The sequence below is a fragment of the Ambystoma mexicanum genome, chromosome 6p (assembly GCF_040938575.1).
Source record: "Ambystoma mexicanum isolate Mex_15411 chromosome 6p, UKY_AmexF1_1, whole genome shotgun sequence".
Lineage (NCBI taxonomy): Eukaryota > Metazoa > Chordata > Amphibia > Caudata > Ambystomatidae > Ambystoma > Ambystoma mexicanum.
In genome coordinates, this window is record NC_090935.1 from 13,040,130 (window position 1) to 14,193,562 (window position 1,153,433).

Here is a 1,153,433-nt window from a genome sequence, read left to right on the forward strand (position 1 = left end):
ACAAGTCTGTTTTCAGAGGGAAATCTCAGACATTCTGCCGACCGGCACTACGTACAGATATCGGCATCGGGTGTCCAAGCCACCGAGGAAAACAGGGAACCCCATGCATTTCCGAAAAGAGGTCACCTGTGGGAATCCGCAGAGGTATGATTTGCGCACATCGCCCCAGATTTTATTACCCAGACAGCCCCGCAAAGTCCGAAAAGTCAGGAAAAAAACTCTTTTTCCGCACATTTCACTCGACGCACCCATCGAAACACGCCCCCAACAACACATGGCCTACCGTCACGTGTTCCCACAGGTGTCCCGATGAAAACGGTACCTCACATGTGTGGGTGCACCTACCTGGCCGCCAAGGGGAAAGCCTGAAACACAAGTAACCCCAAGTCTGTTTTCAGAGCGAAATCTCAGACATTCTGCCGACCGGCACAACGTACAGATATGGGCCTCGGGTGTCCAAGCCACCAAGGAAAACAGGGAACCCCATGCATTTCCGAAAAGAGGACACCCGTGGGAATCCGCAGAGGTATGATTTGCGCACATCACCCAGAATCTTTTACCCAGACAGCCCTGCAAAGTCCGAAATGTCAGGAAAAAAACACTTTTTCCGCACATTTCGCTCGACGCACCCATTGAAACACGCCCCCAACAACACATGGCCTACCGTCACGCGTTCCCACAGGTGTCCTGATGAAAACGGTACCTCACATGTGTGCGTGCACCTACCTGGCCGCCAAGGGGAAAGCCTAAAACACAAGTAACCCCCAGTCTGTTTTCAGAGGGAAATCTCAGACATTCTGCCGACCGGCACAACATACAGATATGGGCCTCGGGTGTCCAATCCACCGAGGAAAACAGGGAACCCCATGCATTTCCGAAAAGAGGACACCCGTGGGAATCCGCAGAGGTATGATTTGGGCACATCGCCCCAGATTTTATTACCCAGACAGCCCCGCAAAGTCTGAAAAGTCGGGAAAAAAACGCTTTTTCCGCACATTTTGCTCGACGCACCCATCGAAACACGCCCCCAACAACACATGGCCTACCGTCACATGTTCCCACAGGTGTCCTGATGAAAACGGTACCTCACATGTGTGGGTGCACCTACCTGGCCGCCAAGGGGAAAGCCTAAAACACAAGTAACCCCAAGTCTGTTTTCAGAGCGAAATCTCAGACATTCTGCCGACCGGCACAACGTACAGATATGGGCCTCGGGTGTCCAAGCCACCGAGGAAAACAGGGAACCCCATGCATTTCCGAAAAGAGGACACCCGTGGGAATCCGCAGAGGTATGATTTGCGCACATCGCCCCAGAATTTTATTACCCAGACAGCCCCACAAAGTCTGAAATGTCGGGAAAAAAACACCTTATCCGCACATTTCGCTCAACGCACCCATCGAAACACGCCCCCAACAACACATGGCCTACCGTCACGCGTTCCCACAGGTGTCCCGATGAAAACGGTACCTCACATGTGTGGGTGCACCTACCTGGCCGCCAAGGGGAAAGCCTAAAACACAAGTAACCCCAAGTCTGTTTTCAGAGCGAAATCTCAGACATTCTGCCGACCGGCACAACGTACAGATATGGGCCTCGGGTGTCCAAGCCACAGAGGAAAACAGGGAACCCCATGCATTTCCAAAAAGAGGACACCCGTGGGAATCTGCAGAGGTATGATTTGGGCACATTGCCCCAGAATTTTTTACCCAGACAGCCCCGCAAAGTCCGAAATGTGGGGAAAAAAACACTTTTTCCGCACATTTCGCTCGACGCACCCATCGAAACACGCCCCCAACAACACATGGCCTACCGTCACGCTTTCCCACAGGTGTCCCGATGAAAACGGTACCTCACATGTGTGGGTGTACCTACCTGGCCGCCAAGGGGAAAGCCTAAAACACAAGTAACCCCAAGTCTGTTTTCAGAGCGAAATCTCAGACATTCTGCCGACCGGCACAACATACAGATAGGGGCCTCGGGTGTCCAAGCCACCAAGGAAAACAGGGAACCCCATGCATTTCCGAAAAGAGGACACCCGTGGGAATCCGCAGAGGTATGATTTGCGCACATCGCCCCAGAATCTTTTACCCAGACAGCCCTGCAAAGTCCGAAATGTGGGGAAAAAAAACACTTTTTCCGCAGATTTCGCTCGACGCACCCATCTAAACACGCCCCCAACAAAACATGGCCTACCGTCACGCGTTCCCACAGGTGTCCTGATGAAAACGGTACCCCACATGTGTGGGTGCACCTACCTGGCCGCCAAAGGGAAAGCCTAAAACACAAGTAACCCCCAGTCTGTTTTCAGAGGGAAATCTCAGACATTCTGTCGACCGGCACAAAGTACAGATATGGGCCTCGGGTGTCCAAGCCACCGAGGAAAACAGGGAACCCCATGCATTTCCGAAAAGAGGACACCTGTGGGAATCCGCAGAGGTATGATTTGGGCACATCGCCCCAGATTTTATTACCCAGACAGCCCCGCAAAGTCTGAAAAGTCGGGAAAAAAACGCTTTTTCCGCACATTTTGCTCGACGCACCCATCGAAACACGCCCCCAACAACACATGGCCTACCGTCACATGTTCCCACAGGTGTCCTGATGAAAACGGTACCTCACATGTGTGGGTGCACCTACCTGGCCACCAAGGGGAAAGCCTAAAACACAAGTAACCCCAAGTCTGTTTTCAGAGCGAAATCTCAGACATTCTGCCGACCGGCACAACGTACAGATATGGGCCTCGGGTGTCCAAGCCACCGAGGAAAACAGGGAACCCCATGCATTTCCAAAAAGAGGACACCCGTGGGAATCCGCAGAGGTATGATTTGCGCACATCGCCCCAGAATTTTTTACCCAGACAGCCCCGCAAAGTCCGAAATGTCGGGAAAAAAACACTTTTTCCGCACATTTCGCTTGACGCACCCATCGAAACACGCCCCCAACAACACATGGCCTACCGTCACGCGTTCCCACAGGTGTCCTGATGAAAACGGTACCTTACATGTGTGGGTGCACCTACCTGGCCGCCAAGGGGAAAGCCTAAAACACAAGTAACCCCCAGTCTGTTTTCAGAGGGAAATCTCAGACATTCTGCCGACCGGCACAACGTACAGATATGGGCCTCGGGTGTCCAAGCCACCGAGGAAAACAGGGAACCCCATGCATTTCCAAAAAGAGGACACCTGTGGGAATCTGCAGATGTATGATTTGGGCACATTGCCCCTGAATTTTTTACCCAGACAGCCCCGCAAAGTCCGAAATGTGGGGAAAAAAACACTTTTTCCGCACATTTCGCTCGACGCACCCATTGAAACACGCCCCCAACAACACATGGCCTACCGTCACGCGTTCCCACAGGTGTCCCGATGAAAGCGGTACCTCACATGTGTGGGTGTACCTACCTGGCCGCCAAGGGGAAAGCCTAAAACACAAGTAACCCCAAGTCTGTTTTCAGAGGGAAATCTCAGACATTCTGCCAACCGGCACTACGTACAGATATCGGCATCGGGTGTCCAAGCCACCGAGGAAAACAGGGAACCCCATGCATTTCCGAAAAGAGGTCACCTGTGGGAATCCGCAGAGGTATGATTTGCGCACATCGCCCCAGATTTTATTACCCAGACAGCCCCGCAAAGTCCGAAAAGTCAGGAAAAAAACTCTTTTTCCGCACATTTAGCTCGACGCACCCATCGAAATACGCCCCCAACAACACATGGCCTACCGTCACGCGTTCCCACAGGTGTCCCGATGAAAACGGTACCTCACATGTGTGGGTGCACCTACCTGGCCGCCAAGGGGAAAGCCTCAAACACAAGTAACCCCAAGTCTGTTTTCAGAGCGAAATCTCAGACATTCTGCCGACCGGCACAACGTACAGATATGGGCCTTGGGTGTCCAAGCCACCGAGGAAAACAGGGAACCCCATGCATTTCCGAAAAGAGGACACCCGTGGGAATCCGCAGAGGTATGATTTGCGCACATCACCCAGAATCTTTTACCCAGACAGCCCTGCAAAGTCCGAAATGTCAGGAAAAAAACACTTTTTCCGCACATTTCGCTCGACGCACCCATTGAAACACGCCCCCAACAACACATGGCCTACCGTCACGCGTTCCCACAGTTGTCCTGATGAAAACGGTACCTCACATGTGTGCGTGCACCTACCTGGCCGCCAAGGGGAAAGCCTAAAACACAAGAAACCCCCAGTCTGTTTTCAGAGGGAAATCTCAGACATTCTGCCGACCGGCACAACGTACAGATATGGGCCTCGGGTGTCCAAGCCACCGAGGAAAACAGGGAACCCCATGCATTTCCAAAAAGAGGACACCCGTGGGAATCTGCAGAGGTATGATTTGGGCACATTGCCCCAGAATTTTTTACCCAGACAGCCCCGCAAAATCCAAAATGTGGGGAAAAAAACACTTTTTCCGCACATTTCACTCGACGCACCCATCGAAACACACCCCCAACAACACATGGCCTACCGTCACGCATTCCCACAGGTGTCCCGATGAAAACCGTACCTCACATGTGTGGGTGTACCTACCTGGCCGCCAAGGGGAAAGCCTAAAACACAAGTAACCCCAAGTCTGTTTTCAGAGGGAAATCTCAGACATTCTGCCGACCGGCACAACGTACAGATATCGGCATCGGGTGTCCAAGCCACCGAGGAAAACAGGGAACCCCATGCATTTCCGAAAAGAGGACACCCGTGGGAATACGCAGAGGTATGATTTGCGCACATCGCCCCAGATTTTATTACCCAGACAGCCCCACAAAGTCTGAAATGTCGGGAAAAAAACACCTTTTCCGCACATTTCGCTCGACGCACCCATCGAAACACGCCCCCAACAACACATGGCCTACCGTCACGCGTTCCCACAGGTGTCCCGATGAAAACGGTACCTCACATGTGTGGGTGCACCTACCTGGCCGCCAAGGGGAAAGCCTAAAACACAAGTAACCCCAAGTCTGTTTTCAGAGCGAAATCTCAGACATTCTGCCGACCGGCACAACGTACAGATATGGGCCTCGGGTGTCCAAGCCACCGAGGAAAACAGGGAACCCCATGCATTTCCGAAAAGAGGACACCCGTGGGAATCCGCAGAGGTATGATTTGCGCACATCACCCAGAATCTTTTACCCAGACAGCCCTGCAAAGTCCGAAATGTCAGGAAAAAAACACTTTTTCCGCACATTTCGCTCGACGCACCCATTGAAACACGCACCCAACAACACATGGCCTACCGTCACGCGTTCCCACAGTTGTCCTGATGAAAACGGTACCTCACATGTGTGCGTGCACCTACCTGGCCGCCAAGGGGAAAGCCTAAAACACAAGAAACCCCCAGTCTGTTTTCAGAGGGAAATCTCAGACATTCTGCCGACCGGCACAACGTACAGATATGGGCCTCGGGTGTCCAAGCCACCGAGGAAAACAGGGAACCCCATGCATTTCCAAAAAGAGGACACCCGTGGGAATCTGCAGAGGTATGATTTGGGCACATTGCTCCAGAATTTTTTACCCAGACAGCCCCGCAAAATCCAAAATGTGGGGAAAAAAACACTTTTTCCGCACATTTCACTCGACGCACCCATCGAAACACACCCCCAACAACACATGGCCTACCGTCACGCATTCCCACAGGTGTCCCGATGAAAACCGTACCTCACATGTGTGGGTGTACCTACCTGGCCGCCAAGGGGAAAGCCTAAAACACAAGTAACCCCAAGTCTGTTTTCAGAGGGAAATCTCAGACATTCTGCCGACCGGCACAACGTACAGATATCGGCATCGGGTGTCCAAGCCACCGAGGAAAACAGGGAACCCCATGCATTTCCGAAAAGAGGACACCCGTGGGAATACGCAGAGGTATGATTTGCGCACATCGCCACAGATTTTATTACCCAGACAGCCCCACAAAGTCTGAAATGTCGGGAAAAAAACACCTTTTCCGCACATTTCGCTCGACGCACCCATCGAAACACGCCCCCAACAACACATGGCCTACCGTCACACGTTCCCACAGGTATCCTGATGAAAAAGGTACCTCACATGTGTGGGTGCACCTACCTGGCCGCCAAGGGGAAAGCCTAAAACACAAGTAACCCCAAGTCTGTTTTCAGAGCGAAATCTCAGACATTCTGCCGACCGGCACAACATACAGATAGGGGCCTCGGGTGTCCAAGCCACCGAGGAAAACAGGGAACCCCATGCATTTCCGAAAAGAGGACACCCGTGGGAATCCGCAGAGGTATGATTTGCGCACATCACCCAGAATCTTTTACCCAGACAGCCCTGCAAAGTCCGAAATGTCAGGAAAAAAACACTTTTTCCGCACTTTTCGCTCGACGCACCCATTGAAACACGCCCCCAACAACACATGGCCTACCGTCACGCGTTCCCACAGGTGTCCTGATGAAAACGGTACCTCACATGTGTGCGTGCACCTACCTGGCCACCAAGGGGAAAGCCTAAAACACAAGTAACCCCCAGTCTGTTTTCAGAGGGAAATCTCAGACATTCTGCCGACCGGCACAACGTACAGATATGGGCCTCGGGTGTCCAAGCCACCAAGGAAAACAGGTAACCCCATGCATTTCCGAAAAGAGGACACCCGTGGGAATCCGCAGAGGTATGATTTGCGCACATCGCCCCAGAATCTTTTACCCAGACAGCCCCGCAAAGTCCGAAATGTGGGGAAAAAAAACACTTTTTCTGCAGATTTTGCTCGACGCACCCATCTAAACACGCCCCCAACAACACATGGCCTACCGTCACGCGTTCCCACAGGTGTCCTGATGAAAACGGTACCTCACATGTGTGGGTGCACCTACTTGGCCACCAAGGGGAAAGCCTAAAACACAAGTAACCCCCAGTCTGTTTTCAGAGGGAAATCTCAGACATTCTGCCGACCGGCACAACGTACAGATATGGGCCTCGGGTGTCCAAGCCACTGAGGAAAACAGGGAACCCCATGCATTTCCGAAAAGAGGACACCCGTGGGAATCCGCAGAGGTATGATTTGTGCACATCGCCCCAGATTTTATTACCCAGACAGCCCCGCAAAGTCCGGAAAGTCGGGAAAAAAACTCTTTTTCCGCACATTTCGCTCGACGCACCCATCGAAACACGCCCCCAACAACACATGGCCTACCGTCACATGTTCCCACAGGTGTCCCGATGAAAACGGTACCTCACATGTGTGGGTGCACCTACCTGGCCGCCAAGGGGAAAGCCTAAAACACAAGTAACCCCAAGTCTGTTTTCAGAGCGAAATCTCAGACATTCTGCCGACCGGCACAACGTACAGATATGGGCCTCGGGTGTCCAAGCCACCGAGGAAAACAGGGAACCCCATGCATTTCCGAAAAGAGGACACCCGTGGGAATCTGCAGAGGTATGATTTGCGCACATCGACCCAGAATTTTTTACCCAGACAGCCCCGCAAAGTCCGAAATGTCAGGAAAAAAACACTTTTTCCGCAAATTTCGCTTGACGCACCCATCGAAACACGCCCCCAACAACACATGGCCTACCGTCACGCGTTCCCACAGGTCTCCTGATGAAAACGGTACCTCACATGTGTGGGTGCACCTACCTGGCCGCCAAGGGGAAAGCCTAAAACACAAGTAACCCCCAGTCTGTTTTCAGAGGGAAATCTCAGACATTCTGCCGACCGGCACAACGTACAGATATGGGCCTCGGGTGTCCAAGCCACCGAGGAAAACAGGGAACCCCATGCAATTCCAAAAAGAGGACACCCGTGGGAATCTGCAGAGGTATGATTTGGGCACATTGCCCCAGAATTTTTTACCCAGACAGCCCCGCAAAGTCCGAAATGTGGGGAAAAAAACACTTTTTCCGCACATTTCGCTCGACGCACCCTTCGAAACACACCCCAAACAACACATGGCCTACCGTCACGCGTTCCCACAGGTGTCCCGATGAAAACGGTACCTCACATGTGTGGGTGTACCTACCTGGCCGCCAAGGGGAAAGCCTAAAACACAAGTATCCACAAGTCTGTTTTCAGAGGGAAATCTCAGACATTCTGCCGACCGGCACAACGTACAGATATCGGCATCGTGTGTCCAAGCCACCGAGGAAAACAGGGAACCCCATGCATTTCCGAAAAGAGGTCACCTGTGTGAATCCGCAGAGGTATGATTTGCGCACATCGCCCCAGATTTTATTACCCAGTGTGATGCTGGAAATGCATCAGAGGGACAGGGCCTCTGAATCCTTGTCCTTTACTACTTTTATCGTGTGTTCTGTCATGTTTTCTGCCCAGGAGTCCATTTGGGACTCCTGGCAGTGCAGCTCTCTCTTTTGGTTTGGTGAACAGACCCATGGGATACCCTTATGGCACCCATGGGTGGGGGTACAACCCTGTGCCCCTAGTGTATGTTTTTGGGCACCTGTGGGTGGCCCACAGAGCAGGGTATGGGCTGGTGGCAGCTCCATGCTGAATTTGACAGGTGCTCTGGGTGTCCTCCATTTTGGGATACCCAGGCCCTGCCATTGGGATCAGTTGATTCCTGATAGAAAACAAGATGGCCCCTGTGGCCTCTTGCTTTCTATTGCCTCTTACCTTGTTTTCCCAAAGTCCTGGGAAGCCCTGACTCTGTCCCTTCCCCCTGACTGGCTGTTGGGTGGAAGTTCCATATATGGTGTTGTTGTGAAGGCCCAGCTAGACTGACTGGAGCCTTCCCAGTGACTGTATGTTGTGGGTACCGCCTGTGGGTGGGACCTGGGTGAATGGAGTGGGTGACCAATATACACTCCTTGTTGTGGTTGTCTGGTTTCTGGCATGTGAGACAAAGACTGAGACAGCCCTGCCCGAAACTGGCCTGAATGCAGTGTGTAGTGTTGAATGGCTGGGTACTTGTCCCAATCCACATTCCTTGTTGTGAGTGTCTGAAAGGGAGGAGTGTGGCCTGAATGCACTGTGTGCCTGATTGGCTGACTGACTGCATGAATGCCCTTCTGTGTGATTGGCTGCTGTGTGTGTGCCAGCAGTGTGGATGAGAGACAGAATAGTATATCTGGGGACCTCTCACCACTGGAAATTGTTCAGAAGCATTCAGAAGCTGAGTCTCCACTCAAGAGTAACTGGATTTGCTGATCTTCGACGCCCAGCTGGAAGAAGAAGACTTGCTGTTGCATTTGCTTCGACCGATCCGAAGGCTGCCGTGTTCGTCAAGGACTGACCCGAGAGAGGACCTGGCTAGGCGCCCTCTTCCCGTGCTCCGAGGGACCATCGAGCACCGCTGAATCTTCTCCGAAGCTCCCTGGACGCCAGACCATCGAAAGGCTGCCGACCGGAGAAGGGGACTGCCAAGGAGATCGAAGTGAAGCACCCGGACATCGACGCCGTCGAAGTCCATTGCCGTCGACCAGGGTTCGCAGGTCTGTGTAACCGCTGGAGGCCCGTCGAAGTTGTGTTGCCCAGCCGTGGGAACCACTTGACGCCGTGCCGCCGACGACCGGAGCCGTCCGCTCCTTGCCTAAGAACATTTGAATTGAAGGACTCCCTCGACCGCACCGTCGACCGCTTTATCCTGCCGGAGAAAGTCGAGGACGACCAACGCGCCGAGGAGAATCCGCCGGTGGGTTTCCCGCCACCTCACGACTCCAAAGACTCGAGTGACTCGACGCCCTTGCTGGGCCACCGTCATTCACAATCTTTGCGGTCCAGAACTAGTATCGCCGAGGTGCCCCGCACGCCTCTTCCTCGCAGGACGCCGACGTCTCGACGCCGACGAGCACCGCTCGGATCGAAGCCTGCCGCCTCATCGACACCGTTCTACCCTGTTTGTTGTCGGACGTTCGACGCCCCGTGTCTCCCGCTTAAAAGGGAAGGCATTCAAGAAGGGCCGTCGATTCCCCGACACCGAACACCGAGTTCCTCGACGCTTCTCGACGCCTCTCGACGATCCGTGACTCCTGCTTTAAAGGGGGTCATTCAAGAAGGATCTGTCGACGCCTCTTCGAAGAACTCGACTCCACCAGGTACATTGGGGGGGTAAAAACATTGTAGGAGAGAATAAGACTATTGAACAATATATGGACTGGGCTTGTGTTATATCTCTTTATTTTACAGGTTGCCCAGGTGGGGGGATCTCCACACAGAACTGTGTCCAGTGGTAGGGGCCAGTATTCTGCCTATTGTTTCACCCATCTGTTATCTCTCCTCTCTCTATTGCTGGTTTCCCTCTTATTGATCTGTGTGCCATTTTTAACAGTATTGTGAATGCACTTTAATGAGGTCTAATATTAGTGGTACCACTTTAGAATTGTAGATATTTACCATTGTTGATTTTCCTGAGCACAAAGTGCGTTATTGTGATAAGTGTACATAACCCTTGAATATTAATTATATAAAGACTGTGTTTTCAGTAATACAGTGTGTGGACATTCCTTTGTGGGGGCTTGGGGATACACTGTACTTAAGAACCAGCCTGCATCACCTCCTGAGAAGCTAGGCCTTGATTGCTCGTCCATCGTTACCATAATAGAGAATCTTGGCGGGGGTCCTCTGTGCCTCTCCTCTACCATATAGAGAGCGGAAGTACAGACCCCCCCACCGGTCTTGACAAGCTGGTGGCAGCGGTGGGATGCTTATGGTTTTAAGACTCAGTGTATAACCGTGCCACTTACAAAATATCCGCACCTTTATTAGATTAAGGTTTGGGTGAGTACCAAATAACTGCATTACAAGCAATGGAGGCCATTGCGAATGGTAAATTGACTAGGATGAGCTTAGAGGCTCTCCAGAGTGCTTGTGAAGCCAGGGAGTTAGACTTTGTGGATAAGTCTAGGGCTGAGCTGATAGCTGCCCTGGTGGACTACCAGACTGATGGTGAAACTCTTGATGAAGGGGGGGATGCAACCAGTGAGGACTCTGCCCCTGGGGTTGTCGCTGAATCTGTTTCTGGAAATGCCGCCATTCCTGCTGCCTCTGTTCCTAACCCCAGCAATTCCATGGAACTTGAGTTATTAAGGATGAAGTTAGCCTTTGAATACCGCAAGTTGGAAATAGAAGCTGAGCTTAAGAAAGAGGAGCTGGCACAGCAAGTGGAACTCAAGAATAGGGATCTTGCGCTCAAAGACAAGGACACTGAATGTCAGAGAATCCAGTTAGAGAAAGCTCGAGTGGAGACTTCAGCTAAACCAGTTGAGAGTGGCAGGTCCCCAGCCACCAAGTTTATGAAAGATTTGGTTGGTGTGTTTGTGGAGGGTTCAGATATCCTCCAATGGATTGAAGCGTTTGAAATGGCTTGTGCAATTCATGATGTGGATAAAAGAGATTGGGCTAAGTGTTTGTTAAGCAGAGTGCCTCAAACTGGATATGACTGTATTCTGAAGCTGAGTGTGGAAGAAAGGGGTCAGTATGAGTGTATGAAGTCTGCTTTGATTGCCAAGTTTGGCAAGACCCCTACCCAATACCTTAAAAGGTTCAGGGATTTTAAGAAAAGAGAGAATGTGTCTTGGGTTGACTGGGTGAGTGCTGCGCACATGAACATGATGGGGTGGATTGATGGATACAAGGTTAAGACTTTTGTTGAATTGTCCCACCTGTTGTTTTTTGAGCATTTTTCTGAAGCCTGTTCACCAGAGCTGCGTCAGTATGTTGCTGACCAGAACATTTTGGACCCCTTTAAGCTGGCTAGGTTGGCTGACAAGTGGGTCTCCCACCGGGTGTCCCCTAAGGACTCCAGGGGGAAGGACAAGGACAAAGAAAAGGGGGCCTCTCAGAAAGCTGAGGAGTCCCAAAAGCAATCACAGTCGGGTAAGCCAAAACCTTCCTCTCCTAAGACCCAAAAATCTAGTGGGGATAAATCATCTGTGGGTGGGAATAAGAGTAGTGGTCCACCTGCTGCAAAGCAGGCTCCCAGTGGTTCCAGTACCGTACCCCGCACTCCTGGCACTTGTTGGGACTGTGGGGCTCTGGATCACAAGAGGGGTGACTCCAAGTGTAAAGGTAAGGCACTTGGAGTACAGGCTGTCAGCCTGACCTACCCTTACCCCGTGTCTGAGGTGGAGGCCACTGTCCTCCCCTCCTCTACCGGGATCACATTTGGTGCTCCGGTAGAGATTTCCTTAGTGTCCCTTGGGGCCTGGGACCAGTACGCAGAAGTACTGGCGACTATCCCGCAGAACACCCGTAGGTTTTTGAGAAGTGTCCTCGTGAATGGCCAGCCTTCTACTGGTTTGAGAGACACTGGGGCAAGCATGACAGTGGTGGACAGGACCCTGCTCAAGCCAGAGGACTATGTAGGTGCTCCTCTGAGAACCACCAGGTTAGCTGGTGGGCCTCCCAAATTATCGCCTGTAGCCTTAGTCACACTCATGATTGGAGACAAGACAGCAAAGCTTCCTGTCCTGGTTCAGGACAATGTCCCTGCTAACATTCTGTTAGGAAATGATCTAGTAGAGTTGGGGTTGATCTCAGATGGTCTTCCCATGACTGCGGCTGCGGTCACTAGGTCACAGGTGACCCCGGGTCTGGCTGTGAGTCAGGTGCCCGAGCCAAAGGCGAGGCCTAAGGCAAGAAGAAGGAAGACCAAGAAGGCCACCTCTGTGGAGGGAACACCTTCTCTTCCTGCTGTTCCGACAGCACCCATTGGGATCCATGCTCTGGACGGGTTGGGTCCAGTGGAAAACCCAAACTCAACTCCTGAGGGAGAAGAGACAGAAGACTCTCCTGTGGGAGAGGTTCTCAACCCGTAGGATCATCCCGACCTTCAATGCTTGTTAGCTGAAGGGGGACCCTCCCGGGCAGACTTCTGTAAAGGACAGAGAGAGTGCCACTCTCTCGAGGGTCTGAGGAAACAGGCCCTGTCCCAGGCACAAGGTGAAGTGCCTAGGACATTCAAGATTTATTGGGAGGGTGAGCTCCTTGTTAGTGAGCCCACTAAGCCTGAACCTGGTGCCCTCAAGAGGTTGGTGGTACCCCAGGTTTACAGGCCCTTCCTGCTGCAGTTGGCGCATGAGGTGCCCTTGGCTGGTCATCTTGGTACCAAGAAGACTAAGCAGCGGCTCTCTGCCCACTTCTACTGGCCCCGGATGGGAGTAGAAGTGGAGTCCCACTGCAGGACCTGCCCAACTTGTCAGTTGTCTGGCAAGACTGGAGGCAGAGTCATTGCCCCACTGCAGCCATTGCCAGTGGTTGGCACACCGTTCGAGAGGGTGGGCATCGACATTGTCGGTCCCCTGGACCCTCCCACTTCAGGTGGACATCGGTTCATCCTGGTCTTGGTTGATCATGCCACCAGGTACCCCGAGGCTATACCCCTTCGGACTATTACTGCCAAGGTGGTTGCCAGGGCTCTCCTGGGCATTTTCACCCGTGTTGGATTCCCCAAGGAGGTTGTCTCTGACAGAGGATCCAACTTCATGTCTAGTTACATGAAAACCATGTGGAAAGAATGCGGGGTAACCTACAAGTTCTCCACCTCTTACCACCCCCAGACCAATGGTCTGGTTGAGAGATTTAACAAAACTCTCAAGGGCATGCTAGGTGCTTTGGAAGAGCCCCTAAGGAGGAAATGGGATCTCCTCCTGCCATGCCTGCTGTTTGCTTACAGAGAGGTACCTCAAGAGGGTGTTGGTTTCAGCCCCTTTGAGTTACTCTTTGGACATCCCGTGAGGGGGCCCCTCGCCTTGATCAGGGAAGGCTTGGAAGCCACCCCTCCAGGTCCCGCCAAGCAAGTGGGGGACTATGTGTTAGGCCTCAGGCGGAGGATGACACAAATGATGGGTCAGGCAACAGCAAATCTCAAGGCCAGCCAGGAATTGAATAAGTACTGGCATGACCTTAAAGCCTCGCAAGTGGATTGGGCTCCGGGACAGGAAATCCTTGTGATGGAGCCTACCAAGCCTAGAGCTTTGGCAGACAAGTGGACTGGACCCTTCAGGATCATCTCCAAGATGGGCGAAGTCAATTATCTGGTTGACATGGGTGCCTCTGGGGTAGCCCCTCAGGTATTCCATGTCAACAGGCTCAAGCCTTTCCACAGGCGAGCAGAGGTCTCATGTCTCTTGCTAGCTTCAGGGCAAGAAGAGGATGAGAGTGAGCCCCTTCCTGATTTGCTGCATAGCAACCCTCAGGATGGCTCAGTGGAGGGAGTACATCTCTCTCCAGATTTGACAACAGAGCAGCAGAGGGCCTGCAGGGCTTTGCTCCAGCAGTATGCCTCTCTGTTTTCACTGACACCGGGCCTTACACCGTGGTGTAAGCACGAAATTGACACTGGTGACAGTGTGCCTGTCAAAAGCAGGTGCTACCGTATGTCAGATACCGTCAAGAACCACATCCAGGTTGAGGTCGCCAAGATGTTGGATCTGGGTGTTATTGAACCCTCAACCAGTCCCTGGTCCAGTCCGGTGGTCCTTGTCCCTAAGGCAAGTTCCCAGGCGGGTACCAAGGATTGGAGGTTCTGTGTGGACTACCGAGGAGTCAATGCCGTCACCAAAACTGACGCGCACCCAATGCCCAGGGCTGATGAGCTCGTGGACACCATAGGTGCTGCCAAATTTGTGAGCACCTTTGACCTCACCTCAGGCTATTGGCAAATAGCTCTGACGGACCATGCCAAGGAGAAGACGGCATTCTCCACCCCTGAGGGACTCTACCAGTTTAGGGTCATGCCTTTTGGGTTGAAGAATGCCCCTGCCACCTTCCAGAGATTGGTCAACCATGCGCTCAGTGGGCTGGAAGCCTTTTGTGTGGCTTACTTAGACGACATTGCCGTCTACAGTTCCACCTGGGAAGAGCATTTGACACATCTGGATAAGGTGTTGCAGGCCTTAAAAAGGGCTAACCTCACTATCAAGGCCACCAAGTGCCAGATAGCTCAGGGGAAAGTTACCTATCTTGGTCATGAGGTAGGAGGGGGTCAAATCCAACCTCTCTCCAGTAAAGTACAGGATGTACAGAACTGGGAGACTCCCACTACTCAAACCCAGGTGAGAGCCTTTTTGGGCCTCACTGGGTACTATCGCAATTTCATGGCAGACTATGGAACCATAGCTGCACCCCTGACAGCTCTAACTTCACCCAAACAGCCTAGGAAGGTTAATTGGACCGAAGACTGTCAGAGGGCCTTTGATGGCTTGAAAGAAAGTCTGTGTAGGGCACCTGTGTTGTGTGCGCCTGACTACAGCCGACCCTTTATCGTCCAGACGGATGCCTGCGACACCGGAATTGGAGCTGTCTTGTCCCAGTTAGATGACAAAGGGAGAGAACATCCTATCATATTCATCAGTAGACAACTCAAGGGTAGAGAACTTAGGTGGGCTACTGTTGAAAAGGAATGTTTTAGTATAGTTTGGAGCCTTAGGCGTTTCAGGCCCTACCTTACGGGGTCCACCTTCAAGGTCCAAACAGATCATAAGCCCCTGAAGTGGCTTATGCAGATGAAGGGTGAGAATCCGAAATTGCTCAGGTGGTCCATTAGCCTGCAAGGGCTAGACTTCACCATAGAGCACAGACCAGGGAAGCATCACGATAATGCAGATGGCCTTTCCAGAAGGTATGTTGACCGTCTGGATGAGGGTGTCTATCCCGTGGGAGATTAGACACCCTCCACCTCAGTCTGGGGGGGGCGACTGTGATGCTGGAAATGCATCAGAGGGACAGGGCCTCTGAATCCTTGTCCTTTACTACTTTTTATCGTGTGTTCTGTCATGTTTTCTGCCCAGGAGTCCATTTGGGACTCCTGGCAGTGCAGCTCTCTCTTTTGGTTTGGTGAACAGACCCATGGGATACCCTTATGGCACCCATGGGTGGGGGTACAACCCTGTGCCCCTAGTGTATGTTTTTGGGCACCTGTGGGTGGCCCACAGAGCAGGGTATGGGCTGGTGGCAGCTCCATGCTGAATTTGACAGGTGCTCTGGGTGTGCTCCATTTTGGGATACCCAGGCCCTGCCATTGGGATCAGTTGATTCCTGATAGAAAACAAGATGGCCCCTGTGGCCTCTTGCTTTCTATTGCCTCTTACCTTGTTTTCCCAAAGTCCTGGGAAGCCCTGACTCTGTCCCTTCCCCCTGACTGGCTGTTGGGTGGAAGTTCCATATATGGTGTTGTTGTGAAGGCCCAGCTAGACTGACTGGAGCCTTCCCAGTGACTGTATGTTGTGGGTACCGCCTGTGGGTGGGACCTGGGTGAATGGAGTGGGTGACCAATATACACTCCTTGTTGTGGTTGTCTGGTTTCTGGCATGTGAGACAAAGACTGAGACAGCCCTGCCCGAAACTGGCCTGAATGCAGTGTGTAGTGTTGAATGGCTGGGTACTTGTCCCAATCCACATTCCTTGTTGTGAGTGTCTGAAAGGGAGGAGTGTGGCCTGAATGCACTGTGTGCCTGATTGGCTGACTGACTGCATGAATGCCCTTCTGTGTGATTGGCTGCTGTGTGTGTGCCAGCAGTGTGGATGAGAGACAGAATAGTATATCTGGGGACCTCTCACCACTGGAAATTGTTCAGAAGCATTCAGAAGCTGAGTCTCCACTCAAGAGTAACTGGATTTGCTGATCTTCGACGCCCAGCTGGAAGAAGAAGACTTGCTGTTGCATTTGCTTCGACCGATCCGAAGGCTGCCGTGTTCGTCGAGGACTGACCCGAGAGAGGACCTGGCTAGGCGCCCTCTTCCCGTGCTCCGAGGGACCATCGAGCACCGCTGAATCTTCGCCGAAGCTCCCTGGACGCCAGACCATCGAAAGGCTGCCGACCGGAGAAGGGGACTGCCGAGGAGATCGAAGTGAAGCACCCGGACATCGACGCCGTCGAAGTCCATTGCCGTCGACCAGGGTTCGCAGGTCTGTGTAACCGCTGGAGGCCCGTCGAAGTTGTGTTGCCCAGCCGTGGGAACCACTTGACGCCGTGCCGCCGACGACCGGAGCCGTCCGCTCCTTGCCTAAGAACATTTGAATTGAAGGACTCCCTCGACCGCACCGTCGACCGCTTTATCCTGCCGGAGAAAGTCGAGGACGACCAACGCGCCGAGGAGAATCCGCCGGTGGGTTTCCCGCCACCTCACGACTCCAAAGACTCGAGTGACTCGACGCCCTTGCTGGGCCACCGTCATTCACAATCTTTGCGGTCCAGAACTAGTATCGCCGAGGTGCCCCGCACGCCTCTTCCTCGCAGGACGCCGACGTCTCGACGCCGACGAGCACCGCTCGGATCGAAGACTGCCGCCTCATCGACACCGTTCTACCCTGTTTGTTGTCGGACGTTCGACGCCCCGTGTCTCCCGCTTAAAAGGGAAGGCATTCAAGAAGGGCCGTCGATTCCCCGACACCGAACACCGAGTTCCTCGACGCTTCTCGACGCCTCTCGACGATCCGTGACTCCTGCTTTAAAGGGGGTCATTCAAGAAGGATCTGTCGACGCCTCTTCGAAGAACTCGACTCCACCAGGTACATTGGGGGGGTAAAAACATTGTAGGAGAGAATAAGACTATTGAACAATATATGGACTGGGCTTGTGTTATATCTCTTTATTTTACAGGTTGCCCAGGTGGGGGGATCTCCACACAGAACTGTGTCCAGTGGTAGGGGCCAGTATTCTGCCTATTGTTTCACCCATCTGTTATCTCTCCTCTCTCTATTGCTGGTTTCCCTCTTATTGATCTGTGTGCCATTTTTAACAGTATTGTGAATGCACTTTAATGAGGTCTAATATTAGTGGTACCACTTTAGAATTGTAGATATTTACCATTGTTGATTTTCCTGAGCACAAAGTGCGTTATTGTGATAAGTGTACATAACCCTTGAATATTAATTATATAAAGACTGTGTTTTCAGTAATACAGTGTGTGGACATTCCTTTGTGGGGGCTTGGGGATACACTGTACTTAAGAACCAGCCTGCATCACCTCCTGAGAAGCTAGGCCTTGATTGCTCGTCCATCGTTACCATAATAGAGAATCTTGGCGGGGGTCCTCTGTGCCTCTCCTCTACCATATAGAGAGCGGAAGTACAGACCCCCCCACCGGTCTTGACACCCAGACAGCCCCGCAAAGTCCGAAAAGTCAGGAAAAAAACTCTTTTTCCGCACATTTCGCTCAACACTCCCATCGAAACACGCCCCCAACAACACATGGCTTACCGTCACGCGTTCCCACAGGTGTCCCGATGAAAACGGTACCTCACATGTGTGGGTGCACCTACCTGGCCGCCAAGGGGAAAGCCTAAAACACAAGTAACCCCAAGTCTGTTTTCAGAGCAAAATCTCAGACATTCTGCCGACCGGCACAACGTACAGATATGGGCCTCGGGTGTCCAAGCCACCGAGGAAAACAGGGAACCCCATGCATTTCCGAAAAGAGAACACCAGTTGGAATCCGCAGAGGTATGATTTGCGCACATCGCCCCAGAATTTTTTACCCAGACAGCACCGCAAAGACCAAAATATCGGGAAAAAAACACTTTTTCCGCACATTTCGCTCGACGCACCCATCAAAACACGCCCCCAACAACACATGGCCTACCGTCACGCGTTCCCACAGGTGTCCCGATGAAAACGGTACCTCACATGTGTGGGTGCACCTACCTGGCCGCCAAGGGGAAAGCCTAAAACACAAGTAACCCCAAGTCTGTTTTCAGAGCGAAATCTCAGACATTCTGCCGACCGGCACAACGTACAGATATGGGCCTCGGGTGTCCAAGCCACCGAGGAAAACAGGGAACCCCATGCATTTCCGAAAAGAGGACACCCGTGGGAATACGCAGAGGTATGACTGCGCACATCGCCCCAGATTTTAATTCCCAGACAGCCCCGCAAAGTCCGAAATGTCAGGAAAAAAATGCCTTTTCTGCACATTTCGCTCGACTCACCCATCAAAACACGCCCCCAACAACACATGGCCTACCGTCACGCATTCCCACAGGTGTCCTGATGAAAACAGTACCTCACATGTGTGGGTGCACCTACCTGGCCGCCAAGGGGAAAGCCTAAAACACAAGTAACCCCAAGTCTGTTTTCAGAGCGAAAGCTCAGACATTCTGCCGACCGGCACAACGTACAGATATGGGCCTCGGGTGTCCAAGCCACTGAGGAAAACAGGAAACCCCATGCATTTCCGAAAAGAGGGCACCTGTGGGAATCCGCAGAGGTATGATTTGCGCACATCGCCCCAGAATTTTTTACCCAGACAGCCCCGCAAAGTCCGAAATGTGGGGAAAAAAAACACTTTTTCCGCAGATTTCACTCGACGCACCCATCGAAACACACCCCCAACAACACATGGCCTACCGTCACGCGTTCCCACAGGTGTCCTGATAAAAACGGTACCTCACATGTGTGGGTGCACCTACCTGGCCGCCAAGGGGAAAGCCTAAAACACAATTAACCCCCAGTCTGTTTTCAGAGGGAAATCTCAGACATTCTGCCGACCGGCACAACGTACAGATATGGGCCTCGGGTGTCCAAGCCACCAAGGAAAACAGGGAACCCCATGCATTTCCGAAAAGAGGACACCCGTGGGAATCAGCAGAGGTATGATTTGGGCACATCACCTCAGAATTTTTTATCCAGACAGCCCCGCAAAGTCCGAAAAGTCGGGAAAAAAACGCTTTTTCCGCACATTTCGCTCGACGCACCCATCGAAACATGCCCCCAACAACACATGGCCTACTGTCACATGTTCCCACAGGTGTCCCGATGAAAACGGTACCTCACATGTGTGGGTGCACCTACCTGGCCGCCAAGGGGAAAGCCTAAAACACAAGTAACCCCCAGTCTGTTTTCAGAGGGAAATCTCTGTTAGGCAGAAACCTGTGCAGTTCCCTTGGGGAACACTGCAAAAGATTTAAGACTACAGGTATAGCAGTAAACCCACTTGGTAGCAGTCTGTACCACCCAGATTTACCTGGTAGCTGTGGCTGAGCAGTCAGACTTCCCTCAAGAAGAGTTAGGCAGTATGCAAAGTATACACAATATGTACTCAGGCACAATAGCACAAGCAAACACTGACCAGAGCTTGGTTTCAAAAGTATATAGTTATTTATTTTAAGAACACATAAATTGAAAACACTCTAGTAAAATATAATAAAACACTCTAAACACAGTTATATGGAAAGCAGTCCCAATCCTTCTTCCTATCTAGACAACTCTAGGTTAACACCACATAATTAAAACAGAGGTGAGCGCTTAACGTTAGATGACACTCTAGTAGGTTAAAGAAGGGAGGGAAAAAGAGCAGAATTGGGATAAACACACCACTCTAAGGTCAAGAACACTTGACATTCTGTTAGGGAGAATTCTCTGTTTAGGCTGAATTTCCCTACCTAGTGAGTCCCCCAGCAGCTTTGCTGGATTTCTGGGGTTTATTTTTTTTCTCCTGCCAAGAGTGAGACTCTTTTACCCTCACTCTTGGGCATGTTGAAGTGTGTTTTCTTGGTTAAACCTTGTGTTGAATGGGCTATGGGGTCTTTTACTCCATAGGGCCTCATGTATTTTTGTAATGTGGGTTACACAGCACCCTCTGTGCAGTGACCCAGGGGTGTCCTAGGGACTCCCCAACATAGACTCCATACCCTGGGACTGACTACTGTCTCCCAGGGCATGTAAAGTCACCAAAGACTTTGCTAGTCTTGAATCCTGAACAGAACCAGTACAAACCATCATATTGTGGACGTACTGGCTGGGGCAATTCGATTGCCCCAGGGTCTGTTAGTCGAGGGGGCACGTCTCCGTCCCCCCTGATCGAGTTTTGGCTGGTGGCAGTGGAAACTACTTTTTATATTCGACCGCGAATATTTTCCTATGGGATTTCCCATTGTTTTAGGCTAACACATTTAATTATTTATTTACGGCAGCCTTAAACATACCGCCGGTTTATATATTTATTATTATAACTCCGGTTGGGATTTTTTGCCAAAACTTGATTCTAAAATGGCGTTGGCGTTCGCCTCTGTAACTCTGACCCAAAGTGGAGCCCTTTGTCCCACTTTTGGTGGGCTTCTCCACAGAAGCCCTCCAAAGTGGTGCCACTCTGTCTGGGGTACTTAAGAGGGGTGGAGGGGGATTTAGGCACCCTGGACTGAGTTACCCTGGTAACTCAAGTCGCACTCCATCCTGATTGGCCCAAGTGGTGAGCCGGCCGGCTCACCACTTAGCATGTTTGAGTGACAGCTAGGCTGGGTGAATGGGGGTTTGCTGCATAAAAGCAGGGCTTTGGGGACTGGAACTTCAGAAGTCGCCACAGGACCAAGAATCCGACGAGGGAAGAGCTGAGCCGACCTGCTTCGACGACACCACCCGGTGGAGCCCTGCTGAACCGTCTCACCACTTTTCCCAACGACCGAGGAGAACTCTTAACGGAGTGGCTCCTTCCCTTGACTGGTGGGGACAACCAGTTTTCACCTTCTTTCCGCTTCTTCGAGGTATCTCGTGGCCGCCTTGCCCGTGCCAAGCACCCCGGCAACCGGAATACCACACTTTTACCCCAAACCGCGAAAGTCGGTACAACCCTTTAACCGGAGCACTCCGCGGCTGGTTTCTTCCCGGGCAGTGCAACGACCTTCTTCTTCTGCTCTTCAGCGAGAACTTCTTCTCCCCTGAGCGACGTCGAGCCTTGCTGCCACTGCCTGGAACAACTGCCACCGCTGGAGGATCCTTTCCGCTTAAGGTACCGTGTTCCGCCTGGCTTCCCTTGCCACCGACTGTACGGGGTAGATTTAGCCCCCGGCTTTCGAACCTGGGAGTGCCTGGGACATCCTGGCTAAACTTTCTAAGCCACTCTAAACACTTTCTAACTCTTTGCAAGACTTTGAATCTCTAATAACAGTGTGATCTTGGGCACATTTTCGCTCCGGCTACTCTAAGAGTGGGCCCTGCCTAGTGACTTTTGCTCAGCTGTGACTTTGTACTTCTTTGAGCCTATTGCAAGTGTTCTGGACCTTAGAGTGGTGTGTTTAACCTATTTCTGTTTCTTTTTATCCCTTTCTTGAATCTACTAGAGTGTCATCTAACGTTAAGCACTCACCTCTGTTTGAATTATGTGGTGTTAACCTAGAGTTGTCTAGATAGTAGGAAGGGTTGAAACTGCTTTCATTATAACTGTGTTTGAAGTGTTTTACTATATTTTGCTAGAGTGTTTTCAACTTATGTGTTTTTAAAATAAATAACTATATACTTTTGAAACCAAGCTCTGGTCAGTGTTTGCTTGTGCTATTGTGTGTGAGTACCTATTGTGTATACTTTACATACTGCCTAACTCTTCTTGAGGGAAGTCTGACTGCTCAGCCACAGCTACCAGGTAAATCTGGGTGGTACAGACTGCTACCAAGTGGGTTTACTGCTATACCTGTAGTCTTAAATCTTTTGCAGTGTTCCCCAAGGGAACTGCACAGGTTTCTGCCTAACACTGGTGTACAGCGGTGGGATTTGTATTGAGTATACATTTTAGTGTGCTTGACATACCTTAGTGCAACTAACCACAAAGCTTAGCACTATAAAAGTGAACATCTAACATGTCAGTTATAGAAAGCTATAGTCGAGAGTCCCTTGCAGCCAAAACTGCTGATTGTTTAAGAGTGCTCTGTAAACATAAGGACCTCCTGACTAAGGGCAAGAAAATGGAGCTGATTGAAAGATTGTTAGCTAACCAAAGTCTGGGTGAGGGTTCAGAGGAACCTACCACTCCAGCAACTGTAGATGACAGTATTGAAATGAACATGGAACAAAATGTTGATGATTCTGAGGAAGAGTCAGAAGAGGAGGGTGAGGCTGTTGTAACTGTCCCCCCTAGGCCTCTGCCTGCTCTACCTGCTGTACCTACTGGGCCTTTACCAGGCCCCACATTTAGTCCTCAGTACTTTGAACTGGAGAAAATGAAACTAGAATTGGAGTATAAGAAACTTAATGCTCAAACTGACAAAGAACTAAGGCTAAGGGAAATGGAGCTCAAGTATGAGCTAGAAATGAAGAAATTATCTGTTGAGAATGCTTCTCTCTCTGGCTCCTCTAGAAGTTCCAGTCCTAAAAGACCCCGGATGCCTAAAGAATTGGTTGGTATGTATGAGCCTAAGTTGGATGTGTTGGATTGGTTGTCTCTGTTTGAATATAATCATGGGCTCCAGAACATCACAGGAAATGACTTACTCACCTGGTTGTTCTCTAGGCTTCCCCCTGTTGCAACTGATGTGGTAATGGAGATGGGGGAGGAGGATAAGAAGGACTACGAATGTGTGAAACTAGCTTTGATAGCTAGGTTTGGGAAGACCCCTTCCCAGTATCTTAAGAGGTTTAGGAGCCTCAAAAAGCATGATGGTACCCCTTGGGCTACCTGGGTGAGTGAAGGGTTGAAAAACTTAGAGGGATGGATTAAGGGTTACAAGGTGAACACTTATGAAGGTATGAAGAATTTGTTTATGTTGGAGACTATTTATGATGCCTGCTCTCCTGAGCTCAGACAACACTTGGCTGATTCCAAGGAATTAGATTCCCGGAAACTGGCTAAGGCTGCTGACTTGTGGGTTGCCAACAGGGCCACTCACAAGGATTCTGGGGTAACTCAGAAAAAGGATGGGGAGAAACAGCCTAAAAAGGACTCCAAAGAGAATTCAAATACTACAAATTCCAAAGAGGGCCCCAAACAAAACTATAAGGGTAAGCCACAAGGGAAACCGAATCAGGCTAGTGTACCTTCTGGTCCCAGACCAGAAGGAGGTCAGAACAAGCCTCCATTCCAGCGAGCCTTTGGCTCATGCTTTGTTTGTAAGGCTACTGACCATGTGAAAGGAGATCCCAGATGTAAGGGTAAACCTTCAGGGGTCCAGCTTGCCCCCTTATGTCAGGAACTTGGATTGGATGGTCTGGAAACGCTGGAGACATTGATTGTCGCACGCGCGTTTCAGTCCTCACCCAAGAAGGCGGACGAGTTGGAGGGTCTGGAAACGCTGGAGGCATTGATCATCGCACGCGCGTTTCAGTCCTCACCCAAGATGGCGGACGAGTCCTTATATGCTGACTCCTCCCACTGACCGATGCGTTGTATCTGTTTTACCAAAGCTACGGTTCGTGAGGAAGTTTTGTCCGTGAAATTCTCATTGCCTCTTCCCGTCCTTTCCTTTTCAGCCTTCCTGGTCCGTCTCGTCGGATCGTCTACTTCCTTTCTACCTTTCGTATCCTCCCGTTGCCTGCTCCTTATCCGTTGCAATTCTTGCCACCTCCAGTCTTTCCTGTATAGAATTTTGGTTTCCTGTGTCCTAATAATTTACTTCCTCCTGTTTATCTCTAGTTCCTTTCTAAGGTTGTTTGCACACTCTACCTGGTTTTCTGTCTTCCCGTTTTGTACATTGCTAGACTACCTTTATTACGCCCTTTTCGGCAGCCGGTCCCGGCACCTCTATTTCATTTATTGAGCGGTTCCGCTCCGTAAGCACCTTACTGCTCCTTGTTCGGTACTTACTTACTGGCTCTGACTGTTTCTCTCTATTCCCTGGTCCCTGTCACTATCGGGTTTTTCTTCTACTCCTTTCCATTTTCATTAACCCTCCTTTTCCAGCTATTCATCAAACTCCTGCCACAATCAAACCTTCCCTTGAATTCTACCAACACCGGCTGCCTTCAGGTCATCAAGGAAGTTATCACAGCCAACTGAACCCATCTGGAATTACAGGGTTTTTTCCGCCTTTGTGCTTTTTCCCTGTTTAGGGCTGGCCCCCTGGGGGTCCCTGCGGTTAGGGTTTCTTCTCTGCCAAAGTGGCCTCCGGAGGGGCCAGACCCTACTTGCACGAAAAGAAGATCAGGACACCCAAGAGGGACACCCCTACGTCACGGAAGGAAGGAAAGAAGACCGAGACCATCCCAATAGAGTATACCTCTGAGGAGCCAGGTGAGGAGGAGGGGGAGGAAGTTCTTAAGCTTGACACCTTAGCCTTCGCTCCAGAAGAGGAAGTACATATGGCAAGTGGAAACTTTCTATTACTAGCTGATGAACCCACTGGAGTCTCAGCCAGTGTTTCTTTAGTCTCTCTGGGGTTGTGGGAACAACAGAATTTAGATGTATATAACTCTATCCCAGATAATACTAAAGAGTATTATAAGGACAGTGTCCAGGTGAATGGCCAGGAGACTCCTGCCATTAGGGACACTGGGGCCAGCATAACTGTGGTGGATGAATCATTTTTCAAGGCAGAGGATGTTGCTAAGGCACCCAAATGCCTCACCAAGTTAGCTGGTGGGCCTGTGCAGATGTGTCCCCAGTTACCAGTTCTCATCCAATGTAATGATATGGCTGTAAAAATACCTGTCAGTGTACAATGTGAAGTGCCAGGTAGGGTTCTGTTGGGTAATGACCTCAAAGCTCTTGGAGTTGTATCTCATACCCCCAGACCCCCTAGCAAAAGGTTACAGGAGCTCACAAAACCTGCAAGAGAGAAAACCCTGAAAGGGTTATCTCAGGAGATGATGACAGAAATCACTCCTCTCCCACTGGAGCAACTTACTGCAGTAACAACCAGATCAGGAGCAAAGGGGCAACCCAAGACTCCTAGGAAAAAGCCAGCAGCAAGCACTCCAGTGCTTCCAACAAGGACTTCCCCTAGGTTGTCCAAAGTTACACCTGTAACTCCACCTCCAGCTGAGGCTGAGAGGGAGGTACGACCCTGTGTGGTTGAGCTAGGCTCTGAAGAAGAGCTAGAGGGAGGCCCAAACCTTATTGGAGATTTGGACCCTGAGGACCATCCTGAGCTGCAGTCTTTACTGGCAGAAGGTGGGCCTAGCAGGGCGGCTTTCCGTAAGGGACAAAGAGAATGTCCAACTCTGGAAGGTCTCCGCCACCAGGCAGCTTCTCAAGCTGATGGGCAAGAGCCTGGGAAGTATAGGTTGCACTTGGAAGATGGCCTCTTCTACAGTGAACCAACTGAGTCTGAACCTGGAGACTACAAACGCCTTGTAGTCCCCCAAGAGAACAGACAACAGTTCTTACAACTAGCCCATGAGATACCTTTGGCTGGTCACTTGAGTTTCAAGAAGACCAAGGAAAGGCTCTCACTCTACTTTTATTGGCCAAAGATGGGGGCTGAAGTAGATAGATATTGTAAGAGCTGCCATACCTGCCAGACTTCTGGTAAGGTTGGTTCCAAGAATGTGGCACCCTTAGTGCCTCTCCCAGTTGTGGGAGTCCCATTTGAGAGGGTATGGATTGACATTGTTGGTCCCCTTGATCCTCCAACCTCCTCAGGCAACAGGTTTATACTTGTTGTAGTAGACCATGCTACTAGGTACCCTGAGGCAATTCCTATGAGGACTGTTACAGCTCCGGCTGTGGCTAAGGCCCTCCTTGGTATTTTTACCAGGGTTGGGTTTCCTAAGGAAGTAATCTCTGACAGGGGGTCAAACTTTATGTCCCACTACATGAAAGCCATGTGGAAAACCTGTGGAGTTACTTACAAGTTCTCATCAGCATACCACCCTCAGACAAACGGGTTGGTTGAAAGGTTTAACAGAACCATGAAGAGCATGATAGGTGCCTTAGAGGAACCCCTTAAGAAAAAGTGGGACCTTCTACTGCCATGCCTTCTCTTTGCTTATAGAGAAGTCCCTCAGGAGGGAGTAGGTTATTCTCCCTTTGAGCTTCTCTATGGCCATCCGGTCAGAGGTCCATTGGCCCTGATTAAGGAGGGGTTGGAAGGTGCTCCTCCCCTCAAGCCAGTCAGAGTGACTGACTATGTGATAGGTCTCCGGAGGAGAATGTCACACATGATGGCAGAAGCAAGTGACAACTTGAAAGCTGGTCAAGCTCTGGTCAAACATTGGCATGACCAGAAGGCTAACATGGTTGAGTTTACTCAAGACCAGCTAGTTCTAGTTATGCTCCCAACAAGGCAGAGGGCCTTGCAAGACAAGTGGATGGGACCCTTCAAGATTGTGGGAAAACTTGGAGAGGTCATCTATCTGGTGGATCTGGGCAGACCCAGGGAAGCTCCTAGAGTCTTCCACACCAACAGACTAAAAGCATACATCTCCAGACCTGACGTAGGAGCCTTGCTTCTAGCTTCAGCTGCAGAGGAAGAAGAGAGTGAATCTCTCCCTGATCTCCTCAGAGGTGTGCCTTTAGATGAAAAAGTAGAAGGAGTCAATCTCTCTTCAGACCTGACACCTGAGCAACAAGAGGAGTGCAAATCTATGTTAAATCAGTTTGCCTCCCTGTTCTCACTGTCACCAGGCTTGACCCCTTGGGGCCAGCATGATATACTCACTGGTGACTGTCTGCCAGTCAAAAGCAGAGGATACAGAATGTCAGAACACATCAGAACCCACATCAAAGGAGAGGTCAAGAAGATGCTTGATCTCGGGGTAATAGAGCCCTCTACTAGTCCATGGTCTAGCCCAGTGGTGTTAGTACCAAAGGCAGGATCCAAAGATTTGAGATTCTGTGTGGACTATAGAGCTCTAAATGCAGTCACCAAGACTGATGCCCACCCTTTGCCCAGGACAGATGAGTTGGTGGATAAACTTGGCGCAGCCAAGTACCTCAGCACATTTGACCTCACGTCAGGCTATTGGCAAATAGCCCTGACAGACCATGCCAAGGAGAAAACTGCATTTTCAACCCCAGTTGGCTTGTACCAGTTTAAGGTCATGCCTTTTGGATTAAAAAATGCACCTGCCACATTCCAAAGGATGGTGAACCAAGTTCTGGCTGGGATGGCAGATTTCTGCATGGCATACTTGGATGACATTGCAGTCTTCAGCCACTCCTGGGAGGAACATGTGAACCACCTAGGACATGTGTTGCAGGCTCTGGAACAGGCCCATTTGACAATCAAAGCCAGTAAGTGCCAGATTGGTCAAAGTAAAGTGGTCTACCTTGGACATGAGGTAGGAGGTGGAGAAATAAGGCCTTTGCTCAGCAAGATTGAAGCTGTGCAAAATTGGACAACACCAACTACTCAAACCCAGGTGAGAGCCTTCCTAGGCCTCACTGGGTATTACAGGAATTTCATTGAGAACTATGGGACCATAGCTTCTCCACTGAATGTAATCTCCTCTCCTAAATTCCCTAAAAAGGTAAAATGGAATGAGGAGTGCAATCAGGCCTTTGAAAAACTGAAGAGAGCTCTTTGCCAAGCTCCAGTATTGAGAGCTCCTGATTACCACCAAACTTTCATTGTACAAACTGATGCTTCCAATGTAGGTATAGGTGCAGTTCTAAGCCAACTGGATGAGAAGGGTAGGGAGCACCCCATTTGCTTCATCAGTAGAAAACTGAAGGATCCTGAGACAAGGTGGGCAACAATCGAAAGAGAATGCTTTGCTATTGTGTGGGCACTGAAGAAGTTTAGGCCATACTTGTATGGTTCTACTTTTGTTATTCAGACTGACCACCAACCCTTGAGATGGTTAATGCAAATGAAAGGGGAAAATCCAAAACTATTGAGATGGTCAATCTGCCTGCAAGGGTTTGATTTCACCATTGAGCACAGGTCAGGGTGTCACCATCAAAATGCTGATGGACTCTCTAGGATGTATATCATCGACTAGAGGTATGAGGTTCATCCAGGAGTGGATTAAATCCTCCTGTCCCTTAGTCTGGGGGGGGCGAGTGTTAGGGAGAATTCTCTGTTTAGGCTGAATTTCCCTACCTAGTGAGTCCCCCAGCAGCTTTGCTGGATTTCTGGGGTTTATTTTTTTTCTCCTGCCAAGAGTGAGACTCTTTTACCCTCACTCTTGGGCATGTTGAAGTGTGTTTTCTTGGTTAAACCTTGTGTTGAATGGGCTATGGTGTCTTTTACTCCATAGGGCCTCATGTATTTTTGTAATGTGGGTTACACAGCACCCTCTGTGCAGTGACCCAGGGGTGTCCTAGGGACTCCCCAACATAGACTCCCTACCCTGGGACTGACTACTGTCTCCCAGGGCATGTAAAGTCACCAAAGACTTTGCTAGTCTTGAATCCTGAACAGAACCAGTACAAACCATCATATTGTGGACGTACTGGCTGGGGCAATTTGATTGCCCCAGGGTCTGTTAGTCGAGGGGGCACGTCTCCGTCCCCCCTGATCGAGTTTTGGCTGGTGGCAGTGGAAACTACTTTTTATATTCGACCGCGAATATTTTCCTATGGGATTTCCCATTGTTTTAGGCTAACACATTTAATTATTTATTTACGGTAGCCTTAAACATACCGCTGGTTTATATATTTATTATTATAACTCCGGTTGGGATTTTTTGCCAAAACTTGATTCTAAAATGGCGTTGGCGTTCGCCTCTGTAACTCTGACCCAAAGTGGAGCCCTTTGTCCCACTTTTGGCGGGCTTCTCCACAGAAGCCCTCCAAAGTGGTGCCACTCTGTCTGGGGTACTTAAGAGGGGTGGAGGGGGATTTAGGCACCCTGGACTGAGTTACCCTGGTAACTCAAGTCGCACTCCGTCCTGATTGGCCCAAGTGGTGAGCCGGCCGGCTCACCACTTAGCATGTTTGAGTGACAGCTAGGCTGGGTGAATGGGGGTTTGCTGCATAAAAGCAGGGCTTTGGGGACTGGAACTTCAGAAGTCGCCACAGGACCAAGAATCTGACGAGGGAAGAGCTGAGCCGACCTGCTTCGACGACACCACCCGGTGGAGCCCTGCTGAACCGTCTCACCACTTTTCCCAACGACCGAGGAGAACTCTTAACGGAGTGGCTCCTTCCCTTGACTGGTGGGGACAACCAGTTTTCACCTTCTTTCCGCTTCTTCGAGGTATCTCGTGGCCGCCTTGCCCGTGCCAAGCACCCTGGCAACCGGAATACCACACTTTTACCCCAAACCGCGAAAGTCGGTACAACCCTTTAACCGGAGGACTCCGCGGCTGGTTTCTTCCCGGGCAGTGCAGCGACCTTCTTCTTCTGCTCTTCAGCGAGAACTTCTTCTCCCCTGACCGACGTCGAGCCTTGCTGCCACTGCCTGGAACAACTGCCACCGCTGGAGGATCCTTTCCGCTTAAGGTACCGTGTTCCGCCTGGCTTCCCTTGCCACCGACTGTACGGGGTAGATTTAGCCCCCGGCTTTCGAACCTGGGAGTGCCTGGGACATCCTGGCTAAACTTTCTAAGCCACTCTAAACTCTTTCTAACTCTTTGCAAGACTTTGAATCTCTAATAACAGTGTGATCTTGGGCACATTTTCGCTCCGGCTACTCTAAGAGTGGGCCCTGCCTAGTGACTTTTGCTCACCTGTGACTTTGTACTTCTTTGAGCCTATTGCAAGTGTTCTGGACCTTAGAGTGGTGTGTTTAACCTATTTCTGTTTCTTTTTATCCCTTTCTTGAATCTACTAGAGTGTCATCTAACGTTAAGCACTCACCTCTGTTTGAATTATGTGGTGTTAACCTAGAGTTGTCTAGATAGTAGGAAGGGTTGAAACTGCTTTCATTATAACTGTGTTTGAAGTGTTTTACTATATTTTGCTAGAGTGTTTTCAACTTATGTGTTTTTAAAATAAATAACTATATACTTTTGAAACCAAGCTCTGGTCAGTGTTTGCTTGTGCTATTGTGTGTGAGTACCTATTGTTTATACTTTACATACTGCCTAACTCTTCTTGAGGGAAGTCTGACTGCTCAGCCACAGCTACCAGGTAAATCTGGGTGGTACAGACTGCTACCAAGTGGGTTTACTGCTATACCTGTAGTCTTTAATCTTTTGCAGTGTTCCCCAAGGGAACTGCACAGGTTTCTGCCTAACACTGGTGTACAGCGGTGGGATTTGTATTGAGTATACATTTTAGTGTGCTTGACATACCTTAGTGCAACTAACCACAAAGCTTAGCACTATAAAAGTGAACCTCTAACATGTCAGTTATAGAAAGCTATAGTCAAGAGTCCCTTGCAGCCAAAACTGCTGATTGTTTAAGAGTGCTCTGTAAACATAAGGACCTCCTGACTAAGGGCAAGAAAATGGAGCTGATTGAAAGATTGTTAGCTAACCAAAGTCTGGGTGAGGGTTCAGAGGAACCTACCACTCCAGCAACTGTAGATGACAGTATTGAAATTAACATGGAACAAAATGTTGATGATTCTGAGGAAGAGTCAGAAGAGGAGGGTGAGGCTGTTGTAACTGTCCCCCCTAGGCTTCTGCCTGCTCTACCTGCTGTACCTACTGGGCCTTTACCAGGCCCCACATTTAGTCCTCAGTACTTTGAACTGGAGAAAATGAAACTAGAATTGGAGTATAAGAAACTTAATGCTCAAACTGACAAAGAACTAAGGCTAAGGGAAATGGAGCTCAAGTATGAGCTAGAAATGAAGAAATTATCTGTTGAGAATGCTTCTCTCTCTGGCTCCTCTAGAGGTTCCAGTCCTAAAAGACCCCGGATGCCTAAAGAATTGGTTGGTATGTATGAGCCTAAGTTGGATGTGTTGGATTGGTTGTCTCTGTTTGAATATAATCATGGGCTCCAGAACATCACAGGAAATGACTTACTCACCTGGTTGTTCTCTAGGCTTCCCCCTGTTGCAACTGATGTGGTAATGGAGATGGGGGAGGAGGATAAGAAGGACTACGAATGTGTGAAACTAGCTTTGATAGCTAGGTTTGGGAAGACCCCTTCCCAGTATCTTAAGAGGTTTAGGAGCCTCAAAAAGCATGATGGTACCCCTTGGGCTACCTGGGTGAGTGAAGGGTTGAAAAACTTAGAGGGATGGATTAAGGGTTACAAGGTGAACACTTATGAAGGTATGAAGAATTTGTTTATGTTGGAGACTATTTATGATGCCTGCTCTCCTGAGCTCAGACAACACTTGGCTGATTCCAAGGAATTAGATTCCCGGAAACTGGCTAAGGCTGCTGACTTGTGGGTTGCCAACAGGGCCATTCACAAGGATTCTGGGGTAACTCAGAAAAAGGATGGGGAGAAACAGCCTAAAAAGGACTCCAAAGAGAATTCAAATACTACAAATTCCAAAGAGGGCCCCAAACAAAACTATAAGGGTAAGCCACAAGGGAAACCGAATCAGGCTAGTGCACCTTCTGGTCCCAGACCAGAGGGAGGTCAGAACAAGCCTCCATTCCAGCGAGCCTTTGGCTCATGCTTTGTTTGTAAGGCTACTGACCATGTGAAAGGAGATCCCAGATGTAAGGCTATACCTTCAGGGGTCCAGCTTGCCTCCTTAGCCTTCGCTCCAGAAGAGGAAGTACATATGGCAAGTGGAAACTTTCTATTACTAGCTGATGAACCCACTGGAGTCTCAGCCAGTGTTTCTTTAGTCTCTCTGGGGTTGTGGGAACAACAGAATTTAGATGTATATAACTCTATCCCAGATAATACTAAAGAGTATTATAAGGACAGTGTCCAGGTGAATGGCCAGGAGACTCCTGCCATTAGGGACACTGGGGCCAGCATAACTGTGGTGGATGAATCATTTTTCAAGGCAGAGGATGTTGCTAAGGCACCCAAATGCCTCACCAAGTTAGCTGGTGGGCCTGTGCAGATGTGTCCCCAGTTACCAGTTCTCATCCAATGTAATGATATGGCTGTAAAAATACCTGTCAGTGTACAATGTGAAGTGCCAGGTAGGGTTCTGTTGGGTAATGACCTCAAAGCTCTTGGAGTTGTATCTCATACCCCCAGACCCCCTAGCAAAAGGTTACAGGAGCTCACAAAACCTGCAAGAGAGAAAACCCTGAGAGGGTTATCTCAGGAGATGATGACAGAAATCACTCCTCTCCCACTGGAGCAACTTACTGCAGTAACAACCAGATCAGGAGCAAAGGGGCAACCCAAGACTCCTAGGAAAAAGCCAGCAGCAAGCACTCCAGTGCTTCCAACAAGGACTTCCCCTAGGTTGTCCAAAGTTACACCTGTAACTCCACCTCCAGCTGAGGCTGAGAGGGAGGTACGACCCTGTGTGGTTGAGCTAGGCTCTGAAGAAGAGCTAGAGGGAGGCCCAAACCTTATTGGAGATTTGGACCCTGAGGACCATCCTGAGCTGCAGTCTTTACTGGCAGAAGGTGGGCCTAGCAGGGCGGCTTTCCGTAAGGGACAAAGAGAATGTCCAACTCTGGAAGGTCTCCGCCACCAGGCAGCTTCTCAAGCTGATGGGCAAGAGCCTGGGAAGTATAGGTTGCACTTGGAAGATGGCCTCTTCTACAGTGAACCAACTGAGTCTGAACCTGGAGACTACAAACGCCTTGTAGTCCCCCAAGAGAACAGACAACAGTTCTTACAACTAGCCCATGAGATACCTTTGGCTGGTCACTTGAGTTTCAAGAAGACCAAGGAAAGGCTCTCACTCTACTTTTATTGGCCAAAGATGGGGGCTGAAGTAGATAGATATTGTAAGAGCTGCCATACCTGCCAGACTTCTGGTAAGGTTGGTTCCAAGAATGTGGCACCCTTAGTGCCTCTCCCAGTTGTGGGAGTCCCATTTGAGAGGGTATGGATTGACATTGTTGGTCCCCTTGATCCTCCAACCTCCTCAGGCAACAGGTTTATACTTGTTGTAGTAGACCATGCTACTAGGTACCCTGAGGCAATTCCTATGAGGACTGTTACAGCTCCGGCTGTGGCTAAGGCCCTCCTTGGTATTTTCTCCAGGGTTGGGTTTCCTAAGGAAGTAATCTCTGACAGGGGGTCAAACTTTATGTCCCACTACATGAAAGCCATGTGGAAAACCTGTGGAGTTACTTACAAGTTCTCAACAGCATACCACCCTCAGACAAACGGGTTGGTTGAAAGGTTTAACAGAACCATGAAGAGCATGATAGGTGCCTTAGAGGAACCCCTTAAGAAAAAGTGGGACCTTCTACTGCCATGCCTTCTCTTTGCTTATAGAGAAGTCCCTCAGGAGGGAGTAGGTTATTCTCCCTTTGAGCTTCTCTATGGCCATCCGGTCAGAGGTCCATTGGCCCTGATTAAGGAGGGGTTGGAAGGTGCTCCTCCCCTCAAGCCAGTCAGAGTGACTGACTATGTGATAGGTCTCCGGAGGAGAATGTCACACATGATGGCAGAAGCAAGTGACAACTTGAAAGCTGGTCAAGCTCTGGTCAAACATTGGCATGACCAGAAGGCTAACATGGTTGAGTTTACTCAAGACCAGCTAGTTCTAGTTATGCTCCCAACAAGGCAGAGGGCCTTGCAAGACAAGTGGATGGGACCCTTCAAGATTGTGGGAAAACTTGGAGAGGTCAACTATCTGGTGGATCTGGGCAGACCCAGGGAAGCTCCTAGAGTCTTCCACACCAACAGACTAAAAGCATACATCTCCAGACCTGACGTAGGAGCCTTGCTTCTAGCTTCAGCTGCAGAGGAAGAAGAGAGTGAATCTCTCCCTGATCTCCTCAGAGGTGTGCCTTTAGATGAAAAAGTCGAAGGAGTCAATCTCTCTTCAGACCTGACACCTGAGCAACAAGAGGAGTGCAAATCTATGTTAAATCAGTTTGCCTCCCTGTTCTCACTGTCACCAGGCTTGACCCCTTGGGGCCAGCATGATATACTCACTGGTGACTGTCTGCCAGTCAAAAGCAGAGGATACAGAATGTCAGAACACATCAGAACCCACATCAAAGGAGAGGTCAAGAAGATGCTTGATCTCGGGGTAATAGAGCCCTCTACTAGTCCATGGTCTAGCCCAGTGGTGTTAGTACCAAAGGCAGGATCCAAAGATTTGAGATTCTGTGTGGACTATAGAGCTCTAAATGCAGTCACCAAGACTGATGCCCACCCTTTGCCCAGGACAGATGAGTTGGTGGATAAACTTGGCGCAGCCAAGTACCTCAGCACATTTGACCTCACGTCAGGCTATTGGCAAATAGCCCTGACAGACCATGCCAAGGAGAAAACTGCATTTTCAACCCCAGTTGGCTTGTACCAGTTTAAGGTCATGCCTTTTGGATTAAAAAATGCACCTGCCACATTCCAAAGGATGGTGAACCAAGTTCTGGCTGGGATGGAAGATTTCTACATGGCATACTTGGATGACATTGCAGTCTTCAGCCACTCCTGGGAGGAACATGTGAACCACCTAGGACATGTGTTGCAGGCTCTGGAACAGGCCCATTTGACAATCAAAGCCAGTAAGTGCCAGATTGGTCAAAGTAAAGTGGTCTACCTTGGACATGAGGTAGGAGGTGGAGAAATAAGGCCTTTGCTCAGCAAGATTGAAGCTGTGCAAAATTGGACAACACCAACTACTCAAACCCAGGTGAGAGCCTTCCTAGGCCTCACTGGGTATTACAGGAATTTCATTGAGAACTATGGGACCATAGCTTCTCCACTGAATGTAATCTCCTCTCCTAAATTCCCTAAAAAGGTAAAATGGAATGAGGAGTGCAATCAGGCCTTTGAAAAACTGAAGAGAGCTCTTTGCCAAGCTCCAGTATTGAGAGCTCCTGATTACCACCAAACTTTCATTGTACAAACTGATGCTTCCAATGTAGGTATAGGTGCAGTTCTAAGCCAACTGGATGAGAAGGGTAGGGAGCACCCCATTTGCTTCATCAGTAGAAAACTGAAGGATCCTGAGACAAGGTGGGCAACAATCGAAAGAGAATGCTTTGCTATTGTGTGGGCACTGAAGAAGTTTAGGCCATACTTGTATGGTTCTACTTTTGTTATTCAGACTTACCACCAACCCTTGAGATGGTTAATGCAAATGAAAGGGGAAAATCCAAAACTATTGAGATGGTCAATCTGCCTGCAAGGGTTTGATTTCACCATTGAGCACAGGTCAGGGTGTCACCATCAAAATGCTGATGGACTCTCTAGGATGTATATCATCGACTAGAGGTATGAGGTTCATCCAGGAGTGGATTAAATCCTCCTGTCCCTTAGTCTGGGGGGGGGCGAGTGTTAGGGAGAATTCTCTGTTTAGGCTGAATTTCCCTACCTAGTGAGTCCCCCAGCAGCTTTGCTGGATTTCTGGGGTTTATTTTTTTTCTCCTGCCAAGAGTGAGACTCTTTTACCCTCACTCTTGGGCATGTTGAAGTGTGTTTTCTTGGTTAAACCTTGTGTTGAATGGGCTATGGGGTCTTTTACTCCATAGGGCCTCATGTATTTTTGTAATGTGGGTTACACAGCACCCTCTGTGCAGTGACCCAGGGGTGTCCTAGGGACTCCCCAACATAGACTCCATACCCTGGGACTGACTACTGTCTCCCAGGGCATGTAAAGTCACCAAAGACTTTGCTAGTCTTGAATCCTGAACAGAACCAGTACAACCCATCATATTGTGGACGTACTGGCTGGGGCAATTCGATTGCCCCAGGGTCTGTTAGTCGAGGGGGCACGTCTCCGTCCCCCCTGATCGAGTTTTGGCTGGTGGCAGTGGAAACTACTTTTTATATTCGACCGCGAATATTTTCCTATGGGATTTCCCATTGTTTTAGGCTAACACATTTAATTATTTATTTACGGTAGCCTTAAACATACCGCCGGTTTATATATTTATTATTATAACTCCGGTTGGGATTTTTTGCCAAAACTTGATTCTAAAATGGCGTTGGCGTTCGCCTCTGTAACTCTGACCCAAAGTGGAGCCCTTTGTCCCACTTTTGGCGGGCTTCTCCACAGAAGCCCTCCAAAGTGGTGCCACTCTGTCTGGGGTACTTAAGAGGGGTGGAGGGGGATTTAGGCACCCTGGACTGAGTTACCCTGGTAACTCAAGTCGCACTCCGTCCTGATTGGCCCAAGTGGTGAGCCGGCCGGCTCACCACTTAGCATGTTTGAGTGACAGCTAGGCTGGGTGAATGGGGGTTTGCTGCATAAAAGCAGGGCTTTGGGGACTGGAACTTCAGAAGTCGCCACAGGACCAAGAATCCGACGAGGGAAGAGCTGAGCCGACCTGCTTCGACAACACCACCCGGTGGAGCCCTGCTGAACCGTCTCACCACTTTTCCCAACGACCGAGGAGAACTCTTAACGGAGTGGCTCCTTCCCTTGACTGGTGGGGACAACCAGTTTTCACCTTCTTTCCGCTTCTTCGAGGTATCTCGTGGCCGCCTTGCCCGTGCCAAGCACCCCGGCAACCGGAATACCACACTTTTACCCCAAACCGCGAAAGTCGGTACAACCCTTTAACCGGAGGACTCCGCGGCTGGTTTCTTCCCGGGCAGTGCAACGACCTTCTTCTTCTGCTCTTCAGCGAGAACTTCTTCTCCCCTGACCGACGTCGAGCCTTGCTGCCACTGCCTGGAACAACTGCCACCGCTGGAGGATCCTTTCCGCTTAAGGTACCGTGTTCCGCCTGGCTTCCCTTGCCACCGACTGTACGGGGTAGATTTAGCCCCCGGCTTTCGAACCTGGGAGTGCCTGGGACATCCTGGCTAAACTTTCTAAGCCACTCTAAACTCTTTCTAACTCTTTGCAAGACTTTGAATCTCTAATAACAGTGTGATCTTGGGCACATTTTCGCTCCGGCTACTCTAAGAGTGGGCCCTGCCTAGTGACTTTTGCTCACCTGTGACTTTGTACTTCTTTGAGCCTATTGCAAGTGTTCTGGACCTTAGAGTGGTGTGTTTAACCTATTTCTGTTTCTTTTTATCCCTTTCTTGAATCTACTAGAGTGTCATCTAACGTTAAGCACTCACCTCTGTTTGAATTATGTGGTGTTAACCTAGAGTTGTCTAGATAGTAGGAAGGGTTGAAACTGCTTTCATTATAACTGTGTTTGAAGTGTTTTACTATATTTTGCTAGAGTGTTTTCAACTTATGTGTTTTTAAAATAAATAACTATATACTTTTGAAACCAAGCTCTGGTCAGTGTTTGCTTGTGCTATTGTGTGTGAGTACCTATTGTGTATACTTTACATACTGCCTAACTCTTCTTGAGGGAAGTCTGACTGCTCAGCCACAGCTACCAGGTAAATCTGGGTGGTACAGACTGCTACCAAGTGGGTTTACTGCTATACCTGTAGTCTTAAATCTTTTGCAGTGTTCCCCAAGGGAACTGCACAGGTTTCTGCCTAACACATTCTGCCGACCGGCACAACGTACAGATATGGGCCTCGGGTGTCCAAGCCACCGAGGAAAACAGGGAACCCCATGCATTTCCGAAAAGAGGACACCCGTGGGAATCCACAGAGGTATGATTTGGGCACATCACCTCAGAATTTTTTAACCAGACAGCCCCGCAAAGTCCGAAAAGTCGGGAAAAAAACGCTTTTTCCACACATTTCGCTCGATGCACCCATCGAAACATGCCCCCAACAACACATGGCCTACCGTCACGCGTTCCCACAGGTGTCCCGATGAAAACGGTACCTCACATGTGTGGGTGCACCTACCTGGCCACCAAGGGGAAAGCCTAAAACACAAGTAACCCCAAGTCTGTTTTCAGAGGGAAATCTCAGACATTCTGCCGACCGGCACAACATACAGATATGGGCCTCGGGTGTCCAAGCCACCGAGGAAAACAGGGAACCCCATGCATTTCCAAAAAGAGGACACCTGTGGGAATCTGCAGAGGTATGATTTGCGCACATCGCCCCAGATTTTATTACCCAGACAGCCCCACAAAGTCCGAAAAGTCGGGAAAAAAACGCTTTTTCCGCACATTTCGCTCGACGCACCCATCGAAACATGCCCCCAACAACACATGGCCTACCGTCACATGTTCCCACAGGTGTCCCGATGAAAACGGTACCTCACATGTGTGGGTGCACCTACCTGGTCGCCAAGGGGAAAGCCTAAAACACAAGTAACCCCAAGTCTGTTTTCAGAGCGAAATCTCAGACATTCTGCCGACTGGCACAACGTACAGATATGGGCCTCGGGTGTCCAAGCCACCGAGGAAAACAGGGAAGCCCATGCATTTCCGAAAAGAGGACACCCGTGGGAATCCGCAGAGGTATGATTTGGGCACATTGCCCCAGACTTTTTTACCCAGACAGCCCCGCAAAGTCCGAAAAGTCGGGAAAAAAATGCTTTTTCCGCACATTTCGCTCGATGCCCCCATCGAAACACGCCCCCAACAACACATGGCCTACCGTCACATGTTCCCACAGGTGTCCCGATGAAAATGGTACCTCACATGTGTGGGTGCACCTACCTGGCCGCCAAGGGGAAAGCCTAAAACACAAGTAACCCCAAGTCTGTTTTCAGAGCGAAATCTCAGACATTCTGCCGACCGGCACAACGTACAGATATGGGCCTCGGGTGTCCAAGCCACCAAGGAAAACAGGGAACCCCATGCATTTCCAAAAAGAGGACACCCGTGGGAATCCACAGAGGTATGATTTGCGCACATCGCCCCAGAATTTTTTACCCAGACAGCACCCGTTCCGACAGAACGGATATTTTGAATAAAATACTCAAACTAAAGAAATCAAGGGCTCCAGGACTTGATGGTCTATCTAATGAGAATTTGAAATCTGCACCAGAAGAATGGGCAAACCTGCTGAGTCTAATTTTCTACAAATGTACTATCTCCCGCTCAATCCCGCCTACTTGGACCTCAGCAGTTATTATCCCTATATTCAAAAAAGGAAGGAAGGACGACCCTAGAAACTTTCGTCCGGTGGCCCTCCTAGATGTTATAGGGAAAGTTTATGGTTCCCTTCTGCTGGATCACTTTAATCAATGGGCAAAAAGAGCACCCTGTAATGACCCTCTCCAATCAGGGTTTAAAAAGGGAGTAGGAACTAGTATAAACATCTTTATCCTCAGCCTTTTAAAAGCAAAAGCTCGGGAAACAAATCGGAACCTATTCCTGGCATTTATAGACCTGACCCAGGCCTTTGACTTGGTCAACCGAAGAAAGCTCTGGGAAAAACTCATCAGTTGGGATTGTCCCCAGGAGATTCTGAATCCTATCAAAGCTCTGCACGCTTCTACATCAATGCAGGTACGATTGAACACCAGTGGCCTACTCTCGTCATCCATAACAACTGACAGAGGGGTCAAACAAGGCTGCCCACTAGCTCCAGCCCTCTTCCTGTCTTATTTTGGGGACTATAAAGATATTTCAACTAGCACACGAGCATTCCCCCCAGAATTGGGTAAAGAAAAGATCCCGAGACTTCTGTATGCAGACGATCTTATCCAATTGGACCAGACCCCAATTGGCTTACAACGGCAGTTGTCTGCACTGACTACATACACAGCCGCCAACGACCTAGAGGTAAATAAACAAAACGAAGATAATGGTGTTTGGAAAAAACCTAAAAAAGACAAAGAAGAATTCGTGGTACCTGGCCACAAACAAAATCGAACAAGTGACTGAATTTAAATATCTTGGAGTCCTTATTGACTCCAAGGCCAAAGATTAAGCGATGCAACACCATCTCTCTGAAAAAATGAAAACCCTCGCCTCACAAGCAAAAATATTGGACAACAAATATGGTTGCTTCTCATTGTTGCCCCTAATTAAATTCTATAGGGGCAAAGTTATCCCAGCTATTACCTACGGAGCGGAGGCTATGCCATCTTTACCCCACAGCTTATGGGCTAGATTGGAGAGTCTGTTCTGGCGTTCAGTCTTGAATCTACCACCTTCTACTCCGATCGCCTTGATAAGACGTGAACTCTCCCTCTCCTCTTTAGAGTCAATAGTGAAAAGAGCGTCAGTTATGTTATATCGAAAGATAAAAGATCCTTCTTCCTCAGCAATTTTACTGATGGTACAGGCGGAGATGAACTCAAGTAAATCCATGTTACTATCAAAATGGGAGCTAATGTGCCTACAGCAACTTGAAATCTGCGGAAGCTCCATGGAAGAACTTTTGGGTAACCCGACAAAAACTAAAACACGAATGGAAGAAACGGACTGGATAAATACACTGGATAAGGCATCTGAGTATAAACTAGCTAGACATCTACCTCCAACAATCAGAAAACTGAATGAAATTCAACCTTTCTTGATAAGGCATCCAAACAGGAAAACTCGGAGCACTCTACTACGTGCAAGGCTAAACTTGTTACCCACAAACGAGATTCTGTACACAAGGGGCCTTGCAACAACGAATACTTGCCGTTTTTGTAATAACACTGAACAAAGTGAAACATTACGGCACCTTTTATTACTGTGCTCAAGTACAGAGAAATTCAGATCACCATACATACTTCATCACCTAAAAAATGCCTATCTAAGGGAAGAAGACCTTTGGTGGGAGCGCTTAATAGGAGGCTTGAGAACATCTTGGTCTATCGCAGCTACTAAAATCTTGGACCAGATCTTTGCACATGTACCTCCGAGCTAGGGGGACTGGACATAGATAAATAGATAACGGCAGTGGGGAGTGTCTTCTACCTTACTTTCGTGTTGCTGTAGATTTATTCTCGTGTTGGGATAAATACACTGTGAAACTTTATGTTCATCTTCTTGTAAAAATCACTTCGGTGATTATATACTCGTATAATAAAAATAAAAAAATAATACAAAAATAAAATAAAAATAAACCAGGTGAGTGTGAACCTTCACAAAAAGCAAGGAGGCTTCTAAGGATAAACCAGGTGAGTGTGAACATTCACAGAAAGCCAGGAGGCTTCTAAAGATAAACCAGGTGAGTGTGAAACCTTCACAGAAAGCCAGGAGGCTTCTAAGGATGAACCAGGTGAGTGTGAACATTCACAGAAAGCCAGGAGCTTCTAAGGATAAACCAGGTGAGTGTGAACATTCACAGACAGCCAGGAGGCTTCTAAGGATAAACCAGGTGAGGGGGAAACCTTCACAGAAAGCCAGGAGGCTTCTAAGGATGAACCAGGTGAGTGTGAACCTTCACAGAAAGCCAGGAGCTTCTAAGGATAAACCAGGTGAGTGTGAACATTCACAGACAGCCAGGAGGCTTCTAAGGATAAACCAGGTGAGGGGGAAACCTTCACAGAAAGCCAGGAGGCTTCTAAGGATGAACCAGGTGAGGGGGAAACCTTCACAGAAAGCCAGGAGGCTTCTAAGGATAAACCAGGTGAGTGTGAACATTCACAGAAAGCCAGGAGGCTTCTAAGGATAAACCAGGTCAGTGTGAATATTCACAGACAGCCAGAAGGCTTCTAATGATAAACCAGGTGAGTGTGAACATTCACAGAAAGCCAGGAGCTTCTAAGGATAAACCAGGTGAGTGTGAACATTCACAGACAGCCAGGAGGCTTCTAAGGATAAACCAGGTCAGTGTGAATATTCACAGACAGCCAGAAGGCTTCTAATGATAAACCAGGTGAGTGTGAACATTCACAGAAATCCATGAGGCTTCTAAGGATAAACCAGGTGAGTGTGAATATTCACAGACAGCCAGGAGGCTTCTAAAGATAAACCAGGTGAGGGTGAAACCTTCACAGAAAGCCAGGAGGCTTCTAAGGATGAACCAGGTGAGTGTGAACATTCACAGAAAGCCAGGAGGCTTCTAAAGATAAACCAGGTGAGTGTGAACCTTCACAGAAAGCCAGGAGGCTTCTAAGGATGAACCAGGTGAGTGTGAACATTCACAGAAAGCCAGGAGCTTCTAAGGATAAACCAGGTGAGTGTGAACATTCACAGAAAGCCAGGAGCTTCTAAGGATAAACCAGGTGAGTGTGAACATTCACAGACAGCCAGGAGGCTTCTAAGGATAAACCAGGTGAGGGGGAAACCTTCACAGAAAGCCAGGAGGCTTCTAAGGATGAACCAGGTGAGGGGGAAACCTTCACAGAAAGCCAGGAGGCTTCTAAGGATAAACCAGGTGAGTGTGAACATTCACAGAAAGCCAGGAGGCTTCTAAGGATAAACCAGGTCAGTGTGAATATTCACAGACAGCCAGAAGGCTTCTAATGATAAACCAGGTGAGTGTGAACATTCACAGAAAGCCAGGAGCTTCTAAGGATAAACCAGGTGAGTGTGAACATTCACAGACAGCCAGGAGGCTTCTAAGGATAAACCAGGTCAGTGTGAATATTCACAGACAGCCAGAAGGCTTCTAATGATAAACCAGGTGAGTGTGAACATTCACAGAAATCCATGAGGCTTCTAAGGATAAACCAGGTGAGTGTGAATATTCACAGACAGCCAGGAGGCTTCTAAGGATAAACCAGGTGAGGGTGAAACCTTCACAGAAAGCCAGGAGGCTTCTAAGGATGAACCAGGTGAGTGTGAACATTCACAGAAAGCCAGGAGGCTTCTAAAGATAAACCAGGTGAGTGTGAACCTTCACAGAAAGCCAGGAGGCTTCTAAGGATGAACCAGGTGAGTGTGAACATTCACAGAAAGCCAGGAGCTTCTAAGGATAAACCAGGTGAGTGTGAACATTCACAGAAAGCCAGGAGCTTCTAAGGATAAACCAGGTGAGTGTGAACATTCACAGACAGCCAGGAGGCTTCTAAGGATAAACCAGGTGAGGGGGAAACCTTCACAGAAAGCCAGGAGGCTTCTAAGGATGAACCAGGTGAGGGGGAAACCTTCACAGAAAGCCAGGAGGCTTCTAATGATAAACCAGGTGAGTGTGAACCTTCACAGAAAGCCAGGAGGCTTCTAAGGATGAACCAGGTGAGGGGGAAACCTTCACAGAAAGCCAGGAGGCTTCTAAGGATAAACCAGGTGAGTGTGAACATTCACAGAAAGCCAGGAGCTTCTAAGGATAAACCAGGTGAGTGTGAACATTCACAGACAGCCAGGAGGCTTCTAAGGATAAACCAGGTCAGTGTGAATATTCACAGACAGCCAGAAGGCTTCTAAGGATAAACCAGGTGAGTGTGAACATTCACAGACAGCCAGGAGGCTTCTAAGGATAAACCAGGTCAGTGTGAACCTTCACAGAAAGCCTGGAGGCTTCTAAGGATGAACCAGGTGAGTGTGAACATTCACAGAAAGCCAGGAGGCTTCTAATGATAAACCAGGTGAGTGTGAACATTCACAGAAAGCCAGGAGCTTCTAAGGATAAACCAGGTGAGTGTGAACATTCACAGACAGCCAGGAGGCTTCTAAGGATAAACCAGGTGAGTGTGAATATTCACAGACAGCCAGGAGGCTTCTAAGGATAAACCAGGTGAGGGTGAAACCTTCACAGAAAGCCAGGAGGCTTCTAAGGATAAACCAGGTGAGGGGGAAACCTTCACAGAAAGCCAGGATGCTTCTAAGGATAAACCAGGTGAGGGTGAAACCTTCACAGAAAGCCAGGAGGCTTCTAAGGATAAACCAGGTGAGGGGGAAACCTTCACAGAAAGCCAGGATGCTTCTAAGGATAAACCAGGTGAGGGGGAAACCTTCACAGAAAGCCAGGAGGCTTCTAATGATAAACCAGGTGAGTGTGAACATTCACAGAAAGCCAGGAGCTTCTAAGGATAAACCAGGTGAGTGTGAACATTCACAGACAGCCAGGAGGCTTCTAAGGATAAACCAGGTGAGTGTGAATATTCACAGACAGCCAGGAGGCTTCTAAGGATAAACCAGGTGAGGGTGAAACCTTCACAGAAAGCCAGGAGGCTTCTAAGGATAAACCAGGTGAGGGGGAAACCTTCACAGAAAGCCAGGATGCTTCTAAGGATAAACCAGGTGAGGGGGAAACCTTCACAGAAAGCCAGGAGCTTCTAATGATAAACCAGGTGAGTGTGAACATTCACAGAAAGCCAGGAGCTTCTAAGGATAAACCAGGTGAGTGTGAACATTCACAGACAGCCAGGAGGCTTCTAAGGATAAACCAGGTGAGTGTGAATATTCACAGACAGCCAGGAGGCTTCTAAGGATAAACCAGGTGAGGGTGAAACCTTCACAGAAAGCCAGGAGGCTTCTAAGGATAAACTAGGTGACAGGGAAACCTTCACAGAAAGCCAGGAGGCTTCTAAGGATGAACCAGGTGAGGGGGAAACCTTCAGAGAAATCCATGAGGCTTCTAAGGATAAACCAGGTGAGTGTGAACATTCACAGAAAGCCAGGAGCTTCTAAGGATAAACTAGGTGAGTGTGAACATTCACAGAAAGCCAGGAGCTTCTAAGGATAAACCAGGTGAGTGTGAACCTTCACAGAAAGCCAGGAGGCTTCTAAGGATAAACCAGGTGAGTGTGAATATTCACAGAAAGCCAGAAGGCTTCTAATGATAAACCAGGTGAGTGTGAACATTCACAGAAAGCCAGGAGCTTCTAAGGATAAACCAGGTGAGTGTGAACCTTCACAGAAAGCCAGGAGGCTTCTAATGATAAACCAGGTGAGGGGGAAACCTTCACAGAAAGCCAGGAGGCTTCTAAGGATGAACCAGGTGAGTGTGAACATTCACAGAAAGCCAGGAGGCTTCTAAGGATGAACCAGGTGAGTGTAAACATTCACAGAAAGCCAGGAGGCTTCCAAGGATAAACCAGGTGAGTGTGAACATTCACAGAAAGCCAGGAGGCTTCTAATGATAAACCAGGTGAGTGTGAACCTTCACAGAAAGCCAGGAGGCTTCTAAGGATAAACCAGGTGAGTGTGAACATTCAAAGAAAGCCTGGAGGCTTCTAAGGATAAACCAGGTGAGTGTGAACATTCACAGAAAGCCAGGAGGCTTCTAAGGATAAACCAGGTGAGTGTGAATATTCACACAGGGGCAGGTGCAGATGAACCTGTGTGGGCCAAAGAAGCTATGGTTCCTGGTTGCGCGTGTGGTCTGGTAACTGCACCTAGATCAGGGAACCCGCAAGTGTGAATGCCAAAAACTTCCTATCCAGAAGAAGTGTTCTGTTGATTTAAAGTTGTTAAGAATTGAAACCAAGTATAAGTTGAAGTCTTGAGGAAGGGAACCTTGAGACTTGATGAACTTGAATTCTGACTTGTGGATGGAGTTTTCAAGCCCCTTTTCTTTGGAACTGCGTTGCTTTGAACTTGGGGAAGGGAACCCCAAGGATTTGTGGAACTGTTTTTGACCTTGAGAACAGTCATCCTGAGACTATTGTGAAACTCTCTTAAACCTTGGGAAGGGTAGCTGAAACGGAAGCCAGCAGCTGGAAGAAGCTCAGAACTTTATTCTGTTCACCATTTCTTTATTGATGACATGGCTACACATTGTTTAGCTTTAGTTGTAAGTGCAAGGATAGGTTTTGGAGATAGATCTCTAAGTTGAACTCACTGACTCAGACTTTCCTAGTTTCATTCAGGAAGGGAAATCCCGCCTTAGCATAGGGCAAGTTAGGCCTTTAACAATCCTGACATATGAGTTCATAAACCATAGTGTTTTGAACTTTGAATCTGTTGTCTATGTCTTGCTTCATGATGCCTTCACACACATTGCTTCCTCTGTTCCCACCGCTGCCATGTCACCACCACCCTTGCACTCATCTCTCACAGTCTGCTTCTTCCCATATTCATTTATATCATCTATTTCTTACTTTCTCTTTTCTTCCTCTGCATCCCATTACTGTCTGCCTTTCTCTTTCGATCAGTCTCTTTTCCTCGCTCCGTAGAGGTCCCTCTTTCTGTCTGTATCTGCTTCCTTCATTTCCTTCTGCCTTCATTTGTCGGGAGAGAGAAGGTTGGTCACTGCTGTTCCCCTCCCTCCAGGCCTTCTATGTTGGATCTCAGCGCCACCACTCACCACTTGAAATAGCCTCTGCACTGCAAATCTTGTTCATTTCTGGAAGGGAGACATCCCCCTTGGCTAAAGTAAATGCACAGACAAAACGTCATTCATTCTGATGCAGTGTGTCCTTGAATGTGGGAAAGATGATTGTAACGAAGCGCTTCATACCTTTTCAGCAAATAAAACCGCAAACAGTTCTCTGCGCTCCTGGGCAATGATATTTATTTTTTATTTTTATTTGATTGGCTGATTAAATCAACCTTTCAAAAAGAAACAAGTTTCTTACAGCAATGATATGGCAACTGTGGATTCAATGACCCTTCTCATGTTAACTCCCTGCTCCCAATGCAATCTTCCAGTCTGTGCACTTCTAAAGGGTAAAAGGGCCCTGCATGCACCGCTCCCAATGCAATCTTCCAGTCTGTGCACTTCTAAAGGGTAAAAGGGCCCTGCATGCACCGCTCCCAATGCAATCTTCCAGTCTGTGCACTTCTAAAGGGTAAAAGGGCCCTGCATGCACTGCTCCCAATGCAATCTTCCAGTGTGTGCACTGCTAAAGTGTAAAAGCACCATGCATGCACTGCTCCCAATGCAATCTTCCAGTCTGTGCACTACTGAGGGTAAAGGGGCACTGCATGCACTGCTCCCAATGCAACCTTCCAGTCGGTGCACTACTAAAGGGTAAAAGGGCCCTGCATGCACTTCTCCCAATGCAATCTTCCAGTGTGTGCACTGCTAAAGTGTAAAAGCACCATGCATGCACTGCTCCCAATGCAATCTTCCAGTCTGTGCACTACTGAGGGTAAAGGGGCCCTGCATGCAATGCTCCCAATGCAACCTTCCAGTCTGTGCACTACTAAAGGGTAAGAGGGCCCTGCATGCACTGCTCTCAATGCAATCTTCCAGTCTGTGCACGGCTAAAGTGTAAAAGCACCATGCATGCACTGCTCCCAATGCAATCTTCCAGTCTGTGCACTACTGAGGGTAAAGGGGCCCTGCATGCAATACTCCCAATGCAACCTTCCAGTCTGTGCACTACTAAAGGGTAAAAGGGCCCGGCATGCACTGCTACAAATGCAATCTTCCAGTCTATGCACTACTAAAGGGTAAAAGGGCCCTGCGTGAACTGCTCCCAATGCAATCTTCCAGTCTGTGCACTACTAACGGGTAAAAGGTCCCTGCATGCAGCGCTCCCAATGCAAACTTCCAGTCTGTGCACTACTAAAGGGTAAAAGGGCCCTGCATGCACTGCTCCCAATGCAATATTCCAGTCTGTGCACTACTAAAGGTTAAAAGGGCCCTGCATGCAGTGCTCCCAATGCCATCTTCCAGTCTGTGCACTACTGAGGGTAAAAGAGCCCTGCATGCACTGCTCCTAATGCAATCTTCCAGTCTGTACACTATTAAAGGGTAAGAGGGCCCTGCATGCACTGCTCTCAATGCAATATTCCAGTCTGTGCACTGCTAAAGTGTAAAAGCACCATGCATGCACTGCTCCCAATGCAATCTTCCAGTCTGTGCACTACTAAAGGGTAAAAGGGCCCTGCATGCACTGCTCCCAATGCAATCTTCCAGTCTGCGCACTACTAAAGGATAAATGGGCCCTACATGCACTGCTCCCCATCCAATCTTCCAGTCTGTGCACTACTAAAGGGAAAGAGGGGCCTTCATGCACTGCTCCCACTGCAATCTTCCAGTCTGTGCACTACTAAAGGGTAAAAGGGCCCGGCATGCACTGCTCTCCATGCAATCTTCCAGTCTGTGCACTACTAAAGGGTAAGAGGGCCCAGCATGCACTGCTCCCAATGCAATCTTCCAGTCTCTTCACTACTAAAGGGTAAAAGGGCCCTTCATGCAGCGCTCCTGATGCAATATTCCAGTTTGTGCACTACTAAAGGGTAAAAGGGCCCTGCATGCACTGCTCCCCATCCAATCTTCCAGTCTGTGCACTACTAAAGGGTAAAAGGGCCCGGCATGCACTGCTACAAATGCAATCTTCCAGTCTATGCACTACTAAAGGGTAAAAGGGCCCTGCGTGAACTGCTCCCAATGCAATCTTCCAGTCTGTGCACTACTAACGGGTAAAAGGTCCCTGCATGCAGCGCTCCCAATGCAAACTTCCAGTCTGTGCACTACTAAAGGGTAAAAGGGCCCTGCATGCACTGCTCCCAATGCAATATTCCAGTCTGTGCACTACTAAAGGTTAAAAGGGCCCTGCATGCAGTGCTCCCAATGCCATCTTCCAGTCTGTGCACTACTGAGGGTAAAAGAGCCCTGCATGCACTGCTCCCAATGCAATCTTCCAGTCTGTACACTATTAAAGGGTAAGAGGGCCCTGCATGCACTGCTCTCAATGCAATATTCCAGTCTGTGCACTGCTAAAGTGTAAAAGCACCATGCATGCACTGCTCCCAATGCAATCTTCCAGTCTGTGCACTACTAAAGGGTAAAAGGGCCCTGCATGCACTGCTCCCAATGCAATCTTCCAGTCTGTGCACTACTAAAGGATAAATGGGCCCTACATGCACTGCTCCCCATCCAATCTTCCAGTCTGTGCACTACTAAAGGGTAAGAGGGGCCTTCATGCACTGCTCCCACTGCAATCTTCCAGTCTGTGCACTACTAAAGGGTAAAAGGGCCCGGCATGCACTGCTCTCCATGCAATCTTCCAGTCTGTGCACTACTAAAGGGTAAGAGGGCCCAGCATGCACTGCTCCCAATGCAATCTTCCAGTCTCTGCACTACTAAAGGGTAAAAGGGCCCTGCATGCAGCGCTCCCGATGCAATATTCCAGTTTGTGCACTACTAAAGGGTAAAAGGGCCCTGCATGCACTGCTCCCAATGCCATCTTCCAGTCTGTGCACTACTAACGGGTAAAAGGGCCCTGCATGCAGCGCTCCCAATGCAATCTTCCAGTCTGTGCACTATTAAAGGGTAAGAGGACCCTGCATGCACTGCTCTCAATGCAATATTCCAGTCTGTGCACTGCTAAAGTGTAAAAGCACCATGCATGCACTGCTCCCAATGCAATCTTCCAGTCTGTGCACTACTAAAGGGTAAAAGGGCCCTGCATGCATTGCTCCCAATGCAATCTTCCAGTCTGTGCACTACTAAAGGGTAAGAGGGGCCTGCATGCACTGCTCCCACTGCAATCTTCCAGTCTGTGCACTACTAAAGGGTAAAAGGGCCCGGCATGCACTGCTCCCCATACAATCTTCCAGTATGTGCACTACTAAAGGGTAAAAGGGTCCTTCATGCAGCGCTACCAATGCAATCTTCCAGTCTGTGCACTACTAAAGGGTAAAAGGGCCCTGCATGCAGCGCTCCCAATGCAATCTTCCAGTCTGTGCACTGCTAAAGGGTAAATGGACCCTGTATGCACTGCTCCCAATGCAATATTCCAGTCTGTGCAGTACTAAAGGGTAAATGGGCCCTGCATGCATGGCTCCCCATGCAATCTTCCAGTCTGTGCACTACTAAAGGGTAAAAGGGCCCTGCATGCATGTCTCCCCATGCAATCTTCCAGTCTGTGCACTACTAAAGGGTAAAAGGGCCCTACATGCATAGCTCCCAATGCAATCTTCCAGTCTGTGCACTGCTAAAGGGTAAAAGGGCCCTGCATGCACTTCTCCCAATGCAATCTTCCAGTCTGTGCACTGCTAAAGGGTAAAAGGGCCCTGCATGCACTGCTCCCAATGCAATCTTCCAGTCTGTGCACTGCTAAAGGGTAAAAGGGCCCTGCATGCACTGCTCCCAATGCAATCTTCCAGTCTGTGCACTACTAGAGGGTAAAAGGGCCCTGCATTCACTGCTCCCAATGCAATTTTCCAGTCTGTGCACTACTAAAGGGTAAAAGGGCCCTGCATGCAATGCACTGCTCCCAATGCATTCTTCCAGTCTGTGCACTACCAATGGGTAAAAGGGTCCTACATGCACTGCTTCCAATATAATCTTCCAGTCTGTGCACTACTAAAGGGTAAAGGGCCCTGCATGCACTGCTCCCAATGCAATCTTCCAGTCTGTGCACTACTAAAGGGTAACAGGGTCGCTGCATGCATGGCTCCCAAAGCAATCTTCCAGTCTATGCACTACTAAAGGGTAAAAGGGCCCTGCATGCACTGCTCCCAATGCAATCTTCCAGTCTGTGCACTACTAATGGGTAAAAGGGCCCTGCATGCACTGCTCCCAATGCAATCTTCCAGTCTGTGCACTACTAATGGGTAAAAGGGCCCTGCATGCACTGCTCCCAATGCAATATTCCAGTCTGTGCACTACTAAAGGGTAAAAGGGCCCCATGCACTGCTCCCAATGCAATCTTCCAGTCTGTGCACTACTAAAGGGTAAAAGGGTCGCTGCATGTTCGGCTCCCAATGTAATCTTTCAGTCTGTGCACTACTAAAGAGTAAAGGGGCCCTGCATGCACTGTTCCCCATGCAATCTTCGAGTCTGTGCACTACTAAAGGGTAAAAGGGCCCTGCATGCACTGCTCCCAATGCAATCTTCCAGTCTGTGCACTACTAAAGGGTAAAAGGGCCCTGCTGCATTGCATGGAAGCTGCCCAGAGGAGGGCAGGGGCTGATCCCAGTCTTCAGCCTTCACATTCTTTTCAGCATTGAGAAGGGGAATAAAAGGTCCCACCTCTTGCTCCTCCCCTTTTCTTTCACCTGCAAATAGGAGGCTACTGAGGCGATAGGGGCGGGATAAGGTGGGTCCATCCATTCCCCTTGTCTCTCATCCTTAGACACTCGGCAGCATCACGTTTGTTGCTGGAAATTGAAAATGAAATGTGGCTGGGAGCGAGCCCTGTTTAGATTCTTACACCAACACTGTTTGTTTATTTATTTATTTATTGCATTTGTTATACGCCCAAACCCTGAGGTATCATGGTGTAGGTTACAGACAACTTGATTATAAGGTTACATTATGAAAAAGCATTAAATTTCAACATATTAGATATCAATACCATTTAACACATATTTGATAGCAAGACCATTTAGATATAGCAGGATATAATTACAAAATAATGATACATACTAATTTATTGGAATGCATGTGAATCAGCGGTGACAGTGGCAGCGGGGTGGGAGCAGGAATCAGGCGTGTGGTGAGTTTCATATCTGAGGTTGGAGAGGTACGATATGGAGGGCTAAAGAGAGTTAGAATTTGTTAAAGAGCCAGTTTTTTAGTAACTTCTTGAATCCCTGGTGGGATGACTCTTTTCTCAGATGAGGCGGGAGGGAATTCCTGAGTTTGGGTGCCATGACTGGAAAGCTGCTTGCCTGCCCCTGCCCTTGAGCTTTTAAACCGAGGGATGAAGAATTGTGAGTTGTTGTTAGATCTCAGGGTTTTCATGGTCTTATTTAAGGTGACAACATAGTTGTTGTATGTCTGGCCTTCTTAGCAAAACATTTTGGGAGATGCACAATGTTTTGTAAATGATTCTAGTTTTGATAGGTAACCAATGGACTTCCCTCCTGGTAATAGAGATATGGTCAGATTTATTTAATCCTAGAGCTGCTCCCAGAGCTTTATTTTGCATCAATTGAAGTTTGGCCAGATTGGCGTTCGAGGAGCCTAGCAACAAAATATTGCAATAGTCTAATTTTGACAAAAGGAGGGCACGGGCAAGCATAGTACAGTTTTGCAGCGTGAGAAATTGTCGACTTAGAGCAACCAGTTTGGATGTATATGCAGTGGCCGATGAGAGAGCATTGACATTTTTGATAATAGATAGAGTTGCATCTAGGTGGGGGGGGCGTGGCTAACTGCCATGTAGAGCGGACGTGCCTTCTGTGTGCTCCACATTGATGTGCCATAATAAGCTGTTTCTCATGCACTTTTACTTACTTCTGAACGCTGCAAGCTGCATCTTTAGACGCCTGATCCAACCTGCATTCGTTTGATCCGTCGTATAGACGGTTGGGGGCAACCACCGCCATTGTACGCCATGGGAGCGGCACCGGAGCCGAGAACGAAAATGGCGGCTCCCGTGTCCTGAGGCTCGAGGGACCGGAGCTCGCCTGCACTGCCGAGGACATCGCCCGCGGGGGCTCGCAGCGGGTCCGGAGCTGCCAGCCTGTGTCAAGATCGAGGGAGAGGCGCGGAGCAGCTGTGCTCGCCGTCGGAGCGGACCAGCCCCTGTGCGCCCATCCAGCAGCATCCTGCCCGTGGAGGGCGGCGGAGCACCGCGGAGTTCGGCGGAGCCCTGAGGGGTCCTGCGGCCGGCCGGTGCCGCAAAGGTGAGCGGGGTGGGGGGGTATCCAGCCCGCACTTGTGCCCCGGAAGCGGAGCGGGAGAGGACCCGCGGCCGCATAGTGCCCAGACCCCCGGCTACGGGGCTGGCCTCCCCCGAGGTGCTGAGACCTCGGCTCCCCCCCTCCGCCAGCGCTAACTTATGCTGGAGTGAGGCGCGAAAGGAAGGATCCCTGCCGCGGCTTGCGGTGCTGCATCTGGGCGGGCCCGGGGGCCTTCTCCATCTGTGCAACCCCCCATCGCCTGCAAACACCTTGAGCCCTGCGGCCTGCACTGAGGACAGCCCGGCCTGGTGCACTGTGCGCACACGAGACTTGAGGTGCCCACAGGAGGCCATAACTAACCAGCTGCCGGACTTCGACTCCATAAGCATCCGCACCCACAGGAAGGGGTGCGGGCACCTCGGAGGTGCAGGGTCTCACCCTTGCACCCAGAAATCACCGCCCATAGGCCCCCACTACTCACCCATTTCAGAAGAGGTTTGCCAAAGAATTGTGAGACTGCGAGAGGTGGGAGCGAGACCACCTTCGTGTAGCCTGCATTACAGGGGACTGCGCATCGCCCTTTTCTTGATATCTGAGGTGAGCGCGGCCTCCTGCCTCATTGTGCTGTGGCTTCTCCCCCCTCTGCAGCGACCCCTGGGCCCCCCTGAGACGCTCGGTGCAGCCTTACTCCTTTGCCTCGGCCCCGGACGGCGCTGCCTCGTGGGCCCTGAGGCCACAGTCGGTGGCACCCCTCCGCAACAGGGATCAGCGGCCTACCACCTTCCCCCCCGGCGCCCTTGGTGTGAGTAGACTGCGTGCTCACAGGATGGGTGGGAAAAATGGCAGGCTTAAGCAGCGACAGACCACCATGGACACATATGCAGCCAGCGAACCTCCGAACCTTGTGTGCCTAAATAAAGAGACCACTGATGTCCAATTAGACCCTACGGCAACGGCTGCACCCGAACCCAGTAATACCCAGCTTCTCGAAGCCATTAGACTACTCCAAACAACGATGGAACACAAAATGTATGCCGTTGCCATAGACCTGGGACTCCTGCGCCAGGATATCCGCTCTCTTGCCGGCAGGACTGAGGTGCTTGAAACACAAGTCATGGAAAACACTGAATCTAAAACACACCTCCTACGAGATGTCGACGAGCTTCAACAAAGGGTCAAGAACTTGGAAGATAGGGCTGAGGAGGCAGAAGGGAGAGCCCGTTGAAACAATATTCGTCTCCTCGGACTGCCGGAGGGCTCTGAGGGCTCCAACCCCACCAACTATGTAGAGAACCTCCTGCTGCAGGAGGTGGGAGCGGGTAAGCTCTCCCAAGGCTTCTCCATTGAAAGGGCCCACAGATCCCTCGCCAAGAGGCCTCCACCGGGCGCCCCACCCAGGCCGGTGATAGCGAAAGTTCTTAACTACAGGGACCGAGAGGTCATCCTGGCCTTTTCCCGAGCAGGTGGTCAAATCAAACGGAACTCCACCAACATCGCTATCTACCCTGATTATACCTTTCAGGTTCAAATAAGCAGAGCCCAGTTTATACACACGAAGGCCAGATTGAAGGCGGCTGGGTTGCGCTACATGCTCCTGTACCCTTCGAGACTTAAAGTGTTGCACAACAATAAGGCGCTCCTCTTCGACACTCCAGCACAGGCCAGATGGATGGACTGCAAATACCTGATATCGAGGAAGGAAAGCGGAAACTGAGATGACGCTTCCCCTGCCACCCTAATAAGACTCATGCGGGCTCTGCCCATCCGCCAGAGGCCGAAATGAGCTTCCACACAGCTGATTAGATCCTTACATGGAGACACCGGAGTCAAAGTTCACTCCACCCCCTAGAAAGTTTCTTCCTTTTTTTGGGTATAGATACCCACCCGTAGGGCCCCTGAAGACCTATGAACGGTCCTTTGGAGCAGAAACGGGATTGTCATAACGAGGGTGACCTGGCTGGGCTAGTTCTATGTTTGGGTTGTTTGCAGTTAAAGGGGGGGGTGGGAAACAGGTAGTTATGGTTATGGTTAGGAATTATAAATGGAAAATCCGAGACCACGGGAGCCCTCGATACGCATTGCTGCACTAACAAGACCTCGAGTCCTACTGCCCTCAAACATTCGTCCACGCGACACCCATGGCTGACACAGTTAAGATCGTTACTTGGAACGTTAGAGGCCTAAACAGCTTTGTCAAACAACGACGCGTCCAATCCTATTTGAAGAGGCACAAGGTTGGAATCGCCTTGCTTCAAGAGACTCACCTAACTGCCAAAAAGCTAGATGCCCTGGCCAAAACTGGCGTGGCACCCTAGTGGGTTCCGCTTACTCCTCCTACGCCAGAGGGGTCCTGATCTTGATTGCCCCTACGGTCCCCTTCAGGCTTATTAACACTAAATCGGACAATGAAGGGAGGATGATTGTGGTTTGCGGCTCTATCGAGGGCAGAGAGTTATGCCTAGTTAGTACTTACGCACCCAACCACAACGCGACTGTCTTCTTTCACTCCCTCTACACAGGGCTCACCTCATATATGGACAGAATTATGTTATGGGGAGGAGACCACAATTGCACCCTTGACCCTCTCTTGGACAGATCTGATGATAAACATGATCGCCCCTCCCCCCCGGCCAAAATTCTCTCCAAACTAGTACAACAATTACAACTCAGTGATATTTCGAGGGACCAGCACCTGGAGCAACGTGAGTTTTCCTTCTACTCCCCACCACATGCTGTACATACCAGGCTGGACTACATTTTTCTTAGCCAAGCACAACAGTCCACATTTGTTGACGCGCACTACTTGCCGAGGGTACTGTCCGACCACTCTCCCCTGTTGGTCACCTGGGAGGTGTTCCCACTAAAGCCCCCCATTCCCACGTGGAGATTGAGAGCCGAAGCCCTACTTGGTACAGCGTTCAGAGAACGCATAAGAGATAGTACCGAAGAATATTAGCAGAACAAGCTACATAGTGTTAAATACTTGAGTACCACCTGGGAGGCATATAAGGTAGTCATGAGGGGCGAGATGATTGCAGCAGTTGGGGGTGCCCAGAGATCCATCACAACCCTGTTAGAACGAGCCGAGAAAGACCTGGGTGCCCCAGAGCACAAGGCTGACCCATCCCCTGATCATTTACGTAGAATCACCGAACTTAGACAGACCTGCCTGACGCACTGGGAAACCCTAGGTAAACTGAGTTACGCCAAACACACGGAAAGAATCCATGCCCTAGGGGACAAACCCGGGAAACTTCTAGCTTGGCTCTACAAAAGGGAAACCCCCAGGCCACCCATTTGCCACATACTCACACCAGACGGCACTGCCGTGCATACCCAACTAGAAATTAACTCGGTCTTCTCTAACTTCTATCGCAACTTGTACTCCAAGACCCCCCCCTTCCGACACAGGGATCGAGGACGCCCTTGACGTCATCAACTTGCCCAAATTAGACTCGCATATGGCTGAGACCCTTGACGAGCCCGTCACTCCCGATGAAGTCAGGGTGGTAATTACATCGCTGCCAGCTGGGAAGACCCCGGGCCTAGACGGCCTCCCCAGGGAGTTCTATAAGACCTATGAGGAAACACTTTCCCCTATATTGGCCCAGGTCTATAATGAGGCCTTTGAGCGTGGCGTCCTCCCGGACTCCCTGAGCGAGGCTGTGATAATACCCCTTCTCAAACCAGGGAAGGACGGGCTGATTGTGGCTCATACAGGCCCCTCTCCATGCTTAATGTGGACTGTAAGATCCTCACGGCATTGCTCACTAACAGACTACGCAGAGTGATCCCACTGTTGATTCCCCAAGACCAGACCGGATATGTCCCCGGACGATCCATAACTGAGAACCTGCGTAGGTTACATCACGAGGAAAGGCCACAGAAACTTGCAGTGGCGTCACTTGATGCCACCAAAGGTTTTGATTCCGTGAGGTGGGAATGGCTATATGTCACCATGACAAAGATGGGAATAGGACCGATATTTCTGAAATGGACTCAGCTGGTCTATGCCAACCCCACTGCAAGGGTACGCACCAACAGAACCTATTCCGCTAAATGGTCCCTACACAGGGGCACCCGTCAGGGCTGCCCTCTGTCCCCCGTGCTATACATAAATGCTGCGGAGCCTGTAGCAGCCTACCTGAGACAGGAATACGGGGACGGGGGCATTAAAATAAATGGAACGACTCACCTTGTCTCTATGTACGTGGGTGACACTCTCTTGTACTAAACAGACCCTGAACACCTCCTGCCCTACATCCTTGAAACTCTGGATTGCTTTCACAAGCACACCGACATCCAGATCAATAAGAGCAAATCTTGCCTCTACCCCCTAGCTGCACTACATAATGAAGAATATGGCTCCCCCGCCCCCGGACCTTGAATGGCAGGCGACATCCTTCAAATATTTAGGGATAACTATACACCGAAACCCCGGTACGGAACATATCCTTAACACTGTTAAAGCCAAAGACTCTCTCTTAAAATCCATGGAATTTTGGGGGCGGCTCCCGCTTTCAATGGCCGGAAGGGCGGGCCTCCTTAAGGTGGTCGCCCTACCCCGCCTATTGCATAACTTCACTAAAATTCCCTTAACATTCCCCCCTCGTTTTTTAGAGACCTTAATAAACTCTGTAGGGGTTTCCTTTGGCAGGGAGGCAGGCACAGGGTGGCATTGGAGACTCTCCAGAGACCATACGAGAGGGGCAGGCTGAAGATCCCCAATTTCGAACTCTACTTCCTTGCTCGCCAACTAAGACACGTTGTGCGGTGGATGGCTGATGAATGCACAACAGACACTCGCCTCCTCCAGCCGGCCCTTCCCAGCTGCTACTTAGAGATTTACTATGGACCGGAATGAGTGCCCTCGAACATTGCCCTTACCTAGTTAAGTTGGGAATCCGACTGTGGAAAAGGGCCTGCAAGCTAGTAGGGTCCGGTGATCCGTACTCCCCACAGATCCCCATTGCAGCACTTATGACCAGTCATTCCTGGGGGCAACTTGAAACTTGCACACAATGGGAGCCCTTCGGGGTGGCAACGCTGGGGGACTTGATCCATGAACAAGAGGTTCTGGCCTTCCCGGACCTCTGTAATGCCACGTGCCTCCCAGCCGGGCAATTTCTGTTGCACAGAGTTGTCATACGGGCCTTGATTAGCAGATCGCCCGTCGCAGCCGACCAGATTGAGGAAAACAAATGTATCGAAATGATACTGAATGCTGCGGAAGGGGGCCACGAAACCTCACGAATCTACGAGGCCCTATTGTTGGGCTCCACCAAGGATGACCTCAAATGCCGGAACAAATGGGAGACTGAACTAGGCCTTGCCTTCGAAGACAAAGCCTGGGGTGACATAACCCACTACCATAAAAAAATCTCCCAAAACGCCCGCTTACAGCTTATTCAATTGTATATTATGAACAGAGCGTACCTCACCCCGGAAGAAATATCTAGATTTACCGGTGCGGGCACCCAATTATGTCCCAAATGTAGTGAGCCTAAGGTTGGAATGACCCACATGTTCTGGGGATGCCCAGAGATTAGAGACTTCTGGTCACAAGTGAGGGACAGAGTGGCCAGTGATGACATTGGCATTGAAGTGGACGAACCCTCGGCGTGCATCCTGGGCAGATGTAAACGCAACAGGAAGAATAAATCCCTATATACATAACGGCCAAAAGGCGCATAGCCATGGGATGGAAAAGCCCCAGAGGCCCGCTTATGCCCCTATGGTGGGGAGATCTTTTGAAGTGGATCACAGCTGAAATCGCAGCATGGGAGACGGTGATCCAAGGGCAGAGACTTGATTCTAGCGAGGAGCTACACCGTTGGGTGGCCTTAACAGTACCCCTGCTCCATCCTGAGTCGCAGGAAGACGAGCCAAATGGGGAAGGCGACCTAGGCCCTGGCACGGACTCATGAGAAACAATGATTTTAACCGTGGTCTAGGAGGGGGGGGGAGGGATGGGTGGAGGGGAGTTGGGGACTGTTCTTCTGATAGGCTTGATCTGTTGTCATGGATGCCTGTCTTGTTATCTTATGTTATGAAACCAATTAAAAATATATATAAAAAAAAAAAAAAGAGTTGCATCTAGGTGGACGCCTAAGGTTTTGACCTGGTTGAGGACTGGGATGAGAGTCCCGTCGATGATAATACATGAAATGTCAGTGTCGAGGGCATTGATTTTAGCCGGGAACCCACAAGGAAGATGTCAATCTTTTCATCGTTGAGGCAAAGGCTGTTGATTGCCATCCAATTTTGAATTATGGCATAGATCTTATTAATGGTGATTGTATCCTGTTCATAGTTACCAGTGATGGGGATGAGGATCTGGGTGTCATCTGTGAAATTGGTGTAGATGACACCCATGTCATCAAGTGCTGAGAATAACAGTTTAGTGTAGGCGTTTTACAGAGTGGGCGATAGACATGATCCTTGCGGTACTCCTAGCGGTACTGGAATAGGGTCTGCTGCTTCCTTTCCAATGGTGACTCGAGATGTGCGATCTGCAAGGAAAGATTTGACCCAAAGGGTGGCTTCTTGCGAGAATTGGAAGTGGTACAGAGTTTGATCCACCAAATCAAAGGCGGCGGACAAGTCTAATAGGAGGAGGATGCAGAATTTGCTGGCGTCTCTTATGGAGTCCATCTGGATTTTGACGTCCAATAGTGCCGTTTCAGTAGTGTGGTTATGCCGGAAGCTGGATTGTCTGGCTCCTAGGAGGGGATTTTGTTCCAAATGGGTTTGTATTTGTGAATAGGCTATTTTATCAATGATTTTCAACAGGAAGGGAACAATGGTTATAGGGCAGTAATTTGTGGGGACCAATGGGTCGAACAATGGTTTTCTGAGGAGTGGGGTCACCCACGCTTCTTTGATACTAGCAGGGACTATGTTTGTGCTGAAGGAGGCATTTACACATTTGGTAATAATGGGTGAGAGAGTGGGGGTACACAGTTTGGCTAAGTGTGCAGGGAAGCAATCTCCTTTGCAGTTAGATGGTTTTTAGCTTTGGATGGTATCTAGCACTTAGTCTTGGCTTTCTGGTATGAATTTGAATTGTGTGCTTGGGTTATCCACAATTCTATCCTTGATTGGTGGGGGCAAGATTTTTATTGGCCAAAAGCTTTGTTATAGAAGAGATATTTCCTTGGAGAGTGTCTATTTTAGATGTCAGAGCGAACTGGATGGTGGTATACCACGCTTTACTCGAGTTGATTGGAGTATTGGACGGGATTAGGTTTTCCAATTCTCTAAGTATAGTAAAGAGTTCTGTAGAGTTCGAAGAGGCATTGCTTATGCGGGTGTTCAAGGCGTTAGCTTTATGCAATATGATGGCTGCTTTGTATATTTTGTTGCCATCCAGAAATGCTTTGGCTCTGTCAATGGATAGAGATTTGTGTGTGGATATATTCTAGGGATCTTTTGTTTCTGCTAAGTAGCAGAAGGCCTTTCATTCACCCAGAACTGTGGCACTTTGAAAAGGTAGGTTCCCCGCTGTGTATATAATTTCCTGGAGAAAGATGTGGGGATCATGGACGCCATTTATGTAACTTTGACCCCAGCCCAGGGGTCACTATGGCCATGCCAGGGGATGCAAAGAGGGAGCCACTGGCGACCCCTAAAGGACGTCCAAGATCCCCACATCTCACCAGTGGTACCACTTGTCCAGGCCATGGAAACAATTCTCTCTTCCTGCTCTTTGCCCAGGAAAGGATGTATGAGGTGGGGAACCTACCTTTACAAGGTGCCACAGCTCTGGGTGAATGAAAGGCCTTGTAGCTAAACCCACCAGTATGATTCAACTTATGTCTGTGCGCTTGAAATTGTTGAGGGATTTTGGGTACTTCATGTCATTTCGATTGTAAATGTTAAGGAAATATCAATATTGGAAAAAATCAGTACAAATCAACATATGTCACAAAAGGCAAATAAGGACATTGAGGCGTTCTTCCTAATGTAATTATTCCAAGTCTTTGAATAAACACGGGTTGGCCTGCATGACAGCAGCGGCAAACTCCTGCTCGGCATCAGCTCCTTTCTTCTCCACCATCCCAAGGAGAGTGGAAATTTTTGTGTGTCTGGTGCTCTCTTTGAAAATCGCTTCCACCTCGAACTCGCTGAGGATCTTTCGTTGCTGTAAAATATACGTTAGTGGTTCAACCAGTGTTATTCTTCGTATAAGTGCCAGCCTGTGCCTTTTTATGAATGTTTCTGGTGGAGAGAAAGAAAAACAATAGTTATTGAAAGCTTTTAAATGATCTCTAACATTTTCTGTAAAGATTATTTTACAGCATGACTACAACAATAGCAGATTACAGAAAGGTTAACCATTTCAGAAGGGTAGGATTGGCCTGGGTCGAATTTCAGAAAAACATCTCACTCCAGGTTTAGACCATGTTATGTTATGTTAAGTAAACTTATAAAGCGCGCTGTCACTAGAGGTATCTTGCCGCTAGGACGGAGAGAGGGAGGAAACCAGTAAGGCCAAAATCATGAGTTAGAAGAGCAGGGTCTTAACAGATTTTCTAAAGGCTAGGTGGTTAGGTATAGCCCTAATCTTGGTCTGTACTGGTCCTTAATTTTGTACCAGAACTGGAATACAAGGGGTTAAATCTGTGCAGTGAGATAATATGTCAAAAGACAAATGTTACTTGGCATTTTTATAGCAAAGATATGCAATGGTCAAATCAGGCCCTGCTCGGCTACTAGTGTCAGTCATGGTAAACATTGGCCAGCTGACCAAAGATCAAAAATCAAATAACATTTGGCACTTGTGCCCCATGCCATCAGATGACTCTCAATTGATGCTCCCATAACCAAACCACCTCTTTCTCTCCCAATAATACGGCCAATAAAAAGGACACCCACCCTTCTACCCTCGCCCACTGCCAAGCCCTGGGGGACCAGCCCTAAAGAAAAATATGACCTCTACTCCCAACTACTTCCACATGCTCACTGACTCAGCCAAGACCACGATGAACACATTTGAAGCTGATGAGGAGTACAGCTGGAAAGTTCTACTCAGCCCCCCCATACTGCTCCTTCAGGCCCCTTAAAGAATTAATTCCGTTTCCCATGTGCTCATTGTTTATGCTTGGCAAATCCCCTTTCACGTCCACCTACAGACACTAGGCAGGGCTGGCTCAAACTGCACCACAGACCTCGATAGAGGTTCTTTATGTGAGTATTCCAATCTATCCATGGCACTGCCCTTCTCTCCTCCACCCGGCAAGGCTGGCCCAAACTGCACCAGAGACCCCGATAGAGGTTCCTTATGCTATTATTCAAATCTATCCATAGCGCTGCCCATCTCTGCCCAACCAGGCTGCACTGGCTCAAACTGCACCAGAGACCCCGATAGAGGTTCCTTGTGCAAGAATTCAAATCTATCCATGGCACTGCACTTCTCTCCTGCACCAGGCAGGGCTGGCTCAAACTGCACGAGAGACCCCGATAGAGGTCCTTTATGCTAGTATTCAAATTTATCCATAGGGCTGCCCTTCTCTCCTCCACCAGGTAGGACTAGCTCAAACTGCACCACAGACCCCGATAGAGGTTCCTTATGCTAGTATTCAAATCTATCCATAGCGCTGCCCTTCTCTGCCCAACCAGGCTGGACTGGCTCAAACTGCACCAGAGACCCCGATAGAGGTTCCTTATGCGAGAATTCAAATCTATCCATGGCACTGCCCTTCTCTCCTCCACCAGGCAGGGCTGGCTCAAACTGCACGAGAGACCCCGATAGAGGTTCCTTATGCTAGTATTCAAATCTATCCATGGTGCTGCCCTTCTCTCCTCCACCCGGCAGGACTGCCTCAAACTGAACCAGAGACCCCGATACAGGTTCCTTATGCGAGCATTCAAATCTATCCATGGCACTGTGTTAGGGAGAATTCTCATTTCATGGCTAATTTCCCTTACCTAGTGAGTCCCTCAGCAGCTTTGCTGGATCTCTGGAGTTGTTACTTTTCCACTTGGTAAGAGTGTGAGCTTTCTTTTCACCACTCTTACTTGCTTGTATTTTGCTATGTGTTTTTTACCTGTTTTTGTGATTGTGAGCTCTGGAGGACACCACTTCAGTAGCCCCCTTCTTTGTGTGTGTCACACAGCACCTTCAGTGCAGTGACACAGGGTTGTCATTTAGACTTCCCACTGACCCCATTTCTGAGGTGACTACTGTCCCCCAGAAAAGGGTAAAGTTACCATTAACTTTACTTAGTCAAATTAACCACAGATCCAGTACACCCCATCTTACATGGAGTGCTGGAAGGGTTAACTCTTAACTCTTTTTATCTGTACCTCCTAGAGCATTGTTTCGCTCTTTTAACATTTAGACGTGGATGGTGGCAGTGGTATCCACCCTAAATTTCTACCGCGGTTATCTTATATAACCGTGGTAATATTGTAGGCTATTGTGTTAGCCTCAAACTTAAACCCGCTTGACCAAATCCTTTTTCTTTTGGCTCCGGTGCGGTTTATTTGCCATTTCTTTTTGTTAAAGTCCTTCTTGTGTTTTACTTTGCGCGGCAAACTAGGTTTGCCTTCTTTGTTCACTGTCTTTTGGCAGGCTTCTACCTAGAAGCTCTCCTCAAGGTGCCTAGGTGTCTAGGTGGGCTGAATGTGAGGGAGGGGTGTAGTCACCCCCTGCACAGGGTATCCTAGGAAACCCAAGTCGCACTTTGTCATGATTGGCCAGGGTAGTTGTCCGGGCTGGACAACCCCCCTGCTGGGTGATTGACAGCCAGGCTGTGTGAATGGGGGTTTTTCGCATAAAAGGCAGGTCTCTTGGGCTAGAAGTCAAGAGAGTCGCCACTGGAACTACAAGGAACTGAAGAGATGCGGAGAGAACGACGGCTGCTGCAACAACCCCGTCCCGGTGAAGCCCTGCTGCAGTCCTGAGCTATCTGCCCTTCAACGAGGAGATCCAGTCCGGAGTCTTCTTCCCTTGAGCCTGGTGGGGATAACCAGCTCGTCTTCCACAGCCAGAGGATCCTTTTCCTTGGTCGAAATCGCTGCACACAGCTGTAGTGGTCCGAATAGCCATTTGAAGAGCCTCTCCTGTTTTTAAGGAGCGCACCTTTTATTCGTTGTCACTGCTTCTGGCTTCATCCCTGTGTGGTGCAGACCCCCTTCCGATGTCCTCCTTCACATCGAAGCTCCAGGAATCGTGGGTCTACGGGAAACCAACAGGAACAACTGCCAGGGCACCAGCTGCACCATTCGAACAAGGTACTGTGTTCTGCTTGAGGAACTGGGTGAACCCCTTTTCTTCATTTCCAAGGATTTCCCTTGTCTTCCCTCCTTCTTATAACTTTTGCTTCCAAACATTGACAATATCGAAGTACTCTTGGCTGCGTTGAATCGTGAAATATCTGACTGTGTGATCTTCGGCAACAGGCCCCGGTGTCACTTGACCCTGGCTCCGGCCCTTTGACTTTTGAACTCTTGTCTATGAGTGTTTCTCGATTCTGTCTGCCTAACCAAAATATTGCCTGTGATTTTTGCCTCCAACTCCCTCTGAGTATCTCAGGTGCTAAGTGTGTTTTTGCCCCAGTAGCATTTCATGTCACGGATACGCGTTTTGTTAGTAGACGGAACTGTCAAAAAGTGATCGCAATCGTATTCGCAGTAACGTGTTTTGTGCATAACACCGGTTCATTCAAACACAGGGTACTTACCTTGAGACATACTGTACAAAGTGAATTGGTTAGTTGTAGTATACTTGACGTGTGGTTTGTGATTAAGTTTAATAGAAGTGTTGTGTTTATAACGAATGGTTTAAAAATAAATGTACTTATATTTTTCTACCTGAAACCTTGAGTCAGTGTTTGCTTGAGTCACAGTAATTGTGGTCCCTTTGTGTAATCTCTGCTACTGCTCATATACTCTTGAGATAAGCCTGGCTGCTCCGCTACTGCTACCACTTTAACATAGTAGTACAGGCTTGTACCAAAGGTAAAACTTGTATTGTCACCTGTAGTCTTAATTGTGTGCAGTGGTCCCTAAGGGCGCTGCACAGGATTCTGCCTAACACACTGCCCTTTCCTCCTCCACCTGGCAGGGCTGGCTCAAACTGCACTAGAGACCGGATACAGGTTCCTTATGCGAGCATTAAAATCTATCCATGGCGCTGCCCTTTCCTCCTCCACCAGGCAGGGCTGGCTCAAACTGCACCAGAGACACGATACAGGTTCCTTATGCTAGTATTCAAATCTATCCATGGCGCTGCCCTTCTCTCCTCCACCAGGCAGGGCTGGCTCAAACTGCACCAGAGACACGATACAGGTTCCTTATGCTAGTATTCAAATCTATCCATGGCGCTGCCCTTCTCTCCTCCACTAGGCAGGGCTGGCTCAAACTGCACCAGAGACACGATAGAGGTTCCTTATGCTAGTATTCAAATCTATCTATGGCGCTGCCCTTCTCTCCTCCACCAGGCAGGGCTGGCTCAAACTGCACCAGAGACACGATACAGGTTCCTTATGCGAGTATTCAAATCTATCCATGGCGCTGCCCTTCTCTCCTCCACCAGGCAGGGCTGGCCCAAACTGCACCAGAGACCGGATACAGGTTCCTTATGCGAGCATTAAAATCTATCCATGGCACTGTCCTTCTCTCCTCCACCAGGCAGGGCTGGCCCAAACTGCACAAGCTATCCTGATACAGGTTCCTTATGCTAGTTTTCAAATCTATCCATGGTGCTGCCCTTCTCTCCTCCACCAGGCAGGGCTGGCTCAAACTGCACCAGAGACACGATACAGGTTCCTTATGCTAGTATTCAAATCTATCCATGGCGCTGCCCTTCTCTCCTCCACCAGGCAGGGCTGGCCCAAACTGCACAAGCTATCCCGATACAGGTTCCTTATGCTAGTTTTCAATCTATCCATGGTGCTGCCCTTCTCTCCTTTTAATACTCAAAAGGTGTTTGGTTGGTCCTCTGTTGAATTGGGTAAATGCCTGGTTATCAATACTTCAGAGAGTTTTCTCATCGAGCATCCAAGCTCACATGTGTATTAAAAAAACAACTGCGTCTGATCATTCATTGTTTAGTTAATCAAAACAAAACGGATTATACACTCTGCAATGTGCTCTTCAAAGTGACTGAGGGGTAGTAATGATCGCCTTGTGAACCAATTTCATGAGTTGTGGGAAGTGTAGGAATTCCTTGACCTGGAAGAGATTCTGAATGTGGATTACACTGCCAACATGCCCGATTATCGGGACATTGTTAACATCAATGTGATAATATGAAATAAGTGCACAAGTCGTCCATTTCAGAGTGTATAAACCGTTTTGTTTTGTCCCATGACTGTATGTAAATGTTTTCATAATATCATTCGGAATAAAACTTTTCGAGTTTTTTCTAGTGTACACACATATAGGTGCTTAGTAGGTAACCAGTTTCCTACCATTTATTTTTGGTGTCGAACAGGTAAGGCCTACACAGTTGTGGCAGACTCAGAAATGTGGAAGAGAAAAAAATGATATCCGGGGGAAAAAGCCCCCAGTAGTGTGGATCCACTGAAGCGTGGAATGACTCCCAAAATTATGGTGATCGTCAGACATGCACCACTGGGATTACAGGTAACCAGCAAGGTACAGGGAAGCAGAAGAGTGAGCAATAAGAGGAAGGTCTGGGAACTCCTGGAGTAACCGGAAGCACAGAAAGAAGGGACTAAAGGGAGTGAAGAGGTCAGGAGGAAGGCAAGCAAGGATGTAAGAAAATAGGAACACAAGCGCCATAGCAATCAGGGAGCTGACACCTGCAGTTGCCAGGCCTGTGCGCGGTGGTGATGGGCGGTAACAGATATAGGCTTGGTGTGACCCCCTGATCCCAGGTAAGTCCAAGGTTCATGCCAGAGAGCTGGTCAATCCCTGCATTCACTCAATTACCCTTCACAGGTGCAGACTCTCAGTGAGAGACCCACCTAGTAGGAGGAGGAAACAGAGTGCAAAAGCAAGCAGCCCCAGTTGCCGTGAACAATTTGTGGCTAGTGGTTGCAGTCATTTGGCGTGTGCTGCAAGGACTATGGAGCAGTTGAGGCTGTTGGAGGTGAGAGGGAGAGAAGGAGCCAGGAGGAGGTAGTGACCGGATGGAGGAGGAGGTAACATTAGGAGGAAGTACTGGTACTACAACGAGGTGATGAGACTAGATAAGGCGGCAACATTAGCAGGAGGCTGTGAGAACTGGAGGTGGTAACAAAGAGGAGGTAGTGAGAGTCCAAAGGAGGGGGTAACATCTGGCAAGGCGCTGAACCCTAGCAGGGAATCATAACAGTTAGAGGAGGGTGGGACCAAAACAGCAATAGAGCGGAAGATTTAATCAGCAAGCTAGGCAGGTCCTAGCAGGACCAGGTGATGGATGGAGGATCAAGACAGCGATAGGATGGTTATCGTTGGACCAGAGAGACAAAGGGAAAATAACTCTGGTGGGGAAACACTAAAGGGGGACACAGGGCCTATAGACTAGAGACTGGTAGTGGATACACCTGACTTACTTCAACTCCAAATTGTACCTGCAGTTGTTGTAAGCGGCAAAAGAAGGAGCATCAAAAAGCACAGTCCAGTCTGTACCAAGGGACAGCCCTGGGCATGGGACCCAAGATAACCACATCTAATTACTTTATGAGGTCACTCCCAATTGCCCCCTGAGACTCCAGGACTTGGTCACCCAGCATGAGCTGCATTTCGCTCTGTAATCAATGCGACTTTTCAGTTTGGTCATTTTGACTTTGTGTTAAAATAAAGACTTCCAAGCCTGGTCCCCAGTCCCCAACTTCATTTGCTCCAATTAGAGGCCGATATCTTTATTGGACGCGGTTGGTATCATCTAGGGTCGCCTCATACTGCTTCACCTTTCTGATTGGGCCAAGGAGATGTCAGTGGTGAGCCACCTCCAGGCCGGCTTCCAGCTTAAGTACAGCAGACCAGTCCTTCAGGCGGTTTCTTTTACAACAGAAATACATCCTATTAAGCAAGATGAAGCTCTACAATAAATAAACGGTGGAAACTTCTTGCTGAACTGGAAATACCAAATGGACTCCTGTGAGCTATCATCAGCCTGTGTTCAAATAAGACAGGGCTGTGTATTGGTTCCTACCCTCTTTTCTATCTACATAATCAAGTGTATAATTAGACTTGAGAAATTGCAGACAGGTGCACCATGATTGGGACAGGGCAATAGTCCTCTCTTACTCTTTGACAATGACGCGATTCTGGTTTCTAAGACCCCTTTGGGCCTAGCGAAAAAAGTGGCATCATTCCATGAGGGGTGAAAAGAAAGTCACACGAGCAATATCAATAAAACAAAAGAGATGCTATTACACCCTCTATTAAAAAAAAACAATACAAATTACACAACCATCGAGGGCCACCGACTCAGGCAAGTTTGTCAGATTTGACTACCTAGGCACGAGGTTTAAGTAGTGGTAGTTGGTGTGGTCAAGCAGAAAAATCAATAGATAGGACAAGTAGCACCATCTTAGAATTGGCTCACATTCATAGGAATGTCACTTTATCGCCAGCACTGCAGATTTGCAACGTGCAGGCCCGGTCTTCAGCAGTTTACGGTGCCAACTTTTTGGGATATGTTAAACCTGCAAGACTAGTATAATATATTCCTAAAACGAGATCACTCTTCTCCCGGGCATTGCATCAAATATGGCCGTACATTTAGAACTAGCTCAAACTAACATCTCAGATATGACATGGGAATGAGCACCTTTTCAAGGATTTCTCTTCAGAGATCAGCATACCATGCAGTCCCGTCTGGCTCCTTTGAGACATGGCTCCCTCGCCACGCTATCTCTAGCCTTCTCAGACCACGGGTTCTCGGCACTCCGTTCTCTGACAGCAGATCTCGGGGTGCTCCGGTTTTCCCAGTTGCCTGCTAGCTTGTTCTCTGACTCTCCAACTCGCGCTTTCTGTTTCTTGCCACTAATTCTTTTATACACCTGTGGAGTATTAACAGGATTCAGGTGCATACAATCTTATCCCAGTGCCTGACTTTGCCTGACCTTGTTAGTGGGACGTTCATGAAAATAATAGAGTGCCTCTGAATGCAGTTTCTTTGTTCAAATGGCACTGTGATGTTTTGGACATGAAGAGTACAGGGGAAAATGGGCATCTGGTGAACAGTAAGCCACATAGGATGGGAGAATGTCGAGTAGGGGGGTGTTCAAAAAGGGAGGGTATCATGTCGCACCTTTGGGTAAGCCCTCCCCAATCCCAGAGGGCCCTCTACCCAGCTGATCCTCCCTCGCTAGTCCACCCCCAGGGTAGGGATCCAAAAGTGATGGCCCTCCGCTGGCCACCTGTTTAGAGAATCCCCCGGGATTGGGAAGGGAAAAACCCTCAGGTTTATCATAATATGTAATGGCTGGAATAACTTTTTTCAAATAAAATTTGGTGACTGGAATTAAGGAGAAAATGCCATACTTATTCTTTACTTGGATTGCTTGTGCCGACAAGGCTTTCAGTTTTGACTTTTAAAAAAAAAAATATTACACTTTTATTCTTAGATCCCAAAAAATAGAATCCAAGATAAATTAAGCTTTCAACTTTTTCTAAGGTACTTTGAGATAAATACTATTGATATTTAGGATATGGATTAGTTATTCCATATTTACATATAAATATGTTTGTTTTTGACACATTTATTCGTAAACATTTCTCATTCGTATTTATTTCCAATGCATTTAGTTGATGTTGTGGTCCTATTGGAGTGTAGTACATGACCATCATACTGTCAGCATACAATAAATAATGTACCCGCACTTCACCCACTACCAGGGGATCTTCATGCACACTAATAAAACTGCTGTCTATGTCCGGGATAAATAAGTTAAAAAGCAGTGGAGATAAGAACCATCCCTGCTTTAATCCCTGCTTGCTCTCAATTGGCACACAAAGCAGACCCTGCCTGTTTAATCTCACGGAGACAGTTGTGTTGGTATAAAGAGCAATTATCATTTCTAATAAAGGCCCCGGGCCTTTTCAAGCCTGCATTTTGGCAATACCATCAAAGGCCATACATAAATCTATAAATGCAACATACAATGGAATCCACTTCTCCACTGCTTCTTGTTTAAACAAACCCAGTATAAAAACACTTGCAGTGGTTCCAATTCCCTTACAGACGCTGGTTTGGAACACGTCCAGTCTTCCTGTTCTCTTTATCCAAAATTCTAAGTGCCGCAAACATATTTGTTTGTATTGTTGAGAAGGGGGCAGCCCCACCCTACCCCCCCTAGGCACTTTAGAGCGAGGCGAGATATATTCGAAGCACTATGAAGGGCCAAAGACGGGGGGGAGGTAAGAGAACCACCTCCCAGTTTAACAGGATCCTACTGCAATGTAATCAAATATAGTCTATCCACATAGTACAGCATAAGGCATGCAAAGCAGTGCTATTTTGCGTAGATATCAGTAACCATAGGAAAGGCCTGTGTGGTAAATTCAGAATTGCATGCACTAGACCCAAATTGCAAGACGAGGGAAATCCCCAGCCATGCCCGAGCTCCCCATGAGGACAGCCCACACCCCAACCACCACAACGCCTATTCATTTTTCTAACAGTGTTGCAAAGATGTTAGAGAGGAATGTGCCCTACAAGGCCGCGATCACAGAGTAGCGCCTGGTGGCCATGTTATCTCACACTGGCCAAAGCATGACCCGGCCCATCCCCAGGTGACCACGAGTTATAGCCCAAATAACAGACTACACCTTAAGATCCCTGAATTCCATGGCACCAGGTGGCCTTTGACCACCAACCCCAAAGTAACAAGTCCTGAGATGTTCAAAGAGGATGGACAGGAAACATTGTGAAGCGACAATCGTATGATTTGTATTGCGAGGTGCTGGGAGGGATAAATTATAGTTCAAAATGAGGGTGGAGAAGTTGGAATTGGATGGCGCAGAAGGAGTGAGGGAAATGTGTCTGTGAAGGTTAGAGGGCCCCAGAACCTCCTTTGTGCATGTCTTAAGGCCTGCCAAGTGCACAGTATGAGTGATAAAATAGTTGTATGGTAGGACTATAATTAATTTGTTTTCTGACCTTCAACGTGAGAAGAAGACGACGGATTGGGCTGGAACCAATGGCCTGGCATCCCTTATGGGGCAGGCAGATCCAGCATAGGTGCACACCAATCAGCTGTGCAGGATTTTACCCTATATAGTGTGTCATGTATGACTATGTTGTGCTTTATAAGATTCTGCTTGTACTACTTTTTGGCAGAACGTTCTTATCAGCAGAGTTCTTTGCATGTTTGTGTAAGATAAAACTGGTTATCCTTACAAGATCGACTTGGGCCTTTCTTCCCTAAAGGGATGTATTCTCTCTGGTGTGAGCGTTCAGGGACTTGCCTTCAATTGATGACCCTGACGTGATCCCAGCACCCCCCCCCCTTTTTACGGAGGCTTCCAGATCACCACCTATAGCGACCGGTCTCGAAAAAACACATCTTTCGAGTGGTTTAGCAGGAGCCATTTCACGAGAAGTGCTCTCTGCTCTTTGTAGTGTGGCGCAGCTCCGAGGAGAGCGCAGGCCAGTGTTGACAGAGGTGTTCGGGTGAGCACGCACATGTGAGTAGACTCTTGTAAGCGATAGCAAGTAGGGGACAGATGTATGGGGAAGTGTGAGGTGTGAGCACGTGGAGAGCGAGGTAGTTGACGTGACATGGGTGAGGTTTGTGTTATTTTTCGTTAGTATTTGCACTGTAAAGATACTATTTCCGTAAGGCATTATAAGTTAAGGCAAAGGTAAGGAGGGAAGGTGATACCACAGGACAGTATATTATTTAAACGAGGAATATAGAAATAAAACTAGTGGCCTCATAATAGGCCTGGAATAGGTAGTGGTTGTTATTTTATTACATTAAATGTATGTGTTTTTGAATAAAGTACATGCCCTAGAAGGAGCAGTAATTGTGTGCGTCGCGGTGTGGTATTGCATGGTTTTGTGGAGTGCGCAGCGAAATAGTGAATCTTTGCTGGGTTAATACGAGTTAGATATCACTAGCATGGGGGGTGGATCACCAATAGAGCATAGGTATAAGGCCCTGCCACTGTATCATGGAGAAATATCATAAGCAGCGAGTCGCAGAGACAGGAGGAGGGGGGATGCCCTGCCCATGGCCAGGGCGGGGCTCGCATAACAAGAGCATCGTAGAACACATGTCCACAATTTTTGTAGCAAAATATAATGGGAAGCAGCTACAGAAGAGAAAAGAAATTCTAGATCTGTGGCGTATGTTTGAAGACACAGAAGAACAAGGGAGCGGAGTAGAAGCGCAGAGACTTAGGGCAATCTAAGACCTGGGCGCACATCAGTGGGAAGTTTAACTGGCCAGGTATCCATGCTGATATAAAGAACTTCATTCAGACATGTGAAATATGTCAGAAGACCAGTATGCATATTCCCTTACCTGCCCCTCTGAACCCTTTACCAATAATAGAATTCGCTTTCTCCCGGATCGGGATGGATATCATTAGACCATTGAAAACCTCTAGACTGGGTAACAAATATGTCCTCGTAATCACTGATTACGCTACTCGATGCCCAGAGGCATTCCCCGTGCGGAACAACACAGCCCAGCAGATTTTAAAACATCTATTGCCATATTTTTCCAGGGTTGATTTTCCCAAGGAAATTCTAATGGATCAGGGATCCAATTTTATGAGCAAACCCATGGGTGAAGTCAAGGAGTTGCTCCATATCGCCACCTTAAGAACCTCAGTTTCCTAACCCTAAACAGACATATTGGTAGAAAGATTTAACAAAACACTTAAAATGATCCTAAGAAAGTTGGTAGACAAGCACGGGAAGGACTGGAATCGCATGATCCCCTGGGCCCCATGAACAGTAAGAAAGACCCCTCAGGCGTCCACTGGATTCTCTCCTTTCAAACTACTTTATGGTAGAAAACTAAGAGATGTCCCAGACATGCTCTGAGAGACCTGGGAAGAAAGAAAAGAGGCATGTGTACCCCTTTCACACACAGCTACCCCATTGTGAGAGCATATGAATCTTGTTTGAAATCTAGTCTATACTCACATGGAAAAAGCCCAAGCACAACAAAATTCCACCTACGACCAAAGGGTAAACTTAAGATCTTTTTCAATAGGATAAAAGGTATTAGTCCTCCTCCGTACCTCTGAAAATAAACGTATCTCAAAGTGGCATGGGCCATATGAAGTATTAGAGTGAACAGGGACATGTACCTATAAAATAGCCCAACCTGACAGGAAACAAAAGACCCATCTCTACCACGTAAACCTCTTACAAGAGTGAAAATAAAGTCCTTCTGCACCTACTGCCCCGATACTGTCTTGTTTGGTACCAGGGGAAACAGATAATTTAGAATTATTTCCCCAAGCGCTATCTCGTCAACAAGAGGACTTAAAATATTTAGTCAGGACTTTCCCAATTTATTCTGCAAGAAACCAGTGAGAGTAAAAGGCACTTATCATTATATCAGAACTTCAAAGGGAAAGGTGGTCCATTTGAAACCATATAGACTCCCGGAAGCCTATAGACAGATAGTGGTTGAGGAAGTGAACAAAATGCTAAGGGCAAATATTATCAAACCCTATTCAAGCCCATGGTCCTTGTTAGGTAAGATTTCCACAGAGCTGGTAAATCTTCCTTTCCTGGTTCAACCCCAGAACTTTTTGCTTTTCTAGTGGGATATTTATCATTAATACCTCAGTGAGTGGGAACCCTTTTCCACACTCACCTTTCTTTAACTTTTTATGGGTGTCATTTCTAAGACTCTCCATAGTGTCTTTTTAAAGTTATCATGTCTAACAACTTATTGGCAATAAGTGCCTGCTGTTACTGGGTTGCCTTAGGGGCTCTCCATTTAACTTTCTTGTGCTAACCTTGAGTGACTTAAAGTTCCCAAGGGTAGAAAGGATCTTTGGATCCCTTTTACATTTTATTCTGTGAAACCAGCACACCCCACCTTATGTGGAGTGCTGGGTAGATACTGTTGCAATTGAAATGAAATTATGTCTCCTATCGCAGTATTTGAATGTGTATTGGCCTACGCCAAGATGTCTAAAATATCATGTAAATAGACTCCGCGGCAAGGTCTTGACCTTAACGAAAAATTGTGTAAGTCGCCATCTTGGATTTAGCCGCCATTTTAGGTTCTCTTGTAAAGTAGAAGTCACCCTGAACATCAAAATGGAGGCCGAATGACATTCTGAGTGAGATTCTGGCCGTTGTGACCTCCGCACACATGAATAAGTAATATGCCTGCAGGCCACTTGTCAGGGTCGCGAACTAAGACCTTATCCTATCCCTGACCTATGTGTAAATGAACAACTGTATCAGCGGAACTGATCAAAATGCATACATTATGGGATTGACCTGGCAAGGAACCCTAGGCCTGGTCCCAAGAATGGTTAACCCGCGAGGGGGTTGGCCAGGGCTGGATAAAGAATATAAAAGCCCAAGTATTCCAATGTACGGTCTCTCTACTAATGCATCGAACCTTCGTTGAAGTTCGTTACGTTACTCTGAGAGCCGAATAGCTATCCATTTGTCAATTGACTTTTGGTAACTGTTGTAGCTTTTAAATAAAGCACTTGTATGTTCTTTGTAACCTGTGATGGTGTGTTTCTCTTGGGCTTCCCAGCCTCATATCAATTTTTATGTTTTCACAGTTGGCGCCCGAATAGGGACCCTCAGGATTGATGCCGGATCATTGAAGGTTGATACAGACTATCGAACCGGGATCGGACGGTGTGATTCTGCGGGCCCGACCGAACGAGACGCGATACCTCAGCAGCGCTGCACGATCCGATCCTTGGACGATAGTCGTGTGGTCTGACACAGCATCTTGACGAGGGTCCATTTTTGAGGCGGGCAGATTTGTCGAAACCACCAAACACAAGGTAAAATTTGTTAGGTAAGTTCTTTGATAAACCGTACGGTCCTCCTTAGGTTTGGTCAGGTGCAGTCGTGACCCGGCTCTTAATTTAACCCTGACAATTTGAATTTGGCGTATTGTATCTGCAGATACAATTATTGACCAGGTAACACCAATTTTTGGTGAAATGCCTGGGAAATTGTCTAGCTGCTTTAGGGCTCTGTTCCGCAGCGATCGACAATCTTTGGAATTTAGCCGCCCGGCACCACAGGAGGGGTCGCCGGCATGTACTATGTACTGTAAGTATGGCATTGGTAGTATAGTATTTAATGATATTTGGCACAGACAGACCAGACATGCCTCCGAATTTCAGTGGCCAATCAACGGCAGTTTTGAGATCCCCCGTATTGAATACCTAGAATCAGTCTTGCTAAAAAAGCAGGCTAGACCTGCAGCCTTTGATGTTTTACAGAATTGGAAAAAAAAAGCCTTACAGCAGCTTAAAAGTAGGGACAAACATGCACGCCGTCATAAAACAAACGCCGAAAAAGCGTTGTTATATGATAAAGAAAAACATTCAGAATCAGTTAAAAATATGGATAGGGCTTTTTTACTTGGAATCCAGAAAATGTACCCCTCTAAAGATTTCCATGTTTCCGAAGAATTTGTTGAGAAATTGTTAAACGAACGCAGGCCTGGTGCCTCTGCGCCACCTCCGTATGTTCCTATTTTGGGCGCTCTGCCCATTCCTGCTGTTGTTCCTGCTGTTATTCCTGTTCCCCCTGTACAACCTATTGTTTCTAGTCCTCTAGTTGTTGTTCCTCCACCTATCGCACCGCCCCTTCCTTCTGCACCGATAGTTGCACCTTTATTAAATTTACCTGCACCTCCGCTCCCGAGTGGTCCCGTATTGACTGAAGTTGATCCAGGTGCAGGATCAAAGATCGTCACTCGTAATACTGTTTCTGCAGGTAAGAAACAGGAATTGTTTGCATGGGCTAAGCACTGTATGGAGAAAGGTGATCAAGTTAATGTTTTTTCCACATTATCTAATTTGAATAGTTTTCCCGATAAAAATGTTTTTATCGAAGGTTTGGGGACTCATTTATGTGTGATGTGGGGTAGATTACAAAATTCGGATCTTCCACAAGGAGTGAGAGATCTGAATGCTTTGGCACTTTCGAGGGACACAGAGCAGAAAGTATATGGGCATGTTGAAAAATTGTTTGAGTATAGGAAAGACTTTAAAAAGTCACGAGATGAGGATGACGAAGACGATAGAATATATGTACAGAAACGGTTCCTTCCGTGTCGTAGATCGGCACCTGAGGAAATACGAATTTGTACCAAAGATGCGATTCGATGGATCTCGGATTCATCGATTCCACCAGATGAAGTATATGACACGTATAGTCAGTATACAGTAGAAATGCAAAGAAAGGTAATTCAGGTAATGGTACAGTACCTGCAAGAAGAATGTGTAAGAAAGAAGGTTAGTTGCCCCATAGAATTATTGGGGATTTGTAAAAGGGCTTTTTCGCCCGACACTTCTTCAGCTGCCTTAGCGCTCGACCTGGCTCTGTTGCTTAGTAAGCGGCCGGAGGTACCTATATCTCAGTTGCCTATGAGAGAGGTTCCTCTGACCTTTGTCCCAAAAGTTCAGATTCCCGCCAACGCTGGGACTGGTGCCCCCGCTGTGGATATCCCTGCACATTACGTATCACAATTCGTTCACGTCCCGTTTTCACGACAGGAAGTGAACACTATTAGACAAACAGTTCCCGATATCAGGAAAAACCCGACAAGGGTTTACAAAGAAATTGAGTCCGTCTTGCAGTCCTCTGTGTTCACCTTAAGTGATATTGACTTGCTATTTCCTGTACTCCTACCCGTAGATGTATGGAAACAGGTTCGGACAATAGACGATGTGCCAGGGTGGGAGATACATGGGCTAATATGATTAGGATTGATGGGGAAAGACCAGCAGGTGAGAAACCACCACAGGTAATACTTACTTTGCCTGATAGAATTGTCGCAAAATTAAAAACTATAATTCCAGAGAAAATAATTATTTGGGACAAGCTTACAGCGTGTGTTCAAGGAAAAACTGAAGGCGCCACCGAATTCTTTAACAGATTCAAGCAGGTATTTTCTGACTTCAGTGGACAGGATTTGGGTACAGAGTCTGGGAAAAGGTTGTTTGTGGACAAATTTGTACGCGGATTGTTGCCCGACATCCAGTCACAGATTATGTCCTCTGAGAGTGCTTGGCAGGCAAAATCTCAATCTGAGGTTTTATACACGGCTCAGTATTATGAGAACCGTGTTAATAATGAGAAGGACAAAATTGAAAGGAGATTTGAAAACCAAAGTATTATTACAACAAATTGTTAGAAACCCCAGAGGAGGCACGACACAGACCAGAGGTCAGTATGTCCCAAAAGGAAATGCTCCTTTGGGTCCTGTGAATATTAATCAATGTGCTTATTGCCGCCAGGAAGGTCATTGGCGAGCACAGTGCCCCGTCCTTCGACAAAGGTCAAACAGTGCGTTTGGGAGTATGGGTAGACGACCTAGCGGCCGCCCTGGAGCAGGGGGCCCTGATAGAGGTCAGTTTTTACAAGATCCTCAGCAACCTTTTTCACTGGAAAATCAGACCTCGAGTGTGGACACGAGGAACATATTTGATCACCCTTCTGCTGCCTACCTTTCTGAAGAGCTTCCTTCTGACGAGGCTCTATTTCATTAGGATTGCCCGAAGCAGGGTTTGGAACCTTCACCTATTCCCGTTAATCAGAAAGGCCCCTACGTTGAATTATTAGTAGGGAATAGGAAACACCAGTTTTTGATAGACACTGGAGCACAGAAGTGCTCCATTGATCATTCCCGGGTTCCAAACATTCCACTGTCAGGGCAAACAAATGTTTCCGTAGGGTTTTCTGGTATACCAATTGTCTGTCCGGTTTCTTCACCGGTGTCTGTTTCTTTGGGTCCCTTTACGGACCATTGCCCTTTTCTTCTCACTTCGAACTGTGGAGAGAATTTGCTGGGGTTGAATTTGTTAAAGAAATTGAACGCAGTAATTCATTGTTCTTCTGATGGAGTACGGCTGACGGTTTCACCACAGCAACTTCCTAATTCTCAGTTCCTGTTTCGACCTTTACCTCCTGAGTTTAGCATTGTCCCGGAATGTTTATGGGCGGTTGATGACAATGATGTCGGGGTATTACAGATTGAGCCCATTAAAATAGTTTTGAAACATGAAGTGAAACTACCACGCATTCCGCAGTATAAAATATCAGTTGAGGGCGAGCGTGCTTTGAAATGCATTGTCTCCGATTTTGTACATCGTGGGGTGATTGAGGAGATTACAGGTAGTCTGTGTAACAGTCCGATCTTGCCTGTATATAAGAAAGGCGACAATGCAATTCCATGCCGGTTCATAATTGATCTTCGTGCTATTAACGGAGTTGTCGCCCCACAATTTCCAATTGTGCCTGATGTGACGACGATATTGATGATGATCCCTGCTACGGCTACGCACTTCAGCGTTGTGGATTTAAAAAACGCTTTCTTTAGCATTCCTATACATAAGGAAAGTAGATATCTGTTTGCGTTCACCTTGGGGGGACGCTCATTTACATTTACCAGGGCACCTCAAGGGTATACTGAAAGTCCAAGCATTTATAGTAGAGCTTTGAAAGAGCAGCTCGACACCCTTGAATTGCCACCTACTTGTACGCTGCTCCAATATGTCGATGATTTGCTTTTGGCTGCAGACTCTGAAAGTGCTTGTAAAGAAGGCACTGTACTGTTGCTTGTTCATTTAGCTAAAAATGGTCATAAAGCTTCGCTCAAAAAATTTCAATATTGTTGTCAGGAGGTCGCCTATTTAGGCTACCTCCTGTCAAAGGAGGGGAGAAGATTGACACCTGAAAGAATAAAACACATTTCTGGCATGTCTGTTCCAAATACACAGAAGGAAGTCAGAGCCTTAATAGGTATGGCTTCTTACTGTAGGTTGTGGATCCCGAACTTTTCGCTAGTGATAAAACCGATGTTGGCTTTGACGAAGAAGGGCATTTCTCTGCCACTGCCATGGAAATCGGAACATCAACGATCATTTGAGCTTCTCAAAACCGCGTTATGCTCTGCACCGGTTCTGGGTACTCCAAATTATGACAAGGCCTTTGTGTTGTTTGTGCATGAATTGATGGATGTGCTTTCACTGTGTTAACACAGGAACACGGAGGGAAGAATAGGCCGTGCGGCTACTACTCCTCCGCCCTTGATCCTGTTGCATGCGCTTTGCCAAGATGTTTGCGAGCTGTCGCTGCTGCTGCCGCGTCTGTAAAACAGAGTGAGGGAATGGTCCTAGCCCATGATTTGATTTTGATGGTACCTCACTCTGTAGATATCCTATTGAATAAAACCCAAACGCAACACCTCACCTCTGCGCGGTTAACAAGGTATGAATTAATTCTGTTTGCCCCTCACATTCAAATTAAGAGGTGTTGTGTTCTTAATCCGGCTGAACTCTTACCTTTCCCGCAAAACACTGTTTGCGGTGACGAAGAATTACATGATTGCTTGTATACGGTGTCCAGTCAACTCGTCGAAAAAAAACTGGTCGACTGCAATTTGGTCGACGCAATTTGGTCGAAAACCATTTCGTCGAAAAATTTTTTTTATTTATATATTTATTTTTTGGGTTTTCGTTTAGTTAAAAAAGGGGTTTGTAGAGAAAAAAAGGGGGTTGGGGGGGGTTGGGTGGGGGACCCCCCCCAAAAAAAAAAAAAAAAGGGTTAAAATAGAAAAAATAAAATTTCGACGAAATGGTTTTCGACCAATTTGATTCGACCATTTGTCTGGTCGACCAATTTTTTTCGACGAATTGACTGGCAACCCTTGTATACCACTGAACAAGAAACGAAGGGCAGGATAGATCTCATAGATACTCCTTTGGACAATGCAGAAGGGGAGCTGTTTTGTGATGGCTCCTGCTTCAAACTTTCAGATGGTACATCTACAGCTTCTTATGCAGTTACTACATTGAGTAAAGTTGTTGAAACTAAGAGAATTTCGCATAACTCCGCGCAGGCCGCACAGATTATAGCATTGACCCGAGCTTGTGAACTCTCCCAAGGGCGTATAGTAAATATATATACTGATAGCCAGTACGCCTTTGGGGTGGCTCACAACTTTGGGAGGCTTTGGTCGGAAAGAGGGTTCCTGACCTCACATGGGACCAAGATCCATCATGGCCCCTTGATAGTGCAATTACTCTCGGCACTCTCACTCCCTAAACAGTTAGCGATCATGAAATGTGCAGCACATCGTAAGGTCATAGATGATGTGGGGAAAGGGAACGCTTTTGCGGACCTGATAGTCAGACAAACGGCCACAGACCTTAGCACGGACATGTATGCCTTGAGGGAAACGAGAGATGCTTATATAATGGATGAAGGTATTGGGTCTGTGCGAGATATTCAAACTGATGCCACAGTAGAAGAATCTAAAAGGTGGGCTGAAGGAATGGGGAAACTGGATGATGAAGGGTGTTGGGTGGATACATCCGAAGGAAAATGGCTGCTCCCTGATTCATACGTACTGGCAATGGTTACTATGGCACATGGTCCTACACATGTGTGTACTCAGCAGATCACGACAATGTTACAACAAGTTTGGGTGAATAACAAGATTCTGGAGACTGCCAGACAGCATGTCCGAAATTGTATGATCTGCTTACAGCACAATGTGGGTAAGGGGACAGTAACTCCAAGGGGAAGCTTCGGGCCCCCTTCTGTTCCCTTCAAGGTCATTCACTTTGATTTTATCGAGATGGAACGGTGTAACAATTTGAAATATGTTGTAATTATTTGTGCCTTCAGTAAATGGGTCGAGGCTTTCCCCGTTAAAGATGCTACCGCCATGACCACTGCAAAGATTATGGTAAAATAATTTTTTCCTCGATTTGGGCTCCCGAGGGTAATTTGGTCAGATAATGGTCCTCATTTTGTTGCAGCAGTAATTTTGCAGATATGCACAGCCTTACGTATTGAGAAACAATTTTACTCAGCTAGACATCCTCAAAGTGCTGGGTTGGTGGAAAGACACAATGGTATCTTAAAGAATAAGCTTGCAAAAACATGTGCCGATACCAAACTGAAATGGCCAGATGCCTTACCTATTGTATTATTGGCTATGCGTACCACACCTCAAACTAAGACTGGGCTTTCTCCATTTGAGGTAGTGATGGGGAGACCTGCTAACATTTGGGGTCTCCCAAAACCTAAAGCCCTGAGAGAGGTGGAAAATGTATTGCTTGTAGACTACTGTAACCAGTTAACTAAAAATCTGTATTTAATTTATCGCCAGGTGCACTCAGCTTCACCTGTACGGTTCACGGGCCCAGGACACGATATACAGCCTGGAAGTTGGGTCCTAGTGAAGGCCTACGAAAGGTCTTCCTGTCTCGCGCCTCGCTGGCGGGGACCCTACCAGGTGCTGTTGGTCACCCGGACGGCAGTGCGGGTGGCTGGAAAGAAGCACTGGATCCACGCGACGCATGTCAAGAAACTTCCTCACCCGACGCCACACGTTACAGAAGAAGCAGAACCCCTCTCTGATGCTACAGTCTCTGATCCTGGAGTAGCAAACAGCGCTGTGAGTGCGTCGGAGAATTTCTCTGAGCCCGAGGAGCTTGGGGAACAGTCCATTTCGTCTCCGCACTCTCTTGAAAAATCACTTCCGGAAAATACTGTTTCAAGCTCTGCGACTTCCGTCGCCTCCGATACGTCGCTTCACACTTTATTTTCGGCCCAAACAATCTTGGGTACCACCAGGTACAACCTTCGACGAAGAAAATAGAACTACGGCACAGGTTTTTCGTGCATCTGGAAAAGGGAAGTGATTGGAAGTTTTCTTTTGTATAAGAAAGTTCTGTTGAACAAAAGGGATTCTGCTGGCTAGGGTTGGGAAGGACTAAGAAATCGCGCGACCGTACCATCACCAGCAACGAACATTGGGGTCGTCGATTGAGGAACTACAATGCCTGCCACCTCCACTGCTGCTCCCCGCACTGGACTTGTGAATAAGGGGGTGACCAACTTGGACAATGAACAATGTGCCTGGGCCCCGAAAACGTACTGCTGTGTTTTGATAATGATTGTTATTTTTGCAACTACTGCTGTAGGACTTTGGTACTTTGAAGAAATCTATCATCTAAAACCTTTACTACCGACCAAGATTGTACCAACTACTTTGACTCCCTCTGTACACCTTCACACTCTGTCCCCTAGAGACTCCCAACATAGACAAAAGTATCATAATAACACTCTAATGATAGTAATGAATGCAACTCATGCCATTTTTAATAAGAGTAATTGTTGGATTTGTACTCATTTACCGCAACATGGGAACAAGGGACTGGGATGGTATATACATCCTTTACCTTTAACGACTGCTTGCTATGCCTCTCTTAGAGCACTATTCTTTGGCCGTTGGAATGATAGCATCTCAGGGAACTTTGATGGAACTAATCTGAATGATTTTGAGAAACGTGAATTAACTCCCCTGGGATGCTCGCTTTTTGCAAATAAGAGTAAACCCAATGTCGCTTCTATTAGGCCGTCTGATAAACTATCTCTTCCTTTTCAAACTCTAATTTCCTAAAATGGCTCCGATAGGCAATAAGGACGCCGTACCTCCTTCTTATTCTATAAATCATAGCCCTAACTCAGTCCCCTTTTGTGTACAAAGAAATGGCACTCGGCCAATGGGTGATTTTGAAGGTTGTAAGAACATTGTAAATTTGACTGGAGAAAACAGGCCTCTATATGTAGGGGGGCCTGTTTATTTTGTTTGTGGTAGTTTAGCATTTCCCTGGTTGCCCAAGGATTGGCAGGGAACCTGTTATTTAGGAATACTGTTACCCGGGGTATTTATAGCTAGTACATTGAAGGTTTCTAAGGCTCGCCCACGGCGGGACAAGAGCGGAGATACCCCTGGGCAAGTATTGGGAGATATAGCGAAATCAGGTGTGCCCTTTTGGGGACAAATAACAAACTCTGAGAACATTAGCGGATTAGCAAGGGTACTGGAGAGAAGGATCAACCGGACCACGGACATACTCTACAATATGACCTTAGAACAAAAAGCAATAAGATTGGTAGCACTCCAACATCGGATGGCATTAGATGTCATTCTGGCAGAACGAGGTGGAGTATGCAAATTAGTGGGGTCCGCTTGCTGTGTTTTCGTACCAGATTCCTCGCCGACAATTTTTAAAGCAATACAGAACTTTCATACTCTTAGTTCTGAAGTACATATCCCTGTAGGAGATTGGAATCTTAGCACCTGGTTCTGGGATTCTTTACGATCTTGGGGTTGGAAGGTCCTTTCTGTTATTCTGGTTATTCTGGGGATCCTGCTATTCCTTTGTTGCTGTTTTCAATGTCTTCCGAGTATATGTGGAATGCTAGGGGGATGTTGTGCCCAAGCAGTGAGCACAATAGGGCATAGAATATATGCCCCAGATACAGCATCTAAAGAATTTGTGTTACAAGAGGTTCTGATGAACGACCTAATGGCTATAGATATTACAGACAATGATTTGGGATGTATGGATAACAACACATGGAGTTATTTGCAAAAGTATTAGAAATGATATTAGCACTTGGCATAGGCCAAAAGGAGGGTCTGTTGGAATTGAAATGATATTATGCCTCCTATCGCAGTATTTGAATGTGTATTGGCCTACGCCAAGTTGTCTAAAATATCATGTAAATAGACTCCGCGGCAAGGTCTTGACCTTAACGAAAAATTGTGTAAGTCGCCATCTTGGATTTAGCCGCCATTTTAGGTTCTCTTGTAAAGTAGAAGTCACCCTGAACATCAAAATGGAGGCCGAATGACATTCTGAGTGAGATTCTGGCCGTTGTGACCTCCGCACACATGAATAAGTAATATGCCTGCAGGCCACTTGTCGGGGTCGCGAAATAAGACCTTGTCCTATCCCTGACCTATGTGTAAATGAACAACTGTATCAGCGGAACTCATCAAAATGCATGCATTATGGGATTGACCTGGCAAGCAACCCTAGGCCTGGTCCTAAGAATGGTTAACCCGCGAGGGGGTTGGCCAAGGGCTGGATAAAGAATATAAAAGCCCAAGTAATCCAATGTACGGTCTCTCTACTAATGCATCGAACCTTCGTTGAAGTTCGTTACGTTACTCTGAGAGCCGAATAGCTATCCGTTTCTCAATTGACTTTTGGTAACTGTTGTAGCTTTTAAATAAAGCACTTGTATGTTCTTTGTAACCTGTGTTGGTGTGTTTCTCTTGGGCTTCCCAGCCTCATCTCAATTTTTATGTTTTCACAATACAATGTATCCCCTTTCACATTTAAACTGTAACAATTCTGTTACAGTGACAAGCTTACCTTAAATGGCTGGTGGCAGTGATATCTTTTACTAATTTGGTGCACCTTTACCGCGGGCTGTAATCACAGCTGCAGTAAAGGCACCTAAGGGTGCTCATTTTACCAAAATGGCCCCTGTCTTCTTTTTCTACCATTTTAGTATTTCTTGTCATTTCTTGTTCCTTCCCCTGACATCCAGGGTGGGAAATTCCTTTGTTTGAGTTTGGTGTTTGGCGGAGTCCAATGGACACCGCGCCCAGGCTCCAGTCAGTCTGTAAGCACAGGAAGTGGGGGAGGAGTCCAAAACTTTCCCATCCTTTGTCTTACGCCTTGCTTCAACTGGGACAAATCCCAGTGGGGGGATGGCTGTCCTGATTGGACAGCCAGACGCCAGACGCCCCTTTCTTGTAAAATGCGGGGAGACAATGCAAAGGGTGTGCTGAAATTCCAAATAAATACTGGAAACCTGGAAGCTGAAGTCATGTCAACCACTGGAACAGAAAACTGAAGAGGATGACAAAGCAAAAGCGGCAGAGATGATTTCCAGAGACCGGAGAGGCTGCTGTGTAACCGGCGCCTGCTGCAGCCCTTCCTTCCGATCAACCTGGGGTCTCGAAAACGATGTCCCAAACCCAGAGCCTGGTGAGACCCACTAGACTCAAGAAGACCTGCATTTTGAGCCATCCCACGGGTTGCTGCGACCTTGCGTTCTTGCAATACCCCAATACCCTGGGACCTCCAGCCACTGTGCGGTGCATGGTCTTCAGAATTCTGAATCTCGCTGAAACTTCGTGGGCATCCTGATGTATCTCCAGAGACACGAATCGAGTCCAAAAAGTCCCCTCACAAGAGTGCTGGACCTTTGTAACGATGAGAATTCAATTGTGATATTCTGTCTTCTTCTGTGCTCCTTGAAAAGGTGCCAAAACCTACAGAACTGCATTCAGCTGCAAGAGAAATCTTGCCTAGAGCCTTCTTCATCAATCCCTTCTGAGGTCTTGTGTTCAGTCTCCAGGACAAGGAATCCACTGACCAGGTATTTGGCTGCAGTCCCTGACGTTCTCCTGCTGCAATCTCTTCTTCATTGCTGAAGTACTGTGTTGGCTTGGGTATATACTTTCCTTAAGTATTTTGGGATTTCTGTGTAGTCCTGGGGTGTTTTCTGTGATTGGGAGGTCCCTCATCCAGTGCACCCTGTCCCACTGCTAGAATCCTGCTAGGGTGTCTTCTGTGTCTTCTGTGACGCCCCTGGACCCTCTTCTAACTCTAAAAGTAAAGTACTCACCTGTTTGCCCAGTTTTCCTAAGGATCTCTGACTTTGGCTACTAAAGAATTTATTCTAACACTGCCTGTTGGTCACTAGTCCTAGTGACCCCCCTTCTGCCACTGAGAACACTCATGCTCCAAGAATAAGGGAAAGACTTTGAAGGGATTGGGACTTCTGCCTAGAAAAGAAATTAAGTGTTTTACTTACTTGTAAAGAGTTGGTTGGTAACTGTAATTCTAAGAGTGAACAGTTACAAAAGTTCTTACTGATCTTGAATGTGTGATGCACTATTCTTAAAAAGTATGGCTAACATATTTTTTTCCTTAGCCACTGTTTTGCCAGTCTAATAGAAAGTAGATGTGCAGGTATTTTACTCTCCTGTGATTAGGTTGTGCCTCTTTACAAAAGTAATGTGTTTGTTTCACCAGATTATTCCTGTAGGGTAATTGTATGAGTGTCCTCCAACTGTTGGTACCACCAGGTTAGTCCTGTTAGAATAAGTGTATGAGTGACCCCCAACTGGGTCTTGCTTCCCCTGACTCGCTGCTAGCCTGTCCTTAATAAGTCTACATTAGGTTGTTGCCTACCTAGAATAACTATTCAGTAAAGTGTGACATTGGGTTTTACTTTCCACTTCATTGTGAAGTTAAAGTGTGTGGGTTTTACTTACCTTGTGCTAGCTATGTGCCATCCAAAACAAGTTACCAGAGTTATTACTTACCTCAATCTGGGGTTCCCTGATTTCAAAAGCATCTGTAATTGTATATTATTTCCTTAGGTTTTATTCACCTGGTATAACTGTGTTATGACAAAAGTAGTTATACGTTTTTACTGAACCCAGGATAAGTGTTTCACTATTCGCCAAAATTATATTGTCCCATTGACTGTTTATGTGATTTGTTCCAAGAGTCACTGTACAACTGGAAGGGCCTAATGCCCTTGTATTACTGAATGTAATCTGAAAGTAACCTTTGGTCTTTTACTCCCAAAGTATAGGCTTGACCTATACTAAATGTGTATAACAAGGTTTTGACTTCCGTAGAACTACTGTTAGGTGTTCCAAATAAGGCTTATTCTTGGGTCTGTGTGCTTTCAAGTATAATGTTGTGTTTTTATACTTTGATGTCTTATAATGTTTTAGTACTTACTAACCCCAAGATTTATCTGGGCCTACCTGTATTTAAATAAATCCTTTATTTTTACAATAAATAGTGTTTCAGTGTTTCTTTGGATCATTTGTATCACAATTTCACTTGTACTGTGTCTACTGCGCTCTCTCCCTCCTAAGATACGCTTGGCTGCTCAGTCTACGCTACCCTGAACTCAGGTGGTACAGCCTGATACTAAGAGTGGAGTCTTGTACTGCCTCAGTTGAATGGTTTTACTAAGCCCTTAGTTGGACTTCAGAAAAACTGTCCTATCAGTCCTCCCCTATTGTATTGGTCACAAAGCCTGATCATTCCTGGAGGTTTTGCATAGATTTCCAACAGGTCAACCCCATCTCTGACTTTGATGCTTATCCCATGCCGCGCATTGACGGAATGATTGATAAACTCACCTTCCTATCACCCCTGGACTTAACCAAGGGGTACAGGCAGGTCCCAGTACATGGACCTGATAAGAAAAAGATAGCTCTCTAAATGCCCCTGGGACTATTCCAGTTCAAAGTCCTCCCTTTTGGTGTACACAGGGCCTCTGTCACTTTCCAACGGCTTATGGACAGGATATTACAGCCCTACTTTGATTTCTGTGGGGCTTATATTGACGACATAGTCATTATAGTAAGACTTGGGAAGACCATCTTCTCCATCTCTTTACTATTATGAGAGCCCTCAGACAATCCGGCTTAACTGCCAATCCATACAAATGTAAACTGGCGAAATCAGCCATGAAATACCTTGGCTGCTTTGTAGGGAATGGCAGTGTCCAGCCCAAAAAGAAAAAGTGAAAGCTGTCCTAGATACCCCCACGCCTAAGACCTAGAGAGACCTCAGAGCATTCTTAGGGTTAATCGGTTATTACCGTAGGTGTATCCCTAATTTCTCAGAGTGAACAGCTAGGGTGACAGACAAATTAAAGAACGCCGGACCCCAGAAGATTCATTGGACTGACGAGGACGATGTGTGTTACAACAGCTTAAAGCAGACCCTGTGCCGTAACCCGATCCTAAAGGCAGTAGATTTTTTCGAAGAGTGTGTGTTACAAAGTGACGCCTCTCTTGAAAGGTTAGGAGCAGTTTTGTCACAAGTTTGTGATGAATTAGAACACCCTGGGGGTCATTCCGAGGTTGGAGGTAAGGGAAAAACAATGCCGGTAAAGGATTACCGGCATCGCTTACCGCTACGGGCTATTCTGACCTGTCAGACCGCTATTTACGGCACCGTAAAGTACGGTGCCGTAATTATCGGTCTTGGGTCGCGCGCGCGCACCACCATGCCGAACTTAGCGGCATGGCGTAAACCGCAGCTGATCACAAGTAAGGAGCACACGTAAATAACGGCCTCCTTAAGGCTGTAAAGTACCTTACCGGCATGGAGTACAGGCATCTCAGAGAAGGAGTAAAGAACCCTGAGCAGTGGTTCCCAGAGCCACAGGTGCACACAATCAGCACAGGTGGAGGCAATGGAGTCTGCCACAGCAGAAAAGGATCACACCCACACACCACACCCCCTTCCACACCAAGATGACACCAATAGTGGTAGCAGTACATGAAGCAGGTGGCCCTGCCAGCAAGGGCCCAACCACAAGAACTACACCAACAACACCAGGCCCCCCCTCTGAGAAGACACAGGGGGAGAAGGAGGGGGAGACAGGCCCAGAATGCAGCACCAGTGCAGCCTCCGTCACCACCCCAGCAGCCCCCATTCCCACGCAGCAGGTCCGGTCCCTCAAGGAAATCCCTGAGCAGATACACACCCCCTACCAGCTTGACTGTGACACCATCACCACCATAGTTGGCCCGAGAAATTACGAGATAAGCGAGCAGCATACAAATGCATACCGCTATCCCGGCACAACTGAAGGTGGTGCCTGTGCCCCACACCCATGCCACAGGCACCTACCAGCACACAGTGGGGCCCATGCATGGCATGTCACAACCGTCCATTACACGGACGCAGAACCAAGTGCAGGATCACCTCCTCAAGCACACAAGGGGCCACAAATCCCTAACATGGACTACCCAGGAGATATACGACACAAATGTTGGCCCCTATGCATTGGCAGGCATGCCAAATGACATGGGTGGCCCTGACAGCACCCACGTGGATTAGGTGGACCTGCATGGCATGCAGGTGGTGTATCGCAACCGCAAGCAATACCACTCCACCAACGTGTAGACGGAATGCAACGCAAGCAAGAACATCACACATGGGAGGGCCCGACATCCAGGAACAACTCATGAACCAATGGGCCAGCTGAACTCCACGCTACCGTGCCGCATGGGGCGACATGCAGGATGACATTCCTGGCTGCTTGGTGAGTCGTCTGACTGTCATGCCAGTGCATCGGTGCCATGAGGTGGGTGCCTGCATAAACAAACTGGGTCGAAATGATGAAGCCAGTGCACGATGTTCACCCCACCAAACACCGTGCCACAGAACCAGTGTAACGGCACATGAGTACAGATTCCCACATCGATGGAGTAAGGCACACACCAAACACAACATAACCAACATCTGACAAGGCCAAATCCCACAACACATGCACCACTCATTGGTGGCCCCCACACACCGTAAGGGCATATAGAAAGACACACAGCATATGCAGAATGTGGCTGCCTCCAGCATGTCACCACACCGGAGAGTCATCCCTGGGAGTGGATTGAACTGAGGGCAGCAGGGATACCACACCACATCACCGGTTCGGCACACCCATAGGAGTGGTGGAATTCACCATAGTACGGATCAGAGCAGTATGATGAATATGAGCCACTGTCTACAGCCAACACACCCAACTACGGATTCACACAGTACACAGCACTTCATGGATCTAACATCAAGACTGCTGCATGCATCAACGAAGCACGTACCACGAGATGTGCGTGCCATTGTTCATAGTCTCAAAGACGCGCCCCCCTACAGCATTCCATTGCACAGGACACATATTGGGGCCATGAATGGCCTGAATGCATCCATGGACATGTGCGTATGGGCATCAATGACCTGCTGCCATGTCAGACAAGTTCAGTTCTCTACCATGACAGTCCAAACACTTACCTTCATTGGCTAGACATGCAGGTGTTGGTAGCTGTCCTTGACGCCAAGGTACAGGACCCCTGTCAGAAACCCACAGAACAGGCCCAGGGAGCACTAAAATACTGCCCATACCCATACCCGTGCATGCGTGCAGATGAAGCAGTCACCTGGCTTGCATAAGGCACATATGAGTTGCCGAAGCTGGACTGGTGGGGGACCCATCTACTGCAATGTGTAGGTGTCCAAGACCCCCATGTCATGTGTAAAGCTGAACAAAATGTGCATCCCTTGGAACGTGGCCCTGTCCCCTGACATGGGACTGCTAGCAGCACATGAAGATGGAGTGAAGGAGGAGGAGGAAGGGGCAAGACAGCATCATGGAGGCGGTGCACGGGAGGGACATGTCGTGTGGCAAACATTGATTGGACATCAAAATCAGAACACAAGTCAGCAGAGGGTGGCATTACATGGGCACACAGGGCACTGGGTGTGTGTATACTTGTAGACCATGCACTGTCAGACGTCATAATACACATGCTCAATGATGAATGTCCACACAGGTTAAATTTTGTGACTCCAATGGTGTATTGAAAATTTAAATGGATGGGTGTGAACATTCCCTCCACCCCCCCACCCACCTCCCCTCAACTCCACAACAAACCCTCACCCCCCACCCACCTCCCCCCCAACTCCACAACAAACCCTCCCCCCCAACTCCACAACAAGCCCTCACCCCACACCCACCTCCCCCCAACTCCACAACAGTAGTCCCATGTTGTCCATTAAGGCCACATGTGGCAGCAATGCCGACTAATCCATGCTCCCGGGGCCCGGGGGAGGCGCATAGAACACAGAGTGCGTCGCGGTGAGCTTGCCTGGGTGGATCGACTGGATGAGGGGGTGTCCTCCTGCTGAGGCTGCTGATTGGTATGCGCAGCCTCAAGGGCATCTGCGATGCGACCTAGGACGTCGCATAACCTGTAGGTGCTCTCTGTGACCGCCTGACGCATTTCCCTGAGTTCATCTAGCCACTCCACCCTGGCCTGGCGGTTGTCCTCCATCAACCCAGTGATGTGGGCAGTCAGCTGTGTTGCCCGAAGTGCATCCATTGATGGTGGTTCATCCCTGCAGGGGATTGGGCCTACATGCCCTGGCATGGCCTCAAATGGGGAACTGGGGCCGGGATCAGTGCTCCCTGTGCATCGGCACGTGCACTATGGCCAGGTGTTTCAGGCTCCCCTGAGTCACTGCACGACGCCTGGGGGACATTGCTGGGCTCCGGGGTGTGGACTGTGGGGTAGAAGTCCTCCTCGGATGCCCCACAGATGGACAAGGGGCTGTCCACATTCTCCTGGGGGGCCGTAGCTGCCACCTCCCCGGCAATGCTAGACTCCTCCGACCTTGGGGTGGCCATTGGGGCAGGCGCCGATGCAGGGAGGGATTGGGGTGGTGCATCCTCCATGGACCTTTGGGGAGCCGGGGTGGGTATTTTTATCTGGGCTGGTATGCGGCGGACCCTGCCTCTGCCTGTGGAGGTGGTTGGACGGGTCGTCTCGGGCTCCCCGCTCTCATGCTCAGTGCCTGTGGGGGTAGAAGAGAGGGACGAATGAGTGATTGTTTGAGACGCTAATTACATTGATGGCTGCATTCACATTTCAGTCATTTGGGGTTTGTGGCCTTTTGGGCGTTGCAACAGCACTAGTACATATGCATGTTTATGATATGTACACACGTGTCGGAGTAACTCATCCTGCCCTGGTAATGTGCAGTCTGGCTCGCACACTGCCGAAACTGCTGCACAGTGTGCATAATGGGATGTGCCAGTTAGTGCACTATGGTTGATGTGCGTTATGTACTTGCACTTGCCCCTTGATTGGGTGGCAGTTGGCTCTGCATTATTTGGATGGGGGGGGCAGCATGACAAGGTGCGTTTGACGACCCTTGGGGAGTATACATCATGTAAATGCCATTGGCAGTGTTGTCTTTGTACACTCACCTCCATTGGCAGACGATGTTGCCCCGCACTCCATATCGCCGACACCCTCTATCGATTCGGTCCCGATCAATGATGCGCATGTCTCCTCCCATGGCTCCAGTCTCATTGGGGAACTTGGGCCCCCTCCGGTCTGCAGTGCCTGACTCTGGTTGGTGGAGAAGAGGCTCCGCACCAGCACCCGCAAGTCATCCCACTGCTTGCGGCAGTCCTTGTGGGTGCGGGGGTGGTGCCTACTGCGCTCACCATTTGGGCGGTTTGTGCCCAGATGTTTTTTTTCTGGATTTTTGCCTCTCGGCGCATGTTGGTGCTGAACACAACGTCAGCGTGCTCCGCCGTGTTGTCCACCATGGCCTGCAGCTCTTCCGGGCTGAATCTCTTCTTGTGGAGATGGTCCGCAGACTTCTTTGGGGCTTTTGGCATTGGTCCTGGGTGTGTAGTCCTTTCCCAAACTTCAGATTGCTCCCAAGGGTGCTGCCTGATGAGGATGGCAATGGATTGTGTTTTTAAAGATGGCCGCCGCGCTCCTTCCCGTTCCTGTGCGATGACGAAGTTTCCGGTTCAGTTATTTTGCGGTGACCGTAATTTACGGCATCCGCAAATTACGGTCACCGTGATTTACAGACGTTGCTGCTTCCATGGCGGAGTTGTTAAGTACTTCTCGCAGCATGCCGGTAGGGGGTTTTACGAGTCATTTAGCGGCATGCCGCTAGGTACTTTTCCGGCATGGCGAAAAGCTTGTGCCCGCGAGGTCGTAATGGGCCGCAATTAGCGGTCTGTCACTAGGTCGGTCTCGTACTTTCCGCCATGCCGGAAAGTACCTGTACTTACCTCCAAGCTCGGAATGAGGGCCCCTATCTTAGTCGAAAACTCTTCCCACGTGAAAAAACGAGAATTACAGGCCCTTGCCATCAAATGGGCCATCACCCATGTAAGATTCTATCTCCTAGGAAGGAAGGTCACTCTCATCACAGATCATTCTCAATTAGTGAGGAAAAGCCAATGAAAGGACTATACCCCTGGAGTCATGCGATGGTTTCTAGCCTTGCAACCCTACTGTTTCACTGTGGAGCATCGAAAATCTAAAGACTAGGGGAACGTCAATTTCCTTTCTCGGTTTACCTGTGAAACAGATGCAGCTACATCTCATAGGATGTAGCCGCATCTATGCTCCAAACTGCCGGTCCTCTATGATGCCACTGTGTGGCCAGCCCCTTGGCTCCCCACAGTGTCGCTTTGCGCCCCCTGCTTCCCACCTGATCCCCTAAGATATTGCAGTCTACCCATGCCCCTCTAGTGTCCCATGCAGACGCTGTTTGCACCAGCCCCCTCTGGTCCACCTCAATGTCGCATAATACCCGCAGCCCCTCTGGTCCTGTGATGTCTCTCTGTACCTCTGGGCTGTTCATTCTTGCTGTTTGCCTCTACCCCAGGCCCCACGATGTCGCTGTGTACCTAGCCCCTCCGGTCCTCATGTACCGTTCCCAGGCATGCACTCCTGTCTGTGACTTAGCACTTGCACGGTCTAGGTTCTCCTGACTGAGTACAGTAGCTAGTCTTCACATTCGTGCTGCTCATGGCCTGTGGGAGCTTCTTTGCGTTCCCTTCGTTCGCTCCCTTCTCATCTAGCGCTTTTGAAGCACACTGTGCTTAGGCGCTTTGTGGATGAACCATCAGATATCATATCACTATGCTTACTCTATACTCTACACCATCACACAATTAGAGTGCAGATATAACCCTCAATAAATTCGGCCTAGCTGCTCACATACGAACACTACCCCATGAACACCTCATCACTCTAATAAAACGCAGCTATATCCCATGACAAACCGGCCTATCTGCACACATAAGCGTCCTACAGGCCTAACGCAGCCAGAACCCAGTCTGGGTGTCCACCCACCAGACAGCACACATTCAACTGATATCATCACCACCACACCTAACGCTAGGATGCAGCTACCATCAGGCAATTACATCAGCTGCACACATATCTGGTGCACACACGCACCCTACAACACTTTCTCTCTCTACTGACCTGGACTGTGGTCCCCAAGGGCATTCAACCTACCAGTGCTTTAAGGTCATATCAATGCTATTTAGAGCGCTATTTAAATTCCAAATACAATAATGTAACAGGAGAAGGGCATGTGAGAAACCAGAAGGTGTCTCACCCACTAGTCCCCGGGGATATGTCATCCCGGTGGCCAGGACACGGCCATCGCTTTTGGATCCTGTTCCTGGGGTGGACCAGTGCGGGAGGATCACCTGGGTGAGGGGTCTTCGGGGAGTGGGACACCAGGTGGTGAGACGCTGTATCCCCTTCCTTGTAACAACTTTACCCCATCCTACCAGTTAAGATATTAGGAACTCTAATCCCCCACCCATTTTACAACACAAAGGGCCTCATTACAACTCAGGCGGTAAGGGGTTTACGGCGCCGTAAACAGCGCCGATCCTTACCGCCTGAGTACGAGGTCCCTTAGCGCCATGGCGGATTTAACACCTGCTTTTAGCAGGTGTTAAAATCCATGGCGCTAAGGGACCATGTTGTTAATTATGCCACCGTAATTTACGGTGGAGTAATTAACGCCTTCCTCACTCCCATTATGCCCTATGGGGCAAAAATGGGAATGGGGAAGGGTAAATGGGGATTGGGGACTTACCGCCCCGCCGACCTCGGAATGGGGCGGTAAGTCCGCCTACCACCATGGCGTAAACATAGTTTACGCCATGGTGGTAAAGTCACGGCCCAGGCGGTAACTTACCGCCTGGGTCGTAATGAGGCCCAAACACTTTCACACAGACAGCTCGCTATGAGACAACACAGACTAACACCCAAGCAGTATACCTGACATGTCCCAATACAATAGTCAGGCGAGGTCAGGTAATTACTGACCATCACACACACCCGACTTCCATTACACTTCCCACACACGGATAAAACAGCAGTTTCAAGATGGCAGATGAGCAAGCGAGGAAAGATGTCAGAACCGAAGGGAATCACAAGTAGGGAAACTCCCTCAACCTTTTCGACAAGGAACCATTAATTTCATGAGCCCTCGAGAATAGAAAGCGTAAAACAAGGAAACCAGGCTGCGGAATCCTGCATTGTGTGTCAGAGATACCCGGGGCCCTCCCGAGTCAATAATCAAGGCAGGGAGAATCACCAGCTGCTGTGGTACCATCCTTGGCCCCAAGAACAAAGCCACTTCTGCATAATCAACATGGCCTGTAAATTGGGGAGATCAAAACAAGACCAGTCTGTGCTGAAACCAAGGTTGCAAGCAGCAACATTGTATGGTGAGCACTGGAACTTGGCATGCTAGCAGTGCTATTGTTGTTTTAAACTGAACGTTTGTGTCACCATTATTTTAACATGCTTTTTGCCTGCTTACTGATGCGTACCCATTCCTAACATATTTGTTGACAGCTTTTACTTTTCTTGAGTGGGCGTTTCCAGCATCGATGTGCCATCCTGATGACCCGTGCAGCGGGCACGCCGTCAGCGTGCCGAAGGGGCGCTTAAGTCAAGCCCGTCTGTGTTCGTCCATGCGCAGAATGAGCGCAATGTGCAGACTACTCTACTGGCTCATGGCACTACCAAGGTAGGCAGTGGGATTGTCTGTAATACTCTGCTATCACTGGCACCTTTTGACACTCTATGGCTTAATGGCTTTTGTCAGCCCACTGATTCCCCTAACATTAAACACTCTACAGCATTGCAATGCTGCCTACTTAACACTTGCTCATTAGTTGCCCATTCTTTGGACTGTTATGATCTTTTATCTACTAATATTATTGAGTTTCTCTTTCTCACTGAAACCTGGCTTTGTGGCACGTCGGGTCCTTTCATTGTTCAGGTACTTCCTGCTAACTATGCCTTAATTCATTTGGTTCATGTAGCCACTCACCCTGGTGGTGGAGTGGCCTTGATTCATGAAACTAAATACAAAGTATCCAGCACGGTCATAGAGCACTCCCTTAAAATGGAATGCATAATGACTCTTATTTCAGCCTCCCCTAATGACACCTTCTGTATCCTACTGGTATACCGCCCTCCAGGAACAGATAGTGCTTTTTGCACCTTCTTCCCTGCACTGACGGCTGAACTTCAAATCACCTATCCCAATCTGCTGGTCGTTGGCGACTTTAATTTGCCCTCTAATTCTGCCACTATTGTGCAGGTTGCTAACTTTCTGGCTGCCATGTCTGATCTTGGGCTCCCTCAGAGAGTAACTGAAGCCACCCACTCTCTGGGTAACATCTTAGACTTCATCTTTGGTCCTGAGACCATAATTGACACGGCCTCTCCCACTCCAGTAGCTTGGTCTGACCATTTCACTGTTCCCTCGCCTATCTCTATGAAGGTATCTCCCCTGCTCTGCTCTAGTCACACCATCTGCAAATGCAGCTGGTGTGGGGTAGCTAACCATGAAGTGATTGCTTCTGTGCAAGCCCATTGTGGCCTCGCTGACATATGCTCTTTGGCCACTCTAGAAGCTTCCTTCCTAGCAACGGCCAACTTGCTAGCTCCTGTAAGAACATGTAAACAAAAAATGCGCCCCCCCTTAACATTGGTGCACTAAAGAACTAAAATCTAGTGCAGACAGGCTGAAAGGAAATGGCGCTCTTCGCATTCTGAGGAAGCTAAAATTGCCTTTCACAACGTTCTCACCTCCTACTATAAAGAAATTGTTAATGCCAAGAAAGTCTACTTCAGTCATACGGTCGAGAAGGCTCTGAATAAACCCATGCCCTTTTCGATCTGGTACATTCGCTATCTACTCCAGACACAGGTCGTCCCTCAGTGCCTCGTTCACAGGACCTATGTGACTCGCCCTCCTCCTTCTTTGTGGGTAAGATATCCACTATTAGAGACACCATTAAAGCTGAAGCTGATGCTTCCCCTTCTGGTAAGATACTTATTGAACCTCCTACTAGCTTAAGGGCCTGGTCCTACTTTCCCCATTTCTCTGATGCTGACATCCTTCTTGGTATTCAACACCTTAAATCGGCCTCTCCAGCGGATGCCATACCCCTGGCTCAACTAAAGAAACGATCTGCCGACATGATCACCTACATTTCTTCTGCAGTTAATCATTCCTTTGCTACAAGCGTTGTTCCGCCTTCTCTTAAACATGCTTTAGTCATTCCCATATTGAAAAAGGCCTCTTTGGATCCTACAGTTCTATCTAACTACCGGCCAATCTCCCTCCTGCCCTGCATGAGGAAAGTTATGGAAGCACTGGCCACTCCTCTATTGCCTAAATTCCTTGAGTCCTCTCAGTTATTTGACCCTTTTCAATCTGGTTTTCATCCAGGGCTGGGCATGGAATCCATTCTTAATTCCGTTCTTGACGAACTGTTACATCTGGTGGACCTGGGCGGTGTTGGAGCCGTCCTGCTTCTGGATTTATCAGTGGTTTTCGACACAGTGGATCATCTCACCCTGATCTTTCGTCTGTCCGCCGCCGGCTTGGCCGGTCATGTCCTTGACTGGTTCATAGCATTTCTTGCCGACCGCTCCCAGTCGGTCTCTCTTCCTCCTTTCCGTTCTTCTCCAGTTTCCCTGGTTTGTGGGGTTGCTCAGGGATCGGAACTCTCCCCTATTCTTTTTAATGTCTACATTAGACTTCTTCTTCTTCTTCAATCTCATGGCTTCCGTTACTATTCCTATGTTGACAACACTCAGATCATTGTCCAGCTTGACCTGACTCAGCCTGAGACTGCTGCCCGTCTGCGGAAATGCATAGAGGATCTGGGCAGCTGCATGTCATCCAACTGGCTGTAGCTCAATGCCGGCAAGACTGAGGTACTGGTTGTCGGTACATCCTCCCCCCGGGGGTTCTGGATCTCTGACTTCTGGCCACTCTCCCTAACCTCTCTCCCTACGCCATGATCATCGGTCATAAATCTAGGGGTTAGACTTTCTGCCTCCCTTGCCATGGAAGAACAGATGATGGCAGTATGCAAGGCTGGCCATTTCAAACTTCGGATCTTACAGAAGGTACTCCCTTTTATTCCGACGACCTGCCAAGCCTCTGTGGTAGCTGCCTTGGTATTGAGTAGCTTGGACTACTGTAACTCACTTTATCTGGGCCAACCTCTTTATTTAACTAAACGTCTGCAGCTCCTTCAAAATGCAGCTGCCAGATCAGACTTGTCCTCACTGAGAAACTCAGCATCTCTGGAGGCGTACCATCCACCAAAAGTAAGGACATGTGCAGACTTGACCTCACTGAGAAACTCAGCATCTCTGGAGGCCTGCAATCCACCAGAAGTAAGGATGTGTGCAGACTTGACCTCACTGATAAACTCAGCATCTCTGGAGGCCTGCAATCCACCAGAAGTAAGGACGTGTGCAGACTTGACCTCACTGAGAAACTCAGCATCTCTGGAGGTCTACGATTCACCTGAAGTAAGGACGTGTGCAGACTTGACCTCACTGAGAAACCAGCATCTCTGGAGGTCTACGATCCACCTGAAGTAAGGACATGTGCAGACTTGACCTCACTGAGAAACTCAGCATCTATGGAGGCGTACCATCCACCTGAAGTAAGGGCATGTGCAGACCTGACCTCACTGAGGAACTCAGCATCTCCAGAGGCCTGCGATCCACCAGAAGTAAGGACATGTGCAGACTTGACCTCACTGAGAAACTCAGCATCTCTGGAGGCCTACGATCCACCTGAAGTAAGGACATGTGCAGACTTGACCTCACTGAGAAACTCAGCATCTATGGAGGCGTACCATCCACCTGAAGTAAGGGCATGTGCAGACCTGACCTCACTGAGGAACTCAGCATCTCCAGAGGCCTACGATCCACCTGAAGAAAGGACATGTGCAGACTTGCCTAAGTGAGAAACTCAGCATCTCCGGAGGCCTACCATCCACCTGAAGTAAGGACATGTGCAGACTGGACCTTACTGAGAAACTCAGCATCTCTGGAGGCCTGCAATCCACCAGAAGTAAGGACGTGTGCAGACTTGACCTCACTAAGAAACTCAGCATCTCTGGAGGCCTGCAATCCACCAGAAGTAAGGACGTGTGCAGACTTGACCTCACTGAGAAACTCAGCATTTCTGGAGGTCTACGATCCACCTGAAGTAAGGACGTGTGCAGACTTGAAATCACTGAGAAACTCAGCATCTCTGGAGGTCTACGATCCACCTGAAGTAAGGACATGTGCAGACTTGACCTCACTGAGAAACTCAGCATCTCCTGAAGCCTGCGATCCACCAGAAGTAAGGACATGTGCAGACTTGACCTCACTGAGAAACTCAGCATCTCTGGAGGCCTACGGTCCACCTGAAGTAAGGACATGTGCAGACTTGGCCTCACTGAGAAACTCAGCATCTCTGGAGGCCTACCATCCACCTGAAGTAAGGACATGTGCAGACTTGTCCTCACTGAGAAACTCAGCATCTCTGGAGGCGTACCATCCACCAAAAGTAAGGACATGTGCAGACTTGACCTCACTGAGAAACTCAGCATCTCTGGAGGCCTGCAATCCACCAGAAGTAAGGACGTGTGCAGACTTGACCTCACTGAGAAACTCAGCATCTCTGGAGGCCTGCAATCCACCAGAAGTAAGGATGTGTGCAGACTTGACCTCACTGAGAAACTCAGCATCTCTGGAGGTCTACGATTCACCTGAAGTAAGGACGTGTGCAGACTTGACCTCACTGAGAAACCAGCATCTCTGGAGGTCTACGATCCACCTGAAGTAAGGAAATGTGCAGACTTGACCTCACTGAGAAACTCAGCATCTCCAGAGGCCTACAATCCACCTGAAGTAAGGACATGTGCAGACTTGGCCTCACTGAGAAACTCAGCATCTCTGGAGGCCTACCATCCACCTGAAGTGAGGACATGTGCAGACTCGACCTCACTGAGAAACTCAGCATCTATGGAGGCGTACCATCCACCTGAAGTAAGGACATGTGCAGACCTGACCTCACTGAGGAACTCAGCATCTCCAGAGGCCTGCGATCCACCAGAAGTAAGGACATGTGCAGACCTGACCTCACTGAGAAACTCAGCATCTCCTGAGGTCTACGATCCACCTGAAGTAAGGACATGTGCAGACTTGGCCTCACTGAGAAATTCAGCATCTCTGGAGGCCTACCATCCATCTGAAGTGAGGGCATGTGCAGACTTGACCTCACTGAGAAACTCAGCATATATGGAGGCGTACCATCCACCTGAAGTAAGAGCATGTGCAGACCTGACCTCACTGAGGAACTCAGCATCTCCAGAGGCCTGCGATACACCAGAAGTAAGGACATGTGCAGACTTGACCTCACTGAGAAACTCAGCATTTCTGGAGGCCTACGATCCACCTTGAAGTAAGGACATGTGCAGACTTGACCTCATTGAGAAACTCAGCATCTCCTGAAGCCTGCGATCCACCAGAAGTAAGGACATCTGCAGACTTGACCTCACTGAGAAACTCAGCATCTCTGGAGGACTGCGATCCACCTGAAGTAAGGACATGTGCAGACTTGACCTCACTGAGAAACTCAGCATCTCCAGAGGCCTACGATCCACCTGAAGTAAGGACATGTGCAGACTTGGCCTAAGTGAGAAACTCAGCATCTCCGGAGGCCTACCATCCACCTGAAGTAAGGACATGTGCAGACTGGACCTTAGTGAGAAACTCAGCATCTCTGTAGGCCTGCAATCCACCAGAAGTAAGGACGTGTGCAGACTTGACCTCACTGAGAAACTCAGCATCTCCAGAGGCCTGCAATCCACCAGAAGTAAGGACGTGTGCAGACTTGACCTCACTGAGAAACTCAGCATTTCTGGAGGTCTACAATCCACCTGAAGTAAGGACGTGTGCAGACTTGACCTCACTGAGAAACTCAGCATCTCTGGAGGTCTACGATCCACCTGAAGTAAGGACATGTGCAGACTTGATCTCACTGAGAAACTCAGCATCTCTGGAGGTCTACGATCCACCTGAAGTAAGGACATGTGCAGACTTGATCTCACTGAGAAACTCAGCATCTCTGGAGGCCTACGGTCCACCTGAAGTAAGGACATGTGCAGACTTGACCTCACTGAGAAACTCAGCATCTCTGGAGGCCTACGATCCACCTGAAGTAAGGACATGTGTAAACTTGACCTCACTGAGAAACTCAGCATCTCTGGAGGCCTACGATCCACCAGAAGTAAGGACATGTGCAGACTTGACCTCACTGAGGAACTCAGCATTTCTGGAGGCCTACGATCCACCTTGAAGTAAGGACATGTGCAGACTTGACCTCATTGAGAAACTCAGCATCTCCTGAAGCCTGCGATCCACCAGAAGTAAGGACATGTGCAGACTTGACCTCACTGAGAAACTCAGCATCTCTGGAGGCCTGCAATCCACCAGAAGTAAGGGCGTGTGCAGACTTGACCTCACTGAGAAACTCAGCATTTCTGGAGGTCTACGATCCACCTGAAGTAAGGACGTGTGCAGACTTGACCTCACTGAGAAACTCAGCATCTCTGGAGGTCTACGATCCACCTGAAGTAAGGACATGTGCAGACTTGATCTCACTGAGAAACTCAGCATCTCTGGAGGTCTACGATCCACCTGAAGTAAGGACATGTGCAGACTTGACCTCACTGAGAAACTCAGCATCTCTGGAGGACTGCGATCCACCTGAAGTAAGGACATGTGCAGACTTGACCTCACTGAGAAACTCAGCATCTCCAGAGGCCTACGATCCACCTGAAGTAAGGACATGTGCAGACTTGCCTAAGTGAGAAACTCAGCATCTCTGGAGGCCTGCAATCCACCAGAAGTAAGGACGTGTGCAGACTTGACCTCACTGAGAAACTCAGCATCTCTGGAGGCCTGCAATCCACCAGAAGTAAGGACGTGTGCAGACTTGACCTCACTGAGAAACTCAGCATTTCTGGAGGTCTACGATCCACCTGAAGTAAGGACGTGTGCAGACTTGACCTCACTGAGAAACTCAGCATCTCTGGAGGTCTACGATCCACCTGAAGTAAGGACATGTGCAGACTTGACCTCACTGAGAAACTCAGCATCTCCGGAGGCCTACCATCCACCTGAAGTAAGGACATGTGCAGACTGGACCTTACTGAGAAACTCAGCATCTCTGGAGGCCTGCAATCCACCAGAAGTAAGGACGTGTGCAGACTTGACCTCACTGAGAAACTCAGCATCTCTGGAGGCCTGCAATCCACCAGAAGTAAGGACGTGTGCAGACTTGACCTCACTGAGAAACTCAGCATTTCTGGAGGTCTACGATCCACCTGAAGTAAGGACGTGTGCAGACTTGACCTCACTAAGAAACTCAGCATCTCTGGAGGTCTACGATCCACCTGAAGTAAGGACATGTGCAGACTTGACCTCACTGAGAAACTCAGCATCTCCTGAAGCCTGCGATCCACCAGAAGTAAGGACATGTGCAGACTTGACCTCACTGAGAAACTCAGCATCTCTGGAGGCCTACGGTCCACCTGAAGTAAGGACATGTGCAGACTTGGCCTCACTGAGAAACTCAGCATCCCTCTAGGCCTACCATCCACCTGAAGTAAGGACATGTGCAGACTGGACCTTAGTGAGAAACTCAGCATCTCTGTAGGCCTGCAATCCACCAGAAGTAAGGACGTGTGCAGACTTGACCTCACTGAGAAACTCAGCATCTCTGGAGGCCTGCAATCCACCAGAAGTAAGGACGTGTGCAGACTTGACCTCACTGAGAAACTCAGCATTTCTGGAGGTCTACGATCCACCTGAAGTAAGGACGTGTGCAGACTTGACCTCACTGAGAAACTCAGCATGTCTGGAGGTCTACGATCCACCTGAAGTAAGGACATGTGCAGACTTGACCTCACTGAGAAACTCAGCATCTCCTGAAGCCTGCGATCCACCAGAAGTAAGGACATGTACAGACTTGACCTCACTGAGAAACTCAGCATCTCTGGAGGCCTACGGTCCACCTGAAGTAAGGACATGTGCAGACTTGGCCTCACTGAGAAACTCAGCATCTCTGGAGGCCTACCATCCACCTGAAGTAAGGACATGTGCAGACTTGTCCTCACTGAGAAACTCAGCATCTCTGGAGGCGTACCATCCACCAAAAGTAAGGACATGTGCAGACTTGACCTCACTGAGAAACTCAGCATCTCTGGAGGCCTGCAATCCACCAGAAGTAAGGACGTGTGCAGACTTGACATCACTGAGAAACTCAGCATCTCTGGAGGCCTGCAATCCACCAGAAGTAAGGACGTGTGCAGACTTGACCTCACTGAGAAACTCAGCATCTCTGGAGGTCTACGATTCACCTGAAGTAAGGACGTGTGCAGACTTGACCTCACTGAGAAACCAGCATCTCTGGAGGTCTACGATCCACCTGAAGTAAGGACATGTGCAGACTTGACCTCACTGAGAAACTCAGCATCTCCAGAGGCCTACGATCCACCTGAAGTAAGGACATGTGCAGACTTGGCCTCACTGAGAAACTCAGCATCTCTGGAGGCCTACCATCCACCTGAAGTGAGGACATGTGCAGACTTGACCTCACTGAGAAACTCAGCATCTATGGAGGCGTACCATCCACCTGAAGTAAGGGCATGTGCAGACCTGACCTCACTGAGGAACTCAGCATCTCCAGAGGCCTGCGATCCACCAGAAGTAAGGACATGTGCAGACTTGACCTCACTGAGAAACTCAGCATCTCTGGAGGCCTACGATCCACCTGAAGTAAGGACATGTGTAGACTTGACCTCACTGAGAAACTCAGCATCTCTGGAGGCCTACGATCCACCAGAAGTAAGGACATGTGCAGACTTGACCTCACTGAGGAACTCAGCATATCTGGAGGCCTACGATCCACCTTGAAGTAAGTACATGTGCAGACTTGACCTCATTGAGAAACTCAGCATCTCCTGAAGCCTGCGATCCACCAGAAGTAAGGACATGTGCAGACTTGACCTCACTGAGAAACTCAGCATTTCTGGAGGTCTACGATCCACCTGAAGTAAGGACGTGTGCAGACTTGACCTCACTGAGAAACTCAGCATCTCTGGAGGTCTACGATCCACCTGAAGTAAGGACATGTGCAGACTTGACCTCACTGAGAAACTCAGCATCTCCGGAGGCCTACCATCCACCTGAAGTAAGGACATGTGCAGACTGGACCTTACTGAGAAACTCAGCATCTCTGGAGGCCTGCAATCCACCAGAAGTAAGGACGTGTGCAGACTTGACCTCACTGAGAAACTCAGCATCTCTGGAGGCCTGCAATCCACCAGAAGTAAGGACGTGTGCAGACTTGACCTCACTGAGAAACTCAGCATTTCTGGAGGTCTACGATCCACCTGAAGTAAGGACGTGTGCAGACTTGACCTCACTAAGAAACTCAGCATCTCTGGAGGTCTACGATCCACCTGAAGTAAGGACATGTGCAGACTTGACCTCACTGAGAAACTCAGCATCTCCTGAAGCCTGCGATCCACCAGAAGTAAGGACATGTGCAGAAATGACCTCACTGAGAAACTCAGCATCTCTGGAGGCCTACGGTCCACCTGAAGTAAGGACATGTGCAGACTTGGCCTCACTGAGAAACTCAGCATCCCTCTAGGCCTACCATCCACCTGAAGTAAGGACATGTGCAGACTGGACCTTAGTGAGAAACTCAGCATCTCTGTAGGCCTGCAATCCACCAGAAGTAAGGACGTGTGCAGACTTGACCTCACTGAGAAACTCAGCATCTCTGGAGGCCTGCAATCCACCAGAAGTAAGGACGTGTGCAGACTTGACCTCACTGAGAAACTCAGCATTTCTGGAGGTCTACGATCCACCTGAAGTAAGGACGTGTGCAGACTTGACCTCACTGAGAAACTCAGCATGTCTGGAGGTCTACGATCCACCTGAAGTAAGGACATGTGCAGACTTGACCTCACTGAGAAACTCAGCATCTCCTGAAGCCTGCGATCCACCAGAAGTAAGGACATGTACAGACTTGACTTCACTGAGAAACTCAGCATCTCTGGAGGCCTACGGTCCACCTGAAGTAAGGACATGTGCAGACTTGGCCTCACTGAGAAACTCAGCATCTCTGGAGGCCTACCATCCACCTGAAGTAAGGACATGTGCAGACTTGTCCTCACTGAGAAACTCAGCATCTCTGGAGGCGTACCATCCACCAAAAGTAAGGACATGTGCAGACTTGACCTCACTGAGAAACTCAGCATCTCTGGAGGCCTGCAATCCACCAGAAGTAAGGACGTGTGCAGACTTGACATCACTGAGAAACTCAGCATCTCTGGAGGCCTGCAATCCACCAGAAGTAAGGACGTGTGCAGACTTGACCTCACTGAGAAACTCAGCATCTCTGGAGGTCTACGATTCACCTGAAGTAAGGACGTGTGCAGACTTGACCTCACTGAGAAACCAGCATCTCTGGAGGTCTACGATCCACCTGAAGTAAGGACATGTGCAGACTTGACCTCACTGAGAAACTCAGCATCTCCAGAGGCCTACGATCCACCTGAAGTAAGGACATGTGCAGACTTGGCCTCACTGAGAAACTCAGCATCTCTGGAGGCCTACCATCCACCTGAAGTGAGGACATGTGCAGACTTGACCTCACTGAGAAACTCAGCATCTATGGAGGCGTACCATCCACCTGAAGTAAGGGCATGTGCAGACCTGACCTCACTGAGGAACTCAGCATCTCCAGAGGCCTGCGATCCACCAGAAGTAAGGACATGTGCAGACTTGACCTCACTGAGAAACTCAGCATCTCTGGAGGCCTACGATCCACCTGAAGTAAGGACATGTGTAGACTTGACCTCACTGAGAAACTCAGCATCTCTGGAGGCCTACGATCCACCAGAAGTAAGGACATGTGCAGACTTGACCTCACTGAGGAACTCAGCATATCTGGAGGCCTACGATCCACCTTGAAGTAAGTACATGTGCAGACTTGACCTCATTGAGAAACTCAGCATCTCCTGAAGCCTGCGATCCACCAGAAGTAAGGACATGTGCAGACTTGACCTCACTGAGAAACTCAGCATCTCTGGAGGACTGCGATCCACCTGAAGTAAGGACATGTGCAGACTTGACCTCACTGAGAAACTCAGCATCTCCAGAGGCCTACGATCCACCTGAAGTAAGGACATGTGCAGACTTGGCCTAAGTGAGAAACTCAGCATCTCTGGAGGCCTGCAATCCACCAGAAGTAAGGACGTGTGCAGACTTGACCTCACTGAGAAACTCAGCATCTCTGGAGGCCTGCAATCCACCAGAAGTAAGGACGTGTGCAGACTTGACCTCACTGAGAAACTCAGCATTTCTGGAGGTCTACAATCCACCTGAAGTAAGGACGTGTGCAGACTTGACCTCACTGAGAAACTCAGCATCTCTGGAGGTCTACGATCCACCTGAAGTAAGGACATGTGCAGACTTGATCTCACTGAGAAACTCAGCATCTCTGGAGGTCTACGATCCACCTGAAGTAAGGACATGTGCAGACTTGATCTCACTGAGAAACTCAGCATCTCTGGAGGCCTACGGTCCACCTGAAGTAAGGACATGTGCAGACTTGACCTCACTGAGAAACTCAGCATCTCTGGAGGCCTACGATCCACCTGAAGTAAGGACATGTGTAAACTTGACCTCACTGAGAAACTCAGCATCTCTGGAGGCCTACGATCCACCAGAAGTAAGGACATGTGCAGACTTGACCTCACTGAGGAACTCAGCATTTCTGGAGGCCTACGATCCACCTTGAAGTAAGGACATGTGCAGACTTGACCTCATTGAGAAACTCAGCATCTCCTGAAGCCTGCGATCCACCAGAAGTAAGGACATGTGCAGACTTGACCTCACTGAGAAACTCAGCATCTCTGGAGGCCTGCAATCCACCAGAAGTAAGGACGTGTGCAGACTTGACCTCACTGAGAAACTCAGCATTTCTGGAGGTCTACGATCCACCTGAAGTAAGGACGTGTGCAGACTTGACCTCACTGAGAAACTCAGCATCTATGGAGGTCTACGATCCACCTGAAGTAAGGACATGTGCAGACTTGATCTCACTGAGAAACTCAGCATCTCTGGAGGTCTACGATCCACCTGAAGTAAGGACATGTGCAGACTTGATCTCACTGAGAAACTCAGCATCTCTGGAGGCCTACGGTCCACCTGAAGTAAGGACATGTGCAGACCTGACCTCACTGAGAAACTCAGCATCTCTGGAGGCCTACGATCCACCTGAAGTAAGGACATGTGTAAACTTGACCTCACTGAGAAACTCAGCATCTCTGGAGGCCTACGATCCACCAGAAGTAAGGACATGTGCAGACTTGACCTCACTGAGGAACTCAGCATTTCTGGAGGCCTACGATCCACCTTGAAGTAAGGACATGTGCAGACTTGACCTCATTGAGAAACTCAGCATCTCCTGAAGCAACTCAGCATCTCTGGAGGCCTGCAATCCACCAGAAGTAACGACGTGTGCAGACTTGACCTCACTGAGAAACTCAGCATTTCTGGAGGTCTACGATCCACCTGAAGTAAGGACGTGTGCAGACTTGACCTCACTGAGAAACTCAGCATCTCTGGAGGTCTACGATCCACCTGAAGTAAGGACATGTGCAGACTTGACCTCACTGAGAAACTCAGCATCTCCTGAAGCCTGCGATCCACCAGAAGTAAGGACATGTGCAGACTTGACCTCACTGAGAAACTCAGCATCTCTGGAGGCCTACGGTCCACCTGAAGTAAGGACATGTGCAGACTTGGCCTCACTGAGAAAATCAGCATCCCTCTAGGCCTACCATCCACCTGAAGTAAGGACATGTGCAGACTTGTCCTCACTGAGAAACTCAGCATCTCTGGAGGCGTACCATCCACCAAAAGTAAGGACATGTGCAGACTTGACCTCACTGAGAAACTCAGCATCTCTGGAGGCCAGCAATCCACCAGAAGTAAGGACGTGTGCAAACTTGACCTCACTGAGAAACTCAGCATCTCTGGAGGCCTGCAATCCACCAGAAGTAAGGATGTGTGCAGACTTGACCTCACTGAGAAACTCAGCATCTCTGGAGGTCTACGATTCACCTGAAGTAAGGACGTGTGCAGACTTGACCTCACTGAGAAACCAGCATCTCTGGAGGTCTACGATCCACCTGAAGTAAGGAAATGTGCAGACTTGACCTCACTGAGAAACTCAGCATCTCCAGAGGCCTACGATCCACCTGAAGTAAGGACATGTGCAGACTTGGCCTCACTGAGAAACTCAGCATCTCTGGAGGCCTACCATCCACCTGAAGTGAGGACATGTGCAGACTTGACCTCACTGAGAAACTCAGCATCTATGGAGGCGTACCATCTACCTGAAGTAAGGACATGTGCAGACCTGACCTCACTGAGGAACTCAGCATCTCCAGAGGCCTGCGATCCACCAGAAGTAAGGACATGTGCAGACCTGACCTCACTGAGAAACTCAGCATCTCCTGAGGTCTACGATCCACCTGAAGTAAGGACATGTGCAGACTTGGCCTCACTGAGAAACTCAGCATCTCTGGAGGCCTACCATCCACCTGAAAAGAGGGCATGTCCAGACTTGACCTCACTGAGAAACTCAGCATCTATGGAGGCGTACCATCCACCTGAAGTAAGGGCATGTGCAGACCTGACCTCACTGAGGAACTCAGCATCTCCAGAGGCCTGCGATCCACCAGAAGTAAGGACATGTGCAGACTTGACCTCACTGAGAAACTCAGCATCTCTGGAGGCCTACGATCCACCTGAAGTAAGGACATGTGTAGACTTGACCTCACTGAGAAACTCAGCATCTCTGGAGGCCTGCAATCCACCAGAAGTAAGGACGTGTGCAGACTTGACCTCACTGAGAAACTCAGCATCTCTGGAGGTCTACGATCCACCTGAAGTAAGGACATGTGCAGACTTGATCTCACTGAGAAACTCAGCATCTCTGGAGGTCTACGATCCACCTGAAGTAAGGACATGTGCAGACTTGATCTCACTGAGAAACTCAGCATCTCTGGAGGCCTACGGTCCACCTGAAGTAAGGACATGTGCAGACCTGACCTCACTGAGAAACTCAGCATCTCTGGAGGCCTACGATCCACCTGAAGTAAGGACATGTGTAAACTTGACCTCACTGAGAAACTCAGCATCTCTGGAGGCCTACGATCCACCAGAAGTAAGGACATGTGCAGACTTGACCTCACTGAGGAACTCAGCATTTCTGGAGGCCTACGATCCACCTTGAAGTAAGGACATGTGCAGACTTGACCTCATTGAGAAACTCAGCATCTCCTGAAGCCTGCGATCCACCAGAAGTAAGGACATGTGCAGACTTGACCTCACTGAGAAACTCAGCATTTCTGGAGGACTGCGATCCACCTGAAGTAAGGACATGTGCAGACTTGACCTCACTGAGAAACTCAGCATCTCCAGAGGCCTACTATCCACCTGAAGTAAGGACATGTGCAGACTTGCCTAAGTGAGAAACTCAGCATCTCTGGAGGCCTGCAATCCACCAGAAGTAAGGACGTGTGCAGACTTGACCTCACTGAGAAACTCAGCATCTCTGGAGGCCTGCAATCCACCAGAAGTAAGGACGTGTGCAGACTTGACCTCACTGAGAAACTCAGCATTTCTGGAGGTCTACGATCCACCTGAAGTAAGGACGTGTGCAGACTTGACCTCACTGAGAAACTCAGCATCTCTGGAGGTCTACGATCCACCTGAAGTAAGGACATGTGCAGACTTGACCTCACTGAGAAACTCAGCATCTCCGGAGGCCTACCATCCACCTGAAGTAAGGACATGTGCAGACTGGACCTTACTGAGAAACTCAGCATCTCTGGAGGCCTGCAATCCACCAGAAGTAAGGACGTGTGCAGACTTGACCTCACTGAGAAACTCAGCATCTCTGGAGGCCTGCAATCCACCAGAAGTAAGGACGTGTGCAGACTTGACCTCACTGAGAAACTCAGCATTTCTGGAGGTCTACGATCCACCTGAAGTAAGGACGTGTGCAGACTTGACCTCACTGAGAAACTCAGCATCTCTGGAGGTCTACGATCCACCTGAAGTAAGGACATGTGCAGACTTGACCTCACTGAGAAACTCAGCATCTCCTGAAGCCTGCGATCCACCAGAAGTAAGGACATGTGCAGACTTGACCTCACTGAGAAACTCAGCATCTCTGGAGGCCTACGGTCCACCTGAAGTAAGGACATGTGCAGACTTGGCCTCACTGAGAAAATCAGCATCCCTCTAGGCCTACCATCCACCTGAAGTAAGGACATGTGCAGACTTGTCCTCACTGAGAAACTCAGCATCTCTGGAGGCGTACCATCCACCAAAAGTAAGGACATGTGCAGACTTGACCTCACTGAGAAACTCAGCATCTCTGGAGGCCAGCAATCCACCAGAAGTAAGGACGTGTGCAAACTTGACCTCACTGAGAAACTCAGCATCTCTGGAGGCCTGCAATCCACCAGAAGTAAGGATGTGTGCAGACTTGACCTCACTGAGAAACTCAGCATCTCTGGAGGTCTACGATTCACCTGAAGTAAGGACGTGTGCAGACTTGACCTCACTGAGAAACCAGCATCTCTGGAGGTCTACGATCCACCTGAAGTAAGGACATGTGCAGACTTGACCTCACTGAGAAACTCAGCATCTCTGGAGGCCTACCATCCACCTGAAGTGAGGACATGTGCAGACTTGACCTCACTGAGAAACTCAGCATCTATGGAGGCGTACCATCTACCTGAAGTAAGGACATGTGCAGACCTGACCTCACTGAGGAACTCAGCATCTCCAGAGGCCTGCGATCCACCAGAAGTAAGGACATGTGCAGACCTGACCTCACTGAGAAACTCAGCATCTCCTGAGGTCTACGATCCACCTGAAGTAAGGACATGTGCAGACTTGGCCTCACTGAGAAACTCAGCATCTCTGGAGGCCTACCATCCACCTGAAGTGAGGGCATGTGCAGACTTGACCTCACTGAGAAACTCAGCATCTATGGAGGCGTACCATCCACCTGAAGTAAGGGCATGTGCAGACCTGACCTCACTGAGGAACTCAGCATCTCCAGAGGCCTGCGATCCACCAGAAGTAAGGACATGTGCAGACTTGACCTCACTGAGAAACTCAGCATCTCTGGAGGCCTACGATCCACCTGAAGTAAGGACATGTGTAGACTTGACCTCACTGAGAAACTCAGCATCTCTGGAGGCCTGCAATCCACCAGAAGTAAGGACGTGTGCAGACTTGACCTCACTGAGAAACTCAGCATTTCTGGAGGTCTACGATCCACCTGAAGTAAGGACGTGTGCAGACTTGACCTCACTGAGAAACTCAGCATCTCTGGAGGTCTACGATCCACCTGAAGTAAGGACATGTGCAGACTTGACCTCACTGAGAAACTCAGCATCTCCGGAGGCCTACCATCCACCTGAAGTAAGGACATGTGCAGACTGGACCTTACTGAGAAACTCAGCATCTCTGGAGGTCTACGATCCACCTGAAGTAAGGACGTGTGCAGACTTGACCTCACTGAGAAACTCAGCATCTCTGGAGGTCTACGATCCACCTGAAGTAAGGACATGTGCAGACTTGACCTCACTGAGAAACTCAGCATCTCCGGAGGCCTACCATCCACCTGAAGTAAGGACATGTGCAGACTTGGCCTCACTGAGAAACTCAGCATCTCTGGAGGCCTACCATCCACCTGAAGTGAGGGCATGTGCAGACTTGACCTCACTGAGAAACTCAGCATCTATGGAGGCGTACCATCCACCTGAAGTAAGGGCATGTGCAGACCTGACCTCACTGAGGAACTCAGCATCTCCAGAGGCCTGCGATCCACCAGAAGTAAGGACATGTGCAGACTTGACCTCACTGAGAAACTCAGCATCTCTGGAGGCCTACGATCCACCTGAAGTAAGGACATGTGTAGACTTGACCTCACTGAGAAACTCAGCATCTCTGGAGGCCTGCAATCCACCAGAAGTAAGGACGTGTGCAGACTTGACCTCACTGAGAAACTCAGCATTTCTGGAGGTCTACGATCCACCAGAAGTAAGGACGTGTGCAGACTTGACCTCACTGAGAAACTCAGCATCTCTGGAGGCCTGCAATCCACCAGAAGTAAGGACGTGTGCAGACTTGACCTCACTGAGAAACTCAGCATTTCTGGAGGTCTACGATCCACCTGAAGTAAGGACGTGTGCAGACTTGACCTCACTGAGAAACTCAGCATCTCTGGAGGTCTACGATCCACCTGAAGTAAGGACATGTGCAGACTTGACCTCACTGAGAAACTCAGCATCTCCTGAAGCCTGCGATCCACCAGAAGTAAGGACATGTGCAGACTTGACCTCACTGAGAAACTCAGCATCTCTGGAGGCCTACGGTCCACCTGAAGTAAGGACATGTGCAGACTTGGCCTCACTGAGAAACTCAGCATCCCTCTAGGCCTACCATCCACCTGAAGTAAGGACATGTGCAGACTTGTCCTCACTGAGAAACTCAGCATCTCTGGAGGCGTACCATCCACCAAAAGTAAGGACATGTGCAGACTTGACCTCACTGAGAAACTCAGCATCTCTGGAGGCCAGCAATCCACCAGAAGTAAGGACGTGTGCAGACTTGACCTCACTGAGAAACTCAGCATCTCTGGAGGCCTGCAATCCACCAGAAGTAAGGATGTGTGCAGACTTGACCTCACTGAGAAACTCAGCATCTCTGGAGGTCTACGATTCACCTGAAGTAAGGACGTGTGCAGACTTGACCTCACTGAGAAACCAGCATCTCTGGAGGTCTACGATCCACCTGAAGTAAGGAAATGTGCAGACTTGACCTCACTGAGAAACTCAGCATCTCCAGAGGCCTACGATCCACCTGAAGTAAGGACATGTGCAGACTTGGCCTCACTGAGAAACTCAGCATCTCTGGAGGCCTACCATCCACCTGAAGTGAGGACATGTGCAGACTTGACCTCACTGAGAAACTCAGCATCTATGGAGGCGTACCATCCACCTGAAGTAAGGACATGTGCAGACCTGACCTCACTGAGGAACTCAGCATCTCCAGAGGCCTGCGATCCACCAGAAGTAAGGACATGTGCAGACCTGACCTCACTGAGAAACTCAGCATCTCCTGAGGTCTACGATCCACCTGAAGTAAGGACATGTGCAGACTTGACCTCACTGAGAAACTCAGCATCTCTGGAGGCCAGCAATCCACCAGAAGTAAGGACGTGTGCAGACTTGACCTCACTGAGAAACTCAGCATCTCTGGAGGCCTGCAATCCACCAGAAGTAAGGATGTGTGCAGACTTGACCTCACTGAGAAACTCAGCATCTCTGGAGGCCTACCATCCACCTGAAGTGAGGGCATGTGCAGACTTGACCTCACTGAGAAACTCAGCATCTATGGAGGCGTACCATCCACCTGAAGTAAGGGCATGTGCAGACCTGACCTCACTGAGGAACTCAGCATCTCCAGAGGCCTGCGATCCACCAGAAGTAAGGACATGTGCAGACTTGACCTCACTGAGAAACTCAGCATCTCTGGAGGCCTACGATCCACCTGAAGTAAGGACATGTGTAGACTTGACCTCACTGAGAAACTCAGCATCTCTGGAGGCCTACGATCCACCAGAAGTAAGGACATGTGCAGACTTGACCTCACTGAGAAACTCAGCATTTCTGGAGGCCTACGATCCACCTTGAAGTAAGGACATGTGCAGACTTGACCTCATTGAGAAACTCAGCATCTCCTGAAGCCTGCGATCCACCAGAAGTAAGGACATGTGCAGACTTGACCTCACTGAGAAACTCAGCATCTCTGGAGGACTGCGATCCACCTGAAGTAAGGACATGTGCAGACTTGACCTCACTGAGAAACTCAGCATCTCCAGAGGCCTACGATCCACCTGAAGTAAGGACATGTGCAGACTTGGGCTAAGTGAGAAACTCAGCATCTCCGGAGGCCTACCATCCACAAGAAGTAAGGACATGTGCAGACTGGACCTTAGTGAGAAACTCAGCATCTCTGTAGGCCTGCAATCCACCAGAAGTAAGGACGTGTGCAGACTTGACCTCACTGTTAAACTCAGCATCTCTGGAGGCCTGCAATCCACCAGAAGTAAGGATGTGTGCAGACTTGACCTCACTGAGAAACTCAGCATTTCTGGAGGTCTACGATCCACCTGAAGTAAGGACGTGTGCAGACTTGACCTCACTGAGAAACTCAGCATCTCTGGAGGTCTACGATCCACCTGAAGTAAGGACATGTGCAGACTTGACCTCACTGAGAAACTCAGCATCTCCTGAAGCCTGTGATCCACCAGAAGTAAGGACATGTGCAGACTTGACCTCACTGAGAAACTCAGCATCTCTGGAGGCCTACGGTCCACCTGAAGTAAGGACATGTGCAGACTTGGCCTCACTGAGAAACTCAGCATCTCTGGAGGCCTACCATCCACCTGAAGTAAGGACATGTGCAGACTTGTCCTCACTGTGAAACTCAGCATCTCTGGAGGCGTACCATCCACCAAAAGTAAGGACATGTGCAGACTTGACCTCACTGAGAAACTCAGCATCTCTGGAGGCCTGCAATCCACCAGAAGTAAGGACGTGTGCAGACTTGACCTCACTGAGAAACTCAGCATCTCTGGAGGTCTACGATTCACCTGAAGTAAGGACGTGTGCAGACTTGACCTCACTGAGAAACCAGCATCTCTGGAGGTCTACGATCCACCTGAAGTAAGGACATGTGCAGACTTGGCCTCACTGAGAAACTCAGCATCTCTGGAGGCCTACCATCCACCTGAAGTGAGGACATGTGCAGACTTGACCTCACTGAGAAACTCAGCATCTATGGAGGCATACCATCCACCTGAAGTAAGGGCATGTGCAGACCTGACCTCACTGAGGAACTCAGCATCTCCAGAGGCCTGCGATCCACCAGAAGTAAGGACATGTGCAGACTTGACCTCACTGAGAAACTCAGCATCTCTGGAGGCCTACGATCCACCTGAAGTAAGGACATGTGTAGACTTGACCTCACTGAGAAACTCAGCATCTCTGGAGGCCTACGATCCACCAGAAGTAAGGACATGTGCAGACTTGACCTCACTGAGGAACTCAGCATTTCTGGAGGCCTACGATCCACCTTGAAGTAAGGACATGTGCAGACTTGACCTCATTGAGAAACTCAGCATCTCCTGAAGCCTGCGATCCACCAGAAGTAAGGACATGTGCAGACTTGACCTCACTGAGAAACTCAGCATCTCTGGAGGACTGTGATCCACCTGAAGTAAGGACATGTGCAGACTTGACCTCACTGAGAAACTCAGCATTTCCAGAGGCCTACGATCCACCTGAAGTAAGGACATGTGCAGACTTGGCCTAAGTGAGAAACTCAGCATCTCCGGAGGCCTACCATCCACCTGAAGTAAGGACATGTGCAGACTGGACCTTACTGAGAAACTCAGCATCTCTGGAGGCCTGCAATCCACCAGAAGTAAGGACGTGTGCAGACTTGACCTCACTGAGAAACTCAGCATCTCTGGAGGCCTGCAATCCACCAGAAGTAAGGACGTGTGCAGACTTGACCTCACTGAGAAACTCAGCATTTCTGGAGGTCTACGATCCACCTGAAGTAAGGACGTGTGCAGACTTGACCTCACTGAGAAACTCAGCATCTCTGGAGGTCTACGATCCACCTGAAGTAAGGACATGTGCAGACTTGATCTCACTGAGAAACTCAGCATCTCTGGAGGCCTACGGTCCACCTGAAGTAAGGACATGTGCAGACTTGGCCTCACTGAGAAACTCAGCATCTCTGGAGGCCTGCAATCCACCAGAAGTAAGGACGTGTGCAGACTTGACCTCACTGAGAAACTCAGCATCTCTGGAGGTCTACGATTCACCTGAAGTAAGGACGTGTGCAGACTTGACCTCACTGAGAAACCCAGCATCTCTGGAGGCCTGCCATCCACCTGAAGTAAGGACATGTGCAGACTTGCCCTCAATGAGAAACTCAGCATCTCTGGAGGCCTGCCATCCACCTGAAGTAAGGACATGTGCAAACTTGCCCTCACTGAGAAACTCAGCATCTCTGGAGGCCTACGATCCACCCGAAGTAAGGACATGTGCAGACTTGACCTCACTGAGAAACTCAGCATCTCTGGAGGCCTACGATCCACCCGAAGTAAGGACATGTGCAGACCTGACCTCACTGAGAAACCCAGCATCTCTGGAGGCCTGCCATCCACCTGAAGTAAGGACATGTGCAGACTTGCCCTCAATGAGAAACTCAGCATCTCTGGAGGCTTACGATCCACCTGAAGTAAGGACATGTGCAGACTTGGCCTCACTGAGAAACTCAGCATCTCTGGAGGCCTACCATCCACCTGAAGTGAGGACATGTGCAGACTTGACCTCACTGAGAAACTCAGCATCTATGGAGGCGTACCATCCACCTGAAGTAAGGACATGTGCAGACCTGACCTCACTGAGGAACTCAGCATCTCCAGAGGCCTGCGATCCACCAGAAGTAAGGACATGTGCAGACCTGACCTCACTGAGAAACTCAGCATCTCCTGAGGTCTACGATCCACCTGAAGTAAGGACATGTGCAGACTTGGCCTCACTGAGAAACTCAGCATCTCTGGAGGCCTACCATCCACCTGAAGTGAGGGCATGTGCAGACTTGACCTCACTGAGAAACTCAGCATCTATGGAGGCGTACCATCCACCTGAAGTAAGGGCATGTGCAGACCTGACCTCACTGAGGAACTCAGCATCTCCAGAGGCCTGCGATCCACCAGAAGTAAGGACATGTGCAGACTTGACCTCACTGAGAAACTCAGCATCTCCAGAGGCCTACGATCCACCTGAAGTAAGGACATGTGCAGACTTGCCTAAGTGAGAAACTCAGCATCTCTGGAGGCCTGCAATCCACCAGAAGTAAGGACGTGTGCAGACTTGACCTCACTGAGAAACTCAGCATCTCTGGAGGCCTGCAATCCACCAGAAGTAAGGACGTGTGCAGACTTGACCTCACTGAGAAACTCAGCATCTCTGGAGGCCTGCCATCCACCTGAAGTAAGGACATGTGCAGACTTGCCCTCACTGAGAAACTCAGCATCTCTGGAGGCCTGCCATCCACCTGAAGTAAGGACGTGTTCAGACTTGACCTCACTGAGAAACTCAGCATCTCTGGAGGTCTACGATCCACCTGAAGTAAGGACATGTGCAGACTTGACCTCACTGAGAAACTCAGCATCTCCAGAGGCCTACAATCCACCTGAAGTAAGGACATGTGCAGACTTGGCCTCACTGAGAAACTCAGCATCTCTGGAGGCCTACCATCCACCTGAAGTGAGGACATGTGCAGACTTGACCTCACTGAGAAACTCAGCATCTATGGAGGCGTACCATCCACCTGAAGTAAGGACATGTGCAGACCTGACCTCACTGAGGAACTCAGCATCTCCAGAGGCCTGCGATCCACCAGAAGTAAGGACATGTGCAGACCTGACCTCACTGAGAAACTCAGCATCTCCTGAGGTCTACGATCCACCTGAAGTAAGGACATGTGCAGACTTGACCTCACTGAGAAACTCAGCATCTCTGGAGGCCAGCAATCCACCAGAAGTAAGGACGTGTGCAGACTTGACCTCACTGAGAAACTCAGCATCTCTGGAGGCCTGCAATCCACCAGAAGTAAGGATGTGTGCAGACTTGACCTCACTGAGAAACTCAGCATCTCTGGAGGCCTACCATCCACCTGAAGTGAGGGCATGTGCAGACTTGACCTCACTGAGAAACTCAGCATCTATGGAGGCGTACCATCCACCTGAAGTAAGGGCATGTGCAGACCTGACCTCACTGAGGAACTCAGCATCTCCAGAGGCCTGCGATCCACCAGAAGTAAGGACATGTGCAGACTTGACCTCACTGAGAAACTCAGCATCTCTGGAGGCCTACGATCCACCTGAAGTAAGGACATGTGTAGACTTGACCTCACTGAGAAACTCAGCATCTCTGGAGGCCTACGATCCACCAGAAGTAAGGACATGTGCAGACTTGACCTCACTGAGAAACTCAGCATTTCTGGAGGCCTACGATCCACCTTGAAGTAAGGACATGTGCAGACTTGACCTCATTGAGGAACTCAGCATCTCCTGAAGCCTGCGATCCACCAGAAGTAAGGACATGTGCAGACTTGACCTCACTGAGAAACTCAGCATCTCTGGAGGACTGCGATCCACCTGAAGTAAGGACATGTGCAGACTTGACCTCACTGAGAAACTCAGCATCTCCAGAGGCCTACGATCCACCTGAAGTAAGGACATGTGCAGACTTGGGCTAAGTGAGAAACTCAGCATCTCCGGAGGCCTACCATCCACAAGAAGTAAGGACATGTGCAGACTGGACCTTAGTGAGAAACTCAGCATCTCTGTAGGCCTGCAATCCACCAGAAGTAAGGACGTGTGCAGACTTGACCTCACTGTTAAACTCAGCATCTCTGGAGGCCTGCAATCCACCAGAAGTAAGGATGTGTGCAGACTTGACCTCACTGAGAAACTCAGCATTTCTGGAGGTCTACGATCCACCTGAAGTAAGGACGTGTGCAGACTTGACCTCACTGAGAAACTCAGCATCTCTGGAGGTCTACGATCCACCTGAAGTAAGGACATGTGCAGACTTGACCTCACTGAGAAACTCAGCATCTCCTGAAGCCTGTGATCCACCAGAAGTAAGGACATGTGCAGACTTGACCTCACTGAGAAACTCAGCATCTCTGGAGGCCTACGGTCCACCTGAAGTAAGGACATGTGCAGACTTGGCCTCACTGAGAAACTCAGCATCTCTGGAGGCCTACCATCCACCTGAAGTAAGGACATGTGCAGACTTGTCCTCACTGTGAAACTCAGCATCTCTGGAGGCGTACCATCCACCAAAAGTAAGGACATGTGCAGACTTGACCTCACTGAGAAACTCAGCATCTCTGGAGGCCTGCAATCCACCAGAAGTAAGGACGTGTGCAGACTTGACCTCACTGAGAAACTCAGCATCTCTGGAGGTCTACGATTCACCTGAAGTAAGGACGTGTGCAGACTTGACCTCACTGAGAAACCAGCATCTCTGGAGGTCTACGATCCACCTGAAGTAAGGACATGTGCAGACTTGACCTCACTGAGAAACTCAGCATCTCCAGAGGCCTACGATCCACCTGAAGTAAGGACATGTGCAGACTTGGCCTCACTGAGAAACTCAGCATCTCTGGAGGCCTACCATCCACCTGAAGTGAGGACATGTGCAGACTTGACCTCACTGAGAAACTCAGCATCTATGGAGGCATACCATCCACCTGAAGTAAGGGCATGTGCAGACCTGACCTCACTGAGGAACTCAGCATCTCCAGAGGCCTGCGATCCACCAGAAGTAAGGACATGTGCAGACTTGACCTCACTGAGAAACTCAGCATCTCTGGAGGCCTACGATCCACCTGAAGTAAGGACATGTGTAGACTTGACCTCACTGAGAAACTCAGCATCTCTGGAGGCCTACGATCCACCAGAAGTAAGGACATGTGCAGACTTGACCTCACTGAGGAACTCAGCATTTCTGGAGGCCTACGATCCACCTTGAAGTAAGGACATGTGCAGACTTGACCTCATTGAGAAACTCAGCATCTCCTGAAGCCTGCGATCCACCAGAAGTAAGGACATGTGCAGACTTGACCTCACTGAGAAACTCAGCATCTCTGGAGGACTGTGATCCACCTGAAGTAAGGACATGTGCAGACTTGACCTCACTGAGAAACTCAGCATTTCCAGAGGCCTACGATCCACCTGAAGTAAGGACATGTGCAGACTTGGCCTAAGTGAGAAACTCAGCATCTCCGGAGGCCTACCATCCACCTGAAGTAAGGACATGTGCAGACTGGACCTTACTGAGAAACTCAGCATCTCTGGAGGCCTGCAATCCACCAGAAGTAAGGACGTGTGCAGACTTGACCTCACTGAGAAACTCAGCATCTCTGGAGGCCTGCAATCCACCAGAAGTAAGGACGTGTGCAGACTTGACCTCACTGAGAAACTCAGCATTTCTGGAGGTCTACGATCCACCTGAAGTAAGGACGTGTGCAGACTTGACCTCACTGAGAAACTCAGCATCTCTGGAGGTCTACGATCCACCTGAAGTAAGGACATGTGCAGACTTGATCTCACTGAGAAACTCAGCATCTCTGGAGGCCTACGGTCCACCTGAAGTAAGGACATGTGCAGACTTGGCCTCACTGAGAAACTCAGCATCTCTGGAGGCCTGCAATCCACCAGAAGTAAGGACGTGTGCAGACTTGACCTCACTGAGAAACTCAGCATCTCTGGAGGTCTACGATTCACCTGAAGTAAGGACGTGTGCAGACTTGACCTCACTGAGAAACCCAGCATCTCTGGAGGCCTGCCATCCACCTGAAGTAAGGACATGTGCAGACTTGCCCTCAATGAGAAACTCAGCATCTCTGGAGGCCTGCCATCCACCTGAAGTAAGGACATGTGCAAACTTGCCCTCACTGAGAAACTCAGCATCTCTGGAGGCCTACGATCCACCCGAAGTAAGGACATGTGCAGACTTGACCTCACTGAGAAACTCAGCATCTCTGGAGGCCTACGATCCACCCGAAGTAAGGACATGTGCAGACCTGACCTCACTGAGAAACCCAGCATCTCTGGAGGCCTGCCATCCACCTGAAGTAAGGACATGTGCAGACTTGCCCTCAATGAGAAACTCAGCATCTCTGGAGGCTTACGATCCACCTGAAGTAAGGACATGTGCAGACTTGGCCTCACTGAGAAACTCAGCATCTCTGGAGGCCTACCATCCACCTGAAGTGAGGACATGTGCAGACTTGACCTCACTGAGAAACTCAGCATCTATGGAGGCGTACCATCCACCTGAAGTAAGGACATGTGCAGACCTGACCTCACTGAGGAACTCAGCATCTCCAGAGGCCTGCGATCCACCAGAAGTAAGGACATGTGCAGACCTGACCTCACTGAGAAACTCAGCATCTCCTGAGGTCTACGATCCACCTGAAGTAAGGACATGTGCAGACTTGGCCTCACTGAGAAACTCAGCATCTCTGGAGGCCTACCATCCACCTGAAGTGAGGGCATGTGCAGACTTGACCTCACTGAGAAACTCAGCATCTATGGAGGCGTACCATCCACCTGAAGTAAGGGCATGTGCAGACCTGACCTCACTGAGGAACTCAGCATCTCCAGAGGCCTGCGATCCACCAGAAGTAAGGACATGTGCAGACTTGACCTCACTGAGAAACTCAGCATCTCCAGAGGCCTACGATCCACCTGAAGTAAGGACATGTGCAGACTTGCCTAAGTGAGAAACTCAGCATCTCTGGAGGCCTGCAATCCACCAGAAGTAAGGACGTGTGCAGACTTGACCTCACTGAGAAACTCAGCATCTCTGGAGGCCTGCAATCCACCAGAAGTAAGGACGTGTGCAGACTTGACCTCACTGAGAAACTCAGCATCTCTGGAGGCCTGCCATCCACCTTAAGTAAGGACATGTGCAGACTTGCCCTCACTGAGAAACTCAGCATCTCTGGAGGCCTGCCATCCACCTGAAGTAAGGACGTGTTCAGACTTGACCTCACTGAGAAACTCAGCATCTCTGGAGGTCTACGATCCACCTGAAGTAAGGACATGTGCAGACTTGACCTCACTGAGAAACTCAGCATCTCCAGAGGCCTACGATCCACCTGAAGTAAGGACATGTGCAGACTTGGCCTCACTGAGAAACTCAGCATCTCTGGAGGCCTACCATCCACCTGAAGTGAGGACATGTGCAGACTTGACCTCACTGAGAAACTCAGCATCTATGGAGGCGTACCATCCACCTGAAGTAAGGACATGTGCAGACCTGACCTCACTGAGGAACTCAGCATCTCCAGAGGCCTGCGATCCACCAGAAGTAAGGACATGTGCAGACTTGACCTCACTGAGAAACTCAGCATCTCCTGAGGCCTGCGATCCACCAGAAGTAAGGACATGTGCAGACTTGACCTCACTGAGAAACTCAGCATCTCTGGAGGCCTACGATATACCCGAAGTAAGGACATGTGCAGACTTGACCTCACTGAGCAACTCAGCATCTCTGGAGGTCTACGATCTGCCAGAAGTAAGGACATGTTCAGACTTGACCTCACTGAGAAACTCAGCATCTCTGGAGGCCTGCCATCCACCTGAAGTAAGGACATGTGTAGACTTGACCTCACTGAGAAACTCAGCATCTCTGGAGGCCTGCCATCCACCTGAAGTAAGGACATGTGTAGACTTGACCTCACTGAGAAACTCAGCATCTCTGGAGGTGTACCATCCACCTGAAGTAAGGACATGTGCAGACTTGACCTCACTGAGAAACTCAGCATCTCTGGAGGCCTGCCATCCACCTGAAGTAAGGACATGTGCAGACTTGACCTCACTGAGAAACTCAGCATCTCTGGAGGCCTGCCATCCTCCTGAAGTAAGGACATGTGCAGACTTGCCCTCACTGAGAAACTCAGCATCTCTGGAGGCCTGCCATCCACCTGAAGTAAGGACATGTGCAGACTTGACCTCACAGAGAAACCCAGCATCTCTGGAGGCCTACAATCCACCAGAAGTATGGACATGTGAAGACTTGACCTCACTGAGAAACTCAGCATCTCTGGAGGCCTGCCATCCACGAAAGTAAGGACATGTGCAGACTTGCCTTCACTGAGAAACTCAGCATCTCTGGAGGCCTACGATCCACCCGAAGTAAGGACATGTGCAGACTTGACCTCACTGAGAAACTCAGCATCTCTGGCGGCCTACGATCCACCCGAAGTAAGGACATGTGCAGACTTGACTTCACTGAGAAACTCAGCATCTCTGGAGGTCTACGATCCACCAGAAGTAAGGACATGTTCAGACTTGACCTCACTGAGAAACTCAGCATCTCTGGAGGCCTGCCATCCACCTGAAGAAAGGACATGTGTAGACTTGACCTCACTGAGAAACTCAGCATCTCTGGAGGCGTACCATCCACCTGAAGTAAGGACATGTGCAGACTTGACCTCACTGAGAAACTCAGCATCTCTGGAGGCCTGCCATCCACCTGAAGTAAGGACATGTGCAGACTTGACCTCACTGAGAAACTCAGCATCTCTGGAGGCCTGCCAACCACCTGAAGTAAGGACATGTGCAGACTTGCCCTCACTGAGAAACTCAGCATCTCTGGAGGCCTGCGATCCACCTGAAGTAAGGACGTGTTCAGACTTGACCTCACTGAGAAACTCAGCATCTCTGGAGGTCTACGATCCACCTGAAGTAAGGACATGTGCAGACTGGACCTCACTGAGAAACTCAGCATCTCTGGAGGCCTACGATCCACCAGAAGTAAGGACATGTGCAGACCTGACCTCACTGAGAAACTCATCATCTCTGGAGGCCTACGATCCACCAGAAGTAAGGACATGTGCAGACTCGACCTCACTGAGAAACTCAGCATCTCTGGAGGCCTGCCATCCACCTGAAGTAAGGACATGTGCAGACTCGACCTCACAGAGAAACCCAGCATCTCTGGAGGCCTACAATCCACCAGAAGTATGGACATGTGAAGACTTGACCTCACTGAGAAACCCAGCATCTCTGGAGGCCTGCCATCCACCTGAAGTAAGGACATGTGCAGACTTGCCCTCAATGAGAAACTCAGCATCTCTGGAGGCCTGCCATCCGCCTGAAGTAAGGACATGTGCAAACTTGCCCTCACTGAGAAACTCAGCATCTCTGGAGGCCTACGATCCACCCGAAGTAAGGACATGTGCAGACTTGACCTCACTGAGAAACTCAGCATCTCTGGAGGCCTACGATCCACCCGAAGTAAGGACATGTGCAGACCTGACCTCACTGAGAAACCCAGCATCTCTGGAGGCCTGCCATCCACCTGAAGTAAGGACATGTGCAGACTTGCCCTCAATGAGAAACTCAGCATCTCTGGAGGCTTACGATCCACCTGAAGTAAGGACATGTGCAGACTTGGCCTCACTGAGAAACTCAGCATCTCTGGAGGCCTACCATCCACCTGAAGTGAGGACATGTGCAGACTTGACCTCACTGAGAAACTCAGCATCTATGCAGGCGTACCATCCACCTGAAGTAAGGACATGTGCAGACCTGACCTCACTGAGGAACTCAGCATCTCCAGAGGCCTGCGATCCACCAGAAGTAAGGACATGTGCAGACCTGACCTCACTGAGAAACTCAGCATCTCCTGAGGTCTACGATCCACCTGAAGTAAGGACATGTGCAGACTTGGCCTCACTGAGAAACTCAGCATCTCTGGAGGCCTACCATCCACCTGAAGTGAGGGCATGTGCAGACTTGACCTCACTGAGAAACTCAGCATCTATGGAGGCGTACCATCCACCTGAAGTAAGGGCATGTGCAGACCTGACCTCACTGAGGAACTCAGCATCTCCAGAGGCCTGCGATCCACCAGAAGTAAGGACATGTGCAGACTTGACCTCACTGAGAAACTCAGCATCTCCAGAGGCCTACGATCCACCTGAAGTAAGGACATGTGCAGACTTGCCTAAGTGAGAAACTGAGCATCTCTGGAGGCCTGCAATCCACCAGAAGTAAGGACGTGTGCAGACTTGACCTCACTGAGAAACTCAGCATCTCTGGAGGCCTGCAATCCACCAGAAGTAAGGACGTGTGCAGACTTGACCTCACTGAGAAACTCAGCAATTCTGGAGGTCTACGATCCACCTGAAGTAAGGACGTGTGCAGACTTGACCTCACTGAGAAACTCAGCATCTCTGGAGGTCTACGATCCACCTGAAGTAAGGACATGTGCAGACTTGACCTCACTGAGAAACTCAGCATCTCCGGAGGCCTACCATCCACCTGAAGTAAGGACATGTGCAGACTGGACCTTACTGAGAAACTCAGCATCTCTGGAGGCCTGCAATCCACCAGAAGTAAGGACGTGTGCAGACTTGACCTCACTGAGAAACTCAGCATCTCTGGAGGCCTGCAATCCACCAGAGGTAAGGACGTGTGCAGACTTGACCTCACTGAGAAACTCAGCATTTCTGGAGGTCTACGATCCACCTGAAGTAAGGACGTGTGCAGACTTGACCTCACTGAGAAACTCAGCATCTCTGGAGGTCTACGATCCACCTGAAGTAAGGACATGTGCAGACTTGACCTCACTGAGAAACTCAGCATCTCCTGAAGCCTGCGATCCACCAGAAGTAAGGACATGTGCAGACTTGACCTAACTGAGAAACTCAGCATCTCTGGAGGCCTACGGTCCACCTGAAGTAAGGACATGTGCAGACTTGGCCTCACTGAGAAACTCAGCATCCCTCTAGGCCTACCATCCACCTGAAGTAAGGACATGTGCAGACTGGACCTTAGTGAGAAACTCAGCATCTCTGTAGGCCTGCAATCCACCAGAAGTAAGGACGTGTGCAGACTTGACCTCACTGAGAAACTCAGCATCTCTGGAGGCCTGCAATCCACCAGAAGTAAGGACATGTGCAGACTTGACCTCACTGAGAAACTCAGCATTTCCAGAGGCCTACGATCCACCTGAAGTAAGGACATGTGCAGACTTGGCCTAAGTGAGAAACTCAGCATCTCCGGAGGCCTACCATCCACCTGAAGTAAGGACATGTGCAGACTGGACCTTACTGAGAAACTCAGCATCTCTGGAGGCCTGCAATCCACCAGAAGTAAGGACGTGTGCAGACTTGACCTCACTGAGAAACTCAGCATCTCTGGAGGCCTGCAATCCACCAGAAGTAAGGACGTGTGCAGACTTGACCTCACTGAGAAACTCAGCATTTCTGGAGGTCTACGATCCACCTGAAGTAAGGACGTGTGCAGACTTGACCTCACTGAGAAACTCAGCATCTCTGGAGGTCTACGATCCACCTGAAGTAAGGACATGTGCAGACTTGATCTCACTGAGAAACTCAGCATCTCTGGAGGCCTACGGTCCACCTGAAGTAAGGACATGTGCAGACTTGGCCTCACTGAGAAACTCAGCATCTCTGGAGGCCTGCAATCCACCAGAAGTAAGGACGTGTGCAGACTTGACCTCACTGAGAAACTCAGCATCTCTGGAGGTCTACGATTCACCTGAAGTAAGGACGTGTGCAGACTTGACCTCACTGAGAAACCCAGCATCTCTGGAGGCCTGCCATCCACCTGAAGTAAGGACATGTGCAGACTTGCCCTCAATGAGAAACTCAGCATCTCTGGAGGCCTGCCATCCACCTGAAGTAAGGACATGTGCAAACTTGCCCTCACTGAGAAACTCAGCATCTCTGGAGGCCTACGATCCACCCGAAGTAAGGACATGTGCAGACTTGACCTCACTGAGAAACTCAGCATCTCTGGAGGCCTACGATCCACCCGAAGTAAGGACATGTGCAGACCTGACCTCACTGAGAAACCCAGCATCTCTGGAGGCCTGCCATCCACCTGAAGTAAGGACATGTGCAGACTTGCCCTCAATGAGAAACTCAGCATCTCTGGAGGCTTACGATCCACCTGAAGTAAGGACATGTGCAGACTTGGCCTCACTGAGAAACTCAGCATCTCTGGAGGCCTACCATCCACCTGAAGTGAGGACATGTGCAGACTTGACCTCACTGAGAAACTCAGCATCTATGGAGGCGTACCATCCACCTGAAGTAAGGACATGTGCAGACCTGACCTCACTGAGGAACTCAGCATCTCCAGAGGCCTGCGATCCACCAGAAGTAAGGACATGTGCAGACCTGACCTCACTGAGAAACTCAGCATCTCCTGAGGTCTACGATCCACCTGAAGTAAGGACATGTGCAGACTTGGCCTCACTGAGAAACTCAGCATCTCTGGAGGCCTACCATCCACCTGAAGTGAGGGCATGTGCAGACTTGACCTCACTGAGAAACTCAGCATCTATGGAGGCGTACCATCCACCTGAAGTAAGGGCATGTGCAGACCTGACCTCACTGAGGAACTCAGCATCTCCAGAGGCCTGCGATCCACCAGAAGTAAGGACATGTGCAGACTTGACCTCACTGAGAAACTCAGCATCTCCAGAGGCCTACGATCCACCTGAAGTAAGGACATGTGCAGACTTGCCTAAGTGAGAAACTCAGCATCTCTGGAGGCCTGCAATCCACCAGAAGTAAGGACGTGTGCAGACTTGACCTCACTGAGAAACTCAGCATCTCTGGAGGCCTGCAATCCACCAGAAGTAAGGACGTGTGCAGACTTGACCTCACTGAGAAACTCAGCATCTCTGGAGGCCTGCCATCCACCTTAAGTAAGGACATGTGCAGACTTGCCCTCACTGAGAAACTCAGCATCTCTGGAGGCCTGCCATCCACCTGAAGTAAGGACGTGTTCAGACTTGACCTCACTGAGAAACTCAGCATCTCTGGAGGTCTACGATCCACCTGAAGTAAGGACATGTGCAGACTTGACCTCACTGAGAAACTCAGCATCTCCAGAGGCCTACGATCCACCTGAAGTAAGGACATGTGCAGACTTGGCCTCACTGAGAAACTCAGCATCTCTGGAGGCCTACCATCCACCTGAAGTGAGGACATGTGCAGACTTGACCTCACTGAGAAACTCAGCATCTATGGAGGCGTACCATCCACCTGAAGTAAGGACATGTGCAGACCTGACCTCACTGAGGAACTCAGCATCTCCAGAGGCCTGCGATCCACCAGAAGTAAGGACATGTGCAGACTTGACCTCACTGAGAAACTCAGCATCTCCTGAGGCCTGCGATCCACCAGAAGTAAGGACATGTGCAGACTTGACCTCACTGAGAAACTCAGCATCTCTGGAGGCCTACGATATACCCGAAGTAAGGACATGTGCAGACTTGACCTCACTGAGCAACTCAGCATCTCTGGAGGTCTACGATCTGCCAGAAGTAAGGACATGTTCAGACTTGACCTCACTGAGAAACTCAGCATCTCTGGAGGCCTGCCATCCACCTGAAGTAAGGACATGTGTAGACTTGACCTCACTGAGAAACTCAGCATCTCTGGAGGCCTGCCATCCACCTGAAGTAAGGACATGTGTAGACTTGACCTCACTGAGAAACTCAGCATCTCTGGAGGTGTACCATCCACCTGAAGTAAGGACATGTGCAGACTTGACCTCACTGAGAAACTCAGCATCTCTGGAGGCCTGCCATCCACCTGAAGTAAGGACATGTGCAGACTTGACCTCACTGAGAAACTCAGCATCTCTGGAGGCCTGCCATCCTCCTGAAGTAAGGACATGTGCAGACTTGCCCTCACTGAGAAACTCAGCATCTCTGGAGGCCTGCCATCCACCTGAAGTAAGGACATGTGCAGACTTGACCTCACAGAGAAACCCAGCATCTCTGGAGGCCTACAATCCACCAGAAGTATGGACATGTGAAGACTTGACCTCACTGAGAAACTCAGCATCTCTGGAGGCCTGCCATCCACGAAAGTAAGGACATGTGCAGACTTGCCTTCACTGAGAAACTCAGCATCTCTGGAGGCCTACGATCCACCCGAAGTAAGGACATGTGCAGACTTGACCTCACTGAGAAACTCAGCATCTCTGGAGGCCTACGATCCACCCGAAGTAAGGACATGTGCAGACTTGACTTCACTGAGAAACTCAGCATCTCTGGAGGTCTACGATCCACCAGAAGTAAGGACATGTTCAGACTTGACCTCACTGAGAAACTCAGCATCTCTGGAGGCCTGCCATCCACCTGAAGAAAGGACATGTGTAGACTTGACCTCACTGAGAAACTCAGCATCTCTGGAGGCGTACCATCCACCTGAAGTAAGGACATGTGCAGACTTGACCTCACTGAGAAACTCAGCATCTCTGGAGGCCTGCCATCCACCTGAAGTAAGGACATGTGCAGACTTGACCTCACTGAGAAACTCAGCATCTCTGGAGGCCTGCCAACCACCTGAAGTAAGGACATGTGCAGACTTGCCCTCACTGAGAAACTCAGCATCTCTGGAGGCCTGCGATCCACCTGAAGTAAGGACGTGTTCAGACTTGACCTCACTGAGAAACTCAGCATCTCTGGAGGTCTACGATCCACCTGAAGTAAGGACATGTGCAGACTGGACCTCACTGAGAAACTCAGCATCTCTGGAGGCCTACGATCCACCAGAAGTAAGGACATGTGCAGACCTGACCTCACTGAGAAACTCATCATCTCTGGAGGCCTACGATCCACCAGAAGTAAGGACATGTGCAGACTCGACCTCACTGAGAAACTCAGCATCTCTGGAGGCCTGCCATCCACCTGAAGTAAGGACATGTGCAGACTCGACCTCACAGAGAAACCCAGCATCTCTGGAGGCCTACAATCCACCAGAAGTATGGACATGTGAAGACTTGACCTCACTGAGAAACCCAGCATCTCTGGAGGCCTGCCATCCACCTGAAGTAAGGACATGTGCAGACTTGCCCTCAATGAGAAACTCAGCATCTCTGGAGGCCTGCCATCCGCCTGAAGTAAGGACATGTGCAAACTTGCCCTCACTGAGAAACTCAGCATCTCTGGAGGCCTACGATCCACCCGAAGTAAGGACATGTGCAGACTTGACCTCACTGAGAAACTCAGCATCTCTGGAGGCCTACGATCCACCCGAAGTAAGGACATGTGCAGACCTGACCTCACTGAGAAACCCAGCATCTCTGGAGGCCTGCCATCCACCTGAAGTAAGGACATGTGCAGACTTGCCCTCAATGAGAAACTCAGCATCTCTGGAGGCTTACGATCCACCTGAAGTAAGGACATGTGCAGACTTGGCCTCACTGAGAAACTCAGCATCTCTGGAGGCCTACCATCCACCTGAAGTGAGGACATGTGCAGACTTGACCTCACTGAGAAACTCAGCATCTATGCAGGCGTACCATCCACCTGAAGTAAGGACATGTGCAGACCTGACCTCACTGAGGAACTCAGCATCTCCAGAGGCCTGCGATCCACCAGAAGTAAGGACATGTGCAGACCTGACCTCACTGAGAAACTCAGCATCTCCTGAGGTCTACGATCCACCTGAAGTAAGGACATGTGCAGACTTGGCCTCACTGAGAAACTCAGCATCTCTGGAGGCCTACCATCCACCTGAAGTGAGGGCATGTGCAGACTTGACCTCACTGAGAAACTCAGCATCTATGGAGGCGTACCATCCACCTGAAGTAAGGGCATGTGCAGACCTGACCTCACTGAGGAACTCAGCATCTCCAGAGGCCTGCGATCCACCAGAAGTAAGGACATGTGCAGACTTGACCTCACTGAGAAACTCAGCATCTCCAGAGGCCTACGATCCACCTGAAGTAAGGACATGTGCAGACTTGCCTAAGTGAGAAACTGAGCATCTCTGGAGGCCTGCAATCCACCAGAAGTAAGGACGTGTGCAGACTTGACCTCACTGAGAAACTCAGCATCTCTGGAGGCCTGCAATCCACCAGAAGTAAGGACGTGTGCAGACTTGACCTCACTGAGAAACTCAGCAATTCTGGAGGTCTACGATCCACCTGAAGTAAGGACGTGTGCAGACTTGACCTCACTGAGAAACTCAGCATCTCTGGAGGTCTACGATCCACCTGAAGTAAGGACATGTGCAGACTTGACCTCACTGAGAAACTCAGCATCTCCGGAGGCCTACCATCCACCTGAAGTAAGGACATGTGCAGACTGGACCTTACTGAGAAACTCAGCATCTCTGGAGGCCTGCAATCCACCAGAAGTAAGGACGTGTGCAGACTTGACCTCACTGAGAAACTCAGCATCTCTGGAGGCCTGCAATCCACCAGAGGTAAGGACGTGTGCAGACTTGACCTCACTGAGAAACTCAGCATTTCTGGAGGTCTACGATCCACCTGAAGTAAGGACGTGTGCAGACTTGACCTCACTGAGAAACTCAGCATCTCTGGAGGTCTACGATCCACCTGAAGTAAGGACATGTGCAGACTTGACCTCACTGAGAAACTCAGCATCTCCTGAAGCCTGCGATCCACCAGAAGTAAGGACATGTGCAGACTTGACCTAACTGAGAAACTCAGCATCTCTGGAGGCCTACGGTCCACCTGAAGTAAGGACATGTGCAGACTTGGCCTCACTGAGAAACTCAGCATCCCTCTAGGCCTACCATCCACCTGAAGTAAGGACATGTGCAGACTGGACCTTAGTGAGAAACTCAGCATCTCTGTAGGCCTGCAATCCACCAGAAGTAAGGACGTGTGCAGACTTGACCTCACTGAGAAACTCAGCATCTCTGGAGGCCTGCAATCCACCAGAAGTAAGGACGTGTGCAGACTTGACCTCACTGAGAAACTCAGCATTTCTGGAGGTCTACGATCCACCTGAAGTAAGGACGTGTGCAGACTTGACCTCACTGAGAAACTCAGCATGTCTGGAGGTCTACGATCCACCTGAAGTAAGGACATGTGCAGACTTGACCTCACTGAGAAACTCAGCATCTCCTGAAGCCTGCGATCCACCAGAAGTAAGGACATGTACAGACTTGACCTCACTGAGAAACTCAGCATCTCTGGAGGCCTACGGTCCACCTGAAGTAAGGACATGTGCAGACTTGGCCTCACTGAGAAACTCAGCATCTCTGGAGGCCTACCATCCACCTGAAGTAAGGACATGTGCAGACTTGTCCTCACTGAGAAACTCAGCATCTCTGGAGGCGTACCATCCACCAAAAGTAAGGACATGTGCAGACTTGACCTCACTGAGAAACTCAGCATCTCTGGAGGCCTGCAATCCACCAGAAGTAAGGACGTGTGCAGACTTGACATCACTGAGAAACTCAGCATCTCTGGAGGCCTGCAATCCACCAGAAGTAAGGACGTGTGCAGACTTGACCTCACTGAGAAACTCAGCATCTCTGGAGGCCTGCAATCCACCAGAAGTAAGGACGTGTGCAGACTTGACCTCACTGAGAAACTCAGCATTTCTGGAGGTCTACGATCCACCTGAAGTAAGGACGTGTGCAGACTTGACCTCACTGAGAAACTCAGCATGTCTGGAGGTCTACGATCCACCTGAAGTAAGGACATGTGCAGACTTGACCTCACTGAGAAACTCAGCATCTCCTGAAGCCTGCGATCCACCAGAAGTAAGGACATGTGCAGACTTGACCTCACTGAGAAACTCAGCATCTCTGGAGGCCTACGGTCCACCTGAAGTAAGGACATGTGCAGACTTGGCCTCACTGAGAAACTCAGCATCTCTGGAGGCCTACCATCCACCTGAAGTAAGGACATGTGCAGACTTGTCCTCACTGAGAAACTCAGCATCTCTGGAGGCGTACCATCCACCAAAAGTAAGGACATGTGCAGACTTGACCTCACTGAGAAACTCAGCATCTCTGGAGGCCTGCAATCCACCAGAAGTAAGGACGTGTGCAGACTTGACATCACTGAGAAACTCAGCATCTCTGGAGGCCTGCAATCCACCAGAAGTAAGGACGTGTGCAGACTTGACCTCACTGAGAAACTCAGCATCTCCAGAGGCCTACGATCCACCTGAAGTAAGGACATGTGCAGACTTGGCCTCACTGAGAAACTCAGCATCTCTGGAGGCCTACCATCCACCTGAAGTGAGGACATGTGCAGACTTGACCTCACTGAGAAACTCAGCATCTATGGAGGCGTACCATCCACCTGAAGTAAGGGCATGTGCAGACCTGACCTCACTGAGGAATTCAGCATCTCTAGAGGCCTGCGATCCACCAGAAGTAAGGACATGTGCAGACTTGACCTCACTGAGAAACTCAGCATCTCTGGAGGCCTACGATCCACCTGAAGTAAGGACATGTGTAGACTTGACCTCACTGAGAAACTCAGCATCTCTGGAGGCCTACGATCCACCAGAAGTAAGGACATGTGCAGACTTGACCTCACTGAGGAACTCAGTATATCTGGAGGCCTACGATCCACCTTGAATTAAGGACATGTGCAGACTTGACCTCATTGAGAAACTCAGCATCTCCTGAAGCCTGCGATCCACCAGAAGTAAGGACATGTGCAGACTTGACCTCACTGAGAAACTCAGCATCTCTGGAGGACTGCGATCCACCTGAAGTAAGGACATGTGCAGACTTGACCTCACTGAGAAACTCAGCATCTCCAGAGGCCTACGATCCACCTGAAGTAAGGACATGTGCAGACTTGGCCTAAGTGAGAAACTCAGCATCTCTGGAGGCCTGCAATCCACCAGAAGTAAGGACGTGTGCAGACTTGACCTCACTGAGAAACTCAGCATCTCTGGAGGCCTGCAATCCACCAGAAGTAAGGACGTGTGCAGACTTGACCTCACTGAGAAACTCAGCATTTCTGGAGGTCTACAATCCACCTGAAGTAAGGACGTGTGCAGACTTGACCTCACTGAGAAACTCAGCATCTCTGGAGGTCTACGATCCACCTGAAGTAAGGACATGTGCAGACTTGATCTCACTGAGAAACTCAGCATCTCTGGAGGTCTACGATCCACCTGAAGTAAGGACATGTGCAGACTTGATCTCACTGAGAAACTCAGCATCTCTGGAGGCCTACGGTCCACCTGAAGTAAGGACATGTGCAGACTTGACCTCACTGAGAAACTCAGCATCTCTGGAGGCCTACGATCCACCTGAAGTAAGGACATGTGTAAACTTGACCTCACTGAGAAACTCAGCATCTCTGGAGGCCTACGATCCACCAGAAGTAAGGACATGTGCAGACTTGACCTCACTGAGGAACTCAGCATTTCTGGAGGCCTACGATCCACCTTGAAGTGAGGACATGTGCAGACTTGACCTCATTGAGAAACTCAGCATCTCCTGAAGCCTGCGATCCACCAGAAGTAAGGACATGTGCAGACTTGACCTCACTGAGAAACTCAGCATCTCTGGAGGCCTGCAATCCACCAGAAGTAAGGACGTGTGCAGACTTGACCTCACTGAGAAACTCAGCATTTCTGGAGGTCTACGATCCACCTGAAGTAAGGACGTGTGCAGACTTGACCTCACTGAGAAACTCAGCATCTCTGGAGGTCTACGATCCACCTGAAGTAAGGACATGTGCAGACTTGATCTCACTGAGAAACTCAGCATCTCTGGAGGTCTACGATCCACCTGAAGTAAGGACATGTGCAGACTTGATCTCACTGAGAAACTCAGCATCTCTGGAGGCCTACGGTCCACCTGAAGTAAGGACATGTGCAGACCTGACCTCACTGAGAAACTCAGCATCTCTGGAGGCCTACGATCCACCTGAAGTAAGGACATGTGTAAACTTGACCTCACTGAGAAACTCAGCATCTCTGGAGGCCTACGATCCACCAGAAGTAAGGACATGTGCAGACTTGACCTCACTGAGGAACTCAGCATTTCTGGAGGCCTACGATCCACCTTGAAGTAAGGACATGTGCAGACTTGACCTCATTGAGAAACTCAGCATCTCTTGAAGCCTGCGATCCACCAGAAGTAAGGACATGTGCAGACTTGACCTCACTGAGAAACTCAGCATCTCTGGAGGACTGCGATCCACCTGGAGTAAGGACATGTGCAGACTTGACCTCACTGAGAAACTCAGCATCTCCAGAGGCCTACGATCCACCTGAAGTAAGGACATGTGCAGACTTGCCTAAGTGAGAAACTCAGCATCTCTGGAGGCCTGCAATCCACCAGAAGTAAGGACGTGTGCAGACTTGACCTCACTGAGAAACTCAGCATCTCTGGAGGCCTGCAATCCACCAGAAGTAAGGACGTGTGCAGACTTGACCTCACTGAGAAACTCAGCATTTCTGGAGGTCTACGATCCACCTGAAGTAAGGACGTGTGCAGACTTGACCTCACTGAGAAACTCAGCATCTCTGGAGGTCTACGATCCACCTGAAGTAAGGACATGTGCAGACTTGACCTCACTGAGAAACTCAGCATCTCCTGAAGCCTGCGATCCACCAGAAGTAAGGACATGTGCAGACTTGACCTCACTGAGAAACTCAGCATCTCTGGAGGCCTACGGTCCACCTGAAGTAAGGACATGTGCAGACTTGGCCTCACTGAGAAACTCAGCATCCCTCTAGGCCTACCATCCACCTGAAGTAAGGACATGTGCAGACTTGTCCTCACTGAGAAACTCAGCATCTCTGGAGGCGTACCATCCACCAAAAGTAAGGACATGTGCAGACTTGACCTCACTGAGAAACTCAGCATCTCTGGAGGCCAGCAATCCACCAGAAGTAAGGACGTGTGCAGACTTGACCTCACTGAGAAACTCAGCATCTCTGGAGGCCTGCAATCCACCAGAAGTAAGGATGTGTGCAGACTTGACCTCACTGAGAAACTCAGCATCTCTGGAGGTCTACGATTCACCTGAAGTAAGGACGTGTGCAGACTTGACCTCACTGAGAAACCAGCATCTCTGGAGGTCTACGATCCACCTGAAGTAAGGAAATGTGCAGACTTGACCTCACTGAGAAACTCAGCATCTCCAGAGGCCTACGATCCACCTGAAGTAAGGACATGTGCAGACTTGGCCTCACTGAGAAACTCAGCATCTCTGGAGGCGTACCATCCACCTGAAGTAAGGACATGTGCAGACCTGACCTCACTGAGGAACTCAGCATCTCCAGAGGCCTGCGATCCACCAGAAGTAAGGACATGTGCAGACCTGACCTCACTGAGAAACTCAGCATCTCCTGAGGTCTACGATCCACCTGAAGTAAGGACATGTGCAGACTTGGCCTCACTGAGAAACTCAGCATCTCTGGAGGCCTACCATCCACCTGAAGTGAGGGCATGTGCAGACTTGACCTCACTGAGAAACTCAGCATCTATGGAGGCGTACCATCCACCTGAAGTAAGGGCATGTGCAGACCTGACCTCACTGAGGAACTCAGCATCTCCAGAGGCCTGCGATCCACCAGAAGTAAGGACATGTGCAGACTTGACCTCACTGAGAAACTCAGCATCTCTGGAGGCCTACGATCCACCTGAAGTAAGGACATGTGTAGACTTGACCTCACTGAGAAACTCAGCATCTCTGGAGGCCTACGATCCACCAGAAGTAAGGACATGTGCAGACTTGACCTCACTGAGAAACTCAGCATTTCTGGAGGCCTACGATCCACCTTGAAGTAAGGACATGTGCAGACTTGACCTCATTGAGAAACTCAGCATCTCCTGAAGCCTGCGATCCACCAGAAGTAAGGACATGTGCAGACTTGACCTCACTGAGAAACTCAGCATCTCTGGAGGACTGCGATCCACCTGAAGTAAGGACATGTGCAGACTTGACCTCACTGAGAAACTCAGCATCTCCAGAGGCCTACGATCCACCTGAAGTAAGGACATGTGCAGACTTGGGCTAAGTGAGAAACTCAGCATCTCCGGAGGCCTACCATCCACCTGAAGTAAGGACATGTGCAGACTGGACCTTAGTGAGAAACTCAGCATCTCTGTAGGCCTGCAATCCACCAGAAGTAAGGACGTGTGCAGACTTGACCTCACTGAGAAACTCAGCATCTCTGGAGGCCTGCCATCCACCTGAAGAAAGGACATGTGTAGACTTGACCTCACTGTGAAACTCAGCATCTCTGGAGGCGTACCATCCACCTGAAGTAAGGACATGTGCAGACTTGACCTCACTGAGAAACTCAGCATCTCTGAAGGCCTGCCATCCACCTGAAGAAAGGACATGTGTAGACTTGACCTCACTGAGAAACTCAGCATCTCTGGAGGCGTACCATCCACCTGAAGTAAGGACATGTGCAGACTTGACCTCACTGAGAAACTCAGCATCTCTGGAGGCCTGCCATCCACCTGAAGTAAGGACATGTGCAGACTTGACCTCACTGAGAAACTCAGCATCTCTGGAGGCCTGCCAATCACCTGAAGTAAGGACATGTGCAGACTTGCCCTCACTGAGAAACTCAGCATCTCTGGAGGCCTGCAATCCACCTGAAGTAAGGACGTGTTCAGACTTGACCTCACTGAGAAACTCAGCATCTCTGGAGGTCTACGATCCACCTGAAGTAAGGACGTGTGCAGACTGGACCTCACTGAGAAACTCAGCATCTCTGGAGGCCTACGATCCACCAGAAGTAAGGACATGTGCAGACCTGACCTCACTGAGAAACTCATCATCTCTGGAGGCCTACGATCCACCAGAAGTAAGGACATGTGCAGACTCGACCTCACTGAGAAACTCAGCATCTCTGGAGGCCTGCCATCCACCTGAAGTAAGGACATGTGCAGACTCGACCTCACAGAGAAACCCAGCATCTCTGGAGGCCTACAATCCACCAGAAGTATGGACATGTGAAGACTTGACGTCACTGAGAAACCCAGCATCTCTGGAGGCCTGCCATCCACCTGAAGTAAGGACATGTGCAGACTTTCCCTCAATGAGAAACTCAGCATCTCTGGAGGCCTGCCATCCACCTGAAGTAAGGACATGTGCAAACTTGCCCTCACTGAGAAACTCAGCATCTCTGGAGGCCTACGATCCACCCGAAGTAAGGACATGTGCAGACTTGACCTCACTGAGAAACTCAGCATCTCTGGAGGCCTACGATCCACCCGAAGTAAGGACATGTGCAGACCTGACCTCACTGAGAAACCCAGCATCTCTGGAGGCCTGCCATCCACCTGAAGTAAGGACATGTGCAGACTTGCCCTCAATGAGAAACTCAGCATCTCTGGAGGCTTACGATCCACCTGAAGTAAGGACATGTGCAGACTTGGCCTCACTGAGAAACTCAGCATCTCTGGAGGCCTACCATCCACCTGAAGTGAGGACATGTGCAGACTTGACCTCACTGAGAAACTCAGCATCTATGGAGGCGTACCATCCACCTGAAGTAAGGACATGTGCAGACCTGACCTCACTGAGGAACTCAGCATCTCCAGAGGCCTGCGATCCACCAGAAGTAAGGACATGTGTAGACCTGACCTCACTGAGAAACTCAGCATCTCCTGAGGTCTACGATCCACCTGAAGTAAGGACATGTGCAGACTTGGCCTCACTGAGAAACTCAGCATCTCTGGAGGCCTACCATCCACCTGAAGTGAGGGCATGTGCAGACTTGACCTCACTGAGAAACTCAGCATCCCTCTAGGCCTACCATTCACCTGAAGTAAGGACATGTGCAGACTGGACCTTAGTGAGAAACTCAGCATCTCTGTAGGCCTGCAATCCACCAGAAGTAAGGACGTGTGCAGACTTGACCTCACTGAGAAACTCAGCATCTCTGGAGGCCTGCAATCCACCAGAAGTAAGGACGTGTGCAGACTTGACCTCACTGAGAAACTCAGCATTTCTGGAGGTCTACGATCCACCTGAAGTAAGGACGTGTGCAGACTTGACCTCACTGAGAAACTCAGCATGTCTGGAGGTCTACGATCCACCTGAAGTAAGGACATGTGCAGACTTGACCTCACTGAGAAACTCAGCATCTCCTGAAGCCTGCGATCCACCAGAAGTAAGGACATGTACAGACTTGACCTCACTGAGAAACTCAGCATCTCTGGAGGCCTACGGTCCACCTGAAGTAAGGACATGTGCAGACTTGGCCTCACTGAGAAACTCAGCATCTCTGGAGGCCTACCATCCACCTGAAGTAAGGACATGTGCAGACTTGTCCTCACTGAGAAACTCAGCATCTCTGGAGGCGTACCATCCACCAAAAGTAAGGACATGTGCAGACTTGACCTCACTGAGAAACTCAGCATCTCTGGAGGCCTGCAATCCACCAGAAGTAAGGACGTGTGCAGACTTGACATCACTGAGAAACTCAGCATCTCTGGAGGCCTGAAATCCACCAGAAGTAAGGACGTGTGCAGACTTGACCTCACTGAGAAACTCAGCATCTCTGGAGGTCTATGATTCACCTGAAGTAAGGACGTGTGCAGACTTGACCTCACTGAGAAACCAGCATCTCTGGAGGTCTACGATCCACCTGAAGTAAGGACATGTGCAGACTTGACCTCACTGAGAAACTCAGCATCTCCAGAGGCCTACGATCCACCTGAAGTAAGGACATGTGCAGACTTGGCCTCACTGAGAAACTCAGCATCTCTGGAGGCCTACCATCCACCTGAAGTGAGGACATGTGCAGACTTGACCTCACTGAGAAACTCAGCATCTATGGAGGCGTACCATCCACCTGAAGTAAGGGCATGTGCAGACCTGACCTCACTGAGGAACTCAGCATCTCCAGAGGCCTGCGATCCACCAGAAGTAAGGATATGTGCAGACTTGACCTCACTGAGAAACTCAGCATCTCTGGAGGCCTACGATCCACCTGAAGTAAGGACATGTGTAGACTTGACCTCACTGAGAAACTCAGCATCTCTGGAGGCCTACGATCCACCAGAAGTAAGGACATGTGCAGACTTGACCTCACTGAGGAACTCAGCATATCTGGAGGCCTACGATCCACCTTGAAGTAAGGACATGTGCAGACTTGACCTCATTGAGAAACTCAGCATCTCCTGAAGCCTGCGATCCACCAGAAGTAAGGACATGTGCAGACTTGACCTCACTGAGAAACTCAGCATCTCTGGAGGACTGCGATCCACCTGAAGTAAGGACATGTGCAGACTTGACCTCACTGAGAAACTCAGCATCTCCAGAGGCCTACGATCCACCTGAAGTAAGGACATGTGCAGACTTGGCCTAAGTGAGAAACTCAGCATCTCTGGAGGCCTGCAATCCACCAGAAGTAAGGACGTGTGCAGACTTGACCTCACTGAGAAACTCAGCATCTCTGGAGGCCTGCAATCCACCAGAAGTAAGGACGTGTGCAGACTTGACCTCACTGAGAAACTCAGCATTTCTGGAGGTCTACAATCCACCTGAAGTAAGGACGTGTGCAGACTTGACCTCACTGAGAAACTCAGCATCTCTGGAGGTCTACGATCCACCTGAAGTAAGGACATGTGCAGACTTGATCTCACTGAGAAACTCAGCATCTCTGGAGGTCTACGATCCACCTGAAGTAAGGACATGTGCAGACTTGATCTCACTGAGAAACTCAGCATCTCTGGAGGCCTACGGTCCACCTGAAGTAAGGACATGTGCAGACTTGACCTCACTGAGAAACTCAGCATCTCTGGAGGCCTACGATCCACCTGAAGTAAGGACATGTGTAAACTTGACCTCACTGAGAAACTCAGCATCTCTGGAGGCCTACGATCCACCAGAAGTAAGGACATGTGCAGACTTGACCTCACTGAGGAACTCAGCATTTCTGGAGGCCTACGATCCACCTTGAAGTAAGGACATGTGCAGACTTGACCTCATTGAGAAACTCAGCATCTCCTGAAGCCTGCGATCCACCAGAAGTAAGGACATGTGCAGACTTGACCTCACTGAGAAACTCAGCATCTCAGGAGGCCTGCAATCCACCAGAAGTAAGGACGTGTGCAGACTTGACCTCACTGAGAAACTCAGCATTTCTGGAGGTCTACGATCCACCTGAAGTAAGGATGTGTGCAGACTTGACCTCACTGAGAAACTCAGCATCTCTGGAGGTCTACGATCCACCTGAAGTAAGGACATGTGCAGACTTGATCTCACTGAGAAACTCAGCATCTCTGGAGGTCTACGATCCACCTGAAGTAAGGACATGTGCAGACTTGATCTCACTGAGAAACTCAGCATCTCTGGAGGCCTACGGTCCACCTGAAGTAAGGACATGTGCAGACCTGACCTCACTGAGAAACTCAGCATCTCTGGAGGCCTACGATCCACCTGAAGTAAGGACATGTGTAAACTTGACCTCACTGAGAAACTCAGCATCTCTGGAGGCCTACGATCCACCAGAAGTAAGGACATGTGCAGACTTGACCTCACTGAGGAACTCAGCATTTCTGGAGGCCTACGATCCACCTTGAAGTAAGGACATGTGCAGACTTGACCTCATTGAGAAACTCAGCATCTCCTGAAGCCTGCGATCCACCAGAAGTAAGGACATGTGCAGACTTGACCTCACTGAGAAACTCAGCATCTCTGGAGGACTGCGATCCACCTGAAGTAAGGACATGTGCAGACTTGACCTCACTGAGAAACTCAGCATCTCCAGAGGCCTACGATCCACCTGAAGTAAGGACATGTGCAGACTTGCCTAAGTGAGAAACTCAGCATCTCTGGAGGCCTGCAATCCACCAGAAGTAAGGACGTGTGCAGACTTGACCTCACTGAGAAACTCAGCATCTCTGGAGGCCTGCAATCCACCAGAAGTAAGGACGTGTGCAGACTTGACCTCACTGAGAAACTCAGCATTTCTGGAGGTCTACGATCCACCTGAAGTAAGGACGTGTGCAGACTTGACCTCACTGAGAAACTCAGCATCTCTGGAGGCCTACCATCCACCTGAAGTAAGGACATGTGCAGACTGGACCTTACTGAGAAACTCAGCATCTCTGGAGGCCTGCAATCCACCAGAAGTAAGGACGTGTGCAGACTTGACCTCACTGAGAAACTCAGCATCTCTGGAGGCCTGCAATCCACCAGAAGAAAGGACGTGTGCAGACTTGACCTCACTGAGAAACTCAGCATTTCTGGAGGTCTACGATCCACCTGAAGTAAGGACGTGTGCAGACTTGACCTCACTGAGAAACTCAGCATCTCTGGAGGTCTACGATCCACCTGAAGTAAGGACATGTGTAGACTTGACCTCACTGAGAAACTCAGCATCTCCTGAAGCCTGCGATCCACCAGAAGTAAGGACATGTGCAGACTTGACCTCACTGAGAAACTCAGCATCTCTGGAGGCCTACGGTCCACCTGAAGTAAGGACATGTGCAGACTTGGCCTCACTGAGAAACTCAGCATCCCTCTAGGCCTACCATCCACCTGAAGTAAGGACATGTGCAGACTTGTCCTCACTGAGAAACTCAGCATCTCTGGAGGCGTACCATCCACCAAAAGTAAGGACATGTGCAGACTTGACCTCACTGAGAAACTCAGCATCTCTGGAGGCCAGCAATCCACCAGAAGTAAGGACGTGTGCAGACTTGACCTCACTGAGAAACTCAGCATCTCTGGAGGCCTGCAATCCACCAGAAGTAAGGATGTGTGCAGACTTGACCTCACTGAGAAACTCAGCATCTCTGGAGGTCTACGATTCACCTGAAGTAAGGACGTGTGCAGACTTGACCTCACTGAGAAACCTGCATCTCTGGAGGTCTACGATCCACCTGAAGTAAGGAAATGTGCAGACTTGACCTCACTGAGAAACTCAGCATCTCCAGAGGCCTACGATCCACCTGAAGTAAGGACATGTGCAGACTTGGCCTCACTGAGAAACTCAGCATCTCTGGAGGCGTACCATCCACCTGAAGTAAGGACATGTGCAGACCTGACCTCACTGAGGAACTCAGCATCTCCAGAGGCCTGCGATCCACCAGAAGTAAGGACATGTGCAGACCTGACCTCACTGAGAAACTCAGCATCTCCTGAGGTCTACGATCCACCTGAAGTAAGGACATGTGCAGACTTGGCCTCACTGAGAAACTCAGCATCTCTGGAGGCCTACCATCCACCTGAAGTGAGGGCATGTGCAGACTTGACCTCACTGAGAAACTCAGCATCTATGGAGGCGTACCATCCACCTGAAGTAAGGGCATGTGCAGACCTGACCTCACTGAGGAACTCAGCATCTCCAGAGGCCTGCGATCCACCAGAAGTAAGGACATGTGCAGACTTGACCTCACTGAGAAACTCAGCATCTCTGGAGGCCTACGATCCACCTGAAGTAAGGACATGTGTAGACTTGACCTCACTGAGAAACTCAGCATCTCTGGAGGCCTTCGATCCACCAGAAGTAAGGACATGTGCAGACTTGACCTCACTGAGAAACTCAGCATTTCTGGAGGCCTACGATCCACCTTGAAGTAAGGACATGTGCAGACTTGACCTCATTGAGAAACTCAGCATCTCCTGAAGCCTGCGATCCACCAGAAGTAAGGACATGTGCAGACTTGACCTCACTGAGAAACTCAGCATCTCTGGAGGACTGCGATCCACCTGAAGTAAGGACATGTGCAGACTTGACCTCACTGAGAAACTCAGCATCTCCAGAGGCCTACGATCCACCTGAAGTAAGGACATGTGCAGACTTGGGCTAAGTGAGAAACTCAGCATCTCCGGAGGCCTACCATCCACCTGAAGTAAGGACATGTGCAGACTGGACCTTAGTGAGAAACTCAGCATCTCTGTAGGCCTGCAATCCACCAGAAGTAAGGACGTGTGCAGACTTGACCTCACTGAGAAACTCAGCATCTCTGGAGGCCTGCAATCCACCAGAAGTAAGGATGTGTGCAGACTTGACCTCACTGAGAAACTCAGCATTTCTGGAGGTCTACGATCCACCTGAAGTAAGGACGTGTGCAGACTTGACCTCACTGAGAAACTCAGCATCTCTGGAGGTCTACGATCCACCTGAAGTAAGGACATGTGCAGACTTGACCTCACTGAGAAACTCAGCATCTCCTGAAGCCTGCGATCCACCAGAAGTAAGCACATGTGCAGACTTGACCTCACTGAGAAACTCAGCATCTCTGGAGGCCTACGGTCCACCTGAAGTAAGGACATGTGCAGACTTGGCCTCACTGAGAAACTCAGCATCCCTCTAGGCCTACCATCCACCTGAAGTAAGGACATGTGCAGACTTGTCCTCACTGAGAAACTCAGCATCTCTGGAGGCGTACCATCCACCAAAAGTAAGGACATGTGCAGACTTGACCTCACTGAGAAACTCAGCATCTCTGGAGGCCAGCAATCCACCAGAAGTAAGGACGTGTGCAGACTTGACCTCACTGAGAAACTCAGCATCTCTGGAGGCCTGCAATCCACCAGAAGTAAGGATGTGTGCAGACTTGACCTCACTGAGAAACTCAGCATCTCTGGAGGTCTACGATTCACCTGAAGTAAGGACGTGTGCAGACTTGACCTCACTGAGAAACCAGCATCTCTGGAGGTCTACGATCCACCTGAAGTAAGGAAATGTGCAGACTTGACCTCACTGAGAAACTCAGCATCTCTGGAGGCCTACGGTCCACCTGAAGTAAGGACATGTGCAGACTTGACCTCACTGAGAAACTCAGCATCTCTGGAGGCCTACGATCCACCTGAAGTAAGGACATGTGTAAACTTGACCTCACTGAGAAACTCAGCATCTCTGGAGGCCTACGATCCACCAGAAGTAAGGACATGTGCAGACTTGACCTCACTGAGGAACTCAGCATTTCTGGAGGCCTACGATCCACCTTGAAGTAAGGACATGTGCAGACTTGACCTCATTGAGAAACTCAGCATCTCCTGAAGCCTGCGATCCACCAGAAGTAAGGACATGTGCAGACTTGACCTCACTGAGAAACTCAGCATCTCTGGAGGCCTGCAATCCACCAGAAGTAAGGACGTGTGCAGACTTGACCTCACTGAGAAACTCAGCATTTCTGGAGGTCTACGATCCACCTGAAGTAAGGACGTGTGCAAACTTGACCTCACTGAGAAACTCAGCATCTCTGGAGGTCTACGATCCACCTGAAGTAAGGACATGTGCAGACTTGATCTCACTGAGAAACTCAGCATCTCTGGAGGTCTACGATCCACCTGAAGTAAGGACATGTGCAGACTTGATCTCACTGAGAAACTCAGCATCTCTGGAGGCCTACGGTCCACCTGAAGTAAGGACATGTGCAGACCTGACCTCACTGAGAAACTCAGCATCTCTGGAGGCCTACGATCCACCTGAAGTAAGGACATGTGTAAACTTGACCTCACTGAGAAACTCAGCATCTCTGGAGGCCTACGATCCACCAGAAGTAAGGACATGTGCAGACTTGACCTCACTGAGGAACTCAGCATTTCTGGAGGCCTACGATCCACCTTGAAGTAAGGACATGTGCAGACTTGACCTCATTGAGAAACTCAGCATCTCCTGAAGCCTGCGATCCACCAGAAGTAAGGACATGTGCAGACTTGACCTCACTGAGAAACTCAGCATCTCTGGAGGACTGCGATCCACCTGAAGTAAGGACATGTGCAGACTTGACCTCACTGAGAAACTCAGCATCTCCAGAGGCCTACGATCCACCTGAAGTAAGGACATGTGCAGACTTGCCTAAGTGAGAAACTCAGCATCTCTGGAGGCCTGCAATCCACCAGAAGTAAGGACGTGTGCAGACTTGACCTCACTGAGAAACTCAGCATCTCTGGAGGCCTGCAATCCACCAGAAGTAAGGACGTGTGCAGACTTGACCTCACTGAGAAACTCAGCATTTCTGGAGGTCTACGATCCACCTGAAGTAAGGACGTGTGCAGACTTGACCTCACTGAGAAACTCAGCATCTCTGGAGGCCTACCATCCACCTGAAGTAAGGACATGTGCAGACTGGACCTTACTGAGAAACTCAGCATCTCTGGAGGCCTGCAATCCACCAGAAGTAAGGACGTGTGCAGACTTGACCTCAGTGAGAAACTCAGCATCTCTGGAGGCCTGCAATCCACCAGAAGTAAGGACGTGTGCAGACTTGACCTCACTGAGAAACTTAGCATTTCTGGAGGTCTACGATCCACCTGAAGTAAGGACGTGTGCAGACTTGACCTCACTGAGAAACTCAGCATCTCTGGAGGTCTACGATCCACCTGAAGTAAGGACATGTGCAGACTTGACCTCACTGAGAAACTCAGCATCTCCTGAAGCCTGCGATCCACCAGAAGTAAGGACATGTGCAGACTTGACCTCACTGAGAAACTCAGCATCTCTGGAGGCCTACGGTCCACCTGAAGTAAGGACATGTGCAGACTTGGCCTCACTGAGAAACTCAGCATCCCTCTAGGCCTACCATCCACCTGAAGTAAGGACATGTGCAGACTTGTCCTCACTGAGAAACTCAGCATCTCTGGAGGCGTACCATCCACCAAAAGTAAGGACATGTGCAGACTTGACCTCACTGAGAAACTCAGCATCTCTGGAGGCCAGCAATCCACCAGAAGTAAGGACGTGTGCAGACTTGACCTCACTGAGAAACTCAGCATCTCTGGAGGCCTGCAATCCACCAGAAGTAAGGATGTGTGCAGACTTGACCTCACTGAGAAACTCAGCATCTCTGGAGGTCTACGATTCACCTGAAGTAAGGACGTGTGCAGACTTGACCTCACTGAGAAACCAGCATCTCTGGAGGTCTACGATCCACCTGAAGTAAGGAAATGTGCAGACTTGACCTCACTGAGAAACTCAGCATCTCCAGAGGCCTACGATCCACCTGAAGTAAGGACATGTGCAGACTTGGCCTCACTGAGAAACTCAGCATCTCTGGAGGCGTACCATCCACCTGAAGTAAGGACATGTGCAGACCTGACCTCACTGAGGAACTCAGCATCTCCAGAGGCCTGCGATCCACCAGAAGTAAGGACATGTGCAGACCTGACCTCACTGAGAAACTCAGCATCTCCTGAGGTCTACGATCCACCTGAAGTAAGGACATGTGCAGACTTGGCCTCACTGAGAAACTCAGCATCTCTGGAGGCCTACCATCCACCTGAAGTGAGGGCATGTGCAGACTTGACCTCACTGAGAAACTCAGCATCTATGGAGGCGTACCATCCACCTGAAGTAAGGGCATGTGCAGACCTGACCTCACTGAGGAACTCAGCATCTCCAGAGGCCTGCGATCCACCAGAAGTAAGGACATGTGCAGACTTGACCTCACTGAGAAACTCAGCATCTCTGGAGGCCTACGATCCACCTGAAGTAAGGACATGTGTAGACTTGACCTCACTGAGAAACTCAGCATCTCTGGAGGCCTACGATCCACCAGAAGTAAGGACATGTGCAGACTTGACCTCACTGAGAAACTCAGCATTTCTGGAGGCCTACGATCCACCTTGAAGTAAGGACATGTGCAGACTTGACCTCATTGAGAAACTCAGCATCTCCTGAAGCCTGCGATCCACCAGAAGTAAGGACATGTGCAGACTTGACCTCACTGAGAAACTCAGCATCTCTGGAGGACTGCGATCCACCTGAAGTAAGGACATGTGCAGACTTGACCTCACTGAGAAACTCAGCATCTCCAGAGGCCTACGATCCACCTGAAGTAAGGACATGTGCAGACTTGGGCTAAGTGAGAAACTCAGCATCTCCGGAGGCCTACCATCCACCTGAAGTAAGGACATGTGCAGACTGGACCTTAGTGAGAAACTCAGCATCTCTGTAGGCCTGCAATCCACCAGAAGTAAGGACGTGTGCAGACTTGACCTCACTGAGAAACTCAGCATCTCTGGGGGCCTGCAATCCACCAGAAGTAAGGATGTGTGCAGACTTGACCTCACTGAGAAACTCAGCATTTCTGGAGGTCTACGATCCACCTGAAGTAAGGACGTGTGCAGACTTGACCTCACTGAGAAACTCAGCATCTCTGGAGGTCTACGATCCACCTGAAGTAAGGACATGTGCAGACTTGACCTCACTGAGAAACTCAGCATCTCCTGAAGCCTGCGATCCACCAGAAGTAAGGACATGTGCAGACTTGACCTCACTGAGAAACTCAGCATCTCTGGAGGCCTACGGTCCACCTGAAGTAAGGACATGTGCAGACTTGGCCTCACTGAGAAACTCAGCATCCCTCTAGGCCTATCATCCACGTGAAGTAAGGACATGTGCAGACTTGTCCTCACTGAGAAACTCAGCATCTCTGGAGGCGTACCATCCACCAAAAGTAAGGACATGTGCAGACTTGACCTCACTGAGAAACTCAGCATCTCTGGAGGCCAGCAATCCACCAGAAGTAAGGACATGTGCAGACTTGACCTCACTGAGAAACTCAGCATCTCTGGAGGACTGCGATCCACCTGAAGTAAGGACATGTGCAGACTTGACCTCACTGAGAAACTCAGCATCTCCAGAGGCCTACGATCCACCTGAAGTAAGGACATGTGCAGACTTGGGCTAAGTGAGAAACTCAGCATCTCCGGAGGCCTACCATCCACCTGAAGTAAGGACATGTGCAGACTGGACCTTAGTGAGAAACTCAGCATCTCTGTAGGCCTGCAATCCACCAGAAGTAAGGACGTGTGCAGACTTGACCTCACTGAGAAACTCAGCATTTCTGGAGGTCTACGATCCACCTGAAGTAAGGACGTGTGCAGACTTGACTTCACTGAGAAACTCAGCATCTCTGGAGGTCTACGATCCACCTGAAGTAAGGACATGTGCAGACTTGACCTCACTGAGAAACTCAGCATCTCCTGAAGCCTGCGATCCACCAGAAGTAAGGACATGTGCAGACTTGACCTCACTGAGAAACTCAGCATCTCTGGAGGCCTACGGTCCACCTGAAGTAAGGACATGTGCAGACTTGGCCTCACTGAGAAACTCAGCATCTCTGGAGGCCTACCATCCACCTGAAGTAAGGACATGTGCAGACTTGTCCTCACTGAGAAACTCAGCATCTCTGGAGGCGTACCATCCACCAAAAGTAAGGACATGTGCAGACTTGACCTCACTGAGAAACTCAGCATCTCTGGAGGCCTGCAATCCACCAGAAGTAAGGACGTGTGCAGACTTGACCTCACCGAGAAACTCAGCATCTCTGGAGGTCTACGATTCACCTGAAGTAAGGACGTGTGCAGACTTGACCTCACTGAGAAACCAGCATCTCTGGAGGTCTACGATCCACCTGAAGTAAGGACATGTGCAGACTTGACCTCACTGAGAAACTCAGCATCTCCAGAGGCCTACGATCCACCTGAAGTAAGGACATGTGCAGACTTGGCCTCACTGAGAAACTCAGCATCTCTGGAGGCCTACCATCCACCTGAAGTGAGGACATGTGCAGACTTGACCTCACTGAGAAACTCAGCATCTATGGAGGCATACCATCCACCTGAAGTAAGGGCATGTGCAGACCTGACCTCACTGAGGAACTCAGCATCTCCAGAGGCCTGCGATCCACCAGAAGTAAGGACATGTGCAGACTTGACCTCACTGAGAAACCCAGCATCTCTGGAGGACTGCGATCCACCTGAAGTAAGGACATGTGCAGACTTGACCTCACTGAGAAACTCAGCATTTCCAGAGGCCTACGATCCACCTGAAGTAAGGACATGTGCAGACTTGGCCTAAGTGAGAAACTCAGCATCTCCGGAGGCCTACCATCCACCTGAAGTAAGGACATGTGCAGACTGGACCTTACTGAGAAACTCAGCATCTCTGGAGGCCTGCAATCCACCAGAAGTAAGGACGTGTGCAGACTTGACCTCACTGAGAAACTCAGCATCTCTGGAGGCCTGCAATCCACCAGAAGTAAGGACGTGTGCAGACTTGACCTCACTGAGAAACTCAGCATTTCTGGAGGTCTACGATCCACCTGAAGTAAGGACGTGTGCAGACTTGACCTCACTGAGAAACTCAGCATCTCTGGAGGTCTACGATCCACCTGAAGTAAGGACATGTGCAGACTTGATCTCACTGAGAAACTCAGCATCTCTGGAGGCCTACGGTCCACCTGAAGTAAGGACATGTGCAGACTTGGCCTCACTGAGAAACTCAGCATCTCTGGAGGCCTGCAATCCACCAGAAGTAAGGACGTGTGCAGACTTGACCTCACTGAGAAACTCAGCATCTCTGGAGGTCTACGATTCACCTGAAGTAAGGACGTGTGCAGACTTGACCTCACTGAGAAACCAGCATCTCTGGAGGTCTACCGTCCACCTGAAGTAAGGACAGGTGCAGACTTGACCTCACTGAGAAACTCAGCATCTCCAGAGGCCTACGATCCACCTGAAGTAAGGACATGTGCAGACTTGGCCTCACTGAGAAACTCAGCATCTCTGGAGGCCTACCATCCACCTGAAGTGAGGACATGTGCAGACTTGACCTCACTGAGAAACTCAGCATCTATGGAGGCGTACCATCCACCTGAGGTAAGGACATGTGCAGACCTGACCTCACTGAGAAACTGAGCATCTCCAGAGGCCTGCGATCCACCAGAAGTAAGGACATGTGCAGACTTGACCTCACTGAGAAACTCAGCATCTCCTGAGGCCTGCGATCCACCAGAAGTAAGGACATGTGCAGACCCGACCTCACTGAGAAACTCAGCATCTCTGGAGGCCTACGATCCACCAGAAGTAAGGACATGTTCAGACTTGACCTCACTGAGAAACTCAGCATCTCTGGAGGCCTACCATCCACCTGAAGTGAGGACATGTGCAGACTTGACCTCACTGAGAAACTCAGCATCTATGGAGGCGTACCATCCACCTGAGGTAAGGACATGTGCAGACCTGACCTCACTGAGAAACTTAGCATCTCCAGAGGCCTGCGATCCACCAGAAGTAAGGACATGTGCAGACTTGACCTCACTGAGAAACTCAGCATCTCCTGAGGCCTGCGATCCACCAGAAGTAAGGACATGTGCAGACTCGACCTCACTGAGAAACTCAGCATCTCTGGAGGCCTACGATCCACCAGAAGTAAGGACATGTGCAGACTTGACCTCACTGAGAAACTCAGCATCTATGAAGGCGTACCATCCACCTGAAGTAAGGACAGGTGCAGACTTGACCTCACTGAGAAACTCAGCATCTCCAGAGGCCTGCGATCCACCAGAAGTAAGGACATGTGCAGACTTGACCTCACTGAGAAACTCAGCATCTCCTGAGGCCTGCGATCCACCAGAAGTAAGGACATGTGCAGACTTGACCTCACTGAGAAACTCAGCATCTCTGGAGGCCTACGATATACCCGAAGTAAGGACATGTGCAGACTTCACCTCACTGAGAAACTCAGCATCTCTGGAGGTCTACGATCCGCCAGAAGTAAGGACATGTTCAGACTTGACCTCACTGAGAAACTCAGCATCTCTGGAGGCCTGCCATCCACCTGAAGTAAGGACATGTGTAGACTTGACCTCACTGAGAAACTCAGCATCTCTGGAGGCGTACCATCCACCTGAAGTAAGGACATGTGCAGACTTGACCTCACTGAGAAACTCAGCATCTCTGGAGGCCTGCCATCCACCTGAAGTAAGGACATGTGCAGACTTGACCTCACTGAGAAACTCAGCATCTCTGGAGGCCTGCCTTCCTCCTGAAGAAAGGACATGTGCAGACTTGCCCTCACTGAGAAACTCAGCATCTCTGGAGGCGTACCATCCACCTGAAGTAAGGACATGTGCAGACTTGACCTCACTGAGAAACTCAGCATCTCTGGAGGCCTGCCATCCACCTGAAGTAAGGACATGTGCAGACTTGACCTCACTGAGAAACTCAGCATCTCTGGAGGCCTGCCATCCTCCTGAAGAAAGGACATGTGCAGACTTGCCCTCACTGAGAAACTCAGCATCTCTGGAGGTCTACGATCCACCTGAAGTAAGGACATGTGCAGACTTGATCTCACTGAGAAACTCAGCATCTCTGGAGGCCTACGGTCCACCTGAAGTAAGGACATGTGCAGACTTGGCCTCACTGAGAAACTCAGCATCTCTGGAGGCCTGCAATCCACCAGAAGTAAGGACGTGTGCAGACTTGACCTCACTGAGAAACTCAGCATCTCTGGAGGTCTACGATCCACCTGAAGTAAGGACAGGTGCAGACTTGACCTCACTGAGAAACTCAGCATCTCCAGAGGCCTACGATCCACCTGAAGTAAGGACATGTGCAGACTTGGCCTCACTGAGAAACTCAGCATCTCTGGAGGCCTACGATCCACCTGAAGTAAGGACATGTGCAGACTTGACCTCACTGAGAAACTCAGCATCTCTGGAGGCCTGCCATCCACCTGAAGTAAGGACATGTGTAGACTTGACCTCACTGAGAAACTCAGCATCTCTGGAGGCGTACCATCCACCTGAAGTAAGGACATGTGCAGACTTGACCTCACTGAGAAACTCAGCATCTCTGGAGGCCTGCCATCCACCTGAAGTAAGGACATGTGCAGACTTGACCTCACTGAGAAACTCAACATCTCTGGAGGCCTGCCATCCTCCTGAAGAAAGGACATGTGCAGACTTGCCCTCACTGAGAAACTCAGCATCTCTGGAGGCCTGCCATCCACCTGAAGTAAGGACATGTGCAGACTTGACCTCACAGAGAAACCCAGCATCTCTGGAGGCCTACAATCCACCAGAAGTATGGACATGTGAAGACTTGACCTCACTGAGAAACACAGCATCTCTGGAGGCCTGCCATCCACCTGAAGTAAGGACATGTGCAAACTTGCCCTCACTGAGAAACTCAGCATCTCTGGAGGCCTACGATCCACCCGAAGTAAGGACATGTGCAGACTTGACCTCACTGAGAAACTCAGCATCTCTGGAGGCCTACGATCCACCCGAAGTAAGGACATGTGCAGACTTGACCTCACTGAGAAACTCAGCATCTCTGGAGGTCTACGATCCACCAAAAGTAAGGACATGTTCAGACTTGACCTCACTGAGGAACTCAGCATCTCTGGAGGCCTGCCATCCACCTGAAGAAAGGACATGTGTAGACTTGACCTCACTAAGATACTCAGCATCTCTGGAGGCGTACCATCCTCCTGAAGTAAGGACATGTGCAGACTTGACCTCACTGAGAAACTCAGCATCTCTGGAGGCCTGCCATCCACCTGAAGTAAGGACATGTGCAGACTTGACCTCACTGAGAAACTCAGCATCTCTGGAGGCCTGCCATCCACCTGAAGTAAGGACATGTGCAGACTTGCCCTCACTGAGAAACTCAGCATCTCTGGAGGCCTGCCATCCACCTGAAGTAAGGACGTGTTCAGACTTGACCTCACTGAGAAACTCAGCATCTCTGGAGGCCTACCATCCACCTGAAGTGAGGACATGTGCAGACTTGACCTCACTGAGAAACTCAGCATCTATGGAGGCGTACCATCCACCTGAGGTAAGGACATGTGCAGACCTGACCTCACTGAGAAACTGAGCATCTCCAGAGGCCTGCGATCCACCAGAAGTAAGGACATGTGCAGACTTGACCTCACTGAGAAACTCAGCATCTCCTGAGGCCTGCGATCCACCAGAAGTAAGGACATGTGCAGACCCGACCTCACTGAGAAACTCAGCATCTCTGGAGGCCTGCGATCCACCAGAAGTAAGGACATGTGCAGACTTGACCTCACTGAGAAACTCAGCATCTCCTGAGGCCTGCGATCCACCAGAAGTAAGGACATGTGCAGACCCGACCTCACTGAGAAACTCAGCATCTCTGGAGGCCTACGATCCACCAGAAGTAAGGACATGTTCAGACTTGACCTCACTGAGAAACTCAGCATCTCTGGAGGCCTACCATCCACCTGAAGTGAGGACATGTGCAGACTTGACCTCACTGAGAAACTCAGCATCTATGGAGGCGTACCATCCACCTGAGGTAAGGACATGTGCAGACCTGACCTCACTGAGAAACTTAGCATCTCCAGAGGCCTGCGATCCACCAGAAGTAAGGACATGTGCAGACTTGACCTCACTGAGAAACTCAGCATCTCCTGAGGCCTGCGATCCACCAGAAGTAAGGACATGTGCAGACTCGACCTCACTGAGAAACTCAGCATCTCTGGAGGCCTACGATCCACCAGAAGTAAGGACATGTGCAGACTTGACCTCACTGAGAAACTCAGCATCTATTAAGGCGTACCATCCACCTGAAGTAAGGACAGGTGCAGACTTGACCTCACTGAGAAACTCAGCATCTCCAGAGGCCTGCGATCCACCAGAAGTAAGGACATGTGCAGACTTGACCTCACTGAGAAACTCAGCATCTCCTGAGGCCTGCGATCCACCAGAAGTAAGGACATGTGCAGACTTGACCTCACTGAGAAACTCAGCATCTCTGGAGGCCTACGATATACCCGAAGTAAGGACATGTGCAGACTTCACCTCACTGAGAAACTCAGCATCTCTGGAGGTCTACGATCCGCCAGAAGTAAGGACATGTTCAGACTTGACCTCACTGAGAAACTCAGCATCTCTGGAGGCCTGCCATCCACCTGAAGTAAGGACATGTGTAGACTTGACCTCACTGAGAAACTCAGCATCTCTGGAGGCGTACCATCCACCTGAAGTAAGGACATGTGCAGACTTGACCTCACTGAGAAACTCAGCATCTCTGGAGGCCTGCCATCCACCTGAAGTAAGGACATGTGCAGACTTGACCTCACTGAGAAACTCAGCATCTCTGGAGGCGTACCATCCACCTGAAGTAAGGACATGTGCAGACTTGACCTCACTGAGAAACTCAGCATCTCTGGAGGCCTGCCATCCACCTGAAGTAAGGACATGTGCAGACTTGACCTCACTGAGAAACTCAGCATCTCTGGAGGCCTGCCATCCTCCTGAAGAAAGGACATGTGCAGACTTGCCCTCACTGAGAAACTCAGCATCTCTGGAGGCCTGCCATCCACCTGAAGTAAGGACATGTGCAGACTTGACCTCACTGAGAAACTCAGCATCTCTGGAGGCCTGCCATCCTCCTGAAGAAAGGACATGTGCAGACTTGCCCTCACTGAGAAACTCAGCATCTCTGGAGGCGTACCATCCACCTGAAGTAAGGACATGTGCAGACTTGACCTCACTGAGAAACTCAGCATCTCTGGAGGCCTGCCATCCACCTGAAGTAAGGACATGTGCAGACTTGACCTCACTGAGAAACTCAGCATCTCTGGAGGCCTGCCATCCTCCTGAAGAAAGGACATGTGCAGACTTGCCCTCACTGAGAAACTCAGCATCTCTGGAGGTCTACGATCCACCTGAAGTAAGGACATGTGCAGACTTGATCTCACTGAGAAACTCAGCATCTCTGGAGGCCTACGGTCCACCTGAAGTAAGGACATGTGCAGACTTGGCCTCACTGAGAAACTCAGCATCTCTGGAGGCCTGCAATCCACCAGAAGTAAGGACGTGTGCAGACTTGACCTCACTGAGAAACTCAGCATCTCTGGAGGTCTACGATCCACCTGAAGTAAGGACAGGTGCAGACTTGACCTCACTGAGAAACTCAGCATCTCCAGAGGCCTACGATCCACCTGAAGTAAGGACATGTGCAGACTTGGCCTCACTGAGAAACTCAGCATCTCTGGAGGCCTACGATCCACCTGAAGTAAGGACATGTGCAGACTTGACCTCACTGAGAAACTCAGCATCTCTGGAGGCCTGCCATCCACCTGAAGTAAGGACATGTGTAGACTTGACCTCACTGAGAAACTCAGCATCTCTGGAGGCGTACCATCCACCTGAAGTAAGGACATGTGCAGACTTGACCTCACTGAGAAACTCAGCATCTCTGGAGGCCTGCCATCCACCTGAAGTAAGGACATGTGCAGACTTGACCTCACTGAGAAACTCAACATCTCTGGAGGCCTGCCATCCTCCTGAAGAAAGGACATGTGCAGACTTGCCCTCACTGAGAAACTCAGCATCTCTGGAGGCCTGCCATCCACCTGAAGTAAGGACATGTGCAGACTTGACCTCACAGAGAAACCCAGCATCTCTGGAGGCCTACAATCCACCAGAAGTATGGACATGTGAAGACTTGACCTCACTGAGAAACACAGCATCTCTGGAGGCCTGCCATCCACCTGAAGTAAGGACATGTGCAAACTTGCCCTCACTGAGAAACTCAGCATCTCTGGAGGCCTACGATCCACCCGAAGTAAGGACATGTGCAGACTTGACCTCACTGAGAAACTCAGCATCTCTGGAGGCCTACGATCCACCCGAAGTAAGGACATGTGCAGACTTGACCTCACTGAGAAACTCAGCATCTCTGGAGGTCTACGATCCACCAAAAGTAAGGACATGTTCAGACTTGACCTCACTGAGGAACTCAGCATCTCTGGAGGCCTGCCATCCACCTGAAGAAAGGACATGTGTAGACTTGACCTCACTAAGATACTCAGCATCTCTGGAGGCGTACCATCCTCCTGAAGTAAGGACATGTGCAGACTTGACCTCACTGAGAAACTCAGCATCTCTGGAGGCCTGCCATCCACCTGAAGTAAGGACATGTGCAGACTTGACCTCACTGAGAAACTCAGCATCTCTGGAGGCCTGCCATCCACCTGAAGTAAGGACATGTGCAGACTTGCCCTCACTGAGAAACTCAGCATCTCTGGAGGCCTGCCATCCACCTGAAGTAAGGACGTGTTCAGACTTGACCTCACTGAGAAACTCAGCATCTCTGGAGGCCTACCATCCACCTGAAGTGAGGACATGTGCAGACTTGACCTCACTGAGAAACTCAGCATCTATGGAGGCGTACCATCCACCTGAGGTAAGGACATGTGCAGACCTGACCTCACTGAGAAACTGAGCATCTCCAGAGGCCTGCGATCCACCAGAAGTAAGGACATGTGCAGACTTGACCTCACTGAGAAACTCAGCATCTCCTGAGGCCTGCGATCCACCAGAAGTAAGGACATGTGCAGACCCGACCTCACTGAGAAACTCAGCATCTCTGGAGGCCTACGATCCACCAGAAGTAAGGACATGTTCAGACTTGACCTCACTGAGAAACTCAGCATCTCTGGAGGCCTACCATCCACCTGAAGTGAGGACATGTGCAGACTTGACCTCACTGAGAAACTCAGCATCTATGGAGGCGTACCATCCACCTGAGGTAAGGACATGTGCAGACCTGACCTCACTGAGAAACTTAGCATCTCCAGAGGCCTGCGATCCACCAGAAGTAAGGACATGTGCAGACTTGACCTCACTGAGAAACTCAGCATCTCCTGAGGCCTGCGATCCACCAGAAGTAAGGACATGTGCAGACTCGACCTCACTGAGAAACTCAGCATCTCTGGAGGCCTACGATCCACCAGAAGTAAGGACATGTGCAGACTTGACCTCACTGAGAAACTCAGCATCTATGGAGGCGTACCATCCACCTGAAGTAAGGACAGGTGCAGACTTGACCTCACTGAGAAACTCAGCATCTCCAGAGGCCTGCGATCCACCAGAAGTAAGGACATGTGCAGACTTGACCTCACTGAGAAACTCAGCATCTCTGGAGGTCTACGATCCGCCAGAAGTAAGGACATGTTCAGACTTGACCTCACTGAGAAACTCAGCATCTCTGGAGGCCTGCCATCCACCTGAAGTAAGGACATGTGTAGACTTGACCTCACTGAGAAACTCAGCATCTCTGGAGGCGTACCATCCACCTGAAGTAAGGACATGTGCAGACTTGACCTCACTGAGAAACTCAGCATCTCTGGAGGCCTGCCATCCACCTGAAGTAAGGACATGTGCAGACTTGACCTCACTGAGAAACTCAGCATCTCTGGAGGCCTGCCATCCTCCTGAAGAAAGGACATGTGCAGACTTGCCCTCACTGAGAAACTCAGCATCTCTGGAGGCGTACCATCCACCTGAAGTAAGGACATGTGCAGACTTGACCTCACTGAGAAACTCAGCATCTCTGGAGGCCTGCCATCCACCTGAAGTAAGGACATGTGCAGACTTGACCTCACTGAGAAACTCAGCATCTCTGGAGGCCTGCCATCCTCCTGAAGAAAGGACATGTGCAGACTTGCCCTCACTGAGAAACTCAGCATCTCTGGAGGTCTACGATCCACCTGAAGTAAGGACATGTGCAGACTTGATCTCACTGAGAAACTCAGCATCTCTGGAGGCCTACGGTCCACCTGAAGTAAGGACATGTGCAGACTTGGCCTCACTGAGAAACTCAGCATCTCTGGAGGCCTGCAATCCACCAGAAGTAAGGACGTGTGCAGACTTGACCTCACTGAGAAACTCAGCATCTCTGGAGGTCTACGATCCACCTGAAGTAAGGACAGGTGCAGACTTGACCTCACTGAGAAACTCAGCATCTCCAGAGGCCTACGATCCACCTGAAGTAAGGACATGTGCAGACTTGGCCTCACTGAGAAACTCAGCATCTCTGGAGGCCTACGATCCACCTGAAGTAAGGACATGTGCAGACTTGACCTCACTGAGAAACTCAGCATCTCTGGAGGCCTGCCATCCACCTGAAGTAAGGACATGTGTAGACTTGACCTCACTGAGAAACTCAGCATCTCTGGAGGCGTACCATCCACCTGAAGTAAGGACATGTGCAGACTTGACCTCACTGAGAAACTCAGCATCTCTGGAGGCCTGCCATCCACCTGAAGTAAGGACATGTGCAGACTTGACCTCACTGAGAAACTCAACATCTCTGGAGGCCTGCCATCCTCCTGAAGAAAGGACATGTGCAGACTTGCCCTCACTGAGAAACTCAGCATCTCTGGAGGCCTGCCATCCACCTGAAGTAAGGACATGTGCAGACTTGACCTCACAGAGAAACCCAGCATCTCTGGAGGCCTACAATCCACCAGAAGTATGGACATGTGAAGACTTGACCTCACTGAGAAACTCAGCATCTCTGGAGGCCTGCCATCCACCTGAAGTAAGGACATGTGCAAACTTGCCCTCACTGAGAAACTCAGCATCTCTGGAGGCCTACCATCCACCCGAAGTAAGGACATGTGCAGACTTGACCTCACTGAGAAACTCAGCATCTCTGGAGGCCTACGATCCACCCGAAGTAAGGACATGTGCAGACTTGACCTCACTGAGAAACTCAGCATCTCTGGAGGTCTACGATCCACCAAAAGTAAGGACATGTTCAGACTTGACCTCACTGAGAAACTCAGCATCTCTGGAGGCCTGCCATCCACCTGAAGAAAGGACATGTGTAGACTTGACCTCACTAAGATACTCAGCATCTCTGGAGGCGTACCATCCACCTGAAGTAAGGACATGTGCAGACTTGACCTCACTGAGAAACTCAGCATCTCTGGAGGCCTGCCATCCACCTGAAGTAAGGACATGTGCAGACTTGACCTCACTGAGAAATTCAGCATCTCTGGAGGCCTGCCATCCACCTGAAGTAAGGACATGTGCAGACTTGCCCTCACTGAGAAACTCAGCATCTCTGGAGGCCTGCCATCCACCTGAAGTAAGGACGTGTTCAGACTTGACCTCACTGAGAAACTCAGCATCTCTGGAGGTCTACGATCCACCTGAAGTAAGGACATGTGCAGACTTGACCTCACTGAGAAACTCAGCATCTCCAGAGGCCTACGATCCACCTGAAGTAAGGACATGTGCAGACTTGGCCTCACTGAGAAACTCAGCATCTCTGGAGGCCTACCATCCACCTGAAGTAAGGACATGTGTAGACTTGACCTCACTGAGAAACTCAGCATCTCTGGAGGCGTACCATCCACCTGAAGTAAGGACATGTGCAGACTTGACCTCACTGAGAAACTCAGCATCTCTGGAGGCCTGCCATCCACCTGAAGTAAGGACATGTGCAGACTTGACCTCACTGAGAAACTCAACATCTCTGGAGGCCTGCCATCCTCCTGAAGAAAGGACATGTGCAGACTTGCCCTCACTGAGAAACTCAGCATCTCTGGAGGCCTGCCATCCACCTGAAGTAAGGACATGTGCAGACTTGACCTCACAGAGAAACCCAGCATCTCTGGAGGCCTACAATCCACCAGAAGTATGGACATGTGAAGACTTGACCTCACTGAGAAACTCAGCATCTCTGGAGGCCTGCCATCCACCTGAAGTAAGGACATGTGCAAACTTGCCCTCACTGAGAAACTCAGCATCTCTGGAGGCCTACCATCCACCCGAAGTAAGGACATGTGCAGACTTGACCTCACTGAGAAACTCAGCATCTCTGGAGGCCTACGATCCACCCGAAGTAAGGACATGTGCAGACTTGACCTCACTGAGAAACTCAGCATCTCTGGAGGTCTACGATCCACCAAAAGTAAGGACATGTTCAGACTTGACCTCACTGAGAAACTCAGCATCTCTGGAGGCCTGCCATCCACCTGAAGAAAGGACATGTGTAGACTTGACCTCACTAAGATACTCAGCATCTCTGGAGGCGTACCATCCACCTGAAGTAAGGACATGTGCAGACTTGACCTCACTGAGAAACTCAGCATCTCTGGAGGCCTGCCATCCACCTGAAGTAAGGACATGTGCAGACTTGACCTCACTGAGAAATTCAGCATCTCTGGAGGCCTGCCATCCACCTGAAGTAAGGACATGTGCAGACTTGCCCTCACTGAGAAACTCAGCATCTCTGGAGGCCTGCCATCCACCTGAAGTAAGGACGTGTTCAGACTTGACCTCACTGAGAAACTCAGCATCTCTGGAGGTCTACGATCCACCTGAAGTAAGGACATGTGCAGACTTGACCTCACTGAGAAACTCAGCATCTCCAGAGGCCTACGATCCACCTGAAGTAAGGACATGTGCAGACTTGGCCTCACTGAGAAACTCAGCATCTCTGGAGGCCTACCATCCACCTGAAGTGAAGACATGTGCAGACTTGACCTCACTGAGAAACTCAGCATCTATGGAGGCGTACCATCCACCTGAAGTAAGGATATGTGCAGACCTGACCTCACTGAGGAACTCAGCATCTCCAGAGGCCTGCGATCCACCAGAAGTAAGGACATGTGCAGACTTGACCTCACTGAGAAACTCAGCATCTCCTGAGGCCTGCGATCCACCAGAAGTAAGGACATGTGCAGACTTGACCTCACTGAGAAACTCAGCATCTCTGGAGGCCTACGATATACCCGAAGTAAGGACATGTGCAGACTTGACCTCACTGAGCAACTCAGCATCTCTGGAGGTCTACGATCTGCCAGAAGTAAGGACATGTTCAGACTTGACCTCACTGAGAAACTCAGCATCTCTGGAGGCCTGCCATCCACCTGAAGTAAGGACATGTGTAGACTTGACCTCACTGAGAAACTCAGCATCTCTGGAGGCCTGCCATCCACCTGAAGTAAGGACATGTGTAGACTTGACCTCACTGAGAAACTCAGCATCTCTGGAGGTGTACCATCCACCTGAAGTAAGGACATGTGCAGACTTGACCTCACTGAGAAACTCAGCATCTCTGGAGGCCTGCCATCCACCTGAAGTAAGGACATGTGCAGACTTGACCTCACTGAGAAACTCAGCATCTCTGGAGGCCTGCCATCCTCCTGAAGTAAGGACATGTGCAGACTTGCCCTCACTGAGAAACTCAGCATCTCTGGAGGCCTGCCATCCACCTGAAGTAAGGACATGTGCAGACTTGACCTCACAGAGAAACCCAGCATCTCTGGAGGCCTACAATCCACCAGAAGTATGGACATGTGAAGACTTGACCTCACTGAGAAACTCAGCATCTCTGGAGGCCTGCCATCCACCTGAAGTAAGGACATGTGCAGACTTGCCTTCACTGAGAAACTCAGCATCTCTGGAGGCCTACGATCCACCCGAAGTAAGGACATGTGCAGACTTGACCTCACTGAGAAACTCAGCATCTCTGGAGGCCTACGATCCACCCGAAGTAAGGACATGTGCAGACTTGACTTCACTGAGAAACTCAGCATCTCTGGAGGTCTACGATCCACCAGAAGTAAGGACATGTTCAGACTTGACCTCACTGAGAAACTCAGCATCTCTGGAGGCCTGCCATCCACCTGAAGAAAGGACATGTGTAGACTTGACCTCACTGAGAAACTCAGCATCTCTGGAGGCGTACCATCCACCTGAAGTAAGGACATGTGCAGACTTGACCTCACTGAGAAACTCAGCATCTCTGGAGGCCTGCCATCCACCTGAAGTAAGGACATGTGCAGACTTGACCTCACTGAGAAACTCAGCATCTCTGGAGGCCTGCCAACCACCTGAAGTAAGGACATGTGCAGACTTGCCCTCACTGAGAAACTCAGCATCTCTGGAGGCCTGCGATCCACCTGAAGTAAGGACGTGTTCAGACTTGACCTCACTGAGAAACTCAGCATATCTGGAGGTCTACGATCCACCTGAAGTAAGGACGTGTGCAGACTGGACCTCACTGAGAAACTCAGCATCTCTGGAGGCCTACGATCCACCAGAAGTAAGGACATGTGCAGACCTGACCTCACTGAGAAACTCATCATCTCTGGAGGCCTACGATCCACCAGAAGTAAGGACATGTGCAGACTCGACCTCACTGAGAAACTCAGCATCTCTGGAGGCCTGCCATCCACCTGAAGTAAGGACATGTTCAGACTCGACCTCACAGAGAAACCCAGCATCTCTGGAGGCCTACAATCCACCAGAAGTATGGACATGTGAAGACTTGACCTCACTGAGAAAAACAGCATCTCTGGAGGCCTGCCATCCACCTGAAGTAAGGACATGTGCAGACTTGCCCTCAATGAGAAACTCAGCATCTCTGGAGGCCTGCCATCCACCTGAAGTAAGGACATGTGCAAACTTGCCCTCACTGAGAAACTCAGCATCTCTGGAGGCCTACGATCCACCCGAAGTAAGGACATGTGCAGACTTGACCTCACTGAGAAACTCAGCAATTCTGGAGGCCTACGATCCACCCGAAGTAAGGACATGTGCAGACCTGACCTCACTGAGAAACCCAGCATCTCTGGAGGCCTGCCATCCACCTGAAGTAAGGACATGTGCAGACTTGCCCTCAATGAGAAACTCAGCATCTCTGGAGGCTTACGATCCACCTGAAGTAAGGACATGTGCAGACTTGGCCTCACTGAGAAACTCAGCATCTCTGGAGGCCTACCATCCACCTGAAGTGAGGACATGTGCAGACTTGACCTCACTGAGAAACTCAGCATCTATGGAGGCGTACCATCCACCTGAAGTAAGGACATGTGCAGACCTGACCTCACTGAGGAACTCAGCATCTCCAGAGGCCTGCGATCCACCAGAAGTAAGGACATGTGCAGACCTGACCTCACTGAGAAACTCAGCATCTCCTGAGGTCTACGATCCACCTGAAGTAAGGACATGTGCAGACTTGGCCTCACTGAGAAACTCAGCATCTCTGGAGGCCTACCATCCACCTGAAGTGAGGGCATGTGCAGACTTGACCTCACTGAGAAACTCAGCATCTATGGAGGCGTACCATCCACCTGAAGTAAGGGCATGTGCAGACCTGACCTCACTGAGGAACTCAGCATCTCCAGAGGCCTGCGATCCACCAGAAGTAAGGACATGTGCAGACTTGACCTCACTGAGAAACTCAGCATCTCCAGAGGCCTACGATCCACCTGAAGTAAGGACATTTGCAGACTTGCCTAAGTGAGAAACTCAGCATCTCTGGAGGCCTGCAATCCACCAGAAGTAAGGACGTGTGCAGACTTGACCTCACTGAGAAACTCAGCATCTCTGGAGGCCTGCAATCCACCAGAAGTAAGGACGTGTGCAGACTTGACCTCACTGAGAAACTCAGCATCTCTGGAGGCCTGCCATCCACCTGAAGTAAGGACATGTGCAGACTTGCCCTCACTGAGAAACTCAGCATCTCTGGAGGCCTGCCATCCACCTGAAGTAAGGACGTGTTCAGACTTGACCTCACTGAGAAACTCAGCATCTCTGGAGGTCTACGATCCACCTGAAGTAAGGACATGTGCAGACTTGACCTCACTGAGAAACTCAGCATCTCCAGAGGCCTACGATCCACCTGAAGTAAGGACATGTGCAGACTTGGCCTCACTGAGAAACTCAGCATCTCTGGAGGCCTACCATCCACCTGAAGTGAGGACATTTGCAGACTTGACCTCACTGAGAAACTCAGCATCTCCTGAGGCCTGCGATCCACCAGAAGTAAGGACATGTGCAGACTTGACCTCACTGAGAAACTCAGCATCTCTGGAGGCCTACGATATACCCGAAGTAAGGACATGTGCAGACTTGACCTCACTGAGCAACTCAGCATCTCTGGAGGTCTACGATCTGCCAGAAGTAAGGACATGTTCAGACTTGACCTCACTGAGAAACTCAGCATCTCTGGAGGTCTACGATCTGCCAGAAGTAAGGACATGTTCAGACTTGACCTCACTGAGAAACTCAGCATCTCTGGAGGCCTGCCATCCACCTGAAGTAAGGACATGTGTAGACTTGACCTCACTGAGAAACTCAGCATCTCTGGAGGCCTGCCATCCACCTGAAGTAAGGACATGTGTAGACTTGACCTCACTGAGAAACTCAGCATCTCTGGAGGTGTACCATCCACCTGAAGTAAGGACATGTGCAGACTTGACCTCACTGAGAAACTCAGCATCTCTGGAGGCCTGCCATCCACCTGAAGTAAGGACATGTGCAGACTTGACCTCACTGAGAAACTCAGCATCTCTGGAGGCCTGCCATCCTCCAGAAGTAAGGACATGTGCAGACTTGCCCTCACTGAGAAACTCAGCATCTCTGGAGGCCTGCCATCCACCTGAAGTAAGGACATGTGCAGACTTGACCTCACAGAGAAACCCAGCATCTCTGGAGGCCTACAATCCACCAGAACTATGGACATGTGAAGACTTGACCTCACTGAGAAACTCAGCATCTCTGGAGGCCTGCCATCCACCTGAAGTAAGGACATGTGCAGACTTGCCTTCACTGAGAAACTCAGCATCTCTGGAGGCCTACGATCCACCCGAAGTAAGGACATGTGCAGACTTGACCTCACTGAGAAACTCAGCATCTCTGGAGGCCTACGATCCACCCGAAGTAAGGACATGTGCAGACTTGACTTCACTGAGAAACTCAGCATCTCTGGAGGTCTACGATCCACCAGAAGTAAGGACATGTTCAGACTTGACCTCACTGAGAAACTCAGCATCTCTGGAGGCCTGCCATCCACCTGAAGAAAGGACATGTGTAGACTTGACCTCACTGAGAAACTCAGCATCTCTGGAGGCGTACCATCCACCTGAAGTAAGGACATGTGCAGACTTGACCTCACTGAGAAACTCAGCATCTCTGGAGGCCTGCCATCCACCTGAAGTAAGGACATGTGCAGACTTGACCTCACTGAGAAACTCAGCATCTCTGGAGGCCTGCCAACCACCTGAAGTAAGGACGTGTGCAGACTTGCCCTCACTGAGAAACTCAGCATCTATGGAGGCCTGCGATCCACCTGAAGTAAGGACGTGTTCAGACTTGACCTCACTGAGAAACTCAGCATCTCTGGAGGTCTACGATCCACCTGAAGTAAGGACGTGTGCAGACTGGACCTCACTGAGAAACTCAGCATCTCTGGAGGCCTACGATCCACCAGAAGTAAGGACATGTGCAGACCTGACCTCACTGAGAAACTCATCATCTCTGGAGGCCTACGATCCACCAAAAGTAAGGACATGTGCAGACTCGACCTCACTGAGAAACTCAGCATCTCTGGAGGCCTGCCATCCACCTGAACTAAGGACATGTGCAGACTCGACCTCACAGAGAAACCCAGCATCTCTGGAGGCCTACAATCCACCAGAAGTATGGACATGTGAAGACTTGACCTCACTGAGAAACCCAGCATCTCTGGAGGCCTGCCATCCACCTGAAGTAAGGACATGTGCAGACTTGCCCTCAATGAGAAACTCAGCATCTCTGGAGGCCTGCCATCCACCTGAAGTAAGGACATGTGCAAACTTGCCCTCACTGAGAAACTCAGCATCTCTGGAGGCCTACGATCCACCCGAAGTAAGGACATGTGCAGACTTGACCTCACTGAGAAACTCAGCATCTCTGGAGGCCTACGATCCACCCGAAGTAAGGACATGTGCAGACCTGACCTCACTGAGAAACCCAGCATCTCTGGAGGCCTGCCATCCACCTGAAGTAAGGACATGTGCAGACTTGCCCTCAATGAGAAACTCAGCATCTCTGGAGGCTTACGATCCACCTGAAGTAAGGACATGTGCAGACTTGGCCTCACTGAGAAACTCAGCATCTCTGGAGGCCTACCATCCACCTGAAGTGAGGACATGTGCAGACTTGACCTCACTGAGAAACTCAGCATCTATGGAGGCGTACCATCCACCTGAAGTAAGGACATGTGCAGACCTGACCTCACTGAGGAACTCAGCATCTCCAGAGGCCTGCGATCCACCAGAAGTAAGGACATGTGCAGACCTGACCTCACTGAGAAACTCAGCATCTCTGGAGGCCTACCATCCACCTGAAGTGAGGGCATGTGCAGACTTGACCTCACTGAGAAACTCAGCATCTATGGAGGCGTACCATCCACCTGAAGTAAGGGCATGTGCAGACCTGACCTCACTGAGGAACTCAGCATCTCCAGAGGCCTGCGATCCACCAGAAGTAAGGACATGTGCAGACTTGACCTCACTGAGAAACTCAGCATCTCCAGAGGCCTACGATCCACCTGAAGTAAGGACATGTGCAGACTGGACCTTACTGAGAAACTCAGCATCTCTGGAGGCCTGCAATCCACCAGAAGTAAGGACGTGTGCAGACTTGACCTCACTGAGAAACTCAGCATCTCTGGAGGCCTGCAATCCACCAGAAGTAAGGACGTGTGCAGACTTGACCTCACTGAGAAACTCAGCATTTCTGGAGGTCTACGATCCACCTGAAGTAAGGACGTGTGCAGACTTGACCTCACTGAGAAACTCAGCATCTTTGGAGGTCTACGATCCACCTGAAGTAAGGACATGTGCAGACTTGACCTCACTGAGAAACTCAGCATCTCCGGAGGCCTACCATCCACCTGAAGTAAGGACATGTGCAGACTGGACCTTACTGAGAAACTCAGCATCTCTGGAGGCCTGCAATCCACCAGAAGTAAGGACGTGTGCAGACTTGACCTCACTGAGAAACTCAGCATCTCTGGAGGCCTGCAATCCACCAGAAGTAAGGACGTGTGCAGACTTGACCTCACTGAGAAACTCAGCATTTCTGGAGGTCTACGATCCACCTGAAGTAAGGACGTGTGCAGACTTGACCTCACTGAGAAACTCAGCATCTCTGGAGGTCTACGATCCACCTGAAGTAAGGACATGTGCAGACTTGACCTCACTGAGAAACTCAGCATCTCCTGAAGCCTGCGATCCACCAGAAGTAAGGACATGTGCAGACTTGACCTCACTGAGAAACTCAGCATCTCTGGAGGCCTACGGTCCACCTGAAGTAAGGACATGTGCAGACTTGGCCTCACTGAGAAACTCAGCATCCCTCTAGGCCTACCATCCACCTGAAGTAAGGACATGTGCAGACTGGACCTTAGTGAGAAACTCAGCATGTCTGTAGGCCTGCAATCCACCAGAAGTAAGGACGTGTGCAGACTTGACCTCACTGAGAAACTCAGCATCTCTGGAGGCCTGCAATCCACCAGAAGTAAGGACGTGTGCAGACTTGACCTCACTGAGAAACTCAGCATTTCTGGAGGTCTACGATCCACCTGAAGTAAGGACGTGTGCAGACTTGACCTCACTGAGAAACTCAGCATGTCTGGAGGTCTACGATCCACCTGAAGTAAGGACATGTGCAGACTTGACCTCACTGAGAAACTCAGCATCTCCTGAAGCCTGCGATCCACCAGAAGTAAGGACATGTACAGACTTGACCTCACTGAGAAACTCAGCATCTCTGGAGGCCTACGGTCCACCTGAAGTAAGGACATGTGCAGACTTGGCCTCACTGAGAAACTCAGCATCTCTGGAGGCCTACGATCCACCAGAAGTAAGGACATGTGCAGACTTGACCTCACTGAGGAACTCAGCATTTCTGGAGGCCTACGATCCACCTTGAAGTAAGGACATGTGCAGACTTGACCTCATTGAGAAACTCAGCATCTCCTGAAGCCTGCGATCCACCAGAAGTAAGGACATGTGCAGACTTGACCTCACTGAGAAACTCAGCATCTCTGGAGGCCTGCAATCCACCAGAAGTAAGGACGTGTGCAGACTTGACCTCACTGAGAAACTCAGCATTTCTGGAGGTCTACGATCCACCTGAAGTAAGGACGTGTGCAGACTTGACCTCACTGAGAAACTCAGCATCTCTGGAGGTCTACGATCCACCTGAAGTAAGGACATGTGCAGACTTGATCTCACTGAGAAACTCAGCATCTCTGGAGGTCTACGATCCACCTGAAGTAAGGACATGTGCAGACTTGATCTCACTGAGAAACTCAGCATCTCTGGAGGCCTACGGTCCACCTGAAGTAAGGACATGTGCAGACCTGACCTCACTGAGAAACTCAGCATCTCTGGAGGCCTACGATCCACCTGAAGTAAGGACATGTGTAAACTTGACCTCACTGAGAAACTCAGCATCTCTGGAGGCCTACGATCCACCAGACGTAAGGACATGTGCAGACTTGACCTCACTGAGGAACTCAGCATTTCTGGAGGCCTACGATCCACCTTGAAGTAAGGACATGTGCAGACTTGACCTCATTGAGAAACTCAGCATCTCCTGAAGCCTGCGATCCACCAGAAGTAAGGACATGTGCAGACTTGACCTCACTGAGAAACTCAGCATCTCTGGAGGACTGCGATCCACCTGAAGTAAGGACATGTGCAGACTTGACCTCACTGAGAAACTCAGCATCTCCAGAGGCCTACGATCCACCTGAAGTAAGGACATGTGCAGACTTGCCTAAGTGAGAAACTCAGCATCTCTGGAGGCCTGCAATCCACCAGAAGTAAGGACGTGTGCAGACTTGACCTCACTGAGAAACTCAGCATCTCTGGAGGCCTGCAATCCACCAGAAGTAAGGACGTGTGCAGACTTGACCTCACTGAGAAACTCAGCATTTCTGGAGGTCTACGATCCACCTGAAGTAAGGACGTGTGCAGACTTGACCTCACTGAGAAACTCAGCATCTCTGGAGGCCTACCATCCACCTGAAGTAAGGACATGTGCAGACTGGACCTTACTGAGAAACTCAGCATCTCTGGAGGCCTGCAATCCACCAGAAGTAAGGACGTGTGCAGACTTGACCTCACTGAGAAACTCAGCATCTCTGGAGGCCTGCAATCCACCAGAAGTAAGGACGTGTGCAGACTTGACCTCACTGAGAAACTCAGCATTTCTGGAGGTCTACGATCCACCTGAAGTAAGGACGTGTGCAGACTTGACCTCACTGAGAAACTCAGCATCTCTGGAGGTCTACGATCCACCTGAAGTAAGGACATGTGCAGACTTGACCTCACTGAGAAACTCAGCATCTCCTGAAGCCTGCGATCCACCAGAAGTAAGGACATGTGCAGACTTGACCTCACTGAGAAACTCAGCATCTCTGGAGGCCTACGGTCCACCTGAAGTAAGGACATGTGCAGACTTGGCCTCACTGAGAAACTCAGCATCCCTCTAGGCCTACCATCCACCTGAAGTAAGGACATGTGCAGACTTGTCCTCACTGAGAAACTCAGCATCTCTGGAGGCGTACCATCCACCAAAAGTAAGGACATGTGCAGACTTGACCTCACTGAGAAACTCAGCATCTCTGGAGGCCAGCAATCCACCAGAAGTAAGGACGTGTGCAGACTTGACCTCACTGAGAAACTCAGCATCTCTGGAGGCCTGCAATCCACCAGAAGTAAGGATGTGTGCAGACTTGACCTCACTGAGAAACTCAGCATCTCTGGAGGTCTACGATTCACCTGAAGTAAGGACGTGTGCAGACTTGACCTCACTGAGAAACCAGCATCTCTGGAGGTCTACGATCCACCTGAAGTAAGGAAATGTGCAGACTTGACCTCACTGAGAAACTCAGCATCTCCAGAGGCCTACGATCCACCTGAAGTAAGGACATGTGCAGACTTGGCCTCACTGAGAAACTCAGCATCTCTGGAGGCGTACCATCCACCTGAAGTAAGGACATGTGCAGACCTGACCTCACTGAGGAACTCAGCATCTCCAGAGGCCTGCGATCCACCAGAAGTAAGGACATGTGCAGACCTGACCTCACTGAGAAACTCAGCATCTCCTGAGGTCTACGATCCACCTGAAGTAAGGACATGTGCAGACTTGGCCTCACTGAGAAACTCAGCATCTCTGGAGGCCTACCATCCACCTGAAGTGAGGGCATGTGCAGACTTGACCTCACTGAGAAACTCAGCATCTATGGAGGCGTACCATCCACCTGAAGTAAGGGCATGTGCAGACCTGACCTCACTGAGGAACTCAGCATCTCCAGAGGCCTGCGATCCACCAGAAGTAAGGACATGTGCAGACTTGACCTCACTGAGAAACTCAGCATCTCTGGAGGCCTACGATCCACCTGAAGTAAGGACATGTGTAGACTTGACCTCACTGAGAAACTCAGCATCTCTGGAGGCCTACGATCCACCAGAAGTAAGGACATGTGCAGACTTGACCTCACTGAGAAACTCAGCATTTCTGGAGGCCTACGATCCACCTTGAAGTAAGGACATGTGCAGACTTGACCTCATTGAGAAACTCAGCATCTCCTGAAGCCTGCGATCCACCAGAAGTAAGGACATGTGCAGACTTGACCTCACTGAGAAACTCAGCATCTCTGGAGGACTGCGATCCACCTGAAGTAAGGACATGTGCAGACTTGACCTCACTGAGAAACTCAGCATCTCCAGAGGCCTACGATCCACCTGAAGTAAGGACATGTGCAGACTTGGGCTAAGTGAGAAACTCAGCATCTCCGGAGGCCTACCATCCACCTGAAGTAAGGACATGTGCAGACTGGACCTTAGTGAGAAACTCAGCATCTCTGTAGGCCTGCAATCCACCAGAAGTAAGGACGTGTGCAGACTTGACCTCACTGAGAAACTCAGCATCTCTGGAGGCCTGCCATCCACCTGAAGAAAGGACATGTGTAGACTTGACCTCACTGAGAAACTCAGCATCTCTGGAGGCGTACCATCCACCTGAAGTAAGGACATGTGCAGACTTGACCTCACTGAGAAACTCAGCATCTCTGGAGGCCTGCCATCCACCTGAAGAAAGGACATGTGTAGACTTGACCTCACTGAGAAACTCAGCATCTCTGGAGGCGTACCATCCACCTGAAGTAAGGACATGTGCAGACTTGACCTCACTGAGAAACTCAGCATCTCTGGAGGCCTGCCATCCACCTGAAGTAAGGACATGTGCAGACTTGACCTCACTGAGAAACTCAGCATCTCTGGAGGCCTGCCAATCACCTGAAGTAAGGACATGTGCAGACTTGCCCTCACTGAGAAACTCAGCATCTCTGGAGGCCTGCGATCCACCTGAAGTAAGGACGTGTTCAGACTTGACCTCACTGAGAAACTCAGCATCTCTGGAGGTCTACGATCCACCTGAAGTAAGGACGTCTGCAGACTGGACCTCACTGAGAAACTCAGCATCTCTGGAGGCCTACGATCCACCAGAAGTAAGGACATGTGCAGACCTGACCTCACTGAGAAACTCATCATCTCTGGAGGCCTACGATCCACCAGAAGTAAGGACATGTGCAGACTCGACCTCACTGAGAAACTCAGCATCTCTGGAGGCCTGCCATCCACCTGAAGTAAGGACATGTGCAGACTCGACCTCACAGAGAAACCCAGCATCTCTGGAGGCCTACAATCCACCAGAAGTATGGACATGTGAAGACTTGACCTCACTGAGAAACCCAGCATCTCTGGAGGCCTGCCATCCACCTGAAGTAAGGACATGTGCAGACTTGCCCTCAATGAGAAACTCAGCATCTCTGGAGGCCTGCCATCCACCTGAAGTAAGGACATGTGCAAACTTGCCCTCACTGAGAAACTCAGCATCTCTGGAGGCCTACGATCCACCCGAAGTAAGGACATGTGCAGACTTGACCTCACTGAGAAACTCAGCATCTCTGGAGGCCTACGATCCACCCGAAGTAAGGACATGTGCAGACCTGACCTCACTGAGAAACCCAGCATCTCTGGAGGCCTGCCATCCACCTGAAGTAAGGACATGTGCAGACTTGCCCTCAATGAGAAACTCAGCATCTCTGGAGGCTTACGATCCACCTGAAGTAAGGACATGTGCAGACTTGGCCTCACTGAGAAACTCAGCATCTCTGGAGGCCTACCATCCACCTGAAGTGAGGACATGTGCAGACTTGACCTCACTGAGAAACTCAGCATCTATGGAGGCGTACCATCCACCTGAAGTAAGGACATGTGCAGACCTGACCTCACTGAGGAACTCAGCATCTCCAGAGGCCTGCGATCCACCAGAAGTAAGGACATGTGCAGACCTGACCTCACTGAGAAACTCAGCATCTCCTGAGGTCTACGATCCACCTGAAGTAAGGACATGTGCAGACTTGGCCTCACTGAGAAACTCAGCATCTCTGGAGGCCTACCATCCACCTGAAGTGAGGGCATGTGCAGACTTGACCTCACTGAGAAACTCAGCATCCCTCTAGGCCTACCATCCACCTGAAGTAAGGACATGTGCAGACTGGACCTTAGTGAGAAACTCAGCATCTCTGTAGGCCTGCAATCCACCAGAAGTAAGGACGTGTGCAGACTTGACCTCACTGAGAAACTCAGCATCTCTGGAGGCCTGCAATCCACCAGAAGTAAGGACGTGTACAGACTTGACCTCACTGAGAAACTCAGCATTTCTGGAGGTCTACGATCCACCTGAAGTAAGGACGTGTGCAGACTTGACCTCACTGAGAAACTCAGCATGTCTGGAGGTCTACGATCCACCTGAAGTAAGGACATGTGCAGACTTGACCTCACTGAGAAACTCAGCATCTCCTGAAGCCTGCGATCCACCAGAAGTAAAGACATGTACAGACTTGACCTCACTGAGAAACTCAGCATCTCTGGAGGCCTACGGTCCACCTGAAGTAAGGACATGTGCAGACTTGGCCTCACTGAGAAACTCAGCATCTCTGGAGGCCTACCATCCACCTGAAGTAAGGACATGTGCAGACTTGTCCTCACTGAGAAACTCAGCATCTCTGGAGGCGTACCATCCACCAAAAGTAAGGACATGTGCAGACTTGACCTCACTGAGAAACTCAGCATCTCTGGAGGCCTGCAATCCACCAGAAGTAAGGACGTGTGCAGACTTGACATCATTGAGAAACTCAGCATCTCTGGAGGCCTGCAATCCACCAGAAGTAAGGACGTGTGCAGACTTGACCTCACTGAGAAACTCAGCATCTCTGGAGGTCTACGATTCACCTGAAGTAAGGACGTGTGCAGACTTGACCTCACTGAGAAACCAGCATCTCTGGAGGTCTACGATCCACCTGAAGTAAGGACATGTGCAGACTTGACCTCACTGAGAAACTCAGCATCTCCAGAGGCCTACGATCCACCTGAAGTAAGGACATGTGCAGACTTGGCCTCACTGAGAAACTCAGCATCTCTGGAGGCCTACCATCCACCTGAAGTGAGGACATGTGCAGACTTGACCTCACTGAGAAACTCAGCATCTATGGAGGCGTACCATCCACCTGAAGTAAGGGCATGTGCAGACCTGACCTCACTGAGGAATTCAGCATCTCCAGAGGCCTGCGATCCACCAGAAGTAAGGACATGTGCAGACTTGACCTCACTGAGAAACTCAGCATCTCTGGAGGCCTACGATCCACCTGAAGTAAGGACATGTGTAGACTTGACCTCACTGAGAAACTCAGCATCTCTGGAGGCCTACGATCCACCAGAAGTAAGGACATGTGCAGACTTGACCTCACTGAGGAACTCAGCATATCTGGAGGCCTACGATCCACCTTGAAGTAAGGACATGTGCAGACTTGACCTCATTGAGAAACTCAGCATCTCCTGAAGCCTGCGATCCACCAGAAGTAAGGACATGTGCAGACTTGACCTCACTGAGAAACTCAGCATCTCTGGAGGACTGCGATCCACCTGAAGTAAGGACATGTGCAGACTTGACCTCACTGAGAAACTCAGCATCTCCAGAGGCCTACGATCCACCTGAAGTAAGGACATGTGCAGACTTGGCCTAAGTGAGAAACTCAGCATCTCTGGAGGCCTGCAATCCACCAGAAGTAAGGACGTGTGCAGACTTGACCTCACTGAGAAACTCAGCATCTCTGGAGGCCTGCAATCCACCAGAAGTAAGGACGTGTGCAGACTTGACCTCACTGAGAAACTCAGCATTTCTGGAGGTCTACAATCCACCTGAAGTAAGGACGTGTGCAGACTTGACCTCACTGAGAAACTCAGCATCTCTGGAGGTCTACGATCCACCTGAAGTAAGGACATGTGCAGACTTGATCTCACTGAGAAACTCAGCATCTCTGGAGGTCTACGATCCACCTGAAGTAAGGACATGTGCAGACTTGATCTCACTGAGAAACTCAGCATCTCTGGAGGCCTACGGTCCACCTGAAGTAAGGACATGTGCAGACTTGACCTCACTGAGAAACTCAGCATCTCTGGAGGCCTACGATCCACCTGAAGTAAGGACATGTGTAAACTTGACCTCACTGAGAAACTCAGCATCTCTGGAGGCCTACGATCCACCAGAAGTAAGGACATGTGCAGACTTGACCTCACTGAGGAACTCAGCATTTCTGGAGGCCTACGATCCACCTTGAAGTAAGGACATGTGCAGACTTGACCTCATTGAGAAACTCAGCATCTCCTGAAGCCTGCGATCCACCAGAAGTAAGGACATGTGCAGACTTGACCTCACTGAGAAACTCAGCATCTCTGGAGGCCTGCAATCCACCAGAAGTAAGGACGTGTGCAGACTTGACCTCACTGAGAAACTCAGCATTTCTGGAGGTCTACGATCCACCTGAAGTAAGGACGTGTGCAGACTTGACCTCACTGAGAAACTCAGCATCTCTGGAGGTCTACGATCCACCTGAAGTAAGGACATGTGCAGACTTGATCTCACTGAGAAACTCAGCATCTCTGGAGGTCTACGATCCACCTGAAGTAAGGACATGTGCAGACTTGATCTCACTGAGAAACTCAGCATCTCTGGAGGCCTACGGTCCACCTGAAGTAAGGACATGTGCAGACCTGACCTCACTGAGAAACTCAGCATCTCTGGAGGCCTACGATCCACCTGAAGTAAGGACATGTGTAAACTTGACCTCACTGAGAAACTCAGCATCTCTGGAGGCCTACGATCCACCAGAAGTAAGGACATGTGCAGACTTGACCTCACTGAGGAACTCAGCATTTCTGGAGGCCTACGATCCACCTTGAAGTAAGGACATGTGCAGACTTGACCTCATTGAGAAACTCAGCATCTCCTGAAGCCTGCGATCCACCAGAAGTAAGGACATGTGCAGACTTGACCTCACTGAGAAACTCAGCATCTCTGGAGGACTGCGATCCACCTGAAGTAAGGACATGTGCAGACTTGACCTCACTGAGAAACTCAGCATCTCCAGAGGCCTACGATCCACCTGAAGTAAGGACATGTGCAGACTTGCCTAAGTGAGAAACTCAGCATCTCTGGAGGCCTGCAATCCACCAGAAGTAAGGACGTGTGCAGACTTGACCTCACTGAGAAACTCAGCATCTCTGGAGGCCTGCAATCCACCAGAAGTAAGGACGTGTGCAGACTTGACCTCACTGAGAAACTCAGCATTTCTGGAGGTCTACGATCCACCTGAAGTAAGGACGTGTGCAGACTTGACCTCACTGAGAAACTCAGCATCTCTGGAGGCCTACCATCCACCTGAAGTAAGGACATGTGCAGACTGGACCTTACTGAGAAACTCAGCATCTCTGGAGGCCTGCAATCCACCAGAAGTAAGGACGTGTGCAGACTTGACCTCACTGAGAAACTCAGCATCTCTGGAGGCCTGCAATCCACCAGAAGTAAGGACGTGTGCAGACTTGACCTCACTGAGAAACTCAGCATTTCTGGAGGTCTACGATCCACCTGAAGTAAGGACGTGTGCAGACTTGACCTCACTGAGAAACTCAGCATCTCTGGAGGTCTACGATCCACCTGAAGTAAGGACATGTGCAGACTTGACCTCACTGAGAAACTCAGCATCTCCTGAAGCCTGCAATCCACCAGAAGTAAGGACATGTGCAGACTTGACCTCACTGAGAAACTCAGCATCTCTGGAGGCCTACGGTCCACCTGAAGTAAGGACATGTGCAGACTTGGCCTCACTGAGAAACTCAGCATCCCTCTAGGCCTACCATCCACCTGAAGTAAGGACATGTGCAGACTTGTCCTCACTGAGAAACTCAGCATCTCTGGAGGCGTACCATCCACCAAAAGTAAGGACATGTGCAGACTTGACCTCACTGAGAAACTCAGCATCTCTGGAGGCCAGCAATCCACCAGAAGTAAGGACGTGTGCAGACTTGACCTCACTGAGAAACTCAGCATCTCTGGAGGCCTGCAATCCACCAGAAGTAAGGATGTGTGCAGACTTGACCTCACTGAGAAACTCAGCATCTCTGGAGGTCTACGATTCACCTGAAGTAAGGACGTGTGCAGACTTGACCTCACTGAGAAACCAGCATCTCTGGAGGTCTACGATCCACCTGAAGTAAGGAAATGTGCAGACTTGACCTCACTGAGAAACTCAGCATCTCCAGAGGCCTACGATCCACCTGAAGTAAGGACATGTGCAGACTTGGCCTCACTGAGAAACTCAGCATCTCTGGAGGCGTACCATCCACCTGAAGTAAGGACATGTGCAGACCTGACCTCACTGAGGAACTCAGCATCTCCAGAGGCCTGCGATCCACCAGAAGTAAGGACATGTGCAGACCTGACCTCACTGAGAAACTCAGCATCTCCTGAGGTCTACGATCCACCTGAAGTAAGGACATGTGCAGACTTGGCCTCACTGAGAAACTCAGCATCTCTGGAGGCCTACCATCCACCTGAAGTGAGGGCATGTGCAGACTTGACCTCACTGAGAAACTCAGCATCTATGGAGGCATACCATCCACCTGAAGTAAGGGCATGTGCAGACCTGACCTCACTGAGGAACTCAGCATCTCCAGAGGCCTGCAATCCACCAGAAGTAAGGACATGTGCAGACTTGACCTCACTGAGAAACTCAGCATCTCTGGAGGCCTACGATCCACCTGAAGTAAGGACATGTGTAGACTTGACCTCACTGAGAAACTCAGCATCTCTGGAGGCCTACGATCCACCAGAAGTAAGGACATGTGCAGACTTGACCTCACTGAGAAACTCAGCATTTCTGGAGGCCTACGATCCACCTTGAAGTAAGGACATGTGCAGACTTGACCTCATTGAGAAACTCAGCATCTCCTGAAGCCTGCGATCCACCAGAAGTAAGGACATGTGCAGACTTGACCTCACTGAGAAACTCAGCATCTCTGGAGGACTGCGATCCACCTGAAGTAAGGACATGTGCAGACTTGACCTCACTGAGAAACTCAGCATCTCCAGAGGCCTACGATCCACCTGAAGTAAGGACATGTGCAGACTTGGGCTAAGTGAGAAACTCAGCATCTCCGGAGGCCTACCATCCACCTGAAGTAAGGACATGTGCAGACTGGACCTTAGTGAGAAACTCAGCATCTCTGTAGGCCTGCAATCCACCAGAAGTAAGGACGTGTGCAGACTTGACCTCACTGAGAAACTCAGCATCTCTGGAGGCCTGCAATCCACCAGAAGTAAGGATGTGTGCAGACTTGACCTCACTGAGAAACTCAGCATTTCTGGAGGTCTACGATCCACCTGAAGTAAGGACGTGTGCAGACTTGACCTCACTGAGAAACTCAGCATCTCTGGAGGTCTACGATCCACCTGAAGTAAGGACATGTGCAGACTTGACCTCACTGAGAAACTCAGCATCTCCTGAAGCCTGCGATCCACCAGAAGTAAGGACATGTGCAGACTTGACCTCACTGAGAAACTCAGCATCTCTGGAGGCCTACGGTCCACCTGAAGTAAGGACATGTGCAGACTTGGCCTCACTGAGAAACTCAGCATCCCTCTAGGCCTACCATCCACCTGAAGTAAGGACATGTGCAGACTTGTCCTCACTGAGAAACTCAGCATCTCTGGAGGCGTACCATCCACCAAAAGTAAGGACATGTGCAGACTTGACCTCACTGAGAAACTCAGCATCTCTGGAGGCCAGCAATCCACCAGAAGTAAGGACGTGTGCAGACTTGACCTCACTGAGAAACTCAGCATCTCTGGAGGCCTGCAATCCACCAGAAGTAAGGATGTGTGCAGACTTGACCTCACTGAGAAACTCAGCATCTCTGGAGGTCTACGATTCACCTGAAGTAAGGACGTGTGCAGACTTGACCTCACTGAGAAACCAGCATCTCTGGAGGTCTACGATCCACCTGAAGTAAGGAAATGTGCAGACTTGACCTCACTGAGAAACTCAGCATCTCTGGAGGCCTACGGTCCACCTGAAGTAAGGACATGTGCAGACTTGACCTCACTGAGAAACTCAGCATCTCTGGAGGCCTACTATCCACCTGAAGTAAGGACATGTGTAAACTTGACCTCACTGAGAAACTCAGCATCTCTGGAGGCCTACGATCCACCAGAAGTAAGGACATGTGCAGACTTGACCTCACTGAGGAACTCAGCATTTCTGGAGGCCTACGATCCACCTTGAAGTAAGGACATGTGCAGACTTGACCTCATTGAGAAACTCAGCATCTCCTGAAGCCTGCGATCCACCAGAAGTAAGGACATGTGCAGACTTGACCTCACTGAGAAACTCAGCATCTCTGGAGGCCTGCAATCCACCAGAAGTAAGGACGTGTGCAGACTTGACCTCACTGAGAAACTCAGCATTTCTGGAGGTGTACGATCCACCTGAAGTAAGGACGTGTGCAGACTTGACCTCACTGAGAAACTCAGCATCTCTGGAGGTCTACGATCCACCTGAAGTAAGGACATGTGCAGACTTGATCTCACTGAGAAACTCAGCATCTCTGGAGGTCTACGATCCACCTGAAGTAAGGACATGTGCAGACTTGATCTCACTGAGAAACTCAGCATCTCTGGAGGCCTACGGTCCACCTGAAGTAAGGACATGTGCAGACCTGACCTCACTGAGAAACTCAGCATCTTTGGAGGCCTACGATCCACCTGAAGTAAGGACATGTGTAAACTTGACCTCACTGAGAAACTCAGCATCTCTGGAGGCCTACGATCCACCAGAAGTAAGGACATGTGCAGACTTGACCTCACTGAGGAACTCAGCATTTCTGGAGGCCTACGATCCACCTTGAAGTAAGGACATGTGCAGACATGACCTCATTGAGAAACTCAGCATCTCCTGAAGCCTGCGATCCACCAGAAGTAAGGACATGTGCAGACTTGACCTCACTGAGAAACTCAGCATCTCTGGAGGACTGCGATCCACCTGAAGTAAGGACATGTGCAGACTTGACCTCACTGAGAAACTCAGCATCTCCAGAGGCCTACGATCCACCTGAAGTAAGGACATGTGCAGACTTGCCTAAGTGAGAAACTCAGCATCTCTGGAGGCCTGCAATCCACCAGAAGTAAGGACGTGTGCAGACTTGACCTCACTGAGAAACTCAGCATCTCTGGAGGCCTGCAATCCACCAGAAGTAAGGACGTGTGCAGACTTGACCTCACTGAGAAACTCAGCATTTCTGGAGGTCTACGATCCACCTGAAGTAAGGACGTGTGCAGACGTGACCTCACTGAGAAACTCAGCATCTCTGGAGGCCTACCATCCACCTGAAGTAAGGACATGTGCAGACTGGACCTTACTGAGAAACTCAGCATCTCTGGAGGCCTGCAATCCACCAGAAGTAAGGACGTGTGCAGACTTGACCTCAGTGAGAAACTCAGCATCTCTGGAGGCCTGCAATCCACCAGAAGTAAGGACGTGTGCAGACTTGACCTCACTGAGAAACTTAGCATTTCTGGAGGTCTACGATCCACCTGAAGTAAGGACGTGTGCAGACTTGACCTCACTGAGAAACTCAGCATCTCTGGAGGTCTACGATCCACCTGAAGTAAGGACATGTGCAGACTTGACCTCACTGAGAAACTCAGCATCTCCTGAAGCCTGCGATCCACCAGAAGTAAGGACATGTGCAGACTTGACCTCACTGAGAAACTCAGCATCTCTGGAGGCCTACGGTCCACCTGAAGTAAGGACATGTGCAGACTTGGCCTCACTGAGAAACTCAGCATCCCTCTAGGCCTACCATCCACCTGAAGTAAGGACATGTGCAGACTTGTCCTCACTGAGAAACTCAGCATCTCTGGAGGCGTACCATCCACCAAAAGTAAGGACATGTGCAGACTTGACCTCACTGAGAAACTCAGCATCTCTGGAGGCCTGCAATCCACCAGAAGTAAGGATGTGTGCAGACTTGACCTCACTGAGAAACTCAGCATCTCTGGAGGTCTACGATTCACCTGAAGTAAGGACGTGTGCAGACTTGACCTCACTGAGAAACCAGCATCTCTGGAGGTCTACGATCCACCTGAAGTAAGGAAATGTGCAGACTTGACCTCACTGAGAAACTCAGCATCTCCAGAGGCCTACGATCCACCTGAAGTAAGGACATGTGCAGACTTGGCCTCACTGAGAAACTCAGCATCTCTGGAGGCGTACCATCCACCTGAAGTAAGGACATGTGCAGACCTGACCTCACTGAGGAACTCAGCATCTCCAGAGGCCTGCGATCCACCAGAAGTAAGGACATGTGCAGACCTGACCTCACTGAGAAACTCAGCATCTCCTGAGGTCTACGATCCACCTGAAGTAAGGACATGTGCAGACTTGGCCTAAGTGAGAAACTCAGCATCTCCGGAGGCCTACCATCCACCTGAAGTAAGGACATGTGCAGACTGGACCTTACTGAGAAACTCAGCATCTCTGGAGGCCTGCAATCCACCAGAAGTAAGGACGTGTGCAGACTTGACCTCACTGAGAAACTCAGCATCTCTGGAGGCCTGCAATCCACCAGAAGTAAGGACGTGTGCAGACTTGACCTCACTGATAAACTCAGCATCTCTGGAGGCCTGCAATCCACCAGAAGTAAGGACGTGTGCAGACTTGACCTCACTGAGAAACTCAGCATTGATGGAGGTCTACGATCCACCTGAAGTAAGGACGTGTGCAGACTTGACCTCACTGAGAAACTCAGCATCTCTGGAGGTCTACGATCCACCTGAAGTAAGGACATGTGCAGACTTGATCTCACTGAGAAACTCAGCATCTCTGGAGGCCTAGGGTCCACCTGAAGTAAGGACATGTGCAGACTTGGCCTCACTGAGAAACTCAGCATCTCTGGAGGCCTGCAATCCACCAGAAGTAAGGACGTGTGCAGACTTGACCTCACTGAGAAACTCAGCATCTCTGGAGGTCTACGATTCACCTGAAGTAAGGACGTGTGCAGACTTGACCTCACTGAGAAACCAGCATCTCTGGAGGTCTACGGTCCACCTGAAGTAAGGACAGGTGCAGACTTGACCTCACTGAGAAACTCAGCATCTCCAGAGGCCTACGATCCACCTGAAGTAAGGACATGTGCAGACTTGGCCTCACTGAGAAACTCAGCATCTCTGGAGGCCTACCATCCACCTGAAGTGAGGACATGTGCAGACTTGACCTCACTGAGAAACTCAGCATCTATGGAGGCGTACCATCCACCTGAGGTAAGGACATGTGCAGACCTGACCTCACTGAGAAACTGAGCATCTCCAGAGGCCTGCGATCCACCAGAAGTAAGGACATGTGCAGACTTGACCTCACTGAGAAACTCAGCATCTCCTGAGGCCTGCGATCCACCAGAAGTAAGGACATGTGCAGACCCGACCTCACTGAGAAACTCAGCATCTCTGGAGGCCTACGATCCACCAGAAGTAAGGACATGTTCAGACTTGACCTCACTGAGAAACTCAGCATCTCTGGAGGCCTACCATCCACCTGAAGTGAGGACATGTGCAGACTTGACCTCACTGAGAAACTCAGCATCTATGGAGGCGTACCATCCACCTGAGGTAAGGACATGTGCAGACCTGACCTCACTGAGAAACTCAGCATCTCCAGAGGCCTGCGATCCACCAGAAGTAAGGACATGTGCAGACTTGACCTCACTGAGAAACTCAGCATCTCTGGAGGCCTGCGATCCACCAGAAGTAAGGACATGTGCAGACTCGACCTCACTGAGAAACTCAGCATCTCTGGAGGCCTACGATCCACCAGAAGTAAGGACATGTGCAGACTTGACCTCACTGAGAAACTCAGCATCTATGGAGGCGTACCATCCACCTGAAGTAAGGACAGGTGCAGACTTGACCTCACTGAGAAACTCAGCATCTCCAGAGGCCTGCGATCCACCAGAAGTAAGGACATGTGCAGACTTGACCTCACTGAGAAACTCAGCATCTCCTGAGGCCTGCGATCCACCAGAAGTAAGGACATGTGCAGACTTGACCTCACTGAGAAACTCAGCATCTCTGGAGGCCTACGATATACCCGAAGTAAGGACATGTGCAGACTTCACCTCACTGAGAAACTCAGCATCTCTGGAGGTCTACGATCCGCCAGAAGTAAGGACATGTTCAGACTTGACCTCACTGAGAAACTCAGCATCTCTGGAGGCCTGCCATCCACCTGAAGTAAAGACATGTGTAGACTTGACCTCACTGAGAAACTCAGCATCTCTGGAGGCGTACCATCCACCTGAAGTAAGGACATGTGCAGACTTGACCTCACTGAGAAACTCAGCATCTCTGGAGGCCTGCCATCCACCTGAAGTAAGGACATGTGCAGACTTGACCTCACTGAGAAACTCAGCATCTCTGGAGGCCTGCCATCCTCCTGAAGAAAGGACATGTGCAGACTTGCCCTCACTGAGAAACTCAGCATCTCTGGAGGCGTACCATCCACCTGAAGTAAGGACATGTGCAGACTTGACCTCACTGAGAAACTCAGCATCTCTGGAGGCCTGCCATCCACCTGAAGTAAGGACATGTGCAGACTTGACCTCACTGAGAAACTCAGCATCTCTGGAGGCCTGCCATCCTCCTGAAGAAAGGACATGTGCAGACTTGCCCTCACTGAGAAACTCAGCATCTCTGGAGGTCTACGATCCACCTGAAGTAAGGACATGTGCAGACTTGATCTCACTGAGAAACTCAGCATCTCTGGAGGCCTACGGTCCACCTGAAGTAAGGACATGTGCAGACTTGGCCTCACTGAGAAACTCAGCATCTCTGGAGGCCTGCAATCCACCAGAAGTAAGGACGTGTGCAGACTTGACCTCACTGAGAAACTCAGCATCTCTGGAGGTCTACGATCCACCTGAAGTAAGGACAGGTGCAGACTTGACCTCACTGAGAAACTCAGCATCTCCAGAGGCCTACGATCCACCTGAAGTAAGGACATGTGCAGACTTGGCCTCACTGAGAAACTCAGCATCTCTGGAGGCCTACGATCCACCTGAAGTAAGTACATGTGCAGACTTGACCTCACTGAGAAACTCAGCATCTCTGGAGGCCTGCCATCCACCTGAAGTAAGGACATGTGTAGACTTGACCTCACTGAGAAACTCAGCATCTCTGGAGGCGTACCATCCACCTGAAGTAAGGTCATGTGCAGACTTGACCTCACTGAGAAACTCAGCATCTCTGGAGGCCTGCCATCCACCTGAAGTAAGGACGTGTGCAGACTTGACCTCACTGAGAAACTCAACATCTCTGGAGGCCTGCCATCCTCCTGAAGAAAGGACATGTGCAGACTTGCCCTCACTGAGAAACTCAGCATCTCTGGAGGCCTGCCATCCACCTGAAGTAAGGACATGTGAAGACTTGACCTCACAGAGAAACCCAGCATCTCTGGAGGCCTACAATCCACCAGAAGTATGGACATGTGAAGACTTGACCTCACTGAGAAACTCAGCATCTCTGGAGGCCTGCCATCCACCTGAAGTAAGGACATGTGCAAACTTGCCCTCACTGAGAAACTCAGCATCTCTGGAGGCCTACGATCCACCCGAAGTAAGGACATGTGCAGACTTGACCTCACTGAGAAACTCAGCATCTCTGGAGGCCTACGATCCACCCGAAGTAAGGACATGTGCAGACTTGACCTCACTGAGAAACTCAGCATCTCTGGAGGTCTACGATCCACCAAAAGTAAGGACATGTTCAGACTTGACCTCACTGAGAAACTCAGCATCTCTGGAGGCCTGCCATCCACCTGAAGAAAGGACATGTGTAGACTTGACCTCACTAAGATACTCAGCATCTCTGGAGGCGTACCATCCACCTGAAGTAAGGACATGTGCAGACTTGACCTCACTGAGAAACTCAGCATCTCTGGAGGCCTGCCATTCACCTGAAGTAAGGACATGTGCAGACTTGACCTCACTGAGAAACTCAGCATCTCTGGAGGCCTGCCATCCACCTGAAGTAAGGACATGTGCAGACTTGCCCTCACTGAGAAACTCAGCATCTCTGGAGGCCTGCCATCCACCTGAAGTAAGGACGTGTTCAGACTTGACCTCACTGAGAAACTCAGCATCTCTGGAGGTCTACGATCCACCTGAAGTAAGGACATGTGCAGACTTGACCTCACTGAGAAACTCAGCATCTCCAGAGGCCTACGATCCACCTGAAGTAAGGACATGTGCAGACTTGGCCTCACTGAGAAACTCATCATCTCTGGAGGCCTACCATCCACCTGAAGTGAGGACATGTGCAGACTTGACCTCACTGAGAAACTCAGCATCTATGGAGGCGTACCATCCACCTGAAGTAAGGATATGTGCAGACCTGACCTCACTGAGGAACTCAGCATCTCCAGAGGCCTGCGATCCACCAGAAGTAAGGACATGTGCAGACTTGACCTCACTGAGAAACTCAGCATCTCCTGAGGCCTGCGATCCACCAGAAGTAAGGACATGTGCAGACTTGACCTCACTGAGAAACTCAGCATCTCTGGAGGCCTACGATATACCCGAAGTAAGGACATGTGCAGACTTGACCTCACTGAGCAACTCAGCATCTCTGGAGGTCTACGATCTGCCAGAAGTAAGGACATGTTCAGACTTGACCTCAATGAGAAACTCAGCATCTCTGGAGGCCTGCCATCCACCTGAAGTAAGGACATGTGTAGACTTGACCTCACTGAGAAACTCAGCATCTCTGGAGGCCTGCCATCCACCTGAAGTAAGGACATGTGTAGACTTGACCTCACTGAGAAACTCAGCATCTCTGGAGGTGTACCATCCACCTGAAGTAAGGACATGTGCAGACTTGACCTCACTGAGAAACTCAGCATCTCTGGAGGCCTGCCATCCACCTGAAGTAAGGACATGTGCAGACTTGACCTCACTGAGAAACTCAGCATCTCTGGAGGCCTGCCATCCTCCTGAAGTAAGGACATGTGCAGACTTGCCCTCACTGAGAAACTCAGCATCTCTGGAGGCCTGCCATCCACCTGAAGTAAGGACATGTGCAGACTTGACCTCACAGAGAAACCCAGCATCTCTGGAGGCCTACAATCCACCAGAAGTATGGACATGTGAAGACTTGACCTCACTGAGAAACTCAGCATCTCTGGAGGCCTGCCATCCACCTGAAGTAAGGACATGTGCAGACTTGCCTTCACTGAGAAACTCAGCATCTCTGGAGGCCTACGATCCACCCGAAGTAAGGACATGTGCAGACTTGACCTCACTGAGAAACTCAGCATCTCTGGAGGCCTACGATCCACCCGAAGTAAGGACATGTGCAGACTTGACTTCACTGAGAAACTCAGCATCTCTGGAGGTCTACGATCCACCAGAAGTAAGGACATGTTCAGACTTGACCTCACTGAGAAACTCAGCATCTCTGGAGGCCTGCCATCCACCTGAAGAAAGGACATGTGTAGACTTGACCTCACTGAGAAACTCAGCATCTCTGGAGGCGTACCATCCACCTGAAGTAAGGACATGTGCAGACTTGACCTCACTGAGAAACTCAGCATCTCTGGAGGCCTGCCATCCACCTGAAGTAAGGACATGTGCAGACTTGACCTCACTGAGAAACTCAGCATCTCTGGAGGCCTGCCAACCACCTGAAGTAAGGACATGTGCAGACTTGCCCTCACTGAGAAACTCAGCATCTCTGGAGGCCTGCGATCCACCTGAAGTAAGGACGTGTTCAGACTTGACCTCACTGAGAAACTCAGCATCTCTGGAGGTCTACGATCCACCTGAAGTAAGGACGTGTGCAGACTGGACCTCACTGAGAAACTCAGCATCTCTGGAGGCCTACGATCCACCAGAAGTAAGGACATGTGCAGACCTGACCTCACTGAGAAACTCATCATCTCTGGAGGCCTACGATCCACCAGAAGTAAGGACATGTGCAGACTCGACCTCACTGAGAAACTCAGCATCTCTGGAGGCCTGCCATCCACCTGAAGTAAGGACATGTGCAGACTCGACCTCACAGAGAAACCCAGCATCTCTGGAGGCCTACAATCCACCAGAAGTATGGACATGTGAAGACTTGACCTCACTGAGAAACCCAGCATCTCTGGAGGCCTGCCATCCACCTGAAGTAAGGACATGTGCAGACTTGCCCTCAATGAGAAACTCAGCATCTCTGGAGGCCTGCCATCCACCTGAAGTAAGGACATGTGCAAACTTGCCCTCACTGAGAAACTCAGCATCTCTGGAGGCCTACGATCCACCCGAAGTAAGGACATGTGCAGACTTGACCTCACTGAGAAACTCAGCAATTCTGGAGGCCTACGATCCACCCGAAGTAAGGACATGTGCAGACCTGACCTCACTGAGAAACCCAGCATCTCTGGAGGCCTGCCATCCACCTGAAGTAAGGACATGTGCAGACTTGCCCTCAATGAGAAACTCAGCATCTCTGGAGGCTTACGATCCACCTGAAGTAAGGACATGTGCAGACTTGGCCTCACTGAGAAACTCAGCATCTCTGGAGGCCTACCATCCACCTGAAGTGAGGACATGTGCAGACTTGACCTCACTGAGAAACTCAGCATCTATGGAGGCGTACCATCCACCTGAAGTAAGGACATGTGCAGACCTGACCTCACTGAGGAACTCAGCATCTCCAGAGGCCTACGATCCACCAGAAGTAAGGACATGTGCAGACCTGACCTCACTGAGAAACTCAGCATCTCCTGAGGTCTACGATCCACCTGAAGTAAGGACATGTGCAGACTTGGCCTCACTGAGAAACTCAGCATCTCTGGAGGCCTACCATCCACCTGAAGTGAGGGCATGTGCAGACTTGACCTCACTGAGAAACTCAGCATCTATGGAGGCGTACCATCCACCTGAAGTAAGGGCATGTGCAGACCTGACCTCACTGAGGAACTCAGCATCTCCAGAGGCCTGCGATCCACCAGAAGTAAGGACATGTGCAGACTTGACCTCACTGAGAAACTCAGCATCTCCAGAGGCCTACGATCCACCTGAAGTAAGGACATGTGCAGACTTGCCTAAGTGAGAAACTCAGCATCTCTGGAGGCCTGCAATCCACCAGAAGTAAGGACGTGTGCAGACTTGACCTCACTGAGAAACTCAGCATCTCTGGAGGCCTGCAATCCACCAGAAGTAAGGACTTGTGCAGACTTGACCTCACTGAGAAAATCAGCATCTCTGGAGGCCTGCCATCCACCTGAAGTAAGGACATGTGCAGACTTGCCCTCACTGAGAAACTCAGCATCTCTGGAGGCCTGCCATCCACCTGAAGTAAGGACGTGTTCAGACTTGACCTCACTGAGAAACTCAGCATCTCTGGAGGTCTACGATCCACCTGAAGTAAGGACATGTGCAGACTTGACCTCACTGAGAAACTCAGCATCTCCAGAGGCCTACGATCCACCTGAAGTAAGGACATGTGCAGACTTGGCCTCACTGAGAAACTCAGCATCTCTGGAGGCCTACCATCCACCTGAAGTGAGGACATGTGCAGACTTGACCTCACTGAGAAACTCAGCATCTATGGAGGCGTACCATCCACCTGAAGTAAGGACATGTGCAGACCTGACCTCACTGAGGAACTCAGCATCTCCAGAGGCCTGCGATCCACCAGAAGTAAGGACATGTGCAGACTTGACCTCACTGAGAAACTCAGCATCTCCTGAGGCCTGCGATCCACCAGAAGTAAGGACATGTGCAGACTTGACCTCACTGAGAAACTCAGCATCTCTGGAGGCCTACGATATACCCGAAGTAAGGACATGTGCAGACTTGACCTCACTGAGCAACTCAGCATCTCTGGAGGTCTACGATCTGCCAGAAGTAAGGACATGTTCAGACTTGACCTCACTGAGAAACTCAGCATCTCTGGAGGCCTGCCATCCACCTGAAGTAAGGACATGTGTAGACTTGACCTCACTGAGAAACTCAGCATCTCTGGAGGCCTGCCATCCACCTGAAGTAAGGACATGTGTAGACTTGACCTCACTGAGAAACTCAGCATCTCTGGAGGTGTACCATCCACCTGAAGTAAGGACATGTGCAGACTTGACCTCACTGAGAAACTCAGCATCTCTGGAGGCCTGCCATCCACCTGAAGTAAGGACATGTGCAGACTTGACCTCACTGAGAAACTCAGCATCTCTGGAGGCCTGCCATCCTCCTGAAGTAAGGACATGTGCAGACTTGCCCTCACTGAGAAACTCAGCATCTCTGGAGGCCTGCCATCCACCTGAAGTAAGGACATGTGCAGACTTGACCTCACAGAGAAACCCAGCATCTCTGGAGGCCTACAATCCACCAGAAGTATGGACATGTGAAGACTTGACCTCACTGAGAAACTCAGCATCTCTGGAGGCCTGCCATCCACCTGAAGTAAGGACATGTGCAGACTTGCCTTCACTGAGAAACTCAGCATCTCTGGAGGCCTACGATCCACCCGAAGTAAGGACATGTGCAGACTTGACCTCACTGAGAAACTCAGCATCTCTGGAGGCCTACGATCCACCCGAAGTAAGGACATGTGCAGACTTGACTTCACTGAGAAACTCAGCATCTCTGGAGGTCTACGATCCACCAGAAGTAAGGACATGTTCAGACTTGACCTCACTGAGAAACTCAGCATCTCTGGAGGCCTACCATCCACCTGAAGAAAGGACATGTGTAGACTTGACCTCACTGAGAAACTCAGCATCTCTGGAGGCGTACCATCCACCTGAAGTAAGGACATGTGCAGACTTGACCTCACTGAGAAACTCAGCATCTCTGGAGGCCTGCCATCCACCTGAAGTAAGGACATGTGCAGACTTGACCTCACTGAGAAACTCAGCATCTCTGGAGGCCTGCCAACCACCTGAAGTAAGGACATGTGCAGACTTGCCCTCACTGAGAAACTCAGCATCTCTGGAGGCCTGCGATCCACCTGAAGTAAGGACGTGTTCAGACTTGACCTCACTGAGAAACTCAGCATCTCTGGAGGTCTACGATCCACCTGAAGTAAGGACGTGTGCAGACTGGACCTCACTGAGAAACTCAGCATCTCTGGAGGCCTACGATCCACCAGAAGTAAGGACATGTGCAGACCTGACCTCACTGAGAAACTCATCATCTCTGGAGGCCTACTATCCACCAGAAGTAAGGACATGTGCAGACTCGACCTCACTGAGAAACTCAGCATCTCTGGAGGCCTGCCATCCACCTGAACTAAGGACATGTGCAGACTCGACCTCACAGAGAAACCCAGCATCTCTGGAGGCCTACAATCCACCAGAAGTATGGACATGTGAAGACTTGACCTCACTGAGAAACCCAGCATCTCTGGAGGCCTGCCATCCACCTGAAGTAAGGACATGTGCAGACTTGCCCTCAATGAGAAACTCAGCATCTCTGGAGGCCTGCCATCCACCTGAAGTAAGGACATGTGCAAACTTGCCCTCACTGAGAAACTCAGCATCTCTGGAGGCCTACGATCCACCCGAAGTAAGGACATGTGCAGACTTGACCTCACTGAGAAACTCAGCATCTCTGGAGGCCTACGATCCACCCGAAGTAAGGACATGTGCAGACCTGACCTCACTGAGAAACCCAGCATCTCTGGAGGCCTGTCATCCACCTGAAGTAAGGACATGTGCAGACTTGCCCTCAATGAGAAACTCAGCATCTCTGGAGGCTTACGATCCACCTGAAGTAAGGACATGTGCAGACTTGGCCTCACTGAGAAACTCAGCATCTCTGGAGGCCTACCATCCACCTGAAGTGAGGACATGTGCAGACTTGACCTCACTGAGAAACTCAGCATCTATGGAGGCGTACCATCCACCTGAAGTAAGGACATGTGCAGACCTGACCTCACTGAGGAACTCAGCATCTCCAGAGGCCTGCGATCCACCAGAAGTAAGGACATGTGCAGACCTAACCTCACTGAGAAACTCAGCATCTCCTGAGGTCTACGATCCACCTGAAGTAAGGACATGTGCAGACATGGCCTCACTGAGAAACTCAGCATCTCTGGAGGCCTACCATCCACCTGAAGTGAGGGCATGTGCAGACTTGACCTCACTGAGAAACTCAGCATCTATGGAGGCGTACCATCCACCTGAAGTAAGGGCATGTGCAGACCTGACCTCACTGAGGAACTCAGCATCTCCAGAGGCCTGCGATCCACCAGAAGTAAGGACATGTGCAGACTTGACCTCACTGAGAAACTCAGCATCTCCAGAGGCCTACGATCCACCTGAAGTAAGGACATGTGCAGACTTGCCTAAGTGAGAAACTCAGCATCTCTGGAGGCCTGCAATCCACCAGAAGTAAGGACGTGTGCAGACTTGACCTCACTGAGAAACTCAGCATCTCTGGAGGCCTGCAATCCACCAGAAGTAAGGACGTGTGCAGACTTGACCTCACTGAGAAACTCAGCATTTCTGGAGGTCTACGATCCACCTGAAGTAAGGACGTGTGCAGACTTGACCTCACTGAGAAACTCAGCATCTTTGGAGGTCTACGATCCACCTGAAGTAAGGACATGTGCAGACTTGACCTCACTGAGAAACTCAGCATCTCCGGAGGCCTACCATCCACCTGAAGTAAGGACATGTGCAGACTGGACCTTACTGAGAAACTCAGCATCTCTGGAGGCCTGCAATCCACCAGAAGTAAGGACGTGTGCAGACTTGACCTCACTGAGAAACTCAGCATCTCTGGAGGCCTGCAATCCACCAGAAGTAAGGACGTGTGCAGACTTGACCTCACTGAGAAACTCAGCATTTCTGGAGGTCTACGATCCACCTGAAGTAAGGACGTGTGCAGACTTGACCTCACTGAGAAACTCAGCATCTCTGGAGGTCTACGATCCACCTGAAGTAAGGACATGTGCAGACTTGACCTCACTGAGAAACTCAGCATCTCCTGAAGCCTGCGATCCACCAGAAGTAAGGACATGTGCAGACTTGACCTCACTGAGAAACTCAGCATCTCTGGAGGCCTACGGTCCACCTGAAGTAAGGACATGTGCAGACTTGGCCTCACTGAGAAACTCAGCATCCCTCTAGGCCTACCATCCACCTGAAGTAAGGACATGTGCAGACTGGACCTTAGTGAGAAACTCAGCATCTCTGTAGGCCTGCAATCCACCAGAAGTAAGGACGTGTGCAGGCTTGACCTCACTGAGAAACTCAGCATCTCTGGAGGCCTGCAATCCACCAGAAGTAAGGACGTGTGCAGACTTGACCTCACTGAGAAACTCAGCATTTCTGGAGGTCTACGATCCACCTGAAGTAAGGACGTGTGCAGACTTGACCTCACTGAGAAACTCAGCATGTCTGGAGGTCTACGATCCACCTGAAGTAAGGACATGTGCAGACTTGACCTCACTGAGAAACTCAGCATCTCCTGAAGCCTGCGATCCACCAGAAGTAAGGACATGTACAGACTTGACCTCACTGAGAAACTCAGCATCTCTGGAGGCCTACGGTCCACCTGAAGTAAGGACATGTGCAGACTTGGCCTCACTGAGAAACTCAGCATCTCTGGAGGCCTACCATCCACCTGAAGTAAGGACATGTGCAGACTTGTCCTCACTGAGAAACTCAGCATCTCTGGAGGCGTACCATCCACCAAAAGTAAGGACATGTGCAGACTTGACCTCACTGAGAAACTCAGCATCTCTGGAGGCCTGCAATCCACCAGAAGTAAGGACGTGTGCAGACTTGACATCACTGAGAAACTCAGCATCTCTGGAGGCCTGCAATCCACCAGAAGTAAGGACGTGTGCAGACTTGACCTCACTGAGAAACTCAGCATCTCTGGAGGTCTACGATTCACCTGAAGTAAGGACGTGTGCAGACTTGACCTCACTGAGAAACCAGCATCTCTGGAGGTCTACGATCCACCTGAAGTAAGGACATGTGCAGACTTGACCTCACTGAGAAACTCAGCATCTCCAGAGGCCTACGATCCACCTGAAGTAAGGACATGTGCAGACTTGGCCTCACTGAGAAACTCAGCATCTCTGGAGGCCTACCATCCACCTGAAGTGAGGACATGTGCAGACTTGACCTCACTGAGAAACTCAGCATCTATGGAGGCGTACCATCCACCTGAAGTAAGGGCATGTGCAGACCTGACCTCACTGAGAAACTCAGCATCTCTGGAGGCCTACGATCCACCAGAAGTAAGGACATGTGCAGACTTGACCTCACTGAGGAACTCAGCATATCTGGAGGCCTACGATCCACCTTGAAGTAAGGACATGTGCAGACTTGACCTCACTGAGAAACTCAGCATCTCCTGAAGCCTGCGATCCACCAGAAGTAAGGACATGTGCAGACTTGACCTCACTGAGAAACTCAGCATCTCTGGAGGACTGCGATCCACCTGAAGTAAGGACATGTGCAGACTTGACCTCACTGAGAAACTCAGCATCTCCAGAGGCCTACGATCCACCTGAAGTAAGGACATGTGCAGACTTGGCCTAAGTGAGAAACTCAGCATCTCTGGAGGCCTGCAATCCACCAGAAGTAAGGACGTGTGCAGACTTGACCTCACTGAGAAACTCAGCATTTCTGGAGGTCTACAATCCACCTGAAGTAAGGACGTGTGCAGACTTGACCTCACTGAGAAACTCAGCATCTCTGGAGGTCTACGATCCACCTGAAGTAAGGACATGTGCAGACTTGATCTCACTGAGAAACTCAGCATCTCTGGAGGTCTACGATCCACCTGAAGTAAGGACATGTGCAGACTTGATCTCACTGAGAAACTCAGCATCTCTGGAGGCCTACGGTCCACCTGAAGTAAGGACATGTGCAGACTTGACCTCACTGAGAAACTCAGCATCTCTGGAGGCCTACGATCCACCTGAAGTAAGGACATGTGTAAACTTGACCTCACTGAGAAACTCAGCATCTCTGGAGGCCTACGATCCACCAGAAGTAAGGACATGTGCAGACTTGACCTCACTGAGGAACTCAGCATTTCTGGAGGCCTACGATCCACCTTGAAGTAAGGACATGTGCAGACTTGACCTCATTGAGAAACTCAGCATCTCCTGAAGCCTGCGATCCACCAGAAGTAAGGACATGTGCAGACTTGACCTCACTGAGAAACTCAGCATCTCTGGAGGCCTGCAATCCACCAGAAGTAAGGACGTGTGCAGACTTGACCTCACTGAGAAACTCAGCATTTCTGGAGGTCTACGATCCACCTGAAGTAAGGACGTGTGCAGACTTGACCTCACTGAGAAACTCAGCATCTCTGGAGGTCTACGATCCACCTGAAGTAAGGACATGTGCAGACTTGATCTCACTGAGAAACTCAGCATCTCTGGAGGTCTACGATCCACCTGAAGTAAGGACATGTGCAGACTTGATCTCACTGAGAAACTCAGCATCTCTGGAGGCCTACGATCCACCTGAAGTAAGGACATGTGTAAACTTGACCTCACTGAGAAACTCAGCATCTCTGGAGGCCTACGATCCACCAGAAGTAAGGACATGTGCAGACTTGACCTCACTGAGGAACTCAGCATTTCTGGAGGCCTACGATCCACCTTGAAGTAAGGACATGTGCAGACTTGACCTCATTGAGAAACTCAGCATCTCCTGAATCCTGCGATCCACCAGAAGTAAGGACATGTGCAGACTTGACCTCACTGAGAAACTCAGCATCTCTGGAGGACTGCGATCCACCTGAAGTAAGGACATGTGCAGACTTGACCTCACTGAGAAACTCAGCATCTCCAGAGGCCTACGATCCACCTGAAGTAAGGACATGTGCAGACTTGCCTAAGTGAGAAACTCAGCATCTCTGGAGGCCTGCAATCCACCAGAAGTAAGGACGTGTGCAGACTTGACCTCACTGAGAAACTCAGCATCTCTGGAGGCCTGCAATCCACCAGAAGTAAGGACGTGTGCAGACTTGACCTCACTGAGAAACTCAGCATTTCTGGAGGTCTACGATCCACCTGAAGTAAGGACGTGTGCAGACTTGACCTCACTGAGAAACTCAGCATCTCTGGAGGCCTACCATCCACCTGAAGTAAGGACATGTGCAGACTGGACCTTACTGAGAAACTCAGCATCTCTGGAGGCCTGCAATCCACCAGAAGTAAGGACGTGTGCAGACTTGACCTCACTGAGAAACTCAGCATCTCTGGAGGCCTGCAATCCACCAGAAGTAAGGACGTGTGCAGACTTGACCTCACTGAGAAACTCAGCATTTCTGGAGGTCTACGATCCACCTGAAGTAAGGACGTGTGCAGACTTGACCTCACTGAGAAACTCAGCATCTCTGGAGGTCTACGATCCACCTGAAGTAAGGACATGTGCAGACTTGACCTCACTGAGAAACTCAGCATCTCCTGAAGCCTGCGATCCACCAGAAGTAAGGACATGTGCAGACTTGACCTCACTGAGAAACTCAGCATCTCTGGAGGCCTACGGTCCACCTGAAGTAAGGACATGTGCAGACTTGGCCTCACTGAGAAACTCAGCATCCCTCTAGGCCTACCATCCACCTGAAGTAAGGACATGTGCAGACTTGTCCTCACTGAGAAACTCAGCATCTCTGGAGGCGTACCATCCACCAAAAGTAAGGACATGTGCAGACTTGACCTCACTGAGAAACTCAGCATCTCTGGAGGCCAGCAATCCACCAGAAGTAAGGACGTGTGCAGACTTGACCTCACTGAGAAACTCAGCATCTCTGGAGGCCTGCAATCCACCAGAAGTAAGGATGTGTGCAGACTTGACCTCACTGAGAAACTCAGCATCTCTGGAGGTCTACGATTCACCTGAAGTAAGGACGTGTGCAGACTTGACCTCACTGAGAAACCAGCATCTCTGGAGGTCTACGATCCACCTGAAGTAAGGAAATGTGCAGACTTGACCTCACTGAGAAACTCAGCATCTCCAGAGGCCTACGATCCACCTGAAGTAAGGACATGTGCAGACTTGGCCTCCCTGAGAAACTCAGCATCTCTGGAGGCGTACCATCCACCTGAAGTAAGGACATGTGCAGACCTGACCTCACTGAGGAACTCAGCATCTCCAGAGGCCTGCGATCCACCAGAAGTAAGGACATGTGCAGACCTGACCTCACTGAGAAACTCAGCATCTCCTGAGGTCTACGATCCACCTGAAGTAAGGACATGTGCAGACTTGGCCTCACTGAGAAACTCAGCATCTCTGGAGGCCTACCATCCACCTGAAGTGAGGGCATGTGCAGACTTGACCTCACTGAGAAACTCAGCATCTATGGAGGCGTACCATCCACCTGAAGTAAGGGCATGTGCAGACCTGACCTCACTGAGGAACTCAGCATCTCCAGAGACCTGCGATCCACCAGAAGTAAGGACATGTGCAGACTTGACCTCACTGAGAAACTCAGCATCTCTGGAGGCCTACGATCCACCTGAAGTAAGGACATGTGTAGACTTGACCTCACTGAGAAACTCAGCATCTCTGGAGGCCTACGATCCACCAGAAGTAAGGACATGTGCAGACTTGACCTCACTGAGAAACTCAGCATTTCTGGAGGCCTACGATCCACCTTGAAGTAAGGACATGTGCAGACTTGACCTCATTGAGAAACTCAGCATCTCCTGAAGCCTGCGATCCACCAGAAGTAAGGACATGTGCAGACTTGACCTCACTGAGAAACTCAGCATCTCTGGAGGACTGCGATCCACCTGAAGTAAGGACATGTGCAGACTTGACCTCACTGAGAAACTCAGCATCTCCAGAGGCCTACGATCCACCTGAAGTAAGGACATGTGCAGACTTGGGCTAAGTGAGAAACTCAGCATCTCCGGAGGCCTACCATCCACCTGAAGTAAGGACATGTGCAGACTGGACCTTAGTGAGAAACTCAGCATCTCTGTAGGCCTGCAATCCACCAGAAGTAAGGACGTGTGCAGACTTGACCTCACTGAGAAACTCAGCATCTCTGGAGGCCTGCCATCCACCTGAAGAAAGGACATGTGTAGACTTGACCTCACTGAGAAACTCAGCATCTCTGGAGGCGTACCATCCACCTGAAGTAAGGACATGTGCAGACTTGACCTCACTGAGAAACTCAGCATCTCTGGAGGCCTGCCATCCACCTGAAGAAAGGACATGTGTAGACTTGACCTCACTGAGAAACTCAGCATCTCTGGAGGCGTACCATCCACCTGAAGTAAGGACATGTGCAGACTTGACCTCACTGAGAAACTCAGCATCTCTGGAGGCCTGCCATCCACCTGAAGTAAGGACATGTGCAGACTTGACCTCACTGAGAAACTCAGCATCTCTGGAGGCCTGCCAACCACCTGAAGTAAGGACATGTGCAGACTTGCCCTCACTGAGAAACTCAGCATCTCTGGAGGCCTGTGATCCACCTGAAGTAAGGACGTGTTCAGACTTGACCTCACTGAGAAACTCAGCATCTCTGGAGGTCTACGATCCACCTGAAGTAAGGACGTGTGCAGACTGGACCTCACTGAGAAACTCAGCATCTCTGGAGGCCTACGATCCACCAGAAGTAAGGACATGTGCAGACCTGACCTCACTGAGAAACTCATCATCTCTGGAGGCCTACGATCCACCAGAAGTAAGGACATGTGCAGACTCGACCTCACTGAGAAACTCAGCATCTCTGGAGGCCTGCCATCCACCTGAAGTAAGGACATGTGCAGACTCGACCTCACAGAGAAACCCAGCATCTCTGGAGGCCTACAATCCACCAGAAGTATGGACATGTGAAGACTTGACCTCACTGAGAAACCCAGCATCTCTGGAGGCCTGCCATCCACCTGAAGTAAGGACATGTGCAGACTTGCCCTCAATGAGAAACTCAGCATCTCTGGAGGCCTGCCATCCACCTGAAGTAAGGACATGTGCAAACTTGCCCTCACTGAGAAACTCAGCATCTCTGGAGGCCTACGATCCACCCGAAGTAAGGACATGTGCAGACTTGACCTCACTGAGAAACTCAGCATCTCTGGAGGCCTACGATCCACCCGAAGTAAGGACATGTGCAGACCTGACCTCACTGAGAAACCCAGCATCTCTGGAGGCCTGCCATCCACCTGAAGTAAGGACATGTGCAGACTTGCCCTCAATGAGAAACTCAGCATCTCTGGAGGCTTACGATCCACCTGAAGTAAGGACATGTGCAGACTTGGCCTCACTGAGAAACTCAGCATCTCTGGAGGCCTACCATCCACCTGAAGTGAGGACATGTGCAGACTTGACCTCACTGAGAAACTCAGCATCTATGGAGGCGTACCATCCACCTGAAGTAAGGACATGTGCAGACCTGACCTCACTGAGGAACTCAGCATCTCCAGAGGCCTGCGATCCACCAGAAGTAAGGACATGTGCAGACCTGACCTCACTGAGAAACTCAGCATCTCCTGAGGTCTACGATCCACCTGAAGTAAGGACATGTGCAGACTTGGGCTCACTGAGAAACTCAGCATCTCTGGAGGCCTACCATCCACATGAAGTGAGGGCATGTGCAGACTTGACCTCACTGAGAAACTCAGCATCCCTCTAGGCCTACCATCCACCTGAAGTAAGGACATGTGCAGACTGGACCTTAGTGAGAAACTCAGCATCTCTGTAGGCCTGCAATCCACCAGAAGTAAGGACGTGTGCAGACTTGACCTCACTGAGAAACTCAGCATCTCTGGAGGCCTGCAATCCACCAGAAGTAAGGACGTGTGCAGACTTGACCTCACTGAGAAACTCAGCATTTCTGGAGGTCTACGATCCACCTGAAGTAAGGACGTGTGCAGACTTGACCTCACTGAGAAACTCAGCATGTCTGGAGGTCTACGATCCACCTGAAGTAAGGACATGTGCAGACTTGACCTCACTGAGAAACTCAGCATCTCCTGAAGCCTGCGATCCACCAGAAGTAAGGACATGTACAGACTTGACCTCACTGAGAAACTCAGCATCTCTGGAGGCCTACGGTCCACCTGAAGTAAGGACATGTGCAGACTTGGCCTCACTGAGAAACTCAGCATCTCTGGAGGCCTACCATCCACCTGAAGTAAGGACATGTGCAGACTTGTCCTCACTGAGAAACTCAGCATCTCTGGAGGCGTACCATCCACCAAAAGTAAGGACATGTGCAGACTTGACCTCACTGAGAAACTCAGCATCTCTGGAGGCCTGCAATCCACCAGAAGTAAGGACGTGTGCAGACTTGACATCACTGAGAAACTCAGCATCTCTGGAGGCCTGCAATCCACCAGAAGTAAGGACGTGTGCAGACTTGACCTCACTGAGAAACTCAGCATCTCTGGAGGTCTACGATTCACCTGAAGTAAGGACGTGTGCAGACTTGACCTCACTGAGAAACCAGCATCTCTGGAGGTCTACGATCCACCTGAAGTAAGGACATGTGCAGACTTGACCTCACTGAGAAACTCAGCATCTCCAGAGGCCTACGATCCACCTGAAGTAAGGACATGTGCAGACTTGGCCTCACTGAGAAACTCAGCATCTCTGGAGGCCTACCATCCACCTGAAGTGAGGACATGTGCAGACTTGACCTCACTGAGAAACTCAGCATCTATGGAGGCGTACCATCCACCTGAAGTAAGGGCATGTGCAGACCTGACCTCACTGAGGAACTCAGCATCTCCAGAGGCCTGCGATCCACCAGAAGAAAGGACATGTGCAGACTTGACCTCACTGAGAAACTCAGCATCTCTGGAGGCCTACGATCCACCTGAAGTAAGGACATGTATAGACTTGACCTCACTGAGAAACTCAGCATCTCTGGAGGCCTACGATCCACCAGAAGTAAGGACATGTGCAGACTTGACCTCACTGAGGAACTCAGCATATCTGGAGGCCTACGATCCACCTTGAAGTGAGGACATGTGCAGACTTGACCTCATTGAGAAACTCAGCATCTCCTGAAGCCTGCGATCCACCAGAAGTAAGGACATGTGCAGACTTGACCTCACTGAGAAACTCAGCATCTCTGGAGGACTGCGATCCACCTGAAGTAAGGACATGTGCAGACTTGACCTCACTGAGAAACTCAGCATCTCCAGAGGCCTACGATCCACCTGAAGTAAGGACATGTGCAGACTTGGCCTAAGTGAGAAACTCAGCATCTCTGGAGGCCTGCAATCCACCAGAAGTAAGGACGTGTGCAGACTTGACCTCATTGAGAAACTCAGCATCTCTGGAGGCCTGCAATCCACCAGAAGTAAGGACGTGTGCAGACTTGACCTCACTGAGAAACTCAGCATTTCTGGAGGTCTACAATCCACCTGAAGTAAGGACGTGTGCAGACTTGACCTCACTGAGAAACTCAGCATCTCTGGAGGTCTACGATCCACCTGAAGTAAGGACATGTGCAGACTTGATCTCACTGAGAAACTCAGCATCTCTGGAGGTCTACGATCCACCTGAAGTAAGGACATGTGCAGACTTGATCTCACTGAGAAACTCAGCATCTCTGGAGGCCTACGGTCCACCTGAAGTAAGGACATGTGCAGACTTGACCTCACTGAGAAACTCAGCATCTCTGGAGGCCTACGATCCACCTGAAGTAAGGACATGTGCAAACTTGACCTCACTGAGAAACTCAGCATCTCTGGAGGCCTACGATCCACCAGAAGTAAGGACATGTGCAGACTTGACCTCACTGAGGAACTCAGCATTTCTGGAGGCCTACGATCCACCTTGAAGTAAGGACATGTGCAGACTTGACCTCATTGAGAAACTCAGCATCTCCTGAAGCCTGCGATCCACCAGAAGTAAGGACATGTGCAGACTTGACCTCACTGAGAAACTCAGCATCTCTGGAGGCCTGCAATCCACCAGAAGTAAGGACGTGTGCAGACTTGACCTCACTGAGAAACTCAGCATTTCTGGAGGTCTACGATCCACCTGAAGTAAGGACGTGTGCAGACTTGACCTCACTGAGAAACTCAGCATCTCTGGAGGTCTACGATCCACCTGAAGTAAGGACATGTGCAGACTTGATCTCACTGAGAAACTCAGCATCTCTGGAGGTCTACGATCCACCTGAAGTAAGGACATGTGCAGACTTGATCTCACTGAGAAACTCAGCATCTCTGGAGGCCTACGGTCCACCTGAAGTAAGGACATGTGCAGACCTGACCTCACTGAGAAACTCAGCATCTCTGGGGCCTACGATCCACCTGAAGTAAGGACATGTGTAAACTTGACCTCACTGAGAAACTCAGCATCTCTGGAGGCCTACGATCCACCAGAAGTAAGGACATGTGCAGACTTGACCTCACTGAGGAACTCAGCATTTCTGGAGGCCTACGATCCACCTTGAAGTAAGGACATGTGCAGACTTGACCTCATTGAGAAACTCAGCATCTCCTGAAGCCTGCGATCCACCAGAAGTAAGGACATGTGCAGACTTGACCTCACTGAGAAACTCAGCATCTCTGGAGGACTGCGATCCACCTGAAGTAAGGACATGTGCAGACTTGACCTCACTGAGAAACTCAGCATCTCCAGAGGCCTACGATCCACCTGAAGTAAGGACATGTGCAGACTTGCCTAAGTGAGAAACTCAGCATCTCTGGAGGCCTGCAATCCACCAGAAGTAAGGACGTGTGCAGACTTGACCTCACTGAGAAACTCAGCATCTCTGGAGGCCTGCAATCCACCAGAAGTAAGGACGTGTGCAGACTTGACCTCACTGAGAAACTCAGCATTTCTGGAGGTCTACGATCCACCTGAAGTAAGGACGTGTGCAGACTTGACCTCAATGAGAAACTCAGCATCTCTGGAGGCCTACCATCCACCTGAAGTAAGGACATGTGCAGACTGGACCTTACTTAGAAACTCAGCATCTCTGGAGGCCTGCAATCCACCAGAAGTAAGGATGTGTGCAGACTTGACCTCACTGAGAAACTCAGCATCTCTGGAGGCCTGCAATCCACCAGAAGTAAGGACGTGTGCAGACTTGACCTCACTGAGAAACTCAGCATTTCTGGAGGTCTACGATCCACCTGAAGTAAGGACGTGTGCAGACTTGACCTCACTGAGAAACTCAGCATCTCTGGAGGTCTACGATCCACCTGAAGTAAGGACATGTGCAGACTTGACCTCACTGAGAAACTCAGCATCTCCTGAAGCCTGCGATCCACCAGAAGTAAGGACATGTGCAGACTTGACCTCACTGAGAAACTCAGCATCTCTGGAGGCCTACGGTCCACCTGAAGTAAGGACATGTGCAGACTTGGCCTCACTGAGAAACTCAGCATCCCTCTAGGCCTACCATCCACCTGAAGTAAGGACATGTGCAGACCTGACCTCACTGAGGAACTCAGCATCTCCAGAGGCCTGCGATCCACCAGAAGTAAGGACATGTGCAGACCTAACCTCACTGAGAAACTCAGCATCTCCTGAGGTCTACGATCCACCTGAAGTAAGGACATGTGCAGACTTGGCCTCACTGAGAAACTCAGCATCTCTGGAGGCCTACCATCCACCTGAAGTGAGGGCATGTGCAGACTTGACCTCACTGAGAAACTCAGCATCTATGGAGGCGTACCATCCACCTGAAGTAAGGGCATGTGCAGACCTGACCTCACTGAGGAACTCAGCATCTCCAGAGGCCTGCGATCCACCAGAAGTAAGGACATGTGCAGACTTGACCTCACTGAGAAACTCAGCATCTCCAGAGGCCTACGATCCACCTGAAGTAAGGACATGTGCAGACTTGCCTAAGTGAGAAACTCAGCATCTCTGGAGGCCTGCAATCCACCAGAAGTAAGGACGTGTGCAGACTTGACCTCACTGAGAAACTCAGCATCTCTGGAGGCCTGCAATCCACCAGAAGTAAGGACGTGTGCAGACTTGACCTCACTGAGAAACTCAGCATTTCTGGAGGTCTACGATCCACCTGAAGTAAGGACGTGTGCAGACTTGACCTCACTGAGAAACTCAGCATCTTTGGAGGTCTACGATCCACCTGAAGTAAGGACATGTGCAGACTTGACCTCACTGAGAAACTCAGCATCTCCGGAGGCCTACCATCCACCTGAAGTAAGGACATGTGCAGACTGGACCTTACTGAGAAACTCAGCATCTCTGGAGGCCTGCAATCCACCAGAAGTAAGGACGTGTGCAGACTTGACCTCACTGAGAAACTCAGCATTTCTGGAGGTCTACGATCCACCTGAAGTAAGGACGTGTGCAGACTTGACCTCACTGAGAAACTCAGCATCTCTGGAGGTCTACGATCCACCTGAAGTAAGGACATGTGCAGACTTGACCTCACTGAGAAACTCAGCATCTCCTGAAGCCTGCGATCCACCAGAAGTAAGGACATGTGCAGACTTGACCTCACTGAGAAACTCAGCATCTCTGGAGGCCTACGGTCCACCTGAAGTAAGGACATGTGCAGACTTGGCCTCACTGAGAAACTCAGCATCCCTCTAGGCCTACCATCCACCTGAAGTAAGGACATGTGCAGACTGGACCTTAGTGAGAAACTCAGCATCTCTGTAGGCCTGCAATCCACCAGAAGTAAGGACGTGTGCAGGCTTGACCTCACTGAGAAACTCAGCATCTCTGGAGGCCTGCAATCCACCAGAAGTAAGGACGTGTGCAGACTTGACCTCACTGAGAAACTCAGCATTTCTGGAGGTCTACGATCCACCTGAAGTAAGGACGTGTGCAGACTTGACCTCACTGAGAAACTCAGCATGTCTGGAGGTCTACGATCCACCTGAAGTAAGGACATGTGCAGACTTGACCTCACTGAGAAACTCAGCATCTCCTGAAGCCTGCGATCCACCAGAAGTAAGGACATGTACAGACTTGACCTCACTGAGAAACTCAGCATCTCTGGAGGCCTACGGTCCACCTGAAGTAAGGACATGTGCAGACTTGGCCTCACTGAGAAACTCAGCATCTCTGGAGGCCTACCATCCACCTGAAGTAAGGACATGTGCAGACTTGTCCTCACTGAGAAACTCAGCATCTCTGGAGGCGTACCATCCACCAAAAGTAAGGACATGTGCAGACTTGACCTCACTGAGAAACTCAGCATCTCTGGAGGCCTGCAATCCACCAGAAGTAAGGACGTGTGCAGACTTGACATCACTGAGAAACTCAGCATCTCTGGAGGCCTGCAATCCACCAGAAGTAAGGACGTGTGCAGACTTGACCTCACTGAGAAACTCAGCATCTCTGGAGGTCTACGATTCACCTGAAGTAAGGACGTGTGCAGACTTGACCTCACTGAGAAACCAGCATCTCTGGAGGTCTACGATCCACCTGAAGTAAGGACATGTGCAGACTTGACCTCACTGAGAAACTCAGCATCTCCAGAGGCCTACGATCCACCTGAAGTAAGGACATGTGCAGACTTGGCCTCACTGAGAAACTCAGCATCTCTGGAGGCCTACCATCCACCTGAAGTGAGGACATGTGCAGACTTGACCTCACTGAGAAACTCAGCATCTATGGAGGCGTACCATCCACCTGAAGTAAGGGCATGTGCAGACCTGACCTCACTGAGAAACTCAGCATCTCTGGAGGCCTACGATCCACCAGAAGTAAGGACATGTGCAGACTTGACCTCACTGAGGAACTCAGCATATCTGGAGGCCTACGATCCACCTTGAAGTAAGGACATGTGCAGACTTGACCTCATTGAGAAACTCAGCATCTCCTGAAGCCTGCGATCCACCAGAAGTAAGGACATGTGCAGACTTGACCTCACTGAGAAACTCAGCATCTCTGGAGGACTGCGATCCACCTGAAGTAAGGACATGTGCAGACTTGACCTCACTGAGAAACTCAGCATCTCCAGAGGCCTACGATCCACCTGAAGTAAGGACATGTGCAGACTTGGCCTAAGTGAGAAACTCAGCATCTCTGGAGGCCTGCAATCCACCAGAAGTAAGGACGTGTGCAGACTTGACCTCACTGAGAAACTCAGCATTTCTGGAGGTCTACAATCCACCTGAAGTAAGGACGTGTGCAGACTTGACCTCACTGAGAAACTCAGCATCTCTGGAGGTCTACGATCCACCTGAAGTAAGGACATGTGCAGACTTGATCTCACTGAGAAACTCAGCATCTCTGGAGGTCTACGATCCACCTGAAGTAAGGACATGTGCAGACTTGATCTCACTGAGAAACTCAGCATCTCTGGAGGCCTACGGTCCACCTGAAGTAAGGACATGTGCAGACTTGACCTCACTGAGAAACTCAGCATCTCTGGAGGCCTACGATCCACCTGAAGTAAGGACATGTGTAAACTTGACCTCACTGAGAAACTCAGCATCTCTGGAGGCCTACGATCCACCAGAAGTAAGGACATGTGCAGACTTGACCTCACTGAGGAACTCAGCATTTCTGGAGGCCTACGATCCACCTTGAAGTAAGGACATGTGCAGACTTGACCTCATTGAGAAACTCAGCATCTCCTGAAGCCTGCGATCCACCAGAAGTAAGGACATGTGCAGACTTGATCTCACTGAGAAACTCAGCATCTCTGGAGGTCTACGATCCACCTGAAGTAAGGACATGTGCAGACTTGATCTCACTGAGAAACTCAGCATCTCTGGAGGCCTACGGTCAACCTGAAGTAAGGACATGTGCAGACCTGACCTCACTGAGAAACTCAGCATCTCTGGAGGCCTACGATCCACCTGAAGTAAGGACATGTGTAAACTTGACCTCACTGAGAAACTCAGCATCTCTGGAGGCCTACGATCCACCAGAAGTAAGGACATGTGCAGACTTGACCTCACTGAGGAACTCAGCATTTCTGGAGGCCTACGATCCACCTTGAAGTAAGGACATGTGCAGACTTGACCTCATTGAGAAACTCAGCATCTCCTGAAGCCTGCGATCCACCAGAAGTAAGGACGTGTGCAGACTTGACCTCACTGAGAAACTCAGCATCTCTGGAGGCCTGCAATCCACCAGAAGTAAGGACGTGTGCAGACTTGACCTCACTGAGAAACTCAGCATTTCTGGAGGTCTACGATCCACCTGAAGTAAGGACGTGTGCAGACTTGACCTCACTGAGAAACTCAGCATCTCTGGAGGCCTACCATCCACCTGAAGTAAGGACATGTGCAGACTGGACCTTACTGAGAAACTCAGCATCTCTGGAGGCCTGCAATCCACCAGAAGTAAGGACGTGTGCAGACTTGACCTCACTGAGAAACTCAGCATCTCTGGAGGCCTGCAATCCACCAGAAGTAAGGACGTGTGCAGACTTGACCTCACTGAGAAACTCAGCATCTCTGGAGGACTGCGATCCACCTGAAGTAAGGACATGTGCAGACTTGACCTCACTGAGAAACTCAGCATCTCCAGAGGCCTACGATCCACCTGAAGTAAGGACATGTGCAGACTTGCCTAAGTGAGAAACTCAGCATCTCTGGAGGCCTGCAATCCACCAGAAGTAAGGACGTGTGCAGACTTGACCTCACTGAGAAACTCAGCATCTCTGGAGGCCTGCAATCCACCAGAAGTAAGGACGTGTGCAGACTTGACCTCACTGAGAAACTCAGCATTTCTGGAGGTCTACGATCCACCTGAAGTAAGGACGTGTGCAGACTTGACCTCACTGAGAAACTCAGCATCTCTGGAGGCCTACCATCCACCTGAAGTAAGGACATGTGCAGACTGGACCTTACTGAGAAACTCAGCATCTCTGGAGGCCTGCAATCCACCAGAAGTAAGGACGTGTGCAGACTTGACCTCACTGAGAAACTCAGCATCTCTGGAGGCCTGCAATCCACCAGAAGTAAGGACGTGTGCAGACTTGACCTCACTGAGAAACTCAGCATTTCTGGAGGTCTACGATCCACCTGAAGTAAGGACGTGTGCAGACTTGACCTCACTGAGAAACTCAGCATCTCTGGAGGTCTACGATCCACCTGAAGTAAGGACATGTGCAGACTTGACCTCACTGAGAAACTCAGCATCTCCTGAAGCCTGCGATCCACCAGAAGTAAGGACATGTGCAGACTTGACCTCACTGAGAAACTCAGCATCTCTGGAGGCCTACGGTCCACCTGAAGTAAGGACATGTGCAGACTTGGCCTCACTGAGAAACTCAGCATCCCTCTAGGCCTACCATCCACCTGAAGTAAGGACATGTGCAGACTTGTCCTCACTGAGAAACTCAGCATCTCTGGAGGCGTACCATCCACCAAAAGTAAGGACATGTGCAGACTTGACCTCACTGAGAAACTCAGCATCTCTGGAGGCCAGCAATCCACCAGAAGTAAGGACGTGTGCAGACTTGACCTCACTGAGAAACTCAGCATCTCTGGAGGCCTGCAATCCACCAGAAGTAAGGATGTGTGCAGACTTGACCTCACTGAGAAACTCAGCATCTCTGGAGGTCTACGATTCACCTGAAGTAAGGACGTGTGCAGACTTGACCTCACTGAGAAACCAGCATCTCTGGAGGTCTACGATCCACCTGAAGTAAGGAAATGTGCAGACTTGACCTCACTGAGAAACTCAGCATCTCCAGAGGCCTACGATCCACCTGAAGTAAGGACATGTGCAGACTTGGCCTCACTGAGAAACTCAGCATCTCTGGAGGCGTACCATCCACCTGAAGTAAGGACATGTGCAGACCTGACCTCACTGAGGAACTCAGCATCTCCAGAGGCCTGCGATCCACCAGAAGTAAGGACATGTGCAGACCTGACCTCACTGAGAAACTCAGCATCTCCTGAGGTCTACGATCCACCTGAAGTAAGGACATGTGCAGACTTGGCCTCACTGAGAAACTCAGCATCTCTGGAGGCCTACCATCCACCTGAAGTGAGGGCATGTGCAGACTTGACCTCACTGAGAAACTCAGCATCTATGGAGGCGTACCATCCACCTGAAGTAAGGGCATGTGCAGACCTGACCTCACTGAGGAACTCAGCATCTCCAGAGGCCTGCGATCCACCAGAAGTAAGGACATGTGCAGACTTGACCTCACTGAGAAACTCAGCATCTCTGGAGGCCTACGATCCACCTGAAGTAAGGACATGTGTAGACTTGACCTCACTGAGAAACTCAGCATCTCTGGAGGCCTACGATCCACCAGAAGTAAGGACATGTGCAGACTTGACCTCACTGAGAAACTCAGCATTTCTGGAGGCCTACGATCCACCTTGAAGTAAGGACATGTGCAGACTTGACCTCATTGAGAAACTCAGCATCTCCTGAAGCCTGCGATCCACCAGAAGTAAGGACATGTGCAGACTTGACCTCACTGAGAAACTCAGCATCTCTGGAGGACTGCGATCCACCTGAAGTAAGGACATGTGCAGACTTGACCTCACTGAGAAACTCAGCATCTCCAGAGGCCTACGATCCACCTGAAGTAAGGACATGTGCAGACTTGGGCTAAGTGAGAAACTCAGCATCTCCGGAGGCCTACCATCCACCTGAAGTAAGGACATGTGCAGACTGGACCTTAGTGAGAAACTCAGCATCTCTGTAGGCCTGCAATCCACCAGAAGTAAGGACGTGTGCAGACTTGACCTCACTGAGAAACTCAGCATCTCTGGAGGCCTGCCATCCACCTGAAGAAAGGACATGTGTAGACTTGACCTCACTGAGAAACTCAGCATCTCTGGAGGCGTACCATCCACCTGAAGTAAGGACATGTGCAGACTTGACCTCACTGAGAAACTCAGCATCTCTGGAGGCCTGCCATCCACCTGAAGAAAGGACATGTGCAGACTTGACCTCACTGAGAAACTCAGCATCTCTGGAGGCCTGCCATCCACCTGAAGTAAGGACATGTGCAGACTTGACCTCACTGAGAAACTCAGCATCTCTGGAGGCCTGCCAACCACCTGAAGTAAGGACATGTGCAGACTTGCCCTCACTGAGAAACTCAGCATCTCTGGAGGCCTGTGATCCACCTGAAGTAAGGACATGTTCAGACTTGACCTCACTGAGAAACTCAGCATCTCTGGAGGTCTACGATCCACCTGAAGTAAGGACGTGTGCAGACTGGACCTCACTGAGAAACTCAGCATCTCTGGAGGCCTACGATCCACCAGAAGTAAGGACATGTGCAGACCTGACCTCACTGAGAAACTCATCATCTCTGGAGGCCTACGATCCACCAGAAGTAAGGACATGTGCAGACTCGACCTCACTGAGAAACTCAGCATCTCTGGAGGCCTGCCATCCACCTGAAGTAAGGACATGTGCAGACTCGACCTCACAGAGAAACCCAGCATCTCTGGAGGCCTACAATCCACCAGAAGTATGGACATGTGAAGACTTGACCTCACTGAGAAACCCAGCATCTCTGGAGGCCTGCCATCCACCTGAAGTAAGGACATGTGCAGACTTGCCCTCAATGAGAAACTCAGCATCTCTGGAGGCCTGCCATCCACCTGAAGTAAGGACATGTGCAAACTTGCCCTCACTGAGAAACTCAGCATCTCTGGAGGCCTACGATCCACCCGAAGTAAGGACATGTGCAGACTTGACCTCACTGAGAAACTCAGCATCTCTGGAGGCCTACGATCCACCCGAAGTAAGGACATGTGCAGACCTGACCTCACTGAGAAACCCAGCATCTCTGGAGGCCTGCCATCCACCTGAAGTAAGGACATGTGCAGACTTGCCCTCAATGAGAAACTCAGCATCTCTGGAGGCTTACGATCCATCTGAAGTAAGGACATGTGCAGACTTGGCCTCACTGAGAAACTCAGCATCTCTGGAGGCCTACCATCCACCTGAAGTGAGGACATGTGCAGACTTGACCTCACTGAGAAACTCAGCATCTATGGAGGCGTACCATCCACCTGAAGTAAGGACATGTGCAGACCTGACCTCACTGAGGAACTCAGCATCTCCAGAGGCCTGCGATCCACCAGAAGTAAGGACATGTGCAGACCTGACCTCACTGAGAAACTCAGCATCTCCTGAGGTCTACGATCCACCTGAAGTAAGGACATGTGCAGACTTGGGCTCACTGAGAAACTCAGCATCTCTGGAGGCCTACCATCCACATGAAGTGAGGGCATGTGCAGACTTGACCTCACTGAGAAACTCAGCATCCCTCTAGGCCTACCATCCACCTGAAGTAAGGACATGTGCAGACTGGACCTTAGTGAGAAACTCAGCATCTCTGTAGGCCTGCAATCCACCAGAAGTAAGGACGTGTGCAGACTTGACCTCACTGAGAAACTCAGCATCTCTGGAGGCCTGCAATCCACCAGAAGTAAGGATGTGTGCAGACTTGACCTCACTGAGAAACTCAGCATTTCTGGAGGTCTACGATCCACCTGAAGTAAGGACGTGTGCAGACTTGACCTCACTGAGAAACTCAGCATGTCTGGAGGTCTACGATCCACCTGAAGTAAGGACATGTGCAGACTTGACCTCACTGAGAAACTCAGCATCTCCTGAAGCCTGCGATCCACCAGAAGTAAGGACATGTACAGACTTGACCTCACTGAGAAACTCAGCATCTCTGGAGGCCTACGGTCCACCTGAAGTAAGGACATGTGCAGACTTGGCCTCACTGAGAAACTCAGCATCTCTGGAGGCCTACCATCCACCTGAAGTAAGGACATGTGCAGACTTGTCCTCACTGAGAAACTCAGCATCTCTGGAGGCGTACCATCCACCAAAAGTAAGGACATGTGCAGACTTGACCTCACTGAGAAACTCAGCATCTCTGGAGGCCTGCAATCCACCAGAAGTAAGGACGTGTGCAGACTTGACATCACTGAGAAACTCAGCATCTCTGGAGGCCTGCAATCCACCAGAAGTAAGGACGTGTGCAGACTTGACCTCACTGAGAAACTCAGCATCTCTGGAGGTCTACGATTCACCTGAAGTAAGGACGTGTGCAGACTTGACCTCACTGAGAAACCAGCATCTCTGGAGGTCTACGATCCACCTGAAGTAAGGACATGTGCAGACTTGACCTCACTGAGAAACTCAGCATCTCCAGAGGCCTACGATCCACCTGAAGTAAGGACATGTGCAGACTTGGCCTCACTGAGAAACTCAGCATCTCTGGAGGCCTACCATCCACCTGAAGTGAGGACATGTGCAGACTTGACCTCACTGAGAAACTCAGCATCTATGGAGGCGTACCATCCACCTGAAGTAAGGGCATGTGCAGACCTGACCTCACTGAGGAACTCAGCATCTCCAGAGGCCTGCGATCCACCAGAAGTAAGGACATGTGCAGACTTGACCTCACTGAGAAACTCAGCATCTCTGGAGGCCTACGATCCACCTGAAGTAAGGACATGTATAGACTTGACCTCACTGAGAAACTCAGCATCTCTGGAGGCCTACGATCCACCAGAAGTAAGGACATGTGCAGACTTGACCTCACTGAGGAACTCAGCATATCTGGAGGCCTACGATCCACCTTGAAATGAGGACATGTGCAGACTTGACCTCATTGAGAAACTCAGCATCTCCTGAAGCCTGCGATCCACCAGAAGTAAGGACATGTGCAGACTTGACCTCACTGAGAAACTCAGCATCTCTGGAGGACTGCGATCCACCTGAAGTAAGGACATGTGCAGACTTGACCTCACTGAGAAACTCAGCATCTCCAGAGGCCTACGATCCACCTGAAGTAAGGACATGTGCAGACTTGGCCTAAGTGAGAAACTCAGCATCTCTGGAGGCCTGCAATCCACCAGAAGTAAGGACGTGTGCAGACTTGACCTCATTGAGAAACTCAGCATCTCTGGAGGCCTGCAATCCACCAGAAGTAAGGACGTGTGCAGACTTGACCTCACTGAGAAACTCAGCATTTCTGGAGGTCTACAATCCACCTGAAGTAAGGACGTGTGCAGACTTGACCTCACTGAGAAACTCAGCATCTCTGGAGGTCTACGATCCACCTGAAGTAAGGACATGTGCAGACTTGATCTCACTGAGAAACTCAGCATCTCTGGAGGTCTACGATCCACCTGAAGTAAGGACATGTGCAGACTTGATCTCACTGAGAAACTCAGCATCTCTGGAGGCCTACGGTCCACCTGAAGTAAGGACATGTGCAGACTTGACCTCACTGAGAAACTCAGCATCTCTGGAGGCCTACGATCCACCTGAAGTAAGGACATGTGTAAACTTGACCTCACTGAGAAACTCAGCATCTCTGGAGGCCTACGATCCACCAGAAGTAAGGACATGTGCAGACTTGACCTCACTGAGGAACTCAGCATTTCTGGAGGCCTACGATCCACCTTGAAGTAAGGACATGTGCAGACTTGACCTCATTGAGAAACTCAGCATCTCCTGAAGCCTGCGATCCACCAGAAGTAAGGACATGTGCAGACTTGACCTCACTGAGAAACTCAGCATCTCTGGAGGCCTGCAATCCACCAGAAGTAAGGACGTGTGCAGACTTGACCTCACTGAGAAACTCAGCATTTCTGGAGGTCTACGATCCACCTGAAGTAAGGACGTGTGCAGACTTGACCTCACTGAGAAACTCAGCATCTCTGGAGGTCTACGATCCACCTGAAGTAAGGACATGTGCAGACTTGATCTCACTGAGAAACTCAGCATCTCTGGAGGTCTACGATCCACCTGAAGTAAGGACATGTGCAGACTTGATCTCACTGAGAAACTCAGCATCTCTGGAGGCCTACGGTCCACCTGAAGTAAGGACATGTGCAGACCTGACCTCACTGAGAAACTCAGCATCTCTGGGGCCTACGATCCACCTGAAGTAAGGACATGTGTAAACTTGACCTCACTGAGAAACTCAGCATCTCTGGAGGCCTACGATCCACCAGAAGTAAGGACATGTGCAGACTTGACCTCACTGAGGAACTCAGCATTTCTGGAGGCCTACGATCCACCTTGAAGTAAGGACATGTGCAGACTTGACCTCATTGAGAAACTCAGCATCTCCTGAAGCCTGCGATCCACCAGAAGTAAGGACATGTGCAGACTTGACCTCACTGAGAAACTCAGCATCTCTGGAGGACTGCGATCCACCTGAAGTAAGGACATGTGCAGACTTGACCTCACTGAGAAACTCAGCATCTCCAGAGGCCTACGATCCACCTGAAGTAAGGACATGTGCAGACTTGCCTAAGTGAGAAACTCAGCATCTCTGGAGGCCTGCAATCCACCAGAAGTAAGGACGTGTGCAGACTTGACCTCACTGAGAAACTCAGCATCTCTGGAGGCCTGCAATCCACCAGAAGTAAGGACGTGTGCAGACTTGACCTCACTGAGAAACTCAGCATTTCTGGAGGTCTACGATCCACCTGAAGTAAGGACGTGTGCAGACTTGACCTCACTGAGAAACTCAGCATCTCTGGAGGCCTACCATCCACCTGAAGTAAGGACATGTGCAGACTGGACCTTACTTAGAAACTCAGCATCTCTGGAGGCCTGCAATCCACCAGAAGTAAGGACGTGTGCAGACTTGACCTCACTGAGAAACTCAGCATCTCTGGAGGCCTGCAATCCACCAGAAGTAAGGACGTGTGCAGACTTGACCTCACTGAGAAACTCAGCATTTCTGGAGGTCTACGATCCACCTGAAGTAAGGACGTGTGCAGACTTGACCTCACTGAGAAACTCAGCATCTCTGGAGGTCTACGATCCACCTGAAGTAAGGACATGTGCAGACTTGACCTCACTGAGAAACTCAGCATCTCCTGAAGCCTGCGATCCACCAGAAGTAAGGACATGTGCAGACTTGACCTCACTGAGAAACTCAGCATCTCTGGAGGCCTACGGTCCACCTGAAGTAAGGACATGTGCAGACTTGGCCTCACTGAGAAACTCAGCATCCCTCTAGGCCTACCATCCACCTGAAGTAAGGACATGTGCAGACTTGACCTCACTGAGGAACTCAGCATCTCCAGAGGCCTGCGATCCACCAGAAGTAAGGACATGTGCAGACCTGACCTCACTGAGAAACTCAGCATCTCCCGAGGTCTACGATCCACCTGAAGTAAGGACATGTGCAGACTTGGCCTCACTGAGAAACTCAGCATCTCTGGAGGCCTACCATCCACCTGAAGTGAGGGCATGTGCAGACTTGACCTCACTGAGAAACTCAGCATCTATGGAGGCGTACCATCCACCTGAAGTAAGGGCATGTGCAGACCTGACCTCACTGAGGAACTCAGCATCTCCAGAGGCCTGCGATCCACCAGAAGTAAGGACATGTGCAGACTTGACCTCACTGAGAAACTCAGCATATCTGGAGGCCTACGATCCACCTGAAGTAAGGACATGTGTAGACTTGACCTCACTGAGAAACTCAGCATTTCTGGAGGCCTACGATCCACCTTGAAGTAAGGACATGTGCAGACTTGACCTCATTGAGAAACTCAGCATCTCCTGAAGCCTGCGATCCACCAGAAGTAAGGACATGTGCAGACTTGACCTCACTGAGAAACTCAGCATCTCTGGAGGACTGCGATCCACCTGAAGTAAGGACATGTGCAGACTTGACCTCACTGAGAAACTCAGCATCTCCAGAGGCCTACGATCCACCTGAAGTAAGGACATGTGCAGACTTGGGCTAAGTGAGAAACTCAGCATCTCCGGAGGCCTACCATCCACCTGAAGTAAGGACATGTGCAGACTGGACCTTAGTGAGAAACTCAGCATCTCTGTAGGCCTGCAATCCACCAGAAGTAAGGACGTGTGCAGACTTGACCTCACTGAGAAACTCAGCATCTCTGGAGGCCTGCAATCCACCAGAAGTAAGGATGTGTGCAGACTTGACCTCACTGAGAAACTCAGCATTTCTGGAGGTCTACGATCCACCTGAAGTAAGGACGTGTGCAGACTTGACCTCACTGAGAAACTCAGCATCTCCTGAAGCCTGCGATCCACCAGAAGTAAGGACATGTGCAGACTTGACCTCACTGAGAAACTCAGCATCTCTGGAGGCCTACGGTCCACCTGAAGTAAGGACATGTGCAGACTTGGCCTCACTGAGAAACTCAGCATCCCTCTAGGCCTACCATCCACCTGAAGTAAGGACATGTGCAGACTTGTCCTCACTGAGAAACTCAGCATCTCTGGAGGCGTACCATCCACCAAAAGTAAGGACATGTGCAGACTTGACCTCACTGAGAAACTCAGCATCTCTGGAGGCCAGCAATCCACCAGAAGTAAGGACGTGTGCAGACTTGACCTCACTGAGAAACTCAGCATCTCTGGAGGCCTGCAATCCACCAGAAGTAAGGATGTGTGCAGACTTGACCTCACTGAGAAACTCAGCATCTCTGGAGGTCTACGATTCACCTGAAGTAAGGACGTGTGCAGACTTGACCTCACTGAGAAACCAGCATCTCTGGAGGTCTACGATCCACCTGAAGTAAGGAAATGTGCAGACTTGACCTCACTGAGAAACTCAGCATCTCTGGAGGCCTACGGTCCACCTGAAGTAAGGACATGTGCAGACTTGACCTCACTGAGAAACTCAGCATCTCTGGAGGCCTACGATCCACCTGAAGTAAGGACATGTGTAAACTTGACCTCACTGAGAAACTCAGCATCTCTGGAGGCCTACGATCCACCAGAAGTAAGGACATGTGCAGACTTGACCTCCCTGAGGAACTCAGCATTTCTGGAGGCCTACGATCCACCTTGAAGTAAGGACATGTGCAGACTTGACCTCATTGAGAAACTCAGCATCTCCTGAAGCCTGCGATCCACCAGAAGTAAGGACATGTGCAGACTTGACCTCACTGAGAAACTCAGCATCTCTGGTGGCCTGCAATCCACCAGAAGTAAGGACGTGTGCAGACTTGACCTCACTGAGAAACTCAGCATCTCTGGAGGCCTACGATCCACCTGAAGTAAGGACGTGTGCAGACTTGACCTCACTGAGAAACTCAGCATCTCTGGAGGTCTACGATCCACCTGAAGTAAGGACATGTGCAGACTTGATCTCACTGAGAAACTCAGCATCTCTGGAGGTCTACGATCCACCTGAAGTAAGGACATGTGCAGACTTGATCTCACTGAGAAACTCAGCATCTCTGGAGGCCTACGGTCCACCTGAAGTAAGGACATGTGCAGACCTGACCTCACTGAGAAACTCAGCATCTCTGGAGGCCTACGATCCACCTGAAGTAAGGACATGTGTAAACTTGACCTCACTGAGAAACTCAGCATCTCTGGAGGCCTACGATCCACCAGAAGTAAGGACATGTGCAGACTTGACCTCACTGAGGAACTCAGCATTTCTGGAGGCCTACGATCCACCTTGAAGTAAGGACATGTGCAGACTTGACCTCATTGAGAAACTCAGCATCTCCTGAAGCCTGCGATCCACCAGAAGTAAGGACATGTGCAGACTTGACCTCACTGAGAAACTCAGCATCTCTGGAGGACTGCGATCCACCTGAAGTAAGGACATGTGCAGACTTGGGCTAAGTGAGAAACTCAGCATCTCCGGAGGCCTACCATCCACCTGAAGTAAGGACATGTGCAGACTTGGGCTAAGTGAGAAACTCAGCATCTCCGGAGGCCTACGATCCACCTGAAGTAAGGACATGTGCAGACTTGGGCTAAGTGAGAAACTCAGCATCTCCGGAGGCCTACCATCCACCTGAAGTAAGGACATGTGCAGACTGGACCTTAGTGAGAAACTCAGCATCTCTGTAGGCCTGCAATCCACCAGAAGTAAGGACGTGTGCAGACTTGACCTCACTGAGAAACTCAGCATCTCTGGAGGCCTGCAATCCACCAGAAGTAAGGATGTGTGCAGACTTGACCTCACTGAGAAACTCAGCATTTCTGGAGGTCTACGATCCACCTGAAGTAAGGACGTGTGCAGACTTGACCTCACTGAGAAACTCAGCATCTCTGGAGGTCTACGATCCACCTGAAGTAAGGACATGTGCAGACTTGACCTCACTGAGAAACTCAGCATCTCCTGAAGCCTGCGATCCACCAGAAGTAAGGACATGTGCAGACTTGACCTCACTGAGAAACTCAGCATCTCTGGAGGCCTACGGTCCACCTGAAGTAAGGACATGTGCAGACTTGGCCTCACTGAGAAACTCAGCATCTCTGGAGGCCTACCATCCACCTGAAGTAAGGACATGTGCAGACTTGTCCTCACTGAGAAACTCAGCATCTCTGGAGGCGTACCATGCACCAAAAGTAAGGACATGTGCAGACTTGACCTCACTGAGAAACTCAGCATCTCTGGAGGCCTGCAATCCACCAGAAGTAAGGACGTGTGCAGACTTGACCTCACTGAGAAACTCAGCATCTCTGGAGGTCTACGATTCACCTGAAGTAAGGACGTGTGCAGACTTGACCTCACTGAGAAACCAGCATCTCTGGAGGTCTACGATCCACCTGAAGTAAGGACATGTGCAGACTTGACCTCACTGAGAAACTCAGCATCTCCAGAGGCCTACGATCCACCTGAAGTAAGGACATATGCAGACTTGGCCTCACTGAGAAACTCAGCATCTCTGGAGGCCTACCATCCACCTGAAGTGAGGACATGTGCAGACTTGACCTCACTGAGAAACTCAGCATCTATGGAGGCATACCATCCACCTGAAGTAAGGGCATGTGCAGACCTGACCTCACTGAGGAACTCAGCATCTCCAGAGGCCTGCGATCCACCAGAAGTAAGGACATGTGCAGACTTGACCTCACTGAGAAACTCAGCATCTCTGGAGGCCTACAATCCACCTGAAGTAAGGACATGTGTAGACTTGACCTCACTGAGAAACTCAGCATCTCTGGAGGCCTACGATCCACCAGAAGTAAGGACATGTGCAGACTTGACCTCACTGAGGAACTCAGCATTTCTGGAGGCCTACGATCCACCTTGAAGTAAGGACATGTGCAGACTTGACCTCATTGAGAAACTCAGCATCTCCTGAAGCCTGCGATCCACCAGAAGTAAGGACATGTGCAGACTTGACCTCACTGAGAAACTCAGCATCTCTGGAGGACTGCGATCCACCTGAAGTAAGGACATGTGCAGACTTGACCTCACTGAGAAACTCAGCATTTCCAGAGGCCTACGATCCACCTGAAGTAAGGACATGTGCAGACTTGGCCTAAGTGAGAAACTCAGCATCTCCGGAGGCCTACCATCCACCTGAAGTAAGGATATGTGCAGACTGGACCTTACTGAGAAACTCAGCATCTCTGGTGGCCTGCAATCCACCAGAAGTAAGGACGTGTGCAGACTTGACCTCACTGAGAAACTCAGCATCTCTGGAGGCCTGCAATCCACCAGAAGTAAGGACGTGTGCAGACTTGACCTCACTGAGAAACTCAGCATTTCTGGAGGTCTACGATCCACCTGAAGTAAGGACGTGTGCAGACTTGACCTCACTGAGAAACTCAGCATCTCTGGAGGTCTACGATCCACCTGAAGTAAGGACATGTGCAGACTTGATCTCACTGAGAAACTCAGCATCTCTGGAGGCCTACGGTCCACCTGAAGTAAGGACATGTGCAGACTTGGCCTCACTGAGAAACTCAGCATCTCTGGAGGCCTGCAATCCACCAGAAGTAAGGACGTGTGCAGACTTGACCTCACTGAGAAACTCAGCATCTCTGGAGGTCTACGATTCACCTGAAGTAAGGACGTGTGCAGACTTGACCTCACTGAGAAACCAGCATCTCTGGAGGTCTACGATCCACCTGAAGTAAGGACAGGTGCAGACTTGACCTCACTGAGAAACTCAGCATCTCCAGAGGCCTACGATCCACCTGAAGTAAGGTCATGTGCAGACTTGGCCTCACTGAGAAACTCAGCATCTCTGGAGGCCTACCATCCACCTGAAGTGAGGACTTGTGCAGACTTGACCTCACTGAGAAACTCAGCATCTATGGAGGCGTACCATCCACCTGAGGTAAGGACATGTGCAGACCTGACCTCACTGAGAAACTCAGCATCTCCAGAGGCCTGCGATCCACCAGAAGTAAGGACATGTGCAGACTTGACCTCACTGAGAAACTCAGCATCTCTGGAGGCCTACGATCCACCAGAAGTAAGGACATGTTCAGACTTGACCTCACTGAGAAACTCAGCATCTCTGGAGGCCTACCATCCACCTGAAGTGAGGACATGTGCAGACTTGACCTCACTGAGAAACTCAGCATCTATGGAGGCGTACCATCCACCTGAGGTAAGGACATGTGCAGACCTGACCTCACTGAGAAACTCAGCATCTCCAGAGGCCTGCGATCCACCAGAAGTAAGGACATGTGCAGACTTGACCTCACTGAGAAACTCAGCATCTCCTGAGGCCTGCGATCCACCAGAAGTAAGGACATGTGCAGACTCGACCTCACTGAGAAACTCAGCATCTCTGGAGGCCTACGATCCACCAGAAGTAAGGACATGTGCAGACTTGACCTCACTGAGAAACTCAGCATCTATGGAGGTGTACCATCCACCTGAAGTAAGGACAGGTGCAGACTTGACCTCACTGAGAAACTCAGCATCTCCAGAGGCCTGCGATCCACCAGAAGTAAGGACATGTGCAGACTTGACCTCACTGAGAAACTCAGCATCTCCTGAGGCCTGCGATCCACCAGAAGTAAGGACATGTGCAGACTTGACCTCACTGAGAAACTCAGCATCTCTGGAGGCCTACGATATACCCGAAGTAAGGACATGTGCAGACTTGACCTCACTGAGAAACTCAGCATCTCTGGAGGTCTACGATCCGCCAGAAGTAAGGACATGTTCAGACTTGACCTCACTGAGAAACTCAGCATCTCTGGAGGCCTGCCATCCACCTGAAGTAAGGACATGTGTAGACTTGACCTCACTGAGAAACTCAGCATCTCTGGAGGCGTACCATCCACCTGAAGTAAGGACATGTGCAGACTTGACCTCACTGAGAAACTCAGCATCTCTGGAGGCCTGCCATCCACCTGAAGTAAGGACATGTGCAGACTTGACCTCACTGAGAAACTCAGCATCTCTGGAGGCCTGCCATCCTCCTGAAGAAAGGACATGTGCAGACTTGCCCTCACTGAGAAACTCAGCATCTCTGGAGGCGTACCATCCACCTGAAGTAAGGACATGTGCAGACTTGACCTCACTGAGAAACTCAGCATCTCTGGAGGCCTGCCATCCACCTGAAGTAAGGACATGTGCAGACTTGACCTCACTGAGAAACTCAGCATCTCTGGAGGCCTGCCATCCTCCTGAAGAAAGGACATGTGCAGACTTGCCCTCACTGAGAAACTCAGCATCTCTGGAGGTCTACGATCCACCTGAAGTAAGGACATGTGCAGACTTGATCTCACTGAGAAACTCAGCATCTCTGGAGGCCTACGGTCCACCTGAAGTAAGGACATGTGCAGACTTGGCCTCACTGAGAAACTCAGCATCTCTGGAGGCCTGCAATCCACCAGAAGTAAGGACGTGTGCAGACTTGACCTCACTGAGAAACTCAGCATCTCTGGAGGTCTACGATCCACCTGAAGTAAGGACAGGTGCAGACTTGACCTCACTGAGAAACTCAGCATCTCCAGAGGCCTACGATCCACCTGAAGTAAGGACATGTGCAGACTTGGCCTCACTGAGAAACTCAGCATCTCTGGAGGCCTACCATCCACCTGAAGTGAGGACATGTGCAGACTTGACCTCACTGAGAAACTCAGCATCTATGGAGGCGTACCATCCACCTGAGGTAAGGACATGTGCAGACCTGACCTCACTGAGGAACTCAGCATCTCCAGAGGCCTGCGATCCACCAGAAGTAAGGACATGTGCAGACTTGACCTCACTGAGAAACTCAGCATCTCCTGAGGCCTGCGATCCACCAGAAGTAAGGACATGTGCAGACTTAACCTCACTGAGAAACTCAGCATCTCTGGAGGCCTACGATATACCCGAAGTAAGGACATGTGCAGACTTGACCTCACTGAGAAACTCAGCATCTCTGGAGGTCTACGATCCGCCAGAAGTAAGGACATGTTCAGACTTGACCTCACTGAGAAACTCAGCATCTCTGGAGGCCTGCCATCCACCTGAAGTAAGGACATGTGTACACTTGACCTCACTGAGAAACTCAGCATCTCTGGAGGCGTACCATCCACCTGAAGTAAGGACATGTGCAGACTTGACCTCACTGAGAAACTCAGCATCTCTGGAGGCCTGCCATCCACCTGAAGTAAGGACATGTGCAGACTTGACCTCACTGAGAAACTCAACATCTCTGGAGGCCTGCCATCCTCCTGAAGAAAGGACATGTGCAGACTTGCCCTCACTGAGAAACTCAGCATCTCTGGAGGCCTGCCATCCACCTGAGGTAAGGACATGTGCAGACCTGACCTCACTGAGGAACTCAGCATCTCCAGAGGCCTGCAATCCACCAGAAGTAAGGACATGTGCAGACTTGACCTCACTGAGAAACTCAGCATCTCCTGAGGCCTGCGATCCACCAGAAGTAAGGACATGTGCAGACTTAACCTCACTGAGAAACTCAGCATCTCTGGAGGCCTACGATATACCCGAAGTAAGGACATGTGCAGACTTGACCTCACTGAGAAACTCAGCATCTCTGGAGGTCTACGATCCGCCAGAAGTAAGGACATGTTCAGACTTGACCTCACTGAGAAACTCAGCATCTCTGGAGGCCTGCCATCCACCTGAAGTAAGGACATGTGTACACTTGACCTCACTGAGAAACTCAGCATCTCTGGAGGCGTACCATCCACCTGAAGTAAGGACATGTGCAGACTTGACCTCACTGAGAAACTCAGCATCTCTGGAGGCCTGCCATCCACCTGAAGTAAGGACATGTGCAGACTTGACCTCACTGAGAAACTCAACATCTCTGGAGGCCTGCCATCCTCCTGAAGAAAGGACATGTGCAGACTTGCCCTCACTGAGAAACTCAGCATCTCTGGAGGCCTGCCATCCACCTGAGGTAAGGACATGTGCAGACCTGACCTCACTGAGGAACTCAGCATCTCCAGAGGCCTGCGATCCACCAGAAGTAAGGACATGTGCAGACTTGACCTCACTGAGAAACCCAGCATCTCCTGAGGCCTGCGATCCACCAGAAGAAAGGACATGTGCAGACTTGCCCTCACTGAGAAACTCAGCATCTCTGGAGGCCTGCCATCCACCTGAGGTAAGGACATGTGCAGACCTGACCTCACTGAGGAACTCAGCATCTCCAGAGGCCTGCGATCCACCAGAAGTAAGGACATGTGCAGACTTGACCTCACTGAGAAACTCAGCATCTCCTGAGGCCTGCGATCCACCAGAAGTAAGGACATGTGCAGACTTAACCTCACTGAGAAACTCAGCATCTCTGGAGGCCTACGATATACCCGAAGTAAGGACATGTGCAGACTTGACCTCACTGAGAAACTCAGCATCTCTGGAGGTCTACGATCCGCCAGAAGTAAGGACATGTTCAGACTTGACCTCACTGAGAAACTCAGCATCTCTGGAGGCCTGCCATCCACCTGAAGTAAGGACATGTGTAGACTTGACCTCACTGAGAAACTCAGCATCTCTGGAGGCGTACCATCCACCTGAAGTAAGGACATGTGCAGACTTGACCTCACTGAGAAACTCAGCATCTCTGGAGGCCTGCCATCCACCTGAAGTAAGGACATGTGCAGACTTGACCTCACTGAGAAACTCAACATCTCTGGAGGCCTGCCATCCTCCTGAAGAAAGGACATGTGCAGACTTGCCCTCACTGAGAAACTCAGCATCTCTGGAGGCCTGCCATCCACCTGAAGTAAGGACATGTGCAGACTTGACCTCACAGAGAAACCCAGCATCTCTGGAGGCCTACAATCCACCAGAAGTATGGACATGTGAAGACTTGACCTCACTGAGAAACTCAGCATCTCTGGAGGCCTGCCATCCACCTGAAGTAAGGACATGTGCAAACTTGCCCTCACTGAGAAACTCAGCATCTCTGGAGGCCTACGATCCACCCGAAGTAAGGACATGTGCAGACTTGACCTCACTGAGAAACTCAGCATCTCTGGAGGCCTACGATCCACCCGAAGTAAGGACATGTGCAGACTTGACCTCACTGAGAAACTCAGCATCTCTGGAGGTCTACGATCCACCAAAAGTAAGGACATGTTCAGACTTGACCTCACTGAGAAACTCAGCATCTCTGGAGGCCTGCCATCCACCTGAAGAAAGGACATGTGTAGACTTGACCTCACTAAGATACTCAGCATCTCTGGAGGCGTACCATCCACCTGAAGTAAGGACATGTGCAGACTTGACCTCACTGAGAAACTCAGCATCTATGGAGGCGTACCATCCACCTGAGGTAAGGACATGTGCAGACCTGACCTCACTGAGAAACTCAGCATCTCCAGAGGCCTACGATCCACCTGAAGTAAGGACATGTGCAGACTTGGCCTCACTGAGAAACTCAGCATCTCTGGAGGCCTACCATCCACCTGAAGTGAGGACATGTGCAGACTTGACCTCACTGAGAAACTCAGCATCTATGGAGGCGTACCATCCACCTGAGGTAAGGACATGTGCAGACCTGACCTCACTGAGGAACTCAGCATCTCCAGAGGCCTGCGATCCACCAGAAGTAAGGACATGTGCAGACTTGACCTCACTGAGAAACTCAGCATCTCCTGAGGCCTGCGATCCACCAGAAGTAAGGACATGTGCAGACTTAACCTCACTGAGAAACTCAGCATCTCTGGAGGCCTACGATATACCCGAAGTAAGGACATGTGCAGACTTGACCTCACTGAGAAACTCAGCATCTCTGGAGGTCTACGATCCGCCAGAAGTAAGGACATGTTCAGACTTGACCTCACTGAGAAACTCAGCATCTCTGGAGGCCTGCCATCCACCTGAAGTAAGGACATGTGTACACTTGACCTCACTGAGAAACTCAGCATCTCTGGAGGCGTACCATCCACCTGAAGTAAGGACATGTGCAGACTTGACCTCACTGAGAAACTCAGCATCTCTGGAGGCCTGCCATCCACCTGAAGTAAGGACATGTGCAGACTTGACCTCACTGAGAAACTCAACATCTCTGGAGGCCTGCCATCCTCCTGAAGAAAGGACATGTGCAGACTTGCCCTCACTGAGAAACTCAGCATCTCTGGAGGCCTGCCATCCACCTGAGGTAAGGACATGTGCAGACCTGACCTCACTGAGGAACTCAGCATCTCCAGAGGCCTGCGATCCACCAGAAGTAAGGACATGTGCAGACTTGACCTCACTGAGAAACCCAGCATCTCCTGAGGCCTGCGATCCACCAGAAGAAAGGACATGTGCAGACTTGCCCTCACTGAGAAACTCAGCATCTCTGGAGGCCTGCCATCCACCTGAGGTAAGGACATGTGCAGACCTGACCTCACTGAGGAACTCAGCATCTCCAGAGGCCTGCAATCCACCAGAAGTAAGGACATGTGCAGACTTGACCTCACTGAGAAACTCAGCATCTCCTGAGGCCTGCGATCCACCAGAAGTAAGGACATGTGCAGACTTAACCTCACTGAGAAACTCAGCATCTCTGGAGGCCTACGATATACCCGAAGTAAGGACATGTGCAGACTTGACCTCACTGAGAAACTCAGCATCTCTGGAGGTCTACGATCCGCCAGAAGTAAGGACATGTTCAGACTTGACCTCACTGAGAAACTCAGCATCTCTGGAGGCCTGCCATCCACCTGAAGTAAGGACATGTGTAGACTTGACCTCACTGAGAAACTCAGCATCTCTGGAGGCGTACCATCCACCTGAAGTAAGGACATGTGCAGACTTGACCTCACTGAGAAACTCAGCATCTCTGGAGGCCTGCCATCCACCTGAAGTAAGGACATGTGCAGACTTGACCTCACTGAGAAACTCAACATCTCTGGAGGCCTGCCATCCTCCTGAAGAAAGGACATGTGCAGACTTGCCCTCACTGAGAAACTCAGCATCTCTGGAGGCCTGCCATCCACCTGAAGTAAGGACATGTGCAGACTTGACCTCAAAGAGAAACCCAGCATCTCTGGAGGCCTACAATCCACCAGAAGTATGGACATGTGAAGACTTGACCTCACTGAGAAACTCAGCATCTCTGGAGGCCTGCCATCCACCTGAAGTAAGGACATGTGCAAACTTGCCCTCACTGAGAAACTCAGCATCTCTGGAGGCCTACGATCCACCCGAAGTAAGGACATGTGCAGACTTGACCTCACTGAGAAACTCAGCATCTCTGGAGGCCTACGATCCACCCGAAGTAAGGACATGTGCAGACTTGACCTCACTGAGAAACTCAGCATCTCTGGAGGTCTACGATCCACCAAAAGTAAGGACATGTTCAGACTTGACCTCACTGAGAAACTCAGCATCTCTGGAGGCCTGCCATCCACCTGAAGAAAGGACATGTGTAGACTTGACCTCACTAAGATACTCAGCATCTCTGGAGGCGTACCATCCACCTGAAGTATGGACATGTGCAGACTTGACCTCACTGAAAAACTCAGCATCTCTGGAGGCCTGCCATCCACCTGAAGTAAGGACATGTGCAGACTTGACCTCACTGAGAAACTCAGCATCTCTGGAGGCCTGCCATCCACCTGAAGTAAGGACATGTGCAGACTTGCCCTCACTGAGAAACTCAGCATCTCTGGAGGCCTGCCATCCACCTGAAGTAAGGACGTGTTCAGACTTGACCTCACTGAGAAACTCAGCATCTCTGGAGGTCTACGATCCACCTGAAGTAAGGACATGTGCAGACTTGACCTCACTGAGAAACTCAGCATCTCCAGAGGCCTACGATCCACCTGAAGTAAGGACATGTGCAGACTTGGCCACACTGAGAAACTCAGCATCTCTGGAGGCCTACCATCCACCTGAAGTGAGGACATGTGCAGACTTGACCTCACTGAGAAACTCAGCATCTATGGAGGCGTACCATCCACCTGAAGTAAGGACATGTGCAGACCTGACCTCACTGAGGAACTCAGCATCTCCAGAGGCCTGCGATCCACCAGAAGTAAGGACATGTGCAGACTTGACCTCACTGAGAAACTCAGCATCTCCTGAGGCCTGCGATCCACCAGAAGTAAGGACATGTGCAGACTTGACCTCACTGAGAAACTCAGCATCTCTGGAGGCCTACGATATACCCGAAGTAAGGACATGTGCAGACTTGACCTCACTGAGCAACTCAGCATCTCTGGAGGTCTACGATCTGCCAGAAGTAAGGACATGTTCAGACTTGACCTCACTGAGAAACTCAGCATCTCTGGAGGCCTGCCATCCACCTGAAGTAAGGACATGTGTAGACTTGACCTCACTGAGAAACTCAGCATCTCTGGAGGCCTGCCATCCACCTGAAGTAAGGACATGTGTAGACTTGACCTCACTGAGAAACTCAGCATCTCTGGAGGTGTACCATCCACCTGAAGTAAGGACATGTGCAGGCTTGACCTCACTGAGAAACTCAGCATCTCTGGAGGCCTGCCATCCACCTGAAGTAAGGACATGTGCAGACTTGACCTCACTGAGAAACTCAGCATCTCTGGAGGCCTGCCATCCTCCTGAAGTAAGGACATGTGCAGACTTGCCCTCACTGAGAAACTCAGCATCTCTGGAGGCCTGCCATCCACCTGAAGTAAGGACATGTGCAGACTTGACCTCACAGAGAAACCCAGCATCTCTGGAGGCCTACAATCCACCAGAAGTATGGACATGTGAAGACTTGACCTCACTGAGAAACTCAGCATCTCTGGAGGCCTGCCATCCACCTGAAGTAAGACATGTGCAGACTTGCCTTCACTGAGAAACTCAGCATCTCTGGAGGCCTACGATCCACCCGAAGTAAGGACATGTGCAGACTTGACCTCACTGAGAAACTCAGCATCTCTGGAGGCCTACGATCCACCCGAAGTAAGGACATGTGCAGACTTGACTTCACTGAGAAACTCAGCATCTCTGGAGGTCTACGATCAACCAGAAGTAAGGACATGTTCAGACTTGACCTCACTGAGAAACTCAGCATCTCTGGAGGCCTGCCATCCACCTGAAGAAAGGACATGTGTAGACTTGACCTCACTGAGAAACTCAGCATCTCTGGAGGCGTACAATCCACCTGAAGTAAGGACATGTGCAGACTTGACCTCACTGAGAAACTCAGCATCTCTGGAGGCCTGCCATCCACCTGAAGTAAGGACATGTGCAGACTTGACCTCACTGAGAAACTCAGCATCTCTGGAGGCCTGCCAACCACCTGAAGTAAGGACATGTGCAGACTTGCCCTCACTGAGAAACTCAGCATCTCTGGAGGCCTGCGATCCACCTGAAGTAAGGACGTGTTCAGACTTGACCTCACTGAGAAACTCAGCATCTCTGGAGGTCTACGATCCACCTGAAGTAAGGACGTGTGCAGACTGGACCTCACTGAGAAACTCAGCATCTCTGGAGGCCTACGATCCACCAGAAGTAAGGACATGTGCAGACCTGACCTCACTGAGAAACTCATCATCTCTGGAGGCCTGCGATCCACCAGAAGTAAGGACATGTGCAGACTCGACCTCACTGAGAAACTCAGCATCTCTGGAGGCCTGCCATCCACCTGAAGTAAGGACATGTGCAGACTCGACCTCACAGAGAAACCCAGCATCTCTGGAGGCCTACAATCCACCAGAAGTATGGACATGTGAAGACTTGACCTCACTGAGAAACCCAGCATCTCTGGAGGCCTGCCATCCACCTGAAGTAAGGACATGTGCAGACTTGCCCTCAATGAGAAACTCAGCATCTCTGGAGGCCTGCCATCCACCTGAAGTAAGGACATGTGCAAACTTGCCCTCACTGAGAAACTCAGCATCTCTGGAGGCCTACGATCCACCCGAAGTAAGGACATGTGCAGACTTGACCTCACTGAGAAACTCAGCATCTCTGGAGGCCTACGATCCACCCGAAGTAAGGACATGTGCAGACCTGACCTCACTGAGAAACCCAGCATCTCTGGAGGCCTGCCATCCACCTGAAGTAAGGACATGTGCAGACTTGCCCTCAATGAGAAACTCAGCATCTCTGGAGGCTTACGATCCACCTGAAGTAAGGACATGTGCAGACGTGGCCTCACTGAGAAACTCAGCATCTCTGGAGGCCTACCATCCACCTGAAGTGAGGACATGTGCAGACTTGACCTCACTGAGAAACTCAGCATCTATGGAGGCGTACCATCCACCTGAAGTAAGGACATGTGCAGACCTGACCTCACTGAGGAACTCAGCATCTCCAGAGGCCTGCGATCCACCAGAAGTAAGGACATGTGCAGACCTGACCTCACTGAGAAACTCAGCATCTCCTGAGGTCTACGATCCACCTGAAGTAAGGACATGTGCAGACTTGGCCTCACTGAGAAACTCAGCATCTCTGGAGGCCTACCATCCACCTGAATTGAGGGCATGTGCAGACTTGACCTCACTGAGAAACTCAGCATCTATGGAGGCGTACCATCCACCAGAAGTAAGGGCATGTGCAGACCTGACCTCACTGAGGAACTCAGCATCTCCAGAGGCCTGCGATCCACCAGAAGTAAGGACATGTGCAGACTTGACCTCACTGAGAAACTCAGCATCTCTGGAGGCCTACGATCCACCTGAAGTAAGGACATGTGTAGACTTGACCTCACTGAGAAACTCAGCATCTCTGGAGGCCTACGATCCACCAGAAGTAAGGACATGTGCAGACTTGACCTCACTGAGAAACTCAGCATTTCTGGAGGCCTACGATCCACCTTGAAGTAAGGACATGTGCAGACTTGACCTCATTGAGAAACTCAGCATCTCCTGAAGCCTGCGATCCACCAGAAGTAAGGACATGTGCAGACTTGACCTCACTGAGAAACTCAGCATCTCTGGAGGACTGCGATCCACCTGAAGTAAGGACATGTGCAGACTTGGGCTAAGTGAGAAACTCAGCATCTCCGGAGGCCTACCATCCACCTGAAGTAAGGACATGTGCAGACTTGGGCTAAGTGAGAAACTCAGCATCTCCGGAGGCCTACGATCCACCTGAAGTAAGGACATGTGCAGACTTGGGCTAAGTGAGAAACTCAGCATCTCCGGAGGCCTACCATCCACCTGAAGTAAGGACATGTGCAGACTGGACCTTAGTGAGAAACTCAGCATCTCTGTAGGCCTGCAATCCACCAGAAGTAAGGACGTGTGCAGACTTGACCTCACTGAGAAACTCAGCATCTCTGGAGGCCTGCAATCCACCAGAAGTAAGGATGTGTGCAGACTTGACCTCACTGAGAAACTCAGCATTTCTGGAGGTCTACGATCCACCTGAAGTAAGGACGTGTGCAGACTTGACCTCACTGAGAAACTCAGCATCTCTGGAGGTCTACGATCCACCTGAAGTAAGGACATGTGCAGACTTGACCTCACTGAGAAACTCAGCATCTCCTGAAGCCTGCGATCCACCAGAAGTAAGGACATGTGCAGACTTGACCTCACTGAGAAACTCAGCATCTCTGGAGGCCTACGGTCCACCTGAAGTAAGGACATGTGCAGACTTGGCCTCACTGAGAAACTCAGCATCTCTGGAGGCCTACCATCCACCTGAAATAAGGACATGTGCAGACTTGTCCTCACTGAGAAACTCAGCATCTCTGGAGGCGTACCATCCACCAAAAGTAAGGACATGTGCAGACTTGACCTCACTGAGAAACTCAGCATCTCTGGAGGCCTGCAATCCACCAGAAGTAAGGACGTGTGCAGACTTGACCTCACTGAGAAACTCAGCATCTCTGGAGGTCTACGATCCACCTGAAGTAAGGACATGTGCAGACTTGACCTCACTGAGAAACTCAGCATCTCCTGAAGCCTGCGATCCACCAGAAGTAAGGACATGTGCAGACTTGACCTCACTGAGAAACTCAGCATCTCTGGAGGCCTACGGTCCACCTGAAGTAAGGACATGTGCAGACTTGGCCTCACTGAGAAACTCAGCATCTCTGGAGGCCTACCATCCACCTGAAGTAAGGACATGTGCAGACTTGTCCTCACTGAGAAACTCAGCATCTCTGGAGGCGTACCATCCACCAAAAGTAAGGACATGTGCAGACTTGACCTCACTGAGAAACTCAGCATCTCTGGAGGTCTACGATCCACCTGAAGTAAGGACATGTGCAGACTTGACCTCACTGAGAAACTCAGCATCTCCAGAGGCCTACGATCCACCTGAAGTAAGGACATGTGCAGACTTGGCCTCACTGAGAAACTCAGCATCTCTGGAGGCCTACCATCCACCAGAAGTAAGGACGTGTGCAGACTTGACCTCACTGAGAAACTCAGCATCTCTGGAGGCCTGCAATCCACCAGAAGTAAGGATGTGTGCAGACTTGACCTCACTGAGAAACTCAGCATTTCTGGAGGTCTACGATCCACCTGAAGTAAGGACGTGTGCAGACTTGACCTCACTGAGAAACTCAGCATCTCTGGAGGTCTACGATCCACCTGAAGTAAGGACATGTGCAGACTTGACCTCACTGAGAAACTCAGCATCTCCTGAAGCCTGCGATCCACCAGAAGTAAGGACATGTGCAGACTTGACCTCACTGAGAAACTCAGCATCTCTGGAGGCCTACGGTCCACCTGAAGTAAGGACATGTGCAGACTTGGCCTCACTGAGAAACTCAGCATCTCTGGAGGCCTACCATCCACCTGAAGTAAGGACATGTGCAGACTTGTCCTCACTGAGAAACTCAGCATCTCTGGAGGCGTACCATCCACCAAAAGTAAGGACATGTGCAGACTTGACCTCACTGAGAAACTCAGCATCTCTGGAGGCCTGCAATCCACCAGAAGTAAGGACGTGTGCAGACTTGACCTCACTGAGAAACTCAGCATCTCTGGAGGTCTACGATTCACCTGAAGTAAGGACGTGTGCAGACTTGACCTCACTGAGAAACCAGCATCTCTGGAGGTCTACGATCCACCTGAAGTAAGGACATGTGCAGACTTGACCTCACTGAGAAACTCAGCATCTCCAGAGGCCTACGATCCACCTGAAGTAAGGACATGTGCAGACTTGGCCTCACTGAGAAACTCAGCATCTCTGGAGGCCTACCATCCACCTGAAGTGAGGACATGTGCAGACTTGACCTCACTGAGAAACTCAGCATCTATGGAGGCATACCATCCACCTGAAGTAAGGGCATGTGCAGACCTGACCTCACTGAGGAACTCAGCATCTCCAGAGGCCTGCGATCCACCAGAAGTAAGGACATGTGCAGACTTGACCTCACTGAGAAACTCAGCATCTCTGGAGGCCTACAATCCACCTGAAGTAAGGACATGTGTAGACTTGACCTCACTGAGAAACTCAGCATCTCTGGAGGCCTACGATCCACCAGAAGTAAGGACATGTGCAGACTTGACCTCACTGAGGAACTCAGCATTTCTGGAGGCCTACGATCCACCTTGAAGTAAGGACATGTGCAGACTTGACCTCATTGAGAAACTCAGCATCTCCTGAAGCCTGCGATCCACCAGAAGTAAGGACATGTGCAGACTTGACCTCACTGAGAAACTCAGCATCTCTGGAGGACTGCGATCCACCTGAAGTAAGGACATGTGCAGACTTGACCTCACTGAGAAACTCAGCATTTCCAGAGGCCTACGATCCACCTGAAGTAAGGACATGTGCAGACTTGGCCTAAGTGAGAAACTCAGCATCTCCGGAGGCCTACCATCCACCTGAAGTAAGGATATGTGCAGACTGGACCTTACTGAGAAACTCAGCATCTCTGGTGGCCTGCAATCCACCAGAAGTAAGGACGTGTGCAGACTTGACCTCACTGAGAAACTCAGCATCTCTGGAGGCCTGCAATCCACCAGAAGTAAGGACGTGTGCAGACTTGACCTCACTGAGAAACTCAGCATTTCTGGAGGTCTACGATCCACCTGAAGTAAGGACGTGTGCAGACTTGACCTCACTGAGAACTCAGCATCTCTGGAGGTCTACGATCCACCTGAAGTAAGGACATGTGCAGACTTGATCTCACTGAGAAACTCAGCATCTCTGGAGGCCTACGGTCCACCTGAAGTAAGGACATGTGCAGACTTGGCCTCACTGAGAAACTCAGCATCTCTGGAGGCCTGCAATCCACCAGAAGTAAGCACGTGTGCAGACTTGACCTCACTGAGAAACTCAGCATCTCTGGAGGTCTACGATTCACCTGAAGTAAGGACGTGTGCAGACTTGACCTCACTGAGAAACCAGCATCTCTGGAGGTCTACGATCCACCTGAAGTAAGGACAGGTGCAGACTTGACCTCACTGAGAAACTCAGCATCTCCAGAGGCCTACGATCCACCTGAAGTAAGGACATGTGCAGACTTGGCCTCACTGAGAAACTCAGCATCTCTGGAGGCCTACCATCCACCTGAAGTGAGGACATGTGCAGACTTGACCTCACTGAGAAACACAGCATCTATGGAGGCGTACCATCCACCTGAGGTAAGGACATGTGCAGACCTGACCTCACTGAGAAACTCAGCATCTCCAGAGGCCTGCGATCCACCAGAAGTAAGGACATGTGCAGACTTGACCTCACTGAGAAACTCAGCATCTCTGGAGGCCTACGATCCACCAGAAGTAAGGACATGTTCAGACTTGACCTCACTGAGAAACTCAGCATCTCTGGAGGCCTACCATCCACCTGAAGTGAGGACATGTGCAGACTTGACCTCACTGAGAAACTCAGCATCTATGGAGGCGTACCATCCACCTGAGGTAAGGACATGTGCAGACCTGACCTCACTGAGAAACTCAGCATCTCCAGAGGCCTGCGATCCACCAGAAGTAAGGACATGTGCAGACTTGACCTCACTGAGAAACTCAGCATCTCCTGAGGCCTGCGTTCCACCAGAAGTAAGGACATGTGCAGACTCGACCTCACTGAGAAACTCAGCATCTCTGGAGGCCTACGATCCACCAGAAGTAAGGACATGTGCAGACTTGACCTCACTGAGAAACTCAGCATCTATGGAGGTGTACCATCCACCTGAAGTAAGGACAGGTGCAGACTTGACCTCACTGAGAAACTCAGCATCTCCAGAGGCCTGCGATCCACCAGAAGTAAGGACATGTGCAGACTTGACCTCACTGAGAAACTCAGCATCTCCTGAGGCCTGCGATCCACCAGAAGTAAGGACATGTGCAGACTTGACCTCACTGAGAAACTCAGCATCTCTGGAGGCCTACGATATACCCGAAGTAAGGACATGTGCAGACTTGACCTCACTGAGAAACTCAGCATCTCTGGAGGTCTACGATCCGCCAGAAGTAAGGACATGTTCAGACTTGACCTCACTGAGAAACTCAGCATCTCTGGAGGCCTGCCATCCACCTGAAGTAAGGACATGTGTAGACTTGACCTCACTGAGAAACTCAGCATCTCTGGAGGCGTACCATCCACCTGAAGTAAGGACATGTGCAGACTTGACCTCACTGAGAAACTCAGCATCTCTGGAGGCCTGCCATCCACCTGAAGTAAGGACATGTGCAGACTTGACCTCACTGAGAAACTCAGCATCTCTGGAGGCCTGCCATCCTCCTGAAGAAAGGACATGTGCAGACTTGCCCTCACTGAGAAACTCAGCATCTCTGGAGGCGTACCATCCACCTGAAGTAAGGACATGTGCAGACTTGACCTCACTGAGAAACTCAGCATCTCTGGAGGCCTGCCATCCACCTGAAGTAAGGACATGTGCAGACTTGACCTCACTGAGAAACTCAGCATCTCTGGAGGCCTGCCATCCTCCTGAAAGGACATGTGCAGACTTGCCCTCACTGAGAAACTCAGCATCTCTGGAGGTCTACGATCCACCTGAAGTAAGGACATGTGCAGACTTGATCTCACTGAGAAACTCAGCATCTCTGGAGGCCTACGGTCCACCTGAAGTAAGGACATGTGCAGACTTGGCCTCACTGAGAAACTCAGCATCTCTGGAGGCCTGCAATCCACCAGAAGTAAGGACGTGTGCAGACTTGACCTCACTGAGAAACTCAGCATCTCTGGAGGTCTACGATCCACCTGAAGTAAGGACAGGTGCAGACTTGACCTCACTGAGAAACTCAGCATCTCCAGAGGCCTACGATCCACCTGAAGTAAGGACATGTGCAGACTTGGCCTCACTGAGAAACTCAGCATCTCTGGAGGCCTACCATCCACCTGAAGTGAGGACATGTGCAGACTTGACCTCACTGAGAAACTCAGCATCTATGGAGGCGTACCATCCACCTGAGGTAAGGACATGTGCAGACCTGACCTCACTGAGGAACTCAGCATCTCCAGAGGCCTGCGATCCACCAGAAGTAAGGACATGTGCAGACTTGACCTCACTGAGAAACTCAGCATCTCCTGAGGCCTGCGATCCACCAGAAGTAAGGACATGTGCAGACTTAACCTCACTGAGAAACTCAGCATCTCTGGAGGCCTACGATATACCCGAAGTAAGGACATGTGCAGACTTGACCTCACTGAGAAACTCAGCATCTCTGGAGGTCTACGATCCGCCAGAAGTAAGGACATGTTCAGACTTGACCTCACTGAGAAACTCAGCATCTCTGGAGGCCTGCCATCCACCTGAAGTAAGGACATGTGTAGACTTGACCTCACTGAGAAACTCAGCATCTCTGGAGGCGTACCATCCACCTGAAGTAAGGACATGTGCAGACTTGTCCTCACTGAGAAACTCAGCATCTCTGGAGGCCTGCCATCCACCTGAAGTAAGGACATGTGCAGACTTGCCCTCACTGAGAAACTCAGCATCTCTGGAGGCCTGCCATCCACCTGAAGTAAGGACATGTGCAGACTTGACCTCACAGAGAAACCCAGCATCTCTGGAGGCCTACAATCCACCAGAAGTATGGACATGTGAAGACTTGACCTCACTGAGAAACTCAGCATCTCTGGAGGCCTGCCATCCACCTGAAGTAAGGACATGTGCAAACTTGCCCTCACTGAGAAACTCAGCATCTCTGGAGGCCTACGATCCACCCGAAGTAAGGACATGTGCAGACTTGACCTCACTGAGAAACTCAGCATCTCTGGAGGCCTACGATCCACCCGAAGTAAGGACATGTGCAGACTTGACCTCACTGAGAAACTCAGCATCTTTGGAGGTCTACGATCCACCAAAAGTAAGGACATGTTCAGACTTGACCTCACTGAGAAACTCAGCATCTCTGGAGGCCTGCCATCCACCTGAAGAAAGGACATGTGTAGACTTGACCTCACTAAGATACTCAGCATCTCTGGAGGCGTACCATCCACCTGAAGTAAGGACATGTGCAGACTTGACCTCACTGAGAAACTCAGCATCTCTGGAGGCCTGCCATCCACCTGAAGTAAGGACATGTGCAGACTTGACCTCACTGAGAAACTCAGCATCTCTGGAGGCCTGCCATCCACCTGAAGTAAGGACATGTGCAGACTTGCCCTCACTGAGAAACTCAGCATCTCTGGAGGCCTGCCATCCACCTGAAGTAAGGACGTGTTCAGACTTGACCTCACTGAGAAACTCAGCATCTCTGGAGGTCTACGATCCACCTGAAGTAAGGACATGTGCAGACTTGACCTCACTGAGAAACTCAGCATCTCCAGAGGCCTACGATCCACCTGAAGTAAGGACATGTGCAGACTTGGCCTCACTGAGAAACTCAGCATCTCTGGAGGCCTACCATCCACCTGAAGTGAGGACATGTGCAGACTTGACCTCACTGAGAAACTCAGCATCTATGGAGGCGTACCATCCACCTGAAGTAAGGACATGTGCAGACCTGACCTCACTGAGGAACTCAGCATCTCCAGAGGCCTGCGATCCACCAGAAGTAAGGACATGTGCAGACGTGACCTCACTGAGAAACTCAGCATCTCCTGAGGCCTGCGATCCACCAGAAGTAAGGACATGTGCAGACTTGACCTCACTGAGAAACTCAGCATCTCTGGAGGCCTACGATATACCCGAAGTAAGGACATGTGCAGACTTGACCTCACTGAGCAACTCAGCATCTCTGGAGGTCTACGATCTGCCAGAAGTAAGGACATGTTCAGACTTGACCTCACTGAGAAACTCAGCATCTCTGGAGGCCTGCCATCCACCTGAAGTAAGGACATGTGTAGACTTGACCTCACTGAGAAACTCAGCATCTCTGGAGGCCTGCCATCCACCTGAAGTAAGGACATGTGTAGACTTGACCTCACTGAGAAACTCAGCATCTCTGGAGGCGTACCATCCACCTGAAGTAAGGACATGTGCAGACTTGACCTCACTGAGAAACTCAGCATCTCTGGAGGCCTGCCATCCACCTGAAGTAAGGACATGTGCAGACTTGACCTCACTGAGAAAGTCAGCATCTCTGGAGGCCTGCCATCCTCCTGAAGTAAGGACATGTGCAGACTTGCCCTCACTGAGAAACTCAGCATCTCTGGAGGCCTGCCATCCACCTGAAGTAAGGACATGTGCAGACTTGACCTCACAGAGAAACCCAGCATCTCTGGAGGCCTACAATCCACCAGAAGTATGGACATGTGAAGACTTGACCTCACTGAGAAACTCAGCATCTCTGGAGGCCTGCCATCCACCTGAAGTAAGGACATGTGCAGACTTGCCTTCACTGAGAAACTCAGCATCTCTGGAGGTCTACGATCCACCAGAAGTAAGGACATGTTCAGACTTGACCTCACTGAGAAACTCAGCATCTCTGGAGGCCTGCCATCCACCTGAAGAAAGGACATGTGTAGACTTGACCTCACTGAGAAACTCAGCATCTCTGGAGGCGTACCATCCACCTGAAGTAAGGACATGTGCAGACTTGACCTCACTGAGAAACTCAGCATCTCTGGAGGCCTGCCATCCACCTGAAGTAAGGACATGTGCAGACTTGACCTCACTGAGAAACTCAGCATCTCTGGAGGCCTGCCATCCACCTGAAGTAAGGACATGTGCAGACTTGCCCTCACTGAGAAACTCAGCATCTCTGGAGGCCTGCGATCCACCTGAAGTAAGGACGTGTTCAGACTTGACCTCACTGAGAAACTCAGCATCTCTGGAGGTCTACGATCCACCTGAAGTAAGGACGTGTGCAGACTGGACCTCACTGAGAAACTCAGCATCTCTGGAGGCCTACGATCCACCAGAAGTAAGGACATGTGCAGACTCGACCTCACTGAGAAACTCAGCATCTCTGGAGGCCTGCCATCCACCTGAAGTAAGGACATGTGCAGACTCGACCTCACAGAGAAACCCAGCATCTCTGGAGGCCTACAATCCACCAGAAGTATGGACATGTGAAGACTTGACCTCACTGAGAAACCCAGCATCTCTGGAGGCCTGCCATCCACCTGAAGTAAGGACATGTGCAAACTTGCCCTCACTGAGAAACTCAGCATCTCTGGAGGCGTACCATCCACCTGAAGTAAGGACATGTGCAGACTTGACCTCACTGAGAAACTCAGCATCTCAGGAGGCCTGCCAACCACCTGAAGTAAGGACATGTGCAGACTTGCCCTCAATGAGAAACTCAGCATCTCTGGAGGCCTGCCATCCACCTGAAGTAAGGACATGTTCAGACTTGACTTCACTGAGAAACTCAGCATCTCTGGAGGTCTACGATCCACCTGAAGTAAGGACGTGTGCAGACTGGACCTCACTGAGAAACTCAGCATCTCTGGAGGCCTACGATCCACCAGAAGTAAGAACATGTGCAGACTCGACCTCACTGAGAAACTCAGCATCTCTGGAGGCCTGCGATCCACCAGAAGTAAGGATGTGTGCAGACTCTACCTCACTGAGAAACTCAGCATCTCTGGAGGTCTACGATCCACCTGAAGTAAGGACGTGTGCAGACTGGACCTCACTGAGAAACTCAGCATCTCTGGAGGCCTACGATCCACCAGAAGTAAGAACATGTGCAGACTCGACCTCACTGAGAAACTCAGCATCTCTGGAGGCCTGCGATCCACCAGAAGTAAGGATGTGTGCAGACTCTACCTCACTGAGAAACTCAGCATCTCTGGAGGCCTACGAACCACCAGAAGTAAGGACTTGTGCAGACTTGACCTCACTGCGAAACTCAGCATCTCTGGAGGCCTACGATCCACCTGAAGTTAGGACATGTGCAGACTTGATCTCACTGAGAAACTCAGCATCTCCTGAGGCCTGCGATCCACCAGAAGTAAGGACATGTGCAGACTTGACCTCATTGAGAAACTCAGCATCTCTGGAGGCCTACGATCCACCTGAAGTAAGGACATGTGCAGGCTTGCCCTCACTGAGAAACTCAGCATCTCTGGAGACCTGCCATCCACCTGAAGTAAGGACATGTTCAGACCTGACCTCACTGAGAAACTCAGCATCTCTGGAGGTCTACGATCCACCTGAAGTAAGGACGTGTGCAGACTTGACCTCACTGAGAAACTCAGCATCTCTGGAAGCCTACGATCCACCAGAAGTAAGGACATGTTCAGACTTGACCTCACTGAGAAACTCAGCATCTCTGGAGGCCTGCCATCCACCTGAAGTAAGGAGATGTGCAGACTTGCCCTCAATGAGAAACTCAGCATCTCTGGAGGCCTGCGATCCACCAGAAGTTAGGATGTGTGCAGACTCTACCTCACTGAGAAACTCAGCATCTCTGGAGGCCTACGAACCACCAGAAGTAAGGACTTGTGCAGACTTGACCTCACTGAGAAACTCAGCATCTCTGGAGGCCTACGATCCACCTGAAGTTAGGACATGTGCAGACTTGACCTCACTGAGAAACTCAGCATCTCCTGAGGCCTGCGATCCACCAGAAGTAAGGACATGTGCAGACTTGACCTCATTGAGAAACTTAGCATCTCTGGAGGCCTACGATCCACCTGAAGTAAGGACATGTGCAGACTTGCCCTCACTGAGAAACTCAGCATCTCTGGAGACCTGCCATCCACCTGAAGTAAGGACATGTTCAGACTTGACCTCACTGAGAAACTCAGCATCTCTGGAGGCCTACGAACCACCAGAAGTAAGGACTTGTGCAGACTTGACCTCACTGAGAAACTCAGCATCTCTGGAGGCCTACGATCCACCTGAAGTTAGGACATGTGCAGACTTGACCTCACTGAGAAACTCAGCATCTCCTGAGGCCTGCGATCCACCAGAAGTAAGGACATGTGAAGACTTGACCTCATTGAGAAACTCAGCATCTCTGGAGGCCTACGATCCACCTGAAGTAAGGACATGCGCAGACTTGACCTCACTGAGAAACTCAGCATCTCTGGAGGCCTACGATCCACCAGAAGTAAGGACATGTGCAGACCTGACCTCACTGAGAAACTCATCATCTCTGGAGGCCTACGATCCACCAGAAGTAAGGACATGTGCAGACTCGACCTCACTGAGAAACTCAGCATCTCTGGAGGCCTACGATCCACCAGAAGTAAGGACATGTTCAGACTTGACCTCACTGAGAAACTCAGCATCTCTGGAGGCCTGCCATCCACCTGCCAGTGCATTAAGGCAAGAACCAGAAGATAGTTTTCACTGTCTATGTCCACATGACTCTGGAACCTCCTCCCCATCAACATCAGACTCACCCCCTCGCTTCTACATTTCAGGAATGGGCTTAAGACCCCACACTTCGAGGAATGGTTCCTCCTTAACACCTATGTCCACGCACTCTCCACTCCCAACTAACGTGAGACTGGGCCATCGGATCTCCCTTGTTTCCTCCACTGGTTGCGTGCAGGCTCCTTGCTGCCAATTGCTCACCCTGCCCCTCGTCCGTTACTAACTCCCCTGATGTTAGTTCTCCCCTCTCTTGCCTGAATTCCTTGCGATCTGCTTCCCAGTATGACATGTAAAGCACTCTGTTGCCTCCTGCCTCCAATGAGTACTGTTCAGAAGTCCACTGCCTTTTCTCATCCTTCCATTGATAAGCTTGTGTCTGTGTCGATATAATAGCATCAAGACTTTGGGCCTAATTCACAGAATCATTTTATAATGGCACATTCCCATAGGACAAAGGTCTGTGAATCAGGCCCTTTGTGTGGCCTAAAAAATCTTCACTCTGGGCACATTCTGTACGCCGGCTGATAGAAGGTGACATGAATTAGCATCATCCCCACTCGCATTCTGAGTTTTGCAGGATATTTGATTTCTCCGGATGTTTAGAGCACTTCACACCTTTCATGACCAACCAGTAAGAGACTTTCTGACCCAACACACACCTGCGGCAGAATAACAGACTTGCTAGTGGTGCATCTTTACTGCACCAGGATCAGAATTCCAGGGGACATCAGGAAGACATGTTGAGCAGTTACCAGATAAAACTCAAATGTATTGGGGTTTGATAACACACTATGTAACAAAAAGTTTTATTAAAATCTAATTATACTCACTGGGCTCCATTAGACCAGGATTCCTGTCCAAAGAAATGTCACCTGAAAGGAGAAATGAAAAACCTGAGTCCAAAATGTTGCTTGAATGTGCTAAAATGTTCATGTACACATGACCACTTGTGCCCATGCTACACCCCGTGCAACTACACATTTACCCCAGGTAGAAATGATGCTGAATTTTCCACTGTTTAGAAATAAGCTCAACCTGTGGAGGATAATGTACTGACACACCCTTCGGAGCCAAATTGCAGCCGTCCCCATAACACCAAATCTGCCGGGGAAGTAAGGCAGCAAATGTGGTAACTCCCCATCCCCGTGGAGTCCACGGGAATGGGTTCATGGAAGCACAGGCACCATTGTTAACAGTGCCAGTGCTTCCGTGACAACTCTGCAGGCGGGTGCCATCGCACCCAGCTGGTCAGACGTGCCCGGTGTAACGGCCCATGACTGCAGAGACAGAGTTTGGTGGTCCGGAATGGGTACAGGTACAGGTATGGGTCCGGAATGGGTACAGGTACAGGTACGTTACTATCGGCACCCTTATTTACGGGCCGCCACACTGAGGCTGGGAAAGAAGGTGGAGAGACAGCTGAAGCAGTCTAGAAGGAGAAGGCAGTAGTCAAAACATGGAAGGAAAGAGGAAACCGAGGCAGGTTTAGAGTGGCCAGGAAAGTGAAGAGAGAGTGACGAGTGGCCATCAGAGATCTGCCGGACGACATCCAAAGGTAGGAACAGCACAGACCAGTACTGAGTGCCGTGGGAACAGCACAGACCAGTACTGAGTGCCTTGGGAACAGGACAGACCAGTATTGAGTGTACTGGGAACAGCACAGACCAGTAGTGAGTGACCTGTCCAAAGGACAGTCCAGTAGCGAGTGCCCTGGGAACAGCACAGACCAGTATTGAGTTGAGTGCCCTGGTAACAATAGAGATCAGTACTGAGAGCCCTGGGAACAGCACAGACCAGTACTGAGTGCCCTGGGAACAGCACATACCAGTACAAAGTGCCCTGGGAACAGCACAGACCTGTACTGCGTGCCCGGGGGAAAGTGCTTAAGGGGAGTCATGGCAATAGCTTATTTACACAGCTCATGCAAAAATAACAATAAAGTGAAACCTTTGAAAGTTTGAAACAATGTGGACATGGAGACTGCTACAGGTAATTGCAGTCCCCATTGCTAGCACAGGTAACTTCAGGATCCCACCTTGTGTGGACGTCAGGGCTTCTGCACATGGATCAGAGGCTGGGATTCACCATCAAGGGCAGGTGCTGGCACTGATCACTCTCCATAAAAGGATTCAAACATGACAGAAAAAGCAAACCTTCCAACATTTAAAATGATGTTCTGAGGTCAAAGATCCTAATTCACTGCGCCCTGAGAGAAAACAGGTGTTTCAGGGATAAAGTGAGACAAAAGTATCCAGATCTGTGTGCAAGCCTCCTTTCACTTTGGGTTTGTGGGTTCCAATGGTAGGTGTGGCAATCATGTGATAGTCTATGGGCTCTAGCCTGGTGGACCTGACAGACAGGCCTGGCAGGAGCACCTGTGTACAATCTGGTGTGGCGCCCATCTGCCTAAAAGTATGTCCGGCAAGAGCCAACATAACACAGATGTTGCCACTTGTGGTCCTGGCTTCTGCCTGCCTGGGAAGAGCAAGGGCTGCAGATCTGGCTGGATAAATGGTGTCCTGCAAGAATCAACGTGACACAGATGTTGCCACTTCTCGTGGCTTCTGCCTGCCCAGGAAGAGTGAGGGTTGCAGCTCTGGCTGGATAAAGTGTGTCCTGCAAGAGTCAACGTGACACAGATGTTGCCACTTGTGGTCCTAGCTTCTGCCTGTCTGGGAAGAGTGAGGGCAGCAGATCTGGCTGGATAAAGTGTGTCCTGCAAGAGTCAACGTGACACAGATGTTGCCACGTGTAGTCCTGGCTTCTGACTGCCTGGGAAGAGTGAGGGCTGCAGATCTGGCTGGATAAATGATGTCCTGGAGAGTCAATGTGATACAGATGTTGCAACTGTGGTCGTGGCTTCTGCCTGCCTGGGAACAGCGAGGGCTGCAGATCTGGCTGGATAAATGGTGTCCTGCAAGAGTCAACGTGACACAGATGTTGCCACTTGTGGTCCTGGCTTCACTTGTGGTCCTGGCTTCTGCCTGCCTGGGAAGAGCAAGGGCTGCAGATCTGGCTGGGTGAAGTGTGCCCTGCAAGAGTCAATGTGGCACAGATGTTGCCACTTGTGGTCCTGGCTTCTGCCTGCCTGGGAAGAGCAAGGGCAGCAGATCTGGCTGAATAAGGCATGTCCTGCAAGAGTCAACATGTCACAGATGTTGCTAATTGTGGTCCTGGCTTCTGCCTGCCTGGGAAGAGCAGGGCTGCAGATTTGGCTGGATAAAGTGTGTCCTGCACGAGTCAACGTGACACAGATGTTGCCACTTGTGGTCCTGGCTTCTGCCTGCCTGGGAAGAGCGAGGGCTACAGGTCTGGCTGGATAAAGTGTGTCCTGCAAGAGTCAACATGACACAGATGTTGCCACTTGTGGTCCTGGCTTCTGCCTGCCTGGGAAGAGTTTGGGCTGCAGATCTGGCTGGATAAAGTGTGTCCTGCAAGAGTCAACATGACACAGATGTTGCCACTTGTGGTCCTGGCTTCTGCCTGTCTCGGAAGAGCGAGGGCTGCAGATCTGGCTGGATAAAGTGTGTCCTGCAAGAGTCAACGTGACACAGATGTTGCCACTGGTGGTCGTGGCACTGCCTGTCTGGGAAGAGCGAGGGATGCAGACCTGGCTGGATAAAGTGTGTCCTGCAAGAGTCAACGTGACACAGATGTTGCCACTTGTGGTCGTGGCACTGCCTGTCTGGGAAGAGCGAGGGATGCAAATCTGGCTGGATAAAGAGTGTCCTGCAAGAGTCAAGATGTCACAGATGTTGCTAATTGTGGTCCTGGCTTCTGCCTGCCTGGGAAGAGCAGGGCTGCAGATTTGGCTGGATAAAGTGTGTCCTGCACGAGTCAATGTGACACAGATGTTGCCACTTGTGGTCCTGGCTTCTGCCTGCCTGGGAAGAGCAAGGGCTACAGGTCTGGCTGGATAAAGTGTGTCCTGCAAGAGTCAACATGACACAGATGTTGCCACTTGTGGTCCTGGCTTCTGCCTGCCTGGGAAGAGTGAGGGCTGCAGATCTGGCTGGATAACGTGTGTCCTGCAAGAGTCAACGTGATGCAGATGTTGCCACTTGTGGTCCTGGCTTCTGCCTACTAGGGAAGAGCGAGGGCTGCAGATCTGGCTGGATAAAGTGTGTCCTGCAAGAGTCAATGTGGCACAGATGTTGCCACTTTTTGTCCTAGCTTCTGTCTGCCTGGGAAGTGTGAGCACCCCAGGTCTGACTGGATGAAGTGTGCCCTGCAAGAGTCAACGTGACACAGATGTTGCCACTTTTTGGTCCTGGCTTCTGCCTGTCTGGGAAGAGTGAGGGCTGCAGATCTGGCTGGATAAATGGTGTCCTGTAAGAGTCAACGTGACACAGATGTTGCCACTTGTGGTCCTGTCTTCTGCCTGCCTGAGAAGATTGAGGGCTGCAGATCTTGCTGGATAAATGGTGTCCTGCAAGTGCCAACGTGACACAGATGTTGCCACTTTTTGGTCCTGGCTTCTGCCTGTTTGAGAAGAGTGAGGGATGCAGATCTGGCAGGATGAAGTGTTTCCTGCAAGGTTCAACGTGATACAGATGTTGCCACTTGTGGTCCTGGCCTCTGCCTGCCTATGAAGAGCAAGGGCCGCAGATCTGACCGGATAAAGTGTGTCCTGCAAGAGCCAATGTGACACAGATGTTGCCACTTGCGGTCCTGGTTTCTGCCTGTCTGGTAAGAGCGAGGGCTGCAGATCTGGCTGGATAAATGGTGTACTGAAAGAGTCAACGCGACACAGATGTTGCCACTTGTGGTCCTGGCTTCTGCCTGCCTGGGAAGAGTGAGGACTGCAGATCTGGCTGGATAAATGGTGGCCTGCAAGAGTCAACATGACACAGATGTTGCCACTTGTCCTGGCTTCTGCCTGCCTGGGAAGAGTCAAGGCTGCAGATCTGGCTGGATAAATTGTGTCCTGCAAGAGTCAACGTGACACAGATGTTGCCACTTGTGGTCCTGGCTTCTGCCTGCTGGGAAGAGTGAGGGCGGGAGATCTGGCTGGATAAATGGTGCCCTGCAAGAGTCAACGTGACACAGATATTGCCACTTGTGTTCCTGGCTTCTGCCTGTCTGGGAAGAGTGATGGCTGCAGATCTGGCTGGATAAAGTGTTTCCTGCAAGAGTCAACATGACAGAGATGTTTCCCCTTGTGGTCTTGGCTTCTAACTGCCTGGGAAGAGCAAGGGCTGCAGATCTGGCTGGGTAAAGTGTGTCCTGCAAGAGTCAACATGGCACAGATGTTGCCACTTGTGGTCCGGGCTTTTGCCTGCCTGGGAAGAGGAAGGGCTGCAGATCTGGCTGGATAAGGTGTGTCCTGTAAGAGTCAATGTGACACAGATGTTGCCACTTGCGGTCCTGGTTTCTGCCTGTCTGGGAAGAGCAAGGGCTGCATATCTGGCTGGATAAATGGTGTCCTGCAAAAGTCAACGTGACACAGATGTTGCCACTTGTGGTCCAGGCTTTTGCCTTTCTGGTAAGAGCGAGGGCTGCAGATCTGGCTGGATAAAGGGTGTACTGCAAAAGTCAATGCGTCACATATGTTGCCAATTGTGGTCCTGGATTCTGCCTGCCTGGGAAGAGTGAGGACTGCAGATCTGGCTGGATAAATGGTGGCCTGCAAGAGTCAACATGACACACATGTTGCCACTTGTCCTGGCTTCTGCCTGCCTGGGAAGAGTCATGGCTGCAGATCTGGCTGGATAAATTGTGTCCTGCAAGAGTCAACGTGACACAGATGTTGCCACTTGTGGTCCTGGCTTCTGCCTGCCTGGGAAGAGTGAGGGCGGGAGATCTGGCTGGATATATGGTGTCCTGCAAGAGTCAACGTGACACAGATATTGCCACTTGTGGTCTTTGCTTCTGCCTGTCTGGGAAGAGTGATGGCTGCAGATCTGGCTGGATAAAGTGTTTCCTGCAAGAGTCAACGTGACAGAGATGTTTCCCCTTGTGGTCTTGGCTTCTAAATGCCTGGGAAGAGCAAGGGCTGCAGATCTGGCTGGGTAAAGTGTGTCCAGCAAGAGTCAACGTGGCACAAATGTTTCCACTTGTGGTCCTGGCTTCTGCCTGCCTGGGAAGAGTAAGGGCTGCAGATCTGGCTGGATAAGGTGTGTCCTGCAAGAGTCAACGTGATACAGATGTTGCCACTTGTGGTCCTGGCTTCTGCCTGCCTGGGAAGAGCAAGGGCTGCAGATCTGGCTGTGTGAAGTGTGTCCTGCAAGAGTCAATGTGGCACAGATGTTGCCATTTGTGGTCCTGGCTTCTGCCTGCCTGGGAAGAGCAAGGGCAGCAGATCTGGCTGTATAAGGCATGTCCTACAAGAGTCAACATGTCACAGATGTTGCTAATTGTGGTCCTGCCTTCTGCCTGCCTGGGAAGAGCAGGGCTGCAGATTTGACTGGATAAAGTGTGTCCTGAATGAGTCAATGTGACACATATGTTGCCACTTGTGGTCCTGGCTTCTGCCTGCCTGGGAAGAGCGAGGGCTACAGGTCTGGCTGGATAAAGTGTGTCCTGCAAGAGTCAACATGACACAGATGTTGCCACTTGTGGTCCTGGCTTCTGCCTGCCTGGGAAGAGTGAGGGCTGCAGATCTGGCTGGATAAGGTGTGTCCTGCAAGAGTCAACGTGATGCAGATGTTGCCACTTGTGGTCCTGGCTTCTGCCTACTGGGGAAGAGCGAGGGCTGCAGATCTGGCTGGATAAAGTGTGTCCTGCAAGAGTCAATGTGGCACAGATGTTGCCACTTGTGGTCCTGGCTTCTGCCTGCCTGGGAAGAGTGAGGGCTGCAGATCTGGCTGGATAACGTGTGTCCTGCAAGAGTCAACGTGATGCAGATGTTGCCACTTGTGGTCCTGGCTTCTGCCTACTAGGGAAGAGCGAGGGCTGCAGATCTGGCTGGATAAAGTGTGTCCTGCAAGAGTCAATGTGGCACAGATGTTGCCACTTTTTGTCCTAGCTTCTGTCTGCCTGGGAAGTGTGAGCACCCCAGGTCTGACTGGATGAAGTGTGCCCTGCAAGAGTCAACGTGACACAGATGTTGCCACTTTTTGGTCCTGGCTTCTGCCTGTCTGGGAAGAGTGAGGGCTGCAGATCTGGCTGGATAAATGGTGTCCTGTAAGAGTCAACGTGACACAGATGTTGCCACTTGTGGTCCTGTCTTCTGCCTGCCTGAGAAGATTGAGGGCTGCAGATCTTGCTGGATAAATGGTGTCCTGCAAGTGCCAACGTGACACAGATGTTGCCACTTTTTGGTCCTGGCTTCTGCCTGTTTGAGAAGAGTGAGGGATGCAGATCTGGCAGGATGAAGTGTTTCCTGCAAGGTTCAACGTGATACAATGTTGCCACTTGTGGTCCTGGCCTCTGCCTGCCTATGAAGAGCAAGGGCCGCAGATCTGACCGGATAAAGTGTGTCCTGCAAGAGCCAATGTGACACAGATGTTGCCACTTGCGGTCCTGGTTTCTGCCTGTCTGGTAAGAGCGAGGGCTGCAGATCTGGCTGGATAAATGGTGTACTGAAAGAGTCAACGCGACACAGATGTTGCCACTTGTGGTCCTGGCTTCTGCCTGCCTGGGAAGAGTGAGGACTGCAGATCTGGCTGGATAAATGGTGGCCTGCAAGAGTCAACATGACACAGATGTTGCCACTTGTCCTGGCTTCTGCCTGCCTGGGAAGAGTCAAGGCTGCAGATCTGGCTGGATAAATTGTGTCCTGCAAGAGTCAACGTGACACAGATGTTGCCACTTGTGGTCCTGGCTTCTGCCTGCTGGGAAGAGTGAGGGCGGGAGATCTGGCTGGATAAATGGTGCCCTGCAAGAGTCAACGTGACACAGATATTGCCACTTGTGTTCCTGGCTTCTGCCTGTCTGGGAAGAGTGATGGCTGCAGATCTGGCTGGATAAAGTGTTTCCTGCAAGAGTCAACATGACAGAGATGTTTCCCCTTGTGGTCTTGGCTTCTAACTGCCTGGGAAGAGCAAGGGCTGCAGATCTGGCTGGGTAAAGTGTGTCCTGCAAGAGTCAACATGGCACAGATGTTGCCACTTGTGGTCCGGGCTTTTGCCTGCCTGGGAAGAGGAAGGGCTGCAGATCTGGCTGGATAAGGTGTGTCCTGTAAGAGTCAATGTGACACAGATGTTGCCACTTGCGGTCCTGGTTTCTGCCTGTCTGGGAAGAGCAAGGGCTGCATATCTGGCTGGATAAATGGTGTCCTGCAAAAGTCAACGTGACACAGATGTTGCCACTTGTGGTCCAGGCTTTTGCCTGTCTGGTAAGAGCGAGGGCTGCAGATCTGGCTGGATAAAGGGTGTACTGCAAAAGTCAATGCGTCACATATGTTGCCAATTGTGGTCCTGGATTCTGCCTGCCTGGGAAGAGTGAGGACTGCAGATCTGGCTGGATAAATGGTGGCCTGCAAGAGTCAACATGACACACATGTTGCCACTTGTCCTGGCTTCTGCCTGCCTGGGAAGAGTCATGGCTGCAGATCTGGCTGGATAAATTGTGTCCTGCAAGAGTCAACGTGACACAGATGTTGCCACTTGTGGTCCTGGCTTCTGCCTGCCTGGGAAGAGTGAGGGCGGGAGATCTGGCTGGATATATGGTGTCCTGCAAGAGTCAACGTGACACAGATATTGCCACTTGTGGTCTTTGCTTCTGCCTGTCTGGGAAGAGTGATGGCTGCAGATCTGGCTGGATAAAGTGTTTCCTGCAAGAGTCAACGTGACAGAGATGTTTCCCCTTGTGGTCTTGGCTTCTAAATGCCTGGGAAGAGCAAGGGCTGCAGATCTGGCTGGGTAAAGTGTGTCCAGCAAGAGTCAACGTGGCACAAATGTTTCCACTTGTGGTCCTGGCTTCTGCCTGCCTGGGAAGAGTAAGGGCTGCAGATCTGGCTGGATAAGGTGTGTCCTGCAAGAGTCAACGTGATACAGATGTTGCCACTTGTGGTCCTGGCTTCTGCCTGCCTGGGAAGAGCAAGGGCTGCAGATCTGGCTGTGTGAAGTGTGTCCTGCAAGAGTCAATGTGGCACAGATGTTGCCATTTGTGGTCCTGGCTTCTGCCTGCCTGGGAAGAGCAAGGGCAGCAGATCTGGCTGTATAAGGCATGTCCTACAAGAGTCAACATGTCACAGATGTTGCTAATTGTGGTCCTGCCTTCTGCCTGCCTGGGAAGAGCAGGGCTGCAGATTTGACTGGATAAAGTGTGTCCTGAATGAGTCAATGTGACACATATGTTGCCACTTGTGGTCCTGGCTTCTGCCTGCCTGGGAAGAGCGAGGGCTACAGGTCTGGCTGGATAAAGTGTGTCCTGCAAGAGTCAACATGACACAGATGTTGCCACTTGTGGTCCTGGCTTCTGCCTGCCTGGGAAGAGTGAGGGCTGCAGATCTGGCTGGATAAGGTGTGTCCTGCAAGAGTCAACGTGATGCAGATGTTGCCACTTGTGGTCCTGGCTTCTGCCTACTGGGGAAGAGCGAGGGCTGCAGATCTGGCTGGATAAAGTGTGTCCTGCAAGAGTCAATGTGGCACAGATGTTGCCACTTTTGGTCCTAGCTTCTGTCTGCCTGGGAAGTGTGAGCGCCCCAGGTCTGGCTGGATGAAGTGTGCCCTGCAAGAGTCAACGTGACACAGATGTTGCCACTTTTTGGTCCTGGCTTCTGCCTGTCTGGTAAGAGTGAGGGCTGCAGATCTGGCTGGATAAATGGTGTCCTGCAAGAGTCAACGTGACACAGATGTTGCCACTTGTGGTCCTGTCTTCTGCCTGCCTGAGAAGATTGAGGGCTGCAGATCTTGCTGGATAAATGGTGTCCTGCAAGTGCCAACGTGACACAGATGTTGCCACTTTTTGGTCCTTGTTTTTGCCTGTTTGAGAAGAGTGAGGGATGCAGATCTGGCAGGATGAAGTGTGTCCTGCAATGTTCAACGTGATACAGATGTTGCCACTTGTGGTCCTGGCCTCTGCCTGCCTATGAAGAGCAAGGGCCGCAGATCTGACCGGATAAAGTGTGTCCTGCAAGAGCCAATGTGACACAGATGTTGCCACTTGCGGTCCTGGTTTCTGCCTGTCTGGGAAGAGCAAGGGCTGCATATCTGGCAGGATAAATGGTGTCCTGCAAAAGTCAACATGACACAGATGTTGCCACTTGTGGTCCTGCTTCTGCCTGCCTGGGAAGAGTGAGGACTGCAGATCTGGCTGGATAAATGGTGGCCTGCAAGAGTCAACATGACACAGATGCTGCCACTTGTCCTGGCTTCTGCCTGCCTGGGAAGAATCAAGGCTGCAGATCTGGCTGGATAAATTGTGTCCTGCAAGAGTCAACGTGACACAGATGTGGCCACTTGTGGTCCTGGCTTCTGCCTGCCTGGGAAGAGTGAGGGCGGGAGATCTGGCTGGATAAATGGTGCCCTGCAAGAGTCAACGTGACACAGATATGGCCACTTGTGGTCCTGGCTTCTGCCTGTCTGGGAAGAGTGATGGCTGCAGATCTCGCTGGATAAAGTGTTTCCTGCAAGAGTCAACATGACAGAGATGTTGCCACTTGTGGTCCTGCTTCTGCCTGCCTGGGAAGAGTGAGGACTGCAGATCTGGCTGGATAAATGGTGGCCTGCAAGAGTCAACATGACACAGATGCTGCCACTTGTCCTGGCTTCTGCCTGCCTGGGAAGAATCAAGGCTGCAGATCTGGCTGGATAAATTGTGTCCTGCAAGAGTCAACGTGACACAGATGTGGCCACTTGTGGTCCTGGCTTCTGCCTGCCTGGGAAGAGTGAGGGCGGGAGATCTGGCTGGATAAATGGTGCCCTGCAAGAGTCAACGTGACACAGATATGGCCACTTGTGGTCCTGGCTTCTGCCTGTCTGGTAAGAGCGAGGGCTGCAGATCTGGCTGGATAAATGGTGTACTGAAAGAGTCAACGCGACACAGATGTTGCCACTTGTGGTCCTGCTTCTGCCTGCCTGGGAAGAGTGAGGACTGCAGATCTGGCTGGATAAATGGTGGCCTGCAAGAGTCAACATGACACAGATGCTGCCACTTGTCCTGGCTTCTGCCTGCCTGGGAAGAATCAAGGCTGCAGATCTGGCTGGATAAATTGTGTCCTGCAAGAGTCAACGTGACACAGATGTGGCCACTTGTGGTCCTGGCTTCTGCCTGCCTGGGTAGAGTGAGGGCGGGAGATCTGGCTGGATAAATGGTGCCCTGCAAGAGTCAACGTGACACAGATATGGCCACTTGTGGTCCTGGCTTCTGCCTGTCTGGGAAGAGTGATGGCTGCAGATCTCGCTGGATAAAGTGTTTCCTGCAAGAGTCAACATGACAGAGATGTTTCCCCTTGTGGTCTTGGCTTCTAACTGCCAGGGAAGAGCAAGGGCTGCAGATCTGGCTGGGTAAAGTGTGTCCTGCAAGAGTCAACGTGGCACAGATGTTGCCACTTGTGGTCCTGGCTTCTGCCTGCCTGGGAAGAGTAAGGGCTTCAGATCTGGCTGGATTGGGTGTGTCCTGCAAGAGTCAATGTGACACAGATGTTGCCACTTGCGGTTCTGGTTTCTGCCTGTCTGGGAAGAGCAAGGACTGCATATCTGGCTGAATAAATGGTGTCCTGCAAAAGTCAACGTGACACAGATGTTGCCACTTGTGGTCCAGGCTTCTGCCTGTCTGGTAAGAGCGAGGGCTGCAGATCTGGCTGGATAAATGGTGTACTGAAAGAGTCAATGCGACACAGATGTTGCCACTTGTGGTCCTGGCTTCTGCCTGCCTGGGAAGAGTGAGGACTGCAGATCTGGCTGGATAAATGGTGGCCTGCAAGAGTCAACATGACACAGATGTTGCCACTTCTCCTGGCTTCTGCCTGCCTGGGAAGAGTCAAGGCTGCAGATCTGGCTGGATAAATTGTGTCCTGCAAGAGTCAACGTGACACAGATGTTGCCACTTGTGTTCCTGGCTTCTGCCTGCCTGGGAAGAGTAAGGGCGGGAGATCTGGCTGGATAAATGGTGCCCTGCAAGAGTCAACATGACACAGATATTGCCACTTGTGGTCCTGGCTTCTGCCTGTCTGGGAAGAGTGATGGCTGCAGATCTGGCTGGATAAAGTGTTTCCTGCAAGAGTCAACATGACAGAGATGTTTCCCCTTGTGGTCTTGGCTTATAACTGCCTGGGAAGAGCAAGGGCTGCAGATCTGGCTGGGTAAAGTGTTTCCTGCAAGAGTCAATGTGGCACAGATGTTGCCACTTGTGGTCCTGGCTTCTGCCTGCCTGGGAAGAGTAAGAGCTGCAGATCTGGCTGGATTGGGTGTGTCCTGCAAGAGTCAATGTGACACAGATGTTGCCACTTGCGGTCCTGGTTTCTGCCTGTCTGGGAAGAGCAAGGGCTGCATATCTGGCTGGATAAATGGTGTCCTGCAAAAGTCAACGTGACACAGATGTTGCCACTTGTGGTCCAGGCTTCTGCCTGTCTGGTAAGAGCGAGGGCTGCAGATCTGGCAGGATAAATGGTGTACTGCAAGAGTCAATGCGACACAGATGTTGCCACTTGTGAACCTGGCTTCTGCCTGCCTGGGAAGAGTGAGGACTGCAGATCTGGCTGGATAAATGGTGGCCTGCAAGAGTCAACATGACACAGATGTTGCCACTTGTCCTGGCTTCTGCCTGCCTGGGAAGAGTCATGGCTGCAGATCTGGCTGGATAAATGGTGTCCTGCAAGAGTCAACGTGACACAGATATTGCCACTTGTGGTCCTGGCTTCTGCCTGTCTGGGAAGAGTGATGGCTGCAGATCTGGCTGGATAAAGTGTTTCCTGCAAGAGTCAACGTGACAGAGATGTTTCCCCTTGTGGTCTTGGCTTCTAACTGCCTGGGAGGAGCAAGGACTGCAGATCTGGCTGGGTAAAGTGTGTCCAGCAAGAGTCAACGTGGCACAGATGTTGCCACTTGTGGTCCTGGCTTCTGCCTGCCTGGGAATAGTAAGGGCTGCAGATCTGGCTGGATAAGGTGTGTCCTGCAAGAGTCAACGTGATACAGATGTTGCCACTTGTGGTCCTGGCTTCTGCCTGCCTGGGAAGAGCAAGGGCTTCAGATCTGGCTGTGTAAAGTGTGTCCTGCAAGAGTCAATGTGGCACAGATGTTTCCACTTGAGGTCCTGGCTTCTGCCTGCCTGGGAAGAGCAAGGGCAGCAGATCTGGCTGTATAAGGCATGTCCTGCAAGAGTCAACATGTCACAGATGTTGCTAATTGTGGTCCTGCCTTCTGCCTGCCTGGGAAGAGCAGGGCTGCAGATTTGGCTGGATAAAGTGTGTCCTGAACGAGTCAATGTGACACAGATGTTGCCACTTGTGGTCCTGGCTTCTGCCTGCCTGGGAAGAGCGAGGGCTACAGGTCTGGCTGGATAAAGTGTGTCCTGCAAGAGTCAACATGACACAGATGTTGCCACTTGTGGTCCTGGCTTCTGCCTGTCTGGGAAGAGTGAAGGCTGCAAATCTGGCTAGATAAGGTGTGTCCTGCAAGAGTCAACGTGATACAGATGTTGCCACTTTTGATCCTAGCTTCTGTCTTCCTGGGAAGTGTGAGCGCCCCAGGTCTGGCTGGATAAAGTCTGTCCTGCAAGAGTCAACGTGACACAGATGTTGCCACTTTTTGGTCCCGGCTTCTGCCTGTTTGAGAAGAGCAAGGGCCGCAGATCTGACTGGATAAAGTTTGTCCTGCAAGAGTCAACGTGATACAGATGTTGCCACTTGTGGTCCTGGCTTCTGCCTGGCTAGGAAGCGTGAGCGCCCCAGGTCTGGCTGGATAAAGTCTGTCCTGCAAGAGTCAACGTGACACAGATGTTGCCACTTTTTGGTCCCGGCTTCTGTCTGTCTGGGAAGAGTGAGGGCTGCAGATCTGGCTGGATAAAGTGTGTCCTGCAAGAGTCAATGTCACACAGATGCTGCCACTTGTGGTCCTGGCTTCTGCCTGGCTAGGAAGCGTGAGCGCCCCAGGTCTGGCTGGATAAATGGTGTCCTGCAAGAGTCAACGTGACACAGATGTTGCCATTTGTGGTCCTGGCTTCTGCCTGCCTGAGAAGATTGAGGGCTGCAGATCTTGCTGGATAAATGGTGTCCTGCAAGTGCCAATGTGACACAGATGTTGCCACTTTTTGGTCCTGGCTTCTGCCTGTTTGAGAAGAGTGAGGGATGCAGATCTGGCTGGATGAAGTGTGTGCTGCAAGGTTCAACGTGATACAGATGTTGCCACTTGTGGTCCTGGCCTCTGCCTGCCTGGGAAGAGCAAGGGCCGCAGATCTGACTGGATAACGTCTGTCCTGCAAGAGTCAATGTGACACAGATGTTGCCACTTATGGTCCTGGCTTCTGCCTGTCTGGGAAGAGCAAGGGCTGCAGATCTGGCTGGATAAATGGTGTCCTGCAAAAGTCAACGTGACACAGATGTTGCCACTTGTGGTCCAGGATTCTGCTTGTCTGGTAAGAGCAAGGGCTGCAGATCTGGCTGGATAAATGGTGTCCTGCAAGAGTCAACGCGACACAGATGTTGCCACTTGTGGTCCTGGCTTCTGCCTGCGTGGGAAGAGTGAGGACTGCAGATCTGGCTGGATAAATTGTGTCCTGCAAGAGTCAACGTAACACAGATGTTGCCACCTGTGGTCCTGGATTCTGCCTGCCTGGCAAGAGTCAGGAATGCAGATCTGTCTGGATAAAGTGTGCCCTGCAAGAGTCAACGTGACACAGATGTTGCCACTTGTGGTCCTGGCTTCTGCCTGCCTGGGAAGAGTGAGGGCGGGAGATCTGGCTGGATAAATGGTGTCCTGCAAGAGTCAACGTGACACAGATATTGCCACTTGTGGTCCTGGCTTCTGCCTGTCTGGGAAGAGTGAGGGCTGCAGATCTGGCTGGATAAAGTGTGTCCTGCAAGAGTCAACGTGACACAGATGTTGCCACCTGTGGTCCTGGATTCTGCCTGCCTGGGAAGAGTCAGGGTTGCAGATCTGGCTGGATAAAGTGTGTCCTGCAAGAGTCAACGTGACATAGATGTTGCCACCTGTTGTCCTGGATTCTGCCTGCCTGGAAAGAGTCAGGGTTGCAGATAAGGCTGGATAAGGCATGTCCTGCAAGAGTCAACATGTCACAGATGTTGCTAATTGTGGTCCTGCCTTCTGCCTGCCTTGGAAGAGCAGGGCTGCAGATTTGGCTGGATAAAGTGTGTCCTGCAAGAGTCAACGTGACACAGATGTTGCCACTTGTGGTCCTGGCTTCTGCCTGCCTGGGAAGAGCAAGGGCTACAGGTCTGGCTGGATAAAGTGTGTCCTGCAAGAGTCAACATGACACAGATGTTGCCACTTGTGGTCCTGGCTTCTGCCTGCCTGTGAAGAGTGAAGGCTGCAGATCTGGCTAGATAAGGTGTGTCCTGCAAGAGTCAACGTGATACAGATGTTGCCACTTTTGATCCTAGCTTCTGTCTTCCTGGGAAGTGTGAGCGCCCCAGGTCTGGCTGGATAAAGTGTGTCCTGCAAGAGTCAACGTGACACAGATGTTGCCACTTTTTGGTCCCGGCTTCTGCCTGTTTGAGAAGAGCAAGGGCCGCAGATCTGACTGGATAAAGTTTGTCCTGCAAGAGTCAACGTGATACAGATGTTGCCACTTGTGGTCCTGGCTTCTGTCTGTCTGGGAAGAGTGAGGGCTGCAGATCTGGCTGGATAAAGTGTGTCCTGCAAGAGTCAATGTCACACAGATGCTGCCACTTGTGGTCCTGGCTTCTGCCTGCCTGGGAAGAGCAAGGGCTTCAGATCTGGCTGTGTGAAGTGTGTCCTGCAAGAGTCAATGTGGCACAGATGTTTCCACTTGAGGTCCTGGCTTCTGCCTGCCTGGGAAGAGCAAGGGCAGCAGATCTGGCTGTATAAGGCATGTCCTGCAAGAGTCAACATGTCACAGATGTTGCTAATTGTGGTCCTGCCTTCTGCCTGCCTGGGAAGAGCAGGGCTGCAGATTTGGCTGGATAAAGTGTGTCCTGAACGAGTCAATGTGACACAGATGTTGCCACTTGTGGTCCTGGCTTCTGCCTGCCTGGGAAGAGCGAGGGCTACAGGTCTGGCTGGATAAAGTGTGTCCTGCAAGAGTCAACATGACACAGATGTTGCCACTTGTGGTCCTGGCTTCTGCCTGTCTGGGAAGAGTGAAGGCTGCAAATCTGGCTAGATAAGGTGTGTCCTGCAAGAGTCAACGTGACACAGATGTTGCCATTTGTGGTCCTGGCTTCTGCCTGCCTGAGAAGATTGAGGGCTGCAGATCTTGCTGGATAAATGGTGTCCTGCAAGTGCCAATGTGACACAGATGTTGCCACTTTTTGGTCCTGGCTTCTGCCTGTTTGAGAAGAGTGAGGGATGCAGATCTGGCTGTATGAAGTGTGTGCTGCAAGGTTCAACGTGATACAGATGTTGCCACTTGTGGTCCTGGCCTCTGCCTGCCTGGGAAGAGCAAGGGCCGCAGATCTGACCGGATAACGTCTGTCCTGCAAGAGTCAATGTGACACAGATGTTGCCACTTGTGGTCCTGGCTTCTGCCTGTCTGGGAATAGCAAAAACTGCAGATCTGGCTGGATAAATGGTGTCCTGCAAAAGTCAACGTGACACAGATGTTGCCACTTGTGGTCCAGGCTTCTGCCTGTCTGGTAAGAGCGAGGGCTGCAGATCTGGCTGGATAAATGGTGTACTGAAAGAGTTAATGCGACACAGATGTTGCCACTTGCGGTCCTGGCTTCTGCCTGCCTGGGAAGAGTGAGGACTGCAGATCTGGCTGGATAAATGGTGGCCTGCAAGAGTCAACATGACACAGATGCTGCCACTTGTCCTGTCTTCTGCCTGCCTGGGAAGAGTCAAGGCTGCAGATCTGGCTGGATAAATTGTGTCCTGTAAGAGTCAACGTGACACAGATGTTGCCACTTTTTGGTCCTGGCTTCTGCCTGCCTGGGAAGAGTAAGGGCGGGAGATCTGGCTGGATAAATAGTGCCCTGCAAGAGTCAACGTGATACAGATATTGCCACTTGTGGTCCGGGCTTCTGCCTGTCTGGGAAGAGTGATGGCTGCAGATCTGGCTGGATAAAGTGTTTCCTGCAAGAGTCAACATGACAGAGATGTTTCCCCTTGTGGTCTTGGCTTCTAACTGCCTGGGAAGAGCAAGGGCTGGAGATCTGGCTGGGTAAAGTGTGTCCTGCAAGAGTCAATGTGGCACAGATGTTGCCACTTGTGGTCCTGGCTTCTGCCTGCCTGGGAAGAGTAAGGGCTGCAGATCTGGCTGGATTGGGTGTGTCCTGCAAGAGTCAATGTGACACAGATGTTGCCACTTGCGGTCATGGTTTCTGCCTGTCTGGGAAGAGCAAGGGCTCCATATCTGGCTGGATAAATGGTGTCCTGCAAAAGTCAACGTGACACAGATGTTGCCACTTGTGGTCCAGGCTTCTGCCTGTCTGGTAAGAGCGAGGGCTGCAGATCTGGCAGGATAAATGGTGTACTGCAAGAGTCAATGCGACACAGATGTTGCCACTTATGATCCTGGCTTCTGCCTGCCTGGGAAGAGTGAGGACTGCAGATCTGGCTGGATAAATGGTGGCCTGCAAGAGTCAACATGATACAGATGTTGCCACTTGTCCTGGCTTCTGCCTGCCTGGGAAGAATCATGGCTGCAGATCTGGCTGGATAAATTGTGTCCTGCAAGAGTCAACGTGACACAGATGTTGCCACTTGTGGTCCTGGCTTCTGCCTGCCTGGGAAGAGTGAGGGTGGGAGATCTGGCTGGATAAATGGTGTCCTGCAAGAGTCAACGTGACACAGATATTGCCACTTGTGGTCCTGGCGTCTGCCTGTCTGGGAAGAGTGATGGCTGCAGATCTGGCTGGATAAAGTGTTTCCTGCAAGAGTCAACGTGACAGAGATGTTTCCCCTTGTGGTCTTGGCTTCTAACTGCCTGGGAGGAGCAAGGGCTGCAGATCTGGCTGGGTAAAGTGTGTCCAGCAAGAGTCAACGTGGCACAGATGTTTCCACTTGAGGTCCTGGCTTCTGCCTGCCTGGGAAGAGCAAGGGCTGCAGATCTGGCTGTATAAGGCATGTCCTGCAAGAGTCAACATGTCACAGATGTTGCTAATTGTGGTCCTGCCTTCTGCCTGCCTGGGAAGAGAAGGGCTGCAGATTTGGCTGGATAAAGTGTGTCCTGAACGAGTCAATGTGACACAGATGTTGCCACTTGTGGTCCTGGCTTCTGCCTGCCTGGGAAGAGCGAGGGCTACAGGTCTGGCTAGATAAGGTGTGTCCTGCAAGAGTCAACGTGATACAGATGTTGCCACTTTTGATCCTAGCTTCTGTCTTCCTGGGAAGTGTGAGCGCCCCAGGTCTGGCTGGATAAAGTGTGTCCTGCAAGAGTCAACGTGACACAGATGTTGCCACTTTTTGGTCCCGGCTTCTGCCTGTTTGAGAAGAGCAAGGGCCGCAGATCTGACTGGATAAAGTTTGTCCTGCAAGAGTCAACGTGATACAGATGTTGCCACTTGTGGTCCTGGCTTCTGTCTGTCTGGGAAGAGTGAGGGCTGCAGATCTGGCTGGATAAAGTGTGTCCTGCAAGAGTCAATGTCACACAGATGCTGCCACTTGTGGTCCTGGCTTCTGCCTGGCTAGGAAGCGTGAGCGCCCCAGGTCTGGCTGGATAAATGGTGTCCTGCAAGAGTCAACGTGACACAGATGTTGCCATTTGTTGTCCTGGCTTCTGCCTGCCTGAGAAGATTGAGGGCTGCAGATCTTGCTGGATAAATGGTGTCCTGCAAGTGCCAATGTGACACAGATGTTGCCACTTTTTGGTCCTGGCTTCTGCCTGTTTGAGAAGAGTGAGGGATGCAGATCTGGCTGTATGAAGTGTGTGCTGCAAGGTTCAACGTGATACAGATGTTGCCACTTGTGGTCCTGGCCTCTGCCTGCCTGGGAAGAGCAAGGGCCGAAGATCTGACTGGATAACGTCTGTCCTGCAAGACTCAATGTGACACAGATGTTGCCACTTATGGTCCAGGCTTCTGCCTGTCTGGGAAGAGCAAGGGCTGCAGATCTGGCTGGATAAATGGTGTCCTGCAAAAGTCAACGTGACACAGATGTTGCCACTTGTGGTCCTGGCTTCTGCCTGCCTGGGAAGAGTGAGGACTGCAGATCTGGCTGGATAAATTGTGTCCTGCAAGAGTCAACGTGACACAGATGTTGCCACCTGTGGTCCTGGCTTCTGCCTGCCTGGGAAGAGTGAGGGCGGGAGATCTGGCTGGATAAATGGTGTCCTGCAAGAGTCAACGTAACACAGATGTTGCCACTTGTGGTCCTGGCTTCTGCCTGCCTGGGAAGAGTGAGGGCGGGAGATCTTGCTGGATAAATGGTGTCCTGCAAGAGTCAACGTGACACAGATATTGCCACTTGTGGTCCTGGCTTCTGCCTGTCTGGGAAGAGTGATGGCTGCAGATCTGGCTGGATAAAGTGTGTCCTGCAAGAGTCAACGTGACACAGATGTTGCCACCTGTGGTCCTGGATTCTGCCTGCCTGGGAAGAGTCAGGGTTGCAGATCTGGCTGGATAAAGTGTGTCCTGCAAGAGTCAACGTGACATAGATGTTGCCACCTGTTGTCCTGGATTCTGCCTGCCTGGGAAGAGTCAGGGTTGCAGATCTGGCTGGATAAAGTGTGTCCTGCAAGAGTCAACGTGACACAGATGTTGCCACCTGTTGTCCTGGATTCTGCCTGCCTGGGAAGAGTCAGGATTGCAGATAAGGCTGGATAAAGTGTGTCCTGCAAGAGTCAACGTGACACAGATGTTGCCACCTGTGGTCCTGGATTCTGCCTGCCTGGGAAGAGTGAGAGCTGCAGATCTGGCTGGATAAAGTGTGTCCTGCAAGAGTCAACGTGACACAGATGTTGACACCTGTGGTCCTGGATTCTGCCTGCCTGGGAAGAGCAAGGGCTGCAGATCTGGCTGTGTGAAGTGTGTCCTGCAAGAGTCAATGTGGCACAGATGTTTCCACTTGAGGTCCTGGCTTCTGCCTGCCTGGGAAGAGTAAGGGCAGCAGATCTGGCAGTATAAGGCATGTCCTGCAAGAGTCAACATGTCACAGATGTTGCTAATTGTGGTCCTGCCTTCTGCCTGCCTGGGAAGAGCAGGGCTGCAGATTTGGCTGGATAAAGTGTGTCCTGAACGAGTCAATGTGACACAGATGTTGCCACTTGTGGTCCTGGCTTCTGCCTGCCTGGGAAGAGCGAGGGCTACAGGTCTGGCTGGATAAAGTGTGTCCTGCAAGAGTCAACATGACACAGATGTTGCCACTTGTGGTCCTGGCTTCTGCCTGTCTGGGAAGAGTGAGGGCTGCAGATCTGGCTAGATAAGGTGTGTCCTGCAAGAGTCAACGTGATACAGATGTTGCCACTTTCGATCCTAGCTTCTGTCTTCCTGGGAAGTGTGAGCGCCCCAGGTCTGGCTGGATAAAGTGTGTCCTGCAAGAGTCAACGTGACACAGATGTTGCCACTTTTTGGTCCCGGCTTCTGCCTGTTTGAGAAGAGCAAGGGCCGCAGATCTGACTGGATAAAGTGTGTCCTGCAAGAGTCAATGTGATACAGATGCTGCCACTTGTGGTCCTGGCTTCTGTCTGTCTGGGAAGAGTGAGGGCTGCAGATCTGGCTGGATAAAGTGTGTCCTGCAAGAGTCAATGTCACACAGATGCTGCCACTTGTGGTCCTGGCTTGTGCCTGGCTAGGAAGCGTGAGCGCCCCAGGTCTGGCTGGATAAATGGTGTCCTGCAAGAGTCAACGTGACACAGATGTTGCCATTTGTGGTCCTGGCTTCTGCCTGCCTGAGAAGATTGAGGGCTTCAGATCTTGCTGGATAAATGGTGTCCTGCAAGTGCCAATGTGACACAGATGTTGCCACTTTTTGGTCCTGGCTTCTGCCTGTTTGAGAAGAGTGAGGGATGCAGATCTGGCTGTATGAAGTGTGTGCTGCAAGGTTCAACGTGATACAAATGTTGCCACTCGTGGTCCTGGCCTCTGCCTGCCTTGGAAGAGCAAGGGCCGCAGATCTGACCGGATAACGTCTGTCCTGCAAGAGTCAATGTGACACAGATGTTGCCACTTGTGGTCCTGGCTTCTGCATGTCTGGGAAGAGCAAGGGCTGCAGATCTGGCTGGATAAATGGTGTCCTGCAAAAGTCAACGTGACACAGATGTTGCCACTTGTGGTCCAGGCTTTTGCCTGTCTGGTAAGAGCGAGGGCTGCAGATCTGGCTGGATAAATGGTGTACTGAAAGAGTCAATGCGACACAGATGTTGCCACTTGTGGTCCTGGCTTCTGCCTGCCTGGGAAGAGTGAGGACTGCAGATCTGGCTGGATAAATGGTGGCCTGCAAGAGTCAACATGACACAGATGTTGCCACTTGTCCTGGCTTCTGCCTGCCTGGGAAGAGTCAATGCTGCAGATCTGGCTGGATAAATTGTGTCCTGCAAGAGTCAACGTGACACAGATGTTGCCACTTGTGGTCCTGGCTTCTGCCTGCCTGGGAAGAGTAAGGGCGGGAGATCTGGCTGGATAAATGGTGCCCTGCAAGAGTCAACGTGACACAGATATTGCCACTTGTGGTCCTGGCTTCTGCCTGTCTGGGAAGAGTGATGGCTGCAGATCTGGCTGGATAAAGTGTTTCTTGCAAGAGTCAACATGACAGAGATGTTTCCCCTTGTGGTCTTGGCTTCTAACTGCCTGGGAAGAGCAAGGGCTGCAGATCTGGCTGGGTAAAGTGTGTCCTGCAAGAGTCAACGTGGCACAGATGTTGCCACTTGTGGTCCTGGCTTCTGCCTGCCTGGGAAGAGTAAGGGCTGCAGATCTGGCTGGATTGGGTGTGTCCTGCAAGAGTCAATGTGACACAGATGTTGCCACTTGCGGTCCAGGCTTCTGCCTGTCTGGTAAGAGTGAGGGCTGCAGATCTGGCAGGATAAATGGTGTACTGCAAGAGTCAATGCGACACAGATGTTGCCACTTGTGATCCTGGCTTCTGCCTGCCTGGGAAGAGTGAGGACTGCAGATCTGGCTGGATAAATGGTGGCCTGCAAGAGTCAACATGACACAGATGTTGCCACTTGTCCTGGCTTCTGCCTGCCTGGGAAGTGTGAGCGCCCCAGGTCTGGCTGGATAAAGTGTGTCCTGCAAGAGTCAACGTGACACAGATGTTGCCACTTTTTGGTCCCGGCTTCTGCCTGTTTGAGAAGAGCAAGGGCCGCAGATCTGACTGGATAAAGTGTGTCCTGCAAGAGTCAACGTGATACAGATGTTGCCACTTGTGGTCCTGGCTTCTGTCTGTCTGGGAAGAGTGAGGGCTGCAGATCTGGCTGGATAAAGTGTGTCCTGCAAGAGTCAATGTCACACAGATGCTGCCACTTGTGGTCCTGGCTTGTGCCTGGCTAGGAAGCGTGAGCGCCCCAGGTCTGGCTGGATAAATGGTGTCCTGCAAGAGTCAACGTGACACAGATGTTGCCATTTGTGGTCCTGGCTTCTGCCTGCCTGAGAAGATTGAGGGCTTCAGATCTTGCTGGATAAATGGTGTCCTGCAAGTGCCAATGTGACACAGATGTTGCCACTTTTTGGTCCTGGCTTCTGCCTGTTTGAGAAGAGTGAGGGATGCAGATCTGGCTGTATGAAGTGTGTGCTGCAAGGTTCAACGTGATACAAATGTTGCCACTCGTGGTCCTGGCCTCTGCCTGCCTTGGAAGAGCAAGGGCCGCAGATCTGACCGGATAACGTCTGTCCTGCAAGAGTCAATGTGACACAGATGTTGCCACTTGTGGTCCTGGCTTCTGCCTGTCTGGGAAGAGCAAGGGCTGCAGATCTGGCTGGATAAATGGTGTCCTGCAAAAGTCAACGTGACACAGATGTTGCCACTTGTGGTCCAGGCTTTTGCCTGTCTGGTAAGAGCGAGGGCTGCAGATCTGGCTGGATAAAGTGTGTCCTGCAAGAGTCAATGTGATACAGATGCTGCCACTTGTGGTCCTGGCTTCTGTCTGTCTGGGAAGAGTGAGGGCTGCAGATCTGGCTGGATAAAGTGTGTCCTGCAAGAGTCAATGTCACACAGATGTTGCCACTTTTTGGTCCCGGCTTCTGCCTGTTTGAGAAGAGCAAGGGCCGCAGATCTGACTGGATAAAGTGTGTCCTGCAAGAGTCAATGTGATACAGATGCTGCCACTTGTGGTCCTGGCTTCTGTCTGTCTGGGAAGAGTGAGGGCTGCAGATCTGGCTGGATAAAGTGTGTCCTGCAAGAGTCAATGTCACACAGATGCTGCCACTTGTGGTCCTGGCTTGTGCCTGGCTAGGAAGCGTGAGCGCCCCAGGTCTGGCTGGATAAATGGTGTCCTGCAAGAGTCAACGTGACACAGATGTTGCCATTTGTGGTCCTGGCTTCTGCCTGCCTGAGAAGATTGAGGGCTTCAGATCTTGCTGGATAAATGGTGTCCTGCAAGTGCCAATGTGACACAGATGTTGCCACTTTTTGGTCCTGGCTTCTGCCTGTTTGAGAAGAGTGAGGGATGCAGATCTGGCTGTATGAAGTGTGTGCTGCAAGGTTCAACGTGATACAAATGTTGCCACTCGTGGTCCTGGCCTCTGCCTGCCTTGGAAGAGCAAGGGCCGCAGATCTGACCGGATAACGTCTGTCCTGCAAGAGTCAATGTGACACAGATGTTGCCACTTGTGGTCCTGGCTTCTGCATGTCTGGGAAGAGCAAGGGCTGCAGATCTGGCTGGATAAATGGTGTCCTGCAAAAGTCAACGTGACACAGATGTTGCCACTTGTGGTCCAGGCTTTTGCCTGTCTGGTAAGAGCGAGGGCTGCAGATCTGGCTGGATAAATGGTGTACTGAAAGAGTCAATGCGACACAGATGTTGCCACTTGTGGTCCTGGCTTCTGCCTGCCTGGGAAGAGTGAGGACTGCAGATCTGGCTGGATAAATGGTGGCCTGCAAGAGTCAACATGACACAGATGTTGCCACTTGTCCTGGCTTCTGCCTGCCTGGGAAGAGTCAAGGCTGCAGATCTGGCTGGATAAATTGTGTCCTGCAAGAGTCAACGTGACACAGATGTTGCCACTTGTGGTCCTGGCTTCTGCCTGCCTGGGAAGAGTAAGGGCGGGAGATCTGGCTGGATAAATGGTGCCCTGCAAGAGTCAACGTGACACAGATATTGCCACTTGTGGTCCTGGCTTCTGCCTGTCTGGGAAGAGTGATGGCTGCAGATCTGGCTGGATAAAGTGTTTCTTGCAAGAGTCAACATGACAGAGATGTTTCCCCTTGTGGTCTTGGCTTCTAACTGCCTGGGAAGAGCAAGGGCTGCAGATCTGGCTGGGTAAAGTGTGTCCTGCAAGAGTCAACGTGGCACAGATGTTGCCACTTGTGGTCCTGGCTTCTGCCTGCCTGGGAAGAGTAAGGGCTGCAGATCTGGCTGGATTGGGTGTGTCCTGCAAGAGTCAATGTGACACAGATGTTGCCACTTGCGGTCCAGGCTTCTGCCTGTCTGGTAAGAGTGAGGGCTGCAGATCTGGCAGGATAAATGGTGTACTGCAAGAGTCAATGCGACACAGATGTTGCCACTTGTGATCCTGGCTTCTGCCTGCCTGGGAAGAGTGAGGACTGCAGATCTGGCTGGATAAATGGTGGCCTGCAAGAGTCAACATGACACAGATGTTGCCACTTGTCCTGGCTTCTGCCTGCCTGGGAAGTGTGAGCGCCCCAGGTCTGGCTGGATAAAGTGTGTCCTGCAAGAGTCAACGTGACACAGATGTTGCCACTTTTTGGTCCCGGCTTCTGCCTGTTTGAGAAGAGCAAGGGCCGCAGATCTGACTGGATAAAGTGTGTCCTGCAAGAGTCAACGTGATACAGATGTTGCCACTTGTGGTCCTGGCTTCTGTCTGTCTGGGAAGAGTGAGGGCTGCAGATCTGGCTGGATAAAGTGTGTCCTGCAAGAGTCAATGTCACACAGATGCTGCCACTTGTGGTCCTGGCTTGTGCCTGGCTAGGAAGCGTGAGCGCCCCAGGTCTGGCTGGATAAATGGTGTCCTGCAAGAGTCAACGTGACACAGATGTTGCCATTTGTGGTCCTGGCTTCTGCCTGCCTGAGAAGATTGAGGGCTTCAGATCTTGCTGGATAAATGGTGTCCTGCAAGTGCCAATGTGACACAGATGTTGCCACTTTTTGGTCCTGGCTTCTGCCTGTTTGAGAAGAGTGAGGGATGCAGATCTGGCTGTATGAAGTGTGTGCTGCAAGGTTCAACGTGATACAAATGTTGCCACTCGTGGTCCTGGCCTCTGCCTGCCTTGGAAGAGCAAGGGCCGCAGATCTGACCGGATAACGTCTGTCCTGCAAGAGTCAATGTGACACAGATGTTGCCACTTGTGGTCCTGGCTTCTGCCTGTCTGGGAAGAGCAAGGGCTGCAGATCTGGCTGGATAAATGGTGTCCTGCAAAAGTCAACGTGACACAGATGTTGCCACTTGTGGTCCAGGCTTTTGCCTGTCTGGTAAGAGCGAGGGCTGCAGATCTGGCTGGATAAATGGTGTACTGAAAGAGTCAATGCGACACAGATGTTGCCACTTGTGGTCCTGGCTTCTGCCTGCCTGGGAAGAGTGAGGACTGCAGATCTGGCTGGATAAATGGTGGCCTGCAAGAGTCAACATGACACAGATGTTGCCACTTGTCCTGGCTTCTGCCTGCCTGGGAAGAGTCAAGGCTGCAGATCTGGCTGGATAAATTGTGTCCTGCAAGAGTCAACGTGACACAGATGTTGCCACTTGTGGTCCTGGCTTCTGCCTGCCTGGGAAGAGTAAGGGCGGGAGATCTGGCTGGATAAATGGTGCCCTGCAAGAGTCAACGTGACACAGATATTGCCACTTGTGGTCCTGGCTTCTGCCTGTCTGGGAAGAGTGATGGCTGCAGATCTGGCTGGATAAAGTGTTTCTTGCAAGAGTCAACATGACAGAGATGTTTCCCCTTGTGGTCTTGGCTTCTAACTGCCTGGGAAGAGCAAGGGCTGCAGATCTGGCTGGGTAAAGTGTGTCCTGCAAGAGTCAACGTGGCACAGATGTTGCCATTTGTGGTCCTGGCTTCTGCCTGCCTGGGAAGAGTAAGAGCTGCAGATCTGGCTGGATTGGGTGTGTCCTGCAAGAGTCAATGTGACACAGATGTTGCCACTTGCGGTCCAGGCTTCTGCCTGTCTGGTAAGAGTGAGGGCTGCAGATCTGGCAGGATAAATGGTGTACTGCAAGAGTCAATGCGACACAGATGTTGCCACTTGTGATCCTGGCTTCTGCCTGCCTGGGAAGAGTGAGGACTGCAGATCTGGCTGGATAAATGGTGGCCTGCAAGAGTCAACATGACACAGATGTTGCCACTTCTCCTGGCTTCTGCCTGCCTGGGAAGAGTCATGGCTGCAGATCTGGCTGGATAAATTGTGTCCTGCAAGAGTCAACGTGACACAGATGTTGCCACTTGTGGTCCTGGCTTCTGCCTGCCTGGGAAGAGCGAGGGCGGGAGATCTGGCTGGATAAATGGTGTCCTGCAAGAGTCAACGTGACACAGATATTGCCACTTGTGGTCCTGGCTTCTGCCTGTCTGGGAAGAGTGATGGCTGCAGATCTGGCTGGATAAAGTGTTTCCTGCAAGAGTCAACGTGACAGAGATGTTTCCCCTTGTGGTCTTGGCTTCTAACTGCCTGGGAGGAGCAAGGGCTGCAGATCTGGCTGGGTAAAGTGTGTCCAGCAAGAGTCAACGTGGCACAGATGTTGCCACTTGTGGTCCTGGCTTCTGCCTGCCTGGGAAGAGTAAGGGCTGCAGATCTGGCTGGATAAGGTGTGTCCTGCAAGAGTCAACGTGATACAGATGTTGCCACTTGTGGTCCTGGCTTCTGCCTGCCTGGGAAGAGCAAGGGCTTCAGATCTGGCTGTGTGAAGTGTGTCCTGCAAGAGTCAATGTGGCACAGATGTTTCCACTTGAGGTCCTGGCCTCTGCCTGCCTGGGAAGAGCAAGGGCAGCAGATCTGGCTGTATAAGGCATGTCCTGCAAGAGTCAACATGTCACAGATGTTGCTCATTGTGGTCCTGCCTTCTGCCTGCCTGGGAAGAGCAGGGCTGCAGATTTGGCTGGATAAAGTGTGTCCTGAACGAGTCAATGTGACACAGATGTTGCCACTTGTGGTCCTGGCTTCTGCCTGCCTGGGAAGAGCGAGGGCTACAGGTCTGGCTGGATAAAGTGTGTCCTGCAAGAGTCAACATGACACAGATGTTGCCACTTGTGGTCCTGGCTTCTGCCTGTCTGGGAAGAGTGAAGGCTGCAAATCTGGCTAGATAAGGTGTGTCCTGCAAGAGTCAACGTGATACAGATGTTGCCACTTTTGATCCTAGCTTCTGTCTTCCTGGGAAGTGTGAGCACCCCAGGTCTGGCTGGATAAAGTGTGTCCTGCAAGAGTCAACGTGACACAGATGTTGCCACTTTTTGGTCCCGGCTTCTGACTGTTTGAGAAGAGCAAGGGCCGCAGATCTGACTGGATAAAGTTTGTCCTGCAAGAGTCAACGTGATACAGATGTTGCCACTTGTGGTCCTGGCTTCTGTCTGTCTGGGAAGAGTGAGGGCTGCAGATCTGGCTGGATAAAGTGTGTCCTGCAAGAGTCAATGTCACACAGATGCTGCCACTTGTGGTCCTGGCTTCTGCCTGGCTAGGAAGCGTGAGCGCCCCAGGTCTGGCTGGATAAATGGTGTCCTACAAGAGTCAACGTGACACGGATGTTGCCACTTGTGGTCCTGGCTTCTGTCTGTCTGGGAAGAGTGAGGGCTGCAGATCTGGCTGGATAAAGTGTGTCCTGCAAGAGTCAACGTGATACAGATGTTGCCACTTGTGGTCCTGGCTTCTGTCTGTCTGGGAAGAGTGAGGGCTGCAGATCTGGCTGGATAAAGTGTGTCCTGCAAGAGTCAATGTCACACAGATGCTGCCACTTGTGGTCCTGGCTTCTGCCTGGCTGGGAAGCGTGAGCGCCCCAGGTCTGGCTGGGTAAATGGTGTCCTGCAAGAGTCAACGTGACACAGATGTTACCATTTGTGGTCCTGGCTTCTGCCTGCCTGAGAAGATTGAGGGCTGCAGATCTTGCTGGATAAATGGTGTCCTGCAAGTGCCAATGTGAAACAGATGTTGCCACTTTTTGGTCGTGGCTTCTGCCTGTTTGAGAAGAGTGAGGGATGCAGATCTGGCTGGATGAAGTGTGTGCTGCAAGGTTCAACGTGATACAGATGTTGCCACTTGTGGTCCTGGCCTCTGCCTGCCTGGGAAGAGCAAGGGCCGCAGATCTGACTGGATAACGTCTGTCCTGCAAGAGTCAATGTGACACAGATGTTGCCACTTATGGTCCTGGCTTCTGCCTGTCTGGGAAGAGCAAGGGCTGAAGATCTGGCTGGATAAATGGTGTCCTGCAAAAGTCAACGTGATACAGATGTTGCCACTTGTGGTCCTGGCTTCTGCCTGCCTGGGAAGAGTGAGGACTGCAGATCTGGCTGGATAAATTGTGTCCTGCAAGAGTCAACGTGACACAGATGTTGCCACCTGTGGTCCTGGCTTCTGCCTGCCTGGGAAGAGTGAGGGCGGGAGATCTGGCTGGATAAATGGTGTCCTGCAAGAGTCAACGTGACACAGATATTGCCACTTGTGGTCCTGGCTTCTGCCTGTCTGGGAAGAGTGAGGGCTGCAGATCTGGCTGGATAAAGTGTGTCCTGCAAGAGTCAACGTGACATAGATGTTGCCACCTGTGGTCCTGGATTCTGCCTGCCTGGGAAGAGTCAGGGTTGCAGATCTGGCTGGATAAAGTGTGTCCTGCAAGAGTCAACATGACACAGATGTTGCCACCTGTGGTCCTGGATTCTGCCTGCCTGGGAAGAGTCAGGGTTGCAGATCTGGCTGGATAAAGTGTGTCCTGCAAGAGTCAACGTGACACAGATGTTGCCACCTGTGGTCCTGGATTCTGCCTGCCTGGGAAGAGTCAGGGTTGCAGATCTGGCTGGATAAAGTGTGTCCTGCAAGAGTCAACGTGACACAGATGTTGCAACCTGTGGTCCTGGATTCTGCCTGCCTGGGAAGAGTGAGAGCTGCAGATCTGGCTGGATAAAGTGTGTCCTGCAAGAGTCAACGTGACACAGATGTTGCCACCTGTGGTCCTAGATTCTGCCTGCCTGGGAAGAGTCGGGGTTGCAGATCTGGCTGGATAAAGTGTGTCCTGCAAGAGTCAACGTGACACAGATGTTGCCACCTGTGGTCCTGGATTCTGCCTGCCTGGGAAGAGCAAGGGCTCCAGATCTGGCTGTGTGAAGTGTGTCCTGCAAGAGTCAATGTGGCACAGATGTTTCCACTTGAGGTCCTGGCTTCTGCCTGCCTGGGAAGCACAAGGGCAGCAGATCTGGCAGTATAAGGCATTTCCTGCAAGAGTCAACATGTCACAGATGTTGCTAATTGTGGTCCTGCCTTCTGCCTGCCTGGGAAGAGCAGGGCTGCAGATTTGGCTGGATAAAGTGTGTCCTGAACGAGTCAATGTGACACAGATGTTGCCACTTGTGGTCCTGGCTTCTGCCTGCCTGGGAATAGCGAGGGCTACAGGTCTGGCTGGATAAAGTGTGTCCTGCAAGAGTCAACATGACACAGATGTTGCCACTTGTGGTCCTGGCTTCTGCCTGCCTGGGAAGAGTGAAGGCTGCAGATCTGGCTAGATAAGGTGTGTCCTGCAAGAGTCAACGTGATACAGATGTTGCCACTTTTGATCCTAGCTTCTGTCTTCCTGGGAAGTGTGAGCGCCCCAGGTCTGGCTGGATAAAGTGTATCCTGCAAGAGTCAACGTGACACAGATGTTGCCACTTTTTGGTCCCGGCTTCTGCCTGTTTGAGAAGAGCAAGGGCCGCAGATCTGACTGGATAAAGTTTGTCCTGCAAGAGTCAACGTGATACAGATGTTGCCACTTGTGGTCCTGGCTTCTGTCTGTCTGGGAAGAGTGAGGGCTGCAGATCTGGCTGTATAAGGCATGTCCTGCAAGAGTCAACATGTCACAGATGTTGCTAATTGTGGTCCTGCCTTCTGCCTGCCTGGCAAGAGCAGGGCTGCAGATTTGGCTGGATAAAGTGTGTCCTGAACGAGTCAATGTGACACAGATGTTGCCACTTGTGGTCCTGGCTTCTGCCTGCCTGGGAAGAGCGAGGGCTACAGGTCTGGCTGGATAAAGTGTGTCCTGCAAGAGTCAACATGACACAGATGTTGCCACTTGTGGTCCTGGCTTCTGCCTGTCTGGGAAGAGTGAAGGCTGCAGATCTGGCTAGATAAGGTGTGTCCTGCAAGAGTCAACGTGATACAGATGTTGCCACTTTTGATCCTAGCTTCTGTCTTCCTGGGAAGTGTGAGCGCCCCAGGTATGGCTGGATAAAGTGTGTCCTGCAAGAGTCAACGTGACACAGATGTTGCCACTTTTTGGTCCCGGCTTCTGCCTGTTTGAGAAGAGCAAGGGCCGCAGATCTGACTGGATAAAGTTTGTCCTGCAAGAGTCAACGTGATACAGATGTTGCCACTTGTGGTCCTGGCTTCTGTCTGTCTGGGAAGCGTGAGCGCCCCAGGTCTGGCTGGATAAATGGTGTCCTGCAAGAGTCAACGTGACACAGATGTTGCCATTTGTGGTCCTGGCTTCTGCCTGCCTGAGAAGATTGAGGGCTGCAGATCTTGCTGGATAAATGGTGTCCTGCAAGTGCCAATGTGACACAGATGTTGACACTTTTTGGTCCTGGCTTCTGCCTGTTTGAGAAGAGTGAGGGATGCAGATCTGGATGTATGAAGTGTGTGCTGCAAGGCTCAACGTGATACAGATGTTGCCACTTGTGGTCCTGGCCTCTGCCTGCCTGGGAAGAGCAAGGGCCGCAGATCTGACCGGATAACGTCTGTCCTGCAAGAGTCAATGTGACACAGATGTTGCCACTTGTGGTCCTGGCTTCTGCCTGTCTGGGAAGAGCAAGGGCTGCAGATCTGGCTGGATAAATGGTGTCCTGCAAAAGTCAACGTGACACAGATGTTGCTACTTGTGGTCCAGGCTTCTGCCTGTCTGGTAAGAGCGAGGGCTGCAGATCTGGCTGGATAAATGGTGTACTGAAAGAGTCAATGCGACACAGATGTTGCCACTTGTGGTCCTGGCTTCTGCCTGCCTGGGAAGAGTGAGGACTGCAGATCTGGCTGGATAAATGGTGGCCTGCAAGAGTCAACATGACACAGATGTTGCCACTTGTCCTGGCTTCTGCCTGCCTGGGAAGAGTCAAGGCTGCAGATCTGGCTGGATAAATTGTTTCCTGCAAGAGTCAACATGACAGAGATGTTTCCCCTTGTGGTCTTGGCTTCTAACTGCCTGGGAAGAGCAAGGGCTGCAGATCTGGCTGGGTAAAGTGTGTCCTGCAAGAGTCAACGTGGCACAGATGTTGCCACTTGTGGTCCTGGCTTCTGCCTGCCTGGGAAGAGTAAGGGCTGCAGATCTGGCTGGATTGGGTGTGTCCTGCAAGAGTCAATGTGACACAGATGTTGCCACTTGCGGTCCTGGTTTCTGCCTGTCTGGGAAGAGCAAGGGCTCCATATCTGGCTGGATAAATGGTGTCCTGCAAAAGTCAACGTGACACAGATGTTGCCACTTGTGGTCCAGGCTTCTGCCTGTCTGGTAAGAGCGAGGGCTGCAGATCTGGCAGGATAAATGGTGTACTGCAAGAGTCAATGCGACACAGATGTTGCCACTTGTGATCCTGGCTTCTGCCTGCCTGGGAAGAGTGAGGACTGCAGATCTGGCTGGATAAATGGTGGCCTGCAAGAGTCAACATGATACAGATGTTGCCACTTGTCCTGGCTTCTGCCTGCCTGGGAAGAGTGAGGGCGGGAGATCTGGCTGGATAAATGGTGTCCTGCAAGAGTCAACGTGACACAGATATTGCCACTTGTGGTCCTGGCTTCTGCCTGTCTGGGAAGAGTGAGGGCTGCAGATCTGACTGGATAAAGTGTGTCCTGCAAGAGTCAACGTGACATAGATGTTGCCACCTGTGGTCCTGGATTCTGCCTGCCTGGTAAGAGTCAGGGTTGCAGATCTGGCTGGATAAAGTGTGTCCTGCAAGAGTCAACATGACACAGATGTTGCCACCTGTGGTCCTGGATTCTGCCTGCCTGGGAAGAGTCAGGGTTGCAGATCTGGCTGGATAAAGTGTGTCCTGCAAGAGTCAACGTGACACAGATGTTGCCACCTGTGGTCCTGGATTCTGCCTGCCTGGGAAGAGTCAGGGTTGCAGATCTGGCTGGATAAAGTGTGTCCTGCAAGAGTCAACGTGACACAGATGTTGCAACCTGTGGTCCTGGATTCTGCCTGCCTGGGAAGAGTGAGAGCTGCAGATCTGGCTGGATAAAGTGTGTCCTGCAAGAGTCAACGTGACACAGATGTTGCCACCTGTGGTCCTAGATTCTGCCTGCCTGGGAAGAGTCGGGGTTGCAGATCTGGCTGGATAAAGTGTGTCCTGCAAGAGTCAACGTGACACAGATGTTGCCACCTGTGGTCCTGGATTCTGCCTGCCTGGGAAGAGCAAGGGCTCCAGATCTGGCTGTGTGAAGTGTGTCCTGCAAGAGTCAATGTGGCACAGATGTTTCCACTTGAGGTCCTGGCTTCTGCCTGCCTGGGAAGCACAAGGGCAGCAGATCTGGCAGTATAAGGCATGTCCTGCAAGAGTCAACATGTCACAGATGTTGCTAATTGTGGTCCTGCCTTCTGCCTGCCTGGGAAGAGCAGGGCTGCAGATTTGGCTGGATAAAGTGTGTCCTGAACGAGTCAATGTGACACAGATGTTGCCACTTGTGGTCCTGGCTTCTGCCTGCCTGGGAATAGCGAGGGCTACAGGTCTGGCTGGATAAAGTGTGTCCTGCAAGAGTCAACATGACACAGATGTTGCCACTTGTGGTCCTGGCTTCTGCCTGCCTGGGAAGAGTGAAGGCTGCAGATCTGGCTAGATAAGGTGTGTCCTGCAAGAGTCAACGTGATACAGATGTTGCCACTTTTGATCCTAGCTTCTGTCTTCCTGGGAAGTGTGAGCGCCCCAGGTCTGGCTGGATAAAGTGTATCCTGCAAGAGTCAACGTGACACAGATGTTGCCACTTTTTGGTCCCGGCTTCTGCCTGTTTGAGAAGAGCAAGGGCCGCAGATCTGACTGGATAAAGTTTGTCCTGCAAGAGTCAACGTGATACAGATGTTGCCACTTGTGGTCCTGGCTTCTGTCTGTCTGGGAAGAGTGAGGGCTGCAGATCTGGCTGTATAAGGCATGTCCTGCAAGAGTCAACATGTCACAGATGTTGCTAATTGTGGTCCTGCCTTCTGCCTGCCTGGCAAGAGCAGGGCTGCAGATTTGGCTGGATAAAGTGTGTCCTGAACGAGTCAATGTGACACAGATGTTGCCACTTGTGGTCCTGGCTTCTGCCTGCCTGGGAAGAGCGAGGGCTACAGGTCTGGCTGGATAAAGTGTGTCCTGCAAGAGTCAACATGACACAGATGTTGCCACTTGTGGTCCTGGCTTCTGCCTGTCTGGGAAGAGTGAAGGCTGCAGATCTGGCTAGATAAGGTGTGTCCTGCAAGAGTCAACGTGATACAGATGTTGCCACTTTTGATCCTAGCTTCTGTCTTCCTGGGAAGTGTGAGCGCCCCAGGTATGGCTGGATAAAGTGTGTCCTGCAAGAGTCAACGTGACACAGATGTTGCCACTTTTTGGTCCCGGCTTCTGCCTGTTTGAGAAGAGCAAGGGCCGCAGATCTGACTGGATAAAGTTTGTCCTGCAAGAGTCAACGTGATACAGATGTTGCCACTTGTGGTCCTGGCTTCTGTCTGTCTGGGAAGAGTGAGGGCTGCAGATCTGGCTGGATAAAGTGTGTCCTGCAAGAGTCAATGTCACACAGATGCTGCCACTTGTGGTCCTGGCTTCTGTCTGTCTGGGAAGCGTGAGCGCCCCAGGTCTGGCTGGATAAATGGTGTCCTGCAAGAGTCAACGTGACACAGATGTTGCCATTTGTGGTCCTGGCTTCTGCCTGCCTGAGAAGATTGAGGGCTGCAGATCTTGCTGGATAAATGGTGTCCTGCAAGTGCCAATGTGACACAGATGTTGACACTTTTTGGTCCTGGCTTCTGCCTGTTTGAGAAGAGTGAGGGATGCAGATCTGGATGTATGAAGTGTGTGCTGCAAGGCTCAACGTGATACAGATGTTGCCACTTGTGGTCCTGGCCTCTGCCTGCCTGGGAAGAGCAAGGGCCGCAGATCTGACCGGATAACGTCTGTCCTGCAAGAGTCAATGTGACACAGATGTTGCCACTTGTGGTCCTGGCTTCTGCCTGTCTGGGAAGAGCAAGGGCTGCAGATCTGGCTGGATAAATGGTGTCCTGCAAAAGTCAACGTGACACAGATGTTGCCACTTGTGGTCCAGGCTTCTGCCTATCTGGTAAGAGCGAGGGCTGCAGATCTGGCTGGATAAATGGTGTACTGAAAGAGTCAATGCGACACAGATGTTGCCACTTGTGGTCCTGGCTTCTGCCTGCCTGGGAAGAGTGAGGACTGCAGATCTGGCTGGATAAATGGTGGCCTGCAAGAGTCAACATGACACAGATGTTGCCACTTGTCCTGGCTTCTGCCTGCCTGGGAAGAGTCAAGGCTGCAGATCTGGCTGGATAAATTGTTTCCTGCAAGAGTCAACATGACAGAGATGTTTCCCCTTGTGGTCTTGGCTTCTAACTGCCTGGGAAGAGCAAGGGCTGCAGATCTGGCTGGGTAAAGTGTGTCCTGCAAGAGTCAACGTGGCACAGATGTTGCCACTTGTGGTCCTGGCTTCTGCCTGCCTGGGAAGAGTAAGGGCTGCAGATCTGGCTGGATTGGGTGTGTCCTGCAAGAGTCAATGTGACACAGATGTTGCCACTTGCGGTCCTGGTTTCTGCCTGTCTGGGAAGAGCAAGGGCTCCATATCTGGCTGGATAAATGGTGTCCTGCAAAAGTCAACGTGACACAGATGTTGCCACTTGTGGTCCAGGCTTCTGCCTGTCTGGTAAGAGCGAGGGCTGCAGATCTGGCAGGATAAATGGTGTACTGCAAGAGTCAATGCGACACAGATGTTGCCACTTGTGATCCTGGCTTCTGCCTGCCTGGGAAGAGTGAGGACTGCAGATCTGGCTGGATAAATGGTGGCCTGCAAGAGTCAACATGATACAGATGTTGCCACTTGTCCTGGCTTCTGCCTGCCTGGGAAGAGTCATGGCTGCAGATCTGGCTGGATAAATTATGTCCTGCAAGAGTCAACGTGACACAGATGTTGCCATTTGTGGTCCTGGCTTCTGCCTGCCTGGGAAGAGTGAGGGCGGGAGATCTGGCTGGATAAATGGTGTCCTGCAAGAGTCAATGTGACACAGATATTGCCACTTGTGGTCCTGGCTTCTGCCTGTCTGGGAAGAGTGATGGCTGCAGATCTGGCTGGATAAAGTGTTTCCTGCAAGAGTCAACGTGACAGAGATGTTTCCCCTTGTGGTCTTGGCTTCTGACTGCCTGGGAGGAGCAAGGGCTGCAGATCTGGCTGGGTAAAGTGTGTCCAGCAAGAGTCAACGTGGCACAGATGTTGCCACTTGTGGTCCTGGCTTCTGCCTGCCTGGGAAGAGTAAGGGCTGCAGATCTGGCTGGATAAGGTGTGTCCTGCAAGAGTCAACGTGATACAGATGTTGCCACTTGTGGTCCTGGCTTCTGCCTGCCTGGGAAGAGCAAGGGCTTCAGATCTGGCTGTGTGAAGTGTGTCCTGCAAGAGTCAATGTGGCACAGATGTTTCCACTTGAGGTCCTGGCTTCTGCCTGCCTGGGAAGAGTAAGGGCTGCAGATCTGGCTGGATTGGGTGTGTCCTGCAAGAGTCAATGTGACACAGATGTTGCCACTTGCGGTCCTGGTTTCTGCCTGTCTGGGAAGAGCAAGGGCTCCATATCTGGCTGGATAAATGGTGTCCTGCAAAAGTCAACGTGACACAGATGTTGCCACTTGTGGTCCAGGCTTCTGCCTGTCTGGTAAGAGCGAGGGCTGCAGATCTGGCAGGATAAATGGTGTACTGCAAGAGTCAATGCGACACAGATGTTGCCACTTGTGATCCTGGCTTCTGCCTGCCTGGGAAGAGTGAGGACTGCAGATCTGGCTGGATAAATGGTGGCCTGAAAGAGTCAACATGATACAGATGTTGCCACTTGTCCTGGCTTCTGCCTGCCTGGGAAGAGTCATGGCTGCAGATCTGGCTGGATAAATTATGTCCTGCAAGAGTCAACGTGACACAGATATTGCCACTTGTGGTCCTGGCTTCTGCCTGTCTGGGAAGAGTGATGGCTGCAGATCTGGCTGGATAAAGTGTTTCCTGCAAGAGTCAACGTGACAGAGATGTTTCCCCTTGTGGTCTTGGCTTCTGACTGCCTGGGAGGAGCAAGGGCTGCAGATCTGGCTGGGTAAAGTGTGTCCAGCAAGAGTCAACGTGGCACAGATGTTGCCACTTGTGGTCCTGGCTTCTGCCTGCCTGGGAAGAGTAAGGGCTGCAGATCTGGCTGGATAAGGTGTGTCCTGCAAGAGTCAACGTGATACAGATGTTGCCACTTGTGGTCCTGGCTTCTGCCTGCCTGGGAAGAGCAAGGGCTTCAGATCTGGCTGTGTGAAGTGTGTCCTGCAAGAGTCAATGTGGCACAGATGTTTCCACTTGAGGTCCTGGCTTCTGCCTGCCTGGGAAGAGCAAGGGCAGCAGATCTGGCTGTATAAGGCATGTCCTGCAAGAGTCAACATGTCACAGATGTTGCTAATTGTGGTCCTGCCTTCTGCCTGCCTGGGAAGAGCAGGGCTGCAGATTTGGCTGGATAAAGTGTGTCCTGAACGAGTCAATGTGACACAGATGTTGCCACTTGTGGTCCTGGCTTCTGCCTGCCTGGGAAGAGCGAGGGCTACAGGTCTGACTGGATAAAGTGTGTCCTGCAAGAGTCAACATGACACAGATGTTGCCACTTGTGGTCCTGGCTTCTGCCTGTCTGGGAAGAGTGAAGGCTGCAAATCTGGCTAGATAAGGTGTGTCCTGCAAGAGTCAACGTGACACAGATGTTGCCATTTGTGGTCCTGGCTTCTGCCTGCCTGAGAAGATTGAGGGCTGCAGATCTTGCTGGATAAATGGTGTCCTGCAAGTGCCAATGTGACACAGATGTTGCCACTTTTTGGTCCTGGCTTCTGCCTGTTTGAGAAGAGTGAGGGATGCAGATCTGGCTGTATGAAGTGTGTGCTGCAAGGTTCAACGTGATACAGATGTTGCCACTTGTGGTCCTGGCCTCTGCCTGTCTGGGAAGAGCAAGGGCCGCAGATCTGACCGGATAACGTCTGTCCTGCAAGAGTCAATGTGACACAGATGTTGCCACTTGTGGTCCTGGCTTCTGCCTGTCTGGGAATAGCAAAAACTGCAGATCTGGCTGGATAAATGGTGTCCTGCAAAAGTCAACGTGACACAGATGTTGCCACTTGTGGTCCAGGCTTCTGCCTGTCTGGTAAGAGCGAGGGCTGCAGATCTGGCTGGATAAATGGTGTACTGAAAGAGTCAATGCGACACAGATGTTGCCACTTGTGGTCCTGGCTTCTGCCTGCCTGGGAAGAGTGAGGACTGCAGATGTGGCTGGATAAATGGTGGCCTGCAAGAGTCAACATGACACAGATGCTGCCACTTGTCCTGTCTTCTGCCTGCCTGGGAAGAGTCAAGGCTGCAGATCTGGCTGGATAAATTGTGTCCTGCAAGAGTCAACGTGACACAGATGTTGCCACTTGTGGTCCTGGCTTCTGCCTGCCTGGGAAGAGTAAGGGCGGGAGATCTGGCTGGATAAATGGTGCCCTGCAAGAGTCAACGTGATACAGATATTGCCACTTGTGGTCCTGGCTTCTGCCTGTCTGGGAAGAGTGATGGCTGCAGATCTGGCTGGATAAAGTGTTTCCTGCAAGAGTCAACATGACAGAGATGTTTCCCCTTGTGGTCTTGGCTTCTAACTGCCTGGGAAGAGCAAGGGCTGCAGATCTGGCTGGGTAAAGTGTGTCCTGCAAGAGTCAATGTGGCACAGATGTTGCCACTTGTGGTCCTGGCTTCTGCCTGCCTGGGAAGAGTAAGGGCTGCAGATCTGGCTGGATTGGGTGTGTCCTGCAAGAGTCAATGTGACACAGATGTTGCCACTTGCAGTCATGGTTTCTGCCTGTCTGGGAAGAGCAAGGGCTCCATATCTGGCTGGATAAATGGTGTCCTGCAAAAGTCAACGTGACACAGATGTTGCCACTTGTGGTCCAGGCTTCTGCCTGTCTGGTAAGAGCGAGGGCTGCAGATCTGGCAGGATAAATGGTGTACTGCAAGAGTCAATGTGACACAGATGTTGCCACTTGTGATCCTGGCTTCTGCATGCCTGGGAAGAGTGAGGACTGCAGATCTGGCTGGATAAATGGTGGCCTGCAAGAGTCAACATGATACAGATGTTGCCACTTGTCCTGGCTTCTGCCTGCCTGGGAAGAATCATGGCTGCAGATCTGGCTGGATAAATTGTGTCCTGCAAGAGTCAACGTGACACAGATGTTGCCACTTGTGGTCCTGGCTTCTGCCTGCCTGGGAAGAGTGAGGGTGGGAGATCTGGCTGGATAAATGGTGTCCTGCAAGAGTCAACGTGACACAGATATTGCCACTTGTGGTCCTGGCTTCTGCCTGTCTGGGAAGAGTGATGGCTGCAGATCTGGCTGGATAAAGTGTTTCCTGCAAGAGTCAACGTGACAGAGATGTTTCCCCTTGTGGTCTTGGCTTCTAACTGCCTGGGAGGAGCAAGGGCTGCAGATCTGGCTGGGTAAAGTGTGTCCAGCAAGAGTCAACGTGGCACAGATGTTTCCACTTGAGGTCCTGGCTTCTGCCTGCCTGGGAAGAGCAAGGGCTGCAGATCTGGCTGTATAAGGCATGTCCTGCAAGAGTCAACATGTCACAGATGTTGCTAATTGTGGTCCTGCCTTCTGCCTGCCTGGGAAGAGCAGGGCTGCAGATTTGGCTGGATAAAGTGTGTCCTGAACGAGTCAATGTGACACAGATGTTGCCACTTGTGGTCCTGGCTTCTGCCTGCCTGGGAAGAGCGAGGGCTACAGGTCTGGCTGGATAAAGTGTGTCCTGCAAGAGTCAACATGACACAGATGTTGCCACTTGTGGTCCTGGCTTCTGCCTGTCTGGGAAGAGTGAAGGCTGCAAATCTGGCTAGATAAGGTGTGTCCTGCAAGAGTCAACGTGATACAGATGTTGCCACTTTTGATCCTAGCTTCTGTCTTCCTGGGAAGTGTGAGCGCCCCAGGTCTGGCTGGATAAAATGTGTCCTGCAAGAGTCAACGTGACACAGATGTTGCCACTTTTTGGTCCCGGCTTCTGCCTGTTTGAGAAGAGCAAGGGCCGCAGATCTGACTGGATAAAGTTTGTCCTACAAGAGTCAACGTGATACAGATGTTGCCACTTGTGGTCCTGGCTTCTGTCTGTCTGGGAAGAGTGAGGGCTGCAGATCTGGCTGGATAAAGTGTGTCCTGCAAGAGTCAATGTCACACAGATGCTGCCACTTGTGGTCCTGGCTTCTGCCTGGCTAGGAAGCGTGAGCGCCCCAGGTCTGGCTGGATAAATGGTGTCCTGCAAGAGTCAACGTGACACAGATGTTGCCATTTGTTGTCCTGGCTTCTGCCTGCCTGAGAAGATTGAGGGCTGCAGATCTTGCTGGATAAATGGTGTCCTGCACGTGCCAATGTGACACAGATGTTGCCACTTTTTGGTCCTTGCTTCTGCCTGTTTGAGAAGAGTGAGGGATGCAGATCTGGCTGTATGAAGTGTGTGCTGCAAGGTTCAACGTGATACAGATGTTGCCACTTGTGGTCCTGGCCTCTGCCTGCCTGGGAAGAGCAAGGGCCGAAGATCTGACTGGATAACGTCTGTCTTGCAAGACTCAATGTGACACAGATGTTGCCACTTATGGTCCTGGCTTCTGCCTGTCTGGGAAGAGCAAGGGCTGCAGATCTGGCTGGTTAAATGGTGTCCTGCAAAAGTCAACGTGACACAGATGTTGCCACTTGTGGTCCAGGATTCTGCTTGTCTGGTAAGAGCAAGGGCTGCAGATCTGGCTGGATAAATGGTGTCCTGCAAGAGTCAACGCGACAGAGATGTTGCCACTTGTGGTCCTGGCTTCTGCCTGCCTGGGAAGAGTGAGGACTGCAGATCTGGCTGGATAAATTGTGTCCTGCAAGAGTCAACGTGACACAGATGTTGCCACCTGTGGTCCTGGCTTCTGCCTGCCTGGGAAGAGTGAGGGCGGGAGATCTGGCTGGATAAATGGTGTCCTGCAAGAGTCAACGTAACACAGATGTTGCCACCTGTGGTCCTGGATTCTGCCTGCCTGGGAAGAGTCAGGAATGCAGATCTGTCTGGATAAAGTGTGCCCTGCAAGAGTCAACGTGACACAGATGTTGCCACTTGTGGTCCTGGCTTCTGCCTGCCTGGGAAGAGTGAGGGCGGGAGATCTGGCTGGATAAATGGTGTCCTGCAAGAGTCAACGTGACACAGATATTGCCACTTGTGGTCCTGGCTTCTGCCTGTCTGGGAAGAGTGATGGCTGCAGATCTGGCTGGATAAAGTGTGTCCTGCAAGAGTCAACGTGACACAGATGTTGCCACCTGTGGTCCTGGATTCTGCCTGCCTGGGAAGAGTCAGGGTTGCAGATCTGGCTGGATAAAGTGTGTCCTGCAAGAGTCAACGTGACACAGATGTTGCCACCTGTGGTCCTGGATTCTGCCTGCCTGGGAAGAGTTAGGGCTGCAGATCTGGCTGTGTGAAGTGTGTCCTGCAAGAGTCAATGTGGCACAGATGTTTCCACTTGAGGTCCTGGCTTCTGCCTGCCTGGGAAGAGTAAGGGCAGCAGATCTGGCTGTATAAGGCATGTCCTGCAAGAGTCAACATGTCACAGATGTTGCTAATTGTGGTCCTGCCTTCTGCCTGCCTGGGAAGAGCAGGGCTGCAGATTTGGCTAGATAAAGTGTGTTCTGAACGAGTCAATGTGACACAGATGTTGCCACTTGTGGTCCTGGCTTCTGCCTGCCTGGGAAGAGCGAGGGCTAGAGGTCTGGCTGGATAAAGTGTGTCCTGCAAGAGTCAACATGACACAGATGTTGCCACTTGTGGTCCTGGCTTCTGCCTGTCTGGGAAGAGTGAGGGCTGCAGATCTGTCTAGATAAGGTGTGTCCTGCAAGAGTCAACGTGATACAGATGTTGCCACTTTTGATCCTAGCTTCTGTCTTCCTGGGAAGTGTGAGCGCCCCAGATCTGGCTGGATAAAGTGTGTCCTGCAAGAGTCAACGTGACACAGATGTTGCCACTTTTTGGTCCCGGCTTCTGCCTGTTTGAGAAGAGCAAGGGCCGCAGATCTGACTGGATAAAGTGTGTCCTGCAAGAGTCAACGTGATACAGATGTTGCCACTTGTGGTCCTGGCTTCTGTCTGTCTGGGAAGAGTGAGGGCTGCAGATCTGGCTGGATAAAGTGTGTCCTGCAAGAGTCAACGTGACACAGATGTTGCCATTTGTGGTCCTGGCTTCTGCCTGCCTGAGAAGATTGAGGGCTTCAGATCTTGCTGGATAAATGGTGCCCTGCAAGTGCCAATGTGACACAGATGTTGCCACTTTTTGGTCCTGGCTTCTGCCTGTTTGAGAAGAGTAAGGGATGCAGATCTGGCTGTATGAAGTGTGTGCTGCAAGGTTCAACGTGATACAGATGTTGCCACTCGTGGTCCTGGCCTCTGCCTGCCTTGGAAGAGCAAGGGCCGCAGATCTGACCGGATAACGTCTGTCCTGCAAGAGTCAATGTGACACAGATGTTGCCACTTGTGGTCCTGGCTTCTGCCTGTCTGGGAAGAGCAAGGGCTGCAGATCTGGCTGGATAAATGGTGTCCTGCAAAAGTCAACGTGACACAGATGTTGCCACTTGTGGTCCAGGCTTTTGCCTGTCTGGTAAGAGCGAGGGCTGCAGATCTGGCTGGATAAATGGTGTACTGAAAGAGTCAATGCGACACAGATGTTGCCACTTGTGGTCCTGGCTTCTGCCTGCCTGGGAAGAGTGAGGACTGCAGATCTGGCTGGATAAATGGTGGCCTGCAAGAGTCAACATGACACAGATGTTGCCACTTGTCCTGGCTTCTGCCTGCCTGGGAAGAGTCAAGGCTGCAGATCTGGCTGGATAAATTGTGTCCTGCAAGAGTCAACGTGACACAGATGTTGCCACTTGTGGTCCTGGCTTCTGCCTGCCTGGGAAGAGTAAGGGCGGGAGATCTGGCTGGATAAATGGTGCCCTGCAAGAGTCAACGTGACACAGATATTGCCACTTGTGGTCCTGGCTTCTGCCTGTCTGGGAAGAGTGATGGCTGCAGATGTGGCTGGATAAAGTGTTTCCTGCAAGAGTCAACATGACAGAGATGTTTCCCCTTGTGGTCTTGGCTTCTAACTGCCTGGGAAGAGCAAGGGATGCAGATCTGGCTGGGTAAAGTGTGTCCTGCAAGAGTCAACGTGGCACAGATGTTGCCACTTGTGGTCCTGGCTTCTGCCTGCCTGGGAAGAGTAAGGGCTGCAGATATGGCTGGATTGGGTGTGTCCTGCAAGAGTCAATGTGACACAGATGTTGCCACTTGCGGTCCAGGCTTCTGCCTGTCTGGTAAGAGTGAGGGCTGCAGATCTGGCAGGATAAATGGTGTACTGCAAGAGTCAATGCGACACAGATGTTGCCACTTGTCCTGGCTTCTGCCTGCCTGGGAAGAGTCATGGCTGCAGATCTGGCTGGATAAATGGTGGCCTGCAAGAGTCAACATGACACAGATGTTGCCACTTGTCCTGGCTTCTGCCTGCCTGGGAAGAGTCATGGCTGCAGATCTGGCTGGATAAATTGTGTCCTGCAAGAGTCAACGTGACACAGATGTTGCCACTTGTGGTCCTGGCTTCTGCCTGCCTGGGAAGAGTGAGGGCGGGAGATCTGGATGGATAAATGGTGTCCTGCAAGAGTCAACGTGACACAGATATTGCCACTTGTGGTCCTGGCTTCTGCCTGTCTGGGAAGAGTGATGGCTGCAGATCTGGCTGGATAAAGTGTTTCCTGCAAGAGTCAACGTGACAGAGATGTTTCCCCTTGTGGTCTTGGCTTCTAACTGCCTGGGAGGAGCAAGGGCTGCAGATCTGGCTGGGTAAAGTGTGTCCAGCAAGAGTCAACGTGGCACAGATGTTGCCACTTGTGGTCCTGGCTTCTGCCTGCCTGGGAAGAGTAAGGGCTGCAGATCTGGCTGGATAAGGTGTGTCCTGCAAGAGTCAACGTGATACAGATGTTGCCACTTGTGGTCCTGGCTTCTGCCTGCCTGGGAAGAGCAAGGGCTTCAGATCTGGCTGTGTGAAGTGTGTCCTGCAAGAGTCAATGTGGCACAGATGTTTCCACTTGAGGTCCTGGCTTCTGCCTGCCTGGGAAGAGCAAGGGCAGCAGATCTGGCTGTATAAGGCATGTCCTGCAAGAGTCAACATGTCACAGATGTTGCTCATTGTGGTCCTGCCTTCTGCCTGCCTGGGAAGAGCAGGGCTGCAGATTTGGCTGGATAAAGTGTGTCCTGAACGAGTCAATGTGACACAGATGTTGCCACTTGTGGTCCTGGCTTCTGCCTGCCTGGGAAGAGCGAGGGCTACAGGTCTGGCTGGATAAAGTGTGTCCTGCAAGAGTCAACATGACACAGATGTTGCCACTTGTGGTCCTGGCTTCTGCCTGTCTGGGAAGAGTGAAGGCTGCAAATCTGGCTAGATAAGGTGTGTCCTGCAAGAGTCAACGTGATACAGATGTTGCCACTTTTGATCCTAGCTTCTGTCTTCCTGGGAAGTGTGAGCACCCCAGGTCTGGCTGGATAAAGTGTGTCCTGCAAGAGTCAACGTGACACAGATGTTGCCACTTTTTGGTCCCGGCTTCTGACTGTTTGAGAAGAGCAAGGGCCGCAGATCTGACTGGATAAAGTTTGTCCTGCAAGAGTCAACGTGATACAGATGTTGCCACTTGTGGTCCTGGCTTCTGTCTGTCTGGGAAGAGTGAGGGCTGCAGATCTGGCTGGATAAAGTGTGTCCTGCAAGAGTCAATGTCACACAGATGCTGCCACTTGTGTTCCTGGCTTCTGCCTGGCTAGGAAGCGTGAGCGCCCCAGGTCTGGCTGGATAAATGGTGTCCTGCAAGAGTCAACGTGACACGGATGTTGCCACTTGTGGTCCTGGCTTCTGTCTGTCTGGGAAGAGTGAGGGCTGCAGATCTGGCTGGATAAAGTGTCTCCTGCAAGAGTCAACGTGATACAGATGTTGCCACTTGTGGTCCTGGCTTCTGTCTGTCTGGGAAGAGTGAGGGCTGCAGATCTGGCTGGATAAAGTGTGTCCTGCAAGAGTCAATGTCACACAGATGCTGCCACTTGTGGTCCTGGCTTCTGCCTGGCTGGGAAGCGTGAGCGCCCCAGGTCTGGCTGGATAAATGGTGTCCTGCAAGAGTCAACGTGACACAGATGTTGCCATTTGTGGTCCTGGCTTCTGCCTGCCTGAGAAGATTGAGGGCTGCAGATCTTGCTGGATAAATGGTGTCCTGCAAGTGCCAATGTGAAACAGATGTTGCCACTTTTTGGTCGTGGCTTCTGCCTGTTTGAGAAGAGTGAGGGATGCAGATCTGGCTGGATGAAGTGTGTGCTGCAAGGTTCAACGTGATACAGATGTTGCCACTTGTGGTCCTGGCCTCTGCCTGCCTGGGAAGAGCAAGGGCCGGAGATCTGACTGGATAACGTCTGTCCTGCAAGAGTCAATGTGACACAGATGTTGCCACTTATGGTCCAGGCTTCTGCCTGTCTGGTAAGAGTGAGGGCTGCAGATCTGGCAGGATAAATGGTGTACTGCAAGAGTCAATGCGACACAGATGTTGCCACTTGTGATCCTGGCTTCTGCCTGCCTGGGAAGAGTGAGGACTGCAGATCTGGCTGGATAAATGGTGGCCTGCAAGAGTCAACATGACACAGATGTTGCCACTTGTCCTGGCTTCTGCCTGCCTGGGAAGAGTCATGGCTGCAGATCTGGCTGGATAAATTGTGTCCTGCAAGAGTCAACGTGACACAGATGTTGCCACTTGTGGTCCTGGCTTCTGCCTGCCTGGGAAGAGTGAGGGCGGGAGATCTGGATGGATAAATGGTGTCCTGCAAGAGTCAACGTGACACAGATATTGCCACTTGTGGTCCTGGCTTCTGCCTGTCTGGGAAGAGTGATGGCTGCAGATCTGGCTGGATAAAGTGTTTCCTGCAAGAGTCAACGTGACAGAGATGTTTCCCCTTGTGGTCTTGGCTTCTAACTGCCTGGGAGGAGCAAGGGCTGCAGATCTGGCTGGGTAAAGTGTGTCCAGCAAGAGTCAACGTGGCACAGATGTTGCCACTTGTGGTCCTGGCTTCTGCCTGCCTGGGAAGAGTAAGGGCTGCAGATCTGGCTGGATAAGGTGTGTCCTGCAAGAGTCAACGTGATACAGATGTTGCCACTTGTGGTCCTGGCTTCTGCCTGCCTGGGAAGAGCAAGGGCTTCAGATCTGGCTGTGTGAAGTGTGTCCTGCAAGAGTCAATGTGGCACAGATGTTTCCACTTGAGGTCCTGGCTTCTGCCTGCCTGGGAAGAGCAAGGGCAGCAGATCTGGCTGTATAAGGCATGTCCTGCAAGAGTCAACATGTCACAGATGTTGCTCATTGTGGTCCTGCCTTCTGCCTGCCTGGGAAGAGCAGGGCTGCAGATTTGGCTGGATAAAGTGTGTCCTGAACGAGTCAATGTGACACAGATGTTGCCACTTGTGGTCCTGGCTTCTGCCTGCCTGGGAAGAGCGAGGGCTACAGGTCTGGCTGGATAAAGTGTGTCCTGCAAGAGTCAACATGACACAGATGTTGCCACTTGTGGTCCTGGCTTCTGCCTGTCTGGGAAGAGTGAAGGCTGCAAATCTGGCTAGATAAGGTGTGTCCTGCAAGAGTCAACGTGATACAGATGTTGCCACTTTTGATCCTAGCTTCTGTCTTCCTGGGAAGTGTGAGCACCCCAGGTCTGGCTGGATAAAGTGTGTCCTGCAAGAGTCAACGTGACACAGATGTTGCCACTTTTTGGTCCCGGCTTCTGACTGTTTGAGAAGAGCAAGGGCCGCAGATCTGACTGGATAAAGTTTGTCCTGCAAGAGTCAACGTGATACAGATGTTGCCACTTGTGGTCCTGGCTTCTGTCTGTCTGGGAAGAGTGAGGGCTGCAGATCTGGCTGGATAAAGTGTGTCCTGCAAGAGTCAATGTCACACAGATGCTGCCACTTGTGGTCCTGGCTTCTGCCTGGCTAGGAAGCGTGAGCGCCCCAGGTCTGGCTGGATAAATGGTGTCCTGCAAGAGTCAACGTGACACGGATGTTGCCACTTGTGGTCCTGGCTTCTGTCTGTCTGGGAAGAGTGAGGGCTGCAGATCTGGCTGGATAAAGTGTCTCCTGCAAGAGTCAACGTGATACAGATGTTGCCACTTGTGGTCCTGGCTTCTGTCTGTCTGGGAAGAGTGAGGGCTGCAGATCTGGCTGGATAAAGTGTGTCCTGCAAGAGTCAATGTCACACAGATGCTGCCACTTGTGGTCCTGGCTTCTGCCTGGCTGGGAAGCGTGAGCGCCCCAGGTCTGGCTGGATAAATGGTGTCCTGCAAGAGTCAACGTGACACAGATGTTGCCATTTGTGGTCCTGGCTTCTGCCTGCCTGAGAAGATTGAGGGCTGCAGATCTTGCTGGATAAATGGTGTCCTGCAAGTGCCAATGTGAAACAGATGTTGCCACTTTTTGGTCGTGGCTTCTGCCTGTTTGAGAAGAGTGAGGGATGCAGATCTGGCTGGATGAAGTGTGTGCTGCAAGGTTCAACGTGATACAGATGTTGCCACTTGTGGTCCTGGCCTCTGCCTGCCTGGGAAGAGCAAGGGCCGGAGATCTGACTGGATAACGTCTGTCCTGCAAGAGTCAATGTGACACAGATGTTGCCACTTATGGTCCTGGCTTCTGCCTGTCTGGGAAGAGCAAGGGCTGAAGATCTGGCTGGATAAATGGTGTCCTGCAAAAGTCAACGTGATACAGATGTTGCCACTTGTGGTCCTGGCTTCTGCCTGCCTGGGAAGAGTGAGGACTGCAGATCTGGCTGGATAAATTGTGTCCTGCAAGAGTCAACGTGACACAGATGTTGCCACCTGTGGTCCTGGCTTCTGCCTGCCTGGGAAGAGTGAGGGCGGGAGATCTGGCTGGATAAATGGTGTCCTGCAAGAGTCAACGTAACACAGATGTTGCCACCTGTGGTCCTGGATTCTGCCTGCCTGGGAAGAGTCAGGGTTGTAGATCTGTCTGGATAAAGTGTGCCCTGCAAGAGTCAACGTGACACAGATGTTGCCACTTGTGGTCCTGGCTTCTGCCTGCCTGGGAAGAGTGAGGGCGGGAGATCTGGCTGGATAAATGGTGTCCTGCAAGAGTCAACGTGACACAGATATTGCCACTTGTGGTCCTGGCTTCTGCCTGTCTGGGAAGAGTGAGGGCTGCAGATCTGGCTGGATAAAGTGTGTCCTGCAAGAGTCAACGTGACACAGATGTTGCCACCTGTGGTCCTGGATTCTGCCTGCCTGGGAAGAGTCAGGGTTGCAGATCTGGCTGGATAAAGTGTGTCCTGCAAGAGTCAACGTGACATAGATGTTGCCACCTGTTGTCCTGGATTCTGCCTGCCTGGAAAGAGTCAGGGTTGCAAATAAGGCTGGATAAGGCATGTCCTGCAAGAGTCAACATGTCACAGATGTTGCTAATTGTGGTCCTGCCTTCTGCCTGCCTGGGAAGAGCAGGGCTGCAGATTTGGCTGGATAAAGTGTGTCCTGCAAGAGTCAACGTGACACAGATGTTGCCACTTGTGGTCCTGGCTTCTGCCTGCCTGGGAAGAGCAAGGGCTACAGGTCTGGCTGGATAAAGTGTGTCCTGCAAGAGTCAACATGACACAGATGTTGCCACTTGTGGTCCTGGCTTCTGCCTGCCTGGGAAGAGTCAGGGTTGCAGATCTGGCTGGATAAAGTGTGTCCTGCAAGAGTCAACGTGACATAGATGTTGCCACCTGTTGTCCTGGATTCTGCCTGCCTGGGAAGAGTCAGGGTTGCAGATCTGGCTGGATAAAGTGTGTCCTGCAAGAGTCAACGTGACACAGATGTTGCCACCTGTGGTCCTGGATTCTGCCTGCCTGGGAAGAGTCAGGGTTGCAGATCTGGCTGGATAAAGTGTGTCCTGCAAGAGTCAACGTGACATAGATGTTGCCACCTGTGGTCCTGGATTCTGCCTGCCTGGGAAGAGTGAGAGCTGCAGATCTGGCTGGATAAAGTGTGTCCTGCAAGAGTCAACGTGACACAGATGTTGCCACCTGTGGTCCTGGATTCTGCCTGCCTGGGAAGAGTCAGGGTTGCAGATCTGGCTGGATAAAGTGTGTCCTGCAAGAGTCAACGTGACACAGATGTTGCAACCTGTGGTCCTGGATTCTGCCTGCCTGGGAAGAGTGAGAGCTGCAGATCTGGCTGGATAAAGTGTGTCCTGCAAGAGTCAACGTGACACAGATGTTGCCACCTGTGGTCCTAGATTCTGCCTGCCTGGGAAGAGTCGGGGTTGCAGATCTGGCTGGATAAAGTGTGTCCTGCAAGAGTCAACGTGACACAGATGTTGCCACCTGTGGTCCTGGATTCTGCCTGCCTGGGAAGAGCAAGGGCTCCAGATCTGGCTGTGTGAAGTGTGTCCTGCAAGAGTCAATGTGGCACAGATGTTTCCACTTGAGGTCCTGGCTTCTGCCTGCCTGGGAAGCACAAGGGCAGCAGATCTGGCAGTATAAGGCATGTCCTGCAAGAGTCAACATGTCACAGATGTTGCTAATTGTGGTCCTGCCTTCTGCCTGCCTGGGAAGAGCAGGGCTGCAGATTTGGCTGGATAAAGTGTGTCCTGAACGAGTCAATGTGACACAGATGTTGCCACTTGTGGTCCTGGCTTCTGCCTGCCTGGGAATAGCGAGGGCTACAGGTCTGGCTGGATAAAGTGTGTCCTGCAAGAGTCAACATGACACAGATGTTGCCACTTGTGGTCCTGGCTTCTGCCTGCCTGGGAAGAGTGAAGGCTGCAGATCTGGCTAGATAAGGTGTGTCCTGCAAGAGTCAACGTGATACAGATGTTGCCACTTTTGATCCTAGCTTCTGTCTTCCTGGGAAGTGTGAGCGCCCCAGGTCTGGCTGGATAAAGTGTATCCTGCAAGAGTCAACGTGACACAGATGTTGCCACTTTTTGTTCCCGGCTTCTGCCTGTTTGAGAAGAGCAAGGGCCGCAGATCTGACTGGATAAAGTTTGTCCTGCAAGAGTCAACGTGATACAGATGTTGCCACTTGTGGTCCTGGCTTCTGTCTGTCTGGGAAGAGTGAGGGCTGCAGATCTGGATGTATAAGGCATGTCCTGCAAGAGTCAACATGTCACAGATGTTGCTAATTGTGGTCCTGCCTTCTGCCTGCCTGGGAAGAGCAGGGCTGCAGATTTGGCTGGATAAAGTGTGTCCTGAACGAGTCAATGTGACACAGATGTTGCCACTTGTGGTCCTGGCTTCTGCCTGCCTGGGAAGAGCGAGGGCTACAGGTCTGGCTGGATAAAGTGTGTCCTGCAAGAGTCAACATGACACAGATGTTGCCACTTGTGGTCCTGGCTTCTGCCTGTCTGGGAAGAGTGAAGGCTGCAAATCTGGCTAGATAAGGTGTGTCCTGCAAGAGTCAACGTGATACAGATATTGCCACTTTTGATCCTAGCTTCTGTCTTCCTGGGAAGTGTGAGCGCCCCAGGTCTGGCTGGATAAAGTGTGTCCTGCAAGAGTCAACGTGACACAGATGTTGCCACTTTTTGGTCCCAGCTTCTGCCTGTTTGAGAAGAGCAAGGGCTGCAGATCTGACTGGATAAAGTTTGTACTGCAAGAGTCAACGTGATACAGATGTTGCCATTTGTGGTCCTGGCTTCTGTCTGTCTGGGAAGAGTGAGGGCTGCAGATCTGGCTGGATAAAGTGTGTCCTGCAAGAGTCAATGTCACACAGATGCTGCCACTTGTGGTCCTGGCTTCTGCCTGGCTAGGAAGCGTGAGCGCCCCAGGTCTGGCTGGATAAATGGTGTCCTGCAAGAGTCAACGTGACACAGATGTTGCCATTTGTGGTCCTGGCTTCTGCCTGCCTGAGAAGATTGAGGGCTGCAGATCTTGCTGGATAAATGGTGTCCTGCAAGTGCCAATGTGACACAGATGTTGCCACTTTTTGGTCCTGGCTTCTGCCTGTTTGAGAAGAGTGAGGGATGCAGATCTGGCTGGATGAAGTGTGTGCTGCAAGGTTCAACGTGATACAGATGTTGCCACTTGTGGTCCTGGCCTCTGCCTGCCTGGGAAGAGCAAGGGCCGCAGATCTGACTGGATAACGTCTGTCCTGCAAGAGTCAATGTGACACAGATGTTGCCACTTATGGTCCTGGCTTCTGCCTGTCTGGGAAGAGCAAGGGCTGCAGATCTGGCTGGATAAATGGTGTCCTGCAAAAGTCAACGTGACACAGATGTTGCCACTTGTGGTCCAGGATTCTGCTTGTCTGGTAAGAGCAAGGGCTGCAGATCTGGCTGGATAAATGGTGTCCTGCAAGAGTCAACGCGACACAGATGTTGCCACTTGTGGTCCTGGCTTCTGCCTGCCTGGGAAGAGTGAGGACTGCAGATATGGCTGGATAAATTGTGTCCTGCAAGAGTCAACATGACACAGATGTTGCCACCTGTGGTCCTGGCTTCTGCCTGCCTGGGAAGAGTGAGGGCGGGAGATGTGGCTGGATAAATGGTGTCCTGCAAGAGTCAACGTAACACAGATCTTGCCACCTGTGGTCCTGGATTCTGCCTGCCTGGGAAGAGTCAGGGTTGCAGATCTGTCTGGATAAAGTGTGCCCTGCAAGAGTCAACGTAACACAGATGTTGCCACTTGTGGTCCTGGCTTCTGCCTGCCTGGGAAGAGTGAGGGCGGGAGATCTGGCTGGATAAAGGGTGTCCTGCAAGAGACAACGTGACACAGATATTGCCACTTGTGGTCCTGGCTTCTGCCTGTCTGGGAAGAGTGAGGGCTGCAGATCTGGCTGGATAAAGTGTGTCCTGCAAGAGTCAACGTGACACAGATGTTGCCACCTGTGGTCCTGGATTCTGCCTGCCTGGGAAGAGTCAGGGTTGCAGATCTGGCTGGATAAAGTGTGTCCTGCAAGAGTCAACGTGACATAGATGTTGCCACCTGTTGTCCTGGATTCTGCCTGCCTGGGAAGAGTCAGGGTTGCAGATCTGGCTGGATAAAGTGTGTCCTGCAAGAGTCAACGTGAGACAGATGTTTCCGCCTGTGGTCCTGGATTCTGCCTGCCTGGGAAGAGTCAGGGTTGCAGATCTGGCTGGATAAAGTGTGTCCTGTAAGAGTCAACGTGACACAGATGTTGCCACCGGTGGTCCTGGATTCTGCCTGCCTGGGAAGAGTGAGAGCTGCAGATCTGGCTGGATAAAGTGTGTCCTGCAAGAGTCAACGTGACACAGATGTTGCCACCTGTGGTCCTGGATTCTGCCTGCCTGGGAAGAGCAAGGGCAGCAGATCTGGCTGTATAAGGCATGTCCTGCAAGAGTCAACATGTCACAGATGTTGCTAATTGTGGTCCTGCCTTCTGCCTGCCTGGGAAGAGCAGGGCTGCAGATTTGGCTGGATAAAGTGTGTCCTGAACGAGTCAATGTGAAACAGATGTTGCCACTTGTGGTCCTGGCTTCTGCCTGTCTGGGAAGAGCGAGGGCTACAGGTCTGGCTGGATAAAGTGTGTCCTGCAAGAGTCAACATGACACAGATGTTGCCACTTGTGGTCCTGGCTTCTGCCTGCCTGTGAAGAGTGAAGGCTGCAGATCTGGCTAGATAAGGTGTGTCCTGCAAGAGTCAACGTGATACAGATGTTGCCACTTTTGATCCTAACTTCTGTCTTCCTGGGAAGTGTGAGCGCCCCAGGTCTGGCTGGATAAAGTGTGTCCTGCAAGAGTCAACGTGACACAGATGTTGCCACTTTTTGGTCCCGGCTTCTGCCTGTTTGAGAAGAGCAAGGGCCGCAGATCTGACTGGATAAAGTTTGTCCTGCAAGAGTCAACGTGATACAGATGTTGCCACTTGTGGTCCTGGCTTCTGTCTGTCTGGGAAGAGTGAGGGCTGCAGATCTGGCTGGATAAAGTGTGTCCTGCAAGAGTCAATGTCACACAGATGCTGCCACTTGTGGTCCTGGCTTCTGCCTGGCTAGGAAGCGTGAGCGCCCCAGGTCTGGCTGGATAAATGGTGTCCTGCAAGAGTCAACGTGACACAGATGTTGCCATTTGTGGTCCTGGCTTCTGCCTGCCTGAGAAGATTGAGGGCGGCAGATCTTGCTGGATAAATGGTGTCCTGCAAGTGCCAATGTGACACAGATGTTGCCACTTTTTGGTCCTGGCTTCTGCCTGTTTGAGAAGAGTGAGGGATGCAGATCTGGCTGTATGAAGTGTGTGCTGCAAGGTTCAACGTGATAAAGATGTTGCCACTTGTGGTCCTGGCCTCTGCCTGCCTGGGAAGAGCAAGGGCCGCAGATCTGACCGGATAACGTCTGTCATGCAAGAGTCAATGTGACACAGATGTTGCCACTTGTGGTCCTGGCTTCTGCCTGTCTGGGAAGAGCAAGGGCTGCAGATCTGGCTGGATAAATGGTGTCCTGCAAAAGTCAACGTGACACAGATGTTGCCACTTGTGGTCCAGGATTCTGCTTGTCTGGTAAGAGCAAGGGCTGCAGATCTGGCTGGATAAATGGTGTCCTGCAAGAGTCAACGCGACACAGATGTTGCCACTTGTGGTCCAGGATTCTGCTTGTCTGGTAAGAGCAAGGGCTGCAGATCTGGCTGGATAAATGGTGTCCTGCAAGAGTCAACGCGACACAGATGTTGCCACTTGTGGTCCTGGCTTCTGCCTGCCTGGGAAGAGGGAGGACTGCAGATCTGGCTGGATAAATTGTGTCCTGCAAGAGTCAACGTGACACAGATGTTGCCACTTGTGGTCCTGGCTTCTGCCTGCCTGGGAAGAGTGAGGGTGGGAGATCTGGCTGGATAAATGCTGTCCTGCAAGAGTCAACGTAACACAGATGTTGCCACCTGTGGTCCTGGATTCTGCCTGCCTGGGAAGAGTCAGGGTTGCAGATCTGTCTGGATAAAGTGTGGCCTGCAAGAGTCAACGTGACACAGATGTTGCCACTTGTGGTCCTGGCTTCTGTCTGTCTGGGAAGAGTGAGGGCTGCAGATCTGGCTGGATAAAGTGTGTCCTGCAAGAGTCAACGTGACACAGATGTTGCCACCTGTGGTCCTGGATTCTGCCTGCCTGGGAACAGTCAGGGTTGCAGATCTGGCTGGATAAAGTGTGCCCTGCAAGAGTCAACGTGACACAGATGTTGCCACCTGTTGTCCTGGATTCTGCCTGCCTGGGAAGAGTCAGGATTGCAGATAAGGCTGGATAAAGTGTGTCCTGCAAAAGTCAACGTGACACAGATGTTGCCACCTGTGGTCCTGGATTCTGCCTTCCTGGGAAGAGTCAGGGTTGCAGATCTGGCTGGATAAAGTGTGTCCTGCAAGAGTCAACGTGACACAGATGTTGCCACCTGTGGTCCTGGATTCTGCCTGTCTGGGAATAGTGAGGGCTGCAGATCTGGCTGGATAAGGTGTGTCCTGCAAGAGTCAACGTGACACAGATGTTCACACCTGTGGTCCTGGATTCTGCATGCCTGGGAAGAGTCAGGGTTGCAGATCTGGCTGGATAAAGTGTGTCCTGCAAGAGTCAACGTGACACAGATGTTGCCACCTGTGGTCCTGGCTTCTGCCTGTCTGGGAATAGTGAGGGCTGCAGATCTGGCTGGATAAAGTGTGTCCTGCAAGAGTCAACGTGGCACAGATGTTGCCACTTGTGGTCCTGGCTTCTGCCTGCCTGGGAAGAGTCAGGGTTGCAGATCTGGCTGGATAAAGTGTGTCCTGCAAGAGTCAACGTGATACAGATGTTGCCACTTGTGGTCCTGGCTTCTGCCTGCCTGGGAAGAGCAAGGGCTTCAGATCTGGCTGTGTGAAGTGTGTCCTGCAAGAGTCAATGAGGCACAGATGTTTCCACTTGAGGTCCTGGCTTCTGCCTGCCTGGGAAGAGCAAGGGCAGCAGATCTGGCTGTATAAGGCATGTCCTGCAAGAGTCAACATGTCACTGATGTTGCTAATTGTGGTCCTGCCTTCTGCCTGCCTGGGAAGAGCAGGGCTGCAGATTTGGCTGGATAAAGTGTGTCCTGAACGAGTCAATGTGACACAGATGTTGCCACTTGTGGTCCTGGCTTCTGCCTGCCTGGGAAGAGCGAGGGCTACAGGTCTGGCTGGATAAAGTGTGTCCTGCAAGAGTCAACATGACACAGATGTTGCCATGTGTGGTCCTGGCTTCTGCCTGTCTGGGAAGAGTGAAGGCTGCAAATCTGGCTAGATAAGGTGTGTCCTGCAAGAGTCAACGTGATACAGATGTTGCCACTTTTTGGTCCCGGCTTCTGCCTGTTTGAGAAGAGCAAGGGCCGCAGATCTGACTGGATAAAGTTTGTCCTGCAAGAGTCAACGTGATACAGATGTTGCCACTTGTGGTCCTGGCTTCTGTCTGTCTGGGAAGCGTGAGGGCTGCAGATCTGGCTGGATAAAGTGTGTCCTGCAAGAGTCAATGTCACACAGATGCTGCCACTTGTGGTCCTGGCTTCTGCCTGGCTAGGAAGCGTGAGCGCCCCAGGTCTGACTGGATAAATGGTGTCCTGCAAGAGTCAACGTGACACAGATGTTGCCATTTGTGGTCCTGGCTTCTGCCTGCCTGAGAAGATTGAGGGCTGCAGATCTTGCTGGATAAATGGTGTCCTGCAAGTGCCAATGTGACACAGATGTTGCCACTTGTGGTCCTGGCTTCTGCCTGGCTAGGAAGCGTGAGCGCCCTAGGTCTGACTGGATAAATGGTGTCCTGCAAGAGTCAACGTGACACAGATGTTGCCATTTGTGGTCCTGGCTTCTGCCTGCCTGGGAAGAGTGAAGGCTGCAAATCTGGCTAGATAAGGTGTGTCCTGCAAGAGTCAACGTGATACAGATGTTGCCACTTTTTGGTCCCGGCTTCTGCCTGTTTGAGAAGAGCAAGGGCCGCAGATCTGACTGGATAAATGGTGTCCTGCAAAAGTCAACGTGACACAGATGTTGCCACTTGTGGTCCAGGATTCTGCTTGTCTGGTAAGAGCAAGGGCTGCAGATCTGGCTGGATAAATCGTGTCCTGCAAGAGTCAACGCGACACAGATGTTGCCACTTGTGGTCCTGGCTTCTGCCTGCCTGGGAAGAGTGAGGACTGCAGATCTGGCTGGATAAATTGTGTCCTGCAAGAGTCAACGTGACACAGATGTTGCCACCTGTGGTCCTGGCTTCTGCCTGCCTGGGAAGAGTGAGGGCGGGAGATCTGGCTGGATAAATGGTGTCCTGCAAGAGTCAACATAACACAGATGTTGCCACCTGTGGTCCTGGATTCTGCCTGCCTGGGAAGAGTCAGGAATGCAGATCTGTCTGGATAAAGTGTGCCCTGCAAGAGTCAACGTGACACAGATGTTGCCACTTGTGGTCCTGGCTTCTGCCTGCCTGGGAAGAGTGAGGGCGGGAGATCTGGCTGGATAAATGGTGTCCTGCAAGAGTCAACGTGACACAGATGTTGCCACCTGTGGTCCTGGCTTCTGCCTGCCTGGGAAGAGTGAGGGCGGGAGATCTGGCTGGATAAATGGTGTCCTGCAAGAGTCAACATGACACAGATGTTGCCATGTGGGGTCCTGGCTTCTGCCTGGCTAGGAAGCGTGAGCGCCCCAGGTCTGACTGGATAAATGGTGTCCTGCAAGAGTCAACGTGACACAGATGTTGCCATTTGTGGTCCTGGCTTCTGCCTGTTTGAGAAGAGCAAGGGCCGCAGATCTGACTGGATAAAGTTTGTCCTGCAAGAGTCAACGTGATACAGATGTTGCCACTTGTGGTCCTGGCTTCTGTCTGTCTGGGAAGCGTGAGGGCTGCAGATCTGGCTGGATAAAGTGTGTCCTGCAAGAGTCAATGTCACACAGATTCTGCCACTTGTGGTCCTGGCTTCTGCCTGGCTAGGAAGCGTGAGCGCCCAAGGTCTGACTGGATAAATGGTGTCCTGCAAGAGTCAACGTGACACAGATGTTGCCATTTGTGGTCCTGGCTTCTGCCTGCCTGGGAAGATTGAGGGCTGCAGATCTTGCTGGATAAATGGTGTCCTGCAAGTGCCAATGTGACACAGATGTTGCCACTTTTTGGTCCTGGCTTCTGCCTGTTTGAGAAGAGTTAGGGATGCAGATCTGGCGGGATGAAGTGTTTGCTGCAAGGTTCAACGTGATACAGATGTTGCCACTTGTGGTCCTGGCCTCTGCCTGCCTGGGAAGAGCAAGGGCCGCAGATCTGACTGGATAACGTCTGTCCTGCAAGAGTCAATGTGACACAGATGTTGCCACTTATGGTCCTGGCTTCTGCCTGTCTGGGAAGAGCAAGGGCTGCAGATCTGGCTGGATAAATGGTGTCCTGCAAAAGTCAACGTGACACAGATGTTGCCACTTGTGGTCCAGGATTCTGCTTGTCTGGTAAGAGCAAGGGCTGCAGATCTGGCTGGATAAATCGTGTCCTGCAAGAGTCAACGCGACACAGATGTTGCCACTTGTGGTCCTGGCTTCTGCCTGCCTGGGAAGAGTGAGGACTGCAGATCTGGCTGGATAAATTGTGTCCTGCAAGAGTCAACGTGACACAGATGTTGCCACCTGTGGTCCTGGCTTCTGCCTGCCTGGGAAGAGTGAGGGCGGGAGATCTGGCTGGATAAATGGTGTCCTGCAAGAGTCAACATAACACAGATGTTGCCACCTGTGGTCCTGGATTCTGCCTGCCTGGGAAGAGTCAGGAATGCAGATCTGTCTGGATAAAGTGTGCCCTGCAAGAGTCAACGTGACACAGATGTTGCCACTTGTGGTCCTGGCTTCTGCCTGCCTGGGAAGAGTGAGGGTGGGAGATCTGGCTGGATAAATGGTGTCCAGCAAGAGTCAACGTGACATAGATGTTGCCACCTGTTGTCCTGGATTCTGCCTGCCTGGGAAGAGTGAGGGCTGCAGATCTGGCTGGATAAAGTGTGTCCTGCAAGAGTCAACGTGACACAGATGCTGCCACTTGTGGTCCTGGCTTCTGCCTGGCTAGGAAGCGTGAGCGCCCCAGGTCTGGCTGGATAAATGGTGTCCTGCAAGAGTCAACGTGACACGGATGTTGCCACTTGTGGTCCTGGCTTCTGTCTGTCTGGGAAGAGTGAGGGCTGCAGATCTGGCTGGATAAAGTGTGTCCTGCAAGAGTCAACGTGATACAGATGTTGCCACTTGTGGTCCTGGCTTCTGTCTGTCTGGGAAGAGTGAGGGCTGCAGATCTGGCTGGATAAAGTGTGTCCTGCAAGAGTCAATGTCACACAGATGCTGCCACTTGTGGTCCTGGCTTCTGCCTGGCTGGGAAGCGTGAGCGCCCCAGGTCTGGCTGGATAAATGGTGTCCTGCAAGAGTCAACGTGACACAGATGTTGCCATTTGTGGTCCTGGCTTCTGCCTGCCTGAGAAGATTGAGGGCTGCAGATCTTGCTGGATAAATGGTGTCCTGCAAGTGCCAATGTGACACAGATGTTGCCACTTTTGGTCGTGGCTTCTGCCTGTTTGAGAAGAGTGAGGGATGCAGATCTGGCTGGATGAAGTGTGTGCTGCAAGGTTCAACGTGATACAGATGTTGCCACTTGTGGTCCTGGCCTCTGCCTGCCTGGGAAGAGCAAGGGCCGCAGATCTGACTGGATAACGTCTGTCCTGCAAGAGTCAATGTGACACAGATGTTGCCACTTATGGTCCTGGCTTCTGCCTGTCTGGGAAGAGCAAGGGCTGAAGATCTGGCTGGATAAATTGTGTCCTGCAAAAGTCAACGTGATACAGATGTTGCCACTTGTGGTCCTGGCTTCTGCCTGCCTGGGAAGAGTGAGGACTGCAGATCTGGCTGGATAAATTGTGTCCTGCAACAGTCAACGTGACACAGATGTTGCCACCTGTGGTCCTGGCTTCTGCCTGCCTGGGAAGAGTGAGGGCGGGAGATCTGGCTGGATAAAGTGTGCCCTGCAAGAGTCAACGTGACACAGATGTTGCCACTTGTGGTCCTGGCTTCTGCCTGTCTGGGAAGAGTGATGGCTGCAGATCTGGCTGGATAAAGTGTTTCCTGCAAGAGTCAACATGACAGAGATGTTTCCCCTTGTGGTCTTGGCTTCTAACTGCCTGGGAAGAGCAAGGGCTGCAGATCTGGCTGGGTAAAGTGTGTCCTGCAAGAGTCAACGTGGCACAGATGTTGCCACTTGTGGTCCTGGCTTCTGCCTGCCTGGGAAGAGTAAGGGCTGCAGATCTGGCTGGATTGGGTGTGTCCTGCAAGAGTCAATGTGACACAGATGTTGCCACTTGCGGTCCAGGCTTCTGCCTGTCTGGTAAGAGTGAGGGCTGCAGATCTGGCAGGATAAATGGTGTACTGCAAGAGTCAATGCGACACAGATGTTGCCACTTGTGATCCTGGCTTCTGCCTGCCTGGGAAGAGTGAGGACTGCAGATCTGGCTGGATAAATGGTGGCCTGCAAGAGTCAACATGACACAGATGTTGCCACTTGTCCTGGCTTCTGCCTGCCTGGGAAGAGTCATGGCTGCAGATCTGGCTGGATAAATTGTGTCCTGCAAGAGTCAACGTGACACAGATGTTGCCACTTGTGGTCCTGGCTTCTGCCTGCCTGGGAAGAGTGAGGGCGGGAGATCTGGCTGGATAAATGGTGTCCTGCAAGAGTCAACGTGACACAGATATTGCCACTTGTGGTCCTGGCTTCTGCCTGTCTGGGAAGAGTGATGGCTGCAGATCTGGCTGGATAAAGTGTTTCCTGCAAGAGTCAACGTGACAGAGATGTTTCCCCTTGTGGTCTTGGCTTCTAACTGCCTGGGAGGAGCAAGGGCTGCAGATCTGGCTGGGTAAAGTGTGTCCAGCAAGAGTCAACGTGGCACAGATGTTTCCACTTGAGGTCCTGGCTTCTGCCTGCCTGGGAAGAGCAATGGCTGCATATCTGGCTGTATAAGGCATGTCCTGCAAGAGTCAACATGTCACAGATGTTGCTAATTGTGGTCCTGCCTTCTGCCTGCCTGGGAAGAGCAGGGCTGCAGATTTGGCTGGATAAAGTGTGTCCTGAACGAGTCAACATGACACAGATGTTGCCACTTGTGGTCCTGGCTTCTGCCTGTCTGGGAAGAGTGAAGGCTGCAAATCTGGCTAGATAAGGTGTGTCCTGCAAGAGTCAACGTGATACAGATGTTGCCACTTTTGATCCTAGCTTCTGTCTTCCTGGGAAGTGTGAGTGCCCCAGGTCTGGCTGGATAAAGTGTGTCCTGCAAGAGTCAACGTGACACAGATGTTGCCACTTTTTGGTCCCGGCTTCTGCCTGTTTGAGAAGAGCAAGGGCCTCAGATCTGACTGGATAAAGTTTGTCCTGCAAGAGTCAATGTGATACAGATGTTGCCACTTGTGGTCCTGGCTTCTGTCTGTCTGGGAAGAGTGAGGGCTGCAGATCTGGCTGGATAAAGTGTGTCCTGCAAGAGTCAATGGCCCTCATTACGACCCTGGCGGAAATCGAAAAACAATGGCGGAAATGCAATACCGCCATCGAATAGCGCTCGGTGCGACTATGACCCGTCACCGTAAAGTACGATGCCATTAGCGACACCGTAGTGAACGCCAACGCTAACTGCACCAAGTACGCGCGCGCGCGCCATGCCAAACCGTAAATACCACCATGGCGCAAGGGTACGCGAATTCCGACCCTAGCGGACATGTACCTAACGCCATCAAGCACGGCGGAAAGTACCATACCGCCATGGCGAGAAGTACGGCATCGCGAATCAACCGTAAACGGCCCCACTGAGTGCCTGTACACCGCTCCCTGCCCACATAGTACAACTCCCCGTAGGTGCAATGAAGTCACAATGCAACCAGTGAAATGTACAAGTCACCCATGCATGCCAACGAACAAAAGAATCACAAGAGGGGCCAATGGGAGCTGCAGGGCACAGATGGCACGAATACAGAAGCCATTCCAATGGACATGACCACAGTCCCCCACCAAGAAACGCACGCAAACACAGGCACCTGTGACCAGCAATATTTCGAAAATCACATCATTCCACCAGTCCACCTGGCTGACCGGCATCTGTTACACAAAACCTAATCCCCCGCCCCTGAGCATGACATCATTCAAACAGTCATATTGGCAGCCCTCATCCCTGACCTCACTGGGCTTCGTAGGCAAACGCGCCCAGCACAGTACCACGCAACTATACTCCGAAGCTGGAACCCAATGCAGATCTCCTCACAATACATCGCTCCCCAAATAGGAATATGCCACATCACTTGCAAAGAAGAACGCTACACGGCCCATATCAGAATAGAAATTTAATGCACAACAAAATCACCAAGCCCATACAGCCATTAGGCCATGAACTCCAAAACACATTTCACCATTGTGGGCTGCATCCGCAAGAAATGACCAGCTACTTCTTGTGTGACGCCCTGTTCCATCATGGTACACAGAGCCACATTCACGTACGAAAAGGCAACATGGAAGCGCACAGAACCGCAGGGCCGTCCCAATGGGGAGGCACTAGTCCAGCTGAAAGGCCGAAATGTTGCTCCGAGCCACTAGTACTGCGTAAGGGCATGTGGCCCATTGGCGATCGTCCCATAAGATCGTAATGCTGCTCCACTAATTAACACGAAGCAGCAGGTGTCGGGAGTAAAAGCCATCTGCAGGAGTGGCATACAGATGGCAGTGGCAAAAGGGGAGGAGATACCTGTCAACCAAAAGAAAAGAAAAAGAACAGAATGGCCATCAGAACTACATTCGAACAACTCACTTAAATGATCACACTAAATCCACAGCCATATGCATGCTAGCCCACTCCAAAGGATCATCACCACCCCAAAACCACTTGCGACTCATAACCATCTATATCGAGGTGTAAACACCATCACAAACGAGTGTACCTGTGCATGCGTCTGTTAAGACAGAATCCATTAGATGGGATTAGTAATGTGCATAGACACAAGTGTTTGAAGGCGCGTCGAGACAGGGAGGGTTCAACCAGGCCAGATAGACGATGGTCCCACTATGGCAGCCCTGCATCACATAGCGCAGGGGAGGCAGGCAGATTCCAAGAAGCCCTGTACATGGCAAACTCTGTATCAAATCATCTGTCCATGCATCCATTCATCATTCCCTCATCCCGGGATAAAAACGCCTGAATATTTACTCACATAACATTAGAAATATCCATTGAGTCTGTGCGTTATGCAGCCTGCAAAATCCACAGTGCCCCAGCCCGTAATTCCAGTGTTGTGAAGTAACATGTATTTGGGAACGTCCGGCCTCATCGCCCACGTCGCTATTGCGCATCCCAAACTATTCATATCAATCATTGCATCCTCGCCATGGCCCCTGTCTCAAGGACATTGAACAATAGAACGTTATATTTGCAGTGAGACCTGTGGGCATCTCCTCGCCGCTAGCTGATAACCGAAAGCGCCGCCCTTCGAATTCCTCATTTGCAACATCACGTCGAAAAGGCATCTGTGGCCGCTTGAAATCACAAATTAATCCATCTAGTGCGGCTGTGTGTGAAAATGGCAACTGCCTTCACTCACAAATGGGACGCCCCGCCCGTCGTTGCAACTCGGTACAGTGATGCATGAGGGCCCACCGTTACTCGAGTACTACTTTCCACTGACCCTTCACAAGTCTGTTCGCGACTGCAAAGATTGTATGTGAAACAATGGGACCATAGCCGAATGAACATATCAACCAATGTTACACGGCCATCGGGTACAAATACATGATTGCAATAGCAAGATGCCATTCCTCGAATTGCAGCGTTGTGTGCGGGACGTGCTCGGCCAAAGGGGAGAGCAGCTTGCACAGGTGGAATGAATCACCACAGGTGGAGGCCATACAGCCTGAAAACACATAAATTGCACACCCAGTCTCCTCCCACAACCACACCCACTCCGAAATGCTACCGGCAGGACTCGCGATGTTGGCCCTGGGGGACCTGATAGCACTGCAAGTACTCCAACTCCAAGAAGAAGACGAACACCAACTTCAACCGGCCGCACGGAGGAGACGCAGGAGGAGGAGGAGGGCAAGGCAGGGCCAGCAAGGGCCGCCAGCACAGCCACTACCACCACGCAGGCAGCCCGCAATCCCACGCCTCCGAGCACATCCGTTCAACCTCACTGATGAGCAGATCCACACCCTCTACCGTTTGGACCGGGACACCATAGCCGCCATCGTGGACATGACACAGGCTGACCTTGTCAGCATGATAGATAGCCCAACCGCCATCCCACCCCTACTGAAGGTGGTGTCTGTACTCCACTTCCTGGCCACAGGCACCTACCAGCACACAGTCGGACAGTTGCATGGCATTTCTCAGCCACTGTTCTCACGGACACTATTGCAAGTGCTCGATGCCCTCCTGCAGCACGCAGACGACTACATCTCTCTACCACGCTCGGAGCAGGAAATTACGAACACAAAAGTGGGATTCCATGCACTTGCCGGCATACCGGGTTGCCTTGGTGCCATCGACTGCACCCATGTGGAATTGGTCGTATCACATGCCATGGAGGCCCAGTACCGCAACCGAAAACAATTTCATTCTCTGATTGTACAAATGGTGTGTGACTCCAACAGGATCATTACACATTGTTGTGCCTGATTCCCTGGATCAACCCATGATTCTATGGTCTTGAGGAACTCTACAATACCACGCTACATGGAGCGACACGCAGGGAACAGATCCTGGCTACTCGGTGAGTCTCATTTCAAGCATGATGATGTGGGGTATGTGATGCGGCAATGACCTGGCAGGAAGGGGGGGGTGTGTGTGCGTACGTAGCAATGGCATTCCACATTATACGTTTATCGTCCACATACAGGTGATGCTGGATATCCACTGAAGAGATGGCTCCTCACACCAGTCCGGAACCCACGGGACCAGCATGAGGAGGACTACAACCATGCCCACTCACGTACCCGTGTAGTCATAGAACAGGCATTCGGCCTACTGAAGACTCGTTTCCGCTGCCTCAGCAGGTCTGGCGGGGCACTCCTGTACCGCCATGAGAAGGTTGCAAAGATGGTGATGGCATGTGTCATGCTCCACAACATGTGCGTACGTAGAAATGTGCCCATGCCCCCTGACGCAGAACTGCAAGCACCTGAGGATGGTCATGATGAGGGTGGGGATGTGGCAGCACCTCAAGGAGTCTGCGAGGCACAGGAGGGCCGTGACATTCGTCAGCATCTCATTGATGCATGCTTCTAGCACTCACGCCTGGTGGCTGATACATGGACACGGTACTCGTGGCACTGTGTGTGTCTGGTACATGCACAATATGGACTGTACGCCTATGATGGCCTAGTACACAAAGATCATTGTCCACACATCTCATTGGTTGATCGTGCATTGTTTATGGCATATGTGATATCATGTTAAACACCCTATCGACCCGCCACCCAAGTGAGCCCAACACACCCCCTCCACCCTCCTACCTCCCCCCCGAACACCAGTGTCCAAAGATGCTCATTGTCAGTGGGCAGTCGCTATTGCAAGCCCCCTCTGCGGGTATCAGGGGCACCCCTGCCTGTGGAGCGCAGGTTCCTCCCAGATCTACGTTGGGGGCTGCCCTGGACGGAACTTGCAACGGATGATGTCTCTGCCTGCTCACGTCCATGCATGTCCCTAAGGGTTTGTGAGAGCTCAGTGAGCACACGGCGCACTGCGGCAAGTTCGGCACATACGTCTTTGGACGTCGCATGCAGTTCCCCCCTCAGGCTCTCGGTGCTTCTCTCCATTTGGACTCCCAGGCTCTCGGTGCTTCTCTCCATTTGGACTCTCAGGCTCTCGGTGCTACTCTCCATTTGGACTCTCAGGCACTCGGTGCTACTCTCCATTTGTGCCCTTAGTGTCTCTGTACTTCTCTCCATTTCTGCCCTAAGTGTCTCAGTTGATGTTTCTATGTCTGCCTTAGTGCCCCCACATTCATCGGCATGGTCCTTGAGGAGCGTGGCCAGTTGCTGCTGTTGCACGATTAACTGGTCGAGGGACTGTTGCCTCTGCTGGGCCATGGCCATTTGCGGTGGTGTCACAGAGTGGCTGTTCGCCTCATGTTGCCCTGCCACAGGGCTTGTGGGGGATGGCCAGTCGTCGTCTTGTGGGTGCCCCTGCGTGGTATCCTCATGTTGTACGGGATGGGACAGACAGGGGGATTGGGACAGGTCATGGATGGATCTGACTTCGACATCCCCGTCTTCTGTGTCGGAGCATGCTGCCATCAATGGGGTGTCACCTATGGTGCTGCTGCCACCAGAGGCAGTGCCTTCTGTGGCATCCATTGGGGGGACCTGTGGTGCTGCTGTTGTGGGCATGCTGGCTGCTGGGGTGCCTGTTGATGTTCCCTCCTCTGTGCTGCCACCTGATTTGTGCTGCTGCCGTGTCTTGATGCGTGCAGCTGAGGTGGAGGGTCTTTGGCCGTTGGTCTTGGCCCTCTTTGCAGGTGTGCTGGTAGGGGTGTCCTGAAGCTCGTCGTTTGGATCGGACCCTGTGGTGGAGTAAAGGAGGGCGAGGGTTATTAATGGGTCTGTGGGAATTGGAATGGCATTGTATCACATGCATTGGGGTGGTACCTGAGGGTGATTTGGGTCGGGGCCTTGGAGGTGCTTTCATTTGTGTGTGGAGTGAGGGTGCAGTTGTTTGGCAGCCTGCAGTTAGGGTGTGCCTGCTGCACGTGTAGTGGGTGTTTTTGGGGTTTTTAATTATTTATGTATTTATTGTGTGTTTTAAAGTGCGCTATCAGGCCAATGTGTGTGGACGTCCTCCTGGCCATGTGTTTCTGTTGCACTATGTGGACACATGGTGCTTCACATGATTGGACATTGTGGATTTGGCATTGTTTTATTTGGGCCACCTACCTGATTCTCCGGATGTCTGCACTCCTTTCTCCATCCCTCCGACTCCCTCTATGCTCTCCATTCCAATGGTGGAGGCACAGATTTCTTCCCAGGGGGTCAACTTGATGGGTGATTCCGATCCTCCCCCGGTGGCTGTGGCAATGTTGCGGTTGGCAGAAAGTATGCTACGGACGCGTATCCGCAGGTCGTCCCATCGCTTTCTGCATTGCTGTGGGTTGCGGGGTGCGGTCCCCACCGCACTTACCCACTGTGCCACCAGAGCCCATATGGCCTTCTTGTTCGCAAGTGCCGTCCTGGTCATTTGCGTGGAGAAGACGGCGGCGGCATTCTCCTGGAGGGTCTCTGTTAGCACGGTGAGTTCCTCACGGGAGAAGTGGACCTGCCGCTTGCGGTCGCACGCTTTCTTCGCTGCTTTTCCCATTTTTCTTGGTTTCGCTAGGGTGGATGACGGGTTGGGGTGTGTCTCAGGGTAGTGTTTTTAGTGGTTGTGTGGATTTTGTGGTTTTATAGGTGTACGGCGGGATGTTTCCCGTTCCGGGCCCATGTTTTTACTTCCGTTTCCGTATATTTCCGGTCACCGTACTTTCCGGTTGGCGCTCACTGCGGTGTCCGCTAAGATGGGTGGCGGTATTGCACCTAGGGCGCCGTACGGCGGCGGTGTGGGCCGTTTTGGGGTCATTTCCGCCATCGCAGACTTTGCACTTCCGCCATGCCGTGGTGCTCGTGCCCGATGGGTCGGAATGGGCCGCACTTTGCTCCATCGTGCAATGGCGGAAACGCTATTTACGCTGTGGCGGTCCGGTCAGTCACTTTCCGCCAGGGTCGTAATGAGGGTCAATGTCACACAGATGCTGCCACTTGTGGTCCTGGCTTCTGCCTGGCTAGGAAGCGTGAGCGCCCCAGGTCTGGCTGGATAAATGGTGTCCTGCAAGAGTCAACGTGACACAGATGTTGCCATTTGTGGTCCTGGCTTCTGCCTGCCTGAGAAGATTGAGGGCTGCAGATCTTGCTGGATAAATGGTGTCCTGCAAGTGCCAATGTGACACAGATGTTGCCACTTTTTGGTCCTGGCTTCTGCCTGTTTGAGAAGAGTGAGGGATGCAGATCTGGCTGTATGAAGTGTGTGCTGCAAGGTTCAACGTGATACAGATGTTGCCACTTGTGGTCCTGGCCTCTGCCTGCCTGGGAAGAGCAAGGGCCGCAGATCTGACTGGATAACGTCTGTCCTGCAAGACTCAATGTGACACAGATGTTGCCACTTATGGTCCTGGCTTCTGCCTGTCTGGGAAGAGCAAGTGCTGCAGATCTGGCTGGATAAATGGTGTCCTGCAAAAGTCAACGTGACACAGATGTTGCCACTTGTGGTCCAGGATTCTGCTTGTCTGGTAAGAGCAAGGGCTGCAGATCTGGCTGGATAAATGGTGTCCTGCAAGAGTCAACGCGACACAGATGTTGCCACTTGTGGTCCTGGCTTCTGCCTGCCTGGGAAGAGTGAGGACTGCAGATCTGGCTGCATAAATTGTGTCCTGCAAGAGTCAACGTGACACAGATGTTGCCACCTGTGGTCCAGGCTTCTGCCTGCCTGGGAAGAGTGAGGGCGGGAGATCTGGCTGGATAAATGGTGTCCTGCAAGAGTCAACGTAACACAGATGTTGCCACCTGTGGTCCTGGATTCTGCCTGCCTGGGAAGAGTCAGGAATGCAGATCTGTCTGGATAAAGTGTGCCCTGCAAGAGTCAACGTGACACAGATGTTGCCACTTGTGGTCCTGGCTTCTGCCTGCCTGGGAAGAGTGAGGGCGGGAGATCTGGCTGGATAAATGGTGTCCTGCAAGAGTCAACGTGACACAGATATTGCCACTTGTGGTTCTGGCTTCTGCCTGTCTGGGAAGAGTGAGGGCTGCAGATCTGGCTGGATAAAGTGTGTCCTGCAAGAGTCAACGTGACACAGATGTTGCCACCTGTGGTCCTGGATTCTGCCTGCCTGGGAAGAGTCAGGGTTGCAGATCTGGCTGGATAAAGTGTGTCCTGCAAGAGTCAACGTGACATAGATGTTGCCACCTGTGGTCCTGGATTCTGCCTGCCTGGGAAGAGTTAGGGTTGCAGATCTGGTTGGATAAAGTGTGTCCTGCAAGAGTCAACGTGACACAGATGTTGCCACCTGTGGTCCTGGATTCTGCCTGCCTGGGAAGAGTGAGAGCTGCAGATCTGGCTGGATAAAGTGTGTCCTGCAAGAGTCAACGTGACACAGATGTTGCCACCTGTGGTCCTAGATTCTGCCTGCCTGGGAAGAGTCGGGGTTGCAGATCTGGCTGGATAAAGTGTGTCCTGCAAGAGTCAACGTGACACAGATGTTGACACCTGTGGTCCTGGATTCTGCCTGCCTGGGAAGAGCAAGGGCTGCAGATCTGGCTGTGTGAAGTGTGTCCTGCAAGAGTCAATGTGGCACAGATGTTTCCAATTGAGGTCCTGGCTTCTGCCTGCCTGGGAAGAGTAAGGGCAGCAGATCTGGCAGTATAAGGCATGTCCTGCAAGAGTCAACATGTCACAGATGTTGCTAATTGTGGTCCTGCCTTCTGCCTGCCTGGGAAGAGCAGGGCTGCAGATTTGGCTGGATAAAGTGTGTCCTGAACGAGTCAATGTGACACAGATGTTGCCACTTGTGGTCCTGGCTTCTGCCTGCCTGGGAAGAGCGAGGGCTACAGGTCTGGCTGGATAAAGTGTGTCCTGCAAGAGTCAACATGACACAGATGTTGCCACTTGTGGTCCTGGCTTCTGCCTGTCTGGGAAGAGTGAGGGCTGCAGATCTGGCTAGATAAGGTGTGTCCTGCAAGAGTCAACGTGATACAGATGTTGCCACTTTTGATCCTAGCTTCTGTCTTCCTGGGAAGTGTGAGCGCCCCAGGTCTGGCTGGATAAAGTGTGTCCTGCAAGAGTCAACGTGACACAGATGTTGCCACTTTTTGGTCCCGGCTTCTGCCTGTTTGAGAAGAGCAAGGGCCGCAGATCTGACTGGATAAAGTTTGTCCTGCAAGAGTCAACGTGATACAGATGTTGTCACTTGTGGTCCTGGCTTCTGTCTGTCTGGGAAGAGTGAGGGCTACAGGTCTGGCTGGATAAAGTGTGTCCTGCAAGAGTCAACATGACACAGATGTTGCCACCTGTTGTCCTGGATTCTGCCTGCCTGGGAAGAGTGAGGGCTGCAGATCTGGCTGGATAAGGTGTGTCCTGCAAGAGTCAACGTGACACAGATGTTGACACCTGTGGTCCTGGATTCTGCCTGCCTGGGAAGAGTCAGGGTTGCAGATCTGGCTGGATAAAGTGTGTCCTGCAAGAGTCAACGTGATACAGATGTTGCCACTTGTGGTCCTGGCTTCTGCCTGCCTGGGAAGAGCAAGGGCTTCAGATCTGGCTGTGTGAAGTGTGTCCTGCAAGAGTCAATGTGGCACAGATGTTTCCACTTGAGGTCCTGGCTCTGCCTGCCTGGGAAGAGCAAGGGCAGCAGATCTGGCTGTATAAGGCATGTCCTGCAAGAGTCAACATGTCACTGATGTTGCTAATTGTGGTCCTGCCTTCTGCCTGCCTGGGAAGAGCAGGGCTGCAGATTTGGCTGGATAAAGTGTGTCCTGAACGAGTCAATGTGACACAGATGTTGCCACTTTTGATCCTAGCTTCTGTCTTCCTGGGAAGTGTGAGCGCCCCAGGTCTGGCTGGATAAAGTGTGTCCTGCAAGAGTCAACGTGACACAGATGTTGCCACTTTTTGGTCCCGGCTTCTGCCTGTTTGAGAAGAGCAAGGGCCGCAGATCTGACTGGATAAAGTTTGTCCTGCAAGAGTCAACGTGATACAGATGTTGTCACTTGTGGTCCTGGCTTCTGTCTGTCTGGGAAGAGTGAGGGCTACAGGTCTGGCTGGATAAAGTGTGTCCTGCAAGAGTCAACATGACACAGATGTTGCCACCTGTTGTCCTGGATTCTGCCTGCCTGGGAAGAGTGAGGGCTGCAGATCTGGCTGGATAAGGTGTGTCCTGCAAGAGTCAACGTGACACAGATGTTGACACCTGTGGTCCTGGATTCTGCCTGCCTGGGAAGAGTCAGGGTTGCAGATCTGGCTGGATAAAGTGTGTCCTGCAAGAGTCAACGTGATACAGATGTTTCCACTTGTGGTCCTGGCTTCTGCCTGCCTGGGAAGAGCAAGGGCTTCAGATCTGGCTGTGTGAAGTGTGTCCTGCAAGAGTCAATGTGGCACAGATGTTTCCACTTGAGGTCCTGGCTCTGCCTGCCTGGGAAGAGCAAGGGCAGCAGATCTGGCTGTATAAGGCATGTCCTGCAAGAGTCAACATGTCACTGATGTTGCTAATTGTGGTCCTGCCTTCTGCCTGCCTGGGAAGAGCAGGGCTGCAGATTTGGCTGGATAAAGTGTGTCCTGAACGAGTCAATGTGACACAGATGTTGCCACTTGTGGTCCTGGCTTCTGCCTGCCTGGGAAGAGCGAGGGCTACAGGTCTGGCTGGATAAAGTGTGTCCTGCAAGAGTCAACATGACACAGATGTTGCCACTTGTGGTCCTGGCTTCTGCCTGCCTGTGAAGAGTGAAGGCTGCAGATCTGGCTAGATAAGGTGTGTCCTGCAAGAGTCAACGTGATACAGATGTTGCCACTTTTGATCCTAGCTTCTGTCTTCCTGGGAAGTGTGAGCGCCCCAGGTCTGGCTGGATAAAGTGTGTCCTGCAAGAGTCAACGTGACACAGATGTTGCCACTTTTTGGTCCCGGCTTCTGCCTGTTTGAGAAGAGCAAGGGCCGCAGATCTGACAGGATAAAGTTTGTCCTGCAAGAGTCAACGTGATACAGATGTTGCCACTTGTGGTCCTGGCTTCTGTCTGTCTGGGAAGAGTGAGGGCTGCAGATCTGGCTGGATAAAGTGTGTCCTGCAAGAGTCAATGTCACACAGATGCTGCCACTTGTGGTCCTGGCTTCTGCCTGGCTAGGAAGCGTGAGCGCCCCAGGTCTGGCTGGATAAATGGTGTGCTGCAAGAGTCAACGTGACACAGATGTTGCCATTTGTGGTCCTGGCTTCTGCCTGCCTGAGAAGATTGAGGGCGGCAGATCTTGCTGGATAAATGGTGTCCTGCAAGTGCCAATGTGACACAGATGTTGCCAATTTTTGGTCCTGGCTTCTGCCTGTTTGAGAAGAGTGAGGGATGCAGATCTGGCTGTATGAAGTGTGTGCTGCAAGGTTCAACGTGATACAGATGTTGCCACTTGTGGTCCTGGCCTCTGCCTGCCTGGGAAGAGCAAGGGCCGCAGATCTGACCGGATAACGTCTGTCATGCAAGAGTCAATGTGACACAGATGTTGCCACTTTTGGTCCTGGCTTCTGCCTGTCTGGGAAGAGCAAGGGCTGCAGATCTGGCTGGATAAATGGTGTCCTGCAAAAGTCAACGTGACACAGATGTTGCCACTTGTGGTCCAGGATTCTGCTTGTCTGGTAAGAGCAAGGGCTGCAGATCTGGCTGGATAAATGGTGTCCTGCAAGAGTCAACGCGACACAGATGTTGCCACTTGTGGTCCAGGATTCTGCTTGTCTGGTAAGAGCAAGGGCTGCAGATCTGGCTGGATAAATGGTGTCCTGCAAGAGTCAACGCGACACAGATGTTGCCACTTGTGGTCCTGGCTTCTGCCTGCCTGGGAAGAGTGAGGACTGCAGATCTGGCTGGATAAATTGTGTCCTGCAAAAGTCAACGTGACACAGATGTTGCCACTTGTGGTCCAGGATTCTGCTTGTCTGGTAAGAGCAAGGGCTGCAGATCTGGCTGGATAAATGGTGTCCTGCAAGAGTCAACGCGACACAGATGTTGCCACTTGTGGTCCAGGATTCTGCTTGTCTGGTAAGAGCAAGGGCTGCAGATCTGGCTGGATAAATGGTGTCCTGCAAGAGTCAACGCGACACAGATGTTGCCACTTGTGGTCCTGGCTTCTGCCTGCCTGGGAAGAGTGAGGGTGGGAGATCTGGCTGGATAAATGCTGTCCTGCAAGAGTCAACGTAACACAGATGTTGCCACCTGTGGTCCTGGATTCTGCCTGCCTGGGAAGAGTCAGGGTTGCAGATCTGTCTGGATAAAGTGTGCCCTGCAAGAGTCAACGTGACACAGATGTTGCCACTTGTGGTCCTGGCTTCTGCCTGCCTGGGAAGAGTGAGGGGGGGGGATATGGCTGGATAAATGGTGTCCTGCAAGAGTCAACGTGACACAGATATTGCCACTTGTGGTCCTGGCTTCTGCCTGTCTGGGAAGAGTGAGGGCTGCAGATCTGGCTGGATAAAGTGTGTCCTGCAAGAGTCAACGTGACACAGATGTTGCCACCTGTGGTCCTGGATTCTGCCTGCCTGGGAACAGTCAGGGTTGCAGATCTGGCTGGATAAAGTGTGTCCTGCAAGAGTCAACGTGACACAGATGTTGCCACCTGTTGTCCTGGATTCTGCCTGCCTGGGAAGAGTGAGGGCTGCAGATCTGGCTGGATAAGGTGTGTCCTGCAAGAGTCAACGTGACACAGATGTTGACACCTGTGGTCCTGGATTCTGCCTGCCTGGGAAGAGTCAGGGTTGCAGATCTGGCTGGATAAAGTGTGTCCTGCAAGAGTCAACGTGATACAGATGTTGCCACTTGTGGTCCTGGCTTCTGCCTGCCTGGGAAGAGCAAGGGCTTCAGATCTGGCTGTGTGAAGTGTGTCCTGCAAGAGTCAATGTGGCACAGATGTTTCCACTTGAGGTCCTGGCTCTGCCTGCCTGGGAAGAGCAAGGGCAGCAGATCTGGCTGTATAAGGCATGTCCTGCAAGAGTCAACATGTCACTGATGTTGCTAATTGTGGTCCTGCCTTCTGCCTGCCTGGGAAGAGCAGGGCTGCAGATTTGGCTGGATAAAGTGTGTCCTGAACGAGTCAATGTGACACAGATGTTGCCACTTGTGGTCCTGGCTTCTGCCTGCCTGGGAAGAGCGAGGGCTACAGGTCTGGCTGGATAAAGTGTGTCCTGCAAGAGTCAACATGACACAGATGTTGCCATGTGTGGTCCTGGCTTCTGCCTGTCTGGGAAGAGTGAAGGCTGCAAATCTGGCTAGATAAGGTGTGTCCTGCAAGAGTCAACGTGATACAGATGTTGCCACTTTTGATCCTAGCTTCTGTCTTCCTGGGAAGTGTGAGCGCCCCAGGTCTGGCTGGATAAAGTGTGTCCTGCAAGAGTCAACGTGACACAGATGTTGCCACTTTTTGGTCCCGGCTTCTGCCTGTTTGAGAAGAGCAAGGGCCGCAGATCTGACTGGATAAAGTTTGTCCTGCAAGAGTCAACGTGATACAGATGTTGCCACTTGTGGTCCTGGCTTCTGTCTGTCTGGGAAGCGTGAGGGCTGCAGATCTGGCTGGAAGAACAGTGGTCTGGAGGGTTGCCCAGAGCATTGCCAGTGGTTAAGATTCATACTAAACCTTCCAGCCATCACCTCTTTGTTTTTGCTTTAACATTTTCACCAAACCACTGGTTGAAAAGTTGGACAGACTGGGCGTCACCTACACAAATTATGCAGATGACACCCAGATCCTCATACCCCTTTTCGGGCAACTACGAAGCAGACCTGGCTTTGGTGAATAAGATATTCATCCTCATTCAGGCATGGATGGCCACCCATAGCCTCTGCCTGAACGACGACAAAACTGAAATCCTTCTCCTCGGATCTGACCATAACCTAAAAAAACTCACCCCGAACTACGCATCCTTCAATATCGACAACAATATCATTAAGGTTATGCCTGGGGTAAAATCTCTAGGATTCTATTTGGACTCCTCTCTCACCCATAAGAAGTAAGTTAACTCCCTCTCCACCACAACAACCTACACCTGCAAACTAATCCGAGCTGCTAGACCCTTCCTGTCCAGCGCCAGTTGCCTTACCTTGGCCAATGCTCATATCATGTCTAGACTAGACTATTGCAACGCTCTATACTCAGGAGCCAACAAGTCTGTCACTGACAAACTCCAAAGATTGCTAAATAACGCCCTAAGAGCAGCACTGAACATCCCACGCAGAGAGCATATCTCTAAATACCGGACAGAGGCCCACTGGCTAAAAATAAAGGACAGATTCCTCCTTAAAACTATATCTCTCACTTCCAAATGCCTAAATAATCGAGCACATCCCTACCTATCTGAAAAAATCACCAGGAGATCCTCAACCCAACCTACAAGATCTGCTAACACATTTATGCTTGAAATCCCTAGATATAAACTGACTATGGCGGGAGGAACCAGCTTCCCAGTCAAAGCTGCGCAATCATGGAACACACTCCCACTTGAGGTCAGGCGCCCCCTACCCTATGCCAGATTTAGAAGTAACGCTCTCAAATGGCTTCATACCAACGACCTGTAGTCTCTACGGCATCTAATATACGCAATGTTAAGCCTGATCCTGCTATGCGTATGTTAAGATATGCCATCTATTCTTGACCTCTGGCAACTGTCTGTACTGTATTATATAATGTAATGTACTTTGTATTTACATGCATGTATTAGCCTGTGGCAGGCATTGTAATTAAGCTTTGAGACTTCTTGTACTGTTGCGCCCAGCTGCCCAAGGGCTTGGTGCGCATTGTCAAATAAATAAACAAACAAACAAACACCAGCGTTCCAGAATCTCTTGAATAAAAGCAACAGGGTCTTCATTCTCACTCATTTTCTGTTTCATAATCTCGCCCATATTGATGTGTCTGGATATTGTACTCTAAGGGCTTGCCATATATCTGCTCAGCAATTATGAAATGCTCATCTCCAAATGTTATCAGCTCCCTCTCCCAGAATAGCTGGTAATAGGTCTTTTATGTCACCGATTGCTAATGTCATTTCCGCTGTCATCCTTTCTTACTCATAAATCCATTTACCCATGCTGGGATCAAACTAGGCAGCTTACATTTCTAATTCTCTTTGTCCACCTGCAGCCATGGAATATATTGTGGCCGTCCTCCCCCTTTCTCTAATAATGGGAACTGTGTATATCGTACTTCGCAATCGAATCCTATGCTTTTCGTCTTCAAGGCGGGGCTGGTTTCACCCATTCCCCTTCGCCCTGACAGTGACCTTAACCTACTTACGTACAGCTTGGCAAATGCCTTGGTCAAGAAAGATTTGGTGTAAATACAGGCGCCTCAAGTGAAGCGTTTTTTCACAAGTCAACATAAAATGCACCATTGTTTCATAAAAAAGTCCACCCATAGGACACCTAGCTGGGGCATCAAACCTCCATGGTAAAGTAAAAAGTGAGACAGGTAAAATGCCAAGTCTGAACCAGCGAAACAAGGATCTCTCTAGTGGCGGGGAGACTATGGGCCTCATTACGGGGAGTGCGGCAGAGGGTTAACGGCGCCGGTAGAGCTGCCGGTGCCGTTAACCCTCTACCGCCTCATTACGAGGTCTGCTCACGGGTCCCGCTAAGGCTGTCTGGTAAAACCATGCGTCCTTAGCGCGACCCGCTAGCAGACCAGGATGCTAATAACGGGCCCGTTGTTAGCATCCTCCCCATTCCCATTGAGCCCTATGGGGGCTCAAATGGGAATGGGGATGTACCTGGTCCGTGTTCCACGTATAGGGAATTACCGGGCCCTCCAAGGTCGGAATGGCCCGGTATTTCCCCATTCCAGGAACCCGGTACCCGGTATGGGGGTAGCCTTGCCGCTAAAAGCGGCATGGCTACCTCCATACTCGTAATGAGGCCCTATATCTAAATAGGCCCGTCTGGATTCGAATGTAAGTGCTTTGGCCGCGGCTGAAACTACCGCGGCTGAAATGTTTGCATGAGAAAGCTGCGAACTACCAAAAGTTTGCACCTTTCTCATGCGAACACACATACATACCCACACACACACAACACACCCAAAGCCCCCACCCAGACCCTCAGCACACCCCCACCCACACCCCCAACATAAACAAACCCCACTTACCGTCATCTTCACGCTCGGTTCCTGCAGCACCAGTTCCCTTTCACTTCCGTGATCTGGAACCGGCGCCACAGGGTCCTTTTCTTTTCTTTTTTTTTTTAACGGAAGGCTTTATGGTATAGTGAGCGGTGCGATACGGGAGACACCCCCGCAGCCCTTTTTTTTTTTTTTAAACTGAAGTTTGCGGGTTGTCCCCCGCAACCCCCGCTCACTATGCCATGAAGTATAGTGAGTTGGAGCTTTTTCTTTTACAATGCTGCCACCAATCGTTCGAACCTTTGCTGTTTGAAACTTTGGTTGTAGCGTTTTTAGAACTTTCGGTCATTCCGACAATCGTCCTATCCCCAGGATTCCAGATAATCTGGACCCAACCTTAGAGAAGCAACATCCACACTCACATTTTCTGGGTCATACACCTTCCGCTGCTTGCTTTCCGGAATAGAGACATTCCGTGGGTTTCCGTGGGTTTCCGTGGGTTTCCGCAGAGATCAGGCCTGTTTAGACTCACTTCACATGCGCAAACCATGACATGAATTAGCCCTCCACGATGTTCCACCAGATCCTCTCAGCTCCATACTCCAAGCCAATATAACACAGGTTTAATAGATGATTGGGTCGCAACTGGCAGATGATTGAGTTCCAAATGGAGCACGGCAGCGGGTGCGCTAACAGGGAGCAATAGTAGTTTTTAAAGAAATATGTTCTCACAAATCCTCAACTTACTGGGATTGGTATAGCACCACAATTCTGCAGTGAACAAGGCAGTTGGCAGCGCTTGCTTATTTAGCAAATCGAGATCTGGTGACATAGCACCGCACCCGTGTTTACAAAAGAATGAAAGGATACCACCGCTGTACTTTTCCAAGGTAAGCAGTGATCTAGAGAGTTGCGCACCCCACCCACCATTGTCTTGGAACCGCACACCCAAATAACCATAAGTGACTTGTTCGATAGTAGTGTCGCTACCAGTTATAGGTATAGCTCTCTTTTTAGAAAAGGGGGGCTTCAACACCATTGCTTTAAATTTCTCTGAATTTAAAATTAAACCAGGGGATTTGCACTTAGTCGGAAAAATAGTAAAACCAGTTGGAGAGGTGGCAAGTAACACAGTGTCATCTACATAAAAGAGAGCAGGGTGAGGGAGCGCTGTTGCACACGTAGCTGAATGCAGCTCTGAGCGTGAGCCCAGCGGCATGCCAGGGACCGGGGCTTGAAGCTTGCTAAAAACTGCCCGGTTTTTGACATAATTGAGTAGGACGGTGCATGAAGGTGCTGGCCAGGCGCGCATGAAAAATCGTAAAGATCAAGTCAGCAAATCCAGAGTTATACAGAATAGTTGGCGCGGCCCTGTGCGGCCTCCTGAGGGAGAACCCATTGCCTCACAGGCCTCGCCTGTCAGAAGTTCTCTGCCGCGCCTGAGTAGACTTCGAACTATCCAGAGCTGATCCCTTTACTCGACATCAAGATCCTGTTGCTTGCCATGGATGTCCTGACCGTAAGGCAACAGACTGAGCAGAGGGGGAAACAGATCCTCCTGCTCACGGAGCAACAGAAATGGCTGCCGGGCACAGGAACTACATGAGACGCATGGAGATGATCTCGAATGTGGCACGCCGAGCCGACTGAACCTGAGCCATCCGACCTCACCCGTGGATCCCGCTGAAACAGACCAACGAGAGCCGAGTATCTTATGCCACCAACCGAAGTTGGAAGCACGGAGTGGCTGTGAGCCAGAATGGCGTTGAGACAGCGGTAAGCCGGGCTGTGGGGGAGGACCGAGCTGGACACACGTGCAAAGTTGCAAACAGACCAGTAACCATGAGGCCCCCCGGGCAGTAAGACACTCATATCCCACTGGCTCCATATAATAGGTGAATGCCCCAACCTAATACTGTTCTAGCGGGGACACTGGCATCGGAAGGTGTACAGAAGGCCTAGCAAACATGAGCCCTGTAAGTGGAGGTCTTGGGTGCATCTTCAAGAAGTATCGGATGAGATACTCCATCATAATTTACTGCTGCATAACCCGCGTGGGTAATAGCGACCGGCACAACCTCACCCCTCCAAATCCCAGCAGCAGCACGCCCATATGAACGGGCACTGCATCATCCATCAGTGAGCATGGCAACGGCCTCATGGAAAGAGACATACTACGCAGAGCAATAGAGGCCGACTAGGAGTACCATTATACCGGCGTATGGCATGAAGACTGATACACAGTGCCTCGCAGCTGTAACATGCATGTCTGCAAACTAGCCACGCTCTGGGCCCCAGCCACAAAGAAAATCAGCAATTAGAATCTCCCAATGGGCTGCAGTGAATGCAGTGGCTTGCATCTTCAGAGGGGAGCAATCAAGTACCAGCACACAGGGACGCGGGAGCAACAAGAAGGTTACCCAGCACACAAATCTCTGCCACTCATCAAGGAGAAAAGCTTGTTCCCCAGTACAGGTGGACACCTCACGCAGACTCCAGGGAAACTATCCGGAGCTACAAATTGAATGGACATGCACCGCGAAAGGTGCTCTATAACTCATCACGACTGCATCACAAGCGGATGCGCATTCATTATGTTTTTTAGGGGCAAGACACAGGTTCCACAGCTCCAAGAACAGCCTGTCATTTAAAGGTGAACAGACCTGACTGGGAACCAATGAGGACACATACTAGGCACCCCCAAAATAAGAGGAGCGGGGATGACAGAGAGACAATGTTGCCCATGAGAACACTGGCGTTCCTGAACCCACACACACCACATCTGGTCATGTTCCCTGCTAGTCATAATAAGGTCATAGCTGCTAAAGCAACCCATGAGAACCCTGCGATGCAGCAAAACAGTGCCAAAGGTGAGGAAACCTTCTCGAAGCGTAGCTACTGCATCCAAGAAAGGTGGAAGGATAGATAGGTTCACAAAACTGACCACTAAAGAGGACCCTATGAGCAGTAGCGGCTCAGGCCACACCGTCCCACCCTTGTCACTGACAGCATCAGCCCCCATGGATCTACAAGGGGTCTTCACTTCTATGCAACAAGGCTTTGCTGCAGTCAACGACAAGCTCGACGGCATTAACATTAATGTCACATCAATTTAGAATCAGCTGGAGAAGGCCACACGCCGTATTACTGAAGCAGAGACAAGGATCAGTACTGCCGAAGAAACACTTGAAGCTTTACAAAACAAAGAGACCAATACGGCCAAAGATTTGGGCACAGTCACACTCAAACTGAAGTGCGAAGACCTGGAGGCGAGGTCATGCCACAACATACGCATAGTAGGAGTCACGGAAGATTCACTTAAAGGCCCAATGGAATTAGCTGTTGAAGAACTGCTAAAGGAACTGCTGTAGGATCCTGAATGGTCAGCGATGTTTGTCATTGAACGTGCACACAGATCACTGGCCGCATGTCCGAAACCAGGCGCCTACCCGAGGCCGATAATAGCAAAACATATGAACTACAGGGACAGAGCCCTGGTGTTGCGGGCCACTGGAGACAATCAGGAATTGAAAATGGGATCCAGCGTGATCCGCATATTCCTTGATTACACCCTGGAAGTCCAACAAGAAAGGCGTACATTCACGGGGGTAAAGAAGATGCTTCGAGAAGGCATGATACCCTACACAATGTTGTGCCTGGACAGATTGCGCCTGCAATACAAGAATAAGACCTATTTTTTCACATTCTCAGAAGAGGCAGTTACCTTCGTTGAAACAAACATTCCCTTACCTGATAAGCAGACGCCCGGAGACGAAGATGGAATCGTGTGACACTCCCCAACGAGAGAACCGAACAGGCGCCGGTAGCTGGACTCTCATATTGATTTGGACTTGCAAACACAAGGTGTACCTCTGACACTGCTCTTGTAAAGCATACACTATTGTGTCGATTTGCCAGCACCCTGCTGACCGGCGTATTTCATCATGTGAGATCAGAAAATGTAAGAGATAGGATACTAACGTTAGCACCGAGGCCCCAGCCGCCACTGAAGCGGTCCCCGACATGCGAGTGCATGAGTTAGTTAATTGGGTGAGGGTGCGGGAATGGGGTGTTAGGCAGAATTATATGCAGAACCCTTTGGGAACACCACACACAATTAAGACTACAAGTGACAGTACAAATTCACCTTTGGTACAAGCCTGTACTACACAGTAAAGTGGTAGCGATGGCTGAGCAGCCAGACTTATCTCAAGAGCAAGTGAACAGTATCAATAGTTACACAAAGGACAGCAATTATTATGATTCAAACAAACACTGACTCAAGGTTTCTGAGTAAAAGAATATACATTTATTTACACATCAGTTATAAAACATTTCACTAAAGTAAAGCAGTTGAAAAATCACGTTACTAATACACCAACCCTCGCCCAATACATTCTGGACAAGTTAAACTCAGAATGAAGTGTGAGTAAAATGGCACTCCAGCAATGAAAAAAGGGAGGGAAAAACAAAGTTAGACTAAAATTAAGCAGCACCAATAGGTAAGTAAGGAGGGCAATCTAGAAAGAGGAACTGCAGTGATGGAATCAAATCAAAAAGGCTTAGGGCCAAAGTCAATGGAACAAAAGTCTTTTGCTCAAGATCACACAGTTCAGAGTAGTTTGCTGTTAAGTCTTTGCCAAGAGTTCCGGACGAAGTTGGTCGGCAGAAAAGTTTGTTAAAAGAGAAGAGAAGGACAAGCCCTTGGATTGGCGAAAGGTTTCACACACCTTCACTGCGGCTGAACGAAACGAACAACAGGATTTGCACAGTATCTTTAAATGGAGAAGAAGCTGTAGCTGAGGCGGACGTTCCTGGCAGGTCCTGCAGGCTCACGGTTCCTGAAGCGACTGTCGGACTGACATGAAGTAGGAAGACTGGAGGGTCCTGCACTACCCAGGAAAGAAACCAGCAGCAGAGCCAAGCAACTAATAAAACCCAAGCAGGGTCCGACCTTCCTGGCTATCTGGCCTTCTGTAGCTTTGTACAGCGAATTCAACCAGAGGAGGGGGGTCCTGTCTTGCAATTTGGGTGTCTGGTTGGTCCACAAGCTCAGGGGAAGAAGATTCCTGGCTGATCTTCTCTGTCGTTGGAGTCTGAAGATTCGGACCTGCAGCAGGGCTTCACCGGGGGGTTCAGTCATTGTAGGGGTCCTCTTCTGTCAGCTCCTCTTTGGTTCTTTCGTTCCAGTTGCGACTCTGTCTTTCCAGTCCCAGAGACCTGCTTTTTATGCAGTTTTCCCCCATTCACACAGCCTGGCTGTCAATCACACAGCAGGGTGGCTGTCCTGGCGGGACAGTCATACTTGCCAACCCTACCGATTTAGGCGGTAGGATACCGCTTTTTAAGCAGTCTTACCGCCTACCGATTTTTTGACACCAAATACGGATTTTTTTTGTAAACAAAAAAAAAAGAAGTTTTTTTTACATTTTTTTTTTGCCCACGCCAGCTTGGGGGAGTCTTTCAAGGGCTCCCCCGAGCTGGCGTACCGGGAGAATGCGCAGCATGCAGGCTTTTAATGTCAAAGGCACCCACGGCGGTGGGATAAAGCGGCCATCCGCCGCGGGTGCCTTTGGCAAAAGGCGCCATTAGCCCCCCACCACGCCAGCTCGGGGGAGTCTTTCAAGGACTTACCCGAGCTGGCGTAGTGGGAGAAGGCGTGGCATGCAGGCTGTTAATGTCAAAGGCACCCACGGCGGTGGACTAAAAGCGCCCCTCTGCCACGGGTGCTTTGGCAAAAGGCGCCATTAGCCCCCCACCACGCCAACTCGGGGGAGTCTTTCAAGGACTTCCCCGAGCTGGCGTAGCGGGAGAAGGCACGGCATGCAGGCTGTTAATGTCAAAGGCACCCACAGCGGTGGGCTAAAAGCGCCCCTCCGCCGCGGGTGCCTTTGGCAAAAAGCGCCATTAGCCCCCCACCATGCCAACTCGGGGGAGTCTTTCAAGGACTTCCCCGAGGTGGCGTAGCGGGAGAAGGCGCAGCATGCAGGCTTTTAATGTCAAAGGCACCCATGGCGGTGGGCTAAAAGCGCCCCTCCACCACGGGTGCCTTTGGCCAAAGGTGCCATTAGCCCCCCACCACGCCAGCTCGGGGGAGGCTTTCAAGGACTTCCCCGAGCTGGCGTAGCAGGAGAAGGCGCAGCATGCAGGCCTTTGATGGAAAAGGCGCCCACGGCGGTGGGCTAAGGGCGCCCCTCCACCGCGAGTGCCTTTCACAAAAGGCACCATTAGCCCTCCACCACATCAACTCCGGCGAGTCTTTCAAGGGCTCCCCCGAGCTGGCGTGATGGCAGAAGGCGTGGCAGGCGCCTCATTGTCATTGAATGTACCCGCGGCGGCGGCCTCATTCAATGACAATGGGCTGCTGACGCGCCCTATTCCTATCATTACCTCCTCGCCTGACTATTTTTGAAACTTTAAGATTCCTACAGATTTTTGGTCACAGAATGTTGGCATGTATGGGCAGTCACCTAGCCAATCAAACAGGAGTGCGACTTGGGTTACCAAGGGAACCCATGGCAGGGGTCCTAAAATCCCTCCCTCACATCCTGCCTACCCAGACTTTCAGGCACCTTAAGGAGGGCTTCTGTGTAGAAGCCCGCGAAAGGACGGCGAACAAAGGGACCAAACCTGTTTTGGCGCGCAGATAAAAACACGAGAAAGACATTTTCAAAAATAAATGGCGACTAAACCCAGCCGGAACCGTATAAAAATGTATATGGTCTAGCGAGTTTAAGTTTGAGGCTACCAAGATAACCTAAAACAATACCAAGGTTATTTAAGATAACCACAGTAGAAAAATGAGGGTAGTTATCACTGCCACCAGCCAAGTCTTGATGAAAAGGGAGCAAAACAGTGCTCCAAGAGAAACAGACAAAAAGGGATATGTACTAACCCTTTCCAGTACTCCATGTAAGATGGTTTGTACTGGGTTTGTGGATTAAAAGAGACTAATAAAGTTAATGGCAATTTAACATCTTCTGGGAGACAGTAGTCAGTCCCAGAAAATAGACTCTGAATTGGGAAGTCTAAAAGACAACCCTGTGTCACTGCACTGAAGGTGCTGTGTAACACACAGTAAAAAGATGATGCCTGTGGAGTAGGTGAGGCTCCACAGTCTATGAACACAAGAAATGTTATACACACAGAGCAAAACACATGTATGAGTGGGGAAAAAAAGGCTCACACTCGTACCAGGTGAAAAAAGAAATCCTAGAAATCCAGCAAAGCTGCTGAGGGACTCAGTAGGTAAGGGAAATTAGCCATTCAGGAGAATTCTCCCTAACATGGGGGAGGGAGTGAAAAGATTTGTGTAGTTGAAGTTCGGGGAACTGTGAGGGTGGGGGTGAGGGGAGAGAGAAATGGTTGGGGGGTTAAAGTTAAAATAATGCACAGTCAGATAGCAATATATTACCAAAATGGAAGCATTGGATTTTGGAGTATGGAAGCATGGAGAGAAAGAAGAAGACTAAATGGCTGATAAGAACCCAGCAGAGATAAAACTGTTGAGCTGGAATGTTAGGGGTCTTGGGATGCCTGTGAAAGTGCAAAAGGTGATGGCGTATGTTAATAGAATAGGAGCATGGATAGTGTACCTTCAAGAAACTCATTTACTGGGGCACCAAGCAAGTAAGTTTGCACCAGGGTGGCGGGACCAGCAATTTTACGCGTCCTATTCGACTAGAGCCCGGGGAGTCCTGATACTGGTACATAGAACACTATCATTTATTCATCTTGTGACGGAAAGTGACCCGAATGGCAGATATGTGGTGGTACATGGCAAATTAGGCAACTCTGAAGTCCTACTGATTATTTGTATTTTTTTATTATTTATATCTCGCACCGAACCCTGAGGTTACTGGCCGCTGGAGAAGACTTGTAAGTTACATACATGGACTCAGAGGAGAAATACATACAAGGACACAATGTAGATATAAGGACCAAGGGTTACAGAGGGTCCAGAAACCAAGAGGATGTATGGCAAAACATAGGCAGTGGTGCAAAGCAGGCGAGCATGAGGAATAAGTACTGGATGGGCGCAAAGTGCAGACGAGGTCATTATTGGAGAGGATTATGTTATATAAGAGAGGATTAACATATATGGCCCCAATATTGATGACCCAGAGTATTATACCGAGGTCTTTCCGAAATGTACTAAATACCCAACAGCCCAAATCATTTGTGGAGGAGACTTCAACACTATATTAGACGTGGACCTAGACGGGAAAACTTGCACCCCTAGATCCCTGACTGGTGCAGCTTGCGTAATACGCACTCATAGTGCAGACTTGGGCCTGAAGGACGCTTGGCGATCACTACATGGGTCAATCACTACATGGGTCACAGAGGGCATATACCTTTTACTCCACGGTACATGATATGCACTCGAGAATCGATTTGTGGTTGTTATCGCTGAGGGTCTTGGGCTGGTCCAACAGAGGTTATAATACTGCCTAGAACACTATCTGACCACTCACTGGTACTGCTGTCGATGGTTATCCCTGAAGCCATCCCACAAAGATCACAATGGCGCTTCAAGGCAGCTGCCCTGGCTGACCCAGTGTACAAAACCAGCTTGGCGCAGCATGTCACTGAATTCTTTGAAAATAATTACGGATCTGTCGCCAGTCAGGCAGTTCTATGGCAAGCATTTAAGGCCTATATTAGAGGTATCACCACGTCAGCAGAACTGGGAGTACTCTGGGATATATGGAGTGAACTGGGGAGAAGGGAAGAAGCAATAGCCAAGCTTCAACAGCAGTATGCGACTGCCCCAATGGGGCAGATGGTGACTGCCATCAAAACACAGTTAGATGAATTCCGTGCAGCAGCAGACCGAGAACTGCGTTATTTCGATAGACCAGCGGGCGCACTAAGGTACGGCGAACAAGAGAGACCGGGTAAACTGCTGGTGCAGGTGGTGCGTGGGGGAAAGTGGCAACACGAATATCCCATGTATAACCAGGAGGGATGGAGTTGTTGTTACAGGTCAGGAGGAGATTAGTTGAGTCTTCTACGACTTTTACGCTAAACTGTACTCCCCCAAATGCACATCCACAGAAGATGAAATAGACAGTTTCCTGGATAAGATACCCACCACTCTTTTGTCCGGTGAAACAAGAGATGCCCTAGATAACCCCCTGGCATTGAACGAGATAAAGGAGGCCACAAAGGCTGGCTCCAATGGGCTAGGTGGAGAATTTTATAAGGAGTTTGTAGAGATATTGGCACCTCACCTCCATTCAGTAAGGACTGAGGCGATGGAAACGGGCAAACTACCGGCCCTAACGTGCAAAGTGGTCAAAACCCTGCTACTCAAACCGGGGAAACCGCCTGAGGACTGTGGCTCCTATTGCCTACTATCCCTTACAAATACTGATGCAAAGGTATTTGCGAAGATACTGGCCACCCGTCTGAACCTCCTAATGCCACACATGGTCCATGAAGACCAAGCAGGATTTGTACAGGGCAGATCTACAGCCTCTGACATTCATCGGTGCTATAATATACTGGCAATGATCCCCAGGGACACCAAAGGGGTCACAATGGCTTTGGATATACAAAAAGCCTTTAAACACCACATACTGGCCTTCTTTGTTCAGAGTCCTAAACGATTATGGATTTGGCCCGATTGTTATAAAGTGGGTCTGTATACCCTACACACAGCCCTATGCAAGAGTGTGTGTTAATGGGAAACTATCGTCGATATTGGAGCAGGCTGGGTACACAAGACAAGGATGCCCGCTGTCCCCACTATTGTTCGCCCTGGTGATTGAGCCGCTGGCTGACTTACTGAGGGCAAGATACAGCAGAGCAGGGATACCATTGGCCGTTAGAATAGAGCTTATAACTCTCTACGCCGACGATATAATGCTGTATGTGAGGAACCCAGAGAGACACCTGCTAAAGGTACTGAAAGTTGTGCGAGAATTCGGGGAATACTACGGTCTAAGGTTAAATGCTGCTAAGTCTGAGATATTTCCACTGACAGATGCGACTAAAAAACCAGTTGAATTACACAGACTCAAATGGGCACCCCAAAAGGTGAAGTACTTGGGAGTTGATATAGCACGCACAACACAACTTGCACGCACTCTAAACTATGGAGAACTTACAGACACATTCTGTGCTAAACTAAATCGCTGGAATCACCTGCCGATCTCACTTATGGGCTGCCTCGCATTGATTAAAATGATAATACTTCCCATGTTATTCTATCTGTTCAGTACGGTGCCAGTGTGGCCATCAAGGTGCTTCTTCACCAAGATTCAAGGAGCATCCTCAGCGTTTATATGGAAAGGACAGGGGGAGCTGGAAATGGCTCACTAGACCATATGAGCTTGGCGGACTGGCTGACCCCGACTTTGAACAGTATTTTCTATCAGTGCAGGCCTATTATGCAATGTATTGGACTGAGGGGGGGCCTGATGCATTGCATGGGACACTTGAAACACAGGGGGAGGGCCTGACAAGTCTTGTACACAAACTCCCTGAAGGGGGATCGAGGAACGACGATTACATTAACCCAACGCCGGTTACATGTAGAGCATGGACTAGGCTAGCGGGTAACCCCAGAAACACTGTTTTATATAATCCTGGCATGTCCGTATGGGATGCACCGTACCTACCCCTGACACAAGATGTGAAACTGGCCACACACTGGAAAGACAAGGGCATACATTGTTTCAGGGATTTATTTGTTGATAAGCAATTCATTAGCTGGGATGATATTAATGCAATTGTAGATGACAATCCGATGCAGAAGTTACAATACCTCAGATTGCGCTCAGCAATAGCCAACACATGGGAAGGTTTCCTGGAAGAGCCCCTATTGCACCCAAGTCTGGGATATATACTTTCCCCTAGGGCGGTAAAGAAATCAGCCTCTTTACTTTACAAAATCACGCTATCAACCAGGGAAGTCCCTGTCTCAGATGTTAAAGGAGAGTGGGTGCATGATCTGGGAATCACCTTTACAGACACACACTGGTCACAATTATGTGCGTTAACAAAAAGCATATCTTGTAACTCTAGGTACCATCTGATACATTTTAAGATATTGAACAGGGTCCATATTCCACATTTTGTTCTCATGCATACTGCGCTGACGTGTGCAGAGCACTAGGTGAGATGTCAGACCAGCCTATAAATTGGCACCCGGAATCATGTGTGCTGGGCATTGTATGCAGAACAATGCCAGTTTGGCACACATTTTGGAATCTGGGCCTATTATTAGCAAAGCGGGCGATACTAATGTGTTTGAAAAGCAAGGAACCTCCTGTTTTGGGTGAATGGGAGAAAGACATGACCTGGGCGAATGACAACGAAGAGGTATACTCTAGTCTACTACCAATAACATGTCGCCTGAAAAACATTTGGGGTGGGTTCAGGCAACACCTTGTGGATAAAAGTGTAAGAGAGGAGGAACAAGAGGATTTGTGAGCTGTAAACATGATATACTCCTATTATGTACAACATTGAATAACTGTAACGACAAATAATGCAATCGCAATTAATGTAATGTGGTAATCTGTGCAAGTTAAAGAAAAGTTAAAAAAGAAAAAAAGAGAGCAGAGTATTTGTCGGAATCCAATCTTGGGGGGTCCTGGCACCCATCCATTATCTCTGTGAACATTTCTGTCCGGAACTCCATGAACAGAACCTATTTTCAGCTTCTGAATCACGTGTGAAGAGACCACAATTTTACCCATTCTGGAGACTTCCTCACTCCATATGCATTTCTGCATCTTTGAATTGTCCAATACTTGTCATTCACCATGTTCTCATTTGCACCTAATCAAAGAAGAATGTGTTCTACGCACATGAGCTCTGCTTCTGATCTTTGAAGGCACACACAGCTGTCCTCCCTGCGACTTCCTTGACTCCAAGCCAAACAGCCTCCCCTGTGCCTTGCACAAATATGTATTCCCATGCCTTGTCAGTCTTGCAGCTTTCTGCCTTTCTCCTTCGAAATTTTGTGCTTACAATTTATATGAGCCAACGTCCATCTCCTAATAATGGCAGCTTTGCCTGCGTCCTATTTTCCACCTCATCAAAGCATATATGTCTTCTTACCTACTTGTGTTTCAGCGCATACACACCAGATAAACTTCTTGCCACTTTAACTTCTTTAGTTCCGTTCTTCACCTTCGCATGTGCATTTACTTTGAGTATTTTCACATTAGGATTTGGGCATTTTTATTTGTAATAGTTTCTTAAAAAACAAAGGTTTTGTAAAACTTTTGTTATCCGTCATAAAAGGCTGTCCTCAAAGTGAAGCAATCATGACTTTATTAGGTTTCCCTTGAGGGCAGGTTTTCTTACAAGACCCCCACTGATGCCTAGTTGCTGTCTTTACTAGGAGGTGGTTGTATTTGATACATCTGGGACCTAGGGTCCTCGCGTCAATTTCTTTTTATTCTTCTTTTCTCTCTTTTTTTGGATGTTGAATAATCTAGAGGATTTTTCTCTTTATCTCTGTGTGTTGGGTACACAGTAATGATCCTTGGTCAATTCTTATCTTCATTAGGGTTGACCATTTACTTGAGTTACATCTACATTTCTTAAGTTATTTATACATTGGGCCTCATTACACGTTAGGCGGTAGGGACATACCGTTACCGGTAAGGGATTACCGGTATCGGTAAATCCCCTCCCCAATCACGACCCGGACGAACCGCTATTAGCGGCACCGCTAAGTACGGTGGCACTATTAGCGGCAAGTCCGTGAACGCGCGCCCCCTCAGACCGGAAATAGCGGCATATCGCTAATATCACGGCATCACGAGCCATGCGTACATGGCAATACCGGCATGTAGTAGACCCAAAAACCCCTTACCGGCAAGGCGCTAATACCGGCATCGCGAACCACGCGTTAAAAGAGCACAGCAAAGTTCCCACCTGCCACAGGTGGACAAAATCAGCACAGGTGGAGGCAATGGAGACTGGCAGCACAAAATAGCACACCACACCCCTCCCCACACCCATTCCCACACCAAGATGGATGCAATACTAGCAGCATTACATGGGCTAGAGGACATGATTGCAGTGCAGCAGCTACAACAACAGGCAGCACAGAGGAGACGCAGGAGGAGGAGGAGGAGGGCAAGACAGGCGCAGCAAGCACCACCAGTGCACCTAGTGATAGCACAGAGGCAGCCACCAATTCCCAGGATCAGAGCCAGTCCAGTCAACCTAACCCCTGAGCAGATACACACCCTGTACCGTCTGGACTGGGATACCATCACCACCATTGTAGACATGATATACAACGACATTGTGAGTCTCATTGACTTCCGTACTGCCATCCCCCCTCTACTGAAGGTGGTAACTGTGCTCCACTTCTTGGCCACAGGCACTTACCAGCATACGGTAGGTCAGATGCATGGCATATCACAACCAGTATTCTCACGCACACTGAACCAGGTGCTCGATGCCCTCCTGAAGCACACAAGTCAGCACATATACATGCCACGGACTGCCCAGGAGATCTCCAACACCAAAGTTGGCTTCCATTCACTGGCAGGCATCCCCAGTTGCATCGGGGCCATCGACTGTACCCATGTTGAACTGGTGGTCCCACATGCCAATGAGGCAGTGTACCGTAACAGAAAGCAATACCACTCCATCAACGTCCAAATGGTATGTGACTCCAACAAGATCATCACACATTGCTGTGCCCGATATCCCGGTTCAACCCATGATGCAATGGTCCTGCGGAACTTGACAATACCACGATACATGGAGCGACATGCTGGACAACGTTCGTGGCTACTTGGTGAGTAGCAGGCCAACCACATGTCAGTGTGATGTGGATTGTGAGTGGGGGGGGGAGATGCATACTCCAACTGGGCGTGATTGGGGGGAGGAGATGCACACTCCAACTGGGCGTGATTGGGTGGGGGGAGAGATGCATACTCCAACTGGGTGTGAATGAGGGGGGGGGAGATGCATACTCCAACTGGGCGTGATTGGGGGGGAGATGCATACTCCAACTGGGCGTGATTGGGGGGGGGAGATGCATACTCCAACTGGGCGTGATTGGGTGGGGGGGGAGATGCATACTCCAACTGGGTGTGAATGGGGGGGGAGATGCATACTCCAACTGGGCGTGATTGGGGGGGGGATGCATACTCCAACTGGGCGTGATTGGGGGGGGAGATGCATACTCCAACTGGGCGTGATTGGGGGGGCGGGGGGATGCATACTCCAACTGGGCGTGATTGGGGGGGGAGATGCATACTCCAACTGGGCGTGAACTGGTGTCATGAGAAGAATGGACATACATATATGCATCACTGTACAGTGAGGCAGCCCACAATGGACCAGACACAAAACCACATGCTGGAAGTGAGTGCCACGACAAACATATCAATCCATTACGCCAAACAGGCCATTCCAAACAACAGGCACACCGCACAACACACCATTCCCCCCATTACACAAATCAGCAACATGCATATCAAAATCACATCTGAAATGTACGCTGAACAACATCAGAAATGGTCCACGCAAATGAGTGCATACAAATGGATCCCCTGTAGCCATTGTAGTGAGCCACACCCGTACCCCACCACTGAATTGCCATTAAACAGCATGGGGACATCAACTAAGGAATGGCAGTGTACTAGCAGTGTGGCACTAACGTTGCCAGGGCCATGAAACACAAATCACTTAAACTCAGGCGGGACATGGCAATCCCTGCCGTATGCATGCATGGTGCATGTCCACTTGCAAGGACCACCTCACCTTCCCACATTGCAGTTACCCTGATTGCCATGCGTGCTTGGATCTGTGGATGTTGTTGAAAATGCAATGTTTGTTTGTGTGATATGTGCACGCTCCACATTATGTAGACACTTACACATACCCATTGTTGCACCCATGCAGGTGATGCAGGTTATCCCCTGAAGAGGTGGCTCCTTACCCCTGTGCGGAACCCACAGAACAGGCACGAAGAGGACTACAATCATGCACACACCCGTACCCGCGTGGTGATCAAGCAGACATTCGGCCTATTGAAGGAACGCTTCCGGTGCCTCAGCAGGTCGGGCGGGGCACTCCTGTACGGGCATGAGAAGGTGGCCAAGATCACCATGGCATGTGTCATGCTTCACAATATGTGTATCAGACGGAATGTGCCAATGCCCCCTGACATTGAACTGCGACCACTGTCTGAGGATGATGACGGGGATGAGGATGGAGGAGAGGGGGCTGCAGGTCATGCAGGTGGCGATGCCCATGAGGGACGTGCTGTGCGGCAGCACCTGATAGACCATTGTTTCTGATGCACATGGATTAGGAGGGTTCAATTGGAGTTCAGCTCAGTGCACGGGGTGTATGGAGGACATAAACACAGTGCACCCTTCAACAATAAAGCACACATACACAATAATCAATGTCCAGTCATGTGATTATCCATGCCATTACGTGTGTATTGAGCATTATGTCATTCAAACGTGCATGTACCCTCCACCCCAACAACCCTCACCCCCCTCCCCCCTCAACTCCACCAAACACCCTCACCCCCCTCCCCCCACAACTCCACCAAACATCCTCACCCCCCTCCCCCCACAACTCCACCAAACACCCTCACCCCCCTCCCCCCACAACTCCACCAAACACCCTCACCCCCCTCCCCCCACAACTCCACCAAACATGGTGTGCACATCAGTGCTGCATTAGTCTCCAAGTGTCAACAGGGATAGGCTGGCCCTACTTCCCTCCTCCACTACCACCATTGGGGGGTTGTGAGTCTGACCGCCGCAAGGACCGGCTGGACCTGCGCAGGATGGTTGTCTGGTCGGAGCTAGTAGACGAGGGGGTGGCTGGTTGATCTGCTCCCTGTGAGTGACGCATGCTCTCCATCGCCTCAGCAATGCGCGTTAGGACCTGCCTCACAGCGGCCATCTCGTCACATAGGCGCGTCGTGTTGCTGTCCATGGCAGCTTTCATGCCCCTTGACAACCCACAGATCTCCTCCCTGGTCGAGGCAGCCTCGCTCACTTGCCGGGCAACCAGGGCATTGAGCTCCTCCTGGCGCTGCCGTATCAGGCTCATGCTGTCGTCTGCGGCCCTGCCCCTGTTACTCCTCGGCGCAGCTTGCTGCATGTGGCCGACATCAGGTGAGCTCGCCACGGGACTGAATGACCCATCCATTGTATCTCCGGCATGCACCTCATGGATGCTGCCATTGGATGTGTTGCATGGGCTGTGGAGTGGGGACAGCTGGGTGATGGGTGTACGCTGCCCTTCCGGTGTCGGACATGGGTCGTCCACATCACTCATAGGTGCCGTGGCTGCTGCTTCACCGATGGAGCTATTGGCTGCGGACGGCGTGCCTTCTGGCACTGGCTCCGGAGTGGTGGGTGGTGGGGTGCTGCCACAGTGTCGGATGGCATTTCGGCCCTTGGTGTGGTCATTGCGTGTGTGGCTTTTGAACGCTGGGCCACTCCAGATATCCCAGTGCCCCTCGATGTACTGGGCCTGGTGCCTGCATCCTTTCCCTTGGCCTGCTTTTTTGGTGGTGGGGCCTGCGTTGCTGAGTCCAGCTCCTCACTGTCAGAATGTGACCCTGTGGGGGAGCAAGACAGGGATAGCATCAGTGATGGGTCAACGTGCATCATGCATATGTTGTTGTTGCTGCAGTTCTTTGGATTTGGACATCTAGTTTGGGCCTGCAGGTTGTTGGCCAGATGGGTGGGTCATCCGGACATGTGTCAGGGTGACACGTGTGTGAGGTGCTGCATGCATGTGGTTGTGTGGGGATGTGCACGGCATATATGCAGGGTTGTGTACATGTGTGTGTGATGACCCCATCCATCAGCTAATTCCCATTTCACATTTGGGGGAGGGACTCATGCTTAGCATTGCAGTGTTTTTCGTGGTCACTCACCTCCGTCTGACGTTGTTGCCACACCACACTCCATTCGGCTCACTCCCTCGATGGATTCTATGCCAATGGTGCTGGCACATGTCTCCTCCCACTCCTGCATCTTCATCGGGGATCCTCCTCCGCCTCCTGTGCCCATGGCCAGATTCCTGTTGGCCGATAAAATGCTGCGTACCCGGAGGCGCAGATCATCCCACCGCTTGCGCACGTCCTTTACGGTGCGGGGGGTGGAGCCCACCGCACTGACTTTCTGCGCCACCTCAGCCCAGATTTCCTTTTTCCTCAGGAGTGCAGGGCGCCGCATGTCGCTAGCGAACACTACGTCTGCATTTGCAGCCAGGGTGTCTGCCAGCATTTTCAATTCCTCGTTTGAGAAGCGTTCTTTGCGCTGGCGCGCATCGGCTTTCTTTAGGGCCTTGGGCATTGTTTGTTCTTGTGGGATGTGGTTTTGCCAGTCGTGGTGTTGCTGCAGGTCCTGAGTGCAGGGGATGGCAATGGATTGTGTTTTTAAAGATGGCCGCCGGGCTATTTCCCGTTCCGGTGCGATGCCGCTATTTCCGGTTCCGGTGTTTTACGGTGACCGCTAATAGCAGTGACCGCTAACAGCGGTGACTGCTAATAGAGGTGACCGCTAATAGCATGCAGCATGAGGGCGGAGGTGCTATCAGCACTTTGGTCGGAGCCGGAAAGGTGCTTTTGCGCCATGGCGGTAGGGTCATTTACCGGCATGGCGCTATGCGCGTGTCCGCTTACTCGTAATGGAACGCTATTAGCGGTCTCCTACGATGGCGGACACGCTAATAGCGCCATGACGGTAAATCGCATTTTTTACCGCCTACCGTGTAATGAGGCCCATTGTCTCATTATGTCATCATATCTCTCCGCTAGTGTGTCCTTGTGTTGGCTCTTCATGACGTCACTTGGCATGGCTTTTAATTACAGGACCTCCTCATGTAATGGTTCCTGCAGGCCTATATCTCATATCGATTCGATGATACATTCGATACGGTTGTCTCAGTGGAAAACGCCTTTCAAACATTTGCTGCAGTATTCCCATTACAGCAGGTGTCAGACACGGCATGGATTTGGCCTTTTCCCAATATGGCAGAGGAGAGAGGGTGGGACCTACTGATGTCGTACAGGGCTCCTCCTCTACAGAAACGTAACAGAAGAACCGGTCGCCCTGCTGAACCGTAACAGGAGAACCGATCCCCCAGCATAACCGTAACAGGAGAACTGGTCCCTCTGCTGAACCATAACATCAGACAGATGCAGAAAAAACGATCTCACCTGTTGAACTGTAGCACACTGCCTAGTTCGGAACAGCACGACTGTTACTAGCATGATTTAAAACAAACTGCAAATATATATGAGCTTCTCTGCCTGAACAACCCACCTGCTGAATTTTAACACAGAGGGAAACCAAACAAAGGCCTGTTACTTTATGTGGACATTCCTGGATCTCGCGATACCCACTTCCTATGGAATAAGACCACAGGATTCTGTTATCTAGCAACCAAGAATAATTCACAGATGTGTCATTATAAAAGATTCTCTAGAGCCCACAGGGCTTTTGAAGTATAGAGAAAGCTAACCTGAAGGTTGCCAGTTAGAACAACTATTAGCCTTTCACCTACAATCTACTTCTGAGGAGATGGTGTTCTCTGTGAGGACTCTAACATTACTCCTGCATAGGTTTTATGTGGCTCTGCACAGAACCAACCTGTTACTGTACATATTTTCTGAAGTATTTACCTACAACATAGAAAGAAGGTATTTTCATGTGACAAATGAAAAAAATAAATCTGTGTGTGTACACTCTTTTTTAACAAAAAGCTACAATCTGCACTTATTAGTTACCGGTTGTCTTCACCTTATTCTTGCACATACAACCGGCTGGCCACACTACCTGTTGTTGTTTGATCTCATGTTCAGCACTTCCCACTCCTCCCCTGCCCCTTGCACTCTCCCCTGCACAAGCGTGTTCTCAATGTCACTGGGCCTAGTACCTCCCTTGTAACCCACCCTTGCCTCGTTGCACCCTGAAACACTTGTGTATGGGCGCGATATAAATAGAATATCATAGCATAACATATCACTGTGTCCTGACTCCTCACCCAACCTCCTGAGGCTTGTGTCCTGCTGGTCTAGCAAAGCCACACTAGACAAGTGGGGTCAGATGGCTGAAGTGTGCTTAGTTTGACAAATGCCATCCACAGTGTCTGAACAGATCCTGCATAGATTTCTTGCAAGAGATGGCGAGAAAGATCAACTTTTTGCTCAGGCCATGGTTTGGAGGTTCAGCCATAGCCTAAAGGTGATGGGGCGGTGTAGATGCATATTGAGTTTCATGTAGGAAACGGAAGGATCAGGGGGTGCTGGAGCTCCATATGGGGTGTCAGATGAGGCCACATAGCCCAGGAGGATGAGCAGAGAGAGCAAAGGTCTGCCATTGTGCGTGCATCCTTCCAAATTGCTTCCAATCATGGTTCTGTCTCAAGGTTTGAAAGAAAGCAACATGATCAGCATGAAGTGAGGATGACAATCAGTTGCAAGGACTCTGGACCTGAAATAAGTTCACATTTGTTGGTTCTATCAAAGGTTTCTTTAAACGCTGTGCCACCTTAGCCTGTGTTAGGGACTAAAAGAGAATGACTGACCCATGTAGCCACCTGGGGGCAAGGGAAGAAATAAAGGAATCATTCCTAGCCTTGTAAAGCTGGCAAAGGACCTGCCTAAGCATCAATGCCACAAAGCGCCTTGAGCCGTTGTGACCTTATGCTTGGTCTTCTAGCAGGAGTGGGCACATACAGTATAGCTGGGGCAAGCACAGGGATCCACTTCTTTGCTAAATGGAGTCTCCTGATAATGGCTCTGGGGAAATGCCTTTGTTATTTTCATGGTGCAGTCAAATATCAGGAAGAGAGAGGGATAAAATCTTTATTCGGAAATATAAATTCCCATCAAAGAGCACACTTGGCAATACAGTGCAACAATACAAATCATTAAAATACAGTATAAATCCTGTAATCCACAAAAATAAAATGTGCAATAGGGACTTTAATCAGAGCATAAAAACTGCTTACGCAGGATAAGATCCCGTTCAATATATAAATATACAATATTAGCTGTCAATGGGTCCGGCCAAGACAGTAAAAACCTTAATGCTGGTTGAGCGTGTCTAAGCCCGCACGCTTTAGTATCGGAATTAGGAGATATTTCCTTAATTTTACTAAAGTAAGGCAAAAAAATTGCAAATCCAGCAAATCATTCCTATCACTTTCACAACAAGGGCAGCTCCTCCTCTCAGTACAATTCACTAATGAAGAAAATGCCCTCTCCCCATGAACAGAAGATCCGCTCAAGAAGCTATAATGACAGCCCTTTTCCTTGGGGTGACAAAGGATGTGAAGTGGGCAGCCCCCCTCACCCGCCTGGCGCTTTAAAGTAAGGTGAGATGCATTTGAGGCACTGTGATGAGCCAGGGGTAGGGGTTACAGTGAAAGGGTTGCCTTCCGTTGCCAGCAGGACCGTATGCTAATATAATAAGCTATCGTTTATTCATATGGTTTGGCATAGATATTAACAATTATAGGTAGAAGAGAAGGCTTGCGCGGTAGAGGCAGCATTGCATGCACTAGGCCCTGATCCACAAAGCAACTAAAAGCTCCCAGGAGGTCAGGTTTGCACCACCACCCGCCTCACTGTTGGTTCATTGTTCTTGAAAGTGTTGTCAAGATGCGTCTTTCACTCAAAAGGAATGTTCCCGACAAGTTTGTGATCAGAAGCCAGTGCCAGGTGTGCATGTTTTCTCACTTTGGACATAAGTTATAGCCCATATAACTGACTGAACCCTAATATCCCCGAATTCCAAGACACCATGTGCCCTTTCACCATCAACACTAAAGTATCAAGTCCTGAAATCTTCAAAAAGGATGGACAGGGTGTGTCGTTGAAGCAACAATCAAGTGTTTTGTATTGCAAGGTGCTGGGAGGGATATATTATAGTTCAAAACGAGGGGGGAGACCTTGGGGCCGGATGGCCCAGAGGGAGTGAGTGAAATGTTTGTGTGAAGGTTAGAGTGCATTGGAACCTCCTGTGTTTCCATCTTAAGGCCTGCCAAGTGCACGGTATGAGTGATAAACAAGCTGTACAGTAGGAGTATAATTAAAATGTTGTCTGACGTTCGACGAAAGAAGGAGATCCACGCAGCGCCCACGTGATGGAAGACGGACAAACTGGGTGGGGTCCAATAAATTGCCATCCCATATGGATAAAGGCAGCACCTGTTTAGGGTCCATCCAATCAGCGTGCGGGTTGTCACTGTATGTATTGCATCACTTATGAGAATGTCTTGCTTTAAATGTTTCTGCTTGTACCTCTCTTTGGCAGAACATTCTTGGCAGCAGAGTCCTTTGTTGTTGCTCTCATCTACGCATGAGCTTAAACTTGTTATCCTTACAGGATTGACTTGGGCCTTTTTTCACTAGTGAGTTGTATTATCTCTGGTGTGAGCGTTCAGGTGCTTGCTATCAATTGGTGACCCCAATGTGATCCCAGCACCCCCGTACCTGCGGAGGCTTCCAGACTGCTTCTCCAGAAGGAGCTGCACCCACATATAGTGACAGCCTTCATAAAAACATGTGTTCCAAATAATTTATCAGGAGCCATTTTAAGAAAAGTCTTCTCTGCTCTTTGAAGCGGGGAACAGCTCTGAGGAGAGTGCAGGCCGGTGTTGGAACCCTGTGATGGAGGAATTCAGGTGAGCATGCACATGTGAGTAGACTCTTGTAAGAGATAACAAGTAGAGGACAGACGCATGGGGAAGTGTCAGAGGTGTGAGCACATGAAGAATGAGGTCATTGATGTGACGTGGATGAGGGAAGGATAGAATTTGTATTAGTGATTGAGTGGTTCAGTAAAGTAGTATATGGTAAGGCATTATAAGGTAAGGCAAAGATAAGGCAGGGATGCTCTCCTCGGAAGGGGAGGGAAGGTGGTACCACGATGCAGAATGATATTTAAAGGAGGTCTAAGGAAATACAAAGTAGTGGTCTCATATAAGTTGTATGCCTGGAACAAGTAGTGGTTGTTAGGGTAGTGTGGTGGTTTAGTTTATGGTAGTTGGGTTTTGTGGTTGAAAAATCAGGCCCTAGAAGAGGCAGTAATTGTGTGAGTCATGGTGTGGTGTGGTGTGGTGGTGCCCAATCTTTGGGAGCGGCGTGTGTGTCTATGGAAAGGTGAGAGAAAAGGGTGGGGGTTGATTCTCTTGTTTTTTGTCACAAGCAAGCGGCAGCATGTGCAGCGCTTTTGGAGGAGTTTGCAGGGTTAGTAGGAGATAGACGTCACTGACATGGGGGAGGATCACCAATAGAGCATATGTATAAGGCCCTGCCACTGTATTGTGACAGTGTGGAGAATATGTTTAATTTTTTTATTCACAAGATTATAATCGCCGAAAGCGATTTTTACAAGGTTTCTAAATAGAAAAAAGTAAAACGTAAAAATGAAGAGTCCAGAAGAAATACATCATATGGTGGAGAAATATCATAAGCAGTGGATCGCCGAGACAGGAGGAGGGGGGATGCCCTGCCCATGGCCAGGGTGGGGCTCACACAACAAGAGTATTTTGGTAAACATGTCAACAGTTTTAGTTGCAAAATATAAGGGGAAGCAGCTACAGAAGAGAAAAGAGATTTTCGAACTTGGCCGTATGTTCGAAGATACAGAGGATCAAGGGAATGGAGCAGAGGCACACAGACTGAGAAATGAGAAGTGCGTAAAGGGAGAAGAAGAAGGTGGGGCGCCAGTGGGGGGTAAGGGATTAAATCCCTTAACACCATATCGTGCATAAGGATACACCAATCCAAGTTATGTACTTGCTGTGATAGGGACACCTTCAGCTGCAGTAGGTGCCCCCACAGTGTCAATAGTACCACAGGATACCGCTCCCTCATCCCGTATACTCATCCACCCAAAGTACCAGCATCAACAGAGTAAAGGTCTAGGGAGTTCCGGACAGGTTGACAGGTTTAATAAAGGATCTGAAAAGGCTACAGACATCCCCAGGAACAGAAAGGTATATAAGTGCAGTGAGAGAAGGATCAGGAGAGTGGAAGTCGGGAAATATTGGTTAAGATGGATTGGTTAAGATGGATATTGAAGGTATAAGATATGTCGGTATCAAAAAGGAATGGAACTGGATCACTTTATCAGTGGAGAATACTGTGTTGGGAGCAAATGTGGAGGAAGGGGATGCTGATAGAGCAAAGATGCAGATGCCTCTAATACATAAGGGGAAAGGGAGGACACAGATCATGACCTGGCCCCAAATGGATAAGAATAATGTAATTAGGGCCCTCCCACAACTTACAGCAGGGGTGAGTAAGTGAATATATGAGTTTGAAAAACAAACAGCAGCGATGCCTCTGGCAATAGGGGATTTTAAGAGCCTGGTGGTTTCCCTAATTGGGGATGAGGCTGGAGACGAATGGAGTAAGGCTGGTTACCCAGCAGTAACCTTGGTGGACGATGCACACGATGGGGCATAATTTAATACAGTTAGATCATTGGTATGAGTCGCATTGCACAGGGCCTTTCCGGATACTCCCGATTTACAGTCCTTGATGCAGTACACCATGGGGGATGATGAGGATCCAGCTGGATTTATTCTTAACATACAAGGGAAGTGGAGAGCTGAGAAAGGAGGGCCGTGGGATAAATGGATACCATTCTTTTATTTTATTGTAAAGAGGGGGTTGCCGAAGGTAGTGCAGAAGGCACTGGATAAGATTGTGGGTATTGAGACGAAGGGTTGGCCGGAAATACAGAGCATAATAGTGCACCATTGTAAAAGGATTAAGGGGCGGGAGAGGTAAAGAATGCAAAGGCGTCGGGGGGATGAAGTGAAATTGGTAGAGAAGAAATTGGCAAAAGTGGCAGTTCAGGTGCCCATTCCACCGCCAATGCCGGTGGAGGGAATAGAGAGCACACAGCAAGTTGTGAGTGACACTATTGTCGCACTCTCGGCAGAAGGAGGACAAGGACAGTGGGCGGGGGCAACAGTGGCAGCAAGGAGGGCCACAGTGAGGAAGATGGCATTTTTGAGGAGCAAGAGGAGGAGGGCTTATAACCAGGGGAAGTAGGTTTGGGCAGTCACAATGTTGGAATTGTTTAAGGTGGGGACATTCAGAAGGTAGTGCCAGTGCAGGTCCGCGGTGGGGGTAATTATGGGCAGCAGTAGCAGGGCCGATGGCCCCAAGGATCTCAAGGATTAGGGTTCCAGCAACAGGGTCAAGGGTACCAGAAACAGGATTATGCTTAGGAGCAATACCAAACTTATAATCAGCAACCCCAAGCGCAAGATACACAAGCGTGGCACCCACCGCAGCAACAGCAGGGCAGTGTTACGCTGGTAATCAGGGTGCCAGGTGGGGCAGCCGTTCCCTTTGGGGGATCATCAATATTATGAGGTAGCCCCTTCTTGTTCCCTGGAAAGAGCATGTTTCCCGGTTAGGACAGCCCACAGAGAGCACTTGTGTGTCCTGTCCTGTCAATGACTATCCACCCTGAAGAGGAACCGTTGGTGGGGACGAAGATAGGCAACAAGCAAATCATATTTATGGTGGATTCTGGTGCAACTAAATCATGTATCATTGAAGGAAACTTTCCACTATCAGGAAAATATCTTGGTGTGCAGGGATTCTCTGGGGCTATTTCCAAGGTTCCATACACTGAGGAGCTTGATGTAAAGGTGGGAGAGAAGATAGTACAGGCACCCCTACTATATTCTGAGTTCCCCAGTCAATCTACTGGGTAGGGACTTGCTCAGTAATTTAAACATTGCCATATCCTTTACAGATCATGGAGTAGTGTGTTCCACACCTGGGATGTGTGGTGTGATGACGATGCTGATTATCCACATAATGACAAGGGAGGGGGTAGTATGTGGGATTCCTGTAGACACAGACATGTTTATCTATGGTATCATGGTACTTGTGAAAGCGGTGCCCCAGACTTTCAAGCAATGCTGGCGAGTCCCTACTGATTTAATTTTTCACTCAGCTGTGTCGCCCGAGGTGGTGGCGGAACCATACTATCACTGGACCTGCAGGGTGTTAGTGTCGGACAAAAGGATTGTCCTATTAGGAATGGATAGGACGGGTGTGAGTAATGCACAGTGCTCTGTGTAGACCCAACAGTGCAGCTGAATGAGGTGACAGATGATGACGTATTTGAGAATAACGACAAAGAGGGGGAAATAATACTGGAGATTTGCATCCCTTGTGACATAATGATACAGTACCGAATAGTGCAGTGTCCCTTAATGGCAGCAGTAACTCCATCCCATTTTTCGATGAAGATTTATGGTACGTGCCCACGCAGTTGTGGACTACAAATTTACATGATGTAAGGTTGTTGAAAGATATAACACCTGTGCGTATAACCCTGAAGTTGGGGTGGCACTGCCCAGGGTAAGACAATATCCACTGTCAAGAGAGGCAGAGGAAGGCATTGGAAAAAAGATAAAGGCCCTACTCGATCAGGGCTTTGTTGTGCCATCTGCGTCCCCATGTAATAAGGCAATATATCCAGTTAAAATATCAACGAGGGCAATTCGAGAATGATCCAGGACTTGCACCCCCTAAATGATGTGGTACAGAAAGAGTTTCCAGTTGTTCCAAATCCTGTTACAATTTTATGTAGCATCCCCATAGAAGCTATGTATTTCATTGTAGTTGATTTGAAAAAAGCATTCTTTTCGATTCCACTCTATCATGAGTCAAGGTACCTCACAGCATTCACACAGGGCCAGATGTGGTTCAAACATTCTAGGTATACTGCATGCTGATCTTGGGAACATTCAGGTGCCCAGTACAATTATCCAATATGTGGACAATCTGCTAGTGTGTAGTGACAGTGAACAGCATTGACGAAGGGACTCCATTGCACTCCTACGGTTACCAGACATTTGGTCGAATGCATTTGATCGAATTACAATATGGTCGAATCAATTTGGTTGAAAAAATGATCCCCCCAACCCCTGTTTTTGGTGTTAAAACACCTTTTTTTACCTTTTTTTACCTATACTAGAGCAAAAAATATATATATACTTTAAAGAAAAAATTCGACCTTTTTTTTTTCGACCAAATTGATTCGACCAATTTGTCATTCGATCAAATATATTCGACCATTTGACTGGACAGCCACTCCTACAATTGTTAGCATGTAAGGGGTACATGGTGGAAAGGCTAAATTACAATATTGTCAGCAGGAAGTAATCTTTTTGGGGCAGTTAATATCGGTGAGTGGGAAGAGGACATTACCCAACAGGGCAGCAACGGTACGCGCCACCCCCAGATCCGCCTCAGTTAACGAGATGCAGACGTTTCTGGGCCTATTTCACTACTCCTCGATTACGCGGCATACACAAATTCACTTTTGCAAGCCCTGACAGAGGCAAAGAAAACAAAGGACCACAAGTTACTGTGGACAACAGAAATGATCAGACAGTTGGAAGATTCAAAAGAAATAATTAGTTTGGCACCCGTACTGGCTACCCCGGACTACACACAGGAATTTTATTTGTTTTTGCATTCTGATGGTCAGCTTATGACAGCAGTGTTGATGCAAAAAGTACTATTGGCCACAAGCCATTTGCCTATTATAGTGTCACTCTGGGTACAGTGATGAAAGGGCAGTTCGCGTGTGAATAAGAATTAGCAGCTGCTGCCTTTGCCATAGAGAAAATTCTACGATCGCAATGGGGTGTTCGGTCGCATTGTACATAGAAAATGTTTTGTTTACCACCCTAGAATGGTCAAAATCCACCATGTCTGCGCAAAGGTCATCAGCATATGTAATTATCATCTCTAATCCCCATATTCATGTGGTTCGGTGTAAAATGGTGAATCCTGCCACCTTTTTAACAGATATGCCCACGACAAAGGACTTGACGGTGAACGACTGTGCCAGTAATGAGGGGGTGGAGAATGACACTCCCAAAGAAGGGATTGTGCATTGACAGAGGGTGAGGTACATTTTGTTGACGTGTCATCCACAATTGATCAGGAAGATGGACAGAGACGTACAGGGGCAGCAGTGGTACGACTTGAGGGAGTAGAGTACAAGACGGTGGTCATGAAAAGGTTGCCTACACACTATTCAGGACAAGTGACAGAACTGGTGGCACTTATCGAAGCACTGTGAGTGTTGCAAGGGCGTCATGTTATGATCTATTCTGACTCTGCGTACATCACCACAGCGGTACACACTGGTCTCTCCCATTGGAAGAGGAGGGGGTTTCAGAGGGCAGATGAGTGCCCAGTGCAGCATGCAGCACTATTAGAGATGCTGTTAGAAGCGTTATCATAGCCATCTGTTGTGGTGGTCCTCAAGTGCGCTTCCCCTACTCACAGAACAGACACAATTTCAAGGGGGAACATAGCCGCTGATGTGGCAGCCAAAATGGCAGCCTACCAGCCAAGTGAAACATCCACTGAGTATGTTGTGACTACCCCACCGACAGACGAGCATCCAGTGCCTTATGCCGCACTGCCCATCTCCCAGATTATTGAGCTAGATGTAAGGGTGTCTATGTGGGAAAAGGAGTTGTGGTCACGGAGAGGGTGTAAGCAGTCTCCAACTGATCTGTTGTTGAGGCAGGAGATATCTGGGAAGACAGTATTGCCCCGGGAATTGCTAGCAGTAGCATTTGAACAACTGCACTACCCATCCCATAGTTCAAAGCAACACATAGCCACAGACATACAAGAGGATTGGTTTACACCAAATATCCAGGAGAGCATCATTGATATGGTTGTCCGTTGCACCACATGTCAAAGTTTTAGCACAGGGATAATACTGCGAATGTTACTGAGCACGTTGCCCTGCCCTACAGGACCGTTCCGTGATGGATCTAGGTACCTCATTGTAGTGGTCTTCCCTTTCTCAAGGTGGGTGGAAGCAGGGCCATGTGCGCATCTGGATGCCAAATGTTCTGCAAGGTTTCTAGTGGCGTGAGGTTTTCCCGCGCTGGGGTGTGTGCGAGGTGTCGAGGTCAGATAATGGCACACATTTCTTTAATGCATTATTCCAACATGTTACAGCACTGCTCGGTATCAAGCATCGGATGTGTTTGATTTATCACCCACAGGCCAATGGCGTTGTGGAATGAATAAATGGCCTCCTTAAGAGCAAATTGTCTACATTGTGCACCATATTAAAGAAAAACTTGGTGTACTGTCAGCACCTGGCCCTTTTCAATTTACGCATGCAGCCAAGCAAAGATCATCATCTGTCACCTCACGAGGTGGTTACTGGTCGGTGCATGCACACCTCATGTCCCCTGTGAGAAGGGTTTATGATGCACATAGAACCGCAGCAGTGTTAGGAAAGGAATTCGGGGGAATATTTGACGACACTAACTCAGGCAATTAAATGTGTCTCCCGATAGATTGAAGTTCCCAGGATCACAACTACAGAGACGCCCAATGATGCACACACAACAGGGACAGATCCTGAGCACATAACGACTAGACCACAGCTGCCGGGGGATTACGTCTACGTTCGCAACTTTGTGTGCCATTGGAACAATCCTTGGTTTCAAGGACCATTCAAGTTGTTGTTTTGTTCCACCTTGCTGTAAAGGTTAAGGAATTGCGCTACTGGGTCCACCTTTGTGACGTTCATAGGACACCTCCAGAAAGCACAGTGATGCATGTGTTGTCTTGAGAACAGGGGTAACAGTACCTGCACCCCGGGCACATTACCGGCCTGTCCGGAAGAGACACATGTGTGGTGGCACCTCCGAGTGGCAGGTCGAAACTCAGCTGCTAGCTCTGCACTTTTCTTTTCCTGGGAGTGCTTTTTCTCTCTTTTCCTTCTTTTTCTTTCTCTCTCTTTCTTTCTATTTTTTCCTCTCTTTAACCCTCTTGTTCTTCCATCTTTTTTTACGGTATATGTCATGTACGTCTCTCCCTTTTCCGTTGTTTTGTGTGTCTGTGCTTCTATTTCAGGCAAGAAGAATATGAACAAAACTAATGTAAATAGTTTGTTAAGTATGGACCTGAGGCGTAGAGACACTAATGAAGGACTGTGGAGATATATATAGATATTATTGTAGGTCATCCATTGATGGAGGATTGCGTATGATATTGCTAATACTATTTGGAGTGTATTTGGGGAGGATATTATAGGGGGATTTTCTATAAAGGGAGGGTATAGGGGAAGTAGGATTGTATATTATCCAAATGGAACAATACATATAAATGTTAATTACATGAGTGGAGTTACATATACTAATTTGATCACATAATAATAATGGAAATGTATTAAATGACTCCGATATGCAGGTTATGCCTGTGAAGGAAGCAGAGAACAGGTTGGTTACAGTAAGTAGGGAATTGTCTGCCACTATGGATAGGTTTAATGGTATTTCTGATGGTACTACTGAAGGGGCCATTCTTGAGAATGTGTATATTAGAATGAAAAGAGAAGCACTACGAATGTATGACACATATCAAAGGTTGGGCTTTGATGTGATCGTGGATATTCATCACCCCAAATTCTCTAATTCCTAGTACTCTGATATGAGTGGCATGGGGAGAAATGCTGTATATGGGAGCTGTTATGTGTGTTCACTTATTCTGCATGTGCCGAGGCCTCCCAATGTGTTAGTGTTATGTTATGCTATGTTAATTTATTTTATAGAGCGCACGCTTGCGGAAGCATCCTGGCGCTATCAGAGAACTGCAAGGAGAACCAGCAAATGATAAAAAGTTAAGGAGACTTAGAACAAATACGTTTTCAGCAGTCAACGGAAGGACAGATGATTTGCCGTAGATCTCAGTGGAGCAGGCAGAGAGTTCTACAGCTTGGCAGCGGTTACCGGAAAGGAGCGTCCTCCAACCCGCTCAAACTGGTAACTATGAAAAATAAGGAGGCAAGAGTCTTTCGAACATAAATCAAGGGAAGGCACATAAGGACAGAACTTTTCCTGGAGGTATTCTGCACCTGACCCATAGAAGGCCTGGTGTACTAGCACCAATGATTTTAACTGCACCTGCTGATAAAATGGCAGCCAATGAAGTAATCTGAGAATGGGAGAGATTTGAACACCGTAGGGAGAGCCCGTACAGATCAGTGCTGCATAGTTCTGAAGTAATTGTAAGCGATGCAGCAAGTACAGAGGTTGAGCCAGCAGTAGCAAGTTGCAATAGTCTAGTCATGAGCCCGTAACTAAAGGCCTAAGTCAAAACGGAAGAAGCGGTAACACCCTCCAGAGAACGCAAAGTTGTCCGCAGCCCGTTCGGAACAGCTAATATTACTACGAGCGCAACAGTGACCCTGTGATAAACATAAACAGGGGACTATTGGATTAGCCGCAGTTCCATGTCTAAACATAGACAGAGGATTGCTCCATCGTACCGTTGATAGACATAAAAAATGGACTAGTCAGATGTGCACACATGTATACACAAGGCTGCAAAATAGCCACATGATATTTCCCAAAATGGTCATGGAACGGGAGGGTGGAGGGGGGCTTGTTTTATTTAGTTGAGGGAACAACTGCAGTGACAATCAGCATTAGTGAGTAAGAGGCATCAAGTACATATAGTACTGGATATTCACCATCACCAAATGCCACTAAGGCTGCCATACCAGGCATCCCACATCCACCAAGATATCGTTGCCTATCTTAAAGGCATATATCTATGGGATGTCACAATAGTTGAGACTTGCAAAGTTCATGTATAAGCACCTCGGTCAGGGACTGGATGTTCAAAAGGACAGAGACACCTGGACCTCCACCAACAGACAGTGTATGTCAATATTCAAGTGTGTATCAATTTGTTCCATTCAATGGAAACATTTAGACCCTGCTTAACAGAGTCGAGGGTATAAATCCATTTCTGTTCTGCCCGGTGGAGTATCGTTGACATATTCCCTCCTCTCATTGGTGGTTTAAACATTTGTAACACAAACCACCTGATGTCTTTGTCAGTGTGACCTTTAAGATGAAAGTGATCCACAAGGGGTTTGTCAGCAACATTGTTGCGAATACACGAGCGATGCTCGGATATACGTTGGCGTATCTGGCAACTTGTTTTACCCACATAGATTTTAACGCAGGGGCACATAATTATATACACCACATTTTTCGTCAGACAATTGGTGTGCCCCGTCATTTTCCATTTTGTTTCACCCCATTCAAATGTTTTTTTTGTCTCTGTAAAGTAACATGCCACACAGTTGCTGCACTTATAGTGACCAATGATAGGTTCCAGACCCCATTGGTTCCTCACAGTTTGTTCTGGTATGTTTACTTCGCTGTATATGTGGACCAACTTTTGTCTCAGGTTTGCATTTCGTTTGAAGGCAAATCATGTTTTTTTTGCCAGGGTGCTTGCCTGTTTTCCCAGATGCCAATTTTTGTCGATGCTTTTTTTCAATAAATTGCTAATCAGTGAAAAAGTAGACACACATACTAGCCTATCGTTGTCTGGTTTGATTTTAGGTGTAAGACAAATTTCTCGGTGCGTATTAGGTGCCCTTTTACATTGTTGTTTCACCAGCTTCTTAGGATACCCTCTATCGAGTAATCTTTCTTTGAGGGTATTCGCATGGTGTTTGAAATCCGTGTTTGAACTACAATTTATCAGAATCCACAAAAATTGCCCATATGGCAGATTTTGTTTCAGGCCAGTAGGGTGGAAGCTTGAGAAATGTAAAAGACTGTTCTTATCAGTCTTTTTGCGGAACAGGGTCGTTTCTAACCTTGAGTCATTCTTTTTAATCAAAATGTCCAGAAAGCTGACCTGTTGCTGGTCTCTCTCCATAGTAAATTTAATATTGGAGTCACAGGTGTTGAGCCATTCAAAATAATTTGTCAGTGATTCATCAGACCCTCTCCAAATGAGAAATACATCATCGATAAATCGTTTCCAGACTATTAACTTGCCATTTAGCTCTTGTTTATTCAGGCCATTGTCAGGGCCTGATATGAACATTTGCTCAAAGTTTCCCATGTATAGGTTGGCCACATCCGGGCTGAAAGTGGCCCCCATACTCACACCCCTGAGTTGCTTATACAGTTGTCTCTTGTATAGAAAAAAGTTTTAACTCATTGCCAGTCTTGCGCCCTGTTTGGAGGCAGCCATGGAGCAAGTACAGAGGTTGAGCCAGCAGTAGCAAGTTGCAATAGTCTAGTCATGAGGCCGTAACTAAAGGCCTAAGTCAAAACGGAAGAAGCGGTAACAACCTACAGAGAACGCAAAGTTGTCCGCAACCCGTTCGGAACAGCTAATATTACTCCCGGGAGGATAGCTCAGCGGCAGCGTGCGCGTCTTGGAAGCAAAACGACACGAAGCAACAACAGGTTCGATCCCCGGGTCCGCGCTTAAACCTCTGGGTGTTTAAGCACGTTATAAATACGTAACTAAGACAAAAAAAAAAAAAAAAAAAACACAATTACGCAACTAAGAAAAAAAAAAACAACAATTCCTGTAACAGCGCCTCGATGCCTGCGGGATGTGTGAGCGCTTTCTAGATATAAATAAATAAATAAATAAATAAACTACGAGCGCAACAGTGACCCTGTGATAAACATAAACAGGGGACTATTGGATTAGCTGCAGTTCCATGTCTAAACATAGACAGAGGACTGCTCCATCGTACCTTTGCTAGACATAAAAAATTGACTAGTCAGATGTGCACACATGTATACACAAGGCTGCAAAATAGCCACATGATATTTCCCAAAACGGTCATGGAACGGGAGGGGGGGGGGGGGTTGTTTTATTTAGTTGAGGGAACAACTGCAGTGACAATCACCATAATTTGTTCAATTTTGAATTTGTTCATTCAAAATAATTTGTCAGTGATTCATCAGACCCTCTCCAAATGAGAAATACATCATCGATAAATCGTTTCCAGACTATTAACTTGCCATTTAGCTCTTGTTTATTCAGGCCATTGTCAGGGCCTGATATGAACATTTGCTCAAAGTTTCCCATGTATAGGTTGGCCACATCCGGGCTGAAAGTGGCCCCCATACTCACACCCCTGAGTTGCTTATACAGTTGTCTCTTGTATAGAAAAAAGTTTTAACTCATTGCCAGTCTTGCGCCCTGTTTACTCACTAATGGTGATTGTCACTGCAGTTGTTCCCTCAACAACAAAAAAAACAACACCTCCCCCCCTCCCGGTCCATGACCGTTTTGTGAAATATCAGGTGGCTATTTTGTAGCCTTGTGTATACACGTGTGCATATCTGAGTAGTCCATTGTTTATGTCTTGCAACGGTACAATGGAGCAGTCCTCTGGTCTATGTTTAGACACAGAACTGCGGCTAACCAAATAGTGCCCTGTTTATGTTTATCACGGGGTCGCTGTCATGCTCGTAGTAATATTAGCTGTTCCGAACACGCTGCGGACACTTTACTCGGAAGCGAATTCGAATCGCTGCAGTGAATTTATGACCTATTGAGAGGTAAGCGTCCCCCTGATAACAGACAAGTCCATGCGGGATGATTATAAGTTGATGATGCATGGAACAGGGGTAAAAGTGGATGTGTGCAATACACATTTGCTGGTTACTTTGGGGCCATGACAGACACAGATGGGGTGAGGTGCCAATTGTAGTGCATTTTGGATTGTGGTTTATGCTCAGGTGTTTGCTTGAATGAGTGTTTGTTTTTATTATTTGTAGTGCGCACCAGACCCAAGGGTATCGGGGCGCAAAGCATAAGAATATGTTCAGGTTGGTTACATATAGGAAAAAGTAGTTCTTACCAGGAGTCAGATAATACGTATACATTTACATGTAAGACTATTTACATAGCTCACTATTTACATAGTTAATAAGAGTCAAAAATACAGAATGAACAAATGCCGCTGGGTGCATCACATCAGGTACAAACTACAATAAAAGGTGTCCAAACTAGCAACTGCGCAATGAGAGGCCACTGCGGCAATGGGCAGGGGGCTAGGGCTGAAGTAGAACAGGTAGAAAGCGTAAGGTGCAACATATTTGTCACACGCATCTATGGGCGCAGCAGTTACTTGTTGTTCTCTTTCAATCAGTTGGTCATGTTCTGTCTGAAATTGGTAAAGGTTTGGTCTTCTCTCAAAGGAGGTCGTAAGGGGTTCCACAGTTGCCTTGACTAGGAAACTGGATCCCCCAATGGTGGAAAGTTTAAAACGTGGTACAAGGAGACAGTTTGAGTTAGCTGATCTTGTAGGTCTATTGGATGTTTTTCTGGTAATTCTTTCCGTTAAGTAATGAGGTGCTTTATTATTTAGACATTTATGAATGAAGGTGGCCATTTTTAGGGGAATTTGATCAAATGTAGATAACCATTGTGTTGTCTCCTGGTAGAGGAGATGTGTTCCTTCCTTGTTATATTTAGTGCAGCTCTCAGAGCGTTGTTCTGGAGTACCTGTATTTTTTTGATGATGTGTTTGCTCGCACCGATGTACAGGGCATTACAATAGTCCAGTTTGGAGAGTATGATAGCTCTGGAGAGAGTTAGACAGCTGTTAGTGGAAAGAAATTTTTTGCCTGCTCTGATTAATTTGCACGTGTATGCAGAAGAGGATGCCAGGGAATTTACCTGTTTGGTAAATGTTGAAGTGGCATCTACGTAGAAGCCTAAGGTTTTCTCCTCATTGGCCACTTTGATAGCATTACCGTCAATAGTAAAATATGCGTAGTCCGGACTTAATTTGGTCAAAATGGCAGTAGTGCTAAGGATGATAAGCTCTGTTTTATCATCGTTCAGGCAGAGTCCATGGGTGGCCATCCATGCCTGAAAGATGCTATAAATTCTATTCACCAAGGCCAGGTCCCTTGCATAATCTCCGGTGAGAGGTAGGCGAATTTGAGTATCGTCTGCATAATTCGTGTAGGCGATACCCAAATGGTCCAGATCGTCAAAGAGGGGCTTAGTGAATACATTATAGAGGGTCGGCGAGACACAGGATCCCTGGGGTACACCACAAGTGCTGAGGATGGGGTCCGCTGCTGCCGAGGGTGAGAAGACTCTCATAGTCCTATGGCTCAGGAATGACTCTATCCATACTATGGCTTCCTCGGAAAAATGGGCTGCTGAGTCCAAGTGGCTGCATAGGACCCTGTGGTCTACCAGGTCGAATGCAGCTGAAAGGTCTAGGAGGTGGAGTGGTGCTAGTTGTCCATTATCTCTAAATTCATCTATTTTGGCCTTAATGTCGATTAGTGGTGTTTCCGTGCCATGTTGAGGATGGAAACTGTATTAGCGAGATCCTAGTAAAAGGTTAGATTCCAGGAAGTTCTGAGACTGGATGTATGCCACTTTACCTAAGAGGTTAAAAAGGAATGGCACAGTAGTTATAGGCCTGTTATTTGTAGGTATAGTCGGGTCAAGGGTTTGCTTCTTAAGGAGGGGAAGTACCCCTGATTCTTTCAGGTTACTGGGGACAGTACCGGATGTAAATGATGCATTCATAAGTTTATAGATAAAGGGTGCAAGCTCTCTGGCAGCGTCCTTGATAAGTTGTGCTGGGCATTGGTCGCCCTTACAATTGGACAGTTTGAGTGCAGTATGACCTTCTCCACCTCGATGACAGAAACTTTAGTAAAGCTGAAACGCGTTTCTTGTTTGCAATGTGGCAATGGCTCTTTATTAGGCATAATTAAAGGTGCTAGTGAAGCTTTCCTTTGAGCAATCTTGGTTTGTAGATTCGAGACTTTGTTGGTTAGTGCGTGCTGAATATCAGTGCACCAGATTTTTTCTTTAGTGCAGTTTTCTTGAGTTAGGATAGGTGTTTCTAATTCTTTTAGAATTGTGAAAAGTTCTTTCGTGCTAGATTTGGCCTGTGAGATTCTGTCATTATACGTCTCCTATTTAGCCAGGAGGATGACTTTCTTGTATTGAGTTGAGATATTAATAAGGTTTGTTTTATTTTCTGCTGAGGGTAGGAGTCTCCAAGCAGTTTCACATTTTCTTTTGTCTAGTCTTACATTTTTTAGGTGTGGGGTGAACCATGTGTTGAGATGTTTTTTAGGTTTACTCTTCCTTAATTTGAGAGGGGGGATATCATCAAGGGCAGTGGTCATGATTTTATTATATTCCTCAACTAGGTCAGGGTCCATATTGTCGGGTAGGGAGTTAAGATTAGGTAAAATGCGAGGAAGTATTTTGTCTACCGTAATATTTTTGTTTCTTCCTTGTTAGAGTAGATGGACAAGAGGTGTAGACTGAGCTATAGTTGATTTAGTTGCCAATGTGAATGTCAAAAGATAATGGTCAGTCTAAATTTGAGGGGATATAGTAGTGATAGATACGTTGCAGTTGTATTCTGCAATCCAATCAAGGATTCGACCTTTGTCATGTGTGGGTAGGTTAACTTTCTGGGTGAAGCCAAGTTCTTTCAGAATATTATCTATACCAATGGATTGAAGATCCTTAGTATCGTTAAATCTCAAATTAAAACACCTAACACTAGAGTTTGAGAAGTATTTTTTAGGTTGTCTGACAAAGAGGTGGAAATATCTTCAGAGAAGGTTCCAATCGGCCTGGTGGTCTGTAGATGAGATGAATATTCAAAGTTTGGGAGTTGGCATTGGGTACTTTGACTGATAGGCATTCGCAGGATTTCAGAGTAGGTGAGGAGGCTAATCTCATGGAGAGGTTAGTTTTAGCAATTACTACTATGTCGCCTCCTTGTGAGACATGTCTATCTGCTCTCAGGATAGTATAGTCGTCAGGGACTGCAAGAGAGAGGGCAGGGCCTGCAGCATCATGCAGCTAAGGTTCCGTAATGGGCAAGAAGTCGAGGTTATCTGCTAGGATGATGTCGGATATCTCGGTTGCATGTGCGACTAAGGATCTTGCATTTATTAGAGCCCCTTTAAGGTTGGGTATAGGGGTTTCTAGCGCATATGGTAAATTAGCTCTAGGGGTGTTTTCATTAGTATGCATGGCAGAGTTAAGTTTAGGTCTTTTAAAATTAGTCAGGCCTGTATTTAACTGTGTAGATACTTTGTGGGGTGGACTTATTCTTATGTGGTTTAGTCTAGCTACTTGTTTGGCTGGTATTTCATACAATTTGGATACACGTGCACACAATCTAGCATTTCTGTCAGCAATATAACATGGGATCTGTAGGATAGAAGGTCCTTGAGGTGGCCTGTGGTTATGTGATAATTTAGATGGCATGATGAAAGACGTAGGTATACTATTTAAAGTCGTCATGGATGAGGATATAGGCGTCAAAGTGCTGGAAGGTGTTGATGTAAGGGTAGGGTGGGCAATGTGCAGCTTTGTGTGTTATGCTGCAGTGTTTGTGAGTCCAATAATTATATACTTACTGTTTGACTTTTTGTGGTTGTATGCAGTTTTTTCATGATATGGGTAGTTGGAGCACACATTTTTTTTCTATGCCTGTGATAAAAGAAAAAATCACATGTTAGTGTAGGTAATTTATAATGAGTGTTGCATTACATAGTAGACATTTCTGTATTTTGTCGACCCTCATAGTTAGTACTTTAGAAGTACTATAGTTCAAACCAGTGTACTGTGCAATTTGCTCAGTTCCTGTGTTTGTTGATTAAATCATTGGGTCTGTGGGAAAAAAATCACTGCTGGATTAAAAAACAAACTTTCTACGTTGTGGTACAATATATTTGTTTCATTGATTTCAATAGGAGGAATTGAATAGGTGTATGGTTTTTCATTTGGAAGTGGTGGTAGTACTGTTGCAGTTGGTGTATTCTATTTGTTTATTTCTTTTTCCATTTTAGTGGTATTCATCTATCTGTTGGCTTGTTGCCGATTTTTGGGTCAGTTAGTTACCTGTTGGCGTATTCTAACTGTTTATTTCTTTTTTAATTTTAGTGGTATTCATTTATCCGTTTCTTTGTTGCAGATTCTTGGGGGAGTTAGATACTGGTTGGCGTATTTTAATTAGTATAGCTTTGAAGTTCAAGTTTTGTTTATATTCATACACAGATTAGTTATTACATTTTAGTTTTAAGAATATTAAGTAAGCGTTTACAAGATTTGCTGGTAATCTCTGGTTTAGAGTAATGGTACTATCATTACATTCGAACCATCCACAATTCTTTTTTATATATTCAGTGTAGTGACCTGCATTCGTTGTGGCTCCTTCATGGTAGATTATACCTATTGTTGTGAAGGTTTTCTGACCAAGTGATATTTGACCATGTGTGAATCCAGTCAGCTTGCAGTTGTTGGCAATGATGCAGGGCTGCCCAAGTCGAGGCAGAGTAAATGATGTTACCATTCGGCAGGCTAGGAGAGGGGCAGCCCCGGCCCCCACGCCTGCTCCTCTCCCCCACAAGCGCAGAGACACGCAGTCTCTGTCACACAATGCCAAAGAAGGGTGAGGTGCGAACAAGCGCCTTGCCCTTCCTCCAAACAACAAGGTGCTAAGCACCTGCGGAAAACCAACAGGCACGCAGGACCAGGTTCAAAGACCTGCCCCCTCCTCAGGGGCCAGACATGTCGGCTAATCGGCCGGGGCCTGGCGCACAGCCCCCACTACTATACACATCAAAGACCGAGGGCTTTGCTGGGTCTTATAAATAAGAGCAGAATGCTCTAAAACAACACAATCTGTTTGTGGACCCTGAACGGGGACCCAAACTAACAGGAGGTTCGCTGTTTGCTCAGCATCTTCCACACTTTGCTTCTTTAGCAGTCTTTAAAAGTTCACTGCTTACGCAGCTTCTTTTCTCCCCTACTTTTAACATTGTACTGTTCAGAAAACGTCTAGCTACAGGTGAGCGCAGAGAAACCGCGCTGAAACAGAAGACACCCCGGGGAGAACGCGTGTAGAAGCAGGATCCAAGGCCGGCACGAACAAGGGCGGAGGAAAAACAAACAAAGCGCACAGACGCAGACATCCGTGTCTATTCCAGCTTTACAGACCTAAAAGACATGGGTCCCAAGCGAAAATCACAGGGACCTTCAGCACCGTCCCAGAAACAGAAATCACTGCACTTGCTTGCAGCCATGGAGGCAGCGGAGCACTACGGCTGGCCCTGTGTCCGAGAAAATATGTACACCTTACTGAAAGAAGGGGTCCCCACACCAACCAGTCATGAGGACGAGACAACACCGGCAAAGAAAAGGAAGTCTGCAGAAGGTATGGGGAAAGGTAAAAAAAACTATCTAAATTGTATGAGGGAGATGCAACAATTATTGCTAGAAATTAGGGGCAAACAAACACCTCTCACAGCCGAGTCCAGGCATACAGACCCGACCTTACCACTAGTACCAGACATCACAGTTACCATCCCCCCACCAGCAACAGCTACAGCACCACCAGTGCCAGCAACACCAATAACACAGGTGCCAACAACACCAACATCAGCCGTTACAGTTTTAACTACGCCAACAACGACAGCTCCTGACACAACGGGTGCTTTAAAAGCATGGTCAGTCCCCAATACAAATACCTCAGGACAGTCAGGAGCAAGCAACAACAACCCACCAGACACGGTAATGATTAGTAGTTCCCAATTAGATCAAAAACTTAAATCTTTTCAAACAGAAATATTGAACAGATACAAAAGGTGTTTAGCATGGAACATTGACCTAACAATCAAAGAAGCCATATGAGCGAAAGAGTACATTGAGATCTTTTCGCTGATAGAAGCCCAACGCAAAGGGAAGGATGCTTTTAGGGATCTCAAAAAATAGAAGAGAAAGTCATAGCCAGTAACGCCCAGGTAGAAGAGAATTGGGCAAACTGGCTACAGGCTTTCGCCATCTTGGCAACTATTTATGAAGAAAAATTCCCCCACGATGGCAGAAAATTATGGGCATACGTGGACAAAATCAGAGAAGTTAAAATCGCTCAAAAAGGGAAAACCTGGCTAGCATTCGACATCAGATTCAGGACAAGCATGTCAGAGAGGCCAGCGATAGAATGGGGCGAGGTCCAGAACGACTTATACATGTTAATCGCAGAGCCTCCTTCAGAAGAAGAGACTGCGCAGATAACCCCCAAAAATAACAAAAACTCACAGGGCCCTAGACCCTCTGACAATGAAAACCACAAAAAAGGGGAGCAACCCTTTCGGAAGAACCAGCCATGGGGGGGCTAAACCTAATACCCACAGGCAGAACAAAAACCATTCTCAGAAAGCCAACACCCCGTGTAAAAACTTTGGCACATGGGGAAATGAATGCTGGTACAAAAACACGTGCACAAACTGCAACGGTGACCACGCAGCGAGTAACTGCACCAGACTACGAGCCAAAAATACAAAAGAATAACATCAGATGCACCTCGCCAACCCCTTGTCTAACCCCGGGCTGCTCACCCATCAATCCAGACAATTTTAGAGAGGATCTCATAAATTATCCAGACAGAGAAACCAGCAAAACAATCCGGCAGGGTTTCACCCAGGGTTTTGTCATCCCGTTCAAGGGCATCGGGTCCCTGAATGTTCCAAACAACCTGAAGTCAGCCAGGGATAACCCACAAATGGCCGAACGCAAAATTAAGAAGGAATTACTACTAGGATTGCAGTACCTTGGGACCTCATGCCTCTCAAAGAGTACATAATATCGCCTCTAGGTCTGGTCCCCAAAAAAGAACCTGGGAAAATGAGGCTAATTCATCACCTATCTTATCCCAAAGGCCAATCACTAAACAGCGGCATTCCGCACACGGAATCCACGGTATCATGCACACACTTTCAAGAAGCGGTAAGACTCATGCAGGAATGCGGCACGAACACCCTGATGGCCAAACTGGACATTGAATCCGCTTTCAGATTACTAGCGGTTCATCCAGACTCCCAGCGATGGCTAGGTTTCGCTTTCAATAACAAATTCTATGTAGACAGGTGCCTCCCCATGGGATGCGCAGTATCTTGCACCCTATTTGAGCAATTCAGTTCCTTTTTTCAATAGGCCTTTCAAAGACAGAGACCAGGGTATAGGATAGTACACTACCTCGATGATTTCATGGTAATAGGGCCAGCAAACTCTGAAGAATGTAGCAGAGACCTGGCAACGTTAGAAGAAATGGCCGCGCAATGGGGCATCCCTCTGGCAGCCAATAAAACGACTAAACCAGCCACCAACATAACCTTTCTAGGCATTGAAATAGACTCCGCAAAGGGCCTATGCAAAACTCCAGAAACAAACATAGCAGAACTCCTGGAAAAAATACAAAGCTTGACAACAAAAGACAAAGGCACAGTGAAAGAAATCCAGTCACTAGCTGGAAGCCTCAACTTCGCAGCCCAAATTATCCCTCAGGGGAGGGTATTCTCCAGAAGTCTGGAACTAAAAATCAAATCTTACACCAAACCCCACCTACACATCCGACTAGGCGCAGAGGTGAAACAAGATCTGGAAATTTGGGGACATTTCCTTAAAGATTTTAACAGGACAACACTTTGTGTACGCCATTGAACACATCGACAAAAAGGGTCCTTTTCACCGATGCAGCCAGGAGCAGGGAGTTCGGAGCCATACTAGACACAGAATGGGTGGCAGGACACTGGCCCATAACATGGCAAGCGGCAGGGTGGACAAGAAACATCACCCTCCTAGAAATATTTCCCATCTGGCTTACTTTAAACATCTGGGGCAGGCAGCTAGCAAACACCAAACTCTTGGTCTGGTGCGACAACATGGCCGTGATAGGCTCCATAAACAGAAGATCCACTAAATGCCCTATAGTGCTGAAAGTCCTACGAGCCATTACAGCGGTCACGCTACAAGAAAACATTGTGGTCAAAGCAAAGCACATTGCAGGAGCAGACAATAATATTGCAGATGCGTTGTCTCGCTTTCAGTGGTCAAGATTCCGGCAGCTAGCGCTGCACGCCCGGGAACAGATGACACCAATACCAGCAGAATGCTGGAAAATAATAGGAACCAAAAAATAAGGGCATCAACGCCGGCGCCAAAGAGCAATGGCCAGTTTGCCCAACAAAAAACAGGCACCTCAAAAACGGGTGCCAACAAAATAACGGCATCAACGTCGGCGCCAAAGAGGAATGGCCGGGGTGCTCAACAAAAAACAGGCACCTCAAAAACGGGTGCCAACAAAAAACCGACATCAACTCCAACGCCAGAGAGCCCATGCCGGGATGTCCAACGTGATACAGGCACCTTTAAGACGGGTGCCAACAACCCCCTGCCCATAGAAAATACAAACCCTGACTCAGGTTTCTTAATAGAGATGGCAGAGAAAGCCCTGGCAAGCACTACAGCAGCACAGTGTTTGCAAACAGTATTTAGAGCCACAGGTTTAAACCATGTCGAGTTAATAACGATTAAAGACATAGAAACACTCTTAAAATGGGCGCACGTGCATGGTTTTAAAAGAGACTGGGCAAAAAGACACCTAATAGCAATCTCATATTTCTCAAAATTCACTCACACCGCCCTCATTTCCTACGCCATGAAAGGATGGGCTAGAGTAGAAGGGCCCCAGGTAGACACCCGTCGCCCCCTTAATTTCAGCAAACTGATAGAATTAGCAGACCAGTTAGAAACCATATGCTGGCACCCATATGAGATCATATTATTCAAAACAGCATTCTTTCTGGCCTATTTCGGGGGCCTTCCGGGTGGGAGAGCTCATCGCCTCCAGCACCAAGGCCACAAACGGTTTAGGCGTTATGGAAGTCAGGGTCAGACTTGACAGCGTCAACATAGAAATCCAACAGACAAAAACTAGGACCAAAAGAACCATTAATATTTGTTGTATCGACGATGCAACAAACTGCCCAGTATGTATCACCAACCTTTACTACACACAAAGGCCCAAGATTGGGGGGAGGTTTTTAATACATCGAGATGCCTCGGCACTAAGCCGTTACCAATTCAAAGGGGTGCTGATGAAAGCGATTGGCAATGCGGGATGGGACCCAAAGAACTTTGGAACCCACTCTTTCAGAATAGGTGCCGCCACCTCGGCTTGGCAGGGAGGCCTGGCACCACCACAGCTAAAAAACATAGGGGGATGGAAGTCAGATTGCTACAAAAGATACATCAGACCACAGCTAATATAGCCATCCCTGTTTTTCTCCCCCCCAACCCCCTGCAGAACCATCAGGTGACGGGAAGACCTCACTCAACTCAGTATGGATTGTCAGCCACTCATTCGTCTTCAGGACAGGCCGATGGGCAGAAGAAACCAAAGAAGGTCTGGCTTTTAGAAACACCATCGCCTCATGGTGGGGTTACAGGGGCCTACGGTGGACTGACCTCCACGAAACATTAGCAGAGCTGGTCGCATACAGAGACCCATCCGTTTTTCTCATAATACACTTAGGGGGCAATGACCTGGTGAACTCCGGAAGGAGGAATCTTTTTGAGGAAATCTGCTCCTCCTTGACGGTCATTTCCCACAACTGGAGGGAAACGGAAATATATTTTTCAGCTACCCTTCCCAGAAAGAAATGGCTGGGGGCCCACTGTTACAAAGCCGTAGACATTGCTAGAAGAAAACTCAACAGGGGATTAGAGAAATTCTGTACAGCAAGAGGGCTGGGTTTCATAAAACACCCGGCCATTACTCTGGGCGACCCGGATCTTTTTCACAAAGACGGCACCCACCTATCAATCCAAGGCATGGAACATTTCTTTCGGTCAACTCTCGCATCTAGAGGCTGTTATTAGGAGATACTTTCGGGGGCACACGGCCAGCCGGTAACCTGCCAGTGTGAGGGGGTAACCTCAGGACCCGGTGCCCAAAACTATGATATTATTATGATATGTGATTGTTTGTTTATCTGCATAACCATATCTGTACAATAAAATCCTACAGCCTTTTATTGCCAACACTTGACAAAATGTTGTGAGACAAATCATTTCGGGTGAGGGTCGGGGTTCGGCCTACAATGATGCATGCATATGGGTTCATCAGTTTTTTTTTATACCATCTGCATTATAACTTAAAAGCATTACTATTACGTATTTAGTATGTGTCTGCATTTGTAAGGTGGAACGATTATCGGAATTGCAGGTAGTACATAATCTGCCATGGTTTGCACTTTGTACAAGTTGCTGAAATGGAATGGATTCACAGTTAGCTATGGATACATACATGAAGCGTGCATTAGGAACTTCTTCTTGTACTACATGCCTGCAAAGAGTGCATGTATGTTTCCACATGTATGAAATATAGGTATGTTTTTGTTTTCTAGTACTTGTAGCAAGTACATTAGAAATTCTTGTGGATCTTCTTCTGAGTTTATAGTGAATTTGACCATTCCAGCACAGCAGTCCAATTCCTGCCTTATTCCATGAACACTGCAAGTGTTGTCAGGATTGTTGGTTGCATTTCTATGAAGGACTAATATTTGCAAACACAATTGGTCTGTACCGTGTAAGTAAATGTTGTCAATAATTGGAATAGAATATTTATTGCTACATTTGCGTAGCAATTTACACCAGTTGTATTTGAAAATTTGAATGGACCTGACAGTTCTGTGTCCAAGTCATTTGTTGGGAGTGTGCATTGCTTCTTTGAATAGGTACGTGAGTTACTTTGAGCAATATATTCTTCTTTGGTTGTGGTCTTTGATGAAGTATTACCTTCTTTTACTTTCTTTGGAGGAATTGCTTTGAGATCCTGAATAGATTGAGTCTGAAGTAGTTTTCTTTTACAACGTTTTGCTTTTTGAGGAACAGGATAGGTTTTCAGATGGGGTGTAGAGTGAACGCAGTCTATTGTATTCTGGAATGCAAGCAATATCAGCATTTACTTTACTTTCATCAAAGATGATTAGAAATAGTCTGTAAAGTGTACGGAAGCGTGATAGTGCTACATAGCTCATGCCTTCTTTAAAGACTGTGCTACCAATATCTATCAATGCTTTATCGAGGGTAAGACCTTGTGATTTGTGAATGGTGACTGCGTATGCTAGAGTTAGAGTAAATTGTTCTCTGCATACATACATGTCTTTGAAAAGAAGGAAGAGGGAAGTTGAGCGTCCTATCCTTTTAACTTTTGTACAGTTTGTCAAAGAGAATATTGACAAATTGAATATTGTTGTAACGTGGGTATGTTTGAAAGCCAACAACTGTACCAAGCGCTCCATTAACTAGTCCTTGGTCCACGTCAAGGTTATGTTTAAGCATTACTCTACAGTTTAAAGATAATTTTAATATTTTCTCCAAACCAGCTGTGTTAGAGATAGAGTTTTCCAAGGTGTTTAGCCTTGTTGTGGCTTGTTGACACATGGGTATTGTCATACCATGTACGTCAAGTTTGTCTGTGGAGGAAATTTGAACTATTGGTTGCATTTCTTTTTTTAACATTGTTTCATTACATTTGGAACAGCTTGCAATAGTTGGCATCAAGGACATACAATTGACATTTTTGTGTGGTAATTGTTCCATGACATCAGTAGCACATGAGTTATGGCCATAGCGTGCATGGATGTGCTTGGTTTTTAATATAGTTTGTGCTTCTTGAGATAGTACACCAATTCTAATACCTTTTTAAATGTTTGCGTATGTCAGGTCTGAAGACTGCCGCATATTGTCATGATGCATACCCCCGGGAATCCAGACCACGTCCATCAGCCCCGGGAGCAGGCATCATGTTGCCTTGAGAAAACCCAGCAACCCCTGCTAGGGGCGGTCTGGGTACAGGGTATTGACTACCGCGCATTAAACCAAATTACGGGAAAAAAAACGATACCCTTTGCCTCTGATACCCGAGTTACTGGACCAAGTAAAGAATGCCTGCATCTATACCAAGTTAGATCTCCATGGGGCATATCATCTGGTACGTGTAAAGAAAGGCGATGAATGGAAGACTGCCTTTCGCACTAAGTATGGATTGTTCGAATATCAGGTGATACCTTTCGGGTTGTGCAATGCACCGGCAGCCTTCCAGTATTTTATGAACGATGTCCTTCGCGAACTCATTGACGTCTGTGTTGTTGTATACATAGATGACATCCTGGTGTACTCCTCTTCAGAATCAGACCATGTGAAGCACGTTAGAGCAGTCCTTCAGAAACTACACCAGCATAAGTTATATGCGAAATTGGAAAAATGTGTTTTTCACTCCAGAATTCCTTGGATTTATCTTAACCCCAAAAGCAGTTCGAATGGACTCTTGAAAGGTGGATGCAATCCTCAAATGAAAAGAGAAAAGGACGTAACAGACTGACTACCCCTCTCTCATAGGTCTTGCGACACAACAGGTAAAAGTGCTGGGGTGCTGATATGTAAATCCACAGCAGTAGCCTTGTGGAAGAGACAATTATTGAACAGAAACCGTTGAGAATATATAAATCACTTTAATAATTAATAATAAAATTACATTATTTGTAAAAAACTATGCAAAAATAGGCTTTTCCATATCTCACTCATACCATTCATACCAATTCACTCATTCTGTGACATCCGGGTTCAGCAATTGACAGTTTCTTTGAACATATTAGTTGTTGGTAATATGTATGACATTTGAAAAAACACAATTGGATTTTCTGTAGGTCGACATATGTTTCGGCCCCTTTCAGTAGTACCATCGTTGTCTACGGTGGTCTAAATAGTCAATGTTGGGCAATCCTCAAATGACCATCGCCCAGTTCAGTTAAAGGAGTACAGAGCATGCTTGGATTTGCTAATTTTTACCGCAGATTTATTCCCGAATTCTCACATGTTGTACACCCCATCACTGCACTCTTCCGAAAGAAGAAATGCTTCGTATGAACCGAAGAGGCTGAAAAGGCCTTCCAAGATCTGAAATTAAAATTCACCTCTGCACCTGTTTTAAAACATCCACGCCCCGACCTTCCATATATAGTGGAGACTGATGCATCCAGTTTAGCCATGGGAGCTGTTCTTTCTCAGAAGGATCCTGAAACCGGCCGACTTCACCCAGTGGCATTCTGGCCAAGGAAATTTTCGGCACCTGAACTAAACTACGCAGTTATCGATAAGGAGTTATTGGCCATCAAATCCGCCTTCAAGGTTTGGCGACATTATCTTCTCGGTGCCAGGCATACCATCACAGTAATCACTGATCACAGGAATTTTCAATATTTAAAGACAGCCAAGGCCCAATCCTCACGCCAACTTAGATGGGCATTATTTTTTGAGGAATTCGATTTTGTGATCACTTATCGACCAGGTAGTAAAAATGGCAAAGCAGATGCCTTATCCCGTATAGGAATGGGAGAAGCATATTCGAACCCCGAACCGGTACCTATCATTTCAGAAAAAAGAATTCTTGGTGCAACCACTTTACACACCCTAGAAGACATTCATTTAAAAGTCTGACAACTTTTCGATCCAGCAGCCCTGCAAGACTGGTTAAAGAAAGGACAAGATTATTCAGTCAGCAAGGACCTACCTTACTTTCAAGGTCGTCTATTTCTACCACACAAGGAATTACAAGAACTAGTCATTTCTAATTATCACGATGCTCTCATTGAAGGACACCCAGGGATTGCTAAGACAGAAGCTAAAATCAGAAGACAATTTTGGTGGCCCACCTGGCGAAAAGATGTGAAAACCTTTGTGCTATCTTGTGGTATCTGTGCCCAAAACAAAAGCCTGAAAAAGAAGCCAGCTGGTCTTTTACAACCTTTGGATATCTCGCCTACACCTTGGCACACCTTGTCACTAGACTTCATTACTGACCTGCCCCCATGCAGCAGATTTAACACCATTCTAGTTATAGTTGATCTTTTTTCCAAAATGGCCCACTTAAAGGGGTTACCATCCGCTTCAACCTTGGCAAAGGAATTTCTCGAAAACTTTGTTCGAATACATGTATTTCCGTCCGTATTGGTCTCTGACCGAGGTAGCCAGTTTATTTCGCAGTTTTGGAGAAAATGCTGTCAATTGGCGCAAATTGATGTTAGGCTATCAACCAGTCACCATCCCCAAACCGATGGTCAGACTGCGAGGACCAACCAGACTCATGAGCAATACCTGCGCTGTATGTTACAACAGACCGAAGGCAATTGGAAGGATATTCTATGGATTTCCGAATACGCATACAACAACTCGGTACATTCAGGAACCGGAAAAAAACCCTTTTATACCATATATGGGCACCATCCTCGGACCTCAGAACTTGACTCACTACAACACTTAGAAATGCCTGCAGTGAACCATCTGCACACTACCATTACACAAGCCTTTAAAGAAGCAACTGAACATTTGAAACTAGCAAAAGAAAAATGCAAGAAAAATGCTGATCAACACAGAAGTGATGCTCCATAATACCAGATTGGGGATCAAGTTTGGCTGGCCACAAAACATATACCCCTAAAGGGAACATGGACCTTTAACCCTAGATATTTGGGACCTTACACTATTAAGGCCATTATCAACCCGGTGGCCATCAAACTGGAATTGCCTACTAGTATGCAAATTCACCCCGTCTTCCATGTTTCACTTCTGAAGCCAGTACAACCCGGAACAAGACTAACCAAACCACCTGACCCTATCCTTATAGACGGGGAACCCGAATTTGAAGTTAAGAGTATCCTGGACTCCAAAATGGTTAAGTCAAGACTTTTTTATTTAATTGACTGGAAGGGTTACGGACCACAAGAAAGGTCATGGGAACCTTGTGACCACGTTCATGCACCTCGACTGGTGAGAAGATTCCATCAGAATTTCCCAGACTAACCAAGACCAAGGGGAAGAACGACTTTAAGAGGGGTCTGGAGGGGGAGTGCTGTCATGATGCATACCCCCGGGCATCCAGACCACGTCCATCAGCCCCGGGAGCAGGCATCATGTTGCCTTGAGAAATCCCAGCAACCCCTGCTAGGGGCTGTCTGGGTACAGTCCTGGCTCATATGGGACATAAGTCCTGGCGCCACAGGCGCAAGGCTCATAGGTGTACACTTACCTGATGCAGACCATGCTGCAAGAGATCCAAGCCCATGTGAGGTCTGGAAGGGACTACTTTACCTTAGGGACTATTTTGTTACTCGGATGTGGTCAGGGAGGAATACCTACCTGGGGCTACTTTGGGAGGCTATTTAAACCACGCCCGAAGAACAGCACACGCTTCGCGTTATTCTGCATCCTGCAGCGTAACGCTCATCGTGCCTGCAGCCAGCATCCAGCCTTCTGCCACGCCCACCTCAAACCTGGAGCACCTAGAAAGAAGGAAAGAAGCAAAGGTTAGAACAAGAGTATTACCTGATTTCTTACCTGATCCCGGATTCATTGCATCTTCAAAACCTGGAAAAAACTTTGTTTTAAATGCGTCGCATCTCCAGCAGCAGTGCCGCGCCATACTCACCGTTCCACGCAGCATCTCTTCGATCCGGCACTGTCTCCATCATTACATTGCCGAATCCCGGCACCTAAGGAGGACAAGAAACGACAAGGTGAGCTGAGAGAACAGACAGAGACAATCTCTTTAGCCGCCATATGCTTACCTGATTTTACCGCCGGAGGTATTATTCATCAGCACGCCACATCTTCTTATGCCGCACCTGTAAGAAAAGGAGAAAGCAGCAAGTTAAACCCTTGGCATTATTTACCGGACAGTGTTGGGTAACACAGACTTTTACCGGAACGCTTTCAGCTGTCAATCTTCTTATTGGGTCAAAGCTGCATGATAAAAAGAGGAATTGGACAGGAGTGAATTCCAGACATTTTGAACTCTTACGAACTATATACTTACGGCTCTTCGCCAGGACCTTTTGGAGTCAGGATTTGCCTCCAACTCTTCCAATATCTTCAGGCCAGTGAAGTAACTGGTCATTAACGCGCCCCTGCATCCTTCGCAGGATGGAGAGCTCATCATTCAAAACTATAAGGTGAGATTCATGAAAGGGAATATCAGAGGTGTTTAGTGGGAACGCAGTGAGGTGCTATCACTCTTATCCACGGGGGGCTAATTCCCTTTCTCCACTCTTAGGAGACTCCTTCTACGGATCAAGCAGACAAAACTAGGTGGGCCAGTCCAGTCCGTCATCTCTACACTACGCATCACGTTGGTAGAGACAGCAGCGTTCCAGTTCCGCTCGACACCCCTCTGGGAGCCAGGTGAGCGTAACACATATTTTCAGTTAATTCTCTGTATTGGAAATGTTGCCAACGGTTGACATTTCCTATGCTGCCAAGAGTTTTACGGTACAGTTTGTGCCCTAAGGTTTTAAAAATAGGTTCAGCTTTCACTGGTGTGAATTGAAGAAGACATCCAAAAACAATAATGTGTTTTCCTAAAAAGAGCTCTTCATAGTCTGTTTTGAGGACCTCTTGTAGTCTGAAGTGAATTAAAGCCAACATTAGATTGGAGACCATGCTCACCTCATCTATTAGAAGCATTTTCATGTGTTTGAAAACTCTGCGTAGTTCCATTGCAGCTTCTGTACACAGTTTGTAGTCGTCTAATTTGTTTTGGTGTCCTACTGGAAGGAGTAGCAATCGGTGTAAAGTCACACCGCCTATGTTGTATGCAGCTAAACCTGTTGGGGCAGTTAGAACAGCTGACAGTTTGTTGTTTGTCAATTGTTGGAGTAACTTGCTGATGATTTTGATTAAGAATGTTTTGCCGGAACCAGAGTTACCACTCACGTATATCAATATAGGTTTGTAATCTTGGTATGTCCAATTTTTATTTTCATGTTGCACACCATGTTCAATTTGTTTTGTTACTTCTTGGAAAATGGTACGCTGCTCAGTGTTTAGTTGTGATTTCAGTACAGCAAAGTCTTCTGTAGATTGCACATACTGACACATGGTGTTTTCTACTTCTGGCATGGCTAATTCTTCCTCATTAGCTATTAGTGGCTTTCCAAGTAGTTCTTGGCTTCCTGTTACAGAAGGTTGACTACTGTCTGGAGTGTCCACATCTAGTTGGGCCTGGAGTTCGTTATCGTGTTGCTGTTCATTGTGCAACATTGTTTGGTACTGTGTAAAGTTTATGTCGGTTATAGTGCTTTCATTTGCTTTGAAAGCGTCTTCATAGAGTCATACATATCCAGTATGTCTTCTTCTTTTCTCCAAAATTTGTAGCAGGGGCATGTAATATAGTTCTTTATGTTGAGGAGTTTTTAATGACAATTTGATATGATTAATTAAGCTGCGTTTGGTAAGTTTCACTAAGCTGTCTTCACAATTTGCTACTCTGTATCTACCTTTCTTTTTATCTGGTTTATTATTATTTGTGTATGTGAAGTTTTGGGCTACGTGGTATAGACACATGGTTTCCAAAGTGGTACTCCTGTTTAGGTAGTATGTGTCCAGTAAATTGTTTTTCAAAATGTCTTGGCTGTTGGGATAATTTGTGGCTATTGTTTATATGTCCTCATATGATTTGAGAACTCTTTTTCTAGATTTAGCAGGACCAAGACTTACCCATACTATATTTTCAGATTTTCTATGCAAGGCAATACTGGTTAAATGGTCTGCAGCTTCATAGCAGCCACATTCTCTATGAGAGAGCATTTTTATGCCTAAGCTGTACAATTTCGGTGAAAGTGTTTTGTCAGATGATATGTCATCCCAGAGGTCCTGAATCTCTGTTTTATCTGCTTTGGTTAAGTAGGCTGTGACATATTGTGCAACTGCAGTGGAATTGTCTGCAATGTACTGCACATCTATGTTTGCAGTCCATAGGAGGGCAATGATTGCATTTTAATCATTGATGTATTTTGATTCGTCTGTTCTTTTTATGTAATATGTCTTCTCAGGGGATTTACCTTTGACACTATGTCTAACTGAAGACATGAAGTTGTTTACTTGACCGGTTGTTGAACTGGTCTAGGGAAACCAAATCGGCATTTGGTGTAGTATTTCCCTTTGTTTTTATATTTGCAACAACAATATTTCCCACATTTGTGTCTTTGAAATTGTAAAATGTGTGTATGAAGGTCACTATGTGTTGTTTGTGAAGGGATTTCACAAGTGACATATTTGTGGATGAACTACAAAACAGTGGCATCACTGTCCTGACCAAATTTAGAAGCATCTTTAATCCACAAAAGCATGTGGATGTGTGGTGCTCCTCTGGCTTGGTATTCTTTACTCCAAAAGAAGTGTTGCACTTCTCCTAGTGGACAAACAGTTGTATTACAAATGAAGTGTAGCATAGCAATGAAGCGATGATGGAAATATCTTGATACATTTACAGGATCTAGAGAGCAGAGTTCTCCTGGTGTTTTTATATCTATGTTTGTTTTGTTTTTGTTTGCTATGCGTAGGAAATCGTGTAAATCTTCCCATGCATATTCTGCACAACACAACATAATGTCACAAACCAAGTGGGTGAGCCAAGGTTTCTTATCATACAGCGTACATCTCTGTGACGTCGGAACCAGTATTCTTTTGTACCACGCATGTTTGCTATAATATTTGTAATGCTTGACTGTAAAATCTCATCTTTTTCTTGCATTTTTGTAGTAATTCTGTAGCTGACATAGTTTGAAAATGGGTACCTGATTTCAATGTGTGTGCAACTCCGTAGCATACAGTTGTTAGTTCACTTTCAAAGAGAAGGTGGAATAGGTATTCCATGTTTTGTCGGAATCTGGGGTCTTCAGAATACATTCGTAAAGAGCGGTATTCTGATGTTGTTATTTGTGTGGGTCTATCATCATACCTTCCTGCTTTTCCAGTAGGAAACAATAGAGGAAAGGCATGTGCTTCTCTACTTTTTTCCCATATGCTGATTGGAGATCCTTTGGCGTGTCGCATTTGGTATGTTTCCAATGCATCAACTATGGTATCTTTAGAGTGTAATGGGTGAATTGTATAATGGTCTAAAATATTGGATTCTGTAACAGGATCTAGAAGTTGAAATTGACAAGTTTCTGAGGACTCTTGAATTATTTCAGTGGTTTCCCTCAGTATTTCTTCAATATTAATTTCTCTGTAGTATTCATTGTTGTCTTTTAGACATTGCAGGGCTTGTCTAACTGTATGTAAGTCCACGAGTTGTTGGCAATTTTTTTTGTCTTTTGTAGGTACACCATTTGCTAAGATAATTAAAGATTGATCTTTTGGACATTGCACTCCCAGAGTGTGTACATTTTCTTTGAGATCTAATGGCAAATAAATTACTTTGCCACGAATGCCTTTCACTAATTCAGAGGGAGGGCTGTTCTGGTTGGAGGCATATTATTGCTTGAAATTGGTGCACTGTTTGAATTATGATGGTCTCATAGAAGTTGAGTTGTTGCAGGGGTTTTGGTAATGGGAATAATTCCAAGTTATTTGTGATAGCATGTGAAGGTGTTTGGTTGTTGTCAAGTTTTGCAGTGCAGTAATTGCAAAGTATTAAGGGGGTCAGTAATTTCGTATTTGTTTTCTGCTATAAGATAGAGAGCTAACTGCAACCATTTGGAATCTTCATTGTCTTCTATTTTGTATGTTATGTCTTCAGTTTTTGGGCTATTTTTATAAAAAAGTCCTGCGGCAACACACACACACATGGTTTGGTACTTCAGCAGATGTACTTTTAAACTTTAGAATTTCTTTTTGGTATGTGTTTAATAGAAGGTTGCCATCTGTACAGTTGTTGGTAGTCTGTTGTAAATCTATTGCATTTTGTAAGTGGCTTTTTCAATTCCAAAATATTTTCTCTGGATATGCTCTATTTCTTCGAGTAGTTGTTTATCTGTACCGTGTAGAAGATTGTTATTTAAGTTAGCTAGTGCTAAAGCAGGACTTTTGGCATAGTACAGTATATGGACCAGATTTCTTATAGTTGAATGATGTGTTGATATCATTTTGATATGATGGAAGGTGCTTTTGCTAATAGGTCCAGAAATGCAAGCTAATGAATGTCCTTGTAGTCCTGTGTATTTGCGCACTGGACAGGGATCCATATTTTGTAGTAGTTTAATTTTGAATTTGTCTTTGCCTTTCACATACTGATTGAGGAATTGGCGGTAAGATTTGAAAGATTTTTTGTCAATGTTACACATTGATGTGCACGGCCATTTGTAGACTGGACGTATTGGTTGAGTGGAATGGACAGGTGATACTGAGTTTTCTGGGGGTATTTTTGTGAAGAGCGTGTCTTGTTCCATAATGGTATTATTATGTTTTTCATACCCTCGTCCACTAGTATGTAGGGCAATTGGGTTTATATGCTTTTGTTTGTATGCTTCTTCATTGAAATATGTTTCTGTGCACGTGGTGTGACTCCATTCACCTCCACAGATATTTGTGAAGTTATCTTTGTTGATATTTAGTTTATTGAGAAGTCTTTTTGTAGTTTAGTACTTAGTTTTGTTAGTGTTTTCATTCTGTTTAAAACTAAAATAAATAATTTCCTTTTGAGAAGGATTGCACTGTCGATGAGAGGTTCTAGGATTAATTTTCTAGGGTAAGTTTATAGGGTTGTGCATGATTTCTCTCCTGTTTTTACAAGGTTCTGAAGGACTCTGTGGCGGAACATTTTATTGTAAAATAATTTTTTTGGTATGCTTACTTGCTGCTACATCAAGATTTATAGGTGCAGTTTTACCACTAGTGGTAGCTGTAGTCTTATTAATTACTTCTGTTTTGTTTTACATTTTGAAAGAAGAGGCAACGTTTCTATACTGGAAGCTTGTTTTGTTTAGCTTAATGACTGTATTAGCTGTTTTGTTTGCACTTTTTGTACAAATTCTGCTAGAGGTGAATGCTTATTTTGGAGAGTTTTAATTTGCTTTCATTTACTTTTGCATTGCTTTATACGGAGTTGCTTTTTGGTAGGAATTCTTTGGGGTCTGTTGGAGAAAAATAGAAAGTGTGGGTTGGGATCTTGTGTAGTGTATGTGTGCTTTGTGCATGAGTGTCTGAGTATATTGGTAAGGATGTATGTAGAGGTGTGTGATTGTGCAATGGGCTGCTACGTCAGGTTGGGAAGGCTATTCTCGTATTTGTGTGCTACTATACTGGTGTTCAGATTGCAATATAAATTATGGACCTGGTAAGGGGAAGCACTAATACTGAATCTAATGTTGCAGGTTAAATACAATTGTTTGTTCTAGAATACTAGAATTCTACAGTGTTTGAGTAAAAGTTAGAACAATATGGCAGTATTGCACTTACTTTTTTGGATGGAAAGAGTAGGTTTCTTCTGAGTTCTTGTTTGTACTTCAAATGCTGCTGCTTTTCAGGAGAGTGGTCTTCACTGCAATTGTGAAAGAAATAAGTTAGTAAATATTTGTGTTAATAGCACTGTTGTTAATCTAGACATGGATTTGTTTTTGCAGTAGTAGTGCTTTCTGATAACTGTGCATAGCATGTACATGCACTTTCCTTTGCCTATGTGCATTCTGTATATTTTACTTAGAATCTGTTAGTTGAATGTGCTTTAGGAATGATTACAATAGTAAGCGCACAGAGCACACCTGGTTTATTAAGGCAGTGTTATTGGATGTTAGGAGATAGAAGAAATAATTGTATGCTTTGTTTGCTATTTTTACACGGTAAATGGTGGAACTGTACAGAAAAGTATGCAATGTATGCATTTGTGAATGTGTGGGAAATAAATCAGAAGGATTTGATGGGGTCAGCAGCTTATTACTCAGTAGGTAATTACCAAAGTACTGGGTGATCCTGTGGTGCTTGGAGATGGGAGAGTCTGAAATAAAGTATTTTTTTTAAGGAATGATATGGTACTTGAGTTGTAGACTGAAGGGAAGGGGGAGATGTTTTATGTATTGCTTTACAACACTGTACATAGTTGTAGATGATGTGATAGACATGACTGCACCTGTGCATAGTTAAATGCTGTTGTGAAATCTACAACAGAATGTGAAACCAGCTGGAATTCGAGAGCTGTCTAGATTGGAAGAACAGTTGTAGAGGCAGTGGTGTTGTTTCAGCTGGGAGCCTTTCAAATGATATTGGCTATCTATGTGCATGAATAAAGATGCATGTACTCATCATGGCTGCGTGTAATTTTATAACACACTAGAAAACCTTTTTCCATAACTATACTGTCATTTCTCCCATCTTTTAACATGAAATTACACTTTGTTAGATAGCTCTGTGTGTTGTGTCTGATTACTGATATAGTCATTTGTAAAGGAAGTTGAAATGATAGAATGTATGTGAAATATGCAGAATGTATAGAAAGGAAATGGTATGTCCATTTTATGCACTATAATGCATTAAATGCTATCATGGTTGAAATGTGGTTAAATACATGTCAGTGGTTACAGAAATGATAGAATGAATGAAGAAAATAACAGTTTGCACATTGCAGTTAATAATATGGGTACATAAAACTTTGAGAGCAGGCAACTTTGCAAGTGACACTTGATTATAGCAGATGGGAGAAATGACAGTAAGCTTGTTTTACAGGTTACACAGGGTAAGTGGCAGTTACTCTGTTTATATGCATTTATACAAAAGATGTACATGTACCATGTATGCCAATCCTCACGATTTTTCTGTGAAAAATATATTTTTTTTTTCACATTCAACTGCCGAAAATACATCTTTGCCCAATGCATTCTTATGACACAAATGTTGTCTCCCGATTTTGTGGAGGAAATGTCCCTCCCAGGTGGGTCAGAATGTTGACATGTATGATGTACTGTGCAAAAAATATTCATACCTGTACTTTGTGTTCATGCATGTAGATGTGCATGAATCTGGAAGTAGAAACGTTGGAGAGTTTACTATTAGTTGCTGTAGGTGCTTTGCAGTTACAGTGCAATTGTACTCGGAGTGATCAACAATACATCTAAAGTGCTGAATTGTGATGATGGAGTTAGATGTATTGGTCTTGCATGTGATTTGTGGATGGTTGTGTGACTGCTTAACAGTATCCAATGAGGGAATGGTGCAGAGAGTGAAGTGGAAAGGTAGAAGGGCTGCCCCAGTGTTACTAACACACTCCGCGGACTGCGCAGCTCTTAATAGACAGGAAATGCCACATCCGGGGCTTCTGAGCATGAAATGGGAGTGTATTTTGAGGATTAGCCAATCAGGTGTTGAGGTTCTGCTTCATATTGAGAGAGTATGTGTGTAGAGAAGATGGGGGAGGTGGAGAAAGTCAGGGTGGTGGTGCTTGGAGATATGTTTGTGAATGGTTTGGAGCAGTATGCAAAATGTAGGAATGTGGTAAAAAAAATGTATGTAAAAGGAGTGGAGGTGGTGTGGATCACTGTGCCTGGTTTCAATTTGCAGGCAATAGTAGAAGTTTGCCAAGATATGGCTAGGGTGAACAGTCCACATGTGGTTGTCCTGCACTGTGGTGCTTTGCATTTGGGCTATGTCAATGCCCCTACTTTGGTAAAAGAGATAGAAAACTTGGTTCAGACAGTAATTAAACTACTTCCAAATGCCAAGGTATTTTTTTCTGGTTTGGTACCTAGGGCAATATGGGACGATAGTTATGTTGTTTTTTGTCCTCAGCAAAATATTGCTAGGTGTTTAATTAACCGAGGCATGTTAGCTTTTATTCTTAGAGCTGGCATGTTCTTTTATGATATGATATGATATTTTATTTGTATCGCGCTCGTACACAAGTGTTTCAGAGTGTGACTAGGGAAGGGAGGGGAAATGGGGAGAACACAACACAATGATCTTACTAGGCCCAGTGACATTGAGAACGCACAAGTGCATGGGAGACCAAGTGCATGGGAGTGCATTTTGCAACAATGATAACATTGACTTACAAAATAAAAGGTGTTTTTGAAGCCAACCTCAAAAGGAAAATGGGGCACACTATTTCAATTTTAATTCCCCGCGCTTAGATTTTACGAAATGTCCGTGGTGACTGTGGTTGTTCGTGGACTTCTAAGAATGCACAGGGCCCTGCACATTTCATTGACACTTCTCTTTTTGAACTGTGAAAGGGGGCTCTGAAAATAGCCCTTTATTTATTTATTTTTTTATATATTTTTTGGTTTTTTAAACACGACACACAAGGAAAGGAAGGGAAAGGAGGGTAAGGAAGGGACACCAATCACGGGGGTAAGAAAAGGCAGGTGGAGAGAGGAAGATGTAGGGTGGGCCTTATTCAGGTAGGTAGCAGTTTTCTCATGCTCCTTGACCACAGTCTCGAAAGCACTTCGAAGGTTCTCCCCCCTGCAGAGTACTGCGTCACAATACATGCACAATACTGTGACCCTCAAAAGGTAAGGATCAACAGCATCATGTATGGCCTGTGAGGCAGCTGGAGGGATGCACTGCCCCACAGGAGTGTCTATTGTGGTGGCAGGAGCGGAAGTGGAGGATGCTGCAGGGGAACTCAACCTACGACGTTTATCGCAAGTTTATCGACGTTTAACCCTTACGAATAGTCCCACCGTGGAACAATTTTAGTTGTCGCTTCATTGAGGTAGAACCATAGCTGTACAAACCTGGTTTCCCACGACTCAGCACCATCTTGCACTGTTTGCAAGTGACCTTGTGTGCACATGCTTTTGTTACTCCATCAACGGTGGTAAATAACTTCCACACCCAAGATTCACGGTGAGAATTTGTAGTAGGGACTTCCACTACCTCATCCTTTTCATCCTGTTCATCACTCTCCTCTGAATCCTGACGCCTGTTCCCCTCTGCAGGCCCTCAGGGAGGTGTTGGTGGAGGAGGGGATTTGAGTGCTGCTGGGACAACAGTTGCACCAGCAGCAGCCATGGATGCCATAAGGACAGCTGTTTAAAGAGCAAGAGCAATCCAATGGACCAAGGAGCAGTCTCTGTCCTGGAAGCCCAAAAACAGAATAAGGAGCTGCTCTGGGGTGTGGTCTTTTATAGGGGTGCTGGGGCACGCTTCCCAGACACCTGTGCTATTCTCAAACATTTTGGACACCAAGAAAGGGCTCAAATTCTATAAAGAATGTAGATCGCCAGGGACATAGTGTGGGCCATGTGCACTTTTTGTGTTTCCGGGGACCCGGGCAGTGTTCGTTACACTTAGCACGGGTGCGGTCACATGATGACATCGAGGACATGTTGGCGAATGGGACAGCTGTCCGTAGGCCACCAAGTGCGACACACGTGCGGCGGACAGTTGCAGACAGGCACGATGTTCGTAGGGGCAAGGGTGTGGTACGCATATGCGCAGGTGTATTACGGACAGTGTTCAGGTCCACAAACAAAACAAATGCGCGTCACAACTTTGCGGGCAGGTGGACGGGGTATGTGTTCTGCGGATTTATTAATTCTGGTTACAGACAATGCGAACAAGGGGAATGTTCTTAGGACACTTTATTTTGCATAGCTGCAAACATGCAGACGTCTTTAGTGTTCTGCGGACACCCCCATTTTGACTACGGGCAATTCGAACAGGTATAGTGTCCTTAGGACACCCCAATTTTGGTTGCTTACAGACAGGCGGACATCTCGTGTGTCCTAAGGACACTTCCATCTTCTTTGAGGATAGTGCGAACAGGTATAGTGTCCTTAGGACACCGCGGAATTCAGTAAAAAAACGTTGTTAAAGCGACGTTATGGTTAAGTTGCGCTACTAAAAACCTGTGAAATTCAGTGAAAAATGTTTTGTTAAAGGGACGTTATGTTTAAGTTGCGCTACTAAAACCCATGAAATTAAGTGAAAAAACTGTTAAAGGGACATTATGGTTAAACGTAAAACCGAAAAATGTGATAGTTATGGTAAGCTAAGCAAACATAACTCACGCAACCACTGTGCACTGCTAAGACTAATACCCAGGACATCAAACATGACTCACAAATGTCATTGATGACATCACTGATGTCATCACATGTGCATTTACTTTTCATGAAAAGTATGTACAAGGAATTATTATTATGATGTTGACAAAAAGTGTCAAGGATCATTGGAATAAATATCATGAGGTACATAGTTTGTTATGCAATGCATTGATATAAATAGCATTCTATTATGAAGTTCTTTCCAGTATACTAAGCTGCTCATGTGGAAACAAGTGAATCATTTATGATGGAGGTGCAATATTAATAATCTTGCCATGTTGAATATTAAAATGATAAATGCTTTCTTAATAGAGTTTGGGTACTGTGAAACATTTAATAAGTAGCTAATAAAACCCACTTACTACATAATACAACACATACAAATAAGCATATACAGGGAAAGTGAAGTAAGCAGAAAAGCTGCAGTACTACCAGACAATGTTCATAACCTAACTGATTATTTTCTTCATGCACAGAAATTATTGCTCTGCTTCTGTCATGCCACATGGCACTTGGCGCCTGTGGAACCGCTGGCGGCGCGGACATTATTCCGCCGTGCACGCTGGTAGCCTGTCATGCCCACCTGCAGCTCTGCCCATGCGTATGCGCGCTTACGCGGCCCGGAGTTTAAATACAGCTCCTTCCGGGTTGTGTACGCGTTGCAACGCTTCCGGTTTCCTCCGTTAGTGCTGTCTGCCTTTTTGCCTGCTCTTCCCTCGCTCGCTCTTGCTGCAGTATTACCCGATCTCTATCGGGTCCTTGTCCTTTCCCCCTTGTCTTGCCTGCTGCCCCTTTTTGTTCTCCTACTATTTTCCTTCCTCTCTCCTCGCTACCCTCCTTCTCCCGTCCTTTCTCTGCTTCCGTCCTTCTTCCTTATTTTTTTCCCCTTCCTGTTTTTCTCCTTCTGCCTGCCTCCTTGTGTACCAGACCTAGGCCTGTTTTCTTGGATTGCTGATTCTTCTGATTCAGATACCTTCCTCTGTGATCTCCCGTGTACCAGATCCCGGCCTGTATAAGGACTGCCTTTTCTATTGTGCTTCACCTATGGACTTGTTCCCCTTGTGAGATTCCGTACTACTTACTGTCTACCTCCCTCCGGAGCCTTATACTTTCTACCATGGAGTTCAGCTTCAGCCGACTGCATTCTTCCAGCATACCAGCTCATTCCTTAGGAGAGTCACGCAGGTCGCTTAGGGTTTTTTTTGTGCCTTTTGGCTTTTTCCCCTTCCCGGCGTTCCCGGGAGGAGGCACCGGAAACCCTTTTTGGGTGACACGGTGGCTTGCTTCCGTGGGCGCCCCTACCTACATAAAAAAAAAGGAGCGACCAAGAAGTAAAGGAAAGAAGGGTACAGGAAGAAGAGACGAAGGTGAGGAGTTAGGGGAGGGAGGTGAATCGGATTCTACGTTCTCTGGCGAGGATATCACCGATCTTGGTGACAGTTTGCAACGCCCAATTGAAGTTGAAATGGCTACGCCACAGCAAGTACAGGAACTTGTAGTAGCAGTCCAGAGCTTAAATGTGGAAATGCAGAATCTCAAGACTGCCAACACCACCCTACAGCAACAGATAATGGAGAGAGAACGACCTTCCACCGATCTACCACCGCTCCCCCTTGTGTCGGGCAAGTTTGATGGCACTCCAAAAAAGGTAAAAGAGTTTTTGGATGCGTGCCATTTACACTTCTCATTCCGCCCTCAGACCTTTTCCTCGGACCATGCCAAGGTGGGGTTTATGATAACACACATGTCAGGTAATGCCCTGGCATGGGCCACTCCGTTGGTGAACCTGCCGGATCCAGTCTTACAGGATTATGATGCTTTCAAGGGTTTGATGCAACAAACCTTTCTACGTACCGAAAGCACCTACTTGGCTGCTGGACATCCGTCAAGGGAATTCGGATCTGCTAACCTACATTACAACATTCAAACAGGTGGCAGCTGATGCTGGGTGGCAGGAGCAGGCTCAATATGCAATATTTCGGCGGGGTCTGAGAGAAGACTTAAAGGATGAGCTAGCCAGGATAGAAAGACCTGTATCCTTTGCGGAACTCCTTACGGCTACCCTCAGGATAGATTTCCGCCTGACCGAACGACGTATGGAAAGAAGAAAGACCAAGACAAATGCTCCCCCTCTCCTGGAAACACACCCGTCTCCTTCAGTATCCTTCTCACGCTCCTCCAAAAAGGAGCCCATGCAAATTGGGACAGCGCGTGCTCCGCTCACCCCTGAGGAATGCAAATGGCGCAGGGACGGCTGCCTGTGCATGTATTGCGGAGCTTCTACTCATATGTTACGAGACTGTCCGGAGGTTTCACCCAGGAGGCCGGGAAACGCTCGCCCTTGGTAAGTGTTGGGACTCACTACCGAGGGGCTGGTCCAAGTCCCTACGCTTCTCTATCTGTATCATCTCCCGAAATCCCTGAAGACTCTCGTCTTATGGTGCTCACAGTTACCCTCAAACTAGAATCTACAGAGGTGACCACATTAGCTCTACTGGATTGTGGTGCTGCCGGCAACTTCATTGACACTCACTGAGCCAAACAAAAAGCTCTTAAAAGAATTGCCAAACAGGAAGACCAGAAGGTTGAAGGAGTGGATGGTGAGCCCTTGAGCTCAGGCATGATCACCCACACCACCGAGGAACTCACCTTGTCGATACAACAGCACACCGAAAGAATTATGTTTGACATCATCAGAGCCGCGCACTTCCCCATCATTCTGGGAATCTGCTGGCTACGCAAGCACAACCCCAGCATTGACTGGTCTAAAAATCTATTGAATTTTCAATCTTCATTCTGTAGAGCTGAGTGTTTACCCAAGCCAAGATTCGAAACTGTCAAGACATCTAATAGTTGTGAGACCAAGTCTGTCCATTGCTTGCCCCATTACCTAAGGGAGTTCACAGAGGTTGTGACAGAAAAGATACCTATTGAACTACCTCCACACCGGCCTGAGGACTGTTGCATAGAACTAACTCCGGGAGCTTTAGTACCTATCGGCAGAATGTTTCCTCTGTCACTGGAGGAAAGGCAATTTCTCAGAGGTTATCTGGACGGTAACATGGCTAATGGGCTGACCCGACCTTCAAAGTCTCCTGCTGGAGCTTCCTTGTTTTTCGTTTCCAAAAAAGATTCGAAGAACCTAAGACCTTGCATTGATTATCGAGGCTTAAATAAAGTCACTGTTAAGGATCGTTATCCGATGCCTTTGATAACTGTGATCTTACAAGCCGTCCACGGTGCAACAACTTTTACCAAGCTTGATTTAAGGAACGCCTACCACCTTCTCCGAGTGCAGAAAGGAGATGAATGGAAGACTGCCTTCCGGACTCCGTTCGGGCTCTTTGAGTATCAGGTCATGCCATTTGGGTTGGTGAATGCCCCTTCTATTTTTCAATGGTTTATGGACAGACTGTTCTCCGATTTGTTGTGCCAAACAACTCTAGTGTATCTTGACGATATTCTAGTATTTTCCAACAATGCCAAAGAACACGAGAAACATGTCAAGGAAGTTTTCCGTAGGCTTAAGAACAATCACTTATCAGTCAAACTTGCTAAATGTGTGTTCTCCGCTTCATCCATACCTTATCTGGGTTATATCTTGTCCAGTCAGGGTATCTCAATGGACCCCCACAAGGTGTCGTCTATCCTAGAATGGCCTTCACCCTCTTCAGTGAAAGAAATTTAAAGATTCCTGGGTCTGGCAAACTTCTATCGTAGGTTCATTCCCAATTTCTCCCAGAAGATCCTGCCCATCACTACTCTCCTCAAGAAATCTTCTGAGCCGTTCAGATGGATGGCTGAGGCCGAGGATAGCTTTGGGGATCTTAAGAACGCCTTTTGTGCTACACCCATACTACTACAGCCTGACCAGGAGCTGCCCTTCATCCTGGAGACCGACGCCTCTGCTGCTGCCATAGGAGCTGTCCTTCTCCAAGAGGTTCGGGGAGTAGAGCATCCTGTCGCCTACTTCTCGAAGACACTTAACGCCAGTCAAAGAAACTACTCTGTCATTGAACGAGAATTACTAGCAATGAAATCGGCTTGTGTGGAATGGCGGCATCTCCTTCAGGGAGGCAGGTATCCATTTACAATCCGGACAGATCACAAGTACCTGCAAGTCCTGAGGCAATTTGAGTGCTACAACAACCGACAGGCCCGATGGGCTCACTTCTTCGCCCAATTCGATTTTCACATCACTTATATCCGAGGAAAGCTGAATGTGTTGGCTGACTCCCTTTCAAGGCGTTGTGATTATCTACCCGATTCCGAGTCTCCTCGTGAACACATGTTTCCCCGACCCAGAAGTATTGGAATGGTTTTGACGTTCCTCAGTCAGGTAAAAAATGAATCGGAAGGGCGCTTTGAAGTAGAGAGACATCCCAAAGGCTTGGCGTACGACATTAGAGATGGTCTATATCTGGTCAAGGGTAGACTCTACCTACCCACGCCTGCCTTTCGCAAGATGGCCTTGAACTGGTGTCACGACACAAAACTTGCTGGTCATCGGGGCGGTACAGGCACTCTGGAATTCCTTCATAATCACTTCTACTGGCCTAGAATGAGGGAGGACGTGGATCGTTATGTTCAATCCTGTATCATCTGCCTCCGAAGTAAATCCCCTCGTCAACGACCTACTGGATTACTCGAACCATGTGCTGTGCCTGACGGCCCCTGGAGCTCAACCTCTACTGATTTCATTGTGGATCTCCCCATCTCACAGGGGTGCACATGTATAATGGTGGTGGTTGATTCGTTTACTAAAATGGCTCACTTTTCCCCTTTGCCCGGAGTTCCCACTGCAGCCAACATGGCCGAAGTATTTCTCCAAGACATCTTTAGACTGCACGGTATGCCCTCTAAGATCATCTCTGACAGGGGAAGTCAGTACACCTCTCATTTTTGGAAGGCTCTCTGTGAGCAGCTGGGGATTGAAAGAACTCTCACGTCGGGGTTTCACCCCCAGTCTAATGGACAAACTGAACGGCTAAATGGAACTCTAGAACAATACTTAAGGTGTTTTACTAATTCCCAACAAGACAACTGGCACTCGTTATTGGCTCTGGCTGAATTCTCCTACAACAATTCCGTGCACTCAGCTCTAGGGGTTAGTCCATTTTTCTGTAATTATGGCTACCATCCCCGGTCTATTCATCCTGTCTCCTGTCTTTCTACTAATGTACCATCTGTAGATTCCTCACTCACCCGCCTTAGAGAGATACACAAGAAGGCTAAGGAAAGCCTTCAGGCAGCGCAGGAACGCTATAGGTCCCAAGCCAACAGACATCGTCAACAGGTACCAGGTTGGGAGGTTGGTTCCAGAGTAATGCTTTCTACGAGATACTTACCTCGTTAGGCCCATCCATCCAAGCTATCCCCGAAGTTTTTAGGGCCTTATAAGATTGTACAAAGGATCAACCCTGTGGCTTTCCGTCTTAAACTCCCTGCCAGCCTGAACATAGTTCATCCTGTCTTCCATGCTTCTCAGCTTAAGCCCTTTCATGTTGATACCTGGAGGCGTCAAGCTGAGAGAGTTTCTGTTCCTCAGGATTCCACTCCGGAAGAATACGAGGTAGCTCAAATATGCAACTCCAGGTATCGTAGAGGCAAACTAGAATACCTTGTACGATGGAAGGGCTTCTCCTCCTCTGAGAATTCCTGGGAACCCATCTCCCATATTTGTGCCCCTACACTGTTGCGCAAGTTTCATTTTTACCATCCAGGCAAACCAGGGGGAGGGTCCGTTGGGAGGGGGCATACTGTCGTGCCACGCGGCACTTGGCGCCTGTGTAACCGCTGGCGGCGCGGACATTATTCCGCCGTGCACGCTGGTAGCCTGCCACGCCCACCTGCAGCTCTGCCCGTGCGTATGCGCGCTTACGCGGCCCGGAGTTTAAATACAGCTCCTTCCGGGTTGCGTACGCGTTGCAACGCTTCCGGTTTCCTCCGTTAGTGCTCTCTGCCTTTTTGCCTGCTCTTCCCTCGCTCGCTCTTGCTGCAGTATTACCCGATCTCTATCGGGTCCTTGTCCTTTCCCCCTTGTCTTGCCTGCTGCCCTTTTTTGTTCTCCTACTATTTTCCTTCCTCTCTCCTCGCCACCCTCCTTCTCCCGTCCTTTCTCTGCTTCCGTCCTTCTTCCTTATTTTTTTCCCCTTCCTGTTTTTCTCCTTCTGCCTGCCTCCTTGTGTACCAGACCTAGGCCTGTTTTCTTGGATTGCTGATTCTTCTGATTCGGATACCTTCCTCTGTGATCTCCCGTGTACCAGATCCCGGCCTGTATAAGGACTGCCTTTTCTATTGTGCTTCACCTATGGACTTGTTCCCCTTGTGAGATTCCGTACTACTTACTGTCTACCTCCCTCCGGAGCCTTATACTTTCTACCACGGAGTTCAGCTTCAGCCGACTGCATTCTTCCAGCATACCAGCTCATTCCTTAGGAGAGTCACGCAGGTCGCTTAGGGTTTTTTTTGTGCCTTTTGGCTTTTTCCCCTTCCCGGCGTTCCCGGGAGGAGGCACCGGAAACCCTTTTTGGGTGACACGGTGGCTTGCTTCCGTGGGCGCCCCTACCTACATTAAAAAAAAGGAGCGACCAAGAAGTAAAGGAAAGAAGGGTACAGGAAGAAGAGACGAAGGTGAGGAGTTAGGGGAGGGAGGTGAATTGGATTCTACGTTCTCTGGCGAGGATATCACTGATCCTGGTGACAGCTTCAAAGCTGCTACTTCCCCTATGTATATGTATCACATGATGTGACTGGACCCTAAGGAAAGTAGTGCAAGTACAATGTATACAAATATGAGCATATCCAGGGAAAGTACAGTAATAAAAAAACAACAGGACTATAAGAAAGTGTTGACAATCTTACTGATTATCTTCATGCACAGAAAGGATTGCTGTTTTTCAAGCCTGTGTCTTCCCCTATGTATATGTTTCATATGATGTGAGTGAACCCTAAGGGAATTACTGTAAGACATATTTGAAGGATAAGTCTACACATATAGGACCTTTTGAATTTTTTGTTCCTGCATGTTACTAAAGAAAACCATGTGGCCTAGATAGGTCAGTAAAGGACAAAAGAGGGAGCCAGACATGTGATGTCATGAATGACATTTGTGATGCCATCTTTGATGTCCTGGGTGTTAGTCTTAGCAGTTCACAGTGGTGGCGCGAGTTATGGTTGCTTAGCTTACCATAACTGTCCAATTGTATAGTTAACACACTTATTGAGCAGGCCAAAGGCAAGGATAGGCTACATCTATACATGCTCTTTGCCAGTAGAGCGTAAGAGGTTATGGTTGAAACTTAAGTCTTTTGGTATGCCCCCTAATCTCCTGTATGCTTGCAGGATGATCTACAATGAAAGTATGGCCAGAATCCGGCTGGATAACACGGGTTCCATGTCTGATCCGGTTTCTATTGCTAAAGGTTTAAGGCAAGGTTGCGCTCTAGCACCTTCTCTTTATAAACTGTTAAAGGCGGATTTTGGTGGAATCCTTACAGAAAAAATGAACAACTTCTCCAGAATCGGCTCTCATAAAATTGGGTGGATCTGCTATGCAGACGACATTATTATCTTTGATAATACTTATAGTGGAATCTGCAATAGTGCTAGTGCCATCTGTGGATATGCTAAGAATAATGGCCTAAAAATCAATTTTTCTAAAACTGAATTTATGGCGTTGGGTAGAAACTGCTGTAAAAAGTGTGGTTTTTGGTGCCCGTTAGGCCTGATAGAGAAAGTAAACTGCTACAAGTAAAAATGAATATGATGGTTCAACAGAGTAAAGGATCTAAAGTTATGGCCACCTTAACAGCAGTTATGACCTTCTCCAAAAAAAAGGCGGGCTTCAGCCTGCTGGGAATAACTATCATATACAAGCAGAAGCTGGTGGCCATGTTCTTGTACGCCCTGGAGACATCCTATTCTGATTGGTCTGAGTGGGCGGATGTGACGGAAGTTATAATTTGGCATAGATTGCTTGGCCTCACTAACTATATCCCGGTTCAGGCGGTACGGCTTGAAATGGGGTTTATCTCTCTGTCCACTCAAATCGATCATAATAGAGCTAAGCTCTTTGTGAAAATTAAATTTGCCCGACCGGGATCTCTGCTGCATATCCTACAGGAAGGTTTGGAGGGAGGCAAAATGGATGCCCTGAATACATTTAAGGAGAAAAATCAGCAAGTCTTTGACAAAATCTGCTGGACCCCCAAATAGGAATATGGCGAAAGGGCGGCCCTTAAATCATTTAAGGATGTAATAGAGAAGTGTGATTGGGCTGCCAGTTATGATAAGGTTTATTCCATGAGCTCTTCATGTACATTTGCTAATATGCCTTTTACATATAAAGAGCCACAATGCTATATGACACTCATGCCCTCTCAGGCTAACCGTAGAATATTCTTAGATATTAGACTTAATCGCCTAAATGTACTGGCGGTTCGGGGATCTTGGATCAATTTATCTGCTGAGAGAAGTACTTGTAGAATATGTGCTGATGATTCCAAGGCTGAAACAGCTAGACACGTACTTACATCCTGTCACATTATGTGTGCGACTTATGATAAATATTTTGCTGAATTTGAATATGTTCAGATGTATATTGAAAGTGAGATTTTTTGGCTGAGGTGCCTTTCTGGGCAGAGTAATAAGTTGGTCATTGCTATCACCCAGATTTGGAAGGTAGCTAAAGAACACCTACGTACATTTGAAGAGGAGGTTGAAGTACTGAAGGACCTTGATATTGGACCCTAATTGGGTTCCTGACTGACATCTAAGGATTATGTGATGTAATATTTCATGTCGGTCTGATTTATTATCTGTTCGGAATTATAATTTTGATATGCTCTTCTCTAAGCGCTCCTGTTATACTATATTAAGTTTGTGTTTTCTCTTCTGTTGATGCTTTTAGGAAGTGTTGTAACCTAATATTATTGGTGTTTTAGGAAGTTCTGTTGTTATTTAATCTTGTATTATATGTTTTGATATAAATTTGTGAAAAGTTCTATGAACTATAACACAATAAAAAAAAGGAAAAACAAAACTGTCGAATTTAAGGGGTTTTTTGGTTTTACGTGTAACCATAACGTCCTTTTTACAAAGTTTTTTCACTGAATTTCATAGGTTTTTAGTAGCGCAACTTAACCATAACGTCCCTTTAACAATGTTTTTTTCACTGATATGATATATAATCAACAGAGTCAGATTGAAAGCATATGCATTTTAACCATTAAATGCCATAACCATATGTCTTGCTGTAAATAAAAAAGAAAACACAGCAAGACCAACATTTCTAGGAACCTAAAGGTCCATAGCCGTTTCTAGGCTCTAAAGAAAACCTAAAGTCCATAGACTTGGATAGGCACTGCTGGAAATGTGCGATTTCCAACTGGAAATGTGTGATTACTAACACTACCAGTCCACGTTGCTTCCCTGCAACGCTAATTGCTGCAAATTCTGTAAAAAAGTTCATTCTAACACGCACATGCACACTATCCATCAGTGCACTCTTAACCATAACAGCTTCTGCATAAGAAAGTCCATGTTGCTATACTGCAACTTGAATGCTGCAAATCCTCAAAAGAAGTTAAACACCAACTGTCACTTCCTAACATTTGAAATCACAAACAGCATATCCACGCTTACCCATCCATATCGATACAAACAACCAGGCCAATCCAAAATGCCCATTGCTTTTATCAACATTTTTTTGCATTAGGTACACCAAAAATAACACACGCTGTACATTGGAAGATACCTTATCCCATTGGAAGATACCTTATCCCATTGGAAGATACCTTATCCCATTGGAAGATACCTTATCACATTGGAAGATACCTTATCCCATTGGAAGATACCTTATCCCATTGGAAGATACCTTATCACATTGGAAGATACCTTATCCCATTGGAAGATACCTTATCCCATTGGAAGATACCTTATCCCATTGGAAGATACCTTATCCCATTGGAAGAGATACCTTATCCCATTGGAAGATACCTTATCCCATTGGAAGATACCTTATCACATTGGAAGATACCTTATCCCATTGGAAGATACCTTATCCCATTGGAAGATACCTTATCCCATTGGAAGATACCTTATCCCATTGGAAGATACCTTATCCCATTGGAAGATACCTTATCCCATTGGAAGATACCTTATCCCATTGGAAGAGATACCTTATCCCATTGGAAGATACCTTATCCCATTGGAAGATACCTTATCACATTGGAAGATACCTTATCCCATTGGAAGATACCTTATCCCATTGGAAGATACCTTTACCCCACACGAGAAATGAATCCATACAATTTCTTACATTCCCATAATCACTAAAAACATAGGGCTGCCAAAGCCTAATCCAAAACCCAAATGCCGGCCGTATACATATCGTTGTACACCCTGGGGTGCTTTCCTCTCCCACCAGGCGCCAGATGTCTCGCTGAGCAGCTTCACCCTTACCGAAAATCGCCGCAAACACATTGGAAGCAGTCAGCATGCAAACTACACCTTCACCATTCGCCACTACAGGGCTCCTCCAACGGCACCTCGACATTACAGCTTCCCGTTGGCCGCTACCATTCGCCTCACTAGCTGGGGCGGAGCGGCAACCCTTCGCATCACAATGCGTGCAGACCTCCATTTCCATTTGGAAGGCGTTTTCACCATTGGTCGCTTCCGAATGCCTCACACTCTGAGGCGGAGCGGCTTCACCAATGCACGCAGTTTTTTCATTACGACTTCTTCCTGATACCAATAACATAACATGACACATCACGTTGTGTCCAAAAAGCTAGGTCCTTTACTCGAAGAATGACGCTTCCCTTCTCACTCGTTTCATATAAAGCTTCCGAACTTCCGTGGTTACGACTTGCTTAGGAATTATGGGCTCGCTGGCTGGAACCTTAGCAACGCCACGTTCCCTTTCTGCGCCGACTCTCCCGTACTCCTGTGCAACGTCACTAGTCACAAATGCACAGCAGAGGACAGCAGAGCTCCATTGGCCAACGGTCATCCACGATCCCGGGATACCACGTTACAAAGCACTCATCACAAAAGTAATCACTGCATCACAAAAGTCCATTATAAAAAAAAATAATGTTCCCCAATACTGCATGTTTTTCACACCCATGCTGGGGGGAGCTCCCCCTCTTCACATTTGGAGGTGTCCCATTATTTGACACATGGTTGCACACCTAGTTTAGGGGGCAGCACTTCTGGTCAATTAATGGGGAAAGGGTGTGGGTTGTCCTTTCCCTTTCCGGCCCAACGCTGTTCAACTTCTTCCTCAGGCCCCTGGGACACAGGCCATCTCCCAGTCAATAAGAAGGTGTTCCACACTCTATCGGGCATCACAATTGCACACTTGACCCTATTGGCAGCTCCCATCCTCACGTACTGAAGCACAGCTTCTCCTTTAAGTAATGGAGAACTGGCTCACATTTCAGCTCCTTGCCCAGCATTCCTTTCCAGCCTGCCTGGGATCCCCTCTGCCTCCTGCAGATCCCCCTTGCCCTGCGCCCTGAGTGATGGGACTTACTGGTATTGGGGGCGGTGATGTCCTTCTCTTTGCAGCTTGTCCTTTGCCTTCCTGCATCCCCCGCATTAGGTTTCTTTAACTTCCTTTCCACCTTGATAGCGCTGGTTCACCTTCAGAGACCGACTTGCCGCCAATGAAATCATCTCAGATGTCAGTGTAGAAAAACTAGACACCCCTCGAGCGGAAGACAATGCAGGATAATTGGTTGGCCGAAGACCAACCGCCTCATTTAAAGCGTTAAGAATATATGCTCATTAATAATTATGTAGTTATTGGCACAACTAGAGTGCGGCCATTTTAAGATGACCAGAATTGCCATTTTGTTTTCTCTCTGTTCTCTTTAACGTTGCCTCTTTGCCTCATGTAAAACTGCTTTGCTGTAGATTTTATTTCGCTTCAATGGTCCAAGGCTAAAAGACATGTTGAAACATTACACTGGAGAGCTAGACAGAAATGCCCGGTTTCTTCCCTCACATGTCCTTGAAGGCAGGGAACAAGGCATTTTAATCAGTATACAGATGCCAGCGAGTCTCCCTAAAAGAATAGCAATGTACGAAACTAATATTAAAAGGTTTGAATTATGTTCTTCTTTAGGGCCCCCCTTCTTGAGCACTGTGAGCCCCAGAGAGCAAGCTGACCTCTAGAGCATGAATCGTAACCAGGAGATAGTGAGGCCTGGAATGTGCCAGTCCCCTACGCACAGCTTGTCTATGAAAACAAAAGTGCTGTGTTCTCACAAATAAAGAATAGTGTCTGTCAATTCGAGATTGCAAACTGTTACTAAATATGGTGGTCTAAAGTGTCATAATCGTCACCATGGTCAATCATCGCCTCCAATTCAAAGGGGATGATTTAGGGGCGGCATCAAATGTGTCATTACTGATTGTAAGATGCTCATTTTGTATATATGTAACTGATGTACAATTCTTCTCTCTCTTGCGTCCCCCGAGGTCTGTTAGACACACGTCGTGGGGCGTGGGACCATTTGGCCAATTGGGGCTATTTGTTTTGCAATAAACCCTAGATTTTGGGAACACAACCTCGTGTCTGGTGTATCAGTTTGTGTGTGGTGATTGTGCCTTGTTTCCACATTCGAGGGTCCCTCACGGGCCCCTTCAGGGTGAACCCAGTGGTATGTGCTCTGTTTGCCAAGTCTGGTTTTGTGTGAGTGGTAGTGATGTGTGCTTCCATTGTATGTTTGCTCTACTGTGTGATAATCTATTTGGCTTCGAGGTTTTCGAGGTCGGGTTGTGCTTTAGGGTGGCAGTATAAAGGCCCGCTGGAGTTCCAGGGTTGCAGTCTGGATGTCCGCAGGCAGCGGGGGCAGGTGGAAGGTCATATTGTAGTTTTCAGGGGGTGTCGTATTGTGGTTCACAGTGCCTTGGATCTGGGCAGGTTTGGTCCTGGGGTGAAAGCCCAGTGTTTGTTTGTGGCAGGAACAGAATGAGGGAGTACTGCTGATTTTTGTGAGGGGTTTTCAGAAGAAGGTAGTTTGGTTTCTTGTCGTCATCATGGTAGGGTACTGCGGTGGAAGTGATGATCTGTTGTGGTTTGTCACGTGTCAGTGTGGTTTGGTAAAGGAGGGAGGTGTGTTGTGTATTGCCTGTCTGTGGTGTCTTGTACTGGTGATGTCATATGGAGTGTTGATGGGTGAATGATGGAATGTTCTGTGTGAGGGTTCTCGGTAGTGGCAGTTACATCTGGTTTGCCTGGGTGATGGGAGCCGGTGTTGTCTTAGCCTTGTCTTATGATTCTTTTCTTTGTGTCCTAGTGTAGCAGTAGCTAAGTCATCATCTGTGTAGTTGGTATAAATGACACCCAGGTCATTGAGGCAGTCTAATAGGGGCTTTGTGGATATACTGTACAATGTTGGGGCCAGGCAGGATCCTTGGGGTACTCCACATGTAACTGGGGTGGGAGGGCTTTGGGATTGATGGAGAAGACTTTCATGGTTCTGTCGCTGAGGAAGCAATTGATCCATAGGGTGGCATTGGAGGAGAAATTAGATGCTGATGTTAGGTGATCACAAAGGATGTTGTGGTCCACGAGATTGAATGCAGTGGAGAGGTCTAGGAGAAGAAGCACAGTTTCCCATTGTCCCTCAGGTTATCCATTTGGATTTTTAAATCCAAGAGAGCTGTTTCCATCCCGTGACAGAACAGAAGCCAGACTGACCTAGCCCCAGGATGTTATTGGTTTCCAGGTAATTCTGAATTTGCAGATAAGCTACCCGATCCAGAATTTTCAGATGAAACGGTACCGTTGTTATCTGGCGGAAGTTAGTGGGGGTTTTGGGCTCCAGAGTGGGCTTTTTTAGTAGGGGTAGCACCCAAACTTTCTTTAGGTCAGATGGGAAGCAGTGGCTTTTGAATGAGGCATTGATGAGATTGGTGATGAAGGGGCAATTTGTGGTGTGTAGTCTTTGATGACTGTGGGAGGGCAGGTGTCGCCTTGGTATCTTGAGGGTTTTAGGCTTTTGATGATCTTCAGGACTGCTGTGAGTTTGGGATATTGCAGTTTCCTTTGGTAGAAAAGGAGGAGCGAGACCACAATATATACCATGATGAAACACCCATAAAAGTTGGAAAGAAATAATAATAAAGAAGACACAATTGGTACAAATAATGCGGGAAACACCCGCAAATACAGATGATTTACCTAGTAAGTATAACAATGGAATTAAATTCTAAATTGTAATAACACTGGCCTAATAATATAGAAGTGTTAATTACACAATAATCTTGTTCCCACAGGCAATCCAATACTCCTAAAATCATATATTGAAATAACGAATTGAATAACATCGACTATTTTAAAAATAAATCCCTCCTGAGGAACCACCTAACAAGATGGGGAAACACGTGTAGAGAAAAAGAATCTAAGGAAGAGGGAAGAAACCAAAGAAGGAATCTGAAGTTGAAATGTTCATGTGATGAATGAATCTGATATGACCTACAATTATAATTTGGTTCTAAATAATTGAAAAACTTGAAAACACTGGATAGCCGCAGTGTTGCAAGTTCCAGGTGCAGCAAACGAAATTTTGAGTGAAATTCTAAACAAATTTAAGGATACTCGTCATAGCATATAGCTCACTTAGTTGGTACAGTAAATGATAGATATAATTGCGAACGATGGCATGTGCTACACTTCGATTGAATTGTGAATGATAGCACGTGCCACACCTGAAAGGAATTGTGAATGATATCTAGAGAGTGTGCCCACCCTAATAGTGTCACTGTGTTAATGTTGAATCTAGAGAGTGTGCCCTAATAGCGTCACTGTGTTAAAGCTAATCTTAGCAATTGTGACCTAATTGCATCACTGTGTTAAAGTTGAATCTAATAAGTGTGCCCTAATAGAGTCGCTGTGTTAATGTTGAATCTAGAGAGTGAGCCCTAATAGCGTCACTGTGTTAAAGTTGAACTTAGAAAGCATGCCTGAATAGCGTTGCTGTGTTAAACTTGAACTTAGAAAGCATACCCTAATTAGCGTCACTGTGTCAATGTTAAATCTAGAAGATATTCCCAACATCAATGTGTGTGCCCTAATAGCGTCAATCAAAAAGTTGAATCTAGAAAGTGTGCCCTAATAGCTTCGATGTGTTAAAGCTGAACTTAGAAAGCACGCCCTTTTAGCATTATTAATCGCACAGCAGATTGTGATTTCTTGTGATTGTTAGCATATACCACGCCTGGTTGGAATTGTGAATGTTAGCGCTTCCCACTCTTGGCTGAACAGTTAATGATGGCATATCTCACTCTTAGTTTAATTGTGAATTATGCCATGTGCCGCACTTAGACACAATTGTGCTGAATAGCATGTGCCCTAATAGCGTCAATGTGTTAAAACTGAATCTAGAAAGTGTGCCCTAATAGCGTCACTGTGCTAATATGGAAGCTAAACGGTATTCGCAACATCATTGTGTGTGCCCAATGACATAAGTGTGTTAAAGTTGAATCAAGAAAGTGTCACTGTGTGAAAGCTGAATATAAAAGTGTGCCGTAAATGCGTCGCTGTGTTAATGTTGAATCTAGAGAGTGTGCCCTAATAGCATCACTGTGTTAGAGCTGAACTTGGAAGGTGTGCCCTAATAGCGTCCTTGTGTTAATGTTGAATCTAGAGAGTGTGCCCGCCCTAATAGCGTCACTGTGTTAGAGCTGAACTTGGAAGGTGTGCCCTAATAGCGTCCTTGTGTTAAGGTTGAATCTAGAGAGTGTGCCCTAATAGCGTCACTGTGTTAGAATTAAACTTAGAAAGTGTGCCCTAGTGGCATCAATGTGTTAAAGTCGAACTTAGAAAGTGTGCCCCAATAGCGTCACCATGTTAAAGTTGAATCTAATAAGTGTGCCTTAATAATCGTCACTGTGTTAATGTTGAATCTAGAGTGTACCCTAATTGCGTAACTTTGTTAAAGTTAATCTTAAAAATTCTGCCCTAATTGCGTCACTGTGTTAAAGTTGAACTTAGAAAGTGTGCCCTAATAGCGTCACTGTGTTAAAATTGAACTTAGAAAGTGTGCCCTAATAGCGTCACTGTGTTAAAATTGAACTTAGAAAGCATAACGAATAGCGTTGCTGTTTTAAGGTTGAACTTAGAAAGTGCGCCCTAGTAGAGTTGCTGTGTTAAAGTTGAACTTAGAAAGTGCGCCCTGGTAGAGTCGCTGTGTTAAAGCTGAACTTAGAAAGCATGCCCGAATAGCGTCGCTGTGTTAAAGTTGAACTTAGAAAGCGTACCCTAATTAGCGTCACTGTGTCAATGTTAAATCTAAAAGATATTCCCAACATCAATGTCTGTGTCCTAATAGCGTCATTATCTTAAAGTTGAATCTAGAAAGTGTACCTAATAGCGTCACTGTGTTAAAGTTGAACTTAGAATTAGAAAGGGTGCCCTATTAGCATCACTGTGTTAAAGCTGAACTTAGAAAGCGCACCCTTGTAGCATCTCTGTGTTAATGTTGAACCTAGATGGTATTCCCAACATCACTGAGTGTGCGCCATTAGTGTCACTGGATTAAAGTTCAACCTAGAAGCATCCTCTAATAGAGTAACTGTATTAGAATTGAATTAAGATAGTATCACCAACAACATTGAATGTACCCTAATAGCGTCACTGTGTTAAAAGTTACATTTAGTAGGTAGATTGTGCCTGATTGCATACACTTCACTGATTACAACAATATCACACTACTACGCTTACTCTCTGCTATACACCACCATTCAACTAGAACACAGCAGTACTATGACACATTTGGTAAAGCTGTTCTCATACTAACATGACTCATCAAACCACCCATCATCCTAATAAAACACAGATAGCCAGCACACACCGGCTAGATTAGGCGTCTCCTCAGGCCTAACGCAGCCATAACTCAGTGTGGTTGTCAACCCTCCAGACTGAACACATTCAACTGATCTCCTCAGCAAAACACCTACCGCTAAGAAGCAGCTATCATGCAACAACCACACCGGCTGCAGACATACCTGGTGCGCCCACGCACTTTACGACTCTCTCTCTCTCAACTGACTTGAACTTCGGTTCCCGAGGGCATTCAACCTACCAGCGCCTTGAGATCATACCAATGGTACATAGGGCGCTATACAAATGCAAAATAACATAACATAACATAACATAACATAGTTACTACGGGCTCAAACATATAAACACCACAATATATACCATAGCCACAGATGGATAAGGACAATTTGAGATGCAAACTTTAGAGTATAATTTCCGATGCTGGTAAATGGATACGCAAACTAAAAAAAATGACAGGAAGAGACACATTAGCTACAGGAGACATTAAATGTCTTCTAGCCTCTGTTCTTGGGGGAAGTCCTGATGACGCTGGTAAAGAGCAAAATATTCTAATGGTACTACGGTAAACACTGCTCATGATGGAGCACCGTTCAATAACTGTAGGGTGGCAGTCTGGAAAACTCTTAGATTGCTGTATCCGGACACGTCAGATATGGGAGCTATAATGATGTCAAGGGTTGGCAGAGCTACTACAGATGCAACTTAGGAAGTTAGTGGGTATGGAAGTAAAGCCATGGTCAGAAATTCAGCTAACCATTGCGTATTATTGCATATTTTTGCAAGAGAAGAATCGGCAGAAAGATGATGTTTGGGAAGGTAAAGAAGTGAAATTAGTGTAGAAGAAATGTGTCAAGATACACCATAAAAGGGCCGATATTGACTACTTGGGAAGGGTCAGGTTTGCAGCAATAATTAATTCATAACACAAGGTAGGGAAGGCTTCCGAGGTAGAGGCTTCCAGAATAATCAGGGACATTTCCAGAGTAACCAAGGTGGGTTTCAAGGCACGCAGAATGATAGTCGAAGCATGCAGGAGGGGTCAAATTAGAAGATCACCTGTATGTCGGACATGTAGTATGTCTGGGAACCTTGCACACATGTATAGAAGTCAAGGATTCATGCAGAAATGGGCAATTCTCAAGAGGGGAGACAGCAAACCAAGTTCAGCAGCTTAGGAAAATTACAAAACAGATTTACTGCAGAGGGCAAGTGCAGTGAGCCCATATACAGACTCAACTATATGCAAACATGGAATAAATAGTGACACACAGGAGTGAAGGTGTCAGTATGAAAGGAAGAAACACTATCGCAAGAACAGAGGTATGCATGCACCCACAATGGGACAGCCTCATAGGGCGACTTGGTGTGTTCAGAATTGTTAGTGGCACTAAGCCTCAAGGAGTGGCGAAAGTTTATATGGCAAAGGGAGAACAATCTTTGTTCTAGTGGTAGACATTAGGACTGTATGTCCATACAGCAAAGTGTTGAATGATTATTAGAACAATTGAGGATTTTGTTGAAAAACTATGAGCACAGTCTTCTTGCCTAGTGATGAATTAGTAGTCTTTGGAGGAGAGTGTGTTATGACACATTTTTGTTACATTTGCAAGAGGCACCTGCCAACATTTTGAGGAAAGGAGAGGATGATAAAAGCCTAAACATAATGATTTTGTTTAGTGAATTAAGGATAGTGTGTTCCACGTTTTGGCGTGCACCATTTGAATATGGATGCATTTTTATTTTAGTGATTTGTGTGGGGCAAGAAATCCTATGAGACGTTTCTGGTAGAACCAGAGGTTTTTATTGTTGTAATGAAAGCGCAGTATTGCAGATGGCTGTGTGACCTAGTGGAAAAGTGGTGAGAGTATTTGATGAATTTAGCCTCAGACCACGGATATTCACGAACAAAGATGGGGGGGGCAGATGAACCCCATACAATTAGAAGCAGCCATAGTATAAGGGAACATGGCAAAAGATCAAGGAATGAATAATAAAAATGGAGCACAGAGGACAGTGATGGTTCTCAAGAGAAAGGTCCAGATTGATTAAAATGAATTAGGAGATGGTAAAAATTAATAATTTACTTTTAACACTATAGGAATAACAAGCTCAGTTTAAAAAATTGAAGTCGTTTGGATGAAATCAATTTAAAAAAAATGAATAAACAGAAAAATGAATGAAGAAATGATTGGATGAATGGACAGCAAAGTAACAGGGAGCATAAAATAAACAGCAGCAATGAAAGTCAAAGGCCAAAATTGAAAAAAGTATGCATTTCAATGAAAAAGAACAATAGGATTAATAAAGGACCAAAAGGGGTATGAGTGACCAAAATTGAGTTAACCGTACAAGGAACATTTTGTACAAAGCCAATTCAATAGAACATACAAGGGTGAGTAAAAAATAACATTATTTGAATGTACTTGATGGTGTTGGTTTATATTTTCTAGGTAAAGATCATGAACCCTTTTTTGAACATAGGAGGAATGTCCATGTGACCTTAATAGGGGAAGAGACAGTATATCATGACACAGGTAAGTGCTAATGAATAGGAAGAAAAGAAAAAAGAGGTAAGTACTGGTTCACACCACAGGGTCTGAACACACTGGTGATTATTATTAGGAGTAAGAGGACCCAGGTGAGTAACAGAAAAAGAGGCAGAGACACAGTGTTTCAGTTATGAAGCCATCTTTCCCAGAGATAGGTCTAAATAGGTGAGAATAGAGTATCATATAGATGCAAGCATGGCCACCTCAGACAACGCAGGACCTAGAAGACGTCAAATAAAAGGTGGGTAACCTTTTTATTTTTTGATGGTTGGCAGGATGCAAACGTATAAGAAATGTTTAGAATAGGCAAACAATGTAGTTTCATGATATAATGTGAAGGCACATAGTAAAAAACGGTTCCATATTATAGAAAAACAGGGGTGCCTAGATTAGTGTAGTGGGGTAAGGAGGAGATAATGCATAGCGAGATGTTTATTGTGTCTCAGACAGGATAAAAATACAGCATAGAAGGAAAATGGCCATGGTCCAATGCGACCGAAAGGAAGATGGCGAAGGAAAGGTGAAGCACATGCAGAAAAGCAGGAGCACATGCAGCAAAGCAGAAAGCACATGCAGCGAAGCAGGTGAAGCACATCCAGCAAAGCAGGTGAAGCACATGCAGCAAAGCAGAAGGCACATGCAGCGAAGCAGGTGAAGCACATGCAGCAAAGCAGGTGAAGCACATGCAGTGAAGCAGGAGCACATGCAGCAAAGCAGAAAGAACATGCAGCGAAGCAGGTGAAGCACATCCAGCAAAGCAGGTGAAGCAGGTGAAGCATATGCAGCGAAGCAGGTGAAGTACATGCAGCAAAGCAGTAAAGCAGGCGAAGCACATGCAGCAAAGCAGAATGAAACACATGCAGCAATGCTGAAAGCACATGCAGCGAAGCATGGAAAGCACATGCAGCAAAGCAGTAAAGCAGGCGAAGCACATGCAGCAAAGCAGAATGAAACACATGCAGCAATGCTGAAAGCACATGCAGCAAAGCAGGTGAAGCACATGCAGCAAAGCAGGTGAAGCACAGGCAGCAAAGCAGGTGAAGCACATGCAGCAAAGCAGAATGAAACACATGCAGCAAAGCAGGTGAAGCACATGCAGCAAAGCAGAATGAAGTAGATGCAGCAAAGCAGGTAAAGCACATGCATTGAAGCAGGTGAAGCATATGCAGCGAAGCAGGTGAAGTACATGCAGCAATGCTGAAAGCACATGCAGCGAAGCATGGAAAGCACATGCAGCAAAGCAGTAAAGCAGGCGAAGCACATGCAGCAAAGCAGAATGAAACACATGCAGCAATGCTGAAAGCACATGCAGCAAAGCAGGTGAAGCACATGCAGCAAAGCAGGTGAAGCACAGGCAGCAAAGCAGGTGAAGTACATGCAGCAATGCGGAAAGCACATGCAGCGAAGCATGGAAAGCACATGCAGCAAAGCAGTAAAGCAGGCGAAGCACATGCAGCAAAGCAGAATGAAACACATGCAGCAATGCTGAAAGCACATGCAGCAAAGCAGGTGAAGCACAGGCAGCAAAGCAGGTGAAGCACATGCAGCAAAGCAGAATGAAACACATGCAGCAAAGCAGGTGAAGCACATGCAGCAAAGCAGAATGAAGTAGATGCAGCAAAGCAGGTGAGGCACAGGCAGCAAAGCAGGTAAAGAACATGCAGCAAAGCAGGTGAAGAACATGCAGCAAAGCAGGTGAAGCACATGCAGCAAAGCAGAATGAATCATTTACAGCGGAGCAGACGAAGACTGTTCAGCTGAGCTGGAAAAAAACAAAGAACAGGTTCAAATATTGTACAGGCCCAAAGAAAATGGTTGTGATTATTATGTGCTTGAACGAGTCAGAGGCAGCCTATGAGTTATATGGCCTGAACATAGTGAGAAATGGCCTTGAGAAAACATTTTTTGATTAGCAGCAAGGAAGAAGTTTAGGTTAGGAAGAAACTTGACCAGACAGATGATTTTTGTCTCAATTTCGATTTTCTACAGAGAACAGGGATCCCTGCCAGCGATGTCCTCTTCTGCTACAGATGCGCCTAGGAGATGGAGAAGACGACGACATGTCTTTTTAAATGTTGTGTTTTCAAATGTGTTTTTTATTATTTTTAGCTCCTCTACATCTGAGAATGTCGATGTAGAGGGAAAATGAAAAAGTCCCCTGAAGGGACAAATAATTTTTGTAAAAAGAAGCCCATAAGACATAAGGGCAGAAATAAGGCAGGCACATGTATTTATTGCCTAGAAAATAGACGCAGCTGAATATGTTTATTGAAAACAGACCAGGTCCCAGCAATCAGACAGCATACAGTAAGAGAAAAGTAAAGTGTATGAAAAAGGGAGAGGATTAGTAGCTTTGGTATATACAGATCCAAAATACATGTTGAAGTTTTTTCTAGGAGACAGGGATGTTAAAAAGTGGGATAATGGAGTTTGTTTAGAAGGCAGAAGGGGGTGAAAGACACATAAGAGTAGAAAAGTTGGTTCGAGAAGAAATGTATTGATGATCAAGACATACTTATTTTTCAAAGGAAACTCATTCCGTTTTTTATTACAGGTGGATGAAAGAGGAGGCGTATACATAGGGAGATTGATAGTACTTGACCGTATGAGCAAAAAAGACTGGTTTAGTAACCCAACCAAAAAATGCCCAGTTAGAATTTACCTGTGTTGGAAAGAACTTTTTCTGCAAAGGCTCCCCCATCTTTGTTTCCTCCAGAAAAAACGAACAATTGCTGTTGCGATTGGCTGTTCCTTGGTGACATAAATCAAATGTAGTACAAAGGACTTCTAGCCCAGGCATTGAAAGGGCCTGGGAGACTTCCTGCAAAGCAGCTCAAGGGACAAAAAATGATCAGATCAGGAAAAAGATCTGCAGACACGGAAGATGAATCGGGTGGAAGACATGGCGGTGGAAACTTTACTAAAAAAGAGAAAACATAAGAATGTGTATGGGGTGGACAATGAAGAAACAAGGCCCCGAATGTCATTATGGGGTGGGAGTGATACAGAAATGTGCAGTAAAATCACACGTGATCAAACTTATGAATATGGGCTGGTGGGTTTCCTCAAATGAGATACCAACTTTTGATTCTCATAGTGGGGGTAAAGGACCTAATGTATAATTAGTTTAAATATAAACTGGGAAGAGAAGAGTAATGCAAGGCATTCTTTAGGGACACATACATGTTTAGACTAGGAGAGTATAATCTGTTAGTACTCCCGTTGTAGAAATGTTGTAGGAAAACCTCTCAAATTGAAATAAATTGTTTTACAGAAAAGGGTGATTAGGAAGAGATGTATAGGTACACTGAAAATTGAAGAGGGTGGACATGGGTGTAGTGGTACGCATTGAGTAAGTGACTAAATACAATCCAGAGAGGACCCCCCTCTCCCTCAAACTGAATGTATAAAAGATAGGCCCCCACCCCCCTCAAACCGAATACAGATAACTTGGCGGGTTGATCGAATGACCCTAATACTGCGAAAATCAGAAATGTAGTGCTTTCAGAAAAGCGCTTTAAAGTCAATCTAGTATGTGGGGTCAGGATGTCATGCACAGTAGAGAATATGTCAAGTAGTACATGTTTATGATAAATTATCAAATAATCTAGATTCGAAACTGAGCAGGTACCAAGTTTTGAGTCAAAAATAGGTTGGTCAGGCATTTTGTAATTTGGTCTGCCATTTTACGTGTGACAAAGTCAGGCAAACTCTCAGACAACTCTAAGATGGACGCTAGATACAAATTGGTGGACTTTTGCAAGTCATGCCAGAAATAATGGTATAATTACCTCATGGCAGTTCAGTGAGAGTTCATGTTACGCTCACCTGGCTCCCACAGGGGTGTCGGACGGAACTGGACTCCCACGGTCTCCACCAGTGTGATGCGTAGTGCAGAGATGACTGACTGGACTGGCCCATCTAGCTTCGCCTGCTTGACCCATGGAATTATTCTCCTAAAGACGGGGAAAGGGAATTAGCCACCCGTGGATTCGAGTATTAGCACCTCACTGCATTCCCACTTATCACCTCCGATATTCCCTTTCACAAAGCTCACCTTATAGTTTTGAATGATGAGCTCTCCATCCTGCGAGGAATGCAGAGGCACGTTGATGGCCAGTTACTTCACTGGCTTGAAGATATTGGAAGAGTTCTAAAGAGTTCACAATGTCTGAGTAATCACTCTGTCCAATTCCTTTGTTTTCTGTTGCAGCTTAGATCCAAAAGAAGGTCGTCTTGTGGCAGTTGAAAGCGATCAGGTAAGAGTCTGTGCTATCCAACACTGTCCGGTAAAAGTTGCCAAGGTTAAACTTGCTGCTTTCTCTTTTCATGCAGGTGCAGCGAAAGAGGATTTGGCGTGCTGGTGATTAATACCTCCGGCGGTAAAATCAGGTAAATATATGATGGAAAGAGATTGTCCTTGTTTGTTCCCTTGGCTCACCTTGTCGTTTTTTCCTTGTTCCCCCTTAGGTGCTGGAATGCGGTAGCCAGGTGATGAAGACTGCACCGGACCATGGTGGTGCTGCGAGGAACGGTAAGTATGGAGCTGCGCTGCTGCTGGCGAAGCGACGCGTTTAAAATGAAGTCTTTTTCTGGTTCAAAGATGAGTTGAATCCGAAATCAGGTGAGAAATCCAGTAATGCTCTTGTTCTAACCTTTCTTCTTCTTTCTCCTCCTTTCTAGGCGCTCTGTACTAGAAGCGGGCGTGGCAGAATGCTGGATGCTGACTGCAGGCACGGTGAGCGTCATGCTGCAGGATGCAGAATAACGCGAAGCATGTGCTGCTCTTCGGGTGTGGTTTAAATAGCCTCCAAAGTAGTTCTAGGTAAGTATTCCTCCACAACCCCGTATTCCTCCACAACCACACCCAAGTAACAAAATAGTTCCCTAGGTAAAGTAGTCCCTTCCAAGCCTCACAAAGGCTTTGATTCCTTGCAGCATGGTCTGCATCAGGTAAGTTTAAACATATGAGCCTGGCGCCTATGGCGCCAGGACTGATGTCCCATATGAGCCTGGCGCCACAGGCGCCAGGACTGTACCCAGATGGCCCCTAACAGGGGTTGCTGGGCTTGCTCCAGATGACATGATGCCTGCTTCCTGGGTTGATGGACTTGGTCTGGATGCCCGGGGGCAGGCATCATGACAGTTCAGTACCCAAGGACATGGTGTCTGGACTTCTCGTCTGTAATCTTGACAGTGACGGGCCGGGGGAAGATAACAAGAGAATAGACATCTGGTTAAAGTAGCAGCAATTGCTAAGTTCACAGAGCAGGCACATAGCTGATGCCCATACGTGGGCATCTGTGACAGAGAGATATGATGCTGTTTGCTAAACAAATCTCAGGATTGATGTCAGTAATGTTCTCTCCAGATACTTGAAAGGATTCACTGTAAAGGCCTAGTGTATCACACACAATTTTTTATTATTTATATGCCTAGGTATGACATAGGTACTTGGCGAGTGACATTTCAGTCAACCAATCCTAGAAGGGGAAGGGGCTTGTCTTAGAGTGCCAAAACCTATGAGAGTGCACTGCCTCATAAATAGGGAGCTGAGCCAAGTGAATAGCATATATAAGGGGGGGAAAATGTATAGCTTTTTGGAGATCTGCTGGAGCCTTGATGTATCCTGACCGCCGTGTCTTGCCCTGCTGTACTTTGAAGAATAAAGATGACTTTGAAAATCCAGCTGGGTCTTTTGCCTGCTTCCATACTTGGTCCTCAGAATGCCATCACAGAGCCAGATAGCATGATCCGGCACATTCCTGAGTGACCATGAATTTTAGCCCATATAACTGACTGAACCCTAATATCCCCGAATTCCATGACACCAGGAGCCCTTTCATCATGAACACTAAAGTATCAAGTCCTGAAATCTTCAAAGGGGATGGACAGGGTGTGTCGTTGAAGCAACAATCAAGTGTTTTGTATTGCAAGGTGCTGGGAGGGATAGATTATAGTTCAAAACGAGAGCGGAGACCTTGGGGCCGGATGACACAGGGGGAGGGAGTGAAATGTGTGTGTGAAGGTTAGAGTTCCCTGGAACCTGCCGTGTGGCCATCTTGAGGCCTGCCAAGTGCACAGTATGAGTGATAAACAAGGTGCATATTAGGAGTATATTAATTTGTTGTCTGACCTTCGTCAAGAGAAGAATATGAGCCTGGAAGGACGGACGCACTGGGCTGGGACCAACAAACTGCCATCCCATATGGATAAAGGCAGCACCTGTATAGGATCCATCCAAACAGCTGTGTGGGTTGTCACTGTATGTATTGAGTCACTTATGATGATTTTTTGCTTTAAATGTTTCTGCTTGTACCTCTCTTTGGCACAACGTTCTTGGCAGCAGTTCTTTGCTGTTGCTCTCATCTGCGCATGAGATTAAACTTTTTATCCTTACAAGATCGACTTGGGCCTTTCTTCCCTAGAGGTTTGTATTATCTCTGATGTGAGCGTTCAGGGGCTTGCATTCATAAACCATTGGACATAACCTGGCCTGTCGGTTTAACGAGGAAGGTTACAATTGTAGAATTGCACACTTTGCTTCCGCAATTCGCTCTCACTCCTGATTCTCTCTCAATGAGAAGAAAAGACTCTATTAACTCCCCCTGGCGGCCTAAGGCTAAGCTCTTGAAAGGATAGTTTTGTGTATTTTAACCAAGGGGAAGCAGCACAAGATTTCGAGGTCATTGGTCCTTCACCAAGGCTTGGTCAAGTGGGGTCTCTCCCATAGGTGTAACCAATAAATTAAAGGTTGTATTGCTATGAGATCCTCCATATAAGTCAATTTGAGTTGTTTATGTAACAAATACCCTGTGAAGGCCTGCAGCAAACCCCTATTGTTCCTGAGAAACTCATATTTGGCTATTTGGGTATTTTCTTTTTTGATAATGACCCCATGCAGCCACACCATAAGTCAAAATATCAGGAAAATACATATGGTTTATGATGTGACAACCACTGGACTGGAGGAAGCTCTCTTATTCCAACCCTGCTGAGCATATAATCAATTGTGTAAATCAACAACAGCAGGAGCACAGGAATTGAAAACCTCTGCACGCTCACCTTAAACCATGACTCTCTAAGGAGGCGAGGAAACACTGCACATCTTCTAGAGTCCTATAGCCTAGCACCGCTCACCATTCCTGGTGCAAAGGTAAGTCACGTGACAAAACTGGCATGGCCTATGAGCACCAGAAGGAGTCAGTGTGTACAGTGTAACAGTGAGTATCAACAGTGAGTATCATGACGACTGCAATTCTGGTCTTGCAGCGACCACCATATTAGGCATCGAGGTACTCCCTCCGAGACTTGCAGAAGGTCTGATTGGTGCCCCTGAAACTGAGAAGCCACTTAAGCGACCTCATGCAAAGCCGTCCATGTGGCAACACAAAGAGCAGGAGCCCATAAGACCCAGCAAGTTCAGTAAAAAGGAGTCCAGACCTCTCTCTTGTGACTGGAGGACATGAACATTCCAAGAGAAGTTCACCACTTGTTTCTCGGGAGGGGAGGCCTGCCCAGGCGAATGTCCAAAACTGCCTTGATAAATTGAAGGGATTGGGACGATATGACGGGTGACATCTTGAAGAAGACCAAGCTGTACAACAGGTTGCACGTCTGGAATAGATGTGTCGACACCTTGTCTAGGAATTGAGCTCGGACCAGCCAGTTGTCCAGGTAGGCAAAGATATGAATGCCTTCTCTTCTGAGGTGAGGCGCTAGCACTGCCCAGTAGGTTGGTGAAGACACTGTGTGCTGAATACAGACAGAATGGTATGACCTTGAACTAGTAGTGTCAATATCCCACAACTTATCTCAGCTACTTCCTGTGCTTCCACATGGAAGGACACATCCTGAAGATCCAGTGAGACTAGCCAGTGCTGTAGGTCGAGGGCCTGAAGGTTCTGAGCTAGAGTAACCATCTTGAACTTGCCCTTGGGCAGGTACAGGTTCAAGAGCTGCAGACCCAGTATGGGATGTAAGCCCCCATCCTTCTTTGCCACCAGATCATAGACTAAGTGCCAGCCTATGCCATTCACAGAACAGGGCATCAATTCTATAGTGCCTTCCACCAGAAGATACCAAACCATCCCCAACAGAAGTGGGCCCGGATGCAAGCATTGGCTAGACATCGGGTGGGGAGAATGGTCTGGGGAGGTAATATCCCTGGTGAACGACCTGTAAGGCCCAGGCATCGGATACGGTGAGTCACAATTCATTGCCAAAAAGGGAAATTCTCCCCCGTACAGGGGACATATGGTGGAAGTTGTTTTCACAGGGGCTTCACACCTGGGGCTGTTGACAGACAGGCCTGTAGAGGCTGACAAGTCATCACTTAGAGCACCTCATCCCCTGCACATGGCCCAGCGGCGCACCATTTGCTGTTTGCCCAAGGAAGCTTAACCCCTGCCCCATTGGGCACAGTAGGGGAAGGATCAAAATCCCCTACCTCAACTTGTGGGGGCAGTGTGTGGTTTTTGTTGAACCACAAGACCCAGGTACATGTCGCCCTAGAGGACTAGAACGTTTGGAGGGACTCACAAGTCTTAGCCCCAAATAGGTTGCTGCACTCAAACGGCATGCCCCGGAGTTTAGCCTGAACATCCGGGGTGCAACCGTGGATCCTCACCCGAGAGTACCTCTTCAATACCATCCTTATATCTATGGTATTCACCACACAGTCTGCTGTGTCCAGGCCTAACTGTAGAATTTGGCAGGATGCTGCCAGGCCATCATCAACCAATGCTTCGAAGCCCTCTCTAATATCCCCCGCAGGCAGGTGTTCTGCAGTGCCTGAAACTGCAGCCAATTTGGACAGGGCACAGAAGGCATTCAAGGCCACTAAGTGCAGACTGCTACAGCCAAAAAACGTCCTCCCCCAGGCAACCAGCCTCTTACTCTTTCTCAGGATGTAAGGATAGGATGTCATCAGGCTCACCCAGGTAGCCTGAAAAAACTGGATCTGAAGGCTGTTAGGGAGAATTCTCTGTTTAGGCTGAATTTCCTAACCTAGTGAGTCCCCCAGCAGCTTTGCTGGATTTCTGGAGTTTGTTTTTTTCCATCCTGCCTAGAGTGAGACTCTTTTCCTCCCACTCTTGGACATGAATGTGTGTAATTCCTTTGAATGTCAATGTGTTCGATGGGCTATGGGGTCTTTTACTCCATAGGGTCTCATAAGTTTTTCTATGTGTGTCACTCCGCACCCTACGTGTCGTGACACGGGGGCACCCTAGCTGGTCCCCCCACCATAGACTCCATACTCGGGGACTGACTACTGTCTCCCCGGGCATGTAAAGTCACCATTGGCTTTACTAGACCTAAATTGCTAACAGAACTAGTACCAACCATCTTATTGTGGACGTACTGGTAGGAGTAATTCGATTACTCCTGGATCTGTTACTCGAGGGGGCACTGTCCCGTCCCCCCTCGTCGAGTTTTGGCTGGTGGCAGTGGAAACTACTTGTTATGTTCGACCCCGAGCATAACCCTATGGGATTCGTCCCATTGTTGGAGATTGATACTTTTTCTCGTTAATCTCCGACGTACCACCGATCTACTTATCTTAAATAAGTTTATCGAGTGGTATTTTCTGCCAGAACTCGGTTTGTAAAATGGCGTCTGTGTTCGTCTCTGTGACTCCTAAACCAAAGGTTGAGCCCTTTGTTCCACTTTTGGCGGGCCTCTGGACAGAGACCCTCCAAAGTGGTGCCATTCTGTCTGGGTTACCTCAGGAGTGTGGGAGGGGGTTTAGACACCCTGGACCGAGTTGCCTTGCCAACTCAGGTCGCACTCTGGAGTGATTGGCCCAGGTGGTGAGCCTTCCCGCTCACCACTTAGCATGTGTTGATTGACAGCTAGGCTGAATGAATGGGGGGCGTCTGCATAAAAGCAGGGCTTTTGGGACTGGATCTTCAGAAGTCGCCACAGGACCTAAAGAATCCGACGAGGGTAACGCTGAGCCGACCTGCACGACGACACCTCCGGTGGAGCCCTGCGGAATCGTCTCACAATCTCCCGACGACAGAGGAGATCTCCCTGCCGGAGAGTCTCTTCCCCTGGCTGGTGGGAACAACCAGTCTTCTTCTTCTTTGTGCTTTTTATTCGCCCAGGGCGCAGTGGTCGAATTGCCCGTGCAGAGCACCCGGCAACCGGATAGCCACTACCCCTGTACCGCGACCGAAAGGTGGTGCCTTGTGACGGAGCACTCCGCGGCTGGTTTCTTCCCTGGTGGTGCACCGGACATCTTTCCTTCGACGACGAGATCATCTCTACTCTTGGCCAAGACCCATCGTGCATCCACCACCAGGAACAACTGCCCCCGCCGGAGCTGCCCTCCACAACAAGGTACCGTAACCGCCTGGCTTCCCTTTTTCGATCGGTTCGTGAGAGGTATCTGATTCCTCCCCGTTCCGTTGGGTTGCCTCCAAGCTTTATTCACTCTTTGTTCTGAACTGGTTCAACCTGTCGCTAACATTTTGCTAACAAAGACTTCAGCGCATCTTCCGTAGAGACTTTCCAGGACATCGTGCCTTGCCTCTCACTGAGTGGGCCTGGCCGCTGAACTTTATGATCTAATGTGATTATTGCCTTCCTGCCTTGCATTTTTTCCGCTTCAGTACGAACCGTGTTGACTTCATTACCTGCCTATCTCTTTTCTCCCTTTCTCACGAAATATTCGAGTGTCATCTAGGTTGAGGTATACACCTCTGTCTGAAAATAAGTGGTGCCGTTAGAACCTAGAGTTGTCGATATTGTGTTTCAGGAGATCGAGCTTTATTCCATTCCGCAGAGTATTGCATTTTGATTTGTTTGCCGTGATTTGCCTTAGTATTTTTCGTAGACGTTCTGTTATAAATAAATAACTTAATACCTTTATACTAAGCCTTGTTGCGTGCTTACTTGTTTTGTTGTGACGAATTGCCCTATCTTGTATACTCCCTATACTGACCAACTTTTCTTCAGAGAAGTCTGACTGCTCAGCCACAGCTACCAATTGAATCTGTGTGGTACAGACTGCTACCAAGTGGGTTCATCACAACACCTGTAGTCCTAAATCTTTTGCAGTGGTCCCAGAGGGAACTGCACAGGTTTCCGCCTAACACTGGTGTACAGCGGTGGGATTAGTATCGAGTATACAGTTTAGAGTGCTTTTCGACGCTGTAGGACAACTAACCACAAAACTTTACGAAAGCAACTTTCAAAAAACATGTCTACGATGGAAACTTACAGCCAAGAGTCTTTGTCGGATAAAAATGCTGAGAGTCTGCAAGCTCTCTGTAGACAAGAGAATCTTCCTGTAAAAGGCAAGAAGTTAGAATTGATAGAGAGATTGCTGGCGAACCAAAGTCTGGGTACTGGTTCAGAGGAACCAAACTCTCCAGCAACTGTAGATAATAGTGATGGTGTTGATCTGAATCGTAATTCTGATGATAGCGATGAAGAGGCTGACGAGGACGGCGAGGCTAACGAAAATGTCTCCCCCACGCCTCTATCTGCCTTACCAACTGTGCCTACGGGGCCCATACCAGGTCCCACAAGTAACCCTGCTTATTTTGAACTTGAAAAAATGAAGCTCGAATTAGAATATAAACGGTTCTTGGCTCAATCTGAACGAAACCAAGAGCTCGAGTTCAGACGAATGAATGCCCAGGCTGAGCAGAAACAAGCTGAGTTTAGACTCAGAGAAATAGAGCTTAATCATGAGTTAGAAATGAAAAAGTTGTCTATGGAAAATGCTTCTCTCTCCTCTGGTTCCTCTAGGAGCTCCAGTCCCAAAAGACCCCGGATGCCGAAGGAATTAGTGGGTATGTACGAACCGAGATTGGATGTGTTGGATTGGTTGAAACTGTTTGAATACAATCATGGGCTCCAGGACATCACCGGGAACGCGCTGCTTCCCTGGTTGTTCTCTAGGCTTCCTCCTGTTGCGACTGATGTGGTAATGGAGTTGGGGGAGGTGGATAAGACGGATTACGAAAGTGTGAAACTAGCTTTGATAGCTAGATTCGGGAAGACCCCTTCCCAGTATCTTAAGAGGTTTAGAACCCTCAAAAAGCATGATGGTACCCCTTGGGCTACCTGGGTGAGTGAAGGGTTGAAAAACTTAGAGGGATGGATTAAGGGTAACAAAGTTAACACTTACGAGGGTATGCAAAATCTTTTTATGTTGGAGTCGATTTATGATGCCTGTTCTCCTGAGCTCAGACAGCACTTGGCTGATTCGAAGGAATTAGATTCCAGGGCTCTAGCTAAGGCTGCTGACTTATGGGTTGCCAACAGGGCTACTCACAAGGATTCTGGGGCAACTCAGAAAAAGGACGAGGGAAAACAGCCTAAAAAAGACTCAAAGGAGGATTCAAATAACTCACATTCCAAAGAGGGCCCCAAACCAAACCAGAAGGGTAAGCCACCGGGAAAACCACAGCAGAATAGTGTGACTTCTGGTGCCAAACCGGAAGGAGGTCAGAACAAGCCACCATTCCAGAAAGCATTCGGAAAATTCTTTGTTTGCGGCTCGACTGACCATGTGAAAGGAGATCCCAGATGTAAGGGTAAACCTTCAGGGGTCCAACTTGTCTCCTTAGCCTTCGCTCCAGAGGAGGAAGTCCAAATGGCAAGTGGAAACTTTCTACTGCTAGCTGACGAACCCATTGGAGTCTCAGCCAGCGTTTCTTTAGTATCACTGGGGTTGTGGGAACAACAGAATTTAGATGTCTATAATTCTATCCCCGATAATACTAAAGAGTATTATAAGGACAGTGTCCAGGTGAATGGTCAGGAGACGCCTGCCATTAGGGACACTGGGGCCAGCATAACTGTGGTGGATACATCGTTTTTTCAGGCTGAGGATGTTGCTAAGGCACCCAAACGCCTCACCAAGTTAGCTGGAGGGCCTGTGCAGATGCTTCCCCAATTACCAGTTCTCATCCAGTGTAACGACATGACTGTAAAGATACCTGTCAGCATACAGAGTGAGGTACCAGGACGCGTACTGTTGGGTAACGATTTGAAGACTCTCGGTGTTGTATCGCATACTCCCAGACCTCCTAGTAAAAGGTTACAGGAGCTAACCAGACCTGCAAGAGAGAGGACCATGCGCGGTACTCTCGAGGAGATGATGAAGAAAGAGATCACTCCTGCTCCATTGGAAATAGCGGCCGCTGTCTCTAAGAATACAGAAGCCAAAGGGAAACCTAAGACTTCTAAACCGAAACCAGCAGCCCGCATTCCAATGCAGCCGACCCGGACTTCCCCGCGGTTGTCCAACGTCACACCCATAACTCCACCTCCAGCTGAGGCTGAGAGGGAGGTACAACCCTGTATGGTGGAATTAGACTCTGAGGAAGAGCTAATGGAAGGCCAAGAACTCATTGGAGATCTGGATCCTGTTGACCATCCTGAGCTGCAGTCGTTACTGGCAGAAGGTGGACCCAGCAGGGCAGACTTCAGTAAGGGACAGAGAGAATGTCCAACTCTGGAAGGTCTTCGCCATCAGGCAGAAGCTCAGGCTGAAGGGCAAGAGCCTGGGAAACATAGGTTGCACTGGGAAGATGGCCTCTTCTATAGTGAACCGACCGAGTCTGCACCTGGAGACTACAAACGCCTTGTAGTACCCCAAGCAAACAGACCATAGTTCTTGCAGTTAGCCCACGAGATTCCTTTGGTGGGTCACTTGAGTTTCAAGAAGACTAAGGAAAGGCTCTCACTCTACTTCTATTGGCCAAAGATGGGGGCCGAAGTAGAAAAACACTGCAGAAGCTGCCATACCTGCCAGATCTCTGGTAAGGTTGGGTCCAAGAATGTGGCACCGTTAGTGCCTCTCCCCGTTGTGGGAGTCCCATTTGAGAGAGTAGGGATTGACATTGTTGGTCCCCTTAATCCTCCAACCTCCTCAGGCAACAGGTTTATACTTGATGTAGTAGACCATGCTACTAGGTATCTTGAGGCAATTCCTATGAGGACTGTTACAGCTCCGGCTGTGGCTAAGGCCCTCCTTGGTATTTTTACTAGGGTCGGATTTCCTAAGGAAGTAATCTCTGACAGGGGGTCAAACTTTATGTCCCACTACATGAAAGCCATGTGGAAAACCTGCGGAGTAACTTACAAGTTCTCAACGGCTTACCACCCACAAACCAATGGGTTGGTAGAACGGTTCAACCGAACCATGAAGAGCATGATAGGTGCTCTAGAAGAACCCCTTAAGCGTAAGTGGGACCTTCTATTGCCATGCCTTCTTTTTGCTTATAGAGAAGTCCCTCAGGAGGGAGTAGGTTACTCTCCCTTCGAACTGCTCTATGGTCATCCCGTCAGAGGTCCGTTGGCCCTAATTAAGGAGGGGTTGGAGAGTGCTCCTTCCCCCAAGCCAGTCAGAGTGACTGACTACGTGATAGGTCTCCGGAGGAGAATGTCACACCTGATGACAGAAGCAAGCGATAACTTGAAAGCTGGACAAGCATTGGTCAAGCACTGGCACGATCAAAAGGCTAACATGGTTGAGTTCGCTCAAGACCAGCTTGTTCTCGTTATGATCCCCACAAGGCAGAGGGCCTTGCAAGATAAATGGATGGGACCCTACCGAGTAGTGGGTAAGCTCGGTGAGGTTAACTATCTGGTGGACTTGGGCAACCCCAAGGAGGCTCCGACAGTCTTCCACACCAACCGACTCAAAGCGTATGTCTCACGACCTGATGTAGGAGCGTTGCTTCTAGCATCATCCGAGGAAGAAGAAGAGAGTGAAGCTCTTCCGGATCTCCTCAGAGGCTTACCTTTGGATGAGAAAATTGAAGGAGTAAATCTCTCCTCCAATCTGACACCCGAGCAACAAGAAGAGTGCAAATCTATGTTGAATCAGTTTGCCTCTCTGTTCTCGCTCTCACCAGGCTTGACCCCTTGGGGCCAGCACGAGATACTCACTGGTGACTGTCTGCCTGTCAAAAGCAGAGGGTACCGCATGTCAGAAAACGTAAGAACCCACATCAAAGGTGAGGTCAACAAGATGCTTGATCTCGGGGTAATAGAGCCCTCTACTAGTCCATGGTCTAGCCCAGTGGTGTTAGTACCAAAGGCCGGATCTAAAGAACTTAGATTCTGTGTGGACTATAGAGCTCTTAACGCAGTCACCACGACTGATGCCCACCCTTTGCCAAGGACAGATGAGTTGGTGGATAAACTTGGCGCCGCCAAGTTCCTCAGCACATTTGACTTGACGTCAGGCTATTGGCAAATAGCCCTGACCGACCATGCCAAGGAGAAAACTGCATTTTCTACCCCCGTTGGGTTATACCAGTTTACGGTAATGCCTTTCGGACTAAAAAATGCACCTGCTACGTTTCAACGGATGGTAAACCAGGTTCTGAATGGGATGGAGGACTTCTGCATGGCATACTTGGATGACATCGCAGTGTTCAGCAATTCCTGGGAAGAACATGTAACCCACCTGAGAGATGTTTTGCAGGCTCTTGGACGAGCCAATCTGACCATAAAGGCGAGTAAATGCCAAATTGGACAGAGTAAGGTAGTCTACCTTGGACATGAGGTAGGCGGTGGAGAAATAAGGCCTTTGCTCAGTAAGATTGAAGCTGTGCAAAATTGGACAACACCGACTACTCAGACTCAGGTGAGAGCCTTCCTAGGCCTCACCGGGTATTACAGGAATTTCATAGAGAACTATGGGACCATAGCTTCTCCACTGAATGTCATCTCCTCGCCCAAATTCCCTAAAAAGGTTAAATGGAACGAGGAGTGCAATCAGGCTTTTGAAAACCTGAAAAAGGCTCTTTGCCAAGCCCCAGTACTCAGAGCTCCTGATTACCGCCAACACTTGATTGTGCAGACAGACGCTTCCAATGTAGGGATAGGTGCCGTACTCAGTCAACTGGATGGGAAAGGTAGGGAGCACCCCATTTGCTACATCAGCCGCAAGCTGAAGGATCCTGAAACAAGGTGGGCAACGAGCGAAAGAGAGTGCTTTGCTATCGTGTGGGCTCTGAAGAAGTTTAGGCCGTACTTGTATGGTTCTACTTTCGTCATTCAGACTGACCACCAACCCTTGAGATGGTTAATGCAAATGAAAGGGGAAAACCCAAGACTATTGAGATGGTCGATCTGCCTGCAAGGGTTTGATTTCACCATTGAGCACAGGTCAGGGTGTCACCACCAAAATGATGATGGTCTCTCTAGGATGTATGTCATCGACTAGAGGTATGAGATTCATCCAGGAGTGGATTAAATCCTCCTGTCCCTTAGTCTGGGGGGGGCGAGTGTTAGGGAGAATTCTCTGTTTAGGCTGAATTTCCTAACCTAGTGAGTCCCCCAGCAGCTTTGCTGGATTTCTGGAGTTTGTTTTTCTCCATCCTGCCAAGAGTGCGATACTTTTCTCTCACCTTTGGACATGTATGTGTGTAATTCCTTTGAATGTCAATGTGTTCGATGGGCAATGGGGTCTTTTACTCCATAGGGTCTCATATGTTTTTCTATGTGTGTCACACTGCACCCTACGTGTCGTGACACGGGGGCGCCCTAGCAGGTCCCCCCACCATAGACTCCATACTCGGGGACTGACTACTGTCTCCCCGGGCATGTAAAGTCACCATTGGCTTTACTAGACCTAAATTGCTAACAGAACTAGTACCAACCATCTTATTGTGGACGTACTGGTAGGAGTAATTCGATTACTCCTGGATCTGTTACTCGAGGGGGCACTGTCCCGTCCCCCCTCGTCGAGTTTTGGCTGGTGGCAGTGGAAACTACTTGTTATGTTCGACCCCGAGCATAACCCTATGGGATTCGTCCCATTGTTGGAGATTGATACTTTTTCTCGTTAATCTCCGACGTACCACCGATCTACTTATCTTAAATAAGTTTATCGAGTGGTATTTTCTGCCAGAACTCGGTTTGTAAAATGGCGTCTGTGTTCGTCTCTGTGACTCCTAAACCAAAGGTTGAGCCCTTTGTTCCACTTTTGGCGGGCCTCTGGACAGAGACCCTCCAAAGTGGTGCCATTCTGTCTGGGTTACCTCAGGGGTGTGGGAGGGGGTTTAGACACCCTGGACCGAATTGCCTTGTGTTAGGGAGAATTCTCTGTTTAGGCTGAATTTCCCTCCCTAGTGAGTCCCCCAGCAGCTTTGCTGGATTTCTGGGGTTTAATTTTTTCTCCTGCCAAGAGTGAGACTCTTTTACCCTCACTCTTGGACATGTTGAACTGTGTTATCTTGGACAAACCTTGTGTTGAATGGGCTATGGGGTCTTTTACTCCATAGGGCCTCATGTATTTTTGTGATGTGGGTTACACAGCACCCTCTGTGCCGTGACCCAGGGGTGTCCTAGGGACTCCCCAACATAGACTCCATACCCTGGGACTGACTACTGTCTCCCAGGGCATGTAAAGTCACCAAAGACTTTGCTAGTCTTGAATCCTGAACAGAACCAGTACAAACCATCATATTGTGGACGTACTGGCTGGGGCAATTCGATTGCCCCAGGGTCTGTTAGTCGAGGGGGCACGTCTCCGTCCCCCCTGATCGAGTTTTGGCTGGTGGCAGTGGAAACTACGTTTTATATTCGACCGCGAATATTTTCCTATGGGAGTTCCCATTGTTTTAGGCTAACACATTTAATTATTTATTTACGGTAGCCTTAAACATACCGCCGGTTTATATATTTATTTTTATAACTCCGGTTGGGACTTTTTGCCAAAACTTGATTCTAAAATGGCGTTGGTGTTCGCCTCTGTAACTCTGACCCAAAGTGGAGCCCTTTGTTCCACTTTTGGCGGGCTTCTCCACAGAAGCCCTCCAAAGTGGTGCCACTCTGTCTGGGATACTTAGGAGGGGTGGAGGGGGATTTAGGCACCCTGGACTGAGTTACCTTGGTAACTCAAGTCGCACTCCGTCCTGATTGGCCCAAGTGGTGAGCCGCCCGGCTCACCACTTAGCATGTTTGAGTGACAGCTAGGCTGGGTGAATGGGGGGTTTGCTGCATAAAAGCAGGGCTTTGGGGACTGGGACTTCGGAAGTCGCCACAGGACCAAGAATCCGACGAGGGAAGAGCTGAGCCGACCTGCTTCGACGACACCACCCGGTGGAGCCCTGCTGAACCGTCTCACCACTTTTTCCCGACGACCGAGGAGAACTCTTAACGGAGTGGCTCCTTCCCTTGACTGGTGGGGACAACCAGTTTTCGCCTTCTTTCCGTTCTTTTGAGGTATCTCGTGGCCGCCTTGCCTGTGCCAAGCACCCCGGCATCCGGAATACCACACTTTACCCCCATACCGCGAAAGTCGGTACCAACCCTTTAACCGGAGGACTCCGCGGCTGGTTTCTTCCCGGGCAGTGCTACGACCTTTCTCTTCTGCTCTTCAGCGAGATATTCTTCTCCCCTGACCGACGTCGAGCCTTGCTGTCACTGCCTGGAACAACTGCCCCCGCTGGAGGATCCTTCCCGCTTAAGGTACTGTGTTCCGCCTGGCTTCCCTTGCTACCGACTGTACGGGGTAGATTTAGTCCCCGGCTTTCGAACCTGGGAGTGCCTGGGACACTTTGGCTAAACTTTCTAAGCCACTCTAAACTCGTTGTGACCCTTTGCAAGACTTTGAATCTCTAACTAACAGTGTGATCTTGGGCACATTTTTGCTCCGGCTACTCTAAGAGTGGGCCCTGCCTAGTGACTTTTGCTCACCTGTGACTTTGTGCTTCTTTGAGCCTATTGCAAGTGTTCTGGACCTTAGAGTGGTGTGTTTAACCCATTTCTGCTTTTTCTCTCCCTTTCTTGGAAACTACTAGAGTGTCATCTAACGTTAAGCACTCACCTCTGTTTTAATTAAGTGGTGTTAACCTAGAGTTGTCTAGATAGGAGAAAGGATTGAATTTACTTTCATTATAACTGTGTTGAAGTGTTTTTACCATATTTTGCTAGAGTGTTTTTAATTTACGTTTTTTTAAATAAATAACTACATACTTTTGAAACCAAGCTCTGGTCAGTGTTTGCTTGTGCTATTGTATTTTGGTACATATTGTGTATACTTTGCATACTGCCTAACTCTTCTTGAGAGAAGTCTGACTGCTCAGCCACAGCTACCAGGTAAATCTGGGTGGTACAGACTGCTACCAAAGGGGTTTACTGCTCTACCTGTAGTCTTAAATCTTTTGCAGTGTTCCCCAAGGGAACTGCACAGGTTTCTGCCTAACACTGGTGTACAGCGGTGGGATTTGTATTGAGTATACATTTTATTGTGCTTTAGATACCTTAGTGCAACTAACCACAAAGCTTAGCACTGAAAAAGTAAAACCTCTAACATGTCAGTTATAGAAAGCTATAGTCAAGAGTCCCTTGCAGCCAAAACTGCTGATTGTTTAAGAGTGCTCTGTAAACATAAGGATCTCCTGACTAAGGGCAAGAAAATGGAGCTGATTGAAAGATTGTTAGCTAACCAAAGTCTGGGTGATGGTTCAGAGGAACCTACCACTCCAGCAACTGTAGATGACAGTGTTGAAGTTAACATGGAGCAAAATGTTGATGATTCTGAGGAAGAGTCAGAAGAGGAGGGTGAGGCTGTTGTAACTGTCCCCCCTAGGCCTCTGCCTGCTCTACCTGCTGTACCTACTGGACCTTTACCAGGTCCCACATTTAGTCCTCAGTACTTTGAACTGGAGAAAATGAAGCTAGAATTGGAGTATAAGAAACTTAATGCTCAAACTGACAAAGAACTAAGGCTAAGGGAAATGGAGCTCAAGTATGACTTAGAAATGAAGAAATTATCTGTTGAGAATGTTTCTCTCTCTGGCTCCTCTAGAAGTTCCAGTCCTAAAAGACCCCGGATGCCTAAAGAATTGGTTGGTATGTATGAGCCTAAGTTGGATGTGTTGGATTGGTTGTCTCTGTTTGAATATAATCATGGGCTCCAGAACATCACAGGAAATGACTTACTCACCTGGTTGTTCTCTAGGCTTCCCCCTGTTGCAACTGATGTGGTAATGGAGATGGGGGAGGAGGATAGGAAGGACTATGAATGTGTGAAACTAGCTTTGATAGCTAGGTTTGGGAAGACCCCTTCCCAGTATCTTAAGAGGTTTAGGAGCCTCAAAAAGCATGATGGTACCCCTTGGGCTACCTGGGTGAGTGAATGTTTGAAAAACTTAGAGGGATGGATTAAGGGTTACAAGGTGAACACTTATGAAGGTATGAAGAATTTGTTTATGTTGGAGACTATTTATGATGCCTGCTCTCCTGAGCTCAGACAACACTTGGCTGATTCCAGGGAATTAGATTCCCGGAAACTAGCTAAGGCTGCTGACTTGTGGGTTGCCAACAGGGCCACTCACAAGGATTCTGGGGTAACTCAGAAGAAGGATGGGGAGAAACAGCCTAAAAAAGACTCCAAAGAGAATTCTAATAATTCCTATCCCAAAGAGGGCCCCAAACCACAAAATAACCAGGGTAAGCCACATGGGAAACCTAGTCAGGCTACTGTACCTTCTGGCCACAAGCCAGAAGGAGGTCAGAACAAGCCACCCTTCCAGAGAGCATTTGGACAATGCTATGTCTGTCAGGGTACTGACCATATCAAAGGAGATCCCAAGTGCAAGGGTAAACCTGCAGGGATCAGCACAGTCTCCTTAGCCTTCACTCCTGAGGATGAAGTACAGATGGCTAGTGCCCACTTTGAACTCTTTGCTGAAGAACCCTTGGGTCTTCAAGCAACTGTAAACTTAGAGCCTATGGGTCTGGTTAGTCCCCAGAATAGGGTTGTGTATAACTCCCTACCTGTTAACTCTAAGGTGTATTATGTGGACAGTGTTCTTGTCAATGGCCAGGATACTCCTGCCAGGAGAGACACTGGGGCCAGCAGAACAGTAGTGGATGAAAGCTTCTTTCAACCTGAGGATGTGGCCAAAGCACCCAAAGGTCCCACTAAGATGTCTGGAGGCCCTGTCCAAATGGTTCCTATTCTACCAGCCCTCATTCAGTGTAACAACATGACAGTGAGGATCCCTGTCAGTGTTCAGACTGAGGTACCTGGGAAGGTCCTGTTGGGGAATGACCTAAGAACTCTAGGAGTAGTGTCACATACCCCCAGGCCTCCCAGTATGGAGAAGCAGAACTTAACTAAATTGGCTAGAAAGGCTACCTTGAAGGACCCTTCTAAGCCTGTGGGACCCTCTACTGAGAACCCCACTACAAGCCCTGGTGTTAGTAAGTTGACCTCTAACCCAGGCACATTTCCGGATAGTATGCTAGGAACATGGGAGCCCCAACCAAGCTCCATCATTGTTCCCCTAGTCTCAGAGTCTCTGACTCCCCCTGCTTCTGAGGAAGAGGTGGATAGACCAACTAGGCCCCTATCTGGACCTGAGAGAACTGGTAATTCTCAGTGCTGGTGGAAAACCAGAAAAGAAAAGTCTAAGGCCAAAAACCTTCAGACTGTTGGACCTTCTACTGAAGACCCCAACTCAAATCCTAATATTAGGGGGGAAACTCCTAAAATAGGTAAGGGTAGATCTAAGAGGAAGGGGAAGCAGGTACATTGCCTAACCCCAACCCCTCCAACCAAGAGGCCTAAGACCCAACCTGCTCCCACAAGAGAGGTGGTGAGGAACCTTGGAGGCCCCTCTAGATCTAAGGGAATCCTTTATAAGGACCCCTTCAAAAAGCCTAACATAGGTTCAGGAGTTGTACCAACTTCTGAGGGACTGGTCAACCAGATCCCCTATAACAAAAAGACTGATGTTCCTCAAAGGGTTTGTAGGTCCTTTAGCTTGCAAAAGAAAACCTTTGAGTTCTCCCTTAAGCAAAGGTCAAGGTGTCACCATCAAAATGCTGATGGACTCTCTAGGATGTATATCATCGACTAGAGGTATGAGGTTCATCCAGGAGTGGATTAAATCCTCCTGTCCCTTAGTCTGGGGGGGGCGAGTGTTAGGGAGAATTCTCTGTTTAGGCTGAATTTCCCTCCCTAGTGAGTCCCCCAGCAGCTTTGCTGGATTTCTGGGGTTTAATTTTTTCTCCTGCCAAGAGTGAGACTCTTTTACCCTCACTCTTGGACATGTTGAACTGTGTTATCTTGGACAAACCTTGTGTTGAATGGGCTATGGGGTCTTTTACTCCATAGGGCCTCATGTATTTTTGTGATGTGGGTTACACAGCACCCTCTGTGCCGTGACCCAGGGGTGTCCTAGGGACTCCCCAACATAGACTCCATACCCTGGGACTGACTACTGTCTCCCAGGGCATGTAAAGTCACCAAAGACTTTGCTAGTCTTGAATCCTGAACAGAACCAGTACAAACCATCATATTGTGGACGTACTGGCTGGGGCAATTCGATTGCCCCAGGGTCTGTTAGTCGAGGGGGCACGTCTCCGTCCTCCCTGATCGAGTTTTGGCTGGTGGCAGTGGAAACTACGTTTTATATTCGACCGCGAATATTTTCCTATGGGAGTTCCCATTGTTTTAGGCTAACACATTTAATTATTTATTTACGGTAGCCTTAAACATACCGCCGGTTTATATATTTATTTTTATAACTCCGGTTGGGACTTTTTGCCAAAACTTGATTCTAAAATGGCGTTGGTGTTCGCCTCTGTAACTCTGACCCAAAGTGGAGCCCTTTGTTCCACTTTTGGCGGGCTTCTCCACAGAAGCCCTCCAAAGTGGTGCCACTCTGTCTGGGATACTTAGGAGGGGTGGAGGGGGATTTAGGCACCCTGGACTGAGTTACCTTGGTAACTCAAGTCGCACTCCGTCCTGATTGGCCCAAGTGGTGAGCCGCCCGGCTCACCACTTAGCATGTTTGAGTGACAGCTAGGCTGGGTGAATGGGGGGTTTGCTGCATAAAAGCAGGGCTTTGGGGACTGGGACTTCGGAAGTCGCCACAGGACCAAGAATCCGACGAGGGAAGAGCTGAGCCGACCTGCTTCGACGACACCACCCGGTGGAGCCCTGCTGAACCGTCTCACCACTTTTTCCCGACGACCGAGGAGAACTCTTAACGGAGTGGCTCCTTCCCTTGACTGGTGGGGACAACCAGTTTTCGCCTTCTTTCCGTTCTTTTGAGGTATCTCGTGGCCGCCTTGCCTGTGCCAAGCACCCCGGCATCCGGAATACCACACTTTACCCCCATACCGCGAAAGTCGGTACCAACCCTTTAACCGGAGGACTCCGCGGCTGGTTTCTTCCCGGGCAGTGCTACGACCTTTCTCTTCTGCTCTTCAGCGAGATATTCTTCTCCCCTGACCGACGTCGAGCCTTGCTGTCACTGCCTGGAACAACTGCCCCCGCTGGAGGATCCTTCCCGCTTAAGGTACTGTGTTCCGCCTGGCTTCCCTTGCTACCGACTGTACGGGGTAGATTTAGTCCCCGGCTTTCGAACCTGGGAGTGCCTGGGACACTTTGGCTAAACTTTCTAAGCCACTCTAAACTCGTTGTGACCCTTTGCAAGACTTTGAATCTCTAACTAACAGTGTGATCTTGGGCACATTTTTGCTCCGGCTACTCTAAGAGTGGGCCCTGCCTAGTGACTTTTGCTCACCTGTGACTTTGTGCTTCTTTGAGCCTATTGCAAGTGTTCTGGACCTTAGAGTGGTGTGTTTAACCCATTTCTGCTTTTTCTCTCCCTTTCTTGGAAACTACTAGAGTGTCATCTAACGTTAAGCACTCACCTCTGTTTTAATTAAGTGGTGTTAACCTAGAGTTGTCTAGATAGGAGAAAGGATTGAATTTACTTTCATTATAACTGTGTTGAAGTGTTTTTACCATATTTTGCTAGAGTGTTTTTAATTTACGTTTTTTTAAATAAATAACTACATACTTTTGAAACCAAGCTCTGGTCAGTGTTTGCTTGTGCTATTGTATTTTGGTACATATTGTGTATACTTTGCATACTGCCTAACTCTTCTTGAGAGAAGTCTGACTGCTCAGCCACAGCTACCAGGTAAATCTGGGTGGTACAGACTGCTACCAAAGGGGTTTACTGCTCTACCTGTAGTCTTAAATCTTTTGCAGTGTTCCCCAAGGGAACTGCACAGGTTTCTGCCTAACACCTTGCCAACTCAAGTCGCACTCTGGAGTGATTGGCCCAGGTGGTGAGCCTTCCCGCTCACCACTTAGCATGTGTTGATTGACAGCTCTGACTGTCTGTCTGCTATCCAAGAATGGTGTGCCGCCAATGACCTCTGCCTTAATGCCAGTAAGACTGAGATTCTACTCATCGGTACTCCCACTCCCTCCTTCCCTGTAGCTCTCTGGCCTGCCTCCCTTGGCACCCTCCCTGCTCCTACCTGCAAGGCAAAAAACCTTGGGGTCATCTTCGGCTCCACACTCTCCTTCTCTCCTCATATTTCTGACGTCGCCAAGAGGTCACACTACCAGCTGCACCTCCTCAGAGGTATTCTTCCCTTCCTCTCCTTCCCCCAGAAGCTCACTGTCTCCCGAGCCCTGGTTCTCTCGAAGCTGGACTACTGTAACAGCCTCTATCTTAATCTGCCTGCCTCCACTCTCCGCCCTCTGCAACTCATCCAGAACAGAACTGCGAGACTTGTCCTTGGCCTCAAGCCCAGGGACCGTATCTCTCCAGGACTGAAATCTCTACACTGGCTCCCAGTGGCTGCGAGGATAAAGTTCAAAACCCTCTGCATTGTCCACAAGGCCTTCTGGGGCCTGGGTCCTAAATACCTTCAACTCTCTCTTCCCAAATATCTTCCTTCCCGAGCCCTTCGCTCATCCGCCTCCAACTCCCTCAGGGTTAGCCGCTTCTCGAAGCAACGAGCTGGGGGTAGATCTCTCTCCGCGGCAGGGGCCTCCCTCTGGAACAGCCTTCCTGCCTCCCTGAAACTTGAGGAGAACCATCTCCGGTTCCGGAAGCACCTCAAAACCTTCCTCTTTGCTTCTGCTTTCCCTCTCCCTCTCCCCTGCTGAACAGCTAATAAATTTTCACTGAAGCTGCACTGATCCTGCAATTGGACCACTCTAAACGGCCTCGGTCCTGGGCCCTGCCACTCTCCACTTGCACTGATGCCCTGGAACCCCTTTGCACTGCGGGTCTGTCTCTGTATCCCTACAGCCCCCCCCTCCCCCAGCACTTGTTCTGCACTTACCTCACACTTGCCACCAGCTGGCCCTATTTATTTATTTATTACGTACGCCACTTACCTTGTACTGCACTTCCCCCCTCCCCTTCCCCTGGCACTTTTCCCCTCCCCTACCCCTGCACTTGCGCGATCTGAATGACACCTGGCCTAGTAGGATCGTTGTCTGTCTCCCCTTGTCCCCCCCTCCCTGCCTCGTCGCGCCTTGAAACACTTGTGTATAGGCGCGTTACAAATACCATATCATATCATATCATATCATAGCTAGGCTGAATGAATGGGGGGCGTCTGCATAAAAGCAGGGCTTTTGGGACTGGATCTTCAGAAGTCGCCACAGGACCTAAAGAATCCGACGAGGGTAACGCTGAGCCGACCTGCACGACGACACCTCCGGTGGAGCCCTGCGGAATCGTCTCACAATCTCCCGACGACAGAGGAGATCTCCCTGCCGGAGAGTCTCTTCCCCTGGCTGGTGGGAACAACCAGTCTTCTTCTTCTTTGTGCTTTTTATTCGCCCAGGGCGCAGTGGTCGAATTGCCCGTGCAGAGCACCCGGCAACCGGATAGCCACTACCCCTGTACCGCGACCGAAAGGTGGTGCCTTGTGACGGAGCACTCCGCGGCTGGTTTCTTCCCTGGTGGTGCACCGGACATCTTTCCTTCGATGACGAGATCATCTCTACTCTTGGCCAAGACCCATCGTGCATCCACCACCAGGAACAACTGCCCCCGCCGGAGCTGCCCTCCACAACAAGGTACCGTAACCGCCTGGCTTCCCTTTTTCGATCGGTTCGTGAGAGGTATCTGATTCCTCCCCGTTCCGTTGGGTTGCCTCCAAGCTTTATTCACTCTTTGTTCTGAACTGGTTCAACCTGTCGCTAACATTTTGCTAACAAAGACTTCAGTGCATCTTCCGTAGAGACTTTCCAGGACATCGTGCCTTGCCTCTCACCGAGTGGGCCTGGCCGCTGAACTTTATGATCTAATGTGATTATTGCCTTCCTGCCTTGCATTTTTTCCGCTTCAGTACGAACCGTGTTGACTTCATTACCTGCCTATCTCTTTTCTCCCTTTCTCACGAAATATTCGAGTGTCATCTAGGTTGAGGTATACACCTCTGTCTGAAAATAAGTGGTGTCGTTAGAACCTAGAGTTGTCGATATTGTGTTTCAGGAGATCGAGCTTTATTCCATTCCGCAGAGTAATTGCATTTTGATTTGTTTGCCGTGATTTGCCTTAGTATTTTTCGTAGACGTTCTGTTATAAATAAATAACTTAATACCTTTATACTAAGCCTTGTTGCGTGCTTACTTGTTTTTTTGTGACGAATTGCCCTATCTTGTATACTCCCTATACTGACCAACTTTTCTTGAGAGAAGTCTGACTGCTCAGCCACAGCTACCAATTGAATCTGTGTGGTACAGACTTCTACCAAGTGGGTTCATCGCAACACCTGTAGTCCTAAATCTTTTGCAGTGGTCCCAGAGGGAACTGCACAGGTTTCCGCCTAACAAAGGCGCTTGCCTATTCCTTTTTGCTAAGTCCCGGTCCAGAGTCAGGACTGAAGCAGACTTGGCACATAACTGCAGGAATGGGCCTCTAATCCTGTTTTAAGTGGCAGTGGTGTCTCACTTTGAGGAGTTTCATCAAGAATATCCGTCAACTCAAACTGAACTTTGGCTCTGGAAGGAGCCGATAACCCTAAGGTCTCTACTACATTAGCCATCAAGTGTTGGAATGAAGAATAAGTTTTAGCTGAAGTTGGTGCAGGAAGCATGCCCCGCTCTCTAAACATTTTCAGCCCACTTGCCTTTTCTAAATCAGTGGCAAGGTCTATCCACACCCCCCTTCTCACTATAGAACTCGTCAGGGAAACCCCTCACCTCCCTTGGGCACAAACTTTCAAGCCCAAAGGACTCTTCCTTGTCAAAGATTTCCTCCATCTTTGACATGAATGCACCCCTAGGGATTGGGGCATACTGCTTGCCCTTATGCCACTGCCAGTGCTGTGGCCTTGAAAAAGATGTCTGGCATCTGGAGCCTAAAGGTCTGCCATACCCCCTTGTTGATGGGTGGGTTGCGAAAGATACCTGAGGTGCCTTCTCCTCAAAGGAGTCTCCGTAGCAGTGATTTCCCTTCTTCGAGGAGGAAGAAGAATGATGCCTGGAGGAACCACCGGTTGAACCGGACCTTTTTCTATGGTTCATCTTCTGTTGCAGCAGGGAATGTGCTTCGGTTCAGAGCTCTGCGCTCCGCAACTTTGCACAAGTTGTTCTGTTGTCTTTTTCCTTGGTGAAAAAGGGAACAGTTTTGCAGTCTGCTCCAAAAGCACCTTAGGGTGCATCGACTGATCCAACCCGCAGACCTGCGTGTTATGTCTTTCCCTCAAACAGTACAAACAGATCATGCAGGGTCAGCATTTGGTATCCGCAGTCGAAGCAGGGTTTAAATTCCAAGGTCATCGCCGGCTTATGCAAGGCTCAAAAAGTTAAAACTTCTAATGAAGCAGTGTTCCTGAAGTAAGCAGAGTGAGTGGAAAAAGGAACTAAGGTCGAGCGTTCCTAAGCATCAAGCGTATCAGACACGTGGCTTTGGTGTGGCTCCTGATGGCGGAGAAGTTTCTGAAGAGTGGCTGCACTGGGAGATGAATATCATAGATGAGGAATCTGTGGCAGGATGGAATCCATTATAATCACAGCTTTGATAGGAGAATTGGGATGTACAATTGTTTTTAAAGAACACTCTCAAATCAACCCTTAGTCCTTTGGAGGGTCTCACATATACAAAAATCACTTTATAGAACGCTTTCCTAGGTACCCTTCAGAGAATGCATGTTCAATGTTGCACATGCCATTTGACGAATATGGAGACTCCCTTCTTCCCTAGGGGGAGCCATCCCCTTTGAGGCTAGGGTGATGTGTCCGCTCAGCAAAACCCTACCTATTGTTTGGAAAAGTGGGACCTCGCTTTTAGAGGACACAGACTCCCATTCCCATTGGAAAATCTGTATACACAAGGTATTGTTAGGCAGAATCATATGCAGTACCCTTTGGGAACACCACACACAAGACTACAAGTGTAAGTACAAATTCACCTTTGGTACAAGCCTGTACTACACAGTAAAGTGGTAGCGATGGCTGAGCAGCCAGACTTATCTCAAGAGTAAAGTGAGCAGTACAAGAGGTTACACAAAGGACAACAATTACTATGATTCAAACAAACACTGACTCAAGGTTTCCGAGTAAAAGAATATACATTTAGAATATATATTTATTTACACCATCATTTGTCAAATAGTTCACTAAGTAAAGCAGCAGAAAATCACACTCTTAATATATTACACACCACCCAATGAATTCTGGACAAGTTAAGCTCAAAATGAAGTGTGAGCAAAATGGCACTCCAGCAATTTAAAAAGGGAGGGAAAGACAAGGTTATTCAAAATCAAGCAGCACCAACACGTAAGTAGGCTTACTACAACTAGGATTCAAATCAATAGGTCTGGGCTAATGTTAATGGTACAGAGTCTTTGCAGAGGATCACACAGTTCAGCTTAGTTTGCGGTTAAGTCTTTGCCAAGAGTTCAAAACGCAGTTGGTCGGACGAAAAGTTATTTAAAAGAGTAGAGAAGGACAAGCCCACGGTTTAGCAAAAGATTACAAACACTTTCACCGCGGTCGAACGGAACGAACGACCGGATTTGAACAGTACCTTGGTAGAAGAAGGAGGCTGTAGCTGAGGCAGATCCTGCAGCTCAAGGTTCCTGAAGCGACTGTCGGACTGACAAGAAAGAGGAAGACTGGAGGGTCCTGCACTGCCCAGGGAAGAAACCAGCAGCAGAGCAAAGCAACAAATAAAAGGTGCACCCCTTAAAACCCAAACAGGGTCCGGTCCTCCTGGCTATCCGGTTCACTGCAGCGATGCAGAGCAAACTCGACCAGGGGAGGGAGGCCTTGCTTGGTGTTTGGCGAACTGGTTGGTCCCACCATCGCAAGGGAAGAAGATTCCTTGAAGATCTTCTGTGTCGTCAAAGTTTAGGAGAATTGGAGCCACAGCAGGGCTTCACCAGGAGGTTCAGTAGTTGCAGGCATCCTCTTCCTTCAGCTTCTCTTTGGTTCTCTCGATCCAAGTCACAGAGACCTGCTTTTTATGCAGTTTTCCCCCATTCACACAGCCTGGCTGTCAATCACACAGCAGGGTGGCTGTCCTGGCAGGACAGTCACCTAGCCAATCAAACAAGAGTGTGACTTGGGTCTCCAAGGATGCCCTGTCCAGGGGGCCTAAAACCCCTCCCTCACATCCTGTCCACCTAGACTCTCAGGTGCCCAAGGAGGGCTTCTGTGCAGAAGCCCACCAAAGGACGGCAAACAAAGGAACCAAACGTGGCTTGGCGCGCAGAGTAAAGCACGAGAAAGAACTTTACAAAAAGAAATGGCGAATAAGCTCAGCCGGAACCAAATACAATTAAAAGGGGTCCAGCTGATTAAAGTTTGAGGCTACTAACATTGCCTAAAACAGTACCAAGGCTATTTTCATAGTCTGCGGTAGGGAAAAAATTGTAGATACCACTGCCACCAGCCAATTAAAGAAAGGGGAACAAAATAATGTTCCATGAGAAACCGACAAAAAGGGATAACTATTAACCCTTTCCAGTACTCTATGGAAGATAGGTTGTACTGGGTCTGTGAATTTAAAAAAAACTAATAAAGTCAATGGCAACTTTACATGTTCTGGGAGACAGTAGTAATGGAGTTGAAAGTGGGAAGTCAACCCTGTGTCACTGCACTAAAGGTGCTGTGTGACACACAGTAAAATGATGATGCCTATGGAGTAGGTGAGACTCCACAGTCTATGAACACAAAAATGTAAAACACACAGCAACACATATTTAATAGTGGGAAAAAAGGCTCACACTCTTACCAGGTGAAACAAATTAATCCTAGAAATCCAGCAAAGCTGCTGAGGGACTCAGTAGGTAAGGGAAATTAGCCATTCTGGAGAATTCTCCCTAACAGGTATTAGCTGCCTACATGGGAGTAAGCAATACTGGCATTACCTCTATGTGTTTGGATGAAGGTAATGCTTCATGCTTCACAACCCGTGATGAACAATACGCCCATTTTCAATATCAGAGCATGAATATTCAACAACCCTTGAATGGAGGAGAAACCCAATGCTGAGGCAATGCCCAGACGTGAGAGCATCGGCAAGAAGTAGAGCCATGCAGACCAGTGGAGTCTGCTGCAGTGCGGGAGGCGGTGGGAGCCAGAGGGAGATGCTGTATGCCTGACAGGGAAGTGCACAAGGCCTGAGTGGCAGAGGCTGCGAAAAGTGAACTGGACCTTGAGGCGTGACCATCAGCTCCTTCCTTCCTTGTGCCTTCATTACCCCTGTTCTGTTTTCCAGCCTCAGTCCTCACAACGCCTCGCAGTCAGCCTGCGGGCGTACGATTAGCGTCGCTTCTGCCGGTAGGTTTACATGAATCAGTCCGTGAAGATCTAGGGGGTGGCAAGTATAGAATCCTTTTCATACACATCGGTAACAAAGCTAGCTCTCACAGGTCTATTCTGGGTAACGCTTCCAAGGGATACCGGCGACAAACAAGTCTCTACACATTCAGGAACCCTGTCATCACTGAGTACGGTATGTGTGCAGTAACTGTAAAGGACAGTCACAAACTGACATCTATCCTTTCTCTCTGTCTAAAGATTACCTACCTGTCTCTTATCCTTCCAGTAAGGGCACAACTCACCTTAGTAGTCTGTGCCCCGACAAGGCTGCATTTCCATTCCTCCTGCCAAGAGACTTAACAGTACATATACTGGGTAGGTTCATGTCTACCTTGATTCCTGTAAAGGTTATGTGATCTGAACAACGCTATAACCCCTATCCATTCTTATAGTTGGTATCCATCTAGACTGTGGGAACCTTCCACGTCAGAGTATTCATACGCTTACCAGATCCGGGATCCATCTGGATACCCTGTTCTCTAGCAGCTCAACTAATGGTTTTCTTCCCCACTAGGGTTTCCCTGGAGACCACTCCCTGCTCTCGTGTGCATGTGAAGGCTGGGAGTGGTGACTAGGGGAATTCTCTGGCCATCTAGCGGTGTCCTCTGATCCAGGTTCGTGTCTGTCTCCATTCTTGACTGTTGGTTAATGGTATATTGCTTGTTATCCAGTCCTGTCAGGTGCAGACAGTAATCAAACTTACAGAAATGGGTCAGCAGGTACAACAGTTGTTCTCTGCAGTTCAATCCCTTACTGCGGAGGTGCAACACCTTAAGTAGGAGAAAGCTGCTCCAAGGCAGCAGGACTGTTCTCCTCACTGTTCAAAGGTCCCTCCTTGTCCTTTACCCAGGGGTCGCTTTGAGGGTAACCCCCATAAGGTTAAGGCGTTCATAGACTCTTGTACTGTTCAGTTTGCCTTCAAAGGAGCATATTTTCACACTGACAGGGACCGAGTGGATTATCTGATTTCCCAAATGTCTGGTCCAGCTCTTGCAAGGGCTTCTCCCCTAGTGACCACCAATAACTCCATCCTGGACTCACAGCAGTCTTCTTGCAATAGTTTAAGAACGATGTTTGTAATACAGGAGCTCACAGTGGCTTCACAGGAGCACCTTCTGGACCTGACACAAGAAAGCCAAGATATCCTTACGTATATCACCCGTTTCAAGCAAATGACCAGCGAGACTACTTGGCGAGACGATGCATTAGTAACGATTTTCAGGAGAGGATTTTCTGAGGACCTCAAGGATGAGGTTTCTCAGGTACCCCGTCCCTCCAACCTAACAGAGCTCATTGCTCTGGTTATGCAGTTGGATTATAGGATGAAAGAAAGACAGGTTGAGAAACGGAAAGGAAGACCACCAAGACACATGTCCAACCCTGATGCACGACCGGCCACAGGTCGGGCTACAGCTACAGATGAGCCAATGCAGTTAGGATCCGCCCGTGGGCCTTTATCTCGGAGAGACGCACCAGACTGAGAACGCTAGGCCTGTGCATGTATTGTGGCGCAAATACACACACAGTAAGAGAAAGTCCCATTGCAGTGCCACGAATGTCGGGAAACGCCAGCTCCCGACCGTAGGAGGAACCACGGTTTGGGAATCCACTAAGCTAGATGGTTCCTCAACTATTTCCCATTCCTCTTTGGGTGCACACCCGTCAGACACAACCATGTTGGTTCTATTGGTATCTTGACACACAGGTTCAAAACATTCCTGCTCTCATTGATAGTGGTGCAGGAGGGAACTTTGTGGATGATCAATGGGCATACTCACATGGGATTCCTCATTGTGTGAAGTCTGTTTCGATACCTGTCGAAAGTGTCAGTGGTAGTCCACTGGTTTCAGGTCCTATACGTGACCAGACCGGTCCACTGGGAATGAGAATCGGTACACACCATGAGACTGTTATGTTGGATATAATCAAGGCTGCGCATTATCCTGTTATCCTCGGTCTGCCTTGGATGAGGATACATAACCCTTTTATCAACTGGTCTGCTGGGTCCTTTTTCTTGGGATCAGAGCACTGCCTAAGACATTGCATAGGAAATGGTAAACAGACACCTATTTCCAGGACTAGTACCTGGTTACGTCTCTCAATTCTGTTACGGAACTACCGGCTTCCTATTAACTGTTCCAGGAGGTGTTTTCCAATGCCGAGTACACAGAATTGCAGTCTCATAGGCGAGACGATTGCACCATCGATCTTATTCCTGATCTGTCGCTGCCATTCGGATAGATGTACATCCTGTCAGCAAGGGAGAAGGAAGTACTTATGGACTATTTACAGATTAACTTGATGAATGGCCTGATAACTTCTTCGTTCCCAAGAGAAACACCTCAGAGCTCCATCCTTGCATTGACTTCCGCGGGTTGAATAAGATTAGCATCCCTGATCGGTATCCCATGCCCCTGATCCCCGATAGTTTGGTAGCTGTCAAAGGAGCTCAAATATACACCAAATTGGAATTTCGTGGGGCCTACCACTTGATCAGGATAAGACAAGGTGATGAGTGGAAAACGGCATTCCGTACACCTTTTTGTCACTACCAGTACCAAGTCATGCCGTTTGGTCTATCTAACGCACCTGCTGTCTTTCAGCATTTCATGGACAACTTGTTTGCCGACATCTTACTACACTATGTCATAGTCTACCTTGACGACATTCTGGTCTTTTCTCCCTCATCTAAGGAGCATATACAACATTTCACAGAGATCCTCTGACAATTACATCAGAACCATCTATTCTGCAAGTTGGAGAAGTGCGTATTTGACCAGCCTAGAGTGGTCTATCTAGGTTATGTTTTATCCACCGAGGGTATTGCCATGGATCCGGAGAAGATCACGGCTGTCCTGAAATGGCCTATCCCTTCATCCATGAAAGACATTCAACGCTTCATAGGCTTTGAAAACTTCTATCGTCGGTTTATTCCACACTTCTCCACACTTACTCAACCCATGACATCCTTACAGAAGAAGGGAGTCCCTTTTCGCTGGTCATCAGCCACACAACTCGCATTCAAAAAGTTTAAAGAGTTGTTCACCAGCGCCCTGATCCTGTCATGCCCCGCTTTCCTGCACACGGACGACTAGGGCCGTCCGCTTCCAGGTGGAAATTGCCTTGGCGACTAAATCCAAGCCGCGGGACACGCCGCACTACATTTCCCAGCATCTCCACTTCTTACGATCACGTGACACGCCGGCAACGCGTCTCACGTCCTGGGAATGCTAATCGTATTTAACTAAGCCGGTCCATGCAATAGGTGCTCCTAAAACTAAGCAGTTAGTTTAAGCGCCCGATTCATGTTATCCTGTTTCCTGAACCTCCTAGACCCGGCTCATGCTTTAAGGATTATCCAATACGTCTCAACCCTTACTATTTCTGGCGACAAAACCCCCTCCTGTTTTCCCTTTGGTACTCGAACTCCTGGCTTTGTATAACGGACTGCTCTCTCCTACTCCTGTTTGTTGTGACGTTTTCGGATTTGTTTCCCAACACTGAATTTCCAGATAAAGCTCCATTTGTCCCATCTGATCTTCACGGACTTCCTACTTCCCCTTCCTTTTCCTCGCATCAACGTGACTATATGGACGCTCTCCTGATTCTACTGGTCACTATTTTGGATCACTCACCTTCACTGCAAGGACGCTTTGCTGAATACTTTCAGGGATTGCTTTTGGACATTAGCTGCACCCTCTTGCCGTTCGGGTTAGGTGGACATCTACACTAACTCTTACCAACTGGAAACCTTTCTCCTGCATCGCCTGGTCGTCGTAGAGCGCCTTGGACCCACAAAAAGGTTGTGGGATTTCTCTCTAGCTCAGCAGGTAAGAGAGGGTCATTGTGGGTGGCTGGTTGCTGCATTTCGGGTAAACTTAGTTGCTCTCTTGAACCATTGTTTTTTGTTTGTTCCCTTAGCTCTGTTGTCGCTGCTCCTGCCTTTTCGCCCAAGCCCCTGGCCTGTTAGTTATTATTAAATTCCTACAGGCTACGCTCTTGCGGGGGGGGAGTCTTGTTTAGCATCACACGCAAGGTGTCCCGGAAGAATCTGGTTCGCTGCACGTTCAAGATACCCCAGAACGGAAGGGCCCCCTGAAAGTGAATACCGACTGTATCCTTTACACGACTGTATCCTTTACAAAATTTGTCTAATCTGTGACAGATCCTCATCACTCCATATCAGAACCAAAGGTTCATCATTGAAACAGACGCATCTCAGTACGCCCTAAGAGCTATTCTTCTGCAATTAGATGCCCAGAATCAGGAACGTCCAGTTGCATACCTCTCAAAGACACTCTCCACGGCAGAGCTAAAGTACACTGTCTTAGAGAAAGAGCTCTTGGCCATAAAAAGGGCTTTTAAAGAATGATGCCACCTGTTACTTCTGGTACCAGTGAGAACCTACTACCACAGCCTCAGAGCCCTACAATATGCTCAGACACGGAACAGCAGGCAAGCCCCTGGGCTCATTTTTCTTTCTCCATATAGAATTGAATTCTCTTTCATCGCAGGAAGAACAAATCAGGCCATTGATACCCAATTCCGATCCAAGTTCATATACCTGAAGTCTATTGTTATCCTTGCGGTCACAGATATTTTGTCCAGGATCAAGAGACAGTCAGCCCAATTGGAATAACGACAGGCATCCCTTATCAAATGTTACCGTTTGACAAAGGGGAATGGGTGTTTTTTCCATGACCAAAGAATGTACATTTCTAACCAGACTCTGCAAAATGAAGTATTCCAACTATGCCATGATTCTCGCACCGCAGGGCATAGGGGTCTAGCCACCACACGGCAACTGGCACATAGACATTTCTGGTGGCCCTCCATAGACAAAGACATCCAGGAGTACATCTCATCATGTGCTGTCATGTGCTGTCTGTCTTCAGTCTAAGATCCCTCGCACCTGTCCGATCGGCAAGTTGGTCGAAATGCCAATTCCCTCTAAGCCTTGGAAAATCATTTCCACTGATTTTATCGTGGACCTACCACATTCTGGAGTGTGTTCTGTAATTATGGTTACAGTGGATTCATTTTGCAAACTTGCACGTTTCCTTCAATTACCAAGAATCCCCACGGCAGCCCAGATGATGAAGGTTTTCATTGAACTGATCTTTTCCATCCACGGTCTCCCCAAGGTCATAATTTCTGACCGTGGCCCTCAATACACCTTGCGGTACTGGAAACAACTGTGTTCTCTTCTTGGCATCTCTCGTGCCCTTAGTTCAGGATATCATTCACAAAGAAATGGTCAGGCCGAGAGATTAAACCAGACACTAGAAGGCTACCTTTGTTATTACATATCAGCAGCACAGAACAACTGGAAGGACTTGCTGCCCATAGCCGAATACGCTTACAATAACTCCTACCACACTTCAATCAAATCCAGTCCTTTCTACTGCTCATACGGATATCATCCTTCTTCTTATCCTAAATTGGCACCCCCAGTGACCCAGTTCACTGATGTCAATGCTCTCGTGGACAATATCCAACAAGGTCATAAGATGGGTCAGGTCGCTTTGAAGAAAGCACAAGAGAGAAGAAAACACTTTGGCGATCCGCACAGGACGTCAGCCCCAAGGATCAAGGTAGGCAGGGTATCAAGTGTGGTTGGCCTCTCGGCTCCTTCCACGTCATTTGGTACCATCCAAGCTGTCACCAAGGTATTTCGGCCCCCTTCCGGGTCCTACAACAGATTGGTCCATCACACTTTTGTCTTCGTCTCCCGGTCTCTTGGTTTCATATGCACCCAGTATTTCAAGTCTCTTCCATCCCAAGGTGACGACCAGACCCCTCCGATTCTCACATCAAATTGGCTGGAATATTAAGTCAAGGGGATATGTGACTTGTGTAACCCCAGAGGGTAGCTCCAGTACCTAGTAGACTGGAAGGGCTACTCATCTGCTGAGCGTTCCTGGGAGCCGGCTACGGCAATTCACGCACCACGTCTGGTTGCTCTTTCCACCGCCACCATCCAGGTAAGCCAAGGGTGTGTCCCCCTAGAAGGGGGCATACTGTGATGAACGCTCATGAACTACACATCACCCAGGATTTGATAGCGCCAGATCGATCAGCCTGCCGGCTTGGTGCATTCCTGTCCAGAAATGATTGCAACATGGCGGCAGTTGATGTGAGTACCGCTCTAGCGGTGCAGCCTGTTCCTGTTACTCAGACCACACCCTTTGGAATACTGCAGGGGCATTGCACAACCCGAATAGCATAACTCTATATTCAAAGTGCCCAAAAGGAGAAAGGCTGTTTTCCATTTGTGGCCTGAACAAATACGCACCAGATGATATGCCCATGTAAGTCCAATTTGGTGAAAATCTTGGCCTTGTGTTGAGATTCTAGGATGTCTGTGAACAAGGTCAGGGGATATCGGTTCTTTAGGGTAATATCATTAAGAAGGCAATACTCTATGCATGGCCGAAGGGTACCTTCCTTCTTAGGAACAAAAAACAACAGAGAACACAATGTAGATTTAGAAGGCGTGATGTAGCCGTGTTCCAGACAATCATGTAAGTATTTCTTCAATTCTGCTTTCTCCACTGCTGTAAGAGAAAATATACCACTATTGGGCGAGGCGGAATCAGGAACCAGATTGATTTCGCAATCAAAGATCCTTTTGGGTGGTAAGTAAGTGTGTGCTAGTTCCAGAAAAAGCCCCTGAAACTGACCATATTCAGTGGGCAGGGCTAGGCACAATATCCATTGGACAGTGACTTCATCATACATAGGTATCCCAGGAACTGATATAGGAGACTGGCAAAGCATGGAACACCGATGGGTGGTACAAAAGTTAGAAGAAAATATCAAAACCCGAGCATTCCAAATGATGATAGCATTGTGGGCCATAAGTCAGGGAAATCCCAACCCTATGGGATATGCTGGTAAAGCAATAATATCAAAAGACAACTTTTTGTCGTGTTTACTGATGGAAACACGCATAGACATGGTAAGACGTTCTATGGGTCCTGAGGACAAAGGTGTTCCATCAGTAACTTGAATGTCAGCGCAGTGAGTCTTGGTTCTTGTGGGTATGTTGTTTTGTTGCACAATTGAGGCATCAATAGAGTTCCCAGATGATCCACAATCCAACACAGCTGGGACTACTATGGTTTTCACCTGACCAGAGCCCCAGGACAAAATGGCTTCCAGAAGGAATAACTGAGCAGGAGCCATCAATTTTGACCAATCCTTGGGAGTTTGTATCTGTGACAAGATGGGGCTAACCGTCTGTTTCCTTTCAGAATGCACGCCCACTAGTTTTCCTTCGGCCAAATTGGACGTACCAGACAAGTTTCCAAGAAATGTCCGGAGGCCCCACAATACAGGCACAGTGTAGTATAATATTTCAAATGAAGACAGGAGCCTCTGATCTGGTGACGATGTGTTTATTAACTCAACCAGATTTAAGCAATGCGCACACAACGTGAGTGCATTAATGATAAAGGCCAACAGGCCTAAAGTAACAGAGAGAAAGCTTCTGTTTGCCCAAGTCCAAACCGTGTAAGGCGCGGGCCCCCGTAGGTGGAGGACTCTGTAGGACGCGCCTTCTCGCGTCCTCCGCTCGTCGCATAATGCGCACAGAGCGCGCAGGGGCAGAGCTTGGTGCCACCGCGAGATCTCGCGAGGGCGCGGGCTCTCGCGATGACTCTACACATCTCCCCTTTTCAAACGCAAGTCAAACTCATTGTAAAACATAGTCATTATATCTCACCGGTCTTCTGTGTTCCCTTCTGGGACGATCAACGTTCCGGGTGAAATTCTCTTGTTGCCCCTGATCAGGATCTTCACCCAATGGTTCCAGTTCAACTTCTGTTTCACCCCTTTCTCTGTCGTCTCCTTCTGGTTCTCCTTCTTCGCCTGCTCCAAAATCCCTTTCGGTTTCCACTGGTGGTCTCTCTGGGGTCTTCGCTCTTCCTCGATTCTTTTGGTATAATGCTACCCTTTCTAAATTCCACGCTCGCCCGTCTTCCGTGCGGATGTGGTTTGCCCCTTTGTGAGTCACTCTGATGGGTCTGCTAAACCGAGACCCTGTGGCTTGATCCTTCTTCGGTAACTGGATTTTAACCAAGTCTCCTTCACCGATGTCTGCCGTCTGCTTGGTCCTTCTTCTTCGATCTCTCCATGATTTCATGCGTGCCTTATCGCTTTCGATTCTCCAGACTACTTCTGCCATGTCCACCGCTTCATCCTCTCGTATTTTCGACAACCATGGTGGGATCAACGTGGATGCTGCACTCCTCCCTCTCAACATTTTGAACGGGGATATTTGGGTGATCCCATTGGGTGTGAGTCTGTGGGCTGCTATGGCCTCCTTGGTAACTTTGAGCGGGTCCATGCCCGAAGCTGTCGCCAATTGGATGGCGCCCTTTATGAACCTGTTGGTCCTTTCGACAAGCCCATTTGCTTGTGGGTGATACAGGGCCGCTTTCTTTTGTTTTATGTGGTTTCTTTTTAAGAACTCCTCCATGTCTTTCGAGACTAGTTGCACCCCATTGTCGGTGACTACTTCCTTTGGAAGACCTTCCCTCTGAAAAATTTCTGTAAGTACTTCTATAACCGTTGCCGTGGTTATGTTCGGGACGAACGCGGCCTCCACCCACTTGGATAGGTAGTCAACCAGTACTACCCCGTACCGGTGCTCAGGTGCCATTGCTTCCAATGGTCCTATGAAGTCAATGCCGACCTTTGACCACACCGCTTCTGGAATTTCTGTGGGTATAAGGGGTGCTTGGCGAACCTTGAGTCTCTTGTCGCTGTTGAGGCATTCATGGCAACGTTCTATCATGGATCGAATTTCCTGGTCCATGGATGGCCACCAGTAGGCCTCTCTCACTCTGCGACGGGTCATGGTGTTCCCCAGGTGGCCTGCGTGGGCTCTACCTAGGATGATTCTTCTCATTCCCGTGGGAGGAATAATCTGGTCTGACTTCATGATTATTCCCTCCGTTTCCGATAGTTCATTCGACACTTTCCAGTAGGGTCTCATGCCCTCGGGTAACGCCTTTTCACTTGGCCAACCTTCCTTTGTCCATTTGCGGATCATGGCCATGGTGGGGTCTTTGCCATCTTCCTCTTCCCAGTGTCTCTCACTGAGTTCCAGGTACTCTGGCTCTCTCACGTCCATAATCGATGCCACTATGCATTCTCCTTGGAGGAAAGTGGTGGCTTTATCCTTACTCTCTGGCAGTCTCGACAAGCAGTCGGCTTGTGAATTTTTCCAGCCTGAAATATGCTGGATCTCGAACGTGTACTCTTGCAGTTTGGCTGCAATGCGTGCCAATCTGGGCGTGGATACTTTTGTGCCTCCCGGGCTAAGCATATGGATCAGGGGCTTATGATCCGTCACCAACTTGAATTTGGTGCCCCATACATATGTCCTGAAATGCTCCACCGCCCATGCGCAGGCCAACATTTCTTTTTCGATGGTGGAATAGTTCTGTTCCGCCACTGATAATGCTTTCGATGCAAAGGCCACCACATGTTCGGTGTCGCCTTTCTTTTCGGTTAGCACTGCTCCCAGTCCATAGGCACTGGCGTCGGTGGTGACAACTGTTTCCCACGCAGGATTAAACGGTTGGAGGCATGGTGCTTCTATGATGTGCTGCTTTATCTTCACCATTGCTGTCTTTTGGGGTTCTTGCCACACAAATTCCGAGCCCTTTTTGAGAACTTCTCTAAGGGGTGGCGTGGTTTCGGAAAATTTTGGTATGAACTTCGCATAGTACTCAGCCAGCCCCAGAAATGATCTTACTTCCTCTTTGCAGACTGGTTCCGGTGCTTTAATGATTGCTTGCATGAGATTCTGTTTGGGACTGATCCCTTTTTCTGAAATCTTATAACCTAAGTATTCCACTTCCTTGACCCTGAGCAGACATTTCTCATAGCGCAACCGCACCCCTGCCTCTTGTAGTTTGTTTAAGACAATTCTCAACGTGGCATCGTGCGTCTGTTCATCCTCATACACGAGGATGTCGTCCTGGAAGTACACTACATTTTTGACTTTCTTCAGCAAGACGTCCATCATGCGTTGGAACGCCGACGCTGCCAATGACAACCCGAATGGCATTTTGGTAAATTGGTATGTGCCAAATGGAGTGATGAATGCCGTGAGGGGTTTCGATTCGTCATGTAGCTGTATTTGATGATATGCATTCCTCATGTCCAGTTTCGAAAATATCTTGGCCTCTTTCATTAGCAGAATGAGTTCATTTATGCTTGGAAGGGGGTAGTTATCTGTGACGACTTCCAGGTTTAAGCTGCGTAAGTCTATGCACACCCTGAGTTCTTGTGATTGGGGTTTCTTTATGAGCACGACAGGGCTCAGCCATTCAGATGCTTCGATTTCTTCTATGACGCCCTCCATTTTCATCTTTTCCAGCTGACTTCTAAGGGTATCCCTGGCCGTGGCTGGTACCGGCCTCACTCGGTGCTTTACAGGGACAGCATTCCTTTTGAGTATTATCTTGTGGAGAAATCCCTTGATGTGCCCCGGCTCCTCTGAGAACAGAGTTGGGTAGTCGCTTTTGACCACGGGTCCTCTTGTCGCCCTGACTGACAGGACTTGTTCTTCAGTGCTGGGATCCAGTCTGATTTTCAGCTTGTCCTGGTCGTCCCACCCTAGCACTGCTGGGCCTTCATGACTGAAATAGACCCTGGTCGTGGTTTCCCTTCCTTTAAATTCGAGTTTGGCGTTGATGTATCCTAATAGGTCGACTGATTCCCCTCCAAACACCGTGGGTTTGTGCTTCGTTGTGAGCACTTGTACCTTTTCCTTTCCCACCATGTCCTTATACGTGCGAAGGGGAAGGATTGTTAGATCGGACCCTGAATCGGCCATGACCCTAGTTTCTATTCTATCAATTTTGATCACGCAGTGAGGCTTCTCTCTCCTCGCTCTTGTGCTGTTGACCATGATGACAGTGGGTCTCCCTTCATCATCAGAGGATGACTCTTTCTCCAGATTACGATCTGCATTGAGGCTGGAGACTTTCTTGTTCCTCCACCGACACACGATGGAGAAATGGCCAATGCGTTTGCAAATGGAGCACTCCTTGTCTCTGGCTGGGCACTCCCTGTCAAACGCCAGGTATTTCGTGCTGGTGCACCTGTGACACTTGAGGGGTTCTTTTCTGTTCCTTCTCCCTTCTTTCGTGTCAGCAGCCAGCCTCTCTCTTCTTGTATGGTAACCCACTGCTTGTATTTCTGCCGAACTCTGGGCCCCAGTAAGCTCCTTACGTCTTCCTGCCGTTTCTTCGACTGCCCTGGCAATCTCAATCGCTTTCTCCAACTGCAGTTCCTTTTCGACTATAAACTTATCTTGGACCTTCCGGCTGTTAGTGTGGACGACCAACATGTCACAAATGAGACTCTCCGCGTTGTTGCCAAAGTTACACAGCGCTGCTAATTCCCTCAGCTTGGTGACGTAATCGTCGACTGGTTCAGATATTTCTTGCTTTCGTGTGTAGAACCGTATTCGGTGGAGCACAGTGTTCTCTTTACTGGCGAACCTTTTTATGATTCTCCTGACCGCCTCCTTGAAAACATCGTCATTTTCGCCAGTCACTGGTATCGGGGTGAGACTCTCGAATATTCTCTGTCCTTCCACCCCCAGGGCATTCAATAGCATAGCCCTGCGCCTCGCCGCTGAAAACCCTGCCCCTCCTAGGGCCTCCACATATGTCATGAATAGGGGCTGCCATTGTGGCCATGGAATGGCAGGCCTACCTGGAGTCTGGAGAAATGGCGGCGGTGGCGTTGCTCCTTGCATGTTCTTCCGTGGGGTCTAGTGGTGGTCCTCGTCGCCAATTTATGTAGTATAATATTTCAAATGAAGACAGGAGCCTCTGATCTGGTGACGATGTGTTTATTAACTCAACCAGATTTAAGCAATGCGCACACAACGTGAGTGCATTAATGATAAAGGCCAACAGGCCTAAAGTAACAGAGAGAAAGCTTCTGTTTGCCCAAGTCCAAACCGTGTAAGGCGCGGGCCCCCGTAGGTGGAGGACTCTGTAGGACGCGCCTTCTCGCGTCCTCCGCTCGTCGCATAATGCGCGCGGAGCGCGCGGGGGCGGAGCTTGGTGCCACCGCGAGATCTCGCGAGGGCGCGGGCTCTCGCGATGACTCTACACACAGGTAGTTGATTCTTTGTCGATGCCACTCAGTTTTAGTTAACAGTCCCCTCAATGAACCGATCTGCATGTGTTCGGTTGAATTCTATGCTGGAAAGACAACATGACAAGAAATAGCAGGAGGTGCAGCCAAACGAAAAGGGGACCACTCTGATCTCCTCCGTTCAGACCTACGTTCAGTCAGGCAGTGATCAATTCAGATGACCTGGTCCAGTGGGCCCTGTAGAGTCGTCTCTTCTGGAAAATAGAACAAGAGACAGACTGACTACCCCTCTCTAGAAGTCCCATTTACACAGCAGGCAGGAGGATAACAAGCTACTTTATCATTTAGTAGATAAACCACCTATTGCCCCTTAGCATTTCTCTATGTCACAACATTTTTACTTCAAAACAATTTTCTTTATTTTCATTTTTTTCTCTTCTGGGACATGAACAACTCATCCTTGTATTTTTCCTGCAGTTCTTTTCAGACCAAGGTAAGTTGAGTTATTTCTGGCCATAGGGAATCGTTGTCCAACTGCTTGAAACAACCAATATACGCAATCAGTTCTAGAGCCCCATCTTAACTGATTTTGAGCTGCAGCCGCCTGGTTAGGTGTTTTGAATACGTCCAAGTATGCCTTTTTGAAGCCAGCATAGTCGTTTAATGGACTATTTGAGGAGACAAAGGGAACTACCCCTGCCAATTCAGTACTGGTTAAATGACTGACTATATACCAAATCTTGGCTTTGTCGGTCAAAAAGTGAGTGGGTCGGAGCATAAATTGAATGGTGTAATGGTTAGAAAACTCAGTCAGTTTTCTGTGGTCCCCGTTGAACTTCATAGTACTGGACTGCCCGACTAACTATTCCGTAAGGGCTGCAGAAATTGCCCCAGTGAGGGCATCCTTTAACTGGGAATTTTTAGCTTGCAGGGTAGACAGCTCCGCACGAATAGCCTGTAGCTCATTACACAGTTCTTGTAGTTCTTCCATGTCACACTCGAAAGGATCAATCAGGCATCGCAATCTGTCAAGCCGTGCCCCCGGGAATCCCTAGTACCTGCAGTCCTAGGTGTTTTGTGGACCAGTATCCCCTGGATCTGGCACCCCATCTTGTCACAACGCTGTGTGGGAAGGAAAATCACCCCCCGGTCCCTAGTTTGCGAATAAAACACAGCCAGAATCAGGGATTCCTCTTCCAACACCACAGAGTAGAGGGGACATCCCCCAGGTTAATGTGTTGTTGGAACAGTACAAACACTGGCGTGGATGCCCATGAGGACTGGTGAAAACAGGGCAGTAGTCAGCAAAAGGTAAGAAGGGAAAAAGGAAGACCAAGAGTAAACGGAAGGTCTCAGAAGAGAAAAGACGGAAACAAAAGGCAGAATCCAAGTCAAGGCACAGCAAACAGAACAAGGATCTGCTGGGAAGGAAATGAACCTCTCCCACCGACCTAGGCACCTTAGAGTGAGGCGAATCCAATAACTACACATTGGAGGTACCAGGATTGAAGGGGGCATGCTAAGAAACCCTGCACGAACACAATATCACATGATATACAAATGTGTAGACTTAGTGAGCACATACAAGGAAGTGCCATTTTTGGGATTTGGGATGTTTTACTGTGACAGAAAAGCTTGCGGCTGAAAAGACTATAGCGGTTTAGACCGAAAATACATTTTTTCCATCAAGGTAAAACAACCTAAAATAAATACATGACCCCCTCCCCATATACTTTGTTTGCGGTGGAACACTTCGCTGTGTGCTGCATCGCCTGTTCCCTTTCACTTCCGTGATCGGGAACCGGCGCCACAGGTTCCTTTCCATTATTATTTGTCCTTTTTCTTTTACATAGTGCGTGTCCCCTATGCGGGGGACACCTCCCGCAAACCCCTGAATATGAAAATGACAAACATGGAGAGCAGGGGACACCCCTGCAATCTCTGCTCCTCATGTTTGGTATTTTCCCAATCGTACAAATGGATATAGTCTTTCTGCCCATTTCCCCATTTTTTTAGTTATTGCAGAAGCATTGGGCCCTGCATGCATGGCTGCACGGTAAACTCAGACCCAACGAAGAAACCTGAACAAGCCCAAGCGCTGATGATAGAGAGACCCATGCTGCTAGCTCCCATAGAAATGTTCCTTTGTTCCATAACTGTTTCTAATACGTGTTATCCCAAGAAGCGTTGTGCCCTACAAGGCCGCAAGACAGTGCCAGGAGCCTCACAATGCACATTTATTGCAGGCAGGCCAAAAGCAGACCTCCTACCCCAACCCTGCCCACCATGAGTTATGACACCCACAACTGCCCCAGTCCAAGACCCCTGAATTCTGGGATAGTAGGTGACTTCAGACCACCAACCGTAAACCCAGTGGTCATAAAAGATCTAAAAGAACACAAACATTCCACCTTATATAATAATTACAGACTTTGTAATACGAGGTACAGGGTGGAATAAATTATAGTCCAAAGCGAGGGTGGAAGCCTTGGGTGGGGAGAGTGTGATATGGAGTGAATGAAGAATGTGTGGGTCAGCATGATCTCAAACCTCCCCTGTGCCAGACCCCGAGTTTCCCAGGTGCACGCCATAATGAAAGAGTAGCATTGTTTTACATAATAACTTATTGCAAACTCAACCTTGGTTCCCTGGAGATGATGAGGCCAGCTGACTCCACGTGATGGTAAATGGGCGTACGGGCTGGGAATAATAGCAGCCTGGTATCCCCTATGGAACAGGCCACCCATGTATATGGTCTAACCAACCAGCCACGCAGGTTTTTACTGTATATGTGACATCTGTAGTGATGATGTGTTTCCTTATAACATTCTGCTTGTACTATATTTTGGCAGAACGTTCATGAGCAGTTCTTTGCTGGCCTACCTTTTTTTGTGTGATTAAAACTTGTTATCCTTGCAAAAATCTCTTGACCTTTTTTCCTTAGCAGGTTGGATGTTTTCTGGTGTGAACATTTGTGGGCGTGCCTTAAGATCCAACAGCGTCTGCTTGCCACAGAGCAAGGAAGAAATTGCAACGTGCAGTGGATGGCCTCAAGCTGCAAAAAATAGTCCTGCATCAAGCTCACACTCTATGGCCTAGTTTGGAAACCATGGCAACAACTTAAACCACGCATGTGCAGAAAGTGGGTGCCAGTCTCCCACGCATGTGCACAGTCTATAGAAAGGTGGCCCCCATGAAAGGGGAAAGATGCCAGGTCTGCTTCATGATGGGCCCGGGAGGAGCCGGTCTCGGAAGCGCCTGCGGGGCCTCCATGGTAGGTAAGGATGACGCTGCACTGCAGAGTGAGCAGCATCGTGACAACCCCAAAGGAGCCACCAGAGCCTTATAAGCAGAAGGAAAAGCAGATATCACGGGAGCAAACAGACACCCAACTGTTGATCAAAGTGGAGAGAGATCGACCAAGTTGGTGGAAAGGGATCAGGGAAAAATCCCTTCACCTAAAGAAGTTTGGTAATTTAGTTTTTCCAGGAACATGAGACTTTTTGTTTGAACTTTGGAGAACTTTGAGGAACTTTTGATAGACTGACAAGAACTTTTTGCTTTGAGTATTTTTTAATTTTTATTTATGTATTACATTTGTTATACGCCCAGACCCTGAGGTATCACGGCGTAGTTACAGACAGTGGGTGAATACAGTACAAGCTTGCAATAAAACCAGACAGGAATACAAAAGCAGAAATAGAATTACATTCAGCGTATATACAACAGATAATTGGGTTTGCACTCGACTGTGGACTTAACTACGTTTAGTATTGATTGAATCGCCATGTTTTCGGTAGCTTTTTAAATTGTGGGTGGGAGTTTTCATTTTTGATGTTGGTAGGTAGGGAGTTCCAATGTTTGGGAGTGAGGACTTTGAAGCTGCTGCCCCCCGCTTTTCCTCTTTTATAACGGGGCACTTCTAGGTTGGAATTGTTATTGGATCTAAGTGGTCTAGTTTGGGATTTCTTCATGACTGTGTTGATGAGATATTTGGGAGCTTTGTTTGCAATGCATTTGTGCGTGATGCTTAAGGTTTTGAATATTATCCTTGCTTGGATGGGGAGCCAGTGGTTGTCTCTCCTGATATTAGAAATGTGCTCAGATTTTTTTATGCCTAGAGCCGCTCGGAGGGCTTTATTTTGAGTTGGAGTTTATTTATGTTCGTTTTGGACTTGCCTAAGAGGAGGATGTTACAATAGTCCATTTTGGCGAGTATGAGTGCTCTCGCTAATGTGATGCAATTTTCCAGTGAGAGGAATTTGCGACTCTGAGAGATGAGTTTGGAAGTATAGGATGTGGAGGAGGCTAGAGAATTGACATGTTTAGAGTGGCGTCTAGATATACTCTGAGCGTCTTGACTTGTTTGAGTACTGGGATAGTAGTATCATCAATGGTGAATGACTTGTAGGCAGGCTGAACTTTTACTTACTTCTAACCATTGGATACAGACCCAGGAGGAGCTCCTGCAAAAACCAGAGACGCCTTTGGGAAGAACCAAGAGCGCAGGGTAATCCAACTATTATCTTATACGTTTTTCTAAGTAGTAGGGGCAATTTAGTTGATAGGTTTGGGCAGAGGACTATTTTTATTTTTGACCAAAGACCAGCACTATTTTTATTTTTGACAACAGACGAGCACCTTTGTTTGGTTTTATAGGAAGGGAACTCTCCTTTGGTAGTAGGGTCAGGGAGGTGTTTTCTTTTCATTTAAATGAAAACTACATTCAAACACGTACTCGGGCCAGAGTACTTCTGGCTTACCACAGGTGAGCAGAGAAAAGACTCCGCAGCTCTCCCGTTTTTCACTTTGGCACTTGGAAAGATTTATACAAAAAGAGAAAGAAGAATCTTGAGTCCTATGAGAAGACTATGAATTCCACAAGCAAAAGAAAACATCTTGTTACAAACATTTTCAAACAGTCCTTTGAGGATGTTAAAAAAACAGGCAAAGTATATAGCAAACGACTGCAAAATAAATAAAGGCCATGAGGTGCGGACATTATCAAAACATTTTCTTGTCTTCAGTGATTCTTGCACAATGAGCAAAAAAAGAGAAACTGCCAAATGCTTTCCGTGGGTAGCTCATTTTGGGATTTGCATGGACCCGAAGAAGCTAAAAGCAAATGCATCGTGTACAATTGTGTAACTTTTAATGAGTCTTCTTACCTAGTTTCAAAGGGTTTTTCTTAATCTTAAGAATTAGCCAGTGGAAGGAATAAGAAAGGACTTCAAACCTACCTGGTCTGACCTTGCCCTGCCACACTGAGGTGGTCTCCCATTCACACTTTAAGCCGATGGTCACCCCTTTTGCAGGGATGTCCTCCATGTAGATCTCTGTGTAGGGCAGCTTGTGATGATCTGGACTCAAGAAGTCAAACTCGAGCTCCTGCAATCAGACATTTTAAAATATGGTAAATGAGTCATCCTACATCACAGCAATCAGAACATTGTGCTGCACTGATCATGTATCTGGCCTGTACTGCTCTTTGCTATGACCTGTTGTTCAACATTAACATGGGGTGAGTCTCCATAAGTGTGCCCTATTTGAATTTCTGCATCACTGTGTAGTAGCCGCCCTGCAACATGGAGTGAGACTCCATGAATGTGCCCTATTTGACTTTCCGCATCTCTATGTAGTAGCCACCCTGCAACATGTGGTGAGTCTCCATGAATGTGCCCTATTTGACTTTCCGCATCTCTGTGTAGAAGCCACCCTGCAACGTGTGGTGAGTCTCCATGAATGTGCCCTATTTGACTTTCCGCATCTCTGTGTAGTAGCCACCCTGCAACGTCTGGTGAGTCTCCATGAATGTGCCCTATTTGACTTTCCGCATCTCTGTGTAGAAGCCACCCTGCAACGTGTGGTGAGTCTCCATGAATGTGCCCTATTTGACTTTCCGCATCTCTGTGTAGAAGCCACCCTGCAACGTGTAGTGAGTCTCCATGAATGTGCCCTATTTGACTTTCCGCATCTCTGTGTAGAAGCCACCCTGCAACGTGTGGTGAGTCTCCATGAATGTGCCCTATTTGACTTTCCGCATCTCTGTGTAGAAGCCACCCTGCAACGTGTGGTGAGTCTCCATGAATGTGCCCTATTTGACTTTCCGCATCTCTGTGTAGAAGCCACCCTGCAACGTCTGGTGAGTCTCCATAAATGTGCCCTATTTGACTTTCCGCATCTATGTGTAGTAGCCACCCTGCAACGTGTGGTGAGTCTCCATGAATGCGCCCTATTTGACTTTACGCATCTCTGTGTAGTAGCCACCCTGCAACGTGTGGTGAGTCTCCATGAATGCGCCCTATATGACTTTCGCATCTCTGTGTAGAAGCCACCCTGCAACGTGTGGTGAGTCTCCATGAATGTGCCCTATTTGACTTTCCGCATCTCTGTGTAGAAGCCACCCTGCAACGTGTGGTGAGTCTCCATGAATGTGCCCTATTTGACTTTCCGCATCTCTGTGTAGAAGCCACCCTGCAACGTGTGGTGAGTCTCCATGAATGTGCCCTATTTGACTTTCCGCATCTCTGTGTAGAAGCCACCCTGCAACATGTGGTGAGTCTCCATGAATGTGCCCTATTTGACTTTCCGCATCTCTATGTAGTAGCCGCTCTGCAACATGGGGTGAGTCTCCATGAATGTGCCCTATTTGACTTTCCGCATCTCTATGTAGTAGCCGCTCTGCAACATGGGGTGAGTCTCCATGAAGGTGCCCTATTTGACTTTCCGCATCTCTATGTAGTAGCCACCCTGCAACATGGGGTGAGTCTCCATGAATGTGCCCTATATGACTTTCCGCATCTCTGTGTAGTAGCCGCTCTGCAACATGGGGTGAGTCTCCATAAATGTGCCCTATTTGACTTTCCACATCTCTGTGTAGTAGCCGCCCTGCAACATGGGGTGAGTCTCCATGAATGTGCCCTATTTGACTTTCCGCATCTCTGTGTAGTAGCCGCCCTGCAACATGGGGTGAGTCTCCATGAATGTGCCCTATTTGACTTTCCGCATCTCTGTGTAGTAGCCGCCCTGCAACATGTGGTGAGTCTCCATGAATGTGCCCTATTTGACTTTCCGCATCTCTGTGTAGTAGCCGCCCTACAACATGTGGTGAGTCTCCATGAATGTGCCCTATATGACTTTCCGCATCTCTATGTAGTAGCCGCTCTGCAACATGGGGTGAGTCTCCATGAATGTGCCCTATTTGAGTCTCCGCATCACTGTGTAGTAGCCGCCCTGCAACATGGGGTGAGTCTCCATGAATGTCCCCTATTTCACTCTCCGCATCACTGTGTAGTAGCCACCCTGCAACATGGGGTGAGTCTCCATGAATGTGCCCTATTTGACTCTCCGCATCACTGTGTAGTAGCCGCCCTGCAACGTGTGGTGAGTCTCCATGAATGTGCCCTATTTGACTTTCTGCTTCACTGTGTAGTAGCCGCCCAGCAACATGGGGTGAGTCTCCACGAATGTGCCCTATATGACTTTCCGCATCTCTATGTAGTAGCCGCTCTGCAACATGGGGTGAGTCTCCATGTATGTGCCCTATATGACTTTCCGCATCTCTATGTAGTAGCCGCTCTGCAACATGGGGTGAGTCTCCATGAATGTGCCCTATATGACTTTCCGCATCTCTGTGTAGTAGCCGCCCTGCAACATGGGGTGAGTTTCCATGAATGTGCCCTATTTGACTTTCGGCCTCACTGTGTAGTAGCCACCCTGCAACATGTGGTGAGTCACCATGAATGTGCCCTATTATGCCTGTCCGCTTCGCTGTGTAGTAGCCGCCCTGCAACATGGGGTGAGTGTCCATGAATGTGCTCTATTATGCCTGTCCGCTTCTCTGTGTAGTATCCGCCCTGCAACATGGAGTGAGTCTCCATGAATGTGCTCTATTATGCCTGTCCGCTTCGCTGTGTAGAAGCCGCCCTGCAACATGGGGTGAGTCTCCATGAATGTGCCCTATTTGACTTTCCGCATCACTGTGTAGAAGCCGCCCTGCAACATGGGGTGAGTCACCATGAATGTGCCCTATTATGCCTGTCCGCTTCGCTGTGTAGTAGCCACCCTGCAACATGGGGTGAGTCTCCATGAATGTGCCCTATTTGACTTTCTGCTTCACTGTGTAGTAGCCACCCTGCAACATGTGGTGAGTCTCCATGAATGTGCCCTATTTGACTTTCCGCATCTCTATGTACTAGCCACCCTGCAACATGGGGTGAGTCTCCATGAATGTGCCCTATTTGACTTTCTGCTTCACTGTGTAGTAGCCACCCTGCAACATGTGGTGAGTCTCCATGAATGTGCCCTATTTGACTTTCCGCATCTCTATGTAGTAGCCGCTCTGCAACATGGGGTGAGTCTCCATGAAGGTGCCCCATATGACTTTCCGCATCTCTATGTAGTAGCCGCTCTGCAACATGGGGTGAGTCTCCATGAATGTGCCCTATTTGACTTTCTGCTTCACTGTGTAGTAGCCGCCCTGCAACATGGGGTGAGTCTCCATGAATGTGCCCTATATGACATTCCGCATCTCTATGTAGTAGCCGCTCTGCAACATGGGGTGAGTCTCCATGAATGTGCCCTATTTGACTTTCCGCATCTCTGTGTAGTAGCTGCCCTGCAACATGGGGTGAGTCTCCATGAATGTGCCCTATTTGACTTTCCGCATCTCTGTATAGTAGCCGCCCTGCAACATGTGGTGACTCTCCATGAATGTGCCCTATTTGACTTTCCGCATCTCTGTGTAGTAGCCGCCCTGCAACATGTGGTGAGTCTCCATGAATGTGCCCTATATGACTTTCCGCGTCTCTATGTAGAAGCCGCTCTGCAACATGGGGTGAGTCTCCATGAATGTGCCCTATTTGACTCTCCGCATCACTGTGTAGTAGCCGCCCTGCAACATGGGGTGAATCTCCATGAATGTCCCCTATTTGACTCTCCGCATCACTGTGTAGTAGCCGCCCTGCAACATGGGGTGAGTCTCCATGAATGTGCCCTATTTGACTCTCCGCATCACTGTGTAGTAGCCGCCCTGAAACGTGTGGTGAGTCTCCATGAATGTGCCCTATTTGACTTTCTGCTTCACTGTGTAGTAGCCGCCCAGCAACATGGGGTGAGTCTCCACGAATGTGCCCTATATGACTTTCCGCATCTCTATGTAGTAGCCGCTCTGCAACATGGGGTGAGTCTCCATGTATGTGCCCTATATGACTTTCCGCATCTCTATGTAGTAGCCGCTCTGCAACATGGGGTGAGTCTCCATGAATGTGCCCTATTTGACTTTCCGCATCTCTGTGTAGTAGCCGCCCTGCAACATGGGGTGAGTTTCCATGAATGTGCCCTATTTGACTTTCGGCCTCACTGTGTAGTAGCCACCCTGCAACATGTGGTGAGTCACCATGAATGTGCCCTATTATGCCTGTCCGCTTCGCTGTGTAGTAGCCGCCCTGCAACATGGGGTGAGTGTCCATGAATGTGCTCTATTATGCCTGTCCGCTTCTCTGTGTAGTATCCGCCCTGCAACATGGAGTGAGTCTCCATGAATGTGCTCTATTATGCCTGTCCGCTTCGCTGTGTAGAAGCCGCCCTGCAACATGGGGTGAGTCTCCATGAATGTGCCCTATTTGACTTTCCGCATCACTGTGTAGAAGCCGCCCTGCAACATGGGGTGAGTCACCATGAATGTGCCCTATTATGCCTGTCCGCTTCGCTGTGTAGTAGCCACCCTGCAACATGGGGTGAGTCTCCATGAATGTGCCCTATTTGACTTTCTGCTTCACTGTGTAGTAGCCACCCTGCAACATGTGGTGAGTCTCCATGAATGTGCCCTATTTGACTTTCCGCATCTCTATGTACTAGCCACCCTGCAACATGGGGTGAGTCTCCATGAATGTGCCCTATTTGACTTTCTGCTTCACTGTATAGTAGCCACCCTGCAACATGTGGTGAGTCTCCATGAATGTGCCCTATTTGACTTTCCGCATCTCTATGTAGTAGCCACCCTGCAACATGGGGTGAGTCTCCATGAAGGTGCCCCATATGACTTTCCGCATCTCTATGTAGTAGCCGCTCTGCAACATGGGGTGAGTCTCCATGAATGTGCCCTATTTGACTTTCTGCTTCACAGTGTAGTAGCCGCCCTGCAACATGGGGTGAGTCTCCATGAATGTGCCCTATATGACTTTCCGCATCTCTATGTAGTAGCCGCTCTGCAACATGGGGTGAGTCTCCATGAATGTGCCCTATTTGACTTTCCGCATCTCTGTGTAGTAGCTGCCCTGCAACATGGGGTGAGTCTCCATGAATGTGCCCTATTTGACTTTCCGCATCTCTGTATAGTAGCCACCCTGCAACATGTGGTGAGTCTCCATGAATGTGCCCTATTTGACTTTCCGCATCTCTGTGTAGTAGCCGCCCTGCAACATGTGGTGACTCTCCATGAATGTGCCCTATTTGACTTTCCGCATCTCTGTGTAGTAGCCGCCCTGCAACATGTGGTGAGTCTCCATGAATGTGCCCTATATGACTTTCCGCATCTCTATGTAGAAGCCGCTCTGCAACATGGGGTGAGTCTCCATGAATGTGCCCTATTTGACTCTCCGCATCACTGTGTAGTAGCCGCCCTGCAACATGGGGTGAGTCTCCATGAATGTGCCCTATTTGACTCTCCGCATCACTGTGTAGTAGGCGCCCTGCAACACGGGGTGAGTTTCCATGAATGTGCCCTATTTGACTCTCTGCATCACTGTGTAGTAGCTGCCCTGCAACGTGTGGTGAGTCTCCATGAATGTGCCCTATTTGACTTTCCGCTTCACTGTGTAGTAGCCACCCAGCAACATGGGGTGAGTCTCCATGAATGTGCCCTATATGACTTTCCGCATCTCTATGTAGTAGCCGCTCTGCAACATGGGGTGAGTCTCCATGAATGTGCCCTATTTGACTTTCTGCATCTCTGTGTAGTAGCCGCCCTGCAACATAGGGTGAGTCTCCATGAATGTGCCCTATTTGACTTTCCGCATCTCTGTGTAGAAGCCACCCTGCAACGTGTGGTGAGTCTCCATGAATATGCCCTATTTGACTTTCCGCATCTCTGTGTAGAAGCCACCCTGCAACATGTGGTCAGTCTCCATGAATGTGCCCTATTTGACTTTCCGCATCTCTATGTAGTAGCCGCTCTGCAACATGGGGTGAGTCTCCATGAAGGTGCCCTATTTGACTTTCCGCATCTCTATGTAGTAGCCACCCTGCAACATGGGGTGAGTCTCCATGAATGTGCCCTATTTGACTTTCCACATCTCTGTGTAGTAGCCGCCCTGCAACATGGGGTGAGTCTCCATGAATGTGCCCTATTTGACTTTCCACATTTCTGTGTAGTAGCCGCCCTGCAACATGGGGTGAGTCTCCATGAATGTGCCCTATTTGACTTTCCGCATCTCTGTGTAGTAGCCGCCCTGCAACATGTGGTGAGTCTCCATGAATGTGCCCTATTTGACTTTCCGCATCTCTGTGTAGTAGCCGCCCTACAACATGTGGTGAGTCTCCATGAATGTGCCCTATATGACTTTCCGCATCTCTATGTAGTAGCCGCTCTGCAACATGGGGTGAGTCTCCATGAATGTGCCCTATTTGAGTCTCCGCATCACTGTGTAGTAGCCGCCCTGCAACATGGGGTGAGTCTCCATGAATGTCCCCTATTTGACTCTCCGCATCACTGTGTAGTAGCCGCCCTGCAACATGGGGTGAGTCTCCATGAATGTGCCCTATTTGACTCTCCGCATCACTGTGTAGTAGCCGCCCTGCAAGGTGTGGTGAGTCTCCATGAATGTGCCTTATTTGACTTTCTGCTTCACTGTGTAGTAGCCGCCCAGCAACATGGGGTGAGTCTCCATGAATGTGCCCTATATGACTTTCCGCATCCCTATGTAGTAGCCGCTCTGCAACATGGGGTGAGTCTCCATGAATGTGCCCTATATGACTTTCTGCATCTCTATGTAGTAGCCGCTGTGTAACATGGGGTGAGTCTCCATGAATGTGCCCTATTTGACTTTCGGCCTCACTGTGTAGTAGCCACCCTGCAACATGTGGTGAGTCACCATGAATGTGCCCTATTATACCTGTCCGCTTCGCTGTGTAGTAGCCGCCCTGCAACATAGGGTGAGTGTCCATGAATGTGCTCTATTATGCCTGTCCGCTTCTCTGTGTAGTATCCGCCCTGCAACATGGAGTGAGTCTCCATGAATGTGCTCTATTATGCCTGTCCGCTTCGCTGTGTAGAAGCCACCCTGCAACATGGGGTGAGTCTCCATGAATGTGCCCTATTTGACTTTCTGCTTCACTGTGTAGTAGCCACCCTGCAACATGTGGTGAGTCTCCATGAATGTGCCCTATTTGACTTTCCGCATCTCTATGTACTAGCCACCCTCCATGAATGTGCCCTATTTGACTTTCCGCATCACTGTGTAGAAGCCGCCCTGCAACATGGGGTGAGTCACCATGAATGTGCCCTATTATGCCTGTCCGCATCACTGTGTAGAAGCCACCCTGCAACATGGGGTGAGTCTCCATGAATGTGCCCTATTTGACTTTCTGCTTCACTGTGTAGTAGCCACCCTGCAACATGTGGTGAGTCTCCATGAATGTGCCCTATTTGACTTTCCGCATCTCTATGTACTAGCCACCCTGCAACATGGGGTGAGTCTCCATGAATGTGCCCTATTTGACTTTCTGCTTCACTGTATAGTAGCCACCCTGCAACATGTGGTGAGTCTCCATGAATGTGCCCTATTTGACTTTCCGCATCTCTATGTAGTAGCCACCCTGCAACATGGGGTGAGTCTCCATGAAGGTGCCCCATATGACTTTCCGCATCTCTATGTAGTAGCCGCTCTGCAACATGGGGTGAGTCTCCATGAATGTGCCCTATTTGACTTTCTGCTTCACTGTGTAGTAGCCGCCCTGCAACATGGGGTGAGTCTCCATGAATGTGCCCTATATGACTTTCCGCATCTCTATGTAGTAGCCGCTCTGCAACATGGGGTGAGTCTCCATGAATGTGCCCTATTTGACTTTCCGCATCTCTGTGTAGTAGCTGCCCTGCAACATGGGGTGAGTCTCCATGAATGTGCCCTATTTGACTTTCCGCATCTCTGTATAGTAGCCACCCTGCAACATGTGGTGAGTCTCCATGAATGTGCCCTATTTGACTTTCCGCATCTCTGTGTAGTAGCCGCCCTGCAACATGTGGTGACTCTCCATGAATGTGCCCTATTTGACTTTCCGCATCTCTGTGTAGTAGCCGCCCTGCAACATGTGGTGAGTCTCCATGAATGTGCCCTATATGACTTTCCGCATCTCTATGTAGAAGCCGCTCTGCAACATGGGGTGAGTCTCCATGAATGTGCCCTATTTGACTCTCCGCATCACTGTGTAGTAGCCGCCCTGCAACATGGGGTGAGTCTCCATGAATGTGCCCTATTTGACTCTCCGCATCACTGTGTAGTAGGCGCCCTGCAACACGGGGTGAGTTTCCATGAATGTGCCCTATATGACTTTCCGCATCTCTATGTAGTAGCCGCTCTGCAACATGGGGTGAGTCTCCATGAATGTGCCCTATTTGACTTTCTGCATCTCTGTGTAGTAGCCGCCCTGCAACATAGGGTGAGTCTCCATGAATGTGCCCTATTTGACTTTCCGCATCTCTGTGTAGAAGCCACCCTGCAACGTGTGGTGAGTCTCCATGAATATGCCCTATTTGACTTTCCGCATCTCTGTGTAGAAGCCACCCTGCAACATGTGGTCAGTCTCCATGAATGTGCCCTATTTGACTTTCCGCATCTCTATGTAGTAGCCGCTCTGCAACATGGGGTGAGTCTCCATGAAGGTGCCCTATTTGACTTTCCGCATCTCTATGTAGTAGCCACCCTGCAACATGGGGTGAGTCTCCATGAATGTGCCCTATTTGACTTTCCACATCTCTGTGTAGTAGCCGCCCTGCAACATGGGGTGAGTCTCCATGAATGTGCCCTATTTGACTTTCCACATTTCTGTGTAGTAGCCGCCCTGCAACATGGGGTGAGTCTCCATGAATGTGCCCTATTTGACTTTCCGCATCTCTGTGTAGTAGCCGCCCTGCAACATGTGGTGAGTCTCCATGAATGTGCCCTATTTGACTTTCCGCATCTCTGTGCAGTAGCCGCCCTACAACATGTGGTGAGTCTCCATGAATGTGCCCTATATGACTTTCCGCATCTCTATGTAGTAGCCGCTCTGCAACATGGGGTGAGTCTCCATGAATGTGCCCTATTTGAGTCTCCGCATCACTGTGTAGTAGCCGCCCTGCAACATGGGGTGAGTCTCCATGAATGTCCCCTATTTGACTCTCCGCATCACTGTGTAGTAGCCGCCCTGCAACATGGGGTGAGTCTCCATGAATGTGCCCTATTTGACTCTCCGCATCACTGTGTAGTAGCCGCCCTGCAAGGTGTGGTGAGTCTCCATGAATGTGCCTTATTTGACTTTCTGCTTCACTGTGTAGTAGCCGCCCAGCAACATGGGGTGAGTCTCCATGAATGTGCCCTATATGACTTTCCGCATCCCTATGTAGTAGCCGCTCTGCAACATGGGGTGAGTCTCCATGAATGTGCCCTATATGACTTTCTGCATCTCTATGTAGTAGCCGCTGTGTAACATGGGGTGAGTCTCCATGAATGTGCCCTATTTGACTTTCGGCCTCACTGTGTAGTAGCCACCCTGCAACATGTGGTGAGTCACCATGAATGTGCCCTATTATACCTGTCCGCTTCGCTGTGTAGTAGCCGCCCTGCAACATAGGGTGAGTGTCCATGAATGTGCTCTATTATGCCTGTCCGCTTCTCTGTGTAGTATCCGCCCTGCAACATGGAGTGAGTCTCCATGAATGTGCTCTATTATGCCTGTCCGCTTCGCTGTGTAGAAGCCACCCTGCAACATGGGGTGAGTCTCCATGAATGTGCCCTATTTGACTTTCTGCTTCACTGTGTAGTAGCCACCCTGCAACATGTGGTGAGTCTCCATGAATGTGCCCTATTTGACTTTCCGCATCTCTATGTACTAGCCACCCTCCATGAATGTGCCCTATTTGACTTTCCGCATCACTGTGTAGAAGCCGCCCTGCAACATGGGGTGAGTCACCATGAATGTGCCCTATTATGCCTGTCCGCATCACTGTGTAGAAGCCACCCTGCAACATGGGGTGAGTCTCCATGAATGTGCCCTATTTGACTTTCTGCTTCACTGTGTAGTAGCCACCCTGCAACATGTGGTGAGTCTCCATGAATGTGCCCTATTTGACTTTCCGCATCTCTATGTACTAGCCACCCTGCAACATGGGGTGAGTCTCCATGAATGTGCCCTATTTGACTTTCTGCTTCACTGTATAGTAGCCACCCTGCAACATGTGGTGAGTCTCCATGAATGTGCCCTATTTGACTTTCCGCATCTCTATGTAGTAGCCACCCTGCAACATGGGGTGAGTCTCCATGAAGGTGCCCCATATGACTTTCCGCATCTCTATGTAGTAGCCGCTCTGCAACATGGGGTGAGTCTCCATGAATGTGCCCTATTTGACTTTCTGCTTCACTGTGTAGTAGCCGCCCTGCAACATGGGGTGAGTCTCCATGAATGTGCCCTATATGACTTTCCGCATCTCTATGTAGTAGCCGCTCTGCAACATGGGGTGAGTCTCCATGAATGTGCCCTATTTGACTTTCCGCATCTCTGTGTAGTAGCTGCCCTGCAACATGGGGTGAGTCTCCATGAATGTGCCCTATTTGACTTTCCGCATCTCTGTATAGTAGCCACCCTGCAACATGTGGTGAGTCTCCATGAATGTGCCCTATTTGACTTTCCGCATCTCTGTGTAGTAGCCGCCCTGCAACATGTGGTGACTCTCCATGAATGTGCCCTATTTGACTTTCCGCATCTCTGTGTAGTAGCCGCCCTGCAACATGTGGTGAGTCTCCATGAATGTGCCCTATATGACTTTCCGCATCTCTATGTAGAAGCCGCTCTGCAACATGGGGTGAGTCTCCATGAATGTGCCCTATTTGACTCTCCGCATCACTGTGTAGTAGCCGCCCTGCAACATGGGGTGAGTCTCCATGAATGTGCCCTATTTGACTCTCCGCATCACTGTGTAGTAGGCGCCCTGCAACACGGGGTGAGTTTCCATGAATGTGCCCTATTTGACTCTCTGCATCACTGTGTAGTAGCTGCCCTGCAACGTGTGGTGAGTCTCCATGAATGTGCCCTATTTGACTTTCCGCTTCACTGTGTAGTAGCCACCCAGCAACATGGGGTGAGTCTCCATGAATGTGCCCTATATGACTTTCCGCATCTCTATGTAGTAGCCGCTCTGCAACATGGGGTGAGTCTCCATGAATGTGCCCTATTTGACTTTCTGCATCTCTGTGTAGTAGCCGCCCTGCAACATAGGGTGAGTCTCCATGAATGTGCCCTATTTGACTTTCCGCATCTCTGTGTAGAAGCCACCCTGCAACGTGTGGTGAGTCTCCATGAATATGCCCTATTTGACTTTCCGCATCTCTGTGTAGAAGCCACCCTGCAACATGTGGTCAGTCTCCATGAATGTGCCCTATTTGACTTTCCGCATCTCTATGTAGTAGCCGCTCTGCAACATGGGGTGAGTCTCCATGAAGGTGCCCTATTTGACTTTCCGCATCTCTATGTAGTAGCCACCCTGCAACATGGGGTGAGTCTCCATGAATGTGCCCTATTTGACTTTCCACATCTCTGTGTAGTAGCCGCCCTGCAACATGGGGTGAGTCTCCATGAATGTGCCCTATTTGACTTTCCACATTTCTGTGTAGTAGCCGCCCTGCAACATGGGGTGAGACTCCATGAATGTGCCCTATTTGACTTTCCGCATCTCTGTGTAGTAGCCGCCCTGCAACATGTGGTGAGTCTTCATGAATGTGCCCTATTTGACTGTCCGCATCTCTGTGTAGTAGCCGCCCTACAACATGTGGTGAGTCTCCATGAATGTGCCCTATATGACTTTCCGCATCTCTATGTAGTAGCCGCTCTGCAACATGGGGTGAGTCTCCATGAATGTGCCCTATTTGAGTCTCCGCATCACTGTGTAGTAGCCGCCCTGCAACATGGGGTGAGTCTCCATGAATGTCCCCTATTTGACTCTCCGCATCACTGTGTAGTAGCCGCCCTGCAACATGGGGTGAGTCTCCATGAATGTGCCCTATTTGACTCTCCGCATCACTGTGTAGTAGCCGCCCTGCAACGTGTGGTGAGTCTCCATGAATGTGCCCTATTTGACTTTCTGCTTCACTGTGTAGTAGCCGCCCAGCAACATGGGGTGAGTCTCCATGAATGTGCCCTATATGACTTTCCGCATCCCTATGTAGTAGCCGCTCTGCAACATGGGGTGAGTCTCCATGAATGTGCCCTATATGACTTTCTGCATCTCTATGTAGTAGCCGCTGTGTAACATGGGGTGAGTCTCCATGAATGTGCCCTATTTGACTTTCCGCATCTCTGTGTAGTAGCCGCCCTGCAACATGGGGTGAGTTTCCATGAATGTGCCCTATTTGACTTTCGGCCTCACTGTGTAGTAGCCACCCTGCAACATGTGGTGAGTCACCATGAATGTGCCCTATTATACCTGTCCGCTTCGCTGTGTAGTAGCCGCCCTGCAACATAGGGTGAGTGTCCATGAATGTGCTCTATTATGCCTGTCCGCTTCTCTGTGTAGTATCCGCCCTGCAACATGGAGTGAGTCTCCATGAATGTGCTCTATTATGCCTGTCCGCTTCGCTGTGTAGAAGCCGCCCTGCAACATGGGGTGAGTCTCCATGAATGTGCCCTATTTGACTTTCCGCATCACTGTGTAGAAGCCGCCCTGCAACATGGGGTGAGTCACCATGAATGTGCCCTATTATGCCTGTCCGCTTCGCTGTGTAGTAGCCACCCTGCAACATGGGGTGAGTCTCCATGAATGTGCCCTATTTGACTTTCTGCTTCACTGTGTAGTAGCCACCCTGCAACATGTGGTGAGTCTCCATGAATGTGCCCTATTTGACTTTCCGCATCTCTATGTACTAGCCACCCTGCAACATGGGGTGAGTCTCCATGAATGTGCCCTATTTGACTTTCTGCTTCACTGTGCAGTAGCCACCCTGCAACATGTGTTGAGTCTCCATGAATGTGCCCTATTTGACTTTCCGCATCTCTATGTAGTAGCCACCCTGCAACATGGGGTGAGTCTCCATGAAGGTGCCCCATATGACTTTCCGCATCTCTATGTAGTAGCCACTCTGCAACATGGGGTGAGTCTCCATGAATGTGCCCTATTTGACTTTCTGCTTCACTGTGTAGTAGCCGCCCTGCAACATGGGGTGAGTCTCCATGAATGTGCCCTATATGACTTTCCGCATCTCTATGTAGTAGCCGCTCTGCAACATGGGGTGAGTCTCCATGAATGTGCCCTATTTGACTTTCCGCATCTCTGTGTAGTAGCCACCCTGCAACATGTGGTGAGTCTCCATGAATGTGCCCTATTTGACTTTCCGCATCTCTGTGTAGTAGCCGCCCTGCAACATGTGGTGAGTCTCCATGAATGTGCCCTATTTGACTTTCCGCATCTCTGTGTAGTAGCCGCCCTGCAACATGTGGTGAGTCTCAATGAATGTGCCCTATATGACTTTCCGCATCTCTATGTAGAAGCCGCTCTGCAACATGGGGTGAGTCTCCATGAATGTGCCCTATTTGACTCTCCGCATCACTGTGTAGTAGGCGCCCTGCAACACGGGGTGAGTCTCTATGAATGTGCCCTATTTGACTCTCTGCATCACTGTGTAGTAGCTGCCCTGCAACGTGTGGTGAGTCTCCATGAATGTGCCCTATTTGACTTTCCGCTTCACTGTGTAGTAGCCACCCAGCAACATGGGGTGAGTCTCCATGAATGTGCCCTATATGACTTTCCGCATCTCTATGTAGTAGCCGCTCTGCAACATGGGGTGAGTCTCCATGAATGTGCCCTATTTGACTTTCCGCATCTCTGTGTAGTAGCCGCCCTGCAACATAGGGGAGTCTCCATGAATGTGCCCTATTTGACTTTCTGCTTCACTGTGTAGTAGCCACCCTGCAACATGTGGTGAGTCACCATGAATGTGCCCTATTATGCCTGTCCTCTTCGCTGTGTAGTAGCCGCCCTGCAACATGGGGTGAGTCTCCATGAATGTGCTCTATTATGCCTGTCCGCTTCGCTGTGTAGAAGCCGCCCTGCAACATGGGGTGAGTCTCCATGAATATGCCCTATTTGACTTTCCGCATCACTGTGTAGAAGCCGCCCTGCAACATGGGGTGAGTCACTATGAATGTGCTCTAGTATGCCTGTCCGCTTCGCTGTGTAGTAGCCGCCCTGCAACATGAGGTTAGGATCCATGTTGCTCTCTGAATCCTTATGCACTTTTGCTCAAGCTGTAATCTATGATGCACATTCCACCTATTTTAATTACTTCTTGAGCTTCCCTTTATGTAACCAGAAACACTACAACCACTTTCTTATGCCTAAGCGCCTAGATACCTCAGGGTTTTGTGCGCCATACAAATAACGAATACAAATACAAAATTAAAGAGAGAGATCTTCCAGTGGTTCAGGTCTGCAGTGTATCCTGAACAGTCCTGTTTCCATGTAATGAGAGCACATGAAGGATAAAACCACATGTTTTGGTCCTAATGTGGTCTTAATGTGTGGTCCTAACAAGAGCCAAGAGCTGTGAGCAAAAACAGTGCTACATGACCTCACATAAGAGGACACAAAAAACGTTTGGCACAAACAAAGTGCAGCACAAAGAGCAGTGCAGGTCAGCTACATGATCAGTGCGGTACCTCAACAGGGCGTAGCAAAGGGCAGTACAGGGCGCTACGTGATCAGTGCAGTAGAGGCCAGTTACATGATCAGTGCAGTACAACAACAGGGCATAGAAAAGAATAGTACAGTCCAGCTACATGATCAGTGTAGCACAACAGGGTATAGCAAATGCCAGCTACATGAAACAACAGGGCATAGCAAAGATCAGTACAGGTCAGCTACATGATCAGTGCAGCAAAAAAACAGGGCCTAGCAAAGGGCAGTGCAGGCCGGCTACATGATCCGTGCAGCACAACACAACAACAGGGCCTAGCAAAGAGCAATGCAGGCCAGCTACATGATCAGTGCAGCACAACAACAGGGCATAGCAAAGAGCAGTACAAGCCAGCTACATGATCAGTGTAGCACAACAGGGTATAGCAAAGAGCAGTACAGGCCAGCTACATGAAACAACAGGGCATAGCAAAGATCAGTACAGGTCGGCTAAATGATCAGTGCAGCAAAACAACAGGGCTTAGCAAAGAGCAGTGCGGGCCAGCTACATGATCAGTGCAGCAAAACAACACAGCCTAGCAAAGGGCAGTGCAGGCCGGCTACATGATCCGTGCAGCACAACACAACAACAGGGCCTAGCAAAGAGCAATGCAGGCCAGCTACATGATCAGTGCAGCAACACAACAGGACCTACCAAAGGCCAGTGCAGGCCAGCTGCATGATCAGTGCAGCACAACAACAGGGCCTAGCAAAGAACAGTGCAGGCCAGCTACATGATCAGTGCAGCACAACAACAGGGCATATCAAGGAGCAGTACAGGCCAGCTATTTGATCAGTGTAGCACAACAACAGGGCCTAGCAAAGAGCAGTGCAAGCCAGCTACATGATCAGTGCAGCACAACAACAGGGCATAACAAAGAGCAGTGCAGGCCAGTGCAGGCAAGCTACATGATCAGTAGAGCACAACAACAGGGCATAGCAAAGAGCAAAAAACATGATCAGTGTAGAACTACAACGGGACATAGCAAAGAGCAGTACAGGCCAGCTACATGATCATTGTAGCACTACAACAGGGCCTAGCAAAAAGCAGTACAGGCCAGCTACTTGATCAGTGGAGCAAAACAACAGGACATAGCAAAGAGCAGTACAGGCCAGCTACATGATCAGTGTAGCACAACAGGGTATAGCAAAGAGCAGTACAGGCCAGCTACATGAAACAACAGGGCATAGCAAAGATCAGTACAGGTCGGCTAAATGATCAGTGCAGCAAAACAACAGGGCTTAGCAAAGAGCAGTGCGGGCCAGCTACATGATCAGTGCAGGAAAACAACACAGCCTAGCAAAGGGCAGTGCAGGCCGGCTACATGATCCGTGCAGCACAACACAACAACAGGGCCTAGCAAAGAGCAATGCAGGCCAGCTACATGATCAGTGCAGCAACACAACAGGACCTACCAAAGGCCAGTGCAGGCCAGCTGCATGATCAGTGCAGCACAACAACAGGGCCTAGCAAAGAACAGTGCAGGCCAGCTACATGATCAGTGCAGCACAACAACAGGGCATATCAAGGAGCAGTACAGGCCAGCTATTTGATCAGTGTAGCACAACAACAGGGCCTAGCAAAGAGCAGTGCAAGCCAGCTACATGATCAGTGCAGCACAACAACAGGGCATAACAAAGAGCAGTGCAGGCCAGTGCAGGCAAGCTACATGATCAGTAGAGCACAACAACAGGGCATAGCAAAGAGCAAAAAACATGATCAGTGTAGAACTACAACGGGACATAGCAAAGAGCAGTACAGGCCAGCTACATGATCATTGTAGCACTACAACAGGGCCTAGCAAAAAGCAGTACAGGCCAGCTACTTGATCAGTGGAGCAAAACAACAGGACATAGCAAAGAGCAGTACAGGCCAGCTACATGATCAGTGTAGCACTACAACAGGGCCTAGCAAAGAGCAGTGCAGGCCAGCTACTTGATCAGTGCAGTACAACAACAGGGCATAGCAAAGAGCAGTGCAGGCCAGCTACATGATCAGTGCAGCAAAACAACAGGGCCTAGCATAGAGCAGTGCAGGCCAGCTACATGATCGGTGCAGCACAACAACAGGGCCTAGCAAAGAGCAGTGCAGGCCAGGTACATGATCAGTGCAGCACAACAACATTGCCTAGCAAAGGGCAGTACAGGCCAGCTACATGATCAGTGCAGCACAACAAAAGGGCATAGCAAAGGGCAGTGCAGGCCAGCTACATGTAGAGGGCAGTTAGATTATCAGTGCAGTATAACAACAGGGCGTAGCAAAGGGCAGTGCAGGCCAGCTACATGTTTAGTGCAGTACAACAACAGGGCGTAGCAAAGAGCAGTACAGGCCAGCTACATGATCAGTGTAGCACAACAACAGGGCATAGCAAAGAGAAGTACAAGCCAGCTACATGATCAGTGCAGCACAACAACAGGGCATAGCAAAGAGCAGCACAGGCCAGCTACATGATCAGTGCAGTACAAAAACAGGGCATAGCAAAGAGCAGTACAGGCCAGCTACATGAAACAACAGGGCATAGCAAAGATCAGTACAGGTCAGCTAAATTATCAGTGCAGCAAAACAACAGGGTTTAGCAAAGAGCGGTGCATGCCAGCTACATGATCAGTGCAGCAAAACAATAGGGCCTAGCAAAGGGCAGTGCAGGCCAGCTACATGATCTGTGCAGCACAACACAACAACAGGGCCTAGCAAAGAGCAATGCAGGCCAGCTACATGAGCAGTGCAGCAACACAACAGGGCCTACCAAAGGGCAGTGCAGGCCAGCTGCATGATCAGTGCAGCACAACAACAGGGCCTAGCAAAGAACAGTGCAGGCCAGCTACATGATCAGTGCAGCACAACAACAGGGCATATCAAGGAGCAGTACAGGCCAGCTATTTGATCAGTGTAGCACAACAACAGAGCCTAGCAAAGAGCAGTGCAGGCCAGCTACATGATCAGTGCAGCACAACAACAGGGCATAGCAAAGAGCAGTGCAGGTCAGCTACATGATCAGTGCAGTACAACCGGACATAGCCAATGACAGTTCAGGCCAGCTACATGATCAGTGCAGTACAACCGGACATAGCCAATGACAGTTCAGGCCAGCTACATGATCAGTGTAGCACAAGAACAGGGCATAGCAAAGAGCAGTGCAGGCCAGCTACATGATCAGTGCAGCAAAACAACAGGGCCTAGCATAGAGCAATGCAGGCCAGCTACATGATCAGTGCAACACAACAACAGGGCCTAGCAAAGAGCAGTGCAGGCCAGGTACATGATCAGTGCAGCACAACAACATTGCCTAGCAAAGGGCAGTACAGACCAGCTACATGATCAGTGCAGCACAACAAAAGGGCATAGCAAAGGGCAGTGCAGGCCAGCTACATGTAGAGGGCAGTTACATGATCAGTGCAGTACAACAGGGCGTAGCAAAGGGCAGTGCAGGCCAGCTACATGTTTAGTGCAGTACAACAACAGGGCGTAGCAAAGAGCAGTACAGGCCAGCTACATGATCAGTGCAGTACAAAAACAGGGCATAGCAAAGAGCAGTACAGGCCAGCTACATGAAACAACAGGGCATAGCAAAGATCAGTACAGGTCAGCTAAATTATCAGTGCAGCAAAACAACAGCATTTAGAAAGAGCGGTGCATGCCAGCTACATGATCAGTGCAGCAAAATAACAGGGCCTAGCAAAGGGCATTGCAGGCCAGCTACATGATCTGTGCAGCACAACACAACAACAGGGCCTAGCAAAGAGCAATGCAGGCCAGCTACATGATCAGTGCAGCAAAACAACAGGGCCTACCAAAGGGCAGTGCAGGCCAGCTGCATGATCAGTGCAGCACAACAACAGGGCCTAGCAAAGAACAGTGCAGGCCAGCTACATGATCAGTGCAGCACAACAACAGGGCATATCAAGGAGCAGTACAGGCAGCTATTTGATCAGTGTAGCACAACAACAGGGCCTAGCAAAGAGCAGTGCAGGCCAGCTACATGATCAGTGCAGCACAACAACAGGGCATAGCAAAGAGCAGTGCAGGCCAGCTACATGATCAGTGTAGCACTACAACGGGACATAGCAAAGAGCAGTACAGGCCAGCTACTTGATCAGTGCAGCAAAACAAGAGGACATAGCAAAGAGCAGTACAGGCCAGCTACATGATCAGTGCAGTACAACCGGACATAGCCAATGACAGTTCAGGCCAGCTACATGATCAGTGTAGCACAAGAAAAGGGCATAGCAAAGAGCAGTGCAGGCCAGCTACATGATCAGTGCAGCAAAACAACAGGGCCTAGCATAGAGGAGTGCAGGCCAGCTACATGATCGGTGCAGCACAGCAACAGTGCATGGCAAAGAGCAGAACACACCAGATAGGTGATTAGTGCAGTACAGCAGTGCAGCAAAGAAAGGTGGAGATCAGAGATGCTATTAATCAGGAGGACGGGGCAGTGATAATGCTGCAATGAGGGAAGAGGAATAAGACAGTGGGAATGAGCAGGGGGCAAAGGCAAGTGTCCAGCCCACCCCGGAGAGAACGGACATGGTGCACCTGGTCACGACTCTAATATCAGTAACTCAGCCGATATTGGTATGGGCACAAGCCCTTATGTTGGATGAACAGGGTGGGCTAATGGTGCACTGGGTCCTGGATGGATGCAGAACCATTTGGATTGGGAGGAGCGGATCAGCAATTACAATGGTAAAAGAAAAGCAAGTGTATCCAGAGGCTAAACACAGGCATCGTCCCGGGAGGATAGCTCAGCAGCAACGTGCTCGCCTTGGAAGCAAGACGACGCAGAGCAACACAGGTTCAAATCCCAGGTCCGTACTTAGAATTCTCTGGGTATTATTTATGTATTATAGATAGCCTTTCATATCATATCATATTCTGTGACAGTATTTCCACTCTGGCTGAACTGGCGTGTTACAGGTTCTCCACCAGTAACATCAGCATTGAACAGGTGCTGTTGCATCATTTCTTTTACCACGAGATAAATGTAGTGCTACAATTACGTATAACTGCTGAATTTGAGTGTTCATTTGCACAGCATTTCTGATGGAAAGGTTATGAAGAGATTAAAGGTCATCTGCCTTGTTTGGATGAGGGTCAAAGGATGAATCTGCTGTGGGAAATCAGACTTGCCTTTCAGAATTTTCCCAGCCTGGTAATTAGCCCTGTCATAATCCACATAAGTATAGGGGGATGATCCCTTTTTGTCCTCAAATTAAATTCTACAGGTGGGAATGCCTCTTTAACCCGTAAGTCCCGCCCTACCAAAGTCCCACCCCGGCAGTGACATCATGGGGGTGACACAGAAGTTCCACCCCACCGGAAGTAACCTCAAAGGAGTTCCACAGCAGTCCTGCCCTGCCAGAAGTCCCACCCCAGAAGTGGCATTACTTGTGCCATCCGGCAGACCCCTCCAGGTTGTGGGTAAGTGACATCAGCGGTTTGACCCAGGAGTAATCTGACTGAAGCCATGTTTAGGTCCCCCCCTTGTACCGGTTAATGGGGTGACAATCATAATGCGGAAATGATGTGCATGTTGTTTTGACCCCAGCAGGTATGCCCCCAAATCCTAGAATCGTGTTCTAGGGTTTATAATGCAACAGGGCGCTGTGAAGATGATGCAGGCTCGTTGCCACCCCTAGGTGGGTTGGGTAAAGGGTATATATACAGAAGGAGAGCCGGAGAGAAGTATACAGCGTGCTTGCAGACTTGGGTATCCTGATGGATGTGATGCTTCCTTGTAATAAGGAATGTAAAATACAGCCTAATATGTATATCTGGTTTCTAGCAAAATATCAATACAAAAAAAATAATTAAAAAACACCCAACTGTAATGTGGCAAAGGCTTGCTAGGCTCTGAGTCGGGTGTGTAAACCCCATACTCTTGAAACACTTGTGTATAAGCACGGTATAAATGCCATATCATATCATATCATATCATACATGTGTTATTATTATTAATTGTTGTAATGCCCAGCATACCCCTAGGCCTCAGGGCGCCAGAGGGTGAAGAAAGAGAAATACAATGTCATATCATGGAGCGGGAGGGACCAACTGAACACAGGCTAATCGTTAGTGTTAAAAAGCATAGTCTTCAGAGTGTTCCTGAAGCAAAGACAGTCAGCACAGTCACTCAGTTAGTTTATTCCACAAGCGTGGAGATAGCACATTAAAATTAGCCCCACCAAACCTTTCCAGTCTATAGCGAGGTTCTGACAATCTATTAAGACAGCTAGAGCGTAGGAATCGAGAAGCTGGAATATGAGAAATCCTTTGTGTCAAACATTGTGGTGCTTTAACGGCCAGACATGTGTGAGTCAGTGTAAGTAACTTATAAGTGATGCGATCCTGGACCGGAAGCCAATGCAGAGATTTCCAAGCATCGGTGACATGGTCCCTCTTGGAAATGCCACATACTGCTTGAAAAGCATTATTCTGGGCAGTCTGAAGGGTAGCGATGTTGGCATTAGTGGTATTGGCTAGTAGACTGTTGCAATAATCCAGTCTAGAATTCACGCGAGCTGTGACCAGAGAAGCAGCATTAGAATCAGTGAGATAAGGTTTTATTTGGTGGATGAGCTTTGTGGTGTAGAAGCAGGAGGCTTTGACCTGGCCTACGTGTTTCTTCATATTAAGATTCACATCCAGGTATACACCCAAAGTCTTAACCCAAGGGTTAACTCTGATAGCACAGTCCGCAGTTTTGAATTGGACATATCTCGAATCAAGTTTGGCTAATCGTTGACTGGATCCTACTAGCATAATCTCAGAGTTCATCCATTTTTCTATCATATCATATCATATGTTGATGCAACTATTTGTTGATCATTGTCATAATCACCTGGCAGCTTAAAAAATACCTGAGTATCATCAGCGTAATTGGTGTAATTTACCCCTGTCCAGAAGATCAAAAAGTGGGCGAGTGTACAGATCAAAGAGCATGGGTGAAAGGCACGCTCCCTGTGGGACACTGCAGGTCAGATATTCGGGAGGAGATTGAAGTTGCCCACGAAGACCTGAGCAGACCTAGGTCGTAGAAAAGAAGGTAGCCATAAAGTGGCCGAACTAGAGCAATTAACAATAGTGGACAACCTCTTAAGCAAGAAGGGATGATCTACCAGGTCGAATGCTGCGGAAAGATTGAGCAGCATTAACAGTGCGGCCTGGCGAGTGTCAGCAATATGGGCAGTTTCGAAAACTGGATTGGTGGGCAACTAAAATATTCAAGCTCTCTATATGATTCTGTAGCTGGAGGTATGCCACGAGGTCCAATATTTTCATAAGAAAGGGACTCTGGTGATTGGACGATAGTTCTCTGCAGATTTAGGGTCAAGTGTTTCTTTTTTAAGGATTGAAAGCAAGCGTCCCCAAAAGGCAGTACCCTCCCCACAATGAGAGGCAATAAGGACACACCCCAGGAGGGAATGAGACCAAGACCAAGTGCGGGTGATGTAAAAGGGGCTTTTATATAATTAATGTAGGGCATGCAAAGGACTCTGCAAGCTCCGAGAGCGCTCTGTCTGACAATAGCAAAGACAGTCATATTTATTACAAAACCACATCATAAATCCTGTAAGCTATAGGGGGCACATCGTCTTGAGGATTGGGTGGCGTTGACTAAGCTATAGGTGGTACAACGATGAGCCGCTCCAGTATTGGTGGACATCTGCGTGGTGCCAACGTTGGGTGGACGGGTCAGCTGGGCTCATCGGGGTGGACCTGCCTCACTGTTAGATGTGGTGAGGAATTACTTTGTGATATGTTAGTACAGGGTTGGATACCTATCTCCAAGGTCCGTTAACTTGGGGTGAACCGGAGTACTACTGGATCAGTGAAGGTACACCTCTGGCCCCTCAGGGCGGTGGGGTTTAGGACCGGGTTGCAAATAATTCATTTGGCTGACTATGGTGGCCTCGGACATGGGGGAGGTGAATACTTGAAGCGGGTCCAACAGAATGCTGGGAGGTGAGGCTGTGCTGCCCACGCACCTGCGAGCCCTGGCGGGCCTTGGCGGGAGGAGGGGGAGATGGCATTGTGGCTATAAGCAATTCTCTATGCATGGGCTGCACAATATATCATACGAGGGAACAGTTAGTATAGTTAGCAGCATTAGGGTGATTACATAGTTCTATCATTTATGAGGGTGATTCGTAAGGCAAACAGATCAATAACAACGTGAGGTAGCGTCAGGTTGGGTCGTGTACTTAGTAGCATGAAAGCAATATGTCCATATACAATTGTGCAGTTACATTCTCGGTTATAACAACTTAAACGTGTTTCACTGTATTACACACAAGTATTCTTTAGTAATGCTTTTTTACCTTCCTTTGTACATTAGCAGCAATCATTAGTTAGCATAAGGTGGGCTCTATCAAGCCCTTTCGTTAAGTCGTCAAGGCACATGATATCTTGCAAAGGGCTGAGGTCATTCTTGCTTTATTAACGTTATAAGCTTCGTCCCCTCCCAACACCCGTGTTATAATTTACAAACAACCTTGTGAATCGTTGGGCTTTGGTATGCGGTTAACACTTCATCAGGGGGATGTGGGCAGGGGTTCATACAGGAAGGTTATTGACACTACATATTTTAAATGATAGAGGTTAGATGGCGGGTCGAGGCCTGTTCAATTAGGATGGTTCTTGTTATTTTCCAGACTTAACCCACGAGTCAGTGATGTTCTGCGGAAGGTAAATGATACAGTGTTTGTTCTGATACTTGTTCGTGTCTGGTTGCTCATGAGAATGGGCCTTTAGCGGATCTGCCATGGGGTGGAGGCGCAGGGGGAGTGCATGGCTCCCTGCACGCAGAGAGCGGGAGCCAAGCTGCAGCTTTCGCACGCATGCTGTTTCATTGGGGTTTTGGTCGTTGCATCCAAAATGGAGTCTTGTTGCTTTCAAAATGGTGTCTATGGTATGTTACTGTACAAGTCGATTGGAGTCTGACAAACACTTAACGATTTTTATGAGCTCACTCTCGGTAATTTCTTTGAAATTAAATTCCAAAGAGGAGGTGTAGGAACAATCAATAGGTCTAATATTATTGTCCTGTGATAAATCCCTGATGGACAGATAAGTTTCTATTTTAGTCCGATGTCTATTAAGCTTGGTACTAACACCAGTTTGAAGAGTCATTTTAAATAATAGCCAGACAGGAGCTGCCTTTCCCTTCAAATTCAAGCTCTTTTCGAGAGGAGTTGGCATTGTGATTGCGATTTTCATAGAGGTTGCGTTTAGCCGTCACTATGGACTCTTTGTAATTAGCAGTTGAGGGGTTATAGGCATTGAGGATGGCAGAAGATGGTGTTTTCTGCCATGTTCTCACTAGTTGGCGTTTAAGCTTTCTGAGATTCGCAATATCAGAGGAGAACCAGGAGTACCCCATGTGTCTGTTTTGACTGTCGTGGGGCTAATAGATTGACAACTCCTGATGTAAATATTAGATATTGAGCAACCAAGGTATCAATACATTCACAGGAAGAAATGTTGTCCAAGAATGGGCAGGCAAAATTACTAAATAGTTCTGGTGTAATGTTGCTAGTTTTCCTAGTAGTTAGCTTGACCCGAGGGTTATTATTCATTTTTGCAGGTTTTGAAGGTAGAAGGAGGTCAAATGTGATCAAGTAGTGATCAGACCATGGTCATATGGAAGTATGCAAAGAGTCTATCGAGAGACGATGAGTCATCAGCCAGTCCAAGATGTGTCCATCTTTGTGTGTGGCTTTTTTCAGATGTTGAGTGAGTCCGAGGACCTGACAAGTATCTAGAAGAGAGTTAGGCTTGGGATCATCACTGCGGTATGCACATACGTTCAAGTCGCCCAAAATAATCACATGCAAAGACATTTTTAGGAAGTCAACAATAGCCATCATAAGTTGCTCTTCAAATAGTGGAGTAGACCTAGGAGGCTGATAAAGTACAAAAATACAGATGGTAGTGCTATGGTCTATGGCAATCTTAATGAGGGTTTGCTCACAGTTGCTAATACACGAGGTAGTGCATATATGAGTAGTCAGTGTATCCCTAACAATCATAGCTGTGCCACTGGCTCTGCCGTCTGAACGGTCAGTTCTGAAGATGAGATATCCAGAGGCGAGGATAGTGACGCAGCATGGTTCATGGCATCAGAAAGCCATGTCTCTATGAGACACAGAATATCTATATGCTGTATCTGTATCATATCACCCATAAGTGTTCTTTCATAAATCCTGGGCTCTATTGTCCTCTGGCCATAGCTGGGAATAGCTTTTCCATAGATCTTGCTCGCAGGAAGCGTGGTTAGAAGGCAGGTCCCTGCAGCAGCAGTGTGAACCACTTTCAGCTCATATTTATACCAGTGCAGACAATGTCAGGGGATCAGCTGTGAAATATGGCTCTCGGGTTGGTAGGGATCAGCTGTTCCTAAAATGTGCATAGGAACACATGCTAGCATCCACGTTGTTCTGTCAACTCTGTGTAATTCCTTATGATGAATTCTAGACAGGTGCTGTGTCACTGCAGACATACATATTCTTTTAACGCTGTTTGAATGCCTTGTTATAAAATGTAAGAGGCGTTGTGTAAGCCTTTTTTTGTGTTTGCCCTAGATGGCCCCCGGTGTGATGGGAATGGGAAATCTCAAGAATAATGGATTTATGGCTTTTGGAAACTACCAACTGTGTTTTTATCATCACTTCTCCAGTAACATCTCTCCTATAAAACAGTCCTTGTTTCAGAAAAAAGAAAGGACTTCCCTGCTCTCTTTCTTCTTGTTCCGATGTTACTTGCAAAAAGGCCTTTGCTTGTAAGGGGTTGTTTGTTTGTGCAAGAGCTAACTCAGGAAGGAACCAGGTCATTTTTCACTGATGTTTGGGGTTTTGGGTGGCTGAGACCTTTCATCAGCTTCCCCAAAACCTAGATTCCCTCTTTCCATGACCCCTTTATCAGTTGCCTCTTAGAGGATAGGTAGCACTGCTTTCTCAAGTATCCCTTGGGCTTTTTTATCCCCAGGTCGGATGTTGAAGGTTATTTCCTCATGAATCTGTAAAATATTCTTAATATAAAGTCTGGGTCAGCAACTCCTGCTAAAACATCGAGTCCACATTTCCAAGCCAGTTTCGATTTGGGAGCAGGTCTAATATAACACCCAGCTGGGAGGTAGGACTAGAGCTGTGGGTATTAACCCTTTCTACCCTGGAGAGATAGTTGCTTCTCTTCTACTACAGAGGTCAAATCCAAATGGGCCCTTTGTGGCCACTGTTGGAGCTGACACTCTCTTGCTCAACTTTTCATACTTCAGGGTCCCCCAACCTATTTCAGTTGAGCGGCATCCCACTTCTAACACCATGTATGAGAAAGGCATGGTGGTCAGAGATAGACACAGACTTAAGGATACAAGTTTTGAAAACCGTTATTGATATAAATGGGAATTGAAGAATGCCTAACTTGCCCTATTTCTAAATGGGAGTAGGTTTAACCATTAATGTAAAAAAGAAAGAATAGTCCAAAAGTCTGTCTGTGACAAACCTAAGCTTGCCCTCACTCTCTGACTTAACAATATGTAGGGTATTGGGTAAAGTATATAAATATCTCCCAAAAAATAACTGGGTGGTTATGGAGTTTCTTCTCAACTCCCTTCTCCAAGCTTAAGTCACTCAGGATCTCCAAATGTTCAGTTTGTTCCAAATGGTTAACAAAAAAAGCAGTTCAATAGTTTTCTTATCCAGAACGGTTCATGTACTTCTCTGAGGCTCCCCTCGCCTGATTCAATGCTCTCTAGTATAACACAGTTCTGCAATCTTACAGTGCCTGCACATCCCGTTCTCTTAAGCGTAGGTGGATCTTTCAGGCTTCCCTCACCGAAGTGTAGTCACTCTTTACTTGTTTCTTTCAACTCTTTAGTATTTAACATTACAACAAAATGGCCCGGTCTTCTTTTTTTGCCATTTCTTTGTGGAAAGGTCCTTCTTGAGATTTACTCTGTGTGCCAAACCAGGTTTGGTCCCTTTGTTCATTTAGTCTTTGGGGGGAGTGAAGCCCGCCTCTGGTGCCAGGGTGTCTGGCAGGGGCAGGAAGTGAGGGAGGTGCCTGCAACTCCCTGTGCTTAGTCTCCTACGAGACAGAAATGCACTCCTAGGTGATTGACTGGCTAGCTGTCTGCCAAGGACAGCCACCCTGCTGGGTGACTGACAGCTAGGCTGGAATGAATGGGAGAAACCTGAATAAAAGCCGAGGCTTTTTGGCTTGGAAGGCAGAGTCAACCACTGGATGAAGAAATCCATAGAAGAACTTGGAAGAGACTCCTGCTGCAACTACTGGACCATATGTTTGCCCGGTGAAGCCCTGCTGCTGTGCTGAAGCTCCAAATTTGTCTCGACTAGAGAAGCCCTGCAAGGACAACTTCTCCCCTTGAAAAGCAGGTTGTATTTACACTGCAGTTGCTGCTGGAACCGAAGAGCCAGGGAGAGGAACACCAGATTGTGTGCGTTGGTTTAAAGTGGCCAAGAGCTCCAGGAAGATCATCCAAACTCCCAGAAAGCAGGGCTGAGCCCCCTCACAGAGTGCTGCACCCCAGATGCAAGGAAAGCCCATCTCAACAACCAAGAGTCTGCGGTGGTGCTATTTGCTGAGACACGAGGAGCTGAAACCACGAAGTGCCACTGAATAGAAGATGGTCCTTTTCTCTCGCCGACCATCCCATTGCAGTGCAGGAGTCCTCCAGACGTCCTCCCTTTTGTCCCTACGACTGCAGCCCAGAAACACAGGATCTGCAGAGCTGCATAGGAACAGAAGCCAGTTACAAGTTTTTCTTCTAACCAAAGGTACTGTAAAGTCTAAGAGAACTTACCTCTTGCTGTGTAACCTCACTTGTTCTCAGTTGAAACTTCTCTTGGTTGCTTCTGTAGAGTTGCTGACAGCCTCTTTACCTCACAAGTCTAATCAGCTTGTGGCCCTACTTTGATTTCTTCTTTTCTACAAAGACTTCTAAAGCATTGTGCAAGACTTTTACTTACCCGCAAGAAGTGCTTCAGCTCACCTAGACTTTTGCCCAATTGACATTGGCCTGGCCTGGCTCCCTGAATGACTCTTCTTACCTCTGACTGTGTGTTTTGTCTTCCTTCCAGGAAGGGGTTAACTTACTTTGCATTGGGGGTTACCAAAAGTACTTACCTGCTTCAGAATATTTGTGAGATCTCTTGTTTTGTTCTAATAACCTTTTTCTTTGACATATTCCTGGCATTGCCCTAAATGCAGCAGTGATATATTAATGTCCACAGTGTCCTAGCTATTGAAGTCACCTGAGGGTGCAGGATGTGTCTGTGTGCCATCCCAAATTGTAACTTGCTGATTTAGAGTTATTAAGAGTGTGTATTTTGGAGTGTATTTGCGTTTTACTATTATATTGCCCCCTTCTGAAGAAGGCTTACTCAAAATTACTGTTAAATAAATTAATAATTGTTTAATCAAGAAACCTTGTGTGTAAGTGTTTATTTGAATACTTGTCACTATGAATCTCTGTGTAACTCCCCTGCAGCTCACATTGACCCCTCTTGAGATAAGCCTGGCTGCTCAACACACTGCCAACCTGTGTAGTAGAGACTTATACCACAGGTTGGGTTCCTATTGCCAGGAGGTCAGGGTTATTGTAGTGCTCCCAAAGGGTACTGCATACAATATTGCCTAATTGTTAGGCTCACCTGATATCCACGGGGACGCCACCCAGCCCTGGTTGGATGATTTGCACTCTCGAACCCTCTCCCGGTCCCTTGGTAAGGCCTCTGGTTAAAGATGGGTCTGCAATATAGGAGAGCTGGATTCAATACCAGATTGTCTTTATGTTTTCCCACCTCCCTTGGCCTCAACTCCTTCCTCCCCCTTGGGCCTTCTCCTCACCTTAATATTGTAAAAGGTGGATTCTCCATCCTACTCCTCATTGCAGGGGCGCGTAGATGTGGGGGGCGAGCAGCGACCAAGTTACTTCACTAGTGCAAGCCCCCCTGTGGGAATCCAGGCCTGCTGCGACTCCGTAGGTTTGCTGCTTTACCGTCTTTATATGCAGTTCTTATGTTCCTCTTAGTTCGAATAATAATGTCTTGCTTCTTTCCTTTTAGGTATGGAAAGGTATTTTGGTGTTGTCATGCAGTTTAAAGATGAGCATGGGCCGGTACGCGAAAGCACGGTGTATGCGATGCTGTCCGGTGAGTAAAGCGCGATGCGCGGCGCTGTTTCGCCTTTTATATTGCTAACCTGTGTCTTTTCTATCCTTGCAGGTTGCGATGTTCCTCGCCGAGCGCCGTAATGTTCCAGCAATGATACTGACCAGGAGATGACTACCCAGGTAAGAATTGTGCGGCTTTCTTCATTCGGGAGGAAACGTGAGTAAACGCTTACTAATGCTGTCTTTCTTTCTCCTCTTTCCAGGTTATGGTATTCCAGGATGCATGCGGTGCCGGATGGCGGAGTTCGTACCTTCAGGTGAGTGGAACTGAAGTCAGCAATGGATTGAAGACAGGATACTGTTCCAGGTAAGTTTCAAAGTGTTCTTTCTCTGTCTGCAGGTCCTTGGTTTCAGGTAAGCTGTATTCAAAGAACTGGACACAGTGAGCGTTACGCTGCCCACAGCAAAATGACGCAAAGCATGTTCTGCTGTTTGGGTGTGGTTTAAATAGTCTCAGGTAAAGTAGTCCAGGTAAAGTAGTCCCAAGCCTGCCACACCCAAAAGACTAGACCGCATAGCTCAGATCGTTGTAACTGAGCTATGTGTGTGCCTCCATGTTAGCTGAACACCCCCAAGTTAAATAGTCCCAAGTAAATAGTCCCATTCTATTGTTGGTCTTCATGATGGATATGAGCCTGGCGCCAAAGGCACCGGGACTGACTCCAAGCGAGACTTGGATGAGGTTTTAAGGCCTTTGACCTGGCCCTAACTGGAAGGCTGACTTGCCAGTGAGGGCCAGGGGCAAGGATCATGACACTAACATCCACCAACCCCTCTGCATGACTTTGTACCATCCCTATTTCCCATTTTTTGTTGTGATACACCGCACCCCTTATTTGCATCAGGGGCCTGATGTGGAACCATGGTATATAATGTCCTGCTGCGTGCTTGCAGAATATTCTTTTGTGGGGCCCTTCTGTGTTATATTCTAATATGGTTTATAGTGAACATTTCAAATTACATGTTTTTGAATGCAAAAATGTCGAAAAAATGAAGTCGAAAAAATTTTTGTGAATGTTTTTTAAAAATTGTTTATGGGCGAGGGGTTCCCCCCCAAACCCCTTTTTTTTTTCTTTAACACTTTATTTTTGCTACGAAAACCCCCCAAAAACATATTAAATAAAAAAATAATACATTCGAAATTCTTTTTTTCAACTTCATTTTTTCGACATTTTTGCATTTCGGAAAAATGCATTTGACATATTGACTGGACACCTTCTAATATCGTATGTTTGGTAGCTTCTCCCATGGCTAGGCTTTCTAGTTGCATGAAGTGATCTTCATACACCTCCCCCCCTCATCCACTGCTGCGTGCTTGCAGAATATTCCTCTTGTGGGGCCCTTCTGTGTTATATTCTAATATCGTATGTTTGGTAGCTTCTCCTATGGCTAGGCTTTCTAGTTGCATGAAGTGATCTTCATACACCTCCCCCCCTCATCCACTGCTGCGTGCTTGCAGAATATTCTCTTGTGGGGCCCTTCTGTGTTATATTCTAATATCGTATGTTTGGTAGCTTCTCCTATGGCTAGGCTTTCTAGTTGCATGAAGTGATCTTCATACACCTCCCCCCCTCATCCACTGCTGCGTGCTTGCAGAATATTCTCTTGTGGGGCCCTTCTGTGTTATATTCTAATATCGTATGTTTGGTAGCTTCTCCTATGGCTAGGCTTTCTAGTTGCATGAAGTGATCTTCATACACCTCCCCCCCTCATCCACTGCTGCGTGCTTGCAGAATATTCTCTTGTGGGGCCCTTCTGTGTTATATTCTAATATCGTATGTTTGGTAGCTTCTCCCATGGCTAGGCTTTCTAGTTGCATGAAGTGATCTTCATACACCTCCCCCCCTCATCCACTGCTGCGTGCTTGCAGAATATTCCTCTTGTGGGGCCCTTCTGTGTTATATTCTAATATCGTATGTTTGGTAGCTTCTCCTATGGCTAGGCTTTCTAGTTGCATGAAGTGATCTTCATACACCTCCCCCCCTCATCCACTGCTGCGTGCTTGCAGAATATTCTCTTGTGGGGCCCTTCTGTGTTATATTCTAATATCGTATGTTTGGTAGCTTCTCCCATGGCTAGGCTTTCTAGTTGCATGAAGTAATCTTCATACACCTCCCCCCCTCATCCACTGCTGCGCTCTTGCAGAATATTCTCTTGTGGGGCCCTTCTGTGTTATATTCTAATATCGTATGTTTGGTAGCTTCTCCTATGGCTAGGCTTTCTAGTTGCATGAAGTGATCTTCATACACCTCCCCCCCTCATCCACTGCTGCGTGCTTGCAGAATATTCCTCTTGTGGGGCCCTTCTGTGTTATATTCTAATATCGTATGTTTGGTAGCTTCTCCTATGGCTAGGCTTTCTAGTTGCATGAAGTGATCTTCATACACCTCCCCCCCTCATCCACTGCTGCGTGCTTGCAGAATATTCTCTTGTGGGGCCCTTCTGTGTTATATTCTAATATCGTATGTTTGGTAGCTTCTCCCATGGCTAGGCTTTCTAGTTGCATGAAGTGATCTTCATACACCTCCCCCCCTCATCCACTGCTGCGTGCTTGCAGAATATTCTCTTGTGGGGCCCTTCTGTGTTATATTCTAATATCGTATGTTTGGTAGCTTCTCCTATGGCTAGGCTTTCTAGTTGCATGAAGTGATCTTCATACACCTCCCCCCCTCATCCACTGCTGCGTGCTTGCAGAATATTCTCTTGTGGGGCCCTTCTGTGTTATATTCTAATATCGTATGTTTGGTAGCTTCTCCTATGGCTAGGCTTTCTAGTTGCATGAAGTGATCTTCATACACCTCCCCCCCTCATCCACTGCTGCGTGCTTGCAGAATATTCTCTTGTGGGGCCCTTCTGTGTTATATTCTAATATCGTATGTTTGGTAGCTTCTCCCATGGCTAGGCTTTCTAGTTGCATGAAGTGATCTTCATACACCTCCCCCCCTCATCCACTGCTGCGTGCTTGCAGAATATTCCTCTTGTGGGGCCCTTCTGTGTTATATTCTAATATCGTATGTTTGGTAGCTTCTCCTATGGCTAGGCTTTCTAGTTGCATGAAGTGATCTTCATACACCTCCCCCCCTCATCCACTGCTGCGTGCTTGCAGAATATTCTCTTGTGGGGCCCTTCTGTGTTATATTCTAATATCGTATGTTTGGTAGCTTCTCCTATGGCTAGGCTTTCTAGTTGCATGAAGTGATCTTCATACACCTCCCCCCCTCATCCACTGCTGCGTGCTTGCAGAATATTCCTCTTGTGGGGCCCTTCTGTGTTATATTCTAATATCGTATGTTTGGTAGCTTCTCCTATGGCTAGGCTTTCTAGTTGCATGAAGTGATCTTCATACACCTCCCCCCCTCATCCACTGCTGCGTGCTTGCAGAATATTCTCTTGTGGGGCCCTTCTGTGTTATATTCTAATATCGTATGTTTGGTAGCTTCTCCTATGGCTAGGCTTTCTAGTTGCATGAAGTGATCTTCATACACCTCCCCCCCTCATCCACTGCTGCGTGCTTGCAGAATATTCTCTTGTGGGGCCCTTCTGTGTTATATTCTAATATCGTATGTTTGGTAGCTTCTCCTATGGCTAGGCTTTCTAGTTGCATGAAGTGATCTTCATACACCTCCCCCCGTCATCCACTGCTGCGTGCTTGCAGAATATTCTCTTGTGGGGCCATTCTGTGTTTTATTCTAATATCGTATGTTTGGTAGCTTCTCCTATGGCTAGGCTTTCTAGTTGCATGAAGTGATCTTCATACACCTCCCCCCCTCATCCACTGCTGCGTGCTTGCAGAATATTCCTCTTGTGGGGCCCTTCTGTGTTATATTCTAATATCGTATGTTTGGTAGCTTCTCCTATGGCTAGGCTTTCTAGTTGCATGAAGTCATCTTCATACACCTCCCCCCCTCATCCACTGCTGCGTGCTTGCAGAATATTCTCTTGTGGGGCCCTTCTGTGTTATATTCTAATATCGTATGTTTGGTAGCTTCTCCTATGGCTAGGCTTTCTAGTTGCATGAAGTCATCTTCATACACCTCCCCCCCTCATCCACTGCTGCGTGCTTGCAGAATATTCCTCTTGTGGGGCCCTTCTGTGTTATATTCTAATATCGTATGTTTGGTAGCTTCTCCCATGGCTAGGCTTTCTAGTTGCATGAAGTGATCTTCATACACCTCCTCCCCTCATCCACTGCTGCGCTCTTGCAGAATATTCTCTTGTGGGGCCCTTCTGTGTTATATTCTAATATCGTATGTTTGGTAGCTTCTCCTATGGCTAGGCTTTCTAGTTGCATGAAGTGATCTTCATACACCTCCCCCCCTCATCCACTGCTGCGTGCTTGCAGAATAGTCTCTTGTGTGACCCTTCTGTGTTATATTCTAATATCGTATGTTTGGTAGCTTCTCCTACGGCTAGGCTTTCTAGTTGCATGAAGTGATCTTCATACACCTCCCCCCCTCATCCACTGCTGCGTGCTTGCAGAATATTCTCTTGTGGGGCCCTTCTGTGTTATATTCTAATATCGTATGTTTGGTAGCTTCTCCTATGGCTAGGCTTTCTAGTTGCATGAAGTGATCTTCATACACCTCCCCCCCTCATCCACTGCTGCGTGCTTGCAGAATATTCTCTTGTGGGGCCCTTCTGTGTTATATTCTAATATCGTATGTTTGGTAGCTTCTCCCATGGCTAGGCTTTCTAGTTGCATGAAGTGATCTTCATACACCTCCCCCCCTCATCCACTGCTGCGTGCTTGCAGAATATTCCTCTTGTGGGGCCCTTCTGTGTTATATTCTAATATCGTATGTTTGGTAGCTTCTCCTATGGCTAGGCTTTCTAGTTGCATGAAGTGATCTTCATACACCTCCCCCCCTCATCCACTGCTGCGTGCTTGCAGAATATTCCTCTTGTGGGGCCCTTCTGTGTTATATTCTAATATCGTATGTTTGGTAGCTTCTCCTATGGCTAGGCTTTCTAGTTGCATGAAGTGATCTTCATACACCTCCCCCCCTCATCCACTGCTGCGTGCTTGCAGAATATTCTCTTGTGGGGCCCTTCTGTGTTATATTCTAATATCGTATGTTTGGTAGCTTCTCCTATGGCTAGGCTTTCTAGTTGCATGAAGTAATCTTCATACACCTCCCCCCCTCATCCACTGCTGCGCTCTTGCAGAATATTCTCTTGTGGGGCCCTTCTGTGTTTTATTCTAATATCGTATGTTTGGTAGCTTCTCCTATGGCTAGGCTTTCTAGTTGCATGAAGTGATCTTCATACACCTCCCCCCCTCATCCACTGCTGCGTGCTTGCAGAATATTCTCTTGTGGGGCCCTTCTGTGTTATATTCTAATATCGTATGTTTGGTAGCTTCTCCTATGGCTAGGCTTTCTAGTTGCATGAAGTGATCTTCATACACCTCCCCCCCTCATCCACTGCTGCGTGCTTGCAGAATATTCTCTTGTGGGGCCCTTCTGTGTTATATTCTAATATCGTATGTTTGGTAGCTTCTCCTATGGCTAGGCTTTCTAGTTGCATGAAGTAATCTTCATACACCTCCCCCCCTCATCCACTGCTGCGCTCTTGCAGAATATTCTCTTGTGGGGCCCTTCTGTGTTATATTCTAATATCGTATGTTTGGTAGCTTCTCCTATGGCTAGGCTTTCTAGTTGCATGAAGTGATCTTCATACACCTCCCCCCCTCATCCACTGCTGCGTGCTTGCAGAATATTCTCTTGTGGGGCCCTTCTGTGTTATATTCTAATATCGTATGTTTGGTAGCTTCTCCCATGGCTAGGCTTTCTAGTTGCATGAAGTGATCTTCATACACCTCCTCCCCTCATCCACTGCTGCGTGCTTGCAGAATATTCTCTTGTGGGGCCCTTCTGTGTTATATTCTAATATCGTATGTTTGGTAGCTTCTCCTATGGCTAGGCTTTCTAGTTGCATGAAGTGATCTTCATACACCTCCCCCCCTCATCCACTGCTGCGTGCTTGCAGAATATTCTCTTGTGGGGCCCTTCTGTGTTTTATTCTAATATCGTATGTTTGGTAGCTTCTCCTATGGCTAGGCTTTCTAGTTGCATGAAGTGATCTTCATACACCTCCCCCCCTCATCCACTGCTGCGTGCTTGCAGAATATTCTCTTGTGGGGCCCTTCTGTGTTATATTCTAATATCGTATGTTTGGTAGCTTCTCCTATGGCTAGGCTTTCTAGTTGCATGAAGTGATCTTCATACACCTCCCCCCCTCATCCACTGCTGCGTGCTTGCAGAATATTCTCTTGTGGGGCCCTTCTGTGTTATATTCTAATATCGTATGTTTGGTAGCTTCTCCTATGGCTAGGCTTTCTAGTTGCATGAAGTCATCTTCATACACCTCCCCCCCTCATCCACTGCTGCGTGCTTGCAGAATATTCCTCTTGTGGGGCCCTTCTGTGTTATATTCTAATATTGTATGTTTGGTAGCTTCTCCTATGGCTAGGCTTTCTAGTTGCATGAAGTGATCTTCATACACCTCCCCCACTCATCCACTGCTGCGTGCTTGCAGAATATTCCTCTTGTGGGGCCCTTCTGTGTTATATTCTAATATCGTATGTTTGGTAGCTTCTCCTATGGCTAGGCTTTCTAGTTGCATGAAGTGATCTTCATACACCTCCCCCCCTCATCCACTGCTGCGCTCTTGCAGAATATTCCTCTTGTGGGGCCCTTCTGTGTTATATTCTAATATCGTATGTTTGGTAGCTTCTCCTATGGCTAGGCTTTCTAGTTGCATGAAGTGATCTTCATACACCTCCCCCCCTCATCCCCTGCTGCGTGCTTGCAGAATATTCTCTTGTGGGGCCCTTCTGTGTTATATTCTAATATCGTATGTTTGGTAGCTTCTCCCATGGCTAGGCTTTCTAGTTGCATGAAGTGATCTTCATACACCTCCCCCCCTCATCCACTGCTGCGTGCTTGCAGAATATTCTCTTGTGGGGCCCTTCTGTGTTATATTCTAATATCGTATGTTTGGTAGCTTCTCCTATGGCTAGGCTTTCTAGTTGCATGAAGTGATCTTCATACACCTCCCCCCCTCATCCACTGCTGCGTGCTTGCAGAATATTCTCTTGTGGGGCCCTTCTGTGTTATATTCTAATATCGTATGTTTGGTAGCTTCTCCTATGGCTAGGCTTTCTAGTTGCATGAAGTGATCTTCATACACCTCCCCCCCTCATCCACTGCTGCGTGCTTGCAGAATATTCCTCTTGTGGGGCCCTTCTGTGTTATATTCTAATATCGTATGTTTGGTAGCTTCTCCCATGGCTAGGCTTTCTAGTTGCATGAAGTGATCTTCATACACCTCCCCCCCTCATCCACTGCTGCGTGCTTGCAGAATATTCCTCTTGTGGGGCCCTTCTGTGTTATATTCTAATATCGTATGTTTGGTAGCTTCTCCTATGGCTAGGCTTTCTAGTTGCATGAAGTGATCTTCATACACCTCCCCCCCTCATCCACTGCTGCGTGCTTGCAGAATATTCTCTTGTGGGGCCCTTCTGTGTTATATTCTAATATCGTATGTTTGGTAGCTTCTCCTATGGCTAGGCTTTCTAGTTGCATGAAGTGATCTTCATACACCTCCCCCCCTCATCCACTGCTGCGTGCTTGCAGAATATTCCTCTTGTGGGGCCCTTCTGTGTTATATTCTAATATCGTATGTTTGGTAGCTTCTCCTATGGCTAGGCTTTCTAGTTGCATGAAGTGATCTTCATACACCTCCCCCCCTCATCCACTGCTGCGTGCTTGCAGAATATTCCTCTTGTGGGGCCCTTCTGTGTTATATTCTAATATCGTATGTTTGGTAGCTTCTCCTATGGCTAGGCTTTCTAGTTGCATGAAGTGATCTTCATACACCTCCCCCCTCATCCACTGCTGCGTGCTTGCAGAATATTCTCTTGTGGGGCCCTTCTGTGTTATATTCTAATATCGTATGTTTGGTAGCTTCTCCCATGGCTAGGCTTTCTAGTTGCATGAAGTGATCTTCATACACCTCCCCCCCTCATCCACTGCTGCGTGGTTGCAGAATATTCCTCTTGTGGGGCCCTTCTGTGTTATATTCTAATATCGTATGTTTGGTAGCTTCTCCTATGGCTAGGCTTTCTAGTTGCATGAAGTGATCTTCATACACCTCCCCCCCTCATCCACTGCTGCGTGCTTGCAGAATATTCCTCTTGTGGGGCCCTTCTGTGTTATATTCTAATATCGTATGTTTGGTAGCTTCTCCTATGGCTAGGCTTTCTAGTTGCATGAAGTGATCTTCATACACCTCCCCCCCTCATCCACTGCTGCGTGCTTGCAGAATATTCTCTTGTGTGACCCTTCTGTGTCATATTCTAATATCGTATGTTTGGTAGCTTCTCCTATGGCTAGGCTTTCTAGTTGCATGAAGTGATCTTCATACACCTCCCCCCCTCATCCACTGCTGCGTGCTTGCAGAATATTCCTCTTGTGGGGCCCTTCTGTGTTATATTCTAATATCGTATGTTTGGTAGCTTCTCCTATGGCTAGGCTTTCTAGTTGCATGAAGTGATCTTCATACACCTCCCCCCCTCATCCACTGCTGCGTGCTTGCAGAATATTCTCTTGTGGGGCCCTTCTGTGTTATATTCTAATATCGTATGTTTGGTAGCTTCTCCTATGGCTAGGCTTTCTAGTTGCATGAAGTGATCTTCATACACCTCCCCCCCTCATCCACTGCTGCGTGCTTGCAGAATATTCCTCTTGTGGGGCCCTTCTGTGTTATATTCTAATATTGTATGTTTGGTAGCTTCTCCTATGGCTAGGCTTTCTAGTTGCATGAAGTGATCTTCATACACCTCCCCCCCTCATCCACTGCTGCGTGCTTGCAGAATAGTCTCTTGTGTGACCCTTCTGTGTTATATTCTAATATCGTATGTTTGGTAGCTTCTCCTATGGCTAGGCTTTCTAGTTGCATGAAGTGATCTTCATACACCTCCCCCCCTCATCCACTGCTGCGTGCTTGCAGAATATTCCTCTTGTGGGGCCCTTCTGTGTTATATTCTAATATCGTATGTTTGGTAGCTTCTCCTATGGCTAGGCTTTCTAGTTGCATGAAGTGATCTTCATACACCTCCTCCCCTCATCCACTGCTGCGCTCTTGCAGAATATTCTCTTGTGGGGCCCTTCTGTGTTATATTCTAATATCGTATGTTTGGTAGCTTCTCCTATGGCTAGGCTTTCTAGTTGCATGAAGTGATCTTCATACACCTCCCCCCCTCATCCACTGCTGCGTGCTTGCAGAATATTCTCTTGTGGGGCCCTTCTGTGTTATATTCTAATATCGTATGTTTGGTAGCTTCTCCCATGGCTAGGCTTTCTAGTTGCATGAAGTGATCTTCATACACCTCCCCCCCTCATCCACTGCTGCGTGCTTGCAGAATATTCTCTTGTGGGGCCCTTCTGTGTTATATTCTAATATCGTATGTTTGGTAGCTTCTCCTATGGCTAGGCTTTCTAGTTGCATGAAGTGATCTTCATACACCTCCCCCCCTCATCCACTGCTGCGTGCTTGCAGAATATTCCTCTTGTGGGGCCCTTCTGTGTTATATTCTAATATCGTATGTTTGGTAGCTTCTCCCATGGCTAGGCTTTCTAGTTGCATGAAGTGATCTTCATACACCTCCCCCCCTCATCCACTGCTGCGTGCTTGCAGAATATTCTCTTGTGGGGCCCTTCTGTGTTATATTCTAATATCGTATGTTTGGTAGCTTCTCCTATGGCTAGGCTTTCTAGTTGCATGAAGTGATCTTCATACACCTCCCCCCCTCATCCACTGCTGCGTGCTTGCAGAATATTCCTCTTGTGGGGCCCTTCTGTGTTATATTCTAATATCGTATGTTTGGTAGCTTCTCCTATGGCTAGGCTTTCTAGTTGCATGAAGTGATCTTCATACACCTCCCCCCCTCATCCACTGCTGCGTGCTTGCAGAATATTCTCTTGTGGGGCCCTTCTGTGTTATATTCTAATATCGTATGTTTGGTAGCTTCTCCTATGGCTAGGCTTTCTAGTTGCATGAAGTGATCTTCATACACCTCCCCCCCTCATCCACTGCTGCGTGCTTGCAGAATATTCCTCTTGTGGGGCCCTTCTGTGTTATATTCTAATATCGTATGTTTGGTAGCTTCTCCTATGGCTAGGCTTTCTAGTTGCATGAAGTGATCTTCATACACCTCCCCCCCTCATCCACTGCTGCGTGCTTGCAGAATATTCTCTTGTGGGGCCCTTCTGTGTTATATTCTAATATCGTATGTTTGGTAGCTTCTCCTATGGCTAGGCTTTCTAGTTGCATGAAGTGATCTTCATACACCTCCCCCCGTCATCCACTGCTGCGTGCTTGCAGAATATTCTCTTGTGGGGCCATTCTGTGTTTTATTCTAATATCGTATGTTTGGTAGCTTCTCCTATGGCTAGGCTTTCTAGTTGCATGAAGTGATCTTCATACACCTCCCCCCTCATCCACTGCTGCGTGCTTGCAGAATATTCCTCTTGTGGGGCCCTTCTGTGTTATATTCTAATATCGTATGTTTGGTAGCTTCTCCTATGGCTAGGCTTTCTAGTTGCATGAAGTGATCTTCATACACCTCCCCCCCTCATCCACTGCTGCGCTCTTGCAGAATATTCTCTTGTGGGGCCCTTCTGTGTTATATTCTAATATCGTATGTTTGGTAGCTTCTCCTATGGCTAGGCTTTCTAGTTGCATGAAGTGATCTTCATACACCTCCCCCACTCATCCACTGCTGCGTGCTTGCAGAATATTCTCTTGTGGGGCCATTCTGTGTTTTATTCTAATATCGTATGTTTGGTAGCTTCTCCTATGGCTAGGCTTTCTAGTTGCATGAAGTGATCTTCATACACCTCCCCCCCTCATCCCCTGCTGCGTGCTTGCAGAATATTCTCTTGTGGGGCCCTTCTGTGTTATATTCTAATATCGTATGTTTGGTAGCTTCTCCCATGGCTAGGCTTTCTAGTTGCATGAAGTGATCTTCATACACCTCCCCCCCTCATCCACTGCTGCGTGCTTGCAGAATATTCTCTTGTGGGGCCCTTCTGTGTTATATTCTAATATCGTATGTTTGGTAGCTTCTCCTATGGCTAGGCTTTCTAGTTGCATGAAGTGATCTTCATACACCTCCCCCCCTCATCCACTGCTGCGTGCTTGCAGAATATTCTCTTGTGGGGCCCTTCTGTGTTATATTCTAATATCGTATGTTTGGTAGCTTCTCCTATGGCTAGGCTTTCTAGTTGCATGAAGTGATTTTCATACACCTCCCCCCCTCATCCACTGCTGCGTGCTTGCAGAATATTCTCTTGTGGGGCCCTTCTGTGTTATATTCTAATATCGTATGTTTGGTAGCTTCTCCCATGGCTAGGCTTTCTAGTTGCATGAAGTGATCTTCATACACCTCCCCCCCCTCATCCACTGCTGCGCTCTTGCAGAATATTCTCTTGTGGGGCCCTTCTGTGTTATATTCTAATATCGTATGTTTGGTAGCTTCTCCCATGGCTAGGCTTTCTAGTTGCATGAAGTGATCTTCATACACCTCCCCCCCTCATCCACTGCTGCGTGCTTGCAGAATATTCTCTTGTGGGGCCCTTCTGTGTTATATTCTAATATCGTATGTTTGGTAGCTTCTCCTATGGCTAGGCTTTCTAGTTGCATGAAGTGATCTTCATACACCTCCCCCCCTCATCCACTGCTGCGTGCTTGCAGAATATTCCTCTTGTGGGGCCCTTCTGTGTTATATTCTAATATCGTATGTTTGGTAGCTTCTCCTATGGCTAGGCTTTCTAGTTGCATGAAGTGATCTTCATACACTTCCCCCCCTCATCCACTGCTGCGTGCTTGCAGAATATTCTCTTGTGGGGCCCTTCTGTGTTATATTCTAATATCGTATGTTTGGTAGCTTCTCCCATGGCTAGGCTTTCTAGTTGCATGAAGTGATCTTCATACACCTCCCCCCCTCATCCACTGCTGCGTGCTTGCAGAATATTCTCTTGTGGGGCCCTTCTGTGTTATATTCTAATATCGTATGTTTGGTAGCTTCTCCCATGGCTAGGCTTTCTAGTTGCATGAAGTGATCTTCATACACCTCCCCCCCCTCATCCACTGCTGCGTGCTTGCAGAATATTCTCTTGTGGGGCCCTTCTGTGCTATATTCTAATATCGTATGTTTGGTAGCTTCTCCTATGGCTAGGCTTTCTAGTTGCATGAAGTGATCTTCATACACCTCCTCCCCTCATCCACTGCTGCGTGCTTGCAGAATATTCTCTTGTGGGGCCCTTCTGTGTTATATTCTAATATCGTATGTTTGGTAGCTTCTCCTATGGCTAGGCTTTCTAGTTGCATGAAGTGATCTTCATACACCTCCTCCCCTCATCCACTGCTGCGTGCTTGCAGAATATTCTCTTGTGGGGCCCTTCTGTGTTATATTCTAATATCGTATGTTTGGTAGCTTCTCCTATGGCTAGGCTTTCTAGTTGCATGAAGTGATCTTCATACACCTCCCCCCCTCATCCACTGCTGCGTGCTTGCAGAATATTCCTCTTGTGGGGCCCTTCTGTGTTATATTCTAATATCGTATGTTTGGTAGCTTCTCCTATGGCTAGGCTTTCTAGTTGCATGAAGTGATCTTCATACACCTCCCCCCTCATCCACTGCTGCGTGCTTGCAGAATATTCCTCTTGTGGGGCCCTTCTGTGTTATATTCTAATATCGTATGTTTGGTAGCTTCTCCCATGGCTAGGCTTTCTAGTTGCATGAAGTGATCTTCATACACCTCCCCCCCTCATCCACTGCCGCGTGCTTGCAGAATAGTCTCTTGTGTGACCCTTCTGTGTTATATTCTAATATCGTATGTTTGGTAGCTTCTCCTATGGCTAGGCTTTCTAGTTGCATGAAGTGATCTTCATACACCTCCCCCCCTCATCCACTGCCGCGTGCTTGCAGAATAGTCTCTTGTGTGACCCTTCTGTGTTATATTCTAATATCGTATGTTTGGTAGCTTCCCCCATGGCTAGGCTTTCTAGTTGCATGAAGTGATCTTCAAACACCTCCTCCCCTCATCCACTGCTGCGTGCTTGCAGAATATTCTCCTGTGGGACTCTTCTGTGTATATTCTAATATCATATGTTTGGTAGCTTCTCCTATGGCTAGGCTTTCTAGTTGCATGAAGTGATCTTCATACACCTCCTCCCCTCATCCATCCATTTTACTGCTTCCTGCCCCTGAAATAGCCCCTTTGTTTTGCATAAAGACAAATGCATCAGACATCGGCCTTCCTCTATTGTTTTGGTGTCGCTGCGAGGTGTGGGATGAGTGAGCACACGTAGCAGTTGCCATTAGTGCTGCCCCGCCCCACCCTCTTCATCTCCATGTACCAGAAGTTTTCAAACGCAAGGTTCCCTCTCTCCCCAATGACATTTATACTTCTTTTAGCGCGTGTCTCCCATTCACCATCAGAAAGTGTACTCATACTACCTCTCTGCATTAAAAACCAGATGGAAAGAATAAGAAGACAGAAGGCAAAAACACACAATAATCCACCCCCTATTGCATTTGCATGCATTTTCATTTTTCTCCCGTTTCCCCTGATAGTGTCTTTGTCACTGGTGGTTAGATCTTCCTCACCTGAGTCTTTGCCGATGGAGAAGGTTGGTGACTTGTCTGGCGGTGGGGAAGATCCTTTTTTCAGGGACGAACGTCTGTCCGTGTAGAGGTATGGTCTACCTTTCGAGGAAGCCACTATGCCTGCTGCTAGTGAGAGCTAAGGCTGGAAGCCACTGCCTGAAACAACCAGGCAAAAGGGAAAAAGCCCATAGGCATAAAAAAACCTTCGGTCCGGATGGATGTTGCTGGTGAATTGTTGTAATACTGGAGGGTCCACGAAATGCAGGAGTAAGATGAAAAGCGAAGCAGAGTGGAACAGGAATCCAACAAATCCTCCTTGCAAAGTAATGGACAAAATGAACAGAGTGAAGCTCCAAGAGGAAAGCAAACACTTCTTAGGGCGGCAAGTATGGAATAGGCAAGAGCAGGAAGTCAGTGAGGCAAGGTAAAGAAAGTAGAGCGAGCAGAGAAAGCAGCAACAAGCAGGCAAGTACACGAGAATGAAACAGCGTCTTACCACAAAGCGTGGTAGCGGTTACAATGCATGGAGCAGGGAGCGTGGAGCAAATGTAAAGGGAACTGGGCGCAGCCATTTTAGAAATTACTAGACTGGCAATCACTTTCCGAAGAAAGTGACGGAATGCTACTGGTGCCGCAGGCTCCATCGATGCCACGTCTCCAAGAGGGGCGACAGTTGACACTCTTGTCCATCTTCTCTGTCAGTGGTGGCTTTCTATACCATTTAATCGCAGTGAAAAATGTTCATGTTAACCCATGCATACTTCAATTAGGTGATGCTTTGTCGTCCCGTTCTACTGATGTTATCTTTGCGAACGGCAGACATATGGATCCATGCCCTCCTTTCTTTGAACTTCACTGCTGTTGGGGACACATAGACCACTTCAAAGGGCCACATAATCTTGGCTACTTCCACTTTCAAACCACGTGGCAGATGAGAACTCGGTCATCCGAATAGAGAGGCTGTGCTTGCAGAAAGTCTCTCTGATGGGCACTGGGGTGCTTTTCAATGTTAGTCAATCGACATGTAGGTCGCTGAACCTAGCGGGAGATGTAGCAAAGAACATTTGTCATTTCTGTCATATATGCTTTCATTTCATGTCATCTTCGAGGATCTTTGAGCTAGGGTTAGCATCCGAAATTGAATGTGTGGAAGGGGCAGGTGTCTGCAATCACCAACCCGTTACAATTTCATGCAGAGTCAAGTGGTGATCTGCACCGGGTAAGTTGCCAAGGGCAGAAAGGGTACTCTGATCTGTTAAAACCATTTATGAAGACTGTTACAGTCTTACGCCATAATCAAGTCCGACATCCACACACCTTTGACGCAGATACCCACCGAGTTAAAGTAGAGTTAAAAAAAGTTAAGAAATAATTAGCACTATCACAAGACCCACTGCGTTGGCAGCACCTGAAAACAGCTAAATGCCATTATAAAAACTGGTTAAGGAGTCAGAAAGCAATCCAATTTTAACGTGATAGTGAAGTGATGCAATCAGCCATGTCTAACAAAAACTCCTCTGAAATGTGGCAACTGTTGAACGATCGAAGGAGCCACCTTCAGGGGGATGCGCAAATCAATGGTGTTAATGAATTAGACTGGGTCACTCATTTTTCATCTTTGTATTCTGATCCAGCCTTTGCAAAAACAGTCTATACATCGACATCTTGTTTTTCATGGCACCTACAGATGTCTGAAGAGACCATTCACAATATCATTATGCAGGCAAGCTCCTCCAAGGCGAAGGGTCCAGATGGTCTACAAACTTCAAGTTCAAAACTCACCCAGATGGATGGGCTAATATTCTATACAAAATATTTTATGACATCCTGAGGACTCGTTCCATTCCACCATCTTGGAAAAGCTCAATAATTATTCCCATTTTTGAAAAGAGTGATCGGAGCGTGCCCGCTAATTATCGACCCATCACCTTATTGGATGTGCCAGACAACGTTTTTTGCAAATAGATCCTCTATGAATTTAACGATTGGACTTTACGATCCGGGCTTTGTGATCCACATCAGACAGGATATGTTGAGGGCATTCGCACAGCAGCCATAAATCTCTTTGCTCTAAATTCCATCAAAATGCAATGCCATATGCCTAAACGGCAGTTATTTTTCTCGCTTTTGTTGATCTTAACGCTGCCTATGCCTTGGTGAGTTGGTTGATCCTTTTGTCAAAGCTTCGTAAGTATCACTGTCCTGCCACATTATATGATGTCATCCACTCACTTCATTCACAAACATCTATTCGAGTCCGTCTCTTTCTGGATGGTGTATTAACAGATCAAATTAACAAAAAACCAGTCTGCAGCGTCTTTTGGATGCTTTCCACGAGTACACCCAAAGGAATGAGTTAAAAATCAATATAGGAAAAACACAAATTGTTGCCTATTCACCCAGACGCGTTGGACCATTATCCTATGTCTGGACCTTCGATCAGTCTCCCATAAAAATGGTGCCTCAAAATATCTATCTTGGCATATTATTCGAGGGTTCCACATTAGCAACAGGCCATTTAGCTCAATTGCAAATGAGGCTCACTTCATTTATGTCACAAGCTAGAATTCTCATGTATAAATACGGGAAGTTCTCTATCCTGCCAGCATGGCATTTCTGGAACATGAAAGTAATACCAGCTCTTCTGTATGGCCTAGAAGCATTAAACATCAATTTGCTTTTTCAATTCTCATATTACACCTACCTAACTGCATACCCGCTGCCTGGATAAGGTATGAATTAGGATTGTTTTCCTTTCAGGCTGTGTATAATTGGCGTGTATGTTCATTTTTCAGGAAATGTTTGGTTTCGACTGGTTTAAATGTTTTGTTAAAAACTCTGACGAATTATATGTTTACAACTAACCATTTATTCATTAAATCATGGCTCTCAAATGTCTATCATGTGCTAAATTCATCAGACATTTCTTTGGAATTACTAGTATATAATCCGGATAAAGCCAAATTGAAATTGTTTAAGTCAGACTGGTTAACCACAAGGTAATTGTGTCTCTCATATTGTGACAGTGGGGAATGTCGCTTCCCACATAAAAAATTACGTATTTTGCCCACCTATTTGATACGATGTCCTTCACTTAAAATTCGTAATGACATATTAAGACTACGGTTTAATTTATGGATTACCAGGGACATACAAGCCAAATGAAAACTCTTAGCCGTAGCCGGTAATTTTTGCCGTTTTTGTCTAGTGGTGGACATTCGTGAAACTCTAGTACACCTCATTACCGAATGTAGTGCACTACGATCTGCATGAGAAATGCACTTTTCGAGACATTGTAAATATGTGTGTTCAAAAGATTTGTACTCTTGTTGGTCAATAATCTTGGGTGCATGTCATTTGCCATTACAAATTGCAACTGTAAACTTTTTGTCAAGTCTAAATCTGGATCCTTTGAAAAACTAATACCATTGATGCCCAATCTAGGGCTAATTATGCATCATGCCTTTTCTAGGCACTACAGATCTTAGCGCTTACATTTTTGATATGATGAAATGACAGATGAGCAAACAGCATAAATGTATTCGGTTTTGCTTTAGTATGTATTGTCATATGATGAAGATTTTCTTTGTGATCTTTCCTAGTCATGTTAAATGTAAATAATTACGATTTTGTATATAAGAATTTTAGGTATTTTGTATTTGAAAGGTTGATTTGTTTCAACCAATGCAAATAAAAAAATAAAAAATAAAAAAGGGCGAGGGGGAGGCAAAATAGCCAGTTTTGGAACAGAGAAGAGGCTAACTTTGGCTTGTGTTCTTTTAGTAAGCCATTGAGCCATTCAACAATCCCATTCCCCTGCGGCCGGTACACTGTGCAATGTTTGTGTTTAAATCCCATGCGATGCGTAATCTTCTTAAAAAGGTCATTGGCGTAATGCTGACCATTGTCTGACCTTATTTCTTTGCATATACCTCATCCTGAGAACACCTCCCTCACCAAGAAATTGGCCGCAGATTTTGCTTCATTCTTTGCAAAGGGTCCGGCCTCAAGCCAACATGAGAAGGGACAGACGAAAGTTATATTATAGCTGTAAGAGGCACATCTTTCATGCATGTCAGCATAGTCAATATAAAAATGCAGGAAAGTGCCCTTACGGCCGAGGTATTGATCCCCGTATTGTCTTCAAAGTATGACCAGACAAAATCTGTTGACAAGTGTAAAAAAGGCATGGCATCAAACAGTAAGACAGACAGAAGTGACCACAGTTCAAGGGTGTTTACTGAACTTCAATTGGGTTTGAAAAACGCTTATCTAATCCTAAATCTAAAGATGGGGCCTATACTAATAAACCTATTGGCAATCCTTACTTCTAAATGCAAATAGTGTGGGAAACAATGTTATGCAAATGAAGAGTGTTCAAGAAATGATATTTCAGGATACTTGAGCTGTTGGCTCCCCTTCTCCAAATTTTCAGCACGGGACAAGTCGGCACACTCGAGTTTAGCACAAGGATGCAGTTCAAAACCTCAGTCTTTGCCATTCAAAGTCTCGTATTTCAGAGGGTATGATGTGACAAAGTTCCTTTCTCCTCAGGATACTCATATGCACAACTACTCCGGTAATTCCCTTTTCACCCCGGGTCACCCTCACAGGGCTCAGATCCACTTTAACACAAAACGTTCAATTGGTCTCCCTCTGCTGGGCTCAGACCAAATATATCTCATTTTCAAAACTTTCTTTACTGTATCAAAATCAAACACTTTCGACTGTGCGCATGATTTTGCTTGACCCCTCGCAGGACAACTTCGATTCACAACTCTTGTTCTCTTCTTAATACAACCCTGTAACTTTAACTTCTCCCACTTCTCAGTTGGATACCTTACAGAGACCTTTGATTGAGCACCCATGTGGTGCTTGACCACTCTGTCAAAGGTATCGTATCTTGCTTTTCAAAGTTCAAACACTCATCAGCTGTTCAACTTTAACTAAGTCTTTTATCACACACTTGTTAATAATGTTTATTCAGCACCAGTCATACAATGTTGCTGCTTGCAACCTTTGCTTCAACACAGACCGGTCTTGTATTGGTCTCCCTAACTCACCGGCTGTGTTCATTTCAATGACGCTGCTTTGTTCTTGAAGCCATGGACAGTGCCATAGCAGCTGCTGCTTCTCTCTGCCTTGATTAGTGACACGGGAGGGCCCCAGGTATCTCCAAAACAAAATACAGGATTCTGCAGCCTGGTTTCCTGGTCTTATGCTTTCCAATCTCGAGGGCTCTTGAAGGTAATGCTTTTTTGTCAGAAAGGTCAAGGGAACCTCCCACTATGCGATCCCCTCCTGGTTTGCGGCCTTTCTTCTCTAGTTCATCTGCCATCTCGAAACTGCTGTTTCCTCATTTGCTTTGCCTCACTCAGAGTGTGCTTTTGTGCTTCCTCGTGTGCTTTGCCTCGTTCAGAGTGTGCTTTCGTGCTCCGCCTTTTTCCATGTGGGGCAGCTTAATGGAAGACTGGTGTGTCAGTCAGTAATTGCCTGACATCACCTGACCATTTTATTAGGACATGTCAGGTATACTGCTCGGGTGTTAGTCTGTTTTCTCCCAGAGCGGGCTGTCTGCGTGAATGTGTTCATGTATGAAAAGGGGGGGGGGGGAGTTCCTACATTTCCTACTGTTAGGCAGAATCCTGTGCAGTTCCCTTAGGGAGAACTACAGAAGATTAAGACTACAGGTATATGCAAGAAAATCCCCTTTGGTATCAGTCTGTACCACAAAGATTTAGTTGGTAGATGTGGCTAAGCAGTCAGACTTATCTCAAGAGGGAGATGAGCAGTATTCAGGGTTTACACATTAGGACTACAGTACTATGGAACAAGGAAACACTAACCAAAGCTTGGTATCAAAAAGAATATATATATTTATTTTACACACTCTGATGTTCACACACATATCACTATTATTAAAGCAGGTTAAATCAGTCAAGAAAAGTATACACAACTGCCTATTTAAATTGTAGACAAGTTTGAGCAAGAGTGAAAACTGAGCAAAATGGCACAGTGAAAACCAAGCAGAAACGGCACTCTAACAATTTCTCAAAAGGGAGAGAAAGGACAAGTTATACAGGTTTAGACTCTTTAACGCACCAGCAACACTTCCCGAGTAGATTGTGAACAAGCTAGGCAAGGCAGTACTTTAGCATATGCAATACTGAGGTGAAAACCAAGCAAAATGGCACTTCACAAGTTTAGAAAGAGGGAAGGAAAAAGAGTTAGGTGCACCAACACATTTCTAGGTGAGAATCAATATAGAGAAGGCAGTTGTAACAGATGTAGCCACAGTCAATAGGCCTGTGCCTGTGTCAATGGTACAAGGCAATGTGCCCAGGATTTTGTTTTTCTAGTAGCTGCAGTCAAGTCTTTGTTTAACGATTCGAAAAGGTGGTAGCAGAGGGTGAAAGGCAATGTTAGACGAGAGGGGCGGCCAACCCAGTAGGTAAGTAAAGGATTTAAAACACCTTTAGCGAAACCCAACGAAACGGGAGACGTGGTGGAACAATGTACCTTTAAAGTAGAAGAAGCTCCTGCGGTTGCAGTAGTTCCTGTCAGTTCCTGCAGTTCGGGAGATCCAGCAGAGGAGGAGAGGCTCTCATCGTGGAGGAAGGTTCGAGTTACTGCACTGCCCAGGGATGAAACCAGCACGGTGCTGCTAAACGAATAAAGGTTACGCTCCTTTAAATCGTGGTCCAGATGGACGGGTGCATGGCTAATCGGTCTCCTGGAGCTTGGCACTAGCAATTCGACCTAGGCAGGTCCGGGAAGGCGATTGGCGAACTGGTTGGCACCACCAGCTCAAGGGAAGAAGACTATTTCCGAGGAAGATCTTCTCAAGTCATTGGAGAAAAGTGGTGAGGATCTGCAGCAGGGCTTCACCGGTGGTTCAGTCGTTGCAGATGTCCTCAGCTTCTCTCCTCTTTGGTTTCTTAGTTCCAGTGGCGACGTCTTGTCCTCCAGTCCTCAAGACCCTGCTTTTATGCAGCAAGACCCCCATTCATACAGCCTAGCTGTCACTCACACAGTGGGGTGGCTCCCCTTCTTTGGAGAACACCCCAGCCTATCAGGGCAGAGTGCGACTTGGGTTGCATAGGCAACCCTGTCCAGGGTGCCTATTCCCCCTCCCACATATCCTGTCTACCCCAGACTCAGTGGTGCCGAGAGGAGGGCTTCTGTGCAGAAGCCCGCCAAAAGGACGAACAAAGGATCCCCGACCTGGGTTAGGATTATAGAGAAAGACACGAGAAAGAAATATTTTCAAAGTTCTGGCAATAAAAACCTACCGGAGTATATTTAATATCAAAATAAACCGGCAGTATGTTAGAGGCTGTCAGTAAAAGTGGTAGCCTCGAACAATGGGAAAATCCCATAGGGAAATATTTGCGGTCGAATATTTATGGTAGTAACCACTGCCACCAGTCAGAAACATTTGGGAGAGGGACTGTACGGTACCCCCTCGAAAATGAATGTTAGGGAAAAACTATTAACCCTTCCCAGTACTTCCATGGGTTGTACTGGTTTAGTTCATAAGGATTGACTAGTAAAGTCAATGGGGACTTTACATGCCCTGGGAGACAGTAGTTAGTCCCAGGGTATGGAGTCTATGTTTGGGGGTCGCTACGACACCCCTGTGATTCCTATGAGGGTGAGAAAACCCTATAGACCAGAAGCACACAAGATAGCATAAAACACACACTAGCAATCTGTCTAAGAGTGGGAAAAAACGTTCGCACTCTTAGCAGGAGAAAAAAATAAACCCTTCAAATCCAACAAAGCTTCTGCGGGACTCTATAGGTAAGGGAAATTAGCCTTAGATGAGAATTCTCCCTAACACCTATCTGGTAGGATGGGTTAAAGGTGTTACAGGAAGGGGATATCGCATCTCACCATCAACTGTCCCACTCCCACACCCCAAAGACCCCTTACCCAGGTGATCCTCCTGCACTGGTCCACCCACAGGAACTGGATCCAAAAGCAATGGCTGTGCCATGGCCACCTTGATGACGGATCCCTGGGGACTAGTGGGTGAGACACCTTCTGGTTTCTCACACAAGTCACGCAGTTTCCCTTAAACTCTGCCACACTCATGAAAATTTGGCACATACCATCCCTCATTCATTTCTGCTGCTACACTTTCTTTTTCATGCACAGGTGCACAGGTGGGGAAGTGCAACTGCTCTATTGCCGTACTTTTCTGGGCATTACTGACTTCCTGGTGCCATTCTGTCTCCAGATCAGGTCGGAGGGGGACACTGAGCCCCCAAGCTTTATCCATAAATCTTTTTCCTCTTTGGGTGCCTCTCCCTACAGCTTGATAATTTGGACAATGGGTATTGTGTTGACATTTTCCTCCTTCTTCTTCCCCACCCACCTTCCTTTCTGCCAATATGAGTGGGGCACTTTTTTTTGTCCCTGGGTACCTCCTTGTACTTCGTTCAGGCAGATGGACTGCTTCTTTCAACACTCTGTCAGTCATTTAATTCCCTAATGATATTCTATCTTATTTACCTGTGTGGGCATTTTATTATTGCAAATCTGCTGGTGCATTTAGGGTAACTCGGCATATTGCACAGGAGACCCCTCAATTCTATTGAACCCTCTTCTTTCCCAACGCGCTAGTCCTGAATGTATTATTGAGGTAACGTAGGCAGAATCTGAAAACATTTTGCCGGCATGACCATCCATCATGTTTAATGCACTGATCATTGCCACCAATTCTGCTGCTTGCACCAAGTAATATGAGGGCAATTGCAATTTGGATGCTATTATGTTTTCCCCATTTATATAGCACACCACTGCTGCTCCTGTATGCCTCCTTCCTGGCTCCAGGTCTATATTTTCGACGATCCATCAATATAGACCATATCTGCCCCTGCTATTTCTTCTTCTGTTACCTGTATGTTCCCTTCCATCCGGTCTGCACAGTTCTGTATGTAGTCACTTTCCTCTATGGGCTCTGCTATTGGGGTACTTGCATCCGAAGCCAGGGTCCTTGGAGATCTGTATCTATGTGACCATCTGAATACTAATATTGGGGGACTCGCATCTGGAGTCAGGGTCCTTGGGGATCTCTGTCTCTCTGCCACCATCTGAATACTAATATTGGGGGACTCGCATCCGGAGTCAGGGTCCTTAGGGATCTCTGTCTCTCTGCCACCATCTGAATACTAATATTGGGGGACTCGCATCCGGAGTCAGGGTCCTTAGGGATCCCTGTCTCTCTGCCACCATCTGAATAATAATATTGGGGGACTTCCATCCGGAGTCAGAGTGCTTAGGGATCTGTGTCTATGCCACCACCTGAATACTAATATTGGGGGACTCGCATCCGGAGTCAGGGTCCTTAGGGATCTCTGTCTCTCTGCCACCATCTGAATAATAATATTGGGGGACTTGCATCTGGAGTCAGGGTCCTTAGGGATCTCTGTCTCTCTGCCACCATCTGAATACTAATATTGGGGGACTCGCATCCGGAGTCAGGGTCCTTGGGGATCTGTGTCTATGTGACCATCTGAATACTAATATTGGGGGACTCGCATCTGGAGTCAGGGTCCTTAGGGATCTCTGTCTCTCTGCCACCATCTGAATACTAATATTGGGGGACTTGCATCCGGAGTCAGGGTCCTTGGAGATCTGTGTCTATGTGACCATCTGAATACTAATATTGGGAGTCTTGCATCCGGAGTCAGGGTCCTTGGGGATCTGTGTCTATGTGACCATCTGAATACTAATATTGGGGGACTTGCATCGGAGTCAGGGTCCTTAGGGATCTGTGTCTATGCTACCATCTGAATACTAATATTGGGGGACTTGCATCTGGAGTCAGGGTCCTTAGGGATCTCTGTCTCTCTGCCACCATCTGAATACTAATATTGGGGGACTTGCATCTGGAGTCAGGATCCTTGGGGATCTCTGTCTATGTGACCATCTGAATACTAATATTGGGGTACTCGCATCTGGAGTCAGGGTCCTTAGGGATCTGTGTCTATGTGACCATCTGAATACTAATATTCGGGGACTCACATCTGGAGTCAGGGTCCTTAGGGATCTCTGTCTCTCTGCCACCATCTGAATACTAATATTGGGAGTCTTGCATCCGGAGTCAGGGTCCTTGGGGATCTGTGTCTATATGACCATCTGAATACTAATATTGGGGGAGTCGCATCCGGAGTCAGGGTCCTTGGAGATCTGTGTCTATGTGATCATCTGAATACTAATATTGGGGGAGTCGCATCCAGAATCAGGGTCCTTAGGGATCTGTGTCTATGTGACCATCTGAATACTAATATTGGGGGACTTGCATCCCGAGTCAGGGTCCTTGGAGATCTGTGTCTATGTGACCATCTGAATACTAATATTGGGGGACTCGCATCTGGAGTCAGGGTCCTTAGGGATCTCTGTCTCTCTGCCACCATCTGAATACTAATATTGGGGGACTTGCATCCGGAGTCAGGGTCCTTAGGGATCTGTGTCTATGCCACCATCTGAATACTAATATTGGGGGACTCGCATCTGGAGTCAGGGTCCTTAGGGATCTCTGTCTCTCTGCCACCATCTGAATACTGATATTGGGCGACTTGCATCTGGAGTTAGGATCCTTGGGGATCTCTGTCTATGTGACCATCTGAATACTAATATTGGTTTACTCGCATCTGGAGTCAGGGTCCTTAGGGATCTGTGTCTATGTGACCATCTGAATACTAATATTCGGGGACTCGCATCTGGAGTCAGGGTCCTTAGGGATCTCTGTCTCTCTGCCACCATCTGAATACTAATATTGGGAGTCTTGCATCCGGAGTCAGGGTCCTTGGGGATCTGTGTCTATGTGACCATCTGAATACTAATATTGGGGGAGTCGCATCCGGAGTCAGGGTCCTTGGAGATCTGTGTCTATGTGACCATCTGAATACTAATATTGGGGGAGTCGCATCCGGAATCAGGGTCCTTAGGGATCTGTGTCTATGTGACCATCTGAATACTAATATTGGGGGACTTGCATCCGGAGTCAGGGTCCTTGGAGATCTGTGTCTAAGTGACCATCTGAATACTAATATTGGGGGACTCGCATCCGGAGTCAGGGTCCTTGGAGATCTTTGTCTATGTGACCATCTGAATACTAATATTGGGGGAGTCGCATCCGGAATCAGGGTCCTTAGGGATCTGTGTCTATGTGACCATCTGAATACTAATATTGGGGGACTTTCATCCGGAGTCAGGGTCCTTGGAGATCTGTGTCTATGTGACCATCTGAATACTAATATTGGGAGTCTTGAAACCGGAGTCAGGGTCCTTGGGGATCTGTGTCTATGTGACCATCTGAATACTAATATTCGGGGACTCGAATCCGGAGTCAGGGTCCTTGGAGATCTGTGTCTATGTGACCATCTGAATACTAATATTGGGAGTCTTGAAACCGGAGTCAGGGTCCTTGGGGATCTGTGTCTATGTGACCATCTGAATACTAATATTGGGGGACTTGCATCCGGCGTCAGGGTCCTTAGGGATCTGTGTCTATGCCACCATCTGAATACTAATATTGGGGGACTCGCATCTGGAGTCAGGGTCCTTAGGGATCTCTGTCTCTCTGCCACCATCTGAATACTGATATTGGGGGACTTGCATCTGGAGTTAGGATCCTTGGGGATCTCTGTCTATGTGACCATCTGAATACTAATATTGGGGTACTCGCATCTGGAGTCAGGGTCCTTAGGGATCTGTGTCTATGTGATCATCTGAATACTAATATTCGGGGACTCGCATCTGGAGTCAGGGTCCTTAGGGATCTCTGTCTCTCTGCCACCATCTGAATACTAATATTGGGAGTCTTGCATCCGGAGTCAGGGTCCTTGGGGATCTGTGTCTATGTGACCATCTGAATACTAATATTGGGGGAGTCGCATCCGGAGTCAGGGTCCTTGGAGATCTGTGTCTATGTGACCATCTGAATACTAATATTGGGGGAGTTGCATCCGGAATCAGGGTCCTTAGGGATCTGTGTCTATGTGACCATCTGAATACTAATATTGGGGGACTTGCATCCGGAGTCAGGGTCCTTGGAGATCTGTGTCTATGTGACCATCTGAATACTAATTTTGGGGGACTCGCATCCGGAGTCAGGGTCCTTGGAGATCTTTGTCTATGTGACCATCTGAATACTAATATTGGGGGAGTCGCATCCGGAATCAGGGTCCTTAGGGATCTGTGTCTATGTGACCATCTGAATACTAATATTGGGGGACTTTCATCCGGAGTCAGGGTCCTTGGAGATCTGTGTCTATGTGACCATCTGAATACTAATATTGGGGGAGTCACATCCGGAGTCAGGGTCCTTGGAGATCTGTGTCTATGTGACCACCTGAATACTAATATTGGGGGAGTCACATCTGGAGTCAGGGTCCTTAGGGATCTCTGTCTCTCTGCCACCATCTGAATACTAATATTGGGGGACTCGCATCTGGAGTCAGGGTCCTTAGGGATCTGTGTCTATGTGACCATCTGAATACTAATATTGGGGGAGTCACATCTGGAGTCAGGGTCCTTAGGGATCTCTGTCTCTCTGCCACCATCTGAATACTAATATTGGGGGACTCGCATCCGAGTCAGGGTCCTTGGGGATCTGTGTCTATGTGACCATCTGAATACTAATATTGGGGGACTCGCATCTGGAGTCAGGGTCCTTGGGGATCTGTGTCTATGTGACCATCTGAGTAGTAATATTGTGGGACTCACATCCGGAGTCAGGGTCCTGGGAGATCTGTATCTATGTGACCATCTGAATACTAATATTGGGGGAGTTGCATCCGGAATCAGGGTCCTTAGGGATCTGTGTCTATGTGACCATCTGAATACTAATATTGGGGGACTTGCATCCAGAGTCAGGGTCCTTGGAGATCTGTGTCTATGTGACCATCTGAATACTAATATTGGGGGACTCGCATCCGGAGTCAGGGTCCTTGGAGATCTGTGTCTATGTGACCATCTGAATACTAATATTGGGGTCGTTGCATCCGGAATCAGGGTCCTTAGGGATCTGTGTCTATGTGACCATCTGAATACTAATATTGGGGGACTCGCATCTGGAGTCAGAGTCCTTGGAGATCTGTGTCTATGTGACCATCTGAATACTAATATTGGGGGAGTCGCATCTGGAATCAGGGTCCTTAGGGATCTCTGTCTATGTGACCATCTGAATACTAATATTGGGGGACTCGCATCCGGAGTCAGGATCCTTGGGGATCTGTGTCTCTCTGACACCATCTGAATACTAATATTGGGGGACTTGCATCTGGAGTCAGGCTCCTTGGGGATCTGTGTCTATGTGACCATCTGAATACTAATATTGGGGGAGTCGCATCCGGAGTCAGGATCCTTGGGGATCTGTGTCTCTCTGACAGCATCTGAATACTAATATTGGGGGACTCGCATCCGGAGTCAGGGTCCTTGGAGATCTGTGTCTATGTGACCATCTGAATTCTAATATTGAGGACTCGCATCCGGAGTCAGGGTCCTTGGAGATCTGTGTCTATGTGACCATCTGAATACTAATATTGGGGGACTTGCATTTGGAGTCAGGATCCTTGGGGATCTGTGTCTATGTGACCATCTGAATACTAATATTGGGGGACTTGCATTAAGAGTCAGGGTCCTTGGGGATCTGTGTCTATGTGACCATCTGAATACTAATATTGAGGGACTCGCATCTGGAGTCAGGGTCCTTGGGGATCTGTGTCTATGTGACCATCTGAATACTAATATTGGGGGAGTCGCATCCGGAGTCAGGGTCCTTGGGGATCTGTGTCTATGTGACCATCTGAATACTAATATTGGGGGACTCGCATCCGGAGTCAGGGTCCTTGGGGATCTGTGTCTATGTGACCATCTGAATACTAATATTGGGGGACTCGCATCTGGAGTCAGGGTCCTTGGGGATCTGTGTCTATGTGACCATCTGAATAGTAATATTGTGGGACTCGCATCCGGAGTCAGGGTCCTTGGAGATCTGTATCTATGTGACCATCTGAATACTAATATTGGGGGAGTTGCATCCGGAATCAGGGTCCTTAGGGATCTGTGACTATGTGACCATCTGAATACTAATATTGGGGGACTTGCATCCGGAGTCAGGGTCCTTGGAGATCTGTGTCTATGTGACCATCTGAATACTAATATTGGGGGACTCGCATCCGGAGTCAGGGTCCTTGGAGATCTGTGTCTATGTGACCATCTGAATACTAATATTGGGGGAGTCGCATCCGGAATCAGGGTCCTTAGGGATCTGTGTCTATGTGACCATCTGAATACTAATATTGGGGGACTCGCATCTGGAGTCAGGGTCCTTGGAGATCTGTGTCTATGTGACCATCTGAATACTAATATTGGGGGAGTCGCATCTGGAATCAGGGTCCTTAGGGATCTCTGTCTATGTGACCATCTGAATACTAATATTCTAATATTGGGGGACTCGCATCTGGAGTCAGGGTCCTTGGGGATCTGTGTCTATGTGACCATCTGAATACTAATATTGGGGGACTCGCATCCGGAGTCAGGATCCTTGGGGATCTGTGTCTCTCTGACACCATCTGAATACTAATATTGGGGGACTTGCATCTGGAGTCAGGCTCCTTGGGGATCTGTGTCTATGTGACCATCTGAATACTAATATTGGGGGACTCGCATCCGGAGTCAGGATCCTTGGGGATCTGTGTCTCTCTGACAGCATCTGAATACTAATATTGGGGGACTCGCATCCGGAGTCAGGGTCCTTGGAGATCTGTGTCTATGTGACCATCTGAATTCTAATATTGAGGATTCGCATCCGGAGTCAGGGTCCTTGGGGATCTGTGTCTATGTGACCCTCTGAATACTAATATTGGGAGTCTTGCATCCAGAGTCAGGGTCCTTGGAGATCTGTGTCTATGTGACCATCTGAATACTAATATTGGGGACTTGCATTTGGAGTCAGGATCCTTGGGGATCTCTGTCTATGTGACCATCTGAATACTAATATTGGGGGACTTGCATCCAGAGTCAGGGTCCTTAGGGATCTGTGTCTATGTGACCATCTGAATACTAATATTGGGGGACTTGCATTTGGAGTCAGGATCCTTGGGGATCTCTGTCTATGTGACCATCTGAATACTAATATTGGGGGACTTGCATCCAGAGTCAGGGACCTTAGGGATCTGTGTCTATGTGACCATCTGAATACTAATATTGGGGACTTGCATTAAGAGTCAGGGTACTTGGGGATCTGTGCCTCTCTTTCTGCCACCACCTGAATACTAATATTGGGGGACTCACATCCAGAGTCAGGGTCCTTGGGGATCTGTGTCTCTCTGCCACCATCTGAATACTAACATTGGGGGACTTGCATCTGGAGTCAGGGTCCTTGGGAATCTGTGTCTCTCTGCCACCATCTGAATACTAATATTGGGGGACTTGCATCTGGAGTCAGGATCCTTAGGAATCTATGTCTCTCTTTCTGCCACCACCTGAATACTAATATTGGGGGACTCACATCCAGAGTCAGGGTCCTTGGGGATCTGTGTCTCTCTGCCACCATCTGAATGCTAACATTGGGGGACTCACATCTGGAGTCAGGGCTCTTGGGGATCTGTGTCTCTCTGCCACAATCTGAATACTAATATTGGGAGTCTTGCATCTGGAGTCAGGGTCCTTGGGGATCTGTGTCTATGTGACCATCTGAATACTAATATTGAGGAACTCGCATCTGGAGTCAGGGTCCTTAGGGATCTGTGTCTATGTGACCATCTGAATACTAATATTGGGGTACTCGCATCCGGAGTCAGGGTCCTTGGGGATCTGTGTCTCTCTGACACCATCTGAATACTAATATTGGGGGACTTGCATCCAGAGTCAGGGTCCTTAGGGATCTGTGTCTATGTGGCCATCTGAATACTAATATTGGGGGACTTGCATCCGGAGTCAGGGTCCTTGGGGATCTGTGTCTATGTGACCATCTGAATACTAATATTGGGGAACTCGCATCCGGAGTCAGGGTCCTTGGGGATCTGTGTCTATGTGACCATCTGAATACTAATATTGGGGGACCCACATCTGGAGTCAGGGTCCTTGGGGATCTGTGTCTCTTTGCCACCATCTGAATACTAATATTGGGGACATGAATCCGGAGTCAGGATCCTTGGGGATCTGTGTCTATGTGACCATCTGAATACTAATATTGGGGGACTTGCATCCAGAGTCAGGGTCCTTGGGGATCTGTGTCTATGTGACCATCTGAATACTAATAATGCGGGACTCGCATCCGGAGTCTGGGCCCTTGGGGATCTGTGTCTATGTGACCATCTGAATACTAATATTGGGGGACTCGCATCTGGAGTCAGGGTCCTTAGGGATCTCTGTCTCTCTGCCACCATCTGAATACTAATATTTGGGGACTCGCATCCGGAGTCAGGATCCTTGGGGATCTGTGTCTATGTGACCATCTGAATACTAATATTGGGGGACTTGCATCTGGAGTCAGGGTCCATGGGGATCTCTGTCTCTCTGCCACCATCTGAATACTAATATTTGGGGACTCGCATCCGGAGTCAGGATCCTTGGGGATCTCTGTCTATGTGACCATCTGAATACTAATATTGGGGGACTTGCATCTGGAGTCAGGGTCCATCGGGATCTGTGTCTATGTGACCATCTGAATACTAATATTGGGGGACACACATCTGGAGACAGGATCCTTGAGGATCTGTGTCTCTCTGCCACCATCTGAATACTAATATTGGGGGACTCGCATCCGGAGTCAGGGTCCTTGGAGATCTGTGTCTATGTGACCATCTGAATACTAATATTGAGGGACTTGCATCTGGAGTCAGGATCCTTGGGGATCTCTGTCTATGTGACCATCTGAATACTAATATTGGGGGACTTGCATCCAGAGTCAGGGTCCTTAGGGATCTGTGTCTATGTGACCATATGAATACTAATATGGGGGGACTTGCATCCAGAGTCAGGGTACTTGGGGATCTATGTCTCTCTGCCACCATCTGAATACTAATATTGGGGGACTTGGGTCCGGAGTCAGGGTCCTTGGGGATCTGTGTCTCTCTTTCTGCCACCACCTGAATACTAATATTGGGGGACTCACATCCAGAGTCAGGGTCCTTGGGGATCTGTGTCTCTCTGCCACCATCTGAATACTAACATTGGGGGACTCGCATCTGGAGTCAGGGTCCTTGGGGATCTGTGTCTCTCTGCCACCATCTGAATACTAATATTGGGGGACTTGCATCTGGAGTCAGGATCCTTAGGGATCTATGTCTCTCTTTCTGCCACCACCTGAATACTAATATTGGGGGACTCACATCCAGAGTCAGGGTCCTTGGGGATCTGTGACTCTCTGCCACCATCTGAATACTAACATTGGGGGACTTGCATCTGGAGTCAGGGTCCTTGGGGATCTGTATCTCTCTGCCACCATCTGAATACTAATATTGGGGGACTTGCATCTGGAGTCAGGATCCTTAGGGATCTGTGTCTCTCTTTCTGCCACCACCTGAATACTAATATTGGGGGACTCACATCCAGAGTCAGGGTCCTTGGGGATCTGTGTGTCTCTGCCACCATCTGAATGCTAACATTGGGGGACTCGCATCTGGAGTCAGGGCTCTTGGGGATCTGTGTCTCTCTGCCACAATCTGAATACTAATATTGGGAGTCTTGCATCTGGAGTCAGGGTCCTTGGGGATCTGTGTCTATGTGACCATCTGAATACTAATATTGAGGGACTGGCATCTGGAATCAGGGTCCTTAGGGATCTGTGTCTATGTGACCATCTGAATACTAATATAGGGGGAGTCGCATCCGGAGTCAGGGTCCTTGGGGATCTGTGTCTATGTGATCATCTGAATACTAATATTGGGGGACTCGCATCCGGAGTCAGGGTCCTTGGGGATCTGTGTCTCTCTGACACCATCTGAATACTAATATTGGGGGACTTGCATCCAGAGTCAGGGTCCTTAGGGATCTGTGTCTATGTGACCATCTGAATACTAATATTGGGGGACGTGCATCCGGAGTCAGGGTCCTTGGGGATATGTGTCTATGTGACCATCTGAATACTAATATTGGGGAACTCGCATCCGGAGTCAGGGTCCTTGGGGATCTGTGTCTATGTGACCATCTGAATACTAATATTGGGGGACTCGCATCCGGAGTCAGGGTCCTTGGGGATCTGTGTCTATGTGACCATCTGAATAGTAATATTGTGGGACTCGCATCCGGAGTCAGGGTCCTTGGAGATCTGTATCTATGTGACCATCTGAATACTAATATTGGGGGAGTTGCATCTGGAATCAGGGTCCTTAGGGATCTGTGTCTATGTGACCATCTGAATACTAATATTGGGGGACTTGCATCCGGAGTCAGGGTCCTTGGAGATCTGTGTCTATGTTACCATCTGAATACTAATATTGGGGGACTCGCATCCGGAGTCATGATCCTTGGAGATCTGTGTCTATGTGACCATCTGAATACTAATATTGGGGGAGTCGCATCCGGAATCAGGGTCCTTAGGGATCTGTGTCTATGTGACCATCTGAATACTAATATTGGGGGACTCGCATCTGGAATCAGGGTCCTTGGAGATCTGTGTCTATGTGACCATCTGAATACTAATATTGGGGGAGTCGCATCTGGAGTCAGGGTCCTTGGGGATCTCTGTCTATGTGACCATCTGAATACTAATATTGGGGGACTCGCATCTGGAGTCAGGGTCCTTGGGGATCTGTGTCTATGTGACCATCTGAATACTAATATTGGGGGACTCGCATCCGGAGTCAGGATCCTTGGGGATCTGTGTCTCTCTGACACCATCTGAATACTAATATTGGGGGACTCGCATCCGGAGTCAGGGTCCTTGGAGATCTGTGTCTATGTGACCATCTGAATACTAATATTGGGGGACTTGCATTTGGAGTCAGGATCCTTGGGAATCTCTGTCTATGTGACATCTGAATACTAATATTGGGGGCCTTGCATCCAGAGTCAGAGACCTTAGGGATCTGTGTCTATGTGACCATCTGAATACTAATATTGGGGGACTTGCATTAAGAGTCAGGGTACTTGGGGATCTGTGTCTCTCTTTCTGCCACCACCTGAATACTAATATTGGGGGAATCACATCCAGAGTCAGGGTCCTTGGGGATCTGTGTCTCTCTGCCACCATCTGAATACTAACATTGGGGGACTTGCATCTGGAGTCAGGGTCCTTGGGGATCTGTGTCTCTCTGCCACCATCTGAATACTAATATTGGGGGACTCGCATCTGGAGTCAGGGCTCTTGGGGATCTGTGTCTCTCTGCCACAATCTGAATACTAATATTGGGAGTCTTGCATCTGGAGTCAGGGTCCTTGGGGATCTGTGTCTATGTGACCATCTGAATACTAATATTGAGGGACTCGCATCTGGAGTCAGGGTCCTTAGGGATCTGTGTCTATGTGACCATCTGAATACTAATATTGGGGGAGTCGCATCCGGAGTCAGGGTCCTTAGGGATCTGTGTCTATGTGACCATCTGAATACTAATATTGGGGGACTTGCATCCGGAGTCAGGATCCTTGGGGATCTGTGTCTCTCTGACACCATCTGAATACTAATATTGGGGGACTCGCATCTGGAGTCAGGCTCCTTGGGGATCTGTGTCTATGTGACCATCTGAATACTAATATTGGGGGACTCGCATCCGGAGTCAGGATCCTTGGGGATCTGTGTCTCTCTGACACCATCTGAATACTAATATTGGGGGACTCGCATCCGGAGTCAGGGTCCTTGGAGATCTGTGTCTATGTGACCATCTGAATTCTAATATTGAGGACTCGCATCCGGAGTCAGGGTCCTTGGAGATCTGTGTCTATGTGACCATCTGAATACTAATATTGGGGAACTTGCATTTGGAGTCAGGATCCTTGGGGATCTCTGTCTATGTGACCATCTGAATACTAATATTGGGGGACTTGCATCCAGAGTCAGGGACCTTAGGGATCTGTGTCTATGTGACCATCTGAATACTAATATTGGGGGACTTGCATTAAGAGTCAGGGTACTTGGGGATCTGTGTCTCTCTTTCTGCCACCACCTGAATACTAATATTGGGGGACTCACATCCAGAGTCAGGGTCCTTGGGGATCTGTGTCTCTCTGCCACCATCTGAATACTAACATTGGGGGACTTGCATCTGGAGTCAGTGTCCTTGGGGATCTGTGTCTCTCTGCCACCATCTGAATGCTAACATTGGGGGACTCGCATCTGGAGTCAGGGTCCTTGGGGATCTGTGTCTATGTGACCATCTGAATACTAATATTGAGGGACTCGCATCTGGAGTCAGGGTCCTTAGGGATCTGTGTCTATGTGACCATCTGAATACTAATATTGGGGGAGTTGCATCCGGAGTCAGGGTCCTTGGGGATCTGTGTCTATGTGACCATCTGAATACTAATATTGGGGGACTCGCATCCGGAGTCAGGGTCCTTGGGGATCTGTGTCTCTCTGACACCATCTGAATACTAATATTGGGGGACTTGCATCCAGAGTCAGGGTCCTTAGGGATCTGTGTCTATGTGGCCATCTGAATACTAATATTGGGGGACTTGCATCCGGAGTCAGGGTCCTTGGGGATCTGTGTCTATGTGACCATCTGAATACTAATATTGGGGAACTCGCATCCGGAGTCAGGGTCCTTGGGGATCTGTGTTTATGTGACCATCTGAATACTAATATTGGGGGACTCGCATCTGGAGTCAGGGTCCTTGGGGATCTGTGTCTATGTGACCATCTGAATAGTAATATTGTGGGACTCACATCCGGAGTCAGGGTCCTTGGAGATCTGTATCTATGTGACCATCTGAATACTAATATTGGGGGAGTTGCATCCGGAATCAGGGTCCTTAGGGATCTGTGTCTATGTGACCATCAGAATACTAATATTGGGGGACTTGCATCTGGTGTCAGGGTCCTTGGAGATCTGTGTCTATGTGACCATCTGAATACTAATATTGGGGGAGTCGCATCCGGAATCAGGGTCTTTAGGGATCTCTGTCTATGTGACCATCTGAATACTAATATTGGGGGACTCGCATCTGGAGTCAGGGTCCTTGGGGATCTGTGTCTATGTGACCATCTGAATACTAATATTGGGGGACTCGCATCCGGAGTCAGGATCCTTGGGGATCTGTGTCTCTCTGACACCATCTGAATACTAATATTGGGGGACTCGCATCTGGAGTCAGGCTCCTTGGGGATCTGTGTCTATGTGACCATCTGAATACTAATATTGGGGGACTCGCATCCGGAGTCAGGATCCTTGGGGATCTGTGTCTCTCTGACACCATCTGAATACTAATATTGGGGGACTCGCATCCGGAGTCAGGGTCCTTGGAGATCTGTGTCTATGTGACCATCTGAATTCTAATATTGAGGACTCGCACCCAGAGTCAGGGTCCTTGGAGATCTGTGTCTATGTGACCATCTGAATACTAATATTGGGGGACTTGCATTTGGAGTCAGGATCCTTGGGGATCTCTGTCTATGTGACCATCTGAATACTAATATTGGGGGACTTGCATCCAGAGTCAGGGACCTTAGGGATCTGTGTCTATGTGACCATCTGAATACTAATATTGGGGGACTTGCATTAAGAGTCAGGGTACTTGGGGATCTGTGTCTCTCTTTCTGCCACCACCTGAATACTAATATTGGGGGACTCACATCCAGAGTCAGGGTCCTTGGGGATCTGTGTCTCTCTGCCACCATCTGAATACTAACATTGGGGGACTTGCATCTGGAGTCAGTGTCCTTGGGGATCTGTGTCTCTCTGCCACCATCTGAATGCTAACATTGGGGGACTCGCATCTGGAGTCAGGGCTCTTGGGGATCTGTGTCTCTCTGCCACAATCTGAATACTACTATTGGGAGTCTTGCATCTGGAGTCAGGGTCCTTGGGGATCTGTGTCTATGTGACCATCTGAATACTAATATTGAGGGACTTGCATCTGGAGTCAGGATCCTTGGGGATCTCTGTCTATGTGACCATCTGAATACTAATATTGGGGGACTTGCATCCAGAGTCAGGGTCCTTAGGGATCTGTGTCTATGTGACCATATGAATACTAATATGGGGGGACTTGCATCCAGAGTCAGGGTACTTGGGGATCTATGTCTCTCTGCCACCATCTGAATACTAATATTGGGGGACTTGGGTCCGGAGTCAGGGTCCTTGGGGATCTGTGTCTCTCTTTCTGCCACCACCTGAATACTAATATTGGGGGACTCACATCCAGAGTCAGGGTCCTTGGGGATCTGTGACTCTCTGCCACCATCTGAATGCTAACATTGGGTGACTTGCATCTGGAGTCAGGGTCCTTGGGGATCTGTATCTCTCTGCCACCATCTGAATACTAATATTGGGGGACTTGCATCTGGAGTCAGGGTCCTTGGGGATCTGTGTCTCTCTGCCACCATCTGAATACTAATATTGGGGGACTCACATCCAGAGTCAGGGTCCTTGGGGATCTGTGTCTCTCTGCCACCATCTGAATACTAATATTGGGGGACTCACATCCAGAGTCAGGGTCCTTGGGGATCTGTGTCTCTCTGCCACCATCTGAATACTAACATTGGGGGACTTGCATCTGGAGTCAGGGTCCTTGGGGATCTGTGTCTCTCTGCCACCATCTGAATACTAATATTGGGGGACTTGCATCTGGAGTCAGGATCCTTAGGGATCTATGTCTCTCTTTCTGCCACCACCTGAATACTAATATTGGGGGACTCACATCCAGAGTCAGGGTCCTTGGGGATCTGTGTGTCTCTGCCACCATCTGAATGCTAACATTGGGGGACTCGCATCTGGAGTCAGGGCTCTTGGGGATCTGTGTCTCTCTGCCACAATCTGAATACTAATATTGGGAGTCTTGCATCTGGAGTCAGGGTCCTTGGGGATCTGTGTCTATGTGACCATCTGAATACTAATATTGAGGGACTCGCATCTGGAATCAGGGTCCTTAGGGATCTGTGTCTATGTGACCATCTGAATACTAATATAGGGGGAGTCGCATCCGGAGTCAGGGTCCTTGGGGATCTGTGTCTATGTGATCATCTGAATACTAATATTGGGGGACTCGCATCCGGAGTCAGGGTCCTTGGGGATCTGTGTCTCTCTGACACCATCTGAATACTAATATTGGGGGACTTGCATCCAGAGTCAGGGTCCTTAGGGATCTGTGTCTATGTGACCATCTGAATACTAATATTGGGGGACTTGCATCCGGCGTCAGGGTCCTTGGGGATATGTGTCTATGTGACCATCTGAATACTAATATTGGGGAACTCGCATCCGGAGTCAGGGTCCTTGGGGATCTGTGTCTATGTGACCATCTGAATACTAATATTGGGGGACTCGCATCCGGAGTCAGGGTCCTTGGGGATCTGTGTCTATGTGACCATCTGAATAGTAATATTGTGGGACTCGCATCCGGAGTCAGGGTCCTTGGAGATCTGTATCTATGTGACCATCTGAATACTAATATTGGGGGAGTTGCATCTGGAATCAGGGTCCTTAGGGATCTGTGTCTATGTGACCATCTGAATACTAATATTGGGGGACTTGCATCCGGAGTCAGGGTCCTTGGAGATCTGTGTCTATGTTACCATCTGAATACTAATATTGGGGGACTCGCATCCGGAGTCATGATCCTTGGAGATCTGTGTCTATGTGACCATCTGAATACTAATATTGGGGGAGTCGCATCCGGAATCAGGGTCCTTAGGGATCTGTGTCTATGTGACCATCTGAATACTAATATTGGGGGACTCGCATCTGGAATCAGGGTCCTTGGAGATCTGTGTCTATGTGACCATCTGAATACTAATATTGGGGGAGTCGCATCTGGAGTCAGGGTCCTTGGGGATCTCTGTCTATGTGACCATCTGAATACTAATATTGGGGGACTCGCATCTGGAGTCAGGGTCCTTGGGGATCTGTGTCTATGTGACCATCTGAATACTAATATTGGGGGACTCGCATCCGGAGTCAGGATCCTTGGGGATCTGTGTCTCTCTGACACCATCTGAATACTAATATTGGGGGACTCGCATCCGGAGTCAGGGTCCTTGGAGATCTGTGTCTATGTGACCATCTGAATACTAATATTGGGGGACTTGCATTTGGAGTCAGGATCCTTGGGAATCTCTGTCTATGTGACATCTGAATACTAATATTGGGGGCCTTGCATCCAGAGTCAGAGACCTTAGGGATCTGTGTCTATGTGACCATCTGAATACTAATATTGGGGGACTTGCATTAAGAGTCAGGGTACTTGGGGATCTGTGTCTCTCTTTCTGCCACCACCTGAATACTAATATTGGGGGACTCACATCCAGAGTCAGGGTCCTTGGGGATCTGTGTCTCTCTGCCACCATCTGAATACTAACATTGGGGGACTTGCATCTGGAGTCAGGGTCCTTGGGGATCTGTGTCTCTCTGCCACCATCTGAATACTAATATTGGGGGACTCGCATCTGGAGTCAGGGCTCTTGGGGATCTGTGTCTCTCTGCCACAATCTGAATACTAATATTGGGAGTCTTGCATCTGGAGTCAGGGTCCTTGGGGATCTGTGTCTATGTGACCATCTGAATACTAATATTGAGGGACTCGCATCTGGAGTCAGGGTCCTTAGGGATCTGTGTCTATGTGACCATCTGAATACTAATATTGGGGGAGTCGCATCCGGAGTCAGGGTCCTTGGGGATCTGTGTCTATGTGACCATCTGAATACTAATATTGGGGGACTTGCATCCGGAGTCAGGATCCTTGGGGATCTGTGTCTCTCTGACACCATCTGAATACTAATATTGGGGGACTCGCATCTGGAGTCAGGCTCCTTGGGGATCTGTGTCTATGTGACCATCTGAATACTAATATTGGGGGACTCGCATCCAGAGTCAGGATCCTTGGGGATCTGTGTCTCTCTGACACCATCTGAATACTAATATTGGGGGACTCGCATCCGGAGTCAGGGTCCTTGGAGATCTGTGTCTATGTGACCATCTGAATTCTAATATTGAGGACTCGCATCCGGAGTCAGGGTCCTTGGAGATCTGTGTCTCTCTGCCACCATCTGAATACTAACATTGGGGGACTTGCATCTGGAGTCAGTGTCCTTGGGGATCTGTGTCTCTCTGCCACCATCTGAATGCTAACATTGGGGGACTCGCATCTGGAGTCAGGGTCCTTGGGGATCTGTGTCTATGTGACCATCTGAATACTAATATTGAGGGACTCGCATCTGGAGTCAGGGTCCTTAGGGATCTGTGTCTATGTGACCATCTGAATACTAATATTGGGGGAGTTGCATCCGGAGTCAGGGTCCTTGGGGATCTGTGTCTATGTGACCATCTGAATACTAATATTGGGGGACTCGCATCCGGAGTCAGGGTCTTTGGGGATCTGTGTCTCTCTGACACCATCTGAATACTAATATTGGGGGACTTGCATCCAGAGTCAGGGTCCTTAGGGATCTGTGTCTATGTGGCCATCTGAATACTAATATTGGGGGACTTGCATCCGGAGTCAGGGTCCTTGGGGATCTGTGTCTATGTGACCATCTGAATACTAATATTGGGGAACTCGCATCCGGAGTCAGGGTCCTTGGGGATCTGTGTTTATGTGACCATCTGAATACTAATATTGGGGGACTCGCATCTGGAGTCAGGGTCCTTGGGGATCTGTGTCTATGTGACCATCTGAATAGTAATATTGTGGGACTCACATCCGGAGTCAGGGTCCTTGGAGATCTGTATCTATGTGACCATCTGAATACTAATATTGGGGGAGTTGCATCCGGAATCAGGGTCCTTAGGGATCTGTGTCTATGTGACCATCAGAATACTAATATTGGGGGACTTGCATCTGGAGTCAGGGTCCTTGGAGATCTGTGTCTATGTGACCATCTGAATACTAATATTGGGGGAGTCGCATCCGGAATCAGGGTCCTTAGGGATCTCTGTCTATGTGACCATCTGAATACTAATATTGGGGGACTCGCATCTGGAGTCAGGGTCCTTGGGGATCTGTGTCTATGTGACCATCTGAATACTAATATTGGGGGACTCGCATCCGGAGTCAGGATCCTTGGGGATCTGTGTCTCTCTGACACCATCTGAATACTAATATTGGGGGACTCGCATCTGGAGTCAGGCTCCTTGGGGATCTGTGTCTATGTGACCATCTGAATACTAATATTGGGGGACTCGCATCCGGAGTCAGGATCCTTGGGGATCTGTGTCTCTCTGACACCATCTGAATACTAATATTGGGGGACTCGCATCTGGAGTCAGGCTCCTTGGGGATCTGTGTCTATGTGACCATCTGAATACTAATATTGGGGGACTCGCATCCGGAGTCAGGGTCCTTGGAGATCTGTGTCTATGTGACCATTTGAATTCTAATATTGAGGACTCGCACCCGGAGTCAGGGTCCTTGGAGATCTGTGTCTATGTGACCATCTGAATACTAATATTGGGGGACTTGCATTTGGAGTCAGGATCCTTGGGGATCTCTGTCTATGTGACCATCTGAATACTAATATTGGGGGACTTGCATCCAGAGTCAGGGACCTTAGGGATCTGTGTCTATGTGACCATCTGAATACTAATATTGGGGGACTTGCATTAAGAGTCAGGGTACTTGGGGATCTGTGTCTCTCTTTCTGCCACCACCTGAATACTAATATTGGGGGACTCACATCCAGAGTCAGGGTCCTTGGGGATCTGTGTCTCTCTGCCACCATCTGAATACTAACATTGGGGGACTTGCATCTGGAGTCAGTGTCCTTGGGGATCTGTGTCTCTCTGCCACCATCTGAATGCTAACATTGGGGGACTCGCATCTGGAGTCAGGGCTCTTGGGGATCTGTGTCTCTCTGCCACAATCTGAATACTACTATTGGGAGTCTTGCATCTGGAGTCAGGGTCCTTGGGGATCTGTGTCTATGTTACCATCTGAATACTAATATTGAGGGACTCGCATCTGGAGTCAGGGTCCTTAGGGATCTGTGTCTATGTGACCATCTGAATACTAATATTGGGGGAGTTGCATCCGGAGTCAGGGTCCTTGGGGATCTGTGTCTATGTGACCATCTGAATACTTATATTGGGGGACTCGCATCCGGAGTCAGGGTCCTTGGGGATCTGTGTCTCTCTGACACCATCTGAATACTAATATTGGGGGACTTGCATCCAGAGTCAGGGTCCTTAGGGATCTGTGTCTATGTGGCCATCTGAATACTAATATTGGGGGACTTGCATCCGGAGTCAGGGTCCTTGGGGATCTGTGTCTATGTGACCATCTGAATACTAATATTGGGGAACTCGCATCTGGAGTCAGGGTCCTTGGGGATCTGTGTCTATGTGACCATCTGAATAGTAATATTGTGGGACTCACATCCGGAGTCAGGGTCCTTGGAGATCTGTATCTATGTGACCATCTGAATACTAATATTGGGGGAGTTGCATCCAGAATCAGGGTCCTTAGGGATCTGTGTCTATGTGACCATCAGAATACTAATATTGGGGGACTTGCATCTGGAGTCAGGGTCCTTGGAGATCTGTGTCTATGTGACCATCTGAATACTAATATTGGGGGAGTCGCATCCGGAATCAGGGTCCTTGGGGATCTGTGTCTATGTGACCATCTGAATACTAATATTGGGGGACTCGCATCCGGAGTCAGGATCCTTGGGGATCTGTGTCTCTCTGACACCATCTGAATACTAATATTGGGGGACTCGCATCTGGAGTAGGCTCCTTGGGGATCTGTGTCTATGTGACCATCTGAATACTAATATTGGGGGACTCGCATCCGGAGTCAGGATCCTTGGGGATCTGTGTCTCTCTGACACCATCTGAATACTAATATTGGGGGACTCGCATCCGGAGTCAGGGTCCTTGGAGATCTGTGTCTATGTGGCCATCTGAATACTCATATTGGGGGACTTGCATCCGGAGTCAGGGTCCTTGGAGATCTGTGTCTATGTGACCGTCTGAATACTAATATGGGGGGACTTGCATCCAGAGTCAGGGTCCTTGGGGATCTGTGTCTCTCTGACACCATCTGAATACTAATATTGGGGGACTTGCATCTGGAGTCAGGCTCCTTAGGGATCTGTGTCTATGTGACCATCTGAATACTAATATTGGGGGACTCGCATCCGGAGTCAGGATCCTTGGGGATCTGTGTCTCTCTGACACCATCTGAATACTAATATTGGGGGACTCGCATCCGGAGTCAGGGTCCTTGGAGATCTGTGTCTATGTGACCATCTGAATACTAATATTGGGGGACTCGCATCCGGAGTCAGGATCCTTGGGGATCTGTGTCTCTCTGACACCATCTGAATACTAATATTGGGGGACTCGCATCCGGAGTCAGGGTCCTTGGAGATCTGTGTCTATGTGGCCATCTGAATACTCATATTGGGGGACTTGCATCCGGAGTCAGGGTCCTTGGAGATCTGTGTCTATGTGACCATCTGAATACTTATATTGGGGGACTTGCATTTGGAGTCAGGATCCTTGGGGATCTCTGTCTATGTGACCATCTGAATACTAATATTGGGGGACTTGCATCCAGAGTCAGGGACCTTAGGGATCTGTGTCTATGTGACCATCTGAATACTAATATTGGGGGACTCGCATCCGGAGTCAGGATCCTTGGGGATCTGTGTCTCTCTGACACCATCTGAATACTAATATTGGGGGACTCGCATCTGGAGTCAGGCTCCTTGGGGATCTGTGTCTATGTGACCATCTGAATACTAATATTGGGGGACTCGCATCCGGAGTCAGGATCCTTGGGGATCTGTGTCTCTCTGACACCATCTGAATACTAATATTGGGGGACTTGCATCCGGAGTCAGGGTCCTTGGAGATCTGTGTCTATGTGACCATCTGAATTCTAATATTGAGGACTCGCATCCGGAGTCAGGGTCCTTGGAGATCTGTGTCTATGTGACCATCTGAATACTAATATTGGGGGACTTGCATTTGGAGTCAGGATCCTTGGGGATCTCTGTCTATGTGACCATCTGAATACTAATATTGGGGGACTTGCATCCAGAGTCAGGGACCTTAGGGATCTGTGTCTATGTGACCATCTGAATACTAATATTGGGGGACTTGCATTAAGAGTCAGGGTACTTGGGGATCTGTGTCTCTCTTTCTGCCACCACCTGAATACTAATATTGGGGGACTCACATCCAGAGTCAGGGTCCTTGGGGATCTGTGTCTCTCTGCCACCATCTGAATACTAACATTGGGGGACTTGCATCTGGAGTCAGTGTCCTTGCGGATCTGTGTCTCTCTGCCACCATCTGAATGCTAACATTGGGGGACTCGCATCTGGAGTCAGGGCTCTTGGGGATCTGTGTCTCTCTGTCACAATCTGAATACTAATATTGGGAGTCTTGCATCTGGAGTCAGGGTCCTTGGGGATCTGTGTCTATGTGACCATCTGAATACTAATATTGAGGGACTCGCATCTGGAGTCAGGGTCCTTAGGGATCTGTGTCTATGTGACCATCTGAATACTAATATTGGGGGAGTTGCATCCGGAGTCAGGGTCCTTGGGGATCTGTGTCTATGTGACCATCTGAATACTAATATTGGGGGACTCGCATCCGGAGTCAGGGTCCTTGGGGATCTGTGTCTCTCTGACACCATCTGAATACTAATATTGGGGGACTTGCATCCAGAGTCAGGGTCCTTAGGGATCTGTGTCTATGTGGCCATCTGAATACTAATATTGGGGGACTTGCATCCGGAGTCAGGGTCCTTGGGGATCTGTGTCTATGTGACCATCTGAATACTAATATTGGGGAACTCGCATCCGGAGTCAGGGTCCTTGGGGATCTGTGTTTATGTGACCATCTGAATACTAATATTGGGGGACTCGCATCCGGAGTCAGGGTCCTTGGGGATCTGTGTCTATGTGACCATCTGAATAGTAATATTGTGGGACTCACATCCGGAGTCAGGGTCCTTGGAGATCTGTATCTATGTGACCATCTGAATACTAATATTGGGGGAGTTGCATCCGGAATCAGGGTCCTTAGGGATCTGTGTCTATGTGACCATATGAATACTAATATTGGGGGACTTGCATCCGGAGTCAGGGTCCTTGGAGATCTGTGTCTATGTGACCATCTGAATACTAATATTGGGGGAGTCGCATCCGGAATCAGGGTCCTTAGGGATCTGTGTCTATGTGACCATCTGAATACTAATATTGTGGGACTCGCATCCGGGGTCAGGGTCCTTGGAGATCTGTGTCTATGTGACCATCTGAATACTAATATTGGGGGAGTCGCATCCGGAATCAGGGTCCTTAGGGATCTCTGTCTATGTGACCATCTGAATACTAATATTGGGGGACTCGCATCTGGAGTCAGGGTCCTTGGGGATCTGTGTCTATGTGACCATCTGAATACTAATATTGGGGGACTCGCATCCGGAGTCAGGATCCTTGGGGATCTGTGTCTCTCTGACACCATCTGAATACTAATATTGGGGGACTCGCATCTGGATTAGGCTCCTTGGGGATCTGTGTCCATGTGACCATCTGAATACTAATATTGGGGGACTCGCATCCGGAGTCAGGGTCCTTGGAGATCTGTGTCTATGAGACCATCTGAATACTAATATTGGGGGACTTGCATTTGGAGTCAGGATCCTTGGGAATCTCTGTATATGTGACATCTGAATACTAATATTGGGGGACTTGCATCCAGAGTCAGGGACCTTAGGGATCTGTGTCTATGTGACCATCTGAATACTAATATTGGGGGACTTGCATTAAGAGTCAGGGTACTTGGGGATCTGTGTCTCTCTTTCTGCCACCACCTGAATACTAATATTGGGGGACTCACATCCAGAGTCAGGGTCCTTGGGGATCTGTGTCTCTCTGCCACCATCTGAATACTAACATTGGGGGACTTGCATCTGGAGTCAGGATCCTTGGGGATCTGTGTCTCTCTGCCACCATCTGAATACTAATATTGGGGGACTTGCATCTGGAGTCAGGATCCTTATGGATCTATGTCTCTCTTTCTGCCACCACCTGAATACTAATATTGGGGGACTCACAGCCAGAGTCAGGGTCCTTGTGGATCTGTGTCTCTCTGCCACCATCTGAATGCTAACATTGGGGGACTCGCATCTGGAGTCAGGGCTCTTGGGGATCTGTGTCTCTCTGCCACAATCTGAATACTAATATTGGGGGACTCGCATCTGGAGTCAGGGCTCTTGGGGATCTGTGTCTCTCTGCCACCACCTGAATACTAATATTGGGGGACTCACAGCCAGAGTCAGGGTCCTTGTGGATCTGTGTCTCTCTGCCACCATCTGAATGCTAACATTGGGGGACTCGCATCTGGAGTCAGGGTCCTTGGGGATCTGTGTCTATGTGACCATCTGAATACTAATATTGAGGGACTCGCATCTGGAGTCAGGGTCCTTAGGGATCTGTGTCTATGTGACCATCTGAATACTAATATTGGGGGAGTCGCATCCGGAGTCAGGGTCCTTGGGGATCTGTGTCTATGTGACCATCTGAATACTAATATTGGGGGACTTGCATTTGGAGTCAGGATCCTTGGGGATCTCTGTCTATGTGACCATCTGAATACTAATATTGGGGGACTTGCATCCAGAGTCAGGGACCTTAGGGATCTGTGTCTATGTGACCATCTGAATACTAATATTGGGGGACTTGCATTAAGAGTCAGGGTACTTGGGGATCTGTGTCTCTCTTTCTGCCACCACCTGAATACTAATATTGGGGGACTCACATCCAGAGTCAGGGTCCTTGGGGATCTGTGTCTCTCTGCCACCATCTGAATGCTAACATTGGGGGACTCGCATCTGGAGTCAGGGCTCTTGGGGATCTGTGTCTCTCTGTCACAATCTGAATACTAATATTGGGAGTCTTGCATCTGGAGTCAGGGTCCTTGGGGATCTGTGTCTATGTGACCATCTGAATACTAATATTGAGGGACTCGCATCTGGAGTCAGGGTCCTTAGGGATCTGTGTCTATGTGACCATCTGAATACTAATATTGGGGGAGTTGCATCCGGAGTCAGGGTCCTTGGGGATCTGTGTCTATGTGACCATCTGAATACTAATATTGGGGGACTCGCATCCGGAGTCAGGGTCCTTGGGGATCTGTGTCTCTCTGACACCATCTGAATACTAATATTGGGGGACTTGCATCCAGAGTCAGGGTCCTTAGGGATCTGTGTCTATGTGGCCATCTGAATACTAATATTGGGGGACTCGCATCTGGAGTCAGGGTCCTTGGGGATCTGTGTCTATGTGACCATCTGAATACTAATATTGGGGGACTCGCATCCGGAGTCAGGATCCTTGGGGATCTGTGTCTCTCTGACACCATCTGAATACTAATATTGGGGGACTCGCATCTGGATTAGGCTCCTTGGGGATCTGTGTCTATGTGACCATCTGAATACTAATATTGGGGGACTTGCATCCGGAGTCAGGGTCCTTGGAGATCTGTGTCTATGAGACCATCTGAATACTAATATTGGGGGACTTGCATTTGGAGTCAGGATCCTTGGGAATCTCTGTCTATGTGACATCTGAATACTAATATTGGGGGACTTGCATCCAGAGTCAGGGACCTTAGGGATCTGTGTCTATGTGACCATCTGAATACTAATATTGGGGGACTTGCATTAAGAGTCAGGGTACTTGGGGATCTGTGTCTCTCTTTCTGCCACCACCTGAATACTAATATTGGGGGACTCACATCCAGAGTCAGGGTCCTTGGGGATCTGTGTCTCTCTGCCACCATCTGAATACTAACATTGGGGGACTTGCATCTGGAGTCAGGATCCTTGGGGATCTGTGTCTCTCTGCCACCATCTGAATACTAATATTGGGGGACTTGCATCTGGAGTCAGGATCCTTATGGATCTATGTCTCTCTTTCTGCCACCACCTGAATACTAATATTGGGGGACTCACAGCCAGAGTCAGGGTCCTTGTGGATCTGTGTCTCTCTGCCACCATCTGAATGCTAACATTGGGGGACTCGCATCTGGAGTCAGGGCTCTTGGGGATCTGTGTCTCTCTGCCACAATCTGAATACTAATATTGGGAGTCTTGCATCTGGAGTCAGGGTCCTTGGGGATCTGTGTCTATGTGACCATCTGAATACTAATATTGAGGGACTCGCATCTGGAGTCAGGGTCCTTAGGGATCTGTGTCTATGTGACCATCTGAATACTAATATTGGGGGAGTCGCATCCGGAGTCAGGGTCCTTGGGGATCTGTGTCTATGTGACCATCTGAATACTAATATTGGGGGACTCGCATCCGGAGTCAGGATCCTTGGGGATCTGTGTCTCTCTGACACCATCTGAATACTAATATTGGGGGACTCGCATCTGGAGTCAGGCTCCTTGGGGATCTGTGTCTATGTGACCATCTGAATACTAATATTGGGGGACTCGCATCCAGAGTCAGGATCCTTGGGGATCTGTGTCTCTCTGACACCATCTGAATACTAATATTGGGGGACTCGCATCCGGAGTCAGGGTCCTTGGAGATCTGTGTCTATGTGACCATCTGAATTCTAATATTGGGGGACCCACATCTGGAGTCAGGGTCCTTGGAGATCTGTGTCTATGTGACCATCTGAATACTAATATTGGGGGACTTGCATTTGGAGTCAGGATCCTTGGGGATCTCTGTCTATAGGACCATCTGAATACTAATATTGGGGGACTTGCATCCAGAGTCAGGGACCTTAGGGATCTGTGTCTATGTGACCATCTGAATACTAATATTGGGGGACTTGCATTTGGAGTCAGGATCCTTGGGGATCTCTGTCTATATGACCATCTGAATACTAATATTGGGGGACTTGCATCCAGAGTCAGGGACCTTAGGGATCTGTGTCTATGTGACCATCTGAATACTAATATTGGGGGACTTGCATTAAGAGTCAGGGTACTTGGGGATCTGTGTCTCTCTTTCTGCCACCACCTGAATACTAATATTGGGGGACTCACATCCAGAGTCAGGGTCCTTGGGGATCTGTGTCTCTCTGCCACCATCTGAATACTAACATTGGGGGACTTGCATCTGGAGTCAGTGTCCTTGGGGATCTGTGTCTCTCTGCCACCATCTGAATGCTAACATTGGGGGACTCACATCCAGAGTCAGGGTCCTTGGGGATCTGTGTCTCTCTGCCACCATCTGAATACTAACATTGGGGGACTTGCATCTGGAGTCAGGGTCCTTGGGGATCTGTGTCTATGTGACCATCTGAATACTAATATTGAGGGACTCGCATATGGAGTCAGGGTAATTAGGGATCTGTGTCTATGTGACCATCTGAATACTAATATTGGGGGAGTTGCATCCGGAGTCAGGGTCCTTGGGGATCTGTGTCTATGTGACCATCTGAATACTAATATTGGGGGACTCGCATCCGGAGTCAGGGTCCTTGGGGATCTGTGTCTCTCTGACACCATCTGAATACTAATATTGGGGGACTTGCATCCAGAGTCAGGGTCCTTAGGGATCTGTGTCTATGTGGCCATCTGAATACTAATATTGGGGGACTTGCATCCGGAGTCAGGGTCCTTGGGGATCTGTGTCTATGTGACCATCTGAATACTAATATTGGGGAACTCGCATCCGGAGTCAGGGTCCTTGGGGATCTGTGTCTATGTGACCATCTGAATAGTAATATTGTGGGACTCACATCCGGAGTCAGGGTCCTTGGAGATCTGTATCTATGTGACCATCTGAATACTAATATTGGGGGAGTTGCATCCGGAATCAGGGTCCTTAGGGATCTGTGTCTATGTGACCATCTGAATACTAATATTGGGGGACTTGCATCTGGAGTCAGGGTCCTTGGAGATCTGTGTCTATGTGACCATCTGAATACTAATATTGGGGGAGTCGCATCTGGAATCAGGGTCCTTAGGGATCTCTGTCTATGTGACAATCTGAATACTAATATTGGGGGACTCGCATCTGGAGTCAGGGTCCTTGGGGATCTGTGTCTATGTGACCATCTGAATACTAATATTGGGGGACTCGCATCCGGAGTCAGGATCCTTGGGGATCTGTGTCTCTCTGACACCATCTGAATACTAATATTGGGGGACTCGCATCTGGAGTAGGCTCCTTGGGGATCTGAGTCTATGTGACCATCTGAATACTAATATTGGGGGACTCGCATCCGGAGTCAGGATCCTTGGGGATCTGTGTCTATGTGACCATCTGAATACTAATATTGGGGGACTTGCATTTGGAGTCAGGATCCTTGGGGATCTCTGTCTATGTGACCATCTGAATACTAATATTGGGGGACTTGCATCCAGAGTCAGGGACCTTAGGGATCTGTGTCTATGTGACCATCTGAATACTAATATTGGGGGACTCGCATCCGGAGTCAGGATCCTTGGGGATCTGTGTCTCTCTGACACCATCTGAATACTAATATTGGGGGACCCGCATCTGGAGTCAGGCTCCTTGGGGATCTGTGTCTATGTGACCATCTGAATACTAATATTGGGGGACTCGCATCCGGAGTCAGGATCCTTGGGGGATCTGTGTCTCTCTGACACCATCTGAATACTAATATTGGGGGACTCGCATCCGGAGTCAGGGTCCTTGGAGATCTGTGTCTATGTGACCATCTGAATACTAATATTGGGGGACTTGCATTTGGAGTCAGGATCCTTGGGGATCTCTGTCTATGTGACCATCTGAATACTAATATTGGGGGACTTGCATCCAGAGTCAGGGACCTTAGGGATCTGTGTCTATGTGACCATCTGAATACTAATATTGGGGGACTTGCATTAAGAGTCAGGGTACTTGGGGATCTGTGTCTCTCTTTCTGCCACCACCTGAATACTAATATTGGGGGACTCACATCCAGAGTCAGGGTCCTTGGGGATCTGTGTCTCTCTGCCACCATCTGAATACTAACATTGGGGGACTTGCATCTGGAGTCAGTGTCCTTGGGGATCTGTGTCTCTCTGCCACCATCTGAATGCTAACATTGGGGGACTCGCATCTGGAGTCAGGGCTCTTGGGGATCTGTGTCTCTCTGCCACAATCTGAATACTAATATTGGGAGTCTTGCATCTGGAATCAGGGTCCTTGGGGATCTGTGTCTATGTGACCATCTGAATACTAATATTGAGGGACTCGCATCTGGAGTCAGGGTCCTTAGGGATCTGGGTCTATGTGACCATCTGAATACTAATATTGGGGGAGTTGCATCCGGAGTCAGGGTCCTTGGAGATCTGTGTCTATGTGACCATCTGAATACTAATATTGGGGGACTCGCATCCGGAATCAGGGTCCTTAGGGATCTCTGTCTATGTGACCATCTGAATACTAATATTGGGGGACTCGCATCTGGAGTCAGGGTCCTTGGGGATCTGTGTCTATGTGACCATCTGAATACTAATATGGGGGGACTCGCATCCGGAGTCAGGATCCTTGGGGATCTGTGTCTCTCTGACACCATCTGAATACTAATATTGGGGGACTCGCATCTGGAGTAGGCTCCTTGGGGATCTGTGTCTATGTGACCATCTGAATACTAATATTGGGGGACTCGCATCTGGAGTCAGGGTCCTTGGGGATCTGTGTCTATGTGACCATCTGAATACTAATATTGGGGGACTCGCATCTGGAGTCAGGCTCCTTGGGGATCTGTGTCTATGTGACCATCTGAATACTAATATTGGGGGACTCGCATCCGGAGTCAGGATTCTTGGGGATCTGTGTCTCTCTGACACCATCTGAATACTAATATTGGGGGACTTGCATCCGGAGTCAGGGTCCTTGGAGATCTGTGTCTATGTGACCATCTGAATACTAATATTGGGGGACTTGCATTTGGAGTCAGGATCCTTGGGGATCTCTGTCTATGTGACCATCTGAATACTAATATTGGGGGACTTGCAAACAGAGTCAGGGACCTTAGGGATCTGTGTCTATGTGACCATCTGAATACTAATATTGGGGGACTTGCATTAAGAGTCAGGGTACTTGGGGATCTGTGTCTCTCTTTCTGCCACCTGAATACTAATATTGGGGGACTCACATCCAGAGTCAGGGTCCTTGGGGATCTGTGTCTCTCTGCCACCATCTGAATACTAACATTGGGGGACTCGCATCTGGAGTCAGGGTCCTTGGGGATCTGTGTCTCTCTGCCACCATCTGAATACTAATATTGGGGGACTTGCATCTGGAGTCAGGATCCTTAGGGATCTATGTCTCTCTTTCTGCCACCACCTGAATACTAATATTGGGGGACTCACATCCAGAGTCAGGGTCCTTGTGGATCTGTGTCTCTCTGCCACCATCTGAATGCTAACATTGGGGGACTCGCATCTGGAGTCAGGGCTCTTGGGGATCTGTGTCTCTCTGCCACAATCTGAATACTAATATTGGGAGTCTTGCATCTGGAGTCAGGGTCCTTAGGGATCTGTGTCTATGTGACCATCTGAATACTAATATTGGGGGACTTGCATCTGGAGTCAGGGTCCTTGGGGATCTGTGTCTCTCTGCCACCATCTGAATACTAATATTGGGGGACTTGCATCTGGAGTCAGGATCCTTAGGGATCTATGTCTCTCTTTCTGCCACCACCTGAATACTAATATTGGGGGACTCACATCCAGAGTCAGGGTCCTTGTGGATCTGTGTCTCTCTGCCACCATCTGAATGCTAACATTGGGGGACTCGCATCTGGAGTCAGGGCTCTTGGGGATCTGTGTCTCTCTGCCACAATCTGAATACTAATATTGGGAGTCTTGCATCTGGAGTCAGGGTCCTTAGGGATCTGTGTCTATGTGACCATCTGAATACTAATATTGGGGGAGTCGCATCCGGAGTAAGGGTCCTTGGGGATCTGTGTCTATGTGACCATCTGAATACTTATATTGGGGGACTCGCATCCGGAGTCAGGATCCTTGGGGATCTGTGTCTCTCTGACACCATCTGAATACTAATATTGGGGGACTCGCATCTGGAGTCAGGCTCCTTGGGGATCTGTGTCTATGTGACCATCTGAATACTAATATTGGGGGACTAGCATCCGGAGTCAGGATCCTTGGGGATCTGTGTCTCTCTGACACCATCTGAATACTAATATTGGGGGACTCGCATCCGGAGACAGGGTCCTTGGAGATCTGTGTCTATGTGACCATCTGAATTCTAATATTGAGGACTCGCATCCGGAGTCAGGGTCCTTGGAGATCTGTGTCTATGTGACCATCTGAATACTAATATTGGGGGACTTGCATTTGGAGTCAGGATCCTTGGGGATCTCTGTCTATGTGACCATCTGAATACTAATATTGGGGGACTTGCATCCAGAGTCAGGGACCTTAGGGATCTGTGTCTATGTGACCATCTGAATACTAATATTGGGGGACTTGCATTAAGAGTCAGGGTACTTGGGGATCTGTGTCTCTCTTTCTGCCACCACCTGAATACTAATATTGGGGGACTCACATCCAGAGTCAGGGTCCTTGGAGATCTGTGTCTCTCTGCCACCATCTGAATACTAACATTGGGGGACTTGCATCTGGAGTCAGGGTCCTTGGGGATCTGTGTCTCTCTGCCACCATCTGAATACTAATATTGGGGGACTCGCATCCGGAGTCAGGGTCCTTGGGGATCTGTGTCTCTCTGACACCTTCTGAATACTAATATTGGTGGACTTGCATCCAGAGTCAGGGTCCTTAGGGATCTGTGTCTATGTGGCCATCTGAATACTAATATTGGGGGACTTGCATCCGGAGTCAGGGTCCTTGGGGATCTGTGTCTATGCGACCATCTCAATACTAATATTGGGGAACTCGCATCCGGAGTCAGGGTCCTTGGGGATCTGTGTTTATGTGACCATCTGAATACTAATATTGGGGGACTCGCATCCGGAGTCAGGGTCCTTGGGGATCTGTGTCTATGTGACCATCTGAATAGTAATATTGTGGGACTCACATCCGGAGTCAGGGTCCTTGGAGATCTATATCTATGTGACCATCTGAATACTAATATTGGGGGACTCGCATCTGGAGTCAGGGTCCTTGGGGATCTGTGTCTATGTGACCATCTGAATACTAATATTGGGGGACTCGCATCCGGAGTCAGGATCCTTGGGGATCTGTGTCTCTCTGACACCATCTGAATACTAATATTGGGGGACTTGCATCCAGAGTCAGGGTCCTTGGAGATCTGTGTCTCTCTTTCTGCCACCATCTGAATACTAATATTGGGGGACTAGCATTTGGATTCAGGATCCTTGGGAATCTCTGTCTATGTGACATCTCAATACTAATATTGGGGGACTTGCATCCAGAGTCAGGGACCTTAGGGATCTGTGTCTATGTGACCATCTGAATACTAATATTGGGGGACTTGCATTAAGAGTCAGGGTACTTGGGGATCTGTGTCTCTCTTTCTGCCACCACCTGAATACTAATATTGGGGGACTCACATCCAAAGTCAGGGTCCTTGGGGATCTGTGTCTCTCTGCCACCATCTGAATACTAATATTGGGGGACTTGCATCTGGAGTCAGGATCCTTAGGGATCTATGTCTCTATTTCTGCCACCACCTGAATACTAATATTGGGGGACTCACATCCAGAGTCAGGGTCCTTGGGGATCTGTGTCTCTCTGCCACCATCTGAATGCTAACATTGGGGGACTCGCATCTGGAGTCAGGGCTCTTGGGGATCTGTGTCTCCCTGCCACAATCTGAATACTAATATTGGGAGTCTTGCATCTGGAGTCAGGGTCCTTGGGGATCTGTGTCTATGTGACCATCTGAATACTAATATTGGGGGAGTCGCATCCGGAGTCAGGGTCCTTGGGGATCTTTGTCTATGTGACCATCTGAATACTAATATTGGGGGACTCGCATCCGGAGTCAGGATCCTTGGGGATCTGTGTCTCTCTGACACCATCTGAATACTAATATTGGGGGACTCGCATCTGGAGTCAGGCTCCTTGGGGATCTGTGTCTATGTGACCATCTGAATACTAATATTGGGGGACTCGCATCCGGAGTCAGGATCCTTGGGGGATCTGTTTCTCTCTGACACCATCTGAATACTAATATTGGGGGACTCGCATCCGGAGTCAGGGTCCTTGGAGATCTGTGTCTATGTGACCATCTGAATACTAATATTGGGGGACTCGCATCCGGAGTCAGGGTCCTTGGGGATCTGTGTCTATGTGACCATCTGAATACTAATATTGGGGGACCCACATCTGGAGTCAGGGTCCTTGGGGATCTGTGTCTATGTGACCATCTGAATTCTAATATTGAGGACTCGCATCCGGAGTCAGGGTCCTTGGAGATCTGTGTCTATGTGACCATCTGAATACTAATATTGGGGGACTTGCATTTGGAGTCAGGATCCTTGGGGATCTCTGTCTATGTGACCATCTGAATACTAAAATTGGGGGACTTGCATCCAGAGTCAGGGACCTTAGGGATCTGTGTCTATGTGACCATCTGAATACTAATATTGGGGGACTTGCATTAAGAGTCAGGGTACTTGGGGATCTGTGTCTCTCTTTCTGCCACCACCTGAATACTAATATTGGGGGACTCACATCCAGAGTCAGGGTCCTTGGGGATCTGTGTCTCTCTGCCACCATCTGAATACTAACATTGGGGGACTTGCATCTAGAGTCAGTGTCCTTGGGGATCTGTGTCTCTCTGCCACCATCTGAATGCTAACATTGGGGGACTTGCATCTGGAGTCAGGGCTCTTGGGGATCTGTGTCTCTCTGCCACAATCTGAATACTAATATTGGGAGTCTTGCATCTGGAGTCAGGGTCCTTTGGGATCTGTGTCTATGTGACCATCTGAATACTAATATTGAGGGACTCGCATCTGGAGTCAGGGTCCTTAGGGATCTGTGTCTATGTGACCATCTGAATACTAATATTGAGGGACTCGCATCTGGAGTCAGGGTCCTTAGGGATCTGTGTCTATGTGACCATCTGAATACTAATATTGGGGGAGTCGCATCCGGAGTCAGGGTCCTTGGGGATCTGTGTCTATGTGACCATCTGAATACTAATATTGGGGGACTTGCATCCGGAGTCAGGATCCTTGGGGATCTGTGTCTCTCTGACACCATCTGAATACTAATATTGGGGGACTCGCATCTGGAGTCAGGCTCCTTGGGGATCTGTGTCTATGTGACCATCTGAATACTAATATTGGGGGACTCGCATCCGGAGTCAGGATCCTTGGGGATCTGTGTCTCTCTGACACCATCTGAATACTAATATTGGGGGACTCGCATCCGGAGTCAGGGTCCTTGGAGATCTGTGTCTATGTGACCATCTGAATTCTAATATTGAGGACTCGCATCCGGAGTCAGGGTCCTTGGAGATCTGTGTCTATGTGACCATCTGAATACTAATATTGGGGGACTTGCATTTGGAGTCAGGATCCTTGGGGATCTCTGTCTATGTGACCATCTGAATACTAATATTGGGGGACTTGCAAACAGAGTCAGGGTCCTTAGGGATCTGTGTCTATGTGACCATCTGAATACTAATATGGGGGGACTTGCATCCAGAGTCAGGGTACTTGGGGATCTCTGTCTCTCTGCCACCATCTGAATACTAATATTGGGGGACTTGGGTCCGGAGTCAGGGTCCTTGGGGATCTGTGTCTCTCTTTCTGCCACCACCTGAATACTAATATTGGGAGTCTTGCATCTGGAGTCAGGATCCTTGGGGATCTCTGTCTATGTGACCATCTGAATACTAATATTGGGGGACTTGCATCCAGAGTCAGGGACCTTAGGGATCTGTGTCTATGTGACCATCTGAATACTAATATTGGGGGACTTGCATTAAGAGTCAGGGTACTTGGGGATCTGTGTCTCTCTTTCTGCCACCACCTGAATACTAATATTGGGGGACTCACATCCAGAGTCAGGGTCCTTGGGGATCTGTGTCTCTCTGCCACCATCTGAATACTAACATTGGGGGACTTGCATCTGGAGTCAGTGTCCTTGGGGATCTGTGTCTCTCTGCCACCATCTGAATGCTAACATTGGGGGACTCACATCCAGAGTCAGGGTCCTTGGGGATCTGTGTCTCTCTGCCACCATCTGAATACTAACATTGGGGGACTTGCATCTGGAGTCAGGGTCCTTGGGGATCTGTGTCTATGTGACCATCTGAATACTAATATTGAGGGACTCGCATCTGGAGTCAGGGTCCTTAGGGATCTGTGTCTATGTGACCATCTGAATACTAATATTGGGGGAGTTGCATCCGGAGTCAGGGTCCTTGGGGATCTGTGTCTATGTGACCATCTGAATACTAATATTGGGGGACTCGCATCCGGAGTCAGGGTCCTTGGGGATCTGTGTTTATGTGACCATCTGAATACTAATATTGGGGGACTCGCATCTGGAGTCAGGATCCTTGGGGATCTGTGTCTATGTGACCATCTGAATAGTAATATTGTGGGACTCACATCCGGAGTCAGGGTCCTTGGAGATCTGTATCTATGTGACCATCTGAATACTAATATTGGGGGAGTTGCATCCGGAATCAGGGTCCTTAGGGATCTGTGTCTATGTGACCATCAGAATACTAATATTGGGGGACTTGCATCTGGAGTCAGGGTCCTTGGAGATCTGTGTCTATGTGACCATCTGAATACTAATATTGGGGGAGTCGCATCCGGAATCAGGGTCTTTAGGGATCTCTGTCTATGTGACCATCTGAATACTATTATTGGGGGACTCGCATCTGGAGTCAGGGTCCTTGGGATTCTGTGTCTATGTGACCATCTGAATACTAATATTGGGGGACTTGCATCCGGAGTCAGGATCCTTGGGGATCTGTGTCTCTCTGACACCATCTGAATACTAATATTGGGGGACTCGCATCTGGAGTCAGGATCCTTGGGGATCTCTGTCTATGTGACCATCTGAATACTAATATTGGGGGACTTGCATTTGGAGTCAGGATCCTTGGGGATCTCTGTCTATGTGACCATCTGAATACTAATATTGGGGGACTTGCATCCAGAGTCAGGGACCTTAGGGATCTGTGTCTATGTGACCATCTGAATACTAATATTGGGGGACTTGCATTAAGAGTCAGGGTACTTGGGGATCTGTGTCTCTCTTTCTGCCACCACCTGAATACTAATATTGGGGGACTCACATCCAGAGTCAGGGTCCTTGGGGATCTGTGTCTCTCTGCCACCATCTGAATACTAACATTGGGGGACTTGCATCTGGAGTCAGTGTCCTTGGGGATCTGTGTCTCTCTGCCACCATCTGAATGCTAACATTGGGGGACTCACATCCAGAGTCAGGGTCCTTGGGGATCTGTGTCTCTCTGCCACCATCTGAATACTAACATTGGGGGACTTGCATCTGGAGTCAGGGTCCTTGGGGATCTGTGTCTATGTGACCATCTGAATACTAATATTGAGGGACTCGCATCTGGAGTCAGGGTCCTTAGGGATCTGTGTCTATGTGACCATCTGAATACTAATATTGGGGGAGTTGCATCCGGAGTCAGGGTCCTTGGGGATCTGTGTCTATGTGACCATCTGAATACTAATATTGGGGGACTCGCATCCGGAGTCAGGGTCCTTGGGGATCTGTGTCTCTCTGACACCATCTGAATACTAATATTGGGGGACTTGCATCCAGAGTCAGGGTCCTTAGGGATCTGTGTCTATGTGGCCATCTGAATACTAATATTGGGGGACTCGCATCCGGAGTCAGGGTCCTTGGGGATCTGTGTCTCTCTGACACCATCTGAATATTAATATTGGGGGACTCGCATCTGGAGTCAGGCTCCTTGGGGATCTGTGTCTATGTGACCATCTGAATACTAATATTGGGGGACTCGCATCCGGAGTCAGGATCCTTTGGGATCTGTGTCTCTCTGACACCATCTGAATACTAATATTGGGGGACTCGCATCCGGAGTCAGGGTCCTTGGAGATCTGTGTCTATGTGACCATCTGAATTCTAATATTGAGGACTCGCATCCGGAGTCAGGGTCCTTGGAGATCTGTGTCTATGTGACCATCTGAATACTAATATTGGGGGACTTGCATTTGGAGTCAGGATCCTTGGGGGATCTCTGTCTATGTGACCATCTGAATACTAATATTGGGGGACTTGCATCCAGAGTCAGGGACCTTAGGGATCTGTGTCTATGTGACCATCTGAATACTAATATTGGGGGACTTGCATTAAGAGTCAGGGTACTTGGGGATCTGTGTCTCTCTTTCTGCCACCACCTGAATACTAATATTGGGGGACTCACATCCAGAGTCAGGGTCCTTGGGGATCTGTGTCTCTCTGCCACCATCTGAATACTAACATTGGGGGACTTGCATCTGGAGTCAGGGTCCTTGGGGATCTGTGTCTCTCTGCCACCATCTGAATACTAATATTGGGGGACTCGCATCCGGAGTCAGGGTCCTTGGGGATCTGTGTCTCTCTGACACCTTCTGAATACTAATATTGGTGGACTTGCATCCAGAGTCAGGGTCCTTAGGGATCTGTGTCTATGTGGCCATCTGAATACTAATATTGGGGGACTTGCATCCGGAGTCAGGGTCCTTGGGGATCTGTGTCTATGCGACCATCTCAATACTAATATTGGGGAACTCGCATCCAGAGTCAGGGTCCTTGGGGATCTGTGTTTATGTGACCATCTGAATACTAATATTGGGGGACTCGCATCCGGAGTCAGGGTCCTTGGGGATCTGTGTCTATGTGACCATCTGAATAGTAATATTGTGGGACTCACATCCGGAGTCAGGGTCCTTGGAGATCTATATCTATGTGACCATCTGAATACTAATATTGGGGGACTCGCATCTGGAGTCAGGGTCCTTGGGGATCTGTGTCTATGTGACCATCTGAATACTAATATTGGGGGACTCGCATCCGGAGTCAGGATCCTTGGGGATCTGTGTCTCTTTGACACCATCTGAATACTAATATTGGGGGACTCGCATCCGGAGTCAGGGTCCTTGGAGATCTGTGTCTATGTGACCATCTGAATACTAATATTGAGGGACTTGCATCCGGAGTCAGGGTCCTTGGAGATCTGTGTCTATGAGACCATCTGAATACTAATATTGGGGGACTAGCATTTGGATTCAGGATCCTTGGGAATCTCTGTCTATGTGACATCTCAATACTAATATTGGGGGACTTGCATCCAGAGTCAGGGACCTTAGGGATCTGTGTCTATGTGACCATCTGAATACTAATATTGGGGGACTTGCATTAAGAGTCAGGGTACTTGGGGATCTGTGTCTCTCTTTCTGCCACCACCTGAATACTAATATTGGGGGACTCACATCCAAAGTCAGGGTCCTTGGGGATCTGTGTCTCTCTGCCACCATCTGAATACTAACATTGGGGGACTTGCATCTGGAGTCAGGGTCCTTGGGGATCTGTGTCTCTCTGCCACCATCTGAATACTAATATTGGGGGACTTGCATCTGGAGTCAGGATCCTTAGGGATCTATGTCTCTATTTCTGCCACCACCTGAATACTAATATTGGGGGACTCACATCCAGAGTCAGGGTCCTTGGGGATCTGTGTCTCTCTGCCACCATCTGAATGCTAACATTGGGGGACTCGCATCTGGAGTCAGGGCTCTTGGGGATCTGTGTCTCCCTGCCACAATCTGAATACTAATATTGGGAGTCTTGCATCTGGAGTCAGGGTCCTTGGGGATCTGTGTCTATGTGACCATCTGAATACTAATATTGGGGGAGTCGCATCCGGAGTCAGGGTCCTTGGGGATCTTTGTCTATGTGACCATCTGAATACTAATATTGGGGGACTCGCATCCGGAGTCAGGATCCTTGGGGATCTGTGTCTCTCTGACACCATCTGAATACTAATATTGGGGGACTCGCATCTGGAGTCAGGCTCCTTGGGGATCTGTGTCTATGTGACCATCTGAATACTAATATTGGGGGACTCGCATCCGGAGTCAGGATCCTTGGGGATCTGTGTCTCTCTGACACCATCTGAATACTAATATTGGGGGACTCGCATCCGGAGTCAGGGTCCTTGGAGATCTGTGTCTATGTGACCATCTGAATTCTAATATTGAGGACTCGCATCCAGAGTCAGGGTCCTTGGAGATCTGTGTCTATGTGACCATCTGAATACTAATATTGGGGGACTTGCATTTGGAGTCAGGATCCTTGGGGATCTCTGTCTATGTGACCATCTGAATACTAAAATTGGGGGACTTGCATCCAGAGTCAGGGACCTTAGGGATCTGTGTCTATGTGACCATCTGAATACTAATATTGGGGGACTTGCATTAAGAGTCAGGGTACTTGGGGATCTGTGTCTCTCTTTCTGCCACCACCTGAATACTAATATTGGGGGACTCACATCCAGAGTCAGGGTCCTTGGGGATCTGTGTCTCTCTGCCACCATCTGAATACTAACATTGGGGGACTTGCATCTGGAGTCAGTGTCCTTGGGGATCTGTGTCTCTCTGCCACCATCTGAATGCTAACATTGGGGGACTCGCATCTGGAGTCAGGGCTCTTGGGGATCTGTGTCTCTCTGCCACAATCTGAATACTAATATTGGGAGTCTTGCATCTGGAGTCAGGGTCCTTGGGGATCTGTGTCTATGTGACCATCTGAATACTAATATTGAGGGACTCGCATCTGGAGTCAGGGTCCTTAGGGATCTGTGTCTATGTGACCATCTGAATACTAATATTGAGGGACTCGCATCTGGAGTCAGGGTCCTTAGTTATCTGTGTCTATGTGACCATCTGAATACTAATATTGGGGGAGTTGCATCCGGAGTCAGGGTCCTTGGGGATCTGTGTCTATGTGACCATCTGAATACTAATATTGGGGGACTTGCATCCGGAGTCAGGATCCTTGGGGATCTGTGTCTCTCTGACACCATCTGAATACTAATATTGGGGGACTCACATCTGGAGTCAGGCTCCTTGGGGATCTGTGTCTATGTGACCATCTGAATACTAATATTGGGGGACTCGCATCCGGAGTCAGGATCCTTGGGGATCTGTGTCTCTCTGACACCATCTGAATACTAATATTGGGGGAGTCGCATCCGGAGTCAGGGTCCTTGGGGATCTTTGTCTATGTGACCATCTGAATACTAATATTGGGGGACTCGCATCCGGAGTCAGGATCCTTGGGGATCTGTGTCTCTCTGACACCATCTGAATACTAATATTGGGGGACTCGCATCTGGAGTCAGGCTCCTTGGGGATCTGTGTCTATGTGACCATCTGAATACTAATATTGGGGGACTCGCATCCGGAGTCAGGATCCTTGGGGATCTGTGTCTCTCTGACACCATCTGAATACTAATATTGGGGGACTCGCATCCGGAGTCAGGATCCTTGGGGATCTGTGTCTCTCTGCCACAATCTGAATACTAATATTGGGAGTCTTGCATCTGGAGTCAGGGTCCTTGGAGATCTGTGTCTATGTGACCATCTGAATACTAATATTGGGGGACTTGCATTTGGAGTCAGGATCCTTGGGGATCTCTGTCTATGTGACCATCTGAATACTAATATTGGGGGACTTGCATCCAGAGTCAGGGACCTTAGGGATCTGTGTCTATGTGACCATCTGAATACTAATATTGGGGGACTTGCATTAAGAGTCAGGGTACTTGGGGATCTGTGTCTCTCTTTCTGCCACCACCTGAATACTAATATTGGGGGACTCACATCCAGAGTCAGGGTCCTTGGGGATCTGTGTCTCTCTGCCACCATCTGAATACTAACATTGGGGGACTTGCATCTGGAGTCAGTGTCCTTGGGGATCTGTGTCTCTCTGCCACCATCTGAATGCTAACATTGGGGGACTCGCATCTGGAGTCAGGGCTCTTGGGGATCTGTGTCTCTCTGCCACAATCTGAATACTAATATTGGGAGTCTTGCATCTGGAGTCAGGGTCCTTGGGGATCTGTGTCTATGTGACCATCTGAATACTAATATTGAGGGACTCGCATCTGGAGTCAGGGTCCTTAGGGATCTGTGTCTATGTGACCATCTGAATACTAATATTGGGGGATTTGCATCCGGAGTCAGGGTCCTTGGGGATCTGTGTCTATGTGACCATCTGAATACTAATATTGGGGGACTCGCATCCGGAGTCAGGGTCCTTGGGGATCTGTGTCTCTCTGACACCATCTGAATACTAATATTGGGGGACTTGCATCCAGAGTCAGGGTCCTTAGGGATCTGTGTCTATGTGGCCACCTGAATACTAATATTGGGGGACTTGCATCCGGAGTCAGGGTCCTTGGGGATCTGTGTCTATGTGACCATCTGAATACTAATATTGGGGAACTCGCATCCGGAGTCAGGGTCCTTGGGGATCTGTGTTTATGTGACCATCTGAATACTAATATTGGGGGACTCGCATCTGGAGTCAGGATCCTTGGGGATCTGTGTCTATGTGACCATCTGAATAGTAATATTGTGGGACTCACATCCGGAGTCAGGGTCCTTGGAGATCTGTATCTATGTGACCATCTGAATACTAATATTGGGGGAGTTGCATCCGGAATCAGGGTCCTTAGGGATCTGTGTCTATGTGACCATCAGAATACTAATATTGGGGGACTTGCATCTGGAGTCAGGGTCCTTGGAGATCTGTGTCTATGTGACCATCTGAATACTAATATTGGGGGAGTCGCATCCGGAATCAGGGTCCTTAGGGATCTCTGTCTATGTGACCATCTGAATACTAATATTGGGGGACTCGCATCTGGAGTCAGGGTCCTTGGGGATCTGTGTCTATGTGACCATCTGAATACTAATATTGGGGGACTTGCATCCGGAGTCAGGATCCTTGGGGATCTGTGTCTCTCTGACACCATCTGAATACTAATATTGGGGGACTCGCATCTGGAGTAGGCTCCTTGGGGATCTGTGTCTATGTGACCATCTGAATACTAATATTGGGGGACTCGCATCCGGAGTCAGGATCCTTGGGGATCTGTGTCTCTCTGACACCATCTGAATACTAATATTGGGGGACTCGCATCCGGAGTCAGGGTCCTTGGAGATCTGTGTCTATGTGACCATCTGAATACTAATATTGGGGGTCATGAATCCGGAGTCAGGGTCCTTGGGGATCTGTGTCTATGTGACCATCTGAATACTAATATTGGGGGACTTGCATCCAGAGTCAGGGTCCTTGGGGATCTGTGTCTATGTGACCATCTGAATACTAATAATGGGGGACTCGCATCCGGAGTCAGGGTCCTTGGGGATCTGTGTCTATGTGACCATCTGAATACTAATATTGGGGGACTCGCATCTGGAGTCAGGGTCCTTAGGGATCTCTGTCTCTCTGCCACCATCTGAATACGAATATTGGGAGTCTTGCATCCGGAGTCAGGGTCCTTGGGGATCTGTGTCTATGTGACCATCTGAATACTAATATTGGGGGACTCGCATCCGGAGTCAGGGTACATGGGGATCTCTGTCTCTCTGCCACCATCTGAATACTAATATTTGGGGACTCGCATCCGGAGTCAGGATCCTTGGGGATCTCTGTCTCTCTGCCACCATCTGAATACTAATATTTGGGGACTCGCATCCGGAGTCAGGATCCTTCGAGATCTGTGTCTATGTGACCATCTGAATACTAATATTGGGGGACTCACATCTGGAGTCAGGATCCTTGAGGATCTATGTCTCTCTGCCACCATCTGAATACTAATATTGGGGGACTCGCATCCGGAGTCAGGGTCCTTGGAGATCTGTGTCTATGTGACCATCTGAATACTAATATTGAGGGACTTGCATCTGGAGTCAGGATCCTTGGGGATCTCTGTCTATGTGACCATCTGAATACTAATATTGGGGGATGTGCATCCAGAGTCAGGGACCTTAGGGATCTGTGTCTATGTGACCATCTGAATACTAATATTGGGGGACTTGCATTAAGAGTCAGGGTACTTGGGGATCTCTGTCTCTCTGCCACCATCTGAATACTAATATTGGGGGATTTGGATCCGGAGTCAGGGTCCTTGGGGATCTGTGTCTCTCTTTCTGCCACCACCTGAATACTAATATTGGGGGACTCACATCTGGATTCAGGGTCCTTGGGGATCTGTGTCTCTCTGCCACCATCTGAATACTAATATTGGGGGACTTGCATCTGGAGTCAGGATCCTTAGGGATCTATGTCTCTCTTTCTGCCACCACCTGAATACTAATATTGGGGGACTCACATCTGGATTCAGGGTCCTTGGGGATCTGTGTCTCTCTGCCACCATCTGAATACTAATATTGGGGGACTTGCATCTGGAGTCAGGATCCTTAGGGATCTATGTCTCTCTTTCTGCCACCACCTGAATACTAATATTGGGGGACTCACATCCAGAGTCAGGGTCCTTGGGGATCTGTGTCTCTCTGCCACCATCTGAATGCTAACATCGGGGGACTCGCATCTGGAGTCAGGGCTCTTGGGGAACTGTGTCTCTCTGCCACAATCTGAATACTAATATTGGGAGTCTTGCATCTGGAGCCAGGGTCCTTGGGGATCTGTGTCTATGTGACCATCTAAATACTAATATTGAGGGACTCGCATCTGGAGTCAGGGTCCTTAGGGATCTGTGTCTATGTGGCCATCTGAATACTAATATTGGGGGAGTCGCATCCGGAGTCAGGGTCCTTGGGGATCTGTGTCTATGTGACCATCTGAATACTAATATTGGGGGACTCGCATCCAGAGTCAGGGTCCTTGGGGCTCTGTGTCTCTCTGACACCATCTGAATACTAATATTGGGGGACTTGCATCCAGAGTCAGGGTCCTTAGGGATCTGTGTCTATGTGGCCATCTGAATACTAATATTGGGGGACTTGCATCCGGAGTCAGGGTCCTTGGGGATCTGTGTCTATGTGACCATCTGAATACTAATATTGGGGAACTCGCATCCGGAGTCAGGGTCCTTGGGGATCTCTGTCTATGTGACCATCTGAATACTAATATTGGGGGACCCACATCTGGAGTCAGGGTCCTTGGGGATCTGTGTCGCTCTGCCACCATCTGAATACTAATATTGGGGGACATGAATCCGGAGTCAGGGTCCTTGGGGAACTGTGTCTATGTGACCATCTGAATACTAATATTGGGGGACTTGGGTCCGGAGTCAGGGTCCTTGGGGATCTGTGTCTCTCTTTCTGCCACCACCTGAATACTAATATTGGGGGACTCACATCCAGAGTCAGGGTCCTTGGGGATCTGTGTCTCTCTGCCACCATCTGAATACTAACATTGGGGGACTTGCTTCTGGAGTCAGGGTCCTTGGGGATCTGTGTCTCTCTGCCACCATCTGAATACTAATAATGGGGGACTCACATCCGGAGTCAGGGTCCTTGGGGATCTGTGTCTATGTGACCATCTGAATACTAATATTGGGGGACTCACATCTGGAGTCAGGGTCCTTAGGGATCTCTGTCTCTCTGCCACCATCTGAATACTAATATTGGTAGTCTTGCATCCGGAGTCAGGGTCCTTGGGGATCCGTGTCTATGTGACCATCTGAATACTAATATTGGGGGACTCGCATCCGGAGTCAGGATCCTTAGGGATCTATGTCTCTCTTTCTGCCACCATCTGAATGCTAACATTGGGGGACTCGCATCTGGAGTCAGGGCTCTTGGGGATCTGTGTCTCTCTGCCACAATCTGAATACTAATATTGGGAGTCTTGCATCTGGAGTCAGGGTCCTTGGGGATCTGTGTCTATGTGACCATCTGAATACTAATATTGAGGGACTCGCATCTGGAGTCAGGGTCCTTAGGGATCTGTGTCTATGTGACAATCTGAATACTAATATTGGGGGAGTCGCATCCGGAGTCAGGGTCCTTGGGGATCTGTGTCTATGTGACCATCTGAATACTAATATTGGGGGACTCGCATCCGGAGTCAGGGTCCTTGGGGATCTGTGTCTCTCTGACACCATCTGAATACTAATATTGGGGGACTTGCATCCAGAGTCAGGGTCCTTAGGGATCTGTGTCTATGTGGCCATCTGAATACTAATATTGGGGGACTTGCATCCGGAGTCAGGGTCCTTGGGGATCTGTGTCTATGTGACCATCTGAATACTAATATTTGGGAACTCGCATCTGGAGTCAGGGTCCTTGGGGATCTGTGTCTATGTGACCATCTGAATACTAATATTGGGGGACCCACATCTGGAGTCAGGGTCCTTGGGGATCTGTGTCTCTCTGGCACCATCTGAATACTAATATTGGGGGACATGAATCCGGAGTCAGGGTCCTTGGGGATCTGTGTCTATGTGACCATCTGAATACTAATATTGGGGGACTTGCATCCAGAGTCAGGGTCCTTGGGGATCTGTGTCTATGTGACCATCTGAATACTAATAATGGGGGACTCGCATCCGGAGTCAGGGTCCTTGGGGATCTGTGTCTATGTGACAATCTGAATACTAATATTGGGGGACTTGCATTAAGAGTCAGGGTACTTGGGGATCTCTGTCTCTCTGCCACCATCTGAATACTAATATTGGGGGACTTGGATCCGGAGTCAGGGTCCTTGGGGATCTGTGTCTCTCTTTCTGCCACCACCTGAATACTAATATTGGGGGACTCACATCCAGAGTCAGGGTCCTTGGGGATCTGTGTCTCTCTGCCACCATCTGAATACTAACATTGGGGGACTTGCATCTGGAGTCAGGGTCCTTGGGGATCTGTGTCTCTCTGCCACCATCTGAATACTAATATTGGGGGACTTGCATCTGGAGTCAGGATCCTTAGGGATCTATGTCTCTCTTTCTGCCACCACCTGAATACTAATTTTGGGGGACTCACATCCAGAGTCATGGTCCTTGGGGATCTGTGTCTCTCTGCCACCATCTGAATGCTAACATCGGGGGACTCGCATCTGGAGTCAGGGCTCTTGGGGATCTGTGTCTCTCTGCCACAATCTGAATACTAATATTGGGAGTCTTGCATCTGGAGTCAGGATCCTTAGGGATCTATGTCTCTCTTTCTGCCACCACCTGAATACTAATATTGGGGGACTCACATCCAGAGTCAGGGTCCTTGGGGATCTGTTCTCTCTGCCACCATCTGAATGCTAACATTGGGGGACTTGCATCTGGAGTCAGGGTCCTTGGGGATCTGTGTCTCTCTGCCACCATCTGAATACTAATATTGGGGGACTTGCATCTGGAGTCAGGATACTTAGGGATCTATGTCTCTCTTTCTGCCACCGCCTGAATACTAATATTGGGGGACTCACATCCAGAGTCAGGGCTCTTGGGGATCTGTGTCTCTCTGCCACAATCTGAATAGTAATATTGGGAGTCTTGCATCTGGAGTCAGGGTCCTTGGGGATCTGTGTCTATGTGACCATCTGAATACTAATATTGAGGGACTCGCATCTGGAGTCAGGGTCCTTAGGGATCTGTGTCTATGTGACCATCTGAATACTAATATTGGGGGACTTGCATCCAGAGTCAGGGTCCTTAGGAATCTGTGTCTATGTGGCCATCTGAATACTAATATTGGGGGACTTGCATCCGGAGTCAGGGTCCTTTGGGATCTGTGTCTATGTGACCATCTGAATACTAATATTGGGGAACTCGCATCCGGAGTCAGGGTCCTTGGGGATCTGTGTCTATGTGACCATCTGAATACTAATATTGGGGGACCCACATCTGGAGTCAGGGTCCTTGGGGATCTGTGTCTCTCTGCCACCATCCGAATACTAATATTGGGGGACTTGAATCCGGAGTCAGGGTCCTTGGGGATCTGTGTCTATGTGACCATCTGAATACTAATATTGGGGGACTTGCATCCAGAGTCAGGGTCCTTGGGGATATGTGTCTATGTGACCATCTGAATACTAAGAATGGGGGACTCGCATCCGGAGTCAGGGTCCTTGGGGATCTGTGTCTATGTGACCATCTGAATACTAATATTGGGGGACTCGCATCTGGAGTCAGGGTCCTTAGGGATCTCTGTCTCTCTGCCACCATCTGAATACTAATATTGGTAGTCTTGCATCCGGAGTCAGGGTCCTTGGGGATCTGTGTCTATGTGACTATCTGAATACTAATATTGGGGGACTCGCATCCGGAGTCAGGGTCCTTGGGGATCTCTGTCTTTCTGCCACCATCTGAATACTAATATTTGGGGACTCGCATCCGGAGTCAGGATCCTTGGGGATCTCTGTCTATGTGACCATCTGAATACTAATATTGGGGGACTTGTATCTGGAGTTAGGGTCCTTCGAGATCTGTGTCTATGTGACCATCTGAATACTAATATTGGGGGACTCACATCTGGAGACAGGATCCTTGAGGATCTGTGTCTCTCTGCCAGCATCTGAAAACTAATGTTGGGGGACTCGCATCCGGAGTCAGGGTCCTTGGAGATCTGTGTCTATGTGACCATCTGAATACTAATATTGAGGGACTTGCATCTGGAGTCAGGATCCTTGGGGATCTCTGTCTATGTGACCATCTGAATACTAATATTGGGGGACTTGCATCCAGAGTCAGGGACCTTAGGGATCTGTGTCTATGTGACATTCTGAATACTAATATTGGGGGACTTGCATTAAGAGTCAGGGTACTTGGGGATCTCTGTCTCTCTGCCACCATCTGAATACTAATATTGGGGGACTTGGATCCGGAGTCAGGGTCCTTGGGGATCTGTGTCTCTCTTTCTGCCACCACCTGAATACTAATATTGGGGGACTCACATCCAGAGTCAGGGTCCTTGGGGATCTGTGTCTCTCTGCCACCATCTGAATACTAACATTGGGGGACGTGCATCTGGATTCAGGGTCCTTGGGGATCTGTGTCTCTCTGCCACCATCTGAATACTAATATTGGGGGACTTGCATCTGGAGTCAGGATCCTTAGGGATCTATGTCTCTCTTTCTGCCACCACCTGAATACTAATATTGGGGGACTCACATCCAGAGTCAGGGTCCTTGGGGATCTGTGTCTCTCTGCCACCATCTGAATGCTAACATCGGGGGACTCGCATCTGGAGTCAGGGCTCTTGGGGATCTGTGTCTCTCTGCCACAATCTGAATACTAATATTGGGAGTCTTGCATCTGGAGTCAGGGTCCTTGGGGATCTGTGTCTATGTGACCATCTAAATACTAATATTGAGGGACTCACACCTGGAGTCAGGGTCCTTAGGGATCTGTGTCTATGTGGCCATCTGAATACTAATATTGGGGGAGTCGCATCCGGAGTCAGGGTCCTTGGGGATCTGTGTCTATGTGACCATCTGAATACTAATATTGGGGGACTCGCATCCAGAGTCAGGGTCCTTGGGGATCTGTGTCTCTCTGACACCATCTGAATACTAATATTGGGGGACTTGCATCCAGAGTCAGGGTCCTTAGGGATCTGTGTCTATGTGGCCATCTGAATACTAATATTGGGGGACTTGCATCCGGAGTCAGGGTCCTTGGGGATCTGTGTCTATGTGACCATCTGAATACTAATATTGGGGAACTCGCATCCGGAGTCAGGGTCCTTGGGGATCTGTGTCTATGTGACCATCTGAATACTAATATTGGGGGACCCACATCTGGAGTCAGGGTCCTTGGGGATCTGTGTCTCTCTGCCACCATCTGAATACTAATATTGGGGGACATGAATCCGGAGTCAGGGTCCTTGGGGATTTGTGTCTATGTGACCATCTGAATACTAATATTGGGGGACTTGGGTCCGGAGTCAGGGTCCTTGGGGATCTGTGTCTCTCTTTCTGCCACCACCTGAATACTAATATTGGGGGACTCACATCCAGAGTCAGGGTCCTTGGGGATCTGTGTCTCTCTGCCACCATCTGAATACTAACATTGGGGGACTTGCATCTGGAGTCAGGGTCCTTGGGGATCTGTGTCTCTCTGCCACCATCTGAATACTAATATTGGGGGACTTGCATCTGGAGTCAGGATCCTTAGGGATCTATGTCTCTCTTTCTGCCACCACCTGAATACTAATATTGGGGGACTCACATCCAGAGTCAAGGTCCTTGGGGATCTGTGTCTCTCTGCCACCATCTGAATACTAACATTGGGGGACTTGCATCTGGAGTCAGGGTCCTTGGGGATCTGTGTCTCTCTGCCACCATCTGAATACTAATATTGGGGGACTTGCATCTGGAGTCAGGATCCTTAGGGATCTATGTCTCTCTTTCTGCCACCATCTGAATGCTAACATTGGGGGACTCGCATCTGGAGTCAGGGCTCTTGGGGATCTGTGTCTCTCTGCCACAATCTGAATACTAATATTGGGAGTCTTGCATCTGGAGTCAGGGTCCTTGGGGATCTGTGTCTATGTGACCATCTGAATACTAATATTGGGGGACCTGCATCTGGAGTCAGGATCCTTAGGGATCTATGTCTCTCTTTCTGCCACCACCTGAATACTAATATTGGGGGATTCACATCCAGAGTCAGGGTCCTTGGGGATCTGTGTCTCTCTGCCACCATCTGAATACTAACATTGGGGGACTTGCATCTGGAGTCAGGGTCCTTGGGGATCTGTGTCTCTCTGCCACCATCTGAATACTAATATTGGGGGACTTGCATCTGGAGTCAGGATCCTTAGGGATCTATGTCTCTCTTTCTGCCACCATCTGAATGCTAACATTGGGGGACTCGCATCTGGAGTCAGGGCTCTTGGGGATCTGTGTCTCTCTGCCACAATCTGAATACTAATATTGGGAGTCTTGCATCTGGAGTCAGGGTCCTTGGGGATCTGTGTCTATGTGGCCATCTGAATACTAATATTGGGGGACTTGCATCCGGAGTCAGGGTCCTTGGGGATCTGTGTCTATGTGACCATCTGAATACTAATATTGGGTAACTCGCATCCGGAGTCAGGGTCCTTGGGGATCTGTGTCTATGTGACCATCTGAATACTAATATTGGGGGACCCACATCTGGAGTCAGGGTCCTTGGGGATCTGTGTCTCTCTGCCACCATCTGAATACTAATATTGGGGGACATGAATCCGGAGTCAGGGTCCTTGGGGATCTGTGTCTATGTGACCATCTGAATACTAATATTGGGGGACTTGGGTCCGGAGTCAGGGTCCTTGGGGATCTGTGTCTCTCTTTCTGCCACCACCTGAATACTAATATTGGGGGACTCACATCCAGAGTCAGGGTCCTCGGGGATCTGTGTCTCTCTGCCACCATCTGAATACTAACATTGGGGGACTTGCATCTGGAGTCAGGGTCCTTGGGGATCTGTGTCTCTCTGCCACCATCTGAATACTAATATTGGGGGACTTGCATCTGGAGTCAGGATCCTTAGGGATCTATGTCTCTCTTTCTGCCACCACCTGAATACTAATATTGGGGGACTCACATCCAGAGTCAGGGTCCTTGGGGATCTGTGTCTCTCTGCCACCATCTGAATACTAACATTGGGGGACTTGCATCTGGAGTCAGGGTCCTTGGGGATCTGTGTCTCTCTGCCACCATCTGAATACTAATATTGGGGGACTTGCATCTGGAGTCAGGATCCTTAGGGATCTATGTCTCTCTTTCTGCCACCATCTGAATGCTAACATTGGGGGACTCGCATCTGGAGTCAGGGCTCTTGGGGATCTGTGTCTCTCTGCCACAATCTGAATACTAATATTGGGAGTCTTGCATCTGGAGTCAGGGTCCTTGGGGATCTGTGTCTATGTGACCATCTGAATACTAATATTGAGGGACTCGCATCTGGAGTCAGGGTCCTTAGGGATCTATATCTATGTGACCATCTGAATACTAATATTGGGGGAGTCGCATCCGGAGTCAGGGTCCTTGGGGATCTGTGTCTATGTGACCATCTGAATACTAATATTGGGGGACTTGCATCCGGAGTCAGGGTCCTTGGGGATCTGTGTCTCTCTGACACCATCTGAATACTAATATTGGGGGACTTGCATCCAGAGTCAGGGTCCTTAGGGATCTGTGTCTATGTGGCCATCTGAATACTAATATTGGGGGACTTGCATCCAGAGTCAGGGTCCTTGGGGATCTGTGTCTATGTGACCATCTGAATACTAATATTGGGGAACTCGCATCTGGAGTCAGGGTCCTTGGGGATCTGTGTCTATGTGACCATCTGAATACTAATATTGGGGGACCCACATCTGGAGTCAGGGTCCTTGGGGATCTGTGTCTCTCTGCCACCATCTGAATACTAATATTGGGGGAGTCGCATCCGGAGTCAGGGTCCTTGGGGATCTGTGTCTCTCTGCCACCATCTGAATACTAACATTGGGGGACTTGCATCTGGAGTCAGGGTCCTTGGGGATCTGTGTCTCTCTGCCACCATCTGAATACTAATATTGGGGGACTTGCATCTGGAGTCAGGATCCTTAGGGATCTATGTCTCTCTTTCTGCCACCATCTGAATGCTAACATTGGGGGACTCGCATCTGGAGTCAGGGCTCTTGGGGATCTGTGTCTCTCTGCCACAATCTGAATACTAATATTGGGAGTCTTGCATCTGGAGTCAGGGTCCTTGGGGATCTGTGTCTATGTGGCCATATGAATACTAATATTGGGGGACTTGCATCCGGAGTCAGGGTCCTTGGGGATCTGTGTCTATGTGACCATCTGAATACTAATATTGGGTAACTCGCATCCGGAGTCAGGGTCCTTGGGGATCTGTGTCTATGTGACCATCTGAATACTAATATTGGGGGACCCACATCTGGAGTCAGGGTCCTTGGGGATCTGTGTCTCTCTGCCACCATCTGAATACTAATATTGGGGGACATGAATCCGGAGTCAGGGTCCTTGGGGATCTGTGTCTATGTGACCATCTGAATACTAATATTGGGGGACTTGGGTCCGGAGTCAGGGTCCTTGGGGATCTGTGTCTCTCTTTCTGCCACCACCTGAATACTAATATTGGGGGACTCACATCCAGAGTCAGGGTCCTTGGGGATCTGTGTCTCTCTGCCACCATCTGAATACTAACATTGGGGGACTTGCATCTGGAGTCAGGGTCCTTGGGGATCTGTGTCTCTCTGCCACCATCTGAATACTAATATTGGGGGACTTGCATCTGGAGTCAGGATCCTTAGGGATCTATGTCTCTCTTTCTGCCACCACCTGAATACTAATATTGGGGGACTCACATCCAGAGTCAGGGTCCTTGGGGATCTGTGTCTCTCTGCCACCATCTGAATACTAACATTGGGGGACTTGCATCTGGAGTCAGGGTCCTTGGGGATCTGTGTCTCTCTGCCACCATCTGAATACTAATATTGGGGGACTTGCATCTGGAGTCAGGATCCTTAGGGATCTATGTCTCTCTTTCTGCCACCATCTGAATGCTAACATTGGGGGACTCGCATCTGGAGTCAGGGCTCTTGGGGATCTGTGTCTCTCTGCCACAATCTGAATACTAATATTGGGAGTCTTGCATCTGGAGTCAGGGTCCTTGGGGATCTGTGTCTATGTGACCATCTGAATACTAATATTGAGGGACTCGCATCTGGAGTCAGGGTCCTTAGGGATCTATATCTATGTGACCATCTGAATACTAATATTGGGGGAGTCGCATCCGGAGTCAGGGTCCTTGGGGATCTGTGTCTATGTGACCATCTGAATACTAATATTGGGGGACTTGCATCCGGAGTCAGGGTCCTTGGGGATCTGTGTCTCTCTGACACCATCTGAATACTAATATTGGGGGACTTGCATCCAGAGTCAGGGTCCTTAGGGATCTGTGTCTATGTGGCCATCTGAATACTAATATTGGGGGACTTGCATCCAGAGTCAGGGTCCTTGGGGATCTGTGTCTATGTGACCATCTGAATACTAATATTGGGGAACTCGCATCTGGAGTCAGGGTCCTTGGGGATCTGTGTCTATGTGACCATCTGAATACTAATATTGGGGGACCCACATCTGGAGTCAGGGTCCTTGGGGATCTGTGTCTCTCTGCCACCATCTGAATACTAATATTGGGGGACATGAATCCGGAGTCAGGGTCCTTGGGGATCTGTGTCTATGTGACCATCTGAATACTAATATTGGGGGACTTGCATCTAGAGTCAGGGTCCTTGGGGATCTGTGTCTATGTGACCATCTGAATACTAATAATGGGGGACTCGCATCCGGAGTCAGGGTCCTTGGGGATCTGTGTCTATGTGACCATCTGAATACTAATATTGGGGGACTCGCATCTGGAGTCAGGGTCCTTAGGGATTTCTGTCTCTCTGCCACCATCTGAATACTAATATTGGGAGTCTTGCATCCGGAGTCAGGGTCCTTGGGGATCTGTGTCTATGTGACCATCTGAATACTAATATTGGGGGACTCGCATCCGGAGTCAGGGTCCATGGGGATCTCTGTCTCTCTGCCACCATCTGATTACTAATATTTGGGGACTCGCATCCGGAGTCAGGATCCTTGGGGATCTCTGTCTATGTGACCATCTGAATACAAATATTGGGGGACTTGCATCTGGAGTCAGGGTCCATCGGGATCTGTGTCTATGTGACCATCTGAATACTAATATTGGGGGACACACATCTGGAGTCAGGATCCTTGAGGATCTGTGTCTCTCTGCCACCATCTGAATACTAATATTGGGGGACTCGCATCCGGAGTCAGGGTCCTTGGAGATCTGTGTCTATGTGACCATCTGAGTACTAATATTGAGGGACTTGCATCTGGAGTCAGGATCCTTGGGGATCTCTGTCTATGTGACCATCTGAATACTAATATTGGGGGACTTGCATCCAGAGTCAGGGTCCTTAGGGATCTGTGTCTATGTGACCATCTGAATACTAATATGGGGGGACTTGCATCCAGAGTCAGGGTACTTGGGGATCTCTGTCTCTCTGCCACCATCTGAATACTAATATTGGGGGACTTGGGTCCGGAGTCAGGGTCCTTGGGGATCTGTGTCTCTCTTTCTGCCACCACCTGAATACTAATATTGGGGGACTCACATCCAGAGTCAGGGTCCTTGGGGATCTGTGTCTCTCTGCCACCATCTGAATACTAACATTGGGGGACTTGCATCTGGAGTCAGGGTCCTTGGGGATCTGTGTCTCTCTGCCACCATCTGAATACTAATATTGGGGGACTTGCATCTGGAGTCAGGATCCTTAGGGATCTATGTCTCTCTTTCTGCCACCACCTGAATACTAATATTGGGGGACTCACATCCAGAGTCAGGGTCCTTGGGGATCTGTGTCTCTCTGCCACCATCTGAATACTAACATTGGGGGACTTGCATCTGGAGTCAGGGTCCTTGGGGATCTGTGTCTCTCTGCCACCATCTGAATACTAATATTGGGGGACTTGCATCTGGAGTCAGGATCCTTAGGGATCTATGTCTCTCTTTCTGCCACCATCTGAATACTAATATGGGGGGACTTGCATCCAGAGTCAGGGTACTTGGGGATCTCTGTCTCTCTGCCACCATCTGAATACTAATATTGGGAGTCTTGCATCTGGAGTCAGGGTCCTTGGGGATCTGTGTCTATGTGACCATCTAAATACTAATATTGAAGGACTCACACCTGGAGTCAGGGTCCTTAGGGATCTGTGTCTATGTGGCCATCTGAATACTAATATTGGGGGAGTCGCATCCGGAGTCAGGGTCCTTGGGGATCTGTGTCTATGTGACCATCTGAATACTAATATTGGGGGACTCGCATCCAGAGTCAGGGTCCTTGGGGATCTTTGTCTCTCTGACACCATCTGAATACTAATATTGGGGGACTTGCATCCAGAGTCAGGGTCATTAGGGATCTGTGTCTATGTGGCCATCTGAATACTAATATTGGGGGACTTGCATCCGGAGTCAGGGTCCTTGGGGATCTGTGTCTATGTGACCATCTGAATACTAATATTGGGGAACTCGCATCCGGAGTCCGGGTCCTTGGGGATCTGTGTCTATGTGACCATCTGAATACTAATATTGGGGGACCCACATCTGGAGTCAGGGTCCTTGGGGATCTGTGTCTCTCTGCCACCATCTGAATACTAATATTGGGGGACATGAATCCGGAGTCAGGGTCCTTGGGGATTTGTGTCTATGTGACCATCTGAATACTAATATTGGGGGACTTGGGTCCGGAGTCAGGGTCCTTGGGGATCTGTGTCTCTCTTTCTGCCACCACCTGAATACTAATATTGGGGGACTCACATCCAGAGTCAGGGTCCTTGGGGATCTGTGTCTCTCTGCCACCATCTGAATACTAACATTGGGGGACTTGCATCTGGAGTCAGGGTCCTTGGGGATCTGTGTCTCTCTGCCACCATCTGAATACTAATATTGGGGGACTTGCATCTGGAGTCAGGATCCTTAGGGATCTATGTCTCTCTTTATGCCACCACCTGAATACTAATATTGGGGGACTCACATCCAGAGTCAGGGTCCTTGGGGATCTGTGTCTCTCTGCCACCATCTGAATACTAACATTGGGGGACTTGCATCTGGAGTCAGGGTCCTTGGGGATCTGTGTCTCTCTGCCACCATCTGAATACTAATATTGGGGGACTTGCATCTGGAGTCAGGATCCTTAGGGATCTATGTCTCTCTTTCTGCCACCATCTGAATGCTAACATTGGGGGACTCGCATCTGGAGTCAGGGCTCTTGGGGATCTGTGTCTCTCTGCCACAATCTGAATACTAATATTGGGAGTCTTGCATCTGGAGTCAGGGTCCTTGGGGATCTGTGTCTATGTGACCATCTGAATACTAATATTGGGGGACTTGCATCTGGAGTCAGGATCCTTGGGGATCTATGTCTCTCTTTCTGCCACCACCTGAATAATAATATTGGGGGACTCACATCCAGAGTCAGGGTCCTTGGGGATCTGTGTCTCTCTGCCACCATCTGAATACTAACATTGGGGGACTTGCATCTGGAGTCAGGGTCCTTGGGGATCTGTGTCTCTCTGCCACCATCTGAATACTAATATTGGGGGACTTGCATCTGGAGTCAGGATCCTTAGGGATCTATGTCTCTCTTTCTGCCACCATCTGAATGCTAACATTGGGGGACTCGCATCTGGAGTCAGGGCTCTTGGGGATCTGTGTCTCTCTGCCACAATCTGAATACTAATATTGGGAGTCTTGCATCTGGAGTCAGGGTCCTTGGGGATCTGTGTCTATGTGGCCATCTGAATACTAATATTGGGGGACTTGCATCCGGAGTCAGGGTCCTTGGGGATCTGTGTCTATGTGACCATCTGAATACTAATATTGGGTAACTCGCATCTGGAGTCAGGGTCCTTGGGGATCTGTGTCTATGTGACCATCTGAATACTAATATTGGGGGACCCACATCTGGAGTCAGGGTCCTTGGGGATCTGTGTCTCTCTGCCACCATCTGAATACTAATATTGGGGGACATGAATCCGGAGTCAGGGTCCTTGGGGATCTGTGTCTATGTGACCATCTGAATACTAATATTGGGGGACTTGGGTCCGGAGTCAGGGTCCTTGGGGATCTGTGTCTCTCTTTCTGCCACCACCTGAATACTAATATTGGGGGACTCACATCCAGAGTCAGGATCCTTGAGGATCTGTGTCTCTCCGCCACCATCTGAATACTAACATTGGGGGACTTGCATCTGGAGTCAGGGTCATTGGGGATCTGTGTCTCTCTGCCACCATCTGAATACTAATATTGGGGGACTTGCATCTGGAGTCAGGATCCTTAGGGATCTATGTCTCTTTCTGCCACCACCTGAATACTAATATTGGGGGACTCACATCCAGAGTCAGGGTCCTTGGGGATCTGTGTCTCTCTGCCACCATCTGAATACTAACATTGGGGGACTTGCATCTGGAGTCAGGGTCCTTGGGGATCTGTGTCTCTCTGCCACCATCTGAATACTAATATTGGGGGACTTGCATCTGGAGTCAGGATCCTTAGGGATCTATGTCTCTCTTTCTGCCACCATCTGAATGCTAACATTGGGGGACTCGCATCTGGAGTCAGGGCTCTTGGGGATCTGTGTCTCTCTGCCACAATCTGAATACTAATATTGGGAGTCTTGCATCTGGAGTCAGGGTCCTTGGGGATCTGTGTCTATGTGACCATCTGAATACTAATATTGAGGGACTCGCATCTGGAGTCAGGGTCCTTAGGGATCTATATCTATGTGACCATCTGAATACTAATATTGGGGGAGTCGCATCCGGAGTCAGGGTCCTTGGGGATCTGTGTCTATGTGACCATCTGAATACTAATATTGGGGGACTTGCATCAGGAGTCAGGGTCCTTGGGGATCTGTGTCTCTCTGACACCATCTGAATACTAATATTGGGGGACTTGCATCCAGAGTCAGGGTCCTTAGGGATCTGTGTCTATGTGGCCATCTGAATACTAATATTGGGGGACTTGCATCCGGAGTCAGGGTCCTTGGGGATCTGTGTCTATGTGACCATCTGAATACTAATATTGGGGAACTCGCATCTGGAGTCAGGGTCCTTGGGGATCTGTGTCTATGTGACCATCTGAATACTAATATTGAGGGACTCGCATCTGGAGTCAGGGTCCTTAGGGATCTATATCTATGTGACCATCTGAATACTAATATTGGGGGAGTCGCATCCGGAGTCAGGGTCCTTGGGGATCTGTGTCTATGTGACCATCTGAATACTAATATTGGGGGACTTGCATCCGGAGTCAGGGTCCTTGGGGATCTGTGTCTCTCTGACACCATCTGAATACTAATATTGGGGGACTTGCATCCAGAGTCAGGGTCCTTAGGGATCTGTGTCTATGTGGCCGTCTGAATACTAATATTGGGGAACTCGCATCTGGAGTCAGGGTCCTTGGGGATCTGTGTCTATGTGACCATCTGAATACTAATATTGGGGGACCCACATCTGGAGTCAGGGTCCTTGGGGATCTGTGTCTCTCTGCCACCATCTGAATACTAATATTGGGGGACATGAATCCGGAGTCAGGGTCCTTGGGGATCTGTGTCTATGTGACCATCTGAATACTAATATTGGGGGACTTGCATCCAGAGTCAGGGTCCTTGGGGATCTGTGTCTATGTGACCATCTGAATACTAATAATGGGGGACTCGCATCCGGAGTCAGGGTCCTTGGGGATCTGTGTCTATGTGACCATCTGAATACTAATATTGGGGGACTCGCATCCGGAGTCAGGGTCCATGGGGATCTCTGTCTCTCTGCCACCATCTGATTACTAATATTTGGGGACTCGCATCCGGAGTCAGGATCCTTGGGGATCTCTGTCTATGTGACCATCTGAATACTAATATTGGGGGACTTGCATCTGGAGTCAGGGTCCATCGGGATCTGTGTCTATGTGACCATCTGAATACTAATATTGGGGGACACACATCTGGAGTCAGGATCCTTGAGGATCTGTGTCTCTCTGCCACCATCTGAATACTAATATTGGGGGACTCGCATCCGGAGTCAGGGTCCTTGGAGATCTGTGTCTATGTGACCATCTGAATACTAATATTGGGGGACTCACATCTGGAGTCAGGGTCCTTGGGGATCTGTGTCTCTCTGACACCATCTGAATACTAATATTGGGGGACACGCATCCGGAGTCAGGGTCCTTGGAGATCTGTGTCTATGTGGCCATCTGAATACTCATATTGGGGGACTTGCATCCGGAGTCAGGGTCCTTGGAGATCTGTGTCTATGTGACCATCTGAATACTAATATTGGGGGTCATGAATCCGGAGTCAGGGTCCTTGGAGATCTGTGTCTATGTGACCATCTGAATACTAATATTGGGGGACTCACATCTGGAGTCAGGGTCCTTGGGGATCTGTGTCTCTCTGACACCATCTGAATACTAACATTGAGGACTCGCATCCGGAGTCAGGGTCCTTGGAGATCTGTGTCTATGTGGCCATCTGAATACTCATATTGAGGGACTTGCATCTGGAGTCAGGATCCTTGGGGATCTCTGTCTATGTGACCATCTGAATACTAATATTGGGGGACTTGCATCCAGAGTCAGGGTCCTTAGGGATCTGTGTCTATGTGACCATCTGAATACTAATATGGGGGGACTTGCATCCAGAGTCAGGGTACTTGGGGATCTCTGTCTCTCTGACACCATCTGAATACTAATATTGGGGGACTTGGGTCCGGAGTCAGGGTCCTTGGGGATCTGTGTCTCTCTTTCTGCCACCACCTGAATACTAATATTGGGGGACTCACATCCAGAGTCAGGGTCCTTGGGGATCTGTGTCTCTCTGCCACCATCTGAATACTAACATTGGGGGACTTGCATCTGGAGTCAGGGTCCTTGGGGATCTGTGTCTCTCTGCCACCATCTGAATACTAATATTGGGGGACTTGCATCTGGAGTCAGGATCCTTAGGGATCTATGTCTCTCTTTCTGCCACCACCTGAATACTAATATTGGGGGACTCACATCCAGAGTCAGGGTCCTTGGGGATCTGTGTCTCTCTGCCACCATCTGAATACTAACATTGGGGGACTTGCATCTGGAGTCAGGGTCCTTGGGGATCTGTGTCTCTCTGCCACCATCTGAATACTAATATTGGGGGACTTGCATCTGGAGTCAGGATCCTTAGGGATCTATGTCTCTCTTTCTGCCACCATCTGAATGCTAACATTGGGGGACTCGCATCTGGAGTCAGGGCTCTTGGGGATCTGTGTCTCTCTGCCACAATCTGAATACTAATATTGGGAGTCTTGCATCTGGAGTCAGGGTCCTTGGGGATCTGTGTCTATGTGACCATCTGAATACTAATATTGAGGGACTCGCATCTGGAGTCAGGGTCCTTAGGGATCTATATCTATGTGACCATCTGAATACTAATATTGGGGGAGTCGCATCCGGAGTCAGGGTCCTTGGGGATCTGTGTCTATCTGACACCATCTGAATACTAATATTGGGGGACTTGCATCCAGAGTCAGGGTCCTTAGGGATCTGTGTCTATGTGGCCATCTGAATACTAATATTGGGGGACTTGCATCCGGAGTCAGGGTCCTTGGGGATCTGTGTCTATGTGACCATCTGAATACTAATATTGGGGAACTCGCATCTGGAGTCAGGGTCCTTGGGGATCTGTGTCTATGTGACCATCTGAATACTAATATTGGGGGACCCACATCTGGAGTCAGGGTCCTTGGGGATCTGTGTCTCTCTGCCACCATTTGAATACTAATATTGGGGGACATGAATCCGGAGTCAGGGTCCTTGGGGATCTGTGTCTATGTGACCATCTGAATACTAATATTGGGGGACTTGCATCCAGAGTCAGGGTCCTTGGGGATCTGTGTCTATGTGACCATCTGAATACTAATAATGGGGGACTCGCATCCGGAGTCAGGGTCCTTGGGGATCTGTGTCTTGTGACCATCTGAATACTAATATTGGGGGACTCGCATCTGGAGCCAGGTCCTTAGGGATTTTTGTCTCTCTGCCACCATCTGAATACTAATATTGGGAGTCTTGCATCCGGAGTCAGGGTCCTTGGGGATCTGTGTCTATGTGACCATCTGAATACTAATATTGGGGGACTCGCATCCGGAGTCAGGGTCCATGGGGATCTCTGTCTCTCTGCCACCATCTGATTACTAATATTTGGGGACTTGCATCTGGAGTCAGGATCCTTGGGGATCTCTGTCTATGTGACCATCTGAATACTAATATTGGGGGACTTGCATCTGGAGTCAGGGTCCATCGGGATCTGTGTCTATGTGACCATCTGAATACTAATATTGGGGGACACACATCTGGAGTCAGGATCCTTGAGGATCTGTGTCTCTCTGCCACCATCTGAATACTAATATTGGGGGACTCGCATCCGGAGTCAGGGTCCTTGGAGATCTGTGTCTATGTGACCATCTGAATACTAATATTGAGGGACTTGCATCTGGAGTCAGGATCCTTGGGGATCTCTGTCTATGTGACCATCTGAATACTAATATTGGGGGACTTGCATCCAGAGTCAGTGTCCTTAGGGATCTGTGTCTATGTGACCATCTGAATACTAATATGGGGGGACTTGCATCCAGAGTCAGGGTACTTGGGGATCTCTGTCTCTCTGCCACCATCTGAATACTAATATTGGGGGACTTGGGTCCGGAGTCAGGGTCCTTGGGGATCTGTGTCTCTCTTTCTGCCACCACCTGAATACTAATATTGGGGGACTCACATCCAGAGTCAGGGTCCTTGGGGATCTGTGTCTCTCTGCCACCATCTGAATACTAACATTGGGGGACTCGCATCTGGAGTCAGGGTCCTTGGGGATCTGTGTCTCTCTGCCACCATCTGAATACTAATATTGGGGGACTTGCATCTGGAGTCAGGATCCTTAGGGATCTATGTCTCTCTTTCTGCCACCACCTGAATACTAATATTGGGGGACTCACATCCAGAGTCAGGGTCCTTGGGGATCTGTGTCTCTCTGCCACCATCTGAATACTAACATTGGGGGACTTGCATCTGGAGTCAGGGTCCTTGGTGATCTGTGTCTCTCTGCCACCATCTGAATACTAATATTGGGGGACTTGCATCTGGAGTCAGGATCCTTAGGGATCTATGTCTCTCTTTCTGCCACCACCTGAATACTAATATTGGGGGACTCACATCCAGAGTCAGGGTCCTTGGGGATCTGTGTCTCTCTGCCACCATCTGAATGCTAACATTGGGGGACTCGCATCTGGAGTCAGGGTCCTTAGGGATCTGTGTCTATTTGACCATCTGAATACTAATATTGAGGGACTCGCATCTGGAGTCAGGGTCCTTAGGGATCTGTGTCTATGTGACCATCTGAATACTAATATTGGGGGAGTCGCATCCGGAGTCAGGGTCCTTGGGGATCTGTGTCTATGTGACCATCTGAATACTAATATTGGGGGACTCGCATCCGGAGTCAGGGTCCTTGGGGATCTGTGTCTCTCTGACACCATCTGAATACTAATATTGGGGGACTTGCATCCAGAGTCAGGGTCCATAGGGATCTGTGTCTATGTGACCATCTGAATACTAATATTGGGGAACTCGCATCTGGAGTCAGGGTCCTTGGGGATCTGTGTCTATGTGACCATCTGAATACTAATATTGGGGGACCCACATCTGGAGTCAGGGTCCTTGGGGATCTGTGTCTCTCTGCCACCATCTGAATACTAATATTGGGGGACATGAATCCGGAGTCAGGGTCCTTGGGGATCTGTGTCTATGTGACCATCTGAATACTAATATTGGGGGACTTGCATCCAGAGTCAGGGTCCTTGGGGATCTGTGTCTATGTGACCATCTGAATACTAATAATGGGGGACTCGCATCCGGGGTCAGGGTCCTTGGGGATCTGTGTCTATGTGACCATCTGAATACTAATATTGGGGGACTCGCATCTGGAGTCAGGGTCCTTAGGGATTTCTGTCTCTCTGCCACCATCTGAATACTAATATTGGGAGTCTTGCATCCGGAGTCAGGGTCCTTGGGGATCTGTGTCTATGTGACCATCTGAATACTAATATTGGGGGACTCGCATCCGGAGTCAGGGTCCACGGGGATCTCTGTCTCTCTGCCACCATCTGAATACTAATATTTGGGGACTCGCATCCGGAGTCAGGATCCTTGGGGATCTCTGTCTATGTGACCATCTGAATACTAATATGGGGGGACTTGGATCCAGAGTCAGGGTACTTGAGGATCTCTGTCTCTCTGCCACCATCTGAATACTAATATTGGGGGACTTGGGTCCGGAGTCAGGGTCCTTGGGGATCTGTGTCTCTCTTTCTGCCACCACCTGAATACTAATATTGGGGGACTCACATCCAGAGTCAGGGTCCTTGGGGATCTGTGTCTCTCTGCCACCATCTGAATACTAACATTAGGGGACTCGCATCTGGAGTCAGGGTCCTTGGGGATCTGTGTCTCTCTGCCACCATCTGAATACTAATATTGGGGGACTTGCATCTGGAGTCAGGATCCTTAGGGATCTATGTCTCTCTTTCTGCCACCACCTGAATACTAATATTGGGGGACTCACATCCAGAGTCAGGGTCCTTGGGGATCTGTGTCTCTCTGCCACCATCTGAATGCTAACATTGGGGGACTCGCATCTGGAGTCAGGGCTCTTGGGGATCTGTGTCTCTCTGCCACAATCTGAATACTAATATTGGGAGTCTTGCATCTGGAGTCAGGGTCCTTGGGGATCTGTGTCTATGTGACCATCTGAATACTAATATTGGGGGAGTCGCATCCGGAGTTAGGGTCCTTGGGGATCTGTGTCTATGTGACCATCTGAATACTAATATTGGTGGACTCGCATCCGGAGTCAGGGTCCTTGGGGATCTGTGTCTCTCTGACACCATCTGAATACTAATATTGGGGGACTCGCATCTGGAGTCAGGGTCCTTAGGGATCTGTGTCTATTTGACCATCTGAATACTAATATTGAGGGACTCGCATCTGGAGTCAGGGTCCTTAGGGATCTGTGTCTATGTGACCATCTGAATACTAATATTGGGGGAGTTGCATCCGGAGTCAGGGTCCTTGGGGATCTGTGTCTATGTGACCATCTGAATACTAATATTGGGGGACTCGCATCCGGAGTCAGGGTCCTTGGGGATCTGTGTCTCTCTGACACCATCTGAATACTAATATTGGGGGACTTGCATCCAGAGTCAGGGTCCATAGGGATCTGTGTCTATGTGAACATCTGAATACTAATATTGGGGAACTCGCATCTGGAGTCAGGGTCCTTGAGGATCTGTGTCTATGTGACCATCTGAATACTAATATTGGGGGACCCACATCTGGAGTCAGGGTCCTTGGGGATCTGTGTCTCTCTGCCACCATCTGAATACTAATATTGGGGGACATGAACCCGGAGTCAGGGTCCTTGGGGATCTGTGTCTATGTGACCATCTGAATACTAATATTGGGGGACTTGCATCCAGAGTCAGGGTCCTTGGGGATCTGTGTCTATGTGACCATCTGAATACTAATAATGGGGGACTCGCATCCGGAGTCAGGGTCCTTGGGGATCTGTGTCTATATGACCATCTGAATACTAATATTGGGGGACTCGCATCTGGAGTCAGGGTCCTTAGGGATTTCTGTCTCTCTTCCACCATCTGAATACTAATATTGGGAGTCTTGCATCCGGAGTCAGGGTCCTTGGGGATCTGTGTCTATGTGACCATCTGAATACTAATATTGGGGGACTCGCATCCGGAGTCAGGGTCCATGGGGATCTCTGTCTCTCTGCCACCATCTGAATACTAATATTTGGGGACTCGCATCCGGAGTCAGGATCCTTGGGGATCTCTGTCTATGTGACCATCTGAATACTAATATTGGGGGACTTGCATCTAGAGTCAGGGTCCATCGAGATCTGTGTCTATGTGACCATCTGAATACTAATATTGGGGGACACACATCTGGAGTCAGGATCCTTGAGGATCTGTGTCTCTCTGCCACCATCTGAATACTAATATTGGGGGATTCGCATCCGGAGTCAGGGTCCTTGGAGATCTGTGTCTATGTGACCATCTGAATACTAATATTGGGGGACTCGCATCCGGAGTCAGGGTCCTTGGAGATCTGTGTCTATGTGACCATCTGAATACTAATATTGAGGGACTTGCATCTGGAGTCAGGGTCCTTAGGGATCTGTGTCTATGTGACCATCTGAATACTAATATGGGGGGACTTGCATCCAGAGTCAGGGTACTTGGGGATCTCTGTCTCTCTGCCACCATCTGAATACTAATATTGGGGGACTTGGGTCCGGAGTCAGGGTCCTTGGGGATCTGTGTCTCTCTTTCTGCCACCACCTGAATACTAATATTGGGGGACTCACATCCAGAGTCAGGGTCCTTGGGGATCTGTGTCTCTCTGCCACCATCTGAATACTAACATTGGGGGACTTGCATCTGGAGTCAGGGTCCTTGGGGATCTGTGTCTCTCTGCCACCATCTGAAGACTAATATTGGGGGACTTGCATCTGGAGTCAGGATCCTTAGGGATCTATGTCTCTCTTTCTGCCACCACCTGAATACTAATATTGGGGGACTCACATCCAGAGTCAGGGTCCTTGGGGATCTGTGTCTCTCTGCCACCATCTGAATACTAACATTGGGGGACTTGCATCTGGAGTCAGGGTCCTTGGGGATCTGTGTCTCTCTGCCACCATCTGAATACTAATATTGGGGGACTTGCATCTGGAGTCAGGATCCTTAGGGATCTATGTCTCTCTTTCTGCCACCACCTGAATACTAATATTGGGGGACTCACATCCAGAGTCAGGGTCCTTGGGGATCTGTGTCTCTCTGCCACCATCTGAATGCTAACATTGGGGGACTCGCATCTGGAGTCAGGGCTCTTGGGGATCTGTGTCTCTCTGCCACAATCTGAATACTAATATTGGGAGTCTTGCATCTGGAGTCAGGGTCCTTGGGGATCTGTGTCTATGTGACCATCTGAATACTAATATTGGGGGAGTCGCATCCGGAGTTAGGGTCCTTGGGGATCTGTGTCTATGTGACCATCTGAATACTAATATTGGTGGACTCGCATCCGGAGTCAGGGTCCTTGGGGATCTGTGTCTCTCTGACACCATCTGAATACTAATATTGGGGGACTCGCATCTGGAGTCAGGGTCCTTAGGGATCTGTGTCTATTTGACCATCTGAATACTAATATTGAGGGACTCGCATCTGGAGTCAGGGTCCTTAGGGATCTGTGTCTATGTGACCATCTGAATACTAATATTGGGGGAGTCGCATCCGGAGTCAGGGTCCTTGGGGATCTGTGTCTATGTGACCATCTGAATACTAATATTGGGGGACTCGCATCCGGAATCAGGGTCCTTGGGGATCTGTGTCTCTCTGACACCATCTGAATACTAATATTGGGGGACTTGTATCCAGAGTCAGGGTCCATAGGGATCTGTGTCTATGTGGCCATCTGAATACTAATATTGGGGGACTCACATCTGGAGTCAGGCTCCTTGGGGATCTGTGTCTATGTGACCATCTGAATACTAATATTGGGGGACTCACATCCGGAGTCAGGATCCTTGGGGATCTGTGTCTCTCTGACACCATCTGAATACTAATATTGGGGGACTCGCATCCGGAGTCAGGGTCCTTGGAGATCTGTGTCTATGTGACCATCTGAATACTAATATTGGGGGACTTGCATTTGGAGTCAGGATCCTTGGGGATCTCTGTCTATGTGACCATCTGAATACTAATATTGGGGGACTTGTATCCAGAGTCAGGGACCTTAGGGATCTGTGTCTATGTGACCATCTGAATACTAATATTGGGGGACTTGCATTAAGAGTCAGGGTACTTGGGGATCTGTGTCTCTCTTTCTGCCACCACCTGAATACTAATATTGGGGGACTCACATCCAGAGTCAGGGTCCTTGGGGATCTGTGTCTCTCTGCCACCATCTGAATACTAACATTGGGGGACTTGCGTCTGGAGTCAGGGTCCTTGGGGATCTGTGTCTCTCTGCCACCATCTGAATACTAATATTGGGGGACTTGCATCTGGAGTCAGGATCCTTAGGGATCTATGTCTCTCTTTCTGCCACCACCTGAATACTAATATTGGGGGATTCAAATCCAGAGTCAGGGTCCTTGGGGATCTGTGTCTCTCTGCCACCATCTGAATGCTAACATTGGGGGACTCGCATCTGGAGTCAGGGCTCTTGGGGATCTGTGTCTCTCTGCCACAATCTGAATACTAATATTGGGAGTCTTGCATCTGGAGTCAGGGTCCTTGGGGATCTGTGTATATTTGACCATCTGAATACTAATATTGAGGGACTTGCATCTGGAGTCAGGGTCCTTAGGGATCTGTGTCTCTGTGACCATCTGAATACTAATATTGGGGGACTCGCATCCAGAGTCAGGGTCCTTGGGGATCTGTGTCTCTCTGACACCATCTGAATACTAATATTGGGGGATTCACATCCAGAGTCAGGGTCCTTGGGGATCTGTGTCTCTCTGCCACCATCTGAATGCTAACATTGTGGGACTCGCATCTGGAGTCAGGGCTCTTGGGGATCTGTGTCTCTCTGCCACAATCTGAATACTAATATTGGGAGTCTTGCATCTGGAGTCAGGGTCCTTGGGGATCTGTGTCTATTTGACCATCTGAATACTAATATTGAGGGACTTGCATCTGGAGTCAGGGTCCTTAGGGATCTGTGTCTCTGTGACCATCTGAATACTAATATTGGGGGACTCGCATCCAGAGTCAGGGTCCTTAGGGATCTGTGTCTGTGTGGCCATCTGAATACTAATATTGGGGGACTTGCATCCGGAGTCAGGGTCCTTGGGGATCTGTGTCTATGTGACCATCTGAATACTAATATTGGGGAACTCGCATCCGGAGTCAGGGTCCTTGGGGATCTGTGTCTATGTGACCATCTGAATACTAATATTGGGGGACCCACATCTGGAGTCAGGGTACTTGGGGATCTCTGTCTCTCTGCCACCATCTGAATACTAATATTGGGGGACTTGGGTCCGGAGTCAGGGTCCTTGGGGATCTGTGTCTCTCTGCCACCATCTGAATACTAATATTGGGGGACATGAATCCGGAGTCAGGGTCCTTGGGGATCTGTGTCTATGTGACCATCTGAATACTAATATTGGGGGACTTGCATCCAGAGTCAGGGTCCTTGGGGATCTGTGTCTATGTGACCATCTGAATACTAATAATGGGGGACTCGCATCCGGAGTCAGGGTCCTTGGGGATCTGTGTCTATGTGACCATCTGAATACTAATATTGGGGGACTCGCATCTGGAGTCAGGGTCCTTAGGGTCTCTGTCTCTCTGCCACTATCTGAATACTAATATTGGGAGTCTTGCATCCGGATTCAGGGTCCTTGGGGATCTGTGTCTATGTGACCATCTGAAAACTAATATTGGGGGACTCGCATCCGGAGTCAGGGTCCATGGGGATCTCTGTCTCTCTGCCACCATCTGAATACTAATATTGGGGGACTCGCATCCGGAGTCAGGGTCCTTGGGGATCTGTGTCTATGTGACCATCTGAATACTAATATTGGGGGACCCACATCTGGAGTCAGGGTCCTTGGGGATCTGTGTCTCTCTGCCACCATCTGAATACTAATATTGGGGGACATGAATCCGGAGTCAGGGTCCTTGGGGATCTGTGTCTATGTGACCATCTGAATACTAATATTGGGGGACTCACATCCGGAGTCAGGGTCCTTGGGGATCTGTGTCTATGTGACCATCTGAATACTAATATTGGGGGACTCGCATCTGGAGTCAGGGTCCTTAGGGTCTCTGTCTCTCTGCCACCATCTGAATACTAATATTGGGAGTCTTGCATCCGGAGTCAGGGTCCTTGGGGATCTGTGTCTATGTGACCATCTGAAAACTAATATTGGGGGACTCGCATCCGGAGTCAGGGTCCATGGGGATCTCTGTCTCTCTGCCACCATCTGAATACTAATATTGGGGTTCTTGCATCTGGAGTCAGGGTCCATCGGGATCTGTGTCTATGTGACCATCTGAATACTAATATTGGGGGACACACATCTGGAGTCAGGATCCTTGAGGATCTGTGTCTCTCTGCCACCATCTGAATACTAATATTGGGAGTCTTGCATCTGGAGTCAGGGTCCTTGGGGATCTGTGTCTATGTGACCATCTGAATACTAATATGGAGGGACTTGCATCCAGAGTCAGGGTACTTGGGGATCTCTGTCTCTCTGCCACCATCTGAATACTAATATTGGGGGACTTGGGTCCGGAGTCAGGGTCCTTGGGGATCTGTGTCTCTCTTTCTGCCACCACCTGAATACTAACATTGGGGGACTCGCATCTGGAGTCAGGGTCCTTGGGGTTCTGTGTCTCTCTGCCACCATCTGAATACTTATATTGGGGGACTTGCATCTGGAGTCAGGATCCTTAGGGATCTATGTCCCTCTTTCTGCCACCACCTGAATACTAATATTGGGGGACTCACATCCAGAGTCAGGGTCCTTGGGGATCTGTTCTCTCTGCCACCATCTGAATGCTAACATTGTCGGACTCGCATCTGGAGTCAGGGCTCTTGGGGATCTGTGTCTCTCTGCCACAATCTGAATAATAATATTGAGGGACTCGCCTCTGGAGTCAGGGTCCTTAGGGATCTGTGTCTATGTGACCATCTGAATACTAATATTGGGGGACTCTCATCCGGAGTCAGGGTCCTTGGGGATCTGTGTCTCTCTGACACCATCTGAATACTAATATTGGGGGACCCACATCTGGAGTCATGTTCCTTGGGGATCTGTGTCTATGTGACCATCTGAATACTAATATTGGGGAACTCGCATCCGGAGTCAGGGTCCTTGGGGATCTGTGTCTATGTGACCATCTGAATACTAATATTGGGGGACCCACATCTGGAGTCAGGGTCCTTGGGGATCTGTGTCTCTCTGCCACCATCTGAATACTAATATTGGGGGACTTTAATCCGGAGTCAGGGTCCTTGGGGATCTGTGTCTATGTGACCATCTGAATACTAATATTGGGGGACTTGCATCCGGAGTCAGGGTCCTTGGGGATCTGTGTCTATGTGACCATCTGAATACTAATAATGAGGGACTCGCATCCGGAGTCAGGGTCCTTGGGGATCTGTGTCTATGTGACCATCTGAATACTAATATTGGGGAACTCGCATCTGGAGTCAGGGTCCTTAGGGATCTCTGTCTCTCTGCCACCATCTGAATACTAATATTGGGAGTCTTGCATCCGGAGTCAGGGTCCTTGGGGATCTGTGTCTATGTGACCATCTGAATACTAATATTGGGGGACTCGCATCCGGAGTCAAGGTCCTTGGGGATCTCTGTCTCTCTGCCACCATCTGAATACTAATATTTGGGGACTCGCATCCGGAGTCAGGGTCCTTGGGGATCTGTGTCTATGTGACCATCTGAATACTAATAATGGGGGACTCGCATCCGGAGTCAGGGTCCTTGGGAATCTGTGTCTATGTGACCATCTGAATACTAATATTGGGGGATTCGCATCCGGAGTCAGGGTCCTTGGAGATCTGTGTCTATGTGACCATCTGAATACTAATATTGAGGGACTTGCATCTGGAGTCAGGATCCTTGGGGATCTCTGTCTATGTGACCATCTGAATACTAATATTGGGGGACTTGCATCCAGAGTCAGGGTCCTTGGGAATCTCTCTCTCTCTCTGCCACCATCTGAATACTAATATTGGGGGACTTGGGACCGGAGTCAGGGTCCTTGGGGATCTGTGTCTCTCTTTCTGCCACCACCTGAATACTAATATTGGGGGACTCACATCCAGAGTCAGGGTCCTTGGGGATCTGTGTCTCTCTGCCACCACCTGAATACTAATATTGGGGGACTCACATCCAGAGTCAGGGTCCTTGGGGATCTGTGTCTCTCTGCCACCATCTGAATGCTAACATTGGGGGACTCGCATCTGGAGTCAGGGTCCTTGGGGATCTGTTTCTCTCTGCCACAATCTGAATACTAATATTGGGAGTCTTGCATCTGGAGTCATTGTCCTTGGGGATCTGTGTCTATGTGACCATCTGAATACTAATATTGGGGGACTCGCATCCGATTCAGGGTCCTTGGGGATCTGTGTCTATGTGACCATCTGAATACTAATATTGGGGGACTCGCATCCGATTCAGGGTCCTTGGGGATCTGTGTCTATGTGACCATCTGAATACTAATATTGGGGGACTCGCATCTGGAGTCAGGGTCCTTGGGGATCTCTGTCTATGTGACCATCTGAATAGTAATATTGGGGGACTCACATCCGGAGTCAGGGTCCTTGGAGATCTGTATCTATGTGACCATCTGAATACTAATATTGGGGGAGTTGCATCCAGAATCAGGGTCTTTAGGGATCTGTGTCTATATGACCATCTGAATACTAATATTGGGGGACTTGCATCCGGAGTCAGGGTCCTTGGAGATCTGTGTCTATGTGACCATCTGAATACTAATATTGGGGGACTCGCATCCGGAGTCAGGGTCCTTGGAGATCTGTGTCTATGTGACCATCTGAATACTAATATTGAGGGACTTGCATCTGGAGTCAGGATCCTTGGGGATCTCTGTCTATGTGACCATCTGAATACTAATATTGGGGGACTTGCATCCAGAGTCAGGGTCCTTAGGGATCTGTGTCTATGTGACCATCTGAATACTAATATGGTTGGACTTGCATCCAGAGTCAGGGTACTTGGGGATCTCTGTCTCTCTGCCACCATCTGAATACTAATATTGGGGGACTTGGGTCCGGAGTCAGGGTCCTTGGGGATCTGTGTCTCTCTTTCTGCCACCACCTGAATACTAATATTGGGGGACTCACATCCAGAGTCAGGGTCCTTGGGGATCTGTGTCTCTCTGCCACCATCTGAATACTAATATTGGGGGACTTGCATCTGGAGTCAAGGTCCTTGGGGATCTGTGTCTCTCTGCCACCATCTGAATACTAATATTGGGGGACTTGCATCTGGAGTCAGGATCCTTAGGGATCTATGTCTCTCTTTCTGCCACCACTTGAATACTAATATTGGGGGACGCACATCCAGAGTCAGGGTCCTTGGGGATCTGTGTCTCTCTGCCACCATCTGAATACTAACATTGGGGGACTTGCATCTGGAGTCAGGGTCCTTGGGGATCTGTGTCTCTCTGCTACCATCTGAATACTAATATTGGGGGACTTGCATCTGGAGTCAGGATCCTTAGGGATCTATGTCTCTCTTTCTGCCACCACCTGAATACTAATATTGGGGGACTCACATCCAGAGTCAGGGTCCTTGGGATTCTGTTCTCTCTGCCACCATCTGAATGCTAACATTGGGGGACTTGCATCTGGAGTCAGGGTCCTTGGGGATCTGTGTCTCTCTGCCACCATCTGAATACTAATATTGGGGGACTTGCATCTAGAGTCAGGATCCTTAGGGATCTATGTCTCTCTTTCTGCCACCACCTGAATACTAATATTGGGGGACTCACATCCAGAGTCAGGGCTCTTGGGGATCTGTGTCTCTCTGCCACAATCTGAATACTAATATTGGGAGTCTTGCATCTGGAGTCAGGGTCCTTGGGGATCTGTGTCTATGTGACCATCTGAATACTAATATTGAGGGACTCGCATCTGGAGTCAGGGTCCTTAGGGATCTGTGTCTATGTGACCATCTGAATACTAATATTTGGGGACTCGCATCCGGAGTCAGGGTCCTTGGGGATCTGTGTCTCTCTGACACCATCTGAATACTAATATTGGGGGACTTGCATCCAGAGTCAGGGTCCTTAGGGATCTGTGTCTATGTGGCCATCTGAATACTAATATTGGGTGCTTGCATCCGAAGTCAGGGTCCTTGGGGATCTGTGTCTATGTGACCATCTGAATACTAATATTGGGGAACTCGCATCCGGAGTCAGGGTCCTTGGGGATCTGTGTCTATGTGACCATCTGAATACTAATATTGGGGGAACCACATCTGGAGTCAGGGTCCTTGGGGATCTGTGTCTCTCTGCCACCATCTGAATACTAATATTGGGGGACTTGAATCCGGAGTCAGGGTTCTTGGGGATCTGTGTCTATGTGACCATCTGAATACTAATATTGGGCGACTTGCATCCAGAGTCAGGGTCCTTGGGGATCTGTGTCTATGTGACCCTCTGAATACTAATAATGGGGGACTTGCATCCGGAGTCAGGGTCCTTGGGGATCTGTGTCTATGTGACCATCTGAATACTAATATTGGGGGACTCGCATCTGGAGTCAGGGTCCTTAGGGATCTCTGTCTCTCTGCCACCATCTGAATACTAATATTGGGAGTCTTGCATCTGGAGTCAGGGTCCTTGGGGATCTGTGTCTATGTGACCATCTGAATACTAATATTGGGGGACTCGCATCCGGAGTCAGGGTCCTTGGGGATCTCTGTCTCTCTGCCACCATCTGAATACTAATATTTCGGGACTCGCATCCGGAGTCAGGATCCTTGGGGATCTCTGTCTATGTGACCATCTGAATACTAATATTGGGGGACTTGTATCTGGAGTTAGGGTCCTTCGAGATCTGTGTCTATGTGACCATCTGACTACTAATATTGGGGGACTCACATCTGGAGTCAGGATCCTTGAGGATCTGTGTCTCTCTGCCACCATCTGAATACTAATATTGGGGGACTCGCATCCGGAGTCAGGGTCCTTGGAGATCTGTGTCTATGTGACCATCTGAATACTAATATTGAGGGACTTGCATCTGGAGTCAGGATCCTTGGGGATCTCTGTCTATGTGACCATCTGAATACTAATATTGGGGGACTTGCATCCAGAGATGGGGTCCTTAGGGATCTGTGTCTATGTGAACATCTGAATACTAATATTGGGGGACTTGCATCCAGAGTCAGGGTACTTGGGAATCTCTGTCTCTCTGCCACCATCTGAATACTAATATTGGGGGACTTGGGTCCGGAGTCAGGGTCCTTGGGGATCTGTGTCTCTCTTTCTGCCACCACCTGAATACTAATATTGGGGGACTCACATCCAGAGTCAGGGTCCTTGGGGATCTGTGTCTCTCTGCCACCATCTGAATACTAACATTGGGGGACTTGCATCTGGAGTCAGGGTCCTTGGGGATCTGTGTCTCTCTGCCACCATCTGAATACTAATATTGGGGGACTTGCATCAGGAGTCAGGATCCCTAGGGATCTATGTCTCTCTTTCTGCCACCATCTGAATGCTAACATTGGGGGACTCGCATCTGGAGTCAGGGCTCTTGAGGATCTGTGTCTCTCTGCCACAATCTGAATACTAATATTGGGAGTCTTGCATCTGGAGTCAGGGTCCTTGGGGATCTGTGTCTATGTGACCATCTGAATACTAATATTGAGGGACTCGCATCTGGAGTCAGGGTCCTTAGGGATCTGTGTCTATGTGACCATCTGAATACTAATATTGGGGGAGTCGCATCCGGAGTCAGGGTCTTTGGGGATCTGTGTCTATGTGACCATCTGAATACTAATATTGGGGGACTCGCATCCGGAGTCAGGGACCTTGGGGATCTCTGTCTCTCTGACACCATCTGAATACTAATATTGGGGGACTTGCATCCAGAGTCAGGGTCCTTAGGGATCTGTGTCTATGTGGCCATCTGAATACTAATATTGGGGGACTTGCATCCGGAGTCAGGGTCCTTGGGGATCTGTGTCTATGTGACCATCTGAATACTAATATTGGGGAACTCGCATCTGGAGTCAGGGTCCTTGGGGATCTGTGTCTATGTGACCATCTGAATACTAATATTGGAGGACTCACATCTGGAGTCAGGGTCCTTGGCGATCTGTGTCTCTCTGCCACCATCTAAATACTAATATTGGGGGACATGAATCCGGAGTCAGGGTCCTTGGGGATCTGTGTCTATGTGACCATCTGAATACTAATATTGGGGGACTTGCATCCGGAGTCAGGGTCCTTGGAGATCTGTGTCTATGTGACCATCTGAATACTAATATTGGGGGACTCGCATCTGGAGTCAGGGTCCTTAGGGATCTCTGTCTCTCTGCCACCATCTGAATACTAATATTGGGAGTCTTGCATCAGGAGTCAGGGTCCTTGGGGATCTGTGTCTATGTGACCATCTGAATACTAATATTGGGGGACTCGCATCCGGAGTCAGGGTCCATGGGGATCTCTGTCTCTCCGCCACCATCTGAATACTAATATTTGGGGACTCGCATCCGGAGTCAGGATCCTTGGGGATCTCTGTCTATGTGACCATCTGAATACTAATATTGGGGGACACACATCTGGAGTCAGGGTCCTTGGGGATCTGTGTCTATGTGACCATCTGAATACTAATATTGGGGGACTCGCATCCGGAGTCAGGGTCCTTGGAGATCTGTGTCTATGTGACCATCTGAATACTAATATTTGGGGATTCGCATCCGGAGTCAGGGTCCTTGGGGATCTGTGTCTATGTGACCCTCTGAATACTAATATTGGGAGTCTTGCATCCAGAGTCAGGGTCCTTGGAGATCTGTGTCTATGTGACCATCTGAATACTAATATTGGGGGACTTGCATCCAGAGTCAGGGACCTTAGGGATCTGTGTCTATGTGACCATCTGAATACTAATATTGGGGGACTTGCATTTAGAGTCAGGGTACTTGGGGATCTGTGTCTCTCTTTCTGCCACCACCTGAATACTAATATTGGGGGACTCACATCCAGAGTCAGGGTCCTTGGGGATCTGTGTCTCTCTGCCACCATCTGAATACTAACATTGGGGGACTTGCATCTGGAGTCAGGGTCCTTGGGGATCTGTGTCTCTCTGCCACCATCTGAATACTAATATTGGGGGACTTGCATCTGGAGTCAGGATCCTTAGGGATCTATGTCTCTCTTTCTGCCACCACCTGAATACTAATATTGGGGGACTCACATCCAGAGTCAGGGTCCTTGGGGATCTGTGTCTCTCTGCCACCATCTGAATGCTAACATTGGGGGACTCGCATCTGTAGTCAGGGCTCTTGGGGATCTGTGTCTCTCTGCCACAATCTGAATACTAATATTGGGAGTCTTGCATCTGGAGTCAGGGTCCTTGGGGATCTGTGTCTATGTGACCATCTGAATACTAATATTGAGGGACTCGCATCTGGAGTCAGGGTCCTTAGGGATCTGTGTCTATGTGACCATCTGAATACTAATATTGGGGGAGTCGCATCCGGAGTCAGGGTCCTTGGGGATCTGTGTCTATGTGACCATCTGAATACTAATATTGGGGGACTCGCATCCGGAGTCAGGGTCCTTGGGGATCTGTGTCTCTCTGACACCATCTGAATACTAATATTGGGGGACTTGCATCCAGAGTCAGGGTCCTTAGGGATCTGTGTCTATGTGGCCATCTGAATACTAATATTGGGGGACTTGCATCCGGAGTCAGGGTCCTTGGGGATCTGTGTCTATGTGACCATCTGAATACTAATGTTGGGGAACTCGCATCCGGAGTCAGGGTCCTTGGGGATCTGTGTCTATGTGACCATCTGAATACTAATATTGGGGGACCCACATCTGGAGTCAGGGTCCTTGGGGATCTGTGTCTCTCTGCCACCATCTGAATACTAATATTGGGGGACATGAATCCGGAGTCAGGGTCCTTGGGGATCTGTGTCTATGTGACCATCTGAATACTAATAATGGGGGACTCGCATCCGGAGTCAGGGTCCTTGGGGATCTGTGTCTATGTGACCATCTGAATACTAATAATGGGGGACTCGCATCCGGAGTCAGGGTCCTTGGGGATCTGTGTCTATGTGACCATCTGAATACTAATATTGGGGGACTTGCATCTGGAGTCAGGGTCCATCGGGCTCTGTGTCTATGTGACCATCTGAATACTAATATTGGGGGACACACATCTGGAGTCAGGATCCTTGGAGATCTGTGTCTCTCTGCCACCATATGAATACTAATATTGGGGGACTCGCATCCGGAGTCAGGGTCCTTGGAGATCTGTGTCTATGTGACCATCTGAATACTAATATTGAGGACTTGCATCCGGAGTCAGGGTCCTTGGAGATCTGTGTCTATGTGACCATCTGAATACTAATATTGAGGGACTTGCATCTGGAGTCAAGATCCTTGGGGATCTCTGTCTATGTGACCATCTGAATACTAATATTGGGGGACTTGCATCAGATTCAGGGTCCTTAGGGATCTGTGTCTATGTGACCATCTGAATACTAATATGGGGGGACTTGCATCCAGAGTCAGGGTACTTGGGGATCTCTGTCTCTCTGCCACCATCTGAATACTAATATTGGGGGACTTGGATCCGGAGTCAGGGTCCTTGGGGATCTGTGTCTCTCTTTCTGCCACCACCTGAATACTAATATTGGGGGACTCACATCCAGAGTCAGGGTCCTTGGGGATCTGTGTCTCTCTGCCACCATCTGAATACTAACATTGGGGGACTCGCATCTGGAGTCAGGGTCCTTGGGGATCTGTGTCTCTCTGCCACCATCTGAATACTAATATTGGGGGACTTGCATCTGGAGTCAGGATCCTTAGGGATCTATGTCCCTCTTTCTGCCACCACCTGAATAATAATATTGGGGGACTCACATCCAGAGTCAGGGTCCTTGGGGATCTGTGTCTCTCTGCCACCATCTGATTACTAACATTGGGGGACTTGCATCTGGAGTCAGGGTCCTTGGGGATCTGTGTCTCTCTGCCACCATCTGAATACTAATATTGGGGGACTTGCATCTGGAGTCAGGATCCTTAGGGATCTATGTCTCTCTTTCTGCCACCACCTGAATACTAATATTGGGGGACTCACATCCAGAGTCAGGGTCCTTGGAGATCTGTTCTCTCTGCCACCATCTGAATGCTAACATTGGGGGACTCGCATCTGGAGTCAGGGCTCTTGGGGATCTGTGTCTCTCTGCCACAATCTGAATACTAATATTGGGAGTCTTGCATCTGGAGTCAGGGTCCTTGGGGATCTGTGTCTATGTGACCATCTGAATACTAATATTGGGGGACTTGCATCCGGAGTCAGGGTCCTTAGGGATCTGTGTCTATGTGACCATCTGAATACTAATATTGGGGGAGTCGCATCCGGAGTCAGGGTCCTTGGGGATCTGTGTCTCTCTGACACCATCTGAGTACTAATATTGGGGGACTTGCATCCAGAGTCAGGGTCCTTAGGGATCTCTGTCTATGTGACCATCTGAATACTAATATTGTGGGACTCGCATCTGGAGTCAGGGTCCTTGGGGATCTGTGTCTATGTGACCATCTGAATACTAATATTGGGGGACTCGCATCTGGAGTCAGGATCCTTGGGGATCTGTGTCTCTCTGACACCATCTGAATACTAATATTGGGGGACTCGCATCTGGAGTCAGGCTCCTTGGTGATCTGTGTCTATGTGACCATCTGAATACTAATATTGGGGGACTCACATCCGGAGTCAGGATCCTTGGGGATCTGTGTCTCTCTGACACCATCTGAATACTAATATTGGGGGACTCGAATCCGGAGTCATGGTCCTTGGGGATCTGTGTCTATGTGACCATCTGAATACTAATATTGGGGGACTTGCATCTGGAGTCAGGGTCCTTGGAGATCTGTGTCTATGTGACCATCTGAATACTAATATTGGGGGAGTCGCATCCGGAGTCAGGGTCCTTGGGGATCTGTGTCTCTCTGACACCATCTGAGTACTAATATTGGGGGACTTGCATCCAGAGTCAGGGTCCTTAGGGATCTCTGTCTATGTGACCATCTGAATACTAATATTGTGGGACTCGCATCTGGAGTCAGGGTCCTTGGGGATCTGTGTCTATGTGACCATCTGAATACTAATATTGGGGGACTCGCATCTGGAGTCAGGATCCTTGGGGATCTGTGTCTCTCTGACACCATCTGAATGCTAATATTGGGGGACTCGCATCTGGAATCAGGCTCCTTGGTGATCTGTGTCTATGTGACCATCTGAATACTAATATTGGGGGACTCACATCCGGAGTCAGGATCCTTGGGGATCTGTGTCTCTCTGACACCATCTGAATACTAATATTGGGGGACTCGAATCCGGAGTCAGGGTCCTTGGAGATCTGTGTCTATGTGACCATCTGAATACTAATATTGAGGGACTTGCATCTGGAGTCAGGGTCCTTGGAGATCTGTATCTATGTGACCATCTGAATACTAATATTGGGGGACTTGCATTTGGAGTCAGGATCCTTGGGGATCTCTGTCTATGTGACCATCTGAATACTAATATTGGGGGACTTGCATCCAAAGTCAGGGACCTTAGGGATCTGTGTCTATGTGACCATCTGAATACTAATATTGGGGGACTTGCATTAAGAGTCAGGGTACTTGGGGATCTGTGTCTCTCTTTCTGCCACCACCTGAAAACTAATATTGGGGGACTCACATCCAGAGTCAGGGTCCTTGGGGATCTGTGTCTCTCTGCCACCATCTGAATACTAACATTGGGGGACTTGCATCTGGAGTCAGGGTCCTTGGGGATCTGTGTCTCTCTGCCACCATCTGAATACTAATATTGGGGGACTTGCATCTGGAGTCAGGATCCTTAGGGATCTATGTCTCTCTTTCTGCCACCACCTGAATACTAATATTGGGGGACTCACATCCAGAGTCAGGGTCCTTGGGGATCTGTGTCTCTCTGCCACCATCTGAATGCTAACATTGGGGGACTCGCATCTGTAGTCAGGGCTCTTGGGGATCTGTGTCTCTCTGCCACAATCTGAATACTAATATTGGGAGTCTTGCATCTGGAGTCAGGGTCCTTGGGGATCTGTGTCTATGTGACCATCTGAATACTAATATTGAGGGACTCGCATCTGGAGTCAGGGTCCTTAGGGATCTGTGTCTATGTGACCATCTGAATACTAATATTGGGGGAGTCGCATCCGGAGTCAGGGTCCTTGGGGATCTGTGTCTATGTGACCATCTGAATACTAATATTGGGGGACTCGCATCCGGAGTCAGGGTCCTTGGGGATCTGTGTCTCTCTGACACCATCTGAATACTAATATTGGGGGACTTGCATCCAGAGTCAGGGTCCTTAGGGATCTGTGTCTATGTGGCCATCTGAATACTAATATTGGGGGACTTGCATCCGGAGTCAGGGTCCTTGGGGATCTGTGTCTATGTGACCATCTGAATACTAATATTGGGGAACTCGCATCCGGAGTCAGGGTCCTTGGGGATCTGTGTCTATGTGACCATCTGAATACTAATATTGGGGGACCCACATCTGGAGTCAGGGTCCTTGGGGATCTGTGTCTCTCTGCCACCATCTGAATACTAATATTGGGGGACATGAATCCAGAGTCAGGGTCCTTGGGGATCTGTGTCTATGTGACCATCTGAATACTAATAATGGGGGACTCGCATCCGGAGTCAGGGTCCTTGGGGATCTGTGTCTATGTGACCATCTGAATACTAATAATGGGGGACTCGCATCCGGAGTCAGGGTCCTTGGGGATCTGTGTCTATGTGACCATCTGAATACTAATATTGGCAGACTCGCATCTGGAGTCAGGGTCCTTAGGGTCTCTGTCTCTCTGCCACCATCTGAATACTAATATTGGGAGTCTTGCATCCGGAGTCAGGGTCCTTGGGGATCTGTGTCTATGAGACCATCTGAATACTAATATTGGGGGACTCGCATCCGGAGTCAGGGTCCATAGGGATCTCTGTCTCTCTGCCACCATCTGAATACTAATATTGGGGGACTTGCATCTGGAGTCAGGGTCCATCGGGATCTGTGTCTATGTGACCATCTGAATACTAATATTGGGGGACACACATCTGGAGTCAGGATCCTTGAGGATCTGTGTCTCTCTGCCACCATATGAATACTAATATTGGGGGACTCGCATCCGGAGTCAGGGTCCTTGGAGATCTGTGTCTATGTGACCATCTGAATACTAACATTGAGGACTCGCATCCGGAGTCAGGGTCCTTGGAGATCTGTGTCTATGTGACCATCTGAATACTAATATTGAGGGACTTGCATCTGGAGTCAAGATCCTTGGGGATCTCTGTCTATGTGACCATCTGAATACTAATATTGGTGGACTTGCATCAGAGTCAGGGTCCTTAGGGATCTGTGTCTATGTGACCATCTGAATACTAATATGGGGGGACTTGCATCCAGAGTCAGGGTACTTGGGGATATCTGTCTCTCTGCCACCATCTGAATACTAATATTGGGGGACTTGGGTCCAGAGTCAGGGTCCTTGGGGATCTGTGTCTCTCTTTCTGCCACCACCTGAATACTAATATTGGGGGACTCACATCCAGAGTCAGGGTCCTTGGGGATCTGTGTCTCTCTGCCACCATCTGAATACTAACATTGGGGGACTCGCATCTGGAGTCAGGGTCCTTGGGGATCTGTGTCTCTCTGCCACCATCTGAATACTAATATTGGGGGACTTGCATCTGGAGTCAGGATCCTTAGGGATCTATGTCCCTCTTTCTGCCACCACCTGAATAATAATATTGGGGGACTCACATCCAGAGTCAGGGTCCTTGGGGATCTGTGTCTCTCTGCCACCATCTGATTACTAACATTGGGGGACTTGCATCTGGAGTCAGGGTCCTTGGGGATCTGTGTCTCTCTGCCACCATCTGAATACTAATATTGGGGGACTTGCATCTGGAGTCAGGATCCTTAGGGATCTATGTCTCTCTTTCTGCCACCACCTGAATACTAATATTGGGGGACTCACATCCAGAGTCAGGGTCCTTGGGGATCTGTGTCTATGTGACCATCTGAATACTAATATTGGCAGACTCGCATCTGGAGTCAGGGTCCTTAGGGTCTCTGTCTCTCTGCCACCATCTGAATACTAATATTGGGAGTCTTGCATCCGGAGTCAGGGTCCTTGGGGATCTGTGTCTATGAGACATCTGAATACTAATATTGGGGGACTCGCATCCGGAGTCAGGGTCCATAGGGATCTCTGTCTCTCTGCCACCATCTGAATACTAATATTGGGGGACTCGCATCCGGAGTCAGGATCCTTGAGGATCTGTGTCTCTCTGCCACCATATGAATACTAATATTGGGGGACTCGCATCTGGAGTCAGGGTCCTTGGGGATCTGTGTCTATGTGACCATCTGAATACTAATATTGGGGGACTCGCATCTGGAGTCAGGGTCCTTGGAGATCTGTGTCTATGTGACCATCTGAATACTAATATTGAGGGACTTGCATCTGGAGTCAAGATCCTTGGGGATCTCTGTCTATGTGACCATCTGAATACTAATATTGGGGGACACACATCTGGAGTCAGGATCCTTGAGGATCTGTGTCTCTCTGCCACCATATGAATACTAATATTTGGGGACTCGCATCCGGAGTCAAGATCCTTGGGGATCTCTGTCTATGTGACCATCTGAATACTAATATTGGGGGACTTGCATCAGAGTCAGGGTCCTTAGGGATCTGTGTCTATGTGACCATCTGAATACTAATATGGGGGGACTTGCATCCAGAGTCAGGGTACTTGGGGATCTCTGTCTCTCTGCCACCATCTGAATACTAATATTGGGGGACTTGGGTCCGGAGTCAGGGTCCTTGGGGATCTGTGTCTCTCTTTCTGCCACCACCTGAATACTAATATTGGGGGACTCACATCCAGAGTCAGGGTCCTTGGGGATCTGTGTCTCTCTGCCACCATCTGAATACTAACATTGGGGGACTCGCATCTGGAGTCAGGGTCCTTGGGGATCTGTGTCTCTCTGCCACCATCTGAATACTAATATTGGGGGACTTGCATCTGGAGTCAGGATCCTTAGGGATCTATGTCCCTCTTTCTGCCACCACCTGAATAATAATATTGGGGGACTCACATCCAGAGTCAGGGTCCTTGGGGATCTGTGTCTCTCTGCCACCATCTGATTACTAACATTGGGGGACTTGCATCTGGAGTCAGGGTCCTTGGGGATCTGTGTCTCTCTGCCACCATCTGAATACTAATATTGGGGGACTTGCATCTGGAGTCAGGATCCTTAGGGATCTATGTCTCTCTTTCTGCCACCACCTGAATACTAATATTGGGGGACTAACATCCAGAGTCAGGGTCCTTGGGGATCTGTTCTCTCTGCCACCATCTGAATGCTAACATTGGGGGACTCGCATCTGGAGTCAGGGCTCTTGGGGATCTGTGTCTCTCTGCCACAATCTGAATACTAATATTGGGAGTCTTGCATCTGGAGTCAGGGTCCTTGGGGATCTGTGTCTATGTGACCATCTGAATACTAATATTGGGGGACTTGCATCCGGAGTCAGGGTCCTTAGGGATCTGTGTCTATGTGACCATCTGAATACTAATATTGGGGGAGTCGCATCCGGAGTCAGGGTCCTTGGGGATCTGTGTCTCTCTGACACCATCTGAGTACTAATATTGGGGGACTTGCATCCAGAGTCAGGGTCCTTAGGGATCTCTGTCTATGTGACCATCTGAATACTAATATTGTGGGACTCGCATCTGGAGTCAGGGTCCTTGGGGATCTGTGTCTATGTGACCATCTGAATACTAATATTGGGGGACTCGCATCTGGAGTCAGGGTCCTTGGAGATCTGTGTCTATGTGACCATCTGAATACTAATATTGGGGGAGTCGCATCCGGAGTCAGGGTCCTTGGGGATCTGTGTCTCTCTGACACCATCTGAGTACTAATATTGGGGGACTTGCATCCAGAGTCAGGGTCCTTAGGGATCTCTGTCTATGTGACCATCTGAATACTAATATTGTGGGACTCGCATCTGGAGTCAGGGTCCTTGGGGATCTGTGTCTATGTGACCATCTGAATACTAATATTGGGGGACTCGCATCTGGAGTCAGGATCCTTGGGGATCTGTGTCTCTCTGACACCATCTGAATGCTAATATTGGGGGACTCGCATCTGGAGTCAGGCTCCTTGGTGATCTGTGTCTATGTGACCATCTGAATACTAATATTGGGGGACTCACATCCGGAGTCAGGATCCTTGGGGATCTGTGTCTCTCTGACACCATCTGAATACTAATATTGGGGGACTCGAATCCGGAGTCAGGGTCCTTGGAGATCTGTGTCTATGTGACCATCTAAATACTAATATTGGGGGACTCGCATCCGGAGTCAGGGTCCTTGGAGATCTGTGTCTATGTGACCATCTGAATACTAATATTGGGGGACTTGCATTTGGAGTCAGGATCCTTGGGGATCTCTGTCTATGTGACCATCTGAATACTAATATTGGGGGACTTGCATCCAGAGTCAGGGACCTTAGGGATCTGTGTCTATGTGACCATCTGAATACTAATATTGGGGGACTTGCATTAAGAGTCAGGGTACTTGGGGATCTGTGTCTCTCTTTCTGCCACCACCTGAATACTAATATTGGGGGACTCACATCCAGAGTCAGGGTCCTTGGGGATCTGTGTCTCTCTGCCACCATCTGAATACTAACATTGGGGGACTTGCATCTGGAGTCAGGGTCCTTGGGGATCTGTGTCTCTCTGCCACCATCTGAATACTAATATTGGGGGACTTGCATCTGGAGTCAGGATCCTTAGGGATCTATGTCTCTCTTTCTGCCACCACCTGAATACTAATATTGGGGGACTCACATCCAGAGTCAGGGTCCTTGGGGATCTGTGTCTCTCTGCCACCATCTGAATGCTAACATTGGGGGACTCGCATCTGCAGTCAGGGCTCTTGGGGATCTGTGTCTCTCTGCCACAATCTGAATACTAATATTGGGAGTCTTGCATCTGGAGTCAGGGTCCTTGGGGATCTGTGTCTATGTGACCATCTGAATACTAATATTGAGGGACTCGCATCTGGAGTCAGGGTCCTTAGGGATCTGTGTCTATGTGACCATCTGAATACTAATATTGGGGGAGTCGCATCCGGAGTCAGGGTCCTTGGGGATCTGTGTCTATGTGACCATCTGAATACTAATATTGGGGGACTCGCATCCGGAGTCAGGGTCCTTGGGGATCTGTGTCTCTCTGACACCATCTGAATACTAATATTGGGGGACTTGCATCCAGAGTCAGGGTCCTTAGGGATCTGTGTCTATGTGGCCATCTGAATACTAATATTGGGGGACTTGCATCCGGAGTCAGGGTCCTTGGGGATCTGTGTCTATGTGACCATCTGAATACTAATATTGGGGAACTCGCATCCGGAGTCAGGGTCCTTGGGGATCTGTGTCTATGTGGCCATCTGAATACTAATATTGGGTGACCCACATCTGGAGTCAGGGTCCTTGGGGATCTGTGTCTCTCTCCCACCATCTGAATACTAATATTGGGGGACATGAATCCAGAGTCAGGGTCCTTGGGGATCTGTGTCTATGTGACCATCTGAATACTAATAATGGGGGACTCGCATCCGGAGTCAGGGTCCTTGGGGATCTGTGTCTATGTGACCATCTGAATACTAATAATGGGGGACTCGCATCCGGAGTCAGGGTCCTTGGGGATCTGTGTCTATGTGACCATCTGAATACTAATATTGGCAGACTCGCATCTGGAGTCAGGGTCCTTAGGGTCTCTGTCTCTCTGCCACCATCTGAATACTAATATTGGGAGTCTTGCATCCGGAGTCAGGGTCCTTGGGGATCTGTGTCTATGAGACCATCTGAATACTAATATTGGGGGACTCGCATCCGGAGTCAGGGTCCATAGGGATCTCTGTCTCTCTGCCACCATCTGAATACTAATATTGGGGGACTTGCATCTGGAGTCAGGGTCCATCGGGATCTGTGTCTATGTGACCATCTGAATACTAATATTGGGGGACACACATCTGGAGTCAGGATCCTTGAGGATCTGTGTCTCTCTGCCACCATATGAATACTAATATTGGGGGACTCGCATCCGGAGTCAGGGTCCTTGGAGATCTGTGTCTATGTGACCATCTGAATACTAACATTGAGGACTCGCATCCGGAGTCAGGGTCCTTGGAGATCTGTGTCTATGTGACCATCTGAATACTAATATTGAGGGACTTGCATCTGGAGTCAAGATCCTTGGGGATCTCTGTCTATGTGACCATCTGAATACTAATATTGGGGGACTTGCATCAGAGTCAGGGTCCTTAGGGATCTGTGTCTATGTGACCATCTGAATACTAATATGGGGGGACTTGCATCCAGAGTCAGGGTACTTGGGGATCTCTGTCTCTCTGCCACCATCTGAATACTAATATTGGGGGACTTGGGTCCAGAGTCAGGGTCCTTGGGGATCTGTGTCTCTCTTTCTGCCACCACCTGAATACTAATATTGGGGGACTCACATCCAGAGTCAGGGTCCTTGGGGATCTGTGTCTCTCTGCCACCATCTGAATACTAACATTGGGGGACTTGCATCTGGAGTCAGGGTCCTTGGGGATCTGTGTCTCTCTGCCACCATCTGAATACTAATATTGGGGGACTTGCATCTGGAGTCAGGATCCTTAGGGATCTATGTCTCTCTTTCTGCCACCACCTGAATACTAATATTGGGGGACTCACATCCAGAGTCAGGGTCCTTGGGGATCTGTTCTCTCTGCCACCATCTGAATGCTAACATTGGGGGACTCGCATCTGGAGTCAGGGCTCTTGGGGATCTGTGTCTCTCTGCCACAATCTGAATACTAATATTGGGAGGCTTGCATCTGGAGTCAGGATCCTTAGGGATCTGTGTCTATGTGACCATCTGAATACTAATATTGGGGGACTTGCATCCGGAGTCAGGGTCCTTAGGGATCTGTGTCTATGTGACCATCTGAATACTAATATTGGGGGAGTCGCATCCGGAGTCAGGGTCCTTGGGGATCTGTGTCTCTCTGACACCATCTGAGTACTAATATTGGGGGACTTGCATCCAGAGTCAGGGTCCTTAGGGATCTGTGTCTATGTGGCCATCTGAATACTAATATTGGGGGACTTGCATCCGGAGTCAGGGTCCTTGGGGATCTGTGTCTATGTGACCATCTGAATACTAATATTGGGGAACTCGCATCCGGAGTCAGGGTCCTTGGGGATCTGTGTCTATGTGACCATCTGAATACTAATATTGGGAGACCCACATCTGGAGTCAGGGTCCTTGGAGATCTGTGTCTCTCTGCCACCATCTGAATACTAATATTGGCGGACTTGAATCCGGAGTCAGGGTCCTTGGGGATCTGTGTCTCTCTGCCACCATCTGAATACTAATATTGGGAGTCTTGCATCTGGAGTCTTTGTCCTTGGGGATCTGTGTCTATGTGACCATCTGAATACTAATATTGGGGGACTCGCATCTGGAGTCAGGGTCCTTAGGGATCTGTGTCTATGTGACCATCTGAATACTAATATTGGGGGACTCGCATCCGAGTCAGGGTCCTTGGGGATCTGTGTCTATGTGACCATCTGAATACTAATATTGGGGGACTCGCATCTGGAGTCAGGGTCCTTGGGGATCTGTGTCTATGTGACCATCTGAATACTAATATTGGGGAACTCGCATCCGGAGTCAGGGTCCTTGGGGATCTGTGTCTATGTGACCATCTGAATACTAATATTGGGGGATTCGCATCTGGAGTCAGGGTCCTTGGGGATCTGTGTCTATGTGACCATCTGAATACTAATATTGGGGGCCTCGCATCCGGAGTCAGGGTCCTTGGGGATCTCTGTCTCTCTGCCACCATCTGAATACTAATATTGGGGGACTTGCATCTGGAGTCAGGGTCTTTGGGGATCTGTGTCTCTCTTTCTGCCACCACCTGAATACTAATATTGGGGGACTCACATCCAGAGTCAGGGTACTTGGGGATCTGTGTCTCTCTGCCACCATCTGATTACTAACATTGGGGGACTCACATTTGGAGTCAGGGTCCTTGAGGATCTGTGTCTCTCTGCCACCATCTGAATACTAATATTGGGGGACTTGCATCTGGAGTCAGGGTCCTTGGGGATCTGTGTCTATGTGACCATCTGAATACTAATATTGGGGGACTTGCATCCGGAGTCAGGGTCCTTGGGGATCTGTGTCTATGTGACCATCTGAATACTAATAATGGGGGACTCGCATCCGGAGTCAGGGTCCTTGGGAATATGTGTCTATGTGACCATCTGAATACTAATATTGGGGGATTCGCATCTGGAGTCAGGGTACTTGGGGATCTGTGTCTCTCTGCCACCATCTGATTACTAACATTGGGGGACTCACATTTGGAGTCAGGGTCCTTGAGGATCTGTGTCTCTCTGCCACCATCTGAATACTAATATTGGGGGACTTGCATCTGGAGTCAGGATCCTTAGGGATCTATGTCTCTCTTTCTGCCACCACCTGAATACTAATATTGGGGAACTCACATCCAGAGTCAGGGTCCTTGGGGATCTGTGTCTCTCTGCCACCATCTGAATGCTAACATTGGGGGACTCGCATCTGGAGTCAGGGTCCTTGGGGATCTGTTTCTCTCTGCCACAATCTGAATACTAATATTGGGAGTCTTGCATCTGGAGTCTTTGTCCTTGGGGATCTGTGTCTATGTGACCATCTGAATACTAATATCTGTGTCTATGTGACCATCTGAATACTAATAATGGGGGACTCGCATCCGGAGTCAGGGTCCTTGGGAATATGTGTCTATGTGACCATCTGAATACTAATATTGGGGGATTCGCATCTGGAGTCAGGGTCCTTGGGGATCTGTGTCTATGTGACCATCTGAATACTAATATTGGGGGCCTCGCATCCGGAGTCAGGGTCCTTGGGGATCTCTGTCTCTCTGCCACCATCTGAATACTAATATTGGGGGACTTGCATCTGGAGTCAGGGTCTTTGGGGATCTGTGTCTCTCTTTCTGCCACCACCTGAATACTAATATTGGGGGACTCACATCCAGAGTCAGGGTACTTGGGGATCTGTGTCTCTCTGCCACCATCTGATTACTAACATTGGGGGACTCACATTTGGAGTCAGGGTCCTTGAGGATCTGTGTCTCTCTGCCACCATCTGAATACTAATATTGGGGGACTTGCATCTGGAGTCAGGATCCTTAGGGATCTATGTCTCTCTTTCTGCCACCACCTGAATACTAATATTGGGGAACTCACATCCAGAGTCAGGGTCCTTGGGGATCTGTGTCTCTCTGCCACCATCTGAATGCTAACATTGGGGGACTCGCATCTGGAGTCAGGGTCCTTGGGGATCTGTTTCTCTCTGCCACAATCTGAATACTAATATTGGGAGTCTTGCATCTGGAGTCTTTGTCCTTGGGGATCTGTGTCTATGTGACCATCTGAATACTAATATTGGGGGACTCGCATCTGGAGTCAGGGTCCTTAGGGATCTGTGTCTATGTGACCATCTGAATACTAATATTGGGGGACTCGCATCCGAGTCAGGGTCCTTGGGGATCTGTGTCTATGTGACCATCTGAATACTAATATTGGGGGACTCGCATCTGGAGTCAGGGTCCTTGGGGATCTGTGTCTATGTGACCATCTGAATAGTAATATTGTGGGATTCACATCCGGAGTCAGGGTCCTTGGAGATCTGTATCTATGTGACCATCTGAATACTAATATTGGGGGAGTTGCATCCGGAGTCAGGGTCCATGGAGATCTCTGTCTATGTGACCATCTGAATACTAATATTGGGGGACTCGCATCCGGAGTCAGGGTCCTTGGAGATCTGTGTCTATGTGACCATCTGAATACTAATATTGGGGGAGTCGCATCCGGAATCAGGGTCCTTAGGGATCTGTGTCTATGTGACCATCTGAATACTAATATTGGGGGACTTGCATCTGGAGTCAGGGTCCTTAGAGATCTGTGTCTATGTGACCATCTGAATACTAATATTGGGGGAGTCGCATCTGGAATCAGGGTCCTTAGGGATCTCTGTCTATGTGACCATCTGAATACTAATATTGGGGGACTCGCATCTGGAGTCAGGGTCCTTGGGGATCTGTGTCTATGTGACCATCTGAATACTAATATTGGGGGACTCGCATCTGGAGTCAGGCTCCTTGGGGATCTGTGTCTATGTGACCATCTGAATACTAATATTGGGGGACTCGCATCCGGAGTCAGGATTCTTGGGGATCTGTGTCTCTCTGACACCATCTGAATACTAATATTGGGGGACTTGCATCCGGAGTCAGGGTCCTTGGAGATCTGTGTCTATGTGACCATCTGAATACTAATATTGGGGGACTTGAATTTGGAGTCAGGATCCTTGGGGATCTCTGTCTATGTGACCATCTGAATACTAATATTGGGGGACTTGCATCCAGAGTCAGGGACCTTAGGGATCTGTGTCTATGTGACCATCTGAATACTAATATTGGGGGACTTGCATTAAGAGTCAGGGTACTTGGGGATCTCTGTCTCTCTGCCACCATCTGAATACTAATATTGGGGGACTTGGATCCGGAGTCAGGGTCCCTGGGGATCTGTGTCTCTCTTTCTGCCACCACCTGAATACTAATATTGGGGGACTCACATCCAGAGTCAGGGTCCTTGGGGATCTGTGTCTCTCTGCCACCATCTGAATACTAACATTGGGGGACTTGCATCTGGAGTCAGGGTCCTTGGGGATCTGTGTCTCTCTGCAACCATCTGAATACTAATATTGGGGGACTTGCATCTGGAGTCAGGATCCTTAGGGATCTATGTCTCTCTTTCTGCCACGACCTGAATACTAATATTGGGGGACTCACATCCAGAGTCAGGGTCCTTGGGGATCTGTGTCTCTCTGCCACCATCTGAATGCTAACATTGGGGGACTCGCATCTGGAGTCAGGGCTCTTTGGGATCTGTGTCTCTCTGCCACAATCTGAATACTAATATTGGGAGTCTTGCATCTGGAGTCAGGGTCCTTGGGGATCTGTGTCTATGTGACCATCTAAATACTAATATTGAGGGACTCGCATCTGGAGTCAGGGTCCTTAGGGATCTGTGTCTATGTGACCATCTGAATACTAATATTGGGGGAGTCGCATCCGGAGTCAGGGTCCTTGGGGATCTGTGTCTATGTGACCATCTGAATACTAATATTGGGGGACTCGCATCCGGAGTCAGGATTCTTGGAGATCTGTGTCTCTCTGACACCATCTGAATACTAATATTGGGGGACTTGCATCCGGAGTCAGGGTCCTTGGAGATCTGTGTCTATGTGACCATCTGAATACTAATATTGGGGGACTCGCATCCGGAGTCAGGGTCCTTGGAGATCTGTGTCTATGTGACCATCTGAATACTAATATTGGGGGACTTGCATTTGGAGTCAGGATCCTTGGGGATCTGTGTCTATGTGACCATTTGAATACTAATATTGGGGGACTTTCATTAAGAGTCAGGGTACTTGGGGATCTCTGTCTCTCTGCCACCATCTGAATACTAATATTGGGGGACTTGGATCCGGAGTCAGGGTCCCTGGGGATCTGTGTCTCTCTTTCTGCCACCACCTGAATACTAATATTGGGGGACTCACATCCAGAGTCAGGGTCCTTGGGGATCTGTGTCTCTCTGCCACCATCTGAATACTAACATTGGGGGACTTGCATCTGGAGTCAGGGTCCTTGGGGATCTGTGTCTCTCTGCCACCATCTGAATACTAATATTGGGGGACTTGCATCTGGAGTCAGGATCCTTAGGGATCTATGTCTCTCTTTCTGCCACGACCTGAATACTAATATTGGGGGACTCACATCCAGAGTCAGGGTCCTTGGGGTTCTGTGTCTCTCTGCCACCATCTAAATGCTAACATTGGGGGACTCGCATCTGGAGTCAGGGCTCTTTGGGATCTGTGTCTCTCTGCCACAATCTGAATACTAATATTGGGAGTCTTGCATCTGGAGTCAGGGTCCTTGGGGATCTGTGTCTATGTGACCATCTAAATACTAATATTGAGGGACTCGCATCTGGAGTCAGGGTCCTTAGGGATCTGTGTCTATGTGACCATCTGAATACTAATATTGGGGGAGTCGCATCCGGAGTCAGGGTCCTTGGGGATCTGTGTCTATGTGACCATCTGAATACTAAAATTGGGGGACTCGCATCCGGAGTCAGGGTCCTTGGGATCTGTGTCTCTCTGACACCATCTGAATACTAATATTGGGGGACTTGCATCCAGAGTCAGGGTCCTTAGGGATCTGTGTCTATGTGGCCATCTGAATACTCATATTGGGGGACTTGCATCCGGAGTCAGGGTCCTTGGGGATCTGTGTCTATGTGACCATCTGAATACTAATATTGGGGAACTCGCATCCGGAGTCAGGGTCCTTGGGGATCTGTGTCTAAGTGACCATCTGAATACTAATATTGGGGGACCCACATCTGGAGTCAGGGTCCTTGGGGATCTGTGTCTCTCTGCCACCATCTGAATACTAATATTGGGGGACATGAATCCGGAGTCAGGGTCCTTGGAGATCTGGTCTATGTGACCATCTGAATACTAATATTGGGGGACTTGCATCCGGAGTCAGGGTCCTTGGGGATCTGTGTCTATGTGACCATCTGAATACTAATAATGGGGGACTCGCATCCGGAGTCAGGGTCCTTGGGGATCTGTGTCTATGTGACTATCTGAATACTAATATTGGGGGACTCGCATCTGGAGTCAGGGTCCTTAGGGATCTCAGTCTCTCTGCCACCATCTGAATACTAATATTGGGAGTCTTGCATCCGGAGTCAGGGTCCTTGGGGATCTGTGTCTATGTGATCATCTGAATACTAATATTGGGGGACTCGCATCCGGAGTCAGGGTCCTTGGGGATCTGTGTCTCTCTGCCACCATCTGAATACTAATATTTGGGGACTCGCATCTGGAGTCAGGATCCTTGGGGAGCTCTGTCTATGTGACCATCTGAATACTAATATTGGGGGACTTGCATCTGGAGTCAGGGTCCTTCGGGATCTGTGTCTATGTGACCATCTGAATACTAATATTGGGGGACACACATCTGGAGTCAGGATCCTTGAGGATCTGTGTCTCTCTGACACCATCTGAATACTAATATTGGGGCACTCGCATCCGGAGTCAGGGTCCTTGGAGATCTGTGTCTATGTGACCATCTGAATACTAATATTGAGGGACTCGCATCTGGAGTCAGGGTCCTTAGGGATCTTTGTCTATGTGACCATCTGAATACTAATATTGGGGGACTCGCATCCGGAGTCAGGGTCCTTGGGGATCTGTGTCTCTCTGACACCATCTGAATACTAATATTGGGGGACTTGCATCCAGAGTCAGGGTCCTTAGGGATCTGTGTCTATGTGGCCATCTGAATACTAATATTGGGGGACTTGCATCCGGAGTCAGGGTCCTTGGGGATCTGTGTCTATGTGACCATCTGAATACTAATATTGGGGAACTCGCATCCGGAGTCAGGGTCCTTGGGGATCTGTGTCTATGTGACCATCTGAATACTAATATTGGGGGACCCACATTTGGAGTCAGGGTCCTTGGGGATCTGTGTCTCTCTTCCACCATCTGAATACTAATATTGGGGGACATGAATCCGGAGTCAGGGTCCTTGGGGATCTGTGTCTATGTGACCATCTGAATACTAATATTGGGGGACTTGCATCCGGAGTCAGGGTCCTTGGGGATCTGTGTCTATGTGACCATCTGAATACTAATATTGGGGGACTCGCATCTGGAGTCAGGGTCCTTAGGTATCTCTGTCTCTCTGCCACCATCTGAATACTAATATTGGGAGTCTTGCATCCGGAGTCAGGGTCCTTGGGGATCTGTGTCTATGTGACCATCTGAATACTAATATTGGGGGACTCGCATCCGGAGTCAGGGTCCTTGGGGATCTCTGTCTCTCTGCCACCATCTGAATACTAATATTTGGGGACTCGCATCCGGAGTCAGGATCCTTGGGGATCTCTGTCTATGTGACCATCTGAATACTAATATTGGGGGACTTGCATCTGGAGTCAGGGTCCTTCGGGATCTGTGTCTATGTGACCATCTGAATACTAATATTGGGGGACACACATCTGGAGTCAGGATCCTTGAGGATCTGTGTCTCTCTGACACCATCTGAATACTAATATTGGGGGGCTCGCATCCGTAGTCAGGGTCCTTGGAGATCTGTGTCTATGTGACCATCTGAATACTAATATTGAGGGACTCGCATCTGGAGTCAGGGTCCTTAGGGATCTGTGTCTATGTAACCATCTGAATACTAATATTGGGGGAGTCGCATCCGGAGTCAGGGTCCTTGGGGATCTGTGTCTATGTGACCATCTGAATACTAATATTGGGGGACTCGCATCCGGAGTCAGGGTCCTTGGGGATCTGTGTCTCTCTGACACCATCTGAATACTAATATTGGGGGACTTGCATCCAGAGTCAGGGTCCTTAGGGATCTGTGTCTATGTGGCCATCTGAATACTAATATTGGGGGACTTGCATCCGGAGTCAGGGTCCTTGGGGATCTGTGTCTATGTGACCATCTGAATACTAATATTGGGGAACTCGCATCCGGAGTCAGGGTCCTTGGGGATCTGTGTCTATGTGACAGTCTGAATACTAATATTGGGGGACCCACATCTGGAGTCAGGGTCCTTGGGGATCTGTGACTCTCTTCCACCATCTGAATACTAATATTGGGGGACGTGAATCCGGAGTCAGGGTCCTTGGGGATCTGTTTCTATGTGACCATCTGAATACTAATATTGGGGGACTTGCATCCGGAGTCAGGGTCCTTGGGGATCTGTGTCTATGTGACCATCTGAATACTAATATTGGGGGACTCGCATCTGGAGTCAGGGTCCTTAGGGATCTCTGTCTCTCTGCCACCATCTGAATACTAATATTGGGAGTCTTGCATCCGGAGTCAGGGTCCTTGGGGATCTGTGTCTATGTGACCATCTGAATACTAATATTGGGGGACTCGTATCCGGAGTCAAGGTCCTTGGGGATCTCTGTCTCTCTGCCACCATCTGAATACTAATATTTGGGGACTCGCATCCGGAGTCAGGGTCCTTGGGGATCTGTGTCTATGTGACCATCTGAATACTAATAATGGGGGACTCGCATCCGGAGTCAGGGTCCTTGGGAATCTGTGTCTATGTGACCATCTGAATACTAATATTGGGGGATTCGCATCTGGAGTCAGGGTCCTTGGGGATCTGTGTCTATGTGACCATCTGAATACTAATATTGGGGCACTCGCATCCGGAGTCAGGGTCCTTGGGGATCTCTGTCTCTCTGCCACCATCTGAATACTAATATTGGGGGACTTGCATCTGGAGTCAGGGTCTTTGGGGATCTGTGTCTCTCTTTCTGCCACCACCTGAATACTAATATTGGGGGACTCACATCCAGAGTCAGGGTACTTGGGGATCTGTGTCTCTCTGCCACCATCTGATTACTAACATTGGGGGACTCACATTTGGAGTCAGGGTCCTTGAGGATCTGTGTCTCTCTGCCACCATCTGAATACTAATATTGGGGGACTTGCATCTGGAGTCAGGATCCTTAGGGATCTATGTCTCTCTTTCTGCCACCACCTGAATACTAATATTGGGGAACTCACATCCAGAGTCAGGGTCCTTGGGGATCTGTGTCTCTCTGCCACCATCTGAATGCTAACATTGGGGGACTCGCATCTGGAGTCAGGGTCCTTGGGGATCTGTTTCTCTCTGCCACAATCTGAATACTAATATTGGGAGTCTTGCATCTGGAGTCTTTGTCCTTGGGGATCTGTGTCTATGTGACCATCTGAATACTAATATTGGGGGACTCGCATCTGGAGTCAGGGTCCTTAGGGATCTGTGTCTATGTGACCATCTGAATACTAATATTGGGGGACTCGCATCCGAGTCAGGGTCCTTGGGGATCTGTGTCTATGTGACCATCTGAATACTAATATTGGGGGACTCGCATCTGGAGTCAGGGTCCTTGGGGATCTGTGTCTATGTGACTATCTGAATAGTAATATTGTGGGATTCACATCCGGAGTCAGGGTCCTTGGAGATCTGTATCTATGTGACCATCTGAATACTAATATTGGGGGAGTTGCATCCGGAGTCAGGGTCCATGGAGATCTGTGTCTATGTGACCATCTGAATACTAATATTGGGGGACTCGCATCCGGAGTCAGGGTCCTTGGAGATCTGTGTCTATGTGACCATCTGAATACTAATATTGGGGGAGTCGCATCCGGAATCAGGGTCCTTAGGGATCTGTGTCTATGTGACCATCTGAATACTAATATTGGGGGACTTGCATCTGGAGTCAGGGTCCTTGGAGATCTGTGTCTATGTGACCATCTGAATACTAATATTGGGGGAGTCGCATATGGAATCAGGGTCCTTAGGGATCTCTGTCTATGTGACCATCTGAATACTAATATTGGGGGACTCGCATCTGGAGTCAGGGTCCTTGGGGATCTGTGTCTATGTGACCATCTGAATACTAATATTGGGGGACTCGCATCTGGAGTCAGGCTCCTTGGGGATCTGTGTCTATGTGACCATCTGAATACTAATATTGGGGGACTCGCATCCGGAGTCAGGATTCTTGGGGATCTGTGTCTCTCTGACACCATCTGAATACTAATATTGGGGGAGTTGCATCCAGAGTCAGGGTCCTTGGAGATCTGTGTCTATGTGACCATCTGAATACTAATATTGGGGGACTTGAATTTGGAGTCAGGATCCCTGGGGATCTCTGTCTATGTGACCATCTGAATACTAATATTGGGGGACTTGCATCCAGAGTCAGGGACCTTAGGGATCTGTGTCTATGTGACCATCTGAATACTAATATTGGGGGACTTGCATTAAGAGTCAGGGTACTTGGGGATCTCTGTCTCTCTGCCACCATCTGAATACTAATATTGGGGGACTTGGATCCGGAGTCAGGGTCCCTGGGGATCTGTGTCTCTCTTTCTGCCACCACCTGAATACTAATATTGGGGGACTCACATCCAGAGTCAGGGTCCTTGGGGATCTGTGTCTCTCTGCCACCATCTGAATACTAACATTGGGGGACTTGTATCTGGAGTCAGGGTCCTTGGGGATCTGTGTCTCTCTGCCACCATCTGAATACTAATATTGGGAGTCTTGCATCTGGAGTCAGGGTCCTTGGGGATCTGTGTCTATGTGACCATCTAAATACTAATATTGAGGGACTCGCATCTGGAGTCAGGGTCCTTAGGGATCTGTGTCTATGTGACCATCTGAATACTAATATTGGGGGAGTCGCATCCGGAGTCAGGGTCCTTGGGGATCTGTGTCTATGTGACCATCTGAATACTAATATTGGGGGACTCGCATCCGGAGTCAGGATTCTTGGGGATCTGTGTCTCTCTGACACCATCTGAATACTAATATTGGGGGACTTGCATCCGGAGTCAGGGTCCTTGGAGATCTGTGTCTATGTGACCATCTGAATACTAATATTGGGGGACTCGCATCTGGAGTCAGGGTCCTTGGGGATCTGTGTCTATGTGACCATCTGAATACTAATATTGGGGGACTTGCATCCGGAGTCAGGGTCCTTGGGGATCTGTGTCTATGTGACCATCTGAATACTAATATTGGGGGACTTGCATCCGGAGTCAGGGTCCTTGGAGATCTGTGTCTATGTGACCATCTGAATACTAATATTGGGGGACTTGCATCCAGAGTCAGGGACCTTAGGGATCTGTGTCTATGTGACCATTTGAATACTAATATTGGGGGACTTGCATTAAGAGTCAGGGTACTTGGGGATCTCTGTCTCTCTGCCACCATCTGAATACTAATATTGGGGGACTTGGATCCGGAGTCAGGGTCCCTGGGGATCTGTGTCTCTCTTTCTGCCACCACCTGAATACTAATATTGGGGGACTCACATCCAGAGTCAGGGTCCTTGGGGATCTGTGTCTCTCTGCCACCATCTGAATACTAACATTGGGGGACTTGCATCTGGAGTCAGGGTCCTTGGGGATCTGTGTCTCTCTGCCACCATCTGAATACTAATATTGGGGGACTTGCATCTGGAGTCAGGATCCTTAGGGATCTATGTCTCTCTTTCTGCCACGACCTGAATACTAATATTGGGGGACTCACATCCAGAGTCAGGGACCTTGGGGATCTGTGTCTCTCTGCCACCATCTGAATGCTAACATTGGGGGACTCGCATCTGGAGTCAGGGCTCTTTGGGATCTGTGTCTCTCTGCCACAATCTGAATACTAATATTGGGAGTCTTGCATCTGGAGTCAGGGTCCTTGGGGATCTGTGTCTATGTGACCATCTAAATACTAATATTGAGGGACTCGCATCTGGAGTCAGGGTCCTTAGGGATCTGTGTCTATGTGACCATCTGAATACTAACATTGGGGGAGTCGCATCCGGAGTCAGGGTCCTTGGGGATCTGTGTCTATGTGACCATCTGAATACTAAAATTGGGGGACTCGCATCCGGAGTCAGGGTCCTTGGGATCTGTGTCTCTCTGACACCATCTGAATACTAATATTGGGGGACTTGCATCCAGAGTCAGGGTCCTTAGGGATCTGTGTCTATGTGGCCATCTGAATACTCATATTGGGGGACTTGCATCCGGAGTCAGGGTCCTTGGGGATCTGTGTCTATGTGACCATCTGAATACTAATATTGGGGAACTCGCATCCGGAGTCAGGGTCCTTGGGGATCTGTGTCTAAGTGACCATCTGAATACTAATATTGGGGGACCCACATCTGGAGTCAGGGTCCTTGGGGATCTGTGTCTCTCTGCCACCATCTGAATACTAATATTGGGGGACATGAATCCGGAGTCAGGGTCCTTGGAGATCTGTGTCTATGTGACCATCTGAATACTAATATTGGGGGACTTGCATCCGGAGTCAGGGTCCTTGGGGATCTGTGTCTATGTGACCATCTGAATACTAATAATGGGGGACTCGCATCCGGAGTCAGGGTCCTTGGGGATCTGTGTCTATGTGACTATCTGAATACTAATATTGGGGGACTCGCATCTGGAGTCAGGGTCCTTAGGGATCTCAGTCTCTCTGCCACCATCTGAATACTAATATTGGGAGTCTTGCATCCGGAGTCAGGGTCCTTGGGGATCTGTGTCTATGTGATCATCTGAATACTAATATTGGGGGATTCGCATCCGGAGTCAGGGTCCTTGGGGATCTGTGTCTCTCTGCCACCATCTGAATACTAATATTTGGGGACTCGCATCTGGAGTCAGGATCCTTGGGGATCTCTGTCTATGTGACCATCTGAATACTAATATTGGGGGACTTGCATCCGGAGTCAGGGTCCTTGGGGATCTGTGTCTATGTGACCATCTGAATACTAATATTGGGGGACTTGCATCCGGAGTCAGGGTCCTTGGGGATCTGTGTCTATGTGACCATCTGAATACTAATAATGGGGGACTCGCATCCGGAGTCAGGGTCCTTGGGGATCTGTGTCTATGTGACTATCTGAATACTAATATTGGGGGACTCGCATCTGGAGTCAGGGTCCTTAGGGATCTCAGTCTCTCTGCCACCATCTGAATACTAATATTGGGAGTCTTGCATCCGGAGTCAGGGTCCTTGGGGATCTGTGTCTATGTGATCATCTGAATACTAATATTGGGGGACTCGCATCCGGAGTCAGGGTCCTTGGGGATCTGTGTCTCTCTGCCACCATCTGAATACTAATATTTGGGGACTCGCATCTGGAGTCAGGATCCTTGGGGATCTCTGTCTATGTGACCATCTGAATACTAATATTGGGGGACTTGCATCTGGAGTCAGGGTCCTTCGGGATCTGTGTCTATGTGACCATCTGAATACTAATATTGGGGGACACACATCTGGAGTCAGGATCCTTGAGGATCTGTGTCTCTCTGACACCATCTGAATACTAATATTGGGGCACTCGCATCCGGAGTCAGGGTCCTTGGGGATCTGTGTCTATGTGACCATCTGAATACTAATATTGGGGGACTCGCATCTGGAGTCAGGGTCCTTAGGGATCTCTGTCTCTCTGCCACCATCTGAATACTAATATTGGGAGTCTTGCATCCGGAGTCAGGGTCCTTGGGGATCTGTGTCTATGTGACCATCTGAATACTAATATTGGGGGACTCGCATCCGGAGTCAAGGTCCTTGGGGATCTCTGTCTCTCTGCCACCATCTGAATACTAATATTTGGGGACTCGCATCCGGAGTCAGGGTCCTTGGGAATCTGTGTCTATGTGACCATCTGAATACTAATAATGGGGGACTCGCATCCGGAGTCAGGGTCCTTGGGAATCTGTGTCTATGTGACCATCTGAATACTAATATTGGGGGATTCGCATCTGGAGTCAGGGTCCTTGGGGATCTGTGTCTATGTGACCATCTGAATACTAATATTGGGGGACTCGCATCCGGAGTCAGGGTCCTTGGGGATCTCTGTCTCTCTGCCACCATCTGAATACTAATATTGGGGGACTTGCATCTGGAGTCAGGGTCTTTGGGGATCTGTGTCTCTCTTTCTGCCACCACCTGAATACTAATATTGGGGGACTCACATCCAGAGTCAGGGTACTTGGGGATCTGTGTCTCTCTGCCACCATCTGATTACTAACATTGGGGGACTCACATTTGGAGTCAGGGTCCTTGAGGATCTGTGTCTCTCTGCCACCATCTGAATACTAATATTGGGGGACTTGCATCTGGAGTCAGGATCCTTAGGGATCTATGTCTCTCTTTCTGCCACCACCTGAATACTAATATTGGGGAACTCACATCCAGAGTCAGGGTCCTTGGGGATCTGTGTCTCTCTGCCACCATCTGAATGCTAACATTGGGGGACTCGCATCTGGAGTCAGGGTCCTTGGGGATCTGTTTCTCTCTGCCACAATCTGAATACTAATATTGGGAGTCTTGCATCTGGAGTCTTTGTCCTTGGGGATCTGTGTCTATGTGACCATCTGAATACTAATATTGGGGGACTCGCATCTGGAGTCAGGGTCCTTAGGGATCTGTGTCTATGTGACCATCTGAATACTAATATTGGGGGACTCGCATCCGAGTCAGGGTCCTTGGGGATCTGTGTCTATGTGACCATCTGAATACTAATATTGGGGGACTCGCATCTGGAGTCAGGGTCCTTGGGGATCTGTGTCTATGTGACCATCTGAATAGTAATATTGTGGGATTCACATCCGGAGTCAGGGTCCTTGGAGATCTGTATCTATGTGACCATCTGAATACTAATATTGGGGGAGTTGCATCCGGAGTCAGGGTCCATGGAGATCTGTGTCTATGTGACCATCTGAATACTAATATTGGGGGACTCGCATCCGGAGTCAGGGTCCTTGGAGATCTGTGTCTATGTGACCATCTGAATACTAATATTGGGGGACTTGCATCTGGAGTCAGGGTCCTTGGAGATCTGTGTCTATGTGACCATCTGAATACTAATATTGGGGGAGTCGCATCTGGAATCAGGGTCCTTAGGGATCTCTGTCTATGTGACCATCTGAATACTAATATTGGGGGACTTGCATCTGGAGTCAGGGTCCTTGGAGATCTGTGTCTATGTGACCATCTGAATACTAATATTGGGGGAGTCGCATCTGGAATCAGGGTCCTTAGGGATCTCTGTCTATGTGACCATCTGAATACTAATATTGGGGGACTTGCATCTGGAGTCAGGGTCCTTGGAGATCTGTGTCTATGTGACCATCTGAATACTAATATTGGGGGACTCGCATCCGGAGTCAGGGTCCTTGGAGATCTGTGTCTATGTGACCATCTGAATACTAATATTGGGGGAGTTGCATCCGGAGTCAGGGTCCATGGAGATCTGTGTCTATGTGACCATCTGAATACTAATATTGGGGGAGTCGCATCCGGAATCAGGGTCCTTAGGTATCTGTGTCTATGTGACCATCTGAATACTAATATTGGGGGACTTGCATCTGGAGTCAGGGTCCTTGGAGATCTGTGTCTATGTGACCATCTGAATACTAATATTGGGGGAGTCGCATCTGGAATCAGGGTCCTTAGGGATCTCTGTCTATGTGACCATCTGAATACTAATATTGGGGGACTCGCATCTGGAGTCAGGGTCCTTGGGGATCTGTGTCTATGTGACCATCTGAATACTAATATTGGGGGACTCGCATCTGGAGTCAGGCTCCTTGGGGATCTGTGTCTATGTGACCATCTGAATACTAATATTGGGGGACTCGCATCCGGAGTCAGGATTCTTGGGGATCTGTGTCTCTCTGACACCATCTGAATACTAATATTGGGGGACTTGCATCCGGAGTCAGGGTCCTTGGAGATCTGTGTCTATGTGACCATCTGAATACTAATATTGGGGGACTTGCATCCAGAGTCAGGGACCTTAGGGATCTGTGTCTATGTGACCATTTGAATACTAATATTGGGGGACTTGCATTAAGAGTCAGGGTACTTGGGGATCTCTGTCTCTCTGCCACCATCTGAATACTAATATTGGGGGACTTGGATCCGGAGTCAGGGTCCCTGGGGATCTGTGTCTCTCTTTCTGCCACCACCTGAATACTAATATTGGGGGACTCACATCCAGAGTCAGGGTCCTTGGGGATCTGTGTCTCTCTGCCACCATCTGAATACTAACATTGGGGGACTTGCATCTGGAGTCAGGGTCCTTGGGGATCTGTGTCTCTCTGCCACCATCTGAATACTAATATTGGGGGACTTGCATCTGGAGTCAGGATCCTTAGGGATCTATGTCTCTCTTTCTGCCACGACCTGAATACTAATATTGGGGGACTCACATCCAGAGTCAGGGTCCTTGGGGATCTGTGTCTCTCTGCCACCATCTGAATGCTAACATTGGGGGACTCGCATCTGGAGTCAGGGCTCTTTGGGATCTGTGTCTCTCTGCCACAATCTGAATACTAATATTGGGAGTCTTGCATCTGGAGTCAGGGTCCTTGGGGATCTGTGTCTATGTGACCATCTAAATACTAATATTGAGGGACTCGCATCTGGAGTCAGGGTCCTTAGGGATCTGTGTCTATGTGACCATCTGAATACTAATATTGGGGGAGTCGCATCCGGAGTCAGGGTCCTTGGGGATCTGTGTCTATGTGACCATCTGAATACTAAAATTGGGGGACTCGCATCCGGAGTCAGGGTCCTTGGGATCTGTGTCTCTCTGACACCATCTGAATACTAATATTGGGGGACTTGCATCCAGAGTCAGGGTCCTTAGGGATCTGTGTCTATGTGGCCATCTGAATACTCATATTGGGGGACTTGCATCTGGAGTCAGGGTCCTTGGGGATCTGTGTCTATGTGACCATCTGAATACTAATATTGGGGAACTCGCATCCGGAGTCAGGGTCCTTGGGGATCTGTGTCTAAGTGACCATCTGAATACTAATATTGGGGGACCCACATCTGGAGTCAGGGTCCTTGGGGATCTGTGTCTCTCTGCCACCATCTGAATACTAATATTGGGGGACATGAATCCGGAGTCAGGGTCCTTGGAGATCTGTGTCTATGTGACCATCTGAATACTAATATTGGGGGACTTGCATCCGGAGTCAGGGTCCTTGGGGATCTGTGTCTATGTGACCATCTGAATACTAATAATGGGGGACTCGCATCCGGAGTCAGGGTCCTTGGGGATCTGTGTCTATGTGACTATCTGAATACTAATATTGGGGGACTCGCATCTGGAGTCAGGGTCCTTAGGGATCTCAGTCTCTCTGCCACCATCTGAATACTAATATTGGGAGTCTTGCATCCGGAGTCAGGGTCCTTGGGGATCTGTGTCTATGTGATCATCTGAATACTAATATTGGGGGACTCGCATCCGGAGTCAGGGTCCTTGGGGATCTGTGTCTCTCTGCCACCATCTGAATACTAATATTTGGGGACTCGCATCTGGAGTCAGGATCCTTGGGGATCTCTGTCTATGTGACCATCTGAATACTAATATTGGGGGACTTGCATCCGGAGTCAGGGTCCTTGGGGATCTGTGTCTATGTGACCATCTGAATACTAATATTGGGGGACTTGCATCCGGAGTCAGGGTCCTTGGGGATCTGTGTCTATGTGACCATCTGAATACTAATAATGGGGGACTCGCATCCGGAGTCAGGGTCCTTGGGGATCTGTGTCTATGTGACTATCTGAATACTAATATTGGGGGACTCGCATCTGGAGTCAGGGTCCTTAGGGATCTCAGTCTCTCTGCCACCATCTGAATACTAATATTGGGAGTCTTGCATCCGGAGTCAGGGTCCTTGGGGATCTGTGTCTATGTGATCATCTGAATACTAATATTGGGGGACTCGCATCCGGAGTCAGGGTCCTTGGGGATCTGTGTCTCTCTGCCACCATCTGAATACTAATATTTGGGGACTCGCATCTGGAGTCAGGATCCTTGGGGATCTCTGTCTATGTGACCATCTGAATACTAATATTGGGGGACTTGCATCTGGAGTCAGGGTCCTTCGGGATCTGTGTCTATGTGACCATCTGAATACTAATATTGGGGGACACACATCTGGAGTCAGGATCCTTGAGGATCTGTGTCTCTCTGACACCATCTGAATACTAATATTGGGGCACTCGCATCCGGAGTCAGGGTCCTTGGGGATCTGTGTCTATGTGACCATCTGAATACTAATATTGGGGGACTCGCATCTGGAGTCAGGGTCCTTAGGGATCTCTGTCTCTCTGCCACCATCTGAATACTAATATTGGGAGTCTTGCATCCGGAGTCAGGGTCCTTGGGGATCTGTGTCTATGTGACCATCTGAATACTAATATTGGGGGACTCGCATCCGGAGTCAAGGTCCTTGGGGATCTCTGTCTCTCTGCCACCATCTGAATACTAATATTTGGGGACTCGCATCCGGAGTCAGGGTCCTTGGGGATCTGTGTCTATGTGACCATCTGAATACTAATAATGGGGGACTCGCATCCGGAGTCAGGGTCCTTGGGAATCTGTGTCTATGTGACCATCTGAATACTAATATTGGGGGATTCGCATCTGGAGTCAGGGTCCTTGGGGATCTGTGTCTATGTGACCATCTGAATACTAATATTGGGGGACTCGCATCCGGAGTCAGGGTCCTTGGGGATCTCTGTCTCTCTGCCACCATCTGAATACTAATATTGGGGGACTTGCATCTGGAGTCAGGGTCTTTGGGGATCTGTGTCTCTCTTTCTGCCACCACCTGAATACTAATATTGGGGGACTCAAATCCAGAGTCAGGGTACTTGGGGATCTGTGTCTCTCTGCCACCATCTGATTACTAACATTGGGGGACTCACATTTGGAGTCAGGGTCCTTGAGGATCTGTGTCTCTCTGCCACCATCTGAATACTAATATTGGGGGACTTGCATCTGGAGTCAGGATCCTTAGGGATCTATGTCTCTCTTTCTGCCACCACCTGAATACTAATATTGGGGAACTCACATCCAGAGTCAGGGTCCTTGGGGATCTGTGTCTCTCTGCCACCATCTGAATGCTAACATTGGGGGACTCGCATCTGGAGTCAGGGTCCTTGGGGATCTGTTTCTCTCTGCCACAATCTGAATACTAATATTGGGAGTCTTGCATCTGGAGTCTTTGTCCTTGGGGATCTGTGTCTATGTGACCATCTGAATACTAATATTGGGGGACTCGCATCTGGAGTCAGGGTCCTTAGGGATCTGTGTCTATGTGACCATCTGAATACTAATATTGGGGGACTCGCATCCGAGTCAGGGTCCTTGGGGATCTGTGTCTATGTGACCATCTGAATACTAATATTGGGGGACTCGCATCTGGAGTCAGGGTCCTTGGGGATCTGTGTCTATGTGACCATCTGAATAGTAATATTGTGGGATTCACATCCGGAGTCAGGGTCCTTGGAGATCTGTATCTATGTGACCATCTGAATACTAATATTGGGGGAGTTGCATCCGGAGTCAGGGTCCATGGAGATCTGTGTCTATGTGACCATCTGAATACTAATATTGGGGGACTCGCATCCGGAGTCAGGGTCCTTGGAGATCTGTGTCTATGTGACCATCTGAATACTAATATTGGGGGAGTCGCATCCGGAATCAGGGTCCTTAGGGATCTGTGTCTATGTGACCATCTGAATACTAATATTGGGGGACTTGCATCTGGAGTCAGGGTCCTTGGAGATCTGTGTCTATGTGACCATCTGAATACTAATATTGGGGGAGTCGCATCTGGAATCAGGGTCCTTAGGGATCTCTGTCTATGTGACCATCTGAATACTAATATTGGGGGACTCGCATCTGGAGTCAGGGTCCTTGGGGATCTGTGTCTATGTGACCATCTGAATACTAATATTGGGGGACTCGCATCTGGAGTCAGGCTCCTTGGGGATCTGTGTCTATGTGACCATCTGAATACTAATATTGGGGGACTCGCATCCGGAGTCAGGATTCTTGGGGATCTGTGTCTCTCTGACACCATCTGAATACTAATATTGGGGGACTTGCATCCGGAGTCAGGGTCCTTGGAGATCTGTGTCTATGTGACCATCTGAATACTAACATTGAGGACTCGCATCCGGAGTCAGGGTCCTTGGAGATCTGTGTCTATGTGACCATCTGAATACTAATATTGGGGGACTTGAATTTGGAGTCAGGATCCTTGGGGATCTCTGTCTATGTGACCATCTGAATACTAATATTGGGGGACTTGCATCCAGAGTCAGGGACCTTAGGGATCTGTGTCTATGTGACCATCTGAATACTAATATTGGGGGACTTGCATTAAGAGTCAGGGTACTTGGGGATCTCTGTCTCTCTGCCACCATCTGAATACTAATATTGGGGGACTTGGATCCGGAGTCAGGGTCCCTGGGGATCTGTGTCTCTCTTTCTGCCACCACCTGAATACTAATATTGGGGGACTCACATCCAGAGTCAGGGTCCTTGGGGATCTGTGTCTCTCTGCCACCATCTGAATACTAACATTGGGGGACTTGCATCTGGAGTCAGGGTCCTTGGGGATCTGTGTCTCTCTGCCACCATCTGAATACTAATATTGGGGGACTTGCATCTGGAGTCAGGATCCTTAGGGATCTATGTCTCTCTTTCTGCCACGACCTGAATACTAATATTGGGGGACTCACATCCAGAGTCAGGGTCCTTGGGGATCTGTGTCTCTCTGCCACCATCTGAATGCTAACATTGGGGGACTCGCATCTGGAGTCAGGGCTCTTTGGGATCTGTGTCTCTCTGCCACAATCTGAATACTAATATTGGGAGTCTTGCATCTGGAGTCAGGGTCCTTGGGGATCTGTGTCTATGTGACCATCTAAATACTAATATTGAGGGACTCGCATCTGGAGTCAGGGTCCTTAGGGATCTGTGTCTATGTGACCATCTGAATACTAATATTGGGGGAGTCGCATCCGGAGTCAGGGTCCTTGGGGATCTGTGTCTATGTGACCATCTGAATACTAAAATTGGGGGACTCGCATCCGGAGTCAGGGTCCTTGGGATCTGTGTCTCTCTGACACCATCTGAATACTAATATTGGGGGACTTGCATCCAGAGTCAGGGTCCTTAGGGATCTGTGTCTATGTGGCCATCTGAATACTCATATTGGGGAACTCGCATCCGGAGTCAGGGTCCTTGGGGATCTGTGTCTAAGTGACCATCTGAATACTAATATTGGGGGACCCACATCTGGAGTCAGGGTCCTTGGGGATCTGTGTCTCTCTGCCACCATCTGAATACTAATATTGGGGGACTTGCATCCGGAGTCAGGGTCCTTGGGGATCTGTGTCTATGTGACCATCTGAATACTAATAATGGGGGACTCGCATCCGGAGTCAGGGTCCTTGGGGATCTGTGTCTATGTGACTATCTGAATACTAATATTGGGGGACTCGCATCTGGAGTCAGGGTCCTTAGGGATCTCAGTCTCTCTGCCACCATCTGAATACTAATATTGGGGGACTTGCATCCAGAGTCAGGGTCCTTAGGGATCTGTGTCTATGTGACCATCTGAATACTAATATTGGGGAACTCGCATCCGGAGTCAGGGTCCTTGGGGATCTGTGTCTAAGTGACCATCTGAATACTAATATTGGGGGACCCACATCTGGAGTCAGGGTCCTTGGGGATCTGTGTCTCTCTGCCACCATCTGAATACTAATATTGGGGGACTTGCATCCGGAGTCAGGGTCCTTGGGGATCTGTGTCTATGTGACCATCTGAATACTAATAATGGGGGACTCGCATCCGGAGTCAGGGTCCTTGGGGATCTGTGTCTATGTGACTATCTGAATACTAATATTGGGGGACTCGCATCTGGAGTCAGGGTCCTTAGGGATCTCAGTCTCTCTGCCACCATCTGAATACTAATATTGGGAGTCTTGCATCCGGAGTCAGGGTCCTTGGGGATCTGTGTCTATGTGATCATCTGAATACTAATATTGGGGGACTCGCATCCGGAGTCAGGGTCCTTGGGGATCTGTGTCTCTCTGCCACCATCTGAATACTAATATTTGGGGACTCGCATCTGGAGTCAGGATCCTTGGGGAGCTCTGTCTATGTGACCATCTGAATACTAATATTGGGGGACTTGCATCTGGAGTCAGGGTCCTTCGGGATCTGTGTCTATGTGACCATCTGAATACTAATATTGGGGGACACACATCTGGAGTCAGGATCCTTGAGGATCTGTGTCTCTCTGACACCATCTGAATACTAATATTGGGGCACTCGCATCCGGAGTCAGGGTCCTTGGAGATCTGTGTCTATGTGACCATCTGAATACTAATATTGAGGGACTCGCATCTGGAGTCAGGGTCCTTAGGGATCTTTGTCTATGTGACCATCTGAATACTAATATTGGGGGACTCGCATCCGGAGTCAGGGTCCTTAGGGATCTGTGTCTATGTGGCCATCTGAATACTAATATTGGGGGACTTGCATCCGGAGTCAGGGTCCTTGGGGATCTGTGTCTATGTGACCATCTGAATACTAATATTGGGGGACCCACATTTGGAGTCAGGGTCCTTGGGGATCTGTGTCTCTCTTCCACCATCTGAATACTAATATTGGGGGACATGAATCCGGAGTCAGGGTCCTTGGGGATCTGTGTCTATGTGACCATCTGAATACTAATATTGGGGGACTTGCATCCGGAGTCAGGGTCCTTGGGGATCTGTGTCTATGTGACCATCTGAATACTAATATTGGGGGACTCGCATCTGGAGTCAGGGTCCTTAGGTATCTCTGTCTCTCTGCCACCATCTGAATACTAATATTGGGAGTCTTGCATCCGGAGTCAGGGTCCTTGGGGATCTGTGTCTATGTGACCATCTGAATACTAATATTGGGGGACTCGCATCCGGAGTCAGGGTCCTTGGGGATCTCTGTCTCTCTGCCACCATCTGAATACTAATATTTGGGGAATCGCATCCGGAGTCAGGATCCTTGGGGATCTCTGTCTATGTGACCATCTGAATACTAATATTGGGGGACTTGCATCTGGAGTCAGGGTCCTTCGGGATCTGTGTCTATGTGACCATCTGAATACTAATATTGGGGGACACACATCTGGAGTCAGGATCCTTGAGGATCTGTGTCTCTCTGACACCATCTGAATACTAATATTGGGGGGCTCGCATCCGTAGTCAGGGTCCTTGGAGATCTGTGTCTATGTGACCATCTGAATACTAATATTGAGGGACTCGCATCTGGAGTCAGGGTCCTTAGGGATCTGTGTCTATGTAACCATCTGAATACTAATATTGGGGGAGTCGCATCCGGAGTCAGGGTCCTTGGGGATCTGTGTCTATGTGACCATCTGAATACTAATATTGGGGGACTCGCATCCGGAGTCAGGGTCCTTGGGGATCTGTGTCTCTCTGACACCATCTGAATACTAATATTGGGGGACTTGCATCCAGAGTCAGGGTCCTTAGGGATCTGTGTCTATGTGGCCATCTGAATACTAATATTGGGGGACTTGCATCCGGAGTCAGGGTCCTTGGGGATCTGTGTCTATGTGACCATCTGAATACTAATATTGAGGAACTCGCATCCGGAGTCAGGGTCCTTGGGGATCTGTGTCTATGTGACAATCTGAATACTAATATTGGGGGACCCACATCTGGAGTCAGGGTCCTTGGGGATCTGTGACTCTCTTCCACCATCTGAATAGTAATATTGGGGGACGTGAATCCGGAGTCAGGGTCCTTGGGGATCTGTTTCTATGTGACCATCTGAATACTAATATTGGGGGACTTGCATCCGGAGTCAGGGTCCTTGGGGATCTGTGTCTATGTGACCATCTGAATACTAATATTGGGGGACTCGCATCTGGAGTCAGGGTCCTTAGGGATCTCTGTCTCTCTGCCACCATCTGAATACTAATATTGGGAGTCTTGCATCCGGAGTCAGGGTCCTTGGGGATCTGTGTCTATGTGACCATCTGAATACTAATATTGGGGGACTCGCATCCGGAGTCAAGGTCCTTGGGGATCTCTGTCTCTCTGCCACCATCTGAATACTAATATTTGGGGACTCGCATCCGGAGTCAGGGTCCTTGGGGATCTGTGTCTATGTGACCATCTGAATACTAATAATGGGGGACTCGCATCCGGAGTCAGGGTCCTTGGGAATCTGTGTCTATGTGACCATCTGAATACTAATATTGGGGGATTCGCATCTGGAGTCAGGGTCCTTGGGGATCTGTGTCTATGTGACCATCTGAATACTAATATTGGGGGACTCGCATCCGGAGTCAGGGTCCTTGGGGATCTCTGTCTCTCTGCCACCATCTGAATACTAATATTGGGGGACTTGCATCTGGAGTCAGGGTCTTTGGGGATCTGTGTCTCTCTTTCTGCCACCACCTGAATACTAATATTGGGGGACTCACATCCAGAGTCAGGGTACTTGGGGATCTGTGTCTCTCTGCCACCATCTGATTACTAACATTGGGGGACTCACATTTGGAGTCAGGGTCCTTGAGGATCTGTGTCTCTCTGCCACCATCTGAATACTAATATTGGGGGACTTGCATCTGGAGTCAGGATCCTTAGGGATCTATGTCTCTCTTTCTGCCACCACCTGAATACTAATATTGGGGAACTCACATCCAGAGTCAGGGTCCTTGGGGATCTGTGTCTCTCTGCCACCATCTGAATGCTAACATTGGGGGACTCGCATCTGGAGTCAGGGTCCTTGGGGATCTGTTTCTCTCTGCCACAATCTGAATACTAATATTGGGAGTCTTGCATCTGGAGTCTTTGTCCTTGGGGATCTGTGTCTATGTGACCATCTGAATACTAATATTGGGGGACTCGCATCTGGAGTCAGGGTCCTTAGGGATCTGTGTCTATGTGACCATCTGAATACTAATATTGGGGGACTCGCATCCGAGTCAGGGTCCTTGGGGATCTGTGTCTATGTGACCATCTGAATACTAATATTGGGGGACTCGCATCTGGAGTCAGGGTCCTTGGGGATCTGTGTCTATGTGACCATCTGAATAGTAATATTGTGGGATTCACATCCGGAGTCAGGGTCCTTGGAGATCTGTATCTATGTGACCATCTGAATACTAATATTGGGGGAGTTGCATCCGGAGTCAGGGTCCATGGAGATCTGTGTCTATGTGACCATCTGAATACTAATATTGGGGGACTCGCATCCGGAGTCAGGGTCCTTGGAGATCTGTGTCTATGTGACCATCTGAATACTAATATTGGGGGAGTCGCATCCGGAATCAGGGTCCTTAGGGATCTGTGTCTATGTGACCATCTGAATACTAATATTGGGGGACTTGCATCTGGAGTCAGGGTCCTTGGAGATCTGTGTCTATGTGACCATCTGAATACTAATATTGGGGGAGTCGCATCTGGAATCAGGGTCCTTAGGGATCTCTGTCTATGTGACCATCTGAATACTAATATTGGGGGACTCGCATCTGGAGTCAGGGTCCTTGGGGATCTGTGTCTATGTGACCATCTGAATACTAATATTGGGGGACTCGCATCTGGAGTCAGGCTCCTTGGGGATCTGTGTCTATGTGACCATCTGAATACTAATATTGGGGGACTCGCATCCGGAGTCAGGATTCTTGGGGATCTGTGTCTCTCTGACACCATCTGAATACTAATATTGGGGGACTTGCATCCGGAGTCAGGGTCCTTGGATATCTGTGTCTATGTGACCATCTGAATACTAATATTGAGGGACTTGCATCTGGAGTCAGGGTCCTTGGGGATCTCTGTCTATGTGACCATCTGAATACTAATATTGGGGGACTTGCATCCAGAGTCAGGGACCTTAGGGATCTGTGTCTATGTGACCATCTGAATACTAATATTGGGGGACTTGCATTAAGAGTCAGGGTACTTGGGGATCTCTGTCTCTCTGCCACCATCTGAATACTAATATTGGGGGACTTGGATCCGGAGTCAGGGTCCCTGGGGATCTGTGTCTCTCTTTCTGCCACCACCTGAATACTAATATTGGGGGACTCACATCCAGAGTCAGGGTCCTTGGGGATCTGTGTCTCTCTGCCACCATCTGAATACTAACATTGGGGGACTTGCATCTGGAGTCAGGGTCCTTGGGGATCTGTGTCTCTCTGCCACCATCTGAATACTAATATTGGGGGACTTGCATCTGGAGTCAGGATCCTTAGGGATCTATGTCTCTCTTTCTGCCACGACCTGAATACTAATATTGGGGGACTCACATCCAGAGTCAGGGTCCTTGGGGATCTGTGTCTCTCTGCCACCATCTGAATGCTAACATTGGGGGACTCGCATCTGGAGTCAGGGCTCTTTGGGATCTGTGTCTCTCTGCCACAATCTGAATACTAATATTGGGAGTCTTGCATCTGGAGTCAGGGTCCTTGGGGATCTGTGTCTATGTGACCATCTAAATACTAATATTGAGGGACTCGCATCTGGAGTCAGGGTCCTTAGGGATCTGTGTCTATGTGACCATCTGAATACTAATATTGGGGGAGTCGCATCCGGAGTCAGGGTCCTTGGGGATCTGTGTCTATGTGACCATCTGAATACTAATATTGGGGGACTCGCATCCGGAGTCAGCATTCTTGGGGATCTGTGTCTCTCTGACACCATCTGAATACTAATATTGGGGGACTTGCATCCGGAGTCAGGGTCCTTGGAGATCTGTGTCTATGTGACCATCTGAATACTAATATTGGGGGACTTGCATTTGGAGTCAGGATCCTTGGGGATCTCTGTCTATGTGACCATCTGAATACTAATATTGGGGGACTTGCATCCAGAGTCAGGGACCTTAGGGATCTGTGTCTATGTGACCATTTGAATACTAATATTGGGGGACTTGCATTAAGAGTCAGGGTACTTGGGGATCTCTGTCTCTCTGCCACCATCTGAATACTAATATTGGGGGACTTGGATCCGGAGTCAGGGTCCCTGGGGATCTGTGTCTCTCTTTCTGCCACCACCTGAATACTAATATTGGGGGACTCACATCCAGAGTCAGGGTCCTTGGGGATCTGTGTCTCTCTGCCACCATCTGAATACTAACATTGGGGGACTTGCATCTGGAGTCAGGGTCCTTGGGGATCTGTGTCTCTCTGCCACCATCTGAATACTAATATTGGGGGACTTGCATCTGGAGTCAGGATCCTTAGGGATCTATGTCTCTCTTTCTGCCACGACCTGAATACTAATATTGGGGGACTCACATCCAGAGTCAGGGTCCTTGGGGATCTGTGTCTCTCTGCCACCATCTGAATGCTAACATTGGGGGACTCGCATCTGGAGTCAGGGCTCTTTGGGATCTGTGTCTCTCTGCCACAATCTGAATACTAATATTGGGAGTCTTGCATCTGGAGTCAGGGTCCTTGGGGACCTGTGTCTATGTGACCATCTAAATACTAATATTGAGGGACTCGCATCTGGAGTCAGGGTCCTTAGGGATCTGTGTCTATGTGACCATCTGAATACTAATATTGGGGGAGTCGCATCCGGAGTCAGGGTCCTTGGGGATCTGTGTCTATGTGACCATCTGAATACTAAAATTGGGGGACTCGCATCCGGAGACAGGGTCCTTGGGATCTGTGTCTCTCTGACACCATCTGAATACTAATATTGGGGGACTTGCATCCAGAGTCAGGGTCCTTAGGGATCTGTGTCTATGTGGCCATCTGAATACTCATATTGGGGGACTTGCATCCGGAGTCAGGGTCCTTGGGGATCTGTGTCTATGTGACCATCTGAATACTAATATTGGGGAACTCGCATCCGGAGTCAGGGTCCTTGGGGATCTGTGTCTAAGTGACCATCTGAATACTAATATTGGGGGACCCACATCTGGAGTCAGGGTCCTTGGGGATCTGTGTCTCTCTGCCACCATCTGAATACTAATATTGGGGGACATGAATCCGGAGTCAGGGTCCTTGGAGATCTGTGTCTATGTGACCATCTGAATACTAATATTGGGGGACTTGCATCCGGAGTCAGGGTCCTTGGGGATCTGTGTCTATGTGACCATCTGAATACTAATAATGGGGGACTCGCATCCGGAGTCAGGGTCCTTGGGGATCTGTGTCTATGTGACTATCTGAATACTAATATTGGGGGACTCGCATCTGGAGTCAGGGTCCTTAGGGATCTCAGTCTCTCTGCCACCATCTGAATACTAATATTGGGAGTCTTGCATCCGGAGTCAGGGTCCTTGGGGATCTGTGTCTATGTGATCATCTGAATACTAATATTGGGGGACTCGCATCCGGAGTCAGGGTCCTTGGGGATCTGTGTCTCTCTGCCACCATCTGAATACTAATATTTGGGGACTCGCATCTGGAGTCAGGATCCTTGGGGATCTCTGTCTATGTGACCATCTGAATACTAATATTGGGGGACTTGCATCCGGAGTCAGGGTCCTTGGGGATCTGTGTCTATGTGACCATCTGAATACTAATATTGGGGGACTTGCATCCGGAGTCAGGGTCCTTGGGGATCTGTGTCTATGTGACCATCTGAATACTAATAATGGGGGACTCGCATCCGGAGTCAGGGTCCTTGGGGATCTGTGTCTATGTGACTATCTGAATACTAATATTGGGGGACTCGCATCTGGAGTCAGGGTCCTTAGGGATCTCAGTCTCTCTGCCACCATCTGAATACTAATATTGGGAGTCTTGCATCCGGAGTCAGGGTCCTTGGGGATCTGTGTCTATGTGATCATCTGAATACTAATATTGGGGGACTCGCATCCGGAGTCAGGGTCCTTGGGGATCTGTGTCTCTCTGCCACCATCTGAATACTAATATTTGGGGACTCGCATCTGGAGTCAGGATCCTTGGGGATCTCTGTCTATGTGACCATCTGAATACTAATATTGGGGGACTTGCATCTGGAGTCAGGGTCCTTCGGGATCTGTGTCTATGTGACCATCTGAATACTAATATTGGGGGACACACATCTGGAGTCAGGATCCTTGAGGATCTGTGTCTCTCTGACACCATCTGAATACTAATATTGGGGCACTCGCATCCGGAGTCAGGGTCCTTGGGGATCTGTGTCTATGTGACCATCTGAATACTAATATTGGGGGACTCGCATCTGGAGTCAGGGTCCTTAGGGATCTCTGTCTCTCTGCCACCATCTGAATACTAATATTGGGAGTCTTGCATCCGGAGTCAGGGTCCTTGGGGATCTGTGTCTATGTGACCATCTGAATACTAATATTGGGGGACTCGCATCCGGAGTCAAGGTCCTTGGGGATCTCTGTCTCTCTGCCACCATCTGAATACTAATATTTGGGGACTCGCATCCGGAGTCAGGGTCCTTGGGGATCTGTGTCTATGTGACCATCTGAATACTAATAATGGGGGACTCGCATCCGGAGTCAGGGTCCTTGGGAATCTGTGTCTATGTGACCATCTGAATACTAATATTGGGGGATTCGCATCTGGAGTCAGGGTCCTTGGGGATCTGTGTCTATGTGACCATCTGAATACTAATATTGGGGGACTCGCATCCGGAGTCAGGGTCCTTGGGGATCTCTGTCTCTCTGCCACCATCTGAATACTAATATTGGGGGACTTGCATCTGGAGTCAGGGTCTTTGGGGATCTGTGTCTCTCTTTCTGCCACCACCTGAATACTAATATTGGGGGACTCACATCCAGAGTCAGGGTACTTGGGGATCTGTGTCTCTCTGCCACCATCTGATTACTAACATTGGGGGACTCACATTTGGAGTCAGGGTCCTTGGGGATCTGTGTCTCTCTGCCACCATCTGATTGCTAACATTGGGGGACTCGCATCTGGAGTCAGGGTCCTTGGGGATCTGTTTCTCTCTGCCACAATCTGAATACTAATATTGGGAGTCTTGCATCTGGAGTCTTTGTCCTTGGGGATCTGTGTCTATGTGACCATCTGAATACTAATATTGGGGGACTCGCATCTGGAGTCAGGGTCCTTAGGGATCTGTGTCTATGTGACCATCTGAATACTAATATTGGGGGACTCGCATCAGAGTCAGGGTCCTTGGGGATCTGTGTCTATGTGACCATCTGAATACTAATATTGGGGGACTCGCATCTGGAGTCAGGGTCCTTGGGGATCTGTGTCTATGTGACCATCTGAATAGTAATATTGTGGGATTCACATCCGGAGTCAGGGTCCTTGGAGATCTGTATCTATGTGACCATCTGAATACTAATATTGGGGGAGTTGCATCCGGAGTCAGGGTCCATGGAGATCTGTGTCTATGTGACCATCTGAATACTAATATTGGGGGACTCGCATCCGGAGTCAGGGTCCTTGGAGATCTGTGTCTATGTGACCATCTGAATACTAATATTGGGGGAGTCGCATCCGGAATCAGGGTCCTTAGGGATCTGTGTCTATGTGACCATCTGAATACTAATATTGGGGGACTTGCATCTGGAGTCAGGGTCCTTGGAGATCTGTGTCTATGTGACCATCTGAATACTAATATTGGGGGAGTCGCATCTGGAATCAGGGTCCTTAGGGATCTCTGTCTATGTGACCATCTGAATACTAATATTGGGGGACTCGCATCTGGAGTCAGGGTCCTTGGGGATCTGTGTCTATGTGACCATCTGAATACTAATATTGGGGGACTCGCATCTGGAGTCAGGCTCCTTGGGGATCTGTGTCTATGTGACCATCTGAATACTAATATTGGGGGACTCGCATCCGGAGTCAGGATTCTTGGGGATCTGTGTCTCTCTGACACCATCTGAATACTAATATTGGGGGACTTGCATCCGGAGTCAGGGTCCTTTGAGATCTGTGTCTATGTGACCATCTGAATACTAATATTGGGGGACCCGCATCCAGAGTCAGGGTCCTTGGAGATCTGTGTCTATGTGACCATCTGAATACTAATATTGGGGGACTTGAATTTGGAGTCAGGATCCTTGGGGATCTCTGTCTATGTGACCATCTGAATACTAATATTGGGGGACTTGCATCCAGAGTCAGGGACCTTAGGGATCTGTGTCTATGTGACCATCTGAATACTAATATTGGGAGTCTTGCATCTGGAGTCAGGGTCCTTAGGGATCTCTGTCTATGTGACCATCTGAATACTAATATTGGGAGTCTTGCATCTGGAGTCAGGGTCCTTGGGATCTGTGTCTATGTGACCATCTAAATACTAATATTGAGGGACTCGCATCTGGAGTCAGGGTCCTTAGGGATCTGTGTCTATGTGACCATCTGAATACTAATATTGGGGGAGTCGCATCCGGAGTCAGGGTCCTTGGGGATCTGTGTCTATGTGACCATCTGAAAACTAATATTGGGGGACTCGCATCCGGAGTCAGGATTCTTGGGGATCTGTGTCTCTCTGACACCATCTGAATACTAATATTGGGGGACTTGCATCCAGAGTCAGGGTCCTTGGATATCTGTGTCTATGTGACCATCTGAATACTAATATTGGGGGACTCGCATCTGGAGTCAGGGTCCTTGGAGATCTGTGTCTATGTGACCATCTGAATACTAATATTGGGGGACTTGCATTTGGAGTCAGGATCCTTGGGGATCTCTGTCTATGTGACCATCTGAATACTAATATTGGGGGACTTGCATCCAGAGTCAGGGACCTTAGGGATCTGTGTCTATGTGACCATTTGAATACTAATATTGGGGGACTTGCATTAAGAGTCAGGGTACTTGGGGATCTCTGTCTCTCTGCCACCATCTGAATACTAATATTGGGGGACTTGGATCCGGAGTCAGGGTCCCTGGGGATCTGTGTCTCTCTTTCTGCCACCACCTGAATACTAATATTGGGGGACTCACATCCAGAGTCAGGGTCCTTGGGGATCTGTGTCTCTCTGCCACCATCTGAATACTAACATTGGGGGACTTGCATCTGGAGTCAGGGTCCTTGGGGATCTGTGTCTCTCTGCCACCATCTGAATACTAATATTGGGGGACTTGCATCTGGAGTCAGGATCCTTAGGGATCTATGTCTCTCTTTCTGCCACGACCTGAATACTAATATTGGGGGACTCACATCCAGAGTCAGGGTCCTTGGGGATCTGTGTCTCTCTGCCACCATCTGAATGCTAACATTGGGGGACTCGCATCTGGAGTCAGGGCTCTTTGGGATCTGTGTCTCTCTGCCACAATCTGAATACTAATATTGGGAGTCTTGCATCTGGAGTCAGGGTCCTTGGGGATCTGTGTCTATGTGACCATCTAAATACTAATATTGAGGGACTCGCATCTGGAGTCAGGGTCCTTAGGGATCTGTGTCTATGTGACCATCTGAATACTAATATTGGGGGAGTCGCATCCGGAGTCAGGGTCCTTGGGGATCTGTGTCTATGTGACCATCTGAATACTAAAATTGGGGGACTCGCATCCGGAGTCAGGGTCCTTGGGATCTGTGTCTCTCTGACACCATCTGAATACTAATATTGGGGGACTTGCATCCAGAGTCAGGGTCCTTAGGGATCTGTGTCTATGTGGCCATCTGAATACTCATATTGGGGGACTTGCATCCGGAGTCAGGGTCCTTGGGGATCTGTGTCTATGTGACCATCTGAATACTAATATTGGGGAACTCGCATCCGGAGTCAGGGTCCTTGGGGATCTGTGTCTAAGTGACCATCTGAATACTAATATTGGGGGACCCACATCTGGAGTCAGGGTCCTTGGGGATCTGTGTCTCTCTGCCACCATCTGAATACTAATATTGGGGGACATGAATCCGGAGTCAGGGTCCTTGGAGATCTGTGTCTATGTGACCATCTGAATACTAATATTGGGGGACTTGCATCCGGAGTCAGGGTCCTTGGGGATCTGTGTCTATGTGACCATCTGAATACTAATAATGGGGGACTCGCATCCGGAGTCAGGGTCCTTGGGGATCTGTGTCTATGTGACTATCTGAATACTAATATTGGGGGACTCGCATCTGGAGTCAGGGTCCTTAGGGATCTCAGTCTCTCTGCCACCATCTGAATACTAATATTGGGAGTCTTGCATCCGGAGTCAGGGTCCTTGGGGATCTGTGTCTATGTGATCATCTGAATACTAATATTGGGGGACTCGCATCCGGAGTCAGGGTCCTTGGGGATCTGTGTCTCTCTGCCACCATCTGAATACTAATATTTGGGGACTCGCATCTGGAGTCAGGATCCTTGGGGATCTCTGTCTATGTGACCATCTGAATACTAATATTGGGGGACTTGCATCTGGAGTCAGGGTCCTTCGGGATCTGTGTCTATGTGACCATCTGAATACTAATATTGGGGGACACACATCTGGAGTCAGGATCCTTGAGGATCTGTGTCTCTCTGACACCATCTGAATACTAATATTGGGGCACTCGCATCCGGAGTCAGGGTCCTTGGAGATCTGTGTCTATGTGACCATCTGAATACTAATATTGAGGGACTCGCATCTGGAGTCAGGGTCCTTAGGGATCTTTGTCTATGTGACCATCTGAATACTAATATTGGGGGAGTTGCATCCGGAGTCAGGGTCCTTGGGGATCTGTGTCTATGTGACCATCTGAATACTAATATTGGGGGACTCGCATCCGGAGTCAGGGTCCTTGGGGATCTGTGTCTCTCTGACACCATCTGAATACTAATATTGGGGGACTTGCATCCAGAGTCAGGGTCCTTAGGGATCTGTGTCTATGTGGCCATCTGAATACTAATATTGGGGGACTTGCATCCGGAGTCAGGGTCCTTGGGGATCTGTGTCTATGTGACCATCTGAATACTAATATTGGGGAACTCGCATCCGGAGTCAGGGTCCTTGGGGATCTGTGTCTATGTGACCATCTGAATACTAATATTGGGGGACCCACATTTGGAGTCAGGGTCCTTGGGGATCTGTGTCTCTCTTCCACCATCTGAATACTAATATTGGGGGACATGAATCCGGAGTCAGGGTCCTTGGGGATCTGTGTCTATGTGACCATCTGAATACTAATATTGGGGGACTTGCATCCGGAGTCAGGGTCCTTGGGGATCTGTGTCTATGTGACCATCTGAATACTAATATTGGGGGACTCGCATCTGGAGTCAGGGTCCTTAGGTATCTCTGTCTCTCTGCCACCATCTGAATACTAATATTGGGAGTCTTGCATCCAGAGTCAGGGTCCTTGGGGATCTGTGTCTATGTGACCATCTGAATACTAATATTGGGGGACTCGCATCCGGAGTCAGGGTCCTTGGGGATCTCTGTCTCTCTGCCACCATCTGAATACTAATATTTGGGGACTCGCATCCGGAGTCAGGATCCTTGGGGATCTCTGTCTATGTGACCATCTGAATACTAATATTGGGGGACTTGCATCTGGAGTCAGGGTCCTTCGGGATCTGTGTCTATGTGACCATCTGAATACTAATATTGGGGGACACACATCTGGAGTCAGGATCCTTGAGGATCTGTGTCTCTCTGACACCATCTGAATACTAATATTGGGGGGCTCGCATCCGTAGTCAGGGTCCTTGGAGATCTGTGTCTATGTGACCATCTGAATACTAATATTGAGGGACTCGCATCTGGAGTCAGGGTCCTTAGGGATCTGTGTCTATGTAACCATCTGAATACTAATATTGGGGGAGTCGCATCCGGAGTCAGGGTCCTTGGGGATCTGTGTCTATGTGACCATCTGAATACTAATATTGGGGGACTCGCATCCGGAGTCAGGGTCCTTGGGGATCTGTGTCTCTCTGACACCATCTGAATACTAATATTGGGGGACTTGCATCCAGAGTCAGGGTCCTTAGGGATCTGTGTCTATGTGGCCATCTGAATACTAATATTGGGGGACTTGCATCCGGAGTCAGGGTCCTTGGGGATCTGTGTCTATGTGACCATCTGAATACTAATATTGGGGAACTCGCATCCGGAGTCAGGGTCCTTGGGGATCTGTGTCTCTCTTCCACCATCTGAATACTAATATTGGGGGACATGAATCCGGAGTCAGGGTCCTTGGGGATCTGTGTCTATGTGACCATCTGAATACTAATATTGGGGGACTTGCATCCGGAGTCAGGGTCCTTGGGGATCTGTGTCTATGTGACCATCTGAATACTAATATTGGGGGACTCGCATCTGGAGTCAGGGTCCTTAGGTATCTCTGTCTTTCTGCCACCATCTGAATACTAATATTGGGAGTCTTGCATCCAGAGTCAGGGTCCTTGGGGATCTGTGTCTATGTGACCATCTGAATACTAATATTGGGGGACTCGCATCCGGAGTCAGGGTCCTTGGGGATCTCTGTCTCTCTGCCACCATCTGAATACTAATATTTGGGGACTCGCATCCGGAGTCAGGATCCTTGGGGATCTCTGTCTATGTGACCATCTGAATACTAATATTGGGGGACTTGCATCTGGAGTCAGGGTCCTTCGGGATCTGTGTCTATGTGACCATCTGAATACTAATATTGGGGGACACACATCTGGAGTCAGGATCCTTGAGGATCTGTGTCTCTCTGACACCATCTGAATACTAATATTGGGGGGCTCGCATCCGTAGTCAGGGTCCTTGGAGATCTGTGTCTATGTGACCATCTGAATACTAATATTGAGGGACTCGCATCTGGAGTCAGGGTCCTTAGGGATCTGTGTCTATGTAACCATCTGAATACTAATATTGGGGGAGTCGCATCCGGAGTCAGGGTCCTTGGGGATCTGTGTCTATGTGACCATCTGAATACTAATATTGGGGGACTCGCATCCGGAGTCAGGGTCCTTGGGGATCTGTGTCTCTCTGACACCATCTGAATACTAATATTGGGGGACTTGCATCCAGAGTCAGGGTCCTTAGGGATCTGTGTCTATGTGGCCATCTGAATACTAATATTGGGGGACTTGCATCCGGAGTCAGGGTCCTTGGGGATCTGTGTCTATGTGACCATCTGAATACTAATATTGGGGAACTCGCATCCGGAGTCAGGGTCCTTGGGGATCTGTGTCTATGTGACAATCTGAATACTAATATTGGGGGACCCACATCTGGAGTCAGGGTCCTTGGGGATCTGTGACTCTCTTCCACCATCTGAATACTAATATTGGGGGACGTGAATCCGGAGTCAGGGTCCTTGGGGATCTGTGTCTATGTGACCATCTGAATACTAATATTGGGGGACTTACATCCGGAGTCAGGGTCCTTGGGGATCTGTGTCTATGTGACCATCTGAATACTAATATTGGGGGACTCGCATCCGGAGTCAAGGTCCTTGGGGATCTCTGTCTCTCTGCCACCATCTGAATACTAATATTTGGGGACTCGCATCCGGAGTCAGGATCCTTGGGGATCTCTGTCTATGTGACCATCCGAATACTAATATTGGGGGACTTGCATCTTGAGTCAGGGTCCTTTGGGATCTGTGTCTATGTGAGCATCTGAATACTAATATTGGGGGACACACATCTGGAGTCAGGATCCATGAGGATCTGTGTCCCTCTGACACCATCTGAATACTAATATTGGGGGACTTGCATCTGGAGTCAGGCTCCTTGGGGATCTGTGTCTATGTGAAAATCTGAATACCAATATTGGGGGACTCGCATCCGGAGTCAGGATCCTTGGGGATCTGTGTCTCTCTGACACCATCTGAATACTAATATTGGGGGACTCGCATCCGGAGTCAGGGTCCTTGGAGATCTGTGTCTATGTGACCATCTGAATACTAATATTGGGGGACTTGCATTTGGAGTCAGGATCCTTGGGGATCTCTGTCTATGTGACCATCTGAATACTAATATTGGGGGACTTGCATCCAGAGTCAGAGACCTTAGGGATCTGTGTCTATGTGACCATCTGAATACTAATATTGGGGGACTTGCATTAAGAGTCAGGGTACTTAGGGATCTCTGTCTCTCTGCCACCATCTGAATACTAATATTGGGAGTCTTGCATCCGGAGTCAGGGTCCTTGGGGATCTGTGTCTATGTGACCATCTGAATACTAATATTGGGGGACTCGCATCCGGATTCAGGGTCCTTGGGGATCTCTGTCTCTCTGCCACCATCTGAATACTAATATTTGGGGACTCGCATCCGGAGTCAGGATCCTTGGGGATCTCTGTCTATGTGACCATCTGAATACTAATATTGGGGGACTTGCTACTGGAGTCAGGGTCCTTCGGGATCTGTGTCTATGTGACCATCTGAATACTAATATTGGGGGACACACATCTGGAGTCAGGATGCTTGAGGATCTGTGTCTCTCTGACACCATCTGAATACTAATATTGGGGGACTCGCATCCGGAGTCAGGGTCCTTGGAGATCTGTGTCTATGTGACCATCTGAATACTAATATTGACGGACTCGCATCTGGAGTCAGGGTCCTTGGAGATCTGTGTCTATGTGACCATCTGAATACTAATATTGAGGGACTTGCATCTGGAGTCAGGATCCTTGGGGATCTCTGTCTATGTGACCATCTGAATACTAATATTGGGGGACTTGCATCCAGAGTCAGGGTCCTTAGGGATCTGTGTCTATGTGACCATCTGAATACTAATATGGGGGGACTTGCATCCAGAGTCAGGGTACTTGGGGATCTCTGTCTCTCTGCCACCATCTGAATTCTAATATTGGGGGCCTTGGTTCCGGAGTCAGGGTCCTTGGGGATCTGTGTCTCTCTTTCTGCCACCACCTGAATACTAATATTGGGGGACTCACATCCAGAGTCAGGGTCCTTGGGGATCTGTGTCTCTCTGCCACCATCTGAATACTAACATTGGGGGACTCGCATCTGGAGTCAGGGTCCTTGGGGATCTGTGTCTCTCTGAAACCATCTGAATACTAATATTGGGGGACTTGCATCTGGAGTCAGGATCCTTAGGGATCTATGTCTCTCTTTCTGCCACCACCTGAATACTAATATTGGGGGACTCACATCCAGAGTCAGGGTCCTTTGGGATCTGTGTCTCTCTGCCACCATCTGAATACTAACATTGGGGGACTTGCATCTGGAGTCAGGGTCCTTGGGGATCTGTGTCTCTCTGCCACCATCTGAATACTAATATTGGGGGACTTGCATCTGGAGTCAGAGACCTTAGGGATCTGTGTCTATGTGACCATCTGAATACTAATATTGGGGGACACACATCTGGAGTCAGGATCCTTGAGGATCTGTGTCTCTCTGACACCATCTGAATACTAATATTGGGGCACTCGCATCCGGAGTCAGGGTCCTTGGGGATCTGTGTCTATGTGACCATCTGAATACTAATATTGGGGGACTCGCATCTGGAGTCAGGGTCCTTAGGGATCTCTGTCTCTCTGCCACCATCTGAATACTAATATTGGGAGTCTTGCATCCGGAGTCAGGGTCCTTGGGGATCTGTGTCTATGTGACCATCTGAATACTAATATTGGGGGACTCGCATCCGGAGTCAAGGTCCTTGGGGATCTCTGTCTCTCTGCCACCATCTGAATACTAATATTTGGGGACTCGCATCCGGAGTCAGGGTCCTTGGGGATCTGTGTCTATGTGACCATCTGAATACTAATAATGGGGGACTCGCATCCGGAGTCAGGGTCCTTGGGAATCTGTGTCTATGTGACCATCTGAATACTAATATTGGGGGATTCGCATCTGGAGTCAGGGTCCTTGGGGATCTGTGTCTATGTGACCATCTGAATACTAATATTGGGGGACTCGCATCCGGAGTCAGGGTCCTTGGGGATCTCTGTCTCTCTGCCACCATCTGAATACTAATATTGGGGGACTTGCATCTGGAGTCAGGGTCTTTGGGGATCTGTGTCTCTCTTTCTGCCACCACCTGAATACTAATATTGGGGGACTCACATCCAGAGTCAGGGTACTTGGGGATCTGTGTCTCTCTGCCACCATCTGATTACTAACATTGGGGGACTCACATTTGGAGTCAGGGTCCTTGGGGATCTGTGTCTCTCTGCCACCATCTGAATGCTAACATTGGGGGACTCGCATCTGGAGTCAGGGTCCTTGGGGATCTGTTTCTCTCTGCCACAATCTGAATACTAATATTGGGAGTCTTGCATCTGGAGTCTTTGTCCTTGGGGATCTGTGTCTATGTGACCATCTGAATACTAATATTGGGGGACTCGCATCTGGAGTCAGGGTCCTTAGGGATCTGTGTCTATGTGACCATCTGAATACTAATATTGGGGGACTCGCATCAGAGTCAGGGTCCTTGGGGATCTGTGTCTATGTGACCATCTGAATACTAATATTGGGGGACTCGCATCTGGAGTCAGGGTCCTTGGGGATCTGTGTCTATGTGACCATCTGAATAGTAATATTGTGTGATTCACATCCGGAGTCAGGGTCCTTGGAGATCTGTATCTATGTGACCATCTGAATACTAATATTGGGGGAGTTGCATCCGGAGTCAGGGTCCATGGAGATCTGTGTCTATGTGACCATCTGAATACTAATATTGGGGGACTCGCATCCGGAGTCAGGGTCCTTGGAGATCTGTGTCTATGTGACCATCTGAATACTAATATTGGGGGAGTCGCATCCGGAATCAGGGTCCTTAGGGATCTGTGTCTATGTGACCATCTGAATACTAATATTGGGGGACTTGCATCTGGAGTCAGGGTCCTTGGAGATCTGTGTCTATGTGACCATCTGAATACTAATATTGGGGGAGTCGCATCTGGAATCAGGGTCCTTAGGGATCTCTGTCTATGTGACCATCTGAATACTAATATTGGGGGACTCGCATCTGGAGTCAGGGTCCTTGGGGATCTGTGTCTATGTGACCATCTGAATACTAATATTGGGGGACTCGCATCTGGAGTCAGGCTCCTTGGGGATCTGTGTCTATGTGACCATCTGAATACTAATATTGGGGGACTCGCATCCGGAGTCAGGATTCTTGGGGATCTGTGTCTCTCTGACACCATCTGAATACTAATATTGGGGGACTTGCATCCGGAGTCAGGGTCCTTGGAGATCTGTGTCTATGTGACCATCTGAATACTAATATTGGGGGACCCGCATCCAGAGTCAGGGTCCTTGGAGATCTGTGTCTATGTGACCATCTGAATACTAATATTGGGGGACTTGAATTTGGAGTCAGGATCCTTGGGGATCTCTGTCTATGTGACCATCTGAATACTAATATTGGGGGACTTGCATCCAGAGTCAGGGACCTTAGGGATCTGTGTCTATGTGACCATCTGAATACTAATATTGGGAGTCTTGCATCTGGAGTCAGGGTCCTTAGGGATCTCTGTCTATGTGACCATCTGAATACTAATATTGGGAGTCTTGCATCTGGAGTCAGGGTCCTTGGGATCTGTGTCTATGTGACCATCTAAATACTAATATTGAGGGACTCGCATCTGGAGTCAGGGTCCTTAGGGATCTGTGTCTATGTGACCATCTGAATACTAATATTGGGGGAGTCGCATCCGGAGTCAGGGTCCTTGGGGATCTGTGTCTATGTGACCATCTGAATACTAATATTGGGGGACTCGCATCCGGAGTCAGGATTCTTGGGGATCTGTGTCTCTCTGACACCATCTGAATACTAATATTGGGGGACTTGCATCCAGAGTCAGGGTCCTTGGATATCTGTGTCTATGTGACCATCTGAATACTAATATTGGGGGACTCGCATCTGGAGTCAGGGTCCTTGGAGATCTGTGTCTATGTGACCATCTGAATACTAATATTGGGGGACTTGCATTTGGAGTCAGGATCCTTGGGGATCTCTGTCTATGTGACCATCTGAATACTAATATTGGGGGACTTGCATCCAGAGTCAGGGACCTTAGGGATCTGTGTCTATGTGACCATTTGAATACTAATATTGGGGGACTTGCATTAAGAGTCAGGGTACTTGGGGATCTCTGTCTCTCTGCCACCATCTGAATACTAATATTGGGGGACTTGGATCCGGAGTCAGGGTCCCTGGGGATCTGTGTCTCTCTTTCTGCCACCACCTGAATACTAATATTGGGGGACTCACATCCAGAGTCAGGGTCCTTGGGGATCTGTGTCTCTCTGCCACCATCTGAATACTAACATTGGGGGACTTGCATCTGGAGTCAGGGTCCTTGGGGATCTGTGTCTCTCTGCCACCATCTGAATACTAATATTGGGGGACTTGCATCTGGAGTCAGGATCCTTAGGGATCTATGTCTCTCTTTCTGCCACGACCTGAATACTAATATTGGGGGACTCACATCCAGAGTCAGGGTCCTTGGGGATCTGTGTCTCTCTGCCACCATCTGAATGCTAACATTGGGGGACTCGCATCTGGAGTCAGGGCTCTTTGGGATCTGTGTCTCTCTGCCACAATCTGAATACTAATATTGGGAGTCTTGCATCTGGAGTCAGGGTCCTTGGGGATCTGTGTCTATGTGACCATCTAAATACTAATATTGAGGGACTCGCATCTGGAGTCAGGGTCCTTAGGGATCTGTGTCTATGTGACCATCTGAATACTAATATTGGGGGAGTCGCATCCGGAGTCAGGGTCCTTGGGGATCTGTGTCTATGTGACCATCTGAATACTAAAATTGGGGGACTCGCATCCGGAGTCAGGGTCCTTGGGATCTGTGTCTCTCTGACACCATCTGAATACTAATATTGGGGGACTTGCATCCAGAGTCAGGGTCCTTAGGGATCTGTGTCTATGTGGCCATCTGAATACTCATATTGGGGGACTTGCATCCGGAGTCAGGGTCCTTGGGGATCTGTGTCTATGTGACCATCTGAATACTAATATTGGGGAACTCGCATCCGGAGTCAGGGTCCTTGGGGATCTGTGTCTAAGTGACCATCTGAATACTAATATTGGGGGACCCACATCTGGAGTCAGGGTCCTTGGGGATCTGTGTCGCTCTGCCACCATCTGAATACTAATATTGGGGGACATGAATCCGGAGTCAGGGTCCTTGGAGATCTGTGTCTATGTGACCATCTGAATACTAATATTGGGGGACTTGCATCCGGAGTCAGGGTCCTTGGGGATCTGTGTCTATGTGACCATCTGAATACTAATAATGGGGGACTCGCATCCGGAGTCAGGGTCCTTGGGGATCTGTGTCTATGTGACTATCTGAATACTAATATTGGGGGACTCGCATCTGGAGTCAGGGTCCTTAGGGATCTCAGTCTCTCTGCCACCATCTGAATACTAATATTGGGAGTCTTGCATCCGGAGTCAGGGTCCTTGGGGATCTGTGTCTATGTGATCATCTGAATACTAATATTGGGGGACTCGCATCCGGAGTCAGGGTCCTTGGGGATCTGTGTCTCTCTGCCACCATCTGAATACTAATATTTGGGGACTCGCATCTGGAGTCAGGATCCTTGGGGATCTCTGTCTATGTGACCATCTGAATACTAATATTGGGGGACTTGCATCTGGAGTCAGGGTCCTTCGGGATCTGTGTCTATGTGACCATCTGAATACTAATATTGGGGGACACACATCTGGAGTCAGGATCCTTGAGGATCTGTGTCTCTCTGACACCATCTGAATACTAATATTGGGGCACTCGCATCCGGAGTCAGGGTCCTTGGAGATCTGTGTCTATGTGACCATCTGAATACTAATATTGAGGGACTCGCATCTGGAGTCAGGGTCCTTAGGGATCTTTGTCTATGTGACCATCTGAATACTAATATTGGGGGAGTTGCATCCGGAGTCAGGGTCCTTGGGGATCTGTGTCTATGTGACCATCTGAATACTAATATTGGGGGACTCGCATCCGGAGTCAGGGTCCTTGGGGATCTGTGTCTCTCTGACACCATCTGAATACTAATATTGGGGGACTTGCATCCAGAGTCAGGGTCCTTAGGGATCTGTGTCTATGTGGCCATCTGAATACTAATATTGGGGGACTTGCATCCGGAGTCAGGGTCCTTGGGGATCTGTGTCTATGTGACCATCTGAATACTAATATTGGGGAACTCGCATCCGGAGTCAGGGTCCTTGGGGATCTGTGTCTATGTGACCATCTGAATACTAATATTGGGGGACCCACATTTGGAGTCAGGGTCCTTGGGGATCTGTGTCTCTCTTCCACCATCTGAATACTAATATTGGGGGACATGAATCCGGAGTCAGGGTCCTTGGGGATCTGTGTCTATGTGACCATCTGAATACTAATATTGGGGGACTTGCATCCGGAGTCAGGGTCCTTGGGGATCTGTGTCTATGTGACCATCTGAATACTAATATTGGGGGACTCGCATCTGGAGTCAGGGTCCTTAGGTATCTCTGTCTCTCTGCCACCATCTGAATACTAATATTGGGAGTCTTGCATCCAGAGTCAGGGTCCTTGGGGATCTGTGTCTATGTGACCATCTGAATACTAATATTGGGGGACTCGCATCCGGAGTCAGGGTCCTTGGGGATCTCTGTCTCTCTGCCACCATCTGAATACTAATATTTGGGGACTCGCATCCGGAGTCAGGATCCTTGGGGATCTCTGTCTATGTGACCATCTGAATACTAATATTGGGGGACTTGCATCTGGAGTCAGGGTCCTTCGGGATCTGTGTCTATGTGACCATCTGAATACTAATATTGGGGGACACACATCTGGAGTCAGGATCCTTGAGGATCTGTGTCTCTCTGACACCATCTGAATACTAATATTGGGGGGCTCGCATCCGTAGTCAGGGTCCTTGGAGATCTGTGTCTATGTGACCATCTGAATGCTAATATTGAGGGACTCGCATCTGGAGTCAGGGTCCTTAGGGATCTGTGTCTATGTAACCATCTGAATACTAATATTGGGGGAGTCGCATCCGGAGTCAGGGTCCTTGGGGATCTGTGTCTATGTGACCATCTGAATACTAATATTGGGGGACTCGCATCCGGAGTCAGGGTCCTTGGGGATCTGTGTCTCTCTGACACCATCTGAATACTAATATTGGGGGACTTGCATCCAGAGTCAGGGTCCTTAGGGATCTGTGTCTATGTGGCCATCTGAATACTAATATTGGGGGACTTGCATCCGGAGTCAGGGTCCTTGGGGATCTGTGTCTATGTGACCATCTGAATACTAATATTGGGGAACTCGCATCCGGAGTCAGGGTCCTTGGGGATCTGTGTCTATGTGACAATCTGAATACTAATATTGGGGGACCCACATCTGGAGTCAGGGTCCTTGGGGATCTGTGACTCTCTTCCACCATCTGAATACTAATATTGGGGGACGTGAATCCGGAGTCAGGGTCCTTGGGGATCTGTGTCTATGTGACCATCTGAATACTAATATTGGGGGACTTACATCCGGAGTCAGGGTCCTTGGGGATCTGTGTCTATGTGACCATCTGAATACTAATATTGGGGGACTCGCATCCGGAGTCAAGGTCCTTGGGGATCTCTGTCTCTCTGCCACCATCTGAATACTAATATTTGGGGACTCGCATCCGGAGTCAGGATCCTTGGGGATCTCTGTCTATGTGACCATCCGAATACTAATATTGGGGGACTTGCATCTTGAGTCAGGGTCCTTTGGGATCTGTGTCTATGTGAGCATCTGAATACTAATATTGGGGGACACACATCTGGAGTCAGGATCCATGAGGATCTGTGTCCCTCTGACACCATCTGAATACTAATATTGGGGGACTTGCATCTGGAGTCAGGCTCCTTGGGGATCTGTGTCTATGTGACCATCTGAATACCAATATTGGGGGACTCGCATCCGGAGTCAGGATCCTTGGGGATCTGTGTCTCTCTGACACCATCTGAATACTAATATTGGGGGACTCGCATCCGGAGTCAGGGTCCTTGGAGATCTGTGTCTATGTGACCATCTGAATACTAATATTGGGGGACTTGCATTTGGAGTCAGGATCCTTGGGGATCTCTGTCTATGTGACCATCTGAATACTAATATTGGGGGACTTGCATCCAGAGTCAGAGACCTTAGGGATCTGTGTCTATGTGACCATCTGAATACTAATATTGGGGGACTTGCATTAAGAGTCAGGGTACTTAGGGATCTCTGTCTCTCTGCCACCATCTGAATACTAATATTGGGAGTCTTGCATCCGGAGTCAGGGTCCTTGGGGATCTGTGTCTATGTGACCATCTGAATACTAATATTGGGGGACTCGCATCCGGATTCAGGGTCCTTGGGGATCTCTGTCTCTCTGCCACCATCTGAATACTAATATTTGGGGACTCGCATCCGGAGTCAGGATCCTTGGGGATCTCTGTCTATGTGACCATCTGAATACTAATATTGGGGGACTTGCTACTGGAGTCAGGGTCCTTCGGGATCTGTGTCTATGTGACCATCTGAATACTAATATTGGGGGACACACATCTGGAGTCAGGATGCTTGAGGATCTGTGTCTCTCTGACACCATCTGAATACTAATATTGGGGGACTCGCATCCGGAGTCAGGGTCCTTGGAGATCTGTGTCTATGTGACCATCTGAATACTAATATTGACGGACTCGCATCTGGAGTCAGGGTCCTTGGAGATCTGTGTCTATGTGACCATCTGAATACTAATATTGAGGGACTTGCATCTGGAGTCAGGATCCTTGGGGATCTCTGTCTATGTGACCATCTGAATACTAATATTGGGGGACTTGCATCCAGAGTCAGGGTCCTTAGGGATCTGTGTCTATGTGACCATCTGAATACTAATATGGGGGGACTTGCATCCAGAGTCAGGGTACTTGGGGATCTCTGTCTCTCTGCCACCATCTGAATACTAATATTGGGGGCCTTGGTTCCGGAGTCAGGGTCCTTGGGGATCTGTGTCTCTCTTTCTGCCACCACCTGAATACTAATATTGGGGGACTCACATCCAGAGTCAGGGTCCTTGGGGATCTGTGTCTCTCTGCCACCATCTGAATACTAACATTGGGGGACTCGCATCTGGAGTCAGGGTCCTTGGGGATCTGTGTCTCTCTGAAACCATCTGAATACTAATATTGGGGGACTTGCATCTGGAGTCAGGATCCTTAGGGATCTATGTCTCTCTTTCTGCCACCACCTGAATACTAATATTGGGGGACTCACATCCAGAGTCAGGGTCCTTTGGGATCTGTGTCTCTCTGCCACCATCTGAATACTAACATTGGGGGACTTGCATCTGGAGTCAGGGTCCTTGGGGATCTGTGTCTCTCTGCCACCATCTGAATACTAATATTGGGGGACTTGCATCTGGAGTCAGAGACCTTAGGGATCTGTGTCTATGTGACCATCTGAATACTAATATTGGGGGACTTGCATTAAGAGTCAGGGTACTTAGGGATCTCTGTCTCTCTGCCACCATCTGAATACTAATATTGGGAGTCTTGCATCCGGAGTCAGGGTCCTTGGGGATCTGTGTCTATGTGACCATCTGAATACTAATATTGGGGGACTCGCATCCGGATTCAGGGTCCTTGGGGATCTCTGTCTCTCTGCCACCATCTGAATACTAATATTTGGGGACTCGCATCCGGAGTCAGGATCCTTGGGGATCTCTGTCTATGTGACCATCTGAATACTAATATTGGGGGACTTGCTACTGGAGTCAGGGTCCTTCGGGATCTGTGTCTATGTGACCATCTGAATACTAATATTGGGGGACACACATCTGGAGTCAGGATGCTTGAGGATCTGTGTCTCTCTGACACCATCTGAATACTAATATTGGGGGACTCGCATCCGGAGTCAGGGTCCTTGGAGATCTGTGTCTATGTGACCATCTGAATACTAATATTGACGGACTCGCATCTGGAGTCAGGGTCCTTGGAGATCTGTGTCTATGTGACCATCTGAATACTAATATTGAGGGACTTGCATCTGGAGTCAGGATCCTTGGGGATCTCTGTCTATGTGACCATCTGAATACTAATATTGGGGCACTTGCATCCAGAGTCAGGGTCCTTAGGGATCTGTGTCTATGTGACCATCTGAATACTAATATGGGGGGACTTGCATCCAGAGTCAGGGTACTTGGGGATCTCTGTCTCTCTGCCACCATCTGAATACTAATATTGGGGGCCTTGGTTCCGGAGTCAGGGTCCTTGGGGATCTGTGTCTCTCTTTCTGCCACCACCTGAATACTAATATTGGGGGACTCACATCCAGAGTCAGGGTCCTTGGGGATCTGTGTCTCTCTGCCACCATCTGAATACTAACATTGGGGGACTCGCATCTGGAGTCAGGGTCCTTGGGGATCTGTGTCTCTCTGAAACCATCTGAATACTAATATTGGGGGACTTGCATCTGGAGTCAGGATCCTTAGGGATCTATGTCTCTCTTTCTGCCACCACCTGAATACTAATATTGGGGGACTCACATCCAGAGTCAGGGTCCTTTGGGATCTGTGTCTCTCTGCCACCATCTGAATACTAACATTGGGGGACTTGCATCTGGAGTCAGGGTCCTTGGGGATCTGTGTCTCTCTGCCACCATCTGAATACTAATATTGGGGGACTTGCATCTGGAGTCAGGATCCTTAGGGATCTATGTCTCTCTTTCTGCCACCACCTGAATACTAATATTGGGGGACTCACATCCAGAGTCAGGGTCCTTGGGGATCTGTTCTCTCTGCCACCATCTGAATGCTAACATTGGGGGACTTGTATCGGGAGTCAGGGTCCTTGGGGATCTGTGTCTCTCTGCCACCATCTGAATACTAATATTGGGGGACTTGCATCTGGAGTCAGGATCCTTAGGGATCTATGTCTCTTTTTCTGCCACCACCTGAATACTAATATTGGGGGACTCACATCCAGAGTCAGGGCTCTTGGGGATCAGTGTCACTCTGCCACAATCTGAATACTAATATTGGGAGTCTTGCATCTGGAGTCAGGGTCCTTGGGGATCTGTTTCTATGTGACCATCTGAATACTAATATTGAGGGACTCGCATCTGGAGTCAGGGTCCTTAGGGATCTGTGTCTATGTGACCATCTGAATACTAATATTGGGGGACTCGCATCCGGAGTCAGGGTCCTTGGGGATCTGTGTCTCTCTGACACCATCTGAATACTAATATTGGGGGACATGCATCCAGAGTTAGGGTCCTTAGGGATCTGTGTCTATGTGGCCATCTGAATACTAATATTGGGGAACTCGCATCCGGAGTCAGGGTCCTTGGGGATCTGTGTCTATGTGACCATCTGAATACGAATATTGGGGGACCCACATCTGGAGTCAGGGTCCTTGGGGATCTGTGTCTCTCTGCCACCATCTGAATACTAATATTGGGGGACTTGCATCCGGAGTCAGGGTCCTTGGGGATCTGTGTCTATGTGACCATCTGAATACTAATATTGGGGGACTTGCATCCGGAGTCTGGGTCCTTGGGGATCTGTGTCTATGTGACCATCTGAATACTAATAATGGGGGACTCGCATCCGGAGTCAGGGTCCTTGGGGATCTGTGTCTATGTGACCATCTGAATACTAATATTGGGGGACTCGCATCTGGAGTCAGGGTCCTTAGGGATCTCTGTCTCTCTACCACCATCTGAATACTAATATTGGGAGTCTTGCATCCGGAGTCAGGGTCCTTGGGGATCTGTGTCTATGTGACCATCTGAATACTAATATGTTGGGACTAGCATCCGGAGTCAGGGTCCTTGGGGATCTCTGGCTCTCTGCCACCATCTGAATACTAATATTTGGGGACTCACATCCGGAGTCAGGATCCTTGGGGATCTCTGTCTATGTGACCATCTGAATACTAATATTGGGGGACTCGCATCCGGAGTCAGGGTCCTTGGAGATCTGTGTCTATGTGACCATCTGAATACTAATATTGGGGGACTCGCATCCGGAGTCAGGGTCCTTGGAGATCTGTGTCTATGTGACCATCTGAATACTAATATTGGGGGAGTCGCATCCGGAATCAGGGTCCTTAGGGATCTGTGTCTATGTGACCATCTGAATACTAATATTGGGGGACTCGCATCTGGAGTCAGGGTCCTTGGAGATCTGTGTCTATGTGACCATCTGAATACTAATATTGGGGGACTCGCATCTGGAGTCAGGGTCCTTGGAGATCTGTGTCTATGTGACCATCTGAATACTAATATTGGGGGACTTGCATTTGGAGTCAGGATCCTTGGGGATCTCTGTCTATGAGACCATCTGAATACTAATATTGGGGGACTTGCATCCAGAGTCAGCGACCTTAGGGATCTGTGTCTATGTGACCATCTGAATACTAATATTGGGGGACTTGCATTTGGAGTCAGTGTCCTTAGGGATCTCTGTCTCTCTGCCACCATCTGAATACAAATATTGGGAGTCTTGCATCCGGAGTGAGGGTCCTTGGGGATCTGTGTCTATGTGACCATCTGAATACTAATATTGGGGGACTCGCATCTGGAGTCAGGGTCCTTAGGGATCTCTGTCTCTGCCACCATCTGAATACTAATATTGGGAGTCTTGCATCCGGAGTCAGGGTCCTTGGGGATCTGTGTCTATGTGACCATCTGAATACTAATATTGGGGGACTCGCATCCCGAGTCAGGGTCCTTGGGGATCTCTGTCTCTCTGCCACCATCTGAATACTAATATTTGGGGACTCGTATCCGGAGTCAGGATCCTTGGGGATCTCTGTCTATGTGACCATCTGAATACTAATATTGGGGGACTTGCATCTTGAGTCAGGGTCCTTCGGGATCTGTGTCTATGTGAGCATCTGAATACTAATATTGGGGGACTTGCATCCTGAGTCAGCGACCTTAGGGATCTGTGTCTATGTGACCATCTGAATACTAATATTGGGGGACTTGCATTAAGTGTCAGGGTACTTAGGGATCTCTGTCTCTCTGCCACCATCTGAATACTAATATTGGGAGTCTTGCATCCGGAGTCAGGGTCCTTGGGGATCTGTGTCTATGTGACCATCTGAATACTAATATTGGGGGACTCGCATCCGGAGTCAGGGTCCTTGGGGATCTCTGTCTCTCTGCCACCATCTGAATACTAATATTTGGGGACTCGCATCCGGAGTCAGGATCCTTGGGGATCTCTGTCTATGTGACCATCTGAATACTAATATTGGGGGACTTGCATCTGGAGTCAGGGTCCTTCGGGATCTGTGTCTATGTGACCATCTGAATACTAATATTGGGGGACACACATCTGGAGTCAGGATGCTTGAGGATCTGTGTCTCTCTGACACCATCTGAATACTAATATTGGGGGACTCGCATCCGGAGTCAGGGTCCTTGGAGATCTGTGTCTATGTGACCATCTGAATACTAATATTGAGGGACTCGCATCTGGAGTCAGGGTCCTTGGAGATCTGTGTCTATGTGACCATCTGAATACTAATATTGAGGGACTTGCATCTGGAGTCAGGATCCTTGGGGATCTCTGTCTATGTGACCATCTGAATACTAATATTGGGGGACTTGCATCCAGAGTCAGGGTCCTTAGGGATCTGTGTCTATGTGACCATCTGAATACTAATATGGGGGGACTTGCATCCAGAGTCAGGGTACTTGGGGATCTCTGTCTCTCTGCCACCATCTGAATACTAATATTGGGGGACTTGGGTCCGGAGTCAGGGTCCTTGGGGATCTGTGTCTCTCTTTCTGCCACCACCTGAATACTAATATTGGGGGACTCACATCCAGAGTCAGGGTCCTTGGGGATCTGTGTCTCTCTGCCACCATCTGAATACTAACATTGGGGGACTCGCATCTGGAGTCAGGGTCCTTGGGGATCTGTGTCTCTCTGCCACCATCTGAATACTAATATTGGGGGACTTGCGTCTGGGGTCAGGATCCTTAGGGATCTATGTCTCTCTTTCTGCCACCACCTGAATACTAATATTGGGGGACTCACATCCAGAGTCAGGGTCCTTTGGGATCTGTGTCTCTCTGCCACCATCTGAATACTAACATTGGGGGACTTGCATCTGGAGTCAGGGTCCTTGGGGATCTGTGTCTCTCTGCCACCATCTGAATACTAATATTGGGGGACTTGCATCTGGAGTCAGAGACCTTAGGGATCTGTGTCTATGTGACCATCTGAATACTAATATTGGGGGACTTGCATTAAGAGTCAGGGTACTTAGGGATCTCTGTCTCTCTGCCACCATCTGAATACTAATATTGGGAGTCTTGCATCCGGAGTCAGGGTCCTTGGGGATCTGTGTCTATGTGACCATCTGAATACTAATATTGGGGGACTCGCATCCGGATTCAGGGTCCTTGGGGATCTCTGTCTCTCTGCCACCATCTGAATACTAATATTTGGGGACTCGCATCCGGAGTCAGGATCCTTGGGGATCTCTGTCTATGTGACCATCTGAATACTAATATTGGGGGACTTGCTACTGGAGTCAGGGACCTTCGGGATCTGTGTCTATGTGACCATCTGAATACTAATATTGGGGGACACACATCTGGAGTCAGGATGCTTGAGGATCTGTGTCTCTCTGACACCATCTGAATACTAATATTGGGGGACTCGCATCCGGAGTCAGGGTCCTTGGAGATCTGTGTCTATGTGACCATCTGAATACTAATATTGACGGACTCGCATCTGGAGTCAGGGTCCTTGGAGATCTGTGTCTATGTGACCATCTGAATACTAATATTGAGGGACTTGCATCTGGAGTCAGGATCCTTGGGGATCTCTGTCTATGTGACCATCTGAATACTAATATTGGGGGACTTGCATCCAGAGTCAGGGTCCTTAGGGATCTGTGTCTATGTGACCATCTGAATACTAATATGGGGGGACTTGCATCCAGAGTCAGGGTACTTGGGGATCTCTGTCTCTCTGCCACCATCTGAATACTAATATTGGGGGCCTTGGTTCCGGAGTCAGGGTCCTTGGGGATCTGTGTCTCTCTTTCTGCCACCACCTGAATACTAATATTGGGGGACTCACATCCAGAGTCAGGGTCCTTGGGGATCTGTGTCTCTCTGCCACCATCTGAATACTAACATTGGGGGACTCGCATCTGGAGTCAGGGTCCTTGGGGATCTGTGTCTCTCTGAAACCATCTGAATACTAATATTGGGGGACTTGCATCTGGAGTCAGGATCCTTAGGGATCTATGTCTCTCTTTCTGCCACCACCTGAATACTAATATTGGGGGACTCACATCCAGAGTCAGGGTCCTTTGGGATCTGTGTCTCTCTGCCACCATCTGAATACTAACATTGGGGGACTTGCATCTGGAGTCAGGGTCCTTGGGGATCTGTGTCTCTCTGCCACCATCTGAATACTAATATTGGGGGACTTGCATCTGGAGTCAGGATCCTTAGGGATCTATGTCTCTCTTTCTGCCACCACCTGAATACTAATATTGGGGGACTCACATCCAGAGTCAGGGTCCTTGGGGATCTGTTCTCTCTGCCACCATCTGAATGCTAACATTGGGGGACTTGTATCGGGAGTCAGGGTCCTTGGGGATCTGTGTCTCTCTGCCACCATCTGAATACTAATATTGGGGGACTTGCATCTGGAGTCAGGATCTTTAGGGATCTATGTCTCTTTTTCTGCCACCACCTGAATACTAATATTGGGGGACTCACATCCAGAGTCAGGGCTCTTGGGGATCTGTGTCTCTCTGCCACAATCTGAATACTAATATTGGGAGTCTTGCATCTGGAGTCAGGGTCCTTGGGGATCTGTTTCTATGTGACCATCTGAATACTAATATTGAGGGACTCGCATCTGGAGTCAGGGTCCTTAGGGATCTGTGTCTATGTGACCATCTGAATACTAATATTGGGGGACTCACATCCGGAGTAGGGGCCTTGGGGATCTGTGTCTCTCTGACACCATCTGAATACTAATATTGGGGGACATGCATCCAGAGTTAGGGTCCTTAGGGATCTGTGTCTATGTGGCCATCTGAATACTAATATTGGGGAACTCGCATCCGGAGTCAGGGTCCTTGGGGATCTGTGTCTATGTGACCATCTGAATACGAATATTGGGGGACCCACATCTGGAGTCAGGGTCCTTGGGGATCTGTGTCTCTCTGCCACCATCTGAATACTAATATTGGGGGACTTGCATCCGGAGTCAGGGTCCTTGGGGATCTGTGTCTATGTGACCATCTGAATACTAATATTGGGGGACTTGCATCCGGAGTCTGGGTCCTTGGGGATCTGTGTCTATGTGACCATCTGAATACTAATAATGGGGGACTCGCATCCGGAGTCAGGGTCCTTGGGGATCTGTGTCTATGTGACCATCTGAATACTAATATTGGGGGACTCGCATCTGGAGTCAGGGTCCTTAGGGATCTCTGTCTCTCTACCACCATCTGAATACTAATATTGGGAGTCTTGCATCCGGAGTCAGGGTCCTTGGGGATCTGTGTCTATGTGACCATCTGAATACTAATATGTTGGGACTAGCATCCGGAGTCAGGGTCCTTGGGGATCTCTGGCTCTCTGCCACCATCTGAATACTAATATTTGGGGACTCGCATCCGGAGTCAGGATCCTTGGGGATCTCTGTCTATGTGACCATCTGAATACTAATATTGGGGGACTTGCATCCGGAGTCAGGGTCCGTGGAGATCTGTGTCTATGTGACCATCTGAATACTAATATTGGGGGACTCGCATCCGGAGTCAGGGTCCTTGGAGATCTGTGTCTATGTGACCATCTGAATACTAATATTGGGGGAGTCGCATCCGGAATCAGGGTCCTTAGGGATCTGTGTCTATGTGACCATCTGAATACTAATATTGGGGGACTCGCATCTGGAGTCAGGGTCCTTGGAGATCTGTGTCTATGTGACCATCTGAATACTAATATTGGGGGACTCGCATCTGGAGTCAGGGTCCTTGGAGATCTGTGTCTATGTGACCATCTGAATACTAATATTGGGGGACTTGCATTTGGAGTCAGGATCCTTGGGGATCTCTGTCTATGAGACCATCTGAATACTAATATTGGGGGACTTGCATCCAGAGTCAGCGACCTTAGGGATCTGTGTCTATGTGACCATCTGAATACTAATATTGGGGGACTTGCATTTGGAGTCAGTGTCCTTAGGGATCTCTGTCTCTCTGCCACCATCTGAATACAAATATTGGGAGTCTTGCATCCGGAGTGAGGGTCCTTGGGGATCTGTGTCTATGTGACCATCTGAATACTAATATTGGGGGACTCGCATCTGGAGTCAGGGTCCTTAGGGATCTCTGTCTCTGCCACCATCTGAATACTAATATTGGGAGTCTTGCATCCGGAGTCAGGGTCCTTGGGGATCTGTGTCTATGTGACCATCTGAATACTAATATTGGGGGACTCGCATCCCGAGTCAGGGTCCTTGGGGATCTCTGTCTCTCTGCCACCATCTGAATACTAATATTTGGGGACTCGTATCCGGAGTCAGGATCCTTGGGGATCTCTGTCTATGTGACCATCTGAATACTAATATTGGGGGACTTGCATCTTGAGTCAGGGTCCTTCGGGATCTGTGTCTATGTGAGCATCTGAATACTAATATTGGGGGACTTGCATCCTGAGTCAGCGACCTTAGGGGTCTGTGTCTATGTGACCATCTGAATACTAATATTGGGGGACTTGCATTAAGTGTCAGGGTACTTAGGGATCTCTGTCTCTCTGCCACCATCTGAATACTAATATTGGGAGTCTTGCATCCGGAGTCAGGGTCCTTGGGGATCTGTGTCTATGTGACCATCTGAATACTAATATTGGGGGACTCGCATCCGGAGTCAGGGTCCTTGGGGATCTCTGTCTCTCTGCCACCATCTGAATACTAATATTTGGGGACTCGCATCCGGAGTCAGGATCCTTGGGGATCTCTGTCTATGTGACCATCTGAATACTAATATTGGGGGACTTGCATCTGGAGTCAGGGTCCTTCGGGATCTGTGTCTATGTGACCATCTGAATACTAATATTGGGGGACACACATCTGGAGTCAGGATGCTTGAGGATCTGTGTCTCTCTGACACCATCTGAATACTAATATTGGGGGACTCGCATCCGGAGTCAGGGTCCTTGGAGATCTGTGTCTATGTGACCATCTGAATACTAATATTGAGGGACTCGCATCTGGAGTCAGGGTCCTTGGAGATCTGTGTCTATGTGACCATCTGAATACTAATATTGAGGGACTTGCATCTGGAGTCAGGATCCTTGGGGATCTCTGTCTATGTGACCATCTGAATACTAATATTGGGGGACTTGCATCCAGAGTCAGGGTCCTTAGGGATCTGTGTCTATGTGACCATCTGAATACTAATATGGGGGGACTTGCATCCAGAGTCAGGGTACTTGGGGATCTCTGTCTCTCTGCCACCATCTGAATACTAATATTGGGGGACTTGGGTCCGGAGTCAGGGTCCTTGGGGATCTGTGTCTCTCTTTCTGCCACCACCTGAATACTAATATTGGGGGACTCACATCCAGAGTCAGGGTCCTTGGGGATCTGTGTCTCTCTGCCACCATCTGAATACTAACATTGGGGGACTCGCATCTGGAGTCAGGGTCCTTGGGGATCTGTGTCTCTCTGCCACCATCTGAATACTAATATTGGGGGACTTGCGTCTGGGGTCAGGATCCTTAGGGATCTATGTCTCTCTTTCTGCCACCACCTGAATACTAATATTGGGGGACTCACATCCAGAGTCAGGGTCCTTGGGGATCTGTGTCTCTCTGCCACCATCTGAATACTAACATTGGGGGACTTGCATCTGGAGTCAGGGTCCTTGGGGATCTGTGTCTCTCTGCCACCATCTGAATACTAATATTGGCGGACTTGCATCTGGAGTCAGGATCCTTAGGGATCTATGTCTCTCTTTCTGCCACCACCTGAATACTAATATTGGGGGACTCACATCCAGAGTCAGGGTCCTTGGGGATCTGTTCTCTCTACCACCATCTGAATGCTAACATTGGGGGACTTGCATCTGGAGTCAGGGTCCTTGGGGATCTGTGTCTCTCCGCAACCATCTGAATACTAATATTGGGGGACTTGCATCTGGAGTCAGGATCCTTAGGGATCTATGTCTCTCTTTCTGCCACCACCTGAATACTAATATTGGGGGACTCACATCCAGAGTCAGGGCTCTTGGGGATCTGTGTCTCTCTGCCACAATCTGAATACTAATATTGGGAGTCTTGCATCTGGAGTCAGGGTCCTTGGGGATCTGTGTCTATGTGACCATCTGAATACTAATATTGAGGGACTCGCATCTGGAGTCAGGGTCCTTGGGGATCTGTGTCTATGTGACCATCTGAATACTAATATTGGGGGACTCGCATCTGGAGTCAGGGTCCTTGGGGATCTGTGTCTCTCTGACACCATCTGAATACTAATATTGGGGGACTTGCAACCAGAGTCAGGGTCCTTAGGGATCTGTGTCTATGTGGCCATCTGAATACTAATATTGGGGGACTTGCATCCGGAGTCAGGGTCCTTGGGGATCTGTGTCTATGTGACCATCTGAATACTAATATTGGGGAACTCGCATCCGGAGTCAGGGTCCTTGGGGATCTGTGTCTATGTGACCATCTGAATACTAATATTGGGGGACCCACATCTGGAGTCAGGGTCCTTGGGGATCTGTGTCTCTCTGCCACCATCTGAATACTAATATTGGGGGACTTGAATCCGGAGTCAGGGTCCTTGGGGATCTGTGTCTATGTGACCATCTGAATACTAATATTGGGGGACTTGCATCCGGAGTCTGGGTCCTTGGGGATCTGTGTCTATGTGACCATCTGAATACTAATAATGGGGGACTCGCATCCGGAGTCAGGGTCCTTGGGGATCTGTGTCTATGTGACCATCTGAATACTAATATTGGGGGACTTGCATCTGGAGTCAGGGTCCTTAGGGATCTCTGTCTCTCTGCCACCATCTGAATACTAATATTGGGAGTCTTGCATCCGGAGTCAGGGTCCTTGGGTATCTGTGTCTATGTGACCATCTGAATACTAATATTGGGGGACTCGCATCCGGAGTCAGGGTCCTTGGGGATCTCTGTCTCTCTGCCACCATCTGAATACTAATATTTGGGGACTCACATCCGGAGTCAGGATCCTTGGGGATCTCTGTCTATGTGACCATCTGAATACTAATATTGGGGGACTTGTATCTGGAGTTAGGGTCCTTCGAGATCTGTGTCTATGTGACCATCTGAATACTAATATTGGGGGACTCACATCTGGAGTCAGGATCCTTGAGGATCTATGTCTCTCTGCCACCATCTGAATACTAATATTGGGGGACTCGCATCCGGAGTCAGGGTCCTTGGAGATCTGTGTCTATGTGACCATCTGAATACTAATATTGAGGGACTTGCATCTGGAGTCAGGATCCTTGGGGATCTCTGTCTATGTGACCATCTGAATACTAATATTGGGGGACTTGCATCCAGAGTCAGGGTCCTTAGGGATCTGTGTCTATGTGACCATCTGAATACTAATATTGGGGGACTCGCATCTGGAGTCAGAGTCCTTAGGGATCTCTGTCTCTCTGCCACCATCTGAATACTAATATTGGGGGACTTGCATCCAGAGTCAGGGTCCTTAGGGATCTGTGTCTATGTGACCATCTGAATAGTAATATTAGGGGACTTGCATCCGGAGTCAGGGTCCTTGGAGATCTGTGTCTATGTGACCATCTGAATACTAATATTGGGGGACTCGCATCCGGAGTCAGGGTCCTTGGAGATCTGTGTCTATGTGACCATCTGAATACTAATATTGGGGGAGTCGCATCCGGAATCAGGGTCCTTAGGGATCTGTGTCTATGTGACCATCTGAATACTAATATTGGGGGACTCGCATCTGGAGTCAGGGTCCTTGGAGATCTGTGTCTATGTGACCATCTGAATACTAATATTGGGGGAGTCGCATCTGGAATCAGGGTCCTTAGGGATCTCTGTCTATGTGACCATCTGAATACTAATATTGGGGGACTCGCATCTGGAGTCAGGGTCCTTGGGAATCTGTGTCTATGTGACCATCTGAATACTAATATTGGGGGACTCGCATCCGGAGTCAGGATCCTTGGGGATCTGTGTCTCTCTGACACCATCTGAATACTAATATTGGGGGACTCGCATCTGGAGTCAGGCTCCTTGGGGATCTGTGTCTATGTGACCATCTGAATACTAATATTGGGGGACTCGCATCCGGAGTCAGGATCCTTGGGGATCTGTGTCTCTCTGACACCATCTGAATACTAATATTGGGGGACTCGCATCCGGAGTCAGGGTCCTTGGAGATCTGTGTCTATGTGACCATCTGAATACTAATATTGGGGGAGTTGCATCCGGAGTCAGGGTCCATGGAGATCTGTGTCTATGTGACCATCTGAATACTAATATTGGGGGACTTGCATTTGGAGTCAGGATCCTTGGGGATCTCTGTCTATGTGACCATCTGAATACTAATATTGGGGGACTTGCATCCAGAGTCAGGGACCTTAGGGATCTGTGTCTATGTGACCATCTGAATACTAATATTGGGGGACTTGCATTAAGAGTCAGGGTACTTGGGGATCTCTGTCTCTCTGCCACCACCTGAATACTAATATTGGGGGACTTGGATCCGGAGTCAGGGTCCTTGGGGATCTGTGTCTCTCTTTCTGCCACCACCTGAATACTAATATTGGGGGACTCACATCCAGAGTCAGGGTCCTTGGGGATCTGTGTCTCTCTGCCACCATCTGAATACTAACATTGTGGGACTTGCATCTGGAGTCAGGGTCCTTGGGGATCTGTGTCTCTCTGCCACCATCTGAATACTAATATTGGGGGACTTGCATCTGGAGTCAGGATCCTTAGGGATCTATGTCACTCTTTCTGCCACCACCTGAATACTAATATTGGGGGACTCACATCCAGAGTCAGGGTCCTTGGGGATCTGTGTCTCTCTGCCACCATCTGAATGCTAACATTGGGGGACTCGCATCTGGAGTCAGGGTCCTTGGGGATCTGTGTCTCTCTGCTACCATCTGAATACTAATATTGGGGGACTCGCATCTGGAGTCAGGGTCCTTGGGGATCTGTGTCTCTCTGCCACCATCTGAATACTAATATTGGGGGACTCGCATCTGGAGTCAGGGTCCTTGGGGATCTGTGTCTCTCTACCACCATCTGAATACTAATATTGGGGGACTTGCATCTGGAGTCAGGGTCCTTAGGGATCTGTGTCTCTCTGCCACCATCTGAATACTAATATTGGGTGACTCGCATCTGGAGTCAGGATCCTTGGGGATCTGTGTCTCTCTGCCACCATCTGAATACTAAAATTGGGGGACTCGCATCTGGAGTCAGGGTCCTTACGGATCTATGTCTCTCTTTCTGCCACCATCTGAATACTAATATTGGGGGACTCGCATCTGGAGTCAGGGTCCTTGGGGATCTGTGTCTCTCTGCCACAATCTGAATACCAACATTGGGGGACTCGCATCTGGTGTCAGGGTCCTTAGGCATCTATGTCTCTCTTTCTGCCACCATCTGAATACTAATATTGGGGAACTTGCATTCTGAGTCAGGGTCCTTGGGGATCTCTGTCTCTCTGCCACCATCTGAAAACTAATATTGGGGGACTCGCATCTGGAGTCAGGGTTCTTAGGGATCTATGTCTGTCTCTCTGCCACCATCTGAATACTAATATTGGGGGACTCGCATCTGGAGTCAGGGTCCTTGGGGATCTGTGTCTCTCTGCCACCATCTGAATACTAATATAATAGAGTCTTGCATCCGGAGTCACAGCCCACTTCCTCATAATGCACTCACCATGGGGATAATCTCTGAGCCAGCGTCAGTCTCCACAGAATAACAGTAGCCATAGTACAAAGGCTTTGTCTGGGGAGGCTTCTTAATCTTCACTATGTCACTGGTTGTTTTATCCAATTCCTGAAATAAAAAACAATGTTTTATGCCTGGCACGTATCAAATGTAATGTATGTATACATTTTATTAACATGACAGTTAGATATACTACACACAAATTACATGAAACCGTAGAGCTGCTTTGCCAGCCTCATGCACCTGACTCAAGGACATGTGAGTGGCACGCTCAGTGCATTTGAGGTCCACCAGGAAAGCTAGAAGATGCTGTGGCCCCAATGGGCTGGTGACGGCTCTATTTGGGGGTCAGTTACATGAAGATTAAGGAAGCACAGATGTCTTGGAGAGTAGATGCAGTGCTTGGAGGGTGACTGCAAAGAAGGTCCATTGATTTAAAGGGTGACTTACCCGCCACATGAGGAAAGGTTATGAACACTGGTACTGAACACTGTTCTAAGGACCTCATTCAAAACATAATTCAGTCATTACAACTCCTCCCCTTGACCCAAAACACAGATACAGGGAAACACTCTGCAAGTCCTGCAATAGCAATCCAGCCTGTGAATTATGCACTCTGCATGTCCTGCAATGCCAGGCCAGCCTGTGAATTCTGTACTCTGCAAGTCCTGTAATAGCTAGCCAGCCTGTAAAACAGACACTCTATAAGTCCTGTAAAAGCAAGCCAGCCTGTGAATTCCACACTCTGCAAGTCCTGCAATAGCAAGCCAGCCTGTGGATTCTGCACTCTGCAAGTCCTGTAAAAGCAAGCCAGCCTGTAAATTCTGCACTCGTAAGTCATGTAACAGCAAATCCAGCCAATGGATTCTGCATGCTGCAAGTCCTGCAACAGCAAGACAGCCTGTGAATTCTGCACTCTGCATGTCATGTGATAGCAAAGCCAGCCTGTCAATTATGCACTCTGCAAGTTATGTAATAGCAAGCCAGCCTGCGACTTCTGCATGTCCTGTAACAGCAAGACAGCTTGTGAATTCTGCATTCTGCAAGTCCTCTAATAGTAAAGCCAGCCTGTGAGTTCTTCATTCTGCAAGTCCAGAAACAGCAAACCCAACCTGCGACTTCTGTATTCTGCATGTCCTGTAACAGCAAGACACCCTGTGAATTCCGCACTCTGCAAGTCCTGCAATAGCAGGCCAGCCTGTGAATTGTGCGCTCTGCAAGTCATGAAACATCAAAACCAGCCTGTGAATTCTGCACTCTGCAAGTCCGGTAACAGCAAGCCAGCCTGTGTATTCTGCATTCTGCAAGTCCTGCAACAGCAAGACAGCCTGTGAATTCTGCACTTTGCAAGTCATGTGATAGCAAAGCCAGCCTGTGAATACTGCACTCTGCAAGTTATGTAACAGCAAGCCAGCCTGCGGCTTCTGCATGTCCTGTAATAGCAATACAGCTTGTGAATTCTGCATTCTGCAAGTCCTGAAACATCAAACCCAACCCGCGACTTCAGCATTCTGCATGTCCTGTAACAGCAACATCAGCCTGTGAATTCCACACTCTGCAAGTCCTGCAATGGCAGGCCAGCCTGTGAAATTATGCGCTCTGCAAGTCCTGAAACATCAAAACCAGCCTGTGAATTCTGCACTCTGCAAGTCCTGTAATATTAAAACCAGCCTATGAATTCTGCACTCTGCAAGTCCAGAAACAGCAAAGCCAGCCTGTGAATTCTGCACTCTGCAAGTCCTGTAATAGTAAGACCAGCCTATGAATTCTGCACTCTGCAAGTCCAGAAACAGCAAAGCAAGCCTGTGAATTCTGCCCTCTGCAGGTCCTGTAACAGCAAAGCCAGCCTGTGAATTCCGCACTATGCAAGTCATGTAACAGCAACATCAGCCTGTGAATTCCGCACTCTGCAAGTCCTGTAACAGCAAAGCCAGCCTGTGAATTCTGCACCCGGCAAGTCCTGTAACGGCAGTTCTGCACCCTGCAAGTCTTGTAACAGCAAGCCAGCATGTGTATTTTGCACTCTGCAAGTCCTGTAATACTAAAACCAGCCTGTGAATTCTGCACTCTGCAAGTCCTGTAATATTAAAACCAGCCTATGAATTCTGCACTCTGCAAGTCCAGAAACAGCAAAGCCAGCCTGTGAATTCTGCACTCTGCAAGTCCTGTAATAGTAAGACCAGCCTATCCTATGAATTCTGCACTCTGCATGTCCAGAAACAGCAAAGCAAGCCTGTGAATTCTGCCCTCTGCAGGTCCTGTAACAGCAAAGCCAGCCTGTGAATTCCGCACTATGCAAGTCATGTAACAGCAACATCAGCCTGTGAATTCCGCACTCTGCAAGTCCTGTAACAGCAAAGCCAGCCTGTGAATTCTGCACCCGGCAAGTCCTGTAACGGCAGTTCTGCACCCTGCAAGTCCTGTAACAGCAAGCCAGAATGTGTATTTTGCACTCTGCAAGTCCTGTAATACTAAAACCAGCCTATGAATTCTGCACTCTGCAAGTCCTGAAACAGCAAAGCCAGCCTCTGAATTATGCACTCTGCAAGTCCTGTAACAGCAAGCCAGCCTGTGTATTCTACACTCTGCAAGTAATGTAATAGCAAAGCCAACCTCTGAATTTGGCACTCTACAAGTCCTATAACAGCAAGCCAGTCTTTGAATTCTGCACTCTGTAAGTCATGTAACAGTAACATCAGCCTATGAATTCTGCACTCTGCAAGTCCTGCAACAGCAAGCCAGTCTTTGACTTCTGCACACTCCAAGTCCTAAAACAGCAAAGCCAGCCTGTGAATTCTGCACTCTGCAGGTCCTGTAACAGCAAAGCCAGCCTGCGCATTCTGCCTTTGCACGTACTGTGACAGCAAGCCAGCCTGTGACTCTGCACTCTGCAAGTACTGTAACAGCAAGACAGCTTGTGAATTCTGCACTCTGCAATTCCTGTAAAAGCAAGCCAGTCTGTGAATTGTGCAATCTGCAAGTCATGTGACAGCAAAGCCAGCCTGTGAATACTGCATTCTGCAAGCCCTGTAACAGCAAAGTCAGTCTGTGAATTATGCACTCTGCGAGTCCTGCAACAACAAGCCAGTCTTTGAATTCTGCACTCTGCAAGTCCTGTCATAACAAGCCAGCCTGTGAATTCTGCAACCTGCAAGTCCCGTAACAACAAAGTCAACGTGGGAACTCTGCACTCTGCAAGACATGTAATAGTAAAGCCAGTCTGTGTATTCTGCACTCTGCAGGTCCTGTAACAGCAAAGCCAGCCTGTGCATTCTGCCTTCGCAGGTACTGTGACAGCAAGCCAGCCTGTGACTCTGCACTCTGCAAGTACTGTATCAGCAAGACAGCTTGTGATTTCTGCACTCTGCAATTCCTGTAAAAGCAAGCCAGTCTGTGAATTCTGCAATCTACAAGTCATGTGATAGCAAAGCCAGCCTGTGAATTCTGCACTCTGCAAGTCCTGCAACAACGAGCCAGTATTTGAATTCTTCACTCTGCAAGTCCTTTAATAGTAAAGCCAGCCTGGGAATTATGTACCCTGCAAGTCCTGTCATAACAACCCATCCTGTGAATTCTGCAACCTGCAAGTCCTGCAATAGAGCCGGCCTGTGAATTCCACACTCTGCAGGTCCTGTAACAGCAAGCCAGCCTGTGTATTCTGCACTCTGAAAGTCCTGTCATAGTAAAACCAGCCTGTGAATTCTGCGCTTTGCAAGTCCTGTATCAGCAAAGCCAGCTGTGAATTCCGCACTATACAAGTTATGCAACAGCAACATCAGCCTGTGAATTCTGCACGCTGCAAGTCCTGCAACAGCAAGACAGCCTGTGAATTATGCACTCTGAAGGTCCTGTAACAGCAAAGCCAGCCTGTGAATTCTGCACTCTGAAGGTCCTGTAACAGCAAAGCCTACCTGTGAATTCTGCACTATGCAAGTTATGTAACAGCAACATCATCCTGTGAATTCCGCACTCTGAAAGTCCCACAATAGCAGGCCAGCCTGTGAATTATGCACTCTGCAAGTCCTGAAACAGCAAAGCCAGTCTGTGAATTATGCACTCTGCAAGTCCTGTAAAAGCAAGCCAGCCTGTGCATTCTGCACTCTACAAGTCCTGTAATAGTAAAGACAGCCTGTGAATTCTACACTCTGCAAGTCCTGAAACAGCAAAGCTAGCCCGTGAATTCTGCACCCTGCAAGTCCTGTAATGGCAAAGTCAGCCTGTGAATTGTGCACTCAGGAAGTCCTGCAACAGCAAGCCAGCCTGTGACTCTGCACTCTGTAATTCCTGTAACAGCAAGCCAGCCTGTGCATTCTGCAATCTTCAAGTCATGTGATAGCGAAGCCAGCCTGTGAATACGTCACTCTGCAAGTAATGTAATAGCAAAGCCAGCCTGTGAATTCGGCACTCTGCAAGTCCTGTAACAGCAACCCAAACTGTGAAATCATTCTGCACTCTGCAAGTCCTGTAATAGCAGAGACAGCTTGTGAATCCTGCACTCTGAAAGTCCTATAACAGCAAGCCAGTCTTTGAATTCTGCACTCTGCAAGTCATCTAACAGCAACGTCAGCCTATGAATTCTGCAGTCTGCAAGTCTGCAAGTCTGCAACAGCAAGCCAGTCTTTGAATTCTGCACTCTACAAGTCCTGTAATAGTAAAGCCATCCTGTGAATTCTGCACTCTCCAAGCCCTGAAACAGCAAAGCCACCCTGTGAATTCTGCACTCTGCAGGTCCTGTAACAGCAAAGCCAGCCTGTGCATTCTGCCTTCACATGTACTGTGACAGCAAGCCAGCCTGTGACACTGCACTCTGCAAGTACTGTTACAGCAAGACAGTCTTTGAATTCTGCACTCTGCAAGTCCTTCTGCAGCGAGTTCCCAGTCTGCCCCAGAAACTGTTGGTGTGAGGAGCTGCAGCGACTGTTTGATTTTCTGCAGGTCTAATCCAAATTTGGCCGCTGTACCTTTAACTCTAAGGACAACCTTCATAAACTCCTGCCGGGCGCAGAGCAAGCGGAGTTCGCCAGTGAGTTCCCAGTCTGCCCCAGTCCGCACCGGCAAAATGACACGTGGTGCTCTGGTTCTCACTGCTGCCTCGGCACAGCCTGTGTCACTGTTATATGGCTCCAAAACGCACCACAAAGTGCTGCAGCATCGTCGGAAACTGAATAATGGTGTGGAGCCAGAGGTAAGCAACAACTCTATCTTTGAAATATATGTTGCCCCTTCTGTCAACTGTATTCCTGCAATACCTACATTAAAATCTCTAGCAACGGAGGTATTAAATAAGGCCGATCCCCCTGCCTTACAGGATCTCCAGGGCACACATGCTCTAGACGCACAAGTGAATTATGACTCCCGACTCCTGGAAACTGCGAAAGCAACTACGATTGCTCTGCCACGCGGACTCGCGGATACGAGAAAAATGCCTTTGGTTTCAGTCTCACCCTCGCCATCAGTGTACATCGACGCTAGTGAGTCCCCCTTCGATGTCACTGATTCTGAACTGTTGAGCGAGCCTAGCGTCGAAGAAGTCGCTGCGATGCATTCCGAGCCTTTGGACACTGTCGGCATTCCTCACGCTTCTTGCCGTTCCAAGGATGTCCTCGTGGACGACTACCAGCGCCTCCCAGATGCAAGTGGGTGTGTGGTCGGCACCGCAGGCCAAATGACGGAGTCTGATGTTTTCATATCCCCTCAATCCTTGTGTTCTAAAAAGTGGCCTGCAACAACACAAAAAAACATGGAAAGTAACGAAAACCTCCTCTTGACCCCATCCACTTCGAAAATTAATGTTGAACTGATCGTCGACCCAAGACCCTCAAAAAGGCTGCATGCCGAGGATTGAGGCACAAGGATTCACCCGCAAAAAAGCTTGCGAGGTTTGATACAAGAAATAAAACTTCAAAAAAGGAGGGAACCATTATTGTAAGCCCCGCAGCCCCGGCGGCCACAAACCAGAAAAACAAGGAGCTGGCTGTGCCTGAGCTAGTCGCGGGAGAAGCGCGCCTAACTGAAAAACTAAAAGCAGACTTCCAAATGGTGCGAGAACGACTCGAAGAGAGCTGCATTCATAAATATGTGAAAGCTTGCAATATGACCAACCATGACAATAGACCAGGTCTGAACTCTTCGCTTTCAAAGACAAGTACGACCCAAAGGACAATACCCGCTGGAGGTAAAATTGCCAATGATGACAAAAGGAACACAAACCCATGTTCACAAACAATTGAGACTCCAGCAGCGAGGAGGCAATCCTCCAGCGTTTTACATGCACATGAAAGTGACCCAGATACTGGATCTAAAAACAAGGCCCATCTATCCACAGCTGCCGGCATCCAAATCCATAACAACGTCCTAGCTGCAACATCAATTGCCATGTTACCATTCATGAAGTTGTATGAACAATGAACAAGATGGAAACGCTGTCGCAAAATATCACTCAGAGATTAGACTATAAAGCTGATGCCTCATGATGCTGGCAATCACGTTTAAGTGATATTGCCAGACAAGAATCCAATGATAAAGCTGACCTAATGGAGGCTGTTATGCAATGTACAAAATGGATGCCCAGGCAGATCAGCCGGAAAGAAGCCAAACAGGAAGCAAATGTTGAACTCACACAAGATAAATGTCATCAGTAAAGAGCCCTCCACTCTTGGGAGCACCATTACACAAGCTGCAATAAATTCATCTGCTCTTAACTCAATGCTAATGAAGGAAGTGACATCATCGGGTGCTTAAACCTCAAAAGAAGGAACAGAGTTACTGTGTGCAGAGGAGAAAACCATAGAGCAAGTTCCAACGTGTGTTGCTTGCAGAGAGTGCCCAATTGAGTGACGACATTGTGGAAGTAAATTCAAATGAAACAACAAAATTAAACATGAGAGATCCGCAAGCACCTCCTGAATTACGCCTGCAAGATGTTACCACCAAATTATCATTTGGAATATTTAGAGGCACAGCAAAAATGATAAAGGCCCCAGACAGGAAAAACATCCATCCGGGAACAAAAGCAAAGGCAAAACCTCCCAAAGTGAGACTTGAACCGAAAGCAAAGACAACGGGAACAAACGAGGCTAAAAGATTCATCAGGAATATTTCGACCCCTCCTTCCATCAGCATGTTCAAACGAGTGACAAAAAAGGGAAACATCTCAATATAGCAGCTGCACCACACACTAAAAGACCAAGGGAAGAGCAAAACGAGGAAGAAGACGACATGAGCGAATCTTCGATCGACCTCTGTGATCTCTCGACCCATTCCGTCGACGACGATGATGATGATCCAACCACGAAGAACGGTGACAATACAACCAATGAAAATATTGTGGCAAAATCGATCAACGTGAAATTTGGAAAGAGGTCACAACACTTGTTTTCACTAAATGTGGATACGAGAAATACAACCATCAAAGGCTCAGCCATAACGGTGAACGCCATAGTGGCAGGCAAAGAAACTGGCCAAAAAGGCAATAATGTGAGCAATAAACATACTTTACCTGCAAATTTGAATCCAAAACAGACAATGGCCCAAAAGGCCAAATGCCAACGACAAAATAAAACTATCTCACATCAGTCAAACCTGCGAAGAATAACAGTTGGAAATTACAACTTGAGAATATTTTAAATGAACAAAAGGACGTGAACCTAAACCGTCACAATATCATCAAGCTCCTATACAGCATACCCATGCTATGCACAATTGAATCCGATGACATTGCAGTCGTTGAATATATGTCGGAGGCGCGACTAGATTGGGTCACCCTTCATCTCAAGTTAAAACTAATTGTTAAACAACTACTTGATGCCAAAGAGGACCTGATGTTCTTTGGCTTTGATGTATATAATTCAGAAGAAGTTTCCCATCATCAAACTAGCTTGAAATCAAGTCAGCACGTCCAACGGAGCGATGAGCAAAAACGTGCAGATCTTTGTATCAGTTGAGAGCTTCTCCTGCACCTGCTCAAAAAGTCACCTCAGGCTCACGCTGGAAATCCCAAGTGCAGAAAATAAGTGACCACTAGGATAAGTCGGCAGAAAAGACCGCTACACACCGTTTGGCATCTTGGAACACAAGAGGTTTTGTCCACCTATTCAAAGAGAAAAGGCCACAATTAGATGAATGCACGATCATGTCTTCAAGAAACCTGGTTGCGGAACAGACCAACAAGCAACGGATATACACCTTTGTTTAATGCTGCTGGAAAGAATAGGTTCGGCCATCCATTTGCCGGACTAATTACGATGATTAAAAAGAATCTAAATTGGACCATCGTAAAGGCTGTAAATCCGAACATGTTTACTCAAGCAACCACAGTAAAACTCCCCAAGACCAACGATGGTCCCGGGTGCCACCTATTAATAGTCAACGTCTACTGGAATCCAGCGATGATTTCCCAAAATAAACTAATAACGACTGTCACCACATTAATTAATGAAAGTTGCCTTCAACGATCCGGCAATAATCATATGTGGTGACTTAAATAAACAACAAGCACCCAAATCATCAGATAGAGGTGTCCGCTGGATGAAGGAGTTGACGATAAGAGACTGTACAATGTGTTAGGGAGAATTCTCTGTTTAGGCTGAATTTCCTAACCTAGTGAGTCCCCAATCAGCATTGCTGGATTTCTTGGGTTTATTTTTTTCTCCTGCCAAGAGTGAGCCTCTTTTACCCTCACTCTTGGACATGATTTGAGTGTGTTCCTTTGACTCTAGATGTGTTTAATGGGCTATGGGGTCTTTTACTCCATAGGGCTTCATGTGTTTTTGTAACACATCGGTGTCATAGTGGCCCCCAAACCTAGCCTCCATACCCTGGGACTGACTACTGTCTCCCAGGGCATGTAAAGTTACCATTGACTTTACTAGTCTTAAATTCTGAACAGAACCAGTACAAACCATCTTATTGTGGACGTACTGGTCTGTTGTTCGAGGGGGCACGTATCCGTCCCCGCTGATCGAGTTTTGGCTGGTGGCAGTGGATACTACTTGTAATATTCAACCGCGAATATTTCTCTATGGGATTTTCCCATTGTTCGAGGCTAATACTTTTTACCATAGCCTCAAACATACCGCCAGTTTATTTACTTAATATATATTCTCCGGTTGGTAGTTTTTGCCGAAACTCGGTTCTAAAATGGCATTTGTGTTCGCTTCTGTGACTCCAACCCAAAGTTGAGCCTTTGTTCCACTTTTGGCGGGCTTCTGCACAGAAGCCCTCCAAGGTTTTGCCATTCTGTCTGGGTACCACAGGGGGTGAGGGAGGGGGTTTAGGCACCCTGGACTGAGTTGCCTCGGCAACTCAAGTCGCACTCTGGTGTGATTGGCCCAACCCCTTAGCATGTTTGAGTGACAGCTAGGACTGATGAATGGGGGTTTGCTGCATAAAAGCAGGGTCTTGGGGACTGGATCTTCAGAAGTCGCCACAGGACCTAAGAATCTGACGAGGGAGCTGCTGAGCCGACCTGCCAAGATGACACCACCGGTGGAGCCCTGCTGAACCGTCTCACCACTCCCAACGACAGAGGAGATCTCCAATCCGGAGAGTCTTCTTCCTTCGACTGGTGGGGATAACCAGTCTGCCTTCCTTTTTTGCTTCCTGGAACATCTCGTGGCCGCCTTACCTGTGCCAAGCACCCTGGTAACCGGGATACCACTTTTTACCGCCACCGCGAACAAAGGGTAGTACCCTTTTGCCCGAAAACTCCGTGGCTGGTTTCTTCCCTGGCAGTGCAACGACCTTCATCTTTCCTCCACGTCGAGACCTTCTCTTCTTCTGGACGACGCAGCAACTTGCACCCACTGCCAGGAACATCTGCCCCCGCTGGAGGATCCTTTCCACATAAGGTACTGTGTTCCACCCGGCTTCCCTTGCAACCGATTGTACGAGGTAGATTTAGCCCTCGGCTTTCGATCCTGGGTTGGCCTGGGACACCCTAACTAACTTTTTCTAAAGCTTAAATGACTCCTTTCCAAACTACTTGCAAGACTTTTTAAGCCTGTCTAAACCGTGTGATCCTGGACACATTTGTGCCTTACTCTCTCTAAGAGCGGGCCCGGCCTATGAACTTTGGCTCATCGATAGACTTTATCTTTACTGCCTTGCTAAAGTGTCCTAAAGTATCCGTGTTGTGTGCTTTTCTAATTCCTGCCTTTTCCTTCCCATCTTCGTTAACTTATCAGAGTGCCATCTTTAGTTAAGCGCTCACCTCTGTCTGGAAATAAGTGGTGTTAACTAAGACTTGTCTGATAGGGAACCTGGGATGTATATATTAATAGTAACAGTGTATTTGAAGTGTTTTACCATAATAGTGCTAGAGTGTGTCGATAAGTGTGTTTTTAAATAAATAATAATATACCTTGATACCAAAGCTCTGGTCAGTGTTTGCTTGTACTATTGTATCCGAGTGCCTATTGTGTATACTTTACATACTGCCTAACTCTTCTTGAGGGAAGTCTGACTGCTCAGCCACAGCTACCACAGTGAATCTGTGTGGTACAGACTGCTACCAAGTGGGTTTACTGCCAACACCTGTAGTCCTAAATCTTTTGCAGTGTTCCCAAAGGGAACTGCACAGGTTTCTGCCTAACACCATGTCAAATGGATGCACGAACATAGATATCCCCGCTGCACCCACTGGCATTGTGGTACTAGTTAAAAAACCCTTGACTACATTTGGGTGTCAAGAAACCTAAAAAAGTAAAATCATTCACTTAACAACAGCAAAAACAACAAAAAGTGATCATGATGCATTAGTGATGAGGTGGTACGAGATCGAAAAGCCGTGCTCTGATGTTAAATATATGGGACCTATAACGACAAACCATTCAGGATCAAGGTTGAGGATCAATACCAAACAACTATACATGTTTACTGAAAAATATGTGGCAATCCTAACATCAGCATCAAATATTAACTACAGCTCGCTGTTGATACAGTTCAGATCGAAGAAAACAAATCAGAACACATATCACATTTCCAATAGACATTCTTTCAGTGCAATTCTTTGTCAAGCAAAGAAACAAATGCACAATGATCTAACAAGTTAAAAAAAGATAAAGGCACGAATTGCGCCACTCAAATGAAAAAGCAACGTCTTCAATATAGAAACTGGCTAAAAGCTTTTAACATCAGGCGCGACCAGGAGTTAGCTGAAACTATGTTGTAGCTTATCATACGAAAAGACACAAGATTGCTATGGGAAATAATCAACACTGGTGCAGTAAAAGCAGCCCACGACATGGCAAATGGTGTAAACGACGCACGTTGGGTTTCCTATTACACCGCCATCTTCGACTTACAGTGTACCACATGCCCAATACCTGATATTGATGGAACTTTTAATTGGCTCATAATTGAAACACAGGAGGATATAAAATGTGCTATCCAAAAACTAAACAACTCTAGAGCAGCCGGTCCAGACGGCATTATCAATGTAATGCTGAAAACAAATAGCTCTTTATAGGCAAAGTTCATTGCCATATTGTTCGAGAGGATTGCAGAGAGCAAAACCCTACCTGAGTCTTGGAGCATGGCAATAGTCGTGCCCATATTCAACAAGGGCGACCGTAACGATCCGACGAATTATCGTCCTATCTTGACACAATAGGAAAAGTGTTTGCTGCTTTCCTTAAAAAAAAACTAGCGTTCTGGGCTGAGCATGCTAATGTGACTGACAAGCGCCAAACAGGCTTCACCAAGGGGGTTGGTGTCGAAGCAAATTCGATCATCTTAAATACCATCAAACTGGAATCCATGAGGAATGGCAAAAACGTGTTTCTTGCCTTCATAGACTTGAAACAGGCTTTCGATACCATCAATCGCCAGAAACTATGGGGGAAATTACTATCATGGGCATGTCCTCTGGAGATATTGCAGCCCATTATGGCACTATATTCCAATACCTCCTTCAGTGTCAGATTAAACGCAAAAGGTGATCTCTCTGATGTAATCTTCACAAAGAGGGGAGTTAAGCAAGGGTGCCCATTGGCAGCTTTATTGTTCAAACCTTTTAGATCAGATCTACCCATTGCCCTAATGGAGCCAAGGACATTCCCCCTAAAGATAAATAATTATCAAGTCTCCTGGGACACATATGCCGACGATATTGTGCTGTTGGATACCACACAAATTGGGCTACAATGATCCCTAGACGCACTACAAAGGTACTGCAATAACAACGATCTAGTAATAAACACAAAGAAAACAATGTCATGAGCCGGCGAAATTGCCCCTTCTGGACCTCATGGTCATTGTCACGAAGGGCTTGTACTCCTTCTTCCTCCCAACATGGCCGTACCAAGCTCTGTGCTACGCACTAGCTTTCACATCGTGGCACGTACTTTAAATTGGTCACGCCCCTGCCGGTCCGCGCGTCTCAATGCTATCTTCGGTAGTGACCCAACGTGTGCTTACTCTCTACATTGATTTCCTTGATCCTCTTGCTTCCTTCCTTGCCTTTATCCTGTTCCCGGATTTCCCCCCCTACTTACTCGTTCTATGCTAATCCTGGATACCCTGGAACCACGAACTTCCCGGAACTCTGAACGCGTCCTGCAACCTGACAAGGCTCGGGCGAGCCTATTCAAGACCCGAACCATCCACAGGAAGAGTCCTGCGGCCGAACAAGGGAGATCCCGATCACAGGTGACAAAACAAAGGTAATGTCAATTGTCAGCGGACGATCACTATGCAAACATTTCAGCTGGTATTTAAACAACGTAAAACTGGATACAACAAATTTCATTCGCTATTTAGGAGTCCAATTCAATGTCTCAATACGCGAATGGAACGGGACTCAAGACTTGATAACGCGAATAACAATATTTGCCGCGCAAGGACTTAAACTTCATGCTGCATATGGCAAATTCACGTTAAAACCGCTACTCTGTTTCTTCTTACAAAAAGTCGTTCCGGCTATAACATTTGGTAGTGAAGGAGGATGGAACCTACCGGCTGATATGTGGTGTAAGCTAGAGGGCAAATTTTGGCATAAAATCCTGAGCCTACCACAGACCCTCTCAATAACAGCGATTTGCTATGAATTGGGCATAGACTCACTATACGGTACAGTTTTGTAGAAGTCTATTTCTGCATGGCGTAAAATGAGAATGGTTCCAGTAGCCGGCCCTTATGAAATTCTACAAAAGCTTTCTAACACCTATGTACCGGATCTAATAGGCAAGTGGGAACAAAAACTACTTGCGATAATGCGATGTGCAGATCTGACAGACGAACTTGTTATTCAAATGTATAACAAACTTGTATCCGTTGTCGAACTTACCTGAAGTTTGACTTGCACCCCTTCACCAGGCTATTTGTATCCGACTCTCTCTTCATGCACTGTAATGCTCCGGGTGCCTGTATATTATTACTGTATATATTATTATTTTATGTTCCTCTCAAGAATACGTGCACATGTAAAACCTTGTTCTGGACCTAGATCCTGCTTTGTATATATTTGCCTAATGTCTGCCTAATGTAAATTGTCTGATGACCATGTATTGTCCTACTTACCATGGACCTGTAACCAAGCTGAGCATATTCTTGTCGAGTGCCCTCTGATGCCCCAGGGTCTGGCGTGCTCTATAAATAATAAACTAAACTAAACTAAACTAAATGCCACAAAGAGCCAAAATAAAACTAAGACGCTGGAACTGGATTCAGAACAATGACAAGCGACAAAAGCTGACATCCATACAAGATCTGGGAACTTCGTTGCATGGACTTGACGAAACTCCCAAATACTTATGCAAATTCCCCTCACGACACCATCGCAATCAATTTATGAGATCGCGCTTTAACCTTTTCAAGACCAAAGCAGTCCTAATGTTGAGGTGTGACCCTGACACCAAGGACAATCAGTGTAGATACTGCAACAAGTGGAACAGTGGAATCAGGTAAACACCTGATAATAGAATGCCCAGCTACTAAAGACCAAAGGTCGCTGCACCTCGCTAGTTTTGCGTCAATAGATAACAACTTAGAAAAGTGGTGGAGCTACCTAATTACTGGAACAAACACACGGCTGACTTGCGCAGTAATCAATTTCATGGTCTCAATATTGCCAGAAAATTGACCATGTTCTGGTCAGACGGTACAAGTCAGTATGAAGAACTGTTAAGCAAAGGAAATATGTAATTGTGTAATAAAACGTTTGTTTTTTTGGAAACTAAACTAAAAATTACAATAAAAAAAAGATTCTGCACTCTGCAGGTCCTGTAACAGCAAAGCCAGCCTGTGCATTCTGCCTTCGCAGGTACTGTGACAGCAAGCCAGCCTGTGACTCTGCACTCTGCAAGTACTGTAACAGCAAGACAGCTTGTGAATTCTGCACTCTGCAATTCCTGTAAAAGCATGCCAGTCTGTGAATTCTGCAATCTGCAAGTCATGCAATAGCAAAGCCAGCCTGTGAATACTGCACTCTGCAAGTCCTGTAATAGTAAAGTCAGCCTGTGAATTATGTACCCTACAAGTCCTGTCATAACAACCCATCCTGTGAATTCTGCAACCTGCAAGTCCTACAATAGAACCAGCCTGTGAAATATGCACTCTGCAAGTCCTGTAATAGCAAGGTCAGCCAGTGAATTCTGCACTCTGCCAGTCCTGAAACATCAAAACCAGCCTGTTAATTCTGCACTCTGCAAGTCCTGAAACGGCAAAGCCAGCCTGTGAATTCTGCACTCTGCAGGTCCTGTATCAGCAAAGCCAGCCTGTGAATTCCACACTATGCAAGTTATGTAACAGAAACATCAGCCTGTGAATTCTGCACGCTACAAGGCCTGCAACAGCAAAACAGCCTGTGAATTCTGCACTCTGAAGGTCCCGTGACACCAAAGCCAGCCTGTGAATTCTGCACTCTGAAGGTCCTGTAAGAGCAAAGCCAGCCTGTGAATGCTGCACTATGCAAGTTAGGTAACAGCAACATCAGCCTGTGAATTCCACACTCTGAAAGTCCTGCAATAGGAGGCCAGCCTGTGAATTATGCACTCTGCAAGTCCTGAAACAGCAAAGCCAGCCTGTGAATTCTGCACTCTGCAAGTCCTGTAAAAGAAAGCAAGCCTGTGTATTCTGCACTCTACAAGTCCTGTAATAGTAAAGCCAGCCTGTGAATTCTGCACTCTGCAAGGGCCTGTAGCAGCAGGACAGCCTATGGTTTCTGCCTTTGCATGTACTGTAACAGCAAGCCAGCCTGCAACTTATTCACTCTGCAATTACTGTAACAGCGATCCACCCTGTGAGTCCTGCACCCTACAAGACCTGTCATAAGAAGCCAGCCTGTGAAATCTGTAGTCTGCAAGTTCTGTAACAGCAAAGCCAGCCTGTGCATTCTGCCTACACACATACTGTAACAGCAAGACAGCTTGTGAATTCTGCACTCTGCAATTCCTTTAACAGAAAGACAGCCAGTGAATTCTGTACCCTGCAAGTCATGTCATAACAAGCCAGCCTGTGAATTATGCACTGTGCAAGTCATGTAACAGCAGGACAGCCTTTGAATTATTCAATGTGCAAATCCTGTAACGGCAAGCCCGCCTGTGAATTCTGCACTCTGCAAGTCCTGTAACAGCAAGACCGCCTGTGAATTCTGCACTCTGCAAGTCCTGTAACAGCAAGACCGCCTGTGAATTCTGCACTCTGCAAGTCCTGTAACAGCAATCCACCCTGTGAGTCCTGCACCCTACAAGACCTGTCATAAGAAGCCAGCCTGTGAAATCTGTAGTCTGCAAGTTCTGTAACAGCAAAGCCAGCCTGTGCATTCTGCCTACACACATACTGTAACAGCAAGACAGCTTGTGAATTCTGCACTCTGCAATTCCTTTAACAGAAAGACAGCCAGTGAATTCTGTACCCTGCAAGTCATGTCATAACAAGCCAGCCTGTGAATTATGCACTGTGCAAGTCATGTAACAGCAGGACAGCCTTTGAATTATTCAATGTGCAAATCCTGTAACGGCAAGCCCGCCTGTGAATTCTGCACTCTGCAAGTCCTGTAACAGCAAGACCGCCTGTGAATTCTGCACTCTGCAAGTCCTGTAACAGCAAGACCGCCTGTGAATTCTGCACTCTGCAAGTCCTGTAACAGCAAGCAAGCTCTGACCTTTGCCTAATATCAGCATGATTAATTGCTGAATGTTTCTTTGCAGAGGTTTGAGAACAGCTGCAGGTACAACTCAAATCCTTAGGGCATTAACTAGACTGTGTTGCCAATAACAAAGTAAACATGAACAACACCCTGTGAATTCTTCAGAGTAATTGGGCCCTAGTTAACAAGAAGATCTGCACTCTAAGAGTGTGATTGTGATATCCTGATCTCGCGCATGCTCTCTACTTCTGGGGATCTCAAGAGCAAGATCAGGAAGTGCAAGGGAGCGTGCAAAGGCCACGCACAGACAGACTGGAGCGAGTAAGCACATGAAAAGGACCTGCTTGTCCGAGCTCCATGACGGAATGTGTCAACCTTAACTATACCAATGTAAGAACTCTAGAAAGGCTTAAATAAATGCTCACCAATAACCATATGGCACTGGGGACGAGGGAAGGGATAGGTATTTTTGCCACTCACCAAACGGAACAAGATGGAGAACCACTCCAGCAAACCCATTTCTCCCAACACAGGCAAAACGCTAATTCCATGGATGAAGTTGACTCTGATTTTTTAAACATATGCAGAAAGCAGGTATGACGTGCAGTGTTTGTGAGATTTATCATTTGTATGCATCATCCCCTCTCCTAGTGATTCCCCCAGCATGTTTTGCTGGACTTCTGTAGCTTTTTCTTTAAATCCTGAATGAGTGGAGCCTTTTTCCACTCATTCATTCTTGTGGGCCTGTCTTCTGGTACTAGTCTGCCTGCTCCATAGATCTTAAAGGCATCTGTGTTTTGGGCAGTGTTGCTGGGGACCCTTAGGGTCCTCCTTTAAGATTATTTTTCTGTATCCTTAAGGATAGAGGATATTCATTTACAGAGTATGGGGTAGTGAACTTTCTAGATTCCTTGAAACTACATGAAAACTAAAGGATTACCTTAAGTTTAGTCTTAACTATTAGGAAGAGTGACTGACTGGTATAGTGCCTTTTCTACTCCAACAGATGAAATGTAATAAAAGCACGGAGACCTGTCTGTTTACACACAGGTTTATCGAGCTGAAATTATAAAAAAAAAAAAAATTTACAGAGTAACATGCACACCTTTACCTTGGCATTTTATCTGTAATTCATTGCCATTGCCTCCTTGTTACTTCTCTCCTTGACCTCCCCCTCTTCCTTCTCCAGTCATTCTATCCGTTACGCTGGCGCCCCTTTTCTTTTTTCCCCGTCATTCTCTTACACCCGTTCCGCCTCCCTCCTTTGCTCGTTCTCTTGTTTACTCATGGTCCCTCTTGCACTCTCGCCTTTCTCATCCCCTCAAATTCTGCCATTTTGTTCTCCTTGTTAAATGTGTAGATTTGTGTTCTTTTTCCCCTCTTTCTCATGTTCTTTCCTTGGCCTCCTGCTGTTTCTCTTCCTCATCCATCTTCTGTTCTGTCTTTAGTCTCCCTCCCATATCATTTACCACTCCATCTCTCGACCTGGGCCATGATTTGCAGCAGGTTCAGTCTAAGTCTTATTAAAACGTCTATATGATGCTTCTTGGTAATCTATTCGAAGAACTCTGACGGCCCGATAGTTGGGACAAAAGGAAGCTATAGACTCGCAGAAATTGGATTCCTTGTCAAAACTCTGAGTTCAATGTTCCTCCTTTCCAAATGTAATGTTTGTATGTAAGTTTTTGAGCCCTTAACCACCCCTTCACAACCTCTTCTGGGGTGGTTAACCACCTGTCCATCCCAATTTTGATAACATCTTTTTTCACATAGTTCAACCATGTAATACTGCACATCGATACAAGTGAATTTTCATCAAAACTGCATTTTCAATCTGACAAACTGTTATCCAAAATAACATTGGCTACTCAGTAATTGGCAATTAACTAAACGTGTGGCTGTGGCTTTGGCAATCTCCAGGATAGAGGATAAAACATTATGCTCATTGCAATTCACTTTCATGTGCATAGCCTGTAGAACGGCACCATATAATCCAAGTGATACTGACTTCGCTCAATCAATCTCCGCAAATTGCCCAATTGCACACAGGGTAGTCACATGGGGCGGATCGTAAAGAGGGCAGCCGAAGAAGACTCAGTAATGGAAGCGTACCCCAGAGAAATAGGGTGGAGTATGGAGGCCGAGGCGCAGGAGAAGGAGAAAGGGGAAGCAACCACGGAGGCAAGGAGAGGAGAAAAGGCAGTGGTACCAGCAAAGAGGAAGCGAGGAGAGTAAGGGTCGAAGAGACTTGATGGAAGCACAAGGAAAAGGCAAAGGAAGAGGTTCAGATCCTGACCAAAGAGCACGTAAAGAAAGAGAGGCTTAAAAAGGAGAAAAGGGGCTGGTCACCAACACAGAGAAAGGAGAAGTCACAGTCCCACCCTACTCCCGCGTGAATGTGAGTTGTTAAAAATCATCCTAACAACACAAATAAACAAAATGAACTGAAAGTTAATTGCATGTGTTATTAGCAACATAGTGTTACACTCACACAAGGATCTAAAGCAGGATCTAGGGATCAGTGTGGTAATCAGCAGATCCAGAGATCAGCTGTGCCTCATCACGGTGCACAGTCTTGTGAAAGATCATTGTGCAAATCCCCACGTGACAGTAGCGTGAGCAGGACAGCATTCTATCAGTAGTCTTCAGGAGTCACTCCCCCTGAACCTAGTCACATCATGAACTATATAAAAGTGAGGCTCACACATTGTCCTACCTTCCACAGGAGGGGTTCATCGGAGATCAAATACAGATGAAGAGTTATAGGGGCGGCCTTGGGATTCCGATAAAGCATCGCACAGGCACGAGCAGGAAACCACTTCTGAATAGCCGTCCTAATTGTCCAAACAATGCCAACTTTAGAAAATGTCGGATTTTTCAGGACAGCATGGAAGGGCTGCACCTCACTTGGCTTTTCCAGCGTCACTGCGCCATCCGGTTGGAAGTGAGCGACTTGTATTTGAGACACATCCACATCTCCATCTGAAAAGACACAATCACAGAGAGTTAACCCTTTCAACCCTTGGGTATTCTTAGACCCTGGCTACTTTGCCTCGTCCTCATGTCTGGATGTCAGGGACTGGGCTGCAACTGTGGTGTATGGACTGCATTCCAAGAATGAGGGTCTAAAGCTGCATTAAGCTGCATGGGTATCTGTCTATGGTTTGTCATGGTGAGCACAATTATGCATGGAGAGAGAGTGAAAACCTGGATAAGCCTCAGATCCTACTGGAAGCTGCAAGCACCTGTTGCCATGGGAGACAAAGTCAACAGGATTCCTGTATTAAAAGTCACAATTAGGAACGTCAGGTAATTATGTAAAATAGAACACAACATAGACACAAAATGTGGTTCCGACAGTATCTTTATTTAGGGCAAAATAGGCAGTGTTTAGGTTTGATAAACAGGACTAATGGGGCTCTGGCACATTCTACCTCTGAATAAGAAGGTGTCAGGATGGGTCCAACTAAATGGTGATTCCTGAATGCCCTCAAGGTTCCTCTCTTCATATATCATAAATATACAACACCTGTTCTAATAAGTCCAAAACAAAAGTCTCAACCTAATCGGTGTAAATCCATAGCCACCTGGCTACCCTACACTAATAACACAAAAGTTCCAAGGATTAGCCAGAGCAAAATGTTCACAAACCTATACTTTGAAGTCCATGCATAGTCAACTACAACAAAACAACCTTTTCCCCTGGTTCTAAGGGGTTACAAAGGCCCCTCCTGGACCTTGGTTCTAAAGGGTTACAACGGCCCCTCCTGGACCTAGGTTCTAAAGGGTTACAACGGCCTATCCTGGATATAGGTTCTAAAGGGTTAAAACTGCCCCTCCTAGACTTAGGTTCTACAGGGTTACAACGGCCCCTCCTGGACCTAGGTTCTAAGGGGTTACAACAGCCCCTCCTGGACCTAGGTTCTAAGGGGTTACAATTACTCCTCCTGGACCTTGGTTCTACAGGGTTACAACGGCCCCTCCTGGACCTAGGTTCTAAAGGGTTACAACGGCCTATCCTGGATATAGGTTCTAAAGGGTTAAAACTGCCCCTCCTAGACTTAGGTTCTACAGGGTTACAACGGCCCCTCCTGGACCTAGGTTCTAAGGGGTTACAACAGCCCCTCCTGGACCTAGGTTCTAAGGGGTTACAATTACTCCTCCTGGACCTTGGTTCTACAGGGTTACAACGGCTCCTCCTGGACCTTGGTTCTAAAGGGTTACAACGGCCCCTCCTGGACCTTGGTTCTACAGGGTTACAACGGCCCCTCCTGGACCTAGGTTCTAAGGGGTTACAACAGCCCCTCCTGGACCTAGGTTCTAAGGGGTTACAATGACTCCTCCTGGACCTTGGTTCTACAGGGTTACAACGGCTCCTCCTGTACCTTGGTTCTAAAGGGTTACAACGGCCCCTCCTGGACCTTGGCTCTACAGGGTTACAACGGCCCCTCCTGGACCTTGGTTCTAAGGGGTTACAACGGCCCCTCCTGGACCTTGGTTCTAAGGGATTACAATGGCTCCTCCTGGACCTAGGTTCTACAATGTTACAACGGCTCCTCCTGGACCTAGGTTCTACAGGGTTACAACGGCCCCTCCTGGACCTAGGTTCTAAGGGGTTACAACAGCCCCTCCTGGACCTAGGTTCTAAGGAGTAACAACTGCTCCTTCTGGACCTTGGTTCTACAGGGTTACAACGGCCCCTCCTGGACCTTGGTTCTACAGAGTTACAACGGCTCCTCCTGGACCTTGGTTCTAAAGGCTTACAATGGCCCCTCCTGGAACTTGGTTCTACAGGGTTACAACAGCCCCTCCTGGACCTTGGCTCTACAGGGTTACAACGGCTCCTCCTGGACCTTGGTTCTAAAGGGTTACAACGACCCCTCCTGGACCTTGGTTCTAAGAGGTTACAACGGCTCCTCCTGGACCTTGGTTCTACAGGGTTACAACGGCTCCTCCTGGACCTTGGTTCTAAGGGGTTACAACGGCTCCTCCTGGACCTTGGTTCTACAGGGTTACAACAGCTCCTCCTGGACCTTGGTTCTAAGGGGTTACAATGGTTCCTCCTCGACCTTGGTTCTACAGAGTTACAATGGCTCCTCCTGGACCTTGGTTCTAAGGGGTTACAATGGCCCCTCCTGGACCTAGCTTTTAAGGGGTTACAACAGCCCCTCATGGACCTTGGTTCTACAGGGTTACAATGGCCACTCATGGACCTTGGTTCTAAAGGGTTACAACGGCCCGTCCTGGACCTTGGTTCTACAGGGTTACAACGGCTCCTCCTGGACCTTGGTGCTACAGGGTTACAACGGCCCCTCCTGGACCTTGTTTCTACAGGGGTTACAACTGCTCCTCCTGGACCTTGGTTCTACAGGGTTACAACAGCCCCTCCTGGACCTTGGTTCTAAGGGGTTACAATGGCCCCTCCTGGACCTTGGTTCTAAGGGATTACAATGGCTCCTCCTGGACCTAGGTTCTACAATGTTACAACGGCTCCTCCTGGACCTTGGTTCTAAAGGGTTACAACGGCCCCCTCTGGACCTTGGCTCTACAGGGTTACAACAGCCCCTCCTGGACCTTGGCTCTAAGGGGTTAAAACAGCCCCCCCTGGACCTAGGTTCTAAGGGGTTACAACGGCCCCTCCGGGACCTTAGTTCTACAGGGTTACAACAGCTCCTCCTGGACCTATGTTCTAAAGGGTTACAACGGCCCCTCCTGGACCTAGGTTTTACAGGGTTACAACGGCCCCTCCTGGACCTAGGTTCTAAGGGGTTACAACAGCCCCTCCTGGACCTAGGTTCTAAGGGGTAACAACTGCTCCTTCTGGACCTTGGTTCTACAGGGTTACAACGGCCCCTCCTGGACCTTGGTTCTACAGAGTTACAACGGCTCCTCCTGGACCTTGGTTCTAAAGGCTTACAATGGCCCCTCCTGGAACTTGGTTGTACAGGGTTACAACAGCCCCTCCTGGACCTTGGCTCTACAGGGTTACAACGGCTCCTCCTGGACCTTGGTTCTAAGGGGTTACAAAGGCTCCTTCTGGAACTTGGTTCTACAGGGTTACAACGGCTTCTCATGGACCTGGGTTCTAAGGGGTTACAACGGCCCCTCCTGGACCTAGGTTTTAAGGGGTTACAACAGCCCCTCCTGGACCTTGGTTCTACAGGGTTACAATGGCCCCTCGTGTACCTTGGTTCTAAAGGGTTACACCGGCCCCTCCTGGACCTTGGTTCTACAGGGTTACAACGGCTCCTCCTGGACCTTGGTGCTACAGGGTTACAACGGCCCCTCCTGGACCTTGTTTCTACAGGGGTTACAACGGCTCCTCATTGACCTTGGTTCTAAGGGGTTACAACGGCTCCTCCTGGACCTTGGTTCTAAGGGGTTACAATGGCCCCTCCTGGAACTTGGTCCTACAGGGTTACAATGGCTCCTCCTGGACCTGGGTTCTAAGGGGTTACAATGGCTTCTCCTGGGCCTTGGTTCTACAGGGTTACAACGGCTCCTCCTGGACCTTGGTTCTAAGGGGTTACAACATCCCCTCCTGGACCTAGGTTTTAAGGGGTTACAACAGCCCCTCCTGGACCTTGTTTCTACAGGGTTACAATGGCCCCTTGTGGACCTTGGTTCTAAAGGGTTACAACAGCCCCTCCTGGACCTTGGTTCTACAGGGTTACAATGGTTCCTCCTGGACCTAGGTTCTACAGGGTTACAACGGCCCCTCCTGGACCTTGTTTCTACAGGGGTTACAACGGCTCCTCCTGGACCTTGGTTCTAAGGGGTTACAACGGCTCCTCCTGGGCCTTAGTTCATGGGTTTACAACGACCCCTCCTGGACCTTGGTTCTAAGGGGTTACAATGGCCCCTCCTGGACCTTGATTCTAAGGGATCACAAAGGCTCCTCCTGGAACTTGGTTCTACAGGGTTACAACGGCTCCTCCTGGACCTGGGTTCTAAGGGGTTACAATGGCTTCTCCTGGAACTTTGTTCTACAGAGTTACAACGGCTCCTCCTGGACCTTGGTTCTAAGGGGTTACAACGGCTCCTCCTGGACCTTGGTTCTACAGGGTTACAACAGCCCCTCCTAGAACTTGGTTCTAAGGGGTTACAACGGATCCTCCTGGACCTTGTTTCTACAGGGTTACAACGACTCCTCGTGGACCTAGGTTCTAAGGGGTTACAACGGCTCCTCCTGGACCTTGATTCTAAGGGGTTACAACGGCTCCTCCTGGACCTTGGTTCTACAGGGTTACAACAGCCCCTCTTGGACCTTGGTTCTAAGGGGTTACAACAGCTCCTCCTGGACCTAGGTTCTAAGGGGTTACAATGGCTCCTCCTGGTCCTTGGTTCTACCGGGTTACAACGGCCCCTCCTGGACCTTGGTTCTGAGGGGTTACAACGGCCCCTCCTGGACCTTAATTGTATTCACTCTTAGCAGCTGGTCCAGTTTCTGTACTATGGCTTTCAGGATTCATGACATCTCCCTGCTGGACCAGTGCTTCAGGCTTCATGAGACTTTCTCCTTGGACCTTGGTTCTATTCACACTCACCAGCTGGTCCAGTTTCTATAGCTTGGCTTTCAGGATGTATGACATGTCCCTGCTGGACCAGTGCTTCAGGCATGAGACTTCCTCCTTGGACCTTGGTTCTATTCACACTTAGCAGCTGGTCCAGTTTCTATATCTTGGCTTTCAGGATGTATGACATGTCCCTGCTGGACCAGTGCTTCAGGCTTCATGAGAGTTCCCTCTTGGACCTTGGTTCTATTCAGACTTAGCAGCTGGTCCAGTTTTTATACCTTGGCTTTCAGGATTCATGACATCTCCCTGCTGGACCAGTGCTTCAGGCTTCATGAGAGTTCCCCCTTGGACCTTGGTTCTATTCACACTTAGCAGCTGGTCCAGTTTATATACCTTGGCTTTCAGGATGTATGACATGTCCCTGCTGGACCAGTGCTTCAGGCTTCATGAGACTTCCTCCTTGGACCTTGGTTCTATTCACACTCACCAGCTGGTCCAGTTTCTATAGCATGGCTTTCAGGATGTATGACATGTCCCTGCTGGACCAGTGCTTCAGGCTTCATGAAAGTTCCCCCTTGGACCTTGGTTCTATTCACACTTAGCAGCTGGTCCAGTTTATATACCTTGGCTTTCAGGATGTATGACATGTCCCTGCTGGACCAGTGCTTCAGGCTTCATGAGACTTCCTCCTTGGACCTTGGTTCTATTCACACTCACCAGCTGGTCCAGTTTCTATAGCATGGCTTTCAGGATGTATGACATGTCCCTGCTGGACCAGTGCTTCAGGCTTCATGAAAGTTCCCCCTTGGACCTTGGTTCTATTCACACTTAGCAGCTGGTCCAGTTTATATACCTTGGCTTTCAGGATGTATGACATGTCCCTGCTGGACCAGTGCTTCAGGCTTCATGAGACTTCCTCCTTGGACCTTGGTTCTATTCACACTCACCAGCTGGTCCAGTTTCTATAGCATGGCTTTCAGGATGTATGACATGTCCCTGCTGGACCAGTGCTTCAGGCTTCATGAAAGTTCCCCCTTGGACCTTGGTTCTATTCACACTTAGCAGCTGGTCCAGTTTATATACCTTGGCTTTCAGGATGTATGACATGTCCCTGCTGGACCAGTGCTTCAGGCTTCATGAGACTTCCTCCTTGGACCTTGGTTCTATTCACACTCACCAGCTGGTCCAGTTTCTATAGCATGGCTTTCAGGATGTATGACATGTCCCTGCTGGACCAGTGCTTCAGGCTTCATGAAAGTTCCCCCTTGGACCTTGGTTCTATTCACACTTAGCAGCTGGTCCAGTTTATATACCTTGGCTTTCAGGATGTATGACATGTCCCTGCTGGACCAGTGCTTCAGGCTTCATGAGACTTCCTCCTTGGACCTTGGTTCTATTCACACTAAGCAGCTGGTCCAGTTTATATACCTTGGCTTTCAGGATGTATGACATGTCCCTGCTGGACCAGTGCTTCAGGCTTCATGAGACTTCCTCCTTGGACCTTGGTTCTATTCACACTTAGCAGCTGGTCCAGTTTATATACCTTGGCTTTCAGGATGTATGACATGTCCCTGCTGGACCAGTGCTTCAGGCTTCATGAAAGTTCCCCCTTGGACCTTGGTTCTATTCACACTTAGCAGCTGGTCCAGTTTATATACCTTGGCTTTCAGGATGTATGACATGTCCCTGCTGGACCAGTGCTTCAGGCTTCATGAAAGTTCCCCCTTGGACCTTGGTTCTATTCACACTTAGCAGCTGGTCCAGTTTATATACCTTGGCTTTCAGGATTCATGAGATGTCCCTGCTGGACCAGTGCTTCAGGCTTCATGAGAGTTCCCCCTTGGACCTTGGTTCTATTCACACTTAGCAGCTGGTCCAGTTTATATACCTTGGCTTTCAGGATTCATGAGATGTCCCTGCTGGACCAGTGCTTCAGGCTTCATGAGACTTCCTCCTTGGACCTTGGTTCTATTCACACTTAGCAGCTGGTCCAGTTTATATACCTTGGCTTTCAGGATTCATGAGATGTCCCTGCTGGACCACAAAGGGTTTATTTTGATACACCCAGGCATGTGAGGAAATGTTCACATTCGTTTTTCCATATCTTGAGAATCTGTTCATCTTCACCGTGTTCTCTACTTTTTAGTACTTCATATTGCGGTGGACATTACCTTAAGATTATTTTCCTAAATATTGATATTTTGTTCCATTGTATATTAGATTGTAGGGTGTTTAAGCCTAGCTCATGGCGAATCATAGCAACTGGGATCGCTTGTGGAAGATTTAATATTCTCTTCCAAAAAGAGTCCTCTGGGCAATCCCATATTTCTTGTCTTATTCCCATGCATGCTTCAGCTCCAAAGATTAGTACAGGTGTCACCTTTTGTTAGTAGTCATTTATAATTGGCATTAAGGAGAATGTACCAAATCTTTTGTCTATTGCTCTGCTGTTGGCTGACATTTTTCTTCAGATTCTCTATCCATGGATCGTCTCCTTTATGCACATTCACAATACACCCAGATATTACACTTGTTTGACAGGGCGCAGCCTTCCTTATCCAGCAGCCATGATTCTTTTTGTTTATGTTTTTTTCTCTTCTCTCCAAATACCATGGTTTCAGATTTCGAGGCATTAATTCTCAAATGTTTTTTGTTGACATATTTTTGTAATATTGGCAGTTTTCTTTGCAGACCGATCTTGTTCATCTCTAGAAGGACCAAGTTGTCTGCATATAATAGCCATCCCACATCTGTCCCATTGATTTTTGGTGGAAAAGTGCTTTTATCGGTCATTACATCATCTATACCTTCAATGAACAGATTGAACAGGGTTGCTGCCAAGGGACATCATTGTTTCAGCCAATTGGATGTGTTGATCTTCCCTGATAGGTTGCCTTGTTGATCTAATTTTACCCGCATGTTGGTGTCTGAGTATAACTCCTAGATGATTTCTATCAGATCACGAGGGCACCCTTTTTTCCAAATTGTTCCCATAGTAGTTTGTGGTCTATGCTGTCGAAGGCTTGTCTCAGGTCTATACTAGCTATGTATATTTTTTCCTTTTTGTGTTCAGATCTTTGTTTAAGGAGATTTATGATCAATAAGTTCAGGTTGTACCCAACTTCTTTTACAAACCCTGTTTGTCTTTTTTCTAAGGAATGTGATTCTTTGACCCATTGTTTACGCTGCTTTAGAATAATCATCGCAAAAATGTTGCCTACCACATCTAACAATGCAATAGGTCTATAGTTTGTCGGCAGTTGTCTGTCCCCTTGCTTGAAAATGGGGATCACTATTGCAGACTTCCAGGATTCAGGTATTTTTAGTTTCTCAAAAATCTTGTTGAATAAAATTTCACAGAACTCCGCCCAGTGTTCCGGGGCTTCCGTCATCATTGCATTTGTCACCCCGTCAGGGCCGGGGGGTCTCGACCTACTGGCGTTTTTAATCAGTTTCAATATCTCGTCTCTCACACATGTTATGCTGCAGCTTCTTTTTTTGTTATATCGATCTCTGTCGCTGAGTATTTCTTATCAGCCCCCTTGAATAGTTCTTCAAAGTGTGCCACCCAAGTCTCATCTGTTATTGTGTTTAGCAGGTGTGAGTCTGTCGACTCTCCTTTTCTTTCATAATTTGCCAGACATTTCTGATATTTGAGTTAGCAAGAGCTCTTAACATATTATGTGCATCTGTCAGGAGTATATCTATTCTCTGGCTTTTTATCCAGTTTCTGTACTTTTGTTTCCGTTTCCTTATGAGTTCTTTTTTGTTTGTAGATTTTAACTTCCTCAGTCTCAGAGATCTTTCCTAAGGTGCCTTTTCTGAGCTATTATTTCCTTGTTATAGACATGGAGGTGCTTGAATTTATGCTTCAATATTCATTTTCTTGTTATTTTAAATGATGTTAACGTTCTATCATATGCAACAGAATCTGGATCCTTTTTCAACAAGTCTGTTAATTCTTTCGATATTCTCGGAATATCTTGTGCCTTCAATCGTAATCGGTTTATCCCTCCTTCTATCTCAATTCTGTGTTTCCTTTTCTGTTCTTGTTTACTCAGTTGTCTTTTCAATGTGATTATCAGTGGATCGGGGTCACTGTAACCCAATTTCTCTATCACCATGCTTAAAACCTCTGATAGCATATTTCTTGAGACAAAGCAATAATCAAGGGTTGCTCAGCTATACCCATTCGTCCACGTTGTGGCCGCCGGAATATCTCCTGTGACGTTTCCATTTAGGAAATGCAAGTCTCTTAACGTCATTTCTTCAATTCATTCTGCCCCTCTTTGGGTTTTCATATTTCTTTTCCTGGTAGATTTAGAGTCAGTATCACCCTTTGTTTTGAGACAGAGTTTAAGGGGCCGATTCATGGAAAAAACGTGCACCGAAAAATGTGGCGCAAGCTGGCACAAGCAGGCGCAAGCGTGAAAAAGGAAGCGCACGTGCACGCGTGCGATTCATGGAAGTCCCTGCGCGTGTTTTTCTCGGGATGTGCTCCAAACCCGTGCGTGGCGCACACGGGCGCACATGTCATTGCAACATCCTGAACACCGAGCGGGACACGCACACACCAAAAAGTGGGCGAAACACGGGTCATAACGTGCGGAATGGGGAACAACGCGTGAAAAAGAAGGCGTAACTGGGGAAGTACTGCAGGGAAATAGACGGAACGCCCACACGCACACGAACAACACGTATTCATGGAATTGAAAACGGGAAAGCCACGCATGGCAAAATACAGGCACAGGCCTAAACACGGCCGCCACACGGAGGCAGGCGGTAGCATCCCTGCGCATTACAAAAGTGTGCTCAAACAACAAACACGTACATACAGCTACATGAATGTCCCATTCTGTGGCCCCGTAGGAGAATTGATGTGTCACGCACCCCACAGGCATCCCATAAAATCAACAAAAACAGATAAGCGACCCCTGTAGCCCAAGTGCGTGTAAAAAAACACACGCAGTACGCTGTGGCAGCCAGGAACCCCAAAAATACGTATGCGATCAACATGCAGGCTAGTATGGCCGGAATAAAAGGGGTACGCGACAAACAGGGACACCCGCAGAGGGAAAAATAGCATGTGTGACTCACCGTCGGCCTTGCATGTAGAAGAATAACGTGGAGCCAACACCCACCCGCTGTGAAGTAATCGTGTGTGAACCCCAATGCCTGGAAAAAACATGCACCGCTTTCCACGAAAAGCACGTACAGAGCGATGGAAACCCAAGTGGGACTCTCAACCCGTGCCAGGGAAACGCCCGCACGCGTAACGTCACAGACGTGCTTATGCGCTAATGGCCTTTCCTCGAATTACACACTGACGTGCACTTTTTTCACGTGCCAAGTCACTCCGTATCAAGCTGGCCACGCGACAACACACGGAAGACCACGCTCCTACCCAGAAGGCCATTTCGCTGCCCCCCAGAGCCCCGATCAGCCTCTCACGAGCCATCTGCTGCTGCCTGCCTGCCTGCTGCCACTGTGCCCTGCCATTTGGTGCCTGCACATCTGCCATCTGCAGGGGTCCAGTTGCAGTGACCACCCCTGCTGGAACAGAAGACTCCCGACTGGTGTTCCATCACTCCACAGCCCAGCTCCAGGACCCAGCTGCCCACCCACACCTGCCTCGGGGGTTGCCATGTCCGACACAACACCTTCCGGCACCAGTGGCAACCCCCAGCCAGAGAGGCAGAGGGCTGCCAGCTTCACTTCCGAAGAGGTTGGCATCCTGGTGGAGCGAGTCCTGGGGCAGTATGATGCCCTCTTCACACCATCGCGCGCCGACAAGGAAGGACGGCGGAGGATCTGGACGGACATAGTGGGTGCCATCTACTCGAAGGGGGTGGCACCCCGCGACTTGAAACACATCCAGAAGCGCTGGGAGGACTACAAGTCCAGGACCCTCAAGGCGCCTCTTAGAGGCAGAGGATGCAGTGGGCTAGTTTACCAACCAGCAGATGAGGGTCCTGGAGTGCATTTGCCCAGTGCTTCGCCACCAGATCCTCAGGATGCAGGCCCATATGCAGTCGAGCGGTAAGTGGCCATGCATTGCTGTGTGAAACAGGGCATGTTGCAGTGCGCTGGTAGTCAGCTACTTGCCTGTATGTGTGACATAGGCCATGTATGGATGTGTGTGTGCAGGGACATCATGGTGCTGCATGTGAGACCAGTCATGCATGAACCACATGGATGTGCATGTGTTACAATGCAACATGCGGAGCAGCATGCGGAATGCACACATGAATGCATGCCTGTCTCTGTTATTGGACATGGATGGGGTGTGAGAGATGGGTGCTGCTGTCATGGACATGTATGGTGTACATGTCTGTGTGTCTGACTTGCGTGTGTGTGACTTGTAAACGCCATGGATGCATGACACATGTCCGTGACAATGTTCAGATTCACTGATGCAGCCTAGTCATCCTTGTATCCACTGTGTCTGGGGTGTACGAGGCTAGATGGATGAAACTACAGTGAAGTGTGTGCATGTGATAGGCATGACCCATGATGCATGTGAGTTTCAAACCACCATTGTATGTTTCAAGAGTTCCTTGGACATATATGCAAATGTTCTTTGCATGCGCCATGCCTGTTTCTGCATGTGTGTTGCCTGCACTGACCCATGTGTTGTGGAGGGACATGATGGAAGTGATGTTTGACAGTGCCACTCATCTGCTATAGCTTCCTGTCTAGGGGACCATTGTACAGTACCCTGATGCTTGTGTTCTATGTCTCCCTTTACACAGTGGCAAGTGAAGAAGAGGGCAGAGACGACGTTGTGGAGCAAAGCGGCGGGGATGCCTCCACCGGCCGGCGACGCAAGGCCCAGTCACCCTCCCAGAAATTACCGTTGTCCGGGAGCGAGGGGACTGGTGCCGCGTCTGCCACTACGGTTGCAGCGGAAGGGGTGGGTGAGCCCCGACATGGGCTTGCAATGGCGGAAGACGGTGTGGAGCCATCCAGGTTGGTGGTTTCCACAGAGGAGGAGGGGGCCGCTACTGAGCCGCACATGGGGCCTGGTGGGGATGGTACCACTGGTGCAAGTGATGCAGTCCAGGGGCAGGAGCAGGAGGACTTCAAAAAGAGAGAGGCCCCCACGCTAGTATAGGTTGTAGACACATCATTCATTGGATACTAATGGGATTCTCACACTTATGAGGACAATATAAATCTAAAAAATAGAAGTTCTAGGAAAATACAACCTGACTTCATCAATAATTCTGTTAAAAAAAAAAAAGAATTTTAATCTAGACAATGGTTACATAAAAGCACATAAAAACTAACATACAAAAGTGGCAAAAGTGATAAGTGCTTTACAGACAGTGCTAAGTGTTCATCATCAAAACAACTGGTTTTGTGCAAAATCCGCAATTAATCTGTATCTCTTCTCTGAGATACTTTGATAGCAGCAAGTGTACAGGTCAACATGTAAACAGTTGTAGATACTTGTAACATTGGATCTTGACTGAACATTAAACCACACAATATATACATGCAGAGACCGTCATTATGTAATGTCTCTGGTTGAGGTGCCTTGGTCAGCATATACCTAAAGTGCATCAAGGTTAATTAGTACTAGTTTAGATACTGCTCAGTTGTATCTTTATAAACCCTTGGTGGTATCAGAAAGACACTTGAGAAATGGAAGTTGGCATAGCAGTGTGAGTTCTTAGATGTTGTATCCCAGTGGGCACAAAGTGAAGTATCAGTCCCACTGTGTACGTATTAGATACAAAGAAGTGGATCCAGTGTCAATCGTTTCTCAGTGTCGGTTAAGCATCCTCAGGAAACTGCACTGGATTTCTAAGTCGCAGTTCAAAATAGGGAACCTGGACTCATGTCTCTAGTGTAAATCAGCAAATTGTGATTGTTGCAGCAATAGAGATGGTTCACAAGGGACTTTGGTCTAGGTTCGAAGTTGGCAGGTAGGTAGTTCGATCTTTAAATGGTCAAACTCTTCAGCAGCTCGATAAATTAAACAGCTTGTTGTCCTCTCTCCGTAGTGGGTTGGGCAGGAGGCAGCACAGGTCGTTGTGGAGGGGCCTGTGCATGTCACTGTCCCTGACACTGTGACTGAACCACCATGCACCATCAGGGATGCCCCATCCCAGGCCCGTCCGCAGGTAGGGGGAGGTCCAGCAGGGGTGGACACCCCAGTAACTGTAACCCAGCAGATGGAGGATGTGCCAGCATCATCGGGCAGGGCACGTGCATGATGGCGCCGGTGGATTTCCATCAGCCTGGTTGCCGTCGTGCTGGCAGAGGCAGTTGCATCAGAGGCAGCGGCAGGCTCAACGTGGGAGGCATCATGGCTCAGGGCCATCTCCATCAGAGGGGCAGGCATTGGCCGGAGGGCAGGAGGACCCTGGAATGGGAGTGTCTTCCGTGTGGCAGCTGTTGGGCCAGCGGATAGGTGCGGAGCGTCGGTGGGCGGAGGAGGCACGGTTCACAATGTTCAGGGAGGAGAACTCCATTCGCAGGGTGCTGAGGCAGGCAGAGTGCCTCGAGGGAATTCGCAGGGAGTTGGAGGTGGACATGGCATTATCCCTGCGAGACCTCGGGGCCAGTGAACAGGCCCACCTCCAAAACATTGAACAGGAGTTCGATGATGCCCTGGCCTGACATCAACAAGTGAGCCGTTGGACTTGCCCGCCGCCATTGTATATAGTTCATTAGTGTTAAGTTTCCTTTCTTTTTTCTTTCATTTTGGGTGCAAGGACTATGCCCCACATTTTCACATTTTTGTATATAGTTATTGATTAGGTAGGTTTTTATATCGTTGGGCTCATGTACCCTGGATTTGTTATTTGTATATAGTTGAACAGTGGATTTATCTTCTTCATATTTTAATTTTTTTCACCATGGAGCAATTTTCATTTGGATTTATTTGGATTCTCATTTTATATATTTTTTTTATTTTTGGGACATGCTGCATTTTATTTATTATTTCCATTATTGTGTGTTTTGATTTAATTACCTTCATTTTGTGTTCAATACATTTTCGTTTCATACTTCAATGTGTGGTATTCTCTCACTGGTTTCATGCATGTCACGATGTGGGTTTTCACATTCACTGGCACCCATTGTGTGTGTGTGACAGACATGTGTTGATGTACATACTTGCCATTTGGGTTGTATCATGTAATGGGCATTTCAATATGGGGTGGATGTAATACTTGGTTGGTTCTTTGGGCAGGGGTGGCGTGCGGTGGGATTTGGGATTGTGCATCATGATGACGTGTTGGGGGAACATGAGTCGGGGCCTGCTGGCAGGTGCCTGTCACTGCTGAGTGGGTGGAGGTGCAGGGGGACATGTGTCAGTGCTCACTTGTGCATGGTGACATGTGGGCTGGCTGGGGGGCATGGCCAGGTGGATGGGCTGCCTGCGGGGTATGGCCAGGGGTGCAGGTTAGTCCCCTGTGTTGCAGGCTGCCTACAGGGCCTGGGGAGGGGGGAGAGGGCACACCTGGGAGGACACACACTGGCAATTCCCATTGCTGCACCCCAGGAATACACGTTCCCTCCCGCGTGAGCGAAAACGCGTTTACCATGTCCCGCGCACCCCCAAAATACACGTACCCCGCTCGCGCTAGGCCAATCGCGTGTAAGAGAGTGGGTTACGTGTATTCTGGGGATGCGCGTGTAGTTTCACACGCGATTGGCCTAGCGCGATCGGGGACGTGCATACCGAGGGCTGCGCGGGGAGTTTTACACGCGATTGGCCTAGCGCGAGCGGGGTACGTGTATTTCGAGGGGTGCGCGGGGAGTTTTACACGCAATTGACCTAGCGCGAGTGGGGTACGTGTATGCCGAGGGGTGCGTGGGGAGTTTTACACGCGATTGGCCAAGCGCGAGCGGGGTACGTGTATTCCGAGGGGTGCACAGGAGTTTTACATGCGATTGGCCTAGCGCGAACGGGGTATGTGTATGCAGAGGAGTGCGCAGGGAGTTTTACACGTGATTGGCCTAGCGCGAGCGGGGTACGTGTATTATGGGGCGTGCACAGGGAGCTTTACATGCATTTTCGTGGTTTGTGCGATGTTTCTGGCGCACGGGGCGGGGTTGGGTGCGTAACTGGCGCTGCTGCAGGGTCGCTGTGCTGCTCTGCACCACGGCTGCTTAGGGATGTTAAAATCCATGAATACGCTGTGCGCCGAAATGGGTTTTGGTGCACGCGGCAGGTGCAGACTGCCACAAGTGCACTCTGTGCGCCAGCCGCGTGCGCCACTTGTGCGCTCATTTCTATGAATTACCCTGTAAGTCTCTGCATATCACTATTCACAGGTTTGGTTGCTCTTTTACGTTTTGATCAATCGTATCTGTTGCAGTTTCAATAAATGTGCTCCTTTCTAGGACCTCAGGATTCCAGTACAGGTTCATAATAAGTAGATCCTCCTCTGTTTTATTAGATTTTAGTGACCGCAGCTTGATCATCTGTATGTATGGATTAGGATTCAATTACTGTACTATTTTGAGGTTTCAGCCATTTTTTGTTAACGTTAACAAGCCAGAGGATGGTCTTCCCCTTTTCCCTCCCCTAGCTGGATTCAGGTAAGCACTATATCATTCCAGAATGGGGGGATTTGTTTAACCAGGTTTCTTGACAACAGATCATGTGCATTTCAAGCAATTTAGGAAGAATGTAATTAAATAAATGGCCAGAGCCTCGTGTGTTCCAGCTCCCAATTTTCCATTGGTCACAATCCTTTTTCTTCTGGCTCTAATCCTGGGATTTAGATGAAAGAGCTGCAGATAACCAATACCATGATGTTTCCACTGAAGCTACATTTGTGACAATTTTTGTTTAGTGCACAGATTTGATCTATTTATGATTAGACCGTCATTGCTCTTTAAAATTCTTTCCAGATTTGTGCAGTCACTTTCTTCTTCTCTCCCATTCCTTTTTGTGTTTGGTCTATGTGCAGATTTATTTGTGCCACTCTGCCATCGGGGCGACTGCAGCTATTTTGATAAGGCCCTTTTTAACCACTTAAGTGCCAAGGACGAGGTCCTTGACACTACGTTTGAGTGCCAAGGATGAGATAGCTTGCCCTTTCAGGCACAAAACTTAAATCCAACCCCTCTCCCCCCGGTCCCCCAATACATGGGGCTGCAGGTTTGGGCCCCCCTGGGGCAGATGGGTGTCCATCTGCCCTAGGGAAGGGCCCAAACCTCACAAAATGTTTTAAAACAAAAATGGTTGGTTTTGGGGGAGTGCCCCCCACTAGACCACCAGGACATTATTTTATGGAAAGGGGGGTGGTCCTCTCGCCCCACCCGAAGTGGATGGGGGGCACCTCATGTATCACTCCCTGGGGGCAGATTTCTACCCCTAGGAAGGGCCACCTGCTCCCAGGGAGGACTACATGAGGTGCCCACCCATCCATTTGGGGCAGGAGAGGGCCACCAGGAAAGTGTGGGCAGACCCCCGAAAGGATGTGGCCTGCATGTTAGGGCCCTCCTGGGGCAGATGGGTACCCATCCACCCCAAGGGAAGGGCAACAAAATAAAAACATTTATAAATAATAGTTTGATTTGGGGGAGTGCCCCCCTACTAGACCCCAGGTAAATTTTATATCAAAAGCGGGGTGGCCCTCTCCCCCCACCCTAAGTGGATGGGAGAGCAACTCATGTAGCCCTTCCTGGGGCCAGATTTCTGCCCCTAGGAAGGGGTACATGAGATGCCCCCCATCCATCTCCCATGTGGGTCTTTGCCAGGGCTTGTGGTTAATACATTCTGGGGCAATTCGTGCAAGTCAGACCCCTGTGGATTCCCACAGGTGTCTTCTTTTGAGAAATGCATGGAGTTCCCTGTTTTCCTTGGTGGCTGCGACACCCCAGGCCCAAATCCGTAGGTTGGCTCCCCAACCCTTTGGAAGATAGCAGTGGTTTAGCCTTTTGCCTTTGCACCCAGGTAGGTGCACCCACACATGTGAGGTACCATTTTTGTTGGGCTCCCTGTGAGAATGTGGGATGGTGGGACTTGTGTTGTTGGCGGCGTGTTTCAGTGGGTGGCCAGAGGGAAATGTCTGAGGATTGTGGGTAATAAATTTGGGGCCGATTGGCGCAAGTCAGACCTCTGTGGATTCCCATGAATGTCTTCCTTTCAGAAATGCATGGGGTTCCCTTTTTTCCTTGCTGGCTTCAACACCCTAGGCCCAAATCTGTAGGTTCTCCACCAGAGCAAAATTGTACAAAATCTGCTCTACTAAAAGACTTGGGATTACCAGTGGTTTAGCCTTGTCCCTTTGCGCCTAGCTAAATGTAACCACAAAAGTGAGGTACCGTTTTTGTCGGGACACCTGTGGGAACGCGGGACAGTAGGACATGTGTTGTTGGGGGTGTGTTTTGGTGGTTGCACACAGGGAAATGTCTGAAAATCATGGGGTTTTTTGCCAAATCTTTGACTTGGCCAGGGATTGTGGGTAATACATTCTGGGGCGATTGGCGCATGTCAGACCTCTGTGGATTCCCCATGGATATCTTTGTTTCGGAAATGCTTGGGGTTCCCTATTTTCCTTGGTAGCTTCAACACCCTAGGCCACATCTGTAGGTTGTCCACCAGAGCAAACTTCCACAAAATCTGCTCTGCTGAAAGACTTGGGTTTACCAGTGGGTTAGCCTTTTCGCTTTGCGCCCAGGTAGGTACATCCACACAAGTGATGTACCGTTTTTGTCGGGACACATCTAGGAACGCAGGACGGTAGGACAAGTGTTGTTGGTGGCGTGTTTTGGTGGGTGGCCAGAGGGAAAATTCTTTCACCAAATTTCGGACTTTGCCAGGTATTGTGGGTAATACATTCTGGGCCGATTGCCACAAATCATCCCTTCCTGAACTTGGAATTTTGTCTACTTTTCAGAAATGTATGCTTTTCTGTCTTCCCATTCAGCTTTCCTACCCTCCTCTTCCATTCCGTCCACGCATGTTCTATTAGAAAAAAAGGCCAAAATCGCCTACCTCTCACAAAACGTCTGGTTACCATATCAAAATATGATTTTATGGTTTCCACTCAACCTGCTCTTGAAATCCTGGAAAATGATGAATTCAGCACAGCAAAATATTTGTTCCTAGCTCTTACAAGGAAAAAACCAAAGGCTTTTTTGTACATCATTTTATTGGCATTTTCTGAAATAAACCAAAATGTTCTCCTTTTTTGGTTATTTTCTCTCACCCCACTACAGTAAACTAGGATTCCTTGGTGGCGTTACGACCGCCTACATGTGGGAAAAAAGGGTCCAAATTTGGCCGAGATATCTCATGTAACAAAAAAGTTACAAGGGATTGAATGGCCACATACCAAAATCAGCCAAAAAATTCCAACAAGAGAGTCTTCATCAATGCTTTGGGAGATGTAGGCTTGTTTCTTCCAATCTTATGTTCTTTACTAATCATCTTGTTTCCCTCATAGTGAGAAACCGGGGCGATTTTAGCGGTTCACTTGCAGAATTTTATGGTTCGACGTTGCATCCTTTCAATGGACTTATTTCTACGAGATGTTGCAGCTTGGCCAGAGAGGGTGTAGGGTCATCCTCATAAGTGGATAGGTCCAATAATTCTGTTACACTCCCATCAAGATCAATTTTTTGTACATTCTTTATCGATTCTTTACACAGGAAACACTGTCCGGTTTTTGATTGAAGTGACACGGTAGGTGTTTTTCTGGTTAACTCTCGCTCTGATGTATTCTCTTCTTGGCTCAATTCACTGTTATCCACAATTTTGAAGTTCCTCAAGAATCTTCTTGTACCGCAGGCTTTTTTTTTCGCCCATTCTTTAATGTTTTTGTTTTTTTGCACATGCTTTTTCAACCCTTTCGTCTTTCCAATATTTGTGACTTGTGGGCCTTGAGTGAAGATTGAGAAGAGATTAGTACGATTTTCATTCATTGATACAATTCCCTCTTCCGTTCCAGGACTGGTGATTTCTCTGTAAGGTTTGTCTCATTACCATGAATCATGGCGCATACAACGACTTTCTTCGTAGCCGTTGGATTGGTTTCAGGGATATTTGGTAAGTGACTGGTCTCTGATTCTGAGCCTACTGACACAGGGGCCAAGTGGTGTAGACCATCCAAACCCGTGCTTTCATTGGGAATGTCATCTGCTTCTATTTGTGATTCTCTCGGATTGTTGGATGCATCTTCAACCTTTTATCCAGTGTTCCTATTTCTCTCTTTTTGGCTCCCATCAGATTTGACACAATTCACTATATCTTTAACTCCCTCCAGAAAGATCCTCTTATCTGATTTTGCATCCTGCAGAGAATCAAGTTCATATTTCAAAATTACTCCCTCTAGGTCTTTTTCCTGTCCTTTCTTCTCTGTCATGGATTCAATGACATTTTCTACAGAGACCAATTTGGAGTTCATCAACGCGATAAGCGTTGATTGGTGTTTGTGGTTATGGCACAGAGTCTCATATAATTTCACGTAAGGTGCAAGTGTTATTGTCACGGTAGATATAATTGAGGCATGCAAGTTCTTTCCCGAATCATGGTTTGCTTCCATAGCCTCATGCTGATGGTTTCTGCTGTTTGAGCTAATCAAATGATTTGTCATTCTTCTTCTGTTTAGATTTCGCCCTTGCAGCTGTGAGCCCTGACTCAGATGAGTTGGATTCACTACTGGTGGACCGCCTCCTCTGAGAGTTCCTCGTTCTTAGTGTGGGCTTTGGGGAATGTTCTTTCGTGATGTTGTGAATTTCATCTATTATGTGGTCTGATTCTTGTCTTAGAGGCTCCACTATGCGGTGCCCCCGTTGGAGTCTCTAGGATTCCTAGCTTTATTTTTTCGATAGTTTTTCTCCATACAATACTTTCCAAAGTACTTTTTGTTTTCGGCATTGTGATCTCTTTATTCGGGCTCCATGTTAGTTGTCTTATGAGTGTTTCTTCACTCTTACTCGATTCTCCTCTGGCACATAGCCATGGTTATTATGAGGTCTCAGTGGGTCTCTTTCAGGATTTTGCTCTTCCTCCTCTTGCTCGCATATATGCACAGTGAGTTTTTTTCATCAGTTGATCCAGATTGCATCCCATCGGCCTCGCTTTCATTTCTGCTATCTACTGTAGTCTCAGGATTGATATGACTGAGTGACACTATTGGGCTGGGTGCAGCAGGTTTCTCTATTTTACATTTTATTTGCAGCACTGGGAGAGGTGGAGGGGGCCTCCTCATTTGTCTTAGCCACACTATTCCACAGATCTTCGTCTGTAATTTCTCCTATTCCTTTGGGCTTTGGTATTGATTTTATAGCAAATCCAAATTTGATTCTGGTTTCCTTGCTTCTTTCCTCGATTCTTGTAGTGAGGCCACTATCTTTTTCAACTTGTCTTGGCTTAAAATTACATTTTAGGGTACCGTTGTCTGTGTTGGAGCAACTCCTTTTTTTTTGGCCTCCAATCCGACTTGCCTTCTCTCAACCATTCATTGTTTTTGCTTTGGTTTGTATTGCTTTGTGCAATTGCTTCCTGTAGCCTATGGTTATGTACTGTATCAGTCTCATTACCCTTATTCATCAGGCTCATCAGGACCCAGCACTGCCTGTTTTGCAGTAACCTCTGTTTCTGGTTCTTGGGGCACTCCCCCTTTAGCTGTCGGACCTCATTCCTCTGCGACACCTACATCCCGCTCTGTAGAAGCCGAGTCTCGGCCGCTCAACCTAGTATTTGTATTTGTATTTTGTTTATTTGTATAGCGCACCTTGCCCAAGGGCATCTGTGCGCATATCTTAAGGTTACATAGACAGGAACATTTTACAGTACACTAAGGTAAATTTAACATAAGTATGTACAGGCAAGATAAATATTACAAGGCAATGTGTGGGTGGTCAAAATACCATAGTATAACAGAGTAATATACAGGTAATGAACAAAGGTGAGGTCGCAATAGTCTGCCTACAATAGTGTTGCAACATAATATACAAGGTGCAGTCGCAGTGATCAACATACAGTAATATTACAAGATTGACTACAAGAAATATACAAAGGTGCAGTCATGATACAAGGTCAGCCTGAGTGGCAGTGAGGTGGTGTTTCAGATGACTTGAGCTGAGAGCCAAAGTTTGGTTGTATTCTTAAAGGACGGAAAGGAAGGCTCAGCTCTGATGGCGTTGGGGAGGGTATTCCATAATTTTGTGGCTAAGCCTGGAAAGCTTACCCCTCCCGCTTTCTGGAGCTTGTATCTAGGAAGGGAAAGGCTGTGGGCTTAGGCGGCTCTCAAGCGTCTGGTAGCAGTGTGGGGGGTAAGTCGATTAGCCGGGTAGGGGGGCCTGATTCGCCAAGCACTTGTGTGTGAGTGCAAGCGTTTTCAGGGAGATTCTTTGCGCAACAGGGAGCCATCGTAGATTGCCTCTGTGGTCAGAGATATATTGGTTTCTGGGAATATTCAGGGCAGCTCTAATAGCATTATTCTGTATGACTTGTAGTTTGTTTAGATTGCTTTGGCTAGTCCCTAAATACAAGGCACTGCAATAGTCAATCTTGGACATGACTAGGGTTCTGGCCAGAGTGGTGCTATTGGCAGTGGTCAGGAAGGGTCTGCATGCTGTGATAAGTTTGCAGGCATATGCTGATGTGGATCTGACAGCATTAGTTTGTCTAGACAATGTAAGTGAGGAGCCAAGATAAACTCCTAAGGTTTTGGTATCCTTGGAGAGCTTGATTGGGTTGCCGTCAATAATGATGACTTGAAAAAAGGGTCAAGTTTGCTAAAACGTTGGTGGGATCCTAGAATGAGGAGTTCCGTCTTGTCATCATTCAGGCAAAGTTCATGTTGAACCATCCATGCTTGTACAACAGTGTAGATATCGTTCAGGGATTTAGAGTCCGCTTCATAGTCGCCCGTGATAGGTATGAGTATCTAGGTGTCATCAGCGTAATTAGTGTACATGACACCCAGATAGTCAAGGATATTGAAAAGGGGTTTGGTGAACACATTATAAAGTTTCGGTGATACACACAAACCTTGGGGAACACCATAGTGAATGGGAGAAGGCTCTGCAGATGCTGATGGGGAGAATAACCGCATAGATCCGTTGTCTAAGAAGGATCTAATCCAGGCGTTGGAAGAATCTGAAAAGGGGCAGCTGATTTGAGGTGTTGACACAGAATTTGGTGGTTGACCAAATCAAAGGCTGCTGAGAGAGCCAATAGAAGTAGCAAGGCTAGTTTCCCATTGGCTTTCATAACCTCAATTTGAGTTTTAAGGTCGATGAGGGAAGTTTCTGTCCCATGCATCGGACGGAAACCAGATTGCCTAAGGCCAAAGAGTTTGTTGACTTCCAGGTAGTCCTGGATCTGCAAGTAAGCAGCTCGATCCATTATTTTTATCATGAAAGGGACTGTAGTGATGGGCCTGTAATTGGTTGGTATACTAGGAGCCATTGATGGTTTTTTGAGCAGAGGGATGACCCAGGCGTCCTTTAGGTTATTTGGGACTGTGCCTGATTTGAAGGACGAGTTTATAAAAGTGGTAATGGATGGGGCTAAGTCATGTGATGCCTCTTTGATGATTGGGGCTGGGAATGAATCACCTTGGCAGTTGGATGGTTGTAGCTTGTTGATGATACTTTCAACATCAGCAATGGTCAGAGCTGAGAAACTGAATGGTTTATGAGTGAAGGTAGCCCGAGTGTTGGAGCTTGTGGGAGGATTTGGTTGCTGGTCAAACTGCAGGGAGTTTTGCTTAGATGTAATTTTAGCTTGGAGTGCGGCAATTTTGTCCAGAGTGCTTTTTGTATGTTCGAGCACCAAGTGCTATCTTTAGTGCAAGAGTCAGGTGGGGCTGCAGGGGATTCAATTTCTTTCAGAATTTTTAACAGTTCTTTAGTGTTAGAGTCAGCTTGCGAGATGCACAATTTGTAGGAGTCTTTTTTTATCTTGGATGATGGCCTCTTTGTAGTTAAGGGATGCTATGATAAGGCTACCCTCATGGGCATTAGAAGGATGACGACTTTTCCATCGGGATTCAGCGCTGCATTGTTCTTTATGTAGCACTCTCAGGTGTGGTGTAAACCAGGAGTTGAGATGTGCATGTGGTGTAGATTTCCTAAGTTTAATTGGGGCAGTAGAGTTCAGTGCTGTGAGTATGGCATGGTTGTAGGTATCAATTAGAGCCGTGGGGTCAGAGCAAGATACAGAGGCTTTGTTGAGGGTGGGAAGGATAAGTGGAAGTAATTTATCACTTGTAATGTCCCTTTTGTTTCTAGTATATAAGGTGAGGGCGGTAGTCTGTTTGTGACATTGGTTAGCTTTTATATTAAAGGTAATAATATGGTGGTCTGACCATGCACATGTTGAGTTGGACTGTAGGCTGCAATTAGAGTCAACTAACCAGTCAAGTGTCCTCCCCTTGGTATGGGTGGGTTCTAGTATGTGGTGGGTAAAACCTAGGTCTGTTAGCGAGTTGGCAATGTCAGCTGCAGTGGGGTTGTTAGGGTTTTGGAAGCCCAAATTAAAATCCTCTAGTAGTATGATTTGCGATTTAGTTTTGGATTTATCCACTAATAGGGATGTAATGTCATTCTGGAAAGTGGTGATAGGGCCGGGGGGTCTGTAGATCAAATGTATGAGTTTGGTTGGTTGAAATGGGAAGTTTTACTGAGGGTAGTTCCGCTGTCAGAATCTGTTGGTTAGGCATCCATCTAAGGTCAAGAGAGTTTTTACGGATAAAGGCGACACCGCCCCCTCTCGATTGAGAAGTGTTGCGGTCGCATCTGGAGATGGAGTAGCCTATCGGCATGGCAAGAGAGAGTAGAGGTCCGGAAGCGGCATGTAGTCAGGTCTCCGAAATGGCAAGGAAGTCGAGATCTTGAGTGGTGATGAGATCTGCAATGTCCAACGCATGTGAGGGAAGTGACCTAGTGTTGACCAAGGCACCTCTGATCGTACTATCTTTAGGTGTGTTGGTTTGTAGGTCATGAGTGGATGTGGGTAGAGGGGTGGTAGTAATAGGGTGTCTCAAACTAGGTAGTGGATATTTTACAGTGGTGCAGGGCTTCTGTGTGTGGGTGACTACACAGGGGATTCTGGAGCCCAATCTAATGTTTCTGAGGGGTGGTGCGTGTTAGGGAGAATTCTCCAGTATTCCCGTACCTACTGATTCCCTCAGCAGCTTTGCTGGATTTCTAGGATTAATTTTTTTCACCTTGTAAGAGTGTGAGCCCTTTTTTCTTACTGTTACATGTGTTTTTCTGTGTGTTTAACATGTTTGTGTTCATAGACTGTGGAGCTTCACCTACTCCATAGGCATAATCTTTTTACTGTGTGTCACACAGCACCTTTAGTGCAGTGACACAGAGTTGTCTTTTTCAGACTTCCCACTTTACCTCCATTTTCTAGGACTGACTACTGTCTCCCAGAACATGTAAAGTTGCCATTGACTTTATTAATTCACAGACCCAGTATAAACTATCTTACATAGAGTACTGGAAATGGTTAATAGTTATCCCTTTTTGTCTGTCTCTCATGGAACATTATTTGGTTCCCCTTTCTTTAAGATTTGGCTGGTGGCAGTGGTATCTACCATATTTCTCATACCGCGGTCTATGTTAGTAGCCTCAAACTTTAATCTGCTGGACCCCATTTACTTTTATTTGGCTCTGATTGGGTTTATTCGCCATTTCTTTTTGTAAAGGTCTTTCTCGTGTTTTACTCTGCACCAAACCAGGTTTGGTTACTTTGTTCGCCATCCTTTGGTGGGCTTCTGCACAGAAGCCCTCCTTTGGCGCCTGAGAGACTAGATAGACAGGATGTGAGAGAGGGGTTTTAGGCCCCCTGCACAGGGTCTCCTTCGAGACCCAAGTCGCACTATTGTTTGATTGGCTAGGTGACTGTCCTGCCAGGACAGCCACCCTGCTGTGTGATTGACAGCCAGGCTGTGTGAATGGGGAAAACTGCACTGGATCGAGAGAACCAAAGAGAAGCTCAAAGAAGAGGACCACTACCACGACTGAACCTCCCGGTGAAGCCATGCTGCGGGTCTGAATCTCCAAACTTTGATGACAGAAAAGATCTGCACGGAATCTTCTTCCCTTGAGCTGGTGGGACCAACCAGTTCGCCAAACAGCAAGCAAGGCCTCCCTCCCCTGGTCGAATTTGCTGTGCACATCTGCAGTGAACCGGATAGCCAGGAGGACCAGACCCTGTTTGGGTTTTAAGGAGCGCACCTATTATTTGTTGCTTTGCTCTGTTGCTGGTTTCTTCCCTGGGTAGTGCAGGACCCTCCAGTCTTCCTACTTCGTGTCAGTCCGACAGTCGCTTCAGGACCCGTGAGCCTGCAGGATCTGCCAGGAACTTCTGACTCAGCTACAGCATTCTTCTTCTTCTAAGGTACTGTTCAAACCCGGTTGTTTGTTCCGTCCGACTGCGGTGAAAGTGTTTTAAATCTTTCGCAAATCCGATGGCTTGTCCTTCTCTCCTCTTTTAAGTAACTTTTCTTCCGACCAACTTCGTTTCAAACTCTTGACAAAGACTTAACCGCGAACTACTCTGAACTGTGTGATCCTCTGCAACAACTCTGAACCATTAACATTGGCCTAGGCCTATTGATTAGAATCCTCATTGGAGCAAGCCTTTTCTAGATTGCCCTGCCTACTTACTTGTTGGTGCTGCTTGATTGTGAATAACCTTGTCTTTACCTCCCTTTTAAATTGCTGGAGTGCCATTTTGCTCACACTTCATTTTGAGCTTAACGTGTCCAGAATTCATCAGGTGGTGTGTAGTGTATTAAGAGTGTGATTTTCTGCTGCTTTACTTAGTGAACTGTTTTACAAATGATGCGTAGATACATGTATATTCTTTTACTCAGAAACCTTGAGTCCGTGTTTGTTTGAATCATAGTAATGTGTTGTCCTTTGTGTAACTATTGATACTGCTCACTTTACTCTTGAGATAAGACTGGCTGTTCAGCCATTTGTACCACTTTACTGTTTAGTACAGGCTTGTACCAAAGGTGAATTTGTACTGTCACTTGAAGTCCTAATTGTGTGTGGTGTTCCCAAAGGGTACTGCATATGATTCTGCTTAACAGTGCGCATGGTTGATTGGGTGTGGGTTTCATGGCAAAGTGTTTTGCCATAAAGCAGGTGAGTTTAAGTAAGGATTGATAGGTAGGTGTGTGGTGCTGGGCAATGTGTTGCTAGTGTCTGCTTCCAAGTGTATTCCAGAGCAATTACTCATCTCAACAACAGCTCTATTGACCGAAGGGTTTGTTGTACTCTCACCCATTATATCCTGGGGAACCTTGTCCGCGAGAGGCTGGAGGAGGGGATAATTCATGCAGTCGGGGCTCAGCATATTCGCGGCACTCCGCGTATCTGTCAAGGATGTACTTAACCCTTTTAAGTTCTTTACATGCAACTCGCCTGACCCCCCTTTCATACGCTAACTTCGCTGCTTTAATATCTACAAGCTGACTTACCTTGCTTCTCGTTCGTTGCAGATGACTGCAACTGAGGTACAGGTCTTCCTCCATTTCGCAGTAGCATCTTGCTTTTTCGCTTCTCGCAAAGTAACACAGAGCAGACCAGGGCACTGTGCGGCTTCTCACACACCCGTGAACAGTCTGCAAACACTCTGTGACGCTCCCTGTCAGGAGTGAAGGTTTTGAATGCTTGCAGTAAGTAAACAGCAAAAACGGACTTTGCTTCGCACAGTCTTTTTGGAAAACAGACTTTTTCCTCTGGTGAAGCCCCAGGGATCCTTGCAGAAACTCCCACTCTGCAAACACTCTGCGAAGCTCCACGTCAGTAGTGAAGGTTTTGAATGCTTGCAGTAAGTAAACAGCAAAAAGAGACTTTGCTTCACACAGTCTTTTTGGAAAACAGACATTTCCTCCGGTGAAACGCCAGGGATCCTTGCAGACAATCACACCCTGCAAACACTTTGCTGCTTTACAAATTGCTTCCAAGTAACATTATTGAATGCAATTGACAATTCACCTTGAAATTGCTGCCTTAGAGAGAGGCTCTGCTTCTCTAACCTGCTGCCAGTGAATCGAAGAATGTATCAGTCTTTCTTAGTGGTTTCGTTTTGCCGCTATCCTGACATCAAGTGTAAGGAGGGCTCTTTTCCAAAATTCTGTGTTCTATTGATTGATTGACATGACATTTTGAAATTAATGTAGATGAGAAGCATGGATTTACTCTTATAACCACTATGGGCCTCATCACGAGTTTGACTGAGCCCTTAAATGCGGCGGTAACTGTATAACCGCTGCATTTAAGGGCTGGCAAAATCACGTGTTGGTTGGACAATGGGTTTTTTACCTCCATCCTTTTGCTGGAGATAAAAATGAAAATTTCTGGGCTGTTTTCGGCAATGTTACCACCGGCGCAATTACCACTGGTGGTAATAGTGCTCCCAGCCCCATTTGGGCCAATGAACCCAGTAGCGACCCCCGCAACTTGCGATCAGGGGCAAATTGCACCAGACCGAGTTGCAGTAGCGCTATTACCATATGGCAGTATCCCGGCTTTATTACCACCAGGATACTGCCCAACTCGTGAGGAGGCCCTTTGTCTTTGTGTATGGTGACAAATGAGTCTGCGACTGAAAGCGCTTATAGTTCACTGACTCATCTTATGGAAGTGATAGCAACCAGATAAGCAGTCTTGTAGGTAACCTGTTTTAGACTTGCCTCATGCATTGGTTCAAAAGGAGAACCCATAAGTTTAGTTTGGACGACATTTAGATCCCACCCTGATGGGGGAGTTGGTACTGGGGATACATTATTTTAATCCCTTCCATGAAGGCTTTCACCACTGGAACCTTCCACCTATACACTTTGCTTAGAGAGCTGCTAGAAGGATTTTAAGCAAATTGAACTCTAGACCTGAGTCTAACAAGTGTAGCAGGCAGTGTACAATATTTAGAAGGAGAACAGTCAATGGGATTGATATTAGCCCTTCCACGCCATTTTACACATTGCTTCCATTTAATGAAATAACAGTGTCTTGTGTTTGGTTTGCATGCTTCCCTTAAAATGTCCATGCATCGTTCAGGTAGGTTGAGGTGTCCAAACCATATGACATCACGAGCAATTTAATTATTTTTTAAAACGCACCTAATACCAAACCTGAGTTCTGTTACTAAGTGTGGATCCGGGATTCAAACTTCTGTTGCTCTGCATGGTCTTGCTTCCAAGACCAGAGCATTGCCCCTGTGCTTGCCAAGCTGCTAAGTCGAGTGTTTGAAGATGTGGATGGAAGATCATTCCTTGATGTTGCAACAACATGTTGTAAGGGCTTACTAGTTTGACAGGTGGAGCTATTAGGATAATTATGAGATGTTCCTGGTGCAGTTTGTTGATTATTTTGTGTAACAGAGTTGTTGGGGGGAAAGCGTATGCAATTAACCCTGACCAATTCATCCATAGTGTGTTCCCTTTGGACTCTGTCTGGGAAAACCTTGATGCATAAATGTGGCATTTTGGATTCTCTTGTGTTGCAATGAGATCTATTTCTGGATGATGTTGTGTGTAAAGACTGTGTGAAATTCCCACTAGTGTTCTGAGGGAAGTTCTGTATTTCTGCTTAGCACATCTGTCAGACAGCTGTGTTCTCCTGGAACGTGTTATGACAGGAAAAACATATTTCTTTGCAGAAACCAAATCCTGATCTTCTGTGTGAGTTTCAAAAGACTTAGAGAATGTGGACCACCCTGTTTGTTGATATAAACCATAGCGGTCCTGCTGTCTGTGAGTACTAGAACTGTTTTGCCTGACAGCTGGTGTTGAAAGGCTTGTATGGCTTTGAACACTGCCAGTAACTCCAGGATTTTGATAGGTTTCTTGGCTAGAGACTGTGTCCACATGCCGTGTGCTGTTTGTTGGAGACAACGAGAACCCCACCCTGAAAGCGATGCATCTGTTGTTAGAGTGGCTTCTACTGTGGTGTTGAGAAAGGGTTTGCCCTTCAACTAGTTATCCTTTGTCCACCACTGCGGTGACTTTAGCACAGGTTGTGAAATTACCACTAGTTTGTCCCAGGGACCGTTTGCTTGAGACTGTTACTTTGCCAGCCACTCTTGTATTGGACACATGCACAACCTTGCATGTGGCACCTCCTCTCCCTCTCCTGCATCTCTACCTACTTTGAATTTATGTATAAAATCTTTAATTCTCCTCATTCTATTTCTTTCCTTATAATTTATCGCCCCCCTTGCACTGTCGGCTCCTTCTATGAGGAACGTGACCATCTCCTTAGCCTCATTACCCCGAGCCCTACTCATTTACTTGTGCTTGGCGAATTCAATCTCCATCTCTCTTCTATCTCTCACTCTTCTCCTCTCTTATACATCCTTGACTCTCACCTTCTCCCCCCTCCCATTCCCTCCCACTCAACAATCTGGTTCCACTATCAACTTCATCTTTAACTCCTCCTTCACTGCTTCTCCTATATCTACTCTACCCAACTATCTATCTGACCACGCTTTGCTCTCATTTTCACTCTCCCCCACCCCCTCTACTCCCCCCTCTGTCATCCACCCTCTTCCGGCGTGATCTATGCAACTTCAACCCTTCTTTATTCCTCGCATCCTGCTCTTCTTCCCTACCCCCTCCCAATTCTCTTCACTCTCAGCCTTCGAAGCCTCTTCCCCCCCTCCTCCCTCACTTTTACTCTCGATCTTCTTTACCCTCTCTCCCCGTTCCGCCCTTCTCGCAGACCTGCACAACCTTGGCTTTCTCGTCACCTCTCTTCCATGCGCCGCCTTCTCAGGTGCCTTGAGTGACTATGGCTCAAACACCCAACCCCCTCCAACCAAACTGCATACTTCTCCTATCATACTCTCTATGACTCGTGCCTCATCTCTGCTAAATGCACCTATTTCTCAGAACTTCTCCAATCTCAATCTTCTCACCCTCGCCGCATCTTTCAAACCTTATCCCGTCTTCTCCCTCCTGCTACCCCTGATCCTTCTATCGCTTCTCCGCTTCTCCTCTTACTGTCCTCAATCTCCGCCAAACTATCCTCTCCTCTCCCTCTTAATCTACTCCCTCACCTCCTCCCCCTCTTCCACCCTCCTCCATGTCTTCATTTCTTCCAGTCACTCAATCTGAAGTTACGCTACTACTATCCAAAACTCAACCTACTGCTTCTCCCTCCGACGCCACTCCCACCCCCCTCATTCCGAAAATCTACCCCCTCCTCATACCCTAGCTCACCTCTTTCGTCAATACCTGTCTAATGTCTTCCACATTTCCTACTCCTTTCAAGCATGCGACTATCATCCCTATACTGAAAAAACCTTCTGCTAACCCCGACCTTGCGTCCAACTATCGTCTAATCTCTCTCCTGCCCTTTCTCTCTAAACTTCTCGAACACATTGTCTATTCTCAACTTTCCTCCTTCAACTCCAACCACTCTCTCCTCTCCTCTACCCAATCTGGTTTCCACCCCTGACACTACACGAAACTGCCCTTACCTCTGTTCTCAACTCTCTCCTTTCCTCACGCTACTCTAAACATTCCTCTATTCTTATTCTTCTTGACCTCTCTGCTATTAATATTGTTATTGATATTGATATTGATATTGTATTTCTATCGCGCTCGTACACAAGTGTTTCAGAGCGTGACAAGGCAAGGGAGGGGAGCAGGGGAGAACAAAACAGCGATCTTACTAGGCCCAGTGACACTGAGAACGCGCAAGTGCATGGGAGAGGGAGACGGGAAAAGTGCATGGAAGGGGGAGAAGTGGAAAGTACGAAGCAGAGGAGAAACAGATAATTAACAATAAATAAATAATAAAGGCAACAAACAGTAGTAGTGCAGCCAGCAATTTGCAAGTGCTAGGTTTAAGGTAGCAGACAGGGTAGGTCTGATAGGTGCAGGAAGAAAAAATGGGGGTGCTGTATGGGTACATATACAGACCCCAGTGCAAGGGGTGGCCCCAAGTTGGTGCAGGAGGGTGGAGGGTGGGCAGGTACCCGGAGGACAGAGGGTGGCCAGGTACACAGTGCCAAGAGAGAACAGATCAGAAGGGGAGAGGGGAGAGGGAGCGAAGGCAGAAGAAAAGAGGAAGGTCTTGAGGTGCTTCCGGAACCGGAGATGGTTCTCAAGTTTTAGAGTGGCAGGGAGGCTGTTCCAGAGGGAGGCCCCAGCTAAAGACAGAGATCTACCCCCAGCTCGTTTCTTTGAAAAACGACTGACACTGAGGGAGTTAGAGGTTGAGGAGCAAAGAGCTCAATAGGGGAGGTATTTGCGGAGGAATAGCTGAAGGTATTTTGGACCCAGGCCCCAGAAAGGCTTGTGGACAATGCAGAGGGTTTTGAATTTAATCCGTGCATCCACTGGGAGCCAATTTCTGCTCTGGGAGATATTTCAGAGCTGGAGAGATACGATCCCAGGGCTTGAGGGCAAGGACAAGTCTTGCAGTCCTGTTCTGGATGAGTTGCAGAGGGCGGAGAGTAGAGGCAGGTAGATTTGGAAAGAGGCTGTTCGGGGAATATATGAGGGGTTGCCATTGCAGATCAAAGAATCAATGGTCATTGCAGACAGTGGAAGCGTGGGTGTCAAGTTTCCCTTCGCACTCCTCAGTCCCGCAGCCATGTGTTTTTTTTTCTTTTTTTTTCTTTTTTACAGAAACGTCAGAACCCTGAGTCTCATACACAAAGTTAGTAGAGCTTAAATACCGATTAAGCTAAACGTGTTTGAGATGTTAAAATAGCGACACGTAGAAACATGATGGATAAAGGAAAAGAAAAAGCAGTAAATGGTTACATTAACATAGGTACTAGCTCTAAATTCACAATTTATGCATAGAGTTGTAAAGACAACCCACAACCAGCTAGCCAGCCAACAGCGTACTTTAGCGTACTTCCATGTGCGTGCACGTGTGCGCTGTACACACAGAGTTTGAAGGGGTTGTGGGCGTGGACAAAGGCGGGCTTGGTGGAGCTAGCCCAATGAGTGACAAGCTGCAAATAAAGGGAGGGGAAAGCGTTAGTGCAGGCAACAAAGGGTGGTGTAACGCTGAAAGTGATTGCTCACGCCACGCCAGTAAAGTCAAAAAAGTCAATAATGATTATTTACTTCAAAGGATAGAGGGTCAGGCAACTTCCGTGTTCTTTGTAATGACGTCCGCTTCGGCGTTGATACACTGCACGGCAAGGAGAAACCTTGCAAGGGTGTGACGGCGGACGAGCAGGCAGGTACAAATCAAGCGTTCTCACCAGCCAACAGCATACTTTTGCGTACTTCCGTGTGCATTTTCCTTCACCCTGGGGATCTCATCATAGAATTCTTCGTAGTTTGCACAGTCATGTATCGGCTCGCCTTCAGTGACTGGTTCAGCTATGAACGTGGCTGGATTCACTGTTTTACATCAAACTATTTTGATCGATGGATTCAATATGATCACCTCGTAGGCAGAGGCCCTTTGAGATGTCAGTGTACCTTTTGGTTTCTCTAATATGGCAAATAATGAGTGCCCGAAGTATAACATCATGGAGCATCCCATTACAATGGTTGTCGCCTTCTCTATGGCGAACGTTGCGGCAGCTAAGCTTTGTTCGCATGGGACCTGGCCTCTCATTACTGGGTCCAGATTCCCATTGTAATACGCCAGGGGTTTGTACCCCATCAAGGTTTTTTGAGCGAGTACTGCCATCATAACATTACCATTTGTGTGCGAGAACAGGTAGAATTCCTCTGCATAATTAGGAATCCCGAGAACTGGAGCCGCGCAAATTGCTCTCTTGAGTTCTGTGAATGTTAGGCAGAAACCTGTGCAGTTCCCTCTGGGACCACTGCAAAAAGTTTAAGTCTACAGGAATTAGCAGTTAACCCAATTGGTAGCAGTCTGCACCACCCAGATTTACCTGGTAGCTGTGGCTGATTAGTCAGACTTCTCTCAAGAAGAGTTAGGCAGTATACAGAGCATTCGCAATAGGGCAAGAGAACACAGTTGAACAAGAAAACACTGACCAGAGCTTGGTGTAAAAGGGATATAATTATTTATTTAAACACATCTTGATAAACACACTGGCACTATTGCTTGAGCAGTTCAGAAACACGGTCACTAAAATATATACACTCCCTTCAACGAATGATAGACAACTCTTAGCAAAGGCAACACTTATTCCCAGACAGCGGTGAGCGCTAAACCAAGATGACACTCTAATCAATCAGGTTAAAAGGGAGAGAAAGGCAGAGCAAAGAATGAAACAGATCCCAACACTTTTGAAAGAACACAGTGAGAAAAAATAGGCAGGTTAAAACCGTATAGTCAAAGTTCAAAAGGCCGGACCCGCTTTAAGGGGCTCCGGTCGAAAATGTGTCCAAGGTCACACGGTTTAAAAATGCACAAAAGTCTCGTAACACGTTCGGAAAAGAGTTGGACCAAAGAAAGGGACCAGTTAGATGGTCAAGGCGGCCAGCCCAATCCAGAAACTCAAGGAGTTATTATTACCTTATAACGATCTTTAGAAAGGGAGGCCTGGCAGACACGGTACCTTGAAAATGAAGAGACCGCTCCAGCGGGGGCAGTCATTCCTGGTAGTGGATGCAAGTCGGTGCTTCGTCCAGGGGAAGAGATGATCTCGACATAGAGGAAAACAGGAGTCCGTTGCACTACCAGGGAAGAAACCAGCCGTGGAGTTCTCAACTTCAAAGGAGCAGTCCTTTTATTCGCGGTGCAGGGCAAGTGGCTATCCGGTTGCCGGGGTGCTTGGCACGGGCAATTCGACCACGAGTCGTCCTGGGTTGCGAAGAAGAAAGCAAACTGGTTGTGCCCATCAGTCAAGGGAAGAAGACTCTCCAGCAAGGAGATCTCCTCTGTCGCTGCGAAGTGGTGGGTCGATTCAGCAGGGCTCCACCGGTGGTGTCGTCGTAGCAAGTCAGCTCAGCTTCTCCCTCTTTGGATTTTCAGGTCCTGTGGCGACTTCTGAAGTTCCAGTCCCCAAAGCCCTGCTTTTATGCAGAAAACCCCCATTCATTCAGCCTAGCTGTCAATCAAACATGCTAAGTGGTGAGCGGGGTCGTTCACCACTTGGGCCAACACACAAGAGTGCGACCTGAGTTGGCAAGGCAACTTGCTCCAAGGTACCTAAACCTCCTCCCACACCCCCTGTGGTTACCCAGACAGAGTGGCACCACTTTGGAGGGCTTCTAGTGTAGAAGCCCGCCAAAAGTGGAATAAAGGGCTCAACCTTTGGTTTGGAGTTACAGAGGCGAACACAAACGCCATTTTAAAACCAAGTTTTGGCATAAAATACCAACCGGTGGATTAATAGTAAATAAATAAACCGGCGGTATGTTAGAGACTAATGTTAAAAAGTATTAGCCTCGAACAATGGGAAAATCCCATAGAGTTATATTCGCGGTTGAATATAAAAAGTAGTATCCAATGCCACCAGCCAAAACTCGACGAGGGAGGACGAGACAGTACCCCCTCGAACACAGACCCTGGGGCAATCGAATTGCCCCTACCAGTACATCCACAATATGATAGTTTGTACTGGTTCTGTTAGCAAATTTGGGACTAGTAAAGCCAATGGTGACTTTACATGCCCTGGGAGACAGTAGTCAGTTCCAGGGTATGGAGTCTATGGAGGGGGTCACCTAGGACGCCCCTGTGTTACTGCACGGAGGGTGCTGTGTAACACACATAGTAAAAACACATGAGACCCTATGGAGTAAAAGACCCCATAGCCCATAGAACACATTGACATTCAAAGAAATACCACACATCATGTCCAAGAGTGGGAGAAAAAGAGTCTCACTCTTGGCAGGAGAGAAAAAACAAACTCCAGAAATCCAGCAAAGCTGCTGGGGGACTCACTAGGTTAGGACATTCAGCCTAAACAGAGAATTCTCCCTAACAGTGAACCCTTCTTCCATCGCTTCATTCCATTCAATTTTTCCTTCTGTCGCTCGGGCCTTCTTCAGGGCCTGGAGCAAGGGCTTGGTATATGAGCTGTAATCGAAGACCCATGCCCTAACATAGTTGCACAGGCCCAGGAAGCTCTGCATTTGTTTTATCGTGAGTGGCTTAGCCGTGTTCATGATAGCTTCAGCCCTTTCCGGGGTTACCTTTTTCCCCTCATGCGAGATTAGCTGGCCTATGTACAGCACCTCTTGTTGACAATATTGTAACTTTTTTTTGTCAACCTTATATCCTTTCTCAGCCAATATAGTCAGGAGCTGGATGGAATCGTGCCTGCATTGTTCTTCAGTGGTGCTGCAGATCAGAATGTCATCCACATACTGCAAAACAACACTGTCTACTGTAATGTTGCCTAGGTCCATTTGCAAGACTCTTTTGAAAATGTATGGGGACTCACAGTACCCCTGCGGCAACCTCGTACTTTTTAGGCGCATTTGTCTGAACGTGAAGGACGTCAGATCTTTTGAGTCACGGTGCAGGGGGATTGAGAAAAAAGCATTTTTCAAATCAATCACCGTGAAGTATTTCGACTCGATCGGTATGTTACATAAGATCGTAGTTGGATTACGGACTATAGGGAACTCGGCTTCGACAATATAGTTTAATGCTCTTAAATCTTGGATTAAACACCAGGACCCTCCCTTCGATTTCTTGATGGGGTAAATCACTGTGATACAGGGTGATTCTGACGTCACTAGGATGCCCTGCTCCATCATGGCGGAAATTGTCTTTGCAATCCCTTCATCCACTTCTCTGGACATGGGATATTGTCGCGCCCTTGGTAGAATTGCTCCTGGATTCAGTTTAATTTTCACTTTTACTGCTCCATTCAGGAGGCCTAAATCATAGGGCACTGTAGTCCATACTGAGACAGGCACTTGGGCCATGTCCTTTTCAAAGTACTCTGGACGTATCAATGGCAACATCATTCTCTGAGGTACCTCGCGCTTGATCATTTTGACCCCAAATATGAGACTTACTTCCACCCTAGTGAACAAAGATTGCGGATTTGCAACTAGGTACCTGTGCGCTATTTATCACTTATTGAATTTAGACAAAATTATATACATAGAGAAGTGTACGCAGCAGTCCAACTCCCGCCAACCTATCCACACAGGTTGGTGCTAGTACAATGTTTGAGTGAAAAAAGGGGTGGAATTGCGCATTTACACCATTGAAAATAAGCAGCTACAATCAAAATGTGGTATTTTAATGAGGTAGGAAACAGCCGACACGTGTTTCGACACTCAGGTCGTCTTCAAGGCACGAGGAAATATGGTTGGCAAATGAACATGAGAATCCATGTAGAGATCAACTGGGTGGTACCAGGAAAAGTCGTGTTCAAATTCAAAAGAAGAATTGGAGAATGCCGTATTGGCTCAACCCAATATATCGCTCGTTAGATCCAGTGGAATCCTAGTGTAACGGGATACTTTCACCCTAGTCTCTTCTGAGTCAGGGTGTTCTTCGAACAGATCATCATCGGTGACATCAGTCACTCGGAACCCTTCTTCAATGACGATAATTGTGCACCATTGTATGCCTTCATCATCGTACCCTTCGACCAGTGCTACTTTCCCTCGTACTGCTACAATATGTATCGAGAAGGGAAATACTTGTCCCTCTTCTTCATGCATAGGTATTCTTGGTCTGAATAGAAACTCATCGGGGGTTCTCATAGTTCTATCTGCGAGGCCTGGCAATCCCGCCATAAGCACACACACCCCGTATGCGAAGACTTCCGGTTCTAATGGTATAGCTCTCATGGCTATGCGTCCAGAGTATGCTCGGACCATTTTGCACACATTAGAATAATGCATTCCTGGAGTGGAGCATACTATGCCCTCCTCTGTGAACGATATAGTCATATTCAACTTTGTCATTAGATCTCGACCCAAAATGTTCACTGGGGTCTGGCGTGAACATAACAAGGGCACATTCATCTCACATTCCCCCACAGAGACTGGGAGATTGTCCGTGAAGGGAACTCTACTGTGAGCTCCTGTAAAACTCTGAGTGTCTATGGCCTGGCCAGACAAGGAAAACTTGCCTTCTCGTATGCACGAGCGAGTTGCACCTGTGTCAACTAAGAAGGAATATTCTTTTCCCCCTACGATGACATTTACCCTAGTTCCCTGTTAGGGTCTGGTGTCACTGATAGGATAGAGCACATCAGAGTTTCCCGTGAGCTGTCCTATTGTATGTATAGGTTTGGTCCACTGTATACTTGTGGACTTCCCCCATTACCAGGATTGACACCCCCTCCGGAGTTTGCGCCCTGTGACATTTGCAGTGGTACCTGTTGGGACTGCCCCTGTGCCCCCATATTCGAGGATTGAACCCCATGCGGAGTACCTTGCTGCAAGCCTGGCGCCTGCTGCTGTACTGTGTGATTCTGTGCACCACATTGTTGTGGGACGGCAGGCTGATTCACCATGCCTGTTCCCATCCCTTTGGCATTTTGCCACATGCCTTGGCTTCTGCACATGCGCGCCACATGTCCAGTCATTCCACACAGCCAACACACTGGCGGTGGTCGGGCCATCTGTCCATCTGGCATAGCTGGACTGCCCATCTGCACATTTTGAAATCCGCCTTGGTTGTTCTGTAAACCTCCCTGATTACTCTGCCATCCTCTTCCTCTGAATCCCCTACCCCTTGGGTAAAATCCAGCGCTACCCTGATTACTCTTCAATGGGTTAGTCGCTTGTTGCGCGCTTGGCTCAGCTGGGTTTGTCAGCATGGCTCCCTCAAGAGCATACTTTGAGGTTTTCTTTTGCACCAGCTTAGCTTCCTCACCTTTACGAGTTGCCTCCTTTTTTCGGTTCTTTTCTTGCAACAAACTACAGTAGTATGCGATTGTCAACTGTATCTCGGCCCATGGTTTGGCTTCTATTCCTACCAATTTCTTGAGCTGTTTCTTTACCGGTTCTGGCAAGCCTTGGCACAATATATGGTAGAATACAGGGATAGATTTCCTCCAATATTCATGCATTTTGAGCACCCACACATCTTGAAAATTCTGGATATAAGTCAACGGATCCTCTGACTCTTTCATTTTCCGAGTCATTATAGCTCCCATATCGGAAGTGTCTGGGTACAGCACTCGTAGCGCTTTCCACACTGCTGCTCTACAATTATTAAATGGCGCTCCGTCATGGGAAGTGTTAATTATGGTTACTCTAGGGTACCCAGCTTACTTCCATACATCATCTGCCCTTTCACCAAGTATTGCGATCAGGAGGCCCTTAATGTCCCCTATAGCTAAGGTGACACCCCATGTCATTTTCTCTAACTCGTGTATCCATTTCCCGGCTCCCGAAGTCATTGGAAGCTTATTTTTTCAGGTTCTCTCGGTCCATGTGTGGCCATGGAATATATTGTGGTCTTGCTCCCCCTTTTTCTAGCAGTCGGAATTGGTATGCGCAGTTTTCCTTATCTTTCCCTTTAGCTCTCCTGTCTATAGCTGGGGTAGCATTCCGTCAACCTGGCAATGTCCTCAATCTACCTACATAGGTGGGTGCTGACACCCCCCTCTGACCGCGGAGTGTTCCCTCATGTCGGCCGGACTGCGCGGCATCCTACGGTGTCCTATTTGCGGACTCGCTAGCGTCTGACCATCGTACCTCTTGGTCCCTTGGGAGCTGTTTTTCACACCGTCTCCCCTCTTCATGTACCCCGTCCTCTGTCTCCCCATCGGAGTCAGATTCTAATTGTTCCCAATTTACGCAACTCCTTGCATCTTCTTCCTTGTTCTGCCCAATCTCCAGCCTGTCTAGGGACAGTCCCCTGCTCCCACTACTTCGGGTGACCTCTTCAGTGTCATACAGAGGAGTGCTCTCCAAGCGCTCGTCTTCTCTTCCCCCTTGAGATATATGTTCCAACCCCATCTCATTGTATATTTTATCGATCGTTTCTCCGATGCTTCTAGTGTCAAAGTCATCTTCAATATTTGTCCCACTCGTACCTGGCACTGACTCATTCGCTCGGAAGAATTCTTCGATATCTTCCCATTCTACAATAGGATTGGGTTTTTTAACTTTTCACTCCAAATATTCTAGATCCAGTGCCCTCTGTCTGCGCTTACGTTCTATTTCGTCATCTGTTTCCTTGCGCTTCCTCGCTTCTTCTCTAGCCTTATCTACTTCCTGAATCCTTTCGTTTCTACGTTCCTCTGCCCTTCTAATTTCTTCCTCTTCGCTTCACTATCTTCTCATATGCACTTTGCTCTTCTTCCAACCTTTGCTTATTCTGACTGTACTGATCATAGGCTGCATTCTGTTTGCGATCGAGCTGTTTCTCTTGCTCTTCACAATATAGTTGTTCTCGCCTCAGCCTATCATTCTTTCTTATTCTCTCGTCCCTCATTTCCTTTTCCTTCTCCTTTTCCCTTCTCTGTGCCTCATCAGACTTCTCTCTCGGCCTTATATCATCACTTCCCTTACCATCAAGTTTCAGCAATATCTGACCTCCCATCCATTTGTCCTTTTCGAATGCTATCTCATCTGTTCTGTCTTCACTTCCTTTCCATTTCTTTCCTTCTCTCTCCTTAATGAGAGGTGCACAACTTTGTGCCTGGTCCTTCCTTTCATCATTGCGTCTCTCCTTGTCCCTCGGGACCGGGGAGGTAAGATTAATTTCCTCCTCCTTCTCTTTGATTTCGTCACTACTATATGTAGGTGACTCATATGCGGGGTTGCTATACCCCGTGGCTGCCTTTAGTTCTCTTAACGGGTAGAGTCCCTCTGACTTATTTCCCTCGATGACTGGCTCAGGCGAGGCTGGTGGCGCAGAAGGCGTCTCATTCCGCTCCGTGCATACGTTTAGTATCCAATCTGCAGGAGGCTCTTCCTACTTTGGCTGTTCAAACATTTTCCACAGTTCTAGAACAGCAAGACGTTTCTCTAGTTTCTTGCCTGTGTATGTGGCATGTAGATAAGTCGTCATGTGTTGTAAGTTGGCTTTAGATAAAGACCTGTTCTGTGGCCACAGCATAAACATTTTGTGGGCAGTACCCTTAACCCACTCCGTGCTGTACTTTTTAAACTTAGGTGCATGCTTGGGTAACTGCTTACATAGATGTGCAAGGAGGGTAACCTCCTCCATTCTCAATATTGTTACCAACAATACTTATGCAGTGTCACCACGTTCACCAGCATGAGCGAGCACTACGTACGCAAGCTACAATCCAATCTTTTCCTGCCACAATTTTATACTCTCAATTTACTCAAAATATCAATTCACTTGCGATTCCCTCTCAGTTACAGAATCTCGTAAAACCAAATTTCACTTCAAACAATCAATGATACAGTTCTTTTTACATTCGACATACAACAGAACACATATGACAGACACTTGACAGACTAGACGGACACCAGCTGGTCATACATATACCTGCCTTCTAATCAATACCCTGCCATGGGGTTTAGACAAACCCCTTTGATGCCGTCTTTAAACGTCACCATAGTCTAATTGTCCCCTATTATGTGGGCTCTGGGTTCACGTCTCTTCTGACCACTGTATTAAAGCGCAGGAACAAGGCAAATCCTTACTTTTTCTCTCAGGTGTCCTCCCGGTAACCATTCGTTTTTCTCTCGGGTGTCCCCCGGTAACCATTCCTTTTCTCTCGGGTGTCCCCAGGGTAACCATTTGTTTTCTCTCGGGTTTCCCCCCGGTAATCACTTTTTATCTCGGGTGTCTAACCCGGTAATCACTTTTTATCTCGGGTGTCTATCCCGGTAACCATTTTTTATTTCGGGTGTCTATCCCGGTAACCATTTTTTATCTATTATACTTGAGACATTAACCCCTTATATATATATCTACAGTCTTCTCTACTTCGGACTATTTTATTTCCGCCACCCTCCATTACCTTTCCCTTACTTGTTCTAATGCCTACAAGACATTTGCCAAAGTAACAAGTTTATTGTTTCACTCACCCCTCGCATCGTTTCCTCTCCGGAGCTTCGGGATCACTGCCCCTTCCTCTTCAGCCTCCTGCGGTCTTTTCGTCCCATTGGCTGCCCGTGGGAATGAGAAGGGTTATGCTTGGAAAGGCAGGTTCCTTTAGACCCACTGCAGATTTTTTCGAAGTTACTCTATCATTGTCCACGGGAAGCTTCTCAGTCTACTCAGCCGGAATGGCGAAAGGACTTGTGATATTGCCAAAGGCCTAGAGTCACTTCATGCCGTCGGTCCATAGGTGTCTTAGAATTATATAATCAATAATCAATGGGCAAAACCATCCTCTGCTACCAAGTGTACAGGAGGGCGGGGAATCTGCCGACAGGCCCATATATTAAGGCTCACCCTCCAGTACCTGTAAGGCAAGATAGCTGCACCATGTGAGAAATGGAGGTGCAGGATTCACTTACTCCAACACGACTCAATAATGAGGACTCAATAGTTTGGCAAAGGGAAGTCCGTTTAATGACATGTACGAAAAACGGGGAAACAAATGGTAATCATCAATGGTGCGATCGCCTGTCTCGCTTCAACTCCCAAATTCTTCATTCAGACAGCAACATTTATAGCGAATTTTCGTCATCAATTGACGTGTAACACTCAAAGTTTGTCATGCATTTCTATTGGTTGGGAAAGGTAACTTAAGATTAGGGGTTATATCTGTATATGGTAATAGAGCATGCGAATTGCATAACTCTTATCGGGTGGGCAACTAAGCTCATCCCTCTACATCACTCGTGATAGACGTCACTATGACTACGACGTCTAATTGGCTCTATAAACTATAGGACCCTAGATTATTTGGTCCATTGTGATTGGGTGGGTTACACCCCTAGACATACATCTCCACTTTAATTAGCAGCATGCAGAATAGACACCCAGATGCGGAGTGCCCCATGATTCACCCTGCCTCCTTCCATCAATCAGTACCTTTAGGGCTATGTGTCAATTAGTTGGCTGAGGATGGCCTTGAAACTGTAGCTTTTATCAGGAAAAGTTATGGCATCCTCGGGTTCTGGGTGACATCAGACGTTGGTACCTCTTTGCCCTCGGCTGGTCACGTGTCTGTTCACCACGAATCTGCCTCATTTTCCCTCTTATTCGTGCAATTGATTCTTCCATAGCCTCGCCACCTGCCTGGGGCCTCCTTAATACGACCTTCACTGGCTGGCTGGTATGCTCTGAAGTTTTGTTTCTCCAGCATTGCCGCTCTCCTCCATTCCTGGAGTTGACCTTGAATTCCCAGGCATTGAGCTGCTTCTTACTGAGTTTCGATTCCGCTCTTTCTCCTGGCTTTTGCTGGGATATGAAACTTTGATCTGTTAGGCCTCTGACCGCCTGGGCATACTTCTCTATTACAAAATGGAGTCGCACTTGTATAGAGTGCCTCATTGAGGTAGATATATGGTTGGCGCTTGCCGCTCTATTCTTCTACTAAGCACTGCAAGCAGTATCGTTTTCTTAGCTTCTTCCAAGCCTATTTACGTGCGTTAACTGGTTGGCTACTTCCATCTTGCCTCATAGCAACGTTTCCTTATGTTTCAACATTGTCTCTTCTCCTGTATCCATCACATCTATCTTCATAGCTGCTCGCACTGGCGTGCTATCCTTGGTAGTTGTTTTCATTAATCCGCAAGTCTGTTCAGGCCCTTGTGTCATTTCCACTGGCCTTCCATTAAGGCTCTTTGGGTCTCTTTGTGGACCGTCTGCAGGTACTCTTCATTTAGTCTCAGCTGCTGGTATGGTTGTCTAAGAGGGTATCGCGCAGCCCATGGCTGTCTGGTTATGGGCGCTTCAACAGGTGTGGCTCTTCTGATGTACACTGGGCAGAGTCCCAGCGCAGCTCTTTGTTGGTTCATTTGCTCCTCATACATCACATACCTTGGCGAATATGCTTCTGGCATTTCGGCATGGGTGGCTGGAGTGCAGGCCATTTTTGGGACCTCCTCTACAGCAGGTTGGTATGGTTGACCATGTCGAAGGCAGAAGATAGATCGAGGAGGATGAGGACAGAGGGAATGTTAGAGTCAAGTTTGGAGAGCAGATCTTCACCGATGTTCAGGAGAGCAGTTTCATACTCCTCTCCTTAATTCTCTCACCTCATTGGCCTCAAAGAATCTGTCCTTCACTGGTTCTCCTCTAATCTCTCTAACTGCTCCTTTGCCGTCTCCCGGGGTGGCTCCACCTCTCCCACCCTTCATCTCAGGCACAGCGTCCCCCAAGTTTCTGTCCTTGGACCCTTTCTCTTCTCACTCTACACTTCCTTCTTAGCCCCCATCATTTCCTCCTTCGGTGTCTCACATCATTTCTACGCGGATGACACCCAGCTCTTCCTCTCCTTCTCCTCCTTCTCTCTTGACATCAACCAGAAGCTTTCTTCTTGCCACTCTGCTATTAAATCTTGGGTGTCCTTTCACTTCCTTACTCTCAACACCGCTAGTCCTTGTCTTCCCTGCATGCACTCTCCCTCCTCCGTCTCTTCCCCCTTTCATTCTCTTTCCCCCCTCCAAACTCTCCTTCTCTCCCCACGCACATAACCTTGGTCTTTATATTGACCCCCACCTCTCTCTATCTCACCATATTTCTCTTACTGCCAGATCTTGCTGCTATCACCTGTATAACATCCGTAAAATTCGATCCTTCCTAACCTTTCACGTGACTAAACTCTTAATCTCCTCCCTCATCTTCTCTAGACTCTTCTACTGTTCTACTCTTTTCTTTGGACTCCCCTCCTCTCATCTCTCCCCACTCAAATCTATCTACCACTCTGCCATCCGCTCCCTCTGCCTTCGCTCTACTCATGACTCCATCTCCTCTTCCCTCACCTCTTTAGGTTAGCTCCCATTTCACTTCCTTTCTACACTCTTTCTCGTTCTCTCCGCTCTGCCGACCTCTACCTACTCTCTTCTCCACCACCACCCTGTTCCGCTTCTCGCTTCTGCTATTTCCAACTGCTTTCCCCTTACCACTGGAACCGCCCCCCTCTCTCCATCCGCTCTACTTCCTCCTTCACTTACTTTTGTACCTCTCTAAAATCTTCTCTTTCATTCACCTCCTTAATACCCTTTACTCCCTCTCCTACTTCTACTAGTACTCCCACGCACACCTCCTACTCCCTCTCCTACTTCCCTTCCACCTCTCTCTCTCCTTTCAATCTACTCCCTCCTACCCCATTTCCTGCACTTTTCTAATCCTCATCTCTTCCTTCCTTCTCCCTTACTCCTTCAGCCTCCACTCTTACTTCTGCTCTCACCTTTGCTCATACCTCCTACCTCATCTCACATCTTGACCCCTCCCTACTCTTCTTCCCCTTCCATAATGTAAATTGTTTTTGTACGGCTTTCTGGTTTAATTCAATTATTATGTAATGCTTACTGTATCTTGTTTGTTCCTCTTGTTAAGCGTTTTGGATTAAAACGCTATATAAATTCAATAAAATACAAATACAAATACAAGAAGCCATCATTCCGATAAGACACATCATCTTTCAAACCGTTATCTGAGGACCGGCTGTGTAACAAGGAACTTGAAGAAGCATGTTTTGGACCCTCTCAGAGTGTAAGTATACAGCGTCTTCTGTTCTAACTTTGCACCTAGGAATTGGTTATTTGGCTGGGGACGAGACTTGACTTTTTCTCATTTATGGAGAAGCCTAACTGAAACAGAAGGCTTGATTGTGTTCTGAGTGTGCTGCTGACACATTTGTGTTATGAGCCAGTAGTCTAAGTAAGGGAACATTGGGATTGATGACCTGCATAAATAGTATGTCACTGTTGCCAGTACCTTTGTGAACACCCGTGGGGCTAAAGCTATGCTGAAAGGTAGCACCATGAACTGGTAGTGAGTGGACCCTACCTTGAACCTTAACTACATTCAGTGAGCTGGCGACATTGAAATTAGAAATTATTGTGGCGACAAGGAACGAAGAGGCTGACAAAGTGGTGTCATAGTGGTTGCTATAGACTTTTATTAATCAAAAACCAAATATTTCTATCCTTAACACCAATAAAATACAAATACAAATACAAGAAGCCATCATTCCGATAAGACACAAGGGGATTTTCTTACCTAAACTAAAGAAACTTGGGTGCTTGTCAGGAAGTCTGTGTGAGTCAAAACAAAAAGATAACATCCTGGTTGCAAAGGCACCTACTCTATTCCTGTCACTACAACAAAACACCATACAGTACAGCTATCGTTTGCTATCCAAGAGAATGACTCTCTTCCCCTGGATGTAAAGCATCCAAATGCCCCTCAGTTTGTTCAACGCAAAAGGTCCACAAAAGTTCGGGGTTCTCTGTAACCCAACAGAAAATAAACAGTCACATAAAGTTCTTGTGGAGCTAGGACAATAACTCCCTTCTCCTAGCTGGTTCCCCAATTTCTTTCACAGTTTTAATAAGGTTTGTAGTTCCCTTGGGGAGTTTTTCACAACCTCTAGGTTCTTGACTTGCCCCCACTGCCACGATGAAGCTGTTCTTGGAGTCACTCTCAACTTTCCAGCAACACATATTTGAGAAACTGGCCTGGGAACTGTATCACAAAATGGTTTACGATTTTCTGTATTTCTTTATGGCTTACAGTCTCATAACTTTCCGGCCCACTCACAGAATGATCTTCTCACTGGGAACCCTCCATGCTTTTTAGTCCTCTGTGTCTCGCCTCTCTCCACGTCGCGTTATTGTGGACCAGCTCGGCGTAGCTGCCGGACCCCTAGGTCACGCCATGTCAGGTTACGTCTCCTCTGCAGTCCCTCGCTCTCTCCTGATAGTCACCTATGCAGCTCTACTGTAGGCTATGGTAGGTGGTCTCGGCACTGTTGTCGGACCAAAGGGTCCACCCACTACAGGTTGTGCCACCACCTCTCAGTCGCTGCAAGTTTGTCGAGCGGGTTCCCAACTGACTTGCACAACATTTCTCAGGCTGCCCGATATTCCTCTTCTCTGCCTCGCTGCAGTCTCTTGAAGCCCTGCACCAGCTTTCCAGGCTTCGATGCAGCCTCCATGGTCACCTGGTTCTCGCTCTGGTTGTATCACAGCTTCCAGCTTGCCAGAACCGTGCAGGCCGTTGCCGGACAGGTAAGCGGATGAAGAATAACACAGTCCCTCTTTGCTGTTCAGTTTAAATAGCTGGGATGGCTCCAGTGTACCTCCCTCCTAATAACAGCAGCTGTTCTAGCTTTCCTCCAGCTCAAATGTAGAATTTTTGAGCACTTCTTCATTTCAGTGCATTTGCTATTAGATGGGTTTGATATTTTACAATAACACATAGTTTCAGAGGTTATCTTATGTTGATAGGATTCGGGCGTTATTGTCCATCCCCATAAGATCCTTCTACATGTTAACACCTCAAGGGGGACTATTGGTTAGCGCCCTCACCTCCCTAGCCTCAAGGGAAGGGATTCTCCCTCGGGGAGAAGTAACGCCATTTGAAGTATTGTCAAAGTATGCATCTTTCATGTCCAATGTTGCCATGCAATTCCCCTTTTTTAGTAGAGGGATTACCTCCTGCAGGGTTGTCAGTTTGAACTTTTGCGGTTTGACATGTGTTTGCTGGAATAACAGAGGGTGCATAGCAAGGTCCTTCTTTGGGACAAGGAAGAACACTGAATAAATACATATTTCTGCTTACAGAATTAATTGGTGTTCTTTTGAAATTTTTCTGGATTTGTGTGGATGGTTGCGTGGTATGTCTAGGAATTCAATGCAGTAGCTTGGTATGGTTTACAACACCCACTTGTCTGTCGTGATTCCCTCTCATGCATGGGTGAATTGTGAAATGCGAACCCCTACTCGGGAAGCATGGCAAGGAAAATGAATTTGTGTCATTGTTTAGCTGGGGTTGAAAAACCCCTAGCTGCAGCACTTCTACACCGACTCCTTCCTTGTTTATACCCTGTTTTAAAGGAGGAATGAAAGGGCATTGACTGCGACTGAGTTGTATACCATGGGGAAGGGGAAGACCCTTGTCCAATGGATGACTGTGTTGTTCTGTGGTACCCCTGAGTTAGAAATTAATGGCAAGTATTGAAGGAGCGTTGCTGCATGAATGGTTTGTTTAATTGTTTCATGTGCTTCTTTTAGAATTTGTTTTTATGGCATTGTGATGAATCTTGTGGAGTCATCACTAATTCCCTAGCTGTGGCCTCCTCCTATGTGGACAGGGGACGGTAGCCATTACCTGATCCTGATCCTAGGTGGGGTAATATGATGGAGGATCATGTGGGAGGAGACAACTGCCGGGGGAGGTGGTGACTCCATGGGAAGGGATGCAGTATTCTTCCCTTTCTTCTGAAGAAAACCCTATGACACCCAAACTTCTGATGGCCCCCTGCCATTCTAGTTAAAATCCCCTTCCTACCTCCAACATACACCATACGCAGATATCATATGTTTCTGGTGTTTTTCTAAATACAACTCCTAAACAACGTTATTTTAGAAATCCCCTAAACTTTAGGGACTTCAACTCCCATGAAGCCTCAAGTACTGAGACAAGGAAGAGCGGGAAGGAGGTGATACAGATTCGGAGAAACCCAATGTTGAATGTGCAGACTGGTTGTTTGATTAAAGAAGTCGAGAGAACAGGCACATCTATGCAGCAACTCGCAAACGTGAGAATCACATACCGGCGTGGCAAAAGGAGAGATGCAGCGGGCACCTTTGGAGAACCTCTGGAGTACCGGGAGCAGCAGTGGAGCTCTCGTAGGTACAGCCGTGCGAAAAGCAGCATTATCCAGTCCAGGTCACGGTGAGAGGCTGGCGGGAGAGTGCAGAGCCAGAAGGAATGCTGGAGGAAAGTCCACAGCGCAAAGGATGCTCTTCCAGGGAGGAAGCTTTCTGACAGAGACACGCCAAGGGTCAGGAACACTGCAAAGTACCAGTGAGTTTGTCCAGAGGCATTGGGGACTTCAGGGCGCACCAACAGGTATGTACACAAGTAAATGAATTAAGAATATGTGAATACTGACCAGATAAAGTGCAATGAAATAATGTGAACAAGTCCCCATGTCAATGTGGGGAATGTTGGAACACGTATTCCCTCAAGCAAGCAAATAGAAACACAGAGAAGTGATACTACTGTGGCATATCTAGAGGACAGTGAAAATGAGAAGAAGTCCTGGTGAAAGAAGTCACCAGGCAGTTGAGATTTGGGGGGAGGGAGATACCTGGCAGAGAGGTATGCCAGAGGATCTGCAGGATCCCAGAGAAGGATTCCTGGCCGAGGAGTATAATAGGCAATCTACCAAAAGTATAGAAAGTTGTACGACATTGTGGCAAGATACCTGGCAGGGGCATATACCAGAGGATCTAAAAAGGTCACAAAAAAGTCCTGGCAACCGAATATACCAGGCATTTTGGAATTGAATACATCCTTTAAAATGGTGGGAATATACCTGGCAGGAGAGTATACCAGGAGATCTGAAGAACCCACCAACGGATTCCTGGCAGGGGAGTATACCAGGAGGTTTGTAGAAAGGAAATGTATACATGTTACAAAATACCTGACAGAGAAGTAAACCAGGGTATCTAGAAAGCAAATGAAGGAGGCACCGAATGTTTGAAGTTGTGAAGTTGAATAAAGGCTTTTTTGGACAAGAAACCTGGCAGTGGAATACACCAGGAAATCTGAAGAGCTCACAAGAGGATTCCTGATAAAGAAGCACATCAAGTAATCTGCCAAATAGAGAAGCAGTTAAATAAATGCTTCTGTGGAATTTCTCATCTGAAGAAGAACTCTTGTAACTCCCGTATAAAGAAACCAAGGAGGAGATGAATGTTATAAATACCCTTTTGTGAATCCAGTACAAAGAAACCAAGAAAGTGCTGAATGTTAAGGAATGTATTATTTGCACATGAACTTTCTGAGCCTAAAAGGCCAAAGAAACTTTTATTTGAAAGAGACACTTCTGCCATTCCACCTAAATCCCAGGAGAAGAGAATCACCCAGTCTAACCAAGGGTTCATCCTTTTAAAATACTTTTCTGTTGGACTTACTCATTTACTTTTGATTACGAACATTTGTGTTTGCCAACTCCAAGTCAGAGACTTTCCTTGCATTCTTAGTGGTGCATTTCTAGCGTCAAAGCCACATTAGGATGTTTTGGACACAATGGGCCTCATTACACAGTAGGCGGTAAGGGTTTACCGGTAAGGGCACCGGTACCAGTAAACCCTTACCACCTTACTACGAGATCCCTTTGCGGGACCCGACCTTAACGGCTGGTCTACACCAGCCGTTAAAGTAGGGACTCAAATGGGAATGGGGAAGTGCCTTGGTGAATGGGGAATTACCGCCCTGCTCAACTCGGAATGGGGCGGTAATTCCCACATTCACCAAGGCGGACACGGTAAAATACCGGCAGCAACCATGGCGCTATTAGCACCATGGTTTACCGCAGTCCGTGTAATGAGGCCCAATGTCAGTTTATAGGTTTATTGACTTGACTGATCTCTAGTTTTAGTTTCCTAGGCAGGGAAACTCTCCTTAGGATAGTGATAGAGATGCATGTATTCAACCTATTTCTGTTTAATAAAGATCTGATAATGGGAAAATTACAACCTTGTGTTTGCCTCTCATTTCTGACCCTTCATATCATATTGATTAATGTCACCTGGGTTTTTGGCTTAACACCTGAATTTCTAAGCCAAGAATGGCGCTTGAGTAGAGTCCCCTCTGTCACTATTCTTCCTGCAGTATCTGCTACATTGAACACATTTTCTTTAATGAAATTGGCAACTGGCTTTCCTTCTGAAATGGTTCTTAGGATATGAGAACGTAACGGCCTCTAATTGTTCTTGTACAATGTCCGATTGAGCACATTGAGGAGTGTGTTTTCTGCCAGTCCTGCTGTTCCCCTTGTGCTTTGGAGTCTGTTCTCAGTGTCTACGTGGAAGAGGAGGAGAGCTTTTACAATTTCTTTGGTCTGAAGCTGAGCGTAAGCAGAGTGTGTGCAGGAGTGGGTTTTCTGTGTTTCCTGAGTCTCATGCATCTCCGTGGGTCCCCGAGATGAATCCCATCAATTCTCCCCACGATCGTCCGACACATTTCTGAGAGGAAGGAGAAAATTTGTAGCGGAACCGTGGGAGAGTTAAGAGTGGACGCTGCAGGGGTAAGCTGTGCACCTCCATACTGTGCTTTGTCGGCAACTAATACTACGGCGGTTTTGTGTTAAGAAGTTGTTTCATCATCACGGAAGTTGGGGGTAATGTTGACTGCTTACCGATATTTAAAGGCTATTTTACTTTCATATCTGCGCAGTTATTAAACACAAAAGATAGAAGTTACTGCACTAAAATTGCACTGGTCATCATGACCTCATCACAGTAACTGCAGGATCTGATTTTAGTTTCATTGAGCCCCTTACACAGGGAAGGATAGTGGAGACTAAGGGGACACATTTTTGATAATCCCTTTGATCCTCGATAGAGGTTCAACATCCATCAGGAGTGAGAGTCTGCAGAGGAAACCATTGTGTGCTGCAAGGTCAATACACAACAAGAACTACTTGTGGCGTGGAGACAATGTACACCTTCTTCCCTGAAAAACAACAGGTAACATATGTACAAGTCATTCAGAAAGAGGAGAGGGAGGTGGTTAACATAATAGCAGAGTAAACGACTAAGGCAGCCACGGGCTGTGATGTCTCAGGCCATGTCCTATCCCAAGTGGAACAGGAAGCAAATCTATCCCAATTTGATGCATGTGTGAGCCTGGAACAGGAAATACAGTCAATTGAAGCTGTGAGGGACCAGCTGAGTGCTAGTACAGGACTCTTTTAGACCTTAATGAACCTGATGGAAGGGGTTTATGAGACCTTTATATCAGACACATGCAATTCCCCTGAGTTACCAGTGACATTAGGACCCGTGCCACAATTGTCTGAGGGCAATGATGCTTGGTATGATGATATGATATGGTATGATATGGTATTTGTAACGCGCCGATACACAAGAGTTTCAAGGCGCGACGAGGCAGGGAGGGAGGGAAACAAGGGGAAGACAGACAAATGATCCTACTAGGCCAGGTGTCATTCAGATCGCGCAAGTGCAGAGATAAGGGGAAAAGGAGAAAGTGCAGGGGGAGGAGGTGGGGGGGAAAGTGCAGTACAAGGTAAGTAGCGTAAAAAATAATAAATAATAAATAATAAATAAAAAGGGCCAGCTGGTGGCAAGTGCGAGGTAAGTGCAGAGCAAGTGCTGGGAAGGGGGCTGTAGGGATACAGTGACAGTCCCACAGTGCAGGGGGAGCCAGGGAGGCAGTGCAAGTGGAGAGTGGCTGGGCCCTGGACCGAGGTTGCTGAGAGTGGCCCAGATGCAGGTTTAGTGCTGAATTCAGTGGGGAGTTAAGCAGGTTTAGCAGGGGAGAGGGAGAGAGAAGGCAAAAGCGAAGAGGAAGGTTTTGAGGTGCTTCCGGAACCGGAGATGGTTCTCCTCAAGTTTCAGGGAGGCAGGAAGGCTGTTCCAGAGGGAGGCCCCAGCTGCGGAGAGAGATCTACCCCCAGCTCGTTGCTTCGAGAAGCGGATGACCATGAGGGAGTTGGAGACGGATGAGCGAAGGGCTCGTGAAGGAAGATATTTAGGAAGAGAGAGTTGAAGGTATTTAGGCCCCAGGCCCCAGAAGGCCTTGTGGACAATGCAGAGGGTTTTGAACTTAATCCTCGCAGCCACTGGGAGCCAGTGAAGAGATTTCAGTCCTGGAGAGATACGGTCCCTGGGCTTGAGGCCAAGGACAAGTCTCGCAGTTCTGTTCTGGATAAGTTGCAGAGGGCGGAGAGTGGAGGCAGGCAGATTAAGATAGAGGCTGTTACAGTAGTCCAGCCTTGAGAGAACCAGGGCTCGGGAGACAGTGAGCTTCTGGGGGAAGGAGAGGAAGGGAAGAATACCTCTGAGGAGGTGCAGCTGGTAATGTGACTTCTTAGAGACGTCAGATATATGAGGAGAGAAGGAGAGTGTGGAGTCGAAGATGACCCCGAGGTTTTTAGCCTTGCAGGTAGGGGCAGGAAGGGGTCCAAGGGAGGCCGGCCAGAGAGCTGCAGGGAAGGAGGGAGTGGGTGTGCCGATCAGTAGAATCTCAGTCTTACTGGCGTTGAGGCAGAGGTCATTGGCGGCACACCATTCCTGGATAGCAGACAGACAGTCGGAGATGAGGGAAGGAGAGGAGGAGGCCGAGGGTAGCCTGAAAATGAGCTGGGTATCGTCTGCATAGCACTGGAAGTGGGGGCAGAGAGCGGCGTTGCGGTGGGCAAGGAGTGCCAGATACTGGTTGAAAAGCCAGGGAGAGAGGTTGGATCCCTGGGGGACACCACAGGAGGAGAAAAAGATGTCAGAGAGGAAGGAGCCCATTTGGACCTGGGAGGGTCGACCGGAAAGGAAAGAGGTCAGCCATGCCAGAGCCTGACCAGTGATACCCAGGTTATCACGGAGACAGTTGAGCAGGATGGCATGGTTGACAGTGTCAAAGGCAGAGGAGAGATCGAGCAGAATGAGAACACAGGGAGTGTTGGAATCGAGGTTCAGGAGCAGGTCCTCACGGATGTTCAGGAGAGCAGTTTCCGTGCTTCTGGCCGCTCTGAAGCCGGATTGATGGTCATGAAGATTACCAACAGATTCAGCATGGAGGTTAAGCTGGGAGATGGCCAGTTTCTCCAGGAGCTTGCCCAGGAAGGGAGTAATGGAGATTGGGCGATAGTTGGCCGGGCAGGAGGGGTCGGAAGAGGGTTTCTTGAGGAGGGGGTGCACAAGGGAGTGCTTGAGGGGGGATGGGAAGACTCCAGAGGCGAATGAGTGGTTGCAAAAGTCAGCCAGGGCAGGAGCCAGGGAGTCAATGTGGTCCTTGATGGTTTTGGAGGAACAGGGGTGAACCTGTTTAGACGAGGCTTTCATAGATCGGACTTGTCTGGAAACCTCATCAGCAGAAAAAGGTGGAAAAGCAGAGAAGGAGGGCGGAGGGGCGGCTGCAAGAGAGCAAGAGGAAGAGCCGGGAAGAGAGGGAGGGAGGAGAGAGGAGGAGAGCGAGGACAGGATGTCCTGAGTTTTTGAGATGAAGTGCGAGGCCAGTGCAGTGCAGAGGGCCTGGGAGGGGACAGGAGAGGTAGAGACTGCAGCAGGGTTAGCCTGCTCCTTGCAGATTTTAAAGAGTTCGGCCGAGTTGTTAGATGCCTCAGAGATGCGGGCTTGGATAAGGGCTCTCTTCTTGGTGAGAACGGAGAGCCGGTATTGCCTTTGGAGCAGGCGGCAGGCCAGTTTGTCAGAGGATGAACATGAAGCACGCCATTTCCTCTCTGCCACCCTGCACTTGCGTTTTAGGGTGACGAGATCCGAGTCATACCAGGAGTTGCATTTGGCTTTGGGCTTCAGGCGGATTCTCATGACGGGGGCAAGGATATCGAGAGTATCAGATATAGAGGAATAGAGCATGGAGAGGGCTGTGTCAGGGTGGGAGTCAGCTGAGGGGGGAGGAGGGGGCGAGAAGGTAGCAGCGAAAGCCTCAACTGACACGCGCTTCATGGGTCGGATGACCGAGAAGGTGGGTGGCAGTGAAGAGGGTGGCTTTGCCTGTGGGGTAGGGAGGGAGAGGTGGGAGGATAGGAGAAAGTGATCGCTCCAGGAGAGAGGAGTGGAGAGAGGGAGGGAGAGGGGAAGGTCAGAAGAGATCAGAGCATCAAGAGTGTGCCCAGCAGAGTGAGTAGGCCCAGACGGGAGAATAGAGAGTGAGAGAGAGTTGCAGAGTTCGCGAAAGAGACCATTGGGGGGACAGGAGGCATCGAGGTGGATGTTGAAGTCACCGAGAAAGAGGAGTTGGGTGGTTGAGGACAGGAGTGAGGAGGAGAGGTCAGCCCACTCAGAGAGGAAGGAGGAAATTTGACCAGGTGGCCGATAGATAGTAGCCACGGTAAGGGAATGGCTAGGAGAGAGAGAGAGTCGGCAGACAAGACATTCAAAAGAGGAGTAGGTCTGCGTAGGAGTGACAGTGGCAGGAATCCACTCAGGGAAGATAAGGGCAACACCACCCCCTGAACGGTTGGGCCTGGGCACGGAGAGGATCTTGTAGCCGTCAGGTAGGAGTGTGTCGAAGCTGGTGGCAGAGCTGGCTGTGAACCATGTCTCAGTGAGACCGAGGACGTCGAGGTCCAGTTCCTCAAGAAGGCGACAGATATCAGAGGAGTGCTTGATGGCAGAGCGAGCATTTAGAGTGGCAATGTGGAGAAGGTTGCCACCTTTGAAAATCTTCTGGGGAGGGGTACAGATCAGAGGTATGCCCTGCGGAGGTGTTAGAGAAGGAGTTGAAGAGGGAGCAAGAGAAGGGGCAGGGAGGGAGGGGAGAGGCAAGGTATCCGAGGACAGAGGAGGGGGGACAGCGGGAGCGGAGAGGAAGTTGATGAGGCGTGGGAAGCGTCTATCAAAGAGGTGAAGGTTGGCCTGAGGGCCTTGGACCAAGACGGTCCCGTTAGCATAGACATTAATGATGGCCTTAGAGGAGTGGAAAGGGGCCAAGAGGACATCCCAACGAGTGCCACCATTAATGGGAGAGGAGGAGAAAGGAGAGCTCATTTAACAGCTCGCTAGGAATGGGGGAGAGTTTACTTACAGCACTTAATACATATGAGGTGAGAATGAACTCAGGACTCTTGACAGAAATAAGGGCACTTCTCCTGGAACGGAATTGAGCACCAAGTGGGTCTCAATTTGGTGGTGGCACGAACCAAAAAGGGATCCAACACAATCAACAGTGAAGCATCAATAATACAGGTAGACCAGGAGGAGGTCATCATGATCAAGTACGAATTTACAAATGAAGGAAAAAACGAAAAAAACATGAGACCAGAATTTAAGTCATCTAAGAAGGGGTCTAGAAAATTCCTGCAGAAAATCATTACGCAACTGTGAAGGTGGCGCAAGCGAAGTCTGACCCTTTACAAGGGGAAGAGAACCCCCAAGTGAAAGGAAATTCCCAGGTAAGAAGGGTAACAGGGAATTCAGTGGAAAATAGTGCCCCTGGGCACTATGATCTGCCCAGTAGACCCCTCGCCAAGTCCCGAACATCTGGTGATGCTCTGAAATTAAGGAAGATGGGGAGAAAAAACGAACAGAGCAAAAGTCAAATGATGAAGAAGTGAGACCGCAGAGAGTTGATCAAGGAGATGACACGACTGGAGTGAAACCACGGTTTAACTCCCACATAAAGGTGGGCCAGCCTAGTCAAAAAGGGATTAGAATCTATATGCAGAATTTATTTATTTATTTAAATTCTTGATAACGCGCCAGATCACCCGAAGGCCTCAAGGCGCACATGTATGACAAACAGTGAACAAAGAACAGAACAGTGAAACAGCATCAGAGAAAGTGTAAACTAGATCGAAGGAGCCCTGACGAAAACAGTTTTAACTTCTTTTTGAAGTCAGCAAGAGACATGGGGCCTCATTACGACCCTTGCGGAAATCGAAAAACGATGGCGGAAATGGAATACCGCCATCGAATACCGCTCGTTGCGATTATGACCCGTCACCGTAAAGTACGATGCCATTAGCGACACCGCATTGAACGGCAACGCAAACTGCACCAAGTACGCGCACGCGCGCCTTGCAAAGCCACAATTTCCGCCATGGCGCAACGGTACGCGAATTATGACCCTAGCGGACATTCACATAACGCCATCAAGCATGGCGGAAAGTACCATTCCGCCATGGGGAGAAATACGGCAACGTGAATCAACCGTACATGGCCCAACTGAATGCCTGTACTCCACTCCCTGGCCACATTGCACAACTCCACGCAGGCGCAATGAAGTCACACCATGCAACCAGTGAAATGTACAAGTCACCCATGCATGCCAACGTACAAATGCATGCAGGTGCCCCAAGTGCCTTGTGAGTGGGCATCCATATACGTCAAGCCACCATTGCCGTACCGATGCAGCACAGGCATCTGAAGGCACAAGTACACCAAAATGAACAGAAAGATAACATGCCACAAAACAACAACAGTCCCCCATCGCTTGCCACCAGCGCAAGGCAACATCCAAAGCAGTATCCTGAGGGAGATTGCACCAGCCCTGTACTCTTGCCAGTAAACAAACCAACCATCAGCAAAAGCATGTACCACACAAGTTGGCAGAGTGACTGAGCAGCCAGGCAAATCACAAGAGTGGCCAATGGAAGCAGCAAGGCACAGATGGCACGAATACAGAAGCAATTCCAATGGACATGACCCCAGTCACCCTCCAACAAACGCACGCAAACACAGGCACATGTGACCAGCCATATTCCGATAATCCCACCATTCCACAAATCGACCTGGCTGACAGGCACCAGTTGGGCAAAAACTAATCCCCCGCCCCTGAGCAGCACATCATGAAAACAGTCACAATGGCAGCCCCTATCCGTGACCTTACAGTGCTACGCAGGCAAACGCGGCCAGGACTGTACCACGCAACTCAACTCTGAAGGCGGAACACAATGCAGAACATCACACCATACACAGCGCCACAAATCGGAATATGCTACATTACCTGCAAAGAACAACGCAACACGGCAAATAACAGAACATAAATTTAATGCACATCCAAATCACAAAGGCCATACAGCTATTTGCACATAAACTCAAAAACAGCAATCATCACTGAGGGCTGCATCCGCAACAAATGACCAGCTTCCACTTGTGTGACGCCCTGTACCTTCATGGTACACAGGGACTACATCAACGTTCCAAAAGGCAACATGGAAGCGCCTAGAACCGCAGGGCCGTCCCATGAGGTAGGCACTAGTCCAGCTGAAAGGCAGAAATGTTGCACCTAGCCACCAGTACTGCGTAAGGGCATGTGGGCCGTTGGCGATCGTCCCATAAGATCGTAATGGTGCTCCACTGATTAACTCGAAGCTGCAGGTGCCGAGAGTAAAACCCATCTGCAGGAGTGGCGTACAGATGGCAGCTGCAAAAGGGCAGGAGATACCTGTCACCCAAAATGAAACAAAAAATAACTGTATGGCCTTCAGAACTCCGGATGCATTACTCACTTCATTCAACACACCAAATCTACAACCATATGCATGCTAGCCCGCTCTAAAGGATCATTTTCACCCCGAAATCACATGCGAATCAAAACGAAATAATTCGAGGTGAATACACTATTACAAATGTCTGTTTGTGTGCATGCGTCTGTTAAGACAGAATCCATTACATGGGATTAGTAACGTGCATAGACACAAGTGTATTATGGCGCGTCGAGACAGGGAGGATCCAACAAGGGCAGACAGACGATGGTCCTACTATGGCAACTTAACATCACATAGCACAGGGGAAGGGGATCTATACCAAAAACCCATGTACATGGCAGACTCTAAATTGAACCATCTGTCCATGCATCCATCCATCATGCCCTCATCCCGCCATGAAAACGCATGAAGATTCACTCACATAATATTTGAGACTTCCATTGCGTCTGTGCGTAATGCAGTCTGCAAAAACCACTGTGCTCCTGGCCGGATCTGTAGTGTTGTGAAGTAACATGGATTTGGGAACGTCCTGCCTTATCGTCCACTACGCTATTGCGCATCCCATTCAATTCATATCATTCATTGCTTGCTCGTTATGGGCCCTGTCCCAAGGACATTCAACAATAGAACGCTACATTTCCAGGCAGACCTGTGGGCGTCTCCTCGCCGCTAGTTCAAAACCAAAAGCGCTGTCCTTCGAATTCCTCATTTGCAACATCACATCGAAAAGGCATCTGTGAACGCTTGCATTCACAAATACATCAATGTAGTGCGGCTGTGTGTGATAATGCTAACTGGCTACAATCACAAATGGGACGCCACGCCCGTCGGTGAAGTTCGTTACAGTGCTGCATGAGGGTCCGCCGTCGATCGAGTCCTACATTCCACTGACCCTTCACAATTTTGTTCGCGACTACAAATATAGTATGTGAAACAATGGGACCATAGCATAATATACATTCAAAGTACATTTCACTGCCATCGGGATTTGATACATGATTGCAATTGCAAGATGCCATGCGGCTAAATGCAGCGTTTCGTGCGGGACGTGCTTGCCCAAAAGGGATTGCAGCTGCCACAGGTTCAATTAATCACCACAGGTGGAAGCCATACAGCCTGACAGCACATAAATTGCACACCCAACCCCCTCCCACAACCACACCCACCCCAAAATGCTACCGGCAGGACTAGCGATGTTGGCCCTGGGGGACCTGATGGCACTGCAAGTACTACAACTACAAGAAGATGACGAACACCAACTGCTACAACAACCGGCCGCACGGAGGAGATGCAGGAGGAGGAGGGTAGGGCAGGGGCAGCAAGGCCCACCAGCACAGCCACTACCACCACGCAGGCAGCCCGCAATCCCACGTCTCCGAGCGAATCCGTTCAACCTCACTGCTGAGCAGATCCACACCCTCTACCGTTTGGACGGGACACCATAATCGCCATTGTGGACATGACACACGCTGACCTTGTGAGCATGATAGATAGCCCAACCGCCATCCCACCCCTACTGAAGGTGGTGTCTGTACTCCACTTTCTGGCCACAGGCACCTACCAGCACACCGTCGGACAGTTGCATGGGATTTCACAGCCCCTGTTCTCACGGACAGTATTGCAAGTGCTCGATGCCCTCCTGAAGCACGCAGACGACTACATCACACTACCACGCTCGGACCAGGAGATTACCAACGCAAAGGTGGGATTCCATGCACTTGGCGGCATCCCGGGTTGCATTGGTGCCATCGACTGCACCCATGTGGAATTGGTTGTCCCTCATGCCATGGAGGTCCAGTACCGCAACCGGAAACAATATCATTCCATCAATGTACAAATGGTGTGTGACTCCAACAGGATATTTACACATTGTTGTGCCCGATTTCCTGGATCTACCCACGATTCTATGGTCCTGAGGAACTCTAGAATACCACGCTACATGGAGCGACACGCAGGGCACAGATCCTGGCTACTCGGTGAGTCTCTTTTCATGCATGACAATGTGGGGCATGTGATGCGTCAATGACCTGGCAGGAAGGGGGGGGGATGGGTACATAGCAGTCTCATTCCACTAACATCCTTTGTTGTCCACATACAGGTGATGCCGGGTATCCGCTGAAGAGATGGCTCCTTACACCACTCCGGAACCCACAGAACCAGCATGAGGAGGACTACAGGCATGCCCACTCACGTACCCGTGTAGTCATAGAACAGGCATTCGGCCTACTGAAGGCTCGTTTCCGCTGCCTCAGCAGGTCTGGCGGGGCTCTCCTGTACAGGCATGAGAAGGTTGCAAAGATGGTCATGGCATGTGTCATGATACACAACATGTGCGTACGTAGAAATGTGCCCATGCCCCCTGACGCAGAACTGCATGCACCTGAAGATGATCATGATGAGGGTGGGGATGTGGCGGCACCTCAAGGAGTCCGTGAGGCACAGGAGGCACGTGACATTCGACAGAGCATCATAGATGCATGCTTCTAGCACTCACGCATGGTGCCTATTACATGGAAAGGGGACTTGTGGCACTGTGTGTGTCTAGTACATGCACAATGTGGACTGTACGCCTATGAAGGACTCGTATGCAAAGATCAATGTCCACACATCTCATTGGATGAATATGATGAAGTGTATTGATGATGTGAATTGGTTTATACACCCAATGGACCCGCCACCCAGAAAAGCCAAACACACCCCCTCCACCCTCCTACCTCCCCCCCGAACACCAGTGTCCAAAGATGCATATTGTCCGTGGGTGGACGCTATTGCAAGCCCCCTCTCCGGGTATCAGGGGCACCCCTGGCTGTGGAGCGCAGGTTCCTGCCAGATCTACGTTGGGGGCTGCCCTGGACGGAACTTGCAACGGATGATGTCTCTGCCTGCTCACGTCCATGCATTTCCCTAAGGGTTTGTGACAGCTCAGTGAGCACACGGCGCACAGCGGCAAGTTCCCCACATACGTCTTTTGACGTCGCATGCAGTTCCCCCCTCAGGCTCTCGGTGCTCCTCTCAATTTGTGCTCTCAGGATCTCGGTGCTTCTCTCCATTTCTCCCCTCAGGCTCTCGGTACTTTGCTCTATTTGTGCCCTAAGTGTCTCAGTGGATGTTTCAATGGCTGCCCTAGAACCCCCACATTCATCAGCATGCTCCTTGAGGAGCGTGGCCAGTTGCTGCTGTTGCACGATCAGCTGGTCGAGGGACTGTTGCCTCTGCTGGGCCATGCCCATTTGCGGTGGTGTGACAGAGGGGCTGCTCACCACATGTTGCCTTGCACAGGGCTTGTGGGGGTTGGCCAGTCGTCGTCTTGGGTGTGCCCCTGCGTGGTTTCATCATGGTGTAGGGGATGGAACAAACAGGGGGATTGAGACAGGTCATGGATGGGTCCGACTTCGCCAGCACTGCTTTCTGTGTCGGAGCATGCTGGCATGACAGCAGTGTCACCTATGGTGCTGCTACCACCAGAAGCAGTGCCATCTGTAACATCCTTTGGGGGTACCTGTGGTGCTGCTATTGTGGAAATGCTGGCTGCTGGGGTGCCTGTTGCAGTCCCCTCCAGTGTGCTGCCACTTGATTTCTGCTGCTGCCGTGTCTTGATCCGTGCAGCCGAGGTGGAGGGTCTTTGGCCGTTGGTCTTGGCCCTCTTTGCAGGTGTGCTGGTAGGGGTGTTCTGAAGCTCGTCGTTTGAATCGGACCCTGTGGTGAAGTAAAGGAGGGTGAGCGTTATTTATGGGTCTGTGGAAATTGGAATGGCAATGTATCACATGCATTGGGGTGGTACATGAGGGTGATTTGGGTCAGGGCCTTGGAGGTGGTCTCATTTTTGTGTGGATTGAGGATGCATTTATTTTGCAGCCTGCAGTTAGGGGGTGCATGCTGCACATGTAGAGGGTGGTTTTGGGATTTTAACTTATTTATTTATTTATTTATTTATTCTGACTTTTAGAGGGCGCTATCAGGCCAATGTATGTGGACGTTCTCCTGGACATGTGTTTCTAGTGCACTATGGGGACACATGGTACTGCACATGGTTGGTAATTGTGGATTTGGCATAGTTTCATTTGGCCAACCTACCTGATTCTTCTGATGTCTGCACTCCTTTCTCCATCCCTCCGACTCCCTCAATGCTCTCCATTCCAATGGTGGAGGCACAGATTTCCTCCCAGGGGGTCAACTTGATGGGTGATTCCGATCCTCCCCCGGTAGCTGTGGCAATGTTTCTGTTAGCAGAAAGTATGCTCCGGACGCGTATCCGCAGGTCGTCCCATCGCTTTCGGCATTGCTGTGGGTTGCGGGGTGCGGTCCCCACCGCACTTACACGCTGTGCCACCAGGGCCCATATGGACTTCTTGTTGGCAAGGGCCGTCCTGGTCATTTGCGTGGAGAAGACGACGGCGGCATTCTCCTGGAGGGTCTCTGTGAGCACGGTCAGTTCCTCATGGGAGAAGTGGACCTGCCGCTTGCGATCACACGCTTTCTTAGCTACTTTTCCTATATTTATTTTTTTAACTGGAGTTGCTAAAAGGTTGGGATGTGTCTCAGGGTCGGATTTTTTATGGTTGTGTTGGGATTCTCATTTTATAGGTGTGCGGCGTGCTGTTTCCCGTTCCGGCTACATGTTTTTGCTTCCGTTTCCGTATATTTACGGTGACCGTAATTTGCGCTGCCCGCTCATTACGGTGACCGCTAAGATGGGTGGCGGAATTGCACCTAGTGTGCCGTACGACGGCGGTAAGGGGAGTTTTGGGGTCATTTCCGCCATCGCAGCCTTTCAGATTCCGCCATGGTGTAATGCTCGTGCCCGATGAGTCGGAATTAGCCGCACTTTACTCCATCGTGCAATGGCGGAAACGCTATTTACGCTATGGAGGTCAGGTCTGTTGATTTCCGCCAGGGTCGTAATGAGGGCCATGGTCATTTTCAGTTCCAGGTGGCAGGAGCCAAAACATTGAACATTGTCTTCCCAAATCTGGCCTGGTCAAGTGACCTAAGAGATTGTGATGCCACATAATGCTTGATGCGCTCAGAGTGATAGACAGGCATAGCGAGGGTCAGGTACTTAAAGGTAAGCGTCAAGATATTAAGGGAGAGACGATGCTTGACAGGCAGCCAGTGCAGATTTCTTCTGGCTCTGGTGATAGACTGCCGTCTGGGGACTTTGTGTGACCTGAAGGGCTGCGAGATTGGAATCAGCAGTGCCCGCCAAAAAACTATTACAATAGTCAAGCCTTGGATTAACCAAGGAAGAGGCTAAAATGGACACGTTTTTCACAGAGAGAAAGGGGCGCAGATAACCCAGCTGTTTATTGATCAAGCCACATGAGGCACGGGTTTCAGCAACATGCTGCCCCATGATGAGCTTGGAGTCAAACGTAATGCCAAGCGTTTTAACACTCTTGGCAACAGGGATGGTGACATTAGCAATGAAAAGTTGGCATACTCCCGGGAAAGGTTTTTCAGCATATAATTAGAGGCAGTGATGAGACTCTCGGTCTTATCTGCATTGAGAGCCATGGAATTTGCCACCATCCAAGAATGAATGGTGGCGTAGATGCAATTGATGGCCTCGGAATCCTAAATGCACAAAGGACACCTGGCCAGCAGGGTGGGGGCTCACCAACGTGCACCAAGGGGGAAGGGAATTTGAATAAATACTTCCCAATGGTCCACACTGATGCAACCAGGGAAAAGGACGAGTCGATCTTGATTTTTGAGTCGGTATTCGAGGAAGATTGGAATATATCCTTGAATCGAAGAAGATTACTGGCTTTGATAGCTAATATTCAAGAGTTATAGGCAATTTCCTCAGCTGATCTCAAGTTTGTTCATATATTCGATCAGACATACTTGGGAAAATGTGCAGTCCACTTCCATTCGAAAATGATACAGAAATTAGTATTTAGCCAACAGGAAGAATTCCTGTTGAAGGGATTCGAGTTTTATCAAGTATGTCAAAGAGAAGGTGCATTGAAAAATTAACATAGACCCAATGTGACAGCTAGATGCTACTTTGACTAAGACCAAAGGAAGTATGTCCCATTTGAATCAGGAAATCCAAATTGAGGCGGCTGGAAACGGCACTCCCAGCTTCAAAAGGAAGGAGACCAGGATTCTAGAGAGGTGACCCAGCTCGTAAACTGGAACTCACAGGGTCACAACTCATTCATAAATAGGGACAAGACAAGGACTTGGGATACATATGACTTCATACTTCTACAGGAGACATAGCTAAGATCAACCCCTAGATGGGATGGGTATTCAACCTACTCCACTTTTGCAAAGAAGGGCATAAGAGGGAGACCTATGGGTGGTCTCCTTACAGCAGTTAACATCAAGAAATCATGTTATATTAAGAAATTACCAACTAATTCTGAAGTCATTATGGTACTAATGATCTGTGATAGTTACAATAACATTAAACAGCTACGGATCTTGTTGATTAAGATCTATTTCAACCCTGTGTCTATGGAAGTGGATGATGTTATGTACCATATTGACAAGGTATTAACACTCTGGTTGGAAGAGTATTCGGAGGGAAGGGTGGTCTTGGCAGGTGACTTTAACTGTAAGTGTGTGATAACTGAGGTAGGGTGTGATGATCTGGATGAAATCACAGGTATCACTCAATTCTGCATGTTGTCCGGCAAAAGAGAACTGTAACCGGATTTGGTCAAGATTGGATTTGGCATCTAGGTGGACCTTCATTTCAAGTAGTTAGATCCTTGGAGGCTTACTAGCGGAGGTCCCGATATGGACAAACTCCTTCACATCATCTACCATTGACAATGTTTTCATAAAACATTTTGTGGTGGAGGCGGTCGCAAAATTTGCAATTGTAAAAACTAATCTTAGTGATCGATCAATGATGCAGTTGAGTCTGAGCACCCTGGAGTCTAAGCCTGATGAGAAATGAATGGAGAGGGACTCAGTCGTTGTATCAACCCATGGCAATAGTTTGTCCCGCTTCCATGCTAATTTAGAACAAGTCAATGTGGACCTAAACAAGTGGTGGTCCAAGTTGAATGAGACAGATAAAAACCCATATTCACTCCCAGAGGCATTTCCTGAGTTGTTTTCTAAATTAAATAAACATACTAAGACTAAAGTTCGGGTCCAACCAAAGGTGAATATTTAAGTTTGGAAAGACCAAATGAGGAAGGAGATCAAGAATTTAGCGAAGTCTGTCCCCAAATGTTGGAAGGAGAAAAAGGCGATAAAACAGCAATATGGAACCGGGTGCAAACAATATAAATATTATATATATATAGCAACAATCAAGACATATTATGTAAAATTGTGACACAGAACACCTGTGCCACATGGTGGACGCTAAATAACAAAGGAAGCAATCAAATAAACTATCAGGCCCTAGGAGTGTCAGAGGACGCATGGGTGGCACACTTTTTGGAGAAATGTTACTACAAGGATTGTGATGGAAGAAGTCTGGGCTCCTTGAAAGTCAAGCAAGCTGGGCCTGGCCCCAAGATCACACTATCTGATCACCTAGATATTGAGATGATTATTGTTAAATTAAATTAAATAATTCTACGGCGTCAGGACAACAGGTATCATTAAAAGCAACCCAGCATTGTGGGTGGACATTCTCCATCACTTGTTCACCCACGTTGTTAGGGATGGGAATTGCCCTGAGTCGTGGAACACCTCGACTCCCGTGACGATTCTTAATAGAGGTGACAGGTAGAATTCCCTGTCCTATAGGCCAATCTCCCTGATCAATACAACATTGAAGATCTTCGTAACACTTTGTAGTGCGTGTGCACAAATGTGCTAAAACATGGCACCAATGCGCAGCCATTTTGGGCATCCACTTCTAAAACCGCAATGAAAGTCTACACTTGTGTGAGCTCAGTTAGAAGGCAGACATGAATTCTGCAAGGGTTGCAACGTTTTACATTAGGAACAGATGAGCTCACTATGAAAGATAGTTGTAGTACTGTTTGCTCAAGGACGAGCCAAGAAGGGAGTCAGAGATGCGCAGGTGCATTGATAAGGCGTGCTGGGAAGGAGCGTACAGGAGGCAAACTGGGTTTTTCCACTACTGACTGGATTTTTCCACTCCTTGCCTTCCATTCTTGCAGTCTGTCCTTCGGCCAGGGACAGTTGGCAACCGAAGAGGGGCAGGGATTTTTCCCTAATAAGAGGAGAGGTATCCTGATGGTAGGTCAGAGTTGGAACCCCGGGTGATGAAGTGTCGCTGAGAGGGAGGACGCTCCGCTCCAGACCCGTTAGCACGTGTGATCTCTCCGCCTACCTGCCTTGGGACCGGGTAGTGATATCATGGCTGAGGTGCCCCCAAGTTCAGGAGTTCCAGGTTTTAGAAAGGGATGCACCATGGTTTGATGCAGAATGTAGAATCTCGAAAAGAAAACTGAACCATGATTTATTGAGGTTTGTGTACACTGCTGGTTAGATTTATAGTTTCAAAATGGCATAAAAAATTGCCTTAAGATAAAAAAATAATTTGAGAAACAATGGGAGCTTTTTTGAAGGACACCAAATCATTTTATGTTTATTGTTGTAGACCCGCATTATGCCATCCCCTTGGACAAGTATTTCTTGGACCACCAGCCCCTCACGGTTATTGGGCAATTCCCTTAGTGGACATTGGGGCTCACTACACGTTTGGTGCCATCTCAACAGTATCATTACTGCCACTTGGTCCAGCGGTATCACTACCAGATTCCAAGTGGTGGTTTGGCGGTGTTAGTTCCCAAGTATGGAGTCTGTAGCACTCCAGGGTGGATTTCATCGGTATTTGATTGATAGAAACAAAATGTGGCCTAATTAACATTTTATTGGAGTCTGTGTCAAATCTGTGGATGCTGTCCCTTCTCCCCTATGGGGGAGACCATGCCCATGGGGCCAGTGCGGTACGTCCTTGGTACAATAGTTCCCCCGAGGGGGGTCACAGTGAGAGAATCACATGGGAGAGGAAACCCCTCATGGGACTAGGAACGACCCTCCCCTGAGAACGCAATATCCCCGCCAATCACTAGACCCTAGACCCCCCTTCCCATAACCCAAAGAACAACCCCTTCCCTAATAGGCTCATGAGCTATAGTGGCCCTGCCATTTCCCTAGATAAGTAATTGGACTATGAAGAGCACAACCAACCCAAGGGAGATCAAGGGTAGAAATACTGAGACAAGGAAGAATGGGGAAGAGTTGAAAGATATGCTATTAAATACCACTGAGACAAAGAAGTTGCATGGAGGAATGTAGAGGGTTCTGCATAATCAACATGAGCATTCTAGACAACTTGGAATACGTACTGGGATGAAGAGGAGGAGCGGGGGCATGAAGAGTTCTCCTAAGAAACACAATGAGCAGTCTAGTTGTTGCTGGCGGCTCATTGGCCAATGCAGAGTAGAAAAGGAAGAGGGACTCAGGAAGAAGTTGTCTAGTCCTCCATGGAGGAGCTGCAGGAGCCAGCACGGTGCAGGAAGGTGCAAGGAAGCACACCAGGATGCCAAGAGGGGAGCTGGAAGGACAAGGGCCAGTCCACAGTGGAAGAAAGGGAAGGCGAGCTCCCAGAGAGAAGCTCCCGGTGTTCCTGCAGACAGGGAAGTGCGTGAAAGGAAGACCATGCTGCTGTGGGAAAGATTGACACTGCAGTGTTCCCAGGCAGACCAGAGCCCACTACAAAGGGGGAGCACTCAGGCTGGCTGGTGGGAAACTAAGACGGTGCAGTCAGCATCTTACTAGTCACAATACCTGGCAGGCACGTGAACCAGGTCTGTCCCACAACAAGAGAAACTTAAGGGTCTGGGACCCACTAAACGATAGCAACATGAGTCCTCTTCCTTGTGGCAGAACATGGGAGGAAAGGGCTCCAAGTACCCACACACAAAAAAAAGATGTCTGGGACCAACTACACGAGAAACACACAAGTCCTCTTCCTCGTGGTGGTACACGGGAGAAGATGGCTCCAAGTACCCTCATGCAAAGAAGGGGGGTCAGGGACCCACTACACGAGAAACACAGAAGTCCTCTTCCTCGTGGTGGTACACAGGAGAAGAGGGTTCCAAGTACCCTCACGCAAAGAAGGGGGGTAAGGGACCCAATCCCATGAGAAGAAGGAAACCACAGAGTAATTTACTAAGGACCATACTTGGCAGAGAAGTGAACCAAGTTGGGCCAAACGGAAAGACAAGAGTCTGGGACCTACAAGAGAAGCAACCAGGGCAAAGAAGTCATTGTCCGTGGTTGTTGCAAAGTTTGTGCAACAGAGAAATATCTAAGAACTTTATGGAACTTTGTTTTACATTTAAGAACTTTGGGTTTGGAACCTTTGTTACTTGGAACTCTTTGATTGGATCTGCAACCTATTCTTCTGAATTAAGAAGACCTTTTGTTTTTTTATAGGTTAATCAATAGTGTGATGGATGGAAATAGGCTTCGGAATTGTGACAAAGGACTATTTACTTTAGACAAGACATCCTGACAATTTCCTTAGTTTTGGTTCAGGAAGGGAAACCCCTCTTAGCTTAAGGGAAAGGCAGGAGTTTCCCCAGTTCCCCACCCTTATACTTTCAATAAAAGTATATGTCAATCAACATGAGCCCACTGTGTCCGAGTCCTACTTCTACATTCTTACAGGTCACTAATGGTTTTTTAAGTCTTATCCAACGGTGATACGCAGACATCTCAGCATCTGTCCAATATACAAGATTGTGGGGTTATACATTGTTTTCCAACACCAATAAAGGTGACAAGCAGGGATGTCAGTTGGGCGCAATGTATTCCTTTTGGATGTTGATTCTAGTACTTCTCTTAGGAAAGTTAATCCACCCTCCGCCTGAAGGGTTCATTTTATAGCATGCTTCCTTATGCAGAAGACACGTCTATTTTGGACTTGCCCCCAGCAGGTCTCCAACAGGGCCTGCTAAACACAAGTTACTATTTTGGGAATTACAGTTTGAAATTAAATATAAGAAAAACAAAATTGATGGTGTTCAGGCAAAGGGTGAAACCTTGTAGCTAGTTTTTAAATTAATGTAGAGATGCGGGGGCAGTCTCATTAAAATTTGAGCCTACTCTTCTGAAAGAGCAGTGCTTGCGACGGTCATTTTAAGAAGATAGCTGAAAAGGCATCATTAATGATTACATGGCTTTTTACGTTGTTATTTCAAGTTTGCGGCATTTTAATTGGAGAAGTGAAGTGTCTGGAGGTATATAAGACAAAGGGCTGCTCCATGATTTTAAGGCCGCACAATCTAGGGTGGTTAGAACTGTCATTTCCTGGAGGGTTGCAAAATAAATTCCTGTGCCCAATAGCAGGTCTCCCTGCAGGTACACCTGGTAGCGCCTTGTGAGCTGAATTGGGGGTGTTCAATTTGAAAGTGTCAGGCCAGTTAAGAATGTTCCTTATTTTTTAAAAGCACATCTGGGATTTCTGCTAATCATAAAGTGAATTTCAGTGCTAGTGCGTTTGTAGACTCGCCTGGTGAAGAAAGATACTTGTGGTTATGGGGATAGGATATAACTGAATTTGGTACATTAAGTCACCTCAAAAAAGCTCCAAAAGCAAGAGCTTGTCCAATGGAAAAAGAGTCAGAATGTCCAAAATATACATAGGCTGCCCACTTTAGCATTATATACAGACTTATGTACACAGGAGAAATCTGTGAAATAAGATCCCCAGAATGCAGGAGCCTGGTGGTGATGGAACTTTTAAATGTACCCACTCCTCAATAAATGAAGAAAGTGTTCAGGAGGAAGGAAACAGTATGCTTTAAAAATAGGAGTCAAAGATTTGGTTCATTTTCTGTTAATTTGCCTCTGTTTTGCATAAGCATGGATTGCATGGAAGCTATGTTATATATAATTAATTGTAATGATCAGACTTTTATATAAAGCAAGTTTGAATATGTTAAAGTTGCTTTTTTATTGTTGTGTGAGAATTGTATGAAAAATATGAAACATGTTTTTAAATGTTGCTGATTTAATGGAGAAATACGATTAAATATTAATTAGTATTTCAGGTCATTACATGGTAGGCTTTAAAGATCACTTCATTGGGCCTTTGGAGGTTACCTCCTGAGAATTATTTGGGAATGTTATGGAAAAATGTTGTGTTTTAAAGCTCCAGAAGGCTGTTGCATTGGTGAAAAAGTGGTTAGGGATAAAAATAATACCTTTCTCAATTATTTGGAGCCTTTTTTCTCTGCCCAAAGGGGAATTTACACAAGGCTTAGTGGAAAACATTGGTCAAACCTTTGAGCATTTGATGACCACTTCAGAGAGGGGTGTGGTGGTGTTAACTAAGTATTTTAATACATTAATTGGCTTTTTACTTTGAACCTATTAACAATAAGTTAATTGGATTCGAATACAGGGCAAATTAATTATGAAAAATGTGGCATGCATTTACCGTATCTGCCCATTAACCATGTCCAGATGGGCCGTGTATCAAACAATGCCAATTTTTCTGCTAGGACACTATGTAATAATGAATACAGGTGACACCAAAATGAATGAATATTGTCGATAAATATACATGGTGGCATCAAACACAAACCTCACTTGTTCAGAAAGTGTGCATGCACATTATTTAATAAAGAAAGTAGGGTATGCATACCACCTCCTTGTCCATTATGCTCATACTAGCTGTACCAAGGAACAGAATATGCCAATTTTCTCCATGACACAAACGTGGTTCAAATATTGTACTCATTAATACATTTATTGAAAATGTATGTGCATGGCACTAAACACAAATCTTGCATGTATAACAATAAGCCAGCTGGAAACACAGCGACTCATTGGCCAACATTCTTGCACAGTCCAGGACTCTGTCATGACTACAGTGCTACCGAGGTCTCATCCATTCAGCACCTCCTTCTAGGGCTCCACACCATGGCCCAGAGCAACTGGCGAGCAACAATTTAGGGTGCCGCGAGCAACATGTTGCTCCCGAGCTACACGTTAATGTTAATGTTAAAGGAGATTTGTACCGCGCACTATCACCACCGAAGTGGTCCCCTGGCGCTCTGGCGGCTCTGAAAGAGGAGGGGAGGTTAGTTAGTGGGAGGAAGCAGGAAAAGTGCAAGAGAGCAGTTATGTGCTGTTGGCAGCCTCTGCCCGGTGGGTCCGTTGGCTGGACCTGGAGTGTTTGCGGCCGGTAGTCGTCGTGTACTGTTGTGCAAGTCTATGTGCCTTTTTGTTTTGTTGTTGCAGTGTAGTGAAGTGTGTGCGGTTTGTTGTGCTGTAGGTTTGGTTGTGTTTGGTTTGGAGTTTGGGAGGTGTATCCAGAGGGGAAATTGTTAGTGGAGTTGGTTAGTTGGCATCTCTATCCTGAATTGAGGCACTGGGCTTGCATGGTCTGCCCTGGTTCGGCTCTGTCTTGAACCGGATCCATCTGACATTCCAAGGTTCCTTACTCCTCTGGTCCCCACGTCTATCTGGCTCTCTCATAGCACCCCCTGTCCTCCCTTCATACTCCTGTGGCCAGTGCGCCTGTCAATGTCCATGAGTCAGGTAGTGGTATCTGATGGTAACTAAGGGGGCGGGTGGAGATTTTAGGTGGGATTGGCTGGGGTGGTTGACTCGGTCTCCGTGCTTGTCGCCTGTGTTCCAGTCTATCCGGTGTCACCCGTCCAGGTGCCGTGAGAGCTGTGTCTTGGGGATCACTGGCCTATGGGATATATGCATAGTCCAACAATCTGTCACCGGCTGCTGGCAGAACATTTGGATACATTCTGTGCAAACCCGATGTGAAGATGTCACACTATATTGATGACATTTTAATACAGGGAAAGGACGAGCAGTGTGCGGATGCATTTAAACCTCATTTACAGAGGTTTTGACGAAGGAAGGATTGGAAATTAATGAAGCAAAAATCCACGGGCCAGCGGAGACCATGATTTTCCTGGGAATTCAGTGGCATAATGGGTATCGGGAAATGGTGCCAAAGGCTAAACAAAAGATCATTGATTTTGCGACATCTATGAATAAGAAACAAGCTCAGCACTTCATAGGGTTCTTTGGGTTCTGGCGACAGCATATACCACATTTGACCCAGAAAAAAGTCTAGCTTCGGGTGGGGAGAGGAGCAAGAGAAAGTATTTATGGCTGTTGAGGGCAGGGGCAGTGGAATTGAATGTGTCTTTACTGGAAAACTATGCCAATTGGAGTTTGTGGCAACAACAGGACCAAAAGCGTGTTCCTTTGGGATTCTGGAGTCGTAAGTTACCTGAAGCTGGTGACCGATATTCTACTTTTGACAAGCAGTTGTTGGCATGTTATTGGGCTCTTGTGGAAACAGAACAAATGACTGTGGGTCATGATTTACTGATCCAACCACAAATTCTGATTATGCAATGGGTGGTAAACTCTCCTAAAACACATTGTATACGACATGCTAGCATCATTAAATGGAAATGGTACATTCAAGAACGTTAAGAACAGAATGCAGAGTCAAAGGCTACCGCTTTCATAGACGCACAGGGGGTACAAACCGACTACAATATGATAGGTTAGCATGTACTAGCCGAAGGATCACAGAGAAATAGGTTCAGGATAAAACAAAGTTTAATTATGGTTAAAGAAACATATTAAAATGGTCATTATAGGCATAGCCATATGAATCCAAAAAAACAATCAAATCTGTACATTTGTGTGAGTTAGTAGCAAATAAAGGTGGAATTTCATGTACTGCTGGACAACTAGCAGTACGTAATTATTATCGACAGAGTTAGTGGGTGTTTCTGGTTCGGGTGGTAGGATTTCTGATGTTCTGAACTGTTGGTATCAAAGTATATACTTATTTATTAAAAACACACAGTTGAAACACTCCAGCACTCTTATTGTAAAATATTCTAAACACAGTTACTATTGTAATATATACACCCCTTTTTCCTTATCAGATAAATCACAGTAAAACACCACTTATTTTCATAAGAGGTGATCGCTTAACTAGTTTGCACTCTAATAAGTTTGTGAGAAAGGGAGGGAAAAAGACAGAATATGGAAAGGTACACCACTCTAAGATTCAGGAACACTGTTAGCAAGGCAGAAGAGCAAAAGTCACTGGTGAGCCAAAGTCCAAAGGCTGGGCCCACTCTTAGAGAGAGCAGAGCACAAATGCGCCCAAGATCACACAGTTACACTAGGACTAGAAAGTCTTGCAGAGGGTTCAAAAAGAGTTTAGAGAGGCTTAAGAAAGTTTAGCCAGGGGGTCCCAGACTAACCCAGGTTCGAAAGCCGGGGGCTAAATCTACCCCGTACAGTCGGTAGCAAGGGAAGCCAGGCGGGACACGGTACCTTAAATGGGAAGGATCCTCCAGCGGTGGCAGTTGTCCCTGGTAGTGGGTGCAAGTTGTGTCGTCGTCCAGGGGAAGAGAAGATCTCGACTTGGAGGAAAGATGAAGGTCGTTGCACTACCAGGGCAGAAACCAGCCGCAGAGTTTTCCGGTTAAAGGTGGTACCTTTGTTTCGCGGTCGTGGTAAAACGTGGTATCCCGGTTGCCGGGGTGCTTGGCATGGGCAAGGCGGCCACGAGGTAAGTCAGGAAAGCGAAAAGACGGTGAAACTGGTTATCCCCACCAGTCAAAGGAAGAAGACTCTCCGGCAGGAGATCTCCTCTGTTGTTGGGAAAAGTGGTGAGGCAGTCCAGCAGGGCTCCACCGGCGGTGGTGTCGTGGCAGGTCGACTCAGCTTCTCCCTCGTCGGATTCTTAGGTCCTGTGGCAACTTCTGAAGTTCCAGCCCCCAAAGCCCTGCTTTTATGCAGCAAACCCCCATTCACTCAGCCTAGCTGTCACTCAAACATGCCAAGTGGTGAGCCGGCCGGCTCACCACTTGGGCCAATCAGGATGGAGTGCGACTTGAGTTGCCTAGGCAACTCAGTCCAGGGTGCCTAAATTTCCCTCCACTCCTCCTAAGTACCCCAGACAGAGTGGCACCACTTTTGAGGGCTTCTGTGGAGAAGCCTGCCAAAAAGTGGAACAAAGGGCTCGACTTGGGTTGGAGTCACAGAAGAGAACACAAACGCCATTTTAGAATCAAGTTTTGGCAAAAAATACCAACCGGAGAATTAATATTAATTAAATAAACCGGCGGTATGTTTGAGGCTACCGTAAATAATGAAATAAAGATAGTAGCCTAAAACAATGGGAAATCCCATAGGAAAATATTCGCGATTGAATATAAAAAGTAGTATCCACTGCCACCAGCCAAAACTCGATCAGGGGGAAAGGAGACGTGCCCCCTCGACTAACAGACCCCGGGGCAATCGAATTGCCCCAGCCAGTACGTCCACAATATGATGGTTTGTACTGGTTCTGTTCAGAATTTAAGACTAGTAAAGTCAATGGTGACTTTACATGCCCTGGGAGACAGTAGTCAGTCCCAGGGTATGGAGTCTATACTAGGGGGTCACTATGACACCCCTGTGTCACTGCACTGAGGGTGCTGTGTAACATATATCACAAAAACACATGAAGCCCTATGGAGTAAAAGACCCCATAGCCCATTAAACCCCTCTAGATCCAAAGAAACACACTCAAATCATGTCCAAGAGTGAAGGTAAAAGAGTCTCACTCTTGGCAGGAGAAAAAAATAAACCCCAAAAATCCAGCAAAGCTGCTGTGGGACTCACTAGGTTAGGAAATTCAGCCTAAACAGAGAATTCTCCCTAGCACTCCCCCCCCCCAGGCTAAGGGACAGGAGGATGTAATCCACTCCTGGATGAACCTCATACCTCTAGTCGATGACATACATCCTAGAGAGTCCATCAGCATTTTGATGGTGACACCTTGACCTATGTTCTATGGCCCAAGCAAAGGTTTTCCTTTGTAAACTATATGACCTACAAACCCTTTGAGGGACATCAGTCTTTTTAAAGTTATGGTGGACCTGGTTGACCAGTCCCTCAGAAGTGGTTACAACTTCTGAACCTGTGTTAGGTTTTTTCAAGGGGTCCTTATAAAGGATTCTCTTAGATCTAGAGGGGCCTCCAAGGTTCCTCACCACCTCTCTTGTGGGAGCAGGTTGGGTCTTAGGCCTCTTGGTTGGAGGGGTTGGGGTTAGGCAATGTACCTGCTTCCCCTTCCTCTTAGATCTAACCTTACCTACTTTAGGAGTTTCCCCCCTAATACTAGGATTTGAGTTGGAGTCTTCAGTAGAAGGTCCAACAGTCTGAAAGTTTTTGGCCTTAGACTTTTCTTTCCTGGTTTTCCACCAGCATTGAGAATTACCAGCTCTCTTAGGCCTAGGTAGGGGCCCAGTAGGTCTATCCTCCTCTTCCTCAGAAGCAGGGGGAGTCACAGACTCTGAAACTGGGGGAACAATGATGGAGCTTGGTTGGGGCTCCCATTTCCCTAATGTACTAGCCTGAAATGTGCCTGGGTTAGAGGTCACCTTACTAACACCAGGGCTTGTAGTGGGGGTCTCAGTAGAGGTTCCCACAGGCTTAGAGGGGTCCCTTAAGGTGGCCTCTCTAGCCAATTTGGTTAGGTTCTGGGTCTCCATACTGGGAGGCCTGGGGGTATGTGACACTACTCCTAGAGTTCTCAGGTCATTCACCAACAGGACCTTCCCAGGCACCTCAGTCTGCACACTGACAGGGATCCTCACTGTCATGTTGTTACACTGAATGAGGGCTGGTAGAATAGGAACCATCTGGACAGGGCCTCCAGACATCTTAGTGGGACCTTTGGGTGCTTTTGCCACATCCTCAGGTTGAAAGAAGCTTTCATCCACTACTGTTCTGCTGGCCCCAGTGTCTCTCCTGGCAGGAGTATCCTGGCCATTGACAAGAACACTGTCCACATAATACACCTTAGAGTTAACAGGTAGGGAGTTATACACAACCCTATTCTGGGGACTAACCAGACCCATAGGCTCTAAGTTTACAGTTGCTTGAAGACCCAAGGGTTCTTCAGCAAAGAGTTCAAAGTGGGCACTAGCCATCTGTACTTCATCCTCAGGGGTGAAGGCTAAGGAGACTGTGCTGATCCCTGCAGGTTTACCCTTGCATCTGGGATCCCCTTTGATATGGTCAGTAGCCTTACAGATATAGCATTGTCCAAATGTTCTCTGAAAGGGTGGCTTGTTCTGACTTCCTTCTGGTTGTTGACCAGAAGGTATACTAGCCTGATTCGGTTTACCCTGGGGTTTACCCTGGTTATTTTGTTGTTTGTGGCCCTCTTTGGTATGGGAGGTATTAGAATTCTCTGGATTCACTTTAGGTGGCTGCTTTCCCTCATCCTTTTTCTGAGTGACCCCTGAATCCTTGTGAGTGGCCCTGTTGGCAACCCACAAGTCAGCAGCCCTAGCTAGCATTCTGGATTCTAATTCCTTTGAATCAGCCAAGTGCTGTCAGAGCTCAGGAGAGCAGGCATCATAAATTGACTCCAACATAAACAGATTTCTCATACGTTCATAAGTGTTCACTTTGTAACCCTTAATCCATCCCTCTAAGTTTTTCAAACACTCACTCACCCAGGTAGCCCAAGGGGTACCATCATTCTTTTTGAGGGTCCTAAACCTCTTAAGATACTGGGAAGGGGTCTTCCCAAATCTAGCTATCAGAGCTAGTTTCACACATTCATACTCTTTCCTATCCTCCTCCCCCAACTCCATTACCACATCAGTTGCAACAGGGGGAAGCCTAGAGAACAACCAGGTGAGTAACTCATTACCTGTGATGTTCTGGAGCCCATGATTATACTCAAACATAGACAACCAATCCAACACATCCAACTTAGGCTCATACATACCAACCAATTATTTGGGCATTCAGGGTCGTTTAGGACTGGAACTTCTAGAGGAGCCAGAGAGAGAAGCATTTTCAACAGATAATTTCTTCATTTCTAGCTCATGCTTGAGCTCAATTTCCCTTAGCCTTAGTTCTTGACTCATTTCCGGATGTCTCTGCTCAGCCAGAGTATTCAGTCTCTTGAACTCTAGTTCAAGTTTCATTTTCTCTAATTTGAGATATTGAGGACTAAGTGTGGGACTTGGCAAAGGCCCAGTAGGTACAGCAGGTAGAGCAGACAGAGGCCTAGGGGTGACAGTCACAACAGCCTCACCCTCCTCTTCTGACTCTTCCTCAAGATTATCAACATTTTGATCAATATCAATTTCTATACTGTTATCTACATTTTCTGTCATGGTAGGTTCCTCTGAACCATCATCCAGACTTTGGTTAGCTAACAACCTTTCTATCAATTCCATTTTCTTGCCTTTAGTCAGGAGGTTCTTATGCTTACATAATACTCTTAAACAATCAGCAGTTTTTGTGGCAAGGAACTCTTGACTATAAGTTTCCATAGTTGACATGTTGGAAAGATTACTTTTTCAGTGCTAAGCTTTGTGGTTAGTTGTACTAAGGTATCCTAAAGCACTCTAAAGTGTATACTCAATACAAATCCCACCGCTGTACACCAGTGTTAGGCAGAAACCTGTGCAGTTCCATTAGGGACCACTGCAAAAGATTTAAGACTACAGGTGTTGGCAGTAAACCTACTTGGTAGCAGTCTGCACCACGCAGATTTACCTGGTAGCTGTGGCTGAGCAGTCAGACTTCCCTGGGTTACTGCACGGAGGGTGCTGTGTAACACACATCACAAAAACACACGAAGCCCTATGGAGTAAAAGACCCCATAGCCTATTAAACACATCTATATTCAAATAAACACACTCAAATCATGTCCAAGAGTGAGGGTAAAAGAGTCTCACTCTTGGCAGGAGAAAAAAATAAACCCCAAAAATCCAGCAAAGCTGCTGGGGGACTCACTAGGTTAGGAAATTCAGCCTAAACAGAGAATTCTCCCTAACATTCCCTAATAGAATACATCACTCGATTCAACCAATTGGCTGCAGAAACCTCTTGGCCTTAGAGCAAGAAGGCAGTAGTGTTTTACAGGGGCTTGAGCAATTCCATGAAAGACGCCCTCTCAGTCGTTCCCTCTTCGCCCACTCAGTTTCAGGATTTAGTTGATTTGGCTCTTCAGGTGGACGCTCGTCGATCCAAGCGCAAGGCTGAGACCGGGTTTTCCCAACCAGCATCTGTCTCTTCTTCCGCATCAACTTCACATGAGCCTATGCAGGTCTGGCGTATACAAAGTCCCATCACCTCAATGGAAAGGGAACGCAGGAGGACAGACAAAGCATGCTTCTATTGCGGGTTAAACGGGCATTTTGTTAGGGAGTGTCCTCGCCGGCCAAAAACAAAGAATCAGGTTTTTCGGACTGCTCGATCATAGAACTGGGGGCTGGATCGAGCACTCACTATCTTACCTCAGATTCACCACCCGCTTTTGGTCGTATAAGACCCATCTATGTGCAGGCTGTCCTTCAAACCACACCAGGGGTTTCGCACTCAGTCACTATTATCATAGATTCCGGAGCCACGGGGAACTACATAGATATCACATTAGCCCACTCCATGAACTTGCCTCTAGTGAATAAGACTCGACCTGAACCAGTACAAGCCGTTGACAGTACTGCCCTAGTATCCGGTCCCATTAAACAGCAAACGGCCCTGCTCTTGTTGACCATCCAGAATACCCACAAAGAGACAATAAGCTTTGACCTGATATCCATGCCACAGTTCGGGCTCATTTTAGGTTCCCCTGGTTGCAAGAACAAAACCCACTCATTGACTGGAAATCAGGTCTTGTACATTTCGAATCAGAGATCTGTCAGAACTATTGTCTCCCCATGAATCAGGAGGTCGGGACACCGTCACAGGAATTGGGAGCTCTTTGCTCACCTCATGTTAGAAGATACTTGGCCTTTGTCAACTGATTCAAACGCTGTAGGGGTGGTTGCCACTGGGGTTCCCGTGGAGTACAATGATTACGAGAAGGTGTTCGATCGTGGTTCCTCAGAGGTTCTCCCGCCACACCGTCCTTACGACTGCTCCATAGACCTGGTTCCCGACTCCACCATACCTACAGGTCGTATCTATTCCCTTTCCCCTTCAGAGGAACAGGCCCTAAAGGACTACGTACAGAAATCCTTACGTTTAGGACACATACGCCCCTCCACTTCGCCAGCTGCTAGTCCCATATTCTTTGTCCCCAAAAAAGAGGGCGACCTTTGACCCTGTGTGGACTATCGTCGGCTCAATGCTAACACCAGGAAGGACTGTTACCCGATACCTCTCATAACACCTCTACTAGATCGCTTATCTCACGCATCCATATTCACCAAGCTGGACTTATGGGGCGAGTACAATTTGGTTCGCGTCCGGGAGGGGGATGAGTGGAAACCGCCTTCTGTACCCGTTATGGCCTGTACGAGTACTTAGTCATGCCATTCGGCCTGTGTAACGCCCCGGCCACGTTCCAGCGTTTTATGATCAACATCTTTAATGACATACTGGACGTGTTCGTGGTCGTTTACCTGGACGATATTCTTGTCTTTTCTCAAACCCGGGATGAACGCATACAGCATGTCCGTGAGGTGCTTTTCCGCCTGAGCAAACATTCCCTTTTTGCAAAACCTAAAAATGTCAATTCCACGTGAAAACCGTCGAGTTTCTGGGGTTCCATATCACGCCTGGTGGGTTGGCTATGAACCAGTCTAAGGTTCGGGCGGTGTTGGAATGGCCCGCACCCCAGACACTCAAGGCCCTACAATCTTTTTTAGGATTCGCCAACTTTTACAGGGGCTTCATATTGGTTTGTCCTTCGTGCACAATCGCTTATTTCTCCCCACCTCTGACACCCGCAATCTTGCCCTTGAATGGTCTCACGACACCGCCATCAATGGCCATCCCGGCCAGAGGCGTACTATGGATCTCTTGAACCATTGGTGCTGGTAGCCTTCCATGAAGCGAGACGTGGATTGCTATGTAAACACCTGTTCTGTCTGTGCACAGTGCAAACATCGTAGGGGACACCCGGTGGGCCCGCTGCGACCTCTGCCTGTACCCCCAAAGCCATGGCACACACTGACCATGGATTTCGTAACCGATCTGCCCAGGGTTCGGGGTTTCGATACGATATGGGTGGTGGTGGACTCTTTCACAAAAATGGCTCGTTTCATCCCTTGTAAAGGGATCCCTTCCGCTCCTGTCTTGGCCAGTTTGTTTTTTGAGTCTGTTTTCTGTCTGTTTGGGTTGCCCTCCATTCTTATTTCTGATAGGGGTTCTCAATTTACGTCCCGTTTCTGCCGTGCACTGACCAGGTTGCTTGGTATTAATGCGCGGTACTCTTCGGCCTACCATCCGGAGACGGACGGACAGACCGAGAGAACCAATCAGACCATGGAACTGTACCTACGCTGTTTAACGATGCAGCAGCAGGCAACCTGGCTATGTGTATTACACCTCGCAGTAAGTGAGTTTGCGTACAACAATGCTGTACACTCTTCCACGGGCTGCTCCCTGTCCTTGAATCCTGCTGCTGCTGTCTGTGTCAGAGACCTTTCCTCTATTCATGCCCAGACCCTTTTGCACCTTTGTGAAGCCCAGACCTCCATGAAATCCCATGCCAATGGGAAGCGAGTGGCGGCCCTGGCCTTTTCTGTGGGTTCCCGGGTGTGGTTGTCTACCCGGCATCTCTGTTTGGTGGCATGTCTCAAGATCTTGCCCCGATTTGTTGGTCCATATGTGGTCTCTCAGGTGGTTAACCCAGTCGCTTATTGCCTAGTGCTCCCGAGTACTTGGCGTATACATCCCGTTTTCCATGCTTCCCTGCTCAAGCATTGCCCTGAGCCTTCCCGTCTCTGTGCTCTGGCTGCCCCTGTTTCCTTGACTCCCCCTGACGTGTTTGAGGTATCTGACATTTTGTGGTCCCGTGTCTGTAGGGGTTGCTTGCAATATTTGGTGGACTGGTCGGGCTACGGTCCGGAGGAACGCTCTTGGGTCCCTGCTGTGGATGTTCATGCCCCCGTCTTATTGCCCGTTTCCATTGGGATAATCCGTCCTGCCCACGGGGTCGTGGGCCTTTGGGAGGGGGCTCTGTCACGCATTCTGTCACGCACTGTAATACCACACATACCCCCGTTAGTGTACCCACAGCACGACCATCATTGTTACACCTTAGCCACACGGGTCGAGACTCACGTGTGCAGGTTGGCCCTCAGGGCCGAGCGCGGCATGCCACGTATAACATGCAGACCCAGTTACATCTGTTTCTGCATTGGCAGTTGCCTTGGCGCTCGCATGCTAGAGTGATCAGACCGGCACTTCCGCGTCGCGTGCCCGCTCGTCTCCGCTCACGTGACTTGTTACCTCACTCATGTGATGCGGAGGCACATCCCGTGATCCGGAAGCGGCCGGTACTAAAAGGCTGATTCTCTGAGTATTCCTCGCTTCACAGCTGTTTTCCTGACACTGTTTGGCGCTTCATACCTGCTGTGTACTTCGAATTTTCTTGACCTCGGATTTTGCTTCTTGGACTCCCTTGGATTACCCTATTGGATTGTTGCTTGGAACTGTTTCATTGTTAACGAACTCGGACCGCTTCTCGTACTCGATTGGACCTCCCATTTCTGGCACTTTGTTTCCTGCTCTTGATAAGCAATTCAAGCCTTCCTGAAACCACTCTACGTGACTCGGACTTCAGCACAGGTGGTCTTCCTTGCCTGCAAATGCTCGCTGAGCTGGTCCTTGCAAAACCTCGGACTGCCGCTCACGTGAGTCTCGGAACACCCTTCCCCACCGTATAGGTTACCTGTTTCCCAGTTAACATCAATAGGTAAGCCTCTCCAGATTCTTTGTATATCAAGTTACTATCATTGCCTGGTACTTAATATTGTTTCCTTTTCAGCGGCTTCGGGGTCTGCTGTGTTCCGTGGGTCCAGGCTTCAACATCTTCCGCCTGTGGCCTCAAAGGTTGCGCAGAGAGTGGCTTTTGGGTTCTCTCTGTGCGGCACTTGGGGACGGAGGTATCTCCGGTCTACACGACGTTCGAGTCACAACACCCTGCAAAGAGTTCTTCGTAGTTTGTTTTAAGTACTTCTTGCAATCTGAGGTGAATCAAAGCCAACATTAGGGTGGAGACCATGCTCACTTCATCTATTAGTAGCATTTTCATTTGCTTTAATACTCTGCGTAGTTCCATTGCCGCTTCAGCAGAAAGTTTGTAATAGTCTAATTTGTTTTGGTGTTCTACTGGAAGAAGTAGTAATCGGTGTAAAGTTACACCGCCTATGCTGTAGGCAGCTAAACCTGTGGGGGCAGTTACAACAGCTGACAGTTTGTTCTTTGTCAATTGCTGAAGGAACTTGCTGATGATTTTGATTAAGAATCTTTTTCCTGACCCAGCTTCACCACTGATGTACAGAAGTATTGGTTTGTAATTTTGGCAGGTACATTCTTTATTTTCGTGCTGTACACCATGTGCTATTTGTTTTGTTACGTCTTCCTTAATGGTGCCTTGATCTTTGTTAAGTTTTGCTTGTTGTACAGTTAAGTCTTCTATATTTTCTTGATAGTGACACATGGTGTTGCCCATTTCTGTCATAGCTAATTCTGCCTCATTTGCTATTAGTGGCTGTCCTAGTTGTTCTTGGCTTCCTGTTACAGAAGGTTGACTACTGTCGGAAGAGTACTTATCTAGCTGGGCCTGAAGTTCTTCTTCGTGTTGCTGTTCATTGTGCATAATTATTTGTACTGTGTAAAATTCACATCGGTGATAGTGCTTTCATTCCCTTTGAAAGCATCTTCATAGCAGTCATAGTTATCTAGTATCTCTTCCTCTTTTCCCCATGGTTTAAAAAGTTGTAGCAGAGACATGTAATATAGTTCTTTCTGTTGAGGAGTTTTTAATGACAATTTAACATGATTAATTAAGCTTCGTTTGGTAGGTTTCACTAAGCTCCCTTCACAATCTGTGACTCTATATCTGCCTTTGTTTTCATCAGGTTGTATATTATTTTTGTATGAAAAGTTTTGAGCTATGTGGTATAGACACATGCTTTCCAAAGTCCTACTCATGTTCGGATAGTATGTGTCCAGTAAATTGTTTTTTAAAATGTCATCGCTGTTGGGAACATTTTTGGCAATTGTTTCTATGTCCTCGTATGATTTCAGAACTCTTTTTCTACATTTAGCAGGACTAAGACTTAGCCATATTATGTTGTCTGATTTTCCATACAAAGCAGTACCGGTTAAACGATCTGCTGCTTCATAGGTGCCACATTCTCTATGAGAGAGCATTTTTATGCCTAGGCTGTACAATTTCTGAGATAGTGTTTTGTCTGATGATAGGTCATCCCAGAGGTCTTGAAGCTCTGTTTTTTCTGCTTTTGTTAAGTAGGCTGTAACATATCGTGCAACAGCATTGGAATTGTCTGCAATGTACTGCACATCTATGTTTGCATTCCATAAGAGGGCAATGATTGCATTGTAATCATTGATGTATTTTGATTATTCTCTTCTTTTTATGTAATACGTGTTCTTAGGTGATTTTCCTTTAACACTATGTCGAACTGAAGACATGAAGTTGTTGACTTCACCTGTTTCTGTAACTGGTCTAGGGAAACCAAAGCGGCATTTGGTGTAGTATTTCCTGTAGTTTTTGTATTTGCGATGACAATATTTGCCACACTTGTGTCTTTGAAATTGTAAAATCTGCCGATGCAGGTCACTACATGTCCGTTGTGAAGGGATTTCACAAGTGACATATTTTTGGATGAACTGCAAAACAGTGGCATCAGTGTCATGACCAAATTTAGGTGCACCTTTGATCCATAACAGCATGTGAATATGTGGTGCTCCTCTCGCTTGGTATTCTTTTCTCCAAAAGAAGTATTGCACTTCTCCGAGGGGAGGAACAGTTTTATTGCAAATAAAGTGTAGCATAACAATGAAACGATGATGGAAATATCTTGACACATTAACTGGATCTAGAGAGCAAAGTTCTCCAGGTGTTAATAAATGTATGTCGGTTTTGTTGTTGTTTGATATGCGTAGGAACTCATGTAAATCTTCCCATGCATATTCTGCACAACTTAGTGTAACAAACCAAGTCGGTGGTCCAAGGTTTCTGATCATACAACGTACGTCTCTGTGTCGTTGGAACCAGTATTCTTTTGTACCACGCATGTTTGCAAACAAATTTGTTATATTTGATTGTAAAACCTCATCTTTTTCTTGTACTTTTTGTATTAATTGTGTAGCTGACATATTTTGAAAGTGGATTCCAGATTTCAAAATGTGTGCAACTCCGTAACATGGGGTTGCTAGTTCACTTTCAAAGAGTAGGTGGAATATGTATTCTACATTTTGTCTAAACCTGGGATCTTGCAAATACATTCGTAATGAGTGGTATTCTGATGCTGTAATTTGAGTGGGTCTATCATCGTATCTTCCACCTTTGCCAGTAGGAAATAGCAGTGGAAAAGCATGTGCTTCTATACCTTTTTCCCATATGCTCATTGGTGAACCTTTGGTTTGTCGCATTTGGTAAGTTTCTAGTGCATCATCTATGCTTTCATTGGAATGCAATGGACGAATTGTGTACTGGTCCAAAAGAGTGGATACTGCAGCAGGAACCAGAAGTTTGAATTGTCCAGTTTCCGTTGACTCTTCAATTATTTCAGTTGTTTCCCTTAAGCTTTCTTCAATATGTATTTCCTTGTAGTATTCGTTATTTTCTTTTAGATATTGCAAGGCTTCTCTAACTTTATGTAAATCCACCAGTTGTTGGCAAATTATTTTGTCTTTTGCTGGTATACCATTTACCAAGACAATTAAAGAATGCTCTATTGAACGTTCCACTCCTAGAGTGTGTACATTTTCTGTTAGATCTAATGGCAAGTAAACTACTTTGCCACGAATACCTTTCACCAATTCAGAGGGAGGTACTTTTGCTGTTTTTGGATGAAGGCGTATAATTGCTTGAAATGGGTGAACTGTTTGAATTATTATACTCTCATACAAATTGAGTTGTTGCAGGGTTTTTGGTAGTGGGAACAATTCCAAATTATTTGTGATAGCACGTGAAGGAGTTTGGTTGTTGTCTAGTTTTGTAGTGGAGTAAGTGCAACATATTAGTGGTTCACTTACTTGATATTTGTTTTCGGCTAAAAGGTAGAGAGCTAATTCAAAGCATTTGGAATCTTCATTGTCTTCTATTTTGAATGCTATGTCTATATTTTTTGTGTTCCTTTCGTAAAACGTTCTGCGGCAACACATACACACATGGTTTGGTATTTCAGCTGATGCACTTTTAAATTTAATATTTCTTTTTTGTATGTGTGTAATAGAAGGTTGCTATGTGCAGAATTATTGGTACTCTGTTCTACAACTATTGCATTTTGTAAGTGGGTTTCTCTGAATACGGTCCATTTCTTCTTGTAGATATTTGGATGTACCATGTAGAAGACTGTTATTTAAATTGGCTAATTCTGAAGCTGGACTTTTAGCATAGTATATTTTATACAAATATTTGATGTATTGATATCCTTTTGATATCATGGAAGGTGCTTTTGCAAATAGGTCCAGAAATTCAGGCTAATGAATGGCCTTGTAGTCCTGTGTATTTGCGCACTGGACACATATCTATGTTTTGCAGCACTTTCATTTTAATTTTGTCTTTACTTCTCACATACTGATTGAGGAACTGACGTAAAGATTTGAATAATTTTTTAGGAATGGCACACATTGATGTGCACGGCCATTTGTACACTGGACGGTCTGGTTCAGTCGAATCGAGAGGTAATTCTGACTTTTCAGGGGATACTTTTCTATGCAGTGTTTCTTGTTCCATGAAGGTATGATTGATTTTTTCATACCCTCGTCCACTGCTATGGATGGCAATTGTGTTTGTTTGATTTTGTTTGTATGCTTCTTCATTAAAATATGGTTCTGTGGTTGTTGTGTGACTCCATTCACCTCCACAAATATGTAAGAAGTTATTTTTGTTCACATTCCATTTATTGATAAGTTTCTTTGTAGTTTGGTACTTAGTTTTGTTAGTGGTTTCATCCTATTTAATACTAACATAAACAACTTCCTTTTCAGAAGGATTGCACTGTCCGCGAGAGCTTGTAAGATTAATTTTCTACGGTAGGTTTTAAGGGTTGAGGATGTTTTCGGTCCTCTTCTTATTAGATTCTGAAGGACTCTATGGCAAAACATTTTGGCTAAAATACTTTTTTTACTGTAGGTTCTTGTCACTATATCAGGATTAATAGTAACATTGTTAGGAGTACTGGTAGCCGATTTTTTGTGAAGATTTTTGTCTTTCATGCCACATTTTGTTGGAGGAGGTACAGTTTTGGTAGTTAAAGCTTCCTTTGTTTTGCTAAATGACTGTGCTAGTTGTATTGTTCCAACGTTCTCTACAAACTCTGTTACAGATGGATGGTTAGGTTGAACACTTTTATTTTATTGGCTCTACTTCTGCGTTCCTTTCTACGGACTTGCTTTTTGGTAGGCATTCTTTGGGGTCTGTTGAATGAAAGAAGGCATGGTTTGGTCTGTTGTACAATTTGTGTGTGCTGTGTGCATGCGTGCATGAGTTTGATGGGGAAGCTTTTTGTGGTGGTGTGTGAATGTGCATTGGTCTCTTACAATGATTTGGGGAGGATATTTTTTGGTTTGTATACTAGTACAATGTGCTTTAGATGAGAGTACCAAGAGGCCTAGTGGTGAGGAGACACATTAATCGTAAAAGTAATGGCATTACATTAAAACAGCCATTTGTTTTCTAGTACTAACATTGTAAGGTGTTTGTATGTTATTTGGCTTCCAAACAGACAGGGATTTTTGAGCCATTCTGCCTGTTAATCTTTGTTTAATAAATGGGGATTTGTGGGTAGAATGGTTCAGAAATAACTGTTTGCTTTGGTGCGCAAATTAAATACATAACCCACACACTCTGTTTCAGGAATAGTTAGAATATAAAGGTCGTCCTGTACTTACTTTTTTTTGCAGAATGACCAAGTTTCTTCGGATATGTTGTTTGCAATGTAGATTCTGTTGATTTTCGGGACAGTAGTCTTCACTGCTATTGTAAAAAGAAGAAGTTTGTAACTTTGTTTGTTTAAAGTAGTGATGTTACTGTACATGTTAATTTTGCATCTGTCGTCGGAGTATTCTCCTTTGATATTTCACACAGTGCATGTGTGCATTTCACTTCACTATGTGCTGCCTTTGTATGTTACTTGCAGTATGTTAGTTGCAAGTGCTTCAGAAATTAGTACAATTTTTAGATTATGAAAATGGCTTGTTTCTTTTAAGATGTGTTATCTATAGCAGAGAGGTTTGTAAGCGATAGCTCATTATAGTTGCTGGGAAACATTTCTGTACTTTCATATTATAAGTACGATTTCAAAAAATCGGGAGACCCTCAGAGGGTCATGTCACCACAGCAATCTGGAGCGTTTATTTTTCTCATACGATCGTATTGGAAGTAGCATTGATGTAGGCGGTATACAGTAAAAAATGGTGTCATTTTGTAATGGAAAATCGAGTTTCGCTCTAAATAGGGAAGGTTGTAACGTATGTATAGGTTATGCGGGAGACAGTAAGAAGTAGTGCAGTATGTTAATGAACAATCGGACATCTTGTACTTAAAGGGGGAGCGTTGGTATGTATTGGCTATGCAGATTTAGTGGCATTAGTTTGTTTAAATGAAATCACACGGGTTGTACATGTTCTCTGATTAAAATATGCATACCTGTACTTTATACGCATGCATGTGTGCATCGATGGAAATACGTAGAAATCCACAACACTTGTACAGTACTTTCCGAAGTAGGTGCTTTGCAATGATATGCGACTTGTACTTAGAGTGATCAATAGTACATTTGAAGTGTGAAATTTTGATGACGGAGTTAGATGTACAGATGTTGAATCTGATTGGTGGATGGTTATGTGACTGCTTAGCTGTGTCCAATGAGGGAATGGATTTGCGAGTGATGTGGAAAGGGTAGAAGGACTAGTTAAGAGTTACGTGCTGCACGTACACAACACTTGTGCACGGGTAGGGCATGTCATATACGGGTTTCTACAGCAAATCTAGCATGGAAAGGGAACTGTAGCCATCAGCCAATCAGATGTTCACATTGCTGTTTTGTGTCGAAAGACGGTGCATATACTGAAGATGGCAGAGGTGCAGAGGGCAAAGGTTTTGCTCGTTGGAGATATTTTTGTGCATGGTTTACAGCACTATGCCGAAAATAGGAATGTAGCGCACCATTTCGATGTGAGAGGAGTAGAGGTGGTGTGGAGCGCTAGGACTGATCGCAATGTTGCGGCAACTCTCCGAGTTTGCACCGAGATGCGTGCGTTGACCACTCCGCATGTGGTACTTTTGCACTACGGTGCTTGTCATTTGGGCTACATGAGTGCACGTACTTTGTTGGACGATTTGCAACAGTTGGTGCAAGCAGTCATGAACATATTTCCAACTGCGAAATAATTTTTTTCTGGGTTACTGTGACAACAGTTCTGTTTTCTGTCCTGATCAAGGAATTGGGAGGTGTATCATCAATCGCGGCATTTCGTGCTTTGATGTTACGCGCCGGTATGTTTTTCTGCAGCCACGAGAACATTGTTCCCAGTAATGCGGCTTATTTTGAAGCAGATCGTGTTGCGTTATCTTCTTTGGGAAATGCCATGTTCTTTTGGAATGTGAGGCTTGCTTTGGAGAAGGTTCTGTAATGGTTGTAGGAGTATAGTAAGAAGAAAAAATATAAATAAAATACAAAATAACAGATGTCTTTAAGGCATCTGCCCAAATTTTTTTTAAAAAACGGCTCTTTTCAGAGCCCACCTTAAAGGGGAAAAGGGGAATAATATTTAAATGTACAGTCCTCATGCTCTGATCCTGTATGTGTCCGCCAACATGGCGGTAGTTTGCAGGCGGCGCCGATTCTGGGGTGGAGACGCATGCAAATGAGAATGTGCAAAGCTAAAGATTGGTCAGTAAAGTTCAGTGGGTGTGTTTTGTACGGAGACATTTAGTGAGAACGTCTTTTCCCTGACAGGAGATCAGACAGCCATGGCTTTGTGTGCTCGAAAACAGATTATCTGGATTTTGGGAGACTCATGGGTACGTTGGTTGAAGGAGCATGCTGAAAGTTGCGGTATATGTGCAGATCTTGGATTTACGAATGTAGAAGTGCACCGGCATGGCATGGGCATGCATGGAATGAGGTGGCTGGACTTGGTACCTCTATGTGCAACTTTACAGACAGCGTCATCCGGACATACTTATCATTCATTGTGGAGGAAACAGTTAAGGCCATGTGTCTGGAATTTCTTTGCAATATGCAATGAAGGAAGGACTTGCAAAAGTCATGGACATGTTTCCAAATTGCCAAATTGTTTTTTCCCGTATTGCACAAAGACAGATATGATTGGGTTCCTCTGCATTTGGTCCACAAATGGAGAAAGCGGGGCGCAATGTGAATAAGGCTGTTTGTGCCTTTCTAAGAGATGTTGGCATGTCCTCATTCCACAATGAAAACATTTTGTTTCGTAGTTCTTTACTTTTTTGTAGAGATGGAGTCCATCTCACATATGCTGGCAATCAGATCTTTCTTCGCAATGTACAAAATGCTTTGCGACTTTTTTGGACATCATAGTTACCTATTTGACAATCCTTTTTTTCTAACCTACATTTTTTGAGGGACACACACCACCACTGAAAGGCTCTTTTCAGAGCCACCACTTACTCCCAGCAAAAAGTCCATTGGTTTTGTTATGTTTATGTTTATGTTTATTATTTGATAATGCGCTCAAAAACCCAGGGGTAGCCGGGCACAGCGGGTACAAGATTACTTAAGCTTAGGTTGCATACAGGGAATAAGAAGCATATCAATACAGTACATACATGTCAATACAAACAGTTGGAGATGAAAAGCTAACATATTACAGTGTTAAAGGAGTATACAAAAAGGTAAAAGGGTAAGCGCAGAAAAGTCATGGACTAGGTTTCAGGAGTATCATGGCCGTATTAGTTGTCGTTGGACCAGAGCCAGTTTTTGACCTTACATCGGAAGTTGGTATAGGGTAGGTTAGCCCTTAGTGCTGTAGGCAATGCGTTCCATGCCTGGGCAGCTCTGACCGGGAAGCTGGCTCTGCCCGCTTTGGATCGTCTAAATCTAGGGGTTTCAAGCAGGAAGTGGTTAGTAGCCCTAGTGTGGTGGCTGGACGATTTTCTGGTCAGTTTGGCCGAGATGTAGGGGGGTGCTGAGTTGTTGAGCCCTTTGTGGGTGAGCGATAGTGTCTTGAGAAGGATTCTGTCACTAATTTTGAACCAGTGGTGGTCTTTCCTGATGTTGGATATATGTTCTCTGCGGGGTATGTCAAGAGCTGCTCTAAGAGCGTTATTTTGAAGGATTTGCATTTTATTTATGATAGTTGTATTGGCTCCTGCATAGAGGGCATTGCAATAGTCCAGCTTGGACATTACTAATGCGTTAGCTAGTGTGATTCAGTTAGTTTTGGAAAGGTACGGTCTGCAGGTTCTGATTAATTTACAGGTGTACGCTGTGGACGATGCCAAGGAGTTGACTTGTTTTTTGAGGGATAGAGTGGAATCAAGGTAAAAGCCTAGTGTTTTTACCTCAGATGCCACCTTGATTGTGTTGCCATCTATGTTGAAGTTGCTATAATTGGGACTCAGTTTTTTTAGTTGGAGTCGGAGCCCAAGATCAGTATCTCTGTTTTGTCGTCATTTAGACAGAGGCCGTGGGAGGCCATGCATGCCTGAATGAGGAGGTACATTTTGTTTACTAGAGCTGTGTCTTCGACAAAGTTGCCAGATAGTGGTATGAGAATCTGCGTATCGTCCGCATAATTAGTGTAGGTTACCCCTAATCTGTCAAGTTTGTCGAAGAGAGGCTTAGTAAATATATTATACATTGTCGGGGAGACATATGAGCCTTGTGGTACACCACAAGTGATATGGATTGGGTCCGCTGCCGCTACGGGGGAGAACACTCTCATCGTACGGTTAGCTAGGAAGGATTGTACCCATGCTATAGCTTCACTTGAGAAATGGGCGGCAGACGCTAAGTGGTTGCATAATACTGCATGATCCACCAGGTCAAAGGCCGCTGATAGGTCAAGGAGGAGGAGCATAGCTGTAGTACCTTTATCCTTCAACTTGTCGATTTGTGTCTTGAGGTCAATAAGGGCCGTTTCAGTACTGTGAAGTGGTCTGAAGCCAGATTGCCGTGAGCCTAATAGTTGGTGTGTCTCCAAGTAATTTTGGATTTGGAGGTAGGCTACTCTATCGATGATTTTAAGGAGAAATGGGACCGTAGTAATGGGCCTATAATTAGTGGTGATTGCTGGGTCAAGTGTCTGTTTTTTGAGTAGGGGCAGTACCCAAGATTCTTTAAGGTTTGTAGGTACAGTGCTCGTATTGAAGGAGGCGTTAGTAAGTTTCGAGATGAAGGGTGCTAAATCTCTGGCTGCGTCCTTGATTATTTGCGCAGGGCAGCTGTCGCCTTGGCAGTTCGATGGTTTAAGGGATAGAATGACCTTTTCAGTTTCCAATATGGAGATATTAGTGAATTTGAAGGGTTTACAGTTAGTTTAGGTGGATGTGCTCGGTATTTCTTTCCGTGCGGTGGTATGAGTTTCGCTAGGGCTCAAGGAGGCTTTTTTCTTAGCAATTTTAGATTGAAGGGTTGTAATTTTATTTGCTAGGGCATTTTGGATGCTAGTGCACAAGAATTTGTCCTTGGGGACATTGTCTGTAGGGGCAATTGGATTTTTCAATTCTCGGAGAATAGTGAAGAGCTCTTTGGAATTCGAATTGGCTTTACTGATTCTATCATTGAATTAATCGTTTTTAGTTTGAATTATTTCCTTCTTGTAACTTTTGGCAAAGTTGGCAAGTGTAGTTTTATTGTCAGCAGAAGGGGTATGCCTCCAGATAGCTTGAAGTTTGCGTTTTTGGATGCACATTTTTTTTTTGTTGGGGAGTGAACCAGGAGTTAAGGTGAGCTTCACGTTTACTTTTAGGAAGTTTGATAGGGGCAATCAAGTCTAGCGCTTTGGCCATAGAATTGTTAAATGACTCAACTAACTCGCTATGGTTGGATTCAATGGAGCTGGCAGTGAGAGCTGGTAGGAGTAGTGAGAGTAGTTTTTCAGCCGTGATTTCTTTTTTGCTTCTCGTTGGAATGGGGGGTGCTATTTTATTCTTGTTAGGTTTGGGAGGCTCGATGCTGGCTGTGAAGCATATGAGATAGTGGTCCGTCCATATTTGAGGTAGAATACTAGAGATGGTGATGTCGCAATTATGGTTAGCTATCCAGTCTAGTGTGCAACCTTTTGTGTGTGTAGGAGCTAGGACATGTTGGGTTATGTCATGATTGACTAAAATGGATTGGATAGATTGGGCTTGTTTGTCCTCAACGTCGTTAAAGTCCAGGTTAAAGTCACCTAGTAAAAGGAGCTGGGTGGAGTCTTTAATGCTGTTAGTGAGGAGGCTGGATAGGTCGTCCTCAAAGTTGCCTAGTGGGCCTGGTGGTCTGTACAGTAGAAGTATCGTTAGTGTGCTATTATTTGAGATGGGTATTTTAGCTGAGAGAAGTTCGCACAATGTGATTGCTGGGTGTGGGGTGAGTCTGGCAGCTAGCTGCGTTTCGGTTATGATGGCCAGGCCGGGCTGCATCATGGAGCTAAGTTTCAGAAACAGCAAGGATATCTAAGTTATCCATAGCCAGTATATCAGCTATTTCAGTATTGAGTGCTATACGAGACCTAGCATTAATAAGGGCTCCTGATAATGTAGGAGTAGTAATGGTATCTTTAGAAGATCTGGGATTAAGGTGGTTGGGTCTCCTCTGTTTGTATTATAGGTCACCTTGTGGTTTGGGACGATTTATCATCGCTGAGGCTAGGAGGTTAGGCTTAATGGCAGTAGAGGTACGTGTAGGTACAGGTGGACTAGTTCTTTTATTTTTGATGTCATAAAGTCGTGGTAGCCTAGCTCTAAGTAGCAAGTTTCTCTCTTGCAGGTTGCAGGGGGTGAGGTTGATGAGGGTCATTATTGTGGTGATGGTTAGAATAGTCCAGGCTAGGGACCAAGATGTAAATAGAAGGCAGGTCTGGAGGATACGCATGTTTGGTAATAGTACACAGTGACAAGTATATTGGGCTGACCCAGTAGGGCCTGAGATACAATTATGCTGATGCTTTAGCACCAAGGTTTGACAGTTTTGGTCAGGGCTAGTATGCCTATATACTTCAGAGGGGCGTCACAAGGCACAATTAAGCTGGAATGCACAGGGCAACATCTAAGTTTAGGCGTCTACAATACAGGCAAGAGGCAGGCTACAATACACATGGTAGCACCTACATTCTAATCATCACAGGGCATCACAAGGCAGCACAATTATACTAATGTGAACAAGGCAGTATCTAGCTTTGGGCATCAGAGGCAAACTGCAGTACACATGGCAGCACCTAAATTCTAATCATCACAGGGCATCACAAGGCAGCACAATTAAACTAATATGCACAAGGCAGTATCTAGCTTTGGGCATCTGCAGAGGCAAGCTGCAGTACACATGCAGCACCCAAATTCTAATCATCACAGGGCATCACAAGGCAGCACAATTAAACTAAAATGCACAAGGCAGTATCTAACTTTGGGCATCAGAGGCAAGCTACAGTACACATGGCAGCACCTAAATTCTAATCATCACAGGGCATCACAAGGCAGCACAATTAAACTAATGTGCACAAGGCAGTATCTAGCTTTGGGCATCTGCAGAGGCAAGCTGCAGTACACATGGCAGCACCTAAGTTCTAATCATCACAGGGCATCACAAGGCAGCACAATTAAACTAATGTGCACAAGGCAGTATCTAGCTTTGGGCATCTTCAGAGGCAAGCTGCAGTACACATGCAGCACCCAAATTCTAATCATCACAGGGCATCACAAGGCAGCACAATTAAACTAAAATGCACAAGGCAGTATCTAACTTTGGGCATCAGAGGCAAGCTGCAGTACACATGGCAGCACCTAAATTCTAATCATCACAGGGCATCACAAGGCAGCACGATTAAATGAATGTGCACAAGGCAGTATCTAGCTTTGGGCATCTGCAGAGGCAAGCTGCAGTACACATGGCAGCACCTAAATTCTAATCATCACAGGGCATCACAAGGCAGCACAATTAAACTAATATGCACAAGGCAGTATCTAGCTTTGGGCATCTGCAGAGACAAGCTGCAGTACACATGCAGCACCTAAATTCTAATCATCACAGGGCATCACAAGGCAGCACAATTAAACTAATGTGCACAAGGCAGTATCTAGCTTTGGGCATCAGAGGCAAGCTGCAGTACACATGGCAGCACCTAAGTTCTAATCATCACAGGGCATCACAAGGCAGCACAATTAAACTAATGTGCACAAGGCAGTATCTAGCTTTGGGCATCAGAGGCAAGCTGCAGTACACATGGCAGCACCTAAGTTCTAATCATCACAGGGCATCACAAGGCAGCACAATTAAACTAATGTGCACAAGGCAGTATCTAGCGTTGGGCATCTGCAGAGGCAAGCTGCAGTACACATGGCAGCACCTAAGTTCTAATCATCACAGGGCATCACAAGGCAGCACAATTAAACTAATATGCAGAAGGCAGTATCTAGCTTTTTTATTTTTATTTTATTTTATTTAATATTTATATTGCGCCGGTAGCTCGCGAGCCTCGGGGCGTAGAAACAAGGACACGAGAACGGACGGAACAGATAGTGATTTGGGCATCTGCAGAGGCAAGCTGCACATGGCAGCACCTAAATTCGAATCATCACAGGGCATCACAGTAGAACTAGAGTGCATATGTCCCCATCTAGTTTTAGGTAACAAAGGTGAGCTAAAGGTACTCAAATGGGGCACCAGAAAGGCGGTAGTGCACAAGTGGGTTTAAAGTGCACTGCAACATTGAGATAGCTTGGTGCAAGGAGTCATTTGCAGCGAAGTTCATGTAAATTTGTAGCAGGGACTAAGCAGATAATGTTGATGTGGTACAGTAGGCTGTAAAGCAGAGTTACCTTGGCAGTCGTGTGTGGGAGAACCAGGGGTTCTGGCAGACAGCAGAGTAGGCAGGTAACAGGCATGGACGCAGGAGATGGCCTTGAGTGAAGTGGGCTGGCTTCGCCTGCCGGCGCCCAATCAGAGGACAAGTAGGCAGGGGCAGCCAATCAGGCGGACTTGCTCAGGCCTCAGTGGGTGATGCAGGCAGGCATCAGGAATCAGTCAGCCATTTTTAAGTAATGAAGTATCTCATGTACTTCAATGGCGAATTTCGTTTTTCAGGCAGCGTGGAGCTGTAAATAGGCAGCGGATTGCCCTGCCCTTGCTTGGGCAATGAAGCGCATCTGCTGCTGATGCAAATGCTCGAGGCGGCGCTCGGTCACAGCGCTTACCTAAATTAAGGCATTTAGGGAAGATGCCTTGGTGCTGGATTCCCGCTGCTCCTGCAGGTCGGGATCAGGTCCAGGAGCTCCAGCTTCGGTACCGTGTTGCAGAGAGTGAGGCCAGGCATGGAAACAGAATTACTCTATTTTGCTTACTCTGTGTGTCCTACGACTGTCCGCGGACTTTTAAAAAAATGCGCGGGGGCCTACAACGGTCACTTGATAGTTCTATTCTTTAACTGAGAAAGGCGGCTCTGAAAAGAGCCTTTTTATTAATTTTTGTAATTTTCCAGTTTACTACTTTTGAGGACTCGAGACACTAGGAGAGGAAGACAAAGGAAGGTAAGGAAGGGACACCATTCACGAGGATAAGAAGGGGCAGGGGGAGAGAGAAAGATATAGGGTGGCCTTTACTTACGTAGGGAGCAGTTCTTCTGGTGCTCCGTGACCGTAGCCTAAAAAGCACTTCAAAGACTCTCCCCCTGCAGAGTACTGCGTCACAATACACACACAATATTGTGACCCTCGAAAGGTAAGGGTCAACAATATTGCTAATGGCTTGTGAGGCAGCTGGAGGGATGCGCTCCCCCACAGGAGTGTCTCTTGTGGTGAGAGGATCGGACACGGAGGATGCTGTGGTGGAACTCAATCTACTAAGTTCTGCGCATGGCACCACTTGTGAATGTCCGCACTGCGGAAAGAATTTAGGTGTCGCTTCATGGTTGTTGTACCAAAGATGTAGGCACCAGGTCTCCCGCGACTGAGCACCAACTGGCACCGGTTACACCTGACAAAGTTTGCACGTGCTTTCGGTACGTTCCCTAAAACGGAAAACAACCGCCACACCCACGACTCTCGCTGAGTGTTAGTGGTGCGGAGTTCCTCCACCTCATTCTCTTCTTCCTCTTCTTCCTCCATCTCTACATCCTCACCCGTATATCCCTCTGCAGGCCCTTGGGGAGGTGGTGGCGGTGGAGGGTTTGGGGGTGGTGCTGAGGCTAATGAAGCAACAGTAGCCATGGATGCCATAAGGATTAATGGTCGCTACAGCAGTAAAGGCTGCAAACCTCTAACAGCTATAGCCAGAAGCACAATGAAGATGAGCTTGGGGGTGTGGCCATTTATAGGGGTGGAGGGATGCGCCTCGTGACCATATTAATCACTCAAAAGTGCTGCATAAATTCTAAACCACACATTCTCAGGTAGATCTACTGCATGTGACATGTGAAATGGTGATTTTATACTGTAAAATATTTTCTTATGTATGTTTAACTTCTTTTGCAATGTCGCGGAAGCAGAGAAAAAACTGCGCAAATTATTCCACACGCTCAGCGTGGGTGCGGTCACATGATGACGTCCTGAACACATCCGCGTGGGAAATGCCTACCTGCTGGACAGAAAATGCAGAGTAACAAACGTGCGCATGCGCGCCAGTGTTCTACGGACAGTGTTCGGGTCCTGAAACTAATTAAAAGTGAGACGGACAGTTAGGGACAGGCGCGATGTTCGCAGTACTTATGAGTGTACTGCGCATGTGCGTACATGATCTGATGACTGTATGGACAGGTCCAGGGTCCTTAGAACACCTCAATTTTGTTTGACTACGAACATGCCGGCCACCGCGCCTGTTCTACGGATGGTTCCATTTTGGCTGCGGACGATACGGGCGGTTATAGTGTCCTTAGGACACTACCACTTTGCTCTTTTACAGACATTCCCGCCTCCTGATGTGTTCTAGGAACATGTTTTATCTCGTTTGTGAGTGGTACGGAGATGTAAACAGTCCTTAGGACGTCCCATTCTGTTCATTTACGCATAACTTGCACAGATGGTGCGTTCTAAGATTAGTTTCATCTTGGGTGGCATTGGTACGGGTAGCTGTATTGGCATTAGAAAATCCATATTCTATTTCTTACGGCTAGCTCGAACAGGCGTGCTGTTCGCGAACATTTTAAGTCTTTTAAAAAAAAAGTCCTCAAAGAGTAAGACTACAGTAAACATACAAAAACTTTCTAAAAACACATACACACTTCATTCAACAGAAATACCGGGGGAAGCAGATATTGACACGAATATAGGGGAATTAGGGTTCAACATGGGCTGATTGTCAGGAGATGATTTGTGAGGGGAAGAAGGGATGGATGTTTCATCAAAACATCTATTTTCTTCTTGAAGGTTTGGGGATGTTTGACTAGGAAATGGAGAAGGGGGGCAGGTACAGGTCGGACAGTGATAACGTATTTTTCCTCTCACAAATTCCTCCACAAATTGCCTTAAACTATTAAAATTGTCATTCAGTGTGTCCATTTTCAGTTCTATTCTTTTCAGCCTGTCTTCCTCTGTGTTGTTTGATGGCCTTCTTCTTTTTTTCCTGGTCTGTTAAAAATAAATATATATATGTTAAATTACCATATAATACTCACCATTAATTTGCACCTGAAGAGCACTGTGTACCATTATTATCACTATCTCCGGACATTTCCCCATGCAGGAAATTCTCCTCGAGCCACTCCAAAGTACTGCACATTTCTGTGTCAAAATAACAAAACAAAATTATTTTTTCTGTCCCTCATAGCAAAAAAAATACACACACATATAAGAAGTTCACTTACTATTTTCTTGTAATTTGTGTTGATTGTAGTGCGTCCGTCTACTGTCGGTCCTGGCTGCAGAGTTTCTGTGAGGTAATTACTTTGGAGGCATAATTCCTTTTTTTTATGGTATAATCCATTTCATTCCACATGGTCATTAAATGCATGTTTTTTGTTTCAGACGTTTAGGTTTCCCTATTTATTCACTAGTACTTATAATGTCTTTGTGTGTCCTTTTTCTAAGTTGTGCATTTTTGGTGTAAGACATTAGTACAATTTCAGATACCCCCTGATTGTTTGGGTACTGTTCATCTCATCCGCGCCTATCCCTAGACAAGTGATCAGTCCGTGCCTTTCCAATATGAATAGCAAGGGGGTTCTGACATCAAATGTCTGGCTTACTTACTTTGTGTCATTGAAAAATCTAGCCCAGGTGGTTTTCTTCACTAACAATCACAATATTAAAATTCACATGGTGTGGTACATGAAAACGTTCACCTTCTCATATGTTCTTAAAGTACATGCCTTAGGGTTTGCTCTCAGATCATGGTACACATGCATGGGGCAATAGGAGGCATCCAACACAGACTTAATTTGCATACAGGAAGATAAACTTTAATGCCATTAACGTTTTCTGATAATGCTGTTTCTTTCTTCCTTCATTTAGTTTCCCTGTGTGTGGCTCTAATTTGTATGCATTGTGGGTCTTCATATGTATTGTTTCTACTACCACAAGTGTATATGCAGTCTTGCATTGTTAGCTAGTTATTGCATGTTTACCATTACATAAACACCCCTCACATCTTGCTACCAACATAATACACTCAACCCCTTGCAGGTAGGCATTTTTAATTGGCATTATTTTCACATGTGATGTCATCAGTGATGTCATCAATGACATTTGTCATGTCTTGTCATGTCATCTTTGATATCCTGGGTGTTAGTCTTAGCAGTGCACGGTGGTGGCGCGAGTTATGGTTGCTTAGCTGACATAAAAGAAAGGGGCTAAAGATGTGATGGCGTCAGTGATGGCATCAATGACATGAGTGGTGGCATCTGTTATGTTCGGGGTGGTAGTGGTAGCAGTGGAGAGAGCTGATGGAAAAAATGGGTGATTAGCCTACCATAACTGCTGAATTTCAGGGTTTTTTAGATTTTACTTGTAATCATAACGTCCTTTTTACAAAGTTTTTGTACAGAATGGCATAGGTTTTTAATAGGGCAACTTAACCATAACGTCCCTTTAACAAAGTTTTTTTTTTTTGTGAATATATATATATTCAGTAAAAAAGCTTTGTTAAAGGGACGTTATGGTTAAGTTGCGGTACTAAAAACCTATGAAATTCAGTGAAAAAACGTTGTTAAAGGGACGTTATGGTTCAAAGTAAAACCGAAAACCCCCTGAAATTCATAAGATAAGGAACCATAACTCGTGCCACCGTGCACTGCTAACACTAACACCCAGGACATCAAAGATGACATCACAAATATCATTGATGACATCACTGATGACATCACATGTCTGGCTGCCCCTTTTTTCCTTTACTAACATATCTAGGCCACATGGTTTTCTTCAGTAACAGTCAGGACCTAAACATTGAAAACTTACTATATTTTTACACTTATCCTTCAAGTATCTTCTTACAGTAATTCCCTTAGGGTCCAGTCACATCATATGAAACATATACATAGGGGAAGACACAAGCTGCAAAGACAGCAATCCTTTCTGTGCATGAAGATAATCAGTAGAGTTGTCAGCACTTTCTGATAGTTCTGTTGTTTTTTTATTACTGTACTTTCCCTGGATATGCTCATATTTGTATACATTGTACTCATGCTACTTTCCTTACGGTCCAGTCACATCATGTGATATATATAGATAGGGTAAGTAGCAGCTTTGAAACAGAGCAATCATTTCTCTACATGAAGATATCAGTTAGGTTATGAATTGTTTCCGCTACTACTTCTGCTTTTTTGCTTACTTCACTTTCTTGTCTTTTTGTGTTTTGTCTGTAGTAATGCAATTATGTAATACATGGGTTTTATTAGCTACTTATTACATATTTCACAGTACACAAAACTCTAATAAGAAAACAATTATCATTTCATTATTGAACATATCAACATTATGAATATTATACCTTCATCATGTATGCTGCACACAATGGTATGTTTCTACATGAGTAGCTTAGCATACTAGATAGAACCCCATAATAGAATGCTATTTATATCAATGCATTATTTAATGCACTAATTCGCTTATGATATTTATTGCAATGATCCTTGACACTTTTTTCTCAACATTATATTAAGAATCCCTTGTTCAGAAATTTCATGAAAAGTAAATACTCATGTGATGTCATCAGTGATGTCCTCAATGACATTTGTGATGTCATCTTTGATGTCCTGGGTGTTAGTCTTAGCAGTGCACGGTGGTGGCGTGAGTTATGGTTGCTTATCTTACCATAACTGGCGAATTTCAGGGGTTTTTCGGTTTTACTTGGAACGATAACGTCCCTTTAACAAAGTTTTTTCACTGAATTTCATAGGTTTTTAGTAGCGCAACTTAACCATAACCTCGCTTTAACAAACTTTTTTCATTAGCACGCAGACAATATACAAAGATAGAGTGTAAAAAGCAACTTCTCAGGAATGGCTTTACACAGAATGTTGCAAAGTAAGAATTTATGCTCCATCACAGTGAAGGTCAGCTGCTTCAATTTTTTGCTCACGGGCCGGAATGGCCCACGACTCGCACTATAAGGTTCTATTGTTTTTTGACCTTGACAGACAGGGATCGTGCCAAAAGACTTCTTTTGAAGTAGGGGTGCAGTAACGTAAGAGACGATAAGGATGACATTTCTGAAACGAAACCGCTTTTATATATTATATAACTATGAGAAAGATCGTTGGCACAGACAGAGTCGTATTTAGGGACTGCATTACGCCTTGACCATGGAAAATGCCAATATAATGTAAGTAACCCTTTAGATTATTTTATACCGGAATATAATAAAAATAGTGTGGCGTTAAAGCCCGGTTAAGTTGTACTTGTTCGTTCAATGTGGCATATTGTTTTGTACCACGCACTATCACCACCGAAGTGGTCCCCTGACGCACAGATGGCTCTGAAAAAGGCAGAGGAGAGAGTGTGAGTTAGTGGGAATAAGTGAACATACTCCGTTGCACTATCCTCGCTAGCAAATAGTTTCACGCCGTAAAAAATAAAATGAATATTTTTAATGAAGATCGGCTGGTGAGACTAATTTATGTTTTTAAAACAGGTACATCCTTCCCTACTGTCAATGCCACGATTTTCAGACCCCGGGTGACGGATTTTTTAACTGCCAGGTGCAGCTCCTAGTGAACAACTTCATGACCCTCACCATTTTATGGGACAATCGCCAAGGACCAATATGCCCTTACGCGGTACTAGTGGCTAGAACCAACATACCAACCGTTATGGTGGTCTTATGCTTCGTTGTTGCAACAGCCTTTGCGATTATCAGTGTGACTATAGTGCTTCTTTTATCGTAAACCAACACCCTGTGTAGTGCAAAGGAACAGCGCGTGACTCAAGATGAACTTTTGCGGATCGACAGCAAAGACAAATGCAAATCGCTGAATATTCTCTAAACATTTGATGTCAGATAAATGTACTTTACAAAATGTACAATCTTGCTGTTTGCTTTTAAATCACAGTTTCATATTCCGAATTGTGGCGCGCTGTGTTGTGAGATGATCTGTGTTGTTTTCCGGATTCTGTATGAAGTCGCGTAGGAGCAGTGTTGGCAACTCCTTAGTAAGAAAAGTATCTATTGGCCGTCATAAAAGTAGCTAGAAGTAGCTAAATGACGTCATAACCTAATTTGCATAATTCACCAGGTGCATGATGAGTGATTGCCGAGGGCATGGTTGTTATAGCCTCTCATTGAGCTCACCCCTTTTTTGTAATGAAAGTCGCGAATGCACAGATGCAAACTCATTATATCCATATGCCTACATTCACATGCAAATGCAGTAGTATTTAAATAAACCCCACAATGATTAGGTTGTTCTGTTGTCGCTTCTTAAACGTGTACTGCCATTTTTAATATGCTAGTATTTTATAATCCATAATGCCTCATTGTTGGAACAGCCTTCCGATTATCAGTGCGACCATAGCGCTTCTTTTATCATAAACCAACACCCTGTGTAGCGCAAAGGAACAGTGCGTGACTCAAGATGAACTTTTGCGGATCGACAGCAAAGATAAATACAAATTGCTGAATATTCTCTAAACATTTGATGTCAAATAATGTACTTTACGAAATGTACAATGTTGCTGTTTGCTTTTAAATCACAGTTTTATATTCCGAATTGTGGCACGCTGTGTTGTGAGATGATGTGTGTTGTTTTCCGGGTTCTGTGTAAAGTCGCGTAGAACTGGAGACAACTGGGCGCGTTTGGCTACGCACCCTGTAACGTCACGGAGAGAGGCAGGGAATATGACTGCTTTGATAATGTCAGGCTTAGTGGCGGGAGATATGATTTAGTGTCGCAAAAGCAGGTCAGCCAGGTCGATGGTGCAAGTGATAGGATTATCACATAATGTCGACGCACAGCAGCCTGATTTATCGTTTGTTTAGTGGACAAAAAGTCGGGTAAGGCCCATAGGAAATTGTAATGTCAGCGGACATAAGGAGGGTTCTTAGAACACTTTCAACCTGACAACGAACAATACGAACAGCGTCCTCAGGACACCCCCATTTTGTTTATGTACGAACATTTAAGGACACCGCAAGTGTTCTTAGCTCAATTTTAACTTGCTTGCAAACAAAACGGACACATACTCCGTCCTCAGACCACCCCACCATTTAGTTTATATAGAAAATTTCAGAACAGCCGTGTTGTCCGCAGACAAATCGAACACAACAAAAGCGTCTAGCACATAAAAAAAACATAACATTGAACCTATCTCATACTCCCCCACCCTTCCCAAACACTCTTACACACCAACACACTCCACTAAATACAATTTTTAATCCAAGTTTCACCGCGCTGTCCGCGGTCGTCGGCGAATGCAAGATGGCGGGCGCCACAAAAAAATCTGACGCGCTCCATGCACCACGCCGTCCAATCAGCGAAAACATCGCATGTCCGCGGACATCACGCAAGCCGGTCGGCCAATCGGGGCGCTGTCCGCGGAGCGAACAGGGAGATATCACACATTTTTTTGCCTTACATTTTGGTCATTTAAAAAAAACTACTCGACGGATTTACACCAAATTTGCAAAAGCACGCTTTCGGGACCAAGCCCCCGCTCCTGCCGCAAATTTGCTGTAAATCCGTCCAGCGGTTTGGGATGTAGGCGTGCGCAAAGTTTTTTCCCATTATGTCTATGGGAAAAAACAAAAGTTTTGGGACCCCCCTATAGCTTTGCCCCCCCGGACAAATCCTCTCCAAACTTTGCAAAATAATTCAGATTGGGCCATATACTTTTTTTGCAAAGTTTGGTGAGGATTCGTCCAGAGGGAGAGAAGTTATAAGCCACCCAAAAAATGCTCTTCCTATGGAAACACCAACTTAACCATAACTACATGGACGCTACCGCGTCCATGTAATATTTATATATATAAATATATATATATATATATATATATATATATATATATATATATATATATATATATACAATTACACAACACATACACAGACTGTGATGTCTACCTATGGGCCCACACACAGCAACAACTTATACATGCACACACATTACACATTAATACACAAAACATCAAACATTTACACAATATCCACCACTACATCCAGAGTAAAACATCAAATATATGCCACCCTCAATTCACACGCATACACAACAGTTGATACATATTTGTATATTCATATATGTCATTGCAGGAAGATTTCAAAATCATATTCAATATTTGTTGGGCCTCATTACAACTCTGGCGGTAGCCGTGCCGGTAAAACTGGCATGGCTGCCGCCGGAGTTGCATTTTTTTCCGGCACCCGCGGATGGGCAAGAACCTGGTCATGCCAAGTTCGGCAGACCCGGTAATTGCCCATTTGCGGGTGCCGCCGATAAGGGACTCCCCATCCCCATTCGGCCCCATAGTGCTGAATGGGAATGGGGATGTCGGATGCACCCGCACCAATCAGAGTGGTGCCGGTGCATCCAATGTGCTCTGCTCACGGGTGCCATTACAACCGCCAAGTCATACCTGGCGGGTGAAATGGCACCCGCGAGCAAAGCTCGTAGTATGGCGGTCCGGGAACTACGGTACCTGCATGCTTACTGGTACCATAGTTCCCAGACCGCCATGCTTGTAATGAGGCCCATTGTCTTTCTGACGCTTGTATCAGCTTGGATTCACATGTTTTGCATAGGCCGCCATCTAGTGGTAGTTGTGGAGTATTGCATGACTTGTTTTCAATCTTCGAAAAGGGACGTCGACAGGGCTTGTCTGTAATACTATCCCTAGTGTGACGTGTACTGTACCCTTGGTCCTCCACGTGCCAAGGTCTTCAGATTGTTTGTTTGTGACATGAGGGAGCATGAAGTGTATGCATCAGTAAAGGAAGGTGAAGAAAGATTTAAGATGTTTCCATCCATGTACTTTCAACTCCAAGAGGGAATTAAGGGTGGACGTATGTGAATCTAAGCAGATACAAGCGTCAGAAAGACAATTACAGGTATGTAATATTGTTTTCTGGAGCTTGTGGATCTGCTTAGAATCACATGCTTTGCGTAGACTAGAAAGCAGTACCAGGAGAAGGAGGTTGGTTGTTAGAAGGTACAGTGGCAAAAAGATGTCTTAACACCACCTGACCCACCTGTGAAGCACTCCTTATATAAGTATCTACACAGTAATGTTGCGTGAAAGTGTGTATTGAACTCCATGTTCCTGCTTTGCAAATAGGTTCTTGCGGCACGTTAGCAATGAATACTAGGGTAGCCCCAATACCTTGAGTTGAGTGTGCTCTGGGCGAGAATGGTAGTTCTCTTGGACAGAGAGTAGCAAAGTTGGATGCAGTTCACACTCTTCCAGTAGCTATGGAGACAAAGACTGTTTCTGTTTTCCTTATAGACTTTGTTTTTATTAAGGTAGCAAATTACTGCCCTCCTGACATCTAGTGAATGGGGGTTTCTTTCTTTTGAGTTTTGTGGGTTTTGGAAGAATGCTGGAAGTTCTAAAGACTGATTGGGCCTCATTACGACCCTTGCGGAAATGAAGAAACGATGGCGGAAATGCAATACCGCCATCGAATACCGCTCGTTGCGATTATGACCCGTCACCGTAAAGTACGATGCCATTAGCGACACCGCAGTGAACGGCAATGCTAACTGCACCAAGTACGCGCACGCGCGCCCTGCAAAACCGGAATTACCGCCATGGCGCAACGGTACGCGAATTCTGACCCTAGCGGACATGTACTCAACGCCATCAAGCATGGCGGAAAGTACCATTCCGCCATGGTGAGAAATACGGCATCGTGAACCAACCGTAAATGGCCCTACTGAGTGCCTGTACTCCACTCCCTGGCCACATTGCACAACTCCTGGCAGGCGCAATGTAGTCACACTATGCAACCAGTGAAATCTACAAGTCACCCATGCATGCCAACGAAAAAATGCATGCAGGGGCTCCAAGTGCCTTGTGAGTGGCCATCCATATTCGGCATGACACCATTGCCGTACTGATGCAGCACAGGCATGTGAAGGTACAAGTACAGCAAAATGAACATTAAGACTACAAGACACAAAACAACAGTAGTCCCCCATCGCTTGCCACCAGTGTAAGGCAACATCCAAAGCAGTACCCTGAGGGAGATTGCACCAGCCCTGTACCCTTGCCAGTAAACAAACCAACCATCAGCAAAAGCATGTACCACACAAGTTGGCAGAGTGACTGAGCAGCCAGGCAAATCTCAAGAGTGGCCAATGGGAGCTGCAGGGCACAGATGGCACGAATACAGAAGCTATTCCAATGGACATGACCTCAGTCTCCCCCCAACAAACGCACGCAAACACAGGCACCTGTGACCAGCCATATTCGGATAATCCCATCATTCCACCAATCGACCTGGCTGACAGGCTCCAGTTGGGCAAAAGCTAATCCCCCGCCCCTGAGCAGCACATCATGAAAACAGTCACAATGGCAGCCCCTATCCGTAACCATACTGTGCTACGTAGGCAAATGCGGCCAGTACAGTACCACGCAACTCAACTCAGAAGGCGGAACACAATGCAGATCATCTCACAATACATAGCGCAACAAATCGGAAATTGCTACATCACCTGCAAAGAATTACGCAACACGGCAAATATCGGAATACAATTTTAATGCACATCCAAATAACAAAGGCCATACAGCAATTTGCACATTAACACCAAAACATCCATCATCACCGAGGGCTGCATCCGCAATAATTGACCAGCTTCCACTTGTGTGATGCCCTGTTCCTCCATGGCACACAGGGCCCACATTAATGTTCCAAAAGGCAACATGGAAGCGCCTAGAACCGCAGGTCCGTCCCATGAGGTAGGCACTAGTCCAGCTGAAAGGCTGAAATGTTGCACCTAGCCACCAGTACTGCGTAAGGGCATGTGGCCCATTGGCGATCGTCCCATAAGATCGTAATGGTGCTCCACTGATTTACCCGAAGCTGCAGGTGTCGAGAGTAAAACCCATCTGGAGGAGTGGCGTACAGATGGCATCTGCAAAAGGGCAGGAGATACCTGTCACCCAAATGAATGACAAATTAACCGTATGGCCTTCAGGACTACTGATGCATCACACACTTCATTCAACACACCAAATCCACAAGCATATGCATGCTAGCCCACTCCAAAGGAATATATACACCCCTAAATCAGTAGCGAATCATAACGAAATTAATCGAGGTGAATACACCATTGCCAACGTCTGTTACTGTGCATGCGTCCGTCAAGACAGAACCCATTACATGGGATTAGTAACGTGCTTAGACACAAGTGTATGAAGGCGCGTTGAGACAGGGAGGATCCAACAAGGGCAGATAGACGTTGGTCCCACTATGGCAGCTTTGCATCACATAGCGCAGGGGAAGGGGATCGATTCATAAAACCCATGTACATGGCAGATTCAAATCAAATCAACTGTCCATGCATCCATTCAACATCCCCTCATCCCGCCATGAAAACGCATGAAGATTCACTCACATAATATTTGAAACTTCCATTGCGTCTGTGCGTAATGCAGTCTGCAAAAACCACTGTGCTCCTGCCCGGATTAGTAGTGTTGTGAAGTAACATGTATTTGGGAACGTCCTGCCTTATCGTCCACTACGCTATTGCGCATCCCATTCAATTCATATCATTCATTGCTTGCTCGTTATGGGCCCTGTCCCAAGGACATTCTACAATAGAACGTTACATTTCCAGGCAGACCTGTGGGCGTATCCTCGCCGCTACTTCAAAACCAAAAGCGCTGTCCTTCGAATTCCTCATTTGCAACATTACGTCGAAAAGGCTTCTGTGAACGCTTGCATTCACAATTACATCTATGTAGTGCGGCTGTGTGTGATGATGCGAACTGGCTACAATCACGAATGGGACGCCACGCCCGTCGGTGACGTTCGTTACTGTGCTGCATGAGGGTCCGCCGTCGATCGAGCCCTGCATACCACTGACCCTTCACAAGTATGTTCGCGACTGCAAATATAGTATGTGTAACAATGGGAGCATAGCATTATATTCATTCAAAGTACATTACACTGCCATCGGGATTTGATACATGATTGCAATTGCAAGATGCCATGCGGCCAAATGCAGCGTTTCGTGCGGGACGTGCTCGCCCAAAAGGGATTGCAGCTGCCACAGGTTCAATCAATCAGCACAGGTGGAGCCCATACAGCCTGACAGCACATAAATAGCACACCCAAACCCCTCCCACAACCACACCCACTCCAAAATGCTACCGGCAGGACTAGCGATGTTGGCCCTGGGGGACCAGATAGCACTGCAAGTACTACAACTACAAGAAGACGACGAACACCAACAGCTACAACAACCGGCCGCACAGAGGAGACGCAGGAGAAGGAGGGCAGGGCAGGGTCAGCAAGGCCCACAAGCACTGCCACTACCACCACGCAGGCAGCCCGCAATCCCACGCCTCCGAGCTAATCCGTTCAACCTCAGTGCTGAGCAGATCCACACCCTCTACCGTTTGGACCGGGACACCATAACCGCCATTGTGGACATGACACACGCTGACCTTGTCAGCATGATAGATAGCCCAACCGCCATCCCACCCCTACTGAAGGTGGTGTCTGTACTCCACTTCCTGGCCACAGGCACCTACCAGCACACAGTCGGACAGTTGCATGGCATTTCACAGCCACTGTTCTCACGGACACTCTTCCAAGTGCTCGATGCCCTCCTGAAGCACGCCGACGACCACATCACACTACCACGCACAGACCAGGAGATTACCAACGCAAAAGTGGGATTCCATGCACTTGGCGGCATCCTGGGTTGCATTGGTGCCATCGACTGCACCCATGTTGAATTGGTTGTCCCACATGCCATGGAGGTCCAGTACCGCAACCGAAAACAATATCATTCAATCAATGTGCAAATGGTGTGTGACTCCAACAAGATCTTTACACATTGTTGTGGCCGATTTCCAGGATCTACCCATGATTCAATGGTCCTGAGGAACACAAGAATACCACGCTACATGGAGCGACACGTAGGGCACAGATCCTGGCTACTCGGTGAGTCTCATTCCATGCATGACATCGTGGCCCATTTGATGCGTCAATGACCTTGCAGGAAGGGGGGGGGGGACATAGCACTCTCATTCCACTAACACCCTTTATTTGCCACATACAGGTGATGCCGGGTATCCACTGAAGAGATGGCTCCTTACACCAATCCGGAACCCACTGAACCAGCATGAGGAGGAGTACAACCATGCCCACTCACATACCCGTGTAGTCATTGAACAGGCATTCGGCCTACTGAAGGCTCGTTTCCGCTGCCTCAGCAGGTCTGGCGGGGCAGGCACTCATGTACAGCCATGAGAAGGTTTCAAAGATGGTCATGGCATGTGTCATGCTGCACAACATGTGCGTACGTAGAAATGTGCCCATGCCCCCTGACGCTGAACTGCATGCACCTGAAGATGGTCATGATGAGGGTGGGGATGTGGCGGCACCTCAAGGAGTCCATGAGGCACAGGATGCAGTGAAATCCGACAGAGCATCATAGATGCATGCTTCTAGCAACCACGCATGGTGCCTATTCCATGGAAAGGGGACCTGTGGCACTGTGTGTGTGTGTAGTACAGGCACATTTTGGCCTGTACGCCTATGAAGGCCTCGTACGCAAAGATCAATGTCCACACATCTCATTGGATGATAATGATGAACTGTATTGCTAATGTGAATTGATTTATACACCCTATGGACCCGCCACCCAGAAAAGCCCAACACACCCCCTCCACCCTCCTACCTCCCCCCCGAACACCAGTGTCCAAATATGCATATTGTCCGTGGGTAGACGCTATTGCAAGCCCCTTCTACGGGTATCAGGGGCACCCCTGCCCGTGGAGCGCAGGTTCCTGCCAGATTTACGTTGGGGGCTGCCCTGGACGGAACCTGCAACGGATGATGTCTCTGCCTGCTCACGTCCATGCATGTCCCTAAGGGTTTGTGAGAGCTCAGTGAGCACACGGCGCACAGCGGCAAGTTCACCACATACATCTTTGGACGTCGCATGCAGTTCCCCCCTCAGGCTCTCGGTGCTTTTCTCCATTTGTGCTCTCAGGCTCTCGGTGCTTCTCTCCATTTCTCCCCTAAGGCTCTTACTACTTTGCTCTATTTGTGCCCTGAGTGTCTCTGTACTTCGCTCCATTTGTGCCCTAAGTGTCTCAGTGGATGTTTCCATGGCTTCCCTAGAACCCCCACATTCATTTGCATGATCCTTGAGTAGCGTGGCCACTTGCTGCTGTTGCTCGATCAGCTGGTCGAGGGAGTGTTGCCTCTGCTGGGCCATGGACATTTGCGGTGGTGTGACAGAGGGGCTGCTCAACACATGTTGCCTTGGCACAGGGCTTGTGGGGGTTGGCCAGTCGTCGTCTTGTGGGTGCCCCTGCGTGGTTTCCTCATGGTGTAGGGGATGGAACATACAGGGGGATTGGGACAGGTCATGGATGGGTCCTACGTCGCCAGCACTGTTTTCTGTGTCGGAGCATGCTGGCATGACAGCTGTGTCACCTATGGTGCTGCTACCACCAGAAGCAGTGCCATCTGATACATCCTTTGGGGGGACCTGTGGTGCTGGTGTTGTGGACATGCTGGCTGCTGGGGTGCCTGTTGCAGTCCCCTCCAGTGTGCTGCCACTTGATTCCTGCTGCTGCCATGTCTTGATCCGTGCACCTGAGGTGGAGGGTCTTTGGACGTTGGTCTTGGCCCTCTTTGCAGGTGTGCTGGTAGGGGTGTCCTGCAGCTCGTCGTTGGAATCGGACCCTGTGGTGGAGTGAAGGAGGGCGAGCGTTAGTTATGGGTCTGTGGATATTGGAATGGCAATGTATCACATGCATTGGGGTGGTACATGAGGGTGATTTGGGACTGGGCCTTGGAGGTGGTCTCATTTTTGTGTGCATTCATGATGCTTTTATTTGGCAGCCTGCAGTTGGGGGTGCATGCTGCACATGTAGGGGGTGTTTTTAGGATCTTAATTAATTTATTTATTTATTCTGAGTTTTAGAGGGCGCTATCAGGCCAAAGTATGTATTGCACTATGGGCACACATGGTACTGCACATGTTCGTACTTTGTGGATTTGGCATTGTTTCTTTTGGCCAACCTACCTGATTCTCCGGATGTCGGCACTCCTTTCTCCATCCCTCCGACTCCCTCTATGCTCTCCATTCCTACGGTGGAGGCACAGATTTCCTCCCAGGGGGTCAACTTGATGGGCGAATCTGATCCTCCCCCGGTAGCTGTGGCAATGTTTCTGTTAGCAGAAAGTATGCTCCGGACGCGTATCCGCAGGTCGTCCCATCGCTTTCGACATTGCTGTGGCGTGCGGGGTGTGGTCCCCACCGCACTTACGCGCTGTGCCACCAGGGCCCATATGGTCTTCTTGTTGGCAAGGGCCGTCCTAGTCATTTGACTGGAGAAGACGACGGCGGCATTCTCCTGGAGGGTCTCTGTGAGCACGGTCAGTTCCTCACGGGAGAAGTGGACCTGCCGCTTGCGATCACACGCTTTCTTAGCTACTTTTCCCATATTTATATTTTTAACTGGAGTTGCTAACGGGTTGGGATGTGTGTCAGGGTCGGATTTTTAATGGTTGTGTTGGGATTCTCATTTTATAGTTGTGCGGCGTGCTGTTTCCCGTTCCGGCTACATGCTTTTACTTCCGTTTCCGTATATTTACGGTGGCCGTAATTTGCGGTGCCCGCTCATTACGGTGACCGCTCATTACGGTGACCGCTAAGATGGGTGGCGGAATTGCACCTAGTGCGGCGTACGACGGCGGTAAGGGGCGTTTTGGGGTCATTTCCGCCATCGCAGCCTTTCGGATTCCGCCATGGCGTAATGCTCGTGCCCGATGGGTCGGAATTAGCCGCACTTTGCTCCATCGTGCAATGGCGGAAACGCTATTTACGCTATGGCGGTCAGGTCTGTTGATTTCCGCAAGGGTCGTAATGAGGCCCATTGACATGAAAATGGTCTTGAACTGATAGAGCTTGTAGTTCACTGATTCTCCTCATTGAAGTGATGGTTAAGACTAGCATTATGCATAGGTTTAAAAGGGGGGCCCATAAGATTTGTAAGAATGACAATTAAGTTGAAATACAGGGATTTTTTGACCCCCTCCATGAAAGCTTTAACCATTCTCATACCAAGATACTTTTCTTTGTGGTGTGGTGCATGCCAAGAGTGCAGCTAGATGGACTTTAAGAGAGTTAAACACCAGCCCTGGGTCTAATGAGTATAGCAGCTAGAGTATCATGTTAGGAGGTGAACAGTCAATAGGATTGACATTATTTCTTTTGCACCACAAGACAAAAGGTTTCCACTTGTTTAAATGCCAATGTCTTGTGTTTCGTTTCTGTGTCTCCTTTAAGATGACCATGCATCTTTGTGGTACATTTAAGGGGCCAATCTCTATGACTTCAGGAGCCAAGCAGCCAAGTTCAGTGTTTGAGGATGTGGATGGTGTCTTGTCCCCTGATGCTAGGACAACCTGTTGTAAAGGTTGGGTAGTTTCACTTGGGGGTAAACTGACATCCTGAGCAGGTCTGAGAACCATGTTTGACATGCCCACATTGGGGCTCTCATGATCATTGTGAGGTGTTCCTGGTGCATTTTGTGGACTATGTGTTGGGGGAAACGCGTATGCAAAAGGCCCGGACCAACTGATCCACAGTGCATTCTCCTTGGACTCTGTCTGAGGAAAACTGGATGAGTAATTGCGGCATCTTGTGTTCTCTTGTGTTGCAAAGAGATCTATGTCTGAATGTCCTCAGTCTTTGAAGACATTATTTAGAATGTCTGGGTTTAATGCCCATTCATGTTCTGTGGGAAGCTGTATGTTTCTGCTTAACAGATCCGCTAGACAGTTGTGTTCCCCTGGAACATGTTATGATATAAGCAAGAGGTTTCTGTTGAGAGACCAGTTCAAAATCAACTGAGCAAGTTTGGACAGATTGTGAGTGTGTCCCGCCTTGCTTGTTTATGTAAAACATGGCTGTTGTGTTGTCTGTAAGGGCTAAATATGTCTTCCCCGCCAGTTGGTGTTGAAAGGCTTTGAATCCTGCCAGTAACTCTAGATGCTTCTATCATAACGATAGTGTCCACATGCTGTGTTCTGTTTGGTGGACATAATGGGCTCCCCACCCTAAAAGGTATGCTCCGTTGTTAGAGTGAACTCCACTGCAGGGTTGAGAAAGGGTTTGCCCTTAAATAGGTTTTCTGTTGACCACCACTGCAGTGCTTGAACCATAGCTTGCGAAATGACCACTAATCGTCCCAGTGACAGATTGCTTGAGACCACTGTTTTGCTAGTCACTCTTGTGTTGAACGCATGTGCAACCTTGCGTGTGGCACCAGAAAGATGCAAGAAGCCATCAACCCGTGAAAGCGCATCGCCTTTCGAACGGTTATGTGACTACTGGCTACATAATGAGGAAATTGCAGCATGTTTTGGACTTTCTCGTCCGAGGGGAAGATGAGTGCATCGTCGGTCCAAATGATTTCCCCAGGAACTGTTTATCCTGACTGGTAACGAGACTTGACTTTTTCTCAATGATTGAAAAGTCTAATTGAAACAAAAGGTTTAATGTGTCCTGGGAGTGTTGCTGACACATCTGTGGTATGTCTCCTGTTATAAGCCGTCATCTGGATAAGGGTACAGTGGGAAGGATTCCCAGCGTAGATGGGCTGCTTCCACTGTCAGTACCTTGATAAACACCCTGAGTGCTGAGGCTATGCCAAAGGGTAGCACCTTTTATTAGTAATGGGTGGACCAGACTTTGAACTGCAAGTATTTTTGGTGCGCTGGCAACACTGAAATATGAAAGCATGCATCTTTCATATCCAATGTTGCCATGTAATACATTTGTTTTAAGAGTGGTATGACTTCCTGTAGAGTTGTCATTTTGAATTTTTGTGGTTTGAAATTGTGACGAATCTTTGGATGTCTTCCTTTCTTGCCTAGGGGAGCCCCTTTCCACGAGGCCAGGGAGGTGAGGCCACTACCCGATAGTCCCCCTGGGGGTGGTACTCAGTGGGAAGATCTCATAGGGAGGGCCCCCATATGGGACTAGGGATGACTCTTCCGGGAGAACACAGTACACCCAAAGCACATCCCAACCTCCCTCATCCTCAGTCCCTGGGCGCAGTAAACCAGTCCCCACAACACTTACATGTACTTGTGTAGAGTGGGTGGTCCAACCCTTCTGAGAACCATTGAGACGTGGAAGAGTAGGGAATACCTGCCTGAAGTATCCTGGAAAACTAGGACGAGGAAGAGTCCAGCAAACCCAGGGGAGAATAAATATATTCATACTGGGACAAATAAGAGCCATGAAGAAAGCCTTGCGGAAAACTGTGGAAGCACTCAGGACATTGTTCGACCTCCCTGGACGAACTCAAAGGGAATCTCTCTCTCCAGAGACAGCGAGGAAGCTGTGTCAGAAAAGAGAAGGCTGCCGACGGGGATGCAAGAGCTGCTGAATGTCAGTCCTCTTTCAGACTGCAAGTGGCAGACCGATCCGAAAGATGGAAAGGTGGAAACAGGATAGAAACAAACCACAGAGCCATACGGTCGTGGAGAAAGCCTCCAACCGCCCAGCCATCTCTGCTACGGAGCAGTCACAGCCAGCAAGGATACCACGAGCCAGCAAGAATGCGGGAAACTGAACATAGCAGAGGAAGCATCCTGTGTGGGCAGAGAAGACCCAACCATGAACCACAAAGGTATCAGGGTGTTGGGGGAGGCCTGAGAGACATGGTCTGGGACTCAAAGAAAGTTAGAGACTGCCTTGAGTAGGTGGAGTCATGAGAATACATGGCAGAATAGTGAACCAGGTATATTCCTTGTAAAGCATGAAGAGCCAAGAAGGGTCTGAGACCCTTACCCAATAACAAACTGCCTCCAACGTCATCTTTATACTCACAGTACCTGGTAGGATGGAGATCCAGGTGGGCTGTGAACACTGAACATTGTAAAGAGTCTGAGAAGAACCATGGGAAGGGAGTCAACCCCCTGGTGTTGATGAACATTGTGAAAGAAGCCAAGAGAAGGGAGTCATTCCCCTTGGTGTTGATGAACATTGTGAAAGAAGCCAAGAGAAAGGAGTAATTCCCCCTGGTGTTGATGAACATTGTGAAAGAAGCCAAGAGAAGGGAGTGATTCCCCCTGGTGTTGATGAACATTGTGAAAGAAGCCAAGAGAAGGGAGTCATTCCCCCTGGTGCTGATGAACATTCTGAAAGAAGGCAAATGAAGGCAGTCATTCTCTTCACATTGTAAAAAGCCTGATAAGAACCAGGGTAAGGGAGTAATTCCCCCGGTGTTGATGAACATTGTGAAAGAAGCCAAGAGAAGGGAATCATTCCGCCTGGTGTTGGTGAACATTGTGAAAGAAGCCAAGAGAAGGGAGTCATTCCCCCTGGTGCTGATGAACATTCTGAAAGAAGGCAAATGAAGGCAGTCATTCTCTTCACATTGTAAAAAGCCTGATAAGAACCAGGGTAAGGGAGTAATTCCCCCGGTGTTGATGAACATTGTGAAAGAAGCCAAGAGAAGGGAATCATTCCGCCTGGTGTTGGTGAACATTGTGAAAGAAGCCAAGAGAAGGGAGTCATTCCCCCTGGTGCTGATGAACATTCTGAAAGAAGGCAAATGAAGGCAGTCATTCTCTTCACATTGTAAAAAGCCTGATAAGAACCAGGGTAAGGGAGTAATTCCCCCGGTGTTGATGAACATTGTGAAAGAAGCCAAGAGAAGGGAATCATTCCGCCTGGTTTTGATGAACATTGTGAAAGAAGCCAAGAGAAGGCAGTCATTCCCTCTGGTGTTGATGAACATTGTGAAAGAAGCCAAGAGAAGGCAGTCATTCCCTCTGGTGTTGATGAACATTGTGAAAGAAGCCAAGAGAAGGCAGTCATTCCCTCTGGTGTTGATGAACATTGTGAAAGAAGCCAAGAGAAGGCAGTCATTCCCTCTGGTGTTGATGAACATTGTGAAAGAAGTAAAGAGAAGGGAGTCATTCCCTCTGGTGTTGATGAATATTGTGAAAGAAGCCAAGAGAAGGCAGTCATTCCCTCTGGTGTTGATGAATATTGTGAAAGAAGGCAAAAGAAGGCAGTCATTCTCTTCACATTGTAAAGAGCCTGAGAAGGGCCAGGGGAAGGGAGTCATTCCACCTGGTTTGGAGATGATATACCTCAAGCCAGGTGGGAGAGATGAAAATCCAAGCCGTGGTGAAAAACTAGAAAGCCCAAGATGGCGTGAGAGTAACAGGATGGGGTAGAAGAAACAAAACCCCAAGGCAGGGTAAGGTTCCAAAGCAGGACCTGAGAATTGATTCCCCAAGAGGGGAAGAAAGAAACAGTATCCCCAGTTGGGGTGAGAAAATCAGTAGCCAAAGACAGAGATTGAAACATGCAAACCATAGGTGGGCACAGAGAAACTGTGTTCTGGGGCTGAGCAACTATACTCAACTATAAGTTTCAGAGACTGTTCTTTCACCAGAATGCAAAGACTAAGGAGACCCTTTGAACTGTATAACCCAGCACGTGGCCTTAGGAAAAGCCAGGGAGACATTTCAGAAACCAGTGACCACATCCATGGTGAGAGACAATCTTTGATGAAACTTTCTGGTTATATTGGTTAGTCTTTTGTATTAGTGGTAAGGGACAGAAATTAGGGTAGATTAAGTTTAGATGAAGGACTGAATTCTGTTGAAAGATATCCTGACAAGCACGCGTGTTTTTTTGCTGTGAGATAGAGCAAAAAGCCCCTTAAAAGTTAGAGAGAGGACAGACCTTATTGCATTTGTTGTAATGAACTTCACTCCGCAAATCATACCTCTTGTCCATCTCCTGTGTCTAACTTACCACAGTACCTAACTCTCCTGTATAGAGTACCACTGGGGTGCAGACCCACAGAAACAGTGATGTGTTACACAACAAGGTGATACAGGGATTGCAGCTGTTATTGACACATATTCTTACATTACACTGTACCTTTCAGAGAGACAAAGTGAGGGAGGTACACAGCTTTCACAAAGCCTGGATCTGCTTTGATGTCAAACAAAGACCCAGCAATCTTAAAGTCCTTCACTCCATCTCCTGCCCGCTGGTGTCCCCAAGGAAGTAAGTCATACGTGATGCATCCTGCAGACTCCACCTCGAAACACAGGCGTGTGTAAACACAGGCAAAGGTGCCTTTTCCAGGAAATGTGGCCCTTTGAAAAATACAAATATAGATGCGTTAAAAGAATAGCTTGCAACATTAATTTCTTCCTCAGTTTATATGTCATTTACGTACATATCAAAGATAGTGAGGGTCAAAAGCAGACATTTTGAAACTGAACGAAAAACGTAAAATGGCAAAAGAAAATATACACAGCCAACGGAAATGTCCTTAATTGATTTAAAGACACAAATTGAGGAATTGAAAGACAAAGAGAAACTTGCCTTACTGCTACTACTCGACCTGTCGGCAGCATTCAACCATGTAGACCACAAAGTCCTCTGCTCGCATCTAACGACTGCTGCCCTCTTCTCCAACAAAGCCACCAAGTGGATCCAGTACTTCCTTGACAATAGGTAGATGAGAGTCTTCTCATCCTCAGCCTCGGTCAAACCAGCATAAGTCCCTTGTGGGGTCCCCCAACGTTTGTGTGCATCCCTAACTCTTTACACTGTCCTTGCAGCCAAGTTATGGAACACCTTACCTCTACCACTCAGAAAAGAACTACTTTCCATTCAGACGGAACATGAAAACCTGGCTTCTTGCCCAAGAATTATAGCTACCAACAGCACAGCATGGAACAGAAACTGCCCTTGTTGCCCTCAAAAGTCAGATTGATGAAATCAAGGACAAAGGTAATGCCGCAATCCTACTCCTCTTAAACCTCTCAGCGGCGTTCAATCTAGTTGATCACAAAATCCTCTGCAGCCACTTATCCACTGCAGCTCACTTCTCCCCGTCCGCCTCCACATGGATACAATCCTTCTTGGCGAACAGAACTATGAGGGTCTTCTCCACAGCAGTGGCTGCAGACCCCATCCCTATCACATGCGGAGTCCCACAAGGTTCCTGCGTCTCCCCCATGCTCTACAATATATTTACAAAACCTCTATTCGACAAACTGGAACGTCTGGGCGTCGTCTACACCAACTATGCAGATGACACCCAGATACCCCTTACCATCTCAGGCAATTACAACATGGACGTCACCCGGATTAATGAAATCTTCTCCATCATTCAGGCATGGATGGCCACACACAGTCTATGCCTGAACGATGAGCAGACAGAGTTTCTCCTTGTCGGCTCTCCTAGTAACTTGTTCAAACTGAGCCCCAGCTACAACAACATCATCATTGATGGCAACACTATCCCCATTGTTAAAAGTGTAAAAACCCTAGGCTTTTACCTTGATGCTAACACCAATCTCTCCAAACAAATCAATATGACCGCATCAGCCACTGCTTACACCGGAAAGCTGATCAGGGCCAGTAGACCCTTCCTATCCCCTAATAGCTGCCTTAATCTTGCCAGGGCCCTCATACAGTCCAAACTTGACTATTGCAACAGCATGTACCTAGGTGCCAACCAATCCATAATTTCCAAACTTCAAGTGCTCCAAAATAATGCACTACGAGCAGCTCTCAACATCCCCAAGCGAGAGCATATTTCCGATATCAGAAAGTCATGCAAAAGGCTGTCCATAAGACAAAAAATAGACTTGAAAACCGTCTGCCTTACTTACAAGGCTTTAAACCACCTAGCCCCACCATATTTCACCAATAAATTCACCATGAAATCTACCAACAGAACCACTAGATCCTCCAACACACTCTGCCTAACAGTACCTAGATTCTACTTAAAAAGGGCAGGCGGCACCAGGTTCTCAGTACTTGCCTCCAAACTCTGGAATACTCTACCACTCAACATAAAATCCATTGAGTCATTTCAGATTTTTCGGAAACATATTATTCACTGGCTACTGACCAAAATGTAATACTCACTCCTTACCGCCAGCCACCTAAGTATACGACACTCTGTTTAATCATGTTTGTAATTTGTAACTATTGATGTACTGAATATGTTTTGGAAACTGCACATATCCCACTTGGTTGGACTATGGAAATGTATATATGCCACCCTGTAAATGCTTCCTTAAGTGCCCTTCTACCTCCGGGTCTGGAGCGCTATATAAATAAAATAAATAAACAAACAAACAAAAAAACAGCCACCACTAACAGAATCATAAACCGTGCATCTTGTTAGAAACACACTAACTTGGGCTGATCCTTGTAAACCAATCCTGCCATATTTGTAACCTGTTATCTATTGTGTCCACTGCACCGTATGTTGTATAAATTATTAATGCTCCATCAATTGTATTATCCATGTTTCGCTGAACCTCATTTTGTAATTATGTAAACTTTCCTGCTTGCCTGTAAAACCTTGCACATTTTATAACCTTGCTCACTTGTAAATTATGCAAAATTATGTAATATTATAACCTTGTCTGTAGCTGGAACTACCTTGTAAGAAATGTGCCCAGATGCATATGGGCTGGGTGCGCTATACAAATAAACAAAATACAAATACAACAATATGTAGTAAGACATGAGAACATGAGACTCTAAAATAATGCATACCAACCTCAAGCTGACTACAAATGCAAATGGTTCATGAAAGCAGATGGCAATGTATCAATGTGGGAATTATGGCAACCTTCTCTTGTGGGTGACAAAGGGGAGGGGGCCAATGGGGTCCCTGGAATGAACACTGAGCAAAAGAAAAAGCAGTTGAATGTGCTTGCCTCAATCATGTGACACTGAAAACGAGGCAAGTGAGGCTGTGTCGTGTGTGGTACACAAGTGTCTTTGGGGCAGAGAAGCTACTTATACGCAAAGGATGTGGGGACTGTCCCAGTCACAGGATTAAGAAACAACTCAGGACTCAGGAAATAGTGTTCAACCAAGTTTATTTTACAACACAAAATATCCATGGTTTAGGGTGGAATGGATAAAAGGATCAGGAAATTCTAGCTTGCCGGAGTACAAAGTCTGCCAGGTTTTTGCAATGATTTTTACATTATGTCTAATTCTCTTCTTTGTATTAAGGAATTTGTATTCTGTGTTTTTGTTTTTCTGTATGCATAAGGTTTGTGTTTTTAACCATATGTGCAATAAAAAAAATAAAAAAAATAGTCTGTGAGTCCATCCCTCACTGCCCTATGTTTTGGTGTCCTGGCTGTCAAACAGGACTCACTCTCAGTCAATGGGGTTTCACATGCCCCCTGCACTTCTTTGAGGTTTGTATGGGTTTTTTTCAGTTGCAATCTATGTAGTAAGGTTTCTGCCACTGTTGCGGTCAAGATTCTGAGCTTTCTTCAGGAGGCCCCCCACACCTGGCGGATCCCTGGGGTCCGACTTGCTTTAGATCTTGGACCGCTTGTATCATGTTTCTCTAGCTCCCACTGGTCCAGGGAGCATTTGGGTTGTGCCTCTAAAAACTGGCAAGTAGCTCTGCCACAGTCATCGCTAACACACGTTGAACCGGTTACACCTTTTAAGACATCTCTATATCCCTTTTAAACTTCCCAGACTGCTTTTCTTTTCTCTCTCTGATCTTTCCCGTCTTCTACAACAATCTGGCAAGCATCACCTTGCCTCCCGTGTCTCTTCGTCTTCACAGGGTGATCTTGCTGATCACCACCCCTGGCACCTGTCCTCCTCTGTGCTCTGGACTTCCTTATAGACTTTCTGTATCTTTTTATTTTCCTTTTCCTATGCCCCTCTCTGGGATTCTCCCCTCTGTGTCACCTGTGTTATAGTCTCTTCATCTTCCTCTCCACTCCCAGGTTCTCTCATCTACTTTCTTCTCTTAGGGCCTTTGTGGGTCTCCCTGTATCTTTCCTCTTTCTCATGTGTACTCAAGTGGACTCCCTTCTGTCGCCTCCTCCTTTCTGCTTAGCTCTATCACCTGGCCCACCTCTGTTGTGCTCTACTGCTTGTTTACCTTGCTTTCAGATGATGCTGCTAACTTCAACGCAACACTTACCACCAACGTAACCCCTCACCAGTCCTACAAGCAACCTTTTATAGGATGTATAGCCCCCCTGGCTTGTGAAAACAAACTTGCATCAGCTGGTACAATCCGTGCCAGGATTGGCCTATCATACTCAAACACTGGTTCACAGATTAACCTTGTTGCAAAGCCACCATTACCATGGTTCCTTGGAGCAAACCATTCACAAAAGTGTCTATCATCTTGCTCTTCACAACAGCCCTGTAGTCAGTCACTGCAGCACATGGAATTGTCTGGCCATCACAAGGAAGTTACTCATGTTTTTTTTTTTTTTTTTTAGCCACTACGCAACATTGGTCTGCAACACCCATAGGGACACTGTGATCACGCTACACTCCGTTGGTTCTACTGGTACCAGTTGTGGAAGGTCGGAAGAAGTAGTCGGACACGCTGAGGACATTCTACATTATCTTTAATAAAATTATAGGAAAAAGGTCTGCCTTTCTCAATTGCCAGAGGGAAAACCCTACCTTATCTAAAGGAACTAAAGGTGCTCGTCAGATGTCAGGAAGTCCAAAGTAAAAATGGCCTCCGTCCACAAATACTCTTGGGTTTTGTGCTTTCTGTGGTCCTTTACTTAGAATATCTTTCCTTCCAATTGTTCCTCACACTCTTATAGACTCTTCACAGTCGGTTAATTCAGGCTTTCCTAAGTTGGGTTTAATTTGATACCTTTTTAGGCTTCCCTTGTCAAGGTTTCTCTCTCCAGGACTCTCTCCTCTTTTATTCCGTTTTATTTACTCTTACTTACTATGTGTTTCTAGGTTGAACTTTATCCAGTCCTCAACTCTGCAGACATAGTGTTACGCTCACCTGATATCCCCGTGGGCGTCTGGAAAGCTCTGATATCTGGAACCCTGGATGCGTAGTTGCCCAGTGCTGAATAAGGAATCTGCAATTACAGAAGGGAGTATTTGTGATAACTGTCTGTCTCTAATGGGTGAATCTCCCACCTCCCTCTGGCCGATTCCATTCCCACTGGGTTTTTTTCTCACCTTAGTTATTTGTAGGGTGAGCTATCCGTCCTGCGTTTCTTGTGCAGGGGCGCTTGACGTTTGTTGGCGAGCTGCCCAAGTTGCTTCACTGGTGCAGTGTGCCTTCTTTGGGCCCAGGTCTGCTTTGACCCCAAATCTGCTGATAGGCAGGTAGGTTTGTTAATTGTAAGTCTTTGTTCTGCTTGTGGTGGGATTCCATTAATGTCTTTATCACCTTCTTTTCAGGTGCAAAGGTTTTGCTGCTGGCGTGCCGGATGGAGAGGCAAGTTTTTAGGTAAGAGAAAGCACAAAGCGCAGCGCCTTTATTGTCTTTTAAAGCTAATCTGTGTTTTCTTCTTCTTCTCCTTATAGGCCACTGTGGTGCTGCGAGTGGATGAGAGCGCGATGAAAAACTGTGCGGTTGTTGAATATTGAAAGTGAACCTGAATATGTCTCCTTTTCCCTTACAGGATGTTGCTGTGGTGCTCCGGATGGAAGCGCAGCGCGATGGCATTCATGTGAGACTGATGGAATTTGATGTTTTGGATATGGTTCATATAGCCCAGGTAAAGTAGTACCAGGGAAAGTAGTTCCAGACCTGCCACACCCAGAACACTAGACCGCATGGCTTGGTTCTTAAGAACTGGGCTGTGTGGTTGCTTCCATGTTGGATTTAAAGACCCATTTACTCAAATGAAAATAAGTCTGGTAAGTACCTCCTTACAGTACATGAGCCTGGTGCCAGATGCGCCAGGACTGGCTCCAGGAGCCTTTTTCAGAAGTCTTGAGGCCATTGGAGTAGATGCTGGGGCTTGCTTGTGGCACAGCGTGTGGCCCCTGACAGTGGTCATGCCACATAGGGTTTTTCCCCTTCCTCCCAGGGTTTTTGGTTCCAGTGTCTGTTTGTCCCCAGTTCCTGTCTTCCCCACACCTGGAGACAGTAGTAGACCGGTCTAATCCCAACTTCTTCACCAAGTGGGGGCAGGTCACATTCCATGCGAGTTGTCACGCTGGGCATGCTTTGAGGCATTCGACAAGGTGCTTTTCAGAAATGTATTTTTCATTTTAGTCAGGCCATAACATCTGTGTAACCCCAAAGCTCAGCTCCAAAAAGTACTGCTGCCCTTACCTGGGCCTGGTACATTTTGAGGGCGGGTTTTATGGCCCCTCCACCCCCATGCCTTGCATGGTAACTTTTCGGGGCTCCAGTGTTTTTCTGGAGTGTGATTCCCAGGTAACCATGCCATTCCACCTTTTCCAGTGGGCCACCACCCACATCTAGATTCAGGGCTTTGTGCCCTGATTTCTTGGTGGAAAACATCATGGCCTTGTTCTTGAAGGTATTCATTTCCAGCCCAAGCTCACTGCAATTCTTCGAGAAGATTGAGAGCATAAGACGCCGTCCCATTGGAGTTGTTGACAGAAAGACTGCATCTTCCCCAAAGAACAATGCGGGCAAGAGATCACCACCCATCCTTGATGGGTCTGTTCCGTTGGCAAGGATTGCATGAATAATTGAGTTTACGTATATACAGAACAAGACAGGCGCCCCTCTCTCCACAGCAAATGGGACTGTCATTCCCTTCCTCTGGACCTCTTGTAAATTGTGCCAAAAGTATTACTTTCCCCCCCATGGGCTTTTTGTAACTTGTGTCAAAGGATCTTTTCCCCTGGAATTCTCCTAACTTTTGCCAAAGTTTCTCTTTCTCATGGGCCCCCGAGGACTCCCCCGAGGACTTCTTGTGACTTGTGCTAAAGGGCCTCTTCCCCTGGACTTCTCGTAACTTGTGCCAAAGGTTCTCTTCCCCCTAGTCTTCTCCTGACTTGTACCAAAGGTTCTCTTCCCCCTAGTCTTCTCCTGACTTGTACCAAAGGTTCTCTTTCCGCTGGATCTCTCGTGCCGTTATGTGGGTCCAACACTGCAAGGTGGACTTCTTAAGCCTGTGTCACTAACCTTCCAGGCATTATATCGTAGTTATAATTCTCTTGGTTTCTCAATGTTCGGGACCCAACCCCTCCTTCAGCTTTGTACTGTCGCTTAACTAGACCCATTTCACTAACATGCCAGGTCTCTCTATCAGTCTCTTTAAGGCGCTCTTTCACCCCCTCCATTCTCTACTGGTCTCTCTCTTCTGACTCACTGGGACAAGGAAGATGGCTCTGCACTTCTTCCAACCACAGCCAATGGGGTCTCCCTGTGCCTTCCAGGTCTCCCAGTGCCTTACCAGTTCCCCTCTGCGTCCCTTTACACTTTGTCCACGCGGGTTCCAGTCCTCAGCAACACCAGTAATCTTCTGCTGCTTCCCCTGGGCTCGAGTGTTCTTCCTTTGGTTTTCAGCCTTTCCAACGCAATAGTTCATCCCTGCACATCAGGACTCGATTGGACCACTCGGATGGCTCAGTTTCTGCCACCGGACGCCAGGTTCTCCAACAAATAGGTAGGTCGTGGCTCCTTTCCGTCTTCTCGTTCACTGCCTTCTTGCTCCAGGCGTTCGGGTCTGCTTCGAGAAATCTCTGTGGCACTCCGCTCCCCTGTGTACAGCTATTCTGGGGCAGGTCAGACCTTGAAGAGAGTCCTCTGTTAGTTTTAATGCCGGATTGTCTTTCTAGCTTCCAATGACTAGTATGCTTGTATCGTTCCCCATAGTGCTCTTCATCGTATGCTCTTCCTCGTGGCAGTACTTTTGGAGTCATACATATGCACGCCTCCCTCAATCTTCCTTGTCACAGTATCATCTGCCTGATATACATAGTTGCTATGTATGAGAAAATTAGCAGAAGAAAGAGAGAATGGGCCCTATTTGTATGGTTGGGTGAATTATGCCTGGAATCATGATGGAGTTTACACTGTGTTCCACATTGACTACTCACTGGGGACTATCGGGCAGCAGCCTCACCTCCTTGGCCCCATGGGAAGGGTCCAGCTCCCAGCTCCCGGAGATAAGTGACGACATAGAGGGATTTGTTACAGACCCCAACCGAAGATTGGCATTAACCCCAAGCTAGACAGGCCACTGAGTAATACGAGTGATTGGTGGACAGTCAGTAACTAAAATAAATTTCAATGCAACACTGTTAGGGAGAATTCTCCAGAATGGATAATTTCCCTTACCTACTGAGTCCCTCAGCAGCTTTGCTGGATTTCTAGGATTTATTTTATTCACCTGGTAAGTGTGTGAGCCTTTTTTCCCACTCTTACATGTGTTTTGCTATGTGTATTTCTACTTTTTGTGTGATCTTGGGCACTGGAGCCTCACCTACTCCAGGGCACCATATTTTTCATGTGTGTTACACAGCACCTTCAGTGCAGTGACACAGTGTTGTCTTTTAGACTTCCCACTGACTCAATTTTTCAGGGGCTGACTACTGTCCCCCAGAAAAGATAAAGTTGCCATTAACTATATTTAGTCACTTTTACCATAGACACAGTACACCACATCTTACATGGAGTATTGGAAAGGGTTAAATCTTATCCCTTTTTGTCTGTGCCTCTTGGAGCCTTGTTTTGCTCCCTTTACATTAAGATTTAGCTGGTGGCAGTGGTATCTACCCTAACTTTTCTACCACGATTATGTTATATAAATGTGGTAATGTTTTAGGCTATTATATTAGCCTCAAACATAAACCCGCTTGACCAAATACATTTTATTTTGGCTCTGGCTGGGTTTATTCGCCATTTCTTTTTGTTAACGTCTTTCTCGTGTTACTCTCTGTGCGCCAAACCGGGAAGACTCCTTTGTTCGCTGTCTTTTCGCGGGCTTCAGCACAGAAGCCCACCTTAAGGCGCCTGAAAGTCTAGGTAGGCAGGATGTGAGGGAGGTATCTTCGGACCGCTGCCATGGGTTCCTTTGGTAACCCAAGTTGCACACCTGTTTGATTGGCTGAGGGGACTGTCCTTTCCAGGACAGCCACCCTGCTGTATGATTGACAGCCAGGCTGTATGAATGGGGGAAAACTGCATAAAAAGCAGGTCTCTGGGACTGGAAGAGCAGAGTCATCACTGGAACGAAAGAACCATTGAGGAACTGGCCGAAGAGGACCCCTACAATGACTGAACTGCCCGGTGAAGCCCTGCTGCAGGTCCGAATCTCCAGAATCCGACGACAGGGAAGATCCTCCAGGAAACTTCTTCCCTTGAGCTGGTGGCACCAACCAGTTCACCCAAACTGCAAGCCAGGACCCCTCCTCTGGTCGAATTCGCTGTACAGAGCTACAGTGGGCTGGATAGCCAGGAAGGTAGGACACTGCTTGGGTTTTAAGGAGCACACCTTTTATTTGCTGCTTTGCTCTGCTGCTCGTTTCTTCCCTGGTTAGTGCAGGACCCTCCAGTCATCCTATTTCTGATCAGTTTGACAGTCGCTTCAGGAACCGTGAGCCTGCAGGAACTACCAGGAACGCCTGCCTCAGCTACAGCTTCCTCTCTGTTTTAAGGTACTGTGCAAATCCAGTTGTTCGTTTCGTTCAGCCGCGGTGAAAGTGACGCCTGTGTCACTCAGGGAGTTGTTCCCGTTGAGTACAGAGCACTTATCCTCTGGTGGTTACTTTGTTCAGGTGTCGAACGAAGGATTGCTGCTGAACTGTCGCCTTTATGGGCTCTCCTAAGGATTGACCATATGATCTTCTACCTCCTACTATTCAGAGTAGCGAGCACCCACAGGCGTCATTTGAGATGCTAGAGAGTGTTCACTGTTATGTGCTATATTTCAACTGTAACTGGGTTACGTTAATATCTTCCTCCTGTGAATGTTCCATACTTGTTTTAGGAACAGAAACATGTAGAGATACCTCTCTGTATTGTAACCAGAGATCTAAATTTATGACACATTGATTCCAACGGAAGTAGGGTACTATACAATTTGTTTAATAGGTACCCCCTTGTGCTCTTTCTACACACTGGTTTTGTAACTAGCCGAACTAGTTTGTCACGTAACGTCTGTTTTAGTTTGTTTTTTATATTGAATATTGTATGTTTTGTACTGTGGACCACTTCATTTAATTGGTTGTTTTAACTTCTATGATTTATTATTAAAATTTGATTTTAATTGTGACTGGTCCCCGATGTGATAAATTGTTTTCCTGTACCTCTGGCATCTACACTTTAGCTTTGTCTCTCTTTATATATACATCTTTTGAAACAGCCACAAGGGCACCAGCACGAGAAAGAGCATCAGCTTTAGAGTGATGAGTAGCTGGACGGTAGGTAATGACAAAGTAAAACAAAGAAAAGAAAGAATGCCAACGGGCATGCCTAGCAGATACGCATTTTCAAGGTTAATAGGTTGCAATGATCGGTATACATGGTAACCATTTGTTGTGCCGCTAAACAATGGTGCCTCCATTCCACAAAGGCAGCCTTGATAGCCAAAAGTTCACGCTCTGTGATGGTATAATTCCTCTTAGGGGTCAGCTTCCGGGTTGAAAAAGTTCACCGGATGGATCTGACAGTCCCCGGGCATTTCTGAGACAGGATGGCACTCACAGCAATGCCTGAAGCGTCGACCTTGACCAGAATCGGATGCAAAGGATCCGGATGCTGTAGAACTGGAGCGGTCGTAAAGGCAGATTTAAGAGAAAGAAGGCCTGCTGAGCAGCCGACATCCAATAGAATGGCATTTTATTGCTCGTAAGGACCTTCAAAGGAGAAGCAATGGAAGAAAAGTATTGAACAAACATCCTATAAAAATTAGCAAAGCCCAAAAAGGACTGTAATGCTTTGACGGATGTCGATGCAGGCCAGTCTAGTACAGCTTTAACCTCTGAGTTATTCTTTTTCATGCCATGGTCTGTGTTAAAGATGCACATTTCTGGTTTGGCGTACAGATGGTTGTCTCTTACTCTTTGAAGGACTGAAAGGACATGTTCGATATGTTGATCATAGGACTGGAATATATCAAAATGCCATCCAAATATATGAAACATACTGGTCCAACATATCGCAAAACACATAGTTCGTAAAGAACTGTAATGTGGCGGGTGCATTGCATAGTCCGAAAGGCATTACCATGTACTCAAATAAACCATAGCGTGTTTTAAAAGCTGTTCTCCATTCATCGCCGTCTCGTATTCAGACCAGATTGTAAGCTCTCCTGAGATCCAACTTGGAGAAGACTACAGAGGAACCCAACTGGTCCAGCAGGATGGAGTTAAGCAGCAGAGGATATTGGTTCTTTACAGTAATGGTGTTGAGATGCCCTGTAGTCGATGCAAGCCCTAAAGTCACCCCCTTCTTCGATACTAAAAAACACTGGTTGCCAGCAGGCAACTTAGAAGGGCGGCTGAACCCATGAGCCAATGATTCCTGGATGTATTCCTTAAGGGAATATACTCTACCAGAAGGGACCATAGAACCCGGGAGCAGTTCAATGGGACAATCATACGGGTGATGAGGCGGAAACTGCTCAGCTTTCTTTTAATCAAAGATGTCAGAATATTCAAGATATACATCCGGGATTGAGGTATCGGTTGTCTTGATAGCAGCCCCTACCGAAGAGATTGAATCAAGAATGGCTTTGCAGGGAGATTGTGGACAGGAAGCCCCAGAAAGACAATGAGACCCACAAAAGGTTGATGAAAAATCAACCTCCTACACACCCAGTCGACTCGAGGGTTGTAAGCCTGCAACCAGGTCAGACTCAGGATGACACCATATTGCGGCGTTGTTATGAGGTCAAACGTTATACGTTCTTGATGTCAGGTTTTAGTAGTCATTTGTATAAGCTCGGTTTGTTCAGTAACCACGCCAGATATGAGCGCGGTACCATCTACTGCGTCAACTACTTCCAGCTTTTGTTTTGCAAGGGTAGGAACACCTGCTTGTTGGGCAAACCGTGAGTCCATGTAGTTTCCAGTAGCCCCTGAGTCGATGGCGGCAGGGGCACACAAAGTGACTCCATGGCTGCCAATGAAAGTAATGGGCAAATAAACTAGCAACAGAGTAGGGACCAATTGGGAGTCCAAAGGGCATTTACTCGGCAGGGGTCTCCATCTACGGCCGAGCTTTGTAGATTCCCAACTTTCTAATGATTTTTTTTGGACAATCGCATAATATATTATCAGCAGAGCCACGGTACATACATAAATCCGCCTTGCAGCGATGCCCCCTCTCGGCTCTAGACAATGGGCCACGTACCACCCCTATTTGTATGGGTTTGGAATCAGTTTGACTGATTACCATATCTGGAGGCTTAACAACAATCGGAACATTGGTACTTCGCTCCCCCAATCTTTCAGCTCATCGGGCATCGATCTGTAGAACCAAGTCCAACAGTTCAGGAAAGCCAACGGGTACCAAAGGGACGGTAGCAAGTGTATTCTTAAGCCCTTCAGATAAAGCTTTATAAAACACAGTGGCCTTTTTGTCTTCAGGCCGACCGGCTAATTGGTTAAACTTAGCAAGATAAGAAAGCAAGGGCGTGTTTCCTTAGCTAAGATTCAGGAACTCCAAATCAGTGGCCTGCGTCTTGTACTGAGTATCAAAAACATGGTTCATGGTGGTGATCAAGGCATCACAATCATAAAGCATGTAGCTATTTGTTTCCAACAAGGGATTAGCCCATGCAGCCGCCACCCCTTAGAAATAGAACAGCACCAACTCCGCCTTGGTAGTGGAGTCAGAAAACAAGGCAGGGTGGCAAAGGAAATGCAGTTTACACTGGTTTATGAAAGTCCTATAGGACGTTGGGTCACATTTGAACCTTTCAGGTGGGGCTAAAGGGAATAGAGTGGACACCAAGAACGGTACGGGCCTTCGGCCCGAAACAGGGTAGGATGACCCCGATGTTAAAGGACTAGCCTGGGCACCATCCATTACACCAGAACGTGAGATGTCCTGGAGTGCCTCCATACTGTGACAAGATTATCATGGGCGGTTATCATGTTGCCTCGTAGTTCCACCACTAATTGGGTGTCAGCGGCCAAAGCCTCTGAGGCGTACATTTTGCAGGTTCTGATTCTGTTATGGCCACCACTATTAAATCATATACTCACAAGACTTTGGAGAAGGGTAATATGTAATCTCGTGCCGCAAACCCTGCGAAATGGGGTCTCCTGAAAACAGGGTGACCTTTTTCTCTAAATTCCCCTCTGTCTGATCAAGTGCACAGACAGAGTTGTAGTTGCAACAAAATTGCAATTTACACCGCTTTGGTGTGCACCAGGCTGGAAAGAAGGAAAGAGGATTTTAGTATCTCGTATTGAGGTAGATAATATGCTTTGATAGTAGTGTTTGGACAAACCTGTTGGGAAGGAAGCCAGGCCTGTTTCTTGTGCGGAAAGGGTATTGCTCTATAAGTATCCCTCCAATACTCTGTAGTTGGTATCCCAATTGTTCCAAAAGAACAGAAAAACAAACATCCAAATAACGTGGAGGAAAAAATAACAAATGGGAAGGTTAGTAAGGACCGGGCTGAATGAGGACACTCTAGCGACTCTATTGTAGACTCCAATATCTGCAGAGCATTTTATCCCGGAAGATCTTCAGTAAGGTTGATTGCCAAATCTCCAGAACAAAGTGAAGGTAAACAAACAAGAGGGCTGTCCGCAATCCAAGGGGAATCCAATCCAGTTTGTGCTGCAATCCGGGAAAAATTCAAGGTAAATGGTAGCTGCGGACCGAGATTGGTTCAGGTGAATAGTTGATGGAAGAAATATCAACAGTATGTGATTGAAGGAGGTGGGCTCACCCGCTTCAGCGTCGGAAGCCACAGGAAAGGTCTGGTGGTAAGTTGCGGGTAAGTTAGCAAATCTGGCAGACAAGTATGCACACTTCCGTGTGCAGGCAGGGAGCCAGCAGACAATTATGCAACTTCCGCATGCAGGCAGGGTGAGGGTGAAAAAGCTGCCGCAAGCAGGAAATGACAAGGTAAAAAGGAGTAGCAAGGAGGCTAGGGATCCACTTGCCTGAATGGTAATTTCAAAAAGGCATTTCGGAAAAACGAGCCATGACTAAGTTTCCAACATCTTTAATCAAAAGCAACGCACTCCCGGAAGGGGCATACTTTTAAGGAAACCCGGAAACGTCATCACGGCTGCGATTCCTCGTGTTGGGGTAACTTTGGCAATGGAGGCGTTACCAGATGCGAGTGACCAGCCGTAGACATGATGTGTCCGTGCTCATGAAGCTGATGAAGGCACCAGAGCAACCGCAACTTTTGCAGCAAAGAATACGGGTGCTGAAGCCGCTCACCACGCCTGACACGTCTCACGTGGCGCATCGTGACACATTGGAACAGGACACCGCAAGTCCTTAGCACATGCCTGCGAGAAAACTCAAATCTCATGTGCTCCCTCAGCTGCTTTCCTGTCTCCACCTCTTTCCTATATTGTGCTGCTGCGGCCTTCTCCGGCGTAACAGTATAGTCCATTTTTTCTGTCTGGTGATTCTGTATTCCTAAAAAAAGGTTTTCCTTTGTCTGAGTATGAGGCAGTTTTTTCTCTTAAAGGGATACATTGCGTTTCTTGATCACAAAAACACATCATGGTATTTTCTTAATGTTCCCATCACTAAATCGTTTTACAAGTGAACCATTAGTATGGCTCTTAGGGAGTACTTCACCAGAACGGGAGTCTTTGGGCCTCACGTCCGGCAGTAACCTTGGGGGTGCTACCGGCTGGTTTCTGCCGGACCCGTAATAATTTACCAGTGCCTGACTTCCCGGTCAGGCGCTGGTACATTTGCTAATCCCCATTCCCATAGAGTCCTATGGGAGTGGGGACACGGAGCATTGGCACAGTTAGCAATGGTGCTGGTGCTCCTGTGACAAATTTGGCTACGGCCCGGCAGAGTCAGACCTATTGGGCACAGCAGCTCTGCCAGGCAGACTTGTAGTTTGAATCCAGAGTCAAGTGTTTATACATTTGAAAGAACTAAAAGTATTACTAAATATTGCGAGTTTTGAATACCGAATGAACTGAAAGGAATACTATACAGAAGTAAAACAAGTAACACAAATGATTGAATACGCAATTTTGAAGGCCGAACAGAGAGAAAGCGAATGATGAGCATACCCTAAATGAGATTAAAGTAACGTTGTGCAAGTGGCAATTACCACAGAATGAATTGACAGAAACACAAGTATTAATAAAGCACATAAGAACCCAAACAGGGTATAAGAAGAATACTCATGCAAGTCATGTGGTCAAAGGATTTCAGGTTAAAAAGAGACCTGTTGTGAAGTGACTTTATTGGATCTGGTTGATGTCACATGGTATTATTCTCTGACCATAGTTCTGATGAGGTCAGAGTGTTCTTGTTTGTTTATGCAGCATTCCAATGTTTTCAGTTGAAGTTTTACTGTTGTTGTCTCTGGATCTATGTCTGTGCTAGGGGTTGTTATGATGTAAGTGTAAGTTAAAACAAGTTCATAAAAATGTATTACCAGATCCTAGTTAAACATTGAGCTGCACTATGAGCTCATTAAGTTCTAAGAATGTTATTCTAAGAATGTGGATGAGAGACAAGAGAGACTGCAGGGAGAGAGCCATGTTGGCACTCGGCTCTCAGAGGCCGCTGTCGCTGTAATGAAATAAATTACTGTTTCTTCATCACTGCTGCCTGGAGCCCTTATTTCCTCATTGGCGACGAGGATGGCTCTTAGCAGTGTCTCCCTACTCCTTTGAAGTCTCGTCGTAGCGCGGCCTGCATTATTCCACACTCCCGTGCGACAGCGGACGCTGCAGGAAGGTCAGGAGGAGCGGAACAACAGGTCAGCAGGCGCGTCCCCTGGGGGGTAATCTTGCCTTCCCCATTACTGTATTGACTCTGTCTCAAAGCAACAGTGTTTACTTTCAAGCATCCCCGGCTCAAGCACTAGTCACTGAGCAAGGAAGTGGGCGTGGCCTCCCTAGCATTGACATTATCGTTGCTGAGCAACCTGCCCATGCAGTTCTTGCAAGTTTCAGGAGCCAGCCATTATGACATGTATCCATTCTGTGGATGAGCAGCCATCACGTTCCAATTCAGACTGATGTAAGGAGGATTGTGACATCATACACAAGGGATTGTACTCATACAAGACTGATCCCTTTGTCTGCATAGCACAGCACTGTCACTGCTCAGTCTGTGCATCCACTGGACATACTTGAACTGATCCAGAGTCTATTGGTTGCATCCAGCAAGCCCACTCTTTACCACCTTTTTACCGCTTAAGACATGGCAGCTTCAATACCTCCACCAATGTAATTTTTGAATGAACCTGGACGCCCCCAAGTTAGGTGGGACAGGTGGAAAGACATGTTTGAAAACTACCTGGTGGCAATGGGAGGTGAGAGATTCAGCTCAACTCGCAAAAAGGCATTATTACTTCACAATCTTGGTGTGGAAGGCCGTGCAGTGTTTGATGGATTGGGCAGTGCACAAGCTGGCGAAGCGGAGGACACAGATGAATATGCCCTTGCGATTAAACAACTCAAGGATCATTTTGAGCCTAAGAAAAATGTTACATTCGAGAGGAACAAGTTCTTTCAGCGTACGCAGGAGTCCTCAGAATCCGTGGAATCGTACATAGCCTCATTAAAAACATTAAGCCACTCCTGTGAATTCGAACATCTATCTGATTCGTTAATTAGAGATCAGTTAGTGAGGTGCACAAATAATATTAGGATACAGGAGAAATTGTTGGCAAAAGACATGAAGTTGGATGAAGCAGTGGACCTAGCCAGAAGCATAGAACAAACCTCACAATATGTCAAAGAACTGACGTCTGACAAACAGAGTACCCAATCTGTGTGCGCAGTTGATCACAGGAAGAGACTTAATGTCAATACAAGCAGGAAAGGAACATGGGGTGCGAAGTGTACCAGATGTGGCAGTGTCAAGCATGGTCCGAATTACCCTTCGTGCCCAGCAAGGAATGCTGAATGTTTCAAGTGTAGGACCAGAGGACATTTCGCTAATGTATGCAAGAGGTCATCAATTAATCTCTTAGAAACCAAAGACAACCAAGAAGAAGGTGCTCACTCAGCTTACAACATACAGGAGGTGTACTCCTCGCAAGACAACCCCAGACATGTCTTCGAGATTTCGACCATTGGAGGAGGAGACAGCAAAGGTCCAACAGATGTTTTTGTAATTGATGGTCAAGAAATACTCATGAAAGTTGACACATGTTCCTCATGGACCATCATTTCTAAAGATACATTTAAAGATGTTCTAAAAAAAGATGAATCAATGCTGGATCCACCAAGAATTCGGCCCTGCGGCTATGCGGAATCCCCTATTGAGAGGCTGGGACAGTTTACTGCAAGTGTGCAATACAGAGGTGGAGAATGCATAGCTGACATTTTGGTTGCAAGAAAGGGAGCCTCCCTTTTAGGTTGGGAGGAACAAAGGAAGTTGAGAGTCAGGGTGCAAGCTAGCGCCACTGAGCCTGTCACCATTGCCGAGATTGATGATATGTGGTCAAGAGAGTTCCCAGAGGTCTTCACCGAAGGTCTGGGCAGACTCAAGAACTTCGAACACCATATTAGACTAAAGAAAGAGTCTCAGACTATTGTTCATAAAGTGAGAGATGTGCCGTTAAACATGAGAGCGCAACTACGCAGTGAACTCGATAACTTAGTAGATAAGGGTGTCATTGAACCTGTTGAGGCCACAGAGTGGTTGTCCCCCATTGTTTTAGTGGCCAAAAATAATGGTAAATTAAGAGTGTGTGTAGATTTGCGCAGTCTTAATCACAATATTCTGGTGGAGAGACATCCCCTACCCAACATTTCCGAGACACTCTCCACTCTTGGCGAACCCAAATTGTTCTCTGTCATTGATCTCTCTGCTGCCTATCACCAAGTTCCCTTTCCCGAGAATCACAACATCTCACTGCTTTTATCACACCTGAAGGCACTTATAAATACAATTGCATGCTATTTGGGTTGGCCTCGGCCGCATCTGTGTTCCAAAAGGTGATGGAGGAAGTGTTAAAAGGGTTGGAAAATGTTAAGGTGTTTCAAGATGACATTCTGATTTTTGCAAGTAATGAGCATGACAGAGTACTTAGGGCAGTACTATGCAGACTGAAAGAGGCTGGGTTAACGGTCCAAAGAAGCAAATGTAAAATAAGTGTTGAGCAAGTGGAGTATCTGGGACACAAAGTTTCGAAAGAAGGTATTTCTCCCAAAAGTCACTCATAGAAAGCATTAGTAATACTCCTCAGCCCCAAGACAAGGACCAACTACGTTCTTTCATGGGACTAGCAGAATATTACCATAAATTTGTGAATGGCTTTGCATCTATCTCATCTCCATTGAGGGAGTTACTAAAAAAGAACGTGAAGTACACATGGTCCAAAGAGTGTCAGGAAGCATTCTTGCAAATCAAAGATTGTATAGTCAAGGTCACATCCTTAAGTGGATTCATGTTTGGCAGGAAAATGTTGCTTTCCGTTGATGCTAGTACCCTTGGTTTAGGAGCAGTTTTGACTCAGTTTGACTCAGGTAAAACTGAATACACAATGGCATTTGCATCCAGGCCACTTAGAGGAGCAGAAAAAAATGACTCGGTCATTGAAAGAGAGGCACTAGCAGTATTTTGGGCAGTCACGCACTTCAAGTTCTTTCTATGGGGTCGACCTTTTATTGTCAGATCAGATCACAAGCCTTTGGTTCAATTGATGAACGGTTCTGAGTGGACCAAAGGGTCTCCAAGAGTTTTGAGGTGGATGGTAGAACTCTTGGGTTATAATTTCAAGGTGTGTTACATTCCCAGGAGGGAGAATGTGGTACCAGATTGTTTATCCAGATTACCTGTGTGTGATGGTGAATTGGAGGGAGCACCTGCATTTCAAGATGTGAGCATTGCAGAAATTGAGCATTATGCCATTGATAAAGAGATGTGGATAAGAGCTGGTGAGGAGGATTTAATATTGAATCAAGTTATGATTTGGACCAGAGAAGGATGGCCTCACAAGAATATTGTGGGAAAGAGTTTGACAGATATTTTGGTGTGAAGAACGAGTTAAGTATGTCTGAGGACGGATGTAAACTTAGAAAAGGAAATAGGATAATACCCTCCAGTGGAGTCAGATCTCATTTAGTGAATATAGCACATCAAGGTCACCTGGGCATGGGAGGAACAAAGAGATATTTGCGGCAATATTTCTGGTGGCCCGGGATTGACAGCGATGCAGAGAAGTGTGTTAGGGGTTGTAGAGAGTGTGGTAAGAGTGACAAGACCAAGATGGTTAGAGAAGTACCAATAAATCCTGTCAAAGTACCGAGTGAACCATGGCAAAAAGTTGCAGTTGATTTGATGGGACCATTACAAAACCTTGACAATGGGTATAAATACATTGTTGTGTTAGTAGACTACCATTCCAAATGGATTGAATGGAAGGCTTTGCGTGAGGCAACCACTGCAGAGATGGTGTTATTCTTCGAGGAAGTGTTTTACAGGGAGGGTTTCCCGACAGAATTAATCACTGATAACGGAGTACAATTCTGTTCTGAATTTTGCATCAAACACACTAGAACTGCTTTATATCATCCAAGGGCCAACGGCCTCATTGAGAGAGCCAATAGGTTCATAAAGGGTGGTTTGCAATTGGCCATGGCTTCTAATCTAAGATGGTTTGGTGTAGTAAGAGAAATGATATGGAACTACTGTACCACACCACACTCAGTTACAAATATATCTCCGTTCATGTCATTGAAAGGGAGACAACCTGGAACAAAACTTTGTCCAGGGTGGATGGACTTAGCCAAGAGTTCCAACATTGATCGCGAGAGAATTATGACTCTCATCAAAGAAGCACAGGATGTGTACAAAGAAAGATTTGATGAGGACAAGAGTGTCAAAAGTAATACCTGGAAAGTGGGAGATTGTATTCTCATAAAGAACCCTAGATTCACGCCCAAATGTGTAGAAAGCAAATACATTGGTCCCAAGAAAATATGTGCGGTAAGAAACAATGTAGTAATTGTAGAAGGGGGGGAGTGTTGGTCAATGTCCAGAATTGTGAAATGTCCAGAAGGCATGAAGGACAATGCACATGATAAACATGACAATGGTGAACATGAAAATGGTGAATTTGCTAATAACAGTATCAGAGACTCTAGTGTCATAGATAACTGCTCCAAGGATGACAACAATTCAAGGTCTGCAACAGAGACACATTCAAATAGAGTCAAGAACAAACCCGGCTGGTTTAAGGATTATTATGTGGAGTAAACAGCTGTATGCACATAAGGGATGAGATGTGTTATGATGTAAGTGTAAGTTAAAACAAGTTCATAAAAATGTATTACCAGATCCTAGTTAAGCATTGAGCTGCACTATGAGCTCATTAAGTTCTAAGAATGTTATTCTAAGAATGTGGATGAGAGACAAGAGAGACTGCAGGGAGAGAGCCATGTTGGCACTCGGCTCTCAGAGGCCGCTGTCGCTGTAATGAAATAAATTACTGTTTCTTCATCACTGCTGCCTGGAGCCCTTATTTCCTCAGGGGTCTTTATACCTTATAATCTCACAATAAAGAACCAAGGATAAGTGTGCTGAAAGCAGTATCCTCTTTTTAACATTGGCGACGAGGATGGGATGTCTGTGGACCCCCAGCAGCAACAAGAAACAATGCTGCTCCGATTCATCTGAGCATAGTAGCGGCCATCGTGGGACATTGGACCCAGTGTGTACCCTGCTTCAAGTAAGTGCTCCCTGGCGCTCCCGTAGCCCCTCCGGGCCTCAGCATAACACGCGTGTAGCCTCCCGGAGCCCCCTGTTAGCAGCTGCGGCTGTTCTGAACTCTGCGCTTAGCGTATCAGTGAGCGTATCCCGGGCCTTACCGTATAAAACGGTATAGAGGCACACTTGCAACTTGTAACCTGTGAGCCGCAGCCTCGGAGCACCCGTTTCATGCGCAAGCTGCACCATACATTCCTTTTGGAAACGAGAAGGAAGTAGATAGAGGGAGGGGCAGGGCAAAGAAGAGCACCATCCACCGCGGGACTGTCTCTGACAAAGAATTGAGAGGACTCACAAGTATCAATATCCAGGGAGCAGAAGCGTGAGGGGCCAGAGTGTGCGGGAAGGCAGTGGTAAACCTGTCACAGCAGTTCACAGTGACACGGAGAAGCTTACCTTCCAGAGACTATCTGACCAGAAGCGTGAGTGGCAGACTGCCCATGAAGTCAGATACACTAAGCCTCAGTAGATCAGAGTAACCTGTAGAGACGTACCTTCCAGAGATAAGTTAGAGCTGCCTCCAATAATAAGCATATGGACGAAGTGTATGGACTCTTATGAATATTAATTGCCAGCATAAGAAGGTTTTCAAGGACACTGAGCAATTTTCTTTTCTACAAACTCAGTGTTATAAGTAGATTGAGATGGCCTTACCAGGCATTGCTCGGCCTCCGATATTTATGCCTACTCCCAGTCCTGCAAAAAGTTTATGGGCTCAGTGGCGCAAAGTTTTATGCATTATCTTAAAGCGGCTGGTGGCAATTCATACTCTAATGAAAGAGACCTTGCTTTGATGTTACATTTTTTGGGATACGAAGGGCAAAGGATTTTTGAAACATTTCCACAGCCATCTGGTGATGGTAGTGGTGACTCAGTGGATGAATTTGATGTGGCTCTACTCAAGTTGGACTTCAATTTCAATCCCAAGACAAGTACAATATTGGAACGGTTCAACTTCCGCATGAGGGTGCAAGATCAAGGGGAATCGGTAGAGGAGTATGTGACTGCTTTACGGCATCTGGCTTTGTCATGTAAGTTTCAAGGGTCATTCGATGAGCACATTCGAGACCAATTTATGACTCATTGCAATTCCAATAAAATGTGTGAAGAGCTGTGGTTAAGGGATGAGCCCACCCTTGATGAGGTATTGGATATTGCAAGACGCGTGGAGCACTCTTTGGTTTGTGTGACAAAGTTATCGAAGGGAGAAACAAGTGAGTCAAAGGAGAGTAGAACAGATATCTTAGATGTGGTCGATACAAAGAGTAAAAGAAGAGGGAAGGACAAACCAACAAATCGTGGAATCAGAGAAGACGAAAGAAGACAAGGAGGATTGCAGAATGTAGATAAAAAGGATGAAAGACTGTGTTTCCGATGTGCAAGTAATACTCACTTCGCAGCATCCGTGGCGTGTCCAGGCCGAAGAACCATTTGTGCAAAGTGTAAAAGAAGAGGGCACTTTGCAAACTGTTGTAAAAACTATCCAATGGGCCAGTTTAACCAAAAAAAAGTGTTATATGTGTTAGGAAAGATTACCGATTGTAGGTAATTTTCCTTCCATGTGGCAACCCCTAAAATTGTTGCTGTTGTTTTCCATCCTGATCTAGACTTTGCCAGAGAAGCACGGCCTCCTGACGCACTCCTCTGGGCTTTTGCTCCCTTCTTACGGGGATACTGACATGCCCTTAAGACAGTCAGTACCGGGAAACGTTGTTTTCCGTAGTTCTTCTACTCATTGTATTGTATTGTATTGTATTGTTTATTTATAGTGTGCACCTAACCCAGAGGGTAACAAGGCGCAAGAGTAACAACTTAGTTACATAGCAGCAGCAGGAGGTGAGTCCAGCAGAGGTTACATTGCTGGGGCACCTTGACAGTAATGGATAATCAATCAAATAGCACACAGGATATACAGTATATACAAATATTCTATCATGTATCGTCTAATAGGCCGTGGTATACATTGGTGTGCACAAATTACAGTTGTGGTAAGGCACCTATTAAGTATCATGTTCCTTAAGCCAGTAAATAGTCTTAGATCTAAATTGTAGGTATGGGAGGTCCTCCCTAAGTGGTGGAGGTAGAGAATTCCAACATTGGGCTGCTTTGACGGGGAAGCTATTCCCCCCAGACATCATGCGTTTGAATCTGGGCACAAGGAGGAGGTTGGAGTTGGCCTTTCTAGATGGGCGGGAGGAGATAGGTCTGGAAAATTTAGTTATTAGATATTGAGGAGCTGCCTGGTGGAGGCATTTATGCGTCAGGGAGACAGTTTTGAAGAAGATTTTATCTTTGGTTGAGAGCCAACTGACAGATCTTCTGGTATCCGAGATATGTGCTTTTTTGGGATGCTCAAGGCAGCTCTTAGAGCATTATTTTGAAGGATTTGGATTTTATTGGTGATATATTTATTGCAGCCTGCATAGAGGGCATTACAATAGTCCAACTTGGACAATATTAAAGCTCTAGCTAGAAGCCTGGGTCTGCCTGCATCGGGGACCGGTGAGTAGCAACGCTAGGAACTGGTTACCCACCTGCAGTAGCCCATAGCTTTTCCCCGCTGTGTCAAGACAGCACCCTTTCCGTACTCGTGCTGGCTTCTGCCCACAGTGGAGGCTGCGCTTGAATCGCGGATCCTTTTGTCCTTCTTCAGTTGTTCACCGATCTGGACTGCTCGACTTCCCCGAAGAGACTCCCCTTTGCCCGTTGGCACCAGCGCGTGCAGGTACTTTTGAGCACAAGGCTCCACTCTTCATAGGGATCGGACTTCCTTCTAGTTAGGTGCCTCTGAAGGCGGACTGGGTCTAACTGATATTCGCACTGCCTGTTTTCCTCCCCATCTAGGTGGTCTGCATATTTCGTGCGTCTCACTCGATAGACCTGTTGGTACTGTTTATATATTGTATTTTGATTGTGATGTGTTGGCTTATGAAAGTGTTATTGTGATTATTTGCTATGGTCAGTATTGCAAAGGCCTTGTAATAAATGTGTCTATATTTTTGATATAACACCTGTTTGGAGTAATTTGTACATGCCCTTGTCTCGTGTGCTCATTGTGGGCTTTCAGTCACCCTCACCCCTCTTGAGACCTAGGTCCTCATTACAACCCTGGCCTTAAGGGTTTAACGGCGCCGTAAAAGGCTGCAGTGCCGTTAAACCCTTAACGCCCGATTTACACTTTAACGCCTGCTTTTTGCAGGTGTTAAAGTCCAAGCCGCTAAGCAACCTTGGTGCTAATTACGGCACCGTAATTTATGGTGCCGTAATTAGCGCCTCCTCCATTCCCATTGAGCCCTATGGGGCAAAAATGGGAATGGGGAAGGGGCCATGGTGAATGGGGATTTACCGCCCCGCCAACCTTGGAATGGGGCGGTAAATCCGCCATCCACCATGGCGGAATCCGGCATGAACCCCATGGTCCTACGCCAGGGTTGTAATGAGGGCCCTAGTCTTGACCGCCGCAATCACTACCTTGATTGGTCTGGTTTGTCCAGAGGTTACCCTGTTCCAAGAAACTAGGCTGGCCTTCTGAACCTCTGCGCCTCCAGGACAGAGTTTAGAAATCCGTCTTAACAAATTGGTTTACAGCGATGGGATACAACTGAAGGTATCCAGCGTTGCGCACAGGCGAAGGCATTTCAAGTTATTACTAACAGGACACGTAGGGAATCGTTATAACATAGCTTTTAAAAGGCCATAGTCCTATCAATCAGTATGGAAACAAGTACCATGTTAACTTTAAATGCTTCCAAATCAGAAACTCTGAGAAAGATGTGTGCTGAGAGAGGTGTCTCCTCTCAAGGTACGAAAATGGAAATGATCCAAAGAATTATTGCGTGGCAAGAAGCACAGCTTAATGCTATCACTTCTGAAGACAGTGCGGAAGGAGGTGGGGCTGCTCTCACTGGCAGAACCGACAGTTCTGTCGCCGCACTGGCCTCCAGCGACCATGAGGAAAGGGAGGACGAGATGTCTAATGTTTCCTCTGCCAGTTCTGATGGGGAGGCCATGCTTGAATTCAAGAAGCAAGAGCTGCTGTTTAGGCAGAAGGAGCTTGAATTTAGCATGGCCAAACTGAAAATCGAACAGGCCAGAAAACAAAAAGACAGGGATCACCAGTTGGAACTGGCTTAGCTTCAGGTTGCAAATGGGTCCAAGGGTCCTGGACATGGGTCTGGGGCCTCCTCTCATCCATGGTTTCCAAAAGATCTGCTCAGTGTGTATGAGGAACGGAAAAAGAAAATATGCAGAGAAGATTAGCAGAAGAAGCAAAGATGTTACGGAGCAAGTTAGTGAAGGTCGCGGAAGTGACAGCTGCAGCGCCGTCAGAGCAGCTGCGAGAAAAGGGAGGTGATCGGTAGCTATGCAAGCTAGAATGGCTGCAGTATGGGCACACAAAGGGCAGGAGCAGTGGGGAGGAGAGCAACAGTACATGGGAACCCAGTGGCAAGGAAGACCATCATGCGGAAGAGGTGGGTTCAGGGTACAAAGGGAGAATACGGGGGACAAGGGCCCACGGGAGGCATAAACACTGGGCAATATTGGACGTGCAGGAGGTGGGGGTCACTTTTCACAAGAGTGCCACAGCCGACAAGGTGGAAATTATCAATGCAACCCACCACATCATAATCAGCACCAATGCGGGCATCCCCACCCGAGCAGCCCATATGGCCTCCCCCATGGAAATTCTGAAGAAGATGGCCAACCTCACCATCCACCACATCCCGGCTATAACACCCTATATCACCCCCCACATAATGAGCATACACGCCTGACCCGCAAAAACCATCAGATGGCCCATCGCCACAACAATCCCTGTGCCACCAACCCACACGGTGCACCACCACCCTATTCTGGGACATGTGTGATCAATGAGAATGTTTGTTCTTGCACCGGGACAGATACACACCCAGATTAGGAAAGCCCACAGAGAGAACTTGTGTGTCCAGTCCTATCCACTACCTTAAGACCAGACGAGGAACCACTGGTGGGGGCAGAGATAGGAAATAAACAGTTCATCTTTTTGCTGGACTCAAGAGCGGAGACACTGTGTGTATGGGAAGGTGATTTTCTGCTGTCTGATAAAAATCTCAAGACACAGGGGTTCTCTGGGGCTGTGGTCATGGTTCCTTTTAGAGAAGAATTAGATGTCAAAATAGGGGGAAGAACACTACGAGCACCCCAACTCTACTATGAAGGTTCACCTGTTAATTTGCTAGGGCAAGATTTGCTCAGCAAGTTAAATATGACAATATTGTTCCCCGACAGAGGAATTGTTTGTTTCACCCCCGGCGTGTGTGCCCTTAGGGGAATGCTGTTGATACACACTGTGGCTAACGAACTAAAGGTGAGAGGGGTGCCAATAGATCCAGATATGTTTGTATATGGAACAAGAGTCTTGGCCAGAGCAGTACCAGAGCTGACTAGAAAAGAATGGACGGTACCTTCTGATTTCGTGGTCCGTTCTGTAGCTGCCCCCGAATTGGATGCTGGCACAATATTATCAGTAGACTTGTAAGGAGTACAGGTATCTGCAAAAAGAATAGTGGTCATAGGAATGGACACGCATAGCTGCGAGTGGTGCACAGTGTTGTGCATTGACCCATACATACCATTGCGCAAATTTACAGATGACGAACTGTTCACTGACAACAACAATGACAGGGAGATTATTTAAGAAATAAGTATCCCTTGCGAAGTAATGGTACAATGCAGAGAAGTGCCAGGCCCCCTCATGGCCGTCGTCAGTGCGCCACCTGCCGATACCCAATATCCATGTGGTAGGATGCAAAATTGTAAACTCTGCCACGTTCCTCACAAAGTCATGCACTGTAAAAGATATGCAGGACCATGACTGTGCCACACACGAGGGAGAAGGGGATGACATCCCTGAAGCAAGAGCAGATGCATTGCACGTAGTCGAAATATTCTTTGTAGATGGTTCAGCATCAATTTGCCCAGTAACAGGTGAGAAATGTGTCTGGGCAGAAATAGTGAGATTGGAGGATGTGGAGTATGAAGTACTCGTGCAGATACATTTACCCATGCATTACTCCGCCCAGGCCGCAGAGCTAGTGGCACTAATGAAAGCACTACATGCTGCAAAGGGCTGTGCAGTAACAATATATTCAGTTTCAGCTTTCGCGACCACTACAATACACGCTGGGCTGCCAAGATGGAGAAGGAGGGGGTTCAGGAGAGCAGCGGGTCCCCGGTACAACATGCAAAATTACTAAACAAATTGATCGAAGCACTTGAAATGATCTTAATTCTGCTTTATTCTTCGGTGCTTGCATTTTCACAATAATATCCACCAAATCTCTTTTTGGCCTGAGTCTTTGCTCTGATATTTCATGACCCAAATATTCTACAACACGAGTCATAAAAACACACTTCTCACCTCGCAAGGTTATGCCTCTTCCTTTGAAAATTCCCAAAACCACACCAACCCTTTCTCTCAACTCTTCCTCACTCTTTCCACATATGAGGACATCATCTTGAGAGCACCATAGTCCACTCACACTTCGCATGACCAATCCGACTCAAAAGTTCTCCCATATTTGGTAGTGGGTGTCGGTCAGCAACAACACACCGATTGAGTTCCCTCAAGTCAATACAAACTCTCAAATCCCCATTACCTTTCTTTACTACCACTACAGGAGAAATCCACTCCACAGCTTTGGCAGGCTCAATAATGCCTTCTTTTTCCAGTTTCACCAACTCTTCACGTACAGCCATTCACATTGACAACAGTAATGGTTTTAGCTTAGCAGCAACAGGTCTACTTCCCTCTTTCAGGACAATTTTATGTACCATCCCTTTGAGACATCCTACACCGTTGTTGAAAACTTCTGGATACTTCCCAATCATCTCATAACCTTTAGAGGTGTCTTCATTTAACTCTGGTAGCTTGGCTACGTTAAGAACTTGCTCCTCGCTATTGGGATCTAATCTAATGCATAGCCCCCTCTGCTCTCTCCATCCAAGCAAAGTTTCCCCCTTTTTAGTAACATAGATTCTTCCATGTGTCATTCTCCCTTTGAATTTGAATTGGGCATCACAACATCCCAGAATATCTATTTTGCCTCCATTGTACCCACCCGGATTCTTGTCAGAGGACAATAAATCTCTCACACAACCACCTATTACATTTTCATTCACCACTCTAGACATCAGTGTGATCCTTGAACATGAATCTGCTAGCATTTTTACTAAATGTCCATTCACCTCTACCCAAGCAGAAGGATGTTTGCATTCATCAGATCCAGTACAACGTATAATGTGCACTGTAACAATTTCATTTTCTGACATCTCTCCTTCCTCTGACGATGCGACATCGCATTCATCAACTAATAAAGTACCCTTTCCTCCGCCAATCCGATAATTCTTACAACAATTTTCGAAATGTCCCCACTTCTTACATATGCTACAATTTGCACGCCTCCCTGGACAGATAGGAGACGTTGACAGATGATGTGCACTACCACATCGGAAGCACAATCTATCATCCCTTTTGACATTTCCTTGCATACTATCCTTTTGGAGACATTTGTTTCCCAGCTCCCCACCACCACCTTTATTCTGATTGGTCTCATAGCGCTTGGAGGACCTGACCTTCTGTTTCTTTTTTTCTTTTGCATTATCTTTTCTTTTATCCCCTACCCTCAAGACTTCAGTGGTTTAGTACATTATACTGCCCACGGGGTCATATACATCCATAATGATTCAATGATTCCTTCAGTCTCACTTCAGTCTCTTTACTGCCCATGGGGTCATATACATCCATCATAATTCCTTCAGTCTCTTTACTGCCCACGGGGTCATATACATCCATCATGATTCCTTTAGTCTCTTTACTGCCCACGGGGTCATACACATCCATCATGATTCCTTCAGTCTCTTTACTGCCCACTGGGTCATATACATCCATCATGATTCCTTCAGTCTCTGTACTGCCAAGGGGTCTAATACATCCATCATGATTCCTTCAGTCTCTTTACTGCCCACGGGGTCATATAGATCCATCATGATTCCTTCAGTCTCTTTACTGCCCACGGGGTCATACACATCCATCATGATTATTTCCACCTCTTTACTGCCCACGGGGTCATATACATCCATCATGATTCCTTCAGTCTCTTTACTGCCCACGGGGTCATATACTTCCATCATGATTCCTACAGTCTCTTTACTGCCCATGAGGTCATACACATCCATCATGATTCCTTCAGTCTCTTTACTCCCCACGGGGTCATACACATCCATCATGATTCCTTCAGTCTCTTTACTGCCCACAGGGTCATATCCATCATGATTCCTTCAGTCTCTTTACTGCCCACAGGGTCATACACATCCATCATGATTCCTTCAGTCTCTTTACTGCCCAGGGGGTCATACACATCCATCATGATTCCTTCAGTCTCTTTACTGCTCACGGGGTCATATACATCCATCATGATTCCTTCAGTCTCTTTACTGCCCACGGGGTCACACACTGTACAGGCAGTTGCCACACACTGTACAGGTAGGTACCACACACTGTACAGGCAGGTGCCACACACTGTACAGGTAGGTACCACACACTGTACAGGCAGGTGCTACACACTGTACAGGCAGGTGCCACACACTGTACAGGTAGTTACCACACACTGTACAGGTAGGTGCCACACACTGTACAGGCAGTTGCCACACACGGTACAGGCAGGCACCACACACTCTACAGGCAGGTGACACACACTGTACAGGTTCCACACACTGTAAAGGTTCCACATACTGTACAGGCAGGTGCCGCACTCTGTACAGGCAGGTACCACACACTGTGCAGGCAGTTGCCACACACTGTACAGGTTCCACACACTGTACAGTTTCCACATACTGTACAGGCAGGTGCTGCACACTGTACAGGCAGGTGCCACACACTGTACAGGTTCCACACACTGTACAGGTTACACATACTGTACAGGCAGGTGCTACACACTGTACAGGCAGTTGCCACACACTGTACAGGCAGGTGCTACACACTGTACAGGCAGGTGCCACACACTGTACAGGTTCCACCCACTGTACAGGTTCCACATACTGTACAGACAGGTGCTGCACACTGTACAGGCAGGTAGCACACACTGTACAGGTAGGTGCCACACACTGTATAGTTAGGTGCTACACACTGTACAGGCAGGTACCACACACTGCACAGGCAGGTGCCAAACACTGTACAGGTAGGTACCACACACTGTACAGGCAGTTGCCACACACTGTACAGGCAGTTGCCACACACTGTACAGGCAGGTACCACACAGTGTACAGGCAGTTGCCACACACTGTATAGGCAGGTACCACACACTGTACAGGCAGGTGCCACAAACTGTACAGGCAGGCAGGTGCTAGACACTGTTCAGGCAGGTGCCACAGACTGTACAGGCAGGTACCACACACTGTACAGGCAGTTGCCACACACTGTACAGGCAGGTGCCACGCACTGTACAGGCAGGTGCCACACACTGCACAGGCAGTTGCCACACACTGTACCGGCAGGTGCCACGCACTGTACAGGCAGGTGCCACACACTGTACAGGCAGGTGCCACACACTGTACAGGTAGGTACCACACACGTGCATGGACTTTATTAAACTGCTGAAGGAACAGAGTTGGAACTTGGTAGAGGAATAGAGTCCCGAGAAGATCAACATGGACCTCATTATTTCCCCACCCTTTCCCTGCTAAATGCAACGAGCAAAGTGTGCAGGAAATGCATTTAGTTCATTCAACTGAATTCCACAATCAAGTACATTGACATTAATGTTTGCAGTGATTCACAATCGTTTTAAATATAAAGTTTAAAAAAGGTTCTGCAGAAACATGCATGTCTTACCGGTAACGGTACGCGTTTCTATCCTCCAGGTACTCTTCATGACTCAATGGTGGGCGTGAAGGAAGAATCTAAAAGAAAATGCACAATAATTATCCGTCAACATATTTATTTAAAGACTCCATTGCTGTTTCCTTGCGGCTAATCTGCAGTGCACATTCTGGGGGGTTCACATCCATCACTGTTTGCTCTTCTGCTTTCTCCAGGAACCAATTAAAAATAATAATATACATGTAAACAAGCATTGGCAAAGCCAACAGTTTTAGATTTTGTGTAGGCTTGGGATAGGCCTTTACCAGGTGCTGCTACAATGATACTACCTGACCATAAGATGGCAACAGCTACACAAGGGTGTGAGTACCTGGGCACACAATGCCAGTGCCCGACAAGTGCCAATCAAATACACACACATGCGCCATAACTGTTGGCTTTGTCAGTGCTTGTTTTATCATGATTTAATGGCAACAGATTTGAGGGCAGAAATATTGCTTTGAAATAATGTGGCTAAAGGCACACTTAGCCAAGACATTTTTATTAAAGCAGGAGCTACTTTACAGCAGCAATAAAGCCATTACTTCCCAGAAGATTGCTTCAAGATAACAGTGGCAGGTCCTATAAAGCACAATGTTTGAGTGTACTGTGCGAGGATAATGCCAGGGATGAAGCTCTACCGGGTCTGCACCACTTCAATGTACCATTAGATGGTTTGTGCTTCAGCAAATGTAAAATCACAGGGATTAGACAGTAGTCACAGACGTTCTCTTTATATTAGTGTTTGGTGGAGGCCAACAGTGTCTGGAGGGGGCTCAGGGTAGCAGGAGTCTGGGAGCAGAGGACACTAAGGCTATGTCATGCTTTTAATGTACACACAGACTTGGCAACCTGTGGCTCTCTATGAATCCCATGATCCCCCTCCATTGACTATGCTGACAAAGGCTGATGGGAGATTTAGGCCAAAACCACCAATCATCGCCAACCACTCCCCCGACCAGCAACATCATGGACCCCGCATCACAGAAACCTCACCTGTGACTTCAAAGACCCCATCACCACTCCCTCATCCACCACTTGCCAACATCCGTTCAGTAATCAACCACACAGCAGAAATTGCTGACCTCAGACCCACACCCGACATCACAAGACCTGCATGGCATCCACCTCCAACCACATCCATGACAACGTCATCCCCACAGCAAAGAGGCCGTCCAATCAATATTGGGAAGAAGCCTTGCCAGCATTCACAAGGACTCATGGTTATGTACCCAAGCTGACGTCGATAACATCGGCTCTTTTGAAAACCACTCCTGACGCTTCCTGCTATCTCCAATGGACAGACACCTTCTACGTCATCTACAGCCAAACACCTACTTCATCAGAGACTTCACAGACTTGGTCACCACTATGTCTCTCACGCATGCCAACATCTCCCCCAGCAACGTCAACATCCCTGGCAACCAAGCAACCAGGTCCATTAAGGAAGAGTTCCACTGCCTTCTTGACACTTTGAAACTCACACAGCACATGAAAGACTCAACACACAGGAAAGGTAATGACCGTTGCCATAACACAACCCGTCCCACCCTCTATCACAGCTCTTTAATCCCACTCAACTGGTTGGACCGTAAGGTGATCCTCTTTAACATTAGTCACACCACTCCTGTCAAGCACTCTCATTCAATATCCAGCACATAAGCCTTCAGAACATTCAAGAACTTCCCAGTAGAAGCTCTCACAAAAGACCTTGCCAACGTTCATCACACATGGGCTCTTCTACCTCAGACGAACCATGATTTCAATTTGCTTCTCCAAGAACTGAACACACTACACAACCAACATCTTAACCTCATGAAACAACGCACTCTGAACCCTAAAACATCTGCACCCTGGCACACTCGAAACCTCAACATTAACAAAAGAACCATCAGAAAACATGAAAATACTTGGATATAATCGTGCAGCATATACAACCTCACCCTCCTCAAGGTACTCTGCACTACACACAGATGACTGATCTCCACTGTCAAGGTCACCTACTACCTGAACAACATAGCAAAGGCTAACAACGAAGCAGGATCCTCTTCAAAATCATTAACCATTGCACCAATCCTCTCTCAGACCAACCCGTACCGCACTCGATTGAAAAATCCACCATCTTCAACCTTTTCTTCATCAACAAGATCAGCATTATCTGCCAGGACATAGACATCAACGCTACAACTGCCAGCACATCCCATCTTGCAAAACCTTCATTATCTGGATAACTTTCAAGAGACCTGGCAGACGTCAGTGCCACCCTTGCATCCCTCAAGGCCACATCGTACGCGTACAACATCCTCACTGCCTCCCATCTACCTGTAAATCATCAACTGTTCCCTCACGCAAGGCACTCTCTCCTCGACAATCAAGACTGGACAAATCCCCTGGCTTCTCAGGAAACTGACACTGGACACAGACAACCTCAGCAACTATCACCCATCTTCCCTTCTTAGTAAGATTCTTGAAAGAGCAGTAGCCATGCAACTCCTCCAACACATCGAAAGCAACAGACTCCTTCAGTCCTACCAATCCTTCTTCAGATCCAGATGCAGCATGGAAATGGCTTACATCAAGGTGATCGACAATACCCTTAACATCCTTGATGATGGTCATCTTTGCCTTTAGGATCTCCTTGACATCTCATCTGGGTTCAACATTGCAGACCGACAGAGACTCACTGACACTCTACATCATGGTAGGGGATCAGTGAGAACTGTGATGGAGGGAGGACACGCCAGGTACGTTCAGGATACGTTTATTACTTTGCAAGAAGCCATACACCAAAAGACCCCCAACTTAACCAACATCCAGGGAATAACTGACAACACTTGAGAAATAACAAGGTGAGGAGCACAGCATTCCAGAATGGATATAACTCCACAATCCATTCTGGAATGACACTGCACCACACAGGCATACTCAAAGGCAAACATGAGATATAATGGCAAACATGAAATGCAATGTAACTTATCTTTTATACAACACACCCCTCTCCCCTATGAAATAAAAAAAAATGTTTTATTATGAAAATATACATCTAACTAAAACAAAAAGAAAATAACATATGGCTCTAACTCTTTAGCTTTGCAACTCTAGACATATTCCAGATTTGACCACTTTCTACCATCACAGCATTTCGGTAAACTCGTACAACCCTAACAGGCTCGGTATAAAGAGGCTCTCCTTTCCTGGAGACAACTGCCTTCCTTATTTTAACCCAATCTCTGGCCTCAACCATAGTTCTTCTTCTTGGACATTTTTCATTGACTTTTTCCACCCATTTCTCTTTGCGAGCATCCATCCTTTTTCTCACAAAATCCACAACTACATCTGTTGCTCTTGTCCTGCCCAACCAGGCTGGCGTCACCAAAGTGTTTGCTTTTCGCCCTCTCATGAGTTCAAAGGAACTAATACCCGTCTCGAGTCCTGGAGCCATCCGCAACGCATGCAACCTCTCCCTCACAGCCACTCTCCTATCAAGACCGCACACATTCGCTCCACGGATTGCTTCCATAATACATCAATTCACCCTTTATACCATACCATTTTCTTGGGGATAATATAAAGGAGTTTTCTTCTGCCCAATCCCACATTTATCAAGATACTCTTGGAACAATGTCCCCGTAAATTGTGGACCATTGTCTGTGAGAATGCTCCTGGGTAAACCCTCCCTCTCAAAAACACCTTCCAGAAATTCTATAATGCGTTGACATGTAACTTCTCTCAGTATCTTAAATTCAGTCCACCTTGAAAAGGTATTAACTAGGACCAAAATGAAACTTCCTCTACCCACACCCATGTCAACTGGACCCAAAATATCCAACGACAAATCCTGCCACACTCCCTCAGGGTTGTTTGTTTTTCCCATTGGTTGGGACACTGCCATCCAATTTTTGATACAATCAGAGCAGGCACCAACTACTCTCTCAATTTCATGGTCGATCCCTGGCCACCAGTAATCTGCTTTTATCACTTCTTTTGTTTTACAGACTCCAATATGTCCTTGATGGGCAACTCTTATTAACGTTTCTCTCAGGCACCCTGGAACCACCAACTTGTCCACCCGATACAATAACTCCCCTTTCACTGACAATTCAAACCTCACTTCCCATAATGACCTTTCCTCACCAGACAGTAATCTTTTCTCAGGCCATCCTACCTCTACAAAAGCCATGACACGTTTCCACATTTCATTTGACTTCAAAGCGCGAATCCATTCTTGCTTTTGTATAATACCTTCTACGGTTGCAAAAACCATTTCATTCTCGCCACACACATCATTGCCTCCATCACACACACTGTCTTCCAATTTCACCCTTGAGGCATGATCAGCTTGCACATTCTCTTTACCTGACACCACTTCTACAGAGCATTTGTGGCATTGTAGTCTTGTTACCCAACCAGCAACCCTCCTTGATACTTTGTTAAGACCTTTACTTTCAAAAATCGATTTAAGTGGTTTGTGGTCAGTTCTCAACGTAAAACCTGACCCCGCACAAAATTCTTCATTTTTTCTATGCCCCAATGGCACGCCAAAGCTTCTTTTTCCAAAACAGAATAGTTTAGTTCCGCACCTCTCAACATACGGGATGCATGCATTACAACCATTTCTGTGCAATCAACATTTGGCTGCAACATCGCCACTCCTATGCCCGTATCACTTGCATCAACCGACAGAATGGTCTTTTTTCTTGTGTCAAACATCGATAAAGGTTTAGCCATATCATTCTTTCTTTTCATCTCCTCGAATTCTCTCTCACGTTCACTGCTCCAATCAAATTCAACACCTTTCCTTAACAATGCCCTTAAATTGGTTATGCAATCAGCATAATTCTCAACAAACCGATGATAAAATTCAATGGTACCTAAAAATGACCTCAATTCTGCCTTATTCTTTGGTGGTTGCGTTTTCAAAATGGACTCCACCAAATTCCTTTTTGGTTTGAGGCCTTGCTCGGATATCTCATGACCAAGATAATCAACAACACGAGTCATAAAAACGCATTTTTCATCGCGTAAAGTTATACCTCTCGCCTTAAAAATTTTCAGGACAACATCAAGTCTTCCCTTCAATTCTTCCTCATCTTTTCCACATATTAGAACATCCTCCTGAAAACACCACACTCCACTGACATCCTTTAGCAATTTGTCCATAACCTTCTGAAATACAGAGGATGCTGATATCAATCCAAAATGCATGCGCCGAAATTGATATATTCCCTCATAAGTAATGAAGGCAGTCAATGTGCACGATTCAGCATCTAAACTAATCTGATGGTAAGCACTTGCCATGCCAAGTTTTGCAAAGTATTTAGCACCCCCAATTCTACTTAACAATTCTCCCATGTTCGGAAGGGGATGGCGATCCGCCAAAACGCACCGATTAAGTTTCCTTAAGTCAATGCATACTCTCAAGTCCCCACTACTTTTCTTCATCACCACCACGGGAGAGATCCATTCTACTGCTTTGGCCGGCTCAATAATGCCTTCTTTCTCTAATTGTAACAGTTCATCCCGCACAGCTTTCTGCATCGACAATGGTAACGGTCTCAGTTTCGACGCAACAGGCTTGCTTCCCTCTCTTATAACAATTTTGTGGGCCATCCCTTTAAGGCATCCCACTTTACTACAGAATACTTCTGGGTACTTGATTAACATTTCACTATTTTTGGAGTTGTTTCTATTTGACTCTACCCTATTAGCCACATTGAGAACCTGTTCCTCACTATTAGGATCCAACTTAATGCACAACCCCCTCTGTTCCCTCCAACTTAACAAAGTTTCACCCCTTTTTGTAACATAGATTTTTCCGCGCGTCTTCCTTCCTTTAAACTTGAACTCAGCATCACAACAACCCAAAATGTCTATCTTATCTCCATTATACCCACCAGGAACCTTATCTGAGGGAAACAGATGTTCCATAGAACCACCAATCACATTTTCAAACACCACTCTGGACATCAATGTGATTTTGGAACATGAGTCAGCAAGCATCTTAACTAAGCGACCATTCACTTCTATCCAAGCCGAAGGGTGTTCACATTCATCAGACCTGGTGCATTTTACCATGTGAACTGTAACAATCTCATTTTCTGAGACATCACCTTCCTCAGATGACGCACCATCATATTCTTAAATCAGGAGTGTACCCTTTCCACCACCAACCCGATAATTTTTACAACAATTCTCAAAATGGCCCCCTTTCTTACATATACTGCTGTTTACCCGCCTTCCAGGACAAATGGGAGATGTGGACAAATGCCTGGACTCCCACAACAAAAACTCAGCTTATCTTCCCTTTTCATGTTAACTTGGGCATTGTCCTTTTGGATGTGTCTATTTCCTTGTTCACCACCCCCACCTTTGATTTGAGTAGCCTCATAACGTTTATTGGGCCTAGCTTTCTGTTTCTTCTTTTCTTTGGGATAAACTCCCTTCTTATCAACAACCCTTAATACCTCAGTATCTGGCAATGACTTATTTTCCTTAACTGACAATTTTGCCACACACTGCAATGTATGCTCAATTCTTTTTGCAATACTAATAACTTCCTCCAAATTGGGGTCATCCTTCAACCAAATCTCCTCACGTATTTTATCATTCAGACAATGAATCATAAACTGATCCCTAATGTGTTCATCTAACCCACTACCAAATTTACAATGTAGAGACAAGTGTCTTAAAGCTGTTATGTAATCTTCAACAGATTCTCCTTCATGTTGGCGCCTCATGGCAAAATGGTATCGTTCCAACACCGTACTGGTTTTTGATTCAAAATGTTTATCTAGTTTGGCTAGTGCCTCGTCAAAATCATTAGCTCCCCCTTCCAACTCCAATTCAACAACATCAGGGAGGGTGTCATATATCCTCTGACCTTCGTAACCCAGGAAATGCATTAACATTGCCACTTTACGCTCTACAGACATTCCATTTCCACACGTGGCCTTAACATAGTGCAAGAATACCTTTTTCCAAGGAGCCCACTTAATTCTTGGTGGGCCTGGTGTGGGCATAAACACTTGCGGACCAGGTACTCCAGACAATGCCATATCTTCTGTTCCCAGTAAGCTGTGCAGCAGTGGTGGCTTTCACCCAAAATGGAAATGCAGTATAAAGGTAGTCACTCACAATATCCTCAGCTTGGAAAATGCAGTACAGAGTCAAGCTCTTTAAAGACCTGGTGAGTTACACCCAAAGCAGGGAATGCAGTACAGAGGCAGACACTCACAACATCCACAGCATCAACTTCCAGGTAGGATGGGCTATTGCAATATTGAAACATCCACTATGCTAGCTGGAGTGGACACATAAACGTCAACCACCTCATGGGAATATAACCATCCCAACTCTCAAAAACTGAGCATATCCGAGACAGGAGGTTGAACACACAGCTGCTCACCTGTGGTGCTCACTGCCTTCCCAACAAGGGCCCTGGGCAGGTTGTCGTGCTTACTTCCCTTCAGCTCCATACATAAATGAGAGCCACGGTAATGTAGAGTAACGTGCAGCGTCACTACTACTTCTGCGTTGTCTGCCCGGACGTGTCGGGAACGTATCCCAAGTTTTCCGTGTTGATCTCCAGGCAGCGTTGCACGTGACGGGTCACGTGACGGGTGCACGACGCGTCGTGCTCTCAGCCCAATTGACGGCCAAAACGAGGGGAGAACTCTGCTCCTCTTATAGCCGCCCACATTACTCTTGCTTCAGCTTCCGGGCAGCCCCTCAACTAGTGGGCACCAGGAGGTACCAATCATGCTGGCGCCCCACTCACATCAACGTTTCCCGAAATGAGGGTGGACAACGTTTCCACGGCAGCACCGCGTCGCACGGCAGGAAGCACTGCGGGGCTGGGCTGGGCAGTTCACCACTGAATTGATGGGGCCACCTCCTGGATGCCGGCTTCCTCCGTCGGTTCGGCTCCGACAGCACACACGGCCGTTGAGTGCGGCGTATCAGTTGGGGGTCCAAAATTCGGTGTTGCCTCCAAGAGAGCAGGGATTACCTCAACCACCCCATCCTCGTTGCCATTGTGATGGAGGGAGGACACGCCAGGTACGTTCAGGATACGCTTATTACTTTGCAAGAAGCCATACACCAAAAGACCCCCAACTTAACCAACATCCAGGGAATAACTGACAACACTTGAGAAATAACAAGGTGAGGAGCACAGCATTCCAGAATGGATATAACTCCACAATCCATTCTGGAATGACGCTGCACCACACAGGCATACTCAAAGGCAAACATGAGATACAATGGCAAACATGAAATGCAATGTAACATTTCAAATTCTACCTCACTAACCGCCACACATGTGTTCAAATGGATTCCTCCAGATCACCAACTCTATCCATCATCTCTGGAGTCCCGCAAGGATCAATCCTCTCTCCCGTGATCTTCAACATTTACATGGAACAGCTAAGGACCATCCAGGCTCCACACAACATGCACTAATATGCAGAGGACGTGTAGCTCTATCTGAAGATCTCTTCCATGGAAGAGATCCACAGGCTCAAGGTTTGCCTGATATTGATCCAGTCCTGGATGTTCAGTGATTAATGAAGTGCAACCCACCCACGACCAGGTTCCTTCTGACCAACAGGACCAAACCCCCTAACACCAGATCTAGATTTCTCCCGGAACATCGGGGTTTTCACCCAACCCCCACTTCAAGCAGCACATAGAAAGGAAGAAACAAATGACTTGGTCCAAGCCTGGGTGCTATGCCACCTGGATGGTGGCAATTCCCCCCTGGTGGGTCTACCACCAACCACCCTGGCACCGCTGAGATGTGTCCTACATGCTGTATGAATCAAAGGACTCTGCAAGTTCAACCACATCACCCTGATCCTTATTTCACTGCACTGGCTCCTACTTCAAGCATGTATCACCTTCAAATACTGTTGCCACATGTGCAAGGCTGTCACCCTGAAGTCCCCATGCTACCTCACTCAGTATCTTCAGAGGCCTACAACCCACCAGAAGCCAAGAAATGAGAAGACTTGAACTTTGCTACTGCAGGAAGGAAAGAACTAGAAGACAAGCCTTCTCTGCCTATGCCCCCAACTCTGGAACCGCCTCCCCATCAATACCAGACTTGTCCTCTAGCTTCTACATTTCAGGAAGGCGCTCACGACTCTCCTTTTCGAGGAATAGTTTTTCATTAACACCAAGGTCGCTGCCCCATTGCCTCCCCAACTAACCTGAAACTGGGTGATCTACTCACCCGTTTCCTCCCATGCTGCCAAATTGCTCCCCCTCGTACTCACCTTTTTTAGCTTCCTGCTCCCTCAGATTGATCTTTTGCAATCTGCTTCCCTCACTGTGAAATAATAATAATAATAATAATAATAATAATAATAATAATAATAATAGAGAAAGGGATTACTTCTGTTTTGATCCACTGAAGTTGACTTTTTTGTACCATTTCTTATATTGTCAGATGCTGACCAAATGTTTGAGCAGAATGAAAACCCTCTTACCTGGAGAGTGTTTGCAGGTGCTAACAATGGCGTGCTCATCCTCCACAGCAACGACTCTCAATGGCTAGTCAGGCAATGAGGCACCAGTGATTAACCTTCTCCTAACAATGAGATAGTGAGAGAGATGTGTTCTACAAGGGAGTGATGGGCGATGCTGTCCAGAGTAAAGGTCTCAAAGGGGTGCATCAGTCGTACCTCTCCTTCTGCTCCATGGTTTTGTTCTGATGCTGTCCATCATGTGAAATGAGCTATCTATTTTTCAACACATCATATTGCAACACAGCCATTTCAGATTCAGATGGGGTGCGGAAGTTGGAGATAGAGGGAGGGTTAAACATGAGATCGGGGGGAGAGAGTATGAAATTAATATTCACAATAAGGTACTGAGTGCAGTACATTCCTTGTTCACATTATATATATGTCCGATAAATTACAGCCACAATTATTTGTCTCCATAATTACGAACCTCATCTATCATGCTGGAACCATCGAGTCATTCTTCATATTTATGTCTTACCTTTGTGTCCCCTCCCCATTTGTGATCAAGCGTTCTGTGTACCGCGAACCACGCTGTTATGTGTTTCCCTGTCCACAATGCATGAAAATAAATTACATTGTTGAGGAATTCGTGGTCGTGGCTTTTTTGCGGATTGAAGGATTTGCCTCCCTCCGCTGCTCCTGGAGTGCTATTTGCACAGCGTACTCTGGTACACACTTTCTTTACATTCAATCACGCCGAGGTGAATGGTATTGAATTAAGGACCCGCTGCTGCTGTGAGGCTCAGGAGAGTTTTTTCCTTTTCATCTTTGGGATCCTTATCCTGCGCTCCAGACAGCCTCTTGGATTTGTACTTTGGCGTATGCTACGGGCTATGCAGTGAGTCGCACTTGCCATTGACAGGATTTTTCAGTCATGGGAGGGTGAGTGAGTGCATCTGATTTTCCATGGTCTAGTTCAGTTGTTCTAATACCAAAGGCAGGATCCAAGAAGTTGAGATTCTGTGTGGACTATAGAGCTCTAAATGCAGTCACTAAGACTGATGCCCATCCTTTGCCAAAGACAGATAAACTGGTGGATGGACTTGGTTCAGCCAAGTACCTCGTACATGTTATCTGATGTCAGGCTATTGGCATATAGCCCTGACAGACCATGTCAAGTAGAAGACTGCATTCTCAACCCCAGCAGGCCTCTACCAGTTTAAGGTTATGCCTTTTGGATTAAAGAATGCACCTGCTACATTCCAGACGATGGCCAAACCAGGTTTGGTTCCTTTGTTTGCCGTCCTTTCGCAGACTTCTGCACAAAAGCCGTCCTTAGGCGCTTCAATGTCTGAGGGGAACAGGATGTGAGGAGGGGTTTGAGACTCCCTGCACAGGGTCTTCTTAAAGACCCATGTCGCACTCTGGTATGATTGGCTGTGGGGACTGTCCCGGCGGGACAGTCCCCCTGCTGTGTGATTGACAGCCAGGCTGTGTGAATGGGGGAAAACTGTATAAAAATCAGGTCTATGGGACTGAGAAGGCAGAGTCGCCACTGGATCGAGAGAGCCGAAGAGAAGCTGACAGAAGAGGACTTCTACCACGACTGAACCTCCCAGTGAAGCCCTGATGCGGGTCCGAATCTCCAAACTTCAAGATCAGGGAAGATCTGCAAGGAATCTTCTACCGTTGAGCTGGTGGGACCAACCAGTTTGTCAAACTGCAAGCCAGGTACAGTGAACCGGATAGCCAGGAGGATCTGACCATGCTTGGGTTTTAAGGAGCGCATCTTTTATTCATCGCTTTGCTACACTGCTGGTTTCTTCTCTGGGCTGTGCAGGTCCCTCCAGTGTTCCTCCTTCTTGTAAGTCTGACAGTCGCTTCAGGAACTGTGAGCCTGCAGCACCTGCCAGGAATGTCTGCCGCAGCTACAGCATTCTTCTGCTCTAAAGGTACTGTGCTAACCCGTTTGCTCGTTTCGTCCAGCCGCGGTGAAGGTGTGTGAAATCTTTTGCCAATGCGAGGGCTTGTCCTTTTCTATTCTTTAAAGTAACTTTTCGTCCAACCAACTCTGTTCTGAACTCTTGGAAAATACTTAACTGTGAACTACCCTGAACTGTGTGATCCTCTGCAAAGACTTTGGTCCATTGACTTTGGGCCAGGCCCCTTGAATTTGATTTCCTCACTGTAGTTCCTCTTTCTAGTTTGCCCTGCTTACTTACTTGTTGGGGCTGCTCAATTTCTGTCTAACCTTGTCTTTCCCTCCCTTTTAAATTACTGGAGTGCCATTTTGCGCACACTTCATTTTGAGCCTAACTTGTCCAGAATCTATTGGGTGCGGTGTAGTGTATCAAGCTCAACTGCTTGATAATAGTGAAATGTTTAATAACTGATGTGTAAATAAATGTATATTCTTTTACTCAGAAACTTTTAGTCAGTGTTTGTTTGAATCATAGTAATTGTGGTCCTTTGTGTAACTATTGATACTGCTAACTTTACTCTTGAGATAGGTCTGGCTGCTCAGCCATCGCTACCACTTTATCTGTGTAGTACAGGCTTGTACCAAAGGTGAAATTGTACTGTCACTTGTAGTGTTGATTGTGTGTGGTGTTCCCCAAGGGTACTGCATATGATTCTGCCTAACAGAGCATTCCGACTATCTCCCCATCAGATCATATAGTGTCTCGGTTAACTCGGAAATAATTTACGAGACAGTTATAACTTCTTCAGTTGCACACTCCAAATCATCAAACTCAAACCCAATCGGAAGCCGAGCATAATTACAGGGATGCAATTCCTCCAAATTAGTCCCTCCAATTTGTCAACTGACCCCCCAATTTCTAGTTTCTAAACCATACAATACAGAAGGGACAACTTTACACGTAATAAACTGTAATAATGGTTGCAAGGTAAAACGACCATATTGTTTCTTAATATACACCATTTGTGCTGTGTAATGTTTCCCTTTATCCCATACTGCCTCTTTACTGATCCCATGCTCCGTTGGCCTAACAAGGGTTGTCCCCAGGTACTTCCCTGTTGGGAGAACAGTTAATGTGGTCCCTCCCATTCTGCATTTAAAGTGTGTTGGTTTGTGTTTCTTTCCCTTATAGAACAAAATATTGGATATGTTTGGATTTGCCAGGAGGCTGTTGACCTTTACATAATCTTCAAAATTATTCATCTGCGTACGCCACCCAAAAGCAGTGTTCCCCCTCAACCATCGGGGCATAAATGATGCATCTTCTAAGGATTCACTCAAGTCTACTAGATATCAATTAAAGAGGGAGGGGGCCAAAACGCACCCCTGCCTCAAACCACAAGCTGTTTTTATTGGGCCAGACACCTCTCCACTTGAACTTAACCTCACCTGGACCATAGTGTCACTGTGTTTCTGAACCAGGATTTCCAAGAGGTGCGCCGGGAGTCACCATTTTAGAAGTTTTGACCAAAGCCTTACTCTGTCCACCATGTCAAATGCAAGGCTCAGGTCAACACTTGCCACAGTTCCTTCTCCCAGCACTAGCCTGATCGACCAAGGATTGAATAAACAATCCATTGTTATCCGTACCGATTGCCCTCCTGATACCTGTTTGAAATTTAGATATCTTCCCAGTAGAGGAGATCCAATCCTCTACACTTCCCAAAACACATTTTGCAAAAACTTTGCTCTCCACGTCCAGGAGGACAATTGGTCGATAGTTCAGAGGTTCCGAACAACTCCCTTTCTTAAAAATTGGAACGATTACCAAGGTATTTCATGATGCTGGTAACACTTTGAAATACAATGTACAAAGTCACAACCCACATTTCAGGATCCCGCTTCATTAATAAATTGCACAAGCCATTTGGGCAAGAGGCACAGGAATTAGAACCAGATTTGATAATTACACACACACACATTGGGCCTCAGTACACGGTAGGCGGTGAGCCATGGCGCTATTAGCGCCATGGCTCATGCCGGTAAAATACTGGCACCGCCTTGGCGGAAAGGGGATTTACCGCCCCATTCCAAGGTTGGAGGGGCGGTAAATCCCCTTTCCGCCATTGCCCTTCCCCATTCCCATTTCTGCCCCATAGGGCTCTATGGGAATGGGGAAGGCGCTAATTACGGCACCGCAATTTTGCGGTGCCGTAATTAGCTCCGAGGTCCCTTAGCAAGAAGCAGGCGTTAAAACACCAACCCGCTAAGGGACCTCGTAGTACGGCGGTAAGGGTTAACGGTCACCGTTGCCATTAACCTATGCATTTGGCCTTTCCTTAACTGGACATCCTTTGCATAGGGATGGGAGCAATTAGACCATAATGGAAGAATGTTATTTGCTTGGCATTCAGAGACCTTATTATTCAGGTATATTGGAAAGCTCTCCACAGACAGTCCTAAGCTTGTGAGACCATGTTGTGGAGTGCCAAGAATCTACTGTCAGCTTGCTAATGATCTCAAGACTTTTTGGGTTCCAACTACTTCTGTTCTTCTGAGAGTTCACAACAATGTTTCTGCAGGCTGTTTCCCCTGGGGGGTTGATTATAATATTAAAATGTTGTGATCACTAAACGGGATACTGACCACTTCACAGAATTTAAATTCAAAGAATAGGTCTTCTGACACTGCCATGTACTCAATGCAAGACCTAGAGTCATTCCTGTGCCAGGTAGGGTTTGGTGGAATATCTCCCAATATCTGACCATTTACAATTTGCAGACCCCAGCCTTCCCAAAACCCTCTCCAAAGAGTTCCCTGGTACAATTATCGTGCCTCATAAATACCTGGGAAACTCAAGTCACTACCCAGGAGTCTGGGAATTCTACTTTGGAGACTTCAAAGATGTCTTCTAAAGTCCCCAAGATACGAACCAATTAATTATGGGAGGGGTGGGTGCCAGTAGACATTAACCAAATGTGTGTGTTTTCAACTAAATGAAGTTCCAATTCTATGTCTACTGCCAGCACCCCCCTACATCCGTTAAGTATCACCTTTCAGACCTAAACCATGCTTCATTATCATGCATAGACCCCATAGGGTCTACCCCCATTTGCTCTAGTTGATCCCTCTTGAAAAATGAGATTACTGTTCCAAACCAAACACTCCATTGCCCAGGGGTCTTGGAGACACACAATAGAGCACTCATTTAGAGTTTCCAACCTTTTCAGTTCTTGGTTTAATTTTCCAAATCCCCTGACATTGCATGAGGCCAAGAGAAAATTGTGAACAATGGGTTTCTTTGTCAGTTCCTCAACAGCAACAAGACGTGCACTAGGAATCATGCTTTTTCGCTAAAATAGAGGGAAGCCATCCCCAGTGATCCTGCACCCATGGGGCTTCTACATGTGGATCGAGGAAATGCACACATTGTGCAGGCATATTGAAACTGGGTTTCCTGCCATGCGCACGTCCCACGCTTTCTCTGATCCCATATTCAAAGTGCCTTTAGGGTCAGTAGCAAGAAACTTTGGACAAGGTTTAAGATCAAAACCTATAGATCTAAACAGGTCAACCTCCTGTAACAACATAGAGTACACAATTTTAGATGGTACATTTATCATGATAGTGTTGAGTTTGCTTTCGTCATGGAATTTCACTTGCTCTATGTCCTTAGTAGAGATCATACGTAGAGCAGGGATTTCGATAAAAATTGAAAGTATGTTACCACGATTCAACACCAAACCAGGGCAGAGTCTTGGGTCTAGTACACATTCCAGGTTCATATATGGGGAGCATTCCCCTGGAGCGCAAACCTAATTCTAGAAGTCCAGCCCCTTGCGTTGATACTCATTACCTATGCATTTCTATGCAAGATATTAGCCTTGGCTTTTTGGTACCCATTTGTCCCTGAACAGTGTCGCGCACCAAAATCAATTTGATAGTTGCCCATTACCTCTCAGTGACAGGTTTAAAATGATATAAAACACTTTACAGTTCACATGAATGGTTGTTTGGGTTAGGGTCCCGTCAGCTCTTGTGTAAGGTGCAGAGAATCTCAACAATGGAACCCCCAACCCAAGTAACCCATGAGCCAAGGCTTCAGATAACACCCGGCTCTATGATTATAACCAACACTGGGGCCGGTGGAGTCCTGTGATCGTACTGGGGGTCGTAATGAACGTGGTTAAAGATTCAGAGACAACTACAATCCTCTCTCTCCTCCACTCTCATGTCCAGTTCCGTGGATGCAGGGTAATGGCTGTCTTTTAATGATGGAACTCCACATAGGGTTGCCTTGTCGCACTTACTTGTTCTAGTATTAGGTGTGCTCATTATTGTGTTAGCTTCACATCCCCCTTGTGACTAACCCAGGGGACTTTCACTGTACAGAACCTCGGGGAGCAGTTGAAAGTAAAGGCACTTGCTACAGAGTGACCCAGCGAGACACGATCGCCTATTGGAAGTCTCTGCATTGAAATGGCAAGTACTTTGAAGTAAAAGCGTGAAAGATTGCAAAGTAACAAGTGTGATGCTAGCAGTTTGAAGGCTTGCGCCCGATCGAGGGAATCTAGAACTGCCTACAGAGAAAGGTTTGAGGAAGGTCTGAGCCCGGAGGAGGGGGACCGGATTGAATTGGTGAAAGTGCACCAAATATATGTTTAAAAAGACATTAAGATCGCCGGAGTGTGATAACCTAGTCAAAATGGTAAAGTTAACTGAACTTTTATAAATAAACAATACCATAACTGTGATTCGAAGCCTACAGTGAACCCCACTGAGGGATGCCAAGAGAAAGCAAGGGAAAGTGAAACCCACATATATCTTTCTTCGGCGGGCGCCTCCCTCTGGAACAGCCTCCCTGCCTCCCCTAAACTTGAGGAGAACCATCTCCGGTTCCGGAAGCACTTCCCTTTCTCTTTGCTTCTGCTTTTTCTCCTCCTCTTCTCTGCTGGTCTCCTGGCTGTAACCGGAACCCAAAAGCAGTGTTCCCCCTCAACCATCGGGGCATAAATGATGCATCTTCTAAGGATTCACTCAAGTCTACTAGATATCAATTAAAGAGGTAGGGGGCCAAAACGCACCCCTGCCTCAAACCACAAGCTGTTTTTATTGGGCCAGACACCTCTCCACTTGAACTTAACCTCACCTGGACCATAGTGTCACTGTGTTTCTGAACCAGGATTTCCAAGAGGTGCGCCGGGAGTCACCATTTTAGAAGTTTTGACCAAAGCCTTACTCTGTCCACCATGTCAAATGCAAGGCTCAGGTCAACACTTGCCACAGTACCTTCTCCCAGCACTAGCCTGATCGACCAAGGATTGAATAAACAATCCATTGTTATCCGTACCGATTGCCCTCCTGATACCTGTTTGAAATTTAGATATCTTCCCAGTAGAGGAGATCCAATCCTCTACACTTCCCAAAACACATTTTGCAAAAACTTTGCTCTCCACGTCCAGGAGGACAATTGGTCGATAGTTGAGAGGTTCCGAACAACTCCCTTTCTTAAAAATTGGAACGATTACCAAGGTATTTCATGATGCTGGTAACACTTTGAAATACAATGTACAAAGTCACAACCCACATTTCAGGATCCCGCTTCATTAATAAATTGCACAAGCCATTTGGGCAAGAGGCACAGGAATTAGAACCAGATTTGATAATTACACACACACACATTGGGCCTCAGTACACGGTAGGCGGTGAGCCATGGCGCTATTAGCGCCATGGCTCATGCCGGTAAAATACTGGCACCGCCTTGGCGGAAAGGGGATTTACCGCCCCATTCCAAGGTTGGAGGGGCGGTAAATCCCCTTTCCGCCATTGCCCTTCCCCATTCCCATTTCTGCCCCATAGGGCTCTATGGGAATGGGGAAGGCGCTAATTACGGCACCGCAATTTTGCGGTGCCGTAATTAGCTCCGAGGTCCCTTAGCAAGAAGCAGGCGTTAAAACACCAACCCGCTAAGGGACCTCGTAGTACGGCGGTAAGGGTTAACGGTCACCGTTGCCATTAACCTATGCATTTGGCCTTTCCTTAACTGGACATCCTTTGCATAGGGATGGGAGCAATTAGACCATAATGGAAGAATGTTATTTGCTTGGCATTCAGAGACCTTATTATTCAGGTATATTGGAAAGCTCTCCACAGACAGTCCTAAGCTTGTGAGACCATGTTGTGGAGTGCCAAGAATCTACTGTCAGCTTGCTAATGATCTCAAGACTTTTTGGGTTCCAACTACTTCTGTTCTTCTGAGAGTTCACAACAATGTTTCTGCAGGCTGTTTCCCCTGGGGGGTTGATTATAATATTAAAATGTTGTGATCACTAAACGGGATACTGACCACTTCACAGAATTTAAATTCAAAGAATAGGTCTTCTGACACTGCCATGTACTCAATGCAAGACCTAGAGTCATTCCTGTGCCAGGTAGGGTTTGGTGGAATATCTCCCAATATCTGACCATTTACAATTTGCAGACCCCAGCCTTCCCAAAACCCTCTCCAAAGAGTTCCCTGGTACAATTATCGTGCCTCATAAATACCTGGGAAACTCAAGTCACTACCCAGGAGTCTGGGAATTCTACTTTGGAGACTTCAAAGATGTCTTCTAAAGTCCCCAAGATACGAACCAATTAATTATGGGAGGGGTGCCAGTAGACATTAACCAAATGTGTGTGTTTTCAACTAAATGAAGTTCCAATTCTATGTCTACTGCCAGCACCCCCCTACATCCGTTAAGTATCACCTTTCAGACCTAAACCATGCTTCATTATCATGCATAGACCCCATAGGGTCTACCCCCATTTGCTCTAGTTGATCCCTCTTGAAAAATGAGATTACTGTTCCAAACCAAACACTCCATTGCCCAGGGGTCTTGGAGACACACAATAGAGCACTCATTTAGAGTTTCCAACCTTTTCAGTTCTTGGTTTAATTTTCCAAATCCCCTGACATTGCATGAGGCCAAGAGAAAATTGTGAACAATGGGTTTCTTTGTCAGTTCCTCAACAACAACAAGACGTGCACTAGGAATCATGCTTTTTCGCTAAAATAGAGGGAAGCCATCCCCAGTGATCCTGCACCCATGGGGCTTCTACATGTGGATCGAGGAAATGCACACATTGTGCAGGCATATTGAAACTGGGTTTCCTGCCATGCGCACGTCCCACGCTTTCTCTGATCCCATATTCAAAGTGCCTTTAGGGTCAGTAGCAAGAAACTTTGGACAAGGTTTAAGATCAAAACCTATAGATCTAAACAGGTCAACCTCCTGTAACAACATAGAGTACACAATTTTAGATGGTACATTTATCATGATAGTGTTGAGTTTGCTTTCGTCATGGAATTTCACTTGCTCTATGTCCTTAGTAGAGATCATACGTAGAGCAGGAATTTCGATAAAAATTGAAAGTATGTTACCACGATTCAACACCAAACCAGGGCAGAGTCTTGGGTCTAGTACACATTCCAGGTTCATATATGGGGAGCATTCCCCTGGAGCGCAAACCTAATTCTAGAAGTCCAGCCCCTTGCGTTGATACTCATTACCTATGCATTTCTATGCAAGATATTAGCCTTGGCTTTTTGGTTCCCATTTGTCCCTGAACAGTGTCGCGCACCAAAATCAATTTGATAGTTGCCCATTACCTCTCAGTGACAGGTTTAAAATGATATAAAACACTTTACAGTTCACATGAATGGTTGTTTGGGTTAGGGTCCCGTCAGCTCTTGTGTAAGGTGCAGAGAATCTCAACAATGGAACCCCCAACCCAAGTAACCCATGAGCCAAGGCTTCAGATAACACCCGGCTCTATGATTATAACCAACACTGGGGCCGGTGGAGTCCTGTGATCGTACTGGGGGTCGTAATGAACGTGGTTAAAGATTCAGAGACAACTACAATCCTCTCTCTCCTCCACTCTCATGTCCAGTTCCGTGGATGCAGGGTAATGGCTGTCTTTTAATGATGGAACTCCACATAGGGTTGCCTTGTCGCACTTACTTGTTCTAGTATTAGGTGTGCTCATTATTGTGTTAGCTTCACATCCCCCTTGTGACTAACCCAGGGGACTTTCACTGTACAGAACCTCGGGGAGCAGTTGAAAGTAAAGGCACTTGCTACAATATACCAGAGTGACCCAGCGAGACACGATCGCCTATTGGAAGTCTCTGCATTGAAATGGCAAGTACTTTGAAGTAAAAGCGTGAAAGATTGCAAAGTAACAAGTGTGATGCTAGCAGTTTGAAGGCTTGCGCCCGATCGAGGGAATCTAGAACTGCCTACAGAGAAAGGTTTGAGGAAGGTCTGAGCCCGGAGGAGGGGGACCGGATTGAATTGGTGAAAGTGCACCAAATATATGTTTAAAAAGACATTAAGATCGCCGGAGTGTGATAACCTAGTCAAAATGGTAAAGTTAACTGAACTTTTATAAATAAACAATACCATAACTGTGATTCGAAGCCTACAGTGAACCCCACTGAGGGATGCCAAGAGAAAGCAAGGGAAAGTGAAACCCACATATATCTTTCTTCGGCGGGCGCCTCCCTCTGGAACAGCCTCCCTGCCTCCCCTAAACTTGAGGAGAACCATCTCCGGTTCCGGAAGCACTTCCCTTTCTCTTTGCTTCTGCTTTTTCTCCTCCTCTTCTCTGCTGGTCTCCTGGCTGTAACCGGAACTGCAGTGGCTACCTGGACACCCTCTGATCTCGGGCCCAGGTCCTTCCCCCACCAGCTTCACACACCTGCACTGCCCACCTGGCAACCCCCGCACTTGGGGACTGTTTCTGTATCCCTACAGTCCCTACCAGTCCTGATGCCCGCACTTACCCATGCACTTGCCACATGCTGGCCGTTTACTTTTTATTGTTATCATCTTTTCCGATGTACTGCACCGTCCCTGCCCCCTTCCCACGCACTTGCGCGATCTGAATGACACCTGGCCTAGTAGGATCGTTGTCCGTCCTCCCTTTGTTCTCCTCCCTTGCCTTGTCACGCCTTGCAACACTTGTGTATAGGCGCATTATAAATGCCATATCATACCATATCATATCATAAAGTGACTGAACAGTGGTGTAAAGACAAAGGTGAACCTAATGAAGGGGTATCACAGGCGGGCCGCGGAAGAGGAGAATCCTGCATGGTTAGAGCTTGGGAAAAGTCTTGTGATGCCAAGCACAAGACATTAATTCGAGGGATTCTGCCTTTTATGAAGAAAGTACTTCCTGATGCCTGTAGACTCAAGGGGTGCTCCCAGTCATGCCACTGTTCCGCCTTGTCCCGTGATGTAACGTGGGGAAGGGAGTGCACTAGTTCAGCAGTCCTGAACAACCGACACCCTTTTGGATATTTCACTTTGCACTACACTCTTTTGTTATACATATCATTGTCCCACACCCTTTTGTTATATAGAGTAAGGATTTGGCAATAGGTTTATTAGTATAGGCCATTTCTTTCTGACACAACACCACGAGGACAACGTTTTCTTTACTTTGATGGTCGTAGCTTGCTCCCATCTTAGATTTAGGATTAGATTAGGCATTCTTCTCACCCATATACTGTTCAATAAACACCCTTGGATTGTACTCCTTGTGTCTCTTGTACTTCTGATAACCATGCCGTCCTTACACCCTCAACAGCTGTATTGGTAACATTGAATCACCCTCTCAACACAGTCAGGGATTTTAGTTGAGACGGTAATTGAATGGCTCGGACCTGAAATCTTGTTGGTACTAAAACGCTAGTAAGACTCCGCCTTCCTATTTTCCAGTTGAGGAGTTTTAGGCCCAGAATTGACTGCCATATCGGATGGTTTGGTCAGGTCAATTATTTCTGAGCCCAACCTTGTTGCAGTATTTGCATATCCAGGCTCTGGACCAAACCCTTCATGTTGTAAATCTGTTTGAATACTTTCATCACTTCTGGCCCCCGACCATGGGCCTACTGTTGGTAAAGTGTTGAGAGGCTTTAGTTGCTCCGAGGATCCTACGGCCATTCTGCATTCCAGTTTGTTTACTAGTCTCCCAATCACAGGAGTGACAACAGGACTCGGCCTGCACCAGTGCCCTCCCCCGATGGCCTGGTTTGGGTGCTACCATAACTTTTTGTTAACGTGCAGTCCTCCGCTAATGCTTTGAACATCCTGTCAGGTTTTTGCTTATTTCTTGAAGACTTCTGTGTTGTGAACAGGGTAGCAAACGATTTTGCCTCCAGTGCTGCATTTTCTGTAGTGTGTATGGAACTCAAGAAATTGTGGGAGCTGGTTCTAATGTTCTGGCGATTCAATGGTACTGGTGTCTTCTTTCGCCTCTGGCTTCCCTCTCAGCTGCAACCACGGTCTGCATTGTTTCTTCCTCTTCCACAGTTCTGCTTCTCTCTCTAATGCATGCACATGAGGGGGCTTTTTCAGTGTGCCAGTTCCCTTCAGGTGGAGGTCATTTACACCAATTAAGAGATCACTCCCACAATAGTGTTCCTCTGTATCCCTCTTCCTCATCCCAGTACTGAGGGAATTATGGGACTTGAAGTCCATTGCAACAAAGTACACTTTTCTAACTCTTTTTACTTGGCAATAAGCCATTAAAAGACTATGGTGTCAGGGAATGTTCAATAGGGGAGTCTCTCTGTCTTCCTGACCTGTTTCCTCCCCCATGTGATATTCCAGCAGAACACCACCCCCAGGGTCGGGATAAGGTAGCGTCTGCCTTCCCCTGGCCACATGAAGAAGGTCCCAGGTCGAGTTTTTGGGTGGAATTGTTACTGATTCGTCACACCCAGCTCTGGAGGCTATAGGCTTCCTTCTGCTCACGTTATACTTTCTACTTCTACACATAGACACCTTTGCACCCCCTTGTACTTCTTCTGGCCAGAGCACGATTTTGGCACAGGGGACCCTCCATATCCCGGCCCTTCCTGGCCAGATGCGTTGGATGAGCTCGGCTCAGCTGGTATTGATCTTAATCTGGAGCTCATTCTAGAGGTACTGCAACTTTTAAAGCCTTTCACGCTTGAGCATGAATGCAGGAAACTCACTTTAATTCAAACATGTAGAGGAGGTGCTACACAAGCAGAACAGGAGCTATACTGAAGTAAAATCATTGTTATTTTTGCCCTTGCGGGCAGGCCTCAAATAGAGAAATGCCCATGAGTTTGATGCAGAGGGGAGGTTTGCACACCTGCAATACCTGGTCTCTATTGATAACAATCATGAATCCCTCAAAACTCCACAGCGAGAATAGACCTGCCACCCCACCAGGATAAGGAAAAGAGGCAAACGCTGGCTTCCTAAGAAGAGCACAGGGCAAGAGTGGATTGGCAGAGGGTTCACATACGTGCCAAGCAGTGACTCTCACACAAACTGACAATTTTACAAACTTAGCATGCAGTCTCAGGTCTTTAATAACGTACAGCAGTGAGAATGTTAATGTTAATGTTAATGTTAAAGGATATTTGTACCGCGCATACCACCACTGGAGTGGTCCCCTGGCGCTCTGGTAGTTCTGAAAAAAATGGGGGCGGGAGAGGGCTAGTGGGGATGAGCTGGAGAAGTGCAAGAGAGCAGTGATGTGCTGTTGGCGGCTTCAGCCCAGAATTCTGTTGGCTGAGCTTGGGGTGTGATACTGTCAGGAGACGTTGTGTGCTGTTGTGCGGATCTATGTGTGCTTTGTTTTGTTGGTGCAGTGTGGTGAAGTTTGTGCGGATTGCTGTGTTATAAGTTTTTGGTTGTGTTTGGTTAGAATTTGAGAGGTGTATGGAGAGGGTGGAGTTGTTAGTGGGTTGCTTAGTTGGCATTCCTGTCTTGAAGTGAGGTGCTACATTTTCGTATTTCTAATCAGGTGGTGTGTGTGGGCGCCTCCGTGTCTAGGTCCAGCTCAGCGGCTGTACGACACTCATGGTCCATTTCCAATATGGCATCCGTTCATATGCATAACCTTGCCCAAGCTGGGCAACCGGCTGCCTGTGTGGCCCCTGTTTGTATGCAGGGCGGGCAGGCGTATGTGCGTTCCTTGCAGTCTAGCCCAGGAAGCATTCCTAATCTAGTATGAGGGCGCATCGGTAAGTCCGGGTTTCCTCCCTCCATGTGTTGAGGCCTGCTCGGCATTTATCAACTTATTTGCTTGCTCATTCATGTTACCGCTCCTACACCCTTTGGTATGTCGCAATGCCATCGCTTGCACTTATGTCCAGGGGCGGCGTCTGCCTAAAATCACAACTCTCTTTGGTCCATGCCCTACCCAATATCCACAGGAATCTTAAATGTCGGGCAGTGTAGTGCTTCGCCAGATAGATTAAGACAACGCTCCTTGCAAAGTATATGAAAAAATAGAAGTGTAAATCATTGCAGGTAATTGGTCTTTAAATGTGATCGTCCATCCAGAGCTGCAAGCCAATACTTACTCTTACTTTTATCATGACATCACTAGTGTAAGGCAGACAACCAGACAAGGAAAACAATCCTCTAAGGAAAAAGTCTTGGTGCACCTCTTTGCAAGGAAAACATAATTTCTTGTGTATATAAAAAGGAAAAATTTGACCGAGGGTGCAGTAGAACCCAAATGACATGGAGCTCATTGGGTTCGTTCAAAGGATGCAGGTCATTCTGAAGCAGATCATAGCCACTTGTGACGCACACACAGTATACAGTGTTCATCCCCCACCATCATTGGCTACCAACTATATACATACTACCCGTCCCCTACAGTCCCTGGGCCAATTGCCCAAACTCTAATCTACCCCTGCCTTCTAACACATGATCTTCTACTCTTTTCACCTTGGTTCTCTGCTACATAATTAGCGGGTTGCATGATATGGTCCCCTCCCCAAAGACCTAGTCACATGGTGTGCAACTGGTCGTTAACATGAGCTCAGTGGATACCTTTGATGTCAAATTGGCCTATTAGAATAAAGGAGTGCTACTCTTGATCCCAGACATGCAGGTGCCCCCACAATGCCTCCGTGGGGCAGGACTAAATCTGTTGGCATCACCTCCTGCTCCTCATAGTACAAATCACAGAGGGTTTCACTCCTCACTACCCCCCTTATTGGCTATCCCCTCCCTGGAGCTCCACCTGGGCCTCTCGAGGACCACACTAATCAGCCCAATTCTGAAGGATTTAGATGTTCTGCTTGTGGGCACCTGGCAGCTCAAATGGGATGGCCATAATTCTGGGGGGCGCTAGTGCCCTAAATCTAAGTCAGGTCTTGGGCAGTGCAATACCTCTTGCTCGGCTCCCATGGGTGTGTACTTCCGGATGGGCGCAGCCCTACCCGCACTCAGCCATTCACATTCCTTTCTGGTTTTGTGGGCATGCAACACAATACATTAGTATTTTATCTATCTGGCCTGAAGGCCTCTATGTTCAATTTCCTTGCTGGGGATAGGGATGGGAATGCGATTCAGAACTCCTTGCCATGCAATGCTGCTACTTTCCACCATGGCAGACTGGGCCTCACTCTTAATATCGCAGTGTTTCAGTATTACTCGCAGCGGGGACCAGGACTAACATTTACATTGTGAATCATTACATTTCAACTATTGTGCTCTAAAATCACAAACGCCCTATGCCTGGGCCTACCTATGTTTCCACACCTGCTACAACATGCTACATGTGTTACACCTATGGGAGATGCACATGTATCCCAACATTCCCCCCTTTAGATAATCCTTCATTAACTAACCCTGCTCTATAACCATCATCCTTGGGCACCCACACTCTGCACACATGACATAAACTCCCCCCGTGTTGTGCATACTTCTCTGGGTTACACGTAAGATAAATGCAGCCACCATCAGCAACTAGAGCGACCCAGTGTTCTACATAACTTTCTGGATCTGGTGGGGTGAAGTCAAGGTCCGAGGGGGATCTATAGGCTGTTTTGTTCTAAACATGCATGGCTTTTTTTGGATCATCTGTTGAAGCATGCCTATCTTTTGTACTAGGAAGAGCTCTTCGTGACCCTATTGAGACTATCATCATGGCACTGTTCAGGAGTGTTTTTACGCAGCACCTGAGTATCCTCTAGCACATGCAGAACATCCCAGCAGGAGTACCAAAATAGGGACCAATATCTTCACCACTGCTCCGAGCAAAGTTGATGCCCACGAAAACATTGCATCGAACTAATCTTTAGCTTCCACGCCTGTAAAGAATGGAGGGGCTTTCTGTACTCCTGCCCTCTATATGGCAGAATAAAAGCACAGAGGACCTCAGCTACGATTCTCTATTTGGTAAACGTGGACGAGCAATCAAGGCTTAAGGCTTAAGCTCTCAGGAGGTGATGAAGGCTGGTTCTTAAGTACAGTGTAGTGCCCAAGCACCCACAAAGGAATGCCCACACACTATGCTAGTGATAACACAGCTCTTTATATAAATAAGGTTCAAGTTATATTCATATACAATAGCACACTGTGCTCAGGCAATTATATAATGATAATCATATACAATTTCTCTCTGGTACCACAATTCACTCTTGACTCCTTTAAAATGTACGAACTGGTGACAGTTGCTATAACATACAAGTCTAATAACAATGTGAACTAACACCAGAAATAGGAGAGAAACAAGTAGTTAAACAGTTGGCAGAATACTGGGTCTCTACCCCAGACACAGCTCTGTGTGAGGAACCCCCCACCTGGGCAACCTGTAAATAAGATATACTGACAAGCCCAGTCCATATATTGTTTAGCAGAGTCGTGTTCCCTTCTAGAAATCTTCTACTACCCCAATGTACCTGGTTTAGCAGAGGTCTTGATTAGTCGCCGACTATTCCTTCCCTTTAAGGCAAGATTAACGGATCGTCGGGATTCCTTGAAGAAGAGGGGAACAAGGTTGTTGAGGCAGCAGCTTCGGGTCCTTGCGGTGCTTGTTGATGATCGATCAAAAACTTCCTGCAACGGTGAGGCGTGCGGTACACCTCGAATATGAGTGTTTGTTGCCACAAAGGGAATGCAATGAAGAAATGTAGGCTCAGCAAGGGTGTCGGGTTGTTGGCGTCTGGTGTCGGCGAACGGGACTCGATCACGCTGGTCTACGGATCCTCGTTGGCGTCTTTGAGGTCTTCGGGTGGCGGGAAACCCACCGGCAGATTCTCCTCGGTGGTCAACGACCTTGACATTCTTCGGCAGGACAAAAGCAGTCGCTGGTGATGAGCAAGGGAGTCCTTGATTCAAAGTGTCCGAGGCAAAGGAGCGTTGTGACTCTGGTTGACGAGATTACATCGATACCTCCGAATCTCAGTCTCCTATGCGGTCCATGTTTCCAGTCAGCAGCCTTTCGAGGGTCTGACTTTCAGAGAGCCTTGGTGAAGACTAGCTGGTGCATGATGGTCCCACGTAGCTCAGGAAGAGGTCTCCTAGCCAGGCCTTCTCTTGGATAAGTTCCTTGACAGTCACGCATCTTTCAGATTAGCGACTGACAGCAGCAGCAATCCTTCTTCTTCCAGCGGGCCTCAAGGTTAAGCATCAAGTTTCGACTTCAGCTTCAGTGAGATGTCCTCAGATATACTGTTGTACTGTTGGTCTCTTATTCACTCTGCGGGGTCACACTCAGGCAACCAATCATTCAGAAGGGCATTCAGGCAGGCAGGCAGCCAATCAGTCTCACAGTGCATTCAGGCCATTCTTCTCCATCCAGACACTCATAACACGGAATGTGGATTTGGACAAGCAGCCAGCCCTTCAGCACTCCACACTGCATTCATACCAGCTTCGGGTAGGGCTGTCTCAGTCATTGTGTCACTCACACAGATACCAGACACCCATAACATGAAATGCATATTCGTCACACACTCCATTCCCCCAGGTTCCACCCCATGGGCGTCCCCACAACATACAGTCATTGGGAAGGCTCCAGCCAGTCAGGCCTGGACTTCCCCCACAATACCATTTATGGAACTTCCACCCAACAGCCAGTCAGGGGAAGGTACAGAGTCAGGGCTTCCCGGGACTTCGAGAAAACAAGGTAACAAGAGATGGAAACCAAGAGGGCACGGGGCTATCTTGTCCGCAACAGGAATCCCCTGATTCTTATGGCAGGGTCTGGGTATCCCAAAATGCAGGGTACTCAGAGCACCTGTCAAATTCAGCATGGAGCTGCACCCAGCCCATACCCTGCGGGCCGCACACAGGTGCCCATAAACATACACTAGGAGTACGGGGTTGTACTCCCACCCATGGGTGCCATAAGAGTATCCCAAAGGTCTGTTCACCAAACCAAAAAGAGGAAGAGCCCCACAGCCAGGAGTCCCACATGAACTCCTGCATGGAAAATAAGACAGAACATACATGATAAAAGCATAAAAGACAAGGATATGGAGGTCCTGTCCCTCCACTGCATTCACAGCATCACAACGCCTGCTTTAGTTTCCATGCCTTTCTTTAATTTGTGGAGGACCCCTATGATGTGTGAAAGGATTCCGTTTTCTGCATCATTTGGAGGAGTGTATGGGCAACATGACAGTCCAATTTTCTTGCACACAATCCCTTTTGTGGCTGTCAACAGATCCAGGACATACCAGTTTTGGAGAGTTATCAGCCTGATCACGTCTTCGCTCTGTATCGAGCATACATGCATCTCCACTATGGTGGGAGATGCATGTATGCTCGTTGGCACACAACCAAAAGATGTCCATAAGGTCTGCTGTGCGCTTGCTGAGATCATGTATGAATAATGTCCATTGTTAGCAGTGGCCGTGGCTTGCATTGTGGGTCTTTGTCATCTTTTGCACACTTTTCTTCATCTTTGTCCATCAGCATAACTTGTACTCCGTGACCCTGGTACACAATGGCAGATATACCAAACACTGGGCTTCTAGAGGTGGCATCTCCTGGGGTACGAACATTCTGGGCTCCCCTGATGCATGGGGGATGAGAGAGGTTTGGCATGTTGCCCCCCCCAGTGTGACAGTCCTGAATGAACGGTGGTGGCAACATACGATGAATCAGAGTAAATGGTAACCAGACACCCTTGGGATATGTCTAGCGCTTCTATCAGGGCAATGATCTCTGCAGCCTGGGCAGAGTAATGCATGGGTAATCTCTTTTGCACCAACACTTCATACTCTCCATCTCCATCTACTAAGCGGACCACTGCCACACTGTGTTCCTTTTACCCCACTGCCACACTGTGTTCCTTTTACCTGTCTCCTGGTAAAAAGTCACTGAACCGTCAACAAAAAATATTTCTCCATCATCGAGAGCACAGTCTCTTGCTTTTGGTTTGTCCTTGTCGGGGCCTTCATATGCGGCCCATTACATCCTCGTCATCGGTGTCAATGATTGGTTCAGTTATAAATGTGGCTGCATTCACTGTTTTACGCCGGAAAATATGAATGTAGGGGCTGTAAATATGACCTCATATGCTGAGGAACTTTGTGTTGTAAGTGTGGATTTTGATCTTTCCAGGATTGCAAATACTGCATGCTCTACATATAATGTTACTGAGAATCCCATTGTGATATTGGCAGACTTCTCGATAGCAAAGGCAACTGCAGCCAGAGCCTGTTCACAAGGGAACTTTCCCAGCATTACTGAGTCCAGCATGCGGTGTAATATGCTAAGGGTTTGTGGCCCATAGTGCTTTGTTGTGCCAGGAAAGCTTTCATCATTTGATCATCTCAGTGTGAGAACAGATCAAACTGTTGTGTTTAGTCAGGTGTCGCCACAACTATGGCAATAGCAATAACGTCCTTCATCTCTTGAAGACTAGTGAGCATGTCATCAGTCCATGTGATGATGCTCTTTGTCCTTTGGGCCTCCTTAAGTGCCTGCAGTAATGGTTGAGTGTATGTTGTGTGGTCAGAAATCCAAGTCCTGCAGTAATTGCACAACCCCAGAAATGTCTGCATGTCTTTAACCATCACCGGTTGGATGTGCTGCGTGCTACATGCTCTTTCTTACCATTAATGGAAATCAAGTGGCCTCCCTGTTGACAAAATTGCAGCTTTGCGCTGTCTACTTCAGAACCTTGGTCAGCAAATAATCTTAACAATGTGATGGAATCCTCCCTGCATTGCTGTTCATTGGCTCTACACATCAGCAAATCATCTACATACTGAATGATGGTACTCGAGACATGTATGTTGCCTAAATCCGCATGCAGTACTCAGTTAAAAATACTGGGGGACTCACAGTACCTTTGTGGGAGCCTAGTGTGCTATAAGCGCCTCCCTCTATTCATGAACACAATGAGGTATAGAGAGTCACGGTACAATGGAACAGAGAATAATGCGTTTTTCAAATCAATGACCATGAAATTGGTTGCTGTAGTTTGTACGTTATATAATATTGTCATAGGGTTGGGAAACTCAGCCTGTACTATATTGTTTAGAGGACATAGATCCTGAATCATACTCCAACTGGATCCCTTTGATCTAGTAACAGGATATATAGCTGTGTTACAGGTAGAATTGTAGAGCATGATAATACCTTGGTGTAGAAGAGCAATGATGATGTCATGTATTCCCTCCTGAGCTTCTTTGGCCAATGGGTACTGTTTAACTCTGGGCAATACCACACATGGTTTAAGCGTAAAGTGTATGGGTGCAAAACTTCATAAGAGTCCCATATCATGGGGGTTAGTTGTCCAGAAATTGTCAGGCACTTGCGCTATCACGTTGGGCAAAGGGTGGGACACTTCCTGCTAGTAGCATGGGACACGAATAAGTCACTGGGCCTCATTACGACCCAGGCGGTAAGTTACCGCCTGGGTCGTACCTTTACCACCATGGCGTAAACTACGTTTACGCCATGGTGGTTGGCGGACTTACCGCCCCATTCCGAGGTTGGCGGGGCGGTAAGTCCCCAATCCCCATTTACCCTTCCCCATTCCCATTTTTGCCCCATAGGGCATAATGGGAGTGGGGAAGGCGTTAATTACGCCACCGTAAATTACGGTGGCGTAATTAACAACAAGGTCCCTTAGCGCCATGGATTTTAACACCTGCTAAAAGCAGGTGTTAAAACCTCCATGGCGCTAAGGGACTTGGAATCAGGCGGTAAGGGTCGGCGCTGTTTACGCCGCCGTAAACCCCTTACCGCCTGAGTCATAATGAGGCCCACTGTCTGTAACTCCTTTTTAGGGCTGTGTTCGATCAATGCACAGAACTGTGCACCACTCTCCTCCCTATGCATCTGTCCCTATCAGGACAGTCTTCTCTTCTGACACCACCACTCATTCTATGTCGAACATAATGATGGTCTCTGCAACATGGTCCTGGGGAACTCAGATGGCACTCTCCAAGACTGGTTGGCCACATTCCGCACTGCATTGAGCAATACGGTAATCCCAAACATAAACAGATTGGGGTGCACTGGTATTCCTCTGACTGCTGCTTCATTACCCAATGCATGTATGATCAACATTGCCCTTGCAAACCTACGCCCAGGGTACAGCACACTAGCCCTCTATCCGTGAAGGAGATGGTCATGTTCAATTGACAGAGCACGTCTCTCCCCAAGAGGTTGACAGGGGATGCTGTTGAGAACAACAATGGGGCTTGTCTCACCCTATTACCTACATTAATAGGCAGCTCTTCTGTGAACAGAACTGATTTTATTGCCTCAGAGAACCCCTGCATGTTTTTTTAATTTTCTTTTTATTTCTATAGCGCCTGCAGCCCACAGGCATAGCAGCGCTTACACAAACACAGGGGGAACAAACATAAAAACACAAAAATGAAGGGCAATGCTAACATACATTTGCTGACAGGAGGTGCGTCCTAGAGCGACCTGATCAGTTAACTAAAGAGGTGAGTCTTCAAAGCTTTCCTGAAGAGACTCAAACTGGAAGTTTCTCTGATGGCCATTGGAAGGGAATTCCAGAAGGACGGCACCAATGCCCGGAGAGATCTGCCTAAGCCTCTTTTTCTGTTAATTCTTATTCCCTGTAGTAATGATAGATTGGAGGATTGAAGTTCTCTGGCTGGCTTACAGGACATGATCATTTTTTTAAGGTAGTCTGATGATTGTTCATAAAGCGAGCGGTGGATTGTTAGACCCATTAAAACTCAATGTGTTGCTTCACTAGTAACCAGTGCAGCTCTCTCATGGCATTGGTAATGTGAGCACTCCTAGGGACGGACATGGCGATACGGACAGCATCATTTTGAATGGTCTGACATTTCCTGAGGTTAGACGTTGCTGCTCCACACATAAGTATATTGCAATAATCTAACCTCGACAAAATCGTAGCTCGGGAGATGGTCACAGAATTATTTTTATTGATAGACGGTCATCTGGCCTGCAGAAGCTTCATATGATAATTGCAAGTCTTGCTGAGATTTTGTAACTGTGCGTCTGAATACCCCTAGGGTCTTTACTTTTGGTTGAATCGGAATCCTGTTGCCTTGCAACATAAAATGAGCATATTCGGGGTCCAATTTAGCGAAGGCCTTGGGAGAGCCAAATATCATGAGCTCAGTATTATTACCATTTAAGTAGAGCCAATTTGATGACATCCAACTTTCGATGGCATTGTAAATATTTTTTAGTGTTAATGAGTCTTGTTGGTAGTCTCCGCTAAGCTTGATGACAAGCTGCATGTCATCGGCAAAGTTGGTAAAGAAGACCCGTAGTTCTTCCAGTAGGCTACAAAGTGATCGCATATAAACATTAAAAAGGAGTGGCGATATAGAAGCTCCTTGTGGGACACCAAATTTGATAGAAGAGACCAGTGATGTGGTGAGATTCGCAATTAGATCCCCCCTCTGATCCCCCTGTGAGTTTCCCGTGTGCCCCCCACCCTTCTTGCATACAGATGTTGCCTGTTTTGGTTGATTTTAACTTAACTCACAAACAGATTTCAAGAAGGTAACCACTCGTATGGTCAGAATTGGTGTGTATCCATACCTCATTTTATACCAAATGTACTCAAGATGAACACATGCACTTATGGGAATACATTCCGAAAAATACTTGGTTCTCTGACTTAGCAACATCAGACAAATTAGCAGAACATGAAATAGAGTCTCTTCCACACCAACCTGATTGCAAAATCTACACCATTTCATGTTCACAGATTTGCTTCTAACATTGAGAATTTGGTTGGTGTGCATAACATTTAGCCTAAATCTCATGAATGCATTTCTTATAGCCCTAGATGGGTATTTCAACAAGTAGTTTTCCATTTTAGGAACGAATTTCCAAAATGAATACGTTTGATTGTAAAGCTTTGAATTTCCAACTTTACTAATGGTCATTGACCAATCATTTACTTGTATAATTTGTTTACATTTGTTAGGCTTATTCAACAGAGTACTCCTTGCAATACCCAAATCCTCCAACGTATTTCCAACCTCTGTGTTTAATTTAATCATAAATGGGCAGGCTGATTCTCTTCCTGCCTGCATGTACAAATTAGTATCACCGGACATCATACACTTTCTACATAAAAGGAGCCTCTTTCCGATTACCAATGAGCAAAGAGACTGCAGACAGAGATCATAGCGTATGATCTCGATTGGTATACATTTAGGCAAAATAAACAGAATACCCCTCCATACAATTCTTTCCAAAACCTTCAGAAATTCCATAAAGTCAGTTGCAAACAGTTCTAATCCATAAATTAGCCTTGGTACCACTTTCTTCATATAAAACTCCTGTAACGGTTTCATTGAGAATTTTCAAAATGTTCTCTCTAACAGTCTCATCTGCCTTAGTGCCACTTCCTCTTCTACCTTAAGTTGATTTTTAATCAATGGTGCAGAGTCAGCACCTGAAAAACAGTACCCAAATACTTTAAAACATTTTGCAACTTTTTTGTCCATCCTCCATGGTTTACATTTTGCGATCCTTTTAGAAGAGGCGAAAGGTTCAAAATGAAAATGAAGTTAATAAGACAATGGAAACAAGCGGAGAAATGGAAACAAATGGAAATATGCTAAGCCCAGCAATAAATTGTCACACGTTGCGTCGATGTTTGTTAGAATCGAATCCATGAAGTTAATGGTTGCACAAGTTAGTTGGGTGTTTATCGCTGAAATTAAGTAGCTCCACCAATCCTGCATATTTCTGTGTTTTTGCGCGATTCATGCCAGATGCAACGATTTCTGGGCACTCCGTTATCAAATGTTTACTCGTTTCCACATCTTTTGAACAAAACCGGCAGATGTTACTCGATGTCATTGGATCTTTCCTTTGCGTCAAAACCTCACGAGTTTTATAGAGGTTTAGACGTAATCTTAGAAATTGATTTCTGTGGTGTCGAGAAGGAAATTTCGCGAGGTATCTTGGCAGATCTCCAAGCCTGTTTGATGACAATCCCAGATCGATTGACCAATTTAAAACACTTTGTTTATTCGTATTTGTTATCCAGTTCCATTGATGGGCCGCTACCTGCGGAGTCGACAATAACAGGTTCATGTTGATGTTAGCGTCAAGTAGGATTGACTTCAGTTTTGCTTCCCATTGATTTAATAGGCCGGCTGACGGATCGTTGGTTTTTTCATTTAGGATCTCGTAGGCTTTTTCTGGAGGTGATAGACGCATTTTTCGAAGAGCTGAGAGCGACTTCCAAACCACTAGATTGTGTAGCGAATCTAGGCCCAGTTCATATCTTATTGCAACCATTGATAGACATCGAGGTAATTTCAAGACCTTTTGCCAGAAAAAACCCTCAATTTGAGTCCAGAAGTCCGCATTTATGTTCCACCCTGCCTCGCTGCCAAATGTAACTACAGGAGATACTTTTTGCATGTAAAAGATTATTATAGGTTGCAGAGTGAATATTTAGCATGCAGTTTCGAACCTTGTTGAGCGAAAAACTTCATACGGGATAGGACATCAAAGGTCCAGCTCCATTCTCTGATTAAGGTGTTGAACAACACTCAGAGGTAACAAATTGCTTCGGTTTTCGTTAGAGCTTCATTATTGACTTTCCAATTGAACACAAACTTCTTTGCCTGCGTCTTTTGGCCAAAGGCAATAACTTTTTATTTCTTGACGTTTATTGCCAGGTGATTCTGAGTTAAGTAAACTTGTAAGGCTGTCAGGAGTCTTTGGAGGCCAATTTCAGTGGAATCAAGTAAGACTATGTCGTCAGCATAGATTAACCCGCTTAGCTGTTTGCCATTCGCCTTCGGTGGAAATGACCTTGTTTGTGACAAAGCTGCTGGAAGGTCTGAGTTGAACAATTTAAATAGTAATGTGGCTAACGGACAGCCCTGTTTCACACCTTTTGTTGTTACAATTTCATCTGTTAAGTCTCCTTCTGCGTTCCTGCGCACACGAATGGTGGTGTTCGAATGGAGTGCCATTAAGGGCGACAGTAATTGTGATGGGCAACCCCAGGCTTTGAGTTTTGCCCATAACAGTTGTCGATTGATGGTGTCAAATGCCTGTTTAAGGTCAACGAACGCAAGAAACAAACTTTTCTTACGATTCAGGGCATCCAGCTTTACCAGTTTAAGAAGCAGTAGGTATAATTCCACTCCCACTCCTTTTGTGAAGCCAGTTTGTCTTTCGTCAATTAGTTTTGCTTCTTCAGCCCATCTTGCAAGCTTTTTTTTGTAAAAACGTGGCAAATATTTTGCCCGTAGTATCGAGCAGCGCAATAGGACGGTAATTTGCTGGGTCTTCACGGTTTCCTTTTTTAAACACTGGTACAATCACTGCTGATGTCCACGAAGCCGGAAGAGTTAATGTTGCTGCTATTTGATCAAATAGGACTTTGATGAAACTTGCCCAATTTTTGCTATTTGCTTTTAGCATTAATAATAATAATAAATAATTAAGTTTGATATGCCATCCGGGCCCGACGCCCTTGCGTTCTTCAACTTTCTGATAGCATTTTCTGCAGTTTCGGTAATGTTCCATTTGCTGCTTTCCAGCAGCGTTGGTCCAATTGCGTCAGCATCCAGGGATGTGAATACAGACGTGTAATGTTTTACCCAACTTGCTGAGGACACACCATTTGATAACGCGAACACTTGTTTTAAATGGCCGTTGTTAATTATTTCCCAGATGTTTTTGCTGTCTTTTTGCGTTATTAAACGCAGCATTTGTTCTGTGTGATCTTGGTCTCGGATGCAGTTAAATGATTTTAGCCAGTTTCGGTAACGTAATCGTCTCTTCACAATTAGTGTGCTTGCATTTGTATCGGCTAGTTTCTTCAACCGCCGAATGTCCTTTTTTAGCGACTTCTTGGCTTCAAATAATTCCTCACTGAAAGAATGTTTGTTTTTTGTCACTTTGATGTTATGCTTGTTTGAACATGAGGAAAATTGCAGCAACAGTGGCGCGTAATTATTCTCATTACCCAACTTGTTTTCATGAATAAAGTCAGCTCCCAGAATACCGTCAAGGCATCGTGATCACTCTTGGTCGATTTTGTTGTAGTCAGCTTCGAAATGTAACCATGTAGACTTTCGGACACCCAAATGTAGTCTAATGTTTTACTTAGTTCACCTCTATGCCAGGTGTCGGCTGATTCAGAGAGGTTTTTAGACAGATTCCCTGAGATGCGTGTATTCTCTTGGTTGAACCAAGAATAATTCAGGCCCCCGCATATCAGGACGAGAGGGTCATCAAACTGCACAAAACTGGCATCTATTTGCGCCATGATTGATGATAGATACTCAGATTCTGAAATCATTGCAGGGTTCCAGTAAGTGTTTATTATCAGAAAATGAGTTTTCTTTTTAAATTGTACTTCACATGTGGATTCTAAGGTTATAGCTTGCACGGAAAATTGGGGTTAGAAATGTTTATCACAGCCCATTCGAATGTATTTTTTTATTAGCGTGAGTATCCCTGAAAAAGGTCGGCCAAATAGAGTTTTCCCCGCAGCATTTAGAGCCGCGGAATATCTGTCACAGACAGGTAAAACACAGAGCGATGTTTCTTGCAGGCAACTTGTTGGGCTTCTTAGATCCTCTGCTGATCCTGGTTGAAACAGATGTGTGAATCCTCTTGTGTTCCATGAGGTTCACAGTTGGGTCACACAATTTGACCCTTCGTTGTCCTAATCTCTCTTATTCCGGTTATTTGTGTCAAATGAAAACGATGGCTGCTCTCTGAGCTGATTCCACAAATCGTCTCTTTTTGATTTATTAGGGCCGGTGGTTTTGGACTCATTTGAGTTGACAATATTGGGTGATAACTGATCTTCACATGTCGTTAGATCGAAGCCAAAAAACAACAGGTCATCTTTGGCGTCGAGCAGTGGTTTTGCTACATGTCTTGCGACTTTATATCTTTCCCTTTGCAAAACCAAGTATAGGACTCCTGCCTCTTGTTCGGTTTCCCCATACAGATAATAATTGTTTTTGTAGCATTTATTTTTAGGTGAAGTTGTCTTATAAATTGCTCTTTTATAGCGTTGCAAACCCACTTTTGAAAATCGCCCGCATACGCGAAGCACGATATAAAAACACCATTCAGTTTGAGAGAAACCAGACCCTTGTTGACAAACGCTGCTTCCGCTCCACTAACATATAAATTGAAGATAGTAGGTGCCAACATGCAACCTTGACGGAGAACACTCTTGGTGTCCATCTGAGAAGACAACCCACCTTCAGAATCCAATCTTATTCATTTGTGTTGGAGGAACGTTTGATTTGAAAACACGTGTAGCGGCAATAACTTCCATTACAGCATTGCGAGCAATTCTGAGCTCTTGCTGTGTGGAGAAAAGAGAATTCGCTCCCTGGAGGAGGCGGACGCAGCGGGCCACACGTGACTGATCACGTGACCACCGGGGAGCATAAACTCCCGGCCCAACTGACCGAGTGGCGGATACATTTGTGTTGGAGGAATGTTTGTTTTGTAAACACGTGTAGCGGCAATAACTTCCATTACAGCATTGCAAGCAATTCTGAGCTCTTGCTGTGTGGAGAAAAGAGAATTCGCTTCCTGGAGGAGGCGGATGCAGCGGGCCATATGTGACTGATCACGTGACTACCAGGGAGCATAAACTCCCGGCCCAACTGCCCGAGCGGCGGATTCATTTGTGTTGGAGGAACGTTTGTTTTGGAAACACGTGTAGCGGCAATAACTTCCATTACAGCATTGCGGGCAATTCTGAGCTCTTGCTGTGTGGAGAAAAGAGAATTCGCTTTCTGGAGGAGGCGGACGCAGTGGGCCACACGTGACTGATCACGTGACCACCGGGGAGCATAAACTCAAGGCCCAACCACCCTCGCGGCGTTAATCCTGCAGCGGAGACAAGGGCTGACAGCACTGTTTGTCTGCTGTTTGGCTCCGGGAGACTCTGGGTCCTTGAGGTGATCCTGTGTGCAAATTAAGTACTTTTGCAAGTTTCTCTCTCTACATGTATGTTGCTAGTATGGTGTACTAATGCATTTAGGAGGACATTGGGTGACTGTGGAGGAGTTCTCTTTGAGCCCAATTATTACACTACTATTACTGCTATATAAGCTTTTGTCTTGCACGGTAGCTATTCGCAATTTCCATTAACATATATCTAATTTTAAAAAAAGGAAATACGTGTTGGCTACCTCCTGCATTTAGTTGGACATTGGGGAGGAGAGACGGACTAAGGCTGCTCCTCAAGCCATTGGGCGTTCCCAAGGCAATGCAACCCTAATATAACCATCTTTTTAAATATATGCTATAGTGATTCTGAACTCTATTGATTGTTATACACATTGTAATGATATTGTTTCCTTCCCAGCCGTATATATTCTTTTAAAAAAAATCTTATTAGAGGCTGCGAGTTGTACTCTCCTCTTTCTTTTTACTTGAGGGGAGCGCTCCCGTATAATAAAAGTATTCAAATATGCCTGTACTTAGAAGCGGGTTTGAAACTGTTGAGAGTCAAGAGAATAAGAAGTTCAATCGGACTCTCCGATACAATGTGAGGCACCTGTTAATATTGATTATATGGAAAATAAGGCTGCTTCTAATGTATCTGCTGCAATGTATTTAACAATGAAAAGTCTAGTGAGTGAGGTGGCACCACCCATTAATGATTCTGCAGCTTTGGAGATCCAACAAACTCCTACGGGGGGGAATTTAGACATATTAGACAGAGGGGTCATTGGGGCCCATGGGGATATGTTAGATTTTAGACAAGAACTAACAGAAGAAGAATGTCTTCAACAAAGTCTATTGGGTACTAAAAGGGTGGTCCGTTTCCATGCATCTACTCCACTTCAGAAGATGTTTTTAAGAAAAAAATACCAACCTTAACATGGATGAGAATAATTTACTGAATATTGGACAAGACCGCCCCCAAACTAAACAAACTAAAATGACAGCCTTTGGTAAAATAACCAGCACCAAACATGCCAGAACATCAATAGGCACGCAACAAATTAAACTTGTCTCCGGGGCCCAAGTTATAACGCTGATAGATTGCTCCAATACTCCCTCCCATGATGGGCCGATTACCATGGCTGAGAGTGGGAGTGATTGTATCATTAATAATATGGGGGAAAGCCCCCTAGATACTCAGTCTGTTAACATCCAGGACTCTCAAGGAAATGCATTGCCTAAACCCACCGTTGATAACACAAAGATGCAACCTATTTTGGGCCAGCCCCGTTCAAAGATCCATACAGGGAAGATCCTGGGTTGGATTGATAATAATAATACAGACTCTCAGGCTAGTTTAAATAGAACACATCTTTTAAATTTGTTTAAAAAAAATCCTCTATTGCGGACTATAACAACAGATGATATAGATGCTATCTCTTTACCCAATCATAATAATCATCGCATGGTAAGTTGCTTCCACTCGATGATGGTGGCAGACATGGTACGTGCCCAGGAATATAATCTTAACTCCTTGGGATATGATTTATCTACATTAGCAGATGATAAAGAGGCCGATAATTTCCTTCAATATAAGGAATTGATTAACATTCAAACGCAACAAATCGCACAAGTGGATAATAAAAAAGCAGAAAATTTAGATTCAGGGATGGCTCTAATTTCAAGCCTTCACAATAGTGGCCAAGATTGGTCATGGTTGCAACCAGTGCTTAAAACTTTAGAGACCCTTACACAAGATAAGGGGTGCTCCTAACAGCTTTAATATCAATGTCATTTCCTGGAATTCATGTGGGGGACTACACTTGAACACATTCTTGACTAAAGGTAAAACTTACACCTGTCCCCGTATCTATGTCTTCCAGGAAACTATGATGTCGTCTGATATGTATATAGAAGGATTCTATACCTTCTCCTCTTTAGCATCTAGGGGGCTAGTTGGTTGACCTAGTGGCGGTTTGATTATTGCTGTTGATCGTAATTTGGGGTTTCATGGCAATGTTATTTTTAGGAGTGATTGGCTTCTGGGTGTTGTTCTATCATCAGAGAATAATGTAGATCCGATACTCCTGTTGAACTTATATTGGAATCCATTAAAAGTTACCATCGATACAGTAGAAGACTCACTGGAGAAATTCTGGGAGGTTGGTTTGATAAGGGGTTTGGAAATCGCATTGTCTTGGGAGGTGATTTTAATTCGGCCTGTGCTGAGAGCTATATGCTAAATGAAAGAGGGGTGATCCCTAAACTGCTCCACCCTAGTCTTAAGAGAGGTATATGGTGGAATAAGTTCCTTGAACATTGGGATTTGGGGCTTTTGGAACATGCCTCAGATTGGAATTTACCCAAATATACCTGGAAAAGAGGAAGCAACAGCTCCAGAATTGATTTCTTCTATGTATCTAATAGTTGTAAGCAAGCATGCGGAAAATTGACTCTCATGGAGGTAGAGTTGGGTGACCACATTCCCCTATGCTTTTCTTTATCTATTCCTAATTTTGGCAACAACATTAATCCTATGTTTTTTGGCCTAAAGGTGGCAAATAATGGAAGAAGGATTATATGGAATAAGAAAACGATTAGGAAATTCAATACCTTGGTTTTGGAGAACCAGACCCTATTGTCACATCGAATTAGTAGTGAAGAGGATATTGTAGTGGGGGTATCTTACTACTACAATATTATATTGTCATGTGTCTATAAAATCAGTAGGACAAGTAATATGGAGGTGCGGAAATTTAGGGGTAAGGTTTGTGATTCTAGAATCCAAAAATCCAAGTGTATTAAATATAGGGATCTAAAAATTCTAAAGAAATTACCCATTTCCTTTTCGGAATTTCAACTTAGGAAGAAAAAAATTATCCTGAAACATAAAAATTTGATTAAGTCCCTGAGAATGGATCAATATCTAGAAGCACATCAATTGATGATGTATAATCTCTGCACAGGCAGAGATGTTACATTTTGGGCTACAGTCAACAATACACTCATGCCGGTAAAAGATAGACTTGATTGCCCTATTCAAGCAAAGGCATGGTGTGCCTATTACAAGGATACATTTACTTTGACTTCAGCATTCACTAGGGAACAGGATTGGGACATAGGTCCTCCAGTGGTGGGTGATTGCTGGTGGGATATTGAAGATATTAAGTGGGCTATTAATAAACTTAAACCATCTAGAGTGCCAGGCCCTGGTGGCATTCCTCCCGTTGTCATAAAGGCGGCCCCTGAACTGTGGGCCGAGTTGCTCAAACCCATATTTGATGACATCTTTAAAAATCATATCATACCTAAAACTTGGGCTCAAAGTATTATTGTACCAATATTTTAAAAAAGGTGATGTACTCAACCCCCAGAATTACAGACCCATAGCACTTTTAGATGCAGCTAGTAAGGTTTTTGGCATTCTACTTTTAAGGGATCTTAATAAAGTGATTAGGAGGAACGCTTGCTTTAGTAAATTCCAGGTGGGCTTTAGAGAGGGGTTGGGAACTGATTTGAATGGTTATATTTTGGCTCATTTAAGAGATACTGTCCATCAATCCAACATGGGTGAAGTCTTTATGGTATCATTAGACCTTTCCAATGCTTTTGACGGGGTAATCAGAGCAAGATTGTGGACTAAAATGTTAGCAATGAACTTTCCACAAAAGATTGTCCAACTCTTGGCTCTGTTGCATACGAACACCTCGGTCTGGGTCCGCTTGACTCAGGAAGGCCTGCTTTCTGATGCCATTGACAATAAGGTTGGGGTCAAGCAGGGCTGTTCATTTTCTCCCACGCTCTTCAACCTATAAGTTAGCGATGTGGAGGACATGTGGCAGGGTCCTTCCATTGCCCTGGTTAGGTTGAGGAGTTTGGCTATTTAATGAATGGCCTTTGCTGATGATTTTATTTTATTTGACCGCACTCCACGTGGCCTTCGTAGAAAGATTGATATCTTCTTTCAATATGCAATGGTGAACAATCTCTCCCCTAATGCTTCCAAATCTCGAACGATTGTGATCACTAAGAAAAGAACTAGTTAATCATATACTTGGAAGATGGGAGATGATTTGATGAAACAGTTCCAGGCTATAATTTATTTAGGCTATAACTTTATTAATAAATCGAGCCTCAAGATGTGGAAACTGAGCCTAGTAGAAAAAGCGTCTAAATTAAAGATTCAAATGAAATTTTGAAGGTTAGGGTATGCAAATTTCCGCTCTTACCGATCAGACGCTTTTATCTTGCGAAATGTGAGCTGGTTCTTTTGTATAGTCTGGACATTTTTACCTATGATATGAGTTCATACCTGAATGTGTATCAGGAACTGTGGACGGTCCTATAGGAATGGCCACTGGGTCAGCGATATCCTCCTCGCCACTTGATAAACAGTGCTCCCCCAAAGAACCTTCCTCCTCCTCACCTGATGAAGACGAATAGTTGAGCTTCTTCCATCTAGGGTGTCGCACTTGAGTCTTCGTTTTGGAGAGCAGATACGGTCTGCCTCGAAAGGAAGCCACCGTGACCCTTTACAGGGAAAACCACGGTGGCCCCTCTCCGCGACAGCCAATAGTATGAGGGAAAAAGCTTCCAGGCACAAAAAACCCTCACCGCCGGTGTAACAAGGCGGAGGATGACGGTCTGTAGGCGAAGTCCAAGCCAGGAGGAATACACGATCCGGAGGACAATCCAATGGAAGTGAGTGGAAAGCTGGCGAACAGCTACAGCAACCGATGCGGAGGAAGTGAAACACAGGGAGAGCCAGGAGGGAACCAGCCGAAGGGAAGGCTCGGAGGAAGGCAGGTAAGAAGAGAAACAGGGGGGAAAAGGGGACTGGAAGAATCAGAGAGGGGCGAACAGGATCGCAAAGGAAACGAGAACAGGGAGCGCTAAGCAACACGGGAAAGCACAGTTGCAACTCGCCGAGCCGGCGAGAAGTGAATTCAGTTGTACTCAGGCGGCGGCCATGATGGGAAAGACTAGACCGCGGAAACACGTTTCAGAGAAAATGTGGCGGAACAGTCTAATGGCGTCGGAGTTTCCATCGCCGCCAAACTCGCCAGGCGCCTGTGATCGTGACAATATGCCCCCCTCGAAGACCCCTTCCTCCTGGTTTGCCCGGATGAAGACTGTGAAACCGGGACAGCAATCGGGGGCCTGTATTTGTGTAATCGGTTCCCAAGTATCCTCGGAAGAGAGGTAGTCCTTCCAGTGTATGAGATACTCAAGGCGCCCTCGATGGTACCGAGAGTCACGAATCTGGGAGACTTCGTATTCTTCTGAGGTAGAAGTGGGTAGGATCCTCAACTTCGGTGTTACCTGTTTCCTAGCGTCAGGTACAAAAGGCCTTAGGAGTGAGGAATGGAATACCGGATGTATTCGTCTAAGGGTCTTAGGAAGTCTCAAACGGTAGGCAACTGGATTGATCTTGGACTCAATCTCATAGGTCTGATGAACCGTGGAGAGAGTTTGGATGGACGGACCCAACGGGGCAAAAACTTGGTGGATAACATAACCCTCATGCCCTTCTCCCAAGCGGGTACTTGTCTCTGATGTCTGTCGGCTTGCTCCTTATTTCGTCGACCGGTTTCCCTTAGGCTTCTTTCCGCCGTGTCATGGGCTTCTTTGAACCGGTTGAGGGAGGTCTCCAAAGACAGAACATTAGTCTCGTTCCAGACTGTAGGTAGTAAGGACTGAGGATGGAATCCGCAAGTACAAAAAAAAGGGCTGATGCCCGTAGCGGAATGCACCGCATTATTGTAGGCAAACACAGCTGTTGGAAGTAGGGCCACCAGTTGTCTTGTTGCTGATTGGTAAAGCATCTCAGATACAGTTCCAGCGTCCCATTGAGCCTTTCGGTCTGACCGTTTGTTTGGGGGTGGTAACCCAATGAAAGGGCTCTTTCCATTCCCAAAAGCTTACACGAGGCCGCCCAAAATCTAGAGGTGTATTGGGTCCCTCGATCGGGGTAATCCATGCAAACAGAAGATATCCTTGAGAAACACTTCTGCCATAAGGGAAGCCGCCGGTAACTTGGACAGGGGAGAAAAATGAGCGAGCTTGGAGTAGGAGTCCACAGTAACCATGATACACGTACAACCCTGAGAGTTTGGTAGCTCAACAATAAAATCGGTGGAGATGGACTTCCAGGGTCCTACAGGAATGGGGTCTTGCTGTAACAGTCCCAAAGGCCTTTGGGTGGAGTACTTGTTCTGTTGACACACCAGACATGACCGTACGTATCTCTGTGTATCGGACTTCATGTTAGGCCAATGAAAGGAACGTTTAAGCAGTTCCAGCGTTCCTCTTATCCCTCGATGTCCAGCAGTCCTGGAATCATGACACCACCAGAGAACCCGTTGGCGATGTTTCTGAGTGGGCAGAGACAACCTCCCGTGGACGAAGTATAGTCCGTCCTTAACACAGACCGGCAGCCTGTTAGTGTCCAAAGAGGACGCATCCATCGAGGCTTCTCTTACCTCCTGCATAAAGGATGTTACCGTTGAGATTATTCGCGTATGCGGAAACATCAATTCCCTTCTGTAGGTAGGGCTCGAGTCATCCCTGCGGGACAAGAAGTCCGCATTCTGGTTCTGGGTACCCGGTATGTAGGTAATGGAGAAATGGAACTGGGCAAAGAAGTGCGCCCATCTAGCTTGTCTGGTGTTGAAGCATTCCTGCTGTTTGAGGACTTGTCGGTTCTTATGGTCGGTACGGATCTGGAAGGGGTGAAGGCTTCCTTGAAGCAGATGTCTCCACTCGAAGCAAGCCAACTTCATGGCCAGGAGTTCCCTCTCGATGACTGAATAATTCCGTTGTCTCGTGGTTAAAGTCTTAGAATAATAAGCCACCGGGTGTTTGTGGCCTTGGTCTGATTGGAGAAGGACAGCTCCTACAGCTGCTGCTGAGGCATCGGTCTCCAGGATGAACGGCTTCAGTTGATCAGGTTGCTTGAGAATGGGTGCTGAACAGAAACGCTGTTTCAGGCTAAGAAAACTGTTCTCAGCGGCACTTGACCAAACAAAGGGTTCGGAAGTTTTCTTCAATAAGGAGGTTATGGGAAGAGTTAGTTGAGAAAACTCTGGAATGAACTTCCTGTAAAAGTTTGCCAGTCCCAAAAACCGCTGGATCTCCTTGACGGAGGTGGGTGATGGCCAGCCTAGGATAGCTTCGACTTTTTTGGGATCCATGGTAATCCCCTGTTCAGAGATGATGAATCTCAGGTAGGACAAAGAAGACTGGGAAAAAATACATTTTTCCGGCTTAACAAGAAGACGGTGTTGTTGTAGTCTGCGTAGGACCTCTTCATCTTGGGAAACATGTTCCTCCTGCTTGCGGGAGTAGACCAGAATGTCATCTAAGTAGACCATGGTATTCTGACCCAACAGATCCGAAAACAAACGATCCATGAATCTTTGGAAGACTGAAGGCGCGTTCACCAGGCCACAAGGCATTACTTGGTATTCATACAGGCCGTGATCTCAGAAATTATGGGCATGGGGTACCGATCCTTGATGGTAACCTTGTTGAGACCCCTATAGTCGATGCACAGTCTCAACTCCTTGCTGTCATGCTTGGGTATGAAAAACAATGAGGCTCCGGCAGGTGATTTGGAAGAGCGGATCAGCCCGTTAGCAAGATTGTCGTCGAGGTAGCGCCTGAGTACAGCCTTTTCTGACAGAGAGAGAGAGGATACATCCTTCCAAAAGGAACCAAGGTCTGGGGAACTAGGTCAATACCACAGTCTTCAGGTCGATGTGGTGGGAGTTCAAGGGGGACCTGTTTCTGGAATACTTCCGAAAAGTTTGAGAAACAACTCGGTATGCAGTGAATAGAACTCTGCTCCGTGGCACATACCGTTTTAACGCTTTCGTGTTGGGGTTCTGATAGGCATTCCTTCTGGCAATACTTGGAATGAAAGCTCAACAGATTGTTAGTCCAATCCACTGTTGGATTGTGCTTCCGAAGCCAACCGATACCCAAGATGACTGGAAAATGCGCAGCATGAATTATATCGAACAGGATCTCCTCCTTGTGTTGTTGTATCGACACTTGTACTGCTTCCGTGGTATGGGTGATAAGCCCGGAACATAGGGGTGTTCCATCCACCCCTTCAACCTTTTGATCCTCTTTTTTAGCGATTCTAAGGAGACCCACCTTATCAGCCCATAAGGTGTCCAGAAAGTTACCTGCCGCGCCACAATCAAGTAAGGCTTGAGTGTCAACCACTTTGTCTCTAAAACAGAGTTTGATTCCTACAACCGCTGTATGTGGGATGTAAATATTTCTTTAATTCTTGCATTGAATTTATTGCTTCAATATAATGGAGGAATTGAAAAAAAAGAACTTTATATGTAATGGGCCTCATTACGAGTCCGGCGGTAACCGCGGCGGTAAAACCGCCTGGTTACCGCCGGACTCGTATTACCATTCCGCCTCCGTGATTCCCGGAATTACCGGGGCATTACAACCCCAGTTTTCCGGGAATCACGGAGGCGGAATGGTGTAAATCCCTATTCCCATTGAGTCCTATGGGACTCAATGGGAATCGGGATCATGGAAACACCGGCAGCATCTCGTAATGCTGCCGGTGTTTCCTCGTCCGCCTGCATGCGGGAGGTGTTAAACCCGCCAGGTCAGACCTGACGGGAACATCACCTCCCGCCTGCAGGGGTCAGGATCAGGTGGTCCGGAAACAACGGTGGCGGCGGGTTTACCGCCACCGTTATTTCCGGACCGCCAGGGTCGTAATGAGGCCCAATGTCTCGACAGAGGAATAACAGGAAGGGAAAGATAATGGAAAAAAATGGAATATTATTACATTATTAATTAAGGGCTGGGAGTTAAGGGCTGGGAGTGATATTTTAGGAACATTTTATGATAATATTTGTGATTGTGATAAAATTTCTACTTAATTTTATATGTACTTTTATAAAAATGAACTGTATATTTGTATTGTGTGTAAAATGTTGTATAAGGTTTTACGTAAACTAATAATGCAACAATAAAAAAAAAATTAAAAAAAGAATCCAATCGTATCACCAACCTAGTGTCTGTATACAAAGCAATCACAATTTCCAAAAGATGTTTCGGCATACCCAAGGCTTTTAGTTTGTTCCATAAGGTATGCCTATCGACTAAGTCGAAGGCCATGCTGAGGTCCATCGATGCAACAAAAGTCAGTCTTGCTCCCTATTTGTTTGTAACCAAGATTTGATTGCTGGCAATCAAATTGTGTATATCTACCAGCACCAAGGAGGCAAACATTTTGGAGTCAGCGATGGCGATGGGTCGATAACTCGCAAGGGACATTCGTGAACCTTTTTTGAAAATTGGAAGAACAATTGAAACCCTCCATGACTGAGGAATGGTTTTAGTTAAAAACACATCTTTAAATAAAATACATAATATTCTTGCCCAGTACAGAGGGTTAGATTTCAAAACTTTGTTGGTGAGATTGTTTAAGCCTGGCGCACCAGAGTTCTTGGATTTGATTATCAATCCTTTTGCTACTTCAACAGAGCATTGCATGGGCCAGGACAAATCAGTCACCACAGACTGCATATAAGTCTGCTTTCCTGCACCATATATACTCGAAAAAAAGTGGCCAGCCCATACCTCTTCGGGAATTGGGGTCACCATTAAATCCACCTGGGAGCAGTCTACGTTATTTTTCAACTGCCAAAAATTTGATGAAGATACACCCCTCGAACCCTCAACATTTTTTCTCCATCTAGTTGTGTGGTAATACAACGGTGGCTAATCAACCAATTCTTGCATGACTGTTTCAGTTTTTTAATTAATCCCATGGAATTGGAATCAAGGCCGCCTAGTTTTCAAATTCTCTGCACCTCCTTTTGTAAACCAGCTTTCACTCATGGACCTCATGGTCCGTACAAAGTTTAACAGCCTGGTTGGTCTGGAAAAACTGGCAATCTCAGATCTTGTTCATAATTTCCTTCTCCTCTTTCCCTTAATTCCCCCCTTCTCAGTATTAAAGGAGTAGGAATTAGGGTTTAGATCATTCGCAATCTCTTGTCACGCTCACCTTGTATCCACGGAGATGCCTCTTGACTGGTCTGGAACACCTCTGGGCACTCTGCACCTTCCCAGACTTCGTTCAGCCAGAAATCAGTTTTAGAAGATAGGAGGGGGTTTTAGCGACTTCTCCTTCTCTCCCACGGCCCACCTCCCAGTTTTCCCTTGCGGTTTGCCCTTGGAACTTTGCTCACTTTGATATTTATAATTCTGCACTCTCCGTCCTGCCGTGCTGGGCAGGGGCACGTCGATGTTGGCTTGATCACTGGGGTTACTTCACTGGCGTTCGTCTGGAGTCCAGACCGGCTGCGACTCCACCTTTTAGGTAAGTCTGTAGTGATTTTTGAGTAAAGTCTATGTTGAAGAATGTCCAAGTAACCTTCTTCTCTTGTCTTGCAGAGGCCGAAGGAGATTGCCGAGGCCGACAAGTGAGTTCGAGAAGGTACGGATGCGCTGGATGCGGTGCTGAAAGCGTCCTTGCAAGCTGGCTGACCTGTACTTTGTTTCTTCGCAGGTGTATTGGAACAGAACGCCAAAGATGATGTTCAGAATGGTGGAGGCCTTCCAGGTGAGATGGTGGTAGCTTCTAGTTCTTGCCTCTTTTGTTTTAAGGATTTAGCTGAGGAACGATGGAAGAGTCCTCGAAGGCTCCAGCAGGATGGAAGAGCTGGAGCTAAGCAGGTAAGGATGACGAAGTTCTTCTAAGGTAGCTCGCCCGAGCAGGCCAGGATTCGGAGCAGGACCCGGTGAACGTCACGCTGCAAAGCAGAATAACACGAAGCGCATGCCTCGGGTCGGGCGTGGTTCAAATACCCATAGTCTGGGTTCAAGGTCCTCAAGCCTCCCTTTCTCTTTCAAAAGTTGGTTTTCAGTCATAATATCTTGAACTGCCTTCAGCAGATCTTATACTCTGGTCTGGGTATCGCCGGGAACCAAATCAGCTTTATCCATACATTCATTTCTGGATGCCATCACAGACCCCTTCACCACCCTGCCATTATTGGATCAATTACACTAGTATTATTGGTAAAAGGCAAGGTGTTACAAGAGCCTGTATCCTTATGAAATAGGCCCTTATTCACAGTCTGTACCATTGGTCTTTTGCCTTGACTTAATAAAGGTCTAACTTCCCAAGGCATATTATTAATTTCCCCCGCATCCTTATCTCTATCAGATTTATTCAGACCTGTGTCCACAAAAGCCTTGTCTGAGTTGTGTGCGGTATTTTTGAAAATATCAAAGATATCATTTTGTCCGCATTCAAGAAGGTTCAATTGGTTATAAGAGGGGTCTTTTTTCTTTTTCATAGTTTCATATATCCCATCCTCCCCTTCTTGATATTCACTCTGGGTAGATTGTTCCATGGAGTGTTTATCTTCGGGAGTATTTGTTAAATCCACTTTTTCAATTAAGGGGTCTTTCTGATTAGCGCCATGTGTTTTCGTATCCACTCATTTCCAATCTGTTTTATTTTTCAACTCTTTTATTTTATTGTTATTTTTCTTTGCCTGTTTTTTTGCTGCTTTATTATTGAGTTTACTATGGGGCTCGCTTGGGGCAGGCAAATCCCCTCCTTTCATTTCAGCACTTGGCATGGATTCCCCACACTCTTTGCTACCACCTCCAAACATTTTGGCACACTCTTCGCTACCACCTCCAAACATTTTGGCACACTCTTCGCTACCACCTCCAAACATTTTGGGACCTGAGTCCATGCATTGGATACAGTTTCTATCGGTTGACCTGGATGCTGGAGTATATCTTTCTCAGGTCCCCTCCCTTCAGCCATTGTCCCATCTTTCATCCCTATACATAGACCCAAGAAGGTCTACTTCATTGTAGGAAAAAATAAATCAGACAATCGAGTGGGTAACTCATCCGCATCCTTAGCAATCCTGGTCAGAACCTCGGTTTGTTTCCTAAGCTTCGCCAGAATAGCTCTATTAAAGATACCCAGCATAGTTGTTAACTCAACTCCCAATGGTGACTCATCCCCCCTCCCCAAATGAATATCATAAGCCGGGTCATCGTATATATTATCAGAAATGAAAATTGCTGGAGTATCAACACTAGGATCTTCAAGACACCTATCTTTCACCAATTGTAAGTCTTCTTTGGGGTCACCGCTGATCAAATCTTCCCCAAACAGGGGTTGAGAAGGATCTGCATCGCTATCCATATTTTTCATATCCACTGAACAGTCCTGGGCACACTGCAGCATCCCCTCCTCCTCTGCACACGGCACGGGCAGAGGTAGCGCCGCCGCCCGCGCAGAGCTAGCTCTACGCATGCTCACTGCATGGAAAAAATCAGCCCCATGTTCCTTCCTGATTTCTGGCATTTTATTTCTCTTTATAACCCAAGATAAATCAACCTGATATTCTAGGGACACAAAAATCACTCAAACCTGTTACCAGAGTGGATTGTATAACAAAACAAAAAAAAAACCCTTGTTAGGCAGAATCCTGTGCAGTTCCCTTAGGGAGCTCTACAGAAGATTAAGACTACAGGTATGAGCAATAAAATCCCCTTTGGTATCAGTCTGTACCACAAAGATTTAGTTGGTAGCTGTGGCTAAGCAGTCAGACTTATCTCAAGAGGGAGATGAGCAGTATTCAGGGTTTACACAATAGGTATTACAGTACTATGGCACAAGGAAACACTGACCAAAGCTTTGTATTAAAAAGGGAATATATATATTTATTTTATACACATCTAGTTCAACACATGAATGACATTTAATAAAGCAAGTTAAATTCAGTCAAGGAAAGTATATACAACTCCCTAGTCAATTGTAGACAAGTTTGCGGTAGAGTGAAAACTGAGCAAAACAGCACAGTGAAAACCAGCTACAAATGTCACTCTAGCAATTTAGCACAAGGGAGGGAAAGCACAAGTTAAACCGAAATATCTTCAGACACACCCTAACAACACTTTCCTGAAGTTTTGTGAACAAGTTAAGCAAGGCAGGACTTTTAGTAAAAGATTACTTAAATGAAAACCGAGCAAAATGGCACTTCACAAGTTAAAACATTAGGAAGGAAGAGGTGTTTAGAAGATTAAGGTGCACCAACACATTTCTAATTGAGAATCAATCTAGTGAGAGCAGATCTAGCAAATCAGCCAGAGTCAATAGGCTGGGCCAGAGTCAGTGGTACAGGACCAAGAGCTTAGGAGCAAAAATGTTCTTGTAGCTGCAGTCAAGTCTTTGGTTAACACATTTTTAAAAGAGTAGGTGCAAGGCGAAAGACAATGTTAGATGAAAGGGCGGCCAACCCAACAGGTAGAAAAAGGATTTAAAACACCTTTAGGGCTACCACAGAGAAAGGGAGGCCTGGCGGAAAAAGTACCTTTAAATGAAGAAGTGGCTCCTGCGGTGGCGGTTGTTCCTGGTAGTTCCTGCAGTTCGGGGGGTCCAGCAGTGGAAGAGAGACTCTCAACATGGAGGAAGGTCCGAGTTACTGCACTACCCAGGGATGAAACCAGCTGCGGTGCGGCCCAACGAAAAAAATGCATGTTCCTTTAAATCGCGGTCCGGGTGGATGGCTGCCTGGCTATCCGGCCTCCAAGTGCTGGGCACTGGCGATTTGACCAAGGCAGGTCCTAGACGGCGATTGACAAACTGGTTGGTCTAACCAGCTCAAGGGAAGAAGGCTCTTGCAGATGAAGATCTCCTCTCGTCGTGTGGAAAAAAAGTGGTGAGACGATCCGGCAGGGCTACACCGGTGGTGCAGGTGCTGAAGATGTCTTTGGCTTCTCTCCCCTTCGGTTCCGTAGTTCCAGTGGCGACGTCTTGCCCTTCCAGTCCTCAGCACCCTGCTTTTATGCAAAAAGACCCCATTCATACAGCCTAGCTGTCACTCACACAGTGAAGTGGTCACTTTCGCGGGAGACCCTCCAGCCTATCAGGTTAGAGTCCGACTTGAGTTGCTGCGGCAACTCTGTCCAGGGGTCCTACTCCCCCTCCCACACAGTGGATCCACCCCAGACTCAGTGGCGCCGAAAGGAGCGCTTCTCGGCAGAAGCCCACCAAAAGGACGAACAAAGGGCCCCCGACCTGGGTTAGGAGTTTAAAGAAAGACACGAGAAAGAATTTATATCAAAGTTCTGGCAAATAAAACACACCGGAGTAAAGTTAATAAAAGAATAACCCGGCAGTATGTAAGAGGCTGTCAGTAAAAGGGGTAGCCTCAAACAATGGGTAAATCCCATAGGAGAATATTCACGGTCAAATATTTATGGTAGTAACCACTGCCACCAGCCAGAAACTTGAGAGAGAGGGACTGTACGGTACCCTCTCGAAAATGAACACAAGGGAAACCCTATTAACCCTTCCCAGTGCTTCCATAAAAAGATGGTTTGTACTGGTTCAGTTCATAAGAGGTGACTAGTAAAGTCCATGGGGACTTTATATGCCGTGGGAGACAGTAGTCAGTCCCAGGGTATGGAATCTATGTTTGGGGGTCGCTACAACACCCCTGTGTCACTGCACGGAGGGTGTTGTGTAACACAAGTGAGTAAAGATGGTTCCTATGAGGGAGAGTAACCCCATAGGCATTAAACACAAAAATAGCCTAGAACACACATAGCAAAACATGTCTAAGAGTGAGAAAAAGAGGTACACTCTTAGCAGGCGAGGAAAATAAACCCTTCAAATCCAGCAAAGCTGCAGGGGGTCTCTATAGGTATGGGAAATTAGCCATAGAATGAGAATTCTCATTAACACCCCTCAACCCAAACGCCCAAACACCCTAACAGCCAAACAGCCAGCTCACTTGTGGTCCTCACTTCGAGTGCGCGTGGTCGCAGTGATAAAGCTGTGCTGGCCACTAGGGGGCGGGACTCTTGTAACGTGATACATGCCTTTTCTGCACTGAAATGGAAAGAAAAAGAAGCTATCACGATGCGTTTCAGGCCACATAGACATAGTCAATGTCACGCTTGCTTGCAAGTGAAAAGAAACTTGCTGCTAATTAGTAAACATATGTGTGTAAAGTTCCAATATAAATGTCTCTTGCATGAGTTTCACCTCCTTACTTTTAACTGCGCTTCCTCTTGCGCATACGAGCTTCCTCAACAACGTGTCCAAAAACAGAAATCACTTCAAATATAGCGAGTCACCAGGAACTCCTTGTTCAAGCAGCATGCCCAGCCAAACAGCCAGCTCACTTGCGGTCCTCACTTTGGGTGCCTGGTTTGACTTCTTTGGACTTCATTGATTCACAATGTGTCACCCTTTCTCATGACGCCCATGAGTCATGCTGTTCCCCTTCTTCATCGTGTATCCTGGCTTGCAACATTATGTGTTACTACTGACTTCTGCAATTGTATTCGCTCTCCTTTCTTGCTTCTCCACTCTTTCTGACTGTTTACTCTCTGTTCTCTCCTCCTCTGCCTTTTCTCCCTTTTCCTATCTCCTCCCCTCCTCCCCTTACTTTCATCTATGCACGTACTCTACCAGAATTGTCCCTGGAACTAGTTTGATAGCAACCTTGTCTATCTTCTCCACCCTCCTCTTAATTGTCCCCACCCCCAGCACTATCTGAAATGTCATCAGGCTAGTATGATAGTCGCTTGCTTTGTTCCTCCCCTCCCTGTCTGCACTTCTCTCCCTCACCTTTTGTTTTTCTCCGGCCCTACCCTAGTACGGTAGTCGCCTGCCTGTTTCCATTTCCTTCCCACTCCCCCCCTCCCTTCCTTATCTATGTCTTAGCACTTGCACTCTCTGAAATGTCATCAGGCCGAGTACAATAGTTAATTTGACATGCTTACTGTTTATGGCCTGTAAGAATGTTATTGTATTTTCCCTTGTTCCCTCCCTCGCCTTGAAGCGCTTTGAAACACATTATGTATAGGTGCTCATGTTAGGCAGAATTATATGCAGTACCCTTTGGGAACACCACACACAATTAAGACTACAAGTGACAGTACAAATTCACACAGTAAAGTGGTAGCGATGGCTGAGCAGCCAGACTTATCTCAAAAGCAAGTGAGCAGTATCAAATAGTTACACAAAGGACAGCAATTACTATGATTCAAACAAACACTGACTCAAGGTTTCTGAGTAAAAGAATATACATTTATTTACACATCAGTTATAAAACATTTCACTAAAGTAAAGCAGTTGAAAAAAATCACGTTACCAATATACCACACCACTCCCAATAGATTCTGGACAAGTTAAACTGTGAGCAAAATGGCACTCCAGCAATTTAAAAAGGAAGAGAAAGACAAAGTTAGGCTAAAATTGAGCAGCACCAACAGGTAAGTAAGCAGGGCAATCTAGAAAGAGGAACTACAGTGATGGAATCAAATCAAAAAGGCTTAGGGCCAAAGTCAATAGTACAAAAGTCTTTTGCTCAAGATCACACAGTTCAGGGTAGTTTGCGGTTAAGTCTTTGCCAAGAGTTCCGGACGAAGTTGGTCAGTAGAAAGGTCAGTAGAAAGGTTTGTTCAAAGAGAAACTTTCGGATTGTCGAAAGGTTTCACACACCTTCACCGCAGCTGAACGAAACAAACAACCGGATTTGCACAGTACCTTTAAGTGGAGAAGAAGCTGCAGCTGAGACGGACATTCCTGGTAGTTCCTACAAGCTCACGGTTCCTGAAGCGACTGTCGGACTTACACAAAGTAGGAAGACTGGAGGGTCCTGCACTACCCAGGGACGAAACCAGCAGCAGAGCAAAGCAACAAATAAAAGGTGCGCTCCTTAAAACCCAAGCATCGTCCGACCTTCCTGGCTATCTGGCCCACTGTAGCTCTGTACAGCGAATTTGACTAGAGGAGGGAGTCCTGGCTTGCAGTTTGGGTGAACTGGTTGATCCCACCAGCTCAGGGGAAGAAGATTCCTGGAGGATCCTGTCTGTCGTTGGAGTCTGAAGATTCAGACCTGCAGCAGGGCTTCACCGGGCGGTTCAGTCATTGTAGGGGTCCTCTTCTATCAGCCCCTCATCGGTTCTTTCACTCCAGTGGCGACTCTGCCTTTCCAATCCAAGAGATCTGCTGTTTACGCAGTTTTACCCCCATTCACACAGCCTGGCTGTCAATCACACAGCAGGGTGGCTGTCCTGGTGGGACAGTCACCTATACAATCAAACAGGAGGGCGACTTGGGTTACCAAGGGAACCCATGGCAGGGGTCCTAAAACCCCTCCCTCACATCCTGCCTACCCAGACTTTCAGGCGCTTAAGGAGGGCTTCTGCGGAGAAGCCCATGAAAAGACAGTGAACCTGGTTTGGTGCGCGCAGTAAAACACGAGAAAGACATTTGCAAAAAGAAATGGCGAATAAACCCAGCCGGAACTGTATAAAAACATATATGGTGAAGGGGGTTTAAGTTCGAGGCTACCAAGATAGCCTAAAACAATACCAAGGTTATTTAAGATAACCGTGTTAGGAAAAATAGGGTAGTTACCACTGCCAGCAGCCAAGTCTTGATGAAAAGGGAGCGAAACAATGCTCCAAGAGAAACAGACAAAAAGGGATAAGTATTAACACTTTCCAGTACTCCATGTAAGATGGTTTGTACTGGGTCTGTGGATTTAAAGAGACTAATAAAGTCAATGGCAACTTTACATGTCCTGGGAGACGGTAGTCAGTCCCAGAAAATGGAGTCTGAGTGGGGAAGTCTAAAAGACAACCCTGTGTCTCTGCACTGAAGGTAAAAAGATGATGTCTGTGGAGTAGGTGAGTTTCCACAGTCTATGAACACGAACATGTTAAACACACACAGCAAAATACATATAAGAGTGGGAAAAAAGGCTCACACTCTTACCAGGTGAAAAAAATAAATCCTAGAAATCCAGCAAAGCTGCTGAGGGACTCAGTAGGTAAGGGGATTATCCATGCTGGAGAATTCTCCCTAACAGCTTTATAAATAACCTATCATATCATATCATATCATATCATATCATAGGAAGGACTTATACCAATTGACCACCTTCTCCGAGCAGTTTCCCTGCTTTTGTAACTGTTCAAGGAGGCGTTTGTGATCGACGAGACCAAATGCTGCCGATAGATCCAAGAGGACCAGCGTCCCTGCTTTTCCACTGTCGACAATAACGAGCATATGGGTTTGAAGGTCAACTAATGCAGTCTCCATGCTATAAGTAGAACAGAAACCTGATTGCCTGCTGTGTAGATTGTTATTGTTCTCTATAAAGGCGTGTAGTTGTAAGGTGGCAGCCTTATCTAGTGTTTTTAATAAGAATTGGCTTTTTGTAATCGGCTTAAGGTTGCTAAGGTCAGTGTGATCCAAGTTCAATTTCTTAGGGATGGGCGTGATAGAGACTTTCTTGATATCTGCCGGAACCTATTGGTCTCTGAATGAGGCATTTGCAAACTTTGTTAGGAAAGGTGTGAATAGTTTAGTATTTTCCAGTATAAGTTTGGGGGGTAGAAGATTTAGCTTACAAGATGTGGGGTTCATGGAAGACAGTAGAGAGGTGGTCTCTTCTGAAGATATGGGGGAGGAAACTAAACCTGAGTGGGTTGTTGTAGTTTCTATCTGCTTTTTAATGTCTCCTTGTGCCATATCTTAACTCAAGGTTGCTAGTATTTTGTCCCTAGCCTTAGAGATTTTCCCTTGAAAGGCTTGCGCTATGCTGGTGCAGTCTTGGTCAGTGATTAAGACATGGAGTTCAGAGGTTTTAGGTTTTCCAGCAACTTTAGTATACTGAAGAGTTGTCTCATGGAGTTGGAAGATTGTTCAATCTGTGTGTTATAGACTTTTTTCTTGGTTTCTATGACTAAGGCTCTGTATGCTTTGTCCGCGTCTTCCATTCCTGTCTAGTGGAATCAGAGGGGTGTGTGTTCCATGTGAGTTCTAGCGCCCTTTTTTCTTTTTTCATCTTGTCTAATTCTGGTGAGAACCAGCTTTGATGTCTAGGGTTCTCTCCAATTGTTTTTATTGTGAACCAGTCTCTTTATGAATATGCAAGGTACTCACTTTTTTGAAATTCTGAACCTTAACTATAAGTTGCAGAGAAAAAATGACCATAGAGTGGTCTGACCAAATACATGGTGTGGTGTCAGGATCTTTAGTTTTAAGGTTTCTGGTAACTATCCAGTCAAGGATGTGAGAGTCCCCTATTGTAGGGTCATTATTTTTAATTTTGTGGCCACAGTCTACCGGAGCTGATTCTAGTAGTATTGCCTCCTTATCACCAATGTCTCCCCTCCATCGATTGAAATCGCCCAGGAGAAGAGTAGATGAATTTGGACCACTAAAGTTTTTTTTTATTCCTAGTATTTCATTGCGGGGAGGGTGGTAAACCAATACTATGTTCACACAATGGTGATTGGTGAGGGTCAATTTGAGATGCAGAATCTTGCAATCGGTGCAGGAGATGGTTGCGGGGAAAAGGCCTTGTTTGGATCTGGCTTTAATGGCCACTCCTCCACCTCGTCCCTCTTTGCAATCTGCACTATAAAATGTATAGCCTTGGAGTGAGGCCTCAGTCACACATAGAATGTCAGTTTCGCTGTGCTCAATGTAATCGTGAATGTCTTGCACGTGTTTTACCAATGATCGTGTATTGATAAGGGCAATTTTAAGTGTGTTTGAAATTGCCTCTCCCTGGGTATGAGGAGAACTGATGTCATGCTCGGCTGTCATGTCATGCTTTTAACTAGCAATGAAGATGCTCTGTTGTCTGGGGAATCTTTGCTAGATGCTGGTGTAGTTCTCCCAGCTGTTTCAGTCCTGTTGTGTATGTGCGTTAGCTCCACGTGAGACCTGATGGGAGATAATGGTCCACTCAAGTCTCCCTTCCCAGGTGAGTTATCGTTATGCCTGTCTAATATTGTCCTTTTCAGGCGGTCAATGAGCGCCAAGCGATGTATTCGAAGCGTCATCAAAGACAATGATTCCTGTTTAATGTATCCCATTTTGTTGTGCTTAGTGCTATAATACCCAGTAGGGGTCTTAGATGCTGAAATGGCCTTGCAGCCGAGTCACGGCGAAGACCGGCTTGGTTCCTGAAGCGGCGGCGCTGAAGCACCTGACGTTTCTGTAAGAAGCGTGCCGGGGCACTTGGAAACTGTAGTTCCCTTGAAAATACAAAGTATCACAGTTTTTAAATAAACCTAAATGCAGGTGATTTTCTCGCTGCAGAGGACTCAATACAGTAAAGCACTGATGTTGTAACAAGATGTAAATTACAGAAATATTTCGTCACACATGAAAAACTGCCAACTTTTGCAAAATGCTAGCAAACTGCCTGCTGTTCCTGTAATGACAAATTACTGAAGTTTATTCAGCTGCGCTCTTATGTTTCCTATGTTTTCAAACAAGTCTTATTACCTCAGTCCATTACCTCTCCTGACAAAGGGAAATGCTCCTCACTAATACATGATTTTGGTGCACCTGTGTCTACCATGAACCCTCTTCTGGGTTGGCAGTGACTTACAGGACTGGTTCTCTGGGGGCTATCCTAATCTGGATAAGACAAAACCAAATCATCTGCGTATAAAAGCCAAGAGATGGCCGCTTGTTCAATCTTAGGGCAAAACGAGTTAGTCTTATTCATTTATATCCCCAAGTCTAATATAAAAAAGTATTGAGGCTAAGATACCACCTTGCTTGAGGCCTCGGAATGTTGGAATTGGTTTTGTTAATACATCTTTTTGATTTAGATTCACTTGTATAAATGTCTCTGAGTAGTAATTTGGACAATCTGCATTTTGCACTTTTTCCCATGAAAGACACTTCGGGACTGTGTCAAAAACCTGTTTAAAATCTATAAATGATAGATATACAGGTGAGACTGACTGGCATACTTGTTTTTTTATAGAGCATAATATCAGAAAATGTATTGTCGTTCTCAAGCCTAATACAAACCCTGATTGACATATCAAATTGCCAGTCCATCCTTACCCATTTTAACAAATCTTTTAGTATTAGCCGTGAAAACAATTTCCCTGGGGCATCTAAAAGAGCTATTGGTCAATAGTTTGTAGGCATTTATTATTATTAGAATTGGTTATTTATAACGTGCTTAATACCCAGACATTTCTAAGCATGGACCTCTATCTCCCTTTTTAAAAATGGGAATAATTACTGAGTGTTTCCTAGGCCGTGGGATTTTTCATTTCTTTATTACCTGGAGGAAGATCAAGAGTAATATTGATGCCCATAGGTCCAGATGGGAATTCAACATCAAGTCAAAAAAAACATCTGGGCCTGGCGCTCTTGAGGAACCCTCAAGATACCCTCATGGTCAAACACTTGTCCCATTAGTTCTTCCCCAACTAGCTCTGTCCTCAGTTTTGCTTTACCTTTCTCAGCAAAAAGTTTGGTCAAATAATCCTTCCAAACCACTTCCTGAAACGGGATACTCATCATGGGAACAGCCAAATCGTTGCACCCAATTTTCAATAAGGTCCAGATTTGAAATCACTGCTTGTATCTTCGCTTCGCCATCATTTTGAACAATTTCCGCCTTATACATTTTAAGCCAGTTCTTGTGTTTTTGTTTTACTTTGTTCAACATGAGCAATTTAAATGTACACTCCCCTTGTAGGAGGATTCCTTTCTCCTTCCTACTCAGAGATTTCATCTGTTGAACCCCCAGATCAAAAGTATGTTTATGTTGAGGGCGCTAGAGGGCCAACCGAGATGGCCACTCCTCTGGAGTTCCGGCAAGAGCTCCTGATGAATCCTGAAATTTAATAGCTTCCCGGAGTGCTCATAATCCACAAGCAGTGGGATTAAAGTACCTAACATGTCCCTGTGCCAGAGACACCAGCAACAAAACCATAAGGCACCTGTGTCAGAGTGACTACAACGGTCCCCAACTGGCGTATGGCCCAGCCAGGCAACCCTCCCCGCCAGACCAAACCAAGCGCTCTCGGGTGGAACGTTGGAATGGAGGCGCACCCCCACACCCCCAGACTGGGAGGAACTGAACACATCCTGAAGGCAGCTTCCCGACGACATCGACAGCGAGCCTGAAGACCCTGCCCTGTGAGTACCCACCAATAGGCATTGAACTCCACACACGGCTCACGCCGGAGCCCGGTGAAGACTCGCCCAAACTCACTGGCCCAGAGCGAGGCACCGCCCGTGTGGCGCTCTCCTTGCCTCACGGCCCGGAGGGCTACCCCGATCCAGATGCCGCCTGTCCAGTAAGACTGCTGAACTCTGCCGTGAGCGCAAGGCAGGGACACAGGAGCCGGGCTGGTCGGTTCCACGGCCCCCGCGCTACGGGTGCCCACCAACAGACTCTAGGAGGCATGCGTACGGCTCAGGATTAGGCCCCGACTCTATCTACCAAAACACTCTGTGCTGAGCCAACCCCCGCAGCGTGGCAAAAGTCCTCCCAAGACGTTGAGGGGTACGGGAGGACTTTCCCCATTCAGAGATATATGCACAAGATACCAGTAGATTGCAAAAGGGAGGAGGCCCACATTCCTGACCGGCCGCACCGGAGGGCAGCGCGGAACGACGGGCCAGCTGCTGCAAAGACACCACACCGTGAAACGGGGGTTTCAGATCACAGGCACAGACGAGGGTCCCATACAGCCAGATGAGCAAACTGATTGCTCCCGGCCTCCCCCCTGCCTCCCCCACCTGCAGGAAGCACCCTGGACCTTCCATAAGTGTGCATCCCCACGGCCCAGCAAGGAGGCCGAGCCCCCCGAGCCATCTCCCGATCCAGGCATCATTCCCTGTGGCCACGTGTTAGTCAGAATCACCTGCAGTACCCTTTGGGAACACTACAGGCAATTAGGACTACAAGTGTAAGCACACTTTCACCTTTGCTACAAAACTGCACTACACAGTAAAGTGGTAGCGATGGTTGAGCAGCCAGACTTATCTCAAGAGTTTAAGTGATCAGTAGAACAAGTTACACAAAAGACCAATAATACAGTGATTCAAATATACACTTACTCAAGGTTTCTTGGTAAAAGAATATACATTTATTTACACATTGACTTAGAAAACATTACACTAGCACAAGCAGCTCAATATCACACACTAATAAACCACAAAACTCTAACGGGGAAGTAAATGAACAAGCTTAGCTCCAAAATGAAGTGGGAGCAAAATGGCACTTCAGATACTTAGAAAAGGGAGGAAAAGACAAGGTTTTAAGAATAGACAGCCCAAATACATTCATAGGCAGGGCAAAGGGTTTCAGTTAAATACAACCAGCAATTCTTCTCAAAAGGCCTGGGCCAAAGTCAATGGTTCTGAGTCTTTTGTATAGGATAGCACAGTTCTAGAAAATAACGGTTAAGTCTTTGCCACCGATTTTTAAAGGATTTGGCTAGGCGAAAAGTTTGACGAATGTTTAGAGAAGTACGAACCTTCAAAGTTGAGGAAAGTTTCATGCACTTTCTCGATGGCTGAAAATATTTATGAGGCAGTTGTTCCGGCAGGTCGAGCGGGTCTCGCTTTTCCTGAGCTTTAGTCGTAGAGACAAGGAGGACGACGGGAGGTTCCTGCACTGCCCAGGGATGAGGCCAAAAGCTGTAGCAAGACGTTGGTTTAATGTGCGAGTGCCTTAAAGTCCACAAGCTAGTTTTCTTCCCAAAGGCTATCTGGTTTTCAAGCAGCACTCTGCTGAAAATTCGACCAGTCAGGGACGGTTTCCAGGTGGCTTATGAGTTGGTTGTTCCCACCAAACTCAAGGGAAGAAGTTAAACTTGAAGGGCTTCTCTGTCGATTGGAGTTCAGCCAGCCAATCACACCAGAGTGCATTCAGGTCTCCTAAGAGACTAAGCACAGGGAGTTTCTGGCACTTCCCTCACATCCTGTCCACCCGAGACACTCTGGCACCAGAGGAGGGCTTCAACACTGAAGCCTGCCAAAGGGCACGAACAAAGGGACCAAACCTGCTTTGGCGCGCAGAGTTAAACACAAGAAGGACTTTTCCTAAAAGACCAGTAAAGCCAATTTAACTTTACATGCTCTGGGAGACGGTAGTCAGTCCCAGACAAGGTATCTGCACAGAAGCCCTCCTTAGGCACCTGAAGGTCTGAGGGGAACAGGGTGTGAGGGAGGGGTTTGAGACTCACTGTAAAGGGTCTCCTTGGAGACCCATGTCACACTCTGTATGATTGGCTGTGGTGACTGTCCCGCCAGGACAGCCACTCTGCTGTGTGATTGACAGTCTCTGAAGTGTGTAATCCTCTGCAAAGACTCTGGTCCATTGACTTTGGCTCAGGCCTCTTGATTTGATTTCATCACCGTAGTAGCCTTTTCTAGTTTGCCCTGCTTACTTACTTGTTGGTGCTGCTCACTTTTTGTCTGACCTTGTCTTTCTCTCCTTTTTAAATTGCTAGAGTGCCATTTTGCTCCCACTTCATTTTGAGCTTAACTTGTCTAGAATCTATTGGGTAGTGTGTAGTATATTAAGAGTGTGATATTTCTACTGCTTTACGTTAGTGAATTGTTTTACAAATGATGTGTAGATAAATGTATATTAATTTACTCAGAAACCTTGAGTCAGTGTTTGTTTGAACCATAGTAATTACTGTCCTTTGTGTAACTTCTTGTACTGCTCCCTTTACTCTTGAGATAAGTCTGGCTGCTCAGCCATCGCTACCACTATACTGTGTAGTACAGGCTTGTACCAAAGGTGAATTTGTACTGTCACGTGTAGTCTTAATTGTGTGTGGTGTTCCCAAAGGGTACTGCATATGATTCTGCCTAACAGACAGGTAAACAGTCACCAGTTTGAATATCATGCTGGCCCCAAGGGGTCAAGCCTGGTGATTGTGAAAACAGGGAGGCAAACTGATTTAACAGAAACCTGCACTCCTCCTGTTCAGGTGTCAAGTTAGAAGAGAGATTAACTCCTTCTATTTTCTCATCTAAATGCTGGCCTTTGAGTAGGTCAGGTAGAGGTTCACTCTCCTCCTCCTCTTAGGCTGAAGCTAGAAGCAATGCTCCCACTTCTGGTCTTCAGACATAAGCCTTTAAACGGTTGGTGTGAAAGACTCTGGGAACCTCCTTAGGATTTCCTAAATCCACCAGATAGTTGCCTATCCAAGTTTACCCACAACCTTGAAGGGTCCTATCCACTTGTCCTGTAAGGCCCTCTGTCTTGTAGGTACCATAACCAAAACATGCTGGTCTTGAGTAAACTTGGCCTTTTGATCACGCCAATGTTTGACCAGAGCCTGACCTGCTTTTCGGTTATCTGATGCTTCTGCCATCAGGTGTAACATTCTCCTCCGGAGACCTATCACATAGTCAGTGACTCTCAATGGCTTGGGGGAAAGAGCACTCTCCAACCCCTCCTTAATTAGGGCGAAATGGCCTCTAACTGGATGGCCATGAAGCAAGTTCAAAGGGACTAAATCCAACTCCCTCCTGAGGGACTTCTCTATATGCAAAAAGAAGGCATGGCAGTTGAAAGTCCCCGTTTCTTCTAAGGGGTTCCTCTAAAGCAGCTATCATGCTCTTCATTGTACGATTAAACCTCTCTACCAATCCATTTGTTGGTGGATGGTAGGCAGTTGAGAACTTGTAAATTACTCCACAGTTCTTCCACATGGCCTGCATGTAGAGGGACATAAAATTAGATCCCCTGTCGGAGATAACTTCCTTAGGAAAACATACCCTGGTAAACATACCACGTAGGGCCTTAGCAACAGCCTGAGTTGTAACAGTCCTCATAGGTATAGCTTCAGGATACCTAGTAGCATGGTCTACTACAACCAGGATAAACCTGTTTCCTGAAGATGTGGGAGGGTCTAAGGGACCAACAATGTTGATTCCCACCCTCCCAAAAGGAACTCCCACCACTGGGAGAGGCACCAAGGGTGCCATATTGTTGGCTCCACTCTTGCCAGAGGTTTGGCAAGTGTGACAGCTCCTACAGAATTTATCTACATCAGACCCCAATTTAGTCCAGTAGAAATATAAAGATAGCCTTTCATTGGTCTTCTTAAAGCTTAAGTGACTAGCCAAAGGTATCTCATGGGATAATTGTAGGAACTGGAGTCTGCTTTCAAGCACTACAAGTCTTCTGTAGTCCCCTGGGATAGACTCAGTTGTTTCACTGTAGAAGAGGCCATCGTCCCAGTATAACCTATGCTTCCCTAACTCTTGCCCATCCCGCTGGGAAGCTGCCTGTTGGAGAGGACCTTCAAAAGTAGTACACTCTCTTAGACCTCTGATGAAGCCTGCCCTACAGGGTCCACCTTCTGCCAGTAAAGACTGCAGCTCATGATGGTCTGCAGGATCCAGTTCTCCAACAGGAGCAAGATCCTCTTCCAGCTCTAATTCCTCAGCAGCTGATTCAACCACACACGGTTGTTCCACACACTCGGCCTCAGCTGGTGGGAGGATCACAGGTGTGATCTTGGACAGTCCTCTTGGGGATGTCCTTGTTGGTAGCATAGGAGTGCTGGCTGGTTTCTTCCTGGAGGTTTTGGGTTGCCCCTTTTTCTCGCTCTTCTTGGAAATGGCAGTCAGTAAGTCCTGTGGACTAGGAGTTATAGTTTCCTCTATAATCTCCTCTGGGGAGCCCCTTAAACTACTCTATCTGGCCTTCATAGTCTGCTCATGTTTCCTTTTGCTGGGAGGCCTGGGGGCGCTTGATACAACTCCAAGCGTTTTTAAGTCATTCCCCAACATGTCTCTCCCAGGTACTTCACTCTGCACACTTACAGGTATCTTGACAGTCATGTCATTGCACTGGATTAGAGCTGGTAACGATGGAAGCATTTGGACAGGGCCTCCAGCAAGCTTAGTTATGATCTTGGGTGCCCTAGCAACATCCTCAATCTTGAAAGAAGATTCATCAACTACAGCTATGCTGGCCTCAGTGTCTCTGATGGCAAGGGTCTCCTGACCATTCACAAAAACACTGTCTTTATTTTTTTTATTTTTTTATTTATTTATTTTTTTTTTTTATCGGTTTATTAGAAACCTTTAAAAAATGTTTTACAAACAAACACACAATACTACACTTCATCAGGAAAAGAACTGTCCGTTAACGCTCCCTTAGCCATCCCTTAGAATCACTTAGCAATACCCCTACCAAGATCACAGACAACTATGCAAGACATTGGTCTCCTTGAGCTTCAACTGATAATGAGTTCAGTCGATTTTCAATTACCATCAGAAATTGCGTTAATGGTAATATCAGCTTCCTGTCGCATCCTTGAAACATATGGGCCCACCAATCGTCCGCACAACGGGAGGGGTAGTTTGCTCCCCAAGGGCCCAGATGGATTGTCCTTTCAGAACGGAGATTAGTACAAAATAAGACCAAATGCTTTAGGGTTTCGTTGTCTTTGGAGCATAATCTGCACATCAAGGATTCAACTTTATTTGAACGCCAAGACACCAGCCGTTCACTGGTTTTAAATGCATTCAGCCGCATCAGCATGAACACTCTTCGAGCCTGTGGGTCTGGAAATAATTCAATGTAACGTTGTAAGACGTTAAAAGGCCTTGTCTCGAGCGGGATGTCCTTCATCATGGAAGCTGAGCTGCGTTGCGTACAAGTTTGTTCCCAGTCTGCGCGCCAGATTTTTAATTTGGCAGCGTTCGGGTCGTTATGTAGCTGGTCCATGCTAATCCCATGATTTCTTAAGATATCTTCACATCTTTTCGACCATAATGATAACATGCTGTTGTTTGCCGGAGATGGGTCGTGAAAGATATCAAATTGTGGAATGTGTTTGCGCTGGCGTGATTTCTGAAATAAGCTTATTAGGGCCCAGCAAACCCTTGCGTGTAACGAGATAAGTGAAAGTTCGTACCTCACACAAGCTGTTGCCATACCCCTAGGCAGCGCCAGTACCTTCGACCAAAAGCAGTGCTCCAGCGAAGACCATGTGTCAGAACTGCAGCCCAAGGCGTTTTCTGCGCCATATAATAATACTGGGATTACCTTCTGATGATAAAAGGCCAGAACCGGTTTTAGTGAAAATTTCCCATATTTGTTCCGTATGACGACGGCTTGACTGGCCAATTGTTTACATTTCCTTTTATTTTCGGTAATCCATGGCCCGTCGTTGACTGATGAATTTAGTAACATTCCAAGCTATTTTACGTTCAGAGTTGTCTGAATAACCTCCCTACCCAAGTAACATCTTGGATGACTTTTCGTGTTTTGTCTTCCACTGTTAAGATTTTTTAACACCATAATTTCGCATTTTCTTGTATTTATTACCAAGTGGTTTGATGCGACATATTGTGCTACTGCATTCAGTTTCCTCTGTAAACCTATGGGAGTTTGATCCATAATAACAAGATCGTCGGCATATAGCAGCCAGCTTACGCAGGTCTTTCCAATCTTCGGCGGAAAAGATCTTACTTCGTCGAATGCCAGTCCAATATCGGATATAAATAAACTGAATATTGCAGCTGCTAAGGGACAACCTTGCTTCACCCCTTTATAGGTATTGATTGGGGTTGTTACGTTTCCAGATTGATCCAGCCGGATTTTTATGGAGGTTTCAGAGTGCAATTCGCGTATTGCTGCCATTAAGTCGACTGGACAACCCCAACTTTGCAGTTTTGCCCACAAGCCGACTCTGTCGATGGTGTCGAAGGCGCAAGAGAAGTCGATAAAGGCCAAGTAGACCTTAGATTTAGATTTTAATGCTTCCATTTTCAACAGATTTAAAGCTAACAAGTTTAGAGAACAGCCCACTTGCTTTACGAAGCCTGATTGCCTTTTGTCTATGTGGTTAGACTTGATTGCCCATTTCACCAGTTTGTGTTGTAACATTGTGGCATAGATTTTCCCCAAACTATCGAGTAAAGCCACAGGACGATAGTTCTTTGGGCAAGTTCTATCTCCTTTCTTGAATATTGGGACAATCACAGCAGATTTCCAGGATTTCGGAGTTTTTTGAGATTTGCAAATCCTATCAAATAGGGATACGCATATGGACGCCCATAGCTCCGGCTGTTGTTTGATCGTGTAATTGGAAAGCCCGTCTGGTCCAGGAGCTCTTGATTTTTTTGCTTTATTAATGATAGACACAATCTCTTCTCTTGGAAATGTCAGATTCCATGGTGTCACGGTCGGTCCCAAGGTGGTAATCTCAGGGATTTTAGCTTTATATAACGCTTCGAAATGATTAATCCAGGTTTCTTCAGAAACCATGCTGGACTGTAGTGCCAATTGAGGAGCCTGAAAGTTGTTAATGATTCTCCAAAAATCACTCGTGTTTTTGTTTTTCAGGGTGTTTAACATCTGTTCTGCATCATTTTGCACTTGTATATATTTGTGCGATTTCAGCCAATTTTTGTATTTTTGCTTTGCCGCCTTTGTTTCTTGTTTACCAGTGACCCTGTCAAGAGCCTTAGCTCTCCTTATGGTAGTGCGCATCATTCGTTTTTGCGTCAATATCTCGAAATCAAAGCGGTGGACACGGGCCATGTTGGAGTTTTTGGAGCCCACTTTTACCGTTTTGAATTGTGACAGGAGATGTTCATATTCCAGATCTGCGCTCAGATGACAATACTGGAGCATCACCCCCTTAACTTCGCTCTCCTCTAGTCTTAGGCGAACCCTATTAGATTCAACCACGAGGTTGTGAGTCCATTTTGGCCTTTGAATGGTGCTGGTTGATACAAATTCCATGAGCAACATGTTGTGGTCGCTCTGGTCTTTTTCACAAATTCTCAATGATTGGATCATCGGATGCAAGGCTTCGGATGCGAACATATAGTCGATTGTAGAGGATGAGTCCTTGCGATGCCATGTTTGCCTAGATGGTAAGTCGCCGCACGTGTTGCCATTCAGCATCTGAAAGTTACGTAACTTCATTTCAGTTGCCCAAGCATGTGCCAGTGAGTTATGAACTAACTGTGGATCCTTACATAGATCGATGTTTAGATCACCGCACAAAAGAATCTTTGGAGAGTCTGAATGTTCCTTCAGATGATCAATCACACCGGTTATCTGGTCGATGAACTCCATTTTACCGGCGCATAAGTGGTTCCAATATACGTTCAGGATTATAATCATGTCTTTCTGCAAATTCCGTCTCCCTGACTTCTCAATGATGGTTTCCTGAATATATGGAGAATGATTAACGGACTTTGTGACTCGCCAGCCAGAAGTTCTTCTGACCATCGTTAGGAGCCCTGACATAGGGCGACCCAACCTAGCTTTTATGGCCGGATTTAATACCGACTCAAAGTCCGCTATGAGTGGGAGATCACTTAGCCAAGTTTCCTGTAGACACACAAGTTGGAGGTTTTCTAACCAAGGTGTGTTAAACAGGTGCAAGAACCCTCGAGTATTCCAGGAGGCAACAGAGCAGATCGTAGGGGCTTTAGAGTCCTGGGATTATAGGCTCTTCTTCACATTTACACTGTCTTTATAATACTCTTTAGTATTATCTGGGATAGAGTTGTACATATATAAATTGTATTGTTCCCACAGACCCAGGGACACTAAAGAAACACTGGCCGAGACTTTCATGGGTTCCTCAGCCAGTAAGTGAAAGTTTCTACTTGCCATTGGTACTTCATCCACAGGGGAGAAGGCTAAGGAGACAGTGTGGACCCCTGAAGGTTTACCCTTACATCTGGGATCCCCTTTCACATAGTCAGTTGACCCACAAGCATAACATTTACCAAATGTTTTTATGAATGGGGGTTTGTTCTGACCTCCTTCTGGTTTGTCCCCAGAAGGTACACTACCTGAGTCAGTTTTTGCGGTCGCTTACCCTTGTTATGTGTGTGGCCCTCTTTTGGATTGGAGGTATTTGAATTCTCTTTGGTATCTTTCTTGTGCTGCTTCCCCTCTTCCTTCTTCTGAGTTGCCCCAGAATCCTTGTGAGTAGCCCTGTTGGCAGCCCACAAGTCAGCAGCCCTTGCTAACTTATTAGGATCCATTTACTTAGAGTCAGCCAAGTACTGTCTCAACTCAGGAGTGCAGGCATCATAAATAGATACCAACATAAACAAATTCCTCATACCTTCATAAGTGTTTACTCTGTAACCCTTAACCCATCCATCAAAGTTTTTCAAACATTCAGTCACCCAGGTAGCCCAAGGGGTACATCATGCTTTTTGAGGGTTCTAGACCTCTTAAGATACTGTCAATCAGAGCTAGCTTCACAGTTTCATAATCCTTTCTGTCTATATCCCCCAACTCCATTACCACATCAGTTGCAACAGGGGGTAGCCTAGAAAAAAGCCAAGGAATCAGCTGATTCCCTGTAATGTCTTGAATCCCATGGTTATATTCAAAAGCAGCCAACCAATCCAAAATATCAAGCTTAACCTCATACATACTCACTGCATCGTTGGGCATGCAAGGCCTCTTAGGACTGGAAGACCTAGAGGACTCTGGGAGTGAACCAGTTTCAAGAGACAACTTTTTCATTTCTAATGCATGGTTCAATTCATTTCTCTGGGCCTAAGCTCTTCATGTTTGCTATCAGTTTGAGCTTGGATCCTTTTAAATTCAACTCCAATCTCATCTTTTCAAGTGAGACAAATTCAGGACTTAATGTTGGACCTGGTGGGGTCCCTGTAGTCAGAGGTTGAGGCCTATGAGCAGGTAGAGGTAAGACAGGGCCTACATTGTGAGACTCTTCTGCCTCATCTAACTCATCCATAACATTAGAGCTGGGCTCTGACATATTATCATCCTCATCAATATTTTCCACATCTGCTGCAGGTGTGGGGGTTTCAGACCCACTCCTCAGACTTTGGTATTCTAACAACTTTTCTATCAATTCAACCTTTTTGCCTTTTACAGCGAGATTCCTAGCTTTACACATTTCTCTCAATTGATCAACAGTTAAAGTGACTAGGATCTCCTGTCTGTAGCTTTCCATATCAGTCATGATAAAACAATTGCTTCCCTAGTGTTGCTTAGCCTTGGGAGGATTATTTGAACAAAGGTAAAAGTAGCACTCTAAATGTAACAAGTATACTTTATCCTCACCACTGTACTCCAGTGTTAGGCAGAATCACCTGCAGTACCCTTTGGGAACACTACAGGCTATTAGGACTACAAGTGTGAGCAAAATTTCACCCTTGGTACAATCCTGCACTACACAGTAAAGTGTTATCGAAGGCTGAGCAGCCAGAATTATCTCAAGAGTTTAAGTGAGCAGTAGAACAAGTTACACAAAGGACCAAAAATACAGTGATTCAAATAGACACTTACTCAAGGTTTCTTCGTAAAAGAATATACATTTATTTACACATTGACTTAGAAAACATTACACTAGGTCAAGCAGCTCAATATCACACACTAATAAACCACAAAAATCCAACCGGAAAGTAAATGAACAAGTTTAGCTCCAAAATGAAGTTGGAGCAAAATGACACTTCAGATACTTAGAAAAGGGAGAAAAAGACAAGGTTATAAGAATAGACAGCCCGAATACATTCATAAGCAGGGCAAAGGGTTTCAGTTCAATACAACCAGCAATTCTTCTCAACAGGCCTGGGCCAAAGTCAATGGTTCAGAGTCTTTTGTAAAGTATAGCACAGTTCTGGTAAATAACGGTTAAGTCTTTGCCACAGATTTTTAAAGGATTTGGCTAGGTGAAAAAGTTTGATGAATGTTTAGAGAAGGACGAACCTTCGAAGTGGAGGAAAGTTTTACGCACTTTCCTGATGGACGAAAATAATTCCGGACTGCGTTTGCACAGTACCTTTTTTAAGGAAGAAAGCTGTAGCTGAGGCAGTTGTTCCTGGCAGGTCGAGCAGGTCTCGCAGTTCCTGAGCTTTAGTCGTGGGGACAAGAAGGAGGACGTTGGGAGGTTCCTGCACTGCCCAGGGATGAGGCCAAAAGCTGTAGCAAGACATCGGTTTAAGGTGTGAGTGCCTTAAAGTCCACAAGCTCTTTTCCTTCCCACTGGCTATCTGGTTTTCAAGCAGCACTGTGCTGAAAATTCGACCAGTCAGGGACGGTGACCAGGTGAGTTGGTTGTTCCCACCAAACTCAAGGGAAGATGTTAACCTTGAAGGGCTTCTCTGTCGATCAGAGTTTCAGGCAATTCGGACCTGCAGCAGGGCTTCACCGGTCATCCAGGAGTTGCAGCAGTCCTCTTCCTTCAGCTCGTCTTCGGTTCTTTCGTTCCAGTGGTCGACTCTGCTTTTCAGGTCCCAGAGACCTGCTTTTAACCAGCCTTCCCCCATTCATTTAGCCTGGCTGTCACTCACCCAGCAGGCTGGCTGTCCTTGCCGGACAGTCAGCCAGCCAATCACACCAGAGTGCATTCAGGTCTCCTAGGAGACGAAGGACAGGGAGTTACGGGCACCTCCCTCACATCCTGTCCACTCCAGACACTCTAGCACCAGGGAGGGCTTCAGCACTGAAGCCTGCCAAAGGGCACGAACAAAGGGACCAAACCTGGTTTGGCGCGCAGTGTTAAACACAAGAAGGGCTTTTCCTAAAAGAAATGGTGAAAAAAGTTGACCGGAGTTGAAAAACATGGCTGCCCTTGATTTTAAGCTACCGTTGTTAGCAGTCGTGAAAAATCACAGTAGACGATCTAAACCACTGCCACCAGCTATTAAAAATAGGAAAAGGTAACATTTTACTGTTACATGAGTGTTTTGACTCAGGGGAAGCTAAGCAACCCGTCCAGCACTCTATTGGAAGATAGTTTGTGCTGGGTCAGTAAATTCAAAAAGACTTGTAAAGCCAATTTAACTTTACATGCTCTGGGAGATGGTAGTTAGTCCCAGAGAAGGTTTTTTAAACCTTGGGGAGTCTGAAAGACACCCCTGTGCCACTGCACTGAAGGTGCTGTGTGACACTCAGAAAAAGATGATGCCTATGGAGTTGTTTTAAAAACCCATAACCAAAGAACACAAAAGTAAAACACACACAAAATACATGGAAGAGTGGGAAAAAAAGGCTCACACTCTTCCCAGGTAAAAAATTAAATCCCAGAAATCCGGCAAAGTTGCTCGGGGTCTCAAAAGGTAAGGGAAATTAGGCCATTCTTGAGAATTCTCCCTCACACTACGCCACACAGCGCACCAGACTCCTCCATGCTGTCCATTCAGAGCACCGACAAGAGAAGCAGGCCTGAGCTCTAAGACCCACAGCCCTGTTAAAACGTATAACTGCTTCTCCCACGAAGCAGTCGCATGGATCCAGTCCTTCCTACACAACAGGACAATGTGAGTTTTCTCCCCTCTACAGCCGCAGACCCAGCAGCTATTTCATGCGGCGTACCCCAAGGATCATGTGTATCTCCTACCCTCTACAATATTTTCACTAAGCCCCTTTTCGATGATCTGGATCATCTCGGTATCACCTACACTAACTATGCAGATGATATACAGATCCTCATACTGCTGACGGGGGATTATGACAAGGATTTGGCCTTTGTGAATAGAGTCTACCTCATCATCCAGGCATGGATGGCCGCACACGGTCTATGCCTGAATGATGACAAAACTGAACTCCTCCTTCTAGGCACTTCTTCCAATATTAAAAAACTAGGTCCCAACTACGACGCCTTCACAATCGACAATAACATCATCACTGTGGCCAAAGTAGTTAAAACCCTCGGCTTCTATATAGACTCTACCCTCACCTTTGGTAAACAAGTGAATGCAATGGCCTCAGCTACTTCCTACACCTGCAAGTTAATCGGAGCAGCCAAACCTTTCCTCTCAGCTAATAAATGCGTCATTCTAGCAAGAGCACTAATCCTATCGAAACTAGATTATTGCAATGCCCTCTACATAGGCAGTAACAAATACATCACCGCCAAAATACAGCCACTCCAAAACAATGCCCTGAGAGCCGCCCTAAACTTCCCTAAGAGCGCCCATATATCAGATCTCAGGAGATCTACTAACTGGCTCACAACTAAAGACAAAATCCTCCTCAAAACAGCATCACTGACACACAAATGTCTCAACCACGCAGCACCGCAATACCTCATAGATAGATTCACCACACAAACAGCCTCTCGCCCCCTAAGAAAAGTTAATTCCAACCTTCTGCTAGTATCCAGATTCAACCTTACAAAATCTGGCGGGAGCAGCTTTGCTGTCAAAGCAGCACAATTTTGGAACTCCCTTCCCCTGCTCTAAGGGAAGATCTCCCCTACCGGCAATTCAGATACAATTTGATTCAATGGCTAAAAGATCATGATGTCTAATTCTCATCCTATTGATTTCCAGGATCTTATGTATATTTTGTATACTTGTTCTGCCGTATTTATGCCATACCTGCACTATTGTAAACTTACTGTATATACCTTTGTGATTCTGTAATAATATCTGTATTCTTAAACTCACTGTATATAGACCTGTGATTCTCCGACAATACATATTCACAGCAATGTAACCGCTGCTGTACCCCCTTATCTAATCTGCAACCTGTAACCTAAGTTGAACAACCCTCTTTTGCCTTTGCGCCCGAATACCCCGGGGTCTGGTGCGCAATATAAATAAACAAACAAACTGCTGCAAATAAGACTACATCTTGTTAGGCAGAACTACATGCAGTACCCTTTGGGAACACTACACACAATTAAGACTACAAGTGACAGTACAATTTCACCTTTGGTCCAAGCCTGTACTGCACAGTAAAGTGGTAGCAATGGCTGAGCAGCCAGACTTATCTCAAGAGTAAAGTGAGCAGTATCAGAAGTTACACAAAAGACAGCATTTTCTATGATTCAGGCAAACACTGATTCAAGGTTTCTAAGTAAAAGAATATATAATTATTTACTCAACAGTTGTATAACATTTCACTATTCTAAGCAAGTTAAAAATCACAATCATAAATACACCACACCACTTCCCTTAAATTCCAGACAAGTTAAGCTCACAAAATGAAGTGGGAGCAAAATGGCACTGCAGCAATTTAAAAGGGAGTGAAAGACAAAGTTATTAGACATTAGGCAACACCAACAAGTAAGTAATCGGAGCAATTGAACAAGAGAGGCTACAAGGTTAAAATCAGATAGAAAAGGCTTAGGGCCAAAGTCAATGGTTCAAAAGTCTTTTGCTCAAGATAATAGGTTCAATGTAGTTCGCGGTAAAGTTTGTGGCACATATTCCGGACGAGGTTGGTTGGTAGAAAAGTTAGTACAAAGAGAAGAGAAGGACAAGCCCTCGGATTGGAGAAAGATTTCAAACACTTTCACCGCGGCTGACCGAAACGGACAACTGGATTTTCACAGTAGCTTAAAACGGAGAGGGAGCTGTAACTGAGGCGGACGTTCCTGGTGGTTCTTGCAGGCTCACGGTTCCTGAAGTGACTGTTGGACTGATCAGAAATAGGAAGACTGGAGGGTCCTGCGCCACTCAGGGAAGAGGCCAGCAGCAGAGCAAAACCCGGATAAAAGGTGCGCTCCTTAAAACCCAAGAAGGGTCCGACCTTCCTTGCTATGTGGCCCACTGTAGCTCTGTACAGGTAATTTGACCAGAGGAGGGGTCCTGGCTTGTAGTTTGGGCAAACTGGCTGGTCCCACCAGCTCAAGGGAAGAAGTTTCCTGGAGGATCTTCTCTGTCGTCGGATTCAGAGATTCAGACCTGCAGCAGGGCTTCACCGGGCGTTTCAGTCGTGGTAGGGGTGCTCTTCTTCCAGTTCCTCGTTGGTTCTTTCGTTCCAGTGATGACTCTGCTCTTCCAGTCCCAGAGACCTGCTTTTTATGCAGTTTTCCCCCATTCGTACAGCCTGGCTGTCTATCACACAGCAGGGTGGCTGGCCTGGCCAGCCCCTTAGCCAATCAGACAAGAGTTAGACTTGGGTTACTAAGGTGACCCATGGCAGGAGTCCGAAGATCCCTCCCTCACATCCTGGCCACCTAGACTATCAGGAGCCTTAAGGAGGGATTCTGTGCAGAAGCCCGCGAAAAGACAACAAACAAAGGAATCATCCCCGGTTTGGCGCGCAGAGTAAAACACGGGAAAAACTTTAACAAAAATAAATGGCGAATAAACCCAGCCGGAACCAAAATAAAATGTATTTGGTCAAGCAGGTTTATGTTCGAGGCTGCCTCGAGGATGTTCGAGGCCGTCTGGAACAATACCACGTTTATATAATATAATCGGGGTAGGAAAGTTAGGGAAGATACCACTGCCACCAGCCAAGTCTTAGTGTTAAGGGAGCGAAACAAGGCTCAAAGAGGCACAGACAAAAAGGGATAAGAAATAACCCTTTCAGTGTACTCCATGTAAGATGGGGTGTACCGGGTCTGCAGTTTAAAGTGACTATATAAAGTTAATGGCAACTTTACCTGTTTCTGGGGGACAGTAGTCAGCCCCAGAAAAATGGAGTCAGTGGGAAGTCTCAAAGACAACCCTGTGTCACTGCACTGAAGGTGCTGTGTAACACACACAAAAAGTGGTGCACATGGAGTAGGTGAGGCTCCAGTGCCCAAGATCACACAAACAGTGAAAATACACACAGCAAAACACATGTAAGAGTGGGAAAAAGGCTCACACTCTTACCAGGGGAAAAAAATAAACCCTATAAATCCAGCAAAGCTGCTGGGGACTCTTTAGGTAAGGGAAATCAGCCATTTATGAGAATTCTAACACACCTGCCCCCTCTCAGCCGGACAATAAAGAAGATGAATCCCCACAACCCCCGGTACTCATTTGGACCGCGCTCCTGCACACCCATTTGATTTTCTAACAAGAGAGGTCCCCCGAATACTAGCGAGGCCCAAGGACGCTGCGTCCCCGAGGCGGAAACGCCGAGGCCCCCACAGGGAGCGAACACTGTCCCCGAGGGGCCCTTCCTCCATTACTCAGACAGCCCACTCCATCCGCCACGTCAACGGAACGGACGCTGAGGACCAACCGGCAACCTCACCTCCCGATCATGGTAGCCTTGCACTAGCCTATATAGGAGGACTCTGCAGAACAAGCGGCCATCTAAAACACCACCTCCTAAACTCATAAAAACCCCAGAGAATCCACGTCTAGTTTCCAGAGCGATAAATCTTAAATCTTGCCTGCACCTAACGCAAGCCACAACAACGACTAGTCCTCGTGTAACCTCATCTCAATTGCCCTAGCACCAACAAGGCCGAACCTCTACAACCTTTGTGAGCCGGCAGCTCTTTCTAACTGTCCTGAAGTAGTACCCGAACATACAAACTCTATCTCCAATCAGCCACCAGTTCGTAGAGGTATCCCACTCTATCAGCCCAGAAATCCTAACCTCCAGCGGACAAACCACAATGGAGCCTTCTCCCAAACCGAGGGCGCTTCCCTGATGCCGGAAAGGCAACCACAATAACTGATTCATACTCCAGATGCTGTAAACCAATTGACTATACCACAAGTTACCCGCACTAGCCGGGGGGCGTGGCTAGGAAGCCATGTGAAAGGACGTGTCCGAACGGGAGCTCCCGCTGATCCGTATACTATCCGGATGAAAAACCGTGCAAGGACTGAAGCAACCCCGCTGCAACAGGGGTGAACGTGTGCATGAACCTTGGGTGCACGACCTGACGCGCTTTTGGACCGGATCCGATCTGTAACATCGCTGCCCGGAGCTAAAGATTGGTGCGAGTGCCGAGGACGGAACGGCCGCCATTGGGCCACCAAGAACATAGCTGGAACAGGCCTACGAGATTGCGACGGAGGCGCGCAGCACTGGACCAGCGTCGGATCGGGCGTGCCATAACTTTGATTTTCGTTGCCCGGCCCGAGGCCCGTGAGGTGAGCAGATCCACGGCTGTTGTGTAACAAAGACTTCGGATCGCGTGTTGGTCGGCGTGGAAAACAAAATGGCCGGCGGAGATGCGGAACAAGGGCGCCCTGCGATTGTCGGCCATGATCGCATCAAGCCGCACAGGAGCGTGGTAGAAACCGGTCCCGCGCGCATCTTGGAAGCCGGCCTGGTTAAAGACCATGACAAACAAGCCCCTGAGGGTGAAAGGCAAGCAACCCACGCTAGAGGACTTCGCTAAAACATCGACCGGCCCGGATGGGGCCAGGAGCAGGGACAGTCCCCTAGCAAAGGAAGCGCCCACCGGAGGAGCGAATCATGAGGTCCTTGCCGCGATTGCAGACCTCAAGTCTTCTTGGGAGACTAAGCTCCAGTTGGCGGTGGCGGAATTGAAGACGGCCATGGAACTTCAGGTCGGGGCGGTGCAGGAAGATGTTAACCTCCTTAGGCAAGACGTTCGTGCCCTAGCGGAGCGCACCGAGACTTTGGAGAAAGAACTGGGCCCCACGGCAGCGGACTGCGCAACGCACAAGCGCGAGCTACACGCCCTGGTGCAACGAGTGGGCAACCTCGAGAGCAGAGCGGAAGAAGCAGAAGGACGTGCTCGAAGGAATAACATTCGTATCGTGGGACTGCCAGAGGGGGCTGAAGGTGGCAACCCCACGGAGTTTGTGGAAACCATGCTCTTACAAGAGATCACCGGAGGTACCCTTTCTCAAGGATTCGCTGTGGAGAGAGCGCATAGGGCCCTAACTAGACGACCGCCACCGGGTGGTCCGCCAAGACCGGTGATTGCTAAGATCCGCAATTACCGTGACCGGGAGAGAATCCTCGAACATTTCCGCAAGGGAGGAACAATACAACGAGGAGCGGCGTGTATTACGGCCTACCCCGACTACACCCTGCAAGTACAGCGAAGCCGCATGAACTTCGGTTCGGTTAAGCGGAGGTTACGGGAAGCGGGGCACAAATACATGCTGCTTTACCCAGCCAAGCTTAAGGTCTTTTCTAATGGCAAGACGTTGTTCTTCAACACCCCGGAGGAGGCCATGGACTGGCTGGATGCGCACAATTGCCCTCAGGAGCCGGATGCCCAGCCTACAGACGGTACAGCTAGGTCCAAGTAAAGCTTCGGGCCCGGTCTAGCTGCTGGTCATGGGACTCGATTATAGTTGTTGACTCTGGTTGGATATGTGTATGTACATGTTTACTGATGACGCGAATCGAATGCACGGACACTGTGGCGACAGAAGGGAGTCTCAGAAGACCGATCTTTTTCTTTTTCTCTCCTTTTTTTCTTTCTCCCCCAATAGTATTTTAGTTTAGTCACTGATAGTCAGGTGACGCCCTGTTGGGCTCCCACACCGGTTCCCCGGTTGGGTAGCAGACACAGGGATGCCTGAGATCCAGGTATGGAGCTGGGCAGTTAGTTGGGTTGGGGTTTGGGGGTTGGGGTGTGTTAGTTTAGACATGAGCCGAGTGAGTAGAAGCGGAACTTATACTATGTCCGGTGTGGGGGGGTGGGCCGACTGTTGTGGGGGAGGGATGCTGTTATACCGCCATGGGGGACCTTAAGGTACTGACGTGGAACGTCGGGGGACTCAACAGTTACTTGAAACGAAATAAAGTTATGCTATACTTGAAACGACAGAAAATAGACGTCGCCTTGCTGCAGGAGACGCACCTGACTAGTGCTAAGTTGGAACTGGTGGGAAGGAAATGGAAAGGAATAGTTGTCGGCTCTCCGTACTCTGCCTATGCCAGGGGGGTACTTATTTGGGTGACACCACATGTCCCGTTTAAAGTAACTGAAGAAGTAGTTGATCCAGATGGGAGGTTGGTGGTGGTGAGGGGGATGATGGAGCACAGGGAAGTGTGTGTTGTAAACACGTACGCCCCCAATCACAACACAGCGTCCTTTTTCAAGTCGCTGTGTCCGAAGTTGGGCGAGTGTGTAGGCTGTGCGGTGATTTGGGGTGGGGATTTCAACTGTGTGCTGGATCCTAGTGTGGACAGGTCGGATAACAAGGTGGCTGGGCGCGGCCCAGCCGCCAAAGCGTTGCAGATGTTGGTGGCGAATTTTGGCCTTGTTGACGTGTGGAGATTGAAATACCCTGACGAACGACAATATTCACACTATTCTGCCCCTCACAGCCTGCATACAAGATTAGATTACTTTTTTGTCACGCAGGAGATTGTTACTGAATGCGTCCAAGTGGAATACAGGGCGAGGGTCCTTTCGGATCACTCGCCAATGCTCCTGCGTTGGCAGTACTGCCCCCCGAGGGCGCGCATAGCAACATGGCGCCTTAGGGCAGAGGCACTCAAAGACCCTGTCTTTCGGGAAGACATGCGAGATGAGATTGTGGCATACTTTGAGGTAAACAGGGGCAGCGTGCAGTCAGCGGGCACTCTGTGGGAGGCGTTTAAGGTTGTAATGCGAGGGGTGGCCATAGCGAAATCTAAGGGACTGATGGGGGGGGTCCTAGCTGACCTACAGAGGGCTGAGACCGAACTCGAAAGAGAACTGGCGGGAGGTGGGGCTGACACGAAGGTGGTCTATGAACTACAACAAAAGTGCACAGACTGCTGGGAGCGACTCTGTAACTTGAACTACAGAAAGTACACAGAGAGACAACATGCGGGTGGAGACAAAACGGGCCGGCTCCTTGCATGGCTCTATAAGAACGAAACCCCTAGATCCCCGATCCGAGTTGTAGCTACCGAAGAGGGGGTGGAGGTAGACACTCAGGAGGGTGTCAATAGCGCGTTCATGGAATATTACAAGGGACTGTATGAGGATGCTGAAGATAGTAACCGAGCGGAGATAGAGGAAGTTTTGGAGGACATTGGCCTGCCCAAAGTCAGCGACGAAGAGAGAGAGGAGCTGGATGCTCCGATCACTCTTGATGAGCTTCGCGATACGGTAAGGCAACTGCCCACTTGCAAGGCTCCGGGAGCGGACGGGCTTCCCAGCGAATTTTATAAAGCATATGGAGAGGAGGTGCTCCCGCCTATGCTGGAAATGCTGAACGAAGCGTTCGAATTGGGGCGGTTGCCTGAATCGCTCAGGGAGGCGATTATAGTGCCACTCTCAAAACCTAACAAACCTGCGCGTAGTTGTGGCTCTTACAGGCCACTGTCGATGTTAAACCAGGACGGCAAGATACTAACGGCCGTCCTGGCATGCAGGATGCGGAGGGTAATTGGCAAGTTGGTGCACCCTGACCAGACGGGCTACGTCCCGAATAGGAACATCACCCACAATCACAGGAGACTCCATCGAGTGGTTGAATGGGGATGCGGTGATGGCGGGGAAATGGCGGTCGCATCGTTAGATGCTATTAAGGCGTTTGACTCTGTCAAATGGCCATGGTTGCTAGCGGCTCTCAGGGGGTTCGGACTGGGGCCTAGCTATGTCAGATGGGCGGAGATATTGTACAACGCCCCGCTGGCCAGGGTCCGCACCGGAGCAGTGGTGTCTGACCGGTGGCAGCTGGGCAGGGGCACCAGACAAGGGTGCCCCTGGTCCCCGATGCTGTACATACTGGCCCTGGAGCCTCTGGCGATTTACCTCAGGCAACAATATGATTTGGTCGGGATTGAGGCTGGTGGGGTGAGCCATCTCGTATCCTTATACGCTGATGACATACTGCTGTATCTTAGACACCCTGAAGAAAATCTGGGGTATGTTCTGGAGGTAATGGACAGATATGCCAGACTGTCTGGTATTGCGGTTAACCCCCAGAAATCAATTCTATTCCCGCTAGGTAGCTACAGGGGTACCCAGATAGATAGGTTGCCGGTGCTGCAGAACCCGTGGGCGACAAGCTGCTTCCGATACCTCGGAATAGAGGTGCACCACTCGACGACAGCAGAACACAGGTACAACACCGAAGCGGCTGTGGGGAAAATTGGGAATTCCATGAAGTTCTGGGAGAGGCTACCCTTAGCGATGATGGGCCGAGGTGCTCTGCTTAAAATGGTAGTATTGCCCAGGCTCCTACACTATTTCAACAACATCCCACATATGATTCCTAGGAAGTTTTTTGTGCATTTACACAGCATGTGCAGGGAGTTTTTATGGCACGGTACCCGTAATAGAGTCGCCCTATGGAAGCTGCAAAACCCTTACGAAAAGGGCGGAATCAAGCTGCCCAATTTTGAAGCATATTACGTAGCAGCGCAGCTGCAATATGTAGCCAAGTGGCTCGCAGACGAAGAGACCCCAGAACACAGGTTGTTCGGGACGGATTGCACCCCCTTTTTTTGCGCGAGATACCTTGGTTGGATAGCATAGACATGGGGATGCGCCCCAGAATGTTAACCCTGGGGCGGAATATGTGGCGACGGGCCTGTCAGTTGATGGGCGACCCCCTCCCATGTACCCCGCAGATCCCACTAGTTGTGCTTGCGAATGGGGATGGGCAGCTGCGCATGAGTATCAGAGCATACTGGGAGACAGTGGGCCTGGTCACCTTAGGAGACATCTTGCAAGAAGGGGCCATTTTGGAATTTGGGCATCTAGTGGAACAAGCTGGTCTGCATGGGGGCCAGTTTGTCACTTGGCACAGGTTGGTACAGGGGATACGTCGTAAGTGGCCCGAAACCACTCTGGCTGAGGAACTGGATACCACGACAGAGGTGATTTATGACGCGTCTGAGGGTGGGCACGAAGTCTCGAGACTTTATGAAATGCTTATGACCAGGGTTGGGAGAGATCTCTTACACTTGAGACTGGAATGGGAGGCCGAGGTGGGGGCCTTGATGGGAGACGGGATGTGGGAGCGTGCCCTGGGGTACCATAAGAAGGTGTCGAGGAATGCCAGGTTCCAGCAGATTCAATTGTATGTGACGCACAGGGCATACATGACCCCTATGAGAATATCGAAATTCAAGAATGTTGGGCGCCAGGCGTGCCCCAAGTGTGACGTAGAAAATGCGGACTTGGTGCATATGTTCTGGGCGTGCCCGGTTATTGAAAATTATTGGGGGGACGTAGCGCAGAAGCTGGCGGTGGCAGGGGTCAATCTCAAAATAGACACGGCCTGGGCCTGTTTGTTGGGAGGGTATCCCAGGGCGCGTAAGCTCAAACATGTAGACAAACTTAAGGACCTTGCATATGTGCTTGCGAAACGCAGAATTGCGATGGGTTGGAAGGGGTGTCACAAACCACAGGTGGAGGTCTGGTGGAAGGACTTGCAAAGATGGGCTGAGGCGGAAACGGTGGTTTGGCATGAGGCCAGCAGGGCAGATTGTGATGAAGGATTGGGCTCCTTTCAAGCATGGAAATCTCTGGTAGATGAACTATTTGGCACAATGTTTACCCCCACCGTGTCTGGGGGAGGCGACACCCAACCACTCGGAACGAACTTTTGACCAAAAAGGATACACAGGCTCATAGGGGGGGAGGGGGGGTTTGCAGTGTTTACACCGTTTGTAATGTTTTATACGTGTTTGGTTATGTTCATTTCTGTATGTTTAAAACAAATAAAAACTATTTAAAAAAAAAAAAGTTACCCGCACTAGCCGGCCCAACAGACTGACCATTGGCCTGGCTTAGACTTGCATGGTTAACCCTGTCCTCTCTGGCTATACTGACCTAGAGCCTCGGTTTGAGTACAAATAAAACAAGATGGAGTCCTTGTCCACAGAGACGGAAGAAGAAGATGAGTCATCCTATTCTGTAGACATTCAGGAGATCCTTCTCGAACTGAAGGCCGGAATAGGCAACTTAGACAGCAAGTTTGACACACTGTCATCAAAGGTAGACCTGCTGCAGCACCGTCTTGATAAACACAGAGACAGGCTAGACGCCGTGGAACAGAGGGTCTCAGACCTTGATGACGGCTCAACCTCGCTTGCTGCCAGAGTTTCAATGCTAGAAAGCCAAATGAAGGCCGTAACAGCCAAAAACGAAGATCTCGAGAGCCGCTCACGTCATAACAACATCAGGCTGTTCGCGGTGAGGGAGAGGCAGATCCTGGGGAAAATGGAGGAATTTGTTGAGAGGATATGCACAGAACTCTTCAGAACCACTGCCTTATCACAACTATTCATAGTCGAAAGAGCGCACAGGGTACCCTCCAGCCGACCACACCAGGAACTGCCCCACGCCCGATCATTGCTAGAATACTGAACTTTAAAGATCGGGACACAATCCTTCGGCTGGCAAGGGAAAAAGGAGATCTTCAATTTGATTTCGACAACTTTACACTGACTTCTCCCCAGCAGTCCAAGCCTTAAGGAGATCCTTAGCGGGAGTTAAATGACGTCTACAAGACAATCAAATGTTGTACTCCAGGATATTTCCAGCATAATTGCGGGTCCAGCACAATGGGAAAGCCCAATTCTTCAATTCACTGGAAGAGGCAAACTCCTTTCTAGACAGGATTGGCTGCAGATGAACCCCGAAAAAATCCCACATCCACCAAGATGGGACCGTTCCAGAAGAAATCCACCATGACATGGGAAACTACACATCCACCGCGAACGTCTTACAACCTATATTGCACTCAGGAGCTTAGCAATTTAATGAACAAGACGGGAGTTACTGTCATTGGATGGGCACTAGCGCCCCAAGCACAGCACCTAGAATGACTTTGTTTAAAGGGGTGGGAACAACTACAGGCGAGTTGGGTGTTGCCCGTGCGAGGGAAGGATGAAGCACACAGTTTTGGGAATGCACCGGTTGTAGATCTGCCGTCTGACTCCACCATAACCCAGTTATTGCGACCCACAGCTGTTTAACCAATCGTCACCAACCTGCAGACAACAGAATGATACCACAAGAAGAACCACAATCACAGAGAACACCAAACAACTCTGACATAGGAATAATTGCCAAACGCAGCGTTCAATCTAGCCACGTGGAACATTAGGGGAGCCAACTCGTAAAATATCCCAATATCTCCAGAGGCACAAGAGAGACATATCCCTAATCCAGGAGACACATCTTCTCCCCAGCTCCGAAAATGGCTCGGCCCGAGACTGGGGCTGCCATAGATATTTCTCCTCTTACTCCTCCTTTGCCAGAGGGGTTGCCATCTTGATAGACAAGAGAACAAAGTTTAGATTAATATCGACAGAGAAAGACTCAGAAGGCAGAACACTCCTTGTTAGAGGGATCCTGAAAGGAAAAGAAATTAACCTGGTGAACTCCTACGGCCCAAACACTGATGGCCCAAACAATTTCGAAGGGCAGGCCACACTGGAGATTTAAACCCGGGATCCCTACAAGACCAGGTTTTTTCACAGACGAACTTTAAGCTGAGATAATATCCTTTCTTGAATTAAACCATAGCTCTGTTTCGTCGGCTGGCACCTTTTAGGAGATGCTGAAATGCTATGTTAGAGGGGTGTGCCTGGCAAAAGAGAATGATATATTGAAGCTGATCAGGAGAGAACTGGTTGACTGAGCTTGAGCATAAATGTACAATATCGAATGACTCTCAATCTCTGGCAGCCCTCGAGGTAGAGCTAGAAAACTTCAGGCACGCAGCTGAAAGAGAAGTAAAATGTCTGTCCCGAGCCCACAAAGTCCGGCAATACGGCGAAGGGCAGAGACCTGGAGCCCTCCTGACACGTCTAGTGGCAGCAGAAAGGAAACCAACCCTAGTAGAAAGTATACGAGACCAGCAAGGCAATCTGGTGCACACCGAAGAGGAAATTTCCGAAGCCTTCTGGGTCAATTATCAAGGGCTTTATAATACTAACTACACCGCCGACCAAATGGACATGTCCCAATATCTCGAAAATATTGAACTGTACTGGGTGAGTGCTGAGCTGAGAGAACTGCTCAATAGTCCCATCACCCTGGAAGAAATTCTCAGAGCAATTAAAGAACTCCCCAACACCAAAGCCCCTGGTCCTGATGACCTGATAGGCGAATTCTATAAAAGCTTAACCCACCTATTAGCCCCACTCCTGCTGCAGGTATACAAGGAAGCGCTGGAAACCGAAGTATTGCCGCCAACTCTTCGCAAGGCCAATGTCATCCTTCTACATGAACCCGGAAAATCCCAAGAAGACTGTGCCTCATACAGACCAATCTCATAAATAAACCAAATGGCTCTCCATTCAACAAAAAATTGATTTAAAGACTCTCTGCCTCACTTACAAAGCCCTCAACCAGCTAGCCCCTCCCTACCTTACCAACAAATTCACCATGAAACCGTCCATCAGAACCACCAGATCCTCCAACACCCTATGTCTCACAGTGCCCAGATTTATCTCTAAAAGAGCCGGAGGCTCGAGCTTCACTGTCCTCGCCTCCCAACTCTGGAACATCCTGCCCCTGAACATCAAATAGTCCAAATCCTTCCAGTCTTTCAGGAAACTTGCCATTGGGTGGCTACTGACAAAAAGTCAACCTTAAGCTAGACCTAGTTACAATCTGTATATATTGTACATGCCTCACCTATGTCCTTACTGTATGCATTTACTACCATTGTCTGTATATACTGTATATAACCTTTGCTAATGTACGTGCTAATTACCATGTGCTTTGCCTCGTAACCTGTCCTAAGCGCCCTTTTACTCCTGGGTCCGGAGTGCTATACAAATAAAATAAACAAACAAACAAACCTAGACAACAACATACTGGCAAAAACCCTCACCTCAAAGCTACTCCCCCTAATTCCCAGTCTGATGATGGCTGACCAAGCGGGCTTCATACCTGCCCGCAACACAGCATTTGGCATAAGAAGGATGTTTGGAGTCATGGAGGTTCTTGATCCCGAGTGCCAAGCGATGGCAGTCCTGCTCGATGCCGAAAAGGCCTTTGACTCCATCAAATGGCCTTTTCTCTTTGCCATCCTGAGGCGCATGGGCTTAGGTAATCACTTCCTTAAACTGATCGCCCTCCTATACAAACACCCTGTATCCAATATCATCTTGGGGAATACCAGGTCGTCTGAAATAGAGTTACAGAGGGGGACAAGACAAGGATGCCCTCAGTCAGCCGTACTGTTTGCTCTGGTGATGGAACCTCTAGCCTCCGACCTCTGATCTCGTCATCTAGATAAAGGCCTCCCTCTTGGACCCCACAAACTGATAATATCCCTGTATGCAGTCAACGTGGCCCTTTTCATCCGCAACCCAGCAGAGAATCTGAACCCAATCATGTGGGAGGTGATCAAATTCGGCAACTTCTCAGGTTTGAAAATGAATCACTCGAAATCTGTCATATTCCCCCTAACTACAAGCACCAAAGAATTCACCGACGACTTTGGGTTCCACTGGCAACACTCGAAAATCAGATCCCTGGGTATTCTCTTGTCCAGATCCCATTAGGACATCATGCAAGACAACTACGAAAAAACAGTAGAAACACTACGGAGTAAAATAAATAGATGGAAACTTCTCACGCTTTGGGGGTGAGTCTACCTGGTCAAGATGGTAATTCTTCCAAAATTCCTCTATCTCTTTGCAAATATCCCTCTGTTACTGACACAACAATTCCTCCACCGTATCCGGAGCCTGATACTCGACCTGGTGTGGGCGGGCAAGGTGGCAAGAGTAGTTTACTCCATGCTCATTCAACCCATGGTGCAAGACAGCCTTGCACTCCCAGACTTGGAACGCTACTAGTGGGCCGCACAAGCACAATTCCTCAGCCATTGGTATGCTACACACTTTATCAGGCCCCATGTCCAAATCAAAAGGGCTCTGGCGACCCCATATCTCCTCAAAGCAGCCATCTTGGGCCAGCTACAAGTACCCCACACTACACTAAACGTAGTTCTTACTACTTACTGCATTTGGAAGAAAATTGCGCAGAAAAGTGATGTGCAGACCAGGTTCTCCCCTCTCATCCCAGAAAAGTTCATACCCGGAATGCTCTTAACCACCGAGAAGATACACCTACAGTGGACAGACAAACTGCAAATTAAATCGCTAAGCGACCTCTTCATCGAGGGCACATTTCTAACCCCACAACAAGCCCAAGACAAAGGAAGCAGCAATGCCTTGGACATGTTCATCTATTTTCGGCTGCCCCATGCACTTCAAAGTGTACTCGCCATTTTTATGCGACAACCACCCACTTGGCAACTTTTACACAGGGTGATACAATCACAGGGCACAGGCAGACTAGTCTCCAAGATATACAGGACGCTCCTGATTGACACAACTCCCTCACCTACAAATCCTAAAATGAGATGGGAGAAGGCCCTGAAGATCATGATTGCAGACAAAGACTGGGCCTACATCTTACGACAAACCCAGAAGGTATCACTCAACATGCGCCACAAACAAATAAATTTCGATTACCTGCACCAGGTGTACCATAAACCAGGAAGACTTCACTCACATCGCCCGACATTCTCGGCAGCTTGCGAACTCTGCGGTGCCCCAGATGCAGATTTTATGCACCTAGCCTGGTCTTGCCCATACATCTTTCAATTCTGCAACCTAGTACTTGAAAAAATGTCAGCAATCATCAGAGTACAATTGGAACCTGACCCCACTCTGACACTCTAGGCTTAACCAGGCACTTGCCATCCTCTGGACGCAGACAGGCGGGTCTACTGCTGGTCCTGGCAGGAAGAAGGATTGCAATTGCGTGCGGGAGCGTACCCCCTCCAATTTTGCAAAGATGGATAAACGATGTGACTTACTGTGTTATTGTATGTTCCTCTTATGACTCAGTATCTGTCGAATCTGGTAGGGGGGGTAGGGAGGGGAGGGTGGTTGTCATCTTTCCTTACAGCCTGTGCATGGTTGGTTTCTTTGTTTTAAAGACCAAAAATAAAGTTTACAAAAAAAAGTACATTTATGTTTAAGTTTAAAGATGGGACAAAGACATTCCTGATTTTTTCAACAAATAAATGTAATACTGATACATAACTGTCCTCCTCTGTAAGATTGCCTCTTTGATACACTTCTCCTAAACATCTCTTTGGTTTTCCCAACTTCAGCCTATCTCTACCCCCAACAAGTTATAGTAGTAATCTCCAGAAGGGGGCATTGATTGTAACCAAGTTAAAGCCAGGGTGTCATGATCACCACTCTGGGTTGGCAAAACTTGGAATTCCATTATCTCATTTAGAGAACTTCTAGAAAACATAGTCAATTATAGCTACCAGATCCCTGCTCCATGTCGCGTGCATTGGAATATCCCCTTTAAGCACCCCATTGAGCATTACAAAACCCCTGTTCTCTGTTAATTGCAACCAGCGCCGAGCCCTAACAGTTAGACGAGAATCTTTACCATTTAAACATTTGATATTTATATACCTGGCTATCAGATTAGTACCAATATTACCATCCTGCACGCTTTAGTCCACCTTGCTTCCATGGTATGATATGATATGTTTCAGGGCATGATGAGGCAAGGGAGGGGAAACAGTGGGAAGACAGACAACGATCCTACTAGGCCAGGTGTCATTCAGATTGTGCAAGTGTATGAGTAGGGAGAAAGCCAAGTGCCTGGGGGAAGGGAGAGGGGAAAAGTGCAGTGCAAGGGATAGAAGAATAAATAAGATCAATAAAAGCGGCCAGATGGTGGGAAGTGCAGGGTAAGAGCAGAAATAAGTGCTGGTAGGGGACTGTAGGGATACAGAAAAACAGTCCCCAGGTGTGGGGGGTTGCAGGGGGTTCCCAGGGGGGCAGGCAGGTGCAGGGCCCGGACCCAAGATCAGAAAGGGTAGGCAGGTAACCAGTGCAGTTTCAGCCAGGAATTCAGCAGGGGAGCGCGGCAGAGAAAGCAGAAGCAAAGGGGAAGGTTTTGAGGTGTTTCCGGAACCGGAGATGGTTCTCCTCAAGTTTCAGGGAGGCAGGAAGGCTGTTCCAGAGGGAGGACCCTGCTGAAGAGAGAGCTTGTCCACCCACTCGTTGCTTGGCGAAGCGACTGACCCTGAGGGAGTTGGAGGCAGATGAGCGAAGAGCCCGAGAAGGAAGGTATTTGGGAAGAGAGAGTTGAAGGTATTTCAGCCCCAGAAGGCCTTGTGGACAATGCAGAGGGTTTTGAACTTAATCCTCGCAGCCACTGGGAGCCAGTGCAGAGATTTCAGTCCTGGAGAGATACGATCCCTGGGCTTGAGGCCAAGGACAAATCTCGCAGTCCTGTTCTGGATAAGTTGCAGAGGGCGGAGAGTAGAAGCAGGCAGATTTAGAAAGAGGCTGTTACAATAGCCCAGCCTAGAGAGGACCAGAGCTCAGGAGACAGTGAGCTTCTGGGGGAAGGTGAGAAAAGGAAGAATACCTCTGAGGAGGTGCAGCTGGTAGTGTGACTTCTAAGAGATGTCCGAGATGTGAGGAGAGAAGGAGAGTGTGGAGTCGAAGATGACCCCAAGGTTTTTTGCCTTGCAGGTGGGATCCGGAAGAGGGCCAAGAGAGGCCGGCCAGAGAGCTACAGGGAAGGAGGGCGCAGTTGTGCCGATGAGGAGAATCTCAGTATAACTGGCATTAAGGCAGCGGTCATTGGCGGCACACCACTGATGGATAGCAGAGAGACAGTCAGAGATGAGGGAAGGAGAGGAGGAGGACAGGGGTTGCCTGAAAGTTAGCTGAGTGTCATCCACATAGCACTGAAAGTTGGGGCAGAGAGTGGTGATGCGGTGGGCAATGAGTGCCAGGTATTGGTTGAACAGCCAGGGAGAGAGGTTAGACACCTGGGGGACACCACAGGTAGAGAAAAAGATAGCAGAGAGGAATTTGATCCACACTCCCTCTTTCCTTTGAGAGATTTCTTCCCATTCCCTTATCCGAGTTTCTCCACCCTTGGCTGAGGCACCCTCTATTATTATCAGCCCTTATGTACTGAGTCTCCCCTTGGCTGAGCCGCCCTCTATTATTATCGGCCCTTATGTACTGAGTCTCTTCTCTCTGGTTGAGGCACCCTCTGTTATTATCAGCCCTTATATACTGAGTCTCTTCTATCCGGGTGAGATGCCCTCTATTATTATCAGCCCTTATATACTGAGTCTCTTCTCTCCGGGTGAGGCACCCTCTATTATTATCAGCCCTTATATACTGAGTCTCTTCTCTCCGGGTGAGGCGCCCTCTATTATTATCAGCCCTTATGTACTGAGTCTCCCCTTGGCTGAGGTGCCCTCTATTATTATCGGCCCTTATATACTGAGTCTCTTCTCTCCGGGTGAGGCACCCTCTATTATTATCAGCCCTTATATACTGAGTCTCTTCTCTCCGGGTGAGGCGCCCTCTATTATTATCAGCCCTTATATACTGAGTCTCTTCTCTCCGGGTGAGGCGCCCTCTATTATTATCAGCCCTTATATACTGAGTCTCTTCTCTCCGGGTGAGGCACCCTCTGTTATTATCAGCCCTTATGTACTGAGTCTCCCCTTGGCTGAGGTGCCCTCTATTATTATCGGCCCTTATGTACTGAGTCTCTTCTCTCCGGGTGAGGCACCCTCTATTATTATCAGCCCTTATATTCTGAGTCTCTTCTCTCCGGGTGAGGCGCCCTCTATTATTATCAGCCCTTATATACTGAGTCTCTACTCTCCGGGTGATGCGCCCTCTATTATTATTAGCCCTTATTTACTGAGTCTCCCCTTGGCTGAGGTGCCCTCTATTATTATCGGCCCTTATGTACTTAGTCTCTTCTCTCCGGGTGAGACGCCCTCTATTATTATCAGCCCTTATATACTGAGTCTCTTCTCTCCGGGTGAGGCGCCCTCTATTATTATCAGCCCTTATATACTGAGTATCTTCTCTCCGGGTGAGGCGCCCTCTATTATTATCAGCCCTTATGTACTGAGTCTCCCCTTGGCTGAGGTGCCCTCTATTATTATCAGCCCTTATATACTGAGTCTCTTCTCTCCGGGTGAGGCGCCCTCTATTATTATCAGCCCTTATGTACTGAGTCTCCCCTTGGCTGAGGTGCCCTCTATTATTATCGGCCCTTATGTACTGAGTCTCTTCTCTCCGGGTGAGGCGCCCTCTATTATTATCAGCCCTTATGTACTGAGTCTCTTCTCTCCGGGTGAGGCGCCCTCTATTATTATCAGCCCTTATATACCGAGTCTCTTCTCTCCGGGTGAGGCGCCCTCTATTATTATCAGCCCTTATATACTGAGTCTCTTCTCTCCGGGTGAGGCGCCCTCTATTATTATCAGCCCTTCTGTACTGAGTCTCCTCTTGGCTGAGGTGCCCTCTATTATTATCGGCCCTTATGTACTGAGTCTCTTCTCTCCGGGTGAGGCGCCCTCTATTATTATCGGCCCTTATGTACTGAGTCTCTTCTCTCCGGGTGAGGCGCCCTCTATTATTATCAGCCCTTATATACCGAGTCTCTTCTCTCTGGGTGAGGCGCCCCCTATTATTATCAGCCCTTATATACTGAGTCTCTTCTCTCCGGGTGAGGCGCACTCTATTATTATCAGCGCTTATGTACTGAGTCTCCCCTTGGCTGAGGCGCCCTCTATTATTATCGGCCCTTATGTACTGAGTCTCTTCTCTCTGGTTGAGGCGCCCTCTGTTATTATCAGCCCTTATATACTGAGTCTCTTCTCTCCGGGTGAGGCGCCCTCTATTATTATCAGCCCTTATATACTGAGTCTCTTCTCTCCGGGTGAGGCGCCCGCTATTATTATCGGCCCTTATGTACTGAGTCTCTTCTCTCCGGGTGAGGCGCCCTCTATTATTATCAGCCCTTATATACTGAGTCTCTTCTCTCCGGGTGAGGCGCCCTCTATTATTATCAGCCCTTATATACTGAGTCTCTTCTCTCCGGGTGAGGCGCCCGCTATTATTATCAGCCCTTATGTACTGAGTCTCCCCTTGGCTGAGATGCCCTCTATTATTATCGGCCCTTATGTACTGAGTCTCTTCTCTCCGGGTGAGGCGCCCGCTATTATTATCAGCCCTTATATACTGAGTCTCTTCTCTCCGGGTGAGGCGCCCGCTATTATTATCAGCCCTTATATACTGAGTCTCTTCTCTCCGGGTGAGGCGCCCGCTATTATTATCAGCACTTATGTACTGAGTCTCTTCTGTCCGGGTGAGGCGCCCGCTATTATTATCAGCACTTATGTACTGAGTCTCTTCTCTCCGGGTGAGGCGCCCTCTATTATTATCAGCCCTTATGTACTGAGTCTCCCCTTGGCTGAGGTGCCCTCTATTATTATCGGCCCTTATGTACTGAGTCTCTTCTCTCCGGGTGAGGCGCCCTCTATTATTATCAGCCCTTATGCACTGAGTCTCCCCTTGGCTGAGGTGCCCTCTATTATTATCGGCCCTTATGTACTGAGTCTCTTCTCTCCGGGTGAGGCGCCCTCTATTATTATCGGCACTTATATACTGAGTCTCTTCTCTCCGGGTGAGGCGCCCGCTATTATTATCAGCCCTTATATACTGAGTCTCTTTTCTCCTAATTTGCAATATACGCTTCCTTCTTTGCTCCGAAGTGGAGAATGTCTCTCCATAAGCGGGTATGCCCAGACCCTCCCCCTCCCTACTCCTCCCGCCCCACCCCTGGATTCCCAGAATCATCCTGGATAACAACTGGCTGGTAAGGTGGGGGGTTAGGGAGACTTGACTAGATATTGGGTAGGTAGTAAGATTCACCAAATCCACCTCTTGGGGTGAAGTGTCCACTGCTGGACTCTAATCTAATAGGGGAGTCGGGATGGTAACAGATCTCTCGAGCGTAATTGCCCACTGTGTTTTCTTAGCCTGATGTATCACCCTTGTAGGGGAACCCTGATCATGAGGAGGGGTAGTCAGTGTACCTATAAAGTTTTGTGAACTGTAAATGGCTGATTTTGGTAGGGATGGTTGATTTTTTTATTTTTTCCTGCTAGAAGGTTGTCTTAATAAAGTTATTTCCACACTTTCTGCCTTTTGAATACACCAAATAAGGGCTCCTGCAACTCCTCATTTCCCTTAGCAGAGATGTGGGGATCCTCCTGTTGTATTGAATTCTGAATTATCTCTGGGTTATTAGAGTCAATAGTTACAGGAGGTATTCCATTCAGTCCTTGGACATCCACCTCGATAACCGATCTAGACTGAAACCTATTGGCTAGAGATTTGTTTACTGGAGGTAAATCTTTGTCTTTCTCTTCCAAACGGTTTATCCCATTAGATTGAGGCCCCACCCTGGTCAGAGAGCTCTGATCCATTAAATCAACTTTTTCCAATATCATATTGATAAGAGAGGTTTGTAAATCTGTTTTTTTTCCTAAGGCTTGTTTGTTTGTTTGTTTATTTGATATAGCGCGAAACCAAACCCGCAGGTAGCCGGGCGCAAACATTACAAGGATACTTGAGAACTTAGTTACAGTGAACACACAAAAGTAGGAAAATAGGAAAACAGTTCTACAACATTATAGTCTGCAAGTGCTTGTACAGGAAATAGGTTGTAGGACAGTTCAATAACGCCACAGTCTGAGTCTGGTTGAGCAGTTGAATGCCAGGTGTCGGGAAGCATGAGAGAGCTAAGTAGTGGGAGTGGTGGTCAGCCAGAGTTAGTGGTCCTAGTGAGGTCAGTGAGGTGGCCGAGTACTGGCAGTGGAGGTTGAGGTCCCTAGGGGATAGGTTGGCACGGTTAGCATAAGGGCATGGTCAGGGGGGTGTCACTCAGGATGAGTGGTTCTGTTAGGGAGGGGGAGCACATTAGATGTCGTTGGAGCGTATCCATGAGAGCACCTTGCGCCTGAAACTTGGGTAAGGTTGGTCCTTTCTGAGTTCTATGGGGGGTTTCTTCCAAGTTTGAGCAGCTGTGACTGGGAAGCTGGCGCCGCCAGCTGTGCTCCTTTTGTATCTAGGCACCAGAAAGGTGAAGGCGTTAGTGGTTCTTGTGGGACGGATTGAGGTCCTCTTGTTAATTCTATTCACTAGGTAGGGAGGAGCTATAATGTTGAGGCACTTGGATGTGAGCGATAGAGTTTTGAGGGTGATTCTGTCTTTGATTTTTAGCCAGTGGATGTTCCTTCTGGCGGTGGAGACGTGGTCTCTGTTAGGTATGTTTAGGGCTGCTCTGAGCGCGTTATTTTGGAGAGTTTGGAGTTTGTTGAGGATATACTTGTTAGATCCCGCATATAGGGCATTACAGTAGTCCAGTCTGGATATGATAAGTGCATTGGCTAGGGTAATGCAGCTGGCCTCCGTTAGGAATGGCCTGCATGCTCGGATCAATTTGCAAGTATAGGTTGTTGAAGAGGCTAGGGAGTTAATTTGTTTTTTGAAAGTGAGTGCTGAGTCCAAATAGACCCTGAGGGTTTTGACTGCAGGCATCACTTTAATGATATTGTTATCTATGTTAAATGAGGCATAGCTAGGGTCAAGTTTTTTAATCGCTGTCTCTGTGCTGAGGATCAGAATCTCTGTTTTGTCGTCATTCAGACAGAGGCCATAGGATGCCATCCATGCCTGAATAAGGAGATATATCTTGTTTACCAAGGCTGAGTCTTCCAAGAAGTTACCCGAAAGGGGGATGAGGATCTGAGTGTCATCTGCATAGTTAGTGTAGATGACACCCAGTCTGTCCAACTTGTCAAACAAATGTTTGGTAAAGATGTTGTACATGGTAGGAGACACACATGATCCCTGGGGGACACTGCAGGAGACTTGTATGGGATCAGCAGCTGCTAGGGGGTAGAAGACTCTCATTGTCCGGTTAGCAAAGAAGGATTGTACCCAGGTTATGGCATTGCTTGAAAAATGGGCAGCGGAGCTGAGGTGATTGCATAAAACTGCGTGATCTACCAGGTCGAAGGCTGCCGATAGGTCAAGGAGGAGTAGCATAGCTGATTTTCCACTATCCTTCAACTCGTCAATTTGAGTCTTAAGATCAATCACGGCTGTTTCAGTGCCGTGAAGGCGGCGGAAGCCAGATTGTCGTGAGCCTAGAAGGTGTTTTGTTTCGAGGTAATCCTGAATTTGCAGGTAGGCTACCCTGTCGATAATTTTAAGTAGGAATGGGACGGTGGTGATGGGTCTGTAGTTTGTCGGGATGGCGGGGTCGAGAGCTTGTTTTTTTAACAGGGGTAGGACCCAAGAGGGTTTAAGGTTATTGGGCACAAGGTTAGTCTTAAAGGAGGCGTTGATCAGTTTTGAGATGAAGGGAGCTAGGTCTCTCGCTGCATCTTTTATAATTTGAGGGGGGCAGTTATCTCCTTTGCAATTAGATGGCTTTAGGGAGAGTATGATTTTTTCTGTCTCAAGTATAGTTATTTGTTTGAAACTAAAGGGGTGCGGGGTGTTAATGGCCTGGTGTAGGGAGTGCTGTGCCATGGGGATGGGCTCGGGTGGCAATAGCAAGGCGGCTTTTTTATTTGCAATTTTGTTTTGAAGAGAGCACATTTTTCCTGCAAGGGCATTTTGAATGTTAGTACACCAGAGTTGATTTTTGGGGGTATTATCCGTTTGCGGTATGGGCGATTCCATTTCACGCAGGATGGACAATAATTCCTTGGTGTCAGATTTGGCTTTGGTTATTCTTTCGTTGTAGGTGTTCTTCTTTGTGCTGATAATTTCCTTTTTGTATTGTTTAGCATGGGTGGCTAACTTGATTTTGTTCTCCTCAGTAGGCGAGTGCCGCCATATAGATTGCAGTTTTCTTTTTTGAGTCCTAAGGTCTTTTATTTGAGGTGTGAACCAGTTGTTTAGGTGGGAGAGTCGTTTGTCTTTCCGGATTTTAGTGGGGGCGATCAAATCTAATGCCATGGTCATGGTGTTATTGTAGGTTTCCACAAGTAGGGATGGGTCTGTAATGTTGTCTACGTTGTTTAAGGTGGGGAGGAGGTGTGGAAGGAGTTGTTCTGCTGTGATGTCTTTTTTGCTTCTGGTGGGGAGTGGCAGGGTCATTATTATCTGTTTAGGGTGGGTGAGGTCAAGTGAGGCGGAAAATGAACTAAGATGGTGGTCTGTCCAAATTTGAGGGGTTATATTGGTGATGCTGATGTTGCAGTTCAGGTCAGCAACCCAGTCGAGGGTCCGACCTTTGGAATGGGTGGGGGTAGTGACTTTTTGCATTAATCCATAGTCGTGCAGTAATGCTGCAACAGATGTGGAGTGTTTGTCGTTGCAGTCATTGAAGCCAAGGTTGAAGTCTCCTAATAGTAGGATTTGCGCGTGATCTTTTGTATTGTTATTCAGGATACTAGTTAGGTCATCCTCGAAGGTGCCTAGTGGTCCAGGTGGTCTGTAGATCACATAGATGGTGAGAGTGCGGTTGCAGGAGAGATGAAGTTTGACAGTGAGGAGTTCACAGGACTGGAGTGGCATGGTAGTAGCTAGTCTGATAGGCAGGTTGGCTTTGTGGATAATAGCTAAGCGGCCTCCTTTGGTATTGAGTCTATCGGCTCTTAGCAGTTGGTAGCCGTCTGGTATTGCTAGCATCATGGCGGGGCCAGCAGGCTCATGGAGCCAGGTTTCAGTTATGCATAGCAGGTCTAGGTTCTCGTTGGTTAGGGTGTCAGAGATCTCAGTAGCGTGTGCAATCATGGATCTATCATTAATGAGGGAGCAAGTGAGCGGGAGGGTGCTAGTTGGTAAGGTAGTGGAGGGTTGCCTTTTATTAGTAGAGGTTGCACCTTGAGATGGTAGCTGCTTGGTGGGAGGAGCGCCTGGGGGCAGAGGAGCGGGTTTGGGATGTTGAGATCATTTGTTCGTTGGGTTAGTTAGGCTGGTATAGTCAGCGCTATGATCCCATTGTTCATAGCTGTCAGTATTATTTCAATTAGTGAAGGACCCAATGGATTTGGTCCAAATGATCTTCTCAGGGTTGGTTTTGCAAAGGAAATAGCTGATCTTAAAAAGAAATCAAAGTGGAGTTTAAAGACTCTGGATACAGGATAGGCGATCCTGACAGGTTTAAAGGATGGATTGGTGGGTCTATCCTAATTGAGTATCCTGTGTCAAAACCTGCTCATCTTGGCAAAGGAACGCAGGTACTGACTCTGAAATCGTCAGAATTACAAGCATAGACAGTGGGGTCAGTATTTGCTCACCCGGCTGCTGGTCTCTCATCACTTTTAAGGGGGCTTGAAGAGGTTGGGAGTAGAGGATCGGCCTCTCTGTAGTGTCCACATAATGTACCTGCGCTTCGGTGGATAAGGGCAACTGTTCATTCCATTCCCTGACTACTCTCCCCAGCAGTTAATCTTCTTTTTCAAATGTTGGTTCCCTTCTACTTGTAGAGATCATCTCATTTTGTTCAATCGGTCTCGCTTTCTCAACCAAGGCAGAGTCGGGTATCTCATCAAGATCAATTAAGCAAATTTCCTGAGCCCTCGTTCTTTCTTGGGAAAGTATAGATATAGGAGTCAGGGGATGAAAGTGTGTCCCGGCTGGGAGTATAACAAATTAATCCTGATCCCCTTTCTGCTAATTCCTTCTAATATCTGAAGGGAGAGATTTGGCCAGTGTGCCCTTAAAGCCTAACTTTAAAGACGGGCCAGGTTGTTAACTTTGTCGGCCGAAGGGGCGTGGGGGTAAGAAAGTGGCTGCAAAACTCAACTGACACGCTCTTCATGGTTCGAATGACCGAGAAAGTATGTGGTTAAGCTGGAGCTGGCTTGGCCCGAGGGGTCGAGAAAGTGAGCTGGGAGGAAAGGAGAAAGTGATCACTCCAGGAGAGAGGAGTGGTGAGAGGAATAGAAAGGGGAAGATCTGTAGAGATCAGAACATCCAGAGTGTGCCCTGCAGAGTGAGTCTGGCCAGAGGGGAGGATAGAGAGAGAGAGAGAGAGAGAGAGAGAGAGTTGCAGAGGTCGCGAAAGAGTCCAGAGGAAGGACAATACAATTGTATTTTATCTATCAGGCCTGAAGGCCTCTATGTGCGATTTCCCTGCCGGGGCTTGGGATGGGAATGTGATTCAGAACTCCTTGCCATGCTGTGCTCCTACTTTCACCATGGCAGACTGGGCCTCACTCTAAATATCGCAGTGTTTCAGTATTTCTCAGAGCAAGGACAAGGGCTAATGTTTACATTGTGATTCATTACATTTCAACTATTGAGCTCTAATATCACAAACGCCTTATGCTTGGGCCTACCTACATTCCACAACCGCTACAAAATGCTATATGTGTTACACCTATTTCACGTTTCACCCCCCTCCAGCCATGCACATTCATTTTCCCATGCACTAGTATATTTTCCTCAACCTAAATCGTTTGGGAGGACATAGGAGCTAGACGTGCATCCCAACACTAGTTCATAGAAGTTGATACAGATATGCTACTGCAATACCCAGGGAATCGAAAGGCGAACATGCATTGATGCACAGAGATCGCAAGGCAGAAAACAGTGAAAGTCCCCACTGCATGACTTTAAACTGCACCATCTGTTTGTCCTTATTTATCTCTGTTTACTTCACTCAATACTTTACGAAAATGCAGCACACAGAACATGGCTAAGTCTTAATTCCTCGCTGTTTGTTTGTTTGTTTATTTATTTGTTAATGCGCACCAAACCCGGGGGTAGCCGGGCGCAACAGTTTACATGAAGACTTAAGCTTGTTACAATATTTGGCATGAGTATGTACAACACAGTGGCAAAAGGAGCAAGCATGTGTGAGACTATATACAGGCATACACATATAAAAACACAGCGGCAAAAAAAAAAAAAAAACTATATACAAGAATATATACAAACATATACCTGGAAGCAGGGCATGCCTAGGGTGTCCGGGCAATGGGTACAGTTGGGGCTAGGTAGGAAGCTAGGTGTAAGTTATGTGTCATTGGCACGTAGCCAATTAATTATCTTGTGCCTGAATTTTGGGTACGGTTGTTCCGTTCTGAGGTCGAGTGGTAGTTTGTTCCAGCATTGAGCAGCTTTGACGGGAAGCTAGTCCCTCCCGCGGTGGAGCATTTAAACCTTGGCATTTCTAGTTTGGAGGTGTTAGCAGATCTTGTGGGTCGCATGGTGATTTTCCTGTTGATTTTTTACATAAGATACGGGGGGCTAGGTTGTTTAGACATTTAGATATGAGGGATGCTGTTTTAAGTAGGATTCTGTCCGTTATTGTTAACCAGTTAACCTCTTTCCTGAAGTTAGTGATGTGCTCTCTGTAAAGGATATTTAGTGCTGCTCTTAAGGCGCTGTTCTGTAGTCTTTGAAGTTTATCGGTGATACATTTATTGGTTCCAGAGTACAGGGCATTACAGTAATCTAACCTACACATGATAAGGGCGTTAGCTAGTGTGATGCAGCTGGTGCTGGAGAGGTATGGTCTAGCTGCACGGATGAGTTTGCGAGTGTAGGTAGTGGAAGAGGCGAGGGAGTTGACCTGCTTCTTGAGAGTAAGGGAGGAGTCCAGATAGAATCCAAGGGTTTTAACCACAGACATCACTTTGATAGGGTTGTTATCAATGCTGAAGGATGTGTAGTTTGGGCATAGTTTTTGGATGTTGGTTTCAGAGCCTAAGATTAGTAGTTCTGTTTTATCGTCATTCAGGCAGAGGTCGTGTGCGGCCATCCATGCCTGAAGGAGCGTGTATATCTTGTTCACCAAGGCTGAGTCTGTCTCGTAGTTGCCCGAAATGGGTATGAGGATCTGGGTGTCATCTGCATAGTTCATGTAGATGACTCCCAGTCTGTCCAACTTGTCAAACACAGGCTTGGTGAAGATATTGTACATGGTGGGGGAGACACAGGATCCTTGTGGGACACTGCATGTTATTTTGATTGGGTCAGCTGAGTTGGTGGTGGAGAAGACTTGCATGGTGTGATTTGCTAAGAAGGATTGGACCCAGGCTATAGCATCTCTGGTGAAGTTGGCGGCAGATTCGAGGTGGTTGCATAAGACTGCATGGTCCACCAAGTCAGACGCAGCCGACAAGTCTAGTAGGAGGAGCAGGGCTGTTTTCCCGTTGTCCTTAAGTTCCTCAATTTGTGTCTTGAGGTCTATTAGAGCTGTTTCCGTGCCATGGAGTGGGCAGAAGCCAGATTGCCGTGAGCCAAGCAGGTGGTTAGCCTCCAGGTAATCCTGGATTTGTATGTAGGCAGCTCGGTCTAGAATTTTTAGTAGGAAAGGCACTGTGGTGATTGGTCTGTAGTTGGATGGGATAGTGGGGTCCAGAGTTTGTTTTTTCAATAATGGGAGGACCCATGATTCTTTGAGGTTGGTGGGTACCATGTTGGATTTAAAGGAGGAGTTTATGAGCTTGGAGATGAAGGGAGCTAGATCGCTTGCTGCATCCTTTATTAGTTGTGCTGGGCAGGAGTCGCCCTTACAGTTTGACGGTTTGAGGGAGAGTATTATTTTTTCTGTGTCAATTATGGAGATAGATTTGAAACTAAATGGAGCAGTGGTTTTGTTCTCCTGGGATTGGGGTATTTGTTGGTCAGGAGGTGGAAGTGTGGCCTTTTTTTTTAGCAATTTTGCATTGAAGCAGGGAGAGTTTGTTAGCAAGGGCGTTTTGTATGTTTGTGCACCAATCTTTGTTTTTGGAGGCGTTGTCTATTGGTTGAATAGGAGATTCCAGCTCACGGAGGATAGCGAAGAGCTCTTTAGTATTGGAGTTGGCTTTTGCGATCCTGTCATTAAAGGTGTTCTTCTTGGTTATGATAATTTCTTTTTTGTATGATTTGGCAAAATTGGGTTAGGATGTTTTTGTTGTATTCGGTGGGAGAGGGACACCAGATGGATTGGAGCTTTCTTTTTTGTAGTCTTAGCGATTTGAGGTGGGGCGTAAACCCGGAATTTAGGTGGGCTTCCTGTTTAGCTTTACGTAGTATGGCTGGAGCAACTGCATCTAATACTTTGGTCATAGCATCATTGAAAGTATTTACCAGGGTGTCCGGGTTGTTACTTTCTAATCCATTTATGGCTGGGAGAAGGAGAGGGATAATATTTTCAGCAGACATGTCCTTCTTTCTTCTGGTCAGGAGAGGGGGAACCAAGTTGTTGATTTTGGGGCTAAGGAGATCCAAGGTGGCGGAGAAGGTTATTAGATAGTGATCCATCCATGTTTGTGGAGCAATATCGGTGATACTGATGTTGCAGTTCAGTTCCGATACCCAGTTGAGGGTCCTTCCTTTGATGTGGGTGGGGGAGAGGACTTTTTTTTATCAAGGCCATGGTCCTTGAACAGGGCTGCAACTGATTCTGCGTGTTTATTGTCAGTTTCATTAAAGCCGAGGTTAAAGTCTCCCAGTAGTAGGGTTTGGGAATGGTCTTTAGTATTATTAGCTATGAGGCTAGTTAAATGATCTTCAAAGGTGCCTAGAGGCCCTGGGGGTCTGTATATTAAATGTATTGAGAGCGTGCGGTTGTTAGAAAGGGACATTTTGGCTGTGAATACTTCACAGGATGAGTAGGAGATTGGTGTGGTAAGTCTGATAGGATAGGTGGATTTGGAGATGATGGCTAGTCCACCACCTCTGGCATTGGGCCTGTCGGCACTGAGAATTTGGTATTTATCGGGCACTGCAAGCATTATTGTTGGTCCTGCAGCCTCGTGAAGCCAAGTCTCTGTTATGGCCAATAGGTCCAGGTTGTCACTGTTTAAGATGTCTGCAATTTCTGTGGCATGAGACACCACTGATCTCGCATTGATGAGAGATCCTAGTAGTGTTAGAGAGCTATTAGGTTTGCTGGTTTGGCAGGTTTTAAGTGATAAGGTGTCCAGGGTTGTGCAAGTTATAGTAAGAGTTTGATCACCGGTGTGATTGGATTGTTTAGGTAAGCGGTGCAAGTTTTTAGGTTGGGCAGTAGTACGTCTATTGGCATTATTCTGGTGGTTTCCTACTGGTTCATAGATGCTAGGTAGTCTGGATCTGAGTCTCAGGTTTCTGTCCTTAGGAGGGCTAGTTTTGAGAGTAAAGGCCATTGTGCTGGATATACCGATGAATAGTATTAGGGTCAAGGTGGCTTTCGTAAGGCAAGTGAGGGCCATTTTCTTAATTATGCCAGGGCATATCGTGAGCTGGTGTCTAGATATTGAGTTTAGCCGTAGATACTTCAGTGATATGCCTGAATTGTTAATGTCTGGGGGTATAGTGAACTAACATTTAGTGCCTTTACACTGTAGAGATGCAGTGAGAGTATTCAAGCAAACTGACATCTAAGTTGGACTTAAGCACAAAGGCCTGAAGCACTAGTGACTGGAAAACAGCAATTGGTGCATTTAAGTTATGTAAATGCAATGAGGATATTCAATCAGATTGACATCTAGATACGACTTTAGTACAGAGACCTAAGACTCTAGTGATTGAAGGGTACAGGAGGCTTACGACACTGGTGGTAGTGAGAGGTGCAATGCGCAGAGTGAGGTACAGTGCGCAGAGACACTCAGTAGTAGGAAAGCCGTGACATGCAAGGTCTGCGGGTGAGGTCAAATACTATATGCGAAGGCAATGGGTCTTCCAGATTCAATTGTGCGCAACCAAGGTATCTATGTATGTACAGTAAATGGGTGGTCCACCGGTGAGGATGGGAACTACAGCTTCGTGTGCAGGAGGCACGAACAAGGTACTAGGGTTTACAAAATGCAACAGGTTAGTTAGCCATGTAGTACTGTGTTCTCATCGATGTACTGCTATCATGATTTCACCTGCCACTGCTGACTTGGCTGTCCACAGAAGAGCAGGGAAACGGGAGCGGGCATTCGGACAGCATCAGGCAGCAGAAGGCTGACAAACCTCAGAATCGATGCTTGGGATGGTCTCTTTAAGCGTGTAGAAAGAAGCGACTGATCTCCCACTGAAGGCATTCTCTCGAAGAGACAGGCGCTGCAGCGACTGCTTAGTACTCAGGGCCCAGCACAGGACACCGGTGCTATCATCTGTGAGGCCGGTCTTGAACAAACTGCAGAGTGAAGAGAAGTAAGGAAATCAACCACATTTGCTAACATTAAAGACGGAAAACATAACTTTACATAAACAAATCTCTGTTCCTACGATGTGCACTAACCCTGTCTGATGCACAGTGTGTACATTTTCAGGTCCATAGTAGTGTCAGGAGAGAGTCCAACCACTGCACTCAGACGCTGGGCGATGCACATTAGGTGTTCATTATCATTTAGAGAGTGGTGCCTCAACTCTACATTTATCATTGTCTCAATGTGCCCAAATGCTCTATGGAACTGTGATGAAGTCCCTTGCCTGGCTCTGCAAATTCTCACGCAAGTTACTCTGGAGGACAGAGACCTCACCAAGTCAGAGGATATTGGGCCCAGTAGCCAAATAGGGAGGATTCTGGATCACTCTATTATTTATTTATTTATGTATTTGCTGACATTTTGTTCGAAAATTTAGAGTAGGAGGTAAATGGCAACCCAAAAGTCTCTTAGTTACAGGTACAATCTACAAGGCAATCATGTCTGATAGGAGTTACAAGAGGTGATCAGAGTTACACATAGAAAAATAATACAGTGTGGCAAAATACATAGTGATCATAATCAGAAAGGAATCAGACAAAAAGCTTGGTTTTGATTGCTTTGCGGAATGCTTGGTGGGACTTCATCATTTTCAAGTCGGTGGGGAGTGCATTCCAATGGGTGGCTGCCAGGGTAGGGAAACTAGAGCCCCCGGCGCGGCCTTTTCGCGCCTTGGGTATGAGAATCGTGTTGGAGTATCCCTTCCTCAAAGGTCTGGTAGTGATGTGGTTGGTGATTCTTTGAGCCAGGTACGGGGTAGGAAGTTTGTGGAGGCATTTATGTATAAGGGCCAGGGTTTTAAAGACAATTCTTTCTTTAACAGGGAGCCAGTGGGCCTGCCTTCTAACTTCAGAGATGTGGTGTTTTCTAGATGTTCCAGTGGCCGCCCTGAGGGCATTGTTTTGAACCAGTTGGAGTTTGGTAATATTTTTGCACGAGGTTCCCCCGAGGAGGGCATTGCAGTAATCCAGCCTTGATCCAATTATTTCCCTAGCAATGGTGAGGCAGTTCTGGTGCGATACGAAACTCTCACTTGGTCCCCATTGCTGGTCAGAGGCCATTCACCATAAAGCCGTCTGGCACCCTCTATCAGTCAGGGACCTCAAAACTCCACTACCTTTAACTAAAATTGAACCAGAGATGAAAGTCCGACTCTTGATATGCCTCCTGCAAATTCTGCCAAGCTCCCATTGATGGCACATCCCATACTGAATTCTGTACGGCTGGTCCTCTTCAGCAATGGTGCAGATGGGCTAAAAAACAGTGGTACGGAAGGTTGCCAAGAGTAATGCAAGTGGTTAAGCTTAATTCAAAAGCCATTATATTTTTGGATTAGTGATATAGGTTTAGGCCAGCCCTCTGAGTCTTAACTAGACCCAGTTCGGTTGTTGGAACAGGCTGTGGCTGTAAACTGGAGGAGTCTGAAGAGTTTGATACGAGAAAGCCAGGATGTCTCATGGTAGTTGAGATAGGCTGAGGAGGTACAAGACACAGACATGGAGTTCAAAGAAGCAGGGAACGGAGGTGCAAGCCTGAAGGAGTAGAGGGGGCCTGGGACTAGAGAGTGCTTGCCCAGACTATACCTCTTGAGTATCTTGAGCTGTACAGATACCTGGTCGGTGCCCAAAAATACAACCCAAACATGGTGCCCCAAATTATAGTCTCTTCCCTGGATGTAATGTCATCCAAGGATTCTAAGGAGCAATTCAAATTTGAGCTTGTTGGGAACTCTTGCTTTTAGATAGTCATGGGTACTAGATCCAGGAAAGCCTGCATCTCAATCGGTGGAGAGCGCCATACATACTCAGCAGCAAGCAGCTTACATAATGGGATAGAGGCAACGAGTGCCATACATCCTGGGATATAGGGAGCAAGAGACATACATCCTGGGTTACACGCACAGAGCGACATACACCGTGAAATATGGGCGGCAAGAAGCACACGCCCTAAGATATACGCAGTGAGTGCCATACACCCAGGGATAAAGGCACCGGGAGGCATACACACTGGAATATAGGTGCTGAGCAGCAACACCCTGGGATATAGGCAGCGAGGAGCATAAACCCTGGGATATAGGCAGCAAGCGCCATACACCCTGGTCAGTGAGCGGAATACACAATGGAATATAGTCAGCGAGCGGCATACAACCTGGGATATAGGCAGTGAGATGCATACACCCTGGCATAAAGGCAGCGAGAGGCATACACCCTGGGATATAGGCGGCAAGCGCAATAATCCCTGGGATAAAGGAAGCGAGAGGCATACACCCTGGGATATAGGCGGCAAGCGCAATAATCCCTGGGATAAAGGAAGCGAGAGGCATACACCCTGGGATATAGGCGGCAAGCGCAATAATCCCAGGGATAAAGGCAGCGAGAGGCATACACCCTGGGATATAGGCGGCAAGCGCAATAATCCCAGGGATAAAGGCAGCGAGAGGCATACACCCTGGGATATAGGCGGCAAGCGCAATAATCCCAGGGATAAAGGCAGCGAGAGGCATACACCCTGGGATATAGGCGGCAAGCGCAATAATCCCTGGGATAAAGGCAGCGAGAGGCATACACCCTGGGATATAGGCGGCAAGCGCAATAATCCCAGGGATAAAGGCAGCGAGAGGCATACACCCTGGGATATAGGCGGCAAGCGCAATAATCCCTGGGATAAAGGCAGCGAGAGGCATACACCCTGGGATATAGGGCATGAGAGGCATACACCCTGGGATAGAGGCAGTGAGCGGCATAGACCCTGGGATATAGGCGACGAGCGGCATACACCCAGGGCTGTAAGCGGCGAGAGGCATAAACCCTGGGATATAGGCGGCAAGCGGCATATGCCCTGAGTTATAGGCGGCGAGTGCAATACACCCTGGGATATAGGCAGCGAGCAGCATAAACCCTGGCATATAGGCAGTGAGCGGCATACACCCTGGGGTATAGGTGGTAAGCAGCATTCACCCTGGGATAGAGGCAGCAAGGCATGCACCCAGTGTGCGACATACACCCTAGGATATAGTCAGTGAGGCATACACCCTGGTATATTGGTGGTGAGCAGTATACACCCTGGGATATAGGCAGCGAGTGTTAGGCAGAATCTCGTGCAGTGCCCTTAGGGACCACTATACACGATTAAGACTACAGGTGGCAATACAAGTTTTACCTTTGGTACAAGCCTGTACTACTATGTTATAGTGATAGCAGTAGCAGAACAGCCAGGCTTATCTCAAGAGTATATGAGCAGTAGCAGAGATTACACAAAGGGACCGGTGTTATGAAACAAAAGAAGTTACCGGGAATACACTTGCGATCACTTTTTGACAGTAATGACAGTTCTGTCTTACTAAAGATACGCGTAACCGTGGCAAAAAATGTTACCGGGGTAAAAACACACTTAGCACCTGAGATACCCAGAGAGAGTTGGGGGCAAAAATCATCGGCAATACTTTTGTCAAGGCAGGCAGGATCAGAGAACACTCTTAGAAAGAAATTCAAAAGTCAATAGGCCAGAGCCAGTGTCAAGTGGAACCGGGTTTCTGTTGTCGAGGATCACACAGTCAGATAGTCCACGATTCAGCATAGCCAGGAGTACTTAGATATTGTCAACAGAGGAAGCAAAAGTTATAAGAAGGAGGGAAGACAAGGGCAAGCCTTGGAGGCGAAGAATAGGGATTCACCCAAATTCCTCGAGCAGAACACAGTACCTTATTCAAGGAAGAAGCTGGTGCCACGGCAGTTGTTCCTGGTAGTTTCCTGCAGACCCTCGGTTCCTGGAGCTTCAATCCGAAGGAGGACATCTGGAGGGGTCTGCACCACACAGGGATGAAGCCGGCAGCAGCGACAGTGAATAAAAGGTGTGCTCCTTAAAAACAGGAGAGGCTCTTCAGGTGGCTATCCGGTCCTCTGGCTGTAGAAGATGAACTGGTTATCCCCACCAAGCTCAAGGGAAGAAGACTCCGTACTGGATCTTCTCTTAGTCGTTGAAGGATAGCTCAGGACTGCAGCAGGGCTTCACCGGGACAGGATAGTTGCAGCAGTCGACTTTTTCTCTGCTTCTCTTCAGTTCCTTGTAGTTCCAGTGGCGACTCTGACTTGATACCCTGTGCAGGGGGCGACTACACCCCTCCCTCACTTTCAGCCCATCTAGACACCCAGGCGCCTAGAGGAGGGCTTCTTGGCAGAAGCCCGCCAAAAGACAGCGAACAAAGAAGGCAAACCTGGTTTGCCGCGCAAAGTAAAACACAAGAAGTACTTTAACAAAAAGAAATGGTGAATAAACCCAACCAGGGCCAAAAGAAAAAGCATTTGGTCAAGCGGGATTAAGTTTGAGGCTAATATAATAGCCTTCAATACTACCACGTTTATATAAGATAACCGCAGTAGAAAAGTTAGGGTAGATACCAATGCCACCAGCCAAGTCAAAATGTTAAAAGAGCAAAACAATGCTCTAGGAGGTACAGATAACAAAAGGCTAAGGATTAACCCTTTTCAGTACTCCATGTAAGATGGGGTGTACTGGATCTGTGGTTACATGACTAAGTAAAGTTAATGGCAACTTTACCCTTTTCTGGGGGACAGTAGTCAGCCTCAGAAATGGAGTCGGTGGGAAGTCTAAAAGACAACCCTGTGTCACTGCACTGAAGGTGCTGTGTAACACACAAAAGAAGGGGGCTACGGGAGTGGTGAACTCCAGAGTCCACAATCATTAAACAGCTGAAATACACATGGCAAAATACAGGTAACAGTGGGGAAAAAAATGGTACATTCTTACCAAGTGGAAAAATAAACTCCAGAGATCCAGCAAAGCTGCTGGGGGACTCACTAGGTAAGGGAAATTAGCCTTAGAATGAGAATTCTCCCTAACAGCGAGCTTCATACACCATGGGATACAGGCAGCGAACGTCATACACCCTGGCATGTAGGCAGCGAGAGGCATACACCCTGATATATAGGCAGCAAGAGGCATATAACCTTGGGTACAGGCAGCGAATGGCATATGCCCTGGGATATATACAGTGAGCGGCATACACCCAGGGATATAGGCAGCGAGAGACATACACTCTGGGATATAGGCAGTGAAGGGCATACACCCTGGGATATAGGCAGCGAGCGGCATACACCGTAGGATATAGGCAGCAAGCGGCAATCACCGTAGGATTTAGGCAGTGAGAAGCATGCACCCTGGGGTATAGGCAGCAAGCACCATACACCATGGGCAGTGAGTGGAATACACCCTGGGAAATAGTCAACGAGCGGCGTACACCCTGTGATACAGGCAGTGAGCCACATACACCCTGGGATATAGGCGGCAAGTGCAATAAACCCTGGGATAAAGGCAGCAAGAGGCATACACCCTGGAATATAGGCAGCAAGCTCCACACACGCTGGGATATAGGCAGCAAGTGGCATACACCCTGGGATACAGGCAGTGAGTGGCATACACCCTAATATATGGGCAGCAAGAGGCATGCACCCTGGGATACAGGCAGCGAGTGGCATACGCCCTGCGCTATATGCAGCGAGAGACATACACCTTGGGAAATAGGCAGTGAGCGGCATACAGTCTGAGATATAGGCAGTGATCAGCATACACCATAGGATATAGGCAGCGAGTGGTAGACACCGTGGTATAAAGGCGGTAAGCGGCATACACTGGGATAGAGGCAGCAGCGGCATACACCCTAGGATATAGGCAGCGAGCAGCATGTTCCATGGGCAGCGAGCGGCATACACCCTGGGATATAGGCAGTGAGCGGCATACACCCTGGGATATAGGTAGCGAGTGCCATACACCCTGGGATATAGGCAGCAAGAGGCATACACCCTGGTATACAGGCAGCGAGCGGCATACACCCTGGGATATAGGCAGCAAGAGGCATACACCCTGGTATACAGGCAGCGAGCGGCATACACCCTGGGATATAGGCAGTGAGCGGCATACACCCTGGGATATAGGTAGCGAGTGCCATACACCCTGGGATATAGGCAGCAAGAGGCATACACCCTGGTATACAGGCAGCGAGCGGCATACACCCTGGGATATAGGCAGCAAGAGGCATACACCCTGGTATACAGGCAGCGAGCGGCATACACCCTGGGATATAGGCAGTGAGCGGCATACACCCTAGGATATAGTCAGCGAGCAGCATGTTCCATGGGCAGTGAGCGGCATACACCCTAGGAAATAGGCAGGGAGTGGCATAAACCCTGGGATATAGATGGTGAGGCATAAACCCTGGGATATAGGCGATGAGCAGTATACACCCTGCCATATAGGCAGGGAGCAGCAAAAACCCTGGGATACAGGCAGTGAGTGGCATACGCCCTGGGATATATTTAGTGTGTGGCATACACCCAGGGATATAGGCAGCGAGAGACATACACTCTGGGATATATTTAGTGTGCGTCATACACCATGGGATATAAGCGGTGAGGCATGCACCCTGGGATATGGGCAGCGAGAAGCATACACCCTGCGATATATAGGCAGCGAGCAGTGAACATCCTGGGTTAAAGGCAGCAAGAGACATACACCCTGGGATACAGGCAGTGAGTGGCATTCACTCTGGGATACAGGCAGCGAGTGGCATACACCTTGGGACATAGACAGTGAGCGGCATACACCCTGGGATATAGGTGGAGAGGCATGCACCCTGGGATATAGGCAGTGAGCGGCATACACCCCGGGATATAGGCAGCGAGAGGCATACACCCTGGGACATAGGCGGTGAGGCATACACCCTGGGATATAGTCAGTGCGGCATATGCCCTGGGATATATACAGTGAGCAGCATACACCCTGGGATATAGTCAGTGCGGCATATGCCCTGGGATATATACAGTGAGCAGCATACACCCTGGGATATAGTCGGTAAGGCATACACCCTGGGATATAAGCAGTGAGCAGCAATGACCCTGAGATACAGGCAGCGAGCAGCATACACCCTGGGATACAGGAGCAAGCAGCATATACCCTGGGATATAGGTGGCGAGGCATGCACCCTGGGATATAGGTAGCGAGGCATGCACCCTGGGATATAGGCGGTGAGCGGCATACAGCCCGGGTTATAGGCAGCGAGGGGCATACACCCTGGGATACAGGCGTTGAGTGGCATACACCCTGGGATACAGGCAGTGAGTGGCATTCACTCTGGGATACAGGCAGCGAGTGGCATACACCTTGGGACATAGACAGTGAGCGGCATACACCCTGGGATATAGGTGGAGAGGCATGCACCCTGGGATATAGGCAGTGAGCGGCATACACCCCGGGATATAGGCAGCGAGAGGCATACACCCTGGGACATAGGCGGTGAGGCATACACCCTGGGATATAGTCAGTGCGGCATATGCCCTGGGATATATACAGTGAGCAGCATACACCCTGGGATATAGTCAGTGCGGCATATGCCCTGGGATATATACAGTGAGCAGCATACACCCTGGGATATAGTCGGTAAGGCATACACCCTGGGATATAAGCAGTGAGCAGCAATGACCCTGAGATACAGGCAGCGAGCAGCATACACCCTGGGATACAGGAGCAAGCAGCATATACCCTGGGATATAGGTGGCGAGGCATGCATACTGGGATATAGGTAGCGAGGCATGCACCCTGGGATATAGGCGGTGAGCGGCATACAGCCCGGGTTATAGGCAGCGAGGGGCATACACCCTGGGATACAGGCGTTGAGTGGCATACACCCTGGGATTTATACAGTGAGCGGCATACACCCTGGGATATAGTCAGTGAGGCATATATCCTGTGATATAGGCATTGAGCGCCATACACCCTAGGATACAGGCAGTGAGTGGAATACATCCTGGGATATAGACACGAGCGCATACACCCTTGGATACAGCCGGTGTGTGGCATACATCCTGGAACAGAGGCAGCGAGCAGCATAGACCCTGGGATACAGGCAGCGAGCGGCATACACCCTGGGATATATAAAGCGAGCGGCATACACCCTGGGATATAGGCAGTGCACGGCATACACCCTGAGACACAGGCAGCGAGTGGCATACACCCTGGGATATATGCAGTGAGCACCATACTCCCTTGGAAACAGGCGGTGAGGGACATACATCCTGGAACATAGGCAGCTTATTACACTTTGCAGCCCAGTGGGGTTATTCCACATATTTAAACCTTCTTCTTTCTGGCTGTTCCCATCCTTTAGCTCGCTCCTCAGCTCTTATTACACTTTGCAGCCCAGTGGGGTTATTCCACATATTTAAACCTTCTTCTTTCTGGCTGTTCCCATCCTTTAGCTCGCACCTCAGCTCTTATTACACTTTGCAGCCGATTGGTGTTAGTTCAGTTCGTCTTGGAAGGATAGCTCAGCAGCAATGTGCTCGCCTTTGAAGCAAGACGACATGGAGCAACACAGGTTCGATCCCCGGGTCCGCGCTTAGAAACCTCTGGGTATTAAGCGTGTTATAAATAACCTATCATATCATATCACATATTTAACCCTTCTTCTTTCTGGCTGTTCCCGTCCTTTAGCTCGCTCCTCAGCACTTATTACACTTTGCAGCCTGGTGGTCTTAGTCTAAATATTTAAAGATTATTCTTTCTGGCTGTTCCCACCCTTTAGCTTGTTCCTCCACTTTTTACACTTTTCAGCCTGTTGGTGTTAGTCCACATATTTAAGCATTCTTCTTTCTGGCTGTTCCCGTCCTTTAGCTCGCTCCTTGGCTCTTATTACACTTTGCAGCCCGGTGGTGTTAGTCCACATATAGAAACCCTTGTCTTTCTGGCTGTTCCCAACCTTTAGCTCGCTTGTCAGCTCTTATTACACTTTGCAGCATGGGTGGTGTTAGTCTACATATTTAAACCTTCTTCTTTCTGGCTGTTCCTGTCCTTTAGCTCGCTCCTCAGCTCTTATTACACTTAGTAGCCCGGTGGTATTAGTACAAATGTTAAAACCTTCTTTTTTTTGGCTGTTCCTGTCCTTTAGCTCGCTCCTAAGCTCTCATTACACTTTGCAGCCCGGCGTTGTTAGTCCACATATTAAAACCTTCTTCTTTTTGGCTGTTCCTGTCCTTTAGCTCGCTCCTCAGCTTTTATTACACTTTGCAGCAAGGTGGTGTTAGCCCACATATTTAAACCTTCTTCTTTCTGCTTCCTTTAGCTCGTTCCTCAGCTCTTATTACATTTTTCAGCCCAGTGGCTTTAGCCCAACTATTGAACCCTTCTTCTTTCTGGCTGTTCCCGTCCTTTAGCTCGCTCTTCAGCTCTTATTACAATTTGCAGCACGGTGGTGTTAGTCCAAATATTTAAGCTGTCTTCTTTCTCGCTGTTCCTCTCCATTTAGCTCATTCCTCAGCTCTTATTACACATTATAGCCCGGTGGGTTAAGTCCACCTATTTAAACCTTCTTCTTTCTGGCTGTTCCCGTCCTTTAGCTCGCTCCTCAGCTCTTATTTCACATTTCAGCCTGGTGGCGGTACGTCCACATATTTAAATCTTCTTTCTGGATGTTCCCATCCTTTAGCTCGCTCCTCAGCTCTTATTACACTTTGCAGCCTGGTGGTATTAGTACAAATATTTAACCCTTCTTCTTTCTAGCTGTTCCCAGCCTTTAGCTTGTTCCTCTGCTCTTATTACACTTTGCAACCGGGTGGGTTTAGTCCACATATTGAAAGCTTATTCTTTCTGCTGTTCCCGTCCTTTAGCTCGCTCCTCAGCTCTTATTACACTTTGCAGCCTGCTGCTTTTAGGATGCATGGGGGATTTTAGCAGATTTTCTGCCAGCGGCATTGCTGCATTTATTTCATTTTATTTCTTTTTTACATTTGTATAGCACACTAAGCCCTGAGTTATCAAGGCGCTTTCACACGACCACTTGCTTGCATAAGTACAAAGGTGAATTACAGGGTCTTGAAACTACAAGTAAGTCAGTTAGTTTCATAATCAGTGTTCAGGCAAATAACAGTCCAGCAGGATTGTTCAGCTCGCAGGGTTGGAGGTAATAAATTCCACTGTTTGGCTGCAATGTTTGTGAAGCTTCAACTGCCTTGGCTGGCCCGTTTCATTTTGGTCTGGGTTAGTCATTGGGCATAGGCTGATCTCGTCGGTCTGGAAAAGTTTTCTATAGATATGTTCTCTGAAAGAGTGGAGGTGGCTCCTTGTAGAGACACGGGTGTGTGATTGAGAGTACTTTGAATAAGATCCGTTTGTGAAAGGGGAGCCAGTGGGCATGTCCCCTGGCTGAGGTGATGTGTTCGAGTTTAGGGATATTCATGGCTACTCTTAGCGCGATGTTGTGTTCCGAGGTGCCCGCGAACACAGCGTTACAGTAATCATGCCTTGATCCAATGGCGTCTCGGGCAATTGTAAGGCAACTGTCTGGGGACAGGAATGGTCTAAATGCATTTATTAGTTTAGTAGTGTAAGCAGCCGAGGAGGTGATGGCATGACTCCTAGTGTCTTCACTGACATTAAAAAGGGAATCAGGTTGCCCTCAATGTTGAAGGAGGAGTATTGGGCTTCAAGCTTCTTGATCATCGCGGAGTATCTCTGTCTTCTGGTTGTTTAGACAGAGGCGGTGAATGTCCATCCAGTCATGTATGGTCATGTACACAGAGTTCAAGTCGGACAAGTCCTCCCGGTAGCTGCCAGTGACAGGGAGTAAGATTTGCGTGTCATCGGCATAGTTTGTGTATGATATGCTGAATGAGTCTAGAAGGGTGAATAGAGGTTCTGTGGGGTGATTGGCATTTTCGGTGAATACTTTGAAGGATCTATCGCCCAGGAAAGAGCGGTGAGAAGTTGGCTGTGGAGGTTAAGTGGTGGCAAAGAATCTTGTGGTCTACCAAGTCAAAAGCAGCCAATAGGTCAAGGAGTAGCAGGAGGGCTGGCTTGCCATTGTCCCTGATCTCATCAATCTGTTCTTTAAATCCAGTAGTGCTGATTCCATCCCATGACTTGGGCGGATCCCCGACTGGCACATCCCTAAAAGGAGCTTTGATTCTAGGTGTTGCTGGATTTGCAAGTAGGCTGCTCAATCGATATTCAATAAGAACACGACTGTGGTGACGGGGCGGTAGTTTGTGAGAATTTCAGGGTCTAGGGATGTTTTTTTTACCAGGGGGAATACCCATGCTTCCTTGAGGTTGGTGGGGACAATGCCAGTGGAGAAGGAGGCATTGATAAAGGAGGTGATGAAAGGCACCAGGGCCTCAGAGCAGTCCTTGATGAGGGTAGCAGGGCAAATGTCTCCTTTGCATTTAGAGGGTTTGAGGCCTTTTAGGATGGCTGTCACTTCCGCTTCTGAGACCTTAGCAAAGCAGAACAAGGGGATGTCTTTGTGATAGTCAGACAGGGGAAGGTGAGTCGTGGGGGACACGCGAGAGGAGAGCAGGGATTGTTTAAGGTCAATTTTTCTTTGGAGGGACTCCATTTTGGCAAGTAGTGCGTTTTGTATGTTTATGCACCATAGTTCGTCCTTGGTGATGATAGTCGGTGGCTTAGATGGGGCTTCAAGTGCCCTGGAGCTGATGACTATATCCGGGTACTAGTTTTAACATTGGTGATGTGGGTATTGTATGTGGCAGACTAGGCGAGGAGGATAGCTTGTTTATATTGTTTGGCTATGGTGGTGAATGTCCGCTTCTGAACTTGTGTGGGTGGCTTTTTCCACTTGGCTGCTCGGAGGCTTGGTGCGGCCCTTATTGGCAGGGTTTCATTTAGTCTTAGGGTGGTAGGTGGTGGTTGTGTGCATACTGAGGCAGGGAGTTCGTCCTTGGCGGTAGCATAGATGGGGTTTCAATTTCCCTGTGGGTGGTGAAGATTTCTCGGGTATTAGATTTAGCATTGGTGATGCGGGTATTGCATGTGGCAGACTAGGCGAGGAGGATGGCTTGTTTATATTGTTTGGCTATGGTGGTGAATGTCCACTTCTGAGCTTGTGTGGGTGCCTTTTTCCACTTGGCTGCTCGGGGGCTTGGGGAGGCCCTTGTTCGCAGGGTTTCATTTAGTCTTAGGTTGGTTGGTGGTGGTCGTGTGCATACTGAGGCAGGGAGTTTGTCCTTGGTGGTGGTGTATGTTAGGCAGAATTATATGTAGTACCCTTTGGGAACACCACACTCAATTAAGACTACAAATCTCAGTACAATTTCACCTTTGGTACAAGCCTGTACTACACAGTAAAGTGGTAGCGATGGCTGAGCAGCCATACCTATCTCAAGGGTAAAGTGAGCAGTATAAGAAGTTACACAAAGGACAGCAATTACTATGATTCAAACAAACACTGACTCAAGATTTCTGAGTAAAAGAATATACATTTATTTACACATCAGTTATAAAACAGTTCACTATTATAAAGCAGCAGAAAATCACAATCTTAATACACTACAACCATACCCAATCAATTCTGGACAAGTTAAGCTCAAAATGAAGTGTGAGCCAAATGGAATTCCAGCAATTTAAAGGGGAGGAAAGACAAGGTTACTCAAATGCAACAACCCCAACGAGTTATAGGAAAGGGCAATCTAGAAAAGGCTTGCTACAACTAGGATTCAAATTAATAGGCCCGTGCCAATGTTAATGGTTCATAGTGTTTGCAGGGGATCACACAGTTCAATGTAGTTTGTGGATAAGTCTTTGCCAAGAGTTCAAAACGAAGTTGGTTGAAGGAAAAATTATTCAAAAGAGAAAAGAAGGACAAGCCGTCTGCGAGGCAAAAGATTTGAAGCACTTTTACCGCGTTCAGACGGAACGAACGACCGGATTTGCACAGCACCTTAAAGACAGAAGAATACTGTAGCTGAGGCAGTTGGTCCTGGCAGGTCCTGCAGGCTCACGGTTCCTGAAGCTTCAGTCGAGGTGACGAGAAGGAGGACGTATGGAGGGTCCTGCACTGCCCAGGGAAGAAGCCAGCAGCAGAGCAAAGCGTCGAATAAAAGGGGTGCTCCTTAAAACCCAAACAGGTCCCTTTCTCCCTGGCTAATCGGTTCACTGCAGCGATACACAGAAATTCGACCAGGAGAGGGAGGACGACGTTTGGTGTTTGGCAAGCTGGTTGGTCCCACCAAGCTCAAGGGGAGAAGACTCTTTGCAGATCTCCTCTGTCGTTGAAGTTTCAGGAGATTCAGACCTGCATCAGGGCTTCACCGGGATGTCCAGTAGTTGCAGCAGTCATCTTCCTTCAGCTTCTCGTTGGCTCTCTCGATCCAGTGGCGACTCTGCCTTCCAGTCCCAGAGACTGGCTTTTTATGAACCAAATCCCGCATTCACACAGCCTGGCTGTCAATCACACAGGAAATTAGCCATTCTTGAGAATTCTCCCCAATAGTGTAGATGGGGAGAAGTTCCCTGTGGGTGGTGAAGATTTCTCGGGTACTCGATTTAGCATTGGTGATGCGGGTATTGTATGTGGCAGACTAGGCGAGGAGGATAGCTTGTTTATATTGTTTTGCTATGGTGGTGAATGTACGCTTCTGAACTTGTGTGGGTGGCTTTTTCCACTTGACTGCTCAGGGGATTGGGGAGGGCCTTGTTGGTGGGGTTTTGTTTAGTTTTAGGGTGGTAGGTGCTGTTCATGTGCATACTGAGGTGGTGAGTTCGTCCTGGGCAGTAGCGTAGATGGGTTTCAGGTTCCCTGTGGTTGTTGAAGATTTCTCGGGTACTAGATTTAGCATTGGCGATGAGGGTATTGCATGTGGCAGAGTAAGCGAGGAGGATAGCTTGTTTATATTGTTTGACTATGGTGGTGATTGTCTGCTTCTGAGCTTGTGTGGGTGGCTTTTTCCACTTGGCCGCTCAGTGGTTTTGGGGAGGCTCTTGTTGGTGGGGTTTTGTGTAGTCTTAGGGTGGTAGGTGATGGTCAGGTGCATACTGAGGCAGGGATTTTTTGTCCCTGTGTGTTGCGGGTGGGAGGCATGGTGAAGGCAGGGGGTGAGGCAACTGGGTTTAGTGAGCCTGGTGGCTCTATGAGGGCAGATGCAAGAGGGCGTATTTTACTGTTCAGTGTGTTCCTTGAGCGTGTCCTTAGTCAGTTGTTCGTTGTCCTGGTTGCAGCCAGCTGCACTGCACATGATGATGTAAGTCAGAGTGGCCCTGGGGGGAGGTGATTTTCCCATGGTGGATATTGATGTGGGTTTTGGGTTGGTGTGGGCAGATCAGGCTTTGAGGCGTTGGAGGATATGAGGTCTTGTGGTTATACTGGGGTATGACCAATATTGTAGTGGTTGCATTGCTTGTGCGCTGTGCATGCACGTGTTTTGCAAAGGCAACATGCTCGGGGGCTTTAGATGCTTGTGTGATGTGCTGGCGTGATTTGCAGCTTGAGAGGCTCGCTGGTGGGCTGGGTTGCAGGTGGGTAGGCCAGATGTTGGCTGTGTGGGGCTCTGGATCACGTGGAGGATCTGCGTGTTGTTGTTTATGCCAGCTCAGGGGCAGGTAGGCTGGCGGGAGGAAGGAGCTGGTTGGCTGGGTTGCCGGCGGGTAGGACAGATATTCGCTTTGTGGGGCGCTGGATCACAGAGAGGCTCCGCATGTTGTAGTTTATTCCAGCGCAGGGGTGGGCAAGCTGGCTGGAGGAAGGAGCTGGTGGGCTGGGTTGCCGCTGGGTAGAACAGATGTTGGGTGTGTGTGGCTCTGGATCACGTGGAGGCTCTGTGTGTTGTAGTTTATTCCAACTCAGGGGCAGGAAGGCTGGCTGGAGGAAGAAGCTGGGTGTGGAAGTGGAGATTGAGGAGGCGCATGTGAGGTACAACACTTTCACAGAGAGAGTGGTGGTGGGCTTACCTGGCAGTTGTAGTTGTTGTGGCCAGTTTACGGGTGGCAAATTGTGCCGGAGGGGCATAGCGGAAGCCCGATAGGGTGCATCTATTGCCTGTAGGCGTCCGTGCAGCTGATGCGGCATCCACGGTTAGACAGGGCCAGACAGGGGATGTCGCTAAGGGCCTTGATCAAGGGCCTTCACAGGGGTGTGGTATATCTGTCGAGATTTGGCAGTAATGAAGAAGATTTACCTCCAGCATATTGTGGCAGTAAATCTACTGCCAAACTAGGAGAATAGCAATGTAGGAATGCAGCGGTTAAGTGTAAGTGATGCAGTGCCATCACATTGCAGCAGTTTATCTGTGCACTACTGCAGTCGTAATGAGGTCATGTCTTTTCTATCAGTACACATTTGGGTAACATGTTGCCGCATCATAGACCGGCATTACTGCACAGCTGTGCTGTTTGGGGTACAAGCTTGCATAGTCTTTGGGATGGATCTGCACTAGGCCAGGGATACCCCAAGCTCTTCTTCCCCCAACTAACCTTCTAGTAGGACAAGTGTCTCCTACCACAGAACACCCCCAACGTTCCCACCAGGACGCATTGGAATGTTCCTCTGCTGACGTGACGACAATGGATGACTATATACCTGGCTAATCTTCAGAGCCGCCATACAGTCTACTCCAGAGGCCTATTGTACACATTTACAAGTAAGAGCTTATACTTTATGCAGAACTCTAGATACTCTAGATAACCTCTCTGCTGATCAGGGGACTGGTATTGAACACCTCAATTCTGGTATTTAAATCATTATTCTTCCCTGAGATCAAGCGTCCTCCTGGACGTCCATCCCCCACAGAACTCTAGATAACCTCCCTGCAGATCAGGGGAGGGGTAATGAACACCTCTAGGCTGGCATTTAAATCATTATTCACCCCTGAAATCAAGCATCCTCCTGGACGTCCTTCCCCCACAGAACTCTAGATAACCTCTCAGCAGATCAGGGGACTGGTATTGAACACCTCTATGCTGGCATTTAAATCATTATTCATCCCTGAGATCAAGCATCCTCCTGGACGTCCTTCCCCCACAGAACTCTAGATAACCTCTTTGCCGATCAGGGGATTGGTATTGCACACCTCTATGCTGGCATTTAAATCATTATTCATCCCTGAGATCAAGCATCCTTCTGGACGTCCTTCCCCCATAGAACTCTAGATAACCTCTCTGCTGATCAGGGGACTGGTATTGAACACCTCTATGCTGGCATTTAAATCATTATTCACCCCTGAGATCAAGCATCCTCCTGGACGGCCTTCCCCCACAGAACTCTAGATAACCTCTCTGGCGATCAGGGGACTGGTATTGCACACCTCTATGCTGGCATTTAAATCATTATTCACCTCTGAGATCAAGCATCCTCCTGGATGTCCTTCCCCCACAGAACTCTAGATAACCTCTCTGCAGATCAGGGACTGGTATTGCACACCTCAGTGCTGGCATTTAAATCATTATTCACCCCTGATATCAAGCATCCTCCTGGACGTCCTTCCCCACAGAACTCTAGATAACCTCTCTGCAGATCAGGGGACTGGTATTGCACACCTCTATGCTGGCATTTAAATCATTATTCACCCCTGAGATCAAGCATTCTCCTGGATGTCCTTCCCCCACAGAACTCTAGATAACCTCTCTGCTGATCAGGGGACAGGTATTGAACACCTCTATGCTGGCATTTAAATCATTATTCACCTCTGAGATCAAGCATCCTCCTGGTCGTCCTTCCCCCACAGAACTCTAGATAACGTCTCTGCAGATCAGGGGACTGGTATTGAACACCTCTAGGCTGGCATTTAAATCATTATTCACCATTGAGATCAAGCGTCCTCCTGGACGTCCTTCCCCCCACAGAACTCTAGATAACCTCTCTGGCGATCAGGGGACGGGTATTGAACACCTCTATGCTGCCATATAAATCATTATTCACCCCTGAGATCAAGGGTCCTCCTGGACGTCCTTCCCCCACAGAACTCTAGATAACTTCTCTTCAGATCAGCGGACTGGTATTGAACACCTCTATGCCAGCATTTCAATCATTATTCACCCCTGAGATCAAGCGTCCTCCTGGACGCCCTTCCCCCACAGAACTCTAGATAACCTCTCTGCAGATCAGGGGGGTGATACTGAACACCTCTATGCTGGCATTTAAATCATTATTCACCCCTGAGATCAAGCATCCTCCTGGACGTCCTTCCCCCCACAGAACTCTAGATAACCTCTCTGCCGATCAGGGGACAGGTATTGCACATCTCTATGCTGGCATTTAAATCATTCACCCCTGAGATCAAGCATCCTCCTGGACGTCCTTCCCCCACAGAACTCTAGATAAACTCTCTGCAGATCAGGGGACTTGTATTGAACACCTCTATGCTGGCATTTAAATCATTATTCACCCCTGAGATCAAGCATCCTCCTGGATGTCCTTCCCCCACAGAAATCTAGATAACCTCTCTGCAGATCAGGGACGGGTATTGAACACCTCTATGCTGGCATTTAAATCATTATTCACCCCTGAGATGGAGCATCCTCCTGGACGTCCTTCCCCCACAGAACTCTAGATAACCTCTCTGCAGATCAGGGGACAGGTATTGCACATCTCTATGCTGGCATTTAAATCATTCACCCCTGAGATCAAGCATCCTCCTGGACGTCCTTCCCCCACAGAACTCTAGATAACCTCTCTGCAGATCAGGGGACAGGTATTGCACATCTCTATGCTGGCATTTAAATCATTCACCCCTGAGATCAAGCATCCTCCTGGACGTCCTTCCCCCACAGAACTCTAGATAACCTCTCTGCAGATCAGGGGACAGGTATTGCACATCTCTATGCTGGCATTTAAATCATTCACCCCTGAGATCAAGCATCCTCCTGGACGTCCTTCCCGCACAGAACTCTAGATAAACTCTCTGCAGATCAGGGGACTGGTATTGCACACCTCTATGCTGGCATTTAAATCATTATTCACCCCTGAGATCAAGCATCCTCCTGGACGTCCTTCCCCCACAGAACTCTAGATAAACTCTCTGCTGATCAGGGGACTGGTGTTAGGCAGAAACCTGTGCAGTTCCCTTTGGGAACACTGCAAAAGATTTAGGACTTCAGGTGTTGGCAGTAAACCCACTTGGTAGCAGTCTGTACCACACAGATTCACTGTGGTAGCTGTGGCTGAGCAGTCAGACTTCCCTCAAGAAGAGTTAGGCAGTATGTAAAGTATACACAATAGGCACTCAGATACAATAGCACAAGCAAACATTGACCAGAGCTTTGGTATCAAGGTATATAATTATTTATTTAAAAACACACTTATTGAAACACTCCAGCACTATTATTGTAAAACACTTCAAAAACACTGTTACCATTAATATATATACTTCCCAGGTTCCCTATCAGTCAAGTCTTAGTTAACACCACTTATTTCCAGACAGAGGTGAGCGCTTAACTAAAGATGGCACTCTGATAAGTTAACGAAGATGGGAAGGAAAAGGTAGGAATTAGGAAAGCATATGACACAAATACTTTAGGACACTTAGCAAGGCAGAAAAGATTAAAGTCTACTGGTGAATCAAAGTCATAGATCGGGCCCACTCTTGGAGAGAGCAAAGCACAAATGTGTCCAGGATCACACGGTTTAGACAGGTTTAAAAAGTCTTGCAAGTAGTTCGAAAAGGAGTTGTTTAAGCTTTAGAAAAGTTTAGTTAGGGTGTCTCAGACTAACCCAGGTTCGAAAGCCGAGGGCTAAATCTACCTCGTACAATCGGTTGCAAGGGAAGCCGGGCGGAACACAGTACCTTATGTGGAAAGGATCCTCCAGCGGGGGCAGTTGTTCCTAGCAGTGGGTGCAAGTTGCTGCGTCGTCCAGAGGAAGAGAAGATAGCGTAGTGGAGGAAAGATGAAGGCCATTGCACTGCCAGGGAAGAAATCAGCCGTGGAGTTTTACGGCAAAAGGGTACTACCCTTTGTTCGCGCTGAGGGTAAAACGTGGTATTCCGGTTGCCAGAGTGCTTGGCACAGGCAAGGCGGCCACGAGATGTTCCAGGAAGGCAAAAAAGGAAGGCAGACTGGTTATCCCCTCCAGACGAAGGAAGAAGACTCTCCGGATTGGAGATCTCCTCTGTCGGTGGGAGCGGTGAGACGGTTCAGCAGGGCTCCTCCGGTGGTGTCGTCGTTGCAGGTCGGCTCAGCTTCTCCCTCGTCGGATTCTTAGGTCCTGTGGCGACTTCTGAAGATCCAGTCCCCAAGACTCTGCTTTTATGCAGCAAACCCCCATTCATCAGTCCTAACTGTCACTCAGACATGCTAAGGGGTGAGCCGGGCGGCTCACCCCTGGGCCAATCATACAAGAGTGCGACTTGAGTTGCCGAAGCAACTCAGTCCAGGGTGCCTAAACCCCCTCCCACACCCCCAGTGGTACCCAGACAGAGTCTTCCACACCAACCGACTCAAAGCCTATGTCTCTAGACCTGAAGTAGGAGCGTTGCTTCTAGCTTCATCAGAAGAGTGAGTCTCTCCCTGATCTCCTCAGAGGTGTACCTTTGGACGAAAAGGTTGAAGGAGTTAATCTCTCTTCAGATCTGACCCCTGAGCAACAGGAGGAGTGCAAATCCATGTTAAATCAGTTTGCCCCCCTGTTCTCACTTTCACCAGGCTTGGCCCCTTGGGGACAGCATGATATTCTCACTGGTGACTGTCTGCCAGTCAGAAGCAGAGGATACAGAATGTCAGAACATGTCAGAACCCACATCAAAGGAGAGGTCAAGAAGATGCTTGATCTCGGGGTAATAGAGCCCTCTACTAGTCCATGGTCTAGCCCAGTGGTGTTAGTACCAAAGGCAGGATCCAAAGACTTGAGATTCTGTGTGGACTATAGAGCTCTTAATGCAATCACCAAGACTGATGCCCACCCTTTGCCAAGGACAGATGAGTTGGTGGATAGGCTTGGCTCAGCCAAGTACCTCAGCACATTTGACCTTACCTCAGGCTATTGGCAAATAGCCCTGACAGACCATGCCAAGGAGAAAAATGCTTTTTCTACCCCAGTTGGCTTATACCAATTCAAGGGTATATCTTTTGGAGTGAAAAATGTACCTGCTACATTTCAGAGGATGGTGAACCAAGTTCTAGCTGGGATGGAGGACTTCTGCATGGCATACTTGGATGACATTGCAGTCTTCAGCCACTCCTGGGAGGAACATGTGAACCACCTTGGACATGTTTTGCAGGCTCTTGAGCAGGCCAATCTGACCATAAAGGCTAGTAAATGCCAAATTGGACAGAGTAAAGTGGTGTACCTTGGGCATAAGGTAGGAGGTGGAGAAATAAGGCCTCTGCTCAGCAAGATTGAAGCTGTGCAGAATTGGACAACACCTACTACTCAAACCCAAGTGAGAGCCTTCCTAGGCCTCACTGGGTACTATAGGAATTTCATAGAGAACTATGGGACCATAGCTTCTCCACTGAATGTAATCTCCTCTCCAAAATTCCCTTAGAAGGTCAAATGGAATGAGGAGTGCAATCAGGCATTTGAAAACCTAAGGAAAGCTCTGTGCCAAGCACCAGTACTGAGAGCTCCTGACTATCAACAAACTTTCATTGTACAGACTGATGCTTCCAATGTAGGTATAGGTGCAGTATTTAGCCAACAGGATGATAAAGGTAGGGAGCACCCCATTTGCTTCATCAGCAGGAAGTTAAAGGATCCTGAAACAAGGTGGGCAACAATTGAACGGGAATGCTTTGCCATTGTGTGGTCACCCCTGAGATCAAGCGTCCTCCTGGACGTCCTTCCCCCACAGAACTCTAGATAACCTCTCAGCAGATCAGGCCACTGGTATTGAACACCTCTAGGCTGCCATTTAAATCATTATTCACCCCTGAGATCAAGCGTTCTCCTGGACGTCCTTCCCCCACAGAAATCTAGATAACCTCTCTGCAGATCAGGGGACTGGTATTGAACACCTCTAGGCTGCCATTTAAATCATTATTCACCCCTGAGATCAAGCGTCCTCCTGGACGTCCTTCACCCACAGAACTCTAGATAACCTCTCTGCTGATCAGGAGACTGGTATTGAACACCTCTATGCTGGCATTTAAATCATTATTCACCTCTGAGATCAAGCGTCCTCATGAACGTCCTTCCCCCACAGAACTCTAGATAACCTCTCTGCAGATCAGGGGATGGGTATTAAACACCTCTATGCTGGCATTTAAATCATTATTCCCCCCTGAGATCAAGCGTCCTCCTGGATGTCCTTCCCCCCACAGAACTCTAAATAACCTCTCTGCAGATCAGGGGACGGGTATTGAACACCTCTATGCTGGCATTTAAATCATTATTCACCCCTGAGATGGAACATCCTCCTGGACGTCCTTCCCCCCACAGAACTCTAGATAACCTCTCTGGCGATCAGGGGACAGGTATTGAACACCTCTATGCTGCCATATAAATCATTATTCCCCCTGAGATCAAGCATCCTCCTGGACGTCCTTCCCCCTCAGAACTCTAAATAACCTCTCTGCAATACCCGTGGTATTGAACACCTCTAGGCTGGCATTTAAATCATTATTCACCCCTGAGATCCAGCGTCCCCCTGGACGTCCTTCCCCGACAGACCTCTAGATAACCTCTCTGCAGATCAAGGGACGGGTATTGAACACCTCTAGGCTGGCATTTAAATCATTATTCACCCCTGAGATCCAGCATCCTCCATGACGTCCTTCCCTGATAGAACTCTAGATAACCTCTCTGCAGATCAGGGCACTGGTATTGCACACCTCTATGCTGGCATTTAAATCATTATTCACCCCTGAGATAAAGCGTCCTCCTGGACGTCCTTCCCCCACAGAACTCTAGATAACCGCTCTGCAGATCAGGGGATGGGTATTGAACACCTCTTGGCTGGCATTTAAATCATTATTCACCCCAGAGATCAAGCGTCCTCCTGGGCGATCTTCCCCCACAGAACTCCAGATAACCTCTCTGCAGATCAGGGGACTTGTGTTGCACACCTCTATGCTGGCATTTAAGTCATTATTCACCCCTGAGATAAAGCGTCCTCCTTGATGTCCTTCCCCCACAGAACTCTAGATAACCTCTCTGCAGATCAGGGGATGGGTATTGAACACCTCTATGCTGGCATTTAAATCATTATTCAACCCTGAGATCAAGCATCCTCCTGGACGTCCTTCCCCTACATAACTCTAGATAACCTATCTGGAGATCAGGCCACTGGTATTGAACACCTCTATGCTGGCATTTAAATCATTATTCACCCCTGAGATCAAGCGTCCTCCTGGACGTCCTTCCCCCCACAGAACTCTAGATAACCTCTCAGCAGATCAGGGGACTGGTATTGAACACCTCTATGCTGGCATTTAAATCATTATTCACCCCTGAGATCAAGCGTCCTCCTGGACGTCCTTCCCCCACAGAACTCTAGATAACCTCTCTGCAGATCAGGGGACAGGTAATGAACACCTCTAGGCTGGCATTTAAATCATTATTCACCCCTGAGATGGAACATCCTCCTGGATGACCTTCCCCCACAGAACTCTAGATAACCTCTCTGGCGATCAGGGGACAGGTATTGAACACCTCTATGCTGCCATATAAATCATTATTCCCCCTGAGATCAAGCATCCTCCTGGACGTCCTTCCCCCTCAGAACTCTAAATAACCTCTCTGCAATACCCGTGGTATTGAACACCTCTAAGCTGGCATTTAAATCATTATTCACCCCTGAGATCCAGCGTCCTCCTGGACGTCCTTCCCCGACAGACCTCTAGATAACCTCTCTGCAGATCAGGGGACAGGTAATGAACACCTCTAGGCTGGCATTTAAATCATTATTCACCCCTGAGATGGAACATCCTCCTGGACGTCCTTCCCCCACAGAACTCTAGATAACCTCTCTGGCGATCAGGGGACAGGTATTGAACACCTCTATGCTGCCATATAAATCATTATTCCCCCTGAGATCAAGCATCCTCACGGACGTCCTTCCCCCTCAGAACTCTAAATAACCTCTCTGCAATACCCGTGGTATTGAACACCTCTAGGCTGGCATTTAAATCATTATTCACCCCTGAGATCCAGCGTCCTCCTGGACGTCCTTCCCCGACAGACCTCTAGATAACCTCTCTGCAGATCAAGGGACGGGTATTGAACACCTCTAGGCTGGCATTTAAATCATTATTCACCCCTGAGATCCAGCATCCTCCATGACGTCCTTCCCTGATAGAACTCTAGATAACCTCTCTGCAGATCAGGGCACTGGTATTGCACACCTCTATGCTGGCATTTAAATCATTATTCACCCCTGAGATAAAGCGTCCTCCTGGACGTCCTTCCCCCACAGAACTCTAGATAACCTCTCTGCAGATCAGGGGATGGGTATTGAACACCTCTTGGCTGGAATTTAAATTATTATTCACCCCTGAGATCAAGCGTCCTCCTGGGCGATCTTCCCCCACAGAACTCCAGATAACCTCTCTGCAGATCAGGGGACTTGTGTTGCACACCTCTATGCTGGCATTTAAGTCATTATTCACCCCTGAGATAAAGCGTCCTCCTTGATGTCCTTCCCCCACAGAACTCTAGATAACCTCTCTGCAGATCAGGGGATGGGTATTGAACACCTCTATGCTGGCATTTAAATCATTATTCAACCCTGAGATCAAGCATCCTCCTGGACGTCCTTCCCCTACATAACTCTAGATAACCTATCTGGAGATCAGGCCACTGGTATTGAACACCTCTATGCTGGCATTTAAATCATTATTCACCCCTGAGAACAAGCGTCCTCCTGGACGTCCTTCCTCCACAGAACTCTAGATAACCTCTCTGCAGATCAGGGGACTGGTATTGAACACCTCTAGGCTGGCATTTAAATCATTATTCACCCCTGAGATCAAGCGTCCTCCTGGACGTCCTTCCCCCACAGAACTCTAGATAACCTCTCTTCAAATCAGGGTACTGGTATTGAACATCTCTATGCTGGCATTTAAATCATTATTCACCCCTGATATCAAGCATCCTCCTGGACGTCCTTCCCCCACAGAACTCTAGAAAAACTCTCTGCAGATCAGGGGACGGGTATTGAACACCTCTATGCTGGCATTTAAATCATTATTCATCCCTGAGATCAAGCATCCTCCTGGACCTCCTTCCCCCACAGAACTCTAGATAACCTCTCTGCAGATCAGGGGACTGGTATTGAAAACCTCTAGGCTGGCATTTAAATCATTATTCACCCCTGAGATCCAGCGTCCTCCTGGACGTCCTTCCCCGACAGACCTCTAGATAACCTCTCTGCAGATCAGGGCACTGGTATTGCACACCTCTATGCTGGCATTTAAATCATTATTCACCCCTGAGATAAAGCATCCTCCTGGACATCCTTCCCCCACAGAACTCTAGATAACCTCTCTGCAGATCAGGGGATGGGTATTGAACACCTCTATGCTGGCATTTAAATCATTATTCATCGCTGAGATCAAGCGTCCGCCTTTAGCTTGTTCCTCTGCTTTTTACACTATGCAGCCCGGTGGTGTTAGTTCACATATTTAAACCTTCTTTCTGGCTGTTCCCGTCCTTTAGCTCGTTCCTCAGCTCTTATTACACTTTGCAGCCGGTGGTGTTAGTCCACATATAGAAACCCTTGCCTTTCTGGCTGTTCCCACCCTTTAGCTCACTCCCCAGCTCGTATTACACTTTGCAGCCCAGTGGGTTTAGTCCAAATATTGAAAGCTTATTCTTTCTGGCTGTTCCCGTCCTTTAGCTCGCTCCTCAGCTCTTATTACACTTTGCAGCCCGGTGGTGTTAGTCCACATATTTAATCCTTCTTCTTTCTGGCTGTTCCCGTCCTTTAGTTCGCTCCTCAGCTCTTATTACACATTGCAGCCCGGTGGGTTTAGTCCACATATTGAAAGCTTATTCTTTCTGGCTGTTCCCGTCCTTTAGCTCGCTCCTCAGGTCTTATTACACTTTGCAGCCCGGTGGTGTTAGTCCACATATTTAAACCTTCTTTTTTCTGGCTGTTCCCGTCCTTTAGTTCGCTCCTCAGCTCTTATTATACATTGCAGCCCGGTGGGTTTAGTCCACATATTGAAAGCTTATTCTTTCTGGCTGTTCCCGTCCTTTAGCTCGCTCCTCAGCTCTTATTACACTTTGCAGCCCGGTTGTGTTAGTACACTTATTGAAACCTTCTTTTTCCTGGCTGTTCCCATCCTTTAGCTCGCTCCTCAGTTTTATTACACGTTGGGGCTCAGTGGTGTTAGTCCACATATTGAAACCTTCTTCTTTCTGGCTGTTCCCATCCTTAAGCTCGCTCCTCAGCTGTTATTACACTTTGCAGTGCGGTGGTGCTAGTCCACATATTTAATCCTTCTTCTTTCTGGCTGTTCCCGTGCTTTAGCTCGCTCCTCAGCTCTTATTACACTTTGCAGCCTGGTGGTGTTAGTCCACATATTTAAACCTTCTTCTTTCTACCTGTTCCTGTCCTTTATCTCTCTTCTCAGCTCTTATTACACTTTGCAGCCCGGTGGTGTTAGTCCACATATAGAAACCCTTGCCTTTCTGGCTGTTCCCACCCTTTAGCTCGCTCCCCAGCTCGTATTACACTTTGCAGCCCGCTGGTGTTAGTCCACATATTTAAACCTTCTTCTTTCTGGCTGTTCCCGTCCTTTAGCTCGCTCCTCAGCTCTTATAACACTTTGCAGCCCGGTCGTGTTAGTCCGCATATTTAAACCTTCTTCTTTCTACCTGTTCTTGTCCTTTATCTCTCTTCTCAGCTCTTATTACACTTTGCAGCTTGGTGGTGTTAGTCCACATATAGAAACCCTTGCCTTTCTGGCTGTTCCCACCCTTTAGCTCGCTCCCCAGCTCGTATTACACTTTGCAGCCCGCTGGTGTTAGTCCACATATTTAACCCTTCTTCTTTCTGGCTGTTCCCATCCTTTAGCTCGCTCCTTAGCTCTTATTAAACTTTGCAGCTCGGTGGTGTTAGTCCACAAATTTAAACCTTCTTCTTTCTGGCTGTTCCCGTCCTTTAGCTCGCTCCTCAGCTCTTATTACACGTTGCAGCCTCGTGGGTTTAGTCCACATATTGAAAGCTTATTCTTTCTGGCTGTTCCCGTCTTTTAGCTCGCTCCTCAGCTCTTATTACACATTGCAGCCCGGTGGGTTTAGTCCACATATTGAAAGCTTATTCTTTCTGGCTGTTCCCGTCCTTTAGCTCGCTCCTCAGCTCTTATTACACTTTGCCGCCCGGTGGTGTTAGTCCACATATTTAAACCTTCTAATATCTGGCTATACCCGTCCTTTAGATTGCTCCTCAGTTTTATTACACGTTGGGGCTCGGTGGTGTTAGTCCACATATTGAAACCTTCTTCTTTCTGGCTGTTCCCGTCCTTTAGCTCGCTCCTCAGCTCTTATTACACTTTGCAGCCCCGTGGTGTTAGTCCACATATTTAAACCTTCTTATATCTGGCTATTCCCATCCTTTAGCTCGCTCCTCAGCTCTTATTACACTTTGCAGCCCGGTGGTGTTAGTCCACATATTTAGCCCTTCTTCTTTCTGGCTGTTCCCGTCCTTTAGCTCGCTCCTCAGCTCTTATTACACTTTGCAGCCCCGTGGTGTTAGTCCACATATTTAAACCTTCTTCTTTCTGGCTGTTCCCGTCCTTTAGCTCGCTCCTGAGCTCCTATTACACTTTGCAGCAGTCTACATATTTAAACCTTCTTCTTTCTGGCTGTTCCCGTCCTTTAGCTTGTTCCTCAGCTCTTATTACACTTTGCAGCCCACTGGTGTTAGTCCACATATTTAAACCTTCTTCTTTCTGGCTGTTCCCGTCCTTTAGCTCGCTCCTCAGCTCTTATAACACTTTGCAGCCCGGTGGTGTTAGTCCACATATTGAAACCTTTTATTTTCTGGCTGTTCCCGTCCTTTAGCTCGCTCCTCAGTTTTATTACACGTTGGGCCTCTGTGGTGTTAGTCCAGATATTTAAACATTCTTCTTTCTGGCTGTTCCCATCCTTTAGCTCGCTCCTTAGCTCTTATTACACTTTGCAGCATGGTGGTGTTAGTCCACATATGTAAACCTTCTTCTTTCTGGCTGTTCCCGTCCTTTAGCTCGCTCCTCAGCTCTTATTACACTTTGCAGCATGGTGGTGTTAGTCCACATATTTAAACCTTCTTCTTTCTGGCTGTTCCCGTCCTTTAGCTCGCTCCTCAGATCTTATTACACTTTGCAGCATGGTGGTGTTAGCCCACATATTTAAACGTTCTTCTTTCTGGCTGCTCCCGTCCTTTAGCTCGCTCCTCAGCTCCTATTACACTTTGTAGCCCGGTGGTATTAGTCCACATATTTAGCCCTTCTTCTTTCTGGCTGTTCCCGTCCTTCAGCTCGCTCCTCAGCTCTTATTACACTTTGCAGCCCGGTGGTGTTAGTCCACATATTTAAACCTTCTTCTTTCTACCTGTTCCTGTCCTTTATCTCTCTTCTCAGCTCTTATTACACTTTGCAGCCCGGTGGTGTTAGTCCGCATATCGAAACCTTCTTTCTGGCTGTTCCTGTCCTTTAGCTCACTCGTCAGCCTTTATTACACTTTGCAGCCCGGTGGTGTTAGTCCACATATAGAAACCCTTGCCTTTCTGGCTGTTCCCACCCTTTAGCTTGCTCCCCAGCTCGTATTACACTTTGCAGCCCGGTGGGTTTAATCCAAATATTGAAAGCTTATACTTTCTGGCTGTTCCCGTCCTTTAGCTCGCTCCTCAGGTCTTATTACACTTTGCAGCCCGCTGGTGTTAGTCCACATATTTAGCCCTTCTTCTATCTGGCTGTTCCCGTGCTTTAGCTCGCTCCTCAGCTCTTATTATACTTTGCAGCCCTGTGGTGTTAGTCCACATATTTAAACCTTCTTATATCTGGCTATACCTGTCCTTTAGCTCGCTCCTCAGCTCCTATTACACTTTGCAGCCCGGTGGCGTTAGTCCCCATATTTAACCCTTCTTCTTTCTGTCTGTTCCCGTCCTTTAGCTCGCTCCTCAGCTCCTATTACACTTTGCAGCCCGGTGGTGTTAGTCCACATATTTAAACCTTCTTCTTTCTGGCTGTTCCCGTCCTTTAGCTCGCTCCTCAGCTCTTATTACACTTTGCAGCCCGGTGGTGTTAGTCCGCATATTTAAACCTTCTTCTTTCTGTCTCTTCCCGTCCTTTAGCTCACTCCTCAGCTCCTATTACACTTTGCAGCCCGCTGGTGTTAGTCCACATATTTAAACCTTCTTCTTTCTGGCTGTTCCCGTCCTTTAGCTCGCTCCTCAGCTCCTATTACACTTTGCAGCCCGGTGGTGTTAGTCCACATATTTAAACCTTCTTCTTTCTGGCTGTTCCCGTCCTTTAGCTCGCTCCTCAGCTCTTATTACACTTTGCAGCCCGCTGGTGTTAGTCCACATATTTAAACCTTCTTATATCTGGCTATACCCGTCCTTTAGCTCGCTCCTCAGCTCTTATTACACTTTGCAGCCCGCTGGTGTTAGTCCACATATTTAAACCTTCTTCTTTCTGGCTGTTCCCGTCCTTTAGCTCGCTCCTCAGCTCTTATAACACTTTGCAGCCCGGTCGTGTTAGTCCGCATATTTAAACCTTCTTCTTTCTACCTGTTCTTGTCCTTTATCTCTCTTCTCAGCTCTTATTACACTTTGCAGCCCGGTGGTGTTAGTCCACATATAGAAACCCTTGCCTTTCTGGCTGTTCCCACCCTTTAGCTCGCTCCCCAGCTCGTATTACACTTTGCAGCCCGCTGGTGTTAGTCCACATATTTAACCCTTCTTCTTTCTGGCTGTTCCCATCCTTTAGCTCGCTCCTTAGCTCTTATTAAACTTTGCAGCTCGGTGGTGTTAGTCCACAAATTTAAACCTTCTTCTTTCTGGCTGTTCCCGTCCTTTAGCTCGCTCCTCAGCTCTTATTACACGTTGCAGCCTCGTGGGTTTAGTCCACATATTGAAAGCTTATTCTTTCTGGCTGTTCCCGTCTTTTAGCTCGCTCCTCAGCTCTTATTACACATTGCAGCCCGGTGGGTTTAGTCCACATATTGAAAGCTTATTCTTTCTGGCTGTTCCCGTCCTTTAGCTCGCTCCTCAGCTCTTATTACACTTTGCCGCCCGGTGGTGTTAGTCCACATATTTAAACCTTCTAATATCTGGCTATACCCGTCCTTTAGATTGCTCCTCAGTTTTATTACACGTTGGGGCTCGGTGGTGTTAGTCCACATATTGAAACCTTCTTCTTTCTGGCTGTTCCCGTCCTTTAGCTCGCTCCTCAGCTCTTATTACACTTTGCAGCCCCGTGGTGTTAGTCCACATATTTAAACCTTCTTATATCTGGCTATTCCCATCCTTTAGCTCGCTCCTCAGCTCTTATTACACTTTGCAGCCCGGTGGTGTTAGTCCACATATTTAGCCCTTCTTTCTGGCTGTTCCCGTCCTTTAGCTCGCTCCTCAGCTCTTATTACACTTTGCAGCCCCGTGGTGTTAGTCCACATATTTAAACCTTCTTCTTTCTGGCTGTTCCCGTCCTTTAGCTCGCTCCTGAGCTCCTATTACACTTTGCAGCAGTCTACATATTTAAACCTTCTTCTTTCTGGCTGTTCCCGTCCTTTAGCTTGTTCCTCAGCTCTTATTACACTTTGCAGCCCACTGGTGTTAGTCCACATATTTAAACCTTCTTCTTTCTGGCTGTTCCCGTCCTTTAGCTCGCTCCTCAGCTCTTATAACACTTTGCAGCCCGGTGGTGTTAGTCCACATATTGAAACCTTTTATTTTCTGGCTGTTCCCGTCCTTTAGCTCGCTCCTCAGTTTTATTACACGTTGGGCCTCTGTGGTGTTAGTCCAGATATTTAAACATTCTTCTTTCTGGCTGTTCCCATCCTTTAGCTCGCTCCTTAGCTCTTATTACACTTTGCAGCATGGTGGTGTTAGTCCACATATGTAAACCTTCTTCTTTCTGGCTGTTCCCGTCCTTTAGCTCGCTCCTCAGCTCTTATTACACTTTGCAGCATGGTGGTGTTAGTCCACATATTTAAACCTTCTTCTTTCTGGCTGTTCCCGTCCTTTAGCTCGCTCCTCAGATCTTATTACACTTTGCAGCATGGTGGTGTTAGCCCACATATTTAAACGTTCTTCTTTCTGGCTGCTCCCGTCCTTTAGCTCGCTCCTCAGCTCCTATTACACTTTGTAGCCCGGTGGTATTAGTCCACATATTTAGCCCTTCTTCTTTCTGGCTGTTCCCGTCCTTCAGCTCGCTCCTCAGCTCTTATTACACTTTGCAGCCCGGTGGTGTTAGTCCACATATTTAAACCTTCTTCTTTCTACCTGTTCCTGTCCTTTATCTCTCTTCTCAGCTCTTATTACACTTTGCAGCCCGGTGGTGTTAGTCCGCATATCGAAACCTTCTTTCTGGCTGTTCCTGTCCTTTAGCTCACTCGTCAGCCTTTATTACACTTTGCAGCCCAGTGGTGTTAGTCCACATATAGAAACCCTTGCCTTTCTGGCTGTTCCCACCCTTTAGCTTGCTCCCCAGCTCGTATTACACTTTGCAGCCCGGTGGGTTTAATCCAAATATTGAAAGCTTATACTTTCTGGCTGTTCCCGTCCTTTAGCTCGCTCCTCAGGTCTTATTACACTTTGCAGCCCGCTGGTGTTAGTCCACATATTTAGCCCTTCTTCTATCTGGCTGTTCCCGTGCTTTAGCTCGCTCCTCAGCTCTTATTACACTTTGCAGCCCTGTGGTGTTAGTCCACATATTTAAACCTTCTTATATCTGGCTATACCTGTCCTTTAGCTCGCTCCTCAGCTCCTATTACACTTTGCAGCCCGGTGGCGTTAGTCCCCATATTTAACCCTTCTTCTTTCTGTCTGTTCCCGTCCTTTAGCTCGCTCCTCAGCTCCTATTACACTTTGCAGCCCGGTGGTGTTAGTCCACATATTTAAACCTTCTTCTTTCTGGCTGTTCCCGTCCTTTAGCTCGCTCCTCAGCTCTTATTACACTTTGCAGCCCGGTGGTGTTAGTCCGCATATTTAAACCTTCTTCTTTCTGTCTCTTCCCGTCCTTTAGCTCACTCCTCAGCTCCTATTACACTTTGCAGCCCGCTGGTGTTAGTCCACATATTTAAACCTTCTTCTTTCTGGCTGTTCCCGTCCTTTAGCTCGCTCCTCAGCTCCTATTACACTTTGCAGCCCGGTGGTGTTAGTCCACATATTTAAACCTTCTTCTTTCTGGCTGTTTCCGTCCTTTAGCTCGCTCCTCAGCTCTTATTACACTTTGCAGCCCGCTGGTGTTAGTCCACATATTTAAACCTTCTTATATCTGGCTATACCCGTCCTTTAGCTCGCTCCGTGGCTCTTCTTACACATTGCAGCCCGGTGGTGTTAGTCCACATATTTAAACCTTCTTCTTTCTGTCTCTTCCCGTCCTTTAGCTCGCTCCTCAGCTCCTATTACACTTTGCAGCATGGTGGTGTTAGTCCACATATTTAAACCTTCTTCTTTTTGGCTGTTCCCGTCCTTTAGCTCGCTCCTCAGCTCTTATTACACTTTGCAGCCCGCTGGTGTTAGTCCACATATTTAAACCTTCTTCTTTCTGGCTGTTCCTGTCCTTTAGCTCGCTCCTCAGCTCTTATAACACTTTGCAGCCCGGTCGTGTTAGTCCACATATTGAAACCTTCTTTTTTCTGGCTATTCCCGTCCTTTAGCTCGCTCCTCAGTTTTATTACATGTTGGGGCTCGGTGGTGTTAGTCCACATATTGAAACCTTCTTCTTTCTGGATGTTCCCGTCCTTTAGCCCGCTCCTTAGCTCTTATTACACTTTGCAGCATGGTGGTGTTAGTGCACATATTGAAAGCTTATTCTTTCTTGCTGTTCCCGTCCTTTAGCTCGCTCCTCAGTTTTATTACACGTTGGGGCTCGGTGGTGTTAGTCCACATATTGAAACCTTCTTCTTTCTGGCTGTTCCCATCCTTTAGCTCACTTCTCAGCTCTTATTACACTTTGCAGCCTGGTGGTGCTAGCACACATATTTAATCCTTCTTCTTTCTGGCTCTTCCCGTCCTTTAGCTCGCTCCTCAGCTCTTATTACACATTGCAGCACGGTTGGTTTAGTCCACATATTGAAAGCTTATTCTTTCTTTCTGTTCCCGTCCTTTAGCTCGCTCCTCAGGTCTTATTACACTTTGCAGCCCGGTGGTGTTAGTCCACATATTTAATCCTTCTTCTTTCTGGCTGTTCCCGTCCTTTAGCTCGCTCCTCAGCTCTTATTACACATTGCAACCGGGTGGGTTTAGTCCACATGTTGAAAGCTTATTCTTTCTGCTGTTCCCGTCCTTTAGCTCGCTCCTCAGCTCTTATTACACATTGCAGCCCGGTGGGTTTAGTCCACATATTGAAAGCTTATTCTTTCTTGCTGTTCCAGTCCTTTAGCTCGCTCCTCAGCTCTTATTACACTTTGCAGCATGGTGGTGTTAGTCCACATATTTAAACCTTCTTCTTTCTGGCTGTTCCCATCCTTTAGCTCGCTCCTTGGCTCTTATTAAACATTGCAGCCCGGTGGTGTTAGTCCACATATTTAAACCTTCTTCTTTCTGGCTGTTCCCGTCCTTTAGCTCGCTCCTGAGCTCCTATTACACTTTGCAGCCTGCTGGTGTTAGTCCACATATTTAAACCTTCTTCTTTCTGGCTGTTCCCGTCCTTTAGCTCGTTCCTCAGCTCTTATTACACTTTGCAGCCCACTGGTGTTAGTCCACATATTTAAACCTTCTTCTTTCTGGCTGTTCCCGTCCTTTTGCTCGTTCCTCAGCTCTTATTACACTTTGCAGCCCACTGGTGTTAGTCCACATATTTAAACCTTCTTCTTTCTGGCTGTTCCCGTCCTTTAGCTCGTTCCTCAGCTCTTTTACCCTTTGCAGCCCACTGGTGTTAGTCCACATATTTAAACCTTCTTCTTTCTGCTGTTACCATCCTTTAGCTCGCTCCTCAGCTCTTATAACACTTTGCAGCCCGGTGGTGTTAGTCCACATATTGAAACCTTTTATTTTCTGGCTGTTCCCGTCCTTTAGCTCGCTCCTCAGTTTTATTACACGTTGGGCCTCTGTGGTGTTAGTCCACATATTTAAAAATTCTTCTTTCTGGCTGTTCCCATCCTTTAGCTCGCTCCTTAGCTCTTATTACACTTTGCAGCATGGTGGTGTTAGTCCACATATGTAAACCTTCTTCTTTCTGGCTGTTCCCGTCCTTTAGCTCGCTCCTCAGCTCTTATTACACTTTGCAGCATGGTGGTGTTAGTCCACATATTTAAACCTTCTTCTTTCTGGCTGTTCCCGTCCTTTAGCTTGCTCCTCAGATCTTATTACACTTTGCAGCATGGTGGTGTTAGCCCACATATTTAAACCTTCTTCTTTCTGGCTGCTCCCGTCCTTTAGCTCGCTCCTCAGCTCCTATTACACTTTGCAGCCCGGTGGTATTAGTCCACATATTTAGCCCTTCTTCTTTCTGGCTGTTCCCGTCCTTTAGCTCGCTCCTCAGCTCTTATTACACTTTGCAGCATGGTGGTGTTAGTCCACATATATAACCCTTCTTCTTTCTGGCTGTTCCTGTCCTTTAGCTCACGCGTCAGCCTTTATTACACTTTGCAGCCTGGTGGTGTTAGTCCACATATAGAAACCCTTGCCTTTCTGGCTGTTCCCACCCTTTAGCTTGCTCCCCAGCTCGTATTACACTTTGCAGCATGGTGGTGTTAGTCCACATATTTAAACCTTCTTCTTTCTGGCTGTTCCTGTCCTTTAGCTCGCTCCTGAGCTCCTATTACACATTGCAGCCCGCTGGTGTTAGTCCACATATTTAAACCTTCTTCTTTCTGGCTGTTCCCGTCCTTTAGCTCGCTCCTCAGCTCTTATTACACTTTGCAGCCCACTGGTGTTAGTCCACATATTTAAACCTTCTTCTTTCTGTCTCTTCCCGTCCTTTAGCTCGCTCCTCAGCTCCTATTACACTTTGCAGCATGGTGGTGTTAGTCCACATATTTAAACCTTCTTCTTTCTGGCTGTTCCCGTCCTTTAGCTCGCACCTTAGCTCTTATTACACTTTGCAGCATGGTGGTGTTAGTCCACATATATAACCCTTCTTCTTTCTGGCTGTTCCCGTCCTTTAGCTCGGTCCTCAGCTCTTATTACACTTTGCAGCCCCGTGGTGTTAGTCCACATATTTAAACCTTCTTATATCTGGCTATACCCATCATTTAGATCGCTCCTCAGATCTTATTACACTTTGCAGCCGGGTGGTGTTAGTCCACATATTGAAACCTTCTTATTTCTGGCTGTTCTTGTCCTTCAGCTCGCTCCTTGGCTCTTATTACTCATTGCAGCCCAGTGGTATTAATCCACATATTTGAACCTTCTTCTTTCTAGCTGTTCCCGTCCTTTAACTCGCTCCTCAGCTCTTATTGCACTTAGCAGCCCGGAGGTGTTAGTCCACATATCGAAACCTTCTTTCTGGCTGTTCCTGTCCTTTAGCTCGCTCCTCAGCTCTTATTACACTTTGCAGCCCGGTGGTGTTAGTCCAAGTATTTAAGTTGTCCTCTTTCTCGCTGTTCCTCTCCATTTAGCTCATTCCTCAGCTCTTATTACACATTACAGCCCGGTGGTGTTAGTCCACATATTTAAACCTTCTTCTTTCTCGCTGTTCCTGTCCTTTAGCTCGCTCCTCAGATCTTATCAACATTGCAGCCCGGTGGTGTTAGTCCACATATTTAAACCACCTTATTTCTAGCTTGTCTCATCCTTTAGCTCGCTCCTCAGCTCCTATTACACTTTGCAGCCCACTGGTGTTAGTCCACATATTTAACCCTTCTTCTTTCTCGCTGTTCCTGTCCTTTAGCTCGCTCCTCAGATCTTATCAACATTGCAGCCCGGTGGTGTTAGTCCACATATTTAAACCACCTTATTTCTAGCTTGTCTCGTCCTTTAGCTCGCTCCTCAGCTCCTATTACACTTTGCAGCCTGGTGGTGTTAGTCCACATATTGAAACCTTCTTCTTTCTGGCTGTTCCCATCCTTTAGCTCGCTCCTCAGCTCCTATTACACTTTGCAGCCCACTGGTGTTAGTCCACATATTTAACCCTTCTTCTTTCTGCCTGGTCTCGTCCTTTAGCTCGCTCCTCAGCTCCTATTACACTTTGCAGCCCGGTGGTGTTAGTCCACCTATTTAAACCTTCTTCTTTCTGGCTGTTCCTGTCCTTTAGCTCGCTCCTTGGCTCTTATTACACATTGCAGCCCAGTGGTGTTAGTCCACATATTGAAACCCTTGCCTTTCTGGCTGTTCCCACCCTTTAGCTTGCTCCCCAGCTCGTATTACACTTTGCAGCCCGGTGGGTTTAGTCCAAATATTGAAAGCTTATACTTTCTGGCTGTTCCCATCCTTTAGCTCGCTCCTCAGGTCTTATTACACTTTGCAGCCGGTGGTGTTAGTCCACATATTTAGCCCTTCTTCTATCTGGCTGTTCCCGTCCTTTAGCTCGCTCCTCAGCTCTTATTACAGGTTGCAGCCTCGTGGGTTTAGTCCACATATTGAAAGCTTAATCTTTCTGGCTGTTCCCGTCTTTTAGCTCGCTCCTCAGCTCTTATTACACTTTGCAGCCCGATGGTGTTAGTCCACATATTTAGCCCTTCTTCTTTCTGGCTGTTCCCGTCCTTTAGCTCGCTCCTCAGCTCTTATTACACTTTGCAGCCTTGTGGTGTTAGTCCACATATTTAAACCTTCTTATATCTGGCTGTACCCATCCTTTAGCTCGCTCCTTGGCTCTTATTACACATTGCAGCCCGGTAGTGTTAGTCCACATATTTAAACCTTCTTCTTTCTGGCTGTTCCTGTCCTTTAGCTCGCTCCTGAGCTCCTATTACACATTGCAGCCCGCTGGTGTTAGTCCACATATTTAAACCTTCTTCTTTCTGGCTGTTCCCGTCCTTTAGCTCGCTCCTCAGCTCTTATTACACTTTGCAGCCCGCTGGTGTTAGTCCACATATTTAAACCTTCTTCTTTCTGTCTCTTCCCGTCCTTTAGCTCGCTCCTCAGCTCCTATTACACTTTGCAGCATGGTGGTGTTAGTCCACATATTTAAACCTTCTTCTTTCTGGCTGTTCCCGTCCTTTAGCTCGCTCCTCAGCTCTTATTACACATTGCAGCCCGCTGGTGTTAGTCCACATATTTAAACCTTCTTCTTTCTGTCTCTTCCCGTCCTTTAGCTCGCTCCTCAGCTCCTATTACACTTTGCAGCATGGTGGTGTTAGTCCACATATTTAAACCTTCTTCTTTCTGGCTGTTCCCGTCCTTTAGCTCGCTCCTCAGATCTTATTACACTTTGCAGCCAGGTGGTGTTAGTCCACATATTTAAGCATTTTTATATCTGGCTGTTCCCGTCCTTTAGCTCGGTCCTCAGATCTTATTACACTTTGCAGCCCCGTGGTGTTAGTCCACATATTTAAACCTTCTTATATCTGGCTATACCCATCATTTAGACCGCTCATCAGCTCTTATCACACTTTGCAGCCGGGTGGTGTTAGTCCACATATTGAAACCTTCTTATTTCTGGCTGTTCCTGTCCTTTAGCTCGCTCCTTGGCTCTTATTACACATTGCAGCCCAGTGGTATTAATCCACATATTTAAACCTTCTTCTTTCTAGCTGTTCCCGTCCTTTAACTCGCTCCTCAGCTCTTATTGCACTTAGCAGCCCGGAGGTGTTAGTCCACATATCGAAACCTTCTTTCTGGCTGTTCCTGTCCTTTAGCTCGCTCCTCAGCTCTTATTACACTTTGCAGCCCCGTGGTGTTAGTCCACGTATTGAAACCTTCTTATATCTGGCTATACCCATCCTTTAGCTCGCTCCTTGGCTCTTATTACACATTGCAGCCTGGTGGTGTTAGTCCACATATTTAAACCTTCTTCTTTCTAGCTGTTCCCTTCCTTTAGCTCGCTCCTCAGCTCTTATTACACATTGCAGCCCGGGGGGTTTAGTCCTCATATTGAAAGCTTATTCTTTCTTGCTGTTCCCGTCCTTTAGCTCGCTCCTCAGGTCTTATTACACTTTGCAGCCTGGTGGTGTTAGTCCACATATTTAAACCTTTTTCTTTCTGGCTGCTCCCATCCTTTAGCTCGCTCCTTAGCTCGTATTACACTTTGCAGCCCTGTGGGTTTAGTCCAAATATTGAAAGCTTATTCTTTCTTGCTGTTCCCGTCCTTTAGCTCGCTCCTCAGGTCTTATTACACTTTGCAGCTCGGTGGTGTTAGTCCACATATTTAAACCTTCTTCTTTCTGGCTGCTCCTGTCCTTTAGCTCGCTCCTTAGCTCGTATTACACTTAGCAGCAACGTGGGTTTAGTCCAAATATTGAAAGCTTATTCTTTCTGGCTGTTCCCGTCCTTTAGCTCGCTCCTCAGCTCTTATTACACTTTGCAGCCCGGTGGTCTTAGTCTGCATATTTAAATCTTCTTTCTGGCTGTTCCCGTCCTTTAGCTCGTTCCTCAGCTCTTATTACACTTTGCAGCCCGGTGGTGTTAGTCCACATATAGAAACCCTCGTCTTTCTGGATGTTCCCACCCTTTAGCTCGCTCCCCAGCTCGTATTACACTTTGCAGCCCGGTGGTGTTAGTCCAAGTATTTAAGTTGTCCTCTTTCTCACTGTTCCTCTCCATTTAGCTCATTCCTCAGCTCTTATTACACATTACAGCCCGGTGGTGTTAGTCCACATATTTAAACCTTCTTCTTTCTCCCTGTTCCTGTCCTTTAGCTCGCTCCTCAGATCTTATCAACATTGCAGCCCGGTGGTGTTAGTCCACATATTTAAACCACCTTATTTCTAGCTTGTCTCATCCTTTAGCTCGCTCCTCAGCTCCTATTACACTTTGCAGCCCACTGGTGTTAGTCCACATATTTAACCCTTCTTCTTTCTCGCTGTTCCTGTCCTTTAGCTCGCTCCTCAGATCTTATCAACATTGCAGCCCGGTGGTGTTAGTCCACATATTTAAACCACCTTATTTCTAGCTTGTCTCGTCCTTTAGCTCGCTCCTCAGCTCCTATTACACTTTGCAGCCTGGTGGTGTTAGTCCACATATTGAAACCTTCTTCTTTCTGGCTGTTCCCATCCTTTAGCTCGCTCCTCAGCTCCTATTACACTTTGCAGCCCACTGGTGTTAGTCCACATATTTAACCCTTCTTCTTTCTGCCTGGTCTCGTCCTTTAGCTCGCTCCTCAGCTCCTATTACACTTTGCAGCCCGGTGGTGTTAGTCCACCTATTTAAACCTTCTTCTTTCTGGCTGTTCCTGTCCTTTAGCTCGCTCCTTGGCTCTTATTACACATTGCAGCCCAGTGGTGTTAGTCCACATATTGAAACCTTCTTCTTTCTGGCTGTTCCCGTCCTTTAGCTCGCTCCTCAGCTCTTATTGCACTTAGCAGCCCGCTGGTTTTAGGACTCCATGGGGAGTTTTTCCAGATTTACTGCCAGCGGTATTACTGCATTTATTTCATTTTATTTATTTTTTCCATTCGTATAGTGATGTGGTTGTGTGCATACTGCGGCGGGGAGTTCATCCTTGGCGGTGGTGTAGATGGGGAGAAGTTCCCTGTGGGTGGTGAAGATTTCTCGGGTACTAGATTTAGCATTGGTAATGTGGGTATTGCATGTGGCAGACATGCGAGGAGAATAGCTTGTTTATATTGTTTGGCTATGGTGGTGAACGTCCGCTTCTGAGCTTGTGTGGGTGACTTTTTCCACTTGGCTGCTTGGGGGTTTAGGTAAGCCCTTGTTGGTGGTGTTCTGTTTAGTCTTAGGGTGGTAGGTGGTGGTCGTATGCATACTGAGGCGGGGAGTTCATCCTTAGCGGTGGAGAAGATGGGGTTTCAAGTTCCCTCTGGGTGGTCAAGATTTCTCGGGTACTAGATTTAGCATTGGTGATGCGGGTATTGCATGTGGCAGACTAGGCGAGGAGGATAGCTTGTTTATATTGTTTACCTACGAAGGTGAATGTCCGCTTCTGAGCTTGTGTCGGTGGCTTTTTCCACTTGGCTGCTCAGCGGTTTAGGTAAGCCCTTGTTGGTGGTGTTCTGTTTAGTCTTAGGGTGGTAGGTGGTGGTCGTATGCATACTGAGGCAGGGAGTTCGTACTTGGCGGTGGCATAGATGGATTTTCAAGTTCCCTCTGGATGGTGAAGATTTCTTGGGTACTAGCGTTAGCATTGGTGATGCGGGTATTGTATGTGGCAGACTAGACGAGGAGGATTGCTTGTTTATATTGTTTGGCTATGGTGGTGAACGTCCACTTCTGAACTTGTGTGGATGGCTTTTTCCACTAGGCTGCTCGGGGGCTTGGGGAGACCCTTGTTGGTGGGGTTTTGTTTAGTCTTAGGGTGGTAGGTGGTGGTCATGTGCATACTGAGGTGAGGAGTTCGTCCTTGGTGGTGGTGTAGATGGGGTTTCAAGTTCCCTCTGGGTGGTGAAGATTTCTCGGGTACTAGATTTAGCATTGGTGATGCGTGTATCGTATGTGGCGGACTAGGCGAGGAGGATAGCTTGTTTATATTGTTTGGCTATGGTGGTGAATGTCCGCTTCTTAGCTTGTGGCAGTGGCCTTTTCCACTTGGCTGTTCGGGGGCTAGGGGAGGTCTTTGTTGGCATTGTTTTGTTTAGTCTTAGGGTAGTAGGTGGTGGTCATGTGCATACTGAGGCGGGGAGTTCATCCTTGGCGGTGGTGTAGATGGGGTTTTACTTTCCCTGAGGATGGTGAAGATTTCTCGGGTACTAGGTTTAGCATTGGTGATGTGTTTATTGTATGTGGCAGACTATGCGAGGAGGATAGCTTGTTTATATTGTGTGGCTATGGTGGTGAACGTCTGCTTCTGAACTTGTGTGGGTGGCTTTTTCCACTAGGCTGCTCGGGGGCTTGGGGAGACCCTTGTTGGTGGGGTTTTATTTAGTCTTAGGGTAGTAGGTGGTGGTCATGTGCATACTGAGGCGGGGAGTTCGTACTTGGCGGTGGTGTAGATGGGGTTTCACGTTCCTTGTGGGTGGTTAAGATTTCTCGCGTACTAGTTTTAGCATTGGTGATGCGGGTATTGTATGTGGCAGACTAGGCGAGGAGGATAGCTTGTTCATATTGTTTGGCTTTGAAGGTGAATGTCCGCTTATGAGCTTGTGTGGGCGGCTTTTTCCACTTGGCTGCTAGGGGGCTTGGGAAGCGCATGTTGGTGGTGTTTTGTTTAGTCGTAGTGTGGTAGGTGGTGGTCGTGTGCATACTGTGGCAGGGAGTTCGACCCTTGGCGGTGGCATTAATGGGGTTTCAAGTTCCCTGTGGGTGGTGAAGATTTCTTGGGTACTAGTTTTAGCATTGGTGATGTGGGTATTGTATGTGGCAGAGTAGACGAGGTGAGTATCTTGTTTATATTGTTTGGCTATGGTGGTGAATGTCCACTTTTGAGTTTGTGTGGGTGGCTTTTTCACTTGGTTTCTCGGGGGCTTGGGGAGGCCCTTGTTGGCAGGGTTTTGTTTAGTCTTAGGGTGGTAGGTGGTGGTCATGTGCATACTGAGGTGGGTAGTTTGTCCTTGGCGGTGGTGTAGATGTGGTCTCAAGTTCCCTGTGGGTGGTGAAGATTTCTTGGGTACTAGTTTTAGCATTGGTGATGCGGGTATTGCATGTGGCAGACTAGGCAAGGAGGATAGCATGTTTATATTGTTTGGCTATGGTGGTGAATGTACGCATCTGAGCTTGTGTGGGTGGCTTTTTCCACTTGGCTGCTTGGGGGCTTGGTGTGGTTCTTGTTGGCAGGGTTTTGTTTAGTCTTAGGGTGATAGGTGGTGGTCGTGTGCATACTGAGGCGGAGAGTTCATCTTTGGCGGTGGTGTAGAAGTGGTAAAAAATTCCCTGTGTGTGGTGAAGATTTCTCGGGTACTGGTTTTAGCATTGGTGATGCGGGTATTGTATGTGGCAGACTAGGCGAGGAGGAGAGCTTGTTTATATTGTTTGGCAATGGTGGTGAATGTCTGCTTCTGAGCTTGTATGGGTGGCTTTTTCCATTTGGCTGCTCGGGGGCTTGGGGAGTCCCTTCGTTGTTCGGTTTCGTTAAGTCTTAGGGTGGTAGGTGGTGGTTGTGTGCATACTGAGGCGGGGAGTTCGTCCTTGGCGGTGGTGTAGATGGGGTTTCACGTTCCCTGTGTATGGTGAAGATTTCTTGGGTACTAGAGTTAGCATTGGTGATGCGTGTATTGCATGTGGCAGACTAGGCGAGGAGGATAGCTTGTTTATATTGTTTGGCTATGGTGGTGAACGTCCGCTTCTGAGCTTGTGTGGGTGGCACTTCATATACTTTTAAAAGGGGTAAAAAGACAAAGTTATAAGAATCAGCAGCACAAATGCATTCATAGGCAGGGCAAAGGGTTTCAGTAAACTACAACCAGCAATTCATCTCATAGGCCTGGGCCAAAGTCAATGGTTCAGAGTCTTTGTATTGGATAGCACAGTTCTGGTGTTAAACGGTTAAGTCTTTGCCACAGAGTTTAGAAGACTTTGGCTAGGCAAAAAGTTTGATGAATGTTTAGGCAAGGACAAGCCTTCGAAGTTGAGGAAAGTTCCACAAACTTTTGCGATGGCCGAAAAGCTTTCCGGACCGCGTTTGCACATGACCTTGATAGTGACGAAGAGCTATAGCTGAGGCAGTTGTTCCTGGCAGTTTGAGCAGGCCTCGCTGTTCCTGGGCTTCAGTCGTGGGATCAAGAAGGAGGACGTTGGGCGGTTCCTGCACTGCCCAGGGATGAGGCCAAACGCTTTAGCAAGGCGTCGGTTTGAGGTGTGAGTGCCTTAAAGTCCACGAGCGGGTTTCCTTCCCTCTGGCTATCTGGTTTTCAACAGCACTCTGATGAAGATTCGACCAGATGGGGACGGTGTCCAGGTGGCTTACGAGTTGGTTGTTCCCACCAAACTCAGGGGAAGAAGTTAACCTTGAAGGGCTTATCTGTTGATTGGAGTTTCAGGCAATTCGGACCTGCAGCAGGGCTTCACCAGTTGTCCAGGTGTTGCAGCAGTCCTCTTCCTTCAGATCGTCTTCAGTTCTGTCATTCCAGTGGTCGACTCTGCTTTCCAAGTCTCAGAGACCTGCTTTTAAACAGTTTTCCCCCATTCATTTCAGCCAGGCTGTCACTCACACAGCAGGGTTGCTGACCTTGCTGGACAGCCAGCCAGCCAATCATGCCAGAGTGCATTCAGGTCTCCTAGGAGGCTAAGCACAGGGAGTTTTGGGCACCTCCCTCAAATCCTGTCCACCCCAGACACTCAGGCGCCAGAGGGCCCACCACTGAAGCCCACCAAAGGCCAACAAACAAAGGGACCAAACCTGGTTTGGTGCGTAGAGACAAACACAAGAAGGACCTATCCTAAAAGAAATGGCAAAAAAAGATGACCGGAGTCTGTTTTTACAGATAGGTCTTGGGCGCCATATTGAAAAACATGGCTGACCCGATTTAAGCTACCGTTGTTAGCAGTCGGGAAAAATCACGGTAGTTGATCTAAACCTCTGCCACCAGCCATTTAAAGTAGGTAAGGGTAACATTTTACTGTTACATGAGAGTTTTGACTGAGGGGAAGCTAGGCAACCCCTCCAGCACTCTATAGGATGAGGGTCAGTAAATGTAAAGAGACTAGTAAAGTCAATTTATCTTTACATGCTCTGGGAGACAGTAGTCAGACAGTAGTCAGTGCCAGAGAAGGTATTTAACCTTGGGAATTCTGAAAGACACCCCGGTGCCACTACACTGAAGGTGCGGTGTGACACACAGAAAAAGATGATGCCTATGGAGTTGTTTTAAAACTCTGTAACCAAAGAACTCAAAGGTAAAACAGACATCAAAATAAATCGAAGAGTGGAAAAAAAAGGCTCACACACTTCCCAGGTAAAAAATCTAATCCTTGAAATCCAGCAAAGTTGCTGGGGGTCTCAAAAGGTAAGGGACATTAGCACATTTTGAGAATTCTCCCTAAATCTCATCCCCCCAGATTAAGGGATGGGGGGGATTTAATCCATCATGGATGAATCTCCTTACTCCAGTCAGTCAGACATCCTGGAGAGACCATCAGCATTTTGGTGGTGACACCCAGACTTGTGTTCAATGGTAAAATCAAACCCTTGCAGGCTGATTGACCATCTCTGTAGTTTAGGGTTTTCCCCTTTCATTTGCATCAACCATATCAAGGGTTAGTGGTCAGTCTGAATCACAAGAGTAGATCCATACAAGTATGGTCTAAACTTCTTCAGTGACCACACAATAGCAAAGCACTCACGTTCAATGGTTGCCCACCATGTCTCAGGTTCCTTCAGCTTCCTGCTGATGAAGCAAACGTGGTACTCCCTACCTTTCTCATCCAGCTGACTAAGGACTGCACTATACCTGTATTTGAAGCATCTGTCTGCACAATGAAGGTTTGGTTATAGTGAGGAGCTCTTAGGACTGGAGCTTGACAAAGGGCTTTCTTTAGGCCTTCAAATGCTTGAGTGCACTCCACATTTCACCTGACCTTTTTAGGAAATTTGGGAGAGGAGACCACATTCAAGGGAGAAGCTATGGACCCATAGTTCTCTATGAAGTTCCTATAGTAACCAGTGAGGCCTAGGAAGGCTCTCACTTGGGTTTGAAAAGTAGGGGTGGCCCAGTTTTGTACAGCCTGTACTTTACTAGGAAATGGCCTGATTTCACCTCCTCCTACCTCATGCCCAAGGTAGACCACTGAACTCTGACCAATTTGACATTTGCTTGCCTTTATGGTCAGATGGGCCTGCTCAAGAGCCTGCAAAACATATCCTAAGTGGTCAACATGTTCTTTCCAAGTAGGGCTGAACACGGCAATGTCATCTAAGTATGCCATGCAGAAGTCCTCCATCCCATTCAGAATTTGAGTAACCGTCCTTTGGAATGTAGCAGGTGCATTCTTTAGTCCAAAGGGCATTACCTTAAACTGGTAGAGGCCTGCTGGGGTTGAGAATGCAGTTTTCACCTTGGCATGGTCTGTCAGTGCTATTTGCCAATAGCCTGGAGTGAGATCAAATGTACTGAGGTACTTGGCTGCACCACTACATCTGTCCTTGGTAAAGGGTGGGCATCAGTCGTGGTGACTGCATTAAGAGCTCTATAGTCCTCACAGAATCTCAACTCCTTGGATCCTTCCTTTGGTACTAGAACAACTGGACTAGACCATGGACTGGTAGAGGGCTCTATTACCCCGAGATCAAGCATCTTGTTGACCTCCTCCTTTATGTGGGATCTTACATGATCTGACATCCTGTAACCTCTGTGTTTAACAGGTAAACAGTCACCAGTTTGAATATCATGCTGGCCCCAAGGGGTCAAGCCTGGTGATAATGAAAACAGGGAGGCAAACTGATTTAACAGAAACTTGCACTCCTCCTGAGATTAACTCCTTCTATTTACTCATCTAAAGTCTGGCTTGTGAGTAGTTCAGGTAGAGGTTCACTCCCCTCCTCCTTTTGGGCTGAAGCTAGAAACAAAACTCCTACTTCTGGTCTTGACACATAATCTTATAGACGGTTGTTGTGAAAGACTCTGGGAGCCTCCTTCGGATTGCCTAAGTCCACCAGATAGTTGACCTCTCCAAGTTTACCCACACCCTTGAAGGGTCCTATCCATTTGTCCTGAAATGCCCTCTGCCTTGTAGGTACCATAACTAGAACTAACTGGTCTTGAGAAAACTCAACCAAGTTGGCCTTCTGGTCATGCCAATGCTTCACCAGAGCCTGACCTGCTTTCAAGTTATCTGATGCTTCTGCCATCATGTGTGACATTCTCCTCTGGAGACCTATCACATGGTCAGTGACTCTCACTGGCTTGGGGGAAGGAGCACTCTAAAACCCCTCCTTAATCAGGGCCAAGGGGCCTCTAACTGAATGACCATAGAGAAGTTCAAAGGGACTAAATCCAACTCCCTCCTGAGGGACGTCTCTATAAGCAAATAGAAGGCATGCAGTAGAAGGTCCCACTTTCTTCTTAGGGGTTCCTCTAAAGCACCTATCATTCTCTTCATTGTACGGTTGAACCTCTCTACCAATCTATTTGTCTGAGGATGGTAGGCAGTTGAGAACTTGTAAGTTACTCCACAGTTTTTCCACATGGCCTGCATGTAATGGACATAAAATTGGATCCCCTGTCAGAGATAACTTCCTTAGGAAAACCTACCCTGGTAAAAAATACCAAGGAGGTCCTTAGCCACAGCCTGAGCTGTAAGAGTCCTCATAGGTATGGCTTCAGGATACCTAGTAGCATGGTCTACTACAACCACAATAAACCTGTTTCCTGAAGATGTTGGAGGGTCTAAGGGACCAACAATGTCGATTCGTACCCTCTCAAAAGGGACTCCCACCACTGGGAGAGGCAACAAAAGTGCCACATTCTTGGCTCCACTCCTGCCAGAGGTTTGGCAAGTGTGACAGCTCCTACAGAATCTATTTACATCAGGCCCCAACTTAGGCCAGTAGAAATATAAAGAGAGCCTTTCCTTGGTCTTAAGTGACCAGCCAAAGGTATCTCATGGGCTAACTGTAGGAACTGGTGTCTGCTTTCAAGAGGCAATACAAGTCTTCTGTAGACCCCTGGGATAGACTCAGTCGGTTCACTGTAGAAGAGGCCATCTTCCCAGTACAACCTATGCTTCCCCGGCTCTTGCCCATCCAGCTGGGAAGCTGCCTGTTGGCGAAGACCTTCAAGAGTAGGACACTCTCTTCGACCTCTGCTGAAGTCTGCCCTACAGGGTCTTCCTTCTGCCAGTAAAGACTGCAGCTCAGGATGGTCTGCAGGATCCAGTTCTCCAACAGGAGCAAGGTCCTCTCCCAGCTCTGATTCTTCAGCAGCAGATTCAACCACACAAGGTTGTTCCACACACTCAGCCTCAACTGGTGGAGGAGTCACAGGTGTGACTTTGGACAGTCCTCTCGGGGATGAACTTGTTGGTAACACAGGAGTGCTGGCTGGGTTCTTCCTGGAGGTTTTAGGTTTCCCCTTTTCCACCTTCTTCCTTGAAATTGCAGTCAGGGAGTTATTTTTTCTTCTATAATCTCCTCTTGAGAGCCTTTTAAGGTACTCTCTCTGGCCTTCCTAGTCTGTTCCTGTTTCATTTTGCTGGGAGGCCAGGGGGTGCTTGATACAACTCCTAGAGTTTTTAAGTCATTCCCCAACAGGACTCTCCCAGTTACTTCACTCTGCACATTTACCAGTATCTTGACAGTCATGTCATTTCACTGGAAGAGAGCTGGTAACTGTGGAAGCATTAGGACAGGGCCTCCAGCAAGCTTAGTTAGGTATTTAGGTGCCTTAGCAACATCCTATACCTTGAAATAAATTATTCATCAACTACAGTTATGTTGGCCCCAGTGTCTCCGATGGCAGGGAGCTCCTGACCATTCACAAGAACACTGTCTTTGTAATACTCTTTAGTATTAACTGGAATGGAATTGTAGATATCAAAGTTCTGTTGTTCCCACAGACACAGCGATACAAAAGAAACACTGGCTGAGACTTTCATGGGTTCCTCAGCCAGTATGTGAAAGTTTCCACTTGCCATTGGTACTTCATCATCTGGTGAGAAGGCTAAGGAGAACATGTGGATCCCTGAAGGTTTACCCTTACATCTGGGATCCCCTTTCACATGGTTCATTGACCCACAAGCATAACATTTTACAAATGTCTTTATGAATGGGGGTTTGTTCTGACCTCTCTCTGGTTTGGCACCAGGAGGTACACTAGCCTGATTTGGTTTCCCTTGTGGCTTACCCTTATTATGCTTGGGGCCCTCTTTTGGAGTGGAGGTATTGGAATTCTCTTTGGTATCTTTCTAGTGCTGCGTCCCCTCATCCTTCTTCTGAGTTACCCCAGAATCCTCGCGAGTAGCCCTGTTGGCAACCCACAGGTCAGCAGCCCTTGATAACGTTCTTTGGATCAATTTCCTTAGAGTCAGCCAAGTGCTGTCTCAGCTCAGGAGAGCAGGCATCATAAATAGATTCCAACATAAACAGATTTCTCATTTCTCATATCTTCATAAGTGTTCACTCTGTAACCCTTAACCCATCCATCTAAGTTTTTCAAACATTCAGTCACCCAGGTAGCCCAAGGCATACCATCATGTTTTTTGAGGGTTCTAAACCTCTTAAAATACTGGGAAGGGGTCCCCAACCTAGCTATCAAAGCTAGTTTAACACTTTCATACTCCTTTCTGTCTATATCCCCCAACTCATTACCACATCAGGTGCAACAGGGGGTAGCCTAGAAAAAAGCCAAGGAATCAGCTGATTCCCTGTAATGTCTTGAATCCCATGGTTATATTCAAAAGCAGCCAACCAATCCATAATATCAAGCTTAACCTCATACATACTCACTGCATCGTTGGGCATGCAAGGCCTCTTAGGACTGGAAGACCGAGAAGACTCTGGGAGAGAACCAGTTTCAACAGACAACTTTTTCATCTCTAGTGCATGGTTCAACTCCATTTCTCTGAGTTTAAGTTCTTGATGTTTGCTTTCAGTTTGAATTCTAACTCCAGTCTCATTCTTTCTAAAGAGACAAATTCAGGACATGGTGCTGGACCTGATGGGGTCCCTGTGATCAAAGGTTGAGGCCTATGAGCATGTAGAGGTAAAACAGGGCCTATATTGCGAGACTCTTCTGCCTCATCTAACTCATCCACAACATTTGAGCAGGGCTCAGAAACATTATCATCCTCATCATCATTTTCCACATTTGCTGCAGGTGTGGGGGTTTCAGATCCACTCCTCAGACTTTGGTATTCTAACATCTTTTCTATCAATTCAACCTGTTTGCCTTTTACAGTGAGATTCCTAGCTTTACACATATATCTCATTTGATCAACTGTTAACGTGACTAGAGTCTCCTGTCTTTAGCTTTCAATATAAGTCATGATAAAACAATTGCTTCTCTAGTGTTGCTTAGCCTTGTGGGGATTATTTGAACAAAGGTAAAAGTAGCACTCTAAATGTAACAAGTATACTTTATCCTCACCACGGTACACCAGTGTTAGGCAGAATCACAGGCAGTACCCTTTGGGAGCACTACATGCAATTAAGACTACAAGTGTAAGTACAATTTCACCTTTGGTACAAGCCTGTACTACACAGTAAAGTGGTAGCGATGGCTGAGCAGCCAGACTTATTTCAAGAGTTGAGTAAGCAGTAGAACTACCAACAACTACAGTGGTTAAAACAAACACGTACTCAAGGTTCTTGGTAAAAGAATATACATTTACACAGTCAGTTTGAAAACATTACACTAGCAAGAGCAGCTCAATATCACACCCTAATAAATCACAAATACACAACCGGTAAGTAATTGAACATGTTCAGCACCCCTGAAGTGGGAGCAAAATGGCACTTCAGATACTTTCAAAATTGGTAAAAAGACAAGGGTGTAAGAATCAACAGCACTAATATTTTCATAGGCAGGGCAAAGGGTTTCAGTAAACTACACCCAGCATTTCAGTTCATAGGCCTGGGCCAAAGTCATTGGTTCAGAGTCTTTGTATAGGTTAGCACAGTTCTGGTAGTAAACGGTTAAGTGTTTGCCACGGGACAAACACAAGAAGGACTTTTCATTAAAGAAATGGTGAAAAAAGATGACCAGAGTCTGTTTTTACAGATAGGTCTTGGGCGCCATTTTGAAAAACATGGCTGACCTGATTTTTTGCTACCGTTGTTAGCGGTCTGGAAAAAATATGGTAGTTTGAACTAAACCACTGCCACCAGCCATATAAAGTAGGAAAAGGTAACATTTGACTGTTACATGAGTGTATTAACTCAGGGGATGCTAGGCACCCCTCCAGCACTCTATAGGAAGATAGTGTGTGCTGGGTCTGTACATTTAAAGAGACTAGTAAAGTCAATTTAACTTTACATGCTATGGGAGACAGTAGTCAGTCCCAGAGAAGGTATTTAAACATTGGGGAGTCTGAAAGACACTCCTGTGCCACTGCACTGAAGGTGCTGTGTGACACACAGAAAAAGATGATGCCTATGGAGTTGTTTTAAAACTCTGTAACCAAAGAAAACAAAGGTAAAACAGACATCAAAATAAATCGAAGAGTGGAAAAAAAAGGCTCACACACTTCCCAGGTAAAAAATCTAATCCTTGAAATCCAGCAAAGTTGCTGGGGGTCTCAAAAGGTAAGGGACATTAGCACATTCTTGAGAATTCTCCCGAACACAAATCTCCTGTAAACAAATGATGTATTGGCCCCTTATAAAATCACACCAAATACATTCTATTTTTTTGTTGTTGTGCTTTATTCCGGAGTTTACTCTCAGTCCAGCCCGAGAGGGGTAAATGCCTCTTATTTGGGGCTGGTGTTTGTTTCATTCACTGCCTCTGAACCACCATCAGCTTCTGAAACTAGCCCATTCAGTTGATCTTGAGCTGTGCCCTCTGCCAGGCATACTTCAGGATTAATGGGATTAATCTGCCATGCCTGGCATAGTTTAGTGTTTCTCAGCTCAGCCTATCATTGCCCTGATGAAGATGCACACCTGATGGCGGGCTGGCGGGATCAAGGAACCAGAGGGGAGGGGAATGTTCTATCACCTAAAGAGAGGAGACCTGCCATATACCCCTTCCGGGTCTTGCATCAATGCCTGGGTCCCCAGTCCCCAGATTCATTCCAGTCCCATCCCTGTAACCTCAACACAGACCCTATGCTAGAGTCCATGAAAAGCTCAAGGCTTTGAGCAATTGTGGGAGCTGTGAAGGGATAGGAATGTGATCTCTGTGGCATTTCAACTAAGAACACTGATGGGGTGTCATTGATTGATGCAGCAAGGACAAATAAAGAAAAGGCATAAGAGGGTGTATAAAGAGACTGGCATAAAGGCATGAGAAGATGTATAGAGAGACTGGCATAAAGGCATGAGAAGGTTTATAAAGAGACTGGCATAAAGATATGAGAAGGTGTAAAAAGAGACTGGCATAAAGGCATAAAGAAGGTTTATAAAGAGACTGGCATAAAGATATGAGAAGGTGTATAAAGAGACTGGCATAAAGGCATGAAAATGATTATAAAGAGACTGGCATAAAGGCATAAGAAGGTGTATAGAGAGACTGGCATAAAGGCATGAGAAGGTGTATAGAGAGACTGGCATGAAGCAGGGTTATAAAGAGACTGTCATAAAGGTATGAGAAGGTTTATAAAGAGACTGGCATGAAGGAGGGTTATAAAGAGACTGTCATAAAGGCATAAAGAAGGTGTATAAAGAGACTGGCATGAAGGCATGAGAAGGTGTATAGAGACTGGCATAAAGGCATGAGAAGGTGTATAGAGAGACTGGCATAAAGGCATGAGAAGGTGTATAGAGAGACTGGCATAAAGGCATGAGAAGGTGTATAGAGAGACTGGCATAAAGGCATGAGAAGGTGTATAGAGAGACTGGCATAAAGGCATGAGAAGGTGTATAGAGAGACTGGCATAAAGGCATGAGAAGGTGTATAGAGAGACTGGCATAAAGGCATAAAGAAGGTTTATAAATAGACTGGCATAAAGGCATGAGAAGGTGTATAAAGAGACTAGCATACAGGCATACAGAAGGTTTATAAAGAGACTGGCATAAAGGCATGAAAATGATTATAAAGAGACTGGCATAAAGGCATAAGGAAGGATTATTAAGAGACTGGCATAAAGGCATGAGAAGGTGTATAAAGAGACTGGCATAAAGGCATGGAGGATCTTTATAAAGACACTGACATAGGGGCATGGAAGAGGTTTATAAAGAGACTGGCATAAAGGCATGAGAAGGTGTGTAAAGAGACTGGCATAACGGCATGAGAAGGTGTATAAAGAGACTGGCATAAATGCATGAAGGAGGTTTATAAAGAGACTGGCATAAAGGCATGAGAATATGTATAAAGAGACTGGCATTAAAGGAATAAAGGAGGTTTATAAAGAGACTGGCATAAAGGCATAAAGAAGCTTTATAAAGAGACTGGCATAAAGGCCCGAGAAGGTGTATAAAGAGACTGGCATGAAGGCATAAAAAAGGTTTATAAAGAGACTGGCATGAAGGCATGGAGGAGGTTTATAAAGAGACTGGCATAAAGGCATGGAGGAGGTTTATAAAGAGACTGGCATGAAGGCATGGAGGAGCTTTATAAAGAGACTGGCATACATGCATGAAGGAGCTTTATAAAGAGACAGGCATAAAGGCCCGAGAAGGTGTATAAAGAGACTGGCATAAAGGCATAAAGAAGGTTTATAAAGAGACTGGCATGAAGGCATGGAGGGGGTTTATAAAGAGACTGGCATAAAGGCATGAGCAAGTGTATAATGGACTGCCATCAAGGCATGAAGGAGCTTTATAAAGAGAGTGGCATACATGCATGAAGGAGCTTTATATTTTTTTTTTTTTTTTTTTTTTTAACAACTTTATTTAACGTTGCACGAGGTTAGCACATACAAATCATACAGCATATTTAGCACATTACATGCATACATATCATGGTACCATAATTTCGGTATTTTCACTCTCCACCTTGTCTGTTAAATATTGCTTATACCTGGCCCATATATTCCTCGGTTTTGAGGAGGGCAGCACCGAATCAATATACAGTTCTTCTGTATCTTTAGTCCATAGCATGTCGTTGTCCCAATCTGCCTTCGTCGGGGGGGTTGCACTTTTCCACCTCATAAGTATCACTCTCTTTGCAATCAATAAGCCAAGGTTTAGCAGCTTTCGCCAGGTTGGGTCCATTTTCCCTGTCACGCCCAATAAACATAACCGTGGTAACCATTCTACTGGTTGATCTGCCATTTCGTCTAGAGCTGCACACACCTCCTTCCAGTATTCGCCTAATTTTATACATGCCCATAGCATATGATGAATGTTCGCGTCTTCAGCCCCGCATCTTGGGCATTCCCCCGACAGAGCGGGGTAAATTAATCTGAGCTTAGCTGGGGTGTAGTGGGTGCGGTGTACTATTTTGTAGTGTATTAGCCTATACCTGGCGTTGCAGGATATATGTTTAGTGAGTTCACAGATCTTAGCCCACTCGTGATCATCGATTTGCTGTTCGAGATCCTGTTCCCATTTGGCTTTGGATGCGCTTTCAGGTATCGGGCGTGTTTGCATTATAACTTTGTACAGTGCTGAGGCTGTGATTTTCTGTGTCCCCCCTGTGAACATATACCCTAATCCCATATTAATCTCCGGTTCATTGGGAAAGGTGGGGAGTAATTTTCCCATCGTTGCTTTCACCCTCATATATTGTTTTTTATAACAGTTGGACCTTCCCACCGTTTCCTGGATGTTTTCCCATTTTACAAAGAGCTTTCCTGAGAATAGTTGTCCCCACTGGGATATACCTTTGGAAGACCAGTGTGTGGCCACTTCCCCGTCTAGAGTAAATGGTGTCCGAGGATCTCCCCAAATCGGCATACTCGGATGATATAGCCTGTCTTTACCATATATGTCTGCCAGCTTGACCCAGGCCGTAACCGTCACCTTAGTGGGGTCTATGGAGTTATGATATGTGTGTGATGTTGTGGTCATTTGGTGTAGTGCGGTAATTGCCTCTTGTTCAGTTGTGCCTAGCGATGGGGTACCTGGATCGATGAAGACAGCGGCCCATTGCGCTGCGTAGTGCGCCTGTGCTGATAAGTAATATAACTCTAGGTCAGGTGCTGTTAGCCCCCCTCTGGTGTATGTGTTTGTTAACAACCTCCAGCTCAGCCTGGGGTGCCCCCCCCACACAAAGGAGATACACGCACCACTCATCCTTGTAAACAGGGCTCGGCCCGGCCAAACCGGCACAGTGCTAAACAAATAAAACAGTTTTGGTAACACTATCATCTTAATAAGGGCTATTCTTCCCATCATCGAGATTGGTAGGGCGTCCCAACGCTTTATCTTAATACATAATGCGTCCGCCAGCGCGCTATAGTTCAAGGCCCGTGTCAATTGTGCTGTTCTGGCTATGTGTGCCCCCAGGTATTTGATATGCACAGGGCTCCAAGTGAGGCCATGTAGATCATTAGGTACCACGGTATTTTTTGTAAGCGGGAAGATCTCCGATTTGGATCGGTTAAGACGCAGGCCCGAGAAGTCTCCAAATTTATTAACTTCAGCGAGAATTTTGGCTAGCGTACGATCTGGATCCCGTAAGTACAACAAGATGTCGTCAGCATAAAGATTGATGATATGGAGTCTACCCTCTACCCTCAGACCAAATGTGCTGTAGCGTGACCGCAGTATATCCGCTAGTGGCTCTATCACCAGGGCAAACAGCAGTGGCGATAGAGGGCATCCCTGCCTGGTTCCACCGAATAATTCTAATATCTCCGTCAGAGTGCCGTTGACTCTAATCTTGGCGTAGGGATGCGCATATAGTACCCGTATCCACTTCATGATATAAGGGCCAAACCCATAATTTCTAATAACCCCGAATAGAAAGGGCCAATAAACTGTATCGAATGCTTTATGCATATCAAGAGACACTGCCACTCCCTGTGTTTCGGGGGCTAATTTGGACAATATATTGTAACATCTCCTAATATTCGTTGCCGTGGATCTGCCCAGGATAAACCCCGCTTGGTCTTGGTGGACCATATGGGGCATAAGTGATGATAATCGGGTTGCCAGTATTTTCGCAAAAATCTTCGCATCCGTATTAATTAATGATAGGGGTCTATACGAGCCGCATTCCTCTGGTGGTTTACCTGGTTTGAGTAATAGTGTAATCACCGCCTCCCTGGTGGTCTCAGGTAATTCCCCTTTGTCTAAGGCCTCTACCCAGACGGCGTGTAGCCTAGGAACCAAGATAGAACTGAATTCCTTATAAAATTCTGCTCCGAGGCCATCCGTCCCTGGGGCCTTCCCGTTAGGCAAGGCTTTTATAGCTTCTGCTATCTCTGCCTCCGTTATCGGATTCTCAAGTGATTCTCTAGTAACATCTGCTAATAATGTTGTTGGTATGCGGGAGAGATATTCATCAATCTCCTCTTCCGTTGCATTACATTGAGGGGAGTACAATGCCTTATAGTATTCATAGAACACCTCCTGTACTCTAGCATTGTCGGTGGTAACTGTGCCGTCCTTTAGCGTTATGCATGGTATTGTTGCATGGCCCCCCTCACCCCTTATTGTTCTGGCTAATAGTCTACCTGGGCGCTCACTTTCCCCGTATCTGCGGGCAGCTCTTGGCCTGTCGAAATATCGGATCTCACGGTCCGCCTCTTCCTTGTATTCGTCTAATTTTAGCTTAATCTCTAAGCTCAGTTGTGCGGATGATGTGTGTGCATATAACGATTGAAGAGAGGCTATGTGTGTTTCCAGGCGCACCAATCTACCCCTGATATCTTTGAGGACTCCCGCCTCTGTGGAGATTGAGTTACCACGAATACAGACTTTAAACGCCTGCCACAATATGGCCTGGCTAGCTACTGAATTCTCATTTATGTCAAAATAATCCTGTATGTATCTTGTCAGTGCAGTTTTGTACACCAGGTCTTGTAGGGCCGCCGGTTTGAATTTCCATGGTGCTCTCCTCACTTTAGCATCTGGAATGCACAGCGTTATCTGTATCGGGGAGTGATCAGAATATGTTCTGGGATAGATGTGTACGTTCTCAGTCCATGTTAACACCTCATCATCTACCAGCCATAGATCAATTCGAGAATGCATGTCATGTACAGTGGAGTAATATGTATATTCCCTTTTCAGCGGGTTTAACACCCTCCATACATCCTTCACATTCAGGTCAGCCATGTGGGTGAGTATATTCTGCGCCGCTCTCGACAATGCCCTCTGTTGTGTTGAGGTACGGTCTAGATGTGTGTCAAGAATCGTGTTAAAATCCCCCCCGATTAACAATCTGGCCGTGGGATAAGATGCAAGTTTTCCAAATAATGTTGTATAGAACTCTGCATCGTCTATATTGGGGCCATATACATTTAATAGGACCACCTCTTTGTCACCTAGGGTGCCATGAAGTAGTACGTATCTCCCTTCAGGGTCACAATCGGCGGTGCTGCAAGTAAACGGGAGGGCTTTGTGAATTAAAATGGCCACCCCTCTAGCCCTTTTGGAATATTTGGTGTAGTACTGATGCGTCCCCCAATGTGCAACCAATGGACCCGCGTACTCAGGCCCTATGTGTGTTTCCTGCAGGAAGATGATTTTAGGGTTCTGTCTGTTGACATAGGCAAATATTTTCCTCCTCTTGACTCGAGCCCCCAAACCTCTAACATTCCAGCTCAGCATTTTAATAGTGCCTGTGTCGTGTTCAGCCATTATCTATAACACAGGTGTGGCCATGTGTTTGATGGTGTATGTGTAGTGCGTGCTCTAGAACCAAAGTGCTATGAACCAACGTGCTTTTTGTTCTTAAACTTCCCAATGCAGAACCAATTCCCGCAAAACCTTTCCACACCCTCCCCCCTCCCTCATAGTTCCCCGAACTCCAACTATGTACTTCAATGTTTCCCCACCCCCTCCCATCCCACGTATTGTGCACCTGCTACAGGGGGAACTGTGGCGAGTGCAAGTGCCCATGCCTTTTCGTTTCGTTAACTCAGTCCAGGTTCTTCATGTTGCTCTCACTGATGATGACACATGCGGGACTTTCTCCGATCTTCGTGATTTGCAATGGTCGATATTTCTTCCCTATTACTTCCGGCTCCCTTGGAGGGGGCCCTGCTATTACATGAGTCTAATGTTCTCCATTGACGTGCTTGTTGTCGGATAACCCTCTAGTTCAGGGGACATTTCCATTCGTCTTTTGTGCGGTTGGCTCGGGTATATGAGTTTCAATGAAATTTGCCGCCTCATCTGGGAACGTGAAGAAATATGTTTTGTTTTGATGCTGGATTTTCAATCTTGCCGGGTAGAGCATTGCATATTGTACCTGACGGGCCCGGAGTAGTTTCTTGACCTCTATGAACTGCTTTCTCTCTTGCTGAACCGCCAGCGTGAAGTCTGGGAAGATGCGGATGACGCTGGTTTCCCATCTCAACTCTTGCTTTTCTCTAGCAGCCTTCAGGATTAAGTCTCTGTCACGATAATTTATCAGTCTCGCTATTATAGGCCTAGGGTATGCACCCGGTTTCGGTTTTGGGGCGAGCGATCTATGTGCACGTTCTACAATGAACATTGCCGACCATCCAGGGTCCCCCAGAAGATTGCGAAGAAGGTCCTCCACTGCCTTTTCCATGGATCCTTTTATTGCTTCCTCCGGTATTCCGATAATGCGGATATTATTTCGCCGGGATCTAGCCTCCAAATCCTCGCATTTAGCTTTTACTGTTCCCAGTTCGATTGCCATCGTGGAAACTGTGGTCTTCAAGGTCTCAAGTGCATCTTCCGCGCCAGATATCCTCGTCTCTGCTTCGGTCATTCGTGATGTAGTTTTATCCAGCTGTGATCTGATAGTGGCAACGTTCGCTGTTATTCCATCGAGTTTTTCGTTTAGGGAGGAGAAGCCCTGTTGCATAGCTAAAAAGACCGCCTGGGGGTCCATCATCGGTGGTGGAGGAGCCATTTGTTCCAAGGGGGAAACCTCCTCTGTTAACGTCCGCTCGGACTCCTTCCGCATTGTCGTTGTATATCTGTCAATGGCTCCTGTTCCCTTCTTTGGTCCAAAACCTTTGGGCATCGTTCTTATTTCCTCCCTGTCAGAAGCCCCGGGTCAGCGAACTCCAACAAATAATCGCCTTGGGATTTGCACTGTGGTCAGAGGGTGCCCTATGTTTCCCGAGGGGTTGGCGTGAGCAATGTCTAATCTTTCCTCGGCACAGTACTCAGTATTTCGGGGGCCCTTTACTGACGGTGGTATCGCTTAATCAATGCATTAACTATACAGTTCTTCGCGGGCGAAATTGCCGTAGGCCTCGCACATGGGGTGAATCAGGAAATGTTTTATATCATGAGACCTCCGCCGTTTCAATGTGTTTTCCTAAGCCCCCTCCTGTCTGTTCGCCAAGGCTGCTATTCCCATGTCCCGGGATCAGGGCACAGTTCAGTGTTCCTTCAGTTCCTGCCCATATGGCCTTGCCCAGCTTAATGCGTAGTTTGGGAGGACCCAGTCCAGCGCGGGGCCCAGGGACCAGCCACAGGGCCGTGACTATCACCACCTCCCAGCGCCTCGGTGCGCTCACCGGAGTGGCTGTCGCCCGATGGGGTACCCGCCAGGGGGGGCCCGGCTTCCTACAATTGTCCGCCTACCTTGCAAGTTCCCCAGGCAGCCGCTGCAGGGCTCTGAGATGTCCGCCTGGTTCCAACAGGCTCGAGAACGTCCTCGAACCCCCTCCGTGGGAGCGTGTGCACCTTGCTCGGGGTTCGCTGTTTCCCAGTGTGGGTGCTAGTATGTCAGCCCCGCTGCAGCGCCCGCGGTCCTCTTCTCGTGTCTATCTGGACGCAGCCGGTGGCATCAGGAGGAGTTCTCCACTACTCCTCGTCTTTCGGATCGTACGCGGCGCGTCTGCCGCGCGGCTCTGTCGGTTGTTTCCCGGCCGCTGCTCGCGTAGATTGGGGCCAGGCTCCTCCCACCTTTCCGGGCCGCGCCTCAGGCTGCTCCGTCCTTCGGCGCGTGTGTCGGTGGTGTGGCCGCCGCTTCGGCCCTACACCAGCCCGGGTCCTGAAACCCCGCCGGGCGGTTCTGTATACCCTGCCACACGTCTCTGGGGTTTGTCGTGAAGAACCGGACTATATCGACGGATATCTCGGCATTACGGCCCTCGTCCTCGCCGGAGCTTACACACGAGCGGCCATTTCCAGTCGTGCGCAACAGCGCCCCCATGAAGGAGCTTTATAAGGAGACTGGAATAAAGGCCTGAGAAGGTGTATAAAGAGACTGGCATAAAGGCATAAAGAAGGTTCATAAAGAGACTGGCATGAAGGCATGGAGGAGGTTTATAAAGAGACTGGCATAAAGGCATGGAGGAGGTTTATAGAGAGACTGGCATAAAGGCATGGAGGAGGTTTATAGAGAGACTGGCATAAAGGCATGAGAAGGTGTATAAAGAGACTGGCATAAAGGCATGCCTGGGTTTATAAAGAGACTGGCATGAAGGCATAAAGGAGGTTTATAAAGAGACTGGCATAAAGGCATGAGAAGGTGTGTAAAGAGACTGGCATAGAGGCATAAAGAAGGTTTATAAAGAGACTGGCATGAAGGAGGGTTATAAAGAGACTGTCATAAAGGTATGAGAAGGTTTATAAAGAGACTGGCATAAAGGCATGAAGAGGTTTATAAAGAGACTGGCATAAAGGCATGAGAAGGTGTAAAAAGAGACTGGCATAAAGGCATAAAGAAGGTTTATAAAGAGACTGGCATAAAGATATGAGAAGGTGTATAAAGAGACTGGCATAAAGGCATGAAAATGATTATAAAGAGACTGGCATAAAGGCATAAGGAAGGATTATTAAGAGACTGGCATAAAGGCCCGAGAAGGTGTATAAAGAGACTGGCATGAAGGCATAAAGAAGGTTTATAGAGAGACTGGCATGAAGGCATGGAGGAGGTTTATAAAGAGACTGGCATAAAGGCATGAAGAGGTTTATAAAGAGACTGGCATGAAGGCATGGATGAGGTTTATAAAGAGACTGGCATGAAGGCATGGAGGAGCTTTATAAAGAGACTGGCATACATGCATGAGGAGCTTTATAAAGAGACTGGCATAAAGGCATAAAGAACGATTATTAAGAGACTGGCATAAAGGCATGAGAAGGTGTATAAAAAGACTGGTATAAAGGCATGGAGGATCTTTATAAAGAGACTAACATAGGGGCATGAAGGAGGTTTATAAAGAGACTGGCATAAAGGCATGAGAAGGTGTATAGAGAGACTGGCATAAAGGCATGAGAAGGTGTATAGAGAGACTGGCATAAAGGCATGAGAATGTGTATACAGAGACTGGCATGAAGGCATGAGAAGGTGTATAAAGAGACTGGCATGAAGGCATGAAGGAGGGTTAGAAAGAGATTGGCATAAAGCCATGAGAAGGTGTATAAAGAGACTGGCATAAAGGCATAAAGTAGGTTTATAAAGTGTGAAGGCACTATGAAGTAGACACAGACAACAGAAGTGTAGTTTGGGTTACAAACATTTATTAACCAAAAGAGGGGGTTGGAAAACGGCCTATCTTACCCTATGCTAAATTGGTATTTCCCTACCTAAATGGAAACTAAGGCTTGTCTGAGTCAGGAAGTCCAAGTAAATATCTGCCTGTGTCCAAAACCTATGCTTGCCCTCACTGCTATTTGTTTACAATGCACAGGGATTTCTGTATCTAAATAAGTGTTTGAAACAACTGTTTAGAGCTTCTTCCAACTCTTGCCTTAGGGGTTTCCTTCCCCAATCTTTAAGATAGTACACAAGGTTAAAAAGGGATTCCCTTCCCCAAGCCTTCAAGTCTCTCAGTTTCCTCAAGAAACATTGCAGCTCTTCTGGGTTGCTTATTGTAAAGACCGGAGGGGGGTGGTCTGTACTTCTGCTCTCTATATGGCAGAGAAGAGGCACAGAGGACCCCAGCCAAGATTCTCTATTATTGGTAACGTAGTCGAGCAATCAAGGCCTAGCTTCTCAGGAGGTGATGCAGGCTGGTTCTTAAGTACAGTGTAGTCCCCAAGACCCCACAAAGGAATTTCCACACACTGTATGGGTTAAAACACAGTCTTTTTATAATTAATATTCAAGGTTATGTACACTATCACAATAACTCACTTTATGCTGAGAAATCAACAATGGTAAAGATATACAGTTCTAAGTAGTACCACAATTATTAGCAGATCTCATTAAAGTGCACAAACTGTACTCAGGTTAAATGTCACACAGATCAAAGTAATAAGGAAACCAACAATAGAAAATAGGAGGAAAGCAGTTGGTTGGAACAATTGGCACAATACTGGTCCTGCTACCTGGACGCAGTTCTGTGTGGAGATCCCCCCACCTGGGCAATCTGTGAAGCAAAGATGTATCACAAGCCCAGTCCATATATTGTTCACACTATACTTCCCAATAGTTCTGCAACCCCAAAGTACCTGGCGTTGTAGCGTTCCTCAGCGGGGAATCAACGGCCCTTCTTGAGTGCCCTCCCTTTAAGGCAGGAGTCACAAGTCGTCAAACGTCCGATGGAGAACATGGTGAATTACGACGGTGAAGTGACAGCTTCGTTCCTAGCGGTGCTTGTTGACGGGGAAGCGTAAACATCCTGCAAGGAAGAGGCGTGCGGGGCACCTCGATGTAGATAGTTCTGGACTGCAAAGAGTTTGAAGAACTGTGGCCTAGCAAGGGCGTTGAGTCGGCGGCATCTCTGTGGTCTTTGGGTGGCGGGAAACCCACCGGCGGATGCTCCTTGGCGCATCGACGGTCAGGCCTTTTCCAGCAGGATACAGCAGTGACGATGCAGACGAGAGCGTCCTTGGATCAAATGAAGTTCTTAGGCAAATGGGAGCACGGCGACTCCGGTCGGTGATGGCGGTCATCAACAGTGGCGGACAACAGTCCGGGCGCTTCTCCTTGGGATTCCGCAGCAGTCCCCGTCTCGGGTCGGCAGCCTGTCGAAGGTTTGTCTACCAGGCAGCTTTGGCAAAGATCAGCTGGTGCACGATGGTCCCTCCTAGCTCAGGAAGAGGGTTCCTTACCAGGTCCTCTCTGGGTCAGTCCTTGGAGGCACAGCAGCTGTCAGATTGTGAAGGAGAGCAACAGCAATTCTTCTCGTTCAGCAGGGCTTCAAGGTCAAGCTTCAGTTACTCCAGTTACTCGACGTAGTGGACTTCCGCTTCTGAACACGATTCCTAGCAGTGAGAGGTCCCCAGATATCCTGTTGATCTCCCATTCATTCCGCCTGGTCACACTCAAGCATGCAAATACGACTAAGGGCATTCATGCAGGCAGGCAGCCAATCAGGCACACAGCGCATTCACTTCTCTCCAGACACTCACAACAAGTTATGTGTATTGGGACCCAGCCATTCAACACTCCACACTGCATTCATACCGGTTTCGGGCAGGGCTGTCTCAGTCATTGTATCAACCACCAGATACTAGACACCCATAACCTAGAATGCGTATTCGTCACACACTCCATTCACCCAGGTCTCACCCACAGGCGTACCCACAACATACAGTCGTTGGGAAGGCTCCAGCTAGTCTGGTCAGTACTTCCCCACACTACCATATATGGAACTTCCACCCAACAGCCAGTCAGGGGAAGGGACAGAGGCAGGGCTTCCCGGGACTTCGGGAAGATCAAGGTAACAGGTGATGGAAGGCAAGAGGCCATGGGGGCCATTTTGTCTCCATCAGGAATCTACAGATTCCAATGACAGGGCCTGGACACCCCAAAATGGAGGATGCTCAGGGCACCAGTCTTTTCAGCACAGAGCTGCCACCAGCCCGTACCCTGCTCTGTCGGTCACACACAGGTGCCCAAAAACATACACTAGGGGCACAGGGTTGCACCCCTCCCCATGGGTGCCATAAGGGTATCCCATGGGTCTGTTCACCAAACCAAAAGGGGAGAGCTGTACCGCCAGGAGTCCCACATGAACTCCTGCGCGGAAAACACGATAGAACACACGATAAAAAGCAGTAAAGTACAAGGATACGGAGGCCCTGTCCCTCAGATGCATTTCCAGCATCACAGTTACTTCTCACTAAGTTCACAATTATTGTTCCTTAGTTTTAGCTCACACACACTTTCTTTAGGTTCAGTCACAGTGTTTCTCTGCAAGTATTTACGTGGCTTTTCCGTAAGTAGGTGTCCTCAGTCTAGGCGCAGTTGTTGCACGACATGGTCCACCCATTACAGGTCACTTTACTGGTCACGTAACCAACACACATTACTGATCTCGTCTCATTTGCTTCTCTTGTGCACAATGCCACCGTTGCACTTCTACAGTGGCGCCGGGTTTCCTCTCCTGCCAGGTAAAACGAGTCTTTCGCATTTCACATCCTCTTAATGTTTCATTACTGCTTGTTTTTGCCACACTTCACTTGTTACACTTTCATGTATTCCTATGGCTCTTGCCAATACTTGTTCTGTCAAACCCTGTAGCTTTAAATGGCTCGTTCCAATGCTTGTTCGTTCAAGTTCCTTCATAGAGTTAAATTCAACAACACTGCTTTCATTCAGATCTGTACTCAAAAGTACTTGCTTACATTGGGCCATGACAAGCTCTGCAGTATTTCTCCTTATACTACTTGTCTTCCTCTGACCCTTCACAATACTTGTTACGCACTTTTCTCCAGAACCACAGGGGATTTTCGCTATCTTCTTTTAACACCTGCCAATTCTGTTTCTTTAACTCTTGGTATGTGGTAAAACTTGTTTTTCCCTGTTCCATATCCTCTTTGTACCTGTCAATGCTGGTTTGGCGTTTCTCTTACAGTTCGGTATTCATTGCAGTGTCTTTGAAGTTTTAAGCTTAAGCGCAGTGCCCCGGTGTTACCCGTTCCCTCAGGCCATCTCACCAGTTCCGGGTGGCTCAGCCTTGCCTTCTCTGAGCTGCTTTTTGTCTGCTGCAGTGATCGATCGGATGCATTCTGCAGCTTTTCTGCGGTGCTCTTGGGAAGTCTGCCACTGCTCCCAGGCGAGTCCCCAGCCTCTCTGCTTCACTGGAGCCACTTAAGTACCATCGGGAGCTCGTCTCCCTATAACCAGAGCTTCTTGCTTCGCTTCCCGCTGAAGAACGCTGCATCGCCGGTCTCGGCTCCCGATCATTGGCGTTCTCTTGCACGGCCTTCACTTTGGAGATTTCCTCTCCGTCCCTCCTCTCTCTCTGCCACTTGTTTCTCCCTTTAAATATCCCACACCGGGATAGGATTTCCAAAGAGCTAGTACACTCATTTTGCAAACAGTCACATTTAGTTGTTATTGACTCCAGACTTCTCTTCTTCGTCCCAGTACTAAAGTGGTATTTGAATACCCTCTTCTTCGTCTCAGTATTAAAGTGGTGCTTGTGTGTGGTGTTTTCCATGGGGAAGCAGGGAAATGACTGATAACAGCCCATAAAGGCGAGGGGTATGGCAAACGCAATATGAAAGGGGAATGGGCGATAACGCGTCTCCTTTAAGGGTACCTCACCTCCCCTCCCCAAGTCACCCCCACACAGGTAGTCCTCCCTCGCATATCCATCACCAGGGTCAAGATCCGGTAGCAATGGCATTTCCCTGACCCCCTGGGAGGAGGATTTCTCAGATAAAGATGTTAGGACGCCCTCAGATTCTTCACAAAAGACAGTCGGGGCCCTTTGCTGGCAACAGAGGAAATCAGGAAGGAGTCACTGGGAATATTCGCTCCGGACGAGGTACACATGTCCTGCATGAGCCAAATCTTTTGTCTAATGGAACTGTTGAGGTGTGGGCGGTGTTCAAAGTGAAGAGAAAGACGAGGGAGAATAAGGTGTGGACGGAAGATCTTTGTAGGGGATGGTTTCTATTGGTGCCGGGACAGCTTCATGTCCGAATATCTGCCATAGGTTAGGATTGTTAGCACTGTCTGGGCAGAGAAACAAAGGCCTTAATATGAGATTGGGAGGTAGAAAGCGATAAGAGGCCAGTTCATAAGACACCATTTGTAAGGACTGGCTGCTTGGTAAGGAAGACCGGGTAGGATGTAATTGGATGCTTTGAAGAGATGTCCTGGGAAGAAGGGCCCAAGGCGTTAGAAGAAGTTATAAATGGGATTCAAGGCAAGGCAGGACCTGGAGGAGGCAGGTTAGTAGGAAGGTGATTGGGTTTATTGATGTAAATTGCACTTGAGCAACTCCAACGTGTTACTCTGAGGCAACTACTAGTCCCTAGGGATCTGTCATTCAGGTGGCCAGGACACGGCCATTGCTATTGGATCCAGGTCCTGGGGTGGACTAGTGTGGGAGGATCACCAGGATGGGGGTCCTTGGGGAGTCAAAGTGGGGCCCAGATGGGTGAGACACGGTACCCCCTTCCTTATAACAGCTTTTCCCCATGCTACCCTGTTGGATACTCAGAAGTTGTACCCAGCCTTTTCCGACACAAACACTTCCTTACACCATGAAAGACAACGGACTAACACCAGGGCTGTTTACCTGACATGTCCCAACACAAGAGTCAGGCAAGGTTAGGCAATTGACAATAACCACACACAGACAAGGAGGGAAGTGCCCTTGCCCTTTTCGAACCAGACTCATGAAGCCTCCAAGAAAGGAATCACAAGCCCGGGAATAACAGCCAGGATGTAACAGGTGTCAACAGTGCACAGAACCCTCCGACACTGATAACCAAGTCAGGGAGAGACGCTTGCTACCGTGGTACCGCCCTTAACTCCAGAGATAAAAAATATCAAGCGTTCATCACAGCCAGTGAGTTGGAGGGAGAACTGATAGTAAACAGAACTGTGTTGAGTTAAGGTTGCAGATGTTGAGTGAAGGTTGCAGATGGCAACATAATGTGAATCAAAGAACTGAGGCTTTGTGTGTTATTGAACTGTTAAAACCCTGGGAGAGACCAGCTGCAGAGTGGTCTAGCACCAAGTGGGAGCTCATTCGAAAGAATCTGGCCGGTCACCTTTTGTTGAAACTACCGATACCAGAAGGCCCTAGGAGAGCTGACGCAGGAGGTCAAAGTGGTCATACAAGGGTCGAGTAAAACCCCTTGTACACTCGAAAGTCTTGAACCCATAACCAAGAGGAAAGCTAAGGGAAGTAAATCCTGCATTGTGTAAAGCAAAGTGAACTGTATTTGTGGCAAATGAGAACCCGCCTGAGGGATGCCTGCTGAACGGGGTGAAGTAAGATAACCCTGTTAACATTGTGACCACAAGAGTGAACCCGGCTGAGGGATGCCCACAGTGAAAGATTGTTTAAAAAGACATTAAGACTCATAAATACAAGTGAAACATTCTGATTAAAAGGCCATAGTGAACCCGACGGAGGGAGGCTAACATTCGAGAAGGGTCTGAGCCCGGAAGAGGGGGCCCAAGGGTGAAGAGTCATCACCCAACGTACATACGGAAAGGACATTTTGTTTTGTTATTTTGGACACATCAGGCCCTCGGAGGCGAGAGATTTTGTAGAAAAGACACTTAACCATGAAGGTCCTGATATCACTGAAAGGAACTACAGCCTTGTACTGGAGAAGCTCAGGAGTGTGCCCAAGAGTCACACCTTGTCCCATGCTAAAACCATGGGGAAGGGAGAACCCGGCTATAACATCCTGACTTATCACTTGTGAACACTTCTTTCTTTCTTGTGAACACTATCCCACACTCTTTTTGGTATTAGTTGTAAGGACTGGCAATAGTTATTTTTTAGTATAGGCCCTTTTATTTGACAAGACGCCACTAGGACTGCCTTATCATTATTTGATGGTCCTAGCTTGCTCCCATCTTAGATTTAGGTTTACATTAGGTGTTTTCATCTTATCCATTTATACAGTTTAATAAACGCCAGGTTAGCACTGCCTGTCACATTAAGCTGACCTTTTTCACACTACTGCAACTTTGTCGATGATTGAATGAACAATGCAGCGCCAAGCCTTCTCCTCGTGGTGATCTGATCTCCGCCGGGTAAGGGGGAGAACACGGCGTGGATCCTGCCTCTCCACATTGATATTTACAGTCAATAGATTCAATAGAAGAATCGAGTAGCAACTCACCTCAGTGTCTGTAATCTGCAGCCTGGATCTTTCAGTCCTTTACACAGCATTTCCACTCCAGAGTCTTCCAGTTTATTCCCGCTCAGGGAGAGGTCAATGAGAGATGTACTTTTACTGAGAACAGAGGAGAGAGCTGCACAGCATGAGGCTGTGAGGGAGCAGCGCCTGAAACTGCAGGAGAAGGAGATAAAGCAGAGCATGAAAAGTGACATCACATCTTGTCTCCCATCCATGATGAACTCCCCTATCTTCCCAACAGTCACCTTTCTGAAACCTTCCCCACCCACTGATGTCTTTAGGCAGAAGTGAACATTTGGCAGAATCATCCGTCTCCTCCACACACATCTTTCCTCAGCCCTCACTTGGGTCTCCTGCATTTAAATGTGTCTCTCTCACCCAGAGATCTCTTCTCATGTCCCCTTTGTGTGTCCTGACTTGTGTGTCTCTGTGCCACACATCTCAGCCCACCTGCCAGTGTGTGTTGTGGCTAGGCCAGTGAGCTGGCCTTGTCTGGAGAGGATGGCAACCCCTCTCAGTGGTGGTTGGGAGCGCTAACAAGAAATAATCCAGTGCCAGTCCTACACCTGTGGAGGGCAGCAGCAGTTTAGAGGGACCGAAGTCTTGCCCTCCCTTATGTCGGCATTTATCAGTGCAGTACAACCTTGTTGCACGTCATGCCTTGCCCACAAAATGCTTGCTCAAGTTTTCCCTGTCTCTGATAGGAATAACATGCTGGGGAGAACAGCTGAAAAACACCACCCGCTATCAGAATGGAACCTTCAGAGACAAACCAGCCAGACCCGTGCAACCCTCCGACGGATTGCACAATCAGTCACCCAGCAGCCAATGCTGAGACCACAAGGAAGTAGTGAGCCTGTGGGAGCAGAGCAGAGAGTATACTGAGAAGTAGCACATAGCTGGCAGGATGTCCAAACTACGGATAATGACAATACTGTGAAGAGTCAGGAATGAAACTCAGACACAAGTTCGCCATCTTTTTGGGTAAAGACTTTTATTGAAATGAAAGGGGTTGGGAAAAGGCCTCTCCGACACTGCTCTAAGAGGAACCAACACTAAGGGGCTGTCAGTGTCGGGATGTCAGAATTAAACTGTCCTTTTGTCAACAAGTTCTATTGTGACCATAACAAGTCCTTGCAAATGTGTTCCTAAAAGAAGAATAAGTAATTCCAACACAAAAACATCTTTATCTGGGAAGAGCTCTTGCTCCACAATGGGGCTCCCTTCCCCTGGATTTCTCTTCCTTGTAGTTTCAACACAAAAAGTTATTTATTTTTGTAATCCTTTTCGTCAGGACTTGGCTTTTCTTTATATGTTTAACACAGTTCTGATATTTCTGTACTTAGAAATTTGTGACACACTTGCAATTGCCTGGTATACGCTCCTGCCAGGGCTTCTTATTCTTACACACTTGCAATTGCCTGGTATACGCTCCTGCCAGGGCTTCTTATTCTTACACACTTGCAATTGCCTGGTATACTCTCCTGCCAGGGCTTCTTATTCTTACACACTTGCAATTGCCTGGTATACTTTCCTGCCATGGCTTCTTGTATTCACAAACTTGCTATCGTCTGGTATTTTCTCTAACCATGGCTTCTTGACTCCACATGGGGTTTCTAACCATTTCCACAACTGCATATTTACTTGCTTGGATATCACATCATCTTGACATAAATTTCATTTTGGTGCTCCCATGTATATACATCCCATACATTCACACACTGATAAGGGTTTTACTTCTCTTCCCCCTTTTACAGTCAGTTTCTGTGGTTCTTGTTACTGTTACTGATATGTTACAGTCAATGATATGCCCCAGGGTACCCACTGCCTTTGGGCTGACTCTGCATCTCTTTCTGGCATTCTCAGGCTCGTGCACGGTTTTATAGTGAAGGTATGCCACCTGGCTTCCCTTGCTTCACTTTGTGGCTGTTTCCTGTTTGGCCTCTCAGCTCTCGTGGCATCTCTTCCACATGCCTACTTTCACTCTGGCTGCAGTAAGCAAGGGTTTGCTTTGGGCGGTCGGCAAACACCCAGGATTCTTCCTCTGGCACCTGGAGTCTTGGTAGCAGAGCCTGCTCTGTCACCGTCTCCCCTCTTCTCTGTTGGTGAGCCACCGGGCTCCACCACGCTTGAATCTGTTTTCCCGGTCTTCGAGCCTCACCAGCAGCAGCCTCTTGCATCTTATTTCCGTCCTTTATATTTCCTGGACACAGATATTTACAGTAAAGACTAGAACACTCACTGGCCTTCTGGTTTCTCACGCTCTGCACTACTCTTTCCCTCTTCTTCGTCCCAGTACTTGAGGAATTACGGGACAAGAAGTCCATTGTTGGTGAATGATTTTTAAAGCTTGAACAATAATTTTCAATAGTTTAAAGTGGTAACATATTGTTAGATGATTGAACAATTGACCTGGAGATGGTGGCCATGTAATTCCTACAAGATAGATCAAGGTTGGAGGTTTGGCTCATTTGACGTGGGGAAAGGTTTTCCATGTACTTCAAAGGGGGAGGTGTAGATAAAGGACAATAAGCCATAAAGGTCTTGAGTATGGGGAGATTATCCTCAAGGGCAAATGGGGGCTATCATGCCTCAACCGATGGAGTTATGATTAGTCATTGTAGGCTATCTCCTCCCACGTGATCCTCCCTCAATTTACTGCCCGCAGGGTCAGGTTGCAGCCGCCGTCCCCTGGTCACATGATAGGAGGTGACCGCCAACCCCAATACTCATGGGAATTGCCCTGGGGAAGCCTGAACACAGGGCCTCTAATACGAACTCGAACTTTAAGCTTCCAGGATGGCCATCATTGTTCCCCGGCGAGCCGCATGGAGAAAGAAAGTTGGCCTGATTTACCCCCTCTTTGTTACATCGAGTGCTACATTGAGTGCAGTCGAGCCTTCCCAGGTAGGGAAGAAGACTGATGAATGACAAGGGACGGGTGCCCAATGGAGGTGGGGAAGCATCAAGGGGGGCAGCTGGAAGTGTGGGTTGTTCTGGTGTGGTGAGAGGTAGAGAAGGAGGTAGAACGAGAACCCAGCAGGAGGAAGGAAAGAATGGCAGAGTGTAGGGGTGGTTAATTGAATGCAAGGGTACTGTGTTTATGTGAGCATGAGAGTGTGGCAAATGCGTGTAGGAGAAGTAGTGTAGGGAGTGTCTGAAGTGGGAGTGAGCGGAGGGTGTTGTGGTAGAGAATGGGAGAAGGTGGTTGTTAGGACTGATTTTCTATACTCTGGCCTGGTGGACAGATGTATAGGAGGCCAACCTAGTTTAGTGACAGGGACGACTATGGGAGCTGTTGCCAAACCAGTTCAAGGTAGCAAAGCGAGTGGTCAAGGCCAAGTCTCAGGAGGGGTGAGCCAGGAAGGGTTCTGTTGGGTAATGACTTGAAAACTCTTGGAGTAGTGTCACACACCCCCAGACCTCCTAGTAAAAGGTTACAGGAGCTCACCAGACCTGCAAGGGAGAGAACCATGAGAGGTACTCCCAAGGAAATGATGAAGAAAGAGATCACTCCTGCTCCACTGGAGATGTCAGCTGCTGTATCAAAGAAACCAGAAGAAAAAGGGAAACCTAAAACTTCTAACAAGATATCAACAGCCAGCACTCCAGTGCAGCCAACCAGGACTTCCCCGAGGTTGTCCAAAGTTACACCTGTAACTCCCCTTCCAGCTGAGGCTGAGAGGGTGGTACAACCCTGTGTGGTTGAACTAGACTCTGTGGAAGAGCTAGTGGAAGGCCAGGAACTCATTGGAGATCTGGATCCTGTTGACCATCCTGAGCTTCAGTCTTTACTGACAGAAGGTGGACCCAACAGGGCAGACTTCAGTAAGGGACAGAGAGAATGTCCAACTCTGGAAGGTCTTCGCCACCAGGTAGATGCTCAGGCTGAAGGGCAAGAGCCTGGGAAATATAGGTTGCACTGGGAAGATGACCTCTTCTACAGTGAACCCACAGAGTCTGATCCTGGGGACTACAAATGACTTGTAGTACCCCAAGAGAACAGACAACAGTTCTTGCAGTTAGCCCACGAGATTCCTTTGGCTGGTCACTTGAGTTTCAAGAAGACTAAGGAAAGGCTCTCACTCTACTTTTATTGGCCAAAAATGGGGGCCGAAGTAGATAAGTACTGCAGGAGCTGCCACACCTGCCAGACTTCTGGTAAGGTTGGCTCCAAGGATGTGGCACCTTTAGTGCCTCTCTCAGTTGTGGGAGTCCCATTTGAGAGAGTAGGGATTGACATTGTTGGTCCCCTTGATCCTCCAACCTCCTCAGGTAACAGGTTTATCCTTGTTGTAGTAGACCATGCTACTAGGTACCCTGAGGCAATTCCTATGAGGACTGTTACAGCTCTGGCTGTGGCTAAGGCCCTCCTTGGTATTTTTACCAGGGTTGGATAAGGAAATAATCTCTGACAGGGGGTCAAATTGTACATGAAGGCCATGTGGAAAACCTGCGGAGTTACTTACAAGTTCTCAACAGCATACCACCCTCAGACAAATGGGTTGGTTGAAAGGTTCAACAGAACCATGAAGAGCATGATAGGTGCTTTAGAGGACCCCCTTAAAAGAAAGTGGGACCTTCTACTGCCATGCCTTCTCTTTGCTTATAGAGAAGTCCCTCAGGAGGGAATAGGTTATTCTCCCTTTGAACTTCTTTATGGTCATCTGGTTAGTGGTCCCTTGGCCCTGATCAAGGAGGGGTTGGAGAGTGCTCCTTCCCCCAAGCCAGTCAGAGCGACTGACTATGTGATAGGTCTCCGGAGGAGAATGTCACACATGATGGCAGAAGCAAGTGACAACTTGAAAGCTGGTCAAGCATTGGTCAAGCACTGGCATGATCAAAAGGCTAACATGGTTGAGTTTACTCAAGACCAGCTAGTTCTCGTTATGATTCCAACAAGGCAGAGGGCCTTGCAAGACAAATGGATGGAACCCTTCAAAGTTGTGGGTAAACTTGGAGAGATCAACTATCTGGTGCACTTGGGCAATCCAAAGGAGGCTCCAACAGTCTTCCACACCAACAGACTAAAAGCGTATGTCTCCAGACCTGATGTAGGAGCTTTACCTCTAGCATCATCAGAGGAAGAAGAAGAGAGTGAAGCTCTTCCTGATCTCCTCAGAGGCTTACCTTTAGACAAAAAGAATGAAGGAGTACATCTCTCTTTAAATCTGACACCTGAGCAACAAGAAGAGTGCAAATCTATGTTGAATCAGTTTGCCTCTCTGTTCTCACTCTCACCAGGCTTGACCCCTTGGGGACAGCATGACATACTCACTGGTGACTGTCTGCCAGTCAAAAGCAGAGGATATCGAATGTCAGAGAATGTAAGAACCCACATCAAAGGTTAGGTCAGCAAGATGCTTGATCTCGGGGTAATAGAGCCCTCTAATAGACCATGGACTAGCCCAGTTGTGTTCGTACCAAAGGCAGGATCTAAAGAACTTAGATTCTGTGTGGATTACAGAGCTCTTAATGCAGTCACCAAGACTGATGCCCACCCTTTGCCGAGGACAGATGAGTTGGTGGATAGATTTGGTTCACCAAGTTCCTCAGCACATTTGACTTGATGTCAGGCTATTGGCAAATAGCCCTGACAGACCATGCCAAGGAGAAAACTGCATTTTCTACCCCTGTTGGCTTATACCAGTTTAAGGTTATGCCTTTTGGATTGCAAAATGCACCTGCTACATTTCAAAGGATGGTAAACCAGGTTCTGAATGGGATGGAGGACTTCTGCATGGCATACTTGGATGACATAGCAGTGTTCAGCAATTCCTGGGAAGAACATGTGGACCACTTGAGATATGTTTTTCAGGCTCTTGGACAGGCCAATCTGACCATAAAGGCAAGTAAATGCCAGATTGGACAGAGTAAGGTGTGGTATACCTTGGACATGAGTTAGGAGGTGGAGAAATAAGGCCTTTGCTCAGTAAGATTGAAGCTGTGCAAAATTGGACAACACCTACTACTCAGACCCAGGTGAGAGCCTTCTTAGGTCTCACTGGGTACTACAGGAATTTCATAGAGAACTATGGGACCATAGCTTCTCCACTGAATGTCATCTCCTCTCCTAAATTCCCTAAAAAGGTTAGATGGAATGAGGAGTGCAATCAGGCCTTTGAAAACCTGAAAAAGGCTATTTGCCAAGCCCCAGTACTCAGAGCTCATGACTACCACCAAACTTTCATTGTGCAGACATATGCTTCAAATGTAGGAATAGGTGCGGTCCTCAGTAAACTGGATGGGAAAGGTAGGGAGCACCCCGTTTGCTTCATCAGTAGAAAACTGAAGGATCCTGAAACAAGGTGGGCAACCATTGAACAAGAGTGTTTTGCTATTGTGTGTGCTCTGAAGAGGTTTAGGCCATACTTGTATGGTTCTACTTTTGTCATTCAGACTGACCACCAACCCTTGAGATGGTTAATACAAATAAAAGGGGAAACCCCAAAACTATTGAGATGGTCAATCTGCCTACAAGGGTTTGATTTCACCATTGAGCACAGGTCAGGGTGTCACCACCAAAATGCTGATGGTCTCTCTAGGATGTATGTCATCGACTAGAGGTATGAGATTCATCCAGGAGTGGATTAAATCCTCCTGTCCCTTAGTCTGGGGGCGGGGGGGCGAGTGTTAGGGAGAATTCTCTGTTTAGGCTGAATTTCCTAACCTAGTGAGTCCCCGAGTAGCTTTGCTGGATTTCTGGAGTTTGTTTTTTCTCCTGCCAAGAGTGAGATTCTTTTTCTCCCACTCTTGGACATGATTTGTGGTGTTCCTTTGAATGTTAATGTGTTTTATGGGCTATGGGGTCTTTTACTCCATAGGGTCTCATGTGTTTTTACTATGTGTGTTACACAGCACCCTCCGTGCAGTAACACCGGGGTGTCATAGGGACCCCCAAACATAGACTCCATACCCTGGGACTGACTACTGTCTCCCAGGGCATGTAAAGTCACCATTGGCTTTACTAGTCCCAAATTACTAACAGAACCAGTACAAACCATCATATTCTGGACGTACTGGTAGGGGCAATTCGATTGCCCTTGGATCTGTTGTTCGAGGGGGCACTGTCCCGTCCCCCCTCGCCGAGTTTTGGCTGGTGGCAGTGGATACTACTCTTTATATTCGACCGCGAATATATCTCTATGGGATTTTCCCATTGTTTGAGGCTAATACTTTTTTACATAGCCTCTAACATACCTCCGGTTTATTTATTTAATATTAATTCACCGGTTGGTATTTTCTGCCACTCTGTCTGGGTACCACAGGGGGTGTAGGGGGGGTTTAGGCACCTTGGACCAAGTTGCCTTGCCAACTCAGGTCGCACTCTTGTGTGATTGGCCCAAGTGGTGAGCCACCCCGCTCACCACTTAGCATGTTTGATTGACAGCTAGGCTGAATGAATGGGGGTTTTCTGCATAAAAGCAGGGCTTTGGGGACTGGAACTTCAGAAGTCGCCACATGACCTGAAAATCCAAAGAGGGAGAAGCTGAGCCGACCTGCTACGATGACACCACCGGTGGAGACCTACTGAACCGACTCACCACTTCCCAACGACAGAGGAGATCTCCCTGCTGGAGAGTCTTCTTCCCTTGACTGGTGTACACAACCAGTTACCTTCTTTTTCGCATCCCAGGACGTCTAGTGGTCGAATTGCCCATGCCAAGCACCCCGGCAACCGGATAGCCACTTACCCCTAAACCGCGAATAAAAGGACCGCTCCTTTTAATTGAGAACTCCACGGCTGGTTTCTTCCCTGGCAGTGCAACGGACTCCTGCTCTCCTCCCCGACGAGATCCTCTCTTCCCCCGGACGAAGCACCGACTCGTACCCACTGCCAGGAAGTACTGCCCCCGTTGGAGCGTTCTCACCATTTTAAAGGTACCGTGTCCGCCTGGCCGCCCTTTCTATAGATTGCTACAAGGTAATAATAATAATAACTCCTTAACCTTCTGGACTGGGCTGGCCTCTTGACCATCTAACTGGTCCCTTTCTTTTGGTCCAACTCTTTCTGAACCTTTTTCGAGACTTTTGTGCACTTTCCCACCGTGTGACCTTTGATACATTTCGCGCTGATCCTCTCAAAGTGGATCCGGCTTTCTGAACTCTAACTTCACGGTTTGATTCTGCCTTCCTCTCTTGCTGTGTTCGTCCGAAAGTGTTGGGATCTGTTTCATTTTATGCTCTGCCTTTCTCTCCCTTTTTAACCACATTATTAGAGTGCCATCTTCGTTAAGCGCTCACCGCTGTCTGAAAATAAGTGGTGCTTTACTTAAGACTAGTCTAATAATCTCTTAAGGGAGTGTATATACTTTAGTGACTGTGTTTTTGAACTGCTTAAAATTAGTCCCAGGGCCTCATTCCGAGTATGGCGGTAAGGGATAGCGGCCACCGCTAACGAGTAATCCCTTACCGCCATACTCCGAGTTCCCTTAGCGCCATGGTGCTTTTAACACCTGCTTTTAGCAGGCGTTAAATACCATGGCGCTAAGGGACCTTGATGTTAATTACGCCACCGTAATTTACGGTGGCGTAATTGACGCCTTCCCCACTCCCATTATGCCCTATGGGGCAAGAATGGGAATGGGGAAGGGTAAATGGGGATTGGGGAATTACCGCCCCGCCAACCTTGGAATGGGGCGGTAATTCCGCCAACCACCAAGGCGCTGCCGGTCCGGGTACGGCGTCAACCAAGGCGTTAATAGCGCCATTGGTTAGCGCCGTACTCGGAATGAGGCCCCCAGTGTGTTTAACTAGATGTGTTTTTAAATAAATAATTATATCTCTTTTACACCAAGCTCTGGTCATTGTTTGCTTGTTTTACTGTGTTCCTTTGCCCTATTGTGTATGCTCTGTATACTGCCTAACTCTTCTTGAGAGAAGTCTGACTGCTCAGCCATAGCTACCAGGTAAATCTGGGTGGTGCACACTGCTACCAATTGGGTTTACTGCTAACTCCTGTAGACTTAAACTTTTTGCAGTGGTCCCAGAGGGAACTGCACAGGTTTTTGCCTAACAGTGCGGTCCTACCTCAGAGTCCCTGACTCCCTCCCACACATCTCAGCCCTACACCTCAAATGTGTCCAGATTTGAGGGTATGTGTCCCTCCAACACATCACAGCTCAGACAATCTCTCCCTGTATGTGTGTGGCCCTACTTCAGAGCCTCTGAATCCCTCCCACACATCTCAGCCCTACACCCCAATGTGTGTCCTGATTTGAGGGTATGTGTCCCTCTCACACATCGCAGCTCAGCCCAAGTCACCCTGTATGTGTGTGGCTCTACTTCAGAGCCACTGACTCCCTCACACACATCTCAGCCCTACACTGCAATGTGTGTTCAGATTTGAGGGTATTTCTCCCTCCCACACATCGCAGCTCAGCCCATCTCCCCTGTATGTGTGTGTCCCTACTTCAGAGCCTCTGACTCCCTCCCACAGTCTCCTGGCTGTAACTTTCCATACTTTGACTTTGTTTAAAATAAACTTTTTGTGATTGTTAACTTTGTGGTTAATTGAACCAAGGTACTAGCAGCACTCTAAAATGTAAATCCAATACTTTTATCCCACCGCTGTACACCAGTGTTAGGCAGAATCCTGTGCAGTTCCCTTAGGGAGCTCTACAGAAGATTAAGACTACAGGTATGAGCAATAAATCCCCTTTGGTATCAGTCCGTACCACAAAGATTTATTTGGTAGCTGTGACTAAGCAGTCAGACTTATCTCAAGAGGGAGATGAGCTGTATTCAGGGTTTACACAATAGGACTACAATACTATGGCACAAGGAAACACTGACCAAAGCTTTGTATTAAAAAGAATATATATATTTATTTTACACACTTCTAGTTCAACACATCAATCACAGTTATTAAAGCAAGTTAAATCAGTCAAGAAAAGTATACACAACTCCCTGATTAAATTGTAGACAAGTTTGAGTAAGAGTGAAAAATGAGCAAAATGGCGCAGTGAAAACCAAACACAAATGGCACTCTAACAATTTCTCACAAGGGAGGGAAAGAACAAGTCATACAGAAATATACTCTTAAACACCCTAGCAACACTTCCCAATAAGATTGTGAACAAGTTTAGGAAAGGCAGTACTTTAGCATGTATAATACTGAGGTGAAAACCGAGCAAAATGGCACTTCACAAGTTTAAAAAGAGGAAAGGAAAAGGTGGTTATAAGAATTAGGTGCACCAACACATTTCTAAGTGAGAAGCAATCTAGAGAAGGCAGTTCTAACAGATTTAGCCAGAGTCACTAGACCTGTGCCAGAGTCAGTGGTACAGGGCAAAGTGCCCAGGAGCAAAATGTTCTTGTAGCTGCAGTCAAGTCTTTGTTAAACGATTCGAAAAGGTGGATGAAGAAAGTGAAAGACAATGTTAGTCGATTGGGGTGGCCAACCCAGGAGGTAGGTAAAGGATTTCAAACACCTTTAGCAATACCCCGTGAAACAAGACGCCTGGCGAAACAATGTACCTGTCAAGGATGGCACTCTAATAAGAGTGGCACAAGACACCCAGAAGAGTTTGGGTGCTGAAATAAAGTGGACAGACAAGTACACACACTGCAGAACGGAAAGAGAACGAAGAGTAGGGAAGAGTAGCAAGGGAAAAGGTACAGAGTGAATACCCTCTTGGGGTGTATGCAGAATAGGAAAAGAGTATTCCACGAACCTTGGAAATACTCTAGCCTTCTGCACAGTTTGCTATAACAGAGTCCCACGCTGTTTGCTCATGACTTGGAACAGCAGCTATGGGTGTCTGTAATGTAGAAACAAGACAAAGGAAGGGGCAGAGGTTGACTGATGGGAACCAACAGACAAGCTCTGAACAAAAGGGTCAACAAACAGTACAAGAGATGTTACTACAGACAAATCCAGGAAAGGAGGAGATAGCAAACTAGCAGAAGGTATAGAAGGGAAAGTCGAGTAACAGTAAAGGATGGCAGAGGACAGTAAGGTACAAGGTAGGGAGCTCCGAGGAGCAGGGAAGTAGTGAGTAAGTCCACAGGAGTAGGACGGTAAGGTAGAAAGCCAGAGGAAAAGGGTTTAGGGCAGCCGGAGAGAGGTAGGCTGTAGAGCAGGGAGCCCAGAGGACAAGGGCTAAGGCTGAAAAGCAGCAGAGCGAGATCAGCTGCAATGTGGAGAGCCCGCAGGGCAAGGGCGGAGGCTGGAAGGCAGCAGAGCGAGATCCGCTGCAATGTGGAGAGCCCGGCAGGGCAAGGGCGGAGACTGGAAGGCCGCAGAGCGTGATCCGCTGCAATATGGAGAGCCCGGCAGGGCAAGGGCGGAGACTGGAAGACAGCAGAGCGTGATCCGCTGTAATGTGGAGAGCCCGCAGGGCAAGGGCAAAGGCTGGAAGGCAGCAGAGCGAGATCCGCTGCAATGTGGAGAGCCCGCAGGGCAAGGGCAGAGGCTGGAAGGCAGCAGAGCGAGATCCGCTGCAATGTGGAGAGCCCGCAGGGCAAGGGCAAAGGCTGGAAGGCAGCAGAGCGAGATCCGCTGCAATGTGGAGAGCCCGCAGGGCAAGGGCAGAGGCTGGAAGGCAGCAGAGCGAGATCCGCTGCAATGTGGAGAGCCCGCAGGGCAAGGGCAGAGGCTGGAAGGCAGCAGAGCGAGATCCGCTGCAATGTGGAGAGCCCGCAGGGCAAGGGCAGAGGCTGGAAGGCAGCAGAGCGAGATCCGCTGCAATGTGGAGAGCCCGCAGGGCAAGGGCAGAGGCTGGAAGGCAGCAGAGCGAGATCCGCTGCAATGTGGAGAGCCCGCAGGGCAAAGGCTGGAAGGCGGCAGAGCGAGATCCGCTGCAATGTGGAGAGCCCGCAGGGCAAGGGCAGAGGCTGGAAGGCAGCAGAGCGAGATCCGCTGCAATGTGGAGAGCCCGCAGGGCAAGGGCAGAGGCTGGAAGGCAGCAGACCGAGATCCGCTGCAATGTGGAGAGCCCGCAGGGCAAGGGCAGAGGCTGGAAGGCAGCAGAGCGAGATCCGCTGCAATGTGGAGAGCCCGCAGGGCAAGGGCAGAGGCTGGAAGGCAGCAGAGCGAGATCCGCTGCAATGTGGAGAGCCCGCAGGGCAAGGGCAGAGGCTGGAAGGCAGCAGAGCGAGATCCGCTGCAATGTGGAGAGCCCGCAGGGCAAGGGCAGAGGCTGGAAGGCAGCAGAGCGAGCAAGCAACAAGGCAGGGAGCCCAAAAGGCTAGGGCTGTAGGCAGCAGGGTGTAGCAAGCTACAAGGCAGGGTCCAAGCAGGAGTGATGATTAACAGCAAACAAGGATCCGTAGTCAGAAGCGAAAGGTGGAGGAAGGACTCTAAGATGCAAGAGGCTGAGCCACTGCAGGCAACAGCCTTTATACTGCCTAGCCCAGCACAGAGGCAGGCTAATTGGTTTCACCTGGCGAATCACACCTGCAGGCAATCGGCCACCTCCCTTTCTGTTCCTGGGCTGGTGGAAGCAGGACCAGACTCTAAGGCTTCTGGGGGGTGTAGTTCCATAGAAAACCAATAGGAACGGCCAGGAAACAATGCTTGCGGCCAGGTGCATTATGGTATGCGTAGTTAGTTGACAATAATCATTAAGCAGCAAAGTCCAAATGGAGCATAAATGGATGTGCCCATGGCGCAGGCATGACAGTATGCCCCTCTCCAGGCCCCTCTCCAGGCTCCCTGAAGACCGACCTGTAGGAAGAGTGTCTGTTCCACAGTACAAGAGTCTTACTCCAAAAAGACACATCATGAGGCACCAGAAACGAGTTGTAAGGTGAGAGTCTTGAATGACGGAGCCGGTACCAATGTTCTGAACCTTTGATGTAGAATTCAGAAAAGATGAAGTCTTTGGAACACAGACCCCAACTGTGTGTGCATGAAGAGAGGAACTGCGAAAAACTGCTGCAGGCTCCAAGATAGATTTTGCCTTGACGGGCCACAGTATGATGCTGGAAAGTGGAGCCATAGGTACAGCAGAGTTGGTATCTTTAGGAAGGTTTTCCAAGACATCCAAAGTAGTAATGACAACATTAGGGTTAGCCATAGAGAGTTCAGAGGATACAGCAGCGGTGAGATCTTGGATGGCTGTAGGAGGTATCGATGCTGTAACAACTAGGTGTGAGGGAGCCATGAGAGAGCCAGCGGGCTGGAAAGCACCTGAGACTGGTAGAGTAGAGTCTGGCAGTCTTAGTGCTATAGATATACCAGCAGGAACAACTGGAGTAGTAGTTTCAGGATTCACCATAGCTATAGCGACCTCAAGAACTGTAGCAGGGACTTCAGGAGTCTCAAATGTGTCCGGGGGTTTAGGAACCACAGCAGTAGGCAGATCATGAATAGCAGTGGGAAGTACGAGTGCTATAGCAGCTACAGACAAATCAGGTGTTGCAACTACTGGTAGATCGGGTACCACAACCACTGGCGATTCAGGGGGTATCGAAGAAACAGAAGATGTTAATTGCTCGAGAGTGATGTCTGATAGCACAGCCACACTTTGGCAAGCCCCGCTTGCCACTTCAGCATGCTCGGTGTGAACTGTGCCAGTCTCTTCAGCTGCCATTGTCATTGCAGAGGAGGTTGTAGGTGTGGGTACTGGACGATAGGCAAGGGTGAGGGCGGAATCATCCTTTGACTCAGAGGGATTTTCAATCAGTGGACCACCCTTGTCTTGCGGTGTAATGACTGTGTGCATGACATGACCCACCGGAGGAGTTAATTCTTTTCTATCAGTACAACAACCTGAGCTTCTGCGGCTGGAAGGTGAAAGAGCTGTGTCCATCTCTAGAAGGGATACATATGATATATTTAGGTCTTCCATCTGCTTGGTAAACGTCAGTATACTTTTCTGTATGGCAACTCCAGGCCTTATCATGTCGATCTCTAGAGATAAGATGTCAGGTGTTGGACATATTGTCAGAAGGTCTGGTGACTTGTGTCCCTTCATAAGATTCTTATAATACAAAGAAACAAAGTCGTCATAGAGGTCTTCGGTCTTTCTTTTAAGGCGTAGGAGTTGTTTGTGTAACAGGTAAGTATCATTAGTTTGATCTAAAACTTCAGAAGCTGGTGTGGCAGTAAATTCGGTTGTAACAATGGGAAGACCGACCTTAGGGTTATGGTGGTTAGCAGTTACTGTGGAAGTATTAAGACAACCGATGGTTAGTATAGGTCTTTTGTACCCAGAACCAGATGCACAAACCTCAGGGTAATGACTGCCTTGTCCTGTTCCAGCATTCTGGGGAGCTTGCCAAGCTGAACTTGCGCATCTTACACTGGCAACGGCGTATTCTGGTTTAGATTCTCTCACAAGGAGTGAAATGTCCTTAGCTGTTGCGGTGTTAGAAGGCTTATCAGAAGACGCAGGAGAGTTTTCCACTGTGTGGTCTAACAAGATCTGTAAGAATTCATTATCCTGCTGTAGCTCTGCAACAGATAAGGACTGCGGATCATAGTCGCAAATGTCATAATAATTGTACATGGAAGAAGGGTCAGCTAGCCAGAGAGTATAGTATCGTGCTTGTAAATCTTTGTTTACTAAGGCGAGTCTGTCCTTTAGACTAGGTTTCTTGTCTGCTGTCTTTAGGGAAACCATAGGTTTATGCAAAGGTTTCTTAACTCGAAAGGAAAGCATCTTAGGTCTGTGTGTGCCTTTCCGGCCAATGAAATAAGAAATTTTTGGCTCTTGCATTCTGTCAAGGATGGCACTCTAATAAGAGTGGCACAAGACACCCAGAAGAGTTTGGGTGCTGAAATAAAGTGGACAGACAAGTACACACACTGCAGAACGGAAAGAGAACGAAGAGTAGGGAAGAGTAGCAAGGGAAAAGGTACAGAGTGAATACCCTCTTGGGGTGTATGCAGAATAGGAAAAGAGTATTCCACGAACCTTGGAAATACTCTAGCCTTCTGCACAGTTTGCTATAACAGAGTCCCACGCTGTTTGCTCATGACTTGGAACAGCAGCTATGGGTGTCTGTAATGTAGAAACAAGACAAAGGAAGGGGCAGAGGTTGACTGATGGGAACCAACAGACAAGCTCTGAACAAAAGGGTCAACAAACAGTACAAGAGATGTTACTACAGACAAATCCAGGAAAGGAGGAGATAGCAAACTAGCAGAAGGTATAGAAGGGAAAGTCGAGTAACAGTAAAGGATGGCAGAGGACAGTAAGGTACAAGGTAGAGAGCTCCGAGGAGCAGGGAAGTAGTGAGTAAGTCCACAGGAGTAGGACGGTAAGGTAGAAAGCCAGAGGAAAAGGGTTTAGGGCAGCCGGAGAGAGGTAGGCTGTAGAGCAGGGAGCCCAGAGGACAAGGGCTAAGGCTGAAAAGCAGCAGAGCGAGATCAGCTGCAATGTGGAGAGCCCGCAGGGCAAGGGCGGAGGCTGGAAGGCAGCAGAGCGAGATCCGCTGCAATGTGGAGAGCCCGGCAGGGCAAGGGCGGAGACTGGAAGGCCGCAGAGCGTGATCCGCTGCAATATGGAGAACCCGGCAGGGCAAGGGCGGAGACTGGAAGACAGCAGAGCGTGATCCGCTGTAATGTGGAGAGCCCGCAGGGCAAGGGCAAAGGCTGGAAGGCAGCAGAGCGAGATCCGCTGCAATGTGGAGAGCCCGCAGGGCAAGGGCAAAGGCTGGAAGGCAGCAGAGCGAGATCCGCTGCAATGTGGAGAGCCCGCAGGGCAAGGGCAGAGGCTGGAAGGCAGCAGAGCGAGATCCGCTGCAATGTGGAGAGCCCGCAGGGCAAGGGCAGAGGCTGGAAGGCAGCAGAGCGAGATCCGCTGCAATGTGGAGAGCCCGCAGGGCAAGGGCAGAGGCTGGAAGGCAGCAGAGCAAGATCCGCTGCAATGTGGAGAGCCCGCAGGGCAAGGGCAGAGGCTGGAAGGCAGCAGAGCGAGATCCGCTGCAATGTGGAGAGCCCGCAGGGCAAGGGCAAAGGCTGGAAGGCGGCAGAGCGAGATCCGCTGCAATGTGGAGAGCCCGCAGGGCAAGGGCAGAGGCTGGAAGGCAGCAGAGCGAGATCCGCTGCAATGTGGAGAGCCCGCAGGGCAAGGGCAGAGGCTGGAAGGCAGCAGAGCGAGATCCGCTGCAATGTGGAGAGCCCGCAGGGCAAGGGCAGAGGCTGGAAGGCAGCAGAGCGAGATCCGCTGCAATGTGGAGAGCCCGCAGGGCAAGGGCAGAGGCTGGAAGGCAGCAGAGCGAGATCCGCTGCAATGTGGAGAGCCCGCAGGGCAAGGGCAGAGGCTGGAAGGCAGCAGAGCGAGCAAGCAACAAGGCAGGGAGCCCAAAAGGCTAGGGCTGTAGGCAGCAGGGTGTAGCAAGCTACAAGGCAGGGTCCAAGCAGGAGTGATGATTAACAGCAAACAAGGATCCGTAGTCAGAAGCGAAAGGTGGAGGAAGGACTCTAAGATGCAAGAGGCTGAGCCACTGCAGGCAACAGCCTTTATACTGCCTAGCCCAGCACAGAGGCAGGCTAATTGGTTTCACCTGGCGAATCACACCTGCAGGCAATCGGCCACCTCCCTTTCTGTTCCTGGGCTGGTGGAAGCAGGACCAGACTCTAAGGCTTCTGGGGGGTGTAGTTCCATAGAAAACCAATAGGAACGGCCAGGAAACAATGCTTGCGGCCAGGTGCATTATGGTATGCGTAGTTAGTTGACAATAATCATTAAGCAGCAAAGTCCAAATGGAGCATAAATGGATGTGCCCATGGCGCAGGCATGACAGTACCTGAAAAGTGGAAGCGCTCCTGCAGTGGTTCCTGGCAGTTCCTGCAGTTCGTGTTGCCCAGCAGAGGAAGAGAAGCTTTTGTCGTGGAGGAAGGTTCGAGTTACTGCACTGCCCAGGGAAGAAGCCAGCCGCAGTGATGCCGAAAATGATTAAAAGGTACGCTACTTTAAATCGCGGTCGTGGTGGACTGGTTCCTGGCTATGGGGTTTATCTCACCCTCATAGCAACCATCTTTATTCACATGTGTTACACAGCACCCTCCGAGCAGTAACAAAGGGGTGTCATAGCGACCCCCAAACATAGAATCCATACCCTGGGAGACGCTGCAGCAGGGCTTCACCAGTGGTTCAGTTGGTGCAGATGTCTTTGGCTTCTCTCCTCTTTGGCTTCTTAGTTCCAGTGGCGACGTCTTGATCTTCCAGTCCTCAGGACCCTGCTTTTATGCAAAAAGATCCCCATTCACACAGCCTAGCTGTCACTCACACAGTGGAGTGGTCATCCTGGCGGGAGACCATCCAGCCTATCAGGGCAGAGTGCGACATGGGTTGGTGAGGCAACCCTGTCCTGGGGGCCTACTCCCCTCCCACACAATGGGTCCACCCCAGACTCAGTGGCGCCGAAAGGAGGGCTTCTTGGCAGAAGCCCGCCAAAAGGACGAACAAAGGATTCCCAACCTGGGTTAGGATCTTAGAGGAAGACACGAGAAAGAATTTATATAAAGGTTCTGCCAAATAAAACCTACCGGAGTAAAGTTAATATAAAAATAATCCGGCGGTATGTTAGAGGCTGTCAGTAAATGTGGTAGTGTCATGGCGCGCGCGCCATGGAAACTATGGAGACAATGGAAGAAGGGCTAATTCCATTTCTCCACCGGCGGTCTAGTCTCCCACGCACCTTGCACGTCATGACGCATTTAAATAGGTGTCACATGCGGAAGTCGACGCGTTGCAACCTTGCTTTCCCAGCTAGGTCCGTACGCTGTGTACTCCGCTCCTGTTCCGCCTGTGTTTCTCCACTGGCTTTTTCTCTGTGTCCTCCTGCTGTGGCTACTCACTCTGCTCCGAGCCTCATCCCTTCTGGCTCCGCCTCCTCTCCTTTCATTCCGCTCGAGCAGCCCGCTTTATCCCCAGCCTGTCTCGTGTGTTTTCCTTTGTATCCCCCTGCTGTGTGTACAGCTGCCACTGTACGCTCCTTCCACCTCAGCTACCTTCAGTCCTCTTCCTCATTCCTCGGCTGCAGTATCCTTCCAAGCTGCCGCTCCTGATACCCACGCTGGAATCTCTTCCACCTGCCACCAGTAGTGTCTTCTGGGAATTGGAGTCCATTCATCTTACTCCAACGGAAAGCCTTCCTGTCATCACATCCGTAGTGCTATCACATCCCAGCACACCAGGGTTTTTCAGCCACGCTTTTCCCTGGTTTTGGGGGCAGGCTCCCTGAGGGCCCCCTTTGCCTTGCTGTCTGCCGGCAGGCAAGGTGGCCTCCGGTGGAGCTCGTCCTAAACTCACTAAGAAAGGACTGGACCTCTGGAGAGAAAGAAGAGCCATTTACACTGACAGTTCCTCGGAAGAACCCAGTACAGGTGAGGAGGAGGAGGAGGGAACTAAAGAGGGTATTAGTCAAGCACACAATACTCCATCGCATGACAGGTAGCCTCGAAAAATGGGAAAATCTCATAGGGAAATATTTGCGGTCGAATAATTTTGATAGTGACCACTGCTACCAGTCAGAAACTTTTGCAAGAGGGACTGTACGGTACCCTCTCGAAAATGAACATAAGGGAAACACTATCAACCCTTGCCAGTACCTCCATAGTAAGATGATTTGTACTGGTTTAGTTCATAAAGATTGACTAGTAAAGTCAATGGGGACTTTACATGCCCTGGGAGACAGTAGTCAGTGCCAGGGTATGGAGTCTATGTTTGGGGGTCGCTACGACACCCCTGTGTCACTGCACTGAGGGTGCTGTGTAACACATGTGGATAAAGATGGTTTCTATGAGGGTGAGATAAACCCCATAGACATTAAACACAAAAAATAGCCTAGAACACACATAGCAAATATGCCTAAGAGTGGGAAAAAGAGTCTCACTCTTAGCAGGAGAAAAAAACAAACCCTTCAAATCCACCAAAGCTGCTGGGGGACTCTATAGGTAAGGGAAATTAGCCATAGAATGAGAATTCTCCCTAACAGCAGCTCAGCCCGTCTCCCCTGTATGTGTGTGGCCCTACTTTAGAGCCTCTGACTCTCTCCCACACATCTCAGCCCTATACACCAATGTGTGTCCAGATTTGATAGTATCTGTCCCTCCAACACATCATGGCTCAGTCCATCTCCCCCTGTATGTGTGCGGCCCTACTTCAGAGCTCCCGAATCCCTCCCACACATCTCAGCCCTACACTACAGTGTGTGTCCAGATTTGAGGGTATGTGTCCCTTCCAAACAACACAGCTCATCCCATCTCCCCCTGTATGTGTATGGCCCTACTTCAGAGCTGCTGACTCCCTCCCACACATCTCAGCCCCACACCCCAATGTGTGTTCTGATTTGAGGGTATGTGTCCCTCCCACACATCGCAGCTCAGCCCATGTCACGCTGTAAGTGTGTGGCCCTACTTTTGATCCAAGGATGCTCTCACCTGCACCGTCAACCGTTTTGTCCCACCGGAGAAAGTCAAGGCTGCCGACACACCGAGGTGCATCCGCCAGTGGGTTTCCCACCACCTGAAGACCGCAGAGACGCCGAGAACCCAACGCTCTTGCTGGGCCAAAGTTCTTCATAAACTCTTTGCGGTCCCGAACTATCAGCGCCGAGGTGCCCTGCACGCCTCTTCTTCGCAGGACATCCACGACCGTTCGTATACGAGCACCACCAGGAACGAAGCTGCCGCCTCATCGTCGTGGTTCACCCTTTTCCACGTGGGATCTTGATGATCCGTAGCTCCTGCCTTAAAGGGAGCCACTCAAGAAGGATCCGTCGTCGATCCAACGTTGAACTCTGCTATTCCAGGGACACTGGGGTTGTAGAACTATTTTAGAAGGAAATAAGACTTACTGAACAATATATGGACTGGGCTTGTAGTGTATCTTTATTTTACAGGTTGCCCAGGCTGGGGGATCTCCACACATGACTGTGCCTAGTGGTAGGGGCCAGTATTCTGCCTATTGTTTCAACCAACTTACTTTCCACCTAAGGTCTATTGCTGGTTACCTTTATTAACTGATTTGTGTGACATTTAATCAAAGTACCGTTGATGCACTTTAATGAAATCTGATAGTAATTGTCATACCACATAGAACTGTGTATATATTTGCCATTGTAGATTAACTGAGCACAAAGTGAGTTATTGTGATTGTGTATTTAATCCTGAGCCTTAATTATATAAAGACTGTGTTTTAACTAATACAGTGTGTGGACATTCCTTTGTGGGAGCTTGGGGTCTACACTGTACTTAAGAACCAGCCTGCATCACCTCCTGAGAAGCTAGGCCTTGATTGCTCGACCATAGCTACCGAATAGAGAATCTTGGCAGGGGTCCTCTGCGCCTTTCCTCTGCCATATAGAGAGCAGGAATACAGATACCCCCGTCCAGTCTTTACACCCTCCCACACATCGCAGCTCAGCCCATCTCCCCCTGTATGTGTGTGTCCCTACTTCAGAGTCCCTGACTCCCTCCTATACATCTCAGCCCTACACCCTAATGTGTGTCCAGATTTGAGGTTATTTCTTCCTCCCACACATCGCAGCTCAGCCCATCTCCCCCGGTATGTGTCAGGGCCTACTTTAGAGTCCCCGACTCCCTCTCACACATCTCAGACCGACACACCAAATGTGTGTCCAGATTTGAGGGTATGTGTCCCACCAACACATCTCAGCTCATCCCATCTCCCCCTGTATGTGTGTGTCCCTACTTCAGAGTCCCTGACTCCCTCCTATACATCTCAGCCCTACACCCTAATGTGTGTCCAGATTTGAGGTTATTTCTCCCTCCCACACATCGCAGCTCAGCCCATCTCCCCCGGTATGTGTCAGGGCCTACTTTAGAGTCCCCGACTCCCTCTCACACATCTCAGACCGACACACCAAATGTGTGTCCAGATTTGAGGGTATGTGTCCCACCAACACATCTCAGCTCATCCCATCTCCCCCTGTATGTTTGTGGCCCTACTTTAGAGTCCCTGACTCTCTCCCACACATCTCAGCCCTACACCTCAATGTGTGTCCAGATTTGAGGGACTGTGCCCCTCCCACACATCACAGCTAAGCCCATCTCCCCCTGTAGTTGTGTGGCCCTATTTCAGAGTTCACGACTCACTACCCCACACCTCAGCCCTACATCCGAATGTTTGTCCAGATTTGAGGGTATGTCTCTCTCCCACACATCACATCTCATCACATCTCCGCCTGTATGTGTGTGGCCCTACTTCAGAGCCCCTGACTCCCTCCCAAACATCTGAGCCCTACACCTCAAATGTGTGTCTAGATTTGAGGGTATGTCTCTCTCCCACACATCACAGCTCATCACATCTCCCCCTGTATGTGTGTGTCCCTACTTCAGGGACCCTGACTCCCTCTCACATATCTCAGCCTTTGTGTATCCCAACTTCAGGACCTCAGTCTCCCACCCACATATCTGGTATGCCCCCCCTGTTTATCTTGACTTTAGGGTCCACGTTTCCCTCCCACCCATCTCTGCTATGCCCCCGCCTTTATATACTGATTTGAGGGTCCCTGTCTCACTGATATACATCTCATCTCACCCTTTGTCTGTCCTAACTTTAGTGTCCCCGGGTTCCATCCCACACAGCTCAGCACCCCCTGAGAGTGTCTCCTGATTTAAGGGTCCGGGTCTCCCTCCTACACATATCATCTCAATGTTTGTGTGTCTTAACTTCGGTGCCCCCAGACTCCTTCCCACACAGCTCCCCCTTTGTTTGACCTGACGTAAGGGTCCACGTCTCCCTCACACACATCCCATCTCAAATCCCTATAGCAGACCACGTGTCATTGTGAGACCCTGTCCCCCATATTGGGGCAAGGAAGAGCACGAGGAGCACATGAAATGGTTATGCACTGAGACAACCAAGTAATGTGGCAAGGTGGCCCTCAGGAAGCCTGAAGAATGACCAAGAGACTTGCAAAGGTGGTGTTGACGTTACGCGAGGGCGGAGTCAACAGAATAAATCGAACAGCAAAGAGAGTCCCAAGAGAAACAGTGAACTCTGCGAGAAGCCTCTCTGGTCAAAGTACCAAACTTTGGAAACAATCTAAGCTTCTACACTTCTTGCAAAGAGTTAAGACTTGGAGAAGGGAGTCATTCTCCTGGTCCCGTGTGATCGGACATTGGAAGGACTGATCCCAATTCATGATAAAACCTACAGAGGTGAAGGGAGTCATTCTCCTGGTCCCGTGAGATCAGACATTGGAAAGACTGATCCCAATTCACGATAAAACCTACAGAGGTGAAGAGTGGCATTCTCCTGGAAAAGAAGACAAAGACCTGGTTTTGATTATTATCCAGAGTTAACAGTGTTAGGGTTAGATTACTGCTTTCTGACAGAGGACGGGAAGCCCCTTTTTCTTTTCACTGCTATTCTGACAAATCTCCAAGTGTTCTTAGGTTGAAGTAGGGAAACCCCCTAATAGAAATAGGATCAGGTAGGTTTTTTGATTATCAAAATAAAAGTTTTTATCCCAAAGCATGACCACTCCTTGTCAGTTCCCTTCTTCTACACCACCACACTCCAAAGCATAAAGGGACGGTCCACTTCTTATGAGGTTAGGAAGGTACAGCTGTTACCTAATAGTCTCCCGAAGGGTGATTTCACGAGGGGGGATAACATGGGGAGGGGTAACCCCTACCGCAGTAGGGACAACCATTTGAAGAGAACGTGGTATGTACCCATACCTCATCCCCTCCTCAATCCATTTACCCTGCTCAAGATGCTTTCTTCCCTCACACTTCCATATGCCTCTGTAAGGTAGAGAACACCCATTCCTTAGGAGGTACCGAGACGAGAAAGAGTAAGAGTCACCCAAGTAGGTCACATCTAGAGACTGAGACAAAGAAGATCACCAACAACTTAGTGAGGAAGGAAAACCTCACTACAGTGACAAGGAGGAAGCACGGAAGCATGAAGATCTCCTTTGAGAACCGAAAGGAACAGTCTAGTGGTTACCAGCTTCCGATTGGTCCAACTATAGTTGAAATAGAGGAGGGAAACTAGGAAGTGGGCTCAACCCTCCCTGTAGGAACTGTGAGTGCAAGTGGCAGGTAAACAGACAGAAGCTCGCCGGGACACCAAAACGGGAGCGAGAAGGAGCAGAGTGGTCTAGAGTGGAAGGACTGCTTACCTAGTGCAGAAGCAGTATTTCCCGTTGTTCCTGAAGAGGGGGAAGCACAAGAAGGAAATCCCACATCCCTGGCATAGTGGTTAACAGTGTGGAGCTTCTGCCTACTGCCAAATGGCCACAAGGGTCGGCGAGCCCCACAGCAGACCGCAGGCACCACGGAAGACTGGAAACCTGTGCGGACCGAGAAAACAGGTACGCCGGTTGTCAGGGAGGCTGGAGAAGCATATAGAAGAAGAAAGATCCCGAAGATAGGGCCTGGAACTCTGACAAGGGAAGGAAAAGTAGAAAACATTTTGAAATACAGAGAAAGCGGGTCTGGGACTCCCACCAATATGAAGATTGCATCACGCCAGATCTTCATAATAACAGTACCTGGCGGCGTAGTGCACCATGCAGACTGTGAAATAAGAAGCCTGAAGATTGACCAGGGGAAGGGAGACATTCCCCCTGGTGTTTGCGGACACTGCAAAGCCAAGAGAAGGGAGATACTCTCTTGGCATGCGGAGCAAGGTGAAAGAAGCTAGGGGAAGGGAGTCACCCCCCCTGGTGTTTGTGGACACTGCAAAGCCAAGAGAAGGGAGACATTCTCTTGACATGTGGAGCAAGGTGAAAGAAGCCAGGGGAAGGGAGTCACTCACCCTGGTGTTCGTGGACACTGCAAAGCCAAGAGAAGGGAGATACTCTCTTGGCATGCGGAGCAAGGTGAAAGAAGCCAGGGGAAGGGAGTCACTCCCCCTGGTGTTTGTGGACACTGCAAAGCCAAGAGAAGGGAGACATTCTCTTGACATGTGGAGCAAGGTGAAAGAAGCCAGGGGAAGGGAGTCACTCACCCTGGTGTTCATGGACACTGCAAAGCCAAGAGAAGGGAGATACTCTCTTGGCATGCGGAGCAAGGTGAAAGAAGCCAGGGGAAGGGAGTCACTCCTCCTGGTGTTTGTGGACACTGCAAAGCCAAGAGAAGGGAGATACTCTCTTGGCATGCGGAGCAAGGTGAAAGAAGCTAGGGGAAGGGAGTCACCCCCCCTGGTGTTTGTGGACACTGCAAAGCCAAGAGAAGGGAGACATTCTCTTGACATGTGGAGCAAGGTGAAAGAAGCCAGGGGAAGGGAGTCACTCACCCTGGTGTTCGTGGACACTGCAAAGCCAAGAGAAGGGAGATACTCTCTTGGCATGCGGAGCAAGGTGAAAGAAGCCAGGGGAAGGGAGTCACTCCCCCTGGTGTTTGTGGACACTGCAAAGCCAAGAGAAGGGAGACATTCTCTTGACATGTGGAGCAAGGTGAAAGAAGCCAGGGGAAGGGAGTCACTCACCCTGGTGTTCATGGACACTGCAAAGCCAAGAGAAGGGAGATACTCTCTTGGCATGCGGAGCAAGGTGAAAGAAGCCAGGGGAAGGGAGTCACTCCTCCTGGTGTTTGTGGACACTGCAAAGCCAAGAGAAGGGAGACATTCTCTTGACATGTGGAGCAAGGTGAAAGAAGCCAGGGGAAGGGAGTCACTCACCCTGGTGTTTGTAGACACTGCAAAGCCAAGAGAAGGGAGATACTCTCTTGGCATGCGGAGCAAGGTAAAAGAAGCCAGGGGAAGGGAGTCACTCCCCCTCGTGTTTGTGGACACTGCATTAGTGATGCCATCAGGGCCAAGGGCCCGAGAGCCATTAAGATGCTCAATTATGCCTTGAAGGTCAGAGCAGGTCGCTTGGCATATCCATGGTACCACAGGGATCAAGATAGTATGCCTTGAAGGTCAGAGCAGGTCGCTTGGCATATCCATGGTACCACAGGGATCAAGATAGTATGCCTTGAAGGTCAGAGCAGGTCGCTTGGCATATCCATGGTATCTCAGGGATCAAGATAGTATGCCTTGAAGGTCAGAGCAGGTCGCTTGGCATATCCATGGTATCTCAGGCATCAAGATATTTGTGTTGTTCCCGTCAACTACAACCAATGTGTTTGTTATGTGAGCAGCCCAGACCTCTTCAGGAATACTATTAATCGGTAATTGGGACTTTTTCATCACCCTCAATTCCCTCCATATTGCAACTGTGTTCCCAGTAGTAGCCAAATGAGCAATATTAAGCCATTGTTCATTTTCACACCTTCTATAATCCGACGTAGCTTCTTTAATTTTAATGTTTATGGCTATTGCATCCATTTGCCAAGAGGGAGCCAAAAGCAATGTGGAGATTATGGAGCAGAGTTTTTTCTTTTCCTTATTGATTTTTGGGTCAAAATGATTTCACCTTTTCGACATATCCCTATTAGTTTGTTCTTGTGTCGAATTATACTCACGGATAGAGGCCACCTGATCCTTGATCTGTGCTATGGTGCCGCTGAATAGCGCCCTTATATTTTTATCATTCCCATTATCTTGTTGACAGGCCATAATAAAGGTAGGCAACAGTTGTTCACACGCTATTTTTCCCTTAGCCAAATTGGCAGGGTGCCACTGAATACGGATACCTCTTTGATTAACAAAGATATGACCACATTCATCATAATTCTTCATGCAAGGGATGATGTCATCCATTTTGAATAATACACATAGAGGTAGACGATCACTCTCATCCCTTGACGCGATCCCCATATCAAGCACCCGGTCTAGGCCACTAGAGTCAGTGAACACATAGTCAAGAGTAGACGCACTCTTTCCACTAATTCGAGTGAAACCTCTTTGCTTATCACTCGAGCACAGGCCATTTAGACTCCTCAGTTGATGTTCAGCGAGTGCATTAGCCCAGGGACTATACGGGTACTTTTGTATCGTCATGCTACTCGGACTAGAGCTCGCTCTTACTTCTGTTTCCACATCTGGTCGAATTATATCTGCATTCAAATCTCCCATCAAATACAGGGGGAAGTTATATACATATGTCAACACCTTCATTTTTATCCCCTTCAAAATTGTTGTAGTCATTACTCTGGATGGCAGATCATAAACGTCAATGATTGTGATATTAATGCCAGGTTTCGATAGTTTTCCTATCCACACATATGCAGAATGACAGGGAATCTCGACAACAGACCAAGGAGGAGAAACTGAGATCATTAGGCCTCCCTTAGGCCTACCAAGGCGGCCCTTCCAGGCATGTTATTGTATTGTGACCTTACCATCTAACAACACATTCTCAACCAGCCAGGTTTCTTGTAGCACAATACATTTAAAAAAGTGCATATCACTCCACAACCCATTTTCAGCAAACAGCTGATTAAATCCTCTGGTGTTGCAAGTATAAAGTATATCGATGTCATCGATTCAACTGGGATGACTGGGATTTAAAAGCAATGGGTGGCCACTGCCAATAGCCTCATTCCTCATTGAGCTCAACATTTATTTGTGTGTTTTTTAAACCACCTGTAGCAGGCCTATTTTCCTCGGCACCACTTTGCTGAGATGGATTACATGGTGGTGTGTCAATCCCTTTATTAATACAAGCCGTATCGATCCTGGAAGGCCTGTCTAAAGATTGTTTATCCGCGGATCATTATTCGATGCATTAGAGATAAACACTCTAATGTTACAATGTTCAAAGACCTTGGCCGCGAGGCCAGCGGTGCGGGCTGCACTCCTATGTCCACTGCAAAGTGGCTTATTTTCAGTGAGTCAAAAAACCATCTCACTAGTACTCACAATCTGATGCAGAATGCTTATATTGTATATATACTGTTTATTCGAACAAAAAAACAAACAAATGTCATCAATTAATATTTCTTCTTAATGCAAATGCTTTCTGGGATAGGCCAATGCATTTCGGACTAAATCCTTCATCAAGGCCTGGTCTCCCTGTAACAAAATGAAGCCTCCAAAAATGGCTGCGCGTTCGCTAGCAGAGATCGCAGTATTTCCTCTGACACGAACAATTCTCGAAACAACAATCTGTAAATATATGTATCCATTAGGTGGTACTCTAGGTCTACTCTAGTTATCATCCTTACGGCTGTAGGCACAAACTTACCTAGTGCTGTATACAAACTCGTCTCAATACACGGTGAAACCGCAGAAACGCGCGTCTCACTAAATATCTAGTGTTGTTCAAAGGTTACCATGGGAACCCCATGGTGATAATACCTTTGCTAAGTCAACCAAATATGGCGGCCATGTTAGAGTGGTATGTTCGCTACCTATCTAGAGTGAATGTTAGTGGAAATTCGAATGTGCATCATAGCACTACCTAAATCATCTAATTTAGAATTAACACTTAAATCTATGCGTTCTGATTCTGAAATATAGCTTATAAAATTTAGGAAAAATCTCCTTACATAAAATAAAATAAAATAAAATTAAAACTATACTTGACCGAGCTGATATAGTAATGAGTCTTCAATATACAAATGCAGAAAAAAGGAAAGAAAAGGAAAACAAGAAGAAAAATGACTATTCGCTTGTCACGTGCATGTAGTACAATAAAGAAAAAAAGTGGTAAGATCAAAAATTGAAAATGCGAGAATAGGATATATATATTAGCCTGGACTTTCAATGAATTCTAACACATAATTATAGCATCTCAAAAAACGAAAACATTCACATAGAAAGCAACTCACATCAAACTCAGAAACGCGCGTTTCACTGAATATCTAATGTTGTTTAAAGGTAACCATGGGTCCCCATGGTAATAGTACCTTTGCTAAGTCAACCGAATATGGCGGCCATATTAGAGTGGTGGGTTCGCTACCTATCTAGAGTAAATATTAGTGAAAATTCAAATGTGCATCGTAACACTACCTAAATCATCTAATTTAGGATTAACACATAAATCAATGCGTTCTGATTCTGAAATATAGCTTACAAAATTCAGGAAAAATCTCCTTACATAAAATAAAAACTATACTTGACCAAACTGATATAGTGAAGAGTCTACAATATATAAAAGTGGAAAAAAGAAAAGAAAACGAAAAAGAAGAAGAAAAATGACTACTCGCTTGTCACATTCATGTAATACAATAAAGAAAAGAAAAAAAGTGATAAGATCAAGAATGAAAATGCGAGAGTAGGATATATATGCTAGCCTGGACTTTCAAAGAATTCTAACACATGTTTATAGCATCTCAAAAATGAAAACATTCTCATAGAAAGCAACTCAAATCAAACTCCTCGTTAATTCCATCAGGAGCAAGAGCGTCCAATTTATCAATCCAAAAAGCTTCTTGCTGTGCCCTCCATTTCTTCATATCTCTGTTATATTTTTTCGTGGGTAACACCTCCAATACTGCATATCTCAATTGTGCGAGAGAATGTCCTTTTGCTTTAAAATGTCTGGCCACAGCCGAAGTCATGTTGTTATTGCGGATGCACGATTTATGTTCATTTATTCTTATCCTTATTTTCCGTGCTGTTTCTCCTACATAATAGATGCCACAAGGGCATCTAATAGCATAGACAACATTCTCTGACAAACAGGTAGCATGGAACCTCAACTTAATTTTTGCGCCAGTTTTAGGATGCATTATTGTGTTTCCCTTCATCACATTGTTACAATTATTGCAACTCATGCAAGGATAAGTACCAGGATGTTTATCCGGTTTTCTGGTCGAGTCTTTACCTCTTGTGTTCACCAACATATTCCGTAAGTTGTTGCTTCTCTTGTAAGCAAAAATTGGTGGTTGTGGGAACAGATCCTTAATTCGGGAGTCACTCGTCAAGACATTCCACCTGCTCCGAATGATGTCTTTTATTTTGTTACTTTGTATAGCATATGTAGTAACGAAAACAAGTTCAGGTTTAGCCTTTTCTTTTCTTTGTGTGAGCAATTCTTCTCTGGTCATTGTTCCTGTCTTGACAGTTGCTGCTTGCAAATCTGATTCGGGGTAACCTCTTTCTTTCAATCTTTCTTTAAGATATTCCAATTGTCTCTCGCAATCTTCTGGATTGCTAACAATCCTTTTTATTCTTAGCATTTGACCAAAAGGTAAATTGCGTAACATATTCGGAGGGTGAAAGCTCATACGGTGAAGGAGATTGTTGCGATCAGTCTTTTTTGTATAAAGCGTGGTATCGATCCTGTTCCCATTAATCACTGTTTGAACGTCTAGATAGTGTATGTAATTTCAAGTGTAAATTGTAGACGTGTGTCTATACTGTTAAGGTATCCTAAGAGGCTATCCAAATCTTCTCTTTTGCCTGACCATATTCCAAAAATGTCATCAATGTATCGAATCCACGTTTTCAGATACGGTTTCCATCTTTCGTTTTCAAGAATATTCTGGCTTTCAAAAGCATACATGAAGCTGTTGGCATAAACTGGCGCCATGGTTGCCCCCATAGCTGTCCCGGATATCTGTCTATAATATTTATGATCATACTGAAAACAAGAATGTGTGGCTATAAACTGTAGTAAGATCATCAGAAACTCCTTGTTTGCTCCGATGTCTCCTGTTTGAAGTAGAAGATTCTCAACTGCTTCCTGGCCTTGATCGTGAGGTATACTGGTATATAAACTGACCACGTCGATCGTAAAAAGTATGTCCTTTTCTTCCAACTGTATCTGGTTAAGTATCTGTAAGAAATGAGTAGTATCTTTAAACACTCTAATGTTCTCAGGATGAAAGTCAACTATCTCACAAGAAAAACCCAATTGGAATATTTCAACTTTGTACTTGAAAATATATTCGAAAATGGAAGCAGAAACAAACCAAATATTGGCAATACTTATTTTACTGTGATCCGCTTGGGCAACTATTCGAATGTCATCCGAGCGTAGGACACGCAGGCCAAGGATGGGATGGGAAATGTGTGAGGCAGCGGCCCTACTCAGTGGAGGATAGTTTATGCCAGCCGAGAGACACGGCCACTGATTCTGACCGTCCAGCTGACCATAGCTCGGGGAGTCGCTTCGGCCCAACTAAACCAGCAGCATCTTCTTTAGGCAGTCAAGCACCTCCCCCAGATTCATGTAAGGAATGAACCCCTTCATTCGGAAGCTTTACATCAATCACTAAAGAATGAGATCAGGAGGGAACATTAATGACAGTAGCAAGGCTTGGTGCCACTTTCTGGATGGATTTCCAGACTTTAGCGAGTCCTTCTCACCATTTAGTTGCTTTAAAGACTTTATTTCTTGGCCAGGTACATTTTCTATGATTACAGAACAAGGATTGTTTTTCGATTGCATGCGTCTGGCATACATAAATGCCTGGGCAACCGGGTTTGTGCCATTTCTTTTCTTTTTATCTACATTAATGGATATGGTTGGCAGTTTAATACAGCATACTTTGCCAGGACCTTTATTAGGGGTGGTCAAGCCGGGTGTATTTCCCTGAAATGGAAAGACAGGACCAGGCTCGCATCCCCGGATGTGAGTATTACTGGCCTGGTCATGTCTTATCTTCCTATTGTTATTAATACTTTTGTGGAGGAGTAAGGGCTGTATATCAAGTTTATTTTCAAGTTTCCCACATGTATTTACCAATGTGGTTAGTAGACATTCAAACGCCTGAAACATTTCATCTGAGGTCATACTAGCTTAACTACAGCCAAGAACCCTGGACTCAGTAGAACCATCACAAAGATTTGCCTCCGGGTGAGCTGTTTCCCTGGCACTTGGGGGTGGGGCAAGTTCTCTATTGCATCCAGCCCCTCCTTTTAGGACCTTCTACTATGGGGACATGAATATTAGACAAGGGAAAAGGAGTGAGGGCACCCATCTGCAGGGTGTACGGTGCCAATGACATGTCCGAGAGGTCCCCCATATATTCCATGCCATGATTCTGTAGCGGGAGATCAGGGGTGAGGTTCCCCCAGGATGAACCATCGCTTCCGCGTGCTACACCCTAGAAGATGGAGTTGGCAATGCAGTAGTATTTGGTGGGCCGTCATCACCGTCCCCTTTAAGTGCTTTCCCCATTGCTGCACTTGGATCGTCCTCCGCGTCTTCCTCACGATCGCCACTATTTAAATCCTCATTTCCCATGGCCAAGGCAGCACTGCATGGTTTGGGAAATGTAGACATAGATAAGGAGGCACCAGCTTTTTTCGTTAATAGCATTTCACCAATCACTTAGTTCCCAGGCCACTTAAAGATGGATGGAATTCCTCTTGAATCTCTTGAAGGACACTTTCCTCATCTAGAATTCTCAAGCTTGATCTTTTTGGAAAGAAGGCCGTCATTTCTTTTGAGGGAGCAACTGGTTTAAAGGCAGAAGTGACTTTAGGGGGAGACATCCGGCGAGAAGGCCTCCCAGGACCAGTGCTGTCTGAGTCAGGCTGCATTAAGAGATCTGCGCGCGGAATCACACTACTTTCAGGCCATTACACCTTTCCCTCTTGTACTTCTGCTTCTATTGCTTTCCATCCTGATGACTAAACAGCGCCTAGAGGGAAAGAATATATAGGTCAGTGACACCTACATTGCCCGCTCATTTCAAAAATAATAATGACAATGTTCACAGTTTTACAATAAAAAGGAATATATATCGTTTTGTACCGTGTATCTTTTCGGTTAGCCTTGCACACCAGGCAGCGCAGATACTACTCAGCTACTACTCACCTACGTAGCAATGTGTCCCCGATCCATCGCACAGGCAACACAGTGAACACCAGTATGTCAATAGGTCAACACCAAACCTAATGACCTTCGTAGCGCTATAAACATCGGACTCAGCAATCATTCAGCAAATGCCACTTCAAATAACACACGCTAGGCGCTAGACGCTAGCACAGCTAGAAGCCAAATAACACACGCTAGGCGCTAGACGCTAGCACAGCTAGAAGCCAAATAGCACACGCTAGGCGCTAGACAATAGGCCAGCTAGAAGCCAAACAACACACGCTAGGCGCTAGACGCTAGCACAGCCGGAAGCCAAATAGCACACGCTAGGCGCTAGACGCTAGCACAGCTAGAAGCCAAATAGCACACGCTAGGCGCTAGACGCTAGCACAGCTAGAAGCCAAATAACACACGCTAGGCGCTAAACGCTAGCACAGCCGGAAGCCAAATTGCACACGCTAGGCGCTAGACGCTAGCACAGCTGGAAGCCAAATAGCACGCGCTAGACGCTAGCACAGCTAGAAGCCATGAAAACACATGTTTCCAGTTTCCATAGTAACTCTGAATTACTCAGAATGGATTTAGTGCAAGTATAAACCACCATAAGGATTAGCATCAACTAGTTGGACTTCTCTTGCCTGCATATATAGCTGAAGTACAACCAGAGGCATATGAATACGGCTGCGTGAAAGCTACTTAAAGCAGATAGCTGACCGCTGACGCGCCAGCGCTTAGTCAAAGCACTTGCGCAAAAGTGCGCACACGCTCCGACTATGAGGATGCTGCTGCTGGGAAATGAGGGCAGAGCCAGAAACTTAAAGGGCCAGTCATTTGCTATTGTCCATGGCACAACACAGCAGGGCCGAGCTCCAGGCAGCTCAGGCGATCAGCACTTAGTCAAAGCACTTCCTCAAATGCGCGCCAGATGGTATATATCCCTTTTTGAACTTTGGTTTTAGCACGCATTTCAACATTGTTTTTCAACACATTAGAGAACCTTTAGCATTGCCCTAGAAGAAGTCCAATACACTGCTGAACACCATTTCCCTTTAGTTAAGTTATTAGTGGAAGGTTTGGAAATAGGTGTGACGCGACGGTGGACTGGGTTTGCTTTGGACACCCTGACAGATGCCTTAGCTTATGGGCAGGGAAACCTCTCTTATTATTAGGAATAGTTAGGGTCTCCCCAACCCTCTTTTCTTTAATAAAAGTTTGCAGCAATCAAAATGCCACCTGTGTGTTAGTGTGTAATTGGTGGAGCTTTGCAATCCGGTGATACTGACCCTCTTGCACTAAAAGCCGCGCCACACACTGCAGGTGTTCTGTTCCCGACAGCTGTGCCACTGAAGGCCGTGCCACACACTGCAGGTGTTCTGTTCCCGACAGCTGTGCCACTAAAAGGCGCGCCACACACTGCAGGTGTTCTGTTCCCGATAGCTGTGCCACTAAAAGCCGCGCCACACACTGCAGGTGTTCTGTTCTTGTTAGCTGTGCCACTAAAGGCATTGCCACACACTGCAGGTGTTCTGTTCCCGACAGATGTGCCACTAAAAGCCGCGTCACACATTGCAGGTGTTCTATTCCCGACAGCTGTGCCACTAAAGGCCATGCCACACACTGCAGGTGTTCTGTTCCCGACAGCTGTGCGCCTAAAGGCCGTGCCACACACTGCAGGTGTTCTGTTCCCGACAGCTGTGCCACTAAAGGCCGTGCCACACACTGCAGGTGTTCTGTTCCCGACAGCTGCGCCACTAAAAGCCGCGCCACACACTGCAGGTGTTCTGTTCCCGACAGCTGCGCCACTAAAAGCCGCGCCACACACTGCAGGTGTTCTGTTCCCGACAGCTGTGCCACTAAAGGCATTGCCACACACTGCAGGTGTTCTGTTCCCGACAGCTGTGCCACTAAAAGCCGCGCCACACACTGCAGGTGTTCTGTTCCAAACAACTGTGCCACTGAAGGCCGCGCCACACACTGCAGGTGTTCTGTTCCCGACAGCTGTGCCACTAAAAGCCGCGCCACACTCTGCAGGTGTTCTGTTCCCGACAGCTGTGCCACTTAAGACCACGACACACACTGCAGGTGTTCTGTTCCCAACAACTGTGCCACTGAAGGCCGCGCCACACACTGCAGGTTTTCTGTTCCCGACAGCTGTGCCACTAAAAGCCGCGCCACACACTGCAGGTGTTCTGTTCCCGACAGCTGTGCCACTAAAAGCCGCGCCACACACTGCAGGTGTTAGGCCGCGCCACACACGGCAGGTGTTGTGTTCCCGACAGCTGTGCCACTAAAAGACGCGCCACACACTGCAGGTGTTCTGTTCCCGACAGCTGTGCCACTAAAAGCCGCGCCACACACTGCAGGTGTTCTGTTCCCGACAGCTGTGCCACTAAAAGCCGCGCCACACACTGCAGGTGTTCTGTTCCCGACAGCTGTGCCACTAAAGGCATTGCCACACACTGCAGGTGTTCTGTTCCCGACAGATGTGCCACTAAAAGCCGCGCCACACATTGCAGGTGTTCTATTCCCGACAGCTGTGCCACTAAAGGCCATGCCACACACTGCAGGTGTTCTGTTCCCGACAGCTGTGCCACTAAAAGCCGCACCACACACTGCAGGTGTTCTGTTCCCGACAGCTGTGCCACTAAAGGCCGCGCCACACACGGCAGGTGTTCTGTTCCCGACAGCTGTGCCACTAAAAGGCGCGCCACACACTGCAGGTGTTCTGTTCCCGACAGCTGTGCCACTAAAAGCCGCGCCACACACTGCAGGTGTTCTGTTCCTGACAGCTGTGCCACTAAAGGCATTGCCACACACTGCAGGTGTTCTGTTCCCGACAGATGTGCCACTAAAAGCTGCGCCACACATTGCAGGTGTTCTATTCCCGACAGCTGTGCCACTAAAGGCCATGCCACACACTGCAGGTGTTCTGTTCCCGACAGCTGTGCCACTAAAGGCCGTGCCACACACTGCAGGTGTTCTGTTCCTGACAGCTGTGCCACTAAAGGCCGTGCCACACACTGCAGGTGTTCTGTTCCCGACAGCTGCGCCACTAAAAGCCGCGCCACACACTGCAGGTGTTCTGTTCCCGACAGCTGTGCCACTAAAAGCCGCGCCACACACTGCAGGTGTTCTGTTCCCGACAGCTGTGCCACTAAAGGCATTGCCACACACTGCAGGTGTTCTGTTCCCGACAGCTGTGCCACTAAAAGCCGCGCCACACACTGCAGGTGTTCTGTTCCCAACAACTGTGCCACTGAAGGCCGCGCCATACACTGCAGGTGTTCTGTTCCCGACAGCTGTGCCACTAAAAGCCGCGCCACACTCTGCAGGTGTTCTGTTCCCGACAGCTGTGCCACTAAAAGCCGCGCCACACACTGCAGGTGTTCTGTTCCCGACAGCTGTGCCACTAAAAGCCACGCCACACACTGCAGGTGTTAGGCCGCGCCACACACAGCAGGTGTTGTGTTCCCGACAGCTGTGCCACTAAAAGCCGCGCCACACACTGCAGGTGTTCTGTTCCCGACAGCTGTGCCACTAAAAGCCGCGCCACACACTGCAGGTGTTCTGTTCCCGACAGCTGTGCCACTAAAAGCCGCGCCACACACTGCAGGTGTTTTGTTCCCGACAGCTGTGCCACTAAAGGCATTGCCACACACTGCAGGTGTTCTGTTCCCGACAGATGTGCCACTAAAAGCCGCGCCACACATTGCAGGTGTTCTATTCCGACAGCTGTGCCACTAAAGGCCATGCCACACACTGCAGGTGTTCTGTTCCCGACAGCTGTGCCACTAAAAGCCGCACCACACACTGCAGGTGTTCTGTTCCCGACAGCTGTGCCACTAAAGGCCGCGCCACACACTGCAGGTGTTCTGTTCCAGACAGCTGTGCCACTAAAGGCCGCGCCACACACGGCAGGTGTTCTGTTCCCGACAGCTGTGCCACTAAAAGCCGCGCCACACACTGCACGTGTTCTGTTCCTGACAGCTGTGCCACTAAAAGCCGCGCCACACACTGCACGTGTTCTGTTCCCGACAGCTGTGCCACTAAAGTCCGCGCCACACACGGCAGGTGTTCTGTTCCCGACAGCTGTGCCACTAAAAGCTGCACCACACACTGCAGGTGTTCTGTTCCCGACAGCTGTGCCACTAAAGGCCATGCCACACACTGCAGGTGTTCTGTTCCCGACAGCTGTGCCACTAAAGGCCGCGCCACACATTGCAGGTGTTCTGTTCCCGACAGCTGTGCCACTAAAGTCCGCGCCACACACGGCAGGTGTTCTGTTCCCGACAGCTGTGCCACTAAAAGCTGCACCACACACTGCAGGTGTTCTGTTCCCGACAGCTGTGCCACTAAAGGCCATGCCACACACTGCAGGTGTTCTGTTCCCGACAGCTGTGCCACTAAAGGCCGCGCCACACATTGCAGGTGTTCTGTTCCCGACAGCTGTGCCACTAAAGGCCGCGCCACACACTGCAGGTGTTCTGTTCCCGACAGCTGTGCCACTAAAGTCTGCGCCACACACTGCAGGTGTTCTGTTCCCAACCGCTGTGCCACTAAAAGCCGCGCCACGCACTGCAGGTGTTCTGTTCCCGACAGCTGTGCCACTAAAAGCCGCGCCACACACTGCAGGTGTTCTGTTCCCGACAGCTATGCCACTAAAAGCCGCGCCACACACTGCACATGTTCTGTTCCCGACAGCTGTGCCACTAAAGGCTGTGCCACACACTGCAGGTGTTCTGTTCCCATTATGAAGACATGCTCCAGACATGTATGAGTGTTTGTGGGAGCAGGGTTATCCTCTGGGGACCCTGGACCGTTCCACGTCAGCAAACTGAGAACATTTGGCTACTCCCTGGCCTAGTGGGAAATCATCCTCTAGAAAGCCCACACTGACTATGGCCAGTGTATAGGCACTGAATATAGCTGGATTACTAGAAAGCCCACACTGACTATGGCCACTGTAAAGGCACTGAATATGGCTGGATTACTAGAAAGCCCACACTGACTATGGCCAGTGTAAAGGCACTGAATATGGCTGGATTACTAGAAAGCCCACACTGACTATGGCCAGTGTAAAGGCACCAGCACTGACTGTGGCCAGTGTAAAGGCACCAGCATTGACTATGGCTGGTTTTGGGGTTCGCTTGCAAGCTGGATCTCCGTTTCTATAGGTCAGGTCCACCCATAGAAAACATCATCTGGATTTTGAGGGTGCTTCTGCCACAGTGCTAGAGATGCCATCACTCTTCTTTTCCATCCTCTGGATGTTGAGGGTGCTTCTGCCACAGTGATAGAGATGCCATCACTCTTCTTTTCCATCCTCTGGATGTTAAGGGTGCTTGTGCCCCAGTGTTTGAGATCCCATCACTCTTCTTTTCTATCCTCTGGATTTTGAGGGTGCTTCTGCCCCAGTGATAGAGATGCCATCACTCTTCTTTTTCATCCTCTGGATTTTGAGGGTGCTTGTGCCCCAGTGCTAGAGATACCATCACTCTTCTTTTCGATCCTCTGGATGTTAAGGGTGCTTGTGCCCTCGTGTTAGAGATGCCATCACTCTTCTTTTCCATCCTCTGGATGTTAAGGGTGCTTGTGCCCCAGTGTTAGAGGTACCATCACTCTTCTTTTCTATCCTCTGGATTTTGAGGGTGCTTGTGCCCCAGTGTTAGAGATACCATCACTCTTCTTTTCTATGGAGACAGACGAGTCATGTGACTGGGATTTCCCTTCAGATTTTTTGGGGCCTCCTTGTGAGAAGGATTAGAACCTTTGACCTTAGGTTCCTTGTGCTCACTTTTGTCAGAAGCCTGTTCTTGTACTTTGGGGTTGCTGACTCTGAGTACCCACATACCGTCAGCAGCTTTCGCGAGCTGACTAGGGTCACTGATATTCTCGTCCACTAGATGCTGGGGAAATGCAGCCTCACAACGTTTAAGAATATGCTCACATGCGACCAATCTACATTCCCTCAAATGTGTTCACTTTGCTTCCTGCCCCCCCCCACTCAGATACTTCAGAGACAAATGTGTAAATGCATCGGAAGTTTGATTGCCCCTTTCTGAGAGTTCTCTAAAATTCCTGAGGCGTTGCTTTGGGATTTTGCAAAACTTCCATGAGGTCGACTTTAATTGAGGATCAAACAGGCTTCTCGTTAGTAGCCAGATGAATAATAACATCAGTGCCAGGGTACGCACATTCTACTCAGTAGCCAGATGAATGATAACATCAGGCCAGGGTACGCGCAGTCTCCTCAGTAGCCAGATGAATGATATCATCAGTGCCAGGGTACGTGCAGTCTCCTCAGTAGCCAGATGAATGATAACATCAGTGCCAGGGTACGCGCATTCTCCTCAGTAGCCAGATTAATGATAACATCAGTGCCAGGGTACACGCATTCTCCTCAGTAGCCAGATGAATGATAACATCAGTGCCAGGGTACGTGCAGTCTCCTCAGTAGCCAGATGAATGATAACATCAGTGCCAGGGTATGCGCATTCTCCTCAGTAGCCAGATGAATGATAACATCAGTGCCAGGGTACACACAGTCTCCTCAGTAGCCAGATGAATGATATCACCAGTGCCAGGGTACACACATTCTCCTCAGTAGCCAGATGAATGATAACATCAGTTCCAGGGTACACACAGTCTTCTCAGTATCCAGATGAATGATAACATCAGTGCCAGGGTACACGCATTCTCCTCAGTAGCCAGATGAATGATAACATCAGTGCCAGGGTACACGCAGTCTTCTCAGTAGCCAGATGAATGATAACATCAGTGCCAGGGTACACGCATTCTCCTCAGTAGCCAGATGAATGATAACATCAGTGCCAGGGTACGCGCAGTCTCCTCAGTAGCCAGATGAATGATAACATCAGTGCCATGGTACGTGCATTCTCCTCAGTAGCCAGATGAATGATAACATCAGTGCCAGGGTACGCGCATTCTCCTCAGTAGCCAGATTAATGATAACATCAGTGCCAGGGTACACGCATTCTCCTCAGTAGCCAGATGAAGAATAACATCAGTGCAAGGGTACACGCAGTCTCCTCAGTAGCCAGATGAATGATAACATCAGTGCCAGGGTACACGTATTCTCCTCAGGAGCCAGATGAAGGATAACACCAGTGCCAGGGTACGCGCATTCTCCTCAGTAGCCAGATGAAGGATAACATCAGTGCCAGCGTACGCACATTCTCCTCAGTACCCAGATGAATGATAACATCAGTGCCATGGTACGTGCATTCTCCTCAGTAGCCAGATGAAGGATAACATCAGTGCCAGGGTACACACAGTCTCCTCAGTAGCAAGATGAATGATAACATCAGTGCCATGGTACGTGCATTCTCCTCAGTAGCCAGATGAATAATAACATCAGTGCCAGGGAACGCGTATTCTCCTCAGTAGCCAGATGAAGGATAACATCAGTGCCAGGGTACGCGCAGTCTCCTCAGTAGCCAGATGAATGATAACATCAGTGCCAGGGAACGCGTATTCTCCTCAGTAGCCAGATGAATAATAACATCAGTGCCAGGGAACGCGTATTCTCCCCAGTAGCCAGATGAATGATAACATCAGTGCCATGGTACGTGCATTCTCCTCAGTAGCCAGATGAAGGATAACATCAGTGCCATGGTACGTGCATTCTCCTCAGTAGCCAGATGAAGGATAACATCAGTGCCAGGGAACGCGTATTCTCCTCAGTAGCCAGATGAAGGATAACATCAGTGCCAGGGTACACACAGTCTCCTCAGTAGCCAGATGAATGATAACATCAGTGCCATGGTATGTGCATTCTCCTCAGTAGCCAGATGAAGGATAACATCAGTGCCAGGGAACGCATATTCTCCTCAGTAGCCAGATGAAGGATAACATCAGTGCCAGGGTACACACAGTCTCCTCAGTAGCCAGATGAATGATAACATCAGTGCCATGGTATGTGCATTCTCCTCAGTAGCCAGATGAATGATAACATCAGTGCCAGGGAACGCGTATTCTCCTCAGTAGCCAGATGAATGATAACATCAGTGCCATGGTACGTGCATTCTCCTCAGTAGCCAGATGAATGATATCATCAGTGCCAGGGTACGTGCAGTCTCCTCAGTAGCCAGATGAATGATAACACCAGTGCCAGGGTACGAACATTCTCCTCAGTAGCCAGATGAATGATAACATCAGTGCCAGGGTACGTGCAGTCTCCTCAGTAGCCAGATGAATGATAACATCAGTGCCAGGGTACGGGCATTCTCCTCAGTAGCCAGATTAATGATAACATCAGTGCCAGGGTACACGCATTCTCCTCAGTAGCCAGATGAATGATAACATCAGTGCCAGGGTACGTGCAGTCTCCTCAGTAGCAGATGAATGATAACATCAGTGCCAGGGTACGCGCATTCTCCTCAGTAGCCAGATGAATGATAACATCAGTGCCAGGGTACACACAGTCTCCTCAGTAGCCAGATGAATGATATCACCAGTGCCAGGGTACACGCATTCTCCTCAGTAGCCAGATGAATGATAACATCAGTTCCAGGGTACACACAGTCTTCTCAGTATCCAGATGAATGATAACATCAGTGCCAGGGTACACGCATTCTCCTCAGTAGCCAGATGAATGATAACATCAGTGCCAGGGTACACGCAATCTTCTCAGTAGCCAGATGAATGATAACATCAGTGCCAGGGTACACGCATTCTCCTCAGTAGCCAGATGAATGATAACATCAGTGCCAGGGTACGCGCAGTCTCCTCAGTAGCCAGATGAATGATAACATCAGTGCCATGGTACGTGCATTCTCCTCAGTAGCCAGATGAATGATAACATCAGTGCCAGGGTACGCGCATTCTCCTCAGTAGCCAGATAAATGATAACATCAGTGCCAGGGTACACGCATTCTCCTCAGTAGCCAGATGAAGAATAACATCAGTGCAAGGGTACACGCAGTCTCCTCAGTAGCCAGATGAATGATAACATCAGTGCCAGGGTACGCGTATTCTCCTCAGTAGCCAGATGAATGATAGCATCAGTGCCAGGGTACGTGCAGTCTCCTCAGTAGCCAGATGAAGGATAACATCAGTGCCAGGGTACACGCATTCTCCTCAGTAGCCAGATGAATGATAACATCAGTGCCAGGGTACACACAGTCTTCTCAGTAGCCAGATGAATGATAACATCAGTGCCAGGGTACGCACAGTCTCCTCAGTAGCCAGATGAATGATAACATCAGTGCCATGGTACGTGCATTCTCCTCAGTAGCCAGATGAAGGATAACATCAGTGCCAGGGAATGCACAGTCTCCTCAGTAGCCAGATGAATGATAACATCAGTGCCATGGTACGTGCATTCTCCTCAGTAGCCAGATGAAGGATAAAATCAGTGCCAGGGTATACGCATTCTCCTCAGTAGCCAGATGAATGATAACATCAGTGCCAGGGAACGCGTATTCTCCTCAGTAGCCAGATGAATGATAACACCAGTGCCAGGGTACACGCAGTCTCCTGAGTAGCCAGATGAATGATAACATCAGTGCCAGGGTACGCGCAGTCTCCTCAGTAGCCAGATGAATGATAACACCAGTGCCAGGGTACGCGTATTCTCCTCAGTAGCCAGATGAATGATAACATCAGTGCCAGGGTACACGCAGTCTTCTCAGTAGCAAGATGAATGATAACATCAGTGCCAGGGTACGCACAGTCTCCTCAGTAGCCAGATGAATGATAACATCAGTGCCGGGGTACGTGCAGTCTCCTCAGTAGCCAGATGAATGATAACACCAGTGCCAGGGTACGCGTATTCTCCTCAGTAGCCAGATGAATGATAACATCAGTGCCAGGGTACACGCAGTCTTCTCAGTAGCAAGATGAATGATAACATCAGTGCCAGGGTACGCACAGTCTCCTCAGTAGCCAGATGAATGATAACATCAGTGCCGGGGTACGTGCAGTCTCCTCAGTAGCCAGATGAATGATATCATCAGTGCCAGGGTACGCGCATTCTCCTCAGTAGCCAGATGAATGATAACATCAGTGCCAGGGTATGCGCAGTCTCCTCAGTAGCCTGAAGAATGATATCAGGCCAGGGTACGCGCATTCTCCTCAGTAGCCAGTTGAATGATATCATCAGTGCCAGGGTACGCGCAGTCTCCTTATTAGCCAGATAAATGATAACATCAGTGCCAGGGTAAGTACATTCTCCTCAGTAGCCAGATGAATGATAACATCAGTGCCAGGGTACGTGCAGTCTCCTCAGTAGCCAGATGAATGATAACATCAGTGCCAGGGTACGCGCATTCTCCTCAGTAGCCAGATTAATGATAACATCAGTGCCAGGGTACACGCATTCTCCTCAGTAGCCAGATGAATGATAACATCAGTGCCAGGGTACGTGCAGTCTCCTCAGTAGCCAGATGAATGATAACATCAGTGCCAGGGTACGCGCATTCTCCTCAGTAGCCAGATGAATGATAACATCAGTGCCAGGGTACACACAGTCTCCTCAGTAGCCAGATGAATGATATCACCAGTGCCAGGGTACACACATTCTCCTCAGTAGCCAGATGAATGATAACATCAGTTCCAGGGTACACACAGTCTTCTCAGTATCCAGATGAATGATAACATCAGTGCCAGGGTACACGCATTCTCCTCAGTAGCCAGATGAATGATAACATCAGTGCCAGGGTACACGCAGTCTTCTCAGTAGCCAGATGAATGATAACATCAGTGCCAGGGTACACGCATTCTCCTCAGTAGCCAGATGAATGATAACATCAGTGCCAGGGTACGCGCAGTCTCCTCAGTAGCCAGATGAATGATAACATCAGTGCCATGGTACGTGCATTCTCCTCAGTAGCCAGATGAATGATAACATCAGTGCCAGGGTACGCGCATTCTCCTCAGTAGCCAGATTAATGATAACATCAGTGCCAGGGTACACGCATTCTCCTCAGTAGCCAGATGAAGAATAACATCAGTGCAAGGGTACACGCAGTCTCCTCAGTAGCCAGATGAATGATAACATCAGTGCCAGGGTACACGTATTCTCCTCAGGAGCCAGATGAAGGATAACACCAGTGCCAGGGTACGCGCATTCTCCTCAGTAGCCAGATGAAGGATAACATCAGTGCCAGCGTACGCACATTCTCCTCAGTACCCAGATGAATGATAACATCAGTGCCATGGTACGTGCATTCTCCTCAGTAGCCAGATGAAGGATAACATCAGTGCCAGGGTACACACAGTCTCCTCAGTAGCAAGATGAATGATAACATCAGTGCCATGGTACGTGCATTCTCCTCAGTAGCCAGATGAATAATAACATCAGTGCCAGGGAACGCGTATTCTCCTCAGTAGCCAGATGAAGGATAACATCAGTGCCAGGGTACGCGCAGTCTCCTCAGTAGCCAGATGAATGATAACATCAGTGCCAGGGAACGCGTTTTCTCCTCAGTAGCCAGATGAATAATAACATCAGTGCCAGGGAACGTGCATTCTCCTCAGTAGCCAGATGAAGGATAACATCAGTGCCATGGTACGTGCATTCTCCTCAGTAGCCAGATGAAGGATAACATCAGTGCCAGGGAACGCGTATTCTCCTCAGTAGCCAGATGAAGGATAACATCAGTGCCAGGGTACACACAGTCTCCTCAGTAGCCAGATGAATGATAACCTCAGTGCCATGGTATGTGCATTCTCCTCAGTAGCCAGATGAAGGATAACATCAGTGCCAGGGAACGCATATTCTCCTCAGTAGCCAGATGAAGGATAACATCAGTGCCAGGGTACACACAGTCTCCTCAGTAGCCAGATGAATGATAACATCAGTGCCATGGTATGTGCATTCTCCTCAGTAGCCAGATGAAGGATAACATCAGTGCCAGGGAACGCGTATTCTCCTCAGTAGCCAGATGAATGATAACATCAGTGCCAGGGAACGCGTATTCTCCTCAGTAGCCAGATGAATGATAACATCAGTGCCATGGTACGTGCATTCTCCTCAGTAGCCAGATGAATGATATCATCAGTGCCAGGGTACGTGCAGTCTCCTCAGTAGCCAGATGAATGATAACACCAGTGCCAGGGTACGAACATTGTCCTCAGTAGCCAGATGAATGATAACATCAGTGCCAGGGTACGTGCAGTCTCCTCAGTAGCCAGATGAATGATAACATCAGTGCCAGGGTACGGGCATTCTCCTCAGTAGCCAGATTAATGATAACATCAGTGCCAGGGTACACGCATTCTCCTCAGTAGCCAGATGAATGATAACATCAGTTCCAGGGTACACACAGTCTTCTCAGTATCCAGATGAATGATAACATCAGTGCCAGGGTACACGCATTCTCCTCAGTAGCCAGATGAATGATAACATCAGTGCCAGGGTACACGCAATCTTCTCAGTAGCCAGATGAATGATAACATCAGTGCCAGGGTACACGCATTCTCCTCAGTAGCCAGATGAATGATAACATCAGTGCCAGGGTACGCGCAGTCTCCTCAGTAGCCAGATGAATGATAACATCAGTGCCATGGTACGTGCATTCTCCTCAGTAGCCAGATGAATGATAACATCAGTGCCAGGGTACGCGCATTCTCCTCAGTAGCCAGATAAATGATAACATCAGTGCCAGGGTACACGCATTCTCCTCAGTAGCCAGATGAAGAATAACATCAGTGCAAGGGTACACGCAGTCTCCTCAGTAGCCAGATGAATGATAACATCAGTGCCAGGGTACGCGTATTCTCCTCAGTAGCCAGATGAATGATAGCATCAGTGCCAGGGTATGTGCAGTCTCCTCAGTAGCCAGATGAAGGATAACATCAGTGCCAGGGTACACGCATTCTCCTCAGTAGCCAGATGAATGATAACATCAGTGCCAGGGTACACACAGTCTTCTCAGTAGCCAGATGAATGATAACATCAGTGCCAGGGTACGCACAGTCTCCTCAGTAGCCAGATGAATGATAACATCAGTGCCATGGTACGTGCATTCTCCTCAGTAGCCAGATGAAGGATAACATCAGTGCCAGGGAACGCACAGTCTCCTCAGTAGCCAGATGAATGATAACATCAGTGCCATGGTACGTGCATTCTCCTCAGTAGCCAGATGAAGGATAAAATCAGTGCCAGGGTATACGCATTCTCCTCAGTAGCCAGATGAATGATAACATCAGTGCCAGGGAACGCGTATTCTCCTCAGTAGCCAGATGAATGATAACACCAGTGCCAGGGTACACGCAGTCTCCTGAGTAGCCAGATGAATGATAACATCAGTGCCAGGGTACGCGCAGTCTCCTCAGTAGCCAGATGAATGATAACACCAGTGCCAGGGTACGCGTATTCTCCTCAGTAGCCAGATGAATGATAACATCAGTGCCAGGGTACACGCAGTCTTCTCAGTAGCAAGATGAATGATAACATCAGTGCCAGGGTACGCACAGTCTCCTCAGTAGCCAAATGAATGATAACATCAGTGCCGGGGTACGTGCAGTCTCCTCAGTAGCCAGATGAATGATATCACCAGTGCCAGGGTACACGCAGTCTCCTCAGTAGCCAGATGAATGATATCACCAGTGCCAGGGTACACGCAGTCTCCTCAGTAGCCAGATGAAGGATAACACCAGTGCCAGGGTACGCGCAGTCTCCTCAGTAGCCAGATGAAGGATAACACCAGTGCCAGGGTACACGCATTCTTCTCAGTAGCCAGATGAATGATAGCATCAGTGCCAGGGGAACGCACATTCTCCTCAGTAGCCAGATGAATGATAACATCAGTGCCAGGGAACGCACAGTCTCCTCAGTAGCCAGATGAATGATAACATCAGTGCCAGGGTACGCACAGTCTCCTCAGTAGCCAGATGAATGATAACATCAGTGCCAGGGTACGCACAGTCTCCTCAGTAGCCAGATGAATGATAACATCAGTGCCAGGGTACACGCAGTCTCCTCAGTAGCCAGATGAATGATAACATCAGTGCCAGGGTACGTGCATTCTCCTCAGTAGCCAGATGAATGATAACACCAGTGCCAGGGTACACGCATTCTTCTCAGTAGCCAGATGAATGATAACACCAGTGCCAGGGTACGCGCATTCTTCTCAGTAGCCAGATGAATGATAACACCAGTGCCAGGGTACGCGCATTCTTCTCAGTAGCCAGATGAATGATAACACCAGTGCCAGGGTACGCGCATTCTTCTCAGTAGCCAGATGAATAATAACATCATTGCCAGGGAACGCGTATTCTCCTCAGTAGCCAGATGAATGATAACACCAGTGCCAGGGTACGCCATTCTTCTCAGTAGCCAGATGAATGATAACACCAGTGCCAGGGTACGCGCATTCTTCTCAGTAGCCAGATGAATGATAACACCAGTGCCAGGGTACGCGCATTCTTCTCAGTAGCCAGATGAATGATAACACCAGTGCCAGGGTACGCGCATTCTCCTCAGTAGCCAGATGAATGATAACATCAGTGCCAGGGTACACGCATTCTCCTCAGTAGCCAGATGAATGATAACACCAGTGCCAGGGTACGTGCATTCTCCTCAGTAGCCAGATGAATGATAACATCAGTGCCATGGTACGTGCATTCTCCTCAGTAGCCAGATGAAGGATAACATCAGTGCCAGGGATCGCGTATTCTCCTCAGTAGCCAGATGAATGATAACATCAGTGCCAGGGTACGTGCATTCTCCTCAGTAGCCAGATGAAGGATAACATCAGTGCCAGGGAACGCGTATTCTCCTCAGTAGCCAGATGAATGATAACATCAGTGCCAGGGAACGCGTATTCTCCTCAGTAGCCAGATGAATGATAACATCAGTGCCAGGGAACACACAGTCTCCTCAGTAGCCAGATGAATGATAACATCAGTTCCAGGGTACGCGCATTCTCCTCAGTAGCCAGATTAATGATAACATCAGTGCCAGGGTACACGCATTCTCCTCAGTAGCCAGATTAATGATAACATCAGTGCCAGGGTACACACATTCTCCTCAGTAGCCAGATGAATGATAACATCAGTGCCAGGGTACGCGCAGTCTCCTCAGTAGCCAGATGAAGGATAACATCAGTGTCAGGGAACGCGTATTCTCGTCAGTAGCCAGATGAAGGATAACATCAGTGCCAGGGAATGCGTATTCTCCTCAGTAGCCAGATGAATGATAACATCAGTGCCAGGGTACACGCAGTCTCCTCAGTAGCCAGATGAATGATAACATCAGTGCCAGGGTACGCACAGTCTCCTCAGTAGCCAGATGAATGATAACATCAGTTCCAGGGTACACGCAGTCTCCTTAGTACCCAGATGAATGATAACATCAGTGCCAGGGTAGGCGCATTCTCCTCAGTAGCCAGATGAATGATAACATCAGTGCCAGGGTACACACAGTCTCCTCAGTAGCCAGATGAATGATAACATCAGTTCCAGGGTACGCGCAGTCTCCTCAGTAGCCAGATGAATGATAACATCAGTGCCAGGGTACACGCATTCTCCTCAGTAGCCAGATGAATGATAACATCAGTTCCAGGGTACGCGCAGTCTCCTCAGTAGCCAGATGAATGATAACATCAGTGCCATGGTACGTGTATTCTCCTCAGTAGCCAGATGAATGATATCATCAGTGCCAGGGTACGTGCAGTCTCCTCAGTAGCCAGATGAATGATAACACCAGTGCCAGGGTACGTACATTCTCCTCAGTAGCCAGATGAATGATATCACCAGTGTCAGGGTACACGCAGTCTCCTCAGTAGCCAGATGAATGATAACATCAGTGCCAGGGTACGCGCATTCTCCTCAGTAGCCAGATTAATGATAACATCAGTGCCAGGGTACACGCATTCTCCTCAGTAGCCAGATGAATGATAACATCAGTGCCAGGGTACGTACAGTCTCCTCAGTAGCCAGATGAATGATAACATCAGTGCCAGGGTACACGCATTCTCCTCAGTAGCCAGATTAATGATAACATCAGTGCCAGGGTACACGCATTCTCCTCAGTAGCCAGATGAATGATAACATCAGTGCCAGGGTACGTACAGTCTCCTCAGTAGCCAGATGAATGATAACATCAGTGCCAGGGTACGCGCATTCTCCTCAGTAGCCAGATGAATGATATCACCAGTGCCAGGGTACACGCAGTCTCCTCAGTAGCCAGATGAAGGATAACACCAGTGCCAGGGTACGCGCATTCTCCTCAGTAGCCAGATGAAGGATAACACCAGTGCCAGGGTACGCGCATTCTCCTCAGTAGCCAGATGAATGATAACATCAGTGCCATGGTACGTGCATTCTCCTCAGTAGCCAGATGAATGATATCATCAGTGCCAAGGTACGTGCAGTCTCCTCAGTAGCCAGATGAATGATAACACCAGTGCCAGGGTACGTACATTCTTCTCAGTAGCCAGATGAATGATATCACCAGTGTCAGGGTATACGCAGTCTCCTCAGTAGCCAGATGAAGGATAACACCAGTGCCAGGGTACACGTAGTCTCCTCAGTAGCCAGATGAATGATAACATTAGTGCCAGGGTACACGCAGTCTCCTCAGTAGCCAGATGAATGATAACATCAGTGCCAGGGTACGCGCATTCTTCTCAGTAGCCAGATGAATGATATCAGTGCCAGGGTACGCGCATTCTCCTCAGTAGCCAGATGAATGATAACATCAGTGCCAGGGTACGCGCATTCTCCTCAGTAGCCAGATTAATGATAACATCAGTGCCAGGGTACACGCATTCTCCTCAGTAGCCAGATGAATGATAACATCAGTGCCAGGGTACGTGCAGTCTCCTCAGTAGCCAGATGAATGATAACATCAGTGCCAGGGTACGCGCTTTCTCCTCAGTAGCCAGATGAATGATATCACCAGTGCCAGGGTACGTGCAGTCTCCTCAGTAGCCAGATGAATGATAACACCAGTGCCAGGGTACGTACATTCTTCTCAGTAGCCAGATGAATGATATCACCAGTGTCAGGGTATACGCATTCTCCTCAGTAGCCAGATGAAGGATAACACCAGTGCCAGGGTACGCGCATTCTCCTCAGTAGCCAGATGAAAGATAACATCAGTGCCAGGGTTCATGCATTCTCCTCAGTAGCCAGATGAATGATAACATCAGTGCTAGGGTACGCGCATTCTCCTCAGTAGCCAGATGAATGATAACATCAGTGCCAGGGTACGCGCAGTCTCCTCAGTAGCCAGATGAATGATAACATCAGTGCCAGAGTACGCGTATTCTCCTCAGTAGCCAGATGAATGATAACATCAGTGCCAGGGTACACGCATTCTCCTCAGTAGCCAGAGGAATGATAACATCAGTGCCAGGGAACGCACAGTCTTCTCAGTAGCCAGATGAATGATAACATCAGTGCCAGGGTACGCACAGTCTCCTCAGTAGCCAGATGAATGATAACATCAGTGCCAGGGTACGCACAGTCTCCTCAGTAGCCAGATGAATGATAACATCAGTGCCAGGGTACGCGTATTCTCCTCAGTAGCCAGATGAATGATAACATCAGGCCAGGGTACGCGCATTCTCCTCAGTAGCCAGATGAATGATAACATCAGTGCCAGGGTACGTGCAGTCTCCTCAGTAGCAGATGAATGATAACATCAGTGCCAGGGTACGCGCATTCTCCTCAGTAGCCAGATGAATGATAACATCAGTGCCAGGGAATGCGTATTCTCCTCAGTAGCCAGATGAATGATAACATCAGTGCCAGGGTACACGCAGTCTCCTCAGTAGCCAGATGAATGATAACATCAGTGCCAGGGTACGCACAGTCTCCTCAGTAGCCAGATGAATGATAACATCAGTTCCAGGGTACACGCAGTCTCCTTAGTAGCCAGATGAATGATAACATCAGTGCCAGGGTAGGCGCATTCTCCTCAGTAGCCAGATGAATGATAACATCAGTGCCAGGGTACACACAGTCTCCTCAGTAGCCAGATGAATGATAACATCAGTTCCAGGGTACGCGCAGTCTCCTCAGTAGCCAGATGAATGATAACATCAGTGCCAGGGTACACGCATTCTCCTCAGTAGCCAGATGAATGATAACATCAGTGCCAGGGTACGCGCATTCTCCTCAGTAGCCAGATAAATGATAACATCAGTGCCAGGGTACACGCATTCTCCTCAGTAGCCAGATGAAGAATAACATCAGTGCAAGGGTACACGCAGTCTCCTCAGTAGCCAGATGAATGATAACATCAGTGCCAGGGTTCGCGTATTCTCCTCAGTAGCCAGATGAATGATAGCATCAGTGCCAGGGTACGTGCAGTCTCCTCAGTAGCCAGATGAAGGATAACATCAGTGCCAGGGTACACGCATTCTCCTCAGTAGCCAGATGAATGATAACATCAGTGCCAGGGTACACACAGTCTTCTCAGTAGCCAGATGAATGATAACATCAGTGCCAGGGTACGCACAGTCTCCTCAGTAGCCAGATGAATGATAACATCAGTGCCATGGTACGTGCATTCTCCTCAGTAGCCAGATGAAGGATAACATCAGTGCCAGGGAACGCACAGTCTCCTCAGTAGCCAGATGAATGATAACATCAGTGCCATGGTACGTGCATTCTCCTCAGTAGCCAGATGAAGGATAAAATCAGTGCCAGGGTATACGCATTCTCCTCAGTAGCCAGATGAATGATAACATCAGTGCCAGGGAACACGCAGTCTCCTGAGTAGCCAGATGAATGATAACATCAGTGCCAGGGTACGCGCAGTCTCCTCAGTAGCCAGATGAATGATAACACCAGTGCCAGGGTACGCGTATTCTCCTCAGTAGCCAGATGAATGATAACATCAGTGCCAGGGTACACGCAGTCTTCTCAGTAGCAAGATGAATGATAACATCAGTGCCAGGGTACGCACAGTCTCCTCAGTAGCCAGATGAATGATAACATCAGTGCCGGGGTACGTGCAGTCTCCTCAGTAGCCAGATGAATGATAACACCAGTGCCAGGGTACGCGTATTCTCCTCAGTAGCCAGATGAATGATAACATCAGTGCCAGGGTACACGCAGTCTTCTCAGTAGCAAGATGAATGATAACATCAGTGCCAGGGTACGCACAGTCTCCTCAGTAGCCAGATGAATGATAACATCAGTGCGGGGGTACGTGCAGTCTCCTCAGTAGCCAGATGAATGATATCATCAGTGCCAGGGTACGCGCATTCTCCTCAGTAGCCAGATGAATGATAACATCAGTGCCAGGGTATGCGCAGTCTCCTCAGTAGCCTGATGAATGATATCAGGCCAGGGAACGCGCATTCTCCTCAGTAGCCAGTTGAATGATATCATCAGTGCCAGGGTACGCGCAGTCTCCTTATTAGCCAGATAAATGATAACATCAGTGCCAGGGTAAGTACATTCTCCTCAGTAGCCAGATGAATGATAACATCAGTGCCAGGGTACGTGCAGTCTCCTCAGTAGCCAGATGAATGATAACATCAGTGCCAGGGTACGCGCATTCTCCTCAGTAGCCAGATTAATGATAACATCAGTGCCAGGGTACACGCATTCTCCTCAGTAGCCAGATGAATGATAACATCAGTGCCAGGGTACGTGCAGTCTCCTCAGTAGCCAGATGAATGATAACATCAGTGCCAGGGTACGCGCATTCTCCTCAGTAGCCAGATGAATGATAACATCAGTGCCAGGGTACACACAGTCTCCTCAGTAGCCAGATGAATGATATCACCAGTGCCAGGGTACACACATTCTCCTCAGTAGCCAGATGAATGATAACATCAGTTCCAGGGTACACACAGTCTTCTCAGTATCCAGATGAATGATAACATCAGTGCCAGGGTACACGCATTCTCCTCAGTAGCCAGATGAATGATAACATCAGTGCCAGGGTACACGCAGTCTTCTCAGTAGCCAGATGAATGATAACATCAGTGCCAGGGTACACGCATTCTCCTCAGTAGCCAGATGAATGATAACATCAGTGCCAGGGTACGCGCAGTCTCCTCAGTAGCCAGATGAATGATAACATCAGTGCCATGGTATGTGCATTCTCCTCAGTAGCCAGATGAATGATAACATCAGTGCCAGGGTACGCGCATTCTCCTCAGTAGCCAGATTAATGATAACATCAGTGCCAGGGTACACGCATTCTCCTCAGTAGCCAGATGAAGAATAACATCAGTGCAAGGGTACACGCAGTCTCCTCAGTAGCCAGATGAATGATAACATCAGTGCCAGGGTACACGTATTCTCCTCAGGAGCCAGATGAAGGATAACACCAGTGCCAGGGTACGCGCATTCTCCTCAGTAGCCAGATGAAGGATAACATCAGTGCCAGCGTACGCACATTCTCCTCAGTACCCAGATGAATGATAACATCAGTGCCATGGTACGTGCATTCTCCTCAGTAGCCAGTTGAAGGATAACATCAGTGCCAGGGTACACACAGTCTCCTCAGTAGCAAGATGAATGATAACATCAGTGCCATGGTACGTGCATTCTCCTCAGTAGCCAGATGAATAATAACATCAGTGCCAGGGAACGCGTATTCTCCTCAGTAGCCAGATGAAGGATAACATCAGTGCCAGGGTACGCGCAGTCTCCTCAGTAGCCAGATGAATGATAACATCAGTGCCAGGGAACGCGTATTCTCCTCAGTAGCCAGATGAATAATAACATCAGTGCCAGGGAACGCGTATTCTCCCCAGTAGCCAGATGAATGATAACATCAGTGCCATGGTACGTGCATTCTCCTCAGTAGCCAGATGAAGGATAACATCAGTGCCAGGGAACGCGTATTCTCCTCAGTAGCCAGATGAAGGATAACATCAGTGCCAGGGTACACACAGTCTCCTAAGTAGCCAGATGAATGATAACATCAGTGCCATGGTATGTGCATTCTCCTCAGTAGCCAGATGAAGGATAACATCAGTGCCAGGGAACGCATATTCTCCTCAGTAGCCAGATGAAGGATAACATCAGTGCCAGGGTACACACAGTCTCCTCAGTAGCCAGATGAATGATAACATCAGTGCCATGGTATGTGCATTCTCCTCAGTAGCCAGATGAAGGATAACATCAGTGCCAGGGAACGCGTATTCTCCTCAGTAGCCAGATGAATGATAACATCAGTGCCAGGGAATGCGTATTCTCCTCAGTAGCCAGATGAATGATAACATCAGTGCCATGGTACGTGCATTCTCCTCAGTAGCCAGATGAATGATATCATCAGTGCCAGGGTACGTGCAGTCTCCTCAGTAGCCAGATGAATGATAACACCAGTGCCAGGGTACGAACATTCTCCTCAGTAGCCAGATGAATGATAACATCAGTGCCAGGGTACGTGCAGTCTCCTCAGTAGCCAGATGAATGATAACATCAGTGCCAGGGTACGGGCATTCTCCTCAGTAGCCAGATTAATGATAACATCAGTGCCAGGGTACACGCATTCTCCTCAGTAGCCAGATGAATGATAACATCAGTGCCAGGGTACGTGCAGTCTCCTCAGTAGCAGATGAATGATAACATCAGTGCCAGGGTACGCGCATTCTCCTCAGTAGCCAGATGAATGATAACATCAGTGCCAGGGTACACACAGTCTCCTCAGTAGCCAGATGAATGATATCACCAGTGCCAGGGTACACGCATTCTCCTCAGTAGCCAGATGAATGTTAACATCAGTTCCAGGGTACACACAGTCTTCTCAGTATCCAGATGAATGATAACATCAGTGCCAGGGTACACGCATTCTCCTCAGTAGCCAGATGAATGATAACATCAGTGCCAGGGTACACGCAATCTTCTCAGTAGCCAGATGAATGATAACATCAGTGCCAGGGTACACGCATTCTCCTCAGTAGCCAGATGAATGATAACATCAGTGCCAGGGTACGCGCAGTCTCCTCAGTAGCCAGATGAATGATAACATCAGTGCCATGGTACGTGCATTCTCCTCAGTAGCCAGATGAATGATAACATCAGTGCCAGGGTACGCGCATTCTCCTCAGTAGCCAGATAAATGATAACATCAGTGCCAGGGTACACGCATTCTCCTCAGTAGCCAGATGAAGAATAACATCAGTGCAAGGGTACACGCAGTCTCCTCAGTAGCCAGATGAATGATAACATCAGTGCCAGGGTACGCGTATTCTCCTCAGTAGCCAGATGAATGATAGCATCAGTGCCAGGGTACGTGCAGTCTCCTCAGTAGCCAGATGAAGGATAACATCAGTGCCAGGGAACGCACAGTCTCCTCAGTAGCCAGATGAATGATAACATCAGTGCCATGGTACGTGCATTCTCCTCAGTAGCCAGATGAAGGATAAAATCAGTGCCAGGGTATACGCATTCTCCTCAGTAGCCAGATGAATGATAACATCAGTGCCAGGGAACGCGTATTCTCCTCAGTAGCCAGATGAATGATAACACCAGTGCCAGGGTACACGCAGTCTCCTGAGTAGCCAGATGAATGATAACATCAGTGCCAGGGTACGCGCAGTCTCCTCAGTAGCCAGATGAATGATAACACCAGTGCCAGGGTACGCGTATTCTCCTCAGTAGCCAGATGAATGATAACATCAGTGCCAGGGTACACGCAGTCTTCTCAGTAGCAAGATGAATGATAACATCAGTGCCAGGGTACGCACAGTCTCCTCAGTAGCCAAATGAATGATAACATCAGTGCCGGGGTACGTGCAGTCTCCTCAGTAGCCAGATGAATGATATCACCAGTGCCAGGGTACACGCAGTCTCCTCAGTAGCCAGATGAATGATATCACCAGTGCCAGGGTACACGCAGTCTCCTCAGTAGCCAGATGAAGGATAACACCAGTGCCAGGGTACGCGCAGTCTCCTCAGTAGCCAGATGAAGGATAACACCAGTGCCAGGGTACACGCATTCTTCTCAGTAGCCAGATGAATGATAGCATCAGTGCCAGGGGAACGCACATTCTCCTCAGTAGCCAGATGAATGATAACATCAGTGCCAGGGAACGCACAGTCTCCTCAGTAGCCAGATGAATGATAACATCAGTGCCAGGGTACGCACAGTCTCCTCAGTAGCCAGATGAATGATAACATCAGTGCCAGGGTACGCGCAGTCTCCTCAGTAGCCAGATGAATGATAACATCAGTGCCAGGGTACACGCAGTCTCCTCAGTAGCCAGATGAATGATAACATCAGTGCCAGGGTACGTGCATTCTCCTCAGTAGCCAGATGAATGATAACACCAGTGCCAGGGTACACGCATTCTTCTCAGTAGCCAGATGAATGATAACACCAGTGCCAGGGTACGCGCATTCTTCTCAGTAGCCAGATGAATGATAACACCAGTGCCAGGGTACGCGCATTCTTCTCAGTAGCCAGATGAATGATAACACCAGTGCCAGGGTACGCGCATTCTTCTCAGTAGCCAGATGAATAATAACATCATTGCCAGGGAACGCGTATTCTCCTCAGTAGCCAGATGAATGATAACACCAGTGCCAGGGTACGCCATTCTTCTCAGTAGCCAGATGAATGATAACACCAGTGCCAGGGTACGCGCATTCTTCTCAGTAGCCAGATGAATGATAACACCAGTGCCAGGGTACGCGCATTCTTCTCAGTAGCCATATGAATGATAACACCAGTGCCAGGGTACGCGCATTCTCCTCAGTAGCCAGATGAATGGTAACATCAGTGCCAGGGTACGCGCATTCTCCTCAGTAGCCAGATGAATGATAACACCAGTGCCAGGGTACGTGCATTCTCCTCAGTAGCCAGATGAATGATAACATCAGTGCCATGGTACGTGCATTCTCCTCAGTAGCCAGATGAAGGATAACATCAGTGCCAGGGATCGCGTATTCTCCTCAGTAGCCAGATGAATGATAACATCAGTGCCAGGGTACGTGCATTCTCCTCAGTAGCCAGATGAAGGATAACATCAGTGCCAGGGAACGCGTATTCTCCTCAGTAGCCAGATGAATGATAACATCAGTGCCAGGGAACGCGTATTCTCCTCAGTAGCCAGATGAATGATAACATCAGTGCCAGGGAACACACAGTCTCCTCAGTAGCCAGATGAATGATAACATCAGTTCCAGGGTACGCGCATTCTCCTCAGTAGCCAGATTAATGATAACATCAGTGCCAGGGTACACGCATTCTCCTCAGTAGCCAGATTAATGATAACATCAGTGCCAGGGTACACACATTCTCCTCAGTAGCCAGATGAATGATAACATCAGTGCCAGGGTACGCGCAGTCTCCTCAGTAGCCAGATGAAGGATAACATCAGTGTCAGGGAACGCGTATTCTCGTCAGTAGCCAGATGAAGGATAACATCAGTGCCAGGGAATGCGTATTCTCCTCAGTAGCCAGATGAATGATAACATCAGTGCCAGGGTACACGCAGTCTCCTCAGTAGCCAGATGAATGATAACATCAGTGCCAGGGTACGCACAGTCTCCTCAGTAGCCAGATGAATGATAACATCAGTTCCAGGGTACACGCAGTCTCCTTAGTAGCCAGATGAATGATAACATCAGTGCCAGGGTAGGCGCATTCTCCTCAGTAGCCAGATGAATGATAACATCAGTGCCAGGGTACACACAGTCTCCTCAGTAGCCAGATGAATGATAACATCAGTTCCAGGGTACGCGCAGTCTCCTCAGTAGCCAGATGAATGATAACATCAGTGCCAGGGTACACGCATTCTCATCAGTAGCCAGATGAATGATAACATCAGTTCCAGGGTACGCGCAGTCTCCTCAGTAGCCAGATGAATGATATCATCAGTGCCAGGGTACGTGCAGTCTCCTCAGTAGCCAGATGAATGATAACACCAGTGCCAGGGGTACGTACATTCTCCTCAGTAGCCAGATGAATGATATCACCAGTGTCAGGGTACACGCAGTCTCCTCAGTAGCCAGATGAATGATAACATCAGTGCCAGGGTACGCGCATTCTCCTCAGTAGCCAGATGAATGATAACATCAGCGCCAGGGTACGCGCATTCTCCTCAGTAGCCAGATTAATGATAACATCAGTGCCAGGGTACACGCATTCTCCTCAGTAGCCAGATGAATGATAACATCAGTGCCAGGGTACGTACAGTCTCCTCAGTAGCCAGATGAATGATAACATCAGTGCCAGGGTACGCGCATTCTCCTCAGTAGCCAGATGAATGATATCACCAGTGCCAGGGTACACGCAGTCTCCTCAGTAGCCAGATGAAGGATAACACCAGTGCCAGGGTACGCGCATTCTCCTCAGTAGCCAGATGAAGGATAACACCAGTGCCAGGGTACGCGCATTCTCCTCAGTAGCCAGATGAATGATAACATCAGTGCCATGGTACGTGCATTCTCCTCAGTAGCCAGATGAATGATATCATCAGTGCCAAGGTACGTGCAGTCTCCTCAGTAGCCAGATGAATGATAACACCAGTGCCAGGGTACGTACATTCTTCTCAGTAGCCAGATGAATGATATCACCAGTGTCAGGGTATACGCAGTCTCCTCAGTAGCCAGATGAAGGATAACACCAGTGCCAGGGTACACGTAGTCTCCTCAGTAGCCAGATGAATGATAACATTAGTGCCAGGGTACACGCAGTCTCCTCAGTAGCCAGATGAATGATAACATCAGTGCCAGGGTACGCGCATTCTTCTCAGTAGCCAGATGAATGATATCAGTGCCAGGGTACGCGCATTCTCCTCAGTAGCCAGATGAATGATAACATCAGTGCCAGGGTACGCGCATTCTCCTCAGTAGCCAGATTAATGATAACATCAGTGCCAGGGTACACGCATTCTCCTCAGTAGCCAGATGAATGATAACATCAGTGCCAGGGTACGTGCAGTCTCCTCAGTAGCCAGATGAATGATAACATCAGTGCCAGGGTACGCGCATTCTCCTCAGTAGCCAGATGAATGATATCACCAGTGCCAGGGTACGCGCAGTCTCCTCAGTAGCCAGATGAAGGATAACACCAGTGCCAGGGTACGCGCATTCTCCTCAGTAGCCAGATGAAGGATAACACCAGTGTTAGGGTACGCGCATTCTCCTCAGTAGCCAGATGAAAGATAACATCAGTGCCAGGGTTCATGCATTCTCCTCAGTAGCCAGATGAATGATAACATCAGTGCTAGGGTACGCGCATTCTCCTCAGTAGCCAGATGAATGATAACATCAGTGCCAGGGTACGCGCAGTCTCCTCAGTAGCCAGATGAATGATAACATCAGTGCCAGAGTACGCGTATTCTCCTCAGTAGCCAGATGAATGATAACATCAGTGCCAGGGTACACGCATTCTCCTCAGTAGCCAGAGGAATGATAACATCAGTGCCAGGGAACGCACAGTCTTCTCAGTAGCCAGATGAATGATAACATCAGTGCCAGGGTACGCACAGTCTCCTCAGTAGCCAGATGAATGATAACATCAGTGCCAGGGTACGCACAGTCTCCTCAGTAGCCAGATGAATGATAACATCAGTGCCAGGGTACGCGTATTCTCCTCAGTAGCCAGATGAATGATAACATCAGGCCAGGGTACGCGCATTCTCCTCAGTATCCAGATGAATGATAACATCAGTGCCAGGGTACGCGCATTCTCCTCAGTAGCCAGATTAATGATAACATCAGTGCCAGAGTACGCGCATTCTCCTCAGTAGCCAGATTAATGATAACATCAGTGCCAGGGTACACGCATTCTCCTCAGTAGCCAGATGAATGATAACATCAGTGCCAGGGTTCATGCATTCTCCTCAGTAGCCAGATGAATGATAACATCAGTGCCAGGGTACGCGTAGTCTCCTCAGTAGCCAGATGAATGATAACATCAGTGCCAGGGTACGCGCATTCTCCTCAGTAGCCAGATGAATGATAACATCAGTGCCAGGATACGCGCAGGCTCCTTAATAGCCGGATGAATGATAACATCAGTGCCAGGGTACGCGCATTCTCCTCAGTAGCCAGATGAATGATAACATCAGTGCCAGGGTACGCGTAGTCTCCTCAGTAGCCAGATGAATGATAACATCAGTGCCAGGGAACGCGTATTCTCCTCAGTAGCCAGATGAATGATAACATCAGTGCCAGGGTACACGCAGTCTCCTTAGTAGCCAGATGAATGGTAACATCAGTGCCAGGGTACGCACATTCTCCTCAGTAGCCAGATGAATGATAACATCAGTGCCAGGGTACGCGCATTCTCCTCAGTAGCCAGATGAATGATAACATCAGTGCCAGGGAACGCACAGTCTCCTCAGTAGCCAGATGAATGATAACATCAGTGCCAGTGAACGCGTATTCTCCTCAGTAGCCAGATGAATGATAACATCAGTGCCAGGGAACACGCAGTCTCCTCAGTAGCCAGATGAATGATAACATCAGTGCCAGGGTACACACAGTCTCCTCAGTAGCCAGATGAATGATATCACCAGTGCCATGGTACGTGCATTCTCCTCAGTAGCCAGATGAATGATATCATCAGTGCCAGGGTACGTGCAGTCTCCTCAGTAGCCAGATGAATGATATCACCAGTGTCAGGGTACACGCAGTCTCCTCAGTAGCCAGATGAATGATAACATCAGTTCCAGGGTACGCGCAGTCTCCTCAGTAGCCAGATGAATGATAACATCAGTGCCATGGTACGTGCATTCTCCTCAGTAGCCAGATGAATGATATCATCAGTGCCAGGGTACGTGCAGTCTCCTCAGTAGCCAGATGAATGATAACACCAGTGCCAGGGTACGTACATTCTCCTCAGTAGCCAGATGAATGATATCATCAGTGCCAGGGTACGTGCAGTCTCCTCAGTAGCCAGATGAATGATATCACCAGTGTCAGGGTACACGCAGTCTCCTCAGTAGCCAGATGAATGATAACATCAGTTCCAGGGTACGCGCAGTCTCCTGAGTAGCCAGATGAATGATATCATCAGTGCCAGGGAACGCACATTCTCCTCAGTAGCCAGATGAAGGATAACATCAGTGCCAGGGTATGCACAGTCTCCTCAGTAGCCAGATGAATGATAACATCAGTGCCAGGGTACGCGCAGGGTGAAGTAACACCCATCACTTTGAAATGTTCTATTTACACATTACATGGTCTATGGTTTATTGCACAATATTGCCCTCCCTTGCTGGTCTTGACCACATCTGGGCTGTGGTATTTGGAGTGGTAACTGTGTTGCCACAACACGTACCTAGTAGAGTTTTAAAATACATCTTAAATGTGTACGTTTACATTTATAGTTAATACACTTTGATAAAGAAGAATCAGACGGCGCCTTACCACAGCGCCTGGATTTTGCAGCCGGAATCTTCCAGTCCTTTGCACAGCGCCTTCACTCCAGAGTCCTCCAGTTTACTGTCACTCAGGTCGAGCTCTGTGAGAGATGGTTTTCCTCTGATAAGAGAGGCGAGGTCTGAGCAGTGCGCAGCAGTGAGAGAGCATTTATAGATCCTGCAGGAGAAAGAGAGATCCATCAGAGCATGAACCGGGACATCTCAGCTTCAGTGCATCTTCACTCCCCTCCCATCCATGATATCCTGCCATCATGTACACTCCAGGGCCCCATCCCGCCAGAGATCAAAAGACTAGAGGCAGACCCCGATCTCTGATTTATGGCTGAAACAAGTAGAAATCCAAAATCTGCAGGGACAGATGTGATAATCCTATAAGTACGCATCCGCGCTGGCGCAAGGCATAGTTAAGCTTAAGACGAAGGCTCTGTGGCGTTTCAGAACATGACATTTCTAAATAACGTTTGAATGCTTGCATGAAAAAATCAGAACACATCCCAGAGGATTATTTGGAGGCAGCCGCATGTGCGTGCACATTTACACATTTCTACATGAGTGGCTTCATAGATGTTACTTTCATTGCGTTTTGAACAGCTTTGAACATGGAGTTTATCCATTGGCAAGAAAAAATAACATTTGTCCCAAATATCTCAAAATTGGCCCCTTCGATGTTCCTAATGTTTTACAGGAGCCTAAACATTTTTTGCAAGTCGACTTGGCCAATTTTGAGACATTAAGGATTGAAAATGTACCTAATAAAAAATCTCTGGAGAAGAAAATGTAAAAATGTGTTCATATTGTTGTAAATATTTAGACAAAAACAAACTACCTATTCGTTCAATTATAACTAACATGAAATCCCAACCTATTCCCAAAACTTTAGAACATTTGAACGTCTATGAACATATAATTACTCAATTAGTAAGACCTTTTCAAACACTTGTATACATACAAACAAAGTCGTGAAAAAGACCAGCTAAGTAGTTCCCATTAAATATGTATGATAATATCTAAGCTTTAGGTGTAAGTCGTGCTATTAAAAACACGCTATTAGTTTTAATTAATGGAGTCCCAACAAAATGTACAGAAATATGTCAAGAAATTGTTGATTTGCACCAAGTGGCCCAAAGTTTAAAAGCAAACCATTAACATTATGAACATGTACATGTCGAAGATCATATTTATTTATTTATTTGTTTTGACATTTGTAGAGCGCACCGAACCCGGGGCATCTGGGTGCTGGTTACATGGAAAGCTTAGTTACAGAGGTTACCAGGAAATGCAGTAGGTATTTAGATGACATTATGTACATTAGTTCATAGCATTTACATTGAAGGCGTTAGTTACCGTAGCAGTTGCCGGAGATGTGGGGTATACATTTGTCTAGCGCAGCTTATCTAGCTCGGGTTAGGTTTGAATTTGAACTTTGAAGAAGATGTCAATGAAAAACACCTGCAGTGTGAAAAGGTTGCACTAGAAAATACACCATCCACCCTTTAATAGGAGACTCAATGGAATTATTTCAGATGAGAGAAGCAAAGGGTAGATGATTATGTGTCTGGGATAAATATGTAGAAAGATGCTTTGCCCAGTTGTTCCCCACTGGAGAGGGTGGAGGATGAAAGGGCAGACCGGTATAAGTGTGATCAGAATATAGAACTAGTCGCATGCATTCAACAGACCCTAGATTTAGACGAAATCATGAATATATATGTGACTTACTTTATGAAATTGAATTAGCACCCAGATGAATGATTACATCAGTGCCAGGGTACGTGCATTCTCCTCAGTAGCCAAATGATGATAACATCAGTGCCAGGGTACGCGCATTCTCCTCAGTAGCCAGATGAATGATAACACCAGTGCCAGGCTACGCGCATTCTTCTCAGTAGCCAGATGAATGATAACATCAGTGCCAGGGTACGCGCAGTCTCCTCAGTAGCCAGATCAATGATAACATCAGTGCCAGGGTACGCGCAGTCTCCTCAGTAGCCAGATGAATGATAACATCAGTGCCAGGGTACGCGCAATCTACTCAGTAGCCAAATGATGATAACACCAGTGCCAGGGTACACGCATTCTCCTCAGTAGCCAGATGAATGATAAAATCAGTGCCAGGGTACACGCATTCTCCTCAGTAGCCAGATGAATGATAACATCAGTGCCAGGGTACGCGCAGTCTCCTCAGTAGCCAGATGAATGATAACATCAGTGCCAGGGTACGCGCATTCTCATCAGTAGCCAGATGAATGATAACATCAGTGCCAGGGTACGCGCAGTCTCCTCAGTAGCCAGATGAATGAGTACATCAGTGCCAGGGTACGCGCAGTCTACTCAGTAGCCAAATGATGATAACATCAGGGCCAGGGTACACACAGTCTCCTCAGTAGCCAGATGAATGATAACACCAGTGCCAGGGTACACGCATTCTCCTCAGTAGCCAGATGAATGATAACATCAGTGCCAGGGTACGCGCAGTCTCCTCAGTAGCCAGATGAATGATAACATCAGTGCCAGGGTACGCGCAGTCTCCTCAGTAGCCAGATGAATGATAACACCAGTGCCAGGGTACACGTATTCTCCTCAGTAGCCAGATGAAGGATAACATCAGTGCCAGGGAACGCGTATTCTCCTCAGTAGCCAGATGAATGAGATCACCAGTGCCAGGGTACGCACATTCTCCTCAGTAGCCAGATGAATGATAACATCAGTGCCAGGGTACGCGCAGGGTGAAGTAACACCCATCACTTTGAAATGTTCTATTTACACATTACATGGTCTATGGTTTATTGCACAATATTGCCCTCCCTTGCTGGTCTTGACCACATCTGGGCTGTGGTATTTGGAGTGGTAACTGTGTTGCCACAACACGTACCTAGTAGAGTTTTAAAATACATCTTAAATGTGTACGTTTACATTTATAGTTAATACACTTTGATAAAGAAGAATCAGACGGCGCCTTACCACAGCGCCTGGATTTTGCAGCCGGAATCTTCCAGTCCTTTGCACAGCGCCTTCACTCCAGAGTCCTCCAGTTTACTGTCACTCAGGTCGAGCTCTGTGAGAGATGGTTTTCCTCTGATAAGAGAGGCGAGGTCTGAGCAGTGCGCAGCAGTGAGAGAGCATTTATAGATCCTGCAGGAGAAAGAGAGATCCATCAGAGCATGAACCGGGACATCTCAGCTTCAGTGCATCTTCACTCCCCTCCCATCCATGATATCCTGCCATCATGTACACTCCAGGGCCCCATCCCGCCAGAGATCAAAAGACTAGAGGCAGACCCCGATCTCTGATTTATGGCTGAAACAAGTAGAAATCCAAAATATGCAGGGACAGATGTGATAATCCTATAAGTACGCATCCGCGCTGGCGCAAGGCATAGTTAAGCTTAAGACGAAGGCTCTGTGGCGTTTCAGAACATGACATTTCTAAATAACGTTTGAATGCTTGCATGAAAAAATCAGAGCATATCCCAGAGGATTATTTGGAGGCAGCCGCATGTGCGTGCACATTTACACATTTCTACATGAGTGGCTTCATAGATGTTACTTTCATTGCGTTTTGAACAGCTTTGAACATGGAGTTTATCCATTGGCAAGAAAAAATAACATTTGTCCCAAATATCTCAAAATTGGCCCCTTCGATGTTCCTAATGTTTTACAGGAGCCTAAACATTTTTTGCAAGTCGACTTGGCCAATTTTGAGACATTAAGGATTGAAAATGTACCTAATAAAAAATCTCTGGAGAAGAAAATGTAAAAATGTGTTCATATTGTTGTAAATATTTAGACAAAAACAAACTACCTATTCGTTCAATTATAACTAACATGAAATCCCAACCTATTCCCAAAACTTTAGAACATTTGAACGTCTATGAACATATAATTACTCAATTAGTAAGACCTTTTCAAACACTTGTATACATACAAACAAAGTCGTGAAAAAGACCAGCTAAGTAGTTCCCATTAAATATGTATGATAATATCTAAGCTTTAGGTGTAAGTCGTGCTATTAAAAACACGCTATTAGTTTTAATTAATGGAGTCCCAACAAAATGTACAGAAATATGTCAAGAAATTGTTGATTTGCACCAAGTGGCCCAAAGTTTAAAAGCAAACCATTAACATTATGAACATGTACATGTCGAAGATCATATTTATTTATTTATTTGTTTTGACATTTGTAGAGCGCACCGAACCCGGGGCATCTGGGTGCTGGTTACATGGAAAGCTTAGTTACAGAGGTTACCAGGAAATGCAGTAGGTATTTAGATGACATTATGTACATTAGTTCATAGCATTTACATTGAAGGCGTTAGTTACCGTAGCAGTTGCCGGAGATGTGGGGTATACATTTGTCTAGCGCAGCTTATCTAGCTCGGGTTAGGTTTGAATTTGAACTTTGAAGAAGATGTCAATGAAAAACACCTGCAGTGTGAAAAGGTTGCACTAGAAAATACACCATCCACCCTTTAATAGGAGACTCAATGGAATTATTTCAGATGAGAGAAGCAAAGGGTAGATGATTATGTGTCTGGGATAAATATGTAGAAAGATGCTTTGCCCAGTTGTTCCCCACTGGAGAGGGTGGAGGATGAAAGGGCAGACCGGTATAAGTGTGATCAGAATATAGAACTAGTCGCATGCATTCAACAGACCCTAGATTTAGACGAAATCATGAATATATATGTGACTTACTTTATGAAATTGAATTAGCACCCAGATGAATGATTACATCAGTGCCAGGGTACGTGCATTCTCCTCAGTAGCCAAATGATGATAACATCAGTGCCAGGGTACGCGCATTCTCCTCAGTAGCCAGATGAATGATAACACCAGTGCCAGGGTACGCGCATTCTTCTCAGTAGCCAGATGAATGATAACATCAGTGCCAGGGTACGCGCAGTCTCCTCAGTAGCCAGATCAATGATAACATCAGTGCCAGGGTACGCGCAGTCTCCTCAGTAGCCAGATGAATGATAACATCAGTGCCAGGGTACGCGCAATCTACTCAGTAGCCAAATGATGATAACACCAGTGCCAGGGTACACGCATTCTCCTCAGTAGCCAGATGAATGATAAAATCAGTGCCAGGGTACACGCATTCTCCTCAGTAGCCAGATGAATGATAACATCAGTGCCAGGGTACGCGCAGTCTCCTCAGTAGCCAGATGAATGATAACATCAGTGCCAGGGTACGCGCATTCTCATCAGTAGCCAGATGAATGATAACATCAGTGCCAGGGTACGCGCAGTCTCCTCAGTAGCCAGATGAATGAGTACATCAGTGCCAGGGTACGCGCAGTCTACTCAGTAGCCAAATGATGATAACATCAGGGCCAGGGTACACACAGTCTCCTCAGTAGCCAGATGAATGATAACACCAGTGCCAGGGTACACGCATTCTCCTCAGTAGCCAGATGAATGATAACATCAGTGCCAGGGTACGCGCAGTCTCCTCAGTAGCCAGATGAATGATAACATCAGTGCCAGGGTACGCGCAGTCTCCTCAGTAGCCAGATGAATGATAACACCAGTGCCAGGGTACACGTATTCTCCTCAGTAGCCAGATGAAGGATAACATCAGTGCCAGGGAACGCGTATTCTCCTCAGTAGCCAGATGAATGATAACATCAGTGCCAGGGTACGCACATTCTCCTCAGTAGCCAGATGAATGATAACATCAGTGCCAGGGTACGCGCATTCTCCTCAGTAGCCAGATGAATGATAACATCAGTGCAAGGGTACACGCAGTCTCCTCAGTAGCCAGATGAAGGATAACATCAGTGCCAGGGTACGCACATTCTCCTCAGTAGCCAGATGAATGATAACATCAGTGCCAGGGTACGCACATTCCCCTCAGTAGCCAGATGAATGATAACATCAGTGCCAGGGTACGCGTATTGTAGGGGAGGACTGGTCCAAGACGACCCCCCTCGCCTGCACTTTCTCCCCAGGTGAGGACTATGGCTCTCTTGGGCGTCCCCTCATGCCACCCGGGCCCAGGTGGTGGAGGGCTCACCCACTGGAGACATTGCCCGCACGTATTAATTGCCCGCACGTATTAATTGCCCACACGTATTAAAATTTAGCTAGGCCTAGAAACCATTTTGTCTGGTAAAGATGGTGTGAGCTCAGCGCACTGTAGCGCGGCCCCCACCCTTGGAGGGTTTCAGTCATCCTTGTTGCCGCAGCACCCTGGTAGATCCGCTGCGAGCCCGTTCCCACGAACCAGAAGGACATGAGCTAGTGTAATACACTAACATTGTAACAGTTCACCTCCCGCAGTGTATCATCGCTCCCAGCATGACCCGGCCAGCAGGCCTAGGCAAATGAAAAGAACAGTAAAATGGTCGTTATATGCCAGACAATCTTTGTATATTAATGTTGAGACTACTTGCAAGGGATGCTTTCCTCTCATAAAATCCCTTATATTACGAAAGCCTGTAAGATGTATAATTACAAGAGATCATGCCCCCATGATATAAGCAACAATGAGCATATACCATTGCAGTTGGGTACTAGTAATAACGGCACGCACCAGGAATCTGGTTGTTACGTGTATGACTGGAAAACTTACACCCCATGGGCTCGTACCATAACTGAACTAATGCTGCTAGAGGACACAAGAAAACGAATGTAACCATACAAAGAGCCTATGTGAAGAATGCATGGGAAGGCGCATGTCGTGTGTGCATGTCCAGGCCGCACATGTGCCACCACCGTCACGAACAGTGGCGGGTTACTTTCTATGTTCTCCTACAATCCTAATTCTACCTCACTTACTGCAAATATATATGCATACAACTAAATACTGTACTTGTTAAAATATAATGTATGAATAAGGTGTTCAGACTGGGTATAATCGAGACACATCCAGCAAAGCTTAAATGCATGTTTTGTATTGCGCTGAATAAGTATTATAGAGTGTTCAAATGTTTGTGATGTTTTTACCTAACTCGGCAACACACGAGGGAGATACCTTTGTGGAATACGTGCAAGGCCATTCCCCCTCCCACCCTGCGAAGGCTGCCAAGGCATGAGAGCAGAGGCCGCGCCGCACTGCTTTACCTCCCCCAACCAGACTGGAGCCGCTTCAAAGATTTGTAACCCCCTCTGTAGCACCCAAGGCCACCACCCGCCACCTGCATTATTTACAACACAGCAGTAAACCTCTGCCTGAACACACGTGCCCCCTCGTAAACCTCACAACCCACCGGACCATCGCAGACTTATGGCCCTGTGCAATCAAGACACCCAACACTTTGACAACACACAGCGGAACATCCATAACAACTTCTAACAAGGCAGAAAGACATGTACCGCCCGTCCCAGGCCCTGAAGCTTAGCCCCACGACCTATGGCCCCGGTCAACAGGACACTGGTAACCATGCCCTGACGTATTGCCTCCAGTCCCCTCACAAGGTGCATTCCTCCTGTGTTGCATTAACCTGTTGTATAACCTATCGAAAGATTTACTAAAGAAGATAATACTAGAATGTTTGAATGACTGCGGTGTGCACGGCTTAGGGCTAACAAGTCAGGAAAAGACATTCATCTCTGCCACTGGCCGCGATGGCCCCACAACACCGCCTGGATGAACTCTGCCACCCTGCCAGGCCCAGCCCAACCCACGAGGCTGCCCAGTGACGTCTTCCAGCCAAAGCCAACCACATCGCAGCAGCACCTATAGTTAGTCATCGCCACCCAATCCCCATGAACTTGTGCCCCCTATAGTGTGTAGGTTCTTATGACGTTTTTTGTAAATATATACGCCTGTCTTTGCTATTGTCAGACAGAGCGCTCTCGGAGTTTGCAGAGTCCTTTGCATGCCCTATTCTGATTGATAAACTCCCATTTACGCTCACCCGCACTCTGTCTTGGCCTTATTCCCATCTTGGGAGAGTCCTTCATTGTCTCTCATTGCGGGGAGGATCATGCTGTGTGGGGACGCTTGCCTTCAATGGTAACCAACTCACGGCCAGTGCTGGTAGTAGGGACTTCCACTACCTCATCCTCATCATCCTCTTCATCTTCCTCCTCTACATCCTCACGCCTGTTCCCCTCTTCAGGCCCTTGGGGAGGTGGTGGTGGTGGAGGGGGTGGGGGTGGTGCTGAGAAAGATGTAGCACCAGCTGGAGCAGCAAGCATTGATGCCATCAGGTCTGATGGAAAGTAGCAAGAGCAGCACAATCTGGAAGATTAGCAGCCAAAGTAGACAATGCTCTGTCAGATAGCCAGAAGCACAATGAGGATGAGCTCTGGGGTGTGGCCTTTTAAAGGGATGCGGGTGCACGCTCCACGGACAGCCGCACTGTCTCCAGACAGATCGAACACGCCAAAAAGGCTCAAAAGGTTCCAAAAAGTATGTAGAATGTCAGGGTCATTGTCTGGGACATGTGCTATGGTGAATATTTACTATAAAATACATTGGATTGTCTGAAAAAGTACTTTTAAAATGTTCGGGGACCCGGACACTGTCCGCAATTCAGTCCACACGCTCAGCGTGGGTGCGGTCACATGATGACGTCGTGAACACGTCTGCAAAGTGAACAGGTGTCCACAGGACTCCAAATGGACAGGAACGGCTGTGCGCGTGCGCGCAGGTGTTCTACGGACAGTGTTCGGGTCCTGAAAGTAATTAAAAGTGTGAAACAAGTGAGACGGACAGTTACGGACAGGCACGATGTTCGTAGGACTTATGGGTGTGGTGTGCATGTGCGTAGATGTTCTATAGTTAGTACGGACAGGTATAGTGTCCTTAGGACAACTTCATTTTGGATAATTGCGGACATCCCGGACACTGCGTGTTCTACGAACAGTTTTATTTTGCTTGCATACAGTACGGACAAGTATAGTGTCCTTAGGACACCTCCATTTTGTTTAATTACGGACATCCCGGAAACCGTGTGTGCTCTTAGAACAGTTTCACCTTGCCTGTGGACATTACGGACAGGTATAGTGTCCTTAGGACACCTCCATTTTGGATAATTACGGACATTCCGGACACCGCGTGTGTTCTTAGAACAGTTTCAGCTTGCCTGCGGACAGTACGGATAGGAATAGGTATAGTCTCCATTTTGGTTAATTACGGACATCCCGGACACCGAATGTGTTCTTAGAACAGTTTCATTTTGCTTGCGTACAGTACGTACAGGTATAGTGTCCTTAGGTCACCTCCATTTTGTTTAATTACGGACATCCCGGACACCGCGTGTGTTCTTAGAACAGTTTTATCTTGCCTCCGGACAGTACGGACAGGTATAGTGTCCTTAGGACACCCCCATTTTGGAACATTATGGACATCCAGGACACCTGTCCTGTACGCGGACATCTTAACTGCCTTTTTTTAAAAAATGAGACACAAAGGACTGAATTAAAACACACAATCTTTTTTTATTATATACAGATGTAAAATTTATGAAAGAAAGGGGGAAGCAGAAACTGACACAAACACAGGGGAATTGGGGGTTTCGAGAGGATGGATAGGAAGAGATGAAGGGATGGAAGTCTCATCATAACGTTTTTCTTGGTGGGGAGGGTTTGGGGATAGTTGACTGGGATATGGAGAGGGGGGACAGGTACTTGTGGGACAATGATATTAATCTTTTCTTTTATGTGGTCCACCACAAAATGTTTCAAAAGATTGAAATTTTCCATGAGCATGTCCATTTTTTGTTCCATGCGCTGCAGAGTATTTTCTAATGTCTCTGTTGATGTATTATTTTCAATGTTTGTATGGTCTGTTAAAAAGAAATATATAATGCTTATTAATTTGGTTATATTGACAAGTGTCTACCATTAGTATCATTGTTTTCAGACATTTCCTCACGTGGGAAATGTTCCTCAAGCCATTCTAAAGTACTGGACATTTCTATGTAAAAAAAAAAAGATATATTACTTTTGTTGTATCTAATACAGAAAGTTTAGAAATATATAAGAAAAATGAAGTTTACTTACTAGCTTCTGGTAAATTGTGTTCTTACTGTTCTGTAGGTCTGCTGTTGCTCCTAGTTGTGCAGTTTTTGTGAGGTAATTATGTTGGAAGCATATCTTTTTTGTTTTAGTATATTCCATTTTAGTACATATGGTATTTAAATGGATGGTTGATGTGTTAGATATATAGGTTCCACTTCTTATTTATTATTACATATAATGTGTTTGTGTGCTGCTTTTTTGAACTTGTGCAGTGTTCATATGGCATGATAGAACAATTTAAGATACCCTCTGAGTTTTTGGGTAGTGTTGATGTTGTGTCCGTCCACGGACATACGCACAGTCCGCAGACATCAAAATCACTAGCTGGGGGTTCAGTATGTTCTATGTTACATGTGTATAAAGTAAGGGAATCCTAGTAAACATCTATCAAATTTACACTATGAATATGTATATTCAGTAAAATACTAACACCCAGGACATCAAAGATGACATCACAAATGTCATTGATGACATCACTTATGACATCACATGTCTGGCTCCCCCTTTTTTCCTTTACTGACATATCTAGGCCACATGGTTTTGTTCAGTAACAGTCAGGAACTAAAAATTGAAAAGGTACTATATGTGTAGACTTATCCTTCAAGTATGTTCTTACAGTAATTCCCTTAGAGTCAAGTCACATCATATCAAACATATACATAGGGGAAGACACAGGCTTGAAAGACAGCAATCCTTTCTGTGCATGAAGATAATCAGTAGGGTTATCAGCACTTTCTGATAGTTTTGTTTGTATTACTGTACTTTCCCTGTATATGCCCATATTTGTATACATTGTACTCACACTACTTTCCTTAGGGTCCAGTCACATCATGTGATACACATACATAGGGTAAGTAACAGCTTTGAAACAGAGCAATCATTTCACTGCATAAAGATAATCAGTTAGGTTATGAACTCTTTCTGCTACTACTTCTGCTTTTTTCCTTGCTTTACTTTCCCTGTATATACTCATATTTGTATGTGTTGTTGTCTCTTTGTGTTTTGTCTGTAATAATGCAATTATGTAGTAAGTGGGTTGTATTAACTACTTATTACATGTTTCACAGTACACAAAACTCTAATAAGAAAGCAGTTATCATTTCACTATTCAACATGGCAAGATTATGAATATTGCACCTTCATCATGTATGCTGCACACAATGCCTATGTTTCTACATGAGTAGCTTAGTACACCGGATAGAACTTCATAATAGAATGCTATTTATATCAATGCATTGCTTAATGCACTAATTAGCTCATGATATTTATTCCAATGATCCTTGACACTTTTTTGTCAACATTATAATAAGAATCGCTTGTACAAACTTTTCATGAAAAGTAAATGCACATGCGATGTCATCAGTGATGTCATCAATGACATTTCTGATGTCATCTTTGATGTCCTGGGTGTTAGTCTTAGCAGTGCACGGTGGTGGCATGAGTTATGGTTGTTTAGCTGGTGAATTTCAGGGGTTTTTCGGTTTTACTTTGAACCATAACGTCCCTTTAACAAAGGTTTTTTTACTGAATTTCATAGGTTTTTAGTAGCGCAACTTAACCATAACGTCCCTTTAACAAAGTTTTTTTTTACTGATATATGGGATACATTACTCACCGTAATCGTATTTCTGATGCTTGTATCTGCTTAGATTCACATGCTGTGCACAGGCCGACATCTAGTGGAAGCTGTGGAGTATTACAGTTTGTTTTTCGAAACTCGAAAATGGGCGTCGACACAGGGCGTGCCAGTAATACTATCCCTAGTGTGACGTCCACTGTACCCATGATCCCTCACGCGTCTAGGACCCTCAGATTGTATTTTTCCTGACATGAGGTAGCATGAGGAGTAGCGTGAGTACAGATGATCCAAGCAGATAGAAGATAGATAAGATAAGACTACAAGCATCCATGCGCCTTCTCTCAGAGGGGAGGAAGGGTGGGTTGCATGTGAATCTAAGCAGATACAAGCATCAGAAATACGATTACGGTGAGTAATGTATCCCTTCTGAGGCTTGTGGAATCTGCTTAGATCACATGCTGTGCATAGATTAGCGAGTAGTGTTAGAAGGAGGTGGGATTTGAGAAGGGTCATGAGCAAATAAATGTCTTAGAACCGCTTGTCCCACTTGAGTATCTGTCTTGGAATGGATGTCAATGCAGTAGTGCTGAGTAAAAGTGTGAATAGATCTCCAAGTAGCTGCTTTGCAAATGGTGTCAAGGGGAACATTTGCAATGAAAGCCAGAGTGGCCCCAATGCCTCTTGTCGAGTGGGCTCTGGGCGTAAAAGGCAAAGTTTTGTCAGAAAGAGAGTAACACAAATGGATACAGTTGACAATCCACTTGGAGATGGCACCCTTAGAAACGCGATCTCCCTCTTTGCCTGTGGCTACGAAGACAAACAGTTGATCGGTTTTCCTAAGCGGTCTGGTCTTGTTTACGTGGTAAAGGACCGCCCTACGCACATCTAGGGTGTGTAGTTGAACCTCAGCCGAGCTTTGTGGGTTTTGGAAGAAAGCCGGAAGCTCGATGGACTGGTTTACATGGAATTTAGAAATAAACTTAGGTGAGAACCTAGGGTGTGTCCGTAAAACCAGCTTATCCTTATGAATAGTAAAGAAAGGATCCTGCACTGACAGAGCCTGAATTTCACTGACCCTTCTTATGGATATAATGGCTACTAAGAAGGCAGTCTTATAGGTCAGGTGTTTGAGACTTGTCTTATGCATGGGCTCGAATGGGGGGCCCATGAGTTTAGATAGCACCACGTTCAGGTCCCATCCTGGTGGTGGGTTAGATATAGGGGGATGAAGTCTCTTTACTCCCTCCATGAAGGCTTTAACCACGGGTACCTTCCACCACGACATCTTGCTATGTGAGGTGGTGTACGCTGACAGAGCTGCCAGGTAGGCAGCCCATCACCCCCCGTGCACTGCGGCACTAGGCAGGGATGCCCTTTGTCACCCTTCCTGTATGCTTTACATTTAGAATCGTGCTCGCTAAAATCAGACAAACGGAACAGATTCAGGAAATCCCATTCGGGGAGACACCATTAAAATCATGGCTTACGCAGATGATATGCTTGTTACGGGAAATCAAACTGCTAGGAGTATATTTAACAAGAAAGTTACAGGAGCTATTTAAGGCCAATGTTCTCCCTTTATTGGAAGAACTTAGGCTTTTGCTTTCGAGATGGGGCCCACTCTCGGTCTCATGGTTGGGGCGGATTAACTCTGTGAAAATGGTGGTATTACCCATTACTCAACCTTTAGTGAGTTGAAAACCAAACCTGCGTCCAGCAGGTGGAGCATGTATGTCACGATTGTGGAAGGAGTGCAATCAACTGGGTTGATTTGTTTATTCTGGCACCAGATAACGAATCTCTTCCATTTGTCGAAGTAGCAATGCCTCGTTTTCGGTTTCCTAGACTCTTTTAGGATGTCCATACATCTCTGTGGTAAATTGAGATGTCCAAACTCTATGACCTCAGGAGCCATGCTGCTAGGTTCATGGAGTTGGGTAGAGGATGCACCTTCTGACCTTGGTGCTGGGACAAAAGTTTGTACCAGCCCGGGAGTTTGATGGGATCGCACACCAAAAGTCTGCGTAGGTGTGGAAACCACGTTTGTCTCGCCCACATGGGAGCAACTAGGACGAGCGTCATCGACTCTCTGTTCATCTTATTCACCACCTTCCTGATGAGAGGAGTTGGTGGAAAAGCGTACGCAAACATCCCTGACCAGTTCATCCACAGGGCGTTCCCCAGGGAGTCTGGTTGGGGACACCTGGATGCGAATCCTGGGCACTGTCTGTTTTCGCTTGTGGCGAATAGGTCTATAGTGGGGAAACCCCACTGAGAGAAGAGATCTTCTACGATTTCTCTGTGTAGACACCATTCGTGTTCCTCCGGAAGGGGATCTCTGCTCAAAGCGTTCGCTAGAGAATTGAGATCCCCTGGAACATGTTGAGATGACAGAAAGATGTTCCATCTGAGTGCCCATATCCACATTTTCTGGGCAAGTCTGGACAGATTTGGCGAACAAGTCCCTCCTTGCTTGTTCAGGTAGAACATGGCTGTCGTGCTGTCCGTCCGGATCTGCACCGACAGGTTCCGTAGGTGGGGCTCGAACGCTTGAAGTGCTCTGAAAACTGCCAGAAGTTCTAGCAGGTTGATGTGATTCTTGGCCACTGTGTGAGACCAGAGACCCTGAGCTGTATGGTGGAGATGGTGAGCTCCCCATCCTGTCAGGCATGCGTCCGTCGTGACTACCGCCTGTATCTCGGGATCTTAAAAGGGTTTCCCCTTGGATAGATTGTCTCTTGTCCACCAGTGGAGGCTTTGTACAAGTGTTGGCGAAACGACCACTAGATCGTCCCACTGACCACTTGCCTGAGACCACAGTTTCGCCAACCATTCTTGCAGGGACGCATGCGCAGGCGCGCATGGGGGACCAGGTAAATACATGACGCCATCATGCCCAGCAAACACATTGTTTTGCGTACTGTTATCTGGCGACCGGTTTGATATTGCGGAATTTGCAGTAATATATTCTGAATTCTTTCCTCTGAAGGAAAAGCCAACCCCTCTTGAGTATTTAGAACAGGTCCTAGGAACTGCTTGGAAGTGCTGGGCACCAGACTTGATTTTTTCTCATTTATGGAGAAGCCAAATTTGAAGAGGAGGTCGATAGTTCTTTGAATGTTTGTCCTGCAAATTACTGGGGTCTCCCCCGTGATGAGCCAGTCGTCCAGATAAGGGTACACTGGGATTGCCTCCCTGAGTAGGTGTGCCGCCACCGCCGCCAGTACCTTGGTGGATACCCTTGGAGCCGAGGCTATCCCGAAGGGGAGTACCTTGAACTGGTAGTGCTGACTATCCACCTTGAAGCGCAGATATTTTCTGTGCGCTGCGAACATGGAAATATGAATATAGGCATCCTTCATATCCAATGTTGCCATGTAATTCCCCTTTTTTATGAGGGGAATTACCTCTTGGAGAGTAGTCATGCGAAATTTTTGGGGCTTGACATACCTGTTTGCAGGCCGTAAGTCCAATAATGGGCGCATCGTCAAATCTTTTTTTGGCACAAGGAAGTAAGTTGAATAAATACCCTTGTTTACCTGGTGTCCCGGGACGAGTTCTATCGTGTCCTTTGCGAGAAGATTTTCGATCTCTTCGAGTAGGATCTTCTGGTGGTCTAAGGAGTGTATTCTTTGTTGTGGAGGGTGGTTTCGGGGACGCTCTAGGAGTTCTATGCAGTATCCTGCGGACACTGGACAGCACCCATCTGTCTGATGTGATCCCTTCCCAAGCTTGGGTGAAGATGGAAATGCGTCCCCCTATTGGGGATGCGTGAGAAGGGACCCTGAACGGAGCGTCACTGTTTTGGTGGAGGCGTGCCCCCTCCTTTATTGGGACTGCCTCTACCCCTACCACAACCTCTTTTGTTACCCCTGCCATAACTCTGGGTAGACTGCTGGTTAATGTTCCATGTAGTACCCTGGCCTTGGGAATAGTTTGAGCCTCTTTGGGAGTTTTGTCCGCGAGGCCGACAAAAATTGCCATTCCCTCTCTGGTTAGGGGGTTTGTTGGTTAATTGCCCTAGGGACTTGAGTGTCTCGTACTCGTCCTTGGCATTCTTCAGCGCGTCCTCGACCGCCTTTCCAAACAATAGATCTGGCTCCACCGGCTTATCTATCAATGAAGCTTGGGTCTCGGCCTTGAAACCAGACTGCCGTAGCCAAGCATGCCTCTTGATGACCGTGCTTTCATCAATTAATCTGCCGGCGTTATCCGCGGCATCAAAGGTTGATTTTAAAATGCAACCTGACACGGCTCTCCCCTCTGCCGAAACTCGTGCCAATTGGCTTTTTAAGGGTTCTGGGGCAGAGTCTATGAGAGCCGCGACTTCTTCCCACTGGTTGCAGTTGTAACTAGTCAGCAGGGTGGTGGAGTTGGCAATCCTTGCCTGGTAGGCGGAAGTGGAGGCTACTTTCCTGCCCAAGCCATAAATCTTCTTGCTCTCCTTGTCGGGGGGAGCTTCGGACGATGACAAGGGTGTTCCCGCCCTCTTACGGGTGTTTGTAACAACCAGGGAGTCCGGTTTGAGATGTCCCCTTATGTACAGTGGGTCAGAATGGGCTGCCCTGGAAAGCTTTTCTATTCTGGGGTTTACTGCCCTAGTGAGATTGGGGTTAACCAGGGATGGGTCTATCCTCCTTTGTATTGATTTAAGGATAGGGATGGCCTGAGCAACAGGTCTCCTTTCTCCCACCAGTTCCTCTGCAAAGTCCCTCTCTTCCTGAGCACCCTGGGTGTCAATGTGGAAGTGCTGTGCCGCTCTGGACAGGACCTCATTCAGGAGAGGCTGGTTGTCGACAGGGGAGTCGGTAACCGCGGGCTCTTTCTCTACCGAGGAATCTACCCTGTATGTATCTGGGTCGTCGTCCTCCTCCTCCTCTTGGTCCTCATCATCCCCATAATAGCCTGTCCCAGTTTGTTCTTCGAACATGCCCACGTCTGGATCCTCACCAAAGGATGGATCTTCCTGATATTGAGAGTAGGGCTGTATATAGAAGGGGTCTGAAGACTGAGTTGATGCTTCAGGCCGGGACTTCTTACTTGGGGGTATTGGATCCTTAGAGCCTGAGGGAGTTGACCCTTCTGGGGTATAAGAGAGAAAGTGTTCCGGGTTTTTGGCGTAGAAATCTGCCAATGATGACATCCTTGACATTACTCTGTCTATGTCATCACTGGACCATTCCCTTGAACTGGGAATAACTCTTTCCTGGAGTGCTTTCCCTGTTTTATCCTGACTAGACCTACTGGTTTGAACAGGGGTCTTAGGGACAACAGACTGAGATTTGTCCTGACTAGACCTTCTGGCCTGAACAGGGGCCTTAGGGACAAGAGACTGAGACTTGTCCATCTGTTTAGGTGGTGAAGAATGTCGTTTAGGAGTGGAAGTAGGCTAAGACTGCTCACTTCGTTGTTTCCCCCCTCCCCGCAGGCGGAAGAGTGTTTCCGCGATTTTTGGGCCATATCAGAGCTTTTCGGTGCCTGGCGCCGAAATTCGGGGGTAGAAACCCTGTCTCTAGAGTGTGTAAGGGATTCGGTAGCAGCCTTCGCGCTGCCTGCAGACGCCGACTCCTTGAGTGCGACCTGGAGCTAGAGGTCGGCGTCGTCCTCCGACGACCGAACCTCAGTCACTAAGGGGAGCGAGGCACTCTTAGCAACAGTGGAGGGTTGCCTGGTGTCATGCGGCGATCTCGAACACGAACGCCCAGAGGACACTGACTCGGTGGACCGTTCTCTTCGTGCCTCTTTCCGAGAACCCGACGTGCGCGTCGAGTCTCGGTTGGACCCTTGTTTGCTGGAAGTGGTGTGGGTCGCTCTCGTGTCGCTGGGGGTCTTCCCCATAGCTGCCCTGCCGGACAACCTTCCGAGGTGGGGGACTTGCGCTTGGCTGTCCATCGACAGCTGAAGGCATCCTCCGCGGCCATGGCCTCTTGTCGCCTGGCGTGGTGGGTCCAACGCTTTGTCGAACGGTCCTTAAGAGTCTTCGGTTTAAACCGACTGCACGCTCTGCAATTCGCCTCGGGGTGGTCCCTCGGCAAGCAGAGGTTACACGTGGCGTGTCTGTCAACCCAAGGATACTTGCGGTTGCACTTGGGGCAAAATTGAAAAGGGGTACCCTCCATACGCACCCTGTGGCAGCGGGCTGGGAGTGTAGGAATATAAGTAATGTACCTATATTAAACAGAGTGTAGGATATGTGCCACCCCCCACTCTCCCTACTTGCAGGGCCGAGTCCAGAGGACTTCCGATGCCCGGGCCGAGGCCAGAGGCCTTCCGGGGCCCAAATCCGTCGCTGTAGTCTGACGGTTGAATTTTCTCCGATCCGGCGTCGAGTGTCGATGTTCGGAGACTCGACGTATAGGTGGAATAAACGGGGAAATATATAACAATACTTGCAAAATCTGACTAAGTCAGGGAACTCCGCTCAGTGCTTCCGACCAGCATGGCGGAAAAAAACAATCTGAGGGTCCTAGACGCGTGAGGGATCATGGGTACAGTGGACGTCACACTAGGGATAGTATTACTGGCACGCCCTGTGTTCGAGTTTCGAAAAACAAACTGTAATACTCCGCAGCTTCCACTAGATGTCAGCCTATGCACAGCATGTGATCTAAGCAGATCTCACAAGCCTCAGAAATATATATATATATACAGTCGTGGTCCTAATAGCCATGTGGCATTCGGTCGTGCAAGTGTATTGAAGAGAAGTGCAGAGGAGGAGGGTGAAAGGGGGAGCAGAGGAGTGGATGAGAGCTGGAGGAGGGCCAGGAATAGACGTGCTAAGGGGAGCCAGGAGGAGAGCCTCAGGCTAACTGCTAGTGCAGGCAACTCTCAAGGGTGGTATCTGGAGCCAACAGACATTGGCCCGCAAGGGCACTGCAAGGCAATGCAGTGGGCGAGAGGGGTGCTGGTATTGACTGGGAGGAAGGGCCTGAGCTCCTGTGAGGCTCAAGAGGTTCAGGCCACCGATCACAATGGCAGTGGGATGATTAGCAAGGAAGGTAAAGAGGGAAAGAGGTAGAGAAGAGCAGAGTTTTCAGCAATTTCCGGAATTAAGGAGGTCTGGCACAAATCTGTGAGGGGCAGGGAGGCTGTTCCAAAGGGAGGCACCAGCTGAGGAGAGAGCCCTACCCCCCACCCTCTGCTTGGAGAAGCATTTGACAGTCTGAGAGATGGAATTAGATGAGCGTAGGACTCTAGCAGGGGAGTGTTTAGGGAGGGAAATGTGGAGATAGCATGGACCCCGGCCCCACAAGGCCAGTGAATGATGCAGAGGGTCTTGAACTTGATCCTTGCAGTCAACGGGAGTCAGTGGAGAGATTTTAGGGCTTGAGAGATACAGCCCTTGGGCTTTAGGCCAAGGATAAGTGTTTCAGCCCTACTCTGGATTAGCTGGAGGGGGCGAAGGGCAGAGGGAGGGAGATTGAGAAAGAGGCTTTTGCAGTAGTCTAGCCTGGAGAGAACCAGCGGTCTGGAGACATTGAACTTCTGGGGGAAGGTGAGAAAAGGAAGAATGCCTCTGAGGAGGTGGAGCTGGAAGTGGGACTTTTTGGTAAGGTCCATGATATGAGGGGTGCAGGAGAGAGCAGAGTCGAAGATGACCCTGAGGTTTTTGGCCTTACATGATGGTGGGGATAGAGGGCCCAAAGAGGTTGGCCAGACGGTAGGAGTGAAAGAGCGCACAGGTTTCCCGATGAGGAGGATCTCCATCTTACTGGCATTGAGACTGAGATCATTCGCTGCACACCATCCCTGAATGGCAGACAGACAGTCAGGGATGAGCGAGGAGGAAGAAGGGGAGGTAAAGGGATGTTTGAAGGAAAGCTGTGTGTTATCGGCATAACACTGTCAAGGATGAGAGAGGAGGAAGAAGGGGAAGTAGAGGGAAGTTTGAAGGAAAGTTGTGTGTCATCAGCATAACACTGTCAGGGATGAGAGAGGAGGAAGAAGGGGAGGTAGAGGGATGTTTGAAGGAAAGCTGTGTGTCATCAGCATAACACTGTCAAGGATGAGAGAGGAGGAAGAAGGGGAAGTAGAGGGAAGTTTGAAGGAAAGCTGTGTGTCATCAGCATAACACTGTCAGGGATGAGAGAGGAGGAAGAAGGGGAGGTAGAGGGATGTTTGAAGGAAAGCTGTGTGTCATTGGCATAACACAGTCAGGGATGAGCGAGGAGGAAGAAGGGGAAGAAGAGGGATGTTTGAAGGAAACGTTTGTGTCATCGGCATAACACTGTCAGGGATGAGAGAGGAGGAAGAAGGGGAGGTAGAGGGATGTTTGAAGGAAAGCTGTGTGTCATCGGCATAACACTGTCAGGGATGAGAGAGGAGGAAGAAGGGGAAGAAGAGGGATATTTGAAGGAAAGGTTTCTGTCATTGGCATAACACTGTCAGGGATGAGAGAGGAGGAAGAAGGGGAGGTAAAGGGATGTTTGAAGGAAAGCTGTGTGTTATCGGCATAACACTGTTAGGGATGAGAGAGGAGGAAGAAGGAGAGGTAGAGGGATGTTTGAAGGAAAGCTGTGTGTCATCAGCATAACACTGTCAAGGATGAGCGAGGAGGAAGAAGGGGAGGTAAAGGGATGTTTGAAGGAAAGCTGTGTGTTATCGGCATACCACTGTCAGGGATGAGAGAGGATGAAGAAGGAGAGCTAGAGGGATGTTTGAAGGAAAGCTGTGTGTCATCAGCATAACACTGTCAAGGATGAGAGAGGAGGAAGAAGGGGAAGTAGAGGGAAGTTTGAAGGAAAGCTGTGTGTCATCAGCATAACACTGTCAGGGATGAGAGAGGAGGAAGAAGGGGAGGTAGAGGGATGTTTGAAGGTAAGCTGTGTGTCATCAGCATAACACTGTCAAGGATGAGAGAGGAGGAAGAAGGGGAAGTAGAGGGAAGTTTGAAGGAAAGCTGTGTGTCATCAGCATAACACTGTCAGGGATGAGAGAGGAGGAAGAAGGGGAGGTAGAGGGATGTTTGAAGGAAAGCTGTGTGTCATTGGCATAACACAGTCAGGGATGAGCGAGGAGGAAGAAGGGGAAGAAGAGGGATGTTTGAAGGAAACGTTTGTGTCATCGGCATAACACTGTCAGGGATGAGAGAGGAGGAAGAAGGGGAGGTAGAGGGATGTTTGAAGGAAAGCTGTGTGTCATCGCCATAACACTGTCAGGGATGAGAGAGGAGGAAGAAGGGGAAGAAGAGGGATATTTGAAGGAAAGGTTTCTGTGATTGGCATAACACTGTCAGGGATGAGAGAGGAGGAAGAAGGGGAGGTAAAGGGATGTTTGAAGGAAAGCTGTGTGTTATCGGCATAACACTGTTAGGGATGAGAGAGGAGGAAGAAGGAGAGGTAGAGGGAAGTTTGAAGGAAAGCTGTGTGTCATCAGCATAACACTGTCAGGGATGAGAGAGGAGGAAGAAGGGGAGGTAGAGGGATGTTTGAAGGAAAGCTGTGTGTCATTGGCATAACACAGTCAGGGATGAGCGAGGAGGAAGAAGGGGAAGAAGAGGGATGTTTGAAGGAAACGTTTGTGTCATCGGCATAACACTGTCAGGGATGAGAGAGGAGGAAGAAGGGGAGGTAGAGGGATGTTTGAAGGAAAGCTGTGTGTCATCGGCATAACACTGTCAGGGATGAGAGAGGAGGAAGAAGGGGAAGAAGAGGGATATTTGAAGGAAAGGTTTCTGTCATTGGCATAACACTGTCAGGGATGAGAGAGGAGGAAGAAGGGGAGGTAAAGGGATGTTTGAAGGAAAGCTGTGTGTTATCGGCATAACACTGTCAGGGATGAGAGAGGAGGTAGAGGGATGTTTGAAGGAAAGCTGTGTGTCATCAGCATAACACTGTCAAGGATGAGAGAGGAGGAAGAAGGGGAGGTAGAGGGATGTTTGAAGGAAACGTTTGTGTCATCGGCATAACACTGTCAGGGATGAGAGAGGAAGAAGAAGGGGAGGTAGAGGGATGTTTGAAGGAAAGCTGTGTGTTATCGGCATAACACTGTCAGGGATGAGAGAGGAGGAAGAAGGGGAAGAAGATGGATATTTGAAGGAAAGGTGTCTGTCATTGGCATAACACTGTCAGGGATGAGAGAGGAGGAAGAAGGGGAGGTAAAGGGATGTTTGAAGGAAAGCTGTGTGTCATTGGCATAACACAGTCAGGGATGAGAGAGGAGGAAGAAGGGGAGGTAGAGGGATGTTTGAAGGAAAGCTGTGTGTCATCGGCATAACACTGTCAGGGATGAGAGAGGAGGAAGAAGGGGAGGTAGAGGGATGTTTGAAGGAAAGGTTTCTGTCATTGGCATAACACTGTCAGGGATGAGCGAGGAGGAAGAAGGGGAGGTAGAGGGATGTTTGAAGGAAAAATTTCTGTCATTGGCACAACACAGTCAGGGATGAGAGAGGAGGAAGAAGGGGAGGTAGAGGGATGTTTGAAGGAAAGCTGTGTATCATTGGCATAACACAGTCAGGGATGAGCGAGGAGGAAGAAGGGGAGGTAGAGGGATGTTTGAAGGAAAAATGTCTGTCATTGGCATAACACAGTCAGGGATGAGAGAGGAGGAAGAAGGGGAGGTAGAGGGATGTTTGAAGGAAAGCTGTGTGTCATCGGCATAACACTGTCAGGGATGAGAGAGGAGGTAGAGGGAAGTTTGAAGGAAAGCTGTTTGTCATCAGCATAACACTGTCAGGGATGAGAGAGGAGGAAGAAGGGGAGGTAGAGGGATGTTTGAAGGAAAGGTTTCTGTCATTGGCATAACACTGTCAGGGATGAGCGAGGAGGAAGAAGGGGAGGTAGAGGGATGTTTGAAGGAAAGCTGTGTGTCATCGGCATAACACTGTCAGGGATGAGAGAGGAGGAAGAAGGGGAGGTAGAGGGATGTTTGAAGGAAAGCTGTGTGTCATCAGCATAACACTGTCAGGGATGAGAGAGGAGGAAGAAGGGGAAGTAGAGGGATGTTTGAAGGAAATGTTTGTGTCATCGGCATAACACTGTCAGGGATGAGAGAGGAGGAAGAAGGGGAAGTAGAGGGATGTTTGAAGGAAAGCTGTGTGTCATCGGCATAACACTGTCAGGGATGAGAGAGGAGGAAGAAGGGGAGGTAGAGGGATGTTTGAAGGACATGTTTCTGTCATCGGCATAACACTGTCAGGGATGAGAAGGAGGAAGAAAGGGGGTAGAGGGATGTTTGAAGGAAACGTTTGTGTCATCAGCATAACACTGTCAGGGATGAGAGAGGAGGAAGAAGGGGAAGAAGAGGGATGTTTGAAGGAAAGGTTTCTGTCATTGTCATAACACTGTCAGGGATGAGAGAGGAGGAAGAAGGGGAGGTAGGGGGATGTTTGAATGAAAGCTGTGTGTCATCAGCATAACACTGTCAGGGATGAGCAAGGAGGAAGAAGGGGAGGTAGAGGGATGTTTGAAGGAAAGCTGTGTGTCATCGGCATAACACTGTCAGGGATGAGAGAGGAGGAAGAAGGGGAGGTAGAGGGATGTTTGAAGGAAAGCTGTGTGTCATCGGCATAACACTGTCAGGGATGAGAGAGGAGGAAGAAGGGGAGGTAGAGGGATGTTTGGAGGAAATGTTTGTGTCATCGGTATAACACTGTCAGGGATGAGAGAGGAGGAAGAAGGGGAGGTAGAGGGATGTTTGGAGGAAACGTTTGTCATCAGCATAACACAGTCGGGGATGAGAGAGGAGGAAGAAGGGGAGGTAGAGGGATATTTGAAGGAAAGCTGTGTGTCATCGGCATAACACTGTCAGGGATGAGAGAGGAGGTAGAGGGAAGTTTGAAGGAAAGCTGTTTGTCATCAGCATAACACTGTCAGGGATGAGAGAGGAGGAAGAAGGGGAGGTAGAGGGATGTTTGAAGGAAAAATGTCTGTCATTGGCATAACACAGTCAGGGATGAGAGAGGAGGAAGAAGGGGAGGTAGAGGGATGTTTGAAGGAAAAATGTCTGTCATTGGCATAACACAGTCAGGGATGAGAGAGGAGGAAGAAGGGGAGGTAGAGGGATGTTTGAAGGAAAGCTGTGTGTCATCGGCATAACACTGTCAGGGATGAGAGAGGAGGTAGAGGGAAGTTTGAAGGAAAGCTGTTTGTCATCAGCATAACACTGTCAGGGATGAGAGAGGAGGAAGAAGGGGAGGTAGAGGGATGTTTGAAGGAAAGGTTTCTGTCATTGGCATAACACTGTCAGGGATGAGCGAGGAGGAAGAAGGGGAGGTAGAGGGATGTTTGAAGGAAAGCTGTGTGTCATCGGCATAACACTGTCAGGGATGAGAGAGGAGGAAGAAGGGGAAGTCGAGGGATGTTTGAAGGAAATGTTTGTGTCATCGGCATAACACTGTCAGGGATGAGAGAGGAGGAAGAAGGGGAAGTAGAGGGATGTTTGAAGGAAAGCTGTGTGTCATCGGCATAACACTGTCAGGGATGAGAGAGGAGGAAGAAGGGGAGGTAGAGGGATGTTTGAAGGACATGTTTCTGTCATCGGCATAACACTGTCAGGGATGAGAAGGAGGAAGAAAGGGGGTAGAGGGATGTTTGAAGGAAACGTTTGTGTCATCAGCATAACACTGTCAGGGATGAGAGAGGAGGAAGAAGGGGAAGAAGAGGGATGTTTGAAGGAAAGGTTTCTGTCATTGTCATAACACTGTCAGGGATGAGAGAGGAGGAAGAAGGGGAGGTAGGGGGATGTTTGAATGAAAGCTGTGTGTCATCAGCATAACACTGTCAGGGATGAGCAAGGAGGAAGAAGGGGAGGTAGAGGGATGTTTGAAGGAAAGCTGTGTGTCATCAGCATAACACTGTCAGGGATGAGAGAGGAGGAAGAAGGGGAGGTAAAGGGATGTTTGAAGGAAAGCTGTGTGTCATTGGCATAACACAGTCAGGGATGAGAGAGGAGGAAGAAGGGGAGGTAGAGGGATGTTTGAAGGAAAGCTGTGTGTCATCAGCATAACACAGTCAGAGATGAGCGAGGAGGAAGAAGGGGAGGTAGAGGGATGTTTGAAGGAAAAATTTCTGTCATTGACACAACACAGTCAGGGATGAGAGAGGAGGAAGAAGGGGAGGTAGAGGGATGTTTGAAGGAAAAATGTCTGTCATTGGCATAACACAGTCAGGGATGAGAGAGGAGGAAGAAGGGGAGGTAGATGGATATTTGAAGGAAAGCTGTGTGTCATCGGCATAACACTGTCAGGGATGAGAGAGGAGGAAGAAGGGGAATTAGAGGGAAGTTTGAAGGAAAGCTGTGTGTCATCAGCATAACACTGTCAGGGATGAGCAAGGAGGAAGAAGGGGAGGTAGAGGGATGTTTGAAGGAAAGCTGTGTGTCATCAGCATAACACTGTCAGGGATGAGAGAGGAGGAAGAAGGGGAAGTCGAGGGATGTTTGAAGGAAATGTTTGTGTCATCGGCATAACACTGTAAGGGATGAGAGAGGAGGTAGAAGGGGAAGTAGAGGGATGTTTGAAGGAAAGCTGTGTGTCATCGGCATAACACTGTCAGGGATGAGAGAGGAGGAAGAAGGGGAGGTAGAGGGATGTTTGAAGGAAATGTTTCTGTCATCGGCATAACACTGTCAGGGATGAGAAGGAGGAAGAAAGGGGGTAGAGGGATGTTTGAAGGAAAGCTGTGTGTCATCGGCATAACACTGTCAGGGATGAGAGAGGAGGAAGAAGGGGAGGTAGAGGGATGTTTGGAGGAAATGTTTGTGTCATCGGTATAACACTGTCAGGGATGAGAGAGGAGGAAGAAGGGGAGGTAGAGGGATGTTTGGAGGAAACGTTTGTCATCGGCATAACACAGTCAGGGATGAGAGAGGAGGAAGAAGGGGAGGTAGAGGGATATTTGAAGGAAAGCTGTGTGTCATCGGCATAACACTGTCAGGGATGAGAGAGGAGGTAGAGGGAAGTTTGAAGGAAAACTGTTTGTCATCAGCATAACACTGTCAGGGATGAGAGAGGAGGAAGAAGGGGAGGTAGAGGGAAGTTTGAAGGAAAGCTGTGTGTCATCGTCATAACACTGTCAGGGATGAGAGAGGAGGTAGAAGGGAAGGTAGAGGGATGTTTGAAGGAAAGCTGTGTGTCATCGGCATAACACTGTCAGGGATGAGAGAGGAGGAAGAAGGGTAGGTAGAGCGATGTTTGAAGGAAAGCTGTGTGTCATCAGCATAACACTGTCAGGGATGAGAGAGGAGGAAGAAGGGTAGGTAGAGCGATGTTTGAAGGAAAGCTGTGTGTCATCAGCATAACACTGTCAGGGATGAGAGAGGAGGAAGAAGGGTAGGTAGAGCGATGTTTGAAGGAAAGCTGTGTGTCATCAGCATAACACTGTCAGGGATGAGAGAGGAGGAAGAAGGGTAGGTAGAGGGATGTTTGAAGGAAAGGTTTCTGTCATCGGCATAACACTGTCAGGGATGAGCAAGGAGGAAGAAGGGAAGGTAGAGGGATGTTTGAAGGAAAGTTTTCTATCATTGGCATAACACTGTCAGGGATGACAGAGGAGGCAGAAGGGGAAGAAGAGGGATGTTTGAAGGAATGCTGTGTGTCATCGTCATAACAATTTCAGGGATGAGCGAGGAGGAAGAAGGGGAGGTAGAGGGATGTTTGAAGGAAAGCTGTGTGTCATCGGCATAACACTAGAAATTAGGAGAGGAGGAGGAGATCAGGTGAGCCGGAGGGGCGAGATAGATAGTGAAGAGACAAGGCGATAGGATAGAGCCCTGGGGAACACCACAGGTAGAGAGGGTGGTGGTGGAGGAGAAAGGGCCCAATTGCAGCTGGTATGGGCAGTTAGTGAGGAAAAAGGTCAGCCAGTCCGGTGCCCGGTCAGTGATGCCAAGGGTGACACTGAGTCGTTTTATGAGGATGGAATGGTTGACTGTGTCAAAGGCAGAGGAGAGAATGAGAACAACAGCAGAGTTGAGATTTGCAAGCATCGTTTCAGGGGTGTTCAGGAGAGCAGTTTCCGTGTCTCTTGATGCCCGGAATCCAGATTGATTGTCATGAAGGCAGCCGACAAGATCAGTATGCAGGGTCAGTTGCGGGGGAGCAACCTTTTCAAGAGTTTACCCAGGAAGGCGGTAGTAGACATTGGGCCTCATTACGACTCAGGCGGTAAGGGGTTTACGGCAGCGTTAACAGCGCCGACCCTTACCGCCTGAGTACGAGGTCCCTTAGCGCCATGGTGCTTTTAACACCTGCTTTTAGCAGGTGTTAAAATCCATGGCGCTAAGGGACCATGGAGTTAATTACGCCACCGTAATTTACAGTGGCGTAATTAACGCCTTCCCCACTCCCATTATGCCCTATGGAGCAAAAATGGGAATGGGGAAGGGTAAATGGGGATTGGGGACTTACCGCCCCGCCTAGGTCGGAATGGGGCGGTAAGTCCGCCAACCACCATGGCGTAAACGTAGTTTACGCCATGGTGGTAAAGTCACGGCGCAGGCGGTAACTTACCGCCTGGGTCGTAATGAGGCCCATAGGGTGGTAGTTAGCCGGGTAGGAGGGGTCAGAAAACTGCTTTTTTATGAGAGGGTGCACAAGGGAGTGCTTGAGGGATAGAGGGAAATAGACATTGCAGAAAGAGTGGTTACAGAAGTCAGCAAGAGCCAGGGCAAGAGAGATGTTGTCCTTAATGGTTCTTGGGGAGCAGGGGAGCACCTGTTTGGAGTAGGCCTTCATAGAGCGAACCACTATAGAGACCTCATCTGGTTCTATCAGCACGAGGGAGGGGAGTGAGGGGTGTGGGAGGAAGGGCGCCAAAGAAGGCAGGGGAGTAGGTGTGGAAGAGGAGATGGGATGGAGGAGAGTGAGGACAGGATGTCCTGAGTTTTGGATGTTAAGTGTGAGGCCAAGGCAGTGCAGAGAGCCTGGGAAGGAAGGAGAGAGGTGGGCACTGCAAGTGGATTGCTGAGTTCCTTGGAGATTTTGAAAAGTTTGTTGTGTTGTTAGTGGCTCAAGTAGTGCTATGTGGGCACACTTCTTGGAGTGGAAAGATAAGTGATATTGCCTTTGGAACAGGCGGCAGGCCAGTTTCTCAGAAGATGAGTACAAGGTCTGCCAAGGTTTGCCACTTCCATTCGGCAAATCCAGAAATGCTAGATTGGCGTCGTACCAGCTGTTGTTCTTGGTGGCAGGTTTTAGGCAGATCCTCATGGCAGGGGCAAGGATGTCAAGAGTGTTAGAGATGGCAAAATGCAGATTAGCAAGGGCAGAGTCAGAGGGAGAGTCTAGTGGCCCCAGGTAGGAGGAAAGGAGAGAGTGGTCAGACCAGGAGTGTGGGGTGGTTGGCAGATTAGAGATTGGGATGTCACCAGAGATGAGGGCATCAAGAGTGAGGCCAGCAGAGTGGGTTGGGCCTGAAGGAAGAATAGTGAGAGAGAGGGATTCATAGAGGACCCGGAACTGATAGGTGGATGCCTCAAGAGAGTTGAGGTGGATGTTGAAGTCACCAAGGAGGAGTAGTTTGAAAGAGAAGGTTGAAAGGGATGAGGCAAGGGCGGCCCATTCAAAGAGGAAGAGGGAGATGGAGTCAGGGGGGCTGTAGATAGTTGTGAGGGTGAGAGAGAAAGTATGGGAGACCCCTAGCCTACAGACGAGCATTCAAAAGAGGAGTAGGATTGAGTAGGAATGATGGAAGCAGGGACATACTCAGGGAAGAGCAGGGCCACTCCACCTCCAGTCCTATTGGGTCTGGATTTGGAAAGGATGTTTTAGCCTTCAGGAAGGTGAGTGTCAAGAGCCGTGACAGAGCTGGCATTGAACCATGTCTCAGTAAGTGTGAGGACGTCCAAGTCAAGGCCTTCCAGAAGGAGACAAGTGTCAGAGAAGTGTTTCAAAGGAAAGCGAGCATTCAGAGTAGCTAAGTGAAGCTGGTTACCACCTTTAATGGTTTTCCGATGGGGTTTACAGGGGCGTGGTTCTCCCATCAGTGTTGGTGAAGAAGTGTGGGAAGGGGAAGAAGGAATGGCAGGAAAAGGGAGGATGTTTATGAGAGAAGGCAGGCGCTGGTGAGACGTAGAAGAGTAGGTTGAGAACCGTGGGCCATGATAGTCCCATTGTGATAGACATTAATGATGTACCTAGAGGACGAGAAGTATGCCAGGAGTACTTCCCACCTATGCCACCATTAATGGGTGAGGAACAGAAAAGAGAAATAGTGGAGACCAGATGGGGTTCCATTGATCAGAGGATGTCTGTGAAAGTCTGTCTGGAAGTGGCATTCATGTAAGTGTCAGCGATAGGTAGGTCTGGGTTAGAGTCCAGGAGAGCTTGTTTCTTCCAGACTTCATGAGAGAGGAAGGGTAAGTGATGGAATAGCAGTTGGAATAGATAGGAGAGATGGAGTGCCATGAGATTAGCAGGGGAGAGCGAGAGATAGGCCGGGGAGCTACACAGTGCATGGAACTCACCAAGTGGCCCATCAGCTAGCCAGACACAGAGGAGGAGGTTTGTAAAGGAAGACAGTGTACAGATTGAAAAGCCCTCATAGATTCACATTTCCCGAAACAGCACTAATACAGCACACAATGGAAGATGCAGTGATTTAAAAAGCACACCTAGATTTAAAGTTGCCAAAAAGCACTCATGCAGTACAACATGGAGGGTGCAAGGTATAAGAGCACACCTGCATTTGATGTTGTCAAAGATTTAAAAGCACACTTGAAGGAATTATAAGTTAGGCATTGAAAGCAGGAGAGTGAGTGAGATAAGAATGTAAGGCAGGTGGATATATCATGGGGTAGGAAGTTGCAGGTTGCAGTTAGACTAGAGGTGAAAGGAAGAGTAAATTCAGCATGTAACCAGGTAGGTGGATGACTCTAGGGCAGGGCGATCCGGGCTGCTACCGGTGAACTGTAAGAGCGAAATAGATGTGGTCCTGAAATGCACGGGTAACAGTGGGTCTGTACATTGAGCCAGGTGGACAGGGGGAAAGTTGCAGGAGCGGCGGCAGGAGAAGCTCCCTCCAGCTCTGGACAAGTCCAGATAGGGGCCTTAGTGTGGGCCTTAGCGAGCAGGCCGGCATTCATGAGGAACAAGATAATACTGGTATAGCTGCCCTTCATCTCTATCGTGAAGCAGTTCTGGAAAAAGAAGGAGGAAACATGTATAAACGCAACACCGGCACGGATCGCGGCACAGTGTGCGGTCAGTATGTCTGGTGTTACTGGTGAGTTCAATCACTGCAGAACAAGCTCTTTAACAAGCTCTTCAAACGCTGTTTTGTTTTGTCGTACTCAGCGTGCTAATCTCTGCAGTCTGCCCTTCATCTGTATTATGAGGCAATCCTGGAAAAAGGAGGAAACAAATCCGGTGTGCAGCGCAGTGCTGTGTGCGGTCAGTGTGTCTGGGGTCTGGTGCCCGCTGTTTGCCTCACCCCATCTCGCCCACAAACATCCTACTAACTGCTACATTTTCAACAATTGCCAGATATTGAATAAGTGTTGTGTATAAATTGTACCTGCTGACTGCTGGTATTCTTCGGTGTAGTGTCTGTGGGCTACAACGCTGAGCTTCCCAAACCCAAGGCACTTGAGCAATTTTGTGTGGAAATTTCAGCTTTACTGTCGGACGGGTGAGAACAAGCTAATTTACTGGTTGTTTCCGCATCCGGTAGTACATGAGCCTTGAATGGAGTGGATGTGGGAGTGACCGTGGGATACGGCCTTGGAGATCCCTTTCAAACTCGTGCTCCTAAAACCTTCAGATGCCCTGAGCTGCAAAAGTACCTCAGTGTGTCTTTATTGGATACTAGTGTTGAGCCTGACTGACTGGGTTGCGAATGTGGGCTACGTCCGTTGAGCTCTTTGTTCTCCAGAAAGACCCAGTGACCAGGCCCTTCCTAAATTAAGGTTCCTAATTCCTAGTCTCATGTGCTTTGAACTTAATCCCAATGGCAAGTCGATGAAGTGTCTCTGAATGATCCGGCTCTGCTATATATTTCTGGACTGACCTAAATTGTGAGGAGCATAGTTTTGCTCCAAACCGTATTTTGCCTGTACAGCGCATTTTTCGTTATTTTCTGTTATTTATGTTTTAACATTGATTATGCCTTTTCATTCTTGCTCATTTTTAGTCATTATCTTCAGTGACTTACTTCACGTGGACGACTTTTAAACTGTATTTTGTCTGTGATTGAATATCTTAAAGTTCAGATTTTAGCATTGTTTTAAATTATATTCCCTTTGCACAGCGCCCCTTTGTATAGCAAATATAACACATAGGACTGCAATAATCTATTTTTAAATTATATTCTCTTGCACAAGTGCATTTTATGTATTATGGATGAAATACATAGTCTTGCACTAAAAACATATCTTTGCATAGTGCACTTTGAAATAAAATGCATAGTCTTGGCCTTGTTTCCATTTTTGCATTCTTGCACTTTGGTATTCCAATACATTTTAGTGGCGGTAATTATATTTCAAGATTGTATGTGCTCAAGGAATACATCTTTGCACAGTGCACTTTGCTATAAAATACATTGGCCCTCATTACGACCCTGGCGGAAATCGCGGTGCAAAATGCACCATGGAGCACGGCGGAAAGCTGCCGATAGCGCCATGGGGGTTGGCGGATTTTCCGCCCCATTCCGACCTTGGCGGGGCGGTAAATCCCCATCCCCCATTTTACCCTTCCCCATTCCCATTTTTGCCCCATAGGGTATAATGGGAGTGGGGAAGGCGTTAATTACGCCACCTCAAAATACGGTGGCGTAATTAACGACAAGGTCCCGTAGCGCCATGGATTTCTCCGCCCGGAAAAACCAGGCGGAAAACGCTCCATGGCGCTACGGAAACTCGTAGTAGGGCGGACGGGTCCGCCGCGAATAACGCTGGCGTAAACCCACTCCGCCAGGGTCGTAATGAGGCCCATAGTATTGCTCCTGTTTACATTTGCATATTGCACTTTGGTATTCGAACACATTTCAGTGGATGCATTTGTTTTCTGTTTTGTATGCTCAAGGAAATAGAACTATGGGCCTCATTACGACCCTGGCGGAGTGGGTTTACGCCAGCGTTATTCGCGGCGGACCCGTCCGCCCTACTACGAGTTTCCGTAGCGCCATGGAGCGTTTTCCGCCTGGTTTTTCCGGGCAGAGAAATCCATGGCGCTACGGGACCTTGTCGTTAATTACGCCACCGTATTTTGAGGTGGCGTAATTAACGCCTTCCCCACTCCCATTATACCCTATGGGGCAAAAATGGGAATGGGGAAGGGTAAAATGGGGGATGGGGATTTACCGCCCCGCCAAGGTCGGAATGGGGCGGAAAATCCGCCAACCCCCATGGCGCTATCGGCAGCTTTCCGCCGTGCTCCATGGTGCATTTTGCACCGCGATTTCCGCCAGGGTCGTAATGAGGGCCTATGAGTAATATGCATTACTGTGTTCACTGTGTTCTGAAGTTGTGGTAAACTAGGGCTTGCTGCTCTCTTCCTGCCCGCTCGTGCTTGTCCTACCCCCCTCCCTCCTATCCCATGGTGCTCTCCATATCACCTATCTTTTCTAACTGCTTCTCCATTGACTATCCTCCTCTCCTCACTAAATCTGGTAGGAAAAAGTTTAAAAAGGACATCCTCGTCTCCAACCCAGGCCTCCCTAACGCTGACACCTACACCAGTGCCTCCTCTAAGGAAACTCTCACTCATATCCTCTTTTTCGTGCCTTCACCTGACCTATGGACCCTTCATATGGTCTATGTGCTCTCTCCTTTCTCCTCTTCTCCCATTAATGGTGGCACCTGCTGGGATGTCGTCTTGGCCTCCTTCCACTCCTCTAAGGCCATCATTAATGTCTACGCTAATGGGACCGTCTTGGTCCAAGGCCCTCAGGCCAACCTTCACCTCTTTGATAGACGCTTCCCGCGCCTCATCAACTTCCTTTCCTCTCCTGCTGTCCCCCCTCCTCTGTCCTCGGCTACCTTGCCTCTACCCTCCCTCCCTGGCCCCTCCCGTGCTCCTTCTTCTCCTCCGCAGGGCGTACCTCTGATCTGTACCCCTCCCCGGAAGTCCTTCAAAGATGGCAACCTTCTCCACATTGCCACTCTTAACTCTCGCTCTGCTGTCAAACATTTCTCTGATATCTGCCGCCTTCTTGAGGAACTGGACCTTGACGTACTCAGTCTCACTGAGACATGGTTCACGGCCAGCTCTGTCACCAGCTTTGACACACTCCTACCTGACGGCTCCAAGATCCTCTCCGTGCCCAGGCCCAACCGTGCTGGGGGGGTGTGGCCCTTATCTTCCCTGAGTGGATTCCTGCCACTGCTATTCCCACGCAGACCTACTCCTCTTTTGAATGTCTTGTCTTCTGACTCTCTCTCTCTCCTAGCCATTCCCTTACCGTGGCTACTATCTATCGGCCACATGATCAAATTTCCTCCTTCCTCTCCGAGTGGGCAGAACTCTCCTCCTCACTCCTGTCCTCAACCACTCAACTCCTCTTTCTTGGATACTTCAACATCCACCTGGATGCCTCCTGTCCCCCCTCTGGACTCTTTTGCGACCTCTGCGACTCTCTCTCACTCTCTATTCTCCCGTCTGGGCCAACCCATTCTGCTGGGCACACTCTTGATGCCCTGATCTCTTCTGACCTTCCCCTCTCTGTCCCTCTCTCCACTCCTCTCTCCTGGAGTGATCACTTTCTCCTCTCCTCCCACCTCACCCTCCCTACCCCACAGGCAAAGCCACCCTCATCACTGCCATCTTCCTTCTCGTTCATCCGACCCATGAAGCGTGTGTCAGTTGAGGCTTTCGCTGCCACCTTCTTACCCCCTCTTCCCCCCTCGGCTGACTCCCACCCTGACACTGCCCACTCCACTCTCTACTCTGCTATATCTGATACTCTTGATATCCTTGCCCCTGTTAGGAGAATCCGCCTGAAGCCCAAAGCCAAATGTAACTCCTGGTATGACTCGGATCTCGTCACCCTTAAACGCTTGTACAGGGTGGCAGAGAGGAAATGGCGTGCTTCATGTTCATCCTCTGACAAACTGGCCTGTCGCCTGCTCCAAAGGCAATACCGGCTCTCCGTTCTCACCAAGAAGAGAGCCCTTATCGAAGCCCGCATCACTGCGGCATCTAACAATTCGGCCGAACTCTTTAAAATCTGCAAGGAGCTGGCCAACCCTGCTGCAGTCTCTACCTCTCCTGTCCCCTCCCAGGCCCTCTGCACGGCACTGGCCTCTCACTTCATTTCAAAAACTCAGGACATCTTGTCCTCACTCTCCTACCATCACCTCCCCCCCTCTATTCCCTGCCCATCCTCTGGCCCTTCTGCAGCCACCCCTCCTCTCTCCTTCTCTGCCTTTCCCCTTTTCTCTCCAGACGAGGTTTCTATACAAGTCTGATCTATGAAAGTCTTGTCGAAACAGGTTCACCCCTGTTCCTCCAAAACTATTAAGGATCACATTGACTCCCCAGTTCCTGCCCTGGCAGATTTCTGCAATCACTCCTTCACCACTGGAGTCTTCCCATCCCCTCTCAAGCACTACCTTGTGCACCCCCTTCTTAAGAAACCCTCTTCCGACCCGTCCTGCCCAGCTAACTATCGCCCTATCTCTATCACTCCTTTCCTGGGCAAGCTCCTGGAGAAACTTGCCATCTCCCAGCTTAATCTCCATGCTGAATCTGTTGGTAGCCTTCATGACCATCAGTCTGGCTTCAGAGCTGCCAGAAGCACGGAAACTGCTCTCCTGAACATCCGTGAGGACCTGCTCTCGAACCTTGACTCTAACATTCCATGTGTTCTCCTTTTGCTTGATCTCTCTTCTGCCTTTGATACTGTCAACCATACCATCCGGCTCAACCGTCTCCGTGATAACCTGGCTATCACTGGTCAGGCTCTGGCTTGGCTGACCTCTTTCCTCTCAAATCGACCCTCCCAGGTCCAACTGGGGTCTTTCCTTTCTGACATCTTTTTCTCTACCTGTGGTGTCCCCCAGGGTTCTAACCTCTCTCCCTGGCTGTTCAACCAGTATCTGGCACTTCTTGCCCACCGCATCGCTGCTCTCTGCCCCAACTTTCAGTGCTATGCGGACGTTACCCAGCTCATTTTCAGGCTACCCTCGGCCTCCTCTTCTCCGTCCCTCATCTCTGACTGTCTTTCTGCTATCCAGGAATGGTGTGCCGCCAAAGACCTCTGCCTTAATGCCAGTAAGACCGAGATTCTACTCATCGGCACACCCACTCCCTCCTTCCCTGCAGCTCTCTGGCCGGCCTCTCTTGGCCCTCTTCCTGCTCCTACCTGCAAGGCAAAAAATCTCGGGGTCATCTTTGACTCCACATTCTCCTTCTCTCCTCACATTTCTGACGTTTCTAAGAAGTCACACTACCAGCTGCACCTCCTCAGAGGTATCCTTCCTTTCCTCTCCTTCCCCCAGAAGCTCACTGTTTCCAGAGCCCTGGTTCTCTCGAAGCTGGACTACTGTAACAGCCTCTATCTAAATCTGCCTGCCTCTACTCTCCGCCCTCTGCAACTCATCCAGAACAGGACTGCGAGACTTGTCCTTGGCCTCAAGCGCAGGGACCGTATCTCTCCAGGACTGAAATCGCTACACTGGCTCCCTGTGGCTGCGAGGATTAAGTTCAAAACCCTCTGCATTGTCCACAAGGCCTTCTGGGGCCTGGAGCCAAATTACCTTCAACTCTCCCTTCCTAAATATCTTCCTTCTCGAGCACTTCGCTCTTCCGCCTCCAACTCCCTCAGGGTCAGCCGCTTCTCCAAGCAACGAGTTGGGGGGAGATCTCTCTCTGCAGCAGGGGCCTCTGGAACAGCCTTCCTGCCTCCCTGAAACTTGAGGAGAACCATCTCCGGTTCCGGAAGCACCTCACAGCCTTCCTCTTTGCTTCTGCTTTCTCTCTCCCTCTCCCCTGCTAAATCACTGAAACTGTACTGAATCAGCAACTGGGCCACTCACCAATCTCGGTCCTTGGCCCAGCCACTCTCCTCTGCACTGCCTTCCTGGCAACCCCTGCACTGCGGGACTGTCTCTGTTTCCCTACAGCCCCCCTTCCCAGTACTTGTCTGCACTTATCTTGCACTTGCCACCAGCTGGCCCTTATTATTTATCTTGTTCATTGCTAACCCTGTACTGCACTTTCCCCTCTCCCTTTCCCCCTTGCACTTTTCCCGTCCCCCCTACCCATGCACTTGCGTGATCTGAATGACACCTGGCCTAGTAGGATCGTTGTCTGTCTCCCCTTGTTCCCCCCTCCCTGCCTCGTCGCGCCTTGAAACACTTGTGTATAGGCGCGTTACAAATGCCATATCATATCATATCATATCATGAATGACATTTGGTGTCTGATTTTAACTGAATTGGTACTAACAGGAGTATCCTGCTTTAGAGACATTGGCTTAGCTCTGCTGGCTCCTTCTTATCATTCTTTCTAGGTTTGGTACTCTTCTGCCCTGGCCCTCTGCCCTACTAAAGTGCGCTGAATTGAACTGGTCTAGAGCCAAAATGCCCCGTGAAGTGCTTAGGAGCCAATCAACCTCGGAAGATATAAGTGTTGTAATAAAATGATGAATAATACTTTGGATGTGGAACACAAGGCTATCAGAGGGGACAATGATGGGACCCTCATGCTACCTATAAATGTACCCTCCCGTTGGAAGGAAAAGCAGCCCCCAATACCTGTGTTGATATCAGAGCTCTACAACAAAGGGACGGGACGGCTGCAGCCCAGATTCACAATCAGAAGAATTCAGGTGCTTTTCTAGATCTAGACTCTAGGGCTGGCTGGATGCCGGGGTGGGAGGTGTAATGGTGAATGTGAGTATTGTGTGATTTCTATTGATGCTCAGGGGATTAGGTTGGTGGCAGCCTTGGCCCATAACTTGGGGAAGGAAGGGCCTACTTATGTAGATGTTTCTCTGACCAAAGAGGATACCGAGGTTTGTGACCATCCTGAACGCAATGTGGAGCCAGTGTCATTGCCTATCCAGGCTGACATGTGCCCGAGTCAAGTAGATATACAGGTCTGTGACCCCCAGTAATGGGATGAGGAAACTAGTATCCTGCAGGCCAAGAATTGGAATAAAGAGGGGGAGATCACCTGTAACTTACGTTATGGCGGCAATGACAACGAGACTTCACAAAAGTTAACTTTCCCCCAGAAATTGAAACAACAAACATTAAGTAATGGATCGCTTCTAGAGCTAGGCCGAGATTGCTCCCCAAGGGGAGTAAAAGTGTTTAAAACACCAATAACGAACAATTTGGGGAAACAATCTCATCAAAGCAGACTAAGATTTCATTAGGGGTCCCAATAGCGGGCACCAAAATCTCGAAATAGCTAGATTGGATCGCTCGTTGATGGTTGAAGTGGTAAGGAAGCTGGAAGTTAATGAAACAGTGGATAATGAAATCAATGACCTGAGAATTATTGAGTTTGGTGATCTGGCAGTCGTGGATAATAATTTAACTCATTCAGATAGTAGATCCAATAGCGTGGTACAGCAGACATGTCATGCCTCCCATATAGGATCTCGCTCTGAGCTTACCAATTGTATTGATGAATAAACACACAAACAAAATTGGCTCAGAGAGAGAGGACGTTTGCTAGAAGTCCTGAAAGAGCACGTGGAGGATGTGTCAATACATCACATGCTGAGAGAAGCAGATGTTAGAATCCGGTGTACTCAACCTATGGTTTCAGCGTTAAATATGGTCCTTAGTTCTTTCTTAAATCTATACGATAACATATGGGCAGAGGTCAGATCTCATACTGAACTTCTGACAGAAATGCATAGGAGATTGGAGGGATTGGAAAGATTGGATGGGCTAGCCCGGCAGCAGGGACAGGCTGGAGGCCCCTCCACTAACTACAATCCATCTTGTGCGCAATTGAATTTCAGACCAGCTAAACCGTGTGGGTCGGGCGGGACAATATCCAGTGCTTGGGTGGAAACTCATGTGGTCCCCGAGGAGATTAAACGGGGGAAGAGATGGCTCAGGAAAAACCTGAGGCCGGGTCTAGAACCCAGGCAGGCCAGCCTGGAATATCCCCCGATATCCCCTTTGTTGACCTAACTAAGCAGGAGCACTCTGAACCCCAGATAGATACCTCTCCTAAAAGTCAGGGGTGTCTTACTATTGATTAAACTAAAGAACTTACTCCTATTAAATATCTTTGTAACCTTACTATTCCTGAAACCTTGCGGCAAACGGGCGAGGGGGCCAGGAGCCCTATGGAAAATGCACCCCAAGTACAAGAAATAAGTGCAGGGGCTGAAAGGGGAGTACAGATGGATATCGGGCATATTCCAGCTAATGAGCAAGACTTGGATGTAGGCTTGGTTGCTGTGCTAAGGTTTCAGGGAGAGAAGAAGAAACCCAAGCTGTAGAAGAAATAATAGGGGATGCCCTGGAGAACGTGCCTGTCATAGAAATTATTGCAAACGGGGAGGAAAGAAGGCAAATACATGTTGGTACTAATAATTGGCTGCTTCGGTGGCTGGTATGACTGACCCTGCCAAACATCTGGTACCTGAAATAAAAAGTCCAGCACTAATTAATATTGTATCAGCTGGGCGACTATTTGAAAATCTCCAACCGCATATAAGTCAACTAGTGGACGCGATTCCAAAAGAGATCACCACCCCCTCTGGGGATCCCTGGCTGCAACCAAAATTCTTGGGTGAAATGTATGCCCCTAATTATATTGGGAAACTGGGGCCCCAAGACGATCCAATTAACTCCTTCAGCTCTGAAGAAAGAAGACCGTTAGGTCTGAGGAATTTAGGGGTAAATAGTGTTCTTAGGGGGGCTAGGGGAAGTGAATCACAAGACCAAGCTGTGTATGAAACTATAGATAATGCCAGAGGATGGTCGAGGGATATACTGCAAGACCCCAGTGGTGATGATAAACAATCAAAAGTATTACAAATAAGAAGTATATGGGGGCAAAGTATCCCTCTGTGCATTAATCAGGGTAATAATCTGATTTTTTTTTCTGAAATCTCAAATTTGTCCCTCCTGTCAACATTTGATCTGGATAGGATACAATTCCCGGATAGAGATCGATGGGACATGAGTAATATTTTCTTCAACTCTCGGGTGGTATTGTGCTTAGTTATGGGAGAAATAGATGCCTTACGTGAGTAGGGATTTGAACTAAAGATTGTGAAGGTTGAACAGAAGTCCATTGAGGGGTATAAGGGCTCTAATTACAACAAGAACTTGAAGGTCGTCTTTCGCCCGGAAAGAAATAGCATGGAATAAGGGAGGCAGGCCCCAAGGGGACAATATGAAGAGATCCAAGATCGGGCCCAAATGACGTCAGTCCTATGGAAATGATGATATCATGGGCAGAGTAGATCTCACTGATCTACAAGCGGGAGTAGTCAACCTGAAGGCTATCTCCAGGAATACTATAGGTAACACACATTTGTTCACAAACCCTGATACTATCTCGATGCTGAAAGAAAAGACTTGTATTTACTTGCAAGAGACATGGCATCTGTCAAACCCATCTGTTGATGCTTCTAGATATTTTCACAATTGGCCAAGCACAGTAAGGGAGGTAGACCTTCTGCTGGCTGAATTATTGAACTCAAGAATACTCTGTGTCTATCGGCTATGGTAGTCACAAGTCTCCCATTTGGGATACTCGCAGTAAAAGTATCCTCCATAGAGAGTCTGGTAAACATCCTTCTGATTAATGTATATTGGCACATGGGGATAACCCAACTGGGCGAATTCCTGGACGCAATCACTTCACTAGTTTAGAATTGGCAATGCTCTGTCCCGCATGGGAAAGTGATCGTAGCATGCAACCTTAAATCAGAATGTCGTATCCCCTATGATGGGGACTTTTAGACTTGGGTGATGAAATGCCAAGTGAAATAGAGAGGGGTCAGAAATCTCAATGGGGTAAACTGTGGAATCTCTCCCTCGAATCTGTGGGTTTGGTGTTTTTAAATGGAGAACTGGATCAAGTTATCCCAGCTCCCCCTAAGTGGCATAGAGGAGCTAGCTCCTCAACAATAGATTACATATTTGTAGATGTAGGACTTTCAAAATTAACCACTGGGGTCACCATTAGTTCGAATATGTGGAGTGACCACAATACCCTCAAAGTAGAATTCTGCCTCCTTGTGAATAGGACCCTAAAGGGGGTGGGAGTCGGACCAATCTTAAGACTGTGGGACAGGGTAAAGGATTAAGATGGACTCACAGAAATATTGAAGTCTTAAATGGTGAATTGAAAGAAACTACCAATACTAGCACCGTTGACTGGAAGCTCCTGGTTTTTGGTGCCCCAGAATAAGATTTATTTTGGTTGATTTACTCAGTAGGGTTTCACATAAATTGAGGTTTGGTGGGCCGGCGAAAAAAAAACACAGACATTTCTTTGACCAGAATGTTGCAAAGGAACAATCTCTAATGCTCCAGAGACGCAACTCCAACTGACAACAATTAGAGAAAATGTGCAGGATCACAAGCGTCAGGCAGAAATATAAGAATTAATGCTGTTCCAGGAAAGCAATAATGATGCAAAAAGATGGGCAGAAGATGCCTGGTATTCTGGTAAAAAGAGAACTGAGGGCATTCTGGGAACTGATTCATCATCAAGACATCCCGGTCATTGTTGGGCGGCAGAATGGGGTTTTGGAGGTTCAATAGGTCTCCTTTTATTCTGACCTATATGGGGATCATATGGAGGGTTGCCAGGAGAATCATAGTGGGGCTAATGTAGGAGGGATGGTATATGGGGATCGTATGGAGGGTTGCCAGGAGAATCATAGTTGGGCTAATGTAGGGGATGGTATATGGGGATCATATGGAGGGATGCCAGGAGAATCATAGTGGGGTTAATGTAGGGGGGATGGTATATGGGGATCATATGGAGGGTTGCCAGGAGAATCATAGTGGGGTTAATGTAGGGGATGGTATATGGGGATCATATGGAGGGTTGCCAGGAGAATCATAGTGGGGTTAATGTAGGGGGGATGGTATATGGGGATCGTATGGAGGGTTGCCAGGAGAATCATAGTGGGGCTTATGTAGGGGGATGGTATATGAGGATCGTATGGAGGTTTGCCAGGAGAATCATAGTGGGGCTAATGTAAGTGGGATGGTATATGGGGATCGTATGGAGGGTTGCCAGGAGAATCATAGTGGGGCTAATGTAGGGGATGGTATATGGGGATCATATGGAGGGTTGCCAGGAGAATCATAGTGGGGTTAATGTAGGGGGGATGGTATATGGGGATCGTATGGAGGGTTGCCAGGAGAATCATAGTGGGGCTTATGTAGGGGGGATGGTATATGGGGATCGTATGGAGGGTTGACAGGAGAATCATAGTGGGGCTAATGTAGGGGGGGTGGTATATGGGGATCGTATGGAGGGTTGCCAGGAGAATCATAGTGGGGCTAATGTAGGGGGGATGGTATGTGGGGATCGTATGGAGGGTTGCCAGGAGAATCATAGTAGGGCTAATGTAGGGGGATGGTATATGGGGATCATATGGAGGGTTGCCAGGAGAATCATAGTGGGGCTAATGTAGGGGATGGTATATGGGGATCGTATGGAGGGTTGCCAGTAGGATCATAGTGGGGCTAATGTAGGGGGGATGGTATATGGGGATCGTATGGAGGGTTGCCAGGAGAATCATAGTGGGGTTAATGTAGGGGGGATGGTATATGGGGATCATATGGAGGGTTGCCAGGAGAATCATAGTGGGGCTAATGTAGGGGGGATGGTATATGGGGATCATATGGAGGGTTGACAGGAGAATCATAGTGGGGGTAATGTAGGGGGGATGGTATGTGGGGATCATATGGAGGGTTGCCAGGAGAATCATAGTGGGGTTAATGTAGGGGGGATGGTATATGGGGATCATATGGAGGGTTGCCACGAGAATCATAGTGGGGTTAATGTAGGGGGGATGGTATATGGGGATCATATGGAGGGTTGCCAGGAGAATCATAGTGGGGCTTATGTAGGGGGATGGTATATGAGGATCGTATGGAGGTTTGCAAGGAGAATCATAGTGGGGCTAATGTAAGGGGGATGGTATATGGGGATCGTATGGAGGGTTGCCAGGAGAATCATAGTGGGGCTAATGTACGGGGGATGGTATATGGGGAACGTATGGAGGGTTGCCATGAGAATCATAGTGGGGCTAATGTAGGGGGGATGGTATATGGGGATCATATGGAGGGTTGACAGGAGAATCATAATGGGGTTAATGTAGGGGGGATGGTATGTGGGGATCATATGGAGGGTTGCCAGGAGAATCATAGTGGGGTTAATGTAGGGGGGATGGTATATGGGGATCATATGGAGGGTTGCCAGGAGAATCATAGTGGGGCTTATGTAGGGGGATGGTATATGAGGATCGTATGGAGGTTTGCCAGGAGAATCATAGTGGGGCTAATGTAAGGGGGATGGTATATGGGGATCGTATGGAGGGTTGTCACGAGGATCATAGTGGGGCTAATGTAGGGGGGATAGTATATGGGGATCTTATGGAGGGTTGCCATGAGAATCATAGTGGGGCTAATGTAGGGGGGATGGTATATGGGGATCATATGGAGAGTTGACAGAAGAATCATAGTGGGGCTAATGTAGATGGATGGTATATAGGGATCGTATGGAGGGTTGCCAGGAGAATCATAGTGGGGCTAATGTAGGTGGGATGGTATATGGGGATCATATGGAGGGTTGCCAGGAGAATCATAGTGGGGCTAATGTAGATGGATGGTATATGGGGATCGTATGGAGGGTTGCCAGGAGAATCATAGTGGGGCTAATGTAGGGGGATGGTATATGGGGATCATATGGAGGGTTGACAGGAGAATCATAGTGGGGCAAATGTAGGGGATGGTATATGGGGATCATATGGAGGGTTGCCAGGAGAATCATAGTGGGGTTAATGTAGGGGGGATGATATATGGGGATCGTATGGAGGGTTGCCAGGAGAATCATAGTGGGGCTAATGTAGGGGGGATGGTATATGGGGATCATATGGAGGGTTGCCAGGAGAATCATAGTGGGGCTAATGTAGGGGATGGTATATGGGGATCATATGGAGGGTTGCCAGGAGAATCATAGTGGGGTTAATGTAGGGGGGGTGGTATGTGGGGATCATATGGAGGGTTGCCAGGAGAATCATAGTGGGGTTAATGTAGGGGGATGGTATATGGGGATCATATGGAGAATTGCCAGGAGAATCATAGTGGGGTTAATGTAGGGGGGGTGGTATATGGGGATCATATGGAGGGTTGCCAGGAGAATCATAGTGGGGTTAATGTAGGGGGGATGGTATATGGGGATCATATGGAGGGTTGCCAGGAGAATCATAGTGGAGCTAATGTAGGGGGGATGGTATATGGGGATCATATGGAGGGTTGACAGGAGAATCATAGTGGGGTTAATGTAGGGGATGGTATATGGGGATCATATGGAGGGTTGCCAGGAGTATCATAGTGGAGCTAATGTAGGGGGGATGGTATATGGGGATCATATGGAGGGTTGACAGGAGAATTATAGTGGGGTTAATGTAGGGGATGGTATATGGGGATCATATGGAGGGTTGCCAGGAGAATCATAGTGGGGCTTATGTAGGGGGATGGTATATGAGGATCGTATGGAGGTTTGCCAGGAGAATCATAGTGGGGCTAATGTAGGGGGGATGGTATATGGGGAACGTATGGAGGGTTGCCATGAGAATCATAGTGGGGCTAATGTAGGGGGGATGGTATATGGGGATCATATGGAGGGTTGACAGGAGAATCATAGTGGGGTTAATGTAGGGGGGATGGTATGTGGGGATCATATGGAGGGTTGCCAGGAGAATCATAGTGGGGTTAATGTAGGGGGGATGGTATATGGGGATCATATGGAGGGTTGCCAGGAGAATCATAGTGGGGCTTATGTAGGGGGATGGTATATGAGGATCGTATGGAGGTTTGCCAGGAGAATCATAATGGGGCTAATGTAAGGGGGATGGTATATGGGGATCGTATGGAGGGTTGTCACGAGGATCATAGTGGGGCTAATGTAGGGGGGATAGTATATGGGGATCGTATGGAGGGTTGCCATGAGAATCATAGTGGGGCTAATGTAGGGGGGATGGTATATGGGGATCATATGGAGAGTTGACAGAAGAATCATAGTGGGGCTCATGTAGATGGATGGTATATGGGGATCGTATGGAGGGTTGCCAGGAGAATCATAGTGGGGCTAATGTAGGTGGGATGGTATATGGGGATCATATGGAGGGTTGCCAGGAGAATCATAGTGGGGCTAATGTAGATGGATGGTATATGGGGATCGTATGGAGGGTTGCCAGGAGAATCATAGTGGGGCTAATGTAGGGGGATGGTATATGGGGATCATATGGAGGGTTGGCAGGAGAATCATAGTGGGGCTAATGGAGGGGATGGTATATGGGGATCATATGGAGGGTTGCCAGGAGAATCATAGTGGGGTTAATGTAGGGGGGATGATATATGGGGATCGTATGGAGGGTTGCCAGGAGAATCATAGTGGGGCTAATGTAGGGGGGATGGTATATGGGGATCATATGGAGGGTTGCCAGGAGAATCATAGTGGGGCTAATGTAGGGGATGGTATATGGGGATCATATGGAGGGTTGCCAGGAGAATCATAGTGGGGTTAATGTAGGGGGGATGGTATGTGGGGATCATATGGAGGGTTGCCAGGAGAATCATAGTGGGGTTAATGTAGGGGGATGGTATATGGGGATCATATGGAGGGTTGCCAGGAGAATCATAGTGGGGTTAATGTAGGGGGGATGGTATATGGGGATCATATGGAGGGTTGCCAGGAGAATCATAGTGGGGTTAATGTAGGGGGGATGGTATATGGGGATCATATGGAGGGTTGCCAGGAGTATCATAGTGGAGCTAATGTAGGGGGGATGGTATATGGGGATCATATGGAGGGTTGACAGGAGAATCATAGTGGGGTTAATGTAGGGGATGGTATATGGGGATCATATGGAGGGTTGCCAGGAGTATCATAGTGGAGCTAATGTAGGGGGGATGGTATATGGGGATCATATGGAGGGTTGACAGGAGAATTATAGTGGGGTTAATGTAGGGGATGGTATATGGGGATCATATGGAGGGTTGCCAGGAGAATCATAGTGGGGCTTATGTAGGGGGATGGTATATGAGGATCGTATGGAGGTTTGCCAGGAGAATCATAGTGGGGCTAATGTAGGGGGGATGGTATATGGGGAACGTATGGAGGGTTGCCATGAGAATCATAGTGGGGCTAATGTAGGGGGGATGGTATATGGGGATCATATGGAGGGTTGACAGGAGAATCATAGTGGGGTTAATGTAGGGGGGATGGTATGTGGGGATCATATGGAGGGTTGCCAGGAGAATCATAGTGGGGTTAATGTAGGGGGGATGGTATATGGGGATCATATGGAGGGTTGCCAGGAGAATCATAGTGGGGCTTATGTAGGGGGATGGTATATGAGGATCGTATGGAGGTTTGCCAGGAGAATCATAGTGGGGCTAATGTAAGGGGGATGGTATATGGGGATCATATGGAGGGTTGTCACGAGGATCATAGTGGGGCTAATGTAGGGGGGATAGTATATGGGGATCGTATGGAGGGTTGCCATGAGAATCATAGTGGGGCTAATGTAGGGGGGGTGGTATATGGGGATCATATGGAGAGTTGACAGAAGAATCATAGTGGGGCTCATGTAGATGGATGGTATATGGGGATCGTATGGAGGGTTGCCAGGAGAATCATAGTGGGGCTAATGTAGGTGGGATGGTATATGGGGATCATATGGAGGGTTGCCAGGAGAATCATAGTGGGGCTAATGTAGATGGATGGTATATGGGGATCGTATTGAGGGTTGCCAGGAGAATCATAGTGGGGCTAATGTAGGGGGATGGTATATGGGGATCATATGGAGGGTTGGCAGGAGAATCATAGTGGGGCTAATGGAGGGGATGGTATATGGGGATCATATGGAGGGTTGCCAGGAGAATCATAGTGGGGTTAATGTAGGGGGGATGATATATGGGGATCGTATGGAGGGTTGCCAGGAGAATCATAGTGGGGCTAATGTAGGGGGGATGGTATATGGGGATCATATGGAGGGTTGCCAGGAGAATCATAGTGGGGCTAATGTAGGGGATGGTATATGGGGATCATATGGAGGGTTGCCAGGAGAATCATAGTGGGGTTAATGTAGGGGGGATGGTATGTGGGGATCATATGGAGGGTTGCCAGGAGAATCATAGTGGGGTTAATGTAGGGGGATGGTATATGGGGATCATATGGAGGGTTGCCAGGAGAATCATAGTGGGGTTAATGTAGGGGGGATGGTATATGGGGATCATATGGAGGGTTGCCAGGAGAATCATAGTGGGGTTAATGTAGGGGGGATGGTATATGGGGATCATATGGAGGGTTGCCAGGAGTATCATAGTGGAGCTAATGTAGGGGGGATGGTATATGGGGATCATATGGAGGGTTGACAGGAGAATTATAGTGGGGTTAATGTAGGGGATGGTATATGGGGATCATATGGAGGGTTGCCAGGAGAATCATAGTGGGGCTTATGTAGGGGGCTGGTATATGAGGATCGTATGGAGGTTTGCCAGGAGAATCATAGTGGGGCTAATGTAGGTGGGATGGTATATGGGGATCATATGGAGGGTTGACAGGAGAATCATAGTGGGGTTAATGTAGGGGGGATGGTATGTGGGGATCATATGGAGGGTTGCCAGGAGAATCATAGTGGGGTTAATGTAGGGGGATGGTATATGAGGATCGTATGGAGGTTTGCCAGGAGAATCATAGTGGGGCTAATGTAAGGGGGATGGTATATGGGGATCGTATGGAGGGTTGTCACGAGGATCATAGTGGGGCTAATGTAGGGGGGATAGTATATGGGGATCGTATGGAGGGTTGCCATGAGAATCATAGTGGGGCTAATGTAGGGGGGATGGTATATGGGGATCATATGGAGAGTTGACAGAAGAATCATAGTGGGGCTAATGTAGATGGATGGTATATGGGGATCGTATGGAGGGTTGCCAGGAGAATCATAGTGGGGCTAATGTAGGTGGGATGGTATATGGGGATCATATGGAGGGTTGCCAGGAGAATCATAGTGGGGCTAATGTAGATGGATGGTATATGGGGATCGTATGGAGGGTTGCCAGGAGAATCATAGTGGGGCTAATGTAGGGGGATGGTATATGGGGATCATATGGAGGGTTGCCAGGAGAATCATAGTGGGGTTAATGTAGGGGGGATGATATATGGGGATCATATGGAGGGTTGCCAGGAGAATCATAGTGGGGTTAATGTAGGGGGGATGATATATGGGGATCGTATGGAGGGTTGCCAGGAGAATCATAGTGGGGCTAATGTAGGGGGGATGGTATATGGGGATCATATGGAGGGTTGCCAGGAGAATCATAGTGGGGCTAATGTAGGGTATGGTATATGGGGATCATATGGAGGGTTGCCAGGAGAATCATAGTGGGGTTAATGTAGGGGGGATGGTATGTGGGGATCATATGGAGGGTTGCCAGGAGAATCATAGTGGGGTTAATGTAGGGGGATGGTATATGGGGATCATATGGAGGGTTGCCAGGAGAATCATAGTGGGGTTAATGTAGGGGGGATGGTATATGGGGATCATATGGAGGGTTGCCAGGAGAATCATAGTGGGGTTAATGTAGGGGGGATGGTTTATGGGGATCATATGGAGGGTTGCCAGGAGAATCATAGTGGAGCTAATGTAGGGGGGATGGTATATGGGGATCATATGGAGGGTTGACAGGAGAATCATAGTGGGGTTAATGTAGGGGATGGTATATGGGGATCATATGGAGGGTTGCCAGGAGAATCATAGTGGCGCTAATGTAATCATGGTTGGTTTTCGCCAACGATTATCTCCTCCTAGACTGCACTAGGGTGGGTCTCCAGCGGTAAATTAACAATTTCTCCAAATTTGCAACAAAAAATGGGTTGACGATTAACGCCAGGAAGACTCAAATGTTGGTTGTCTCATAGGGAAAGAGGAAGAAAAGGTTGGGCTGGAACTTTGGGCCCCTATCCATTGAGACTACCTCAAAATTCTATACCTAGGCTTCCCAATAACGGCACAGCCGTCGAGATCTGGGCTCTGTGCCTTTTTGAAACAGAAGGCTTTACCGCTGATAACCCAACTGCTGAATCTGCACCGTAAATTTGCTCGATTCTCTGTGAAACCTGCAGTGACCTTTTATGAGGGGAAAATAGTCGCAAAATTAATATATCAGATGGAACTGCATTATCTCGAATAATTATCACCTGCAGAATTGTTGGGAAACACTTGAGGGAATTATTTAGAGAAAAACATTAAAACTGCCAAATAATATCCCAATGGCGGCTGTCCGCTACGAATTGGGTCTACTAACGTTGAAAGTGAGATCCCAATGGCGTATGTTGGCCTTATTTCGTAGCCTGTTAAATACCATTTGTGACACCATATATGAGGACCTAGGTAAATTGGTGCAAATGTCGGGAGGAGGGACAACCCAGATAAATACCTGGCCTCGATTCAAGATATTTGTGATCATATTCTGGGTGAATTGGAGACAGATGGGCAGACGTTGGCAATAAATCCTGAGAGAGTGAAAAAAATGATTATATGAAAGGGATTGGATTGATACGATGGATACATTCCATTCATATCCCTCTCTTTGTGATCTAAAATATGAGCATAAAAAATGGGGATGATCTCCTTTATAATGACAGTTTCCAAATCTATCTTAACATTCTCTTCTACTCAGTCTAAGATGGAATATTCTTCCAACAAGAGAGGTTCTGAAAAGAAGAAAAGAAGGAAGATTGTGGATGGTGGATGGTGTGAATTATTTCTGTCGATTCTGCCGTAAAACTGGGGAAATGGAAACTTGTAAACATCTACTACTTTCATGCCTAGAGTTACAGGCAAAAAGAATGATATATCTTGAGAAGTTTGCAAAATGGGGTGTCAGGGGCGATGATGCAGATATTTGTTCTAGATGTATATCGATCCAAAATAATATAGAGGATGTGGCTGGTTTTATTAAGAGGCCGATTCATGGAACAAATGGGCCCCAAAAATCTTGACGCAAGCGTGAAAAAGCAAGCGCACGCGCCTGCGTGCGATTCATGGAAGGGTCTGCGCTTGTTTTCCCCGGGATGTGCGCCAAATCCATGCGTGGCGCACACGGGCGCACACGTCATTGCAACATCGCGAACGCCGTGCGCGACGCGCACAGGGAAAGCACACAACGTCGGCGTACACACCAAAAAGGGGGCGGAATACGGGGTGTAACACACGGAATGGGGAACAACGCGTGAAAATAAGGGCGTAACTGAGGATGTGCTGCTGGGAAGCACACGGAATGCCCACACGCACGCGAACCACACGTATTCATGGAATCAAATAGGGGAAACCCACGCACGGCCAAAGACACGCACAGGTCTAAACACGTCCACCACATGAAGGCAGGCGGTAGCGTCCCTGCGCATTACAAAAGTGTGCGCAAACAAAAAACACGTATATACAGCTACGATGAATGTCCCCATTCTGTGGCCCCCTAGGAGAAATGACGTGTCACGCAACGCACATGCATCCCAGAAAAGCAAGAAAAAGAGATAAGCGACCCCTGTTGCCCACGTGCGTGTAAACAAACACATGCAGTACGCTGTGGCAGCCAGGAACACAAAAAATACGTACGCGATCAACACGCAGGCTAGTATGTCCGTAAAAAAAGGGGTACGTGACAAACATAGACCTCCTGCAGTGGGAAAAATAGCATGTGCGACTCACCGTCTGCCTTGCGTGTAGAAGAAGAACGCGTAGCCAACACCCACCCGCTGTGAAGTAATCGCATGTGAACCCCAATGCCTGGAAAACACACACTCCGCTTCCCACGAAAAGCACGTACAGAGCGATGTAAACCCATGTGGGATCTCCAACCGAGCCAGGGGAACGCCCACGCGCTTCACGTCACAGACGCGCTTACGCATTAAGGGCCTTTCCTCGAATTAAACGCTGATGTGCAGTTTTTTCACGTGCCTATTCACTCCGTATCAAGCTGGATAAGCGACAACACACTGAAGACCACGCTCCTGCCCAGAAGGCCGAATTACTGCCCCCAGAGCCATGAGCAGCCTCCCACGAGCCATCTGCTGCTGCCTACCTGCTGCCACCGTGCCCTGCCATTTGGTGCCTGCACATCTGCCATCTCCAGGGGTCCAGTTGCTGTGACCACCCCTGCTGGAACAGTGGACTCCCGACTGGTATTCCATCACTCCACAGCCCAGCCCCAGGACCCAGTTGCCCACCCACACCTGCCTCGGGGGTTGCCATGTCCGACACAACACCATCTGGCACCAGTGGCAACCCCCCCAGCTGAGAGGCAGAGGGCTGCCAGCTTCACTTCCAATGAAGTTGGCATCCTGGTGGAGCAAGTCCTGGGGCATTATGATGCCCTCTTCACACCATTGCGTGCCGACAAGGAAGGACGGAGGAGGATCTGGACGGACATAGTGGGTTCCATCAACGCGGAGGAGGTGGCAACCCGCAACATCAAACACGTCCATAAGCGCTGTGAGGACTACAAGTCCAGGACCCTCAAGAAGGCCCAGCGCCTCTTAGACGCAGCGGATGCAGTGGGGTGTCGGGGCCAGCTTACCAACCAGCAGATGAGGGTCCTGCAGCACATTAGCCCAGTGCTTCGCCACCAGATCCTCAGGATGCAGGCCCGTCTGGAATTGAGCGGTAAGTGGCCATGCATTGCTGTGTGAAACAGGGCATGTTGCAGTGTGTTGGTAGTTAGCTGCTTGCCTGTATGTGTGACATGGGCCATGTATGGATGTGTGTGTGCAGGGACATGATGGTGCTGCATGTGAGTCCAGTCATGCGTGAACCACATGGATGGTGCATGTATTACAATGCAACATGCGGAGCAGCATGCAGAATGCACACATGAATGCATGCCTGTCTCTGTTCTTGGACATGGATGGGGTGTGAGAGATGGGTGCTGCTGTCAAGGACATGTACGGTGTACATGTCTGTGTGTCTGAGTAGCGTGTGTGTGACTTGTAACGCCATGGATGCAGGACACATGTCCGTGACAATGTTCTGATTCTCTGATGCAGCCTAGTCATCCTTGTATCCACTGTGTCTGGGGTGTACGAGGCTAGATGCATGAAACTACGGTGATGTATGTGCATGTAATCAGTATGACCCATGATGCATGTGAGTTTCAACCCACCATTGTATGTTTCAACAGTTCCTTGGACATGGATGCAAATGTTCAGTGCATGTGGCACACTTGTTTCTGCATGTGTGTTGCATGCACTGACCCATGTGTTGTGGAGGGACATGATGGAAGTGATCTTTGACAGTGCCACTCATGTGCTATTGCTTCCTGTCTAGGGGACTATTGTACAGTACCCTGATGCTTGTGTTTTATGTCTCCCTCTACACAGCGGCGAGTGAAGAAGAGGGCGGGGACGGCGATGTTGAGCAAAGCTGCGGGGATGCTTCCAACGGCCGGCGGCGCAAGGCCCAGTCACCCTCCCAGGAATTACCATCAGCCGGGAGCGAGGGAACTGGTGCCGCGTCTGCCACTATGGCTGCAGCGGAAGGGGCGGGTGAGCCCCCACAGAGCCTTGTGACGGCGGAAGACGGTGTGGAGCCATCCAAGTTGGTGGTGTACTCAGAGGAGGAGGAGGCCGCTACTGAGCCGCACATGGGGCCTGGTGGGGGTGGTACCACTGGTGCAAGTGGTGCAGTCCAGAGGCAGGAGGCAGCACAGGTCACTGTGGAGGGGCCTGTGCATGTCACTGTCCCTGACCCTGTGACTGCACCACCATGCACCAGCAGGGATGCCCCATCCCAGGTCCGTCCGCAGGTAGGGGGGAGGTCCACGTCATCTGGCACTCCTCTACCTGCGGACGAGGGGACCCGTGACCGTATGGAGTCCGTCCTGATTGGTGTCGCGTTGCCCACACGTGACATTCGTGATGACGTGCGTGCTTCCTGGGGGGACCACGCACGTCATCACGAAGAGCTGCGTGCCAACATGGCCCAGTTGGGAGGGGCCATGGTCAGGGGTTTCCTACATGTGTCGGGCACTCTGGCGGCCCTCTCCTCCTCTGTGCAGAATATGTGCCAGTCGTTCTCCATGCCGTCTTCCAGCGCAGATGCCACCAGGGCCCCCTGTGGACCTGCCCTGACCAACGCAGCCAGCTCGGTGGAGATCCCATCCCTGCCACAGTCAGGAGTCGGAGGTCCAGCAGGGGTGGACACCCCAGCAACTGGACCCCAGCAGATGGAGGATGTGCCGGCATCATCGGGAAGGGCATGTTCACGACGGCGCCGGGGGATTCCATCAGCCCGGATGCCGGCGTGCTGGCAGAGGCAGTTGCGTCGGAGGCAGCGACAGGCTCAGCGTGGGAGGCATCATGGCTCGGGGCTATCAACATCAGAGGGGCAGGCATTGGCCGGAGAGCAGGTGGACCCTGGAATGGGAGTGTCTTCTGTGTGGCAGCGGTTTGGCCAGCGGATAGATACGGAGCGGCGGCGGGCTGAGGAGGCTCACTATGGTCAGGGCGGAGAACTCCATGCGCAGGGCATTGAGGCGGGCTGAGTGCCTCGAGGCAACTCGCAGGGAGTTGGAACAGGCCATGGCTGCATCCCTGAGAGACCTCGAGGACAGGGAAGAGGCCCGCCCCCGGGACATCGACGTGGAGTTTGATGATCCCCTGGCCCGGAACATCACAGAGTGAGCCATAGGACTTGCCCGCCGCCATTGTATATAGTTCATTAGTCTTAGGTTTCCTTTGTTTTTCTTTTATTTTGGAGTTAATGGACATTGCTCCACTTCGTGTATATAGTTTTTTCTTCATAGGACTTTTTTGTAGGATTCCTTTTTTTTGTGGATCATGGACCATTTGGACTTCCATTGGGCCTCATTACGACCCTGGCGGAAAGTGACTGACCGGACCGCAACAGCGTAAATAGCGTTTCCGCCATTGCACGAAGGAGCAAAGTGCGGCTAATTACGACCCATCGGGCACGAGCATTACGCCATGGCGGAATCCGAAAGGCTGCGATGGCGGAAATGACCCCAAAACGGCCCTTACCGCCGCCGTACGCTGCACCAGGTGCAATACCGCCACCCATCTTAGCGGTCACCGTAATGAGCGGTCACCGTAACGAGCGGGCACCGCAAATTACGGGCACCGTAAATATACGGAAACGGAAGTAAAAGCATGTGGCCGGAACGGGAAACAGCACGCCGCACAACTATAAAATCCGAATCCCAACACAACCATTAAAAATCCGACCCTGACACACATCCCAACCCGTTAGCGACCCCAGTTAAAAAAATAAATATGGGAAAGGTAGCCAAGAAAGCGTGTGACCGCAAGCGGCAGGTACACTTCTCCCGAGAGGAACTGACCGTGCTCACCGAGACCCTCCAGGAAAATGCCGCCGTCGTCTTCTCCAGTCAAATGACCAGGACGGCCCTTGCCAACAAGAAGGCCATATGGGCCCTGGTGGCACAGCGCGTAAGTGCGGTGGGGACAACACCCCGCACGCCACAGCAATGTCGCAAGCGGTGGGACGACCTGCGGATCCGCGTACGCAGCATACTTTCTGCGAACAGGAACATCGCCACAGCTACCGGGGGGGGTTCAGAGTCGCCCATCAAGTTGACCCCCTGGGAGGATATCTGCGCCTCCACCATAGGAATGGAGAGCATAGAGGGAGTCGGAGGGATGGAGAAAGGAGTGCCGACATCCGGAGAATCAGGTAGGTTGGCCAAGAGAAACAATGCGAAATCCACAAACCACGAACATGTGCAGTACCATGTGACCCCATAGTGCAATACATACTTTGCCCTGACAGCGCCCTCTAAAAGTCAGAATGAATAAACAAATCAATCAAGATGCCATAAACAACCCCTACATGTGCAGCATGCACCCCCTAACTGCAGGCAGCCAAATGAATGCCTCCTCAATCCACACGAAAATGAGACCACCTCCAAGGCCCAGTCCCAAATCAGCCTCATGTACCACCCCAATGCATTTGATACGTTGCCATTCCAAATCCGACAGACCCATAACTAACGCTCGCCCCTCTTTACTCCACCACAGGGTCCGATACCAACGACGAGCTGCAGGACACCCCTACCAGCACGCCTGCAAAGAGGGCCAGGACCAACGTCCCAAGAGCCTCCACCTCAGGTGCAAGGATCAAGACACGGCAGCAGCAGGAATCAAGTGGAAGCACACTGGAGGAGACTGCAACAGGCACCCCAGCAGCCAGCAAGTCCACAACCCCAGCACCACAGGTCCCCCCAAAGAACGTATCTGATGGCACTGCCTCTGGTGGTAGCAGCACCATAGGTGACACAGCTGTCATGCCAGCATGCTCCGACACGGAAAACAGTGCTGGCGACGTAGGTACCATCCATGACCTTTCCCAATCCCCCTGCATGTTCCATCCCCTACACCATGACGAAACCACGCAGGGGCACCCTGAAGACGACGACTGGCCAACCCCCACAAGTCCTGTGCCAAGGCAACATGTGTTGAGCAGCCCCCCTGTCACACCACCGCAAATGTCCATGGCCCAGCAGAGGCAACAGTCCCTCGACCTGCTGATCGAGCAACAGCAGGAAGTGTCCACGCTACTCAAGGACCATGCAAATGAATGCGGGGGTTCCAGGGCAGCCATGGAAACATCCACCGAGACACTCAGGGCACAAATAGAGAAAAGTAGTGAGAGCCTCAGGGGAGAAATGGAGAAAAGCACCGAGAGCCTGAGAGCACAAATGGAGAAAAGCACCGAGAGCCTGAGAGCACAAATGGAGAAAAGCACCGAGAGCCTGAGGGGGGAACTGCATGCGACGTCCAAAGACGTTTGTGCTGAACTTGCTGCTGTGCGCCGTGTGCTCTCGGAGCTCTCACAAACCCTCAGAGACATGCATGGACGCGAGCAGGCAGAGACATCATCCGTGGCAAGTTCCGTCCAGGGCAGCCCCCAACGCAGATCTGGCAGGAACCTGCGCTCCACGGGCAGGGGTGCCCCTGATACCCGTAGAGGGGGCTTGCAATAGCGTCCAACCACGGACAGCATGCATATTTGGACACTGGTGTTGGGGGGGGAGGTAGTAGGGTGGAGGGGGTGTGTTGGGCTTCACTGGGTGGCGGGTCCATAGGGTGTATAAATCAAATCACATTAACAATACAGCATCTCATTATCATCCAATGACATGTGTGGACATTGATATTTGCGTACGAGGCCTTCATAGGCGCACAGTCCACAATGTGCCTGTACTACACACACACAGTGCCACAGGTCCCCTTTCCGTGCAATAGGCACCATGCGTGGTTGCTAGAAGCATGCATCTATGATGCTCTGTCGGATTGCACGTGCATCCTGTGCCTCATGGACTCCTTGAGGTGCCTCCACATCCCCACCCTCATCAGCATCATCATCTTCAGGTGCATGCAGTACAGCGTCAGGGGGCATGGGCACATTCCTACGTATGCACATGTTGTGCAGCATGACACATGCCATGACCATCTTAGAAACCTTCTCATGGCTGTACATGAGTGCCCCGCCAGACCTGCTGAGGCTGCGGAAACGAGCCTTCAGTAGGCCGAATGCCTGTTCAATGACCACACGGGTACGTGAGTGGGCATGGTTGTAGTCCTCCTCATGCTCGTTCTGTGGGTTCCGGATTGGTGTAAGGAGCCATCTCTTCAGTGGATACCCGGCATCACCTGTATGAGACGAATAAAGGGTGTCAGTGGAATGATAGTGCTAAGTAGCCCCCCCCCCCTCCTGCAAGGTCATTGACGCATCAAATGGGCCACGATGTCATGCATGGAATGAGACTCACCGAGTAGCCAGGATCTGTGCCCTGCGTGTCGCTCCATGTAGCGTGGTATTCTTGTGTTCCTCAGGACCATAGAATCATGGGTAGATCCTGGAAATCTGGCACAACAATGCGTAAATATCTTGTTGGAGTCACACACCATTTGCACATTGATTGAATGAAATTGTTTCCGGTTGCGGTACTGGACCTCCATGGCATGTGGGACAACCAATTCAACATGGGTGCAGTCGATGGCACCAATGCAACCCGGGATGCCGCCAAGTGCATGGAATCCCACTTTTGCGTTGGTAATCTCCTGGTACGTGCGTGGTAGTGTGATGTGGTCGTCGGCGTGCTTCAGGAGGGCATCGTGCACTTGGAAGAGTGTCCGTGAGAACAGTGGCTGTGAAATGCCATGCAACTGTCCCACTGTGTGCTGGTAGGTGCCTGTGGCCAGGAAGTGGAGTGCAGACACCACCTTCAGTAGGGGTGGGATGGCGGTTGGGCTATCTATCATGCTCACGAGGTCAGCATGTGTCATGTCCACAATGGCGATTATGGTGTCCCGGTCCAAACGGTAGAGGGTGTGGATCTGCTCAGCAGTGAGGTTGAACGGATCGGCTCGGAGGCGTGGGATTGCGGGCCGCCTGCGTGGTGGTAGTGGCAGTGCTTGTGGGCCTTGCTGACCCTGCCTTGCCCTCCTCCTCCTCCTTCTCCTCCGTCTCCCCTGTGCGCCCGGTTGTTGTACCTGTTGTTGTTCGTCGTCTTCTTGTAGTTGTAGCACTTGCAGTGCTATCTGGTCCCCCAGGCCCAACATCGCTAGTCCTGCCGGTAGCATTTTGGAGTGGGAGTGGTTGTGGGAGGGGTTTGGGTCTGCTATATATGTGCTGTCGGCCTGTATGGCCTCCACCTGTGCTGATTGAATGAATCTGTGGCAGATGCAATCCCTTCTGGCCGAGCCCGTCCCGCACGTAAGGCTGCATTTGGCCGCATGGCATCTTGGGATTGGAATCATGTATCAAATCCCGATGGCAGTGTGATGTACTTTGACTGATTTTCATGCTATGCTCCCATTGTTACACATGCTATGATTGCAGCCGCTTACATACCTGTGCAGAGTCAGTGGTATGTAGGGCTCGATCGATGGCCGACCCTCATGCAGCACAGTAACGTACTTCACCGACGGGCGTGGCGTCCCATTTGTGATTGCAGCCAGTTAGCATTATGACACACAGCCGCACTACATTGATGTAATTGTGAATGCAAGCGTTCACAGAAGCCTTTTCGACGTAATGTTGCAAGTGAGGAATTCGAAGGCCAGCATTTTTGATTTTGAAGTAGCGGCGAGGATACGCCCACAGGTCTGGCTGGAAATGTAACGTTCTATTGTAGAATGTCCTTGGGACATGGCCCATAACGAGCAGGCAATGAATGATATGAATTGAATGGGATGCGCAATAGCGTAGTGGACGATAAGGCAGGACGTTCCCAAATCCATCTTGCTTCACAACACTACAGATCCGGCCAGGAGCACAGTGGTTTTTGCAGACTGCATTACGCACAGACGCGATGGAAGTTTCACATATTATGTGAGTGAATATTCATGCGTTTTCATTGCGGGATGAGGGAATGATGAATGGATGCATGGACTGATGATTCCGTTTAGGGTCTGCCATGTACATGGGTTTTTTGAATCACTCCCCTTCCCCTGCGCTATGTGATGCAAGGCTGCCATAGTGGGACTTACGTCTATCTGCCCTTGTCGGATCCTCCCTGTCTCGACGCGCCTTCATACACTTGTGTCTAGGCACGTTACTAATCCCATGTCATGGGTTCTATCTTGACGGACGCATGCACAGTAACCGACGTTGCCAATGGTGTATTTACCTCGATTGATTTCGTTATGATTCGATACTGATTTAGGGGTGTGTATATTCCTTTGGAGTGGGCTAGCATGCATATGGGTGTGGATTTGGTGTGTTGAATGAAGATTGTAATGCATCATGAGTCCCGTAATGCAATCGGTTAATTAGTGTTTCTTTTGGGTGACAGGTATCTCCTGCCCTATTGCAGATGCCATCTCTACGCCACTCCTCCAGATGGTTTTTACTCTCGACTCCTGCAGCTTCGGGTGAATCAGTGGAGCACCATTTCGATCTTATGGGACGATCGCCAATGGGCCACATGCCCTTACGCTGTACTGGTGGCTAGGTGCAACATTTCGGCCTTTCAGCTCGACTAGTGCCTGCCTCATGGGACGGACCTGCGGTTCTTGCCGCTTCCATGTTGCCTTTTGGAACGTTGATGTAGGCCCTGTGTGCCATGATGGTACAGGGCGTCACACAAGTGGAAGCTGGTCAATTATTGCAGATGCAGCCCTCGGTGATGATGGTTGTTTTGGTGTTATTTTGCAAATTGCTGTGGGGCCTTTGTCATTTGGATGTGCATTTAAATTGTATTCCGATATTTGTCGTGTTTCGTTGTTCTTTGCAGGTGATGTGGCGATTTTCGATTTGTGGCGGTATGTATTGCGAGATGATCTGCATTGTGTTCCGCCTTCTGAGTTGAGTTGTGTGGTACAGTACTGGCCGCGTTTGCCTACGTAGCACAGTATGGTCACGGATAGGGGCTGCCATTGTGACTGTTTACATGATGTGCTGTTCAGGGGCGGGGGATTGGCTTTTGGCCGACTGGTGCCTGTCAGCCAGGTCGATTGGTGGAATGATGGGATGTTCAGAATGTGGCTGGTCACAGGTGACTGTGTTTGCGTGCGTTTGTTGGAGGGGGACTGGGGTCATGTCCATTGGAATAGCTTCTGTATTGATGCCATCTGTGCCCTGCAGCTCCCATCGGCCCCTCTTGGGATGAGCCTGGCTGCTCAGTCACTCTGCCAACTTGTGTGGTACATGCTTCTGCTGATGGTTGGTTTGTTTACTGGCAAGAGTACAGGGCTGGTGCAATCCCCCTCAGGATGCTGTTTTGGATGTTGCCTTGCGCTGGTGGCAAGCGATGGGGGACTACTGTTGTTTTGTGTCATGTGTTCTTGATTTTCATTTTGATGTATTGTACCTTCACATGCCTGTGCTGCATCAGTACGGCTATGGTGACATGCCGTACATGGATGCCCACTCACGGGGCGCTTTGAGCCCCTGCATGCTTTTCTACGTTGGCATGCATGGGTGAATTGTAGATTTCACTGGTTGCATAGTGTGAGTACATTGCGCCTGCCAGGAGTTGTGCAATGTGGCCAGGGAGTGGAGTACAGGCACTCAGTGGGCCATTTACGGTTGGTTCACGATGCCGTATTTCTCGCCATGGCGGAATGGTACTTTACGACGTGCTTGATGGCGTTCAGTACATGTCCGCTAGGGTCAGAATTCGCGTACCGTTGCGCCATGGCGGTGATTCCGGTTTTGCAAGGCGCGCGTGCGCGTACTTGGTGCAGTTAGCGTTGCCGTTCACTGCGGTGTCGCTAATGGCATCGTACTTTACGGTGACGGGTCATAATCGCAACGAGCGGTGTTCGATGGCGGTATTGCATTTCCGCCATCATTTTTCCATTTCCGCCAGGGTCGTAATGAGGCCCATTGTCTATAGTTGCAAACTTGTACATACTTTCTTTTTCTATGTTCCCATGCATCAATGGTTATTTTTCAATGTACATTGATTTTCATTTTACTATTCCTCCAAGTCAGTTCATTATGTTTTTGATACATTTTTTCTAACTTCTAAATTGGTGTTGTGTTCTGTCATTGGTTTTGTGCATGTCTCATTGAACATTTCTTCAGTCATGTGTTGCCACTGTGTGGCTCCATTGTGCATTCCTGCATGGGCATGGTGGTTCATTTAGACTATCATGGCATGGGTAATTTGGGAGTGGGCTCTGTGGATGGTTGCATGCTTGGACTGGGGGGCAAGGGGGATTAGGGTTGGCTTTAGGGACATGGGTCTGTTTTGTTAGGACATGTTGTTTGTTGGGACATGTGTCAGGGCCTCCTGGCATGTGGCCATCAATGGTGGGTGGGACATGTGTTGGGGCTCACAAGTGCATGCTGCCGTGTGGGCTGCCTGCAGTGCATGGCCAGGGGTGTAAGGTAGTCCCCTGTGGTGCGGGCTGCCTGCAGGGTCTGGGGAGGGTGGAGGGGGCACACCAGGGATGACACACACTGCCAAATTGCTTGTAATACTCCAAGCGCACCCTCGGAATACACATACCCCTCTCGCACTAGCGAAAACATGTGTAAAACTCCCCGCGCACCCCTCAGAATACACGTATCCCGCACGCACCAGGCAAAAGGCGTGTAAACATCCCTGCGCACCCCTCAGAATACACGTACAGAGGACGCGCCAGGCAAAACACGTGTAAAACACCCTGCGCATCCCTCAGAATACACGTACCCTGCTCTCGCATGGAGTATCTCGTGTGAAACTGTCTGCTCACACCCAGAAATTCGTGCAGGCTGCCCATCCACCCTCCCATGGCCCACAGGCAGCCCATCCACCCTGGCCAGGCCCCACAAGCACTAGCGAAAATGTGTGTAAAACTCCCCGCATACCCCCCAAATACACGTACCCCACACGTGCCAGGCAAAACGCGTGTAAACCTCGCGCGCACCCCTCAGAATACACATACCCCTCTCGCACTAGCGAAAACGTGTGTAAAACTCCCTGCGTACCCCTCAGAATACACATACTCCGCACGCACGAGGCAGTTTTACACGCGATGGGCCTGGCGCGTGCGGGGTATGTGTATTCTGGGGCGTACGCAGGGAGTTTTACACGCGATGGCCCTGGCGCGAGCGGGGTACGTGTATTCTGGGGCGTGCGCAGGGAGTTTTACGCGCATTTTCGTGGTTGAGGGCTGTATGCTGGTCCACTGGCCTTTGCGCCAGGTACTGGATTTGTGCGATTTCTTTGGCGCACGGGGCGGGGTTGGGGACGTAACTGGCGCTGCTGCAGGGTCGCTGAGCCACTCTGTGCCACGGCTGCTTATGGATGTTTTAATCCATGAATACGCTGTGCGCCTAATTGTGTTTTGGCGCACGCGGCTGGCGGAGACTGCCGTACGTGTACTCTGTGCGCCCGCCGCGTGTGCCACTTGTGCGCCGATTTCTATGAATTACCCCCTCAATCTCTGAATCTATATACTGATCCTGCTCTGGCAGCAGAGAAATGTAATCCTTTGGGGTGAGCGGGTCATCAGTTAATAAAGTAGTAGAGGCGTTAAATATATGCGGTATTGGAGGGATGGAACGAGGTATTTCTTTTCTTATTTGGGAAACGTATATTCTACAGGATTTTAGATTAATGGTTCAAAGGTTTTATTCATCACAGTAAAAATATTTTATTTTTTTAGTTATAAAATGTTCGGCTTGATTTAAACAAAAGAAATTGTCATTATCCATATGTGAGTATGTGGAACTTATGTAAATGAAGGCACTTTATCTGTTAGCCCCGTCCACCTTGTGCCGCTCTTTTTCCCTACTTAAGGAGCCCTCCGGCCTCTTTTCCTTTGCAGATGGGGAGCAGGTGCAAGTGGATCTGGGTCACCTGGCCTAAACTCCACCCACCTGGTGCCTTCCTGGTTGCCGCTCTTTTTCCCCACTTAGCAAGCCCCGCCCACCTGGTGCCTTCCTGGTTGTCGCTCTTTTTCCCTACTTAAGAAACCCTCCAGCCTCTTTTCCTTTGCAGATGGGGAGCAGGTGCAAGTGGATCTGGGTCACCTGGCCTAAACTCCACCCACCTGGTGCCTTCCTGGTTGCCGCTCTTTTTCCCCACTTAGCAAGCCCCGCCCACCTGGTGCCTTCCTGGTTGTCGCTCTTTTTCCCTACTTAAGAAACCCTCCAGCCTCTTTTCCTTTGCAGATGGGGAGCAGGTGCAAGTGGATCTGGGTCACCTGGCCTAAACTCCACCCACCTGGTGCCTTCCTGGTTGCCGCTCTTTTTCCCCACCTAGCAAACCCCGCCCACCTGGTGCCTTCCTGGTTGCTGCTCTTTTTCCCTACTTAAGGAGCCATTGTTACGCTCACCTGGTTCCCACAGGGGCGTCGATCGAACCCGGACTGCAGGGCGTCCACCAATGTGAAGCGTAGGGCAAAGATGGCTGTCTGGACGGACCCGCCCAGTCTTGTGTGCTTGACTCGTAGGAATATTCTCCTCTAGATGGAGAAAGGGATTTAGCCCCGTGGATTTGAGTGCAGACCACTCCCCACTGCTCCCGCTCTCCCCGCTGGCCACCTCCGATATTCCCAATTAGTGTCCTCACCTTATGTTTTTAATTGATGAGCTCTCCATCCTGCGTGGCTTGCAGGGGCGCGTAAATACCAGTTACTTCACTGGTTTGGGGTATTGGAGTTCTGGAAGATATGTCTCCGGAGTTACCAAGTTTACAGAGTTCAATATGTCCAAAGTTCACTCTTGCACCCCTTGGTGATTTTGCGGCAACAAATACTGTCTGGAGGTTGCTGGCAGCATTCAGGTAAGAGTCTGTATTACCCAACAATATCCAGTAAAGTTGCGTGAGTTTAACTTTTTATTTTTTCCTCCCTTCATAGATGCGGCGTATTGGAGGATAATGCCTCCGGTGGTAAATCAGGTAAGCCTTGTGGTAAAATGATGGTCTTTGTAGTCTCTCTAGGCTCACCTCGCTATTCCTTTGGTTTTTCCCCCAGGTATTGAAGATCGCCGTAGAAAATGATGGGGGGTAGCGCCGAGTCGGAGATGCAGTGGACTGGTGAAATGGAGCGGCGCTGCAGCTGCGATGCGACGCGTGTCGAGGTAATGTTCCTTCAGGCTCTGAATGGTGCAAGATCCTGAATCAGGTAAGTAATTAGATTAATGTCCGTAACCTAACCTCTTCTCCTCTTTTCCCTTTTCTTCTAGGAGCGCCGGATCCGAGGCGGGCATGGCAGAAGACTAAATGCAGGTTCGCAGGCACAGTGAGCGTTACGCTGCTGAATGCAGAATAACGCGAAGCGTGTGTTGTAGATCGGGCGTGGTTTAAATAGCCTCAAAAGTAGTCCCAGGTAAGAAGTTCCTAGAACCACACCGAGTAAAAAATAGTCCTTGTAGAAAAATAGTCCCTTCCAGGTCTCACGTTGGCCTGGATGCATGTGCAGCATGGTCTGCCTGAGGTAAGTAATGACTATGAGCCTGGCGCCTTAGGTGCCAGGACTGATTCTTACTATGAGCCTGGCGCCTAAGGCGCCAGGACTGAACCCAGATAGCCCCTAGCCGGGGCTTCTGAGGTTTTATTAAATGTCTGGATGCCTGCTTCTGGGGTGGATGGGCTTGGTCCAGATGCCCGGGGGTAGGCATCATGACAGCCATACAGCCTCTTTTCCTTTGCAGATGGGGAGCAGGTGCAACGGGAGCTAGGACCACTGGCCTAAGCCCCGCCCACCTGATGCCTTCCTGGTTGTGGGCTCTTTTTCCCTCTTTAAGGAGCCCTCCAGCCTCTTTTCCTTTGCAGGTGGGGACCAGGTGCAAGTGGATCTAGGTCCCCTGGCCTAAGCCCCGCCCACCTAGTACCTTCCTGATTGCCGCTCTTTTTCCCCACTTAGCAAGCTCCGCCCACCTGATGCCTTCCTGGTTGCCGCTCTTTTTCCCTCCTTAAGGAGCCCTCCAGCCTCTTTTCCTTTGCAGGTGGGGAGCAGGTGACAGTGGATCTAGGTCCCCTGGCCTAAGCCCCGCCCACCTAGTACCTTCCTGATTGCAGCACTTTTTCCCCACTTAGCAAGCCCCGCCCACCTGATGCCTTCCTGGTTGCCGCTCTTTTTCCCTTCTTAACGAGCCCTCCAGCCTCTTTTCGTTTGCAGATGGTGAGCAGGTGCAAGTGGATCTAGGTCACCTGGCCTAATCCCCGCCCACCTTCTTAGCCCTGCCTCTTCCTTCCTGCTCTTAACTCTTAGATCAAGGGTGTCTCTCGCCCGGGCGTCTGAAGCGAAGGGCAATCTAAGAAAAGGGCAATTCCTGTTTGGACCTGTTCATACCAGGAGGAACCAGGGCCCGACCCCCTGCTCAGACAGCAGGTAAGCATGCACCAACATGTGTTACCCACTTTGTCTGCACCCCCTTCTCGCACACAGGTGTTGCCTGTTTTGCTTGATTCTTCTACGCTGCTCCCTCTCCCCCCCTCCATCCTACTTCTGCAGGAGTTTGTCCTGATACATTCAGGTTTCACCATCACCGTCTTGTGGCCAATGCTGGATTTGACTTTTATGGACTTCATTGATTCACAGTGCGTCACCCTTTCTCAACTCTCATGCTGGACTTCCTTTGCATCTTGTACTCATGGTGGCCCTGAATCATGCTGTTCCCATCTTCATTATGCAACATTATGTGTTACTACTGACTTCTGCAATTGTATTCGCTCTCCACTCTTGCTTCTCCACTCTTTTTGACTGCTTACTCTCTGTTCTCGCCTCCTCTCCCTTTTTCTATCTCCTGCCCTCCTCCCCTTACATTCTTCTATGCACTTACTCTATCAGAATTGTCCCTGGACCAAGTATGATAGCAACCGCATCTGTCTCCTCCCCCCTCACCTTACTTGTTCCCCCGCCCCCCTCCAGCACTATCTGAAATGTCATCAGGCCTAGTACGATAGTCGCTTGTTTTGTTTCTCCACTCCCTTTCTGCACCCCTCTCCCTCACCTCTTGTTCTTCTCCGGCTCTACCAGAAATGTCGTCAGGCCTAGTACGGTAGTCGCTTGTTTTGTTTCTCCCCTCCCTTTCTGCACCCCTCTCCCTCACCTCTTGTTCTTCTCCGGCTATACCAGAAATGTCAGCAGGCCTAGTACGGTAGTCGCCTGTCTGTTTCCATTTCCTTCCCACTCTCCCCCTCCCTTCCTTATCTATGTTTTAGCTCTTGCACCATCTGAAATGTCGCCAGGCTGTGTACAGTAGTTCATTTCACATCGTTACTGTTCATGGCCTGTAAGAATGTAATTGTATTTTCCTTTGTTCCCTCCCTTGCCTTGAAGCGCTTTGAAACACATTGGGGGGTCATTATGAGTGTGGCGGTAAGGGGTTCATGGCGCCGGTAAAGGTGCCAGAGCCGTCAAACCCTTACTGCCACATTACGAGTTCTGCTTGCGGGACCCGCTAAGGACGCCTGGTTTTACCAGGCGGCCTTAGCGGGTCCCGTGAGCAGACCAGGGTGCTAACAACGGACCCATTATTAACGGGCCCGTTGTTAGCACCCTCCCCATTCCCATTGAGCCCTATGCTAATAGCGGCATGGTTAGCTCCATACTCGGAATGACCCCCATTGTGTATAGGCACTTTATAAATAAACTATCATATCATATCAATGATGAATGTATTTTAGCCACTATCTTTTAGTACACACATAGTAGTGTGTTAGGCATTGTGAGATATAACTTGAGAAGTTTGTAAAATGGGGTGTCAGGGGCGATGATGCCTTTATTTGGTCTAGATGTATATCGATCCAGAATAATATAGAGGGTCTGGCTGTGGCTGGTTTTATTAAATCTCTGAATCTATATACTGATTCCGCTCTGGCAGCAGAGAAATGTAATCCTTTGGGGTGAGCGGGTCATCAGTTAATAAAGTAATAGAGGCGTTAAATATCTGCGGTATTGCAGGGATGGAACGAGGTGTTTCTTTTCTTATTTGGGAAACGTATATTCTACAGGATTTTAGATTAATGGTTCAAAGGTTTTATTCATCATAGTAAAAACATTTTATTTTTTTAGTTATAAAATGTTCGGCTTGATGGTCGTTATCCATTATGTGACTACGTGGAACTTGTGTAAATGAAGGCACTTTATCTGTTAGAACATGTCATGATGCATGTATTTTAGCCACTATCTTTTGTTAATTTTGTTTGCTGTATTCTATTGTAAAGGTTTCTATTGTAAACCATTTACAAATAAAAAAATTTAAATTATAGTGGTATAGGTTTATCAGAATGTAATTGCATGTTGCGAAACCTTGGTCCAGCAGCATGGTTTGTTACTTTAAGCTGTGCAGAATATGCCTGGGAAGAACTATTAGACTTCTTACAAGAAGTAAAAGCACATCTTCCTAACATTAACACTTTAGGTGCCAATGAACTTTGTGCCCTTGATCCAGTAAAAGTATCAAGAAATGTTCATCAACGATTCCTTGCAATGTTAAACTTTATTTTAAACACACCAGTTTCCATGCTTTCACCCTGGGCGACCCAGCGCCTTGCATACACGCATAGGGCTTCATTACGAGCCCGGCGGTATCCCTGCCGGTGCTTCCGGTGGGTTGCCACCGGACTCATAATGATTTACCAGCACCTGACTTCCTGGTGCCACTGGCTCATTACGAGTCCGGCAGCCGGGAAGTCAGGCACCAGTAAAAATGGAAGTCCCCATTCTCATAGAGTCCTATTGGACCCTATGGGAGTGGGGACACAGAAGCACCGGCACTGTTGCTAATGGTGAAGGCGTTTCTGTGAAGTATTTGCCTACGGTGCCCACTGCGCCCGGCCGGGTCATACCTGTCGGGCACAGCGGCCACGGCAGGCAGACTCAGAGTTTGCCAATCCGGAATCAAGGGTGCCATTGAGCTTACCGACACCCTTGTTCCCGGACCAGCAAACTCCTAATGAGGCCCATAATTACTTTTATTGTGTGCGTGTGTTAGGCATTGTGAGGCCCAGGGGACAGGGATGGTATCTTTATACTAGACATCTATCACAGATTAAAAAAAACAATTCCTGCCACCTTGGCCCCCCAGCGCCAATTGCAAACTGTTTAGGCTTTTTACCCATTTTTTGGAAAATGTATGCTCTAAAATGCAACATTTTTACACATTATTTTTAAAAATTTCCCAGGCGGAGAACGGCCTCGAAAATTGATTGATTTAGGCTGCCTCGCTATGTGCCACCATTTAAAAAATTCACCATTGCCCCTGAGACTGTGCTTGGGGGAGCAGGATGGGGCGGCATGGGGTAGTCGTGGAGAGAGCCCAGGGTCTGTGGTGGGGTGAGGAGATCCCAGGGTCTATGGTGGGTTGGGGGAGAGCCCAGGGTCTGTGGTGGGGTGGGGAGAGCCCAGGGTCTATGGTGGGTTGGGGAGAGCCCAGGGTCTGTGGTGGGTTGGGGAGAGCCCAGGGTCTGTGGTGGGGTGGGGATAGCCCAGGGTCTATGGTGGGGTGGGGAGAGAACAGGGACTGTGGTGGGGTGGGGAGAGCCCAGGGTCTGTGGTGGGGTGGGGAGAGCCCAGGGTCTATGGTGGGGTGGGGGGAGCCCAGGGTCTATGGTGGGTTGGGGAGAGCCCAGGGATTGTGGTGGGAGCAGGGTGGGGAGAGCCCAGGACTGTGGTGGGAGCAAGGTGGGGAGAGCCCAGGGTCTGTGGTGGGGTGGGGAGAGACCAGGGAATGTGGTGGGAGTAGGGTGGGGAGAGCCCAGGGTCTGTGGTGGGGTGAAGAGATCCCAGGGTCTGTGGTGGGAGCAGGGTGGGGAGAGCACAGGGTCTGTGGGGGGAGCAGGGTGGGGGGAGCCCAGGGACTGTGGTGGGAGCAGGGTGGGGAGAGCCCAGGGTCTGTGGTGGGGTGGGGAGAGCCCAGGGTCTGTGGTGGGGTGGGGAGAGCCCAGGGATTGTGGTGGGAGCAGGGTGGGGAGAGCCCAGGACTGTGGTGGGAGCAAGGTGGGGAGAGCCCAGGGTCTGTGGTGGGGTGGGGAGAGACCAGGGAATGTGGTGGGAGTAGGGTGGGGAGAGCCCAGGGTCTGTGGTGGGGTGAAGAGATCCCAGGGTCTGTGGTGGGAGCAGGGTGGGGAGAGCACAGGGACTGTGTTGGGAGCAGGGTGGGGAGAGCCCAGGGTCTGTGGTGGGGTGGGGAGAGACCAGGGATTGTGGTGGGAGCAGGGTGGGAAGAGCCCAGGGACTGTGGTGGGAGAAGGGTGTGGAGAGCCCAGGGATTGTGGTGTGGTGGGGAGAGCCCAGGGACTGTGGTGGGAGCAGGGTGGGGAGAGCCCAGGGACTGTGGTGGGGTGGGGAGAGCCCAGGGACTGTGGTGGGAACATGGTGGGGAGAGCCCAGGTACTGTGGTGGGTTGGGGAGAGCCCAGGGACTGTGGTGGGGTGGGGAGAGCCCAGGGTCTGTGGTGGGGTGGGGAGACCCCAGGGTCTGTGGTGGGAGCAGGGTGGGGAGAGCACAGGTACTGTGGTGGGGTGAAGAGATCCAAAGGTCTGTGGTGGGAGCAGGGTGGGGAGAGTCCAGGGACTGTGGTGGGGTGGGGAGAGCCCGGGACTGTGGTGGGTTGGGGAGAGCCCAGGGTCTGTGGTGGGGTGCAGAGATCCCAGGGTCTGTGGTGGGAGCAGGGTGGGGAGAGCCCAGTGACTGTGGTGGGGTGGGGAGAGCACAGGGATTGTGGTGGGAGCAGGGTGGGGAGAGCCCAGGGACTGTGGTGGGAGCAGGGTGGGGAGAGCACAGGGACTGTGGTGGGGTGGGGAGAGCCCAGGGACTGTGGTGGGGTGGGGAGAGCCCAGGGTCTGTGGTGGGGTGGGAAGAGCCCAGGGACTGTGGTGGGAGCAGGGTGGGGAGAGCCCAGGGACTGTGGTGGGGTGGGGAGAGCCCAGGGTCTGTGGTGGGGTGGGAAGAGCCCAGGGACTGTGGTGGGAGCAGGGTGGGGAGAGCCCAGGGACTGTGGTGGGGTGGGGAGATCCCAGGGACTGTGGTGGGGTGGGCAGAGCCCAGGGTCTGTGGTGGGGTGAAAAGATCCCTGTGTCTGTGGTGGGGTGGGGAGAGCCCAGGGACTGAGTAGGAGTGGGACGAGGGAGTCTAGAGCTGATGGAAGGAGTTGGGGGGATCCCAGGGACTTTACTTGGTGTAGGATGCGGTGACGGCACACAATTTTTCATAGCCATAGTCATAGTCTATTTGGCATTGGGGGGCCCGGCCCGTGCACTTTTATTCTGTCTAGGGGGGCCCCGAGGACAAAAAAGTTTGAAGAGCACTGCTGTAAGTTGATGTGTGCTACAGTAAAACAATGCATGCTGGGCCCCCAAAGAGTTGTACTGAGCAAGGGAAGTGAAGCAGAAAGCTGGGACTTCCATGGATGGCAATGGAGGGATAGAGGAAAAAAGAGAACTCTTTCCTAAGAATGTCCAAGAAGCATTCCTGGCATAAGTTACGGATCCAGAGGAGCAGCCGGGTTCTGACCCCCCCCCCCCCACCCAGACTGCTTTACACTCAGCATAAGGCGGTGGTACCCTGGAGTTAGTACATGCGGGAGTCAACATGTGCTGAGCCAACTCACCAAAAAGTCAACCTTGCCTTTGGTGCATCGCCTTTGATACTGCATGGAGGGTTGGATGGCCATAGGCCAACAGAGCTTGAGATGCCAGGGCGAGCTTGAGATGCCAGCCCAGGCACTTTCATGAGGAGTCCTTCACCCACCTCGAGTTTCACTCTGAACTTTCCTCCCTCCACCTGGCCATAGCATAGCAGACCTTGAGATGCCAGGCTGAGCTTTATATGCCAGGGCAAGCTTGAGATGCCAACCTAGCTTGAGATGCCAACCTAGCTTGAGATGCCAGCCTAGGCACTTACATGAGGAGTCCTTAACCCACCTTGAGTTTCACTCTGAACTTTCCTCCCTCCACCTGGCCATAGCATAGCAGAGCTTGAGATGCCAGCCTAGGCATTTATATGAGGTGTCCCTCATCCCCTTCGAGTTTCACTCAGAACGTTCCTCCCTCCACCCGGCCATAGCATAGCAGACATTGAGATGCCAGGCTGAGCTTGAGATGCCAGACGAGCTTGAGATGCCAGGGCAAGCTTGAGATGCCAGCCTAGGCATTTACATGAGGTGGCCCTCACCCACCTCGAGTTTCACTCAGAACCTTCCTCCATCCACCTGGCCATAGCATAGCAGAGCTTGAGATGCCAGGCTGAGCTTGAGATGCCAACCTAGCTTGAGATACCAGGGCAAGCTTGAGATGCCAACCTCACTTGAGATGCCAGGGAGAGCTTGAGATGCCAGCCTAGGAATTTACACGAGGTGTCCCTCACCCACCTCGAGTTTCACTCAGAACTTTCCTCCCTCCACATGGCCATAGCATAGCAGAGCTTGAGATGCCAGGCTGAGCTTGAGATGCCAACCTAGCTTGAGATGCCAGGGCAAGCTTGAGATGCCAACCTTGCTTGAGATGCCAGGGCGAGCTTGAGATGCCAGGGCAAGCTTGAGATGCCAACTTAGCTTGAGATGTCAGGGCAAGCTTGAGATGCCAGCCTAGGATTTACATGAGGTGTCCCTCATCCACCTCGAGTTTCACTCTGAACTTTCCTCCCTCCACCTGGCCATAGCATAGCAGACATTGAGATGCCAAGCTGAGCTTGAGATGCCAGGGCAAGCTTGATATGCCATCCTAGCTAGAGATGTCAGAGCAAGCTTGAGATGCCAGCCTAGGCATATACATGAGGTGTCCCTCATCCACCTCGAGTTTCACTCTGAACTTTCCTCCCTCCACCTGGCCATAGCATAGCAGAGCTTGAGATGCCAGGGCAAGCTTGAGATGCCAACCTAGCTTGACATGCCAGCCTAGGCCCTTACATGAGGAGTCCTTAACCCACCTAGAGTTTCACTCTGAACTTTCCTCCCTCCACCTGGCCATAGCATAGCAGAGCTTGAGATGCCAGGCTGAGCTTGAGATGCCAACCTAGCTTGAGACGCCAGGGCAAGCTTGAGATGCCAATCTAGCTTGAGATGCCAGGGCAAGCTTGAGATGCCAGCCTAGGCACTTACATGAGGTGTCCCTCATCCCCCTCGAGTTTCACTCAGAACGTTCCTCCCTCCACGTGGCCATAGCATAGCAGACCTTGAGATCCCAGGCTGAGCTTGGGATGCCAGGGCAAGCTTGAGATGCCAATTCAGCTTGAGATGCCAGGGCGAGCTTGAGATGCCAGCCTAGGCATTTACATGAAGTGTCCCTCACCCACCTCGAGTTTCACTCAGAACTTTCCTCCATTCACCTGGCCATAGCATAGCAGAGCTTGAGATGCCAGGCTGAGCTTGAGATGCCAACCTAGCTTGAGATACCAGGGAAAGCTTGAGATGCCAACCTCGCTTGAGATGCCAAGGAGAGCTTGAGATGCCAGCCTAGGCATTTACATGAGGTGTCCCTCACCCACCTCGAGTTTCACTCAGAACTTCCCTCCCTCCACCTGGCCATAGCATAGCAGAGCTTGAGATGCCAGGCCGAGCTTGAGATTCCAGGCCGAGCTTGAGATGCCAGGGCGGGCTTGAGATGCCAGCCTAGGCACGTACATGAGGTGTCCCTCATCCCCTTCGAGTTTCACTCAGAACGTTCCTCCCTCCACCCGGCCATAGCATAGCAGAGCTTGAGATGCCAGGCTGAGCTTGAGATGCCAACCTAGCTTGAGATGCCAGGGCAAACTTGAGATGCCAACCTCGCTTGAGATGCCAGGGTGAGCTTGAGATGCCAGGGCGAGCTTGAGATGCCAGGCCGAGCTTGAGATGCCAACCTAGCTTGAGATGCCAGGGCAGGCTTGAGATTTCAGCCTAGGCACTACATGAGGAGTCCTTCACCCACCTCTAGTTTCACTCTGAACTTTCCTCCCTCCACCTGGCCATAGCATAGCAGACCTTGAGATGCCAGGCTGAGCTTGAGATGCCAGGGCAAGCTTGAGATGCCAACTTAGCTTGAGATGTCAGGGCAAGCTTGAGATGCCAGCCTAGGCATTTACATGAGGTGTCCCTCATCCACCTCGAGTTTCACTCTGAACTTTCCTCCCTCCACCTGGCCATAGCATAGCAGAGCTTGAGATGCCAGGGCAAGCTTGAGATGCCAACCTAGCTTGACATGCCAGCCTAGGCCCTTACATGAGGAGTCCTTAACCCACCTCGAGTTTCACTCTGAACTTTCCTCCCTCCACCTGGCCATAGCATAGCAGAGCTTGAGATGCCAGGCTGAGCTTGAGATGCCAACCTAGCTTGAGACGCCAGGGCAAGCTTGAGATGCCAATCTAGCTTGAGATGCCAGGGCAAGCTTGAGATGCCAGCCTAGGCACTTACATGAGGTGTCCCTCATCCCCCTCGAGTTTCACTCAGAACGTTCCTCCCTCCACGTGGCCATAGCATAGCAGACCTTGAGATCCCAGGCTGAGCTTGGGATGCCAGGGCAAGCTAGAGATGCCAATTCAGCTTGAGATGCCAGGGCGAGCTTGAGATGCCAGCCTAGGCATTTACATGAAGTGTCCCTCACCCACCTCGAGTTTCACTCAGAACTTTCCTCCATTCACCTGGCCATAGCATAGCAGAGCTTGAGATGCCAGGCTGAGCTTGAGATGCCAACCTAGCTTGAGATACCAGGGAAAGCTTGAGATGCCAACCTCGCTTGAGATGCCAAGGAGAGCTTGAGATGCCAGCCTAGGCATTTACATGAGGTGTCCCTCACCCACCTCGAGTTTCACTCAGAACTTCCCTCCCTCCACCTGGCCATAGCATAGCAGAGCTTGAGATGCCAGGCCGAGCTTGAGATTCCAGGCCGAGCTTGAGATGCCAGGGCGGGCTTGAGATGCCAGCCTAGGCACGTACATGAGGTGTCCCTCATCCCCTTCGAGTTTCACTCAGAACGTTCCTCCCTCCACCCGGCCATAGCATAGCAGAGCTTGAGATGCCAGGCTGAGCTTGAGATGCCAACCTAGCTTGAGATGCCAGGGCAAACTTGAGATGCCAACCTCGCTTGAGATGCCAGGGTGAGCTTGAGATGCCAGGGCGAGCTTGAGATGCCAGGCCGAGCTTGAGATGCCAACCTAGCTTGAGATGCCAGGGCAGGCTTGAGATTTCAGCCTAGGCACTACATGAGGAGTCCTTCACCCACCTCTAGTTTCACTCTGAACTTTCCTCCCTCCACCTGGCCATAGCATAGCAGACCTTGAGATGCCAGGCTGAGCTTGAGATGCCAGGGCAAGCTTGAGATGCCAACTTAGCTTGAGATGTCAGGGCAAGCTTGAGATGCCAGCCTAGGCATTTACATGAGGTGTCCCTCATCCACCTCGAGTTTCACTCTGAACTTTCCTCCCTCCACCTGGCCATAGCATAGCAGGCATTGAGATGCCAGGCTGAGCTTGAGATGCCAGGGCAAGCTTGATATGCCATCCTAGCTGGAGATGTCAGAGCAAGCTTGAGATGCCAGCCTAGGCATATACATGAGGTGTCCCTCATCCACCTCGAGTTTCACTCTGAACTTTCCTCCCTCCACCTGGCCATAGCATAGCAGAGCTTGAGATGCCAGGGCAAGCTTGAGATGCCAACCTAGCTTGACATGCCAGCCTAGGCCCTTACATGAGGAGTCCTTAACCCACGTCGAGTTTCACTCTGAACTTTCCTCCCTCCACCTGGCCATAGCATAGCAGAGCTTGAGATGCCAGGCTGAGCTTGAGATGCCAACCTAGCTTGAGACGCCAGGGCAAGCTTGAGATGCCAATCTAGCTTGAGATGCCAGGGCAAGCTTGAGATGCCAGCCTAGGCACTTACATGAGGTGTCCCTCATCCCCCTCGAGTTTCACTCAGAACGTTCCTCCCTCCACGTGGCCATAGCATAGCAGACCTTGAGATCCCAGGCTGAGCTTGGGATGCCAGGGCAAGCTTGAGATGCCAATTCAGCTTGAGATGCCAGGGCGAGCTTGAGATGCCAGCCTAGGCATTTACATGAAGTGTCCCTCACCCACCTCGAGTTTCACTCAGAACTTTCCTCCATTCACCTGGCCATAGCATAGCAGAGCTTGAGATGCCAGGCTGAGCTTGAGATGCCAACCTAGCTTGAGATACCAGGGAAAGCTTGAGATGCCAACCTCGCTTGAGATGCCAAGGAGAGCTTGAGATGCCAGCCTAGGCATTTACATGAGGTGTCCCTCACCCACCTCGAGTTTCACTCAGAACTTCCCTCCCTCCACCTGGCCATAGCATAGCAGAGCTTGAGATGCCAGGCCGAGCTTGAGATTCCAGGCCGAGCTTGAGATGCCAGGGCGGGCTTGAGATGCCAGCCTAGGCACGTATATGAGGTGTCCCTCATCCCCTTCGAGTTTCACTCAGAACGTTCCTCCCTCCACCCGGCCATAGCATAGCAGAGCTTGAGATGCCAGGCTGAGCTTGAGATGCCAACCTAGCTTGAGATTGTTAGGGAGAATTCTCTGTTTAGGCTGAATTTCCTAACCTAGTGAGTCCCCCAGCAGCTTTGCTGGATTTCTGGAGTTTGTTTTTTTCATCCTGCCAAGAGTGTGACCTTTTTCCTCTCACTCTTGGACATGTATGTGTGGAATTCCTTTGAATGGGCGATGTGTTCGATGGGCTATGGAGTCTTTTACTCCATAGGGTCTCATAAGTTTTTCTATGTGTGTCACTCCGCACCCTACGTGTCGTGACACGGGGGCGCCCTAGCGGGTCCCCCCACCATAGACTCCGTACCCGGGGACTGACTACCGTCTCCCCGGGCATGTAAAGTCACCATTGGCTTTACTAGACCTAAATTTGCCAACAGAACTAGTACCAACCATCTTATTGTGGACGTACTAGTAGGGGTAATTCGATTACTCCTGGATCTGTTACGCGAGGGGGCACTGTCCCGTCCCTCCTCGCCGAGTTTTGGCTGGTGGCAGTGGAAACTACTTGTTATGTTCGACCCCGGGCATAACCCTATGGGATCCGTCCCATTGTTGAAGATTAATACTGTTTTCCGTTAATCTCCAACGTGCCACCGATCTCCCTATCTTAAATAGGTTTATCGAGTGGTATTTTCTGCCAGAACTCGGGTTGTAAAATGGCGTCTGTGTTTTTCTCTGTAACTCCTAAACCAAAGGTTGAGCCCTTTGTTCCACTTTTGGCGGGCCTCTGGACAGAGACCCTCCAAGGTGGCGCCATTCTGTCTGGGTTACCTCAGGGGTGTGGGAGGGGGTTTAGACACCCTGGACCGAGTTGCCTTGCCAACTCAGGTCGCACTCTGAAGTGATTGGCCCAGGTGGTGAGCCTTCCCGCTCACCACTTAGCATGTGTTGATTGACAAGCTAGGCTGAATGAATGGGGGACGTCTGCATAAAAGCAGGGCCTTGGGACTGGATCTTCAGGAAGTCGCCACTGGACCTAAAGAATCCGACGAGGGTAACGCTGAGCCGACCTGCACGACAACACCTCCGGTGAAGCCCTGCGGAATCGTCTCACAATCTCCCGACGACAGAAGAGATCTCCCTGCCGGAGAGGCTCTTTCCCTGACTGGTGGGGACAACCAGTCTTCTTCTTCTTTGTGCTTTTTGGTCGCCCAGGACGCAGTGGTCGAATTGCCCGTGCAGAGCACCCGGCAACCGGATAGCCACTACTCCTGCACCGTGATCGAAAGGTGGTGCCTTGTGACGAAGCACTCCGCGGCTGGTTTCTTCCCTGGTGGTGCACCGGACTTCTTCTCTTCGACGACGAGAGCATCTCTTCTCTTGGCCAAGACCCGTCGTGCATCCACCACCAGGAACAACTGCCCCCGTCGGAGCTGTCTTCCACAACAAGGTACCGTAACCGCCTGGCTTCCCTGTTCGATCGGTTCGTGTGAGGTATCTGATTCCTCTCCGTTCCGTTGGGTTGCCTCCAAGCTTTATTCACTCTTTGTTCTGAACTGGTTCAACCTGTCGCTAAACAATTTGCTAACAAAGACTTGAGTGCATCTTCCGTAGAGACTTTCCAGGACATCGTGCCTTGCCTCTCACCGAGTGGGCCTGGCCGCCGAACTGTATGATCTAGTGTGATTAATGCCTTCTTGCCTTGCATTTGTACCCGCTTCAGTACGAACCGTGTTGACTTCATTACCTGCCTTTCTCTTTTCTCCCTTCCTCACAAAAATATTCGAGTGTCATCTAGGTTGGGGTATACACCTCTGTCTGCAAATAAGTGGTGCCGTAAAAACCTAGAGTTGTCGAGATTGTGTTTCAGGGGATTGAGCTTTAGTCCATTCTGCAGAGTAATTGTATTTTGATTTGTTTGCCGTGATTCGCTTTAGTATTTTTCATAGACATTCTGTTATTAATAAATAACTTATTATCTTTATACTAAAGCCTGGTTGCGTGTTTACTCGTTTTGCTGCGAAGAATTACCCTATCTTGTATACTCCCTATACTGACCAACTTTTCTTGAGAGAAGTCTGACTGCTCAGCCACAGCTACCAATTGAATCTGTGTGGTACAGACTGCTACCAAGTGGGTTCATCGCAACACCTGTAGTCCTAAATCTTTTGCAGTGGTCCCAGAGGGAACTGCACAGGTTTCCGCCTAACACTGGTGTACAGCGGTGGGATTAGTATCGAGTATACAGTTTAGAGTGTTTTTCGACGCTGTAGGACGACTAACCACAAAACTTTACGAAAGCAACTTTCAAAAAACATGTCTACAATGGAAATTTACAGCCAAGAGTCCTTGTCGGATAAAAATACCGAGAGTCTGCGAGCTCTCTGTAGACAAGAGAATCTTCCTGTAAAAGGCAAGAAGTTAGAATTGATAGAGAGATTGCTGGCGAACCAAAGTCTGGGTACTGGTTCAGAGGAACCAAACTCTCCAGCAACTGTAGATAACAGTAATGGTGTTGATCTAAATCGTGATTCTGATGATAGCGATGAAGAGGCTGACGAGGACGGCGAGGCTAACGAAACTGTCTCACCTGTTCCTCTACCTGCCTTACCAACTGTGCCTACGGGGCCAATACCAGGTCCCACAAGTAACCCTGCTTATTTTGAACTTGAGAAAATGAAGCTCGAATTAGAGTACAAACGGTTGAATGCCCAGGCTGAGCAGAAACAGGCTGAGTTGAGACTCAGAGAAATGGAGCTTAATCATGAGTTACAAATGAAAAAGTTGTCTATGGAAACTGCTTCTCTCTCCTCTGGTTCCTCTAGGAGCTCCAGTCCCAAAAGACCCCGGATGCCGAAGGAATTAGTGGGTATGTACGAACCGAGATTGGATGTGTTGGATTGGTTGAAACTGTTTGAATACAATCATGGGCTCCAGGACATCACCGGGAATGCGTTGCTTCCCTGGTTGTTCTCTAGGCTTCCTCCTGTTGCGACTGATGTGGTAATGGAATTGGGGGAGGTGGATAAGACGGATTACGAAAGTGTGAAACTAGCGTTGATAGCTAGATTCGGGAAGACCCCTTCCCAGTATCTTAAGAGGTTTAGAACCCTCAAAAAGCATGATGGTACCCCTTGGGCTACCTGGGTGAGTGAAGGGTTGAAAAACTTAGAGGGATGGATTAAGGGTTACAAAGTTAACACTTACGAGGGTATGCGAAATCTTTTTATGTTGGAGTCGATTTATGATGCCTGTTCTCCCGAGCTCAGACAGCACTTGGCTGATTCGAAGGAATTAGATTCCAGGGCTCTAGCTAGGGCTGCTGACTTGTGGGTGGCCAACAGGGCTACTCACAAGGATTCTGGGGTAACTCAGAAAAAGGACGAGGGAAAACAGCCTAAAAAAGACTCAAAGGAGAATTCGAATAACTCACATTCCAAAGAGGGCCCCAAACAAAACCAGAAGGGTAAGCCACCGGGAAAACCACAGCAGAATAGTGTGTCTTCTGGTGCCAAACCGGAAGGAGGTCAGAACAAGCCACCATTCCAGAGAGCGTTCGGGAAATGCTTTGTTTGTGGCTCGACTGATCACGTGAAAGGAGATCCCAGATGTAAGGGTAAACCTTCAGGGGTCCAGCTTGCCTCCTTAGCCTTCGCTCCAGAGGAGGAAGTCCAAATGGCAAGTGGAAACTTTCAACTGCTAGCTGACAAACCCATTGGAGTCTCAGCCAGCGTTTCTTTAGTATCTCTGGGGTTGTGGGAACAACAGAATTTAGATGTCTATAATTCTATCCCCGATAATACTAAAGAGTATTATAAGGACAGTGTCCAGGTGAATGGTCAGGAGACGCCTGCCATTAGGGACACTGGGGCCAGCATAACTGTGGTGGATAAATCGTTTTTTCAGGCTGAGGATGTTGCTAAGGCACCCAAACGCCTCACCAAGTTAGCTGGAGGGCCTGTGCAGATGCTTCCCCAATTACCAGTTCTCATCCAGTGTAACGACATGACTGTAAAGATACCTGTCAGCATACAGAGTGAGGTACCAGGACGCGTACTGTTGGGTAACGATTTGAAAACTCTCGGAGTTGTATCGCATACTCCCAGACCTCCTAGTAAACGGTTACAGGAGCTAACCAGACCTGCAAGAGAGAGGACCCTGCGCGGTACTCTCGAGGAGATGATGAAGAAAGAAATCACTCCTGCTCCATTGGAAATGGCAGCCGTTGTCTCTAGGAACATCGAAGTAAAAGGGAAACCTAAAACTTCTAAACCGAAACCAACAGCCTCCATTCCGATGCAGCCGACACGGACTTCCCCGCGGTTGTCCCACGTCACACCCGTAACTCCACCTTCAGCTGAGGCTAAGGAGGAAATACAACCCTGTATGGTAGAATTAGACTCTGAAGAAGAGCTAATGGAAGGCCAGGAACTCATTGGAGATCTGGATCCTGTTGACCATCCTGAGCTGCAGTCGTTACTGGCAGAAGGTGGACCCAGCAGGGCAGACTTCAGTAAGGGACAGAGAGAATGTCCAACTCTGGAAGGTCTTCGCCGTCAGGCAGTAACTCAGGCTGAAGGGCAAGAGCCTGGGAAACATAGGTTACACTGGGAAGATGGCCTCTTCTATAGTGAACCGACCGAGTCTGCACCTGGAGACTACAAACGCCTTGTAGTACCCCAAGAGAACAGACCACAGTTCTTGCAGTTAGCCCACGAGATTCCTTTGGCTGGTCACTTGAGTTTCAAGAAGACTAAGGAAAGGCTCTCACTCTACTTCTATTGGCCAAAAATGGGGGCCGAAGTAGAAAAACACTGCAGAAGCTGCCATACCTGCCAGATCTCTGGTAAGGTTGGGTCCAAGAATGTGGCACCGTTAGTGCCTCTTCCCGTTGTGGGAGTCCCATTTGAGAGGGTAGGGATTGATATCGTTGGTCCCCTTGATCCTCCAACCTCCTCAGGCAACAGGTTTATACTTGTTGTAGTAGACCATGCTACTAGGTATCCTGAGGCAATTCCTATGAGGACTGTTACAGCTCCGGCTGTGGCTAAGGCCCTCCTTGGTATTTTTACTAGGGTCGGATTTCCTAAGGAAGTTATCTCTGACAGGGGGTCAAATTTTATGTCCCACTACATGAAAGCCATGTGGAAAACCTGCGGAGTAACTTACAAGTTCTCAACGGCTTACCACCCACAAACCAATGGGTTGGTAGAACGGTTCAACCGAACCATGAAGAGCATGATAGGTGCTCTAGAAGAACCCCTTAAGCGTAAGTGGGACCTTCTATTGCCATGCCTTCTTTTTGCTTATAGAGAAGTCCCTCAGGAGGGAGTAGGCTACTCTCCCTTCGAACTGCTCTATGGTCATCCCGTCAGAGGTCCATTGGCCCTGATTAAGGAGGGGTTGGAGAGTGCTCCTTCCCCCAAGCCAGTCAGAGTGACTGACTACGTGATAGGTCTCCGGAGGAGAATGTCGCACCTGATGACAGAAGCAAGCGATAACTTGAAAGCTGGACAAGCATTGGTCAAGCACTGGCACGACCAAAAGGCTAACATGGTTGAGTTCGCTCAAAACCAGCTTGTTCTTGTTATGATCCCCACAAGGCAGAGGGCCTTGCAAGATAAATGGATGGGACCCTACCGAGTAGTGGGTAAGCTCGGTGAGGTTAACTATCTGGTGGACTTGGGCAACCCCAAGGAGGCTCCAACAGTCTTTCACACCAACCGACTTAAAGCGTATGTCTCCCGACCTGACGTAGGAGCGTTGCTTCTAGCATCAGCCGAGGAAGAAGAAGAGAGTGAAGCTCTTCCGGATCTCCTCAGAGGCTTACCTTTAGATGAAAACATTGAAGGAGTAAATCTCTCCTCCAATCTGACACCCGAGCAACAAGAAGAGTGCAAGTCTATGTTGAATCAGTTTGCCTCTCTGTTCTCGCTCTCACCAGGCTTGACCCCTTGGGGCCAGCACGAGATACTCACTGGTGACTGTCTGCCTGTCAAAAGCAGAGGATATCGCATGTCAGAAAAAGTCAGAACCCACATCAAAGGTGAGGTCAGCAAGATGCTCGATCTCGGGGTAATAGAGCCCTCTACTAGTCCATGGTCTAGCCCAGTTGTGTTAGTACCAAAGGCCGGATCTAAAGAACTTAGATTCTGCGTGGATTATAGAGCTCTTAACGCAGTCACCACGACTGATGCCCATCCTTTGCCAAGAACAGATGAGTTGGTGGATAAGCTTGGCGCCGCCAAGTTCCTCAGCACATTTGACTTGACGTCAGGCTATTGGCAAATAGCCCTGACCAACCATGCCAAGGAGAAAACTGCATTTTCTACCCCCGTTGGTCTATACCAGTTTACGGTAATGCCTTTCGGGCTAAAAAATGCACCTGCTACGTTTCAACGGATGGTAAACCAGGTTCTAACCGGGATGGAGGACTTCTGCATGGCATACTTGGATGACATAGCAGTGTTCAGCAATTCCTGGGACGAACATGTAACCCACCTGAGAGATGTTTTGCAGGCTCTTGGATGAGCCAATCTGACCATAAAGGCGAGTAAATGCCAAATTGGACAGAGTAAGGTAGTCTACCTTGGGCATGAGGTAGGCGGTGGAGAAATAAGGCCTTTGCTCAGTAAGATTGAAGCTGTGCAAAATTGGACAACACCGACTACTCAAACTCAGGTGAGAGCCTTCCTAGGCCTCACCGGGTATTACAGGAATTTCATAGAGATCTATGGGACCATAGCTTCTCCGCTGAATGTCATCTCCTCGCCCAAATTCCCTAAAAAGGTTAAATGGAACGAGGAGTGCAATCAAGCTTTTGAAAACCTGAAAAAGGCTCTTTGCCAAGCCCCAGTACTCAGAGCTCCTGATTACCGCCAACACTTCATTGTGCAGACAGACGCTTCCAATGTAGGGATAGGTGCCGTACTCAGTCAACTGGATGGGAAAGGTAGGGAGCACCCCGTTTGCTACATCAGCCGCAAGCTGAAGGATCCTGAAACAAGGTGGGCAACAATCGAAAGAGAATGCTTTGCTATCGTGTGGGCTCTGAAGAAGTTTAGGCCATACTTGTATGGTTCTACTTTTGTTATTCAGACTGACCACCAACCCTTGAGATGGTTAATGCAGATGAAAGGGGAAAACCCAAAACTACTGAGATGGTCGATCTGCCTGCAAGGGTTCGATTTCACCATTGAGCACAGGTCAGGGTGTCACCACCAAAATGCTGATGGTCTCTCTAGGATGTATATCGTCGACTAGAGGTATGAGATTCATCCAGGAGTGGATTAAATCCTCCTGTCCCTTAGTCTGGGGGGGGCGAGTGTTAGGGAGAATTCTCTGTTTAGGCTGAATTTCCTAACCTAGTGAGTCCCCCAGCAGCTTTGCTGGATTTCTGGAGTTTGTTTTTTTCATCCTGCCAAGAGTGTGACCTTTTTCCTCTCACTCTTGGACATGTATGTGTGGAATTCCTTTGAATGGGCGATGTGTTCGATGGGCTATGGAGTCTTTTACTCCATAGGGTCTCATAAGTTTTTCTATGTGTGTCACTCCGCACCCTACGTGTCGTGACACGGGGGCGCCCTAGCGGGTCCCCCCACCATAGACTCCATACCCGGGGACTGACTACCGTCTCCCCGGGCATGTAAAGTCACCATTGGCTTTACTAGACCTAAATTTGCCAACAGAACTAGTACCAACCATCTTATTGTGGACGTACTAGTAGGGGTAATTCGATTACTCCTGGATCTGTTACGCGAGGGGGCACTGTCCCGTCCCTCCTCGCCGAGTTTTGGCTGGTGGCAGTGGAAACTACTTGTTATGTTCGACCCCGGGCATAACCCTATGGGATCCGTCCCATTGTTGAAGATTAATACTGTTTTCCGTTAATCTCCAACGTGCCACCGATCTCCCTATCTTAAATAGGTTTATCGAGTGGTATTTTCTGCCAGAACTCGGGTTGTAAAATGGCGTCTGTGTTTTTCTCTGTAACTCCTAAACCAAAGGTTGAGCCCTTTGTTCCACTTTTGGCGGGCCTCTGGACAGAGACCCTCCAAGGTGGCGCCATTCTGTCTGGGTTACCTCAGGGGTGTGGGAGGGGGTTTAGACACCCTGGACCGAGTTGCCTTGCCAACTCAGGTCGCACTCTGAAGTGATTGGCCCAGGTGGTGAGCCTTCCCGCTCACCACTTAGCATGTGTTGATTGACAAGCTAGGCTGAATGAATGGGGGACGTCTGCATAAAAGCAGGGCCTTGGGACTGGATCTTCAGGAAGTCACCACTGGACCTAAAGAATCCGACGAGGGTAACGCTGAGCCGACCTGCACGACAACACCTCCGGTGAAGCCCTGCGGAATCGTCTCACAATCTCCCGACGACAGAAGAGATCTCCCTGCCGGAGAGGCTCTTTCCCTGACTGGTGGGGACAACCAGTCTTCTTCTTCTTTGTGCTTTTTGGTCGCCCAGGACGCAGTGGTCGAATTGCCCGTGCAGAGCACCCGGCAACCGGATAGCCACTACTCCTGCACCGTGATCGAAAGGTGGTGCCTTGTGACGAAGCACTCCGCGGCTGGTTTCTTCCCTGGTGGTGCACCGGACTTCTTCTCTTCGACGACGAGAGCATCTCTTCTCTTGGCCAAGACCCGTCGTGCATCCACCACCAGGAACAACTGCCCCCGTCGGAGCTGTCTTCCACAACAAGGTACCGTAACCGCCTGGCTTCCCTGTTCGATCGGTTCGTGTGAGGTATCTGATTCCTCTCCGTTCCGTTGGGTTGCCTCCAAGCTTTATTCACTCTTTGTTCTGAACTGGTTCAACCTGTCGCTAAACAATTTGCTAACAAAGACTTGAGTGCATCTTCCGTAGAGACTTTCCAGGACATCGTGCCTTGCCTCTCACCGAGTGGGCCTGGCCGCCGAACTGTATGATCTAGTGTGATTAATGCCTTCTTGCCTTGCATTTGTACCCGCTTCAGTACGAACCGTGTTGACTTCATTACCTGCCTTTCTCTTTTCTCCCTTCCTCACAAAAATATTCGAGTGTCATCTAGGTTGGGGTATACACCTCTGTCTGCAAATAAGTGGTGCCGTAAAAACCTAGAGTTGTCGAGATTGTGTTTCAGGGGATTGAGCTTTAGTCCATTCTGCAGAGTAATTGTATTTTGATTTGTTTGCCGTGATTCGCTTTAGTATTTTTCATAGACATTCTGTTATTAATAAATAACTTATTATCTTTATACTAAAGCCTGGTTGCGTGTTTACTCGTTTTGCTGCGAAGAATTACCCTATCTTGTATACTCCATATACTGACCAACTTTTCTTGAGAGAAGTCTGACTGCTCAGCCACAGCTACCAATTGAATCTGTGTGGTACAGACTGCTACCAAGTGGGTTCATCGCAACACCTGTAGTCCTAAATCTTTTGCAGTGGTCCCAGAGGGAACTGCACAGGTTTCCGCCTAACAGAGATGCCAGGGCAAACTTGAGATGCCAACCTCGCTTGAGATGCCAGGGTGAGCTTGAGATGCCAGGGCGAGCTTGAGATGCCAGGCCGAGCTTGAGATGCCAACCTAGCTTGAGATGCCAGGGCAGGCTTGAGATTTCAGCCTAGGCACTACATGAGGAGTCCTTCACCCACCTCTAGTTTCACTCTGAACTTTCCTCCCTCCACCTGGCCATAGCATAGCAGACCTTGAGATGCCAGGCTGAGCTTGAGATGCCAGGGCAAGCTTGAGATGCCAACTTAGCTTGAGATGTCAGGGCAAGCTTGAGATGCCAGCCTAGGCATTTACATGAGGTGTCCCTCATCCACCTCGAGTTTCACTCTAAACTTTCCTCCCTCCACCTGGCCATAGCATAGCAGGCATTGAGATGCCAGGCTGAGCTTGAGATGCCAGGGCAAGCTTGATATGCCATCCTAGCTGGAGATGTCAGAGCAAGCTTGAGATGCCAGCCTAGGCATATACATGAGGTGTCCCTCATCCACCTCGAGTTTCACTCTGAACTTTCCTCCCTCCACCTGGCCATAGCATAGCAGAGCTTGAGATGCCAGGGCAAGCTTGAGATGCCAACCTAGCTTGACATGCCAGCCTAGGCCCTTACATGAGGAGTCCTTAACCCACCTCGAGTTTCACTCTGAACTTTCCTCCCTCCACCTGGCCATAGCATAGCAGAGCTTGAGATGCCAGGCTGAGCTTGAGATGCCAACCTAGCTTGAGACGCCAGGGCAAGCTTGAGATGCCAATCTAGCTTGAGATGCCAGGGCAAGCTTGAGATGCCAGCCTAGGCACTTACATGAGGTGTCCCTCATCCCCCTCGAGTTTCACTCAGAACGTTCCTCCCTCCACGTGGCCATAGCATAGCAGACCTTGAGATCCCAGGCTGAGCTTGGGATGCCAGGGCAAGCTTGAGATGCCAATTCAGCTTGAGATGCCAGGGCGAGCTTGAGATGCCAGCCTAGGCATTTACATGAAGTGTCCCTCACCCACCTCGAGTTTCACTCAGAACTTTCCTCCATTCACCTGGCCATAGCATAGCAGAGCTTGAGATGCCAGGCTGAGCTTGAGATGCCAACCTAGCTTGAGATACCAGGGAAAGCTTGAGATGCCAACCTCGCTTGAGATGCCAAGGAGAGCTTGAGATGCCAGCCTAGGCATTTACATGAGGTGTCCCTCACCCACCTCGAGTTTCACTCAGAACTTCCCTCCCTCCACCTGGCCATAGCATAGCAGAGCTTGAGATGCCAGGCCGAGCTTGAGATTCCAGGCCGAGCTTGAGATGCCAGGGCGGGCTTGAGATGCCAGCCTAGGCACGTACATGAGGTGTCCCTCATCCCCTTCGAGTTTCACTCAGAACGTTCCTCCCTCCACCCGGCCATAGCATAGCAGAGCTTGAGATGCCAGGCTGAGCTTGAGATGCCAACCTAGCTTGAGATGCCAGGGCAAACTTGAGATGCCAACCTCGCTTGAGATGCCAGGGTGAGCTTGAGATGCCAGGGCGAGCTTGAGATGCCAGGCCGAGCTTGAGATGCCAACCTAGCTTGAGATGCCAGGGCAGGCTTGAGATTTCAGCCTAGGCACTACATGAGGAGTCCTTCACCCACCTCTAGTTTCACTCTGAACTTTCCTCCCTCCACCTGGCCATAGCATAGCAGACCTTGAGATGCCAGGCTGAGCTTGAGATGCCAGGGCAAGCTTGAGATGCCAACTTAGCTTGAGATGTCAGGGCAAGCTTGAGATGCCAGCCTAGGCATTTACATGAGGTGTCCCTCATCCACCTCGAGTTTCACTCTGAACTTTCCTCCCTCCACCTGGCCATAGCATAGCAGGCATTGAGATGCCAGGCTGAGCTTGAGATGCCAGACGAGCTTGAGATGCCAGGACGGGCTAGAGATGCCAGGGCAAGCTTGAGATGCCAGCCTAGGCATTTACATGAGGTGTCCCTCATCCACCTCGAGTTTCACTCTGAACTTTCCTCCCTCCACCTGGCCATAGCATAGCAGACATTGAGATGCCAGGCTGAGCTTGAGATTCCAGACGAGTTTGAGATACCAACCTAGCTTGAGATGCCAACCTAGCTTGAGATGCCAGTGTAGGCACTTACATGAGGAGTCCTTAACCCACCTCGAGTTTCACTCTGAACTTTCCTCCCTCCACCTGGCCATAGCATAGCAGAGCTTGAGATGCCAGGCTGAGCTTGATATGCCAACCTAGCTTGAGACGCCAGGGCAAGCTTGAGATGCCAACCTAGCTTGAGATGCCAGGGCGAGCTTGAGATGCCAGCCTAGGCACTTACATGAGGTGTCCCTCATTGCCCTCGAGTTTCACTCAGAACGTTCCTCCCTCCACGTGGCCATACCATAGCAGACCTTGAGATCCCAGGCTGAGCTTGAGATGCCAGGGCAAGCTTGAGATGCCAATTTAGCTTGAGATGCCAGGGCGAGGTTGAGATGCCAGCCTAGGCATTTACATGACGTGTCCCTCACCCACCTCGAGTTTCACTCAGAACTTTCCTCCATCCACCTGGCCATAGCATAGCAGAGCTTGAGATGCCAGGCTGAGCTTGAGATGCCAACCTAGCTTGAGATACCAGGGCAAGCTTCAGATGCCTACCTCGCTTGAGATGCCAGGGAGAGCTTGAGATGCCAGCCTAGGCATTTACATGAGGTGTCCCTCACCCACCTTGAGTTTCACTCAGAACTTCCCTCCCTCCACCTGGCCATAGCATAGCAGAGCTTGAGATGCCTGCCGAGCTTGAGATTCCAGGCCGAGCTTGAGATGCCAGGGCGGGCTTGAGATGCCAGCCTAGGCACGTACATGAGGTGTCCCTCATCCCCTTCGAGTTTCACTCAGAACGTTCCTCCCTCCACCTGGCCATAGCATAGCAGAGCTTGAGATGCCAGGCTGAGCTTGAGATGCCAACCTAGCTTGAGATGCCAGGGCAAGCTTGAGATGCCAACCTCGCTTGAGATGCCAGGGCGAGCTTGAGATGCCAGGCCGAGCTTGATATGCCAACCTAGCTTGAGATGCCAGGGCAGGCTTGAGATTTCAGCCTAGGCACTACATGAGGAGTCCTTCACCCACCTCTAGTTTCACTCTGAACTTTCCTCCCTCCACCTGGCCATAGCATAGCAGACCTTGAGATGCCAGGCTGAGCTTGAAATGCCAGGGCAAGCTTGAGATACCAACTTAGCTTGAGATGTCAGGGCAAGCTTGAGATGCCAGCCTAGGCATTTACATGAGGTGTCCCTCATCCACCTCGAGTTTCACTCTGAACTTTCCTCCCTCCACCTGGCCATAGCATAGCAGACATTGGGATGCCAGGCTGAGCTTGAGATGCCAGACGAGCTTGAGATGCCAGGATGGGCTTGAGATGCCAGGGCAAGCTTGAGATGCCAGCCTAGGCATTTACATGAGGTGTCCCTCATCCACCTAGAGTTTCACTCTGAACTTTCTTCCCTCCACCTGGCCATAGCATAGCAGACCAATGTCTGCAGTGTCTGCCAGGCTGAGCTTGAGATGCCAGACGAGCTTGAGATGCCAGGACGGGCTTGAGATGCCAGGGCAAGCATGAGATGCCAGCCTAGGCATTTACATGAGGTGTCCCTCATCCACCTCGAGTTTCACTCTGAACTTTCCTTTCTCCACCTGGCCATAGCATAGCAGACATTGAGATGCCAGGCTGAGCTTGAGATGCCAGACGAGCTTGAGATGCCAGGGCAAGCTTGAGATGCCAGCCTAGGCATTTACATGAGGTGTCCCTCACCCCCCACGAGTTTCACTCTGAATTTTCCGCCCTCCACATCGCCATGACAGACCTAGCCATAGCATAGCACTGTCTGCATCTCTTCATTTACCCTCTGTGTTGGGGTGCTCTTCTAGACCCGTAAAGAGTTTATCCACAGAGATCAGGTGGCTCACATTACCATAGCTCCCCATCTCACTCCCACAAATGCCTATTCCTGGTGGGCTGAGGTGGGGGCACTTAATCCCCTGCCCTCTGGCAGATTTATTAAAAATAATATGGCAAATAAACTAAATGGTACAAGCAGGGAATCGAGGAGAATATATTAGTTCAGATTCCTGTAAGATATAAAGAACACAAGTAGCAGAGTAGCCACCACACCCACCAAGTTGCAGCTTAACATGTACAGAGGGCTACAGTCTGAAGAGACAGGCGGCCGATTACCCTAGTGCCTGCATCTCGCGCGCCTTACCCCAGTCTCTGTATCTCACACCCCTTACCCTAGTCTCTGTATCTCGCAGCCCCTTACCCCAGCCTCTGTATCTCACGCCCCTTACCCTAGTCTCTGTATCTCACGCCCCTTACCCTAGTGTCTGTATCTCGCGCCCCTTACCCTAGTCTCTGTATCTCATGCCCCTTACCCTAGTCTCTGTATCTCGCAGCCCCTTGCCCCAGTCTCTGTATCTCATGCCCCTTACCCTAGTCTCTGTATCTCGCAGCCCCTTACCCTAGTCTCTGTATCTCACACCCCTTACCCCAGTCTCTGTATTTCACACCCCTTACCCCAGTCTCTGTATCTCAGGCCCTTACCCCAGTGTCTGTATCTCAGGCCCTCACCCCAGTGTCTGTATCTCAGGCCCTTACCACACTGTCTGTATCTCGCACCCTTTACCCCAGTGTCTGTATCTTGCAGCCCCTTACTGCAGTGTCTGTATCTCGCAGCCCCTTACCGCAGTGTCTGTATCTCACGCCACTTATCCCAGTCTCTGTATCTCACGCCCCTTACTCTGGTCTCTATCTCGCCGCCTCTTACCCCAGCCTCTGTATCTCACGCCCCTTACCCTAGTTTCTGTATCTCGCAGCCCCTTACCCCAGTCTCTGTATCTCACACCCCTTACCCCAGTCTCTGTATTTCACACCCCTTACACCAGTCTCTGTATCTCGTGCCCCTTACCCCAGTATCTGTATTTCATGCCCCTTACCCCAGTCTCTGAATCTCGCACCTCTTACCCCAGTGTCTGTATCTCGCAGCCCCTTACCCCAGTCTCTGTATCTCACGCCCCTTACCCTAGTCTCTGTATCTCGCAGGCCCTTACCCCAGTCTCTGTATCTCACGCCCCTTACCCTAGTCTCTGTATCTCGCAGCCCCTTACCCCAGTCTCTGTATCTTGCACCCCTTACCCCAGTCTCTGTATCTCATGTCCCTTACCCTAGTCTCTGTATCTCGCAGCTCCTTACCCCAGTCTCTGTATCTCAGGCCCTTACCCCAGTGTCTGTATCTCAGGCCCTTACCACACTGTCTGTATCTCGCACCCTTTACCCCAGTGTCTGTATCTTTCAGCCCCTTACTGCAGTGTCTGTATCGCGCAGCCCCTTACTGCAGTGTCTGTATCTCGCACCCCTTAACCGAGTGTCTGTATTTCACAGCCCCTTACCACAGTGTCTGTATCTCACAGCCCCTTAACGCAGTGTCTGTATATCGCACCCTTTAACCCAGTGTCTGTATCTCACAGCCCCTTACTGCAGTGCCTGTATCTTGCACCCCTTACTGCAGTGTCTTGATCTCACAACCCTTACTGCAGTCTCTGTATATCCCAGCCCCTTACTGCAGTGTTTGTATCTTGCAGCCCCTTACTGCAGTGTCTGTATCTTGCAGCCCCTTACTGCAGTGTCTGTATCTCCCAGTCCCTTACCCCAGTGTCTGTAACTCCCAGCCCCTTACTGCAGTGTCTGTACCTCGCGCCCCTTACCGCAGTCTCTGTATCCCCCAGCCCCTTACCACAGTGTCTGTATCTCGCACCCCTTAACCCAGTGTCTGTATCTCACAGCCCCTTACTGCAGTGTCTGTATCTTGCGCCCCTTACTGCAGTGTCTGGATCTCACACCCCTTACTGCAGTCTTTGTATCCCCCAGCCCCTTACTGCAGTGTCTGTATCTCGCAGCCCCTTACCTCAGTGTATGTATCTTGCAGCCCCTTACCTCAGTGTCTGTATCTCCCAGCCCCTTACTGCAGTGTCTGTATCTCGCAGCCCCTTACCTCAGTGTATGTATCTTGCAGCCCCTTACCCCAGTGTCTGTATCTCCCAGCCCCTTACTGCAGTGTCTGTACCTCGCGCCCCTTACCGCAGTCTCTGTATCCCCCAGCCCCTTCCCGCAGTGTCTGTATCTCATGTCCCTTACCGCAGTCTCTGTATCCCCCAGCCCCTTACCCCAGTGTCTGTATCTCCCAGCCCCTTACTGCTGTGTCTGTACCTCACGCCCCTTACCACAGTCTCTGTATCCCCCAGCCCCTTACTGCAGTGTCTGTATCTCACAGCTCCTTACCCCAGTGTCTGTATCTCACAGCCCCTTACTGCAGTGTCTGTATCTTGTGCCCCTTACTGCAGTGTCTGGATCTCACACCCCTTACTGCAGTCTCTGTATCCCCCAGCCCCTTACTGCAGTGTTTGTATCTTGCAGCCTCTTACTGCAGTGTCTGTATCTCGCAGCCCCTTACCTCAGTGTATGTATATTGCAGCCCCTTACCCCAGAGTCTGTATCTCCCAGCCCCTTACTGCAGTGTCTGTATCTCGCAGCCCCTTACCTCAGTGTATGTATCTTGCAGCCCCTTACCCCAGTGTCTGTATCTCCCAGCCCCTTACTGCAGTGTCTGTACCTCGCGCCCCTTACCGCAGTCTCTGTATCCCCAGCCCCTTACCACAGTGTCTGTATCTCGCAGCCCCTTACCTCAGTGTATGTATCTTGCAGCCCCTTACCCCAGTGTCTGTATCTCACAGCCCCTTATTGCAGTGTCTGTATCTTGCGCCCCTTACTGCAGTGTCTGGATCTCACACCCCTTACTGCAGTCTTTGTATCCCCCAGCCCCTTACTGCAGTGTCTGTATCTCGCAGCCCCTTACCTCAGTGTATGTATCTTGCAGCCCCTTACCCCAGTGTCTGTATCTCCCAGCCCCTTACTGCAGTGTCTGTATCTCGCAGCCCCTTACCTCAGTGTATGTATCTTGCAGCCCCTTACCCCAGTGTCTGTATCTCCCAGCCCCTTACTGCAGTGTCTGTACCTCGTGCCCCTTACCGCAGTTTCTGTATCCCCCAGCCCCTTCCCGCAGTGTCTGTATCTCATGTCCCTTACCGCAGTCTCTGTGTCCCCCAGCCCCTTACCCCAGTGTCTGTATCTCCCAGCCCCTTACTGCAGTGTCTGTACCTCACGCCCCTTACCACAGTCTCTGTATCCCCCAGCCCCTTACTGCAGTGTCTGTATCTCACAGCTCCTTACCCCAGTGTCTGTATCTCACAGCCCCTTACTGCAGTGTCTGTATCTTGTGCCCCTTACTGCAGTGTCTGGATCTCACACCCCTTACTGCAGTCTCTGTATCCCCCAGCCCCTTACTGCAGTGTTTGTATCTTGCAGCCTCTTACTGCAGTGTCTGTATCTCGCAGCCCCTTACCTCAGTGTATGTATCTTGCAGCCCCTTACCCCAGTGTCTGTATCTCCCAGCCCCTTACTGCATTGTTTGTATCTCGCAGCCCCTTACCTCAGTGTATGTATCTTGCAGCCCCTTACCCCAGTGGCTGTACCTCGCGTCCCTTACTGCAGTCTCTGTATCCCCCAGCCCCTTACCACAGTGTCTGTATCTCGCACCCCTTAACCCAGTGTCTGTATCTCACAGCCCCTTACTGCAGTGTCTGTATCTTGCGCCCCTTAATGCAGTGTCTGGATCTCACACCCCTTACTGCAGTCTTTGTATCCCCCAGCCCCTTACTGCAGTGTTTGTATCTTGCAGCCCCTTACTGCAGTGTCTGTATCTCGCAGCCCCTTACCGCAGTGTCTGTATCTCACGCCCCTTACCCCAGTCTCTGTATCTCACGCCCCTTACTCTGGTCTCTATCTCGCAGTCCCTTACCCCAGCCTCTGTATCTCACGCCCCTTACCCTAGTTTCTGTATCTCGCAGCCCCTTACCCCAGTCTCTGTATCTCACACCCCTTACCCCAGTCTCTGTATTTCACACCCCTTACACCAGTCTCTGTATCTCGTGCCCCTTACCCCAGTATCTGTATTTCATGCCCCTTACCCCAGTCTCTGTATCTCACGCCCCTTACCCTAGTCTCTGTATCTCGCAGGCCCTTACCCCAGTCTCTGTATCTCACGCCCCTTACCCTAGTCTCTGTATCTCACAGCCCCTTACCCCAGTCTCTGTATCTTGCACCCCTTACCCCAGTCTCTGTATCTCACGTCCCTTACCCTAGTCTCTGTATCTCGCAGCTCCTTACCCCAGTCTCTGTATCTCAGGCCCTTACCCCAGTGTCTGTATCTCAGGCCCTTACCACACTGTCTGTATCTCGCACCCTTTACCCCAGTGTCTGTATCTTTCAGCCCCTTACTGCAGTGTCTGTATCGCGCACCCCTTAACCGAGTGTCTGTATTTCACAGCCCCTTACCGCAGTGTCTGTATCTCACAGCCCCTTAACGCAGTGTCTGTATATTGCACCTTTTAACCCAGTGTCTGTATCTCACAGCCCCTTACTGCAGTGTCTGTATCTTGCACCCCTTACTGCAGTGTCTGGATCTCACACCCCTTACTGCAGTCTCTGTATATCCCAGCCCCTTACTGCAGTGTTTGTATCTTGCAGCCCCTTACTGCAGTGTCTGTATCTCGCAGCCCCTTACTGCAGTGTCTGTATCTCCCAGTCCCTTACCCCAGTGTCTGTAACTCCCAGCCCCTTACTGCAGTGTCTGTACCTCGCGCCCCTTACCGCAGTCTCTGTATCCCCCAGCCCCTTACCACAGTGTCTGTATCTCACACCCCTTAACCCAGTGTCTGTATCTCACAGCCCCTTACTGCAGTGTCTGTATCTTGCGCCCCTTACTGCAGTGTCTGGATCTCACACCCCTTACTGCAGTGTTTGTATCCCCCAGCCCCTTACTGCAGTGTCTGTATCTCGCAGCCCCTTACCTCAGTGTATGTATCTTGCAGCCCCTTACGCCAGTGTCTGTATCTCCCAGCCCCTTACTGCAGTGTCTGTATCTCGCAGCCCCTTACCTCAGTGTATGTATCTTGCAGCCCCTTACCCCAGTGTCTGTATCTCCCAGCCCCTTACTGCAGTGTCTGTACCTCGCGCCCCTTACCGCAGTCTCTGTATCCCCCAGCCCCTTCCCGCAGTGTCTGTATCTCATGTCCCTTACCGCAGTCTCTGTATCCCCCAGCCCCTTACCCCAGTGTCTGTATCTCCCAGCCCCTTACTGCAGTGTCTGTACCTCACGCCCCTTACCACAGTCTCTGTATCCCCCAGCCCCTTACTGCAGTGTCTGTATCTCACAGCTCCTTACCCCAGTGTCTGTATCTCACAGCCCCTTACTGCAGTGTCTGTATCTTGTGCCCCTTACTGCAGTCTCTGGATCTCACACCCCTTACTGCAGTCTCTGTATCCCCCAGCCCCTTACTGCAGTGTTTGTATCTTGCAGCCTCTTACTGCAGTGTCTGTATCTCGCAGCCCCTTACCTCAGTGTATGTATCTTGCAGCCCCTTACCCCAGTGTCTGTATCTCCCAGCCCCTTACTGCAGTGTCTGTATCTCGCAGCCCCTTACCTCAGTGTATGTATCTTGCAGCCCCTTACCCCAGTGTCTGTATCTCCCAGCCCCTTACTGTAGTGTCTGTACATCACGCCCCTTACCGCAGTCTCTGTATCCCCCAGCCCCTTACCACAGTGTCTGTATCTCGCACCCCTTAACCCAGTGTCTGTATCTCACAGCCCCTTTCTGCAGTGTCTGTATCTTGCGCCCCTTACTGCAGTGTCTGGATCTCACACCCCTTACTGCAGTCTTTGTATCCCCCAGCCCCTTACTGCAGTGTCTGTATCTCGCAGCCCCTTACCTCAGTGTATGTATCTTGCAGCCCCTTACCCCAGTGTCTGTATCTCCCAGCCCCTTTCTGCAGTGTCTGTATCTCGCAGCCCCTTACCTCAGTGTATGTATCTTGCAGCCCCTTACCCCAGTGTCTGTATCTCCCAGCCCCTTACTGCAGTGTCTGTACCTCGCGCCCCTTACCGCAGTCTCTGTATCCCCCAGCCCCTTACTGCAGTGTCTGTATCTCACAGCTCCTTACCCCAGTGTCTGTATCTCACAGCCCCTTACTGCAGTGTCTGTACCTCATGTCCCTTACCGCAGTCTCTGTATCCCCCAGCCCCTTACCCCAAGGTCTGTATCTCCCAGCCCCTTACTGCAGTGTCTGTACCTCACGCCCCTTACCGCAGTCTCTGTATCCCCCAGCCCCTTACTGCAGTGTCTGTATCTCACAGCTCCTTACCCCAGTCTCTGTATCTCACAGCCCCTTACTGCAGTGTCTGTATCTTGTGCCCCTTACTGCAGTGTCTGGATCTCACACCCCTTACTTCAGTCTCTGTATCCCCCAGCCCCTTACTGCAGTGTTTGTATCTTGCAGCCTCTTACTGCAGTGTCTGTATCTCGCAGCCCCTTACCTCAGTGTATGTATCTTGCAGCCCCTTACCCCAGTGTCTGTATCTCCCAGCCCCTTACCACAGTGTCTGTATCTCGCAGCCCCTTACCTCAGTGTATGTATCTTGCAGCCCCTTACCCCAGTGTCTGTATCTCCCAGCCCCTTACTGCAGTGTCTGTACCTCGCGCCCCTTACCGCAGTCTCTGTATCCCCCAGCCCCTTACCACAGTGTCTGTATCTCGCACCCCTTAACCCAGTGTCTGTATCTCACAGCCCCTTACTGCAGTGTCTGTATCTTGCACCCGTTAATGCAGTGTCTGGATCTCACACCCCTTACTGCAGTCTTTGTATCCCCCAGCCCCTTACTGCAGTGTTTGTATCTTGCAGCCCCTTACTGCAGTGTCTGTATCTCGCAGCCCCTTAGCGCAGTGTCTGTATCTTACGCCCCTTATCCCAGTCTCTGTATCTCACGCCCCTTACTCTGGTCTCTATCTCGCAGCCCCTTACCCCAGCCTCTGTATCTCACGCCCCTTACCCTAGTTTCTGTATCTCGCAGCCCCTTACCCCAGTCTCTGTATCTCACACCCCTTACCCCAGTCTCTGTATTACACACCCCTTACACCAGTCTCTGTATCTCGTGCCCCTTACCCCAGTATCTGTATTTCATGCCCCTTACCCCAGTCTCTGAATCTCGCACCTCTTACCCCAGTGTCTGTATCTCGCAGCCCCTTACCCCAGTCTCTGTATCTCACGCCCCTTACTCTAGTCTCTGTATCTCGCAGGCCCTTACCCCAGTCTCTGTATCTCACGCTCCTTACCCTAGTCTCTGTATCTCGCAGCCCCTTACCCCAGTTTCTGTATCTTGCACCCCTTACCCCAGTCTCTGTATCTCACGTCCCTTACCCTAGTCTCTGTATCTCGCAGTTCCTTACCCCAGTCTCTGTATCTCAGGCCCTTACCCCAGTGTCTGTATCTCAGGCCCTTACCACACTGTCTGTATCTCGCACCCTTTACCCCAGTGTCTGTATCTTTCAGCCCCTTACTGCAGTGTCTGTATCGCGCACCCCTTAACCGAGTGTCTGTATTTCACAGCCCCTTACCGCAGTGTCTGTATCTCACAGCCCCTTAACGCAGTGTCTATATATTGCACCCTTTAACCCAGTGTCTGTATCTCACAGCCCCTTACTGCATTGTTTGTATCTCGCAGCCCCATACCTCAGTGTATGTATCTTGCAGCCCCTTACCCCAGTGGCTGTACCTCGCGTCCCTTACTGCAGTCTCTGTATCCCCCAGCCCCTTACCACAGTGTATGTATCTCGCACCCCTTAACCCAGTGTCTGTATCTCACAGCCCCTTACTGCAGTGTCTGTATCTTGCGCCCCTTAATGCAGTGTCTGGATCTCACACCCCTTACTGCAGTCTTTGTATCCCCCAGCCCCTTACTGCAGTGTCTGTATCTCCCAGCCCCTTACCGCAGTGTCTGTATCTCACGCCCCTTATCCCAGTCTCTGTATCTCACGCCCCTTACTCTGGTCTCTATCTCGCAGTCCCTTACCCCAGCCTCTGTATCTCACGCCCCTTACCCTAGTTTCTGTATCTCGCAGCCCCTTACCCCGTCTCTGTATCTCACACCCCTTACCCCAGTCTCTGTATTTCACACCCCTTACACCAGTCTCTGTATCTCGTGCCCCTTACCCCAGTATCTGTATTTCATGCCCCTTACCCCAGTCTCTGAATCTCGCACCTCTTACCCCAGTGTCTGTATCTCGCAGCCCCTTACCCCAGTCTCTGTATCTCATGCCCCTTACCCTAGTCTCTGTATCTCGCAGGCCCTTACCCCAGTCTCTGTATCTCACGCCCCTTACCCTAGTCTCTGTATCTCACAGCCCCTTGCCCCAGTCTCTGTATCTTGCACCCCTTACCCCAGTCTCTGTATCTCACGTCCCTTACCCTAGTCTCTGTATCTCGCAGCTCCTTCCCCTAGTCTCTGTATCTCAGGCCCTTACCCCAGTGTCTGTATCTCAGGCCCTTACCACACTGTCTGTATCTCGCACCCTTTACCCCAGTGTCTGTATCTTTCAGCCCCTTACTGCAGTGTCTGTATCGCGCACCCCTTAACCGAGTGTCTGTATTTCACAGCCCCTTACCGCAGTGTCTGTATCTCACAGCCCCTTAACGCAGTGTCTGTATATTGCACCTTTTAACCCAGTGTCTGTATCTCACAGCCCCTTACTGCAGTGTCTGTATCTTGCACCCCTTACTGCAGTGTCTGGATCTCACACCCCTTACTGCAGTCTCTGTATATCCCAGCCCCTTACTGCAGTGTTTGTATCTTGCAGCCCCTTACTGCAGTGTCTGTATCTCGCAGCCCCTTACTGCAGTGTCTGTATCTCCCAGTCCCTTACCCCAGTGTCTGTAACTCCCAGCCCCTTACTGCAGTGTCTGTACCTCACGCCCCTTACCGCAGTCTCTGTATCCCCCAGCCCCTTACCACAGTGTCTGTATCTCACACCCCTTAACCCAGTGTCTGTATCTCACAGCCCCTTACTGCAGTGTCTGTATCTTGCGCCCCTTACTGCAGTGTCTGGATCTCACACCCCTTACTGCAGTGTTTGTATCCCCCAGCCCCTTACTGCAGTGTCTGTATCTCGCAGCCCCTTACCTCAGTGTATGTATCTTGCAGCCCCTTACACCAGTGTCTGTATCTCCCAGCCCCTTACTGCAGTGTCTGTATCTCGCAGCCCCTTACCTCAGTGTATGTATCTTGCAGCCCCTTACCCCAGTGTCTGTATCTCCCAGCCCCTTACTGCAGTGTCTGTACCTCGCGCCCCTTACCGCAGTCTCTGTATCCCCCAGCCCCTTCCCGCAGTGTCTGTATCTCATGTCCCTTACCGCAGTCTCTGTATCCCCCAGCCCCTTACCCCAGTGTCTGTATCTCCCAGCCCCTTACTGCAGTGTCTGTACCTCACGCCCCTTACCACAGTCTCTGTATCCCCCAGCCCCTTACTGCAGTGTCTGTATCTCACAGCTCCTTACCCCAGTGTCTGTATCTCACAGCCCCTTACTGCAGTGTCTGTATCTTGTGCCCCTTACTGCAGTCTCTGGATCTCACACCCCTTACTGCAGTCTCTGTATCCCCCAGCCCCTTACTGCAGTGTTTGTATCTTGCAGCCTCTTACTGCAGTGTCTGTATCTCGCAGCCCCTTACCTCAGTGTATGTATCTTGCAGCCCCTTACCCCAGTGTCTGTATCTCCCAGCCCCTTACTGCAGTGTCTGTATCTCGCAGCCCCTTACCTCAGTGTATGTATCTTGCAGCCCCTTACCCCAGTGTCTGTATCTCCCAGCCCCTTACTGCAGTGTCTGTACCTCGCGCCCCTTACCGCAGTCTCTGTATCCCCCAGCCCCTTACCACAGTGTCTGTATCTCGCACCCCTTAACCCACTGTCTGTATCTCACAGCCCCTTTCTGCAGTGTCTGTATGTTGCGCCCCTTACTGCAGTGTCTGGATCTCACACCCCTTACTGCAGTCTTTGTATCCCCCAGCCCCTTACTGCAGTGTCTGTATCTCGCAGCCCCTTACCTCAGTGTATGTATCTTGCAGCCCCTTACCCCAGTGTCTGTATCTCCCAGCCTCTTACTGCAGTGTCTGTATCTCGCAGCCCCTTACCTCAGTGTATGTATCTTGCAGCCCCTTACCCCAGTGTCTGTATCTCCCAGCCCCTTACTGCAGTGTCTGTACCTCGCGCCCCTTACCGCAGTCTCTGTATCCCCCAGCCCCTTACTGCAGTGTCTGTATCTCACAGCTCCTTACCCCAGTGTCTGTATCTCACAGCCCCTTACTGCAGTGTCTGTACCTCATGTCCCTTACCGCAGTCTCTGTATCCCCCAGCCCCTTACCCCAAGGTCTGTATCTCCCAGCCCCTTACTGCAGTGTCTGTACCTCACGCCCCTTACCGCAGTCTCTGTATCCCCCAGCCCCTTACTGCAGTGTCTGTATCTCACAGCTCCTTACCCCAGTGTCTGTATCTCACAGCCCCTTACTGCAGTGTCTGTATCTTGTGCCCCTTACTGCAGTGTCTGGATCTCACACCCCTTACTGCAGTCTCTGTATCCCCAGCCCCTTACTGCAGTGTTTGTATCTTGCAGCCTCTTACTGCAGTGTCTGTATCTCGCAGCCCCTTACCTCAGTGTATGTATCTTGCAGCCCCTTACCCCAGTGTCTGTATCTCCCAGCCCCTTACCACAGTGTCTGTATCTCGCAGCCCCTTACCTCAGTGTATGTATCTTGCAGCCCCTTACCCCAGTGTCTGTATCTCCCAGCCCCTTACTGCAGTGTCTGTACCTCGCGCCCCTTACCGCAGTCTCTGTATCCCCCAGCCCCTTACCACAGTGTCTGTATCTCGCACCCCTTAACCCAGTGTCTGTATCTCACAGCCCCTTACTGCAGTGTCTGTATCTTGCACCCCTTAATGCAGTGTCTGGATCTCACACCCCTTACTGCAGTCTTTGTATCCCCCAGCCCCTTACTGCAGTGTTTGTATCTTGCAGCCCCTTACTGCAGTGTCTGTATCTCGCAGCCCCTTAGCGCAGTGTCTGTATCTCACGCCCCTTATCCCAGTCTCTGTATCTCACACCCCTTACTCTGGTCTCTATCTCGCAGCCCCTTACCCCAGCCTCTGTATCTCACGCCCCTTACCCTAGTTTCTGTATCTCGCAGCCCCTTACCCCAGTCTCTGTATCTCACACCCCTTACCCCAGTCTCTGTATTACACACCCCTTACACCAGTCTCTGTATCTCGTGCCCCTTACCCCAGTATCTGTATTTCATGCCCCTTACCCCAGTCTCTGAATCTCGCACCTCTTACCCCAGTGTCTGTATCTCGCAGCCCCTTACCCCAGTCTCTGTATCTCACGCCCCTTACCCTAGTCTCTGTATCTCGCAGGCCCTTACCCCAGTCTCTGTATCTCACGCCCCTTACCCTAGTCTCTGTATCTCGCAGCCCCTTACCCCAGTTTCTGTATCTTGCACCCCTTACCCCAGTCTCTGTATCTCACGTCCCTTACCCTAGTCTCTGTATCTCGCAGTTCCTTACCCCAGTCTCTGTATCTCAGGCCCTTACCCCAGTGTCTGTATCTCAGGCCCTTACCACACTGTCTGTATCTCGCACCCTTTACCCCAGTGTCTGTATCTTTCAGCCCCTTACTGCAGTGTCTGTATCGCGCACCCCTTAACCGAGTGTCTGTATTTCACAGCCCCTTACCGCAGTGTCTGTATCTCACAGCCCCTTAACGCAGTGTCTGTATATTGCACCCTTTAACCCAGTGTCTGTATCTCACAGCCCCTTACTGCAGTGTCTGTATCTTGCACCCCTTACTGCAGTGTCTGGATCTCACACCCCTTACTGCAGTCTCTGTATATCCCAGCCCCTTACTGCAGTGTTTGTATCTTGCAGCCCCTTACTGCAGTGTCTGTATCTCGCAGCCCCTTACTGCAGTGTCTGTATCTCCCAGTCCCTTACCCCAGTGTCTGTAACTCCCAGCCCCTTACTGCAGTGTCTGTACCTCGCGCCCCTTACCGCAGTCTCTGTATCCCCCAGCCCCTTACCACAGTGTCTGTATCTCGCACCCCTTAACCCAGTGTCTGTATCTCACACCCCTTACTGCAGTGTCTGTATCTTGCGCCCCTTACTGCAGTGTCTGGATCTCACACCCCTTACTGCAGTGTTTGTATCCCCCAGCCCCTTACTGCAGTGTCTGTATCTCGCAGCCCCTTACCTCAGTGTATGTATCTTGCAGCCCCTTACCCCAGTGTCTGTATCTCCCAGCCCCTTACTGCAGTGTCTGTATCTCGCAGCCCCTTACCTCAGTGTATGTATCTTGCAGCCCCTTACCCCAGTGTCTGTATCTCCCAGCCGCTTACTGCAGTGTCTGTACCTCGCGCCCCTTACTGCAGTCTCTGTATCCCCCAGCCCCTTCCTGCAGTGTCTGTATCTCATGTCCCTTACCGCAGTCTCTGTATCCCCCAGCCCCTTACCCCAGTGTCTGTATCTCCCAGCCCCTTACTGCAGTGTCTGTACCTCACGCCCCTTACCACAGTCTCTGTATCCCCCAGCCCCCTACTGCAGTGTCTGTATCTCACAGCTCCTTACCCCAGTGTCTGTATCTCACAGCCCCTTACTGCAGTGTCTGTATCTTGTGCCCTTACCACACTGTCTGTATCTCGCACCCTTTACCCCAGTGTCTGTATCTTTCAGCCCCTTACTGCAGTGTCTGTATCGCGCAGCCCCTTACTGCAGTGTCTGTATCTCGCACCCCTTAACCGAGTGTCTGTATTTCACAGCCCGTTACCGCAGTGTCTGTATCTCACAGCCCCTTAACGCAGTGTCTGTATATCGCACCCTTTAACCCAGTGTCTGTATCTCACAGCCCCTTACTGCAGTGTCTGTATCTTGCACCCCTTACTGCAGTGTCTGGACCTCACACCCCTTACTGCAGTCTCTGTATATCCCAGCCCCTTACTGCAGTGTTTGTATCTTGCAGCCCCTTACTGCAGTGTCTGTATCTCGCAGCCCCTTACTGCAGTGTCTGTATCTCCCAGTCCCTTACCCCAGTGTCTGTAACTCCCAGCCCCTTACTGCAGTGTCTGTATCTCCCAGTCCCTTACCCCAGAGTCTGTAACTCCCAGCCCCTTACTGCAGTGTCTGTACCTCGCGCCCCTTACCGCAGTCTCTGTATCCCCCAGCCCCTTACTACAGTGTCTGTATCTTGCACCCCTTAACCCAGTGTCTGTATCTCACAGCCCCTTACTGCAGTGTCTGTATCTTACGCCCCTTACTGCAGTGTCTGGATCTCACACCCCTTACTGCAGTGTTTGTATCCCCCAGCCCCTTACTGCAGTGTCTGTATCTCGCAGCCCCTTACCTCAGTGTATGTATCTTGCAGCCCCTTACCCCAGTGTCTGTATCTCCCAGCCCCTTACTGCAGTGTCTGTATCTCGCAGCCCCTTACCTCAGTGTATGTATCTTGCAGCCCCTTACCCCAGTGTCTGTATCTCCCAGCCCCTTACTGCAGTGTCTGTACCTCGCGCCCCTTACCGCAGTCTCTGTATCCCCCAGCCCCTTCCCGCAGTGTCTGTATCTCGTGTCCCTTACCGCAGTCTCTGTATCCCCCAGCCCCTTACCGCAGTGTCTGTATCTCATGTCCCTTACCACAGTGTCTGTATCTCCCAGCCCCTTACTGCAGTGTCTGTACCTCGTGCCCCTTACCGCAGTCTCTGTATCCCCCAGCCCCTTCCCGCAGTGTCTGTATCTCGTGTCCCTTACCGCAGTCTCTGTATCCCCCAGCCCCTTACCCCAGTGTCTGTATCTCGCAGCCCCTTACCCTAGTGTCTGTATCTCGCAGTCGGAATGTGCCAAGGCCTCACACAGCTCCTTCATGAAGGCAGGGTCCTCTCCAAACTTATCCAAGTCGAGCCCTGTGAGAACGGAGTTCCGTCTGAGAGGAAGGAGGAGCTCTGGCCAGCATTTAGCAGGGTCCCCTTTGCCAGACACGCTGCAGGAGAAGGAGAAATCGGGATAAAACAGCACGTGAACAGGGGGCCTCTTCATTCCTTGCCCATCCCATACATGGCAACCACACCTGCCGCCAGCTGCGGCCCCTTCACACCACCTTTAAACACACCCCCCGCCCCCCAGGTGGCTGAACACAAGGCAGAGGAAACGTGAGAACCAGTATAAAGCTGAAGAAAAAAAAGTGCAAGACCAGCAGCGAGTATTTCTATTATTGTGTTTCAGTCTGAGAGTGCATATCAATGCCGCACTACCCATGGCAATGCCTGCAGCACTTCTAACAGCACTACCCACAGCACTGGTAAAGTACTGTAAACACATAGACGGCCCCTATCGCCCATCTTTCCTCAGCTCCCGTTTGCTTCTCCTGACTTTAGTCCATGAGCCCATTTCTCTTTCCAGTCACATTGTGTCAGTATTGCAGGGTGTCCGTCCCCCTCACACAGCTCTCTGCAGCCCTATTTCTCAAAACTCGGCAGAAGGGCGCCTTGTTGGACAAGCAAGGTTTCCATAAAGTTTCGAGTCCAAACTCAACACTGCGATGCTCCTGCATGGAAACCTAGGTTCGAGCTGGACAGCCTGCTGGATGGTCCAGGGACACTTCCGAACAGGCTCACTTGCAGGGAATCTAGGGGATGTCGAGAGTGATTGGTCCCACCACTCCAAGGGTTCAAAGCACCTTTACAGGTCTTCTGAGATCGGAGTAGGATCCTCAGGATACTTGGCTCCTTTCTTCAGGTCTCTGATCTCTGGTGATGAATGCAGGACCCCTCCTCTTATCCACAGTCAGGTGAGTGCGCACACTGTGAGGAATCCTGTGGAGTCATCACTAAACCCCAGCCTAACGTCTCCTCCCATGTGGCCAGGGGACGGCAGCCGCTACCTGATCCTGTCCCTGGGGGTGGTAACATGAGGGAAGATCACATGGGAGGGGACGGCAGCCGCTACCTGATCCTGACCCTGGGGATGGTATTATGAGGGAGGATCACATGGGAGGGGACGGCAGCCACTACCTGATCCTGACCCTGGGGGTGGTGTTATGAGTGAGGATCACATGGGAGGGGACAGCAGCCGCTACCTGATCCTGACCTTGGGGGTGGTGTTATGATGGAGGATCACATGGATGGGGACGGCAGCCACTACCTCATCCTGACCCCGGGGGTGGTATTATGAGGGAGGATCACATGGATGGGGACGGCAGCCAATACCTGATCCTGACCCTGGGGGTGGTATTATGAGGGAGGATCACATGGGAGGAGACGGCAGCCACTACCTGATCCTGACCCTGGGGGTGGTATTATGAGGGAGGATCACATGGGAGGAGATGGCAGCCGCTACCTGATACTGACCCCGGGGGTGGTATTATGAGGGAGGATCACATGGGTGGGGACGGCAGCCAATACCTGATCCTGACCCTGGGAGTGGTATTATGAGGGAGGATCACATGGGAGGAGACGGCAGCCACTACCTGATCCTGACCCTGGGGGTGGTATTATGAGGGAGAACCACATGGGAGGGGACGGCAGCCACTACCTGATCCTGACCCTGGGAGTGGTATTATGAGGGAGGATCACATGGGAGGAGACGGCAGCCCCTACCTGATCCTGACCCTGGGGGTGGTATTATGAGGGAGGATCACATGGGAGGGGACGGCAGCCTCTACCTGACCCTGGGGGGTGATATTATGAGGGTTGATCACATGGGAGGAGACGGCAACCGCTACCTGATCCTGACCCTGGGGGTGGTATTATGAGGGAGGATCACATGGGAGGAGACAGCAGCTGCACCTGATCCTGACCCTGGGGGTGGTATTATGAGGGAGGATCACATGGATGGGGACGGCAGCCACTACCTGATCCTGACCCTGGAGGTGGTATTATGAGGGAGGATCACATGGGAGGGGACGGCAGCCAATACCTGATCCTGACCGTGAGGGTGGTATTATGAGGGAGGATCACATGGGAGGGGACGGCAGCCGCAACCTGATCCTGACCCTGGAGGTGGTATTATGAGGGAGGATCACATGGGAGGGGACGGCAGCCAATACCTGATCCTGACCCTGGGGGTGGTATTATGAGGGAGGATCACATGGGAGGGGACGGCAGCCGCTACCGGATCCTGACCCTGGGGGTGGTATTATGAGGGAGGATCACATGGGAGGGGAAGGCAGCCACTACCTGATCCTGACCCTGGGGGTGGTATTATGAGGAAGGATCACATGGGAGGGTTCGGCAGCCACTACCTGATCCTGACCCTGGGGGTGGTATTATGAGGGAGGATCACATGGGAGGAGACGGCAGCCGCTACCTGATCCTGACCCTGGGGGTGGTATTATGAGGGAGGATCACATGGGAGGGGACGGCAGCCACTACCTGATCCTGTCCCTGGGGGTGGTATTATGAGGAAGGATCACATGGGAGGGTTCGGCAGCCACTACCTGATCCTGACCCTGGGGGTGATATTATGAGGGAGGATCACATGGGAGGGGAAGGCAGTCACTACCCGATCCTGACCCTTGAGGTGGTATTATGAGGGAGGATCACATGGATGGGGACGGCAGCCACTACCTGATCCTGACCCTGGGAGTGGTATTATGAGGGAGGATCACATGGGAGGGAACAGCAGCCACTACCTGATCCTGACCCTGGGGGTGGTATTATGAGGGAGGATCATATGGGAGGGGACAGTAGACACTACCTGATCCTGACCCTGGGGGTGGTATTATGAGGGAGGATCACATGGGAGGAGATGGCAGCCACTACCTGATCCTGACCCTGGGGGTGGTGTTATGAGGGAGGATCACATGGGAGGGGATGGCAGCCACTACCTGATCCTGACCATGGGAGTGGTATTATAAGGGAGGATCACATGGGAGGGGAGACGGCAGCCGCTACCTGATCCTGACCATGGGAGTGGTATTATAAGGGAGGATCACATGGGAGGGGAGACGGCAGCCGCTACCTGATCCTGACCCTGGGGGTGGTAACATCAGGGAGGATCACATGGGAGGGGATGGCAGCCGCTACCTGATCCTGACCCTGGGGGTGGTATTATGATGGAAGATCACATGGATGGGGACGGCAGCCAATACCTGATCCTGACCCTGGGGGTGATATTATGAGGGAGGATCACATGGGAGGGGAAGGCAGCCACTAACAGATCCTGACCCTGGAGGTGGTATTATGAGAGAGGATCACATGGATGGGGACGGCAGCCACTACCTGATCCTGACCCTGGGGGTTGTATTATGAGGGAGGATCACATAGGAGGGGACGGCAGCCACTACCTGATCCTGACCCTGGCAGTGGTATTATGAGGGGGGATCACATGGGAGGAGACGGCAGCTGCACCTGATCCTGACCCTGGGGGTGGTATTATGAGGTGGATCACATGGGAGGGGACGGCAGGCACTACCTGATCCTGACCCTGGGGGTGGTAACATCAGGGAGGATCACATGGGAGGGGATGGCAGCCGCTACCTGATCCTGACCCTGGGGGTGGTATTATGATGGAAGATCACATGGATGGGGACGGCAGCCAATACCTGATCCTGACCCTGGGGGTGATATTATGAGGGAGGATCACATGGGAGGGGAAGGCAGCCACTAACAGATCCTGACCCTGGAGGTGGTATTATGAGAGAGGATCACATGGATGGGGACGGCAGCCACTACCTGATCCTGACCCTGGGGGTTGTATTATGAGGGAGGATCACATAGGAGGGGACGGCAGCCACTACCTGATCCTGACCCTGGCAGTGGTATTATGAGGGGGGATCACATGGGAGGAGACGGCAGCTGCACCTGATCCTGACCCTGGGGGTGGTATTATGAGGTGGATCACATGGGAGGGGACGGCAGGCACTACCTGATCCTGACCCTGGGGGTAGTTTTATGAGGGAGGATCACATGGGAGGGGAAGGCAGCTGCACCTGATCCTGACCCTGGGGGTGGTATTATGAGAGAGGATCAGATGGGAGGGGATGGCAGCCACTACCTGATCCTGACCCTGGGGGTGGTATTATGAGGGAGGATCACATGGGAGGGGACGGCAGCCGCTACCTGATCCTGACCCTGGGGGTGGTATTATGAGGGAGGATCACATGGGAGGGGACGGCAGCCACTACCTGATCCTGACCCTGGGGGTGGTATTATGAGGGAGGATCACATGGATGGGGACGGCAGCCACTACCTGATCCTGACCCTGGGGGTGATATTATGAGGGAGGACCACATGGGAGGGGACGGCAGCCACTACCTGATCCTGACCATGGGGGTGGTATTATGAGGGAGGATCACATGGATGGGGACGGCAGCCACTACCTGATCCTGACCCTGGGAGTGGTATCATGAGGGAGGATCACATGGGAGGAGACGGCAGCCACTACCTGATCCTGACCCTGGGGGTGATATTATGAGGGAGGATCACATGGGAGGGGAAGGCAGTCACTACCTGATCCTGACCCTGGAGGTGGTTTTATGAGGGAGGATCACATGGATGGGGACGGCAGCCACTATCTGATAATGACCCTGGGAGTGGTATTATGAGGGAGGATCACATGGGAGGAGACGGCAGCCACTACCTGATCCTGACCCTGGGGGTGGTATTATGAGGTAGGATCACATGGGAGGGGAAGGTAGCCACTACCTGATCCTGACCATGGAGATGGTATTATGAGGGAGGATCACATGGATGGGGCCGGCAGTCACTACCTGACCCTGACCCTGGGAGTGGTATTATGAGGGAGGATCCCATGGGAGGAGACGGCAGCCACTACCTGATCCTGACCCTGGGGGTGGTATTATGAGGGAGGATCACATGGGAGGGGACGGCAGCCACTACCTGATCCTGACCCTGGGGGTGGTATTATGAGGAAGGGGCACATGGGAGGGGACGGCAGCCAATACCTGATCCTGACCCTGGGGGTTGTATTATGAGGGAGGGTCACATGGGAGGGAACAGCAGCCACTACCTGATCCTGACCCTGGGGGTGGTATTATGAGGGAGGATCATATGGGAGGGGACAGCAGCCACTACCTGATCCTGACCCTGGGGGTGGTATTATGAGGGAGGATCACATGGGAGGAGATGGCAGCCACTACCTGATCCTGACCCTGTGGGTGGTATTATGAGGGAGGGTCACATGGGAGGGAACAGCAGCCACTACCTGATCCTGACCCTGGGGGTGGTGTTATGAGGGAGGATCACATAGGAGGGAACAGCAGCCACTACCTGATCCTGACCCCGGGGATGGTATTATGAGGGAGGATCACATGGGAGGGGACGGCAGCTGCACCTGATCCTTACCCTTGGGTTGGTATTATGAGGGAGGATCACATGGGAGGGGATGGCAGCCACTACCTGATCCTGACCCTGGGGGTGGTATTATGAGGGAGGATCACATGGGAGGAGACGGCAGCCACTACCTGATCCTAACCATGGGGGTGGTATTATGAGGGAAGATCACATGGGAGGGGACAGCAGCCGCTACCTGATCCTGACCCTGGGGGTGGTATTATGAGGGAGGATCACATGGGAGGGGACGGCAGCCTCTACCTGATCCTGACCCTGGGGGTGGTATTATGATGGAGGATCACATGGATGGGGACGGCAGCCAATACCTGATCCTGACCCTGGGAGTGGTATTATGAGGGAAGATCACATGGGAGGGTTCAGCAGCCACTACCTGATCCTGACCCTGGGGGTGATATTATGAGGGAGGATCACATGGGAGGGGAAGGCAGCCACTACCTGATCCTGACCCTGGATGTGGTATTATGAGGGAGGATCACATGGATGGGGACGGCAGCCACTACCTGATCCTGACCCTGGGAGTGGTATTATGAGGGAGGATCACATGGGAGGAGACGGCAGCCACTACCTGATCCTGACCCTGGGGGTGGTATTATGAGGGAGGGTCACAAGGGAGGGGAAGGTAGCCACTACCTGATCCTGACCCTGGAGGTGGTATTATGAGGGAGGATCACATGGATGGGGACGGCAGCCACTACCTGATCCTGACCCTGGGAGTGGTATTATGAGGGAGGATCACATGGATGGGGACGGCAGCCACTACCTGATCCTGACCCTGGGAGTGGTATTATGAGGGAGGATCACATGGGAGGAGACGGCAGCCACTACCTGATCCTGACCCTGGGGGTGGTATTATGAGGGAGGATCACATGGGAGGAGACGGCAGCCACTACCTAATCCTGACCCTGGGGGTGGTATTATGAGGGAGGATCACATGGGAGGAGACGGCAGCCACTACCTGATCCTGACCCTGGGGGAGGTATTATGAGGGAGGATCACATGGGAGGGGACGGCAGCCGCTACCTGATCCTGACCCTGGGGGTGGTATTATGAGGGAGGATCACATGGGAGGGGACGGCAGCCACTACCTGATCCTGACCCTGGGGGTGGTATTATGAGGGAGGATCACATGGGAGGAGACGGCAGCCACTACCTGATCCTGACCCTGGGGGTGGTATTATGAGGGAGGATCACATGGGAGGAGACGGCAGCCACTACCTAATCCTGACCCTGGGGGTGGTATTATGAGGGAGGATCACATGGGAGGGGAAGGTAGCCACTACCTGATCCTGACCCTGGAGGTGGTATTATGACGGAGGATCACATGGATGGGGACGGCAGCCACTACCTGATCCTGACCCTGGGAGTGGTATTATGAGGGAGGATCACATGGGAGGAGACGGCAGCCACTACCTGATCCTGACCCTGGGGGTGGTATTATGAGGGAGTATCACATGGGAGGGGACGGCAGCCACTACCTGATCCTGACCCTGGGGGTGGTATTATGAGGGAGGATCACATGGGAGGAGATGGCAGCCACTACCTGATCCTGACCCCAGGGGTGGTATTATGAGGGAGGATCACATGGGAGGGGACGGCAGCCACTACCTGATACTGACCCTGGGAGGGGTATTATGAGAGAAGATCACATGGGAGGAGAAGGTTGTCGGGGGACAGTGGTGACTCCATCAGGAGAGACGTGGAATTCTTCACTTTCTAGAGTAGACCACCTCATAATTCCTAAGTTCTTGATGGCGTGTTGGCACTGTATAAATCCCTCTCATAGTAAAACACAGAAATCCCTTCCTGCAAATCACTCTAGCCAAGATACCATTCAGACCACACACAAATATAACACAAACCTAACATCTCCTGTTTATAAGATTTTTCTAAGTACAAAGTCTAAACAATATCACTTTAGAAATCAGAAATTTTATGGACTCCAACTCCCTTAAATTCTCAAGTACTGAGACAAGAAAGAGGAGTAAGGAGTTACTGCAGGTGGACAAAATCTTAGACATGTCATGGACTCCAACTCCCTTAAAGTCTCAAGTACTGAGACGAGGAAGAGGAGTGAGGAGTTACTGCAGATTGCAGAAATCTTAGAAATGTCATGGACTCCAACTCCCTTAAAGTCTCAAGTACTGAGACGAGGAAGAGGAGTGAGGAGTTACTGCAGAGTGAAGAAATCTTAGAAATGTCATGGACTCCAACTCCCTTAAAGTCTCAAGTACTGAAACGAGGAAGATGAGTAAGGGGTTACTGCAGATTGAAGAAATCTTAGAAATGTCATGGACTAGTCTCAAGTACCGAGATGAGGAAGAGGAGTAAGGAGTTACTGCAGATGGAAAAAATCTTAGAAATGTCATGGACTCCAACTCCCTTAAAGTCTCAAGTACTGAGACGAGAAGAGGAGTGAGGAGTTACTGCAGATTGCAGAAATCTTAGAAATGTCATGGACTCCAACTCCCTTAAAGTCTCAAGTACTGAGACGAAGAAGAGGAGTGAGGAGTTACTGCAGATTGAAGAAATCTTAGAAATGTCATGGACTCCAACTCCCTTAAAGTCTCAAGTACTGAGACGAGGAAGAGGAGTGAGGAGTTACTGCAGATGGAAGAAATCTTAGAAATGTCATGGACTCCAACTCCCTTAAAGTCTCAAGTACTGAGACGAAGAAGAGGAGTGAGGAGTTACTGCAGATTGCAGAAATCTTAGAAATGTCATGGACTCCAACTCCCTTAAAATCTCAAGTACTGAGACGAGGAAGATGAGTAAGGGGTTACTGCAGATTGAAGAAATCTTAGAAATGTCATGGACTCCAACTCCCTTAAAGTCCCAAGTACTGAGACGAGGAAGAGGAGTAAGGGGTTACTGCAGATAGAAGAAATCTTAGAAATGTCATGGACTCCAACTCCCTTAAAGTCTCAAGGACTGAGACGAGGAAGAGGAGAGAGAAGTTACTGCAGATGGAAGAAATCTTAGAAATGTCATGAACTCCAAATCCCTTAAAGTCTCAAGTACTGAGACGAGGAAGAGGAGTGAGGAGTTACTGCAGATTGCAGAAATCTTAGAAATTTCATGGACTCCAACTCCCTTAAAGTCTCAAGTACTGAGACGAGGAAGAGGTGTAAGGAGTTACTGTAGATGGAAGAAATCTTAGAAATTTCATGGACTCCAACTCCCTTATAGTCTCAAGTACTGAGACGAGGAAGAGGAGTAAGGAGTTACTGCAGATTGAAGAAATCTTAGAAATGTCATGGACTCCAACTCCCTTAAAGTCTCAACCTCAAATGTGAATGTGCGGTCTAGTTGTTTTGAAGGATCACAAGTGCACAGGTTATTTAAAAACGGTATCCACACTCAAACAGCAGAGAGAGAGACGGAGAAGGAAGCGGTATGGGGAAGGACTGTGCTAGAGGCAACCGTGAATGTAGGCAATTCCAGACAGCAGCTCACAATTGCAAGACCTACATATCGTTGTGGTGCAAGAGCAGGAGAGATGCTGCGGGCAACGCTGGCAGATCGGCAGAACACTGGCAGCCGCAGCAGAGCTACCAGAGACGCGGTCGTGCTGAGAGGTAGCAGTCTTTGGTCATGGAGAGAAGCTGGTGGGAGAGTACGAAGCCACAGGGAGAGCTGACGTCTGCAGAGCAAAGGATGCCGTCCCAGAGAGGAAGTTTCATCGTAACGACATGCTACATGGTGGGAACATGACAAAATGCTGGTGAGTCCACCCAGAGCCAAAGGAGACTGTGGGGTGTACCGACAGGCATGCAAGCCAACCAAATAAGAATATTTAAATGCAGAACAAGTAAAGCACATACGCAGAACTTGAACCTGTTCCCATATATGAGATGTCAATGTGGGGAAAGTTGGAACAAGTAATATCTCAAGCAAATAAAAACAGAAACACAGAGACCACCAGGGGGCGCGGAACATGCAGGACGCGTAAGTCTCGGGCTCCTGATAGCACCGCAGGGCCTAGTGGACTCTGCTAGTCCCCGGCCTCGAGTACGGAGCCCAGACAGAGGAGATCTACACTTCATGAGGTGGGCCCCATTTCGAGTGGGTGTCGGGGGTCCCGCGGCAGAGACTCACTGCGATAGGATTCGGAGAAGTGGCCTCGGGGAAGGACCATAGAGCGCACCCCAGCTACGGGGGCTCGGTGTGGACCGGAGACGCCGGAGGCAGCCGACGTGGCAGGCAGCTGGCCTGACGGCACCTCGGAGAGGACCAGTAGAGCTGCGCGCCCCCCCGTCTGTGCTGGTGACCGGTGCTTGACAGACGGGTGTCGGAGGAGGAGCGGCACTATAGAGGGCACGGAGTGACGGCCCGCCATAGGCTTCCCCCGCCAAGGCAGGGAACCGCGGGGTCAGAAGAAAGCTGCCTGGGCCACCTGCCCCCCTACGACACATCGGGGATGGTGAGGAGTAGAAGAGGACTCGCCAGCATGCCAAGGGGAGCCTTTCTCTTGGAGGGCCCTGGGCCCCTCCCGGCCTACCCCCAGAGCGCAGAGGCCCACAGAGAGACCCGCGCACTGCCGCTCCGGTGAGAGGGAGCACCCAGCTCAAGGTGCTGCCCCGTGCAACACTGAAGGAGACACAGACTGAAGGCCCCTAACACGCGGCCCCTCTGAGACGGAGAGCAGTGCCGGTACCATGGGCTCAGGAGAATGCTGCCCGGGCCCCCGCCCTATGTTGACACATCGAGACGAGTAGGAGAGCGCCCACCAGCATGCTAAGGAGAGCCTCTCTCCCGGAAGGTCCAGGGCCCCCCGATTCATCTCCAGAACTCATCGAGGCCCACCTAGAGACCCACGCTCTGCTGCCCACGTGGAAGGAAGCACCCAATTCAAGGCTCCAGCCACTCGGGCACCAGGGAGGCACCCCAGGCCATGAGGGCCGCCGGCCTGGGCCCAACACAGTAACTGTGAGTGACGAGGTGAGGGGAGGATAAATTGACTGGATCCGGGGTATACGGGCCACCCCCCACACAACCTGACCCTTGCCATACCCCGGCGTGCCGCCTGGCCGGGGAAGGAGATAGAGAGGCCGGAGCTGCCCGAGTTCTGCTGCCCCACCTCCGGTTCTCACCCCGGAGGCCCCACTCGAACACACAGACCCGGGCCCACGGCACGGCCCCCTTCATAGAGCTGCCAATCAATACAAGACACACTACCACAGACCACAGCGCCCCGGGAACGGGAAAGGATTTGGACCACAGTCCGTCACACCGGGACCTCCATAAGGGAAACACTAACAGGGGCACCACCCCCAGATGCACCAGAAGACCCAGACCCTGGGGTGTGCTCCAGTGTCTGGGGCGATCTCCTCTCTCCAGTGCTTCCGCCGGCCCCAGTCAGCTAGGCGCAAGGCCTCTGGGGAAACCATGTCCACGGGCAGTGACCCCCCCCTGCGGCACTCACAAGGGATGATCTCAAGGACATCCTCAGCGAGATCAGGGCTATTCGGACAGATATACAAGCTTCAATAGTGGATCTTAAGGGAAGGGTGGACACCTTGGAGGAGAAGATGGAAGGGATGGAAAACAACCACCTCCAGACGGACCTGCTGGACATGAAATATGAGGCGAGGCTAACGAACCTAGAAATAAGAGATGAGGACATAACTCTGAAGATGGACGATTTAGAAAACAGAGAGCGCCCAAACAACTTGCATATCATAGGTGTGTCACAGGAGAGAGGGGAGACGGCGGCGGATGTGGGGAGGAAGATCCAGGGCCTGATAAACCAGCTCTTCACGTTGGAGGGTGGCAAGGAGGTCCAACTGGAAAGAGCGCATCGGGGTGGTGGAGGCGCGGGGGGAGGACCCAGGTCTATCGTAGTGTGGTTCCTCCGCTACAGAGAGAAAATGGAAGTCCTGGAGAAGGCGAAGAGGCTGGGGAGCTTTATCTTCGAAGGAGATACTATTCGGATCTACCAGGACCTTTCTACACTTATACTCATTCGTAGAAGAGAATGTCGTCCGCTCACCCAGTGGCTTACAAGCCAAGATATAAGATACAGATGGTCCTTCCCTTTCGCCCTATCCTTCGAAAGGACTGGGGTGGATTACAGAGTGACCAGTGGCAAGGAGGCCTCGCAAGTACTGCAAGTGCTCAAGGGGGATGCCCCGGGGGAGGAAAATGGGTCAGACACTCGAGCATCAGGTGACGTCATGAGAGAACCGGCGGGCCCTTGGTCCACAAAAAAGAAGACAAAGGGTAGGAGAAAATACAGAAAACCAAACACCCCGACTTCCGAAGCCGAAGGGAACTAGGTGAATAAGGCCAAATTTTCTGGAAGATCAAGATCAGCTCGTCAGTAACCCCGGCCGAGGACACAAATTGCATCAAGAGAACTGCAGTGCAGGAACATGTTCTCATGCTGGTGGCTTGCCCGTTGGCAGGCATCTTGAATGAGGGGGGGAAAGTGAGGGGGGAGGAGAGGGAATTGGGGGTAAGGATCTTGGGGCACGGGACCTAGCTAGCCTTGAAAGGAAACAGGGCAGCTCCCACAAGACCGGGAAAACAGAGCACCCAACAACGAAAGGCAATGGCAGACAATGAAGTAAGGGGCCAGGTTGTGTCACTCAGGATGGGCTCCCTTAATGTTAAGGGGCTCAATTCCCCTACAAAGCGCTCCCTTCTGGGAAGGGAAATGAGAAATGGGAGAGTGGATATTTTGTTTGTGCAAGAAACCAGAACTGTGAGGGGGGAGGAGAGGGCCATCCCAGGATCGCACGTGGGCCAGACCTTCTGGGCATCCGGCCACATAAAGAGAGGAGGAGTCGGGATCCTGCTTCATAGAAATCAGAAACTAACTAAGGTATCCACATGGGTGAGGGAGGACGGGAGGGCCTTGGTAGTATCCGGTAACCTACATAACATCAGAGTAACCTTAGCAGCGATTTACTGCCCCAACGTGGGTCAGAGGGAATTTGTCCGAGAGGCCCTGTGGGACGTGATGGCTAAAGCGGACGGTCTTCTGCTCCTGGGTGGGGACTTCAATATATGGGCGCACCGAGAGTTGGACCATAGTGGGAAGACAGCCCCACTGAATAGCTGCGGGGGGATACCTCATGGGGAACTGCGGGAACTAATGTGGGAGCAGGGGCTGGTGGATATATGGAGGGAACTACACCCGAGGCGAAGAGGATACACCTTTTACTCTGCAGTTCATGGTATTAGGACCAGAATAGATTACCTTGTCACAGGGTACCAGCACATGAGCAGAATAGAAGCCTGTGAGATTCGGCCGATTAGCTGGTCTGACCACGATTTGTTCTGATCGGACGTTAGTATAGCAGGCCTAAAACCCAGGGAATCCCTATGGAAATGCAATGATTTCTTGCTGAGAGATGTGGTCTTCAAGGAAGAAATGACAATGGCAATTAGAGAATTCTTTGAGATAAATGACACGGGGGAAGTGAACCGGGAAATTGTGTGGGAGGCGGCAAAGGCAACCTGGAGGGGTAGGCGGATTAGTGAAGGGGCCACCAAAAAAAGAATCAGGATCTCCTGACCCACAGGTTAAGATCTGAGATAATTACTTTAGAAAGGTCAGAGGGGAAGATGGAGACGGAGAGAGAGGGGGACCTGGACATTGCAAGGGAGAAGAGACTAGAACTGCGGGAAATGGAGATGGGCAAGATAGAAGCGGGACTCCAACATTTACGCCAAAAATATTATGAAAAAGGGGACAAGGCGGATGCCATGCTGGCCGCAAAACTCAGAGGCCAGAGGGCGGATAGATGGGTGGCAAGATTAAAGAGCGGGGACTGCCGCTCCTATAGACCAAGCTCACTCCTAAATGTGGATGCAAAGTTATTCACCAGGATCTTAGCCATGAGGCTGGACAGCCATATGCCGAGGCTAATTCATTCCGACCAGGTGGGTTTTATACAGGGAAGGCAAGGGGCAGACACGTTGCGTAAGACTCTGCATCTGATGAGGGAGGCAGCACCAAGGGGTGGGAACCCTGTCCTGGTGTCAATCGACGCCGAAAAGGCGTTCGATCGGGTAGACTGGGGGTTCCTGCAGGGGGTTCTCGAGAAGCTGGGGTTTGGAATTGGGATTAAACAAGCTATTAAAGCCTTATATGCGTCACCAACAGCTAGGATCACGGTCAATGGGCGCCTGTCTCGAGTTTTTCGCCTCCAAAGAGGGACGAGGCAGGGCTGTCCACTTTCCCCACTCCTCTTCGCCATGACAATGGAAATATTAGCAGAATACATCAGAGGCTCTCCGAGGGTGCAGGGAATTGAGGTGGGTGAACATACTTTCAAACTAGGTCTTTACGCAGATGATATCTTGCTTCACCTCCGGGAGCCAGCAAGGTCAGTCCCAGCCGCTTTCCAGGAGATTGAACGGTTTGGTAGTTTCTCAGGGTTTAAGGTGAATATTGGCAAGTCAATGATCTTCCCCTTCGCACCCGATGCAGACAGAAATGTTGCCGAACTGACTCCATTGCGACTCCAAATATGTACAGAGGGGAGAAAATACCTGGGGATCAATATAGTGCGCCCCGAGGAGGATCTGAGCCTGGCCAACTACCCCCCGCTGTTTGATAAACTATTTAGGGATATGGAGGGTTGGGGCAAGGGGCTAATCTCCTGGATGGGAAGAATAAATGCCATAAAAATGAACCTGCTCCCCAGAGTGCTGTATGTTTTCCAGATGCTCCCCTTGGAGGCGCCAGAAACATACCTCAGAGAAGCCAAGAGGCGTATAATGAATTTCATATGGCAGGGTCAGAGACACAGAATAGGATATGAGACCCTCACCCTCCCCAAAGATAGAGGGGGGGTGGCATTGCCGGATCTGATAGTTTACCATAGAGCGGCCCAACTCAGGGCCCTGGCCCCGCATCTTAGAGAGGACCCTAATAAACAATGGGTGTACAATGAAAACTCCTACCTGCGCCAGTCACCGTAGGCGAATGACTATGCGTCCCATTGAATAAGCTCCCCAAAAGAATTAGGGACCACCCAATATTGGGGACAATGTGGAAAGCATTAGCGGGGAAGGGAAATAGAGAGAAGGTCACGACATGGCCCTCACCCATGAGTCACATCTGGTCTACACCAGTGTTAGAGGAGATCCCAGGCCACGAACACTACCAGGCCTGGTTCGACGCTGGCCTTTGCAGGGTCGGCCAACTGGTGAGGGAGGACACCTTCATAAGCATCAAGGAGCTCGAGGAGGCCCTGGGAATAGGAAGGCTCTCCCCACTCCTATACCTTCGCCTTAAGGTAATCTTAATGAAGCCTAAGCTAAAGCCTTGCATTCAAAGAAAACTCACACCGGTCCAGAAAATTCTAGACCTCCACACGGAAATGAAAGGCCTCATCTCCCTCCTGTATGGAGCACTCCTAATTCCCCGCGAGGGAACGGTTAAAAGCCTTAGAGGGAAATGGGAAAGAGACCTTGGCTGTACCATCGGGGATGGGCTCTGGGGGAAACTTTGTAGCACGGCATTCAAGACCTCCATCTCGTGCCAGTTTAAGACTCACGCCATCAAACTCCTTCATAGGTGGCAGTATGACCCAATCACCCTCTCCAGGATGTTCCCAGATGTCGCCCCACTATGCTGCCACGGCTGCGGGGAAAGAGCCAACTATTGGCACATGTGGTGGTCTTGTAAGAAGGTTAAAGCCTATTGGTCAGAGGTGCTCAGTTGGCTCAAGGAGGCGGGAGAGGGGTCTATCCGCTAGAGCCGCTCCCACTACTATTTAGACTACAGCAAAGGGACGACAACTGGGAGAAACTCCCGGATCTGACACACTCCTTACTGCTGGCAGCCAGAGCGGTACGGGGCAGGACTTGGAAGAGAGTCGCTCTTCCCACAAGGAGAGAATGGATAATAGTGGCCAAAGACATCTACTTTATGGATAGGCTGACAGGAGCAATACACGGCTCCAGCGCGCAGCTAGAGGCCGACAGGGTACAATTCATGGAGGTGTTCGCTAACACGGAAGATGATGCAGCAGTGTAATATGGTCGCTCCACTCGGCCCGAAACCAGCTTTACAAAGACTCATTGCACTTCTCCAGGGAAAGTTTAATCATTTTGTTTGTTGACATGCCCGGTTGACGCTGCCCAAAGAGGTTAACCACTGATATGCGGATCCTTTGCCCCAAGCAAATGGGGTTGGGGAAATGGGGAGGGAGGGTGAATACAGCAGAGAATTATGGTTATTTTACAGAGGTTGATACGGGCATGTGCCCCAATGTTATTACCTGCGAGTGCTCTTTGTTGTTTCTAAAAACCAATAAAAAATGAATTTAAAAAAAAAAGAAACACAGTGAAGTTATAAAACTGTGTTATAATAAAGGACAATGAAACTGAGAAGAAGTCCTGGTGAAAGGAACCCATTAGTCAGTGAACCTTTGGGGAGGCGGGCAGATACCTTCCAGAGAGGTGTACCAGGGGATCTACAAGATCCCAGAAAAGGGATTCCTGGCAGGAGAATATACCAGGTAATCCACATTAAGTATATGAAAACAAAGTATTGTGGGAAGATACCTGGCAGGGGATCATACCAGGGGATCTAAATAACCTAATGAAGGATTCCTGGCAGGAGAGTATACCAGGTTATCCACTCAAAGTATAAGAAAATATGAGACATTGTGACAAGATACCTGGCAGGAGAATATACCAGGGGATCTAAAGAATTTACTAAAGGATTCCAGGTAGGGGAGTATACCAGGAGGTCCATTAAAGATGTATACAGAAACATATCTATTTTGTAAAGTATATGGTAGGGGAGGATTGGTCCAAAAGACCCCCCTTGCCTACATCCCCTCCCCAGGTGAGGGCCATGACTCATCGGGCGTCCCCTCCTTACCACCAGGGCCCGGGTGGTGGATGGCTCGCCTGCTGAAGACATTGCCCAAACATATTAAATTTAGCTAGGCCTCAGAAACCATTTTGTCTAATAAAGATGGTGTGAGCTCGGCGCACTGTAGCACGGCCCCCGCCTTTGGAGAGTTTCAATTATCCCTGTGGCCGCAGCTCCCTGGCAGATCCGCTGTGAGCCCGTTCCCACGAACAAGACGGACATGAGCTAGTGTAAGATACCAACACTGTAACATTTCACCTTCCGCAGTGTATCACTGCTCCCAGCATGACCCGGCCAGCGAAGCCTGGGTGAAAAAGAGACCTGTAAAATGGCCCTCGGACAGAAGCAAACGTTCCCAAATACTAATGCCAAAACTACTTGCAATACGCGCATTTTCTCCACAGACCCCTTTTTGATTAGGAAATTTACAGATATGGTAGAATACATGTTCACATGGCATAAACAGTGAAGCACCCCCACCACTGCAGTTGCGTGTAAATAATAAAAGCATCCAGGGGGGTTATTTGTTATGGGCATCATTGAAAAGCTTACACCCCACGGTCCCACGCCATAACCGAACTAATGCTGCTAGAGTGCAAGGAAAGACAAATGCAACCATACTGAGGGCTCATGAGAAGGACACGCAAGAATGCACCCTCCATGTGTACAAGTCCAAGCCCTTATGTGCCACTACTGTCATGTACGGTGGCAAGACATTTCCCATGTGCTCCACCAACCTCACTACTACCTCACTGACTGCAAACGTATATGCATATAACACAATGTTGTAGTTGTTAAAACATAGTGTACAAGTAATGTGCTCGAACTGGCTATATTCGAGAGGCATTAGCAATGTTAAGATGTGAGCTTTGCAATGACTCAATTAGTATTGTGTGTTATTTGAATGTTTATGATGCTTTCACCTCAAATCGGCAACACACGAGGAAGATGCCTTTGTGAGTTTATGCAAGGCCATTCCCCCTCCCTCCCAGTGGGGCCTGCCAGACGAGAGAGCAGTGGCCCGCGCCGCGCTGCTCCACCTCCCACAACTAGGCTGGAGCCGCTTCAAAGATTTGTAATCCCCCCTGCAGCACCCAAGGCCACGGCCCGCCACCTGCAGTATTTACAGCCCAGTAGTAAACCTCCGCCTGAATACACAAATCCAACGGCGCCCTCTCTTAAACCCCACAACCCACCGGATAACCTTAGGTTTATGGCCCCTGTAACATTAGGACACCCAATACTATGGCAACATCCAGCAGCACATTCATAACGACTTCTAACAAGACAGAAAGACATGTACCGCCCGTCCCATGCCCTGAGACCTAGCCCCTCGACCTATGGTACCCGGTCAACAGGACACTGGTAACCATGTACTGATGAATCGCCATCAAACCCCTCTCAAGGTGCATTCCTCCTGTGTTGCATTAACCTGTAGAATAACCTATTGGAAGATTTACTAAGGAAGATAATATTGCAATGACTGAATGACTGCGGTGTGCATGGCCTAGGGCAAAGAAGTCAGGAAAAGACATTCATCTCTGACACTAGCCACAGTGGCACAACAACACCACCCGGATGAACCCAGCTGACCCGCCAGGCCCAGCCCATCCCACGAGGCTGACCAGTGACGTCCTCCAGCCAAGACCAACCACATCACGGCAGCACCTATAGCTAGTCATCGCCACCCAATCCTATTGAATTTGTGCCCCCTATAGTGTGTAGGTTTTTATGACGTTTTCTGTAAATATATACGCCTGTCTTTGCTATTGTCAGACAGAGCGCTCTCGGAGTTTGCAGAGTTCTTTGCATGCCCTATTCTGATTGATAAACTCCCATTTACGCTCACCCGCACTTGTCTTGGCCTTATTCCCATTCTGGGAGAGTCCATCATTGTCTCTCATTGCGGGGAGGATCGTGCTGGTTGGGGACGCTTGCCTTCAACGTATACCAGAGAGACATTTGCTATCTTCAAGGAGCTATTGTTTGAAAGAGACACTGTTGGCATCCTCAAGGAACTTTTTGAGAGAGACACTGTTGCCATCCTCATGGAACCATTTGAAAGAGACACTGTTGCCATCCTCAAGGAACTTTTTGAGAGAGACACTGTTGCCATCCTCAAGGAACTGTTTGAAAGAGACACATTTGCCATCGTAAAGGAACCGTTGTATGAAAGAGACACATTTGCCATCGTAAAGGAACCGTTGTATGAAAGAGACACTTTTGACATCCTCAAGGAACTGTTGTTTGAAAGAGACACTGTTGCCATCCTCAAGGAACTGTTGTTTGAAAGAGACACTTTTGCCATCCTACCTACATATTCAGGGGAAAGGACCCACCCTCTGGATCCAGGGATTTCTTCTTGGAGACAGCTGATTCTGTTGGATTTATCTATTTTTTTCATTATGAATACTTTTTGCCCAACACAGGTTAGAGACATTTTCTTGCACCAGTAGCTGATGATTTCTAGTGTGAGGGTCAGATTAGTATGTTTTGGACACAAGGACAGTTTATAAGTTTGGCAACTTGGCACAGACTGATATTTAGTTTTAGTTTCCTAGGTAGGGAAACTCTCTTTAGGATAGGTACAGAGAGACCTTCATCCAATCTTTTTGTTTCAATAAAGTTGCCTGATGTTGAAAAAATTACAACTTTAAGCCCGCCTCTCATTTCTGTCCACTCACAACACTCAGCCCTCCAATGGCAAGATCTGCTGCATGGATGCTCACCAGCAGTGGCCCAATCAGGGACCACTGAGGTCCTCATGCTCACCAGCAGTGGTCCAATCAGGGACCACTGGGGTTCTCATGCTCACCAGCAGTGGTCCAATCAGGGACCACTGGGGTCCTCACGCTCACCAGCAGTGGTCCAATCAGGGACCACTGAGGTCCTCACACTCACCAGCAGTGGTCCAATCAGGGACCACTGGGGTCCTCACCAGCAGTGGTCCAATCAGAGACCACTGAGGTCCTCACGCTCACCAGCAGTGGTCCAATCAGGGACCACTGGGGTTCTCACGCTCACCAGCAGTGGTCCAATCAGGGACCACTGAGGTCCTCACGCTCACCAGCAGTGGTCCAATCAGAGACCACTGGGGTTCTCACGCTCACCAGCAGTGGTCCAATCAGGGACCACTGGGGTTCTCATGCTCACCAGGAGTGGTCTAATCAGAGACCACTGGGGTTCTCAGGCTCACCAGCAGCGGTCCAATCAGGGACCACTGGGGTCCTCACGCTCACCATCAGCGGTCCAATCAGGGACCACTGGGGTTCTCATGCTCACCAGCAGTGGTCCAATCAGGGACCACTGGGGTCCTCACGCTCACCATCAGTGGTCCAATCAGGGACCACTGGGGTTCTCACGCTCACCAGCAGTGGTCCAATCAGAGACCACTGGGGTCCTCACGCTCACCAGCAGTGCTCCAATCAGGGACCACTGGGGTCCTCACGCTCACCATCAGTGGTCCAATCAGGGACCACTGGGGTCCTCATGCTCACCAGGAGTGGTCTAATCAGGGACCACTGGGGTCCTCACGCACACCAGCAGTGGTCCAATCAGGGACCACTGGGGTCCTCACGCTCACCATCAGTTTTCCAATCAGGGACCACTGAGGTTCTCACGCTCACCAGCAGTGGTCTAATCAGGGACCACTGAGGTCCTCATGCTCACCAGCAGTGGTCCAATCAGGGACCACTGGGGTTCTCACGCTCACCAGCAGTGGTCCAATCAGAGACCACTGGGGTCCTCATGCTCACCAGGAGTGGTCTAATCAGGGACCACTGGGGTCCTCACGCACACCAGCAGTGGTCCAATCAGGGACCACTGGGGTTCTCATGCTCACCAGGAGTGGTCTAATCAGGGACCACTGGGGTCCTCATGCACACCAGCAGTGGTCCAATCAGGGACCACTGGGGTTCTCACGCTCACCAGCAGTGGTCCAATCAGGGACCACTGGGGTCCTCATGCTCACCAGGAGTGGTCTAATCAGGGACCACTGGGGTCCTCACGCACACCAGCAGTGGTCCAATCAGGGACCACTGAGCTCCTCATGCTCACCAGGAGTGGTCTAATCAGGGACCACTGGGGTCCTCACGCACACCAGCAGTGGTCCAATCAGGGACCACTGAGGTCCTCATGCACACCAGCAGTGGTCCAATCAGGGACCACTGGGGTCCTCATGCTCACCAGGAGTGGTCCAATCAGGGACCACTGGGGTCCTCATGCACACCAGCAGTGGTCCAATCAGGGACCACTGGGGTCCTCACGCTCACCAGGAGTGGTCTAATCAGGGACCACTGGGGTCCTCATGCACACCAGCAGTGGTCCAATCAGGGACCACTGAGGTCCTCATGCTCACCAGCAGTGGTCCAATCAGGGACCACTGAGGTCCTCATGCTCACCAGGAGTGGTCTAATCAGGGACCACTGGGGTCCTCACCAGCAGTGGTCCAATCAGGGACCACTGTGGTTCTCACTCTCACCAGCAGTGGTCCAAACAGGGACCACTGGGGTCCAGCAGTGGTCCAATCAGAGACCACTGGGGTTCTCACGCTCACCAGCAGTGGTCCAATCAGGGACCACTGAGGTCCTCATGCTCACCAGGAGTGGTCTAATCAGGGACCACTGGGGTCCTCACCAGCAGTGGTCCAATCAGGGACCACTGTGGTTCTCACTCTCACCAGCAGTGGTCCAAACAGGGACCACTGGGGTCCAGCAGTGGTCCAATCAGAGACCACTGGGGTTCTCACGCTCACCAGCATTGGTCCAATCAGGGACCACTTGTCACATCGTGGGGTAGATGGCGAGTCTGGGATCGGTATCGACACTGTCCGCCATAGATCCTGCCGTCACGTTCCTTTTCCCCTGCGGGTTTGCAGGTCTAGTCTTTCTCCGCTCGCGTACGCGACCGGGAGCTTTTAGCCTTCCACTTCCGGGTCGCGTACGCGTTGCAACGCTCCCGGGTTGTCCGCTTGCTTTGCCTCTCTAGGAAGCTTTCTGTGTTACCTCCGCCCGTTACTGCAGTTTTCTTCCTCCCCTTACTTTCGTTTCCTTTTCCCCTTTTCTTCCCGTCTCTCTCTCTCTCCCTCTCTCTTTCCTTCGTCCCGTCTTCCCTCCTCCTTTTTCTATCTACTTCGCTACTCTACTCCCATTCTGCTCTACCTTCCTTTCTCTCGCCTGCTATTTGGTTCTGCCTCAGCCTTCAGCTGTTGTGGAACATATTATCATCCCGTGTACCGACCTTGCCTGCTATTTTGGACTGCCTCAGCCTCCCGTTTTGTGAACTGTTCCTCTTCCTGTGTACCGACCCTGCCTGCTATTTGGACTGCCTCAGCCTCCCGTTTTGTGAACTGTTCCTCTTCCTGTGTACCGACCTTGCCTGCTATTTTGGACTGTCTTCGTCCTCCGTTTCTGTGGACATTGGTCCTTCATGTGAAGATTACCCAACCTGCTTACAGATCACAACCTGAAATCTTCCACTAGGGGTTTTTTGTGCCTTTGGCTTTTTCCCCTTATCCGACGGTCACGGAGGATCTTTCACCGCCGTACCTATACGGTGTCGCGGTGGCGTCCTTTCGTGGCCGTCCATATCTTCATAAAAAAAAGGAGAAACCAGGAAACAAGGAAGGAAAGAAAATCAGGAAAAAAGACAGAGGTGAGGAGGAGGGGAGGAATTTGAGACTGAAACTTCAGTTGAAGAAGAGGACATTGCTGACCTTAGTGATACCACTGGGGTCCTCACGCTCCTCACGCTCACCATCAGTGGTCCAATCAGGGACCACTGGGGTCCTCACGCTCACCATCAGTGGTCCAATCAGGGACCACTGGGGTCCTCACGCTCACCAGCAGTGGTCTAATCAGGGACCACTGGGGTCCTCATGCACACCAGCAGTGGTCCAATCAGGGACCACTGAGGTCCTCATGCTCACCAGCAGTGGTCCAATCAGGGACCACTGAGGTCCTCATGCTCACCAGGAGTGGTCTAATCAGGGACCACTGGGGTCCTCATGCACACCAGCAGTGGTCCAATCAGGGACCACTGGGGTTCTCACGCTCACCAGCAGTGGTCCAATCAGGGACCACTGGGGTCCAGCAGTGGTCCAATCAGAGACTACTGGGGTTCTCACGCTCACCAGCATTGGTCCAATCAGGGACCACTGGGGTCCTCACGCTCACCATCAGTGGTCCAATCAGGGACCACTGGGGTTCTCACGCTCACCATCAGTGGTCCAATCAGGGACCACTGGGGTCCTCATGCACACCAGCAGTGGTCCAATCAGGGACCACTGAGGTCCTCATGCTCACCAGCAGTGGTCCAATCAGGGACCACTGAGGTCCTCATGCTCACCAGCAGTGGTCTAATCAGGGACCACTGGGGTCCGATTGGACCACTGAGGTCCTCACGCTCACCAGCAGTGGTCCAATCAGGGACCACTGGGGTCCTCACGCTCACCAGGAGTGGTCCAATCAGGGACCACTGGGGTCCTCACGCACACCAGCAGTGGTCCAATCAGGGACCACTGCGGTCCTCACGCTCACCAGGAGTGGTCCAATCAGGGACCACTGGGGTCCTCACGCACACCAGCAGTGGTCCAATCAGGGACCACTGAGGTCCTCACGCTCACCAGCAGTGGTCCAATCAGGGACCACTGAGGTCCTCACGCTCACCAGGAGTGGTCCAATCAGGGACCACTGGGGTCCTCATGCACACCAGCAGTGGTCCAATCAGGGACCACTGAGGTCCTCATGCTCACCAGCAGTGGTCCAATCAGGGACCACTGAGGTCCTCATGCTCACCAGCAGTGGTCCAATCAGGCACCACTGGGGTTCTCATACACACCAGCAGTGGTCCAATCAGGGATTCTCATGCTCACCAGCAGTGGTCCAATCAGGGACCACTGGGGTCCTCATGCTCACCAGGAGTGGTCTGCTCACCAGCAGTGGTCCAATCAGGGACCACTGGGGTCCTCATGCACACCAGCAGTGGTCCAATCAGGGACCACTGAGGTCCTCATGCTCACCAGCAGTGGTCCAATCAGGGACCACTGAGGTCCTCATGCTCACCAGCAGTGGTCCAATCAGGGACCACTGGGGTTCTCATACACACCAGCAGTGGTCCAATCAGGGATTCTCATGCTCACCAGCAGTGGTCCAATCAGGGACCACTGGGGTCCTCATGCTCACCAGGAGTGGTCTGCTCACCAGCAGTGGTCCAATCAGGGACCACTGGGGTCCTCATGCACACCAGCAGTGGTCCAATCAGGGACCACTGGGGTCCTCATGCACACCAGCAGTGGTCCAATCAGGGACCACTGGGGTTCTCATGCTCACCAGCAGTGGTCCAATCAGGGACCACTGAGGTCCTCATGCTCACCAGCAGAGGTCCAATCAGGGACCACTGGGGTTCTCAGGTTCTCATTCATACCAGACACTGTGGCACCAGTAGTGTGGATTGGGACCAGGCAGTCCTAGCCCACTGCCTGGGTACCCACACAAGTGACCTCCAGAGGCCTGTGAAGGAAACAATTGTGACGGGAAAATACATGCCCAAAATAGGAAATCTCGGTCCTGGAAGGGCAGGGGGAAGAAAAAGTGACAACATGACCAAAGAAAAGACTTTGTGGCACAGCCATGTTGGACACAGGACCAGTTAGGAGCCAAATGCGGTAAACTCAATAAGGCTCGGTAAAATGTTGTAAAAAGAAATGTAAAAGCTACTGCTGCCATCAGTTTATTCTAAAACACTTTGCCCAGTCAGCAGAAATTCCTTATAGGGTGTCTAGGGCCATAAACCAAAGAGGCCCCATTGCGCAGTACTGTAAATTACTTGGCGCAATGATAAAATGTTACCAACAAGTGGCAACAAATTCAAACGACTAAGAGAAACAATGTTTCTCAGTACTGACTTCCTGAAGGACATGTCACTTTCCCCGTAACAATGAGCAAAAGCCAGTGTAGTCAAGCTGAACGCTTCACTGCACTGTGAACAGGACAGGTAAACTTCCAAAGTAAAAAGCAAAAAGATTGGGGGTCCATAGAAATGGATGAAAAGTTGCTAAGAGAGAAATCTTTCCTAACAAAGGTGATCTTCTGTCATTCTTATTTCCTTCGGGATTGAGTTCCATAGATGGCTATTAGATGGAGAATCCGGTTCTTCCAAATGTTTACTTTTTTCGTAGTGTTTTGTTTTGATTTGGAGGTCGTTGCTTGATCTTAGGTTTCTTCCTGGTTTGGTAGCGGTTGATTTTGGCTTGGAGGAATTCGACTCCTTGTCCGTGTAGTGTTTTCTGAGCAATGCAGAAGGCTTTGAAGTTAATGGGCCTCATTACGAGTCCAGCGGTAGCCATACCGGAAAAACCAGCAGGTGGCCGCCAGACCCGT

General features: G+C 48.4%; 2 protein-coding genes across 2 annotated transcripts; one reads left to right on the top strand and one right to left on the bottom strand.

Annotated features, from left to right (window-relative positions):
* The first annotated feature begins 41,484 nt into the window (after nt 1-41,484).
* On the top strand, nt 41,485-45,194 carry LOC138510632 (protein starmaker-like). Its single transcript, XM_069626425.1, has 9 exons — nt 41,485-41,542; nt 41,713-41,844; nt 42,164-42,244; nt 42,463-42,594; nt 43,213-43,494; nt 43,864-44,148; nt 44,268-44,498; nt 44,569-44,751; nt 45,019-45,194. Exons 1-9 carry the CDS (start codon nt 41,485-41,487, stop codon nt 45,192-45,194), a joined length of 1,560 nt encoding a protein of 519 aa, XP_069482526.1.
* Nucleotides 45,195-51,230: 6,036 nt separating this feature from the next.
* CARD8 (caspase recruitment domain family member 8) lies at nt 51,231-968,336 on the bottom strand. The gene is made up of 9 exons (XM_069626623.1): nt 968,088-968,336; nt 902,350-902,515; nt 800,520-800,587; nt 769,924-770,144; nt 654,622-654,887; nt 635,807-635,926; nt 440,423-440,570; nt 239,056-239,097; nt 51,231-60,848 (listed from the first exon to the last, which is right to left on the bottom strand). Exons 1-9 carry the CDS (start codon nt 968,318-968,320, stop codon nt 60,598-60,600), a joined length of 1,515 nt encoding a protein of 504 aa, XP_069482724.1. The 5' UTR covers nt 968,321-968,336; the 3' UTR covers nt 51,231-60,597.
* Between the last annotated feature and the right edge of the window lie 185,097 nt (nt 968,337-1,153,433).

Coding starts and splice junctions, on each gene's coding strand:
- LOC138510632 (XM_069626425.1), top strand. CDS start 41,485: ATGAACCAGGTGAGTGTGAACATTCACAGAAAGCCAGGAGCTTCTAAG. Junction 44,499..44,568: donor AGCTTCTAAGGATAAACCAG/GTGAGTGTGAAC, acceptor GAATATTCACAG/ACAGCCAGGAGGCTTCTAAG. Junction 44,752..45,018: donor GGCTTCTAAGGATAAACCAG/GTGAGTGTGAAC, acceptor GAACCTTCACAG/AAAGCCAGGAGGCTTCTAAT.
- CARD8 (XM_069626623.1), bottom strand. CDS start 968,320: ATGGATGGGAGACAAGATGTGATGTCACTTTTCATGCTCTGCTTTATC. Junction 770,145..800,519: donor AGAAACGCGTACCGTTACCG/GTAAGACATGCA, acceptor TATTTTTCAAAG/GGCCACATTTCCTGGAAAAG. Junction 239,098..440,422: donor GCAGGGCAAGGTCAGACCAG/GTAGGTTTGAAG, acceptor TTCTCCTTTCAG/GTGACATTTCTTTGGACAGG.